Source organism: Meriones unguiculatus, chromosome 11, assembly GCF_030254825.1.
Source record: "Meriones unguiculatus strain TT.TT164.6M chromosome 11, Bangor_MerUng_6.1, whole genome shotgun sequence".
Lineage (NCBI taxonomy): Eukaryota > Metazoa > Chordata > Mammalia > Rodentia > Muridae > Meriones > Meriones unguiculatus.
Window position 1 is genome coordinate 75658047 of NC_083359.1, and position 1153433 is coordinate 76811479.

The 1153433-nt window shown below is 43.7% G+C and overlaps 6 protein-coding genes, 1 long non-coding RNA gene, 1 other non-coding gene and 2 pseudogenes across 13 annotated transcripts; 2 read left to right on the forward strand and 8 right to left on the reverse strand.

The window, feature by feature from the left end:
• Positions 1 to 57820: 57820 nt before the first annotated feature.
• On the reverse strand, positions 57821 to 58868 carry LOC110562893 (Golgi SNAP receptor complex member 1-like; annotated as a pseudogene).
• A 75562-nt stretch (positions 58869 to 134430) lies between these two features.
• Positions 134431 to 610015, reverse strand: Cacna1e (calcium voltage-gated channel subunit alpha1 E). The gene is made up of 49 exons (XM_060364472.1): positions 609543 to 610015; positions 517422 to 517872; positions 453437 to 453706; positions 425665 to 425770; positions 424770 to 424909; positions 362396 to 362499; positions 361405 to 361557; positions 360126 to 360307; positions 290546 to 290649; positions 236407 to 236522; positions 232272 to 232325; positions 231535 to 231624; positions 229964 to 230173; positions 229186 to 229298; positions 226996 to 227108; positions 226569 to 226700; positions 226056 to 226128; positions 225062 to 225179; positions 222588 to 222655; positions 221174 to 221271; positions 217047 to 217103; positions 215221 to 215874; positions 214495 to 214808; positions 212068 to 212227; positions 210765 to 210894; positions 210010 to 210069; positions 208775 to 208881; positions 189657 to 189753; positions 186628 to 186788; positions 185985 to 186122; positions 185010 to 185211; positions 183310 to 183474; positions 182640 to 182750; positions 178651 to 178734; positions 177843 to 177968; positions 174714 to 174779; positions 169025 to 169116; positions 168296 to 168461; positions 162978 to 163105; positions 159969 to 160065; positions 155956 to 156061; positions 155066 to 155173; positions 154500 to 154600; positions 154133 to 154239; positions 149689 to 149800; positions 147168 to 147296; positions 145919 to 146099; positions 144245 to 144435; positions 134431 to 142762 (listed from the first exon to the last, which is right to left on the reverse strand). The coding sequence occupies exons 2-49, from the start codon at positions 517856 to 517858 to the stop codon at positions 142220 to 142222; spliced, it is 7374 nt and encodes a 2457-aa protein (XP_060220455.1). The 5' UTR covers positions 517859 to 517872; positions 609543 to 610015; the 3' UTR covers positions 134431 to 142219.
• A 113757-nt stretch (positions 610016 to 723772) lies between these two features.
• On the reverse strand, positions 723773 to 725520 carry LOC132646492 (uncharacterized). Its single transcript, XR_009584788.1, has 3 exons — positions 725204 to 725520; positions 724198 to 724364; positions 723773 to 724022 (listed from the first exon to the last, which is right to left on the reverse strand). It is a non-coding gene; the product is annotated as an uncharacterized LOC132646492 (long non-coding RNA).
• Positions 725521 to 731100: 5580 nt separating this feature from the next.
• On the forward strand, positions 731101 to 734066 carry LOC110563229 (protein regulator of cytokinesis 1-like; annotated as a pseudogene).
• Positions 734067 to 792091: 58025 nt separating this feature from the next.
• Positions 792092 to 792198, reverse strand: LOC132646661 (U6 spliceosomal RNA). The gene has a single exon (XR_009584909.1). It is a non-coding gene; the product is annotated as a U6 spliceosomal RNA (small nuclear RNA).
• Positions 792199 to 798952: 6754 nt separating this feature from the next.
• On the reverse strand, positions 798953 to 801063 carry Ier5 (immediate early response 5). The gene has a single exon (XM_021660174.2). It carries the CDS (start codon positions 800837 to 800839, stop codon positions 799931 to 799933), a length of 909 nt encoding a protein of 302 aa, XP_021515849.1. The 5' UTR covers positions 800840 to 801063; the 3' UTR covers positions 798953 to 799930.
• Positions 801064 to 828841: 27778 nt separating this feature from the next.
• Positions 828842 to 844040, reverse strand: LOC110563249 (major histocompatibility complex class I-related gene protein). 5 transcript variants are annotated; one of them, XM_021660263.2, is made up of 5 exons: positions 843876 to 844040; positions 835687 to 835947; positions 834759 to 835034; positions 830775 to 831050; positions 828842 to 829378 (listed from the first exon to the last, which is right to left on the reverse strand). In XM_021660263.2, the coding sequence occupies exons 1-5, from the start codon at positions 843925 to 843927 to the stop codon at positions 829215 to 829217; spliced, it is 1029 nt and encodes a 342-aa protein (XP_021515938.1). In that variant the 5' UTR covers positions 843928 to 844040; the 3' UTR covers positions 828842 to 829214. The 5 variants fall into 5 exon arrangements, with proteins under 5 accessions (XP_021515938.1, XP_060220460.1, XP_060220457.1 ...); XM_060364474.1 differs by lacking the exon at positions 828842 to 829378 and adding an exon at positions 829404 to 830574; XM_060364477.1 differs by lacking the exon at positions 843876 to 844040 and having other exon boundaries at positions 835767 to 835869.
• Positions 844041 to 857195: 13155 nt separating this feature from the next.
• Positions 857196 to 898420, forward strand: Stx6 (syntaxin 6). Its single transcript, XM_021660562.2, has 8 exons — positions 857196 to 857442; positions 870932 to 871101; positions 872920 to 873014; positions 881585 to 881647; positions 884987 to 885112; positions 886746 to 886852; positions 890540 to 890634; positions 896862 to 898420. The coding sequence occupies exons 1-8, from the start codon at positions 857408 to 857410 to the stop codon at positions 896936 to 896938; spliced, it is 768 nt and encodes a 255-aa protein (XP_021516237.1). The 5' UTR covers positions 857196 to 857407; the 3' UTR covers positions 896939 to 898420.
• A 4681-nt stretch (positions 898421 to 903101) lies between these two features.
• Kiaa1614 (KIAA1614 ortholog) lies at positions 903102 to 940815 on the reverse strand. Of its 2 annotated transcripts, none has more exons than XM_021660544.2 (10): positions 940669 to 940815; positions 937919 to 938832; positions 937192 to 937255; positions 928956 to 929099; positions 920723 to 922230; positions 918922 to 919078; positions 916482 to 916734; positions 913995 to 914122; positions 913110 to 913279; positions 903102 to 909583 (listed from the first exon to the last, which is right to left on the reverse strand). In XM_021660544.2, exons 1-10 carry the CDS (start codon positions 940710 to 940712, stop codon positions 909390 to 909392), a joined length of 3576 nt encoding a protein of 1191 aa, XP_021516219.1. In that variant the 5' UTR covers positions 940713 to 940815; the 3' UTR covers positions 903102 to 909389. The 2 variants fall into 2 exon arrangements, with proteins under 2 accessions (XP_021516219.1, XP_021516225.1); XM_021660550.2 differs by having other exon boundaries at positions 909385 to 909583; positions 913995 to 914061.
• Positions 940816 to 958929: 18114 nt separating this feature from the next.
• Xpr1 (xenotropic and polytropic retrovirus receptor 1) lies at positions 958930 to 1116223 on the reverse strand. Its single transcript, XM_021660536.2, has 15 exons — positions 1115961 to 1116223; positions 1092475 to 1092526; positions 1047848 to 1047949; positions 1027992 to 1028215; positions 1023647 to 1023796; positions 1023334 to 1023417; positions 1017339 to 1017420; positions 1000551 to 1000741; positions 1000197 to 1000376; positions 994877 to 995048; positions 993532 to 993726; positions 975600 to 975766; positions 972639 to 972778; positions 967465 to 967686; positions 958930 to 964326 (listed from the first exon to the last, which is right to left on the reverse strand). The coding sequence occupies exons 1-15, from the start codon at positions 1116027 to 1116029 to the stop codon at positions 964266 to 964268; spliced, it is 2091 nt and encodes a 696-aa protein (XP_021516211.1). The 5' UTR covers positions 1116030 to 1116223; the 3' UTR covers positions 958930 to 964265.
• Between the last annotated feature and the right edge of the window lie 37210 nt (positions 1116224 to 1153433).

Genomic DNA, 1153433 nt, shown 5'->3' on the forward strand with positions numbered 1-1153433 from the left:
AAGAATCTACCCAGCAGGGTATCGGAACAGATGCTGGGACTCATAGCCAAAATGCCATCTTTCTTATAAGCCTCTTCTGATTTCTACATCCTCCTCTGGCGGCGACCCCAACCTGACCTCCTAACTCCTACCTACTCATAAACAAACCTCTGTTCTGGCCTGCAGTCCTACTTAATCTTTTTATTTCCCACTGCCTATTGCCATGCTCCCAACCATGACAGTCATCAATTCTAACCCTCTTTTCTGATGGATCAAAGAAAGCTGCTGTTCAGGTCTTCTCTTTCCAGTTTGTTTCTTGTTTTGAGGGCAAGATTTACAACATCCAACATTCCTTACAAGATAGACCAGCAACTGTGGGTTTCTTGTCTTGAAGATGTTTGTGGACAGAGTGTTTAGATGACAAGCATTCAATAAATGTTTTTCTGAGACAAAGTCTAACCAAGCAAGATGGGAAGCATTAGGGGCTCTTTCTTAAAGATGTTACAAGTCTCACTCCCAGTCACCAGGAAGAGACACTAGCACAGTGACTACAGAGAGTGTAGCCACTGAAGCTATCATCTTTGCTTCTTACCTGGACTTCTGGAAATACAAGAAGAGGCAAACAAGTAAGATGGTTAAAGGTTTATGCTACACAAGTAGGGTCCAACATTGTATACCGTGTGTTAGCTTTAGGATTGTATACTTGACGCTAAATACCCTAGTCTTTTTGTTTTGTTTTGTTTGTTTTTGAGACAGAATATCACTGCATAGCCCAGGCTGGCCTCAGACTCTCAACAGTCTGTTTGGCTCAGAAAATATTTATTGAGTGCTTGTTATCTAGACACTGTCCGCAAAGAGCTTTAAAGACAAGGATCCACAGTGACCAGTCTATGTGTATGTTAGATGTTGAGATCTTGCCCCCCAAACAAGAAACAAACTGGGTGAAGAACCCAGTTAGCGTTATAGGCAAGAACCATGATGCCTGGCTCTAATCTTTTGGGTGATGCCACTTTTCAAAGCTTAATAATTATCTGTCACTGAGCTGCAGTGGTACAGACTTGGCAACACTTTATAGAGATAAAGATAAATGATAGGGAAGGAAGATGTATGAAACACACACACACACACACACACACACACACACACACACAGATTTCACATACACACTAGGAACAAAAGGAGAGAATCACGCCACCTACCTCCAAGAGAGGACCCTGCCTAGGGAGCACTCAGACACTCGCAGGGCCCTAAGCTTTAGCTTGCTCTGTAAGTATGACAATAACCAGCCGCAGACATTCACAACAATTAATCCCTCTACCAGATGAGTGGCTGATACCCAGGAACAACTGTATCACTCCTGACCCCATAACCCATCTTGCTATTGCTTTAAGATGTTGTGGACAAGTTTAACATCTGCCACCTACATTGAGAACAGTGTTTCCCCATGGCCCCATGGAGCTCCTAACAGACTTACACTCACTTTCTAAGCCCTTTTTTTTTTCCTAAAGGCAGGGTTTCTCTGTGCAGCCCTGTCTGTCCAGGGACTCACTCTGGCTGGCCTCAAACACAGAGATCTGCCTGCCTCTGCCTCCCAAGTGCTGGGATTAAAGTCATGCACCACCACTGCCCATTTTTTTTTAAAATTTCTTCTTCATCTAAAGCTCATTTCCTCTACTCTTAGCTGTCAATTTCTCTCTGCAGATTCCCCGATTTTTCCTATGTATTCCTTCTTGATTTGCCTTTTTCTCTGAAGAAGTTGGGCAAATGAGCTTTGTAGAATTGGACTTATTATTTAGCATCTCTAAAATTCTATTTCTGTTCTGAAAATGGAGAACAACAGTACCTTCTCCAGAGCTACCTACCGTTTCTTTGCAGGATTAAAGGAAATGATGTAGCTAAGAAGTAAGACTCCATATCCAAGGCACCAAAGCATGGAAATTGTGGCAGTTGTCGGCTGTGTTTAGCCATCATCATCATCGTCACTTTCAAGGTTTTTATAATCCATATTCCCATTTCTCGCTGTTGTCTTTCCTTTTTTCTACATGAAGACATCAGTCTTGGTTTTCCTCTTAGCTTGTGGCATTCTCCATGAAGCTTAGAAGTGTACTCATACCAAATGTTTTCAGTCTGTAACTGGATGTTTGTATGATGCTATGAGCACAATGACGTTGGCTTTGGCTAAGGGGACCTGGGATCCTCTCCAACTTTTAGTACGATTTACACACAATAGACACACGATTACCTGAGACCTGGCAGCAACAGCTCTCCATGGAGAGCTCTCTCCATGGAGACTTGACTCCAGCTCTGCCACTGTGTTTAGTTGAGGAAACAACCTCAGAGACGGCCTGGGGGCGTCATTTTCCTACCTCCTTCCACTTCCCAGCCTCTAGGGGTATCATCCGGTTCCTGAGGCTGGGTGCAGAAAGAAGGTGATGAAAACCTTCCTTCCAGGCAAAGTTCTCTTCTGGTCCCCAAGGATGCCTTCTGAAATATGCATAACCCTAGTAATTTAGAAACATATCTCATTAAATGAGATATTTTTTAAAAGAACGGGAAATAATTTATAAAGATAAAAATATTTCACCCTTTTTCACAAAAGTACAAAAATAAAATCTGTACCTTCGCTGCCTGCTTCTGAGAGGGAGGGCAGGAAGGGAGGAGAGACAGAATTTATTGTGGTTGCAGCTAGGTGAGACCAGAAACTTGACTGACTGGAGGTCGGGTATGAGCCTAGGGGATCTTGGATGAGACAGTGGATTAAAACAAAATACCTTTCCAGTTCTGAGCTCATCAAGTCACCCTGAGAATGGCACATTGTTCCTAGACAGTGGTCCACCTCACGGGTACAAACTCCATTCAGTCTTGGTTCCTCCTCCTCCTCGACATCCTTTAATTGGATAGCTCTGAAAACAGAAACCACAGGGCCCATTTTTAAAAAGCATTTTTAATTATGTGGCTATGTGACCTCACCTTAAGTCCTTGCCTCCAACTCCAGCCCTGTTACTCCTTAAAAACAGCAGCCATACCTGAGCTTTGACGGGTCTCGCTGCCCCACAGGAGGCTATTCAGACACACGTACTGCCTCTGTTACTTCACACCTCTGCTGAAATGCCACCTTCTCAGAGAACCTACGAGCTAGTGTTCAGATCCCACCCAGCCCTTCCCACCTGTAAATCCCGGGAATCTCTCCCCTTGGTACGCATCACCTCTAAATGCACTGTATAACTCGTTTTATTCAGTTCTAATGATGACAAGAGCTACCGTGTTTCATTCACAAGTGAGTTCCCAGTTCCTACCCTTCATGCTGCTCATCCCATGATCTGATGCATAAAGTTTATCAGATTCTCAGTCCCATCCCATAATGGTGTAGAACGGTGATCATCCAAAAGGATTTGACAAATGACAAGGGTCTCATTCTTCTGTCTACAGTTTAGCACGTCATTTCAGTGAGGGATGAGCTAGATGACAGAGGGCAGCCTCAGGTGTGAAGCCACCAAGAGCTGCCTAGGCAAGCTTTGATAGTATCTGTAATCACTCCAAAGAGTTGTTCAGTTCAATGTCCGTATCTGTACTTTTAAGAATTAAAAAAAAAAAAAAAAATTACAAAAAGCTCTTACAACAGCCTGTCCTCTGCCTGGAGCACAGCTGCATGCTAGGACATAGAAAGTGGGCACACCTTTTCAATGTTGTTTGTAATCTCTGTGTTCCTAGCTCGTAACAAGTTAGGAACTGTGAGATAGGTCAATCCACAGTTCTAATCGGTGCATGCTTGTAAATACATCTTTAATGTGTAGCCTGTCGCTGTGAGGTATCCAGTCTAATGTCCACTGCAGGATATACTTGCTCTGATTCCTTCCCCTACGTCAGCTGAAGACTTGAGAAGCCCCAGAACCGTCCAGGGAAAGTAGAAAGCATGTGCTGGCAGCAGAGAACAAGACAAAGAACTCAAGGGCATAACAAGTCAAGACAGGTCGTGCTCTGTCCTTGCTCTAGACCCTAGGTCAGAACATGTGCTCAAGCCCTGACTCCTCCACATCAGTGCCAAGGGCTCGGGCAAGCGCTGAATCAAGGTGCAGCTTCATTTCCATCCTCCGGGAGGACTTTAGTTGCTCTGGCTACTTCTTGGAATTTAAAGCTGGCAATGGAAATGACCGACATTGAGTGTTTCCTATGTACCAGATGCTGTTAAAAGAGTATGAATGTGTGTATGTACACATATTTACACACACATGTTAAGTTCATATATATGTATTCACATATGTCTGTATATATATATTATAATGAAGTGTACAGGACAAGTGTAAAGCTCAGTGAAATTGTACATATGAAGCCACTACCCATGTAAAAATGTTTATAGGTGTCAGTTTTGTTTTTTCCATAGCAATGACCATTGATTCAATGGTACTTATTTAAAAAGACTTATGATAGTATTCTTCAAGGTTTCTTGGGTTCATTCTTATGCTGTTATCATTTGTTGTTATACTTTATTATTGTTTTCACCAATACCCAATAGTATTTATATTGGTATAGCTTTTAACTGGCTCTCTGAACTTGATCTTCAATATCTTCTTTATTCCATGTTCTTTGTATTTTCATGCAAATTATAAAATTAAAGTACAAACATATTAAAAACCTTGATAATTTGATTGGCTTGATCAACTGGGGAGCATATATCAATTAACAATATTGACTAATCCATGAACATGATATGTCATTCTTTCTATTTGCTAACTGTTACTTTCTCTCAGCAATGCCTTATACTTTTCACTGAAAACAGTTCAAATGTTAGACTTAGCTAACATCCTAAACAACCCTAAGGGATAGACACTATTATTCCCATTCTTGGGCTGAAGGCTCATAGAAGATAAATGGTTGAGTTGGGGTCATGACACCAAAAAGCAAGAGTCACTGCAAATAGAGCAGAGCTGTGGAGAGATGAGAACTTTGTGGGTTATAAACTGTCATGCAGATGTCACCTAAGATAATCACTGCATTTTCCCAGGCAGATGGGCTACTGTGCTTCATACAGAGCCTTGAATCTCTGGAGGATTTTAACTTATCATCTTGGGCTTGGTTGATGGGTTTCCAGATGTTTACTTAATTCTTCCTTCTGAATAAAATTTTATCTATCAATTTAAAAACATTTTTCAGGGTTGGGGAGATGGCTCAGTTGATAAAGCACTCAATTGATAAAACGCAAGCTTGAGGACTTGTGTTTGAATTTCCCTTCTAAAGCCAGGCAAGGAAGCCTGTGTCTGTAATTCCAGTGAGATAGGAGGTAGTGATAGAGGAATCTCTTGAAGCCGAGGGCCAGATCAACTGAAGTATGTAGTGGCAAACAAAAGAGGCCCTCCTCAAACATGAAAGCGAAAGATCAATGGTTGAGGTGGTGCTCTGACGTCCACATTAGCCCTGTGGGACACTCATACCTGCACTCAGAGACACAAATGAATATACATACATGTTTGTTTGTTTTTTTTAACTGCTTCTGGTGTAAGGATTATGCTTTATTCATTTCTTTAGTGCCCCTGCCCTTTTTTTGATGTCTTATCTATGCAACAAGCTGTGGGCATTTGTTGAAATACTACCACAGTCATGATCATAAATTTGGTGTCCTTCATTCTTTCCTAAAATGGTTTATTTGGTGCATGTCTTTAATCCCATCACACAGAAGGCAAAGACAGGTGGATATATGTGAGTTAAAGACCAGCCTGTTCTATATAGTGTGTTTCAGGCTGACTGGGAGGCCCTGTCTCAGCAAACAGAACAAAAGTTTCTTTGTGAACCAGGCTCAGTGGTAATTTGGAGACCAATCATTTATGCTCCCCCTCCCCCCGACACAAACTAAGTTGTCTACCCATGTTTAGAGAGGACTAAGGTCAAAGAATACGACCAAAGGAAGATGCCCGCTTCCATGATGGTGCCTGCTGTCTGGCATGGTTTTGAGTTACGGCTTCTCTCTATGCTGTCATTCATCTCTAATGAGTGAGTCTGCAATGCAGACAACATCAGATAATATAGTGCAGAGAAAATAGCTTCAGGTCTTTGAACTAAAGACTGTTTTTTATGTTAAAATGTCCAAAACATACAATTATGGAAGACAGTTTGGTTCAGAAAAAGAAAAAAAAGCTCATATCCAGTGCTAGTGGCTCATGGGAAGTGTTCTTTCTGTATTGTTTCAAGAGGGTAGGGAGGTCAGGTTTTAAAAATTAAAATGAAAATTTCCATTACTGTAGAAGTGAAAGTGCAAAGTGCAAGTCAAAGGATCTCCTCCTGTCTGGTCAAATTTATATCATCTACCAGGGAAAATGTGCAATAGCGGAGCTGTCCAATTGTTATGCTTTTTGTTGCTCTTCCTTCATTATAAAGCTTAAGGAAGGAACAGTCTAAAAATATAAGGGAACAGCTCATCTATTCAATGTGTGTGTATGTGACTTCCCACACACTCACACACACACACACACACACACACACACGTGTGATCAGTCCTCATATGAATAGATGAGCAGGGGTATCTGGGTAGGGGGCTCTCCTATTCTGAAAAATAGGGGAGAGGGGATGTGGGAGAGAGGGTGGGGCTGGGAGGAGAGGAAGGAGGGACCTATGATGAAAATTGAATTAATTAATAGAAAAAATATAATTAATAGAATCCTCAGGAACATGAACTGTAATTATTACGTGTTTCCTCAGTAGTAATCTTGCGAATTGATGTTTACCAAATCAGACAAAATAACACCTAATGATAAGGGTAGCAAAGAAATCAAAGGAGAGTAGAAAACTTCATATAATTAAAAAAGACAGCAAGGTCAAATATAGACATAAGAACACAGCAAGTTCTGTTTAATTTAGTAATATTTTTTCGTGTACAAACTGTTGTATCAAATATCAGCTTTGACTCGTTTAAGCTGGGGTGATGCATCAATCCTAATAGAGTTCTCGCTAGATACTTTTTTCTCTCATAGGCACTTTGAAGTTAATAGACTATTGACCTAGAGAAGCACAGAAGAAAACAATTACTGTGAAAAGAACAATATTGATAATCCACCTTGAATTTATACGGGAACTTTTTTTTAATATTAAGTGTATGCTTGCTCTTGTTTTACATTAATGCCCTCATAAAATGTAGGCAATTTGGAAGCTGAAACAATTAAGTGTTTTTACAGATGGCGTTAGAGTCACATGAATCATCTGACTTAAAATTGAATGTCGCCTGTGGATGAAATAAGAGAGATAATCCCTAAATCTCTCCTCACACCTCTTTCAAACAAGGTTGTACCTACCTCCCTGGTACGCTCAGTCGTTTTCTCTGCTAACATATCTTCCTTATCTTTTATTTTTCTCTTAAATAGCAAAAACAATTAGGCAAATGTCCTCCCAGTATTTCTTTTTGGTGACTAAGTAGACAGTAATAGAAACTAAAGCGTGCTCTTCAATTTAAGTTAGTTTTTTTTTTTTTTAACTGTCCCAGTTTTTAAAAGCTGTTTTAAATATTCCTTTGTTTTTGTACAGGGCTGCAGAGGCCTTTCTCATGTAAGAATATCATGTTCTTTGAGGGCATACCCCCAGGCCCTGCCGGACCCCTTCTGAGCTCTCTCCCATCCCTCTAAGTCTTCTGCATTCCCCAGAGAGTTTCACATCCACGATCCTGTCATCAATACATCTGTGGTCTAGGACTGACAAACGAGAGAAATTATACAATGCAATATGTGTCTTCGGGGGACTGACAATTCCCTTAATATGATCATCTCCAGTTGGAACCATTTTCCTGCAAACAGCATAACTTAATTGTTCTTCAGGGCTGGGAACAATCATTATGTATATAAAACACATTTTCCTTTGTGGTGCCGTTGTTGACAGATACCTAAGGATCTAAGTTGGTGCCATAGCTTAGCTACCATGAGCGGTGATGTGCAAGCTCATAAGGAATGTTGACGCCTAGTCTTCTGGATACAGACTGAGTAGTGTAACTGGGTCATAGAGTAGATATCTTTTTATTATTATTATTATTATTATTATTATTATTATTATTATTGATCATTTTAGCTTTAGGGGATCCTCTACACTGATTTCCACAGTGGTTGGACTAGTTTATACTTCCACCAGCAGCTTATAAGGATTCTTTTGTTAACCAGCATTTGTTAATTGTTGATGAAGGCCTTTCTGAATGGGGTGAGATGGAATCTCATTGTAGGGGTGTGTGTGTGTGTGTGTGTGTGTGCGCGTGTGTGTTTCTCTTTGATGGCTAGTGATGCTGAACATTTTTCCAGATATTTATTGTACTTGATTCCTTGAGAACTTCCCTAGCCCACTTATTGACTACGTTATTTGGTGAGGAGTTTTGTTTGTTTGTTTGGTTGGATGGTTTGGTTTGTGTGAGTATGTGAATGCGCGTGTGTGCAGTTTATTATTTCTGTTTTTCTTAGTTCCTTTTATCCTCTATTAGATGTATAGCTATCCAAGATTGCCTCCATCCTGAAGGCTATTTCTTGGCTCAATTAATTGTTTTTAGACTATACAGAAGTCTTTTAATTTCAAGAGGTCCTATTTTTCAATTTTTTAAAAATCTGTATTTAATTTATATATACATATATATGTATGTATGTATACACACACATGTATTTTACATTCTGATCGTAGTCTCCTTCCTCCTCCTCTCTAGGTCTCTCCCTCCTACCCTTCCACTCCTCCTTTTGTCCTCAGAAAAGGGGAGCCCCCCCTCCCTCCACCAACCCATCCCAGTACGTTGAGTTGCATCAGGACTGAGCTCCTCCTCATCCACTAAGGCCAGGCAAAGCAGCCTAGCCAGAGAAAAATGACTGAAAGCAGGCAACAGAGTCCATGTCATAGACAGCACTCATTCAACTTACTAGGAGACCCTCATGAAGATCAAACTGCCCATTGGTTACATATGTGTAGAGGACCTAGGTCCAGTCCATGTATGCTCTTTGGTTGGTGCTTCTGTCTCTGTAAGCCCCTATGGGCCTAGGTTAGTTGACTCTGTTGGTCTTCTTGTGGTGTTCGTATCATTTCTTCTATTATTCCCTCCCACTTTTCCGCTGCTGTGGTGGGGCTGGGGGTGAGGTCTGTCAGAGAACGGTTAAGTTAGGCTCCTGTCTGTAAACATAGCACAGTATCATTAATGGTGTCAAGGGTTGACTCTCTTTATGGGGTGGGTGTCAGGTTGGGCCAGGAATTGGTTATTCATTCCCTTGGTCTCTACTCTATCTTTATCTCTGCACATCTCATAGGTAGGGTAAATCTTGGTTTGAAGGTGTTGTGGGTAGATTGGTATGTCCTTCCCACCACTATAGGTCCTGCCTGGCTAGAAGGTGGCCTCCTTAAGTCTCACGTTCCCTGATGTTAGGAGGCTCACCTGGAGACATCGCCATATGCTCCCTGTAGTCTACCCTCACAGGTCTCCAGCTTGACTCACGTTGACCCTGACTTTGTTTTACCTTTTCTCTCCAGGTCCTCAGACCTCCCTCCCTACTCTCCCCACATCTGATACCTCTCCCTCATTTCCCTCCCCACACCCTCTCCTATCCACTTCCCTCTCTACTTCCTCTTCCACTGTTTATTCTATTTGAATCCCATCTGAGTGGGATTCAAGAGGGCCTCCTTTGGGCCCTCCTTGTTACTTAGCTTCTTTGGATCCATGATTAATAGTATAGAGTTATCCTAAAATATATGGCTAATACCCGTTTATAAGTAAGTATACACCATGTGTGTCTTTCTGGGTCTGCATTACCTCACTCAGGATGATTCTTTCTGGTTCCATCCATTTGCCTGCAAATTTCATGATTCCTTTGTTTTAAATAGCCAAGTAATATTCCATTATATAAATGTACCGTATTTTCTTTATCCATTTTTCAGTTGAGGGACATCTGGGTTATTTACAGTTTCTGGCTATTATGAATAAGCTGTTATGAACAGAGTTGAGCAAATGTCTTTTCAGTATGGTGGAGCATCTTTTGGGTATATGCCCAGAAATGGTATAGCTATGTCTTGAGGGAGAGCTGTTCCCAATTTTCTGAGAAAGCACCAGATTGATTTCCAAAGTGGTTATACAAGTTTGTACTCCCACAAGCAATGGAGGAGGGTTCCCCTTTCTCCACATCCTGGATGGCACGTACTGTCATTTGCGTTTTTGATCTTAGCCATTCTAATAGGTATAAGATGAAATCTCAGAGTTGTTTTGAGTTATATTTCCCTGATGACTATGGATGTTGAATATTTCCTTAAGTGCTTCTCTGCCATTCGATACTTCTCTGTTGAGAATTTTCTGTTTAGCTCTATACCCCATTTTTAAATTAGATTATTTTGGCTTGTTGGTGTTTGATTTCTTTATATATTTTGGATATTAGTCCTCTAAGGGATGTAGGGTTGGTGAAAATCCTTTCCCAGGCTGTAGGCTACCATTTTGTTCTATTGACAGTGTCCTTTGCTTTACAGAAGGTTTTCAGTTTCATGAGGTCCCATTTATTGATTATTGATCTTAGAGCCTGGGCTGTTGCTGTTCTGTTTAGGAAGTTTTCTCCTGTGTCGATAAGTTCAAGGTTCTTCCCCACTTTTTCTTATAGATTTTGTGTGTCTTATTTTATGTTGAGGTCTTTGATCCACATGGACTTCAGTTTATGCAGGGTGACAAATATGGGATCTATTTGCACTTTTCTACATGTAGACATCCAGTTAGACCAGCACCATTTGTTGAAGATGCTATCTTTTTTCCATTGTATGGTTTTGGCTTCTTTGTCAAAAATTAAGTGTCAATACATGTGTGGGTTTATTTCTGGGTCCTTGGGTCAATTCTATTGATCTACCATTCTGTTTCTATGCCAGTACCAAGCAGTTTTTATTACTGTTGCTCTAGAGTACAGCTTGAGATCAGGGATGGAGATACCTCCAGAAGATCTTTTATTATACAGAATTGTTTTAGCTATTCTGGGCTTTTTGTTTTTCCATATTAAGTTGAGAATTATTCTTTCAAGGTCTGTAAAGAATTGTTTTGATATTTGCTGGAAGTTGCATTAAATCTATAGATAGCTTTTGGTAAGATGGCCATTTTTACTATGTTAATCCTACTGATCCATGAGCATGGGAGATCTTTCTATCTTTTGATATCTTCTTTGATTTCTTTCTTCAGAGACTTGAAGTTTTTTATTTTATTTTATTTTATTTTTTCATAGACGTCTTTCACTTGCTTGGTCAGAGTTAAACAAAAATACCATTATGGATTTTGTGGCTATTATGAAGGGTATTGTTTCCCAATTTCTTTCTCAGCCTGTTTGTGTTTTGTATACAGGAAAGGTACAGATTCTTTTGAGTTAATTTTGTATCTAGCCATTTTGCTGTAGGTGTTTATCAGCTGTAGGAGTTCCCTGGTAGAATTTTTGGGGTCATTTTTGTATACTATCATAACATCCACAAATAGTGATACTTTGACTTCTTTCTTTCCAATTTGTATCTCGTTTATCTTTTTTAAGTTGTCTTTTGGTTTAGTAATGAGATGCTCTCCCTGATTTCAGTGGAATTGATTTAAATTTCTCTTTGTTTAGTTTAATGTTGGCTATTGGCTTGCTGGACATTGCCTTTACTATGTTTAGGTATATGCCTTGTATCCCTGATCTCTCTAGGACTTTTAAAATTATTTATTTATTTATTTATTCAAGAAACCTGTTAAAAGCCTTAGTAGTTGAAAGACACAAAGCTCCCACATTAAGAGGAAAAGGTTAAAAAAAAAAGACTAAATTGATATGAAATGTTTAAAAAAGGATGTAAATACACTACAAAAAAATAAGTAAATTGCAACAGAAATATTACACATTAAAATTCAACCCGACTGATAGTAAAAGCAGAATCAAAGCTGCAAAGAATCAGTAGATAAAACTCGCAAGAGCCTCAGAATTCAGATTTTTTTTTAAAAAAAGTTAAAACTGGGAAGATCTGTGTGTGTGGACAGTATTCTGAATGAAAACCCAGAAGAAATGGAGCCAATACACTTGTCCAAGAAATAAGCAAAAAACCAACCAACCAACCAACCAACCAAACAAACAAACAAACCCATAAAAAAACAGCTCCATTATCTGGGTGGAGAGCAGAGAATCCTGGTTTAAAATGGAAGCTTTAGTTGGAATTATAACTTTGAGTTTACCTGGATATAGTTTAATCAGTGTTTTTAAAATCTCAAGTCTTACATGCATCAAAGCACAGTAAAAGCCTGGGATTTCATCTGAGCAAGGATAGATTAAAAGCTTTTCTCAGTGAGGACAAGAAAATCTAGAATGTTCTATCTGAAAACACCGAAAAGCCTCCAAATCCACAAGAATTCCTAGGACTAATGCCTGGGAGAGGAGCACCAAGAGGAGGTTACAGCATTTCCTGTACCTTGCTTCCCAGGAAATTCTTAACCACAGAAGCACTTGTCCTAGAAGAGGAAAAAAAAAAGTGCTTTAGACCTTTGGGCTTTGGTTGGGGACTCAAACACTGGCGCTAAGAGCGTAATCGTGTGGAAGGGGACTAGTCTTACAGGTGGAGCTCTAGAGAATTGGACCTTGAGTTAGCACCGCCTCCCATACAGATTGATCCATCTGGGAATCTGATGGCAGCAAGAGATCTGGGGGTGCCAGTGTTCCGAACCTAGCAGCCCATTGGAAGTAAGCTAGCGGCTTCTGAGGGGAGAGGACATCACACAGGGCCCCAGCTATCTATGCGAATTGTCACTCACAATGTCCAGCACTTAGCCAACTGTAACCGGATACGTGTAAAACAGGAGCAGACAGGAAATAAAAGCAGACAGAAACATGATGAATTCAGATAAAGGAGTTTAGGAAATTCACAATAGACTTTAAAGTAGCTACGATTATTTGGCTGAGGGAATTAAAAGGCAAGGGATATTGGGAAAGAACAAGAAAATATCTGAAAATTAACTGTACCTAATGCTTAAATGGGCTTAGGTACAACTGAACTGAACACGAGCTAAGACAAGTATCTAAGAGAGTCAGGGAAAGAGAAACCAATAAAGCTGCAGGGCAATGAATTGCATAGTCCTGGTGAAAGTCTAATAAGCATGTAACTGTACTCCAAGAAGCAAGTGTGGAGAATGGTTGCTGAAAAGGTATTTGATATTTGGCTTCTCATTTCCTTAGGACTGAAGAAAAGACCTTGAGTCACACATTGAGGAAGTAATATAAACTTCAAGTCACATTAAAAGCTTTAGACAGGAACTTCAAAATAATTTTGCCAAAAGAGAATAATAATGAGAATATTGACAGGAAGTAGTATGGAGAAAAAATCGGAGGAGGAAAGATTGCAGATTGTTGTTGCGTTATGAATAATAACTTTCATGATAAAAGCATGAAATACAAACGAAATATCTAACATAATGGGATTTTTAACATAGGCAGATACATTTTATTCCCATGTAAACAAGTACAACAGATTATCTTCTTGATGGCACATAGGAGACTCACAAAAATGCTCAAACTCGCTAGATTTCAAAATGCAAGTTAAAACTATCTCATTTCATCTATTGGATTCACAATAAAAATGTTAAATAATTTTGGTTAAGACAGGAAAATAGAATCTCTTATTTCTGGTCAAGACTGCAAACTCAGACAAATCTAGATGGCACCTTGGCAATGTGCATCAAAGTCTAAGTATTTCTTAACTTTTATTGATAATCGTTTCATATCGTTAGTTGAGGGAAATATAAGATGAGGCTAAAATATAAGATAGTTTAGTTAAGATAAATATGAAAAGATAAACATAAAACCTGAAATGATACATCAGAAAAAATGATAGCCAAAAATTTTAAACAGTATCAATATCTAACTTGCGTGCATTTTTAAAAATTTTAAGACATTTTCATATTTCCACATTAAATATATGTTGCAATTGATATGAAGTATCCCTGTTGTTGTCGGGGAGAATAGTAACAATGTCATTGTTACTGTTTTTTGTGTGTATAAAGATTACTGTGGATTATAATTTTGTACTCTTACATTTTAGTTGAAGTATTTATATCAACACACTAACATTGGATTTTAACTTAATATGAAATACCCATCTTTGTCACATAAAATGTTCCCTAAAGATGTCCATATGATGGCAATCAAAGTCAAATTTTTTTGTAATCGAGAGATCACATAACATATATATGTGGTGCAAAGCAATTAGAACTGGTATGTATTGTGGGGCTCTTTGCTAAACTGAGTATTAAAAACTAAAATGGCCCATATGGCCAACTGAAATGTCTAGAACTGCAGTCTCTCAGGCCCTGTCAAATAATGTGATTTAAACACCAGGAACTTTTCCATCTGGGAGATACAGACAAATCCCTGCATTCTATGATGTGTTTTAAAATTATGCTATCAATCTTAAACACACCAAATATCAACATTATAAACATGGCTCGTGAAAGAAAAAAATGATTATGTATGATGTATGACAGTTACAATGTTGCATAGTGATTAAACATTTTTAATGGAAATATGACTTATTACAGTTCTTTTAATGGAAAATTAAACTTGTAATATGAGAAGTGTGTTTTATTGTCTGTCACTAAAACTAAACAAAATGCAAATACTAACAAATACTAAACAAATACAAATGCAAAATATTTGTTAGTATTTTTCCCCAAAAGCTGCAATTAAGTCAGTGTGGTATACACAATTAACATAAACAGAAAAGATCTTATGAGAATGATTGATATGTAATTATTATAGGAATAACCTGAAATTGTGCCAAGGAAATACAATTTAGAAAATTTTACAACATAAGTTTGCACATCCAGTTGCATCAGGACTATGTACTTCTTCCTGGCAAGGCATCCCTGCCAGGGGGAAGTGATAGAGAAACATGCAATAGAGACCTTGTCAGACTCAACCCCCATCCCCTTCCTAGGGGACCCACATAGAGGCTAAGCTGCCCATTGGGTATATATGTGGAGAGAGCCTAGGTCTAGTCTGTGCATGGTCCTTGGATGGTGCTTCAGTCTCCACAAGCCGCTGATTAGTTGGGACTGTTGGTCCTCTTGTGGAGCTCCTCTCCCCTCCCTCTTTCTATCCTTCCCCCAACTCTTCGGTAAGGTTCCCCAAACTCACACATTGTTTGGCTATGAGTCTCAGTTTCTGTTTTGATCCATTGATCCATCGCTGGGTGGGAGTGAGGGTTGGGGGGGAGCCCCTCAGAGGACAGCTATGCTGGACTCCTGTCTGCAAACACAGCAGAGCGTCATCAATAGTATTGGGGTTGGCTCTCAGGGAGTGGGTCTCAGGGTTGGTAGCACATTCCTTCAATCTTTACTCTGTCTTTGTCCCTGAACACCCTGTAGGCAAGGTAAATTCTGGGTGGACGTTTTCGTGGGTGGGTTGGTGTTCCCCTTCCCTCCACCAGGAGTGCTGTTTGGTTAGAGGATGTCCTCTTCAGTCTCCATGATCCCTGCTGCCAGTGATCTCCTCTAGAGTCACCGCCGCATCTTCCCAGGGTTCATCCTGTTGCAGGAATCCAGCCTGTCTAAGAGATGACCCCCGCTACGGTTTCTCCTCTCTATGCAAGCCTTCTGTCCTCCTGCCCCACCCTCCCCATAAATGATCCTCACCCTCATTTCCCTCATTGTTGGCTCTCTTCAACCACTTCCGCTGACTATTCTATTTCTCCTTCTGAGTGAGATTCGAAAGATTTCTTTTTTAAAAAATAATAATTTAAATAATAATTATTATTTAATTATATTATTTCATTATTATTATTATTATTATTTACAATTTAGTCACTTTTTATCCTGGCTATAGCTACCTCCTTCATCTCCTCCAGGTCCCACCTTCCCTCTTCCCCCCACCATGGCCCTCCCCTAGCCCACTGATAGGGGAGGCCCTCCTCCCCTACTATCTGACTCTAGTCTATCAGGTCTCATCAGGACTGTCTGGATCCTCTTTCTCTGTGGCCTAGTAAGGCCACCCCTTCAGGGTGAGGTGTACCAAGAGCAGGCAACTGAGTTCATGCCCTATACTGCCCCTGCTCCCCTTACTAAGAAACCCCCGATGGAGACTGGGCTTCCCTTGGGCTATATCTGAGCAGGGAGCCTAGCCAAACTTTGGGCAGAGTGCAGGGAATCTTCTGGAAGAAGGGTGAGATAGAAAGACTTGCAAGGGACAGGAGCTCCACAAGGAGACCAACAGAACCAAAAAATCTGGGCTCAGGGGGGCCCTGCAGAGGCTGAGGAATCAACCAAGGACCACACATGGAGAAGGATTCCTTTTCAAAAAAAGAGAGTCTGCTGTTGCCTGCCACCAGATCTCTTCCCCCTAGCTGGACTGCCTTGTTAGGCCCCAGTGGGAGAGGATGCCTTAGGCCAGCTGTGACTTGAGGTACCCGGGTGAGTTGATAGCCCTTGCGAGCCTCCCCTTCTTTAAGAAAAAAAAAAGAGGGGGGAATTAGGGAGAAGGGCATTAGGGTAGAACTGGGAAGGCAGGAGGGAGGGGCATGGGATCAGGCTATAGAGTAAATCAATAAATAAGTGAAAAATATGTGTACATACACACACATACACATATACATGTGAGTCAGTGATGCCTTTGAAAAGTCACTAGAAACCAACGGCCTATGCACAAGTTAAACTATAAGTCAGATGCAGAGCCATTATAAGGAGTAGAAAACAAATGACAAAATATAGAATGTCACAAACCCTGACAATATAAAATATAACCAAGTCAACTTATTAGATACATTTCTCATTAAAAGTCTAAGACTCAGATTTTATTATCTTAATTCCCCAAGATATATATTATCTAATAAAGTGAAAGAAAAGTGAAAATAACATTATAAGCAAACATTTGACAAAATAGTTTGTACATGTTCAACTGTAAAGCAAGTGAATAAATACAGCACCAGTCAAACATAATTTTATCCAAAGACTTTGCACAAAGAACGCCTCTTTAATTAGCAAGGGTATGATTCACGATGCCACTTGGGACTTCCATAAACCTTCATGTGCCAAATAACATTTCAGTTCATAGACGAGAACCAGGAAATTACAACATTAATAAAAGATTTGGACAGTATTTGGAATTTCAATGAATAGTCAAATTGTAAGAAAATAATTGAATAATACAGTTTTAAATTTGTAAAAAAATAATACAAATTTAAAATATGTACCCTAGGTATTAGTTGAGGCTCTTTCCTGATCACCCTTTATAAAATAACAAAGATTTTCTGTTTCCCAATTAAAGTATGTAGTGAGAATTTTGGAATTTAGCTTTCTTTTAAAAGCACAGAAATATAATAATATAAGAATATGTTTTTGTTTTAATCCCAGGTGTGGAGAAATCATTTGCCTCATACTCTAGCAGAGGCATGGGCTTTGCCAGCTGCAGATTGTGAGATATTTGGAATTGTGAGATTTTTGCAATTGTGAGGAATTCTGGGGACTTTTCAGGAAGTATATAAATGCTAGAGCCCTGATGTGGGGTGGTTGGCGGCTTGTTGGCTTGGTTGTTGCTGGTCACTGTTTGTTAAGTAGTCACCGGCGAGGAAGAAATGACAACGAGAAGAAATGAGATATCATAACAGCGAAGATCAAGATTGCCCCAAAGGAGCTTGGTGCCCCTAATAATCAGGAAGTAATCTAACAATAAAGTCGCTCCCTTTCCTTCCTATCCATTTTTTTCTCCTATCTAGTGTTAGGGGGTTGGAAGTGTGGAAGAAAGAAGAGCCCACAGTGTAGCAAAATGCCAGTTATAAGAGAATATTTAATTGATCATGTAGTAAGCCTTGGAGAGAAGCAAAAACTGAAAATTTTCCATAATCACTGACTTTCAAGATTCAATATTCTTAGCACTATTGGTAATTAGGAAGTTTTTTTCTACAACAGAAAGTCTTTTACAGCCTGGAACAATGGCACCTGTAATCTCAGCACTCAGGAGGCAGAGGTAGGCAGATCTCTGTGAGTTCAAGGCTAGCCTGGTCTACAAAGTGAGTCCAAGACAGCCAAAGCTACACAAAGAAACCCTGTTTTTAAACAAACAAACAAACAAACAAACAGAATGATCAGAAAGTCTTCTAAAATGAACCAAGGCAATAATAATAATAAAAATAATAATAATGTGGAAATTGTTGGTTAAATGTAAAATGATGCAGCCCCTGGGAACACAGTTTGGAAGTTTCTCATAATATTAAGCATAGAATTACTATATAGTAGCAATTTTAGTGATATTCGGTATATTAAGGAGAAAGAAAAGTGCATAACGACACAAAAACATATCAATAAACTATTTAGCAAGGTTCATGGCATTATACCTAACAACATTTACCCATCAGCTCATGAATAGGTAAATATGGCCAGCCTGTATAATGCTGTATTATTCTGACTGTCAAAGAAAGAATTGACCTTTGCTACAAAGAGGATAAGCCTATAGGAAACTTTGCTAAATGAATGAAGCTAGATAGTAAAAAAATAAAAATAAAAATAAAATCCACAAAACACATTTTATAATTTATTTCTTCATAGGAGGATTTGAAGTATGATTACACAGATAAATAAAATATGATGGCATTTATATGATGTCCCAAATAGGAGAGTCTGTAGAGACAGGAAGTAGATGTTACCCTGGAGGGTCTGGCCTGAGGGCATTGGGAAAAGAGGGAACCCCATAAAGGATTTCTTTTAGAGCTGAGGGAAAAGTTCTAAAATTAAATAATAATGACTTTTATGCAAGAGAAATAAATTTTAAAAGATCAAATTGTATACTTTAAAGTAGTGACTGTTGTGGCCTGTAAGCTGTCAGTGAAATTGTAATAGAAATATAAATTAATAATGAAATGTTTTTGAACAGCTACAAGAAAAATTTTAAAGTTATTTCTCAAACATTTTTTGAATGCTAGGGAAAAATCTGCAACTATGGGTTTAAAGTTTTCATAAAATTAGAAATACATATATATGTATATATTTAAGGAATATAACCCAAGCTGTACTTAAATCAAAATTTCACAGCATTAAATGATTCATTATTAGGTTAAAAAACATAGATTCAAGGGACCAAAAATGAAGGAACAAAAAGACATAAAGATTCATGGCCCTGATGCATCTGTTTGATTGGAAAGGCAGATTTTAAAGTCATTTCTGATTTTTAATTTTAGGTACGTCTCCTCTTCAAGATATAGAGTATAATGGTCTTCTACTAGCTCATGATTGAAGTCACTGTATGACCTTTTAAGGACAGGCAGAGTGAAAGTCACCCCTTACATGGCTGTTTCCTTGATGGAAAACAATGAAAGTTAAAATTTGATTTCTTATAGTTAGGACAGAGGAGAAAGACTAAAGAAATATTAGCTTTATTTGCTCCTTATCTATCTATCTATCTATCTATCTATCTATCTATCTATCTATCTATTCATCTGTTGAGAATGGCTCTCTCTAGATAGCCTATGCTGGTCTCAAGTTCAAGATCTTTCTGCTTGCACCTCCTGAGTGCCTCCATGTGACTTCCTATTCCACTCAGACTAATGCGGTGACCAGTATTGGTCACACCCAGGGAGGGATGGAAATGAGACAGCTCTGAGTCTGTTAGGCCAGTTTTGTGTTTTCAGCCTTGGTCGGGATGGACAGTGTTCATGGGAGAACGTGATGAAAACCTGACCCACATCCCTCTGCATCCCATCCATGTGGTTGAGGGCCTCCCCCGTGTACTGTCCACTACAGAAATGATGCTAGCAGCACACTGACATTTCACTGGGCCCCACAAGGCAGTGAGGCTTAAATTGCTTAGTCTCAAGACCTGTTACACCCTCCGCTCTTAAATTCTGTAGAAGCCCTGGAAGAGCTTTCTCTCTCAGTCCTTGCATAGCCAACAATAAAAATATTTATATTTAAAAATATATAAATTTTAAAAGATTTCCAAGTCGCTTTAAATAAGTACCCAGTACCTGTTAACAGAAATAACAGTCTCCCTAAAATAATTATCTCTCAAAATAAAAGAACTTAATGGATGACATTTAAAAACTTTTGTCAGTCGCTGGTATTTTGGCTAACAGAAGGCAGCTTGATTTGTATATCTGCGTCTGCTTCAGAGTTGCTTTATCATAGTTCACAGAATCTGCGGGAAAACTCCAATGTAAACTCACCAAGGAGTAAAAAAATGACAAGTTGGAAATTCCCGTGAAACCAATTCTAGGGAGCCCTCTAGGAAGGCTGTGGGCCACATTTTGAACACTATCAAAACCACAGAAGCTTTCAGACACGTAACAGAAGATGTGAATAGGAGACTGGCTAGAAAGAAAAGGAGGGACCTCAGGCAGGCAGCAGGCTTCAAGAGAACAGGTTTGGGCAGAGCGGTAGGAAAAATACCCGCGCAGGACCAAGTGGAGCTGCTCCCATTACACGACACGGCCATTGGATGGCACTGCGGTTCCATACAGTTGCAATCTGCGCCCCTGCATCAGCGCTGGTCCCTGTCTGGTGGAGGCCCCACAGTGCAAAGTTGAAGAACCAACATAGCAATTTTTCTTTGTTTTCTTTTCATATTTTTAAGTAAAGCCACGATTACAGGGTGTCACAGAGGACAGCATAAGCTCACTTTTTCTCATGTCGAGGTGGCATTTTCCTTTTCACTGCTATCGTGGTGTGGTATGTGTGTGAAGGGGTGCTTTCGGATTATGAAGAGAGAGGATCTGAGAACATCCCCTAGTTTCAGGACTGAGTGGTTCCGAATGTGGAGATATAGACTCCCTGACCTCGAAGACTTTCTCGGCCACCATTCCCAGGTCTGGTGGATGCTGAGTAGGTGTGACAAGAGTTTATAGACCCTAAGTGGGTCTATTCATTCAGGAGAGAGAGGAGAGACACACAGAGAGGTCACACACACAGATATTCCAAGCTGTCCAAGGGGCCATGCAGTTCCAAGAAGTAAGAGGTCTCTCCAGGCAGGTGTCGGTAGCTCTGCAAGAAGTCATTCAAATAAAGGAAGTGCGTGGTGGCAGTGACATAACCTGGCCCATAAGGAAGTGTCCACACGAACAGCCTGACCTGAGGCCTCTTCAGTTCTTCTGTTCCTCCTAGCCCTGAGAGTAGCTCTGCCTAGAGCTACGACCATCAGAGGGAACAAAATGACTTGCCGCAGAGGTCTAGAGGAGGCCTGTGGCCACTCAAAGCTCACTTTGCTGGGAATGGAGCTTGGACTCTGAGGAGTGTTGAGAGGGGTGTTGTTTGGTGAGATAGAGAGTCAAGTCACAAGGAACTACCCACTACCCACAAGTGGGTAGACTGAGGAATTAGGGCTTTTTCTAGATGGAGTAGAGAAACTGGGGGTGCTATAAGCAGGTGTCCTTATACTTGCTATGTGGTAAAAAAAATAATTTTAATACAATGCAGAGATGAAATGACATTTGTCATTGACAACGTGACAGTTATCTAAAAGTAATTTATGGTTGTCATATTCTGGTTATTAGCGAGGAGTCACTTAATCCTGGTATCCTTTTTGTGAGCTAGGAAAGATTTCCACCCTTTTCTATGGATGACACTGAGGTGCAGAACAAGTGAAAACTTAGCCTCCATCACACAGCCTGTGAGAGCCAGAATATGAATTCAGGCTCCACCAGCTCTTTAGCTACTTTGCTATGTTTCCTGGTTAACACAAGAAAGTGAAATGACCCTAAAATGCTGTATACTACCTTAATACGCATTAACTGGCTCCAGTGGAAACAAAGAGGAGAATGGTGGTATTGGGAGCTAGGGTGGTGATAGTGAGAGGTTGAAACTGAGTCTGTGTTGTGTAAACACACAGGGGTGAGGGAGAAGAGGGTTGAGGGAGTTTCACACAGCTAAGTTTGTCGCTGAAGTCCAGAAGAAACCAATCCAGAATCTAAGGGTCTTGTAGACACAGGGAAAGCTGGATGGATGGCCAATGACAATGGGCCAGATAGAGTATTATACTCTAGTTTCTACTGAGCTTAGAGTGTTAGATTCAACCCAATATTTCCTCTATGGCAAGATCACGTAGGACGCTACCCTCCCAACCGCAAATATTAGCCAAATTTCTCAGGTTCTGACTTGTGGGAGCTTGATTAAAATGTCACCATCCTACTCACAGTTTAAAATATGGCTTTGGGACAGAAATCAACTAAGACTGGACCCTTGAGTTAAACGCATCTATCACTCATGTGGCCAATCAATCAGCTTAATAGTTACCCCATCCTGTCAACAAGGCCACAGCTCCTTCTTTATCTTGTTCACAAGCAGAGCAGAAAGAAAACACCTAGCTAAACTAAGAGACCCCTGTGCACAGCTTTCTCTTGCTCTTTCAGAATTACACTGTAGAAAAAAGAGAGCTGTTTTGGTGTGACTACCTCATGAACTATGGAACCCTTGTTGACTTCTTGTGGTTAATATTTTCTCCACTAAGAACATTCTAGAAAGCACATTCTAGAATTTAGCTTAATCAATGAGTCAGTACTGTTTGGCATTAGTCTCTTTTCTGACAACCAGCCCAACATTTGTCCATCAAGGACACCAGCCAATCTTCCATTTTCCATGGCTCACACAGAGGTGTTTCCCTGCATCCAAGAAGTGATCACCTGGTTCATGGTGAACAGAACCCTCACATACGGGTGCTACCATCTCTTCATGTCTTGCCACACTCGAGGGCTCCAGGGATGCCCCCTCCCCCCCGTGTTAACCACTCAGCATCAAGCACTGGGTAACTGTATGCAATCTTTCCTCTGCCCTGGAGGCGGCTGCTGCTGTTCTCCGTCCGCAGAACTGTGGCTTTACATTTTAGTTTGTTATTCATGTTCTAAAACGCCAAATAGTTCCAAAGCTTGTTATACAAAATAAAATATCCCTAACCTGCCTGCTTCTTCCTCTGTCGTTCTTCTTTCCCACGGGCGACCCCTTTTCTGTTGTTCTTTGTGAATTCATGTTCACACTGCAAAATAACTTCTCTGACAACCTCTTCATTCCCCACTCTGAGAAATTATCTATTAAATTCTCACTATGAAAGAAGATTTCTCTCTCCTTAGCACCTCCTTCCCGCCTCCACAATTTTCCTCTCCCCAACCTCCCAGCCGACTTATATCATCGTCTTTAGTTAGATCTGGGTTCAGTGTTTACATAATCATGCCTATACTCACAGCATGCCCTTGTAGTAAAAGCACCGTTACATTTCCTGTCTTGTACAGCTTTTAATTTTCACTGGCATTAATAATTGTCTCTATTCGTCAATTTTGAACTTTCCTTGCTCACTTAACATCAGTTTTTACCTGTACATACTCCCACATGTGTAAATCCCTTCTCAACACACTGTGTGCCTCTCATGACTCCCATCACTTTAACCTTGGAGCACTCTAGATGCCCCTCTCTCCCTTCTCCAGTCCACGATGTTTGCACCACAGACCTGCCAAACACCTACCTGTCTGCCTCAGTTCTCTTCATCATACCGGAATCCTTTTTTCCCCTTACTTGCGCTGGATCCTTACTTCTTGGATCCCATATTGTCTCATCTATCATTACTCCCTCTCTTTGCCAGACCACACTCTGGAGAAGCATGGAAGGGACATCAAATGTTGACATTTGCAGAGCCTGGAAATGCACTTATTCTACCTTGGCATTTGATCGACAGTTTGCCCATATATAGATTCCTGAATTGGAAATTATGTTCTCTCATAATGTTAAAACCAGTGCCTCACGTCTTCTAATTCCTGGTGTCATTGCCAGCGGACCATCCGTCGGTGAAAACCGACAGCAAAGCAAGCCCAGTGCGTTATTTTGTGATTTTGTTAAAAGCACAAAGGGGTGTCTTTCTCTAGGGTTATGAAATTTTTTACAGCATCCTTGGATGTGAGTTTCTGCTCTTCCGTGGTCTTGCCCACTTCATGTGCTTTGACAACCCTCATGATCATTTCCTGGAGACCTGGCAAAGCTGGAGTTATTCTGATTTTGCTATTCTTTCTTTGAGAACTTCTTAATATTTGAAGCTGTTTTTCTAATTTCATATTGCTCATTTCCTGTATTATTTGTATTTTTGCTGTTATTGTTCTGTGAGAGATTTCCACCAACTATATATTCAGGCTTCCAAAGTGTTCATTTCAAAGAGAGCTTTAATATTTGATTTTCTGAATGTTCCCTCACTTTAAAAGAGAACACTACTTTTGTTTCAACAATAAAACTCTTGTAAAAATATTGATTCTTTCTTGCCATCTGTCTACACACAGCGAGAGAGAGAGACAGAGAGACAGAGAAACAGACAGACACAGAAAGACAGAGAGACAGAGATAGAAAGTCAGAGAGAGAGAATACAAATGTCTTTGTCTTGAAAAATCTTCAAAATACCCTTTTACCTGTATAGTTTTTTTTTCCTTAAAAATGTGTGGGCTAGTGAGGTTTTGATATGAGAGCCTTTTCTCAAACATCTGGAAGCTCTGGTCTGTCCTTTCCAGATGAAAACCAGGCAACGAGAAGCTCTGTGCTGACAAATGGGAGCTGTCAACCATAAATAGCTTCATTGTTAGGAGACCTGGCTAGGCTGCTCCACTGTGGAGCGTGTTGTACTGTGATAGCAGGGATGGACCAGGTAGTAATGCTTTGGCTGCAGATGGAGAAGGCTCTTGAAATCCTGCCTGCAGACTCACAGAAGTCCCTATTGTTAGGACAGCATCTCTGGCCTTCCTGTCCCCTGTCCCCATCCCAACCACCTCCACCCCACCCTGCGTAGTCCTCTGCTATGGTGCAGGAGTAAAGCCTTGCACGTGTGTAGTGTAGAGAGTAAGAAGAGGATACCAGGGGGTGTTTCCTGCTTCTTAAACCAATTGTCGGTCATTTCTTCCACATCCAGCTTCATTTCCACCCTCACTGTTGGATGCCCCTTGTGCCTTCCTAGCCTCGGTGGTACAGTTACTTCTCCTGCCAGCTCAGAGCTCAGCCTTCAGAGCTCTGCTGAGTCTGTTAGCAAGTGCCCATCTGCTTTTCTTCTTTGTTTGGTATTGCTTCCTGTGCCTTTCTTTGTGTGCCTCCAAAGATGTATTCCTTTTGAAAAAGATGCCTGTGTTGCTTCTGGTAAGGTTTCCGAGAGACAGAGGAGGTGGCTTGTTCAGTCCACCCGTTTTCAGGAAGCCTACAACTATTTTTAGATTGTCATGCGGCACGCTCTCCTGTTAGAACCTTTACTAAAGACCCCACACCTAGAGGAGCAGCAGCTTCCTTCTTTACAGCGCTTCTTTGTCTGAACCTTCTACACAGCACTCTCCTTGCATATATAACACTGTTACATAAGAAGTTTGGATCTTCTCACTGGATTATAAACCGCTTGAGGAAAGAAGTCCTGTTAGCTGTTTTTACAGCCTTAAGTTCTAGCACACAACCAGGTGCCTGCATGCCCAAGGAAGGCACGCTGAAGTGAGCAGAAACTGTATGCTGTTTTCTATGAGTGAACTCAACTATATAAAGAGAAGCCTAGTTTTTTTGGCAAGCGGGAACCCCTCCCCACTAATTAGAGGTTTTTTTTTCCAGATCCTTTGTCCTCATTCATGGGATGATGAGTAGTCAGAATTCATACTACACTACACCTTAAAAAACCTGCCCTTTAAATCTGGAACTTGCAGAGGAATGTGTTCCTCAACCCAACTTTAGTGGTCTTGGACTAAAGAGATAATTGGCTGACTTTTGTCAGAGGGTTATTCAGGTATTCTGGTAGTAGAGAGATAGGTGTTCATGATTACTGTCTCCTGTGTATGATGTCATTGTGTGATCAGGGAAGAGCTGATCTCAAGTTCCTTTGTGGCCCTAAAGCATACCCAGCCTAGCATGCCCTAGTGAAGGCCATATCTCCCTAGGCAAAGCTGCCCATAGCCAGGTAGAGTTGAAGAGCTTCAGAAGTTTGTGAATCCAGTAATGACACAAAGAGGATCTTGGGCTCAATCCTTCCTGCTGGGAATCTAACTAAAAGTAACAGTTTGGGATACCAACTGAATTGACCATTAACACCATCTCTTCCCCTAAAGCCAAATAATCAAGGAATACACCATTTTCTGATGACCAAGAATCCATCTGGCAGCTACCTCAACAACTGGACCTTGATTTTTTAGTTGAGGAAAATCTAGACCGTGGGAAATTGTCCTGGGAAAGCAGACCGTGAGCATCCAGAAGGGTCCACTGAGTTCTGAAAGTCTTTGGAAGTCAGGGGAGAGGAGCCAGGTCCTGGCAGGATGAGCAGGCACTGGAAGAGTAAGAAGCAGCACCAGGGAGACGAGAAGCCAAATCATACCGGCAGCCTCACCATGGCTGTTGACTCTGATGACTGGGATGAAGATGCAATGACACGCAGCTTAAAAGAGTAAGTCCAACCTAAACCCCCAAGTCTTAGCACTGTCTTTCTCTGCCTCAGGAGTATTATTTAAGCTCCTATGTTCCCTTTTGCAGCCAGTGCTGTACCCTGCAGCGTGACACTTCACCTTAGATGGCAGCTCACCACTCACTGCGGTGACAGTGTTTAGGCAGAACCTGTCCAGAACAGGGGGAAAAGCGTTAGAGAGAGCAAGTGAAGGAGATGAAAGATACTGTTTCCTTTGGCATGTTTCCTTTGGAGGGTTTAGATCTGTCTGGGGGAAATAAACCTGTCAGCAATCTGTTGGCCTAGTCGGGTCACTGACATGACATTGCATACAGTCCTAAAGTGCAGGTGGCTTTGTGAGCCAGGTTGACTGACCAGTTTGACATCCTCTGATGTATCCATGCTGGAAGAAACTAGATTTCCACAGCCAGAACAGCCACACCAGGGAGGACAACTGCAGTTCTGGAATGGACAGGCACGATTCAGCCTCTCCGGTCTTCCTCTGTTTATTTTTCTCCTCCTTATAATTGGTTTAAACAATAAATGAAATTTAGCCATTGGTCTGAATGTCACTGAATTGCAAATACAGTGCTGCCCTCAGAAAACCTGGAGAATCTTGGAGAAAAGGTCAAACGAGGATGGAAATTTTCCAAGTGGCTGATCAAGCTTGTGTGCCCCATTGGGTGATTCTTCTCTGTTGAGAGCATGGGTAAGAACAGGGGCATGCATATAAGTAGTAAGGTCCCTTGTTAGCTGTGATCCTGGGCAGGTGAATTAACTTCTCAAAGCCCTGGTTCCACACTTGATGAAGCAGGAAAAAAAAATACCAGTATTTCATAGGCTCCCTCGGAATGTTATCCAGGACCCAGGCACAGCACACTTCACACAGAGCTTGGCACCTGGTTGTCCAGAGAATGCTGTGACAATGATGAGTTCTTCGATTCCCTGTCGTGGCTTTTTATTTTGTGATCAGGAAGTGTGGGACATCCCTTGGCTACTCTGAAGAGATTTTTTTTTTTTCTGGATGTGGTGAAAGAAGTTTCTTAAAGAAAGGGAGGGAATATAAAGCCACTCAGCTCTTCCAAGGAAGGAGAGCCAAGTAAGTGGAATATGAACATTAAGACCAGTGCCCCTGGGAGCAGTACCGTGAACACTCAATGCGTACTGCAGACATGGAGGTACAAGTCCTTTTTTGCTTCCAATCCGCTTCACTTTGGATGAGATGCTGGGAAGTCTCCATCTGCTGAAATTGTACCATCAACTCTTTCCTTGCAAGTTATTAGAATTAAAGAAGGCCAGCACCTGCACATGGAAGGCATCCGTGATGAATGTCAACTTCTTCCCCTCCCATGGCTCTTCTTTTATGGCCCACTCATGAATTTCTAATGCATAATTCAGAATCCAGATGCCAGTTCAGACAAAAAACATCGAGAGATGGCAGAATCACGATTAAATAACATCTTAATAGCCCAGAAAACCGAGGCTAGAGAAATATGAGATAAAGTTCAATAAGGCTAGAAGTGAGACTGGCATCCTGTTTCCATATCCACTTAGTGCTCAAGTGGGTGATGGATTTGTGAGTGTGGGGGCATCTGAGCATAGCTCACAGCTCCAGCTTCAATGACAGAAGCATCAAATCTCATTTCCTAGAGTTCATGGGTCTGCTGTGGTCAGCACAGGGCAGACGGTCCCTGGAGCATTGTGTCACATCTGGGAGCCATGGGCTTTGAAAAAGAAACCCTGATGTGCTGCAGCCTCTCCAGGGATGTGGCCAGTTTAGTGACCGTTGTGAGGAAAGAACGTTGTTGACATAGGAAATAGAAGACAACAGCAAAACATACCATCTATTCTTTTTTTCGTAAATGTTTTTATTTTATTAATTACAATTTATTCACTTTGTATCCCAGCTGTGGCCCCCTCCCTCATTCCTCTCTAATCTCACCCTCACTCTTCTTCTCCTATGCCCCTCCCCCAGTCCAATGATAGAGGAGGTCTTCCTCCCCTTCCGTCTGACCATAGTCTATCAGGTCTCATCAGGACTGGCTTCTTTGTCTTCCTCTGTGGACTGGTAAAGCTGCTCCCTTCTCAGGTGGATCCAAGAGCCAGACCATGAGTTCATGTCAGAGATGGTCCCTGGTCGTATTATTGGGGAGCCCTCTTGGATACTGTGCTGCCTTGGGCTACTTCTGTGCAGGGGTTCTAAGTTATCTCCATGCATGGTCCTTGTTTGGAGTATCAGTCTCAGAAAAGACCCCTGTGCTCTGATTTTTTTGGTTCTGTTGTTCCCCTTGTGGAGCTCCTTTTCCTCCAGGTCTTTCGATCTCCCCCTTCTTTTATAAGATTCCCTGCACTCTGCCCAAAGTTTGGCAATGCATCTCAGCATATGTTTTGATACCCTGCTGGGTGGAGTCTTTCAGAGGCCCTCTGTGATTGGCTCCTGTCCTGTTCCCTGTTTTCTCCCTCTTCTGATGTCTGTCTCATTTGCGTTTCTGAATGAAGACTGAACATCTTAACCGGGGTCCTCTTTCTTGATTAGCTTCCTTAGGTGTACAGATTTTAATATGATTATCCTATATCATATGTCTAATATCCTCTTATAAGTGAGTATATACCATGTGTGTCTTTCTGCTTCTGGAATACCTCACTCAGGATGACCTTTTCTAGATCCCACCATTTGCCTACAAATTTCATGATTTCTTTGTTTTTAATTGCTGAGTAGTATTCCATTGTGTAGATGTACCACAATTTCTGTATCCTTTCCTCAACTGTGGGACATCTGGGTTGTTTCCAGCTTCTGGCTATTACAAATCAAGTTGCTATGAACATGGTTGGGCAAATGTCCTTGATATATACTTGAGCATCTTTGGATATATGCCTAGGAGTGGTATAGCTGGGTCTTGAGGTAACACTATTCCTATTTGTCTGAGAAAGCACCAGATTGATTTCCAAAGGGGTGTACAAGTTTACATTCCCACCAGTAGTGGAGGAGGGTTCCCCTTTCTCTACATCCTTTCCAGCATGTGTTGTCAGTTGAGTTTTGATCTTAGCCATTCTGATGGGTGTAAAGTGAAATCTCAGAGTCGTTTTGATTTGCACTTCCCTGATGACTCAGGATGTGGGGCATTTGTATCTCCATCGCTGATCTCAAGCTGTACTATAGAGCAACAGTTATAAAAACTGCATGGATGGCATAGAAACAGAATGATGGATCAGTAGAATCGAATAGAAGACCCAGAAACAAACCCACACACTTATGGACACCTGATCTTTGACAAAGATGCCAAAACCATACAATGAAAAAAGATACCATCTTCAACAAATGGTGCTGAACTAACTGGATGTTTACATGTAGAAAAACGCAAATATATCCACACTTATCACCCTGCACAAGACTAAAATCCAAATGGATCAAAGATCTCAATATAAAAATGGACACACTAAACCGTTTGAAAGAAAAAATGGGAAAGAGCCTTGAACTTATTGGCACAGGAGACAACTTCCTGAACAGAACACCAACAGCACAGGCTTTAAGAACAACAATCAGTATATGGGCCTTCATGAAACTGAAAATCTTCTGTAAAGCAAAGGATACTGTTGTCAGAACAAAATGACAGCCTACAGATTGGGAAAGGATCTTCACCAACCCTATATCTGACAGAGGGCTAATATCCAGAATATATAAAGAACTTAAGAAGTTAAACAGCAACAAATTAAATAACCCAACTAAAAAAATAAGGTACAGAGCTAAGCAAAGAATTCTCAATAGAGGAACACTGAATGGCAGAGAAACACATACCATCTATTCTATTCCTTTATTTAAAGGATTATTTTCTGAAAGAGGGATCAGATGCGCAGCATGCCCTGTGGGAAAGCCAATGTGAAGTTGTAGTCTTCAAGCAGGAAAAATTTAACTCCAAAAACTTTTCTTCATTCCTCCACTTATACAGATGCTCACACACATTGTTTAAATCAAGATGTATTTAAAAATTGACATGGTGGTCAGTAGACTGTGCTATGCCACCAAGTATTTAACAATTATCTCTTTGGAGGAAAGAAGAAAGTTTTGATTTACAATATTTGCCACTCTCTGGGATAAATCCTTCCGCTGTGGATGTTTGCAAGTTCTCAGTATCAACTCTGACTTGAGGAGAGACATGGCCAGTTGGCACCCTTCTGCCTCTAGGCTAGCCTTGGCAGTCAAGAACTCAAAGTCACAAGCGTTAAGGCGAGAGACCTACAATTTAGTAGGACAAACTATTTTAATCAAGGAGTGACCTAGGTTATTGAACCTGAAAGAGGAGAAAATTCTGACTGCGGGCTGTTAATAAATAATGGCTAAGACTAAGATATGGTAGGACAGAAAGGGAAGCAACTGCAAGACTGAGCGGAGATGCTAAGTCTGAGGTGATGCAAGTTGTTGCATAGGGTGGAGCCTGGAGAATAAAGCTCATTAGGAAATGCCAACACTGGAGATCTATTAGCCAAACCATGCTACTAATAAATTTGACTCTTATTTCAAAGGCAGTAAAGGATTAGATTAGAGGTTTTCAATGAGGATGACATAATAAATTTGATTTTAGGAAGTTCAATCTGACGATAAGATGGGAAAATGGACTGTTAGGTCAAGACTGGAAGCAGAGATACTGATTAGGAACCAGCCGGGTAATAGAGTGACACTGGAAAATCAAAAGGAAGATACACATTTAAACTCCATCAAAAACATTAGAGCAAATGATACAGGCAATGAGGATACAGGTGCATAATGGTATATAAGCAAGGAAGGATGCTGAGTGAGGAGGGCTGTTCAGGTTAAAGCAAGTAACATTCATCTTGTTAGAAAAGAGGTTTTATAAGGAACGGCTTGGCGATCTCTAAAACACCAGCTCCTGGGCTTCATCTCTAGGGACTGATTTTAATTTGGTGGAGCTGGGCCTCTGAATCTGCATTTTAAAAGTGTCCTTGTAGAGTATCTTGCATAATCTTGAGATGGTGTTTTCGTTTGTACCCTCGGCAAATATTTAGTATACTCACACACTGTTGTAGATGATGGAAATGCATGATGAACGAGATACAGTCCCTGCCAGAATACAGCCTTTAAGTGGGAGGGCATTAAGTGAGCTAAATATATGCAATGATGTTTAGATTGAGATACATACTATGAGACACAGGGAAAGGGGATGGAGATTAACGAAAGATGGGGATAGGGCTCCTGCCTTAGGTATGATAGTTGGAGAACCCCTGAAGAACAATACTTAATGTTTCTTGAAAACATCTCAGGCAGTCCTGATGAGACTTGATAAGCTCTGGGCAGATGGCAGAGGAGAACTCCCCTTTTCGGCAGAATAGGGGAAAGGGATGGAGGGGGGGAGAGGGAGGAAAGGGGGGACCAGGAGGAGTTGAGGAAGGGGCTTCAATCAGGATTTATAATGAGTAAATTGTGGAAAAAAAATAAAATAATTAATTAAAAAAAAGAAAAACCAAGAAACATTGAGGAACAGGTTACAGAAGGGCTGGTGAGGTAGGTGAGGTAGGTGAGGTAGGCTGGTGAGGTAGCCCAATAGATAAAAGAACTTGCAAGCCCAGTGCCTGAGTTCAATCCTCAGAACTCACAAAAAGCCACGTGGTAGCCTGCCTCTAGAATCCCAGCACTTTTATGGCAGAATGGGAGGCAGAGACAGAAGAGGCTCTGGAGGCTGGTGCATGAAGATGACAAAGAAGAAGAAGAAGAAGAAGAAGAAGAAGAAGAAGAAGAAGAAGAAGAAGAAGAAGAAGAAGAAGAAGAGGAAGAAGAAGAGCAAAAAACAGTAAGCAAGATCATTGTCTCAAGGTAGAGGGAGATAATCAACTCCCCCCAGATTTCCTCTGACCTCCACATCCATACTGCACATACTAGGTATGTATGCACTAGTGTATGTGCATATATACTCTCATACACACGTGCACACACATGTAAGTAATGTTAAATAAGAGAAATAATAAATGGAAGTTATTAGAGAATGCCATATAGAAATAGCAGATATTGAAGGTATCACATTTGGATTTTGGCATGGTTAAGATCCGACAGGAGGTAAGATATCTGAGTAGAGCTAAGTAATAAGCCAATAAAGAGAGCGTGGTACAGGAGTCTAGAGAGATGGTTCAGTGGTTTAGAGCATCTACTGCTCTTGCAGCAGACTTAAGTTCAATTCCTAGCACTCATATTAGGTGGCTCAATTGTACTTGTAACTCCAGAGAATCTGATGCCTCTGGCCTCCCCTGTCACAGACATTCATGTGCACAAATCTAAATACATACACATAATTAAAAATAATTTTAAATATAATAAACATATGCAAAATAACATAAAACAGATCTGGACATAGGATAGATATTTGGAGCTATCAAGAAATGGACTATGGATAGAGTGAAGATGGAGACTAAAAACGGAGACTGAAATTGAGCAAGGTAAAGAAAGAGGCCCTGGTAGGGAATGAGAAACATTAGTCAGGGCAGGAAGAGGACCAGCAGATAATGTCACCAGCCCAGAAGACAAGTCAAGAAAGACAATGCAAGCAAGGTCAAGAACTACTCTGGAGCCAAATGAGGGGGGGGGAGATAAATGTACTGACTGTGATTGGCAATTGAAGGCCATGTTTCACCTCTGTGAATGAGATGGTGTAGCGGGAACAGAAAGTAGATGTAGCTGGAATAAAACTGCTTACTCAAAAAGTTGATGGGAAAAAAAGTCTAGAGCGGTGAAAGAAGGGATCTAGATTGAGGGAGAACACTTAAGATACAAAGGCCCCAGTGTGTGTTTCTGATGAGGAAAATGAGCAATAATGCAAAACTGATGGAGAAGTAAGAGATGGGTAAGCCATTGATGAAGGAGGACACCAGGGCTGGGAAAGAAGTATGGATGCTCCTGCAGATACTGTCCTAGGGAGCCTGAAAGCACAACCCAACTCACAGGGGAGGTTGAGTTTACTATGAAGTGGAGTTTGGAGCTATTTGCAAAGAGAAGGGTGGGCAGATTGCCTAGCAGAGTTGGAGAAAGTATAAAAAGTATGAAAACTCGCTCTTGGACCACAGGATGTTGTCAGGGCACTGTCCTGTCCTGGAGGCTACTCATCTTCTCAAGCATGTGTGTGATCCAACGTGGTGTTCCAGATTCTTTCTCAAAAGGTGGGGAGTCAGGTAGGTTGACTCAAGGTACCTAAATACAGGTAGGTAGTTGGGTCTCTGCTCCCAGGAGTTTCACAAAAGGCTGTTAGCATCAGCACTATCATGGGTGGCCAACAATGCCTTGGAAGAAAGCCTCTTTGTCATGTGATAGCCATTTGGGCCCATTTTCTTTTGAGCAGTGTCTCAGCTGGTTTGAAGATAACTTTAATAGGAACCATCCTCATCCTTATGACATCACTGCAACTGAGTCTCCGATGGGCAGAGTCCTAGGACTTGCATTGTCATGAACTTACAAAAGAGTCTGATGTCTACAAAAGTTTAAAAGCTGCTTCCCCATCAAGCTAAAATCTGCTTGGTCACCACCCTGATAATTCCCCAGCCCCATCAGAATCCTCCAAAATGGAACCCTGTTGGCCACAGTAATGCCTCTGAGGATAAGTCCCAAGGCCTCCTCAAACCCACAAAGATTGCCGGTTTTCTATCTGATTTTTTCCTAACAGGGTCTAGCTCATTTCCAAGAGTGCTTCATTGTCAGCATATGATCTAGATGAGAGGGTAGTTTCCTTTCCTGTCACCCTATGCTGGCTCCTCTTTGCCTGGAAGAAAAACAGCACAGTTGAAAGGCCCCTCCCACAGGTCTTTCTAACAGCCACGGGTGGGCCCACGGCAGCTACTTTCCTGTGAGACCCTTCCTGCTCTTCTCCACGGGCTCTGCTACTCATTCAGCTGCGGCTCCAGTGGGTCTCACTGTCCAACAGCTCCAGCCTATCCCCTCCTGGACTGGAGAAAAGCGAATTTAACAGCCAGAATTAATTAGGCAAATGTCATGCGGGCATGAGTCACGGCAGCCCTGAGTATTTTAGTCCATTACAAATGGAAGTGCTCACAGCAAGCAAGAGCCTGCAGCACCATCATCCACCCCCTCAGGCACTAGTTCCCCGAGCAGCACTGGAGGACTCTTTCCATCAACCCGCTGTCTGTGGTCAGGACTCCACGGGAGAGGGTAGGTGGTGTGGGACTCCAGCACACTGTAATCCTTGCTAGTCTGTTCACACGACTAGATGCTGAAATAAGCAACTAAACCAAACTAGAAATTCGTGTAGGCCATAACATCGGGAAGCATTCACGTTTACTGAAAGAAAGGTGAGATGACTAGAAGTCTCAGAGGCTTCAAGGGAACCATCAACCTGTCCATCAGAGGTGGGGGAGGGGCGTGGCATGACTGCGGGGGGTTTTCTCAGATGACTCTGGTTTAGAAAGGCTGAATCCTTTCCTGCAGGCATTTGCACCTCCCCCGACCCACAAGCTTATCCCATGCCTGACTGCCAAAGACAGAAAAGTAGGAGAAAGCTTCATCATTGATTTTTTTTAATCTAGTAATAAGTTCACCTTGATTATTCATTTGGCAAAATTATTGAGTATGTAGTAGCATTGGACCCACCCTATGCTGTTGGCAGCTGAGTCTGCCGTGAGCCATGCCCTTGAAGATTTGCTTTTGTTTTGTATTTTTGAGACAGGGTTTCTCTATGTAGCCCTGGCTGTCCTTGAAGTCACTCTGTAGACCAGGATGGCCTTGAACTCATAGATCTGCCTGCCTCCTGAGTTCTGGGATTAAAGGCCAGGCACCACTGAAGATTTTAAACCATGAAGGGAATTAGAATTTACTCACCCTCGACTACGTACAAGGTAGACAGTGATGAAAGCAGAATATACAGGGTGAACCAATAAGGTTATGACTGAACAGGTAATTGGTCAGAAAGAAGCACTGTATTTGATTAGATTGCTTAAGGATGAATATGTTTTTTTCTCCCTATGTGTATAAGTAAACCTGTGCATGGGGCCAGAGGTGGAAATAGGGTATCTTCCTTAATCGTGCTCCATCTTGTCTTTCTTTCTTTTTCTTTCTTTCTTTCTTTCTTTCTTTCTTTCTTTCTTTCTTTCTTCCTTCCTTCCTTCCTTCCTTTCTTTCTCCTTCCTTCCTTCCTTCCTTCCTTCCTTCCTTCCTTCCTTCCTTTCTTTCTTCTTCCTTCCTTCCTTCCTTCCTTCCTTCCTTCCTTCCCCTCTCTCTCTCTCTCTTTCTTTCTTTCTAAGACAGTTTTCCATTGAACCTATAGCTTACTAATTCTGCTAGATTGGGCTGGTTCACAAATCCCAGTAATCTCCTCCTGTTTCTGCTTCTCAGGCTTTGGAATTATAAGCATAGGCTTCTATGCCTGCCTTATTACATGGGTGCTGCAAATCTGTAAACCACACAAGAAACATCATCTCATTAACTGAGCCAGCCTCCAGCTGCGGGTGAGAAAGTTTTGAAGACTCGATGTACTGAATAGTGACCATAGTTAAAAACAGTAGGTCTCAACTGTTCTCATCACACATAAGTTAGTTAGCCGTGAGCCGATGGATGTATTTATTAGCTTGACTATGATAATAATATCATAGCATTTCTCAAAATGTCACAACGCATCGTGTATGGTAGATGTGAGCAAATTTTATTTTCCAGTAGTATCCCAATAAAACCAGAGACAAGCATCAGAAGAGCCCATGAGAAAGTTTTTAGGGAGAAGCAGCACTTGGGCTTGAAAGTTCAGTTACACATCCAAAGGCTGGAGCTCTGTTCCAACCTCAGAGTCAGTGAACAGTAAAGTAGGAAGAAGGAGAAAGCTCCGTGGTCCTGACTCTAACTCAGTACATTGAAGCATTAGGTGAGGGTTCTCCTTCAAGGGGCAACTAGATCTAAGAAAATTCATCATTTCTGACACAGTATCACACATCTCCCTGCAGAGAACTAACAATAGCAAAGTTATTCCCAGAACAGACAAACCTTCTACATGTTTTCTGTTTGGGTAATGGTACTACTTGATCCCGGTCACATGAACAAGGCTCGTGTTTCCCCTTCACACCCTGTACCTAATTGATAGTCTATGCCCATGTATCATAGATTTGGTCTTTTCCTGGTGTCCCAAAGTTCCTTCACATTCTGTTTATGAATATTTTTTAATGTGTTATTTTCTTTGATTTAATGGTCCAATCCCTCTGCTTTGTCTTTAAGCCCTGATATACTGTCTTCTGTGTGATCTATTTTGTTGGCTAGGCTTCCTACCAAAGGGTTCCAACTGCCCCTATTATTCTATTTACTCTACAGGAGTCTCAGTCCCAGTAAAATGTTTTGTTTTGTTTGTTTGTTTGTTTTGTTTTTTCACAGTAATTAATATGAGTTGCTGGTTTATGTGACACTTTTTTTTTTTTTTTTGAGAAAATCTGAATCTGGCTTCTCAGTGGCATTGATGAAGCCCAGTTTATTCATTCCCATACTTGACAATAAAATTATCATTTTAGACCGGTAAAGAGAGAAGGGGGAAAAAGGCCATGGTAGACTAGAAAGTTTTTCCTAACTGTTCTTCATGGATCCAGCCAAAGTACATATGCATATGAATTAAGCCACATGATTTCTGAATCAGAAAATTCTAGAAAAGGTAGTCAAGTCACCCACCACTCACATGTAGCGTTTCACTGGAGACTCTCCTCCCCTTTCCCAGGGCTTCTTGGAAATTTCCAGGATTCCTGAGACATGTAGGTGTCTTCGCTTGGAACCCATGGAACAATTTGCCTTGAGTGAGTGATTTGCTGATGCTCATCTCAGTAATCAGACTGCCAGGCATCCTGAAAACGTCCCCAAGTCCTGGCATCCTAGACCCACATCAGATACCACAGTTCCTCCTGGTCTAGTGTTGAGACCCCATCAAAAGCTCAGGCATGTGTCATGACTGGAAGGCCAGTCCCAAATTCCCCACAAGAATGGCATCTGGAAGTGAAGAACATGGCTTTTGAGATCTGTCAGTGTCACTACCAATTTTATTTTCACCAAGTAATGGGAGTAGAGAATAATCTATAGGTCCACCTGATTAGTTAGTCACACAGCAAAAGGGGAAGGAAGACACTGTTGGATCTGCTGGAAGCAACAGACACCAAATGCTTCAAACTAAGCTCTTCTAGGACAAGAACACTGTGTCCTAAAACCAGGCTGATTCCAGATTCACCTGACGTTTTAATTTTGGTTTTTAACCAACTACTCTAATGGCCCACTACAATCCAGTTAGTATAATGATCCTCAATCCTGGATGAACATTAGAATCACATGGAATTTTTAATGTTTTTTAAATGTTAAAACCTAATATTTAATGTTAGGTTTTTTTTAATGTTAAAACCTAAGCCGCATCTTCAACAATTGATGCAACTTGATCCACTATAAGGCCTGGATGTCAGTGTACTTTAAAAACTTCTCAGACTGTTTTAATATACACCTGGGGTTAAGACCTACCCTGGACAGAGAGAATACATGGCCTTAGCCCAATTGCTTAATTATTGGATGGCTGGTGGGATCAGCCTGAACATGAACTTGATTGATTGATTTCCTAGTAGAGGACACACAACTGGTGGATCCAACCGGCTATTCATATGTGACCTAGGGATTTATAACCCCGTTTCCAAAAATTTAGAGAGGCACAAAGATTCTTCTTCGAAAGCGGAAGTTTTGTTTGATCCAGGGAAGTCAGCCTCACATGCAAAGATGTGTGAATTACAAATGCACTGCTGAATTTGGATATTTTAATTTTCAGATGCAAATTGGAGAAAAATGGAGTGTTTCTAGGATGAGTCAGAGTACTTTAGTCTCTTTAAAAGATGCTTAAGGCAGGACCTTGGAGAGAGGCATGCATTTAGGCAGCTCTCTTCTGTACCAACCACAGTTTTTTCTAGATTTTCTATCTTGTGCTTTGACATCTTGCTGATTCTAGCCAATTCCCAGAGATAGGAGAGGACATGCCTACAAGCATGCATTGCATATACGAGCCAACTCATCCAAATTCCAGTATTGTTCCAACTACTTCCTCTCATACCTAGACCCCACCCCATTTCCATTATCCCAAGGTCTGATATCAGACACTAACATCCATAGAGCCCAATAAAATTACTCAAGGTAACATAGGCTAAGTCAGCCTGCTCTGCCTTCCTGCCACAAACAGTCTTTTGCCCACTTCCCCCTCCTCTCTGCCTCTGGCTGACCTTGGTACTTCCGGTGTGGCTGCCCTGTCACTGCCTGTCCTCCTTATTGGAATCTGCCACTGTAGCAGCTTTTCTCTAGTCTATTGTCCACACCACACCTGAGTAATAACAAAACTTACCTTAAAATTTTTTCCTGAGTCTGGAGAAAGAAGAAAACTGGGAGTAAAGCCAAAGGCAACCAGGAAGAAGCTGAAACCCTTGTCTCTATCTGAGGCGGGGGAAGGTGTTGAGAAATTGCCTTGGAGATTCATAAGTGTTAAACCCTGGAAATGATGCCAGTAGTCAGGATCTGATCTTTTGGTGCTTAGTTAACAGACTGCTGCCCACCTTGAGGAAGCCTTGCTTGCTTTCTTCTGGGTGGAAGGCTAGTTACCGATGCAGCTCAGATGTCAAGCAATAGGTGGATTTACACCATATGAAAGGGCAGGACGACAATGCACACAAAACCCATCACCCACCATAAAGCCCTCCATGGGCCATTGGTGACACCTGAAGCAAGCAGGTCTTGGGAGATCTGGTTGTCCTATCCAGGGGAAAGGTTGAAAGTGCCTCAAAGTACTATTACCCAACTGCCAGGTTATTCATATGAAGGAAGAGTCCTATGACCTTGCCATTGCAAGGTTCTCTTCAGGATCTGAGGCAGGTGGTGGGTTTGAACTTATGCTGGTAAGATAAATTACCTCATTCTCTGTGTCCTGCGAAGACACTTCCTATCCTCTTTTTGCTCACTGTCTGTCTGAGTTGCTATCACTAGTGACTGGACTAATGGGAGTGTCACACAGAGACACACCATAGCATGAAGGTCTTTTATTTTGGATCAGGTCTCTGACTTCAGACAATTTGTGCATGTATTTACCCCTGTGGAAAGGTACTTCTGCAGCTTATCCTAACTTAGCACATCTGGTGCTGAGCACAAACGTGACCACAGGACCCACATTCATACCCCATAAATATGACTTCTCAGAGCCTTGTTCCCTGGATCCATTAGATGGGATAATATATTTTAATCATCTACATATGTTAAATATTGAATGAGTTTATACAATAACAGCATTTTAGTTCCTGGTTAAAAAAATTCAGTAAATATTATCTCTCATTAGCAACTAAGAAACCACAACGTGCTAAGGGGTCCCTCGCTGAATTTTGTGAAGGGAGAAATTGGTTTTCGAGCCTAATAAAAGAATGGAGTGAGCAGGAATCTTCATCTTTGCTTTGGGGATGTTCAGGATACAACTACAGCTCTCAGATTCTGTGGGTTACCTCAACATCTATCATTTTGGTTACAAGCCACAGTCTAGGCATTTCAGTTTCTTCTCCATATGTCCAATGAGGACCTGGTACCTGCCAAGGACCAGTAGGGAGCCTGGAAATCTTCAGGGTTGAAACTGCAAATGCTGACAGAGGAAACCAGCACCTCCTTGTCAGATAGGGCTGGGCTCTGGCTTCATTGTGATGGATAGAATCTCACACCTCTTCTGAGGAGCTCCTCTTGCTATCTTTTTTTTTTTTTTTTTTTTTGCCTGGCAAACTCCTTTGCAAGAGCTGGTTCAAGGTCATGCCCTAAAAATGTCGTCTATAACTGGTCCAGGCCAAATTTACTTTCTTTTCTCTCCCTTGTTACAGCAGCGGTTTGTCTCTCAGAGTGAATGACATCGCTGAAATAAAACACTGTATCACAGAGCGCTATCCAGTTATCTGTTGGTTGACGTATGTGTCTCTATAAATTAGGCTGATTTGACGACATCTTCAAAGTCAGGGACTTTGGCTCCTTTATCTTTGCATCCCCAGTGGCTGTCAGTGCTGAAACATAAAAGCGACTCCGTAAATGTTAGGATAGGTGAAAGACTTGAGAAAACTCCTCTGAGCATCAGTTTAACAATGGAAGAAAGGATGGCTGCTTCTCAGTGTGTTTTTGGATGCTGAAATACTGTGTACAGTTGTGTGCTCTGAAGAGAGTAATAATTAAAGCTCAGGTGCAAGGCAGGGATTGCTCCATTGCTGTTTACCAGGGCACCTTGGGAGGTCTGCTCTTCTGTGGCCAGAGTCTGACTCTGTATGTTTTCCGTAGTCTCTCCAGATGAGAAAGATTTGCCATCTTCAACTTCAGGCTCTGAAGCCATAATTTCCTGAAATTGTTATCTGGGATTTCCTTGTACCTTGTGGATTTGTGACGGGGGTTTTAATTTTCTTTAACATTAAAAAGTTCATTTGCATATGTGTGAGGGGGATGTGCATGTAAGCGTAGGTGTCCGCAGAGGCCAGACACTTCAGAGTTTCTGGAGCTGGAGTCTCAGGAGGTTGTGGACTGTCTGACCTGGGATCTGGGAATGTCCTCTGCGAGAGCCAGCTGTCCTCTAACCACAGAGCCATCCCTCCAGCCCAGGGGCAGCAATTGTCTTAGGGTTAAGGATGTAATCTTTCAGAAGAGCTGAGTGCCCCCTCCTCATCAGATTCAGCCAAATATTTTGGCAGGAGCTTCAGAGATTAGGGGAAGCTTGCCAGCTAGAACACAACCTGCACAGCACAGTTTTAGGTTCCAAGGCTATTTATGGGTAGAAAAAACAAGCTCCTCGCTTCCACAATAGAGCACTCTGATACACCGCAGCTATTTTAATCTGTCGGGAATATGGATTTTACTTCTTTCCTTCACAATCCTTCCAAATAATTTCCGCAATATAGCCAACCTGGTCACTTGTAATCTGGTAAGACAGAGGTGGCTGCAGGTCCCGGCTTTGGGCTTGAGTTCTCAGTCAGACTTCCACTGTGATAGAGAACAAGAAGCCATGGTTACTCTAGAATACAATGACTGTAAATGCACCTGCAGGTATTTGCAGACAGTCCTGAACATTTCTTTTCACTCTGGGACAGGAAACACACCCTTTGTGTGGCCGGCCACACCACAGCCCTTGGTGAAATCTCAGTATTTAGCCAACAGAGATAAGCATCTACAGAGCACTGACTTTTGTGCATTCCTCATACACTGCACCATGCCAGTGTGCCACAGATGGCGTTGCTGACTTGCAGCCACACCACAGGCAGGAAGCCGCAATGTGCCCCAAGGTGCTACAAGATGCTGAGTGTGCACTGAGCTCTCAAGCTTGCCTCAGAGCCCCAGAGGAGGCCAGGAGTGATTGATTGTGACACAGTGAGGCAGCTGGTGTACCAGCCAGGCATCCTGAGTCGTCCAGGTTTCTCCCTGATGATGTTGTAGTCACAAGTCTGACAAAAACATAGCCCAATGAATGTGTGTTGAGGTATGGGACGCTACTCTTGAGCCCTGGTTGTACCATCAAGTGTGTATGAAGAGACATACATGCTGAGACTATAACTTCATGTATGAGGCAAGGTCACCTGGCAGCAGAGCATCTGTTCCGCCACTGCTAAACACTAATAACACAACCCATTCTGGCACTGCCCAGCTTCTGCACTGGGCTTCTCAGCTCACTTGCTGACATCATTCCAGTTCATTCTTGTCCAAATGCTTACTGGAATGTCAAAAAAGCCATATTTGGAGCATACATATTCTGATCCCGAACTAGCCTTCTGGATGTTTCTGTCAAGAGGAAAGGAAAGGAGCCAACTTTTAAAAAGTAATAGCAATGAAGGCAATTGAATAGGACAACACTGGCAAGAAGTGATGTTTGAGAATGTTTTCAACTGTCTGGAAAGGTCTTGAGCCCTGTGTGTGTGCTCACGTACACACCACAGCAGAAAGGTGCCATCGCAATCTTGAGCACAAGGTTTGTTAGCTGCAGCCAAATCTCTAGCTAACTGGAGGAAATCTTTCTCCCTCCTTATCTCTCGCTCCTCTCTGTTATCCCTAGTCTCCCTTCAGGCCACAGATTTTCCTCTTTTAAGAACGATCAGCACTTGGTCTCCTTGTGAAGCTGTTATTCTCCCCCCCCCACATACTCTTCTACCCCCGCCCCCTGTCTTTCATAAGACTTTCTGTGCTCTGCCCAAAATTTGGCTGTATCAGCATCTGCCTCGATCCCCAGTTGGGTGGAGCCTTTCAGAAGATTTCTATGGTAGGCTCCTGTACTGTTCCCTCTCTCCCACTGCTTCTGGCTCCACAAGGAGACCAACAAAACTAAAAAAAAAAAAAAAAAATCTGAGCCCAGAGGTCTCTGCAGAGACTGATGCACCAACCGAGGACCATGCATGGAGAGGACTGTGACTCCCTGCTCAGATGTAGCCCATCTGCAGCTCAGTCTCCATATGGGTTCCCAAGGAAGGGCAGCACAGGCTGCCTCTGCAGGTGCATGTCTGCTGCCTTACACACATGGAGGTCAGAGGACAACATACAGGAGTCAGCTTTCTCCTTTTATCATGTGGATCCCGGGGATTGGATTCAGGATCTCAGGCTTGGCAGCAAGCACCTTTACACGCTGAGAAATCTCACAGGCCCCATTTATATATATTTTGAAGAATCTTCAAAATGCTTTTTGTAATGACTATACTAATTTAAAATCCCACCTAACAGCATATAAGAATTGAATTCTCTCTACATTTTCAGCAGTATTTGTTACTTATTTTTTTTTAATAATAGTCTCACCAAAGTGAGATGACATTGCATTGTGTTTTGATATGTATTTCCCTGATGGGTAATGATACTGAGCATCTTTCATCTTGGATGTTTGTATTTCTTTTTCAGGAAATATGTTCAGATTGTTTTTGTCTTTTTAATTGGATTGTTAAGTTATGTAATTCCTTCTGCATCCTGCATATTAACCCTTTGTCAGAGGAACAGTGACAGGTGTTTTTATTCTGTAGCTCGGGTCTTTACTTTGCTGATCATCTTCCTTCCTGCAGAGGCTTTCAGTAGTCAATTCTTGCTTTTGTTTACTGTGATGCGAGGCTCATGTTCAGAAAACCAGCACCTAAGCCAAGGCCTTAGAATGGTTCTCCTGAATTTTCTTCTAGTAGCATCACATACTTTCATGCCTTCGCTCTATTTTGAGTTGAGTTTTGTACAGGAGAGCTAGAAGTCAAATTTAATCTGCATATAGAGACCCAACTTCCACAATGCCATTTTTTGAAGACCATCCTTTCTCTAATATGCTTTAAAGGCTTTTTCTAGATTCAGTTGGCTGTTGATGTATGTAATATATATTTTAATACATACAAGATTCATTTAAGTGAGAGTCAACAATATGAATTGTTAGTGTGGGCAAAAGCTATGGTATTTCATTTCTGAATGTTTGATTGGATTTACTGGCATTTTGTCAATGATTGTTTGCATCTATGTTTGTCAAAAATAGTATTCTTCATTTTCCTTTTTTGGTTGTGTCCTTATCTAGCATTGGTAACATGATATTCTTGGTACCTTAGAATAAGTATTAATGGTTCCCTTGAGAAGAATTGATTTTAGATATGGTTTAAAACTCTGATAAAACTCAGCAGGGAAACCTTCCAGTCCCATGTTTATTTTTGTTTTTGTTTTTTTGTTGGAGACTGTGTGTGTGTGTTTGTGTGTGTTTGTGTGTGTGTGTGTGTGTGTGTGTGTGTGTATACACTCACCTTTGCACCTTTGCCACAGTGACACTCATATGGAGGTCAGAGGACAACTTGTGGGAGCCTAAGTTTTCTTTCTACCATGTCTCCAATTGGCAAACTCAGGTAATCAGACTTAGGGGCAAGTGCCTTTACCTGCTGAGCCCTCTCAGGCCTGCCACTGTCACTTGGGGCCTGGGGCTCACTGGAGCTAGGTGATCTGGTCATCAAGCCTTAAGGAACTCTTGTTCCTGCCAACCCAGTGCCAGGGTTGCAAAACATGCCCCAAACCCAGCTGATGAAAGATCAAGGGGTAAGTGTGGGGAAAGGAACACTGACAGAGCTTTAGGTCCTGCTTCCTGGCTGACACACCCCAGAACATCTGTGATCCGTTTGCTAAATTCTTATTCGGCCTACACGTATTACTTTTAAAATAACCTTTTTTGTTTTAAGTTTCAGTTAAGATTACGTAATTCGTGACAAAAATTTGTACTCAATAACGACTGAATAAAGAAGGGGAGTTTTGAAGCTGATTAAATTTAGTTATTTGTTTTCAGAGACCCAATATAAGTTGAAAATATCGTGAGCTCAAAATGCATTTATTATACACAGCACAGGTTGCTTAGCCTGGTTCACCTTAAGCTTGCTTAGAACATGTTACTTTAGTACATAGGCTTGGTCAAACTTGTCTAATGACATGCAAAATGTTGAATTTCATATGTGTCCACACACAGAATTTATTTTTTATCATGATGGGATAAGGAAACAAAAAATACAACATCTACGCAATGATAGGACCCTAGTACACTATGGGATATTCACTGTTTTTTTGTTGTGTCGACATGGATGATTGCCACTGTGGCTCATGGTTGCTACCCAGCATCATGACAGAGAATCATCCCGCACATGCGATAAAGATCATGATTCAAGATTCATCAGGTAGCATTTACTGAACACATATCAGTTTTTAACCATCAAAAATCAAGCATCATGGCCTGAACCATCTTGAATCAGAGACTCTGTGTAGACAATGGATTATTTTAAAATGTTGCTTGTCATTTTTTAATTTTATTTTACAGGTAGCAGAGCTAATAACAAAGATACTCAAAACTCACATCAAGACCATTAACTCTAAATTTGTCCACATCTATTTTACTATATGTATTACCTCTCATGATCAGGTGTCCAGAACCAAATTTTCATTGCCTTGGCATTCTTAGCAACATGCAAACTTCTTGTCACTTCATGGCTACCTTATATGTTGAATGAATGGAGTTACACTTGATTGAAAACTGCCCTGAACTCAAAGCACTGAAATAGGATCCAGCAAGACTTATCAGACTCTACAAATAAGGCATCTTACATAATTGATGTATTACTTTAAATGACTCTGAAATTAAATTTCCCTGAACTAGTAATTCTTTAAATACAGAGAGAAACTTTCTCCCTGAAGAAACCTATGATAAATTCTTCAAACAATAATCAGAACCCATTTTTGCTTTTGAATAAATCTAGATTTTTTTTCCCCCACAGTGCATTTATTTAAAGCAGAAATTGCATACTAGTAGCCTTGGGCTAATTTTGGACTTAAATATTGAGATAGTTGTCAACATTTACAAGTAGAAATTTTTACAGAAAACGTTGAAGTTTCTATTTGGTTTTTACTGATAATAATGCGGTAAGATTTGTGGCCTGGGTTCCCATGTGACAACCTGTGGCGACAGTCAGCTGGGTAAAGGACTGAATGCAATTATGCAGCCACGGTTCCCACCTGCTTCTCTGTGTGCATGCACAGGAACACGCTAGGGGAAGGGCATGGTACATCTGTGTTATCTAGAGACTGAGGAGAGCGCATGCATGTAGTGGGAGGGGCTCTCTCTGCTTTCCAAAAGATCTTCCACGAGGAGTCTGGCAGAAGGGTTTCTTAAAAAGGTACCATTTGCCAAGTGCCAGCCAGCTATGGTTCACACTGATTTCTTGGGTAAATAGTAAACTTAATACTCTCACTGGTGTGTCTACAACCGGGGAACTCATTCCTTGAATTACTGTCCGGGGATCTTCTCTAATGACCTTGTAATGCAAATTACAGTGAATATAAAGCAGGAGTTTGGAACCCCAGTGATTAGCAAACCCATTTGTTGTCTTGGTAAAATAAAATTTTTAAAAATCCAATGTAGAAGAGAAAATTGGAACCCTGGTTAGCATTTGTTGACTTGGTACAAGAAAGTAAAGCTGATGTAGAAGAGAAAATTAGTTTGTTTTTCATGATTTTGAATAGTTCTTGCAATGTCTTATTTTGGTTTGAGCTTCTTGTGATGTAATGCTACTGGGTTAGCAAAGAGGATAAGAATTAACATCTGCCTAAGTCACCTTCTCTCCTTCATGAATTTTCTTTTCTTTAGAACACGTTCAATGCCTACACATTAGAAACGGCAAAGCATAGACGTAGGATGAGAGCCAGAAGAATCAAGCTATCATTTGTTACCACACATTTTTTTTCTTGTTTTGTTTCCATGGCATTATTTACCTCTTGTGTCACAGTCTTCTTATGAGAAAACACTGATATCAAGCTGATATCACTTACTGTTTCTATGTTTTTGGGTCAGTAATGAACTCCTTTGAGCCCATCTTCTCAAGCTTTGTGCAAGAAGAATGACTGTAGTAACTAGCCCAGCACCTCACTGTATTATTAAAATATGAATTTAAGAAATTTTAAGTGTATTAAACATATGGAATGCAGAATATCAAAGATTTTGCCTCTTTAATCATGGCATCCGGAAGATGCTAAAACTGGTAAAAAAGAAGGCAATAAGAGACCTGGAAAACAGAACAAGATGTAGAGTAAAACTGTAACATTTGATATGAAAGTGATTAATGACCTTCAAATGTATGAACCACCATCTTTGGGCTTAGCTTTTCCATAAGACAAAAATAATTTTAAAGCAACTTCTGCAGCATGTCAACTTTCTAACTTAAAATAAAACAAATACAAAACAAAAACAAAACAAAGCAAAAACCTAATTTTACAAAGCCTGGAGCCTGACCAATAAGTGGGTTTATCTCACCCAGAGAATCACATGATACACAAGTAAAGGTTTATTGTTATTATTCCATAAGTCTTTGAATGAGTGTGTGATTTATTCATTTTGGTGCACTTCCAAGTTTTAGATAATTTTACTTCAGGGGTTAGATGCAATGATTCCCTTTAGCCCTTAGAATAATGCTGTTGTTCAGTGAATGTTACATGTTTTCATTGCTGCTCGTAAGTGGGAAAAGCTAAGGCTTAAAACAAACAAACAAACAAACAAAAAACAATCCCACATGTCTGTTATAGTAACTTACAGAACTTATATAAGCTCTTAGCGCCATTCCTGGTACACAATAAACACACACTAAATGTCATTTTTAGTTGTTAATTATTGGGATTTAGAAACTATGTAATCATGCTGTATAAAGGCATAAGGAATCCTTACTGGAGACTTCACATGTGATTACAAAATTTGATTTTTGTCATTACCAGCATCTCGACTTACACCAGAAACATTTAAGTGCTGGTGGAGAGTTCTTTTCGGAATGATCAGTATGTCAATCAATTGGAAGTCTAGTGAGCTGTATCAGCCTGGCTTCTGTGGTTTATTTAATGTCTTTCTTATTCAGAGTAACAAACACATTATCCTCTTTATGTCCGTGTTGAGGGGGGGGTGCTCACTTCCAAGTTTACCGTGCATTAGACATGATGGATGGATGACTGACTTCAAAATAGCTCATGAATAGCATTCAGGAGCTTTGCTACCACCATCCCTGTATCTATTCCTTTCTATTCTCTTCTGCTCTGCCCCAGGGATATACCGAAGACATATAAAATGCTCTGGGGAGAATTGAAGTACCCACAATTAAAGAGTGAAACAGCTAACATATTTAGAGAGAGCACCTAATAATGGCATTTAGAGGCAAGCTCGTTCTTTTTCATTCATTCCTTAACATAATTGAGTTGCCAACCTACTCCATGTTACTCCATCTAGTATCCCAATTTACAGCGAGAGCAGAGTACACACTCTGGGAAAACTGTTTCCCATTCAGCACAGCCATCTTTGGGCTTACTCACTGTGCATTCAAATCCATTCTAGAAGCACTTGGGAAGCCTGAGAGAGGGAAAGAAGAAATAGGCCACAGGAGCTGCTTTGAGCAGCTTTACATAAGCTAGTTATACCTGGTAAGGACCATAAAGCTTAGAATCAAACATGTGTTTAGGGAGCTTAGAAGATATTTAAGCACCTTTGTACCTAATGAGCTTTCCAAGAGAAAAGAAACAAAACAAAACAAAAAACCGAATTGCTCAACTTGGAAACCCACTCAGTGTTCCTCCACAGGATTCCAAGGACTTGAAAGAAATTAAGAAATCAACCTTTAAATATATACAAATTACATGGAATTAACAGGAATAATTTTTTTTTTCCTGAAAACCATCTTAGTTACTATGATCCCAGACCAGTGAATCAGTATATTTGGGCTCCATTGCTTTCCATCACTCTTGTAGATACTATGTATCTGAGATTAAGAGACAGAAGAATCTTAACTACAGAAACTCAAGAAAAGAAAGAATTGTCTTCATTTGGAGGCAGTGTTGTTGTTGTTGTTTTTAATTGATTTTTTAATTGAAGAAAATTGATTCTTCCCTCATACACTGTATCCGGACCACAGTGTTCCCTTCTTCCACTCCTTTCAGCTCCTCACCCTCGTCCAGATCCACTCCCATTCTGTCTCCCTTCAGAAAAGAGCAGGCCTCCAAGAGACAATACCAAACACAACACAACAAAACATAGTAAAACAAAGCAAAAGCCCTCTCACCAAGGCAAGACAAAGCAACCCGACAAGAAGAAGAATCCCAAGAGCAGGCAAAACAGTCAAAGACATGCCGCTTCCGAGCTTGGTTGGGAGCTCGCTTCAGTCTCTGTGAGCCCAAATGTGACCTGCTTAGTTGATTCAGTGGGCTGTGTTCTCCTGGTGCCCTCCATCCCTTCGGGCTCCTACAATCTTTCTGTCCCCCGTTCTGCGGGATTCCCTGAACTCCAAGGAGAGGGACCCAAAGGAGACCTCTGAATAAGAGTCTCTGTATAATGTCTGGCTATGAATCTCTGCAGCCACTCCCATCTACTGAAGGCAGTGTTCTTTCTTATGACAATCCTTAATTATCCTCACTTCACATGTCTGGAGGAGGAAAGAGATGATACCCCCCAACACACACATACACACACACACACACACACACACACAACCAGGTTTGGCTCCTGAAGGCAGTAAATGAAACTGACAAAGAACAGATTATTAAGAGAAAAATAGCATTTTAAAAATAATAATAGAAGCTGTGAGACTCAGAAACACATATCCATTTTAACAAAGAGTAATAAATGTGAAACCATGACAAGACATAGCGGGAGAAGGCTTGGGCTAGCGACAACAAACTGCTCAAAAGTGGCTAGAAAATATATGGGGCAAACTACGGGAAGATAAGGGTTATTTTTAGATAGGTTTATTTGCACAGATTCATCTCAAGAGATCGACTTCCTGTCTCCAGCGATAAGAATGCTTTCCTCTTCCTGGCACAGGGAGGGCACCTTTCTCACAGGAAATTTATATTCTGCCTTCAGAAGAAATGGGAAAGGCCAAGAGCCCTTTCTGTATGTGCTGTTTTTCAAAGGCCTTCGACTCAAAATAACCAATATGGTAGAGTAACGTATTTTGGGTTGAGATACTCTCTTTTTGTTCAGATGGTTTCAAATGCCAGTATCATTTTTGTCACTCTCTTCTGACTGTCTGCAACATCACTACAACAAAAGCCTGGAACAGAACAGACCACAAGGCCCCAGGGTGCTATAACCAGCACAGGGTGTTGAAAATCCATCATGCCCTTCCTTCTGATACCATTATCCCAGCTCAGAGCACTGACTCATCCTCATCCTCGCACACAATTCCCTAAGTCTCTGTCCTGTTGCTAAATGCTGTATCCGTGCTTTATTATTGCAAATGCTTTTTTTTTTTTTTTTTGGAAGGGAGCAGGGATGCAAAGATCCAATGTTAATGCTTTAATTGGTGTTCTTAGGTATCCATTCAAACAAGCTGTATAAACTTCCACTATCAGCAAACATTCTGAAAAACACAATCCAAGGATACATTAGTTTGACACTTACATGTCGAGGAATGATGTTAGAAACATATTAAATTATTTTTTTTGTAAGTAAAGTATTAAAATTTTATAAGTTTATAAGACTGGGCATGTACTGTAAACAAAACAGAGCCACTTTAATTTAACGTACAATCGTGTTGAGTCTGAGTGCAGGTACACCAGACAGGGTTCATGGGCATTGCAGTGGCGTGACGGTGCGAGCAGCCAGTTGTGTGTTCAGAACCGAGGCTCCCGTCAAGGCGGACATTGCAACATGGATGAGCACTGCCAGAAACGTCTCAAACTCGTTACCCACTTGATTTTTTGAAATTAATTCTTGGTTGTGCATTCAGAATCCTTTGCTCTTGTCAAATTTTTCATAATCCCCACATTCAGTTTTGGGACCCACAACCCAAAAGGCTGGGCTCTGGCCGGTAAGTGACAGATAGACACTGCGAGGAGTGCCTAGCTCTGACTCAGCTGCCTGGGTGGATACCTGTCACAGTCATTGGGAGCACAGAGGCAGAGGAGCAGAAAGCAGCTTCTCTTGGTTTTGCTGTTTGATTACTTGGCAAAAAAAAAGTGGGTAGTAGTTCCTATTTTAAACAAAATGGGCTCATAATAGAGACGTCAGAGATCCGATTAAATATGTGCGCGTCAAGCTCGTGGGCAATAAAAAGCTAAGATTAGAAATTGAAAAATTATTAATATGTCAATACGAATTTAGGAATAGGAGAAGAGGCCAAGAAGCAAGAAGAACATGTGAGAAATCCTTCTGTTTAATCCCAGAAGAGATGAGGGCTCCAAAATGACACAGAAAAAAAATTGTAAGTTTCTAGTGGACAATCCTTAGGAAAATCTGAAGGAAGAAAATCTCAGTTGTATCAAATGCTGCCTGGAAATTGTCCAATGTGTTTCATTCATTACAATTCTTCCATCAAAACATGAGCAAAATTACCATCACATTCATTCATTTATTCAAGCAAATATTTTTAAGCCCTCTCTATATGCCTGGCATTCTTCTAGATCCTGGAGCTAGCTCAAATACCAAAACAAAGGCTGTGTAAAAGACAGGTTAAAAATGTTCATCAAGACTCTGAAGAATCCTGTGTTGTGATTTATTAGTTAGAACTCAGTATACTTGGGTCTCAGCAAACGTCAACCATTCTAACATTTGGCTTATAGCTCGTGTTCCTTCCCAGGAGGACATCAGGAGAGAACCTGTCAGCGGCTGGTCTGAAAAGCAAGCCCAGCATGCCTCATCCTCCTCATGCATTCTGATCGGCTGGGATAGCAGTAGCTGGGATTGATTTTCCCATTTCCCAAGATCAGGCACTGTCAGGGATGGGAGTCTTCAGATGCTTGAATTCTGGCCAAGGCTGTCACCCTTCTGTGGAAGCTCAGTCTTTCTCGGGTATTGCTGCATTGGCTTGAGCTACCGTGACATACAAACTAATAAAAGTTACTGTAGAGGACTAATAGGTCGTCCTGAAAGGCATGGGTTAAGTCAAATGCCTGTCCATACACTTGCTTATAAGTTATTTCATCTCCCTCTGCCCCAATTTCATCACCAGCCAGGGCTCAGTTTTATCAAGTACAAAATGAGGGAAACAGTCAAACTATCGCATAGTTCTTTGAAGGTAAGCTTTTTGGTTTGGTTTGGTTTGGTCTTTTTGAAACAGGGTAGGTTTTTCGTTTGTTTGTTTTTTCTCTGTGTAGACTTGGCTGTCCTGGAATTCACTCTGTAACCAGGCTGTCCTCGAACTCATAGAGATCTGCCTGTCCCCGCCTCCCAAGTGTTGGGTGTGAACCACCACTACCTGTCCTAAAGATAAGTTTTACAAAAGGTAAAATCACACAGGTCTAGGACTTTGCTTACGTCATAAATGAGGGGACATGTGAGATATTACAAACAGCCAAAGAATACAAAATATAAAATCTTCTCATAATCAAAGAGGCTGAAATAACATGTAAATAAATGCAAAACTAGCCAACATTATCAGAACAAAGTATAAATTTATTAGATTTGGTAAATAGCATCCAAGAAAGGTAAGAATTACCTAAATGATGGTCAGGGAGTGGGTATGGCAAGGAGTCTGAAAGTGAGGAGAACTTGGGTCGTCAAATGTCACTTGGCCTGCTGCTCTGTAGATTATAAAGTGAAGGGTGAGAATGAAGAGAGAAACCCTAAGATCTGAAAGAGCCATATGTAGCATCTGGATTTTAAGAACAAGAAAAGGCTATTGAAAAATCTGACACAGAGTAAGAACTAATTTGTATTTTAATGAGATTTCATGGCAAACAACTGTGTAGAAAGAAAATAGATTGAATGCACAAAGACAAATCTGGGCCTCCCTCTTTCATATGTAGCAATCCAGACTAGAAATGGTGATAACCTCAACTAAGGATTCCAAGTAGTTATAGATTAAAAATTGATTCAAGATAATAGATAAAGTCAGCTGGACTTCCTGAGCAATGGACTGTGGTGGGCAAAGGATGGATAAAATCAAACTATCATCTATGTTTCTAACCTGGGCATCTGGAAAAGCGGAAAAGCCATTGGCTGAGCAATTAATATCAAGTCGTTTTGGAGGGTTTGATGGTTAATTTAGGTCGGTAGTTCTCAACCTGTGGGCGTGACCCCTTTGGCAAACTCCTATCTTCAAAAACATTTTCAATATGATTCATGACAGTAGCAAAACTGCAGTTGTGAAGTAGAAACAAAAATAAGTTTATGGTTGGGGTCACCACGACGCGAGGAGCTGTATTAAAGGGTCACAGCATTGGGAAGGTAGAGAAGCACTGGTCTAGGTTGTTAACTTGATTGGCTCTGGCATAGCTAAGGACACGTGGCCGCCGCTCTGTGAGGGCTTTTCTAGAAAGGGTTAACTGAAGGGGTGCCTCTGCCTCAAAGTGAGCTGAGCCTTCTGGCAGCAGCCTCGCTATGAAGAGGTCCAAGGTGAAAGCAGTGCTGCCTATGAATACGCCCTTGCTTCTTGCTGGTGAGTGTGTCCATCCTGCTGCTGCTGCTTCCATCTTTCATTGCTATCACAGCTCAGCTCCTCCCACCTCCCAAGCTGGACCAAAGACCATTGTCTACCCAGGAATCCTCTAGGCCCTCAGCGCCATATTTGGACTGCTAAGGCACCCTGCTTGTCGGAATGAGGAACTACCAGGTTTTCAGCCTGCATAAGTGTGCAAAGAAAAAGCACCTCCCAAACAGGTAAAGGGTTATCAGGGAGGGAGATAGGGAACTAGTGGAGTGTCAAGTGGCAGAAAGGAGACATCAGAGATGGTGGAAGGTCTGATCAAGCAGAACATGGCCGTCAGCACTGCTGCTCTAAGAAGCTTTCGGGTATCCACCCAGGTTCTATGACTACTGAGCTCGTGCTTGCCACGACTCTGCTATGTTATGACATCATACTTACCATAAAGCAGTACGATGTGGAAAAGTAGATTCCATGAGAGGAGTAGATGGGATACAGTTGTGGGCTTATTGCTGTTGTTTTTAAGTTTAATTGTAAAGGGGAGAGTGGATAATACCTGGATGTGAAAAAGGGGAAAAGAGAAAATGTTTTGGACACGTTGCTTTTATGTTAAGATGGATGGTTGGAAAGGACACTGTGAACCTGGGACCCTGCTAGGGCCATGTGGGAGGGCAGCTGCAAGGAACTGAGGTCCCATCCTAGGTGATGACTCAGATCGCAGAAAACCCAGACCACACCCTCCGCAGCACAGATGCCGCTGCTGGCAAGTTCTCAGGGTTTACGCTATCCAAAGCCCCCAACGATCCTGATCTTCACCTTCTTGCCAAAGAGCTTCCCAGATGCCTAGGGTACACCCCTGGGCTGTTTCTGTCCTTGCAGTCAGCCATTCAGTCACATGAACGGGATAGGTGGGTCTCATGAGCGTTCTCCTCATCCCTGACAAACCCTGCAAAGGTAGCTACAAAGAATGTCTGCTACAACATTCTTTGTTGGGGGGGGCAAATATTATTATATGTTGTTTGAGAGATCTGCTATGAGCTAATAACCTCTGGTTTCTTCTGAAGAAACAAATCATTTTTTTTTCTTGTAGAAATTGTGAGGTTTGGGGAAAAAAGTGCACGCCTGTGTTGTGTTTCTATGCAATAGCCACATGAAAACCCATTTGATGTTTCACTCTTCTATTCGTATTTCAAACTGTTACAGTAAGGTATGTTTATAGGACAAACGACATGTGGATACATATGTAAGTAAATGTTCTTTGGTAGACTAAACTTGACAGGATATAAGTAGGACCACAAGAAGCATGGAAGTAGGATGCTGAAGATAACCTTACAAAGTTCAGAAGTATTGTCAGCACCTCTTGGCCAGGATGCAATTGAATACCAGAGCTGAACTACAGATAGAGCCTTGAAGTCTATGAAGGCTGTTGAGGAAATGAGTATGCATTAAACCCTCTGGAAGAGAGCCACTGCTTCTTCTCTCTAGCACTCCATTTTAAGTCAGTGCTCTCTCTTCAACATTTATATAATGTTTAAAAGACACACACACCCAAACCCCTATCTCAAAGATTTTCTCTTTCATTGAAAGAATGTTATCAATGTTCACAGACACAGAGTGAGCTGAAGTTATCTGAAACACAGTTTTGTGTATTTTGATTTACAGATATGAGTCCATTACTGTAATCAAAGCAATGAACACATCTGTTACCTACGAGTTTCCTCTTGCTTCTTCTAACTCTACCCTCCCACTGCTCTAGCCCCATTCCCTGACGGCCATTGACATGCTTTCTATCACAATACAATAGTCTGCTTCCGAAAATTTTATGTAAGTTAAGTCAATAGATACTTAACATTTTTCTATCAGTTACAATAATTTTGACTCAAACAGCTGGTTGAATCAGTAATGTATTCAATTTTGACTAGCATTTCATCATATAGATATATGATAGGTTTGCCACTCAGCTACTGATGGATATTTGGATCATTTCAAATTTGGGACAATTATCAATCAATCTTCCATGAACATTCATGGAAAAGTTACAGTATGGGCCCATTCCTGAATTCCTTTGAAAGAAATATTTAAGGTAGAATAACTGGGTCATTCCTTGGGCACATAGCATTTGAGGAGACGGTCAGATATTTTTTAATAGATCTTATGCCATTTTATTCTTTTTTTCCCTTTTTAAAAATTTATTTATTTTTATTAATTACAGTTTATTCACTTTGTATTCCCCCATAAGGCCCTTCCTCCTCCCCTCCTGGTCCCATCCTCCCTCCCCCTTCTTCACGCATACCCCTCCCCAAGTCCACTGATAGGGGAGGTCCTCCTCTCCTTCCTTCTGATCTTAGTCTATCAGATCACATCAGGAATGGCTGCATTGTCATCTTCTGTGGCCTGGTAAGGCTGCTCTCCCATCAGGGGGAGGGGATCAAAGAGCAGACCAATCAGATTATGTCAGAGGCAGTCCCTCTTCCCATTACTATGGAACCCACTTGGACACTAAGCTGCCATGGACTACATCTGTGTAGGGGTTCTAGGTTATCTCCATACCTGGTACTTGGTTGGCGTTTATTCTTTTATCAGCAACATATAAGAATTACATTCCTCCGCATCCTTATCAAACTTTATGTGGTCAGTCTTTTTAATAATAAATACACCCAAAGGCTTGTGATGGTATCTCACTGCAAGTTAAGTTTACATTTCCCAGTGGCTGAAGATGCACCTGCTTTTCACATAGATGAGCATATCCTGTGGGCAGGAGTTTTACTCTCCCTTTCCCACGTGAGTAGCTTTCATTTGTTTTTCTTACCTTTTTGCACTGGTTTGAACCTTCAGTACAGTGTTGAATACAAATGATGGCAGGCATCATTTATTATTTATAAGGGAGGGTTTTCCTTGTTTTGTTTTGTAAGTACCTTGACTTTTTTAAAAATGTAATTACCTTTAATTAATTAATTAAATTAAAAATGGGAAAAATGAAAAAATCATTTTTTTATTCTCCTCCTCCTCTCTCAAACCCCCTACCATGACCCCCCCGCCATGTTCTTTCTTAAATTCATGACCTCTGAACTCTTTTTCTTTAATTGTTGTTTTATATATGTATACGTATATATGTATATATTTACATAATAATATATGTATCCCAACATATATAAATACATTCTGCTCAGTCTATATATTATTACTTGCATGTACATGATTTCAGTAGGTGGTATTGGGTTATTAGTTGGCAAACCCTTTCCTGGGAAAAGCTATTTTCTGCCACTCTCAGCATTCTTTGCTTGCCTGCAGTTCTTTGTCTAGGGTTGCAGCCCAGTGAGAGAATTTAACAAACGAACACACTTCTTCAATTCTTTAAGGTTCGCAGTAGACAATTCTAACTTCCTTTTAAGGGACTCCTCAGCCAACAGATTAGGAGGAGACATTGTAATCAATAGCGCTGGAGTACAAAGAACCATTAGGGATTATTGAAGAGCCACATCCTAACAAGAAGCATTTGACAGATATTGAGAAACAGCTATAAGTGAAAAGCATTTCGGTGGGTAGCTTACAGTTCTGCATTGTCCAGGCCTGGCCTAGAAGACAGGCGCTGGTAGAGAGAATCAGCCATAACCTTCAGCATTAAGACCATTAAGACTGGAGGAACCCCACAGATCTGAAATAAACACAGGGTACCTGCTCCATCAGGCAGCAGTGCTTATGCTCTATCCACACTGCAGAGCACTTTCAGCTGGGATTACCTGGAGAGTGGCCCCCAGCGTCTTTTCATATGTCGTTTAGTGAGTAGCTCCCTTCCCTAAGACATCAGTGTTGATCTTAACACAGTGAAGAACAGTTGGGGACAATGACAGACTCTGGCTGTTTCTTTTGTTACAGTGGAAAGAGATTTTACCTTGTAGCAAATATTAGCCCAATGAAAGGAAAAAAAAAATAAGATCTTCTTAATGTAAAGCCTGCCACTCCTGATGTATTTCCAGTGACAGAGTTAGCCCCGATATGCTCACAATTACAAAAGAAAAAGACACATCCTTTTAAAAGCGTTCTTCAATTCAGAAACCTCAAACATGATGAAGCTGGTTTTTTTTTCTTTTTCTTTTTCTTTTTTTTTTTTTTTTTGTCATGCTAAAAGAACCAGTGACAAAATAAAATTTCTCTCAGCTGCCAAATGAGGGACACAGAATAGACATCTTTAGTAGATTATCAGGAAGGGACATCTAATTTCCCACTGAATGTTAAATGAAATGACAAGAATTTCTTTTATTCACACCTAGTCTTGTGGGCTGAAAGCAAAGCAGTCTCTGGATGCGGAGAGCTTGACCCTGGGAGAGAGGAGTCCAGCTCTGCCGCCCAGTGGCCACCAGACTTCCGCATTCCCTGAAGCACAGGTGTTTGCTCTCAATTGCTCACAAACCTCCTCAGGAGATGAAAACAGATAAAAACCTTATTGTTGTAGCTTGTTTTCTAAATTAAGAACAATATGTGTTTGAAAAGTAGCACAGAAAATCTGGCTTCAGCTCAACCCAGGTAGGTCACAGCTCTTGGATTTGAATTCATCTGGCTGGTAGGCTAATGCTTGGGCACTCTGTTTCTTCTTCCTAAGTTTCTTATTCCAGATCAGGGCATGAAGATGGCAACGTTAGAGAGTCCATGAGCTGACCTATCAGTTAGGAAGCACACAGCAGCAATAAGATGGTACAGATGCCAGCCATGCCACTGAGGAAGAATGAGTTTTGATGCTTCTTAAGGTTGATCCACTGAATCAGGCCATTCATAGGAGGAAATGGTTAACCCACATGTTCATTTTGCTATGAACTGACTTGACTCTCTGTGAAGCCATATTGTCTTTTGTTGCCATAGCGGTGCTATTGTTTCTTCTATCAGGCTGTCTGAGTTTTGAAGGTGGTCATGTTCTTTCAAGAGTCGTTCAGTTGCCCTGTTGTTTATTCCAGGTCCACTTTTGTATGACTCCATATCCCTCAGACCGAATCCAGGGGATTCTTCCTTTTTGCTACTGCCACAGATTTCGCTTTGGCTTTGTGGCTATGTGTGTGTACAATCCTGTAACATATGTCTACATGGCTGCAAAGGATGCATTGGTGCTGCCTTCAAGGAAGGGGTACCTGCACTGTTGGTGTATCCTGGCATTATATCACTAACCCCTGTCAATTTTGATGGCACTGTCTCAAACATTCAGTCTTAGCTTGATCCATTTCCTAGGGGTATTGTGTCAGAAGGATAACTGTCTTATCTTCCATCGCAGGAGCTGTTGTGGCATGACTCATAGGCGGTTTGCTGATGGAGACTAGTTTCAGATCAAATTCATTTTTTAGCTTTTGAGCTTTTCTGCATAGGGCTTTCTAGCAATCACTGCTTACTGGTACCATCTTTGTTGCTCAGTGTCATTTGGGACCAGTTAGTAATCTTTTTAATGCAACTTAAACAAGAGAAACCATCACAAATTTGCTACATAGTTGCCATTTCCATTTCTCCTTAATAGATGCAGACTTCCATCTGAAGGACTTCCTTTAACATTTATTATGCTAAAGATTTGCTGTCAAAATGCCTTTTCAGTATTTGAGTGTGAGAAGTTATTCTGCCTGCATGTTTTGAAAGGCATTTTCAATGGTTATGCAACTCTGGGTTAAGGCAATATGGCTTGTTTTAAGTACTTTACAGTGCAACTCCACCATCTTCGCTTGTGTTCTCTTTCATGTTTCACTTGTGTTCTTCTACCCCTCTGTATGCTTTCTTCCTTATCTTGCTTCTCCTCGGAATGATTCAGTCTTCCTATTCTCTTTATCATTGCTTTTGAACAGTTTTGTATTATTACGTGTCCTTATATTTATTGTGCTGAAAGTTGTTTGAATTCTTTGGGTATTTCCTTTTACTATCTTCAGAAATCTGGGAACCTTTCAGATCTAGTTTTTCGTATATTCCTCCTCCACTTTCTCCCTCACCACCATCACCACCCACCCCCCAGCACACCTTGGGTACAGTAGTTAAATGGATAGGTTATTAGCCCACAGCGTAATGCTGTTCTGTACATGTCTTTTTAAGTCCTCTCTCTGTTTTACTTTGAATAGTTTGTACTGTTACACCTTCATATTCCTGAGCACTTCTGAAATGCAGTTGAGTTCCTTGGAAGCAGTCTAATTCTCCTTGTATGCTTGGTAGAGATTTGATAGCCAGGACTGGGACAGTTACCAGCCCAGGACTAAGTATTTCCCTCCACTGTTTGACCCTTGAATGTTGAGAATAGGCACTATTGTCCCCGTGTGAGTCTTGGATACTTGGGATACTTGTTCTAAGATGTCTCTCTTCCCCTATCTTAGATAGCTGAGTGTGTGTGTGTGTGTGTGTGTGTGTGTGTGTGTGTGTGGTGTGTGTGCGTGCATGTACTCACACCCATTCTTAGCCAACAACTTGAAGGTTAACACTGTAGTCAGCCAAAGTTTGCTCATGATCTTTTTCTGGTACTTATGTATGCCTCTCCCTCCCTCTCTTGCTTGCTCACTCTTCATTTCTCTTTGATCCTCTGTCATGAGAATCCTACCAATTAAACATCACCAGGCTCCCAGCTTTTTTGTTTAGCTTAAATAGTCCATTCCAATTTGTACCAGAGGCTGGAAACTTTGTCAGGCTATAAGAGCGGATGACTATAATGCTTATCTCCCCATGTCCTAACCCATGCCCCTGAGAGCTCTGCTGTAGTTCTTTTATTTCCACCGTCCTTTAAAACGTGGTTTCATATATTTTGTCCATTTGTGACTACCTATTTTAGTTTTTAAAGATTAAAAAGAAGTAATATGTATGAGTGCATGCTTGGATGGATGGACGTGAAGGCCAAGAAAATGGCATCAGAACCTCCCCATACTTCCCATCCCCACTGCCTCAGATCTGAATCTGTAATTGGAGTTACAGATGGTTGTGAGCTGCCATGGCGTTCTAGAAACCATACTTAGGCCCTCTGCGAGAGTGACAAGGGTTCTTAACTACTGAGAATTTTAGAAATTTGCAGAACTTTAACTGTTGAAAACTTGCTAATTCAATAGTTAAACATGGTCCCTGTTACTCAGCTTAGCCATAAATAGAGTCTCCAGTCATCCAAACAGATGACATTGTGGAGTAACTAAACTTGACAACTGCTGTTCTAGACTAAGAGACAACCTGAAGAAAACAACATCTGCACTCTGCATCGTCAAAAAAAGTGATACATTGAAAAGAAGTTCATTGCATTCTTCAGTAATCCAAGTCTAGAAAGTATTTTCTTTTTGCTGCTATGGCCTTCTGTCTAGCCAGAAGTACTGCTATCTTTTTCTATTATATCTTAACATTCTTCTGTTATATCTTAATATTCCAGGAAGTGCTTCTTGTCGGTCTCCACTGGCCCCTCCTTCTATCACATGTAATTACTGAGCAAAGCCCACCAATTTTTGAGAAAAACAGTGTTGATTATACAAATACTGCACCATTTTGCAGACTGAGTAACTGAGGCCACAGGATGAATAAAATGGCACCAGGGCCTCAATTCCCACCAAAGGCGGAGACAGTAAGGACATCGCTAGGTTCCCTGGAGAGTCCATATATTTTAACAGAATCTAGCCATCAGCAGAGGACCTGATGCAGGTAAGCTGTAGCCTGAGTCCTGGAAACCAGCATCCCTTGTAATTAGGCCCGGATACACACTGTTGCAAAGGCTGTTCTTAGCCTCGGGACTCTGATTTGAGATGAAAGCCCAGCAGTTTGTCTAGTGTCTAGCCAGCTGTCAATTCTATTTGGAATTCTGGTTAGGTAATTTTTCCTTTTTCCTTTTATCTTCACTGAAGTTGTAAGTAAAAGGAGTACCCTCCACACAGCATTAAAATGTTCACTTTGTCTTAGAGTCTGGGGAACGCCCCAGTGAAGAAGCACCTCCCTCAGGTGAGCATAAGGAGCATATTAGCACATTAGACCAATTTCTAAATAAGTGAAGTCAAGACCTTGGTGAATTATACAGCTAAAAGCTTGTTTTGAAGATAGTTTTGTTTAACAGAGTGAAGGAGTGCTTAGGGTCTTAAATATGCAAAGCTTTTTGTACACCCTCCCCCGCACCGTGACTTCACACTAAACTACCACAAAGGTAAAATAAAAGCATCCTTAACTGGACATTTCAGGAACTACCCCGTAAAACTTCTCCAGTGGTCATCAAACTCTGCCTCTTATATGGAAGACACACTGCTGCCCATCTTGGCAGCTGGGACAGATAAGCCTAGCCAATCAGAAATTAGCAGAACCTAGAGAAACCACCAGTCAGAGGAGTTGTTGTGTTGTTATTTTCAGGCCATTCAAACTTTGGTAACTGAAGTGAACTAGTTATCTTATAAGCATTAAGAAACACACATACATAGACACAACACACCCTCAAATATATATACATATATTTAAGAAAATCAAATATTTTCAGGCCATTCAAACTTTGGTAATTGAAGTGAACTAGTCATCTTATAAGCACATACATAGACACAACACACCCTCAAATATATACATACATTTGAGAAAATCAAAACAGGGTAAGATTAAAAAGCAAGCCTATGCTCATCACAATATGTCAATATAAGAGAAGACTTGTAAGGGGAAATTCTGAATCAATGTCTATGGAAACACAAAGGATAGAGAGTCTTTAGAATAATGATTTTCTCTCCTGTTATGTCTTTTGTGGGAGGTTGGTTACCTCAAGTGACCAATTGTTAGAGCTTTGGGTGATAAACCCAGTGACTTCCTGAATACACATTGAATGACTTAGCGATAGATGAGAGGACTGAGATTCTTTGTCCTGGTCCTCACTCATGCCCCTGGCTTCCTCACCCAATTTCCTCTCTGTTTACCACCCTGCCATCTCCCTGATCTTGTTCTATCGGAAAGTTGCTCTTTGCATTCTTGCCTTAAGGCCTCAGCACAACTGTTTTCCTCTGCGAACCAGTTCTTCCCCGAGGCTTAACATGGTGACCACTTCCATCTCCTCATCACTCCACCCTCCTTATTTTCATTTAGTATCTAAGTGCAAGCTCTTCGTAATGATATTTGCATAGGCCTGGCACCCCTGCACGTGCCAAGGACTTTACATATAGTTTATTTTAGCCTCCTCACCATGTAATGAGCTTAGTGTACTATTGATGTTTTCACTCTAAAAATGATGATGCCTAGGCAATCTCTACCGAAATCTGGGAGGAGAACACAGTAACTCTTCCCTGAGTCTGGCTGGTCTTATTGCCTCCACCATGCTTAGGTACTGGCTGGGCCAGCCTGTGGAAAGGGAATCCTTGGAGGCAATGCTATTTTCTGACTGAGACATCTCTCCTGCCTTGGGGCCAGGAGGTGGGGGGTATTTTTACAGTGGTTGTTATGTTAACAACCTTTTCTCTCTGTGACAAAATAATCTGATATATCCATTTCCTCTGAGACTGAAACATTCCATCCCACTGGGAAGCGCCTTAAACCAGGTCAACAACTCAAAATAGTTTCAGGAAGTCTCTGAAACTGGATTCCCCTATCCCAAGAGTAAACAAACCAAGCTGCCCAGACTCACTCTCACAAAGCCAAGCTGCAAAGAAAACTTTGAGACCAGACTGGATGCCTGGAAGAAGCAGAAAATGCCTGGAAGAATTTTAGAGCAGCTGCATCACTGAGATGGGACTTTCCAGCCTGTTGAGCTGCCTGCAGGCTGTGCAGTGTGCTCCAGGTTTCCAGCTTCTGTGTACTGTCACCCGTGCTGGACGAGCTTTGGTGATGCAGCTGTCTTTGAGTCATTCCTCCTCCTGTAACTAACCCCTTATTTTTGTTTCTGTGAATACCCCCAATAAAACTCCTTGGTTACCAAGGTGGGAGTTGGTGCTATCAGCACGCAGATAGGCTTCCTATCTGTGGCAAGTAGACATGTGTGTGGCTTCTCTTTGTAACACAACTGTTGGGGAAAAGCAAAAAAAAAAAAAAAAAAAACAAACTTGTTCTAAGTACAGCCATTTTGTTTTCAGACATTATTTAATCATAGGGGGAAACTACATTCAGGGCCCTAGGCCCTAGGGAACCTGGGGACTTTCCAATAGCTGAACAGCTTCTGTTGTGAGGAGACAGTTGTCACCATTTCAGGGACAATTTGTAAGGAGACAGTTGCCTAAGAACAGCCATCTTAAAGACAACTTCTCCATCTTTTTGTCAGGTTCAAACAAGTTCATGTTTCCAGGCCCAGGAACCAACGCCTAATAACTTGGCACTGCTATTTGTCGTGTGCAAGCTTAAATACTCCGTGATATTCTGGCTCCGGGTTGCAGTTCAGCTGCTGAGTCTGTTCTGAGGCTCTGATTGATCAGTAGCAGCTTGATTACAATAAATTTTTGTCATCTTCATTGACCTGGTGTTTGAGTTATGTTGGATCTAAACAGACCCCACAACAACATCTGACAAGAGGCAGCTTAAGGGAGGAAGCATTTTTTCTCCTCACAGGTCAAAGGGACCAGTCAATCCATCATGGCAGAGAGGAATGATAGTGGGTACCCAGGATGGTCTATTGCAGCTACAGTCAGGAAGCAAGAGTGAACAGGAAGTGAGGGCTGGCTATTACATCTCAAGGCCCATCTTGTGACATTTTTCCCATAGCAAAGCTCCAGTTCCTAAAAGTTCTACAATGTTCCCACTTGCAGACCAAGAGGTCAAATACATGAGCTTGGGGGGTAAGGTGGGGGAGGATATTTCACATTAAAACCACAAGAGTGCCTGTCGGAGTATTGTTTGGTTCATGACAACATCTTCAACATGTAGACAAGCGACTAATATGCGGTAAATGCATGTTTATCCATTAAACAAAGTATCCTTTGGAACATACAAGGCATGTGATACTTGTTAAGTATGAGCAAACAGGTGATTAAATAAACACAAAGCAAGTCTCCTAACTCCTTGGCCATTCTCCCATCACCGCCCCTGCTCTGGTGAAAGTCAATAGTGGAGATGTGGATAGGATCACAGAATTCGCAGTCTGCCTGCTTTACTCTCTCCTCGTGGTAATTCTCCAGTTAGGCAGTGATTTACAAGGACAGATATATTTCCCCAGGGAAAAGAATGAGACTTGGCTGTTGTCTGGGCAGGTGCATTTACAGACACTTCAGACCTGTACATTTCAAGCACTTAATCCACATGAAATAATGATAGTTCACACTCCTGAATCCATTCCAAGCTAGCAAGATATATAGCTTGTAGTAATATATATCCCAGAATCTTACAGCAGGGGCTCCAAGGCTCATGAGTTCCCCTTTCTTTATTTATTTGGCTTAAAACAGTAAAAACTTACTCCATCTCAGTTCCAGAAGTCTGAAATCAAGGTGTCAGCAAGGCCAGGCTCTTCCTGAAGACTGCAGAGGAGATCCCTGGCTCAGCTCTGGTTGCTGGCACTCTTTGGCACTGCATATTTTCAGCTAGCCTGCTCTGGTCATCGCTTGTTATCACGTGGGCATCTTCTGTCTCTACATTCAAAGTTCCCCGTACATTAAGTTTCTTTTTTTGTTTTAATTGTGGTACAATCCACATATCATGAAATTTTCCATTTCAGCTTTTTAAAGTGTACATGCTGTGGAGTTAAACACTGTTTCACGCTGTTGCACAACCATTCCTCAGCCAACTTTTTCCTTTCGCAAAACTGGAATTCTGTACACATTAAGAAATGCTTTCCCCTCTTCCCCTATCCTGCCAGCCTGCCCCCAGGAAGCTGCGTCACCATTCTCTTCTCTGCAGACTTGACTGGGTTACTTTAGCCATTTCCTATGAGTGGAATAATGGCAATTCAGTTTCAAATGTCTTCTTCTATTGCTCTCTGCTATGTTTGTATATATGAATGTATGTATGTGTGTATGTCTGTATGTATGTATTAAGGCAGAGTCTCTTATTAAACTTTGAATTCACTGATTGACCAGAGATTTGCTTACTTCTGCCTTTCTAGTACTGAGATTTCAGAGAAGTATGTACCACTGCACCTGGCTTTTCTCTTGGGCTCTATATATTACAAAATGGCAGAGTTCCATGGGACTTTCTCAAACATTAGTTATCTATCACCCTTTCCCTCTTCCTCTTCCTTCTCCTCCTCCTCACATAAATCTAAATCCTCATGTCAAGAACCTACCCTTCCAATGCTTCAGAATGTGACTATTTTAGAGAGAGTTTTGAGAAGTACTTAGGCTGGGCGTGGTGGCACCTTCCTTTAATCCTAGCAGAGGCAGGTAGATCTCTATGAGTTTGAGGTCTACCTGGTCTACGTAGTGAGTTCCAGGACAGCCAGTGCCACATAGAGAGACCTTCTATTACATTAACAAACAACAACAAAAAAAGCGTTTAAACAAGAGGCAGGGAAATTTAATGTTTAATCACTTCTTCTGAAGACCTTCTCCAAGTAGTCACATTCAGAAACACTAGAGGATTAATTAAGTCTTTAAGGTAAGAATTTTAGAAGTGTGTAATGAACCATTTAGCACAGTGCAGTTACTGCACGCAGGAACTTAGCAATGCTAGGACTCTCTTAAGCACTGGGCAGATCCTGTTCACATTTGCTAATTGTTCTCTGTCATTTCCTGACCCATGATCAACACACAGATACGTCTCAGGTTTAGCGCCCTTGGCTCTTTACTCCCCTTTAATGTGGAAGGATTCCTTCATCTTCCTTTGTTCCTCATGATCTTATTTTGAAGTGCGCTTTGTTACTTTAGACAAGATCTCTGGGTTTGCATGATGGTTCCTCATGATTAAATTTAGGCTCTGCATTGCTTCAAGAATACCACAGAAGTTATCTTGTGTCCTGCTTGAGATATTACATCCGGAGGCTGTTGTGCGGGCGGGGGCATTTAGGAAAAACTTCAGACCTGCACACTTCAACCACTTAATACATGAAATAACCATAGTTCACTTTCCTGAATTCATGCCAAGCTGGCAGGCTTCAGTGTTCATTCTCCCCATTGCTGGCAATGTTATCTTTAACCATTTGGTATAGATGATGTCTGCCAAGCTTCTCATACATAATTGAGAAATATATATATATATATATATATATATATATTTCTTTTATAACAAATAAGAATCACATGGGAATATACTTTGAAGCCATGAAAACTCTCTCTTTTTAAAATGTTTCTTTTTCTTATTTTTGGAGTGGGGTATGTACACATGAGTGCAGGTCCTCACAGAGGCCAGAGGTGCCTAGTACCCCTGGAGCTAGTTATAAGCAGTTGTGAGCTGCCTAATGTAGGTGTTGGGAATCAAATTTAGGTCCTTCTGTAAGAGCAGTTCGTGCACTTAACCGCTGAACCATCTCTCCATCCCCTGAAAAAAAATCTCTTTCTGTACTTACTACACTTCTGTGTATTCATTTTTGGTTCCACCGATGGATTTTGCTTGAGCACCAGTTAGTGCAATGTTTGCTGGATGACGAGACACTGTTCCTAGCCTCCCCTCTACACCCACCGGAGCTGAATACAAAGTGAAGCTTCTTTTCTCCTCCATCTTTCATCTTAGAGAACTTACAGGCTTTACTTTGTTCTGTTGGTGACAATCCAACACTGTTCATTGTGCTCAGAGTTGTCATGACTGGACCACTGGGAATCCGTTCAACTGGCCTTGGCATAATTTTGATATAGGTCTATTGTATTTTAAACATTTTCTAATCTCTGACACAGATATTTTGTTTCCCTATTCCAGCCTATAACGTATCATTTTAATAGTTTTGGTACATTTTACTGACAAGTGGTATTTTAGTAAAACAGTTCAAATAGTTGGTTTGCTGTTATGGCAGTATAGTTTCTTCCTGATCATCTCCAAAGGTAAGGAGATGAAATACATATATGAATGTACACACAGACACATCCTTTAGAGCTCCTTCCTAGATCCAGTTATATGTACTCTTAGGCCTTGAGTTATAGCAATGTCTCTAACTCCAACTTAGCCTCTACAAAGGTGTTCTAGTCTTCCTGGTTTCTTATCAATGACCCATCTCACTGACAAACAATAACTTATTATCCCTTTAATCACAATATATCTTCTGGTTCACAGAACATACATGGAAGTTTTAAGAAAGTTAAACTGACTTTCTTGATACAAACCTATTAACTAGTACTCACATGCAATTTCACTTTTTCTTTAGACTTAGAACATGCAGTCAAGCTGCTGTTTTCAAAAGTTGGTGTCATTAGTAACCATCACCACACCCTTCAGTATGGTTCATTACCTGTCTTAGAGTTTGATTTGTCCTTTTTAAAAGGACATAAGCCATTTGGATCTTCTTCCTCACCCTCTAAGCTTTAATTATTTATTCTCTCCATATGAAGAATGTTAACACAGTCCTAAAAATCACAGCCATACAAGTTTTGTTTTACTTAAGAACTGTCACTCCCCCGATCCCTTCTCCCACACTCCCATTCCCTCTCCCATCCTGCTTCTGTTCACCATCTGTAGACAAACACTCTTAAAGCTTTGACTTTATTCTTTCTCATTTATTTCACAACAGTCAACAAATTCATGTGTATCTTTTCATCTCTTTCTTCTAACACAAAAAGTTAACTCTTACATGGGGTTTCTGCTTGCCTAGCATGTCCTGAAAAGCACTCTGCATTAGTTCATAGATTGATTAGCCTGCATTCTTTTTTTTTTCTAGCTGCTTGGTCCTTCATTGGATATATCTTTTTGTTCAACCACTTTGCTATATTTTCTTGTTTTCATATTGCTAAATGTCCAGATTTAATGAATAATTGTACATATGTGTTTTCACTTTGGTGAAAGTATGTTCTTTGAGTAACTTCTAGAATAACTTCTAGAAGTTGTTTTAATGCTTATGCTGGGTCAGCAAGTAACCACAACGGTATTTTATTATTATCATTATGTATTGTCAATTATCCTTCAAAAGAACTTCACTAGTGTATACCCACACAAGAGCATCTGTTTCCATATATAGCACCACTGGGAAAATGTTCTCACAACTTTTTTTATTAATCAGTTTGTTTATTTATATACAGATCTGAGCTTCCCCTCCTTCCTCTTCTCCCAGTCTCTTCATCTTATTACTTTCCCCCTCATCCCCTCTTTCTCCTCAGAGAAGGGGACACCTCTATGGATATCAACCTGCTTTGGCATATCAAGTTGCAGTGGGACTAGGTGGATCTTCTTCTATTGTGGCTAGACAAGGTTGCCCAGTTAGGGGAAAGGTATCCAAAGGCAGGCAACAGACTCAGAGACAGCCCCTGCTCCTGCTGTTAGGGCTCTAACATGAAGACCAAGTTGGACATCTGTTAGATATGTGTAGGGGGCCTAGGTCCATCCCATGCATCCTCTCTAGTTGGTGGTTCAGTCTCTGTGAGCCCCTATGAGCACAAGTTAGTTGATTCTGTAGGTTTTCTTATGGTATCCTTGACCTCACTTCAATCCTTCCTTCCCCACTTCTGCAAGATTCCCTGAGATCCGCCTAATATTTGTCTGTGGGTCTCTGCATGTATTTCCATCAGTTGCTGGGTGAAGCCTCTCACATGACAGTTATGCTAGCCTCCTGTCTACAGGTATAGAAGAATATCATTAATAGTCTCAGGGGTGGGATCATGAAATTCAAGTTGGGCCAGTTATTAGTTGGCCAGTCCCTTGATTTCTGCTCCTTCTTTATCCTTGCACATCTTATAGGCAGGAGAAATTGTAGGTCGAAGGTTTTGTGTCTGGGTAGTCATTTCCATACCTCCATTTGAAGTCTTACCTGGTTACAGGAGGTAGCCACTTGAGGCTCCATATCTCTGCTGCTAGGACTGTTAGCCAAGTCCTGGATTCCTGAGAGTTTCCATTGTCTTAGGTATCTAGCTTGTCCCAGAGATGGCCCCCAGCACCAATTCCAGTTTTCTTTCCAGTTCAATTTCCTGCTATCCTCCGTATACTCAATCCCTCCTGTTCTCCTCCCCATCCCTGCTCGCATTCAGTTCTTCACCTTACTCTATCCTCGCTGTCTGTTTTATTTCCCCTTTTCAGTGAGATTTCAGCATCCTCCCTTGGGCCCTCCTTGCTACTTAGCTTCTCTGTGTCGTGTACTGTAGCATGGTTATCCTGTACTTTATGATTAATATCCACTTATAAGAGCGTACATTCCATGTTTGTCTTTCTGGGTCTGGGCTACCTCACTCAGGATGATCTTTTCTAGTTCCAGGCATTTGTCTTCAAATTGCATGATATTACTATTTTTAATAGCTGAGTGATATTCCATCAGGTAAATATATCATATTATTTTATCTATTATTTGATTGAGGGATATCCAGGTTGTTTCCAGTTTCTGTGTATTATGAATAAGGCTGCTATGAACATAGTTGAGTAAGTGTCCTTGTGGTATGGTGGAGCATTTTATAAGTATATGCCCAAGAGTGGTAATACCTGAGTCTTGAAGTAGAACTCTTCTCAATATTCTAAGAAACTGCCAAATTGATTTCCAAAGTGGTTATACAAGTTTGCACTCCCACCAGCAATGGAGGAGTGTTCCCCTTTCTCCACATCCTTACCAGCAAGAGATGCCACTTGAGTTTTTGTTCTCAGCCATTATGGTAGTTGTAACATGGAATCTCAGAGTCATTTTGATTTGCATTTCCCTGATGATTAAGGATGCTAGACATTTCGTTAAGTGTTTCTCATTCACTAGAAATTTCTCTGCCTCTGTACCCCATTTTTAAATTGGATTATTTGGATTGTTGGTGTTTAATTCCTTGAGTTCTTTATATATTTTGGATATTAGCCCTTCGCCAAATTTAGGGTTGGTGAATATCTTTTCCCACTTTATTGGCTGCCATTTTGTTCTGTTGACAGTGTCCTTTGCCTTACAGATGCTTTTTAGTTTCATGAGAATTCTCAACAGAGGGATCTAGAATGGTCAAGAAGCACTTAAAGAAGGATATCATGAAACTTGCAGGCAAATGGATGGAACTAGAAATGATCACCCAGAGTGAGGTAACCCTGACCAAGAGAGAGACACATGGTATGTACTCACTTATAAGCAAATATTAGCCATATAGTTCAGGATAACCATCGTAAATCCACAGATCAAAGAAGCTAAGTAACAAGGACGGCCCAAGGGAGGATGTTTGAATCTCACTCAGAAGGGAAAATAGAATAGACAGTAGAAGTGATTGAAGAGAGGGAACAGGATAGGAGAGGGAGTGCTGAGGGAAATGAGAGTGGGATCAAATGTCGAGAAAAGGGCAGAGGGCCTGCAGAGAGAAGCAAAGCCTCGGGGCAGGGGCATCTCTGAGACAAGCTCCTGGGAGGATATGGGGGTTACTCTAGCTGAGACCCCTAGTAGCAGAGCTCATGGAGACTGAAGAGGCCTCCCTATATCCAGACAGGACTCCTAGTGGAGAGAGGGGAACACCAACCCACCCACAAAAAAAAACTTCTACCAAAATTTATCCTGCCTACAAGATGTGCAGGGATAAAGATAGAGCAGAGATTGAGGGGCTGTCCAACCATTGCCTGGCCCAACCTGAGACCTACCCCATGGGACAGAGCCAACCCCTGACACTATTGACAATACTCTGCTATGCTTGCAGATGGGAGCCCAGCATAGCTGTCCTCTGAGAGGCTTGTTGTGGATATTTTGGTTTATGATTTGTAAACATGTTTTTGTTATAATCCCAAGTGGGGGATTTCAGTTTGTCTACATCTGTTAATTGTCTAGTGCAGAGCATGGTCTCTGCCAGCCAAAATTAGTTTTGAATTCTGTGGACTTTGAGGGGTATAAATATGATAGTCCAGAGGGAAAAAGCTTGGTGGCTCAGAGAAGGTGGAGGAGCACTGCTTGCTGGCTTGTTGGTTTGCTGGCTACCTGGACTTTTGGATTTCCTGACAACAGATATTGGTGTTACCCCCCCCCCAAAAGAATCCTACAACCCTCCCTAGCAGGAAGAAGTAAAGAAGGCTATATTCCTTTTACCTTAGAACCTTCTTTTTTCTCTACCTAGGGTTGGGGACTTGAGGGGGGGAGTATAAGCTTTAAGGAACCTCCAAAATAAAGTAACATTTGAAAAACAGTCACCTACAGAGGCTCCACCCAGCCCTGGAACCAAACAGATGCTGAGATCACAGCCAAACATTGGGCAGAGTGCAGGGAGCCTTGTAGAAGAGTTGGGGGGGCGGGGAGAATGGAAGGACTGGAGGGTACCAAAACTCCACAAGAAGACCAAGGGTGCCAACTAACCAGGGCCTATAGGGGCTTGCAGAGTCTGACACACCAATCAAGGTCCACACATGGGCTAGACCTAGGTCTCCTACACATACGTACCAATGAGCAGCTTGGCCTTCATGTAGGTTCCCTCATAAAAGGAGCAGGGGCTGTCTCTGACAAGTACTGTGTTGCATGCTTTTCAATCACTTGCCCTTGGTGGGGCTGCTTTGCCAGGCCACCAAGGAGGAGAATGCCTGCAGTCCTGATATGACTTGATGTGCTGGGGTGGGTTGGTGGGGGCCTCCTCTTTTCTCAGTGGTAGGAGAGGGGTATAGAGAGAAGAGGGAGGTGGGGGACTGGGAGGAAAGGAGGGAAAAGGCTAAGATTGGAATGTAAAGAGAATAAATTAATTAATTAAAAAAGAAAGAAATTTTTTGGTCAAGAATTGTTTGTTTAGCTCTGTACTCAATTTTTAGTTGGTTTGTTGATGTATAGTAAAAAGTAGGAAACTGAGTCTGTGTCAGAGACAGCACCTGCTCCCCTTACTAAGAAATCCTCATGAAGCCTGAGCTCCCCACCTGTTACATTTGTATAGAGGGCCTTGGTCCTGTCTGTGCATGGTCCTTAGTCAGTGCTTTGGCCTCTACAAGTCCATTTGGGCCCTGGTTACTTGTGGAGCTCCTGTCACCTCCAGGTCCCCTTTTTCATCCCCCTACTGTTGCTGATTATTAAAGTTTTGATTTATTGATTTATCTTTTAAAGATATATTGATTTATCTTTTAGTTAAACAGTGGATATTCCTAAATCAGCTGTATACTCAAATCACTACTCAGAAACTAGGATTTATTAAATTAACCTAGAGCACAATGCTGAGCAATAGTTACTCCATACCTCCAAGCCTGCATAGTTTTTTCCCATTCAGATTTCCCACATTATACTTGCATTTAGTCATAACTTAAGTCCGGTTCATCTCTCTTCATCATTCCAAGTCCTCTCCTGCTGATCGCTTGTCTCTGACTCCTCCCCCTTGCTTCCTTCTCCTCTCCTCCAGACCAGGATGTCCTACCCTATTCTCCCCATTGCTCAGCATTGGCTGGTTGTTTTATTGACAATACAGAGAACAAATGGTGGCATGTTTACACAAATTTGAGACAGGTGATGCTTAGAATAAACCTCACAATGCAAAGGCTGGATTGAAACCAGAAATCAGCATTTGCATGAACAAGGGTAAATTTTATACATTCCACAAAAACATTATATTAACACCCCACTTTTCCACAAGACTTCCAACGCTTCGCCCAATGTACGACTGTAAATCTCCATATCTGTTTGTATCCACTGTTGGGTGTAGACTCTCAAAGGACAGCTATGATAGGCTCCTGTCTGTGAGCATGGCAGAGTATTGTTAATACTCTGGGGTTAGCTCTCTCCCATGGGATGGGTCTTAGGTTGGACCAGGCATTAGTTGGACATTCCCTCAATCACAGTTCTATTTTCATCCCTGCACATCTTGTAGGCAGGATAAATTTTGGGCTGAAGTTTTTGTGGGTGTGTTTGTGTTCCCGCAGCCTGCTGCTGATCATCAAGAGGCATTCATCAAGAGGCATTAGCCAGAGAAAGCAGTTCTTGCCACAGTTAAACAAAAGAGTTTGGACAGCTCAATTGGTAAGAGTTCAGACTTTTAGTCTGAAAGTTCAGGGTTCAAGTTTTCCCCACTTTTCTTTTTGATTGCCCCTGCTCTATATCCATCTGCTTCATTTTCCTCAGACCCTGTCAAAGGTGGACTTTGATGTTCTTTCTTCAGAGACTTTAAATTCTTGTCATGCAGGTCTTATATTAAGCACTTGCTTATATTATTTTTGGCTATTGTGAAATATGCTGTTTTCCTAAATTTTTTTTCATGGCCCATTTATCATTGTATAAAGAAGGGCTATTGATTTTTTTAAGTTAATTCTGTATCTAGCCAATTTGCTAAAGATGTTCATCAGCTGTAGGAGTTCTCTGGTAGGATTTTTGAAGTCAGTTATGTATACTATCATATCATCTGCCAATAGCAATATTTTTACTTCTTCCTTTCCAATTCGTATACATTTGATCTCCTTTAACTGTCTTATTGTTCTAGCTAAAATTTCAAGTACTATATTAAATATATACAGAAAGAATGGGCAGTCCTGTCTTGTCCCTGCTTTTGGTATCTATTTTTGATGAATATGTCCTTCCCCATCTTTTTTTGATTAATTTTGTTCAAAAGTCTGTTTTATTCTATGTCTACTCCAACTTTCTTCTTGAGTCCATTTGTTTGGAATTTTTTCCAGCCCTTTACTCTGAGGTAATATCTATCTTTGATGCAAAGATGTGTTTCTTGCATCATGCAACAGAATGATGGATACTGTTCTTGCATCCATTCTGTTAGTTTGTGTCTTTTTATTGGGGAATTGGGTTAATTGATGTTGAGAGATATTAGTGACCAATGACTGTTAATTCCTGTTATTTTGATGGTGGTGTTTTGTAGTCTCTCTGTGTCTCTGTCTCTGTCTCTGTCTCTCTCTCTCTCTCTCTCCCCCTCTCCCTCTCTCTCTATGCTTACCTTCTTTTTGTTTGGCTGGTGTGGAATTATTTATTTCCTGTGTTTTCTTGTGTGTGGTTAACCTCCTTGGGTTTGAGTTTTTCTTCCAGTATCTTCTGTAGGGCTAGCTATGTACATAGATATTGTTTAAATTTGCTTTTGTCTAAGAGTATTTTTTTTTCTCCATCCATCGTTATTGAAAGTTTTGCTGGAATTAGTATTCTGGTCTGGCATCTGTGGTCTCTTGGAGAGTACAAGATATCTGCCCATGCCATTCTAACTTTTAAAGTCTCTGTTGAGAAGTTGGGTGTAATAGGTCTGCCTTTATATATTAAAAGCCTTTTTGTCTTGTGGCTTTTACATTTGTTCTGTACATTTAGTGTTTTGATTATTATGTGGTAGGAGGATTTTCTTTGTCGGTCCAATCTATTTGGTGTTCTGTAAGCTTCTTGTACATTTGTAGGCATATCTTTCTTTAGGTTAAGAAAATTTTCTTCTATGATTTTGTTGAAAATATTTCCTGGGTTTTTGAGTTGGGAATCTCTTTCTATTCCTATTATTTTTAGGTTTGAAATTTTCATGGTGTCCCAAACTTCCTGGATGTTTTGTGTTAAAAACTTTTTAGATTTAACATTTTCTCTGACTGATGTATTAATTTCTTCTATCGTATCTTCTACACCTGAGATTTTTGTCTTCTATCTCTTGTATTCTGTTGGTATGCTTGCATCACTAGTTTCTGTTCTCTTATCTAAGTTTTCCATCTTTAGGATTCCCTCAGTTCATGTTCTTTGTTGTTCTATTTTCATTTTCTGGTTTTGAATAATTTTATTTATTTCCTTCACCGGTTTGATTGCATTTTTCTGTATTTCTTTAAGGGATTTATTCATTTCCTCTTTAAAGGCCTCTATCATCTTCATCAGATTGGATTTCAGGTCATTTTCTTGTGTTTCAACTATGTTAGGATACCCAGGGTTTGTTGTAGTAGGATATCTGGGCTCTGGTGCTGCCATATTGCCCTGGCTCTTGTTAATTGTGTTTTTACTTTGGCCTTTAGCCATCTGTTTTTTTCTGGTGCCGGCAGGCCTCCAGGAATGCAGGCAGGGTCGTGGGTTAAAAATGAGTGCAGGGTTGTCCATAAGTCTCAGCATCTGCATTGATAGTCTGCAGGGCAAAGCCTTTCAGAGGTCCTCTGTGTCAGGCTCCTGATTTGTTCCCTCTTTTCTTCTTCTTCTGATGTCCATCCTCTTTGCCTTTCTGGATAGGAATTGAGCATTTTAGCAAGAGTCCTCCCTCTTGATTAGTTTCTTTAGGTGTACATATTTTAGTAGGTTTATCCTATATTATACATCTATATGAGTGAGTATATACCGTGTGCATCTTTCTGCTTCTGGGATAGCTCACTTAGGATGATCTTTTCCAGATCCCACCATTTACCTGTGTTAGGCCCAGCAAGAGCCTAAATATAAGAAGGTATGAAGAGAACTCAGGAAACTAATCATCCATCGATGCAAAAACGCAAGAGACTCTTTTTAACCATTGTACAATGGGATCACCCCTGCTGGTCAGCTAGGAGTGGCACCGGGAGACAAAGAGCTTAAGTTTTTAAAAAACACAAGGCGGGAATCTCCTGGGGTTGACTTCTTGGCAAGTTAGGATTGGATGAAGTGTCTAACTTTTAAAATAATTGGTTGGTTCTGGGCACCCTTAGGTCTGGTCAGCCCTGTCGTAAATATCTGATCTTCAAGTCAGTTTGGAATTTTCTGCCATCCACAGTTAAATGTGGGGGGTGATTAACTCATCCCATGTCTGTTCTGAGGAGTGGGGGTTGCAGGCTTTGGATCAAAGGTCAGGAGAAGGATTGGGGCCATTTGGCCCAGTTTCCAAACAAAGCCCATCTCACCGGTGCCAGCCGGTGATTTTTTTCTCCATTTAGTAGAGATCTCTGCTTGTTCTCTTCCTTATCTCTGCCCTCACAGATGGCTAATGTCAGGAACTTTTACATTCCTCGGTTCTCTGGAGAAGCACTAAGAGGCTTTAATTAACATGGGCCTAAAACTTGCAAATATAAGTTATAAGGCAATTAAAAGAAACATAGGTTACAAAGTTAGTCTGATTCTTTCAACCTGCAAATTTCATGATTTCCTTGTTTTTTTATTTCGGAGTAATATTCCATTGTGTAGATATACCACAATTTGTGCATCCATTCCTCCACTGAGGAGCATCTAGTCTGTTTCCAGCTTCTGGCTATTACAAATAAGGCTGCTGTAAACATAGTTGAGCAAATGTCCTTATTGTATACCTGAGAATCTTTTGGGTATATACCTAGTGGTATAGCTGGATCTTGAGGAAGTGCTAGTCCTAGTTGTCTGAGAAATTGCTTTCCAGAGTGGTTGTACAAGTTTACATTCCCACCAGCAGTGGAGGAGGGTTCCCCTTTCTCCACAACCTTTCCAGCATGTGTTGTCTCTTGAGTTTTTGATCTTAGCCATTCTGATGGGTGTAAGGTGAAATCTTTTGGGCAGAGTGCAGGGAATCTTATGAAAGAAATGGGAAACAGTAAGATCTGGAGAGGACAGGAACTCCATAAGAAGAGCAACAGAACCAAAAAATCTGAGCACAGGGGTCTTTCCTGAGACTGATACTCCAACCAAGATGCATGGAGATAACCTAAGACCCCTGCATAGATGTAGCCCATGGCAGTTCAGTATCCAAATGGGTTCCATTGTGATAGGAACAGGGACTGTCTCTGACATGAACTGATTGGCCTGCTCTTTAATTACCTCCCCCTGAGGGGGAAGCAGCATTACCAGGCCACAGAAGAAGACAATGCAGCCACTCCTGATGAGATATAACTGACTAGGATCAGAAGAAAGAAAAAGAAGACCTCCCCTATGAGTGGACTTGGGGAGGGGCACGCATGCAGAGCGTGGGGGAAGGGAGAGATTGGGACGGGAGAAGGGAGGGAACCACAGGGGGGATACAAAGCGAATAAAGTGTAGTTAATAAAGAAAAAATAATTGAAAAAAAATAACCAGCATTAAAAGAGAAAAAAAATGAGTGCAGGGAAGTAGGTGCAGTTTACTGCTGTGGGGTAGCTTTAGGGGGACTTGGCATGTGGGGGTTTTGGGGGGAGAATATCACCTGGCCAACATTCCTCCAGGAGTGCAGGCAGAGCTGTGGACTGGGAAATGGTGTTCTCACAATTTTTTCTCTCTAATTTTTCTGATGGACAATAAAAGTATACTCCAGTGTCATTAAGCTTAGACCAGAATAATTAGCATAAAATGTACTTATGAGGGGGATTTACCATCTTTTTGTGTATTTGAGATTGATTGGTATGTACTATACAATCATCTGCTTATGTCTTGACATTTTTTTGTCAGGTCTCTTTCTTCATTTTTACATACTATAGCTGTCATCTCAGGTATATATTTCAAATAGTTTCCCCAAGTTTTTTCCAAGTCTCTTCTGGTTTTCTTTGCAGAGGTTTTGCTGTGCAGTGTCTCCATTGTCTTCTCAAATTGGTCATGAGCGTGAATAGATTCAAAACTCTGTCCTGTGAAGGTGACTGAGAAAATTTCAAGAGGAATTTGAAACGGATCAAGCCATAGGTTTTTCCCATCTAGTTCTGGTGGAAAACCTACTACGCTTGCAATGGCCTATAATGCTGAGGGGGAACCATATTGCAAGGAGGTGGCCCACTCCCAGCAATTGGGGTTTCCATTTGACAACCCATGGCTTCTAGGGCAGCTTCTCCCCCCATGGTTTTTCTCCTTTATTCTATGCCCTCACTGGTCTGACCTTCCTTTATGCTGACTGTTCCCATGGTGCTTTGCCTCTACATCTTTGCCTAGCTGTTCCCCTCCCGGGTTGCTTTGTCTTCATCTCTTCTTGAATAACTCTCATCTAAGTTTCTGATCCCAGCGACCTCCCCAGACGGAGCAGCCCCTGCTCATGCATTCTCACCGTACTCTCACCAATTTCCTTGGAAATGCTCATCACGTATACTAGGGCGTGTTTAATGCCTATGTGCAACAATAAATTAGAAACCTATTTTTGTCTTATTCATCTATGTATTTATAGAACCCAGTTAATTTTTTTTTGCATAATGGTTATGCAATAAGTCTTTTGTAGATTGATTGCAAGCTATGATTCAGATTTGGTTTTGCTGGTTCCTACAGAATACTTTCTGAACATGCTTTTTCTGGGATGCAAGCAGATGTTGAAAAGATCAACTGTTTTCTCTGAAGATCATAGTTACTAGTTGTGCTTAGAGATTACCTAACCAAGAAAGATATGTGGTAGATTACACTCGAGTCCAAGATACATAGATGTGGTCTCACTTGAGATAATCAGGTTTATATGTTATTTTTATTATATTATGTTATGCTATGTTTATTATGTTTTTATTATTTTAAACAGTTTTTAAATGTAACTATATTCTTTTTCTCCCTCAAGTCCCTCCGGATCCTAACCTCTTCACTACCCATCCAACTTTAAGTTCTTTCTCTGGAAACAAACAAAAACCCAATAGAACACCACCACCACCACCCACAAAAACAAAACAAAACAAAACAACAACCTCCCTTACCATCCTCCCCCTCCCCCCCAAAAAAACAAGAAAAAAAGCTTGCCTCCTGCAAACAACCAAACTGTAACCAAATGAAAACACACACACACAAATTGTGAAGATCATTATGTGCTGGCCAACCACTCCTGAACATGAGGCCTATCCTGGGTGGGGATGTACTCAGTGCCTCTCCATTGGCGAAGACTGAGTTGCAGGTCAAGAACACATACTTGGTTTGTCTAAACCCTGGATCTAGTAAATGTTTTCCAGGATTGTCTAGACCGAAGAGTCAGCCCACCAAACTGGCGCTCAGTGGTGACATTGCGCAAACTGGCGCTCAGTGGTGACATTGCGCAAACTGGCGCTCAGTGGTGACATTGCGCAAACTGGCGCTCAGTGGTGACATTGCGCAAACTGGCGCTCAGTGGCGACATTGCGCCTTCACACCCATGGGTTCTTGTACATATAAGAACACTTGGTGAAGTTCAAACAGTTTAAGTTGTTCTGAAATAGTAAATCAAAAGTCAAATGTGTCTGCTCAGCAAATGGATGAATGGACAATGAGATTCTAAGTAGTATGTTTCTTAATATATTTTCTATTAGGTTTTCACTTACATATATTTTAAATAATGTAAATAATCTTAGATATCATTTCCTTTACACACACATTTCAGAGTATAGTGAAACAAGGTCCTGAAAGTGCACATGACTTGTTTGTGGGGACACAGATGTTACAACCATGTTGTTTGCTTTTTCTTTCAACGTACTACTGGTGTAACATTAGTATGCTTAGAAAGGTGTGTGGAACTGAATACACAAGATAACCTTAAAAAGAGAACAAGTGTCAAATTATGTACACAGAAAACAATTAATACAAAGCACATCCAAGGTTCCCAAGCAACGTGGTCACTTGACCTTGTAAGCACCAGAGAGAAAGCTAACATCACCCGTGATGCTACTTATTATGAGATTGTTCTGCAAAAAATGTTTTGGAAGCCAAACCACAAAAGGTAACAACAGTAGGTATTCCAGTAGGAAACTATGATGGACTTTTTTTTTCCGGGGGGACTGGGGAGTAATTACTACCTCATTTTCTTCAGAATATTTTATAATATACTGTCATTAACTTGATTCTGTTGGGTTGAAACGGGAGACAAATTTTATAACTCTCATGAGGAATCTTTCAACCTGATCAACAAGCTAAGTTGTTGATCCTAATCACAGTTTAAATAATTCTAAGGGCACTTTTGCTGGCACCCTGGAAGTTTATTGATTAGGCACTTGTTTCACCAGGCCCTGGCACTGCCCTTTGATTTATACCCTCTTTCTTCTTAGCCTAATTTGAGAATGAAGTGTGATTTCCAAGAGAATAATCTGTCTAGAAGTCAACATGGTCTGCTAGCTATTTTCATGTCACTTTGCATGGACCATAAGCAATAAACGATACAAACAGTTTTCTGCGTGGAGAAAGACAACAATATAGGTCCTGAAATGCATGTTTTATTCCCCTTCTAACTCACTACTATGGGGCATGAATAGTTTTATTTCAGGCCCTAGTTACTTAACTTGTTTAACTAAAAACACCTATAATTTCTAAATAGAATTTCAATCTATAAAGTCAAATATTACAACCACCATATTGTCCACAATCTGGGCCTTCATCTCGTTTGGGGAGTGACTGCCAAGGTCACTACAAAGGAAACACAATAACACTGATGAGTAGAATCTTTTATGATGAAGAAAATATTTTCTATTTCACCATCCAATACGTTACACTAGCACTTGAAATGTAGCTAGTATGACCCAGAAACTGTATGTTTTGAGTTTTACTTGAATTAGTCACCTGAAGCCAGTAGATGAGCTAATTATATCCCTACAGTCTTAGAAAAATAAACAAGAGCCAAACCAATAGAAGGAAATATACAAAGTAAATCATAAATAATACAAGTCTAAATTAAAAAACTATTAAGACTAATTCTAAAAGAACACTGTAAACCCAATCAATAATCTAGACACTAGCAAACAGTCCAGTCAATAACCAAAGAGACACACTTAAGTGAAGTATGAATAGTTAATATGTGCAGCTTTTTTGTTGGTTTGTTTTTGGTATTGGTTTTGGTTTTTGGCTGTCCTCAACAATGCTGATCTCGAACTCACAGAGATCCTCCTGCCTCTACCTTCCCATTATTGGAAGCCTGGGATTACAGGCATGTGCCACTGCACCCAGCTCAACATGTAGCATCTTTAGCCATTAGAAATGTTGAATTCAAAACTGCACCAAGAGTTCATCTCACCTCAATCAGAATAGCTACCACCAAGAAAACAAAAATATCAAATGTTGGTAAAGATGTATGGAAAGAGGACCATTTATATCCTATTGGTGGGAATGCAAATTAATCCATCCTCTGTAGGAGTCAGTAAGGAGTGTCCTTCAAAACCTAGAACTGGTTGGGCAATGGAGGTACATGCCATTAATCCAGTACTCAGGACACAGAGGCAGGAGAATCTCTTACTTCAAGGCCAGCCTGGTTCAGGATAGGCAGGGCTACACAGGGCAACCCTTTCTCAAACAAAACAAACCCCTAGAGCTGCTATGAGACTTAGTTACATATCACACCACTCCTTAGTTTATGCCCACAGGAACAGAAAACCAGTACATGATAAGACCCACACACCCAAACAGTAATACAGCACCATTCATAATGGTCAAGATAGCATCAACAGATGACTGGATTAAGAAAATATGTCATATATACAAAATGGATTATTTGACTGCAAAGAAGAGCAGAGTCCTGACATTTGCACCAAGGTAGATGGAAGTTTATATCACATTTAAGTGAAATTAGCCAAACTCAGATACACATGTATCAAATGCTTTCTGTTGAATATGGAAGACAGAAAAAGAAAGGATGGAACTAGAAGGAGAACTATCAGAATAGGAAAACAGTCAGGGGAAATGGGGTAAAAGAGACAAGGAAGGGTGTCAAAATGTCATATGTGCATGCATGAAGTCATGAGGAATCCGATCTGTAGAGCTAAATCATGCTAGTAAGATGTCGGAGTCACTTCAAACTGTCCTCATCTGAAAACAGTCATGCAGATGAGGATGGCGGGATACAAATGGTTATAGTAACCACAGCGTCAAGAAGATTCCATAGTAGCAAATCCTGAACCAAATACGTGGCATGTGGATTTCCCATTTTACCTACTCCACACACTGCCTCCAGGGGCAGGTACACACATCCTGCCACTGCTATGGCTAAGGAAAAAAGCACAGGCTTTTCATTTCATTTGCGTCAGATCCGGGACAGAAAGGCATGAACACAGACTTGGGTCCAGGTAGCATAATGAAAGGATCAGACTAACTTTGTAACCTATGTAGTTTTGAGTTTTAGGTCCAAGTTAAACTAAAGCCTCTTAGTACCTTTCCAGAATAGAGGAATGTGACCCTATTTGTGAGGACAGATATAAAAAAAGTGAGCAAGCAATGACCTTCACTCAGCAAAAAGAATGACCAGACCCTTGTCTTCAAGATAGTGTTTCTTTGCAACCAACCCAGATGGCCTCAATCCTTCTTCTGAGTAGACCCTGACCGCCAGCCAAAAGCCTGCAGCCCCAATCTTCAAGGATGAGCTACTCGTCCCCCCCCCCCCCACTGAGAGACCAAAAGATAAAGTAGCAGCGATCCTTAAGACTATGTAGAGTAGGTGCGGTATAGAAGTTAGTAAATACCCTGAGGGGAGAGCTACCTCCCTGTGTTCTTTCTCCACCCACTAGAGATACAGTTGCTAGGAAACTGGACCCTCCCCCTAGGGAGGGACACCTGGTCATGATCAATAGTCTGGGAACCTTCCTATAGCCAATCGATTCAAAATGTAACATCTTGACCAATAGATGCTTGCCAGGCAGGAATTGCCCCTGCCTTGGGCATGCTGGGATGGACCAGAATCTATATATCACCCAACTAACCTGGGGGCGGCACGCTCAGCTCCCACCGCTTTGGCGGTGGCGCTGTGTAGGCCCAAGCTGCAGCTTGTAATTTACAATAAAAAGACCCTCATGTGTTTTGCAACAGAGTCGATTCCTGGAGATCTTTTGGGGGCTTGAGAACTGGGTATAACACTACCTTTAATTGCAGCTCCATCCACACTTGGCAGGACTGGCCAAGCTTGAGCACCTAAGACTAACCAATTATCTTACATTATAGCTTCCTCATCCAATCCTGAATTGCCAAGACTGCAACTTCAAAATTCCTGTGCCTTGTCTTTTAAAAACCCAAGGCCTTTGTCTCCCAGTACCACTCTTTGTTGACCAGCAGGGGTGACCCCATTGTGCAATGGTTAAAATAAACCTCTTGCGATTTTGCATTGATGAGATCTGGTCTCCTGAGTTCTCTTCATCCTTTCTGAAAATTAGGCTCATGCTGGGCCTAACATTATGGTGCATTGCCCAGGAAACTGAGGTACTGAGGAGAACTCTGGACACCGGCTATCGGAGGACTCATCTGAGCTCAGAAGTAGGTACCACGGTTGTCCTTGTCCTATGTCTCTTGTCTGTTACATGTTTGTTCTGAATTCTAGTTATACCAACAGTGGCAGTGTTGGGTTTCTTTCTTTCCTGAAGCTTTGCTTATGGTCTGGCTCATGAGCATTTGTAAGAGGGGTTCGAGTCCCCAAGCATCTGTAAGAGGGGTTCGAGTCCCCTGAGTGGTTCGAGTCCACTTGCCTGGAATGGCCCATTAAGGTAGACATTAAGGCGTTAACGCTGGGGTCGAGGGGCAACCTGGAGGACACTCAGGCTGTCCCTTTCTCTGAATAAGGAGGCCCAAGGAATTCCACTCTTCCAACCTGTATTGGGAGGGAACAGAGAGATTCTGCTCCCCAACAAATTGAGTCTGTGCCTGTGTGCCACCTTGGCCAAATAAGGCGGAGACCTTTAGTCTCGAGGTCACAAACGAGACAGCCTATATTCTGGTTTCCTTACTCTTACTGTTTTGTCTTACTGTTGGACTTGGACTGACAAAAATTCAGAGAGGGGACAGTTAAAATTAGAACTAGTTCTCGGCTCAGGAGCACACAAGGCTGCAGGGCAGGTGAAGCCAAGCAGTGTGCTCTACCTCCCGAGGGAGATGAGGAGGGAGTGCTTTCGGGTGGCTGGGGAGATGCATGGAGCCCGCTGCCCCCTGCCCTGGGGCTGGAGCTTGTGTGCTGCTTGGACACTTAAGCCTCTCCACGTCAGGGGGGGGCAGGGCCAGGAAGCAGGAGCTGCTTGAGGCTGCTGAGAGTGAGGAAAAACTCCTCCCCCATGCCTCCAAGCCAGCCCAACAAGGAGGTGAGCTGCAGGAGCTCACCACACCCCCTCGCTCCTGTTTTCCCTCCTCCCACCTAGGGAGTTTAAGTCAATTGCAACTTGCAGACCATGCAGCAATGTAGGAAGAAAACTGCACTTGCTGTAATGTTTAGAATTACAGCTAAATCCAATAAAAAGTTTTCTCTGTCTGTTTAAATACATGGCCATTATATAACTATTTTCAACTGATCTTACATGGTTAATATGATCAAAAATAATTGGGTATGTTTTAAGGTTAAATTCAAATTCTTGTTTAAAACATGTATATGTGCCTATATGTTTATAAGGTCTATAAATGCATATGTTTAAATAACAACAATGTAAATTGCCACATCAGGTGTGGCTCAGGAAAAGAACAAAGGCTGCAAAATCTCTGAGTCAAAATGATTTTGTTTCCTTTTAGGATAAAAAGGAAGTCTTATTCTAAGTTGATATTAGTTCTAAAGATTAAATTGTTTGCACTGATAAATTTTGGTCTTAAAATCTAGTTTTGACTTTTAAAATTATGGTTATGCTTTGTGAATCCACTCCTGAAGAATACACTTTGTTTTGATATTGCAAAAACAAGTTTTAAAAATGTTTAGATGTTTAAGATGATAAAACGTTTACAGTTTATCAGGTTTTTTCAGCAATAACTCTTAGGCAGTCGAACAAAGAACTTGGAACAGTTTCCCAACCCTTTGGAAAATTAAAAAATATTTTTTTGATGGGAGTTTTTCTGTTGTCTGAAAAGCAAGAGAGAATGAGCAAGAGATATTAAAGAAAAGAATAGCTTGTCTAAAGCAAGCATGTCTAGTTAAGCCAGAAGAACAAAGCTATGAACCTGAAGGTATATAGAATGTTTTAAAAGATCTGTATATGTATGTAAAAGCCAGGGGGGCATATGATGATGTTTGCTTTGGTTCTTTATACCTGCAAATATGATTTGAGAAAGAACTGTAAAATATGTTGTACTTAATTTAAAAGACTGGTGATTCACCATTGCAAAATGTTTTCTTATGTTCTTTTAAAGAAAAAAAAAATCTGGCTGACAGTTTTGATGTGGACAGAATAATTAATACAGTTTAAAATTGTTCTATACTGTTCTGTTTGTTCTGTACTGTTGTTTGTTGTGTACTGTTCTGTTAGGCAATTGGTTCTAAAACTTATTTAATCCCAGTGTGTAAAGCTTTTTGCTGTTAAGTTTTAAAGAAGATAATGAAATTCATAAGATTTGCTATCCCCTTTATAAATTAAAGGTCATTGCCCAATTAAAGGTCATTGCTTGCTCGCTTTTTTTATATCTGTCCTCACAGATAGGGTCACGTTCCTCTGTTCTCTGGAAAGGTACTAAGAGGCTTTAGCTTAACTTGGACCTAAAACTCAAAACTACATAGGTTACAAAGTTAGTCTGATCCTTTCAGTAACTCGATTCGCAGGGTGGCACCAGGGTGTCAGCGAGATTAATGCCTTCTGGTTAGTGAGGGAATGAACTGTTGTTTCACTCTCTCATGGTTTTTCCAGGGCTACTCCCCTGTGTCTCTCTGTCATCTTTATCAGCATAGATCACATCCACATTTGCCTCTCTTATTAGGAAAGTAGTCATCCTGGATCAGATCCACAAACATATCTCTATAAAGACCTTATTTTCCTTAAATTTAATTATTGTAGATTTATTGATTTTATTCTCCGTGTGGGAGTGTTTCACATACATGTATGTGTACAACATCTGTGACTGGTACCCATGGATGTCAGAAGAGGTTGTTGGATCCCCTAAAACTGGACTTGTGGGTGGTTGTGGGCTCCATTTGTTTACTGAACTGGGGCCCTATACAAAAGCAGCAAGTGCTCTTAACTTCTGAATCATCTCTTCAGCCCCAGTGACACCATTTTCTGTAAAATCATATCTATTTTATACACTAATGGAGTTCAACGAAATGTTTCCAGACAAACATTTAACATGGACTGATTCCATCCAACAAACATTTTCGATCTTTCCAAACAAACCCCTTACATCCTTCACAGAACACTGGTCATCACTATTTTATTTTCAGAGAAGCATTTGTCTGTTTGCTCCCATACATGAGAACACATGGTACTCATTTTCCTATGTCTGGATTATTTTATTTAACTTCATATCATCTCTTTCCATCGATTTTCCCACAAGTGACAGGATTTCATTCTTCTTTAGGACTGACTAATACTCCATCATGAACGCAGTCCACATTTCCTTTATCTATTCATCTGTTGATGAATACCAAGGCCAATTTGTATATTTTAGCTGTTGTAAACACTGACACAATAAACACTGCATTGCAGGTCATCTAATTGGTATGCCTAGTCTCTCCTTTGGATATCTGCCCAGAAGTGGGGTAGTGAGATCGTAACATAGTTCTATTTTGAGTTTGCTGAGGAACCTCCCCATTGTTTTCCACATGGCTGTGCTATTTGACATTCCATAAACAGGACATGTGTTTCCCTTTCTCCACAACCAGTATTTGTTCTTTGTCTTGTTTTGATAGTAGTCATTCTGAATGGAGTGAGATGGCATGTTTCTTTTCTCACTGCTTTGGCCGGAAGCATATGGACAAGAAGCAACTTTAAAGAACAAAGACTAATATTGTCTCATTGCTTAAAGTGGGTGTGCTCACTAGTTTGATGTCATCTTGACACGAGTAAAGTCATCTGAGAGGAGGGATCCTCAACTGAAAAAAAAAAAGCCTCCACAAGATCTGGTTTTAGGCAAGCCTGTAGGGCATTTTCTTAATTATTGATTGATGAGGGGGGGCAGGGCATTGTGGGTGGAGCACCCTTGGGCTGGGTCCCTTACATAAGAAAGCCTACTGAGCAAGCTAACAAGCATCAACTCCTGCCTCCGGACTTCCCTCAGTGATGGGCTGTTCCTAGGACGTTTAAGTAAAATAACCCCTCCCCCCACTTTTCTCCCCACGATGCTTTTGGTTGTGGTATTTCATTACAGCAATAAAAACACTAAGACACTAAGGCAAAAATTGGTACCAAGTCTGCTAGGTATTGCCATTACAGACTTGACCAGGTTTATTTGTGGGGAGGATAGTGGAAGGACTTCGGAACTTGGGGCTGGAAAAGCCAGAGCTCAGAGCTCAGTTGGTCGTTTTGTTGGAACCCAGAAGATAATGCTGAGCAGTATGGATGATGGAGAACAGCTTAATGGAGTTTCAGAGGGAAGAAAAGTCTCTAGTGGGACAGCTTGATTTCTGGAATTAAGAATCTGTGGTCCTGGTGGTGATTAGCAAAATATCAGCACCACCACGTAAATAAAACCTTTGTTTTACTGAGACACTTGATACTGCTTACTTGGAGCTCAGAAATTGCAGTGATTCATTAAGAGTCATAAATCTGGGGGGGGTGCTTCTTCAGGGTCAGAACATGGAGACTGAGTCAAACGTGTGGCTGGGACTGTGCCTTCTGCTGCTAGATGAACTCAGTAGTCCAAGAATCTCCCAGGTGGTACTCATTTTGAAGGCATTAAGGGATCATGGAGAGCAGCTGAGGTTCGGCCTTGTGGGAGGCCAGAGGAGGCCATCGGTAAAAGTGCAGCCTCAGTAGCTGTTAAAGCTCCAGGATTGAAGGTAAGAGAGAGAAGCTGAAGCTTGTTTCCATGAGAGGCTTTTAGTAGAAAGGCAACCCACTTACAGGAGACACCCAGCATTTTGGAGATGCTAGCACACAGTGTGAAGACCACTAACAATAGCACTGAGTGTGGAGACAAGTTGTGTATGCTGCGGAGGACAGAACAAGAAAAGGGACCTGACCTCTTCAGAGGGGAGCAGAGGATGGTAAGTGAATCCCAAACACTGGACACTGACTTATTATTATTATTTTTTTTTACACTGTTGAAGTTAGTTTTGCTTTGTTCAGATTGTAACTGTGCCCTGGTTTCTTCCATCAAGAGAAAACATTTAACTGATTTTACAGTTGAGAGACTTTAAACTTTAAAGAGATATTGACATGCTAAAGTGACTCTCAACCACAGACTGGATTTTTAAAGTGTTTGAGTTTGTGAAGACTGTAGGACGTTTAAAGCTATTGCTGTTTTATATTGTGACGTTAAAACATGCCATTTTGGGGACAAGTGAGAAAGCAAAGGTTCTGGTTGACCGTGTGTCAGTCTTGTGTTGGCTCATGTGTACGTCAGCTTGACACAGAATAGAGTCACCTCAGCTGAGAAAGTGTCCCTGTGAGATCTGGTTCTAGGCAAGCCTGTAGGACATTTTCTTAGTGATTGATGTGGTGTTTGGGGCAGCCCTTTGTAGTTAATGCCATCGCTGAGGTTCTTACCACAGCTGTGGTGAGAATGCTGAGTAAGCAAGCCAGTGAACAGCATGCTTCCATGGTGTCTGCTTGAGCTCCTGACTTCCCTAGTGATGACGGGTAAGTGAAGTAACCCTTTCCTCCCCAGGCTGCTTTTGATGGAACAGCATCACGGCAACAGAAACCTAACTGAGGCAGGGAGGTACAGTCCATCATGGCGGAGGAAGGCATGGCAGCAGAAGCACGGGGCAGCTGGTCACATTACATCTACAGTCAAGAAGTAGAAAGCATACAGGAAGTGAGGCCAGGTTTGCCTCTAGTCATCAGCTTCTTCCCCCTCCTAAAGAGTCGACAGCATTCCAAAGTGACACCATCAGCTGCAGACCAAGGGTTAAAATTCAATCAGTAAATACTCTACAGGGCACATTTCACACGCAAACAGCAGATAGTAATTCTGATTTGCATTTGCTTGATGACTAAGAATATTGAGTGTTTCCCATATAATTGCTATACCTATACAGTTCTTTGGGAATATGGTTTCATACAGACCATTTACTGACCCTTAGTAGGATTACTTAAATGTAATTAGTTCCTTGTGTATTTTGTGTATTAGCCTTCTATCAGACGAGTAGCTGGGAACTACATTCTGCCATTCTATGCATTGTCTGTTTGCTTTTCTCTCTCTTTTTAAGTTCTTCTTCTAGTTAGAATCATTTACTTCATTGTAACTTGGTCAATTTTTGTTTGTTTTCTGTGCTTTGAGGGTCCTATCCAGAGAGAATTGCCTGACCAATGTCTTGATGTGTTCTCTCTTGTTTTCTTCTCATGTTTTCAGAGTTCAAGATCTTACATTTGGGACTTTGACTCACACTGAGTCAACTTGTTACTTTATTTTAGTACAGGCTAAGAAAGGGGTCACATTTCACTCTTCTTCATGTGGATATTTCACTTTCCTAGAACCAGTTGTTAAAGAGGCTGCCCCTTCTCCAACACAGGTGTCTGGAGGCTTTGTTACCTATTGCTTGGTTGCAGGAGGTTGTGTTTACTCCTAGGTATGTTCTGTTATATTCAGCCGTGTGTCTGCCTGTGCTCGCATATGATAGTTCCATAGTGAGTGTTTCTATCAGATATTGTGATTTTTCCAGCTTTGTTCTTTGTGCTTGAGCTTGCTTTGGAGTTTAAGGGTACCCTGTTTTACCCTGTTTTTCCATATGAACTTATGGATGTTTTTTCCAGCCATTGAGGAATGCATTTTGATAGGAACTACATGGAACCTATAGATGGAATTGTGTAGCATGCATATTTTCACAATATTAATTATTCCACCCTGGACCTTGGGAAGTCTTTCTTTTTTCTGTCTTTTTTCAATTTCTTTCATCAGTATTTGTAATTTTTATTATAGAGGTTTTTTTTTTGCTATTGCTGCTTGATAACTGCTGGGGAAGAGAGATTTTTTTTTTTTCCAAGAGTGTGGCTCCTGCCAGGTTGGTTGTCCATGCTCATAGGCTCATACCCAAGGGTACATGTGCAGCACTAGACTCTGTAGGTAAGATAGGTATCACTACAACTGTTACTACTACTACTGCTAATAATAATAATAATAATAATAATAATACATAGGATATGAATGGGGCGGAGAAAAATGGGGAGGAGGAAGAGTACATGACAGATATGACCAAAACACACTATAATACATGTTTGAAATTATCAAAGTATAAATATTTTTTTAAAGTTTGGCAAGAATAGAGCATAAAAAGAACTTGGAATTTTCTTTGTTGGGAGATATTTTTTAGTTTTTTTTTCCTTTCCTTTCCTTTCCTTTCCTTTTCTTTTCTTTTCTTTTCTTTTCTTTTCTTTTCTTCTCTTCTCTTCTCTTCTCTTCTATTTTCTTTTCTTTTCTTCTCTTCTCTTTTCTTTTCTTTTCTTTAAAGGTCTTAATTTGCAACCCAGGTTAGGCTAGAACTTATAGAGTCCTCCTATCTTGCTCTCTTTGTTGGGACAATTCTACTACTGATTGGACTGGCTAGATTTAGGTCATTTTGACACAAGCTACAGCTAGAGTCCTCAGAGAAGAGGGAGCCTGCATTGAGAAAGGCCTCTGTAAGGTTGGGCTGTAGGCAAGCCTATAGGACATTTTCATAATTAGTGATTGATGGGGAAGGGTCCTGCCCATTGTGGGTGCTGCCCTTGGGCTGTTGGTCCTGGGTGCTATATAAAGGCAACTGAGGAAGCCACAGAAAGCAAGCCAGTAAGCAACAATCCTCCCTGACCTCTCTATCAGTTTCCAGGTTCCCGCCTGGACTTCCTTCAAAGATGGGTTGTTACCTGGAAGTGTAAGTGAAATATTTTTTCCCTCCCTGCTAGCTGCATTTGCTCATGATGTTTGATCACAGTAATAGCAACCCTATCAATGATGCTGATTCTGTCTCAGTGTTTGTTACTGGTCTCTTCAGTTTGTCCACATCCCCACAATCCAATCGGGTGTTCAGAGATTTGGCCTTTCTTTCAAGTTTTAAAATTTATTATCCTAGAGTTTTAAAAAGTAATCCCCGATGAGACTTTGCTCTTCTTGGAATAAATTTTAATGTCTCCTTTCCATGCCTTATTGATGGGGAAGGAGAATGTTTCACTTTTCTTGGTTGGCCTAGCTCAGTGGTTCTCAACCTTTCTAATGCTGTGACCCTTGAATACAGTTCCGCATATTGTGGCGACCACCAACCTTAAAGTTATCTCATTGTTGCTTCATAACTGTAATGAATAGTAATATAAATATATACGTTTTCCAATGGTCTTAGATGATCCCTCTGAAAGGGGTTGCAACCCACAGGTTGAGAGTTGCTGTTCTAGCTAACGGTGTTTTTAATTTTGTTTACTTTAGAAAACAACTGTGTTTTCTTGGCTTTTGTGCTGTTTTTAGTCGCTTTCATTCATTGGTGCTTTGATCTTTATTACACCTGTTTTTCAAAATTGACGTTTAGTTTGTTCTTGTTTTTCTAAATATTTGAAATATATCATGAGCTGGACACAGTGGCACCTGCTTGTAGTTCCACCACTCAGGGAGGCAGGGGCAGGGGCAGGGGCAGGGGCAGGCAGATCTCTCTGAGTTCCAGGCCAGCCTAATCTACAAAGTGAGTCTAGGAAAGCCAAGGCTACACAGAAAAACCCTGCCTTGGAATACCAAAAAAGAAAAAAGAAAGAAATACACTACGTATTATTTATTTGAAATCTATTTTTCATACAGATATTAATTTCTAAATTTTTCAATTATAACTAATGTTTGTTGCATCTCATAGATTTTGGTAGGCCCTATTGTCGCATTTATTTCAGTGTTTGATTTTCTCTTATTGAAACTAGATTTTATTCTCAATAGCTTATTATGGTTTCCCCTCCCTTCTTTCAATTCCTCCTATCCAGATCCATCCCCTTTCTGTCTCTCATTAAAAAACATCAGGCTCCTAAGGGATAATAATAAAATAAAGGTTAAGAAAATGAAACAAAACCCATCACATCAGAGTTGGACAAAAACAAACAGAAAGAAAAGAGCCCAACAGAAAGCACAAGAAACAGACCCACTTGTTTGCACACTCAAGAATCCCACAAAAACTAAACTAAAAGCCACAATAAATATGTAGAGAAGACCCGTGCAGACCAGCGCACGCCCTGGGTGTGACACTTCAGCCTCTGAGAGTTCATATTCACTTCAATCACGTCGATTTAGAGGCCCTTGTTTTCTTGGTGTCTTCCATCCCCTCTGCCTCTGACACTTTTTCTGCCTCCACTTCCTCGGAGTTCCCTGAGCTTTAAGGGGAGGAATTTGATAGAGACATCCTGTTTAGGGCTGAGTGTTTCAAGGTTTCTCACTCCCTGCATAATGTCTGGCTGTGGGACTCAGGATTTGTTCCTATCTGCTACATTGATCTATGAAAAGAGCAGAATATCACTAGGAGTGATTTTATTGCTTCCTTGTAGTATTGTTTTTGGAACAGTAGTATTTTTTATTATATTTTCTTTTTATTTATTTATTTTTTATTAATTACAGTTTATTCACATTGTATCCCCCTATAGCTCCCTTCCTCCTCCCCTCTCAATCCCACCCTCTTTCCCCCTTCTCTGCCCATGTCCCTCCCCAAGTCCACTGATAGGAGAGGTCCTCCTCTCCTTCCTTCTGACCCTAGTCTTTCAGGTCTCATCAGGAGTGGCTGCATTGTCTTCCTCCATGGCCTGGTAAGGCTGCTCCCCACTCAGGGGGAGGTAATCAAAGAGCAGGCCAATCAGTTCATGTCAGAGACAGTCCCTGTTCTCATTACTATGGAACCCACTTGGACACTGAACTGCCATGGGGTACATCTGTGCAGGGGTTCTAGCTTATCTCCATGAATGGTCCTTGGTTGGAGCATCAGTCTCAGAAAAGGCCCCTGTGCCCAGATTTTTTGGTTCTGTTTCTCCCCTTGTGGAGCTCCTGTCCCCTCCAGGTCTTAATATCTCTCTCTTCTTTCATAAGGTTTCCTGCACTCCGCCCAAAGTTTGACTCTAAGTCTCAGCATCTGCTCTCTTACCATGCAGGGAAGAGCCTTTCAGAGGCCCTGTGTGGTAGGCTCCTGTTTGTTGCCTGTTTTCTCCCTCTTCTGATGGCCATCATCTTTGCCTTTCTGAATGGGGATTGAGCATTTTAGCCAGAGTCCTCCTTCTTCAACAGAACATCAACAGCACACGCTCTAAGAGCAACAATCAATAAATGGGACCTCATGAAACTGAAAAGCTTCTATAAAGCAAAGGACACTGTCATCAGAACAAAATGACAGCCTACAGATTGGGAAAGGATCTTCACCAACCCTATATCTGACAGAGGGTTAATATCCAGAATATATAAAGAACTCAAAAAGTTAAACAGCAACAAATCAGTTAATCCAATTAAAAAATGGGGTGTAGAGCTAAACAGAGAATTCTCAACTGAGGAATATCGAATGTCAGAGAAACACTTAAAGATATGCTCAACATCCTTAGCTATCAAGGAAATGCAAATCAAAACAACCCTGAGATTTCACCTTATACCCATCGGAATGGCTAAGATCAAAAACTCAAGTGACAACACATGCTGGAGATGATGTGGAGAAAGGGGAACCCTACTTTACTGCTGGTGGGAATGTAAACTTTTACAACCACTTTGGAAATCAATCTGGTGCTTTCTCAGACAATTAGGAATAGTGCTACCTCAAGGTCCAGCTATACTATTCCTAGGCATATATCCAAAAGATGCTTAAGTGTTTAACAAGGACATTTACTCAACCATGTTTGTAGCAGCTTTATTTGTAATAGCCAGAAGCTGAAAACAACCCAGATGCCCTTCAGTTGAAGAATGGATACAGAAATTGTGGTACATCTACACAATGGAATATTACTCAGCAATTAAAAACAAGAAAATCATGAAATTTGCAGGGAACTGGAAAAGATCATCCTAAGTGAGGTATCCCAGAAGCAGAAAGACACACAGGGTATACACTCATTCATAAGTAGAGATTAGATATATAATAGAGGATAAACATAGTAAAACCTGTACATCTAAACAACAGTAGTATTTGATCTTAGCCTAGGTCCCCGGGCTATCCAGTCTCAAGTTAGTTTCAAACAGTTTCAGGTGTGGGTTCCATCTGGTGGAGCAGGCCTTATGTCAGCTCAGAAATTGGCTAGTTACTCCCACAAGTTTTTGTGCCACTTTTGCTGTAGCATACCTTGCAGGCAGGACAATATTGTAGATCAATATTGTGGTTTGTGGTTGGCTTGGTGTATATGCTATTCTTTTTAGTACTGTATAGAGCACTCTCCTGTACCAAAGACATGAGAACACAGGGGTGAAAGCTCTAGGTAGGCACCAGCTGCGCCTCTCCATGTTCAATGAGTTATGTAGAACTTTACCCTCAGTTTGTGGAGAACAATTTATAGTCTTGGCAACAGCCTAGGTTATTTGGGAATTCCCACTGGGATCCATTTGGTCAACAACTCAATCAAATGTAACCCAGTATCAGTACTGGAAACTTAATTTGGTGACAAGAGATGTCTAGTTGGGGCTCTATTTCCCCATTATTTGGCAATCTTAACTTGATCACTCATATATTATTTTAGGAAGTTTTTACTCTATCAGGCTTTCATACTACCTCTCAAATGGCCCTGAATTTTAGCTATTTCTCCCTGTATACCCTTCTCCCCACATCCATCTATAACTATCATCTGTTGAGTGGCACCTATGTTGTTTCCTATTCTGGTTAATTTGAATAGAGCTGCAATGAAGGTAGTTGAGAAAGTGACTCTTAGGTGGCATGATGTGGTTTTGGGGGATATGCCCAAGGGTGATATAGTTAGATCTAGAGGTAGATCTATTTCCAGCTTCCTGAGGAGCCAGCACACAGACCTCTATAGTGGCTGTACAAGTTTTCACTCCCATTAGTGATAGATGAGTGGTCCCCTTACTCCACAGCCTCACTAGCATAAGCTGTCACTTGCTTTATTGATCTCAGCCATTCTGATTAGTAGAAGATGAAATCTCAAAGTAGTCTTGATTTTCATCTCCCTGATGGCTAAGGATGTTGACTATTTCTTTGTTTTTCAGGCATTTGACTTTCCTCTTTTGAGAATTCTGTTTAGCTATGTACCCCATGTTTTGACTGGGTTGTGTGTTTTCTTGATATTTAGTTTCTTGAATTCCTTATATAGTTTGGATATTAGACCTCTATCACATGTATAGTTGGTAAAAATCTTTTCCTATTCTGAAGGCTGCCACTTTGTCTGAATTATGGTGTCCTTTGCCTTACAAAAGTTTTTCAGTTTCATATGGTCCCATTTATTAATTATTGATCTTAGTGTTAATGGTGCTCTGTTCAGAAAGTTTTTTCCTGTGCCAGTGAGTTCAAGGCTATTTACTACTTTCTCTTCTATTAGGTCCAGTGCCTCTGGTTTTATGTTGAGGTCTTTGATCCACTTGGACTTGAGTTTTGTGTAGGGTGATTAGTATGGATCTGTTTGGATTCTTCTGCATGCAGCCATCTGGCTTGACTGGCACCATTTGTTGAAGATCCTATATTATTTTTTCAAGTGTGTATTTATGGCTTTTTTTTTTTTATAAAAAATCAGGTGTCTATAAGTGTCTGTATTTCTGTCTGGATCTTCGATTTAATTCCATTGCTCAATGTGTCCATTTTTTTTTTTTTACTTGAGGAGCCAGCACACAGACTTCTATAGTGGCTGTACAAGTTTTCACTCCCATTAGTGATAGATGAATGTTCCCCTTACTCCACAGCCTCGCATAAGCATAAGCTTTCTATAGCTATACTATATATATAGTGCTATAGCTCTGTAGTACAACTTGAAATTTGGGATAGTGATGTTTCCCACTGTTTTTTAACTATTCAGGATTGTTTGAGCATTTTTGGTGTGTGTGTGTGTCCATATGAAGCTGAAAATTGTCCCTTTACAATCTGTGAAGAATTGGGTTGTAATTTTGATAGGGATTGCATTGAATCTGCAGATTGCTTTGGTAGGACGACTGATTTTTACTGTATTACTTAATCCTAACGATTCCTAAGCATGGGAGATCTTTATCATGTAAGACTTTCTCTTTCTTGGTTAGAGGTACCACCAAGATGTTTTATAATTATTTGGGATATTGTGGAAAGGTGGTGTTTCCTGATTTCTTCCTCCGTCAGCTTCTCGTTTGTGCATATGAGGACTACTAATTCTTTTTAGGTAATTTTATATCCAGCTACATTATTTTTTACATTATGAAAGTGTTCATCGGCTGTAGAAGCTTTCTGATGGAAATTTTAGGGTTGCTTATGTATACTATCATGTCATTATCACTTATATATATTATCATGTCATCTGCAAATAAAGATACTTTGACTTTTTTCCTTTCCAATTGTATCCTCTTAATCTACTTCCATTTTTTTATTGCACTAGCTAAAATCTCAAGTACTATATTGAATAGGTATGGAGAGAGTGGACCACCTTGTCTTGTTCCTGATTTTTAGTGGAATTAGTTTGAGTTTCCATTTAAATTGTTGTGGCTATTGGCTTGCTGTAAACTACCTTGATAATGATGATATATCCTAATTTCTCCAGGACTTTTACCATGAAGGGGTGCTAGATTTTGTCAAGGCCCTTTTCTGTACCTAAGAAGATGATCACGTGGCTTTTGTCTTTCAGTTTGTTTAAATAGTGGATTGCATTTATTGATTTACATTATGCTGAACCGTTCTTGCCTCTCTGGGATGAAGACAACTTGATCATGGTGGATGATCATTTTGATGTGGTTTTTGATTCAGTTTGTAAGTATTTTATTAAGTATTTTTGCATCTTTGTTCATAAGGGAAATTGGTCCTTAATTATCTTCCTGTTGGATCTTTATGTGGTTTAGGTATCAGAGTAACTGTGGCCTTGTAAAAATTGGGCAGTATTCCTTCTGTTTCTATTTTGTGGGATGATTTCATGAGTATTGAGATTAATTCTTCTTTGAAAGTCTGGCAGAATACTACACTAAAATTATCTGGCTCTGATATCTTTATCTATCTATCTATCTATCTGTCTGTCTGTCTGTCTGTCTGTCTGTCTGTCTTGATCAGTAGACATTTAATCACCTCTTCTGTTTCATTAGAGGTTAGTGTCTGTTTAAATTCCTTATCTGATCTTTTTTTAAAGTATAGATTTTTGAAGAGTTTTTATGTATGTCTGTATGTATGTATTTATTATTTATGCAGCATTCTGCCTGCATGTATACCTGAACACCAAAATTTTACTATAGATGGTTATGAGCCACCATGTGGTTGCTGGGAATTGAAATCAGGACCTTTGGCAGAACAGACAGTGTTCTTAACCTCTGAGCCATCTCTCCAACTCCTTATCTGATCTTAATTTAACTTTGATAAGTAGTATGTACTCAGAAAAATTATCTACTTCTTTTAGATTTTCCAATTTGATGTACAGGTTTTTATCTGTTTTATTTTTTGAGACAGGGCTTCTCTGTATAGCCTTGGCTGTCCTAGAACTCATAGAGATCCGCCTGCCTCTGCCTTCCCAGTGCTGGGATTAAAGGCAGGAGTCACCATTACTTGGTGGATTATAGGTTTTTAAAGTATGTCTTTATGATTCTCTGAATTTCCATAGTGCATGTTGTTTTGGTCCCCTTTTCATTTCAAAATTTTTTTAATGTTGGGTATATTCTCTCTGTCTTTTAATTTGGATAAGGGTTCGCCAGTCTTAATTGATCTTTTCAAAGAACCAACTCTGTTTCATTGATTTATTATTATTATTTGTTGTTCTTATTGTTTCTATTTTATTGATTTTAGCCCAAAGTTTGATTGTGTCTTGCTCTCTACTGCTTTTGGGTGTGATTTTTCTTTTTGTTCTAGAGCTTACAGGTGTGTTGCAAAGTTACAAAAATGAGATCTTTCCAAATTTTTATGTAGGCATTTAGTGTTATGAACTTGAGTTTTAGAACTGTTTTCATTATGTCCCATAAGTTTGGGAATGCTGTGTATTCATTTTAATTCAATTAATTTAGTCTTTTTTTTTTCTTAATTTCTGCCTTGACCTTTTTCTTTTGTTTGTAAGTGAGTTGTTCAGTTTCCATGAGTTTTTGAGCTTTCTGTTGTGCTGATGTTCAGCTTTAATCATGGTGGTCAGATAGGAGTACAGGGTGTTAACTTTTCTTGTTTTTGTTGAGACTTGCTTTGTGTCTGAGTATGTGGTCAGTTTTGAAGAAAGTTTCACGGGGTGCTGAGAAGAAGATATATTCTTTGGTTTGGGTGAAATGTTGGTTTATAACGTTAGTTGGCGCCAGCATTTCTCTCTTTAGTTTTAGTCTGTTGGCCTGTCTATTGGCAACAGGAGGTTTTACAATCTCCCACTATCGGTGTGTAAGAGTCAATAAGTGATTTAAGCTAGCGTAGTGTTTCTTTGACAAACTTGGATGGCCTTGTTTTTGGTACATTGATGTTAGGAATTGCATTATCCTCTTGATGAATTTTTCTTTTGAGTATCTAGTGACCTTTTCTGTCTCATTTATTTTGCTATGAAGTTTCTTTTGTCAGATATTAAAATGCCACACAAGCTTGCTTTTATTTAGGTCCATTTGCTTGTAATACCTTTTTCTGTCCTTTTATCAGAAGGTGATGTCTATTCTTGATGTTAAGGTGTATTTCTTAGATGCAGCAGAAGGATGGATCTGTTTTCACATCCAGTATGTTAGTCTGTCTGGTTTTTGGTGTTTTGTTTTTGTTTTTTTAATTAGGGAATTGAGAACACTGATGTTGAGAGATAATAATGACCAGGGAATATTGATTCCTGTTATTTTGTTCTTGTTCATGGTGGTGGTGTGTATGTGTGTGTGTGTGCTTCCCCTCTTTTAATTTGCTGGTCTGGGATTTTCTTGTGTTTTCTTGGGTGTAGTTAACCTCTTTAGGTTGACATTTTCTCTCTAGTGGCTTCTGTAGGGCTAGATTTATAGGTAGATATTGCTTAAATTTGGTCTTATGATGGAATATCTTATTTTCTCTATCTCCTGTAATTGAAAGTTTTACTGGGTATAATAGTTTAGGCTGTCATCTGTGGTCCCTTTGAGTTGTTAGCACATCTGTCCAGAACCATCTCTCTTTTAGAATCTCACTTGAGAAGTCAGCTATAATTCTAATAGGTTTGCTTGTATGTGTTACTTGTTCTTTATCTCTTTCAGCTTTTAATACACTTTCTTTTCTGTACATTTAATGTTTTATTATGTGTCAAGGGGACTTTCTGTGATGGCCTCCCTTCTTTCCTTGCCTGAGTTGTTTGTTTTTTCCTTAACTTCCATTCTGATTTATTCATAAGATCCTACTGCTTTCGGGTATATTGCCCAGACTTCCTCTGTTTATTTATTTATTTTTTAGGTTTTCCTTTCTAGTTTGCCCTATCCTGAGATTCAACCTCACTCTAGTCGGAAAGGCTATTCTCAAGAAATGTGATAACAAATGTTGGGGAGGATGTGTGGAGGAGGAACTTTTATCCACTGCTATGAGGAGCACAAACTAATACAGCCAACGTGGGGATCAGTTTGGAGGTTCTTTAAAAAAATTAGCACTACCCTATCTCTCTCTCTCTCTCTCTCTCTCTCTCTCACACACACACACACACACTCATTTTTCTAGAGACTCTAGAGTTAGTGTATTGCTGTGCTGTATGGCATGGTATATGTCCTCTGGGATGCATTCACTTCCTTCTATCCATTTTCTTTGTCTCCCCTGACCAGCAGTTTCCATCTTCCTATCTTTAGGTAGCTCTTGCTTTCTTCTGCCTATCTTCACCTGTCTGGAAATCCCTCCAGCAGATGTCTCATTTCAGGGATGATAATTTTCAACATTGGAGTTGATTTATTTGTTGGGGTTTATTTATTTGTTTTTGGTGTGTCTATATATCATTTCCTAATTTTCTCCACACATTACTTTCTGGAGTCTTTCAAATAGTTGTTTGACAGGTTTTTTTTTTCTTTCTTTCTTTCTTTCTTTCTTTCTTTCTTTCTTTCTTTCTTTTTTCTAGTAAAGTCATTATCTTTTCTTTCTCAGGGAAAGCTTCTATTGGCTTATTGATGTCTCCTTTGAATGAACTCTGTTTTCTCATTTCCTGCTTAAAAAATGAAATTGATGGATATTCACTACAATTTTCATCTGTTCTGGCTAGTTTTTATGTTAACTTGCCAAAGTCTAGAGTCATTTAGGAAGAGGAAATATTAATAGAAAAATGTTCACACCAGACTAGCCTGTGAGGCGTTTTCTTGGTTAATACTTGATGTGGGTGAGTCCCTTTCACTGGTGAGTGGGGCCAACAATATAAGGGTGTTCTAAATGGTACAAGAAAGCATACAGCACCACAAGCATTCCTTGGCAGCCTCTCTTTTCATTCCTGCCTTGAGTTCCTGTCCTGGCTTCCTCAGTGACAGACTGACCATGCCTTAAAGTGTAAGATGAAATAAACACCTTCCATTATGGTTTGGGTATTTCATTAAAGCAATAGAAACCCAAATAAGATAGCAATCTTACCAGGCCACAGAGGAAGACAATGCAGCCAGTCCTGATGAGGCCTGATAGACTAGGGTCAGAGAGAAGGGGAGGAGAACCTCCGCTATCAGTGGGCCAGGGGAGGGGCATGGGAGGAAATGAAGGAGGGAGGCTGGGATTGGGAGGAGATGAGGGGGGCTACAACGGGGATACAAAGTGAATAAACTGTAATTTATTTTAAAAAATTAAAAACAAGAAGTTAAGCAAGAAGAAAAAAAAAAGATACCATGCAAACCTTTCTCTGGAAGTTACATGCCTTCAATAAACTCTAACATTTCCAAATAATTACACTACACAGACTCTGACAGTTGTCTGGGAAGACAGATTTCTGATGATTCTGAATTTGCAATCTTCTCTTATACTCCTACACTGATTGATTTGGGTATGGCAAACCTTACATTCCTAAAGTATTCCATCTGGCCATAATATAATATCATTTTTAAAAATATAGTTGAATTTGGCTTGCAAAAATTTATCTCAAAAGTTTGTACCTATGTTTATGAGGTCTATTTTTGGTAGTTCATTTTCAGTAATTTTTGTATGGGTTTAGCATGAGCTGAATGGTAATCTCATTGAATGACTTGGAAAGTAATCTCTCCTTTTCAATTTTGTGGAAGAACGTGTATAGAATTGCTGTTAATTTTTCAAAAATATTTAGTTTCATTAACTGGGGAAGCCATCTGGACCTGGAGTTTCTTTTGTAGAAGGATTTTTAATGACATATTTCATCTAAGTTGTCAAATTTATTGGCATAAATTTATTCATAATATTTCCTTATTAGCCTTTTAATATCTCTTGAATCTGTAGTGATGCTTTATCTAGTTCCTAATACCAAAGCCTTCTGTCATTTCTTTCTTTTCCTGATCAGCCAGGCTATCCTTGATTTTAAAGAGCTAGCTTATGTTTTTCAGATCTTCTCCATTTTATGTTTTCTATTTCATTTATTCCTTCAGTGGTATATACTACTGTCTTCTGATTCATTTGGGTGCCGTTTCTTTCTGTCACTGCTGGAGGAAGTGACTGTCATTGTTTTCTTTCTTTTTTGGATTTTCTAGTATTGGCATTAACCCCATAAAGTTGAAATATACAACACATTAAGATGTGACAGTTTTCATTTTCATTTAAGTTCCAGATACATCTACACTTGATTCTAGACAAAAGACCAAGAAGCTATAGAGTTTAGAATATTTTTAAGTTTACCTTTTGATTTCTCCGGGACGTGCATTACTCAAAAAGTGTCGTAGTAACCCATTAAAATTTCATGATTTTGCCATAGTCTTCTAGTTCCTGATTTTTCAGTTAATACTAGAGAGATAAGAGCATTCTTGGCTTGATATGTTTATCAGCCCTCTAGGCACTGTGGCATAAGACTATCTTGTAAGGGGAGGAAAGGTTTTTTTTTTTTTTTTTTTTTTTTTTTTTTTTTTTTTTTCCTTAACTCACAGTTTCAGAGGTTTTGTTCAGCCTGTGTGATAGGGAGAGCATGAAGAAGCTCACACCTGGTGAAGAGGAAAAAGAACAGATGGTAGATGGGAGCAGGGAAGATACTGCTCCACTGACATGCCTCTCCCTACCTACTTCTCCATCTGGGCCCCACTTTCAATATTTTCTGCCCCTCCAAATAAACTCTTAAAACTCTAGATCCAAAAATGAATTAAGCCATTCAAAGAAGCACTCATGGTCTTAGCATCATCTCTGGAAATTCCTCCCACACATACTCAGGTGTGCTTTACTGACGTCCTAACATCTCTAAGCCCAAGGAATTTGACCATTAAGATTTACTGTCACGTTTGAATATTTTTAAATTTCTTGAGCCTTTTTTTTTTTACACCCCACAATATGGTAGATCATTATAAATACTGCTTACAAAGATCACTTGAAAAATAGCACATCCTTTAATGTATAGATTTCAATGGTTTTTAACTGGGTCAAATTAAACAACAGTTATTAAAGTCTACTCTACCACTGTTATCCTATCTGTACCTATTTTGTATCAATTATTGTAATGGGAGTGTTGAAATCTCTACCAACAGCTATGAATATGTTTATTATAATTTGTCAAGTTTTATTTGCATTTTTCTATGGCACACAAGACACTCTGGTTACTGATCCTACTGAGTGAAATGACAACTTATTACTGTGAAATAAATTTCTTTCACACTAGTGATAAATTTTATTCTGAAGCCTATTGTTTCATTTGAAAGTAGTTGATTATCATGCATCTTTATTCTTTAAGTTTCAGTTCATTTACATCCTTTTGTGTTTGAAGGGAGTTCCTTGTTAAGTATAGAACTGCATATTCTTTTTATTCAATCTGATAACCTCTGCCTTTTAATTGATGGATTAAGAACATTTACTTTAATTATTGAGGGATTTAGTTTTGCATTTTCAGTTCCTTTTTCTGCTGTCTTTTGGATTAATTGAATATATTTACAACTCTGTTTAATTTTGTGACTTATTTACTACAACCATTTTATTATGTTAGTTGTTGCTTAGTTTGGGGTTTATACTATGTATCCTTAATTTATTTGTCTGTTTTAAGTGATAAATTACAAGAGGCTCACAACAGTGTACCTCATTTCTCCTCTTGTGACCTTTGATCTACTGTCATAAATTTTATTGTATAAGTGTTAAAAAATCGTAGAGTGCATTATTACTAATGTTTATACCCTGACAGTCTATAAATATTTAAATAATATAAAAGGTTTGGCCTGCAGAAACCGATACTCCAACCAAGGATCTTGCATGGAGAGGACCTAGACCCCCTGTTCAGTGGAAGCCCATAGGCTGCTCAGTTTCCAATTGAGTTGCCTAGTAAGGGGGGAGAGGCTGTCTCTGACATGAACTCAGTGGCTGGCTCTTTGATCACCTCCCCCTGGAGGGTGCAGCCTTGCCAGGCCAAAGAGGAAGATGATGTTGCCAGCCCTGATGAGACCTGATAGGCTAGGATCAGATAGAAGGGGAGGAGGTCTTCCCCTATCAATGGACTTGGGGAGGGGCATAAGGGGAGAAGAGGGAAAGGGCTACAGTTGGGATACAAAATGAATAAATTGTAACAAACAAATTAATTAAAAAATATAAAAGGTTTATATTTCCTCATGCAGTTACTATTTCCCAAACAGCACAGCATTCTATTGTGTGTGTGTATGTGTGCGTATGTATGTCAACAGGCTAACAATCAAAATATGAAGAGGGCCACATTTCTTTCTGAAGACTGGGAGGGCACACTTCTTTGAACTTTTCAGCTCCTGGAAATGATCTGATTCTGAGCCTGAGCTGACCATGTTGCTGTCATTCCTCTTTTTTTTCTTCTGTTGTCCTTCCCTCTCATGTCCTTATGATTATAGTGAGCCAACTCAGATAATCAAATATTCCATATCTCAAGGTTAACTGATTTGCAAACTTAAATTCTATCTTCTCCCTTGATTGCTGTCCCTCTTATCACCTATTTTCAAAGATTAGAACATGGGCACTTGAGGAAGAGGTTCTGCCTAGATAACATTTCCTTCCCCCCCCCCAATGCCGTTGAGATGTTTTTGTAGCAATATTTTTATTGCTTTTTTGAGGATATCTAGAATATCGTTTGAACATCTTTATCACCCTTCTTTCCTTTACATTACCACCTTTCTACACTCCCGCCCTCGTGGGAGATTGCTTTTTTTCTCTTCTTTTACTATGGAGTCCAGTTTGTGCTGCCTACTGAGTCTTGAGAGTGGTGCCTGCCCTGGAATGCATTCATTCTCCCATGGGTCGCATTATTAAAGAAAGTTGTATGCTGTCATAATTGCTGTGAGTTCATATGTACATCTGTCCTGCTGTGCCTGGAAAACACCATTCCTTGATGTTAGCCACCACCTCTGTTTTTCACAGTCTTTCTGTCTCTTCTGTTAAGATTCTGAGTCTTCTGGGAGGGGTGTAATTGAAAGTCCTACTTAAGTGCGAACAAGCCACAGCCTTTTGTACACTGAGCAATTGGGGGAGGGGGGTGTCTCTGTGTTAATTGGCATCTACTGCGAAGAGAAGCTTCTCTGATGAGGGTCGAGGGATGCTCTAATCTATTGGTATTTTCCTAATTATTGATTTTCAGAAATTGGTAATGCTATGCCTCGGAGTATTTTCATTTCTCATTTTTCTTGTGGTTGATTTTTCCCCAAACTAAGTTTACATCTTTTGGCAATTTTGGAAAAAATTTCAACCATATCTAATTCAAATCGTTCTTCATTTTGAGAAATTCATCTTATTTCTTTTCTAGTTAACTAATTCCTTGGTTGTTATCAAAGCATTCATTATGCATATTTGTGGGACTCAGTGTGATAGATCCGCACAAATGTATACTATGCATTGACCACATCTAGCTACACTTCTTCCATCCAGGGCCAATCCTAATTACTGCTAGTCAACTTTTTAGCCTCCGTACAAGTGAGAACACGTGCTACTTATCTTTTTAATGCCAGGCTTCCATCGGTTTTGCTGCAAGTGAAAAAAAAAGCCTAATTTATAGCTGAATAATGCTCCATTCTGGGTCTGTATAGCTTATTTTTATAAACTCACATGTCAGTAGGCGCTGAGGCTAATCTTGGCTACTGTGAGAATTACCACAATAAAAAGGGGCACATAAAATTACTTCTGCATAATTTGTATTTGGAGCATTTCATACCTATATGCAATATATTTTAATCCTCTCCATCCACCACTACCTATCTCCAACTTTTACCAGACCTCTCAGCACATCTCCTTCCCAAATTCATGTGCTCCTCCCCTCCCTTCGTAAATAATCGACTGTGTCCAATCAGTGTTGCTCTGTGTGCATAGATGGGTGAATGGCCATCCACCGGAGAGAGGGCAATCTACCGGGGCCAGGCTACTAAAGAAAATGACTCCTCTGCCAACTGCTAAGCTAGGGGCAGGACCTTGTGAGTCCCTCTCCCATACACGCCAAAATGTTAAACTTGCTTGATCTTGTGCAGATCTCCTGCAGGAACCATAGCAGCTGTGAATGCATGAGTACGATGGCCCTGTCGTCTATGTGATATAGATGTCCTGTTTGGGTTCTGAGTACTCCATAGTCACTTTTTCTCTGCCCTTTAAACAGTTGTGAATCTTTGTACAAACTGATAATTTATTGTAAAAATGAGTTGAGAGCTACACTAATGTATGGGTGTAAACATAAACATTTAGGAGACAGTTTGTTACTCTATCCATTTAACATGGAAATAGTAGTGGGTTTTCCCCAGGGCCCATGACATTCCCAATCATAGGTTCTTAAACACGTATGTAGCACCAGGCAGGAGTTTCATACCGTAGAATAGCCTTATACCCAGTTAGAAAGTGGTTGGCTATCCCTGTTATCATTCATGCCTCTGTTGTACCCACAGGCATGTCTTGGCATGCTGCTCCTTATTGTAGCTCACATGGTTCACATCTGCTCAGGGGTGTAAATTATTTTTTTCCTCCATCAGCATGCATAGCACCTTCCATCACTGTTAAAGCCTGCCAAGGGGGAGGAAGCTTCCTAGTCAGTACCAGCTTCATCCCTCTAGTCCTTATGATCAAAGTATGTTCTGTCTTCGGGAATAAGGTCTCAAGGCGAAGTCTTCGTGAGCAACCATTAACAATAGCAGTGGCCTGTATGAGGTCTCTGAGCATGCTAGAAATAGTTTTGTATGCTAATTTTAATATCCTTTAGATATAGTCCCAGATGAGGGCTAGCAGGATAATGTGGAAATTTTGGTTTTGCTTTTTAAATCTACCTTACCCCTGTTCTCCATAGTGGCTATTCTAGTTTACATCCCCAAGAATAGAATATTAGTTTCTTTTTTTGTGTGTCCTCACCAGCATTTTTAAATTTGCTTTCATAAAAGCAAATCTTACTAGAGTGAGAAGCTATCTCATGAGAGTTTGATTTGTATTCACCTAATGGCTTATGCTATTGAGCCCTTTTCTATAGAGTTATTAGATATTTGTAATTTTTCTTTGGAGAAGGGTCTTTTGCCAACTTTTAATTATATTGCTTGTTTTTATCAATACATTTTTGAATTCTTCATCTGTTTTCAATCTTGACTTTTCATCAGATGAATATTTGCTAAGTATTTTCTCCTGTGCTGTAAAGTGTCTCTGCTCTCTGTTGATTGTTTCTTTTGCTGTGAGAAGCATTTTTCTAGGATGTAATCCCATTTGTTTCTTTGGCTTTTGTCTCCTGTGCTTTTATGGTATTATCCAGAGAATTATTTCCTTTACCAGTGTCTTCTAGGGTTTCCTCTGACTTTTTTTTTTTCTGGTAGTTTCAGTGCTTTGTGTCTTACATTTAGTCTTTGAACTTTTTTGAGTTGATTTTTGTGCAGAATGAGATACAGGGGTCGAGTTTCAATCTTCCTAGAATGTCTGGTTTTCTCAGCAGCAATTATTAAAGAGCCTCTCCTTCCTCCAGTGTGTGTTTTTGAAAACACTGTTAAGAACCAGTTGCACATTAATAAATATTTCTCTGCTGTTTGTGTTTTATCTTTTGAGAGCTGTTTAAAACCATGCCCCATTTTAAGATGGGGTTGTTTTGTTGATGTTTAATGTTTTTAAATTTTATTTGCATATTCTAGACACTAACCCTCCATCAGTTATGTGTTTGATAAAGACTTTCCCCATGCTGTAGGCTACCTCTTCACTCAAATGATGGTGTCCCGTTCCATACAGAAACTCTTTAGTTTCCTGTGGTCCCATTTGTCGGTTTTTCATCTTAAAGCCTGTGCTGTCAGGATCCTGTTCAGAAAGTCCTTTCCTATGTCTATAAGTTCAAATATATACCTTACTTTCTCCTCTATCAGATTTGGGGATATAAGATCTTATGCCAAGGTCCGTGATCCATTTGGTCTTGAGTTTGGAACAGGTAGAAAGATAAGGGTGGAGTTTCATTCTTCTACACGTAGCTATCTAGTTGGACCAACATCATTTGCTGGCATGCTGTCTTTTCTCTCATGTGCATTTTTGCTTCTTGCAAAAAAATCAGGTTGCTTTAGAAGTGTGAGCTTATTTCTAGGCTTTCAATTCTGTTCTATCAATAAATGTGTCTATTCGTATGGCAGTAATAGGAATTTGTTTTTTTACTATAACTTGAAATCAGGGATAGTGATAGGCCGTATCATGTCTTATGCTGTTCAAGATTGTTTTGGCTAGTGTGTGTGCATGTGTGTGTTCAAATAAAATTTAAGATTTTTTTTTTCAAATTAACATTATGGGAGTAACCAAGAACTTTCTGATTGGATCCGAGACAAAACCCATACCTAGCACTGCAAAAAGTGTCAATAAATATATAAACCTGTGACTAGATTGGTAATAAGCCCTAAGGGGGACCACAGTACCATTCGTCTGCTAAATAGTCATGGTATTAAAAACAGCTTAGCATTATACACATAGAGAACCCTCATCAGAGAAGCTTCTAGTTGCAGTAGATGGTGATCAACACAGAAATACACAACTTGCCAAGTTTCAGAGAGTAGGAGAGCGTAGAATGCTCATTCCTAAATGGGACATCATATCACATCCCTTCCTCCCAAGCTCAGGCACCTTCACAGAAGATGGGGCATTGCTGCGTGACAAGTCTTTTCCTGGAGAGACACAACATACATTTACTCCTCAGAGATAGGGAGCCCATGACAGACCAACGTATGGATGCCATCAAAGTCCATCTAGGTAAACAAATGAGATTTATTGGGGTTACTTATAAGACTATGGGTGAAGGGTTACTTACGGCTGTAGAAATGACTGAAAGATAGCTGTATTACCAAAGCCTACCCCAGCATGGGTGACAACTCACAAAAATTTGAGTACCTGAAGCATACTGGACATCCTGCAGGCAGCAAAATAGGTTGGAGAGTGTCCCTTTCTAGGTGACTCAGTTGGTCTAAACCTCTTCCAGATAGCTCAGTTAGTTTCTGCTTCTTTCAAACATCTGGTCTGGGGTCAGAGTCGTCTTTGCAGCTTGGCTTCTCTGAGAGTGACTCTCAGCAGTGTTTATTGTTTACTCATGGGAGGGAGGGGCCTAATGAATCTGCTAAGCTTCAGGGACTTCCTGAAGCTATTTTGAATTATTTACTTTCTGGTTTAAGGAGCTTCCCTGTAAGGTGGAATGTTTCCATCATGGGGGAAACTGCTACAATCCCCATTCCTATGACTCTTTCATTTTTTTTTCACCTTCTTCCTTAATGATCCCTGATCCTTGGATGAGATGACTATAGATGTTGACCTATGGCTAAGAATCGGGCCATTGTACCATCAGATCAGTCACTTGTTCTTCAGAGTTTCATCGGTGGTTATATGTTGAGGCTGACAAAAGCAGTGATATATGGGTGTTTACACATTTGAAAGAAGCTTGAAACACCTACCACATCTATCTACTAAACCAAGAGAAGTTGTTTCCTTCATAGATCCCAATAGGACCCATGACCTCCCAAATCTCTTTTTTGTCCTGGCTTACTGTACCAGATGTGAACTCCCTTTTGTGGACCGGACATTAAATTCAATCAGAAGGCTTGCCCTTTTCCATGATAGCTGAGCCACTATTGCACAAGTAGACATCCTGCCTGGCATGTCAACATTGTAGCACCCAGGGTCCATAGCTGAGGAGGAATGTTGGTGACAGTTCTCCAGCAGTAGTCTTCATGGCCCTCTCTGTCACTATGAGAGTCAACCAGCCATTCAATACCAGCTTAATTTCACCATGTCCTACAGTGAACACATGGTCTTCAGGCATAGGATCTTACTATCTTTTTCAGTCAACGAGCAGTACCATTAGCAATAGACATGGCTTGTAGAGCCTCAAGGGCTTCTCTGGGCCACAACTCACAAGGAGGTAGCCTATCTCTGGCATGAGGGTTTTAATTCAATAATGCTATGGCTTATGGGACTGTTTCATGTAGTGAACATTTTGTATTTTCTTCTTTTCAATTAACCCATTCCCAGTAAGGTTGTAAGGTAGGTAAAAGTACTGTTGTACTTGGTTTTGTTTCTCTAAATGGCTTTCCAAATCTGCAAAGCATCCAGAGGTTAGCATTATGTTTATATAATGAAACCTTTTCCACAGCATGGGCTGAATAAGGCAATGTCCTGAACCATCATCCCATAACAAATAGTAGGATTACAGAGATAACCTTAGTGAAGCACTGTAGAGAACTGTTGTCAGTCTGCTCTGAGCAAGTGTCAGGTGATTCCAGAGGCTCTCAACTAAGATGATGCTAAAGACGAACATAAACAGGGATTAATATAGCATTGAAAACTTCCATCCATTTATATCAATTGCTTCCTGTTCAGATCAAGGTTGGGGAAAAAGTATGGGTAGAAGGTGTTAATTTAATTAACTCTCCATAATCTGTATTCATTCTCTCTGAGCCATTTTATTTCCATACCCTGGAATGCTTCTGTGAGTCTTCCTACATTTCTCCACACCTGATAAACTCAGTGGGCTTGACCTATTCTGTTCAGACTTGCTCTGGGCCAAAGGTGAATGTGGCCCTGCTGTCCCCTTCTGCACCTAGAGTAGCTTTGGGTTGACTTAGAGTGATCCTGGGTTTAGCAATAATCATTGCTTCTCCATCTACCAAACTTAGCTGTTGGGGAGTTCCTGGCTAGTCAATCTATCTCTACCCCTAGTCCTTTTGCTGGAATGAGATGCACCCTCCTTAGTCTGAAAGTCTAATTACCCTGTTCCAGGCTTGATCATCTTCACTTCTTTTGTTCTACTATGGATGTATTCTGAGAACTGCTTCCTTTGACTTTAAAGCCTCCAGAAGAAAGCTCCTTAGCACACGCTCTGACTTTCTATCAACGTTTTCCTTAGGAACTCCAGGTCAACACAAGCCTTGTCACAGTTGTCTTCGAAAAACCCAGACCTCTTCTTTTGTTTTGCCTTTTTTTCTTTATCTCCTGTAGGCTGCTCTCTCACTTTACAGATCTAATTTGCATGCTGGTTTAAGTCATTCATATCTGCCAAAGCCTTGCCGGCTTTATTAAGACCTTGTTTCACCAAAGGGCTCAGCAAAGCTGCCAAGGAAGGCTAATTCCATCCACTCATTACATCCTGCAGGTCCCTGCTAGATCAACCTATTGTGAAATTCCTCTGTGAACATAGTTCTGTTTGTCCCAGTGAATGGGAGTTCAAACACAGCTTCTCTTATTCCTATTTCCCTCCATAGTGCTGTATTTATGGGGAATTTAGGCAGAGACAACCAAATGTTCCTAATGACTCTGATAAGCCTATCCAGCAGAGACTGATTTTCCCTATGTTGTCTCAGGTTATACAGCCTGAAGGAACTCTGGCTATCTCGAGCCTAGCAAACGTGGTTCTGGCAGGCCTTACACTTCTCCCCATTCCCTCTGCCTTGCTAAAAGCATTAGGTTACATTCCTAAAGCTGGCACATAGGTCTAGTCTCTTATTTTGGCCCCTTTCTCCTCCTAAGGCTGACCACCAAGGTCCAGCTATCAAATATTGAAGCCAATCAATCAAAAGCGCCCTTTGGCTCACTTAATATGCCCAATTAAAATTAAACACTTGATCATAACATGGGATTTTCCCTTGTACCTTTGTAAACCACCATTTTCCTACATGCCATGTCTGTCTCCACTCTATCCAGAGGCAATCCTTTGTCCCTCATTGGAACAAATCCCCCTTCCTCCCCTTCCTTGTTCTCTTCCCCTTTTCCCTCTTCCTCTGTCTCCTGTCTTTGTTCTTTATCCTTGCCCTCTGTCCCTTTGGGGCAAATAAATCATCTTTGTGCTGAGAACTTGGTCTTGGTGGTCCTGAGACAATACTTTCACTTTCTTTGTAACTATCTTCAAATGGTATCAGGCTATAAATGTTTAGTATTAGCCCTATCATTATTACAGTGCCATTATTTAACCCACCATCACAACTAAATAAAGACACAGCCACCTGTTAGATTTTGCCTTATATCACCTTGAGCCGGGCAGATAATTCCACCTACGACATCTCCTATCTCCAAGCTCCCATTCCATATACTTTAATCATTCCTAATTGGACTGTCTCCCATCCATAATTCCATAAAACATTGCTTATTTTTCATCTTGACCATTCCTTTCCATGTCATTCTTGGAGTCCTTCCTCCAGGCCCACGTGGTTCCTTTTCTAGGCTAACCAATTGTGGTTTCCTCCTTCCTTCTTCTCTTCCTGTACGTTCTCCAAAGCTCTCAAACCTTAGCTCCACCCATCTCTCCTCTGCTCTCCCAGACACGTCAGATTTTTATTTGGTTAGACAGGAGTAATTTCTTAGGCAAGGTTTAGACAAGGACAGGAGTACGTGAGAATGCACTCATCCAGGCAAGTTCCAGATCTTGGGAGCCAATAATTAGCATTAAAATACACAGCACCAGAACAACCCCCAACACACCAGTTTTCTTTTCTTTTCTTTTCTTTTTTAATTGTAGAGCTCTTTCAATTGCTTGCTTAAATTAATTTCATACCTAGATGCTGCTATGTTCGTGGATTTTGTTAACAAGGTGGTTTTCACAATTTATTTCTCAGAATATTCACTACCAGTCTTTAGAGAAGTTATTGACTTTTGCCTGTCAATTTGTGTCATGCTGTGTCACTGAAGTGATTTATTAGTTCTATATACCCTTGATAGAATTGCTAGTCATTTTTATTATAGAATCATATCATCTGCTAGCAGGGATACTTTTACTTCCTTCCCATATATGTACTTGTTTCTTTCTCTTCTCATTTTTTTTTTCTGGCTAAAAGTTGTTAATTTGTAGAATTAGATCATTAAAAGTGGGCAATCATTTTTTCCCAATCTTAAAGAAAATATTTTTAATGTTCTCCATTTGGTATAACATGGCCATGGGTTTGTCATACGTGGCATTTACTATTTTGAGGTGTAATCTGTATATGCCCTAATTTGTTCAGGACTTCATCATAAAGGATGTTGAGTTTTATCAAATGCTTTTCCTGCATCTATGGTAAGAGTGTATGCTTTTATGCTTTGTTCCGTTCATTGCTTGTTTATATTGAACCATTTTAGCATCTCCAAGGTGAAACAACTTGATTTTGGTATATCGATCTTTTTGATGTAGTGCTGAATTTAATTTGCTTCTGTGCTATTGATGATCTTTGTATCTTTGCTGATCCAGGTTATTGCTCTGTAGATGTAGGAATGTATATATTAGAGTATGTATGAATGTATGCACATATGGGGCTTTTCTGTTGTTATTAACAGAGTAATCCTAGTCTCACAGAATGAGTTGTGTTTTCTCTGTTTGAATTCCATGGATTAGTATGAGAAGAAGTGATAATTGGTTTTTGGTTTACAAGTCATGATAAAAATGTATTGCATGAAAAAATTTAAATGAAAACTGTTTGGTGAGATTAATCAACAAAACCATCCAATAGTGGGGATTTTACTTTAGGGGAGGCTTTTAATTACTGTTTGAATCTCATTATTTGTTAGTAGTCTATTCAATTTTCTAACATCTCTAGTTCAATTTTGTTAAATATTATGTGTCTGTAAATAAATTCCCCCAAGCTTTCCTACTTTATTGGCTTATTGCCTTTTTTTTTTTTTTTTTTTTTTTTTTTTTTTTTTGTAACCAGTAATGATCTTTTACGTCTGTAGTGTCAGTTCTAATGTTTTTTATCCTCTGATTCTATTTGGGCATTCTCTTCTTTTGTCTTAGTTAGTGTAAGCAGATTTTATGCTTTTATTGAATAGCGAAAGAATAAATATTTTTTGGTTCATTGACTATATCTGGTGTTAGTCTTTGTTTTTGCTCTGATATTTGTTATCTCTTTTCTTCCACTGAATTTGGGTTTGGTTTGTTCTTATGATTCAGCCTTAGATTGCTCATTTGATGTGTTTCTGTTTAAATAGAAGAATGTTCTTGGACAGTAACTTCCATATCAGCACAGGTCTGCTGTAACCTGCAGGTCTAGGTATGTTGTTGATCCATTTCATTCATTTTAGTACATGGTTAATTTTCCTTCTGACTCCCCCAAATACTCTTTTTTGAAAAATGTATTCAGACTGCCTATATTTGTGTGCTTTTCAGTCTCCTATTGTTGACTTCTAGTTTTCTGTTATGAGCAGAAAAATAGATTATTTCAAATTTTAAAACTCTATTAAGATTTATTTTGTAGCTTGGGCTTTTCTAGAGCAATGTCCATGTGCTGATAAATAGAATGTGTATTCTGTAACTGTTGGATGGAATGTTTTGTAAATGTCTTAAATAAATTTGACTGTAGTATAGCACTCATGGCTCTCTTGATTTCTTGTCTTAATGATCTATCCATTGATGAAAAAGAGGCATTTTTTTTAGTATCTTTATTTTATTTTATTTTTATTTGTATTTTATTTTATTTTTATTTAGTATCTGTATTCATACCTAATGTCTGTTATACAAAACTGGCAGCTCTTACATGAGGTTGAGAGAAGCTTACAATCATATACTCCTTTTTATTATTCTTTGAGATGTTGGAGAATGTGTTGACCACTTCTTCATCTCCTCCTTTCCTAGCTACCCAAATTTAGGTCCTATTCCCCCCACCCATCAAGTCCAATTTGTGCTGCCCATACATGCTTGGATGGTGTGGTCTTCCACTAGATCATGGTTGACTTACCAGGGGCAACACCTAAATGAAATGACCTTTTCCTCTCCCAGAAGCTATCAGTTGCAAATAGCTCTTTGGCCAGAGGTAGGTCTTTGAATCTGTCTCCCCTCTCTATGTTAGGATTTGGTTTGATTTGAACTTTCATGGGGCCTTTAAATGTGGTCACAATCACTGTGAATTCCCATGTGCAGCTGCTCTGCTGTGTCCCACGGTTTCCTTTATTTATCCATCACATCTGGTCTTTAACAATATGTCCACCTCTCTGGGATAGGATATAGATTGACCAGTTAGAATTGAACCTCCTGATGTCTTTTATTCTCTGCTTCTTGGTTTCTGTTAATCGTTGTCTACTGTAAATGCAAGCCTCTCTGGAGAAGGTTGAAGTAAACATTAATCTACAAGTTTATAAAAAAGTCCTTAGAAGTTGGCTCGGTACTATGTCTGTTTACCAGAATAAGGTAGTAGGTTCTCCCCCATATGTTTTTAAAAGTATTTTTATATGGATGTGCATGGGGATATTTGGGTTCATGTGCCTGTCATAATTTCCTTATTTTTAAAATAAAATAAAAATGAGTTTTTTATTTTTATGAGTATGAATGTTTTGCTTGAATGTATGTAAGTGCACCACATATATGCAGTGCCTGTGGAGGCCAGAAAAGGGTGCTTGATTGACTGGAACTGGAGTTAGCGGCCATGTAGGTCCTGGAAACTGAACTCTAGGTCTCTTGCAAGAGCATCAAGTGTGCCTAACCACTGAGCCATCTCCAGATCCTCCTCCTAATCACATTTTTGAAGAGAGGGCCTCCCTCTCACCGAATCTGGAGTTTACTGACTGGCTAGTCTGGCTGACCAGTGAGCCCCCCGGGATCTTATCTCTACTTCCCAAGTGCAGGGGTTATAGGAATGTACCGCCACCTGCAGCATTTCCAGGGGTGCTGGGCATCTCAGCTCAGGTCTTCGAAGTCTTTTTAACCCACAAAGACATTTCCAAAGCCCCATTATACTACCAGGATTAATTGGTCCCTAGCTTGTTGTATAGTGCTTTGTTAACCTTTTCTTTTAGTTTTTGTCTTGAATCTATGTTGTCCTCTTGAAGGGGATTCTTTGTCCTCTAGGCATGGAGGTAGGGGAGTAGATGCTGCTGCATTTCCTTACTAATCTGTTGGCCTAGGTTTTAGATTTGTCTGGTCTCTCTTCCTCTTATAATTCCCTGCGTTCTTCCACAGTTACAAATCTGAAAATGCAGCCATATACCCTCATCTTTATACATTCTTAATGGGAGAGTTCATAGTTCTGGTTCCTCTTGTAATCCTTCTTGAAGTTTCTACATTACATTTTGTTTGCCTTTTGAAAAAATATTGTTTACACAGCAAGTATGTGTTGTAGGTTGAGCCTGTGTTTTTTCCCTTGTGCCTCCCTCCCCTCACCTCTCATCCTTGCATCTCCCTCTCTTCCCCTTTCTTCCCTGGCCCCCTGGCTCCCTGCCCTCCCCCTTTCTTCCCTGGACTCCCTGCTCTTCCCTTTCTTCCCAGAACTTTCCTTCCTTTCCTTTTCGAATAGTTCCTTTTGCCCTTTTAGACTGTTTTACTTTCATGTCATAAATGTGAGCACGCACACAGACACACCTACCTTTATGTACCTATATAAAATCTAAGAATCACAAATAAGAGAAAACATGACATTTTGTCTTTCAGAGCCTACTGGCTTATTTTACTTAGCAAACCTGTCTCCATTGGCACCTTTTTTTTTCTGTGAATGATATAACATTGTTCTTTATGGCTCAAAATCTTTCATGCTGAATATGTGACATATTTTCTTTATCTACTCCTCTATTGTTGGACACCTTGGTTGGTCCCATAAGCCATCTATTGTGAACAGTGCTGCAGTAAATACTGATGTGCAAGTGTCTCTGTGCTATGTTTGTTGGGAGTCTCTGAGTAAATAGCCAGGAGTGGTACAACTGGGTAATAAGGAGGACCAAACATTTTAGATTTTTAAAGAATTCCCCATGCTTAATTCCATTGTGACTGGACTAGTTTGCAATTCCATAGCAGTGTATAAGGGCTTCCTTTTATTCACATCCTTGCCAACATTATTTTCCTAATGATTGGCATTCTGACTGGGGTATGATGGAATATCAATATACTTTTAGTTTGCATTTCTCCGATAGATAGTGAAATTTAACATTTTATATGTTTATTAGAGAGCTGTATTTCATATTTTTAAAAACATATTTAGTTTTATTAAATTGACCTGTATTCTTTGCCCTTTCCAACTCTTCCCAGAGCCTCCTTACTGCCCTGCCCACACAATCTTGTGTTTTCTCTGTCTCTCTCAAAAAGAAAGAAAACAAAAGTCTCGCAAACTAACTAAACACATACACACACACACACACACACACACACACACGCACGCAAGCAAAATGGAGAGTCTATTTTGTGTTGGTCAACTAGGTTTGTGCCTGGGGCCTGCCTGCAGAGTAGGTAATAGCAGTGTGACACTCCATTAGAGAAATCTGATCTTCCCTTTCTTTGCAAACATCAACTGCTTCTTGGTTAGGGGTGGGGGACTATGTGTCCACTTGCCCTTCTCAGCACTGAGATTTTTGTCTGGTTTGAACTGTGCAAGCCTTGTGTAAGCTGCCACAGTCTTCATGAGTTCCTGCACTTCATGAGTGCATCCTCTCGGCTGTATGTAGAAGACGTTGTTTCCTGAGAATCACTCACCACCATTGGCCCTTACAGGCTTTCTACCTCCTTTTCTGCATTGACCTCTGAGCCCTTGAGGGAAGGGCTTGGATAAAGACATCCTATTTCGGACTGAATGTTCCAAGGTCTTCACTCTGCATATTGTCCTGTTGTGGGTCTCTGCGTTGATTGCCATCTACTGCAAGAAGAAGCTTCTCTGATGAAGGCTGAGTGATGCTATGATGTATCAAAAACTAATTTTATTAGCTAAGTTGGTCATTGGACAATTTGATTTCTTGTTGGTTGGGTATTTAGATATTGTGTGTATGTGGTGAGCTGCATGTGACCTAGCCCTATGGAGATCAGAGGACAGCTTGCAGGGGGTTGGTTCTCTCCACCACATTAGTCCGAGAGATTAGGTTTAGTCAGGCTTGGTGCCAAGCACCCTTATGCTAGCTCCTCCAAATTTCATTTTCACTATGCACCTTGAAGTCCTCCTGCAGATAATGCAGTTTCTACTTTTAAATTATATCTCTGTTTCTCTTTGTATATTTTCTATTTACTCAACTTTGAAAAATCGGTAACCTTTTCTTCTGCAAAGTCTAATCTAGCAATCCAAGCTTATTTTTCATGTCATGCTTTATAATCTTATTTCTGTAGCTCAGTTTGGTTGAAGTTTATGTCTTCTCTTTCCTCTTAGTGCCTGAACACTTTGGAACACAGCAACAATTCTTTGATATCTTAACTTTCTAATGTGTGTTTTGGTTATGAGCCAGTTGCATTTAACTTATGCCATCGTCATGAATTGTATTTTCCTGCTGCTTTGTAAAATTTTCTGCATAAGTTTTGATGAGCTACAGGGAACTTAAACTATATTTGTTATATAATCTATAATTTTACATTATCACAAATGTATTGATCTCCAGTCTAGTTCAGAAGTTATTGTTACCTAGAGTTTTATCCTTTGAAGTGTTCTGTTGAAATTTTATGACACAGAACTAGAGTTATTGTTAGCCTAGTGACAATCACTTCCCACATGCTAAGCTAATCCCCAGTAGTCTATATGATGCCTGGTTTTTCAGCCTGTTTCCCAAACTCTGTCTTAGCACCAGAAAATGTCACCTTAATCATTTCAGGTTTTTCCTCATGCTTGGGTAGTTTTCTCATATGGATATTCTGATCAGTATTTAATATTTAATGGGCAATCTTTGCAAATCTTCAGAGTTCTCTCTGTTTACCTCTTTTGACTTCTTTTGACATTCTATTCAACCAGCTTGAGCTGCCATTATCATTATCTCCCACAAATTAGGCACACCTTGTTCTCAACTCAGGGAGTTTATGAAGCTCTACATGAGACCCCTTCTCCAAGGTCTTCCAGGCCCTCAAAAGGTATTCAGACTCTAAGCTGGGATGACCAAAATGCTTTCCTACTTACCTTTGTTTCCTGTTTCAAAGAGACTGCTTGCTTTCACTGTTCAATGTGAAGTATCTCAGAGACCATTGTTTCATGTAAGTAATCACTTTGTTGTTGTTTTCAGATGGGAGTTTTAAAATATCCTCTGTTTTCTTCTTCTTCTGATGTCCATCCTCTTTGCCTTTCAGGATGGGATTGAGCATTTTAGCCAGAGTCCTCCCTCTTGATTAGTTTCTTTAGGTGTACAGATTTTAATAGGTTTATCCTATATTATATGTCTATATGAGTGAGTATATAGGACCCTGCCACAGAGGGCCTCTGAAACGCTCTGCCCTGCAGACTATCAAAGCAGATGCTGAGACTTATGGCCAACTGTTGGGCAGAGTGCATGAAATCCTATGAAAGAAGTGGGAAATAGTAAGATCTGGAGAGGACAGGAGCTCCACAAGGAGAGCAACAGAACCAGAAAATTTGAACACAGGGGTCTTTCCAGAGACTCATACTCCAACCAAGTACCATACATGGAGATAACCTAGAACCTCTGCACAGATGTACCCCATGGCAGTTCAGTGTCCAAGTGGGTTCCATAGTAATGGAAACAGGGACTGCCTTTGACATGAACTGATTGGCCTGCTCTTTGATCACCTCCCCCTGAGGGGGGAAGCAGCCTTACCAGGCCACAGAAGATGACAATGCAGCAACTCCTGATGAGATCTGATAGACTAGGATCAGAAGGAAGAAGAGGAAGATCTCCCCTATCAGTGGACTTGAGGAGAGGCATGTGTGCGGGGGGGGGGGGGGGAAGGAATGTGGAATTAGGAAAGGAGGAGGGAGGGGCTTATGGGGGGATACAAAGTGAATAAAGTGTAATTAATAAAAATTAAAATAAAACATAAAAATATCCCCTCTGATTGCATATTGGATGGGACTTACAACCTCAATTTTGGGAGTGGCATTATTTTGTATTTGGGGGTGGGGAATTAGCAGAAGTTGATTTTAAATATATAATACTTTTTTTGTTTTGTTTTTTGACATTTATTTATGTGTGTGCCTGTTGTAAAGGAGCTACATGAGACATTTATTTTGGTTTCTCCTTTACTACCTTACTCTCCAGTGTCTGCGTTGTATTCTTTCTATAATGTCTTAATTTTCTGGGGGTGTAGATTATAGACACAGAGCAAACAGTGACCTAATATTAATCATTAATAATCTAGCAACAGAGATATTTATTATGAAAAAACATCCAAGAAAGAATTGGAAGAAATCTAGAAATATCTTTCTGATATAACTACCCAATGAAGGGCAAGATCATTTTGTGAGTGTTCTTATATACGCCAGTAATTGTTTATACAATGCAATTATTTTAATGAATATGACCAGAGAAATTTATTTACCACCGAATTCACGGAATCATTTTGAATACCATTGTATGTCCTAGGCATTAGCTAACACTCTCATTCTCTCAGGTTGTATTTATGTCTCTCACTTAAACACTTTGGTTGTTTTTTTTTGTTTTCCTGGATCATATATGAAATTACATATACGGATATCATTCTTGTTTAATTTTTGAATGTGTCTTACTCAACATCTTTTCATTATTTCATACACTCTCTCTCTCTCAGCAGCACTTAGCCCATTTCCTCTGACCTAAAAACAGCCAACTTAATAAATGTTTGCCATTAGTAAAAACACTTTTAAATATGTACGTGCCTTTATATGTAGCTACATGCTTTGTTTGTACAATCTTTACTCTCAGCTCCACGGTTGCTTTTAGAGAGAAAACAAATTGCAGGCCGCTACCATTCCTCATTATAATTGTCATTCCTTCTACCAGTAACTACTGTTGCTCTGCTTTGGAGGTCTAATCAAAGCAAGGAAAAAAATCCCCAAGAGTCCCCAGTCGTTGAAGTTAGGAAGAAGGCGGCTTTCTTTGTCTAACTATGACTATTTTAAGGAAGAATGGGACTGTGAGCGATGTTGCTAGTCATTTCTGATGATGAGACTTACATGTTCCATTCCATATTTAGGCTTAAAGGCAGCAGTGGGTTGTCTAGACACATACAAACAAGACCTAGTAACTTTTGGCTCAGAAAAAAATGACAAATGAGGTCTTTTTTATTTTAAAAATATATTTATTTATTACAGTTTATTCACTTTGTATCCTGGCTGTAGACCCCTCCATCTCCCCCTAGTCCCACCCACCCTCTTCTCCTCCTATACCCCTTCCTTAGTCCACTGTAGGGGAGGTCATCCTCCCTTTCCCTCTGACACTAGCCTATCAAATCTCATCAGGACTGGCTGTATCATCTTCCTCTGTGGCCTGGCAAGACTGCATCCCCCAGAGAGAGGTGATCAAAGAGCCAGCCACTGAGTTCATGTCAGAGACAGTCTCTGTTCTCCTTACTAGGGAATCACTTGGAAACTGAGCAGCCTATGGGCTTCCTCTGAGCAGAAGGTCTAGGTCCTCTCCATGGATTGTCCTTGGTTGGAGTATTGGTCTCTGCAGGCTCCCCTGGGCCTAGGTTTTTTGGCTCTGTTGGTCTCCTTATGCAGTTCCTGTCCCCTCTGTCTTTCCATCTCTTTCTTTTTCCATTAAGGTTTCTGGCACTCTGCCCAAAGTCTGGCTATGAGTTTCAGTATCTCCTTCCATACCCTGATGGGTAGAGTCTTTCAGAGGCCCCCTGTGGAAGGCTTCCGTCCTGTACCTTGTCTTTTTCTACTTCCGATGTCTATCCTGTTTGGCCTTCTGAGTGAGGTTTCAGCCTCTTCCCTAGGGACCTCCTTGTTGTTTAGCTTTTTTAGGAGTATAGATTTTAGTATGTTTATCCTATATTATATGGCTAATATCCACTTATAAGTTGAGTATATACCATATGTGTCTGTCTGCTTCTGGGTTACCTCACTGAGGATGATCTTTTCTAATTCCCACCATTTGCCTGCAAATTTCATGATTTCCTTGTTTTTAATTGCTGATTAGTATGCCATTGTATAAATGTACCACAATTTCTGCATCCATTCTTGAGTTGAAGGATATCTAGGTTGTTTCCAGATTCTGGGTGTTATGAATAAATGCTGCTATGAACATAGTTGAGCAAATGTCCTTGTTGTATGGTTTAGCATCTTTTAGATATATGCCCAGGAGTGGTATAGCTGGATCTTGAGGTAGCACTATTCCTAATTTTCTAAGAAAATACTAGATTGATTTCTAAAGCGTTTGTACAAGGTTACATTCCTACCAGCAATAGAGGAGGGTTTCCCTTTTCCACAACCTCTCCATCATGCGTCATCCCTTGAGTTTTTTATCTTAACCATTCTGATGGATGTGAGGTGGAATCTCAGGGTCATTTTGATTTGTATTTCCCAAACAACTAAGGATGTTGAACATTTCTTTAAGTGTTTCTCTGCCATTCGATATTCCTCAGTTGAGAATTTTCTCATTAGCTAGCTCTGTATCCCATCTTTTAATTGGATTACTTGCTTTGTTGGTGTTTAACTTCAAAAGAAGCCAAAACCAAACAATAAAAAAAAAGATAGCATCTTTAACAAATGGTGCTGGTCTAACTGGATGTCTACATGTAGAAAAACACAAATAGACCCATATTTATCATCCTGCACAAAAGTAAGGTCCAAGTGGATCAAAGACCTCAGCATAAAACCAGACACACTAAATCTGTTAGAAGAAAAAGTGGGGAATAGCCTTCACCTCATTGGCATAGGAGACAACTTCCTGAATAGAACATCAACAGCACAGGTCTAAGATCAACAATCAATAAATGGGACCTCATGAAACTTAAAAGCTTCTGTAAAGCAAAGGACACGGTCATCAAACAAAAATGGCAGCCTACAGACTGGGAAAAGATCTTTACCAACCCTTCATCTGACAGAGGGCTAATATCCAGAATATATAAAGAACTCAAATGAGGTCTTTTAAAGGAAAGTTTTCTGCACAGGTTTCTCTTAGCTTTATTGGTGATTTTATCAATCTTCTGAGGGTGGGAATTATCAGGCTTTTGGTCCCTGTGTTTATATTTTCCATAAAATTTCTTGCACACATCCAGGATGGAATTGATGGATCTTTGTTTGTATAATTTCTCGAACTTCTTAGGAGGTTTATTGGTCTCTAGAATCAAAGGGGAATAGGGGGAATCACTTAGCACTATTTCTAGATCTGTAGAGTTACACATGCTTATCAAACCTCCTTCAAGAAATGAAGCCCTTTTGCTTACTAGATCAGTTACATTAATTTTGGTCTCTACAATATTTATCTAAAGGGTACTTTTTTTGCTAAAATATTTAAGCATTTCTTTCTGATGTTTTCTAAACAATAGTGAAATGGAGACAGTTTACTACTTGTTAAAAAGGTAGGGACTGTATTATATGCGAGTTTTAATAGAGTTACACTACACAGGGGTAATGTTTAACCCAGAAACCATAGATTGCTAAATAAAAATCTAAGTGCCAGAAGTGGGATATCTTTTCTCTAGTACTGTTTAAGGGAAGATCCCAAAGACCCCTAAAACAAAACAAGCTATGGCTATTGCTTTTGGTTGGCCCGTAACTTGATGATATGACCCTAATAGCTGCAAACACGGGTCACGGGACATGGAGAATCTAGTTAGGATTAGCCAGGAAGCTTCTCTCTTGCTGGCTAGCTTTTATACACTAGAAGGAGCTATGCAGACTAATGATGGAGAAAAAGCAATCAACAATCCTACTGTGTTGTGAGCCCTGACTTGGCATGGGTGTAATAGTGGCATAAATGTTAAGGGATAACCAACTGCTTTCTTAATGGATTTAAGATTTGCTTCACAAGAAGCAATCCATACTCGGTACTGTTAAGTCAGCTAAGAACCTATGGTAGGGGAACGATATGTGTGTGTGTGTGTCTTTCTGTGTGTGTGTATATATGTATATATACATATATATAAAACTATATAGTAGTTATATATAATATATATTATATATTATATATGAGTTATGGGATCCAGAAGGAGTTGAAAGGAAAATGTAGGAGGTGTGTATGATCAAACACATTGTATACATGTAAGAAATACACACAAATATGTGTATTATATATACATATGATATATGTGAAATATTATCTAATATACATATTCTATAATAAAAGTATATGCATATATTATATCACATGTACATGTTAATGTTTTATATTATATATACATATTTTATATTATGTATGTGATATATTACATAATGTATGTTATACACACATATATATTAGAATCTACTACTATATTACTTTGTTAAATAGACATATTGTCAAACTGCCTTTTAGATATATCTCTGTACCCAAAGATTAGTTCAGCTTTCAGCCTTCATCAGAGCAGCTCTCTTTTGCAGTATATGAACACAGAGACTTACAACCAGTCAATGTGTAGAGAATAAGCATCTGTTGGGGGCCAAGCATGAATAAAACATCTATATCACCCACTATATATCACCCGTCTATATCTCCAAGGCTCAGAAAACACTGAGGAAGGCAGGGTTAGAAAGATTTTAAGAGAAGAAGCTGGTGAGTACTTAGAAACAGTGTTGTCTGAACGCAACAGGATTATAGTCATAAACTCAGAGCAGCTGTGGTGGCCTTCACAAGATCTGTACAAGATCGAGCCAGTTATTGATTCATCATGAATCAGGGAGGGGCTGATGGGCACCCTCCTCTAGTTGTGGAACTACTGATGGCAGCAGAGGGAGGAAGAGTGGGTTTTCTTTAGGATTGTGGTTCCTGGTAGGTTGACTGTGCTCCAGTGGATGACACCACACCCATGTACATATGGGCCAACACTTACTGGATTTGGTGAGTCATTGGAGGTTCAACTGGGAGAGGGACATGGTTAGGAGATCCAGAAGCAGTTGAAGGGGAAAAATAGGAGGTGTGTATGATCAAACACATTATATACATGTAATAAATTCAAAGAATAAGTAAATATATTTTTAAAATATAGGGGATGAAGTTTTTATTTTTAGACTTTTACCCTCCTGTGTGCATTTTCCTGTCCTCTCCTGTCTATTTAAATAACACAGGACTTTCTATTTAATCAAATGAATATTTTAGTGTATGAATAGGGCTGGTTAAATAAATTATCATAGGCTGGACCTCTGCTTAAAGCTATAATGAAATAACAGGAACTAAAATGGACTGTCCACTGTAAAATGATTAAAAATGACTGGTTATTACAAGAGAAGTAACTGTTTCCAGACATAACAACCAATGCAGGATTGTGGTCCTGACATATCTAAATGGAAACGAGTAGCTAAAGGCAACCTCTTGGACTCTCAGCATGAAGTTAGGGCTCCACTCAGGCAAGGTCTAGTGACTCCAACAAGTTCAAGAGACACAAGTCAGGAAGATAGGACCTGGGATGGTGACTTACCTGATGAAGTTCTTGTAGCAGACGCATGAGGAACTGAGTTCACCACTAGTGTGAAGACACCAGGTGTGGTCACACACATCTGTAACCTTATCACAGGAGACATGGAGACAGACAGATACCTGGAGCTTACTCACTTGGCGAGCCAGTTGGTGAATACTTGTTTCAGTGAGAGATTTTCAAAATAAAATATAAAACAATTGAGGAAGACATTTAACACGGATCTCTGGCTTCCACATACATGTGTACATATGTACATGTAAACTACACACTCACGAACACGCATACCAAACACACAACTAGGAAAGTAAAGTTCAAGGCAGCCCAGGTGAGTTGATGCTAAAATTAGGATGGGTTCAGGAAAATGTAATCTAAGCAGAAAAAGAAAGACTCTAGAAATTCAAAATAGGACCATTCACAATCATTAATGAATACTATACAAATGCATTAAAGAAAAGTTTACAGGTTCCTACATGGAACACCAGGAGAATTAAAATAAAAATAATATCTGAGCTCACCCATGTTGATAATGTATTCAAACGCCAAGGAAGCAATGAAACTAACTATAATAGCCTTATTGGAAAGCAAAGGGCATAGGGACAAGCTGGTTTGATGAATCCTGACACCTTGTCACAACATTGGCAGGTTTGCATGGGATTCTAATGTTGAACTCTCAATAAAGCTACAGAACAAGGAGAAAAAAAAAATCAGGATGGGGATGTATATCTAATGTAGAGGAATCCCTGGATTTAGTCCTCTGCACTTTGTAAAACCAGGACTGTTAACACATGGCTGTAGTCACAGCACTCAGGAGGTAGAGACAGGAGAATCAGAAAGTCAAGGTTAATTTTGGTTACAAGGTGAGTTCAAGGCTTTCCAGAGCTAGAGAGACCCTGTTTCAAAAAAAACCAACCAACTAAAAAACAAAGCAAATGTAACTGCAATATTTTGTGTGGTTTCTAAATCATAGAAGTAAAATATATGGTAGAAAAGCATAAAATTGGGGAAGAAAATAGACTTAGGTATTACGTGTCTTATAGTGAACTACAATTTGAGAATGGATGCAGACTGGTTCTAGATGCAGTCTATAAAACACAGAGGAACTTCTAAAAATTAAAACAAATACATGCAATGAATCAACAAAGGAAAGAATGAAGTCCACTTAACTGAAAAAAAAAGGCAGAAAGAGAAGTTGAAGGAGACAAAGTACTGATGGGCATAAGGTGGTGAATTTATAAAAAAGACCAGTAACTATATTGAATATAAAGTCCACATACTCTAATTGAAATACAGATACTTTCAATTTAACAACAACAACAACAAAAAATCTCACACAAAACAAGAACAAAAGCATTTTTTTTCCCATTTTTATGGTGTTTTTCTGCATGCATGTCTCTGCAGCACATGCACGCGTGCTAGTCAGATACACTGGAGTTAGAGGATTGTGAACCCCCATGTGGTGCTGGGGGTTGGGCCCAGGTCCTCTAGAAGAGCAGCTGGTGATCTTACTGATGAGCCGTTTCTCCAGCCCCACCCCATATTTAAAATAGGAGATACTGATGTGTTAAAGCAATCCTATGCCTCTCATACAAGCTCTTTCAGACAATAGAGAACCTTTCCCAGTCAGCTTTATACAGATTAAATTCCTCACATCACAAAACATATTAAAAGAACCATTCTATAGTATTTTTCATGTACATAAAAGTAAAAACTCCTGATAAAATATTAATAAACTGAAACCTGTAATTCATACAACCAATTCAGCAAGCAATATGCAATACGTGTAAACATAGTCTCAGGTATAAGCATAGCAGGCCTACCATGGTAGGCTGAGGAGATCATTTTAAATTTTGTATAGGAATTCAAAAGAAAGTAGAAAAAAAACTGGTAGGATTAACATTACTTTATTTTAAGATTTATTATTGTAGGGCTATCAAGACAGTGAATATAAACCTTGAAACCACTGAACATTTTAAAGATTTCGGAATAAACTCAATATATGTAATTGATGGACTTTTAATGAAGATCCAACGTCATTTAATGAAGAAAGGCTACTCTTCTGTTTTGTTTTAATGGTATTAGGACAAATGCATATTCAATTTAGCATAAAGTGTTTAACCCTGTAAGAAAACGCAGAGGAAACTGCCAAGTGGCCTGCAGCATCTCATGCCATCCCCGTACGGTAGGCAGAATAACTGCTCATGTGCTAGTCGCTTGAATCTGTGAACATGTGAGATTACATGGCAAAGAGCAATTAAGAGACAAGATAGCATTGTTTGCTACTCAGCTAACAGTGTAACAGGAGAGTTACCCAAGTTATTTGCGTGGTCGAGCGTAATCACAAATGTTTTTGACTGTGAACACGAGAAGCCACAGAAACAACCCTAATGTCAACCCTAACAGCCCTAATGTTATTAGGGCTCAGCCTGCTGCTGCTGACTTTGAAGAAGGAGGAGGTATCCTTGAGCCATAGGATGTGGGGCCTTTCCTAGAGGCTGAGGGGGCAGGGAAGTGCATTCTCCCTCAGAGCTCCCAAAGGAAATCCACCCGCTGACATATGATCTGCATCCCGTGAGTTCTACTCAAGGCTTCAGATCTACTGAGACGTGAGCCACTGCAGCTTCTCTCTGCGCCTTGTGATATCGCAAAAGCAACATGACTAAGGACCTCAAACGACTGCCTCCAGGCTTCCCTAGAGTGATGGGCCGTGTCCTCCTTAAACCATGAGCCAAAATAAACCCTTTTCTTCCAAAAGTTGCTTTTGTCCAGTGTTTGGTCATAGCTACTAGACAGGCAAGCAATACAAAAACTACATCAAAAGCCCACCCTCTACCCTGAGGTTTAAAGACTGGCTCCACGTGGGATGGTGTAGAATTGAATGTCCTGGGTCAAATTCTTCAAAGTGTAAAGTTGAGAACTTCTCTTGAGGTTTTTGTTGTGTTTTGTTTTCCTAGAAGACAATTTTATCTAAAATTCCCGCTGCCTTTAAAATTAATCCCCCAGCAGAGTCAGTATGGGGCCTCTGTAACTTGACACAAAAACACAACGGTTGGAAGCAGCCGATGCTTCTAAGAACTGCTCAAGAGCAAAAACGATGCTTTAGCTTTCTGTTCTCCTGAGGCAGTGTCAGACACACACACATGCCAAGCCTTATAAATACAGCCACCCGAAAAAGGCTGGCTTCTCCTTTTTGTAAAGTATTTTCTCAAATGGATGGTGTTTTCCAGAAGGGAAACATGAAAAGACTTCTGCAAGGAGAAGGAAGCACACACTCTACTCTTCATATGCTGTGACTAGGAACGCACTGGACCAGGAAGGACAGACTACGGTCCGCACATCGTGTAGCCTCGGACAACTCAAAAAATGTTTTTAAATGAACTGTTATTCTCCATCTTTTGAATATGCAACACCCCCGACACCTGGAATGCCTCTTCAACTGCAAACTTTGGGGCCTCACCAGACACCTGCTGACTCAAGGTTTTGGAAGCACCATCTAGGAGTCTACACTCTCCAAAAAACCCCTACTGTAGTTGACTATGGAATGTCCCCTACATGCTCTTGCTGAAGTCTTTGCTTGTACCTGGTGGCACTATTTTGGGAAGTAGTAAAAACTTGACAGGTTAAGACCTAGCTAGGGGAAGTAGGGCCCTGAGTGCAAGCCCTCCAAGGCTGTGCCTCTTTCTTTGTGGTGACTCTTTCTGTCTCCTGGCTGCCGTGACAGCCCTGCTCTGCCGTTTGCTCCCACCATGATGTTCTGTATCCCCACAGCCCAGGAGTGACAGAAGTAAGTGACTATGTGCTGAAAATCTTTAGGGTAAAATAATTCTTTCCTCCTTGAAGTTGTCTTTCTTGGGCATTTGTCATGGCCACCAAACCCTGGCTAACGCAGAAGCACAGCTGGAGTTTGAGAACTAAGTAGAAAATCATGCCATTAGCAATATTCTTTTCTTCTCAAACAGCTCTTAGTTGGCAGCTTCTCCTGGTTCACTTTCCAGGAAGAGACATGACCTTTTATTTTATGAAAGATTCAAGATGACCATTGGTTGGTTAGCACCGGGCCAGGGGAATTCCCAGAATGTGAGCACTCTATTTTTAAAATTCAGGTAGCATAGGTAACTAAAAGAAGTTGGCCATTCCGGAAGGACTTAGCTGCTGTGGTCTGTTCTACCACAGAGATCCACAGAGATATCAGAGGTATCTGTGAACTTCTCTGTGCCTGATACCCCTTCGCAGCTGAGCATTCACGGTCCCTGGGGTGCCCTGTCCAGCTGTCAGGCAGCTTTTGTAATAAGGATGTGATGAGGAACCTCCCGTCCCACTCTGCAGTCTGCTTGTACCTGTCAGTGCCTTCTGGGATCTTCAGGCTCAGGGTAGTTGTCAGGAAGGCTCACAGCCACTGCCAGCCATCTGTGTAGCACCGAGAACCAGCGCAAGTGACTCATCTCTAATGCCTCAGCGCAAACCACCCAGGGTGAGTTCAACCTCCTACTTCTAGGGAGGCATTTACCAAAGACTGACCCAAATTAAGTAAAAATAGGTCTTGATTAGTATATGACCAGCCCACTTGGTTTTCTAATTAAAAAAGCCTTTCTTTTGTGCTTAGCAACAATTTGTGATGCTCGGTGATGGCAAACTTGCCCTTTGTTCCTCCTCTTTTCTTCCTTCATCTCCCTTTGTTTCTCCTTTCTCAAGAAAATCTGTACTGATGACCAATTGCCTGAAAAAAAGTCTCTATTAGTTCTCCCAAGCTGCAGACCAGCTGCCATTTAAGGTCTAGTCATTGCCCAAGGCTAAGGTTCCCACTTCTCAGCTCATATCTGAGAAGCAGCTACTGTGCCCACAGAGCCATGCTCAGCATGCAAAGGCTACACGATGAGGTGTGTTGGTAAGGAGGAAAATGGCCACCCTGTGCCTAGGGCACCCTGCTAACTCACCTTCTTCCCCCCGAGTTCTTGCTGAGGAAGCCTAATCAGACCATCATTAAGCACACAGGTCTAGGCTAGAGTCATTGCTTTGAATTCATGATAAGCAGCAAAAAATTTATTTAAACTTCTGCAAGATGGTATACTACAGTCTACAGAGTTTTCTGTCTAGAGTTACTACGTGGCCCATAGAGTACAAAACATAAGTGATTAAAAAAGGGAAGCCAGCTCCTACATGTAAGATCAAAAGGTGATCCTATAGGCTGAGAGCAGAAACATGTGGGTCATAAATATTCCCAAGCCAAATGTACTTTCTACCACAAACAGGGCACAGGGCTTAGGGTACTGTTTGTGAAGCCATGTTATTTCAGCAACCAGTTTTCTTGTTCATAGGCAATATTTGAGGTATGTTTACCTCCATATTAAGATATGCTCCTTGAAATTATTTAGAAAACCAATTTATTCTGAACACAGTCCTGTTTTTGAAAGGTATAAGAACATCACTGTTGTGCTATGATGAATCGCAGTGATACAAAGCCACGCTTGTATAGTTTTGCTGGCTACTGCTTCGGTCTGTCTGAGAGTATTTTGAAAATGAGGCTCTGGTATGATTTCTTTTGGTGGTCGACTCGTTTGGAAATATTGCAAAAAGCTGAGCATGAAAGTAATAAAGATGTACATGCCAGTGAAGGAATTGTGAGGTTGCCATATGGAGTGTTCTTTGGGTCTCTGAGTGTCCGAGAAAAGGTAGGAAGGACTAGAAGGATGGTCGGGTCAAGCTCCCTGCCTTTCCTGGGTAGCTACAGATACAGACAGCTGGTGTTCAAAAAGCTGGTAGAGATCATCCCTGGCCCCCAAGATATTAAACCCAATATCTAGAACCCATGTGTGTCGTTTTACCTGGGAAAAAAGGTTACATACGTAGTGAAGTATTTGAATATGGAGAGGGGATATCAGCTGATGGGAATAGACTACAGATGCAAGGAAAGGCAGACACAGCAGACACTTTTTGTAATCCCAGCATTTGGGAGGCAGCAGCAAGAGGACTGGAATTTCAAGGCTGTGCCGGGCCACACAGCAAGCTCGACTTTGGTCTGACTTGCATGGCCCCGTCCGAAACACTATGGGACAGGAGGATGAAGCTCATTGTTCTAGTACTTGCTGAAAATATGCAAGGCCCTGAGTTTGATCTCTAGCACCACCAACCCGAAAAAAAAAAAAACCCAAACCGGACCATCAACCCTGTACCATTAAACAAAGCAAGCTACTTTCTGCTGTGTCTTTTCTACCTTCATTCCCCAATCACACTCTCAGCAAATCTCTGTCATTTTTTATGTATCCTTTCAAATGCTAGTTTTCCCCCAAAGCCATTTCTTAAAACAAAACTAAACTAACCTTTGTTATTATTTTGTGAGTAAGAATGCAGGCATGCATACAGAAGTCAGAGGGTAACTCTCCTTCCATCTTTACATGGACACCAGGGACTGGGGTTAGGTAATCTGGCTTGTGAAACAAGTGCTTTAACCCACCGAGCCATCCCCTCATTGTCCCCACAACCATTTCTGATCCCAGAGTCACGCCTAGGGGCTTCTGCCATATCCTAGCATTCTGACCTCGCTTCCTATGGGCAGATGACAATGAGAGGATTCCATCTCACCAGCACTAGGAACTAGTCAGTGGTTAAGAAATAAATGCTACTTGATGAATTAGTAGATGGCCTCCTTCGAGCAGCAGCTATTTTTTAATGGATGCTTTTAATACATTTGGCACTATAATTGTTAGACAATCGGGGTGTATGATCTCCAGTCCTACAGAAAACCCGTGCAGGGTTGGTCTTTTTATCCACAGTGCATTTGTGAAGAATCAGAGGCTGCGTCATATAGCTGGCTCACTATAAAATGTAGAGCGGAGGCTTACCTACTGCCGTATCTCAGCATCTTTGTAGCCACATGTATATGAAGTGCCCTTCTTCCCTGCCCCATATCAGTTATCCACATCATTTTCTCATTAGCATCAAGGCATCTGATCTGGGAGCAGAGCAAGAAAACTAGTGTTTCCACTATGTCAAGAAACCAACCTGGGTTTTGTTTTTGTTTTTTGTTTTTTTTTTCTTTCTGTTTGATCACAACTCTTCCACTGAATTCTTCTGGTTCAGGGCTTGTAAGTAAGCATTGGGGTGAGACTGAAAGATGGAAACAACTTGAGATGTTGAGTTCCCTTCTTCAAGGGAGATTGATCCACAGCTTTGATAAAACTACAAAAGGCATCCTTTGGACATAATGACAGAAGGCCCTTCTCAGGAGTTTTTCTTTTGAATGGTTATACTAGGTAGGGTCTCTAAGGCTACCTCAAGAGGAGATGTCATTGATTGCTAGAAAATGTAACAATTGTTTTAATCTCGTATCTTTCAGGTAAAGGGAAGTGCTCCAGGCCACAGTTGATATCTAGCCTCTTTCTTGCTCAAGTATTCTGGGTTTAATGGTTTCTATGTTCTATAATGAAGACTATAGTTATGTTATTGTTATTATTATTATTTCACACAGAGATGCTTTTAAATGTGCACAGAGGAGGACAGAGGGTGGGAAGCAATGTGCTGAGGCAGTAGTGTCCTCTGCCTGAATGGAATCACATTGTTTTACCCGTGGCATCCCAAATACTCCTTTGGCAATCACCTATGAATGAGTGAACGATAGATTTAGTTTCAAAATTGCTGGCTTATAAGCATTTGTTGTGGTTCACATAGGGATGATTTTTTAAAAGGATTCCTTTACTTCCTATTCTTTTAGGGGGTTGGGAGTGGGGATGGGAAGAGGGGGGGGAATGGAAGCCTAAGGTGGGATCATGCTATGTATCCTGTAACGGTCTCAAACTAGATACCCCAGGATGGCCTCAAACTTGGAGTATTCCTGCCTCAGCTTTCCTCATGCTTGGTCTATAGGTATTTTACCATGTATTCCTCTCTTGTCCTTTTTTTTTAATGGAGTTAAAAAAAGTCAGGCTATTAACCTTGAATTTATAGTTTATTCATACATGCTGTTAAGTTGTGCACTGCTTGACATTTTAAATTGCTTTGAATATTGCTGTTTATGTCTGCAGTGTTTTAAATGTTACTGTTAACTCTATTGCTACTTTTACAATTACTATCTTCCACTAATGTTTCTCCCATTTTGTTATTAAATGAATATGGAAATTAGAAGTAGAGAATAAGCAAATTAGGGCATCTTTCTAATAAAAGAATGGAGGGAGTGTTTAAAAATAGTTATATAATTACGATTTGCTTGCTTTTTAAAGCGCTTTTATTCGCCCTTCTGTAGAGGATCAGATTGTCCTTTTTGTTTCATTAATTGAAAGGATGTACTCATCCAGCCAGCATCCTCTTCTGGCTGGAAGGCAGTCCTGAGAGGTCCAGCTCACAGGGTGGTGGGTTTGAGGAATGCACGTCTATGTGCTGATGAGGAAGGGAAGGACCATTCTGAGAATGGAGGTACCTGGCTGACCTCTTGATATGTGATAACTTACTCCAAAGAGCAGTCTTTGAGGATGCAGACTTGTTCAAGGACACACAGTAAAAGAATGGTGGTGCCCAGGTTTACACTCTGGGTGCACTCTAGCACCTGTACTCGTTGTCTATTCTATTCTTTCTCCCTCCTGTTGCTCCCCATGTTTAAGATGTTCTAAAGCCATATATATCCATATATATGTAGAACCATATATATGTATATATACACTTCTGTGTGTGTGTGTGTGTGTGCGCGCGTGTGTGACTAGTCCCAATATCTTGTGATTATGCTTTGCTTTAGTTGGTTTGTTTTTAAAATCAGGATCTCACTGTGTAGCCCAGGCCGGCCACAAATTCTGGGTCTTCTAGCCTCAATCTCCTGATTATTGGGACTACAGGCACGTTACACCACATTTAGATGCTTAAATATTTAAGGGACTTTGGTTTGGGAATTGTCATAGGTCTTTAGCAAAAGCACATGCTATGTAAGTCACGTCAGGCGGTGATATTCTAGAAGCAGTGAATAGAGTTAGCACACACAGGGTGCAAATGTAACCACTAGAGACTCAAGATTATAGTGTAGAATCTGAACACAAATTTAGAATAGCATCTATTATTCTTTGTTTGTATTTCACAGTATCGTTAGTCCATGGAAGGAGATAGACTTGAATCCTAGATTAGAAAGAATCTGAAAAAAAAAAAAAAAATGACACCATATAACTTCCTTACAAACCTGCTTTTGATGAAGAAAACACTGTCATGCCATACCACTAAGATGTAACAGGTTGACAAATTTGTTTTCAAGTCATGATTGAATCAATGGAAGAATATGATTGGGAAAAAAACCCCAAGGAGTTGTTTATGAATGTACAGACTTCCCATGCAGCCCCCAGAACTTGGCTGGCTGGCTGGCTGCACACCACATTTTTGAAAGGTCTGACCATCAGAAAAAGTTTTACCTAATAAAATCTTGTATCTTAAGACTTAGAAAACCTCTGATCAAAATACAGAAATATATACGGAAATGCTGCTTTCTGTCTAACCAAAAATAGAATTATCGCAACTTAAATACTATATTTAGGATTGGAAAGAGGTGTTATCCCGGGGAATGAGGCAGACGCTTCTGCCTGGAATGGAGAATCAGATGGACCCACGATGCGAGGCATGCTCTTTGCCCTGTTCATGCAGAAAACGAATGCACTTGAGTGGAAAGTATTGTAGGCAGCAGGGAAGAGCAGGCAGCATCTCCTTAGAGCCCTGAGGAGGAGCCAGCTTCCTCCAGAGGCTGGCAGCAAGGCAGTTCTTCTTCCTTCCAAATGGAGGCTCCTTAGAGCTTCCTACTTGCAAAGCCCATGGTTCCACACAGTGGCTTTCTGCTCTGTTAATCACTTTCCCTGACAGAGTATTTCCCTGGCTAAGAAACTCAGTTCTTTTTTTTTTTTTTTTTCCAATTGTTTTCAACTTTTTGAGGAATCAGTGTGGGGGGCAAGTCATTGCTTTTCTTCCAAGGCAAAGGTCATTTTTAATAGAAAGAAAACCCGCCAGGACCATCATATCCTGGGAACTTTGAGAATATCCGGAAGTACTCACAACTGCTCTAAACAGATCCTGAGTTGCTATGACTACTGAGCCTGCTGCCCCACCTACCCAAATCCTGGCCAGGCTTTGGTTCCACAATTACTTCATCAGCAAGAGCAAAGACAAGAGACGTGAGGGGAATCAGGCCAGTTAATTCTTTACAACAAGGTTTTATTTACTTTTCCTTGACCCAACCCCCCCAACAATAAAGTTGTTCATCTTTCTTTTATTTTAATGGTTTTCCTTTTGGATCCAAACGAGCATTTATATTACAGGATATCCACCTGCTCAACATGCAGTGCTGAACTCTGGTGTTAGGCGAGATGCACCGATACTCTGGGCGGACCAGCATTGGCTGCCATTCAATCACCACTGCTACAGGCGTGTCAAGCTGATACACCCCAGCAGATGCTGCCCTTAAGGGGGCGTCTCATGGGTCTGACTCACGTATGCTTGATCATGTGGGTGGCAGCATTTTTTTTTTTTTTTTACAACCTGAGGCAGAGCACCCAGTTTCCTTCTTGATCCCTTCCTACATGATCATCTTCTAAGATCAGATCAAGGCCCTATCCTTGGGTCCCAAAGGACTGAGGGGATGACCTAGGCACTATGCCACCCCCTTGTCGCGATGTTGGCCTTTGAGCACAACTTGCCATTTGAAATCTATTCCTGACAAAACACCTCCTGTCCAGTCACAGGCTCTTTTTCCCTTGTATGGCACAGATGCCACCAGGAAGGGTAATGTTGCCTCTCCAATGTTGGCTTACTATATGAATTACTGAAGTCATAGATTGTCTTTGGGCTGTTCTTTTTCCCTTCATCTGTCGGGGCTGGAAAGGATATTCTTGAACCTACTAATACTCTGAGGATTCAAGTCAGTTTACCAAAAGCAACCTCTCTGAATCCAATGCCATGCTAAAGAGTTTATCCCAAATCTAAGTGAGAAGCAGGATCCAAAAGCCAAACATCTTAAAGCCTGTCCTCTTCTGGGACTTTCCATATCTCCCACGTCAACTTTGTCTTCGTTGGACGGCATCTCTGTTTCTCTCCGTACCCACTCATCCCAGGTATGTGATGTCAGATATACTGGGTGCAGCACGTGTATCTCCTCTGCTGATTTTTTTTTCTGGGTGAATTCCAAATCTTGGACTCAGTATGAGTGGACTTGGATTGCTTTCTAATGCCACCAAGAGGGAAGTTCCTCTGCATTTGCAGCACTTAGGGTGGCTTTGTAGAAATTTTGGATTGCTCACAAAACACCAGGCTAGAAAAACACTGACTAAAGTCCAACCTGCAGTCTAAGTGTTTGCCCCTAGTGTAGCCATTAAAATGCAATGCCTAGGTTTTCACTAAACCCGCTGGGATCTGCTTAATGGTCTATTACTTCATATCAAAGGTAACTAAGACCAGAGCTACTGTGTACTTTAATTGGCAGTTAGGTTACACTATTTAGCCCTCATTTCATATTACCGTTATTTTAAAAAGTGATTAATGGCACTTTGACACTTTATAGTGTTTTTCTTGCTCATCTCATAAATATCCTTGATAGACTTGCTTTAAGCATTGGTTCTTGGGCAATATAGGCCATTGCCTATAAGAAATAAGAATACTGAAAGGGAAACAACTGAGTCATAAAATCAGGTCCAAGTCAGACATGGCAGATAAGGCTGATGTCTCTTTTTTAGTTTGGGGACATCATCTGAGGGAACCAAAGAGGGAGTGGTGGAACTGTCTGGGCCAAGTTCAAATATCTCCTTCACATAATATAGAGAACAACCTATTCTTCTCTCTGAAAAGCTTGCATGAAAATATATGTGATTCACTTAAATTTCCAAGCCAGGCTGGGGAAGACACCTAGGCAAAGGTCCTTTGTGTTAGTTTGTGATTAGTTGCTGATGTAAGTGTCCACTAAGAGAAGATGATGGTAGAGAAGTCTTGCTGAAGGAAAACTCACCTTCTCTGATTAATGAAAACAGCTTGGATTTTGAAAACAAAAACAACAACAAGAAGGCCAAAAACTCAAGTGATAACATTAAAAGAAATATGAAAAACAGAAGGCAAGAAGAGCAAATCTTAGCCTCAGTCCCCACTATGATGGAGGCTTCCTTAAAAAAGATTAAATGCTTATAGGAAGTGCCAAGAGTTCCCCAATTCCTTGGTGGGATATAAATGAAGGTTTTTCCAAATTGACTTGTGTGGACTTAAGTGCTTCCTGATTATTAACTTACAAGCAGTCAACACACACATGAACTAGCCAAGCATCGGCATTTCAGTTTTCCTAACAAAGGAGAGAGTACAGATTCAACATTCTTGCTGAAGGCACAAATGAGTTGTGAAGCCTGCATAGAACTCAATAATCCCGTTTCTTCTGATGATCATTTATCAGATTGCTCTATTGTTTAAACACATCTTCTTACTGAGGAATAAATTTTGTATGTATTGGTTAAAGATGTTCTGGAAAAATTCTGTATTATATAATTTCCTGACTTTGACCTATTTGGTGGGGAAGGCAGTTTTTGTTGTTGTTTTCCATAAACCTAGGTTGTATTTTTCAGACCTTTGAAAGAGGAGAGTCAGAATATGCAAAGACAAGAATCCAAGGCCACTTAACAAGAAAGAAGGGTGGGGGTGGGAATAGAGATGGGAGGAGACAGTAACTTCAGGGTTTTGACTCAATTATCATAGCACTAATTTGACAGAAATTAATCGTAGAAAAGAAAGCAGATTCAGAACACTGTAAAACACAGATTTATCCTTCTTTGCTGTCCGAGAGCAGGCCTATTACAAAATACTTGGGTAATCAATCAAACACAAACTACCAAACAGATAAAAGTAAACATTAATCTCAATACTTCTTTCTACTTCATCTATCCAGCTCTTTCAAAACTCCATAAACAAGAACTTGAAACCCAAAAATGTATTTACATAGTAGTAGCATGGCTTATTATAAAGTCTCTTTTTGCATGTAGAAGGTCAAGATACTAACCCTCCAATACATAGCATGATAGGAGTGTGTGGGTGGAAAGGAACCAGAAGGGGAGGGCCTCCCAGTCCTTACTAGAAATTCTACTAGTCTTTTCTGGGAGTTCCCACTAAATGAGTTAACTTGAACTATGTTCAGAGATGCTTTCTAGGCCCTTGGGATAGATTAGAACAATTTGTGAATTTGTTATTCTCGGTGTCATGTGATGTCTCTGGGATGTACATGACACAGACACAATCAATTATGGGGATCGAGGAATCCAAGACACCAAAAAAATTCAAGGAAGATGGCTGTCAGAAAGCAAATAGAATTCTATTTTTTTTTTCAGACCTTTTCCTCCATGCAGTACATCTATGTACTATGGGTATAGTCATGACAGCTAACAAAACACCCTAGCAGCCTTTGGACAGTGGAGAAGGTATCAGCTGCCTCTCTGTTTGGGGTAGACCTGGCTAGGACATTCTGTGTGGTTCAGAGAGGAAAAACTGCAAAAGGCTACTGGCACAGATAGCACTTAATCACATGGGGGGGCTGCCTTTGTTCCTGTTCGTGGAAAAGTAGGGTCATAACCCCGAAGTTAATTTTATTTGGCTTTTGTTAAAAGAAGAGTCTCAATGTGGAGATATTTAAAGATAGGCCTGAACCCGATTCCTTGGGGGTTCTTGTCTGGTGTTAATCCATGCTGTGACTGGCCACTTGTAAGGGGCCATCTGACCCTCTTTTGCCTGCCTGCCTCATCAAGCATTTTCCTGCTCCTCCTGAAGCATGCTAAGCTCTGGGGACCTGGATGGAAGGACACATAGGCTGGGCGGGGCTGAGACGTCTCCCCAAGGAATGGGCTGCTTTGCCTCTCTAGCCTTAGGCCTTGGGGAATTTGTTTCAAAACACAACAGACAAGACATTATTATAATGAAGACTGCTGACTCAGATTTTCAAGACTCAGAAAATCTCTGCACAGCAGGAGACAATTTGATTTCTCTGCCACTGTCCACCTTTTCTTTATATATGACACCAACGTTTCCAATGTTATAGCCAAGCTGAGAAATGAAGTTCCCAACATGTCCCTGCTTTACCCACCTAGATACCCCGTTCAAAAGTGAAAGAAAAACTATAGGTTTTGGAAAGAGATGTAATGAAAAACTGAGACTACATGAAAATTTTGTTCCACTCTGCCAAGGAGAACTAGTTTCTCTGTAGTGAGCCTTCATTAAGCACACGCACAGTGTGCATGCTTTACACGCCATTTGGAGTGGCCTGGTGAGGATCACCTGGTGAGCTGCAGACAAGGCTTCATCAGAAGGAAGCATTCCCTATCTGAATGGCAGAGGCAGTTACTTCATCAAGTGAGCTTGGATTTAACCATCTCGGGATGTGCTCGCATGTGGAAAACAAAAGACTGGGATGGAAGATAACGGACACTCCAGTTTACACACAGAATCTGTGCTGGTGGGGTGTGGATGTCAGTGGAAAATGGAGGCGCCGACTGAAGGCCTGGACTACAGGGTATGCTTTGTGTGGCCTCGGAGTGAAGGGAGGAAAAAGTTCAGAACATCTGGACTTCTTTAGGAAACTCCATCTGAGCCCTTGCTAAGGGAACAAGCAGGAAGTAGCAGTGACAGTAGAAACAGATTCCCCAGGTAGAAGTGTGGTATAACTCCCTCCCCTTGGAAACTGTCATCCTGGCTCATGTGTAGTCTGGCGGATACTGGAGGGACCATCCCTTCCTTCATGGGCAGGTGGTTTTCTTGACACAGTGGGCACACTGGCTTGACCCTCCTACCATTTGAAGCCTGCCATACCCTCCTGCAGATGGGAAGGTAAGGATGTGACAAACTCTCTGAAACCTTAAGTGGAAAAGCATGCCAAAAGGCAAACATAGTCCCCCCACTTCCCTGCCTGGCTTGCTTCCTTTTTTAAATGTTCTCTGTCTTCCCTCTCTTGTTTTGAGGTAATGAGGACCAATATTCTTGCAAGGGTGATGAGACATCTGACTAAAGAATTCTTTAAGAAGACTTTCTGCCCCCAAATAGTCATGCTATATTCTGAAAGATGCAAAGAGAAGCATGGGCTTTGAGAAAGCAGCTTCCTTTTAAAGAACAAGACACAGGCTCTGATACCTAGGAAGGGAAGCCCTGTTCAACTCCAAGGGAGAAGGCTAGCATTTTGGTTTATCAGGAGACAGTAGGCAACCAGAGATTATGATAATGGTGTGTTTGTAACATAACAAAAATTATTTTATGTTCTGGTCTTAATGAAGGGTAAGGGTTGCCCAAGGGAAAACTAGAGGAAGTTGAATAAAGAATTATGTTTATAATTTCACCAGTGTTAGAAAACAAAACAAAACAAAACAAAAAAAAAAAACAACCAGGTGGTCAACTAAGTGACCACTCGACAGCACTTCATAATTTTACAATGCTTCACTGTGTGTGTGTGCCTGAGCGCTTTTTCAAGGAGTTCCATGAGTGTAGGAAGATTTCAGGCATAGTAAATTCAGTGATGCTATTCTGTTAGGCAAATTCCATGTCTGGCCATTATGCTGCCAGCCCACAATTCTCTTACTACTGGGAGACAATGGCAAAGACATATCTCTGCAATTGACTTTCTCAAAAAAAATCACCCAACAGGCTTGCTGGCTCAGAATGGTCATCCTGTGGCAGGCTTTCCCCCAAGGAAAGCTGCATGTCCAAGGTATAAGGAAGCAGTTTTGCACACAAAGAGGTCCATAGCAGCACTTTGGCATGAAATGAGGCTGAGCAGAGAAAGCCTTAAAAAAATAACACAAGGCCCAGCATCAGTCTTATGTAACCATCACATTTGTTAGACTCATGCGCATATTGTCAGCTGCCCCTGAGCGCACACGTGCTGAGTGGGAGAGGTCAATGAAGATGGAGGAGGGTCTGAGAGTTGGCAGGCCTTATGCCAGACTCATTGGTCACCTGTCCTGGGGCAACTTTGGTTTGGGGCTGACCGTGGTTCATACAGCTCCATTGATACTCAAATGAGAAGGCAGGATTGTGGCAAATGGCCACAGCCACATGGATGAACCTGACTCTTCAGAGCTGCTGCTGTGCCATAGTTCTGGGACAGCCCAGGGTTTGAAAGAATGAGACAGAAGAATAGAAAGGAAACATCGCAAGAAGAGAAGTTCCTTCTGAGAAAAGGGACTGCCCCTATACAAGAGCCCCACAGGTCTCTGCCTAGCCCAGAACAGGATAAAGAATCACTCCACTGAGCTTTCAGTGTAATGTCCTTAAGGCTAGACAGGGAAGTCCCCATCTGAAGGCATCTGTTCACCCACTCTGATGATACTAGAGAGAAGTTGGTGCTCTCTGCAGAATGGAGCTCTTTACTGCATTACTAATGATGGAGGTGGCTGAGGAAGGGTCCTATTTTCCCTCGATGCTTCTGTTTGGGGGGATTAGGAATGACTTTTAGTGGCCTGAGGCTGCCTTCTACCCATCTTTTACCCTGAGCATGGATGAAGCCCAGGCCTGGCCCAGGGATCACTCAGAGGAAGTGGGGGGACCCCATCAGCGCCTATTTTACTAAAAGCAGCAGCCCAGGTCAAAACTGAGGTATAGTTACTAATTACCTTAAAGCATCCTTATCAACTGACTCCTCAAGCCCCAAACCAGCTGCACAAGCTTCCAGCGCAAGGGCTTCCCCTTGCAAGGGATCCTCAGACTGACACCCTCAGGGAAGGAACATTTCTCTTGTTTTGGCCTACCAGTGTTCCTCATCTTTAGAGAAGTCACTACATGGTGACCCCCTTGGGATTTGTGTTCCCTGTCCATTTGGGGAAGTGGCAGAGAACACTTAGCTGCTAAGACTTGACCATTCTGGGATTGGCTTAGCACTAGCCTTGCTGTTAGACAGAGGCCTGCTGCCTCCAGCCCACTGTGGTCACGGTCCTGTCACCAACACTGAGTTCTTCTTATGCTTGTTGGAAAACGGAGTCGGCCTAGAATCCTTTAGGTATCCCCCTCCCCCTTGCTCCTACTGTTTGGGGTTCCCTCTGACTAGTATCTAAAGGGCCAAGGTTGAGAACTGCACAGGGTTCTCATACTGTGGCTGAACCGTACTGGGGTTGGTGCCTTGGCTATTGGAGTTACTATTACCCTTACCAGAGCTACAGGCACCTTTGTGGGCCCTGGGGAACCTCACTGTCTGGCCTACCTACCACAGCACCTACTGTGTGGGCGACAGACCTCAGAACCTAGGACTGAACCCACCAGCACCTCCGGTTCTGTTTCTCTGGCCCTCACCTTCATGGTATGGGCTGCTGGGCTATGGCTTTTCTCACCCAGACCAGCCCTTGCTGCTGTTGCTACAGCACCTTGGGCCCTTCTACTCCGGCCCTTCTCTCCCTCTTTTCCTCCCTCCCTCCCTCTCTCCCTTCTCCCATCAGCATCCAGTGCTTCTGACTCAGTGTGTGTCTCTTTGGAGGGGAAGCAAGCCCCGAGATAATGCATGAGATACTGCTGTGGTTGCCCTGGGGGCAGCCAAAACCAAGAGCTGGTGAGGAAATTCTCCTACTGTTTCCCCTCTTCCCTCATTTAAGATGCTGGGAAGTCTTCCCAGCTGCTCAGGGCAATGAGCTTAGACACAGGTCGGCCAGATCCTGCTGCAGCTTATAGAAAAGTGGGAAGGGGCAAGGGAAACCAAGCCACCTTCATGTCCCTTCTCCCATGGGAATAACCCCCCACATTCCTGTATTTTCTTTCCCCAGCAAAGAGGCAGGACTATGGCAGTGCCCATCTTGCAAAGGGAAATGACACAAATTGGTGGGTTTGACTGGTTTTCCATCTGTCTTTTACTTCCTCTTCTTCGAGGATGCATGGCGTCCTTTCTTCATCTTCCTTCTCCCTCTTCCTCCCCCCCGGGCCGCACTGGCTTTCCCAATTTGGTCTTGGTTTTCTCCCTGTGAGAGAAGAGCATGCATCGGAGGGGATGGCAACCTCTAGCACTTATCGTCTTCTTCCGTGTCACTCAGGAGGTCACTGACAGCTCCACACATCATGCCAGGCCCAGGCCCCCCACGCCTCCGCCGCCGATAGTGCCCATTAGGCATCTGCCAGCTGTGCCGCAGGGGTGGGGCAGAGCCAATGGTGTTGGACCGGCCCAAGCTTGTAGCCACGGCTGCCTCAAAGGTGAGTGTCTCCTCCTCGCCACAGTCTGAGGCGTGGGAGTCTTCATGGAGGGCCAGATAGGGCTCGGAGATGTAGTGCTGTGGGGAAGGGTGCTGGCCCTGCTGGGGGTGCAAGGAGTTGGAAGACTCGGTCAGACAAGCGCTGTTGCTCTCCAGAACTTGAGAGGCCAGTGGGGATCCACCCTCACTTCCGTCAGGAGGTGGAGAGATGCCTCCAGTGTGTCTCATCAGGGAGCTGTAGGAGAGGAGGGGCCGAGGCTTTGGTGGCACAGGTGGAAGCTGGCGACGACTTCGTCTTGGGGTGCTGGTGTCGGATATGGAGGGGATGGAGCTCTCACTCAGGGAACCGGTACCCTGTGTCACAGGAGAAATGTGACGGGTTAGATTAGGCATGGTGGCACCTCCACCTCGGGGCCCCCTTAAGGTCCCAACCCCTCATGCGGAAAGCTCTTTTGAGTCTAGAGTAGCCTGAGAAGGAGTGCCCTGTACTACTCATACCCTTCAAGGGCTCAGGGATCAAGTCCCTGAGAATTAGATGCCATCCTGACAGAGCATCTCGGCCTCTGCGGTGCAGACAAATCTTTGGAAATCAAGTTCGACTAATGATGCAGGTTTAGCAGCGAAGTGCTGGGGGTAGACCTGGGCATTCGATCGAACTTACAGCTGGGACCATAGAACACCCAGGCGGCTAGCCAGGAAATGGAAACTGTACATAACAAGGGCATACAGGAATACCTTCACGTTCTAGGCAAAACAGCTCCCTGAAAGGTGAACAAATGCTCTAAGTTACCGCCTAGGAGACTGTTTTGGGAAGCAAAAAACCAAATTTGTTGTAAGAAAAACCAAATTCCTTTTCCCTCCCTTTGCTCTTGCCTCTCTGTCAGCAGTAGCTTGCTGCCCTTGGATTCTGCACCCAACCTGCCCATCTATTGTCTTGGGCCTTATCCACCTTCCTTGCCCATTTCCAATAGTAACGAAGCCCGGGTGTTGGCATAGGGATCCCAGCACTAGTGTCTTAGGGTGTGGGAAACCGATGAGGTAGCTGTGAGAATTTTCTGGGTATAGAATTCTGGGTTTGACTTTTAAGCAAGTCTCATTAGATTCCTCAGAAAGTCCCAGGAATTTGCTGTGCTAGCAAACTCCAGGGCTGGTTCTTTTCTGCAGTACGGTTTGTAAATCACTGTTCCCTGGGCCAATATCTCTACTGCTGTGTCTCAGAATTGCTTCAGCAGCTCTCCTGTTCCTGGCCAACCATTTCCAACCAAAGGAGTCTCCCCTCTGGATTCCAGGAACTTTGGTAAGAGCTAGGAGAGAGAGCTGGGAGAGAGGGGCAAGGCCGAGAATACTGTAACAGCTGATATTTCTTAGGCATAGACTGGGAACTTAGCAAAAGACAAGGAGGCAAGACATGCTCCTTCTCCTGAGAAGGCTGCACAATTGGGAAGCAAAGTTGAGCTAGCTGCCTGGCTTGCAGTTCCTGGCTTGAGAGATGAATCGTTGCCATTAATAGGAAGAATCACACCAGAGATGAACCTTTTTGGCTGAAGGGCCACCTTTACTTCCTAAGTCTAGCTGAGTTTGCATATCAGGATTCTGAGGACAGGCATGGACTGACTTCCAGATACTGTCTTTCTTGGGGGGAGAAATCTCACTTCTTGTGAGTTCCTATCACCCCCGAATCTGCAGGCACAGAATAGCCAGCCTCTGTGTACAGCGGTAATTTCTTGAGACCATTGCCTCTGAGTTCCCAGAGGCTGATGGGAGGCCATGAAAAGCCCACCTAGTACAGCCCGCTCCCTTCCCTGACCTGCTAGAGGCCCAATTCTCTGTGTTCACCTGTCTGTTGGGGGTCTGTGACCTTCCCTCGCTGGGTGACCTGGACTGGCGACGCTCTGGGGACTCCCAGTCAGCCTGGTTCCCTCGCTCCTCCGAATTGCAGCGGGAGACATCGGGAGAGAGAAGATGCTTTCGTTCTTTGGATCGGCCTCTCTCCCTGCCTCCTGAGCGGTGAGTGTCAGACTTGTGGCCTGTGAGAAGTGACGAAACCAACTAGTTATTAATACTCAGCTCATTCTGGCTTGATGACACTGAACTCCGAGCTGCAAATTCTATCCCAACCAGGGGTTCAGCCTCTATGAACTGATTGTATCCATTCAGAAATTCAGTATTGAATCCTAACCTCCAAATGGAATGGCGACTGGATGAACAGCCTTTGATGGGTAACCAGTTTAGGAAACCGGGACTCTTATTATGCAGTAAGTACCGCAGAGACAGTTGGCTTGCTGTCCCTGCTATGTCCCTGCAACATGTCCCTGTGACGACATGATGAGAAGAGAGCCACCTGACAATGCTGTCACCTTGACCTTATGTTTCATGGCCTCCTGAACTGCCTATAAGTGTCTTGGCTTCTCCAGACAGACCAACAGACTACTTAAAAAGAAAACAGGAGAGAAAAGGTAAAAACTTTCCTTTCTTTGTGAGAGAATAAGTCTGCAAGGTACCACTGAAAAGACATGCATCAATGAGTGGAATCTGTTTCCTTTGCTTCCTTTTATGCCAAATACAGTAAGCAATGTCTCTGCCAGTGATAGCAACACTCCCCAGGAATGACCTGTGCCTTGCACATGGACTATGAGAAGGTGGCACCAAGAAGTGAATTAAAAAGGTTCTATAAATGAAAAGCTGGCACATCTAATGTGTTAGGGTGAGAACCCTGGACTCCATTGATCTCCATTCTAGTCTTAATGCTGCCATTGGCTGGCTCTCAATGTGAGAAAGATCACTGGTTTTCCAGTTTGATTTCTGCACCCAGGAAAGTAGGCAGAATTAACGATGTTTAACATTTTAAAGATCAGTAATGCACACAAGAGAGTCTTCAAATGAACCCCAGTTCGCAAAACAATTCCAGGTACCACTGTGGGTCCAACTGGTGGTAGAGCTCAGGTCCTTCCATGGGGCTTGGGGTAGCTGCCACTACATTCCTATGGAATCACAGTAGTTTTGTAAAAGGTTGATTGAAAACCTTTATTAACGGTGTTGGCGTTAGTGAGGAACAGATGGGGCTTGGGTCAGTTTCAGGATGATAACTCGGAGAAAGCAATGCACCCTGACGCAGAGCATTCATCCTTCAGGTTGTGTAGGTGTGGGAGGGGCACAGGTGCATCACATTGTGCCCGTGGAGGCCAGAAGACTTGGTCTTAGCATTGCATCGCCATATTTGAAACAGTGTCTCTTTAGTGATAACAGCTGCAATTACCATAATAGCAGGATCCAGCTTGTCACTGGGATTACAGATAGGTACTCCCGTGCCCCTGTTTTATGTAAGTTCTAGGGACGTAGGCATTTCTCCTCACAGTTACACAGCAAGCTCTTTATGCAAGAGCCATGCATCCAGCCCTCCCTTCACTTTCTTATCAAAATCATGTTCCAGTCATTTCTGGTGCTTGCACAAAACTAGGTCCACCCATTGCCAAAACAAAAAGAGAGAGATGCTAAAGACAACCCTCTCACCAGAGTCAGAATTCAGGCGGTGGGCTGACAGCCTCAGGGAGGAGTGGTAACTTCTGCGCCGTGACTTGTAGGTGTTTTCACTGCTACGCTCCATGGAGAACTCCTCCAGCCAGGAGGAGTTTGAACGCTTGTCCCGAATTGTAGAAAATGAGCGTCGCATAGAACTAGGGTCTGTTACCACCTAGAAAGAAAAATAAAACCCCCAGAGGAACACAAAGTCTAGGTTAATTCTTGAAAGGATGTGAAAATCCAGATGTGGGGCTGAAACTCTTGGGAACTGTGAGCTATAACCCTTGGATGTTGTCACCTACCGGGGAGACCCCTTGCAAGAACCGTGGCTACAGAGGCTAATTGGGAAAAGGTATCCTATGCAAGCTAATCGTCCCTGAGTGTGGCCTGGGTTGTTTCCTTATTTTCGTGAATAAAACCAGATGAGTTTACTTTCTTTGCAGAATGTGGGCGGGCACTGTCCAAATGTCTCATAGAACTACCTACCACAAGGTCGCAGTCAGGACCTGCTGCAAACCGTGAGTCACTTTGAAATAGGTGACAGCAATTTTCCAAAAGGCTATGTTCTGAGAGAAGCATACTTTTCTTTTTCATTCTTTTTTTTTTTTTTTTTTTTTTTTTTTTTTTGCTCATCAGATAAAGCTCTGATGTAGAGCCTCCAGCTTAGGGAAGTTTGCAACTTAACCACTGAGAAAGTACCACCCTCCTGCCATCACCCCCACATTAGCCCCCTGTTCCCCCAAACTCTTCCGGTTTGGATTGCCACAGGTGTCAGAACAGATCCACAAAAACTTCTTGTCTCTGTCAAAACCTGATGCAAGACAGACAAAGCCAAGAAAACAGACAAAGAAATGAGGCGTGGCCTGCACTGGATAAGACAGGCCTGACACAGAGCGGTGGGTACAAGGAACTCATGTGCTGAAAGGGCTGGGAAAAGAAAAAAAAAGGACGGGAAAATACATAGAGAAAAATGCTGGTTGCTTGGCTGGTTGGGCCCTGAGAGTGCTCAGCCCAGTGCAGGGGAAGATTTACTATCTTGTTGACGAGACGTTTGAAGGCAGAGATTTATTAAAAACACAGTCTAGAGAAAACTTTGTCAGAGATCGTCCTTGAGCCAGGTTTCGTGTGTAGGTAAGGGGTAGGGGAAAGTTCAGAGCTTACCTGAAAATATCAGGTATTTCCTAACCCACAAGAAAGCCTGGAATGCCACTGCATAAGGTACGTGGTGTTTGAGTTTTACCTGGGGCTCCATAGTCAGACGTGGCATAGAGGACGCCCTCCCTGATCCCGCATGCTCCTGGGTGTCCGGAGGAAGGTAGATGCCATGGTTAGAGGACTGCACACTTTTTAATTCACTAACCTCTGGCTCCTAGAAATAAACACACAGCCAAGCTTGTGGGACCTGGTTTTCCATCTGGTTGCCTCTCTCCTCCAGTGGATGGTTCCGTGCCCGTTGTAAGAATGGCTTTTAGAAGGGAGATGGATATTTACGAGGCCCTAGGTGTAGGTGTATGTATGTATGTATGTATGTATGTATGTATGAGCATGTTTAATTTTATATATGTGATACCAGATAGCTCAAACAGAAGCCTCTAACGAGGATGAAGCCATCACTGAAACAAATTTTCAGGTTTTATAGCTTCATCAAACAAACATTTATGCTTGCTGGATACTTTACGTAAGTGGAGCACATTTTCTGATAGGTGTTATTACTGTGTTTATTCTTTGAGGAATCATTTTATCACTTACATAGAAACAAGGATGTGAAAGAACGTTTCTAATTATCAATTATGTTATGAATTTATTAGGTAAGAGTGTTATAAATTAAAGCCATCCAGAAGAATAGTGGATAACCATCTGTCAGATATCTAACTAGATCAGTCCAATAGAAATATAATGCAAACCACCTTTATGATTAGATATATGATTAATAAAGAATTTGACTTTTACTTAATATATCTAAATATTATCACATCAACATGTAAAATACCTCATTTTAATAATTATTACAATTTATTTGGACTCATAACATTCTGGTTGTTCACAATCATATGTGTCTGATGCTACTGTCTTAAAATTCGCTCCTCCAAAGTGTTACAAGGATGCATAGGAAAAATGTGAATTTTCTGTCTAACTCCTTTGTCATTTTCCTAAGTCAAAGAATGTGAGTTTACCATGAAGGTAACTTATGTCACTATATGTAATTTGGAAGTGCTTACATGAGCCACACAGAGATCAAAGACCATCTTTGATATCTGGAAATTATTCTAGGAAAAAAAATGTCATTTTGTACTTGGGTGTTTATACCCTAAAACATGGGTGCATGAGTAGGTCGGTGCTCAGAGAAAGGGGAATCTGGGATGACTTTGTGGCTGCTGGTGTGCCTGGGAGGAGGGCCTTCCCAGGGTGTGTGGTTGCACTTGAGGAAGCCACAGCATTTGCTGTGCGTGCAATAATGTAGCACACAGTTCCAACTTCAAACAGATGCAGTAATGACATTGAAGTCTACAGGTGTCGGAGGTGGTGCGAGACACACTCCATACGCACACACACAGAGGATGGCCACGCCTCAGGACATGGAGCAGGGACCCAGAGGGATGGGCAGAAGTGCACAGTGGGGAGTGCGCTGCATGGCTGACACCCGAGTTAAACTACAGACACCGGCACTGACAAGATGAACACAAATCCAAAAAAGTTCTCGGACCACAGCTCAGCCTGGGGGAAGCCCACAGAAATGATGAGGTAGTACAGTGTCCCTGGGGGGAAAAAGACATATTATTGAGATTTTTTTCTCCCCACCACACCTATCAACTAGGTTGGCAAGGCATAAAGGGCTGAGACACACACACACACACACAATCAATCCATTTGGCATGACTCTGCAGTACATAGTAGTCGAAAGAAGGGTTAATGAGACAAAGAAGAAGAAGAAAAAAGCCGCCAATGAACATACTCAGCTCACTTAATGCTGGCTGGTTGTACAGACATTTTTATCTTTCTCTATTTAATCCATTTAAGCCTGGGAGGGAACTTGGAACCCATGGCTCCCAAACTAGGAATAATGGCAAAATTGATTAGTTTGGCAATTGATTTTTGCTTTTGTACTAAGAAAGCCAAAAATTTTAACTGGAGATCTCTTCTCTAAGGTTGAACTTGACTCAGGGTTTTCAGAGATTTTACAATCCAGACTAATTTTACAATCTGTCTTGGGCTCTGAAAAATGATTTACAGTTTTTTTTTATTTTTTTTTATTTTTTTTTTTGTGTGTGTGTGTAATGTATGTGGGCTTGTAAAATTATAACCAAAGGGAAGAATTTTGCCTTGAACCCGCATGTAACAAAAGTAATGAAGTCTTCCATGTGTCTTGGCAGACAGCAAGTCATTGTCGCAGATGCAGCCACTAAATAGTAGAGGGTATGGATTTCATTTAAAGATGCCAGCGGCATTCCTGTATTCCCAGAAGCACCACTTGATAGTATACCATACAATATGGCTGCATAGATACCGCTCATTCCAAGAGACTGACTTAAAGCTTGCTTTCAGTGGCAAGATTTTATAGATTTGCTCAAAATTTTGATAAATTGAAAGGACTTTGCCTGAAGATAGATAAGGTCCTGCGGGAGGAAAGAGCCCTCTGGGACTGTAAAACCTTAAAGGGGAGTATTCTCAGTGAACATGAAGTTAAGAAGGGGCTAAAGTAAGAGCGAGAGGGATCAGGAAACCAAGGAAATACTTCTGAGGTCATATACTCATTCATTCACCAGAGATTGCTGCTCTTGGAACTGCCCGTCATCAGCTGGGTCCATACAAGCCAACTGGAATATTTCTTGAGGGGAGAGTGGGCTCATTGAAGGGTATCCACTTCGACCACTCCTGAAAAGCAATATCAAATTCAGAGGTAATAAGAGACAGAAAAAGTCATACCATAACTTCCACTAACAAGGCCCCTCCCATAGAAGAACTCCTTACCAGGGTAGCACCCTGCATTCTTGGCTGATCTATGAATCTATTGACTTGCAGGTGGCTGGTCTTAGAACAGAAGATGTTTAAGAACGTGTAAGAAAACATAGAAACTGGTGTTTTCAACCTGCATTTGGAATCATTCATCATTCTGCTGGCGACCAGCATATCTGTGACAAATGACATCATTTGTCACACTCAGCCATATGGGAGACCAGTGCTAGATTGTAAGCCTGTTTCTGTTGGGTTTCCCCATTGGGCAGGAAAATGCCAGAGTTTAAACAGTGAACAGCTTGTTTAAATATTAAGCAGTCATGGTCTTAAAAACACATACACACACACAAATCTCCACGCTCAGTAAAAAAATGGTTTTACAGTGCCAGCATCCATGGCTAAACTCAACTCGATCCAATTCCATTCCATGAGCATTTACTAAAGGGTTTCTCTGTGCTGCTCACTGTCTCTGTTGGTGAATGAACTGGAAGATGACTTCAGAGGTGGTAGTTGAGAAGCAAAGATCCCTGGGTTGGTTGTTGTGTGGGAGAAGATTTAAAGGGTGATGAGGTAGGGACAAACACAACACTGCCCAAGTGGAAGGCATGATAGATTACTGTCAAGCAAATCTGGTTCAACTATTCCTGTACAGTCATATCCATGGTGTTGCTCAGAAGAAACAGACAGCCATTCATTACTACAAGTAAGGTAACAGATTCCATTGTCCTAACCGAGACTATGGGGAAAGAGGCCAGGCCAGGGCTGTGCAGCTCTACTCTATGGAAAGGTGTGGGCCTTTGAGATGAAACACCGTCTTTCTAAGTGTCAGTGTCCTTTCCAGGGAGGCTCTTCTCCTAACACTCTGCTGATGAGGACTTCGCATCCCCTAGAAAATTAGAGGAGTGGACAAAGATTGCTAGCTACTTTAAAATAATCTGTAGGTACAATCTTACTAAACTAGCATTAAAAGAGAAGGTTTGGAAGAAGAGAATCAGCCGATGGTTCTCTGCCAGTTTGAAAAACTCAGCTAACAAACTCAATAGGATCATTTCAAATTGAAATTACCTGTCCAAATGTCTGTCATTAAATAATTCATGTGCTTTCTCCTGAAAATCAAAGGAACAAAATGGACAATGCAAGTATAGTGCATGGCCCCCATTAGCTCTACAGAGAACAGTTAACTCTTCAATATGTGGAGAAGACATTCTGTGGTTTCAATGGGTCCCCAAAAGTTTATGTGTTGGAAATTCCATTACTAAAGTTATATGTTATTGTTATTTGGGAGATAATTAGGACTCAGTGAGGTCATGAAGGAAGAACCCTCACGGCACATTACAGTCCTTATCACAAAAAGCTCCAAATATCTGAGTTAGCAAGCCTATTTTGTCTCACCCCACTCAATGTGACACAACAAAAAAGGTCCTCACCAGATACAGGCATCATGCTTCTGGGCTTCCCAAGACTCAGTGTTATCATCCAAATACAAATCCTATTCTTTATAATTTACTAGTCTGAGGTCTTTTGTTTGAAAGACAGAAAAAAAAATATTGACAGGACTCTTAGAATCACCAAACAACACCACAGTGTTAAATAATTTAAACCCAGAGTCATAACCCACTTTTAAAACCTTGTGAGGTTCCTGTTTTTTAAGATAATGTTCAAAATACAGGGCATGGCCTCTCCCCTGCTCTTGTTCCTACCTCATCAGCCTCTGGTGGCATTTCTTTTCTTTGTTCCCAGAAGTCAATGTATTGGCTGTTTTAAGTTTGCTCTATGTAGTAATAGCCAGGCTACTTTCCACATACTTTGTACTTTTCATGCCAAAAGTTATTTCTTTAAGAAAATATTCTCAATCTCCATCAAAACTCTTACAGGCCCTCATATCATGCCATGGTTTTTCTTTCTGGAATTTGTCACAGTTGTACTTGAAACGGAACTTCTTTCCTATCCAGTTTTCCCATTTAAAGCCTGGTTTTCCTGTGCATAAGCTCACTTGGTGTGTGTGGTGAGGGACCTGTCTGTCATGGTCACCATGGTAACCCCAGAGTAATCTCCGTAATTAATGCTCTCAAAACACAGATGGTTCTGAAGATCCAGCCTGACTACCCAAAGGCTTAAACTAGAAGCATGTGGGTCTTCTTTTTATTTACTTATTTTTAATTTCAATGTGGGTTAGTGTTTTATCTGCACATTTGTCTGTGTGAGGTTGTCAGATCCCCCTGAAACTAGAGTTACAGACATTTGTGAGCTGCCATTTGGGTGCTGGGAATTGAACCCACGTCCTCTGGAAGAGCAGACAATGCTCTTAACCACTGTCCAAGCTACTGCCATTGATAATTTACGTAACTGCAGCAAGCTACTTAATGATGTCATCTCTAGAATTTTCCCCTCTGATCCATTAAGTCTACGCTGAATTCATAAATGAATTTTGCAAAGCACAAATCTAATCATGTCACTCTGAAATATAGAGCTCCATTATTTTAAGACAATAATTTGCCTTTATCATGGCTTAGAATGTCCTCTAAGTCTGGTCACTGTGTACCTCTCTAAACCTAGCAACAGTTACTTTTCTTGAGTGTTCTATTCCAACTAATCTTACAGCTCATAGGTGCCTTAACTTACCACATCATCACCTCTTGAAGAGCTTGCCTTTGGGTCTCTGTGTTACTTCCTTGAGGACACTCCCTACCACCTCACACCAAGCTCTCAAATGAGGTAAGTAGCTACCTTCCCAGAACATCACAATTTCCTATCCTTCTACATTTAGCCTATCACAGCTACAATTTCCCTTTTCCAGATTTGTATTCCTGGGGACTATGACCTGTTCAACAATATCTCCAACAGCTGAGCCAATGGTTAGGCCAAATTTGTTCTCAACAAATATTGGTAAAATCAGTGAGTAACTGAATCCATAAACATAGGAGAGAAAAGCCAGAATGATGATCCAGTGATGTAGGCTGAGTTATGTAAAACATTCTAGGCAAAACAGAGATCTAAAGTCAAGGGCAAAGAAGTATCTTTCACTAATAGTACAGGAACTCATGAAAAAATAGTGTGAAGCCTTGCAGTAAGAAAACCCCGTCTCTCTAGTCATACTTTTTTCTTCTTCTCTCTCTCCTCCACAGAGCAAAAAAAAAAAAAAAAAAATGTATATCTACTTGTTTTCTGGGGGCCAGAACATCAAAATAACTGCCTTCTAATCCTACAAATTGTTAGTAAAAATAACTCTGGGCATGGTCTTCTCTTCTAAATTTCTTAGATTATGATGTAAAAAAAAAATGCTTTGCAAGAACAGATCTCTCATACCACAGTCTGAAAGAAATTTCTTTCACAGTCTGAAAGAAATTAGCCATTCCCAATAGTGTTCCAACCGAGGTTTCATTTCCAAATTCTGGATATCGCCTTCCTGATCATTAGTGAGATTGTCCTCTTGGTGATTACTGGTTCTATAAGCAGGACTTGCTTAAACCCAACCACAAAAATTTATTTCCGGTGAGTAAAGGAGCATGTGTTCTCTGACTCCCCACTCAGTGATGAGAGGAAAACAATGGCATAATGAGTACAAGAGATCACTCGTGACTAACTGCCAACCCGCAGTTAAGCCTCAGAAGTGTTAGACATTCTTCCATTAAGGTTTTGATTTTTTTTTTTTCTGTTTGCAAGGTCCTTTTTGGTCACTGGAGAGTATAAGATGCAGTCGAAAGTCTCTGCAATCAGAACTAACTGATTAAAAAAAATCTAGGTTCTGTTTCCTCCCTGTCAGAGTCCCTGTCTGTTCATCTGTAAAAGCGGTGATATCACTATATACATGCCCAGGGTACTGCAGAATCAAGTGAAATAAGCAAATACGTGTCGCTGGACCTATCATCCTCCCTCCCCCCCAGGGTAGAATCCAGTGACTGTTGCATCTCTTTCCCCGGGATGCTCAGCAGTTGCAGTACCCGTGACACTATGAGAGAAGACAGCCAAAATTTAAGAGATAACATAACTCCATAACATAACTAAGCTAAGGTGCTAGTGTATTATAATGTGAGCCAGCATCACCTGCTACTGCCCTTTCACTGCACCTACTGTCTTAGACGCTGGTTGCCGCGCTACACACACAAGCTTGATTCACTTGTCTCTTACTCCCGCCGACGAGCCATGTGGAGATAGTTGAGGAAGTAACTGGCTCTGAGTAGGATTTCTGGGTCTGCACAATGGTGGCGGAATGCAAACAGGAGTCCTGTGGACCCTGTGGCTTTTACTTACAGGCCTGAAACAGGGTCCTGCTGGAGATAAGGCAGGGCTTTGGCATTAGCAATGATCTCCTGAGGCAGTGAGGAGGGCTCCATGCGCTGGAACATGGGTGCATTTTTCTGTATTGAAACAAAGAATTCCCATGACTTTGCGGGGACTGTGAGAAGAAAAACACAACTTCACTGAGCAGCAAAGAGATATGACTGATTCCTTGTTTGACTGGTTTAACCTTCCAGTTCACTGGGCTTCTAATCCCACAGCACTGGAAATTTCTTGGACTCCAAAACCCCTTACCACCTTTACAGGGATACACGCAGCCTGTGCCCTAGAAAGCCATGTTCACTCATGATCCTTCCAATGTGCTATCAGTGATCCTCACCTGCTCTTCCAGCTGCTGTCGCTGCTTCTTCACCTTACTCTGTTTATAGTAGTCCATAATCATCATTGCTGCATAGATTTTGCCCACAGTCAGGTCCGAGGCTGAAAACACACATGGGCATAGGAATGAGCAAGGAGGATACAGATGGGCATAGTCTTTCATGCCCACTCTCCAAAGCGGGTTTGTGCTTTCAGTCACTCACCCATCTAATGCTTCTCAAAGCTCTGACAACAGAAAGTGGATAGATCCCCGCAATGACGTCAGTGCCCTCGGCAGCGAACGGTGGGAAATACATTAGTGCCACCCCCTCCCACTCCAGAAACTCATGTCTAGGTAGCAACACATCTTCCCAAATGCACAAGGGCTTGTTGAACAGCCACCGTGACCCATCTTAAGAAGTCAGTTTCCAGTTAATTCTGAATCAAAGTATTTTAGAAGTGGGGACTTAGTTTTCGAATGGTAAAAGAGTAATTAATCTTCCCTTATCTCCTTGATCACTCAGGTTTCTCTACAAGACATGGCCTTGGCATGCTGGCAAGCACACTTAGAAGGAGGAGCCACCACACCTTTGGGCATGGGCACAAGCAGATCCAGCATTTTCTGGGACAGGTGGGGCCAAATGGCCAGGGTCTCTTTTTGTAGCTCCGAGTCTAGCTGCTGTCTGTCTGCACCACCTAGAATGAGATAAACTGTCAAGAGCCCAATCAGGACAGACACAGAATAATGAAGACTGAGGAGCAGGTAGGGGCAGGAGCTGAGCCAGCGTGGCACCTCCCCCAGGAGAGGAAATCTCAGCCCTGAGTGACAGTGGAGCTGGCGATACCAGCATTTCTGCTGAGGAGGCAGAATACAACCTGGCTGCTATTTTCAGTGATTCGGGCTTATTCTTCCCCAGCAATCTGAGGCTGAGACCCAAATCAACTTCCTCACTGATTCTAACAGCCTCCCAGGTGCTCAGTGCATCAGAGAGGGAAAAGAGCAGTAAGGAAGAGTCCTGCCTCATCAATATACATGATTCTTTCCATTGACCCTAACTATACAGTCTAAGTGACCTGATTCTTAAAAAGGCAGAAGGCCAGCTAAAGATCTGTATAGATGTTTCCCAGACCCCTGAATTAGCAATCGTGATGGGCAAAGTATTAGTGTCTGTTCTGTTGGCACGTGCTATAGAAGCTTCGAGACTGTAGAGAAAAGATGCCATATGAGAAAAATTACAGAATTAAAATGTCTATGCTCAACAAATAATATTTCTAGAATGGTGGGACATGTCAGGCATGGGATTTCAAGTCATTTATTTCACCAGAAAAAGGGCAAGTCTTAAAGTTACTGGGTTAGAAGGAAAACCAGGCACTGCATTATTGGATGCATGGATGGCTAGACAGTAGTTCAGATGGCTCCATCCTATAGCAGCCTGCACAGGTTCTAACACCATCCTCCTTTTTCCTATGAATCTGACCTTTGGCAATTTTAATGTCCAGAGCTGTCCGGATCAGAGCCATAAGTGTGGAGGTGAAGTGGACTGTCATGTCCTCAGCCACTGGCATATTCATCAGGACCAACCTCTGTGTGAAAGAGGAAAGAGAAAGAGCGGGCAAAAAAACCAAATATATTGAAAGACACCTTGATTTAAAAGTAAAAAGGAATGGAAAGCGTGGAGGTCAAGTGCACAGACAAAAAAGAAGGGCAAGGATTTCCCATCCCCATCCCGGTCTGGTTCTCCCTACTGCTCACTCAAAGCTCATTCGCTGCTATTTTGTCTTATCTAGGGAACGATGCCAAATTCCAAGGAGAGGGGGTTGGTAGTAATTCTATAGAACCCCCTTTCCCATGGGGAATGCTAGAAGTCTCTCCCATCAAGTGCGAAGGGACTGGAAATGTGGCTCAGGGAATGGAGTCAGCTCTGAGAGAAGGCTCCATTCCCTGTCGGAAGGGTGCTAATTCTACTTGTCCCAGCGAACACTCCCAAGCTCAATGGAGAGATGGGGAGAAAACTGGTTTTATCTCCCTTGAAAGATTTATCCTGGTGCCCCCTTTTTGAGTCTTTAAAAGATGGAATTTGCCAGCACATGATTGAACATGCAGAAAGTCCAACTTATCCAAGGGATGAAGAGGAGCAGGATGGGCAGGGGGTGGGAGAGTGCAAACAGGCTCTAGGGGAAGGAGGATGAGGAAAGCGGGGAAGACACAGTCAGAGAAGGGGGTACAGGCAGGAGCAGAGTGGGCAGGCCCTGTTCCCCTCACCCAGAGGAAGGGATATCCAACTGAAATGGCCAAATCCACTTTTCAGAGAGTATCTTGCTTTTAGAATTCTGTGAAACTGCCTTCCTACTCCCCCACACACATACACTTCATTCTATGAAGCCTTATCCCAAAAAGTCTAATTCTTCTCCCACTGTGTGATTCTTGTGGATATCAAAAAAAAAAAAAAAAAAAAAAAAGTTAACAACACATCTGCTGTGTACAAGGAGCCAGGCACTGGGGTGGATGAGGCTTCCTAAAGACTACATTCCAGTGAGATGCTATCTGGAGCAGTACAGTTTGGAGGCAGCGGTAGAACAGTCTCTGGCAGAACCACCATGGTGGTGGTGGAGGCTGGTAGTGGTTGCATCATGTTCTTCACAAGCCACGCTCTCTAATATTCATTTGGCTCATCTCACCTAAAGCAGCTCTACGGACATGATGCGTTAGAGTGTAAGGGTTGTTTCTATGTTTCTGAGTCTCGTCTTTCCTACTTCTGTGGAAGTGGTGACATTACTATGACATGTGCTTAGGTGAATGGAAAAAAGCTTCAGAGTTCTGGGCCAGTCTATACATTACAAGGGAGTTAAGAGTAACACTATTCCTGATGGTTGAAAAAAAAAACTCCTGGCCCCAAAGCTGTGAGCATCCTAAAGACCCTTAGCGGACAAGGTTGCTCTACCCACCACTTGGTCATGCTCAGAAAGCAAAGCGAACACTAAACACGTCTTGTCGCCCTCTTCAAGGGCACTGGGTAGCTGGCCAATGGTGAAGGAAAGCTGCATTCCTGCCATTCACGAAACTGAAGATATTTCATGTTTTTAGAAGGAAGCTATGCCATTGTTCCTCCCTACATCATGGGGGGAGAAATTCATTATGAGTGTTTCTTCTGAAAATTTCTTCTCGAACAGCTCTTACGTATTGTTCCATTATTTCCCTAAATATATGAGTAAAGCCATTTCCTTCTCAGTTCTTTTGTTGCAGGCTTCCTTCTTGCCCATCCACCTGTTTCCCCTGGCCACCACTCTGCCTCCTTTAAGAGGAAACACACCACTTAGCATCTTTCCAGTAGCCCACTCACGAGAAGCCACACACGTGTAGAAACACAGTAACACAGTGAAAGGTCCACGGAGAACAGCACTAGAACCAATCTCGTTTCCTTTATGACTCCATCTCCACGAACCTTCCTGACTCCATAAGCCTTGCTCCCCATCTCCATGCCCCCAACCCAGCTTCCTCCCATATTCTGTCCTCCCCACAACTGGATCCCATTTCCTGATGGTCTCTAGCCCAGAACAAAGGAAGGGGTTGTCTACCTTATAGGCCACTTTGGAGGGACATCTCTTGCCGAGGCCTAGCGGTGGTGACATGAGAGTCAGCATTTCATACATCTCAGTGTAATGGATGCGGCCACTGCTCATGGGGGTGGTACGTGGGGAGAGGAGATGGGCAGGGCAGGAGGGGTGGCAGGGAAAGGAAAAGGTGGTGGAGGGAGGGATGCAGACAGGTAGGAAAGAGGAACAGCATTCCCAGAGAGCCAAAACAAATTAATACAGGAAACAGAAGAGAAACAAAACAAAATGGACAAACAGGAAAAGAATAGGAAACCTGTTAATCAAGGCAAATCATACAAGTGACTCCGTCCTGGTGCAGATTTATATCACGCCCCACACAGACCCGGGAACGCTAGTCACAACCCCCGGTCCCTCTGACACTGTCAGAAGGTGCTGATGGGTGTGGGGGGGTCCTCACTTTCTTCTTCTTGGTTAGTGCTGTCCTGGCTTTGTAATTCACTCCATCTACCCCCAAAGTAACAGAAGCATGTCCTCAATTCCCAGGGCTGTGCATGAGCGGTATAAACCGGATAGACGGTGCTCCAGCCATGGGTGGGAATTTCTGGCCCCTACCGGGGCTGGGATGCTGGCCTGGAAGTCAGGCCTGTCCCCTGCCCTGAACCCACAGGCAGAACGTCGTGTATCCCCCTCTGTGGTGTGTGTGCAGCAGGAGGCGGCGGCTTGCGTTGAAAGTGGTGGGCTGAGGTTGCTGGTCAGAAAGTCGGCCCCGTTGCTTCCACCTGGCTCCGTGAACAAGAGTGCTCTGTATTCCCCAGCATGCACCATGGCGGATGGCATGCTGGGGACAGAAGAAACAAAACCAGGAGGAAGAAGAGCATCTTGCATGCCATGCTCCCCTCCCCAGCTTCCCACATGCGGCTGCAGGTTTCACTAGGGTGGAGTTTAAAGAGTCTCAGCAGGAGGCAGCTGTTTCGGCCTCCTGAGTTCAGGGTCACCATCCCAAGTCAGCTCCATCCATCACCTAGGCAGACACCTTCCCCTGAGCCTGTGTCTTCTTCCAGTGCCTGAGCAGGGTCTTGCTTTCCTCCCATAGCACCTGCAGCAGGCTCCTTATCTAGCGGTCCTGGGATTGGTGGAGTGGCTAGGGTACTGAATATCCAGGGTATGGCAGAGTTTGAACTTACATCTCTGAACCTGTCGGTCTAACCAAGAAGTAGTGAACTTGAAAATTATGGCAGACCCTTCCCAAGTGTGTCTGGCAGGAACCTAAGGCATTAAATGATCTGCTCAAGGTCCTTCAGGGTTTGCTGAGGTCATCTTAGCCTTTGTGCTGTGAGATTCTCTAATAGCGCCCAAGCCCATGCTTTTTAAACTGATTCTACTCGTTGCCCTTGTCCTCTCTGTCCTACAGGTTCTATTGCTGATCGTGGAAAAAAGCACCAGGATCGGTGAGGCATGGCAGGGAGGGGGGGACCTGGACTCACACTTTGACTCGTGTGGTTTAATGAAGACAAAGGTCTGAGAAGGGAAATCAGAACTCTTTGCTTGATTAAAGGATTTCTGCATTCTGGAGAATGTAGAATGTACACGCTATGCTGTACATACTAAGCAGTGTGTGTGTGTGTGTGTGTGTGTGTGTATGTATGTATTGTATGTGCACGCGTGCGTGTGCACGCACATCCATATCTGTATGGAAAAACTGAAATTACAGTAGCCTTTGGACTAAATCTTTTATCTCTCTTCTGCCTTCACCATACAATGTGCCCTTCTTCCTACCTAGCAGCTGCTGGTTCTGGGAGGGTTGGGGGCCTCTTTAAACTCAAAGGAAAGCAACATGAAGGTTCCCTCATGTGGCACAGTGGTGGTGGAGCGGAAGGCAGAGAGGGTTAGATGCTGCATCCCACTGCGGGTCATGGCTGAGGACTGGGAGGCAAACCTTGCAAGCCACCCTGTAGGGGCAGTTCTCTCCCAGGCCCAGAGGAGGCGAGATCACCCGCACTAATCTGTACATATCCTTATATGGGATCCTGCCGCTGTAAAGAAAGCACAGGTGGGTTAATACGACACTCAGAGAAGGCCGGGGGAGACGTGACCATTTCTCCCTGCAGACCACAACAATGGGCACCAGGCAACTACTGCCTTGCTGAACTACTGTCCCAGTTTTCTCAGGAAAGCAGAGGCCATGTAATATCAAAAGGGACTACCTACTGCCCGAGTTACCCTCAGAAATACCTATGTAGCTCACATCTGGCCTAAGAGCAAAAAGACGCCCAGCGTGTCGCTGAACGCGGTCCAGAGCAGATGTCGGGTTGCCAGCCTGTGGACTACAGAACTCTTGGCTTTCACATCCCATCCGTACTGATTACAGGCAGTTACTCAGGACCACCTGTCAGGGGCAGTGGGGAGTCAGCATCTTTCTGTAGACTGTGACAGACAAATTTCCCACTAGGCTAATTAGCAAGAAATGGAGTTTGCATGAGAGAATTTGAAAAGGCTTTGGATCTCTTTGTGACAGATTATCCTGAGTTCAGCTTGGGTAAACTCTGCTCCATTCCACAGAAACCTGCTGAGATCCACCTCCAAAAGGCAGTCTGGGAAGGCACCCCAGAAATATTCCCCTACAGCTCTATTCCTGCAACTCTGGATCCAAGTTTGATCCTGTGAATTCTGAGAACACTGTGACCTTTTTTGATAACCTTTTCTTCTAGACCCTTCTAGAGACTTCTGGCTTCTCATAAGAAGGGGAAAATTGACACCGGATTAATTCTCAGTGTTTAAAACATCTTCCCTGTCAGAAACCAGAACAAGAAAGCCACAGTGGGAGCTGAAATTCTGGATGTACCCTGGACCATGCCAGTGGTTCCCATAGAAACGATGAACACAGAGTCTCCATCTGAGCATCCTTTCGGGAAGCCATATCAAAGCTCATGGTTTCTCCAGCTTCACTCTTTCTAGCCTTTACCTGGTGCTGAGTTATCTTGTCTTCTTCCAGACAGCTCCTCAGTCCGCCCCTGTCTCTCACCCTTTGAAATGATGGAAGGTAACCATGTGTGGATTTATTTTTGCTTCTTCAGTGTAATAAGTAGAGGTTTTACAAGTGACCATAGGCTAATGTCCTCTACAACCTATTACCAGGGTCTTATGAAGACCCTAACTCATTGTACTTTTGTTGGTTTCTTCTCAACAACCTTATTCCATTGAGGAGGCCAATTAAATTGCAACCAGAAAAAGCAGCACTTCTCTAGACATTCAAAATAACAGTCAGGGTTTCTCTTTGTCTTTTTGCTCAGTTCATATGACTGGGTCCTATGGTTGTTCTGTTGGAGCTTCTTTCCAGCAACTGTAATGAAGGAGGGGCATCTTCAGTGCCCTTGGCATTTGGATCCACAGACAAAATGAAACCAAATGAAGCTCTGGTTCCAAGAGCCAGGTTTGGCTGAGTGAGGTTTGGTGTGCAATTTCATCCTTTGGTAGCTAGTAGATAGTTTTTCTTCAGTCAGGTGACTGACTAGGCATCCAACATCAAGGCCAGAATACTTTCCCAATAGCAATTTTCCTTATTTCTGAGTTGCATTCACATACCATGTTTGTAAATTACTCTAATAGTAGTATGCCTGATATAATAACATGCTCAGAAACACACTCCAGGCTAGGTAGGTATCATTACCACCACTTGATAGATGGTTTCATGACTTGTTCAAAGCAAGAGAACTGATACGATTCAGGCCTAGCATCAGCATCCATGCCTTGTCCCCCAAGGCACTGCTAGCTGTGTACTAAAACCTTTTGTTGGAAACTGAGTCCAGCAAGGAAGATCTCTCACTTAGCCGCTGGAAGAGATTTACACAACTCTGTGCCCTAGCTCATTATTACAGAGGAAAAAGGGATTCTAATTCACCCATCTACCCTGAAAACAGATAACCCAGATTTAGCAGATTCACAGCCTGGTAGATTTGGGGAAGAATTGGACATTATGAAAGGAGTGTCAGGTGGAAGCAACGTGGTCCACTCCTGTGAAGGATGGCATCTCCTGGAGTATCTTCAGAGGGGGAGCAAAATGGGTAGAGTGGTAGAGAGTGAAGACGCAGAAGCTAAGATGGCCTGGGCCAGCAAAGCTTTTCATTCAAAATGCCTTCCTGACCTCAACAGCAGAGCCTAAAACACTGTCTTTGTTTCTGAAGCAGGGGTCAGAAGACTTTTTTTTTTTAACAGTGACATTTTTGACAATACTTTTATAGTAAATATTTGAGCCGTTTTCATCACAGTCATACCATTTTTCTCTGTTGTGCAAGAACAGCCATAGATAATAGATAAAATGAATGGCTGTAACTGTACCTCTATAAAACCTTATTCATAAAAGCAGTGAGCCAAACTTAACTGACAGGTGGTAATTTGCTGACCCTTGCTCTAAGGTCTAGATGTCATATCACATCAGAACTACTGGACAGTGAAAGACAGCAAAGAGGTCAGCACTGTCAGCTCCTGCCATTTAACTCAGGTCCATGTGGTTAAAAACCCCACAAGTCTAGGGGGCATCTGTTGGAAGGACCACTTACTTGATTGTCTGAAATACAATATTGGAGTTTTGTTCAGCTGTATCTGCTGAAAAGAATGAGGAGGAAAAACACTAATGCTGCTAACCACGGTGGCCAGATATATCCCCTATCTCAGCCCCTAGTGACTCATAGCAAGAAAAGGAGGACGTTGGAAGATCCCCTGGTTATGTTGTCAACCTAGGGTCTGATGAGATTGGAAAACAGGGGTACAGCCCTCCACAGAAGGGGAGGGAGGTATGGGAAGCCCAGGAAGAGAAGACGCTGGTGAATTGCTTGATACCAGTGCCTCTTCTGTGATCTAAAACCTTCTCTTTTTATAACAGGCAAGTATTTGAGTGACTCCAGTCTTAGAAGTCCCTGATCTCTGGGTGACCAAGAGGTTTACGCACCATGCTGCTCTGTCATATTCTGCCCAGACACGGACAAACTCATCCAAGTGGTGAGGTCCCAGGATGGAGGAATCTCGAGTCAGGTACTCAAAGTTGTCCATGATGACAGCCACGAACAGATTGAGCATCTGAAGGGCAAGGAGAAGAGTTAGCAGAAACTTAAGGCAGAGTTCATGAAACAGACTGACAGGCTTCAAGGTTAAGTTAGATGAAGCTCAAAGATCTTGCTGAATGCCACTCATTTTCATTATTCACATTGCACATTTCATTGTGTGGGCATTGTGAGTTCATTATTCTATGCCACTTCTCATTTGCACAATACTTTATCCACTGTCATTACCTGTTTGATTTATTTAATTATTCTTGTGGCAGCAGAGGGAATAGTGGTTTGTTTCAACACTCCTAGAGGCTAGAGAAAGTCAAGGCCAGGAAACTATATTCCCTCTCCAGCTTCCATCCTTCACCCCACTTCACAAAAAGATCCCCAAAGAGTACTGTGAGAGCCTCAGAGCCAAAGAACAAGCTTACTGTATGAAGCTGCCCACAGGCTTGTTCTTCCCAATGCTTGTTTAGCTGGTTTGGTACCCAGGATATATCACACTCACTGACTGAGGTGCTGGGATATGAGATAAAGTGCTAGTCCAGAGAGAGACCCTCATGCATAGCACAGTGGTGAAAGCAAAGTGGACCTTCACTAGACCTTGGTATATGACTATTCTTGAAGATCTCTCTAGTCTTGAGAGAAAGACAGTGATATACTGGAAAGAGAAAACAGGTTGCAAATCATCGCAGCCATGAAAGCAGCACATGACAGAGGAGACAGAAAAGTGTATGAAGGCAATTTCTGGCAGCTGAAAAACATGGAGAAGTAGTTTGATTCTTGAACCAAAGCACAGTGGAGCAGATCATATTTACCAGATCACACAAGCACAGAAGGCAGTGCCTTAGGCATTGGAGGCAGCATGCATGTGTACAGAGATATGTAGGAGCAGGGACATTCTAGGAGTCTGTAAGGAGAGTAGAATAGCCAGGGCCAAGTCCCATTTCACAGAAGCATCATGTCACCATGCAACAGTCTAAGCCAAGACCAGCGAACTGGCCAGATATTCTTGTATGCTTTGTGGGCTCCTCTCTCTTTGTTTGAGCTAGTCATCTCTGGTATTTCACCACCAAAAACAGCCACAGACATCAGAAATATCAATGAGCATGGCTGAGTTCCAAGGAAGCTTTGTTTATGATTGCTGAAATTTAAATTTCATATAATTTCCATGAAAAATATTATTTTTGCTTTCTCTCCCTTGTTTAAGAATATAAAATTCATAGTTTGTAGACCAGACAAAACCAGGTGGCAAATCAGATTAGCCCATGGAGTCTGTGGATCTGTAATCTAAACTATTTTTTTTTATTTTTTTAATTTTACAATGTGGTTTTTTGAGGGTTTATTTTATTTTATTAATTACACTTTATTCACTTTGTATCCCCCCATAAGCTCCTCCCTCCAGGTTTTACCCTCCCTCCCCTTTCTTCATGCATGCGCCTCCCCAAGTCCACTGATAGGGCAGGTCCTCCTCTCCTTCCTTCTGATCTTAGTCTATCAGATCTCATCAGGAGTAGCTGCATTGTCATCTTCTGTGGTCTGGTAAGGCTGCTCCCCACTCAGGGGGAGGTGATCAAAGAGCAGGCCAATCAGATTATGTCAGAGGCAGTCTCTCTTCCCATTACTATGGAACCCACTTGGACACTAAACTGCCATGGGCTACATCTGTACAGGGGTTCTAGGTTATCTCCATGCCTGGTACTTGGTTGGAATATGAGTCTCTGGGAAGACCCCTGTGTTCAAATTTTCTGGTTCTGTTGCTCTCCTTGTGGGGTTCCTGTCCTCTCCAGATCTTACTATTTCCCACTTCTTACATAAGATTTCATGCACTCTGCCCAACTCTATAGGCAGCAGGCACCACTAATGGCAATTAAACAGAAGAGAAGATGAGCTATTTGTCTTCGGAAGTAACCTCGGTAATAGTGGAGAAAGTTAGTGCTGTGCTCCTGGGCAGCCCATTCACAAGTACAAGAATTGACCAGTAAACAGTTCTGTTGGGTTTTTGGGGTGCCATTGATTGTATTGTAGTTGCCCTTGCCTGTCCCTGCACCTGTGGCCCAATGGAGGCACCATCCTGTGACCTAAGCTTCACCCACTCATTGAGTGGGGCTTCAACAAAAGCCAATGAAAGGGCATTGGGCAAAAGACACAGTCATCTTGGTTATCCTTGGACATGAGAAGCTGTAATGTCTGGAGTTGATATACAGCCACTGACAGGCACCAGATGTGGGTATCTGAGGAAGCAGCTCACATGGAGGGAAAATATTTATGAATAGAGAAAGTTGAAAAGGAAAGTCAACATTTGTTCTGGTGATGTCATCTGAGCACCACATCAAGGCTTTCTTAAGCCCGCCTTTCCCCAGGACATGCCAGTGATAGGCACTCATAAAACCTCATTTTGTTTAGGTTGCATCTAGCTGGGCTCTTCCACTTAGAATTCAAGATTCCTGCCTAATAGAATAATTGGTTGTGGAAATGAGAAAATAGAAATCGCTGTTGTGGATTCCTAGGTTAACTGGCTGGGCTTGCCAGATATGAAGGCAGAGTATACAGGATACAGAGAAAGCCTACAGGATGGGCACAATTGCAGTAGTCTGTGTGACACGGAGAGGGCTGGGTATGTCTATATGCTAGTAGCCAGGATTTCTTCTTTACCACAGCATATGATGCAAATGGATGACTGCAGGACAGCTTGTCTTCTCTTAACATTAGAGTGAAAGACATTCCTTAGATGATACAGGGTCAGTCCATCATAACAAGCATGACAGTTTTCTTCAGGCTTTAGGGCCATGGCAGAGAAAGCAGCAATCCTCCTGGTTAAGCTGCTGCTATTTGAGAATTGCTATTTCATATGGCTAAACCCAGCATAGGCCTGTCTGTCCCTGAGATTTGAGCCACAGTTAGTTTATTTCAACCACTGTCTGGTTTATGAGTGTTTTCTGTAAGTCTATGCAAACCTTTGGGGGGGGAGCACTCATTATTTAATGTTAATGAAAACTATTAACATTGCTGTTGCTTGTAACTGTGCAGCCTTTCACAGTGTGCTGTGAGCGTTGACACCTGTTGTTTGCTTTCATGCTCTCTCTAACCCTTTGTGAGGAAGTTTTAATTACTGTCGGCTCTTTGAGAAAATAAATGCTTCTGATTCACAACTGCATTTGTAGCTCCCAGCACATGGCCTGGCACATCAAAGGGCATCAGAAATCTCTGCTGAGTGGCAGGTTTGGGATGAGGAGTGTGTGACTTGCCCAAGGTCATGAAGTCAGTTTTCTGTAGGGCTGAGACTTGAAGGCAGATCATCTCAGACTGAATATAGCCTCATTAAAAATGACATTAATGTGAATTATGTAGCACCCTCCATCTCAAAATTCTAAAAGTACCATTACAGCCTCCAATTAATTTTCCAGTTTTACCTCTGGTTTCTTTTAAATATTTATCATTAAATATTTAAACTATATCTGATAAAATAGAGAGTCTATGTGCCCCTCGTTCTGTTCCAGTTCTTATTGATAAGCGTTAATTCCCTCTATATTGGTCTCTTATTTACTGGAGGCCACAAAGAGACTGTATCATTACTGACAGCTGTACTCCAGTGCCTAGCCAGTGCCAGGCTTTAGTAGCCACCTGAAATGAAAAAATGGGCTGAAGAGGTGAATGCATAAACTTACAGTCCTTTCACTTATTTTCATTACACACTGTGCTTTCAGATTTGTAAACAGTTCTGTGTTATTTCATTGAAAAATGCTTCACACGCACAGAATGTCACAATGCATGTATTAGTTCACTGCACATATACTACTGCTGCCGGGTGTGAGGTGTGTATGCGTGTGTACGTACTCACGTGTGCATGCGTAAGCTGTAAATGCACATGTGTTTGTGTGAGTGCATGGATGGTATACGCATGGAGGCCAGAGCAGGATACAGAGCGCCTTGCTCTGTCACTCTTTGTCTTATTCCTTTGAGACACCATTTCTTACAGAACCTGCAGCTAGGCTGGTGGCCAGCAAGCCCTAATGATCCTTTGGCTCCTCCTGGCACTGGGAGGGTGCGGCCATGCCCAGCTTTTTACCTGGGTACTGGGAATCCAAATTCAGACTTTCATGCTTGCACAGCAAATGCCATCACCCACCCCCTGCCCTTTCAAGACATGCTTACACCATTTGAGAAGGTGTCTTAGCCAAGGTTATGTGGCAGCACAGCAATAACCAAAGGGGGGGTCCCCCCAAGTCTCCTCCACTCCTTACATTAACTTATATACCCAGCATAACATTCTATCTGCAGAGTCCTTGCTGTCACTGGAAAGCTGAATTGTCAGATGTTTCTGTCCCCTTAAAGAGAGAAATGCCTGGGCAGGAGACAGTTAAGTTGCTTTTCCAGATATGGCCTGTGGAACTGGCTACTGTTTAGCGGCATTATTTTGGTTTCAGATTGTTCTGTACAGCTAGTGACATTTGCAGTGAAGTTGAGCTGAGGGACCTTAGGGAGGCCAGAAAGACCACAGTGACCTTCCTATTGATCTGGTGGCACCTTATGCATTTAGTCCATATATCACTGCTGATCTGATGTGTAGGGAGGGCATTTCTGGATGCTTTCTCCAAAAGAAGGAACTAGGAGGGCATTTCCGGCCTCTCACCACCTCCCTAAGTGGGAATGTTCTACATTTACTACTTAATATTCACTAACACCCAAAGCAATCGTGTTTTCAAACCATGAAGCTTGCCAGCTGCCATCCAATTCAACGGCACGACAGTCAGGAGACAGTCGCATCAATTACTCTGCATGGGATCATTATTTGCTTCTTATTAACACCATATACACCTCTATTTTCAAGGTACATTTTTCACAAATAACTAAGAACAAAATCGTGCAAAGAAGTTCAAGTCCTATCCAGTAAATAAACTACACTAGGTATAAGGAAGACAGGGGTTACCCTGGTAGCTCCAGAATCAACATGAAGCTCTGGGCTCACATGGATTCTCTCCTTGAAGCAGCAAAGACGTCAGCCAATAGGAGTCACCCCCTCCAAGGATTCTGAGGAGCACCTTGGCCCCCAATGGCAATGACCTAGTTCTCCTATAGCTCAGGGTGTGAGTGTATATGTGAGGGAGCAGGGACAAGAGAGGGAAGAGAGGCAGAGAACATGCACAGACACAACAGGAACCCTCTCTCTGTTTACCGGGAGTGTCAGGCACACCTCACAAGAGGATAATCTGTTGCTCACCAGGAAGGAGCAGAAGAAGATGAAGGAGACAAAATAGACGTAGGCCAAGTCTGTGCCGCAGCGCTCACTCTCATTCTGCCCTGAGGGTGCGGTGGTGTCAGGCTCACAGCCCTTCTCGCCCAGACACGACAGCATAATCTCCTGCCAGGCCTCCCCCGTGGCACTCCTGGGCACAAAAATCCATCTTGATTAGAAGAAGTAACTTCACGTCCCATCCTACCCTTGGGACTCTTTCCCATTCACACGTAGAACCTATGGGCTTCCTTCTTAACCCAGGGGGACCCTTTTGGTGTTTTCAGGTGGAGAAGAAGAATGCCAGTGAGGAGGCCCCTTTCTTGTTCTTCCTCCCTCCCTACCACTTCTCCATTTGTTGAGGGTCTAATCTGAGAGTAATGTGATAGTGGTAGGACCCCAAGACCACACATAAACATGAACACTCAAGGTTTCTGGTCTTACATTGTTCTCATCATAAACTATGTGCATCTCCCCTCCCAAAATCCTGGAGGACAAGCTAAAATTTACAGATTAATACTGGGTCAAAGATATTGATGAAACTCTCTAAATCACAGAGAAGTCAGTTAAGGCATGGTCTCATTCCATTGCATGTCCTGAATAAGAGCAGCAAAGCAGAATTAAGAGACCCGGAGGCCAGGCAATGTTGTCCCCCCAGGTGTTTCTCTCCATGAAGACCTCGAGGTCTTCAGACTGAGCAGGTGTTCATCCAGGTACCTGAAAAGCAGCATGAGGGACCCAAAGAAACTCCGGAAGTTGTTGTGCCGGTTGATGTGACTCTCCTCATCTAACTTTATGTTTCCAAATACCTTGGGGGAGATAACAGAAATCAATGAGCAGAATTGAGCAGTGTTACACACCAGCACGTGGCCATGAGCTACACAGGCAGGGCAGGTACAAGTGTGGTTTCTTGAGGCTAGTCTCTGAAACGGATAACTCAGAGTGAGAGGGCTGACAAATACCTTGTTCTGGGCCTAATGTGGAGACTAATGACCTTCCCCACTGCTCCAGTGCAGCAGAAGGGCTAACACCAGCAATGGTCCAGCAGTACCTAGAATGCAAGTCTTCCCAACGCCATTCCGCACCTACACAGCCTCTCTTGTGCCTAAATTGGAGATGCCTTTTAGTCCCATGGTACCCATGCAATCTACATGTCTGTATTTGCCAAATATGCCATTTATGGTTTGGGCAGGATCTAGCCTACAATATGTAAGCAGATCAGGTCTGAGAGATGAAACTGTATGTTCCTTAGGTATGTTTTAATTTAGAGATTCAAGTCCCAGAAGTTTGTCGTGTTAATCTACAGATAACGGAAATGAATACCCAGACATCTGTATACATATCTACATCCTCCGAGTGACACAAATCTCACCAAAACAGGCCACGTAGGCATAAGCTAAAAGCAAAGTCTAGGTAGAATACGTGGACACATGAAAAAGAAGGGCCGGAGATGTAGCCCTAACTTATCCACATGAAGTCCTAGTTCTAGTCTGTTGGACCAGAAAGAAAGAAAGGAGTGAGTGAAAACAGAATGAAAGGAAAAGAAAACAGGTGGTCCTGGCTGAAGAGACGGAGCTTTGCCAGTGTGCTGCTGGACTTTGGTTACTGACATGAAAAGGTGCAGTGCTCAGCAATACTTAACGGCACACAGCGATACACTCTAGGCCTAACCCCAAGTGCTTCATTGAGAAGAGTGCACTCTCCTCTTCCACCTCCGCTTCAAAGATCAGGGCTGATCCTTCCAAGTCAGTGCTGGCACAACCGACTACTCCCAGGGTCACTTTTCTGGCCACCTGAGACTATTCCCAGCCTATATTTAGCATGCTTCAGTTTATTCGATGTATGCTAAATGGAACACATCTTCCCCTAACAGTTTTGAGAAGGTGCAATTGAGGAACAATCTCTGCCCCCAGCTATTTAGCTCCAGTAACTCCCACTGACAACTGCTTTGGGAATTTGTTCTCGGTGCTGTTTTCTCAAAACCCAAATACTACTTGTCTTCGGGCAGAATGGAGGTGGCAAGCCAGGCAGCAGAGGAAAGAATAGAAGGAGCAGATAAGAAAGAGGAGGGCTCTTCAAGAGACACATGACTTAGCAACCCCACAGAAGCAACCGACTCTCCTTCATCCTGGATACTTCATTAGGAGACTAGTGGAGACTGTTGTGTATCCTCAGCCAGTTTAAATTTCCTTCTCTTTTCATTCCCTTCGCTAGGAATCTATAATTTGTACTCAGTCTATCACGTCTGCAGAGTTCACAGGGCCTTCTCAATTTGTGAGTCTTATGGAAGCATCATTAATTGTCCTGGCTGTGGCTTTCCTCGAACACTCCATGAAGCAGGTGAAGAGTGCACTGTGATTTTTGTGCATATTATGGTAGTGTCATTGTTACAGCTACCTTAAATATTTTTTAAGATGGTGTTCTAACCTCAAATGGATATTAGGTATGGAACTGGTGGGTCTTAAAATTTCTTTGCCCTTCTTTTTTTTTTAATATCCTCTTGGCCTATTACCACCTAAATCTCTACAGCAAAGGCTATGAAAAAGAAAGAAGGGTCACTTCTGAAAGTTGCAGGAAAGCACAGGCTTATATCCATTTTTACTTGGGATCGCAGTACTAGAAGGCTCTGCTTGTGTTGACTCACTCCTCTACTGCGAGTTAAAACATTAAGGCCCAGAGGAATTGGGTAACTTGACCAACTCGGCAAAGCTGTATAGCTGTAGAGCTGAGGCCTACAGCACCACTTCTAACAAGCGTCCCATAAGCATAAACTCCTTCCCATAAGTGACAATTTACTTCTGTCCTCTTTCTGAGAAGACTTTGAAAGTACAGATTAATGGTTTGTCTTCTAGATACATCTGGCTGCCATTTATATCTATCCAAAAGCTTGCTCCTGGGGGAACACCCCTCCATTGCTGGTGGGAGTGCATACTTGTACAACCATGTTGGAAATCAGTTTGGTGGCTTCTCAGAAAATTGGGAATAGTTCTACCTCAAGACCCAGCTATATAACTCCTGAGTATATACCCAAAAGATGCTCCACCATACCACGTGGACATTTGCTCAACTATGTTCAGAGCACATTTATTTATTCATAATACCCAGAAAGTGGAAACAACCCAGATGTCCTTCAACCTAAAAATGAATAAAGAAAATGTGGTACATTTACACCATGGAATATTACTCAACTATTAAAAACAATGACATCATGAAATTTTTAGGCAAATGGCTGGAACTAGAAAAGATCATCCTGAGTGAGGTTACCCAGGTCCAGAAAGATACAGGGTATGTACTCATTTGGAAACAGATATTAGTATAGGATAACCATGCAACAATCTACAGGTCCAAAGGAGCTAAGTAAAAAGCAGGACCCAAGAGGAGACTTTTGAATCTCACTGAGAAGGGGAAATAGAATGGACATATGGTGGGGAGGAGAACAGAGGGATCAAGTGTAGGGAAAACAGTAGGAGAACAAACTGGAATGAAGGAACAGCTCTGGGACAAGCTAGAAACCTAGGACAGAGGAAACTCTCAGGAATCTATGAGAGTGACTCTAGCTTAGACTCTTGGCCATTTCATTCCATATCTCCCATTGCTATCTCCTGTAACGAAAAATGACTTCCAATGGAGAAATTGGGGTACCAACCCAATCATGAAACCTTTGACCCATAATTTGTCCTGCATACAAAATGTGCAGGGGTAAAGATGGAGCAGGAGTTGAGGGAATGGCCAACCAGTGACTGGCCCAACTTAAGACCCATGCCATGAAAGGGAGCCCATCCCTGACACTATTAATGATATTCTGCTATACTTGCAGACAGGTGCCTAGCATAGCTGTCTTCTGAGAGACTTCATCCAGCAGCTAATGGAAACAGATGCAGAGACCCACAGCCAAAAATTAGGCAGAGCTTGGAGAATCTTGTGGAAGAGGGGGAGGAAGGATTGAAGGAGCCAGAGAGGTCAAGGATACCACAAGAAAACCTACAGAATCAACTAACTAACTAGATAGATAACTTTAAAAAAGCTTGCTTCTACCTCTTTGCTCTTCTGCCCATTGTGGAGGGTACTTACGTCGTTTTTGATGGTTACCTTCACCACCTAAGCTTGGTCTTCGGTGGGACTCTTGTAGCAGGAGCAGGGGCTATCTCTGATTCTGTTCCCTGCCTTTGGATCCCTTTCTTCTAACTGGTCTGCCTTGTCTAGACTCAGTAGGAGAAGATGCACCTAGTCCTACTGCAACTTGATATGGCAACATGGGTTTATATCCATGGGAGGAATCCCCTTTTCTGAGGACAAAAGGAGGAAAGGGTGGTAGGGAGGGGAGAGAAGGAGAGAACTGGGAGGAAGAAGAGGAAAGAGAAGCTGTGATCATGATGTAAAGTGATAGATAGATAACTTTAAAAAAAGTTTGCTTCTACCTCTTTGCTCTTCTGTCCATTGTGGAGGGTACTTACGTCGTTTTTGATGGTTACCTTCACCACCTAAGCTTGGCTGTCTTGGAACTTGCTTTGTAGACTAGGCTGGCCTCAAACTTACACATCTGCTTGCTTCTGTCTCCACGGTTGGGATTAAAGGTGTGTGCCACCACACCTGGACCTAAGCTCTTCTTTAATTCCTTTTCACCTTTATTTGATTCCTTTTCATAGAGTTGGAAGCTTACTGGGTGGGGTCTTGTCCTGAGATCACACTCTCTTTATTCAATTTAATATCTGGCTTTTCTTTGTTTATCTCCTTGAACACAGGACTAAGCACCGTTCTTCTTCCTTGTGTCCCCTTTCTCCTCAAATTGTAAATTTTATATCTTTCCTTATTCAGCTTGCTCCTTTTCATTATAGATGTTCATAAGAGTGAACACTAATAACCAGAGTCAATACTATGCTGTTCTGAGATTTCTTCTGGCAATGGAATTAATCCAAAAGCTCTTCAGTTTGGCATCAAGCAAACTTTTTATACCAAACATCTCAGGAACAATCTCTGTGTATCTGTATGTGTATATTTGCATATAGGCATACACTAAGCACCATCTCTGGCACACCAAACAATTGAAGCAAATGGTAAACAGCATTATCAGTGTTGGTATGAGTCTTAGCAGTAGAACTGGACATAGTATTATTCTTTCTGATTTTGCTTGAAGATAAAGAGAGGGGTAAGAGTTATTGCATCAGACAGAAATTTAGGCATACAGAATGTAACTTAACCAACTCTCCACTTTCAGTTTGAGAATCTGTAAATTCCAAGGTAATGTTTGGAGGGAGTTTGTTTAGGATCTTGAAGTTATCAAGAGAATATTAAACTTCCGTGGCAATTCTGTTTCTAATGCTACTGACATAATTTTATATCTCTACTGAAAGATCCTCGGAGAAGAAAAAACACAGCCATTCAAACTTTATGATGCCCGACATTCTACCTTGGTTTTAGAGAACAATACTCCCTGGTCATAGAGTTAGAGGAAGAGTGAAAACAAAAAGGCAGCAGAGAGGAGCAAAAAGAAGAGGCCTTTCCAAAAGGATCTAGGCAAGGCTGCTGATCAAACTTGGAAGCTGAGGCAATGGCTACAGATGACAGAAACCGCTTAGGGGGCATCCAGGCTGCCAGGCAGGAGACTGTCAGCTGAAGTTTTTGGAGGGGTTAGTCGTGCAGTCTTTAAGTGAGAAAGGAAGCCTTTCTTAGACAAGCAGAAAGCCTGTGGACCCCATCAGATATGTTAGGGGTACATGTTCATTGTTAATAGAAGCAGGATATCTACCGCAAGAGGTTCTTATCTTTAAAAAGAACATTTGGCTTCTTGGGGCTCAGTGAACCTCTAGCTATCTGCACAAATATCCAGGATAGAAACCTGATCTGCAATCAAGTTTTGAAAATGGGGAGGATGTGAGTAGTCTAGGGAATTATCCAGCAAGTTGCATGTCCCTGTACAATAGGAATTAGTTTGTTGGTTGGAATGTAGCTCTTGGAGATCCCTAGCATAGGCAGTGGCAGGTCTTAATGCATAGATCTCAGGAAGTTAAAACTTAACATAGATGCATTTGATGTTATCTCTTCCAGGAGGAACAGCCATCTAGCCTTCTTTTAGGTCAAGTCCAAATAACAGAGATCCTGAGAAACAATTAAGCCTTATTTTAGTGGCAATGAGGATCCCTTTCTCTCTCTCTAAAACAGTGGTGCCATTTTACTTTAGCTCTATTGTAGCCACTGAAGCCCGAGCCACTCCTCCATCACCAGCATGATCAGAAAACCTCAGAACAGGTCACCCTGAATACCTAGGGAACCACTGCTCTTGGGAAATTCCCAAGGTTACAGTGCAAAAAGACCTCTGAGAGACCCCTTTGTCGAGAGGAGCTGTACAAACCATCCTCAACCTTGCCAGAGTTAATGTAGGCAGCGGCTGCCCTACCAGGCCACTCACCTGCATCCCAATGATGGCATAGATGAAGAAAAGCATGGCAATCAGAAGGCAGACATAGGGGAGAGCCTGCAAGGGAAGCAAGACATAATAATTAATCAAGGACACCACCGCTCCTGCAGTCAGTGGCAGGGCAGGAACTCTTGTCCTGAGGCTATTTCAAGCAGGACTGCCACCCTGCTCCTCAGGGATGTTCTGTTTGGAATAGTCTTTTTGTTTTTTAAATGTACCCAAGTCTTCTGATAGATGTGTGACCCCTGTTTCCAAAGAGAGCTAGCAAAACTTTCTGGGCTTGAGAAACATTTCACTTGGCATGTAGAAGTTTAATAATCCTAGCAACTGTGACCCAAATTTAAGAGGAAGTACTTAGTTTGTTTGGGCTTCAGGGTCTCCAGTTCTTCTTCCAACTTCCACACCTAATGTATAACTCAAAGTGGGGGATCTGGAGGCCAGGTTAATTGACTGGGGTCTCCTTATTATTCATTCCTAGAAGTATCTTTTATCTTCTGATGAAACACCGTTTCAAGTGCTTAATCCCTTCAATATTTTATTGTATTTCACATAATTTCCCTCAAAGTCTACACAGTGTTAGCCGTTATGAAACTACAATGAAGCCACAAGACCAAAAAAAAAATTAAAAATCCATATTGTGTATGCCTATTGCCACTTTGGGACGATAGCATTTCTATGTGAGGGTGGAAGGCAGGGGGACCTGTGACCTGCCCTTGATATTCTGGGGCAGGAGCAGACACAGGACAGGTAAGATTTGGAGCCAGATGAGCCAATAAACTTGTGTGCTGATCCCAGGATTGGCATGAAAGTCCCTCTTCTTTACCATTCAGTAAGCTCCAGACAGCCAGGGCCGCTGTGAGTCTCTGTCTTGTCATGAATATACAACACCATGAGTCCTAGGAGACCAGCTGAAGGCTTTCAGATGGCTGGAGCAGGGCAGAGTTTATCAACAGAGCTAACAAAATGAAGAACCCTGTGAGGGACTATTCAAAACTTGAATAGAGGACAAATTTAAACACAACTGAAAGCTGATGGGGAGGGCCCTCTGCCATAAAGTGCTGGGTCCTAAGGAGTAGCTTCATTTCCCTGGGGATTGGCATAAGGAGGCAGGGTTCTCTGCTGCCTGGACTGGTGCCCTCTTCTACCCATTTGGTTTGGCCTTGTTAAACCTTCACACTCAAAGCCTCCCAGTCCTAGATCATCTTCCTACTCCAAGCTTTAAGGAGAAAACCAAAGATGCCATCTATTCTCCCTTCTTTAAAAAAAAAGTATTTATGTGTATGGGTGTCTGTGTGTCTGTATAAGTTTATATGCAGCATATGTGCACAGGTCTGCAAAGGCTGGAGGATGTTGGAGCCCCTGGACCTGGAGTTCAGGTAGTTGTGAGCCACCTTATATAGTTCCTAGAAATGCAACCTACGTCCTTTGCAAGAGAAGTATGTACTTTACATACCTGGGCCATCTCCTAGGCCCTGTTCTCTTTTCTTGTCACAAAATAAATTCTAACACAAAATAAGAGAAAGAAAGGATGAGATTCTGTACAGGGGTCAGAGACAGAACTGGGTGAATCTAGGGGTTGGATTAGAGTAGGTAAAGGCAATGGTGTAGGGTTTAGGTAGGACATCTCTGTGAGGCTTTGTACTTGCGTACGTGGCCTTTCAAAATGTTGCTGTTAGGCAGTCTACTCCTGTACTGTATCCCAGAACTGGCCTGAAAAGAAAACGCCTACCCATAATACAGCACCAGTGGGATTCAGATTCACCTGCCTTGCCTGTTCTCTGTAGGACTCACTGAATATGCCACCCATTTGGCTGTCAGTTTTTGACACCATTTTCTTTAGCTTCAATAGGACATAGTGTCACAGAGACTCAGTGATGTGATAACATGGCAGGATGACACACATTTCTTAGATTCCCTAACAATTGAAGCTTGATGGGCAGTCCTCTTAAAAAAAAAAAAAAAAACAGCTTTAAAAGCAACTTGTCTTTCTAATTTTAAATCCAAACTTATCCAAGACTTGGGCAAACTCTTAAGGTTTTGAATTTCTCCTCTGTTGCCTAACTCTGGAAAACTAGAGTTCACTGAGGTGAGGCCTCTGTGGAAATAATCCTGACAAACAACTGGCTCTTGATAGGGTAGAAAAGCCAAGGTTAGACCTTGGAGCCTGAACATCCTTAGCACGGTTTCTCATCTCAAATTCTGATGACATACTAAGATTTTACTGCCCTGTCTTTTTTAATTTAATTAAAAATATAGGTAAAAGAAGGAAGACAGTTTTGTGCATTTATGGTTTGTCATCTTTGAGTCACTTAATTTTATCTAATTTATTTTTAATACGTTAATTGAAAAACTTTATTTGCAAGAAAAGAAATGCGCTTAGGCCTTAGACATCTAATTATGCTATTTGTTAGATGTCTAAAAGACATTTAATTTATCCTATTTGTTAGAGCTCAAAGAAATGTAGGTATTCTTGGAAACTTTTCTTTACTATTACTGCTATTGAAGTGGGTTTTAGGCACTGACTTTTTAAATAACCTTTATTCCTAGATGTATGCATAGTCCCATGAGCACATTTAAAAGAAACGTATTTTAACTTGGCCAAACATCCCTAGCTTTTATAAGATGTGTGTGTGTGTGTGTGTGTGTGTGTGTGTGTGTGTGACATTACTGTACTATACATTCAGTAGTTCAAGATGCCCAGGTGAAAACATGGCAGACTGAACATGAATCATCTCCTTATGAAACACAAGTTTAAAAAGTCCTCTGAAAAACCTTACCACAAAATAAAATTATTGACAAGTCCCTGAAAACACTGAAGACATCTGACAATGGGAGGCTGATTCTATGGATGGGCAGAATGGCTCAACGCAGTTTAGAATACTCAAGGCCCAGGGTACAAAGGGAAAATGACACATTATTTTTTAGAGTAAGATTCTATAACGTCGCTATGAATTGATCACTATCCAGCGAGCCTGGGCTATAATTAAGAACTATTATATTTATGCCTCTAATCGACTTCAAGTTTACAAACTTCTCCTTCCTAGAGGTGAAGGATCCAGGGTGCCGACGCTGCTGCAGCATGGTCCGGCACTCGTGTGCCCCCCTCCGGGAGCCTCTTACCTTAAAGGACTGCACAAAGGTCCACAGTAAGATGCGAATGGTGTAGCCCTGGCGCAGTAGCTTTATGAGGCGCGCGGCTCGAAAGAGCTTCAGAAAGCTCATATTGAAGCCGCTGGTGTTCACCAGCTGGTGGACCAAAAGGAAACATGTAATTAGTGACAATATGCTCATTTAGAAAGATCTAAGCACTGGTATTTTCACATTTATTCCTTATTCAGATCACAAAATAGACGACGACGGTCTCCGTCTTTTGTGGGTAACCAGTTGGAGGCACCCTGGGAGTCTCTCTCTAAGCCTCCCGGCCCTTCCCGTCCATTCCTGCGTAGATGGGTACAGAGACTACGCCAGCACACAGGGAGGAAAACCCGCATTCCCGGTTGCTACCAATACTCTGCAACGAGAGGCCACAAGAGCAGGGTTGCTACTCAATAATTGCAATAAAGCTCTTGGTGAGTTCTTTAGGATGAACCGATTCACAGAAACACTTCAGGCCTAACAACTTTGAGGTTAAAGACACTATGTTTCTCTTTGGAGTATTTGGCCAAACACCAAATACTAACTTTCTTCTGACACCTCTATTTCAATTAGATGTCTGCTACTTGAGTCACGCTGTAAGTGACACTTCCATGAGACCCACCATCACCCCAAAGTTTGCATTCTCTGATTAATTCTCGGGAAAGAGGAAGTAGACTCCCAACACAAAGGGGGCATGTTTGATTGGGTGGGTTATAAATGGTGGAGAGGATTTCCCCAAATACTGCTCCAGGGTCCAGATTAAATGCAACAATCTTGTGACCCATTCATTCACCTTGCTGTCTGTCAGGATAATTTCGGTGATGCTGCCAATCACGGTGATAAAGTCAAAGATGTTCCAAGTATCTCGGAAATAGTTCTGCCAAGTGAATTCGGTCACATGAGCATTAGAAAGAAGAGAAAGGAAAGAAAGACATCTTTTTATTACATAACTTTGTCACTTGGAATTAAAACTTGTCAATTCATGCATAAGTTCATTCTAACTTTGGGCTCAGTTTTCTGTTTCTAACCCGAAATTCTGTTTCTCTTTTACTAATTTGGGAAATCCTCATTTTTAAAACAGTTCTACCACTATTTGAAGACCATGTTTTTGACACCGTCACTAAAAATCCAATAAGAAAGATTAGTAACCATTTATTTTTCAACCACACTACTGAGTTTGATCAACAAATAAAGAAGCCTTACCTTTACAATGCATGTACCTCAGAGAACTGAGATAAGTACACAGCCATTAAACCTTAGGCATGATAACAATGTTAACTTCTAAAACGTTTGTATTGCTTCAAGAGGCTGTATGGGACTAAAGGTTGCAGGCATGCTCGAATCTCCATAGTCTTTTCGGAACAACCAATTGACAGTAGGGTGAATAGATTCCACTTCCACATTTTTATGCTTTGTTACACCTTGTGAGGAGGCGGAATTAAGTTATATGCATGTGTGTGTGTATGAAATGATGAGGTTGATTGAATATAATATGGGGGAAATATAAGAGACCCAGAAAGTCCACCAGCCAGATAGCTCCACTTGCTTCAGAATGCATGATGTCCGTCCATTCTCAGATAGCACAGACCTTGGGCTACATTCTTTGAAACAGGGAACCCACATCTCCAAAGTGACCACTTGGCTTGCTTGTGGGCATCAGGTACCACAACAGCTTTGGATACTACCAAAGCATCCTCTGTCCTATGCTCACAACTACCATCACTTGATCTTTATCATCTATTCCTTGATGTTCTTTCAGCTCTTCTGTTCCTTTTGTGGATCTGAAGGTTAGGTAGTACCAAATGCCCCACGGTTATATGGTATTGAATAGAGGTCTTGTTTATAACAGTGAAGCTATAGCACAGAGAAAGGATTGTGCAGAGAGGTTATGTTTAATGAGCATCACGTATTTAAGACTATAAGACAGCTATTGTTATCTTTGTTTTTTTTTTTATATGAGAAAAATAAGGTTTAGGGAACTCTGATTCCAGGGCCACATACACCCTAGAGTATAAGGAAAAGCAGATGTGCTCAACTTTTATAAACAAATTCCCCTTCCAGTGTGTCGCTTAACTCATCAATGTGGGAGCCAAGTGGGGTCCCAAAAGCCCCCTAGTTTTCCAGGCTCCACTATACCACATCCCGAGGTAAATTTCCTAAATCTTAGTTCATAGATCTAGGTTTTAGAGGAGTGGAAGATATGAAGTCAAATTGAGGATACCTTACAATACAGAGCGGCACAACCAACATTGTGCGGGACAGTACTCTTCCATTTTATCCAGAGTATCACTTTCTAAGATTTTAGTTACTTGAAAGTCAGTATATCAAGTGAAAAATTACTGAATGCTAAAGAGAAGCTATGAAGTGCTTTAAGTGGAAATTCTCAACTTAATAGGACAAAAACAATTCAGTCAAGGGCCTCATAATACTGTTTCTGCTACCGACGTATCACATATACAGTGGTGGTCTCATAGTATTATTCTGCCTGGTGATCGAGCTATAACAGTTCATAAGTACATACTATGACACTCACAAAAGGACAGGATCACCTAACAGTGTCGTGATTAACAACGTTAGTGTTAGCATGACAGAATCAGCAGATCAACAATGTTAGTGGTAACTTCCTAGAACCCAGAGTCACCTGGGAGATGGGCTTCTGAGCATGCTCATGAAGGATTATCTGGATTGTGTCGTTGAGTGGGATGATCCACTCTGGCTGGGATCATGTTACTGCATAAAGAAAGGAAGTGACCTGAGCAGTGACATGTATCCGTCTCTCTCTTCCTGAGTGTGGATATAATGTGACCAACTGCTTCAAGCTCCTGCCACTCTGAACTGCCTGAACACGGTTGAGTGTACCCTTGAACTGCAAGCCAGAATAAACTATTTCTCTCTTATGTTGCTTTTGTCAGAGTATAATTTACCATATCAATAAGAAGAGAAACTAAGGTAAATGTGTTTCTCAGAATTCATCCGATCAGATATCAGATTTCCTTCAGTTTGAGGTATCCCCTGGGGATTTTAGAATATGTCTTGGCTACTGAATGAACTAGTAATTATTGTGAACTCTGAGGTCAGATAGACCAGAATCCAGAACTCCTGGATCTGTCTTTCACTAACTCTGAGAAAAGCATTTATATTGCCTAAGCCTGTCTAATACGGTTGTTTCATAGAGAAAATCAATGTCTAGAACACTGGATGGATATTTACTGGGTGGCACAATATGTTGCTTATTTCCCTTCTTCTTTCCATTTTATCCTCACCATCTTTCCAATCCCACATTTCACTGTGTAACCTTTACATGTTTTGTGAGCTTCGACGTTCTCATTTAAAATGAGCGTTGCAGCAATGACAACAGCAGCATCTACTGCGCCTGCTGCCCAGCTGAAGAGAAGACCTGGCCAGACAGTGCCCAGTGGGCTAGCCTGAAAGCTTAGTGCCAAATCAATGTAACACGGCCTTTTCTGGTGTGAATGCCTTCTGGCCTTGAATGAAACACAGGAACGAGGGTAGGAAGGAGGCAGGGCTCAAGGCCGAATCCTCTGGTTAAGCCTGTAAGTATGTATTCAGAGTTCACCCATAATTAGACACATAATTGGGGTTTAAGTCACAGACGATGTCAACACCAGGACTCCGGGAGAAGCTTTCCCTGTGGAGGTGCTGGCTCCCCCTCCTCTCTTTCACTTCACCCTACTTGGGCTGGGCTGTTTTATATAGGCATCTTTGTTTGGTTAGAAGTTTCTTTTTACCTTTTTATTTCCTTGGGTTTCAAAACACTCAAAAGGGAGTCGAGAATTCCACAATGCAGCCACCGCAATGGGTCCCTTTCAACTCTCCACCCCAAATAATCGAATTAATGGTGGCATAAAAGAACCAGGAGACTGAAAACAACCTCCACAACCAACACTGACAATTATCAAGCCCAGCCCAGAGCCCCTGTTACTGCCGTTACCAGAAGCACTCATTCTGATCTACAGCAAAGTCGTCCCTTCTTGCTAGGAAAGGGGTACATACTTACACTTGAAAGGAGAGTTCACACCTAAGCAAGTATGAAACAGCTGTCCAGTGGGCCTATCTGCACCTCACTGAACCCACAGCACCCTCTGAAGCAAGCAGGAGGAGAGGGAGGGGCAGATTTTGTTTATAGGACATTGATGCAAGGGTCAGGTTTGGTTAAGTCTTGAGAACAGATGAAAGAATTTGCCAAATGATCGTGATTACTAGTTGAGGAGAAGTAAAAAAAGAGAGCTCATGCCAGAATAATTAATTGCAATCTCTCTCAAATCCAAATCTAGAATATACCCTCACCCCCTAAAAATGATTGGACATTGTAAGCATAAGTAATAAACATTTATTTTTAATTGGTAGATGTTACTCTTCATGCTACTTAATGGGCGGAAGATTAATAGGATAAAGTCTGTTATTTGCTGTGTGAGGTTTAAAGATAGTTTCCATTCAAATCATAAAATTCATATATAAATTACCAGTAAATAATCATTCAACTTATAATCTACTTTTTTGTCTTCTTTATGTGTCAATCATAGTTTTAGTAAAATCTAATGATAGGTGCTCTACTGCTGACAGAATTCAATAGGACCAGGGCAGACAGGTAGATGAGCAGGTAGCTTCCTTTGCCTTTTTTATTATTCTTCTCACATAGCAGCCTATTTATTGAGTAAGCGAGCTCACTGTTGGGTGGGCAAGTGTGCAAACCCATTCTTGAAAAGCAGTAACCTCTGTGTACCTCAAAGGAAGAGAAGCCAGTTGCTAGAACAGACATACCAGGAAGCCAAAAGCGATGACCTTTAGGACACATTCCAGGGAAAACACCATGGTGAAGGCAATGTTCAGGTATTTTAGGGCGAGTTCATAGGTGCAAGGAGCAGAATAGTACTGCCAGGAAAGAGAAGAAAAAAAAAAGTAGAGTAGAGTCAAAGCCTTAAGGTATATGGATGTGTACATGGTTGGATATGCATGCCAGGTCTGGCCATCTCTCAACCTGCCCTGGTGGAACAGTTCCATGCATGCATATTATGTAGTAAAACACATACCAGTGTCCCACTCATGACAGCTTAATAGCAAAACCACCTCCACGTCCAGACTAAAGGCAGCCATGACAGAAGCCCTTTGTGTTAAATACGATCAAGCTCCCATTAACATTGATGTCTAAAGGACATTGTCTACCCCTGATAAAGGGGTGTCAGTAGGACATTTTTGTTCCTGAAAGCTCTAAAATGTTTCTCTGTGTTACTCTGCATTTTATCCAATGGTCCCACAAATACCCTGACACCCAGGGACTGGGCAGTTGAATTAGATAAGATCAAAGAGACTCCATGATGGAAGAGCAGAGCAGGTCAATGTGACAGGCTAGTAAGGTTAACTGATCTCCCAGTCACTGCGCACACACACACACACACACACACACACACACACACACACAATTACTTCTCACCTTCATCATCAGCACGACAGTGTTCAAGGCAATCATGGCCATGATGGTATATTCAAAGGATGGAGAGACCACAAAGTGCCACACGCGGTACTGAAAGGTGTGCCTGTTCTGTGGCATGTAGCGGGTGAGAGGTTTGGCACTAATGGCGAAGTCAATGCATGCCCGCTGCAGAAAGTCAAGGTTATTAGAATCAGTCCAATTCCTCCCCCCCAAAGCTTCCATGGGCTCTATTAAGCTGGCTGGGAAAGGACAGCATGGGGATAAAATCGTGAGATACGTAGTCCTAAGGCAGGGACAGTGATCATCTGAGCCAAACGATGGGTGAGACATCTCCTTACAAGTACATATAGACCTGGAGGCATCCTGTCACATGGGGTGAAAGTGTTGGTTATTAAGACAGTCCTCTTACACCATATATGGCTAAGAATTTAGGTGGGAAGCATCCCCTGGTGCCCATAGTTACAGCTATAAATCTACTGCGTAAGAATCCTTACCAAAAATATGTGGGGCCAGAGTGATTTGTGATATCAGCTTTGAGTCTGACTTTTTTATATTTACATAAATGTAATGAGATATTTTGAAGACAGGATGCTCGGCTAAGCACAAAATCCATTAATATTTCATGTGTGCCTCATCCACATAGCCTAAGGGTAATTTATATAATATTTTATTAATTTTGTGCCTGAAACAGAGTTTCATGGTATAGGATTTTCTACTTGCCATATTGTATCATGCAAAAAGTTTGGGATTTATGAACATTTGAGTTTTTATATTTGAGCATCTATCTATGCATTCCTTTTATAATCTATGACCATTTCTAGTTCAGCTCCTTCTGTTAAACAACAGCAAAGCCGACCATGAAACCCTACAATGTTCCAAGCCTACACATGTCCTGGAGATACACGTAAGGAAACACATTCACTCTCACTAGAAACACGGATGCCATGAGAGTTAGGGAGGTAAGCAAGTATCTTAAGGTTGTAACCATGGTACTTATCTTTTTCTTCTAGACTGCCACATAAAAGAGTAGAGAATGCTTATCTTTTCTTTGTGTATATTTTTGTATCTTGTCTGTATACGATACATGTGTAGGAGTGTGCAGGTATACATGCCTGTGTACACAGATGTGGTGGTCAAAGAAAGACATGGGGCATCTTCTATGGCGTTATGGCCTTGAACCAGGATGATCACCATTAAGGTTAATATGATTGGCCAGCAAGCGCTTAGGCTTTTCCTGTATATGTTTCCATGTTAGAATTACAGGAACATGCAGCCATGCCCAGCTTTCTTTTCTTTTTTTTTTTTTTCTTTAAGTGTGTGTGTTTGTGTGTGTGCGCGTACACATATGCACGCATGCCAACGCCATGATAAGGTACGTGTAAGATCATCAGACAACGTGTGGGAGTTGGTATTCTCCTATCAAGTGGACCCTGGACACTAAACTCAGATCAATCAGGCTTGGCAAAGGTACTTCTAGTTACATTACCAACCCTACACCCAGCTCTTTATGTGAATGCTGGGGATTCAAACCTAGGTCCCAGATCCAAGACTGCATACCTCTGTGCCTCCCACCAGGCCTTTCTTCTCACTCTAATGATACAGCAAAGTTAAGAAAATGCAATCTTTTCCTCTAAGCGCTGGTCCCAATACTTTTCTAAAGTTCCCACTGCTCTCCCTTACTACAGTCTACCCATTGTCACCTCATTCTTTTCCAGGCTGCACTCCTCCATCATTTTGTCCCCTTGCTCCTGGAAGGTGATGATGATGAGAGCCACAAAGATATTGACAAAGAAGAAAGGGAAGACCACAAAGTAGACCACATAAAAGATGGACATCTCCATGCGGTTGCTGCGGCTTGGGCCTCTGTCCTCCTCTGTCACATCTACAGAATGCTGCAGGACCCTGTGAGGACCAAAAGAGAAGGTACAGATGGTGGAGGACACTCTTGGCTTTGTTAAGAGACGTGCCACCCTTTGTAGTTCTTACTATGACTTCTCTTTTTCCATTCCTCCTCTTGGCTCCTGGATGAGGATTACCAAGTTGATGAATTAAAAAGCATCACTTTCCATCTGCATTCAACTCCTAGACAACAGGATGATATTCTCTTACAGTTATAGTTAGGCTGTTATGTTCAATACCTCGAGACTTCTAATGCCATTGATTTTATACTGCCAACTATTAGTGTATTACTTATTGTTCAGTCTTATAAACAAATTAGCCTTCTTCTGGGGACAGCATAAGAGCCTTCATTCTTCAAAAGAGATCTGGCCTTAGGCAGTATCTCTAGGGTCTTCCAGATCCCTCCATCTTTAGGCTTTCAGGTGTAGGGCCAACTTTAAGGATAAATCTGTTTAAAACAGCTCCCATGGATTCCTATTGAGGGGTAGAAAGTTTTGAAAACTCCTTTGTTCTGTAAGTAAGAGGGCTCCACCCAACTCAAAGATTGAGAAAAAGAGAGTTTCAAATATTTTTATGACTTTGTCTACCCCCTCTCCATCTTTGTCTGAAGGATTTTTTTTCTCCTTTCTGCCTTTCTCACCCACTCATAACCACTTACTTTGCCTGTTACAGTAACAAAGGGTTAGCCTTGTTCATCTTGAATCAGCTTTCAAGGCACCCACACAGTCCCATGTCAGCCTGCAAGACACATACACCAAGCCCACCCCATCACTCACTGAGGCCATCCTTCCCCTGTGGAGACGGTGAAGAGGGTCAGCAGGGCCCAGATGATGTTGTCGTAGTGGAATTCATGACGCTTCCATTCCCGGCCCTTTACCTCCATCTTGTTTTTTTCATGGTCTACGTAGTTACCTCTGAAACCAGAATAGAAATGAAATAGGGTTTCTTAAATATAGTGCATGGAACAGTCAAACATTTTTACAAACTTTAAAGATGTCAGGGTAACAATGACTATCACAGAAAAGGAAGGGCAAGTTTTGTTAAAGGCAGGTACTAACATGGAATAAAAATGGTACTTGGTGCCAACAGATGTAGATGAATCCTGATACCACTAATTGTCTGTGTAACCTTGGACAACCTAATTTTTGAGTTTCATCTTCTTTATGTAAACAAAACTCCTCTCAGTCGGTCATCAGAAAGACTTAACACTTGAGGGTTCAGCAAAGTGTCACTTACAATATCTGATACAATAAAGGAGTTTAACAAACGTCTGTTAGTTTTATAATTCTTCCTATTTTATGATTCTATGGAAAGGGGAATGGAGTTAAGAGGGAAAGGAGATCCAGTCAACCCATGGAAAGTAGGGAGGGATTTGCCAGGACACCCTCAGCCAACAGTGAGAATGGTAGTGGCTCTCACATGCACTCCTTCTCTGTGTCCTTGGAACTGTCGGTGCAATAAAAGAACTTTCCCTTGAATAGCTGAACAGCGATGACGGCAAAGATGAACATGAAGAGCTTGTAGACAATCAGTATATTGAAGACATTCTTCAAGGAGGTCACCACGCAGTCAAACACAGCCTGTGGACAGTAGGGAGGGGCCTTGTATCATTCCTGTGACAGAATACTCCTATGGCCTGAGCTGAGGTAGGGGCCATACCACCACCCACCAGACTAGGAAGCTGTCTAGGAGCTCCTACTACACCAACAGTGATACCCATGGGGGTTAGGAGCTGGCTTCGAGGCTGGGCAAGGTTGCAAAGACTTGCTTTGGAAACAGACATTTTCTCTAAATCTTAAAGTGAATATAAAGCCTAAAGCTTAAACAAGATGACATAAAGCAATGGAAAGGTTTCTTTGTGGGGTTTCAGTAGAGGTACTTAGTGAAACCCAGAAACTTAATGCTCTATGGAGTTCTGAAGATCATTTAGACCATGTTACCTGTTAAACAGCCTGTTCCTGACCTTGAATCTGTTGGTGACATTCACAGATTTACTTACACACTGATGATGTAGCAGCCTCTCTGCCATTTCTAAAAGGATCAAAGTGTCAAGCACATGCTATTGTCTTTGTTCATTTCCATATTGCATCATAGGTTCATATATTTGCTTTGACTCTATCTGACTCTATCACTTCGTGCTGCTGTCCTCTAGTTGAACACTGGCTGCATCCGGGAGGAAGGTCAGTAGATACTGTAGGACAGACTGATGAGGTCTATCTGTACTGGGGATGAGGCTGGGTGGGTAGAAACAGGGATTTTTGCCTCAATACAAAAACAAAAGGGTCTCCAGAGACCTCCTTCTAAGCCCTAAGGCATGAGGATTTCCATGAGAGTTTGACACATTTTGGGCCAGTTTTGGATTATTTCCTAGGCTTTCAGGTTTAGCTTAGTGGAGAGTCTGACCTCACTGGGTGCTGCATTTGTGCAGTTGCTTCTTCACAGAGTTGGGTATAGTATGGCTGGATTGATTAGTTTTAACAATGCAGGGAATGTGAGTGATGCTCAGCCTTGTGGAATGGCCAGAGACACCTATGTCTTTCTCAGGTTATTATACTGCCAAGAGAAGAACCAGTTCTTCCCAATTTCGCAGAATTAATTGAAGGCCAAGGCCACATTCTTTGGGTATGGATACTCTCATTAAGCTGTTACACATTCTGAAGCTCCCAAGGAAGTGTGTGCTGCAGTTCACATTTGGAGCCCCAAACATCCTGGGTATGGGACACACAGGGGTGGCAGGGGTGGTGATTGACAGGCCTAAGCCAGTGGCTGGGTGGAGGGAGTGTGGCCAGATGTGACACAGTAGAAGGTCCTGATCCAAGAGGAGGTGAAGGAAAGCAAAAGAAGAAAGCAACAAGGAATGCACTTCCTTTGAAGACTAAGGTGCTCCTGGGAATCCCTGCAAAGTGTGAGGAGCCCAAGAAGAAACTATGTCAAAGCTAGTCTGGGACCTTTTAGAAGTAACCTATTTTCTTCCCCACTCCCTTTCCTTACCTATTCTGTTCTGCTTCCTTTCTGCAAATTAAGGGTAGAAAGGGAAGTGGTTGGTGATGTGAAACCAGGAGGGGTATGGGTTGTGGTTAGAACAGCTGACATATGTTATCAATTAGGAGAACTCAGGAAATAATGGAAATTTGGAAAAACAAGAAAAATAAGCTCATAGCTTTATCTTCTATGGCAGGCATAAGGAGAGCAGTGCCCCTCAGAGGAACTGTTGTATTTTTTGGCTAGTGACCACCCACATCAGCTCTTTTATCTATACCACAAATCTAAGTTACACAGATCTCCATTTCCTAGGTGAAAGAAATTCTAAGAATAAGTACCCTGCTCTGGGTCACATAGCTCCAAACTTCTTGAGCTAGACCTGACATTCATGCAGGTTCTTTTTCATGGTGACCAGGTCCTACATTACTGTCTTAGAGTCACCTGCTGGCCAGGTTTGGAAGCCGCAGTTCAGGCTCGTGTCCCAGGCAGTCTGGTTCTGCTGTGCTGATGTGGAGGGAAGTGTGCATTTTAGGAAATGTTTCAATGATTCAGGCATGCACGGCTATGGCCACTCTTTGAGATGTCCTATGCTAGGCTCTGAGATGCTGCAAATGGGTAATGAAATCTGATTCTCGGGAAGCATCCTGGTGTAACCCAGGAGGATGGGGTTGAGCACTCCTGAGGCTTGCTCTACTGGCTGTGTAGCCTAGACAGCAAGAACTGAATGGTGAACCTTTGCATTAGAAGCTGAAAGTCCACAGGAATTCAGGGAGGGGAGGAGCTTTTCTCCCATGGAGCTTCAGATTCTATTAACCACAATATATGAGAGGGAAGGATAGAAGAGCAAGCTCAACGGGGTATCAAGTTTGAATGGAAAGCAAGCCCTGTGAGGCAGGAAGGTACTGGCCAAGATGGTGAGGGGCTCATATGGATAAGATACTTATTTTTGTCCAGGCCGTGGCAGTAAGAAGAGCTTTTCCAGGTAACTCACTTCCCCGTTTCTTTTCTGCTTCTGCCAAAAATAGACTTATGTGCCCTTCAGCTACCTATTTGTACCTCAAAAATATGAAATACTTGTGTGAGGTGATACTTTTCTCATGACTGAGAAAAATATCCCAGATTATCCAGCACACGGACCACACATATAGAGGGCTTCAACACCTTGTACTTCAATAACACAGGATGCTCTAAGACAAAGCCACACAGCTTCTTCCTGTATGACAGACCACTCCAGGGAGTATAACAAGAACTGGGTCTGGACTGAAGAAGGAAAATCTCACCTGCAGGTTTCTTGGAACACTCATTATTTTCCTTTGAAACAAAGACCTTGACTTTAATAGATGAAAAAAAAAAAGTCCCAGTCCCCAAGAGAGAAAAAGGGACAGTCTAAGAATGGATTCTGCATAGGCTAGCCAACTGTAGCTGAAGGGACAAGGTGGAAGACTGTTATCGGGTTGGATTGTTACCTTCAGCTTCGGCAAGCGCTTGATGGTTTTCAGGGGTCGCAGAACTCGAAGTACCCTCAGAGACTTGATAGTCTTGATGTCCCGCCCCTTGTTGGTTCTGTGGAGAAAGGGCCCCAGGGAACCATTTGGAAAGGGGAGAAACAGAAGTGGCAGCCACACTATTACATTGATAACAACAGAGTAAAAGCAGAGAAGAGTAGACGAGAGGCCAGAAACTAGGTCAGTGCAGAATCCTTCAAGGACAATCCACAGACATGCTTCAGGAGTAGTGTCAGGTCACTCCCTAGTGGTGTGTGTGAACACACTGATATGCACATGTCCATATATGCACATCCACGTGCTCACAATTCAATTCATGGTTTCATAGCTTCAGATGGTGCAAAAGTGAGTTGCACTCAATAGAATCTATATCAAATTTGAATATTACCCCACAGCCTTCTTACAAGGCTGGGCAGTTAGTGGTCCTAGTCACCCACCATGAGGGTAAAAGGTTGATACTCTGCAGTATTAACAATACAGTTTTAAGTTGATTAGTTGCCCATAAATGTAATAAATGTATTTTTCTATTTAAGGCATTATCAATTTCCATTGAATTTACCTGGAAGTGACCATATGAATAAAAGGGAATGTCTGTATGCACACAGAGAAACATCCAGGCACACGCAGGATTCCATGCACATATACTAACAATTGCTCAGGTCTCTGATAGTCAGATTAATGCTATATAACACCACACTGGTAAATAAAAAATGAAAAACCTTAACTAGATGGCATGACCAGAAGGCTACTGCGGGTCTCCACTGTGCCTAGTTCAGCCCTTCCCTATAGGGGGTTTTCGAGATATTTGTTAACTTGAAAGAGAGCAGTTGAAGTCATTGGGGAACTTGACCCAGAAGTCTAGGGTTGTTACTTCTCACATTTCACCAGTGTGGGGAGAACACCATGAGGACTGTTGGGGACCTCAACACTCTCGCTGTGCTAGGCTGCCGCTTCAGAGAAAGCGTGCGTGGAGGCGTCTTGCCAGGACCTTGGCCCACACTCTGATTGTGTGCGACTGGCCTTTTCTGCAGTCATTTCCTTTCAGAAACTCTGCATCAGGCTTGAGAGGACTACTTGGTTGGAGCAGGCCCAAGTTGTAGGCCACACCCACCTTTTTCTCCTGCTAATAACTCTCTCTCTCCAGCCTCTTAGAAATGTTTGCTCTTAATGAAGATCATGCATTTCTCTTTTTATCTCTAGGAATTAAATGTATAAATCAACTTGCATTTCTCTGTCTTTCCTGCTCATCCTCTGAGATCTTTGTATTCAGCTCAAACAGCTACAGTTTGTAAAGCATGCACATGGTGGGAAATAAAATTCTAAATAGTGAGACCAGGCTTGACGCTTCCCTCATGGTGGCCCAGATTGTCATTATTATATTAACAGTCACTGGAGAAGGGACCCAAAGCATCAGATGAAGAGTACCTGATTCTGCATGCAATTTGCCCTATTAGGCCTAGCCTTGTATAAGGAAGCCATACTCTATCTTTTTTTTTTTTTTAAGGCATAAAGTCAGTGAATCTTCTCCTTCATGCCAACTTTACACCAGTATTAATTTTATTCTTTTTTGGTTGTCACAGTTGATGACCTACATTGTCATTTTTAAAGGCAATCCAAACATGCTATATTAATATGGGCTTTCACATCTAAGAGCTCTGGGATATTTAATAATTTTTTTTTGCTCTTAAAGCACATCTAACCTAGAATATCTAAGAGAAACATCACATAGGCCAAATATTTCCCAAAGCAACAGGAATCGTCACTTCCCAAGAAGGCTTGAAAACTCTGTTTTAACCTTTTGGCTTTCAATGGAAACATACCATTCAAAGAAACTCACCACCCCTTGCTCATTGAGTTAGCATCTTCTCTTCCAATTACAGTCTCTCTCCCTTCCCACCTCATCCCCCAACCTTCTACTTAAGAAAAAAAAACAAAAAACAAACAAACAAACAAAAAAACAAAGCCGTAGTTACCCCAAAGCGTTCCTATGGTTGATCCAGCCAGGAAGCAGGAAGGGGAAGGATGGAGAGAAACGATAGTCAGAAAACCTCAGTGAGGACAAAGGCCCTTACAGTGATGCATGCTGAGAAGCAGAGGACCATGGTATCTCACCCAAACCCTCGGCAATTGTCAAATCCAAAGGGTTTGTGAAAGGAAGGGCAGCACAGCGTATGTTCCGCAACCCCCTCTCCACCCATAGGGCAAAAGTCCCTTGAAAACAGTAGCAGCTTTGCCTCTTAACTCAAGGGTACTTGAGCCTATACTGTCTTCCAGGGGGCCACGCTTAATTACACTTTTCTAAGTGTAAGCTTTTGTTTTTCACTTCCTTGGGATAAACTTTATTTCCAGTTACTTTATAAGAACCAAGCAGCCAGGCATGGTGGTGCACACCTGTAATCCCAGCTGTCAGATCTCTGTGAGTTTAAGGTCAGCCTGGTCTGCAAAGCAAGTCCAAGACAGCCAAGGCTACAAAGAGAAACCCTGTCTCAAAACAAAACAAAACAAACAACTAAAAAACAAAAAACAAAACAAACAAACAAACAACAACAACAACAAAAACAAGCAAGAGGAACACCATCTGCCCTGGGTCAGAAACGTTCAGAAAAAGTATTCCAAGTAACAGTCCACTGAGTAGCTTCACCTGGAGAGGAATGATGTTACTACATTTAAGTAGGGTCACTCTGGTGACTTTCCAAAGCTCAGAGACCAACATCACTAAACTGCACCCACATGATGAAGAGGACTTTTCCTTGTCAAGGTTTTATAGAAAAGCTGTTTTTTCTATACTGCAATTAGCTTAGTAGCTTCCACTGTGTACTGTTCACCGTATAACTCAGAAGAAAAATCATTCCTGTTCTAGGAGTATGACAACTGTCCTGACCACCCTCACAAAGTCAAGTGATCTGGGAATTGAATGGGGGGGGGTGGCTCGTAACCTGAGCTCTTTAATGTACAGAAATGTTCACACCTAAGTCAAGTATCCTGTCATTCCTCCATACATATAACGAGCATCTGTGAAGTCCTCAATCCTTGACGGGCCCTATTTCATGTACTGGAACAAATGATCTGGCTAATCTCTTGGAAGATTAGCTAATTTGGTAGGGAAGACAAACCTCAGTCCAGCAAGCACACAAATGAAAATAATAATGGTAACTTGCTATGGAGGGATGGAATCACGTGATCTGATAATTCACCTAGACAGCAACACAGATCTCTTTTCTTTGGGTTACATTTTCCTGAGGAAGTCCTAAGACATGAGCAGAGGGTAGCAGATAGACATATGGGTGGTCTGGGAGCATAGAATGCTGGTGTTTACCTTCTGTTTAACATAGGCTCCTGTCTCAGAGGAGACAGATATGAAGACATCCAATAGTACCTGAACAGGATCTGAGAGACCACAAAAGCCCCCTCATGCAAGGAGAACCAACATTTTTTACTCCGTCCACATAGATAAAACACAATATTCTCTCCAGAATACTAGCCAATATGGTATGAAACAAAGGAAAATCTAATCACTATTTATCTATGCTAATGTGTCAAAAAATAGGAAACACTGGTACATTCTAAAAAGAAGGGCTATATCTGTCAAATACGGGGCTGTTTGACCCATTCTGACTCCCAAGACCTGAGCAAAGACACAGTCAGACATGGGCTTCAGGTCAAAGATTGGCTATTAACCATTTTGCACTGTTTTATGATCCACCATGTGGTTTCTGGGAATTAAACTCAGAACCTCTGGAAGAACAGTTAGTGCTCTTAACCTCTGAGCCATCTCTTTTTTGCACTCTTCTAAACATGTCTCTTACTGCAGAGGAACCACTGAAAAAAAGCAATAACCTTATAGCATTTGTAAGGGCCCAAGTTCAATCCCTATCACAAAAATAAATAAATAAATGAATAAAAATAAGCAAAGCAAAATCCATGGTCTTTGAATTGATGCTGAAAAGAACACGCTTGTATTCTCTGTGTTGCTAGCAGGGTAAACACCAATTTGAAAATGCCAATTTGAAACAAGAGGATTGAAAAAATAGAGCAACAGACTCAGTAAAACCATTAGCAGCTTTACCATCACTAACTAAAATATATCCTAATTTACTCCCAAACAAGGCCAAAGCATTTTTCCCCTCAAATCCACTGTGAAAGCCAGGATTGCAGAGAAGAAACTTTGCCAGTCCAAGACGGCATGCTCTCCGGCGCTTTGAGACATATTGTTTTGCAAACAATTCATGTGCTTTTTACAAACCATCCAAAAATTACTTGATAATACCATTAATCTTTGTTACTAAATGTATAATGAGTTTTAAAAAAAATACTGCCTAACTAATTAGTGAAATTTAATGGGCTTAAAGTGGACTCCAAGATAATTTCATATACTAGGATGTACTGGCCTCATGTTAATTGGGATTCAACAGGGCCACTCATTTTTTACCATTTATTTTCTACTTATTTGCTTTCCAGAAGAATAACAAAACCTGTTTCCCCATGCCTCATTGTCTTAAGAGGAGAATTTCTCCAGTTGAGTTGCCAAGTTGCCCTCCAGATCTATCAGTCACTAGCCTTTACTGTCCTCTTGTTCTCCGGGTCCCCTTTCCTCCAAGGACATGCCCTCCAGCTGATTTCTGCTAAGAATTGGAAGAACAAGGACAACAGGCTCTGAAGAGCTGTTCCTTCTCTAAGTATGATGGCTTCTGTCCTTCTCTGTGACGATGAGGCAACAGCAAAGGGCTGTGGAGGAATTTCTTGTGGGAAGAACTAGGCTTCAAGACAGAAGGGGGATCTCAAGCCAGAAGGAGCTTGGCTCTTCTCTGAAAGTGCTTGGACCATTAGTTGGTGGGCAACAAGAACTAACATTTATTATTCAATTTAAGTACTTGGTACTGTATTGAATGCGAAATATATTTTACCTTATTTAATTCTCACAGGACCAAATGTGGTTGTTTGTCATTTCCACTTAAAGGTAAAGAAACAGAAGTTCATGGAGTAAAAGATAGCTAAAACTGAAGATACAGGCACAATTCTGCCTGACTATGATGTCACCATATTTTTTATATAGGAACCTATTTAAGGAAGTTAGTATTTTCTCAGCTCAACTATTAACCTAGCTGTCTTACTTCCCTTAACTGGAGTATTGACTGTTGGTAGGAAGGACAAGTCACAGGTGCAACATCAAGACAGATGGCTTAGGTATGGCCTTCTCCATCTCCCCTGCCCTGGATAGAGACTGAAGGATCTGCAGAGGAGGTTAATAGCTCGTAGCTAGCCACAAAAGCATGGTAGGAGAAAGCTTAACATATTAGAAAAAGCAATAAACTTGAATTCTATACACAGAGGTTGCTCAAGACCTGGCTTTGATATTTACCTGAGTCAAACCAGCCAGAGCTCTAACCATTGAGTTCTCAACTACTGAAGGTGATCGATGAAATAAAGTGTGCATGCCAAAAGGGAAGAAGCATTTCTCTTTGTATGGCAATGCTTGTCCCTCTATACGTTTTAGGGAACTCAGGTTCCGTTGGCTTCATGAAGAAAAATAAACAGCCACTTTGACCTTTTACTCTTAGCTGCTGCCATTTGAGGATTTTCTTTTTCTTCTGACCCCAGCATCTCTTCTGCTCATCATTAAACCCACAGCTACTCTGTCATCTTTGTCCTGTGGCCACAAAACTCATTCTGTGCTAAGTTATTTGGTGCACAAGCCTTTACTCCTTGCACATTGACCTCAATGAACGTCTAATGCATACTATGTCAGCCCTTTGAAAATGTGCTCCTTTTCAATACACATCACTATACTCCAACTGGAAGGTATTTTTGTCCAAGTACCAAGAATCAAGAGGAGGCAGAAAAGCATCTGTCTGCTAGCCGTTTTGTTATTTAAACGGGAGAAGAGTGACCTCATTTGTATTTCTTTTTCATCCTTATGTTTCAAACATAACCAATGACCCCTTCATCTGTGATCTTTGTAGGGAGGTCTTGCTGACCGAAGTCTAGTCAGTGCATGTCTTCAGCTGCATACCAATTTGTGCCGTAAGGCTGTGTCCTATGAGCACAGATTAAGCAGATGGCTAGCAGGTCACACAGTCTTGGCAGATACTTCCTGGGACCCGTTATACAATCTTCTATCCTGAGAGCTCTGCAACCTACTTTTAAGCAGGAAGGGTACTATGATGAGCTTCCACAAATTTCACAGAACCAGGCTTTTCCTGTGGTGATGAAGCCTCACTTCCTATACAGAGTGCTTTTTGCATATGGATCTGGTTGATCCAGCAACTGGACAGAGCTGTGTTCCCTGATTTGACTCTTTCATATAGCCTATTTCCATGTCCACAGGATGAATTCCCACTAATAACCAACTCTCTTCCAAATTTGTGCTGCAGAAAAACGGAAATACTTGGGTCTTCACGCCCATAGGATGTCTGTAATCGAACATCCTCTGGACTGCTCCTCAGCAGTGCCAATGTCACAAGTGCTACATGGTACATGCTGGGCCTTAATAACAAGTGCGGATAGAATGCCTCCTCCACTCTGTCTCTCCAACTCCCCCAAGCATCTACAGGCACCGAGTAACTTCAGTTTTCTGACCTAGACACAAAGTTAGATGAAGTGCCTTCAAAGACTCAGTTCTTGAGGGTCCACATCCTATCTGTCCTCCCTTGCAGCAAGAGTCCTAAATTCGCAGTTAATGGGCTACCTGGTGGCTAAATGCAATTTTCAAGCTTTATTTTCTTCCAAAGTAAGAGAAGTGGATGTTGTATCGGTTTCAGTAGCAAACAGGCCCATTTTTTTTTTTTTTTTTTTTTGCCCCTTTAAGGCAAAGTATAGTAATAGCTTCCTTTGGGAAACTCTCCTTTTTAGTTCTAATATAGTAGTCAAGAGATCCCACAAGTTGTATGTGTGAGGGAGCACTAGACCCAGGCATTAGTGAAAAGCAGAGGGTGGATATCTGGGTTTTGGTGGCTGGTTTGTTTTGGGTTTCTACACCCTTCTGGGTAAATGATCATATCCATTTCAGGACCAGACAGTCACCTTTTTCTGATGATGTGCGCATTCTTTCCTTCAGAAGCACAAGCCCCCAGTGATGAACCATCCCAGGGGAACAGATGCTGTGGCTCCATAAGGCACTTCCAAGTCTCAGATGGCCTGCGTCTATGGGTTTCACTGAATGAACTCAGAACCAGCGCAGCTGCTGTGGCTTGTTCTCGATGCATTCGAGAGACTGTGTGCATCTTAGCCACCAGGGCAGAGTGTCAAGTGTCAGGAAAGTGACACTCTTCAATGAAAGGAAGGTAATAAAAGCTAATGTGGGCAGTCTGCTTGCTTCTGGCATCCAGAGGCTGACTGACTCATGTTTTTGCTTCTGGCCAAGGACTAAATAATGAAAGGCCAAGTGCGGCCAGATCCCCTTGTGTGCCATGAGGGAGTCCTGACCTCACCTCATGGCCCTGCTACAACAGCAAACATCTGTGGAGATCCCTGGCGTCAGTCACTAGGGAGCCCACCTGACTCTGACTGACAACGTAGGAGGTAGTGAAGGGGGAAACTGAGCTCTTGGTGCTTCTTCTATTAAATGTTTAAAACAACAAGCAGCATTAGCTGCAAATTTCCTATTGGGAAGGCACACCAGAGCTCATCTGCTCACGTACATTTCATCTAATCAAGTAACACGTTGTTTACTTGGATGCAGACAGAGTAAGAACCACCATTCACAGTGTAGGCTTAAGACTCAAGACAAAACCTAGTTTGGGGTCCTTTGACTTCCCTGAAGACACATCTGAATCTGGGATTAGCCCTAACGTGTGTGTGTGTGTGTGTGTGTGTGTGTGTGTAGTGGTGGTGGTGGTGGTGAGGGGTGGCTAATGTTCAGACACCCAGAAACAATGAATCTATAATCTATAATGATAAATCTATGAATCTATAACCATCTCTGCCTTCCCACACCTGAGATCAATGAGTAGCTAGGAGAGCGACATACTGTGGAGACCGAGGACAATGGGCATTTCCGGCATTTCAGGAGAGAATGATGATCATGTGGGAGAAGACAAATGTGCCCTTTCTAGATAGAAACATAAAGGGCAAAAGGTCTCACAGGCCTCATCACTCACCAGACTTTTCTTGAAACATCAAAGAGGAAAAGGTACAATTTGGGACATTTATAGTTAACAAAAACCAAACCCTTTCTTCACGTGGGCCAAAAACTGGGGTGATGCGATGAGGGCTTCAGGGAGAGCTATTCTCAATCTCTGCCAAAGTATCCCCCAACCCCCTGCTACTTCCCTAGGAGATATCAGCCTGAGAAGGAGGCCTGGGTGTTCTCACAAACACCTTATAATGTAAAAATGGACTGGGAAGAACAGAAAAGTTGCAGTGAGATATTTTTAAACCCAGATATGCCCACACTAATAACACACCCCACACCTCTTCTTCAAAAGTCAGCCAAGTTTCCAGATAGAATGGCAGGTTTACATTATAAAGACTCTTTTAGTCTAATGTATGGAGAACAGAGGTTTCCTCAGCCACCACATCCAAAGCACAAATGTTTCTAGAGAATGTTGATGGTGAGAGATTGCAGCGCTCTGTGGCAGAGGGACTCTAGACCTTGCAGCGCTCTCTGAGAATTCAGTGGGTGGCCACCCCTTGGTCAGTAGCACTGCTCTGGGGGAACTGGGTTGGGTCCTTTTGACTGGCAGTAGTGGAAGGGAAAGCAAGTCACTTCTGGCTTCTTAAGAACCAGATAATGGTGCTACCATGGCAACTGCCCAAACTGACAAAGCAATAGCCTTTGCAGAAGCTTCACTGGGGAGGGGCTCAGTTTCAAGGGGAAGGGAAAGAAGCTGGGATGGGGAAAAGGCTATGTGAGTAGTGGACAATAACTGAGGCATACCCATGGGAGTCCACGGTGAAAATTATAACAAAGAGACAGATACCAGAAAAGCCTCAAGACAAACCCAAATTTGGCTTCCTGTTGGCCTGATGCCCTGACCACAGAGACCATGGAGACCATGGGCTTGGTGACTTCATTCCACTCTTTGCTGGCAGCTGGGATTCTTGGGGATCCTGTCAAATGTGGTAGAAGAGCCAAATTCTCTGGTGTCCTCAACAAAGAAAGGGAAAGGGCAGAGTTACGAACCATAGGCAGATGAGCATCAGAAAGTGTTACCAGGACCTTAGCAAATGTTGTAAAGGCCAGAGGAGGGGAGAGAGGGCGCTTACTCTACAGGCCGATAAACCGGGGAAGGAACAGGCATGGCAAACTAGAAAGGGTTGCAACAAAAGAGAATCATGGAGAAGGATGAGCAAGGCCCATCTCCATCTCAGAGAGCAATGAAGTGCAGGTTCAAGATAAGATATCACTAAAAGTAAAGACTGGATCATAGCTCTCAATCTATCCTACAACGGTGGACCCTGGAACTGGGGCTTTCTGGAGTCCCCTGCAGAGTACCTGGCAACAGGGAGTCTTCCGCTCTGCTGCTGCCGAGGCTTCCTTTGCCACCAGCACCAAAGCCATCTACTGCCACTTTTCAAAGAGCACAAAAGACTATGAGATAGAGGACAACCCTATAGCACACTGGTGTCAAACGACTCGGACATAGACAGGATTCTGGGGCTTCCTCTAAAGGGCACCTCCTGTCCTCCAACCCCAGTACACCTGTTGGTTGCTACAAACACCAGCTCAAGGCCTGTGGGAAAGAGGTAGTTGGTTGGGAAGCAGTTGAGTCTTGGCCCAGCCTTCATCTATCTTGAACTATATGCATAAATTTTACACCAGCATAGTTTATTCCTACTACATTTGAAACCATGAGGAACTTGAAGGATAAAGCAGCAAATTAACATTTATTGATCACTCACACTGACAGTCCCAGTATTAAGTACTGTGCAATGCCTTATTTTGTCTCTATTTTAGAGGTAAGAAATGGAGGTTAGGATAATTAATATTTTGCGACAAAAAGGCGAGGACTTGAAGCTGGGAAGGAGAAGGGCTGGGATTCAAATAGGCTCAGCCTAACCTCACAAATGTCCCATTCATACTTCTGCCCTGTGACATTTGAACTCTGCTTTTCTTATAGGTCTAATGAGTTCTGTCCGCTATTGTTTTCTCCCTATCCATTACTCAAAGATAGATAGAATGTGCTACTGATACTAAAGCAAGAAACAATAATAAATAATGTATACAAATGAGCTGATAGAATGAAAAGAAAACTAGACCCTTTAAAACTCAGTGGTTGGATTCAGCAAGATGGCGGTGCCGGGACGACTCTTCATTTGACCAGCAGCACAGCAAGATCAGCACAGTGACCAGCAGTCAAAACTCGAGGCCCTAAAACACAAGTGATTGTGTTTCCCAGGTGAGAGGATACCCCACGGTGGGGGATTCAATCAGCTTTAACTCACCCTGCTAAACCACGGAAGAGATCCTGGTTCTACCAGGCGCTTGGTCGCCAGCCCAGAGCCACATGCCAGCATGCTCTGGTCACTGTCCCAGACTGAACTGTGGGCACCACAACATCAGAGACTGCAATTTCCAGTCGAGAGATAACCCCATGATGCAGGAAATGATTGGGACCCACCTTAGGTCACCCAGACATCCCCTGGAAAAGACTCAAGGTTCCAAGGGCACCCAGGAGCCAGCCCAGAGCCAGAGCCAGAACCCAGGCACTGGCACAGAGTCCTGACTGTGCCTGACTCACTTCCCCAGATAGAACTGTGGGCACCAGAGACTGAGTTTCTCTGTCAGGTGCAAACCCACAGGGAGGGGAAGGGCTGGTCTGATCTCAGAGCACTCGGCCGATACCACCATCCCGAAAAGGTCTCAGGAAAAATTACCCAGTTCCTGCAGATGCCCAGGCACCCAATCCCCAGAAATGCAGGAAGGCGGAGCCACATAAGTCTGTGCCTGCAGGTTCTACTCACCATCACAGATAGAACAGCTGTCCCCAAAGCAAAGACTGGGTGTCCCTGTCAGGAGGAAAGCCCACGGCGGGGGATCATCAGGTCCAATGCTCAGGACACCCAGCTCCAAAAGACTTTCTGGATTCACGCAGCCTCTAGGCTCTAGCCTTCTACTGCAGGCAGGAGCACTGTGCTCAGCCGCCATTATTGAGTACCACTAGGGCATTGGGGCACACAGCTGCATCCTCAGACCTACAAAAGCCAGGGAGCCATTACAGCAGCCCTCAGATACTGCTCCAAGGATCAACCAGTTATCCCTAGCTAAACTGACAAAACTGTGTGAATCCCTGGTTTTTCAAGAGGGCTACACCCAACAATTACACCTTAAGAGCAACAGTTGCTGCTCACTAAATTCAGAGCAAGAAACCCAGCAGCAGGGCAGCCATCACCAGGACCTCTCCTGATGAGAAGAGAATCTTCCTGAACACCACAGTTACCACACAGGTCCATACACCTGAAGTGAACTGTGACAATTCCTGAGAAGCACCACCATTCAGTTGACCATACCCAAAAAGCAGAGGAGAACTTCAGAACCCCGCCAAGGGGATTCTCCCCACCCCAGGACCCAGCAGGCACCAGAAATTAACAGACAACACCTGAGACAGAGAGATGGGTAGAGGCCATTGAAAAATCACAACCGACAAAAGGCAAAGCAATATGGCATCCCCAGAATCCAGTTATCCAGGGACAAGTAGCCCTGGACACCCTAACATAAGTGAAATTCAAGAAGATGACCTTACAGCTATGCTTATGAAGAGGTTAATGGAGGAAGCAAATAAAATGCATAAAGATTTAGGGGAAGATATAATAAAACAGATTATGGTCATCTGTAAAGAAATACAGGAAGATGCAGCCAAACAGCTTGTGGTGTTCAGAAAGGAAATGATTAAATCACTGAGAGAAATAAAAGAAACGGGAATGTTCAAAGAAACAGCTGAAGGAATTGAAGGAAAAACAGGAAAATACAGTTAGACAGGGGAAGGAAATTAACAAAATGGTTCAAGATCTGAAGATAGAATTGGAAGAATTAAAGAAAATCATGGAGAGGGAGAACCTAGGGAAGAAATCAGGAACTACAGAGGTAAGCATAACCAGCAGACTATAAGAGGTGGAAGAAAGAATCTCAGGTGTGGAAGATACAATGGAAGAAATCGATGTATCCATCAAAGAAAATAATAAATCTAAAAAATTCCTGACACAACCATCCAAGAAATCCAAGACAACATAAAAAGACAAAACCTAAAAATAATAGGAATAGAGGAAAAAGAAGATTCCCTCCTCCAAGGCCCAGAAAATATTTTCAACAAAATCACTGAAGAAAATTTCCCCAACTTAAAGGGGAGGCCTATAAGAATACAAGAGGCCTACAGAACACCTAATAAATTAGACCAGAAAAGAAAATCCTCCCGTCACATAATAATCAAAACATTAAGTATACAGAACAAAGAAAAAATACTAAAAGCTGCAAGGGAAAAAGGCCAAGTAACATATAATAGCAAACCCATCAGAATCACACCTGACTTCTCAAGAGAAACTAAGAAAGCCAGAAGATCCTGGACGGATATCATGCAGACCCTAAGAGAACACAGATGTCAGCATAGGCTACTATACCCAGCAAAACTCTCAGTCCTCATAGACGGAGAAAACAAGATATTCAATGACAAAAACAAATTTCAACAATACCTACACACAAATCCAGTGTTACAGAAGATACTAGAAGGAAAAATACAACCCAAGAAAACTAACTACTTTCAAGAAATCATAAGAAATAAATAACCTCACTACAGCAAAACAAAGGTAGCCAAACACACAAACACACTACCATGGCCAACATCAATATCAAAGGATCTAACAGCCACTGATCATTATTCTCCCTCAACATCAATGGACTCAATTCTCCAATAAAAAGACACAGACTAACAGAATGGATGCGTAAACAAGACCCAACAATCTGTTGCATACAAGAAACACACTTAAATCACAAAGATAGACATTACCTGAGAGTAAAGGGCTGGAAGACGGTTTTCCAAGCAAATGGACCCAAGAAGCAAGCAGGAGTAGCCATCCTAACATCTAATAAAGTAGATTTTCAACCAAAATCAATCAAAAGAGATAGAGAAGGACACTTCATATTCATCAAGGGAAAAATCCACCAGGAAGATACCACAGTCCTGAACATCTATGCCCCAAATGCAAGGGCACCTACATTTGTAAAAGAAACTTTAATAAAACTTAAATCACACATAGACCCCCACACATTAATAGTGGGAGACTTCAACACCCCATTCTCAACAAAGGACAGGTCAACAAAACAGAAATTAAACAAAGAAACAATAACTCTGACAGAGGTCATGAATCAAATGGACCTCACAGACATCTATAGAACCTTTCACCCAAACTCAAAAGAATTTACCTTCTTCTTAGCACCTCACAGAACCTTCTCCAAAATAGACCATATAGTTGGTCACAAAGCGAGCCTCAACAGATACAAAAAGATTGAAATAATCCCTTGTATCCTATCTGATCACCATGGACTAAAACTGGACCTCAATGACAAAAAAGCAAAAGGCCTACACACACATGGAAACTGAACAACTTGCTTCTAAATGATAGCTGGGTCAGAGAAGAAATAAAGAAAGAAATTAAAGACTTCTTAGAATTCAATGAAAATGAAGGCACAACATACCCAAACTTATGGGACACAATGAAAGCAGTGCTAAGAGGAAAGTTCATAGCACTTCAAGAAGAAATTCAAAACATCTCGTGCAAGCAGCTTAATGGCTCACTTAAAAGCCCTAGAAAAAAGAGAAGCAGACACACCAAAGAGAAATAGACGGCTGGAAATAATCAAACTCAGGGCTGAAATCAATAAATTAGAAACAAATAAAATAATTCAAAGAATCAATGAAACCAAGAGCTGGTTCTTTGAGAAAATCAACAAGATAGACACACCCTTAGCCAAACTAACTAAAAGGCAGAGAGAAACTATCCAAATCAACAAAATCCGAGAAAATCAACAAGATAGACACACCCTTAGCCAAACTAACTAAAAGGCAGAGAGAAACTATCCAAATCAACAAAATCCGAAATGAAAAGGGGGACGTAACCACAGACACTGAAGAAATCCAAACAATAATTAGGTCTTACTTCCAAAGTCTATATGCTACAAAATTTGAAAATCTAAATGAAATGGACAATTTTCTTGACCGATTCTATATGCCAAAGTTGAATCAAGACCAGGTAAATCAATTAAATAGTCCTATATCCCCTAAGGAAATAGAAGCTGTCATCAAAAGTCTACCATGCAAAAAAAGCCCAGGGCCAGATGGTTTCAGCGCAGAATTCTACCAGACCTTCAAAGAAGAGCTAATTCCAGTTCTCTTCAAACTATTCCACAAAATAGAAACAGAAGCAACACTATCAAACTCATTCTATAAAGCCACAGTCACCTTGGTACCTAAACCAAACCTCACAAAGACGCAACAAAGAAAGAGAATTTCAGGCCAATCTCCCTCATGAACATTGATGCGATGCAAAAATACTCAACAAAATAGTTGCAAACCGAATCCAAGAACACATCAAAGATATCATCCACCATGGCCAAGTAGGCTTCATCCCAGGCATGAAGGGATGGTTCAATATACAGAAATCCATCAATGTGATCCACCACATAAACAAACTGAAGGAGAAAAACCACATGATCATCTCCTTAGATGCTGAAAAGGCATTTGACAAAATCCAACATCCATTCATGTTTAAAGTCTTGGAGAAATCAGGGATACAAGGCACATACCTGAACATAGTAAAGGCAATATACAGCAAGCCTATAGCTAATATCAAACTCAATGGAGAGAAACTTAAAGCAATCCCACTGAAATCAGGGACAAGGCAAGGCTGCCCACTCTCTCCATATCTCTTCAACATTGTTCTTGAAGTCTTTGCTAGAGCAATAAGACAACTGAAGGAGATCAAGGGGATACAAATTGGAAAGGAAGAATTCAACGTATCACTATTTGCAGATGATATGAAAGTATATCTGAGTGACCCCAAAAACTCTACCAGGGAACTCCTACAGCTGATTAACACCTTCAGCAAAGTGGCTGGATACAAAGTTAACTAAAAAAAATCAGTAGCCTTCCTGTATACAAAAGACAAAAGGGCCGAGAAAGAAATTAGGGAAACAACACCCTTCACAATAGCCACAAATGACATAAAGTACCTTGGTGTGAACCTAACCAACCAAGTCAAAGACTTGTATGAAAAAAATTTCCAGCCTCTGAAGAAAGAATTAGAAGAAGATATCAGAAGATGGAAAGATCTCCCATGCTCATAGCTTGGCAGGATTAATATAGTAAAAATGGCCATCTTACCAAAAGCAATCTATAGATTCAATGCAATTCCCATCAAATTACCAACACAATTCTTTACAGACCTTGAAAGAAAAATTCTCAACTTCATATGGAACAACAAGAAACCCAGAATTGCTAAAACAATTCTCTACAGTGAAAGAACTTCAGGAGGTATGTCCATCCCTGATCTCAAGCTGTACTATAGAGCAACAATACTAAAAACTGCATGGTACTGGCATAGATACTGAATGGTGGATCAATGGAATTGAATAGAAGACCCTGACATAAATCCACACATTTATGGTCACCTGATTTTTGACAAAGATGTCAAAACCATTCAATGGAAAAAAAAAGACAGCATCTTCAACAAATGGTGCTGGTCTAACTGGATATCTACAGGTAGAAAAATGCAAATAGATCCATACTTATCACCCTGCACAAAACTAAAGCCCAAGTGGATCAAAGACCTCAACATAAAACCAGACACACTAAACTGCTGAGAAGAAAAAATGGGGAAGAGCCTTGAACTCATTGGCATAGGAGACAACTTCTTGAACAGAAGACCAACAGCACAGGCTCTAAGAGCAACAATCAATAAATGGGACCTCATGAAACTGAAAAGATTCTGTAAAGCAAAGGACACTGTCGTCAGAACAAAACGACAGCCTACAGACTGGGAAAGGATCTTCACCAACCCTATATCTGACAGAGTACTAATATCCAGTATATATAAAGAACTAAATAAGTTAAACAGCAAATACACAAGTAATCCAATTAAAAAATGGAGTACAGAGCTAAACAGAGAATTCTCAATAGAGGAATATAGAATGGCAGAGAAACACTTAAAGAAATGCTCAATCTCATTGGCCATCAGGGAAATGCAAATTAAAACAACCCAAAGATTTCACCTTACACCCATCAGAATGGCTAAGATCAAAAACTCAAGAGACAACACATGCTGGAGAGGTTGTGGAGAAAGGGGAACCCTCCTCCACTGTGGTAGGAATGTAAACTCATACAACCACTCTGGAAAGCAATCTGGCGCTTTCTCAGACAACTAGGAATAGCGCTGCCTCAAGATCCAGCTATACCTCTCCTAGGCATATACCCAAAAGAGTGTCAAGTACACAACAAGAACATTTGCTCAATCATGTTTGTAGCAGCCTTATTTGTAATAGCCAGAAGCTGGAAACAGCCCAGATGCCCCTCAGTTGAGGAATGGATGCACATATTGTGGTACATCCACACAATGGAATATTACTCAGCAATAGAAAACAAGGAAATCACGAAATTTGCAGGTAAATGGTGAGATCTGGAAAAGATCATCCTGAGTGAGCTATCCCAGAAGCAGAACGATGCACACGGTATATACTCACTCATATAGAGGTATAAATAGGATAAACCTACTAAAATCTGTACACCTAAAGAAACTAATCAAGTGGGAGGACTCTTGCTAAAATGCTCAATTCCTATCCAGAAAGGCAAAGAGGATGGATATCAGAAGGAGAAAAGAGAAAACAAATCAGGAGCCTGACACAGAGGACCTCTGAAAGGTTCTGCCCTGCAGACTATCAATGCAGATGCTGAGACTTATGGGCAACCTTTGGACAGAGTGCAGGGAATCTTATGAAAGAAGTGGGAAACAGTAAGATCTAGAGAGGACAGGAACTCCACAAGGAGAGCAACAGAACCAAAAAATCTGAGCACAGGGGTCTTTCCTGAGACTTGTACTCCAACCAAGGACTATGCATGGAGATAACCTAAGACCCCTGCACAGATGTAGCCCAGGGCAGTTCAGTATCCAAGTGGGTTCCATTGTAATAGGAACAGGGACTGTCTCTGACATGAACTGATTGGCCTGCTCTTTAATTACCTCCCCCTGAGGGGGAAGCAGCATTACCAGGCCACAGAAGAAGACAATGCAGCCACTCCTGATGAGACCTAATTGACTAGGATCAGAGGAAGGAAAAGAAGATCTCCCCTATGAGTGGACTTGGGGAGGAGCATGCATGAAGAGGGTGGAGGAAGGGAAGGATTGGGACAGGAGGAGGGAGAGAACCACAGGGGGGATACAAAGTGAATGATGTATAATTAATAAAGAATTAAAAAATAAAATAAACCTCAGTGGTCATATTTTACTTGTCTTTAAGAAAGAATCAACAAATAAGATGGGCTTTCTTAAGGGAAAGGTGGACTGGAATGAACCGTGCCAAGGAGGAGCTGGGAGTCCCCTTGGTAGGGACAAAGTTGCCTTTCTTTGTAGGTTGCTGTGAGAACCCACACATGATCTGGATATGTGGGGAGACACCATGCTTTTGTGAAATCTCTATGGGAACAGTTCGGCCTGTTGTAGCTCCTGCAACAGTGGCCCAATGTACTTTCAGGTCTGGGAGATCTTAGACTTAACCCAGGTGGGAACTCTCACCTCTGTTCCCAGTACCCTCTCCCCTGACCCCTTGGTTCTTACCCTGCTTATTTAACTGCCACTGCGGATACAAGGTACAAGCTGTCGGTGTTTGGGATAAGGTGGGTAGAGGATGGTCCTTTTCTAACACCTTAGATATGGGGAGGGCAAAGTTATAGCGACATCATGCCTCTTCCCCACATGGCTGTCATCCATGAAAACAGCACCTAAATGACTTCCCCTACCCCACCACAAGGAAAGTGTTTCCTGCCTTGCTTAGAAGGAAAGGCTCAAAAGGCTGGAAGGATGGCTTTGAGGGATCCTACATGCCAAGCAGATGAAAGGGAACACATTTGGTTTAGAAGAAGGTACAGACTGAGCCCAGAAGACTGACATCCATCCTGCTGGGTCATTTCCCCTGCCTGGTTAGGATTTTCTTTTTTTTTTATTTTTATTTTTATTAATTACAGTTTATTCACTTTATATCCCTGCCCTGTATCTTCGTCCCCCCTCCCCTCCCAATCCCACCTTCTCTCCCACTTCCCCACCTCTGCCCCTTTCCCAGTCTACTGATAGGGGAGGTCCTTCTCCCCTTCTCTCTGATCCTAGTCTATCAGGTCTCATCAGAAGTGGCTGCATTGTCTTCCTCGGTGGCCTGGTAAGGCTGCTCCCTCCTGAGGGGGAGGTGATCAAAGAGCAGGCCAATCAGTTCATGTCAGAGGCAGTCCCTGTCCCCATTACTATGGAACCCACTTGGACACTGAACTGTCATGGCTACATCTGTGCAGGGGTTCCAGGCCTAGGATTTTCTTAATGTCCCTAGCAGCCTCTGGCTTTCTTAGACCTGTTCCAGGGGGTTTTCAGAGTTCCTTCCCCTGGCTACATTCCATAGGGAATGCCACAATGTGGCTGAAAACCTACTAAAGCTAGATCAGTGTGTGATATAAATAAATTTAACCAATTACCGATGATATGGGTTGGTTTCCTCCATAGTTTAAGAATGTTTTCTTAAGTACGTTTTAAGGAAGAATTGGAAAATCATTCCTTTTTGAGATCACATGTACCCATATGGTTCTTATCATGGTCAGAGGACCTCCCTATGGCCAGGATTCTGCTCTGCCTCTGCATCATTCTTCCACAATGTCCTGGCTTCTCCCTTCTTCCTACTGATGCTCCTCAATCTTGCTTTCTCATTTAGGACACACAGAGCTGTAAGACCTTAAGGATGCTGTGCACAATGACTGGCAAGCAGACTCCCAGAGTGTCACTCTTTGGCACCACTTGGAGCATTCACTTTTTAGGTGGGCCCTGGAGACAGGCTCAAGTCAAGCAGGGCTCCAGGAAGAGTAAAGGCAAGGGAATAGAAGAGAAAACCATCTACTTACGCCAGGGCAAAGGCTACCAACGCACCAACCACTACCACAAAGTCCAGGATGTTCCAGAGGTCTCGGAAATAGGATCCATCCTGCAGGATCAAGCCTTGGTCTATCATCTGCAGGACAAGGGTTTGAACAGCCACACATGAGGCTCCTGGTGTAACACTGACACCTGACTTCGCTTCCTAATGGCAAGGGGTCAGCTGCCACTGTCCTCATGGCTGTGGTGGTTTAAGTGAAAATGGCCCCATAGGCTCATAGGAAGTGGCACTATTAGGAGGTGTGACCTTTTAGGAGTAGGTGTGGCCTTTTTAAAATAAGTGTGTCACTGGGAGTGGGATAGGATGTTTCATATGCTTAAGCCAGGCCCAGTGTCTTGCTGTCTTCCTGCTGCCTTTGTAACTGGATGTAGAACTTTCAGTTACCTCTCTATCACTATGTCTGCCTGCATGTCACCATTCTCCCCACCATGATGACAATGGGCTAAACCTCTGGGCTGGTAAACCAGCCCCCCAATTAAATGTTTTTCTTTGTAAGAGTTGCTGTGGTCATCCTCATAGCAATAAAAATCCTAACTAAGAGAATGGCCAACCCCCACCCCCTGGGCCTGAGGAGCAAGGAGGGTATCCAAGAAGATCTACAGATAATGATGAGGACTGAAGCCTCTTCTTACAGTCACACAAATTCTCTAGTTTACAGTGAGAGCCTTCTCTAAGTCACATAGGGTTTAACTAAACTTCTCTGCCATTACAGAATCCTGTCATATTCTTCTTCTCCTCTCTGTCCCAGAACTCTAAACACTGCCTACATGGATGGATAGAAATCCCAGAGAAGCAAAATCTGGAATGAGGTAGTCTTTTTGGGGTGTTAGGAGTCTAGAGGGGAGGGAGTATGGTTGGAGTTAGATGGAGTCTGGAAAGACTTATGTCTCCCTAACCCATTGACTGGACCATGTGCTCAAAATAAGACCAGAGGTGCATGGTGCTAAAGTACATCCCTCTCAAGTTGTGTGCCCACCTACTCCCTGCCTCCAGTACAGGCCATGAGAAGAGATGTACTTATTTAATCACATCCATACAGCCATGCCTAAAGGAGGTCACTGAAGCTAGAAAGGGTTTGGCAGGAGCTCCCTTGGTGCTGCCATGGGCTAAGAGATGGCATTATTGGGGAAAGACCCTAAACTAAAGGAGCAGACAGTGAGACAACTGAAGTCCAGAGCCCAGGTTTTCTTTAGAAGCTTTTACCTTTATAACCATCTCAAAGGTAAACACTCCTGTGAAGACATAGTCGAAATATCTCAGGACCTGTAGGACACATATGAACGAGATGGAAAAGACAAGGTAAGGCCACCAAGTTCTCTGCACACCTGCCCACTGACCTATGCCATCTTGCATGATCACCCCATCTCCCATAAATTCTCACTCCAGAACACAATGAAGAATTTTTCAAACAACCTACAACAGGGCTGAGAAGTGAACACAGGAAGGAAGGGACCAGGGAACCTGCCTGAGCCAATGGTCCAGAGGCTCTTCCTTCCCTTTGGCCATAACTTAACTTCTAGGATCCAAATTGTCCCACACAACTCTTCCCCCCCTTCTCTCTCTTTCTCTCTCTCTCGACCAATGGGGTACCCAGGAGATGACGCATTGACCTGTGGTGGAGCTGCAGTCCCCTTAGGCCCACATATATCACCTGTGGCTCTATGTTAGATCCAGGCCCTCCAGTAGCATCAGAGCCCTCTCAGAAGCCTGGCTAGCTCTGAGTGTCAAGCCTGATGCCACAGCTTAAAAATGGCGGTGGGGATGTGGGTGCCAGGGCTTCTCTGGAAGTGGCTGGCACTTATCTCTGAGGAACAGGCACACTTTCTCCATCTTCCTTATCCCCAGAAACCTTCCTGTTACCCTATCTTGATCCACCTCTGACACTGGAGGGGGAGAGCTTGGGATAGAGGAGACCCCATAGCATCAAGAAAGTTGGCAAGCTGCCCTTGTGTACCCACTTTGTTGCGTTCTGAGTTGGTTAGCACAGGGTCCTCGGCTGCCAGGGCGATGCTGCTGGCTGCGATCACCAGAAGGATACACATCTCAAAGTAGCGCAGGTTCACAATGTAGTGGCAGGCTCTGCGGATCCTGCGGGTGAGAGAACCCTGCTGAGCTCACCCTGCTGAGCTCGCCCTGTGCTGTCCCCACGCCTGGCCCTGGGCTTCCCATAAGCTGGCATTGGCCTCTTTCAGATAGCCAGTCCCTTGCCAAAGGAAGTCAGGAGGGAGAACAATTTAATTTCTCAAGCCCTACCCATTTGGTTTCAGGCCCTGATGGTGGGGGAAAGTAATCAGATCGGTTAGAGGCTATGTCATGCAAGCCTAGAGATTTGTTCTCTGCACACATGAGTGAGCCATGAGGAACAGCGGTGTGACACTACACAACCTCCAGAGGCATGCGGTGCCCTCTGCTGTATCTCAGTGTCTTCTGCCTTAAGCAACGAAACCAGGACCTGCCTAGGGGATTATAAAGAACCAAGAGACACAAAAACTGATCTTGATTCTAAATCCCCCGATGAGGAACAACGGTTTCCATGGCTCCCTGACTGTTCTGATGGAAGTGTCTGTATCCTATGCTACAACTTTGGATGAGCTGGCACATTAACCCGGCTTCCTCTCATCACACAGGCCTGCCTGAATGATGCCCACGTGGCCACTGACAGACTCCTTGTCTTCCTTTCTCGAAAGCTGACCTATATGCCAGTTCCAGGACATATGTCACATGCTCTTTCTTAATCCCATGTTTCTTGAATCTCACATTCTAGACTCTCCTCTAATGCTCCTTCTTCATGTCGCTACCTCTGCTCTGGGAAGGGAAGCTCTTTTCAAAATGCCATGCCCAGAACAGTGCCCTCTGCTGCATCTCAGTGCATCTAGGGTACCAAAACCCTAGACTCCAGTAGATGCCTGACCATCTTAGGGTCCATAGACTTTCCTCTTCCAGGATGTCTGAAGACATCCTCACAGAGATTTTCTTCATTCCCCTTATCCTAACTACCAAGCAAAGAGCAGGGAAAGGGGTGACAGTTCTCCTGTATTCTGTTTTGAGTTACCCTGGAAACTATGGGCACAGAGATGGGAGGCTGTTCAGCTTAATGCCCTATCTCACCTCTGGCCTCCAAATGCTTCCCTATCTAGCTACCCTCTGCCAGGAGGACTCAGGAAGTTGACGGGCTCCTCCAATTCCTCTGTGTCATCCCAGGCTGACTCAAATACTGGATGTCTGTCCTAGTGCCCAAATGGGGGTGCAACAAGAGCTCACGGGTTCGTGGTGCTGAAGATGAACATAGAGCTATGAGGCACCATGGCTTTGCCAGTCTCCCGCTTCTCCTTCTTCTGCTTCTTCTTCTCCACCTCTTCTTCCTCCTCTTTGGTCTCCGCCTCCTTCAAGGGACTGGCTTCTCCATCGGCCTTGTTGCTAACTGAAAGCAGAAAGGTTTGAATCTTCAGAAACCTGCTGACAGGCATGGTTTCTCTTGTCAGTTGGGAACGGCACAAGAGAGTAGGAGGATAGGCACAAGGATAGGAGGGGATGCCAAGGATGCTCCTGGGAAGGTTCTCTGACAGCATCCCAGGTTTCCCCCGAACTATGTGAAGTCCGTCTTCTCCTCACCCCTATTCTTGCCCATGTTATATACTATAGCCTTTTGTGCCACAGAAATAATAAGCATATTTTCTCCTTTACAGTTAAACTTTTACAATGTAGGAAACAGCTACAATGCTTGCACAATTTGGAAATCACATCTAAACTCCACATTCTTTTTGAGATCACCCACTGAGCTTTCATATCAACAACCCCTAAGTGGCATATGCTATTATTCCCATTATACAGATAGAAAAACTGAAGTTCAGAGAATCTATGTTCCTTTCCTAAGGTCAGACAGCTAATTTGAAATCCTATACGCCTTCAGAAAAATCTCTGCAGTGGAAGATTTCAATAAACCATTACTCTCTGCACACTGCCTTTCTGGCTGTACCTTCTTCAGCATGATGAATATAGAAATGAGAATGCAATATTCATGTGAATATAGGCCCATGACTGTGTTCCAGGACTGGGAGGATGAAACAGCCAGAGGTCACGTAGCACTGTCAGGTGGTTACTATCTGCTTTTATGCCCAAGTCAAGGGAGAAGGCTGTCTGTGTGAAGAGAAGGCCTGGGAAAACACCCTATCCCCACCATTCCATGATCAAGGACTGGCACTACCCTGAGACTCAGGATAAGTAGCAAGACCGTGTGGTCCTGGACCATGGTAGTACCTAAGTGATAGGGTGTACCTAAAAGCCTTTTTATCACTCTACCGGTGACAAAGGGCATAACTAGTCCTAGCATGGGAACAAGGTTATGCTACTGTTTCTCATAAAAGAGGCTCCAAAGCACTTCTTACTTAATAAAAGCACAAAATCAGACAGACATTACAAGTGGCTGCAAAGAGTCTTGAAACATGCCCAAGTCAACCCCAGCAAGGACTAGACATGGGGGATTTACTCTTTAAAGCAGATCTGGTGTTTCTGAGGGTGGAGAATGTGAAGTAAGAGCAGAAGGGAAACAGCAGTAGAGAGGCAGACAGGGAGACAAGGACACTGTCCCATGACAGAAGAAAGAGTATGGAAAGAGAGAAAACATGCACTGATGGAACCCCATGGCCACAGTCTATAACCATTGGGCAGTGGGATTAATGCAGGGATGGGATGCAGAGATGGGGGTGGGGGTGTGGAGGGTAGAATGGGGATTAGTGCAAGGATAGAGTAGGGAGCAGATTATATGTATACACACACACATATGGTGTGGGGTTAATGTAGGGATGACATGCAGGGATAGGAAGAAAGTACATGGTTAATACAGGGTTAACACGGGGTGCAGGGTTCAGGTCAGGGTAAGGAATGGGATTAAAACAGGAAAGGGAGTTAGGGCAGAGATGAGGCACAAGGCAGGGATCAGGGTAGGACAATGCAGGAGGACATGGGATTAATGTAGACATGAAATATGTGGTCAGGGTGGGGACAGGAATAACAGGCCTGCAAGAGTGAGGTGTCATTCAGGGAAAGGCGTGTACAGGGCCAAGGAGCATAGTAGGTTAAATGCTTTTCCCCTGTGTTTCCTGCCAGTGTTTCACAGACTGGCATCTGCTTGAAGGAACTTTGATGGGGAAGTGTGATTGAAGGCTCCTCAGAGAGAGAAAATTGATAATAATAAGCTTGCAATGTTAACACAGGGACGACCTTCAGGGATCACCCATCTCTGTGCTCTCGTGTTCTGTGAGACATTGAGGCCTCCGAAGATGCAGGGCTCTCTCTCTGAGCCTGCTGACTGCGCAGAGCAGGAACCAGAGGCAAGAGCCATTCTGCTAATCCAAGCTGGGGGTCCTCCCAGGGCGTGTAGGAGGGCAGAAGGATGCCATCAGATTACAGAAGGATCTAACTGTTCACAGAGTCACATGTAACTGCTCTGAAGACTCACAGGACCAAACTCTACCGGACAAAATTAAAGTTAAGGAAACTACCTCTGCAGGAGAACACTGCGTTTAGACTGTGAAAAGTTAGTCCTGCTGGGATGGCCTTCTAGTGAACTTTATTAGAGGGATCCCAGAGCCAGCTGTCCCCAGCTCCAGCTGTGTGTGTGTGTGTGTGTGTGTGTGTGTGCATGTGTGTGTGTGTGTGTGTGTGTGACAAAACAGGAACCATACTCACTGTGCACTACTGATGAATCCACCAAGGGATCCACATCAGGGATGGCGACCGTGACGCTGGTGCTCTCAGTGGTAGCCTTGTCCATGTTGGTTGTCATGCAGGAGAGGTCAGGCTCACTCTGGCTAATGCCTCGGCCCACATCCAGCTGTACATCCCCAAGCAGGGCTTGCTCGCTGCTGCCTTCAGCCTCCTGCTCTGTCAGAACTGCATCCTTCCCCACTTCCAACTCAGGCTGGGGCTGGACCAGAGGTGTTTCTGCCTCATCAAGAGCTCCTACCAGTCCAGAGCCCCTGGATACCATCAGACTATTAGTCCTGAGAATAAAGAGCAGAAGATGGCCATGTTTCAGAAGCTATTCTAGAATGGCTGATGCTTCTGGCTACAAGGAAAAGGGGAGAGGAGGCTGAACGGGACTGCTGGAGAGCATACAGCATGTGCTATCTTCCACCTGCATCCAGACACAGTGAGGCAGATACCTGTGGGCCTTGCCCATTGACTGATTCCCATCCATCCAGGCCCCACTCTCAGCGAAGATGCTCCAGAATAGAGCATCATTTCCATAGGGATAGGGTGCCTGTTAAGTTAAGCCATGCCTTTTAGATGGTGTTTTGACAGCATCTCCATCTTATAAAGGGGGAGACTGGAGCCCATTAAAATTTCTATCACAGAGTTCCTCACTCAATCCTGAGCTGTATCCCTCCACTGCCCCCCCCGGGACTCATTTACCTCCGTAAGTCCTGGGTTCTCTCCTCTTCATGGATGGTCGGCTCCTTGCTTCTGTGGCTGCTTTGAGGCTCGTGTTCCTTCTCCCCATCAATGGACACCCCTTCATCCAGACTCCGCTCCTGGCTAGCAGACCTGCTCCGGGAGGCAGAGGCAGACTCCTTGCCCTCAGTCCTGACTCGGCGATGCCGGCTGCGCCTCTGGCTCTGCCTGTGCCTGGCCCGGTCCTCAAAAGTTACCACAGTCTCTCCTCCCCCAGCCTCCTGCTGGGTTGGGTCACAGTTTCCATGACAGGATCTGGCCAGCCAGGGTGGCTCCCGTTTGCCCAAGGACAAGGGGCTCCTCTGGTTGTCCAGGGCACTGGTCAGGCCCCCTATATCTCCCTTGAGGGAACCCCCACGGCTAATGCGCTCCTCTTCACACTTCTCAAGACCCAGGCCCAGGGCTAGGCCCTCAATGGGCCTGGGCCTCCGATAGAGGCTGGGGTGAGCATTGAGTGGGTTGAGAGGGCTCAGTGGATTGAGTGGATTGAGAGGGTTCATGGGTGGGGCCTCTTCTTTGTTGAGGGCTTCTTGGCTAGACATTTGCATGTGTCTCCTCAGCTGGCTGGTCCGCTGTTCCCACACAGACATGTGGTGCCGGCGCCTCCGCTCCCTCCTGACAAAGGAGAAAGGGCGAGGGCTACAGTCAGAACCTGGTAGTACATGTGAGGCTCAGAGATGGCAGCTTACGGGGGCCAAGAGCAGGGGTCACAGGGCGAAGGAGCTAAATGGGAGGCCAAGATCCCAGACAAGAAGCACAGAGATGCAAGGAGCAGAGTGGCCACACATGAGGAAGATGTCAGACCAGTATCTCCAAGTCCTGTACAGGGTATTTTTCACTTCAGTCCCTGCTTCTACAGAGCAGCAGCCGAGTGGTGAAGGATGAGTCAAACCAGGACTGAGCTCAGTGTCCCCAAGACCAGTGAGAATGGCAGTACAGAGGCTCACCCGGCCTTCCCTTGATTGAGGGTATCAGTTGGGGTCTCTCTATGTACCCACAATGGCCTTTCATTTAAGGCCAGAGATGCCCCTCCTCTCTCCACCCCTCTCAGATTTGAGCCTGGAATAGCATGGGCTGAGACACGCCATGTTCAGATACCAATAAAGATAATGGCAGTGGCAATCAGCCCCATGTGGTAACAACGGCAGCATCCCTGGAAAGTAAGGGGACCGTGGGCTTCTAAAGCAACAGCTAACGAAGCCCACGAAAGACTATCTTCAGAGAGACCACCAGCAGTTCACACCCAAACTACTGTTGAACCTTTCAGCTCAGAGGCCTAGTGAGCGCTCACGTGGCAGCAAGGTACACAAAAAAACACGACACACAGAACACAGGCGTGGGCTCCTCAGCTGGAAGGGCAGACACCTACTCCTTCCCTCACATGCCTGTGGGCACACACCCACCAACTGTTAAAGAGATATGCACATGGACCCACACGCACCTTCACTGAAGCCCACACATCTATGTACGCAACCGTCTACGTGGAAAGCACCCCCCCACCGGCACTGATTACCAATGACAACACGTGCCCACTCTCAGGCCAGACACAAGAGCCGACAAGCATACTGTCACATACTGTAGACACACTGATAGAAGAACACGCTGAGAGGTGCAGGGGGCCGCGTCCACGGATGTGCAGGGGGAACGCGCGCATACACACCCACACACCCAGGCGCGCGCTGACATTTTACACTCGGTTGTCACTTTGTCCACGGTAAGGACAAGAACACATGGTCCCCATGCCCACACGGAACCACTCCCAAACACGCAGACCCGTACACACATACAGGTGGCTGCTGCGCGGCTCCCACATCGACATGTGGTGTCTTCTCCTTCTGTCTCTTCTGGGGAAGAAAAACGAACAGGTTCAGTCCACCCCGACCTCTAGAACCCACCAGCCCCACAGCCACCAGCAGATGTCCAGAGGGAAGCCGGAGTCTGCTGCATGGCCACGGGGGCTTCCATGCATCTGTCTGCCCCCTGTGGCCTCCCCGCCTACAGGGCTTCCACCGTGACTTCCGAGTCCTTGCTATGTGCACATACACAGATCTTGATTCTGAAGCACACATGCAGAGCCCCAGGGGACAGGCTATTTCATGTAGAATGGACCTTCTAATAGACCATGCCCCCACTGACCTCACACTGCCACCCTCCAGGGTCCTATTATTTCCATGAGCGCTTGCCTCCCCCTCCCCAGTCATTTCAAGGTTAACAAAGTGCATTCACCCAGGGGGGACTCCCAAGCTCATCACTCCCGTAGCAGATCCTGGATCAATTTTATGGCACACAGAAGAAACAAATGCTCTGCCATGCACACCAGTGGGGTTACAGAGTAGCCCAAGGCCAAGGACAGGGCCAAACTTCAAAGGTCACAAGGACAAACTTCAGAGGCCACAGGGCCACACTTCAGAGACCACAGGATTGTGAGTGCTGCCCTAAATGAGAGGTCCTCAAGGTTTGCCCTATTCTGCTGGCTGAAACACGGAATTGATCTTCTTAGACTGGTTTAAAGAAATATTACTTCTACATACACAATATGTCCTTCCAAATGCAAGTTTAAGGGATGACCAGAGTAATGGCATAGATGTAAGCTGCCAAAGTAGAAAGGAGTGTGTCAGCACAGGGCCAAAGCTGGGGTGGAGAGCAATGCATCTGAGATATTCCCAGAACGAGCCTGTTCTAGCCCCTGAGCTGGAGGACCCTGTTCCAGCCCCAGGGAGCCCTGCTGGGTGTGGCAAACAGGTAAATGATGTTCCTTGTCTGAGAAGACCCTCATCGTGCAAAACATGCCAGGCAAATAAACTCTGCTCTACTGCCACACCTCATGCATTGGGAAAGGTGCCTCATACAAGGGCAGGGCAGAGGAAGCAGGGGCAGCCAGTCTAAGCCTCTTTGGGAGTACCCAGAAGAAGCACAAATGCACATGGGTGCACGCAAACACTCATTGATATAGCCATCATTGTGGCGATGTTGTGAGTTCCTCAACAAAGTGCATATCCCTCCTCATCAGCATCCTGGCCTACGGCAGGGCACAGGGTGGAGTGGGGGCAGGGGTAGCGTACTGAAATAGAAGCATACACTCTAGGCAGGCAGCGTGCACACCTACTGGGAGAAGCATATCGTATCCTCTACTTGCACATTCAAATACCAGCCCTCCAGGAGCAAGTGTAAGTATATGGAAGGTGGAAGGAGTCTCTCTCTCTCAGACACACACATTCTGTCTTTCTAACACTTTCTCACATACTTTTTTTTTCTTACACATACACTTTCTATTTCTATCATGCACACATTGGCTTTCTCACACAATGCATTCTCTCTCTCTCTCTCTCTCTCTCTCTCTCTCTCTCTCTCTCTCTCACACACACACAGGCCAAGCAAGAGATGATGATCTTTCTCATACGGGCAGACATATACTTGATGCTTGACTTCACCTCTGCTCATTTAGGTAACATTCTAAATTTGCAGTCATACCCCAAAACTACACAGAGAAGTAGTCGCTAACTCCAACTCAGGGGCATGTGATCTTGTGTATACCCCATAATAACCCTGTAAAGCAAAAAGAGTGAGGGTCCTTCTCATTCCAAACATGTGGAAACCGAGGCTCTGAGGTGCTAAGTGGGTTCTCTTTAAGGCCACAGAGCATGTGATTGACAGAATTAGGGCTAACACTGGGACACTTGAGTTTTGTAATGATGCTCTTTCCATGGCAGCCACCTTTGCACTTACCAGAAATCCACTGTCTGAGCTAGACACCCCAGCAAGGCACCCATCCCCTGAGATCACCCCTAGAAGCAGTATATACCACATGGCATGTGGACGGTAACCAAAACTCTGGTGTCATCTTACTGTGGATGCTTGCTGCACCTGCTTCACCTTCATTCTCTACTGATGTGCACGACTCGGTTCCCACAGCCCCGTGCCTACCCACATTTCATTCATTCTTCCATTCCATGAATAGTTTCTACTCTTGGCCAAGTATCATCTCCAATCACATCTCTCTAAGCCCTCTTCTCCCCCCACCCCCCCAGGCTTCCTCATCTCAGTAAATAGAACCACCCACTCCCGGCAACAGACAGTCCGCTCCATCTGCATTTTTGGATACCTGTGTGTATGTGATTTTCGCCAAAGTTTTTGAGTTCAGAGGAACAAGTTGGAAATTACTCAAGACCAGAGGATATTCTGAAAAGGAGGTTGTTTGGTATTCCCCAATCAATCTTTAATTATTATTATTTTTCTCATATTCACAGAGAATGGACTTAGATGGGAGGCCTTCTCAGCTTTGAAGAGCAAATGCAAACCAATAATACAATAGATAAGGGGGTGACCACATAAAATGGGGAGCACCCCAATGATGAGGAGGCTGCTCAGAAGTTCCTCCCTTCCAAAAACTGGCCCACCAAGGACTTCACTCTCTCCAGCTTTAAGTAATGGTTGACAGGAGCCAGTAGCCCAGGATAAATTTCTATTTCTCAATGGGTTACTACTGTCTCCACAGACATGACAGGATCTTGCACAAAGGCCTCATGAATGCCTTAATTATCATCAGGAAATTCTATGGTTCTCTTCCACCAACTGCCCCCATTTACTGTGCAGAGGCCTGGCCTGTGCTGGGCCTATGTTGACTCCCTAAGTTCTCCCATGGAGCACAGATCCAGGCTGGTGCCTGGTAGAGTGATCTTATCTCTCTTCCATATCAAGCTCTCATTCACTCTCAAATCTGTTCCATCTGGACACTATTCCCACCAGGCTACTAGCGAGGCCACCAAAACAGCTTGTGTTTCGCCAAATCCAGTGGTTCCTTCTCTGTCCCCATTGGAAGCAGTAGTCCTTCAATAGCACATATTGCCACTACCACCTCTGATACAGGCTTCCAGGACATCATGCTCTTCTGTTCCTTCCTTATCCCCTGGCTACAAGCCCCTGCCTCTTTCCCCTGCTTCTCCTCTGCCAGATTAGCGCATGCTCAGCCTCTGTCCTCAGCTCCACTCTTTCCCTGTCCCCACTCTTCCTGGGTCATCTCACCCACACTGATGGCTTAAATACCATCTAAATGCAAATGACTTCCCCCAAATCTTTATTTTAATCCCAACTTCTCCTCTACAATCCAAACTCGTGTAACCAATAGCCTATTCACACACTTGGATGCCTTAGAAGCATTTCACATTCAATGTGGCCAAAATGAACTCTGGGGTTCCACTGTCTCTAAAGTATCAACAAATGTTCTCACCCTCCAGGCAGCTGTTTAGGCCCCAAAACTATAAAACTGCTGAGAAATTTTTATTACCCCTACTGCATTTAATACACAAATGTCTCCCATTGGCTCCCATTCCAAAACATAAACAGAACTGTCATTTCTTCTGTTTGCTACCTTCCTTGTCTAACTCGTCATCACCTACTTTACTCTAACAGCCAACTGTGTCTCACTGCTGCTGTACTGGGCCCCCACAAACCATTTCCCACAGAGCAGAGTGATACTTTAAAGTGAAAACCATGCCCTCCATCCTTCCGTGTTAAGTATTCCCATGATTTCCATGTAAATAAATGCTAAATTCTTCCCACGGGGTTAGGACCTCTACACTGGCTGATGCCAATACACTGGCCTCACTATCTTCCATCCCCTCAGTTTCTATAAGCTATAATGGAGCTTGCTGAGGGAAAGTTCCTTCAGAACATCACACAACTGCCTCTTGTATGTCTTCGTTTCTATTTGCACAGAGGGTCCCTCTTAGATTTACCTGAGCGGTGTCCCACCACACATACATACACTATTCTTATTACGTGCCCTGTAAACACTGTCCTAGGTATAGTGAAAAGTTCATGGAACAGAGGTACCTTCCTACAACTGATTATTGTAGGCATGGATGAATTAGATTTAGCCCCCAAAGCCCAGGGTCAGTTTAGATGGCCTACTCACTCAATGGAAGGCATGTTGGGAGCAGACATCGGGCTGACCTCCTTGGCCTTCTGCAGTGCATGTTTCTGATTGAAGGCTTCCTCTTCCTCCTGCTCATCCTAGATACAAAGCAGAAATGGCTTTACTTGGGCTTGCCATAAGGAGGGTAGGCCCCTTTGATCTTCCCCAGGAGTTCCGAAGACCAAGCAAGGTGAGGTAAGCAAAAGGAAATATATAAGCCTGTCACGGAGTCTCCCGTGCATGGTTTATGGGCTCCTAGGCAGAGGTCTTACTTATTCACCCATATTTTTAGGCGCTTTAAGAGAGAGAGAGAGAAAGAGAGGTGTAAGTTCCCATGGAAACCAGAAGAGGGCATTGGATTTTCTTGGAACTGGAGTTATAAGCAGTTGTGGGCTATTCCATATGGCTCTTAGAACCAAAGTTGGGCTCTCTGGAAGAGCACTGAACACTTTTAACTGCTGAGCCATCTCTCCAGCCCTACCTCAGCTATATTCTTGTTTGAAGTGATGACACCAAGGAAAGCTGCCCAGGTTGTGACTAAGAAGTTTTATAATATACATCCCCTCCTAGTAGGCTATGGTTTCCACACACAGTATTTCATTTGGCTTTTGCTGTAATGCTGTGAGAAAACACAGGCAGATATGTCTTTCCTTTCTTACAGCTGAGAAAACTGGTATCAATGGCGACCAATGCTTTCCCCAAGGCTAACACAGCCAATGACTGACAGATGTAAGACTCAAAGCCAGTTTTTCACATACTGCAACTGGTAGTTTCCTTCTTATATTATAGGGATGAGGGTTCTAAGAGATGTGGGGAAAAGCAGGCAACGCATCACAAGTCCAGCAGAAAAGGTTCAGAAAACCTTGAGATGTTGTGGGCCTTCCTAAAACCAGATTCATGTGGCAAGATTTTTTTTTTCTTCCCATTTTGCAAACCACCCCATTGCAATTAATATAGTCTCCTCCCCAGGAATGAAGAATCCCATGAAAGAGATATCTCTTTGAGAAAGGTAGTATGTAGTTTAATAAAACCATTTCTTGATCATGGCCAATGGATGACTCCTGGCAGCCATAGTGCAGGAGTCCCAGTATCCTTGACTATTCTCACACCTGAGCTGTTGAGGAGTTAGTCACATAGCTGAGGTCATAACGCCACCACAGGTGACAGTAGCAAAGGCAGAGCTTAAAATTCAGAGTGCTAATATTTTCCTTGGCTCTGCATTCCATAATTCTGGGAAGGATCTTTGGGAAGACTCACAGAGATAAATTGATATTGCCTATGTCCTCTGAGAGAACAGAGCTGAAAGAAAGCTCATAAACCCAGTGAAAGCAAACTAGGCTTCCTGCATGGGGTTGTGGCTCTCCAACCATCTAAAAGCTTCCCAAAAAAGACCCTCTTGGAAGCTAGTGCTTACCTTGGTCAATTCCTGGGCATTTGCCAGGTTGTCCACAGCGATGGCCAAGAACACGTTCAGCAGTGTGTCTGTGGGTATGGGTTAAGGATGGGCAGGCAAGAAAAGAAAAAGTCTTCAGCAAGTCTGAGAGGTTACCTCCAGGGCCTGCCTGTCTGAACACTGGAAGGAGCTGCCAAAGGTCACAAGAGAGGAAAGAGGGTATTATGTCTTCCCTCCTTCTACATTTTCCCTCCTTACATAGAAGAAAAATAAACAAACCAACTCAGGAGGGCAAATACAGTGAAAATACCTTCAGACAGCTATGGCCTCAATGAATAGCAACTGGCAACAAGAGGATCATTGAACAAGATGTGCAGGGAACTGAGTATTAGTATTCATCTCTCCTTCCTGGAAGGCTGGAATCCCACTTATACCAATGGGCACCCTGCTACTCTTTTCTCAAAAACAGAGGGAAACGAGCCTAGTAGCTCTTTATAATGAGGCACTAACTTTTCTCATTCTTTGTGCTAGGGTCCCAGAGAGCTTCTAGGATTCATTTGGCAAATGTCATAGTATGGACACGACTCACTGTGAAATCCACTTCTATTAGATGCTCTAACTCCTGACATCCCAGTCTTCTTTGTTTAAGGCCCATATGTTGTAGAACATGAAACTGGTTCTAGCATCAAAGGATGGCTCTGCCTACTTACAGAGTAGTAGAACAAGCAAGGGGCTGCCATCGTGACAAACCAGCCCTCCTTTTCTGTGACATATCAGATAGCTTCTCCCCATGCCTTCCTTACATCTAGTTTATAGTCTGTTCCCACCACTAGAAGTGAATATGCAGGGGATTTGACAAAAAGAACATCTTTTCTCTGTGAGGCTATATAAAAAATTCAGCCACCTCAGAGTGCCCCTCTGTGCTCTACAGTCCAACTCAAGGTGAGCTTCATTCCTCCAGATCCCTAATGATTATACAAATATTAATTGTTCTAAGATGCATTTAAGCCAAGCAGAGTGGTACATGCCTTTAATCCCAGCACTTGGGCGGCAGAGGCAGGCAGATCTCTGTGAGTTTGAGGCCAGCCTGGTTTCTATCGTGAATTCCAGAACAGAGAAAGCCATATAGTGAGACCCTGCTTCGAAAAGAAAAAGATGCATTTAATAATTATTCCATTCAATGTTTGCAATTAGTAAAAGAGATACCGTCATCCTCCTACGGGCTGTGAAAACAAAATCTCAGAAAGAGCAAGTGATTTTTTTTTTTTTTTTGAAGACCACACATCTAAGCTGATGAAGAGTGTTCCAAGAATCCAAGCCTCAGTCTTCCTGGCCTAGATGTTTTTTGACCAGTGTCTTAGTCTTGTTCCCGTTGCTATGATCAACTACACTGGCAAAAGTGGGGCTTACTTTAGCTTCCAATGCCAGGTTCCAGGCCACCGTAGCAGAGAAGCTTGAAATAGCTTTCATCCCTCTCTGCTCTTGACCATGTGATGTGATGAGCTAACTCAAGTTTCTGCTGCATTGCCCTCCTCATCATGATGGACCACAGCCTGGAGCTGTGAGCTGAGGTGGCCCCTGTCCTCCTTTAGCTTGCTTTCATCAGGGTATTTTCCCCTCAACAACAGAACAGAAAGTAGAATGTGAGGTACAAGACTCGGAGTTAGAGAATTCCACTGTTACTCTTCCTTTACAGTTTTGTATTGATTTGCTGTGCTCTGGTTTTTTCTTTTGTCTTACTAGGTAAGGAACAGGCAAAACAGTCTATACAGCAAAAAAGCTTTCACACATAACATCAATACAGTAACTACTAATACTTAATGGTATTAGTATTATGGTCCTTATATTTATTTTATAATTTTATGGCACGCTAAGCTCTGATATATCTGAATATGTAATTAAGTCACTAGTACTACCATCTGTCTACTATTAGAGTATACAGTGATCTCAGGCCTACTTTGTATACAGATTCTGTATATTGTGTACAGATTTTACAGACTTTGTAGTATCTCCAGCCATTTAACATAGTTTATTAGTTATATATTCTGAAGATTTAGGCAATTATATCTTTTTAATGCTTTTATTCTTTTAGCACAATTAGCATAAAGATTGCTCAAAATGAAAATAGTATAAGTAAGCATTGCCTATCACCTCCCACCTTGCCTACCCAAGCTCTATCACCATCATCCCTACCATCCCCACCACCACCATTTCCACCATCCTCACTACCACCATCACCACCATAATCACTACCATCATCTTTACCACCACTACCACCATTACCACCACCACCATCCTCACCACCACCATCCCCACCACAATTACCATTACCATCATCATCACCAACACCACTATTACCACCTCCACCACCATTATCACCACCATCATTACCACCACTACCACCACCATCCCCATCCCCATCACCACTACCACGGCCACCATCTTCTCAAATTCTGGTAGTGTCCAGAATACAGAAGAAGAACATAAGAGGATACAGTTTCCAAACAAGGTGAGCACAATGAAGTAGATGGCAGACCACATGCCTGAGCTGACCCCACCCTGGGAGCGGATGCCATTGTACATGACCTCGTTCCAGTCTTCCCCTGTCAGGATCTATGTAGCGAAAACAACATGCAGTTCAAGGCAATGGGCTAGCAGAAAAGATGGGTTCAATGTGAAGGATGAAATATCAGGGCTGGATCCTTTCTATCTATCCACTTGCTTGACTTCCAGCTAAGGTAGGGGAGAAACCCATTCTATAAATAAGCCTATTTTTATATAGAAAAGAATTATGGACATTCAACATGGAAAGAGAACAAGAAGAACTACTCTCAGTCCTCATATTTCAGAGTTCCCCCACCCCCAACTTCCAGGTTGTCCAGGCCTTGTGAGAATCCCACAGGTCTGCTGGTCTAATCACTACCTGATTGCTTCCAGGGATGATAACAGTTCATTCCCAAGACAGCAGCATTACTGATGGAAGCCACAGTGGTTCTGGTTTGGGCACTAGGTTCTGATTCAGCCTCATATTCTGCCTAAGCAGCATTTCTTTCCATCTGAAAGATTCTAAAATACTATTGATGTTGAGTTTTCCTTCTTATTTAAATTTTTTTTTTTTATTTTTCCTACCATTTTGAGATGGCGGTGGAATGATATCCCATTACCTCATTAAACTGAATATAGGTCAGGAAATACTTTAGATTTTAGACAAACTGCAAATGAAACTTGTGACAGAATGTCCCAGACTTGCAAACTCACAGGTGTGGGGATAAGACCAACTAGATGATTGTGTTAAAGCCCTTTTTCTGGTAGTAGCAGAGGCACGGAGGTTTGAGGAGGTGTGTAATAATTCCTCAAAAGGCGGGAGACTGCTCTTTCTCTGAGATGGAATCTTTGAAGGAAAACAGAAGCCCTAGCACTCAAGACACTGCCTTCTTGCAGTGTCTTGAGCCCCACATAGTACTTCTGAGCTACCAGTTGGCTTCATACCTGGAACACTGTCATGATAGCTGCAGGGAAGGTATCAAAATTAGCCGAAGGAGTCCCATCATTAAAATTAAACCTGAAGAGGAAATTCAGGGAGAACAGAAATCTCATTTACCAGGTTTCTTAGACTCAAGATTGTAGTTTTCATCATTTTTTTTCCTCCCCATCACCCCTCCCCCTACTGATCTCTATTCTATATGCTTTATGAAGATGGTAGCACTCATTTCTGGAAAAAGAAATGTGAGCTTTGAAATCCACAGGTCAAAAGACAAAGTCTGGGCTGATCAGCAGTTACAGAGTTCTGTATTGATCATTTCACAGAGAGCTTCAAAGAAACAGGTCCCCAACAAGAACAATTTTCAGCATCTATATTAATAGCAGAGACATTTGTCTCTCAAGTTCATCAGCAGACCATTTAGGCCAAGAGCAAACAAAACAGTAACAAGTCCAATCAATCACCTTGATACTTCCAGGCCTGAGGCTAATCCTTTTGATGGAAAGCACCCTGGTCCTCACCTGCCTCCGAAGAGCTGCATTCCTAGGAGAGCGAAGACAACAATGAAGAGGAAGAGGAGGAAGAGCAAGCTGATGATAGACTTCATGGAGCTCATCAAGGAGACAACCAGATTCCGGAGGGATGCCCAATACCTGGGAAACCAAAACAAGGTTACAGGTGTGGTACAGTACCCCTCATCCCCAGGGTCAGCTTGTCATCTGCCTGTAAGTCTGAGATCAACTGCCTTTGTGCATCTGGGAAGATGGGGTGGTAACAGTGTGATCCTCCCTTGGGAAATGTGGCACTCAGCATGTTGTCACTGACAGTTTTCTACTTTTGTCTTTAGGGAAGTGAGAAATGGAGCAGAGAGCGAGAAAGCCAGGAAGAGAAGGGAATACAAGTTCAGTCCTTAAAGGGGGTGGGAAAAGTCCAGATGTCATCACTTACTTGGTTACTTTAAATATCCTTAGGAGCCGGAGAGCTCGTAGGACACTGATTCCAAAAGAGGTACCAGGTCTGAAGATTGCCCAGACAACCTCAAAGATACTGCCCACTGTGACCTATAAGACAAACCCAGCCACAGTGAGAAGAGGGAGTGAGAACACAGAAGCATCTTGGTACTTAGTACAGAATCACCAGCTCTCATTAGGCTCTGGTAAAATTGAGGTTCTTCCTACCCAGCCAGCCCTAACTCCAATCAAGCTATCAAACTTGAGAAGCTACCAAAGAAAAATGGCTACAAAACAAAACAACAAACAGACAGCCCCCCCCCCCCCCCGCCCCCGAGCTCCTGCTCTTCTCTTAACTTTAAATCAGCTCAGTGAGCATTGCCTTCCTGACTTGGCCTTAGCAAAATTACAATACCCAGCCACTACTTTTGCACAAATTGGATAGCAATGGATTTTGCATCATATCTCCTTGGATACACAGACAAAGGAGTGGTTCCTCAATCACAGAGACCAGTTTGGGTTAGTCCAGGTTGTGTTCCAATGGAAATCTCAGGAAGGGTCCAAATTCTCTCATCGCTCTATTCTATAGCTCTGCTCAGAACATTTTGGTGCTGTTATGTTAACTATCTTTCAGGAACTGAGGCCCCGCAATCCTCGATGCAATAGTGTCTTTGTTTACATAGAGTCTGATTGCTATTGGAAGTCATAATTGCAATTAACATTTCAAGACTGTTGTTGTTTGTGGGAATTAGAACAGAATCCAGGGCCTTCTCCACACATGCAAGGCAAGCGATCTGTCGACTGCACACCTTCAAAGTCTGCAGTTTCTGCAGTTATTTTTATTACTTTCAGTTATGGGTATGCGCAGGTGTACATGAGAATGCAGGCGATTCAGAGGGCAGAAACATGGGGTCCCTCTAGAGCTAGAATCATAGGTCGTTGTGAGCTACCTGACATGTGTGCTAGATGCCCAAGCATAGCTCTTTGATAGGACAGTAAGTACCCCCAACCACTAAGTCATCTCTCCAGCCTCCCAACTTTTGCTTCCTGAAACAGAGGTTTACTATCCAGTTCAGGTCAGCCTGTAATTTGCTACACAGCCAAGGCTGGCCTCAAGCTTGGGATCCTTTGGCTTCACTCTCCGGAGACTTAGGAGTCCAGAAACCATGCCACTTTGGCTGGCTCTGCATTACGTTGTAATTATACACTTATGGAATGTTGACTGTGCCGTAGGCATTGGGCTGGGAGAAATAATGAAAATGGGTCCTCAAAGCAATGCCGGGAAATATGTATATGAGAAAAGCAAGGTTAAAATGGTCTCTTACTAGCTATTAGGCCTGAAAATTGCCTGTACTCAGAACCGTCTGTTCTTGGTGAAAATGTAGATTGGCAAGTGCTCTGTGTCCTTATCACCTGACTAGAGCTTTGGCAGAAAAAGAAATGGGTTTGGCAGAAAGAGAGGAGGCTCAGAAACCTTGGGCCCTGCCACGCAGTTCCACTGCAAAACCAGGTATGTGCGCTGAGCAGTGCAGTCTCTATAGCTTTATGTGGAGAGACAGGCTGACTCCTAACACCTTGTGTCTTGTACAGGACTCCTGTAAGCAGCACAGGAAATGAATGTGTCTGAATGCACCTTGAACCCTACTAAACAAGACACGCACATAACTATTATACAGAAGGTAAACAGCTGGATGAAATGTTCTGCATGGAGTCGTGCTAACACAAGACTGTGTGAGTTCATATGAGGGCATATCTGGACAATTATGCTCATTTTAAACTGAAGTAGGGAATAAACAAATGTATAACCTCTTTCTTCCACAGCCACCTCTAGAATTAAGTCCTTTGTCCTTCTCTCCCAGACTTCACCCAAGATAATAAGTGGTTCAAAATTCTGGCTATGAGTAGCTTTGTAAAATCTCATTGAGCTATATAGTTAAATATACACTCTTTAGTATATGTGTTATACATCAATAAAAACACTAAAACTCAAAGGGGTTTTAAAAAACCAAACAAATCCTTGCCTGGCAAGGATTCATTCACTTTTGGATTCCCTTTATCTCATCATACCCCTGCTCCCTTTATAATTTCTGACTTCAATGGCTCATGCTGAGTGACAGGCCAAGCTGCTTATCTAAAACCGTGGCTTAGCAACATGAAACAGAAGGACAGAGGGGTTCCGATGACTTACCCCAAAATCAAAGCAGTTGAATGACGAGTGGAAATAAAGGCGTGGCCCCATGCCATACATCTTCAGGGACATCTCCAACAGGAAGAGTCCCAGAAACAAAAATTCTGCATAGTCTGTAAGGGGTAAAAGTAGAATCATTTTACTTTTGGATGGTAAAATGATTACCATTTTGGTAATCCAGGGATGGTATGAGCTCCTCCATTCTCCAACTAATATGCACCCCTTATAGAGGAGCCTTATAACCCAGCATGTAAGAAGTAAGCATTGGGAAAAGCCTAATTTCTGAGCACTTTGAGCTATGATGAGCCCCTGGCCCAACCAACAGTTGCGCTTTAGTGATAGGAGGGTTATCAATGGCCTTCAAGTAGAGGGTGGCCTTCAGAGAAGAAAAGTCTCTACTCTGGCTTTGTTGATGGAAGTGAGTATTCCTCTCTATACAACGAGACATAGCAGTCTCCTGGCCATCACTCAGACTCAGAGGCAGATAGAGCTAATGTGTTTGTTCCTTTATACCACTGAACCCTTATAAGAAACTTCTAGGACCCAAGGTACAACTCCAACCTATTGTTACCGTTGTTGCGGTGCCGTTAAACACCAGCAGTGATCATTTACGCCACCTGATGACGAAGGCTATGAGCGGTTGTTTGAGAAAGCATCCTCCCTTGCCGCAGGTTGGCCTCCTTCAGTGTGAACTGTTAGCATGCCTTTCGCCCTTTCAGTCATCCACACACAAAACCAAGCCACCCACTTGAGGGGCTAGCACTTGCTGTTCACTTACAGAGGAGGTGAGTGAGCCACTGGGGCTGGTTATGATGGACAATGGCCACACAGGCAGTGTTGAGCGCCACAACACTCAGGACGAGCCAGTAAAACACTTGGGATTTGACCATGTGGCGGATGGAGATCCGCAGAAGTCGTTCCTTGTGCCGGAAATAGGAGGCACCGTCTACCTTCGTGCTCTTGATACTGGCTCTGGCAAGGGGTGTGCCTAAGGAAGGGAAAAGAAGACGAATGAGACTACAAAAGCAGCCCAGGCTTACCCTCCATGATCAGGTGCATCCAAAGGGCAAGTTGGACAGCTTGAGTAGCCGGGCAAGGTGACGGCCACATTGTAGACCGGGGCAACCCCTATGTTTTGGGCTAATTCATCTCCACAGGAAGAAACCCTGCTTCTCCTCTCCAGGTACTCTCAAGTCCTAGGAAACTGAAAGATTCCCAAGCAGGACACCAGGCAGACACCCAGCATCTGGAATCCTAACAGGATCGTGTTTATATCTGTAACAGATTGGGCTTCTCTCTGCCCTTCCCTTTTAAATATGCTGCAGACACCGGAATCCTCCTGCTGCATTTGTGATATTTCTGCCTCTGGTAATGTAAAGCAGCAATGGGCTCTGTAAATCTCTTCTGCTTTTTAGGATGGAGTGAGATCTTGCCCTTTTTTCTGGGGAGGAAAATTCCTGTCATCAGTCAGAATCTGTAAGAGAACCTAGGATTGAACTGTAGTCATATCAGCAGGTTGTTAAAAAGGAATCCATTTAAATTTCACGTGATGGAAGTAGGTTGGTGCTACTATGGTTAAGAAAATGGCTGCAACTTCTCCCATGTGGGTCACTAGAAGAAATAGGTCCTGAGGATCCTTGAAAAATATGGATTGAGTATCCCTTATCCAAAATATATGGACCAGAAGCAGTTCAGATTTTAGGGCATTATTTTAGCTATCACAGTATGGGTTGTACATGATAAAGTATCTTGGAGGTGGGGATCCATGTCTACGAATAAAAATTCACTATGTTTCAGACACATCTTATATGCATAGGCTGAAGGTAACTTTATATAATATTTTAAATAACTTTGTGGGAGAAACCAAAGTTTCATGGTGTGGAATTTTCCACTTGCGTTGGCACAGCATTGTTTTAAAAAAAAAATAAATAAATGTCTAATTCTGGAGCAGTTCAGATTTTGGATTTTTAGATTAGGGATACTCAATCTGTATCCCAACGTGGGTTCTCACTGTCACACCCAGGAGAGAGAGAGAGAGAGAGAGAGAGAGAGAGAGAGAGAGAGAGAGAGGAGAGAGAGAGAGGATACATCTGCAAATGAGATCCATCTGTCACACTTGAAGAACCCTAATCCCCGAGTTTCATGTACATACACAGCATCCCCTGGTCCTTTTGTCTTTTCTGTAAATCATTGTCATCTAGGTTAGAATCCCATGCCTTCCCTTAATTATGTCCCTAAATTCTGGATCCTTTGGTTCTTTTTCCTCCTTGTGGGTCTTCTCAAAAGACAGGATCTTCATTTTCATGGGAGATCCAGAGAAGGAAAAGAAGATCTGACTGGATCACTCACCCACAGAAGAGATATCAACGCAGTGCTCATCGCTGGAGTCTCGGGTCATGGCCTCCGTCCGGCTCCTTTTGATGGTTGCCCTTCGAAGCACTACGCCAGGGAAGGGGAAGGCCAGTGAGAGGCCATAAGTACACCCAGATCATCCTGGACAAAACTTTGAGGGCTGTGGGCAAGAGGCCTTGCGCGAGGGCCCTGTGACACAGGTGTCGGCTTTAAATACTGGAGCCAGGGTACTAGGAATGTGAAGAGTCTACAGAATGGCAGTGCTGTGCTTGCCAGCACCTGCGGATGCTCATAGGTTTTTGAATCCCAGCTGGAGTTTATCTAAATCTATATGCAGTAGGTAAACAGACCCTCCCTATCTATTTGTTCTGGCTCTTTATAAACAGTGGCACTTCCCGGGAATGAAAGTGGTCCCAAGATGATCCCCATACATTTTAAAAGACGATCCCTTCATAGACCATCGGTTGTATGATGGTCTTTTCATTGAGCTCTATCAATCACATGCCCTGGAACAATGCAACTCTTGGGTTTCATTTCCATCACTTTAAAAGGCATTTAAATCCGTGACTCAATTCTCATCATTTTAAAGCATGAGGGGTTTTATTACAGAGAAACTGGTGTTTCAAATCCCAGTGTGGCCCCCCTCTTCTTTCTTTCTCCTCTTTGTTCAAGAAAGACTGCCACCGCCTAAGAGGGCAGATACTAATGAAGCCCAGCTCGCCGCGCTGTCTTACCTTCCAAGGCTGACGTTCCAGAGTTTTTATTTTCTTCAGCAAGCATGACTTCCTCTGTATGGAAACAAATGGTTTGGTAAATTATCTGTAAATGCCAAATTATTTTGCAAAATGAAAACCCCTCGGGAACAGCTCTGGCTAAAGGCGACATAGAGAGAGTAAAAACAGTTCAGAGCCCATCGTGGGCACCAGCATGGATTGAAGCCGTGCCTCATCAGGAATATATGTGTGTGGCTTTTGTCGCTGGTCCCTGGCACAGAACAGTCTTTTGTATGCTAATGAGATGAGTCATGGCAGGAAAGGGCCCTGGATAACTTAAGGATAAAAGCTGGCAGCCAGAAGAACTCAACCACATGATCAGAGAGGTAGAACTTATATATGATATCCCTATCTTTGGGGAAGAGAGGAGAGCCTGGAGTCACACAGTTCTATTACAAATGACCATCAGTTTAATCTAACATGCTACGTAAGGAAATCTCCACGAACTTCCCAAACACTGGACTGAGAGGTTCTGGGTCAGCGAACACTTCTGTGGAGGCTGGTAAGCCTCATCCTTTATCCTGTGTATCCATGACCTATGCTCTTTCTGACTTGTATCTTTTATCTTAAGCAGTGAGTGTCCTTTTCTTGGGGTCTAGAAGTTTTTTGTTTTGTTTTGGTTTTTGTTTAAATATCATTGAACTGATGAAAGGGACTATAAGACTATATATATTTCCAAATGTATATCTGGCCAGGCAGAATTGAGGCCCATCTTGAATCCAACTGTCTGGCTACTGGAGTGGGGCTAGCGCTCTGGGGCTAAGGCTTTAACATGGAGGGTATGTGCTACCTTCAGGTGTCAGAATCAATTCTTGAATGCACAGCGGGTGCCAGAAAATTGAAGGACCCATTGGTACTACAACTTATAATATTTTGTTGGCATGTGAAAAGGTATCACATAATTCCTAGAGTCTCTTTTTCCAGGATCCCTCTCTTCAGGAGCAGCGCCATCATTGAAGAGCTGTGCATTATTATTATTTTTTTTTCACCAAGACTTCTATGAATAAACTTCACTAACGTCCCCTTCAAAGGGACTAACAAAACAGCCTTTCTGTCCTATGTCTGTTGGAAGCACAATTTGACATTGCGGTGTTTTTTCCCCCAAGGTGCCCTTCTAAGAGTGATGGGGTTGAGTTTTGATCTCTAACCCCACTTTAGCCCATAGGCGCTTTGACAATCATTTCCAAAGATCAAGCTGTTAGGGAAAAGTTTGCGGCACACCTTGTCAAACAAGGGCTTAACTGAAGCACTTTTATAACAAGTAACAGACAAGTAGAAAAGGGTAAACCCATTAGTATAATCCTACCTGCAGATAAATTTGAGAGCTTATAGAATGAATTTCCCAGGGAACATTTTAAGATTTGGACACTACTTTGCAGGATAGCCATTAGAGAATGTCATGAATGTTTAGCTTAGGTCTTCAAGTACAGCCTCCAGTGAAATTCCATGTTAACAGGTGAAGTGTTACAGGTGGGGTGCTCCTTCATGCAGATATCCGGGGTTTTTAAGGCACTTTATAGCACATTTGGAGGGTATCACCGTAAAACTAAGTCTCTGCTAAGCTATACCATAGCACCCTTAATTATCTTAGCCAGGGGTCACTTCTGCTATGCACAGTGTCTGACTTTGAAATGGGCAGATCTGGAGCTCCCCAGGCAGATAGAAGATGTGCAGGGCTGCCGAGGATTTCTGAGAAGCATTTCAAGGGCTCTAGATGCACTAAAAACCACCCTTCCCCCACCAATACCTTTTGCCAAGTTCGCTTTCGAACTTGAGTGTCTTTCCAGGGAAATGTAACCCATATGTCTCTGATTCACTCATGCTCTGCTTGTAAAGGGAAGGGCCAGGAAGCACAATTTGATGTTGCAGTGCTAATCTTTCTTTCTTTCTTTCTTTCTTTCTTTCTTTCTTTCTTTCTTTCCTTCCTTCCTTCCTTCCTTCCTTCCTTCCTTCCTTCCTTCCTTTCTTTCTTTCTTAGAAGTGGGAGAGGGCTGCCTTTGCTAACTGGAAAAAAGGGAACTTTTGGAATTTTGGAATTTTGCAAGGATTGGGAAATCATGCTATAAAAAGAGCTGCATCCACGGCACCTGACCCTGGATAGGGTCATGGCCAGGCCTGGGAGAAGCCTTTCCTGGGTACACTGCCAGCTCACTCAGCAGTTTGTCAGATGGCTCCACTAGTGAGGACGCCAAGGACAGTTGGTAGCGTCAAGCTGCCTGCCTGGCCTGGAGGCAAATCAGCTTGCCTTCCCCTGGTAAGGTGGACTTACCATTCTGGGAAGAGGGAGGCAAGATTGATAACCCTCTCACCCCTATTCAACAGGCTTAAGAAAAAGGGGTGAACCAGGCCACAGAAGAAGACAATGCAGCCACTCCTGATAAGACCTAATTGACTAGGATCAGAAGGAAGGAAAAGAAGTCCTCCCCTATCAGTGGACTTGGGGAGGGGCATGCATGCAGAGGGTGGATGGAGGAAGGGAGGGATTGGGATGGAAGGAGGGAGAGAACCACAGGGGGGATACAAAGTAAATAAAGTATAATTAATAAAGAAAAAAAAGGGGGTGAAATGGACACACAATCAAAAGGCATATCTCCTGCCTCCAAGGATGACAAGGAAATGTGGATGCCCAAAACAGGAAATATGTGTCTGGCTTTTAGTTATACACATACTTTCTCAGCCCTTACCGATAACCAAAAGTTTACTACTGAGCTTAAAGAGGGCTTTGCAGTGTTGGTGGTCACACTAAGTGTAACTGCATCATTTCAAGTTTCCCTGGAAGAATAAGGCTCACAGAATCAAATCAAGGTCCCTATTAGTCTCACTGTGACTTCACATTTGTGGCTGGCTTTCTACTACTAGGGATAGAGAAAGATGCTGACTGTCACATGAATTTTTTTTTTTTATTAAAAAAAATCACTCTTTGCTCTGGAGGAAAATGAAGATATATAACACTAATACAATCCAGTCTTTCAAATAATAACGAAAGCAAATGCTTCCGTTTTATTGTCAGAGAGGGTGACTGATGCCTCTCATAAGCACCTGAGCCACCTTGAACCTGGTGGCTCTGCATTAATGCCACTGTGGCAAGTCTGGATCCATCCCTCTACCTGGGCTCAAGTTCTTCCCATGAGTGAGCACTGAAGACAGCTCAGATATCAGGTGAACACCTGTCCTCACTGCTGGGGACAGCTGCAGTGGCCCCACGCTCATCCCACTCCTGCCTCTGGCCTTGTTCTCTATGGTCTAATTCCAGTGCTGCAAACATATGTTCCTTTACAATCTCAAGCCGGGGGACCTCTGCTCACTAGAAAGCCCAGTGACCCATCAGGTCGCACACATAACCGCTGTGACTCATCTATGACTGCTTTCATACTGCCGCCTGCCACTCTTAATCCTGTTCTTGTCCCCTTTACTCCTGCAGCAGCAGTGGCCATTCTCTTAAATCTGACTTGACATTGTCAGCTCTTTCCACGGCCAATTCCTCACCTCCTCCAAGTTGCCATACAAAAGGGCCCCTGCTGCACCATTTTGGGGGGAAGCTACAGCAGAGCCTCACCCCACAAGCCTGCTTGACCTGTTTTCCCATTGCACCCACCACCTTCTTGTGAGGTATTAAGTATTTTGTTTCTTGCTTCCTTCCCAACTCAAGAAGACTGAGGTCCGGAAGACATGAGGTCTGGAGGCATAACGGTCTGTTTGGCTCAACCCTGCACTCTGAGTTCCTGGCACAAAGTAGGGTTAGTCAGTCTATAGTTGCTGAATACATGGATGATCAGTTGCAGAGTTGCAGGGCGAGGCAAAGTAAAAATATCACCAGACTGGCCTCACTGCTGTTCAGGGTTGGCTTTTCTTCTGTTTTACTGAGCTTTGTCAGATAACACCCCTACTTTGTGAAAGGGGTTTAGTTAAGAACAGGGGGGGAGTTAGACTCTAGAAGCCCTCAAAACAGAAGGGGAGCCTAAACACTCACAGGACACGCAGAGTTCCTCACTGCTCTCCATCTAGCATTGGATGGAAGTCTTAGAGATACGGGGCAGGGTACCTCTAGGCATGGGCCGCTACCCACCAGCCCCCTAACCCTAACCCTTAGCCTTACCTGCTTTGTCTATCCAGGCACGGTACCCATTCAACTCGCGTTCAATCTGTTGCTGGCGCCGCAGCTTCATGAATGCCCTCCGGTTCTCCACTCTCTCTCTTTCTTTGGCAAATTCCCTGCGGATAACAAGGACAATCCCCTGAACTTGCAGAACACCATGGTGCGATGCAAGAGTGATGCAAGAATGAGTATCTGAACGCTTCCATTCACCCTAACGCTATGTTCCCTTTACCCGAGCTGCAAGAGACCTCTGCATCCTCTTCACTTTGCACTGAAAAGAGCTGTTTTTAGTCACAGGACAAACAGCTTCAGGATGCCATGGTCCGTGTCTTCAGCCACAATGGAATCCTTAAACCTCTCAAAAGCACTGCCCTCCTATGATTTCAATAAGTGACTAAGGTCTATTCGCCAAAAAGTGTATGCCAGTCCTATATGAAGGTTTTCAGGTTCACAAGCTCATCTAATCCTCCCAAGGATCTAACAAGATACTGTGGACATTCCCATTTGACAACAGAGGCAATTCCTGGGCTTAGAGAATTAAAGCAACTTGCAAGGATGCAAACTCAAACCATGAAGCTGTGCTGCCATGGTGACCAGTATACCATGGTACTCAATAGAGAGTGTCACTGGAAGTCAGTAACACTCGTAACATGGAGGATTCAAGGGCTGCTGATGGCTGGTGTTGGTTAAATAAGAAAGGAAAAAAACATGGGATAAGACCTGGCTCCAGAAGAAAAACAGTGGGAAGGAGAGTGAGACAGAGGGCGGGAAGACTGAGGGAAAGCTGAAGTGGGCGTCAAGAGTAAGGAAGCTCCCAGTGACAGGTACAGGAACAAGGAAAAGATGAATCTTAGAGCTGTGGCATAAGGAAAAGATGAATCTTAGAGCTCGGGAGATAGTTCCATTGGCAAAGCGTTTGCTGCACAAGCATGAGGCCCCTAGCTTTGACCCATTTGTAAACCCAGCACTAGAGGGAGTTGAGAAAGGGAGAAGTAGATTTCCAGGGCTTACTGGCCCTCTAGCCTAGCTCAAGGTCAATGTCAGGTCATGCCTCAAGCAATAAAGTATATACTTCCTGAGTACTTATGGCCAAAGTTTATCTCTGACTTCCAAATGCACCTACACACATAGACACACAAAGTCTTACACTCCTGAGGAGAAGGAAAAGGGAGAAAAGAAAGAGATCCAGGAAAAGGAAGGAACAAGAAGCAGAAGTGTGGTATTCAGAGTTCTTTGGTAGAAAAACAACAACAATGATAAGTGTATCCAATGCGTTATGGGAAAGAACCAATCACCTGCTATTGTCTCCACCAATGCTTTCCTAATCACCCTTTCGGGCCAGCTACTCCTCACTACTGTAGTGTTATAGGACTACACTTGGAAGCTGCACTCAAGGTGATCCTCACCCATAAAGAACTATATATAGATAGAAAGGGTATATGACCTCAAGTGTGAGTCCTGCCAGCAATTCTCACATCCACAGGAGAAACGAGGCAGGGACTGATAGGCGTGTTTCAGCAGAGGTGAAAAGACACTGGTCTAACCTGATATGGAGACATGCTTGCTTATGCTCTGCTTGGAATTCCTGTCAACACTGAGCTGGTTTCCTTGGATGTAGGACCCATTCACAATGGTTATGGTCAAGTTGAGGATTTGGAGAAAAGGCATGTGCTTGACTAAAGATGTAATGAGTTTCTAAAGATACTATGAAAGAAGAAAAGGAAGACGTACAAATGGAGAGTGACAAGAGATGGTGAGGATCTGGGTGGTGGAACTCAAGGCTGGGGATGCTTCCTGTTACCCTCTTTTCCAGATTTCAATGATTAGGAGGTAACGGCAGCCTGTGTGATCCACATATCACCACCCACCAATGTTCTTACCTTTGGTTCTCTGATTCTTAAACTTCAAAAGTTACATATTCTAAGTAAGACAAGTTGCTGACAGAAGAACCCAGGCCTGGCTTGCTGAAAGAGCCCTTACTTCGTTAATGGAGTACCACTTAGTTGCATGTAACCAGTTAGCATCTCTTTCCCATTTTATGTTTTCACATGTGCTTATGTCTGAAATTTCCAGCTACCTCTGGGAGCTGGGCTGGGAAAAAATTCATCTCGAGGTAGTATTTTGGGTAAGATCACTGCAAAGGAGAATCTTGACAGACTCTGACCAGAGAAACAGAAAAATTCCTGAGCACTTAGGGCAAGCAGTAACAGTGTTTCCATTATCTGACCCTCAAGAGTAAGTCAAGTAGCTCTTTGAAATGTCCAAGACCAGAGAAGCACAGAGAGGAAACATAACTCATATGTTCTAAATCTCACCTTCTTTCTAGCCTATACTGAACTCACGATAGCCCAGGCTGGCTTCAAACTCACTAACATATCCACAGGCCTTGAGTGCCTGGCCCACCTTTCTCTGCCTCCCAAGTGTGGGCAGCACAACAGGCCTGCGCCTCCATGCCCAGTCAGAAGAGCATTTTGTAAAAATGTTCTGTATTGTACTCAACTTCCTATCCTCCTGCATGAAAACAAGCCTGGCACATAGTATATGTTCGACAGATTCAAAGCATCCAAGGCACTCATCAGTGAGCAAACTGACACCTCTGCCCTGGGTCACAAAGTTTTCAGTAAAGAGAACTCCATCACTTGTACAAGCCCAAGGTGTGTCTCTGGAACCCTAGAACACAGATACCATCTTCAGAACCACAGTATCTATAGAGTTAATGTACGTAACACATACTGCATCACCACTTTTTGGCCTCTAGTATCATGGTGCAGTTTGACTAGAGGCAGGCCCAGTCCACAAGTCCCTGTCTGGCCTCCCCGTGTTTTGAAAGTCTCTTGACCCCTTGTTTCTCTGTGTAGTTTCACTTTTCTCTGTATTTTAGGTCTGGTTCTGGTTCCGTTCTCGCTGGTTTCCTGGCTAAAGCTCTTAGGCCCAGAGCCACACAAATTGGGCAGAGCCTTTATTTAAGAAAAAAAAAAATAATGGAAGCAAAGAACACACACCCCTCGTCACCTTCAGCTGCAAGGTTGAGGAAGGGGAAAGACAGTGAAGATTATCAAGTGTTTCCTTCTCTGTTTTGTTTGATCATTGGCACCTGAGTATTCCTTTACCCTTTCCACTCTCTCCCTTACAGTCATACCCTCTGTGTGACAGACAGTGAAGTTGTCTTCTGACTTCTTCATGAGAAACACACGCAGCAGCACTCATATGCATGGATGTATACAAAAACAGTTCATGCAAGTTCATGTACACACAGGTAATTTTTTTATTCATAATCATTGAAGCAATGCCGTGCTTCTAAATAGCTGCATAAAATACTTTTTAGAAAAGAGAACAAATCTTTGTGCCAAAAAAATAAAATAAAATTTATAACCAATTACACTTCTGTGAGTCTATAGATTCCATGTGGCCAAACTAAACCTCAATGGTATGATATGCCAACAGGATTTGAGAATTTTAACACAGTGTCCACTCTTAGTTTCCACAAGGTATAAAAATAAAACATTGTAGTAATGTTCCTATAACACGCTTATATTTCTGGTTTAAAAATCGTTTTTGTGTGTTATATTTGCAAAAACCCTGCAAGGTGAAGAAAGATTATTTGCCCAAGATCACTAAGAGAGTATGGGAATTCAAAGTAGCACTTTCTGGCTCTGGGTTAATCACAGTTTCTACAGTGCCTCAGCTGCCTTCCTCTCCTCTTTGCTGTGAGAAGTCAGTGTTTAAAATCTACAAAAGGGATTTGTGTTTCAGCTCAAGTTTGAAGAATACAAAAATATAAAAACAGCTGATTGTTTCTTTTGTGTTGTTTTTAAGGAGCTCTTCGTTTGAGACAACAGAATAGAAGTCAATTCCTGTGTTGGATTAATAAAGACTTAGAACACAATTCATAGAACTAGTCAAACTACTGTTATAATCATCACCATGTATCTAGCTCATGGTGACTGGGTATTCATATTGAAGTTAAGAGGGAAAGAGGTGGACAGTATTATTTCCACTATTTGCCCAAAACAGTCATTTTATCCTTAAATCTTGGTGCCCATCAGGCCCTGAGTATTTATTTAGGTGGCCATGCCCAAAAAAAAGGTCAGCACATTCCTTCTATTGATCCTTTCACATGGGGACTGAGTATTGCTACCCTTTGTAGGAGAAGCCAAGGGATTTTATGTAAATGACACTGTTACAAAGTCAGAAACTAAATTTCCTGCGGAATTTGGTAATCTCAAAGAGTGGCCCTTTGAATATCACAGTATGTCCAGCTTTTTAGATAAAACCTCTGAACTTCAAAGGGAGAATTCTGGCTCACAGTAGAAGGGCGGCAAGATTCCTTGAGGTCTCCTGACACATGCCTGGGTGCAAGATCTGAGCACATATAATCAGCTCCAAATAGTATTTCTCTATCCACAGTGTAACCGAGAGTGGATGTGTTGTGTCTAGTCTTCAGAATTCCAAACCAGAACAAAAATAAATCAGCATGTGAGGCAGCAGAAGCACTACCAGGTCTATTCTCAGAGCAAAGTAACCAGGCAGCATCAGCTGCTAATGAACAGGGAGGGGACTTCGCTCAGTTTCCTCATCAGTAGGAGCTAACATTAGAGGGAACAGCAAAAGCTTGGGGAGATAGTGTTTATTCACAAGCATGAGGACCTGAATCTGAACTACAGAACCCACAAAAACAGCTGAGTGTAACGGCTCATACTTGCCATCCCAGGGAAAAGTAGGGTCCTTGGGGCTTCTGGCCAGCCAGTCTAGCCAAATTGGTGAGACTGCCATTGAGAGACTGTCTTAAAAAACAAGATGAATGCTCCTGAAGAATGATCCCACTCAGGTTGTCCTCTGGTCTCCACACACATACACACACACACGTGTGTGTACACAGACACATTTATCTATACACACTAACATGAACACACACAGAGGCACACTAAAACTCTTGTGTTCCCAAGCAGAAGCTGAAACAACTCTGCTCTAGGAACAGTGACCTTTAAAGAGATAGGACAGTCACAAAAATCTGAACGGTGCTTCAGTGTAGAAACTGGTCTTTTCCTGCTCTTGCCTTTCATCATGGTGGGCTGCCCCCTTCCCACTCTGCTTTCCCGGGAGGATCACTTGAAGGCCCCCTCGAGACTCAGACAACCTGAAAGAGGGTGAGCTGGAGTTGGGGTTGACTACCCCTCCGTTCTGGTCTCTGCATGTGTATGCTAAGTTCAGGTTTCTAAATTGTAGTTATAGGACTTCAGAAGCCTGATTTTGCTTCATGTTGTTAAGGGACTTCTTTAGTCTTTGTTACTGGATTTATATTTGTGACTGCTTTTGTTTTCCAGTACTCCTGTACACAGCCAATTCTATACTTTCACAATAAGATAACTAGAAGTACTACGCAACTAACCGCAGACAAGGAAGGATATCCCAAGCATCATATATGCCTGGGGGAGTGAAGGAGAGAAGGTAGAGTTCACTTTTGAATCATTGCTTATATTAATATGAAAATTTATTTCAACTTTGTGAGTTTATCAAACTATAAAGGAGCTATTGTCACAGATAACCCACAACATGGCTGCTCTCTATGTTAATAAAGTGGCTGGTGTTGGCCCATAAAGAGGTGATGGGAGGGGCTTTGGTCAACCACAAATCTAGGGTTTATCATGATGCTTGTTGAGTCTTAGAGACGTGATGTGAGGGTCACTAAAGCCTAGAAGACATGGAAGGTGGCCACTCTACTCATCTAGCGACAAAATGTTCAAGAAGAACTGCTGTCAAACCTTCTGGAGGAATACTACTGGCTCTTGGCTTATCCCCTGGCTCCTGAGCACTGCTCCTGATTCAGCGCATACAGGGAGCTTTGTTTACTGATGCAGAGGCTCTTGCTGCTGTCATGGCAACCAGAAAGGAAGACAAAGCCTGCCAGGATGGACTGGCCTGCATGACTCAAAGATCTGTTTACCCACACTTCTGTATACACTTGCATGCTTCATCACACACACACACACACACACACACACACACACACATTGGCATAGATACACATGATCACACCAGCGCTCTGAAGCATATGCAGACAGACTTTGCAAAGCACACAAATGCCAAGTGATCACATTCCTATTACTCTGAAGCATCCCTAATTTCAAAGGGCTTTGCCACCCACAAGGGAAACTTGCCAATATTCTATGATCCTTGCTTCTGGAAGGAGGGATTAGGCATCAAGGAAAAACATTGTCAACCTTAAATATTCTGAAACAAGCACAGAAAAAGTGCTTTAACTGCAACTCTGTCAGAAAGTACCTGGGGGGGGGGGGGTGGTGATCAAGGGCAAGACTATTCACCAATATGTTTTCAATGTTCGGTGTTAGGTACTCGGGAAACCTTTCCTCCCACTTTCCAGAGACGCAAACACAGCCCCAGAGAAGGCAAACACTTTACTGAAGGTCACACAGTTCAGTAACATTACAGTTATTTATGTCTTAGCCCTTGACTTGTTCCAGGAAGGATTTAAGGAGACTTAGGTTGTCAATAAAAAATGGCTAAAACTGAACCTGGCCTTCAAAATCCCATCCAGTGTTGACTCTCAAAAGCAGGCTGCATGTTCAGGTGCAAATGCTCAGACACACTGTGGCATCCATACTCCAAACTAGGCACTTTAGTGCCTCCTAAGAGCAGGGATTCTTCTCTAAATTGGTTAGGTCAAACAAGTGACATTACATGAAGTGACGTGCCCAGCCTCTGCCCCTGCTTTCTACATCCACAGCAATGAAAGAAAGATACAGGACTCTCAGATCAGGATGTGGAGCAGCCAGGACCTGAGGAAACACCTTTCCTAGCCCAAATTTCACTTCAGAGAACTAAAGCAGAGACTGTGCCAACTGGCTTGCCAGTCCAAGGTCTGCAACAAGCAGAAGCTGACCTATACTTTTGCTTAGCTTGGCAAGCTCCAAGCCCCTGCTATTCCACACTGTTGTAGCATTCTAATTATGGAGATCCAAAGAGGCAGATTCCATAGGAACTCAAAGGAAGAACATGTTTGCTTTATCTTCTAATACTGAAGTCTTTTATTTTGTTGGTACAGGGAAAGAAGACCCGACAATTCACACAAAGAGGGGATACTGAATGAATGGGAACCCATTTCCTGTTTTGCTTTTTAATCTAAAAGCTGATGTCATCTGTGGTGTTGATGTATAATGATGAAAGACTGCTGTTGGACAGATGTGTTTTTGTATCCCAGCTCTACCACGGATAATCTATAGAATGCTCTTAAATCTGGTTCTCAGTTTGCAAATTCAGAACAAATAGCAGCCATCTTACCTGGTCATTGTGGGGACCAAATAACAAGTGAAAAGCCGAAAGTGTGATATCTAGCACACAGAATGTACTCTATCTCTTGTATGTAGTAATGCCATTTCTGAGAATATAGCATGATGGAGATAACTTCTTACCAAGGCCTTCATCTGTATATAGCATCCCATCTCCCAAACATAATTTGCAAGTGTCTGCCACGTACTAGACACTGTTTCAGAATATGACTGTGATGGGTTAATCTTCCCTGTCAACTTGACCAGATTCAGAATAGCCTAGGAGATGGCAGGACATACCTCCACGTATGTCTGTGAGAGTGCTTCTATAAAGAATTAACTAAGAAGAAAAAAAAAAAAGATCCACCTTGAATATGGGTGGCATTGTTCCCTGGGCTTGGGGTACAGAAGGATTAAAAAAGAGAAGGAGAAACCTAGCAAAATCCCATTGTCCCTATTTTTCTGATCTCTGGCCTGAAAGGATATGGCTTGAGAAGCTTTCCTATATTTTCCCCACCACGATGGACCAGACCCTCTGAAAACACAAACCAAAGTAAATCCTCCTCCTTTTAATTGGTTTCTGTCAAGTATTTTTGTCAAATACTTGAAGCAAAAGTAACTTACATGTGATGGCAATCAACATCGAGTATAGTATAAATGTAAAATATTCCCCCCCCATGTTTACATTTCCACTCAAGGCACAGACAGAGAAGGAGGTGAGGAAAGCATACAGCGTGGGGTACACTGACACATTCTCAAGGGGAAATAAAACAGAAAGATGTAGCATCAGCATGGCGGGGAGGACAGAGTCTTTGGTTGAGTGAGCAGTGAAGGCCTCAATGAGAATACAGAGAAAGTGGTACGAGGTATACAAAGGAGGGAGTAGGTCGTGCAGATATATCTGGGGAAGAGCATTCCAGAGAGAGGTGACAGCTAGGACAAAGCACTGATACACAGGAACATTCTGCACAGAGGCACTGAATGAAAGAAACACACCAATATGGACAGAGGAGGCTGAAACAGTGGAAGATGAATGAGCCGAGGTAGGAAAGCGTGTGAGGGTAGATGGACAGGAAGGGGAGACTGGAGGCCCTCTGAAGATTTGACTTTTCATAGTACAACTGGAAATGCATCACTGAGATGCAGCAGTGTAATTACAAGACTTGACGAAGTTTGCAAAAGACTGTCTTGGGCTGTCCTGTTGAGAAGAGACTAGGGGTGGGGGAGCGAGAGACTTGGGGAGAGAAATGAGCAATGCCTTGTAGAACATATCCAGACGACTTAGGCCTGGGATAGAGTAGGACTATTGAGAAATAGTGACGTTCTGGATCTAATCTGAAGGTGGAGCTAAGAGGACACATGGACCTTCCTGATACAGAGGGTAATAAAGGGGTGAATCAAAAAAAATCCGGAGGGTTTTAGTGGCCAAGAAGAAGTGAAACGAAGCAAAGTGGAAAGGACACTGGGCAAAGCAGGATCTGAAGAAAAGGATGATTGGAAGCTCGTCTCTGCCAGGAACTCAGCTGGATTTCATAACACATTTACATCAAGGATCGGTAGGGCCAAGAGCACCCATGCTCTGTTATCTACCCAAGATGTGTCCAGTGCTGCAAAGATCATCCCTGTGGACTGCACAGAGCCAGGCTGACTTCTGTACCACCCTTCCTCCTCCCCTGCTGGCTTATGCTAGAAAGATGCTAACAATTTTCAGCCGAACAAAATCAGGCAATTGTTGCTACTGCTGCAAATAAAAAAATTAAAATAAAAATAAAAACAAACGTGACAAATATTCTTGAATGCTGCACCATTTGTTCCACGAATTTCTCTGTTCCCTTTCGTTAGCTGGATGATCGTGGAATAGCACGTACTATGTGCAGTGACAAATGACAGTTACCACATGGTTGTCCTTAAAACCCTCTAAGGCAGGGCACAGTGCAGCTCAGTGCATAGTGTTTGCCATCTAGCCTGTATGAAGTCCTGGGTTCAATTCCAAGCCTTGGAAAAACACTACACCACCACCACCACAACAACAAACCTTTTAAGAAGTGACTATAAAGGCCCTGGGGCATTGGAAGAGCTAGGAAACAGTGAAAGACAGAGCTACAGAGCCGAATTCAGCTCTCTCACTCTGCTTAATTACCCACCAGTCTGTGCCACCTCAGTTTGGCACACAGATACTATCAAGGCATGAACTCAAAGGTGCACATGTCACTTCCCCTCTCTCTCTCTCCCTCTGTACGCATATAATAGTGTATGTTTCAGTCACAATATTTCACTGGGTTCAAAACCCTGTGGCGCAGGAAGAATGAGCCATGGGAAAGTAGGAGCATTTCGTATTCTTCTTTCTCCCCCACTCACACCCCCCACAGCACTCTAATTACAGTATGAAAGAGGCATCCTGACAGAGAACAAATGGCTGTGTTCTTTTAAGAGACACATTTTGCACTCCCCTGAGGCAGCATAGCAAGTGGCTCCCTCCCCAAAAACTGTGGAGGTGCAGAGGAGGCTGTGCTGCTGTGTTGAAAGGAATGAGTGAAAACTATTCCCAGGTTGGCCTTTACACACTCGCCAGTCTGTGAGTATATGAATTTTTCTTTATAACGAACACCGGATTTCCCAGAATCTGCTGTCCTAAATCCCCCAATAATTTAAAGTGCCCTTCCAAAAAAAAAAAAAAAAAAAAAAAAAAAAAAAAAAAAAAAACATCAGATGCCATAGTGCACCATCAAAACCAGCTTGTGCTTTTGACTGGATGAGTAGAATACAAGAGAAAGTTCAAAGGTAATGGGAAAGGAGATGGTGAAGATAGAGGGAGGGCTGAGAGAGGAAGAAGAGTTTAAGGACCTGGTATAGGTATACTACTTGCTTCTGTTTTGAATTTAAACAACAGGGTGGAGAGCAGGAAGTGGCCTGTACAACAGCCTTCATACCCACATCCATTATTTCCTGTGCTCAAGGCATGTTAGAAATCCTCTCAAACTTGGCCCCAGTTTTCAGACAGAAAATTAGGCCTTAGCACCTCAACTTCTTCAAATCCCACAGCCTGCGTGAGAAGCTGTGGGGCTTCAACCACCTCCATTCTTTGTGCTAACCCACTTACTCCCCGATGACCCATTATGCTGAAAATAAGGGTTGTATATTTCCTCTTTCTCCTTCCTTGTCCCAGGTCACTGCCTACCTGACATTAGGTATCTGAATACCAAGCAGGAACTTAAAATCTAAGCTGGCCAATATGAAACTTTTAATTTCTTTCAAATTAAATTATCTTCTGATTTCTTCTACCTCAAGCTAGGGTCGCTATCTATTCCTGCCTCTTTCTTATGTTAAGCCCAATTCAATCCATTAGTGATTTCTACACATTCTTGCAATTTCTTTGCAATATCACGACTATTAGCCTAGTCAATGACAAAGCACTTGTCATTCTTTACCTGGATGCTTCCCACCTACAGTGGCATCCAATAAGCTCCTTCGCTGACTTCCTGATCAATACCCTAATCCCAATCTCCTATTCAAATCCCAGAAGACAGAGAAGGGGGCAAATTTTTAATACAAAACAAATGCAAACCCTGCTGTTTAAGGTTCTTCCCCTTTGCTTCCCACTGTTAAAATCCCAAGTCCTTACTATGGTTTACAAAGCCTTTCATAGATCACATCTTCGTCATTCTCTCTTTGACTGAAGGGGTCCTTTCCTGATTACAAAATCAAATTTTCCTCTAGGAGGTATTGGTTCATAAGAGTTGCGAAGCCAAAAAAAAATTAAAAAGTTAAAAAAATCACATATCTGGGAAAGCTGAAACTGGCAAGATTCTCCAAGGGCTCTCCCTGGTGATCCAGAAGGAAAAGACAGTGATGCTGGAGAAGAGACTCAGACCAGCTGATCTGTGAGAACAGATTCTCCCATCAGTCAAGCTACCTGCAAGCTGTGCAGAGAGCTATAGGGTTCAGATTTCATGAATAGCAATCCTGAGTTGATGATGATGATGATGATGATGATGATGATGATGATGATGATGATTTTCATTCCTGCTTTTTAAGTAACCCCTCATCCATACTCCTCTGAATAATACCAATAAAAACTCATTGATTGGATAAAAAAAAAAAAAGTCAAAATCGTCTCATTACCTGTAATACTCTAGTCTGTCAAACTGTTTTATTTCGCTAAGGATTCAAGTTGCCCAAAAGCAGGTGAGCAAAAAATATCCTCCTTCTGTACAGCTGGCTTGACATAAATGTTTAGGAAATATCTAATTGAATGTTTATTCATTGCAATCCTCACTGGAAAGTAAAGGCCATAATAAACATGGGTGACAAAATATTATGAGTGATAATTAAGCCCACAGCATAGCAAAAAGTAATAGTGTTTATATTTAGCACATCTGTCTTTGAATCAAAGCATACGTGGATTATATAATTCTCTGAAATTCAATTTCTGAACAAATGGCATTGACAACACTGCCAATCTCATCAAGCTGCCATGTCAACAGGCATGTAGCCAAGGCACCAAACATAGCTCCCGTCATGATAGACTGTCAATAGATATGGGTTGAATTTGAGGCTCCAAATGTTCTTTTGAAAGTACTATGAATGGATAACTCTGGGTTACCCATCACTCTGAGATACTAATGCAGACACTTGGACTTGAGGCAACATAACATAAGAGGATGCCAATTGCCAATGAGCTTCAGAGATGAGGGAAAAATCTTATTTATGAAAAAGTCTTCGTTTCTGAATTCCTATTAGTTGTTCTCCATTCTAATTATTCACCACATTTAGAAGAAACTTTCCCCACAGGACTTTAGGGGCGTGGGGAGCAGATTTACTGCAAAGCATTCTCTCCAGTTTGGAAGCAGCCAGGAGCTGCTCCACCCCAGAAGAGACTGAAAATCTTTCCAAGCTCTTCACTATGCCTACTCAGACACTCCTGCCCAGGAGAGATGTGCTCCTCACAGTCTGGTGTGTTCCGATTCTATGGATCAAAACACCATTGTCACGCTCTTCATTGTCCATCCATGGTGAGGTACATTCAGAAACGGAAAGCACTCAGCGCTCAGTATCAGGGCAATTGGGCAGAAATGTCATGTCTGTCAAATACAAGAATCATAATTAAAGGTTTTGGGAGATCTCTTTGTATTTTTATTTCATTTTTAAAAAATGGTAATCCTTTTTGGAACAAGAGCTTCTTACAAAAATATCACATGCAATTGATTGGAGATTTCAAAGTAATTCTTTGCCACAAATAGTTTGACAAGCTTCCTGCAGCAAATCCGTTTCTTTGTGGCAAGAAAGTGTGGCCCTGAGGTCATCATACTAATTGCCTTCATTGTTGGTTTGTACCACATGTTGATAAATGCTTTGTAAGGACTACCCCATCTAACTTTCAGAAGACACAAAATACATGCTGTTACCTCATTGGTAGAAAGGACCAGGGTGATAGCTCAGTCAGAGAGCATTTTTCAAGCATATTGAAGCCCTGAGTCCAACAACCCACCCTCTACCACACATACACACAAGGCCAAATCACAGTTAAAAGCCTTGTCAAGGTCATATATATAAGCAGCGGCAGAGTCACGTTCTCTGGATCAGGATGTTCAAAGGACAAGGAGGAGGAGAGGGGCCTGCACCATCTGACACGCTAAGGAACATGAACAGCATTTCCAATGCCTTATTCTCTTCTCCTCTTGCTCTCTGTGTCTTTCCCTCCTCTATGATATCCCTTGTTCTTCTCCATTCTTTTCCTCTGTTTTGCCTTTTGTCCTCCAAGACACACTCAGTTAACAGGCTAGGATGTGAAGTCATCACAGCTCCTGAAATGTATACAGGATGTATCATTCTTGTCCTGCTCAGAGATGTGGAAGGGTGGATCAATGAGGAGCCATCAAACATTCTTGGCTAGCACAGGGAGAATGAAACTTCCATTGCCCTTAGAGCATTCAATAGAAGTTACTACAGTTGATTCCTATGAAAAGCACTGGTTTTGTAACCAAACTAAACAGCTGTATTCTTTTGCAAGTAAATGTTTTACTAATGATCGCTGATCTCCTGGATAGATCTCATACAGTGTTTTCTAAGTTTAAGTTGAATTCTTAGATGGATTCTATGTTTAAGTTAAAAAGTATTATGTCATTCTTAACAAAAGGAAATGTTTTCCTGCATACATGTGGCTACCCCTGAAGTTAGGGTTACTGTATACACATGGGTATGTGCATAGCCAAAACCTGTCTTTAACAAAAACTGACATCAAAAGATAAATGTCACGTCGGCATTTGTTCCCAGAGCTTTACCTATTCCTTAATTTCGGAGTTAGCTTACTTCTTTGCAGTAGGTTTTTTTTTTTTTGCTCTGTAGAAATGCCTCCTAGCCAGGCCCCTAGCAAGTACATACAGGCTTTGTGTCCCAAAGGAAGGGATCAGACTTAGCTACAGCTTCTTGTTTAATCGTGAAGTATGGTAGTCCCTTCAATACTTTGGCTGTGTTTTCACCTAATGCTACTCAGAAAATGGTTACATTTTGCAAGGGATCTGAAAAGTCAATTTCTTCCGACAGAATGATTCACTCATATTCTGAAAAAACAAAACAAACAACAACAACAACAAAAAAACCTTTCACACAAAATACCCAGGCAATGATAAATTATAATGAGCACATTAATGTATGCCTAGGCTTACAAGAAAGTGGCACAATGTCCAAAATCAAAACTCAAAAAGTAGGTGTATCTTACAGAGCTGTTCCCCTTAGGCTCTCTTTTATTTGTATTTATTTTCTCAAGGGTCCGTTTTGATGAGCAGAACTTTTATTTTCAATTTTAACAGAGTTCATACAATGGAAGCTACTAGATCAAACTCCCACGTCTCATCACTGTTTTTTGCACTCTCCGTGTCATTTTTTTCTTCTGCAACTTTTCAAGGATTTTCGCAAATTAAGTTTGATCTGGAGAATGACAAGGTCTAAATTTCCTTTGTCCCCAGCATCAAGTGTACGAGGCACATTTAATTAAAATGATGTTTGTACCTCATTTAAAAACTAGACACCCACACAACACAACAGAAGAGGTTTCCCGTTCCATCCTTATGGATTCATTTACCAACCTTACAGCAGAGGGATTTTGTTTTGTCTGTTAGCATTTTGGTAACTTTTAAAATCAAATGATGCAAGTTCTGCAACTTTATTCTTTTTCAAAATAATTCTGGCTATGAAAAAGCTCCTGTATTTCATAAGTATTTTTGAATCATCTTGTCTATTTCTTGAAAAAATATATATATAATATGAAATAAATATGGATACCCTTTACTATTTTACTATTACTATGTGGAATCTATCTATACATCAGTCTAGGGATGGCTTAACATTGGTATAATTTTCAAAATATAAGTGTGTTCTGCCCATCTTTAGGATTTCTTTCATTTACTATGGCATGTTCTATAGTTTGGATAAAGAGCTCATTTAATTTAATCACAGATATTTGACTATTATAGTTAAAAATATTAAAATTCACATATTGAAAATGAACTTGATAATTATGAGAATATAAAGTATATATAGCCCAAATATTTTTTGTATATTTATCTTATATTCTGTGATTTTGTAAAGCTCGCTTACTTGCTCTAGTGGTTTATGGAGATAATAGAGTTTAACAATATAAAATTGTGTCAGCTGTGAAAAGCTTTGTACTTTTACTTTTTCCCTTTTAATTTTATGTGCCCTTTATTTTTCTTCCTTGCCTTATTAAAATGATTCAAATTTACTTAACAATGTTAAAAAAGAAGTGTAAAAGAGAAAGACTGTCCATTTCCACATTACAGAGAAGAGGGATCAATATTTCATAATAGTTCAGCATTAAGTATGATGCCAACAGTAGGTTTTTTTATAGATGTCCTTTTGTCAGGCTGAGAATGTTCTCTTCTATTATTCATTTACTGTGAACTTTTATTAAGCAGGAATATTAAATTTTGTTAAATCCCTTTTGTTAAGTGTATTGAGATGTTCTAAGCCCTTTTCTTTATACGCATTGATTGGTTTGCAAATGATAAACAAAGCTTGCATTTACTGTTTAGTAATAATGGATCCCATCAATTCTACCAGATTTGATGGGTAATATTTTGTTATTTAAATTTGTACCCCAGTTCATAATGGATATCATTTAGCTTTCATTTCTTATGACATAGTTGAGAGGCTTAAGTACTGAGGTGATGGCAGCTATTGAGTGAGTTCAGATGTCCTCCGGTCCCCTCTACATTTGAAAGAAGACTGTGAAGGGTCATTATTACTTTTTCCTCAGTGTTTGGTAGAACAAAGTATCTTGAAATTTTCTTTGTGGGAAAGTTTTCGACTGGAAGTTTAGTTTCTTTAATCGACATGAGATTTTTACTTGGCTGTGTCACTTTTACCAATTTATGTTTTCAAAGTGACTGAAATGTCATCTAAATCATTACATTTGTTGGACAAAATTATTCACTATATATCCTTATAATATTGTCTGCTGGAGCTGCAATGATTTCTTCTCATCCCTGGTTTTTATAATTTCATTAATATTTATATTTCAAAGGTAAGTTACACGGCAGAACATACCTCCACACAGATGTCAGTGTATAGGGGGAATAAGTATGTAAATATATATAAATATATATAATACATATACCTAATACATATATACTATTATGTTATGCATATATAAATAGTATATATGCTTAATATAATGTATTTATACATATATATATAGAGAGAGAGATCTTTTTAAAGTCAGAAATTTAGATACAATTTAATTAATTAGTTGAAAGAACTACCATTTTTCTTTTTAAAATTTTTATTAATTATTTATTATAATTTATTCACTTTGTATCCAGCTATGGTCCCCTCCCTCATCTCCTCCCAACACCTCCCTCCCTCTTCTCCTCCTATGCCCCAGGCCACAGAGGAAAACAATGCAGCCAATCCTGATGAGATAGGCTAGGGTCAGATAGAGGGAGAGCTTCATCTTATACAACATGGTACGATGGAAATTAGAGAGAATGAAAATCCTGAATAAATCAACTTGTAATTCCAAAAGAGTAATAAATGTGAACAAAATATTGCAAATGTCAGAATTTTTCAGAACTGATGAAATATTCAGACATGCAGCTTCATTAAGCACAATTCAACACAAAAGCAAGATAAATAAAAGTAAAACTATAATTAGAACCATTAAAATAAAATTACTTTACACCAGAGACAATGTCTTTAAAGAAGTCCCAAGAGGCTAGATATATATCTCACATGTATAGAAAAAAAAAACTTAAATGCCAAAACTCCTAGAATTAATAACTAAATAGAGAGATTGTAAGTACAAAGTTAATGATTGCCTACATATTATCAGTGAACACATTAAATGTGAAATTTAAAATGTATCATTCACAATAGCATCTCAAAAATAAAATATAGTTTAAAATAAAAATATAATATAAAAACTACAAAACTCTGAGGAGTAAAACCAAAAACTTGGTGAATAAATTCAAATAAGAAAATAGATGGAAGGTATAGGAAGAGTCATAATTGGACAATTCTTCCCATCCCAATGCAAGAATCACAAGAAAACTTCCTGCAAGTAGTTCTGTGACTATTGGCATGCCAAATTATCTAAAGTTTATATGTTAAGGCAAAGTAACATGAAGCACCATGTTAAAGAGCAAAGTTAAATGGATGACTTCAGGACTTAGTATAAATCTACAGTAATCAAATCCATATAGTGTTGTTAAAGAAGGAACAGATGGATTCGTGAGACATACTTTGGAGCCCAGAAATAGATGCATACAAAAACAGGTAACAAGGGGCCAACGGCAACACAATGAAGCAAGGACGGTATTTTCAACAAATGGTCTTATAAATAACCACACACTTAAAAATAGTTATGGAGTTTTACACTTCCATAAAAAATTTAACTCAAATGTTGCCCCACATGGCCCAGAAGTCCAGATTTGAATTTCTCTTAGCCTCAGGCTTCTTGTTGCAATGGAGAGTAGCCAATGCAGGGACTCCTAACTGCTCAAGGTGCTATGAATTACATGACTGCTCAGCTGTTGATGGGACTTCGATACCGGCCCCACTCCACACCCCTACCAAGGCTCAGAGCATCTCACAGAAGAAAGGAAAGGCAGGATGTAAGAGCTGGGGGATTGAGAAGGGTGCCGGACATGGCCTGGTCGTTATGCACATGAACTTGCAGGAACTGTGGCTCCTTGTACAAGCTCAAGCATATCAACAGTACTAGCAGAATAGGGGCTCCTAAGGCCCCACTCTTAGCTGAAAAGAAGAAGGCCACTTACGTCAAGGGTGTCCAGTGGCATGTTCCCTGAACACCAAGAGATAACGCCCTACCCACGTGCATGTAGCTGGCACTGATGAGGCTCAGTGGGTTATCATTTTTTTAGGATGATGTGAAGCAGGAAGGGAGATATGTTGGTGAAAGGGAAGTGTGGAGGGAGGGAGTGTGAGTTGGACATGATCAAAATACATTGTATAAACCGATGAGCATTTCAAACGACAGCACCAATGCTGGGCTAGTGACACACACCATTGTCCCAGCACTCGGGAGGCAGAGGCAGGCGGATCTCTATAAGTGCAAAGCCAGCCTGTCTTACACAGTGAGTTCCCAGAAAGCCAGAGGTAAACAGTAGGGCTCTTTTGAAGAACAGACAACCTAGATGCCGTAGCTTGAATTCTGCTACTCTCTTAAGAACCCAGACCATTAGGAAGTTATTAGCCGTGAGGACTTCGCCTTCACAAAGAAGGCTGGCACTGCATAGAAGGACTGCAGGGAACCACCTTAGCCTCTTCTATGTCTCTTGTGGCATAAGGCACAAAATGTCAACCCCTCCATAGGGCTTTCCCCTTCTGCCTCATGTAGCTACAGCCAGATGGCAGCATCTTATGAGAAGAGGTACTTTACCATACAACCAAATCCACTTGTTTCTTGATTTTAGGTGCCCATCCTCTAGAACTAAACAATTTACAGTACTTACAAATTACTATTTACAAATTTATCCAATATGTGGTGTTTTGATGCAGTGATGCAATTGGGATAAGCAAATGAACTTCAGTATAAAATGAAAAACACTGTGAAACTTCCAGAAGACAACCTAAGAATATACCCAGATGGAGTTGGTTATAAGAATGACTTTTTAGAAAAGACATCAAAAGCATGATTTCAAAATAAAAAAAGATCACACAGAGGGAAGGAGGGAGGGAGGGAGGGAGGGAGAGAGGAAAGGGGAGCGCTTCATTAAAATTACAGACTTCAGCTCTGAGAAAGACATCAAGAGAATGAAAAGACAAACCATAAACTGAGAAAATATTTGTGAAAGATACAATCTAAAACATAGCAATAACTCTTAAACCCAATAACAAGGAAAGAAACACCCAGCTTAAGAGCAATCTTAATTAGACAACTCACCACAGAAGAGGAACAGATGGTAGCCATGCACATGAAAAACCGTTCCACATCACATGTTGTGAGGGGCACATAGTAAAACAACAGTAACATATCTTTATATACCAATGAGAGTGGCCAAAGTGTGGAACACTGACATCAGCTGCTGGGGAGGCTCTGAAGTAGAGGGAACTATCATTCATAGCCGGTAGGAATGGAAAACCACACGCACCACCTCTTTGCAAGGCAATTTGGCACTTGCTTAGGAATTAAACATTCTTACCATATGATCTAGCAATTATACTCGTTGGTATTTACCCAAAGGAGTTTGAAAACTTCTGTCTCCATGAAAACCTTTAGATGGATGCTTATAGCAGCTTTCTTCATAATTGCTACAAGGAGGGAGTAACCAAGATGCCCTTTAGTAGCTAAATAGCCTTAGAAAAATTGGTATACCCAGACCTCAGTACTAAAAAGAAATAGGTATTAGCACTAAAAATAAATGATCTGTCACACCATGAAAAGACCAAGCATAAATGCATGCATGTTACTAAGGGCAAAAATCCAATCTGAAAAGGCTGCTAGATTAGGATGTGTCCCTGGTAAACTCATGCTGACACCTAACTAAGATTGTAGTGGTAGGAGGAGCCCTTCGGGGACGAACAAATATTCAAAATATTTTTTGTAGGACTGAGTTAATTATTCTGGTGATGAGTTTTTCTCTCAAGACTGAGTTAGCAGCAGCAACTAAACTCAGTCTTCATGTCCTTCTTTGCCATCCTGCTTTCTGCTAAGTTATGGTATAGCACGAGGCCTTTAAGAATACAGGCACCTACTCAACGATGTATCATTTCCAGAACCGTGGGACAAATAAACTCCTTTCTTTTATAAATAACACGGCCCCCTGTATTCTGTTATAGCTAGCAAAAATGAGCCAAGCTACTCATTGGAATCTTTCAACTGTATGACATATTGACAAAGGCAATACCACAGAAACAATAAAAATATCCTTGGTTTCCTGGGGATGGAGGGGAAAAAGGGATGAATAGGAAGGGCAGAGAGAGTTTTTAGGGTGGTAAAAATACCATCTATAATACTAGCATGCTGATTTCAACAGGATATTAAAAGGATTCTTCACTATGACTAAGTGAGACTTACCCTTGGCATGAAAAGATGGTTCTACATACACAAATTAATAAACTTGATATAGCACGTCAAAGAATGAAGGAAATTGTATTAACATATTATATTGAATAGTCTTTCATGATAAAAAAGCTCTTAACAGATTAGGTATAGAACAGGTATTCTCAACCTGTAGGTTGTGACCCTCTTTTACAGGGATTCGTCACTAAAGACCATAAGAAAGCATACTTGTTTATATTATGACTAGTTACAACAGCAACAAAAAAGATTTTATGGATGGGGATCACAATATAAGGCTTAGATTGTAGGTATTAAAGGGTCCCCACATTAGGAAGGTTTAGAACCACTCATATAGGAGGAACACATCTCAGTAAAATAACGGCCACATGCAATCTCAAGGCTTACATTTTACTCAGTGGCCAAAGGCTAAAAGCTTTTTCTTGAAAACCAGGAAAAGACAAACATATCTGCTCTTACTTCTTGCAATCAACATATTTATTACTGGAGGAAGTTCTAGCCAGAACAATCAGATGAGAACAACAAAGACAAGTGAAATACAATCATTTGCACTTGCAGATTCCACAGTCTTACATACATTCTAAACTGTAACAACAAAAGTTTAAGAAAGGATAAAATTTAGTAAAGTTGAAAAATATAAAATCAACATACAGAAATCTGAAAAGTAACAATAAATTTTCTAAAAAGCACAAAGTAAGAAAGTACTCCCACTAACAATAGTGTGAAAAGGAAGGAACAAATTTAGCTGAGGAAATGAAAGATCTACACACTGGGTGCTATAAAACAATGAGGAATCAAGCAAAAGAAGAGGCCGGTATCTTATATTTCTGGGTTACAAAAGCTGGTACTCTTCATGTGCCTCGGCCTCCCAAAGCAATCTAAAGATTCAATGTAGTTCCTATCAAAAATTCTAATAGCATTTCCCATGGAAATCTAAAGAAACAATCCCAGCTATAAAATATTGCATAGTCGAAGAACAAAGTACCACATTACCCAATCTAAAAATTACAAAGTTTTAGTTTTCAAAAACCACATAGTATAGATAAGTGGCATGTGACTGCAATCCCAGCTGCTTGGGATGCGGAGGCAGAGGGATCATTGCTGCCTGTGAGTTTAAAACCAGCTGTGTAACATAGGAAGATCTTTTCTCACACAAGTATAAAAAAACAAAACGAGACTCAAGCATAGGCATGATATAAAAACTCAGACCAAAGAAAGAGAATATAGAGCCCAGAAATAAATCCATATGATTATTGATCTTCAGCAAAGGCACCACAAATATACGGTGGAAGAATAGAGAGTCTTCATTAAACAGTGCTGGAGAGCCTAGGTATGTTAATGCAGGAAAAATGAGCTCTCACACTACATACAAAAATCAACTCAAGATGGATTAGAGATATAGATGAGAGATTATACAGCTCATGGCAGTTCAGTGTCCAAGTGGGTTCCCTAGTAAAGGGAACTGGGACTGTCTCTGACATGAATGGATTGGCTTGCTCTTTGATCACCTCCCCCAGAGGGGGGAGCAGCCTTACCAGGCCCAGAGGAAGACAATGCAGCCACTCCTGATGAGACCTAATAGACTAGGATCAGAAGAAAGGAGAGGAGGACCTCCCCTATCAGTGGACTTGGGGAGGGGCATGCATGAAGAAGGGGCAGGGAGGGTGAGGTTGGCAGGGGAGGAGGGGGGGGCTACGGGGGCTACAAAATGAATAAAGTGTAATTAATAAAAATTAAAATAAAAAAATATTTTTTAAAAAAGAAAAACTTACTAGAAGGAAACAAGAGAGTGTCTCTTCACAGTGGTCTCAGCATCTAAGTTTTAGCCTCCAAATGCAAACCACCAGTAACAAAAGCAAAAAAATAAAATAAAAAATAATAAAATATGCAAATGAAACCCCACCAAATTAAAAGCCTTTTGTGCACCAAAGGAACTTTGCAGGAGGCAATGTACTCTTCATAGAAGAGTAGGAAGGAAATATTAGCCAACTGTATATATGGGGAGGGGGTCAGTATCTAAAATGTACAAGGACTCAAAAGAAAGCCACAGCAGAAAAACAAATAGTCCAACAAAGTACTGGACAGAGAACCCAAGCAGATACTGCTCAAAGGCAGAAACGTAAGTGCGGAACAAGTATTTGAAAACTAGTTCAGTGTCCTTAGTTGCTATGGAAAGAGCTATTACACTATACATGTTAGATGACAAAGGCTAGTATTGGGAATGTAGAGAAAGGTTCCTTTCTACACTGCTGGTAAGATGGTAAGCAGTGTAGTCATTACAGAAATAGTGTCCAGGTTCCTCAAAAAATTAAAGAGAGGACTAGCAGACACTCCAGCAATCCCATTACCAGGTACATATCTAAGGGAAATGAAATTAGTATATCAAAGGGATAGCTGTATGCCCATGCTTAGTGAAGTATTACAATAGCCAAGATATGGAATCACTCATTAGCTAAACAGGTAAGGAAAATGTGTGATATACAAAAACAATACTATTCAGCCTTTTAAAAATTTCATCATTGGTGAAATCATAGGTGAATTTGGAAGGCATTATGCTGTGTTTTATACATAGCTGAAACGGGGGCGTGGGGGTTGTATAAAAAGTATTATCCTTACAGGCTTGTGTGTTAAATTCTGAGTCCCTGGTTTGTGGATTTAATCACTAGGAGGTGACTGAATCATTAGGATACTAACTACTTTGCTGAGTTAATCCCGTAATGAGTTCGTACTAAATGGTTGATTATGGTGTGGGGCTCTTTGGAAGAAGTGGATTACTCTAAAATGTCTTTGATGGGCATCTCTTGGCCAGGATCCTAGCCACCCCTCTCTCTTCTTCCTGGCTGCATGAAGTAAGCAACTTTCCTCTGTGGTGACCTTTCACCTCAGGCCCCCAACCAGAGAGCGAGCTGACCATTGGATCTCAACCCTGAAACTGAGCCAAGAAGTCTTTCTTAGAATAGTGTCTGCTGGGTATTTGGATCACAGTAACACAAAACTGAAAAAAAAAAAATACTATACATAGAGTCTAAGCCCAGAAAAATAAATACTATATAATCCCAATTTCATCTGACAAATTGAACTTGTAGAAACAGAAAGTAGAATAGTGGTTACCATAAGCTAGTGTAGGAAGGAAAACAAGACGTTGGCCAAAGATAGAAAGTTTTGTTGAAATAACGCAAATGCATTTCTAAATATCTATTGTACAGCACAGTGAAAGCAGATATTGAATGCTCTGTGACCACCAATAACTGAGAAGATAGGAAGTGTAGGAAGTGATGGATATGTTGATAGGACTGAGTTTGTTTGGTGTTTATTCAGTGAACCACAGTCATGGAAAAACAGTATTTTATGCTTGAAGAAAGAGTTGAACATTAAGAGAGAAAAAAAAAGCAACAGACAAGAAGAAAGGATTGCTTCAAACACCTACTTGGGCATATTTGAGTTATGTGATTCCACACAAGTCATCAATAAAGCCTTACTTTACAAAATGGAGGCAATGATTTCTCTTGAAGTTTTAAGAGAGATAAAAGAATGAAACATAATCAAGGCGCTCTGGAAGCTGCAGTAAACCATATACTACCACAGATGACTGCAAAGCTCTTAGAAGCATATGCAGGATATAATTTTTCTTCCAGCCCCGAAAATTACATATGCCATCTACATCCATAACTGTAGCCATATGCACCTAGTTACCCCAGTGTCCTTTCAGAAAGCACTGGAAGCAGTCAGAACCATGTTTCCCATTTCCTTACCACATGCAGATGTATGTGGGTGTCTGCGACTCGCAGCTTCAGCTGCCTTGTACTCACCTGAATAGGACTTAAACCATGCTTTTCCCCTGACTATGGGTGCATTGCTTCTCCAAAGACCATGCTCCAGCTAACTGGGGGGGGGGGGGGAGTCTTGACAACCTCTACCCGCTAAATCAATAAACGCAAATCCCTGTTTCCAGTGGGGATTTGAACCTAGATCTGGGTGACTCATAAGAACATGAAACCGTGGCTATCCAACTTCACTAAGGGAAAATTAAAGGAAAGGACTGAAAACGGGGACATTCTAACAGAAGACCAAGATGACTGCTATGAACATAACATTGCTTCCAGTTCTTATCCAGGCTCCCTTGCCCCACTAATTCATGGTCTCACTCTCTACCTAGCACTGAAAGGCTGTAGAGTATACCCATCCTTTTCATAGCCACCACAACCACCACCCACCTCTCCAGCCTGTAAGTAAAGGGGCATATTAATTAATTTTTCCCTCTTTCTCATGTAACCAGTCAAGACAATCACCAAGAACTATGCAGGTAGTACCAGATGGCATGACAATGAAAATCAACATCACAAGTCATCCAACATCTTCATCCATCTTTGAGAGAGAATTCAAAAAGTCTGAAACAGAACTCTGTGAGTACTCCCATTGTGCTATCCATAAGCCTGGTTCTTAAATACTCCCAGAAAGGGAACTCTCCCCATGATCATATTAGTAGCCCACCTTGGCTTGGCCTTGCATATCTGCTTCACTGTATTGGGAAGGCCTCATGATTACTACCATCAGCAACCCACAATGAACTATCTGGATCTCACTGGTACTTTCATCTTCCTATGAGCCATTGTATATCAGCCAGAAGAACCAACACTTAGACACATAAAGCAGTGACCTAGAAACTAGAAACTTAGGTTAGCTTTAAAGGAGTAGAGATCTGATAAGACATAGAGACCACAGGCCTGTCACCAAGTAAAGAGAAAAAGATAAATGATGGCCAATAAATATCAGAAAATTCATTAGGCTAGAATAGGCACACAGAGAAGCCAGAGAGGCCTAGACTCCAGTCCTGGTCAGGCACTTACCATCCATGAGTCCCTACCAAAAGCATCATAGGAAAGTGATGGCATTACTGCAACTGTGAAACTTTCCCAATTTACCTCTGTCCGGATTTGTTTGTTTGGTGCATGTGTGTGTCTGTGTGTGTGTGTGTGTGTGTGTGCGCATGAGTTCAGGTGCCCGTAGAGGGAAGAGATGGCAGATCCCGTTAGAATTGAAGTCACAGGCAATTGTGAGCCATTTCGTGTGGGTGCGAGGAACCAAACTAGAGTCCCCTGTAAAATTAGTACATGCTTTTAACCACTGATTCACTTCTCAGGCACCCAGAAGGGCCTTTCTAGTCTAAGCATTCTGCTAGCCTAACTTAAACTTAGCCCAGTGTTAGGTCACTTGGCTTCTCAAAGGAATTAAAATATAGAGAACTGGGATCTGCTTGGAGACCATGAAGGAGAATGTCATGTGATGTAAGATACCAAGTATAGTGTGAATAAGCTGTGAGGAAGCAGCAGAACAGAACTATGGGGCATAGGTAGCCTATTACAAAATCAATTTATGTTTTGTCCATCAAACTTAGATACTAGCGGGATATGACACAGTAAGTGCAGTCAAAGCAGAGACTGTCTCTTAGACAAACGGTTTTGATGTGAACAAATTTACAACTGGAAGCAGCTACTCACAATATGGCAATGTGAGTAGTATAAGACTTGAGAAGAAAAAAAACTCTGTATTCCCAGAGGGCCTGGGTCGGTGAGCATAAGCGGACTGCATTGAAATGAGGAGCTTGGCATAACACAATGAGCCTTTGGCTCATTTATGACAGGCCACAGTATGTCCACACTTTTCCTGCAGACCCAGAAGAGGCATTTGTCACACCTTTGGAGAGAACACAGCGTTTCCAATAAATTGCTTCCTGTCAGGAAGACATGAGGGAATAGATGAAAAAACTCCAATGACGTATGTAAAGCAGACTGGGCAACCCAGCAAAGCAAAGGAAATCTCTTTCTAAGCATGTTCCTGAGAGAAAAACGGAGTCTTCGTTCCTTCACCGAATTCTCATTCAGCCCATACTATGTGCAAGTACTGATGTTCCAAATCATACTTACAGGCCACTTTACAATTTACAAACCTTTCATACAAAGCATCTTGAGAGTAACTCAGTCTTTGCAATACATTAAGCCCCCAAAGCCATTTAGACTCCTTTAATTCAAAAGCTGTCAAACTGCAAGCTAGAATTAGCCTATTTGTTTTCTGTAGCATGACACTAAAAAGGTTAAAATAATTAGATTTTGTAAAAAGGCTTTTGTTTAGGGGGAGAATCCATCTTGAATGGAAATGTGGTTTTAGTACCAAACAGACACAAAGCAAGTCAGCAAAGCTAATAAAGACCAAAGAGGGAAATCTGATCAGAAATGGTCTCTTAAGCCCCAAACAGAGGTATTGAATACACTCCTCTAAGACACGGGAGAATTACAAGCAGTAGAAAATGACTAAGAAAAAAAAATATTAAATCTTTGCTGCACATCTTGATCTGCACATAGAACCCTAGCTACTTAGAAGATGAAGCCAAGATTGCAAAACTTAGTGACAATCTGACTCAACTTTTAAAAAGTCAGAAGATTGGAGTTTTGGTATGAACTCTACCCTGCATGTTTGTGTAATTACAAAAAAATTTCTCTTTTTTTCAAAAACCCCATCATTCAGGTCCAGAATCTTAATTCAGCATTACAAGTTTAAAATGTCACTTACTAGATTGGGTAATATAAGATACTTAAGATACCATTGTGATACTCAAGTAAATTTAATGTTCCAAGGAGACAGATAGGTAAGCCAATAAAACTCACATATTATAAGTGGACTTGATGAAATGGGAGAAGAGAACATTCAGTTCTGTGGGATAAACCGGGGAAGGTGTCCAGGACATTGTATCTTGAAGGCTATGTAGAAAAGGACTGGGAAAACTAGCCCCTAAGAAAATAAAGTTGGATATTGGGAGTACCTGGAAGGGAAAAATGACAGCCCAGGACAGCCATGGTGAAGCTGTGAGTTAGTAGGATTGCAAGATGGATATGTTTTATCCTTTTTGGTCCTTCAATTTTCTTTCATATAACCAGCAGAAGCAGCTCAAATGTAGTCTGCTTCCTTTGTAGTTAGATCACCGTGGAATGCTAGCTCTTGTCTTGAAGATGCATGTTCTAGCCTCTTTTGAAGTAGGCTAAAGAAAACCTGATAAGAGTTTTGAGTTCCTGAACTACTGTCATGGAACTCAGATATCAGAGCTTGATCCAGCAAGAGGTAGTCCAAAGGGATCAGCTATCAGTGTTGCTCACAGAAATAATCTTGGCTTTGTCTTCCTGGCTCTGACATTGAACGAGATTACATGACCAGCTCTGGCAAGTATGTTTCATTGCCAAAGCAAAATTCTCCTGAGTTCTCTTTCCCCCATGACACTAGGAAGATGTGTGGCTGAAGCAGATTGGACAGGGGAATAAGAGGTGATATAGTCAGAAAATGGCTGGCCCAACAGACTAGGATTTTAATCAGGTGTTAGATGACTTTTCCAGAGCCCCTCACCAATCAGGTAGCAAGCATGCGGCATGAAAGAAATATGATGCAATCCTGTGAAGAAGGACTTATCTTCGTCGCATGGACTGGAAAGTGACATTACATAACTCACAGCTACTGGGTAGCAAGCTAGGATTCAAATCCATGTCTAGTTCCTTTCAACAGTTTTATCTCCCTGTGACTCCAGGTGATTTACTTTATTCTGTGAGTTGCAGGGAAACCACAATGGTTTTACATAGGGGAGTAGCATGATTAGATCTATTTTTAGAAAACTAGCTGTGTTTGGGCCAATAACTATAGATGAAGGAGATGATGTCATTTGATAAGCTGTGGCAGGAACCTGGGTGTGACACAACTGAGGATACTGAAGATAGACAGGAGGATGAGAAGGTCAATAGATTTCTCACAGAATGAAAAGGCATTTGCAGACCATAAAAGGAAGAACCCGGAATTACAAAGAACCCTCTCCCCAAGATGGCTGAATGGGGGTGTCAGTAGAGAGAAGAGGTGGAGGGGCTAGAACAGAAGCACCTCAGGCAGATCTCAAAGTTGATAAAAGGGCCACGTGGCACAGGAACAGCAATGTTTGAGGATGTGATCTGAGGACCCTAAACACAGAGACAAATGGTAGCTGAGGTGGCAGATGAGAGCTCACACAAGGCACAGGCAGCTAACACTCCCTCTGGGGAGCCTATAATTTCTTCCAAACTCAAAGAAGATCATCGACTTCCTTCCAGCTGTTCTCTCCCCTTGCTGTGAGACAGCCAGGTGACTAGCTCCAACTCATGAAAAACGTGGGCAGGATTGCTGTGCGGCACATCTGCTCTGAGTCATCGCCTACCTGTGCTCCCTCCCAGTCCTTCTCCAATGTGACTGCTGAGTTCAGCAATGAAGGTCGGCATCTGTGGTGAGGGTTTTCTGACCCTTTAGCTTCAGACACTGCTGAGGAGGTCTGTGACCTTCCAAAGGTCAATGTTGAAAGCGTAACTCCAATAGAGATGGTACTGGAGGGTGGATCTTGGGAGATGAACAGGTCATGAAGATGGATGGATCCTTCTGAATGGACTCTTTTTTAATGCCCCACCCCCACCCATTCATCTGCTTTGTGCTATGTAGACAGCAAAAAGCTGGTCATCCACTAGGTCTGCCACTGCCTTGATCTTGTACTTCTAGCCTCCCGTGTATGAAAAGTAGATTTCCTTAGTTTATAAAGCACCAAGTCTGTGGTGTTGTGTTATAGCACCCGCAGGCACTAGGACATAAATATGGCCCTATCTGCTCTGAGGAATGATGAGAGGATGTGGTCAGAAATTCGGGAACTGGAAAAGAAGAAGTCCAAGGGAAGAGAAAGATATTACTGAAGTCAAAATGTTCAAATGCCTCACCAGAAGAGACTCCTGACTGGGCAACATGGGCTCCCTACAGAAGGTGAAGGACATGTGCAGGGTATGGTCAAGTTGGCTGTTGGGTGGTTCTATGCGTGGGAATATTCAAAAATTGTTCTTGGTTTTCTTCAGAAAGCAGAAGAATGGAAAGCAGGGTCACCTGGGCTACTGTGCATGCAAGGCAGGGAACGTGAGCTAGCGGATCACTGAGCTCTTGTCTCTCATGGTTCTGTTGCTCTGCAGCGCACGTATTCCCCAGCCTGGTAACCTTCACTCACTTGGATCCATGTGGTTGCCACTTTTGTGGCTTGTAGACTCGCTCCAAGTCAAACTCTACCTATCCTGTGTCATCTGGAGAACCCTGCATTGTAGCACACCAACCTCAGTCCTTAGAAATGATTCAAGACATTCACTGCCTACAAAACACCTGTTAGACCACCTCATAAATGCCCTGAATGCCTCCTTTTCATATTCTGATTCCCCTTGTCTACCTCTTGCCTTCTAGTCTCTAGATGGCTCCTGAAACCAGAGACTCAACTTCAGGTGGCCAGCTTCATGCCAGGGTCGGCTCCCTCCTGCTCAACCAATGTGCCAATGTGTCCTTGCCTCAGTCATTGACAGATCAGGATTTGAACAGCGCTTTCCAGGACCCTTGTCCCTAGAGTACTGTCCTGAAAAACAGTGTGCCTTGTGAGTGAGCAGGGGCTCAGTTTCTTTGCCCGACCCCCCCCCCCCCGATCAAATCAGCCCTAAGGACATGGAAGTAATCACCCAGCAGAGGATAGCCCCACCCCGTCCCCTGTTCTCTGCCTAACAGGTTACCTCTTTCTGTGTTCACAGCGAGCTTCCAGAATTACTCTCTTATCCCCTTCCCAACTGTCCAGCCTCCTTAATCCCCTGAGTCTCCCTGCCCCTGAAAAACACTGGTGCTTTGTGCATTTTCAGGAAGGCAGCAGGGGGTCAAACAAAGCACATATGCTTTGGATTAAGGAGAACCTAAAGTAAAATCCCAGGCCTCTATTTGCTAGCTGGATAGCCTTGGACAAGCACCTGAGCCCCTGTTTTCTCCCATCTGTGATTTTAGAGGAGCACGTCCTAGCTTGCCAAGTTTTTGTGAAGGTTCAATAGAGAACACAAAACATTTTCCTGCTACAGTGGTTACTCAAACCATTTTGTTAAAATTCCTCTCCCCCCTCCACATACCATATTCCTTTGTCTTTGATAAATCTACTCTCTAGTTATACAGATCATTCTGAACTGAATGGGTGCCTCTCCTGGGGCTCTGCATTCAAGTGGCTTATGCATGGGTGTGAAAAGAACATGAGGGAGAAAGTATGTAACTTACACTATTTATCATTTTTATAGTTATTTAGAAGCTCTTACAAACCTTTAACTTCACAATAAAGAGGGTAGTACAAAATTCATACATGAGAGGAGGCCAGGTTAAGAGGCCCTTAAAGATCAAAGTCATTTTATACTAGATAGCAGACATGTGATGGGCATTCTCTTAAAAGTCCTTTATATTTATTCTCTAAGTTAATCAGTGACAACCTCTGAAGTCTTAGGATGTCCATTTTATAGACCAAGAAACGGAGGCTCCTAAAGAACGAACAGCATTCCTCACAGTCATGTACATGGTTAAATAATGGGTTAGTATTCCAAGGATGAGCCTTCGAACCCCAAACCACCATACTAGAATGTCTCTTCTTCTTCTAGTAAGGGGCCCAACCAAAGCCTTCAAAACCTTCAAACCAAACCTGTCTCTTTATTTCTATCTTTTCCCCTAAAAGTAAAAGTACTTTTAAGGACACATTTCTGCCACTACCCTAACAACACCGAGTGTATCCACCTTAGATATCTGTATGTTAGTGGTTCACCCAAGTCCTGCCAAATACATAGCTCATTGCTATGGCTCCTGGACAGTGAGATCTATTTATAGGTGAATAGTGGTTTCCCTTTGCTGGATTTTCATGAATTGTCAACAATAAAACTTTCTTTAGAAATAATACAGATTCTTCTATGTGATCTCAAAAGTCATGGTCTGGGTATTATATGTGCTCTCTCTTGGTCCTCTGTTGGGAGTCAAACTTAACTTTTATGACAGGCATTTCTATCCCCAGTGCAGAGTAACTAGCAGGGAGGCAGCTCATGACTTGCTCAGGCAAGTCAGACCTCCTGAAGATTAAATCTGAGGAGGATATGGCAGATGTGCTCAGGCTGTGGTACTTGCCCACCAAACACACATGTAAATTAATCTGTCTAGAATGCTGTGTCCAGCGTGGTCCCCCTACTTCCTTATTTCAGCATGCACAAAACTACCACGTGCAAGATCATGGCTAATCCCCTCTGCTGTGAGGCCCTCCATGATCCAGCCAGAGCCGACTCTTTGTCTTTCCCACACTCAGATACCCCATCTCCTTTTGCCCATGAATAAGTAAGGAACTGTCTCAAAGCTAGAGTTTGTCCTGTTTGGCATAGGTGCATTTTCTTTTTTCAGATATTTTCCATCCATAATTAGGAGAATCCTATGGGGTTCTAAACCCACAGCAACAAATGGCCAATGGTGTCCAATTCTTCTAAGCTCACCTGCTATGGGGGAGGAGGAATGACTGTAGGGTAGTGACAGAAACATGTCCCTAAAGTACTTCTCCCTGACCTCACTCTATGCATCCCCTGACTGAGTAACATCCTAACCCTCTTTGCAAGACAGGTTCATATCCTACCACTTCCATTCATTTTAGGTGTGACGTAGCCATAGTGATATCCTCCATCAAAGGACACCTGTTTGCAGAGACAGCCGATGTGAAAGAAGGTTTAACTTGCTGCCGAAGATATAATCCCATAAGTGAAGAATTACATTCATACTTCTGAATGCTCTGATATTCAGTGACCAGAAGGTTATACACTAGTCATTTGTGCTACAAAGGTAATTTTTGTTTCTATTCTTTCCTATCTGACTTGCATCACAGATATCTAAAGTATGTGCATTGCAATTTCTGGATCCTTGGGTACAAAACCACCAATCGTACCTAATATTAATTTTAACATTTAAAATTACAGGTTTAAATAAAAGACTGTCTAATAGAATATGATTGTGGAGCTCCAACTGTGACTGTCCAAATGATTATGGAATGAGATGAGAGACAGTCTCTACAGGAGCCAAAAGAGTGAAGAAGAAAGTATCAATTTAATATCTGATGAGGACAACTGGGAATGTGGCATTAGATGTATCCTTCAGATCTTTCACTAACGTTTACTTAAGAATGCTACACCACTCATTATAAGCACAACCACATGAGCCCATACTTGCCCTATCAGAGTTGTCCCCAAAGCCAAGATTGAAAAAGAGGTAGAGGACACCTGAACCCGGAATGTGGTCCAAACAGGAGAAAGACTCAGCGAATACACAATCCCTCAATGGCTATGGATCTGAGCACATGCCCACACCCACTGAAGCTCAAGTCCCTTGGACTTCTATAAAGTGGCAGGTTCAGTGTTTACACCTGACCTACACACATCCTCTTGGACTCTCAACTTCTTCTCTGGTCACTTACAAGGTACAAAGTGAATTCTATGTGATTCTTTGTTGGTTCTGTGTTCTTTAGGGGATTGTGTCAAGACAAGCAATCCGGAGATGTGCAGTACAAGTGGAATTACTGCATCCAATCATTTTCCATGCTGACTCCTAGATTTAGAGCCTAAAGACACTAAGGGCCAGGAGTAGCCAGTCTTCCAAGTTCACGTTACGTGTGAGAAGGAATGAATTCAGGGTGGGGACTAGAATCATTTTCCAGAGGAAGTTTCCCTCACTCCCCAATTGTTCTAAAGTATAGGACTCATTGTATAAACATTAACTACTTACCTGGTTAATATATGAGAGGGGTTATAAAATTAATAGCTATCCTATAAATAACCAATTAAATGATTTGCTTGTTCCAGAGAGCTGTCACTCTCACTGAGGTGTGTTAGTTCATCTATATGTCATCTGTCAAGCTTGATGTGTTTAAGTCAAGCTAGAGCACTGTAAAATGAGGATCTGGTTCTTAACTAGGATAAAGCACTCATTCATTCATTCATTCATTCATTCTTCAAGCATTCTAATTAGCATCTCCCAGCTACTGTGCTTAGAGGAGAAGCTGCCCGAGAATACAGGTTAAACATTGGTAGGTTTCCAATATCGAGTGGGCACAAGGCGGCAGCAGGGCCCTCAAATGCAACCATCCTAAGAACTAGCTAATTGATAGATTGGCTCAAAATGCTTCCCGGCAAACAGTGGTTACACGATGGGAGGGTACGTATTACAAAATCCCTCACCATTCTAATGAGAACGAAATTAACACTATTGAACGAGAACAATGGAATAGCAAGGAGTATCTTCAGTAAAACACATCTTTAAAAACAAAAACAAAACAGGTAAACATTTCTAACCTGTTTTGGGTTCATTTTCAATCTGCGTGTGGTAGACAAACAAACAGACTACAAATCTTCCTCAGCCGGCACAGCCTAAGCTTCCGGTGCTGCCTTCTTTCACGTGAGCCTGTGTTGCTCTGGGGCACTTCGCAGAAAAGAGCCATCTGTGGTAGTAAGTGCCTGTGCCGTGGGGACATTTTGTCCTCTCTAGTGGGAAGAGTGATGCGGCATTCTAGTGGCAAGGCGGTCGTGAAACTCACTGAATAGAACAGACTTCGGCTATGGCAAAGAAAGGGCAGTGGAAGGGAGGAGCCGGGAAGGAACAGAGCAGGGAGACAGCCTTGTCTCCAGACCAGCAGTTCTCAACCTGGGGGTCATGAACCTTTTGGGAGTCAAACCACCCTTTCACAGGGATCACCTGAGACCATCAGAAAACAGAGATATTTACATTATGATTTTTTCAACAGAAGCAAACTTACGGTGAAGTAGTAGCAAGGGAAAGAATTTTACGGGTGGGAGTCATCACAACATGAAGAACTGTATGAAAGGGTCGCAGTGTGAGGAAGGTTGAGAACCCCTGTGTTGGACGGTTCTGGAGCATAGTATGTCTCACACATAACTCACAGGAGCTTCTTTGTCAGAAGCCCTTAGCTTCTCATTGTTCAGCGCCTGAGACTATTGAAAGTATTCAGCTGGGACAGGGATTCTGCCTTCTCAGCCATGGACAAACGGCTGACACGCCAGGCCTCCACAGACAGCTGGGAAGTGCCACCGGCCTCTTCAGCCATGCCCTTTACTTCCTGACTACAGTTTTCTTGTTTTTATTATTTTAATTCTTTCCCTTCTGGGCTACCCTATCTTCCCATGCAAAAACTGGTTCAGAGATGCCACTTTTGGAGCTCATTATGTTGTCATGGCAACCAGAAATTTCAAAGTTTATTTCTCCTCCTCTTCTCCCTTTCATGAACGCTCCTTCTCTACCTCTTACCACATATGTGTTTTGCACAAGAAGCAAAAAGCAGAAGACAGTAAGATCATTATCTTTGTCAGGTAATTTTTTTTTTTTTTTGTTTCCTCTCACACGGTCTACATTTCAGCGCAGCATGTCCCTAATTGGGTACATGAAATTATCCCCATCCTCACTGCCTCGTGTTAATATTCCTAGACTCCCAGTGGCCTGTGGTGTTTGGGAACAAGGCTTGGGAAGCAGCCATCAGCTTTGCCTCCCTCTCCTGCAGGGAGCAGATATATTTCTTCCTGCTTACACAAACCACAAACATGCCACATCTTGTTTTTCATGTCTGACCCACAGAAAACATTTAAGATGACTACAACTGTAGGTGACAGGAAGTAACAGTCCCTCAGGTGTGCCTCACAGGGGAATTCCTTTGAGGTCAGAGGGCCCACAGTTGCCAAAACGAATGGAGAAGGCATCCCCAGAGGGAGAAAATTTGCTATGCTGATTGTCTAGTTCTAACATTAACCTTTACTACCTAAAATTGGGCAAGTGGGAGAGGGAAGAAAGAATTTGAATGGGTGACAGAAGCCATCTGAGGAAGGCAAACGGCACACTTCCTACCTCGCTCATGCATTTACCTGAAGGAGGCTCTCATGCTTTAGTCTACAACACAGGACCAAGGAGGTGAGACAGTTGTATGGTCCACACCACTGCTGAAAGAGAGTTGATACCCTGAAGACCTCCATAATCACTCACTATCTGAGGTCCTGGTGGCCCCAGGGAGACAATTAGAGCGAGCACACACATGGTGGCCTATGGCAGAGGCCCTCCTTACTCCTGACGGCCTATGCTCTGCTATACGTGCCCAGCAGGTCAAGGGAGCCTAACAGGCCAGTCAACACGTGGATTCTTGGTTGAATGAATATGAAACTGACAGATGCAGGCCCTCTGGGTAATGAGAACCAGTGTAGTATTCCCCCACCATCATGGGCGATTGGTACCCTACATACCTAACACATCCACATGCCATGTCTACACGTGCTAGGTATTCGTGGCCCCTCAACAAGCTGGGATTCTATAACTTAGGGAATGGTGGCAAGACAAACACCTTTACATGCTCACTACGGGTGAAGTTTCGGTCTATGTGAGTGCATGTAGGTGCATGTTCATACGTATGTGGGTGTATGTACATGTAGATGCATGTATGTGAAGAAGAGCTTGCTGTGCAGTGTACGCACGAGCATGGAAAACAGAGGACATCCTTACTGTCAGCTATCATTCTCCAAGTATAGTCCACCCACGTCTGAGACAGACTCTCTGGCCTGCACCTCACCAAGGAGGGGAGGCTGGCGGTCTAGCAAGCCCTCCAGAATCTGACTGAGGTGACACTACAAACAAGCACTGTCACACCCACGTGTTTTTTGTTTGTTTGTTTGTTTGTTTGTTTGTTTTTTGTAGTGTGCGTTTTGGGGATCAGACTCATGTCCTAGTGCTTACATGGTGAGCACTTTCCTGGCTGAGCTATCTCCCCAGCTCTGGGTGTAATTTTTCCCAAATATGTTCAAGCAGTAGTTAGTTCAGCTTGTAGTGGGGAGCTCATGGGTAGAGAGGACCAACGGCATTTTAAATGTATAGGCCTACCGAGCCGGAGAGTAGACCCTGTGCCGTTAAACTCCGTTGAGTATTTCGATGTACTCTGGTTAACTTATCACACTGCAGGTTGCTGATAGCAAAGAGGGTCCTCCAAGGGCTGATAGCATACAAAGGTCTGCATGCCAATATGCCTTAAAAGGGTCACCCAAAACTTAGCTGTGTAACTAGGGAGCCAACTAGTAATGATGAGAATGCTCTGCTCTGCGGTGAGGAGGAGGTTAGAAAGGATCAGGACAGCTGATCAGAACACATGCAGACTGGAATAAAATGGAGTGGGGTATGCCAAGAAAAAAAAAAAGGCGGAAGAGAAATGGACAAGGACTTCAAGCTGGTAAGGCAGGCATGAAGGTATAGATTGCTGAGCAGATTGGGTGAATGAGATTATTTTTGTTGTTGTTGTTATTCCTATTGGAGGAGTAGGGTGGTACAATGTCAACCAACTTTTAAGGCCTCTTGCTGGCCTATGCATATGTGACTAGAGTGTCCTGCTCATGACTGCTCCAGACCACCCCAATTATTAGAGCGCGGCACCTATCTCCTGACTTTGAAAGGTGCTTATCCTGAGCCATTGACCACCTGCCTACTGCCTCAGCCATATCTATTCACAGTTCTGCTCTTTTGTTTCACTATTTATGAAGGAAAAATTGTTTCTAGTATGGCAAGTGTTTAACAAATGAGAATGAAGGAACTAGTCTTTGAATGGAGACAAAGCAGTGGGTGTTGTGAACACATACACACACACACACACACACTTGCACACACACTCCATATCCCTATAGGCTACCTCTGAGTGTGGAGCCCTGGAGGACAGAATCTTGTGCACTTTGACAGGTAAGAAGATCCTCATTTAAGTGCCCACAGCTTAATGCATCTCTGCTTGAGGATTTTCTTTAGAACCTAGGAGTTCATTCAACCCACAAGCAGGGCAGGCCAAATATGCTGACATGAGAAGGGTCAGGAACTGATAAAGGTGAAATATAACTATAAGTTATATTTCCTATACACAGAGAGACACATAGACACACACACAAACACACCTCAGCTATCTCAGTTTTCCTGTCTGTTGGTGGAGTAATTCTGGCACACATTCTACCCAGTTCCTAAGAAAATTCCCAGGAGAATGAGCCTCAGCTTCTCACCTCGCGCTCTCAGCTCATTCCCCTTCTCTGCCTCAACTGGTTCTCCTTTGCACTCATTCTCCTTGGCAGATAAAGATTCAAATAAACCGGCCAATCTCTTTTTAAGTGGGCTTTTGTTTGTTTGTTTTTGTTTTAAGGGAACCTACCCCAAAACACCAAATGTAAAAGAAGTAGTTTATCAGATAATTGATCACCCAAGAGCAAAGACAGAAGAAGAAAGGGGGCTGCTAAGCCAGGGCAGAACAGGTACATGACCTAAAATATAAACTTAAAGTCTACTTTTAAATTTTGCTAGGAGAAAAATATAGAGCAAGATGGAAAGACGAGAAATTCCTAGAAAGAGTGTATAGGCTTGACTGACTTATATCTGAAGCTGACCTTCACAGCCCAACCCAGACAGTGGTGCTACTGCCTCTGAGAATTTCACTGGATAAGAGGGCCAGAAATGAGTGCCTGACTGCATGAGTAATCTTCCTCTCTGGGGCTGCATAACTTGACATTGAAGTACCCTGTAACTATTTTAGGCATTATGATTTTTTAAATTTTAGTTTTCCTATTCATAGATGTATGTAGACGGTATATAAAGAGGTGCATACAGAACTAGAGGGGGTAGAGATGACAGCAATAAAACCAGGAGATCTATGCCTTCAGGAGGGTACCTAGCAATGATCCTACTAGGCTCCAATGGATCATTTCAACCCAACAGTCACACAAACGGGCCTGATTAAATTAAATGGGTCACAGAATGAAACCAAAAGTCATGAACTTGAGAAAGGGACTGACAGCCATGAGATGGTATTGATAGGGGGTGAGGCAGGGCTGGAGGGAATGGGAGGGAGATTAAAGAAGGAAGAGGGGTGGAGAGTAATCAGAATGCATTATATACACATACGTAAATGTCAAATAACAAAAATCAATAAAAGGCAAATTTAAAGTTGTCAGATAATTATCTCTGGAAAGTATACTGAGCTACTTTAATCTACTCAGACAGCTGTAAACTAGCAATAGAGAGACAGTTTTAAAAATCAAGTAAAGAACAGGGCTGCCCCCAAGTAGATCAGTTAATACAATTAGATTCTTAGGTCAGTTGGTTGGGTAGTCACAGTCTCAGACTGTCATTGTCCGCTGGAAAACACCAGGCATGAGAATTGCAAAGGAATGGGCATGTGAGCTGAGTGAGACATATAAAGCCTTAGAACTCGCAGAGGTCAGACCAGTACTGAGCATGCCGGCAGCTTTCTTCTCAAAGAGTCTTTCTGAGTTTTTTTTTTTCCCTAAGAACCAAGGTTGTTATCTGATACATGTCTATCCTCCTTGTAACATCAACCATTGTTTATGTTGTTTGCTAGCTTTCAGAATAGGAAACTCATGGCGAGAGGCCTCATCTTATTCACTGTCCAAGCCAGAGTCCCTGGAATGGGAGAGTGCTTCATGCATGTTTGCTGGACAAACATTTTAACACATGCTTCTCCTCTTACTTCACTCTATGCAAAACCAAGGGCTGCTACCCTTTCCTTCCAGTTCTTGTTCACAAAGATGCTTCAGGCTATTAATAAGAACACCCCACTCTATGATATTGGACTATGGGGTACCTTGATCTAACTAGAGAGTATGATAGGAAATCCCATAGAGGAGACACTAAGGAATAGAAAAATCACATCTTGTTTTAATGCCACTCCAATCAACTCTGATGAGAGTTGGGGTGACTATTTTGGGCCAGTCAACTTCAGACTGTGTGCTACCAGTGACTAAACGTTAGTTGCCCAACTGAACCTGATACAGGTAAGAGCCATGTGCCCTTTTAATGGGCTTTGTCATCCCTACTGTTCCCTGCAAATGCTCTCAAGTACTTTCATTCCCCCAGGTTCTCTATGGAGCATGTGTCTCAGTGTTCTGCATATAGGAGCTTGCTTCTTCAACAGGAACGAGTAAGTTCAATATTTTTGCTAAATGAGGAATATTTTGGGACGCAATGATAATTAAGTGTTGAGAATTTAGTGATGCACTTGACACCAGGGGGAAAATAAAGAACTTCTAATTCCACTGCAGCTCTAACAGATTCTGAACTTAACAGTTAGAAATGCCAAGTTCGAAGCATATAAGCAAGTTGTGAAGACTGTGATTATCAACCGGAGAAATGAAAGGTTTTACTTCAGCCACCTCAGCTGCAAGTGTTCAGAAAACATGCCTAACTACAGGGGCATGACTATGGGCTATAAGCTCAAAACAAAGAAGGTTTCTAACACTCTTGGTGAAGCCAATTACCAAGATGTTCTCTAGACCAAAAATAGAGATATAAGTTCAAGTAAAAAAGATATGTATCTTTCATTTTTTAATAGCCTAAGATTTCTGGCTTGAATGCTACAGTGAAGTGAGAGTATGAGATAAATTACAACAGAACAAAAAAAAAAAAAGCCAATTAAAAGGTCTCTATAACAGAAACAACACAATTTCGCTGAAGTCATATCCATTGTCCCTTTTTTCCTGTAATGGAAAAGATGCATGGTACTATTTACAAAGGTGTCCCTTGACAGTGACAAAATAATGGTGTTCTATGCAGTTCCCTGTGCCCAACATGTCAGCTAACATTAAACTAGGCTTTCAGGGGAATTACATCCACTGAAAACAATTCCTGAAAATCTTGAGAAAATTACTGACAGATCCAGACACCTTCAAACAACAAGTCGGCCTCTGATTCATTCACCAGAGGGAATTTCCTACCCATGTGCTTATTAATTGTGCTAGCCAAGTGCTGGGGGAAGAAAAATGAGCTCACAATGGTATCTGCCTTCATAATGCTGCTGTAAAAAGCAAAGACTTCCACAGAAACAATAAAAGAAGGTAACTAAATTCTCGTTGAGGAGTATATATATAAGGACAAGAACTTAAACGGGGAAACTTGGCCTTGAAGGGTAAGTCAGAGTTCCCCAGACAAGACGAAGTGTAGATGTGGTAACTGTGGCTTGGTTATTTCTCGACAAAGAAACGATTACCTGGGGGATCTAGGCCTAGCAACTGGGTAACAGGGCTAAGGGAGAGGAAACTTTGAATTGAGGTTGGATATGTAAGAGAAGGAACATTAATTTGGACTCTTTCACTTAAAGATCAATGGTAAGAGAATCTAGAGTGATTGAGATATTTGTTTCAAATTTTTTAATTGCCCAAATTAGAAGTTTTTAACTATGTCTTCAGATTTTCTACCCACTCAATACCTTTGCTTGTTATTTTTCTTAGAAGTTACTGGTCCATAATAAGAAAAATGCTACTAAATAATCATTGGTCTACATTTCTGATGCTGTCTTAAACTTTCCAAATGTTTGTGACCATTATTAATATTCAGTGTTCATTACTGAAATTTTAAGCCATCAAGAAATGTGTGGGGAAACCACAAGTCTCATTTAATATAGGCAAAATGAAAACTGGTAAATTCCCTCTGATTGGAAAATAGGAAGTTTCTTATATATGTACTTTCCATATGGTCTTGCACTTTTGGGTATTTATTCCAGAGAAAGAAAATCTATATTCACTCAAAATCCCATGCAAAAAAAAATGTAGGTAATATTACTTATAAGTGAGCCAAGACAAACAAAAATTCAGATCTCCTCCAAGGAGTAAATGGTTAAGCAAAATGTGGTAGATCCACATAATGGAGTACTAATCAAAAATGAAAAGGAATGACCTCATAGAAGGTTCAACATGTCTATGCCCAATGTTATGTAGCAAATATATATACTCCAATGTTACATTTCATAGGGTTATACCGAGAACATCTCAAAAAGCTGAAGGGATTACAGCAATGACATTTCCTGGTTTGAGTATTATATTAGAGTTGTCCAAGATATTACGTTGGGGAGCTAAAAGAAAGGGCATATGACCTTGGAATCTTTTTCTTTAACTTCTCGTGCCTTTACAATTTTCTCAAAGTGAAAAGTAAAAAAATAAAATAAAATAAAAAGCCAGATAGATCCCCAACTTGCCAATTTTGACAGATTCTTTTGCTTAATATTGCTTTGGTTTTCTGTGAGTAATTTATCCTTGGGGGATTCCTGTCTTTTGAAGCCCTGTATGTCTATATCCTCTACAAAGTGATACTTTCTTTTGGTTCAGTGATGTCCTTTGACAAGTCTTGTGATCCTAACTTTTAAACAGTGTCTCCATCTCTCTATTCCTGGAGCTAATTTTACTTTCTTCCATGTCTTCTATGAATTATGTTGTCTGCACTGCTACAGTTTCCTCTGTTGTGTTCTGATAGAGTGTCGCATCTCCTCTTCCTCTGTTCCAAGCGTACGGATATTGGCTGATCCTATCTTTTTGTTCTTCCTGAACCTCAAACCCTCTAAGATTGAAAGTGTCTTCCTTCCAGAATAAGGATTTATTTTCTTGCCGATATTATTTATCTCAGCAAATAGACCCAAAGTTCTCTAAGATTTTCACAGATTGCCATCCTAAACTACAGGATCTTTCCTTGAATATACAGGGAACTGACTACCATGTCCTGTCCTCCACCTAAATTTGCCTAGCTACTTTCTCCTTTACCCTTTAGCCATTAGAGATCATGGTCCTCTATCTGCAATCAGAGACTACTTATGCTCTTCCTGCTCAATCTTTCCTTATGTTACTTTCTTCCCTAATTCTCTACCTAATTATATAAAATTTAAAACAAATTCAAGTTTGGTTTTTTTTTTTTTTTTTTTTTGCTCCTGCTAATGAATTATAGCATCTATTTTTATTTTTATGCATTCAAATACATCAATTCTTTCCTTTATGGGATTTGTTTTATGTCATGTTTTGAAAAAGCTTCCCCCACTTGGAAATGTCTTTGTCCATCATTTTGAATATTTTATGATTTAAATTTTCAAATGTGAGAACTAGCTCTACCTGAAGTTTACTTGTGCAGAAGTTGTAAGACAGATATCTGACTCTATTTTTTTCTTTCCAAGTAATTAGCCAGTCATCACCATCATTCATTAAATGACTCATTTTCACTAATTTCAAATAATGTATATATTATAAATTCATATACAAATCTATAATATATATTTGAGTCTCTTTGAATCCCTCTATACTTAGAATATACTTTCGATTTTATTCTTTTTACTTTGGAACATATTTTATCACCTATAAAAAGGCCTCTGTTTCCCATTGTTCTTTGTCTGAAATGTCTTGCCTCAAAATATTTAGATATATTTTCAGGTAAATTCCAACATAATTTAACAAGAAAATTGCATTTGCTAATGCTACATTAAAGACTAAGATAGGGGAAAGTTATCATTGTGCTTTGAGGTATTCTTTTTTAAAAATAGGAGTCATCTTTTCACTTACATAAATTGTAACGTGTTTTTTAGACTCTCCTGAGGTGGGAAAGCAAGCTTGGGAAGGACAAGAATCTTCCATTCACTTTTTGTTATGTTCCCAACACTTAGAACATTTACGTGGAAGTGTTCTAAATGTGATCTTCCACGTAAGTGAAAGATCAATACCGATTTCCTAAAGATCTAATTAAAGGGGCACACATGTACTATTTAGGCAAGGAGAAGCCATAATAAGCAATGAAGGTGAACAATACTGCAACTAACTGTTTTGGTCCTGGGCCTCCGGCTGGCTAAGAGTGAGGAGAATACTCAGAGTCCAGAATGGTCCGAGATTCAGTTCACAAAACATTCCCAAGTGGGATTCGTATTTGTGGACATGCAAATAGGTTCAGAAAATAAGTAGGCAAAAGTATCAAAACTAGATTTTGAGGAGTTTTCATCTTGGATTAAAAAAAGTATGGCAAAGCGTAACAGACTGAGAATATAAGCGTGGTGTGCATGTCTAATGGCAGAATAGGAAAATGAGATACCAAACCCAGTTTGGAACGTCCCCAGTCAGACACCTAAGAAACAGCTAGGTAAAGGTGTAGACTTCGGGACTTCGCATTCAAAGCGTAAGTTAAACTCACGGTCCCCTCAGAGCAAGCACATCTTTTAAGCATTACTTTGACTTATATTATTCTACAAGTAAAAATCGGTTCCTCCTCTAAAGAAGGCAGGTAAAATTAATTCTAAGATGGAAACGTTCTTGAAATAGGCTGAAATGTAGTCACCAACTAAAGCAAATGATATGATGCTATAGGCATTTCCTAGGGTTCTTGAATGTTTCGCAGAGGGACAAAGACTAGAGGATATATATCAGAGTCAGCGCATGAATGTCTGACTGTGCGCATCTGTATCACAGACGCGAATGTGTACACACACAAGGATATCAGAGGCTTGAATCTCTATTAAATTATAGTATTCCCAAGGAGATACTAAGACTGTCACAACTACTTAAGAATGTAGCAGGCTAGAAATTCTATGTATGAAAAATACTCCAATAGAAAATTGAGACTTTTTTTATATATATGTGTCTGTCTGTTGTCTTCATGATCAACAGGTACTCAATGATGTCATGACTTAATTGGTCTAGGCTATCTTCAGAAAGTATACATCTTTATAAAGTAGGACCTTGTTTTCATCATCTACTGTGATGGTCCTGCTTGCTGATACCTCTTTCTTTTCCTTCCACACTTTGGCCTAGCTTATCTGAACTCTGGGGACAACTATGGGTCTTTCCCAGATACAACTTCGCTTTTACCTGCCACCACATCTCTTCATTTAACAATTCTCCACCTTTGCAGCACCCTCTGAATGTACCTGGCTCTACCCCCGCTCTCCTCAGTAAAAAAGCACAGGCATGATTTTTGGCAGGGGCACAGAATTTTAAATATAAGAGAGCTAAGGATCCTGCCCCAGTGAGGGTTTACTACAATGGGGAGCAGAACATACATTATAGAAAATGTGTGCAACCTAAGAACACAAGCTCTCTAGCGCAGGACATTTTAAAATCCTCAGCTTCTATGAGAATGGTTTATTCCCCCAGTGGTGCAACCATAAATATTCACTAAGTTAACAAACTCAAAAAGACATTTTTTTTCTGGTATGTTACAGCACACATGTGAGTTGCAGCTCCATTTTGTGCAGAAGCCAGCAGCAAAGATCCCTTGGAAATGACCTCCTAGACAAGCAAGTTCTGCTTTGGATTCCAAGGGCTCCTAGACTGAGTGAGCATCAGGACCCACACAGCTGAGTTTTTTGAGGGCTTGCACTACTTACTATGCTCTTTGTTCTGATTTATAGGAAAATGATAGGACTTTTCTAAAGATCATCGTGAGAATTAAAACGAACAGGCATAAAAGGCTTCCTAAGTGACGTACTCTAAAGTAATGGCAACTGGTTCAACTCCTGTGGCTGTGGTTGCCCATGATGCCCAATATGTTGACACCTTGTCATGGCTGGCATAAAAGAGTTAATATTCTTTCTTTATAGGTGTATACTTTAAGTTCACGTGGAAAACATAAGCACACCACTAAGAAAATATGCGAACGGCCTAAGCAATTACCTGAAAGAAAACAATTACTTGCAGCCATGTTAAAAAAAAAAAAAAAAAAAAAAAAAGAGCAGCCTTGTCTGGGGATATAGCTTAGTGGTAGAGTGATTGCTTAGCAAGATCCTAGATTCCTAGGTTTAACCTTCAATACCAAACAACTTAGAAATTCAGAAATGGTCCAGGAGATTCTCCTCTTCTTTGACCCCTATACTACTCAGTACCCAAACAAACAAAAGCCATTCAACTTGCATGACTTATCTTCATTTCTGAAGGATCTCCGTTACCAGAGACTTGTTTCTAACTAGATATATCAGAGCTATCAGTTCTCTGCTGTACCATTGTCTGGGGGAATAAAAGGAGCAGATCATTCCCCAAGGAGGTCCTGGCATAGCTTAGTTTCTTCAACTCAGAAAAAAACTAAAAGGTATTAGGATATGAGGACAGATCCAACTGCACTGAAAGACTGAACTAGTATGAAAAGCGAAATTCAACAGGCAACAGTGACATTTGTAATTTCAGCACAAGGAACACAGCACATCCAGACAGGTAGGCCTAGTCAGTACCCTGACCTCCCATCCTCCATTTCTTCATGTGTAAACTGGGGTGACAATAGTACCGCACTCACAGGGCTGCTATAAAGATTAATTGAAATTTTTACACAAAGGATTTAGCACAGTGGCAGGCAGATGGCAAGTTTTCAATAACTATTAGCTCTCGACTTTAGTGTTAATATTAAATTCTATAAAGTAATTCTGTTACTATTAGTAATCAATCTATAATAGACAACTACACAGTGCTACAGGAATATATTGGGAAAGGGCTTTCGTCTCAACTGTGGAATGGAAATAGGGGTATAGACCTGGACATCATGTGAAAAGTCAACATTAAAGCAGACTGTGAATGATGAAGACTTACAAAGAAAGCCAAGGCTTACTCCAGATCACAAAGGGTAGAAAAGCGAGGACATTTCTAGGAAACGCAAATGATGGAATATCTAAGTTGATGTCCCTATGCTGGGCACAAGGTCTCAGTCCATTTCTCTTGTTATCTGTAGGCCACTATGGATATGCAGCCTTGGAGTGGCATTTGAAATCGCTGAGATCCTGTTACTTCACCCAGCTGATGCAGATGGTAAGTAAAACAGAATGCTCTCTCTCAGCTGTTAACACTGATTAAGTATTTATTATCCCAATATACTAAATATTGAATGATAATGATAATTGAATGTACCCTTATTTCTTTAATAATCCTATATATGGTAAATAGTAGTATCTTGAGCCACAATTGGGTGATTAAAAATATAATAAAGAGACTTGATCAACATCCCACAGCCGGAAAATGAAGAAAACAGAAAGAAAACCCAATGCAAGGTTTACAAAGTAAACCTCGTTTACAATTACCTATAGCTATGGCACAAAGTTGGGAAGACACCCGGGTTAGGAAGCAAAGAGACCTAGGTTTTAGCTGTGACCTAACACCAAGTAGCTGGATAAATTATTCACATCCTATGGAAGTTTCCTCGTTTGTAGCATAGAGGCCAGGAGCAAACCACAAAGGGACAACAAAGAGTTCCTTTCTTGAATAATTTTCATCATACTCTAAGGTACAGTTTTGCCAACTGTCTTTGAGAATTGCATGTATTTTCATTTAGCTTCATACAAGCAAGCTTCTAGTCCAAGCTGGCACTGAAATCTCTATTGTAATTGCTATGACCAGGTTTGCTATGACTGGGTTTAAGATGAAATCTTTGTCTACAGGATCATCCAAGTTCCTACTGATGGTCCCTTTTATATCCACCAAATTGCATTGTACTGAATCCTAGACAATAACATATCTTTCTGTACAAAACATGGAGGATGTGTCTAAGGGTATAGGAGTTCAGACATAGCAGACCTTATTTCAAATTTGGAACCTGCTGTTCAACAGCAAGGTACCAGCTCTCCCCACCATCATTTCCCTATTTATAAAAGAAGAAAGCAATACCTCATAGGATCTTTCCGAGGATTAAATGAGACAATGTATGTCGTGGAATTGGCACAACATTTGGTGCACAGCACAGACTCAATACATCACAGCTTTAAAAATAACAACTTGAAACAAGCCCTACTCCACTTCTGTGAGCTAGCCAAAAGGCAGTAAGATGTGTCACGTTCTCTCAACTCGATAGATCCAAAACCTATCCCACTTCCCTCTAAACCTAACTCTTGCTTCTCTGTTCTCTCCCAGGCACCTGGTAGCTCAATTCAGAAATTTAGAAGTAGTGAAGAGATTGTCCTCTTAATATTTTTTTATTCCAGTGACACTCAGACACTACACCAATGGTCCTCAACCTTTCTAATGCTGTAAACCTTTAATAGAGCTCCTGGCGTTGTGGTGACACACACCCCCAACCATAAAATTTTTTTTGCTACTTCATAATGGTAATTTTGTTACTGTTATGAATCATAATATAAATATCTCATCTAATGTAAATAAATGGTCTTGGGCAGCTCCTGTGAAAGGGTTGTTCAACCCTCAAACGGGTTGTAACCCACAGAAGAGAACTGCTGCGCTACATAGTCACAAGCCCTATAGGTCCAACCCCACCAACACCTTTTCTATCCTCACTGAACTCATAGAATCCTTGCTTCTCTCCAGAGATGATACTCCCAGCTTCCTTCCCTAGTTTGCCATGCTTCTCTGTAATTTTTAACCCATGGAAAGGGTTGGGTTTTTTTTGTTGTTTGTTTGTTTGTTTGTTTGTTTGTTTTTCTGTTCTAGCTAACCATTAACCACTCTCAAAAACGTGCAGAAGTGTTGCACTCTTAGCTACTCTTATTTGTTTTTGTTTGTTTGTTTGGTTGGTTTTTTGTTTGGTTGTTTGTTTGATTTTTAGTCACTTACTTGTTTATTAATAGGGAAGGTATGTGTGTCTGCTACGACATCCATTTGGAAGTCAGAGGACAATCTAGGAGTGTTCTTTCCTTCCACCAAGTAGGTTCTGGGGATCAAGTTCTGGTTGCTGGCCTTGGCAGTAGGCACTTTACTTACTGAGCCAGATCGCTACCTCTTTTATTTTAATGCTTGCCCTCTTGCTGTCTCTCTACCTGGGAGCTACCTAAGGATGAGGGAGCTATCCCTAAGGGTAGCCCTTCTTTAAACTTGTCTGATCTGATGTCCACAGGCCCTGCAGTGGTAACATTATGGCATGTGCTCAGTATCTGCTGTCGGAAAAAATGACTGATATCTCTTGGCTGACTTTAGTGTTACTATCCCAGTGACCCTGCTGTGTAGTTAAATCACACAGTTATTTTAGCCATGTCTACTTGTCTGAAGGAGATCAGACACATGTCAATTAATATCCACTAGCACTACTCAGGATCTCATCTGGACTGCTGAGTTTGGCATGGATGATTTATTTTACAAGACCAGCAACTATTTCTGTCTCAAGTCAGACAGAGGATGCTCAGTTCCTATCTCCCGATGAACAAGGACAGATGAGTCAGGAGATCCAAGGTTACTTGGAAGACACACTGGTTAGTCTGTTCCTATGACCAAGACCAAGATATAGGTCTTACTCACCTCTGTGTCAACAATCCTTTGCAAAATGACTTGTACCTAAACTACAAAACCTGCGTATATAGATCTTAAATAATAACTTTCACAAAACTTTAAATCCCAAGCTACTTGAACTTGAACCCCATTACATGCCTTTTATTTTTACTTTGTTTTGTTATCAGAGAAGGTTTAATGAAAAATGAGTCCTGACAGTGGAGGAATTGGTGTGGGGGAGTAATACCTGAAGAGTGACAGCAGAAATGGACAAGTAACTGAAATTGGAGAAAATGCAATTATATGTGGCCAAGGCACACTTTGAGGAACAAATCATGGGAACATCAATCAATTACATGTCAAATTATTTCCTTCATTAATCTATAATCACCTGGTCTTATTCATCTTTGCAACCCAAGAACACAGTGTCTTTTGTGTAGCGAACACTAAGCAAATGTTTGCTGAATTGTCCTAAATTGTCAAACCCAGCCAGCAAATGAGCTCCTAACAGGAGAGGCGTCCATCATTTTGCTCATGGAAGAGATGCAATCAGTCCATGAGTCCTTAGAGCAAAAAGGTCCTGTCAGTATATCTTGGCATCCTCTCTCTCATATGTACAAGGCTACATTCTATACAAGAAGACCAGCATTTTAAGAATAGGCATGTGGCCAGCACATGCACAGGTTAAATTTTGAATCCAAACTTTGTACCGTGGCCAGGACAACGTAAGGTAACTACCTAACTAGAGTTTGAGTGATTACAACCTCTAGCCCCGCTTCTGCCAGGAACTTGGAGGTCAAGATCCTTCGGCAATTTTTTTTTCTCTACCTTTCAAGCTGTTGTGTGCCTACACCAAGTTGCGGCAAGAAATGAATAACCTCACAGAAACAAGGTGCTCTGAAAACGATGATACTTTACATACATGAGGGTTCTCATTGCTCCCGGGTATATCTGTAAGTAGTGCACGGCCTAACTTCCATGTCCCCATTTGGAGATGGCACAACTGTCCCCGACATTTATCTCCCTCTCTCACAAGCCCTGGAAGCAATAGGTGAAGATGCCAGAATAGCTCAGGGTCATTTTCTGTTTGTGTGAGCCTTCTGCCCTGTAGCCCCTGACAGCACTTCAGGATGTGCTTATGCAGCCCTAGTTTGTTGCCATGGAGACAGGAAGCTCTGCTTCTCTTCAAGCCTAAGCTAATGGTTTTCATCAAATCCTATTTCCTCTGAGACACGTAAAAAATGCTACAATGCTTCTATCCATCTTTCCTCCTTAAATATGGAGCCAACAAACACACCTCATAGTTTTTCATCAGCGTCTCAACCTCTGGGGATGGGGCTTTCAGTCATTGCCATACTTGATGCCCAGGGGACTTTTGCTTGGTGTAGGAAGGCATGTGTATCCTCCTTTTATTGCTGTATTTCTCCACTCCTGGAATCAGATCAGCACATAACATTCATAGTGTTCACAGGTCACAGAAGCCTGTTCCCTGGAGACAAAAAATGTTCAAAGCTCTATCCCCGATGGTTCATGTGTGAAGACCAATGAAAGGCCCACGCCAAAGAGAGGTTTCATCCTTTCTAGAGGCACAGGCTCACTGATCCAGCAGGAGAGAAAGCTCATGACCCCCCCACACACACACACACACCGGACCCAGTGGTGCCGTGCCTTCTGTAGACACCAGCGAAAATCCTATAAATACTGAGCAGCGCGCTCTGCACCAGAATCTAGATGTGAAACCAGGACAGAAGTATTTCAGCCCCAGCTCACAAGGTCCTTATTGTTAACACTCTTTTAAATGTCAGAATTTACTCACACCAGCTGTTCCCAGCTGCCAACACCACTTTCTAGGTTTCAGGTAGTAAAGAGGTATCTGCCAGGCCATTAGTAGTGTGGCATCTTCTGACCCAAAAATGTAGTCTCTCCTAGCAGGAGGGGAGTTGATGGTCAGAGAACTGTCTCAGACCAAATGTCCATAGACTGTTAAGGACTCCTTCCCAGAGTCCCCCATTTCTTCTTCTAGACCATTTTACAGGGTTCTATCACATTTCTTAGTGTTACACTTTTGGACTGGCTCAACTGCTTCCTTGTCGATCCTCCCGTATCTGCTCCTTCCCATGTCAGTCTTTCCATGCTGGTGCTTGGTGGGTCCTTAGCCCCTCTGTCCATCCTACACTTTACTTCAAAACTGTTTTTTTTTTCTTTTTTGCAAAGCAGTGCATATAGAACTTTAAAAGTCAAACAGTTTTGAAAGATTATAATGAAAAAATAGCAGCCCTCTTTCTCACCTTTGCCAACCCCAGAATCTCACTCTCCGGAGGCAGCCACTTTCAACTCTTCTGTTTCTTCTGGTATTCATTTCAAATTTTCTAAATATTATACTTAAAACGCTGCAATTTCTTTATCTTTCAATTTTAGAAACTGCTTAATGATTTGCTTACCGTGGAACCTAAGATTTTGGTCTTTGATACCCTCTTCCCTTCCCCATACTCAGCCTCCCCCAATCTAATAAAGGCAATTGCGACACTGTGAGAGGCTAGCTCAGATTCAGCATCAACAATGGAAACCAGGTTGGTAGCTGAGCTACACCGAGGACTTGCTGTGTTTTTATTTCTTTCAAAGTAATATTTCTGTATATTGTGGAATTAAATGCTTAAGTTGGGATAATGGGGGGGAAGGAGACAGAGAGATTCATAGAGAAGGAATGAATACGAGATTATGTGTGTGTGGTTTGGAAAAAAAAAGTCACAGAACCCTTTAGAATACAACATATCAAGAAATATATTCGTTTCACGTGTTTCCTAAAGATAGCATTTTAGGACTCCCTGTTACCCTATTTTAACCTGATCCTGATGCCCTCTAGGTCAATGAGAGTTGTTACCCTAATTCCATTTATTATTTTATGTGTTAATGTTTGTCTGTGTGTATGTCTGTGCACTGTTGCATGCACTGTTGTGTGACTGTGTGTGTGTGTATGTGTGCGTGTGTATGTATACAGAGCCTGCAGATGTCAGATCCCCTGGGATTTGAGTTCACAGATAATCGTGACCAGTCACGTGGTCCTCTCTTAACCTCTGAGCCATCTCCGCAGCTCCATCTCTTGCTTCCTTCCTTCCTTCCTTATTCTGAGTGACTCATGTTCTTTATCAGCTTGTCCCCTAACGGTACCTAACAATGTAGCTATGCTGTCCACGCAAGTAACTGGCACTCTGGCTGGCAAAGCATTTGATCTTGAAAGTCATTTTCTTGTTAGGAAGTTTTAGGTTATTCTGTGTCGCTTTCTAATTTTCAATGTTGCCACTGAGAAACTCACTAGCATTCTGATTCTTTAGAACCAAATATTAACCCTGTGTCCAATTGCTAGAGGCTTTCAGAACGTCCTTTTCTCTGATGGTCTGAAGTTCATGGTGATTCACCATGTTGTGATTTCCTTCTACAAGGTGTGCTGAGTGCTCAGTAGACATTTCATGGTTAATTTACACATTCGCATTCTACCACCTGACTTCACAAGCTATTACAATCTTGCTAGTGCATAACTTTTCATTTGAATATATTTTCACACACTGTGTGTTTTATACATACACAAAAGTGAAAGTATATCACATTGTCTCCCTGTTTTTACTGAAACATTTCTAAAATACCCTATAGTCCACGTACACTTGGGATCTGCTGCTTTATTGCTACAGCATATGCCAGGGTATGCATCCAACAGTTTACCTATCTAATTTCCCAGCTTGGGATACCCCGGATCCTTCCCAAGCCCACTGCCAAGAAATGCACTGGAAATAACATCTTTGCACATGTCCCAACAGTACTTTTAATCTGGCAATGGTGAGTCTTTTAGTTCTGGGAACCTTTCTCATATTTTGCTATGTTAATTCTTTCTTCTCATTTCATTGTTCTCTTTGTTAAACTATCTTACCAAAATGTTGGGAAGATGTTTTGGAACAAGGTCTTATTATGAAATCCAGGATGACCTTGAAAATGTGATTTTTTTTCCTGCTTCTGCCTCTCAAATGGGATTATGAGTATGTTTCCACCACCCCTTGCTCTTTGAGTCAGTCAGTGTCTCTCTGTCTCTCTCTGTGTGTCTCTGTTTTTTCCCTAACCTCACTTTCTAAGTGGTGTTCTCAATTTTATACTCCAACTTTACTATCTTTTTGGTTTGATTAGATTTTTACATTAACTCAACTTTGTGCTACTTTTCCATTAATTACTTTTACACATATTTCCAACAGCTCTTCTTAATCTCAACGTCTTTTTGTAATAAGCTGTTATTTATATGTGAAATTATTTTTCTGTCTTTGCTGGTATCAAACGTGATCTTTTACATTATCTTTTACTACCCGCACTGCTCAGATTCACTCTCTTTTTTCTATTTATTATGCTACTTAGGGACCTTCACGTTGGGCATTCTCTTCAAAGGCTAAGTATCCCTGGCTGTGTGAGTAATGGGAATGGAAACCCTACCTCGTAGGCTATGGCTTGTGGGGTGTTGAGTGCAGTGGGCTGAGTGGCAGCCCCCTTAAAAAGACCATTCATATTCTAATTCCTGGAATGCCTGAATGTTACCTTATTTGGAAAAAGAGTCTGCAGATACGGTAGAGTTAAGTGTATTCAGAAGAAGAGATCAAACTAAATTACCCAAAGATTCTAAATCAAAGCACAAGTACCCTTATAAGAGCAAGACTGGGGGAGATGACAGATAGGGGAGAGGGAGAGCCAAGTAAGCACAGAGGCAGAGACTGGGGCTACAACATGGTGACAATCCGAGAAATGCCTAGGACCCCCAAAGCTGGAAGAAGGACGAAATAATTCACTCAGGCAGTTGGAGGGAGCACAAGCCTGCCAGATCTGGAGCTTGTAACTCAAAACTATCAGGGAATAAAATTCCTGGCCATTTCATGCTACCTGGATTGTAGTTTTTATTAGGATAGCCATAGTGAGCTTTACTGGGGGTGATGGAATAGGAACCTGTTTCTCTAATCTCATCAGACTGTCAAATAGATAAATCTTTTCTCTTAAGACAGAAGCCCCACAAAAGAATCCTCTAAACTATTGCCAGATTGCTGCTTTTCTGAGAAAACAGAAGTGGGCTGGGGAACTGACTGTCAGCTCATGGACTGTCACTCACGCTCTCGTTTCCATGACAATGTGAAGCCCACCTTAAAATGCAGCAGGTGTCACTTGGTTGTCACCAACCCTTGCTGATTTGAACTTCCACAGAGAGTAGGTCTCCTAATTTTTTTCCAGGTTGGGGCTAAATGGGGCAGATCCTTGCCAGCATTATCTAGAGACTGAGCAGATAAGTAAGGACTTTTCATCCAATCTCTTGTTTTTAACATCAGGCATATATGCCATCTATAATTCCTGAGTCTTTCTTGGGCTCAGAAGAGGAATAGGTCTATCTACTTATTATCATTCTTCCACTGGAGGCACTTGAACTTCAGCTACCATGGTGTCAACCATTTGTTGTGTAAAACAAGCCTTGTTCACATTCTCATCATCCGTTGCTCATCTCATTTTCCTTATTCTTGTACCTTCTTAGTTTGTATTTTCTGCATTCATAAGCTCCAAAAAAAATAATCACCAATTCGTTTCAGTGTGCCACACATAAACATAAAGATCACTATATCTACTATCACTTAAAGAGCTTACACCCACCCACCAAATCATCATCACCACCACCATCATCTCAACTGTGCTCAGGAAAATGTAGTGTCTCCTAAAATATCCACCTGGCTGAGCCACATTCTGCTTCTTCATACGCCATGCCTTTCCCCACTTCTCCATCTTTGTTAGAGTGCGCATCTCTGTGCACTGCTATCCTGCGCTATTCTAACACGCATCTTATACATCATGCAATTCCCAGCCCTGTTTGAAACCAACCCTGATGACTTCAGACTGCACGGATTTGTTCCTCCTCCCAAACAAACTGTTACATTTTACATTGGTCAGTAAAAACAAAATTTGCACTCCCTGGTTCAAATGACAAAAATGTCTTCTTTGCAAAACGTGTTAGACGCTGGGCAATATGAGTCACACATGTGAAGTGTGATGTCTAGTACACTGCAAAGCAAGCAATTTTTGTGGATAAAAATCTATATCTTCCTTGACTTTATGTCCCTAACAACCAGCACAGTGTTTGACATGGAGTTATAGAATGGACCTATGGGTGGATAAATGAACTCACAAGATACTGTTTTCAGAACTATACACGACAGACAGATTTTTTTAATGCCTAAAAATTCATCAAGATGATTAGAGCAATCATCTGTTGTTGTACTGAAGCAGCTAGAATAACGTTAGCACAAAGAGGCTGCCCAGGATCTTCTGAGCGAGGGTAAATGGGTGAACCTGTCATTAACCAAGAGGCATTAGCCCCCAGCTAGCAGCTCACAAAAGAAAGAGAGAAACACCCAGCTTACCCTGAAAGCACTCCCAGGACAAGGTTGAGAACAAAGAAGGATCCAATAATGATGAGGGGGATGAAATACAGCCAGTTCCAGGTGGCTCCTAAGGCATCATTGGTCTGAAAGAAAGAAAAATAGTTTCTTAATATTTACAGCCATCTCCAAGAAGCAAGGCCTACATTCCAGCAGGTTCACACAATGCGTGCCGTAACAATCACAATGCGATACAATTAAGCATTATCTCACTCCCATCCCCCCAACATCTTATTATAAGACAACTCACATTTTGCCATGTGCCTAGTGAAGGTCACATCAGCATCTCTATAATGTCCTGAGTGAAAAAATCCTAAAACTCTTACTTAGAAGATATGAAAACTGAATGGAAAAAAAAAGTTTTTTTTCCGAGGTTATAAAAAGGGAAATTGGCTTTATAATTCCTACTAACATTTAGTCTCAGCCTTTGCACTTTTAAGCTAGATAGATTATCAAAACACAAGGGCAGGCTGTGTCCATCACCCGATCCCATAGATGTTGGCAAAGCCCTTAGTAGGGCTGCTTACAAGGAATTAGGTTCACACTTATCTTGCCCAGCTCCTGGGCTGACTTTCCTTCATCCATTATGATCTAGTCCTATAGAGCTGGTCCAGGTCTGGCCCCAGCAAAGCCCAGAGCAGAAAAAAAGGACTATACCTAGATTTCAAGAGTGATCATATGAGATCTTCTGATCTCTCCCAATCTCTTTCTCCACTCTTCCTTCTCCCCTAACTCTTGCTGACACAGAATAGTGGTGGGGGGGGGGGCACAGTCATCTGTCTTATGGTTTCTTGTGCTCCAAGCTCCATGAAAAGCTGTTGAGGTGCCCAGTACCGAGGAAGGGCGACTTGTATCTTGTGAGACCCTTGAAACTATACTGAGGTACTCTTTCTAACACCCTTGTCTCTCAACAAAGGGCTCTTCTTCTTCATTGAGTTCTCCCTGCCCAAGTTATTTCAAAGGGATTTTCTGGATTTGCATTTCACATATGCAGACCTCTCAATACCCCCTTCCCACCTCCACCCCTGTGCCGCCACCTAGACCAAGCCGTCATGCATCACTTTCAATATCCATTTGAAACTCACAACAGATATTTTATCCCTAGTTCATTAGGGGAATCAGGACCATCCAGATCAAATGCCAGACCTGAAGCTAATGTGCTGACTTAATAAAATTTAAAGCCAGAGCTCAGAACGTCTGTAGCAAAGTGTTGGCCTGTCCCTTCTATGTACATCTTTCTCTTTCACACTACTAAACCCTAAAAATATGTTTTAAAGTGTTTTGTCTTCATTTTGGTTGTGGACTTTTTTAAGCCAATCTTTTTTTTTTCTTCCCAATTATCTCATTTTTTTTTTCCCATTCACCATCAAGCCACATAACGTATCTGCTGATTGATCATGGCTGCTGTCACTGGACAGTCAAACCTCCCATTAAAAATAATCTCTAAGCCAAGTCCTTTTGGCAAACTTGTGCCTTTTGTTTTGGCCCTGCATTGCTCACAGATCAGATCAGTGCAACTGAAGTTGACTCAAGATTCAACACAAATAAACCTTAAGAAGTTTGTTTTGTTGTTTTATATTGTTTTCTTTTGTCTTTTCTGTATGGAACAAAGTCCTGCTAACTTCAGTGTCTGAGAATTAGGTCTTTGGCTTATCCAAATTTTGGTTAAATACAAGTAGAGAGGACATGAGGCAATTCTCAGAGAAAGTCCTATGTACAAAAATTTTAATCCAGCAACATGGCTGCTCTGTCAACAGATTATATCCAAGGACCTTCTAGGTCTATGTGATCCAGCTGGAATGCAGGCACATTCTGGATTACAGTATGATCTGGCTGGATACATCCTTTGTAGATATCTTTAATACAAACAATGAAGCTTTGTAAGGTTAGTTTATAGAAGGAAGCAGACATGTTTAAAAGTGATGTTTATTTGAGGGGCAGACAAAGTGATGAATTAAACAAAGATTTGACACAATGAGTCGGAGATAGAATAAGCCCAACTCTTATAAGAACAGGCAAGGAAGGATGCTACTTAAGGGCAACACAGGGAAAGAGAAGAGTTTTTTACTGGGGCAGTTTTACAGAGACAGGTTGCATAGAGAACAAGCTGGATAGACACAGGTAAAGACAGAATGAGCCAGAGAATGAGAAGAAGCCAGAAAGATTAAAACATATTGCCAGAATTAGTTTGAGGCTAGGAAGAGTGATTGAGTCAGAAACCGAGAGAAGCCAGTCTGAATCCGTCAGCTTGGAGAGGAGTTGAATCAGCCAGCAAGAGTTCAGAAAGAGCTAAAAAGGCTTGGGCACGACTCATTTCATCCCCTCATCTGAGGAAATAAAACATTTACAGTTGTGTCTCACCATCAAAAGGAGGACACAACAGAACCAGATACTAAGAGCCACAAACAACGTGAAGGACAGGGCAGGGCAGGGCAGGTCTGTCTGACTGAGGCACGGGCCTTGCAGTGAGCTAAGGAAGAAACTGATGATCACTGTGAAGCTAGCTTTGTCTGCCTTCCTGCTCACGAGTCAAATATTCTCTAAAGCCTTGTTAACTTAAGTGTTTCACCAGTGGTCCAGATTAGCACAATCCACTTGCTTTATGGTTTTCCCAGTCCCCTTCAGTGTTCTTTGGCAGCAGGGACTTAGTTTACAGCAAGCACTCAGATCAGAGCTAGCTGCCCATACAGGTGCCAGTATCAGCAGAGGCAAGGATGGAGTTGTGGCTTTTGAGGTGTCTCTGCTCTCCAACTGAGCAATGGTTGAATAGCCTCTACAGTGGACACAGAGCAAAGCCTGTGCAAAACATTGTGCTTTCTGTCTACTCCACATTGCTGTGATTTGTAAAAGGTAATGATGGCATTTTGTGGAAAATGGGTTTGGTAACCAGAGAAAGTTAGGGAATACAGATAATTATGTATGTCTTACAGCCAGTGAAAAAAATTGCGAAAATAAAAGGCACTTTGCTTACTTTAGTATGCCATTTTATAAATTTTCTTGGTTGGGAAACCTCTTTTTCAAAGAAAAAAATCTATTAATACATCAGGGAAAATCACCTATGTAAAATAGGGATAAAAGAATCTCCCTTATTTGCTAAGAGTCTGGAATTATCCTTCCTAATTCCTCTACAAAAGATGCAGGATAAACAGTATTGGTCCAGTTAGAGTTATGTGAGAATGTTTTGGGGTTACTTTTAACTATCTGAATATTTTAATATCTGGAACATGACAGAGCCTTTGGCCCACAGAGAAGTAATTAATAAATAGCCGCACTTTGAATATGATGACTCTTCTGTTTAAAAATAGATCAATACAAATTCATTCTGATAATACTCTCTACATCTGTGGAATTTTCTCTGAATTGCTCCATGTGTCATCTAGCTCAGCAATGGAGCATCCTGGAAGAAGAAAAAGGAAGAAGGGGAAGAGAAGGGAGAAACAGGTATCAGTCAAGTCATCAGCCCCAGCAACATGATGTCCTAGGGGTTAAGGAAAAACCAGCTTAAAAGTTTCTTTAGGAGGGAGTAGCTTTGACAGCACTGCCATTACTCACAACCTTTCAACGCTGTTGCTACACTCCTGTTGAGCAGTTTCCTGCTTGCCCTTCTTCCTATTTTTTTTTTCCAGCCTGGTGGCTTCCCACCTCTTCACATTTATTATGGACATTCCTCATCAGAAAGTGGGCAAGCAAAGGACTTCACTCACGCTTCCCTCCTTCAAAATGGCAAGGTTCTTTCAGATGCTAAATGGGGCTTTCATCTCCTTCTGATTCATCATTATTAAAAACTTAAAACTGTCCAGTGTAGGAGAGATGTCTATATTTTATGTGTATATTTTGAGATTTAAAAGAGAAGCAATCAACAACTCTGAAGGCAGCGAGCATCCTGATACTGTTCAAAGTGGGAGTCAGGATACCGTTGCCAGTGTGGCCACAGAGTTTGGTCATTTTCTCTTGTGCTGTCCAGGTGACTCACTCAAGAGGGAGTGTTGCGGGGGGGTGGGGGAGCAGAGCCTGAAGAAAAGGAGAAGCCCTCCTTTCATTCTTCGTTATGTCTGTGACTGTCACAGTGCTCAAGCCACAGGGGTGCCCGTAGGGAGGACACCTCATCGGGATTACGGGGGCCTCCCACTTGCTAGTGCTTAGATGGGGGATGAAAAGGTGGAGTAGCAGGCCTCACGTACTCATACGACATGCTCAAACCTCATTTTGACCTTTTGCCCTGTAGAGCCAGAGGATATTCTTCTCCTGGCCTTGGGGAAGAGAACTCCAGCCGAACCTGACACTGGGACTTGTGCCACTGTCCTCCCAAAGATGTGTGGCTTTTATTTGGCCTTGGTCTAGGGACTGTACCATTATCTTTTATTGCTCCAAAGCTCCTGATTTGGATAGACCTGTACCGCTGTTTTCACAAGCTTGCAAACAGCCTTTTGTGAACTTCCCAGCCTCCGATCAGGTGCATTAATTCTCCTACCAAGCCCTTTCTCCCATGCCCCATTGTTTTTCTCTGGAGCACCCTAACATGCCTACTATGCAACAGCTATGAGAGAGAGCATTTCAAGGAATCTCTGTCCTCTCCTTTAAGGGCTGATGCTCCTACAATACACAGTAATTTCTCTGTCTGGCCCTTCTCCTAATGCCAGTCTAGCTGTTCCTCCTCCTTCTCACCTGTCGCTTTGCCAAATGACACACACATGTACATGTGCACATGACAAAGGTGATGACAGACAGAGAGCGACGTCTGGGGGTGGCAGCCCACCTGCACAGGAGTGCTCAGCGGGTGCCACTCCTGACATTGTGGGAATGTGTTTCTCTGGGAACCTGCCTGATCGGGGGTGGTAAGCTCACCCACTCCCTGTGTAAACAGGCACACATGGCAATTATCACATTAATCTTTGGGGGTGGGCGGGGGGAGATGCAGGAAGATGGGGCAGGAGCAGCCAGACTGGAGAGAAAGGCAGGAATGGAAAGAGCAAGACAAAGGGGTCCCCATGGTTCTTCCTGCCTGAGGACGTATGTGCAGAACTCTTACCCATCTCTGGAGAGCACAGTGAAGCACCTGTCAGTCATGCTCCTGCTTCTCAGAGCAGCTCTGAGCCGAGAGGCTCAGCTACCCATGACACACGAATGTCTGAAAGAAGAACATCTGGAAAGAAGGAGCAGGCTAGAGAACTCTTTGGAAACAGTCTTTGAGGAACCCCTCCTTCCCAGGCTGCGGGCAGTACTAGCTGGAAGACCGCAGCCAGACGGCAGAGGGTCTTCTTAGCTGGAGCCCAGCTTGCACTTGAGGCTGGGGGGATTCTCTATCCGAATTTTGCCCACCTCTGTCAAGTATTAGCACATCCCTGGTCTCCACTTATCCGGTGCTGGTGGGAATCCTGAGTTGGGACAAAGGAAAATGTCTCCAGAATTTCTAAATGGTTTGCGTGGAAGGAAAAGAAGCAGCTTCAGAGTAAAAACCTTGTGGATCCATCTTAAGTAGAGATCTTCAAGTTCACTAATTACTAATAGCTCAGGTTGGAAGGTGGTTGGAGTAGCCGCCAGTCTGTCCAAAAGAGCCAGACTTGTTGTCTCAGCCAATGTACCTCTTCAGGGACTCTACTAACCACTCCCTAGAAAAGGAACATGGCAGTGGAATGTGAATACGGATCAACAAATAACTTCTGTCACGTTCCTGTACCAGGCTGGCTAGGCCTTCTCATCCTCCACTTCCTCCTAGCACCAAGCATGAGGGCCTCCTTCCCACCCCAAGTGACTTTGAGTCTCTCTTTCAGAACTCAAATAATTACATCCTACACATTCATGAACCACCTGCTAAGGAGCAAATTCTTTCCTTTAAAGATAAGTGACCAGGAAAAACAGCCCCAGTCTTGGCCACCATGGAACTTGTAGTAAAATAAGGAATACCCATGTGAACTAGATAAACACACAAGTGCAGTTCTAAATGAGGTCAGCGTTGTGAAGGGACCAGGGAGTGCTCAGGCATGTGATGGGTTCACTCTGGTCGACAAGAAGGGATTGATTTATTTTAGAGAAAGAATCTTATGAATGAAAGCAAGGTGTGGTGTTCAAGAAGGAAAAGGGTACTTTCTTTGAATGAATACTACTGTAGTAAGTATCTCCTTTTGCCCAATCCCATGTAGATATTTTGAAACATGAAATATCACAGGCTACCTCTTGGCTGAATCTTTTCAAAATGTACAGTCAGTATCTAACAGCCCTTGGGCCTCTTCTAGCTACCATTTTCCTTCCTTAAATGTAACCAAGTCCTGACTCCTTTAGCTACCCATTAGACAAGACTCATTTGGTTACTGCCATGTAACCTTCCCTACTTTAAACCATCCATAGGAGTCAGTGGCCTGGGCATGATAGAGTTTGTGCTGCTCCTGGCTAGGTTTTCTACCTATGACCTACAAGGATATCCATCTCCCAGCTGCTGTGGCTGTTAGCTGCGAGCAGCTCTCACACTGGCCTTGTTCTTGCCTCCACCTCAGAAAGCTGTCCCCAGCTGAGAGACCAGCCTCACCATGAACTTCATGGTATGCCCTCATGGTGCTGGTGGGAGGACCTGAAACGAAGCAGCACTGATTGTCTATCTTCCATCAGCTGGGATGCATTCACACCCTGGAACTGCCTATGGAACAAGGCCAATGCCAACACTCCTGAGACCACATCTCTGCCTCCCTTTCCCCAACCTAGCTGCTTTTCTCATAATCTCTCAGGAACTTCCTAGTTGCAATTCCTCTCTAACCACTTCAGTAAGCACCCCATTCCCAGAGTCCACTTCTAGGGAATCTGAGTTGAGGCATTGTATGCATTACTTACGAGGGCTTTGCCCAACCTTAGCAGCACCTGAGTCACAGCTGCTTTGTGACATTTCTATCAACAGAGCCGTCATGTGCCTCATGTTTTAGGAAAATGACACAATGTGCAGTCTATCTTACAAGCTGTTGGATATTCTGAATCCCATCCATGGATCATCAAAGCTGGTTTCCTGCAAACCTGGAAGAAAATTATGAGCTAACATGGCCTAATCAATCACTCTCTAGAAGAAAAAACTGACATCAACAGAAGCAGAATGGTTCCTGTGAGGACACAGGCAAATTACTGAAGGACCTGGGGCCACAGTCTGGAGCCGTAATGGCTCAGTTTATTGAAAATCTGACTCCTTTTTTTTTTTTAAACCCAGTAGCACCAGAACACTTGAAATCAGTCCCACCCATACTATCATCACCTTCCAAGGCAGTGACTCTCAACTTACAGGATGTCACAGATCAGACATCCTGCATATCAAATATTTACCTTCCATTTATAACAGTGGCAAATTACAGTAATGAAGTAGCATTGAAATGATTTTATGGGGGGGGTCATCACAACATGAGGAACTGTATGAAAGGGTTACAGCATTAGGAAAGTTGAGAACCGCTGCTCTAAGGGAAAGCAAACACAAACAGGAAAGTTCACACTGGGAGCCTACAATTGGAAAGCAGCAGCTATCTTCCCAGCCTTCAGCAAGGAAGGAAAATTCGAGAGCAGGTGGAAGGAGAGAGGACAGAGAGCTGCTAATGAGTTGGCTCCAGGAGGCAAGTCATCTCCTTATGTCTCAGGTCCTGGAGTGTATCTCATAAACGTGCCCAGTCCATACAAAGAAGCGCCAAGGCAGCACCTGGCTGAGCCAGGAGCTGCTATGAGTAGTTTAGGCTGTCTACAGAGTATGGTCACCCCAAGGTCCTTGAGCTTGATAGTGCTAACATCCCCCATCGGCCCGGAGTGTCAGTAACTGTCATGAAGGAAGCAGCTATGTCTTTTTTCCAGTTACACAGGTAAAGCTAGAGCTAGGATTCTGCCTTCCAAAGCAGTCTTCAAAGCCCTTGTGGTCTACACACCCTTCTTAGTACAGAGTCTTACAAGGGGCCACATTTCCCATCATTGTTTTCTATGGAATTATCCTTGTCATAAGATTCCATTTGGAAACTCTATGAAGTTTGAGGGCGCGATGAAGACAGCTCTGCTCAAGGACAAGGCTACTGCAGTCAGATCTTGTGAATACTGTGATTTAAGCAAAGAGAAAAGTTAGAGGTGTCAAGCAAGGCTTTGGGGGACTTTTCTGTCATCTGGATTTGGAAAAAGAACATTTCTATTGGCTAATTAAAAGAAAGACATTCCAAGGAAAGGGAGATAGATGGTAATGAGAAGTCTACCATAAGCACATGACTTCAGGATTGCCCTCGTCAATTAGGCACACCTCATAGTAGCACATACATTCATTCAATGCGTCTGAGCAGGTGCTGTGAATAAAATCAACGAGAAAGAAAACTAGGACTCAAGGGATTTAGTATCCATCAGAAAGCTAAGTCAGGAATTTTTTTAAAAAAAAGCAATTTAAAATTCAGCCTTAAGTACTACTCTTAGGCATTTTTTCATACTTACAGATCTATTGTGTCCTGTCTCTTTTACATATTGTCCCGCCCTTCCCATTAGGGCTAAATAGTTTTTAGAGAAAGAACATCTCGTATTTCTCTACCAATGCCAAAGTTATCATTCTACAAGCAGGAGATGCTCAATAAGGTTGTTGACTAATAGAAGATTGGAAATCTGCTGGCATTCTTCTGCTTCACAGGCCTATATGACTTTCCTTCTCTTGTAATAAATAGATCACTTTCACAATGGCATCTCTGTTGAAACACAGCAGGTACGCTTAGCTAGCTCAAATATTCAGCATAGTATGTAAGAGCAGACACCCAAGAAAAGAAGCTTCAGACAATCATTTTCCTTGGCTTTCACTCTTCCTTCTTGCCAGATTCTGAACAGAAGGTAAATTAATTTATCACGGAAGTTATCTGTGTTAATTAACGATTGTACATCAAACCTTAGGCGATGCCGGTGAGCCTCCCTGGCTTCCTGAAGAAGCTCCAGGGTGATCACTTTTAGTTTTTTGTGGCTCCAGGAAGGAGTCCTACTTTTCAGTAAGAACAACTTGAAAGCAAGGGCACATGGTTCATGAGTTTTTGTTTCTCCAGGACTCAAGCCAGCATCTCTGGAAAGCATGCTCGGTAGATTTCATTGGTGCTGATGCTGTGATAATGGAATGCAAGAAACCTCCATGTCTGCTTACTGCCTGAGACATGAGAAGATGTAGGTGAAGTTCTCTAAGATGTGATGACAGATCAGTTTCCCATGGGATACTGGGCTACAGGAATGTACAAGATACCACTTCTCCCCCTTGTTGGCCACTGTAGAATTTAGGGGTAGTCACAGTCTAAATGTCAGTCCTCTTTACTTTTGTGAGAAGCCTCATTAAAAAAATCAGGGTCCTATAACTATCACTAACTCCTGCGCCAATGGCTATCTGAAGGGGAATTCATCCTTTCAGTACGTGTCCCTGTGAGACAATAGATGAAGATCTAGTCCCATCCCAGCTCAATAGGTTCTGTACCCAGCCCCTGCCCCCAGGTTCTATTCTCCTACTTCTCAACTCTTGAGTTCCACACTCTGGTTCACTCTGAGGCTGCCCTCACAGAAATTCATGTTGATTCTTCCCTTTCCTCTGAGATATATATAAAGCTCAATTCAACTCACCATTTCTATTTGTTTGGGGTACCCATCTGAAACAGAACACAGGTAATAAAATGATAATGGTTGTTTTTCTACAACCTGAGAATGGTGGAAAGAATTCCTTTGTATGTTTACTATTTGTGGCACAACTTTCTAGTTCATCCAGGTAGGATGTGATAGGGTCAAAGACAGTGATAATCACAAGAATATACATAAATTGTCCAAAGGCAGATACTCTATCTGAGACACTAGGAAAATGATTAAAACATCTTAAGGTATTGTCCTGTGACTCGTACCCTGTGATTCCACATAACTGAAGAGATAAAAATAGTCGTTACTTCTTCTTGTTTAAGCAACTACTCCAGGCTGGACACTCAGCCAAGGACATAGCATATACTGGCTCTAATCTATACCCTATATGCTAAATACAAACAAGGCATCCCTGATATTAGAAACATAGCCATCCACCCAGGGCTAATGAAGTCATAGATCTTGGAGAAGAACCTACAACTGTCATTTTACTAAAACTGTCATTTTGCATAATCCCTACTGATAACTACAATTATCACCCCTCATCAAGGAAACTTCTCTTGGCAACAGAGATGAATACAGAAAACCATAACTGATCAAAATGCAGAGTTGTGGACCCAAGACCCAACTGATCAATCTATAGCACAACTCCTGCACCTAAGGCAGAGATTATTTCACTTAAGGCAGAAAGGTTGCAAGAGCCAGAATTTTGCTATGACATTGTGTCTCCCAGAAATATTGGAGAAGATACACTTATCAAGTCTCCGCAATATGGCTGCCAAAATTTGACCTGAACAAGGACACCTAAAAGTATGTTGATGTGAAAGTGAGAAAACACAGGAGGCATCAACCCTAGACAAAAAACTACAGGCAACTAGAGACTGAGAGCTGGAGAAATAGTCTTCCCAAGGGAAGAGAACATTGATTGATTATCCAATAACCAATGGTCATCCCCCAAAGCATTTACATATAAGTAACATTGTACAGATAGAGCAGGTTGTATTCAATAACACACAATTCAAACACATACAAATGTACGCATGTTCACATGTGTGTGTGTTTGTGTAAAAACAATTAAAGAAAAAGAGTCTGTGATTTTAAAGAGAGCCAAGAAGTGGGGTACATGGGAGATGGAAGGAAGAAAGGGAAGTGGAAATAATGTAATTATATTATAATCTCAAATTTTAAAAAAATGTAATTCAAAAAGATAAATAAAAATTCAATAAGGGACACAATGCATGCATGGCAAGGCTCAAGATCTCCAGGTTAACATCCTAAGAAGCAAAACCCACACCTAGATTTGTTCTTTTCTTCTGTCAGTGCACTGTGTTACCTGGGCTTGTGGGCGGGGAAGAGAAAGAATTAACAGTGTTGTTTCCACTTAGAATATATTTGAAAACAGAACTACAGGTGCAGGTATTCACAGCAGCAGTGTCGGCAGGCGAAATGGTTTCTGACTATCAGAATCCTTCCCAGATGGGATGTCTCCACTCTGCACCCTGACCTCATGGTTTCTTCTCTGCCATGGAAGCCTGATAGATTTGGAAAACTGCCACAGCCAGTCCTGTGGCTGGCTGTACAACTGCTATTCTGCTACCAGGGAGATCTTGCTAGTCCTCAGAGCAGGGGGACAATGTCATTTCTAACCCATGAATTGTCCCTTCTTAATATACCTCAGTAGCTGTCCTGGCCAAAGCCTCTAGTGTGTCTGAGCTCACCTAACCTGTGTAACTTGTTTCTGCCAGGATCTGCCAAATACAAAACCACAGCTGTTGGGGTAATCTCTTGTACACTGTGTGAAGGCTGTCTCTGTATATTCAAATGCAGACTGCTGTGCTGACAGAGAGCTGAGTATCAGCAGGATTTTGGTTATTGTCGTTCTACGGTGTAAACACTCTTTCTCCCTCACCTGTGGCTTGGGGTAATAAAGATCTGAGGGCCCATAACTAGGCAAGAAATGGAGGGTGGGGCTTTCGGGCTGAGAGAGGGTCTCAGTGAAAAGATTTGTCAGTGGGATGGGGAGGACAAGTGCCAAGCTGAGAAAGGGGGTGGGCGGGAACAGAACAGGCCCATGTGGCAGGACATAGACGAGGATTAGTCAGGCTGAGAGTCTACCTAGCTATGGTGTCCAAGCTTTTACGATAATAGTAAGTCTCTATGTCTTATTTTAAGAGCTCGGGGGGGGGGGGGTCCAGAAAGTCCTGCTATACACAGCTTCTTGAGTTCCATATTCTTTCCCATCTCTGTGTTCTTTGTTCATGTTGCTGCTACACTATGGGGTGCCTGCCTCCCCTTTTCTACCTGAAAAGTTTAGACTCAAAACCTGATTGAACATGAAGCCTTCCAGGAAGCCTTCCCAGAGGCTACCACACTTGTGCTTCCCTGTACTGAGTCCCAATACCCCACATAGCTCTCCCCAGTCATCACCGAAGGTAGCCTATAGTTCTCTACCATTAGGCCAAACAACTCACCCACAAGGAACAGGTGGATCTATCCAAGTTCTCACCCCAACTTAGCTCTCAGTAGGAGCACAGAACATGTTTGTTGAAAGAATAAATATTAATCAACTTAATTGGTGGCGCTGGTTATATCTGAGGTAAGATATGGAAAGATACTCAGTTAGCAATACTCTGGCTGGACAATGCCCCTGTCATTCCAGCACTGGGAAAGCCGAGTCAGGTAGATCGCGCTGGGGCTTTCTGGACAGCCAGTTGAACCTAATGAGCTAGTTCCTGGGACCAGTGAGAGACCCTGTCTCACTCTAACAAGGTGATTGGCACCTAGCTGATCTCTGGCCTCTCCATGTAACCATGTGTAAGAATGTAAGCACCCAAAAGCACATGTATTCACACGCAAACATATGTATAAACAGAAAACAAATAAACCTGAGGCTACCATAAGTGAGCGAAGAGGAAAGGAGGGGGAATTGGGGGTGGGGAGGGTGGGAAAGAAGGAAATGGATGAGAGAAAAGTTTCTCAAAGAGTTAATTGAATGTGTAGGGATTTTTCTGTGACTAAGAGGGCATAGGCAGTAGATGATTAGAGGGAATTTTATCGGGATTATCATTTAATAAGCTCTTCCTGGGTCTATCTTTACCATAAAGAATAACTTCTAATCCTCCCCGGAAGAGAGAGGCTCTAGCACGCTTATCTCTGATGAGCTGGGAAAAGGATTAAAACAAGACTGCTAGACTCTGCCCTCTCATACAGTGACACTCACAGCTGTACATGAAGCTGAGCAGGGAGATAGAAAAGACAGCTCAGCTGGGCATGAACAAGAACTATGACTCTTGGAGGGCTCCAAAGACCCGGGAACTCTCCCTGATTTCAGAAAAACACATGTAGCAATCCTTGTAAGTATGGGGATCAAGGAAGGAAGAGAAAGCCCTTTGTAAGGACATCAGAAAGCAATGCTTCACTGCCTTATAAGAAAGGCTCAGCCAGTGCTACAGCCTTACTCTACTGGGCCCTGGATGTGATGGCACAGAAAACATCCTCCAGACCAACCCTGGGTCTCTGTGTGGTCAGGCCAGCCAAGGCTAAGCTTGCTGCTTTCACATCCCAGCCTGCGGGCTGGCTAGAGGTGCTCCTTTTTGGAAAATGATTTAACTGTCAACCTCACAATCGAATCCCCAAAGTTCATAGGATTCACTTTCAAAGTCCTAGCCATCCTTTAAAGCCTCATATCGCATCTCAGTGACCTAAATGTCTGCAAAGTCCAGAGCGGCCTGCTTCCTCTGGGTGACATCACAGAAGCTTTCCAGGTATGCTTTGGCATCCTTTAACCCCCACATTTAAAACAAACCTGTCCTTCATCCTCTTGGCCAAATGCTGGCAATTTAGTCTGAATGATATGACTGAAAGGAGTTTCTCTAGGGCAATTCTGTAGATTGTATTCTAGAGCAATAACTCAATGTTGGGAATGAGAGTCATTGTTTCATTAGGTTATGTACATTTCATCCACATTGGCGTGAAATCTCAGTCTCCTCAACAATCCTTTGAGGTAGACAGAAGTACTGCCATTTCTTTCCTCTGATGAGCAAGTGAAAGGCCCAATGGTGGAATTACTTGCCAAAGACTGTGCAGAATGACAGGGCAGGAAAACCAATTATTCAGGGCTTGCTACAGTATTTGAAATAGTGTAAATGTTCTACAAATTTTAGATTTCACAATTGACTTAAATAGGCAAAGCCTAATTCCCTCCAGATAGTCTTAGGCCCGGGAGAATGAATCACTATTAATTATCCTCTCACCTAAACTCACCTTGCCAAGAGCAAAGAAACAGTTGCCCATTTCCAAACCTCTTCTATTTTACTACTCATAGAATAATAAATTGTTCATTGTAGCATATAATATTTCCTGTCTCCTATACATATCCATGAACTCTTGGAGAAGAGGGTTTTTCACATTTCTCTACATATCAAGTGTCTGCCAGTGAAAAGGCATTCAACAAGTATGTGCTGTATGAGAGAATAGGCCCAGTCATTTAGAATCAAAGTGGAAAGGACTATTCTAGTCACTACTAATTTCAATTGAGCAATCTCAGCCTGGAGCAGAGGTTCTCAGAGCATGGCCCCTAGGCTTGGAGCATCAGCATCAGTACCATCTGGGACCTTGATGAAAATGCATAGCCCTGCTCCCAGCACCACCCCCAGATAAGACCCCTGCAAAACCTCAGCAATGCACACTTTAACATGGCCTGCTGTGGGCTTAGAAACTCAATTCCAAGGGTTTTGGAATTGACAGTTGGAGGTAGGGCCTTCAATGAGGGTTTAATTCACTCTCTGCTCTCCCCAAGAGAATACTGCTGTAAAGAAAAGGCTTCAAGGAGAAAGACGCAGTGATCAGAGACAGCTCCTGACAAAGGCAAGACCCTCCTCAAATGCCAATAGACTTTCAAACTCCAAAACTATGAGCCAAAAAAGAAATCTATTCCTTATAAATCACTTAGTCTCGGGTATTCTGTTAGAGCAGCTAAGGGTATCCAAGCTTTAGACACTGTAAAACAACACTGTCGTCTACAAATATGTTGGGTCTTAGTTGCACTTTTTCTGGGATGTATGTGGCTTGCTGTCCACAGGCTGGACATGCCTGCCCTAAAAAAAAAAAAAAAAAAAAAAAGAAATTCCAGGGATGCCAGGTTAAAGGAAAGGTGCTGGTCCAAAAGAAATATCAAAAAGTGTCAGAGTGTCCTGCATCAACTGCTATGCAGATGCAGGAGAGAGAGAGTGCACACACTGAGCAAAGAGAATGACTGAGGTTGAGTAGGGAAGAGGAAAAATGACAGAAGGCTGTGAGGAGACACGAAGAAGCTGCAGAGAAGGAGTGGGTGAGGAGATTGATTCATCTTGCAACTCCCTGCACATGAAATAGGTTCATGATCTCAGCTGGGTGCTGCCATAGCAACAGGCACAACCCCTCCTACCACCCCTTCCAGGATGACCAAGCATTAGGCACCCTCCCCAGGGCCCGAGCCCTGCATAGCAGAGGCTTGACATTTTAGTTGAAAAATCTGTGAAGAAGAATTGAAGGGAGGCTCTTCCTAGCTGAGTGCTGCGCCCTACCTGCCTCCCTAGAGAGGCTGGTCCGAACAGGAGAGCAACTCGGAGCTCAGCCTACCAGAAGCACACCTATCAGAAAACAAAGTAGAGGCACCAAGGTGTGTCTTTAGCACCCCAGGCCACACTATAGCACAGGCTTCCTAGGACTGAATTAGGACATGAAGTGAGAAAGAGTGACTGGCTTGAGAAGGGAGGAAACTCATCTGAGCTGCAGGTTTAGCACAGATGGTATGAGGCAGGAGACGGGCATCAGAGATCTAGGAAGAGCTACCCTGAAGATGATGGGTGAGGACACCCCCGTGGGAAGAAATTACAAAGAACTCGTGGTAGAGTTCAAGGTCAAAGATTCCAGTGGGAGAACACCCATGTGGGTAATGTGGAACGGAAGGCTCACTAGATTGCCTTCACCCTTTGCTGTAGATGGCTAGAGCCCCTACAGGGCACATGCCCAGAGAGCAAACATCTAATCGGGATTTCTAATAATGAGAAGATTGGCTGCAGAAGGGGAGACTGAGATAATCAAAATACACAATATTCCACACCCTTGATGGGGGAAAAAAACTTAGTAAAAGCAATTTTGCAGCCAATTAGACATTAAAACTAAGATATAATTGCTGTTGCTATGTTTGTTTCTAAGAACCGTGTTATGATTAGACTAACAAGCTAGTGTTAGAACTGAGAAAACTGCATGGAGGACTTTGTTGCTCTGTCTTTCCTTCCGAGGAAAGGAAGCAAAGGAGAAAGGATAGGATTAGTTTGGTTTTTTTGTTTGTTTGTTTGTTTTGTTTTGAAGTTCAAATTTTTAAATTTTTTTTACTAATTACAGTTTATTCACTTTGTATCCCCACTGTAGCCCCCTCCCTCATCCACTCCCAATCCTACCCTCCCTCATCTCCTCCCATGCCCCTCCCCAAGTCCACTGATAGGGGAGTTCATCCTCTCCTTCCTCTGACCCTAGCCTATCAGGTCTCATTAGGACTGGCTGCATTATCTTCCTCTGTGGGCTGGTAAGGCTGTACCCCGCTCAGGGGGAGGTGATCAAAGAGCCAGCTACTGAGTTCATGTCAGAGACATCCCCTGTTCCCCCTACTAGGGAACCCACTTGGACACTGAGCTACCATGGGATACATCTGTGCAGAGGTTCTAAGTTATCTCTATGAATGGTCCTTGGTTGGAGTATCAGTCTCAGAGAAGACCCCTGGGCCTAGATTTTTGGGTTCTGTTGCTCCCCTTATGGAGCTCCAGGAAAAGGATTAGTTAACCAGCGCTTTGTTCAGGGTATCTGCTCTCAGAAGGCTGTCTTTGGTCAGCATTGAGTACTTGAGCTTGGGGTAAGGACATGGGTCATATTGGAAGAGTTTCTTTTAAGCCTTACAGGGAAGTCATCATTATCCCCATTTCACAGATAGAGAAACTGAGATCAGAAAAAAGTCATGCAAACTGTCTGACTTTGTGACATGCTCATTTACGTATGGTGAAGGATACAATTCTGTACATAACAATGAAGGGCAAACCAGTAGGTCAATCTCTTCTCCAGCCAGACTAGTATCTGCCTTGCTGGACACATTGTTTCTGCGAGACACTATAGTTGAAGAGAAAAACCCTGGCTTCACCTGTCATTAGTTCTGAGACACTGGACAAATCACTCACTCCCTCAATACTTCCATTTCTCAATTCATCTCACAGAAATGATCATCGCTGTCGTGAAACGGTTATATGAAGATTAAGTGAGCAATACAGTCTGATAGTCACCGGCTCCCGCACATGCTGGGCTGCCCTGTAACGGTTGTGCAATCTTAGGTAAGTTACTTGACTTTTCTGTCTTAATTGCCTCGTCTATAAAATGTACAGATTAGGCACAATGGCTCCCAAGGGCTTGGTGGCTTCAAGAAGGGGGAGCAGAAGGCCCTCAGAAGCGTGCACTGTAGGGATGAGGACGCATCGGAAGGCCTGTGGTGCCCACCACAGTGGTGGCACCTGGCGGCCGCACTCACTGAAATTGAGCTGGCCTCTAGGGGACGCGCCCCTGAAAGCACATCCTGTGGCCAGTGGTCTCCCACCTCTCTTCCATTCAGTGGTGGCTCTCCTCATGTCCCTGGCAGCATCTCCTCGAAGCATCCCCTTGAACAGCCTTCATGCATTCTCCAGCACCAAGCCAACTTCCAGGGAGGCCCATCTAAGGCAATTCCTGCATCTTAAAGGGTGTTCAATAAAGGGTAATTGAAAGGAGTAATAACAATAGTCCACAACCTCAAAAGACTGATATTGTGTGTGCCACTCCCGGAAGCCTTGCAAGATTGTTGGGCTGGACTATAGATTCTTAGAGGAAAGGAGGCATGCCTTGAATGTCTTCCTGTTTTTCCCCCGAGCTCCCCCACGGACAGCAGATGCTCTAGAAATACATTTGACGTGCACAGGCTATATTTCTATTCATTTTAGAATCAAATCAATCTGCATGGGTCCAGGGGGCACGCATTTTATTTCTGCAGTGTTGACACACACGGCTTATAACTGGAACATGGTGGCTCAACAATAAGGAAGCTTATAAATGAAATCCCTGACAGCACACAGTTGAAAAATGGGCCACGCGAAGCGTACCAGGCTGTATGTGGGCTATTGTCACTAATCATTTTACAATGAAATATTAGACAAAGCTCCATCTCTAAGTGCAGGTGTTGCCTACCCAATCCTGCAGCATCACTGTGAAGAATCTCCTTTTACACTTCTCTCTCCTCCACCAAATCTACATGGGAAGCCAATGAGGGTACTTGGAACAGACACTAGCTCCCCTAGTACCAAACAGTATTTTCCTGGGCTACACTATTTTCTAAACTGGCTGCTCCAGAAATATAGGCATGCAGGACATAAGAAATGCACAAACATGGATGTAGATGTAAAGAAACATGTTGATTCCCCAGTTTGCCTTCTCTCTGTGATGTTACTATAGGCTGCAGAGTACATGGACATTTGATAAGACAGACTGGAGAGGTTCCATTATGGTATCAGCTTACTCTGTTAAAGCTGAATCTAACTGTCTTTAAAGTCTTCAGGGCTGCATAGGAATAAACCCTTACCTCTGTAACCCAAAAGAGTCATTGCTGTTTACAGTGGCTTTCTGAACTCCATGTGTGGACTTTGAAACTTCGTGAAAATCTGGAGGATCGTGAGGTCCTTTTGAAACCTGAATTCCCTGAGTGGTAAAGCCTTGAAGGACCCATGGAAAAGTGTGTAAAGATCAAATGTCTTCCCCAGGGCTAGAGTTCAGAAAAAAGCTGTCAAGATGAAGGATGCTCTCGGTTCTCTATTTCTGTCTTGTTATGAGAGGCTGTAAAATGGGTATTTTTTCAGTCTGGTCTTGAGAGACAGAGCACCCAGCTCTTCCTTATTTCCTCAGCTGGCCCCAACCTATGAGAGCTGAGAACATCATCTACGTGAGAAGAAGCAGGAAGCCCAGCCCACTGCTCACCTCTACCGTGCACACTTGTCCTTCCACCTGAGAATACAACCCGAGGTATTTCCTGGGGTCCTGAAAAATTCCAAGCACTTGTTAGTTTACTAAGCATCCTGGGACCAGGGCACAGAGCCAGGACATCACATGGTCAGAAGCAAGTCCTGACCTCAGACTACTCAAGATCCAGTTACAGAGCCTGGAACCTGCCAGGATCCGTGCCATGACAGGTGATAGAAGAAGCAGAGCCACTTGGGAACAAGCTAGAGCCTGGGTGTGTGGTCGTCCCATTAGATTTTCCTGCAGTAGAGCGCTGGAAAAGAAATTCCTTCCTGGATGGATGGAGGGCCTCCCAGCAGCCCAGATTCAGCAACAGACAGCCCAGGCCGTGGGACACCTGTAATCACCTAATTAACCAGCACTCACACACCTGGCTGGCAGCGCCGCCACCCTGGGCACGGAGCCAAGAGAAAGCCTCTATTACACAGCATCGGGGCAGGTCAGTGTGTTCAGAGAGAATAATTCTCTGAGTTGACAAAGCAGAGCCAGGGCTGCTTAGCCCTCCCAACTACTTCAAGACAACCCAGAGCTAGAAGAAAACAAGAGGTGTGGGAAGTAAGGAGGGTAAAGAGCCAGTGTCCAGGCAAAGACCAGCACCTGGTAGGCAGGAGGCACACACGTTTTTATATATTTAATAACGGCGAAGCAAAGAAGTAAATAAAAATGAGCAAACACTGGGTCTTGAGAGGGAGGGTGCTTAGAGAGACGACAGATAGTGCTAACAACACTATTTGCCATATGCTGGGAAATCCCTGAAAGGAGGCGGGGCTCACTCATCTGACAAAATATAAGGACTTTTTATTTTTTAAATCTGCTTTGAACAACATTATGGCTAGAGGGTAGCAGAAGGAAAAGTATTTTAATAATTTCTTAATTTTGAAATACTTATTTGCAGAGTGATATCCGTTCGGAATGTGAAACAGGCAATACAAAAACGTGGTTCTTCTGCCTTCCTTCCCTTTCTATCCTGCTGTGACAGGTGCTCATGGCCAGATGTGTACGCATCTGTCTTCTTACCTATCTCCGGGGACATTCAAACTTCCACGGAACCAAAGCCAGCATCAGGCTATTTGTGTACTCTTTAAAGTAGAATCATACTGTTTACATTGCTCTGTAACTTGCTTTATTTAATATACATCTATTAAATATATGTATATTATATTACAAATATAATGTATGTGTATAGGATATATATGACAAATATCTGCATGGGATAAACACACAGATTTAAGTCATTGAAACAGACGTAGAGCCACAGCGACAAGGCACTCCAGTGACCAGGATACTGACGGCCAGTATGATGCATGAAAACTATATCCTCTCGGTTGCTTGTTCTTCTGTCCATTTTATTTTGTGGCTGGTGGTCTTATGTGTGTATGTGCACACATGAATGCAGAGGCCAGAAGTCAGTGTTGTATCTCTTCCTCACTCATTCTCCATCTTATTCTATTTCTTTATTATTATATTATTATTTTCTGTGTACATATCATGTGTGTGCACACATACGCGCCCCCCACAGCATGTACGTGGAGGTCAGAAGGCAACTTTGGGGAGCTGGTTACCTCCTTCCACCTTGTTGAGGCACCTTGTTGTCACCCTGTAAACTCCAAGCTATGTGGCTCTCAGGTTTGTCTCTCTCTTGTCCCTGCTTCTTGTTTCCCTAAAGGAATGCTGGAATTACACATGTAATTAATTCACTGCAACTGGCTTCAGTGGAGCTCCTGGTGCCAAACCCAAGTTGGGTTTATTGTTTTGTTTTGTTGTTTTGTTTCTCTCACACTGAACCTGGAAAGCTCCAGAATCTAGTAGCGCCAGCTCCAGAGATCCTCCTATCTCCTTTTCAGGACCGGGATTCAGTTGGGTGCTGCTACTGGGCCCAGCTTTTTATGGGTTCTGGGGATCAAGCTCAGGTCCTCATACTTGTACAAGCACTTTATCTGCCCTGTCAGAGGAGTCATCTCCCCCGGGGCTGCTCATCTTTCCTAACACATTTGAAGAAACTCTTTGCACAAGATTATATTAGAACTTTGTAGTACATGCCATCTTCCCTCGATCTATCAATTATCTCTTGACACCGTGTCTTTACTATAAGAAAAGTTTAATTTCTGTATAAATATTTCTTTTTAAAAGCCGAGTCAAAAATTGGAGCTCCCATTGGAGATGAAAATATTTATGTCCTTTTCAGTTTTCATCTTACTTGGATGTGTCCTCTTGAAGAAAGTTCATACTACAAAATGATTACGAGAAAACAAACAAACAAACAAAAAGTGCCCTTAGCCCCGTGGTTAAGAAAGGCTAACCTGTTCACCCCTCCTCACAGAGAAGGCTAAGCATAGATCATCAGCTGCTCGGCCTTCTGTATCGGCACCAAAGCTACCAGCCATCAGTGTGCTAGCAAACCAGCCAGCGCCAACCACATCTTGATGCTGGTCTTTAGGTAGGCATCACCCGAGAAGATTCTTCCTCATACCCCACGGTCTTTAGTCATATTACCAACACCTATTATTATGCCTGGCACATAGCACCTATTCCTTAAGCATCTGTTGAAAAAGAGCAAAGAATAGAAGCAAGAAAAGCAAGGGAGAAGTCCTCATATCCAGAGTTGCATGTTAACAGCTAACCACCAACTCAAGAGCAATCAGGGATGAACATTAAACACTGCTGAAATTACAGGGCAAGTTAACGAAGGAAGAAGAAAAGATTCCATTTACAAAAAAGCTGACTGACACATGGGATCTCAAGAATATGCCTGGTTCAGAAAGAAAGGCTCGTCCACATGTCAGGGCTGCGGACTGCTATTCTCCAGCTACCATATTTTATACTGAGACGAATGGTTTCTGGTCCAATACAAAACTCCAAATATTCTTTTTTTTTTTCAAGTTCTAGATGAGCTGTGGAATGATCACTGTCATTTAGCCCTAAGTGCAGCCAATTTTCTCCAAGTTAGTCTTGACAGTAACAACCCACCTAAAAGACTTTCCTGTGATTAAAAGAAAAAATAATGATCCCTGTGATAGCATTCACACTTCAAGCACAGATCTTCCAGATGTGACATATTTTTGAATTCGTAATAAGGCTACAAACAATGAGCTCCTGGGAAGGAGGATTTAATCTTTTTAAGTAGAGGAATGGCATTCTGAGGCCGGGCTCAGTGGCACATGCTAATAACTCCAGCACTGAGGAGGCTGAGACAGAGGGATTGTTGTGAATACGTTGGTAGTACCAGGCCATCCATGGCCATGTCACAAGAGCATACATAGACAGACAGACAGATAGATAGATCAGACAATGGTTCTTGTTTTGAAAATGGAGCCACCATTTCATTTCTATTCTGTACCCTCCTACTTGGCTTCATAGGCTCCCTGATGTTTTCCCTACTCTGCGGTTTGCTCCATCTGACAGCTCTTCAATAGAAAGCTTCTACAAGGCCCCAGAAATTACTGCTGGCTCAGGAGGTGAGCATAGTACATACTGAGGCAGCTGAGGTTTTCATAAATATGTTTAGCGCTCAATGGTTACTGATATCAATCAGTTGCTATAGCCCATCTATTCTTGTTCTACCTCCAACAGTTTCCTGCTTTCTCTTCTAAAAGTCTGAGTTAGTTGACACCATTGTTAAAAGTCTACTTTATTACATTATGAAATATATACAAGCATGAACTTCATAATACTTAATTCTTTTTACTATTAAAATGAATATGAATTTAAGACTAATAGCATGGAATGGGAGAAGGTAAGACAGAGAAAATAGAGATAGATGAAGCCATGACATTAAAGTTATAAACACAGCTCCAAGTTCCTCAACCCTTAGCCTTCCCCACCAAGAGAATATGTTAATGTCACAGCTCAAACTCTGATCTCCTTAAGTGTTAATAATCAAGAACACTAGAGAGAAGCAGAGAAGTACGGTATCCCGATCTAGAAAAGCCTTTTTCTGTAAGACCCGGGATGTCCAGACATCCTACAGCCTGAACTATTGTGCCAGCCTTACCAGCCACCTAGAACCCACTACAGCTCATCAATCTGCCAGAGCAGCTTTCCTCTGCTCAGAACCCTGCACTGGTTCCGTTTTGGCAGTTAGGGGCCATGAGCACACCAATCTGAACCCAATCTATTGCTGAATTTCCTCAACCGGGTCTATCTCATACACTTCACAGTCTCTTTCCAGCACAATGCATCTTCTGGGTACAGGTGTTTCCTCTGCCTGAGATGCCCTCCCTCCCTAGTGTGAAAACTGTTAACCTTCCCTATGAGGCCTAGTTCAATAGCTCTGTCTTCTATGAAGCATCCTTTCCTGTGAACGGCATTCCATCTTGACTCATAGTCCCTGGTAACCCTTAAGCACTTGTGATAGTTGAGTGATAAATGTTTGTTGAATGACATGGACAAATGTTTACTAAGGTGAACTAAAGTAGTTTTTTTTTTTTAAAGTTTTCAGGTTTAATTTTTTTTACCCTGATTGGGTATTCATCATTCTTTTTCTTTTCTTCTAATTATAAAACTAGCATATAAGCATTTGAAAAGTACAGGAAAACATAGGAAAGTAAAAAAGAGTTAGCCACTACCATCATGTGGAGACAGCCACTCTCATTACCCTCTAAATTGCACATTTAACATCAATGCAATTAAACAAATTTATGTGTGGAAGTCCTACGCCCAGGGCACATTTTCCTGAATTTAGATCAAGCCACATACTATGTACTCACCGAGCATTTGGATGACCAGAAATCTCTGCTAATGAGCACTCCTACTTAAAATGTACGCAAATGTTCTTGCTGATGACTATGGGGCCCCACAAGTTTCTCAAGGGGTTCTTATGAATCATAAATTCAGAGAGTTTCATTGCTGAGAGTGTCCTTAGAGAAGATGTCTACATATGCCACCTGTCCTCCCTCCTGTAGTTTTGTTGACATGATTAATCATCCCTGCTATTCCTCATGGAAGGGTTGGCTATAGCTTCAGGACCTTTCTCCAGACAACCATCTCTACTCTCTGAAAACTGCAGCCAAAGTGAAAATCACTTGGCATCTATGAGTTTATCCTCTTATTCTAAAAATGGTGAAAGTTTATGAAGAGGCTGAGTGACTGCTAAGGTGAAGACATCCAGAAGGGCAAGGCAGCAACCCCTGAGGTGAAGACACCAGGAAGGCAAAGGGGAAGCAAAAGCCTAATGTGGCTCTAATGCTTAGTTTATATCACACATCTGAAACATGAAATCATTTTGCTACCTTTCAAAATTTTTTAAGGGCTGGAATCCATAAAATCTACACAATGACCTATTAAGTACCTCATTGACTGAATGGAACTTCTAAATGTGTGAGTCTAGTGGATACTCCTGCTTTGGAGAAACCCGTTAATTACTCAGTAATTTAGCAGACATGAGAAAACTACTTGGTGCCTCTCCTTGTGACTTCAAGCAGGCAAAACTTAGATCAGGAATGGATAGGCCTTGTCTCTGAAGGCTTTAGCTTATTGGATGGATGGATGGATGGATGGATGGATGGATGGATGAAAGTAGAATCCAAAGTACCATATAATACATATCAGCTAGGCTCTATATATGTTAGATGCTACAGAAGTTTTGGAAAAGGGAGAGTCCATTGTAGCCCAAGTTAGCTAAGAAAAATACCTGGGGACAGTGATAAGTTTAGCTAGGGGAATGAGCAGAAAAATGGGAATGGAATGGGTAGTGTTTGTTGAATGACCTATGAACTTTCATTATGCAGATTAGGATCAGAAATCATTATGCCCTTGTAGAATCTTATTTGATTTTTTAATTAAATTTTTATTTTTTATATTAATTAAAGTTTATTTACTTTGTATCCCAGATGTAGCCCCCTCCGTGGGATTTTCTCCCAATCCCATCCTCCCTCCCTTATCTCCTCCCTGCCCTCTCTGACAGAGGAGGTCCTCCTCCCCTTCCATCTGACTCTAGCTTATCAGATCTCACCAGGACTGGCTGCTATGTCCTCCTCTGTAGCCTAGCTAGGCTGTTCCTCCCTTGGAGGATGGGAAGGTCAAAGAGCTAGCCACAGAGTTCACGCCAGAGACAGTCCCTGTTCCCCTTACTAGGGAACCAACTTGGATACTGAGCTGCCATGGGCTATGTTCGAGCAGGGATTCTAGGTGATAATCATGTAGTTATTTGATTTTTTTTTAAAGCTGTTGTTTTGGGAAAATTTTATTTTCTTTTCCTAATTAGTTTAATACATGAAACTGGAAAGTCTCCTGTACCGCAGGAGGTCCCAGCTGTGTGGAGGTTGAATGCTGCTGGAAGGTACCCAAGAGCCAACGCTCCTGATCATGAGTGGGCTGTCAAGGTCGTTCTAAGCAACCATTCCAGACACCATCGCTTTGTTCTCTGGATCCAGTGTGTGGTAAAGGAAAAAAGGAAGGGGGTGGATGGAGTGAAGACAAGAGAAGAAGCAAGAATTGAGGTGAGGACTTTCCCCACTACTAGGGGCTGAATTCTTTCTCTCAGTTAAATTCATGTCAGAGCCTTAATCCAAGTAATTCAGCTGTGGCTGTATGTGGAAAGTGACCTTTACGTAGGTGATTAGAGTGAAATAACATCATTAGAGTGAGCCCTAGTTTAATCTGACTAGTGTCCTTATAGAGAAAACCTAGATACACAGGTGTACCAGGGATGCATGTGCGCAGAGCATAGGCGATGAGAGGACTTAGTGAGAAAGCTGTCATTGGCCAGCTAAGAAAAGCACAGTCAGAAGATTAGGGTGCGAACCCAATACAGAAATTGTAGTTTTCAGAACTGGGTAAAAATGAATCTCTGTTGTTTAAGCTAATCGGTCTACGTGTTCTGTTAAGGCAATCCTAGCACAAGACTAGACTGCCACTTCCTTTAGCTTTGCTTCACCTTTGTATTCAGGAAAGGCTCCATCTCTGATTCTAAGAAAATAATTCCCTACCTAAGCAAGAGATGGCCTTCCCAGACTTCCAAGTGACTGTAGGAATCTCCATGTCAGCAAATGGAGAACCTAGCATTATATATGCCAGTGTCCCCTGCGGTGGTGGCAAGAAGCATGAGGTAGCACTGATGGGCTAGTGCCAAAGTTGGTGCAGTTTGAGGAAGCCCTAACTAAGCAATGAACAATGAGAAAGTGGGGCTGTTCTTCCTGCTATCAAGTGACACTGAAGTTACGGGTCAAGCTCTTTCTCAGCACTAAGGGAAGGAAGGCTCCTGTTGGACATTTTAGCCTGTTAATATTATCCACCCTGAAGAGATGATGTGTCCATAGCTAAGCTGAGCATGACCCTCTTCACAGATAACAGAGCTGACCCTGTCAATAGAAGCCCCCCTTTTGTGCCTGCATTAAGCTTGGGCCTGACACTGCCAAGACTTCTGGCAAAGGTCAAGGCTTACCACCCTCCCATATAAAATAGAGTGAACAATAGAAAAAGCCTCCCTCTCCTCCAACCCAGTACTCCCACCTACATGCTCTGCAGGATATCTCGTGGTCACAGAGGAAGTTCATAAAATGAAATGTAGCCCAAAGCAACATTAGAGATGATAAGCTGGAATCTCAGTCCCACAGACAAGAGCTGAAGGTTGCCTTGCCATTTCTGATTCCCACGACATGCCCTTCAACCTCCCTGGGTCTTGGCTTCCTCAACGGAAAGAGGAGATGATAATACCGATTTCATAGGATGGTAGAAAAATCAAGTTCAACAATATTTGGTCAGGTTTTAAGCCATTAAGGGCGTTAGATAGATGCCTTGGCCATTCCTGAGCTGACTCACTGTATCTTGTTCTGCTTATCTGAGGTCTGACCCCATTATTGGCAGGCCCACTTGAAATCTGGACATACACTTTGCATTTTCAGACAGGCAACAGTGAGAATAAGACAAGGAAACAAAAAAAAGATAGATACAAAGACAGCAGGGGGGTTCATTTTTTTTTTTTTCTGCCTCCCCTTGTATTCAAGAACTGTGGAGGCCAGAAACACCTGTTGAGCACCTAGGTTGCTGATATACGAGTCTCTCTGTGGACCTTTGCTTAGAAACAATTCTGTGTCTTCCTTATGTTGAGTTGCTGTCCATATTCCCACCTCTTTTCCTGCCCATTTGTCTTCCTTCACTTTTCTATCATAAGTTATTCCACAGCCCAAGCCACCTCAAACACTGCTATCAAGACATCTTACAAGTCATTACTTCAGAGAATTCAAACACTTACTTAAAACACTACAGCTACTGATTTCTCACAGGACAAAATTCTAAGGTCATTCCTTGACCTCAAAGGCTGTACATGTGATGTGAAGCCATACGCATTTGTCGCCACTTCCCTGCATAAATGTCCCGCTGTGTTCAGTGTGGTCTGCTCAATTAGTGCATACATCATTTGCTGAATGGTTGTGGGATATCTGACTAGAATTGAACAAGTATTTAATACATAGTTCCACCTCATAATCTTCACCATAGTTTTTTCCTCCTAGGTCATCTCTCCAGTAAGAGGAGGCTGAAGATGTACCTAGAATATGATTTTCTTTTTAAAAAGTGTGCTTTCAAGTTGTGTATGCATGACCTGCACAACTCCACATCCAACTTACTTAAGTTTCTCCATTTCTCAAAGGCAAGCTCAAGCTCCATCTGTTTTAATATGCTTTCTCTGACTCCATAGCACCAAGGAGTCTCTTACCTGATTACCCAATAACACATGTTAACGTGATGTTAATATCATGCCTCTGCCCTTTGAGACAGGCGTCATGTGGTCCAGTCTTGCCTTAAACTTTCTTTGTAGCTGAGGATGACCTGAAGCTTCTGATCCTCCTGCCTCCACCTCCCAGATGCTGGGATTACAAGCTTATGACACTGTAACCCTTTTATGAGGTGCTGAAAATCCATGGACCTCAGGGCCTCATGCATGCTCAGCAAGCGCTCTGCCAAATGAACTGTAATTCCCACTTACATTTCTGTTTTCTAATAGTTTTCATCTTGTATTATTATTTTAGCTGTTAGATAAGTCCCTTACAGTAACCCACCAAACATTCTACCTCTCTGCACTCCTGACACTACAAAGGTAGTCTTTTTAGGAGCCCTTGGAAGAGAACATTTACGACATGTAAGAGGCTGTGGTCAGGGTTTCATGGCTCATGGGGTGTTGACCATTCCTAAGCATGTTCTGATTTATCTCTAGTCCATCTGTCACTTCCACCTCTAAATCTCACCTTGAGATGAATGAGCCATCAGAAAAACAAGAAATGAATTCATCTGTAGACCTCGTCCCATTTTTCAGTATGTGGAGGAAGGTGTCAGCATGTGAAATGGCATTTTCTTGGTGAGTTACTCTGCATATTTGTAATAGCAGATTTACAATGTCAAAATGTCCTCCCCTTCACAGAAAGGATGATGGGAGAGCTGACTCAGCACATAAAGCTGCACCCAGGTAACAAGACTCATACTGATGCATGCTCCTTCTCTTGACAGGTTCATCTGAGGAGTTAACTCACACTTTGTAGCGTATGGCTGCTGACAGTAGTGCTCCTGAAACTATGTAATAACCTTTAGGGAGGGGAAAAACCTATGGAACATATACCAAGAGAATTCATGAGGCCAGCTTTGATTGCCTCCAGATTTCATAGCCTTCAAAACTACTGATAAGCTGTATAATCTTTAAATGCATATATACGTGCATATACATTTACATAGACATATATGTAAATATACACATTTATACACAGATAAAAAGACAGTTACAGACATACACATGAGCACACACGCTCACTTACATCCTATCACAATCTCTACCCTGAACTCCAGAATCATATATGTAGTTCCCTACTTAACATCTTTCATAGACACCCACTAGCCACATCAAAGTCAGTGTGTCTAGAACTGAGTTCCTTATTGCCCTTCACAAACCATCCCCTCTAAGCCTCCTCCCCAGTTTAGTAACAGTGACACCTAAATAATTTCTCATGGTAAAAACCTTCAGAACACTTTTGGTTCTCCAATGCCTTAGTCTTTTTCATCCTACTTCAATAAATCTATAAACATTTTCTTCAAAACTCTGACCAGAATTTCACTCCCCCTTACCACCCACACCACTGTCACCCTAATCACCATTCATCTCTCACTTGTATTTCTGTAGTTATCTCAAAGTTATCCCAAAGTTCTGCCTGCTTCCAGGTCTGTCCTTTTTCAGTCTCTTCTCACCAGAGCAGCCAGAGTGACTCTAAGAAAGTGTAGGGTGAATCACTGTGGGCTCTGAACTTCTCCAAAGGCTTTCTAAAAGTCACTCTCATCGTAACCTGCAGGATTTCGCCCGACCTGGCTCTGATTGACCATAAATTGCATCCACACTGCTCTCTAGCTCTTCCCTGTCTTCTCCTAGTGACACTTCCTTCTGCAGGACTTCCACACTTGGTGTTCCCATTTAGACCACTTGTTCCCAGACATGCATATGCTTAGTTTCTTTCTTCAAGGGTTCTTTCAAAAGGAAACTTCTTGGGCCTACAAGATAGCTCAGCAGGTAGGGGCGCTTCCCACTTGACAACCTGAGTTCAATCTCCAGGACCTGCATGTTATTCTTTGATCTCCACATACATAATATGGCAAGTACATACCTATATACATATAAACAATAAATGAATGAATAAACAAATAAGCAAACAGTGATTGTCCAATAAAAAAATATACCGTCATGGGCCACAGAGATGGCTCAGCAGGCTCACCTGCTTCTAAGACTGAAGACCTGAGGTCAACCCCACAGGACCCACAGGGTGGAAGGAGAGAACCAACTCCCACTATCTTCCCTTTGGCCCCACAAGAGCACCAGGACATGTGTATGCATGTGCGTGTACATGTACACACACACACACACACACACACACTAAAAAGATAAAAACAAAATCACACCATTAGGCACTGTCACTGAGACTCATCATGCTCTCTCCGGTTGTCCTATGATCTAGGACTATATCACTTACTTATTTTGATGTCGACATAATTTGTAACATAAGTCTAGTGAAAGCAGGAATTTTAAACGATTTGCTCGCTGCTACATTTCCAGTAACCAAGCTAATGTGTGATGCATAACAGATACCTAGTGAAAAGCCTCTGGACTCTCACTTAATAAACTTGAAGCCACTTAATGTATATATCTTCATCTATCTGTCAATCAAATTATTGATAATCTTTGTAAGAAGTACTTTAGTAACAGATTAGCCAGATGCCCTGAAGAAAGTAACGTCAAAGGAATGTTTAGTAGCAGCGGGGATGTATGTTCACTTAGCAAATATTTACTGAGCACAGACTACAAGCTAGGTAGAGTATTAAGTACTTGAAATACAACAGTGATCAAGGTGAATAAAATTATTGGGCTTTGAAGTTCAGAGGCTGTCAGAATTAGACTTTAACTTCTTCCTCAGATAAATACTTCAAAATATCTGTATTTGTCTATAATATTTCATCTACACAAGGACAAAGGGTGTAAGCAAATGATTTTCAAAGTCTCTCCTACCATTCTGAATGGCATCTTTTCTTTGGTATCTTCTTTGGTATTTTCTAAAGAGCATCTCTCTCTACTTCACCTCACCCCCATCTCATGTATCCACATAAGTTTATACACACACACACACACACACACACACACACACACACAGCCAGTTCAAAGCCAGTTTACAGTTGGTTTGTCAGTAAAATTAAAACACATTAAATTTTGCATAGGGAATCACTCTCATAGCCTTGTGCCTTTTAAGATAGGGAGAAACTATGTGAAGTTTGGAACTTAAACACAGAGAGAGGGAGGGCAGGCCATGCAGACCCAAAAAGCCTTTCTTCCCACACTGAAAACAAACTCCCTCAGCTCTGGGACTCACCTAGCTAAATGTGGACAAAGCAGCAGTCACCCAAATGACATGAAAAGCCCTAATGGCACATCCAACGGAGTCATTGTGCTAATACTATATCATCCTGTCACTGTCACAACGTTGTACCCCTTAAAATACCCAGAGTCATTTGGGCTCTTTTGTAATGGAGAGAGATGTGGGAGGCAAACTTCCATTGGGAGAACATTGACAAGGAAGGGTCCTTTAGATGCTGGCAGAGAACATGCAATTCTTGCCGCTGCTGTAATTATGATGATGGGAGCGGGGAAGGAAATCCAAGATCCTTATAGGGAGGTTGGCATGAAAAAGACAAGCATGAAACGGCCTGCTTCACATTCCAAGAAGAAAGCACAAAGCCTCCCGGGGTGTTGCAGCAGCCAGCTCGTTGCTGAACAAAATGATCATCTGAGCTTTGTCCTGGCCGTCCAGTCACACCTTCATTCATTGTTACCAAACCCCATTTCAGCTACACCAATCCATAACAGACACTGAAGAATCCAGATTAAAAAAAAAACAAAAACAAAAAACAAAAAACTGCTTAGAATAAATACACACATGCAGATGTCGTAAGGCTGAAACAGAATAGCAAATTAAAACCCCAAATTTGACAGAAATATAAAGAACCTGAATAGAAATGAAAATAAATTACAATCAAGACAATAAAGAGATTCAAATTGGTTCTTTGCAAGGATTAATAAACCTAATCAAATTCAAGCAAGACTAATAAAAAAAAAAGACAGAAAACAAAGGTCAGCAGCTGCAACTTAAAAATCTAAGAGACCTGAAACAAGGGTGAATATTATACATAGTTATATGCAACAAAGTTTAAAAGTCATGATGCAATAGCTAGGCTGAAGAGATGGCTCAGAGGAGAAAGAACTTGCTACACAATGGTAGGGACCAGTGTTCAGATCCCCAGAACACACGTAAAAAGCTAGGTAGGGAAGCCAGTCTCTAATCTCAGGGCTCAGAAGGCAGAGACAGGGGGTCATCTTCCCCTCCCCAACTCCTGCCTTAGGGCACGCTGGCTAGTCAGACTAGTCAACTAGATGATCCCTGTATTCAGCAGTAGGCCTGTGTCAATATACAAGGTAGAATGAGCTGAAGGACATCACCTGATATCAACCTCTGGCCCCCACACACCCTTGCAAACATGGACATACATACAGAAAATTATTTATTTTCTTTTACAAATCCCACAATACCAGATGGCTCTGTAAATGAATTCTAAGGCAAAAATATTTGAATTTTACAAAATCTTCAAAAGTGGCTAAAAAAGAGACTATTTCTAATTTACCTTTAATATCAAACCTTGACCAAGACCATTTTATGGAAGGACAATCACAGGCCGTTTTCTGTTGAGCACAGAGTTAAGGTTATCCTCAACAATCAAGAACACTTACACAGGAAAAGTACATTACAGCAAAGCTGGCATTAGCCCAAAATTTCCACTGTAACATTAGAAAATCAGTACAATTCACTGTTTCAAAAATATTGGATAAAACTGTGTTATCAATGTAATAGATACAAAAAGAAAAGTTAGTATAGTTCATCAAGAAGATTTTGATGGCATGGTATTGTTACTCCAGTACTTTGGAGGCTGAGACAGGAAGACCACAGCTGCAGGACATCCCCAGCAAGGTAGTGACTTCAGATAGCTATATGATGAGACCCTACCTCAATAAATGGTAGGTTAAAGAAGATCGCACAGTGGTAGAACACTTGCCTAGCATATGCTAAGCCCTGAGTTCAAACTCCAGCAATGAACAATAAAATTAGCTTTTTAAGAATAGTCTCAGAAAGGTATCTATGAAAAAGATACAGCAAACTTCGTGTATAATGAGAATGTTGTCCAAGTTTTCCCGCTGAGATTTTGGGTATGACATTATTACTCTTTCTTTTCAATCTATATTTGAAGTCTTAGCTAGTATAATAATAAGACAAGGGAGATATATGAGAATGTAAAGATTAATAAGACAAGGGAGAGGCATACAAGTGTAAGTAATAAGACAAGGGAGAGGTACTGAAATGTAATCTTTGGGAAGGAAAAAAAATTAAATTACCATGACTCAAAAATGACAAATTAAAATTCAAAAAATTCTTCAGATTGCCTATTAAAATTGATTAGATAATCAAGATAACTGAGTACAACTTTAATATACAAAATTAACTTGTATATTTATATGCTAACAAAACATTAGAAGATGTAACTTTAGAGTAATGCCAAGTACGATAGCATCAAAATGACTTTTAATAATAAATTCATCAAACCCATAAAAATATAAAAATGGTAACATATTAAAAGAATGTCAGTTCTCTCTGGTAATCTACTGATTCAATGGAGTCCCAATTAAAATTCCATCTGGAGTTTACTGAAGAGATGACCAATTAATTCTAAAATATATGTGTGTGAATGCTGAGAACAAAAGTTATATAATCAAGGCAAATATGGTAACTTTGAAGGAACTGTATCAGCACATAGCAAATTTATTATAAAGTTATTAAGAAAATGGGAGGAGGGTGGAAAGTTGGCTCGGTGATTAAAAGCACTTATTACTCTTGTAGAGGACCAGTGGTCAATTCCCAGCATCCACATGATGGCTGATAACCATCATTAATTCCAGTTCCAGGGGATCTTATGCCTTCTTTTGACCTCTGAAGGTACCAATTAGGCCCATGGTATACATGCATACATGCAGGAAAAATGAAATAATAAATCTAATAAAATGTTTGTTTCTTTGTTTTAAAGAAACTATGACAAATGGTGCACGAAAAGACACAATCAAAGACACGATGGAGGATAATAGAATCTGTAACTAAAGACTTGATTTAGGATTAGGTAAGTAAAAGTATTGGAGAAAAGTACTTTTACTGTCAATAAAAGTACACCATTAATAATGCCAGGTTAACTGGATATCTTTGGGGGGAAATAAATTTTAACTCAATTTTTAACATACATGAAAAAATCAACTCCTGGTAGACTGGAAACTAAATATGAAAAATAAAGAGAGCTGGGGAGATGGCTTAGTAGGTAAGGCAACTGCCATGCAACCATGAGAAGCAGAGTTCAGATCTCCAGAGCCCACATAAATGCCAACTGGGATGGCGGCGACCTGTGATTCCAGCACTAGAAGGCTGAGCAAGCTTTCTCAGTTGACTGGGTCTATTGGTGAGTTGTGAGTTCCAACGGGAGACTCTGCCTCCATGATTAAGGTGGAGAGCGATTGAGAAAGACACCTGATGTCAACCTTAGAGCTCCACACATAGCCACAACTACACGCATATGACTGAACATGTACACATACACACATGCATCACACTATATACATATTAAAAAATCAATAAAACACATAGACAACAAAATAGGAGAATGCCATCATGATTTGGGGCTAAGGCAGTGAGCAAAATTTGCAGCCCATCTGAGAATATGTATAGCAAATATAAGGCTGCTGTTTGCTATTGGTCACTTCCCAGAGGGTGAAAGTAATGTGTCTTCTGAAGACACCACTCTTCAGACATATGACTTAGAGAAATTGAGATGGAACTGACCCGGAAGAATCCTCCATAAGGACTAGCGCTCAAAGTATCTAAAGGTGCTATGCAAGTTCCAAGAGAAAGAAGTATCAATATGTTCCTAAACAGTTATGATACCTATGAACCACAACAACTATCAGCTTAGCAAGATATCCCCAAAGGCACAGTATTGTAAAAGCCTGAAGGCCAGGCCATCTGCTATAAATAGTGTTTTCTATTTATGATAAGGAAGCTAGGACCATGAAATCTCAACTGTATGGTTGACTAAACAAGATACAAACAAAGACAGCACTAGTTGACATGCCAACAATGATTGGGAACTTTACTCCTAAATGAAGAGCTACAAGCAATTAATGACTGCTGAGAAAGAGAAAACCAGGCTTCCTCAGGAATGGACCCCCTAATTGGTAATCCAATATTAAGTGGTCAACTCTAAAAACATATACATATAGATAACACTAAACGGATTCAGCAACAGATTGCATTTACATATTAATACGCATGTACTAATACTAAATAAAAAGAGAAAAAGTAGGGGGTGGGGAGGTAGGAATTTGGTCAGAGAGAAGGTAGGAGGAGTAGTGAGGTAGGGAGTTGATATGATGAAAAAACACATAGTTATTAAAAACTTTTTAAAATTATAAAAATATTACATTTAGGAAAAAGAAAAAAAACAACCCTGAATATGGAGAAAGACTGCTAGGCACTGTACACTGTAGTATCTCTGTGGGCAACATGTGTAATAAATCCTTGCTGGGTGGTCTCTACTATCTGCTACTAAAGAAGACCCAGAGGGCTGGATGCCATGTCAGATGAGAAGTAGTACCACAGGCCTGGGGGTGGGGCAGACAAGATTTCCCCAGAAGGATCCTAATGAAAGACTCCCGGAGTAAACTCTGTACAGTCCCAGGTTGGGCTGGCCCATGGTTCACTCACAAATCTGATTCATCCGTCCACCATGACAGTTGGTTTGTTTTTCAAGTCACACACACCAAACTGAGCCTGCCAATGACAACACCACGCTGACACCAAAGCCCACACAAGCTCAGGTTAACCCATAGTCCTAAAAGCAGGACACCGTGGATGTCAGCTGGTAATTAGAACACTGCTCAGAGCAAGGAGGGGTCATCCCACGATTAAAATGAGCCCTGACACTAAGCTGAAATGAAGAATCAGCTGTCTCTCTTCCAGAGGTACCCAAAGGCCCAGGACTTGGGCAGAACAGCCCTTCCTGAGAGGGGCTGGAGTGGTTGCCACTGCTTTCCTCTGGAGCTCTTCTTCCTCTTGCTTCTCTGGGTAGCCAACGCTTCCCTGAGAGTGTTTTTCTTTGTCCTGGGTCTGACTCTGCAGAAGGCTTGGCTATCCTTGGGTGCCCTGGCCTTCGGAAGATGTCAGTCCTGAATTAGAGGACACCAGTTCGCCTCCATAGGCAGTAGTGTGTTCTTAGCCACTACTGCAGGAGAGGAAAACAGCCAATTATACTTTAGAATGAGCAGGGACAAGAGTCCTCACCTTAAAAACCACAAAGTGAGCCAGGCATCCAGAGGCTTATGTACAGCTGCTAACAGGATCTTTCCATATCATGCTTGGCAAACTAGGATAGCTATGGTACTATCACAACCCTGGTGACTCTCCCAGGCACAGTGTAGGGATGGGACTAAAGGCTGAACACTGGTTTCCATATAATGAATTACCTTGCTGTCTTTGAATTTACAGGTCACCAAGTGGGACAGGGCTTCTGGGGGTGGATTCAAGTCATGCTTGAACTCACCCGCTCTGGCCCTCCTCCTCTGGTCCTTAGTATCCTTAAGGAAGGAGACAGGTGTCCTGCTTAACAGTAAAAGTACACCTGACCCAAACGCCTCACCGTCCGCCTGCTGATGCCTTGCAATTTTTGTCAATTGGCAAAGCTGTCTATTATCGGCCTCAGGGCTGAGCCCTTAGAATGAATGACTTCCAAGAGAAAACAATGATGACCTTACACGACATAGAAGTAACTGAAATTAGAGCCTTTGCTTAGGCAGTACAATATGCCTAGTACACAGCCAATATGCAGTATCAGTCGATGAAATGAATGAATGAACTAATTAATTAAAATGATCTACACAGGAAGGCACTAGGAGGCAGAGGCATGCTGATGGTGGTTATGGGGAAACTTACAAAATATGGTAAGGGAGGAAGAATGTGCTCGGCTTCCGTTGTTCTTTCACATGGCTCTGAGGCTCGGGAATCACGGAGGTGTGAAGGAATCTGAACATCCTGGAGTAGCAGGGGCCTATCTTTTGGAGCAGGGAAGAGGTTAGGAGCAGGTACGTGACCTTGGTGAGCTACTGACCTGCAAGTCTCAGCTTCCTCATCTAAAAAGCAACGGTAGAGATACTAACACTGCAACACAGAGAGAGGCGGGAACAAGCAATGACAGTGAAGCCCTCAACGTAGTGCCTAGCATGCGAAAAGGGCTAGAAATAGTTACTGCGGTGTTTAAATTTAAATCACGGCAAATCCGCCCGCTGCCGCACAGTGGTTTAAGGTGGCTGTGAGAGGGCCTCACTAGAAGGTGTTAAGATGCCTGCCAAGGCTAACGAGAAGACTGCAGCATGAAAGTTTCCTTTTTAATTTTTTAAATTATATACAGTCTTTGTATATGGTTCTATGATACATAAGGACATATAAGGACACTCTACCATACAAGTCTGTACTGTATGTTTAGCATATTCCCCCACAACCTCCTACACTCCCCTCTCACCCTTCCCAATAGGCCCTTTTGTTCCCCTTTGCTTTTGCTTTCATGTCGCACATGCTGTGTGTGTGTGTGTGTGTGTGTGTGAGAGAGAGAGAGATGTATCTACATGACCAAAACCATATTTGTCTTTTGGAGACTGGCTAACCCTCATACCACCGCTGTTACAAATATCTGAGTATGTTTTTTACAAATAAGACCTCAAATGATCAAGGTCACAAGGCCTGATTTCAATGTTCCCAGTGAATCTAAGCATAACAGACCACACTGGAACTGACTGTTCTGCTGCAAAGAATGATGAAGACTATTCAGCGTGTCAGACTTCAAAACCAAAGGTACAGAATTCTGTGTTCCAAGGCTCTGTCTTATAAGCCAGGTAAGGAAGAAAATACTAAATAAAATACAGCACTTGATTGTCTCCTGACAGTTCCTTGCAGACACTCTGTAGGCCTCTCAAAGACCTAAGGACATATGTGGGAGGAGACCCTTCACCATTAGTATATTTAGGTTATGAGAGGGTGAGAGGGCATCTGGGAAAATTAATTAGCATTAATATGTAGAAGCCATGAGGGTTAGCCTTTAAGGAAGAGTCCTCAGACTCTATAGTACTGCTGTCTAACGGTCTCTGTCTATTAGAAAAAAGAGGGGGAAAAAAAGAAGAGGCCAAACAGCCAGAAACCAAGCAAGCAAGGCCCCACCATTAATTCTCTCCCCACATCTCCTGGGGTTTTGTTTATTTTCCTGTTTGTCTTCCTTCAGGACTACTCATCTTAACAGTAAAAGAATGTACCACAGCTCAGGAATATGTTGTCTGAGCTTTCCCAGGACGTTTATGACCAATCAGCTAGTGAATTCTTAAGCTGTGCCCCTGGACACTGCTGGGGCAGATGCTAGTATACTCTGAAGTTCTCAGGAAAAAAAAAAAAAAAAAAAGCCGACCTCACTTAGACTAAAGGTTCTACAAGATTGGTTAAATGGTCAGAACCACCCGGTAGTGTCTGGAACCAAGAGCTGAGAGTTGTATGCTTTGCTATAACCTGCTTTGTTTCTACCAAATATATTTGTAAAATAATGCCTTGGTGTGTTGGGAGGGGGGCAGAAATGCCTTGATTTATGGCTTTATTTAGTTCCGTGACTAAGAATCTACACGAAACAATTTCCACATTGGAGCACGTTATTCGGGGCAATCTAAATCTGTATTCTCAGGGTATTCTCATTCACATTTGGTTCGCGAATAATCTTTGAGGTGAGAGTTGTGCTCTGTGACTGGAAGATCATGCAGGAGGCTGTGAGAGCTGTGCTCTCGGCTGACATTTTTCTCTCAGCTCCGTCAAGCAGGAATTCATTTGTATTTGTTTTATTTTATTTTACACGTATGTGTGTTTTGCCTGCGCACATATCTGCAGACCATTGTGTGCCTGGTGTCCACAGAGGCCAGAGGAAGGTGTCAGAATACTGAGAGCTGCCAGCTGGGTGCTAGGAACAGAACCCAGATCCTTTGGGAAAGCAATTGGTGCTCACAATGACTGAGCCATCTCTCTAGCCCAGTCAGGATTTATGTCTACCTATGACCTATGGAGCTTGGCTATCCTGGTTTCTCCCATTTGAGATGGGTACAGCTATGTGATCATGGGCAAGTTATGAACACATGGCCTGACCTTGTTAGCTCCACACTGTCAAGGAAGACTGTTACATTCTATCTCAGTACCTATCGATATAATGAATACATTATTAGGGCTTGCACTGGGTCATTGGCCATTCCTGGCACACGCGTACAAACGCCCCCGTAAAGGCTTCACCAACTCCCTGGCCTGCTTTTACACTCCTTTAACCACACTGAGGCCAATGTGCTTTGCCCAGACGTCTACCCTGCTGCCCTCTTTCTTTTTCTACTTTAACATATCGCCACCCCAGCAAACTCAGAAGGCCCCTTCCAGGACTCCTAATCTGGAAGTAGTGGTACTTGATCAGTGCCAGGAAGTTGTTCCATCATCCCAAGCCTTCCCAGCATCCCTGGCTCTTTTCTGTTTAACATCCTCACCCAAAGTACATTCTTTCATAGCATCTTCCCTTCACACTCACACACCTGGAAACAAAACCGATGTAACCCTCTCTCAAAGGAAGAGGCTTTCCAGGAAGAAAGAGAGGGGGAAAAAAAAGAAGAGGCCAAACAGCCAGAAACCAAGCAAGCAAGGCCCCACCATTAATTCTCTCCCCACATCTCCTGGGGTTTTGTTTATTTTCCTGTTTGTCTTCCTTCAGGACTAAGCCCAGGGGGCACTGGCAGCATTTCACTTTGTTTCCACAGAGCCCTGCTGCACCTTTTGTGCTTGGCAGATGTTAAGTAAGAATTGGCATTACAATAAAGAAATGGCAGGAGGTGACCCTGATGTGGAAAACATTCTTTCAGGTGCTAAAGGGAAAAATACCAGGTGCTGAGGGGAAAGCAGGAAGAAAAGAGTTCACCCCCTCCTTCTCCCCAACCTTAACTCCTTTGTGGACATTCCTGGGGTCGCGTCCATCTCCTCTGATCTCCAAGCTCCCAACCTTGTCCTAGGTACTGCAAAGGGGCTTTGACCCAGGAGACACCACAGCCCCAGCAAGAGCAAAAGCCGCCATCTGTGATTCCTAAATCTGCAGTTAACAATATGTGACCTGAATCAAAAAGATACGAGTCTCTAGAAATGAGGAAGGTGGCAGAGAAACCCTGGGTGCACAGACCCTGGCCTGAGACTAAACCAAGAGGAGAAAGAGACAAAGGCATCTCACCCACCATGAAGTGGCAGCCTCGGGGTCACTCTGGATCCCGTGTTCCCTGTGCACACAGTTGATGAGTGGCAAACTCCACATTGAGGCTCACCCATTCCCACCACCACCCTCCCGTTTGCCCTGCGTTGTCTGTTCTCACTCTGGTCATTCTCACACAGGCTGTTGGACACTCACACCAAGTCCCATTACCTCCACATCTCAGTTGCTTCCTTTTCCCCACCTACTTCTGCCAGAAATACATCTGTAGACAGGATTCGGGATAACTTTCCTTACTGAGATGTGTGCTGGAGCTCCTCCCACCTTCAGGACAAGCTGGGTTGTCTGAGCCGCAATAATAACCTTCGTGGCTTGACTGTCACTACACACTTTATAAATCCTCCTCCCTACTGTCTTCAAATGCTCTCTAAATATTTTGTAGCCTTTCTGATATTTCTCATACTGTTTCTTCCCCTGGATACCCTGTGACTTACAGCTTGTTTCTGCCTTTCCTGGTTCGCTCTGTACCTCTACCGCCCTAGAAAGAAGGCCCTATAAGGGACCTTACCTGCCTCTCCAGTCCTTCCATTCCTGTGAGGAGGCACTCACAGTGGGAGGACAATTGAGTTATGTCTCTGCCCCACCCCCATCTGGCTTCTTTCAGATGTAATTCCAGTAGGACTAGGTCCCTCTGATCAGTCTGCTAACCACTTCCTTGCTGTCACTGGACTCTGATCATGCCATTTCTTCACCTTTGTTCTTTGGACTCAGCAAACATCATCTGCTAGAGCCAAGCCTTGAGGCCTAAACAGTTCTTGTTGGTCCCACATGCTGGTCCACACCGGTCAAGCGCTACTGTTGGAGACAGCTTCAAAACCTCAGCTGAAGTTTTTCTGTATCTTGGCAACACCCTGCCTGAAGCATCATCCTCCACCCTCATCCCAATCCCTCCACCTTCCCAGGAAAGCTTTGCTCTCCACTGTCATAAGGTGTGACTTGCTCAGCTTTCCTCACTCCCCGGCATCTTTTCTTCATTGCCACAAGCTTAGCAAATTTCATGGCTTTCAATGTGTTTGACATAACTGAACTCATCTCCATCACAACAACCCTGAAAGACAGACAAGGTATTATTACCACTAATCATCTCATTCGCACTTTGCAGAGAGCTGAAGCTTCTTGAGAACAGGAACCAGGACCAAGAACATGCAGTTATTAGATTATCATAACCCAGGCAGTTTGGGCCCTGGGGAATGCTGGGATATCAAGGTTACAGGCCTGGTAGTAAAGAGGAAGGTATACCTGGTAAGACAGGAACTGAGAGGTGTCTACATAGACGTAGGAATCAAGAAAACAGAACATAGTAAATGTAAGAACGAAATTTAAGCCACAGTCTTCAAGATGCACGTGAACTCCACTTGGAAAAACTATGTATTTACACAGCTGGTAGTAATACCTCGAAATAAAGAGCAAGACCGTGTGGAAGCCAGGGGAGCATTTAAAAGCAAAACTTCTGTATTATACCCTTTCTGAAACCCTGTCCTATTTTTCCCTACCCCTGTGCTATAATCAAAGCCACAGGCACAATGGTTTTCAAGACAAAATTGGTCATGTGTTCAGCACGTGGACCAGGCATGGAGCCATACCCTGGAGACATCACAGTCAACAAGACAGATGTGGCCTGGCTGCCACAGCTTACACTTAGTAGGAGGAACAGCATTAAAGAAAGGGTTGCTCAAATACCTGAGTAGTACCATGGTGATGAGCATACCAGAGAAAACGTGGGGAGGTACCTCTCAGGGAAGCTGGCTTTGTTTATGGCTCACGTTCAAAGCGGACAATTCCTGAGGAAACATTCCTTTAACTCAGATGGGAATGAGTGAGAGACAACTAAAAGCAGAGAGGGCTGCCTCCAAGCAGTCATACTCATGTGAGCAGAGGTTCTGGGGCTCATGGGTCTTTTTCTGTAGGGTATGGAAGTGGCCATTGATAGCAACAGAAGCCAGGATGGCTAGAGGAAAAAAAGCAGGAGCCAGTGAGCAAGATGACTTGGGGGATGGGAGGAACAATGACGCGTGCCTTGTGGATCACATTAAGAATTTTTGTCTATCGTGAAAATGCAACAGGATCCCAGTAAAGGGCTTTATAGAGAGAAAGGCTTAACAATCACTCTGGCTGCAGAGTAGTGAATCAAGAGGAATAAGAGAAACACCTGACACATTAGTGAAGCTGGTGCTGTAGAATCCCTGGAAACGGCAGCCAGAACAGGTGAAAAACAAATATGTATGTGTATGTGTGTGTGTTTATACACATAGATAGATGAATGATAGGCAGACACATGCCAGAAACAGAGAACTGAGAGACATCTTAAAGGTGATGTCTATGGACTTGAAGTTGCTAGGAAACAAATACCAAAGGAAGGAAAAAGGAAGACACAAGGTAGTGGAACAACCAGGGAGTTGGGAACCTGGGAAACAGTGAGAACTGGGGGGGGGGGGTGTTTCAAACCAGTTCTTACTAGTTTCTTAGAAGGTGCTGGTTTAAGTGTTTTCTGTATATCACTGAAAACCATAAACTGTGTGTGTGTGTGTGTGTGTGTGTGTCTGTGTCTGTGTCTGTGTCTGTGTGGATAAAGAATACAGATGTATTTAGCAGCCTCTGACTAGTATCTATAAAGGGTGTTGGTGTTGGGTCATGGCACAACAGAGAATAAAATATGGGAAGACAAGGCAGGTGAGCCATAGAATGTTGCTTTTGTATTAAAGCCACTCCTGAGATAACTCACTAACCCAAAATCCACTCGTGAGGGCAGTGCCCTCACAACGGAGTCACTTCCCAATCATTCTTTCTCCAAGTATCATTAACCTATGACGTTAGGGATCTAATGCCCAACACTAGAATACAAGGGCCAAAACACGAAAATCACAGCAGATGCCAACAGTAGCTAATTAGATAAAGTAGGAGCTCAGAAGTGTTCTGGGCTAGAACCATAAATCTGAGTCATCTGTGTAGACTGTAGAGTCAAGACACTTTCAACAGGAATCCCTCAGGAGAAAAGCCTGTGAGAAGAAATGAGGGCCCCAGAGGAGAGGAAGCATTAAGACAGAAGGTGCCCTGTCATGGTGCCACACATTGAGCTTCAGAGAGGTGTGTGTGTGTGTGTGTGTGTGTGTGTGTGTGTGTGTGTGTGTGTGTTGTGCGTGGGGTTAGTGCTATAGAGCACATTGGTGGTACTGAAATAGAACCTGGGAGCCTCATCAATGTTGCACAAGTACTCTGTCCCTAAGCTATGTCCCCAGCCAATAGCTGAGTTTTATATCTTTACATTAGCTCAAGTTATATTCAAACACACCCATGTCTCTGAAAATCTCCATCTGATAAACCCGAGTAAAGCCAAGATCATATCTCTTCCCATCCTGGCATGGCTCCACAGCACCTCCTCCCACCAAGGAAGCCCAAGGTGATGGAATCAAACACCATCTCCCAGACCTGGGCAGTAGCCTTGCTGCTTGGAGGGTGCTTGGAGGGGACAGAAATAGATACATAGATAAGATCTGTGCAGCTCCTGAACTCTCAGGAACACTGGGTATTGATTAAAGTTTCATGCCTCCACCACCAGCAGCAGCCTTTTCTCTTTTCTTCACTGTGTTTCTTTTCTGGTTGTTGTTATTCCAGGCTCGGGCACATAAAGACCACACAAGGCATGCTGTAGCGTATTTTGGCTGGAGATTCCACACTTTCCACTTACGCCTGGCTGGGGCTCACAGTGGAAGCCCCTGGAAGATGGAGCCTGGAGTGGGCTTCCCTGGCTCCACTTCTCTTCCCGCCTCTAGGTGGTTTCTTCACCTCTGCCAGCGGCATGGACCCCCCTTCTGTCCTCCTCCTCTCCAGCCCTCACCCTACCTTAGCACTCTCCCTGCTGATCCTCATTTACTTCTCTCTGCTTCCTCCAGAGCTAAACACATGGATGTTTGGGAAGGGCATGCACACTGGAAATTATTTTGTTTTCTCTTCCCCCCCCTTCTCTCACTCCATCTCTGGACGGATCTCCTTACCGCCATTCTCAGAGGGGAGCTATCAACTACAGTGCCTGCTTTTCTTCTAGAAGACGAAGAAGTTCCCATTTTTCCTCTACCCTCAGAGTGACTCTTGTCTTCCCACACCAGAAAAATTTCAGGTCCCTGCCCTCCCCTTGTTCTACAAATTAGTCTTTGACAGGAGTAAGGCTCACTCTGACTTCCTCTCAAAAACTCCACGCCAAGCTGTGAACAGTATCGTTGAACCAGATTATGCCTTGAAGGACCAGAGAGGCTCTAAACGGCCTCCTCTCCTCCCTCAAAGGGAAGTGTGGGACCGGATCCAGGCCCAGGTTAAAGTAGGGCAAGGTATGGAGTAAGCACAGTTCTCCCGCAGTCCCACAGGAATCATGACAGGCGACCCAATTTCATCCGAAGTAGCTTGGCAGCTGCTCACCCTTGTCAATAGAAAGCCTAATTATGTAAGAGTAAGGCCTGGCACTCTGCAGAGAACCAAGAGATGATATAGATACTCCCCCCAAGGACTGGACCAACTGCATCCCCTCCCTCCCACTTCTCGGTGCCCAATCTGAGACCAAGGAAAAGTGCAGCTACCTCTGGCCCTAGTACTACATGATTCTGAACAGGGTCCTTTCTATGGAGAACACTGTCTCTGGATTGCCCAGAAGGGTAGAAAGTCCTAAGCTATGTGTTGAATGCAGGTATGTAGAGTAGGGTCTGAGCGTCCTGAATGCTCTACACAAAAAAAGGCTACTGCAGGTGTGTGTGTGTGTGTGTGTGTGTGTGTGTCTGTGTCTGTGTGTGTGGTATGGCGGGAGGGTGTATGTGATGTATGTGTGTGTGGTGTGTTTGTGTGTGGTGGGGTGTGTATATGTGTGTGTAGGGGTTCCCTCAAAAGCAAAACAACATTGTGGTAAATGGGACAGCCAGGTGGAATTACTGACTATGCACAAAGCCCCAGAACACAGAGAACTTGAAGAGCAGACATTAGGTCCCTATTCATGGAAGTCATAAGGACCTTCCTTTTAAGTCATGATAAGTCCAGCCAGCCCAAGCTTGGCACCGCTCTTCAAGCCTGTGTTTCTATGAGAGAACAACTGGACAGCCAGCCCTTTTATCCTCAGAGGAGGGCAGAGTATTACTGGCAGCCAGTCAAAGGGCCATCACCCAGCTTTATCTCAGCATTGCTTGTCTTCTTCTACTCCAGAGAGGGTTGCAGCAAAAGCTGACTTCACCTCAACCTGGCACCTGCTGGTGAACCAGATACATTGCAGGATGTTGGATGTAGGACACAGGACATAGGACACAGGAAACACACAAAGGCAAGAGAGAGCAGGAAGCTGGCTCCTCTATAACCTATAGCTCATTCCTGGGCAATCAGGAATTCCTTAGTACAGAGGATCAAAGGTGAGAAATGTTTAATAGCATCTGACCAGTTACCATGTGTCCCGAACCCCCAGGAATCCCATCAAAAAGACAGCCCTACTCTAGCATTCTCTCTTATGGGGAAAGCATTATGAAGGAAGCCAACAGGGAGGCACAGCGGTAGGGGACTCCTGGAAATGGTAATTACAGTGCTTACACTTACACATGCACACACACACACACACACACACACACACACACCTCAGTTTTCATGTACCGCTACTCTCCACAAATAAAAATGTAATACATAAGCATATTAAATAACTTTTCTATTTCCCCTAAATCCCTTTTAATGACACTCTTTTGAGTTAATTGTAGCACAACAAAGAAGAGCACAGACACTGAAAGCCAACTGCCTCGCTTTTCTCAGCAGTAAAGTGGGAGAGCAATCATCTAATTCCCAAAGTTGTTGGGAAAGCTGGATGCACCTGCACCACATCAGAACAGTGTCTAGACTATCAAGTGGATGCAGCAAGCATTTGCTGGTACTCCTCACCCTGGTTTTTTCAGAACACTAAACACCCCCAAGAATAGAAGGAAGACCTCGGCCTTCTTAAGGATCATAAGTGTTCCTTTCTGGTTTTAAGTTCACGTTCACGTAGATTCAAGCCATATCTACAGCTGTTTGAGGCCTGCAACAACACCAGTGCTAAGCCCAAATGAAGCCTTAGGAGGGTTCTCTTGGGAATCCTGATCCTGATACCTAGATAAGGACACCAAAGTTAATTTCATGCTTAAACACACCTCTTGTGGCTCTTCAGTAAATGGCAGATACTTTTGTTAATGTGGCCTCAAAGGGATCCTTTGTAGGATCAGGTAGCCCCAAATTCAAGGTGGTCAGTTTGCCTAATGATACTAAGGACATCCTAGTGGACAGGCCCAACCCAGCTGGCTTCCTGGAATTGCAATGTTGCTCAGCAAGGTAGACCCAATACCTAATGGCATCTCAATATCTCATAAACGTACCTCACTGATCACTAGGCAGTCTGGTGCAAATATCAGGGATAGCAACTGACAGATCCCATGGATGCCTTTTTGGATATTTGTCTATGCAGCAAATATTTACCAAATTTTACCTTGCTATTTCTCTAATAAAAACTACTTGCCCAGTACATGAGACAGAAGCCCTGTCCTCAAGAGACTCACAGTGATTGGGATGGGCTAGCCCATAAAGAACTTAAAAAGAGAACACACACACACACACACACACACACACACACACACACTATCAGAGGATGGAATTAAGAGGTTCAACTTTAAATAGAGTGTTTTTAGGAAAGAGTTCGGGTTTAAGACTCAAGGGGAGAAAGCAAGCCAGCCCTGGCAGAGAGGAACATCTCGGCAATATCCAAATGTTGGATATCACGAGTAGCAACCCTCGTGAGTCTTCTGCAGTAACAAAGCCCCTGTGCCTAGAACAAATGACTGAAATGAGAGAAGGTGGACTGGAAGGTTTTGGATGAGCCTGAAGACACTTGGAAGAGCCTTGTCTTTCATGCTGTTGAGAGGAGCCTCCATCAAAGGGTTCAGTGCACAGGTATGGCATGCTCTGATTGACATGCACAGGATCTTCAGGACACTCTGAAGGGAGGTGGGGTGCAACCAGGGAGATGTTGCATTAACTAAGGCAAGAGGCTAGGTGCCCTAGACCACTGGAGATAAGAACTGGTGTAAGTGTTCCAGGTAAATATGGATTTAGAGCCAACAGGAATTCCTAATGTGTGGGGTGCAAGATAAAAACAGATGACCATAGTCATTTCAAGACTAAATAGCTACAGTGTCAAATGAGTTACAGATATGAACAGTGGAGAGCAGATACATGATGTAAATACATTGCGAATTGGGTAATAAGGGTTGATGACTCTGAGAACAGGAAAGGAATTAGGAGAAGTCCTGGCTCTGAAAAAGCAGCATTCCAAACCACAGGACCATTGCCGAACAGAGACTAGGACCCCAATAGAGTTTGGCAAATGAACAGAACAGTTAGAGAAGTAAAAATCAGCTTGATCCCAGTCTACCTCATGTCTTAACTCAGCTTCAGACCCACACATCCCTTTGCACCCTAATCATGACGCCTCTAACTCAGATAACTGTAAAGTGTTATTGGGCATTTCCAACTTACTCACCAAACAAACTCGTGACCCTGACTAGCATGCAGCCCCTTTTCTTAGTTTCTCTACTTCAGTAAAAGACACTATTGTTGTGCTGTGTTTATATAGCTGAAGACCCCTCCCTTCTCTATCTCTCCTTCCACCCAATGGAAAGATGCCAGGTTCACCTTTTACACAGACCCTACTTACAGAAATGCTCAGCTCTCCCACCTACACATAACCATTCAGTTTCCATTAGTACTATTGCTACCCTCTTCTTTTCATGCCTCAGTGAAGCCAGTTCTCCATGTAGCAGGTAGAGTGTTGCTTCAGCATATAAAAGATTTTATAACTGCTCTCCCCACAGCACTCAAGACAAAATGCTTAACTCCTAACAATGGTCTACAAGGCTGAACACAAACTAGCTCTCTCTTCCCTAACCTGCTTCCTCCCTTCATCCTTCTGTCTCTTGGAGAGTTCCAGCCTCCTTGCCTTTCTTGCTGTTTCATAAACCCATCAAGCACTTTGGGTCCCTGCACTTGCTGGTCCTCAATATGAAAAGTCCCCCCTCAAGGCTTCCCAGAGCCAGCTCATCCCCTGTGTGCACACTTCCACTCAGCATTCAGCATCACCTCCTTACTAGATCACCCCATTCAAGCCTTAATATATTTGTTCCCTCCACATTCTGTTCCTTTTGAGTTGTTAGCTTCCAAGTGATTTATTACTGTCTGGCATTACTTATTTATAAATTGTTTAATATATGTCCTCAGAGAAAACAGGAGTGCCAGAGGAGCAGGGATCTTGCTTGGTCATCACCATCTCTCCTCAGCCCATAGCACAGTGCCTAGCTATAAGTGCCTAGTAATAAGTTATTACTCTCTCCATCCAGTAAGTGACTGCATATTCACTGAGTATCTATTATGTACTGGACATTACAAGGGATTCTGGGGATAATCACAAAGCAATAGATATCTGACTCCCATGAAGTTTAGAGAATAGTTTAAAGAGGAGGAGCTGAAATAATCAACACAAGAAATGGTAATACTTGAAGAGAAGACCAGGATGCGATAAGGGAATGTATTGAAAGCAGTAGGGATGAAGCTTAAAGGGTTAGTAGAGTTTGTTAGGCTAAAGAACAAAAAGGAACTGGAGAGATTGCATGAGGACCTGAATTTGTAACCCTGGAAACCACCTAAGTTGGATACGCTGGTACATACTTATAATTCCAGTATTCCCATGGTGAGCTAGATGGCAGACATAAAAGATCACCCAGCTTACCAGCCTGGTATACTATACATAGCTATGAACAATAAAAAAACAAAACACCCTGTTTGAAAACCAAGGGAAGACAAAGACCAAGCTCCACACTAGCATCATGGAGTGCACATGCCCATATTCACATTTATGAACATACATACAGCACACACATAGAGAAAGAGAATTGTTTAAAACATTGATAATAACATAGGAAGTAAAGATAACTAGAAGGTTAGGGTTCATAGCAAAAACAGGAGCAAGGGAAGAGATGGGTCAGACAGAAAGTGAGACACAAGACAGGGTATTAAATACTCTGTGGGCCCAACTAAAGATGAGCAGAAGCATAAAAAGGACAAACTCAGGCCCACTGGACCAATCCCTACACTTTAGCTCCAAGGCACTTCAGGAGCCTATACAAGGTCACAGTCAGATAAAAGAACCACTGATAAGCCAATGATGATTTCTAGTAATGAGACTCTTCCCTGATGGAAGAAACTCGGAGACACTAAGGAATATTTGACGTCCTCTACTATTTACTTCCAATCTTCTCTCTAGTCTCAGTCTCAACGGTTTTCAACCCATCCCATTTACTGTGGCTGCTTCCAAAACAGGATGACAAACTTTCCACCTCTGACCTTGCTTCTGTTGAGCCTTCCCCCTTTCCCTGCTTTCTCCAGGGATACAGCGATACAACCTGCTAAGTCTGCTCAGTACTGCCTCTTCACGATTTCAGAGCTAATCATTTGGTACTGGATAACCAATTAAGGGGAGCCTCCATGTGGGGAGACTATTTTTCCACTGTCAGCCTTCCTTAATTACTGTAGTTCTTTATCTAGGAGTGAAGTCCCATGATTTTTCTCCTCCAACATTAGCATGTCAACCTTTATTTTTTTGGCTTCCCAGAGGCTGAGGGTAAGTTTCTACTACTCAGGACACCATGCACTTCTGGCACAGGACTCAGAGGATCCAAACTGAACTGAAAATCTCTTCCCTTAGGATTTCATAGACCCAGAGGTACTATGCAAGCTATCAAGGGAGGGAAGTGACTAAGAATTCTACCCAGGTGTAGAGACTATGAACCACAACAATGACCAACATGACAAGATATCCCTAAAAGTACAACAGTGGCATTCATATCTTAGTGATGGCCAACAGCAAGTAAGAAAATGTGTCTGAAACTAGAAGCCTAGCCAACTACCCAGGGCCAATGAGGTCATGAATCTTAGAGGAGAACTTATTACCACTGTAGTGACGTGTAATTCCAAATTGCATTTTAGATACTTAACCCTTATATCAATAAATAAGTATAGTTCCCAACTCTTACCAAAGAAGCCTTGCTTTGCAATAAGCAGAGACCATTACAGAAAACCAAAACTGGTCAAAATGCAGAAAATAACTGACAGTGGGCTGACCATCCACAATGTATATCTATAATATAACTCCTACACCTGAGGTTCAGTGAACATTGTAGAAGAAAGGGCAGGAAGACTATAAGAGCCAGTGAACCAAGAAATCTACTATGGACTTGCATCTCTCAGAAATAACAGAGACACTTCACCCATGATGCTTCAACAATATTGCTGCCTGAACAAGATCTTTCTACACCTTTGAGGTTTCTCCATGAAGCCTCCTCTGACTACTCCAGAAAGACATTTCACAGCTGTCTTTAGGCCCGGCAGTGCTTGGTCCTTATGTTCAAAGGTCCACAACACAGTACCTTAGACAGACATGGAGCACAAATCATGCTTCTCTCCCCATGACCAGGAGCAAGATCTCTTCCTCCTTCCCATAGCTAGCAGGCCCAAGAGTTACAAAGTAAGCCCTCTTGGTATGTGGTCCATAAATTAATCTACACTTCTCAAACCACCCATTTTCTCTCCGATTCTGCTCTAACTCATGGAAGCAGGGAGAAATGGAAAGAGCCAAAGCTTTCTAGTTCAACAAGGCAAGGCTCTCCACTTGAGTAGGAGCCTTAAACAGACCTGGATTACCTCATTTGTAAAACGAAGAATGATCAAACAGCACGTATAAGTGTTAGACAGCATGCTCATCTCTATCATCTGTCTTTTAGTTCTTATCTTTGTATAGTCTGTTGTTCAAAGAAATCTCAGCCAAGTGTTTTCTCCTGAGAGAAGAGAAGGAAGAGAATGAGCAATACCTATGGATATATAGATGGGGAGAAGGCATTCACACACTGACAGTAGAGGAACAAGTCACAACTAAAGCCATGAAAAACAAGATGCCATTGGCAAAAACAACATTCTCCCTTGTCTCCTCTAAACCCAACCTTCTTTTCACTACTGTATAGATCCCTGACTGTAAAGCCACAGAGGGTCCAACTCTCAAAGAGGTTATAAATACTAGGTGGGTCTTATAAAAGACATTAGTTGCCATAGCTGTAGAGATTATGGAAACTTCCCAGTTACAATGGGAATCAAGGAACAGAAGGAGACATAAAGAGATGATTGAAGACTCCAGGATGCTCCTTCATTGCAGGAGTAGAAACAGCCACAGGAGTTGTTGTCCTTAGCCCTCTATCCTTACATCCTTACTTGCCACTCTTCCTGTGGCTTCCTCTTTCTGTGGTCTTGGACACTCAGGTCCCTATCTCAAGTACAGCTTGACCTTGAGACACATGTGTTGCCGATTCATTCTCCCAACTTACAACAATGCTGGGAACTTCTGCTTCCTCGGTTGTTATTCTCTCTCATTCTATTTCATCTTGCTCTGGGTTATGAATTATGGACAGTACTTCTCGTACTCCAGAAAGACCCTTTATGAAGCCCAAACAAAAGGGAATTGATGCATGGTTTCGATCAATTAAGAGTCTTTCAAAATGACAAAGGGCTACCCAGCCATGCAGAGAATTTGAGCATAAACAGGCCCACGTGTTCACATGCACACATGCACAGACACACATAGAACTGTGTACAGGAGATGGAGATAACTCCTTCAAGAGGAGGCTCTTGAAACTTTAACTGGACAGGTGATGGAGATATGACCTAATGACATCACTCTTCCTCTTCTGCCCTTATCAGGCACATGGGGTCAGGGAAGGTAATAGCATGTGACTAGTGATAGGCAGGAAGTTAATTAAGTTAGGTGCCTCCTTTCCAGAAAGAAAGTTCAGGTTCTGTGCAATCTCCAGGGCTAGGGCAAGCCATGCATGCATGTGTGTGTGCAGGACACTTCTTCCTAACTGCCTGAGACAAAGTCATCACCCCTGGGCAAAGAGGTTCATGTCTGCAAGCTACAGCACACCTATGACCTGTCCTACTATAGGACAAAGCACCACACTATGAATCTTCTCAGCTCAGTCTCCCATCTTTCCTTTCCCTTGCCACCCACTTCTTCAGTTGCTAACAGCACCCACCCAAGATCTAGCTTAAATAAACTACTTTGCAGCTTCGTTGGCTCTAAATGGAAGTCAAATGTAATAAATAACTTGAGTACAAAAGACAGGCCTGCAACCCTCTCTCCCTCTGTCACACACAGGCAAATGTAGACTAAACACCAGCAATTATGCTCTGTGGCAACCTTTCCTGGGCATGACATGATGGGTTGGGGGTGGGGTGCTCACAGTAAACAGCTCTGCAGAGTAGCAAGGGTGGTAGGTCATGTCACGAGACTACGGAAATATAGGCAATGGGTCTTTTGATGCTGGGAACCTAAACACTCTCCTCAAAGAGCATTATCACAGTGACCTAATCGCTGGTGTCTTGCTGTTGTTTCTTCAGCAAGAACAACTTGGTCCTGGATCACACTCCTTGAGTGTTGTCATACCACCCAGTGCCATCTGCTAAGGATGACCAGCTTGTCACCTAGAGAAGAAAGGAGGTGGCAAAATCCTGAATGGAAACACAGAGAAAGGAAAAAAGAAGCTATTGACAGACACAGCAACCTAGCTGACTCATTTCCAATATGGCTCATGTCTGGAGGACAAGTACTGTCAAAACTTGAGCATGTACACACAGGAGCTGTGTCCCTGGGTGTATACATGCCTGACGCCCTTTGGACTCTGCTTTTGCATCTTTATTATTAAGGGGGCTGACAGCTCTGATTCAATAAGGTGGCTGAGATACCCTCAAAGGCAGGTGGGGTACACACATGACCATTCAGAAATGGATGGAGCCTGATGGCATTCAAGCTCCCACACTCCCTTTGTCTCTCATCCTTTAGAAATATTTTTTTTTATAAACTATTTTTGTCAGGGGCCTTTGTTTTACATTATCAAGGAAATGATCAGAAAAGGTCATGACATTACAAGGTTTTGTACACAAAGAAAGGAGAACGAGGCTAGTTACATTTTGGATGTACGTTTCGCCATTATTTTTCCAAGGGACCCCATCGACCAGATCTGTCAAAACGTGTTAGAAGATGATTTGTGGAACACCCTCTTTGTAAGTCTCAATAATAGAGATTAGCACGTATGCTCGTGACCTTGCATTATTTTCCTGATGGTTTACATTTGTAAAGCATTATCCTCGCTCACGGAGTACCCTTCCACATTCTTACCTAGTTCTTACAGCCACAGTGGGAACTGAGCACTGAATTTGTGTTCAAACTCACAGTGGAGGAAAATGAATCTCACCGGCCAAATGACGTCATCAAAGGGGGCAGAAAGAGTAAAGAAACAAATCCTAGGATCAAGCAATGGTGTTCTTGGTGTAACTCAGTGCCTAACACTACCATATTCTTAATGAGTTCACCAGTCAGTTCAGCCTCATCAGTTCCTAAGATACTCATTTGGAAACAAGTCATAGAAGTGACCATTCACACCTCAACACATGCACACACACAAACCCTTGGTGCCATTACAACAGAAAAGAAAATGGGTATCAAGCAGCTAATAGCTATGTTCATTTACAAGTGAATTATTTATATCAATGTAATTATATTAATAGATTATATTGATCTACCGAAGGAATAAAATGGTGTCAGCAAAATACTATTTTAAGTTTTCAAAGATCACAAAATTGTCATCAAATGAAGACAGAAGAAACTGGGCTGGCCACGGGTTAAGTTTTTGTTTGTTTGTTTGTTGTTTTATCATGTCAAGACAGAATTTCAATGTCAAAAGAGTTTCTTTGGTTCAATTTTACGTTGGACAAATTTTGTAATAAGTTATGTGGCCATCCTTTTCTTAGTATGCCAGGCTTGTAAAGATCTCGCCGCTGCCTCAGCACAGCTCCCTGGGAACACTTCTACAGAAGAACCAAAGTCAGCCTCAGCATCTGCAGACAGGGAAGAGCCCTGATGCAAGGGAGCTGTAAGTAGCTGCAGGGTCAGCATTTCCCCAGTTACTCAGAGTGGACGCAAGTTGGCAAGAACTAGATAGGACTCTATGATGCATTCTGGAGCCATTTTTACACCAGGGGTGTTTTTTTTTTTTTTTTTCCATATGTGGATAATAGGGTGGATGAACTTTATTTCTAAGCAGGAACACAGGGCATGAGTGCACTTCAGGCATGCACGAGAGACTTAGCAAACACACTGAGGAACAGAACATAGGATGAGAGTTTGTTGTGCTTGCTTGCCCCAGATGTAACCAAACTCCTTCCTGAATAAGGAAAAGACAAAAGGATCTGTCCACTCAGCAAAATGGAGCTTGTAAGTGCCCAGAGTGAAAAGTCATATCAAGAGCATTCCCACAGGGAGAGATGAATGCATTTTCACAAGTACATTCATATGGTGTACCTCACATGATGGCAACATAGTTGCTTTAGGATAGGAACAGCAGGCATATTACCCCCATATTATGATGAAGAGACAGATGTGCATTTGTTGATTCATCTATTTGATATTTAGAAGAAGAGGCTGGCTATTTAAAGGCTGGTCATCATGGGCTCATAAAAGGAGGGCAGGCAGCAGCCATCCTGTCCACAGCATTCTTTTTTATTTTAATTTTAATTTTTTATATTAATTACAGTTTATTCACTTTGTATCACAGCTGTCGCCCCCTCCCTTAGCCCCTCCCAATCCTCACTTTCCCTCCCTCATCTCCTCCCATGGCCCTCTCCAAGTCCACTGATAGGGGAGGTCCTCCTCCCCTTCCATCTGACCCTAGCCTATCAGGTCTCATCCGGACTGGCTGCATTGTCTTCCTCTGTGGCCTGGTAAAGCTGCCCCACCCTCAGGGCAGGGGGAGGTGATCAAAGAGCCAACCACTGAGTTCATTCTAAGCCAATGTGAACATATGTGAAAATGGAACTTGTAAACTGTCCGAGTCAAGAAGATGGAGAAGGATGAAGAGGAAGGAAAAAAGGGGATGGGAAGGAGAAGAGGGGGGAAGGAGGAGGGAGGGTAAGGAGAGGAGGGGAGCTAGAGTAGACAAGTAGAGGAGAGGGATGGGGGAAGGGGAGGGGAGAGAAATCTTTATCCGAGGGGTTGCTTTTGATCACATGTCATCACCAAGCCTAGGGCATCCTCTTCCTTCCTTCCTAGGTATGGGTTCCTTTAAGAGTATTTAAAAGCCAGGTTCCAAGCCAAGGAGGCCAACTGTGTCAGAGAAATGAACTGCTAATTATACACAAACCCTCTGTAAACACTGAAACAAATTACCTTTCCCCTACTTTTCTCTGGATATTTTTCTCCTTCTAACAGCCACAGGAGGGAGCTGAGCTGGTGTGAAGGCGAGACATCAGTGGTGTTGATGACTTCCCATTGTCAAAACTTAGCATCTCCATCTGATGGGGCTGACCGGTCTGAAGATGAAGCCATGCTGCATGTCCCAGCAGCTGGTATATCTCTGGTAAGTCTACAGAGCTCATCTGAAGAGACCTGTCAGTGGATGCTTAAGCCTACGGTAAGGTGCTGATGCTGAAAGGTACAATGTTTAGACAGAGAGGGGGACTCAGACACCTAAAAGATGACTAGCAATAGGACAGTCTTGGAAAATGCCAGATGCAGGCCACTGGCATTTAGATCTAAGAGAAGAAAGAGCTTAGAGGAACGATCTCTCTCTGACCTTCCTAGCTACAGCCAGTAAACACCCTGTGGAGGAACTACCCAAGAGTTTTAAAAAAAAAAACAAAAAACAAAAAAACAAAAAAAAACTGAACCTCAATAATGCCAACAACAGGGATTCAAGGCTGCCAGTGAAGCAAATGCAAGGTACAAAGTGGCAAGACTCAGAGACAAAAACAGCCTGTGAGGGCCAGGAAATGTGTAAAGGAGGCTGGGGAAGAAGATGTTTTGCTTGTCTACTCTATATGGTGTTTAAAAAAATATTTAATAATATCAGACACTATGGTGCTATTATGAGTCAGGATGTGCAAAAAGCAATATTCATATAATCTTACTTAATCATCACACAACTCTGTGAAAGGCATACCACAGCAATTCTCACTTTTTAGATAAGGGGAAAAACACACAACATTCAAAAATTTCTCCAGTCACAAAGAGAGTGAGGGTGTAACCAGGGCCCTTAACTCCTCTTTTATTCCACCTTTTAGATCAGAAATCATTTTTTAACAAGAACATCATCAGTACCTAAAATTCATGAAGGAAAACATCCTTGGGATAAATGCATTATATGCCTTTTATAAAAATGGATCCATAGTGTAAATATTTCTTTAATATCACTTAAAACCCGAAGTTGTTTCTGGGAAGATAAAAAACCAGAAGCAGAGGTGAAAGGCGACTCCTGCAGTCTTGAATCAACCTTGGCACCCAGTTGATTTCTGCATTTTATTTTACTTCGGAGTACTGAAAAAATCTTGAATCACCTAGAAAATTAATGGTGGGTTTGCTCATACTATTTTAGATAGGCACACAAGTTTAGGTTTGATTTCTTTCTTTTCCTTCATTTTCTTTCTTTCTTTCTTTCTTTCTTTCTTTCTTTCTTTCTTTCTTTCTTTCGATGATGAACTTAAACAAAATGAAAGCTTCCTAAGTCAATAGCACATTTACACAAAATTCAAGTGAGTTGAGAGGTGATAGCAGAGGCAGCTTTGCGCCATAGTCTGAACTAAAGGCACGTTAAGGCAGCTCACCGCAGGCAGCCTCCAAGTGTCAGAGGTGGTCTCAGACACACTGATCACGTGCAGCTTCTTAAATTGCTTTGTTTTCTTCTTAATTTTATATTTCCTCAACTCTACGGTGTTGTTTTCCATAGTCAAAGATTCTCGAGTTCAGAATACATGATATAATACCTACAATGGAATGCCCATATTACAGAATTTTTGATGGATTTTATAACCAGTGGGCCTTGATTCAAGGCTATATGGTAGTTAAAAGACAACAGAGGGCCTCCCAACTGGTCAAAGTGCTGAGACTAAAAGACTGAATGCATAACCCTAAACAAGACTCTTACATGAAGCCTATGAGTTCCCCTGCCCCTTACCAGGGCTCAGGGAACATCTTGGAAAGGGAGACAGAACAAATGTAAGACCCAAAGAATGGAGAGAACACTGTGAAATGATGTCTTCTGGATTTGACAAGGCTGACACACTCATGAACTCACAGCAGGTGTGGTCTCCTGCACAAGACCTTTACAAGAACAAGCTGGACAAAATTCTGGCACAGGTTGGGTAGATGACCTGCAGGCCCCACTCCTTACGTAGGAGCTATTGACAAGTGGTGCTTTCTAGGAGAGAGAACAGCATTCTTTTCTGAGTAGGTGGCCACTGATAGGATTCTCACACCCTGAAAGGTACATGATTAGCGGTTGAAGAGGTGAGATAGGGGTACACATGATGATATTTAGTTGTTTACTTGTATGAAATTCTCAGGATGAAAAAGTTCAAAACAAAGACAAAATCTAAGTAGATTATGTATGTGTAAGAAATGCCATAATGAAAACCACTGTTTTGTACAATTAAGATTACCCATGGATCTTAGTGGGCAAGTCCCTGCTCGAGAGCAAGGACCAGTATCTTAGTGATGAATGGGGGAGTGGGGAACAAGCAAGGGAGAAAAGTGTTACGGGGATAGAAACATATACCATCATTTCTCCAACCCCAGAGGCTGCTGAGGTGAGTGTCCTCTGTTACTGATGAGGAAGATCACTCAATGTGAGCATCGGAGGTACCTGCCTCCGTTCTCCATTTCACAGTAGACAGAACCCAGGTGATGCTGAGGGGGAGAAAAGTCAGAAGGCCTCCTAGGTCCCCTGGGCCAGGTTTATAATGACGGCTTCTTTACTTTCTCTTGACTACTGTGAGTTCCCAGAGCAGCAGACATGTTCCTATACAGATGATCAACTGAACTGTTCTCATGGGTCTTTTTCATAAAATCCTTTCCTTGTAGTTAATTTCAGTTCTCTGCTTCTAGACGAGCACAGAACATCCTGTTTTCTTACGTGGACAGACAATGGTAAGAAGTTCTCAGGGACCCTTCAGAAAGCCTCTCCAGATTAAGTGGGATCCCTAGCACCCAAGAAGAAAGACGTGCTAGTCCAACCCCACCTCATCTTTGGAAGAGGCTGAGATGAAATCAGCCTCACAAGGAGAGGAGACGACAAGAGATACTGGCTGGAACTGAGAACGGAGCTGATGTCCATTGTAACATGTAAGGAGGCTTAAACACGGAACCTCTGCATACTGTTTTCAATACTCCCTTGGTCCTCCCCGAGAGCCCTGGGTATCTCTCTGCCAGCCATTTATGACATTCCTTTTGCCTTATGAGGATATGTGTATCCCCCTCACATGACCTCCCACCCTTTGGGGCTCATGTCCGTAAATTACAATTAGAGGCCATTCTCTGTCTGTCACTCCATGACAGACAAACAGCGGACAATACCTAAAGGCATGGAAACCCACCTGGTGGACAGTGCAGGGTCGAGGCAGAGTGTGCCTGTCCCACCCTCCAGGCTGTCTCCTTTCTCGGTGTTTCACAACTACAGTCATGTAGACTAGTGGTTCTTCAGCTTTAGGGTATGACCTCGGAATCCTGTGGGAGCTTGCTAAAATGGACTCTATTCTACCTCTGGGGATGATGTAATATTAGGTCAGAGCAGGACCCAGTGATCTGAAATTACAGAGGCTGTTCCCAGGCAATGTTAAGATGGGCGATAGCTGGAGGGGGCCCCTGAAACACATTGCTTTATTTTTTCCCCAGTGAATGATCAATTGAGGAAAAATTAGAGACCTCTTGCCTTTCCTGGTGGCCCAAGAACTGTAGCTATGCCATCCCTGCCTGGTTGGGATTCTGGAAGCATTTGGCTCCAGAGTGATTCAGTGAAAAGCACCTGAAATGGCTGCTGAGTCACCACTCAGCACCTCTAGTTAATTTCTGTCTCTGCAGCCCAGGGTCAGATCACCTAAAGGCTCAGTATTGTCTCCAAACAGAGAGATCATAGCCTACGGCTGTGTGACACCTCAGGCACCCAAGGCATGGATTAGAAATTAAACTGAGTATTAGAGTGGGCTAAAAGCAGGCAAAGGAGCCCCGAGCCAGCCTAATGGCCCTCTGCAGACAAAAGACTGGGAGATCAGCCTGGTGCATGGTGTGAAATGCAGGCATCAGATCAGGAGGCAAGCGGTACATTTGGAATGCATCCCGAACATGATGGCATCCCTAGTTTGACAAATTATTAAGAAATCAAGATGGATCTGCAGAGAGTAGGAATGATTTCAAGGCGGAGACAGCTATGAATGGGGATGTGACAAGTATGAGGAAGAAAACCTGTTTCTCCCATACAAGGAACCAGGGAATGAAATGCTACAGGCCAATGATTCCAGCAGGGTGCATTGCAGGACTTCCAGAGAGGACACGTGACTAACCTAGAGAGCAGGCTGCCAAGGCACTTCATGCTTTTGAAATACAGTTAAAATCATCTGAGCACCCGTCCACCGCCAGCAGGCTTCCCTCAATTTCCAAAACACACATATGTTTATTCGTATCCTAACCTTCTCTTCCTCCCTTAAAGGCTCATTGTTTTTCCTCCCATAGGCCCCCTTTTACCTTCTTCGCTCCTCTCCTTACTCACATGTAAATATACATATATAAGAATTAGAAGCTAGGATCCATATACGAGAAACAACATATAGTATCTGTCTTTCTAAGTGTGAGTTATCTCAGCTAATATAGCATTTCCCAGTTTTGCCTATTTCCTATATGTTACGTGATTTCATTTCATTTCTGATGGATAAAATTCCATTGTGTGCACGTACCACATTTTCATTGTGCATTCATTTGTTGGTGGACATCTAGGCTGACTCCATTTCCTTACTTTTGTGAACAGAGCAGGAGTAAATATGAATGTGTAAACATCTCTGAATCTTTTGGAGCACATGCCCAGGAATAGTTTGTCTGGGTCATGTGGTAGGGAAAAGGTTGGAACAGAATAGAAGGAAAGGAGAGGAGAAAAGAGCACAGGAGGGAAAAGGAGGGGAGGGAGAAAGGGAGGGGAGGGAAGAGGAGAGGAGTTGAAGAGAGGAGAGGGTATTAACCAAGCTAAATACACGTGGAAATGCCATAAGGAAACCTGTTACTTTGTGTGGTAATTAAAAAGCTAAACTTGGGGCCTGGTAAGATGGCTCAGTCTGTGAAATGTTTGCTGTGTGAGCATGAGAGCCTAAGTTTAATGCCCACATAAAGGCAGAGTATGGCAGCATGTGCCAATAATGCCAGCACTCGGGGGTAGAGACAGGAGGGATTCCTGTCTTGCTAGCCAGCCCGTCTAACCAAATGGGCGAGCTCCATATACAGCTAGAGTCTTTGTCTCAAAATTAAGTTAGAGAACGATTGAGGAAGACACCTGACATCAACATCCGGGCCCCATACACATACACACGCACAAGCACCACCCCCATGAACTCAAAAATTTAAATAAAAAAATTAGTTGGGGGAGAAAATTAGATTCAGACATACAATGCTCGTGAGGCAGGTAGCTGGGCCTGAGAGCTATTAGGCCCTAAATGTTCTCAAGAAAACATTTGAAATTTAGTGGAAGCAGGCCCAGGCTCTCTGGGATTGAGTCACCAAGGGCTTAGCAGTGATTCTCAACGTCCCCAGTGCTACAGCCCTTTAATACAGTTCGTCATGTTGTGATTCCCCAAGCATAAAAATATTTTCATTGCTACTTCAAAACTGTAATTTTGCTAATGGCATAAACAGGGATGTAAATGTCTGTGTTTCCTGATGGTCTTCAGAGACCACAGGGGTTGAGACCCACATGCTGAGAACCACTGGCTTCGAGGGGGTTCAGACCGACTGCAGTCCCGGCCTTTCGGTACATATGCCTCATCATGCCATGAGCGTGTTTACTGGATGGAGGGCAGGGAAGACAGCCGCTTATAGATCAGAACTCTCAGTTTCAAAACCTGCTCACTGCTTCCAAGAAATGAAACGGGTTTCCCAGTTGACTCCACAGGCTGAATTTGCCCAGCGCAGTTGAGCTGGACTGCACAAAGGGCCACTTTTATCCTGCTCTCCTGTGACAACTTCTTCCCTACCTCTTTCGCCTCTACCCAGCCCCAATTCCACTGCACAAGCACCCTCCCAGCCCTCTCTCACTGAATGAACTCCTGGGGCAGAGTCGCTTTGGCAAAAGCCAGATTCCCCATCTACCACCATTTACAACTAAGTGGCTAAGACCCGGAAAAAGCGCCTGTTTTCCATGCTGCTCACTGATCTCCCATGAACTTCACCACCACAGACGCCAAGGGGTTCTTCAATGCTGCACGGAAATCACGCCATTTTCCTACCCCAGTTACTACTCACACTTTATAGACAGCTAGCTTTTATCTTCTCCGCAAACCTCCAACATCCCCTTCCTCCCTCAGCTGATGATCTCACTTCATACTTCGCTGAGGAAAATTAAAAAAAAAAAAAAAAAGAATTGGAAGAGATTTGTACACTCTCCCAACACTGCATCTACGGGTGAACCAGCCCCTCTCCCTTACTTCTCCACACTCCCACAACTGTTCCTGCCTTAGGATGGTTCATTTCCCACCTGCATCTTATTTGACCCACCGGAAGCATTTGACTCAAATGGGCAAAACATTTTTGAAGGCAGAAATGTGAATGCAAGTTAAAGAGAACTACAGATGTAACACGTAACTCTCCAAGCAATTATTGGCAGAACGGGGTCTGCTATATGTGACCTTGATACAACAGGAAGGGTATGTTTCGAAGAACTGATTTTCTCATCCTCTCCGTCTTTCTGGAAGCATTCTCTTCCACTGGGCTCAGGACAGCACACTTTCTTACTCCTCCTCCTCAGTCTTTTTTGGCTGGTGACTCTCAACACCTTACCTTTGGAACCCAGTCCTAGAATCTCCCCTGTTCTCAACTCCACACTCACCTCCTCTGTGGTCTCATAACTTCAGCTACCATCCATACACTGAAAGCTCCCAAATGACAGTTCCTGAACAGGCTTCCACACTGAACACATTTATTCAACTTCATAGTCTGCCTACCACATAAAATAAATATGGCAAATTTCACATGCCCAAACTGGATTCTTAATTTTTATTCAAACTACTAACTACTCAACTAACAACTCCAGTCCTTGGCTTTCTCTCACTCTTATAACCAGCCAACCAGAGAATGCCGTGACGATGTTAACTGCACACCCAGAACCATTCAGCATTTATCTATTACAGTGTTCCCTCCCTGATAGGAGCTCCCATCATGCTGCCTTAGACCATTTTCACTGACCTCCTAACATGTCTTCTTATTTCCAGCCTTGCTCCTTTACAGTCTGTTGTTAGCAGAGTCTGGATCTTTAGAATTCAACCTAAGCCATGATATTTGTGTCCTCCAACCCTTACCCCATTGCTTTGCATCTTGCTGATATTTAAAAAACAAACAGTTTTTAGAACAGTCACCAGGTGCACATGATCCACATCCTTCTTCCACACCTGGCCTTACCTATCACTCTCTGTATTCCAATATGCTAGCCTCTGTGCTGCTTTGCAAATGTAACTGGGGCATGTCATTCAGGGAGTCTTTGCAGTGCTGTCCCACATAGAAAACCAAGAAAGAAAACCACTTAGTTCATTCCTTTACTAGCTTCAATTGAAGATGCTCAGATGCCATCTTCTAGAATGGTTCTGCTGACAGCTTCATTTAAAAGTGAAGACACCTTTACCATTTCTCCAGCTAAGTTTTCTCCACAGAATCTATCACTATCTGATTTATTCCATATTTTTGCTATTTATTCTGAACTTATTTCCTGACGATGGAAAACCCTCAAATGTAGGGACTCTGCTATATTAGCAGCATCTCCAATAGTCCTTGAATATAATAAATTAATGGATAAATTAATAGATAACTTCATAATAAATTAATGTGTGAGCCTGTAGATGCCTATGAAAATAAACAGAGGAGATAAAGACCTTTACTATGAGTTCTAGAAACAATATTCTTAATCTTCTTCTTCCCTCCTTGAAGAACTTAGAAATGGGATGTGCTGCCAGGTACTTGGGAGCAATAAGGGGGAAGTTATAGCTCCTCGCTAGGCACACATTACCTTGTAGCCTTCATAGGAAAGGGGGCAGACATGCATCCAGGATCTACTTATCAATCTTTCCATTAATTAGATGAGTCACAGGTGAACACACACAGGCATCAGAATGCAAGTTTTACCTATATGACAGGGTCATACACCGGAACAGAGAGGTATGGATGGCAGATGGGGGATGTGAAGAAAAGCTGTCAATTTCAGAGCATGGGTGACACTAGCTAGAAGTGGTCCCAGATGTTAGCAGCCTAATCCCAGGTAAGCCCTCAGATCAACTGGTGTACCTCATTATTCTAGTTCCATGAGAACATCACTGCTCCTGCCACTCATCTGTCAAGCAAGCTTTGACAGATATCCTCCTATCATTAAAGCACGTGGAGAAAGGGATAGAGGATGATTGACTGAAGCAAAGATTAGATATGTTCCCTAGTCTCTCATCCCTCAACCTGCGGTGTCTCCTGTAGATACCACAACAGCAGAATTACTTCAAAGAAGAAAATGATGTTTTTCCCATTAGCCCTGGGATATGGTGGGATTTTTTTTCAACATGCTTGTATATCACACACCTGAGCAAAATCTCAATGAGGCAAAGAGTGAACAGATGTTAACAAATTTAACAAATACTAACTGTGCAGTAGGATAAAAGAAAGCCACTGGCATAAATTAAAGGATTTCTCGGGGATGAAGAAGGCTCTCAGTAAACACTCACATGATAAGTTGTCTCTTTTGCCAAAAACCCTGTAAAGCCTTCAAAGACATCTTCTATCACAGTGGCTCATAGCATCCTATGCAAAGGCAGGCAAACGACAAAGCTGGAAAAGCAGCACAACTCCAGGAATTTCCACATCCACATCTATATCAACAGCAAGTGAGAAGAGAAATAACTCCAGCTACAGACATGCAAAACAGAAAACCTGGACATTAATAGCAGAGACCTGAATAAGCACAGATAGGGACTGAGAACCCTGGCAATCGGAATATTAACCCTAAAAACAAGAAAACAGCTGACAAAATCAGGAGATAGCATAAAAGAAGAATGACAAAGAGGAAGAAAACTCATGTCAGAATCAGGAAGGAGTTGATTCTTTTGGCCACACTGTAAGAAGGAACCAAACGGAGGCCATTTTGAATAAAACTTCCATTTTGAATAGGGGCCAAATAAAGTTTAAGTTCCCAACTGCTCCCTGGATAACAGACATCCTCCTTGGCAGAAAGAGATATGGACATGGGTAACTGACATCCTGGTTGGCAAGTTGAAACATGAATGCTAGCAGCCCCCAACTCCAACAGTTGAATAACCCAACCAAAGGGAACAGGGTAAATGTATCAAAAGGATGTGTTCCTGAGGAAGTCCTCTAGCCCTAAATCCTGATTGTTGGGATAACCTGGCATAGATGTTTGTAGTTTCAGGCTTAGAAACTCTGTAGCATACTGGCTGGGGCTGGCAGTTCAGCTCCCAAGTCTGTTCTGTGGCCCTAATAAATATCAGTAATGGTGGCCTGAGTACAATAAATTTTTGTCATCTGCTTAAATACTCACTAAGATCAACATTCAAAGATGCAGTCAGCTCCCAAGTCTGTGCTGTTGTCCCTGACTGGTCAGGCTTTGCTGTCTAATTCAATAAAGATCTTGCTTTGCTGGACTCTTGTGCCTGCTTGAGTTGTTTTGGATTTTCAGACACCAACAACATCTAGCCCCAGTGAAGAGGAATAAAAGCTTAATACTCAAGCCAAAGAAACATTTGCTGAGAGAACTTCACTGATAAGGGAAAGAACATGCTGTGATAAAAAAGAACACCTATCAGGTTTGGGAATAAATAAAATCAATTAAATTAGTAAGTGTCAGGGAGAGTTTCTGAGTTGAGAAGACCTTTGGGAGCTACAGTCCAAACAGGTAGAAGTAGCCAACAGAACTGAACTCTTCTGTATTCTTGCTACCACAGGAAGAAGGGAAGCCAAGAATACAGTTGGAGTTTGACCAAGCAGAGTTGGACTTTTGATAGAGACTAAACCAAACCTGAGGATACTACCTGTAGCCCTGACAATGGGACCCTGACTTATCTTTTTACAATATAGCATGACATGAGAGAAGCCCCACACAAATGAAGCTAATAGTAGTCAAACACAGAGTGACATAAGGTCACTAGAGGCACTTATGAAGAGTCTGTATAGCAGAAAGGAAACAAAAACCTTTGCATTTGTCCTAGTTGGCTTTAATTGTCAACAGGGTCATCTGAGATAGGAATCTCAATCGAAGGACTGCCTATATCAGGTTGGCCTGTAGGCGTGTCTGTGAGGGGTTGTCTTGATTATCGGTCGCTCTATAAGGGCCAAGTCCACAATAGGCAGCACCATTCCCTGGCTAGTTGATCCTCTGCTATAAAAGAAAGCTAGGTAAGCATGGGTCTGTGGGTAAGCCAGCAAGTGGCTTCTATTTCAAGTTCCTGCTTGAATTACTACTCCAGCCTCTCTCAGTGATGGACTATGTCCTAAAAGTATAAGCTGAATAAATCCTTTCCCTCAGTGACATGTTTTTTCTTACCATGTTTATCACAGCAGTAGAGAGGAAACTAGGACACTTTAGATAGAATGGCTAAGATGAGCCACCATGCTTTAGAGTCCCCTTTTTGTACTATAGAACATCCGTAAGTCTCTCTTACTAGTCTGAGTGTAACTAGGGCCAATTAGCCTTGCATACTTGTTGCAACCATTGAAAAGAAGTGAAAATGGAATGGTACGTAGTATTTCCTGTCTCTTAATGCCTACCTGATAAAGCACATCAGTTAGGTGAGTTGGAACATCTTAGAATGAGAAGTGTGATGGCTATTTTTGGTTGTCAACTTGGCAACATATGGAATGAACTAAAACCCAAGCACCTGATCACACCTGTGAGGAATTTATCTTGATTAAATCTTTTGATGCATAAATACCCACCTTTAATCCAGATATTTTGAGGTGGGAAGAGCCACCTCTAATCTGACCCACACCTTCTGGTAGCAAAAAAATATAGAGAACATGGAAGAAGAAAGATTTTGGTCTTTGCCTGCTTATCCTTGCTCTGGCTTGCAAGTCCATTCCTTCACCGACATTAAAGCCTACTTCTTTGGGGATACAGTGCATACTGAAGAGCAGCTGAGACATCCAGCCTCACAGACTGAACAACTACTGGATTTTTGGACTTCGCATTAGTAGACAGTCATTGTTGGATTAGCTGGACCACAGCCTGTAAGCCACCATAATAAAACCTCTTCGTACATATTCATCCTGTCAGTTCTGTTCCTCTAGATAACCTTAACTAATACAGAAGGGAAATAAATATCTTAATATCACATTTTACTGGAGGTAGTGATTCCTGTGTAAAGTATCATGACATGCATACTTTATTTATGATATTAAGTTGATCAGTCATTCATAGTTAATTTGGTATTGTGTAAATATCATGGAATCTGATGTGTGCACATACATTTTGTCATGACAAAATCTAAGTTTAAATCACATGAAAAAGTTTTTGAGGGAGGAACGGGATCAAAACACTCACAAAATAAGCAAAGCTTAAAAGATCCACAAGTTCCCTCTCTGAACCTAAAAACTCATTAACAACTACTAGGGGGAGTGCACTATCTAGCCCACTATGTTGTCTGGAAGTCAGATTTGGAGCTTCGGGTATATAGTGTCCATGAATTGTCACTCACACTGCGGTAGGATTTTCAGTGGCATAGCAGCATGGAGAAACCCAAGCTCTTAAGTAATGCCCCACACACCTGCTGGAATAAACCCAAAAAATCTCACTGGATTTCCAAGATTAGAGATAGAATGCCTGTATGATGTGATTTTACCATACTCTTCCCAATTTCCAGTGGTCTGAAGAGCCAGTCTTATGGAGCCTGCCTCAGCACGGTGAGCATGTGCTCACCTTCTCAATACAACCCTGGTTGGGTTTTACTTTATATCCCAGGTCCTCGCCCAACTAAAGTAGTTTTTGGTGGCTCTCTAGAAGAATCAGACTGTGTTTGTTCAACTCACTGAAAACTGAGTGCCATTTTTCTTTGACTTCTCCTGAATTAAGAGCCAGTTATCCACCTCAGTATGACTATCACCTCTGCCAGTAGTGCCTGGCTCCATGACCTGCTCCTAATTCCAGTGCTTGGGAAAGTGATGATTTTTTTTCAGAGTACACAAGAGTTATTTCTGCCTATTTGTAGCCAGATATTTTGGAGGAACCAACTTCATTGCTCATCCAGCTCCCCTGTGCCTGGAACCAACCATCAAGGCTAGCAGGAAGCTTCAGTTCAATGGCTAACAAGTTGAACTTCAGAGAGAGGTGTGAGTCTGTGGCCCTAGGAACTCTTGCAATGAAAGATTTCAGAGGATCTGTAATTGACCTCTTTTACTCCCCGCTTACTTCATGGAGCAAAGCTACAGGGGAGAGCTAGGTTACTAGGCGTTGCATATGGTCTGTTGCTACAGCTGACAGATACCTGGAGAGACGGAAATTTAAAGAGAGAACCATGACAGCAGGGATAAGGCCCCTTCTCCTGACCCAACTGCCATCCTCCTAATATTTCAGCACAGAGCTAGATACAGAATATCTATGCAGTCAATAGTTGTAGAAATAAATAATGAATGATCAAATGAAGTGATGCAAGAGTGATGAGTGGCTCGTGAGTTCCACTCCTGCGTGTCTCAGCACCATCTGATCCTTGGTTAGAGGGACAGCAGATCACACCTGTATCCTCAAATGCAGCACCTCTCCTTTTAGGCTTTCCATGCATTTATCACATCGTGTAGGTGAGGCCACACATCTAATTGAAGTTCAGCACTTTTAAAGCCCCACCAGTGACACCAGCCACTGCAGGGCCAGCGCTATAACTTCGTGAGGTTCCTGGCTAATCTCAGTGACACGGCCTCAAGACAACCTCCACCTCTCAAATGGGAAGTGACTTCCTCACCATGCTTGTCTCTTCCTCCCTGCTGCCTCCCATGGTTAATAAGACTCCCAGAGCATCATCAGGAGTTCACACATCACAGTACTCTAGGGCTTGCTGAGCATGGCCTGGTTCTGGAAACTGCCATCCTACCCTCTGGAACATTAGCACAACAGCCTGTGACTCTTTCCTGCTAAATTTCTCAGTTCTACCTTACTCATCCTGTATGGGAATAGATCCAAACCAGTTTAGTCATTTCCTGGAGTCTGTAAAACATAGGTGTCCAGACCTCCCATGGATACCAAAATCTGAGGTTTCTCAAGTCCCGTAAATGGCACAGTATTTGCATATAACTGTATCCAACTTTCCATTGCTTTAAATCACTTATCTGTTACTTAAAATGCCCAATATAATGCAAATGCTGTGGGAATAGTTGTACTGTAAAGTTCAGGAGATAGTGGCAAAGATAGAATTATCTATAGAAGTTCGGTATAGGTAATAACACCCTAGGCCTAATTACTTAAGCAATAAATTTTGCATCCATAACTGGTCGCATCCATAGATCGTAACCTAAGGATCAAGGAGGCTGACTGCAATGGTCAGACAGTTCCTAAGTTCCTACATGGATAAGCCACATACAATCTTTGTTCTCTGGGCTTCAGGTTTGGTTGAGTCTCTTCCTAAAATACAGCTTTTCCTCTCCCCTGTCCTCCCAAAGACTGCTTTCTGGCAAGTCACACTGTGCCCACCTAATGAGTTTTGCACATGTGGGATCAGATTAACAAGATTAAAAGAACAGAGGAAAGCAGTGAGCACCTCGAGTTAAAAAGAGGTGAAGGGAGTGTGTGTAAGTCAAATGATGACTCCGAAGGCATCTTCTCCGGCCAACAATGGCTGAAGGCAAAGACAGAGAGGATACAGCCCTTCACAAGCCCTTTTCCAGGTTGCTCTCCCCTCTCTGGCCCCTTACATTCCATGCCCATCAAAAGACAAACCTCCCCTCAATGCTCATCATTCAATTTGCACTCTGCACCACGCCGTGGGTGAACTTACTAAAACCAGACTCTGGAAGGCAGAAGAGACATCACCGTCCCTTTGTCTAATTTCTGTCTCCTTGCTGGAATGCCGGGCATCCCTGTCAGGCAGCTGGACAGCTTTGTCTTAGACACCGACTCAGAGCTTCCCCAACAAGCCTGACCATGTGAATCACCAAGGGTTCTGGTGATTCACAGCTCACCAATTAGACATAGCCACCCAAAGTCGGAGCCTCTGGGGCAGGAGCCTAGGAACTTGAATTTTCGGAGAGCATTCTAATGAGTCTCGCAATTAACCATGCTTTCTCTAGGCACGTAATGCAGTAGTTTATGACAGTGGCTTAATATTAAAATCAGCTAGGAAGCTTTAAAAAATGTCAATGACAGGCCTTTACCCCTAGACATTCCTACTTAATTGGCCTGGAGAGAAGCCCAGGCAGTATAATTTTTAAAGCTCCCAGCTGACTCTAATGGGCCACTGGGGTCGGAAACCACTCTAACAGCTTTCCAATCTGACGGTGAGCCCTTTGGGGACAGTAACTGAGAAGCTTACACCTATTAGAACACCTCACTATGCCCCACTACCATGTGGATCCAAAACTTTCCACAACAAGACAATCTGATTTAACTTGTTCATTCACCCACCGACAGAATGACAGACTATAATCTACCAGCTTCAGTAAGATACTTACATACTTCCACTCAGCAAAAAAGCCAAAGATTGGGGTGGGGGGCGACCCGCTAGACTCTTCTAAGTTCCAAAGTTGAATATAGACAACCCCAACTCTTCTCCAGCCTTTCCTGTTCCAGAGGAACCAAAAGAGCACCAGAATTCCACCCTATCCTCCCCACCCCCACCCCACCAGCTCACTCACATTGTACAGCACAGTGGTCCACCCTTCCATAGTGATGCACTGGAAGACAGTCAGCACAGCAAAAAGGATGTTGTCAAACTGGGTGATCCCGTCATTGGGGCCGATCCAGTCCTTACATTCATAACCAGCCGGGCAGCCCTGCACACCGCACGGGTGGGGAGGATCAAATCCCTCTAGAATACCTGCAGATATATTTGGAGAGTGGAAGACAAACCACATGGTGCTTAGCATGAACTGGAAACTAATCCAGGAAGCCTCAAGCAATTCTCTGCCATAGTCAGGAGCTTCCCCATCTTGCCTCAGGCCCTCTCCCACACTAGGATCCCTACACCCCTCAGTTCACACCCATGTGCAACTCAAATGCCTCTAAAAACTCTCTATCTTCTTCAGACCCTTCAGAACTTTCAGACCCGAAGCTCTACTTTGGCCTGTACTGCCATGGAAATTCACAGGGCTGGTCCCATAGAAAGCACTGATGTAATGGCAAAATCTTACTGATTTTCCAAACCCCGGGAATCAGGATGAATCTTGGTTCTCCCTGGGTTTCTCAGGTGCAGTTGTAAACCAATGGGTGCTTTATTTTCTTTACTCTTTGCTTTTTGGGGCATATATTTATTGGTTTTAAACTAAAGTAAAAATCATTTGGAGATTCTTTCCATAAAAACCTGGTGCTTATTTAGGATTCTTTAACTTGTCCTTCATTCCCTCTGACCTCTTCCCTGACATTCTTCCTAGAGTATACTACTTAGCATGTGAAGAACAAATACGACACAAATATATGAGAATTGGGGTTTTGTGTATCCCAGAATTTTCAAGGCACAGTTGGTAAGCCAACCTCACAGTTCCCTCAGTTCTTCACAGAGAGGGTGGACAAGTGTAAGATGGAGCATAGAATGGAACTCTCTTTGCAGATCCACCAGGACCCCCATCTGATTCTGGTCTTCAGTGTGCCACTGGTTTATGGATCAAAGATATTCTGTGAAGTATTTATTCAGATCAATGGCTTTTGGTGTGTGTTCTAAATCCCTCAATAGATAGGGGATCTGAGACCACCTATTTGAACCCTTCCAACTCCAAACAAGGCAGTGTTTTACAATGTAACTGTCAAGCAGCTCTTTAAGCTGGTTGTACCTCAAAAGGCTACAGACCAGGAAGTTTTTAATTCTAGAGTTGGGGTGAGAGTATACTTTTTCAGCAAGGCTCTAAATGCCCTCTATGATGCTCATGACCAAAGGAGAGAAAAAGATGGAAAACTGAAGACAGCAAGTAATGACCTTACCTGAATTGTTCATGAAGCACGCTCGATGTAACTTGCCACTGTAGAACTCCAAGCCAATGATGGCGAACATGAGGATGGCAAAGAAGAGCAGAAGGCCAATCTGCAGAAGAGGCACCATGGCCTTCATGATGGACTTCAGCACAATCTGCAGGCCTAGAGAGAGAGAAGAGAGTAAATCAGAGGCCTCATGTGTTGCCTCCTGACAAGATGGCCTTGTTTACCCTCTCCTAGTCTTCCATGCAAAAAGAACCATTAATCCTGAGATGATAGCTGCTATTCATGACGAGATTACCGAGACAAGTCAAACTGAAGACTGTCAACACCGATGTCCCTTTTTCTCCTTTCCTTCCTCCTCACCATTCCCTGAGCAGCTGCCTACATATTACCCTCTCCTGCTTCCTCCATGATAATGTATAGATTTCTTTCACAGAATAGATTCATTAGACTGTGTTTGCTGCTCAAAGAAAATTAAGCCAATCCCTGATAGTGTACAAATCCTACAAAATAGGGGCAAAATTAAGCCTTTCTAGTACTAGTTCTCAGATACAGCTCTCCACCCACTAAGATGGGGGGGCACAGCACTCACTAACAAACCAGTAGCCGTTCACAACACACAGAGTTTTTAACATCAAGAAACTGAAACACTTATTTCAGCAGATAAAACACACACATACAATGATTACAATTATATTAAAATGCATAGGGAAAATGAATAAAAACGCATCAAATTAACATTTATTTCCGAGTTATACAATAAGGAATGTTCTTCATTCACTTTCCTGTTGTTTTCCTTTCCTGTTTTTTTTAAAGCATCCATTGTTATTTAAATATGAGAAGATGTTAAATTTAGAAGTACTATGCTATGCCCAGTTGTTGCATGTCCATGGGCTTCCTCCCAGAAAGAACTCTTTCTTGTCTACCCTACATTGTCTCGCACCCTGGATCCAACTGAGGATACTAGCCAATCAGAAAGAAGAAAGTGGGTGCTCACTAGGTATTCCTGACACGAGCTTTAAGGGCCTCAGGACACGCACAGCCCGGAGGGTCCGCAGATCCACATGGGTGTTGAAGTGGGTTCCCGCAGTGGCCAGGATGCTGTGGATGGAGACACAAGAGAATCAAGGTTACCAAGGCCTGTCTGTTCCCTCCTGCTTCATGGGGAGTCGGGGCTATAGCAGGCTCTGCCTGGAAAGTACACAAAGCTGGTGCCAGCTGTATGTGGGCGCACCTGAGCCCGGGTGAATCACCAGTGGCATTGAGTGGAATTAAATATAGCCAGAAGGGTTTCACTTTGCAAAGAAAAGTTACCACCACCCTGGAGCCTTAGTCCCAAATTCTGAGCAGAACACATGGACTCCAACATAAGACCTGAACCAAACCTGGTCTCTCACTTTCCTCTCTATCCCTTGCAAAATTCTTTCCCTTCCTTTCATGCAACCAGGCCCTTATGTTTTGGGTTTTTTGTTTGTTTGTTTGTTTTGTTTTTTATTTCCAAGTTGCATATTCCTGTTCTCTTTAGGGAATTTTTCTGGATTAACTTCAGTAAAGAAGTCACTTACTAGCCTCCTCCTGACACTTGGAATTCTTACCAAATGAATAAATTACACTGACATTCATTACTAGGAGCTATGTCTGTGGTCATTATACATTATTAATAGGTCTTAAAATTGCCTCCAAACATTCTTTGACCTGAACTGGGTTCCCTTGCTTTCATTTTTCTACCTTGTACAGTCACACCCAGAAACACACATGTACTCACATCCACACACATCCACAAGAATACTATTAGATTGTGCAGAGCAAGTATTAATGAGACAATGTGTTGCCTATCACCGAATAACCAAGAAGGTACTTTGTGGGACCAAGGGCACACATGTATTTGTGAGTGGTATAGCAGATGACTAAGTGTTAGAAGAATTAGGTTTAAGTCTTGTACAAAGAACTATGTACTTGATACAAATGACTCAACCTCTAGGTGCCTTTTTTTTTTCTTTTTCATCTATAAAATAGAGGAGTACAATGACCTAGTTTTAGATATAAAGACCTCTCTGGTCCAGGCATGGCAGTGTGTGCCTATAATGACCACACTTGCAAAGCAGAGCCAAGAGGACTGCACGTTCAAGCCCAGAAAAAGCTACTCAGTGAAATACTATCTCAAAAAAAAAAAAGTATACTGGAAACTATAAAGTGCATAATTGACATTGTTTCTGACACAAAGATCAATAATATTGATTTAAAATTTGCTAGCTTATTCTTTGTTTTGTGAGATAATACCTTTTATCCCTTATAACTTCTCTAAGATTAGCCCCTCTATTCAGAAGCACTGGGAAATGAGTCATTTGGAAAACTGCATAGTTAGCAAGAAGGGCTGATTTAACTATTCTTAAACCTCTCTGAAAGATTTCAGATGTAGGCAAAGAGAACCATACGAAAGGCCTGATGGCTTTAGGAAGCAGATGCAAGATCAACAGGTACTGAGAATTCCAATGTAGGACGACATAGTCCCAGAGAGATGTCTGTGCACACGAAGCTCAAGCACCCAACCAGCTGCCCCAGAGTAGCAGAGTAATCCCAACATCAGCAGTGTTCAAGCAGTTAACGCTGCAACAGCTCACGTTAGGACACAGAGGGGATGCTAATGCTGGATTACGATATTGGCATGAGTGGTGAAGACTGCTTTCGTCTTTAGGATTTTACACTTTGGACTAGGGGAGATGGCTCAGTATGTAAACTATTCACATTGCCAATACAAGAACCTGAGCTCCAAACCCCAGAACTCACATTAAAAAGCACATCTGTGAGACCAGCCATTGTGAGATGGGAGGCAGAATGTACATGGGTTCCTGAAAGCCCGGGGTCAGCCAGCCTGTCTCAAACAGAGAGCAGAACATGTCTTAGGACCAATACATGAAAGCTGTCCTCTGACTTCCACACAAACACCATGAAAGCTTGTACCCACACACATGAACAACACACACACATACAAATAAGCATACAGTTAATAAACAAAGCACTCCAACTCTCATAAAGAACTTGTGAGAAGCAAGCTTTTTAAGTGTTCCCCATCTTTTTGGACCCCAGCTCCCACAACATCACCTGAAAAGAAGAGGACACAGAGAGTGGAACCTCAGATACGAAGTGTGAGTCTAGCTTATAGTCAGAAGGGCACATTGGGAAGGGGATGGTATAATTTCTAGAGAGGAAAAAAACAAAAAACAAAGAGAAGTGTAGAAAATAGAAACTAAAAAATATGACAGAATAGACAAAAGGGACAAGAAAAAGAGAGAGAAATAAACTTCAAGGATATGTGAGGGAAAACAGGGCCATTGTTCTGCTTCCCCCTTGAACAAAGGCTGGACCCAATGTGAGTCTTCTGTGTTGTCGAGGTGTGAGACTCCCCTTCCCTGCCTCTCACAAACACAGTGTGTGGAATCTGCTCAGCTCAGAAACTAGACTTCTGTTTCCTAGGATACCCAGGTACTCAGATGTTCTTTCACATCACACAAAGAGCTGCTGGAAGTGAAAATTTCCTCCACAGGCCTGAGTATGACAGGTATGCTTTGGAACAGGGAGGCAGAGGCAGAAGACAACGTTAAAAGAGGGCACAAACACACAATGACGGATGCGGTAGGAAGACAGGAGAATTGAGACTCCAAGGGAAGCAGCTAAGAATGCAGAGATGCTGGCAAGGAGGAAAATAAGAAATAAAAGCTAATGGAGAAACACGTGTCAGGGGCTCGTGAAGGCAGGCTCACACAGGAAAGGGTATATAAGCAAAGCTAACATGAAAGGCGGAGGAAACAATGTGTTATCACAAGGGGCTCACATGCCAGCCATAAAACACATTCACACTTTGACCATCAAAATGTGCTCTTGACTGAATCCATCTCACACTACTAACAACCAATCGGGCCATCACACAGCCCATCTCTTCAAGCTCTCTTGTTCTTTAGAAATTTCTTTGTTTCTTCCAGTGCAGGAAGATGATCAATAGAACCTTTAAAATATACATAGCCACTGGCTGCTTCTTAATTTCTATTGTTCACAAAGTCCTTGAGGGCAGGAGCTACAACTTGGCTCCCCTGACCACCTGTCAAAATCAGAAGCAATGGATCCACAGAGGGCCAAGTTAATTGAGGAAAGGGGCCCTGCTCTGGGTTTCCATTAAACCCTGTACCTATCTCCACATCACCACATCACCACATCGCAGAGGAGTTTGACATTCTCATCCATTCCTCTCCAGGCGTGAGCCACCTAACAGAGTCATCTGTGCCCCCAAAAGAACCAACTGTATCCTCAAACTTACCCTCATAGCTACTAAACAGATGCTTGATGGTTTGATCCTAATCTTCGCTGACAAAAAAAAATTAATGAATTTGCACAGATCAGTAACTGATAGAGGCCAAAGGTATTCTCAGACTTCCTGATGAGAAGATCAGAAAAGCAAATCTGGGATGCTACTCATACACAGGTATATTTGAGCATCGAAAAACCCATTCTCCAACATCTAAATTTTGATAAGGACCTCGTAATATACTCCTAAGACTATGCACCCAAGCAGGACCCCAAATGACAGGATGTCCTACATAGGGATGATAGAGGGAGGGAAGGAAAAGGAGATAAAGATAAAAGGTTAGAAGCTTCCTCCGCACCAAAACCTAAGTGATGATGTACATAGAGCTCAACATAGCTCTATCAAATCTAATGCAGGAAGGCAGGGGGAAAGAGTAGTAGGAAATAGTTCTTGATGCTCAATCCAGTGAAAGCCGTCAAATAGAAGAAATAATTACAGCACGCCATGAGGAGTCAACAGAGATGCTTAGGAAACACGGGGGTGACAAATACTGAATATTTACTCTCTGCTAGCATTTTCAAATGTTATGTCATTAAATCATTAAAAATCATCCAACAAGACTGTTGTCTTCATTTCATTTCTGAGGAAACCAGACTCAGAGAAAAGTTAAATGGTTTAAAGAAAGCCGATTCCCTCATGACATTTAAGTCAGTCCCACCCCATTGTGCCATGATGCTGTGTGACGTTTGCCTTGAACTGCTCAGCAACACTATTCCAGAGTGTTGCCCGGTGTCCCGGTGTTCTGTCTCTGAACACACAAATGGATTTGATGCCTTTAATCCCAAGTCCACAAGACCCCAACTGAATTGTCACTGGTCCTTTTCAGGACCATCAGAATCCTCTATGTACCACAACTCTAAGGTTGCCTTAATGGCAGGTAGTGTCTGCTGCAATATTTATACATAAACTTGGAGACACACACACATCACAAATTCTGAGGAAGGCCACCAAGGACAAGTTCAATTCCGAGTTAATCAAAGCCTAAGCTCTCTGCTGTCCTAAGAGCCCTACATATGTATGCACAGGCTTTGTTTTCTATTTCTTTTTCTCTCATAGGCATTGAGCTTTCTGTATGTGATGGAAAATTCTGTATAGATGTGTACTTAATTCCTACTATCTCCCACAGCAGAAGGCAGATGACCAGAAATGCACACAGAGTCCAGTTTAGTAATTGCTTCAGGCTGGCTGTCACAGCTCAGCCCCTCCTCTAATTTTTTGTTTTGTTTTGTTTTCGGTTGTCAGCAGTTAAGAAGGCTGTGAGCGAAGGTTGATCTGATCCTAGTGATGGGACAAAGTCTTTCTAGTCATGGCAACTATTGTGGGACAGAAGAAAAGAAGGTGGAAGTGAAGCCCTAGACTATTAGGACTTAACCATCTTTCCCAAATCAGTCAGTGCTTGATTCCTTTTGACCTCAGGGAATTTTCTTAGCTTCCTTGCCAATCCAGGTCAATCGTCTCTTTTTACAGACCTCTTCTACTGTTCACTTCCATGTCTGAAAATACCCTGCAGCAGTGAGCTTATGTTTAGAATTGCCAGATAAAATATAGGTTGCACAGTGAAGTCTGAGTTTCATATAAAGAACAGAAATAGTTTTTAGTAGAACTAAATAAGTTAAGTGCAGTTTTTTTTTAATAATGTGTGGGATATTCATTCTTTATCTAAAATCTGGCATTTAAACCAAACAGTGGTGTGAATGTGAAATGCCCTCTCTCCCCTCTCCCCATACACTTGTGTGTTTGAACAGCTGGTTCTTAGCTAGTGTCACTGTTTGAAGAGGGTGTAGGGACTTTTGGAGGTGGAGCATCATTGGAGGAAATGGGTTGCTGGAGGCAGAGCTTGGGGTTTGATAGCCTGACCCTACTTTCTGGCTACTGCCTGTTTGCTGATGACAGATGTAGTATGATCATCCATCTAGCATTTCCACCACCATGCCTTTCCCACCGTGACGACCTGTGTTCCTTCTTAAACTATAAGGTGAAATAAACCTTCTCTCTTAAGTAACTTCTTGTTAGGTACTGGGTCACAGTAATGAGGAAAGTAACTAATAGAGCCCTGAGCAGCTTACATTTCTATTTGCTAAGTCTAGATATTATACTTAGGTTGTGTTTAAGTTTGGATCTGAAATTCCTTCAAGGCCTGTGTGTTAAAAGGCTTGGACCCTATCTCTTAGAAATACTAGGCAGAGCCACTGGAAGATCCAAGAACTTCAAAGCAGGTTGTAGAACCTGGGTCTCTTTCCTTTTTAACTTACAATTCACCATGAAATGAACATCTTGTTCCACCATGCATATATGTAGGTGTACACACACACACACACTGTAGTCTCATTCAATGCCCAAAAGTAATGAGTCCAGCTGATCATAGCTCAGTTGGGAGCCAGAAATTACTGTGTAAAGATCTCTCTTGTTAGTTGTTGTCCGACCTTCAGCAAATTTGCAAATTCTCTTTGGAGAATAGTCAGAAGCTAGGGGTCTTTAACATTAGGCCTAGGCTTCCCACCCAACCTCTAATACTCACCTGTGTGCTTCTGCCCATAAAAACAACAAGAAGAGCATTTGCTTTTGAAAGCCGTACTGTTCAGAAGAGGCTGACTACTTTTGGTAAAAGGTGTCAAGTGTTTAAGCAGCCCATATGATGAGGAGATCAGAACTCGGGAAGGAACCTAACTCAAGTTGGATGTCCAGCACAGTTGAGCCAGGTTACTATCAGTGTGGACAGCCCACATAGCTCACAGTTTGGGTCCATTTAGAAGTACTCTATGATCCAAGACAGAATCATTGGTTCCTTCATTTCTCATAGTGCTGTACCTCTAAAAGGCACCAACTTTTACCATGCCTTTCAATTAAAGTTTATGTCTTGCATTCACCTCTTGCTCTCTAGCCTCCCTCCTGCTTGGACCACCTCTTTTTTGTCTTATCTTCCCTATAGAAACAAGATATTTGTGGCCTCATATCTTAGTCAACATTGCAGACTTCAGCCTTGGGAAAGGAGTGAAGCACACACTCTCCAACCAAACAAGCTACTTTCAATTCTAATTCCACCACAAGCCTGCAAACTTATGTAACTGCCACTTGAAGATACAATGTTCTTACATGGAAAATGGTGTTGTTAGGAAGGTTACGGACTGTAAAAGCTAATGCGTGTAAATTTTATTTACATAGTACTGATTTGCCGCATTGATTCTTGGTCATAAGCAATGGGAAAAAAATGTACCTGTCTTAAAGGTAAAACATTTTTAGACTATCCTATCCCTACCAAACACATATTTTGAGAACATATAAGGAGAACAAAGAATTGAAAGAATATAAAAAAAACTTGTCTAAGAAAGCCAGAAAGCAGGGATCTCAGTGTGCTAGGGGCACCAGGTCCTATTCTAAGGAACCTAATGAATGTCATCCAATATGATTAAAATAGCTCTACTTGAGGTTAAAGATCTTGATATGGAGAAATTGTTCTGGAATATACAATGGTCTATAAATGCAAAGGTACCTCTAAGAATATGGCAGAGGAAGACTTGTCCAGGGACAAGATAACAATTGAAGAACAGAAGCAAGATGCTATCCATGCTGTTAGTTTCGAAGATGGAGAAAGGTCTTAAAGAACAGGAGGAATGCAGCTCCAGAAGCTGGAGAAGATGAAGAAATGGATTCTCTCCTTAAGCAGGATGGCCCAGTGAACACGATCAAGCTGCACTCAGATAACCTTTTACCATTTCCGAGGTGAACGAGAGTCCTTTAAGAATGCAGGCAATTCTCTTTGATTACCTCTCCCTGAGGGGGGAGCAGCCTTACGAGGCCACAGAAGATGACAATGCAGCCATTCCTGATGAGATCTGATAGACTAGGATCAGAAGAAAGGAGAGGAAGACCTCCCCTGTCAGCGGACTTGGGGAGGGGCATGCGTGAAGAAGGGCAAGGGAAGGTGGAATTAGGAGGGGAGGAGGAAGGGGCTTATGGGGGGGATACAAAGTAAATAAAGTGTAATTAATAAAAACTAAAATAAAAAACTCAAAACAAAAAAACAATGCAGGCAAAGTAGACTCCCCACAGGGAGAGAAGAGCCATATAAATAAGAAAATAAATTTTAAAAACCGGTGTCTACTACAGCCTGACTCATGCAGGACATCTGACAAACTGATATTGCAGATAAGAAAGAGAAAGACCCTTATCAGTTTCCTTGTCTATAAAATGACCATGAAGAAAGGCTTCTCAGGCCCCTTCTGGATCTGAGACTTGAGTCCTAACCTGTCCTAGTGGCACTGCCCTCCACAGCTCCCAACCAAGCTCAGTATCCTGAGAACCATTCAACACTGAGCACTCAGCTTCTCAGTCCCCAAATCCTAAGTACAAGTCTGACTGTAACACTGAACACCCAGGCACGCACAGTTCACATGTTTTTGAAAAGAAGCCTAATGAATGATAAATAGTTGGGTCCTTGTAACTCAATCGAGAGCCAGCTCCTCTATGGCAGGAGCTATTTTTCTGTTTCCAACCACTACATGCCCTTTCTCTAGCAATAGGAACAGTGGGGCCTAAGACCCTCTCGACTTAAGGGTCATGAACATTAATACAGTCTCTCTGGAGCAGAAAGGCTAGACTCATGCATTGGATATGTGTCTATGTGCCCATGGCACTTATTTAATAATCAGAGATCCAAACCAAGGGCACTTTAACCACACATGTAAATCATTATAATCCATCAGAAATACATTGAATTACATGTAAAGCTATGCTCTTCATTTTCTTTAAATGCATTATGGGAAGTATGATTTGATTTGGGAATCAATTTCTAGAGAACTTATTTCATTTTCTTGTTTTAGAAAAGAAGAAAGAAAGAAGGCCTCATTTATTAAAATTTTCACATAGGGACTATTCAAAAGAAAAAAAATCAACTTGAACAAAATTTATTAGAGGGAAGTCAAGGAGGCTGAGAATGAGAACACTATCTCACTACACAATTCACTGTCCCAGGAAGCAGCCTCCTCCTCCTTCCCACTGGCTATGCTGTAGTCCTTTGATGCCACTTGGGTTAGCTCCATCACAAAGCCCAAGACCCACACTGTAGTCACATGAGGCCAACAGAACACACACACTGGCACATTCTCAGAAGGGCCAAGATGGAGGAGGTCACTGTCCTCATGACACGTAATATGAGATAGTTATAGTAAGTAGGAAGGTCAAAGGTGACCTATGAGTAGGGAAGAGGAAACGAGGATGGAAGAAGTCTTCCAACATAATAAGAGGCATACAGAGAAGGAGCAGCAAGCAGGACAGGGGATCAGCATGTCAAAGACATTACAACATGGTAAGTCAAGGGGCATGGAGAATGATGAATGACTCTGCAGAACTCGAAAACCTCACTGATAAGGGAAACCTCACAGGATGTCTTGGTTTGGATGGAGCCTGACAGTGTTCCAACAGCTTTGGCAGACAGTCTTAAATGTAGTAGTAGGACATCAGCTAGTCACAAAACCACTCTGTGTTCAAAAGAGTCTTCCTCCTTGAAGGTATGTCACTTTCTCTTTAACCCCACTTTCTCTTTATAGCCAGGCATTGACCTTGGACCTGAATTACTGCTCTTGTAGGAGGATCCTCCTTGTGATCATGCATTGCACTGGGTTCCAGACTTGCTAGACCTAGATCAAGTTTAACAAGCTGTCCACTGTCATAGGCAGCAATTGGTTTAGGAATGGCCAACTGACAGAACTCATGCCACTGATCTATAAAGGAAAAAAAAAGTCTTCAGGACTTCACTTGACTTACATTGTAGAACAAAGTAAAAGCGTAGGATATACATTGTTAATGTTTTCAGACCTTTTTAATCACAGCTAAGTAAAAAGTGTATTTTTAGGAGCAGTGTATTTTAGAAGTATTATATAGAAACAAGATGACATACAATAATATTTACTCTGTATGTGGCAGACGTGCATTTTTCTCTTCAAGACTTCCCTTTGTATACTTAATGCAAACAAGTTCAGTTCATGACTCTCTAGTGAAAGTGACCCACAGTAGCCCTAACCAGCTACCCCCGCCACCTACACACACTATTCTCTTTAAGGATACCTCTCTGAAAAGGTCAGCTGGACCAATGTGAGTGGCTGATTTAACAGACCCATGAAACCTTCTTGATGTTTCTCCCAATCAAAATTAGCTTGCATTGAAAGGCTTTACTGCAGTGGTCCAAGAACTAGAGACACAGCATTACAGAAAGAAATTTATTCTCCCCCTTCAGGTCCCTAAAGTGAAATGGATAGTCTGAATGACAAAACACAGAAAAGTACACACACACACACACACCACGAGTGAACTATCATCATAGAATGGTATCTGTTTCTGGTTTGGTTTTGTGATTGTTGTTTTTTTCTATTTCTTTATCTGTTCCACAGATAATAAATGACAGCCAGGAGGGAAGATGAAAAAGGCAGGTAGGTAGGTCAGTTTGCTTTTTCCATTAAGAAAAGTCCATGCCACTTACAGGAGGGAACAAGTGCCTCTGACTTTAACAACAATGGGAAACCACTTATGGAGTAGAAAATGTGGTTCCCAAGTTAAATTTCAAAGGAAACTTAGTGGGTAACAGTAAAATATACCTTTGATGAAAAAGAAAAGCCATGGCATAAATCCCCTCCTTTCCTCACCCATCAAAAGAAAGCTCAACAGTCAAAACCACGTCATACAGAAAAGGTTGTGCTGACATCTGGAGACAGACCACTCTTGGTTGTGAACAGCTGACCTTTGCACTGGAGGACACTTAGTACCATCCCTGTGAAATGGTAGCCACTAGCTAATGGCAGCAGCCCTCCTTCCACCAGCCACAACAAAATGGTCAGAGATATTGACAAATGTCTACCGGGAAGCAAAGTCACCCAGGGAGGAGAACAACTGAGCAGAGAGAACTCTGATAATCCTTATGAGTATGAGAAAATCCTAATAGCTAACCAAAGGTATCTGTTTCCCACAAAGCCCACAGGGAGGAAATACATACTCTGACTAACCAGAAATGAGAGGTTACTTGTAAAGTTCCAGCCAAAACTTTAACTCAGAAGGACCATCAACTTTGATGAAAAAATAAAATAAAATGCCCCACTGTCTTTAAATGCCTTAAAATGCCCTAAATACCTCTTGTGGGGTGGTGCAACAAGCTGGACCTACTAAGAAAGAGGCATTCTTCAATGCTAGAAAAGTACAAAGAATGTTTATGTTTACCTAACTTATCGTAACACAAATAGGAATCAAGGTCCTACCAATGGTCCTGGCTTCTGTATTCTGGAGGATAAAGTATTCACTCAGACCCAGAAAATGAAAATGCAAAAGAGGAATGACCCTAATCGGCATGCAAGTCCCAGAAAGGATGACAAAGACAAAAGGAAAGTTGTCTCATTGCTTCATGTTCTCACCAACATCACCCAAATTAGTGCCACTATCTCCTTTTCTAAGTTTGAGATTTAATGCAGAGAGAGAGAGGAGAGAGAGAGAGAGAGAGAGAGAGAGAGAGAGAGAGAGAGAGAGAGAGACTGCCTAGACCAAGGTCACTGCAATAGCAAATGATTAAATTGAGACTCAATCCACGCGTTTGGAATCTAACTTTGGTGCTTTCGGTAGCTACAAAAGATAATGGTAACAGCTAGAAACATATCCCAAAGGTACACATGCATGATAAATGTTCTCTAGGATGGCTTTGGAGTTGCCTCTCTGCAGAGCCTGTGGTGCCCTGTAATTTTAACATCATATGGAGGTGACCAGAATGGTTCTTCAGAGAGCCGACAATGCAGGAGAATGGCTGTGGAGTGAAATCCCACAATATAAAAGCTTGCTAACATAAATGCATGTTCTTTGGGTTGTCTTTCTAGTGTTGGTAAGAGAGTTCTACTGATCCCCCATCTACATACTTTCTGTCACAAGGGTCCCCTCCAGTCCTGGTACAAGCACTTGTGATATGGCTAACCAGGCACAGGGTACAATCCAGGCAAAAATGAAAGCTTGGCTAATAATAATTCATGTGGAAGCCATGTCCTCAACACTGGCTTTGTTAGATGTACCAGTAAATGCCAAAGTCAGACTCTCGGGGCTAGCTCTACAGCCCAACACAGGCCTTGAGTGCTGCTACCTTCTGCTGCATGGCCAGAAACTTTTCTACCAAAATCCCTCTTCAGGTCTTCCTCAGACTGTGACATTCTCATGCAATATTGTTGGCCACAGTAGGTTGAGAAGCAAGCCGTTCCTTCGCTGGGATATTTGGGAAGTAGAGCTCAGCTATCACTTCTGAAGCAGCTAAAGCCATAAAGCAAATAGCTCAGAGCTGTAGTCAGCCACAATCTCACTAACAAAGCCAAGCTGGCTGCAGTGAGAGAGAGCACAGCTGATCCTGAAGAAGAAAGAAGAAATGAACACAAAACCCCAAAAGATTTCTGTGGGAATTGAGCTTGTGCTTGCAGTTCATAGGGTCCCAGCTACTTCCTGGTCTTTCTGTGACATGGTAGTTCTGTGAGGCACGCCCTTCCTGCTCAAAACAGTCCAAGGCAGATTCCCATCACTGTGACATCACAATAACTGCTCATATTTTCTGTCCAGATAACACCATCCGAGGAAGAAATCAAAGTCAAAGTTGGTATAACTGGTTGAGCCAGATCTACAAGAACTAGCAGGCCCATAAGGCAACAAAGAGAAACGCAGAACCATGTCCTGTCATGGAGCTAATACGCTGGTTACAGAATGTGCAAGCTTTTGTCTTGATGTTATCTTACCAAGTGGTTGGGTTCTTAATGCTCCCTCTTCATCAGCCAAGAGACTCAAGACTTACATTCATCCATGACTATAAGGAGTGTCAGAAAGCCCTCCTCTCAAACCATCACCCCACCCCTGAGGAAGGTCAACTCTGCTGCTGCCATGCAGGTACAGGTGATGATGGAGACCAAGTGAAGACTATCACACAGTTTCATGGTTCCCATGACCTTCAACCAGACAGGTACCACCATCTCCATTTCATATGCTGACCCAAGGAATTCTTCAAGGCAGAGAGAAGACACGCTACAAAAAAAAAGTCTACCTTTTCACAGTACAGTGAGGTATACTGTTCTTTTTTCTTCCCCATATGGGAAATTCTTGGCTTAAAGAATTTGAATTTATAAAAGCTTCTCAAACCAATGACTCTTTCCAACAAATCATAGATCCATAAATTTTAGAAAAATATGTTTGTCCATTGTTCTTCATTCCTGGTTCTGCTTACAATGTCTGAGAGATTAATCTGAGTACCTGGTATATGCCGCTTTTCTTCCAGTATTAAAAGTATTTGGGGGGTGGGGAACTAGGTAAAATTTCTCAGAGTTGCATAGAAGCCAAACCCATAATTACAGGTTTGATGAAGAGGCGGCCATAAACCTACTGTAAAATACCAACTTGTCTGCAAAACCCCAAATGAACCAGAGCCATTTGTCAGAGAAAACAAAATGCTTTTTACTTTTTAGAGTCATTAAGCCAAAATTCATTCAAGCAGTTCTGAGTCATATCACATCCCATACCACCTATTTGGAATATAATAAAAATAGCAGCAATTTTAATAATTAAAAAGAATTGTTGTCTCTATACAGGAACTGCTTGTTATCCAAATCTATTTGATAGTGACATGTAAGCACAAACAATGTAAGTGGCTTTAATTGTATTATCATAGTGAATAAATAAAGTGCTGAGCTGTTAGAGAAATCCACAGGTTATGTAGGTGCACATCTCAGTGACATGGCCATTTTCCTTTTTTTCACTTTTTAAAAACTTATTTATATTTTTATAAATTACAGTTTATTCACTTTGTATCCCCACTATAGCCCCCTCCCTCATCTGCTCCCAATCCTAGCCTCTCTCATCTCCTCCCATGCCCCTTCCCAAGTCCACTGATAGGGGAGTTCATCCTCCCCTTTCCTCTGACCCTAGCCTATCAGGTCCCATCAGGACTGGCTGCATTGTCTTCATCTGTGGCCTGGTAAGGCTGCTCTCCCATCAAAGTGAGGTAATCAAAGAGCCAGCCACTGAGTTCATGTTAGTGACAGTTCCTGTTCCCATTACTAAGGAACCCACTTGGACACTGAGCTGTCATGGGCTACATCTGTGAGGGGCTCTAGAGGTTCTAGGTTATCTCCATACATGGTGCTTGGTTGGAGTATCAGTCTCAGAAAAGACCCCTATGCCCAGAATTTTTTGATCTATTACCCTCCTTGTGGAGCTCCTGTCCCCTCCAGGTCTTCGTATCTCCCCCTTCTTTCATAAGATTCCCTGCACTCTGAAATACTACTCAGCAATTAGAAAGAATAAAATCATGAAATTTGTAGGCAAATGGTGGAAACTAGAAAAGATCATCCTGAGTTAGGTATCCCAGAAGCAGAAAGATACACATGGTATATACTCACTTATGTGGACATTAGACATATAATATAGGAAAAACACCTAAAGAAGCTAAGCAAAGAAGAGGATCCTGAGTAAGATGATCAATCCTCATGCAGAAAGACAAAGGGGAGAGACATCAGGAAGAGGAAGAAAAAAGGGAAACAGGACAGGAGCCTACCACAGGGGGCCTCTGGATGACTCTACCCAGCAGGGTATCGAAGCAGATGCTGAGACTCATAGACATGGCCATTTTCTAAGAGAGAACTCTAAAGATACAGTGCACTCATTAATTATGGAGTCGTTAGACCAAAACAACTGCTGCCCCTCACAGCAGCCATGGCACTAGTGCCCAAGTTTAAACTAATGACAAAGGCTTCTCTCTTCTGCTCCAAAGTTATTTTTACCTCGCTAGCTATGCAAAGTAGACATAGCCTCTGAGCATGAAAGAAACCAGGCTGAGCCCAATTAATATTTTATGAAAAAAAAAAAAAAAAGATGACTGGCAATCCTAATACTAAGCTTCTCATACTCTGCAGTGAGACTGTAGATAGCCATGGCAAGTTTCCTGTATCATTATAATTTTTTAAAGGTTTATTTATTTTTACTTTATGTGCATGAGTGTTTCGTTGGCACCATGTATGTAAGCACACCACATGCATGGGTGATGTCCACAGTGGTCAGAAGAGGGCATCAGATGCCCAGGGAACTAGAATTACAGATGCTTGTGAACTGCCATCTGAGTGTTGGGAAATGAGCCCAATCCTCTCAGCAAGAGCAGCAAATACTCTTGACCACTGAGCCATCTCTCTCACTTTTTTGTATCAGTCTAACATCTCAAAGGGCAAGATGTAGAAAATTCACAAAAATAAGTTATAGACTGCTTAGTGATTGCATTTTAAATTTTCTGTAGCCAAAAAAATTCAAATTAAAAACAGCACAGTAACCGGCGTGCCTATCACACTGCTACCACTGGAAGGTTAATAAATTGGTACTATCACTTCACAAACTTTAGAACAATGCACGCTTTAGGAAGGATGTTGAAGGTGTCTCTTTGACCCAATTGTTTTAGATTATTTGAAGTAAACACTGCAAAAAGAAGGCAAGTTTTAGGTAAAATGGTTCTTATATAATGTTGTTTATATATGTTTTACATATGTATAAGTATCTATAGCTAAATATAGATATATTAAGTATAGATATTTAAGCAGTATCTATAATTAGAAATTATCTATAAGTGACCCACAACTAAAGAAAAAAAAACCTAATTAAAATGGACTAAAGTAGTGAAAAGTCGATTCAATACAGAAAGGCATATATAGCGAAGAAGCACATGAAAGATACATTTCAAATCATTAGCGAAATCTAAGCCGCAACCAAAACAGTGGTGGCTGTACGCTATGTGTGGGCTGAACCAAAAGCCCAACAAACAATCCAAAGCCTGACAGTGCTGAGCACTGTGAAGAATGGGAGAACCAGAAACAACTGGAAATCAGACATTCTGAAAACAATGCAAAAGGGCAGAGCCATTTGGCAAACAGTCGAACTATTCTTTACGGAGTTATACACATGCTGATCAATGCACTCTGCAACCGACAGTTATCTGTCACGTGCCTACCTATAACTGCCCAGACCGCACACAATCCAAACAGCACTCAATTGGTAAACCAATCAATTGTGACACAACTTGCTCGTCCACAGAACTGAGCATTGGGCAGCAATAAGAAGGGTGTGCAGGCCAGGCAGGGGATGAGTCTCAAAAGCATTGCGTCACAGTCTGGAGGCTGTGCTCTGACTTCATTGAAATGGAAAATCTGCATCTAGAAAGAAGAACAGTCCAGTAGCTTCTCAGGCACCAGGGGTTGGAAAAATGGACTAGAAAGAGGCTCTGGGTGATTGAGGGGTACAGAAATAGTCTACTGCCAAAATATATGCAGTTGTGTTTCCAAAAAAAAAAAAAAAAGGATAGATTTTGCTGTTTGCAAGTAACCCTATCTTAAAAGAGAATCAGTCCTTAGGTGTGTTTCTAACTGAGGTAAAATATACAGAGCACAAAATTTACAATTTTGAACACATTCAGGTAGTTCTATAGCATTAAAGACATGTGTACATTATATATGTGTGTGTGTGTGTATAATACTATATATATATATACACACACATACATTATAACTACAACCCCCACTCATTCACAGGACTTTTTCATCTTCCACAAATGAGACCCTATGCCCACTAAACCAGTCACTCTCCTGTCCTGCCAGCTTCTGGCAGCCATCTTCTACTTTCTGTCTCCGATTTTAACTACTCTAAGTACATGATGTGAGTTAAATCACACGCATTTATCCTTCTGTCTCCTTCATGTCACTCAGCATGACATCTTCAAGGTCCATCCTTGTGTGTTATAGTGTGTGCTAGGACTGCCTCCCTTTCTATATATTTAATATATGTGTCTGTTGTTTTCTCACCAGTCCCTCGGTCACATTTGATTTGCTTTTACCTTTTTGATACTGTGCAGAGTGCTACTGTGAGTGTGCAAAATCTGTGCTGATCCTTGCTTTTAATCCCATTGGACATAGGATCACAAAATGGAAATGCTTAATCAAATGGTAAATTCTACACTGAATTTTTAAAGGAACCATATATCAGTTTCCTATTAAGCAGAATACTATGTAGCTTTAAAAATGTTATTGCTAGGAACTAGAGAGATGGCTCAGTAGTTAAGAGCACTTTCTTTTTTTTAACTTTTATTAATTAATTACTCTTTATTCACTTTGTATCTCCCATAAACCCCTCCCTCCTCCCTCCTAATCCCACCTTCCCTCCTCTTTCTTCATGCATGCCCCTCCCCAAGGCCACTGATAGGGGAGGTTCCCCTCTTCTTCCTTCTGATCTTAGTCTATCAGATCTCATCAGGAGTGGCTGCATTGTCATCTTCTGTGGCCTGGTAAGGCTGCTCCCCCTTCAGGCCTGGTTAAAGAGCAGGGCAATCAGTTTATGTCAGAGGCAGTCCGTGTTCCAATTACTATGGAACACACTTGGACACTGAACTGCCATGGGTTACATCTGTGCAGGGGTTCTAGGTTATTTCCGTGCATGGTACTTGGTTGGAGTATGAGTCTCTGGAAAGACCCCCGTGTTCAAATTTTCTGGTTCTGTTGCTCTCCTTGTGGAGTTCCTGTCCTCTCTAGATCTTACTATTTCCCACTTCTTTCATAAGATTCCATGCACTCTGCTCACAGTTGGTCATAAGTCTCAGCACCTGCTTTGATAGTCTGCAGGGCAGAGCCTTTCAGAGGCCCTCTGTGGCAGGTTCTTAACTTGTTTCCTGTTTTCTTCTTCTTCTGATGTCCATCCTCTTTTCCTTTCAGGATGGGGATTGAGCATTTTAGTCAGGGTCCTCCCTCTTGATTAGAGCACAAGGACACCATCACCAAAACAAAACGACTGCCTACAGATTAGGAAAGAATCTTCACCAACCCTTTATCTGACAGAGGGCTAATATCCAGTATATATAAAGAACTAAAGACGCTGAAAAGCAACAAACCAAGTAATCCAATTTAAAAAATGGGGAACAGAGCTAAACAAAGAATTCTCAATAGAGGAATATCGAATGGCAGAGAAACACTTAAAGAAATGTTCAACCTCATTAGCCATCAGGGAAATGCAAATCAAAATGACCCTGAGATTTCACCTTACACCCATCAGAATGGTCAAGATCAAAAACTCAAGTGACAACACATGCTGGAGAGGTTGTGGAGAAAGGGGAACCCTCCTCTACTGCTGGTGGGAATGTAAACTTATACAACCAAGAGCACTTTCTGTTCTCTCAGAAGACCTAGGCTTGGGTCTCAGTACCTATGTGGTGGTTCACAACCATTCATAACTCCAGTTCCGGAGTACAGGGCTCTCTTCAGGCCTCTAAGGGTACACATGGCAAGCAAAACATGCATACACATAAAATAAAAATTTGAATCACCTTAATTTAAAAATGTCATGCCTATAGAACATTTAATAACATGGAAAATGGTACATAAAGCCTTATAAAAGATAATCAGTATAATTTCAAAGGGTAAATATTTCACTTGCAATATAAATTCTACAATGTGAAGTGTATACAAAAGGAAAAGACTTGAAGGAAATTCTCTAGTGGAAACACTTACTATCTTTAGGCAGTGAGGTGGTGATCACCTGGTCAGCATCCCCCTTTTTCTAGATGCTTTTCTTGGTTTCAGTTACTTACATTTTGGAAATATTAAATGAAAAATTACAGAAATAAAACTACAAATTTTAAAGAGATATACCATTCTAAGTAGAAAATAAAGTCTCAAACTACTTCCCTCTGTCCCCATCAGAGTATGGCACATCCCTTTCTGGCATAGTCACCGTGAGTGTGCCACCTGCCCACTAGTTCCTTGGTGGCTGTCTCCATCATCATGTTGAACGACTGGCTGCTTCAGTGTGCTTGACAATGGCCCCAAAATACAAAGGTAGTGATTCGAAAATCTGGTACATAAGAGAGAAACATTACTCTGCTCCTCTAAGCGAAGAGATGAAACATAGCAAGACACTTTGAGAGAGAGGGAGGTTACATTCCCATGAGTTTTGCTCTGTGTTGCTGTTAATTATCATTGCCCATCACTTGTAAAGTTTTATCATCCATATGCACACATATGGAGAAGCAGGCTCAGGAACCCACTAAAGACCTTGAACATATTCCCAGTGGACAAGGAGTACTGTTATTTCTTTATGCCCATTTGTATTTTCCAGGTTTTGTTATAAGAATGTATTTCTTCAATGATCAGAATAATTATAATCTCACAAACGACAGTGTAGTTCATGTAAAAGACACTCGCACCTGTAATCCCCACGCTCAGGAAGCTGAAGTAGGAATAGTGCTGGCTGCTATGAGTTCAAGGCCAGCCTGGGCTTCACAGTGAAACTTGGTCTCAAATAATTGTAAATAAATAAAAAGTAAGGTCAGTGTTGCCCGTAGTAGCGTCTTAAACGTCTGCAAGTCACAGATATAAGGAAGCCACTCTACGCGATATTTGCAGCAGCCACGCTGCACATGCCAGGCCTCTGTTTTTTTAACTCTGGTGCCCTGGGTTGGCATAGCTCTTCCTTGTGTCCCCAGGCATACTTTTGTACCATTCTCTCTGCTCTGGCCAGCTCCTGGCTGTGCTTCACATCCTCAGCCTACTGTCACCTGGCTGCCCTTCCAACTCTATGGAAAACAAAACAAAACAAAAAAATAACTTACTGAAAGTACTCAGTGGCCTCCGGGTCCTGAGAGCCAAGGTGTGTTTTTTGGTATTCATATTGTAATGCAGGCTGAGCATACCTAGTCCAAACACCTGAAATCCAAACTGTGCTGAAAGCTAGCGTTAGTGAAGGTGGACATGGCAGATGCCACGCCTCACCTCGTGTGACAGGTGTCAGTCAGAATGCAGGCACAGTAAACAAACGGCATAAAATCTCCTTCAGACTATATGCACAGGGTGGATACAGATGACAACCTGGTTGTGCCTTAAGACTTGGGCTCCATCCCCAAAAGATCTTGACACATACATACATGCATACATACATGCATGCATACATGCAGATGTTCCAAAATTTTGGAAAATTTCTAAAGTCCAAAATACTTTTGGTCCCAAGCATGTCCTATAAGGGTTATACTCACCCTGCTTCACAGTGTTGGATTTGAAGCCCTCATCTTCCATTCTGAATGCCCCTTCCTGGCTAGCAATTCCCCTCCACCCCATAAAAGTAATATCCCCTAAGATTTCATAATTGACCCTCCCCGCTCTCATTTTCAACTCACATTCTCCCCCTTAGGGACCTCGATCCTCCCACTCTCCTTGAGTGCAAAACCTCCTGTTTCTTCTGGCATACATAGGGAGCTTATCCACTCTCCAGTAGCCTCCAACAGTACCTTGCAGGGCCTCTAGCAAATGGGCATCTTTAGTAGACCTTCTCTTTCTTCTCGTCTTAAGCTCTCAGTACATACCCCAGGCTAGCCCCGAGCTATAACCATATACTCCAAGATAACCTCTTCATTTCTCTATACCACTGCCCTCCCTGATTTTCACAGGAATGCCTCCTGTTTCTCTCTACCCTTCTGCTCCTTCATCCTGGGCTGTGGACCATTCCCTTAGCCATCTCCCCAACCTTCAAGTCTGACCTGGAGCTTCCCAATTGAAATCTTTCCTGCTCTCCCAATTACCAGGAATGTCCTGATAATCTGGCCCCACCTAGTCTCCCAGGCTTTATCATGCTTGCCCCGCATCACCCTCTAGCCAAGGAACCAAGCTCCTCATAGTTCATTGCTCTTGTGTGCATTTTGCATCATCATCTCTGTGAGGAAGCTCCTCCAAAACCACCTCCTTCAGGAAGCTCCCATAGACGACACTTCTCCAAATCTTCTCTCTTATAGTCAGATTTCTTATCTGTTTTCTATTAGATGGTTCTTTCAGGGGAAAGTTTGTGCCTGGTTTCCAGTTTAATCTGGAGTAAGGTACCTTCCATGCAGTAAATATGCAATAAACAACAAGAAAGAAGGAACAAATAAACTCTAAGTTGGACATAATTTTGAGAGACATCGAGCTCAACCTATAGGACTCTGTCAAATGTCCCAGGCTAAGCTCCTTCCAGCCTCTGGTCATACCCTTGCAGGAACTGGCACCTACCCCGAGAACCTGGAGTTCCCGTTCTTCATATGCCTTCAAGTTGGTCCTGCAGGCACCCCAGACTGTCTTTTGCTCTTAGAACTGTTGTATCCTCCAAATCTGCTTTCATCCCACTCTGAATTTCTCTGTAAATCATTCTTTGGACAAACCCCAGCTATTCTTGGATGACTGTCTAGACCCACTCCCTTTTGCTGTTTCAAAGATGTGACAGTTTCTCAACCACTGCACAGGCAACGTGACCAGGACTGAATTTAGAAGTAGCCAGTCTGAATCTTCATCTGGGACACTGGTCGCCGGTCGCAGCATGTCAGAGAGTGTGTCCCTCTGAGTCTATCTCACTCATTAATTTTCCCTAAGTCCTGCTCCCCCAAGCCCTGGGAACAGCAGAGACTCCCCAGTACATCTCCCAACAGAGGAACCATGTAAGAAAAGCTGTGCCTTAGAAGGCTGCTGAAGTGGCTGAGAAAGTGGATGGTTAGGAAGAGATGGCTCACCAGGACAACAGGCAAGATGATCTGTGACAGCCCTGCTCCAAGGAAGCAAGGCTCTGAACTTGAGTCTTGAGTTTTCTAACTGCAGAGTATAAAAGAAGTATATTGTCAAGCTGGGCGCAGCGGGACACGCCTGCAATCCCAGCACTCAGGGAGGCAGGGGCAGGTGGATCTCTATGAGTTCGAGGCCAGCCTGGTCCAGGATAGCCAAGGCTACACAGAGAAAGCCCTGTCTTGGGAAAACAAAAGATGGCCACAGTAAGTGGCTGGTGTCTTTCCACAGGGAAGCAAACTTAAGAAAAACCAAGAGGCGCTACAGAGTCAACAGGCCTCTTCTGCAGCCCTTTCCTAGTGACCTAGAACATCAGGGGCCTCCCCTACCCTGAACCTTTTGAGCAGGCTCATGACTGGGCACTCCCTGCCCGCACCATCAGAGACACCCTGCTGGCAGTCAGGAGGCTAAGCCTTCGAGAAGCCAACACTGGAGTGGCCAGGAGGAAGGCAGTGAGGTCTCTGACTCCAAATACTCTCCAAAATGTCGGGCAGATACTCCCCTGAGCCTTGCTTAAAACCCCTTCTCCTGGCTTGATGATGGGGGGAGGGCACACCTCAGCTTCCTGCTCTGACACCACATGATGCTCGCACCTGCTGATCTCACCTTCGATGACATATTTAAATGAAATGGGAGGGGTGCCCCGAAGTCTGTGTGAACTCTAAGAAAGGCTGTGAACTAGCTAATTACCCCTGGTTCTCCTAAACCTGTGTTTTACACCTCTTTGTAACAGCAGCTGCAGCTGCACCAAGGAAAAGAAACTCATCTGAATCTGAAGATTTTAGCATCTCATTGCCTCCATGTGACCATGCTGCCCACTTCCCCCCTCCCCCCTCCCCCGGCTCCTAGCCCCAACAACTGGTCCATGTACTCTAGGAAGATTCTGTTTAAGGGGAGCTGTCCTTGGGCAAAAAGACCCTGGTGGGTATTATGGAAAGGGAACAATCTCAGAGCAGCCCCCAGAGGCTCTCTGATGGTGAGAAGTCTGGGCAAGATGGACCAGTGATTTCTGCCCTTGCCCCTCTGCCTTCTGCTCACTGGGGCCTTCTCTGAGTCCCCTGCATCTCTTTCAAAGCACTGCAGTTACAGGAAGACTACCTAGGCTCTCCCAGAGCTGTGTACCACAACTACACAGCTCTGCCGCCCCAGTCGTCCTTTCTCTTTGGCCACATCCTCAGAATGAAGGAAGACGTATGGCCACAGCCCTGGCCCACCACCACCAGGGAAAGTAGCTGGAGAGCTGAGCCACCTCCATTACTCCAAAGCCCGTAGCTCACGCAGGCCCGTGTTTCCACTCTTCTTAAGAGAAGCATTTCTTTACACTGAGTTGAGAGGGTGAGGCCTGGAGGAGCTTTTCTGAGCTTCTGAACAAAGCTGAAGGGAGGGTCTGTGTTGCCCAGACCGGCAGGAGACGCGGTGAAGGCGAAAGATTTCTCTGCCTTGCTCATCAGTCATCCTTCTCTGCAGGCACAGGTCACTGTATTAACACAAGTGTGTTCCATTTCCTGTCTCCTTAGACCTTCCGATATAGTAGGCCGCATGCTCTAAGAGCCAAGACCCAGGACGGGAGTAAGTGGCTCCTGACTTTTGAGTCCATGTGAGTCCTGGCCCATGCCTTCAAGGCCTCGTGTCTTCCCAGGGAAAACAAGGAACTGCCAAAGTCACAGCAGAGACAGCTGGGGCTTTTTTGTTTTGTTTTTCTGATTTTATTTTTCCTGTGCAGCTTCCTTCCCATGTAAATCTAGAGGAAACTGCAGGTGGCACCAGAGTAGCCTGTTTCAGGCCAAGGAAGGGTGGAGAAAAAATAAAATATAAGAAGCAAATGAAACTCAGTCCCTGCCCTCCAGGCTGGTCATGGCTAGCTTAAGATTTCCTATTGATGGCGGCCTATCAATACCTCAGGATGGGAGAAATGGGACAAGGCAAAGGGGTCCTCCTGGAGCCTGGAAGTCCCTGCCTTCCTCATTGATCTCATCCAGTGGGTGATGGCAGGAATCCCTTCCCAGCTTTGGTGACCACATTCAGTCACTGTTCTGACTGTCTCATAAATATTAAAAATAATTTAAAGGGATAAGTCCATTTTGGCTAAAAGTGAAATCCCAATAAGAAAGAATAAAGCAAAGTACCTGAGAGCTTTACATAGTAACAGTGGCTCAAGGATTTCTAAACTGTGAAGCTGGAGAAGCAGTTTTCCATGTCCACTGTGCATGTGGCAATTCCCCCACCTCCCTGCTCACCATCTGGAGATGTTGTGCATGGGGAGGAGACTAAAGTTCAGGTATCTTCATGGTTTAACATTGGCTGCGTAGATAACTTCTACAGCAAGATTGGGCTTGAACCTACTCTCCTCCCAAATTCAGTGTTCCTGTAGACAGACTTTTCGGACAGGCAGCCTGGGAAACCTGAGAAATTGTTTTGATTTCAGAAAAAAAAAAAAAAAAGAAGATTCTAGAATGATTACCTGTGAGCTCACTGTCACCCCAGAAGAACTCAGCACAGTTTGAGAGCAACAAGAAAGTAACATGTTCAAATAATGCACGGACAGGTGTGTTAGTTCAGCTTCTGGCGCCGGTGCAGGCTCAGAAACGTGAGGGCTGTGGCAGACACAACAGTCGCTGCTTACCCTTAGCAGGAACTGGCGCAAGGCTGCTTAGGATAAACTGATCCAAGCCAACCTCACTGGCTGTCTCAACAGGATTGGCTGGGCAAAACAATCAGGACAGTGCTCAGGATGTGGGATAGCTAGACTTCAGCAAACCACTCCCAACTTACACTGTCACACACTTTGAATTTCTGTCATTTAAAAACAGCTTTTCAAAATTTTATTGATCGGTTGATAAAACATTGACTTATAATACCTAACTTTGCTACTAGGGCCGATGTGATCAAAAGCAATGGACACAATTTCTCTGTGGTTCCACTTCCTCATTAGTGAAATAATGACAGCAACCACCTCAGAAGACCAGTGGTTGATTGCCAGATTGGATGCCAGAACAGAAAAGCGAATACATACAAGGAGATTATGTACACATATATATGTATATATATAATGCGTGTGGTGTGTGTGTTTACTACCTATTAGCTGTCAGTGATATTGTGTTATACATTCGAACTGCATGGAGGCCTTTAGGGTTCTACCATTATGTTGTCTATTTTCCGTCAACACTTTATCAACAGCTTAAAAGGAAAAAAAGAAAAGGAGGGAACAAGGTCAGGTGCTCATATGCAGATCTGAAAAGGATGATGCCCACAGGTTTCATGTCTGACAATGGAGTTATCACCTGGGGACCACAAAGCAGTCTCAGAATTTTCGCAAACTCGGTGTCACATGTCCTGGGCTACTCCACAGGGGAGCAGAGCGGTTATAGTTGTACATACTGTGCAGAGTGTCCCATTTTTAAGACCAATCTAGAGACAAAAGGTCAACGGCATTTGTGTAATTATTATCAAAGTGTGTGATAGAAATGTATGAAAATCTCCTAATGCAGTTCATGACTATAATCAACATACACTGACATATGAGAAGGAACTATGCTGACATGCAGAAGGGTAGAACATTGCAAGGCATCTTCCGATGGCATCAGAGGAGAAGTCACCGATGCTTCGAGGTTGGGCTAGCAAGATGAGTCAGTAGATAAAGTACTTGCCTTGTGCACACGAGGCTATGAGTTCAGACCCTCAGAACCCATGTAAAGCTGGATGTGATCACACGTGTCTGTGATCCCAGCATTCCTACAGTGAGATGGGTAGCAGAGACAGTACAATCTCTAGAAGCTCATGGGCCAGCTGCACACAACAGCAACCAATGAGAGACAACCAACAAGACTGACAGAACCAAGGACTGAGGTTGTCCCCTGGCCCCACATGTGCACACCATGGCAGATGCATTCCTGCGTTTACAAACATGAATATACATACACACATACAGATACTTTTAAAAAAAATGAATGAACGTTTTGTTTGGTGACTATCAACTGGCATAAGTGTTCTGCTTACTCTGTGGCTTTTGAGGTGTCATATCAAGACAGAAAGGGAGAGATTTTGCCAGAGAGAATGAGAGAAAGCTAATCCGACAATGCAATGGTGTGTTCAGGTCTCTGATGAACTTTACATCACAAGCAGGTCAACTCTGGGACTTGGTGCAGAGTCCTCAGGGATCCTGATGAATCAGAAGCTCTTAAATATATTCCTTAGAGCTCAGGTCCATGCTGTTATCCCCTCTTCCTTACACAGAGTTCTTTTCTGCATATGCTTTGCCCTGCCAAGGAGACCTAATCCCACAAGCACCTTCCAGAATTGCGTCTGTGCTACATATATTGAACAATGAAGGATTGATTCAGCTGTCTGAGATAGCTGTCAGGTCTAAAGATTTCAACACTGGAGCAAGTGACCCTCTGGAACCCTGAAAACTGCCAAGAGTATCAGGAGCCTGAGCTCCAAGCAGCCTACACTGGGGACCTCAGTTGCACAGGCCAAAAGCTGCATCACTGCCTCCCCCAACCACCCACTGTCACCATGGCAACCATCAGGGCTGCCTGCCTAGGCAAGGCTCTTGGATTCAAGCAGGGGGAGGCCCAGATTTTCCTGTAATTTCTCAAAGTAGTAGGCCCTAAGGGGAAGCAGGTAGGAGGGCCCAAGAGGGAGAGTTTATTCTATCTTTCCCTAACAAGATGCCTCAGGGCCACCTCAATGCAGGGCCAGGCCAATGTGTGACCTTAACATCTTCTTGGTCCAACTGAAACCACAGGAGAAGGAGCCACTGGGGAATCTCATTATTTTTAGAAGCATGTCACTTAGCAACCTAAATGTCCCATTCTTTCCCACCCTTCCAAAAGCCCAGTGAAATAAATACAGTATTGAGGACTCCAGTATTTGGCTCCAATGCAGCATGAAGATGTAGTAATAATAATACTTTCTATTTTTGTAGAAATAAAACTTGCCTTGCAAGGATCTCCAAGAGTCTTGCTAAAATTAAGACACCAATTTCTTAACACCCAGCCCCCTCTCCCTCTGGGTGAACTGCCCAGGGTTGACTAGTTCCCTGCCACGTGACTAAAGCCCAGAGCTAGAAAGGACTTTTACGTGTGGACTCTAAGACACAGGGCAGGAAGAATTCTGCTTTTTGTACATTACTGACTGCCCCAAAGAAACAGCACTCACTTCCAGCATAGGGACAGGAAAGGTCTGGGCTTCCCAGCCTCTCTACATTAGCTTTGACCCCTGAGCATCTTTTTCCTCTTCCAGAAACTCTGTCTCCCTTCATTTCCCATTAATGATCTCCAACAACCATCCTACTAGAGATCTGGGCCTGCTCATGCACTGTTGACTCTAACTCAGGGCACCAGTATTTTCTAAAGACTTTAATGCAGTAGTCCTCTTAAGCCTGTATTCTCTCTCTCTCTCTCTCTCTCTCTCTCTCTCTTTCTCTCTCTCTCTCTCCCCCTCCTTCCCTTTTCCTCATCCTCCCTCTCTCTCTCTCTCTTTGTCTCTCCAAGAATCTAGACCCTATCTGCTGTTTCAACATACATGCATCATACATGTATCACCATACAGTGCTAGAACCCAGAAGTCCACATCCCCTGCCTTAAATTCCAGTGCTCCTGCAAGAGCGCTACTCATTAGTTCAAAAGGCACACTGAATTCACACAGCCAAAACCCTCCTCAAGGCTCCATGCTTCAGACTGCTCCTTATTCAGAGTGTTAACACTCCTGAGCCTCAGGTGCACCCTCCCCAGCCTGAGGCTCAGCTTTGATCCCCTCCCCCTGCATCCTCCAGGCTTAAATATCCTCCAGGTCCATAAATCTCTTTCATACCAGTTCCCTTCTTCTTTGGCTCCATTGACTCAACCCAGGTCCTAACACTCATGTTTCTCAGATAGTAAAATGGATAACGTACTGTAACTGGTTCCTCTCGCTCTTCCTCTTCATCTCTAACTACCTCCCAAACTGTGTGTGTGTACACACACATATGCACACCCATGCATGCATTCACATACACAGACATACAAGGACCTTTAAACCACATTCACATCCTTCCATTGCCTTCATAATAAAGTCCAAATGTGTCATCATGACAACAGGTCCCTCATGTTCCTCTGTCTTGTACCATTTCTCCTTATGTTCCAGCCCCAGCACAGTACATAGCTGCCATTCTGGAAATATGGCACATGGGCCTCTGCTTGTATTCTCTATGCCTTCTCCCCCGACTTCCCCACCAACGTCACCATGAAGACAGCTTCAGAGCCCTTTCTGAAGGTGTGTGCCGATATCCCTTGTTTTTATAAACATGGTAGGAAGGAAAATGACTCCTCCTCATCTATCCTTTAGTTTTGAATGACTCAACTCCTCAGAAGCTTCTAGAAAGTTTTGAAAGCAAAACCTTCAGACAACATTATTAAAAGGAAAAGAGATTAAGGGGTCAGAAAGCAGCCCAGTGTTAAGCTGCCTGATGTACACTTACCCAGCCCTGCTGATTTAGGGCATGAGTTTGACCTTCTTTCTTTCTCCTACTTAACCTTCATTCCAGAAAGAGGAAAGAGAATGTATACAAATCATAAGCAAATAGCACTGCCTATCTCTCTAGTCCTTCTTCCATCCATTTTCTAGTCCCTGGGTGCTTCCCTCCACTTCTCCTCTGATCCATCATTTATCTTTCTTCTTGGTATCCTCAAGCACTGCTGACAATCCCAACAGGACTGTGTTTCCCATAAGAATGTATCTGTGGGAAGTCATATTAGAAGCTCTGTGCTTCCTGAACCAGCTCTTTCACCCCTGTGACATTGGGTTTCTTTCCCTTAGTGAGGGGCTCAATTTCTTTATTCTGTAAGATGAGTGAGACTTGTATGATCCCTGGAGCTTGAAATCACTGCAGATCGATTCTTCTTTCTGGCTGGATTTTTGTTTCTGTTCATCTCAGACATGCTTGTTTTTCCTAGGCCACTTCTGTCTGAGTGTTCAGAGAAGGCTACCGTGTCTTGTTACCTAGATGTGGCTTTGTTTTCTGTGCCACAGCATAAACAATACAAATGCCATCTCTTCATTATCTGGGCTGATAGAAGAAGCAGCCTAGCCAACTAAATATGATGGATAAGACCAAGGTAATTGATTGTATACTTGGCTTTGAGATGTGGTTAGAGGCATGCCCAGATACACAACTACCTCTGCCCATCTGGAAATCATCCCAAACCCTCCCAGCCTGGCCTTAGTCCCAGTCTGGGGTTTGGCTACAGTGTAGAAGGAGGCTGTGAGATGGGCAGATAGACCACATATGAATAAGATGCTAACTATGTCATTACTTAGAACATCCAATTCAGCTACCAAACACTGAGCAAAATAATATGCAACACACTTCATGGCCAAGACTCCCATGAGCCAGACAAAGAAAGTTGATTTATTGCTTACATAACCTCAGAATCTAGGAGGAAGCAGGAGTCTGTTCATAATGATGAACCCATACAATCTGAGCAAAAACAAAGATGCTAATAAAGTATTGTGAAAACAGAAGGAGAGGTATCCTTGATTCTCACTAAGTGACTCTGGGAAGCCTCATATCAACAATTAAAAAAAGCTATAACTGGGCACAGTGGTACATACCTGTGACCCCAGCACTCAGGGAGGCAGAGGCAGGCAGATCTCTATGAGTTCAAGACCAGCCTGGTCTACAAAGTGAGTCCAGGACAGCCAAGGCTACACAGAGAAACCCTGTCTCAAAAAAAAAAAAAAAAAAAACCAATAAAGGAAGGAAGGAAAAAGAAAAAGAAAAGCAGTGCTGTGAACGGACAGATCTTTATCATATCTAGTAACTCAAACATGGGGCATCCTAGACTTGCCCTTGGTACTTGGAATCAAGTACAATTAAATATACAGTGGGTTCTATCCTCTGCCTGGGGCTACGAGATATGCCAGTGCTACAAAAGATCACTGAGACAGTTTTACTTCAGTGCATGAAATAGCAAACAAATCGGTGCCATAGCATGATACAATAAGGGACTCAATCTGTGGGTGTGACAGTAAGAATGAGAAGGGACTATCATAAAGTGCTAATTGCATGACACAGGCAATGAATGAGAAACCCCCTACAAAAGCGGTCTTTCATTTCTACTGCGTATCTGCTTCTATTGATGATAACATCCCAGTTAGGTGTTAGTGAAATCACTGTCTGTGATGGAAGCAGCAATGCACTACAAACAGGAAGACTCTAATGAGACAGACCTGCTGTGCTGACCACAAGTTACTTCATCTCCCCAAGCTTCCAGAGAGAAGACAGACTGAAGGGTCTCCAAAGTCCCTCTAGTTCAAATGAACTGTGGTTCTTGATGCCAAAGGACCAGCTGATGTCCCTGAGCTTACAAAGGCTTAGAAGGAAGAAAGGCTGGAAAGATAGACCAAAAAAATGTGTAATGAGGATGGGCAGATCACCAGTGATGTGACAGAGTCATGAGGGTGTCCATGAGCACGCAGAGGCAGGCAGGTGTCTAGAATATTGGGAGTAGGAGTAGACATCTGGAGTAAGGGCAGCACACAGCTGAGGAAGCCATCACAGGCCACAAAGAGAGGGCAGAATTCAGGGACTAGGAAATGGTAAGGAACTCTGGGTCATATCTTAGGATGTGTCTCTCTATAGATGGGGCTTCAGGAAGTTTCTTGTGACTGTTAGCAAACAAGACACTGGGGCAGATGTTATGGCAGGAAGCCTACCGAAAAGCCATGAGAACAGCCAAGTTATGAGATGCTGGTAGCCAAAAGAAAGAATGTGTGGCTGTTTCAAGTCAGGTGGGAGGGGCTTGGAGGATGGCTCAGTGGTTAATAGTGCATCCTATGGGGCTGGAGAGAGGCTAGGGGCTTACAGCCCCTGAGGTTATTCTTGCAAATAACCTAAACTGGATTACCAACACCTACATGGTGGCTCACACCACCTCAAACTCCAATTCCGGGATATCTAAAACCTTCTTTTAGCTTCCTAGGGTACCAGAACATGCATCCGGTGCACATACAAACATTCAGGGAAACACTCAACCACATAAAATTTAAAAAATTATAATAAGATGGGCAGGATTTGGGAAACTCTCAGGTATAAAGAATGCAGAAAAATGATGAGTCTAATTCAACTTAAACACTGCCGGCCTCACATTGGTACCCAACCCCAAATACCAGAGTAGGAAATGGTCTAGTGCTCATGCTCAATGCATGTGACCCGAGAGCCTGGTGCTTGTTGCAAAGAGTCAGGGGCAACATGGGTAGAGGGGGAATATTACAGTGGATTGTGTACAGCAGCAATTATCAGTGATTTTTTTTTCTTTAACAACACAAATGGTTGGTAGCTGTCTATTGAGAATTCCTCCTTCTCCTCTGTCCATAGAGGCATCCAAGTAGTCCCCACATAACTTTAGAGCTTCAACCACATCAAGCATATAAAAGAGCAGACCCAGAAGAGTACAGCAGATGACATGACATAGAAAGGAGGCACAACCCCAGTGGCCATGATGAAGTTGGTCACAATGAAAGCCTAAGGGCAGCAGGAATGCAGGAGGTGAAGAGGAGGCCAGCAGGGCTAAGGCCTGCATGGGCCCAATTGTTCCCATTGCATGGGGCAAGTGGAGGGCACTAGTTGCTCTCAGACAGGCGGACAGAGGATCAGTGAAGGGAGATGTTGGCGGAAGTCCAGAGCATCTATCCTCAGGCTAGAGCAAGATCTCTCTCTCAAGGATGACACACACTGGCCTGCTCCCCAGCTGGCCCAAGACTGTGAATACTCAGCACATATTTCCCTCCACACCAAGCCTTTGCATGTTTGATGAGTATTCTCCGTTTACAACTGTCAGGGACACCAGATGCTTCTCTGCCGTGTTCCCTTTCTGCATCCAGCCAGTTTTTCTCCAGTTGAGGCAGGTCATCACATTGTTCTGCAGCCCCCCAGTAATCTCTAACACCTCCAGATGGCTGTGCAATGCTCAATCTTCATTTCGTCGCCAGCCCCTGGGGTTTGATCTCCTTATCAGTCACTGGAGAACAGGGAGCCAAGTAAAGGACATAGCTGAAGGAACAGCAAGGAAAGCAATTGTACTGAAGACCTGTGAGGTATCAATGAGCTAAGAAATAACCCTCCCCCTTCTCTCCTCAAAGCAGAGGGACAGGTGGGATTGCTTAGAAACAAGGAGGGCATTGGGATGCAAGGGACAACTACCAAGGCCCAGATATGGAATCCACCCAAACTTACTGAGCAAAAGTCTCCTGCAGTTTTTTGTTCCTTTTCTTTCCTTTTCCCACAGGGGGAAAGTCTATCTGATGACCTCTACACTTCCTGAGTTCTGCCCTGATAAGCAGCCTGAGTGGAGCCAGGGGGCTATCACTGCTAGACGTAAAGGCCCGTGAGAGGACTAGAGTGGGACCACAGCCATGACCAGAGAAGTCTTCTTAGAATGATCACTGCTATTACCCCCAGCCCGACAGGAAAACACAGCACCCCAAATGGTGCATCTGCCTCAATGCCTCAGCTGGTCTTTGCCAGATCCCTTACATATAAAATCCCAAAGATTTCTAAATGTTCATTACTATACAATACCATCAATATTTTTAAAATCTATACAAAAGACAAAAAATACATAGTGGTGTATTTAACTGGGGTCCATGTGTTCTGATCTTTGTTTCAAACACATGTTAAAAGTTGGAGGAGGCTGAGGTAGGTGGCTCACAATTACAAATCCTACATGGGCTAGAATGAGTTTGAGGCCAGCCTGGAAACAAGTAAGATCTTGTCTCAGAAGGAAAAGTTAAAAGAAGACTGAGCCCAGAATAGGTGAGACCTGCAGCCAGTCTTGGTAGCAAACAATGGAAGTGACTAACACTGCAGAGACAGGTCAGGCTGTCCAGCCCCAGTTTTTTCCCTCCCCTTCCTGGAGAACTTTGTTCTAAAGTTGGTTGGGTTGGCCTCACATATGCTTTTACACTTTCTTAACACAGAAGGATAATTTTCTCCCTCTAAGGTCCCAAGTGTGGTCCGTAAAACATCTGTTTCAGAATTACCTGAGTCCCTGACTGACAGAGTCCCAACTGTCTGTGGGAAGGCCAACATTTCTCATATTAACAAGAACCCCAGATAATTTTGATGCACAAAAAGACTCAAGAGGCGCACATGGCCACTGAGTCTGTTAATGGCTTTAAGCCTTCTTAAAATACAAAAGAAAAAGCAATTACAAAGGACCAAATGACCAACCAAACCCTGGGAAGAGTGGCCCTTTAAATTGCTGTCATTTGCTGCCCTGTGTGGATGACAGATCTGAAGAGGGTTTTTTACTCTCCAATTACCAACCCATGCAGGGCCAGCCATTGGCTTACCCATCTCCTCTACAACTTACTCAGAGCCACAATAAGACAGCGACAAACATTTGTTATCTTCACAGGCAGGAAAGAGGGAGAGAAGAGGGCTAATGAGCTCAGCCCACCACCCCAGCCCGACAGGAAAACACAGCACCCCAAATGGTGCATCTGCCTCAATGCCTCAGCTGGTCTTTGCCAGATCCCTTACATATAAAATCCCAAAGATTTCTAAATGTTCATTACTATGACCCCATATTACAAAAAGACTCAAGAGGCGCACATGGCCACTGAGTCTGTTAATGGCTTTAAGCCTTCTTAAAATACAAAAGAAAAAGCAATTACAAAGGACCAAATGACCAACCAAACCCTGGAAGTTTAGATTGTAATATGACCCTGGAAGTTTAGATTGAAGTAGACTTACAATATTACTGTAATTGGATATTTGCATCTGCTGCCGTCCTAATTTAGAAGCTATCTGCATTCTTTATTCACAGCAGCTTTACCAGGTTATATATGCAACCAACAAAATTCATGCTCCCAATGTGCATGATTCAGTTGTTTTCTCTATATTCACAGAGCTGTGCAACCATCATCCCTATCTAACTTCAGAATATTTTCGTCATCCCAAAAGGAAGTTCCCAGAGTCAGACCCAGAAAGACAAATGGCATGTACGTTATTAGAGTTATGGGTTCTGCATTTTCTACAGGTGCATAAAATCAAACATGGAGATAGGACATGACAGTGGAATTGCAATTCTCTGGGAAATGAATGGGAATAATAGGAGACAGAAGGGACCCAGAGAGGGAAGTGTATGAATATGACAGGAATAATGGAATAAAGAAAAAACAGAGAAAAGAGGTATGAACACAATGGGAATAATAAGAGGGAAGGAAAACAGAGAGAAGGAGCTTGGCTACAACCAAAAATACATAATACACTTGTGCATAATGCATTATCAGTGCATACTGATAATGTTCATACAAGTGTATTATGTCTGCCAAAAAAAAAAAAAAAGGTATATTCACACTTCTGATGTGCTTTCTTGTTCACAAGGAGTCAAAGATTATTCTGCTAGGATATAACTGAGCTGGGATTTGAACTTAAACTCTCCCACCCCCACACTCGCTGCATTGATGACAAGGCTCTCTGAAATTCCCTTAGGCAAGCGTAACAGAAAAAGACCAGCCATCGTGGGTCAGAACCTAGCATGTGTTCCTCAGCTCTGTGTTAGCGCGTCCACACACTCTGCAGCTGCTGCTGAGAATTGTGGCTCGCCCTAAAGCAGAGCTTTTCCGGACTGAAATTGGTCATTAGCTAATTAGGCTGTTCTTAACTAATCTGGGAGCCGAGCATCAATTTCCTTCTGTTTGTCTTCTAGGCAAGGCTGCCACCACTACATCACAAGCCATGCCCTTCCCTTTGATTCTGTCCTGTCCACCTGCCTAATAAGGGACACTCACAACTCCTCATTCTTCTAATTCTCCAAACCTACTCCTTGAAATGGTCTGCCTTGTTTTCAGGCATGTTTTCCTCCATGACTATGGCAATAAAACAGTGGATATTCCAGAGTGGGGGAAAAAAAAAACAAAACACTTTTTTTTTCTTAAAATCCTACTGAACCTTAGGATCCTTAGACCCTCAATTACAACCTTTGAAGTCTTTTTGCCTATGTGTGAACCCACCATCTAGTTCTACACTGGAGTTCTACAAGAGAGGACAAGTGATCAAGTAGAAAGCACAAAACTTTGACAATAAGTTGTCCTTAAAAAAAAAAAAATGAAGCCCCAAGAGAAGAATCCAGTTGAGTGTCTGTATTCTAAGTTTGAGAATGAGAAGCATAATGTCACAGGGAAACATGACGGAACTGAAAGGTAAGGAGCTAAGTGCAACAAGCCAGGAGAGGCTTTTCAAGGTCTGTTCATTCAGATTTCTCAAGAAGCCACTATCTCTGGGGATATGAATTCTCCTTTCCCCAAAGGGGAGAGAGAACAGAGCATCTAACAAGAGGGCTACACGAACTGCTCCAAACAAAGTTCACAAAGTCCTTTCCCCCACATATTGCTCCTCAGATTCCTTCAACTTAAACTACTCAGAATGTTGAAGCCATCTTTGGAAATAGCATGTTTTGAACCCTATACCTCCCTAATGTCCTCCCCCCCTTAATATCTGCCATTTAATTTCTTCATTCACTAGCATGTTAGGATTACAGAGTGACTATTCTCAGGCACATGAGGAATAAAAACTGCCATGTGTATTCAACTACATACATTCCATGTCACCATAGATCACAGTCTATAATGGTAACATAGGGAAATAAACCTTATACTATGACGTTTGAGATAGTGATATAGTAAATTCTATTGGTGAGGAAGCAAGAAATGTCTGCTATTTACTCTGGGCACATAAGAGACCATTCCCCCTTCCACATAACAGAGATATTAGGGTACCATTGGGGTGATTTTTGCACTGATCCTCCATCCCCCTGTGATAAATATTCTGAAGCCTCTACCTGTTCTTTATGCCACCAGGACACAAGGCATAGTACCCCAAAAGGAGATGTTAGGCACCTGCCAGAGTGATGAAGAAGACAGAGACAGAACGTGGACTAAACAGGAACTCTCTTGTACGTTAGAAGACTGAGGACCCAAAATCAGTCTTTGCTTTTATCTTATTTTGACTCAAGACATAGAATATAATGTCACTGCATATATCACTTTTATATGTGAGGATTGAAAGTCTTTCAATCTGTCTTCTAATGGAGAAAAAAAAAGTAACATCAAAGAAAAATCTTATCCATGAAATAATGTAATGGTTTTATATCTGATACTCAAAAGTTTACTGTTCTGAGAAAGGATTTTTATTAAGTGAGGGAAAAAAGTCTTACCAATTTTTTTCCAAGATGCTTTTACAATTAAGAAAAGTTCTAGTGGAGCTCAGAGACTGCGGGGCAGCTGGGGTCAAGGAGCTCCCATCTAGCATCAAAACATTGTAGAAGGGGAAAGATCGGTAGTAAATGAAACCTCTTTCCATGACAGCGGTACTGGACAAGATTGGGTCAGCCAGGCACTTTCTCACTTAGCCTTAAAAGCATCACTGGAACAGTTTGCCTGCCTTCTGAAATCTGTACCCCCCTTTTAGATCTGCCACCCTTTAATCTGCTCATTAGCTTGTTCGGCTATTCATGTGTTCATTGACTAGATTTTGCTGACTCAATACTAAGCACCAGGCACACAAGGATATCACTGCTGCCTTCAAACTATTGGGAGAACAGGGGAGGACACTATCGCCAACCATGGGGGCAGAGTTCAGAGGCGGCCTAGGCAAGGAGGAAGCAGTCATGGTTGGCTGAGGAGACGACAGCCAGAGAGCTGGTCAGGATGGTGTAACGATAGGCAAAGAGCCATGTTCAAAAAGTGACATGAAATAGCGCAAAATTCAAGAGCTATCATCCAGGTAGCTGAAGCTAGCTGGAGGGTGGGCTGCTTGCGGGAGAGTCAAGAATGATCTTGCGCTCTGCTGTAGAGAACACTGAGCCGCTGAAAATCTTTGAGCAAAGCATTGTGCATTGAGTCAAATGGCTTTTGTGAAGCTGTGCTTATCATCTTCTACAAGTTTCTTTCTTTTTTTTTTTTTCCATAATTCAACAGAAGACTTTTCAGAGCACTACTGTGTCGCTAAGTAGATTTTCACATTGTTAAGTCTGGGGACTCTGCTATTCAGTTTGCTTTTTATTAGGTGATATTGTCCAGTTTTTACAATTAAACAGTCTTTCCGCATACTCCTTGGCTACCCCCTATTATCTTCAATACCTGGATTGAAAAACATCACCTTGCCTGTGGCTTTACTTCTCTTCACAGCTTCCTCCTCATAACTAAGATACACTCACAGAGCATTCCTGTGGTATATTCCAACCACTTAACAGCGTCCCCCTTCCATTAGACTATAGATCTCAGGAAGGCAGAAAATACACTCTAATTTACACACATTTCCATATAACACAGGGAAAACACTCCAGTCAGTAGATCTTTAGTGAACACCTGCTCTGTACCAGACACGATGTTGGACGCTGCTGCTCGAGACAGTACCCGCCAATGCAGAACACCACGCTCACGCCCCCCATGCAAATGCGCACGTAACCCCTCAGTAGCCACGGTGCTTGGTTCTAAAACCAGACACAAGGTTTATTGGAGCCATGGATGTGTAACCCCAGGAAAACAGAGGGCTGCCTGTGTGTAGAAATTGAAACTTAAGTTCCCTTGGGGTGAATTTAACAGCCTTTTCAGCATCCTGGGCATGAGGGATCAAAAACAACTGCTTTGTTTTTAAACCCACAAACTAGTTTATTTACAGTCATATCAAATGACAAATCAGAACAAGTTAAGATGGTTTCAAGCGCCATGAGTTCAATGCCTAAAACTCTAGTACATTCATCTGGCGGGGTATGAATCAAGCAGTGCCTTTCCCAAATCCCACTATTTTATCATGCATAATAATCCAGGAGAACTGTCTCCTGGCAGCTGCATCCAGAGGTCTTCTGTAGAGTCAGTGGAACAGAACTTTGTGCTCAATCTCCATTCATGCTTGAGTTATTTATTACTATCTCTTATCAGTCATCTGTGTTGCTGGCTGCCAATTTTGTGGTCTTACTGCCATTCAAGCACCATGGCAAGTGCTTGGGCATCTGTCAGCTCAACAGTCTTCAAACTAACCCTATGCATTAGGCACTTATCTGAGCAAATTGCTGGGTCTCTCTGTGCCTCAGTTTCCTGATCCATAAAGTGCCCACCATAACATCCTGGATGTTGAGGAGTCACGTGAACTCACAGAAGTGAAGTTCACGGACAATGCTTAACAGGAGGTACTGTACTTTCAAACACGGCTGCATGCCACCATGACCATCCTCATTATCAACACTTCACTTGTCAACCATAAGAGAAGTGAGGGTGGGGCTTGGGAGAAGACACGGTAAGCAAGGCTTGCTGCACAAGTGTGAGGACCCCTTTGATCCCCCAGCACCAATATAAGAGCTGAACACGGCCATACACTTCTAACATGGCAACCCCAGCACTGGGGTCAGGTTATAAAATTGATGGATCCTCCTGCTCACTGGCTAGGCAGCCTAGCTGAAAAAAATGGTGAGCTACAAGTTCAATAAGAAGATAAAGTGGATAGTGATAAAGCAGAACAACACACACACATACACGCATGCACACACACACACACACGCAAGCACGCACACATGAAAATAGTGAAACTCAGTGAGAAAAGAAATGTCATCAACTTCTTTCTCAGATAAACACATGGAGCACATACTATGACTTCCTCCCCTAACAAATTCTTTGAACACTTTTTATTTGCACATTAAAACACTGCACTGGAGAAAGAGAAGACAAAAGAATCTGCAGGCTCTGATAAACTTCTCAGGACAGAAAGTGAACTCAATCGGGGTTTGAAAAAAGAAACTACAGTTTCAGTACTCTAAGACTCAGACTTCAGGGGGCAAAGGCAGAAAGATTGTTGCAGGCAGCCTGGTTTACACCGCATATTCCAGGCCAGCCAGGGCCGAATAGCAAGATCCTATCCCAAAACACAACAACAAACCCAAAAATAAAAATAAAAAGTGACAGCTCTAAACATGGGCATATTACCAGGAGTGTTCTTGTCTACAGACACTGGGCAGTCAAGTGTGACCCACAGGACAGTTGGGGTTGGGCAGCAGAAACATTAAGCGGTTGAAATCACTGCTCCCGGCTCTCCTTTCAATGTTCCTCACACTGGACCAGGAAACAACAAGGGAAAAATCTGCCTACCAGACAGGAGCAACAGGCATGGCCAGGCGTGTGAGAAACAGTATTCATTGTATGTACCTGTACCCGGGAGGAAGGGCAAGGAGCAGCAAGCACCATCCCAGAGGACTAGACATGGGGGTGAGCCAAGAGCTAGCAGGCTCACTACAGTGATGGATTTAGAGTCTGTCTCCCTCCAAGCAGTTTGCACACGTGTGGCAGGTGGGTAGAAGCTGACATTACAGCCAAGGCTTACCAAATACCCAAATAAGTTCACTACCACAGAGAATCTGAGCTCCGTAGTAAATGCATGTGATTAATACCCTAAAGGAAAAGCATGGGGGTATCATAAGCATTTTGAAAAAGCACCCAGGGATAATGGAAATAAAACTTTCGATGACTGAAAATGTTAAAAGCCATCAAACAGACTGAGTGGCCAAACAGACAGCTAAATTAAACACCTGGACATGGAACTGAGCAACGTTCCCAGAATCCACACAAAGCCATAAAAAAAAAAAGTACAAAAAAAAAGGTTTTTAAAGGATTTATGGAGTTACAGGATCAGCCAAATGAATGCTGGAAATACAGAACAAAGAAAACGAAGAGATGGCGGTATTTAAAAAAGAAAAAAAAAAATAAAGGGGGAAAAACTTGAAGGAAAAGAGATGCATTCCCAAGTACTTCTGTCACTGATTACACCTATTAACCTTTAGATAGAAAGAGCTGCCCTCCCCCTAAAGTGCCTGGAGAACAAAAGTAAAAGTCACCACCTAGGGCACAGATGAATGAAACGTGAGAACAACAGAAACAAAGGAGAGCACACACTACAGCTTTCAGAGGGAGGGGAGGGCGAGTCCTCTGAAATGCAATAATCTCAGTCACAAAAGAAAAAAATCTAGAGAAATCAACACTTTCTTAAATGAATCACATCTTGTTATATGTGAATTCACATATAACAACTTCATCTGAAATTCCAGTATCTATATACAGAGGAGTCACCACTGGAAGTTGTGCGGAAAAGCTGGCTAAGGACTATCAGAAACTTCCATTCACCTGTTGCTCATTATCAGTCCAGTTGTCTAACTGTTGGGACCATGGAGCTTCTATTTACCCTGTCTAAAATGTGAATAATTTGTATAAATTCTAATAATTTGTATAAATTGTGATCGGATTTTTATTCAAATCCGATCGGAAAGCTCCTCTATCTAGCCGATATTATTCCGAGCGTGCATGAGTTTTAAATCATCTCAGATGATGAACCAGTCACCATGTATCCCTAATGCTATCACCTTCCTGTTCTTAGCTGTTACAATAACTAGTCACTTCCTCTTGTTGACATTTTTATAGCCTAGCTTCTCCCACCCACTCTGGTTTTGATTTCCTAGTGTCATTTTATGCAGCTGGGTGTTTCAATTTATAGGCTCTATTTTTATTTGTTCTGGCTGCTATTGGCCAGAACTCATTTCTACTCTACTATTTACCTTACTCTCTAATTGCTTCCTTTCTCTCCCTTCTTGACTTTTAATGGCAGTGCTGGACTTTGTTATTTTCTTTCTTTACCATTCCCATTTGCCTGTGGCTTCCATTTCAACTTGTGCAATATCACGCTTTCTTGGCTGTGATGGTCAATTATATTCTTATCATGACTCATTCTACAGATTTTTGCTTCATAAAATTTTCAAGTAAAACCTTTGTTTATACAGTCAGAGCACATTCCACCAAAATCCTTTGCATATGATCACTTAAAAACAAATTAATTTTTTTTTTGTTAAACTTTTTAACTGAATTTGTTTCCACTGGCATTTGTAAGTTCAATGTTTAATCATTTACAGAATAAAATCAATTCCCTTTTAGTTTGTTAATTAAATTAAAACATTGAGTTATTATGAAAATTCATTGACTGTTATTCCTATGACCTTTATAAAAGTTATTCATCTTCATTTTCCAAGAAACACCTATTAGTGAAAAGCTTTAAAGAAGAAACTATGAAATGGACTTGCTCACTGCCATTATTCAACATCTTCCTAGCAGCTTTGACTAGTGTAGTAAGAAAAAATATATAAATATGCAAATGAGAAAGCAATAATGTTTGTTGTTGATATAATTTGTTACACAGGAAATTTAAGAGAATTTATAGAATTGTTTTAACTAATACCTGAATATGGTATCAATAAATAAAAAATAATATTTATCTGTACACTAGCAACATTTGAGTGGAAACACAAAAATGCATTCCTCACAGCAGCAGAAATTAGATTCAACATAGCAAATTTGAAAACAAAATCTTCTGAATTGAAGGACTCTCCAAAACCGTCACAGGATCTGAAATGTCTCCAATAAGGAAGAAATATGGCTAACACTTGACACTGTTAAAATGTCAATATCTCCCACTTGAATCAACAAACCCACTTCTTTTCCAACAAAGTATTAGGACTTTGACACATCAACTGAGTTCAGATATAACCATAAAGCCCAAGATCATCCAGTTTTAAAGAAAAATGCGAGATTAGCGCTACTAAAAAAAAAAAAAAAGCATGACAAAAATACAGTCTTTACAAATAGCTGATGGAGTTAGAAGACAAAACCTAAAAACAGAGTGGGAATTTGGTATACAAACAAAAGTAGAACTAATATCAGTGTATAAGAGGTGATTGGTTGTTAACTGGAACTGAGATGCTATGGATAAAATAGAGGTAGAGTCAAATCTCACGCCGTACATACATGTAAATTCTATAGAAATGGGCGACATGATTAGTATCACCTTAGAGTGTGCTAGGAAATACAGGGAAACGCTTTCATGACTCTCCTGAAAAAGAAATTGCCAAAATCCTTATCATATCTTAATCAGAGTTTTAGATTTTACTCATACCTCTTTCTGTGTCACCACTATATAATGAAATGTAGAGTGTCTGCCTAAGAGACAACGAACTAAGTTCATGATTTAATGTAGCAGGTTTATTTCTCTTTCATTGGCTTCTAGGGTTCGGCATATTCAGGAGTCTCTACTCAAAATGAATGAGGCAGAGAAAGAAGTCACATGTGTACAGACCAGGCATAAGCCCGATATTGTCAGGCATGTAAATATGTTAGAGCATTCTTCAAAGACAAAGGAAAGCCAACAAACTGAACTGTAACCAGTGTTCTCCCTGCTGGTAGAGCTATGGCAGGAAACAGAATTAGTAGAGAATCAAGGAGTGACTAGGCTGTGATCTGAAACAAAAAAGAAGGAAAAAAATTCCCCTTGTGTTGTACATATAAACATGTTTTTGTTTTGGCCCCAGGTGTGGGATGTGGGACTGATTCAGATGGTCCACAGCAGCAGGACTATTTGCTTCGTGTGGGCTCTGAGAGGAGCTCTTTGCCAGCTGCGGATAGTTTAAATCTGAGGACTCTGGAGAGAGAATAAATGCCAGAGCCCAGAGATTGTGGAAAATCCAAGAAAAACAAGGCTGCTCCTGCCCTCCCCGCTTTGCTGCTCCTCGTTGCTGTTGTGAGACAAGAAGTTGGAGATCTCCTGAAATGAGGATTGGACTGGTTCCAAGGAACCCTGCAACCCTAACCAGAAGGAAGCAGCTAAGTGAATTGTGCCCCCTCTCACACTAACCCTTTCTCTCTCCTACCTAGTATTGGGTTGTTGGAAGGATTGGAGTGGAGTAGGGAGAAAAAGATATAAGAAGCGTAAATAAAAGAGTTTGTTGTTGTTGTTGTTGTTTTAAGTATGACTACACCCTTGCCTAGGAAGCTTTATAATATCTTAATGCAAGAAAAGGAATGTATTTCTTTCTCGTTAATGCTTTGAAGCATCAATCTGCCACACATCTTGAAGACAGCTGATAGCTAATTTGAAAAAGATAAACTCCAATTCAGTAAGTAATCTGGCCCAAACCCAGAAACATCAGTCTAGAATTAAAATACATCAATCCATGGAGAACCTTTTCTTTTTCTGGGAGGATCTCTGAAAGAAAGACCACGCTCAACCTGCTTCATCACAAGGGTGGTACCCAAAGCTGAGGGCCATTGAACTAGGGAGAAGCCTCTGACCTTCAGTGTCACGAACCACATCCTGTTGCCCCAGCATCTGTGCCATGAATCATTCACAAAGCTTTCGAATTAATTATTCATCCAAACTAAACACCAAACACTTTGCTAATTGTCCAGGAAGAGGTGGGGGCTGGCAAGTGGGGAGAGAGACTAATTGAAGAAGAAAGAATCTGCCCTGCAAACAGCTGATAGTACCAAGACTTCATTTATTTTAAACAACACAGTGACAACAACACACAGAAGGAAAATAGCCTCCTCTTAGTTGGGTAAGGAACACAGACTGACTCAGAAACACAAGGGAAAAAATCACGCTCTTCTCTCCCAAGTCCTGATCATTAGGCAGCAGCTCGTTCTATGTTATTCTATTCTGCAACTTCAACCCCATAACTCTTACCAAGAACTCAGCAGGCACACATTCAATATCAAGGGTCCTAGAGTTGGACGAGGCCTAGATCCTCCTTTGTGGATGCCATAGTGGGATATACACCCTGAGTAGAGCATGGGAGGACAGGGAATAAGATACAGCCCCTCCCCTCAGACTGAATGGCAGAATGTCACAGTTCTGGCTTATAATCCCATACTGAATTTGAATTTGTTTCACATCCATTACGGGTCTCAGACTACAAATCACCCTGAAGAGCAGGTAAATGAGACCATAACCCCACTGCCAGCCTCAGCAAAGAAACAAGAGGCCCATAAAAATATAACAAAAGGCAATGCTAGCTAGTCTACGGAGGAAAAGTCATATAAATGTTGGGTGTACAGGAAAAGGCTATTTTCTAAGGAGCCTTTTCTCAACAGACAGTACATCATAGAATATACCTGCTAAAGGCAAAAAGAAAATAACAAAGAGCAGAGTAATAGCAGTATAGGGAAACAGAGGAAGACAGTTTGAGGTAGGAAAGAAAGAATCCAACCTTGCTTGGGTGAAGGAGCCGTGGCTGCAGTGATAAGACAGGTGGGCAATGAACATCAAGAGGAGAACAGTTAGTTGTTGGAAGACTCGGCTGCCTCAAGATAAAGAATTTTTCTTGCCACTTGAAAAGGGAAAGAAAACCTTGTCAAATGGAAAGAAGCTATTTAAGTAAGCATATGTTGATGGGCCAGAGAAAGGATGGGTCTGACATCAAGAGTCAAGTTACTGTGCTATTTCAGGAACTGGGTCCTTTGATGATGATCACCTTGTAACTAACAGAGGACTCTTGGGAGTCCCAAGATGGGACTTAGGTCCGACCACTCACCCCAAAAATTAAATGGAAAAGTAACTGTAGGAGGACTGCTATATATCATCCCTAGTCTTCCATTTGTTTTCTGTGGCCACTGTTTCAATGTTCTTACTATAACGTTAAAATCCAAACAGGCAAAAAGAAAAATAAAATCTTCTTAATCCACTGTAGCTGAGTATTGACAAAGTCATCAACCATAAAAGTCTGGATGACAGGAGGGTAGATAGATAAATTCTCGAGCTCACAGGGCTTGGGAGGTGACTTAATAGAATGGTCTACAGTGTGGTCTGAGGCTCATTTGGTGAAAAGCTATGGTATCTTTCCCTAGAGGGAAATGTTCTCACATGTAAATGTTCAGTGCTGTGCTGTTCTGGGCAGTTCACGACTCCCTGAAGGCTCCCTTCCTAGTCCTTCCACATTATAGTGAGTAAACTGAATTTTCAGGGACCCCAAGTGGACACTGGCAGGGCCTGGGATAATCCAGGACCCACTTTAAGGTCTTCCTGATAATGACATAGACTATCAATGCCACTGATATAAACGATGTTATTATAAAATACATTATTTTATAAAAGAAAGAAAGATCCTGCTCAATACAAAAATAACAAAGATGTAGAAAAAAATAAAGATAAATATGTCTGCCTGTGAGAGAGAGAGAGAGAAAAAGAGGGAGAGAGGAGAGAGAAAGTGTATATACATGTATATGCATGTATAGTCTTAGAATTCTCTATGAAGAGACAAGCAAAATATACCCTATTTATAATCCTGTGATGTCTCATTTTGCTTTTACCCTATAATAAATGTGGAGGTAGTGTTATCTTTCAAAATTTATTAACTAGGCTTTCCTTCCTCCCTCCCCTTATGTAAATACAGATACAAATTTTAGTTTTTCCTATAGAGAAATGGCAGACTCATTAGTAAAATTAGCAGAATTATTAGTAAAACAATAATACCACCCTAAGGTAAATTCAGTTTCAAACATCCAAGACCCAGCTTTGTCCGTCTTGCCAAAGAACTGAGAGATCACAGGGATGGACCTCCCAATAAAGAAAAGACCATTTTGGTCGAGGTCAAGGATGAGGGATGTTAATGAGCTTGGATGAAAGGGGGGTCCCTAGAGCATCTTAGGGAAAGGCAGTGGAATCTAGGCCTGGGGCAGTTTGTAGAAGCAAGTAATGCTTTCTTAAAAGGAAGGAATAAGCCTGCAAATCCTTCCAACAAAATCATTGACAGAGAACAAAAGCTTCTGGGCAACATCACCGCCATGCTGTTTGCACTCAAGATTGTTCTCAGGACACTATATGATATGAAGAACATGGGTACAGAGCTAGTCTGATTGGCACATACCTGGACCCTGCCCATCTTCAAGAGCTACAGACATTCTTAACACTCTTATTTTTTATTCTCCTCCATCCCATTCCCTCCGAGCCAGCTGTTCTCAGGAGCACCATCAAGGTTTAATGGGCTCCCTTCTCTGCAGCACTGGGGTCAGAATGCAGATCAAGCATTCTAATGACTTGTAGTGAATGGTGGAAAGGAGAAGAGAAATATGGCTGGGAGGCATGGTACCAGCAGCAGAGAAGGAGCCAGATGATTTCAAATATGCCCTTCCACCAATTCTTAACCTTTAATAGGTTAGTATTTCCCCTAAATTTAAGATTCTATTAGCCCAATAGTTATACCACCAATGAAGATCACTGCCAATATTTTATTCCTATTTGTCAGGGTGGGTTTTCAATAGCAACACAGTGTTCTAGTTCTAATTTAAATTGATTATATCTGACTGTCTTGCTATTCGCTCTGCATAAATACTTTACATGTATAAATCCAATAACACACGTAGTGCTCTCTGGATATCCATGCCTGTTGGCTATAGAGGTATCTCCATTACAGACCTTAATAAACTGATTGATATGCATGAGAAATTAATTTACAACAGTGTGATCAATTCAGAAAAATAAAAACGAAGAAAGATGGTTTAATAAATAGCAAACATAAAACAAAGTGCATGTAAATCATTCATTACAAAAAATATTAATGTGGCAAGTTCTTCCAAACAAGGAACACTCTTCACAGAAGGAATTTAAAGGCAGCTCAGGGCCAATGAGAGGGCTTGGCAGGTAGCGGTAGCTGCCACCAAGTCTGATTACTTGAGTTTGATCTTCAGGACCCACATGGCAGAGGACAGCACCGATTCCTACAAGTTGTCCCCTACCTACCACACACATGCTATGGCATGCATCCATGGGGCTGGAGAGACAGATTAACAGTGGCTGCTCTTTCAGAAGATTCAGGTTCAATCTGCAATACCCACCTGGCAGCTCACAGACTCCAGTTCTAGGGAACCCAATGTCTTCTTCTGATTTCCACAGGTATTGGGCACATAGACATACATGCAAGTAAAATACCCATATACATAAAATCATAATTTTCCCCTGAGACAGGGTTTCTCTGTGTAGCAGCCCTTGGCTGTCCTGGGGAACTTGCTTTAGATCAAGCTGGCCTCAAACTCACAGAGCTCTCTCTGCCTCTGCATCTCTGCCTCTCTCTGCCTCTTTCTGCCTCTATCTCTGCCTCTTGAGCTCTGGGATTAAAGCTGTACACCACCATGCCCAAAGTAAAATAATATTTTTAAAATTAAACAGAAAAGAGGCATGCATTTGTGATCGCATGTGACTCTGCATGCACATTAATTAACTAGTTAATTCATTTAAACTTTTAAAAAGAGCAGCTCAGGATCCACTTTTAAGACCCTATATAGAAGACTGCCCACAAACTGCACTCAAGAGCAACATACTTAAAGCTGACTCCCCAAAAGACTATTTCAGTAGTACTGCCACAATAATAATTCTTTCTCCAAAGACCCATCGTACTCATTTATTTGCTTCTGTCTCTAATCTATTCATCATAGCTACACTCACCCTATAACTAAACCTCAATTCTTCAACCATCTTGTACAAACTAAGAGTAGAAAAGACATGAGTAAATGGACCAGCTGCTTTCCCTCTGAAACTGGTTCCTAGAGCCCTATGCTTTTGCGACACAGAGTTCAGAATCCAACAGGTATTAACTAGCAGGGTTATCTAGGCCAATAGAGAAATTCCTCAACAGCCTCAGCTGGATAGCTACTGCTAGTCTCTGTGATCCTGAAGAGGAGGGGGAGAAACATAAGAACAAAAGAAAACAAAAACAAAGCAAATCAGTTCTCATTCTTATCATTCAAAGTCTCACTAAGAGGTAGTAAAATGATTTAAGGGCTTCTTACATTTCTTACACTTGTATCTATCAAATATCAATAGTTGACGCCTTTGAGAGGAAGCCAAATTTCCCATAACATCACAATTGAACTCTGTCATTCTTTCTGCTTACTACTGGGCCATGCATACAATAAGCATTCAACAAAACGTTTGTAGAGAGAAAGAATGGAACACGTTTATTTCCATGGTCTTTTCTTAAGAGTTCATGGTGATGACCTCAAATTAAAATTATATGTTTAATTATTTATATATACACACACACACAACATCCATCTGAAAGCTCCTTGAAAGCAATTATCTCATTATCATTTTAGCCCTAGTTCTTAACAAAGGTTTTGTGCACATACAGTATTTATTTAATAATGTTACTAATAATCGAAGGAAAAATTGTTATATATCTCACATATGTCTGACAATATCTGCATTTTACTCAATCCTCATGACAATGAAAAGATCATCACTGGTCTTCTGGAAAGGATCCAAAACTGATATTCTCCTTTTTTTCCTTTCAACAATGCAAAATTGTTGCCTAGAAGTAGCTACCCAATGGGGATCTGATCGGGTTTTGTTGCAAGTGGGTTGAGCTACCTATAATTCTTTGTCAACAGGATGCTAGCAGAAATTATGTACATCACTTACATAAAAAAAATTAAGAGTATTCCTCCTTCATATTCTCTTTCTGGCCCTATGTAAATGATAAAATCATGGGATCTGACAGATGGTAGAATCATAGGTTAGGGCCTTGGTCTCCAAATCAGTAAGTAGAAAAAAAAAAACTACTTGTTTACACACTTGCCTGTTTAAGGAGCAAGAGATAAGCCTATTGTGCTAACTCATGACATTTGAAAGGTTATTTTTTTAGAACATTTAATCCTGCTCAATCTAGACCATCAACTCTACAAGAAAAATACTCACGTGTTTTAAAATATTAGATCCAAGCAAGTTAAGCAACTTGGCCAAAGTAACACTTTGGCAACAAAGCTTCAAGTTCAAGTTATATCTGTCAAAACCAACGTCTTTAGTCTTTTGAGTGGGCTACACCATTAAGGTAATTTAGTGTTGGTGAGAGATCTATGAGATGACTATTCTCATACACTACCAAGTGCAGACTAGGCAACACCATGTCTTCTAGGACCTGCATGAATAGTAGGTTCCATGTAGGCAGGGTCCGTAACAATCTTGTTCATTGCTGGTATATTCAGCATCTATAGTAATGGCTTGTACTCAGTAGGTACCTAATACATAATAAGTTTTTAGATGAGTGGAAAGAGAGAAGAGGGATGGGAAGGACAAAAAAAAGGCAGTGTTACTTAGAAAGTGGGTTCATGGATACAGTCCTTGAGAGGTTTCCCATGCCCACGTAGATGGTCCCACATCCACGAACATTATGGGAGCACTAAGTAGACTCTGTGAGGGTAAAGAAGAGCACATGAAGTTGGGAGGGAAAGTGACAGGGAGATAGGGAAGGAATTCAAGGGGACCAAATGGGGGATAAATTTGATCAAAACACATTATATGCATCCATGAGATTATCATACAATTGAAGAAAAATAAAGAAATATGGTAAAAGAACATCAAACTCCTATCCCACTCTCCCCCCCCCCACCCCTGCAATAAGAGCCAAGGACAGTGAGAGCTTCACAGACTGAATTATACCTTCCTGTGTGGTTCAGATTTCCCTGTGAAGTCTCTCAGCTTGTGATAAGTCTATAAATTTTCATTGGTGAGTTTTAAGAAATAGAAATGCATCTTTAAGAACCCATTAACATTGCTCTCTTCTTTCAAATAGCAATCAACATTTATGTTCAAACTGAAAGCTTCAGAAAAAGATATGTTCATCTGTGACATCAAAACAATATATGAAAAGAGGAGGAAAGTGGCCAATGAAACAAAACTATTCAAGGACCCATTTCTAACCAATGGGGAAAGACTGATGTACAGGCTGATTAGAAAAGATGTGAGCTTAGGCTCTTATGTGCCTGTTAGCTGTCCAAGCGACATCCTTTCCTTCTACTCACTCTTTTTGTTTTTAATGCCTCCATTTTTTTAATTTTTCATTTATTACAATTTATTCACTTTATATCCTAGCTGTAGCCCTCCCAGTCCCCTTCCTTTCCTCCCTCCCTCTTAAAGATTAGGCCACCCTACACAAAACTGTGCTCAGGCCTGGCCTCGGTATTCCAGTCTCCTGTGTCTACTCCATCCACACCCTCTCCTCCAGTCAAGCTGTCCTGTTCATGAGTGAAAGAGCTACATCCAGCTTCTACTTCTCCCACCACACCTACACAGGACTGAACACTCACGTCCGCCTTCAGCCGTGGGCGAGTGACCTTCCAACTAGACACAAGAGGATTAGACATCCTTTGGAGTTCCAGGTCGCTGCTCTTCCGCTGCAACTATGGGTTGGCATCTTCCTCACTTTTCTGCCTCTTGGACAAAATTGCCACTAACAAAAGCAACTCAAGAAAGGGCTTCCTCTGGCTTACAGTTTGAGGGGTGCTATTGTCTATCATGGGGGCAGGAGCTGGAAGCAGCTGGTCACATTGCATCCACATTCAGGAACGATATGGAAGATCAATGTCAATGCTTATCTCATGCTCACTTTGTAATGCAATCTAGGACCCAAAGCCGGGAAATTGGGCTGACCACATTTATGCTGGGTCTTTCTACTTCAATTAATGTGATCAAAATTATCCCTCACAGAAGGGGAAGATGACCTCCCCTATCAGTGGACTTGGAGAGGGCCAGAGGAGATGAGGGAGGGAGAGTGGGATTGGGAGGGCACTAGGGAGGGAACTACAGATCAGCTACAAAGTGAATAAACTGCAATTAGTAAATTTAAAAACACACAAAAGATTATCTCTCACAGGCAAGCCTATGTCTCCATGATGACTACAGATCTTACTGACAGTCAATGAGCAGCACAATGGTTCGTTCAAGACCCACTCCAGTCTCGATATCAGTGACTAAAACCCCCTATTTACCCAACTCTGTCTACTATTAATAAGGACACTTGAGCAGACAGAAATCAGATTGGTTGCCCACAGTCAAACAGGTAGTAAACAGCACAGCAGAGGAGCATGGATCTCCTTACCTTCTACTGCCCAGCTTTCCTCTACTACTTTCACTATGCTTTGCTGACTCACCAGAGAAAAGAAAGAGCCACCATTCAACAACAGTAGTTTAAATGCATCTGCATCTGTATTTCACAATGCCACGCACACACTTTGGAAAAACTATCCTGTGATATTTACATGTGGAAAACATTACGTGTAAACAGTCAGTACTGGATGAAGCTCAGATTTGCTCACCCATTAGAGTAATTCTAGGAGTTTTGAGAGTCCCGTGCTCCCCAGGTTGAACACCACTGGAAGGACTAACAGACCCTGAGCTCCAATCCTGCTTTAAGTTTACATGACCATGGTTATAAAATTTGCATCCCCAAGAAATGTGTTACTCTTTGGCTTCAGTGTGGTTTCAGACCAGTAATTGCTTGGGGAAGCTGAAGCCACAGAAGCTCCTCTCCTTTTATTTGTAGAACTACCTGGGTAAACCTTGATCTGATCAGAGTCTCTGTGAAAGGAAGAACCTCACCCAAACTTCTGTTTGCTGGAGAAGAAGGACTAGACGCCCAAGTTATTTTAATAGACAAAACTCTAAAAGAGAGCTAATGGAAAAAGATGACATTGAATACAAGTGGCCAGCAGAAAAGACTGGGGTGAGAATTTAATATTCTGCATGTCTATCACCACATTCAGATATGAAGAACACATCTGAGATGCCTGCTCTACAATAACATCACAGTTAGAAAGAGAACGGGTGGGCTCCATTTAGAGTGGGGAGGTGGTAAATTACAGAGCACTCTGAGTTCCTCACAAAGAGCCCCTATATCACAACATGTTATATTTATCGTGGTTATTAACCAGAGTTCAATTAGGATCCAGATTCAGCATCATGATGTGTCATGAGCTTAAGGAGCAGAGAGAAGAGAAACATCCCATAAACAAGCATGTGGGTTGGCTTGATCTTTTGACTATTGTTCTATTTGGAAAATAAAAATCACAATAATCATATAGCAATGTTCTCAGCAAAGCATTTTTAAAATAATTTCTCTGTTGAACATTGAAAATAAAAGCCCACACATTCATCAATTCTTACCCATTATTTGAATCAGTAGGAGATGCTCAAAGCATGATCTTAGAGGGCAGGAACTACGTCTCCACTTTGGGCAGGTTAACAAGTCTTTAGAATGGAGTAGGCTAGATTATATGGTCTGGAGGATGGGTTTTGGTACAACTTCAATAAGTAAAACAAAATTATAGTTGAGGGCTAAAGTTGGGAAGTGGGGACAAGGGGGAAGAGAGGGGTTCTTTGGGGACTTAGTTCTGAGTTCCTAATTCTGATCAGTCATGGAGCCATTCTGTGATGTTATTTTCTTCTCAGCAAAGAATGCCCCTGCCTGAAGATCACCATCCTGTTTGGAGCCCCTCAGTGACCTCCCATAAAAGACTCCTTTCTTCCTTCAGGTCACTGTTACCACAAGTCCCTATCAGGCTTATTCTTCCCAGCTGTGCTTGCTGTGTCCTCTCCTGCACACCTGCCCTCCCCTCTCTCCAAAGCCTCCTTACATTCCCCCCCACACACTTCCTCTTCCACAGCCTCAGTCTCAAGACCATCATCGGCTTCCTGGCCTGCCTCCCTTCTGATTTGGTCCAGGATCCCAAAGCTCTTAACACCTCTCTCTGCTTACTCAGTTGAGATCTGTATCTCTCTCTTACACTTCAGTTGAAATTTGTATTTCTCCCCTCTGCTGGACAGCAAACTCAAAGACTGTCTCTATCCACTCCTGAATATCTAGCAGTCAGCTTTGTGTTTGAACATAAAGCTCCATACTATTGCTCCATCTTCCTTTTCCTTCCCTCCCAACTCTTCAAAAGCCGTCTTTCCCTTTGTAATTCTGTATGTGGGTGTCTGGTAGGCTTAAGCCTCAGTGGGTGAGGTCACAGAGGTGCATCATTCTGGTTGTCTGCTCTCACCAAACAGTAAAGTTACCTCAAGCCATGACAGTTTCAGCTGCAGCTCCCCATGTCCAGGTCAAGTGGTCATGAGGTGAGGAATGGCTACGAAAGGTCTCCCTGGGCTCTGGAGGGTCATGGCGCAAAATGTGCCTTCCACAGTGATGTAAATCACTGCAAAAGCATGGCTGATGGGAACTGAAGTGTGAAGCAGTCACACCTGTCACTCTGCCTCCGTGTCACTGTCCCAGAGCTAGAGGCCAGGGAGAAAAGCCATGGCCTTGAGGCCCTTCCCTAGCTAGCTTGTCACCAAGGCTCAGGCAGCTGACAGGAGCGTGGCAGCCGAGAAGGAAGAGATTGAAAGACAAGGCTGAGAAGTGGAAACTAAGCTCTTTTCTGTGCAAGGGCTGACTAGACCTTCCTGCTGGGCAAAGGACATGTGTCTTCTCCTTCCTCTATGAGGACCCTCTGACCTGTAAGAGTTTTATAAGAAGTGGGGAAAATGGCCAGAAGACAAAGAGTAGGAAGACTGGAAAAAAATGGAGCTCTAGAGGAGAAGAATTCTCATTGCTAATAAAATTAAAAACGAAAGCCTCTATTTCAACTTTTACTCTTGGAATTCCTTTGTTGTTCTTGCTAATAATAGCTATGGAGGAATTTCCAAGCATTGATAAAATTAGATATTCTACCAAAAAGAAACAAGAGCTATCCTATTGTTCAATTTTGTCTTGGCACAAAATGGTAATAAAAGAAACTTTAAAAAAACAGCCATGGATTCAGAACTAGCAAAAATTTCAGTAAAACTGTTCTCCTCAGGTACAAGTATGAGCAAGAGGGGTGGTCATTCTGAATCACAGCATTTTGAATATTCTCAATTATAATTTTTTCCTTATAATGCTCAGGGCTCCTTAAGTGCATTCAACAAACCTCTGTCTAAGCCCTGGCTCATACATCCTACTTAGACAAGCCTGACACAGCACTTAGTGAGTTGCACATCAGTTTTCTCTCCTGTGAGAAACTTGGACACATCTGCCATTCTCCCACATATAAAATGCAGTGACTGGTTGAATAACCTGGACTTAACTTGCTTCTCTTGACTCTCCATTCCACCAGCCCACCCACTTTTGTCTTCTTAAACCCATGCTGTTCCGCCTCGTCCTCCCCTTTGAAAACCATGCTATACTCAACCCGGCTGCTACTTTCTGACTTCACTGACATTAAGCAGTGTCTCATGTCTTCACTTTTCACACCAATGTGCTTATACTTAACTGTGGACTCTCTTCACAGCGCAGACACAAGCTGCAGTGTCTACCCAAAGGAAGAGACGTACTTTATCCACAAAGTTGGGACACAAACACCCCCTTTAATTTCTATTCTGCCTTCGGTGTATATAGAATGAAATCATATGTATCCCATCTACTTTGTGAGCACATTGCTATGCGTTTCCATTGTCCCACATTCATGCTCAAGGACCGAATGGCACAGGGCTGGGAGGGGTCGGCAGAGAATGCACTTGGCCACAATTTCTCTCCCTGAATCACCTTGAATAAACATAAATCCAAGAAGAAAAGCCCCAAACCAATTTCCTCAGTATACCCATCCCTTCTTCACTCCCTCTGCCTTATCCTTTTCTCAGCTGACGCCATAACTAAATTATTATTATGTTTTTTAGCTTTTTAATGTATTTTTATTTTTTTATGGCAAGCTGCCCTTACAGCAACTACTTACCCTTACGCATTGATATCTCCCAAGTGTGATGCTGCCCACCACATCGCCACTTCCAACTGGGCCTCACATCTCAAAGACCAGTCACTTGTCAGCGTCCACACACCTAAACACGGTCTTCCACGCATGGGTTTCTGGGCCTCACTCAAGTCAGAGCCAAACTCAAATCACATTTTCCTCAGTAACGCTTAAGGCAAACTAACAGCTGTTCTGAATAGTGTTCCTACAGGTCCCTTTAAATTTCTAATACATAGTTCAAGTCCTGTCCCACAGATAAATTCTATTATCTCTGGACTAAACTTACAACAGTGGGGGAAAACAAGAAGTCTTTCAGGGAAAGAAATCTTAACATCAAAGCTTTGCACCTGAGAAATAGTCAATGCTCAACAAATATCTGTTCAGTAAACTAGTGACTTATCTCAGCAGATAAAAAAAAGAGAGAGAGAGAGCTATACATGAAAAAAAAATTGCCCATTGAGCCAATGAATGATCCATCAGCTATTCCGGCATTCTCATGTGGAGCCTCAGAAGAGACGGTTACCTCTCACATACGGCCCTTTGCCTACCTCTTCCCCTGAATCAACCTCTTCATTCTAAAAATAAAGAATGAAATAACAGGCAAGATTCTGCATCTCAACTGTATCTCTCCCATCATACAACTGCAACAGAAATAGTATTCCGGCAAAAGAGGCTGCCGCATGGAGCAGCTACTGTAGTGCTCCCCCAGTGTGGAGCCAGAAATGAACAAAATGCCAGAGAGGAGGTGGAGGCCTGCCAGAGAAGCAGCTCCCAGCTCTGCTTAAGAGGAAGAATTTCAAAAGCAGTGGAAGCAAAGGACTCAAGACCTCCTCACCAGCAGTGTCAAGGACACTAAGTTCCTAAGCTCCTGCTTCACTGAAGCTGGGAAGCTCAAAGCCCCTCATGTCTCCTCACTCGGTGCCAGTTTCTCATTTCCAAATTTATAAGCCCCCTGTCTCCTCCCTCCACCCAGCCTTTTCCCACCAGCTCTGGCTTTGGCCTGCCCACAGCTAAAAGGGTGAGTAAAAGACAAGTCTATAAAATCCCATGAGGTTCCCTGCCATGATTTGCTATATAAATACACAGGGCTATCACACTATTACTGCAGGGATTTGAATCGGGCTGGGGGCCCCTGGGGCTGCATAAGCAACACCTCCCCCACATTCTCAGCACCAGAGAGACAGGGCTCCCAGAGGAAAATTGTGCTTTCCTCGATCTTTAGCTGCTAGGGAAACTCATATGTTAGGGCAGCCTTCTTACAGAAACCCTCTAAAAATACTTATCGATGTATATTTAGCTCCAGATATCATCCTCCTACAAACAGGCTTTGGGCTAAACCACTCTGCGCGTGCCATTGGCTGGAAGCTGGGGCTGCAGGATGTCTGGTCCCACTCTTCTGCAGCATTCCCCTGCCCACGTTCTCCTTTGTCTTCCCTCTCTCCTCTAGGTTATACTCATGCCCCGCCAGCTGGAGCTGAAGATGCAGAGACAGCCCCCTTCTCTGAGCCCTGTCTTTCCTCAGAGGCGATCCCGGGGTAAAAAGAACTTATTTTTTTCAAGATGGGGTTTCTCTGGGTAGCCCTGGCTGTCCTGGACTCACTTTGTAAACCAGGCTGGCCTCAAACTCACAGAGATCTGCCTTGCCTCTGCCTTCCAGAGTGCATAGATGTGCCCTGCCACTGCACCCAGCTAGTAAAAAGAATTTTTGAGAGACTTGTGCGGCGTCCAGAACAGAGTTATAAGTAGGATTCCCCCCCCCCCAGTTTAAAGTCCTCAGGGTACCTTGCTGCTCTCAGATTCAAGCATAAGTACTCCTGTATAGACTAGGCTGGCTCCTGCTGACCTCTCCGGAAGTGGCTCTCACTACTCCACTCACCAAGTTCCTAGAGATGCCCCTCTGCCTGTCCCCTCATATTTCCCCACCCCCAAACATTTGCACACAATATTCCTTTTCCCAGCAAAGTTCTCCTTCCTTTTCCGGCCTTATATTCCCATCCCTTTGTGCACCTCAGAGCATTTAAGTGTTATTTCCTTAAAGCAGCTTTCCCTGGTACCCAAGAGCCAAGTGTGATGCTCTTCTGAGTGCTCATGACATGTAGGCTCATGTCCTGGTGAGGAACACTTGGCCTATCCTACTCAACACCTAGCATAGTGCTCAACAGCTCTTGAGTGGCTGCCTGAGCCTGGTGGCAAACACCTTAGCAGAGGCAAAAGGTTTAGACACACCCATGAATACTACAGTGTTTGTACTGCTGATCTGCTCAAATAGGCCATTGCCCCACTGCACAGTTAATCATGATGATACCAGAGCGAGTGCTGAGCTAAGTGGCATTTTTAATAGGACAGTAGACTATCTAACCATCCAAGAGCAGCTGTGAGCTCAAGAGCAGCCCTGGGATACAATCAGGACTATAACACATCTGAACATAAAGAGGCCCTCAGTGGAAGAGGAGCAGCACACAGCTCACCTCTGGGCCTGAACCAGAAGATGTACAGAGGAAATGGAAATGCTTGAGCCTTATTCAGCTGCAGAAGAACAGCTGGCAGCTTCTCTGAGATCAGGAGGCTCAGAGAAGGAACCCACTCCAGGCAGACAGGCTGGGTTCAAACTCTGTTTATCATGTGGAACTGCCTCCTTCATCTGCAGGAGGGCTGGTCCAGGACCTCCAGGAAACATGAAGAACCACAGCTAGTACACAACTCCACACATCATGACTTTCCCCCTACTGCCATAGCTGCTTGCCAGCAATAACATTTACTCTACAGTTTAGACACAGGAAGAGATGAACAGAATTAGCTAATAATTATAATACAAGTTACAGCAACACAGGGTAGAAAAATTGCCAGCATTACTACATTCACAATTGGGGCCATTATGAAGCAAAGTAAGGAACAATGGAATGCAAGTTTTGCAATACCTTGAAAGGAGGGTCTAGTAATAGAGGGCCTTTGTCTTTATGGGCAGGTGTGTACATGCAGCATAGACACCCTGAGTAGAGATGGTTCCTGTCTCAGGCAGGATAGCAAGGGATGGCCAGAGATCTCACCATGTTACTCAGAAGAGGATGCTACTCAACACTTAAGAAGTGTCCACTTAACATTTTCAGGCTGTGGCTGACCACAGAAAACTGAAACAGTAGGAAGCTAAAAATGTGGATAAAGGCGAGTGTTCTAGCAGGCATTTGAATACAAGCATATTATTAAAGTTTTCTGTGCCTTTAACTTATTCATCCCTGAAATGGACCTGGGGAATAATTAAACTTAATAACCTTTACCTGTGGCACTGCTTTTACAAGTTAGAAATATTATCTGTGAGGCTAGACTTTGGCCCGTGCTTTGCTAAATGCCAAGTGTTACAGGACGAAAGATGTTACACTGAGTGCTGCTTTCTCCCTGCACGCCCACTCAGGCTACCTCTAAAAGCCTTGATTCCACTTGTACCACTCAAAAAACACTTCCCAAGGGGGGATCACCGAGAGCCCAATGTTTCTCATTACCCTGGAGTACACACTCTTAGCTTCCATTTCCCTAACAGGGTAAGCTGGACAGACGGAGCTGCACACACAGGTCCCAGAGAGATGAGGGAAGGTGTGGGGATAGCCTCCCGCTACCCCAGGCCCGGGCTTCAATCCTATAGAGGCCATGAGACTTTGGGAGTGGAGCAAGTGATATACCAGAATTTATTAAGCCGTGACTATATACACCAGACATACAGAGAAGAACAAAGGTCAAAATGCACAGATGTCTATCCAATTACTTGCTCTTACCAAGGGTGTAGGGATGACTGAGTTTTCATCATTCACTATCGTTCTCCGTATATTTAAGTTCAATAATGACAGGAGTCTAAGCATGGAGCCTCCTGAATCATCACCAAGTCAAGAGAGGTCCCAAGTCCCAGCAGATACAAGTTTGTTTCAACAGAGGTGAGAGCACATTGGTCTGGGTGTTTCTTGGTCAACAATGTTTGGCTTGCTGAATAAATGAATGAGTGAGTGAATGGGTGAGTGACTAAACAAGCCAATTCCTGAAGTAGCTGGACCTTTCCATCTACTTCTCGTACATGGAGCGATGTCGCGCTAAGAGCTGACATTCTTTCTTTGCCCTAGAGCAGAGCACGGTAGCGCAGGCCCACGGACTGGAGTCTCAGAAGGACACAGGAGTGTTCGCCTTCCTCAAATCATACTTGCAGGTCCCGCTTTGAACTAGAAACACGTGTATGGTGATGCTGTGCATCCCCGCTGTGCTCCATCCACTGTTTCTAGTGGACCAAAGGAGTATGAATCACGAAGATGTATGACCACAGAGCCTTGGGGTAACGAAAGTGACTGGTGATGGTATGAGAACAAAAAATATTGGAGAAGGCTTGGAGGCAGAAGATGTGGGCTTAAGGTCCAGAGCAGTGGTTCTCAACCTTCCTAATGCTGTGACCCTTTAATACAGTTCATGTTGTGGTGACCCATACAATTCTGTCATTGCTACATCATAACCGTAGTTCTGTTACTGTTACGAATTGTAGTGTTAATATCTGATAGGATATCTGATATGCCGCCCCTGAGAAAGACTCACCCACATGTTGAGAACCACTGTCCTAGACTGTGTCTACTGTTTAGACACACTCCCTCTCTGAGACTCGATGTCACTGTATGGAAAATGAGGACAAGTTCCCTACTGTAGTCTAAAGGACCCCCGCATATGCCCCTGTGGAAATTTAAGCAGTGCTGCGACACAGCAAGCATGGTGCCTTTCTGAGGTGATTTGGTCATGTGGACACCTCCCTAAAGCATAGGCTGGGACTGCCATAACCAGAATGGGCTATGTATGACAGGGACAGACTCCTGCTAAAAGGATGAGTCTGGATAGTTTTCCTCTCTCTTCTTCAGCATATGATGTCATTGGCTCTGTGAGGACACAGAAGGACTTCATCAGATGCCAGGGTCAGATCTTACACTTTTCAGACACCACAATTATAAGATGCACCCCGTGTCTGCTATATTGTAGTTGTAGAAAATGGACCCAGACAACCCTTTTTATGGGTGAATAAGGATTGTATGAAATAACTGACATGAACAGACTCTAAACCATGCACATCATTAACTTACACGGCTAAGAATATGAAAGGTTAGGGTGGCAGATAGAATGTGGTGACTCCAGTCCCCCCAAATCCTTGTCTCTTAGCAGCAGGCTAATGATGACAGATCTGATGCTGAACCAGCTGTCTGATAGCATGGCATCCATCTTCCTACCCCCACCCACCATCAGAACTGCGAGCAGAGATGTCGTGCAGCCCCAGACCTGACACACTGTGTCATGCTCCGACACTGTCATTCCCTGGTGCAGAGGACTAGAATGTGAGGTGACACCTGAAGATAAGGTGGGAAGGGTGCCGTCAGCAAAGATAACTCCGGATGCAGGTGTCAAGAAGCGGGGCGGGGGAGGGGATTGTGTGGCAGGTGAGGGGAATCATGGAATGGGCTTAAAAATATATCAGTCCTGCATCAGGGGGCATGATCTGACCCCCAGGATCTGCCACCAGAAAGCTGGTGATAGTGAGCAACTGACATAACTTCGCTGGGTACCAGATAATTCATCTCTGAAAGTCTAGTCTGCCCATCTCACTAGTTGGTACTGCAGCATATTTATCTGAAGTTAAGACCCTATCACTGCAAAATGTCTGGTCCTTTAATGTACCACTAAGGGAGAGAGAGAAAAGAAAACACCATCAAGTTCCACCATGCCGTTATGCTAATACATGAACTGACTTCACAGATGATAACCCTCCTAGCAGCAAAGCAAGGCAGTAGATGAATGTACAAATATAGACAGTTCAATGACCCATTCCATTGCAGATGGACAGAACCCTATCCCTCAGCAGTCAAGAGCACAGTGAACCTGTTGTCTGGAAAAGATCTGCATGGAACTGAGAAGAGCTCCTGCATGGTGGGCTAGAGGAGGGATGGGATCAGGAGCAAGGTCTTGTTGGTTCTTCTAGAAAGTATCGGCTTCTCAGAATCATCCATAGAACCATCAGAGTCTGAGGAGCCACCAGGAAAGCTGGGCAGACAGCTCAGGCAGAACAATTGACTTGGCCAAGCTCTAACACTGTCTGGACATGCATGTGAGAAATGCAGGACTTCTTGGCTACAGCAGCAGAAGTGCCTTGCTGATCCCTGCTCTTTCAACCATGTCAACAGCCCTTACTAAAGCTTGTGCTAATCTCTCCCCCGTCTGGTCAGATGGTAAGGGTCCTCCACACCCATCATAGTCCCCACTTCCCACACCAGAACCACCAGATTCCCCTGTAAAGTACAGTTGTGTTATGGTACCTAGAGGAGCCTGGTTCTGAGGCTCCTCTAGGTACCATAATTTTACCAAAATTCATATGTGCTCACATATATTCTATGAGCTGTCTGCTATTAGCATACAGTGTGTGCACATCCTCCCTCCTGGATGCTTTAAATCGTCTCTACATTACCTACAAGACCATGCTACGTAAATATTAGTTATTCTGTACTGCTTAGGGAATAGTGATAAGAATAAAAAGTCTTTGCAGGCTCACTATGGATGCATTTTTCCCAAATATTTCCTATCCATGCTTGACTGGATCTGCTCAGAAGCCAAAGATACGGAGAACTGACAGCACTTCAACCTGTCAGAATTGTCTAGTAAAGTGTGACATCCAAAAGACGTATGTTAGAGCATCTTTAATGACTATTTATCACAGCAAAAACCAGGAAGCAATCTAAGTGTCGAATAACAAGCAGAAACAAGAAATAAGCTGTGTACATCCTTTTAACAAAGTGCTGATCATTCACCGCAAAATTCCAGCAGAGCATGGGATGATGTGGAATGCGCTCATCATATACTGAGAGAGGCAGCAAAATTACAGACACTCGAAAGAACGCTTTCTTAGCTTTAAAGGGCTGGGAGACGATGCCGTACAAACCAGAAATTGCTCTTCAAATCAGAAATTGCCTTTAATCAGTGAACACGGGTTTTTCTCTTCTAATTTTTGATTTTTCTGTATTTTTAAAACGATCAATCTATGACAGCTTAAAATAAAAATGAACGGCTTAGACCAGAAACTTTAAATTTTTTTTCCGTGCATAAAACACGGAGCAGGACCAATTACACAGACGTACACCAGAACAAATAAACCTGCTGTCACTGAAAACTATGCGCAAGTCTATGATTTGTGCTGTGCTGTGTATAAAGGACCAGGGAGTTACTTTTGCAGTGACATCAATGACTGCAGACTCACAGTTGAGAAAGAGGGACACAGAAGGCTTCTGGGACAACCCCCAGCCCCACAAAGGTAACAGCCCAGACGAAAGGCCATTAAAGAGAACGTTTTTAAAAATTGTGATTAAAGTAGCTCTTCACAATTGATGGCTTCTCACAGGGGTGTGGGTGGAGAAAGACTCAGTTTTCTTTAAGGTGCTGGCCACTGGAAGTCTGACCATGTTCCAGTGAGTATACGAGCAGCACAAATTAGACCTGTTTTGGTGTAGGTGGGAGGCCACGAGGGTAGGACCTGGAACTGGGAGGACTGAGGAAGGGGTGTGATTAGGGTGCAAGATGTGAAACTCACAAATGATTAATAAAAATATTATGGAAAAACAAAACAAATACTACCACCACCACCACCAACAACAACACTTTCATTCAAAATGGAATCATAACATGACTCAAGTCTTAACTTAGGACTTTTCTAATGCAGTATATATTATTGATTTTAAAGACACTCAAAATATCACTCGGTTGCTACATTTTCTATGAAAATATTCTTCTGTGATACCATATATACTAAGTCATATTTAAAACACAGCATTAGAATTGTGTTTTTGAAAAATGCCCTACAGAAAATCCTGCTGTAAGGCAGCAGGTGCTTTTTAAACATGAACATTCAACCCTATTTATCTATGGCCTATACTGAGGCTGGCTGCGTGTAAGCTATATTCTAATCCATTATATCTTCAACCTCTTCTCTTTCACTCAATCACAACTGGCCTAAATGCTTAAAAATGAGCCCTGGCTCTACATCACAAGACAATGAGGAGATACATGGCTCCCAAGCTCACCCTTTCAGTCTTTACCCTTACCCAACTACTCCCTACAAATTTCCTCTTTCCTCATGTTTGCTCATCATCGTAGTGGCTACATAGCCCTTCTCTTCAGTGTCCTGTATCTTTGCTTGTCCTCACCAGTGAGCCAGGCAGCTAAGTTAGGAAATTTCCATGTCAAGCACATCTACCTATACAAGTTTACTCCTCTCTTCCGCAAGTACCAACAGCCAGTGGACTCAAAGACTCGTAAGCCACAGAAACCCTGTATGGTATTTTCATCGTTCCCAGTGCCAAAACCCATCACATCTGCTGCCAACAGTGTTGGATACACCCATCATCCTCATACTATGTTCATACTTGAACGATGCTGCAAATATCCACCTATAGGTATCACTACCTTATATGTGCCTATGACCCTGGGTCAGACCCAATATAAACTATATTAAGTTCTAAGGAATGACTTATCAGGTATTTTCATGGGATTCAATTTTATGCCATTAATAAATCCACAGATCATTTAATTCTGTTATCAGTGTGTTAATCTTAAGTTTTAGTATAGAAAAAAAAATAATTGTAATCTTCTCCAATTCCCGCCAAAGAAACTATACCTGCTGCATCTTTAAGTTGATCTCTTGGGATGACCCCTCCCCTAGACCAGCACAAGCTGCCTGCCTCAGTTAAAAGGCTCTTCCTTGGAAAACTGCATGTTCAGCAATCCAGCAAGTATACAATGGGAACCCAGTCATGCCTGAGAGTCCCGTGCATCTGCCTAATGCTACATGCACCCAACTCTTCCAAGGATGGGCTCTTTATGCTCCAGCTACATGGAGACTCTTTGCCTTGATCTTTTCTTTGGCTTCTACTCTTCATTCTGATCTCTGCTCACCCTGTGTTCCTTGTACCAGCTACCGCATGTCAACACACACACACAAAATGAGAGCAATAAAAAAAAAGGAGACTCACCCACTGAGGACCACAATGAAGTCCATGACATTCCAGCCATTGCGGAGGTATGAACCCTTATGGAAGATGAACCCTAGAGCCACGATTTTGATCCCAGCTTCAAAGCAGAAGATCCCAATGAAATATGGTTCTGTCTTCTCCTGTGAGGATGAAGAGCAGGGGGACAGTAACAGGATTAGTCTCTATCAGACATAGGGAAAGGCACACCTTGGCCATCTCCTGTCACCATGACAGCCAGCTTGTATATGGACACAGCTTAGGTTACTGAAGGACCCAGAGGACCTGAAGCTACATGAAATACACAGATCAGGGAGCAGGGGACTGTAGAAATGAACAGATCTGTCCCTTCTAGGGGCTAGACATTTTTCTCCTGAAAGTCCCTGAAACACAGCATTGCCCAGAAAGGAGCTCATTCCTCCATTCTTGGGTTTCTACACCAGCTAGAAACTTCAGAGTTCTCATGCCTGGGTCATTAGTCTGGCCACTCACCCATTTGCTTTGGACTTAAAATAATTTGTGTGCCCTCTTCGGGAGGAATACATTAGACATGTGAATCATTCCTTTAGGAGAATAAAGACGTCGGCATTTAGCAAGTTCATAACCACCAACACACTCAGCTTTCAGCATCCTCCCTCTTTTTCTTCTCACTTCAATGGTCCCTTAGGAAAGAGGAGGGAAGCAAATGGCCCTCGTGCCTGCCCTTTCTTCTTGCCTGACTGTCATGGGATATACACACAAGCATTTGCAATGTCCTTTTCCTCGTGTGTCCCAGCAGGGTTTACTTGTCCCTCAGCAAAGAATAGTCTTCACAGGACTGTATGAGAAAGGACGTTGGGGAAGAGGGGTTGAGTCAAGGGAACCAGTAGGAGAAAGGGAGAAGAAAGCAGGCACATACCAGTCTTCTGGACATCGGGGTCTTGTCATCCTCAGGAAGATGCTGCTCCAGGGCCAAGACGATGCAGTTGGCAATGATGGTGGCCAGGATCATGTACTCAAATGGCGTGAAAAAGAGGAGTTAAGGATCAAGTCCGTGTAAGAGAGGATACGGCCTCCAAGATGGCCTTGTACATAAACACACAAACTTCTTCTTGATGGTCCTTGCAGTGTGAATCATTTACACTAATGTATTCCTCCAGGCAGGCAGGCAGGACAGTGTATGGTCCTTAGCACAGGAGGCATTACCATTTAGAACTGGTCTGTGAAAATGAAGCATCTTCTCCAAGAAAAGGAAGGGGGTGGGAAATGATAGAGTTGGGCATATGTCAGATACCCAATGATATGTCAGTGAATGAAATAAAACATAAACCCAGGCACTAAACAGGGCTTCAAGTTGTTGGGGAAGAAAGAAGTAAGATGAACCCTGTAGCTGGATCCTGCTCTTCCCATGCATCAGGTTCCTGGACAGAAAAACCAGCTTTGGCCTCAATAAGGATCCAGCCGTGGCTGTCTACTGCCCTTTCAGAATCCCATCTAGAGTCATCCTTCCCTCTGGAACCTCACGACCAACTGGGGGGAAAGAAGAATCCCTGGGAAGGAAACCATTTGGCCAGCCCTTGCTATCACCTTATTTTCTCCTAAGCTTCCACATTTATAGGCACCAGAAAGGCATAGCACGAGCTGGAATCTACCATGGTAGAGTCCAGCCTCCAGGAGCCAAACCGTGAATCCAATATACATAAATATACAAGCTTATAAATATACAAGCTTTTCCCTGCTGGTTTTCTAAAGACAGGTAAGGTGCTCTCTAAGCCCTTTTGAAAAAAAAATGTGACTCAAAGGAGGCATCCTGACTCCTGCAGAAAGGCTTTGCTGTAAGCTCAGGGGAGGTGGGACCATGGCTAGAAAAGGGAAACACTGGCTTCCTCCCTGGGCCCAGTCATTCTGCACATTGGGATTTTGTTCTGTAATTACTGTTATGACAAACACGAGCCAGATGTGTCACTAGCCTTACAGTTCAACCTATTCTCTGGCAAATTCCACAACTCACAGTAGGGGAGGGGGATAGTATGTCTGACAAAGAGGAGACAACAGAGACCATTCACCTGTCACCCAACAGAGAGCAGGGCTCCCAGTGTAGATCATAGGACCTAGACACCTCTTTCCCAGTACAGAAGACCAGGTCATGAAGAAGCCCCCATGCCTCTCTTCCCATCCCCACTGTAATATTGTGTCAGTAGCATCAAATGAGCATCCAGGGATCTCTGGGGAAGGGCAGGGACCAGAGCCTTCTGCAAGGAAAGGCCAACTATGCACAGAAACATTAGTGGCCTGTCAGTTGCTCTGGTCCTGAAGCTAGCATAGGAGGCTGGAGAGAAGGTGACTTTTCTAGTCCACCAAATTTGGTAGTACCCAAATCTTCCCCCCCCCAACACACACACACACACACACACACACACACACACACACACCGCCACCATCTCCATGTATCCCTGAATCACAGGCATTCTCCCACAGCTAGCAGTCCTTCCTTCCCACACATCTCCAGTTCTCACACCCAGAAATCCTCTGCTTCCTCATGCTCAGCCACCTGATCTAGAAAACAGATGAGCCTCATTGGACCTCCAGACAGACTCCTGTCCCAGATTCTACTATGTTTCCCAAGACCTCATGGATGGAGGGGAGCCACTGCATGGAACACATGTACTACTAGGCATCCTTTCCTCTTCAAACTCGGGTAGCTAAGGACAACCTGTGAGAGCTGAACGTGCTGCAGGCGCACTAGCATGCACACCCACTGTCTAAGGACAAGTCCCCACCCAACATACACCCTGGTAAGGCCACCAGAGCACAGGATCAGAAGGAATACACCTCCAGCACATAGCTGCCTCTAATCAAGAGCTCTGTGTGTGGAGTGACAAAAAGGCTAACCCAGGGACCGCTGATTCCACAAGACTGGAGCAGAGCAAGCTATCCTGGGCCTGGTGCTGATGTCTGAAATTCCAAGACAAATTGGATGACAGAAAGAATAGGGCAGAAGTAGTGGTTGAGGAATTTCTGACCTTGCCTAGGAAAATTGGTCCAGAAAGGAAAACTGACAGCGTGCCAACACAACATTGATGAATGGCTGCAGACGCTGAGGGCATCTGGGGTGCTGTTTCTACAATGTAGGTCACAAAATACTAGTGCTACAGAAACTTGCAATCAAATAAATGAGGAAGCCTGGGTTAAGTAAAGTTAAGTAGGTTCCTTCCCAGCAGGACGGCTTGGAGCCTTTAATGCTACCGTACACCGTGTGTGACTGCACGCACAATGGGGTGGGAAGCAGGACACAGCACACTCCAGCCTTGCTTCACCGTGCAGTGCTTTGTTGAGAGCATCTCTCTCGGGATTGGCACTCACAGGAACATTGTTAGGAGTCCTAATTTCAAAACAAACAAACAAACAAATGAAGAAAAAAACAGGTCTTACTACCCATCCTAAGTAAAGGAGAGGCTGGTATCTCTGAGTTAAGTGACGTATTCATTGCCTTTTCCCATAACACACACACACATACACACATGTCAATTCTATTAGTAAAGTTATTCACAAAAGCACTGGGCTCACCTGGTTATTGCCTGTATTTAAACGTACCCTGTGAAAGCTCAGAAACCCACTCACCACTTTCATGGACCCAGGACCTCCCCGGGAATAGCTGGGAAAGATTACTTGCTCGTTCAAGCTACATAAACCTTTTCCACTTGTGAACCCAGTGGGTCTGTTTTTCTCTGAGAGGACTGAGTAGTCTTCCAAAGAAAGACTGGGAAAGAGAACCATGGACTGAAAGTATAGGACCTCTCAAACAATGCTGACACACAGCTTGGCCGATACACTTCTCTGAGGCGTTTCCCACCAATACCCACTTAGAACTCCTTCCACTATTCACTCTCACATCCACGCTAGTGTTTCCTCAGCCAGGAAGTCTCTAGCTACAGTCCCCTGATAGTATCAGGAAGCTTCACTGTCCAGATCAGATATGCAAGGCTTGTTAGGGACACAAGACTAGCCTGGAAAAGGTGTGGACATCTCACTATAGGACAGAGGAATGGCTCTTGATCTCAGAGACTGGTAAGTAAAATTGTGTGTGACTGGTTAAGTCTTTGAATGGCTGAAAAGTCATGCAGTCTCAAAGACTGGTGTTATCCAAGGCCCCAAATACTAGAATCAAAAGGTAATGTATTAGTTAAGGTTTCTATTGCTGTGACTAAACACCAAGAGCAAAAGCAAGTTGTGGGGAAAAGCATTTACTTGGCTTACACTTCCACATTGTAGTGTATCATCAAAGGAAGTCAGGACAGGAACTCAAACAGGGCAGAAACCTGGAGGCAGGAGCTGATGCAGAGGCCATGGAGGAATGCTGCTTACTGGCTTGCTCATCATGGCTTGCTCAGCCTTGCTTTCATACAGAACCTAGGACCACCAGCTCAGGGGTGGTACCATCCACAATGGGCTGCCCCAGCCCCATCAATCACTAGTTAAGGAAATGCTCTACAGGCTTGCCTACAGCCTGCTATTATGGAGACATTTTCTTAATTGAGGCTTCCTCCATGCAGAGGTCTTTAGCTCGTGTCAAGCTGACATAAAACTATCTAGTACAGGTGGGAATCTGGCAGAAATCTGGCAATTCATAGGTTCTAAGGGAAGAGAAGAAACCTTAAAAAACAATTGTAAACCCACTTCCTCCCCTAGCCAAATCCTTTGCCTGGTGTCCAAGGACCCATTCAGAGTAGCTGGCTACATCTGGTTTGGTTTAAATTTTTGGAAACTGATCAAATATATACAGCCTGGAGAAAGATGGATGCCTCCCTAGGTCTTCCAGACTCACACCTCAGGGGGAACTTGGCTGGAGGACTGAAGAACATGATGGGAGACTGTGGTGTTGGGGAAGCGGTTGCAGGAGTCTGGAGGTTCTACGGATTAAGTGAGAGAGAGCCTAGGTATCAGAAAATGTGAGGAAGGCAAGCAGGAAGACATCGAGGGGTGGAGACAGTGTCCCAGCCACTGTCCCAGCTTTTTTCTAGCTTCTGTTCTAGTTCCCTTTTTGAAGAAAATATTAAGAAAAGACACTCTTTTTTCATATGAAATTGAGACTTGTTCTTTCAAGTTCTGTAAAGAAATTGTGTTGGTATTTTTCTGGAAATTGCATTGAATCTGTAGATTGCTTTTGGCAGAATGGCCATTTTCACTATGTTAATCCTACCAGTCCATGAGCATGGGAGATCTTTCCATCGTCTGATATCTTCTTCAATTTCTTTCTTCAGAGACTTGAATTTTTTTTTTCAAATGGGTCTTTCACTTGCTTGGTTAGAGTCATACCAAGGTACTTTGTTATTAGTGGCTATTGTGAAGGGTATCAAAGCAGATGCTTTGAGACTCATAGCCAAACTTTGGGCAGAGTGCAGGGAATGTTACGAAAGAAGGGAGAGATAGAAAAACTTAGAGGGGACAGGAGTATCACAAGAACAACAGAACCAAAAAATCTTGGCAAGGGGATCTTTTCTGAGACTGATACTCCAAACAAGGACCATGCATGGAGATAACCTAGAACCCCTGCTCAGATGTAGTCCATGGCAGCTCAGTCTCCTAGTAATGAGAGCAGGGACTGTCTCTGACATGAACTCAGTAGCTGGCTCTTTGATCACCTCCCTCGGGGCGGGGGGAGGGGAGCAGCCTTACTAGGCCACAGAGGAAGATAATGAGCCTGTCCTGATGAACCCTGATAGGTTAGGGTCAGAGGGAAGGGGAGGAAGACCTCCCCTATCAGTGGACCTGGGGAGGAGCACAGGAGGAGAAGAGGGAGAAGACGGTGGGATTGGGAGGTGATAAGGGAAGGGGCTACAGTGAGGATACAAAGTGAATAAACTGTAATTAATAAAATAAATAAATAAATTTTGTTTAAAAAAGAAAAGACTGGCATGTGTTGATGTTGGCCACTACTAGCAGTGGCCTTTTCCCTCTTTTCTGGTAATAAGCTAAAACTTCCTCTGGTGACATTTTCCATATGCCTCATTTCTCTTTGCATTGCACTTTGTTTTTCGTATCTTCTATTTACCTCCTCCAGGAAACCATACCTTGAGAGCAGGTGCTTCGTTTAATTCTCCACAGGCAGTGCTTAGCAGGGATTCTGTTAGACGGAGAAGGGAGTGCTAGCAGGCTCTCCACCTCTCCTGTTTAGTACAGGATCTTATACACTCCCATCTCTGTGACGTGACTCCTTTCCACTTGGCAGTAGATATCAAGCCCAACAACAAAGGGTCTGTTCTATCCAGGGAAGACCCTGGTCTGCAGTTAAGAGCCCACAGTTTCAACTAAAGTGCCTCAACAGACAATGCAAAGGATGTGACGTCAAACAGAGCCAGACATCACCACAGCTGCAAAGAGCAGCACCCTTCATGGCAGTCACAGTCAGTGACAGGATCAAAGTCTATCTGTGCAGAGTTCTCATTCTGCCAAGGAATTCAGTGACCCCCATTCTGTTCTGGATACAGCATGAAGCATAAACCGGAGAATGTCCAGAATGGACAGTCTAAGAACCGGAACAAATGGAGCCAAGGAAGCAGAAAGACCTGGGAAACTGAGGGCAGAGGCTTTGCCTGTCCCTGGTAACCAACACTGTGCTTAGATATAGTGGGTATCTAATGACTGATAAATTAATAAATGACTAATCAATACATTGATACCAGACGCCAGAACCCATGGTATCATTATAAAAAGACATCCCACATTCTCTCTATGCAGTATTCCCATCTGAACCTCTGTACTGTATACTGTGGGTATACATTATCTATCAAAAAAAGAAAAAGAGAAGCCAGCATGCACAGACATTCTCTTTAATGTTAAAGGGGGGGGGGGGAGAAGGTGGAGGAAGGGAGGGTCCTGCTTTGTTGAAAGGATAATGAATCTTCTCTGAGTAATAGGGTTATTTTCAATTTTTTCTTTACTCCTTTATCCATTGTCTGACTGTTATAATGAGCATGTAGTAACTTATAATCATAAAATCAATTAAAGCTGTATGTATTCCGGGAGAGAAAAATATCAAGCCAATACCAAAATCCACATCAACGTGAATCTAAAGATGATGATGGTCATGGAAGGCTGTGCAAGATCCCGGAAGATCAAATGCAGGCGAACAAAGGCCCAGAGTGAGCCAAAGAAGGAAATGACCATAAAAGAGCTTCCATCTCACTGCCTGCTTGCTAGGGGCCTCACTTCATAAACTTTTCTGGCAACCTTCCCAAATACCCCTTCACTCCTCACTCCCAAGCCGTTAATGAGGACTGTGTCTCCACAGCTCTCCCTTCTCCTTCCCTGTCTAGCAGCTCCAAGACGATCATTAGTGAAATGATAAAAATAGGTTCGCTTATTGATTTATCCCTTTTACCCAATGCTCCTTCGTTCAACCAGTTGACTTGTTTCCTTAGCAACACAGCTAATTTGAGCAGCATGGCCCGGCCTGCACACCTGCCATTTGTTTAGTTCCTTCTTTAGCAGAGAAAGCTGGGGCAAGACAGAGGGTGGGCCTAGGGCTGCTGTGGTGTTGGCTCTGCTTGCCAACAGAGCCCTAGGAAGCCGGGCTGAGGCTGAGCCTTTCACTGCTCTGTAAGCAAGGCTTCCCAGATCCAAGCCAGCCTCTCAGTTTCACAGCGCAGGCCCGGGGAAGACATAGGCCACAGGCAGCAAGTGTAGGGGTTCTTAAGGAAATATGTACTCCTATCTTCCATGTGTTCTGAGACCCCTCTGCTTGAGGTGTCCCCTCCCAGAGCCTTAGTCACCATGCAGAAGGTGAATGAATATGATCTAAGAGCCACCAGAGACAGGCAGGTTGACAGAACACTTATGTTCTTTTCAAGTTCCAGGCCTAATGGAGAAAATACTCCTGTGGGGACAAAAATGTGGCCACTCCAGGACTTTCTAGAACTCTAGAGACTCTCTACAATCTGCTCCCTGCCTCTCAGGAGATAGAACTCGACCTCCATTAACCCTCCCATCACTAGCCTCAGACCCAGGACAATCGCCTGCAAGAAGGTCTACATTCTATTTTCCCTTCAGCCTCCTTGTTTAGGGATGTATGGTTTGAAGAGATGTAAAAGTTTCACACAACGTTTTAGACATCTTTGCATATGTCCACCACTCCTCAGCAGGACATAAATATAAACTGTGATTTTTGTCTCAAAGGTAAAGAGCCTATCTCTTCTGTGATTCTGTCAGAAGCTCGGTTCCAAAGAGACACTGTAAACACAAGTAATAGTTTGTAAAAGACATCTCTTCAAGGTTTCTATAGGACTGAAAAAAAAAATCAGGATCTTGCCTGGGACCGAGAGGGCAATGGAGGAAATAAAACTTGGCAATGAGAGCCAGGCGTGGTAGGACACACCTTTAATCCCAACACTCAGGGTGGCAGAGGCACGTAGATCTTTGTGAGTTTGAGGCCATCCTGGTCTACAAAGCAAGTCCAGGATAACCAAAGCTACACAGATAAACCCTGTCTGGAAAAACAAACAAAAACAAACTTGACAGTGAGAAACAAAAGACAGGGCAAAAGTTGCCCCTGCAAAAGTTGCCCTAACACAATGCTCAAAGTAGGGAAAGAAACCACCTCCACTTCCACGGAAGAAACTAGAAAGACAAAAGGACTAGCACCTAAAATGACACACAAACACAAAGCCCCTAAACAAATCACAGTCACTTTTATTACCCTACTGAATCAATTCTTAAGTGTCTGCTGTGGCTCAAGGCTTTGGGGAAAGCATCTGTTTGTGGTCACAGCCTCCAAGAGGGGGCTGGCTGGCTTGCAGCTATGATCTGACACTGAAGACATCTACCCCAGTAAAGAATTTAAAAGAAAATTATGGTAATGGGCCTCTGGGAAGAAAGCAAAGACATTTGGCCCAGGACCTCCCGGGAATATGGAGAGCTCTTCCAAACAGCAGTCCCCAGAGGAGGATTTATGAAGCTGATGGCTCTGATGCAATCTCTTCCAGTGATTAGAAGGGACATTAATCACACCCAAGGCCAGAGCTAAGAACAGGAGGGGTTGAACCACCACAGATGTCCGGCTCCAGCTCCTACAGACCCTGATGGAGACACAGTGAGATCATGCAAGTGAGATCACATCCATTTTGCCTGAGGCCGTGGAGAAAGACACATCTATCCTACAGGGATGAGTAATAGTGAAGGGGTAGGATTTGTGCCTAAACCACAGACACAGCCATCACTGTGGCCATCACGTCAACAGATTGTGTTTTTACCTGTTGTGATTGCCCTGACCGTTTCCCAGACAAATCTCCTTATAGGATTCACTACCACCTAATGGGTTTACATGTGCAAGGGCAACTGCCTTCAAGGGGGGGACATTTCAGCCCTTTCTCTCCTCATCACAGTGGAAGTGGGGAGCAGGAAAAGTGGGAGACAAAAAGATGGGGACTTCAATAAGGCTGTTTAATGCCTTTTTTTTTAAGGCAGCTGTTCCTGCCTCTGACATGAGAGGGTCTGGGATAAGAGGTCAACCCAGGAGTGAAAGGTCAAGTCCAGAAGCTCCATCTGGACTTCTGAGAACTCGTTCCTCTCTCCAGCCTGGCAAGATAGAATGGCCCGAAGGAAGTGTGAACAAAGTTTTCTGGAAAGAAACTATGCCTTACTCTGAGCCTTTTGCAAGGATGATCAACTATTTAGAATGCCACTCAATTGTGGAGAGATGAGAATGCTGCAAGTCTACAGCCCTAAGTATAATTTACCCTGGATTGTTTTCAGTCCTTGCAAAAATAACATAATAATAATAATAATAATAATATTAACAGGAAACCTTTTAGAATGAATTGACTAAGTTGGGTGCTAACTTCCACCAGCCCAAAAGCTGCAAATGTCATCAGATAGTATAATGCATCAACATATGGACCACCCTCACATATAGAATAAGTCATGTGTGAGGCACTCAGCTCCATTTCTGTGTTCTTCCTCAAGCCTTGCTCCTGGGTCCTGTGTTTGTCCTGAGCAGACTCACTCAGGGTGGGACCTATGGTCCCTCACAGGACTGGAGCACTATCAAGTGTTCCTCTCTGTGAGTTACCAGTGCATGGCTCTAACAGCAAACGTGAAACTCCACCCCACATTGCCCTTCCACTTCCACCATGGCAGGAAAACTGTAGTAGAAACACAAGAAGGAAGTCCCCGAGTACTCCATGGTGTCCTATTGCATGATCTCATTGCTTTCCTCAGTGCAACTTTTCTCACCTCCCAATCTCGTTCTTAAAAAAAAAAATCAGATGGACAAAAATTAAATTCCATTTCTTTAAAAACAAACAAACAAAACAAAACAAAAATGCATTATGTGACTTCCAGCCTTAACACCAGTTTTTAAAGTTTGGTTTCCATGGTGGTGGGATGCAACCTTCTGTCACCATGACAACTGCTTCTTTTCCAGTCCACCATCTGACAGGCAACCCTGAACACTCATGTACCTCTCTTTCCACCCACCCTTCCCCTGTCAAGAGATGGAAATGCCATTACACCTGTTTTTAAAGACCTCAAACCTAATGAATGATTGACAAGGAAAGCAACACTGAGAACACAATACAGGGGCAGAGGAACCCCCGAAGGGCTTCCTGCCTGTGGGAACAGTCCAGTTGCACTGCTACAGAGGTCAATGGACTCAAGCTATTAAAGACAAATGATCCTCAGCATGATTTTTTTGTTGTTAACCATGAAGCCATGTCTCATCTCTCACGGCTTCAGAATCAAAGAACTCTGTCTGACTCCCAAGACCCTGTCCCTTACATAAATCCACTAACAAGAAGGTCACATCATTGCAGAGACAAAGAGAGAGATGAACGGAAGTCATTTCTAGACCCATTTGCACCACAAGGTTTCCAGGGAGTAGGAAGGTGTACTTCTGAAAAAGAAGACAGCTCTGCCCTCCCCCTTCTGCCACTCAGTGCTCATTTCAGTGACGGTCACCTGGAGGAGTCTTAACAAATTCACTTGTTATGTGTCTGACTGGATCTTGTACTTAAAACAGTTGTCATTCCACACACAGTTTTGGTGATCAAGAGACAAATGACTGAATGAAAAGGTGCGTACTAAAAGCTTATGATAGAAAACAAAACAGCACTGGGGAAATCACTCATTTCAAAGACGAGAATTAGTGTTTTGATGACACTCTGAAAAATCTGGGTCCATCAAGAATTCTGGCAGCAACTTTTACTTTAGGGGGAAAAAAAAAACATGAGCTACAATGAGCAGCCACACCCCACACTGTACCCTACTTCACAGCATCATTCATCACAAGGCAGGCATCAAATGCTGCCGAGAATCTATCAAGAAAATGAAGAACTTTTTGTTTAAAAGATCATAGGCAGTTGCTTGAACTTCTGTTTTCCTTTCAGAGCTCTGCATACGTAACCATGTTCAAAGACTCTGCTTGGCCTGGAAACCAGATGGGAAAGTGTTGAAGGAACTAATGCTCCACTTGCAAAGGGAAGACTTGAGAAGTGACATCGTCGGTTTCAAACATCCAAAGGCCACCTTGAAATAGAGGGCCGAGATTATTTTTAAGTTACTGTAGAGAGTAAGACGCCCTCTCTCTCAAGGCAGATCTGAGCGAATATAGAGATCTGCTACTGTCCACAAGAAAATGGACTCTTTTGTTGAGGCAAATGAAATGGCATGCTAATAAATGCCGCCGGGGAGAAAGTCCGCATGTATAGCACATGCAAATGCTAGATTGTCAATATTCTCCCCGTTAACCAATTATGAGCCACCATACATAAGAGATTGAGGAACACACACACACACACACACACACACACACACACATGACACGCAAATACATGGAGAGGCCAATCCCAGCATATGACTTCCCGTTTCTGGGAGATTGCCAAGAATGTTCAGGAACTACTCTATTTGATGAGCATTATGCTAAGTCAACCTTCATATGCTTAGAAGTTCTTAACGTGGAAGAATCAAGGTTAGAAAGTCTTCAGTCAGGGACCCAAGGGCCTGCTGGATGAACATGGCTCTGTCCCTCAGCCTCAGATTTCTAGAACCTGTCTTCAGGAAATCTGGAGCACTTGGAGGTCTTCCTGAAGAAGCCACAGGTGAATGCCTTTGCCAACACAATGGCCCTTAGAATTAATTACTTTATTATCTTGGGCTAAATTCCGGGGTGCCTAGGGGCTCCAGTTCTGTCACCATAGCCTGTAAGGGAAGTGAGAAGAATCCGCCTGTGATGGAAATACAGGCAAAGGAAACAGAAACGGCTGGCTCTAGTACTACACACTGAAACCCAACATTCCCAGGAGCATCCTGAGTTCCAGCTCATCCTGGACTACAGAGCAAAAGTGTATGTCACAAAATAGGTTGGAAGAGGAAAGGAGGGTGAGAGAAATGAAGAGGGGAGGGAAGAAGATGGCTAAATGGATTAGGTGAGAGAGATCCATCTCTCACTCTAGAAAATAAGTGAATCTCTGCCTCAACTGAACTATAAAAACCACTAGTAAAGCTTCTAAAGGTTAAAAATACAGTATGCCACCTCTAGAAATTCTAATATGTCTTGGCAGCTGTTGAGGTATCCACATATCTACATGCTTCCACACTGATTATAATGTGTAGTCAAAGGGAAACCCCATAGTTTCAATAATAGAGGCCACGACAGCCACTGCTGTCCTCAAACCAGACTCACTGACAATTACAGAAACTTCAGTCCCAAAGGCAAAAGAGGGACAGCTACAAGGAAGCACAGAGGTCAGACTATTCTAGCACTTTCCTCTACAGGCACAGATGCAAAGACTGGAATAACCAGACTTTTCTAGAACCCCTCTGCACTGTCAGCTTCACGCCCTCAGAGGCTTGGGAGGCCATCATCAGAACAATCAAATACAAATACCCTAGCTTTCCTCAGAATGTTTTCTGGCTCTTCAGTGGCCCAGAGAATGGTAAATTCCCTAGACCCTGCTTTAGGAGACGATACTTTTTAAGGGTAGTCCTGTGAAAGACATAAGCAAAAATTATAATCCTTCCTTCCTTCCTTCCTTCCTCCCTCCCTCCCTCCCTTCCTCCCTCCTTCCTTTCTTCCTTCCCTCCTTCCTTCCTTCCTTCCCTTTCTGGATATCCAGAAAACATTCTGAGATGACTACCTGCCTGAGCACCCACCACTCTCCCACCTGCTGCAGCCTATTGTTGGTTTTTATGTTTGGTAAAAGCCCTGCCTGCTGAGACCTGTCCTACGGTGTTTCATCTCATAGATGGTCCCCTCCAGCAACATTTTTTGGGGAAGACAATATTAGCCATTGTCTTGAATCCCTTTGCCCATCAGCACAGTCTTTGCACTAAGTAACTTCATCTATACGAATTAGCCTCCTCTAGTCCATTCCTACTTTTTGTGACTTAAGTCCTTTTTTGTCAATCTTGATCCATATCTCTACTCTTCTATTTTGCCCAAAAAGTACCAAACCCACACACTTACTAATAGGATAAGGAAGCATTTGGCTTTCCATTTTCCTACATATAACTAAAGATCAAATCAGAGTTTCTCCTAGGATCTTATAATTCTAATGTTTTACTATTTTGTGATGCCAATGGGGCAACTTGCTGGGGCAGGGAGTGGGAGGAAAAAAAAGACCACCCATCATTACAATGGAAAAAAAAAGGTTGCTTTAGGTGAAGCTACAAGTGAGAGAATGAATCAATAGCATTCATACTGGAAATCCTGGCACAGCGGGACACATTTAAAGGGTCAGATGTCTGTAGAAATGATACATATTTTGAAGAAGGGGAAAGTCATGACCAGCAGGGTTGACCAAAAACTTCCTAGTGATGGTGAGAAGTTTGAATTCTTAGTGATGGCGTGCATCTGAACATAAGATGCTCTCCTTAAACATACTTTGAGCTTCTCCTTCAGTCTTTCAGGATGAGTCTCCTTTGCAGCCTCCCAACCACCCTCAGCTCCCAGTACCTTAAAAAAAAAAAAAAAAACTCCAAAAGCAGAAGCATTCAATAAGTAAAAGTTCAAAGACAAGTCATAAAATCTGCCACCACACAATGCCATCACACTTGGGTACCCTGGAGCAGAGAGGACAGAGGGAGGCATTTGGAGGGCTGAAAAAGAAGACCCCAGAGACTGTCCTATGCCAATGGTAAAGGGAACATTGTTGTTTTCAAACGAAAGCTTCTCTGCAGAGCAGTGGAGGCCTTGTGGTAGAAGGGATCTGGAGAAGATGAGAACAATAAAAGATCCCAGTTCCCGACCCAAACGTTCATCCCAGTGACACAGGCCAAGATATCCCAGGTCTTGACCTGTGCCTAAGAGAGTTTTGCCCAAGACAATGTGGTACAGGGGAAGGAGAACAAATAGCAAGCAGAGCTGGTAAGACCACAGCTTACCAGCCGTCTGTAAAGAACAGTCAATTATAAGTGAGCATACACCATGTATATCTTTCTGCTTCTGGGATACCTGCACTCAGGATGACCTTTTCTAGTTCTATCATTTATCTGCAAATTTCATGATTTCCTTGTTTTTAATTGCTGAGTAGTATTCCATTGTGTAAATTTACAACTTCTCTATCCATTCCCTGGTTGAGGGACATCTGCATTGTTTCCAGATTCCGGTTACTACAAATAAAGCTGTTATGAACATAGCTGAGCAGTTGCCCTTGTTGAATCATTGAGCATATTTCATATATATGCCCAGAAGTGGTATAGCTGGATCTTGAGGTAGCACTCACTATTCCTAATTGTCTGAGAAAGCGCCAGATTGATTTCCAAAGTAGCAGTACAAGTTTACATTCCCACCAGCAATGGAGGAGGGTTCCCCTTTCTCCACAACCTCTCCAGCATGTGCTGTCACTTGAGTTTTTGATCTTTAATATACTCACTTATAAGTGGATATTAGCCATATAATATAGGATAGACATACTAAAATCTATAGTTCTAAAAAAGCTAAACATCAAGGAGGACCCTAAAGAAGATACTTAATCATCATTCAGAAGGGTAATCAGTATAGATATCAGAAGCAGGAAAAACTGGGAACAGGACAGGAGCCTACCATAGAGGGCCTCTAAAAGATTCTACCCATCAGGGTATCGAAGCAGATATTAAGACTCATAGTCAAACTTTGGGCAGAGCTCAGGGAATCTTATGGGAGAAGGGGAGATAGAAAGACCTGAAGGAGACAGGAGCTCCACAAGCAGATGAACAGAGCCAAAAATTCTGAGTCCAGGGGGGCCTGCAGAGACTGATGTAGCAACCAAGGACCATACACGGAGAGGCCCTAGATCTCCTTGCTCCCCATAGGCAGCTCAGTCTTTAAGTTCCCTAGTAAGAGAAGCAGTGGCTGGCTCTTTGATCAACTCTCCTTGTCATGGGGTGGGGGGGTAGCCTTGCCAGGCCACAGAGGAAGAGGATGCAGCCAGTCCTGAGGAGACCTGATAGGCTAGGAGAGTTGCACCTCCCCCATTAGTGGAATAGGGGGCAGGGTATAGGGGGAGAAGAGGGAGGGACAGTGGGACTGGCAAGAGATGAGGGAGGGGGCTACATCTGGGATACAAAGCAAATAAATTGTAATAAATAATAAAACAATAAAAATTTTAAAATAAAATAAAAAGAATAATCAATAAAATCAGAGCAGGTTTCAAAAACATACTGCAGAGTGACCATCAGACAATACATATTCATTAAAGCTTAGTTTTATCTCTGTCCCTGAGAACTTATAGGCCTGGAAGATAGTCTCCATAGAATGCTGATAAAATTATATGATAGAAGTAAAGATAAAAGAAAAAGAGAAATGGCCTACCTTATTGAGAACATTATTCTCAACCAAGCTCCTTCCAGAGAGAAGTATGCCAAGCTTCTAGAACATTCTAATAGCCTAGAATCCTTTCCTTTGCTGGGCTACCTTGAGCTTGTCCACTGATGAAAATGAACCCACAGCCTGTACATTCCATGGTGTCCCTTTCTATTCTTTGTCACCAGACACATTTAGACGCAACAACCTTATTCACAGAACTTGAAGAGGGTCAGTGATCTCAAAGGTAAATACTTGCTCGCATAACTCTCTATAAGGGAGTGTCATCTTGCCAAAAGGTCCAGATCCTCTGCATTTACATAGGCTCATCTTCCCCCAAACGGCCCCCTCCCTGTGTTGCCACATCCACCCATTCACTCCACCTCCAGATAAGCCCACGCCCTTCAACTGCTCCTCCGTCAACAGACCAGAAGAACACATGCATCTCGGCGCATCCATATGGCTCACTTGTTTCACAAACACTAATTTCCATGCAAATACAATCCAAAGTTAGCAGAATGGAGAGTTTTCTTTAACTTTTTTCTGCCCACTCCATAAATGCTTCAAAGACTTCAGTGTGACTTCCAGGAGCTAAGTGGTCTATCCTGATCCTACCTGTTCACACACATCAGTTTCTGGCTCCCACTGGTAGAATGTCCTCCAGGGTTACAGGGCAGATGTCTACACGGAGTTTACTGGGCACACTCCCAAAGGCTCATAGTTTCCCACCCCACACACAGCGCCCCAACCTTTTCAGAAGCTTCATCCGCAGTCGACAGAAGCTCATCCCAACTCTCTTTGCTGATAGAACACAGAGACCTTGCAAATCCAAGAAACGTAACTGATAAGAAAGTTTTCTGGAAGGCTGGTAAGCCCTGAGAATGTGCCAGGTGGCCTAGTACTGTCTCTACCAGGAATCTTTCCTTTTGCCTCCAATCCAGCCCTGAAGTACCTGGCTGTCAATTTTATATGCATGAAAACAAAATCCAACGCATTTGGTTAAGGCTGTTAATGGCTTTAAACATCTCATCTGCTTTAGTCAGCAGCTTGCTGGAAAATTTCTGCTCCATTGTTGCTCCTCAATTTTTTTTTTGATGCATCATAAATCTGAATGGGTACTGGGAGAAAACATTGGTGTAAAATCAGCATTTGAAAAACGTACAAAAGAAAACCAGTTTTAATGTAACTACTTCAACTTTTATTTTTAAAACATGTAAAGTCAATAATTGTAAGAAAACAAGAAGAAAAGTTTCTTGTAAAACTAGCTGCAGCAGTTAAAGACACTATCTCTAGCCAGGCCTCTAGCTCTCACTCAGTGTGTCATATTCAAGAAAAGAGTTAAGGTCTCCATGCCTTATTCCCTTGCTGTGGGACACAGAAAACAAAACTGTGCATCTCTATGATGGGGTCACAAGGAATGCTTTCAACAGGTGCTTTCCATGGCAAGCACTCAGCACAGCGCCCTGGCATAAGTGTTGAATAAATGTTAGATTTTTATGAACTGTACCATCATTAACATGCGTGCTAATATCTGCCATGTTTGCAGAGGACTTTCATCTACAGTAGCTGGAGCTTGCCCTAAGACAGTCCTACCAGGTTAGCCTGGCAGGAGAAATGAATTCCACCTCATAGTCGAGGTGCAAAACCCTGAGGCTCAGTAACCGAAGAAGCCTGTACCCAGGTCACATGAACCACAGCTGGCAAAACTCCAGTTAGGGATCTGCCAAAAGTCAAGAGGAAGCAAGACAGTACTGTTAGAATGGGAAAACTTGGCTGCGGATGTTTAATGCTGACTCGTCCATAATTAACAAGATACTGATAACTAAGAGTCATTCGCAGATTACTTTGTGTCCATCTCTATGCTATGTCTTTTATACATACTCCCTCACCCAAACACCACAAAAAGCCAACATAATGTGCCTTTTAGGTTAAATCACTATTTCCACTTTACACTTGGGGGCTTTGAGACAAAGTTAAGCAGGTTGGCACAACAGACGACTAGGGAGCAGCAGAGGTAGAATTGAGATTTGAACGCCGGAGCTACGCTCTTAACAGTGATGCGCTCTCATGCTTTGAACAAGGGATTGGCGGATCCTAAACTCTAAGGCTACATTTTCATCAGCTGGGCTTTAGACTAGCTGACGGCAAATGCCCCCTCAACTTTTGAGGTTTTTTATTTTAACATCAATTAAAAAAAATATCATCTCAGACTCTGAAAACAATACCTAAAGCCAGTTTAGGAAAAAACAAGATGCTGCACCCTAGCTTAAAACAGACATGAAATAGTCATGAAAGTATGTGTTGAGTCCAGCGAAGCATGTGACGGCAATATCTCCCACAGTATTTTTACTAACAAAACAGAGATGCGTCAGTTGGCTCAAGAACACTTCAAAAGGTCTGAGAAAAGCTGACCCATCGATGAGGACTTACAAATACCCTGAAGACAAGCAGAAGGGAGTCCTCAATTCTAATTGTATTTTTATTAACTATTTGATTCAACTCTCAGAGTACTTGCTTACCAAGTCTACAGATGACACAGAGCAGGTCCAGAGACAACAAATGTGTGACTGAAAGCACTAGCAGTGAAACACTGGAGTCCCATCACCTGGATGCAAGTACACCAGGGCCAGACTTGGGAAAGTAACTGAAACTCTGGCCTCAGCTTCCTCATGTTTAAAATGTACGAAATACCACTGTAGAAAGGCTAGAATTTGGTAGCCAAAGATGGATTTTGGCTTCCTCCTCCATTTGAAAAGATCCCTACAGGATGGTTAGAATATTAGAAACAAACAAGGAGATGAAAGTGCCTAAAACAAACCTGGAGTCCCAAATCTCAACCTAAAAATTAAACTGAGGATAGAGTAGGGGGAACAATTCAATCATCCCCTCATATGGAAAGACATAAGCTTTTAGTTGACTAGAACCTCAAATAAGAAACCTAATACCATTTCTCAAAAAAAAAAGTTTAAAAGTATACTAACTCAAACAAATATGTTTATATTGTTCTATATGCTGGCAATTAAAAAAAAATAATAGAAAATGGCCTCTCCCCATGCAGGTATTTTCAGCCAATATAAAAGTTACGTGGGAAGTGTGAAGGCAATGTAACAAACAGGGCCCTGGAGGAAGGGTTTGGTCTTATTCTTCCAAAAAGCAGTCAAGAAAGGTGTCAAAGAGAAAACGACCTCCAAGGAAAATCCTAGAGCCAGACAGAGGGAGGAGCAAGTGACAGGACCTGAAGGCCTAGCAAAAGATAGAGGCCTTTGTTGAGAGTGGGCTGACTAGAATGGAACCAGGATGGAAACTGCAGCAGTTCCTGGGGGAGGGGGGATGGGATGTCGTGAGACACCCTGTACACCAAGCCAAGGAAGCTCATTTACAAGGTTAATAAACATTAGGCCCCAGAGGAAACAGCTTTCCGGCTTATCTGCCCCTGCCTCTAGCCATGTGTAGATAGTTAAATCTAAATTAACTAAAATCAGATAAAATTTAAGAGCACATAGAGTGCCCTTGTCGGATAATACAAATCAAACCATAACCGCCATCACCAGAGTACAGCGGCACACAGCACCCCAGGGACGTTGAGTAAACAAGTGGACTGGACCAGCATTTCCTCCTGCAACAGAAGCCAAAGGGACTCACGAAACACACGGAAGCTCTTAGAGGAATAGTTTGGTTTCTCATTCTTAAGGGTTTTCAGTAACAGAGCATTTTGTCATTAACTGTCCTGGGTGAATGCACGTTCTCTGAGTAGACTGTGCGATCTCATGGCAGTCTGGCTCGGCAGTCTTGGGGAATTCTATAACATAGTGATTGTTTTTAAATTGACTCGTGGAACCCTGATATAGAGTGCAAACTTGTATGTGTATTCTTTCAAGAGAATGGGAGACATATGAAAACAGTGTACTAGGGAGATCTAATAATCCCAATCGTCCAGTCACCTAGCGGCAGTATGGGCATCCTCTGGAGTCATTTTTAACTCCACAGTTCTACAAAATTCAGAGCTAACCCATACAAAAATAAAAATACTATCACCCTGCATCCCTTGACCTCGGTGGAGAAGTTGGCAAGTAAGCATGTGCAAGAACACAGAAAGGGACTCAGGCACAAATGGCAGATCCTCAGAGTCCAGTTGCAGAACAAATCACCTGATGACCCCTGCTGAGATGCTTAACGAAAGCTCTACCAGAAATCACAGGCAGCTATTTCCAGTGTTATTTCATGGAAATAAGCACACAATGAGGTTTCACACCAGCTTACCAACCGGGGAGCTTTCCCAGCAAATCCAAAGTCCGCTGAGCTACCCAGCCTTTGCAAAATACTTAGAAACACCTCGTGGTAACATCCTAATGTGCAACAGTGACACCAGGATGCGGCTCCATCTGTGTGTTTCTAAAGCCGAAAGGTCTGACTTCTAGAGCAATACAACAAATTCTCGTCACCCGGTTTAGGTGGAGAAGAAAACCTGGGATGATTTTACAAATTGATAAATAAGCAATTAATAAACTGTGGGGATGGAAAGACAGCTCAGTGGTTAAGAGCACTGTTGATCTCCCAGAAGACCTAGACTCAATTCCTAGCACCCATGTGTCAGTTCACAACTGTATAGAATTCCAGTTCCAGGGGATCTGACACCTTCATACAAACATACATGCAGACAAAACATCGATGTACATCAAACAAAAATAAATAAGTTATTTTTTTTAAAGTTAATGAATTGTGGCATAACTGTTTTATGTGTGATATGAATTATAATTTGTGCAAGCTCAGAACATGGTGCGTAGTCCATTCAGACTGTTTGAACATGACGCAATAAACACTTGATTGACAATATTCAGAAAGCACTTCAGCATTCTGTGTGCCTAGAGGCCATCATTAGAAAGCTCAGTTGTCATTACACTACAGATCTCTGGGCGCCAATTAATAGAGTTTTTATAGAAAACTTTCAAGTAATAAACACTACATTTTCTTGAACAGTGGGGCAACTCTGAAGAAAACTGTGAAGTAATCTTGTCTTTTATAACTTCCCAATTCCCATGTAACGACCCTGGACTTTCTCCAAGTAGTCAGTACGCTTCTACAACTACCAGAGTGCCTGGTCCTGCAGACTCCAGTCACAACAGTACTAGAGACAGCAAAATCACTTTGTTGATGCTTGTTCAATCAATTAACAACATATTTAATTACAAATCACTCAATAAAAGAATATGCACCACTTGCCACATACCGGCATTTTACTTGGTGCTGGAATGAAAACGGATGTGCCCATTCTCATAAGAGCCTGTTCTCAGTCATAAGGCCAAAAAGAATCACTAACTCAAAGAATGTCATACAACTGAGAGTCTACATTCCCATTCCCAAGGTTTCATCGTTACTTTGATAGAATAATCTGGAAGCCTCACTGTCTGAATCCAAAGAACAAGTTTCTGGTAACAGCAGAGCTTTAGGTTAGTGTATCAGAGACAGATTTAGCGAGGTAATTTCCCTAGCAATTCTGGTTCCCCCCCCCCCCCGCCCCACCTCAAGACAGGGCTTCTCTGTGTGGTACTGGCTAGCCTGAAACTTGCTCTATAAACCAAGCTGGTCTAGAATTCAAGGAGATAAGCCTGCCTCTGCTGCCCAAGGGCTAGGATAAAGTTATGTTCCCGGCCAATTAGCAATTCTTGGTGAAAATGTCTTTAAAGGTATTATGACAAGGCACAGAGCAAAACTGTATGTACGGAGCAGCTCAGCACAGCTTCCAAGACCAGCAGTGGCAAGAGCACTTGGGAACTTGTGATAAGATTTCTCAGATCCCATTTCAGACTTACTGAGTCAGGAACTCCAAGAGCCAGACCTACCGAGCTACATGCTAACAAAACCATCCAGGTGATTCTGAGGCGAGCTAAAGTTTGGACGCTGAGGCCCCAATGAAAGCGGCAGAGTGTACACATCTGACTTCAACACAAAGGACCCAAAATGAGGAATTAGCCCTGATGCTGATGGAAATCACCTACTGCAAGAAATGGCAGCTGACAGAGTAGTAACAAAATAGTTCTCAACGGCACACAGCTGGAAGCTGCCACGACATTAGTAACTGTTGGAAATTCATTTCATGCTTTTTTGACTCTGACCAGCCCCATGAGACAACGGTGTGAGAATTGGGGAAAGTGACACAGTTTCAAAACCTTTCAAGTCACAGATGAGTGAATGAATCCTCCCCACACTTTCCAGAGCTTCCTGTCTGGCCCAGGAAGCCACACACAACGCCATTTATCTTGACACTGATACAACTGTTTTGCCCTCAGCAAAGCTCCACTCATATCACTACCCGGAGCACTTCTCTTTTCACTCACCACCTACCTACTGTGTAGCTACATCTCCCTGAAGGGCAGAAGGGCTGAAGGGCTGAAGGACAAACCTGAAACACAAGGTCCAGATTCTTCAGAGATACTGTGCAGATTCAACAACAACAAAGCAGTGGGACCCAGGGTGGTCGAAAAGCAAGGCCTCGAGAGATCACACAGCTGTGACAGCAGTTGGGACGAACTCTCATGAGCCAAAAGACCACAGCTGGGGCAAGTATGACACACGGCTCTCTCTGGAGCCTTGCACAAGAGGAATGGAGCCCACGAACACGAGACTGGCACCTAACCGAGCGCTCTGATCCCGAGCCTGAGGTTCAATCTAGGAGGGGGTTGGGGGTAGAATGACTCCCAAGACGTAGTCGCTGGTCTCTTAGGGAGATGTCTCAGATAAGCCTAATATTGCTGTTTTCTTCAGTGTGGCTTGTCTTTCCCTCTTAAGGGCATATGCTCTAGCTATTCTTTGCTCTCCAGAGATAGGGAAATGAGATTCGCCCGAGTTTGTGTGCAAGACCAGAGGTGGCGATTAAAGAAACATACTTAGACTACTCCTCGAGTAAAGGCACATCTCAGACATTTCCTTGAAATGCGCTGCACATGCAAAAGAACACTAGATCAGAGGAGCCTGAAAACTTGGCGCCATGCTTTCTGTCCTTCATTAAGACTGGTGCAAGAGACACCACTAGGAAGCCCACGTGTGTCCTCTCGGTGTGGGCTTAGAATGTGGTAAGGGAAATGATGTACAGCTCTCATCTCTCTGAATCTTTTTTCTTAAAGGGACTGCTTTAAAAGCCAGATAATGTGACGATGACAGTGGCAGTGACAGCAGCAAGAGCGGGGCCCTCTATGACCCCCCACCCCAATTCCTATCAGAATCTCTCTGGAATGTAAGATGTCTATAGAAGCCTCCTTCTTAGATCATGGGCTCAACATTTATCAGTATGAAAATGCCAAGGTAACACGAGGAGTCTGAGTGACAAATACTTAGTGACAAATATCTTTTCTTAACCGTGGTGTTGGCTACCTATCAGGGCTGGATAGGAGGCAGTCATTATTAAAGTAGCAAGAAATGGCGTGTGAAAAGATTTTCCTCCCAGCTGCCTTTGTTTGTATCAAAATCTCACTATAGAGAACAGAGGAATTACAGGGAAAAGCTGGTTTATAAGGCTGGCCCTTTGCAAAAGACCATTCTCATATCTAAGCAGAGGCAAATAACCTTCTGTTTCTGAAAATTCTAGGAAAAAACCCACACATACAATGAATTATTCACAAAGGCTGAACCTAAAAATGAGAGAGGAAGAAATATAGAACGATGAAATGATGGGTAGAAGGCTGGGGCAAAAGGGAAAGTGAAGACCTGCCCCCCTGGCTCCCTGAATAAAAAAGTATTAACATAATTAACACTTTGGTGCAGTCTTTCGAATCTTTGTGGTCAGTGATAAACATCATCTGTACGTTCTCTATGAGACTGGACTGCATGGTGGGTGGTGAGTGCCCTGAGCAGGAGTCTATAAAGTTCAACAATCCAACCATCTGACAGGTAGAGCCAAAGGGTCTGCAAGAGTTCTGATAGCTTAGCAAATCTTGATTAATTTTTGTTTCAAGTAAGAGTACAAAGTCTGAAGAAAACAAACAAACAGATGTTCCTATAAAGAGGGAAGAAAGAAGCCGGTAAGAGGCACCCATATCTCATACAGTAATGGCTAGACAGAGCTAAGCAGTGTTGGATGAAGCCACTAATTCCAGCCTGGATCTTTTAGGAGGAAAAAAGGGCCTGTGCTTAGTATTTTCCTCCTCCTCCTTTAATTCATACTGTGTGCTACACCTATTGAAAGGAAGGCAACTTCAGGGAGGTAGGGAAGAGAATGCTAGCACCTAAATCAACAGAGTAAACGGTCATATCCAAGACATTTTCTTCTTCATCCTTAAGTCATTTCATTCTTGTCAAATTCTTTTACTCTAACTCACTTCCCAGGATGTATCCCACTTGCAAATGGTCCTTACTATCATGGTCAGGCTTCCAGAAGACACCTAACCCCCACCTCATATAAAAAACCAAACAAAACAAATAGGCTCTCCTAGGAACACCAGAAAACAAAGATCTGTATCCTGCAACCCTTGTGCCAACTATAGCCATGACATCTATGGTCAATGGAAAAACATGAGGTCCCTACATCCTCTGATCACAAGATAGAATTACAGATTTCATCCTTGTTCATTCCCACTCTCTCCCCAGTCAAGACTCAGTATCCACTGGAGTTACATCAAACTTGAATTTCTTATCAGGCCTGCAGTTTACTATCTTGCAAGACATGTCTATTTAGAGGCAACCAGAGAAGAGTATATGCCAAAACAGGAGATTTGAGAACTAACACTTTCCGTAATCGTCAGCAAAATCCTCCAAATAAATTTACAATTCACCGAACAATTTACAGGGAGAAATCTGTGATATACATACATTGTCTCATACCCATATCCAGAGTGTTCTGAGGAGACACCGAAATTCTCCACAAGAAACCACACATGTACAACCACGGGTTCACCATAACGAGCTTCGTCAGCTCAAAGGCAGCAAACTCATTTGATCTTCCTACTCTGGCCTGTTCATTTCCACATAAAACACGCTTCTCTGCCGAGACGACCAAATAGGTGAAGGCGGGGGAGGTGGGGGGGGACACTCTCCTACTGCCCATCTATGATAAAGAGTCTCTAAGTCAGATGTGCCATCTCCTCCCTCCACTCCTGACCTGGAAAAGTGCAAACCAATGGTGGGCTATCTCACAAACTATGTGAGATATCCCAAGTGCCTACCCACAGAACCGTCCCTGAGCAAAGAACATTCAGAATGGTTGTGTGCAGCAGAGGGACCAGCAAGTAGCTTTCAGAATAGCCAATGCCAGGGGGGGGGAGGGGGCTAAAAAAAGAACACTTGTAAGATCTATTAGATGAGCAAGCAAGAAAGAAAAGAATGCCATAGAATGTGATATCACATTTAAAATCAGATTAGCATTTTCAAAAAGGCTATGGTATCGTCTGCAGAAGAGAGTGTCATGAGAAAATAAAATTATCTCCCTATGCAGATGTAGCTTCTAAGAAAAAAGGAAATGCATTCAAAGTGGGCTGTTGCCTTTCCACCATCTTTCATGCCAAATGTGGGCTATTGTAGAGATGTTTTCCTTCGGATTAGAACTAGACAACCCCTATGAAGAGCACGATCAGGCTCTCCTAAGTCAGTGGGTCCTGTAAGCACAAATTAAATCGCACCTTTCACTTAGCTCATCCTTTCAGATCAATACAATTAAAAAGCCTGACACATGAGAAAAGCACCTTATCCTTCTAGCTCCTCCCTGATCTTCTGTCACAAAAAAAAGAGAAAAAATAAAGTATAGAGTTCAAAGTGTACAAAATCAAAGTGCAGTGCAGAGCAATCAGAATCTACACGCGTGACTGTACGTCAGAGCCAAAGCAGGTCTCAACAACGTTTCCTGACGATTTTTCTGGTGTGAAAATATGGACCCTACAAAGAACAAAACCATTTCTAACCTGGTCACTGCCACCACCAGGAATACAGTCAGTTACTGACATGAGAACCATGTGGGGCTCTGATTTAGCAGCTATGAAGGAGGACTCGGGTGTCGGGATTTTGAACAAGCTCTCAAGTGATACAGAAGAGGCTCCTGGTTCTCAATAAGATACAAGAATCTAAAGGACTTCACCTTGAACTAAGAGTCCCATCTTGCAGGTGTGCAGAAACCCCCAAAGGAGTCCATTAACAATAATGGATGCTTATTGGGTAATTAGATAATGTTCCAGGTACTTGACACATCAATTCGTTCCATTCTCTCAGTAACTCTTTATTATTACCCCGATTTTACAGGTAAGGAAATTTGAGTCACAGAGTAACAACTAACTTTTCAAGGTCATGGGGCTTCAGGAGGAGCTGGGATTTGAACCCAGGCAGCCCAATTAGAGAGCTTTAAGGACAACTGCTGCTCACACTGACAGTCAACAAGATGAAGCAGATACTTGGGGAAACTGGATGTTGAGAACTGCAGGCAAGGTGAGACTAGCTTAGATGCAGCTTGGGAGAAGAGGCAGAGCCCACGGAGGCGCAATGCTTCCACGTGGTCAGTCACCACCGGGGGGAATACGTTAGTCAGTTACACTGTACAACCCGAAGTGGGGGTGGGAGGAAACCCATCCAGCTTCCCCTCAACATCTTAGCCGATGTTCTCTAACAGGTTACAACAGCCTAAAGGCTGTAGAACCGCTGTAAAATGTCTAAGTAGGAAGAGAGCAAAGGGACTGGGACGGGACTTGTGGCCAAGGCACTGAGCATGCCGGTGGAATCCATTCCCTTCCGAGGCTTTCCTTTGACTCCCCTTAGTCCCGTTTTGGCCAAAGGGGAGACATAAAACCCAGCAGCACCTTGGTCTCACAATGCCCGGAGGAAACCCTGTGTCTTTGCAGCAGAAGAGAAAACGTGAAAAAAAAAGAGGCAAGGGTAACGTGCTCCACGTCCCAAGCCCGGGAGCTTGAGCCCAGCCGGAAGTACCCGATGTACTGCACCAGGTGACGAGGGAGCCCTAAAGCAGCAAGGGAGTTTTGGTGGCGCTGTCCGAGGTGCCAAGGATGGCTACTGCCACACTTTGCCATCCGCGGGACAGAAAGGCTGCTTTGTCTGCTGCAAGCAACGGGAAGGAGGGGGTCGCGGAGCGGGGTGGGGGGGATGTCCTAAGAGGGTCACAGCAAAGCGGCACCTGGTGGGTGGGAAACCTAAAAGAACTGTAGAAGGCGGGTGAGGGAGGGACCTTCACTGGGAGAGCAGTAGAGTACTGCTCAGGGGAGTTATTTGCAATGCAATCTGTCCGCTTTGTGCAGCTCACTGACAGGCATGACTGCAGGGGCCAGACCCCTCCCCCGCCCCAAATCCCCCATCTAGATAGTTCAACCCAAGCACATTATGGCCTGGATCATTTTGTGGGGGTGGGAGAGGGGGAGGTGAGAACTGGAGAACTAAGAGCAGAGAGGGAGAGACCCAGCCAGGGGGTGGCCGTGGGAGGATGTGAACAGCAGCAGGAAGCGACGCTGCTGAGAGATGCTCCTTCATTTCTAATGAGGTGCTGCCTAGGAGCACCATGCGCCAGCCAATCCAGAAGCGGCTGAGGCAGGGAACTGGGGAAGAACAAAAAAAAAAAAAAAAAAAGAAAGACCAAAAACTGTGGGGGGGGGGCATTGCAGGGAGATGCCCAGGCCCTGGGAGAAGCCAGGTGCCTTGCAGACTAATACTTGAGACACCACCCCCCCCCCAGACTCAGGCTGTCTCTCTGCTGCACACCTGAATGGAGGGTTGGGGAGGAGGGAGCATGGGAAAAAGAGGAGGAGCTTCTTTTGCAGGTGTATTCTTCCCAAGAATTAGATCTCCAGGAGCATCGAAGTCCCTGTCCCCAAGCCAGCCCCCCACATCTAGCCCTGAATCACTGGCTTGCCTCCTATAATCCCCTGAAACATCCTGCCGCCCTCAACTCCTAATGGCCTTGTCACAGATGAAAATTCTTAGTGCGGAGCAGGCATTAAGCTGCCTAATCAGCAGGCTGCATTTGGTGCACTTGGTAAACCCTGCAAAGAAGCTCTCTCCATGGCCTCTCCCCCTGAACCCACCACCTCCAGCGAAGACCTACCCGCCCTTTGTGAAGAGCAATACCCTTGGCTTTAAAGCTGGACCATTTGCACACCGCTAACCCTCAACTGGTGACTCCAGGCCCAGGGACTCTATTTGGTTCAGGATACGGAGAGAGCAACCATGCATGCCAAACCTTAAGAAGCAAGAGCAGCAACCCAGGGCCAAGGAAGGGTAAACACACCTCCTTGCCTGAAAAGAGAACTCCAACTTTGAGCCATTTGGGCTGGTGGTGACCTGATCACCTCCCCTGAGAGCCACTGACTTTCAGTAGAACTTGAACTTGGTCACCAGAGTTAGCTGAGTTCCTGGCCCAAAGTCTGTTTTAGAAGTATTCATTTGTCTACTTGTATACATGGGTTTGGCTCCTGCTCCTTGGAGCCCCTGGACTGATAAATCCCCTCGCAGAGCCTCACTTGTCAGCTGGCAGACGGTGCAAGTGTCTTCCCAGCTAGTGGGAATGGGGGCAGAGGGACTGGCTTAAGTGCAGGAACTGATTACGAAAGAAAGCTCTGAGGTTAGAGGTAAGCCAGTCCACCTGGAAAGCAGTTTCTGAAAGGCTTAGAACGTTGGTGGGTGGCCGAGAGACAGACAAAGCCCAACCTAGAAAGAGGCAGGTACCTCTGCACCAGGCACCTAGGTACAGTAGACATTTCCACGGGGAAAATAAACCCCAAACCAAAAGTCTTACCTTGAAAAACACTAGTGCCCAGATAGGTCTCCAGGGCACCAGGCTTGCCCCCTTGGATGCAACGAGGTAGGGTGCACTTGAGCAAAGGGGCAGGTTTTGGCACCGGGAAAGGGTGGGGGATATATTCCATTATAGGTGTCCCCCTCACCCGATGCAATGCCAAAGGGGGAGAGGGAAGTCATGGTGGGCAAGAAAGGATATGGCCAGTCGATGAGCTTCTTGGCGTATTTCCTGACAATGTTATCTTCTCCGAAGATGAACAGGGATCTGTTGACGGTGAAACAGTTCTGCCGGACAGGAATGGGATTGTACAAAGCCATAGTCCGCGCCCTCTGTGCTTTCGACTGCTTGTAGGCGGCCGCCGGCCCCGAGGCCGGGATGGGGGTTCCTTGCCGGTTCCTGCTCTGGTCCGAGTCTCCATCGCCCGAGCCTGGCCTGCCAACGACCACCGCCTCCCCGAAGCGAGCCATCCTGAAGTTTAAACAGACAGAAGACACACAAAGGTGATCGCCGAACACCCGCACACAACAAGGGGCAGAAAAGACACAGCCAGACTCGGAGCCTTATCCACACAGGCGCAGGGGACCTCCGCCTTGGGGGACCCCTGCAGGCTCTTCAGCCCTGCTCTGAACTGTTGAATCTAAAGGCAACCTCTGCGAAGCTCCATTTCTCAAGGGGAAAAAAAAAAAGAAGAAGAAGAAGAAGAAGAAGGGGGTAGGGCTTGGGGGTGCTCAGCTTCTAGAGCCAATATTTCCCCCAAAATGCCAGTGTGGGGTGGTGTTCAGGGACCGGAGAGGGGTGGAGCAGGCTGCTCCACAAGATAGCTCCTCTTCTGGCACACGCACCACCTGCTTCAGAGAAAGGCAGGCAGCGGCCAGCTAGGTAACAGTTTGCTGATTTATTGGCTGGGGTGAGGGGTAGAGAGGAAGGAGGAAATGGAAACAAAAGAACTTTGAAAGAAAAAGGAAAAGAAAAAGAAGACGGCGGCGGCGAGGGCCAGCTACGGTGACATGCTTCAGAACGCCAGCCCCTGCGAGTCCATCTAAGAAATTCCACAGCCAAGACTTGGCTCTTTAAATCTGCCAGCAGAGACGCATCCAAAGGTTGGAGAGAGGGGGATGGAGAGTGGGGGAGCGGTACTGAGGTTCCTGCGTAAACCGCAACGCCCGAAAGATGAAGATAAGAAGTCGATCCAGCCGGAGAGGGGCAGATGACTTCACAGCTCCTGCGTTTGGGGTAGAAGTTGAGCAGCAATCAGGGAGCAGCGAAGCCCAAGTGCCAGCATCCGCCCAGAGCGCTCGCCGCCGCCGCCGCCTCCCAGGATCAGCATGCAACAGCGATCCGCGGCTGCGCCGGCGAGAGGGTGGGAGAGCGAGCTAGCGAGCGAGCCGCGGGCGGGCGGCGAGCACTCGCAGCGAGGAACAGGTTGCAGCCAGCCTAGCTAGCGCCGGCAGGGCATAAGGCTTATCCATGAACTGAACTTCCTCACTAAAGACCAGCTCTCCCTCCTCCCGGCCAGCTTGGCTCCTGGGATGCTTCAGGGCAGGGTGAGGAGCACAGCGCAGCAGCAGCAGCAGAGGCAGCAGCGCAGCAAGGATCCGAGAGGGACGCGGGGGCGGGGCTCTGAGAGTCCAGCGTGGTGAGGCTGGTTTGGCTTACGGATTCATTTGGCCAATATCTATCATGGGTCCAAGGAAGGGCCGCTTCCCCTTTCCTAACCCCAAGTGATGCAAAAGAGAGGCAGGCTGCGGCTGGTGGTGCCGGGCGGAAACTGCAACAGATCAAGGACCTGTCCAGGAAGGCTCTCCTTACCCTAGCACAGAAGGGTACCCAATAAAGTGGCTCTTTCAACGTCCTGCGTAGTGTCCTGCTTGCTGCTGCTCTAGTGGAGGGTAGGGACCTTGTATACCCCTCCAGGACCTGGGCTTCACTACCACCTACCACCTGAGCGGATCCCGGGGGCGAAGGTAGCACCCCCTTCCTAAACCAACACTTAACAGCCTGTAGGCCTCATAGAGAAGTGCCCTCTGCTTCTCTGGGATGTTCTGACCTTCCTATCCTAAGGGTCCTTACAAGGCAGCCTTCTAACTTGGAGTCTAGCATAAGTCTGTGCCTTACCTCCTGGCAGATGGCCCAGAGAGTCCAGTCCCTAGTTGGTGAGCCTGAGCAAACTGCCCTCAAAACCCTAATAAAGGGGTTCTCCCACCCACCACCACCTTTTACTTTCATATAAGGTCCATTGCCTTTCTCGAACCTACTTCATTCAGAGAAAGCAAGGCAAAGCAAAGAATGAGTGTCTGAGCTGTAGAGGTAGGGAGGTCAGGCTTCAAACCCCAGGGAAAGAAGCTCTGTGATTAGCAACCCAGTCCTTGCCTACAGGAGACTCCATGGACCATTTATCCCTGTCCCTTCCCGTCACTACACTAGTGACGCTGGCTGGAGCGTTCCTTCCTTGATTTCTCCTCGCCTTTAGTTTCAACACATAGTTGTGGCCGTATCCTCCCTAAAGTGGGTAATGAAAGGTATGAGGGCAAGGAGCAAAGGATAACAGAAATCCCCGATGCTGGAAGTTGTGGGTGGGTGTGGTGTCATGGGCATGACATGTGCCATTAACTGATGAGAAGGGAAGTGATGTCTGGGTGTGAGGCATGCGGATTCCTGCTTATGTGTGTCTGTGTGGGCAAGGCCATGTGAGCACTGGCACATGTCTATTGTCTGAGAATGTTGAGTGTGTCCATGCTTGTGATGGAAAAGGCAGGAAATCCCCCCCCAAAAAAAATGGCCTCAGCACAGGCACTGATTGCAGGTACCGATACCCTTAGGGACAGCATGTTGCCCTTGGGGTTCAGCGGAGCCCATTTGAGACCAAATCGCTGTAGGAGGTATGTCAGCTCTACCTGCTTTTGTGATCTCACTTCTCTGATGAGCTTCATGGGAGACAGAAGTGAAGGCGGTTGGCCATGACGGCCCACTAGACAGTCAGCTAGACCAAGTGGCTCTCTCAGGCCTCTCTAAACTTCGAGGGACGAAAACATCTGATTTCCAGAAGATCCATAATTCGTAGCACAGAAAGCCATACACATCATTCATTTAACAAATATTTTCGCATATATTCCCCACAACAGACACTATTTTAGACATTGGGGATTCAATAATGAGCCATATGGATGATGACATAAATGCTGTATCTTTCATAACCTAAATGAGACTGTGGAACTTCGCTGGCTCTGCTCTAAATCTCACTTTCATGCTGAGACATCACACCTTTCCTTCCTTCCTGGCCATGCAATCATGTTTATTTGTTAAACAGGACATACTAGCCAGAAGTGTTTCAGAGAAAGATGAAGGACCCCTGACTTGGTGCTTTACCCACCGAGCAGAGACCTAGAACTGAGTGTTTCCTCTTTCTACCACATCCTGAGTTTTGTGTGATTGCTGCAATCCTTTAGAGGCCTAGAATATGCAAGACTATCTACACGGCAGTGCTGGGACCTGGTGAAACTAAACCCAACCTTCCCACATTCCCAAAAAGCAGGCTTTACAAACATCTAGGCAGAGTTCACTAGGAAGCAAGAATGGCTTCGTAGGGGAATTCTCAGAGAAGCAGTCCAAGAGGACTAGGAAAAACATTATGGTATCAATATATTGGAAGGAGGCTTCGCTTAAGGGCCTCAAAGCTGGAGGAAGGCACATTCTTCTCTCTTTATACTCAACCTGGATGTCACAGCTTTTGAGAGCTTTAAGACCTCTGGGTTTCTATACTGGCTTCATATTCTCTACTCCCCCACTTTGCAACCCGCCAGGTGGATACAGTTTTAAAGATTAACTTACACAAGTGATTGATATAGTCATCAATTGACATACACTCTACTGTGGGCTGTCACTGCAGACCTCCCAGATCAGCCTAGAAGAGCACGAATGAAGGTGCAGATTTAGCCCACAGGACAGCAGAGCTGCAGAAACATGAAAGTCTTGGTTCAGATCCGATCAGAGGCAGAGCGCAATGTCTAATGGGTCAGATTTTTCAGTTTCTAGTAACCATGCTGCCTAATAACAAACTGTACGCCATCAAGAGAAGAAATAGGGATGCTAAGCTATGGAAAAGTTCTGCCCCCTAGCCTCAACATGAATCTGACCCATGTCTAAATATTCCGGGCACCATGCTGAAGGGAACTATTGAGAATGATCCAATCATTGCCATCATGAGCCTTGTAAGGAATTCTGGTAAGCATGTTCTCCCCCCTCCCCCCCGATTCTACGGTTCCCTTAAAGACCCATAAATGAAAGTGTGGAGAGTCAGCAACTGATCAGAACTCTGAAAACCTATTGAAAACCTTCGGAAAACCCGTTTTCTCAGCTTCAGAGACAGAAGCCTTACTTCCCTGTTGTTAGAGCACCATCTACTGGCCACTTGTGAGACATCGTTCTGAGCACAAGTGCTTAGGCAGTCCAGCACCCCAGGACAGGGCTTGAGAGCCCAGACATCCTTAACAACTGACCTCTAGTCACCAGCCCCATGTCACTCCCCTGCGGGACGTTGTTGAGATTCAAGCCCTTATTTCACAATGCAAGCAGTTAAGTTAACAGTTCCCAAGAAGCTCAGACCCATGCATCAGGCAAAAGGTTAACAAGGTTAACACACACACACACACACACACACACACACACACACACATGCACGTGCGCACGCATGAGCGGGAGTGGCTGTTAGGATTCAGCAGTCAAATGTTCCGAATGTTTCCCTGCAAGCTGTGATCCCCAAACTCAGAACTCAGCCGGAACAGAGGAAACAAGTGAAAAACTTCCCCAGATCACTCATCATACGAAGATTATCTGATTCCAAAACCTTTATCCTGTAGCCCTGATGCTCCTGTGAACAATTCAAGGATCGGACAAGACTGAGGATGAGCAATAGGGAGTATTTTCAGCCTGGTGTGTAAAAGGAAGGGAGCAAGGCCATTGCAGTGTCCCCAGGCCAAGCGGGCCACACGAGCATGTGCTAAGGCATACATGAATGGCAGGAGTGGAGAATCTATTCCACTCATTCATAAATATCTTTCCTGACTTTGTAGGCTTTGGGCCATCTTCATATAAGACTTTAGGCCATCACCAAAGAATCTGAAAATCTGAGCCTTGGCTAAAGGCATGTACCCCTCACACCAGCCCCGATAGTTACTGTGTCTTGCCTTGCCAATTTCGCTCAGATAGCTTATGCTTAAACTATCAGAGCCCCCTTTGTTCTATTTTTCTCTTATTGAGCTTTTCCAAGAAATAGACTCTTATGCAAAACAGTGCTCTAAGGAACATAATGCAGAGAGGATTTGGGAGTGGGTTCTTAAGAAAATGTTGGCAGGAGACCATGTGCAAATGCATAGCAGAGCAGAAGAGCAGGATGGCAATGCAGACATCTTAGGAGGCTGCTGGCATTCACAGCACCACACAGCCTTGACTTGGGTGAAAAATGTAACTTCACATTCTTATATAATAATGTCCAGCCCTGGAATAAGCATCTCTCAAACCCAGGGCTTGAGAAACCCTAGAACACAGATACCTATCAATCGACCTAACCGCTGAAAATCTGCCCAAAGGAATTTTTGAACCCATTCTTTGATGACAACTCAACATCTCTTCATAACAACAGTGTAAGGGCATCTTTCACTTCTTTGCTGCCGGGATGTGAGACACATTCTATTTGTTATCTGAGGCCCAGAGTGTAAGGAACTTTTCCAGTGGCACAGACCTAGGGAACAGTAGTCAGAGCTCCTGATAATAAGCCTCAGCTTCCTTATGGCAGTGGTTGCTACTAAAGTAATGTATGTCAAACAATGTCTTCCTTGCTTAAGAGTTAGAGCACAGACATGATCTTAGTCTTGCAGGGGTAGGGCATGACCTTAAGGCTGAGAGTCTCCCAGAGGATTAAATCAGAGCACATACACAACTCCACCACTGGACTGTTATGAAAGATTCTTGGAACAGCACCTATCACACAGCGTCGTGTAAGCTCCTTTCCCACATCTTATCTATGGCGCTCTGGCTGGGCCAACACACAGCAAGCACCTCGTAACTGGCTCCTTTCTGTTTCAGAAAGGACGAAATACAGTCATTGGAAGGCTTTGGCTTCGGGTTTGGGGATAGATGGAGAAGCAGAGACATGTTAAGTCCCTAAGATATGATCAAAAAAGGAATGAAGCTAAGTGTGGTGGCACATACCTGTAATTCCAGCACTCAGGAAAGCTGAGGCAGACAGTCCCATTTTGAGGTCAGTCTGGGATACACAGTGAGACTTATCTCAAAACCCAAAGCTGGGGGTTCAGCTTGGTGGTAGTGTGCCTGCCTCCCATATACATGGCTCTTGGTTCAATACCCAGTAGAAAGAGAAAAGGACATTGGGGGCTAGTATCAGGAATCCAAAGGCCCAAGGTATTTGAGAGAGCTGGGTGTTTTATTTAGTAATTCATGAACTTATAAACCCACTTGACAAGTATTCATGAAGCCCTTTTCATGTGCCAGGCATCTTTCTTGGACTTCTGGGCACGAAAGACAAATGACACATGGTCGGAACCTCTGAGAGCATAGTTTAAAGGAGTGACATGGAAGACTGGTTCCTGAAAGGCTCTCTCCTAGAAGCAGAATATGGAGTACGCAGGAAGAGACTGGGGAGACTGCTCTTCCTGCTGGAGGCAGCCAGAAAAAGAAAAAAAAAAAAAAAAAAACTCATGATCTCGGCGTTGTTGGCCAGGACAGACAACCTGTAGCATGAGGGATCACATACAAAATGTGTGAGCTTGACTAAGTATTCTGCATTTCTATTTGCTCCATGTCTGGAATCACAGAGATGCAGCCTTACTTCATCAATCCATTCTTTGCTGTCAAATAAGATCACAAAAAAAAAAGCAAATATGTTGAACCTACCAGACATTAACGACCATTGGGGAAGTCAGTGGGGGACGTTTAGAGCCTTGGAAAAGATAGGAACTCATCACCATCACTGCCCACCTCATCTCCCTACCTAGGGGTCCACTTGTGCTGCTCTGCCAAGGCTAAGTTAAGCAGCAGGTTCAGCAGAGTTCCTGCCCCCTAATGAGGGTGCTCAGAGGAAAAGTTAATGGAAGCTGCCAGTCCACCTCCCCCCACCATGACCTCTTGGCTCAGGAAACTTGATAACAGAGCCCACACTCTGCAAAGCTCGCTCAGCCTACTTGGGCTTAGATTGATTCATCTATTCAGCAAATGTGCAATGCACGCTGTCTGTGTGTCAAGCCTTGGCTTCGGTGCTAGAACAAGTAAGGGGGTACCTACGAAGGCTCAGGGGGTTCAGAGTGGACACTGTGCTTGCCATTCTTGTCTACCTGCTCTCCCTGGAGGATTCTCTTGGCTATTGTGCTCCCAATGCAGGGAAAGCGGCTCACAGTTGAAGCAGAGTCTTGGGAGAATGCTGAAAGAAAATAACCAGTTGCTACTACTCACCAAGCATGCCTCTCTCAGCGCCCTCTGGATGGGACTCAACAGCAGATTAAGCTACCACCTGTCCATCACCACACCCTCTCTCTCCCACGCTCTCCCACACTAAGCAGCTGGTGGCATCCACACGGTATAAAATAATCAGAGTGAATAAGGCATCCCCATATGATACAGACTCAAGGCCAGTTTTGAAATGTATGCCTGGGAAGGACATTTGCTGGCTTTGCCTCTTTCACTCACCACAAAGTGCACTATGGTTCTCTGATGGCCTAGGATGGTTGGTGTTTAAGCCTCCTGTGCCCTCACCAATCTGCATCATTCGGTACAATCAGCTTCCTTTCACACCCTGAGATCCATCCCTCATCGTTAACATCTCCCAGCTTCTCACTCTTCCCACCTCTGCCTCTTTATGGCCCCCACTTTACTGCGCAGAACACTCCACGAGGATTCAGCCTATTTTGTCTTCTCTCAAGGGTGGCATTCCATCTGAGCTCCTATCCTTGCTTTGTCCTCTCAGCTCTACCTCACGTTCTCACCTTTCACCTCACTTCCAACGAAGTAAGGCAAAGCTTCCAATCATCCCAAACTCGGCGTGAAGCCAAGTTCTCCTTCCTAAGATTACAACTTTCATCTCTGCAGTGTCACTGTCCCAGTCAATCGTTTAACTTTGTGGACTCTCTGCTGCCCGTTGACACCACCAGGCTCCTCAGCCTACCAATCCAAGAACATCGATCTTCCAGATCTTTCCACACACAAGCACGGAGTGTGTCATGCTCCACTGAGATGGCAGTTATAACAAACGTGGCTCCCACTATTGCCTCAGATCATTTGGCACCTGCTTGAGACTGACCTAGAACGACCCTCCTCTTGTCTCCCTTTCCAGCCCCAGCCATCTGTCAGTTCAGTTTCACCTCCGTTGTCTTTCATAGTTCCTCCAACTCTGTGCCCCCTTTCTCCTGCACATTCACAGAACTTTTTCTCCTTATTACTTAGGGCACCTGCTTCCTATCATCTTCATAACAAGCCTTTACAAAGTACCTAGCCACATGAATTTGTGGACTTTTTACAGCTGCTTTTGATTTTAAAAAAAAATTAAGATGTATGCCTGGTTGTTTTTGTTTTGTTTGTTTGTTTTAGCAATTAGATAGCCGGCCCTGTCTGAAAGAACTTCCCTCCTTAAAGATTCTGGATCTGCTTTTGAGTCTGCTCTATGGCCAGGTGTTTCCAGTTATTTCTTCTAGTGGAGTGGCCACCTCCTCCTTTATGTTAAGAAGGCGTGCTTGCCTCTCCTGAAGGAGGTCAAGCGATTCTGACTCACAGAATCCCAGCACTATGACAGTATCATCCTTTAAAATAAAAAAAAAAAAAATCAATCAATAAGTTAGAGAATTCACATTCCAAAGAGCATCTCCAGCCTTCAAAAGCAGGGCTGAATAATATTTGCAGAATGGGTTTTAAAAGGAAAACATTGAGATCCCCACATAAAGAATATTTTCAGGAAATGAAACACAGACTAAAAGCCTCAAAAAAAAGGGGGGGGGGGCAAATGTCATCATCATGTCTCTTTCCTGAATAAAGAATTACATGAGAAAAATATATCCCTGCCCCTAGATACAAAAATCAAACGAAACAATCCCACCTGTAATATATATATATATATATATATATATACACACACACACACACACACACACATACACATATGTGTGTGTGTGTGTGTCTGTGTATGCGTGCATGTGTGTGTTACCCTGGCTTCAGCTCTGATTTGATCTGCCACTCAGGTGTACAGACATGCAAGTGATTCTTTTAAGCTGTTGAAAGCTTTCAGACAGGCTTAATTCAGCACTTGTAAATGTGAAGAATGACAAGCTGTCCTAAGATATTCAAAAGAATAAGTAAAAAGGAAAAAAAAAAGTGTGGTTGAGTGGGAGAGCACTTGACTGTCATGTGGGAGACCCTTTACTCAATCCCAGTAGTGCATAAAAAAAAATTAGTTGGTTAATTAAATAGGAAACTGTGGGGGAAAAAAATTCCACTCATAACAGGAACTTCTGAAATATTCCATTCTAAGACCCTTAGTGATCTAATTCCTTGGTCATGTACATACACATACTCACAGTGCCACACTCTCCCGAAGAGACTTGATTTGTTTGTTTTTGTCCTCAGTGACATTATTCTAAATGACCTGCCATATATAGTCAATAATTAAAACAATAACCCCAAACTGCCAGACACGCTATTTTCCTATATTCCCCCACTAAATCACAACTTCATATGGCAAATTTCATAGCTATTAAAAAAAAAAAAAAGGGAAAATTGACATGCACCAAAGAAGCAAAATTTAACCTTATATGCATGTGTGAACTGTCATAGTGAAAGCTGGGTGTTTTGGCACAAACCTGTAATCTCAGCACTGGGAAGTCTGGAGAGGAAATGTTGTAAGTTCGAGGCCAACCATCGCTGCATAGTGAGACTGTGTCTACGAAACAGCCAGGGGCAGATGAGATGGTTCAGCAGGTGGAGTCATCACTAAGCCTGACGACCTGAGATTGATCCCTGAGACCACCCACATGGTAAAAATAGAGAACTGACTCCTGCAAGTTGTACTTTGACCTCCAAATATGTGCTGTGGAACACACACACACAATTTAAAAAAAAAAAAAAAACAGAAAGGAAATGTCATAATGAAACATATCAGTCACAAAGCTAACATACTCTAATATAGGTGTAATTTTTAAACTAATAAATAATTAAAACATAAAGGTTTGTGTTAAGTGAAATAAATATTAAAAGCTATGAAATCAAAGGCGCTGCTACTTATTTTCCTTATTTCTCAGAATAATCTCATGGCATAGGTACTGTTATAATCCCAATTTTATAGATAAGAGAAGTTAGACTAAAAATATCAAATGATTTTCTGTAAAGTCAGCTAGGTGGTTAGCGGCATAGAAAGTCAGCCCTGGGATTATGTAACTCTCATACCCATTATCTTAACCCCTGCAAGGCCTCTCACTGACGTCAACAGAGACTGGAGCAAGTTGCTTTATGTCACCATGATCCTACAGTTGCAAAGGTAGGAGACACATCCAGACTCTCTCGGTGGAGCCCCAGCACATTTTCAGTTTCACTTACAGCTTCGAACTGCAGTGTCTCAGAGCAACATCTGTTATGCCAACCTGAGCCCTGGTTTAAAACCTGTTTCAACCCCTCAAAACTCTTCAAACCCCAAAAGGCGTGCTGTTGCCCACACCGACCCCCGACAAGGACAATTTTGCACATATTGATCTGTTTGTCAGTGAATTGTCTAATCTACCTGAAATGCGCCAGCCCCTGAACTTTCTGTGGGTCAATCCCGCAATCCTTCCAGAAAAGCTACTGTCCAAACTCCAGCGGGGTTCTGTGAAGGAGTGAAGTCAGGGAGGGAAAAGGGCCAGTGCTCAGTAGCTAAAAGCAAGGATCTGCTGCCCAGTGGACCCCAATATGACCCAGAACTGTGTATTCAGAAAATCTAGAGACTAGCCCCACCTCCGAGGAATATCGATCCTGAACATTAAGAGCGGCTCCAACTTTTTCATGAACACTTCTACTGCCAACGCATGCCATGGAAGGATTCAGCAAATTTAAATCCTCCTGCCTCTCAACTTGTTTTCCTGCCTGCACTCCAGCAGGTGAAACACCCACAGACTCACAGTGCTCTGGGCTGTAGAATTCACAGGAGTCTATAATGTTCGGGTTATTTTTAAACCTCCAGGCCACTCTCCCTCCCCACGAACAGCAGGCCTGCCATTTAGAACGGTGTTTAACCCACACCCCACCTGCTTGGAAACTTCAGCTTTTTTGTGTTAAAAGAAAAGAAGCAATCCTTCAAGCACACACACACTCACACAAACACACACATTCGCACACCCAAGGTAAAGACGGTGCCAGCTCTGGTGGGGGTAAAGATCCTGCTCACAGGAGGATGTCAACATTGTTACAGTAGTTACAAAGACACTTAGTAAGCTCAGGGGTCATAGCTCTGCAGGTGAAACCATTCTTATAGTCCCAAGGACACATTACAGACAAAGTTAAAAGACAACTCCAGGCTCCCAGTGGGGAATTATACTCACAGTAAAGCTTTCTGAATTCTGCATTAGTCCAGGGAACGCGGCAGGTGATACAAATGGTTCAGCTACAATTTTTTTTTTTTTTTCACATTAGCTGTCTTCTTTGTGTTTTCGTTTTGGAGACAGGTTCTCACTCTGGGGTCCGTGCTAGCCTGAAACTCATAGTAAAACCCCCTGCCTCAGCCCCTCTAGTGCTGGAACTGCAGACATGAGCTACCATAACTGGCCCTGTGTGCTCTTTTCTTAAAGAAAAAATATTCAGGGAAAGGGAAGGCAATTCCTTTCAATAAGAAGAGAATTAGATGATTTCTTTTTTACCATCTTAAGTCAGCAACTGCTAATAACTAACATTTGTGGAAGACGGGAGCTCTGTGTATGCCTCACCTTGCTTGATCTACACAAGGAGCCCATGAGGTAGGTGTGGTTAGTATAAGCCCTATCATGTAGGAGACAAACCAGGATCAATGAAATCAAGTCTGTATAGTCACGTAGCACAGAGTGAGAATTGGTGCCCATAACTGCCGCGTGCCAGAGGCCTCACACCACTATACCTGAAAGTGTGTGTCCCTCCAAATGTTAGGCTGTGGTTTAATCCTCTCTTCGACCGTATCAAGAAAGGGAGCCTGGGCTAGTGAGACAGCTCAGTGGGCAGAGGCACTTGCTGCCAACTCTGAAGATCCGAGATAGCCTTCTTACAAGAGACAGCTGAAGGTACCAGTGTGGCCTGAAACCTATAGCCAGAAGAGAATGGTTTCAAGGGCTTGAAGAAGAAGAGCTTGCAGCTACTTGGGGGTCAATGAGGGCCAAGCAGTGGACACTGAGTCTTCCCCAATCCGTAGACAAAAGGAGAAAGAGGAGAAGTCTCTCTGCCTGGAAACCAGCTTTGCAGGAACTATACATCTTCATATAGCTAGCTATTCAACCAGCCAGGCTATGGAAAACAGGATGGCGCAGACAAAATCAGCTACAGACCATCCCTGGTGTCTCCCCCAGGTGGTGTAACTTTACTTACACCCTCCACAGTGCTGTCATGTCCACAGTGCCCCAGGAAGCTGTTACAAAATACATCTGGCCACCTTTTTACTGAGGCAAACCTTAGCACAGAGGAAGGATGAGCTAAGAGGTAGAAAGCCCCTTTGCCTTCTCACCCTCCCTGCTAAGGCACTAAGGGGTGATAAACAGATTGGCCAAGAGCACTCAACACTGACGCTAAATACATCTGAAGGACTTTTTGAAAACACCAAAGTATGCCTCCCTGAGGGCTATTAAGGCAATGCATACATCCTATACATTCAGGCCTGGGCAGGACTACCTCCCCTTACCTCCCTGCCCCCTTTGGGGGAGCATTTCCAAACTCAGGATCACCTCCCACCTCTCTAATTGTCCTTCCATCCCACCTCTTCTGCTTCTTCCTCCTAACTGTGCAGTTCCCGTAGGTCCCATTGCCTTCCCTGTGTCACGAAATGTACATATCCTGGGTGAGTTCATTCATCCTAATGGCTTCCACTAAAACTACGATCTGGAAAGTGCCCAACGTTTTCTCTCCAGCCCTGTTCTTTTTGAAGTCGGGTACCATTTTGCAAGTGCTCAGATGGGCTCCTCCACCTGGAAGGCCTGACAGCATCATGAATCAACTGGTTTAACAGCAACTCATAATCTTCCCCTCAAAACATGCTTCGTCACAGGTCTGTGATTCTGTTTGCAGTGAGCTTCAGCATCTCCCCCTCACTGGGGCATAACGCTTTGCATATTTCATTCTGCTTTGCACCAGTCCTTACCCAATGCTCCCTTTTTCTCCAGGCCACACTCGCAGTCTACCTTCCTTTTCCATTTGCACAGTCACCCCTGTGCTCAGATGTCAGGTCTCCGCTCAGCAAATGGGAACAGGCTCCTGCTCCATCTACCTTCCTCTTCTGGGTTCTATGAAAATTCAGTGCCTAGCTCAGCTCTGACCCTAGCCCTACCCTCAGAGCAATAAAATATAGAAAGTTCTCCAGTGTTCTACCCCAGCATCTAGAATAGTATTTAGAAAAAAGAATTACTAAGCAGTTTGGTTTTTGAATTAATAAATGAAGGATGGAAGTTCTCTAATACCCATCATATTTAGCAACACAATCACTATAAATTCAAGATCACTTAAAAATGAGTATGACTGAGTCCAAGCTTTTATTACCATTATATTCACAGCAATATCTCCTATTAGTGCTTCCATGAGGCACAACTGCCAGTATTCTCCAAACACTGAATTTTTCCATTGCACGCCATTTCTCATTTTTCTTTTCCCTTTTTTCCCCACCTACTTTCATAGCCGCCATCTGAAGGGCTATTTATGCCTAACATCTCAGTTCAGATTATACTTCTTCTACGACCCATTCTGTGATAATATGACAAAAGTAACTTCCCACTCCTCAAGTACCCCTGGCACTTTATGTCACCCTGAACCCAGTACTGTGATGTGCCAATATCTTGTCCTTTGTTACACAGAAGGATCTTCGCACTCTCTACAGCATCTAATGCACTGCCTCATGTATTGTGTTTCCTTGCACATTTACATAAATACATAAACAAAAGAGTGGCAACTTCGAAGAAAGCCAAGTGCGCACAAGCAAAACGTGGCTTTAACGGGCTCCGTGCTATATGGAGGGTGCTTTGAAAGAAGTTGGAAGTGATGAACCTGAGCTGGAGATAATCTGTTCAGCCCAAAGAAGATTGCCTCCAAGGCTCACTTCACAAGCACAGGTGCAAAATTTGTAAAGACGATATGGCAAATGATCCATTGCAGGGAGGCCGATACCATGGTCATCACGGACAGGATATGTTAAAATCTGGCTTCTTGAGTGAAGATAGGGATGACCTCAACTCATTCCATTATAGTAATATATATTATATATGGGAATATATATTCAAATATATAAGAATATAGAGGGAGAAGAATGATAGGATAGAAGTAGTTTATAGGGTAATGTGGATATAAAATTTGCCTAACATTGCCATACACATCAGTCTGCTCTTATAATTGCTCCACTTCACCGATGAGCAAGATACATACAGCAGGCTTTCTCCAACTCATCATTCTCTTCATTTTGGTCGAACAGATGTCCTGTGTTGTATTATGCTGAACTGTACTCCTGACCTCTAATCACAAGATACTAGATGACATTCTCCTCAACTGTGACATTTAAAAATATACCCTGAGGGAAGTAACCTTTGGTTGAGACCACTTGTGTAATTAAATGAAATTTCTCCTGATTCCAGGACTGGCATCCTAACCAGTTCATCATAACCAAGAGATGCCATGAGTCCCAGTGGACTTTACTTCCGGTGTTTCCTCCCTCACATATGGGAAGTCACAGCCTTTGGGGACTGGAGTGAACTCAGAGTTGTGCCTCTAATTCTTAGATAGACTCATAGCCTCGTTGAGAATTCCACACCTCAAGATGAAATAAGGAAATGCCCCCCATTGTATATCCAAAAGAGATGAAGATTCATGGCTGGTTACAAAGCATGAAAGACAACGGGAAATGACTCAAAAATATATCTGATGGCAACTGCAAAGAGAGACTAGATGGGTAAAGAACTTGAAGAATACAGGATAAATTTCCCAACAGTAATGATAGATATTATTAGAGTCAATAATTTCAGGATGAGTAGAAGTAAATCCAGCCTATACAGAATCAAGTAAACTATGAAAAATCCAGAAGTATGAGGGAAACGCCAGCTATCTTTCTGTTTTGTTTTGTTTTGTTTTGTTTTGTTTTGTTTGTTAAATCTTATGTTTTCCTTGTACTGTTGTCCACTCTGGTCGTCCTTGGTGTTAGATCATCTGGGGAATATCTTTTCCTCTAGGAAACTGTTGTCATGTTTGTAGTTTTTGCTTTTTAAAGACAGGGTTTCTCTGTGTAGACCTGGCTGTCCTGGAGCATGCTTTACAGACCAGGCTGGCCTCAAACACAGAGTTCTGCCTGCCCCTGCCTCCTGAGTGATGGGATAGACACCACCATGCCTGGCTGTTTGTGGTTTTGTTTCTCTCAGTTTTAAATCTTTTGGATCATTCTTGATCAGCTGATGAGAAAAAAAACATTTTATCAGTTCAACCTTAATGCTAGCCTGGGCCAAGAAGTATCCGTTAGGACTGTGGTCATCCTGAGAGAGGACAGAATGAATACCATAAGAAACAGCAACTCAATGAGCAACTGTAACAATAAATGCCAGAAAGTAACAGAATAATATACTCAACTATTAAAAACACTCAGCTAAACTTTTATTAAAAATTTATGTTGCAGTAAGTATTTTTGCTGAAAAAAAATAATGAGATTATCATCTCAGGTCAGATCAAGTAGGTACTATCAAATATTCTTCAAGAAGAAAATATGAACGGAAGAAAACAATGGCATCCAAGAAAAATGTCATGATGAGGTAAGATATTGGTGAATTTGAAACTAATTCTAAATATATCTCTACCAATATATAATTTAGACTCTGTGTATACACACACAAATATGAAGCTTAACTACTGGGCAACAGTGACACAACAGTCAGAGGTGAAGTATTACTCAGAAGAAGTATGGACTTGACATCAAAGCATACCTTTCAAGTTCAGTATCACATGAGTGGGATATCTACTAGAGCTCTACATTTTATTGGAATTGAAATACTAGCTTGTGTAATAAAGAAAAATACATAAAGGCACACAGATTACAAAGGGGATCTTTTCTGGGGAGAGAGCTCAATGGTTAAAATCACTTGCTGTACAAGTATTAGGAAATGGACTCAAATCTCCAGAACCAACATTAAAAAACCAGACATGGTTGGTTACACATGTCTATAACTCCAGCATTGTGGGAGGTGGAGACAGAAGGATTCCTACAGGTTACTGGCTGCCAGTCTAACTCAAGGATCAGTGAGAGACTGTTTCTCAGGGGGATAAGGCAAAGAATAATAGATCTGGAAACTTGATATCCTCTTCTGGCCCTTACATAATACACAGGCACACATACACTCTCACGCTCACACACACACACACACACACACACACACACACACACACACACAAAGTTTACACACATTTTTAAAAAGCCATTTCAAGTAATAAGAAAGCTCTACAAGGATGTTGATGACCAATATACAAAAATACAAAAAAGAATCAGAAAATACACTTCCTAAAAGATGTCATGCAGATTCTTGCTTGTTGTGCTGGCACACACCTTTAATCCCAGCACTCAGGAGACAGAGGCAGGTGGATCTCTGTGAATTCAAGGACAACCTGGTCTACATAGTAAATTAAGGACAGCCAGAGCTACATAGTAAAACCCTGTCACAAACAAACAAACAATGTCATGCAAAAGCTACAAAGCCATATGGCACCTAAAAAGCAAATCTAATAAAATTTGTGAGAAAGGTATTAATGATTAAAGGACATTATGGAAGATCTAAGCAAAAGAAGACCTGTGTAATACTCAGAGACAAAGAGCCTAAATGCTGAGACAGGACAGCCCCCCCCCCATATTAACTAACAACTTAACTAACCAATAATTCCACTCAATTCCAATCAAAACAAAAAGTGGCAAGATGATTCTAAATGCCGAGTGATGACTAAAACTCCAGTCACCAAGACTATATGGCAGGGATGTAGAGACAATTTTCCCTAAACATATCAAATCTATAGTTTTATTTAAAATATTAAATTAGTAAGACATGGGCGAAATGGAATATATAAACCTGTAGAGGTTAAATAAGATGCCCAGAAACAGTGAGAAAGAATTACTTCATCACTAAATAATGTTGGTCAAAGGACTAAGCATGGGGTGGGCTTAGGAGAATCAAAGTACAGCCCACTCACACTGTCCACAAAAAATAATTCCAGATAGAAGAAGCAAATGTGAGAAACAAAACTGTAAAAACTCTTAGTTTAAAATGCAAATAACTTTTTTATATCAGTGTGTAGAAGGAGTTTTTTAAATGAGACATGATGAACAAAACTCATAACGGCAAAAGCAGATAAATTTTACTTCACTAAAGTTAACAACTGTATAAAAAAGAGCACCATTAACAGAGTGGAAGAGACAAGCCATGGGGGAAAAAGTTACAACCTGTAAGTCATATCTAGAATACACATAATTCTCACAAATCATGTAAAACATGAATCATCTTCTATAAATATATGATAAAAGCAAAAAATATAAATACACAACTCACATGAGAGGATATTCACATGGCCAATTAACTTCTATTAATTGCTCAATTTTATCAGGAATCAGAGATAGTTCAATTAATATAATAATTGGATTCCACTTTACACCCATCAGATTGGCACATTTGAATAATTATGATCATCTCAGTTGTTGACGATACACAGAAATGGGAGCCCTGCTCGTGGTAGGATTAAAACAGCAGCCACTCGCTCTAAACAGCAATGACAACAGAGCTGAAAATGTGCATTCCCAAACTCAGCAATTCTGCCTTAGTATCTCCTGTAGAGAAAAATCTCACACTGTGCCCAAGGAAACACAGACACAGGCAATCATTTACCACTACCTGTAATAGCAGAATGGGGGGGGAGGTACTACTACCAGCATTGGAGGAAATGAATTAAGTTAGAACCAGCAATAATTCGTCCTGTGGAGCGCCATGCAGAAAGTAAGATAATGAACTAAGTGTGCATGTGATGATGCCAGTAAATCTTTAAAATAAACAGTCACTTTGCAGCAAAAAGACACAGCCCATGGATCATTCATTTAAAACTCAGAAAGAAACTCACATAGAGCGTAATGCATGCCTGTTAGCAAACTTACTAAAATGCACATAGTTTTAAAAAAATCAATTTCAGAGAACTGATGACTTCTGAAATAAGGAATAAGGATGTAAATGCATTCATAAAGGTCTATTCATCTAAAACTGGAAAAGAGATAAAGCAAGCATGAAAAATATCATCCATTTAACCTTGACAGTAAATACGTAGGGGTCCCATCTTTCCATATTAAATAGTTGAAACATAATTGTGATAAGTATCTAGAAAAAAATTCACAGGCAAATAATTGAAGGTCCCAGAGCTGCAAAGACAACTTCGTCCACTGCTGGTGGAGGTATACCCGACATAATTAGGGAGATTGGTTAGTGTCTCTCAGGGGCCAAAAACATGTACACAGCCTGAGCTTCACATTTTCCAGTTTTGTGAATTTGTCCTCATGATGCCCTAGATTGTTCACAAATAACGTTGGCCATTGAATTGATATTTGTAAAAATAAATACATAAATAAGATTTATTCTTACTGTTGTACTAAGTGAATGACAATGAAGGATTGGTTAACAAATTATAACAGACACAAAATAGAGCGCTTGCAATTTTGAAAAATTACATGGCCAAATGATACTTAATGACAGAAGACACTCACTATTCGCAATATATTATCAATCAGTGAAGCAAGATATATAACAAGAGGTGCACATTGCAGTCCCCCACTTGGGATAATAAACTATTCATTGGCTGTTGTGAGTGTGAGGTAATTTTAAATTTTTTTCATCTTCTGCAACAAATGAAATAAAATTGTACTTTCAAAACAAAATTAAATATAAGGTGGTTCTAAAGGTCATGAGTGGCTCACATCAGCCACCCCCCAGAGGCTGATGCTTTGTTCTACAAGAGCTGGTGTTACCTCCAGTTGAGCAGAAGAAGACCACGCCAAAGGAAACTACCCTACAGCATGACTGTAAGGTGGGAAGACATGGTTGCCTGAAGGATTAAAATCTTCAATCTATAGCAGGGTCTGGACAAAACCGTCTCAGCCTGTGCCACAGAGAGATACCACGGGGGTAATGTCCAGGTGGCTGTTGCCCTGAGTTCTCAAAAGGTCCCACCCAGCTCCAGACTACCCAATGACTCCACAGGAATGTTTTGTGTGGTTATTTAGTGATGCAAACCCCAGAATCCACATGCTTAAGCCTAGAAGGAAATCAGCCAAACAAGGACCAACACTAAGAATACTTCAGTCAGTTGCCCTGGATCGTCACATTTCTACAGACTGATTTAGGATGGGCTCAGTAAAAGAGCTGAAGAGTGTGTGTGAGCCACTTTCTGCACTGAAGTAATTGAATTCTCAGGAAATCTCCTGTAAGATGGTGCTATTAGTCGCTTACCGCAAATGAGAAACTTATACCAAAGCTAGATGCCTAGGAACCGATCAAGTTGGAATTGAAACTCCATACTTTTGAAACCCATGATCCAGTCTGTTCTTGCTAAGATAAACACCTTTTTACCAGTGGCAGCAGTATTGCCTTTCATGTATGAAATACTACTCTAAGAACAAATGAATTCAGTGGCTAAAAGCAAGAAGAGACCACTGTGCGCTAAGCAAGAACGGGGTCCTATGTATCTTCCTCTACAGGAGCACTAGTCTGAGTAAAGTCTGGGGTCACTACAAAGTTCTCCAGCTGTCCCCAGCACAGTGTACCCAAAGGCAGAGCCTTGCTATAATCAACAGACAAGAAGGGACTGTGCCAAGTTCTTAGTGGACCCTGCTGAGCTGTACAGTGAGGGACGGTCCTGTCCCATGATGGGAATGTAGCAAGGATTTCAGAATATGAACTGTTCTTCCCTTTATCATTCACAGATCGTATTGCACTCAGACATTTCTCCCGTTCCTGGTCCTAGTCATTTGCTCACTTTTCTTCTCTATCAGCTTCTGAGGAGTGGGCTGGTGAGCACTCAGGCAGAATGCTTTGCAAAGCTTAGCCCTCTACGCAGACCCTCAGCAGGAAGGGAGTAACTATGGCCCAGTCCTGAATACTGTACCAAAGCAACATGAAACATCTGAGACCTCACTTAGCTAAGGTGCCTGTGATGGCTAGCACCAAGTGAAGCCGGCTACACCAATACCTCAGACCCTCCCACCCAAACCCTCCAGGTCCCAACACTAGAATCACCCGGTTTGTGAGGGAAAGCCTGGCTTCCATGACAGCTTCTTTCCTTCTTGTACTGTCCACTGGTTGCTCTTATCTCTAAGCTACCTTCTCACCAACTTCATTTTCTTCCATATTGTAGTGTCTATGTACCTACAAACCCATATGTTAAAGTATTCAGCTTCCAAGTGGTCAGCATCAAGAGATAGTGTTTATTTGCATAGCTGTTTCCTCCATATTGCATGGGAGACCCACGAAGCTCATAAAATAGGCGTGAAATTTACAAGGCTCAGCAGGTTGACCTTAGCCCTAATTCCAGGCTTATACAAGCAGTGAACAGTGATGGTGGGGAAGAAATTCTTCAGTAGTGTAGCTGTGTGTAAGTCGCATAGGGGACTCTATTGACACATTCTTCTGAGTCATCACCCTAGCTGGAGATGGTTTGTCTTCAGCTTTCTAGCTGCTGGACTATAAGAAATACATACCTGTTCCTCACAAGCCACCCAGTTGGTGGCTTATCACCATTACAGTGCAAACAGACAAAGCCGTGTTCTTCCCCTAGAGAAGCTATCCCAAGAATCCTTGCCTCTTCCCAGCAACTCGGAAAGTCTCAACCAGGCAGCTGTGAAGATTACAATTGCAGCTTTCCCATTTTTAGCCCTCTAGGGAAAGACCGGCGGAGGAGGAAGGGAGAAGAAAGTCTCCTCCAGCTGTCACCTCCCACAGCCCCACAGTCAGTACTGCAGGTAAATATTAGCTCCCAGTGGAGTTGGAGAATGCCAAGGGCAGAGGGAGGGAGACGGGGAGAGGGGGACCTCGAACTTGTGCCTCTTGGCACTTCCCCGGCAGTGGCAGCCTGGGAAGCTGACTGAATAAGCAAATCCTGAGCTCTCGACCCCAGCCACATAAATAAGCTCAGATCTGTTCTCTGCTCACAGGAGCCAGCAAGAAAGCCTAAAGAAGTTTGATATCCTTGGTCCATTCCTGCTTCATGTCTTACCACCACTCAGCCCTGGAGACAAAGACTTCATTCCTCTGAAGAGGAGACATCCCAGAAAGATGTGAAGCCACCAAGCAAAGGTCAGCGCTTAAGTGCTGGAGGGAATACCTGAGATCACACAGAGACTGACAAAATATGTGTTCCTCTCCTTCACTCTTGTGCTGTTCACCCATAGTGAGACATGACTCTTAATCCAGAAAGCAAGGGTGTCCTGTCCACACGCAAATATGTGACCTCTTACTTTAATCCCCAAAACCCTTGGCCTTCTGCTCACTTGCCTGTCCCCTTTACATTAATTTCCAGCCTTCATGTGCTAGTGAGCTCTTCAGTCTCCATCTCACCTATGTATAACTTCAGCACTAACAAGGTCTCTCAGAAGTCCTTGATCCAAAGTTCTTGGGGACCCTATGTAAGTCTGATACTTTCTCCCTTGGCTTCCCTTTCTCCCCACTCCTGGTCTCAGCTTCCCTGAGAGCATTCCTCTTCCTCTGGATTAGTGACTCTTCTCTTTGCTATGCCAAAACACCTGACAAAAGCAAGCTAAGGAATAAAGGGTTTGAGGGTTGTTTCAGAATTGGAGATGCATCACTGCACATCACATGTGGAGATTAAACCAAGAGGAAAGTAACATGTGACAAGGAAGGGTGGATCCAGAGGACAAGGTTGGCTAGGTCATTCATTGCAGAAATGGGAAGACATGACTCAGTTAACTCAAGGGAGTCAGAGATCCATTGTATCTCCTTGGTGTATGGATTCCTTACAGTCCCTCAAGGTTTTTTCTGCCATTTTAACAGACCCTCCAATCGTATTCTCAAAGCTCTTCTCACATTGTCCTTAAGAGAAAGTTCCCCAAATCCCCGGTTTGTCAGATCCTTCCAGGTACTTGTCAATGCTCATCCTTGTTTTTGGAGATTTCCCTGAAGACTTCACATTGTAATAGTTACTCTTCCCTTCATCCCTCACACTGTGTCCATGAGTGTTTTTTTTTTAATTCTGTGTTTTAAGGATAATCAAATTCAAAAGCGAGCAAGCAACATAATATAGCCAACTTTTTAGTGGCTTTGGAAGAAAAATCTCCACTCTTTGTACTCTGATGTTTCATAAAAGAAAGTGAGTTTAGCACTAAAATGTTGGAAGGACCCTGCTGTCTGAGATTGCAGTCCTCCTAGTCCGGATGGCCATTCTGAGCTTGAAGGTAAGGTCTTTCTCTCCCTAGAAGGGCCTCCTGCTCGCCTCCTGACTTCATCTGGAGAGTGTCTCTAGACAGATGGCCTTAACCACATTTGATATATGACCTTTGACACAGCTCCCTGCTAGTTCTCCCCTCCCTCTGCCTATAGCGTAATTAGGTACTGTGTTCCCATTCATATGATAGGATCGTGCTGTGTTATGCAAATCAAGCATCCTTGAAGTGCCTACTTCCAGCCAATCATGTACACCTGTCCTTGGAGCCCCCATCCACACCCCAAGAGGTATAAAGCCTTTGTTCTCTGGCATTAAAGTTGAGCTAGCTCCCTGAAGTGGTCCCTGGAATGTGTGATCTCACACAGTACTCCCTCCCCAGCCTTTCCAGCCTTGAGCATCTCCCCAGGCCCCTCCTGACTTTGTGGGCTGGTAGGGGACAGCCCCCCACGCAGGAGGAGAGCCACAGAAATCCTAAAATGCACACACACATACAAACACACAAATAAATTTAGTCTTAGAAAATAATCTTTTTTTTTTTTTCCATTTCACAGCACGTCAAAAAAATGCTGACATCAAGAGTCACAAATCCGTACGTTAGCATTTGGAGATCACAGCTAGAGAATCCTCGTTTGACTTTAATCCTCGTTTGCTTCACATCCGTGTGTTGTTCTCTCTTACCTTGTTTACTCAGCTCACCACCATCACCCATACCAGCCTCTGGGCCTTGACTGAACAGTGACAGCAATGCTTACAGTCAACTTCCTGCTCTCTGTCCCCAACTCTTGCACTTCCATGTAAGAGGTGGAAGGGTCACCTGTTCCTAGCACCACTGCTCTCAGCCAGAACCTTGAAATAGACTAATCACTTCCTTCTGCCCTTACCACTTTCTCCATCCACCTCTCCCTACCTCTTGTATTGCTTACACACATATTAGGAGCTAAAACTAATCCCTTGAAGGGGAGGGACTGTCTCTTAAAATCTTTGCATTCTTCACAGAATCTAGAATTGAGCTTTGTACTAAGGCTCTAGGTACTCAGAAAATATTTGAGAAAGAGAAAAGGGCTCAGGCCTGTGCTGCACTTACTAAGAGTCGAAAGTTGTCACAAACTTCCAGGCAGTTCTAAGAAATGGAAACCGCAAAAGTAGTACCCTGAATTCCACTACATAATTAGGAATTAAAATAATTTCTCTTGCCTCAGGGTCCTTTCTCATTACGCTCCAACTTATATTTTCTTTGACATCAAAGCAAACTATAACCTTTTAGAAATAATTTGATGGGGAAGAGGGATTGTTTGAATGGAGGTACAATTTGTGAGGATAAGGGCATTGTTATCCAAATGTTTGAAATACATTTGTTTCAGGAAAATCGTGCCACAACCTGTCTAAAACAAGTCCATCAACATTTGAAGACATTAAACTGTCCTCTTAATGGTCACAGGAATAACAACAATGGTGTCTGGGAAAGAGTCCAAGCTGGTAAATTTTTATAACCACTCTTGTAATATCGGGAATGCCAGGAATGCAGCAAGGGGGGCTGGGGACAAAGATCAAGGAGGCCTCACAGGAAGAAGGGCCATGGGGCACAGGACCAGCAGCAGGATGGGAAAAGAAGGGATGTCTTGATAGATCTAGACACGGCTCAGGAGACGAATGTGAGCCATCCTCAGGAGAGAGCAGCTCCAAGGAAGGACGCAAGAAAATTCCACTTCCTGAGAACTGAGGCACTGCCACCTGGAGGTCACCTGGAGGTTATGTGGAGGTCACGTGGATGCCCCCATTCCTGTCCATCACCCACAAATCCAAGGTTTCCCTGAAGGGCTCGGGGAACACAGTTTGCAAAACATTGATGAAGTGTGGAAGAGCCATATTTAAGGGCTGGCTCCATAATTCAATATCTAATTTTTAACATATCTTAATCATTGGTTCCTTATCTCTTCAATAGGCTCTAATATGCATGCTTAAGAGATGACATGAGGTCATATGTATTACGGGGTTTGTGAACTGCAAACTACCATATAGAAAACTCCAAACTACCATACACAAACACCTCTGTTAAAAACCTGCCTACTTATCCCAAAGCCTAGGCTTTGAAAGGAAAATTCAAAAGTCACCTAATCATAGTCTCATCTATGGAGCAATATCCTCTGTGGAGAATCCTGATGAAGGCAAATAGATTTACTAAGCCCTCAGTTGGCTATAACCACCAGGCTGAACTGTGGAAGACAAAACCCTTTTACTTACTATCTTTGCTAATCCTTACTCAATCTTCTTGGTAATCTCTCGCCTTTCTAGGAGACAGGATCTACCTGCCTGCCTCAGTTATGCTGCAAGTTCCTAGAAAGCACTAACATGTCAGGGTTCTCCAGTGCTATCCTGAGTTGACCTGGTTGCGTTAGGCCCTCCTGAAAACGGTTCATCTTCTCACTTGCTACAAAATCAAGTCCAAAGTCCTTGGCACTGGACTGTTTCTTCTTATCCTGTACTTTCATCCCAACAACTCTGTCCCACTCCAATGCTTCACCTTTAGGGTCATGGCTCCTTAATAGAGTTCTCCTAACCATTGCTTCTCTTTCTCCAGAGCTCTTGACTTTTTAGCACCAGATGACCACTGGACACTTAACTGTCCTTACCAGGAGATGCTTACATTTTGAATTGTCGTGGCAAGAATATTAACCAAACAAAATTGGAGACTGCACATTAATTGCTTAGTTTCTGGATCTTAGGAGGTCCTAGAAGCTAGATAGCGCAGGTAAGCCAGTGGATCGGAACATGAATGAGTGCTGCTCCCATCAGACATTATTTATGATCATGACCCAAGTTCTATGTGGGATACCGACCTTATGTAGCTCAGTCTTCGGTATTCCAGACAGCTTTCAAATTCAGCATGACCATACTGCACCCAACCCTGCCACATCTGTATTAGATTACCCCCCCCCCAGCAATGAATGGTTTTACTACAACCTGCCCAGCTACCCAAATTAGGAATTTGGGCATGGTTGTTGTCATCACCTTTCCCTCGAGTCCACCACTCCCCAAGTCCTGTCCTGGGCAGTCCCTACCTGTCTCATTTTCTTCTCCCCAGTCTGTAAGTCAGTCTACTGCCATTATCACTTACTGTCAGTGCTGCATTTGCACCCCTGGCTCTGGTGCTGACTCCCCCAAAACATTCTCTGTAACTCAGATAACACAGGCTTCTCTAAAGACAAATTAAACCATATAGCTATTCTACAGGCATCTGGTAGGTCTGCAATTCTCAGAAGTGAAAGCACCAGTTGCTTTACTTGACCTATGTATCACTGTCAGGTTTTTTCCAGCAAATCTAATCTTGCTCCCTCACCATTTCAGAATATTACTTCTCTCCAATTCTTACCCAGACTCTGCTTCAAATTCTCTAATTTGTTGAAATGTCTGACCTGTGGGTATTTGCCCATGTTTTCTAGTCTTCTAGTCTGTCTAGAGCTACAGTACCTCTTCATTTCTTGAAGCCCCTGTAGACAGACAGACAGACAGACACACACACACACACACCCCTGAGAGTGAGACAGAGAGTGAGAGAGGTAGGAGAGACATGGAGACACACACACACACCCACAGAGAGAGAGAGAGAGAGAGAGAGAGAGAGAGAGAGAGAGAGATCTCCAATATGTGTGCATGTAATTTCATAAGAAAGATTTTCCTGGCCATTCATCACAAAGGCTACTCTGAGTTCTCTCTCCTGCCCCCCATAACACCCTATTCCGTCTTGCCACTCAGAACCATATTATCACTATGCTGCATTAGTCTTTTGTAGAGACTCATCCTCTTTTGTCTTGGAATCCCCAAAGTAGATTTTTAAACAATGTTTCCTGAAATGAAATGAAGGCACCTGAAGGTTAGTACCTCCCCAGAGGTGAGGTACGATTTGTCTGGAAAAAAAAAAAAAATGGTTACGCAATAGGAAGAGGTCCTGCATCCCTCGTAGACCTTGTCCTTCTAAATATAAGCAAATGAAGTCAACAACACCCCAAACGGCATTTCTGACTTTTAACACAGAACCAAGGGTGACAAGGCATTAGATCGGCACTGTAATGCCCCAGCAGCCAAGGCCCAAATGCAAGTTATCTGCTCGTAATCCTGGTGCAACAGGGTTAGTTTAATCAAGGTGCAAAGACAAATTTATGATACACTGTCAGGCTGTTGGAGTAATACCAACATTGGAATTAAAGAAAAAAATCAAGAACACCGAAGCAGGACAGAAGCCAATCACATTATTTGAAAGTGCGTGTGTGATCCCACATATATGTATATATAAAACTGAAATAACAGGCTTCTCCAAGAGTTGTTACTCTGACAGGCTTCTCGGGGAGGGAACTGAATGTCTCTCGACATTTTTTCTAATTGAGGCACAAAGCAAATATCTCTGGCATGGAAATGTCAGCTGCCAAATAAAGTGCCACAGCATGGGTAGCCTACTCAGAGCCACCAGCCACATCATCAAGAAATCAGCAAAAATACTACGGGAGTGGCTTCAAGATGTAGTCCTGCTGGTAGCCTGTACCCTGCCCCACCTTCTCTCCTGCTACCCCCACAGTTCCCAGAAGCTTTTCTTCTGGAGATCTCTCCCAGCTCTCACCCAGCTGTCTCAGATGCTCTAGGACTCCCAGTTCTAGTCAACCATGACAGTAGGAACTGCTACCCAAAAACAGTCTCCCCCTCAGAGTCCCAAGCAGCTGAGCTGAGAACAGGGGAGGGGCATGAACCAGCTCATCTATTGGTGGACTTCCACCTGGGATTTCCAGTAGGGATAATGCTTTGTTTGGAGATGTCAGATGTCCTAGACCTGTGACAAATCAAGCACATCATAGCAGAAACATGGGACAGAGAAAACCCTTCTCACTTTGCAGCACAGAGGCAAAAGAGAAAGAGACCCCTGGTCTCTTCAAGGTCTTATTCCCAATGCCCCAACTTCTTCTGACTGGGCCTCAACTCTTCAAGTTTCCATCACCTCCAAGAACACTAAGTTGGGGTTCAGACCTTTGATACACAAAATCATAAGCCCAAATGGACCTTTCTGTGAAAGTTTCTGTCCTTGGGAAATTAGCTATAAGAGAAAACTTACTGACACACAGCACACAGCTGGTCCTTCTTCAGCCACCCTTAGACAACTGAGAGCTCAGCAGAGCCAGGAGCTCTGACACAGCTTCGGTATTTGCTCAGTTGTCTTTCTTGGATCTGCTGGTCCCGCCACTGATCACACTGGAGAAAGGGGAGAGGGACTTTGCCATCCACCTCAAGCTCAGACTTCTAGCAGAAACAGTGAACCTAGAGGACATGCATATCTTCAAATAAGCCTTTGATGCCAAATCTCTTGAATGAGTAGATACAGGGAAAAGTACAGTGCAATGGAAAGAGGGATGGCGGTCTTCCCTTCTGGCCTCAAACCCTTGTTCAACCATTACCTGGCTTTTTTAATGTGGAGCAAGTTACTTTGTTTCCTTTCTCTAAATTTCAGGTAACTCATCAGGAAATGAGTAGTTTATTGGGATGTTAGGAGGGGATAATGGGTATTCCAGGGTAGCATAAGACTTGCTATACTGTGTTTAACAAATGTGAGAGTCCTTCTTGCCCCCTCAAAACCTCCAATCTTAAATGTATTATGGGTTTTTGAAAAAAAAAAAAAAAAAGTCTGTGTGTGACAGATTTAGCCAAACACATGCCATATCTAAATGTCCAAATTAAGAGAGTTTAAGGCTGTGGATGGAATAAGAGCCAATGATTGGATGACATAAAATAGAGAGGCTGTTCAGAGTCACTATAGTTCTGATTACCTTATTTTATAATCTAGATTCATTAGCTTTGAAGAGTGGCATAAGGTACATTAGCTCAGAAGATTGGCATAAGAAAGGCTCAAGCCACTGTAGCTGGCTTTGAAGATGCCTCCCAAGTACAAGGTTGCAACTAGAAATAGGACATGGCCCTAAACCAAGCAAGGAAAGAGAAACCATATCCCCCAACCACAGAGGAGGAAATTCTGAGAACATCCAGAACAAACAAGAAAGAGACTCAGCTTCCAGCCAGGGGCAATCTGCTACAGTTTTGAGTTGTAAAGCTTACATCAGACTTCGTATAGAAGTCTGCAGGACCTTTGTGAGGTTTGAAACCACTAAGCACCTAATTTAGTATTGCAATGGCAGCAATACTAAAACATATATACTGTTCTGTTTAAATACAGGTTTAAGTTTTAAATACAGTCCTATTTTTATAGAGCAAAATATTCCAAAATAAAATGATGAACAGGCTTTCAGTTTTGGTTTTCACTCAATTAACCACTCCTAGGAGAAAACTAGATGTTCCTGCTATTTGAACCCTGAGTCCAGTGCAGGCATCTTCTCTTCCTAGGAGTAGGTGAATAAATGAAGTGTCATGATTGGGAGAATAACTTCATCACATCTCCACATTGTTTAAACAGTTACGGAGAGGTTGTTCTGGGATCCATAAAAGGTGGAACAGTAAAGTTCCAAAGAAAAAATCCATCTAATAATGGTATAATTTAGAGATGGGGGAAGGGGAGAGTGGGGATGGTGGAGGGAACAGCCACTGATATCAACGTGGGTATCTGATGATATAGCAATGATCTAACAGGTGCCATCCCACAGCCACCAGAAGAGCTTCTCAAGGGACACTTGGGATGTATTCTACAGCATCTCCCATCATAGTACAATCTTCTCTGAAACCATCTGCATGACGATGACCAAGATGCAGCTAAGAGAATTTGGACCAAGAGAAATCTTTAGCTTTCAGTCCTGAGTATTTCTAGACTTAGAGAGCCCAAGCCAGGAAGCTGTACACATTAATTCAGCAATGACGAGTGATCATCTTAAATGCCTCTGAATCTTTATATAGTGCATTAGCCATCCCAACACCAGGAACTAGAAGGAACTGATGGCAGTAACTCTAAGTGACATACGCTGATGGGAGCCCACAGTTCCCATAATGAAACAGCGATCTGCTGTATTAATTAGATCGTCTATAATAGCATTATCCATTAGGCCACTAGATTCTGATGTGCTTAGAATGCTACGCTTGGCACCAAGCAAACCCAGGCCTCTTGGCTGAGAGTCACTTCAAGCTCTCTTACAGACAGAGGGAAAATCTAGGCAGCACTGTCTGGACTGGAGGGTGCCTCTATGGTGACTTCACAGGCCAATGGCCATGGCCCTGCCACAAAGTCGTCTGTCCTGGAAGTCCCCACAAAGAACACCACAGCTGAGCACAGAAAATAAGATTGCCTCAGACATCTGAGGTCAGCCTCGGTATGGAGCAGATTATGTGCCAGCTAAGAAAAATAGTGCTGTTTTACCTTAAGAATGAGCTCTTCACCGAGCTCCATGATGAATTAATGACAGTCACCTACAGAAAGAAGAGTGTGATTTATCTTGATGGTCCCCTTATGCCACGAAAGCCAGAGTGCTCAGTGTGGTGGGCTATAGGAACAATCACCTCCCAAAAGATGGATTGCCTAGGACTGTTTTTGGACCAGCAGACATCCTGGAGCCATATGCAAAGATGCTTTTCCTGCAGATTGACCTCCCTTTGGAGACTCACATCGTACTTAGTGCATGACCATCCATTTAACAAGTGATGGTTGGCCAGGACCAGATTTGTCAAAAGCTAATTTTTTTTTCAATGCTACATTTTTAACTTGAAATCGAAATGCTCTCTAACTCCTACCATTGTGTTTCACTGATCCCTTTGGTTCCTGGAGACAGGGCCCCTGAGAGCTGCCTCTCCAGTACTTAGTGTTCCTAGTGAGATATCAGATGCATGACAGGGGTGTAGCAAGGTGGACTGCCACTCAGACGGGACAATCAGCCCATCCTTAGCCTTATCACTCATCCTTCCTTCTCGCCAACTCTGAAGCCACACGCCCGGGAAATGGCTCGAACATTTAGGTTTTCTGGAGTGTTCGGAGATTTCTCATCTTTGATTGGCTGCTTGATGACACAGAAGAGTCACTCAGGAACAGAATTGATTGAAAATACAGGAAAGAAAAAAAAAAGAGTTAGGAAACTAGGTATTGGGGTTTTTTTTTTCTTTTTTTTTTTCATTTATGAAAGAAAATGGCATACAGTTTTTAAAATACTGTTAAGTTACTTGAAGCATAGAAGGTTAGTTAGTGCCTAGAAACAAAGGATGAATAAGCTAGTTTTCCTGTTCTTAAGGGATTCAAAGCACAAAGGGGAAGATAGGAAAATAAGTAGGATCAGGGAATCAGGGGATCAGGGGATCAGGAGATCAGGGGATCAGGGGATCAGGGGATCAGGGGATCAGGAGAGCAGTCTCTCACCTGACTGGGTGCTTTTCCCTCCATCTGATTTCATTTGGTTTAAGAATTCATCTAGACCTAGTACTAGAAAACAAGAATGCTACCATTCAATGAAAGATGTGAGAAACTGCTAAGAAACTGAAATCTTGTGGGTATGGCTGTAAGAGAGAAGACAAAGGAAATGCAGCTGGAATAAGAAAAGTGGGGTCCCCCATGGCGGAACCAGCTTCTGAAGACTAGAGGTAGAATCGGAGTTGTAGAAAACACTTGTCACAATGGCAGAGTGGGCCGTTTGTCAGGAATCCTGGAGCTGGTGACAGCTCCTCTGTTCCTCCCCAAAGCTGGCAAAACTGGAGCAGAGCAGAACAGACAGCTGCTTGAGCCAGGTAAGGAAGGCAGATAGCTATCCAAACAGAGAGCAAAGAAGCTCTGTTTTCAAATAATAAATTATATGCCCTAAACTCACCTTTTTTTATCTACTTTCATCTCAAATATGTTCCTCTTCAAGAATTTTCCATCTCGTTCTAGAGCTGAACACCTAGGAGCCATCACTTCTAGACAGTAATGAAGTTCTACAATTCTATGTTTTTAGCGTCTCCTCTTTTCTCCCTGCTGGCTACCCCTACAGCCATAGCCCTTACCCCTAATTCTCTTCTTCTCTGCTGCCTCTCACATGACTTTTAACATAGTCCTCCTGAATTCTCTGTTGAGTGAACCCTGATGGCCACCGGGGACATGTCAGAATATATGCAGGTGCTCACTGGATTGACATCAAATGACGTCAGCTCAAATAACTGTGGACTTTTGTTTGGCTTGTGTGCATCCTAGCTTAGATTGAGAAATGAGTCGTTTGGAACTGTGAAGGAGGAGCCAAGAGGCCACAAGAAAAGAGAGAGAAAAAAAATTGATGACCCAATCCTGGAAGTGAAATAGAGAATTGAGCATCAAAGGAACAAAAGAAATACTCTGATGTTTAAAAAGAATTCTAGGAGGGTGTTCCGGGTGATATATAATGTAACATGCCTTTTTAAATCTAGCCCTGGAAAATCTGCAGCAAGAATTCCATTTTTCATCAGTGTGCTATAAACTTAGATTATTTTGAAGACTTAACAAATTCCTGATCCAAGGTGGGTGTAGAATGACACGTATGACATCAAAATTGAATACAGAACCAAATTATGATGTGATGAGAAGGAAATACGTTCTAGGGTTTGGAGATAAAGGAAAGGGCAACATAAAGAAGGACTGGGCATTGATGGCCGTCACATTATCTGAACACTCAGATCAAGGACATGATTACCATCTACCTGGGGTCTCATAGAACCGGAGAACTATCATGTCAGAAGAGGCCTCATTGGCCCCGATGCTGATTGACAGGCTACATTAGCTCCCAGCAATGGAAATCTGGAAGACTATTCTGTAGCGGTTGGAAAGAGGAAGCTCAAGAACAAATGGACAGCAGAGATGAAAGCTCTGCTCCTGAACCATTTTTACCCATTCTCAACTCTCACCCCTTCACACCCTGATAGCATGGGCATACAGCTGCTACTCCTTGTAATCAGTGGCATTGCATGTCAGAGCCCAAAAGCCATGCGGGCTCCTCAGTGCTCTGGTTGCATAAACACAAGCTGGGATGAGTAGACATGGAAACTTCCGTCACTGGGAGATAGAGGAGATGAATTAGGCTTCTACCAACTCTCTGGTCCTGCCTCACTTCTGTCACCTTCTTCCAGACTGCTTCATATTTAAAAATGAGAGCAGAAACTTTCTGATGCCAGAAAGTTCCTCTGGCCCCTGTCCTACTGTGCAGTGTAGACTCAGACGAAGAACAAAAAGGAGTTTGCCCTTTTGAATTTGCCTTTTCAAACTTCACCACTGCCCACCAGCTCCAGCTTTGTGCCAGCCCAGGCAGGAAGAGAAAGCAGAGGCAAGACTTGATTGGCTCTATCTATGATCATTTCTCTACTTCCAGGATGATGTCTCTTCAGTTGAGGACCAGAATCCACCGTGTTTCTGTGTCTGTATTAACCAGATAGCACCAAGAGCAAAGCTGGCATTTCCAATTCAAAAAGGGAGGAAGAGACTAGCCAGTAACACTCTGAAAACTAGCAGCCACCCAACTGCACTTCCTTGAAACCAAGAAACAAATGTTAAGTGCAATGACTAATCAATTTAGCCCATTAAAAAAAAGTCATAGCAATAAACAGAGGCCCTCCCTGCCCATTAGCGGAACATACATAACGTATTCTCTATGGAACAGCGAGCTTGCTTTTCTAGATGCTAAGAACTGAGTGTGTCATAAGAGCAGCCACCAAAGAGCATCTTCTGTCACCCCAGTCATCCAACAAGTTACTTCATCTATCAGCCACCACCACCACCCCCTTTTGCTTCTGAATGCCCCCCGGGTGTGAATTCAGACCAATTACTCCTACAAATCTGGGGGAGTTTCAGCTCCCTTTTGTTCAGTGGATGATTGGCAGCTTCTTTGACATACATACAACTTCTGGTCCACCTCCCCTGGCACACCCCTGCCCAGAAGCATTGTGCTATGCAGCATATCTGTGTGTTGGAAATTTTGATGTGAATTACAATTAATTTCCTTTGAAGAATGTCAGACGCCCCTGGGGCAATCAATGAGAAGGGCTGGGATGTGAGGTTTTACTTCAGTGGATGTGAAACTTTTCAGTCCTGGCTTCTACTTCTCCTTCTATAGAAGTAGGGGACAATTGCCTCTTTCTCCCGCACTCTCACACGCAACCTAAAAAAAATTAAGTAGCCCAATGCCGGAGTCCATTTTCCAAATAAAACATCTACCTGCGCACAGGTGCTGCATGGGACTGTGGTTGCTGAACCATGCTGAGATGATTAGAGAGAAGGCCGTTTTGAAAGGTATAAAGCATTCTATAAATGTAAGGCCTTATTATCCCCTATTATTTCTATTGTTCCATAATGGGTTGTGCTTGGCGCACCACTCTATTTACAGCTCAGTCTAAAGTATTCTGGCCATCTCGCTGGGACGCCTCCCTAGGCTCCTGTCCTCCAGCACTTAGTAGGCACTCAGTATGTATTTTTAAGAACATATTCGCCTAGACAGAGCTCACAAAGGTACTTGCAGAACAGAAAAGATGCAGCTCTCTGTGGGGATGTATTCAGTCATCATTGTTTATGTGTTTATACCATGATCATGTGGCATGTTATTCTCTTGGTGGGGAGTACCGTTTCCATCACTTTGGATAAGATGATATTTATAAGGGGGAATACCTTAGGTAAACCGCAGAGCTAGATAAAGCATATATTCTAAGAAGGCTGCCAAGAAGGTGATACAGTTACAGACAATGAGCACTGAGAGCCATCATATTCTGGAGACACTGGGGGGAAGAGAAGTAGACTGTATCCCAGGGAGCTCACCATCTGGTTGGTTCTATACAGTAATTTTATGTCATCCACAGCTGGAATCAGTTAAGAGAGTTCACTGTTAAGTGGCAAAGACAAAGACATAGCCTCCTTGTGCTACCAAAAAAATGAGGGGTTTAAAAGTAATTCTAGAAAGCAAACAGAAAATCTACAGCCTAGATTTCCAGCGTACAAATTTGATCTTCTGAAACTTATGGAGAAATAGTTCAACTCATAAACTTGTCCTTGACACTTTATGTGCCATTATTCAATGTCTCTGAAATGACATGAAAGGTTAGGGTAGACTTTCTCTCTTTCTATCCCTACCTTTTACTTTCAATCCCCTACCCCTAGCATGGACATCTTCTCTGACACCTTTCACATGGAGCCTTCAATATTCATGAATCCATTAGAATTGTGCAGTGTTTGGTGGTTTTGTTTTTAACTTAATAGAGTCATAATATATTTCACATCTTGGTTCTTTTCTTCACCCAACACTTTTGAAAAGTCTACCCATGCGTCTGTAAGTATGTATAGGCTTATCCTCATATACTCCATAGCTGTTTCCAACATATTACATTTCTTTCCTTTATAACTTGGTAACCAGTTGCCTCTAACTTCTTGTTCTGACAAGCAATACTATAATGAAATCTTTGTACATGTCTTTTCAGACTTATGTAAATAAATCTCCAAAATCCATACACCAGAGAGTGATATTATTGGATCATAAGCCACACAGAGATTTCACTTCATTGATTCTCTCAGACTTACTGCCATGATGGACTCGCTAAGGTTTATGAAAGTTTCTATCTCCCACCTCAGTGCTAATAAATGGTGATACCGTTCTCATTTCTAAACACTATCATTCTTGTGTGTACAAAGAACTTGCTGGCTTCCATTTCCATTTGCATTTCTCTAAGAATTATTTATGGCTTAAACCATCCCACTAGCAGCCTTTAATTTGGACTCTGTCACACCCCCATCAAAATACTCATGATAAAAAAGACAAAAAAAGCAAAGGTGAACAGCGTTTGTTCTTTTTTTTAAATGAGAATAAGATGGCACTAGTCAAACAAACCTACTAGTCTAAGAGAATTTTCACAAAGGCACCTTCTTTTGTCCAAAATTTCAGTTCCATAACACAAGGGCCGGTGGGTTACACCAGTCAGAAAACCAGGAAGCCAGCTTTTTCCTGAGTGGCACAACTTGGGAAATAGACAGGATGAAAACAGTACTCTCCAATGCCTCTCGTGGTCTTCTGTGCCTCTGATTCTAGAGCTATTATTAATCCAAAACTCCTCAGAAGAAATCAGAAGTAGAGTGATGCAGAGAACTGGCCATTTAGAGTGTGTCCACAGACATATACAATCAGCCTCCATATGTTCTTGCTCCATAGCTGCAAATCCAACCAGCTTCCAACGGAAAATAATATGGAAATGGGTTTGCATCTGTACTGAATATGAAAGGGCTCTTTTTCTTGCCATTGCTTTCTAAATAACACAGCATATAATTACTTACATACTTACATTTAAGTAGATATAAACAGACTAGAGATTATCTGCAGTACACAAGAAGATAAACTTGGTTTGCATACAAACATTATCAGATCATATAAAAGAAACTTGAGGACTGAAGAGATGGCTCAGTAGACAAAGCACCTTCCAGGAATGCATGAGGACTGGAGTTCGGATCCCCAACACCCGTGTAAATTGTGGGTGAGAATGGCAGCCTACATGTAATTCAGCACTCAGAAGGCAGACACAGGAGGCCTCCAAAACAAGCTGCCTCTCTAGATGGGCCATATTGGGAGAGCTCTCAGTGCAATTGAGAGACTCTGCCTCAAAGAATAAGATGAGAGAAAGGGAAAAAGACTCCTGATATCAGCCTCTGGCCTCTGCAAACATGTGCGCCTAGGTATGCACGTGCTCACACACATTTGAAGATGCATACATGTCCATACACCACATACACATGGCACGGATTTCAGTATTTATAGGAGATTTTGGAATAAGTGCCCCACTGATACCGAGGGATAGATAAACATACTATTAAATGTGAAGTGTAGAATTAAAGATAGAACAGGTCCTGACAACCTTGGAAGTGTGGCGATTGCTACCACTGCATGCCTTTCTTGATTCCTCACTGTAAACCGATATTGGAACCATGAAGATGGTGGTGCCATTTGCAAAGAAGGGACGACCTGGGGGGGGGGGGGGGGCGGGGAAGAGACTGGAGACTGTCTAAGTCAAAAGTTCTGCTTTGGACATGCTGAAGATGTTCATTAGACACCTGCTTTGAGATGCCAAGGAAACCATCAGAGCTAAGCCCAGGAGCTCACAGCAGGAATGAAGGCCAGATCTGTTTGGGGAATCATATGGATGTGGATCTGTGCAAACCCACAAAAAAATGAATAAGGACTAGGGAGAAACAGAAAGAGAAGCAAGGGCAGCCTGTACCTTAGCCCTGGAGTATGTGAATATTAGAAGTAACGTGTGGAAGCGAGAACCAGTAACTAGACTAAAGGTGAAGAAAAACGGAAAGAAAAAAACAGATCCATGAATGTTCACAGAAGCCAAGATAATAAGAGAGTTTTGATAATAAAGAGAGTTTTTTAATGTGTCAAGGACTCTGAGAAGCCAAGACAAAGATGCAGAAGAGGCCTGGAGACTAGGAACACTGTTATCCTAATATCTTAGCAAGTTCTGTGAAACAGAAGCCTTCATAGTAAGTGATGAGATGGCCATGGGGAGGGCACAGCAACACCTCTTCCAGTTTGCCCATAAGCGAGAGCAAAGAACAAGAACAGAGGCAAGGAGGAGCACGAGGTCAAGGCAAGGAAGACATTTTGGCTTATTTTCTTATGTGAGATTCTATCATATCAGTGGAAACAGAAAGAAATTTAGCATGAAGGAGAAGGAAGAAGATGAAGAGAAGTAGTGGGAGATTTTCTTCTTATTTAACAACTGTGAACTGACGGTAGTTGCCCCACACACATCAGCTGGTAGCGAGAACAGATCCCTGCAGGGATATGAGATCACCAGTGTGTGGGGGCAACAGGATGACTGGCCAGGTGCTGTGGAGAGCACTCAGAGAGGTCGTTGCATAACAAGGGAAATGCAATTAGCGATAGCTCTGGAGGGTCATGTTTTAATGAGCAACAGATGTGAAGGATTTTTTACCACCATCTTTTACTTTGGTTAACAAATAATAATTATCTGTGTCTATGGACTACAAAGTGATATTTTTGATACATGTTTACACTGCAGAATAATTAAATCAAACTAATTAACACTTTCACCACTCTTCAGACATCGTTCTGTGGTGACAATGCTCATAATCTATGCTTCACAACTTTCAAATAGGCAATGTGGGCCAACTACTCATATTGAAATTGTACAGTTCCGTACACCAGCTCCATAGAATGAATTCTGTCCAGCTGAACCTGTCTACCCTTGGGACAAAATCTCTCACTTTCCCTTCTTCCCTCCCAATTTGCTGTAACCACTGTTCTGCTCTCAATTTCTGTAACTCTGATGGTTTTAGATTCCACATACAAATGAGACTGTGCCTTGTTTATTTCACTTAGCAGAATGTCTTGAAGGGTTTTCCGTGGCATCACAAATAACAGAATTACCTTCTTTTGAAGGCTAAATGGTCTTCTATTTAATGCGTGTATAATGTTTTGTTTAGCCATTCAACCTTGGATAGACACTTAGCTTGGCTTTATATCTTGGCTATTGTCAACAGGGCTGTGATGAACAAGGCACTGTAGATGTGTCTTCAATGCACAGATTTAATTTCCTTTGGATATACACCAGAAGTGAAATGTTGGATCATATGATAACTCTATTTTGGGCTATGAGGGGTTGCCATATGGTTTTCCACAATGGCTGTATTAATTTGCATCCCTCCAGCAGCACAGTCTATAGGAGCTCTCTTTTCTCTGTGTCCTCAACAACTCTTGCCTTTTGTGCTTCAGATAATGGCTATTCTACCACATGTGCGGTGACAACTCATTGTGGTTGAAACTTTGAATTTTTTTTCTATTAATTAGCAATGTTGAGCACTTTTTCTCATGTATCTGCTGGCCATCTGTATGTCTGCTTCTGAGAAATGTCTACTCAGGCTATTTTCCCTTTTACAGGGTTATTTTCTTGCTATTTACACTCCAAAAATATTTTAATATCAACCCCTTATCCAATGTAGGGTTTGCAAACATTTTCTTCCAACCCATGGGTTATAACTTCAGATAACAAATACTTTGAAGCTGTATTTTACAGCAGAACATTTTTGTTATAATAATATGCTCTTGTTCATACTTTTTGTCAAACACCAACTCCTTTGGGACTTAAGATGCCTTAATTCCAGAATATCATTAGGCAAAAATTGGCCAACCCTGCACATCCCAATAAAAAGAACTTTGACCATTTCATGGTTGGTGTGAGACTTAAGAAAGCTAACCAGATGTACCATACAACATAATGAGAAGATAAATGTGACAGAAACTGCCCAAAGCATAAATAAATGATCATAGTTTGGGAATAAAAGAAAGAATAATTCTGATTTGGCAGAGCTGTCAGCAAAATCCTCTAGGAGGAGGTGAAAGCCCACACCTGAAGGACAAGAAGGACTCCGCTTCAGAGAGAGCAGAGCTTGTAGTTCTAGACAGAAGGAGCAGGGCTGTGGAAAGTGCCAGAGAGGAAGGTTAGGTGTTGGAAAAATAGAGGATGCCAGAGGACCCAGGGGACAGAGAGGACTGGTGAAATTTGGGGGGATGAAGCTGGAGAGGGTGGCATTACCAGCTAGGGCTGAGACATACAGGTTCTAGGTGTTTAGAACTCAAGGACACAAATGTACCTCCCCCTTCAAAAAAAAAAAACAAAAACAAAAAACTAGCCTTGTATTTACATCAGCAATAGCCTGTTAACTAAAGTACCATGCTCATAATACCAATCAAAACAGTGTTTGTGGGGAATAAAACCCTTAACACATGCATGTAGTCAAATCAAATGCTATTTTGCCCTAACGAAGCTCTTTTTTCTTTTGGGAATGAAAGGCTAATGATGGACGTTACTAGGAGTACAGAGAGCGCTGAGGAATCAGATAAGTGGGTAAAGTACTTCACTTGTAAGTAGGAAGATCTGTGTTTGGTCTCCAGAACTCACATACCATAGATAGAAAATCAAGTCAACCTGGATGTTCACCAACTGATGGATGTAATAATGAAAATGTGATACACATACACAATATATGTGTATAAAAAATAAAAAGTGTAAAACAATAAAAATTATAAAATGTGCAGGTGAATGGCTGAAACAGGAAAAATTATAGAGTGAGATAACCCAAGCCCAGAAGGACAAACATCATATGTTCTCTCTCATGTGAAGATTCTAGCCTAAACTATTTTAGCTATCATCATCATTATAATTTCCGGAGAATTTCATACATATATGCAAAATCTATGATCAATCTGTCCCTCATTTCCTCCTCCAGCTTCCTCAATTTCTCCCTCTCAACACATCTGCCTGCCTCTGAATTTCATGTCATTTTATAAAGTTCATTAACTTTGCTCATATTTACATGGATGTGGAGCTATTCACTGGAGCATAGGAAATCTACTAATGGCCACACCGACAAAAAAAAAAAAAAGATGTTTTCCCAACAGCTGTTAATTGGCAATAGCTTCTCAGTAAGGAATAGAACCTGGAGAGCTTTGGGTCTGTTGTTGAACATGGAATATCTGTGAAGCCAGAAGACCAGGAATATCAAGCATGGGGGTTGCCTTAAGGGAGTAAGAATAGTAGAACACAGGTAAAAAAGGACATAAAGAGGGAGAAATGTTGGGGCAGAAAAGCTTATGCAATGAGAGAAGTGGGTGACTTAAGAGATAAGTGTATGAATCAGTAGAGGATTAAACAAAATGAAGGGCATATGAAAAAACATATAGAAACATACTATATAGAGGTTGCCATATAAAAGCCTACTACCTGGTATACTCTTCTTGAGTTGTCAGAAGTGCCCTAGAGACACACCCCCAAACAAAACAATAAAAGCTGTTAACATTGTTCTTGGTCACCTACCAGAACTTGACGATAAGGCCCTATGAAGACACCACACACACTTTTCACAGGATATAGAGAAACTGAGTTTGGTACTGACCCAGAAGCTTCTTCCTTGTTGCCTAGCTTTCACAGTACTAGAATGTGCTATGTAAGCAGCCAGGAGGGAAAAATCAGCAGCATCCTTAATTAGCTGTTAACTACAGGAACAACCATCATGGAAAAATATGCTCATAGGGGCAACATTGACATACATATTATGTGAGTAACCAACCATTTTTTTTTAACCAGCCATTTTCTGATGGATTTAAAGTTTACTCCACAGGAGGAAACACATATCTGATACTATGTTGCTTTCTGGCAAGAATCCATTGTTGGGACCTCATAGGCTCCAGAGGTGAACCTACTACTATTATTCTGCTAAACTGACATTATATCAAAGTTCCCTCTAAATTTATATCACTGTACCCAGAGATTAGCACAGCTCTCAGACCTCATCAAAGAATTTTTGTAGTACAGTGGATGACAGTTAACATAAAAATGCACAACTGGTCCAAGTGCAGAGAATCACTGTCAGAGGAGTGCTCAGCTGAAGAAGAAGAAGAAGAAGAAGAAGAAGAAGAAGAAGAAGAAGAAGAAGAAGAAGAAGAAGAAGAAGAAGAAGAAGAAGAAGAAGAAGAAGAAGAAGAAGAAGAAGAAGAGGAACAAGAAGAAGAACAAGAACAAGATCAAGAAGCAGGAGAAGGAGGAGGAGGAGAAGAAGAAACATCTGTAGTGTATGCCTTCCAAAGGTTCGGGGACCATAAAAAAGGCAAAAGAACTATAAGAGCTTAGGTCAGGGAGAACTATAGTGAAACAGTATCTTCTGGACATGACAAAACCGACACACTCATGAACTCATAGGAGCCTATGAGACCTACATAAGACCTACGCCAGATTAAGCCAGGCAACATTCTAGAATGAAAGAGAACAGAGGTGCTATGGTCAGCTGATGGCTTCTGGGGCAAGAGTCCATTTCCTTAAGGGTGTGGTCCCTCATAAGTCAAACTTCAGTGGATGGTCCTACACCCAGAATTATATGCATGGAACAAATTGGATTTGATGAGTTATTTTAAGAAAATAAAAGAACTGGAAGATGAGGAAAGTAAGGGTGGATATGGGAGGAGTTAGGGAAGGGAAAATATGATCAAAATATATTGTATGAAACTCATAAAAAAGAATTAAAATACTTTTTAAAATTTTTTATTTTATGTTTTTTTTTTAGTTTATTCATTTTGTATCCTAGCTGTAGCCCCCTCCCTTGTCCCCTTTACTCCACCCTCCATCCCTTTTCTCCTCCCATGCCCCTCCCCCAGTCCACTGATAGGAGAGGTCCTCCACCCCTTCCCTCTGACCCTATTCTATCAGGTCTCATCAGGACTGGCTGCATTGTCTTCCTCTGTGGCCTGGTAAGGCTCTCTTAGGGGGAGGTGATCAAAGAGCCAGCCACTGAGTTCTTGTCAGAGACAGTCTCTGTTCCCATTACTAGGAACCCACTTGGCCACTAAGCTGCCATGGGCTACATCTGTGCAGGGGTTCTAGATTATCTCCATGAATGGTCCTTGGTTGGAGCATCAGTCTTAGAAAAGACCCCTGTGTCCAGATTTTTTGGTTCTCTTGTTCTTACTGTTTTTAATTGATAAAAACCCTAATGTCTTATAACCAAACTTTTAAAAAAAATACAAAAGGAAGGTTGAAAAAAGTCACCTACATAGCTAGATGACACTGCTCCTAGAAGCAAAGAGGGTCTCAACAAAATTTCCCATCTGAGGTGTAGGGAGCAGCCACTGTGATCGGTCAGAGAAGCCTCGAGACCTCCAAATAACACTGACCCTTGTCAGCTCTCTTGATTTCCTGGAAGAACTAGAGGATGAGACCCTATTGCTGAAGATATCACACATCTCAGTTGCAAGCTACGTGAAAAAGCAAGCTGGCACTGAGCTGGGAACTTCCTGCTGGCTGGCTTTCAGAGTGTTAGAGGGTGCTCTGCAGACTGCTGTGGTGAACAGGGCATCAACCATCTTACTCAGCTGTAAACCTTTTCAACAACAACGACCAAAAAAAAAAAATAAACAAAACAAAAAACAACCTGGCAAGGGAGGCTTGCCCACCTATACAATAGTGGCATGGCTGTCATGGGGAGTGGGTTTGAGACTTGCACGACAGGAAGAAAACTATGTCTGGTATCATAAGCCTGGCTAACAGCCTAAGACTAGAGGAGATGAAGGCCCAAGTGAAAACTTACTACTGCTGTTTAACTAAAGTGACATAGCGTCAATCTGCCCGCTAAATCTCTCTGTTTATACCCATAGAAAAAGCTTCTCTCAGCCATGAAGCCTCTCTCCACGATGAGTGGTAGTAAACTCGGAGACACAGATGCCCAAGATGCTGAGAATAAGCGATGATTAAAGGCTCGTGCCCAAATAAGACAGGTATACCACTTTCTGTAAGGCTCAGGAAAAACTGAAGAAAAAGAAACTAAAAGATTGGGTGAAGGGCTTCTAGATTCCATGTAACTATTGCAATCATGAGCTCAAAACTGGCTGCTTGCGCCGGACCTACACGAGACCGGCCCTGCCAACAGTCAGTCATGGAAGGCAGAGGAACTCACGGGATGCTGTCCATCACTGCTGAAATGTAGGCCACTTGTAGATTCTGAGAGAAGGATAAATATTGTCTACGGCCATGTGCCCACTGCTGAATCCATCAGGCACCACTGGATATCTCCAAACCCGTGGTCACAAAGACAGACCCAGTTAAAAAAAAGAAAAAATAGCCACGAACAGATTTTCAGGGAAGATGTAAGCTAGACAGAGGTAGAAGAAAGAAAATAGGATTCAAAGTCAATAGCATTTGCTCAACCATGTTTGTAGCAGCCTTATTTGTAATAGCCAGAAGCTGGAAACAGCCCAGATGCCCCTCAGTGGAGGAATGGATACAGAAATTGTGGTACATCTACACAATAAACTATTACTCAGCAATAAAAAAAAAAACAACAAGGAAATCATGAAATTTGCAGGTAAATGATGGGATCTGGAAAAGATCATCCTGAGTGAGCTATCCCAGAGCAGAAAGATACACACGGTATATACTCATTCATATCGACATATAATATAGGATAAACCTACTAAAATCTGTACAGCTAAAGAAACTGATCAAGAGGGAGGACTCCTGCTAAAATGCTCAATCCCTATCCAGAAAGGCAAAGAGGATGGACATCAGAAGAAGGAGAAAAGAGGGAATGAGTCAGGAGCCTGACACAGAGGACCTCTGAAAGGCTCTGCCCTGCAGACTATCAATGCAGATGCTGAGACTTATGGGCAACCTTTGGGCAGAGTGCAGGGAATCTTATGAAAGAAGTGGGAAACAGTAAGATCTGGAGAGGACAGGAACTCCACAAGGAGAGCAACAGAACCAAAAAATCTGAGCACAGGGGTCTTTCCTGAGACTGATATTCCAACCAAGGACTATGCATGGAGATAACCTAAGACCCCCACACAGATGTAGCCCATGACAGTTCAGTATCCAAGTGGGTTCCATTGTAATAGGAACAGGGACTGTCTTTGACATGAACTGATTGGCCTGCTCTTTAATTACCTCCCCCTGAGGGGGAAGCAGCATTACCAGGCCACAGAAGAAGACAATACAGCCACTCCTGATGAGACCTGATTGACTAGGATCAGAAGGAAGGAAAAGAAGACCTCCCCTATCAAGGACTTGGGGAGGGACATGCATGCAGAGGGTGGAGGAAGGGAGGGATTGGGACTGGAGTAGGGAGGGAACCACAGGGGGGATACAAAGTGAATAAAGTGTAATTAATAAAGAATTTTTTAAAAAGATTTTAAAAAGCAAAAAAAACCCACAAAAACAAACAAACAAACAAAAACAAAGTGGTCAATAGACATGATATACATATAACCCCAGTGCTGGAAAGACAGACAAGGGGGGATCCTTGGCCAGCCAGCCTAGCCTATTTGGTGAGTTCTGGGCCAGTGAAAGACCCTGTCTCAAAACAAAAAGGAGAAGAGTACCTTAGGAATCACACTCAAAATCATGGAATGCATGCACATGCACGTGACAACACACACACACCTACAGAGAGAGGTTTCGGGAGAGAACTCAGAAAAATGATACATTGCTGTTAGAAGTAAAACACTGAATTTTTTTCAGTAGGGGGAGCAATTTGATAATTTTATTCCATGATTTCACGTCTAGTAGTTTATCCTAAGTAAATTTTCAAAAGTACAATCAGAACTGCATTTTGTCTCTCCAAAATTCATTATCGGCATTAAAAAGGTGTTTTTAAAAAACCTAGATCAGTTCAGTCTGGTGGTATGCTGCTAAGTGCCCACAACTGGCTCTCTGAGAGAAAAAAGCTCTAACTCGTGCTATCTGGTATAAATTTCTGGGGTATAAATACTCTTGGCACAGCTGGTTTTAACTTACCAATGTGATGTGACTGACTACAGCTTTGGAAAGAGGTGTGCATGGCACATTCTCAGAAGCCCCTGTGAACTAGCCTCCCACACACAGCAGAGGCCATGTCTGTCCTTGCACAGAACCTGCACCTGGCAATAATGTCTTCACTCCATCACCCAAAGGTCCCCATCACCAGGTGGTTGAGTCCCCCTTCCTGTGCTTCCCCCTCCCCCCTCCCTTCACTGACTGCATCTGAACTCTCAGGTTCAGTTCCACCAAAACAGGGTCTTAGAACTTACCCTTTCTAAGCTCTTCCCCTTGTCACTCAGTCATGTGCTCAAATGCCACCTATGCAGAAAGGTCCTCCTTTACTATTCTCCCTAGAGGTGCCTTTTGCTCAGTCCTTGACTCGCTGAGATTGAAGAATCCCCTTGCTGCCATCTGGAACTCACCTTGCTTAATTAGAGTGTCTCCCCATGAAAATTCTAATTTCATTAGCTCTGATGTGTGTTTAGTCCTGGTTCCTCCTGTGATCCCCAGCTTTTAGAAAGTTACTTAGCACATCCTCAGCAAACATCTGTCAATATCGATAGATTATAATGAAGAAGTATTTTTATTGAAAATATATATTTCTCAAACAATATATTCTAATTTTGTCCCTCCTCCTTCGGCTCCTCAAATCTACACCCTTTCTTTCTCTATCTCATTAGAATACAAACAGGCAGCTAAAAATTAAGAATTAGATAAGAACTACACAAATAAAGCAGAACAGCACAAAACAAACATTAATATTCAATTATAGGGAACGAGGAAACCAACACTTAGGAGTGTTTCCTATCTGCCAGCAAACTGTTCTAAGGACCTTGTATGTTTATCTCATTTCTTCCTATTATTATTATCCCCATTTTATAGATGAGAAAACATACAGAGAAGTTAAATAATTTGTTAAAGCCACACAAAGCCAAGTAGGCAGGTCAAGTCTTAGTGTGGTCCAGGCTCCACTTAGCTGACAGTTCAGGACAGGTACAAGGTCAAGCCAGGCAAAACCCAGCATAGACAAGGAATAGATCATAAAGTCCCGCCCCTGTTGGCAATTGATGGCTGCTGGGAGAGGAGGGAGAGTCAGTTTTCTTCAGGGATGCACCTCCAAAGAGGTTACCATGCCACAGAAGGTGGTCCTACACCCGTGCTCGTACTTGTAGCACTAAGAGGACTCAATGAGCTTTAGAGAAAGAACAGAAAGTTGGGAAGAAAAGGTGAAGGAGACAGGAAAGAATTGGAGAGGAGGGAATAGGGAGTGGATTTGATCTAGACACATCATATGCATGTATAAATTCTCAAAATTAAAAAATCTAAGCATTCTAAAAAAAAAAAGAAGTGTAAATCAATAAGCAGAGGGATGAGACAGTGTCTTCAGTGCTCGCTCAGCTAATACTAGTGAAGTATTTCCTTAGCTCATGTTTGACTGCTGCTCTTTGTAGTTGTGCTGTCCCTGCCCCAAGGCAGAATTCAAAAGCTTCACAGCAACATGACATCATCAGAATCACCCCTCCCCCAAACATCAACCGTGAGCCACTATAAATCTGGTTTCCGAGCAATAGCTTAATGACATTGTTAGAAGGCTCGCAATCTAATTAAAAGTAAGAGACAGTTTTTAAAGTGTTAGTTGTTGTATACTTGGCACAAGACAGAGCCTCGGCTGAGGGTTTTCATCTCTTAAGTTGGGCTATAGACTTGTCTGCGAAGCATTCTCTTGATTGCTGATTGACAGATTCGGGCCTGGCCCACTGTGGGCGGCGTCATTTCTGGGCAGGCAGACCTGGGTTGTATGGCAAAAGTCGCTGAATAAGAGCCTGCAAGCGCAGTAAGTTGGTTTCCTCCATGATCTTTGCTTCAGCTTTTGTTCTAGGTTCCTCCCTTGAATTCCCACCTTGGCTTCCCTAAATGATAGACTGTAACCTACGAGCCAAATAAACCCTTTCCTCCCCAAGCTATTTTCTCCTTGGCCATGGTATGGATCACAGAAATAGAAAGAAAACTAGGATGTGTAGGTTCAGTAAGAGCTCAAGAAAAATACATTTAAAGGCACATTTTTGTTTCTAGATAATGCTTGGAAAGAAACCAAGATAAGCGCACCGAAATGGTATCAGTGCTTGAACGGGGGTGGATGATAAGTGAGTGATCATTATCATCTCCATACTCATCTGTTTTCCAATTGTCCCCCAAATAGCATGACTTTTGTACTGAAAAATAAAATCCATATTATTGCATTTTTAAAATGGTTGAAAACTTTAATGGTGATGGAATGCAAGACTGAGAGAATGTTAAATGGCCCAGAGGAGGTCTGGGAGGCGCCGATGGAATTTCTGCAGCAGTCGGCAGGCAAGAGGCATGCTAGTGACTCCTAATCCTGTGAAGAGCAGAACAGTCCGAGTTACAAACGAGACAGGTCCGGAACAGAGAAGGAAAGGTAGAGAGAGGGTACCCATGTTGACACTCTTGTGGGTCAGAACTGGAAGAGACCTTGGCCTTTGTTGGAATGGCAGAGCGTGCAACAGTAGCCATCTCCGTGCACTCACCAGTGGGACATGCTGTGAGATCAAATATGATCTGATTTCAGAGGCCTGGTATGCAAATGTAGGATGACAATGTTTACTGGCTCTATAATAAAGTTGTAATATTTTTGACATATTGTGTTAAACAAAGTGCATTACTAACTTTACCTATTTTTTAATGTGACTACTAAACACAATTATTCAAGTGGCCTACATTTGTGGCTCAAATAATATTTCTCCCAGATGCCCAATGGTGTCAAGACTAACCCTTTTATTTTACAGATATACATGTATACACACACACACACACACACACACACACACACACACACGGATAAGTGGCTAGAGCTAGTTAGTGGACGCCACACAGCAAAACCAGGGGGTGCTTAAGTGACATTTAGTTTCCTTCTGGGTAATCAAGGTCACTGTTAGCTGGTACTCTATAAACTCGAAACAGTGAAAGTTTTGTCCCTTTGGCCTGTTACTTTGAAAGCTGTCTCTGTGGGTTTTCTTTTGTTTTGTTTCATTGAGACAGGGTCTCCTTATGTAGCTCCAGCTGACCTAGAACTACCTATAAAGACCAGGCTGACTAAAACTCATTGAGATCTACCTATCTCTCCAGTATTGGTAATAAAGGAGTGTGGCACCACACTTGGACCTTAAGAACACGTTTAAATATGTTTATATATGTATCTTTTCGGCCCTGCAAGTTTGCGAGGTGAGAATGCAGTGTTTTCCTATGTAGACCCCAGATGAATCTATCATCGTGGAATGGCTTCTCAAAGAGTTTTCCATTGAGAATAAGCAAACTAGGTCCTGGTGTTTCTCCTAAAGACATATTCTTTGTTTACACCAAATCTGAGGCTGGAAACTGAAGGACAACAGGGATTTCCTGCTTAGTTTTGCTTTCACTGCCAGACACAAAGAAATATCAAAAAAGCAAAGCTGCAGTTTCTCAAATTTGACAGGTTTCTTGTCTTCTCTTGGCATTTTAATGAAGCCTTGAGTCTGAGAGAACGCAAAAGCTTTCCCACCAGAACTACATTTCCCAGATCCCTTTTGCTCAAGAGAAGCCCTATGGCATAGCTCAGACCAAAAAAAAAAAAAAAGTAAGGAGAAGTGATCAGGCGTGACTGACAGGAAAGTTCTTAGAAGAGCCTGACACCATCACGTGGCCTCTTTCTAGACACACTGCTCTCAGTGTTGAATAAAAATCTATCACTTGGGACTATGAGACAAGATACCTTACAAACGGCTGGGTGGGTGGAAAAGCCCTGATGATAGCCTAGAGCAGCGGTTCTCAACCTTCCTAATGCTGAGACCCTTTAATACAGTTCCTCTTGGAACCCCCCAACCATGAAATTATTTTTTGTCGCTACTTCATAACTGTGACTTTGCTACTTTTATGAACTGTAATTGTATGAATTGTAATTGTGTATCGAATGTAAATATTTGATATCAGAATATCTGTCATGCAACCCCTGTAAAAGGGCTGTTTAACCCCCAAAGGGGTCACAGCCCACAGGTTGAGAACCACTGGTCTGGAGCAACCTCACCAGCCCCAGTCTCCCTCCTCCAGATTTTGTGTAATGAGAACAATAAAACCACAGTTTGCTCCTCAGGTCAGCACACCCCAAAGCCAAATGCTATTTCTAATACACGATGCGTCTTATATCTGCCCATCTCGTGATCTGAGATGATTTTATGAGAAAACTGTTCTTGAATGCAGGGAGTTTCACAAACGCCTGCTTTAACCTAGAGTGAAAACTTGGTCCCAAAAGATTCCCACGTTGTCTGGCAACACAAGCCCAGTGCAGCTGCAGAGAGCTGGAAAGAGCTAAGTGATTTTGTGGTTTGGGACACAGAGGGGGTGAGGTGGAGAGGACCCTTCAGTCAAGTAAAATCAGCCACCCAGGCTCGCTGGCATGTCTGTCATCCTGGGGCAGGTCAGGAAGGTCTGAGTAGCTACTCCATTCATCATCAGTTATGAAGCGTTGGGAACCCCAGACCTAGATGGCCAGTCAATCTTATGTCTTTCATTGACTTAAAACACACCAATGCCATCTCAAAGGAATTCTTATGGAAGAAATCTCATTTGGAAATTCCAGGAGGCATGAGTATCTTCAAAGTATGTTCCTCACCTCTGAGTTTCAGGAAACTGCCATCAAAAGCAGGTGAAAGGCAGCTGTGCGGTGAAGGCAACGCACACTGCGGGGTCGAGCCCCCGCCACGGCCTCAGCCTTCTGCTGAAACCCAACCTGGCAGGAGAGCTTAAATTTACCTCTTGTTTTACTTGCATGAGCTGGACTTTCACTTTTACAAACATAAAACTGAAAACTTAAGCAAGGGTCCTTCTTTGGAGCTTTTCTGTTTTTATATGTGTGAATGTAATCAATAAATGGTGGGGGGGGGAGATTCCTGGTATAGGGAATGTTTGTGGCAATGGGTAGGGATGTCAACAGATTACCCGATGCTCTGAGAGGAGGCCACCGGAGTGAGCTAACCAGCCTAGCTATTGCTGAGGTATGCAGCATTGTTGAAGAGCACCTGCTGTCCTACAGACAATGGAAGTGTGAATCAGGAAGATTCAGTATTTCACCCCCAGATACCTAGTGTTGAGCTCAAAGTAGACTCAAAACCAGACAAGGCTCCACCATCCGTTATTAACCCAGCAGTCCACCTCAATCTAAGGTACAGAAATTGTGACCCCAGCCTTATATCCTCATTTCACTTGTACCACGATCCAGAAGAGTAGCCAATCTCCAGAGAAGATGTAAAGGTCTACGGCAGACAGTCTCAGGTGACCTGCTGTGTCCCAGGGGAGCTAGCACAGCTGGGCAAGCCAGGGAATACCAGCTGCTAGCCCACCCTGTGACCACAGAGCTAGGTAGGCCAGGTGCTACAGAAGCAATCACCTGAAGAGAGTTATAGCTGTGCCCAAACTCAACCTAAAATGAACACATCTGAATCTTTTAGGGCTGGATTTTAGGCACCCATTGGGTTATTTTTTTCTGAACCAGAATGGAGGGAGCTAAGGTCACCATTATTGTTGTTCTTCTTTCTTTCCAGTCACAGTGAGGAATGCAGGACCAAGAGCAAGAAGAAACATCAGTCATTGTGATGCTAAGCACCCCTCATCCTGAGACAGACTTCCCCAAGTTGAGAAAGATTAAAACACGTGTGTCCAAGGCTGAGGAGCAACAGAATGTATTCTCATTCCACAGATTTCTGTACCTTCACTGACTCAGCTTTAGCTGGGGTGGCTGAGATGAGCAGGTGGTCCCTGCTGGCTAAAGTGGGGAACCCTTTATTGAGAGGTCCCAGTCATTTCCTCAGAGTGTGATGTGAGGTTGAGACAGAGAAGCACAGATCCAGAAGACGTCATGGGGGGGGGGGCATTTCCTTGCTGGAGTCTCCAAATGGTTCTAGTGTCCCAGCTGAGTAGGCCGCAGCAGCAGAACCTCCCTCTGAAGCAGCTCAGGCTCCATCCACACAACTGCGAGGTGCAGGACTTACTATGGGACCAAGTGCATGCTAGGATGTACCGCTACCTCCCCTCTAGGCTGAGGGATTCTCGGCCACCCCCTCCAACTTCTGGGGATGTTGGAACACAGCCTGCAAGTATCTGCCCTCTTTAGGAAGGGATTGGCTGCTTGGCCAAAGTCATGACATCTTCTGGAAGAGCCTGTATCAGAGGATCAAAAGTCTAGCTCCTTCGTTCTCAGGACAACGCCGGAAGACCACTGAAGAGCCAGAACCTTCCTCTTTCCCAAGAAGTCGCAGGGGCCACGGCCCAACTTCCCGTATTGTTCAAACCCCCTTCCCCTCTCCCTTACGTTATCCCATATATGAGCCCAAAAGTGCCCCCAGTAAACCGCACGTTGGTCCTGCTTCGGTCCATTTTCCGGAAGCCAGGCCGCGGCAAGCAGCCTCGCCTCCCTGGAGCAGCACGGACCGAGCAAGGAGCAAAGTGGGAGGAAGTGGAGGCCAAGTGCCCTTGGCGCAGAACAAGAGAGGAGGGTCTAAGCCAGGGCCAGCAGAGAGGCCGGGTGCTCCGGATGTGAACTGAAGAGAAGGGTTCTTTGGTCATATGATCCCGAAGTGGATGCATACGAGACAGCTTAGGAACAGAAAGGTTTAGAGACAACAGCTGGGTTGGTGTGCTTGCCTAATACGCACAAAGCTCTGGGTCTGCGCTCCGGCCCGTAGACACGGTGTGGTGGTACAGCGCCTGTAATCCCAGCTCTCAGGAAGGTGAAAGCCGAAGGATCGGTAGTTCAAGGGTATCCTCGGCTACATAGCAGATTTGAGACCAGCCTGGGCTACAAGAGACTTGGGCTCTAAAAGAAAAGTGAAGGTGAGAAAGCTTTGGGAATCCCAACCAGTGTCGTAAAGGACTTCATCGGGGGACTGCCTGTCACTTGACGAAGGTGAGTGCGCTGGAGTGCCCCTCGGGACTAAATGATTCCTCATTCTGGGCAACAAACAAGGAAACCCAGCGTTCCAGCTTGTGAGGGGACACGGGCAGGACTGAAGAACAGACAGCGGGCTCTTAACCAGTAACCCTTGCTGCGGGGGAACGAGGGGTGGCTCTAATTCACACATCAGAGCCCAGAGGGCTAAAAAGGCCCAAACCCACACAGCTTCTGAAAGCAACGATTCACGAGCCCCTTTCCATAAGCCTGGCACCGACTGCCATCGTGCCAGAGTCAATATTCCACTCCTGAAAGTCTATGCATAATGCAGAGGCTAATCTCCTATTGGGAGGACTCACGGCTAGAAGGCAGTATGTTGCTTTCAGGCAACCATGCCCAACACAGCTTGGCAAGAGTACCTCACCTGCGGCAGGGATCATAACCACAAGCCAGCTACCAGGGCCCAAGAACAGTACACACACACACACACACCACCCAGCTCCACCCAGATACTGGCCTTCCCACCCTGCCCCCACCCCAGTTCAACCTCCCACCCCAAGGAGGCACCCAGGATTCCCTACGGACATTTCTGAATTCAGCAAACCCGCACCCCACCCTTCCAGGAGGCACAGGGCCACCTCTCTGTGCCGGATGCCACAAGCTGAGCCCCAAGCATGCCCAAAGCACGGCCCTGGCTCGGGATAAAACTGAATCTGTCAGAGAGCTAATTAGCAGCCCTGAGAGGTTAGGAACACTGACTGACAATTAACGGCTCCATCTCTCTGTTTCCTGCTGGCCTATTATTAATTCATCCCGCCTCTCCTGCGGGACCTGAGAGATAACAGGGACAGCAAAAGTTCACATTTCAATGTGCGGCTGAGATGCAGAAGCGGGGGAGGGGTGTTGGGAAGAAGCAGCAGTCCAGGGGGTGGGAGAGTGAGAACAGTGTGGGAAGGGCCTTTCCGAAGAAGACAGCTCCGCAGAAGCGGAAGTGCAGGTCACAGCAGCACAAGCCACCCGTTTTCCTTCGCAACTCCCTGAGACAGGAGTGCCGGAGATCACAGCAGTTCATCGTGTTTGGTTGGGAACTCTACATACGTTGCCTTAAGGAGACACCAAGGACCATCTTTCTAGAAACTGCCAAGAAAATGTGCCCAACTTCTACTACTATTTTTTTTTTTAAGTAAAAGAACAAGAGCAAATTGTAGACTTTGATTTGGTTTGATTTCACTTCTCTGTCAGAGGGGGTAAAATGGTGAGGGAAAGGAGGGAGGAGGAAAAGCTTTAGGCAGCTTAGGTGTTAGAGATGGAGAGGAACAAGTGATGCGGACAGTACCCTGGGAAGGATGAAACTCGGGGCACTGGCACAAAAGCTGGGCTTGACCCAGCACACTCAGTTATATCAGCCACACACTCCCCTGTCCCATGAATGCTGCCTCTGCCTTGGCCATTTCTGACCTCCTCTGAGCACAGAACCTCCCCCAGCTCTCTCTAAGTCTGGGGAGGATAGGGGCCTCTGCCACTAACATTGGCAGGCAGTGAGGCTGTGTCCTAAAACAGCCAGCAAACAGGACGAAGCTGGGCAGTTGGACGTGAGCATTGCTGCAAAGGGTCTGCAAGCAAGGGGCCCAGGGCGAGAGCTGGGGGAAGAAAGGAGCCAAACCCCACAGTCATTCACCCCTTCTCAATGCCAGGAGAAAAGCAGTGAAAGGGGGCAAAAACAGATGAGAGGTAAGGAAGATAAAAGAGAGCCAGGCCTAGGAACAGCCAGCAGATGGGATGTCCGGAGCTGAGAGGAGAGGAAAGAGGTCCATGTGAGGGGGCCAACAGGGGTCTGCACCTCAGCTTCTCGGGTCACCCTGGGAGGCAGTGGTATCAATGGTCTCATCCATCTCAGTGCTGGAACTGTGTGGCTATCAACCCTGTCACATAGTGTCTGCTTTCAACATGTTTTCATGCCCACCTCAAACTCCCTCAGTTATGTTTACCTCGTCAGCACTATTTCTTCTCTGTCTCCATGTGTCCTGTCACATCCAAGATACTATGTCCTCATCTTTGTCTTGACTTACATGTGGTCAAGGTGCCCACCTGGGCTCTTTCAGAAGCAGACTAGAATGGAGGGGAAGTCCTGGCCTGAGAGGGAAGCCTCTGCCAACCTTCTGCATCCTGGCCTGTTGCTCCAACCTGCCTCTACGTTGCGCCAACCCTCTGCAACAGTATGCAGCTTCCCAGACTATGACTGCAATGAACAGAAACAACCACTGGAGGGCACCATTGAAGTACAAAAAAATATCTCTTCAGGGTAACTAGGATCGGTTGTACTGCCAGCATGAGAGGATGTCGCCTTCAACACCTTTTGCTCCTATAAAGGTGACTGGGGATAGATTCTTGGCATATTCCGATGGGTGAATGATCTCCCGAATATACTCAGTTAGCTCTACACCGGCACAGGGGATAGGAGAAAGGAGTGGATGGGAGGAGGGAGGCAGACAGGATTCTGAGCACAGGCTATGGCTGCAGACTCTGTCCCCCATCTCTCCTTCAGTGTCTGGGCAACAAATCTAATGCTGGCTCCTGGCACACTGCAAATCAGGAAAAAAAGGTAAAGACACCTGCTTCCCCCAACCCCACACCGCAGAGCAGCTAGTGGCTTCAGAGGAAGCCGGGAGGCTAGTTCATGTGCTGCTGCTTTGGTGGGTAGTCCCCCCTCCCGAGATAGGTTAGGCCAGACTGGTTTCAAACCCCTTCTGCCTCGGCTTCCTGGATGCCGAGAGCCACGGTTCCTGGTTACTCATGATTCTAGCAAGGCAGGAGGCCTCCTTAGCCAGAAGCGTGGACTCCGAGGACAGATTGACTGCTGTGAGTCAAAGGTGCACTGCTCCAGGCAACAGCCAGTTCTTTTCCCTCAGTCTGCCCCAGAGAGGAGTCTCTACAGTCATGGAAGATATGAAGGCAGAAAAACTAGGAAAAGAGAAAAGGTCATTGGAGATTAGTTGCAGAGATAGGCACTTATTCTGGATCCTTCCAGAACAAGTAAAGAAATGTAAGGGTGTATGCTGAACCTGCCCAGCAGGTGTGTGTGTGTGTGTGTGTGTGTGTGTGTGTGTGTGTGTGTGTGTGTGCATGTATGAGTTCATACATGCAAGGATGCATATTCATATGTCCCAGAGGTCCTCAGGTATCTCCCTTAGTTGCTCTCTAACTAGTTGTTTTTGTTGTTGTTGTTGAGATAAGGTCTCTCACGAAACCTAAAGCTTATCAATTCAGCTAAATAGGCTAAGCGGGCTGAACAGTGAGCCTTGGAGCTCTTCCTGCCTCTGGCTCCCCAGCACTGAGATCCTGGGCTCGTGCATGCTCAGCATTTATGTGAGGGCTGGGGATGTGAACCAGCTCCTCCTGTCCATTTTAAAGTAAATCCCTAGGAGTCACTCAGGTCGTGGCTGCTCCTGGTGGCGCCTGGTGCTTTGGATTCTCTGCGGCTTCTTGTTCTGCTCAGAATCCCGAGAAAGCGAAACATATGTTGCAGGTCTCTTGTTGGCTGCCGGCTCTCAAATGTGTTGCTGTCTGGGGATAACGGCGTGCCTGGTGAAGGCTCACGGTTTCTGGATTTCCTTGGCACCCGTCCTGCTTCCCGACACTCTAAGAGTCCAGAATACCAAATCTTTGAGCTAGTTGTTTGGACCTTGCTGGTCTGCAAACTTAGGAGGGAGCCTTCAGGGGCCAACCTGTCACTCAAATGACTGAACTTAGCAGAGGATAAGCAGTAGGAGGGATTAGTGGGGGCTGGAGTAACCTTCAGACAGCCTAGACTCCAGAAGGACATAACTTGAAACGGAACTAAAATGCCAGCTCATTCAATGAAGGCATTTTTGTATTCAACTAAATACATGTTTCTCCTGCAATGATTTCCATGGGTATACTATTATTCAAAGAACTAAGCCAAGTTGTGCCTGACTTTGCCGGCAGGTGGCAGCACGTGCCTCTAGATCCGTGTGGGGTCTGAGGTTTTTCAAGAGGTCCAGGGGGAAAATGGTTTCTTAGCCTTTAAATTTCAGCCAGAACGCCTGAAGTAAGAGGTAACCGTCTCCGACCGAATTTGTAGTGCTGTTGAGTGTAGTGCGAATGCTCTCGGGGATGCTATTTGGATGTCTGTTTGTCTTTCCTCCCAATGTGGCTGCCCCATCCTCACTGCCCCTGCACCCCTCCCAAGCCCCAGGCAGTACAGCAGGGAAGACCAGACAGTGATGCGTTGCTCACCACAGCCATGACTCTGCACTCGGAAGAATGGTTCATGAGGAGCACCAGCAGTCATCCAGCCCTGGAAAATGCCCGCTCTCCATCTTCCTCATCTGTGGGGAAACTGGTCTGGATGGTGTTGGTGTCAAATGCTGATATGTGTTCGCTGCCTTCCTGCGCCAGGAACTGTGTCTTTCCACACCTACCCACCTGCGTGCTGCTGAGAGCTACAGCTGTCTCCAGCAGATCCCAAGCCTAACTGAGCCAGCCTCTGCTCCAGTGCCCCTCAGATGTTCGTGGCAGGCGATAATGGTAAGCAAAGGGACCTAGAGAGTGAGGAGCCAGGGGCTGAAGAACAGGGCCAACCAGTGGACCAAGTGTGTTCCATACTGTTTCCCTCCGTGGCTGTTCAAACACACCTCTGTGCTCATCAGCAATCTAGGAAAAGAGGAAAATGAGGCTTGGAAGGGCAGAGCGAATGAAGGCAAGCAAGACACAGTCTGCCGAGATCACACAAAGGCAGGGAGGAGAAACGGGCCTGGACAACTTGTACTGCACCAGCCTTGCTTTACAGCCCATGAGCTCCCCAGGGCTAGCCTGCTCCACAGCTAGAATCCTTAGTGTCCTGTGCATCCTGGACTACTCCCGCAATGTGGCTGACTAAAGCCTGGAAAGGTCATGATCTTCACCGCACCCACGCTTCACGGAGAACTCTTTCCTTCACAAACACCAAACACAGGTGTTGGTTTTAACCCTGGTGGTGCAGAGAGGACCAGGCAGTAACAGCCTCTCCCCATGGCCCTGACTGTCATCAGAGGGGGCAGGCAGCTGCACGGGGTGACAGGACACAATGACCAGGAGCCGACTGTAGACTGTCTGGTGAGGGCAAACCATTTTCAGGAGATCGAATAGTCTAAACAATAAGAGTTATGGACACTGTTGAGCTAAAGAAAGAACGTTCTAGACAAGGGGAAAGAACAAACTTAGATTTCGTGTGGCCATGACTACAGGTCAGTGGCTAGGGGGAGAGCAGGCCACTCACCCTCTAGGGAGAGGGAGAAAGAGTGACAATGGCACAGACTGGGGGTGGAGGATACAGCCTGCTCTTAGATGTAATGGGAAGATGCATCATCCCTAAACGGTCCTGTCTGCTGTGACAGACACATCCCCTGGTTCCAGGGAAACAGAGATCCAAGAAGAGAGGCCAATTAGGGCCTGCTGTGATAGTGTAAGTGACAGTGGTTTGGAAGCGGTTAGCAGCCATGAGGGTGGAAAAATCTTTGCCCTTGAGGTATGTCTGAGAGACGCTGTCAACAGGGCTTGCTAACTGGCCAGAAGGGAGGAGAAGAAAAAGAAAGAAGGGATAATGAGAATGTTTGGTTTGGGTAACCAGGTGGATGGCACTGTATCTTAAGATGAGGGCAAACGAGGGGGTGAAACCGTCAGAAGGGGCTGAGGAGTTGTGTTCCCGTCGTATCTTAAACACTGGACAAGAGTATAGAGACACCAACCAAATATTTTGCTATAAGAATCAAAGGTTTGGGCACTGAGGAAGTCGCTCAGCAAGTAAGAGCACTGGCTAGGCACCCAGGAGTACCTAAGTTCAAATTCCCAGCACTTACATAAAAAGCTGGGCGTGGCTACATACACCGTCTGTAACCCAGCACTGTGTGGGGGCAGGGAGGGGGCAAACAGGAAGGTCTTGAGGGCTTTCTGGCCACCAGCCTAGTTCCACGCTCAGTGAGAAACCCTGTTCTCAAGGGACTAAGTTGGAGAGGCATGGATCAGTACACACATACACAGGCACACACGCCTGCATGCATATGTCATATTACATACACATCTGTGATATATGGTGTATATATATGGCATATTTATATGGCATATTTATACCATATATCACAGCCACACCTGCATCCCAGATTTATAACAGGACTGCCGGGTAAGTATTAAACCCCGCCAGGAGTCTCAGACTGACCAAGCAGCTGCTACAGATAACCTTGCAATAAGTCAAGTCTGAACGGGATTCCTACCAGCCACCCGTTGCTACGCTGGTCACTGCAGGGGACACCGAGGCAGAGAGAAAACTCTAGTGGAGTTAGCAACAACTGTGCAAGTCAGGGAACATGGCACGAGTCCCTAGCTCCGTCGCACAGAACAAGGCCCTTAGCGTCTTCCCGCCTCAGTTTCCCAGTCTTTATTTTTCCCTCTGCAGTCATCTATCCAGCATCTATCATGTGGCAGGTGCTGTGCCGAGCGGTGGAGACGCAGCGGAGAGCAGACAGGCTCCCCTGCACACAGACTGGAGGGGGAGAGAGACATGTAAACAGGCAATTACAATACTGTGGGATAAGTACTGTGATTATGGAAATGCCGCTTCCCTCTTCATAGAGAAAGGTATGCCAGCCTACGCAGACTTTAGAGCTACACACAATTTCCTTTCTTCCAAGCCTATATGTAATAATAGTCCCGTATGAAATGTTTCTGCTCTTTGTACTAGTCCCTGTTATTTCTATTAGTGTAAATAATACAAGCAAGGCACCTAGCACATAGCCAGTGCTCAATCAATGTCGGCAGTCATTAGTAAGGTGGGCCTCTGGGCTTCTGACCTGGCACTGTCTCTTGCTTTGGGGCTCATTTCTCTCTCCAGTAGAGTAGGAATCATAACAGCTAGACTATAGGTTCGTTGTGAGGAGCAGATGAATAGCATATGTGAAAACATTGTGTAAACCTGGGTGGGGGTGGGGAATTATAGTCAAGAATTTCTTTAGTAAAAATCTGCTCTTGTGCTATATGGTAAAACTCCAAAGCTTACGCTGCAAGAAGTCTTAACCAAAGCTCCTTGTAACCCACACACGAAGCTTGAGGAAACCTCTTAACAGGTTCTTTGGGAAATAACATTTTGTACACAGTAACCTGTTTCGTGGGAAAGCAGACGAAGCTGTTGTCTCTAGAACATGCCTGGAGAGCTTTCTGTAGGAAACAGGCTGGCACTCAGAAGATCCTCCTCCTCACTCAGCACTTCTCTTACCAGCATTTGGCTCTCCCCACTGTCGGCAACACCACAGGGAAACTCCCAGGTTGGTTTCTAGTCTGTTTCCGGCATCACCAGAGTCCCGACTTGGTACCAAGGAGGAGGAATGTGTAATGCTGTGTGTGTGTGTGTGTATGTGTGTGTGTGTGTGTGTGTGTGTGGTGTATGTGTGGGTAGGTGGGTGGGTGGGTGTGGGTATGTGTGCGTGTGTGTGTGTGTGTGTGTGTGTGTGTGTGTGTGTGTGATAAGTCTGTCTGTCTCTCTGTGTGTCTGTCTGTGTGTCTTTCTCTCTATCTGTTGTATCTCTGTCTGCATGTATGTGTGTCTACGCGTCTGTGTGTGTACAAGCATGTTGTGTGGTGTGGGCTGTCCGATGTGTGGGCAACGGACGAGGCCCCAGGAGGAGCAGAGCTGAGGGAGGGGCAGGAAACTGGCAGCGGTACTGATTTTCTGCAGCAAATCCCTGCCTGAGAAAGAGGCTGCAGGATGCTGTGTTCAGAACAGAAGGCAGGAGACGTGGGGTTCTCGGAGCCCTGGAGAGGGCAGGGAAGAAGACTCCTCACTTCCTCAGAGGATTGTTCAGATAGAGTCAACAACCTACACAATCACACAGCATGGCTGGCCCAGGGAACTCGGCCATCGTGAGCCAACCACATGGCAGATGCTTTCTCAAACCTGGAGATAAGACAGAGTCTCTGCTTACACTCCAGCGCAAAATGTATAAGTGTGTGTGCTGAGGAAGCAGGAGCCGAAATGACAAATCAGGCAGCACAGACGTCACTGATGATGGAGGGGATACTGTTTTATATAGAAAGAGCCGGCATCCCTCTGAGCACTGAGGGAAGAGATGGAGGAAGAAAACACTGTCAGTAAAATGGCCACCAGGGCATAGGGGGCAGTGATCTGGGGATCTTCGAGAAATAGCAAGGGCCAGAAGAAGCTAGGGCAGGAAGCAGGACAGAAACTGGGAGAGGAGGTGAGAGCTACATCACCTCTGTGGAGGACAGAGAGCAGGGGGCACAGGTAGGAAAGATATTATGAAGGTCCCACAAGACCTGGGAAGGGCCTTTGAGTGTCAAATGGGAAGCCACCATGGGGTTCTGAGCTGAGGGCTGCTTTGACACATGGTTGAAGACTCAGAGAAATTCCATGCCTGCCTTTCCAACTCCCTTTTAAATCTTAAGAGATGGGTTTGGAGATGCTTAGCTTCCCAGGAGGAAAAAAGACCCTAGCAAATAGGAATGGAAATAGGGAGGCTGTTGAAGAGGTGACCAGACTAATCCCCATGGATTAGTACTAATCCCCTCAGTACTCAAGCGCCTTGTGCCCCAACTTCAACAGTTCCATACAGATCACAGGTACCATGCACTGCAAAAAGGAAGACCGCGGAAAAGGTTGAGCTGAGAGAAAAAAACTGCTTTGGTGTTAGATCTGTTAAATTTAAGATGCCTAAGGACATACAATTAAGGGTGCTAAGAAGTAAGTAGAGTGTGTCTAAAATTCAGGGGGAAAAATGTCTTGGAGATACAAAGGTGTGAATTACCAACACTTGATGCCAGTTTGAGGTCTGGATTGGGTGAGCTCGCTAGGGAATAAGCATCGGTGGGAAGAGAACAGGCTCCAGAGAGCTGCTGTTCAGGGAGGGAGAAAACGAAACTGGGAAGAGAGGTTGTGGGCAACAGCAAGGAAGGAGGAGAATCACAAAACAAAACAAAACAAAAACAGTAAGAGGCAGTGTAAAATATTACTATCACTGCTACTGCCACACATCTCCCCAAAATGGACACAGAAGACCATCCACTGGGTTGCAAAAGTAACCCAGAGATTAGGTGAAGATAGCGCTGAAATGAGTTCAAAAGGGAATTGTGAGAACAAGCATGGGAAACAGAGAGACTCCTCTACCCAGGCATGAGATTCCCCCAAGGATCCTGAGGAACAGTCAGGCCACGGTAGCAGGAGGAAAAAGCTGGTCCAGGGGCAGACGCAGAGGCTGGCCATGTGGGAGCGAGGTGCTGCATACCCCTCTGGTTGCTCACTTTCCCAGGAAAGTAGGAAGGCAGCGCCAGCCATGAGCTCAGATGGGCTTGAAGGAGATGTTGGGGCTTGAGAATGAATACCCTCCACGAGGGTCTGGGAATGACTGTGGAGGTACAAGGCAGTCAGACTTCTGAGCAAATCGCAGGGCTGATTTGAGGTGGCGGTTGTGTTTGTGATCACAGCCAGTATGGCTGGCAGGGCTTTTTCTAGAACGTTCAGATGTATGCGTGCGCAGAGGCGTGGCAAGTAGGCTAAAGGCAGAGTTGGAGATCTGTAAGACCAGCCTGGCAAACCAACACCGGGATGAGAGAGTGGAAGCCGAATGCTTCCATGATGGTAAACCACAAGAGACTAGATGCCAGCCCGGGAGGCATCGAGCATTCTTCACCTTGGCTAATGACTGCTTCCCTTTTAGAAGCTGATAGATGGAAGAATGGAGAGGCTAGGATAAGACCTCAAGTAAAAGAACATCGTTTTCCTCTGGGAAATGTTCTGTGTCTACAATAGGATGTAATTTGATAGGAAAAGGGGGGGTGGGAGGCACAACGTTAATAATTACTGTAGCAAAAGAGCAATGGGATCATTGTTTTGCTGCAGGTGCGGTGAGATTAAAGAATCTGAGGAACTGAGAACTAACGGGAGACTATGGGACAGGAAGGGGGCAGTGATCTGATGCAAGGAAGCTTGGCACTAAGGCAGAGGAGCTGTGAAGTTACGACAGAGGTGTGACACCGTGAAAGCAGACGCAATGAGGTCAAGTCATTGGGGAAAAGAAACAAAGACTAAGAACCCATGGTGCAGAACTGCTAGCATGTGAAGAAGGTATCGGAAAAGGAGATAGTGAAGAAGCTAAAATAGTCCTGGAACAAAAGGACTGACAGGGACCCAGTAGATGAGCACATTCAGCGTGGAAGGGGCAGGTATGATTTTGTAATGACACATGTGTGGAGCATGCCTGTAATCCCCACACTCAGGAGGCAGAGGCAGGAGGATGGAAAACTCCGGGCCAGCCTGGGCTACATAACAAGGTCCTGTGGGGGGAGGGGAACTAGAGGGAAGAAATGATATGATGTGGGGGGAAAGAAGGCAGGAAGAAGAGAAAGGAAAGAAGTTTAGAGGATTTTTGTGATGTTGGAATATAAGTTCTAGAGCAGTGATTCCTAACCTGTGGGTCATGACCTCTTTGGGGGTCACCTAAGACCATGAAACCATCAGAAAACACAGATATTTACATTATTATTCATAACAGTATAAAAATTACAGTTGTGGAGTAGCAATAAAAATAATTTTATTTTTCACCTCTCCCAATGCACCTGCTCAGCCGAAAGCCATTTGCTCACCCTCCCTATTATCATGCCAGTTAGGTGTCTGGAACTAGATCCTTATATCCCTCCATTAGCAAAAGTTAAGTACATTTCTTGGTGAAATACATCACAGTATTTCTACACACTGCTAGTCACAGTCGAGTGACTTTTACTACTTTGAGTGTAGTAGAGATTCTCATATTAGGCATGTGGGTGACACGAACAATGTTTTTGCTCCACGAACTACTTCCTCTGAGGTTTTCGGCATCACGTTAAAAAGGTAAGAGAGAGATGGAGAACAAAATACTTCTCCTTGATTCCTTGATTGAGAAAGTAGCCCTGACTGCCCTAACACTTATAGTATAGCCAGGCTCACCTCAAACTTGAAACATCTCTTGCTTCAGCTTCCATGACTATTGGGTCCACACCATGACTTTTGTGGATATGAAAAAATACCAGCTGTCATAGCTGTCTACTTCTTCCTCCTTGGTTTCCAAACTGAGTTTCCAAGGCTTACTTAGGTAACCTTGAGTTCCTCAGTCTCTCAGGCCTCACGCTAGTTGGCTGGTCCATTGAGTTAAGAAAGAAATACTATGGGAATTAAAGGCACTGTGCTCTCGGGATAAAAACCAGAGTCAGCATGGCAGGGTGCAAATCCTTCATCAATACTGAATTGCAATAACAACGCAGCTGTTATCAAGTGGTCCTAAGAAATTCATTTCCCTGTGCCTATTAGCTAAATACAGATAACAATTGTTTGTACCTCACACTCACAGTGAGGAGTCAAGGCATGCCATGTGTTTCCTGCACTTGAAGAGTTGTAGGTTTGAAAGGCTGACAGCACCGAGAGATGAATAATGCCGTTCACTGAATGACCACACTTGGCTCCTGCCTCTCAGAGGCTCACCACACACCAGGACTAAGGAATGAATGAACAAGTTAATAAACATTAATATCCACATGAAACACACAGCAGCCAATCTCCACACACGCACACACCACACCTGTCTTACCCATGGAAATCAAGCAGGTGAACTCAAACGCTACCATCCACTTGACATCTGCACTTCTACCGTATCAAGCAGGAAGGAAAACGTAAAGACCATAGGACATACAAGCATGCAGAATAAACTGGTTTAAAAACAAAACTAAGTCCTTATATTGGGTACAGAACTTGGTCAATTGAAAGTTGTATGGAATACTACCGTCCTTTAAGCCATGAGTCTTGGAAATAGTATTATAAAAAAGATAAAAAATTAAAACCTTAATCAGCATGTCTCCAAACCAGCCTAAGTCGGAACATAAACCCTTCTGTCCTGCACAGAAAGAGAAGAATTGAAGCCACGGGTGGCCACACAGCTTGGCAATTCTCTTCCCTTCCCTCTGAGGAGAGACTGGCAGGGCGGCCTCAATTCCTGAAGGGAACATGACACAGATGGCTCAAGTCGCCGTGCATCCTCCATGACTTGCAGAGTCAAACCCAGCTCCCCCAGTTCCTTCTCCCTAAGAGCTTGGTTAAACGTGTTAGTAGGGCAATGGAATCCCAAGCTTGATTGACAGGCCTCAATGAGGTTCGGATTGGCCTGCAAGATGAGCAGTACCAGAACTGCCTGGCTGACTGTATCGATCTCATCGTGAGGGTCCTCCTCCTGGGTTAGGGATGCAGAGACAAACGCCTCCCCGGCTCCTCCCCGGCCTCCGGAACCACCCTGTCCCCAGGGCCCACCCGCTTGCCATACTCACTCCCACTCCTTGCGCCGGGCCTGAGGGGTGCTCTGCATCTTGTGTGCCTCGTGGGCCTTGATGATGTCCCGCTGTTCGATGAGGCCCCCTCGCCTCCGCTTCATGACCTCTGGGCTCACGGGGAGGAAGGGGCTGGAGCCTGCATCCAGGGTGGTGCTGCCCTCCCAGCCCGGGCCCTCGCCCTCCTGCACCGGAAAGAAGTTGTCGAAGCCGCCCACCGCGGAGCGCGGGGAGGCGGGCAGCATGCCCACCTCGTCGGAGGCATCGGCCTCGAGCAGGGCACACTGCTGCGGCCGCCATGCCTCCTCCTCGGGCAGGGCCAGGACGTGGCGGCGCCTGCCAGCAGCCCCGGGCTCAGGGCTCCCTCCCGTAGCCGGGCACAGGGCGGGCTCGGGCAGCCTTCGGCCTGGGCTCAGTCCTCGCATCGCGGGCACCATCACAGAACATTGCTCTGCCAGGGAAAGGGTGGGCAGAGACAAAGGGTGGGGAGTAGGAGGGGGGAAGGATCACGGGCACAGGGAAATAAAGAAGAGAAAGAGATTAATGACACCGCCCTCCAAGGCTCAAGGCTGCTTCCCAGGCCTGGCCAAGAAGCTGGCACACAGGCAGAGCTTGGTAAAAAGATCCTAAATTCAGTCGTGTCCACTATAGACTAGTCTGGGTACCAGGCTCGCTGGGTAGCAGCGTTTTACCACGAGACTCATGTCAAGTGCAGAAGACAGAGGTCACATGTTGGCAGACGCTCTTCCACTCTCGGCGACCGCACGACCTCTGAATAAACCCATTTTAAGGTGAAGAATCTTCGAAGCCAAAGAGCATTTAATGCCTTAGTTACTGAACATCACAGCCAACACAGTATACTGTACAGGGCACCAGGTTTCCCACTTGATGATGGGGTTGGGAGCTGTGGCTCACCACCACTGCCCAGAACCGTAGGAAGAACATACCAAGAGCCCTGGTATTTAGATCAAAATTCTAAAACAGAACTACATTTTCTGCAGAATGTGTTTGGCTTCCACACCATCATCCAAAGGGGCCATCAATATGTACGCAGGTAAACCAACACTTCTATAAGAAGACACCATCACAGGTGGACAGCAATATGGTTGCGTGAAAAGACTCTTCCTCCCCCCTGATCCAGTTTCCCAGCTCCTCTGCCCTCTTAGCAACCTGTTGCTGACCCTTTCCCTGGGCCAGTCACAAAGTGGGCACGTTCTGTGCCTAGGCTCCTTCCTTTCTTCTGATACACACATCCACCTCAAGACCCAGAAAGCATTACGGACCCAAATGCTCCAAAGACTCCCTAAAGCTGGAATCTTCTTTTCCACACCAAGGACCATACAGCCAGATTCACTCTGGAAAGAGTGCTTGCCGTGTGCCAAGCTTAGTGCCAAGTACGAGGCATCCCAAACTCATGAGCTAGACGTGGTCCATACCATATGCATAAGGACACAGGAAGGAACACTGACTCTTGTCACATAGCATGATATGCTATGACTGATGTAGACCTGATGTCTGCAGGTACTCAGAGGAGGGCCGCCTTAGCATCTGGGGTGACCAGGAGAGCAGGGTGGAGGGCAGGACCCTGAAGCTAAGTATGGATAGGTCTCTCTGGGTAATGGCCAGGAGATGGGGGCCAGGAGATGAAGATAGGGCAGTTCATAGGTAAAAGGATGAGTATGTATGCACCCAGGAAGATTCAAGGAACCCAGAGGATGTGGAAAACATTTCAGAAGCCTGAGGTCCTAACAGTCCTTTGGGCTTCAGAGGACCCCAGCTTTTCACCTCCAGATACTGTCTACCTTTTAGCCAGAAGCCCCGCATCACCCACAGGCATACACCCAGCCATACCCCTGGTAACACATATATCCCTTCGGTGCTAAGAACTGCCACGTGTTCTATATGCTCAGGGGAACCTTGGCATCCAGATCATTTAACCAGTGTGGAATGAGGCTCCATCACATACTGGGACTGTGCTGAGAAACCAGGGGAAGCATCCTTTTAGAATGCTACCCTACACACTCCTGACCCCTAGCTATCTTCTTCCTTCCCTAACATGAACCACAAATCAAATTGAAAACCAGAAAAACTAAGAACATGAAATGGTTTTAAATTTTAATGTTCAACCACATTATTTTATAGAAGACAAGGATATGGTCCAAGAGGTAGAGAGACCCACCCAGGGTCATACCCACCCAGGATCACACTGCTGATATGTCAGAGCTAGGATGGTCTCAGATTTCAAGCCTGAGCTCCCTTTTTGTTTGTTTCACCATATTGAACACATCGATTGCACTTCCTATAGCAGAATCCCTAAATGCCACACCCACCACGCCCATTACTAATTAACATACCTATCATAAGGGACAGCCCAGCTGACAGGATGACCTTAATGCATAGAAGAGAAAACCTAATGCAAGCAATGAATAGAGCCACACTTCCCAAAAGAGCATTTGCCTCCCTTCCTTCTCCATCGTGATAGGCAAGCCTTCTGGGAGCTGCGCTGCGCACTGATCATTTCTACAAATGTGGCCGCCAAGATTGAGTCAAGCCAATGGGGCAGGGGGAGGGGAAACATCCAGGCTAAGCTTAATGAGGAGGAGAAATGAAGGAGAAAATATTTTTCAAATCCTGACAACTGTTGGGAGGGTCCCTAGAAGGAGTGACTCATGCTCCTCACGTTGTCATTCTGTCTCAACTCCATTTGATGGGTTTTAAATTTATCCTTTATTCCTACAATGTTTAAATGTCTCTCCCCCACCATGCACACGCATGCACCCCTCCCCTGACAGCTCTCACTCCCTCTCCAGACTTTAGCACCTTCAGCAATTCCAAGTATTCTTGGACTCTGGTCTACAGTCTCCTCCCCCACTCTGAGCCCATTGTAGCCAAGGCTCCCCGGCCACTAGCTCTCACAAGGCAACCAGAAACCAGGATCTATTTCCTAACCCACCCCCACCCCCATCCTTCCTGGATTTCCCCTTCCCCGACACTTTGCCAATTTAAATCACATCTTTGCCAGAATTACAACAGCAATAATATGCACGACAGAGCTCTGGCTTCAACAGGATCAATTTACAAATATCAAAACATGAAATTATCTCATCTTTCTATTAAGAATTCTTGTGAAGCAACCCTTTTATTATTGATATAAATGTTCATCATCGGGGGAATCTGTCACATCCACTGCTGCCAAGATGGCCAGTGCCCTGGCCTTGCCATTATCACACTCAGAGAGCATCTTTCCCATCCAACAACTCATAAGAGACAGACTGCATCTTTTAGGGAAGGGCGCTTGACTCCACCCTATTCTTAGCCCTCCCCACCTCCATTCCCAAACACTGTCCTCCCTTGAGTTTCTTGCTTTCTATTTTTGTTTGTATGTTTGTTTTTCTTTTTTTTTTTTTTTGTTTTTTTGAGACAGGGTTTCTCTGTGTCTCCCCGGCTGTCCTAGACTTGCTTTGTAGACCAGGCTGACCTCCAGCTCACAGAGATCCACCTGTTTCTGCCTCTTGGAATGCTGGAATTACAGGGATGTGCCACCACGCCCAGCTCCTTGAGTTTCTCGAGATGAAGAATTCTATCTTGTTTATCTGTCTCTATCAGTACCTAGCACTGAGATCAATGTACGATAGATGCTTAGATGCCCATTAGGGCTGTTTCCCCAACATTCTAGTTAGCCCTGACCCACAAGAACAGAGTAGGAAACACTTCTTGGCTTCTAGTGGCTGAGTGGGGCCATTTAATGGTTCTGGCCAGTGAATTGTGAATAAAAGTAATCATAGTTTGAATGAGAAACGGCCCTCACAGTCTCAGGCATTTGAATACTTGGTCCCAAATAGATGGCTCTGTTCAGGAGGCTTAGGAGGTATGGCCTGTTTGGAGGAAGCATTATGTCACAGGAGGCAGGCTTTGAGAGTTTAAACACATGCATCATTTCAAAGGTGCCCTCTCTGCTTTGTGCTTGTGGTTCAAGATGCAAACTCTATGCTTTGTTTTTTTCATTTTTTATATATTCTGATTATCCCTCCAAGTTCCTTCCCACATCATGTCCCATACAGAGCCACACACAGGCATCTAAGGAATAACAATACAATAAAATACAATAAGATAAAACAAAAACAAACAAATTGGAATAGGACCAAACAACCAAACAAGAATTAGAGCCAAAGAAACAGCACAAGAAATATGTGTAGACACAGAGACACATGTTTGCACACATGAATCTCATAAAATGTAAAACTGGAAGCATAATATATACGAAGGACCTGCAAAATTAAAGGGGGAGGGAGCCCTGGCTTAACATTGTAAGACAAAGAATGTCTTAAAATGCTGTTGAATTCATTTTCTTTTGGCCATCTACTCCTTGACATGGAACCTACCCTTAAGAGTGGTTTGTCTTCCCAGTGAGACTCCTCTTGACTTCCAACTCCAGCTTCTATCTACTCTATCATCATGGCCTCTTATCCCTTAGAATCATAACCACAAAAATACTCTTTATTTTATACTCTGCCTTGCTGTCACAGTGTTCTGTCCTGGAAACAGAAACCTAACTAATACGAAAGTGATGTATATCAGTGCACACTTTTTAGAGCAGGGACTGGCCAAGCATTCAAGGCTTTGCCGGTCATACAGTCTCTGCTGCAACTACTCAAACTCTACCATCATGGCACAAAAGCAACCCAGCAATGTGTAGGTAAATAAATGGGCATGGCTGTGTTCTAACAGAACCTTATTCGTGGGTTGGAGGGTTCAGTCTGGAGAGGGCTTGCTGAATAAGCAATAGAACCTGGCTTTGGATCTCTAGCACCTTGGTAAAGAGCCAGACACAGTGTGCATACTTACAATTGTAATGCCAGGAACGCAGAGGAGGAAGGATCCCTGGGGCTGGCCAGCCAGTCTAGTCAGACTGGTGAGGCCTGAGTTCAGTGAGAGACCCAGTCTCAAAAGATACAGGGGAGGGGACGGAGGGAGGGCTCAGCAGTAAAGAATGTTTGCCTCTCTTACAGAGAACCAGAGTTCAATTCAAAGAACTCTAGTCCAGAAGTCAACAACTACCCTTAGTTCTAGTCCCAGGAGACAGGATGCCTTTGGCCTGTGTCTCTAAGGAAACACATACATGTGGCAAATACATAACTAGAAATAAAAATAATAATAATTTTAAAAATAAAGGGTGAAAAGCAAGTAAGAGAAATATCCAACACCAATTTATGTTCTACACACACACACACACACACACACACACACACACATACACACACAATATTCATAAAGTTTTGTATGCATTGGCAGTTCCACTGTATCTTTTGGGTTTCATCATTGTCAGTCATCTGAGCCCATAAACAGAATAAATGGAGACTCAGGGAACAGAATCCACTGTGAGCAGAGCGGGGAGAGAAGCTAATTTGCTCTATGTGGCCCTCATTCCAACTCCCCAAAGAAAGAAGATAGACTGTTGCTCTGAGATACCAGCCTGAGCAGGAGCTTATCACAGCTCTGCGGCCCAATTTGCTCATGTAAGCCTTGCTTTTCATCGTCCTTTCTTCGTATTGTTTCCTGCACAGTTTGGCCAGCTGGCAAAGATTTTAACTTTGAGGCATCTTGAGGAGGAAGAGTGGTTAGTGAAACCCAGAAGCTACAGAAGGGCCCTTCCTACTATTGAGGACACTCTTTGGCAGTAGGATCGGGGATATTCTCCTCCTTGTCCCCTACCCCCTACCCCATCCAAGAATCCTGCACCACAAAGGCATTAAGCCAATGATTATAGTCCTGCTTGGCCTGACATCATCTCCCCACTCACGCTTCCAGAATAAAAGTCAAAGTCTTCATCTACAAACGAATAGTATATCTTTCATAGCATTCTCCCTTCATATCCCTCTCAAGGGATTTAATTAGTACTAACGTAACTGTGATAGCCTTAGAAACAATAGCCCATGCATTCCCTTGGCTTAACCCCATGTTGAAGACATTGGTTCCTCTCTCCTTAGGCTCTTGGCTATCCCAGGCCCACCCACCACCACTCACCTTCTCATTTCTGTATGTCCTTCAACTACTTTATGAGAAAAGGAAACAAAGAAACGAGGAAGGAGAAAATAAAGCAGAGAATGGCCCTAGCTCAGTTTTCACTCACCTGACCCGAGAAGAATCCTTCCTAATGCAGCCAGCTTGCCACCTAACCACAAAAGGAAGAGTAAAATATGGGCATTATTCTTACTTGCCATGCCTAAGGCCCTGTTCTGAGCCATCTAGATCACTGGGTTTAAAGCACAGGTGCCTTGAACCTTTCTCCAGATATGCTTATACAGTGTCTCTTGAGTAGATCCAGGGATCTGTACTTTCCTTTTTGTTTTTAAAGTGTGTGTGTGTGTGTGTATGTGTGTGTGTGTGTGTGTGTGTGTGACTGTCTGTCTGTCTGTCTGTCTGTCTGTCTGTGTGTTAGTGTGGGTATATGCCATAGCACACAGGTGAACCCCAGAGGACAAGCTTGTTTGTCTCTGTCATCCATCTTGTTTGAGACGGGTCTCTTTGTTGTTTGCTGCTCCATCTGCCAGACTAGCTGGCCCACAGCTTGTGGATATTCTCCTGTCTCCACCTCCCATTTCATGACGGGAGTGATTGGACTGCAGGCCCTAATGCCCAGATTTATGCACATTCTGGGGATCCAAACTCAATCCCTCATGTTTGTGCAGTAAAATTTTACCCTCTGAGTCATCTCCCCAGCCCTGTGTTTTCAATAGCCATTCCTGCCTCCTAGGAGTCACGTCTTAACACAGAATCCTAAAAGCATCATGCCACCTGGGAGGCTGGGTTAGGGTAGTAAGAGGTGTTCTCCCGAGTAAATTGGGACACTAGAAGCCTAAAAGGGAAGCTCTGCCACTAAGCCACCCCCAGCTTGTCCTGCGAAAGGAAGCTACCAAAGCACAGCCCCCTACAAGCTCCATCCTCCCCTGGACTCGCATCAGCTTTTTCCCAATACACAATCCTCTCCATATGTCCGTGTTGTTATGGTGACTGTTCAAGGATGGGCTAATGTCCAACAGCAACTTGACAGGCTGGTGCATTCTGAATATAAACCAGAATCCAAGGAAAACACTCTGCTCCAAGTCAGGAGTGCTCACTGTCTCCCCGAGTCTCTAGGGGCAAGGGAAGGAGTCCACAGTCTGCTGTCCAAAGCTCTGGTCTAGGCTGCAGTTCCGCCACATGCCAGGCAGGCAGCCTTTGGCGATCCACTTCCCTAAGTCCATTTTCTCAGCAGATAATGATATAGCCTGCAGGGCAATGAGGAAGCCCCATCTCAAATGGTGAAAAGCTTCCTGAAGAATGACACTGGAGGCTCCACACACATAGGCAAAGAACATACCTCCACACAGGAATATACAGACATACAACAAAAATGTCCCGTAAATATTAGGCGTCTTTCTATTATGCTAAGTGACTTACTCAAAAAGACAACAACAACAAAAAAGATTGGCCTTTCTATATTATCTAACTGTACGAGCCAGTTGGCCTTGGAAGGTGGGGAGAGCCGAGTCTCTGGCCCTCACAGTCATTCGGGGACCCCCTGTTCCTGTCATTCAGTGCCTTTGCCATCATCTAGGCCAAGACTGAGCACGTTTCTCCAAGGCTGGACAGTAAATATTATAGGTCATGAGACCCTGATTGCAACCACTCACTGAATCTTGGGATGCAAGATGCTTCCACAGGCAATACACAGGCCAATGAGCAAAGCTGTATTTCTATAAACCTTTATTGACAAAATAAGCAGCCACCCCTGCAAACACCTGAGCCTAAGGTTTCAGAGAACTCCATTGAAGGTGTTTTGGTTTTGTTTTTATTCTCTCCCCTGACTCCACTCCCTGGATGACAGAAAGAAACAAAAAGCACTTGAAAAATGATACAATGAGTTATACCCATGCTGTGTTAAACCACCACCACCCCCAAAAAAATCCTAGGCTGAGTATGCTTGGAGCAGGAGCGTCTCAGGGGTTTTCATAGTTGGGTATGTAGTATATACATGCACACAGTGAGGCATCTTGGAGATAAGATCCAAAATTTTGTGTAGGCACAGTTTTCATTTGTTTCATGAATATCTGAATTCATAAGCTTATGGCAAATTTCTATGATCTTTTAAATAAATGTGTGCATGAAACAAAGTTTCATTCGCGCAGAATTTCCCACATCATGTCAGTGCCTAAAGTTTTTGGATTTTCCTAGTATTTTGACTTTCAGATTTGTAGATTACAGATTCCTAACCTGAAATTAATTGCTGAAAATAGACGCTTCATAACGTATGTATATTGATAAGTATCCTTTCGGAAGCATGAAGAAATGTCATCAGTGGTAATCAATCACCACCCCAGAAGATCCCGTGATTTGGAACATGAGACCTCAGAAATTTATAACAACAGTAGGCCCTGACCAATTACACAGAGGGTCGCCCACATCACTGACATCTCACTGTAGGGCCTCTGAGCCCCACACTAGCCCTGAAGAAAGTAGAGACTATGTCTGCTTTATTTGTCACCGTTCTATCATCAGCATCCAGGACATGGAGGCCTGTGGTAAGTGCAAAAGGAAGGCACGAGGAGAGAAAAGGGGATGAGGATGAAACTACCTGAGGCCAAGGGTTCAGCAGGCCACATACAAATCCACACACTCAGACGAGGAACTCCATCAGCTGCAGACCCTTCTTCTCTATCAAAACATTTCTCCAGTTCGAGTTCTGGTCCCAGGAGCACTAGGATCTCTATCATTGTCTTGATAATGTCCCTCCCACCCAGACAGACCAAGGTCACGTGAGATAGATTCTTACAGGAGCTTTTCCTTTTTGAAAGAAGTGGGCCACTTGACAGCTCCAGTCTCCCTAAAAGGATCAGATCCCAGACAGGGACTTCCAAAGGCATTAGCACAGGTGTTATCTCTCTTGCTGAGGTTCTAAAATGTCCCCCAAAGGCTTGGTTGTGAGCCCATTCCAGGTGTCAGAATCCTTAAGGGCTGGAGCCTAGTTGGAGAAAGGGAATTTTAGGAACTCTTTCCGCTTCCCTTTTGGGAAATGAGTAGCTTCTTCCACAAAAGTGCTCCCGCCACAAATGTGCTGCCTCTCCACCGGCCTAGAAGCAGCAAGGCCAATTGTCCATGGACTGAAGCCTTCAAAACTGTGAGCCAAGGCAAACCTTCTCCCTTTTCAAATTTATCAGGTTGGGTGTTTTGTTGTAAAAATGCAGTGCTGACTAACGTCATCAGCAGAACATGGGCTGAGAGAGATGGCACCACTTAGAAAAACATGTCCAAGCCACCTGGCATTCAAGATCTACAGCCCTGCAGGGCCTTGCCTGTTAGCCAGCTAGGAACCCTAGCTAGGATCCCTGAGATGGTGGCCATCTCTTCCAGATGTGGAGCTCCATTCCACCTGTCAGCTCAGTACCAGTTGACTGGCCTGTCTTAGAACCCAGCTGTAGGCCAACCACTTTCTCCGCTGACATCAGCACCTAGAAGTTACAGCTAATGCCATACTGTACATTCAGGATCTGAAAGAAATGGAGGAAGCACACCCATCCCCCACACGTACCTGACCTCAGGAAGCTTCTAGAGTCTTTTGTTCATCACACCCTCATCTCTACTCATTTTCATACTGGTTCTTCCGGTATATGGCTCTACTGGTCATTTGTTGTATATTTTGTCACATAATCACTAATAAAAATATTATAATTAGCCTGACTCTCAAGCCAAAGAATGCATTGAGAAGAAAAATTTACATTTCAAGGCATAATATGACCATTGCTTTGTTTTTTGCTTTTTGGGTTTTATGGGGTTGTTTTTGTTTTTGTTTGGTTAGGTAAATGCACAGTGTATTATGTTACTGGCTCCGTTGTACAATTCAGTCCGGTGTCTCCTGAAGCTATGCACCATCACGTAAGGAACCATAAAGTCAGGCCACATCAACAGTTACCAACAAATGATACATGGCTGGATTCTCCCAGTAAGCTAAGAGACTGCAGTAGACATATATCTTGTTATGCTCCAAGATCCTTCCATTCCCGTGACTGGGAATGTCCAATTTGACTCCAATATCCTTCCATTCCTCTGTCCAATTTGAGGCAGGACTCCATCTCTGTGGTGGGACCTAACCAGACTAAGCTAGGTAAGGTAATCCTGTTGCTTTGCTAGAGACTAATTAGAAAAGGACAAGTGACCTACTTAAAGGCCAATGAAATACACTATAGCATTTACTAGGAACTGTGAGAATATTCTCTTGGTTTTTAAGAGAAGGCTGAAAAAAGAAAGAATCCTGTTCTGCCCATGAACAATAACCTGCACCACCACCCCACCACCTGAGGATGAAGTGGAGAAGAGGACTAAGAAATTGGCAGGGGATGGCCAGACAGCTGCCACAAAGACCACCAGAAATAGAAGCCAATACAGCTTGCAGCCCAAAGCTGATTTAAGATAGGTTTTCCATTACTCTCACCCCCAAAGCATATTAACTGAAGACGATCCCATATCCTGCCTCCAAAATCTAAGCTTTTACATGCTCCACAGCCTACAAAACCATTTCATACTTTTGGTCACAGCAGGAAGCGGATCCTCTCACACTAATCTATGCTTCTCAACTGTGGTTAATCACTACACATAAACACTGGGGCTTCCTTCTTACTTAAGTTGTTGAAGGCAGAATTCTAGCTCTAACGGTCCTTGGCTTAATAGGCAGCTAACTCTTCTGAAATTGGATCAAGTTCAACTGGGCAAACAAGAAGGAAAGTGAGTACTACAACTGAGCTTTATAGAAAAGGATTTTAATCAAGCAGAGTCACCCCATCACATAATCACCATCATTAAAAAGTAGTTTATATCTATTGAGTTTTTGCCTTATGCTACCCACTGAATTTTCAGGAGTCTTACACAGTAGATTCTTTAAATTTTCATTTAATTATTTTTAAAAATAAATCTTGTGAGACAGCTATCATTATTAACTTGGCTTTACAAATGAACAAACTGAGACTTCAAATAAGAGAAGCAATTTCTCTAAATCCAAGCTCTCACAGCCGTCAATCCAGATCTAGCTGATGCCGAATGCCCTTCTGTCAGGCACTGCACCATGCTGGCTTCTCAAACTGGTGGCAAGAACTTTCTTCTCATTCTAGAACACTTATGCGGGACTATCAACCACCTGAGGAAGTAAGTGCTTTTACCATGCACACTTAATAAACAGAATAAGAGGGCATCGTAACTTAGCCACTGTCACTGTGCTCATAACAGTGCATACAGAATTCAAGCTCTAATTCCTCACTTGGTGCTCCTTGGAAAAGCTGAACTTTGAAAGAGGATGGGATTCAAATGGTCCTATGCCTTGGCTAGAAGGCCAGTGTGTGTAGAGGTATGTGGCAGATAACTTCACACATGCTGTTGCTTGGTTCTACCTAACCCTCTGCAGTCCTGGATTCACATGCCCATGCAGGCACACACAGATGAAGTGTGATGGCTAGGGACACTTCCTATCAGAGCACAGTACAACAGGAGATGGAGAAACCTGTTGTCTTGGCATGAGCGTCCCCGGAGTCCCCAGGCAACATTGTATAGGACAATCACAAAAGCATCTTCGAGAATGCCCACAAAGGTGTGAGACAGGGGAAACAGGTCATCCCTTGACACCCTGTCAACAGCAGGTAAGATCCAGGGGACAGTTCTGCCCTGGGGTAAAACCAGGGACAGATGGACAGAATGAATCTTGGAATCCCTCCCATCTCCTTCCCTGGCCCCTGGACTCTATCTTACCACCATCCACCTTTGGCTCTAGCTGCTGGGGTCCTTACACCATCCTTTAACTATTCCTAAGTTCTCACTGGCTTCATCACATTCGTCTACAAAAGTGTCTTATAATTATGGTATACCTTTATATCAACCCTCGAATTAAGACAACTGACCTGCAGGAAGAAACTGGTTTGTTTGGTTGTTTGGTTTTTTATTATTATTATTATTCACAGATTTAAATATAAGAAATGTCCTGTTTAATTATAAAAATTAATATAAATTGAATTATATTAAAAAAAGTTTTCCTTGGCTGGAAATATAGAATCAAGCCCAGTATGGTAGAGATTTCCTACAAGCATAGCATTTAAGAGGGAGAGGAAAATAGAGCAGGAATTCAAGGCTACTCTTGGCTACATGTTGAGACTGAAACATGGGCTATGTGAGAATAAGTCTCAAAAATAAACAAATAAACAAAACAAAGTCAAAAAACAGGGGACATAGGAACAGGGGTCAGAGGAAATTATATACTCAAATTATATAACTATATAGTCAAATGAAGTCCATATTCCCTTCTACCTTTGTTCAACCTTTGTTCAGTCCCCAAGGCAGGGCTCCTCCTTAAAAAATTACTTAAGTAAATTGGCACCCTCTGAGGTGCCAGTGTCCAGGACTTCTTGACAGCCAGGCAGTGTAACTCTGAGAGGTGAGACATGAAGAAAGATCTGCTATAGAGCAGGAGAACTGCTCCTCCTACTGCGTGTCTTTTGAGCATTTTAGCTTGCTTTTCCTACACAGAAATCACGAGGGTGTCTATAATCTATAGAGTTATAGATAACATTGACGTTCTATGGCAAGAAGCCCTCCGTTATCATATAAATTATAAACTACCTCCTTTGGAGTCAAGCACCATGCAGGCTTTAGAAGCCTTGGTTGTTAATCTTCTCCATAGTCCACCAGCTTTTCCTAAGTGAATGGAACCATTCACTCATTCATCCAGTCATTTCGTTATTTGGTACATTTATAATGAGTATTGTGCTAGCACCGCGCCTGGACTAAGAACAAAACAAGTCATGGAGTCTGACATGACAGTATGATTAGTGCTTAAATGAGGAAAAAATAATAAGGTGCCTACAGGGAGGGCCTTAGGGAGTTGAGACAACTGCCTGGAGCTAGGACAATATGGATGAGAACTCCGTGTTACATACGAATCAGCAAGGCACAGAGCGTAGGAGTTGGAGTGGGTTGTAGTTTAAATACTGTATCGAGGGTAGGCTTCATTGAGAAGATGATATTGATGCATATTTGGAGAAGGTGAAGAAGTGATTTAGATACCCAGGAAAAGAGAAAGGCTATGCAAGGCCTCACTGGAGTGAGAGGACAGGTCTAGAGCCATCCTGAACAGACATGAGGTGAGCGTGGCTGGAGCAGAAGTAGAAGATGACATCAGAGCTGTTGTGTGCAGGGAGGTCATGGAAGGTCTATGGCTGCTACTTTGAGGAAGGCTGCCAGAGAGTTCTGTCAGTTGTGACACTGTTCTGCCTGGCTGCTGCTGAAGACAGAGTGAAAGAGAAGTGAGGAAGAGGCAGAAAGGTTATCTTCATTTTCTTTCTCTGCAGCAGTGATAAAATACCCTAACAAAAGCAACATAAGAGAGAAAGGATTTTCTAGGTTCACAGCTCCAGGTTATATTCCACGATAGCAGAGAAGTCACAGAAACAGGGGTTTGAAGGAGCTGGTCAAAGACCTTTCTCCCAGGTGATTCTAGATAGTGTCAAGCTGTCATAAAAAAAAAAAAAAAAAAAAAAAAAAAAAAAAAAAAAAAAAAACAAAAACCCACTAACACTAATCATCACAGAGAACAGTTGACAACTTTTGGCTATGTAGCAAAATGTGCCTGCTTTCTCTCTGTAGCCATAGGCAGGGACAGCCTTTCAAAGGGGCCTGATCCATGAGAGCTTAGTACGGTCCAGGGGAAAATGGAGGTCCATCAGAACAAGGGATGACAGAGAGCACACTGAAGCAGCCAATCTTCACTCTTGTGTTCCAGAAGATGTTCTGTATTCAGCACATGCCTCCTCCCCAAGGAGAAGTCTGGCTATCTTTCCAGCTGTGCTAAAGGGCCTTTGAGACCCAGGAATATGGGTTGGAATATGGATTGGTGCACCAGAAAACTGGTACATGAAATGGCAGGTAGATGCCCCAATGCTCACAGATAAAGAGGGTCACCTGCACAGAAGCCACAATCTCCAGGCATCCCAGAGACTTAGTAGGCCAGATGTCCTAGCCTAACACCTGGCTACAAGAAATCCAGGAAACAAAACAAACCAAAAAGAATAGGAGATGATATGTACCTAGTCAAGGGAATTCTAAATTAGGGTTTAACTAGATCTTTGGATTCAACTAAGAAAAAAAAAAAAAACATGAATTTGAAATGATAAGCTGTTCTCTATTAAAGTGGCTTGGGACTCAGAAATTGAATAAAGTTCTAGAAATAATGAAAGTTAGACTTTTATAAACCTCCTTTGTGACTGTGCGAATTCAAATCTTCATAAGAATATATCACTGAAAGGAACACCGAGATGTAGCCTGGAACTAAAGCAAATTAAATTCCGAGTTCTTTATGAATCATTTGCACCATACACACTCTGGAACAGTGAAGGCTGAAAGTCACAAATGAAAGCTTTTAAATGCCCCCATATCAAGGGCAAACTTGTATAACCACTTTGGAAATCAATCTGGTGATTTCTCAGATAATTGAGAATAGCACTACTTCAAGATCCAGCTATACCACTTTTGGGCATATGCCCAAAAGATGCCCCACCATTCAATAAGGACATTTGCTCAATTATGTTCATAGCAGCTTTATTTGTAATAGCCATAATCTGGAAACAACCTAGATGTCCCTCAACAGAGGAATGGATATAGAAATTGTGGTACATCTACACAATAGAATACTACTCAGTATTAAAAACAAGGAGATCATGACATTTGCAGACAAATGGATAGAACTAGAACAGGTCATCCTGAGTGAGATAACCCAGAAATGGAAAGACAGGCATGGTATATACTCACTTATAAGCAGATATTAGCTGTATATTTAACTTAGGATAGTCACATACAGACCTAAAGAAGTTAAACAACAAGGACCCTAAGAAGGATGCTTAAATCTCATTCAGAATGGCAAACAGGATAGATACCAGAAGTGGTGGAAGAGGGGAAACTGGATGGGAGCCTACGATAGAGGGTCCTCTGAAATTATTCACCCAACAGGGGATTGAAGCAGATGATGAGACTCAAGGCCAATCCTTGGAATGCAGGGAGTCTTATGAGGAAGAAAGGGGTGGGGATAGAGGGACATGGAGGGCACAGGAGCCTCACAAGGAGACCAACAACACAAAAGATCTGAGCCCAGGGGGTCCTGCAGAGACTGATGCACCAACGAAGGACCATGCATGGAGAGGACCTAGACCCCCTGCTCAGATGTGGCCAATTGGCAGCTCAGTCTCCACGTGGATCTCTGAGTGACTGAGTGAAGGGAGCAGGGGGCTGCCTCTATCATGAACTTAGTTGACTGCTCTCTGATCACTTGCTCCTGATGATGCAGCCTTGCCAGCCACCAAGGAAGAGGATCCAGGCAGTCCTGATGAAACTTAACAAGCTATGAGCAGATGGCAATAGTGGAGAACTCCCCCTTGTAGTGGACAAGGGTTTGGGGGGAAGAGGGAGGGAGTTGAGGGAGGGGGCTTCAATCTGGATATATAATGAATAAATTGTGAAGAAAAAATTTTAATTTAAATTTTTAAAAATTTAGAAAAATATTGCCCCCAAATAACATTTCATAGGCCCTCTCCTCCAGTTTCTGCACTGTTAAATGTGAGTTGAATCACCATGGCATGGATAACTTTGGCTTTATGCTAAGCAAATGGTACCTATGAAATCATGATTCAACGTAATTATGATTTTTGTAGCAGAGTCCTCACCAGTGAAAACCATCCATAGCATACTACCATATGGGGAATACCCAACAGGACACAACTTGGGAAAGATTAGCATAACATCTGTTAATCACTGAGGTGTTGCTATGGTTACAGTGTCCCTCCCCTAGTTTCATGAGTTAGAACCTTAATTTCCCAAATTATCCCACAGGATAAGGAGGTGGAGTTTCACAGGAAGTGCTTGGGTCAGAGGTGGATCCTCGTGATCGGACTGGTACCCTTCTTGTGGGAGTCAGTGAACCATCTTAGAGCTTACCTCCCTTGTGGTAAGAGAGGGCTTGTTGCTAAGCGAGGCAGCTCCTTGTGCTTTGATTCTTCCTGATGCACCTGTTCGCCCTTCTGCTTTCCACCACGGGTTGACACAGTATGAATTCTCCACCAGAAGCCAAGTAGATGCTGGTGTCATAGCTTTAGACTTCCCAAACCTCCCATACTGTTAGCCTATGTGAACTATGGGGAGATTAACCTTTCTCGGTGGTAGACAATGAAGATCTCACCAACTATCAGTCTTTGAGCGAGTAAGTTCTGCAGTGTTCCCTGTACAGTTACTCAGGCTGTGTTTGAACACCTCTGTTGACAGGAACCCCACTGCCCTTAAGGCAGCTAGTCCAAGTTTAGATTGCCCTAGTACAATACTGGACGTTAGTTCTTATTCTCAGCTGAAATGGATGTGCATCAACACAGAAATCAATGGACTGTGAGGAAAGGAAATCCATTTACCTCTAGCCACCACTGAGAAACCAGAAAGAGAGGATGTAATCAGTAGTAAAAACAATGAAGAGAAACCAAAAATCCATACGTCTTCTGTCAGAATAGCTCTCCCCTGAAATAACTCTGTTTCCCAATTGACTCATGGGAACTTGGGGGTTTATAGGTTCTCCTTCTACCTTTCTTTTTTTCCTTTAAAAAAAAAATAACTCTGTGCTTCCTTCACGGTGAAAAGCTAATTGTAACTTTCCTGCAAGCCATCACTGGCTGACTCGGGTTATTTTGGGAAGAATAGCTCCCACATCTTTAAGGAAGAGCGGAAAGGTCACAGCACTGAGAGGAATCCTCAGAAGCTTGTAGGATAGACAGGAGGGAGTTCTGTCTGCAGCTGGTTCGGGGAACCTCAGGCCGTTTGCTAGGGCTGAAAGGATGTTTAAAGGTGGGCTAGCAATGCTAGAGAGCTGCTCAGCTTGCCTGAAGTGAAAGCCCCAGAAGCTCCTGCTGCCTTATAATCAGCTGCGCACACAGACATCTTTCCTGAATGTGAGGAAACAGAGAGTTGCCACAGTGAATGGTGACCCAGGCCAGGGAATAGGAGTAGTGTTGGATTCCTATGGAAGCCCAGGTCTCCAGCAGCAAGAACAAAAGCCAGACGGCATTCCTCACAAAGCCTCAGCAGCTGCCAGGAGACCTCCCCTGCAGAGTTTATCCTAGGTGTCAACCACCCTCTGGTCCTTCTTTCTGCTTCCTCTCTGTCCTGGCTCTGCAAACACCAGCCTGATCTCCCTAACTAATTTAACCAGACCATGTGTCTTCTCATGTACAATATGAGACAACCATCCTTTTTCCTCAACAGTTTAGGTCCTTTTCATGTATTTATAAAAGTGTTTTGCTTCCAATAATTTATTATGAAGATTAACCTGCTTAGATGAAGTATGAGAGGTCACTTCCTAAGTTACAAGGATCACAGGGGAAATAGCTATCAATATCATTCAATTTAATTCTTTATACCTCTTCTGAATTTCTAGGGAATGGTGTGGAAACAAAAAGCTTGTCCCTTGAACTCATTGACTCTGTATGGAAAAAGAAAGAAAGCTGTTGCCTCTATCCCAACTCCCAAAGCATGGGGGAAGTTTCATTGTACAACAGGGCTACTAGGAGTCTACCTGCTGTGAGATTCTAATAACCTATAGAGCACCCTAGCCCAGAAGCCTTCACTTGAAGCAACAATGAAGATCTAAGTCCCAGAGTGAAGGCAGGAGAAAAAGGCAGCTTTCCTGAGGTAGATACCAGCTTGAAAAGGTGGCATTAGCATGTTAGTGCCAAGCTGGTTAACTGATTTGCTCCTCTTTCAAGAGCATCTGTCTGTAGGGAAGAGGGAAAAAGCAGCCGCAAACTTCAGTTCAGTTGCTGGGAGAGCCTCCATGGTCTCCAGAGCTACTCTCTGTTCCCAACCAACAGGGAAAGAGATTATGTAGGACAGTGGAAAAAGTAAGGACCTCCATATTGTGTCAGGGTGCACCCTGACACAATATGGAGGTCTCAGGACAGGGGATCCCAGCAGAAAGCAAAAGGATGCGTGGATGAGTAGGATACTGAGCCAGCTCTTGGAGCTCAGTTCAAAGCATAACTGATGAAGCCAACCTAAAGGTGCCTGGGATGTAGCTCAATCGGAATACTGCTTGTCTAGCATGCACAAAGCCCTGGAGTACTTTTACACTGCATAAAGCCAGGGGTGGAGATGATGTGCCTGCAATTCCAGCACTCAGAGACAGGGAAAGGATGTTTGAGAGTTCTGTTTAAGGTGCCAATGCCTTCTACATTGTCAAAACCAATGCTCAGTTCTTCTTGTCATGCATGGGAAAGTTCCAAGATGACCCTCAGCTCCAAATGGTCATATCTTGGGCATTCTCCCCACTTCATACATGTGCATACGATACCAGGCTTGGTCTGTGTAACTAAGAGCATTCTGAGATGATAATACATTCAAATCCATCCTCTCAAATACTGTTGCCTCCATCTTGAGGGTCTCCTCATTCTCATTCATTTTCTTTCCGTCTTTCTCCCCCACTGCCCTTGCTCAGAGAGAAGTCAAGTGCCACATCACAAAGCCATTCCGAAAAGCTACGTTGCAAAGAACTGAAGCCTGCTTGAGAATTGCGAGAGTCAGCTTTTACTAGGATTGTCCAGTCCTACCTGAGTCTCAAGACACCCAAAGCCTAGCTCACAGCTTAACTGCAGTCTTACAAGAGAACTGGAGTCATCAGTGTGCACTTACTAGATACTCCAAAATTCTTACCTCTCAGAAGCTTAGGGTTAGGCACACATTCCTTTGAGCCACCATGCTTTAGAGTAACTTGCTGTGCAATACTATGGTTTGCTATGCAAAACTGATACACCTGGTATATCATATTCTTTGACCCATCTGGTCATTTCTCCGCCCTTTTTCATTGGCTTCCATAATACCATGCTCAATGTTCTCCCTTTGCGGTCTCTCCTACTACTACCGAACTCCTTACATTAGAGACCCCGAGACTTGGCTTTTGGCCCTTTCTCTGGTCTGTCTATATTCATTCCCAATGATGTCAGCTTATCTTGTGACTCTAATTACCATCTATATGTTGTCAACTCCGAAATTCTTTATCTTGGTCCAGAGCTCTCTCCCAAACCTCTGAGTCATATAACCAACTGTTCGCATGATTTTCCCACTTGGATATCAAACACAAAACTCAAATTCAATATGTTCAAGCAAGAACTCCTAACTTATCTCACCCAGATTTGTGTCATAGTCTCCTTCTGAATCGATGCTGAACTGATGACAAGCTCCATTCTCTGAACTATGCAAGATAAGATTCTTTTTCTCTTTCTCGTAGACTTCGCATCCGATCAGCCCTGAGCCCTATTCAATCTAGAATGTAAAAGAGCTAGCCTCATTCTCAGAACTTTAAAGATGACATAGAGGGCAACCAAAGATACTAATGACATTATATTAACTGTTACAACATGGAGATTCTTTAATCCTTTGCATAGACTCTATCTTATCTAATCCTCAAGACAGCACTGTAAGAAAAGTACTATTAACAACCTCATTGTTTATGTCATAAACTGAGGCAAAGAAAGGTTTAGTAATCTTCCTATGGCACCGTGACAGGTAATATTAGTAGAAGAGGGATTTGAACCCAGGCAGCCCTCCCCCACAGCCTGTTGTTAAGCGACAAGCCACTTCAGAATGAGAACCCTGAAGCATGTAAATAACACTGGCAGCGATGTAAGCTTCAGCACTTCACAAAGAAAAGACATTCATGCTCTCTGGCACCATGGGAATGGGTAAACAGACCAACATTATAACCCGCAACACAGAGACTCCCGTTTAAGTTATCACTTCATAGACTTCATTTTACCACCCTGAAAGAAAAACAGCTCCACACCTTCCACTACATTAGCTACATTATTCACCACTAAATGTAACATTCAAAGTTACCAGTTTTGCATAAGGTCCCCTTGAGGAGCCTTCTTAACCTGTCCTTGCTCAGCCTCTATCACTCTGAATATACTTGTTTCTACCCACCTGCTACTTCCTCTTTTCTTCTTAATTTCAAATACTGACAGCTTGATTGCTAGGATTGCATAAAATTCCATTTCATAAATATCTCAAATGAAGTAAATGTTGCTGTGTTCTTGAGCATAGCAATGACAATAAGGACGTCCTTGTCGAGAAGGGACTAAAAGTTTTGGAGAGATGACCTGTCCTCCTTGAGCAACGTGATGATCTAGCCAAGTATTCAAGTCGACTTTAATTAAAGCTTTAGCAATTCTGAGTTGATGATAAAGATCCTAGTAGGCTGAGTGAAACAGAACGTTTCATGGAGAAGATAAAGTCTGGGCTGTTCTGGAAGAATGGAGGGGTCTTAGGCAGAGTTACATACTGTATGGAAGCTACAGGGTTAGTCAAGAAAAAGCACTCCAGTTGAAGAAACGTAGAAGAAAAGGTTGGATGAGGTTGATGATGATGAGCCTGGGTTGAGTGTATCCCCCAAGGATTCAAATACAGAAGTTTGGTCTTCAGCTATATTGAGAGAAGATGGGACCTTAAACGGGTGGGCCTGGGTGTAAGGTAACTATGTCACTGTGATGAGCATAATTCTTGCAGGACCCTGCTTAGTTCTTTATAGACGACTATTATAAAATAGCAGTTCTTGTTCTGTTGCTCTCCTTGTGGAGCTCCTGTCCCCTCCAGGTCTCACTCTGCAAAAGTTTGGCTGTGAGTCTCAGCATCTACTTTGATAACTTGCTGGGTAAAGTCTTTCAGAGTCCCTCTGTGGTAGGCTCCTGTCCTGTTCCCTGTTTCTTCCTCTTCCGATGTCTATCCTGTTTGCCTTTCTGAATGAGGATTGAGCATCTTACCCAGGGTCCTCCTTCTTAGGTGTTCAGATTTTAGTATGATTATCCTATATGATATGTCTAATATCCACTTATAAGTGAGTATATACCATGTGTGTCTTTCTGCATCCTCACTCAGGATGATCTTTTCTAGATCCCACCATTTGCCTGCAAATTTCATAATTTCCTTGTGTTTAATAGCTGAGTGGTATTCCATTTTGTAAATGTACCACAATTTCTGTATCTATTCCTCAGTTGAGGGACATCTGGGTCTTTTCTGAGACTGATGCTCCAACCAAAAACCATGAATGGAGGTAACCTAGAACCCCTGCACAGATGTGGCAGCTCAGTGTCCAAGTGGGTCCCCTAGTAAGGGGAACAGGGACTGTCTCAGACATGAACTCGGTGGCTGGCTCTTTGATCACCTTCCCCTGAGGGGAGAGCAGCCTTACCAGGCCACAGAGGAAGACAATACAGACAGTCCTGATGAAACCTAATAGGCTAAGGTCAGGTGGAAGGGGAGAAGGACCTTCCCTATCAGTGGACTGGGGGAGGGTCATAAGAAGAGAAGATGGAGGGTGGGAGGGCTGGAGGGGGGACAGTTGGGATACAAAGTGAATAAATTGTGATAGATAGATAGATAGATAGATAGATAGATAGATAGATAGATAGAATTTTAAAAAAATAAAATAAAAAAGCAGTTCTGGTGTTCCCCCACTTTCTGGTACTTCCTGGATTTTCATGTGGTCTCTTCTTTTTTCCCCATGCTCTTACTCTTATACAATCTGCCATAGTGTGACATGCTGAATTGATGTGAATATGCCTAATCTTGATCAATTGGCCTCCAAGTTGTGAGTTAAATGTACCTCTTTTTTTATTCATAAATCCAGCCTCTGACATTTTATTATAGCAACAGAAAACAAAGTTAGTATAGATCCTGAAGGCTTTTGATTTCAGAACAGAGAGACACTGAGATTATATTCTAGATACATCAAATTGCTTGTGCTTCAAACTTTTTATGACAAACTGCCATGGAACATACTTAAGATAAACAGTCTATGCTTATCTTACTGGATTCAGTGGGAGCCCAGAGAAGCTTTCCCTCATTCACTCAGTCCTTTTTCCAACAGAAGTCTGTCTCTCCAGTGAGGGTGTGGGTATGGAGAAAAAAAAAGTGGGAGAGAGGAAAGAAGAGACACAGAGGGGTGGAAGGAGGCTTAATTAGGAATGCTGGCCATATTCTTGGGCTGTGACAACTTTTGATAGACAAATTCAATAGCCTTCTGTTATTTCCAGGAACCAAACCTGGTCTGCATGAAGAGGCCATCTAGTACCTGAGGCTGTTCCATAAGCCAATAGTTTGCTGCACTCCAACCCTCTGTAAGATCTAGCTTTAAACTTTAGCATCTCCCAGATGCCCCTGACATTTGGCTCTCAGAAAGGGCTAGTCACTGGAGACCATGAAACCGGAAGATAGACTGAAATAAGAAGCCAGAGTACTCTTCACTATGGCAGGTATTTTATGGCAACAGTTTTGTTTGTCATTACAGCTTCCTACCCACAGCCCCTCTCTGAAGTCCTAGGCACTGCCACCAGCCAAGTAGCTTCTCCTTGTCAATTAATTTCTAGGTTCTGGACAGAGGCTTCCCCCAGTACAGAGACAGTGTTGTTGGCTGCTTACACTGGAAAGCCTCCTATTTCTTCTATAGGGTAGTCTTCTGTATCTTCTATTGATGCTAGGCAACCAGATCGTTACATTAACAGTCCTTGTTTGAAATACCCGAAAGCCTCATTGACTGGATCCTGACTAATACAGAATAGGCTTGGAGAAGGAGGATGGCAAAAGCTTTGTGCTTTAAAAGATGACAAAAGGCTGGGGAGATGGTTCAGCAGTTTAGATGGCTTAGCGCATGTTGCTCTTGCATAGAACCCAGGGTCTGTTCCCAGAATTCACATAGCCACTCGCAACCATCTGTCACTCCAGTTCTGGAGGACATGATGCCCTTTTCTGGCCTCCACGGCTACTGCACCCATGTGGTTTACAGACATGCATGCAAACAAAACACCTACCCATACATGTAAAATAAAATAAATACTTTAAAAATTATAAATATGACTACAAAATTACTGGTAGGAGAAGAAATAAATACAGGTTAAACCACCTAGGAGGCTCTTTCAGCAAGCCCCAGTTACGTGGTGCCGTGAATACAGAGTCAAAAAGACAGAACTAAGTTCTGCATTAGAGACAGAAGTTAAGCAGCTTGGTGCTACATTAGATGGAGGTGAAGAAGAGAATCAGTGATGACACCTCTATATCTTTGATGTGAGTAGCTGGGGAGAGAGTGTGGAGTTGGAAAAATAAGGGCAAGGGCAGTTTGGGGTCAATAGCATGTCAATCATCTCCTTCATGAAGTGTGCATGTAGTACGCAGGCATACATGCAGGCAAAACATTCGTGCACATAAAAAAAAAAACCAAATAAATCTAAAAACAATTTTAACAAGTTTCCAGGGGCCCTTCCAGGGGATGATCAATGGACACTGAGAATATCCTGTGATTGTTCTTGTGTGTCCATTTGACTTGTTTCCCTTGCTGGAGTGTTCTGCTCTGCAGCTCCCTGCACTGTGCTTATCCCTGTGACCTGCACAGCACCTGGAGCTCTCAGATACTGAACTGCAGGACTAATGCTCGGAGTCAGCCACAGAGTGGAGAAGGACCATCTCTAGGCAACAGACAGCAAGTTCCAGTCACTGACGATTCAAAACCACATGGCTTTCATCAACCACATTGAGCCTTTGTTAAAAGTCCTTGATGTCTGCCCCTGACTCACAGATCCAACACTCCCCTGCCTGTGGGCAGCTGTCCCTGACCTCCACCCCCTGAGTGTTTCTCTGCTCAGCCCATGACTCCACCCACCGTAGGAAGGACACAGAAAGCATCAGCCATCTGCATGATGAAACCTATGCCCATCTCCAAACAGCATGGCTTGGCACATCCTTTGTAAGTCATCGCCTCCCCACTAAGCCCTTATTAGCACTCTTCCTCTCCTCTGGGGTCCACTAACCTCCACTGAAGGTGCTCTGCGATGCTCAGTCAACAACACCATTGTTGACCATGTTCCACTGAGAAGCATGAAGCTGAAGACACCCTTCTGCGCATCTGACAGTCAACAAGACTTCTCTGGCTGGTTCCAGAGAACACTAATGAAAGCAATGGTTCCTAAGGGGAGGTCTTGTGAAGTCAAGAAGGAAGGTCCCAGGAGCAGAACAAAGACCTCACCCCCCCCAAGCTGCAGGTGGCCTCGCCTATAGTCACACCAAGCAGCTGCAGCCGCTTATTCACCCTCGTTTCCTTCCACGGCCTCCTCATTCTGCGTTTCGTTCATTGACAGCTCTGCCTTTGCTTTTAAGTAACACTCCCCCCCCCCCCCCGATCTCTAGCACTTCCTTTGTTTCATTTTGTTCTCTCCCTCTGCTCCTTCTGCTCCAAACCAACACTGGCATCAGCCCCAGCAACAAATGTTTCCTGGGTGCCCACTGTGGGTGAAACACGCACGGAAATGAGAGTCTGGTCTTCCTGGAGCTGAGCCTGTAAATGAAGACACAGGACAGAAAGGAAGACATACGTGTCACTCAGACACAGGCCACCATGTAGCGCCTTCCCAGGGTGTTACCCATGCTTAGAATTTCATTGTTTCTGCACATGGCGATCCAGGTCTCAGAAAGCCAGCCTTCTTTCTCTGCCTTTCTTTATACTCATAGCACAGTTCATCCCCAAGTCCTGTAGATCCCATGTTTGTGAATTCACCCACTCACTGCAATGTCTGTAACACCCAAATCGATAATCATGGCTCATCTGCATACACTCAAGGTAGAAAATAAAATTGAGTCACTTACTGCCTACACTTGTCGCTAGCTGAGGTGAAACAAGGTAACAATTGTGTCTGCTGCTTCAGATATTACGTCCTTAAGGAAGTTCTTCTCATGGTCTACTCCATGTTTCAGTTTCATGCTGCTGTTGCTGATTTTGCTGCATGGCCCTGAGCATAGTGTTGAAGTGCTTGCTGTCTGGTACTCTAAGCACAAGAAGACTGAGGCGTGCCTCATAGAGGATATTCATAGGTAAGCTTCGCCGGCATGAACTGCAGTGCTGTTGGCTGCAGCTCGATGCTGATGAATCAGCATTATATGTTAACCATGATGTGTAAGAGAAATACATATACAACAAGGTTTTATTCTGATCTCATGTTGGAAATGCTGTGAAAGAGTCTCACAGGGACCTAACCCTGCGTTTCGGCTTTCTTGGGAGCAATAGCACAGCACGGGCTAAATCGGCACTTGCAGGTGGCAGGGACCCTACAGTACACAACAATGTGGATGATGAACAACCAGACAATGAGCACCAGTGTGCATCTAGAGGGTAGGCAGGGCTAGCTTTCTCCCCGTTCTACCTAGCCCACTGCAGGGTTGTGGCTTTTAGTTCTGAGTGCTCTTTAGTGTCTCTACTTTCTGGAGACCGAAGGTCTAGGGCCCTTGTCTTCTGAAAGAATATCACAGGGTCTCTGGGAGCCCATCTTGGGAAGGAAAGACTCAGCAATCAGCCAACCTGGGGATGCCTATATGGAGAAGAGATGTTCAGGCTGGTTTATAAGGCCCCAAAGGGAAAGTTAGGACCCAAGAGGAAAAAAAAATGAAGGAAAGATTTTACTTCACTCTAGGGAAATGAGTTCCAATGGTGAGGGAGGTCGTCATATATGAAAATGAGGTCCTTGTCATTCCAGGTGACAATGACCAGCAGGCTGTACTGAGGAAATGCAAGCACTGAGTAAATATTTGAGGGTCTGGTGTTCTGTGGAAATAACTCCACCCCTGACGGGAATCAAGACTCTTCAGGGAAAGAGCTCTGTTGTGCTGCAAAAAATTGCCAAGCCTCCGTCTCCGTGCACTCGGAGAATCAAGCGATACCATCTGCTCTGGGTATTGTGTCATAAGGTTCTTGCTGCTGCGTAAGGAACTGAGCTGGAGGTGGCTGTCCTCTCCCTCAGGGAGGAGCAGGAGTTCTGAGACCCAGGCTTTGATGGTTGAGGGGAGGCAGGGGAGAGGCACATCACCCTCTACACCCCCCCCCCCCCGCTTCAACGCAGAGAAGTTTCCATGAGAACATGTCTTTCTATGCCTCAAGCTGAGCCGAAAACATTAGTAGGGCAATCAGTCCTTTTCCCAGTCATTTTAAAACTGTAAACCTCTGTGGGAAAGTGATTTGACTGTCAAGAGGAAATACAGGGAGAGAAAGCAAAATTTCTGTCACTGTGAAGTACCCTGGGGAGCAGCTCAAGTGCTCTTTGTGGTGATGACAGGAGCCAAAAGGTGACACCCTCCCACAAAGCATCCCTCCACCTCACCTACTTCTTACCTAGCACCCATGTGTCTAGAGCTAGACGGGCAAGAAATTCCAGAGGGGTTCCGTGCTTCCCAACAGCTGCTGTCCCCTGCCCCATCACAGAGGTCCCCTGTTGTCCTTGTTGAGGGCCGGAGCACACAGATCTCATGGGTGGCCCATTGTAAAAGCTGCCATTTGCTGCCTTGAATTTTGCATTATAAGCCCCAAAAGAAAGACAGGAGCTAACCAATTAAACAAAAAATATTCATTCGACTGAGGCTCTGCGGCGGTATATTCAGAGACAAAACCAAAAGCCCAAGGGTAGGCCCCAGTCTGAGGGTTAGCATTCATGGAGGAGAAAGGGAACACACACAAAAACCATCAGCAGCCAGCCACTTCATCGAGAGACCCAGAAGATGTCACGTGCCAGAGCAGTGCACAAAACTGACAGGCTGCAGAAGTTCTCATCTGGGGATGCCGGGAGGGAAAATCTGATTGGAGTCTGCCGTTCTGTGCTGCCCACTAAAGCAGCCACTAACCACATATAAACAAAATAAAATTTACAGCTGAGGTTCTCTGGCACATGGTCACATTTCAGCTGGGTCGTAAACAGTTCCTGTGGCCAGTGGCTACCACATTAGTCAGAGAGTTTCCATCACTGCAAGAAGGTTTACTGCATTCCCCAAGCCCCTTCCGGTTACCCACTTCACTATCCTTCAAATGCTCTACGGGGAACTTCACGCTCACTCCCGAGCTTTAGGTTAAGGATCAGCGCTTGCCTGGATCTCAGGACTCATTTTGGCATTCTCACTTCGCTGGGGATATGTAGAAGATCCACAGAGCATGCTTTTTCCAAGTCCTTGTCACAAGCTGTTCAGCAGCTAGATAAACCTCTCCCTGCCTTTGCCAGCCTAACTTCTCACCCGTAGGATTCGGACAAAATGTCACTTCCTTAGGGTGGGGGTGGGGATCCTCCTTACACCCGTAGATAAAATCGGTACCCTGATTTCACAGAGAAGTCCATGGCTCGGCCATCAGAGAGCTACTATTGGTTGTGTACTGGTGGAAGCTACAGTAACTGCCCACAAGACTGCCCTGCTTGTGGTAGCCTCTTCCTAATGATTTATTGGATTGAGGTGGATGGATGAACTGATGGCTGCCTGTATGCGTAGCTGCCTGAACAGGTTGTAATGTGTCGTTGCAATCCTTTGCCTTGTTAGTTTGTAAATTATGGGAAAGAAGGATCCTCGCTTCCCTAATTCATTGTGTTACCTGTCGCCATCCTGTTGGGTGTTGTAGACGATAAACATTGTTCGGGAACTATGGTAATAAAAAGGGAAGAACATCCAGAGAAAGAAAGATCAGAGAAAGAAGAGGTAAGTGAGGAAGGTGGGAGGGAGAGGGGTGGAGGGAGGGGAACGTCAGGGAAAATCAAAGTGAAGGAGAGGTAGGTGAGGAAATGGAAGACGTCAAGTCTCTGCCAGGAGACAGGGGAAACAGCAGTGTTGAGGTGTAAAAGACTAGCTGGCGCGTTAATGGCGCCGGGCTGTCAAACTTCGACTGTGCAGTGCAAGGGACTAGCATCTCCCATCACCAGCCTGAGGAGAAGCCTGCAAAGCTCCCCTGAGTGGCCTTATCTCTGTCACACTCTTCCCCAACTCAGTGAAACGAGAAAAATCGCAGAAGTGCAAATGAAGCTTTCTATTACAATTAGCAGCCTCACACAAGCCTCACCTGCCTTGCTGGAATGTGCTATTTCGTCTGAAGCATTACTAACCATAACCCAATGGGGGAGGCCGTGAATCAGTCCACTGCCTGCCTTTCAGTAGCTTTATACGGAGTGATAAATTTTTTTTTAATTCTTTACTCTCGCTAGTTGTCCCCCAAGGAACCCAAGGCAATTGACAAACTTTTAATTCTCATGACACTCTGAAAACAGGGGAGGTAAGAGCTACAGGACAGGCTTCAGCACCTTTCTTTGCTAGACAAGAGACTCACCCTGTCCCCAGAGCCTACTCTTTGAAGCTTTAGGAGGGAGGGGTGTCATTACCAATGATACCGCTGAAAGAATGAAGGTGAATGAGATGTGAGGCAGTAGTGAAGGCAGGAATAAGCAAGTGTTCCTTTGTGAGGAGGTAAGAGGTAGGAGGGGGTGCGGAAGAGTGCTGAGGCTGAACACATTGCAGAGCTTAGACGGGGGATGGGAGGAGGACATGGGTCCTGGAGGATCTTAAACCAGGAGCACTGGGAGTAAGGCCATCTCTTCCAACACAGAAGGAGAATCATAAAGAGTACCAGAGGAAAGCAGGTACTAGAAAAGAGCCTTTTGAGCCGGTCATGATGGTGTTTTACATCTGCAGTGGCCAAGCTAGAGATTAACATGTAGAAAGACTGTGCATCAAAAAGACAAAACTATGAGGGTTGGAAGGAGGGAAGTAAGGAAGAAGAGGAGGAGAGAAAGAAGACAGTATTTTATGATAAAAAAAAGAAAATCCAGAAATCATTTTCTTATACATTTTTACTTTGAGACATGGTCTTGCTATGTAGCTCTGGCTAGCCTAGTATTTTCTCAGGTTTACCTTGAACTCAATCCTTTTGTCTCCTCAGATTACTGGAAATTATAATTTCATAGGTGATGACTGCAGTCACTGGGGGCAATATGACCTGTTACCGTGCGAGCCTCCTTCCCATCCTCATTCCGCTTTGTAACAAAGGACACCCTCACTGCAAGCCTTAGACATGAGACTATTACCAGCCTGGCTGGAGCAGAGCATCTCCACAATGGACTCTGAAGTAACGTGGATTATGAATGTTCCCTAGAAGCTCTGAGGGACAGCACAAATTTAAAAGCTGCTCCTTTGCTATCTGCTAGGGTACTTGTATAAAACAAAGTAAAGAATAAGGCAGATTATCAAGCCCTGTGGGATAACCCCCAACACTTCCAACTCTAGAATTTCAAGACCCAGTAATTCTACCACTTCCAAGACTGGGTTTTCATCGAGTGCCGTGTTTTCTACTTTGAACTCTTCACTCCCTGTATCCATTTACTGTTCCAGCCCAAGTCATCATCATGCCCCACCCTAACCATTCAAAGACCCTCTTCACTGCTTACCCTGCCTCTCCCATGAGGGCCTAGCTTCCTGAAGCCAGAAGGATTTTTTTTTAACTATACATGACTTCTTATAGCCTTTATGAGAAATCTACACTTAGTGCCTACCGCCCACCCATGCCTTGTGCTGACACTACCTTCCCTCTCCCTACAGACTCTAGCCACCCTGGCTTCCTATGTTGTTTTTAACACATCAACACCATCTGCAATCACGGTCCCTGGGCTTCAAAACACTCACACTTCCTCTTCCTCTCCACCACCCCCCCCCCCCGCCCCTCACTCCCATTGGCTCAGCATGATGTCTGTGTCCTGGATGACCTCTAATTATCCTGTCCCAACCAGCCCCCTCCTCAGTGACTACCATAGGATGTCCTAGGGGTGACCACAAAGTTCTGCCTTTCCCTTTCTCCACACCATCTTTCCAGAGACGGTCTCTCCAACCCGGCTTCATCTTTGCGTGCTCACTCACCTCTGTAGTCCCATAGTCCATCTAGCTCCTGGGGGTTCCCACCTGTGCCTTCACTTCGGAAAGCAGTCCTCCGCCTCTTGTAAGCCCATCCCCATTCCTTTCTCTCTGCTTTCTGATAACTCTAGAAGCATTTTTCTAGTTCCTGAGCTTGCAGTCCCCCGGTAATGTTTCAGTAATTCGTCACACAGGGTTCATCTCACTTCTCTGTTGTGCACACAATGTGCAGAAAGGGCTCTCGGATGTCACTTTCCTAATCATTAAGCTGATGGTTATGTAAATAGCTTTGTTAAGGGAGAATCCATGTGCTTTCATGGAGTTTTCTTCAGATTTCTTGAGTTTTGTATTTGTGAGCATCTCAAATTGTAGATTCATATTTTTTTTATCAAGTTTGGAAATGTCCAGCTGTTATTTTTTCAAATAATTGGTTTTTTTTGTTTGGTTGGTTTTGTTTTTTGTTTTTTTGGTCCCTTCTCTTTCTTCTCATCTTTGTGGACTCCAATTGCACATATATTGTGCTACTTGAAGTTTCAAAGCTTACAAATGCTTTGTTCACTTTAAAAATCCTCTCTTTTTCCTGCTTTGTTTTGGATATTCTCTATCATTGTAACTAACCTCACTGCATCTTTCTTCTGCCAGCCTAACTCACTTCTCCCCACACTGGTGCATCTTTTATCTCCCACATTAGAGTCTTCAAAGTTATGAGTTAGATTTGGCCTTTCTATATCCTTCAAGTCTCTTAGTATTTTGAATGTATACAAAACAATTATGCTGGCATTTTTATGTCTGGGTCTGCTAACCCTGACACCTTGTCAGTTCTGACTCATGGATGGGTTTTATGTTACTGCTGATTGCATGTCTGGTCTTTCTTTTTGGATGGTAGACATTTTAAATTTTACTTCTCTTGCTGTTGAAAACTATTCCCAGTAAATATCTGTGAGGGGTTTGTTGCAGTTTTGCTGCTGAGGTACCATGATTTATCATCTCATAATTTATGATATCATGAGATCAATCCTTTTACATCTTACATTTGAATTTTGTTAGGGAGAAGCAGAAGAGTGCCCTTTCAAGAGGCAATTGTTCCCATGTTTCTGTGGACCCTTCTGCTAAATGCCTTTATTTCTCAAAGCTGCTGATCTGGCTATGGTTTACGGCCCCGTGTGAGTGCTGGGCACTGTTCCTCCTCTCCTTTCAGGTAGTCACCTCACAAGCCTTCATCCACACTGTCCTCTGCCGAGTAATCAAAAGGAGCTCCAAATAAACATCTTCGTTACCTTCCTATTACTGTGAAGAAACACCATGACCAAGGCGACTTATAGAAGAAAGTTGATTAGGGGTGTGCTTACATGTCAGAGCGTGAGTCCATGACCGTCATAGCAAAGAACAAGGCATCAGGCAGAGAGTTGGAGCAGTAGCTGAGAGCTTTCGTTTGAACTGCAACCATCAGATAGACAGACAGACAGAGAGCTACTACCTGGGAAGGGCATGAGCTTCTGGCTTTTGAAGCCTCAAAGTCCACCTCCAGTGACATACTTCCTCTACCAAGGCCACATCTCCTAATCCTTGCCAAAACTGCTCTCCCAACAAGGAACCAAGCATTCAAATATATGAGCCTATAGGTGCCATTCTCATTCAAAGCAGCACAACAAAGTTCTAAAGTCTCTCTCAGTAACACTTCTCTCTGTTGCTCTGTCTTGCAAACTCTGACTACTTTGGCTTCTCCAGGCTCTTCAGTTTAAGGAATCTATTTGAACCTGCTAGGGGGTCCATTCCCAGTGATGTACCCTACAACTTTTTTCAAGTTGTGCAATCAAGAGCCCATCTCATGTTCTTATCTTTCAAAGATCAGCATACATTTTTTGCCAATAACCAAGATCTTGCAAATGGTTGTTTCATGTACTGTATATGATTTATTTTCTTGTTTCAAGTACAAAGTTCATGATGCTACTTACCAGAAGCCAAATACCCATTGTTACTATTATTATATGCATATTTTAATGACTACATCCACAAGAGGGTCAGCCCAAGATTCTAAATGTCAAGTGGCTTTAAAACTCATAACAAATCCAGCACTAATTTCTATGAACGATTCCCCTTTCCTCTGTGTCTATTGCCATCACTATAGTTCAAACCTTGTCAGCTCATCTATCAAAATAACTGCCTCTTAATAAGTGATAAAAGCATAAACATGTACTCTAGTATATATTGCTAGAAGTTCCATGCACACTATTGGTTTTCAACGTGCTGTGTAGTTACAACATTTGCGGTGCTGGAATCAGAGTGCCTGCCTGTGTACAAATCCGAGCTCTACAGTTGACTGGCTACATGACCTTAAATAAATCCCTTCATTTCTTGTGCTCTTTATTTTCTTGGTTCTAGCACAAAAATAGTAATACTGCTGATCTCAGAAGATTATTAGGAAGGTTGAATGAGTTAACATACATGAAAAGTATACAACGGTGCATAAGTCATATTAAGCATTGCGTGTTAGATAACATAATGGACTTAAATTGATCTAGTCTCTTAGCTTTCAATTTCTCTTTAAATTATCCTCTGGGTATAGCTCTTTTAGAAAATACATTCTAAAGTCAAAATCTCATCCTTTTACTTATCTACTATAAAACCTTTGATAGCTCTGAAGTGTTCCTTCCCACTCTAAACCTAAACGCTCCTCTCTAAATTTCCTCTCTCCTTTCCTCCAACATCACGAATTGTTTGCTCTGGTAATACTGGCTCATTTATCAAATCCTAAGTATGACCCTTTCTTCCCTTTATTCACACGCCATCCCAACTTCAAATTTGTTCCTTAGTCTCTCTCTCCACTCATGCCTACCCCATTAAAACCCTCTCCATTCACCCTTAAAAGTCCAACTGAAACATCACCCCCTTCTTAAAGACTACCCCAAACACACTAAGAGTATCAATCTCTGCGTCCTCTCTGTATTGTCCCTTGATATCAACTGTCCCTAATTGTTTCCTTTTGCAGTACTTGCTATCCCAAACCTACGTACCTTGAAGGTGCTCGGTAAACATCTCTGCAATGAACAAACTAACAAATTTGACTCATAGGACTAATGGTGACATCTAAGGAAAGGAGCATATCATAAGCTCCTTTCTCTGATGTAGTTCTTCTTCCTAGAAACTATGTTCTTGATCACACAAACCATAGGAAAAACTGAGCCTCGGATAGCTAATTATCCCTCTCAAACTCGAGGCTGCAGAAGAACCAAAGACTAACAAAGCCGGTTGTCAGTTGTCAGGCTCTTGAACCTGGCTAATTAACTCAAGCTTGCTGAGTCAACTGTGCCAAAAAGACACAGAACATCCCACCAAATATAGACTCAGCCACTATCCACCCCTGGAAATAGAAACAAGGAGACAGTGAAGGCTTAGGATATAAAGTGACAGGATATCAACCGGTTAAAACCAGTTCCCAGCCTTGCCAACCGTACAGCAAACTAGAGAGAAGCCAGACCCTAAGAACTACTCATATTTCTTCTGCCCTGAGGTAGGATAAGGCCAAAGGAAGGTGTGACCTCGTCTCCTCTCTGCATTAGTGCTTCTGTGCATCTGCTTCCCAGAGGCTGAGAGGAAGAGAGAATTGGGACATGAAACCTTGTCCTTGTAGCTTCTGCACTGCTGTACTGACTCGGGAAACATCTATTAATGCAAAGTGTCTCCACTAACCCCTCTCCCCTCTTCTCAGCCCCTTAAAGACAAATAGTTTACCCCCTGGGTGAAGAATCCGTCCAGGTTTATTTTTGTAAGCAAACAACAACAAAAGATAATATCCAAGTAGATGGGGACAGAGTGTATTTCAAAATGTCCCCACAAACACCCCACCCTCTATCCCACCCAGCCACTGCGGGTCTCTACCATGAAGTCTTCCTCAGGTCAGCTCAGGTCCTTTCCTGGCTCCATTCACCCCACAAATATTTCCCGAGTGACTTACAGCACCAAACTTTTACATCAGAAACTCAGGAGTAGACACACACACGGTTGGTGCCCGAGTGCAGATCACGATCTATAGGGAGATGTAGATGTTAAATAATTTATATTTACATGTAAGAAATAATGATGACTGCAATGATTAATTATACATTAGGCTATAAATAATTGAATGAATTAAATGATCTATACAGCTTAACGGGTAATTATATAAAACAGTTAATGCTAAGTAGGACAGGTCACTGTTAAAGGGTGAAGCAGAATTACTTGGCTCTATCTGGGGTCGGGAAAGAGATCTCAGAGGAGACTAGGAGAAGTGGAATTGCCCTATGGAGGGATGAAGAGAGGTGCGATTGCTCTGTGTCACCAGGTGGGTGAAGCTAAGAGTGTACTGCTTTGCTTCCTGTGCCTTAGTTTCCCCATACGTGAGACTCATGCTAATACCCACCCCACAGAGATGTGTGTGTGGACTCAGATGAATTAACTCTCTACGGACTATATGGGGAAAGTGTTTAGATTAGTTCCTGGAAGACTAAGTCATTGTTTTTGCAGTTGTCTCCAGAAACTAGCTCAACTTTCTCCGTTAGGTAAATGCCATCAGTCACCCCAAGAGCACTTTATTTACATCTCTGCAAAAGTATCTGACATATGACTCTGGTTTTTACTTTATTGATTTGCATGTGTATGTTTTTTTGTGGGGGTTTGTTTGTTTGTTTGTTTGTTTGTTTTGTTTGCTATCCTATAAAGGTCTACAAAGCCTTGACTATGTCTGATATTTGTCTTTGTCTTCATTATCACCTATAGTCATAGACACAAAGTAAGAGCTGAAAAGTCATTTGGGGAACTGGTGAACAAGTACCTTCCTACTGCGTCCGAGGCTATGAAATTCAAGTAACAAAATATTACTGAACTCCAAACATGCTCCACATAGGCACGATCCTTAATAAAAACATATTTATACAAACCGATTTCACAACTTGTATACTGGCTTAGTAAGTGTTCTAGTGCTGTGAAGAGACCCCATGAGCAAAGCAACTCTTATAAAAAGCAGAAAACACTGAGTTGGGGGCTTGCTTTAAGTTTCAGGGGGTTAGTCCATTATCATTATGTCAGGTAGCATGGTGGCAGGCAGACTGGAAAAGAAGTAAAGAGCTATATCCTGATCAACAGGCAGAGAGAGAGAGAGAGAGAGAGAGAGAGAGAGAGAGAGAGAGAAAGAGGAACTGGGCCCGACATGGGCCACATCTCCTAATCCTTCTAATCTTTTTAAACAGTTCAACTCCCTGGTGACCAGGCATTCAAATACTGAGCTTCTGGGCACCATTCTTATTTGAACCACCACATATATCCAGTTTGTACTGCCAAACCTACAAGAACCAACTATGTGCCACTCAACAACACTGTGGGCTCTAGAAGGACAGGCATGAGCCCTAGTTATCATCTTAACCTGTCATAATCCATTTGGGTTGCCATAGCAAAATACTATAGGCTGGCAGCTTAGGAAGAGCAGTTCATTTCTCACAGTTCTGGAGTCTGGGAAGACGATGCATGCAGAAGGGAGCCCGCTTCTAATGTATATCCACTGCTTCTTACCCTGCCCTCATGTGGTGAAAGGAGCAGGCAGATATTCAGGGCTTCTTTATAAGACAGCACCCCCATTTGTGTGCTCTGCCGTCCTAACCTAATTACTTCTCAAAGATGCCACCCCCTTACACCACCAGACTGGAGTTTAAATATTAACACATACGAATCTGGGAAAGACATAAACATTCCTTCCAATGTGCATCCCAAGATCCTGGCATGGTAAGCGTGATGCACACATTTTGCTGCATGAATTAACGAATCCCCATCTTGCTGTTTCCCTGGGACGCTATTGTCTTCTCTGTCGCTCAGCACCTTGTGGGCTTTCCATCTGTACTGTCTGCAAACCTTCTCCAGAGCAAGCGTTTTTTTCTTTCACCTTATGAAAATGCGACACCTGTGACTAATTGTGCTTCCCTTTTTATGCTGGCTGCTAGAAGCCAATTCTAAGTCCACTGTATAACTGTGAATCCAAGTATGGCATGCAATGTACCAGCTTTGTTTAATCTTAACTCTGTTGTATTATTTTTCCCTTTATTCTAGCCATCCTCTTGGGTCTTTTAAAAAATATTTATTTGATCTATGTAGACATAAAAAACTATATACACAGCTCTGATATATAAAATATTTAATATACCCTTTTGTAAAGCCAAATTCAGATTTATGATTGAGCCTTATATCTCTGAGTAGTGGGAAGGAGATAAATTTGCTATTTGGAGTTATTTAAGACTCTCCAGACCATTTCTTTAAAGTTATCTGTCTTCTAGAGGCAAAATATTGAATTAGCTCAAGGCTATTTCTTCTCTCTTCTTCTACTAACCAAATGATATTTGTATATGGGGGGGGGGCTTTAGTGCCTTAATGGCATTACAAAACTCTTCTCGGGTTTCCATGTGTCTTCCGTGTAGTGTGGCTGGCCTATCCTGGGCCTGGGAAGTTCCAACTCCTAGTTTCATGCTTCAGATTGGCACCAGTTGCTAAGAAAATATACAGATGTCCCCAGATGTGAGGTCCCAGGTATGAGGTCCCCACAAATTTCACTCAACAACTTCATGGGAAGATCTATGACGTATTCCTTTGAGTGTCACAAGCAGAGAGCCTTAGTTCCTAACTAGAGACTTGCCCTCCCTCCCAAGGGAACTCTGATTTACAGCCAGAGCAAGGCTTTTGACACCACAAGCATCCATTTACTCTGGCCCAGTCAGTCTAGAAACAGAGACTGAATAATGCAGTTAAAAAGACTTGGTAACAAGCCAGGTAATATCTCCAGCTTGCGAACCCCACACTGTACTTTGTGCAAGGCTTGAATTCATGGAAATTTCCAAGCTAGAAATACCTTGGAGTCAACAGCTTTGAAATGTTGATATGCAACTATTCACTGCTGTACTTGCAGTCCCGCATAGCTAAGTGAGGAATGCCCCGACCTGAACTAGCCAAGTTCATCCACAAGCCACTCTCATCCACAGCAACCGCTCTGCATGGTTCCTAGATTAGAAGCAAGTCGGCATTTCAACCAATCACGGTTAACATGAATCCCAGGGGCAATGTAAAGAACCTACTGTGTGCCTGGCACTTTACACAGGCCATCTTTACTCCTGTAAGAAGCCACAAGGAAGGTGTTCTATGATGTATTCTAAAAGCCATGCATCTGTGTTGTTGGCTCTGCTTTATATGCATACATGTGGGGGGGGGTGTATATGTGTGTGTATGTGTGTGTGTATTGTGTGCACGTGTGTTGTGTGTACCTGCACACACATGCACATTTGTGTCACATGTGTATGTGAACACTGGTTGATTTCATGTGTCAGCCTCCTTAAGTTTTGAGACAGGGTCTCTTGGTGCGCCCGGGACCCACTGATTCAGCTAGGCTATCTGGCCAGGAGCTCCCGAAATCCCACTGCCTCTTCCTGCAGCTCTGGGACCACAGCTCCATGCCACCACACCCACTTTTTACTGGGGATCCTAGCTTGGATCCTCACGCTTGTGCGTTTCTCCAGCAGAGCCGTCCCCTCGTCTCTCAAAGCCCGGATCTTTTCACATAGCCACCCCCAAGATAGTTCATTTCTCCCTTTTTAATAAACTCAGCAAAAATAAAGACCAAAAAATAAATCTTTGGGTAGGGGGCAATGAATAAAACAATTCAGGGGTGGCTCTTTCTACAGTTTTGTCAAAACTAGTTTCATAGTCTCTTATCTTGATGCTGTGAGCAAAATATGGCCATGCCTTCTCACTGGTCCTGTCCTCTCCTCGCCTCTGCTTAAATCCCTGTGTCCTCGTAAAACAGAAAGAAATGTCAGATTTAAATCCTGAAAAGTGGCTCTTACTGAAGATGCCTGATTTCTTCTCCCAGCTCCACAATGCTCTCTTGGTGAAGCTAACATCTCATCTCAGCTAATTTTGATTTCCAGTAGCTTTTTATCATTTCTAATTCAGACATCTTTAATAAGTTTTCAGAACTCCTTGCAACAGTAAGAACTGTATGGCAGGTTCTCTGTGGAAATGTTTTTCATTTGTCACCTAGTTATAAATACTTTCCTTCCGGTTATTCTGCTACATCTGTAATGCATCTTCCTTTGGCCAAGTGCTCCATAAGACAATCTATCAAAAGCACTGGCGAGGCTGGTCTGAAGGCCTGATGAGAAATAAAATACTATTCTTAAGAAAGCAAAGCCAGTTACAAGTGCCCTGACACACTTCTCACAGTTTAGAACAGGATCATCCATACCCACTATGTCTGAACATAACTGAGAGAAAAGCTGATGGACTATCTTTCACCAAACCCTTATGAAATAATCTCTGAAATAGTCAGCTGCCATTCTCTGCTATTTTAATGTCTAATTTCACTGTAAAAATCAAACCAAGTTCATCTAGCTTCAAGCTTGGCTTTCCCCCCTATGACAGCAGATCCATATCCCTTTGAGGTGCCAAACTGAGTTTCTCAGAATGTTTTCAAACTTTTCAAGGTTGCAGTACACAACAAGATAAATGCCAAAGATAAATTTCTAAAGTGAGGAGGAAGAAGCAAGAGTTAAAGCTCATGGAGTCCAAAAGAAGGCTTCCCCCCTCCATGAAAGGGAGATGACTTGGTGCCAATTCCAAAAAGAGTTTCTTAAATGGTAATTTGAATCAGGTACAGGACCAGAAATCTTTGATAAACATCTACATTTCACTTAGAACCTGCCAAGATCCAGTTGAGGGATGGGTTTCCTGAGTAGCACCTCTCCAGGGATGAGAGACCTATCTAGCCCATGAGGTTGGGAAGTGTGTGCCCACTGTATTATAGTCCTCAGTGTGACTGGTAATATAGGGCAGTGAGCAACTCATTCAACAGACAAAGAATGGCATGAAGAGGCATGGGTTTTAAGGGATAAAAACCCCCAAGCCACACCCCCTCACATATAAAACCTCCAAGTCCCTCAAGTGGCTGTTGTGTCATACATCTAAGTGCTGGACATAAATAGACCCTCCAGCCATGGCAGTTACTGTGATTCATCTGTCACATCTTGGGTTACCCATCATAAAGATGCTCTTTTGCCTCCATTTCTGTGAATTAGAGGAGTGAAGCAAATTGTTTAGGGTCCCATGGCAAAGAGCTTGGAGGAAGTTCTAGGGCTCCCAGTACTGATCCTTGCATTTGCATTTGCATTTGCATTTGCATTTGCATTTGCATTTGCATTCTGCAGCTTAGCAGCCAATGAGCTAGGGTGTTCCTACCTCCTGGGGCAGCTCTTGTGAAACCTCTCATCAAATTCCATCCCTAACAGCTTGGACTTATCTTGGCAAATGGCTGGCTCATCCCCTACAGTTGCAACAAAAGTGGAAAAGTAACTATAAAAGCCAAAAGGAAAGTCTAAGTTGTCCTAGGAGCCCTCTAAGTGCCACAGGTCATACCGGTCAAGAAGATGTATGGATTGACATGTAACTAAGTAGAGACAGTCAGCTCTGACATCCACAAAGCAAGTGGATACAGTCAGCTTCCAAAACAGGGAAGCAGAGCCTGGAAACAGGGTTTCCACAGGACACTGAAGCTCTTGCAATAAAGACAGACAGACAAACAGATAGAGAGATAAATAGATAGATAGAGGTGATATGTGGATAGATAGATGATGGATGGATAGATGATAGATGGTTAGATAGATGCTATAGACGATACAGATAGAGATTAGACAGAGGTGGTGGAAGGAAGAGTGCAACAGCGTTAATATGTGATGGATGCTTTGGTATTTGTTTCTAACATGAAAATGGAGAGTGGCACATGGGAGTACGTTGAGGGTGAATAGCCAAATGAGAACCTGGTCCCCAAGGTTGATGATCCTATTTTCTGAGGGGCTCAGTCCCAGGTTCCTGTTGACTACCCAACTTCTGCTCATGATACAAGCCTGTGGCTGTGACACCAGAGAAACAAAGATGCGTTCAAGATCCCAGGAAGGTGGGCCTTTTGTCTCCTACAAGGTGTCTCAGTTACAGCAGAAGGGCTGCAGGAGCCAGTTCTGTGTGCCCTATGCAGTTCCCATGGGAAATCATTCTCGTCTCCATCCTTCGTTAGAGCCCCATCATCTCCATCCTGTTCTGAGGATGCTTACAGCCACCAGCATCTCTAAAGACTATCAGCCGGATCCAGGGATCGAGTCCCATGAACTGTTAGAAGACCAGAGCAGACCATGGTCCCAGCCACAGGAAGAAAGCCCATCAGAGTAAATAGAACTCCTTAAGCCTGCATTGGGGGATCCCCCACCCAAATGTCTGAACCCCATGCCCCTAGCTTCAGGGCAGGAAGAAAAACGTTTAAGGCAGTCGCTGAGTTACCCCAGCCCAGCCTGCTCTCCATATGCTTTTTTTTTTCAATTGGACAAGACATGCCAATAGACTGCGGTGGCCCCATCCCTGTTCATCAGACTCACCAACTGCTCCTGGCTGTCCAGCAGCTATCCTAAGCTGCCAGTGCTCTTCCCAGAAGGGGCTGACCTCGACCCCCTCCACGCTCAGACACACTGCGTGTACACATTAACCAGCCCCACCTCCCCAAAGAGCATGCTCAGTGCTGCTCCTCAGCCATGCCTAAAGTAAGTGAGACCTCCCAGGCCCTGGGTAGGAGTGGGGAGGCTTGGCTAATGAGCATTTTCAAAGGCTTCTGCCAAGCAAGGCCAGGGAACCACTCGTTATCCCAGCAGCCCTGACGGCGGGCACGGGAGCTCAGACTGGAGAGCAGAAAAAGCCTCCTGCCCGCTCCTTGTGACACCTGAACTTCCCCACAGTGGCACTGGATCCAGACTCAGACAAAAGTGTGCCCTACAGCAGCTACTGTCCCTTCACACACATCACGACTTCTCCAAAGAATGCCTTCTCCTGGAGCATTCCCGTATTGTGTATTGCTTCAACATACTCTAGATTCCTGTCCCCAGTGCTACCACATAGACTCCAAGACACCGCCACCCACCAATGGCACAGTGTCAGTCCATATGCTCTTGTCCAACCTTCAGTCTTTTCTTGTGCCTTCCTTCCACTCAACTGTGGTATCAACTAGATCCATCCATCTCTTCTCTAAGCTCCGTGGCTGCTGTTGCTGTTGTTATTGTTGTTGTTATTATTGTTGTTGTTGTTGCTGCTGCTCTAAGTTAGGGTACGTGTATCTCAGGCTGCCTTGATATGTAGCTGAGGATAGCCCTGAACTCCTGATCCTCCTGCCTCTGCCTTTGCCTCCTACTAGGACTACAAGAATTCATCATCACACCAGTTTATCTCATGCTGAAGATGAGGGCCTCTTGCATGCCAGGCCAGCACCCTGTCCACTGATCTACAGCTCCAGGCCACAAGCTCCTTTTGTTAACCTTAACCTTCTTCTGGCTTACAACTATTCTCAAAGTGAGGTTTCCAGCATGCCTGCCTGTGCCAGGCTATCCTCACACCCTCATGATGACAGGCAAGCAAAATGTACCCTTGCCATGTGCTTAGTGCCCCGGCACTCCCTGGAGTACCCAGATAAAGCTGTATGCCAGGGGAAACTGCATTCTTGTCTGGTATTTTTCTCACTCTGCCCTGCTCCCGCCCGTAGGCTTGTGCCTCTTTCTCCTGCAAGCACATCCTCAATAAGCCACTTGTACACCAACCTTTATTTCAGGGTCCACTTTTATAGACGTCTCCTAAGGTACCATTTCCAAACGTGGATTCCCCACTTCCTTCCTTACCATGCTTGCTGGTACTGTCCCTCCTCTCTGGGCTTATAGCAACAGACACCTCACAGAAGCATCTTGTGCAGCCGCTTTGCCTCTATATCTGCCTCTTGTCTTCATTAACACAACCATGGTGATTTAAGTTCCCTGTAACCTCTGGCACAAGATGAAATACAAAACTTGACCTTGAGACTTACTGAAGTCTTGAAGTTACAGAGACCTATTTGTCACTTCTGCATGATGCAGCAACAAGGAAGAAAGGGCTTCTGAAAGGCCAAGTTAAGGTGGCCCTCTGAGGCACATAGCTTGATTTAGAAGGTAGATGTGATTGGATCCCTCAAGTAAAATGGAGACACAGAGCCTTCAAACTCCAAGTCTCTGGTTTCTCCCATCTCCTTTCCATATTCTCCCCATTTCCCAGTTTCCTTCCTTGATGTTTATTTTTAAATCTTGTTCACAGCCTGCCATCTTTACTAATGTAAGGTCTCAGCAGAAACGTTTGTGCTTCTAGAAGTTGACAGAATTTCTGGGAGTCAGGAAACCCAGAATAATATTCCTTCACAATGATGCAGCATTTTTTGAAGAGACTGTGCATATTTCATCGAGCTTCATCCATCTCTTGTGAAATGGATGAAACAGATAATGCCTGTCTTCTACAGATGAGGTATCTGGAGTCTAAAAAAGCTGAGAACCTCACCCATGCCCACACCTAGTAACCCAGGCTGGATAAGGGCTGAATCCAAGGCAACTAAGGACAATCATTAAAGCAAAGATCCATTCCTGTGTTAAGAAGGTCTCACCATCACCACAGAAGAATAGACCTCAGGTGAGTCAGCTCTCTCATTTCAGCACCTGCTGGGGAAACAGACAAGGTTTCGGCCTTGGGGAAAAGGAGTCAGCAATGGAACAGACCCGGAGCTGTGAGGTTGAGATGGGGACAAGGTACCTGGCCTTGTGGTCATAGATGAGGAAGGACCAGGAGCTACAGGAGAAAACCTAAACAAAGGCAGATTAAGGTAGACTCATTTAGTACCTTTCCATTCCAGACGCTTCCATGCAATCCTATAAAGGAGGTACTATTAACCCTGAAGAATAAACAAACTCTAAGGATCTGGAATGAGTTCAAGATCACAATCTAGAAGTCAATAAATATATATTACGGAGCTCCTGTTATACGCCAGACTCTACACTGAGTGGTGTATACATCACCTGATTTTAGCAGCATCCATTTGCAGATTAGGGAGTGGTATAGTCTCAGTAACCTTGTCACCATCAGTAGATATGGAAACTGAGTCTTGCTAGTAATTTTCTACAGCCACTCATCTTATAGATAACAAGAGTCAGCAAAGGGAATTAAAGATCAAGTCTAACCCACTTCAGAGATGGGGAAGAAATCTGAGTTACAGACAGACACTGGCACTAGCTGGGCACTGGTAGGGGGGCATGGGTGGTTGATGGAAAAGTACTTGCAGATGACAGGAAAAGAACTAAAGAGCTCCCTCATGGGTGATTTCAAGGGAGTGAAAATGCCCTCTTTCCACTTTGGCTCAGCTCTGAGGCAGCTCCAGCAATAGCTGTATCTTCAGGGTGATAATGAGCATCCAGGAGTGTTATAGGAAAAGGAGCCAAACAGCCAAATCTCCTGGCATGAGAGACCCTTGAGGCCTTCTCTGATGATTTCAGGAACAGGGACAATGCACAGAACAGACAGCTGTGGGGGAGACAACATCTTTAAATGTAATGGAAGTTTTCAAGGCTTTCTCAATATTTCTTCCCCAGTGTAGTACATTGCCTCAGGAAAGAAAAGCACAGTAGACTTTGAGGAAAAAGAGTTCTTAGCATTTGAGTTTTCAAAATCCAGGGAGAGGTTATGTCAAGTTTGTGTGCAGACCACAGGCTGGGGAGGCAATGGGAATGTAGCCCATTTCTTTTCTGACTAAGAAAAGAAGAGGCCAGGGTGAGCCAGGAGATATAGTGGGTTCTGAGACAGGAGTGCTTTGTGCCTAACTCACCCACTTGGAGTTGTGCAAAGCCCTCCAATAGGGATAGGAGATCAGAGCATACTGGTATCTATCTACTGCAAGGTAGGGCTCTATGACAAGATTTCAGAGAAGTAATGCCACAGTGTATCCAGAGAGATACAAAGTTTTTAGTTTCCAGCCTTCAGAATTGAGATGTGATTCACAAAACATAAAATTCGTCATTTTAAAGCTGCAGTTTGGTGGTCTTTGCTGTATGTAGGGTATGCAACTGTCATCACTATCTAATTCCACTTCTTCCCCCAGCAAGAAACCCTGCCCTAGTGCCTAGGTAGGCACTCAGTGTGATCCTTCTCTAGACAGATGGAGGTCATAAATTTGTCTCTAGGGATGTACATTCTCTTAATGTCCCATAAACATGGAACCATTCAATACATCCCTCTATGGCTGGCTTCTTTCATTTACCAAATGGCTTCAAAATCCATACTCATGATTCATTACCTCATTCCTTTTCACAGCTGAGTAATATTCCCTCGTATGACTATACAACAGCTCACTTATTTAGTCATCAGCTAATAGACATTGCATTGTTTGATTTGGGGGCTATCAAAAATTATAGTACTCTAAGTACATACAGATAACTTTTGAGAGGGTACATATTGTCATTCTCTTTGTATATACCTAGGAGAGGAATTGCCAGGTAGCTCTATGACAAGACTCTTTTCCATGAAAGTTTAGACCAGAGTTAGGATTTGGACAGACCCAGTGATCAGGGAACCATGATAAACACTGGGATCCATGTGTTCCAGATGACAGCTGAGTCAGAAGACAGAGGGAAAGTCAAAAGTACTCAGTAGCAAGCTATACAGCCAAGTAGCAGTGTAGCCAGCTAGCAGCTTCCATGGTACGACAGGTCGTCCCTGCACTCACCTTTCATTAAGGAAAGGTTTCAGACCCAACAGCATTAAGTTTCTCTTTCTAGCAGAACAGAAATCTAGGCTAGAAATTGAATTGGATTATAGAAAATAAATAAGATTACATTTCATGCACACCTAAATTTTTGAGTAGAGCCTGGGACCCCCTACAAACTTTATAGTGAGAAAATCATACATGAGAAACCAGAGAACCAAAGGGGAAATTTTTTAAATTACCCACCAGCCCTGTCTCTTGGGTATACATCCAAAATGGAAGCGTACATACAGACAGATTGGCAAAGATTAGAGCTGGAAAGACGTCTACTGAAAGCTGAAATCCACACCCCTTCGAATGGCTGCTTAGGCCCACCATAGCTGGTTTCTGGATTCTTCCCATCATTCCCCATTCCGTTCCATGGGACTGCTTGCTACACCCTGTACCCATAAGGCGTGTTCAAATCTCCATGCCTTTGCCTCCACTGTTCTTTCTGCTTTCTTCCCTCAGACACACAAAACATTCTACCTGGAGCCCAGGTGCAGATGCTGCTTCCTTCACTGTGCTGTTTCCTAACCTCGGCAGGAGGAGTTCACCCATAACTGCTGCTTTGGTCCCTTGGGCTTGAACACTTATCATTGTCCTTATTTGTTGATATATCTCCATCCTTTGCCACACAACCCCAGCTCTGCAGCCACATCCAATTTGACTGTCTCTCATACATTTAGCTCAACAAATATCTGCTGAGTGAACTAACCGGGTCAAGTGTCTATTATACAAATGTGGGGCTGAGATCAGGAGAAGCAGAGACTTAGTCAGGATCCCAGTAGCTAAACCAGCAGGCAGATCTAACACATCCTAGGACCCTTTCAAGGAGCGGTCAGAAACTGCAGCTGAATAAGCAAGCTAGTGTCACTCAAAATTCCTGTGGGTAAAAACACAACTTCCTGAGTTTCTGAGAAGAGGAAGGAAAAGTCACAAGTGAGGAACATCTCTGCCATATGCATTAGACTGGAATTTGAAGGAAAGACATATGGGAGAAATGTGGCGAGGACATTATGTAGTGCACTGGGTGTATTTCTGAGGGAGGACAGTTTATAGATGCATGCTTTACGTTGACGTGAAATGATAATTCAATTTTGAATAAACCAAATTGAATACCCAGCTCTGTCTGTGATGACTGAGTCCCCCCTCCCCCTCACCAACATTCCTCCTGTGAAATAAAACATTCACATTGAACACATTCCAGAACAGCAAGATTTTCTAAGAAATCTCCGTGGAAGGATAAGCCCTCATGTTCCTTGGTTCATTCGATCACCAGCCCATAAGAAATCCCTCTAATATCGACAGTAAATCCCTCCTGTAACCTTGTAAAGTCTTGTGAGCCCCAGAACAGATGAAAGTTCACAATGTACATCTTAAAATGTCCCTTTCTCTGGTGTAATGGAAACCATTACTATACTTGGTGTTGTAATTTCCAGCAAAACAAAGCACAATGTGTAGACTCTGACAGTGTGTGCTTCCAAGGACCTGGCTAAACCTCCAGAAACAGTGCCTGTCCAAGGAATAAGAGTAGGCCACGGCCAGCCTGGTCCTCTCAAAAGCATGGAGAGCTGTGGCATTCTCTGCTCTGAATTAGTGGCCAGAGCTAGCTGTTCTAAAGATCTTCCCAAGTCCTCTCTACTCTCCTGCTTCCCTCCCATCCTGAAGATGACCAGACTGCTGCCTTTATGATGGAGAGAACCTTTCACCAGCAAATCTCTCCCCTCCACTTCACTGCAGCCGTGAAAGTCTCCGTAGCCACCCCCTTTTCTGTTCGCCATGACTAGGCAGCAATAAAACATCCCTCAGAGGAACTGAACTGACCTCCCAGTCACACATTCCCATGACACCAAGAGGCAACAATTCCAGAGATGGCATCTATCAGGGTGGGCACTCAAGTCTCCCCCAGGGAGCTGGGCGACCACTGCATCTGGGTGTCAAATGTCATTCGGTCCTTCGGGGCTGACCTGCATGACTTTGTAATAAAAGCCAAGGCCCTTTCTTTAGCCTTTGGTTGAACTGTGATTTCCTAAAGAGGAAAGAGGAGGTGTTCTTCTGGTAATACACAGGCAATCCTGTCCATGAATTACCACCATCAGCTGTGTAACTAGCATCACAGGGATGCCTAGCAACACCCTTCATCTCAAAACAAGAAACAAAAAAAAAAAAAAAAATGGTGAAACAGAGACAGCACAGGCAAGGAGCCCAAACAGGGGAGCCAACTCAGTTCATCAGGTAGGCTGCAAAAAAATCAGATTGAGTTATCTGCCTCTATTTATTTATACAGAGATGGGAATAAACTACAACCTGGATGTCAAAAGATGCCCCAAGTCTGGATGTGGTGCTACAGTCACAGGATCTGGGGGGTAGAAACAGAAGGATGAGTTCAAGATGAGGCTTTTCTCCTAGGCAAGATCAGCCTGGACGACATCTGTCTCTGACAAAAAGAGAAGAAAGCAGGAGGGAGGAAGAAAGGAAAGGAGGGAGGGAAAAAGTGGGACCCTCCCCCGAAGTGTCTGTCCGAGAACTCCTGTGCTTAGCAACTCATTCCTGGGGGTCTGCACCCATAAAAGAAGTGCCAGCTTCCTCTGCAGGAAGGAAGCTGTCGGCCAGGCTTTCCAGACTCGCTTGCCCCAGAGCAGTCTGCACAGCTGAGCTGCTGGGGTTAATCCAAGAACAAGAGTAAAGACTCCCTCCCAGCAGTGGGTGGGTGAGGACGCAGCAGGTGGAAGGGAGGAGGGGAACAGCTTCAATGGAAGCAATCACATGTGCTGCTAAATAAAATAAAATAAAATAAAAAAATAAAAATACAAGACCAGGAAACCTGAGAGAGGGCAGCTCCAATTATTGGTAAAATAATCAGAAATAAACAGTCGCTTGCCCGAGTCCAACTTCTCCATACCCTCTGGCTGAGCCTCTTTGCTGCCCTGATTATATTTAGAACCAATTTGAACAACCAGGTTATTTTGTCCATTGGAGCCAAACAATGCTTTGAGCGCTCCTACCAGCGCTTAGGAGGGGAGAGGAGGGAGGGGCTCTGTGTGGAGAAGCTAACCTCTGTCACTGCAATCCTAGGTTGAGGAAATACCAGGATATAGCAGGAGTCACCATGGCAGGAACACACACAGACACACACACACACACATACAACAGGAGAGCCTAGAACCACCCTCCACTCCCACCCTGAGCTGGCTACTGCTCAGAAGAGTTTCGACAAAGCTGAGGCACTGGGCCCAAATGCCTTTCAGTGAAAGACCTTCCCAGCAAGGTCTGGTGTCAAGCTGGGCAGAGCTAAGAGCATGCATGTATTCTAGGGACCGCAAGGTTCTAGGCTGAAACCAAGCTGATAAGGGACTAAATGACACCAAGATTCTCCCATGCAACTTGCTGTCCCGGATGAATGGTGTAAGACCACACATTAAACTACAAGGGCTGGCGTGATCAGACATACAGCCAGATGGAGGACATGGGAGCTACTTTGTTGATCTCACCATCAACCAACACAACTGAAGACAGCAGTGAGGGAATAAACTATCTGGAGGAGGTCGCTATTCTTCTCTTCCTGGGCCCTCATGCTTCCTAAACGTTCAGAGAAAATTACATGTTCCTATTCTCTCCAAGTCACCCAGGACCTTCCCGACACATCTTGAACATGTCAGCAATTGATCCAAGACCACTCAAGGATTTTTTTCAGGCAGCCTGATACCACTAAGCACCGAGCACCCTGGTAGCCCTGGAAACACAAATGCAGTCAAGACTTACCTTGACCTATTTTTGTGCAGCTCACAGGCCAGAAGATTGTCTGGGGGAAGCAATGGCCTTGGCCTCAGCAGCAGCCGGCTCAGACTTCTGAGGAGACGTGCCCATAAAGTCCCGCTACTGAATGGGTTATATAATAAGAGCCCACTGCAGGTGGCCAAGGACTGCCTACCCGTACAGGTGCCTCGCTTTGTTCAATAACTGTGTTCTGAGAAGTGTGGTGTAGGAGGTATTATTAAATAAAAAAAGTGAGATGCAAAAACAAACCTATAGGGTGATGTCACTCTTTCAAAAGCTTCGTTTTTGGAGATAGAAACTTGCTATATTGCCCAGGATGGTCTAAAATTGTGGGCTCAAGCCTTCCTCGGTTTCCCTTGAGGCTGGAGATGTGTGCCACTGTACCTGTTTGGGTGACTTCAGCTTTACAAAACACTGACGAAAATAATTCTGTACATCTCAACCTTTTTGAGTGTTATTATAACAGAAAGAGGCAAAAAACATACATCAGGTTGTAAACCAACGGTTCCTCTGTTGCATCAATGAGAATGTAAAAGAAATGCATCGTCAAAAAGAAAGGGGAAAATGAAACACTTAAGACAACTTGGCTTATGTTATATGAAAGCCTGGATGATATTCTGAAAATTAATTGTTATGCAAAATGGGTTTAATCCCCAGCTGCTCCACCTCCCTGGCTTGGTGGCACCTGACCTCTGGCTCTGATGGGTCCACCTTCGGCAGTGCCTTCTGTCTGCTTGGCTCTGGCATCTTCAACCACACATTTACTGGTTTGTGAGCAAGCAGTGGGGGCTGGAGAAGTAGCCGGTAGTGGAGGTGGGGGGTGGTTTAAGAGTGCAGACTGCTCTTGCAGAGGACCCAAGTTTGGTTCCCAGCACCTGTATTAAGAGGTTCACCATGGCCTATAATTCCAGTTCTATGGGATTCAACACCTTCTTCTGGCCTCCAAGGGCAAACACACACATGTGCTCAAAATCCACAGCCAGGTACATACAGATGCCCATAATTTAAAATATAGATCTTTAAAAAAAAAAAAGAAAAGAAAAAGAAAAGAAATACTGGATCCATAGAAGGCCCTGACTTAAGCACTTGCACGTCACCTCAAGGAACCCTGACCAACACGTTATGGAGTGGGCCCCATTATTTAGTCATGATTTTCTAGTGAGGTAACTGAAGCTTGCAAAGAAAAAGAAATCATCTAGGATCACCTACACTTAGTACCAGGCAAGGCCAGGATTTAAACCAAGCAACCAGCTCAAAGCCTCATCCAGCTGAATCACTCTGTTGGACTCTCCCTTAGGGACCATTCTAAATGATTTTGTGGTGTCTGTCACTTCCTCTGAGTATTTCCCACTGCAACTCATCTCTGCTGCTCCTAGAACAGCCACCAGCAGTTATGGTTGTGCTCTGGCCTTCCTCGGACTCATCATCTAATTGGACAGAGCCAAAGCCCCAGCAGCTGTGGCTAGAATCCTGAACCTTGTCTTTCAGGGCCTGTTCTGACCACTTTTCCCAATGCTGTGACAAAGATACCTGCAAAGGGCAACTTAATGAGAGGTTTTTGTTTGTTTGTTTGTTTTGTTTTTTAATCAAGAGTTTATTTTGCCTCACAGTTTGAGGGTGAAGTCCATTCTAATGATGAAGGGGCGGGGACAAGAGGAACCTTGAGCTGTGACGGCAGGAACACAAGGCAGCTGGACACACCATGTCCATAGCCAGGAAGGAGAAAGAGGCTGGTGACAGCATATCATATCTATATTCATTCTATATTAGCTTTCTCTCTATATCCAGTCTATATCCAGGACCCCAGTGGATGGAATGGTGCTGCCTGTAGTAAGGGTAGGTTTTCCCTCCTCAGTTAACCCCGTCTGGAAACATTCATAGGCACACCCAGACCTAGTTTCCATGGTGATTCTGAATCCAGTTGCGTCAACAGTAAAGATTAACCATGCCAGAGCCATTCACCCAGCTTTTGTTTGAGCAATCTCATTTTCTGTCTGAGTTTCTTCATAGGCAAAATTCTGTTTTTCTGCCTTTTACCTTTCCCACTGTAGAACGTGGACTCTCAAATGGCACACTCAAACCTTCATTCCCCACCAGAACTTTCTTGGCTCCTAGGCTCTCCTGTTTGCTTCCCCCTTTTCCTCTGGGGATGAAATGTGGCAAATCAACACACTAAGTGTGCCTAAAAGGAGAGAGTTTTTTGTGGTGGGGTCAGCTATAGGCAAGAAACCCTATGTATGAAGAACTGACATCATTCTTCCCCCCAAGAAAACATCACAAAGACACTCATTTTAATGAGGTGGACTCCCCAGTGATGTCCTTTGAAAGAACCATGTTTCTGATTGATTCTTCACTCACTTCAACACAATCCCTCTCAGTACTAAATAACCTAGAACCCCTGTACAGACATAGCCCATGGCACTTAGAACCCATGTCTCTAAGTGAGTTCCCTAGTAAGGGGAACAGGATCTGTCTCTGACATAAACTCAGTGGCCTGCTTTTTGATCACCTCCCCCTGAAGGGGATCAGCTTTTCCAGGCCACAGAGGAAGACAATGCAGCCAGTCCTGATGAGACCTGATAGGCTAGGATCAGAGGGAAGGGAAGGAGGAGCTCCCCTATCAGGGGACTGGGGGAGGGGGATGGGAGAAGAAGAAGGGAGGATAGGATTGGGAGGGGATGAAGGAGGGGCCTACAACTGGGAGACAAAGTGAATAAATTAAATAAATTAAAAAAGAATCAGCTCCCCCTGCCCCTGATTCTCTCCCTATGTCAACATCTAATGATTGTTTAGCCCGTTTCTTATTTGTTTATGTCGTCTCTCTATGACTAGATTATGCATCACACTTGGTACATATATAATACCCATTCGTTTCATTCTCCCAACAAATGTCAACAAGCAGAATGACAATAAACGTCTGGCTTTACAAATAAGGAAGGATGTAGATATCCTCTTCACCTCCTCAGCTTCTAGATTGAGAACTACATACTGAAACAAAACATATATTAAAAGAGTGGTCCCTTCACCTTTCATTTGGATACTCTCACATCATCTTTCAGACTTCAGAGCAGAAATGACTTCATCAGGAAACTCGGGACTAGGTGTCCTGCTCTCAGATCTCCCCGCACTACACTGTAGCAGTGTGTATCCTCCACTCTCCTGTGTCTGCCCATTCACTGTCTGTTTATCCCCGTAGACAAGACTACCTGAGAACCAGCCCTGGGAGCCACAGTTAAATGCTTGTGAGATATACCAATAAATGAAGACCCCTCACACCCCCTCCAGGGAGATGACATCCTACAGGCCCTTCAGGTTGGTGGAAGAAGCCAGTAGCTCCTCTGACGCCAAGTAATTAATCAACCTATGAATCCCTATGTGTGTAGCTGGCCATTATCTTACAACAACAAACAATGGCACAGAAAATAACCAGCGTTGTCTAAAAGCCAGTACAGCCTTCCTGAAGCCCCAGAGACAGGCACTGAGGCTGAATCCAACTCCTTTTCCTGCCCTTCTCAGGTCTGAGTGGACCTCATTAGTCTTGCCAGGTTCTTCTCCATTTCTTCTTCTCCTTCAGTCTGCACTGAGCCTCACTCCCATCCCAATAAAAAAAAAAAAAATGAGGCTTTATTTGGTAGGATTTATCAGAGTCCTGCTTTGAGACAGATCAAAGAGTACTCCCCCAGGAGCTTACAATCAGTCAAGGGTCCTTCAATCATAACCACCACCTCCACCCACAAGCCAAGAGAGCAATTCAGCTGACATCTACAAGCCGTATTGCACTTCTCTGATATCGCTTTCCTCTTAGCACTCTAAGACAATATAGATGCTAACAAGTGGCAGAGGAGGCGGTGAAGGGAGAGCTCAGTGCATTAATTTTCAAATTTATTCTTGTTTAACTTTGGAAATAATAATGAGGAATTCAATATTTCTAGAAAGACTGCCTAGGTAGGAGACCTTAAAATTTCTTTGACGGAGCTAGGAAATACAGTCTTCATCTCTTTTTGATCCGGTCTCCTGTAATTATTTAACCTCATACTTTTTTAATCTACTAATAAATGTACTTGGACTCAGAAAAGGAAGTTGTTTAAGGCCAATGGGAGTGTCTGCCCTTCCTAATCCATGTTCACCCCTATTTGCTCAGGCATCAGAATCTTGCACTGTTCTGTGCCCTCAACCCCTTGTAAGAAGGCTATTTGTTAAAAACACAGTTTGTTAACCAAAAGGCCCGAAGCCTCTGCCATGCCAAACTCCTTATCCATCTTTCTTGCTGGTTAAATCCTCTGAGAATGACAAGACTAAGATGTGAGCAAAGAAAATAGCACAGCTGCCGATACAGCGGAAGCATGGGAATGTTACCTGGCACAGTTCTCTGCTATTATTTTACCAGTGTTCACTGGAGCTCCAGTCATCCATGAGGCACTCACTGCCTGCTCTAGGTGAGGATTCCCAGACTCTCTCCTAGCCTAGGCACACCACCCCTTTTCCTCTCACGACCATACCTAGGGAAGGCCAGATCATCTATGTCTCCTTCATTCCTGCATATTCCACAATAGCACAGGCCTAGTAAATGGCGGACAATGTTGAGAATACTTCTTCAGTTGATCAATATATCTTGTATTTGAATAGATCATGGATGAGAAAAGGAAGGGAAATGGGTGGCAATTTCTGAACACTTCAAGATCCTACTCACTCACGGGTCCTGGCTCTACAGAACAGCAGTCTGCATGGAGATGCCTCTGCTGAGAAGCTGTTCTGGAGTCACCCTGACATGCTGGGTGCGGTGGTTCAGCTGTGAACTGTTTCCTGCGGGCTCGTGTACTTGAACACTTGGTCCCAGCTGGTGCTGCTGTGGAGGTTGTAGGAGTGTTTATGAAGGAAGACTTTTTGGAGGAAGTCAGTCACAATGATGAAGGCCTTGAAGTTTGCAGGCAGGCCAGGTTTCCATCCTCTTTATGTAGAGATAAGGTAGTTGTACCTACACCTGCTTCCAAGGACCTCCCCAGCACCGTGCCTTCCCCACCACCACACCTTTCCTGCCATGTTAGACCCTATCCCCTCAAACCATGGCCATAGTCAGCCTCTCTTCTATTAAGTTTCTCCTGGCTAGATATTTGATAATACCAATGAAAACAGTATCTCCAGCACAGGGTTAGGGAAATGAAAACACATGAGCAAGTCAGACCACCAAGGAACCACTGCTTTCAAAGCATCCCATTCCTGACACACTAACACCCATGAGTCCTTGTGAGGTTCGAGTGGAGACAAGGAGCCAACAGCCATGACCAGACCACTTCACTCCATGTTGCAAAAGTATGGAAGAAGGAAGAGAAAGCAAAAAAGGGAGAAAAGAAGAGTAATCATAAGCCCTGAGGAGCAGGGACCCCCTGAATTGCTCTTTTTTTGTCTCAGGATACCCTGTTCTTAAGGATCAGCCATAAGGACCCCCTCCCTGGGTGAGGTAGGCTCCCCATATCAGCATTTACATGCCTCAGGGGGCTTCCAGAGGAGTGTTTTCAGACTGACTGATAGCTGGTCAAAGGAAGAAGAAAATTGCATGCATGAGTTTCCCAAAATTGAAATGAAGAATGAGGCCTCAGGGGAAGCTGCCAGGATAATTACAGCATTCACTCAGGCTCTGGTTTGCCTGAGAGCAATGGGAACCTGAAAGCGCCATTAAATTTTTGCTCCAATAAAAATTTGTGGCTCCAAGATGGATTCCCAGCCAGGATACCGCTCATAAAGGAGAGCACTCTTCTCAATCTCTTGGAACCACACTCGAAGGCAGGCTCAGTGGCTAAGTATCCTCTAAGAAAATGTTTCTCTTGAAAATCTGGAATCTGGGGAGACATCTTGATGTCAGGAAGATGAGGTTCAGAGAGGCTCACCACTAAAGTGCCTGTACGATTAGGAAGACCCGGGTTCTGGTCCCCAACACCTACGCTAAAACTCCAAGCATGGTAGCACATACTTGTAACCCTTGGCTGGGGGAAGGGGAGACAAGCAGATCCCCAGCATTTGCTGGCCAGCCAGTCCAATCAATTGGTGAGCTCTGGGTTCAGTAAGGTACATAGCCTCAATAGAGAAGGTGGAAAGCAATCATGGAAGGCATCCAACACCAACCTCTGACCACCACAAACACATGTGCACATATACAGTGAGCACATGTGTGTGCGTGTGTGGGTACACATACACACAATTATAAAATTAAATTTGAAGGGAAGAACAGAAAAGAGAAAAGAACAATGTATTGTTCCAGATCACATGGACATTGATAATAAGACTAGTAAACAAAACTCATCATTTCTAATTTTATTTCATTACATGTTTTTCATTTGTTGGCTTTTCTTTTAGACAGAGCCTTATTATTTGGCCCTGACAAGCCTGAACATCCCTTTGCAAGCCAAACAGGCCTTAAACTTGCACCAATCTTCCTGCCTCTTCCGCTTGAGTGCTGGCATTCCTAGCCTCAACCACCATATCAGACCCCATCATTTTTTAACATTTGTCACCCTGTGCTGGATAGTTTTTGGTCAACCTGACACAAGCTAAAGACATTTGAGAAGAGGGAACCTCAGTTAAGAAAATGCCTCCATAAGATTGTACGGAAGCCTATAGGACATTTTCTTTATTAGTGATTGATGAAGGGGGGCTCAGATCATTATGGGTGGTGCTATTCCTGACTGTGCTCCTGGGTTCTATGTGAGAGCAGGCTGAGTAAGCCATGGGAACAATCAACAAGCAACACTCCTCCGTGGCCTCTACATCAGTTCCTGCTTCCAGGTTCCCTGTTTGGGTTCCTGTCCTGACTTCCTCCAATGATGAACAACAATGTCCAAGTGTAAGCCAAATAAGCCCTTTCCTCTCCAACTTGTTTTTGGTCATGATGTTTCATAACAGCAATACTAACCCTAACTAAGATATGTCCCTTATATGTACACTGATACACATGCCTGAGCATGCAGATACACAGCCCTGCCTTCCCACACAATACTATGTTCTTATTGTTTCCTGTTTGTCCACCTCACCCCTGCCCCCGCCACACACACACTCTCTTCACATCTACAGGAGATGAGCGAGCAGCCTTCCTACCTCACTATCTCCAGCCACAATCTTCCTTGGTCCTTACTTCAAGGTCTCTCTCAATTCCTGAACTCCTCCAGCACTGTGGAGTTTTCATGGACCAGCGCGGACCTAAACTGTCTCCCTATGGGTAGGCTCGCCTTGCCTTATCTTCCCAACAAGACTTTGGTTGGCTCTGAGTTGACCGACCAAGCCTAGCACACTGCCCTCTGCCAGTCAAGGATGGGAGCCTGAGTTTAGTTGACTTTCATTGTCATGAACAAACTCCACAGCAGAGACCTGTGTGTCTCTGTTCCCATCCAAACACTGGCTAAAAGTCACTAAGAACCATTTCTGTTTAGTTGTGATGCCTCACTGAGTCTCTTCATTCTAGAACAGCAGCCTGGTGAACTCCACCCTCCACCATGTATCTGACAAGGCAACTTGCAAAAGGTGCTTTTGAGAACCCGTACTTTGCCATCTCTGGCCAAGAAGAGCAGCAAATGTGATGGCAGAGAGACTGTACTGTGACCGTACTCACCATCTTAAAGTGCTTCTTTTTAGGGAACGAGGTTTTACTGAGGATCAAAGTCAAGCTCTTGCATACATTAGCAAAGCACAGTGTAGCACGGGGCTCGATCCAGAGCCCTTAAAGTACTTCTAACTGGAAACAGAGTGAGCATCATACCCAGAGAAGCTCTTGAGGGTGATGAGGCAGTCCTCCACCCTACCCAGTATACCAAGGCCTGTCCACTGTCACCAGCCCCAACTCTAGCCTGCCTGGAGATGCCTGGCTCCTAGGCCTATCACATCCCAGTATCCCTTTACTGTCAGTTCTTCATGTGTTAAATGAGAACACTGTGTTTCACTGCCGTTCCCTAAAGTACATTATGATACTTTTTAAAGTTTGAAGTAGGCATTGATGTCTCCATACACAGATGCCAAGCCGAATGGCTGAGAGCAGAATGTGGCCTCGGAGTCTGGGACACTGACAGGATAAAGGAGGCTTAGATCTTTCCCTGGAAATCTCACTTGGATCTCCCAGAAGACAATGTAAGAAAGCACTAGTAGGCAACAACACGTCCACCTAACACACAGAGACACACACAGACACACACACAATCACTACCTCCAAGAGCATAACAATGGTTCATTAAATCTGAGACTTGTATCAAGATTCACCATTTAGATAAGAAGTAGAACTGGCCCTAAGCAAACCACATCTCCTCTGATTACAGTTGTCTCCTCTCACTATGAATATGAGCAATAAATCAGATGTAGAGAGGTGGCATGAAAAGTCAGACCAGCCTGACACTGACCTCAGGTTTGGAACCTCTAAGTTTAGATGTGACCATGTCTGGAGTCAAAGAACCACCACCTACATTAACAGATCTGGTCTACACTGATGGCTACTAACGTCACAGAGGGCTTGGTGCTGAGGATGCAACTGACCCTCACATACCTCACTAGGGAAAAAGACTGTAAGGAACAAGACTGACATTGTTATTATGACCATAAACCTCAGGTACTGACTTTAGACACCACACAGCCTTGGGGGTGATGGTCTCTGTGAGCCACCCCTCCCCCCAAACTGAAGCATGAATGGCAAAGTGATGGTAATCCAGGGGAGAGGCCCAGCATGCAGTAGGCCCATGTCCACAACAGACCTTGTCACCTAAGCACTTGAGGGAACAGATCCCTCCTCCAGCCCTTCATGGCCCAGCTGGTCCTAGACAGCCCTCTGAATGTCCCTTCTGTGCTCCTGTGTGTAAGGTGAGCAGCTGCCTCTGGCCAGGCACCTTATAGTGAGCTCTTTGTGCCTTCAGCCAAGTGGCTGTCATTTATTACTAGGAAAGGAAATACTTACTGAAGTCAACATGACAGACAGCACAATACCCAGAAAAGTTGCCCTACCCAGAATGCTGAGTCCTGCTTGGTGTCACCAGCTCAGGTCACCCCAGAGACCTGAAAGAATCATTAAGTTTAGATACCAGAAGCTCCATGGATGATAAGAACTGGCAATGCATATCAAGGTCCAAGTCATTAGAGGAGAAGGGAGGAGAAGGAGGAAGAAGAGAAGGAAGAGGAAGAGGAGGAGACAGTAAGGATAATCTTATGGAACTGTCTGTCCTTGAACCTGTAGGTCATTAAGTTAAGATTAAAGGTGAGCAGGGAGGTTCTGTCACCCTCTGAGTGGGATCTTCTTGAATAGGAATTCTGTCTACTCTATTATGCAGATATGAGCTGCACATTGCTTCTTAGGCAAAAGTGTCAGGCCATATCTGGGGATGAAAGGAAACAACAGTGGTGACAGTCAGTCATCTCTTCATTCTTCCGTTTCTCGGTTTGAACCTCGCCTGGTTGGGAAAGACACTAGGGACTTTCCAGATCCGTGAATAGTCATGCGTTACAGAAAATGAGAACTGTGCTAAGAGAATTCATGGCTAAAATAAATCATCTGTGGGACAAGGCTAGAGGCTGCTTCATTCTATAGTTCTGATGAATGGCAAGAAGTTAAGCACCATTCTTCAAAATGGGGGCAGAAATATCCGAATACGAGGACTTGGAAGCATGAAGACGGAATGATATGATGGGCTAAAATTTTGAAAAAGATGACCAAGGAAGCTGTTCCTGAGAAAATACCTCTTAAATAAAGACGTAAAGGGATCAGAAGACTGAATTGTGGAGCCGGCTGAGGAAGCGAACTACAAAGAAAAGCTAAAGCAGGTATGTGAGAGATTGACAGCAAGGTTCTGTGACACATGACCCTAGCACTCCTGCCTCCCTTGCACCTTCCTATATGCAGAGACACCCAGCACACACCCTGCAAGCATGTCTTAAGCAAGGCTTCAGCATGGCCCTTTTGGGTTCAACTGCCTCTCTACAACGTCCAGTGGCCTCTTCCTCGGGAATGCCCACCTGGTCATGTGTAAAAGAGGTAAAGGAGATCAGCAAGTAGTGAGAGGCAAAGCTTGCTTGTCTTCTAGGCCTGAAGCCTCACTAATATGCTGTGTTCCAATAATTGTACCTATCAGAGGGCCTTGGGCTTCAAGATTAATCTAGGCCCAGCCCTAAAACAGAGCACCCAGAGCAAGTCACCCCACCTTTCTGAGCATACATTTGTCCATCTATGAAGCGAGAGTGTTGGGCAGCCTATCCCTATGAAGTCTTCCAGCACTCAGTGAGCCCCATTCTCTGCCCATCAACCATCCTTTCTGACACATTTGTGTCTCCACCCGACTAATAGGGCGACATTTGTGACCCTTCTAGTCACAACATCCACATGCCAAAGGAAGGTTCCCTATCAGCAAATCCCGGTGAGTTATTTTAGGCCTCTTCTCTCTCAGTGGCTCAATCTCCCCATGAACACATCTCCCAGCCCACCAACTCTGTGTATAGCCATGTGACCAAGAAGGAGAAAGAAGCCATTCCCTGTGTTAGCCCCAGGATTATCCAGGATCTCCTACCTAAAAGATTGACGCTTTGATCGTAGATGCCAACCCCACCCAGTATTTCAGGGCCCTTAGAATAGACTTCAAAATAGTAGCTCTCAGCCTTCTTAAAGCTGCCACCCATTAACAAAGTTCCTCACATTGCAGTGAACCCCAACCATAAAAGTCTTTTCATTGCTCCTTTATAATTGTAATTGTGTTACTGTTATGAGTCATAATATAAATATCTGATTTGCAGGACATCTGATAGGTGGCCCCTGTGAAAGTTTAATTCATCCTCCACAAAGGGGTCGTGGCCCACAGGTTGGGGACCACTGCTTAAGAAGGAAATAAGTCACCAGCACTCCAGGACAATGGTCATCAGTCAGGATAACAAGAGACAGCTCACCCTGCCTTCCAGTACCTTTCTGGTTCCACTTCCTTAGGAGCCAAACCAGGACTGATGGCTCAGATGGTTAAAGGACACTGGCCCAGGAGAGGGGTTGAAATCTCCCTTTTTCTGGCCCTCAGCTGAAGTGAGCAACAGGGAGAGGGCTGAGACTCTGGGAGTTGTGCCAACCCTACACACTGTCTTTAACTCCAGCCTCTGGTTTGGTTCATCTTTTTTCTGAGAGGCACAGAATCCAGATTATTGTATGTTGGCCACTTATGGTGAGTAGAATAGAGAAAGGAACATGGCATATTGACAGAATGGAATGAAATCTGGTTAAGACCCTCAGCTGACCTGACCCAACCACAGAGGTCACTAAGAAATTAAGTCCGTTAAGAGTCCATTAAGAAATTACTTCCAGACAGGTGTGATAGCGCATGCCTATAATCCCAGCACTCCAGGAGGCAGGGACAGGTGGATCTCTGTGAGTTCAAGGCCAGTCTAGTCTACAAAGTGAGTCTAGGACAGCTAAGGCTACACAGAGAAAAAAAAATCACTTCCAGTTCTGCTCATACCGGATTTAGCCAACTAAAGTATTCCATTCTACTTTGAGGGATCCCTCCCAACTCAGTGACTGCTGGTATTCATGCCAACTATAGGCAGAGTGGCAGGCAGGGAACCCAGACATAGCACGGTTGCCAAATGCAGCCCTGGGACGAACAGCATTTTCTACCACCTTGACCCCTCATCCACCCGAGGCCAGAACTGGCCCATTTTGTCTAGAAAGGTATCGGAACACTCAGCTCTATTCTTTGCTCTGTCTCCTGACACTGCTCTGAAAACATCTCTGCTTCCTTGATGACCGTAAGACCTCAGAGAATAGCAACAAACTCCCCATGTTCTTCCCACTAACAGGTCCTCCCTGTGGTCCTCAGTTCACTGCCCTAACACTTCCTGGTGAAAGTGTGTGCCTTGAATCTACCTCGGGACCTTTGTGCTCCATCTTCCCCCTACCTTGACTTCTCTTTCTCGGCAGTCAGTTTCTTCTTGTCACGTCGACTCTTAGATCAAGTACCACATCACCAGACAACTCTCTTGGCCACTTGGTTTGGAAGGAGCAACCCCCAATCTCCCTCTTCACATGTCCTTGTTTTTCTTTTCTCCATAGCAACCAACCTTCTCTATGAGAAGCTGTCTTATTTGCTGGTATGGTTACTTACTGCTTATCTCTCCTACCTCCATAAGGATGAAGACTTTGATTTATTTTATTATTCTTAATTACATATTTGCATCTGGGTCTGAGTATGTGAGTGCTGATCCCTGATGAGGTCAAAAAGGGGATCCAGATCTGTGGAGCTGGAATTACAGGCAATTATGAGCCACCCGATGTGGACACTGGAAATAAAAGTTGGGTCCTCTGATAGAGTAGGAGACTCTTACTGCTGAATAGTCTCTCCAGCCTAGCGTGGGGACTTTGAGATCCCGTTTCCCTTTCTAAACTCAGCACCTGGAGCCATATCCAACACAAAATGCTTAACAAAATCTTATTGAGTGGATGAATGAAAGGAACTATGTCTGAAAATGATGGCCAGCCATGTGTCCTCATTAGGATTTCCGTTTCTGTGATGAAATTGCATGATCAAAAGCAGCTGGGTGTGGGAAGTGTTTCACTTATATTTCCAAATCATAGCTCATCATCTAAGGCAGTCATGGCAAGAATAGGACAGAAACCTGGAGACAGGAGCTGATGCAGAGTACTGCTTATTCATCATGGCTTACTCAAGCTGCTTCTTTGTAGCCCTCAGGACCACCACTCCAGAGGTTGTATCACCCACACTGGGCTGCACCCCCTCCCACATCCATTACTAATTAAGAAATGTTCTACCAGCCTTCCTACAGCTGGATCTTATGAATACATTTTCTCAATTGAAGTTCTCTCTCTCAGATGACTCTAGCTTGTGTCAAGTTGACATAAAAACTAGTCAGGACACCAGGTAACTACTCTAGAGGCGGCTGAGGAAGCAGACAGTAGTGAATACTTTTAGTAATAATAAAGAAAGAAATAAGAAAGCTATCTACTGTGCCGGCCAGCACCGAATTCCTCTGTGTTTCAGACCTATATTAGAAAAACTAGGTATGGTGGCACACATCTATAAAACCAGCACTCAGGAGGCAGAAGCAGATGGCTCACAAATCATTGCGAGTTCGAGGCTAGCCTAGTCTACAAGGCAAGTCTAGCACAGCCAGGACTACATAGAAAAACCCTGTTTTCCTGTTACAAATGGAACCTGTATTAGTTACTTTTCTTCCACTACAGTCAAATACATGACAGGAAGCCACTTAAAGGAAGAAGGATTTATTCTATACTTAGTCTACCATAATGGGGAAAGCATGATGGTGAGTGGTGTGAGCAAGCAGCTGGCCAAGAAGCAGAGGCATGACAGGAAGTGGGGCCAGATTTTAAACCTCCATGCCTGGCCCCACCCCCGCAGTGGCCTACTTCCTCTCAGCTAAACCCTACTCCGAAAGGTCTTATAGTTTCCCAAAACAGTCTCATTAGCTAGCAACTAGGTATTCAAACTCAAGAGCCAGTGGGGAACATTTCACATCCAAAGCATAATAGTCAGTATCCAATATCCGATGTTCTTCTAATTTACTCTCCCCACCACCATTCCGAACCTGCAGTAATTACTATTCTACATTCAGAACAGCTTGGCTTTCTTTTAATTTCCACATATGAGAGAGCATGTGACATTTACCTTTCTCTGCCTGGCTTATTTCAGTTAGCTCAGTACCCTCTGCTTTGTAATAATCACTGTTATACATTCAGATCAACTTTCTTTTAATTTCCACACATGAGAGAGTATGTGACATTTATCTTTCTCTATCTGGATTATTTCTGTTAACTCAAAGTCCTCTGGTTCCACCAATTTTGCTGCAACTGACAGCAGTTTTTTCCTTCTAATGGATGAATAACATCCCATTTGGTGTATACACACCACATTTTCTTCAGTCAGTGGCCTGTAAATTGAGTCCACATCTTGGCTACAGTGAATACTGCCACAAGAACATGGATGTGGAGATATTTCTTTGACATACTGACTTCATTTTCTTTCACTATATCCCAGAAACAGGATAGCTAGATGAGCCTGAGGAGAAGGCTCCAACATAAAGAAATGATGAAGAAAAGCAAACTCTAATTCACTTAATTTAATGAGTACATGGTGTGTTCATGTGTTGAAATTCTACATTCTGCCACTGAATAATATACAATTATCATGTTAATAAAAATAATGAACAAGTAAATAGATGGGAGAAAGAGAGGGAGGGAAGGAAAAAATGGGGAGGGAGGGAGAGAGGGAAGAAGGGAGGGAGAAAAGGGAGAAAGTGGCTGCAGAAGGTGAGGCCTGGACTCAGAGCTGACGTTTTTCTTCTGACTCATTTCAGACTCTGCTCTGATATGTTGGGGTGATGTGTGCCCCTCAGAGCTGATTTAAACTGGAGCCCTAGGAAGGATCCATGTTCACAGAGCATGGAAGGACTCTGAAGCACAAGACAGCTCCTGCTGAAGTAGAAGAGTGAGGCTGCTTTCAATCCTTGTCTAGACAAGAGGAGAAGAAGTGGGGGAGTTTCATTATTTTCTCTGAGAAATAAGGCAACAGTATGAAACAATTTGAGTTGTCAACTTGTCACCACCAACCTCTGGGAATGACAAGTTTTCCCAAGGGCTGCCTCAGTAAACATCCAGAGAGAGCAGCAGAAGGCAGCACAGACCTTCATGCCTCTTAGTCTGGCTGTGGGATGTGCTGCAAAGCTTAAAGCCCAGCTCTGCACAGACCCAGAGCAGCAAGTCTGAGGCTGAAGGGTAGGAATATTACAATATGGTAAAACACCAAAGTGAGACAGAAGTGTGGTAGGCATTCCTCTAATCCTGGGACTTGAAAGGCTGAAGCAATTGTATTGAAGTTGTTTTGAGGAGAGCCTAAGCCAAGTAGTAAAACCTTGGCTCAAAGGAGACAAGAAAGGAAGAAAGGGGGTGGAGATGGTGAGAGGGGAAAGGGAACAGAAAAAGAGAAGGGAGGGAAGCAAGGAGAAGGGACGGAAGAGAGGGGGGAAGAAGAGAGAGAAAGAGAAGGGAGACAGGAAAAGGTCTCTAGGAGGTGTGATGGGAAAGCAGGCACCATAGCTGAAGAAGAACCTGGCTGGAAGATGAGGAGCCCCACTCTGTCTGTGAAAGCCCTGGCAGGCACCTTAATCTTTGCGTGTATCAACTATCCCCTGGGCATAAACAGACACTGGCAACATCTCATAGTTACTGTAAAGACCAAATGAAGCCACATGTATTAAAGATTTCTCTAGACGAATGGAAGGTGATCAAAAAGGACTTTAAACAGACCATCGGTCAGAAAGGAAGGTCAGGCAGCACACTACTGGACAAGTTAGGAATAAGTGGCAGTGTTTGGGGCTTCTTTAGGGACACTTGGCAGTACAGGCCAAGAGGGTGGGAAGCCCAGAATAACGACATTTCCAGGAGCCTATAAGATCTCCAGGAACATGATGCTCAATACAGAAAATAAATAAATAAAGTAATTAATTAATTAATTTGAAAAATATATAAAGAAATGCTGAATCTAAAGAATTATTTGAAGACACAAGATAATTTGGACATATAGAAAATCATATTGTGTTCACAAGTAAAACCCTTAAAATCATAAATATGTAAATTCTCTGTAAAGCTCATCACAAACAGAATATAGTCTCAATACGTTTGGAGGAAAGCTAAGTATATTTAAAGTTTACAAAACAATAAATAAACAATAATATGCAGGAATGTCTGAAATAGAAATGCACAAACTGTGCTGTCTTCGTCAGGGTCTCCGTTGCTACGATAAAACATCATAACCAAATGCAACTTAGGGAAGAAATGATTTATCTTCTCCTACAGCTTCTAGTGCATCATCCAGGGAAGCCATGGCAGGAACTCAGTGCAGAATCTAGAAGGAGGAACTAAAGCAGAGGCTATGGAGGAGCGCTGCCTACTGGGGAGCTTGTTCCCCAGAGCTTGCTCAGTCTGCATTCTTATAAAACCCGGAGCTCCCAGCCCAGGGGCAGTCCCACCCACAACGGGCTGGACCCTCCCACATCAATCATCAGTCAAGAAACTGTACCACACACTTGCCCATTGGTGAATCTGAGGGGGACATTATCCCAATTGAGGTTTGTTCTTTCAAAGTGAGTCTAGTGTGTGTCAAGCTGACAAAATACTAGACAGCACATGTGCCCAAGCTCTACCACAACTGAACTACTTAAAAATGGCAACCTGTCAATGGACAATGAGCAAATAGAATGGAATATAAATTACTGAAATAGACTTATATTCCTCTAAGAAATACCGAATTATAGACCAACGAAATTGCTCAATAAATGGTATCTGGACAACTGAGGAGACATGTAGAAAAAGGTTGAATAGGATCATCAAGTCTTACACCAAAATAAATTATCAATAAGTATAAGACCAAAGAAATAAAGTTATGAAAATAATGGAAGTAAAAAGAAAGAAGGCACAATTGCCGTTACAAAGGCCTCTGCAAGCACAACCTAAAACCAAAGTGGTAATAAAAAAGACTGACACGTTCAACTGCGTAAAATATTAAAATTGTCACAAAAACATAAACAACTTCAATAGGGAAATTACAGACCAGAACAACATTTCTGCACTCGTGCTAGAAAGGACTAATTTCCTTAACACAAAGAGTGCATTCAAATTTATAAGAAAACGTGCAAAGGATATGAGCAATCCACACACAGAAAAAGAAATACAAGAGACTCTTTACTATTTCAATGACTGCTCAGTCCAACAATAACATAAACTAGGAAACACCATTTCTCATAGCTTAGATAGACAAGGACCAATGGAGTTGTGTATTGGCAAGGACTTAAGGAATCTCTTGCTATGCTGGTAGATGACAGGTTGTGTAACTTCCGTGAAAGATAATTTGGAGGAACACTGCATACGTTTTAAATCATCTTTTGGTCCTATAATTCTTCTTTCATGCATATTTTTTCAAATATTTTTGTGTCTGTAAATAACACATGTTTATTTATTGAAGTAATCATAAGGTACAAGGTCCTTAAAGTGTATGTCCATCAAGAGAGATCAACTAAGTAAATTATGGGGTGCATACAGTATTTCAAAGGTTCAAGGTCTTCATTCTGAAAGCCTCTCTAAGATGAATTCTTAAGTGAAAAATTCTGAGTAGAGGAGAGTTAGTTACATGTGTTACAAAGTGCTTTTGTAAATCTATGCATATGTATAATGTATATAGATATATACACACACACATTATTGGTTCATTTATATATTGGGGATGGAACCTACACAGTAGGATGCAACTGCTGTGCCATCGGTGATAATGTCGTGAAAACTAGATAGACAGGGCAAGTTTTTAAAACAAAAACAACTTTCAACGAGAAAAAAAATCTATACAATATTGGTGAAGAAATTAAAATTAAAACCATATTAATACTTTAAAAATTAAAATAAAGTCATCTTTGTTCACAGATTGAATGAGAATATTCTCAGATTCTACTTAAGGGGGTCTACAAATTCAATATAATCCCTATCAAAATTCCAATGACATTTCTATACAAGTAAAAAACTAATACTAAAATTTATAAGGAAACCTAAAAGACCCAGACTAAATAAAATAATCTTGAAGAGGAAAAAAATTGAAGTATCACATCTTCATAAAGACAACCATAAATAAATGAAATTAACTAAAGAGACCAGAAATAAACCTTTGACATTATGTTCAAATTATTTTCAACAATATGAACAAGGGAAAACAATCTTTTAGCAAATTAAAATAATTTAAACGGGTAAAGAATTTTAATACACATTTCTCCCAAAGATATTGTATAAGTGGTCAATGTGTTCATGGCATTTATTTCAATATTCCAGTGATTATAAACTGACAAAAGCATAAAGACCATGCCATACCCATTAAGATGGCTGTCATTTTAAAAAGAAAATATAACAAATCTGGATGAGGATGTGGAGAAATCAGAACCCTTGTAACATTGCTAGTGACACTGCAAAAGGGTACAAAAGGAACGGCCGTATGGTCCAGCAATTCCACTTCTGGATACAAATATCTAAAACACTGAAAGTAAAGACTCAAACAGATGAATCCATGTTCATGGTGGCACAGTCACAACAGCCAAGATCATGTAGCTCATGTACCCACCAACAGATAAATGGGTATACAAGACATGAATTGCTACTTATCCTTAAATGGGAAGGCAATCCTGACACATGGTAAAACATGGATGAAACTTAGACATATTTTTGCTAAAGGAATGACAGGGAAGAGGTTTGATGGAGATGGTAAGGAGATTAAGAGTGAATAGGACATGGGGAGTAGTCAGAATACATTATAAACATGCATGAAATCGTCAAATAACAAAGTTAGTTAATAAAATGGATAGAAAAGCAATTGAGGAAGATGCACATCACCCTCTGACCTCCATGCACACATGCACCCACATGTATCTACACACACCCACATGAACATGTATACATGCACACATACATACAACATACAGATACATTTACAAAAATAAGGATAACTAAATACATTCAAAATAATATTCAAAGAAGAGTGAACTCTGGACTCAACCATATTGAGTTTAAATCTTTAACACTGTTTGAAAGCTATGTCACTTTAGGTGAAGCGTTTAACATTGCTAAGTCCCAGTTTCCTTATCCATAAAGCAGTAATAATGTGATGCACTGGGTTATTTTAAGAAACACAGAGGGTTGAGACTGGTGTCCTCCCATCTTGGGGGCTTGGTTAGTGGTATTTTCATATTACTATTGTCTTCAATAAGCAGCTGTGGATCCCTATTACACCCTGTGCCAAGTACTGAGAACACAGGGGTTATGGTAATGGATGCCTGCCTTTATCAACTCACTACTGAGAAGTGGGCCTTGTTGCTACAAGAGTGTTATAACAGTCCTGATGGGGAAAGCCTCAGAAAGAAAACCAGGAGACACAGTTAGGTGGAGGGTGTGAAGTATTTGCAATGATTAGACTATCTCAAAACAGAAAGGATTCTGAAGCCAGTGTGATCTGGGTAACGCCCACCAGAAGCAGCAGGGGACATTAAAAAGGTTGGACCTGTGATCATGAATAATGTCACATTGCTCAGAGTCTGTGCTGGTGTCGGGGGCCAAAGGCTGAACATGAGCAGCTTGGCCAGGCAAGGACTGCAGGCTGGCAGCCTCACAGATGTCTCCGCTTCATGACATCATCTACATTCCCCCAGCAGGAACCCTAGGTATCCATATGTCACATGTGGGTTCTAATTCAAAATGACAGACGCGATTTCATATAGATGAGTGAAGAGGAACCAAGTCACCAGCATCCCTGGATGACACAGAGATAGATACAAAATGCCAAAGAAGAAGCTGCCACTGTCTTTCTCTGGATCAGAACAAATTCTAGGCTCAAGATGTTGGAATGAAACATTAAAACAGGACACATAGAGGAAGATCGGGTAGAAAACACCACTCCACCAGCAGTGAGTGCAGAGAGGCCTTCCTACCTCCGTATCTAGCTGAACCAGGAAGCCAGAGAAGTCTTTTAAAGGAAAGGAACTCTAAGAAATCTCTTACCTTCATGAAATGGGAAGTCATTGGATGAGGATAAAACAGGGGAGATAAACTGATCACAGTTGTAAGGGCTATTTGGGCTCTAAGTTGAGAGCACACTCCATGTAGGACAATGAGGTGGTTTGAATGGGAATGGCCCCCATGGCTCCTATGTTTGGTTCCTAGTTGGTAGAACTGTTTAGGAAGGATTGGGGATGTGGCCTTATTGGAGGAAGTGTGCTGTCTGGGGTGGGCTTCCAGGTTTTAAAAGCCTACACCAGGCTCAGTCTTGCTCTTCCTGACCCCTGCCTGCAGATTGGAATGTAACCTCTCATCTATTCCTCCAGAACCATGCCTCCCTGCCTGCCTGCCTGCCACTATGATCCTCACCATAAGGTCATAGATTAACCCTTTGAAACTGAAAGCAAGCTCCCAATCAAATGCTTTCTTGTATAGACGGACTTCTTCATGGTGTCTCTTCACAGCACTGAAACAGTAATTAGACAGGCATCATGTTTCCCTCAGTAGTAAGATGTTGGTACAATCCAGGAAAGGGGTGATGGTAGCTTGAACCCTGTTGGTATCAGTGAAGATGGTGAGAAGTGGGTATGTTCTGACGGCAGAGCCAACAGCATTTGCTGACAGATTGGATGTGGGGAGTGAAAGAAAGAGAAGTGTCAAGGATGACACTAACATTTTTTTTACTTGAGCTATTAAAGGGATAAGGTTGTCATTAACTGAGAAATGGAATATTGAAGCAGGAGCAGATTTTATGAGGAAGAGCAAGAATTCAGTTTGAACATGAAAAATTTGACAAGACATTCATATGAAAATAGCACATAGACAAATGAATGGACACATAGAATTCAATGAGCTATAGTTGAAAAGCCTCCTGCCTATGGTGTTAGTTTAAATCAAGGGCCCTTGATGGGCAATTATATAAAGAAGAAAAGAGGACTGATTCCTGTGGTATCTAAGCTCATAGCCTGGTTGGGAGAGAGATCCTATAAGTTATCAATGAGGTAGGAAAAACACCGGGAGTGGACAGAATGTCATCGAAGTCAGGAGCAGAAAGCATTTCAGGAAAAGGATAACTATGTGTCAACTACTTACGTCAAGGGTCTCACAATGAGGACTTGGGTTTGACCACGATTTTGCAGTACGTGGTGATTAACAAAGACTCCCAACTGGTCAACACATAGAGCATAGGAGGCGGTGGAATACTCAGCCCAAGGCTTGGGGATTACTGCGGAAGGGAGAACAGAAAGATTTGGAGATCCAGAGAGAGAGGAGACATACTTTCCAGGCGCAGTGGGAGAATTGCACGTAAGACCTCATAGAGTTTGTGATAGCGTGGATAAGACCTGTGCAAACTCAAGCCAGACAAAATCCCAGGCTGAGAAGGGGAGGTGAGCATGAAGTCCCACCCTGGCTGAGGAGCTATGGACAACTGATGGTTGATAAGAGAGGGAGAGCCAGATTTCTTTAAGCGGGTGCTCCCTGGTAGCTGCAGTGGAAAGTCAGACATCTAAGAGTATATCGGTAGTACAAACCATACTTGATGAAATTTTAAAAAGGGGGGAGGGGACACAAAGTTTTGTGGATAGGGAAGTAGCATGAACCTGAAAAGAATTGGGAGACCGGGGAATAAATTCTAAATGAATTAATTGAAAAAATTAGGGGAGAAAAGGAAAGGTTGACCACTAGACTGTGCAACAGGAAGGCCGCTGACAGTCTTCAGAAGACTCATTTTGATAGAGTAAGGGATAAATAGGAGCATCATTTTAAAAAGCACAAAGGATGGAAGTAGTCACAGTCTAAGGAAATGTTCTCTTTATAAATGTATTTAACCACTAAATAAAGAAGGGGTGACAGGGTTGCCCCTTGGTCAGTGACTTGTAAAGATTGAACATTTTAGGAAGGAGTCAGTAACTTGCCATGCTTGAGCTGCTTTTGGCTTTTTGCCTTTATAAATAATTTTTGGGGGGACTCATCCATGCCTGTCCTTTACATATTGGCTTTAGCTGCCTCCTGAGTTGTTGGACAAGAGACCACATGAACTACAGACTAAAATATTTATTGTCTTGGCCCTTCAAATAAGAATTTTCCCAATTCTGACATAGATAACAATCCACAGTAGCTGACAATGTCCCAAGAAGAGAAACAGCCAGACACTTTGCACCCATGAGGAAGGTGCTACCACCCCCTAGAAAGTCATCCTACAAGATAAAAAATAAAATAAAACTGGAACATATGGACCTAAGCATTGATTTACAGGAACAGAAGCGTTCAATAACATAATGGGGATGTAACCACCAAAACCAAGAATGTGGAAAAATCTACAGGAAAAAACAAAATCACATTTCTTAAACAAACAGTAAGGCTCAAAAGAAAGTGGAGAAGGAAATCTCCATCTTAAGACTTTAAGGAAAACATTTCAACTAAAAACCCTAGTATGGAGCTTATTAGAAGTCCAATTCAAAGAAACCAGCTGCAGAGGAAAGTTGGAGAAATGTCAGCAATACTGAAAGTGTTGAAGATATTAAGAAATTACAGTCAATCCCAGAGCGCACGGTATTACTATACTCTTTTCTTTAGTCAGCTACCTTTTGAAGACTAGTACTGAAATATTTATGGGTGGAATCGTACAGTGGCTAAGGTTTGCTTCAAAATAACCCAATGGAGAGGTAGAGTAAGAGGCTTAAGTGAAAAAGAAATTGGCCATAAGTTGACAATTATTGTGGGTAGGAAATGATTCTTGGGGGGTTATTAATCCTCATTACTTTATGCATATTTGAAATTTTCTACAATAAAACATTAATTTTTTTAAAAGGTGGGTAGAAGAGCCTGCAGTGTGGGAACGTGGTACACAGAGGATGTGACGGTCATAAATGACACTGATTCTGAGCAGCAGTTGGCAGGTGTGGGCTTGGAGAGATATCAGATATTTCCTGGAGGCAGCTGGCCGTGAAGGGCGGGAGGAGAAGAGGGAGCAGAGCACCTCTGAGGGGAGACAATGTGAGTGAAGGCCTGGCCTCTAGAAGGGCAGTCTCTCCACAGACTTCCAGAATGCCTGTTTTGGAAGGGTGTGGGAAGTGATGCTATCTACGCCTATTCTACCTTCTGCTGTCTAACATCAGGGCTTACAGCTGAGCAAAACAGCCCCTGCTGAGGAGATGGTTCTGTGGATGAACCATTAGTACTGCACAAATGTGAGGTCTAGAGTCTGGATCCCTAACACCCACCTGAGAAGAACAGCAGGCAACCATCTTGGATGCTAGCACTCTAAAGGCAGAGAGAGGAATCCCTGGGGAAATTTTTGAGCTTCAGACAGACAACCTTCCTTAATAAATAAGGTAAAAAGAGAATGAGAAAAACACCTGATAATAATTTCAGGCCTCCACATGCACACATGCATACACACACACACACGCAAGAAAGGGATAGAGACAGTGAGAGCCCCTGTCCCAGGAGGTACAGAAGGCATTCTCCAAGAGGACCAGTTTGCATGTTGAAGATGGAAATGTCCCTGCTTGCACAGTTTCTGCACTACCAGGTTGTTTTCTGCGCAGCAATCTCAGGCTGGCTCCCCACCAGCATCTGTCCTCTGACCACCCATCCCTCTCATGGAAGATTCATAATGTATATTCTCCTTCTGGGATGATCCACTCAGCATCCAACAGGGTGGCTTACAGAGGACTTCCCCTGATATCTGTGAAAATTCCAGCTGTGCATTTTTCCAGTTGGAGCCCATAGCTTCCATTGGCTTCTCAGAATGTTCTTTTTTTAAATATGAATTTAGGAATAGGTTTATATATAATTTACTTATATCTGCCAGAGAGCCTTCAAATATCAATTTACGCTCCCTGTGTTGGCTAGACTTACGCCAACTTGACACAAGCTAGAGTAATTTTGGACAAGGTAACCTCAATTAAGAAAATGTTTCACCAGAATGAACTGAGGGCAAGCCTGTGATGCATTTTTCTTGATTGGTGGTTCATGTAAAACGTCCTGGCTCGCTGCAGGTGGTACCAGCCCCTGGGCTAGTGTCTGGGTGCTCTAAGAAAGCATGCTGAGCAATCCATGGGGAGCAAGAAAATAAGCATCACTCCATGGATTCTGCTGTTTCCTGCCTCCAGGTTCCTTCTCCAGCTTCCCTCAATGATGGACTTACAAGCTATCAGGTAAAAATAAACCCTTTCCTCCCCAAGTTGCTTTGGGTCGTGGTGTTTATTTCAGCAATAGAAACCTTAAACAAGACACTGTAGTCCGTACATTTCTGAATCGATAAATACAGAAATTAAACTTCTTCAGTGCCAGGCTGATAGCAGTACAAATCTCAAACCTCCTCTTCTTTCAAAATCTGAATAAAACAGAAAATCTATTAGGACTTGGCACCTATGCGACACTCTGCGACATTAGCCATATTTATGAGCCCTCTAGTTAACAAAGCAAGTTATTTTATTGGCACTTCACATTTTGAATTTGAGAATTGTGACATGAAGACTCAGAAAGAAAAAAAGAAGAAAGGTATATGGGAAATTTAATTTTGTGCTAAATCCATTTAGAGGTTTGAAAGGCCTCTTTACCAAGCCCTCAAACTTCAGAACCTCAGCATGGCCTCACCTAAAAGAAGGCGAGAGCCAAGGTAATCTGCATTGCCTGCTTTCCACAAATATTTTATATACTTGTTTCATCAAAATTTTCTGGGCTTGGGGCTCTCAAATACGATAGGATAGAATAATGGAGGCTCTGGGGGGCTCTGTAGTTCCCTGGATTCTACCTGCCACTCTTCTCTACCATCTCAGCACGAACGACCATCTCCAGCTAATGTGCACCGCCTCCTTTTACCACTGCAGTCTTTACCCAACACCTAAAAGGCAAGTACTAGCATTATACATGTCAAGGAAACTGAGACTCATGGGAAACAAGTCACATGGAAAAGCTGATCATCACTATCTTTTTAGGGGTCTGGTGTACTCGGTATGGAGGCACCCTTATCTAGCAACTGGGGGCCCTTGGGAATGTGTAGGAAGTAATTGTGCTGAGTTCTGTCTGGCACAATTTTCATTCACAGAGATTCATATTCTCAGGATACGAGTAACTCTAATTCTCCATAAATCAAAGACTCAGTTCTCTCTGCTTCCTTGGACCTGCACTTATCTACCAGTGACTGCAATACCACCCTGTGTGAGGCATAGTGCTGAATTTGGAACACCACAATAAATAATACAAAACACAAACACTATCTCAATCTACAGGGAACTTTCTGTCTAGAACACACAGGTATTAAACTAACAAGTAAATAAACTGGAGCTGAGAGCTGTGGCTGTGTGGGATACAATAAGATAGGGAAGAAGAAAGACCTAGATTAGATAGCATAACAGTAGCTGCCTATGTCAGACATCTCACTGAAGAAGTGGCTCTCAAGTTGAGAACTCAATAATATGCAAAGATCATTGAGTAGAGGATCATTAAAGCCATGGAGAGGAAGGGAGCAGGTGAAAAGGTCCTACATTTAAAAAGACACTGGCATACTCTAAGACTCCAGAGTTGCTGGCAGATGAGGTTTATGAAGAGAGATGTAGGTTAAAGCTGGAGAGTGAACAGCCAGAACATACAGGCATATAAGCTAAGAGATAAAAATGTCAGATTTCAAGCTGAGAAGTGGCATGGTCATGATTACACTTCAAAATTATGCAGGCTACCAAGTGTATTTCATTGTGCCAAGTACTATGAAGGGACCAGAAAGGAAGTGGGGGACATCAGCTGGAATGCTCCTGTGGGCATCTAATTAAGAGAATATGCTTGCAGGGATATATTAAAAAGGACATGTTATAATGTAAAATTCAAATATGGATTTCCTAAGGTGCTGTCTAAGAGTATATCAAAGTATAAATATCAGTGGTGACTCCTGGACTTTCAGGAATATGAAAGCAATATTCATCAAAATAAAAAATACAAGAAATAGATCTGGTGGTATTATCGAGAATTTAATTTGGTAAAACTAAGTAATTGTCAACCCAGATTTCTATATCGCAATGTTATATTTTTCAAAAGATCAACAGAGAAAGACATTCCAAGACAAGCACAAAATAAAGTAATTCATGATCATCAAACCAGAACTGCAGACCATAATTAACAGACTCCTACACAGGGAGGAAGAAAGATGGTGTTAATCATAATACAAAAGAGAATAGATTCCATGAGAGGAATAAACAAAGGAGAGCAAGGAAAGAATCAACCCTTCCAAGCTCAGTAAACTAACAAACCTCTAGTATCAATAGGGAAGAAACAAAATAACAAATACTTAAGCACCAAAAGAGAACCACAAAAAAAACAAACAAAAAAACCTGCAGGTATCAGTAAAGTGTTCTTGTGTTCTCAATAACTCTAAATATAAACGTTCTCAATTCTATAATTAAAAGATGCAGACTAGCTTACTAAATTGAAAAACATGACCCAACTATTAATTGTCTACCAGAAACACAATGAACAGAAGCCAAAATCAATCAGAAGTAATTATACACATGTCAGTAAAGGGAGAGATCTATCAAAACATATAACAATTGTAATTACATACTCACCAAACATTATTGCATCCAATATCATAAAACAAAAACTACTGGACATAAAGGAAGAGATAAGTCTAGAAACAACACTTTGTGAGTGGAATCAATAATAAAATTTATCAATTGGTAGATCATACAAACAAAAACACAACAAAGAATGTTCAGTTTTAAAATGCACCATAAATAAAATAAACTTAACAGTTACCTGAGAATGTTCCATCCAACAGATGTAGACTATACATTCTTAGCAGCCCCATCCTGTCTGCATGTGTGCTTGCATGCCAAAAGAGGGCACCAGATCTCACTATAGATGGTTGTGAGCCACCATGTGGTTGCTGGGAATTGAACTCAGGACCTTTGGAAAAGCAGCCTGTGCTCTTAACCTCTGAACCATCTCTCCAGCCCTCAAGGCAAGTTTTTACAAATACTAAAAAGTTAAAAGTATATATTATGTATTATCGGATAATAGTAGAACAAAACTAGAAATCAATATAAAAAGAAACTAGAAAAGTGGTATGAAAATACACAGAGAAAATTCATTGAGGAAATCAAGGAGGAAAAGTTTTTAATTTCTTTTTTTAATTATTTTTAATTTCTTAAAATCAAAATAAAGACAGCTTATTAGAACCTTTGAGATACAGCAAAAGCAGATTGAAAAGGAAAGTTTGTGGTGATAAATGATTACAGTAACATGTGTGATTACCAGAGACACCTCAGACCAGTAGTGACAGCACACCTCATAGTCTTAGAGAATGAGAACAAGCCAAGTCTTCAAGATGAAAAGAAACAGTAAATATGGAGTCAGAGACTAATAAAAGGGAGACAAAAAGAATAACAGGAATGATCAACTCTTTTAAAGACCTGGCCCTTTGAGAAGATAAGATCCATAAACTACAAGCCAAACCAAAACAGAGATAGATGAGCCATAATTGAGTAGCCTATAAACCCAGCTAGCTCAAAATCTGACCTAAGAGGCTCACATATTCAAGGTGCCTAGATGAGAGAGAGAGAGAGAGAGAGAGAGAGAGAGAGAGAGAGAGAGAGAGAGAGAGTTCAAGGCTGGTATGGGCAACTTTACTAAAATCCTATTTCAAATAATTTTTTAATCTTTTAAAATGACTAGGAGTGCTGAGCGTGGTGGGCACACCTTTAATCCCAGCACCTAGGAGGCAGAGGCAGACAGATCTCTGCAGGTTCCAGGCCAGCCTCTTCTACAGACTAAAAGCTAGGGCTATGTACAGAGACCCTGTCTAGACATATAGATAGATAGACAGACAGACTAGGGATAACTTTAGTGGTAGAGCATTTATCTAACAAGAACAAGACCTTCTTGGGTATGATCCCCAAATCCATAGAATATACAAAAGGAAGACCCAAATTAATAAAATTAGATATGGAAAGGAGGACACACAGATACTAATGAAATCCTGAGGATCATTAAAGAATACTTTGAAAACCTATATTTCGAAAAGTTAGAAAAGACACATATCACCTACCCACATTAAATCCAGAGGATATGAACAACTTACATGGCTCTATAATAAGCAATGAGACGAAGGTATTAATAAAGTCTTCCAACAAAGAAAAGGCAAGGATCCGACAGACTCACAACCAAAGTCTACCAGACCTTTAAAGAAGAACCATCATCGAATCTATGCAAACTATTCCATAAAGTAGAAAGGGGAGAAAGAGCACCACGTTCCTTTTATAAAGCCAGTGTTCTGATACAAAAAAAAAAAAGGAAGCTTATATTTTCTCCTCTTCTTCAATATAATGCTTAACATTTTAGCTAGAAGAGTAAGGCAAGTGAAAGAAATTAAAAGGATACAAATAAAAAAGAAGAAGACAATTTGTCTCTATTTTTAGATGATGTTGATCCTATGCTTTAAAATTCCTAACATCTCTACAGAAGACTCTTAGATCTGTCAATCCCTTTCAGCAAAGAAGCAGGTCACAAAATCAACACCCAGAAGTCAGCAGCTTTCCTATACAGCGACAGCAAACTTTCTGAGAAAGAAACCAAGTATGGCATCCCATTAATAATAGCCTCAAAAAATAATACAAATCCGGTAATAAACCTAACCAAGAAGAGGAAAGATCTCTACGGTGACAACCTTAAAACACTGACAAACGAAAGTGAACACTGAGAGATGACAAGACTTCTCTAGACATTCTCCACACAGCTAGATGAGAGCAATCCTAAAATTCATATGGAGGTACACAATACCCCAAACTGCTGAATCACAGGGAGCAATGCTGGAGGCATCACAGTCCTGATCTCAAACTATATGCAGAACCCTTGTAACAAAAACACACAGTACTGACACAAAAACAGACAACACACCAGTCCAATCAAATAGAGAGCCCAGATATAAACACTTACAGCCACAGCCATGGCCACAGCCACAACCATGGCCACAGCCACCTGATTTTTGACAAAGGTTGCCAAATCATACATTAGAAAAAAGACAACCTCCTCAACAAATGGTCCTGGAGATACTAGAAAACCCCATGCACAAGAATGAATGGACTCGTTTCTCTTTCACCCCATATGGGGGGGGGGGACATTCTAAATGTATCAAAGACTTTCAATGTAAGACCTGAAACTTTGAGACCAGTGGAAGAAAACACAGGTACAAACACTTGAAGATACAGGGAAAATTAAGAACATTCTTAAAAGAAATTCAACAATCAAGAAAATAATGGCAAGTGTTGTAGTTAGAGTTTCTATTGCTGCAGTGAACCACCAAGACCAAAAGCAAGTTGGAGAGAAAAGCATTTATTCGGCTTACGCAATCATGTCACAGTTCATCATCGAGGAAGTTGGGTCAAAAACTCACACAGGACAGGAATCTGGAGGCAGGAGCTGATGCAGAGGCCATGGAGGGGTGCTGCTTACTGACTTGCTCATCATGGCTTGTTCAGCTTGCTTTTTCATAGAACCCAGGACCATCAGCCCAGAGGTTGCTGGGTCTTCCACTATCAATCACTAATTAAGAAAATGAATGCCCTACAACCAGATCTTATGAAAGTATTTTCTCAACCTTGGTTTCTTCCTTTCAGATAACTCTAGCTGTGACAAGTTGACCTAAAAACTATCCATAACATCAAGGATTAACAAATGGGATTTTATGAAATTAAAATGCTTCTACACAGCAAAGGAAACAATCAGATTAAAGAGACGGCCCACAGACAGTGGGGGGAAAACCTTTGCCAATTAAAATTCTGACTGGGGATTCATATATACAATATATGAAAAACTCAAAAAATAAATAAAACACAAAGAGCCATCCAGTCAATAAATAGAAAAATGAATGGAAATGTTCTCAAAAGAAGAAACACAAACAGTCAATAAATGCATGAAAAAAATTCAACATTCTTAGCCACAGGGAAATAACAAAATGACATCGAGATTCTATCTCATGCCAATCAGGATCGTTGTCTTCAAGAAAACAAAACAAAACAAAAATAACAAACGGGAATGTAAAGGAAGTGAATCTTTATTCACTGTTGGTGGAAATCTACGCTAGGGCAGCGACTGTGGGAATCGGTCTGGAGGGTCTTCAGAAAGCTAAAAATTACACTGCCATGTGACCCACCCCCACCACTTCTGAGTGCATATACAAATGAATCCGAAAGAAGCATCTCACAGAAACACTTGCACATCCGTCACACTCATGTGCACTGGCACACTGTCTACTATAGCCAAGACATAAACCTTCCTGGATGCACACCCGTCCACAGATGAATGAAGAAAATGTGATGCGCACAGTGGAGTTTTATGGAGCTTTCAGGGGTGAAACTGTGTTATTTACTGGAAAATTAGATGGACGTGGAGAACATGTCCATACTGAGCGAAGTGAGCCAGGCTCAAAAAGACAAATATCACCTTTTCTATCCTATGCAGATTGAGGGAGGGAGGGAAGGAGAAAGAGGGAGAAAGAATGTAGGAGAGAGGGAGGGAATGAGGGAGGGAAGAAGGTAGATAAAGAGGGAGGAAGAAAGAAAGCATATTAGGGACTATAATAGAAAAATAAAGCATTTAAAGGGATGGGTAAACAAGAGAGATAATAGGGGAAAAGATAATTATTGAATATTTCTCTAATATTCAGAATCTGCATTTGAATTATATGCATACATATGATATAAAAACTGAAGAGATACGATGTAGAGAACAAACAAGACCAAAAGGGAGAGCAAGGACAAGACAGGATAATGGGTAAAAAGAAGAAATAAAGGCAGAGCATAATAATGAATACATGTGTGTAAAACATTTAAACAGAATCCATTGGTCTTAACCCTAACTAACATACTAATTATAAGTAAAGAATTTAACTTGGATATGTTAAGTTTGAGATGCCCCTGGCAATGCCAAATGGAAACATTAAGAAAACTTTTGAATACAGAGGTCTGAAGTTCAGGAGAGAGACCTGAGCTAGAAACAGATTTTGGAATTGTGACAAACTGAGTGATGACCTTATAGTAGCCATGAGAATGTGCCTAGCATATCTCCAGCGATAGCCAAGAGCCCCAGCTGCTGGGCTCTGAAACCCATTACTATATTTAAACAAAGAGAACGGGTTAAGAACAGCAAGGCAGGCTCACTCTTGCAAGGCAGAAAACCTTTCTACCTCAGGAAGCTCAAGGTTTCTCTGAGAGCTTTGCTGAGCATCCTTCAGTTACATGGCAGCCAGGGACCACCCAACCTGCTCTCCTTCTTTCTCTCACTCAGAGTTTGACTGGCATGGTAAACTCTTAACAGCTTTTCCCGGCTCCTTACCCATTACCTCTCACAGTTATTTTCTCTAATAAAATCCCTCCACATTTTATTCCATCCTGGTGTCTACTTCTCAGCGCACCCAAACCAACCAAGCCCCGATTTGTTCACATCTCCTTACACCCATCCACACCTTGAACAATTGCTTGCCACACTGCTCTGAGCTTGACTTGCATTAGACAATAAAACAATAGCAAAAGTGTCACGTGTCAAGGATTGAAAAGGTTTGCAGATTGGAACTTGCTCTCAGTGCTATGGTGTGGATGCTTTGTCACTGCAAAATTTACATGCTAAAACCTACTCACTAGTGTGAGGGCCCCAGAATGGGATTTGCACCCTTTAAAAAATAATAATAAGAAGAAATCAGAGAGCTTTTCTGTACCTTCTATCATATGGTTCCATATCACTTAACAGTTAGGTATATGAGACACCATAAAGAACGAGTTCCCAGTTGTAGCCTATAAGTGATAACCGGTTTCAGCCAAGCCAACTCGGGATAAACCAACCCACAGGCTTGTGAAAAATACTAAATGTTTGGTATTTTAGACTTCTGAGTTTGGGAATAGTTTCTTAGACAGAAAAAAGAACTAACATACGGGAGTTTCAGATCATGAAGATGGAAACACGTAACAATGAGATAGTCTTATCACTGATTTGAAAGTCCTGCCCTTATTCTCTCTATAGAACTAGAGCCCAGGTCATTAGCCACAATCCCATCTGAAGTTTTATTTAACAGTTACTGTGTTACAGTCAATACTGAGGGCCCATGACTATATAATGATAACTGATACATATAAAATTTTTCACTCGCTCCCCCTTACTCCAAGCTACAATATTGAATGGCTTGATCTTGTGCAGCTGCTGTAAGTTCACGAGTGCAGTAGTCATATCACGTTCCAGAGGCATGGTTTTGTCTCAATCCTCCCTGACCTCTGGCTCTTACAATTTTTATGCCCCCTCTTCCTTGATGGTCCCTAGGACTATTGGAGAGGATATAAAAGGTGTCCCATTTCAAAAAAAAAAAAATCTTCTCTGATGAGATATGAGAGCTGTACTAATCTATGGGTATAGGGATATGAATTTAAAGGTCAGTTTGATATTATGTGGATCTAGCAAAATGATAATAGTAGGTTTACCCTTGGGACCTATGAGCTCCCCAACCATGGGTTCTCAGCCAAATTTACAGGACCAAACATGCTTTTCCTCCTTGGATTGGGCCTTAAATCCAACCAGAAAGCCATAGGTTACTCCCCTAATATTCATGGACTATAGTACCTGCAGGCATATGTTGTCATACCTGTCACTGTTGAAGCTTACAAGGTTCATAGAGGGGTAGGACTTGTGATGACTACTCCCCAGCACCACCACCAAACAGCCTGCATAGTGCCTTCCAGTACTACGAAAGCAGCCCAGCAGAGAGAGGTTTCCTGGTCCCTAAAAACTCCAGTGATGGCAATACGTGGTGTTTTCAGCAACAGGGTCTCACCACAAAGTTCTGGCAGACAACTCAGAACAATGACAACAGCTTATATTGTGTTGGGTGTCTCCAGAACATTTCTGGCAAACAACTTGAAGGGAGGTATTCCACACCTGGCCCTGGGCTTTTATTTAGCAGCCCATGACTTCTGGGAACAGTATTATTTCTTATGTGGAATAATTACAATTAAAATCTTTCAAATGAATATCTACATATTGCGTGTGTGTGTGTGTGTGTGTGTGTGTGTGTGTGTATGGTTCCATATGGCTTTTAAAACATCTTCAGTGCTAGGTCTGCCTCCCCACCCCTCCCTTGCCCCTCCCCCACCCTGCTTATTGACAGCTGATGGCTTCTGGGAATAAGGATGTGGTCCCTAGTAGGTTGACTGTGCTCCAGTGGGTGATGCCACACCCATACACATATGGTAAGCACAAATGGACTGGGTGGTCCATACATCGTTAAAAAGAAGACATGAAGTTTAGAAGGGGAGATGGTGGGATGGATCTGGGAGGAGTTAAGAGGAAACAGTGGGAGTGAATATGATACAAATTCATGGCATGCATATATGAAGCAATCGACGAATTAACAAAAATAATAAATTAAAATGTTGTCGGGCATAAAGTTGGCAAGAATATAGAATTCTTCCGGTTCAGCTTCACAGCAGTACTCTCTACGTACAGACACAGACATGCAGAGAGAGAGAAGACACAGACACACACTCAGATGAACACACACACACAGACAGATGCGCACACATGTGCACACACACGTGCATGTACCATCATATCACAACCTCGGTCAGCTCACCACTGTCTCTCAGGAACTGGGTCCTTGATAAGGACCTTGTCAAAGACATGCGGTGAGTACGATGCCCTTCGTCTGCAGAAAAGATGAACCGCCAGGACAGAGGGAAGCAAAATCGGGGTTTGCCCCTGCTTCTACAGTGGCCTCTCTATCTGACTAAATTATTGGCTTATCAGCTGCCCACTAAGGGCAAACCATTAAGAGAGAGAAAGAGAAAGAGAGAGAGAATCCTCACAACCTCACAGTCTGTGAGGAGGCTGGCAATTACAACACTACCTAAAGTGTGGTGGTGGTGGAGGGCGGGAGGTGTTAAGCCCAAGATGCTAAGAGAATACAAAAGAAAAGAAGCCATGGGTGCATGATGGGAAGGCAAGGCTCTTCCTAGCAGAAGTGACGGTGACTAGGGAGGTTCTCCTGGAGAGGCCAAGTCAGATGCAAGGTAAATTACAGTGGGAGGGTGAATGGGGGGAGACATAGCAGAGCAACCCCAAGTGACCCCTGGATCTCTGGCTTGTTAATAACATGAATGATGGCATCATTTGCTGAAAGGGGCTGGGGGTGGGGGCGGAAGTGGTAAAATATTATGGATTTGTCTTTCAACAAGGTGAATCTGAGATACCATGAGGTATTAAAGTGAAAGTATCCACTCTCCAGCTGGGATGAAATTCTGAATAATAGAGAATGCTGGGTTGGAAAATAGATTTGGAAGTCAATAGCACGTGGGTGATTGTTGAAACAAGGGGGAAGGGGGAAAGCTCCCTGGGAGAATATACGCCATTGGTGAAAATGGCAGGGTTGTGGCCAGGGAGCACCTGCATTTAAGACTCAGCCCTTTAGTTCCCATCTGGAGGAGGCCCATCAATTGCCACACAGGTGAACGTTCCCATGGGATACCAGCAAGGTATTTTGGTCTCTAGTCTCAGATACTCAAGCTCTCTACTCACTACTCCACTGTAATTGGCTAGAACGTTATTAGCATTAAAATGTGAGAGATTTGTAACAGATGTATCTGGGCATATATGCATTTTAATTAGGACTTCAAACTTCATAATACTTCTAGCTTGGAAGCCAAGACTTGAATGAAACTCAGGCTCCACCGCCTATCATTAGCCCCCAATTTGTAGGCCTTTTTTCTCTCACTCTCATCAGTAAAATGTGAGTAAGGATTCCTTAGCTCAAAGAGAAGGAAGAAAAGTACCACACTACCAGCCTAGGCCGAGTACCCAGTACTAATCTCCATCCTTCCTTCTAACCAAATTTCTCAAATGTTCACACACCTCAGATTCACATGCTGGCCACCTGCTCCGGAGTGGCTCTGGCTCAGAACTCTGGTGGTGGAGCAAAGACCATCTCAGTGGTGCTGATGCTGCTGTCCAGGAACCACACTCTAGGACAGGACTGCTTCCTGAAGTCGCCAGGAAATTGAACAAGTGACCCTCATAAAGTCTATGGATTCAAGTCTAAGCCTTAAGTGCAGGAAGGATGATAAAGCATGGCACACCAGGAGACAGCAGCAAGGTAATGCATAGCCCTACTGGCTCAGCTACCACCCAAGCCTCGCCAGGCCGAGGAGTTAATGATTCACACTTCCATGTTAGAAAGGCTCTGAGTCACAATACTGTGGGTAGTAGGTGAACTATATTGACTCAGCCTTCAACAAAGGAGGTGAGTGGATCTGTAGAGTCACATGCAGTGGGCAATAGAATGGACTGGGGTCTCCTCCACAGCTGGGAGAATAGTAAGGAGTAGCGGGCCTGAAAAGGGTTAAACACAAGGGAGACAGATCTGGCAGTGGGGGAAGACCAGTCTGTCTTAAAGCTATGTGAGCGGAAAGGAAGCCTGTGGGCTCTCTCCCCAGCTTCAGATAAGCCAACCTCTGCTCTGAGTGAAAATGACCCTGAGAGGCAAGAACACCAACCTTGAACAGCCTGGAGGATTCTACCCCTCCATAATACCATTCACACACATATACACACACATACACAATCGCTCTAGGTCTTGGTGATGCCCAGGAAACAGGTGGATAAAAATCGCTAGACAAGCCCATTAGCAACAGGAATGGAAGGAAAGTGTCTTCTTTTGACAGACGCCTGTCACAGGCATCATCTTCTTTTATGTCTTAGAAATCTCCTCTGAACTCCCCATTTCCATTTGTAATTTAATCCAGCCCACATTCGCTACTACGCCAGGTAGTGAAATTGATAATATTAATGAATCACAAAGGCTCAGCTCAGAGAGTTCTGTCTGGGGTATAAAATGTTGAGTTTATTTTCTAGTCTATGAAACAATTTCGCGTGCCATTGAATTTATTCTTTGCATGCTGGAGAAAATTGGGGCTATGAATCCTCTTTCATTTTTTGCCATTGTGATCCTCAGCTTAAATGTTACCTCTTCAGGAGCCTTGAGAGACATGTCAATCTAAAGTCACTCTGTCCCTACCACATTGCCTTAGATTAATCCTCTGAATAACATTCATCACGGGCTGATTTTGTTTCACTCTCTCTGGAGCAGAATATGAATTTTATGAAAATAGGCTATTTGGCTGTCTTGTTCATTGCTGTAGGATCCAAATCACATACTCAACCCAGAATATGTACCTGACCTATGCTTATTTGGAGGTGGTGGGGAGAGTGGGGGTGAAAGGACAGGAGATAGGGACAAGGAAGGAGAAAAACATGGAAAAGGAAAGAAGGGGGAGGGACAGAAGTGGAAAAGGATGAAATAAAAGAGGAGAATTAGAATGGAAAATAAAAAAAAATAAGATGTGGGCAGGAGAAGGAAGAAGGCATGGAGGGAGGGAGGGAGGGAGGGATGAAGGAAGAAAGGGAGAAATGGTGGGTGAAGCAGTGTCCCACCCCGTGATGGAGCTAGGGTGTGCTCTGGGCTTTTCAGCCCCAAACCCCAGCCTAAACTGGTCCTCTCCCTGTATTGCAGGGCCGCTCTAAGCCAGCAGTTTGGTTCTGTGGTTGCAAGCTGACTGCCCTCACCTGAGGTCAGAGGTAGATTCAATTAGGACTCTAAGATGTAAGCCCTGACCAGGTCACCCAGAGCTGTGATGAAGGGAAAGAGGAGCCAAGATGTTAGACATGTAACATCTGTCACTGTGAACCCCTTCTCTGCGGAAGGGTAGAGCTTCTGCTGTATTTAGGATTGTTACATTCAAGAAGACATCAATCAAGAACTAAATAAGTCAAAAGTAACTAAACTTATGTTACTTTTAAGAAGCAAAAAAAAATGTAAAAATGTTCCCCATCACTTTTTAAATTAAGCACAAAGAACTAAATTTCTATTCAGTAAATAGAGCAAACAAAAAAGCTCTATTGTCTGACTAGTCAAGGCTAAGAAGGGGAGACAAAGGAGAAAGAAAAAAGAAGAAAGGAAGAATCACAGAAGAGTCATTCGTCTTAAAATAGGAAAAGACCTCTGGTGACCACCAATGCCCCGAACAATGGGATGCCATGCTTGTGTGCCCATAGTCAAGAAGTGTGAGTGACTCTCCTGTTCACACAGCCAACAGGGACTAAAGCAAGACCAGATCCACTATCCTGCACTCAGAGACCACACAGATTGATAAAACAAATACTTTCTTAAAGGACTGTCCTCAGTTGGAGAAATCAATCACTTAAGACCAAGAACCATGTGCGGGGCCTGGAAAAAGAACCCAGTTCCTAAAGTGCTTGCCTCACAAGCATGAGGACCTGGGTTCAATTCCCAGAACCCATGCTTTAAAAAAAGAAGAAGAAAAAAAAAAAAGCAGAGCATAGCACACACTTATAACAGCTGGTGCTGAAAAGACAGACACAGGCAAAGCTATGGGGTTCACTAAAGAGAAAACCTAGCCTACTTGGTAAATCCCAGGCCAGTGAGTGAAAGAGCCTTTCCCAAACCAACATACAAGAAAAGGATGGACTACCTCTGAAGAACAGCAAGTGGGGTTGTCCTCTGGCTCTACACATACACACACACACACACACACACACACACACACACATCTTACATCATTACTTTCCCATCTCTCCTAGTAAAAGGCCAGGTGTGCAAAATTTAGCTGATACTGAGAGACAGGAAGATGCAGTCTTGTAACTGCAGCAGCCTCTCTGTCAGAAAGAGGTGAGTCTATCCATCAGCCCTACATAGGCCAGAAAGTGAACAAAAGCCCTATGAGGACAGACTCACTCTCCTGTCCCAGGCTGTGTGCCAAAGACAGAATTGCACCTTCCTCCAGTCCCCTCCAGCTGCTATGCTCTCCCCTACCTCATTGATCTGCTGATTTGGGCCCTATAGGAGAACCTGTGGCACTCTGGCACTCCTCTCTTCACCTTAGTCCTAGACTCACGTTTACAATAGAATTTTTTTTTCAAAATGTAGCCAATGAAGGCCCAGGAATCTCAAAGAATGACTTTCCTTGTTTTTAACTGCTGAGTAGTATTCCATTGTGTAAATGGATACACAATTTCTATAACTGTTCCTCAGCTGAGAGATATCTGGGTTGTTTCCAGATTCTGGCTATTACAGATAAAGCTGCTAGAAACACGGTTGAGCAAATGTCCTTTTTGTGTACTTGAGCATCTTTTGGACATATACCTAGGAGTGGTATAGCTGGGTCTTGAGGTAGCATTGTTACTAATTGTCTGACAAAGTGCTAGACTGATTTCCAAAGTGGTTGTACAAGTCTACATTCCCACCAGCAATGAAGGAGGGTTCCCCTTTCTCCACATCCTCTTCAGCATGTGTTGTCACTTGAGTTTTTGATCTTAGCCATTCTGATGATCTTTGCCATTCTCATTGATCTGCTGAATTCTGCTAGGAAAAGCAGAAAATGTAACAGTAGGTTAAAAATCATGTACACTGTGCTCTGACCCATAAGAGAGCTGAACAGTAGGAGGAAATGGGGAAGAGGGTGGGAAGCAGGACAATGGGAGCTAGTAGTCTCTAAAAAGGTAGGGTCATTTTGATTTGCATTTCTCTGATGACTAAGGATGTTGAGCATTTCTTTAAATGTTTCTCTGCCATTCGATATTTCTCTATTGAGAATTCTCTGTTCATCTCTGTACCCTATTTTTTAATTGGATTACTTGATTTGTTGCTTTCTTTAATATAATTTATTACAACTTATTCATTTTGTATCCCAGCTGTAGCCCCTCCCTCAGTCCCTCCCAATCCTGCCCTCCCTCATCTCCTCCCATGCCCTTCCCCAGTCCACCGATAGTGAAGGACCTCCTCCCCTTCCATAAAGACAGTCCTGATGAGACCTGATTTGTTGCTTTTTAACTTCATGAGTTCTTTATATATTCTGGATATTAACCCACTGTCAGATACAGGGTTGGTGAAGATCCTTTCCCAGTCTGTAGGCTATCGTTTTGTTCTGATAACCAGTGTCCTTTATGCAGCAATTAAAAACAAGAAAATTATGAAATTTGCAGACAAATGGTGGGAACTAGGAAAGATCATTCTGAGTGAGGTATCCCAGAAGCAGAAAGATACACATGGTATATACTCACTTATAAGGTGGACATATCATATAGGATAATCATGCTAAAATCTGTACACCTAATTAAGCTAATCAAGAAGGAGGACCCTGGGTAAGATGCTCAATCCTCACTCAGAAAGGCAAACAGGATGAACATTGGATGAGGGAGAAAACAGGGAACAAGATAGGAGCCTACCACAGAAGGCCTTTGAAAGACTCTACCCATCAGGGTATCAAAGCAGATGCTGAGACTCATAGCCAGAGTGCAGGGAATCTTATGAAAGGAGGGAGATATATAAAGACCTAGAGGGGACAGGAGCTCCACAAGGAAAGCAACAGAACCAAAATCTCTGGGCCCGGCCCGGGGGTCTTTTCTGAGACTGATACTCTAACCAAGAACCATGCATGGAGATAACCTAGAACCCCTGCACAGATGTAGTCCATGGTAGCTCAGTGTCCAAGGGGGTTCCCTAGTAATGGGAACAGGGACTGTCTCTGACATGAACTCAGTGCCTGGCTCTTTGAGCACCTCCCCCTGAGGGGGAGCAGCCTTATCAGGCCACAGAGGAAGATAATGCAGCCAGTCCTGATGAGACCTGACAGGATAGGGTCAGATGGAGGTGAGGAGAACCACCCTGTCCCTGGGCTGGGGGAGGAGCATGAGAGGAGAAGAGGTGAGATTTAGAAGGGATGAGGGAGGGGGTTACATAGCTGGTATACAAAGTGAATAAATTGTAATAAATGAAAAATAATTTTAAAATACAATGAATGACTTTCCAAGCGATGCCACAAGAACATGAATGAGAAATGGAATCTTTAGTGAGGCTGTGTTCTGCTTTAGACTCTCACTCACTCCAACTCCAAGTCTGACTGTTTCACAGACAAAACAACTCCATGGAATCCCCAAGTTCATGACAAAGCTGACAGACTTAGCACCAGTCTTCCAATTTACGACTTTGCTTCTACCGAAAAAGCACCTGCTTCATGTAACCTCAACTATACTATAACAACTGGTTTTATACTGAACTTTTTTGTTGCAAGTCGCTTAAGAGTTTGTAAATTTATACTTGATCCAGTGACCCAGACCCATATATTCATCATGAGGACAAAGCCTCTGCCTTTTTAGAGACTACCAGATCCCATTGTCCTGCCTCCCCTTACTGTTCAGCTCATGGGTCAGAGCATAGGGTATATGGTTTTTAACCAACTGTTACATTTTTCTGCTTTTCCTAGCTCTCCCTTGATTATTGGGAATGTGAGGTGACATATGCCAGAAAGAAGAGATGCACTGTTCTGACCAGAAGAACCACCCTGTTTCTAGTCCATAACTGACTTACCCACTGGAGACCAAGAGCAGTTGCTGCTCTTCTCACATCTACCACCGCCAAGAGAAAAGACAAGAGAAGAAATGGCTTTGATTTGCAATGACTAATTTTGATTGTCAACTTGACATACATTGGAAGCAGGAACCACAACTGAGAAATTGCCTTCATCAGACTGGCCTGTAGACAAGTCTGTAGGGCATGTTCTTGATTGCTAATTGATGGAAGAATGTCCCGACCTCTGTGGGTGGTACCATCCCTAGGCAGATAGGCTTAGGCCACATAAGAAAGCATGTTGACCAGGAGCCTAGAAGCAATCCTGGAAGCAGGCTCCAAGATTTCTAGGTCAGGTCCTGCCTCTAGGTTCCAACCTTGAGCTCCTGCTCTGGCTTCCCTCAATGATAGGCCACAACCTGTAATCTGAAATAAACCCTTTCCTCCACAAGTTGGTTTTGGTCATAGTCTTTATCACAGTAATAAAAAGGCAAACTAGATCACCTAAGAACTACAGGGTATAAAAGGCAAAAACACCCAGAACTATAGGATCTTAGACCTCTGTCGATAGGATAAGTACCAATGGCTTGTCTGGCCCAACTTTCACTTTGAGACAAAAGAAATCAGGACAGGTAGGTTAGTGACTTGCCCAAAGCTATTTACTGAGGCCAAAGTATGGCAGAAATGAAGTCTTCTAAACAAATGCTTTTTTCATCTGTTTTACCCCAACCCAGTCTCCCAGCCTGCCTGCTTTCCCTCTGCTCTTCTTGGTCTGATTAACTACAGTGCTATACGGTAAAATGGAAGGGTAAAAGTTAGAAACAAATCCAGAATTATCTACTGCAGTCTCAAGTTTTGCCTTCGTGCTGGAATGAGGATCTGAGTGCACCCATGGCCCAATGAGCTGGGGACAGGCATGCTCCCTCATTGAGCTGCAGAATTCCCTCAGGGAAAGCCAGAGATGGGAAGGCTCCTTCTGAGTTAGTCACTAACATCCTGAGCGAGGAATGCCTCCCTAACCAAAATGTACAGACACTGAGAAGTAGGCAGTGGCAGACGCTCTACCTTTCCCATCGGACAATCTTGTCACCTCATTTCCCATGCACACTAGACTGGAATCCAGGAGAAAGACTACTCTTAATGGCCAGGAAGGGAAAGGGGGACAGTGTTCAGTAGGATACTGCTCACAAAAGAAAAACTAGTCAGAGGCCGGATGAAGACAGACAAGTAAATGAACCTCTCTGCCTATAGGGAACCAATGCTCTAAATGTTGACCGACCCTATCCACTCCAGCACAGAAGCAGCACTTGGGGAAGGGGGACAGTCAGCTAGCCCTGAATTTAATCCCAGTTCTGCCTCCTACTTCTCAGTGACTTTGAGCAGGCTCTTTAACTTTGCTTAGTGTCAGTTTCTTCGTTTATAAGGCACACACTTGATAGAACTGGTCAAGGAAGCCTTACGGTAAGATCTAGAAACTGCTTGATATAGCATCTGGAAACTAATAGGCCCTCAACAAACAGTAGCTAATTTTTTGTTTTTCAAACCTGAGATGATTTAGCTGCCTGAAAGCCCCACAGGCTCCAGGGAAGTTGTGACTGGCATGTCCCTAAGAAGCTGAGCCTTTCCCTCACACTACAAGGAAATAAACGCCAGACATCTTCCTGCAAAATGATGCTTCTGGAATGTGGATTTCTCAGCTGAAGCCCAGACGACATGCAAAATTTTTTCTCTCTCTCTCTCTCTCCCTTCTTTTTTCTCAAGCCCAGCACTCAAACACAGCCTCAGGTGCAAGAGTTGTGACAACATGGATCCGACAGCTCGGCCCTGTGCCTGTGTACAGGGAATGCTGCCGCCCACCCTACACTCAACTCCTGACAGGATGGTCTCCTGGAAACCCCAGAATCATAAACCCCACGAGGAAACAAATGAGGAGACAGAAAGGGCTCCCTGGAAACCACCCTCAAAGTCGCTGTCCCTGCAGACCCAAACATGGACTTCCACTCTGGGAGTACACAGCTCAGACAGTCTGGTTTTCACTGTTTGGCCTTTTTTTGTTTGTGTTTTTGGGGTTTTCTGTTGTGTTTTGGTTGTTGTTATTGTTTTGTTTTGTGTTTTGGAGCTGGGGCTCAAACCCAGGGCCTTGAGCACGCTAAACAGACACACTGCTGTTGATTTACATCCCATTTTACAGTGCCCAAAAGTTCATGGTTTCAAGTTGAACTTTTCATACAGAATTGCAAAAAAAAAAAAAAAAAAAAAAAAAAAAGTTCTAAAATCTGTGCCAGTCAAGCAAACAACCTTTCCTCTCTACCTAGAGGGAATATAAGTTCTAAATACTGGCAGATCCCATCCACTTCAGCATAGAGGCAACATGAGGTAGGGGGAGGATGCAAGACAGAACGTGAATACACTGTGTTGCCTCCTGAATTGTCCCTACCTCTGACCACGCATTCCTCTCTACCTGTATAGACAGTCTGTTCAGTCAGCTCATATGTATCTTCAAAAGTGCCCAGACTTGGACAGTAAGTGGTATAACTACCCCATACTCCAAAATGGCAAAGGTATCTCCCTGGCATGAGCCCTAGCATGCAAGAGAGCTGCAGAAAGCAATCAAGCAACATAAGGCCATTTCTTCTGGGCCCTGGAGACTGGAAACAGTCTTACAAGAAGCACACTTCTGCAAAAGAGAAATCTCTGTTTTCCAGTAGCAATTCTACTGGGAACAGACCACAAACTTTCCTCCAACATCTTATATCCCACTTTCCCACCCCAGGGCGGGAAGCCTTTCTTCCTCCAGTTCCTCTCATAAAAACATATCTCTGGGTTCAGGTTTCCCAGCTTCCCCCACAGGACTAAGATTTCTGCCTTCCCCCGAAGATGATGTCTCTATGACACAATGTGCATCTCATGCCCCAAGAATAGCAGTGACTGTTCCAACACACTGGCCAGGGAGGGCTTGGTTGTTCCCAGGTGGGTTAGCCACTGACCTACTCAGCCTGACACATTGGTTGGGAGGCGTCACAGTCACAGGCATAGGCAGCTCAAAGATCCCCACCTCAGATTCCCACCTCTACCCCCAAACCTACACCTTGGGCAAGAGGCCAAACTAACACCTCGGTCCCCACCTGAAGGAGGAAGGCCAGATGGGGCTATGGGAGAAAGTATCCGCCATCATCATTCTCGCTAGATCATCACCATGAAATGCCCAAAGGCACAGAATACTGACCGTTCTGGACCTGGAGAGCATGATGTTTAGGGAGACATCCAAACCAGGTCAAAAAAGAATAAAAACAAGTCACTCCAGCCCGGTTTCCTCTTGGTATTCTCCACCCAAGCCCCACTCTCAGGAAAAGACCACACGCCTGCCCTAACTAGCAGCCCCAGGGACAGCTGAGCCACCCCTATATATGTCCAAAGTCACCTCCAAAAGCAAACACAAGGTCCTTCATAGAAACTTCATGGAAACCCCCCTTGTTTAACACTTTCTCCTTCAACGGTCCCCCACAAAACTTCCCGGCACTGGGGACAGGTGAGCTGCTTTTGTCTGGAGTCCTGGAAGGGCTTTGAGAGGCTCTGGGGCTAATAAAAATCCCCAGGCCCTCATCTGCTAGGAGTGGGGCTCCATTTCTGTAGCAACAGGAGAGAATCCTAGCGGTGGGGTGAGAAAGGCAAGACACAAGCCAAATGCCACCCTTGGGACCGCACCAAGGGACAGGCAATTCCCTCCTGGAATATCCTAACAGAATATTCCCAGCTGGGTCAATTGCTGGAGAAACTGGAAAGGGAAAGGGCAGCACACAGAGGAATGGGTGGCTAAGGAGCCTTCAAAGGTTTGGCCCAGGTCCGAGCGAGCCTCCAAGGTCCACGGCACCCCAACAGGTAGCAGCTGCCTTCAGTAGCGCAGCGCAGCCTGGCTTGTGCCCCCACACACACACACACAAGGAACCCCGTCCTCAGCCACAAGAACCCAACCCCACTCACCTTGAATTAAGGCAGAGTCCCGCTCAGCTGAAGGAGGGTGTGCTAGTAATCCCGAGGCATCCTTGAATTGTTTTAAAAGAGGAAAAGGGTGGGGGGAAGGGGACCGGAGGGAAGGAGAGGGAGGGAAGAGAGGTGGTGAAATTGAAGGGGAAAGAAGGTAAAGTCTACGGAAAGAAGGCGCAGAGGAGGGAAAGAAACGGAAAACAAATTGATAAATGAGAAAAAGAGACAGTTCGAGGGACGGGGGTGGGGGGTGGAATCTGTCTCCTGCCCACACAGTGCAAAAGAATTTTCTGGCAATCAGAAAGACTTTCACGCTTGCCCCTTCAGAGGGGGGCAGCTGGGGAAATAAATAACAAAGAGAAGATGGGAAGGTATCCAAACGGAGGAGAAATCTCTCTGTCCAGGCAGCGCAGCCCCACAGAGCTGTGTGGAGCAGGCAGGAGGCGGGCGAGACGAACACGGGAGCGCGCAGTGGCTGCGGGGAGGGGCGGGGGGGGCAGCGCAGGGCTGGGTTTATTCGCAGATCTGTGTAGTAACCAGGCTGGGGTCAGGGTTCCTGCGAAAGAAAGAAAAAAAAAAAAAGTTCACCGACCTCAAACTTCCGCGAGTGATTTCCACCGAAGCACTGGATCTCCCGGCAGTGCCTCTCCCTACCCCGCTCCCTGCGCCCTCTCTCCTGAGCTAGACCTCACCAGAATCCTAGCCATTGGCTCACTGGGATAGGAAAAAAATGATCAGAAGAGCACTCACTACATCTAAAGAGAAATAAAAGCCACTTGAGGCTTTTGAAGTCCAGAGCGATGGGGTAGTGGGGAATAACACGATCCCTGAGCCCAACACCGAGAAAGGGACCCCCCTCCCAACCAGCAAAGGAGCCTCTCTAGCCTCTTGCATCTTCTGAGGATCCCCAGGTCCCAGCTGAGAACTCCGGGGGAAGCCAACCTGTTCCCTGAGGACAGCCTTAAAAATTAGTAAGTCAAGCTGGGTTTTCCAAGGCCTGCTAGACTTGAATCTCTGGGGTTTCCTCTCTCCCATTTCTCTGGCTCTCAGCCTGTCTTTCCCCAAACAGTGAAAATAGCTCCAGAGTCATATGGGCAAGCCTTTCTTCTATTGCCATCCATAGGCTGATTCCAACAGAGAACAGAGTGAGGCAGTGTGATGGAAGAAACAAGAAGAGAACTGGAAGGGGGTGGAGAATAGCACCCTTCCCTCGACACTCTTACTCGCCAGCTTAGCCCTGGCCATTCCTCTGAAGGTCTCCTTGAGGGTTTCAAATTGAAAGGAGCAGGGTTGGCCTGCTCCCCTCTGGAGGTCCCATGACTGGTACCCTCTCTCCTCAGCTTTGCCAACTCCACACCCTACAGCCTGATATCCAAAGGAGCTGGGAAACATCTCGTGGAAGAAAATAAAATAGCCAGGAGGCCCACAGCAGCAACTCTTTGCTCTTAGCCAGGTGGGAGACGGAAGTGAAAGTCAAGAGCTATGCAACCTGATTGCTCCCTTTACTACCCCTGACTCCCAAGCAGAAAAGCCTGATTGGGAGGTTCACCTTGTCAGAACCATGGCTCTGGATCAGATGATTGGTAAACTTCTCACGAAGCCTAGTCTAGTCTCTGTAAGTGGGATTTTCAGTAAACTGAGTCATAAGTCACAGCATTAGGCAAACAAAGCTCCATTGGGCATTAGGGGAGAAAAACAGAGCGACATAACAGTTTCTTGGAAGCTGGAGGCAATTCTGTAAATCAGCTTTCCCTGTTCACAGGGCATGTATGTATGTTTAAACATAAAAATACCTCCGCAAGGCTGGCAAGATGGCTCAGGGGGCAAAGATGCTTGCCAGAAAATCTGACAATCTGAGGTCAGTCCCCAACCCACATGTTAGAGAAAACTAACTCCAGAAAGTTATCTTCTGGCATGAGCATCCTTTCACACAACATGTACAAAAATAAGTAAATAAAGAGATGTCATTTTTAATTTAAAATACTACCCTCTTATGAAAGAGACAGAGAGAGAGAGAAAGAGAGAAAGAGAATAGAGTCTTGGGCTATAGGCTTCAGCAGTGCTCCTCCCTAGGAAGGACAACATGAAGCCAAGAAGGGGAGGGCCTCCCACTTCTGAGAATCAACATCAGAACCTACTGGTCTCTGGGGGGAGAGGGAATGATACGCAATGCCCCACCCTAGCCCACAACATAGATGCGCACTGACATAATTCCAGCCACGGTGCCCTTCCCCCATAAACAGGGGCCTTCACACCACACTGTGTGAGCTTTGTTTTCCTTTCCTTGTTAAAGGAAAGTTTCTAGAACTAGACTAACAGAAGGCGGAGGGCTTCACTGGCTTGGAATATCCTCCAGAGATGAGCATCCGTGCTTACTCCCTCCACCATCAAAACAAACAATTAGCATGCCCACAAATAAGACTGTCCTCAACAGCCACTCCCAACACTTGGGAGAGCGCCACTGATTCAATGGCCGTGATGGATACTCTGTACCAGTCCCCAGTGCCAGTAGAGTCCTGATGGCCAAAGCCATCCCTCTGAACACACCTACTGTTTTCTTTCTTGCCTCTTTGAATACAAGTAATTGAACAATTTGAACAATATGCTGTCCTTTCAGACACAAAGAAAACATCATTTTGAATCTTATCCCATTTTGAACAAGCTGTGGCTGTAGCTCTAAGGCAGAGGCAGTGGGGAATCAGGGAGTAAGAAAGTAGACTGGGAGGCAGGTATCCACCTCAGCAGGCAGACACACACACACCCCTCCAAGCCTCTAGGGTCCCCATCATGGGAAAGGGCTAGGTGACTGACACTCCTCCAAGTCTTTACTGAGGTAGAAGCACCTTGCAGCCCTGGCCTAGACTACTATGTCGGACACTCACTGCCTAATGGGACTTTACTCCATACTGGGGCCATGGCTTCAAAGAAAAGACCCTGCTTTAATAATTCAGCCCGCTTGAATGCCATTTAGTATCCATAGCAACCAGTTCCCTGACATCTAGTTGTAGGCAGGATATGGCTGGAAGGGGAAAAAGAGGAAGAGAAAGGGGAAAAGGCAGAAAAGATAGGAAAAAGAAGAGAATCAGCTCAGATTTTTGTATCAACTTTCCCCCTTTCTCTCCTTGCCCTGACCCTGACAGCGCAGAGCCTGTGGATCTCCTTCCATGCCTTCTCCTTGCTCTGACTTGGCTCCTTCCCACCTTACCTCTGCCCCTCCCCTCTCCATTATTAGGAACTGGGAAGTCCAGATTCCTGACTCAGCATTCCAACTCAGCGCTGGGGGGAGTGGGGGAGCTATCTGTTCCTTTGCTCTTGTTTGTCTTTCTTTCCTTCAAATAACGGGCCTGTGGGTGTTTGCTCTGTCCTGCCAGATCTTACCATACATTCTATCTCCATCCCTCCACCTTGCAGCCTTTCCTCTCTGTCCACATGTCTCCGAGCTCTTCATCACTCAGACTCTGTTCCTATGCTCTTGTTGTATATCTATCATCTATCTCTCTCTATCTGTCATCTACCTACCTATATATCTATCACCTATCTGTCATCTATCTACCTACCTATTTGCCTATCTATCATCTATCATATGCCTACCTATCTATCATCTATCATCTATCTAAACAACCTGTATCTATCATCTATTTATCATCTATATACCTATCTATCATCTATCTATATGCCTATTTATCATCTATCATCTACCCTCTATCAATTATCTGTCTATCTGTTTCATCTATAAAGTAATTTTAAACTAACATTTTTAATTAAAATTATTTTCCTCTTGTGAAAAGTATGCTGTTACTCCAGGATGGTCCTCCTTTATCCTGCAGGTTACATATCCGACATCAGCTTTAATCAGAAGCCTCCAAGTTCCCTGAGAGCAGGATCAGCACTCCTCGGGGAAGCTCTCATAGCCCCGGCTAACCCCTGATATGCCTTATCTCTGTACTGTAATTGCCTGCTCATCTGTTGTCCCTCCAGGTGGCAGGTGAGCACATGAAGAGCAGAAGAGTGCCTTGCTCAATGCTCTGTCCCCAGTGCCTGCTTCTTGGAGGCACTCAGAAGGAGATGCTGTGTGAAAGGATAAATAAACTACCAGAAGCTTCCGAATCACTGTTTGTTAAAGACACAGCCACAAAGGATACAGGGAAGGAAGGGGGTAGGAGGAGCCAACTTCAATGGTTACAGAGAAGAGAAGACCTTCTCTTCCTCTTCCTCTGAGAGGGTGGAGAACAAAGCGGAGGGAGCTTGGTGTAAACTCAGCAAGAATGGTGAGACAGTGGCAAAGGGGTGGCTCCCCATGGCCCATGCCAGGACTACTCTTGCACCATTTGGGCAAACTCCAATGGTTACTGCAGACTCCGTGATAAGGCTCCTCCCACTTAGCAGTACTTCAAACTGCCCAACACCAACCATCTCAGCATTCTCCCCCAGCCCCATTCTCTCTGGGAACAAGGCTACAAGGGAAGCAGACGGAGACTATGATGTGGCTGCCAGAGGGACCTGGGCCAGGTGGCCAGTCCTTCGGAACTGATGAAAGATGTTAACGTGAATTTCTGTCTTCGAGGAAATAGCTGCCTGAAAAGTAAGGAAAATATTCTGTGAGTAGGTCTATACGCTGATGGACAAAGAAGATCTAGACATTTAAGAATGTTTGGCTATAAATGTGAATGAAAGGCAAAGAATTCAGGACAGGAAGATTTCTTCCCAGTGTTCAGTAATGTAATTCTTCATCTATCACAAGAATGGTAACACACACACACACAAAATTTTGTGTACAGAGCCCCTATTAAATGGAGACAGACCCCAGCAAGAATCAGGATTTACATGGCGTGCAGCCCCCACCCATAACCCAGAAACCCAGGCTCTCCTGGCTTGGAGCCCCAGCCCTCACACAGCTTTTTTTTTCCCCAAATAATCCTTTAATCCAGACAGAACTGCCTCCCCTCAAAGATCTGCCAAGTGACACACAATCTTCTTGCTGTCGTGAACAGACTGAGTGACACATTTCATCAGCAGACCCTCATGAGTTGTCCCCACCAGCCCACCCTCACGTGCAGCCTTCACATCCCCCTCATCTGATGCACAATCATAAAAAGCAGTGAGATTTAAGACAGAAAGTAAAAAAAAAAAAAAAAAAAAAAAAACAGCACATACCTTCAGAAGGTGACACAGCCCTATAAAAGTGATAATCTCACACCTGACTCTATATCTACACTCAATTGTTTGAGAAGTTCAAGATGGCTTTCCTATACCAGGGAAATAATACCTCCCAGCTGGTGAAAAATCCAGTTCCTGTTTGCTTTTGTGCAATTGAAACCTGATCTGAGGGGGAAAGATAAGTTTAAAACCTGCCTGCATGCTCAAATCAGCCATCACACTCCCTTCCACTCACGCCCTCAGCCCTCAGCCACATAGTCTAACCTTCTCTTCACGAAACACCCAAACATTAGGACAGACCTACTCTCTTCCACCACCCCTGAGAACAGAACCGGAAAGCCTGTGGCAGCAGACACCCATACTAATTCCATTATGCACACACATAAAGTGCCAAGACATCGCACAGACATACCCATACAGGCATAACTAAACCGTGGGCACAGGCATACACAGTCACGCAGCATTCTGCCCTTCCACTCTGTGTGTGTGTGTGCGCGCGTGTGTGTGTGTGTGTGTGTGTGTGTGTGTGTGTGTGTGTGTGTTTGTGTGTTGAGCTTAGATTGGTGATGCTTTGGATTATGAGGTTTCCATGGTTACCTTCTGTGGAGGAAACTGGGGTAATTGAACTCTTGGGGTTCACCATTCAACAGATGCTGCTTGCTCACTCCTGCAGGCTCGCTCACTCGCTCACTTGTTCGCTCTGCCTACCTTTCATCACTAGCCGTTTTAAGTGATGGTTTCAAGACAAGAACATCATGATAGAGTGAGGCTTTCCTGGTGCTCTGGCTACACCTTAGAAAGACATCAAAATCTGAAACTGAACCCTGATTCCAGCAGATGCCTGCCCTGCAAGAATCTTGGCCTAACTTGTAGCTAAGCGCATCAGAGCAAGGCAGGCTTCATGCCTCACCATGACAGAATGGAAAAGAAAGCAGACTGGCTATTTTACAAAAAGTTCGAAGAGGTGGACTAGAGAGATGAATTACTGGCTAAGAGCACTGACTGAAGGAGCTTTTGTCAATTACTTCCCAAGAGGTTCTCATTGTGTCAGTCTTATTAGACTCTGGAAACAAGAAGATGTAAGTGAACTGTGTTCAAGCATTTTGTTTGACAAGCCAACTTGGGCAGCTGAACCCAGAGAACTGGGGTTCAATTCCCAGCACCCACATGACAGCTCACAACCCTCTGTAACTCCTGTTTCAGGGGATCTGACCTGTTCACATAAACATATATGCAAGCAAATACCAATGTACATAAAATAAAACTAAATAATTTTTTAAAAAATTTTAAAACTGAAGGAGCCAAATCATTATAAATCCATAGAAATAGGGAGCAGCCCCTGACACACACTTACCCTCCTCTCCACAGACCTTTTCCAGCCTCCTGGGTAATTCTTGCCACATTTATTCGGGCCTCTGGGACAAAGTATCCTGGAATTACATAAAGGCTTATAAACAGCAGGCATCTGTTTCTTACAACTGTGGTGTTGATAAATCCGAGAGCGAGGTATTGGTGTGGTATGGTATACTCAGCCCAGATGTAATCTCTAATATAATACCACCTCATCATATTCCCACAAGGCAGACAATAGAGAAATACAAACTCATCCTACCCTTACACAGACACAAATTCCATACTGTGGGCTTGGCATTCATGATCTAGTCACCTGTCAGAGGTATGAACCCCTAGGCCATCCTGCAGGGCTTGGATCTTGACACAAATTTGGGGGAAAAAGAGAACAACATGAAGCCTGTAAGAGTTACATCAATTGTAAATGGAAGAAATTTCTTGTGATGCTGTGTGCCTTAGATATGACCTCATCTATACACATGGAAAACCGCCCAAGTTGGCTTGTCAAAGTGCTTGAACATAGTTCACTTATGTCTTCTTGCCTCCAGAGTCACACAAGACAGACACTCTGGAAACCTCTTGGGAAATAATTGACAAACGCTTCTTCAGACTTTGATGACTTGCTGAACAAAGAAATGAAAGCATTTCACGTGTAGTGATGACACAATAAGCTAGTACTGACTTGTGGGTAGGAAGAGGGAAACTCATTGTACTTAGCAGCAAACAAGAACCTTAGTTCAGTCTTTCACAAGCCCTGGAGCCACAGCCAAGGTCCTTAGCCCCGCCGCACCTCGGAAGTTGACACCTCTATGGTTCTCGGCTTCATTTCTCAGATGCCTTTCTACATGTAGGAGAAACCCTTTTGCCTGGTAACTCAAAATACTACGTAGGACAAAAGAATTTAGCTTAAATATAAAGGGAATGCCTAACAACTGTTGAAACGGGAGGAGCGGGCATCCCGATGGCTCAATGGGTAATAGTGCCTGCTACCAACACGGTAGAAGGAGAAAACTGACTCCTACAAGTTCTCCTCTGATTTCCACCCACATGCCAGGGCATGCACACATTCGTATTCATACACACACACACACACTCAGAAATATATAACAATAAAAAATGAAAGATATAAATCATGATTTTTCTTCAATACACATTCTTTTCTATTCTTGCCCAAATTTTTACATCTAACCCAGAATGGACACTATGGATTGGTCAAGAGTAACGAAGAGAAAAGTTGCAGTTAGATGAACAAAACTTTTCAGTTTGGTTCCAGCTACTCACACAAGGCCTGAACTTAGAGACCCTTAGGTAATCTATGGAAGACGGACCAGCATAAATCAACCAGCTGGAAACAAAGACGGGGGAGGCAAACAGGAGTATGAATCATCATCATCATCATCATCACAATTATCATCGTCATCATCATCATCATTGTCGTCCTCATCATCATTGTCGTCCTCATCATCATGAGAGAACAAGAGGAAGTTAATCATGACGAATGTCATTGTGACTCCCTCTTTTCCTACTCCTTCTGTTATAGACTGAACCCTGTTATAGACTAAACCTCAGTCTTCCCCCATAAAACTGACCCCTTGGTGCTTTGAGATCCATGATTTGAAGACAGGGTCTTAAAGAGGCAATGGATGCATGAGAGTGTTGGGGTGAGCCCTAAGCACAGACACACAGGCAAGATTTCAGGTAGACACCCTTATGGTGTCATCACATGAAAAGATGAAAGCAGTCAGTGGTCAAACGTTTGCCTAGGGGGCACAAGGCCCTTGGTTCTGTGGGGGACTAGAAAAGAGAAGAAGGGGGGGGCGAAACAGGCACGGAAACACAGTGTAAAGAAAGATTTCCTCTACTGTCAGTGCCAAAGCCACTTGCCTCCTCAATTTTCTCACCACACTTAGTGGTGATGTGGTTGTGTTTCCACAGAGCACGTTTCTGAAGAAGAGGGAACACAAATGTTTCAACAGGTAAACCCATTTTTCTTTTTTTATTATTTTTATTTTTTTATATTAATTACAGTTTATTCACTTTGTATCACAGCTTTAGCCCCCTCCTCTATCCCCTCCCAATTCTGCCCTCCCTCCCTCTTCTTCTCCTATGCTCCTCCCCCAGCCCAATGATAGGGGAGGTCCTCCTCCCCTTCCATCTGACCCTAGTCTATCAGGTCTCATCAGGACTGGCTGCATTGTCTTCCTCTGTGGACTGGTAAGGATGCTCCCCCTTTAGGGGGAGGTGATCAAAGAGCCTGCCCATGAGTTCATGTCAGAGACAGTCCCTGTTCTTATCATTGGGGAACCCCCTTGGATACTGAGCTGCCATGGGCTACATCTGTTCAGGGGTTCTAGGTTATCTCCATGCATGGTCCTTGGTTGGAGTCTCAGTTTCAGAAAACACCCCTGGGCCCAGATTTCTTGGTTCTGTTGCTCTCCTTGTGGACTTCCTGCTCCCTCCAGGTCTTTCTCTCTCCCCCTTCTTTCATAAAATTCCCTGTACTCTGCCCAAAGGTTGGCCATAAGTCTCAGCATCTGCTTCAATACCCTGCTGGGTAGAGTCTTTCAGAGACCCTCTGTGATAGGCTCCTGACCTGTTCCCTGCTTTCTCCCTCTTCCAATGTCTGTTTCATTTGCCTTTCTGAAAGAAGATTGGCACTTACCCAGGGTCCTCCTTTTTGATTAGCTTCCTTAGGTAGATTTTAGTATGATTATCCTATATTATATGTCTAATATATACTTATAAGTAAAGATATATGATGTGTGTCTTTCTGCTTCTGGGATACCTCACCTAGAATGATCTTTTCTAGTTCCCACTATTTGCCTGCAAATTTCATGATTTCCTTGTGTTTAATAGCTGAGTCGTATTCCATTTTGTAAACGTACCACAATTTCTGTATCTATTCCTCAGTTGAGGAACATCTGGTTTGTTTCTAGATTCTGGCCATTACAAATAAAGCTGCTACAAACTTGGTTGAGCAAATGTCCTTGTTGTATACTTGAGCATCTTTTGGATATATGCCTAGGAGTGGATAAACCCATTTTTCATCCACTCAAGACTGGCAGCTCCAGGGGTACCTGCCAGCTTTCTCTTCCCAGAAAAATAGAGAGAGATAGACAGGTAGATATAGCGATAGAGATAGGGATAAGGATAGGTATAGAGACAGAGACATAGACATAGACATAGACAGACATAGACATAGACACAGACACAGACACAGACACAGACACAGACACAGACACAGACACAGACACAGACACAGACACAGACACAGACACAGACACAGACACAGACACAGACATAGATTAGCATGCCAGTCATCAAATCAGGAAGGTTGGAGCTTCAGTCTTATCAGTTCCTAGATGCCCCCAGCACAAGTGCCTCAAGTCCTGTATCAAGCATTGACTTTGACTTCACTGCCACATGGCACCCCTATCCTGCCCGGTAGCTCTCCTGCAGCCAATAAAAGGTGAAAAAAGAAGCTTCTCTCAGTCTTAAAACTACCCTAATGTTGTCTGGCTGGGTCCCAGGGTTTCACTCCTCCCAGTAGCCACAGCTGTTGCTGTGTTACTCAGTGGCTCTTCCCGAGGGCAAAAAGAGAAGTTCTCTGAAAGTTGGGTGATTTACCTTGGCCAATGGGATGTCAGCAGACACAACACAGGCAGAGGCTTGACATGCATCTGAGGGCTGTCTCTCTCATCATTTTGCCGCCACCATAAAAAGAATGTTCCCTGCCTGATTATCATCCAAGGAAGAACAGGAAGGACAGGTGATCTAGACCCGAGCTATCCCTGTCACTGAAACCTGAAGCAAAGCTACCTACCAGCCAGCCTACTGGAACATAAAACCTTTGCATTAAGTCTCCTTGGGTGGGACTGTGATGTTAATTCGATGTACTAGGAAGGATCCACCCATTGTTTACTAAATGTATTTAAGAATAAGATTTCTGGACACTGAAAACTAAGTGTAGAAAGCTCACTGGCTTCAGTTTTGTTTTGTTTTGTTTTGTTTTTCTTTTGATAATTGCAATCCACCCTAACCTGAATTAAAAAGCAAGCTTTTAATTCAGCTGCTTGGCTCTCTTAGCCTACTCTAAGTCTAGTATTAGAACCAGTTTTTAGTAGCATGAAACTCAGCCTGGAAAAGTACCTTAACTAGGAGCAGAGCTGGTGGTACATATTTATGCTCCCAGCACTTGGGTAACTGAGGCAGGAGGATCAGGAGTTTAAAGCCAGGCTAGAGCCTACATAACAAGTTTGAGTCCAGTTTAGTCTCAGAGAGAGACAGAGAGAGGAAGAGGAAGAGGGAGAGAAAGAAAGAATGATCTTGTGTTGGCATCAAGTGGGCTGTGCCAAACAGAATTTCAATGGTGAGGCTCTTTCGATGGCTGTGCTTAGGGGGGAAGCAGACAGCATGGCCCAGGAGAGCTTTTGCCAATGAGGATCTGGCCCCAGCTGCTCAGTCTTAGAAAGACCCTTCTGCCATTTCTCTCCAAAGCAACTGCCCTCTGGGGATAACACATACACCACCACCCCCCTGAAGTAACTAAAATGCCAGCTTATTAATTTTCTTTTTTAGAAGAAAGGGTTTACTTCAGCGTGTACTTGCAGATCACAGTCCATCACAGGGGACGCTGGGGAAGGAATGAAAGTGGAGGACCACTGAGAAGCTACAGAGGGACACTGCCGACTGGCTTGCTCTCTGACTTGCTCCACCGGCTTAGTGACATTCATGGAGGGCTTAGCCTTTCTGTGGTAATCATCTGCTCAAACTCCCTAGCCAGCCTACCTCTTTGCTATGGGTGTCTGCAGAACCAAATTAGTCCTCGAGAGGTTACGCAGTAAGCAGGGAATCATAACAAAGAAAGGAGGAGTGTGGGGCATATTTTATCCAGGCTATGGAAAATCCTAATAAATATTCCTATCTAAAATTAGAGCTCACGATTTAGCCATTCTGCAATGTATACATGTATCAGGACATCATGTTGTATTCTATAAATATGCACTCATTTTTAAATAGTGCTCAGTGCTAGAAAAATAAATATTGATACGGCGTCTACCCAGCTTGGAAGCTAGCTCACTAACCTCTACCAAGCCAATGCTATCTCTGTGTGTTGTGTATCAGTGCTAACTATGTCTGGTGGGGTGCATACGTGGACATGCTCATATGCATGCATGTGTGCCATAGAATAATCCCAAGCATTGTTCCTTAGGCACCTTTTATTTTTCTTTCTCAGGGACAGGGTTGCTCCTTGGTCTGGAACTCGCCACATAGGCGAGGCTGCTTGGCCAGGGAGCCCCATGGATTCTCGAGCGCTTTACCGATTGAGCTATTTCCCCAACCCCGTCCGTACTGTCATTATTTTCACAAATTAATTGGAAGGCTGGGAGGATGGCTCAGTGGGTAAAGGGCTTGCTGTGTGAGGGCCTTAAGTTGCCAGGGTTCGTGTAAAAGTGGGGCACAGCAGCATGCATCTGGGAGATCCCCAAAAACTCCCAGCCCAGCTAACCTGAACTAGGCAGCAATGAGCAAAAGACCCTGACTTAAGGGTAAGGACTGACATCAAGGTTGTCCTCTGAGCTGGGTGTGGTGGCACATGCTTTTAACCCCAACTCGAAAGGCAGAGGCAGAGACAGAGGATCTCTGAGTTTGAGGCCAGCCTGGTCTACAGAGGGAGTTCCAGGACAGCCAAGGCTACACAGGGAGACCCTGTCTCAAAAAGAAGAAGGAAGAGGAGGAGGAGGAGGAGGAGGAGGAGGAGGAGGAGGAGGAGGAGGAGGAGGAGGAGGAGGAGGAGAAGGAGAAGGAAGGAGAAGAAGAAGAAGAAGAAGAAGAAGAAGAAGAAGAAGAAGAAGAAGAAGAAGATTGTCCTCTGACTTCCACATGCATGCCATGCCACTGTGAGTATGCGCACACACTCACTCACACACACACACACACACACACACACAGAGTATTAATATATTCTGGGAGATGAAGTGTGAAATACACGGAAGCAGCACATTGTTTCATTTTATCTTTGCTGTTGTTGCTATTATCATACGTGTATTATGGCGTGGGCAGTGTTATGTAGGAGCAGCAGGCTGCACTCTAGTGAAGACTTGGTTACTAAGAAGTTTTGCTATAAAATCACTGCACAACCTTGAGAAACTCTGGCATTCCGGCCTTGGTTTTCTCATCTGTGACAAGCTTGAGCCGGACAACGTGGGCAGCAGAGACAACGCGTCTCGGCACGATGAGTCCCAGGGCAATATGGACAGTAAGGACTGAGGTTTCAGAGGTAAGAAGAGAAATGAGGAATTTGCCCACACGAATGAAGAGGAAGAAAGGTTGTGCAGAATTTTTTAAAAGCCAACAGCACTCCCAGCAAAACAATTTAAAGAGTAAATGGCCTTGGGTCAAGAAACAAATTGACAGACATGGGGTGCACAAAGCTACCTGTGTGTGGAGTAAATAAGGCACTGGAGATGCTGGATTGGAGACTCCCTGCTGAGGAACTCCTCGGGTCCACAGAACCTTCTGGGGAGAGAACTCAGGCTGACTTTTCCTGAACACACAGGCTGAGAGTAAAGGACTGCTCTTACTCAGTGCCATGTCCGTACCCGAGTGATGTTAAATTTTAATTTCAATTAAAGTGTCAGGACGGTGCCCTGGGATTTAACTCAGTTAAATCTCTAAGCTCTTGAAACAGCCATGTTTACTTTCTTGATAATTCTCATCTTGCCTTAAGCCCCTCCAAATCTTCAGACGCGCAGGGCCCATTATTTCCTTGTTTCTTTTATAGCTTCGCTCCTATTATCCTGCACGGCAGACTCTGAGCCCTGAACTGAGGAAAGTGCTCTGTGTCTCTGGTGTGCGCTCAGCAGGCAGTGAAGGCCACCAGCCAACAAGGATTGTTTTCTGCTGCAAACCCCAAGCTCCAAAGCTGTCAATCTGGGTTCCTGATTTCAAGTTTCTTTAGCCCAACTCTGCATGGAGAATATGTCTTATGCTAGGTTCTGTTGGGTAGACAAATTGCTCAAAAAAACAAAACAAAACAAAACAAAAAAAATGGAATTGAACACTTTAAACTATTTTTCACTGGCAGAGAAGACAGGATGTACATGTGTAAAATTATCCAAGGAGAAAACAGGGGGGGTACCATAGTCCACAACAACTTAGTTCTTGCAGATATTTTTTTTAAAATAAAAAGAAAAGTAGTGATCAAAAAAGTCTTTGTGAAGGAAGTGGCATTTGGAAGAAGTCAAAATTGAGTGTGAAAGTTACACAAAATGCAGACAATATGTTCTGAATCCAGGGGTGAAATTTTCCAGGAGTTAGAAAAATTCCAAACTTCCCTCAGCTGAGGAATGGATACAGAAATTGTGGTACATTTACACAATGGAATACTACTTAGCAATTAAAAACGAGGACATCATGAAATTCACAGACAAATGGATGGAACTAGAAAAGATCATCCTGAGTGAGGTAACCCAGAAACAGAAAGGCACACATGGTATATACTCACTTATAAGTGGATATTAGACATATAATATAGGATAAACATAGTAAAAATCTATACTCCTACAGCAGCTAAACAAGAAGGACCCTAGGGAAGATGCTCAATCCTCATTCAGAAGGGCAAAAGGGATAGATATCACAAGAGGGAGAAAACAGAAAACGGCAGGAGCCTACCACAGAGGGCCTCTGAAAGACTCTACCCAGTACTGTATCAAAGCAGATACTGAGACTCATAGCCAAACTTTGGGCAGAGTGCAGGGAATCTTATGAACAAAGGGGAAGATAGAAAGACCTGGAGGGGACAGGAACTCTACAAGGAGACCCACAGAGAAAAAAAAAAAAAAAAAAAAAAAAAAACTGGGCCCAGAGGGCCCTGCAGAGACTGATACTCCATCCAAGGGCCATGCATGGAAAGGACCTAAAACCCCTGCTCAGATGTAGCCCATAGACTCAGTCTCCAAGTGGGTTCCCTAGTAAGGAGAGAAGGGGGGAAGACATTGCAGCCAGTCCTGATGAGACCTGATAGACTAGGCTCAGATAGAAGGGGAAGAGGACCTCCCCTATCAGTGGACTAGGGGAAGGACATGGGAGGAGAAGAGGGAGGAAGGGTGGGATTGGAAGGAGACAAGGGAGGGAGCCACAGCTGGGATACAAAGTAAATAAATTGTAATAAATAATAAAAAAAAGAAAAATTCTAAACTCAACCTCCAGCCTCCCTTCCCTATCTCTGTAGCCAAAGTATTCCCTGATGAAGATGAGGTGGTGCCCTGACCAGATGACGAAAGGGCACCCTCAGACATGAAGATAGAAAGATGTTTTCCTTATCTGGGCTCTCTACCTGCTTTGCACGCTGGGACACTTGCTAAGCACAGGCAGCCAGCTTAAGGGTAGGAGGTAGGTGCGACACTTGACCCTAGCCTAGTGTCATCCTGCTAGGAACGGCTGTGAGGCTCAAAGCCTAAAAAGCTGGCCGCGCTCCTCTAGAGATGTGCAACTGTAGATGCATGCCTCCTCGTTCCTGGCCTCAGCGCAGGAAAGGTGGGCTTTGCTATAGGTAGAGCCAAGAAATGAGTGGATCAAGAACCATCCCACTGAGGCCTACCGCAGAGACCAGGATCCCTCCAGAAGCTCATACTTTCAAAGCTCCTTAAAGCACTGTGCTGGCTTGTGTCAACTTGACACAAGCTAGAGTCATCAGAGAGGAAGGAGCCTCAGTTGAGGAGCTGTCTCCACGAAATCCATCCGTAAAAGCATTTTTCTCAATTATCAAGGGGTAAGGGCCCAGCCCATTGTGGGCTGGTGGTCCCAGGTTCTATAAGAGAACAGGCTGAGCAAGCCAGTGAGCAGCAGCCCTCCATGGCCTCTGCATCAGCTGCTCCTGCCTCCAGGTTCCTGTCCTGCTTGAGTTCCTGTCCTGACTTCCTTGGATGATGAACGGTGATGTAGATGTGTAAGCCTAATAACCCCTTTCCTGACCCACTTATTTTTTGGTAATGGTGTTTTGTTGCAGCAACAGAAATCCTAACTAAGACAAATACTAAGGAAGCTTTGCCATTAGCATGGAGGAGTAAACTCTTAACAAAGCAAATAACAGCTATGAACTCTTGAGAAGTGACTACAATAAGCAAAGACTAAGAACTCTGAAGACTGAGCAAAATCAAGCACATCTTGGATGATAAATCTTGAATTAGGTGGCCAATGCAAGTTCCCAGTTTATTGTTGCTTTGCCCTGAGGAAGGCCACAGTTGCATTGGTACTGGTATAGAGTGCCTTAAATGCTAATAGAAAAATTCACCATCCTTCCAAACAGAGGAAACATGGGACACTCATGACTGCCAGGACAACCAGAGATAAGGGGGAATCCCAGTAAAACAGCAAGAAAATAACAACCTCAAATTGTATGCATAAACCTATCCCAAATCCCTGACTGACCTATGAACCATACATGTCTAGAACAAATGGAAAGAAAATTACAGCTATGCCACAAATAACTGATCGAGGATCCCAGCCACGACCCAACGCGGGCACAGCAGTTGGCATTCTGAGTCTAAATCAAATTAATTGCCTGCTACAACAAAATGTCAACAGTCCTTGGAGAAACATAACAGAATACAGAGTCTTTACAACATAACATTCACAATGTTCAGGACACAATCCAAAATTACTCAACAGAAGAAGACTACAGAGGATGAAAGCCATCCTCAAGGGGAAAAATAATCAACATATGCCAACCGTGAGATGACCCAGATGTGAGGTTTCTCCGGGAAGGACAGTAAAGTGACTACATAACTCTGACTGGTGAGGTAAAGGGAACCATGGTCATAATAAATTAAAAAGGAAGGGAATATCTGTAATGAAATAGACACGGTTGTTCATGTAGAATACCCTCAGGAAACTGGAACCTGCTACAACTAATAAATAAATTGAGCGAGGTTGTAGGATAGGAAGTCGATGTGCAAAAATTAATTGTACCTCTATATACAACTGGTAGGCAGTTAGAAAATGACAGCACAATAAATTGTGCCAGATCTGGTGGCACATACCTGTAACCTCGGCCTCAGAGGGAGCTGAAACAGTGCAGTGGAATCTCAAGCTCAGCACCTGCCAGGGTGATAGAGTATGAGGCCAAAGCTACTGACTCGCCACCTCCTAACAGAAGAGGAAACTGTGGTGGTGGGCTGCTTGCCTAGCACGTGGAAGGCCCAGAGCTCAACTGTGAGCATTACAACAGAGAGGCAGACAGGCAGACAGACAGATCTATGATAAAAATTATAGTTCTGAGTGAGAACATGGAGGTATACATAAAGCTGTTTGTTAAAGCTATGTGTACGGAGACTGGCAAGACAGTTCAGTGGGCACTTGACACACATGCCTCATGACCCAAATTTCAATCCTGGTGGAAGGAAAGAACTGATTCCTGAAAGTTGCCCTCTGCTTCCACAATCAAACAGGGGCGCCGGCACCCCACACACAGACCCCCCACACACACGTACATTAATATACACATGATGATAAATAAAAAATTGTAATTAAAAAAGCTATATGTCTGTAACTCCAGCTCCAGGGCAACTCAACATGCTCTCTGGCCTCCACAGCATCAGGCATGCAAGTGGTGGCAAACATACATGCAAGTAAAACACTCACACATGTAAGTTTAAACTAAATTAACATTTTTTAAAAGAAAGCAGACCAGCTGGACATGGTGGTGCATGCTTTGAATCTCAGCACTCTGAGACAGAGGTAGGCAGATCTCTGTGAGTTCAAGGCCATCCTGGTCTACAAAGAGAGTTCCAGCTAGGCCTGTTACACAGGGAAACCCTGTCTTGAAAGGAAAGGAAGGAAGGAATGAAGGAACGAAGGAAGGAAGCCTAACTCTGCTGACTAGGGATATATAGACTAGGGATATATATATATATATATATTAGGGATATATAATATATATTTATATGTAGATATATTTATATATAGATATGTTATATATGTATATTACTTCAAAATCAATCAGGCAAAAGAAACAAGATATTTTAATTAATTTCAAGGTTGAGCCAAAGATCTAAAACATGAACCCACGAACAAAAGTCTCAAATCCAGAATCTTACAAAATGGGGAAACATCAAAATCTTCTCTGTAAAATTCTGAAATAAGATAAATAAGCACCCTCTCCCCTCCATTTAATATTGTGTTAGCCTTAATGTCATTGAATTTTACAGTAAAAAATAAGAATAAGAATTGGAATAAAGAGAGAAATCTATTTGTATATAATATGATCTCAAAAATGGGGGGAAAGGATAAAAAATTTTTCATAAGAATTTCCCCAGCTTCAAATAATACAGTGTAATAAAATAGAAGGTACTGAAGCTATCATATGCAAAGAAACCCAATGAATCTAACATGAGGAAAACCATCATTTACTGCATCAAAAATTAATGCCTGGGCTAAGCCTAGACTATAAAATAATTTCAAATACAAAATAGATTTGAATAAGTGAAACAAAATGCTGTTTGACTCCATGTTATAGAGATGTTTCATTCTGTCCTTGTTTGGGGGAGAGATATTGGAATAAATTTAATTTATCCATCTGTAAACAAAGTGTTTAATAGTCTAATTCATTTTTTAACGTGTACTAGGCTGGGGAGATGGTTTAGTGGGTAAAGTGCTTGCCCCCAAAACAAGAGGGCATGAGTTTGGATCCCTAGTACTCAGGTACAAAGTTGGGCTTGGTAGCACATGCCTAATACTGAAGCTAGAAAGGCAGACAGAGGAAGAGCCTGGGTGCTGGCTAGAAAGCTACTCTAGCCAAAAAAATATCAAATTATTGGTTCAGAGAGACACCCTGTCTCAAGAGAAATAAAGTGGAGAGGGATCAACATCAGCTGTAACCTTAACCTGCACAGGTATTCATACACAGAGAGAGAGAGAGTTTAGATGCATATTAAATCAAACAAATTATATAGTGTCCCAAATGTAAGTGCAAGGAAAGAAATGGACAAATCAACAACAAGATCTTATTTTAGGTCTATACACTATTAACTAGGTGCTTTAACAATATTATGGTACCAAATGCAGGTAGAAAACATTAGTGCAAGACAGCCAAGTGCACAGACGTGCACCTTCCCAGAAGGCCTAGGCAGCCAATAAGAGCGGGTGCTATGAAGAACAAAGACACAATCCTGATGGTTATGTTGGGAAGCTCTTATTTACAATGTCACTAAAGAGCAGACAGATGCAGAAAGAGGGTAGGGATGGGGATACAGGAAGAAACAATTCGCTATCACACTGATGTGTGTGTCCCTGGGATTCGATCAGTCTGTTCATTCTAAGACATTGAAAGGAGGGCTTGCTGCTCCTGTTTGAAGCTGAGCTCTCCATCTCATCTGTAAATGCTACAAAAAAAAAAGTCTTATGTGCAAACACAATCTTAAAATCCAGCCACTGTAACCATCAGTGTCTCCTCAACAAAACGGATACAAATGGGTTAAATAAACCAGGCACTGCAGAAAAGGAGAATAAAAGTAGCATGTTGACACACACATCTACTTCCAGCACTCACAGGCAGGTGAATCTGAGTTTGAGGCCAAACTGGTCTACAGGGGGAGTTCCAGGACAGCCAGGGCTACACAGAGAAACCTTGTCTCAAGAGAACAAAATAATAATGATGATGACAATGATAAATAAACCAAAGGAAGGGATGAGAAACCCATATGACAATTACAGTGTCTTTTTTTTTTCTTTTAAAACCTGCACTACAGTAAAAAGACCAACAACCCACATATGCATGAAAAATGTTGAAAAAACGTTAATCCAATTAGAGATTGTATAGCCAGGTCCTTCCTTAATATTAATTTATTAGAGCAATCCATTTCTCATTAATTGCTAAGATCAAGTGATATCCAACTTGCATGTCCCATCCCCAATCTCAAGGTACAGTGCAAATCACACTGTGTGGGAATTATGCTGCCATACAAGCTTGGATTACATACAAACAAGTGTTGGATTCGCGGCAAAGTGGCATCAGAAAGTTATGCACTTTCTGTGTGTGTGTGTGTGTGTGTGTGTGTGTGATGTCAGGGGAAGGAGTCATGTATACCATGCTACAGCATACATGTGAAGATCAGAGGTCAATTCTGTGAAGTCAGTTCTGTTCTTTCACTTTTGCGTGGGTTCCAGGAATGGAACTCAGTGGCCAGGTTTGCACTGCAAGAAGTTTACTCACTGAGCCATCTCACTGACCCTGGATCAGACATGTTAGTAGCTTGAATATTTAACGAAAGCGTGGAGGAAATTTTCTATTACTTGAACTATGGGAAATCTTCCTAACTACGACTAAAGACTCTAAAGCCACTCTTTCCATTAATAAATATTATTGCATAAACCTTCTGTGTGGCAAAAGAAGAAAGAGACAAATAACACAGTAGGACAAACTATTCACAATTTATGGTGTTTATACTTAATATAGAAAAGCCACCTAAAAATAGAAAGCAAAGAGGCCAGTAACATTTTCTTTAAAGGCTGTGTTACGAAGATGTGAACTGGGCTGCGCAGGAAAGACATAGCCGACTCCTTGTCAAGTGAGAGGCTGTATGTCCTCACAGGGGCAGTTAAGTTTTGTTTTTTTTCTAAGCACCAGCTTAACATATTTTATTGCTGAAGATTGCTGGAAGGCAAGTACAGCCTTATGGAAAGAAATTTGATACTTTTTATCTAGAAAGTTCTTAGTAGTCAATACTTCTACAGCCATGTTGAATGGACTCACAAGCCAACTTCAAATAACCTCCTATTGATAGCCAAAGAGGAGGATGCATTGTCTGTGAATGTATCCCAGTCAGAAAACATTTTACAGATGCCTCTTGAAAACCAACACATTCTTTCTAAGAAAAAAGAATAAAGTCAATGTAGGGGAAACTTCAAGTATTTAGATGACTTTTCTCACACAAACTGATGAAGGAAACCTGATGAAAGTAAGTTTTTCATTCAGTGGGACATCAGTTTGCAAGGACAGAGGTAACAGCAGTAGGATATCTTCGCTTTGCATCTTCCAGTATCTTAGCTATAGGGAATGATCGTGAAGGGTGAACAGCATCCCCAAAAGACAACACGACATTCCTACCCTCTGACAGGAGGGCACAGTTCCACCTGTGAAGCACAGTGGCCTGGCCTTACTATAACCAGGCCCCTGATAAAACCCCCGGATGTATTATCAAATTCAAAGAGGAGATAAGGTACTGTATTGAACAGTGTCACAAAAAAGAGAGCCACCAAATGCCATTTTTGAAAACTCTTTGAGACAAACTTGTAAGCTTCCTGAAAAACAAATAAAAAATGCCAAGGAAAGAGAAAGAAAGAAAGAAAGAAAGAAAGAAAGAAAGAAAGAAAGAAAGAAAGAAAGAAAGAAAGAAAGAAAGAAACTATCTGCTTGTAATGTATAGATTTAATTTGGATTTTAAATAAACAAAACAAGATAAATGAATGATAAAAATAAGTGAAAACAAGACCATTTAAACATAAAAGTAAAGTGTAGACACTGGATGACATTAGATGATATTAAAGATTATTGTTTATATTTTATGTGGTTATGTTTAAAAGGGAGAGCTGGCTTTTACAAACATATACTGAAACATTTACAGATTAAGTGATCTAATGTTTGAAATTTGCTTTATAAATATGAACTTGGGGAAGGAAAGAAGAGCAGGACAGAGAAGGGGGTGCCATGTGTCAATCACCATTGTAGCTACCTGACAAACACAGGGATTTGTAAGACTTTCTTTCATAAATATTCAAAACTCTATCTAGCGGCCCACACAAAACAGCACTGTGCAAAGGTACACATGGATTGGGAGGTCAGGAACGAAGCGCTTCAACAGAGCACAATGTTGGAGAGTAGGGATGGGAAGAGGACCTGGACAACGGAGGAAAATACAGATACAAGAGATTAACTGACAGATATTATAGTCCGTTAACAGAGATGGATGATTGATGCTGCTCTTTAAACTGAGAGACTCCTCCCCAAACAGAGGCAACGGAGCATGGATAAAACAGAAGATCACAACTGCTCCTCTGAAAGCGACCTGGACAATTGCCCACAATGTGCTTCTTAGTGCTATAACTGTGATTCGTTGGTCTGCAAGCCTTGTGAGCACTGTCGCCATCTTCCAGAGAGCAAAGTAGGTCTAATTGCTCATCAGAACCTCTTCATACCACAGACGGGTCCCAAAAGAAGAACAAATAGCCAATAAACAAATGTTTAAAAGCTTTAGTCATCAGGGAAATGCAAATCAAAACTACACTCTTTCCAGTCAGAAGGGCTGTCATTAAAAAAACTAATAAGAAATGCTGGTAAGGAGGCAAGATCGGGATTCCGCATAACACCGCTGGTGAAAATGGATATTATACCAACTACTGTGGAAATTCATATAAAACTTTCTCAAAACATGAAAATAGAACTACCATGTGATCTTTTTTTCCTTCCTTTTTTTTTGTTTTGTTTTGTTTTTTTGTTTTGTTTTTTTTGAGACAAAACAAGGCTACACAAGGGTGTAGCCTTGGCTGTCCTGGACTCACTTTGTAGACCAGGCTGGCCTCAAACTCACAGAGCTTCGCCTGCCTCTGCCTCCCTGAGTGCTGGGATTTAAAGGCGTGCACCACCATGCTGACTGCCATGTGCTGTTTCCATATATACTTTGGGGTATAAAGTCAAAGACATCAAAGTCAGCATGTGCTAGAGATACCAGTACGCCCATGATCACTGCAGCATTGTTCATAATAGCCAAGGCACAGAAGCAGCTGAGGTTCCCAGCAACAGCTACATGAAGAAAGAAACTATGATCTACATAAACAATGGAATTAACCAACCAGATAATTCAAAATTTGTTTTGTTAGTGTCTTAATTATACAAGCAAATGAGTATTGAACAAAATAAAACAGACTTAGACAAATATGGCTTATTTTCTCTCTTATGCAAAACCTAGACTTCTAAGATATGAAGGTAAAACAGGTCCTTTTTCAGAAATGAAAGGGGCGGTCAACCAGGAAAGGGAAATAACAGTAAAATGGGAGAGTGAGCATTTGTCACAGTATTTTATATACGTATATAAACATGTCATAATGAAAACCATTAATTTATACCATTAATATATGCTATTTTAAAACATCATCTTCATCACCTGTTCTCTTAAAGTCTTGAAAACTTAGCTTCTTCAGAAGTACTAAATCTCTCCTCTACCACAAACTAGCTCATATGCTTCTAATAGCCCTGCTCCATATTCCTGATTGTGGTGGTTTCAATAAAAATGGCCACCAGATGTTTACATATTCAAATACTTAGTCACTTTGATGGGATTAGAAGGATTAGGGGGTGTGGCCCTGTTAGAGAAAGTATACCACTGAGAATGGGCTTTGAGATTTCAAAAGCCCAGGCTCAAGCTCACTTGCTCCCTCCCCCCACCTTCCCCAGAGACCAGGATGTAGCTCTCAGCTCCTTCTCCAGGATCATGCCTGCCTGCCACCATGGTCCCCAGCATGATGATAGTCATGTAACCCTCTGAAACTGTTTGCAAGCCCTCATTTAAATCTCTTCTCTTACAGGAATTGTCTTGGTCATGGTGTCTCCTGACAGCAACAGGACAGTGATACTGATGATGTTTTTATCTACAGATCAAAAAGAGTCTGGGAACTGAGGCTGTCTTCTGAACTTTACAAAGATCCAAGGATGGAGAAGGGCAACCCCAATTCCTCCTAAGAAAAAAGAGTATTTTTCCTGAAATATAAAATTGTGAAAGCGAGATCCAAAATCGAAGGTCAAGCTCTGGGGAGAGAAAGGCAAAGACACTGAGGAGGAAAGAAGTGACTTCAGTGAAGCACAATTCAGGGGGAAGGAGAACCTCAAGAGGGAAGAGGCTCTTCACCCCGAGTTTCAGACTGTAGTGCCACACTTCCCATTATCCACCAAAAGAAAAAAAAATCTTTCTTGAACTCTAGAACCAAACTACTGGTGATTGCTCAGTGGTTAGAGTGGCAGCTGGCTTGGTGGTGTTTTGAATACATGATTTGGCTCTTCCCTGACACTCTGAGAAGAAATGAATTGCTTTAATCAGAACACATTCGTCGTACCTTTGTTTGGTGCCCCGTGGTCATCAATAGACTTTTCACAGGAGTAGAGAGTGAAGCTTGATTGATGTCTCAGTCTAACATCTCATTACAGGCAGTGAAGAAGTTGATTCTTGAAGTATCACTCGAATGGCATCATGCCCATCTCTGAAGTATAGATGATTCTCACAGCAACAGGCTTCTCATGCTTGGAGCCAGGATGTTCCAGAGAAGATGAAACTTCCACCAGGTTTATAGGGATCCCCTGTGAAAAGCTTTTGTAGGACCCAAGAAGCAGCAGTAAGTGAGAAAAACGTGCTGGAAAACTTGTGCTGCCTGGGGTCCAACTGCAGCCCTTTCTGCACTATGCATTTTCCATTCCCCGCCCCCTCTTGGAAATTAGACAAGTCCCCATCACAATTAGCTCCTATGTGTCTGGAACTTCTCTTCTAGAAGTCTCTACCTCATTATCTTCATCAGCTACTCCAGCTTCATTTTGATATCTTCTCTCCATCTGGGCCAGTGGTTCTCAACCTTCCTAACACTGCAAACCTTTAATATAGTTCCTCATGTTGTGGTGACTCCCAACCATAAAATTATTTTTGGTGCTACTTCATAACTATAATTTTGCCACCATTATGAATGGTAATGTAACCATCTGTGTTTTCTGATGATCTTAAATCACCCCTGTGAAAGGACTGTTCAATTCCCCCAAAGGGATCACAACCCACTGACTGAGGCACTCCTGTGTGACAAGCAAAACTATGCAACTATTGACTTCAAAAATGTACTATATTGTCCTTACAGTGAATGGTGTTAGAGGTTTATAGCTGGTCAAAATGATGAAAATATGCAACTGTTGAATGTTTGGTCCTAAACAGGACATCTATACTACCCAATCCAAAGCTCAGGGAACAGAGCAGAATAAGAGATATTAAAGAACCTAAAAACAAGCTGAAGGGCAGAATGGAAAGCAGTAGGATGCTGTCCTCAGGGCATGACATGGGCCATTGCACTCTTGAACTTTCAGATGCTGTGATTACCTGCACAAGACTGGGACTGTCAGCATTCTGTCACAGAGGAAAAGGGGTCTCACAAGCCCTATGGGAAGTTAATGGTTGCTTACAAAGGAAGACATTTTCTTGGGCTCTGTAGCCACTGGTAAGTTACTGCTGTTCCTATAAATAATCCTAATTAAAATTATCGATTGGTTCATCAAGGAAAAAAAAAAGATTAGTTTTGTCATGGAGTATTTTGTTTTCACCATCTATGTTGATTGAAAGCTTTGCTGGGTATAGTAGTCTTGGTTGTCATCTGTGGTCTCTTAGAGTCTGCCTGACATCTGCCCTGGCCCTTCAACAGAAACTATGAAAGTGTGGTGTGATTCTGATAGGTCTACCTTTATATGTTACTTGGCCTTTCTCCCTTGCTGCTTTTAATATTTTTTCTTTGTTCTGTAGATTTAGTGTTTTGATTATTATGTGATGTGAGGAGTTTCTTTTCTGGTCTAGTCTATTTGGTGTTCTGTAGGCCTCTTGTATGTTAATAGACATCTCTTTCTTTAAGTTGGGAAAATTTTCTTCTATGATTTTCTTGAAAATATTACTTTGGAGCCTGGAATCTTTTTTTTTTCATCTATTCCTATTATTCTTAGATTTCATCTTTTCTGGCATCTTGATTTCTTGGATGTTTTGTGTTTGGAACTTTTCTGATTTTACTTTTTCTTTGAGAGATGTATCAATTTCTGCAATTGTATCTTCAGCGCCTGAGATTCTCTCTTCCATCTCTTATATTCTGTAGGTGATGTTTACCTTTGTGGTTCCTGATCTTTTCTCTAAGTTATCCAGATCCAGGGTTTTCTCTGTTTGTGTTTTCTTTATTGATTCTAATTCTGTTTTCATGTCTTGTACCATTTCGTTCATCTCTTTGAATGTAGATTCCTGTCTTTCCATGATGGCCTCTACTTTTTTGTTTGTTTCTTCTTTATATGCTACAACTTGTGCCTCTATTTGTTTGGCTGTATTTGCCTGTATTTCTTTGTTCGTTTCCTCTTTATGTACCTCTAATAACTGGATAAGCATAGATTTGAGATCATTTTCCTGTGTTTCCGATGAATTAGCATATCCATTGATTTTGGGGGTTGCTGGTGAAGTCATGATATCATGATTTTTGTTGGATGTGTTCTAACACTGACCTCTAGCCATCTCCTTATCTATAACCTTCTCTGTTTGTTCCTGGAGTCTGTACTTCAGATGGGGTCCATCTGTCTCTGGTGTCTGGAGTATTCTTCAGGAAAATGAGAGAGGTCCACCAGCTTTATTCATAATAGCCAGAATCTAGAAACTACCCAGATGTCCCTCAACTGAGGAATGGATACAGAAATTGTGGTACATTTATACAATGGATTACTACTCAGCTATTAAAAACAAGGAAATCATAAAAATTACAGACAAATGGTAGGAACTAGAAAGAGTTGAGGTATCCCAGAAGCAGAAAGGCACACATGGTATATACTCACTTATAAGTGGATATTAGTCATATAATAAGGAATAAACATACTAAAATCTATACACCTAAAGAAGCTAAGCAAGAAGAACAACCCTGGGTAAGATGCTCAATCCTCACTCAGAAAGGCAAATGGGATGGACATTGGAAGAGGAAGAAAACAGGGAACAAGACAGGAGCCTACCACAGAGGGCCTTTGAAAGACCCTCTGTGGTATCAAAGCAGAGTCATAGCCAAACTTTTGGGAGAATGTAGGGAATCTTCTGAAAGAAGGGGAAGATAGAAAGACCTGGAGGGGACAGGAGCTCCACAAGGAAAGCAACAAAACCAAAAAATCTGGAGACTGAGACTCCAACCAAGGACCATGCATGGAGATAACCTGGAACCCCTGCACAGATGTAGCCCATGGCAGTTCAGGGTCCAAGTGGGTTCCATAGTAATGGGAACAGGGATTGTCTCTGACATGAACTCAGTGGCTGGCTCTTTGGTCACCTTCCCCTAAAGTGGGAGCAGCATTACCAGGCCACAGAGGAAGACAATACAGCCAATCCTAATGAGACCTGATAGGTTAGGGTCATATGGAAGGGAAGGAGGACCTCCCCTATCAGTGGACTGGGGGAGGGACATGGAAGGAGAAGAAGGAAGGAGGGTGGGATTGGGAGGGGACTGTAGCTGGGATACAAAGCGAATAAACTGTAATTAATAAAAATAAATGAATATTTTAAAAAGAGATGAAAGCACAAAGAGGACTAACTAGCTGGAAGGAAGAAAGGGATCAGGAAGTAAGAAGCAGGGCAGAGAGGCTGCCTATCAAAATACATCATTTACATGTATGAAAATGTCATCATGAAGCCATTATTATATATTAAGTAACATATTCAAATTAAAACTTAATTTAAGTGACTTTATTGAATACAACAGAATTTAGCTGTTATCCAGTCACTTTATTTCTAGCAGAAGCCATAGTCTTTCCAGTTCACAGTTTCTTGGTCTTTTTCGGACTTAATATAGTTACTGTGAGATGGGCGTTGTTCCACGTATCATCTCCTTTCCAAGAGTGCTGTTTCTGTGCTGGGGAGAGGCAACTGTTGTCCTGGCTTCCAGACGTATGCTTGATCTCACAGTTATCCTCTACCTAACTGACTCCACTGAGAGGCACCTCTTCCTGTCCGGTCCTCACCGTCCATCACCGTGCTTCGGCTGCTCACAGGAAGTGCGCACACGCTGCCCCCTCCCCGTACATTGGACCCCTCATTCCCAGCCACCTCTGCAGGCCTCACGGGAACCACGGGAAGTCTCTCCGTGGCCCTTCCCTCTGTCTAGGGAGCGTATGATTTGTGAGGCCCCGTGAATCTGTTCCCAGAACTGCCAGCTACGCTTTCCCAGACACTGCGCTTCTTCCTCCCAGGGGCCCTACCGAAGACGGACCTACTCGGCCTTTCAGCACAGTCCTGGAAGAGGGGTACGAACGGACGGGGTTCTCGACAACCCACCTACATCATCAACTGCCCAGCCTCATCCCCTCGACCATAATTCAGCCCAAGACAATGAAGATGCTGAAGACCTCTTCAAAGAAACACAGCAGGCACCCAAGTCCCAACATTAGCGTTCCTCCTCCTTCCCCCAGCTGGTCACATTTTTATCTCCCTTTCCGTGGAAAATAAATTATGTCATCCTGCCTTCTAAAATTTCAGCTCTCTACACTCTGGCTCTTGATATTTAAAGCCAAGCTTTTTAATGTGGGGTGTTTTTTTTTTTTTCTTTTTAATTTGTCTAAAGGATCAGCTTTAAGATGACTGTTTATGCTCAGCAAAGAGGATTCAGTATCCAAGACAAGACAGTTACCCTCCCCCCACCTCTGGCTGTCTCTGACAGCCCAGCTCCCCCAGGGTGTCTTCCTAGACACTATTATCCTGGCCATCCTGCTCACAGGAGCATCCCTCACCCAGGTAACCCACCCACAGCTCTCAGGATTCGTCCTGGGAGCAAACGGAGCAGGGCCTCTCTGAAAGCTGGGCCAGGGCCTCCTGGCTGGCTAAGGCTGAAAGGAGACTCATTTGAGTGAGCTGAGAGAACAGAAAACAAGACTTTGAGATGGACAAGCTCTCCAGACATCAGTTGTTTTTTTTGTTTTCAGTTTAGTTTTGTTTTGTTTTTTAAAGAAAGAAAGAAAAAAAGGAGCGAGCCAGGCCCTTTAAATCTGCGGTGGAGGCAAGGAGCCTGCAAAGAAAAAGTGTCTGTTGTTCACTCACTTTCCATCTTCAGCCTTCCCTGGACTCATCATTTGTCTGTTTTTATTTTCTACCTTGACATGAAAAATGTTATTTTTTTAAATATATATATATAAATCAAATAAAATCATGTTTATGTGACCCAGTTTTATAGGTCTTTTCAGATACTTTTGACAGTTCCATTCTTAACAATTATAAGTCAGTGTTCTTTCAGGAATGAGTATCCCCAGAAGTCAGGGAGCAAGTAGTGTGTGTGTCCCTTCACCCCTTCCTCCCACCCCTGAGGACTCCACAGAGGGATGGCTCAACGTTTCCAATTCGTTAAATGTCACAAGAGATATTTGGGTTTAGCAAGTAAAGAACATCCAAAGATGGTGTGAGGAACTGAGGCAAAATATGGAATTATTCCTTAGGGTCTTTAAAAATGAGGTGTCTTATCCTCACAGAAGAGGGACCAGCCTCCTCCCCTGGTCTACGTGGGAGCTCGTGGGTTTCTCTCAGGGCTACGAGCAGAGCCCCACTGCTCAGTACTCGCTTGCCATTTCCAGTGGTCCTATAACAGCAACACTATGATGAGCTAGCTGCTCCCTGGCACTTCACAAGTCAGACCCCGGATTAGCCACACAAAGCTCGGTAACCAGCTGTGGTTAGAAAAAGTCCACTGTAGGTATGTGCAGAATGGGTACATAGCCCTGTAGCCAGTCGGAGTAAATATTTCCGGCAAGGTGCTCAAAAAAAAAAATAATAGTCAGACTGACCACGACAAAAGATTTGGCGATGGTGTCTTACTTCCTCATGTATTTGAGGAAGGGTGTGTGTGTGTGTGTGTGTGTGTGTGTGTGTGTGTGTGTGCATGTGTGTGTGTATGTATGCCCATGAGCGCATATTTGTAGTTGGGTCGAGGTGTATGGAGTGTATGTGTGTGAGAGTGTATGTGTGTGAGAGATAAGGGGGGTCAGGGAGGAGAGGGAGATAGAGAGGTATGTATGCAAAGACTGTAAATGTTTGTGGTGGGTATGAGTGTAATGTATGGGGCCTGGGGGCGTGAATGTTTAGGTATAGTCTTTGGAAATTTATGGAAAAATTCTGTAGCATCTAGGCACCTTAAGAGTCTAGACTCTTGAGAGCATTTGTGTTTTCTTGTGACAACCCCCTAGAGGAACAACCAACCCAAGATCGTTTAATTACACCTTTAACCACAAGATTATTTAAACTAGACTTTTGAGTTATGATTTCGAGATTTAGAAAGAGTGTGTGAGTGTTAGTCCTGCCTCGCTGGTGGGTGGGCATGGGATTAGAAATTTCCATTTTTTGGTTCTACTTAGAACCAAGTCTTAGAGATGTCCTTATTCCTGACTCTGCTTCTCTCTCTAGGGTAGGTTCGATCTTAGGACACTGAGCAACTAGTCTTTGATGGGATGAAGGGAGTGACTCAGTAAAGTGCAGAAGAATGAGTGCCTGAGCTCAGATTCCCAGCTCCCTTGTGACAAGCCATGTAGGGGCAGTGAACGCCCATAAACCCAGCAATGTGGAGACAGGCAGCTCTAGGAAAGCCACTAGCCACCCAGCCTAGGAGAACTGCTCACCTCCAAGGGCGACGAGAGACCCAGTTTCAAAAAGAAGGTGGACAGCAACTGGAGAATACAGCTGATGTCAAGCTCTGGCCTATACTCATACATACGCATGTAACTGCATGCATACTTCCACGTGTACACACACAGACACACAAACACACACGTAACTAGCCTTTGAAGATCCTGGTCACTTTATGTGGGGGTCTTCAATCCCACCATACTTTGATCTATTACCAGCAATAGGAAGTTAGCACTCTCAACTCATGTTTTTTATTTATCATTTTTGGACTCCCAGAATTTCTGCAATCTGCCTGTCAGGTCTTTCATGCATTTAGAAGACGGACTTTTTTTTTATTTATTTCATTGGCATTTTAAGATACCTTCTATGAAGAATCATTTAGCCTATCATATGACTAGATACAAATATTATCTTTAGTACTTGTCAATTGAAATACTCTATTACAAGTGTGAATAATGTATGTAAGGCACAGTCAGGTTAATAGTTCTACAGATCACAAAGGAGAAAGCATTACCATCTCTGCTAGTCAATTCAGCAAAGCACACACACAGGAAGTGCACACGCGCACATGCACACGCACATGAGTATCTTCCAAAGACGAACAGTAAGTTCTCCCATTCTGTGTACTTCTTCACAATGTGTTCGGGCCTCTTCTCGACAGCAGTCTCTGTGTTTCCTCAGTTTCTTCACATCTGGAGAGCAGATGTGAAGCTTCATGACTCACAAGGTCAAGTCATGAAAACTCCGTACACCTCTGCTTTGCTCCCTTGCTCCTAACACCCAGTTGCCAGTTTCTAAGGAAGCCCAATATACCCCTTATGAAGGGCTGAGTTCTTAATTGAGAGCTATCATCGGCCATCCAGCAAATGGGAACAGGTCTCTCTAAACAGTTCTAAATCCCAATCATCATCTTCGCTTCCTCTAAGGATCCACACACCATGGAGCAGAGACCATCTCAGCTGTGCACAGTTTGAACAGAATAAAAGCTTCTCTATGTCACTCAATGCTCAGTGGTTAATTACACTGAAATAATGAGTGGGTGTGGGAGGGGTGCTAAAGCATATAAAACTTAATGAAAACAGTATATGGAATTTAACTTCACCACTTAATGGCTTCATGACTAAATAACCATTTATGTATAACTCTGTTTTCACATCTAACTGCAAACAATGTCATTGATTGTAGCAATGACAACAACAACATTGGCACTATCTCCTTCACAGTGCTATTAAATTAGGCAGGAAAAGTACTTTTGAAATTGTAAAACATTAGCAAAAAAAAAACCGTTATTTCAATTCTGGCATGCTATTGAAATATCTTCACTGAAACAGAACCTGAATCTTGCCATAACTTCCACCTATAACCTTCTCTGAAAAACAAAGAAACAAGCCTAATTCTTCTTCCACCTCACAATCACTTAAGAAATGAAATATAGCCCCACCATCTTCAGATACCCAAGCTGTCCTCAGCCTCCAGATGTTCAGAAGTCTTTGTCCTTCCACCCATGTATCATGTAGATCTGGGTATTTAGTTGTTCCTTGCTGGGCTTCTATGGAGGTTCTCTTGGCCTCTACAGGTCTCTGGATTACTACATTGGAGGTAAAGAGTACTGTATCCCTTTCAGAAAACTGTGCATCAAGAAGGGAAGTCGGGTGAGGTGGCACACGCCTATGATCCCAGCACACAGGAAGGCAGAGGCAGGTGAATCTATGTGAGTTCGAGGCCACCCTGGTCTACAAAGTGAGTCCAGGACAGCAAGACTCTACAATATATGGAGCCTATACCTAGTGCCAGACTATTGTCCCTCTCACAGTCCTGTCCACACTCGCATCCCTAACCACTTCAGTTCCTCTCCTGTTCTTCCTTTTATAGACCGTTAAATACGTCTGTTTAATGCAAAAGACAAAATGGCATGTAAATTTGTACATCCAAACTTGAATACTAGTGAATTGGTGAGACCTCCTTTTGGACTATGGATTAGACTGAAAAAAGAATCATTTATGCCCTTGGCTTATACAGCTTCTTTCCTTAAAAATGCTAAGCGTTGGCCTAGGAATGTTTTTTTTTTTCTTTTTATTGTTTGAGAATTCCACACATGAATACAATATGTTTTGATCAAATCCACACATCCTCATCTCTTCCTTCCCTACGCCCGAACACTATTCCTTTCTAATTTCACGTGCTTCTTTTTTAAACACTTGGTACTGCCTATGTGTCCATCAGTATAGGCCGTATGTTGGCACATGGGTAGCCTAGCACGAGCCACTAGAAAACTGACTCTCCTTCCAGCGGCCATCCAGTGTTAGAAGCTCCTCAGCTAGAGGCAGAACTCCATGGCCTCCTCAGCAATCTGTGCTGAGATTTTGTCTGGCCTGGTTAGGTGGCAGTCTTAGACATAGCTACTATGAGTGCGTGTGTGCAATTGCCCTATTATGTCCAGATAACACCATTTCACTGTAGTTAGCCATGATCTCTGGCTCCTAGAACCCTTCCATTTCCTCTTCTGTGGTTATCCCTGAGCCTTGGGAGTTAGGGGGCAGGGACCGTGACACAGATATCTCATTTAAGGCTGAGAACTCCCGTTGCTTATTCTCTGCACACTGACAAGTTGTGGGTGTGGGTGTGTATTAATCACCATCTACCATACGTTTCTCTGATGAGGGTCAAGAAATTCACTAATCTACGGGTTTAAGGAGAAGCACTTAGGAGGATGCTTGTTGCTTTGTCCATTTAGCAGAATAATGGTTAGAGGTCCTTCCTAGAGCCTCTGGCCTTCCCAGCCATGGGCTGTTGGCCCTGTTAAAGGTTCCAAGTATGAATTCCATCTCGTGGAAAGCCTAAAAGTCCAACAAGAAAGTGCTTGGTTGCTTCCATAACATTAGTGCTGCTGTCTGCATACCTTGTGGACATACCTTGCCAAGGCTTAGGAGAGTGTAATCAGTCAATACAGAGCTCAGCTTCTCGGGGCCTGGTCAATCTCCCTTCACTCAGCTCAACTCTCCTCCTGTGATGCATGTGCTAACTTCTTGCTTGTTGCACCCCTCTACCGGCCTCTTCTATGGCATATGAGTGGGCAGTGCTGTTACAGCACGGTATGAGGAGGTGCAGCTGAAGAAAACGTCAGAGACGGCTTAGTCCTTCCTTCATCTGAAACACACTCCCTGTGACCTTGAGAAATAACCACTTCAATGCCATAGCTAATAAAAGGTGGACTGGCACTTTTTTTTTTTTAACTTCCTTTCATTTGGGAAGAAAAAGAAAACTGAAGCAACACCATCGCACACTCCTGAACTTACAACGAGGCGTTTCTGCCAAAATCTCGTGTAGATTTTCGCCATCAAAACCAGCACATTTCTTGGGGAAGCAGAATCTCAGTCACTAATGTGAAGGTAGACCAAAGGCAGGGCCAAACAGCCCAGCTTGCCTAGCTCTGTCAGGCATGATATGAAAATGTAGAACAATGGCTTCATGTTTTACAGTTGTCAGGTACCGAACAAGAAAAAGAATCTGAACAGCACGAGGGAAGACAACCTGGGAATAAGTGAGGACAAGAGAAGAAAAAACTATGATTGAATATTATGAGAACCCAGCACATTCTCCACTCCCCCATAGGCAGCTCTGGACACTTAGTGTGGATAATTATCTTTGTTGGGACAGTCACACAAGCCTGCTCTGTTTCCCTGGCTTTATCATCAGCGTTTGTGATTATTTATTACAGCACACACACTCCCACAGCCATGAAAATCCCACTCTGAAAGCCTGCTTTATCCTTTTTAATTAACACCAAAGGCAATTAAGTCCTGGTATACTCCCCATTACCTGCCAAGTCTAGTTATTTATAAAATATAAGAACAGGGTTTCAGATTGTATTATTTTGTTCATACGCAGCCTCTGAAAAACAATTTCTTTGGTTTCCCAACATAAAAACTTGCAGCCAGGATGGGGTTGGGGCTGCTTTGGCATGGCTTTTTATTGATATTTGGATCTTTTTATTTGTCCAGTGTTTGTTTGTTTGTTTGTTTGTTTGGCTAGGACTCTTCTTAAGGAGTAGGAAGCTATCTGCCCTTTACCTGAGGTCTTCTCAGAGGAAGAAGAGAAGGGTCTAAGAGTTGCACACACAAGGTCACTATCACATTGCAGAGCACACAAGAGCTTGCCTGCCCCACTAGGCAACCATTCCTTTTGGACATTGAGGATCCTAATGGGAATATGTGGCTTCTTGGGAACTATTCCTTTCATTTTTCTGGGAGACGCAGCAATTCAAACCACAGAGTAAGAGAAAGGAATGCACTGTTGATTGTGGTCAAGCTCGTGTTGTCACTAGCAGAACCCTCAAAGCTGCTATAACAAATGAGACAAACAAAACTTGGTGATCGCCAAATGCCAGGCCAGGAGAGACCTCAAGGTATCCAATAACAAGCAGGATGGTAGTGGTGCACACCTTTAGTCCTGGCACTCAGGAGGCAGAGGCAGGCCTGGTCTCCAGAACGAGTTCCAGGACAGCCAGGGATACACAGAGAAACTCTGTCTCAATAAGTAAGTAAATAAATAAATATATCCAATACCTACTCCAGCTTTAACGATTATCAAGTGATATCTAAAGTGTGTGTGCATGCATGCACCTGAATGTGGGGGGATGGGGCAGGTGTTTGTAAGTGGGTGTGGGTGTGTTTGCACACGTGCATGGTATCTGTCATGAATGCTTGAGTAAGCACCTCCATCACACAAGATCACTGGGATAAGTGCTCTGAGGGGCACACACTAGTATAAACCAATCGTTACCTTGGGAGCTTTACATTTTATTGGAGAGATGAGACAATTGCATGTGAAAGAAAACGCCGAGAGCAACCAACAAACTCTAGAATCCTTGCATGTTGTGGAGACAAGGCCCATCCATCCTAGTAATTAAGAATATAACTATAAGCCCAAGGGCTTGAGAGAGAGGGAGACCTTATGTGACTGCCAGGAAAGACAAATGCACCCTCTGAGTTGACAGAAACTGTTCCTGTTACAGAAAGCAGACATCCGCTCACTTCATCAACACCCTGGGATCAAAATGCCCCCAACAGGGGGAGCAGAGTTGCCTAAGACAAGCCTCCTGCCTTGGGAAGAACAGAGAGATTTAAAGGAACCTTTGTAGGCCTCATCGAACTGGTAGTGGTTTGTTTCAAATGTTTACGGAGAACGTTTGGAAGCTTAGGAATCGACCCCACTCCATCCTGCCTCTACAAGGGGCTCAAATGACTCAGAATTGAGATGGGCCTCTGACTGTCACCTTTTGAACCCCTTTATCCAGCGTCTCCTACTAACTCAACTTCTCATTGTCAGAGGCCATTGAAGTGGGGTGTAATTGGTTGTGAAGTACAGAAAACTAGACTCAAACAGGCCAGTATCATCTCCTCTCTCTCTCTCTCTCTCTCTCTCTCTCTCCCTTTCTCTCTGCGTATGCGTTTCTTTCCCTCTCTTCCTCTCTGCTCCTCCTCCTGCACGGTAGTCAAGAGCTGCTCCAAATAAATTTGCGTTTATATACTTTAAAAAAAAAAATGTCTTACAGATGCTAGAACCCTTCAGTGACATTTTCCCAGCTGTTCATTACATCGATGCTATAATGTAGCATAGATGATCTCACTATCTCAACAACAAACTATTTCACAGTGAATCGGTGCCAATCACTGAGAAGTTCTCCTTTATTTGGATTTTCGTTGCTCCTAATTTCAATTGTTTTTTTTTTCTTTTGGAGAATTCAATTATATCAAAAAGCAGTAAAATCCACACATTACCAAAGCAAGAGAAGCATAATGGATTAAGAATGGAAACTGGACTGTTGCACTGTTTTTTAAACACAGTTACCTTTGGCTGAAAGGTGGTATTATTTTCTTTGTTTTTACTTATTTATATTAAAAACAGATTTTTTTTCATACAATATATTATGACTATGGTTTCCCCTCCCTAGTCCCTCCCAGTTCTTCCCTTCTTCCTCCCATCCAGATTCAGGTCCCTCTGTCTCTTCTTAGTAGACAAATAATAGGGAATAATAATAAAATAAAATCAGACACACATAGGGATACCATAAAAACACAAAACCAGAAGCTATAATATATACACAATAAACCTATAAGGTTAAAAAAACAAAAGAAAGAAAAACTAAAAAAAAAAAAAAAAAAAAAAGCCCTGACACAACATTATGAAAGAAAGAACCGCCAAAGGTGCTGCTGAGTTCATTTTCTGTCGGCCATCTACTCCTGGGCATGGCGCCTTCCCTCATGTTTTGTTTCCCCAGTAAAACTCTCTTGGAGAAAACTAATTAACTTATTCTAAGGGTCATCTGAGGGGTAGTATGGAAATCTAATACAGTAGAAGCTTCCTAAAATGTTTGCCTATATGGAATCACTGTAAATAAGATCACCAGATAACAGGAGACAGTGCCCCAAATGGACTTCTCTCATCACCAAATGAAGCTTCCAATACTGGAATTAATCTAATCAAGTTTTTGGCCAAAGGGGTCCCATGGGAGCCCCTAAACCCACATTATTGCTGAGGCTATTGGCTGCCTTCTACAAACTGACGGTAAGGCCCTGTTGCAGAAGGCAATACCTAGAGAAGTCATTGAACATGGAGAAGTTGAGTCGGTGCCTACCAGCAGGAGTAAGCAGCTAATGTCTGATTTGACTTAAGACTCAATGTGACAAAATGGAATTCATACCGGACACTGCTTGAGAATCCAAGAACCCAAGACTAGATAGACCAGGGACCCAGGTAAAACCGAATACTACTGGTCCACTAAAAGTACTTAGCAATAAAATGACTCCTAATGACATTGCCACTTGCTCAGCCATCGTCAGAGAACTGCAGCAGACAGGAACAAATACAGAGGCCCACAGCCAGACATTAGGCAGAGAGTGAGAGACCTGGGGACGCTCCGCCTTAATAAGCTGTCTCCATCAAATCCCTCCCCTCAGAGCTCAGGGAATGACTTCCAACTGTTAAGTCCATCTAGATCCAGCCAGGTTCTTAAATAGAGCGTTTAGCCCTGAGTCCTCTACTGCAAGGACAGCACGCATCACCGATTTCAAATGTCACACACTTTCAAATCGTTCCCGTTCTCCTTGTTTCAAGGTGCCAGTTTGTTTACATCCCCCTATACTGCTCACTTTTTCTCCCTGCTATTACCAAATATATGACAAAAAGACAAACTAAGGAGAAGAGTTTATTTGCAACATTGCCTGCCGGGACAGGCAGACAATGTTCATCACGGCAGGGCAGGTGTGGTTGCAAGGGAATGAAGGAGCTGGCCCCATTGCAACCACAGTCAGGGAACAGAAAGAGATGGAAGCTGACGCTCAGCAGGCTCCTTCCTTTCCCCCCTTTTTATTCAGTCTGGTACTCCGATTCGTGAGATGGCCCTGCCCACACTCAGATCTTTCCTGTTCAGTGAAAGCTCTCTGGAGATGCCCTCACAGACGTGTGTCTTCTAAGTGATTCAAAAGCCTATCAAGCTGACAGTGAAGATTAACTGGTAGGTTACCCAAAAACCTTATCTTTAAAAATAAATAGAACATGCTAGACCTCAACAGGTCAGCGTAAGAAACAGAAGCTTCGTGCTAAATTCTCTTTTATTAATAAGGCTGCATTCAGCTCCATGTTGGGTCCACGCGGCACAGCATGTGGTTTACTGTACTTGAAAGAATTTACTGAAAGTGCCTCTTACCTGCTGATGGGATAATTGATTTTTATTTTTTATGCCACCCTCACATAGCTGGGATTTATCCAGAAACTATGTAAGAAAGCGACATCCTTCAATGTTCTCTCCATCTTTTCTCCTTGAGCCCCAATTATAGATTTAAATGACTGTTTCGAAAAATCTAGAAAAAGAAATGCCGTTTTTTGGTTTTTTTTTTTCCTCCATGAAATCTCCCTGGAAAGATATTTAGGATACCAGTATGGAGCTCTGTGATATGAGAACACAGGCCGCAACAGCCCATAATGGTCCCTGATTTCCATTCCACATCCTTCTTTCCTGTGACCCTAACTGAATCCCCAGGTGCTAGTAAACTTCCCTGGTAAATAAAAGAGAAGAGAGACCTGCATTCAACCAGACATTTATCTCAGTCTGTAAAACACTGGAGCCTCTGGCCATGCCCTGCTCATCATGAAATAGTGAGTGAATGAGCAAACGGATGACCATGAAGCCCTGTAACCCTCCTAGCATCTGGGGTTATGTCTGTTCTGTTTCTAACTGAACACATTGACTCAGTGAATATAGCCCTAAAATTTAATTGCACGCATTCGTGGTAAGAACCAATTTTACAATGTGTTTTTAAAAAAATAAAATAAAATGCGAACATAAAGCTTATTTTTAAATCTTATTATTGTCAAAAGTAAATTTTAAAATGAGCTCACATGGCAGAAGAGAAGGAAAGGAACAGAAGACATGGGTCAAAAACTTTCATCTCTTTACTGTGGAAAAAGCCACTCTTTTTTTTTTTATTTGTTGCATTAGGTCCACATAATTACACCAGGCTTATCATGGGTCCTCCTTTCATCCAGTCACAATCCCAAAGTTCAATTCCACAATGGTTTGCTCAGCCTTAGACTGGTGATGTCACCTAAGAACTTGCCATAGCCCAAAGGATCATCACTTCTTCTGCAGCTCACCCAGCTCCGTAGTCTTCCAGAAAACTCTCCATCAAATATCCTCCGAAAAGTCTTCCCCCATTAACACCAATCCACACCCATCATTTGCCTCTCCCTAAAGCCTGTGGACGATCTATAAAAAAAGAGTATGTTGGCTGCCTTTTATTTTTCTACCAAAAAAAAGTTGGGAAAAATTCACTTTCACACTGTAAGATATTACCAAAATAACAAATTGTTATGCTTATTTTTAAACTCGCCTTTGTCTTGTTTTTCCCCAAGACGTCACAAGCTCCATGAGAACAAGATCTGTAGGTAGTCGTCACTTGTTTTCTTTAAAATGCCAAGTGTGACAGTGAAATAAAGAGGCGAATAAACAAGGGAACAATGGGTTTCGGCGCACAGCCCTTCGGCGGTGAGGCTGTCCGAGGTTCTCGCTTCACGTGGCACAACAAACCAAGCGACTGACTTAAACCCTGCTGACCCCCAACCCCGAAGAGGGCCCACTCGGTGGCTGCCATAACGATTATTAAAAAACACGCACACCCGTACTTAGTCCTCCCTAGCTCAAGCACCTAAATCATAACTTCGTAAGATGGATGGGGGTGTCGAAAGAAGCCTGGCAGCAGGCAACGGTTTCCGAATACACAATAATCAAACACGGATCCTAAACCCGAGCGCTCCCGGCAGGGCCCGCCGGTGCCGCGTCAGGCCACTTCACCACCACCGTGGTTCTGACCACACAGCACACACTCGCACAGGCAGTCCTGCGCCGCAGTGCCAAGGGCTGCCTGAGGGGATAATTCCGTTGTTAACAGCCGTGTTTTCACTGTGCACACGCAGCTTTTCGCTCTTTGTAGGGACATAACTGTTTAATTGCAGGGGAAAGAGACCTTTAATATTTTCCTACCACCACTCACCAGGTAAAGTTCTCTGAAATTCGATTATTGGTAGACGGTTTGGTTTTGAAAGCTTCTGTTTGAATGGTTGACTACAGTTCTATAAATAATTGCCAAAAGAATTTTGATTTGGGACTAGGGGAGGAATTTCCTCCAAAATTTTCTGGAATGGCCCCAAACATACTTCTGGCATTTTCGATACAGACTTATGCAAAGCAGCATTCTACGTATTAATGGTTATGAAATTAAGTATCAGTCTACTCTGAAAAATATCGATGAGACTTGATGTTCTGCAATATCAAATATTCAACCACAGTTTAATTCTTTATGTAAGATAAACACATCCATATCATTACTATGCAAATGTATCTTTAATAAGCAGTCAAATTATATGTATAGCAAAAAATTGAACGTCGTTGGGTTTTGGAGTTTCGGGGGGGGGTGTTTTGTTTTGCTTTGCTTTGTTGTCTGTCATGGGGCATACCACGGGATTTGCAGGGTGGCCAGAGGACAAGCTTTGGGACTTAGTTCTCTCTCCACCATACTGGTCCCAGGGATCAAACTGAAGTTGGCAGGCCCCTTTGTAAACACCTTCAATAGCTGAGCAATCCTGCCAACCCAAAGAATTATTTTAAAATAAATCCCTTAAGGCTAAAGAAATGTCTCAGCGGTTAGGAGTGTTTGCTGCTTTTGTAGAGGACCCGAGTTTGGTTCCCAGCACCCACGTGTTGGCTCACAACAATCTATAACTCCAGTTCCACAGGATCTGATGCCCTCTTCAGGCTCCTGCAGTCACTAGGCACAGACATAGTACACAAACATACATGTAACCAAAATACCTCTAATGCGAGGAGAGTGATTATTTTATCAGATATGCTGAGAGTTGTCTGTCTGTAAAGAAAAAAAATCAGTCTCAATCATTTCTCCCGTCAACCCCCGTGTGTGTGTGTGTGTGTGTGTGTGTGTGTGTGTGTGTGTGTAAATGTCTAACTTCATTAGAGTTTCTATTGCTGTGATGAAGCACCATTACCAAAAAAATAAAATAAAATAAAGAAAAAAAGAAAGAAAAAACAAGTTGGGAAGGTAACAGGTTATTTGGCTTACACTTACATATCACTCTTCATCGTGAAAGGAAGTTAGGGCAGGAGCTCAAACAGGACAAAATCCTGGAGGCAAAAGCTAATGCAGAGGCCATGGAGGAGTGTTGCTTACTCGTTTGTTCCTCCTGGCTTGCTCAGTCTCATTTCTTTGTTATTTTTTTTTAATATTAGTTACAGTTTATTAACTTTGTATCCCAGCTGTATCCCGTTCTCTCATTCCCTCCCAATCCCACCCTTCCTCCCTCATCTCCTCCCTGCCCCTTTCCAAGTCCACTGATAGGGGAGGTCCTCCTCCCCTTTCATCTGACCCTGGTTTATCAGGTGTCTTCAGGACTGGCTGCAATGTCCTCCTCTGTGGCCTAGCAAGGCTGCTCCTCCCTCGGGAAGGGGGGAGGGAGGTCAAAGAGCCCACTATTGAGTTCATGTCAGAAATAGTTCCTGTTCCCCTTACTAATGGAACCCAGGACCCCCAGCCCAGGGGTGGAATCACCCACAATGGGCTGGGCCCTCCCCCATCAATCACTAATAAAGAAAATGCCTTCAGGGCTTGCCTACAGCCAGATCTTATAAAGGCATTTTTTTTTAATTGAGGTTCCCTCCTCTCGTATGACTTTAGCTATGTCAAGTTGACATACAACTATCCAGCACAGTAAATATTTGATATGACACAAAAATTGAAAACCTTAAAAGAAAAACATTTTAAACTCACCCTCATCAAGAATAAAAAACTTCTCTTCTTCAAAAGACACCATTACAAAGCCAGGTAACAACTAATTTCCGTTGTTTCAATGATTGGTGGCACTGTGTTTCCATTTTTGCTGCTGCAACAAATGGCCAAGTGAAATAATTTAAAGGAGGAAGTATGTATTTTGGCTCATAGTCCTGGAAGTTTCTATGCACATTGCCTGGTTTCCCTGTTTCTAGACCTGCAGTAAGCCAGTACCTCTTTCCAGAAGGCTGTGGTACAGCAGAACCTGCCTCGTGGTAGTCTGGAATTGGAGGGAAGGAACAGGAAGGAACAGATAGCAAGACAGCCTTTATGTGTCTGCGGGAAACCACTTCCTCCAACAAAGCATCATGTTCAACAGTTTCATTTCCCACTCTATTCAAAATGCAAACCCATCAATGGACTGACAAAGTCATCTATGGAGGTACCTGCACAGACACAGCCAGAGATGCCCTCTTTCTCATCTAGGTGTCCTTCAATCCCTGAAGCCGAAAGATTAACTATCATAGATACTAAATACCTTTTATTTGAGACGTTTGAAACTAGTAGCTCTTATTTTTTTTTTTTTGTTTTGTTTTTTTGTTAAGTAACTGGTCAAATGTCCTGCAACCATTTCTTAAAGTTAGCTGTCCTTACTATCTCACTGGGACAGAATATTCTAGATATCAGTACTATAAATGTTTTTCTGTGTGTCTTGCCTTTCATTCAAGTGTATGTGTGTGTGTGTGTGAGAGAGAGAGAGAGAGAGAGAGAGAGAGAGAGAGAGAGAGATTCATTGTGCTGCGCAGGCTGCCCTAAAACTCATGGTTCTCCTGCCTCAGCTTCCTTAACATCTGGTGCTATAGACATGAACCACCACATCTGTCTTTGTAATGATGTCTCAAAGAACTAACCAATTTTTAATGTAAATTTTTGCCGCGATGAAAATCCAGTACATATTCACTAGAATAGCTACTTTTTTTAAGTAATCATATCAGGTATAAGAGTATGGAACATCTAGAATTTTCTCACATGGTTGGGGCCATACAAAATATTTCAGGGCCTGCGAGATGGCTCAGATGGTAAAGTGCAGGCATGGGGACCTTAGCTGGAAAGCACAGCAATCCGCCAAATCAAGCATCTCTAAGGCCAGGGCTGGTGCCTGGCTTTTACCTGAGTGCTGGGCCTGTAAACTCAAGTCCTTGTGCACCCGGCAGCCAGCACTCACTTTACCGACTGCTTTTGGTTTCTATCTGGGACCATAGTCATAGGGCTATGGACTGCCATGGAAAAGAGTATTCAAGGGATCAGAAAATAATTTTTTTTTCTGTCTTGATTTTTGTGGTATTTACTAGGGTGTATCCACTTTCAAACTATTAATTTAAGCAAACTATTTAAGCAAACTATTCTAAATATGCTGCATTTTTTAATTTTTGTTGATTTTTTACTTTTTATATTAGTTACAGTTTATTCACTTTGTATCCCAGCTGTAGCCACCTCCCTCATCCCCTCCCAACCCCACCCTCCCTCTCTCTCATATCCTCCCATGCCCCTCCCCAAGTCCACTGATAGGGGAGGTCCTCTTCCTCTTCCATCTGACCCTAGCCTATCAGGTCTCATCAGGACTGGCTTCATTGTCTTCCTCTGTGGCCTGGTAAGGCTGCTCCCCACTCAGGAGGAGGTGATCAAAGAGCAGGCCACTGAGTTCATGACAGTATCTTCAACAAATGGTGCTGGTCTAACTAGATGTCTACATGTAGAAAAATGCAAATAGATCCATATTTATCACCCTGCACAAAACTAAAGTCCAAGTGGATCAAAGACTTCAACATAAAACCAGACACACTAAACCTGTTAGAAGAAAAAGTGTGGAAGAGCCTTAAACTCATTGGCACAGGAGATAACATTGAACAGAACACCAACAGCACAGGCCCTAAGAGCAACAATCAATAAATGGGACCTCATGAAACTGAAAAGCTTCTGTAAAGCAAAGGACACTATCATCAGAACAAAACGATAGCCTACAGACTGGGAAAGGATCTTCACCAACCCCATATCTGACAGAGGGCTAATATCCAGAATATATAAAGAACTCAAGAAGTTAAAAAGCAACAAATCAAGTAATCCCATTTAAAAATAAGGTACAGAGCTAAACAGAATTCTCTATAGAGAAATATTGAATGGCAGAGAGGCACTTTAAAAAATGTTCAATGTATTTAGTCATCAGGAAAATGTAAATCAAAATGACCCTGAGGTTTCACCTTACACCCATCAGAACAGCTGAGATCAAAAACTCAAGTGACAACACATGCTGGAGAGGATGTGGAGAAAGGGGAACCCTCCTCTATTGCTGGTGGGAATGGAACCTTGTACAACCACTTTGGAAATCAATCTGGTGTTTTCTCAGACAATTAGGAATAGTGCTAACTCAAGATCCAGCTACACCACTCCTAGGCATATACACAAGAGAGTCTCAAGTACACAACAAGGAGATTTGCTCAACTGTGTTCATAGCAGCTTTATTTGTAATAGCCAGAACCTGGAAACAGCCCAGATGTCCCTCAACTGAGGAATGGATACAAAAATTGTGGTACATTTATACAATGGAATACTACTCAGCAATTAAAAACAAGGAAATCATGAAATTCACAGACAAATGGATGGAACTAGAAAAGATCATCCTGAGTGAGGTATCCCAGAAGCAGAAAGGCACACATGGTATATACTCACTTATAAGGGGATATTAGACATATAATATAGGATAACATACTAAAATCTGTACACCTAAAGAAGCTAATCAAGAAGGAGGACCCTGGGTAAGATGATCAATCCTCACTCAGAAATGCTGCATTTTTGTAACAAAGTTTTTTTAACATATAAAGAATAAACAGAGGCCCTTTAAGATTCCCTTCATTACTTAACCCCACATTTTCCCACTCTTATTTCTTATCTGCTCCAGATTCACAATTATCTGTAGTTGCAGACCAATTAACTTAACAGCCTGTCCTTCCCAAATTAGATCATTCATCCACTCCTGCTCTTTGCCTCCTAGGCTGACAGCAAGCCTCTTCACACTATAGACTCCAGATTTATGACTGTGGAAGGCTTTCTACAAAGCCTTCCTCGTGGCTCACTCATTCTTTGCTACTTGTATGTTTTTAGTACTTAGTGTGTTCTTTATTTCCTTAATTATGTTCTTCTCATCCCCTGAGATAAGCTGCTACTCTTTAACACATAGTCAACATCTGTCATTCCCAGTAACCATGTTCTATGAAGTTACTATAAACAATGAATTAGCAAAGAGTGAACAATTGATCCAAGGAAAACGAGAGAGTTGAACTCCTCTGGGTCTCTGGCTCCAAACATTTTCATCAGCCAACCAATGTGCAATTTAACTTCCTATATTCTTCTCTTTAAAGGGATAGTACTTAATGTGTACTGTTGACTCCTCGATCTAAGGGCCAACAGCTTATGTTGAGCTAATGTGTGTTTTCTCCACAAGCACACCACAATTTTCTTAAGCTTGGAAACCCTAGACAGCACTTCAGCACTGGGACTGAGGAGACATAATAGCAGCATAAAACAATACACAGGCCAACATTACAAAAACAACATTAACAACACCATAAAAATGCCACTTTTAGAATATGATAAACAAGGCACAGAATTGCCTCATGCCCCTTACCTGAAAAGAACAGAGATTCTGAGAACTCAACTGTTGTTCTAGAAACATCCACAAATACAAAAGTGTCCTGAGTGTTAATGTAGAGAATGTAAATATTAGCAAGTAGGAGAACTTAAGACAGAATCTGTGAATAATTGCTTGTACTGGAGAACACTGAATACACTGCAAGACACTCAGTAGCATTCAAAAAATATTTCTCTGGATAACAGAAGGACAAATAGAAGAAAGAACTAACTTATAGCTTCACTTCAGTCTCAATCAAGATCCTTGCTTAAGAATCAAGGCCTGTAATCCTAGCACCTGGGGAGAAAGAGGCAGGCAGATCTCTGAGTCTGAGGCCAGCCTGGTCTAGAAAGTGAGTCCAACGGCAGCCAAGGCTACAAAGAGAAACCCTGTCTTGAAAAACCAAAAAGTAAAATAAATTCAAGGCATGTTCAGGACGGGAGACAAGCTTTCTGGAAGTAAACAGGAGACCACCATGAGGTGAAAGCTCAGGAGACAATTTCACACAAGCACTTGCTGATTGCAGAATCTGCTAGAAGGAAAAGGTCTCTCGCCACTTACTGCAAACCCTGAAAGCTAAGTTCTGACTAGGAAGAAGGATAAAAGAAAAAAAGAATGATTGTCATGTTTCTAAAGCAAAGAGATGCTTCAATTTTACCTCTTGAAGAAAAACTAGACACGAGACAATACACATGATTTAATTCACCCAATTAGAAATTTCTAAGAATAGGCCAGAAAGAGAACAATCAAGAAAAAGTAAGAATACCAAGACGTATTTTCAGCAATAAAGCCTGGAGTTGGTGGACAGGTGGGAAATGAGCGTTCTGCATGCACATTGACACAAATGTTCTAGGCAGGATTAGAAAGAATTATGAAAGGCCCCAAAATTAGCCACAGCCTCTAATCTAGTAGCCTCTAATTCTACTCCTGAGAGTTTTTCCTAGTAAAATAATTCAAGGTACAGACCACGAGCTATGAGCTGGAATGGTCACTGACCCCATTGTTATTAAAAGCGAAGGGTGAAGGTCATACTCTTCCATTACGTGGTGGAGGAAAAATGCTTGACCCCTAATGTGCTCATCTGGCCATTTGTAGCTTCACCACAGAAGTGACCACCATTCACTTCAAACGGATTCTCCATCTTCCCTTTTACAGCCATCTCAAGGGATACCACGGAGGGTGCTTTGGAGGCTGGTCACTCTTCTGCTCAGCTGACCTTTGGGGTTATTTGTCTCTCATTATGCCTGAGGGATAGTGAAATAGTGACCCTCACAAGGCTGTGAGGGTAGCAGACCTAACCAGAAGCTTGAATTATTTTTAGGTATAAATAGGCATGGATAACCTTGTGTTACACATGACGCTATACAACTTTTCTCTGTCGTGGAACGGACAGCCTAGAAATCAAGGCATCCACGGAGGTAAACCTCTGCTCTGCTCTGCCCACACCTGCCGCCACTGAGTTACAGGCAAGTTCTGAAAAGCCCTCTTCCAATCAATGAGAGTTGGCTGCCCCTTCCCTAACGGCATATGCCCCTCCAGTTTGAGCTCCCTGTTCTTTTAGTAAGGTCCTGGATTGATTTTTTAAGAGGGGTGAGGGGCAGGAGGGGACACTTTAGCAGAACGGCCAGGAATGGCTTGAGCAATGCCAACATGAGGGGATAGATAGAGAAAGGAGCTTGGCAATTTAAGATTTCCAGAGCAGATCTCTTGCCTTTGTGATTCCCCATCTAGCATGAGCCACCAAATGTGCCTCTTTGTTCTCTGAACTTTCTGGCAAGAAGCCATTGAGCTAACTGCATAACCTTCCAAGAATAAACAGCCATTCTCCGAAATAATGGTGTAAGTCAATGGCTCTCAACTCGACTGCACATGAGAATTATCTGAGGTGCTTTTCAAAATGTTCAGGGCTCAGACTCTACCTCCAGAGACTCAGATTTAATTGGCCTGGTACAAATACTCAAGTCAAGCTCTGAAAACCATGCTACAATTATTGAAAATATTAGTTGAGTAGCCCTCTCGGGGCTGGTTTTCCTGAAAAACTTCACTCTGGATTATAGAAAAGAGAGGAGAGGGAAACTAGACAGATGAGAAGAGATACAGAGATGGAGACAATTGAAGATAAAAAATAATTTTGGTTTTGTTCAGGGTTTTATATGCATGTGTAGGTACACATATGCACACGTATGTTAGGAAGGCAACCTTAAGTATTGTTTTTTGGGCACCACTCACTTTTCTAGAGACAAGGCCTCTCACTGGCCTGGAACTCATCAAATGGACTAGGCTGGCTGGCCAGTGAGGAGCATGCATCCCTCTGTGTCCTCAACACAGCCATCACACACAGCTTCTTTTTTTTTTTTTTTTCACTTGGGTTCCAGAGATCAAATCCATGTCCTAAACTAAACGCTGTACCAAATGAGCTATTCTCTCCCTCCCCTGCAACTTTTTTCAGTTTCTTTGCGATAGAATTTTGCTATATCATTCTGGCTGATCTAGTGTATCCAAGGCTGGCCCAAGCTCATGACAATTCTCCTGCCTTGCTATTCCAAGTGCTGGAGTGACTGGTGTGTGCCATCACACCTGATTTACGCAATGCCTCTTAGTGACAGCACACGGAACATTAGTTCAGCCCGATTTCCAGCAGGCCTTACAATCCAGAGAGAAAGCTTGATGGCTGTATTATTCAGCTCTAGATAATCATAACACAGTCTAAAAGAGGTTGAAAAGACATGTGGAGGCTCAATCACAATTCCAGCAAAGCACACCAGGTGAAGGCAGGGGTGGGGGGACATGAAGAGAGCACAGAGCTCTACAACTGTGTGTGGAGGATGCGATCCATGCTTCTGCTGCCCCTAACTGACACCTACTCAAAGGATAAAGCTAGTGCTTGGGGAGGAAATGGGACCAGCATTGAAAGTCCTTGGTTTCTGACTCGGTGACAAGACAAATAGCATCCCCATTAGAACCTGTGACCAGACAAGACCAGTGCCTTGTGCACGCCAACCTGCTCTTATCTGACCACTGGCTTCCCTGATTTGTATAAGCATCTAGGTTCCTCCATCCCTCTGCAAGCTGCCATTGCTCTTCCTCTAAGAAAGGGACCAAAGGCTTGATTGTTAAGTGATAAATGAAGAGCTAGGTTGAGGGAGGAGGGAAGAGAGATTTGGAGAATGAATGGTCTTGAGAACTATAGGTGCTGCTTCTTGATCATGGAGTTTGTGCCTGAATTTCATGTGTTCTAAAATATTTACAACTGGATTAATATTCCTTCTTGTTACAGTCCCACTCCCTGCAAGACAGCACTTTATTCTCATAGAAATGATCCAACAGGAGCAAAAGGGACTCACCCATACCAGCTTGCCCAAGATTAAGACTTAATTAATTCCTGGAAAGTTCTAGATACTGGGAAGAGTTGGTCATTCTAGTGATGACATCTCCAGTGGGCACAATCCCCCAGTCCACTTGCTATAGGTTAGTGCAACTCTCAAGAGGAGGGCAGATGATAATTCCAGAATAAGCTAGAATAGCGAGGTCTTCTCTGCCTCCCCTCCTAGAGCTCTGTAAGCTGTGACCAGGAACCGGGGAGATTGCTCAGACAGTAAACTGAGGAGTTGAGTCCCAGCCCCATAACTTTCATTAAAAGTGCTGCCTGTGGTGATGTACATTTATAATCCCAGCACCGGGGAGGCAGCAGCAGGTGGAATCCTGGAGCTCATTGGCCAGCTAGTCTAACCTACTTAGAGAGCTCCAGGCCAATAAGAGACAATGTCTCAAAAAACAATGGTGCACAGCTCCTGAAGAATGCCATCTGATTGCTCTCTCCCTTCCCCCTCCATCCCCTCCCCCTCCCATTGCCTTTTCCTTCTCCTTCTTCTCCCTCTCCCATGCACACACACACCCTACAAATACTTTTTTCTCCAGAACTTCTAAGAACCTGACAGAAGCCCATTACTTTTCCTCTCTTCTCCAAAATAGAGGAACAGAGGGAAAATGCCTACAGGAATAGGTAAAAACATCGTTATCACCATACCCTCCATCACCATCATGGTCCTTATTGATACCCTCTATCAGCATCACGGTCTTCATTGTCATGGCAGGTACATCTGCCACTTACTCCCAGTGCACCATGCACCATGCTAGGGCCTCTGGTGCCTTCTGCCATTTAGTCACCACAACAGTTACAATGCCTGTTCAGAAGGTTTTGATAGCCAGCCTAAGGACACACAGATAACAATGCCTGAAGCAGGACCAGAGTCTAATACCAGAGTCAATACTGATTGAAGTTAGGGACAATGACCTTGGTTTCAGAGGCTCCCTTCTTATCCTCACGCTCTTCCCTCATAAAAGGTTTTGTTTCTAGAAAAGGCTGGCAGAAAGAAGAGGTTCTTTCTAACCAAAACACTGGTGATAAGGAAATCCACTTCATGACATGTGTGTTGAACTTTAAACACTTGACAGTGGCTCTACCAGAAAACAATTGTAGCACTAACAGTCAACATTTACTGAGTAATTCCTGCTGCCAGGCACAGGTTAAATGTTTTACGTGTCTCTCATGAGAATTATAGGACAGGAGGCTCTCGAGCCCTTACCCTTAAGCTGGTACTTTATTAGCACATACTATTCCTGTGCATGTCACCCTGTGCCTAGTTTACTCGCTGCAAAGCGAGATGATATAAATCCCTACTATTCGAAATCCTTGCAAGGACTTAGTAAATTTATGAGTGATAAACACAATAATGGCTGCCAAGATGGCTCGGTGGGTAAAGACACTTGCCAGTAAGCCTGCAACCCGGGTCCTTAGCGCCCACCTGGTAGAAGGAGGAAACAACTCCCACAATCGTCCCATGACCTTCTGTTGAGAATTTTCACCCTTTGGGGTGATAGGGAGTGTGGAGGGGACTAGGTAATGTCTATCCTCCCCCACATAAGCTACCAGTAACAAACTAAAGTTTGAGTCCTGGAGAATCAATGAGTTTTGCTGGGTTTACTTACGGGGCGGGGGGGGGGGGGGGGTGGGCATGGGCAGGAGTGTGGGACCCCCTAAGGCAGGAGGTCTGTACCCAGCATGGATGATGACTTCCTCTCTGCTGTTCAGATGGAGCCCCCTCCACTAGTCCTTCCCAGTTTTTATACTGTGGCACCTCCCTGAAGCTACGTGAAATCTGGGCAGAACTGCACACAAACTGATCGGGAGGAGTGGCTGGGTACCCAGGTGATACCCACGACCCTCCCTGCCCCTCACTCTATAAGGGAACATCAAAAGTCAGCGAGCCCAGCTCTGATGACCTATTGCATTTGCATCTTTTGCAACTGAACTCATGAAAACAAGTGGCAGTTTGGCTTAGATAATAGTCCCATACAACACCACGTGTTCTCTGAGACACGTGCCCATAATACAGGCGTGCACAACACATACACAAATGCAATAATTTCTACCAAGCAGTGGATTCATGTAAGTATTTGCTCTTGCTACTCGTGCTCCAAGGAAAACTCAAATCGTGCCCCAGGAGTTCAGAAACTGGGGCTCAGAAGGGGGCATGAGAGGAGCGTTTCTGTGTTTCAACAGTGATAATACCTTAGGTCTCAGTCAGTATTTACATCCTAGTTCCCAGCAAGCTATTGGTTACTGAATTGGAGCCCAGAGTTTCCTTCCCCTTTCTCTTCCCCTTCCCTACCAAATGCTAGTCAATACCTGCATATGTGGAAACCAAGCCTTCTAAAGGGAAGCAGCTGCGTGGGATGTCCATTGGTTGAAGCCAGCTTTTTATTTCACCCATCTTACCCTTCTTCCGGTTAGCATACCCCCTCCCCAGACTGGCACCGTGACCACCTTCACCAAACTGTGCACGCCCTGGTGCTTTTCAGCTCCCAGCAGAGGGTAGAGGTCACACCTAGGAAATAGACTCCTGCTGGTGAGCATAGTTCAAGTCCCCATCCAACACTAGAGATGGCGTCATGTGTCCTCAAGACAGACGGGGTCGCCAAGACACACTGGATACGGTTTTTCCGCTTCACAGAGGAGGAATCTGTGGCTCAGGGGACCGAATGGCTCCGTGTTACTCGGTGGGAAGAAGTAACAGATCTGGCTGCCTTCTGGAACTAGCTCTACTGTGCCTTCATTCCCCTCTTCAGCACCTCTCCTACTTCAGTTCCCTTTGTGCTTCTTATGTGGCAATTGAACACCTTCATCTCAGAAACTGGCCCTTCCTGAATAGATCGTAAACTGCAGCCATCACCACTAACCTGTACCTATGTCCATCTACCCTCTCAGACACAAACATCCTCTTTTAAAATTTTTGAAACGCACACACACACACATACACACATGCTGCAAATTATTATTGGGATTTAGAAGGCTTTTTTTTAAATTCTACCAAGTGGACTGGGGGTGGGTAAATCAAATAGTTACTATATTTATGCAGTGAATGGATTTAGGTGATAATAAAGCAGATGTTGCTATGGAAACTAACATTCTAGGATCCCGTACACATCTTTTTGCCTGTGTGCAAAGTGCACTGAATTGTAGCTAACATCTTCCAGTCACTGGGTGAAGATCAGGGCACACTGACCATTGTGATCAGGTCAAAGGTCACACACTAATGTGGGACCACCTAAGCATGGCCCTAGCTCCCTGCTTTTAGGGCACCTGAATACCAACTCAGCCTCGGGGAGAGGCAGCCAGACGCCACACTGTCTCCCTCCTGGGTAAGCTCTCACTATTGCCCACATTTCCCTATTTGTCATGATGGTTCTAAATTTAGTCTAACTGGTTAATGACAACCTAGGTTATCTTCTGAGTACCACCTGGCATCACAAGGGTAGAGTATTCACTCTGACAATAACCTGTCTGGATGAGAGAATGTCCCAACCCATGTGCTGTACCGCTGGCCGAAATGGCCCTTCTCCTGGTACCCATTTGTACCTCAGGAGGAATTCCTGGCCAAGGCTCTCTCATGGCTCACTCTTGGCCCCGGGGGGCCCAAAACCATGTCTGTTCCTTTTCCCAACCAATAAACTATTTTTCCATGAATCGCTGACATCGCTAGCTTCTGAAGAGAATGCATGCTAGCTCCAGCCCTGGCCACCTAGGAACCGTCACATCTTAGCAGTGTTCCGGTCCCCTCCTCCCTGAGAAGGGGACCTCAAGAGACTGGAGCCGTGATGGTCAGGTTTGCATGACAGCCTAAGCAAGCTCTGGTGTACCCAGTTACGCAGACAAACAGAAAACATGTGCCTAATGGCAACAGTTGGCCTCACCCTAAAGGAGAGTGTTTCCTGCAAGCTGGGTGGGCCTGACAAAATTAGTGAAAGGAGGAATCTAAATGGGGCTAATACTTCCCCAAGAAGTAGGACAGAGCAGGATAGAAGAAATTCTATCCGTGGGTGTTAGCTTCAACTCCTGAGTGTCCAGCCCTTCCTGGCAGCTTGTCCTGTGGATTTGACTGCCGTTTCAGTCACACAAGAGTCCATGACAGTTTCCTGTGGTAAACCCTCTTGTAACTTTCTCTGAGAGAACCCTGACTGATACACTAACTTCCAATGTCCCACTTCACCACTGGTCTTAGAAAACACTGATCTTCAGGTGAGAACTCTTCCAGGGGGAGGGAACATGGTTAAGGCTTTTTCTGATGTTCTCACTTTGCCAGTTTCCAGCATAACCCAGAAGTACATGTGTAGTGACGATGGAGCCTGGAATATTGCCGCAGATACTTCTACGTCCTGTTCACGGTGGCATGGCTGGACCAAGAATCCTATCTCCCAGAGCTCCTCAGCAGACCAAGTCTGAAGCATCCGTAATTTATAGTGATGAGAAGAAAAGGCTGCCGTAGGTTATTGAACTTGGCCAATTAACAAGTAAACAAACACGCAATTGCAAGCCAAAGTATTGGCTAACCTAATGTACTCTGCTCATTTAATTTGACATGAGTCATTTAGTTTTAATTAGGACAATGCTTCACGGCATATTAGTAGGAGCCCTGTAGTATATGTTGTGGAAATAATGAAAGCTTAGCAACGAGACCTGTTTCGGTGCTCTGCCATTAAACCTTCACTGAGAAGGGAGGTGAGGCTGCCAGACGCTTTGTGTAGATGATTGGGTTTGGAAATTAGCACTGTTAGAAAGAGCTAGGTGAAGCAGAGTCTGGCAGAAGCCCCAGACTTGAGCAAACCCAGGAGCACTCAGTTCATAGGCCTGGGGGCTAAGCTGGCTGCTGAACCTCATGCCTTTGCAGTTCTCAACAAGGCCTTGGACCCACTCCCTACCAGTGGTCATCCAGAGGGCAGGCAGATGCTACTGAAACTCAGATCCTCCATGGTCACACTCACACTCACTGTCTACCCCTTCGCTGAGGATTGATTTGTCCCCTAATAGAGGTATAATAGAGAATCACGACACACATCCTCACTGATTAGATGAGAATGGAGCCACCGTCCCTTTTTCCACTTTCTCATGGATGCTCAGTCAAGTCTTCCAGGAATGCTTAAAGGTTAGACAGCTAGCTGAGCTTCCCTGGTCTCACCCGCCCAACTTCCTGCCCCTCTAATCTCTTGTTCTGGTGGTGTAGTTCTGCTGTCCTGCTCTGCCCTGCCCCTCCACTAAGAAATTGCCAGCATTTGTCCCTTCACAGAGAAGCTGTTCCTTCTCTATCACCTACAGGCGTTTTTTTTACTTTATTCAATTTTTAATGTGCATGTATGTGCATTCGTGTGAGTGTGCCTGTGTGCAGGTGTGTGCTTGCTTCCTTATCTGTATGTGCACCATGTGCAGTGTCCAGGAGGGCAGAAGAGGCTGTCAGATGATCTGCCTGGACTTACAGGCAATTGTGAGCCTTCTGCTGTTGATGCTAGGAATCCAAGTCCTCTACAAGACCAGCAAGCGATCTTCACCATGAAACCATCTCTCCATCCCTATCCTCTAGTTTTAGCTTTTCTTTACTCATTTGTGATTGTCTTTTAAAGAAATTCCAGGTGTTGCTACGTAAATAGAAGGTGTCATATGTGGAAGTATACAGCTACTCCTATAGGCATAGTTTCTGGGCTCCTTCATTGGGCTCTTATATCTCTAAGTTCCTTCTCCACCTCAATATCCTCCAATCCCCCCCACAACACTAAGTTTACAAGATAGAAGGTTAGAGGGGAAAGGGGGTATAGACAGCTTTAGACTACTTTCTGCTGGTCAGAGGTGTTGAGTTCCTTGGGGCAAGGACAATCTTTGTTGTCGGAATACCTCCATCTAACAACCAGCAATCCAGCAATAGAAAAAGCAGCAGCAGGAACCACCAGCAGTAGGGGCAGCAGCCCCAGCCTCTCTTGGGTCTCTATAGAGTTTATACCCTCTCATGAGTCCCCAGAACGCCAAATATAAATTATCTGCAGCTGGCAAAAAATCACAACCCTCCCAGAGCACGAGACAATCATAGTTAGCAGCTGTGGACAATCTTAAGCAGCTCCATATCTCACACCCGGGATTAAAAGAAAAACACGTTCACATACCATAACTTGGTTTTTTAAGAAACCAAAATTCTCACTACAATATTCCTTTTCCTAAAGAAAGAACACTGGGCTGGAGAGATACAGTGAATAATGTCAAGGCTGGCTCTAACACACAGAGAACTAAAATCTTCAGTAAGTGATTCACTTCTTTCAGCCTTGGTCTCTCGTTTGTAAAATGAGGAGTTATGCCAAATCATTCCTTTACCCCGAATTTCTGAGATTCCAGAGTTTAAAAAGCTCCCTTTCCTATTCCCTCTGATCTGGGCCCCTCCTTCCTTCCCTACCCCATCCCCATCTCTGTCTCTCAGACTTGAATCAGTTGCAACCAAGACATATATAAATGTTTATCTCCATGATTCTGAAACCCCATCTTAGGATTCCTGGGTTGTTCAGCCCGGGGAAATAATCCTCAAGAAAGAAGTCCTCAACATGGTAGGTATTAGTTATTTTATTCTCCATGTTGCTGTAGTCAAATATCTGACAAAAAGACAAGTGAGGGAGGGAAAGGTTTTCGTCCATTATGGAGGGAAGAGTATAGCAGCAAGCAGCCATGGTAGCAGGGATGTGCATTTAGAGCTTCTCAACTCCTCACATCTTGGCAGAAAAGGAAACAGCATTCAGGAAGTGTAGCCAGCCTATAAAACTTTAAGCCCTGCCTCCAATGACCCACATCCTCTGGCAAGGTTCTATCTGTTAAAGGTCCTGCATCCTTTCAAAACAGCACTACCTGCTGGGGACCAAGTGTCCAAATACATAAACCTATGTAAGACATTTCATGTTCAAACCACAGCCACTAAATCAAAGCCCCAAAATCTTCAGACCCTCATATGGTAAATAAACTAGGGAAACTTAACTCTTAGGGGGAAAATTTGGATTCTTGGGCAATTCTGGTACAGCCCCTTGACTGTTTCCTGTGGTCTCTAAGTTAAATTAACTCCATGCTACTAGGTATGAATGCAGCATAAGCTCAGGAAAGTGCAAGACATCATCCTCAAGGAACTTGGCACATGAGGAAAGAGAGAGGGACTTGACAATTACACTAGAGATGGATGGTGGTTGGCGGTAGCACAGGAAGAACTAATGGGTTTGCATTGTGTGGTCAGAACAGACAGGGAAGAGGGTTTCCTAAGCTAAGACCTGACAGAACCCATGTGCCCTCCATCTCTAAACAGCACTTGATTGCCCTCTCCTCCTTGAAGTACTTTCTTCCCTTAATTTTCCTCCCCTTCAGCCATTCCTTTCTAATCTCCTTTGCCGGCACTTTCTTATCTACCAAATCTTTGGATGTTTGCTCAGGCCAAACCCCCTGAAATCACTTTTTTTTTCTCCTACCCGCATCCAATCAGTCATCAAAACAAAGGAAAGCTTGTATTCTTCCTACCCTAAAAGTTTAACTGCAGTTTAATGTCTTACCCTCTCCACTGCTTGCTCCTTGTCCACACCACCATCTCCCTCTGAGGCTTGTGGGACCCTCCTGACTAGTCTTTGACTCAACCTTCACCCTACAATTAGAATTACCCTGGAAAATTGTTAGCCACAGCATGCTAAATGATGATGGCTAACCACAAAATCTCACAGTGGTTTCTGGTGTCATTCAAAATGAAGTCCAAAAAGATCCCTCCCATATGACCTAGAAGGTCGTACGATGTAGCCTGGGCTTCCATATTCCTGGCCTTGACCTTTTTAACTTCCACATCAGCTCCCTCAGCAATGCCAGCCATTCTGCAGTTCTTTCACTGTGTCACACACCACTCTCCTGCCCCTAAGTCATCTCTCTGCCTGTGCCACCTTCCTCTCACTTCAAATATCCAGGATAAGCTGGGCGCTTTGTTCAAATCCAGCTGTGGAACTGAGAGTAGAGAAGAGCCCCGGTGTTGCAGTCTCCAGAGTTTCAGCTCAGAACACAGAGGATGGCAAGAGCAAGCTCAGCACACCAGCCTCTGTTCCCCTCCTTCCAACAGGACTCATCGTGTCCATAACCTCCACTCACTATAATGAGTCATGCCAATGTAGAGAAAGAAGGCGGACTTTCAGTTATGGTGGGTCCCAGAGTGAGAAAGGCAGAGAAGAGGCTCTCTTGCTATCTAGACTAGATATGTAGAGTGAGTAAAAAAACAATGATCACCTGAGATTAGGGAGCTATTTGCTACTGCTGTCTCACCCAGCTTATCCTGACTGATCTGCTTCCTCTGTGAAAACAGCAGCCCCTTCATACTCTATCAAGCGACCATGCCTTGGTTTTTCCAAACGAATCCTCATATGTTATAAACATCAGTGTTTGTTGTCTTGTAGAGGCAGGATATCTTTGCTCATCAATTCTCAGCACCTAGTACACACCCTGAGGCACAGCAAGTGACAATGTCCTTGGTTGGGCAAATGAATGAAAGAATGTCTTCATTGTGAAGAGCAGTAGTAGGGTGCAGTCAGCACATCCTCCTCACGCTACGGAAGCGGAAGCGGAGTTCAGCAGTCTCCCAACACCACGCTTAGAGGGAAGAGGGAGTCGTGAAGGCATTTATCTCCAGAGCCCCTGCTGTTTGTCCACTCTGCCACACTCTTTCCCACTGTGACGCCATTCTACCATGCCACTGCTGGCTCTGGAACAGCCCTTTAGGGGAACTTCAGGAAAGATTATCCCAGGAACCGGCCAGAGCCAGCACTCCTTACACAGTAAAAAGTGCTAGTTCTGGAGTAGAGAGTGAGGACCAGCAAACCGACGGGAATAATAACGAAATTTAATTTTTTTGTCTATGTGAAAATAATGCTAATTATAGTAATTTGTGTGAACTGCTTACCGCTCCCTCCTAATTATCAGTCAGCACAACAATTTAACCAATGTCAACCTAACTTTGTTATGAGTTTTATTTGATTGCAACCATAGAAGCTAAAAACAAGAGCTAAGTCTAACAATGAGCTGGCTGCTCACAGGGACTGGGCCCCTGCCCAGAATTTAAAATTAGCACTCACCTGCCCAGTCCTTAGAACTCTCTGCCTGTATAATTAGGAATCTTCCAGGTATAAGGGTTTTCACCTGTTCCAGAAACACCTCTGAATACAGGAACTGCCTAGCTTTCTTTGCTGGTGTCATTTCTAGGTAAACATACCAGCCCTTTTCATCCACTGCTGCTCACTTGAAGGATGGTCCTAGCCACGTGCCTTTGAATATACCCATGTTGCTTGGAGACTGAGGATGCTAGAAACCCATTAGTATCTTAAAAGCACTGGCTACAGGAGTAACATCTGCACCAACTATTGTAAGTGCGGGTAATGCCAAGAACCTTCCTGGAGCCTTACAGCAGTAGCCTTTCAGAAGACGTAAGATGGGGGCGAGGGGGTGGGTGCCTGACTGCTTAACGCCTGAGCAGAGTCTTTGGAATTCTCTTCCCAGTAGTTTGGAGTTACAAACATTTTAGCTGGGCACATGACAGTCCAGGAAAATATCCCTTCTTGGCCCTCTTCAAAACTAGGTGTGTGGCCAACAAGCTACTTGAAGTGATGTCTGGGAACCCAAGACTATGCATTTGCAAGGATTAATTCTCCCTCACCTCTTCCTCCAGCTGAGACACAGGCAAGAGTCCTAGCTTAGACAATCCTCCTTGGACCCTAGGTGAAATGATGTGCCAAAACACCAAGAGCAAAGGAGCCCAAACAGACCTAATGAACTGCAGCTCAGAGCCCTGGTACATGCCCACAACTCCAGCACTTGGGAGGCTGAAGGAAGAGAATCCCAAGTTCAAAACCAGCTTGGGCCACATGGCAAGACCTTGTCACTAAACAAAAGAACTGTGGAATTGTAGTGTCAACCTATTTCAGAGCATTGCCATCAAGTGAGTATGGAAGGCAGCTAAAGGGAGAGCCAAAGGGAGAGCCAAAGGGAGGGAGGGAGGGAGGGAGAAAGTAATCTACATAAACACTGTAGAAGGCTGGTCTAAGACACAAGAAAGTTCAGGAAGGATACCCATCAAACAATGATTATCTTTTCCTGGGGAGACAGAACAGTTATGTATATCACATGACCTAATACAGCAAGTATTACTCCTATTTTTGCATTAAAAAAAAAGAACACTTAAAACCGTGACCTGAGATCTTATACAGCTAAAATTGCTAAAATAAAGTTATATCATCATGGATGAAAATGGATGAAACTCAAGACAATAATTTTGAGGAGAAAGAGGGAAGTTAAGGAGTTAATACGTTATACAACAACTCCATAAAGTTCAAGACAAAAACATTAGACCTTGTTTATGGGTCCATATAACATATTTAGCATAGCAACAGTACATAAGAACTCACATACGTACACTCAAATTAGCAATTACCTATAGAGAGGTGAGACTGTGACACAGATCAAAGGGACTTTCATGATCCTTTTCTTCAGGAGACCTACAGTGTGTGTGGCATGTACACACATGAACATTCATATGTGCGTGTTCACTTGAAATGTGCACTAGTCGTTCAGACTAGGTAGGGGCAGAGACGCAGACGCTCATTATAAAGTTCTCGATACTTGCGTTTGAAGTGTCCTATAATAAAAGTGACCTCAATCTCAACAAGCAGCAGTTTGCCTATGTGAAAATGAACTTGCTAAAATTAATTCAGTCATCAAAAAAAGTAATCATACGCATTACTCACACCTTCACTGATGCAAGGATTGTGCCAGCCGTAGTACAGAGCTGCATGCTCTTTCCATTGCTAGCCTGTGGAACCTTGAGAGCGGGGACTACGGTCTCGATACTTAACTCTCCAGTACCTTGCCTAATGCCTGATTCAGCATTCCTTGAGCCCCTGTTTTATACCAGATGCTCTAGTAAACTCCAAAGCTACAAAGGTCGTTATGATCCAGCTCTTGTTTTCAAAAACTTTATACCTACCATCAGAGACAGACCAGAGACATAAGTTTCTGGGTTTTCTTTCTGATTGACACATGGCCCTGGCCACGCCTCATTTGGATGGTGTTGGAATGGCCTTCTGGGGATTCTGGAAGGTCCTGAGACCTTGTGGAAAGCACAGAATTTTTGTATTATTCTTTATCTAAAACTTTGCAAAACTGTGTATCTTCAATGAGATAATCTAGTCAAAATCACTTTGTCCTTAACAGGGAGAGTCAGTAGTGAGGAAAGGCCAAAACACACAGAGAAACAGACCAAGAAAGCAGAATGTTGGTCCAAAGTCAAAGCTATCATGAATCTTAAGTCCAGACTCCCATACTAAGTCCTAAGGCCAGAAGAAATGGCTTACCCATTAAGAGCAGAGTACCCAAGTTCAGTTCCCAGCATCTACATTGGACAGCTCACAGCTGCCTGTAACTCCAGCTCCAGGGGATCTATTGCCCTCTTCTGGCCTCCTTGGGCACCGCACTCATTTACACATACACAGACACAAATATTTTTTAAATAACAAATCTTTGTTCAAAAAAAAAAAATCCTGAACTGTTTAGATTCTCAGTAAGTGTTGAATTGAGATCTTAGCTTTAAATTTTAAACCAATTATTTAGTCATAGGATCCTACTTTTTTAATCTAAAAGAAATTTTAAAGAAAAATATCACTTTAAGTTTCTTACCAGTCCTTAAAATACTTACGAAAGCCAAGTCAAGAGAACAGCCTTCGCTAAGCTCTCAGAGCATGGAAAATCCAGGTCTCTGACCCCTTTACTCCTTGTTTCCCAGGTTCAACAGGCTCTTTTGTCCTCCCCTGCCTTCCTCCTTCAGCCCCCAATAGGAGTAATCACTCCTTCATTTGTGAGTGTCTTTTCTTGGCTCCTGGTTTTCTTCCTAGTTCATTGTCAGCTCCTTTAAGCCTCCTGCACAGGCAGTTCCTTCTTGACCCGTGTGGTGTTTTTGTGTTCCTTTGTGGACCTTTGAGACTTCTCTTGCCTCTGAAAAGCTAAACCAGGCCGGGGTGGGGGCCTGGAATAAAATATCATGAAATGAGAAGATCCTGGGTCTGATGAACAGAATCAGACACTTGCTGTGTCCTCTTCCCCCCACCCACCCCGAATCTTCTGAATAATCCCTGAGATCAACTTAACTCTGATTCCTGCTCCACAGATAAGTAAACTGCAGCTAAGAAACTTGCCAGGAGTCGCATTAACTGTAAGTGGCAGAGACACTTATGTAACCCTAAGCCAAGACTTAACCAGTGTGCAATGCTGTCTTCTTGGAGGAAAATTTATGGCCTATCAGGTGCTATTCACTTAGTAATGATAACGGACACTGGAGATAATGGACTTCAGTTGAACACGCTCTCACAGGATAGGCAGAGTGGATCTGGATGTATACTGACCTCCTTGAATTAACATTCAGGTAGAAATTATTTGGGGCCCACACTCCGGGCAAGTTGATCTGGAATCTACAATGGCTATCTCGACCCTTCCTTCTTGTTTTCACCTGAAAATTAACCAGCTGCCTCTACATTGTTCCATTAGCTCTTGATTGCATCAAGCTGTGTGTTTTTTTCTGAGCGCCCTCCTCTTCAGTCTCAAATGGACCCTGAGAGTTCTAAAGATGGGTTAGCCAGCATCCAAGCCAAAGCCCCACATTTCCAGGGCTTTCCCTCCATTCTTACATGCAATCCATCCTTCTGCTATGTTATATCCACTCACCATAGGCTGATAAAATCCCCCCTCCCCCAGCCAGCATTTTGTCTCTTGAGACCTCTTCTCTTTTCCAAAGCTATAACCTTCACCAGAAAGAAGAAAAAAAAGAAAAACTCACAATTTCACAAGTCCTACTTCTCCCTCAAAATGTCAGATTCTAATGAAAGTCAAGTTTTTTTTTTTTTATCCATGATTGGATTATCGTTTCTGTGTGACTCAGCAGAAGTGGGCAGTCAGGGAGGACTTAAGGAAACAAGCTAAGCCCTTTCACATTTCCAGTTAAAAGGGATGGTGGAGCTGAGGATGTGCAGAAAGTGGGAGGGCAGGAGTTGGGTGGTAGATGGTGGTAGTTACTCAAGATGGGCTATCCAGAGAAACAGAAGCATACATCACTGGACAGATATGATCAGGTACATCTAATTCCATAACCCCAGGAAGAGTTCATCAACCCCTACAACCAACCCTGTCTCCTGGCAGCCCGCCAGGATACCTCCTAACCTTCTAGAAAGTAGGGGCAGATGCTATTTTATTGAGAGCACCTGGAACCAGGAAGAATAAACAGTCCATGGATGCCCTGATTAGCCACTTTGAGAAGGTCCTTGGGGATCTTTCCATTTCACCAAAGACCCGTCCCCAACCCTCTCCCTGATTCAGTGACCCAGAGTTTCCCATAAAAGAGCTTCTTATCCATGTTGCTGCTTGATGGGTTTGCCAGATTTTTTTTTAATATAGTTAAATGTCCTAAACAATTTACACAACTTACTTGATCTAGCTGTTACAGTACCAATAACATGCATCATCTTTTGGAAAGCAGAGGCTAAAAAAGGTGACTCTGCTGATCATCTCTATTTAGTCCCCCATCCCTTGTCCCATTCACTCTGCCCTGCCCTGCCTCTGAAGGTCAGCTTACAAAGGCTCCTGTCCCTGGGTTTTCTTGATCTCCAGTTTGAGGTCAACACATGACACCAGTAGGAGGACAGAGGATAACAAGAGTGAGAAGCTAAGTATTCCTTTTGTTCCATCCATAGCTCTGCACAATCCAGGTAGTGGACGGTTTTCTCCATAGCCACAGCCTCTAAGTGGGGCCTTTCTCCAGGCTCCTGTTCTCCAGAATCAGCTCTCCAGGAGCTTCGGTAACTAACATCCCCTCCCCTTGGCTCCAAAGTCCTTCGGGGACTAATAGCTTCCAGCTCTTAGTTTTTCCTCCTGCATCACCGTTACATGTGAGCATCCTTAATTCTACACAGAAATGGCATGTTTTCTCACACATTCTCCAGTTCTTCTGTCTCCCACAAGAAACTGAGCTTTTTTATTTTTTTTAAGACCATGGAGAAGGTGAATGTGACCCAAGTTTTATTGGCCACCAGCTGAGATGGAAGCTAGACGCCACAGAGCAAGCTTGTCTGGCACACGCTTTGATACATCCCCTGGGAATGTCCTCTCTTTTCGAAGTTACTCAGGGAGATGCAGGCATCTAAAAGAAAGAAATGACACAGTAAAAAGTGCTTGCTTGCCTGCCCCGCAAATGTTATCACAGCGGGGCTGAAATGCCACCACACACATAGGCAAGCAAACACTGCTTCCCTTCCCCCCAAACAAATGAGACCACCCACCAGCCAGCACTGGTCTCCTCAGACCTAAGCCCCAGGGCTAGGGGCAGTGATTATTCAAGATCTTTACCACCAGAATGTGTCCCTATTTGCTCTTAGACCTTGTTCCCATGCTTGCCTGGCTCTATCCAGTGCCATGGAAGACGTGGGTCAACTGTTCCTTTGCCTGCTGGTGGGTTCGGCTGATAGCATTATCAGAGAAAGTTCGGGCAGGAAGAGGAAAACCAGGGTACTCTTCTTTCTCTATTGCTAAGTCATGCCGCAGTCATGGCTCTGTCTTCCCCATAATTTGAGGTCCTTCCCTACATCCCTACCTTCTTCAGTCCCAACTCACAGAGCAGACTGAGGAGCCCTGCCTTCTGCCTCCTCTCGAGGTCCCTCCAGCCTCAGCAACTTCCCCCTGGGAGGGTCTTTGTATCCACTGGCCCTTGGTTGGCTGTCAGCTATCCCGTCTTTAATAGCCCATCTTGAAAACCCTGGGGTCTGTTTCTGTTTTCATGATGGGTATTGACTGATGAGATTTATGGTGCTCAGTACGGCTGTAGACAGATACTGACTAATAGAATAATCTGTCTAAGATCACAGAGAAGGATCACGGTACTAGAGACTCAAACCAATCCCAACCCCAAACTCTCCAGCCAAGCTAGCTCAGCACGTTAGCAGCCTCAGCAGACTCCCGTCTCGGTAGCTCACAGATCTTTCTGATTCCAGCTGGAATCATGCACTGAAAGCATCGGGCTTTTCATGTATCTGATTCAAAGACCCGTCATGCCGGTTAACTGATTTGCCTGAGCTTCATCCATGTTTGTTTCTGTTTGCTTATTTGTTTGTATGTAAAATAAATTCCAATTCAGTTTCTGAACTTCCCTGCTCCTGTACGAACACACCTCTGAAATCAGAAGAGAATTTACCCAAGGGAGGAGGCAAAGATGCTTTCTTAGCCCGTGCCCCTCTGGAACACCAAAGTTCACTGAGGTCCCACTTTATTGTCTCTCTCAGGACTGTTACATAACAGCCCCAAGGGCCCCAGCATAATTGAGTTGGGAATCTCTCTCCCTCCTTGATTCTCTTGCTGGGTGCAAATGATGAGAAACAGTACATTCTCTCAGGTAACTCAACATGGTTGGAGACCTGACAAGCACAACACAATGCAATAATGAGTTTTCTCTCTAACAAACGGTGGTTGCATAACCAGAAACCAGACATTAACAGTAGCAAAGCCATCAAAGAAGGTCAGAAACCAGAGGGTTCCACCCTAGGCTCTCTGTTCAGGCAGGCAATTACCATCAGAACCAACTAACAGTGGGATTCCAAGTTATCCAACTGGACCTGTCCTCCAGCAGCACCAACGTCGAAGGACCCTGGGGAAGGAGGTCTCTGCTCTATTTCTCCAGAGCCTGCTCTTCCCTTGCGCACCAGCCTTCTCTTTTCCCCCAGCTACCAGCTGGCTCTAAAATACTTCCACTCAACTCAAGAAGGGCTAAATGCATTTAGTTTTCTCGATTCTATGACAAAACCATGTTAAGGAAGAACTGGTTTATTTTGGCTTACGGTCCAAGGGGATATAGACCCACATGGCTGGGAAGTCAAAGTGGCAAGAGCACGAGGCAGCCGGTCATGCTGCGCCACAGTTGGGAAGCATCGGTGATGCATCCTACTACTCAATTCACTTTCTCCATCTCATCCAGTCTGGGGTCCCAGTCCATGGGATGGCGCTGAGCACATGGAGAATGGGTCACCCTATCTCGATGAACTTCATCTAGAAACGCCCTCGCAGACATGCCCAGAGGTCTGTTCCCAGGATGATTCAAAATCCCATCAAGCTGCCAGCCAAGATCCATCATCATAGGGGTATAGGACATGGCGTGTGGCATTGCAATTGCTATATCTGTTGCAAAGAGGGAGAATCAATGGGGACAAGAAACCTCTCAACCACTTGACAGTGACACAGAAACAAATACTGAGCCTTATTCACCAGTCTCATCATCGGCTGAGCTTTGATCCGAAAGGCTCACATCTAATCCAGTCACTATAGTACCTCTGCCAGCACGAGGGATGTGCCCACACATACACACCACCATCTACAGAAAACAAAAAACAAAACCTGGGTAGAACTGGCAAGCCCATGCTGCCAGTGTGCCACACAGCTTATAGAGCAAACCCCTGAAGACCTAATGAAAGGCCATGCTGGATCCTGTCCCTAGGATCAGATCCTGTAGTCTGGAGCACAGCTTGAGGTCATGGGCAGGCTGGCTACACTATCTTACTTAGTGAACTCAGGGTAATCACCAATGAACTTCCCTGGCAAGGCTTCCCAGGAAGCTCTCTGTCACTCATGTGAAATTCATTACCCACAGCTCTTGGGCCCTAATTTCCAATTCCAACTCCCAACTAAGCAAGAAAGTATTTCCTGGCATGAAGAGAAGTTGGACTGCAGGAACCAAACAGAGTTGGAATCTGCTGTTTTCTCCAGTTTGGAGGCTGCTGCCTCATGCCTCACTGCAGTCCCTTTAGCTGGCCAGCCCATGTCCTCCCTTCTGTTCTTCATCTCACCAGTGGGGAGCACTCATTTTCCTGCCGCTCAACTGCTCCTTCAGGACAAAGCAAAAGAATATCAGAGCACTTGAGTTTGGTGACTCTAAAGTCACACTCACTTGTCCCTGGCTCGGGGATGCTACCTGGATGAAATCCACAAGCCCTACTGGTCTTCCAAGGTTTCAGTAGTATCTTTGTCACCTTCTCATCCCTGTCAGAAAATAGCAGAAAAGAACAATTTGAGGAAAGGAGGTTTTACTTCGGCTCTTGGCTTTGAAGGGTTCAGTCCACAGTTTCTCGGCCCCATGCTCTTGAGCAAAACATCATGGCAGTGGGAGTATGTGATGATGGAGGACCTCCTTCACCTCCTTGTGGACAGGAAGCAGAGAGAGAAGAAGCAACTGGAAACCCATTACAACCGTCAAAGATCTGCCCCAGTTGCGTACTCCCTCCGGCTAAACCCGACCTCCCCCCAAAGCCACACAGCCTTCCAAAAATAACACCACTAGCCAGGGATTAAGCACTCTGAACAGGAGCCTGTAGAAGACATTTCACTTTAAGGCCGTAACACGTGACGTTGTGGCAGCACTTTTAGTAAAACCCACACTCGGTTCCCTTCCATCCCAGATCCAGTCACAGCTCCTGCTGGTCCCCTGTTCCCACCTCTGCTCCCCACGCCGTCTACTCACAGCGCCGCCTGGGCAATCCTGCTCAGACTTAAGGCAGACCAGCCCTCAACCTAAAGGCCGCTGGGACGTTAGAGGTTTTTACACCTGCTGGAGTAGCCTGCTTTGTTCAGAGGATCCCTTTTGAAAGTGTTAGAGGCAGAGGGGGTCAGAAACACTCTAAGCAACAGACGCCATCTCAATCACATGCACTGTGGAGCAGTCTTGTGGAAGGGAAGCAAGCAGCTCCCGGGAGGTGACAACTGGCCCTGACACGCTCCCTCACAGGACAAAGGAACACTGTTGAACCATGGATTGCTGAAAAGTCAAGGAGGGTCCCTAAGAGCCCTCAACTTTTAAGGCCTTCGTCGCATTTCTGACCTACAGAACTATAAGATTATAGATTTGAATTGTGCCATGCACTATGTTTGTGGCTACTTGTTACAGCAGCAGTAGAAGATAAATGTCTTATCCAACTCCATGCGTTAACCGTAGTATTTCACCCATTTCTTTCAAGCACCTGCTGCACAACCGCCACATTCATTCTCCTCCCGTGGAAGTTCTAACCACTGGCTTCATGCCAGTGGTTACCTAGGCCTCACCTGGCACCAATGATTGGGTCCTCACTGCCAACTGACAGAATGATCCAGCTCCAAGCCCTCGCCTTGTGGCCTACTTCCATTGAATGTTGCCCTTGAGACAGCCACAAGATGAATGAACCTAGAAGCAGACTAGGAGACAGAGTTTACTACCCAGAAGGCTTCTTAGGGTACGATCTTAGGATTGACGTTTATAGAGAGAAAAGAAACTGGGTCGAGAGAGAAATGGATGTGGGGGGAGGGGCCTCTGCGACCACCTCCACCAGCAGAGTAACAATCCTCAGGAGGCAGGACGGTAGTTTGGTTCAGCAGCATTAGGGAGCCAGTGTTGGTTTAAACGTTAGGAGTCTGACCCCGGTAGTTTATTTCAGGTGCACTGAAGCACAGCACCGTTTGGTGAAAACTTTCCTGTTGATGATTAGCTCAGGCCCATCTGCACAATAAGGCATCCAAAAATTTCCTGGAGTAACAAAGTAAGCTAAATAAAGATCAGACATGGCTATATCCAAACTCCTTGTAAAGCACGTATGACACTTCTATAAAGATAGGTTCTACAGACTGAGTGAGGAAAACAAGCTTACAATAAGAGTCTGGGGGAGGGTCTGAGAAGGCCTCCTGCCACACAAATATCACCCGGACCCCAGGCTACTAACCAGGCCTGCTCCCAGCTTCCTGGGTGAATAACAGGTTATTCATCCCTTCCTTTCAAGGAACAACACCATGTGTTTTACATTCCAGGTCCCCTGGGGCTTGTCTGTGAGCAAAAGAGGGTCCAGGCCTCCTACAGGTAGAGCACAATGTGAGGCTGACAGTTGAGCCGCGAGAAGCTCTAGGACTAGAATGACCAAACAGAATTGTCCCACTCAGCAGGTTAAGGCCCTTGCAGCTGTACCTGGTGATTGAGTCCAACCCCTGGTCCTCGTGTGGTAAAAGGAGAGAACTGACTTCTGTGAGCTGTCCTCTGACCTCCACATGCTCTCTGTGGTATGTACAAACACACACACACGTAAGTAAATGTAGTCTTTAAAAATTGTCCTAAAGAATTGAATCACATTGACTTTTCTCGTTGTTGTTACAAAGTCCCTGACAAGAGCAGCTGAAGGCCGGAGGTCCTCACCTGGGCTCTGAGTTCAAGGGGAATTAGTGTGTCATGGGGGAGGCTGAAGTGCCCGGCAGATAATCACATTGCTTCAGGATTAGGAAGCAGACAGAGCTACATGCCATGCTTAGCTCGCCCATAAACCGCAAGGCCATATGTAGTGCTTGTTTTTAAGCTCCGTCTTTTCTGGACTTCCTTAAACTTTCTCTCTTCCAACCCCCCAACCCTAAGTGGGAGAGAGAAGGTTAATGGGGAGAGGGGACGCAAACCCCCTTATTTCTCCTGGCTGTTTAGAGTCGATGGGTTCTTTTAGGGCTATACCAATCTCTGTCACAGCAAACACAGCCAGCAGTCTCCTCCAAGCCCTGAAGCGTTTCTGTCTGTCTGTCGGCTCCAAACTGCCACACCGTCTCTGATCTCTCCAAATTGCCACTTGCCACATGCCACAGGTTCTCTTTCTGGACTCCCATATTTATGTCCTCGGAGCCCTAGACCACGCCCCTCTTCTGTGTGCATGAGGCAGACCCTTGCCAGCTGTCAAAGCCATGCCCCGCATGAGACAATTATCAGCTGTGGACAAACCAAAGCCCCACTAAAACCCCACACTTGAGATTAAAACAAAAACATATTTATGTAACATAACCGAGTTTACAAAGAAAACAAACTTCTGTAATAGCCGTGTTTAGAGTGGGTCTGGCCTCTCTAGTTAAACCTCCCTGGAAACAACCCCACAGACACATTCTATGGTAGGTCTCCTTAATGGTTCCAAATTCCATCAAGTTGACAAAAACATCCACCACAACCGTAAAGGTGAGTGAAAGAAATAAACTTACATCTCCCCGAGAAGAGTCACACAACAGGTTTAAGATATGGAGTAAATAGCTACATGGGGTTTTTTTGCGTTTGTTGGGGTTTTTTTTTTTTGTTTGCTTGCTTTTTGGTTTTGTGTGTGTGTGTGTGTGTGTGTGTGTGTGTGTGTGTGTGTGTGTTAAACATTTAAGGTCTGAAAGAGTTAGAAATGCTGAGTAGTGAGCCAAATAATGTTTAAAGTCAATTTGGGTACAATCAAAGCTTTCAACTTCCTCTCTCAATGATCCCTGAGCTCAGAATTTCTCAAAGTGTGAAGTGTGATCAGTGAATCATGTGCATGAGAATGACTCAGGGAGTGTCTGCTTCATGCTGAAGTCAAGCACCACCCTGCCAGCAACTCTGAGCACTGTCTTTGACATATGGGCTCTTGGTCCAAACGCCATTCCAACATGCTTGCCTGTATGGTTTTTTTTTTCTGCAAAACCTATGGGCACGTTCCTTCCTTCCCTCCTTTTAGCTCTTTCCTCTTCTCTACAGAAGTCATCTGTCTGTCCTGTTCCCCTGCCTCCCACATGCACACCTACATAAGTGCTTCCAACTCAAGTTCCTCTGGAGCCTCCTGTGACTGATAAGGATACATTCATGAAGGAGTCCAGCCCCAGCCTGCTGAGTCCACAGACCTGACTAAACTCTTGTCAACCAGCCTCCTCCGTAGCAACAATTAAAGCTAGTTTCCTGGGTTATGCTAGTTGAGCAGCTAGTTAGTTGAGTTACAGATTGGAAACAAATACCCTATAATGGATAACCTTTACTGGACAGTTCAAAGGTCCCTCTGAAAGGGAGGTGCATTAGTCTCCTATGACCACAAACATGAGACCTAAACATATTGCAATTATTAGCCTACAATTAGCCTACAGATAAGTTTCAAAGGAACAAAGTCAAACTGTCAAAAGGGTCACACTTCCTCTGCAGCCTCTAGGGGATACACAACACTTGACTGTTCAGCATTTACTGATTTCTAGCATCCAAGGACCATGTCCGCCACTTCAAGCCAGCTTCCTCCAATATCTCCTTGCTCCATCTCCACACCACCTTTCCCTCTGTGGTGGTTTGAATTAAAATAGCCCCCATATACCCCTCCGGAGGGGCACTACTGGGGGTGTGGCCTTGTTGCAGTGGGTGTGGTCTTGTTGGAGTGGGTGTGGCCTTGTTGCAGTGGGTGTGGTCTTGTTGAAGTAGGTGTGGCCTTGGTGGAGAAGTGTGCCACTGAGGGTGGGCTTTGGGGTCTCAGAAGCTCAAGCAATGCCCAGTGTCACCCATTCTTCCTGCTGCCTGCCAACCTGGATGTAGGCCTCTGAGCTAATTCTCCAGCATCATGTCTGTCTCTGTGCCACCATGCTTCCCAACATGAAGATAATGGACTAACCTCCGAACTATAAGCCAGCCCCAATTAAATGCCTTCCTTTAAAAGAGTTGCCTTGGTCATGGTGTCTCTTTACAGCAATAAAGCCCTAAGACACCCTGTATGTATGTGAAATCTCCCTCTATTTTCCTTTATTAAAAAAAAAACAAAAACAAAAACTTGTGATGGCATTTAAGGCCCACTTGGATAAGTGAGGATAGTATCCCCATTTGAAATACTCAATTTCATCATATCTTTAAGGAAAAAAAAATTTCCAAAAGCATAATGACACACTTGTAAAGGATGTCCTGACAAAACATTAATAAAAGAAATCTTTCTCTAAGTAGCATAGCATACATAGGTTTCATGTAGAAGCCAGTATGTCGGGGGGAGGCATTATTCAGCTGGTCTAGGCAGCATCTTCATTCAAAGAACTGGTCCCCGGCATGGCGCCAGATATCACCTGCTCAAAGCCCTCACAGGGCTTCATCTGTCTGGAAACTGTGGTTCTAACACACACAGCCTGCATAGCCAGGTCACTTGTGGAATGTGGTAAAAAAAAAAAAAAAAAAAAAGCCTTACTCCTGCCCAACGTCCACTGGTCCTAACTGTCTGAGGGAGACTCTGGCCATGTGCGGGTGTAAAACTTCCCAGGTGAATCTACATGCTCAGCCAGCATCGATCATGGCACAGAATACTGTGAGGAGCAGGGAAGCAGCCCCAAGTGTCTCCTCAGCAGCTTGAAGCTCAACCTCTGTCCTAACCCCACAGCCTCTGACACCTGGAAGCAGAATGAAACATCCAGGCTAGCAGGTCAGGGTGGGCTGAAGAGCTCAGGAAGGGCTTGTCCCCTTCCTGTCAGTCCAACAGCTTCCAGTTCCTCAGCTTAGACAAACCCGAGTGATCCCTGAGGACAAATGGCTAAAAGGGATTTTGAGCTAGCCAGGGGAGAGCGATGTCTGAGGGGAAGGGTGAAGCACAGACCACGTGGAGGAGCTTATCTTATGTTCACACATCTTCTGAACTATGTGTGCCATGAGCTACCAGGGGTAGGGATTTTAGCATTGCGGTTAGAGTGCCCGGAACACCCAGCATAGCTGCTGGAGAGGGATGTTGCTGCTGTTTGCCGTCCTGCACATGCTCCTTATTCCCCCTTCATGCAGAAGGGAGCTGGGGTCAGCACTTTCCCCCTTAGCATCCTGTTAGGCCTGCTTGTCTACCACAGAGTCTAGTGAAACGGAAATTACAAGATTACAATAAATAGATGTCAGGCACGGTGACCTTTCTCTGCTCCATCCCTTCATAATGGAGCTGAAGTCTTTTGAGTCTCCGAGCACAGATCTAATTACTGCACTTTCCAGTGAGAGGAGGGGAAAAGGAAACAAGACGGGCAGGACACCTGGGGCAGGAGAGTTATTGAAGAGCACAACATTAATTTTTTTAAACCCATTGTGTTCTTTCTAGGAAATGAGTCTGGCTCAGATCCCTTATCAAGCAAACTCCCGAATAGCCCCACCCATCCTGTCCCCTGTGCACACGCTCATGTGCATGCACTGTCACACACAGGTGACCACATGTGCACATCCGGCCCCCAGTGCAGACTCGCACCTGGTGCTCGATCTGGGACCACAACTCTGCACATCTGGAGGAGAATGGATGTGGCAGGAGTGCAAGCAATTCAACTGGCCTGCCTTCAGGGGCCTTTAGGGTCCTGAGGGCCACATCCCATGTGGTGACCTGCATCCTATGTCAGCTGGGCCAGGTGCTCCAGAGATAACCCATCGTCACTCCCACCCTCTCTCTCTCTCTCTCTCTCTCTCTCTCTCTCTCTCTCTCTCTGCTCTCTCTGCTCTCTCTTTCTCTCTCTGCTTTGGTTTCTTTTCCCTTCCCTCCTCTCTGACTTTTCTTTCTTGGGAACCCTCCACCATGCTCCTCTTTCTCCTCTCCTCTAACTCCTCTTCCCCTTTTCTTCCCGCTAATAAATCCTTTATATCAAATCGGTTGTGTGTGGCACTTTTTAATATATCCTAACATCAGGGACAAAGCTGGCAGCTAAGGAAGGTACAGCCAGTTGGTCCATGCCCTGCTCTGTCTCCAAAGGCATGTACTTCTTGACTCAATAGCAAGATGATAAGTACCTAGAATATAAGCCAACTGCCCAAATAGGCCTGTATCCATATCACAGTTTTCTGGGAGCAGGACCAGTTTGGCACTGAAAAACTCAAAAGTGGCTTCTGGAGCCGGGTAGCAACTGGCTGCCATTTGGAGCCAAAGGTCACTATGGGGCCTGCTTCCTACATTACAGCTATTTCCCCACCTCACATTTGAAGAAAGGTCAGGAGACCATGTAGCAGCGATGTTGGCTATGAAGAGCCACACACTTGACCTGCAAACACGTCCTTGTCCCTCACCACCCAGCATGCCATTATCAGTGCCCAGAAGCAAGACAGGTGCACAAGCAGAGGCCTGAAAGAGCCCAGGGCTGGGAAAACTGAGTTTTTCTCAAAGCAGCTTTATGTGACCTGAACAAGTGAGGTCACCTCCCTGGGACTCAGATCTTCATCTGCAATGCAAAAGGTGAAGTTGTATCCTAAATCCCTTCATAAGCTAAGGCTTGGCCAACTACCTTTCTTCCTTTTTCATCTTTCTCTACAATGCACTTAGTTGGTTTTGCTTTTGATTCTTAAAGCACCTCTGCCCTTGCTGCTATCAGCAGTGGGCTGCTGTTTGCAGTCATCAAAACTAAGTAATCGTGGTTCCCATGCCTATGGTCCATGCCAGGTGAACTCACTCAGGCAGCTGGAAACTGGAGACTCTGGCCCTCTCTGCACTGGTTTTTTTACTCTTCAGCCTGGCAGCTCTGTTCCTGTCTCTCATGCCCGTCCTCCTATTCTCATCATCCAGCAAATAGTTCAAACGTGTTGTCCCCAGGGAGACAGCAAGAATAAGCAAAACCAAACAAGCTCTTCCTTAAGGTCCAGGCTGGACACCACACTTCCACCTCTGACTTATTTGGCTATCCAGAAGCATGACCAGAGTCCAAAAATGAGGAAATAAAACATGCAAAGTCACAAGATAAGGTTAGTGGTCATGAGAGAGGGCATAGATGACATTATTCTATTGCAGCCAATGGTCCTGATCTGGACAGAGCAGTTCGAGTAGCCAATGGTCTATTCTCCTAGGTCTATCTTCCTAGACCTGCAAATGGTTTCAGTGGTACATATAAGCTCTAACCTCCCTTGGGAAAGAGCTGTGGACTCCAGAGCCTGCCATATTGTACCTTCTCTAACACCACAGCCTTGGGACTTTTTGGGGACCAAACCAGGTCCCTCTTGAGACAACAGAACAAGCAGAAGAAACTGTAAGTAGCAGGCCCTTTGACAGTACTGGAGAGGAGGAGAGGGAGGAGGAAGTATAGCAAAAAGAAGAAGAGGAGGCCCTGAAAATGGGAAGAGGATTGGAGAGCTAAGAGTTAGCAGCCAGTCTCCAGAGAGTCGCAAAGCTAGCCCAAACCTCTGGTTTGTTGACCAGAAGAACCAAGGTTGACCAAGGTATCGGGAACCTCTAGCCATGCCACAATATACCCAGGAATTCCAGTAACTCACTCATCTCTCCCAAGTTTGTTTCATTGTTTGAGAAATGGGAAGAGTACTCTGTTGGGGAAGAGGGCTGGGATCAAGCCATTCACATGGACTTTACCAATACCACTAGACATTCATTGAAGATGAGTGACATTTACCACCCTGCAGCCTCAGATATCTTTGTCTATGCCAGAAGCAGAGACCAGGAGGAACATTTCCTACCTCCCATCTCCTTTCCCAGCATTGCCACCTCCACAGAAGCCCTGTGTGCCCCGTGGCCCTGTTTCAAGCCTGGATTGCTGTTGTCAAGTCCACAAGAGGCTGCCCTACCCTCTGTCAGGTTAGACTTGTCATCAGTGACTCTTGGCTTGACTCTTCTGGTCTGTCCCAGCAGGCTGGCTCCTCTCAGCCACACTAAAGGTCAGCTCTTGGACTGGCATTATGGCTGAGCAGCTGGAAGGCCTCAGATGCTAATTCCCCTTTCTCTAGCTACTACATCATTCTTTTATCCACCAGCTCCCAAGTGAGAAGCCAGGCCCTATACCAGGCTGCTCCCTGTCGACTCAGACAATAGCATCTTTTAACATTTCATCAGGACGCCTCTCCCTGAGAAGACCAACCACCAAATCCATTCCCTCTGTCTGGCAAATGCTGAGAGGTCCCTGGGAAAGATAATTGTGAGGGGCTCCCGAATTGTATTTCCTCAGCCATTGTCACCAGCCCTCTGATGGCCCTCTAGGGTGGAGACTGAGAGGAAGTCTTGTGACTCAGTGAGCACCTGGTGGGTAGGGAGCAAGGTGAGAGAGGAAGCCATGTCAGCTGTCCACAGGTGACCTCTAGCCAAGGCCTCACACACCTTCTTCGGTCTTCTAGCTGACACATAGCTATAATGAACCTCTGCCGTGTGGCAAGCCAGGATGAGGTTGGGAGAGTAAATGGACAGGTTCCTGCCGCACAGAACCTGCACCAATAGAGAATACAGATCGAACAGTGAAAGTAACTAACAAGATTATTTCAGACTTTGTAACCTTCTGTCCAGAGTGTAAGTACATTGTTGTGGTAGAGTCCAGCACAAGGGATTCCTTGTGACGGGTGATTTAAAATTAGATGGGCCAAAAGTTAATCAGATACTAACAGGATAAAGAACTGGAGAAACAGTGGGCAACGAGGCAGCATGTGCAAAGGCCCTGAGGTCGGAAGCACTTAGCTTGTCCTAGCAGCTAGAGGAAAGCAGGGACAGCCTACCCACCATGATGAATGAAGATGTATTTCTGTCTACTCCCTGGGAATTTTAAGCAGGTGGCTGATACTGTTAATGTTGAATTAATTGCCATTAGTGTGGACAAAATAAAAATAACACTAAAAGAGAATTAAAGGGTTTTAAAGGAACTAGAAGCAAAGACTCCCTGACACACAGGACCAGCAGGAACCATACTGCCAAAAAAAAAAAAAAAGTCTGCTTTCTCTAAACAACTGTAGACTCAAATGAATGTCTACATAAAATGGTCTGTAATTGCCTTACCTTGGAATGGTGTCTAATTCTGTTTCCCAGATGCATTGTTTCCAGATTTTCCAATTATGCATAGCAGAGAAGATAGCCACTCACTCTGCCTCTTTTTAATTAAATAGGTAGTAAATGCTCAAAACTTTGAAAATACTGTAGGCATTATTAATCAAATAAGCCAGCGAACTTCTGTTGACTCACTTCTGTGATTCGGGGTCACGCTCTATGGGACAGCATTGTAACTGGGAATGTAGCCAGTGGTGAGGCTTCAGCACCCCAGAACAGGAAAGTTCACACAAAACCAGCCTCTGCTCTCAGGGAGCCTGCACTGTGGTTTGGGGGAGTGAGACAGAAGGTGGAGAAAGGTAAGTCCTGTTTCCAGGACTGAAGTATCACAAGTTACATGTAAGGTGCTGCTAACGAGTTGTAAAGAAAATGCCAAGTACAGTGGCGAGTGCCTGTAATTCCAGCATCTGAGAGGCTGAGGGGTTGAGATGGAAAGTTGAAGGCCAGTCTGGGCTCTACAGGGAGACTCTATAAGAGAGAGTGTGTGTGTGAAGAAAGAAAAGGAGGAAGATAGAAGGGATCCCTGGACAGAAAAACTTCAGGCATGACTGGCTGTGTCCCACATTTTGGGACAGACACACACAAGGACTACCAAGGACAGCCTCCTGTGAAAATGACCCAGGCAAAAGGACCAATTGTGTAAAGGAGAGGGTATGTGTGGGGATCATGGATATGACCCTACCCAGCCTGTGATGGCTGGAAATACTGACTCACCTGTGTGTTAACATTAGCAGAGGCGGCTCTGGGTTCTGTTACCTTTGGAATGTAGACACTTTTTGTGTCTGTACTTAAAAAACAAAAAACACAGCTACCAATAAAGAAACAGGTATGGACAACAACACTTTTTTGAATAAGAAGTTATAATATTGGGGTCTGGAGGGATGGTTCAGAGATTAAGAGAACTGGCTGCTCTTCCAGAGGTCCTGAGTTCAATTCCCAGCAACAGCATGGTGGCTCACAACCATCTATGATGAGCTCTGGTGCCCTCTTCTGGTGCACAGGCGTATATGCAGGCAGAATACTGCATACATAATAAATAAGTAAATCTTTTTTAAAAAAAGAAGTTATAAATTATTATTGGCACCTTGAACATTCAGGACTTTTTTCAACTTAAGATTTCTTTAGGCAGTTGGCCAAAAATGCTTATATAGTCATTCTCCTTAACACTCTATAATGCTGGGTACCTCCCTAGGCTTGAACCCTTAGCCTCAGAAACTCCAGGTAAATGTGCCCAGAGTTCATCCAAAAAGAGTGCTTGGTTTGGATTTAAGCTCCAGAGAACAAAGAGGTAGGAAAGCCACAGGGAAGCCTGGGAAAGCCCCTGAGACACCACTGACCATGAGACATGAGGACAGCTGTTAGAATCAGCACATAAGAATCCCCCACTCATTTACACATTGCAAAACCAACCCTGTGACTACATCCCTCACGTAAGCCTTGTTCAGATGCGGGGGAGCAATGGCTGCCCTGATTCAACAAGGACTGTGCCTTCCCACAACCACTTAGCTGCACAGCAGGTCTCGGGTAAGAGGTCACTATACTGTATCCGGGAATCAGCAGATGGACTCTGGTTCCGGGATGGTAGAATCCGGGTTCTCCAGCCACGCATCTAACTCTGCCACTCTAGCAAGATGCAAGAGGGTTTCTCCCTGCACGAGATACACTAAGTCACACTAAGTCGTCATTAAAACTACAGTGCCATCAGATATCTTTGAGGCCTCCCAGCAGAGTGATCTGCCAGCATTTAGTCACCTGTCCCCCAAAAGAACTGTGTTCTAGAAAACCAGCAAGCAGAGCAGAGGATTCATTCCATACCACCACTCACTTTACTTTTCTGAAGTCTATTAAACCTAGCCCCAAGTCTCTAACTCACCAATCATTAGCAAATGCCCTAGAGCAAGCTGGTCGGAATCCCAAATGGGAAGGTTTGGCTACTTTCTTAAGATGATAAGAAATTAAATAAATAGAGATAGATAGATAGATAGATAGATAGATAGATAGATAGATAGACAGACGGATGACAATGAAAAACCCTCCTCATTCTATGGAGTATCTCAAGCCAATCAGAGGGTGTGAATTAATGTGTGAGCTTAAACCTTCATGGATTGTCTCACCACATGAAAGTAATAAGTGAAAGCAGGCTTTTCTGGCAAAGAATGCCAGTGTCTTAGGTGGCAATCCCTGGTGATCAGCGGCTTGGAACCTGTTGAGAGCTCCTCTCTCATACCCAAGCCTGTGTTGTGGGTGGCAAACGTGCAGTTGCTTGCCCAAGGCCCATCAGAAGCTTGAAGCTGCCTCCAGCACTAACAGAATTTGGCTCTGAACACCAGCTCCCACACCCACCAGGAGAATCCCCTTCCCAGCACCCACACCCACGCCATGCAGGCTCCCGAAACCTCTCCAGGGGTTCTCAGGATAAGAAAAGGCAACAGGACTTCCTTGGCAGTTGTCACAGAAAGGTACCATCTTCACCCTGAATCTTGAGAGGGAGGCATCATCGCTGGCTCGGGGCCTGAACCTGTCAGTTTTGGACCTGATGATGGATAACTGGAGATGAGGGAGGCCTCCGAGGGATGTGCTCAAGGAGACACTGAGCTCACCTGGAGGTGTCGACTGACGCGCGTGCAAGACCTGCCAAGCATAACTCATCCTGAGCTGCTGTCAGAAGTGCTACTGGGGGCCGGGAGATGCTCATTCAGTAGGAAACGCTGCTCCTGGCAAAGGAGAAGGAACGTGTGTGAGGCGCTCCGCACCACCAAGTGTTGTCAGGAGCGGCGGTGTCTGAGAACTCCCTGGTGGGTTGCCAGGGATGCTTAACTCAAATTTAAGAGGTATAAAGCCACCTGCTAAGCAGGTATGAGCTTACAAGGAAAGAAACGTTTTGCTTTTTTAGAAAACTGAATCATGAGAAACATTTAGGAATATTAGTCAGGACAGTCTGTGAGATGTTACAGTAAGAGGTAAACCCAGCATAGCCAGACAGGTCAGGTGAAGGCATTTGCCACTACACCTGATGCTCTGAGTTTGATCCCCTGGGACAAGGTAGAAGAAAAGAACTGACTTCCACAGCTGTCTCCTTATACATGTATGCTGTGGCATGTCTACCCCCCCACACACACACACATACACACACCTAAAACAGTTAATGTATTGAAACTATCTTTTTAAACAGATCCTAAGGTCTTAAGATTAATCTTAAACCCAAAGCCTTAACAATACAATGAAGAGTCCTTTCTTGTTCACAAAAAAAACCAAACAAACAAATAACAGGGTGATGTCTATCGGGAAGGAAGGAAGGAAAGAAAGAAAGAAGGAAGGAAGGAAGGAAGGAAGGAAGGAAGGAAGGAAGGAGAAAAGAAGAAGGAAGGAAGGAAGGAAGGAAGGAAGGAAGGAAGGAAGGAAGGAAGGAACTGTTTGTAAATAGTTGCTATTCTAATAGTCACAAACCTCATGCCTTTTCTTCTACTATTCCATGTGGTAATATTTCCGAACATGAGTTTTTATTCACAGACCTAGAAGATGATAAATAAGGAAGGAAGAAAGGAAGGAAGGAAGGAAGGAAGGAAGGAAGGAAGGAAGGAAGGAAGGAAGGGAGATAGAAAAGATGAAAAGTGATCATGGCACTAACTACCTCTGTGTTACAATAGCTACCTACCATCACTTCCACTCATGATCTACTGATAGGCAGGCAGATGGAGCCTATGCTTGCAAAAGGGTTACATCTCCATAAACCTATCATAAGCCTAACATGTCATAAGCAAATAATGCACTGAAGAAGCTTAAGGTGCTGAGCACTATAGCTTAGAGACACAAGATGCCATAGTGTGTCTAGTTTCCTCTAATGATATAAGACTAAATAAGAACAAAGGTTCAAGACCCCCCTCCCCCAGTATCATGAACCAGCATCGTCCTGGATAGGATATCACACGCCCAGGGAAAGATGATGATTCAAACTTCATAGTAATGTTTCTACTCCATGCATATGGCTTTCACACTATAGTAAAAATGGAAAATAGAAACTCAACCACTACAAGTCAGGGCCCATTTGCAATTCTTAAGGGAAGCCAGCACACGCAGAGAGCTCCAGGATGTTTGATTAACTCTATCCCAGCCACGTTAGATTTAAGCCTCCAGCTCATTGCCTAAATACCAACTCTGGTTACTGAGAGTCGTTCTTGTAAGGATTCTAGTCCCTTCCCTTTTGCCCAGAGCTGCTGCCAGACGACCAGGTTCAAAGGTGCTTCTCTCAGCACGTCCCGGAAGCACTGGCGAGGAGTCTACCAGGGGAGAATATGGCACTGCCTACACACATTCCCAACAGGCGTGAGGAAACAGTGAGTCCTTTCAGTCTGTTCACCAACCAGGCCGCACGGGAGCGCTATCTGCCAGGCATTGCATCTGGTGACGATACACCGCTGACTCGATCGGGGTAACTCTGCTCTCGGTCTACCACTGAGTCAGCCATCAATGAAACGATCTCACAAAAGCCAAAAATTTAAAAAACGAACAACAACAACAAACTATGATTTGTGGTGAGTGCCATAAAGGAAGAGAAGAGGGGCGATAGGTAGAACAGAGAAATGGCCCAACAGTGCCAGCGTGGAACCGTTTCTCTAAAGAAGTGCTGTTGAGCCAAGCTAGGAAGGAAGACTAAGGAGAACACAGACAAACAAGTGTTGTGTGGCGATTCAAAAGGCCAAGCGACAAATCTGCTGTGAAAGAGATTTATTGTGGGAAAGAGGGACGTGGCAGAGAGGAGGGCTCCCGTAAAAGAAACAGAGAGACAGAGCAAGAAAAAGAGTAAGAGAAGGAAAAATAAGAGAGAAAGGGATGGCCCTTTGGGGCACCTGGTTGTGGCAGATGATGGCATCAGAGGTTGCTAGGCAACCTAGAAGCAGGCTGTTGGAATAACAAAGAGGCCAAGGAATAAGTGTGCTAAGAGAAAGATACAGTGTCTGCCAAGGCCCTGAGGTCAGCAGGAACACCGGGTGCTGGGGGATTGCAGGGTGGACAGTGTGGCTGGAGCTGAGAGAGCAAGAATGCCGCCGGGTGCCTCAACCCAGGGAGATAGGATTCCTGTGGAAAACCATGAACTTTATTTTCAGATGAGGTCCTTGTTTCAAGATGGCCTAACCCAGAACGGCAACAGTTTGGCATGAACTTTATCCATGGTGTTCCAATATGAACAATGGAAATGTTCATAGTCCCATAGGTTAGCATCCCACTTAGATAAGTGACTTGAACTCTGTGCAGTACCGGGTTTGGGACCGGATGTAATCTCCCAGCAAACAACAGAGTGCTGTAACCAGGAACCATAGTAAGATATGAACTACTTTCTGAGTTTGAGCTACCATAGAGGTCACAAATCTCTGCCTGGTCCCATCCCCGGGAAGAAAAGAATGAAGAGTCTGGAGAATTGCCCAGAAGTTCAGGGGGCAGCTAGCGTGGACTATACCTAGAGAGACCCTGCCTCAAAACAAGGTAGAGGAGGAGAACTGACTCCCAAAAAAGTTGTCCTTGGACATTCACAGGCTCATGCATGCACACACACACACACACACACACACACACACACACACATACACACACACACACAAATAAATAAAGGTAAAAACAAAACAGTAACAATTGTTGGAGGTCGACGGCAAAGAGAGTTTGGATGTGATTAGTCGTTGTATATAAATGTGTGGAAACACCACGATCAACTTCATTAATACACATCATTAATAGATTATTTTTAAAACATCTTTAATTAGCATGCGAAGCAACAAATTTTCCTATGACATTTTCAACATGCTTAGATTTGGTTGCTCCTCCCCTTTAAAAAACGAAATAAACCTTTCAAGAATTATTGCCAAAAACAGTTAAGAGTGTAATTATTTGATTATTGCCTAACCCACTATAAAAAGAACTGGAGGCAGTTTGCTCACCACAACTAATGCCAATGCTGTATTTTACAAACCCAAAAACAAAACATGAAATATGTATGTATATTCATTCAGTGCAAGGGGAGATAACGCCTCACAGAGAACTCACTTCCCTTATACAGTTACCAAAATTAGTGACTCAGAGCAGCAAAGCAGATGTGGGAGATTTCTATCTTGCTTAAGGGTTTGGCACAATGTCTCAAGAAACTGAATTTGTAATATTCCTGCATAAGGGCAGTGCCACGTGCAGTGACAATCTGTCTGCAGGACTGGAGACGGGGGCAGCGCCTATAGCCCAACCCATAAAGTGATGGTCATTGGCATGAGTCTGTTTATCATCCTTCTCTTCTGAAAGGGGCATGAGCTGGCTCTTCGAGGGACTGGCAGCTTCCATGACAACAGTTTATATTTCTATACAAAAGCTAACTCCTGTGAGCTCTTGCAGCCATGCCATCGTTCCTGCTCTCCACCATCTAAAGTGAGGCTCTTTCAAATGACCTCTCACATTCATGGAGCATGTAAGGAACTGAGGCACCAGCTCCAAAGTCCGTTGTTATGAAAACACCAGATATCCCTCTACAGAGAGGCTGGTACTAAGAAGGCTGTTTAACTCTTTGGGAACGCAAGGTGTGCTCATCTTGACTGTCAACTTGGTGATGGAGCATCAACAAAGAGGCACCCTCTAGGTGGGTTGATGAGGACATTTTCAGGAAGGACTAACTGAGGGGAAAAGATCCACCTTCCGAGTAGGTGGTACATTCTGGCAGGTGCCTTAGATAAAACGAGATCCAAGGAAAACTCGGTGCTATTTGCTTGCTTGATTTCCCTTCTTGGTAAGTTTATCTATGCCACTGCTGATGTTGCTGATGGTGGTGGTGATGGTGATGGTGGTGGTAGTGGTGGTGATGATGGTGGTGGTGGTGGTGGTGATGTTGCTGATGGTGGTGGTGGTGGTGGTGGTGATGGTGGTGATGATGACGGTGGTGGTGGTGGTGGTGGTGCCACCTTCCACTTGCATTAGAATCTAGCCTTTTGGGCTCTCTAATACAAACTGAAGACAAGCGACTTTCCAAGGCCTTCAGAGCCAGGCTGAGTGACTGAGATATTCAGCATGGAAAACTGAGCTGGGTGTTCAGTCTCTCTGAAATGTAGACGATCACTGTTGCACCCTAGCTCCTATCATGTAAGCCAGTCCAGTAAGTTCCCTTAATAAGGCATATTCATTCGACCAGTCTGTTCCTCTCGAGAACCCTCTTAATGTACAAGAACACAGTACTTTTTAACTTGGATATGTGTGTGCATGTGTGTGTGTGTGTGTGTGTGTGTGTGTGTATTTGCACATGCACACACAGGAATGCAAATGCTATGCCGTATGTGTGGGAGTCAGAGGACGACGTCCGGGCCTTGTTTCTTACCTTCCATGTTGAGGCGGCCCCCCCCCCAGATGTTTCTGCTGCTGAGCTTGGTACTCCAGGGTAGCTGTGTGAAGAGCATAGGGATGGCCCTTCCATGTCTTCCTCCCACCTCTCCTAGGATTGCTGTGGTTAGAGATGTGCACCACTGCAGCTGGCCTTTTATGTGGTGAGGTGACTGAAGTGTGAATGTTGTTGCCATGGGCACAGCTTTGTCAGGGCCCCAATGCCCACAGGACTGGCGAAGCCTTCCTCTGGTCCCTGTGTGGATGTTGAGAGGGTGCCTACCCTAGCTTTCTCCCCAACCCCCATGTTCATGGACTAAAAACTACTCCCTATGGAGACTGCTCCAACCAAGATTCACTAAGCTGAATGCGATAACTCTGGCTCGCCGTTTAACTGTGCACAATAAAAACACTGTGATCCTGAGGCGCTGTGGCTTCTCCATCAGAGGCCTCAGTCCACCTGATCCCAGCTTTTTCACACATTTGTCAGTCTTTTCTCCATTCCCTTGCCATCCCAGTTAAGCCAGTCCCTACAGCTAAGACCATGAGGACTTAGCTCTACCCAAGCAACCTCACCCAGAAGGAAGCACAGGCAGGCCTGGGAGCGCATAAGAGGTTGGTGCTAGCTCCCATCAAACCATCTTTCCAGGGAGTGGGAACCCAAGGCTGCAGACCTGTGGGACAGCCTATGGGAGAATGAGCATGACACACTCAGTACAGAACCACACACTCAGAGACCTGGAATAGCGCTATCTGCGATGGGCAGTCTTCATTGGGTTAAAGCTGATTTGGAATCCTAATAGACACACCACTGGGTGTGTTTGTGAGAATACTTCCTGAAAGGTTTTAACTAAGAGAGGAAGACCCGCCCACATTCAGGATGGAGTCTTGGACAATAAAAAGAGGGAAAAGAAGAAGCAACTGAGGGCATTCATGGCCCTCTGCTTTCCAGCCATGGGTGCAATAACATGCTGTCTCAATCTCTGCCACCATGACATCCCTGCTTTGATGGTCTAGGCACCCAACTATGAACCAAAGTAAATATGCTTACTTCTTTTTTATTTAAAATGTACGTTTATTACCTGGCACAGTGGCACGCACCTATAATCTCAGCACTCAGGGAGGCAGAGGCAGGCTAATCTCTGTGAGTTCCAGGACAGCCTGGCCTACAAAGTAAGTCCAGGACAGCCAAGGCTACACAGAGATATGCTGTCTCAAAAAAAATTATGCTTTTATTTTTTTATGTGTGTGTGTCGATATGTACATACTAGCGCTAGTACAGTTTCCCTCAGAGGCCAGAGAGGATGTCAAATCCCCTAGAGCAGGAGTTACAAGCAGCTGCTCTTATGCCCAAGTCTCACAGACCCCAAAGACCGCTGGAGCCAATTCCAATGCAAACACAGTAGGGTCTTTATTACAAGCTTGAGCTCAGGCCCACACCATCACCGACACAGCAATTCTCAAGTGTAGAGTCCCACGCTCAGGGGGAGGAGGCTTTTTATTGGTGTTGGAGCAAGGACTGGCAATTTCCAGCTTAGCAATTACATGGCTGGGTGACATTCAGCAAGGGCAAGCTTGTTACAAAGTGATTGGCTAACTAACATAACTAACATTGAACAAGCTATCCATAACCTCAGGAATGTTAGGTGTTTCTCTATGCCATGAATGTTCTACTACAAGATTGGTGAGCTGTCCAGCACAGATACCCCACCTAGGGATAAGATACCTTCCTATTCTTGTGGTTATCCTCAGGCTGTCTCTTTTGTGGAGGGATTTTATGGTCTTGTTCCTGGAATTGGTGACCTATGGTTAGTTCCTAGGACTGGTGCTTCTGGGGTGGGGGTTTAGGCCTGGTCATCTCACTGTGAGCTTTCTGACTCTGACAGGGATGCTGGGAACTGAACTTGGGACCTCTGGAAGAGCAATGTGTGCTCTTAACTGCTAAACCATCCTTAAATTGCTTTTGTATTGTCCCAGTAAGAGTAGAAACAAAGTAACTGGTATGCCATGGAAGCATCATCTATGGCTCTGGCTGTGATGAGGAAGATCCTTGGAAAAACAGGAGAGAAGCGAAGACAGGACCTAGGGAGTTTTGTTTTGCTGGTGGTGAGGGTCTTTGTTTCTTTGCTTTTGTCCTTTGAAAAAAACCTTTTTTGTCCTTTGAAAAGGTGCTTTCGAAAGCACCTTTGCTGAAGTTTCTTCACAGAGGCCAGAAATAAAACTCACATCTGACTTGGGTCTAACACAACACTCATTTCTGAGGTCAACAGCCACTGCTTCCCATCCACACTGGGCTTCCCAGAGATTGGTAGGACCAGCCAGCACAAGACAGAGATGGACAGAGCTAACAAAGCACCAGGGGACATCTAGGATGACTCCTGCCTGCTCCTCTAGCTGCCAGAGGCACCTCATGCCAGGCTCTCTTGATGAGAGCCCCAACACACACAGCCACAGACGCCCTACCCACACGGCAGCTACTGAGGACGAAAACCAGAGCAAGCCCCAGAGGCCAGCAGCTCTGCCTGAAAGCACAGGCAAGATGCAGAGGCAAGCCACTCTGTAAGCCCCAATGCCCCTGGCATCTGTGCCCTGCTATTTGCATAAGTAAATGGCAGCTCATTAAGAACACATTAGCAGTGTTATAACCATGTAAGGAAAGCCACATCATGAACTCTAAGCCACAGGAGAGTTCTCTGATTCAGTTGTACACCCTTACAGGCATGAGGCAGACACTGTCATCTGCCGGCTGGCTGTCCAGTTCCACGGGAAAGAATAGATCTTTCTGGAGAGACTTAATAAATATTTGTTAAATGGTGAATGACAGACCACATTCGAAAGCAGCAGATCCTACTCAAAATAGGGAAAGGTTTGCCACAAACTGGATTGAGGAGGCCTTTCCTCTGGGGACAGCAGTTCCAAGACCAAGTCACACACTGAGCCACATGTCATCTTTTTGCACGGACATGTGGCTCTGATTCAAGAGGTCCATGGCAGGACTCAGAGATCCGGAGTTTAAAATACTTGTGGGGATTCTTACTGTCTGCTCTGTTTATATAACCGTTTCTCCTGAGTCTTCTTACTCATGGTGGCTATTCCACGGAATTCCAATCCAGGTATCTCCTGGGAGAGTGTTCAAAATGCAAAATCTCAGATTTTGCCCAGACCAAGAATATCCAGGCTAGGGATGTAGCTCAGCAGTAGAGCACTTGCCTAATCTATGTAAGGTGCCAAGCTCAATCTCTAAGGTGAGGGAGACTGGAGGGACTTGTGAGCACCAGTGGCTCTTTGAAGACCCTGTTAGGGCTGGCTGAGAGCCAGGAGAGCCTTCTGGCAAGCGAGCAGATTCTCGTGTGAGCCCTGCAACCGGGTGACCCTTCCCTGGATGTGTGGTCCTTTCGTCTCCATCCACATCTACAGGGTACAGAGGTCGTGATCAGTGGCCTCCAGCGTCCTGGTCAGGTTTCCAAGTTTTACAGTCCCAGGACACTTGAAGCCCAGAGCATCCTGGAGCAAGTCAGTACCCTGTGGCTCCAGCTCCCCTAGCCTTTCTTAACACTTAAACCCTGAACTGGGACTTCCCTCAGGGAATGACCCCCAGTGCTGGCCTGAGCGCCTTTCTCTGCCTCAGTGTATGCCCTGCAATGCAGGCAAAAAGGAGAAAGGAAGCTCAAGGTATTTAAAGATGAACCTGACCAGGAGGCTGAGACCATCACACACCCATCTCCAATGCCCAGGGGCTGCCAACGGCCTCATGATTCTAAACAGGCAGCCTGGGAGTCACCACTAAAGCCTCTGATGAAGCGAAATGAGGCATGTTTGCCAGGGAAGCACACGAGCCCTAACTCAGGCCTCCATACCCATCCATTAAGGTAATCACCAGTTTCCTGGAGTGCTAGCTTCTCCTTACCCTACCCCACCCACACCCAGGCAGTGCCAAGCTCTGCTCTAAAGGATCAGGACTCGGCCAGGGAGCAGTTTCTAAATGTGCAGAGACAGGAGGCAGAGAGGCTCCTGAAACTGTGCAAGTGCCAATTGTGGGGTATTTTTAGCCCTGATTCCTATGGAAAGACAGCTCATAAAATCCGACTGTCAGCATCCCTTCCTCCCCTGTCCCGGGAGGAATGGGGTTGCCTTGGTAACATGACAACAGGGATCCACTGCTTAGGGGGACACCTGTAACCCGCCCACAGTTTTCACCAAGAGGTACCCAGGGATGTTCTCATCTGTAGGCACTAGCCTCCTTTGCCTGGACAGAGCTCCCAGAGACGCACCCCCACCCCAAGACTCCGAAGTCCAGGAAGCCCATGCTGATGTCACAGTAGGACCCTAAGGGAGACCTTGAGACTTTGGGCTTTCAAAGATGTCTAAGCCACCATGAAAACAGCACACAGTGCCTGCTCCAGCTCGGGTCTTTAAATTTTCATAAACTCCCTGCTCCCTGAAGATCAGCTCCTTGGCTTGGGGAAACGTTAATTATTCATGTGGTGTGATTCTTTAGGGAATCGGTGTTCAGGTGGCGATAGACCACGGCATCCGCATCCTCTTCCTCCTCCTCCTCCTTCTCATCCTCTTCCTCCTCCTCTTCCTCATTTCTGAAGACCTTCCTGCCCTTTCCTTGAAAGGGCTGGGAGAGGATGTCAAAGCATCACCCTGAGTCCCAGGATTTCCAGCTAGTGCCTTATCTTGTATCTTTTCTCCACTTCTTGCAGGTGCCTAGCAAGGTTCAGCCCCAAAATCACCTCCCAGCGGTAATGAACTAGGGGTGATACAGAGGGGCTGCTGTAAACTTGGCACACGGTAGGGAAATGTTCCACGGCTGCGTGCTTCCCTGGACTGCAGCAAACAACATGGAGGCTGCTGAAGCCAAACCACTTTCAAGTGTGAAGGCAGCCCTTGGGCCGACTGGAGGCGGCATCACCACCACCCTCATTAGCTCCATCTTGGTTCTGAAGACTTTACATTGGTCGCAGCAAGACCTGAGAAGATTAATGTATGAAAAGAACAAAACCGCCAGGTGCAGTGGCACACGCCTTTAATCCCAGCACTCAGGGAGGCAGAAGCAGGCGTATCTCTGTGAGTTTGAGGCCATCCTGGTCTACAAAGTGAGTCTGGGACAGCCAAGGCTACACTGAGAAACCCTGTCTTGAAAAGCTAAAAACAAACAAAAGAACAAAACACCGCCTCCTCTTTTAATGAATTACCTTACTCTCCCGTAATGAAGATACCTCCATTGTACTTTTTACCCGCTTGTTATTTAAAAAAGAAAGAAAAAGAAAAAAGAATTTAGATAAACAGAAGCTTGTTTGTTTGTTCGTTTTTAATGTGTTAGGAATAGAGGCAGGATTACCTAAAACCCGCTCCGAGAACATCCACTGCGTCGTTTCGATGACAGGTCTTCACACACCCCTCCCTGTGGGTCTCTGTGAGAGCGATGTTACTCGGAATTGCTTCACGCGTGCTGAGAAGGTTGTGGCTCTTCCCTCCTTTCTTCCCACTGCAGTGGGTGTTATCTTACGGGCTTCCCACCAACCTCCCTCCGCAAGTCCTGGATGTCCAAAATCTGCACGTTCCCTTCCGCAAGTTTCTCCGGCTCGCATCCAGCTCCAAGGAGTGCGCTCTTCCTCCTAGGCGCCTCTCCAAGAGCCCCTGACCACACCTCTGCAGCTACAGGCCAAAAGTGATTACAGATTCCAACTAACGTGGGCCCGTAACACTCTCTGGTGAAGGCTTGGAAGCGGCCCACGGGGTCCTGTGTGATCTAGCCCTGTTTGTCATCTTCCAGCACATTCCTTCTGCACCTCTGCTCTGGCCTGACGTCCCCACCACCACCAAAGGCCCTCTGCGTCTGCCATTCCCTGTTCTGCCCTCTTCCTAAATCCCAGCAAGGGTCATTTTCTCCTTCGGATCGCCTCTTCGTTGCCACCTTCACAGTAAGGCCTGATTGGCCACCTCAGCCTTTACCCCAGCCCCCAGCACACCTTTCTCTTCTCCGGCTCCCCTTCCGTGAGGAATCAACCTGTGTTACCAACTTGGCTGGACTGAGAATCGCGTAGGAAGCCCACGCTAAATGTGAGTGCCCCCCCCCCACTGGCTGCACGCCACCACTTGACCGCCATGCCGTCTTGAAATTTGGGGGCCGGGGGTTGCCCAGGAAGTGCAAGCTGAATCTCGACTCTGTTGGTTGAACAGGGGTTCAAGACAGCCAGCAAGTGTCTGTTGGTTAACTAAGTTCCCTCTACACCTTCCAGAAGGAAAAGTACAGGACCCTGCACCCACGGGGCAGCCACCTAACAGTAGCACATGCCCTCTGCTCCCTGGACTCCAGGAACAATGGGCCAGTTCTCTTCAGCTGAGTTTATAATCCATCCCACCTTGAAAGGGTCTTGAATAGGCTCCTACGTCTAATTCGCCCAGCGAGGATGCCTCTCCCACGTCGTTACACAGGCACAAGCCAGCCAAAGTTTGTGGGCTGCTGGCTGGTAATCTCATACGACAGGCATCCTCCAGAACAGTACCACAGGTCACTGCGCACCGCAGATGGTATTTTCCCTATGGGGCTTTGGTTGCGCTGTGGTCCACTCTCTTCTTGCCGTATCCCAATTCTCTCCTTTAGAGTATATCATTGTATATTCAAAGCCCCAGAGGGCTAGGGAAACTACCTTTTTCCTAGGGAAATGAGAGGAAGAGGCCATAGCACTTGTTTCATTTTTTTAACATTTATTTGAGAGAGAGAGAGAGAGAGAGTTTGCACCTGTGCCATACCATCCATGCACGTGGTGGTCAGAGGACAACTTTCTTTCAGCCACATGAGTTCTAGAGAGGAAATTCAGTCAGCAGTCTCTGCGGCAAATACCTTCGCTTTGTGCGCCCTCCTGCCAGTCCAAGGTTATCTTTTGAAAGCTTATAATGACATATAGATATGGATAGAGACAGAGATAGAAGTATGAAAATCCAGCTTCCTTTGGACTTGACCCTAGTTATTTTTTTTTTAAGATTTGTTTAGCATGTATAGTGTTCTACCTACATGTAGACCTACAAGTCAGAAGAGGGCACCAGATCTCACTATAGAGGGTTGTGAGCCACCATGTGGTTGCTGGGAATTGAACTCAGGACCTTTGGAAGAACAGCCAGTGAACGCTCTTAACCTCTGAGCCATCTCTACAGCCCTTGATCATTTTAACCTGAAGAAAGAGGCACTCTAGGAATGAAGCCAGGTAGAGACGAACTTCCTTGTCCTAGCCTTGAAACCTTCTGACATCTGCCCAAAAAGTCTGTCTAGGAACAAGCACAGATAGACATGGACACACACAAACACAGAGACACACACAGGTACATCCACAGACACACACACAGACATAAAGACACAGATACATAGAGACATACGTGTATGCACACATGCACAGTAGAAATGAGAGAGAGAGAGAGCATTCACAACCCAGATGGCAGGAGTCTGGTTGCCAAGCTCTCTCTGGCAAAAGGCTGTCTGCCTCCTCCCCTCAGCATGTCGAGGATCACAAATACAGAGAGCAAGAAATTTTTCAACATTGCCCTTGACCTTGCTATTAGAACTCCACAGAAGCTCAGGCATAATCCAGCTGCTCTCACGGCCAGTGAAACAGTGAAACTGTCTTCTCTACAGCTCTCCCTCTGCATGGCCTCCCGGGGGGGGGGGGAATGGGGCCCAGCACACTCCCAAGCTTTTTGCCATTGTCTTCCAGAGAGAAGCAGCCCAGACTTGGTCAGCAGCAAGGGCGGGAAGGGAAGGAGACTGAGCCACCCCACTGTGCTGAATCCCTGCCATCCAACAGGCAGATGGTACCCTTAGTCCCGGGAAGAGGTAGGTGGCCAAGGTGGACACTGACTCCACAAGCAATTCAATACTTTCTTCTCCTGGGGGCTGAAAGACAAAATATCACTGATCTGGGGGAGAGAAAAAAAAGTGAAGGTAGGAACACCGCTGAAATTCCACTAGTTACAGGATTTTAAAACTGTGATTGTATCTTTTTGAGCCTCACAAAAGAATGCAGACTTGAAGCTAGACAGTACACACAAAACAGCTCACTTGCTACTCAGGCAGTCTGCAAGGTAAATATTAGGATACCATTTTATAGCAGCAATTAGCTGACACTCGGAGAGGTTAGAAACTACAGCTGCTGAAGTGGCTTCTCTGTGAACCCTCTCCATTCCGCTGATCTTGTATGGGTGGATGAACAGATGGGCAGATGGAGAGGGAGACAGATGAAGAGAAGTGACAGCAACTTACCTTCGGAGCCGTCCCACCAGCCAAACCAATGATATAGTGGCTATTTAGAGGAATAAATCAGACTGGTTGGTACTTAGCACTTCAGGAGTCAAGAAAAGAGACACGAGAAGGAAGGACTGATATTATCAGACCGTGTACTCTGGAGCCAGGCTGCCTCGGTTGGAACCTCAGATCCACCACAGACCAGCTGAGGAGCCTTGGTCTAGCTGTTTACCCTCTCTGTGCTCCCGTTTCCTCATTAAAATGAGAATGTTATCACTGACAGATACTGGGAAAATCAAGTAAATTTTATAAAAACAATATGCCATCGCCTACTATGATGGTCAATGTTGCCGACGTCACAGGATCTGACATTACCTAGGAGACACCTGAAGATATGCCTGGGTGGGATTATTTGGTCTCTGGGCATGCCTGTGGGGGATTACAGGCTACCACGGCAAGATTCTGTCTCTGGGCATGCCTGTGGGGAGGGGGGAGCTGGAGAGATTGCCCAGCAGAGAGGGTACTTGCTGCATTCCCAAAGGACCCGATTCACATAACCGTCTATAACTCCAGTCCTAAGAGCTCTGGTGGCCAGGCACACACATGACACGTAGACATACATGCAGGCACACAGCTTTTAAGCTGCCCTTCCAGGAGGGCCCATGAAAGGCATCTGTTCTCTCCCTCCTCAAAGGGCTGCTTAGGAGCTCTGTGATACTCCAGACCCATTCCCAGAGAAGGAGAATGACGTCACATCCTCAAGGAGCAGCCGTCTGGGGAGGAGCTAGGGTAGGGGGAGGAGGTGGGATTAGTAAATGCTTAGTCACTACAGCCCCTGCAGTCAGTCACCAGACAGCCTGAGGCGGCTGTTCCTCTACTCCACAGAAGTCCAGCCCTTGCCTCGCGGGCCTGCACCCTCTGCAGCTGGAAGAAGGAAGCCAGGATATGAGGGAGCTTCTGGTGGGCAGCAGCATGCAGGGCCAAACCCTGGGGCTGCTGGCTGCAGCTGAGGTATCAGAGAACACGGGAGTTTAGGGGAGGGCCAGTCTCCTTCCGGTGGAAGCAAACAGGGAAGCTCTCCAGCAGCCTGAGAGTCAGGGCTGGCAGGCCCATGATGGATTCGACCTGTCGTGGGGAGAAAGCTAGAGTGACTCCTTTTCCCATGTATAGGCATGATCTTTTAGGTGTGGTGTGGCCACATCAGTACCCTGGCATTTCTTCTATCCTGTCCCAAAGACTTTGAAAGAGTTGGAGAGGAGCCAAGAGAGCCTCCTGAAAGGAGATCTCCGTATCTGTGTCCGGGCTCCCACCCCACCAGCCTCCAGTGATGCAGACTGGGGTCCACAAGCCTGGGCAGCAGCCGCATCAGCCCACAGGACACAACCTCACCATTCCTTCTGAAAGCCAGGGCAGTACATGACAGTCCACACCGCTCTGAAAAGCTGAAATAAGCCGCCGCATAGTGCTGGCTTCTCTGGAAGAAGCCGTGGAAAGTTAACCCTGGTGGTCAGAAAAAGCCCAGGATAAGGAACGGGTGAGTCGCCCAGAGTCGCAAAAGGAGCCCCAGAGCCCAAAGACGAACCCGAGAGAAGGGTCTCCGCATAGCTGCCGTCGTTCATAAACAATCCCACCCACATGATCTGCTCACATAGCTCCGAGTTTGAAACTTAAGTGTTTATTGATCACGTACAGCCCAGTGCACTCCAGAGAAGAGCCGAGAGGGGTGACCCTACCAGAGCTCTAAGCCCCATTCTCTGTCCCCAGACCATCCCATCTTACCACACCTCACTTTCAATATTTCCTCATCCACCTGCCTGCATTTCTCTTAAAGGACCGTGACCCCTACCCCAGCTCTGGGCTGTGAGCCCCAGCTGCCGCGGACCAAGCTTCCAGAACGCACAGGTTTGCGGAGGACTCGGTTAGACGCTTGCTCTGAGACAGCATTGCACACGCGGGGGACAGCACCACCCAGTGGCAACATGAGGGAGCGGCCGCAGAGGCCGGAGGCGCCGGGCGCACCCTGGCGGACTGCAGGAAAAGGAAACGCCAGTGACTGAGCTACCCTTGCCTAGATTCCTTGCCTGGGTCTGTGGCTCCATCTCCTCAGATCTATCCCCGGGACCCTACACCAAGCATATACACCCGTGGGGAACAGCATTCAAGGCCCGTTGTGCAGGGCCTAGTCAGTCTTGTGTTTCCTCTCTGCAGTCTAAGGGGGGAGGGGGAAATGACAAAAATAAAAACCTACTCAGCTTCGTTCCCAGCAGGGTTATAAGCCTCAAAGGACTGAAGGGGAAAACTATCATTATTCCAACTTTCTGCTTCTTCATAACCTTAGCAACCGGGTGGTTACAATTTTATGAATCTTAAATGCCCTTCAAAGCCATGTGTTGACAGCCGCATTGCCAGTGAGGGACGCTGCCAGCAGGTGGTAGAATCTTTAGGAGGTGGGACCCAGCGGAAGGGAGTTAAGTCGTTGACGTTACGCCCCTTCAAGACATGATGGCACTCGTATTCATTCATCTTCCCTATCTATCTACTGTCTATCTATCTACTTTGTCTCCTCTCTCTCTCTCTCTCTCTCTCTCTCTCTCTTTCTTTCTCCCTCCCTCTTTCCAGCTGCCATAAAATAGTTTTGCTTAACCATATTTCCCCACTCACTATAGCTCTAAAATGATGGGGTCAAGAGACTAGAGACTTAAACCTCAGAGACCATGAACCAAAATAAATCCTTCCTTCTTATAAGTAGCTTCTGTCACGCTTGTCACAGCAGCAGAAAGCCAGATAGCACACCTGTGGAGTGTAAGGGAGTACCAGCACACTTAGAGTGTATTGTCCCCAGGCCCTGGCGATTACATACAGACATATCGCCCTGGCGATACTCCTCAAACAAGAGCATTCAGTTGTGCCCCTGCCCCTCCTCGAGCATAGAGCTGAGATCCAAATACTCTAGTTTCCAAATAGAAATTTCAATAGTATCGCTATCCTATAGTATATGACTAATATCTGCTTAAAAGGGAGTATATACCATGTGTGTCTTTCTGCTTCTGGGTTAACTCACTCAGGATGATCTTTCTAGTTCCCACCATTTGCCTGCAAATTTCATGATTTCCTTGTTTTTAATTGCTGAGTAATATTCCATTGTGTAGATGTACCACACTTTCTGTATCCATTCCTCAACTGAGGGGCATCTAGGTTGTTTCCTGATTCTGGCTATTATGAATAAAGCCACTATGCACGTAGTTGAGCCATACTAAAACCTACAGACCTAAAAAAGCTAAACACTAAGGAGGGCCCCAGGGAGGATGCTTAAATCTCATTCAGAATGGCAAACAGGATAGACACCAGAAGAGGTGGAAGCAAGGAAACCTGATGGAAGCCTATGTTAGAGAGTCCTCTGAAATGATTCACACAACAGTAGCTCAAAGCAGATGCTGAGACTCAAAGCCAAACTTTGGGCAGAGCACAGGGAGTCTCATGAAAGAAGAGAGGGGTGGGAATAGAGAGACATGCAGTGGATAGGAACCCCACAAGGAGACAAAGTTAAAAGATCTGAGCCCAGGGGGTCCTGCAGAGACTGATGCACCAAACAAGGACCATGCATGGAGAGGACCTAGACCCCCTGCTCAGATGTAGCCTATTGGCATCTCAGTCTCCATGTGGGTTCCAGAGTGAGGGGAGCAGGGGCTGCCTCTGTCATGAACTCGATTGCCTTCTCTTTGATCACTCGCCCCTGGTGATGCAGCCTTGTCAGGACACAGAGAAAGAGGATCCAGGTAGTCCTGATGAGACTTAATAAGCTAGGGGCAGGTGGCAAAGGAGGCGAACTCCCCCTTTCAGTGAACTAGGGGAAGGGGATAAGGGAAAGAGGGAGGGAGGGAAGAACTGGGAGGAGTTGAGAGAGAGGGCTTCAGTCAGGATACACAATGAATAAATTGTGAAAAACATAAAAATTAAAAAATATATAAGAATCTTTTTGTTTGTTTGTTTGTGTTTTAAGACAAATTTCTCTTTATGTAATGCTGGCTGTCCTGGAACTCACTCAGTAGACCAGGCTGGCCTTGAACTCAGAGCTTCGCCTGTGTCTGCCTCCTGAGTGCTGGGAATTAAAAGCATTCACCACCATGCCTGGTGAGGCCAATTCTTTAGAACAGACATTACAATTTCCAATGCACTGAGAAGAAGCCTAAAGACCTGACCCACTCCAGAAGAATCACAGAAGCACTGTGATAACCCTGACAGCCCAGCATCTGTTCAGTTTGTGAACTCCTCCATCCATGCAGAGTAGGGTTCCTTGTGCAGTCTACCAGTGTGTTCCATTCTGCTCTTCAGAGGAAGGACTCAGGCACTTGATACTAGCCACGGATCATGAGGGCAAAACTGGTCCTTCTTCCAAGTCCAGGACCTGGAACCTCAAACAAAATGAAGATTACCATCATGGTGGAGGTGGAAGTAAGAAGCAGCTCTAACCCTAAACCTTATCCTAAAACGGAGAAGTACTTGTCTGCCACCTGTACACTAGGGGCCACAGCAGCCACAGAAGTGAGGACTGAGGCAAGATGGCTGTTTGGGATTTCAGTTTCCTCCATTAGCATATCTTCTAAAAGTCCCCTCTGATATTCTGCCCTGTGCAGGTCCAAGGGGCTCTTCCTACCTCTGTCATCTTCTCCCCGGGAGTGCACACTCACTGACTCAGTCTGCCTATCTCTTATACACAATGGTTTTGTCTGATATGTTCTCCCTTCAAACACCAGGCTACTATGCGAAATCAATCTCTTCTGATTTGTTTTCTGAGGAGGGCCAGAGCCTGGATAGACACCTGAGCACCCCAAGCCCAGGCTTAGACAGCAGAGATGGACCACTAGGCATGTGGATTCCTGGTAGACAAATTACATTACTTGGAGGTGTATCCTCCTCCTGTTAGGGTTTCCAGGCTTGGACCTCTTCGGTCAGACTGGAAGGACCCATTTCAAATTAACATCTCTGTGGTGCTCCTATTCTGTCTTAGGTCAAATGCTAGACTTGGAAATGTCCAAGGTAAGATGGGAAGCTCCCAAAACTCCAGCTTCCTCCCTAAGCAACCTCCACCCCCCGCAGTTCCAAAGAGGGAGAGAAGTTTGGTCATCTTTTAGAACACATACTAGCCTATATTTGCAGGTGGCTAGAGCTGCTTTGTGTAAAGAGGGGCCAGGGCAGGGATGGCCAGGCCCTCTACCCCATTCATGCTATAGATTCCACTCAATGGGTTGGCTCAGGCACCCACTACTGTCCTCTCACATGGCTGACCAGGATACACAAAAGAACAATAAAGGTTTGGGGAGAATGAAACCTCCAAGCTGAGCCCAGGTGAATCCGATTCTCCACATGGGACTTGTGAAAAATCCTAGCTTCTACTAACCTTACCTCTCCTTTCTCCCCCTGTTCTCTCTTAGGGTCTAAGAGTGGTGGTTGCTGAGGGAGTCAGCAAACGCTTCAGAAAAAAAAGCCAAGTGTGAGCCTGGCCTTGAAGCACAGGCGAGACTCCATAGAGATCTGGAGAAGTGGATGTGTATTAAAGCAGAACTCGGGGAGAGGAGTGGAGCCTAGCTTTGCTGACTCTGAATAAGGACCCTGAAGAAACAATCCAGACAGATAGAAAGCACAGCATGAGATCACAGGGTGCTGAGAAAAGATGATACCCGGGGGTGGTAGAAAACTACTGGACAAGGGAGGGCACCATCCAGGAGCAGAGTTTGGGCTCCAGAAAGAAGAATCTGGCAGATTTGCACCGGATGGATTGGAGACAAACAAAACCAGGACACTAATTGGGGTGGGGGTGGGGTCCTGGGAGAGGACAGAGAACAGGTAGGCAGAGAGCACAGGACGGAAGACCAGAATTGTAAGGGGGAGAGACACTGCATGGGGAGGGAGGGGTGCTCAAGAGAGCTCTGCAGGAAGGTGTCCCGGAGAATGGACACCTTCTGCAGGACTGACTGGAGAAGTTAGGGAAGGCAGGGCTGAGCTGCTGACATGGCCTCTCCACTTCACCCCCTACCACGGCTCCCAGAACATTCTGTCCTTCGGCCAGCACCCTATGTGGCTTTTGTCAGTACTGAGAGCATCCTTCTTCCAATGACCCTGCTGTTTCCCCGCCAGGCTGACTCCCAGCTCTTCTTTGGTTCTCAGCTCCAGCATCTCCTTCTGGAACTGATCCTGAGCCCTTCCCCTAGGCTCAGTGGACAGCGCCTTCTTCCCCCCACAGCTGACTTCACCTTGATGATTGGCTGGGCAGTGACTGCTGCACAGCTGTTCCCCGTGAAGAATGGGGTTCCATTTCTCCACCAGGGATACAACAAGGTTTGTTGAGCACTTAGTATGTTCCAACTCCCAGGTACAGAGACTGCTCTATGGCACAAATGCAGTCCCTGTTCCCAAGGGGTGACTAAGGAGGAAAGGAAGTAGCCAGGAAGGCCTTCTCTTCCCCTTATCGCTCTGGATTCTCTCTTTCTCTCTCTCTCTGCCAGCAAGCAGAGTAGGCTCTCCACATCTCCACAATGCTAACGCACCTAAGGGAGGACACAATGGTTTTGAAGTAGGAAGTGTAGAAGGCAGCTAGGAGGTGAGGGATGGGCCTCAGATGAGATGAATACAAAGAGGAATGTTCTGAAACTCCGCCACAGAATGTACAGAGGGGTCCTGAAGCTCACAGGGAACAAGAAGAGCAAGACACCCCCCTCAGCACGGCCCCTACACTAACCCCAGGACATCCACGGGAGACACACCCCCAGCCCAGGGAGCTGCTCCGGCTCAGAGCGTGCCCTGCTCAAGGAATGAGGATACCAGCCTGCCTGCTCCCTCCGGCCCTCTGTAGCGCAGTGATGCTGACGCTGTGGAAGGTTCCTGTTCCAGGCAGCATCAGAGACCACAGGGAGGAGACAGGCTGTCGCTATGCACCATGGCAGACAGCAAATCATACCTTTAAGCTCCAGACTTGCTGGTGGTTTATTTTCCTAATTCAGTGCAAGATTGCAGGCGTCTGCAGGCCGGGGAATATAGGTCGGTGGTAGAACAATTCCCTGTTATGCATGAGACCCTAAACCTAACACTGCAAAAAATAATAATAATAAAATAATAAACATTTTTTAAAGTGCCCATGTGCATTCTATGGGGTTGGAGAAGGCAGTTCAGAAACAAGCTGTAGGGTCTGGAGAGATGATTCAGTCAGTAAGAGCATGTACAACCATGAGGACCTGAGTTCAAATCCTGGCACCCACATAACCAGATGAAGTCTTATGAGCATCTAACCGTAGTGTTGTGTGGATAAAGACAAGAGGATTGCTGGGGCTTGCCAGCAACCAACCCAACTAACAAAAAAAAAAAAAAAAAAAAAAAGCTACAGCAGGTTCTCAATCTGTGGATCACGACCCCTTGGCAAAGTTCTATTTCCAAAAACATTTACATTACGGTTCTGAAGTAGCAATGTTTGGGGTCACCACATGAGGAACCATATTAAAGGGTCGCAGTGTTCGGAAGCCTGAGAACCACTGCGGTACAGGTTCAGGAGTGACCCCATACCTCCAAGAAAAAAGGAAGAAGGGGACAAGGACACTCGATGTCCTTCTCTGGCTCTTATGTGCACACAGGTGTGAGCACCCACAAGCACACATGCACACATGCGCACCTGTTGGGGACAGCTCATCTCTTTGGCCCCAGCTGTCTCACCTATGAAATGGGAATTATGTTAACAGGAAAGAAATGGGAAGGAAAAAGAGGAGAGGGAGGGAGGGACAAAGGGATGGAGAAAGGAAAGGAGGAACAGCTCAGACTCCTCCAGAGATGTTTGCTCTAATTTATGCACAGACACACACACACACAGACACACACACACTTTCCTTAATTTAAGACAGCATACTCCACTTCACTCCTTTTGTCACAAGGAGGCTTCTCTCTAACCTGTCTTGGGAACACCCCTGACAAATCCAACCATCTCACCCTTTTCCCACAAAAACTGTCAGATCCGTATCCTTGTGTGCTCTGTGCTACGAGAGCAGTGTGACCATCCCAGTCAGCCCCTAAGCTCAGTGGCTCCACCACAAAGACTGAGTTTCCACACGTGCTCCCCTGTGAGTTAAGGCTGGGGTGTCCCACGCCACAGGGACTCAAGGCTTCCTTTTGCTTACTGTAATCTTGCGGTCGTGGTGCCCTCACCCAGGATCCTCCACACCCAGCCAGGAGAGAAAGACTGGGAAGTGGGGAAAGGAGGAGGAGAAGGAGAGGGGAGGATGGAGAGAGAGAGTGGAAGAGAGGGAGAGAGAGAAAGAGACAGACAGACAACCAGAAAGCTGGTCTGTCCGTTTGGCCCATCATTTTGTGACCCTATCTTATTATGGCAGACTCTCAGAAATTATAGTCTCTCTGGAGACTCCAAAAGGAGAATGGAGTCCATTTGATGAACATTCTGTTAGAGTCCTGCCACCTACTCTGGAGGCAGGCGCCCCTCTGGGAGATAAACTCGAATGTTTTCTTCCAGGAATGCGCTCAGAAGATAGCAACACTCTTGTGTATTTCGCTTTCAGTCCTGTCACCGATAGCATCCTGTCCCGTGGGGCCGCAGATGAAAGAGAAAGGTGCTCTTCCATGGAACAGCTGGGTTCGACCCTCAGCTTCCCCAAGTCCTATAAAATTCAGCCTCTCAGTGAACCTCCCCCATTTGTAAGCACATGGGGGGTGAGAAATTAGAGACAAGGCAGAAGGACTAGGGTTTTCCTCTCCCTGCTCCCTGCACCGGAGCCACCCCACGCTGTCACCCCTCCAGGGTCCCAGGCACATGGTTAAAATGATAAGCGCTGGGGTTGGTTTTGCGGCAGCCCACCTGGCTGTGATTTAGCCCCGGGATCAGGGGATGGAAGAGCAAGGCCGGCACAGTCTCTTAATGTCATGGAGAAAACAAACAAAACTCTGCACACCAAGCTTCCACTCCACCCCAACCGTCGCCAACCCGCTGCCTCTCATTCTTGGACCCCTCTCCCAGTGCACACTTCGTCCTCGCCTCATCCAGATGGCCTGTGGGTACTGGGAACTAAGCCCTGTGGGAAACGAGTTGTTTCATAACCTCCTCCAGACTCTCCCTAACTGCAACCGGACTGTGTCCGCTGGGGCATCGTCTCCCACAAGAGCTGTTCCTAATCAAACGGAAACGAGGGCTTCGGCTTTCTCCCTCTCGCATCCCCTTGCTCACCTTTGCTGAGAGACCGTCGCTGGGGAAACAGAAAGCGACGCCCACCTGCACACCCCTGGAAACGCCACCAGTCACCTACAGGCTGCTCGGAGAGCAGGGGAGTCACTGTTCTCCTAGCAACCGACCTACCCCAGCTATCCGTCTCTGGTGCTCGGACTGCCAGCCAGCAGCCAGGGGCAAGCGGTGTTGCTAGGAGAACCTGAACTTGGGTTTAAATTTGCAACCCTTTCTTGTTGCCACAGCTTCCTTCAGCTGCAAAGGACACACGCTCAGCAGCCGGATCCACAGAGATGAGCCCAGCCAAAAAGGCCCCAGCTTCAGATCCAGCGGCCACAGGCCTACTGGGCATCCCCCTCCCACTCCTCCTCCACCTTTCTTTCTTTCCTCTTCAGTTGAGCCTACCCCCACACATAGCAATTATGAAGAGATCTACACTGGACTGAACACCTAGCTCATGCAGGGCACTGTCCTAGAACGCCCCACCCTCAGGAGCTCCTATCTAGAGGAGGGAGGGTAATAAGACAACCAGCAGGTCCTCCATCAATCCGCCTCCTCCAGACTAGAGCCAGTGGGAAGAAGTTAGATTATATAGAGTAGTAGATGGTACAGAGATAAAGATATAGATGTACAGGGCCAGGGATGGCTCTGCTGGTAACGTGCTTGCTGTAGGGCTGTTAGGGTCCGGAATACCCTGAGAGAACGACTCCAGATTCAGCAGCGTGCAAGCAACCAAGGTTTATTCTGCAGAAGTCCAGCAGGCTGGGGCCATCATCTTCACAATATGGCGGAAGCCATGAGCGGAGCTCGAAGGCCCCTTTTAAAGGCAGGAAAAGGAATTCCTGATGTAGCTATGTAACCTCGATTGGGATTGGCTGGTGCCCATGGAGGCTATGTGACTCTGACTGGGATTGGCTGGTGCCTATGGAGGCTTTTGTGACTCTGGTCCCGGCTCCGGTGCTTTTTTTTTTTTTTTTTTTTTTCTCCCTCTATGCTTTTCAGTTTAGGAACCTTGTCTTCCCCAGGCCAGACGTCTTGGGTGTTTCTGATTGGTTGCACTTTTTCTGTCTTTTTTTTTTTTTTCCTGTAACTCTTAGGCCTGCTCTATCTAGCAAGAAAATGAAGCCCGTTATGGAGTTAGTCAGCCTTATTCAGCCAGGCCCTCTCAGGACATGAGAACCTGAGTCCCAGTCTCCAGCACCGCTGGAAACAGACAGGCGTGGAGGTGAACAGGGTGTTGGTAACGCTTAGGACAGTGGTTCTCAACCTGTAGGTCATGTCCCCTTTGGGGCTCCAATGACCTATTTGAGGGGTCACCTAAGACCATCCTGCATATCATAAATTTATGTTATGATTCATAACAACAGCAAAATTACAGTTATGAGGTACCAACAAAAATAATTTTATGGTTGGGGGTCACCACTGTAAGACCTGGGGTCTCACAGCTCAGGAGTTCAATCGCGCCCTTCCCAGAAACTCCCCCAGACCAAGACTCGTTGCAAAAGCAAGAGGTTTATTAACCATTGTACAACAGGGTCACCCTTGCTGGTCAGCAAAGAGTGGCACCGGGAGACAAAGGCCTTTAGGTTTTTAAAAGAAAAATTGCGGGAGATTTGAAGTTTTAGTTTTGGCAATTTAGGATTGGATGAGGAAGCTATAAAGTAAGATAATTGGTTAGGCTTAGGTGCTCAAGCTTGGCCAGTCCTGCCAAGTGTGGATGCAGCTGCAATTTAAGGTGGGGGTGGTTAGCTCATCCTTGAAGATTAGGGCTTCGGGCTCTTGGCTGGAGGTCAAAAGCTACTCAGAAGAAGTCTAGGTTTGTTGCTAAGAAATGCTATCTCAAGGACAAGGGTCTGGTCGTTCTTTTGCTGAGTGAAGGTCATTGCTTGCTTGCCCTTTTTTTTATATCTGTCCTCACAGATAGGGTCACGTTCCTTCACTCTCTGGAAAGGTACTAAGAGGCTTTAGCTTAACCTGGACCTAAAACTCAAAACTATAGGCTTTAGAGGACATATAGGTTACAAAGTTAGCCTAACCCTTTCACCACAACATGAGGAACTGCTTTAAAGGATTGGAGCATTAAGAAAGTTGAGAGCCACTGCTCTAGGGGATCTCCAAGCTCATCAGAACTACCAGGAAAGCTAGATCAAGCCACAGAGAAAGAGAAAAGTAGCAGCTTTATCCCTTGGGGATGGGAGAGGCTTGGAGTCCACTCAACAGACCCTGTTTTACGTATTTTACAGGGCCTGTGGGTCCTCCCCTTTTCCCTATTGGTCCTGTCCATTTCTCCTCAATGTGCCTTCTGGGAATAAGAAGCTGCCTTCTTCGGGAGCCTGATTTCAGTCTCTGTGTCTACCCATGGCCTCTAACTCTCTTCCGGCGGTACACGTGTAATCCCAGCACTAGGGAGGTGGAGAGGAGAGGATCCCTGGGGCTCACTAGCTAGTCAATCCAGTCTCATCTTTGAGCTCCGGTTCCCAGCAAAAGACCCTGTCTCAAAACACAAAGTAACTGGCTCCTGAGATTGACCTCTGTCCTACACTCACACACATACATACTTGCATACATGAAGGAACATACATACATACATACACACACACACCCCAAAAAGGGGATATGCAGCTATATGTACATTCTTATATATAAGGAATGTTTATTTCAGGGAGTTGCTCACACATTTTGGGGGCCTCACAACTCTGGAATCCAGGGAACAGGCTGGTAAATTGTAAACTCGGATAGAAGATGAAGCTGCAGTCATGGGGCAGACGTTTTTTTTCTTCCACAGAAAAATTCCAGTTTTCCTCATGGGGCCTATCATGGGAGCCCACCTGTCACCCAGCTAGTTCAGTGGGTAGAACATGAGACTCTCAGGTGAGTTCTGTGAAAGCCACTTAGGGCTTTCTCTTTTACTTAAAGTCAAATGAGAATAGATGTTTGCCACATGGATAAAACCAAGTCTACAGTATATGGCTGCAAACCCGCCCCTCGAAAGATGCATACAGGAGGGTCAGGAGTTCAAGGTCATCATCCAGTACATAGTTCCAGGCCAGTCTTTCTACATGAGATCCTAGTGGGAGGTGGGCACCCTGGTGAAAGTATTTGCCACTTTGCCAAACACGCGTCTGAGTTTAGCATGACGTGTCTACCTATGAGCCCAGCACTCAGAGTGAATGCTTAGAAGGATCCTAAACTCAAGGCCGGCCTAAGCTGCTACCTAGACTCTGTCTTGAAAAACAAAAACACATTGCATCACAAAAACCAAAAACTGTTGTCTAGACTAGATAAGGAACCCTGAAAAGTCAACAATATGAAAACAGACTATCAGATTTTTCAAATGTGCCTGAAACAGTTTGAAATGTCAACTTGCTGCAATCCAGACCCACCTGGGGAGAGTGTCTCAGGTGAGAGCACGCCTAGATTAGCTTGGCTGCTAAGCCTGTCTGTAGGGGATTAGTCTTGATTGAGGCGGGATGAAAGACGAACAGTGAACGTGAGCATCGCCATATCATGAGGCTGGAGAAGCTGGCGGAGGGCAAGCAGCCTGCAGCACAGCTGTATTTGTTCCCCTCTGCTCTGAACCGTGGATGTGATTGTGACCATATATTTGACTTTCTGCCTTGACTTTCCCAAAATTATGGATAGGAACTTGAAATTATAAGCCAAACAAACTCCTTTCTCCCTTTTTTTTAAAAAAAAAAAAGCTTTTCATGTATGTACATATGTTCTTTCATGTGTGCAAGTATGTGTGTGTATGTGTATATGGGGAAATTAAGGTTTCATGGAGTCCCACAGCCTGGAGTTCAGATCCCTAGAAGCGACACAATAGTGAAAGCAGCAGTAATCCCAGTAGGCCCCTCCCAGAAGAGGGGAAATAAGAGACAAGAAAACTTCCAAAAGCTTGTAGCCCACTCACTAGCCTGGCATATGCAGCAGGGAACAAGATTGACCCTGTCTTAGTTAGGGTTCTATTGCTGTGAAGAGACGCCATGACCGCGGCAACTCTTATAAAGGAAAACATTTAATTGGGGCTTACAGTTTCATAGGTTGAGTCCATTAGCATCACGGTGAGAAGGTGTGATGACGTGCAGGCAGGCATGGTGCTGGAGAAAGAGCTGAGCAGCTGAAACACTCCTTCCCCCACAAGGCCACACCCACTCCAACAAGGCCACACCTACTCCAACAAGGCCACACCTACTGCCACACCTCCCAAGAGTGCCACTCCCTATAGATCTATGATGGCCGTTTTCATTCAAACCACCACAGACCCTACCTCAAAACAAGGTGGAAGCCGGAGACTACCCCTCGAGGTCGTCCTTTGACCTTTGACCCTACAAGCATGCCGTACCTGCGCTCTCTCACACACATGTGAACACACACGCACATCATACACACACAAAATACTAGATTTTAAACCTCCACAGCAGCACCATGTCAGTGTTTGACTGAATAACTGCGTTTTATAGCCTAGTCGGGTTGAAATTTACCACAGCAAATATGTATACACCCTGGGCGAAGGGCAATCAACAGGTAGAGAAAAGGCAGAGTCGTGGGGCCGTGCTTCAGCATGACGGTCTCCGCTAGGATTCCTGTTAGGACTTCATCCCCGCTGTGAGCAACATCGGGGTGGAAACTTGATCTGACGAGGGTGTCCGGAAGCAAATCTAGGTACGAAAGGTTTCTTTTGGCTCAGGGTTTGAGGGTACAGTGCTTGACCGCACCGTTGCGGAAGTCCGAGGTGAGCCGTCACATTGCATCTTCAGTCAGGAAGCAGAGATGAAGAGAGAGATGAATGCTGGTGATGAGCCCACTGTCTCTTTTGTTGTTGTTGTTGTTGTTGTTCAGTCCAGGATCCCCGTTCGTTGGATGGGGGGCCTGCACTCAGGGATCTTCCCTACCCAGGGAAACCTCCCTGGAAACGCAGACACGCCAAGACGTTTGTCTCATAGATGATTCTAAATCTAGTCATGCTGACAATCTAGATTTGCCGTCACAGGAGGTAATTAAGATTAAGTGAGGTAGCCGGGTAGTGGTGGTGCATGCCTTTAATCCCAGCACTCGGGAGGCGGAGACGGGCAGATCTCTGTGAGTTCGAGGCCAGCCTGGTCTACAGAGCGAGTTCTAGGACAGCTAGGGCTATAGAGTGATGCTCTGTCTCAGAAAAGGAAAAAAATAATACTACAGACTGAGAAAGAATCTTCCCCAACCCTGTATCTGACAGAGGGCTAATATCCAGAAGATATAAAGAACTCCAGAAGTTAAACAGCAACAAATCAAGTAATCCAATCAAAAAATGGGGTATGGAGCTAAACCAGTGTTTCTTAATACTGTCCAAGCAGCTGTGCACTCTCTGCTCCCTTCTTCAGAAGTGGGTTCCTGCCCCTCCCCCCATCCAGCCTGGCTGGGTCCTGGAAACCCGGCTGGGTTGGTGAGCGAGAACGATGAAAGAACAGCCGCACAAGACACACTTACCGAAAAGCGGGGACCAGGTGGTTTGTGTTCATTCTGATGGAGCACGTGGACCAGGCACTCCAGCTGGTGTGGCTCAGCAGGGAGAAGTTAGCTCGTCTCCTCCGCAGGAGGCTTGCGTAGGGGAGCAGTGTCAGGCTGCCATCACTAAGGAGGAAGAAGCTGCAGCTGCCAGCTTTTGTACATACTGCTCAATCCTCCCTAAATACTGTGTACTTGGACTAGAAGCCTTTGCCGTGCCCATGGGTCTGAGGCATTGGGTCCTTGATACGGCTGTGCCCATACCCAGCTATACGCATTCACTGGGGGCTTCCTCAGCCCCCCACAGCTCCTTCACTCCACCCCTTTCTCTACCCTTTGCTTCCACTCTCAGAGGTCCCTGGTCCCTTAACCCGCTGCATCTCGTGCCCTGTCCTCACTGTCCACACTGCCCCCTCAGCCAGCTTCAATCCCACCATTCCCAGAGCTGAATACAGGAAAGGACTCTGGTTTCCTGATTATTCATTTATTTATTTACTTTTGTAGTAAAATAATATAACATGCACCATCTTACATTTTCTTCAGTGGTGTAGACACTGGTAAGTTGTCCATGCTCCGGGAAATAATCCCTCACCCAGGCCCACGAAAGCCACCCTGATGAAACTCAGTGGGTCACAATAAAAAGGCACAAAAGAAGGACGTGCTAGGAAGGAAGAGGGCAGCCGGCAGGGACAAGAGAAGACAGTGCGGACAAGCGAAGAACACAGTTGTTATCAGTTACTTTTCTTGTTGCTGTGACCAAATCTCTGACAAGAAGCCACTGAAGGAAGGAAGGAAAGAAAGGTCTGCTTTGGCTTACCTAAGAGGATATGGTCCCATCGTGGTGTGGAAGCCATGGCAAGAGCAGGGAGCAGCCAGCCACAGGCACGAGCCATTGGGAAGCCCAGCTGAATACTGGTACTCAGCTTGCTTTCTCATCTTCTCTGCCTGAGGGACCCAGCCTGTGGAACACTGCTGCCCACAGTAAACATTTTGGGTCTTCCCGCCTCAGAGAACCTCACAGAGTACACCCACAGTCCTGTCTCCAGGTGCTTCTAGATCCGGGCAAGCTGACAACCAATAGCAACCACCACAACGAATAGAATGTATTACACACACGTGTTCAACATTGTCCAAAAATAACTTTTATTTCCTATCTTAAAATGCACAACTCAGTGGCATTTACACATGCGGTGTTAGTATAACCATCGCCATTAGTGAGTTGGGAACATTTTCAACAATCCAGAAACAAACCTCATACCTATTGCTGGATGTGGTGGTACATGCCGTTAATCCCAGGACTCTGGAGGCAGAGGCAGGCAGATCTCTGTGATGTTCAGAGGCCAGCCTGGTCTACAGAACGAGTTCTGGGACAGCCAGGGCTACACAGAAAAACCCTATCTCAAAAACAGATAGATATGAGAGATAGGAAGAAAGAAAGAAAGAAAGAAAGAAAGAAAGAAAGAAAGAAAGAAAGAAAGAAAGAAAATAAGAAAGAAGATATATGACCCTCTTTTCTTTCTTTTGTTTTGTTCTTTGTTTTTGTTTTTGTGTTTGTTTTTTGCTCGTCCTGAGTGACTAGGAACACTGACTGCTGAGGGATGTTGCGTTGTACAGACAACATGATACTCAGCTGTCCGTCCATTGGTGGACACTTAGATTGTCCCACCTCTGCTGCTGGGAATGATGGTAGCCGCAAGCAGTCCTTGACCCTCGCTGGCTCACAGCTTCACAGCTTCGCAGCTCCTTTCTCTGCGTCCCACCAGCCCAGGGTGCCCCCCTTTGTATCTTCACATCACTTTTTCATAAGCCACCTGGAGGAGATAATACAAAGGTAAAACAGAGGACAGAGGAAGAGGTCTGTCTGGATTACTCCGCTTCAAACGCGGGAAGAGCTGTGTTGAGCTGAAATTCCTAAGAAACGAGAGTGTTACAGAGTCAAACTGTGGGCTAAGGACTTCTAGAGGCTTTGACAGCGGAGGAGGAGTTCACCAAGGACCTCTGTGATAGAACGATGAGGCGGATGATCAAGCCTGTCTCCGAGGTGGATAATTATCCCCCCAGAGTAAATGGGTCCATTTCTCTCCACCGCAAGGTTCATGCTAGCAGGAATGGAGATGGTTTGCCCATTCAGGGGCTCCCCCAACAGCCAGGTATAGTGGGTAGAGAGACACGAACTACAGCTACAGGTACGTTGATGACCTAGTGCCACTGTGACCCAGGGAGCGAGCAAGTACAGGAGGAGCAAGCAAGGCCTCATCTTGCCTTGGCCCTGAGTATGCTGAGCAAAATAAGCTAGGCCTATTGCATTCATCAAGGGTAGAAAAATGTAGGGAAGAGCTCCAGAATATATAAACATTATGTCTCAGAGAGAATGACTGAGGATTACAGAGAACTAATTAAGACAGTGCCTCCTATCCAGGCTTTGTACCCAACCTTAATCTGTGGAGGAAGCAATGGAGATAAATGAATGGAACCTTTCCACGCTGTAGTAGACTTTTATGTTTGACTTTAGCGTCTTCTTAGTTGTGAGCCTGTGGGATCACCTGACACTGGGAACAGATGATGACACACTTGCAGAGTGCTTCACCAAGATCATCTTTGTTGTGCGATGGTGTTTGGGATGTTGCCTCGTCCCGCCCATCCTCTGGAAAAGGTTGCTGTACAGATGACATAATGCTGTACAGATGACATAATTGCAGATTTAGGAAGCCAACAGAGACAAGCAGGTACTTCCACCTACCTTACCACCTTACTGGGCCTGGGTTAACCAAAAGAAAAAAAATGGGTTTTAAAAAAATAGCTACAGAGTTTAAATTCAAAAAATATCATACATGAGCAGAAAAGGACATTATCAGGGTTACTGAATAAAAATCCCAAAGCCAGGGGTGGGATTCCTCCTGTGAGTGGCTGGCCAGGGGAGCCCCCGAGGCCCCACAAACCATAGAAGCTATCGCCACTGTTGTTGGTTGTATGCCAGAAGTAGATGGTAAGACTACTGATAAAGACACCATCTGTACATATTTGGACTGTAGAACATGGTAAAATTAAAGTGTGGCTGATCTGGAAACTCCCATCCCTGCTGGCTAGCTTTCACAGTGCTGGAAGGGGCCATGCAGACTGCTGGAAGAGAAGCAATGGACTATAATGTGAAAGTGTAAGACAAAATAAACCCTTTCCACCCTAGCTTGCGCTCTCTCTCTCTCTCTCTCTCTCTCTCTCTCTCTCTCTCTCTCTCTCTCTCTCTCTCTCTCTCTCTCTCTCTCTCTGTCCCTCTCTCTCTCTCTCTCCTCCCTCCCTCCATTGCTACAAAGGAATCTCATTCTGTACAATGTTTAACATTAAGAGACAAATGAATTCCCAAACCACCTCACCTCAGTCCTGGTGCTGTACTAACAGTTTTCTCCCAGATTGAAACATTGTATCCTGCAAAAAAACATCCTTAAGCCCAAAGGTAAACAACTCAAAAGAACTTCAGGAAGTTCCTGAAGCTGATCAGACCCCTCCCTGTCAGAGTAAACAAACAAACAAACAAACAAAAAAAGCTTAGAGTCCCTCTGAAACTAAACAGAGCCAAGCTGCAAAGAAGATTATCAGGCCAGATCAGCTGCCTGGAAGAAGTTTAGAACAAATTAAGCATCTGGAAAGGACACTCTCCAATCTGTAAGCTACTGGGTTCTAAGTTCCCAGCTTTATGAGTTATCATACATGCTGGTATGGGCTTTGGTGATACAGCGGTCTTTGAGTCATTTCTGCTCCTACAAGTAAACCCTCACCTATACATTCCTATACATAAATAAATTTACCTAGTAAAATTCATTGGCTCACCAAATTGGACTTTGGTGGTGTCCACACTTTGTCTGTGCTTCCTGTCTGGAGTGAGTAGACATCGTATGTAGTGTGTAAGGTAAAAGATATGAGCCCACTTCCAGAACTCACCAATCCCTGAGCATCAAACCCCACCAGTCCCCACCCTAGAAACTTCGCCCCCCCCAAAAAAAAAAAACCTTTATAAAGCCTGACACCTGCCAAGTTCCCTGCTACATCACAGAGGCAGCCACCCACTTAAATCTTTCCCAATAAAGCTCTTGTGTGAGGTTTGCTGTGTGCTGTGACTTTGTGGTCTTCCTTGGCTTCCAACTGCCAGGATACCTTTACCCTTCAGAGCTGCAACACATGGAAGGGGGAACCTTCCTCCTCAGAGCAGTAACCCTTCCTCTGGGAAAACCTTCCTCCTCAGAGCTGTAACACTTATGTAGTGTCTTCTCAGGAAAAGTTTTGCAAACAACATCTGGGTACCCCAGAGAGCAGCAGGGTCAGAAAATCCAGCTCAGGTGCCACCATCATCTCATTCCATCCCCACTGGGACTCTTTAATAGTTTTCTCAACTATAGAATAACCTATAGAACTTGCTATCTTTAACTGAGTGTGGTGGTTCTAGCCCATAATCCCAGCATTTGAAAGACTGAAGCATGAACATAAACACAGATTCAAGACAACCTAAGCTATATAGAATTCCAGGACAGCCTAAGATATAGAATAAGACCTCAAAAACATAGTTAGATGATAGATAGACAGATAGATAGATAGATAGACAGACAGATAGACAGATGGATAAATGTTACATCTCCCTGTGGTCCCTCAAATCCTGGCCTACACCATGGGTATTTGACAAAATACCCAGGATGTAGAACAATCTCCATAACTGATCAAGAAGGAAACAGAGTTCTTGGCTGCAAAGTTCTTACCAGCCTCCAGGACTGTCATGCCCCGGAATATCCTCCAGACCTCTCCCATTGTCTTCCCTAAGACTCTGGCCACACCCTGTGGAATCACAGGAAAGGTCACTAGAACCCTTTGTTAGTTTACCACACACAGAAACTGCTTGCCCTCCCTAGACATTCCTCTCCAGCATGTTGTTCCAATCAGAGCCTCACTAGGTGACAACAAGGCTATAGGGCTGGTATCTAGAGCTCTGTTCTCCAGTGGTTAGGGGATGGAGGATTGGAACCTGAGGGCCAGAGAGCCGAGACTGCAGTGGAATAAAGCAGGTATTATGTCATTAGAGGCCCTGGGTTCAGGCTCTCCACCTGGCCATCTTCCTTAAGCTTGTCCCTACAGGAAGCCACAAAAGCAGTATAGGAAGGACTCCTACCCTGAATCAACAACTATTTGATGAGCTATATTAAACACACATTAATCAATAAATCTCAGGCAATCAGTTCACCCAGACTAAAGAACCACAAACAGACACAAGACTGGGGTACTAAGGGCAGGTGCTAATCGTGCTCTGTCACAGAATCCCAGCCCTTGTTGGTCTGTCATCTTCACACGTCATTGAAAATCCATTAAAACAACCGCTGGGCTATTAGCCCTAACTTTGAGCCAGAGCCTCCCTCGGGCACTGTTATGTGGCTGCAGCCCCTTTATTAATACTTAGTGTAATTGCTTTCGAGGCGGATAATTGTGACAACGAAGCTTAAATCCAGAAGGGGAGCTGGAGGATGGAATGATTGCATCTTATGTTTAATATGCATGGGACTCATCTTCCTTGGGTAAGACAGCATTTCAAACACTTTCTAAACAGGGTAGGTTACTCAGTGCAAAAAGAATTCACCATTATATTTCTTAAGCTGTGATGTTGGAGAGAGGTAAAAACTATTTGATTTACAACATTTCCATCCACCAACATCTTTTCCATGTTATGACTTGAGCATAAATGTCACATAGTACTTGAAAACCAAAATGCAGTTCTAATCAGCGCCCTAGTGACTACAGCCCACGGAGCTGAAGATCTGTATTCATAAACAGTGCCCGTAAGTCATGTCTTAAGACTTTGAAGTTGCGGCCCCAAAGCCTATGATAGGACTGTGACCAGCCAGGACATACAGAGCAAGCGGATGAACCAAGAGAGACGCTCATTAGAGGTCAGAGGACCCTGAAATTAGACTGCAGTGCGGACCGCTGCAAGCCCATGCTCCTCACAAGGTATAATACAAAGGGAAGACTCCGGCTTCCAAAATAAAGACTCTTCTCCCCGAGTATGGATCCTAGCCCCACACTGTGAAACACGCTAGCCCAACCCAGAGCTTGGCGGAGAGGCTGGGGTTCCTAAAGGCTTTGCCCTATAGCAGTGGCTTCTGTTGCTCTGAACTTAAAAGGAAAGTGAAACCACCTTCTGAAGTCAGGAGGGGACACAGTCGGGATACTTAGTCAAGTGGTAATTTGTTTTTTATTGCTACAAGCTGGATTTTTCCAATGGCTCAATCTTGGGGTTGTTTTGAGAGCAAATTAAAGGTCACCCCACCTTGGACTCACATCACTCGCTTTCACTGCTTTTTTAAGCGGAGAGGAGCACACGGGTGACATGCTGAGAACCGCTCGGTAGCTGACACACAGGCGTCTGTCCCATTTGCGAGCATCAGTTGTCTAAGCAGAAAGAAAGAGCCACCTACCACGGCAGCTGCCAGGAGCCAGTGGGTATCAAAGGCAGGGAGACACGACCCGGAAAAGGATCACATCTGTGCTGCTTCCGGAACAAAAACCCTCAATAATAAGCTACCATCTGCTGGGACCATCACCTCCGAGAAGAACGGAAACAGTGACTGTAACTAAGTCAGAAGGACCATCTCATCACTTCCTCGAAAAGACAGCCAATAATCTTACGCTGAAGTTACACATTAAAACCTTGTTCATATTTCTCTTATGTTAATTGCTCTTGTGTTAAATTTGCACGGTAAAAGCACTGTTTATACTTCTCTTAGCTTGCTATAGACTGGTGAAACTGTCCCACGTGGATGTACATTTATCAACGCAATAGCAAGAACTAAGTCTCTAAATGCCGCCTGTGTTTGCCTGCACCACCCAGTGCGACAGCCCCAAGATGGGCTCTGCTAGTGGGTACATGCAGTGTGGCCAGACCCAACGGAGATGTCCTGTGAATGTTGAATTCACCATGCCAGAGTTCAGAACCTCAGGATCAGTCAGGGCTGGGAGTGTAGCCCCGATGTTAGAGAGCTTGTCTAACGCACACAAAACCCTGGTTCAGTTCCAACACCGTAAAGCAGACATGGTGGTGTGAACCTGCAATCAGGAGGTGGAGGCAGGGGATCAGTAGTATAAGGCCATCCTTGAATACGTGCCAAGTTCCAGGCCAACTCGTGATACACAAAACAAACAAAAAAGGCTGGGTGGTGGTGGTGCGCACCTTTAATCCTTTGAGAGGCAGAAACAGGCAGATCTCTACAAGTTCGAGGCCAGCCTGGTCTACACAGTGACTTCCAGGACAGCCAAGGCTACACAGAGAAACCCTGTCTCCAAAAACCAGAAGAGAGAAAGAAATGAAGGAAAACAGGAAGGAAACCGTACCAGAAGAAAATGCATGTTTCATTATTTTTATATTAATTACTGGTTAATGTTGAAATGATAATATTTTAGGCGATTTGCGTCCAGGAAAATATGGCACTTAACATTTATTTGTGTGGCCTGAGAATCTTGTTACTCAGTGGTGGTACTCCACAGAGAGTCAGCATCGGAGCTTCCGGTTCTGTAAGTATACATGTTATGTTATACATTTGTCACTGGAATACCAAATAGATGGGGTACAATATATGTTTTTACACAGGGACAATGAGAACCTTAACGTTTGCTGAGAGTGGCCTTCAGAGTCACTGTTCCATCCCGTGGGTAGACCTGACATTCCTTGTGACCACTAGAGGGCAGTGATGTATATAAAATGTGACTTCATCCATTGTGGAGCCCTGGCCCCATGCAGAGCTGTCACCAACTAATTATTAAAGTCCAGTCTTCTGCTCTCCCACTTACGTGCCACATGGCTGGGGAGAGAAAGATCACAGGGACGGAGTGGAGCCAGGGCTGTCCCTTAAACTGTGAGGCTCAGAGGAAGGAGGTGCTGTGAAAGAAAGCGAATGTTCAAAGGCAGATGCACAGAGAGCCCCGGGCTGTAGAATCAGGTTTGCCTTCCCCTGAGTGGCCACTAACAAGATGCACGGCCCGAAGCAAATCCCTCGGCCTCTGTTTCCTGCGCCCCGATCCCCCAGAGTGAGGAGGAGGAACAAGGTGAACCTCCACAGAGCCCGACACCACTGTCCAAGAGTAAAGCCCTAAGGCCCTGTTATAATAGGTTTGATGGTCGTCTAAATGAGTTCTAATTACAGGACTTCCAGGCACAGTAGTATTTACTGTAAGTTGATGATTCAAGGGCCCCTCCAAACACTTAGCAGTAATAGACAAAAATAGAAAAAGTTTAAAGTTTGAAAGCCAAAGCTGGGGAGACGGTTCAGGTAGTAAAGTCTGAGTTCAGTTAGTAAGCATGCTGTGAGGACCTGGGTTTGGATCCCTGCCGCTCACCTAAGAAAGATGGGCACAGTTGTTGGAGTCTAATCCCAGCTCGGGTGGGGAGCAGAGAGGCAGCTCCCTAAAGCTCCTTGTCAGTCGGCCTAGCTGAACCAGTGAGGTTCAGTGAGAGATCCGGTCTCAAAAAGAGGTAGAAAGTGTTGTAGCAAGACACCTGACATCAATATCTGTCCTGCACACACACACACTCTTACATACATATACACTCACACACACACTCATACCCACTCTCACACATACATGCACACACTCACATATGCATACACACACCCTACAATCACATATCTACACATTCACATACACTCAGACTCACACACACTCTATATACACACACCACACATACACTCACACACAGGAGTTGTGGAGGATCGTGTGCCAATTAGTAATGAGTGTTATGAAAAAAAGGCAGGCTCTTTAAAGATACAAAGGAATAGCTAACAATCATTGATAAAAGCATGGGTCATGAAACAATACATAGCCCAAGTAAAAGAAAAAAAAAACAGTGAAAGGAAAATGTGTGCATTAAAATACATCAGTTGAGTAGTCATACATAAACCCCAGAGAATCATGGTGGAACAAAGAACACTAATGAGATGGCATAATGGTACCAAAGAAATCACCCAGGGATTTTTTTAAAGATTTATTTATTATGTAGACAATGCCCTGCCTGCATGTACACCTGAACTCCAGAAGAGGGCACCAAATCTCACCATAGACGGTTGTGAGCCACTATGTGGTTGCTGGGAATTGAACTCAGGACCTCTGGAAGAGCAGCCAGTGCTCTCAACCTCTGAGCCATCTCTGCAGTCCCAGGAAAGGCATTTTTAATATGAAAACACAGTACTCTCCACTGAAGGTCCTGGGCAAGGCAGGAGGAGCTGCTCACAGAGGCGAAGGCAGAGGGGACGAAGATGCACCTGTGTGACCCGAGATGGCCCACAGTGTGGTGGGCGTGCACAACTGCAAGATCCCAGGTCGCTGGAGGTCAACCAGGAAGAGCAGCCACCCACTCCTCCCGCTTCCTCCCCCTCAAATGACTCATGAAGATGCATGCCCACCCCAAAAGAACAGTATAGAGGAAGTGTACAGTACCCTCTCCAGGATTCCACGGACTGCGGGCAGGGATGGGGGTATCACCTCTGGAAGATTGTCAGCTCTGGGTGAAGGCGTGAGTCTGGAGTTCCCGTGATGGGGTTAACCTTCTGAGGAGAGACCAGAGTTCCCTCTGTCATTTGAAGTCGCGGGCAGAAAGCAGCTATCTGCAAGGCAGGAAGTGGGCCCTTAACCAGAGCCCACCCATACAGGTACCCGGAACTCAACCTCCAGCCTCCAGAAACTCTGAGGACAGCAGTCCAAGCTAAACAAGCGTATGATAGCCTGTGTCTGCACTAGAGACACTGAGGCAGAAACAGGTGCACGTGGAATTTTCCTGACCCCAGAGAACAGGAAAAAGGGTCCAGTCCAGGTGCCAACAGCTGTCAGAGAGGAAATAGACAGCGTTGTAGCTCAGAAGCAGTTCCCATGGGCAATGACCCTCCCCCTGCTCACTCCCTCACCGAAGAGTAGACTGGCCTGGCCTCTGTTTCTGTACATCTGGAACACCTGCTCAGCTCTTAATAGCAGCATTTACAGGAACCACGTTCTTGGACTGCCAAGCCCCGCTCTGCCCTGCAATCTTCCAGGGTGCTTTCAAATATGCTCTCCCCCTCGGACTCCAGTTCAGTTGGCCTTAGTTGTTGCCTGGGCGAGGGCGTTGTTTAGAACTCCCTTTTAATCACGGCTGGGAACTACTGGCCTAGAACTTGGTAAGACAAAGAAAACCTTCCTCACTACCCAAAGGGCTGGATCTTGGCTGAGGACTGGCGGGGCCCCTACACAGCCCGGGAAGTACCTTGGTAAACCTCAGAGGCCTCAGTTAGAATGGCTGTGGGCACCACTTTCCCTTTCCTCAAAGGAAAAGCTCCTCTCTAAAATCGTAAAAGAGGAAGCTCGGGGTGCTTGTCAGCAAAAAAGCAAACCCCTTGCTTGGAGGCAAGCTTGCTCTTCCTCTGACACTGACAACAGGAAAGGCCAGCAGACAGCGAGATCCCTCACTTACCTGTGTGTGGGAATGACCTGCGTGTAGGTCCGCCCTCAGATCCTGTTCCCCGGGGCCTAGAAAGCCCTCTTCCCCACCGATTGTCCCCTTTGCCCCTGCTTCTCAGCCCCTGTTTCCTAACTCTTCCTGTCCTTCCTTGGCCTCATCATGACTGATGATCCCAGGCTTCTCCCCATAACCCATCCCTGCCCCTCAGCCTCCCCAGTCCCTGCTGGGTTCTGTGTCCTAGCGACGCATTTCCCTCAGGCTGCTATGCATGCAAACACCTGAGTCCTCGCCCCCTCTCCCCAGACCTCCTCATGGAAGATCGAATTGTCTCCCCGAGCCACCATGTGTTGGCTGAATCATCTTCCTGTGTTCGTGACTCCCAGTCGCTTGTTACATAAAGCCCAGCCTCCTCGGCAGAAGCTTCAGAACTCCCTGTAGCCTTACCTCACCCCTTCTCTCCCCACCGCAGTGGCCCCAGAGCTGGGCTCTCTACCCCACACAAGCTATGAACCCGCACACTTGCTCCCCTGTGGCGGCTAGCTTCAAACTTAAAATTTGACCCCAGCCTACTTCTTACCATCCCGTCTATGCCCCACCCCCCGCCATGTCCTCCCTGCAGCAGCACCACCCACCCTCGCCATCTAAGTCCTCAGAGCTCCTAGAGAGTGTGGGAAATTTTCAGTCTGTCTTCTTTGCTCTTCCCTGCTCATCCAGCCTGGGGTCCTAGTAAAAAGCAGAAACTTGAGGTGACCCTATTTCTTGTCACTGTGCCCAGTATGTAGCAGGTGCCAACCCTGCTCCTGGGTGCAACCCAGAGGCCTAAGGCTTTGGGTAGTGGAGTGGGCAGACAGCTGTGACCACACAGAGGTGGATGACAGCTGCCCTGGAGGCAGAGACACCCAGAAGAAAGGTGACTTATGCTGGACACCATAGCTCAGCCTCACTTTTTAGCTTCCAGCTTCCAGCACACTCACTCTCATGCTATGGGTCAGGAAGCCACGTCTTTGATTGAGCTGAACCGGCAGGCAGCCTGGATCTACACAGCCACATGGCCTTCCCTTCTGTTTGGCTGCAGGGAGAGAACAGCCTGGCAAGAACAACTGGGGAGAGTGTATTTGAGCTCACAGTTCCAGGTACATCACGGCAGGGACATGAAGGAGGCCGGAGCTCGAAGGGCCGGTCACATTGCATCACGTTCTCCTTTTCATACAGTCCGGGATCCCAGTCTGGGATCCCAGACGAAAACCTGACGTGACTCACGGAGGGCAGAAACACCCACCTCAACTAACAACCTGACAGAAAGATGCCCCACGGCATATGCCCAGGGCCAGTCTCCTTGCTGATTCTTATCTCAAAAGCTGAGCTTTGAAATGAACCATCCTTCACAGGGACTGTGCTAATTCAGCAGCCAGACCTGAGGCCACACTCTTGCATAAGGAGCCCCAGCCAGGGAGCCACTGGGATCCGGCCAAGTCTCTTCACCCTCACCGCAGAGCACAGCACGAGCATCTTGATTGAACATCCACAGGAAAGGGCTACAGCCAAAGTCACATGAAGTCCTCCCTGGATCGCTGTTAGCACACAGGCAATTCTGCTGGCCACACTCGGGGACACAGTGATGTCTTATGTCATCCAGGTGCACCAGGAGGTGACTGCAGTCCATAAAAAAGATGGCCTCCACCCCTAGCTCTCTCTCTCTCTCTCTCTCTCTCTCTTTCTCTCTCTCTCTCTCCCTCTGTTACTGCTGTTTCCCTTTCTGTGTGTGTGTTCCAGCTTCTGTTATTGCTGTTTCCCTCTTTCTCTATCTCCCTGGCCCCCCTCCCTCTGCCCTCGTAGTTCACTTACTATTCCTACCCCTTCCCCAGGCCCACTCCTCCCTTCCCACAATAAACCTCCTTTAAACCAGGTCTGTTGCATGGCATAATTTCTCAAGGGGGTACAGCTTGGCATGGGCCCGCCATGGAGCCACCCTGCCACCGCGTCGTCTTTGTATATCATAACAATCCCACCTTCCGTTTTGGAGGACTGTCCAGTGCTCCCAATCAATGCCAGCCCCCACCCATTCTTGCTCAAAAGCCCTCAGGATCCGCCCCCAGCAAGCCTCATCTCACTCCGCTCATCTGGAGCACAAGGACTGGAGGAGCCCTGCTCAGGGCCCTAAGTGACAATAGAACGGACATCTGGAAGATGGCTGCCTGCCATGCTGTGGTTGCAGAGGGGACTGTGACGTGGCTGGGAGGCTGTGTAGTTGCTTCTGGTGCTCATGGGATTGTACGTGGTGGTTGAGGCAGTTACAGAATCAGCTCGGTTGTGATTGTCTGGTGTGTGTGTGTGTGTGTGTGTGTGTGTGTGTGTGTGTGTGTGTGTGTGAAGGGGTGTGTGGTCCTTGGAACTGGCATGGTTACAGAGTGAGGGCGGAGGTGGCGGCCACTCTGACTCCTTCTTTTATCACAGCTCTGACACCTGACACCAACTCATCACAAAGTGGCGCCAGGCTGTGCCCAGGCAAGCAAGGGAAGGGAAGGGCAGAGAGGAGAGCTTGTTTCTGGTGAGTCTGTGGGGGAGGGAAGCACGCAGGCTCCCAGGCCCTGCCTCCTCTTTGCTGCCGGTGAGGACTCCAGCACAGCAGGTGGGCCTCTTGGCTGGAACCTGAACCAAAAGTGAGTGTTTCAAAAACCCTGGAGGTCTCCACGCAGCAGCACGGCCCCTGCTGCCAGGAAACACTTTCCTAGGCAGAAACCCTTTACCTGAACCGCTGAAAACAGACGCTGGCCCAGCCACAGCCCTGAGCGGGACAGAGCAAGCCCTCAGTGTGGCACATAGCCCTCTGTGTCTGGGGCCAGTGGGAGACACGTAATGCTTCTTGAGTCTGAAGAAAAGTCTAACACAACGTTCAGAAGCTATGGGAAGTGAATGGGAGAGGATGTTTCATTTCATTGTGGTTTTGTTTGCTTGTTTGGGCTGTGTGTGTGTGTATATATATATATATATGTATATGTGTGTGTGTGTGTGTGTGTGTGTGTGTGTGTTTTGACTGTTAGACCGTGTTTTAATACCCTTATTGTCGTGTCTCCGGAGGCTGAGATGGGAGGGTTGAAAGTTGAAATTCAGTCTGGGCTACCAAGTAATAATTCAAAGCCAGTCTGGACTGTGTAACAAGATCCTGTCTCAATCTACCTGAAAATGAACAAAAATCTAGTCTGAGTTCCAGGGCTGAGGGGCTGAGGAAGTGATGCCATCTTCCCCAGCCACACGACCCATGCATGGTCTCCTGGGATGGTAGGAGGAGCTGCAGAAGATGCCCAGCACACGCTGCCTCATGGTGCCTCGGCCTCCAGCATGCTGGATTACAGACTTACACCACCGCTCCTGGCTCCCAGGCTGGACCCTCACAGCTGCCTCAGGGACCTGCCTCCTCTTCCACACACCCCTGTCCTCTGGATTCTGCCAATCATGTATGTGTCACCTTAAATTATAAAAAGTGTGATCCAATAGGGAAATGCAACTCCATCCCTACCCCCGTTCTTTTCCCTGAAGCTCCCAGAGAAAGTTCGCGTGAGCCCTGCTTTCCCTCGCTGTCACAAAGACCTGGGCGGAACAAAGGGATCTATTTTCAGCTCACCGTCTCAGAGGTTTCAGACCTATTGTGACAGAAGAGCATGGGGATCAAAGCTTCTCATCTCTTAGTAGCAGGAAACAGAGGTGGGGGAGAGAGAGGGAGAGGGAGACTGTACTCTCAGGCTCTCTCCTTTCCCCCTTTTATTCCACCAGGGCCTCCAGCCCGTGAAGGATGCTGCTCACACCCTTCTTAGTAATCCTTCCTGGAAACACCCTCACAGACGCATTCACTTTTCAGGACAAACAAGTTGACAACGAGGAGCAATCATCATAAATACGCAGGCAGATAAGCACCCACTTGTTAATGTTCTACTGTCCCTCGAGCAGACTGACTGAGTTCAAGATCCAGCCCTGCAACTCACCAGGAAGAATGTGACAGATGACCTGCCCATGCTTGTCCCCTCACCGGGAGGCCAGGACAGGATCTCGGGACCTATGTGACAAATGGATGACGTGTAATAATACACATTAACTCTCGCTGCGATGCATGCTCTTTTCTTTCCAGTCTGCAAGAACAGTGCCTCTTACTCACAGTTCTGAGTCTTGTCTTCTTACCTGAAAGAATTTCTGGAAGCTGATTCCCATGTCAGCACAGAAAACACTCCAGTTTCTTTCAGGGCTTCCATTGCCTCAGCATACTGCACTGGCTTAGCCAGGCATATCCTGATTCCTACTATTATTGATAGCAGTACTAATGTGCATGAGGGTGGCTATGTGCATGCCCCAGCAACGTTAACGGGTCATTTCTGTCCTTCTGTCCATGGGTCTCTCTTGTTTCTTCCATACCATGGACTCCAGGTAAGGTGGCCTGCGAGTTTCTGGGTGATTCTCCAGCCTCTGCCTCCCACTTCCCTGTGGAGGTGCCTGTCCCTCAACCCAGCTTCCACACATGGGTTCTGGGGATCAAACTGAGACTGCCAAGGCTTTACAGCAAGGGCTTCTACCCTCTGAGCCAACACCCCAGCCTCAGCAGGCCTGTTTTAAAGGCCATTTAGGTGGTTCCCTGTTTTACTCTTTTAAGTAATGCCACAATGAATAACTTTGCTCAGATTGTATTTTCTCCAAAGTGATTAGAATAAGGTCCTAACAACAGAGTGTCAAGCATCAGGCACCTGCATCTATTATTACATGTGTGTCCATATAAGACAACCAGAGAGCCCGGCATGGTGAACCCAGCACTCAGGAAGCAGAGGCAGACAGATCTCTGTGAGTTCGAGGCCAGCCTGGTCTACAAAGTGAGTTCCAGAACAGCCAGAGCTACACAGAGAAACTTTGTCTGAAAAAAACAAAAAGGGAAAAAAAATCTTATTTAATGCCCCAGCACCATTTATGATTAACACAAGATCTTCAATTCACTACACCTTCAACAGAACCCAGGCATTAGGTTTTTGTTGTTATTTTGTTGGTTGGTTTTTGTTTGGTTGGTTTTTTGTCAGTTTGGTAATTAAAAACTGGTAAGTGCTATCTATCTAGTTTTATTTTACAGGTTTTATTATCAGTAATATGAGAAGCTTTTTATGTTTCTACACTTTGCTTACAACCTCTATTTGTTTATTTTGCCCATATATATATATATATATATATATATATATTTTTTTTTTTTTTTTTTTTTTTAATCATAGAGTAAGTCTTTCTTCTTACCAGTTAGTGGAAGGTCTTTATTGTCATATTTTCTCCTGGCTTGACATTACTTTTTTAAATCTGTTTTTGTTAGTTTTTCCACATATAATGTGCGATGTGACCAAAGTTGTTAATTTTTTTTCTTTATGGCTTGTTAGTGTCATGCTTTGAAGTTTCTTCCCCATTCCTGTGCTTATCCGTGCTTATTCACAAACCTTCCACAGTTCCTTCCAGCATTTTTAAAAATTTAAATCACTGGATCCTCCTGGTGGAGACCCTGATACAAGAAGCAAAGTATGGATCCAACTTAATGTTTTCCAGATGGCCACCCCCCCCATCTCAACACTATTTATTGAATAATGCATATTTTCTCTCAATGGTTTGAAATGCCATTATTATCATAAGCCAGATTCCCAATAAGTTTTTATCTATTTCTGGACTTCCTGATTTGTTTCAAGTCCAAGACGCCCCACATTATTTTAATTATTGTAGTCTTGTGTTGGGGAGACACCCGCTGGGCCATAGGACGAGCGGTAGAAGAGGCGAAGAAGGAAACTTGAGACAGTGCCATCTTTTCGGCACTTCGTCAAGACCTCCAGCGACCGACCTTGTGGTTTACTTTTCTTTCACATTTAGAAATAATAGAAGGGGAGGCTGACTGAGAGCGAAGGCTTCCACAGCTGATGACCATCCTCTGTCCTGCCTGAGGGAGGTGGACAGTCTCCATTCTTGACTGCCTGAAGTGTCTGCCATGAGGAGAAGTGAGGTGCTAGCAGAGGAGGCCATCCTACGCCTCCAGAAAGTGCTATCTCACCTTCAGGAAATACAGGAATTAATTGGGATTGCAGAGGAACAGCAATTACAAAGAACCGAGATTGCAAAGAAGCTTATCAAGGATCTTCTGGATAGGGTGATTGCTGAAGAGGAGAGCCTGAGGGAAAGGCTTGTCAAAAGCATATCCATCTGTCAGAAAGAGCAGAGGACCCCATGCAGTGAGTTACAAGTGAAGCCATCAGAAACAACTGTCTTGCAACCAGAAAAAAAGATTTGCACACTCACGTAAATTTGATGAGAAAGCAGAAAAAGGAGAGGAAGCAGGAACAATTTGTCAACCTAAGAAACGAATCATATTGTGTATGGAAGAATTAGAACACACTCCAGATACAAGCTTTGAAAGAGATGCAGTGTGTGAAGATGAAAGCGCCTTTTGTTTATCACGGGAGAATATTGCAACACTACAGAAGTTGCTACAGCAGCTGGAAGTGAAAAAAAAAATCACAAAAGGAAGCAGAGTGTGAGGCACTCCTGGCTCAAACCAGACTTCTGGGATAGGTTACAGATACCTGAAGAAGAAAGAGAACCCGTGGCTGCAGTTATGACTGGGTCAAAAGCCAAAATCAGGAATGTGCTGCAATTAGAAGTGGATCACTTAGAAGAATTAGGAGAACTTAAAGTGCAAAATGAAAAGCATGTGATTGAGACGATTAGAGGGAGCTGGCTCAGTTCTGGGACCAGGGATTTTATAGCCAGGGACAGAGGCAGGCTTTTGCCCCTTACTGCTGTGAGGACGACACAGAAAACCTGCTCCATCTTCATGACACCGAGATTATACGGTTAAGAAGCTTCTACGAAGCTCACAGGGAACTGTTTGAAGATGTCCAGAAACGGGGAGAGAACTGAGAACTTTTCCTAGAGTTTGAGAGAAAAGCTTTGGATCCAAGTTGGTTTACAGAAAGGGAAATCTTTTTTTTTTTCTTTCTTTTTAATTTTTTTTCCTTTTATTTACTTTCTTTTTCTTTTTTTTTATTTTTCTTTATTAATTACACTTTACTCACTTTGTATCCCCCCAGTGGTTCCCTCCCTCCTCCCATCCCAATCCCTCCTTTCCTCTACCCTCTGCCTGCATGCCCCTCCCCAAGTCCACTGATAGGGGAGGACTTCTTTTCCTTCCTTCTGATCCTAGTCAATTAGGTCTCATCAGGAGTGGCTGCATTGTCTTCTTCTGTGGCCTGGTAAGGCTGCTTCCCCCTCAGGGGGAGGAAATTAAAGAGCAGGCCAATCAGTTCATGTCATAGACAGTCCCTGTTCCTATTACAATGACTTGGATACTGAACTGCCATGGGCTACATCTGTGCAGGGGTCTTAGGTTATCTCCATGCATAGTCCTTGGTTGGAATAGCAGTCTTAGGAAAGACCCCTGCGCTCAGATTTTTTTGGTTCTGTTGCTCTTCTTACGGAGTTTCTGTCCTCTCCAGATCTTACTATTTCCCACTTCTTTCCTAAGATTTCCTGCACTTTGCCCAAAGGTTGCCCATAAGTCTCAGTATCTACATTGATAGTCTGCAGGGCAGAGATTTTCAGAGGTCCTCTGTGTCAGGTTCCTGACTTGTTCCCTCTTTTCTCCTTCTTCTGATGTCCAGCCTCTTTGCCTTTGTCCAGCCTCTTGAGCATTTTATCAAGAGTCCTCCCTCTTGATTAGTTTCTTTAGGTGTACACATTTTAGTAGGTTCCGCTTTCTCAGACAACTAGGAATAGCGCTTCCTCAAGATCCAGCTATACCACTCCTAGGCATATATCCAAAAGATTTTCAAGTTCACAATAAGGACATTTGCTCAACCATGTTTGTAGCAGCCTTATTTATAATAGCCAGAAGCTGGAAACAGCCCAGATGCCCCTCAGTGGAGGAATGGATGCACAAATTGTGGTATTATCTACACAATGGAATATTACTCAGCAATAAAAAAAAAAAGGAAATCATGAAATTTGCAGGTAAATGTTGGGATCTGAAAAAGATCATTATGAGTGAGCTATCCCAGAAGCAGAAAGATGCACACGGTATATACTCACTCATATAGACATATGATATAGGATAATCCTTTTATTTACTTTTTATTTATCACAGTTTATTCACTTTGTGTCCCAGCTGCAGCCCCTTACCTCGCGCCCTCCCCATCCCACCCTCCCTCCCTCTTCTCCTCCCATGCCCCTCCCCAGTCCATTGCTAGGGGAGATCCTCCACCTAGATGGGTAAATCTTCTAAAAGAAAAGAATGAAGCAAAGCTCCAGAAAATACTCCCTAAGCTGGAAGAGGAGTTGCACAGACTGAAAAGTGGGAACAAGAGAAATCCACAGCATTTGCAGTGACTGGAATGGAGTATGTTACAGAACAATGGCAATCGGTTGGAGAAGAAAAGAGCCAAGCAGGAAAGGCAACTGAAGAACAAGAGACAGACAGAGGCAGAGATGCCATATGGCAAGTGCTCCCTGGACACCTGGTGAGAGACGAGGATTGACTCCCAACGAGCCTGGCAAAGTACGCAAGATGAACCTACCACCGACGACCAGTGCTCCACCCCACAGCAGCATTTGGCCTGTCTGTGGTGGAACAGGGTGCTGTTCACCTGTGTCTCAACTACCTCCTTCTGGTGGCCAGTCAGCAGTCACATCTGTGTGTTCCTGGAAGAAAACACCTAGAGCTGCCTGGCTTAGGGCCAGCAAGGAGAGCATGGCGCTCAGTGACGGCATCCTGAGCGTGAGAACTTTCAAAGACTTCCAGATCGGGTGTTACTTCTCGAACCCTCAATTCACCCAACATCCAGCTAGCCAGCTGTGGCTTCCTGTGCCTACACTGGACTGACTTATACAAGGGGTGACTTTATAGTTTTTCATCAGTTTAGATATGTCTGAAACAACCTTGGGCAGGTTCTGTTACCTTGGGCTTAACTTCGACACGAGTGTCCCAGATGAAAAGCCTTCATCAGTAGTGAGTCCACAGAGACTTTTCAGTCAAGAGATACCTTAAAATCTAGTTATGACAGTTAAGTACAAATTTTAACACCTGGCACCTATATTTTTTTTTCTCTACCCCATCATGGTACTTAAAGATCTATCAGGGGTTTGTCTTATTTCACTACTATATCGAAAAATGAGAAAATGATTATGCCCAGCTTTGGGGTATAAGACATAAAGTAATTGTGGCTTGTAGACTTGAGATTAGCAATTAACATCTTTAATATATATGTATATACATATATGTGTATATATATGTGTGTATGTATATATGTATATACATATATGTGTAAGTATGTATATATATGTATACATATATACATATTTGTGTAGGGACATTTAATTAATGCTGTAGCTATGGTAACTTTAATCTTACCCAGGGGCCTGTCCTCTGTGCTACCCCAATGAGGATTTCCTGTGTTTCAGCATCTGAGATGGCTTGACCTGCTGCCAAAGAGTAGCAGTGACAGCTGTTTATGGAGTGCAGTCTCTTTGAGGTATGAGCGCATGAACACACATGCTTGTCTGACCAGTTTTTCTCCAGTCTCCCATCCCTGTGCTCACTATGCCTAGTTCTAATCCCTGTAGTTAAGAACTAGATGAGGAGGCTATCTGGGCGAGTTGGGCCCTTTCTGTCATGGACTGAGCAACTTTGCACATCTATAAAGAAGTTATTCCTGTAATCATGTCCATGATGAGGCTTTCTTTACCTACCTAGTCCATCACTACCCTTCCCAAAGCCACTTCTGTCAACACATTAAATTATTAAAAAAGAAAGAAAGAAAGAAAGAAAGAAAGAAAGAAAGAAAGAAAGAAAGAAAGAAAAGAAAGAAAGAGGGAAATAATAGAACTTGTGACTTCTGACCTATAAGAATGAATTCTACAGGCTACAAACAGAGCTCAGGGCTGGGGCCTAGAGAAGGACCTAAGCATAGGGTTGATTCTGTTGGTAGAGGATGAAAATTACAAGGGCCTCGTTCATAGGGATGTTCTATTCACTGCATGACTGGTGCCTAACTGGTGTTCAGGATATTGGGTGAAGTCCAGTGGAAGCTATCTCCTAACAGAATAGCAAAGAATCACCAGGTTACTTGACCACTTTTCACTCTGGCCTTCCAGGTGACTAGGTGTCATCCATTTCCTTGAAGAAAATACAGCCATTTGATTGACAATACTGGTTTTTCCAGTCTTAGTCTACAGACTTTTTGATTTGTTTTGTTTTGTTTTGTTTTGTTTTGTTTTGTTTTGTTTTGTTTTGTTTTGTTTTGAAACAGGGTTTCTCTTTATAGCCCTGGCTGTCCTGGTACTCACTCTGTAAACCAGGCTGGCTTTGAACTCACAGAGAGCCACCTGCCTCTGCCTCCACCACCACCATGCTGTGTCTTCTACAGTTTTATAATATGCATTTGAATTATAGCCCCCCTCTCTCCTTTCTTTCTCTCCTCCTCTCCTTTCCCCTCCCCTCTATATGTCAAGTGCACAAAGTCTCTCTCTTCCTTCTCTCCTTCCTCTACCTCCTTTTCCTTCCATACAAACTTCTCATTTTCTGGAGATTTCTCCTAATATACAGGTTAACAAAGTAAAAAAACTGCTCTTAAATAGGAGCATGACTATGATATGAGTCAATGTGAGTGAACAGCATTTTCCAGACAGTACCCAGTATACAAGGTTTTGTAGAGTGAAGATCCCAAGACTATCCTCTGGCTCAGTCAATTACAGGACTCACAGAATCTGCTGGGAGCTGCAATCGTTATGGTTTATTATAATAAAGGAATACAGAATACAGCCAACAAAGAGGAGAAGCACACAGGGCCAAATCCAGTGAGATCACCTTGTCCTCTTCCAAAGAAGCCATGACTCTTCCCACAGCAATACCTGACCAAGAGTATTGCCAGCCACGGAGACTCACCTGGGTCTTGGTATTGAGAGTTTTTATGAGTTTGAAGCACTGTGACATGAATGGCTGCTCACATTATTAACCTCTAGTTACACACACACACACACACACACACACACACACACACACACAAACACACCAATGAAGTAGGGTTAAACCTGAAATTTGTGGGGAAAAGACCAGTTTCAAACTCATCTAATTAAAGCAAGTTTTATTAAATACTGGCCAGGAAGTATTTAATACTTTAATAAGTATTTAATACCGTACCAGGAATTCTCAGAGAATGGCACTGAATTAGGTCAGTCAGGTTCGTATAAAGGCCAAACATGCAAGACTATGCACTTTCCACCTTCGTCCAATCAGAGGCAAGCATACATCCCAACGTACTTCCTGCCTACATATCTCTTGCCTATGTGTGATTAAACACATCTCGTGCAATTGTGCAACCAACGTTGGTTATTGAAGTGAAAACATGTGACTTGTTCTCTCACTACAACAGCCCCACAGCAATCCAGGAAGTTATCTGTCCTTGGGCAAGTGGGGCTGCCAGGTCAGCTTTAGTCCTTACTGGAGAGCAGACGCAGTGTGGCCCAGGGTGTCGTAAGTCAGCTGTTAGGCTGCCCAGCATGTAAGCTCCCTAAGGCTCCCATTAGAGAGCTGAGGCGCTCTTATCAGGTTAGACATTCCAGTGACCACGAGACGACCTCACAGGCTTTGCTATGCTTGAAACTGACCTATATGAAATTGCGCAAAACAGTCTGCAAATACTCTTTTCATTCCTTCTACCTGTGGTTGCTTTCTCAACATTTCTTTGGGTGTGTGTGTGTGTGTGTGTGCTTTCTCCCTCCCTTTTTCTGGATTGAGGTTACCTAACAATTTCTAAATATTACTGGGTGTCTTTTTTTTTTAATTAGTTATAAAACAATTGTTGAGACAATTCTTTTCTATGTTTAACTTACTGATCTCTTATTTGATACTTCTTTAAAGATTTGTTGTAGTACAAATTTCTGAGTGTTTTACTGGAGTGTACTTGTTTGCATCCTGTGTGTGCCTGGTGCTTGCAGCAGTCAGAAGAGGGTGTGGAGGATCCCCCAGGGCTGAAGTTACAAATGGTTGTGAAGTACCATGTGAGTGCTGGGAACTGAATCCTGGTCTTCCGCAGAAGAAAAGAAGCGTTCTTAACCTCAGGGTCCTCTAGTGCCACTCCTAATGCTTTTTACTTCCCTCCTCCTGCTTCCTGAGAGCTGTTACCTTTTTTCTAAGAACCTCCACTAGATGCTGATTTCATTTTCAATGTCCACTTGATCCTTTATTGATTTGTTATAAGATTGTCTGTTTCACAAATGTTCTCTAGAACAACAACAAAATGTTCGTGGACTTAATCTAACAAGTTGGCTCATGATGGCGGCTAAACTATCCTAGGATCTGTTTTCAATGAGTAAGAAAATTGATGCTATGGTTCCAGAACTGATGAAGCTGAGAGCCAGGACAGCCCAGGAACAGTCTGAATTGGAGCCAAAGGCAGAAGAGGACCTGTCATCCAGCTCAGAGAGAAAGAGCCCTTCCTTCTCTCACCTCTGATTATATTCAGCAGATGGGGAGAGGCCTGTTCACACGGGGGCAGGGTCAATTTGCTTGATGCAGTCTACCAGTTCCGGTGTTGAGCTCATCTAGAAACAGATTCGCCCAGAATAAGTTAGCTGAATATCTGGGCCCTTCAAGACACAAAATTAACCTCCAGGCTATGTGTTTTCCTGTAGGCACCACATGTCATACATTCTGATCAGGAATGTCTCCATTTTTGTTGTTTTAGAGTCATTCTATCCTTGTGAGTTATAAAAGGATTTATTTTGTTTTTATGACAAAGTCTCAAGTAGGCCAGGATGACTTCCTACTTGCTGTATAGCCAAGGATAACCTTGAACTTCTGATCCTCCTGTCTCCTACCTCCAGAGTTCTGGGATTACAGCCATGGGCCACCATACCCAATAAATATATGCATATATTAGGTATATATATATATATTGTGGTGATGGTTCTAAAGATTAAACTTGGGGCCACCTTCATACTGGACAAACACTCTGCCACCGAGCTGTATCCCCAGCCCACTAAGAAAATGTCACTACTAAATTCTGGCCAAGTAATATATGCAAAGACTTGATTTTTTAGATGAGGTTGATCTGCTTCTCAAAAAGCCAGCACAAAGCCAGACCAGGCCCATCTCAAAACCTAGAGGTTTCTTTGAAAGGATTCTCTAAGCACTAGAAAACATCATTAAAGCATCAATGGAAGCCATCACTGGTGGCACATGCCTTTAATCCCAGCACTTGGGAGGCACAGGCAGGAGGATCTCTGTGAGTTCAAGGCCAGCCTGGTCTACAGAATGAGTTCCAGGACAGCCAGGACTACAGAGTGAAACCTTATCTCAGAAAACTAAAAAACAAACAAACAAACAAACAATAAATAAATAAATAAGTGGAAGTAGGTACCTGTTGGCTTAGAATTTTGTGGATTGCTTTGGTTTTTATAACTATGATTTTTTTTTTAATCTACTGAATCTTCACTCTAAGAGAAGTCTCTGCCTCTCTCCCAACCAAATGGCTACAAGACCACTATGTTAATAATTTGGTGACTGTGTGGAACCATTCAGTACACACTTCCAGCCCTTTATATGTATCCTCTTAATTTTTGCATCAGTCCTAAGATAGGAACATCACACTCTATATTTTAAAGATGAGCGAGCTTCAAAGGGCTTACATAACTTGCTTAAGATCACACTTCCTCTTCGATAGAGAAGCTAGGGCTTCACACAGGCACTCGGTTGACTTCAAAACCTGCAGCTATTCTCTGGATGCCCCCCTGCCTCCCCCACCTTCCCCACCTCCCCTGCCTCCCCTCTGCCATAATTTACACCAGTGAGATGATTCTGCCTCCCCTGCCATAAAAGTTCCAGGCAAAGTAAATATAACTGTTCTGGTTCCCCACTCTCAGTGAATAGGAAAGTCCAGCCCAGGATTCTGGAACCAAGATGCAGTAGGCTACCAGCCATGGAAGTAAGGCCTTTGCCTGTAGAAATCATATGGGTACTGAGGACCCAGAGCCAAGCACTAATGAAGAGAAAAGCCAGAGAACTGGAGGTGGGGGTTGAAAGAACAGGGAGTTGGGACAGCTGCTTCTGAGGGAGGACATCATCGATTGTGACAGTTGATCAGTACTGACAATGGAGCCTCCATGAGCCACACACACTTGTCACCCATGCCAAGCCCAGTAGGTTCATCTCTGCTGCCTGGCATCCGTGCTCTAAGGAAATGATCAAAGGACTTCCTATGTTTGAGGTTTCGGTGAGTGAATTCGGGCCAAATTTCAGTAGGAACCAGGGAAGACAGCTACGGGGGTGGAGGGCCTGATAGCAGCAGCCAGAGATATCAGAGCCTCTGCCAGTGGGGCAGACTATCAGAATCCTGCTGCAGAGAGATAAGGACCATTCTGACACAGCCCTGAGCAGAGCCGGCTTTATATAGCAGCAGGAGTAGGCTGCAAGGGAATGTCCTGGCTGAAGGCCTCTCTCTAGCCAAGCAGAGAGGGGAGCGGGTGGGAGGAAGGAGAGAGCTTTATAAATAACCCTGTGTGAGCTGATCTGCTCAGTGGCCTTGTCTCTGCAAACCCTGAGACCTGAAGGAGGACAGGGACATTTATCGATCCTTTCTCTCTCTCTCTCTCTCTCTCTCTCTCTCTCTCTCTCTCTCTCTATCTCTCTCGCTCTGTGTGTGTGTGTGTGTGTGTGTGTGTGTGTGTGTGTGTGTGTGTACTTCTGTAAATCTTTGGAATTTTCTAGAATGAGCTTGAAATGCTTAGCAGATGTGAATAGAATGGTTAAATAAATTTTTAAAAAAAGAAGAAGAAGCACAAAGGGAATTCCTTTGTTTGGGGGTTTCAGTGACCATTTTCACCCAGCTCATAAATCCCCACACATGTGCCTGGGGTCCCTGGGCACCTGTCTAGGTTCTGATCCATCGTCTCAGATCACCCCTGGGGCTCCTGTGTCCTCTACCAATTCAAATGTCACTGTTCTTGGCTGTATGGTCTTTAGGTAAAACATCTGTGCCCTTCATCCCTGTGGGGTACAAAAGTCAGATACTTTCATCCTGCCTGCTTCATTTTTAAGACCGGGTCTCATTATGTAGCCCTGCTGGGCAGGACTCAACACTCTGCAGGCCAGGGTTGGCCTTCAGCTCGCAGAGATCCACCCGTCTCTGCCTCCCACGTTGAGATTAAAGCCCTGCAGGCTTCAGAGGCAACATTAAGACCATGAATGCCAAATGCCTAGCATGCTAGAGATGTCCAACTGACATCTCAACATCCTTGTCCACACTCAGCCCCCATCCAGGTGACCTCACCCACCAAACCGGGCCAAGATGACTTTCCCTGCTGCCAAAATGACAAGAGGCATGACATTCTGCCAGTCCAGCTCTTGTGCTGGTGTAAATCAGAGTTCCAGAGATGCTTTGAGAGGTGACAGGTGCCTCAGAGTGAGCGGCCTCTGCAGTGTTCCTTATAAGGCAGTAATTCTCATGCCAGGGCGTGAGTCACTGAGAAAAACGCACGAGAGGATAAACATGCCAGTACTACGAAGTACCAGCAACCTCAGCAACCATGAGTGTGGCAACCTCATGTGGGCTAAGTTCAGCCCGTGACTACAAGGCAACCTTCAGGAAGCAAAAGTAGACAAAATAGCAATCTATCCCTGTGTGTGTGTACATCGTTTTTTGTTTGTTTGTTTGTTTGTTTGTTTAGTAAGTGCCATTTGCCAAACGACACTGTGCTAAGATTTCAAAATGGAAAAGCGTGGAGCAGGGGCAGGGGGCAGAGATGAAAGTCTCTGCTCTGAAAGAGATTACCGTCTACTTAAGGAAGTCAAAAGCTGCGAGCAGAATAGAAAGCTCAGCCCACAAAACAAGCTATGTGATCCATGCAGAGACACGGCACAGAGTGTGGGGGTCCCTGCAGGGCTCTGGAGCCCAGAGCAGCCTGGGGGTGAAGCATCATGATGCAGCCAGGACATGGTTTGAGAGAAATCCTCAGAGGTGTCATGTTTGACTGGCCCAGTGGCTTTCAAGCCTGTGGCAAAGCAAAAACATCATGGTAAAAGGGCTGGGGTTTTAAAAGATGCTTACCTTGTGTGGAGAGGAAGAAGAGAAAGACAGAAAGGAGCCAGGGACAAGACATGCCCTCCAATGATGCCTCCGCCCTGCCCCGTAACAGCGCTTCTTCCAAACGAGCCCCACCTCCTATTAGCCCAACAGATTAGTCCATTGATGGCACAATCGATTCTCAGTTGCGTTGCCAGCTGGGAACCAGTCTTTTGGTAGGACACTTCCTGTCCCAACTGTAGCACCAATTTGATTTCAAGTGCATATAAACTCCCTTCAAGTCCCTGTCCCTCCAGGAAAGAATTGTGTGTCGTTAGTTTTCAAATGAACAGCGACATTCAGAGCTTACCTAGCACAGACACTTGCTCAAGCAATCTTGGAATCATCCCACTGCTGAGAATGTCCGGTTGCTGAAGATGGGTGAGCTCATTTGTGACCATTTGAGAAGTTGGCAGCCCACAGTTTTTGAGCCCAGGCTGCTCTCTTGCAGCCACCCAGAGCCAGCTAACTGCCTCTTTTGCTGGAAGATGAGCCCATTAGCACATTCCTCAGCATTCACTGAGCGCTTACTACGTGCCAAGCATTTGCCTAGGGTGATTGCATCGGAAACAGAGAGGTCTTTCTTGGTAAATTGCACCCCATTTGTCAACCAATTGCCCAGACCCAATACCTGCCCAACCTTGACTCCTCTCCACCTCTCAACCCCCTTATTCAGTAATGAACCACCCTACCCTGATACTGTATCTGAAATCCTTGGTTTCCTCCCAACCCCATCCCCTCTACCTTAGTTCTCTCTCAGCCACCACCACCACCTAATAATTTCTCCTGCTTTCAGGCTTGTTCTCACCCATCTTAATCGTCAAACCATGACTTGTAGCAGGGAATCCAGGCTCACTTAAAAAGATGTCTGACTTTGTGGGGACTCCGGGAAGAAAGATCTAAACTCCAGAACAGAAGTTAGTTTTCCCATGGCTTTGGCAAAATATCTGGTGAGGGAAATTTATGGAAGGAAGGCTTACAGTCCGAGGGGACAGTCCATCATGTCAAAGAAATGATGGGAGTAGGAACGGGACCATTAGGTGACCTGGGCACACTGCATCCATAGTCGGGATGCAGAGATAGATGAATGCTGGCACTCCGCATCTTTCTTCCTGCCCTTCAGCTAAGGAGCCTGATCATGGAACAGTGACACCTGCTAGGATGTGTCCTAGTTACTGTTCTATGATCTCGATAATGATTAAGGCGACTTATAGAAGAAAGGTTTTACGGAGCTTACGGTTCCAGCCGGTTAGGGTCCATATCTCAGGAACAGGACATGGAAGGTGGGAGGCTGAGAGCTCACATCTCAGACTGTCAGCAGGAGCACAGAGACTCATCTGGGGCTGGTGGGAAGCTTTGACACCTCAAAACCCACCTCCACTGATTCCCTTCAGCCAGGCCACACCTCCTAATCCTCCACAAACAACATAATCAACTACAGAACACGTATTCCAATGTCCAAGAATGTGGGAGATATCCCATTCAGACCATCATAGGGTAGGGCTTCCTGCCTCGATTGTCCTAATGTAGAAAATCCCTCACAGGCATGCCCAGAGATTTGTTTCTGTGATGATTCTAAATCCCATCAATTTGCAGGGCATGGTGGCACATGCCTTTAATCCCAGCACTTGGGAGGCAGAGGCAGGCAGATCTCTTGTGAGTTTGAGGCCAGCCTGGTCTACAGAGTGAGTTCCAGGACAACCAGGGCTACACAGAGGAACCCTGTCTTGAAAACAAAACAAAAACAAACAAAAACATTGCTAAATCCCATCAACTTGGCTCTCAAGATTAGCCACACTGGCAATTCCCCAGGTGATGGAGGTGTTCTCGGTTTTCATTGTGAGCCCCCCAGTTACTTCATGATGAGTAGGGATGGAGGTTGGACAAGCAGGCTAAGTGATTCGAAGGTTGGAGCTTTGGGGCAAATGATATAGCTTGGCCCCTGGAAGGAGACGCTCCTAAATATTGGGTTCAACCATATGGACAAAAAATCCAATCAACAACACCTAGATAAGGAAGCCTCAGTAAAAATTGTGGGCCCTGACACTAAAGATAATTTTCCTAGAAAATATTCTCACACAGCACTGTCGAGCCTGGGGATACCAACGCTTTGAGTTTGAAACCCTCTCATATTCTGCTCTATAATATGTATAGATGTATAATATATATTATATGCTATATAATTATGTATAGTATACATTACATAGAATATATTATATAATATATACAGCATATGTATAGATATGTATTATATATTTTTCCTCTATTTCCAGTTCGTATTTTTTACTATAATAAAACTGATTATAAGCCACATTCCTGGATTCTGTGACTTGTTCTTGTGAATTATCAAGCCTAGAGGTGGCCTTGGGAATCACCAAATCTACAGTGAGATTTCCCAAACAGATAGTGGCCATCCCCACCCTCCAAGATGGAGCTGGTGTCCCTCATGAGTGCATTTTTTTTGGAACTGTGCCCCTAACTTCAAGTTTTACTAACTTGCTATGCATAGCCAGGGAGGATTTCTAAGATGGAGTTTTACACAGCCTCCTAACACACTTCCACCCTCTCTTGGGTGAGGTCCGAATGCCTAACCCAACAGGGATTCGAAGGCCAGTGAAGAACAAGGCTCTGCCTTGTGTTCCAGTCTGGTGTCCCCACAACCCCCTAAGACTTGACGTTTCAGCCATATTGGGCCACCCATCACTCTCCGAGTCCTCCAAGGTCTCTCCTTTTTCCAAGTTTTGCAACACGTGGCCACTTGCCCTATCGTGTCCTCTCTACCCCTTCTTGGCTCACTCCCACCATCCCTTCAGGTCTCAGCTTAAACGTCACCTCTTCTAGCGGGTACATTTTGCATACGCCCTCGACCACGCCAGAGTTATACGCTCACCCCTCTCAACACGCTTAAAACCAATGAACTGAGCCTAGCATCTGCTCCGTCCCAGCCCCACCCAACCCCATCCACCAGGATGAGGAATGTGTTTTCTTCCTTGTTTTGTCTTCTGGTGCATAGCAGACTGACAGGCAACCCAGAGAAAGAAATTAGAACAGTAGAACAAGTAAACAGAGGCATCCACATGAGTAGTGTCGAAAGAATGAATGGCTGCAGAGAAGGCTTTGGATTGCATCCAAGCTATATCTAGCAGCTGGTTACAAGTCATCGCCTGTGATGGTTTTACCTACAGGTGATTAATATCATTAACTTGAGGCTGGTTTTTGTTGGTTTCCACGTAGATTTTTGTCCCTAGTATACTAAGACAAGTTTTGTCATAAGACCTGATTTGAACTTTGAATTGTCTTTTGATCATCTTTGAAGCTATCACTCCCAGCCCAAGCATTTTTTCTGAGGTGTTATGTGACCAATGGCACCTGCAATATTTTATTTTATTTTGAGTCAGGGTTTTAATATGTAGCCCTGGCTGGCCCAGAACTCACTCTGTAGACCAGGCTGCCCTCAAACTCAGAGATCCACCTGCCTCTGCTGCCTAAGTGCTGGGATTAAATCATGTGTGACTAAACATGGAAGTTTTCAATATTTTAAATAAGCAGTCAGCTTATTATTCAGTATCTGTGGTGGACTGAATAAAAATGGCCTCCACAGGCCCATAGGGAATGACACTATTAGGATGTGTGGCCTTGTTGGAGTAGCTGTGGCTTTTCTGAAGGAAGTGTGTCATGGCGGGGAGTGGGGGGAGGGGAGTGAGGTTTCACAAGCTCAAGCCAGGCCCAGTGTCTCTCTCTTTCTACTGTGTGCTGATCCAGAAATAGAACTCAGCTCCTTCTCCAGCACCATGTCCGCCTGTGTGCCACCATGCTTTCTGCCATGACAATAATAGACTAATCCTCTGAACCTGTAAGCCAGCCCCAAATAAATGTTTTCCTTTATAAGAGTTCCCTTGGTCATGGTGTCTCTCCACAGCAAAATAACATTGACTAATTTGTTGCCAATTAATACAGACAAGCATGCCCATCTATTTACACTTTCTTATTAATTATTACTTGACCAAATGTTTGCTGATATGAACAGAATGGAAACTCCTTCTGCATTTTAGCTTCTGGTTAAAAAGAAGTCTTCTTTCCTTTTCCCTTCTGTTCCCTTCCCTCCTAGCATAGAAGAGCCATCTCGGAACTGATAGGGCACTGACAGGGACAAATGATGTCACGTAGAAGTACACTGATGGTGTGCTACTGGTGTCCAAGGAAGCAACGCACAGGGTAGAGGGCAAGGGTTGAAGAGAAAAGGGGCAGACGATATGATTAGGTTGTTACTTGACAAATATTTTTAAAGTACATGTATAAAGAAAAAAAAAAAAAAATGAGGGGAGCCGCCTTTAATTCCAGCACTCAGGAAGCAAAGCAGGTAGACCTCCCGAGTTCAAGGCCAGTCTGGTCTTCAGAGCCAGTTCCAGGAAGCCAGGGTAGTGCAGAGAAACTTTGTCTCAGAAAAACAAACAAACAAAAACAACAACAACAAAAAAAAATAGTGTTTTGTGAGATGGCTCAGCAGGTAAAGGCACTTGCCACCAAGCCTGAATGCCTGAGTTTAATTCTGAAACTCACATAGGAGAAGGAGAGAGTCAACAATGCCCAAAAGTTGTCTTCTGACCCCCACATTCATTCGCGCGCGGCGCGCACACACGCGCACACACACACACACACACACACACACACACACACACACGAAAAAAGCAAACAAGGAATTTTGCTGTTATGAAAAAGAAAATTATGAAACATGAAAAAAATTACAAAAAAAAGATTTGATTGGACTGAAATCAACACTAAAATAGAATCCACTTGGTTTTTTTTAAATATATATAAGTATAGCTAGATTTAGAAATGACTATAGTTACAGAAGTGTGTATGTTTATGCCTGTTTGTGCATATGTGTGTGTGTTTCCTAGATCTACACACTGGGAGAGGGCCTGGAAGCAATGACACCTCACTCACAATGTGTGGAACCCTGCTATGACTCTGGATCAGGCCAGGCCCTCATTGCTGCCCAACTTGAGCTACGGAGCCCTGAGCCCTGAGCCCCTCGCTGCCATCTAGCCTGGTGCTGGCAGCCTAACCTGAAAGAGCAGAACACTTATTTGTGGAGAAATCTTTTCTTTCTCCCTACACTCCCTAGCTTGACCAGAGATCTTTTGTCACAAAATCTCGGCTCTGGGTTTTATCTGTTCCTGCCGAGAAACCGACTATGATTGGACCTTCTGGTCCAGCGACGCGCAGTGACATCCGGGCCTTTCGGCTAGTGAAACACAGAACAACAACAATGAACACATTAAGGAGCCAGTTCCTGGTTTTTAAATACCATCTTCTACTGAAAGGAAAGGAGGCAAGTTGGAGAAAGAGAGGAGTTAGAGAAAGGTAAGCCTGGCTATATTAATTACCATGCTGAAAAAAAATTGCTGAGAATAATGGGGAAATGTCAGAAGCATTAAGAATTCACCTGAGGAACCCCTGCACAGATGTAGCCTATGGCAGTTCAATGTCCAAGTAGGTTCCTTAGTAATGGGGACAGGGACTGTCTCTGACATGATCGGCTTGCTCTTTGATTGCCTCTCCCTGAGGGGAGTGCAGCCTTACCAGGCCACAGAAGAAGACAATGCAGCCACTCCTGATGAGACCTGATAGACTAGGATCAGTGGGAAGGGGAGGAGGACCTCCCTTATCAGTGGACTGGAAGAGGGATATGAGGGAGGGGAGAGGGAGAGTGGAATTGGGAGGGGAGGAGGGAGGGAGGTACAGGGGGGATACAAAGTGAATAAACTGTAATTAATAAAAATAAAAATAATTAACTAAAAAATTATTTAAAAAAAAGAATTCATCTGAATGGGCTTGACCCACCATGTCTGAAACAATCTGAACATAAAAAGAATCACAATAGAATGCCACCTGCAGAACAAAACAGGGTTCCTTGCTGAAATGAATATACAAACAAACACAAAAATAAAAAAATCCATTTAGTTCAGAGGGTTGCCAACTAATAAGAGGAGATGCATGATGGAAATAGAAAAATCATTTGGAAACTGTCACACTCATGTTTAATTCCAGCAGGAGGTTTCACCAGAAACCAAGATTGGTAGGTGGATGTTTAATCAAAACAGGAATATTCCCCGCACAAAACAACAACCCATTTTAAAGGGAGAACTGGAAACTTCACCTAGGAGAAATCCGATACCGAGATGAACAGCTCCAGTATCTGATGGATATGCCCCATCGTACCCTGTGTGATTTCCTGAGAAGAGCATTTTGCCATTTCTGTGGCATTCTTGTGCATCACAGACCATGTCTAGTCATGAAAAGACACCGGACAGATCCAGGAGCATCCAACACAATACAAGGCCTGCAAAAAAGTTGAAGAAGTGAAATGTCTGTAATACCATTCCTTGGGAAGACGAGGCAAAAGCACCAGTTCAAGGTCAGCCTGGACTACATAGCAACGATTCCAGATTAAAGAAAACTAAAGAGGCCCAAGAATTGTGCAGCATGTGTTTCTCTGTATGATATTGGTCCAGAAAGGAAAAAGGGACACAGCCTGAAATTTCCTCAAGGAGTCAGTGGGTTAGACAGTGGTCACCTGTGAAGTTCATTCCCTGACCTAGAGGTTTGCATGGTGGAGATGAAGATTATATACGTCTAGCTGTATAAAAAGTAAACAACACCTTGACAAGGAGCCAAGCTCATCACTTCACATAGCAAAATGTATAATTATATGTGGATGGTCCTTCATTTTCAGTGTGGTTCCAGTCTAGTAAACTCATCCTAAGCTGAAACCTTGTGAGCTGGAAGTGTGCTCCATCCAAACAGCCTCCCCAATGCCACACTTAGCAGCCCAGCACATGAGAGCGTGTGTTGTTCTCCTTGAGATCAAGTGACTGTGTGGGAGTGAGAGCTCATTGCTGTGTCCCAGCATCATGAGACAGTACTCTACCGTGTAGAGCTAGCTCGGGAAAAGAAGAAAATCCAACAGTCGAACTGAATTTGTATGACTTTGGAAAAGCCATACAAATGTTTAAGTCAAATCACAAGTTGGGGAGGGTATCTATACAAAACACTCACTTTAAACTCCATGCCAGGGATCTAGCCAGCAACCTCCATTTCCCCTTACCTTTAGGCCTACCTTTAAGAATTTATGTTCAAGCAGAAAGACATACAGGGTATATACTCACTCATATAGACATATAATATAGGGTAAACCTACTAAAATCTGTACATATAAAGAAACTAATCAAGAGGGAGAACCCTGACTAAAATGCTCAATCCCTACCCCAAAAGGCAAAGAGGATGGACATCAGAAGAAGAAGAAAACAGGAAACAAGTTAGGAACCTGCCACAGAGGGCCTCTGAAAGGCTCTGCCCTGCAGACTATCAAAGCAGATCCTGAGACTTATGGCCAACTGTTGGGCAGCGTACAGAGAATCTTATGAAAGAAGTGGGAAATAGTAAGATCAGGAACTCCACAAGGAGAGCAACAGAACCAGAAAATTTGAACACAGGGGTCTTTCCAGAGACTCATACTCCAACCAAATACCATGCATGGAGATAACCTAGAACCCCTGCACAGATGTAGCCCATGGCAGTTCAGTGTCCAAGTGGGTTCCATAGTAATGGGAAGAGAGACTGCCTCTGACATGAACTGATTGGCCTGCTCTTTGTTCACCTCCCCCTGAGGGGGGAGCAGCCTTACCGGGCCACAGAAGAAGACAATGCAGCCACTCCTGATGAGATCTGATAGACTAAGATCAGAAGGAAGGAGAGGGGGACCTCCCCTATCAGTGGACTTGGGGAGGGGCCTGTGTGAAGAAGGGGGAGGAAAGGTGGGATTAGGAGGGGAGGCAGGAGGGGTTTATGGGGGGATACAAAGTGAATAAAGTATAATTAATAAAAGTATAATTTAAAAAAAAAACCTAAAAGAAAAAAAAGAATTTATGTTCTTCCTGGCCCACTACATCCTCTTTCAAACTTCAAGGGCTTTTGGTTTGCTGGAGATTAAGGTTCTGTTCTGTCTTGAAGCACTCTTCCATTAGGTATGGGTTGGGATTTTTTTTTGTTTTGTCTTGTTTATAGGAAAGATGTATGTGAGCCCATTTTCTGTAAGATCTGTCAGAGCCTAGGTGGTACCCTGCTGCCTGAGCAGGCGTTCGTCTCCATGGCAGTGTTCTGAGACTAGTCTGCTTGTGTAAGTTCAACATGTGTTTCTTAGCGGAGCTGGCATAGCCCACCTGTGCGCATAGCATGCATTTGGTGCATAGCAACACTTGAAAGTACAGCTACTGTTTGGTTTGTATGTGTGCAGAGAGCACCACAGCCTTGACACTGAAGAAGCCACTCACCTGCTGACTTTGTTTACCCAGTCATTCATGCATAGAGCCTCCAGACTTAGGAGGAGACACCAAGATATAACATTTGCCTCTGTCTTGGAGGCTTCAGGTAGGAATAAATGAGGCCTTGTTGAGAAGAGTCAGTTGTCCACTAAAGAGGTAGTGGGGTGGACTGGAGAGATAGCTCAGCGGTTAAGAGCACTGTCTGCTTTTCCAGGGGACTGGGGTTCAATTCCTAGCACCCACATGGCATCACACAACCATCTGCATCTTCAATTCCAGAGAATTTGACACCCTCACACCAATACACATGAAAAATAAAATTAAAAAAAGAGGTAGTGGGGGTTTTCCTTGGAGGCTAAGGAAGCATGGAGATGTGAAAAAACATACTAGGTAACAAAGCAAATAAGCCCTGTAGAAGTCCTGTTGGAAAGTTGGATGGAGGAGGATGATGGAGGAAGATAGAAGGAAGAGACTAGAAGGAGTTGGGGCCGGGCAGAGGATGGAAATAAAATGAGACAAATTCTAAAGAATCTTTACTTTTCCTTAAAGCAAGGTCCAGAGGATTTCAGAAAATATTATCTGCTTTGCAGGTATATTGTTGTCTTTGGCCAGGTGCAGTGGTGCACGCCTGTAATCCCAGCACTCAGGAGCAGAGGCAGGGGGATCTCTGTGAATTCAAGGCAGCCTGGGCTACGAAGTGAGTCCAGGACAGCCAAGGCTACACAGAGAAACCCTGTCCCGGAAAAAGAAAAAAGAAAAAAAAGAAAAAAAAAAAAAAGGTCTCTTTGTTGCTGACCTGAAGTTGGATTATACAGTGAAGACCCAGAACCAGGAACAAGCTGAAGAGGACCCAATGTGACGAGAGGGCAGATGTACAAAGGAAAGTCAGGCTCCACATCAGAGGTAGACTGGGCAGGTCCTCGAGGACAATTAAATGCCGAAACGAAGGTAGAGGTAGACAGAGGTAGAACCAAAATGTAAAAACTGAACATCAGTCTCTCCACTTAGGAACTGTATCTCCATTCACAAGAAAACCACTTGCCACTTGGTTGACCATACTCAAAGAATGTCTATCCTATAGTGAAACTCCAGGTCAACACGATGAGAAAGTTGGTAAAATCTTCCCAGCATCCCTCAAACCACATTACAGAAGCCATCACTAAAAGCTCTTAGTACAGAGCGTCTCCTGTTGAAAGTTCACCTTCATTCCCAAGCACCTAGTCCACACCAGGCATAAAAGGACTGCAAGAAATCTTGACCTCTGTGGTGGTCAGTTTTAATTGTTGCCTAAACACAGTCTAGTATTGGGAAGAGCGCCTTGGTGAAGGACTTTTTTCAGGAATGTCTCTGCGGGCTTATCTCGATTATTGTAACTGATGTGGAAGACACAGTCCATCGTGGGTGGCACCATTCCCTGTGTTTGGCTCGTGGACTGTGCACAAGTGGAGAAGATGAACTGAGTTGTAAGTATGCGTGACTGTGGGTGGGATGTGACTTGCTTTCTCATTAAGTTCCTGCTGCCTTGACTTTCCTGCTATGATGGATTGATTGTAAGCTGGAATTGTGAGCTTCGAACAAACCCTTTCACCCCTAACCCTTTCACCACAGAGCGCTTTGTCCCAGCAACGGAAATAAAACTATGACAATCTCTTAGCAAGGAGCTATGAGAATGACACATGTCACGGGTGTGATGAGAGAGCTCTGGAGTCACAGAGTTCACATCCATGTCCCTCATCTGCTAGCTCTATATCCTTGAGCAACTGTTTGACCTCTCTAAGACCCTCATCCATCATGCACTGAACAGGAGTTCGTACCAACCCCCTCCCGGGTAGCTATGAGCCTTGATTTAAACGAGATAGTCATTCTGAATGTTGGTGCTCCTTCTGGCATCCCTGCTCCCTCAAATTATTTGAAGCTTCAACATCCATCGATCATTCTCATTGCCTCTACTATTTGTCTCAGTGTCCCAGTTCACTCAGAAAAGCTTAATTTTCTTCCTGTCCATGCTCTATTAGCTGCTCTGACAACTTCAGATTATGAAGAGCCACCATTTGGCCAAGGGAAGACACCGGGGCCCTGTCGACAATACACCTGCAGGGGGCAGCATCAGGCAGTGGAAGGCAATGCCAGGGCTCCCTGAACCCTCAAGGTTGGTCGGGAGGACCAGAAGCCAGCTGACAAATGCACCCGTTTTATTCCAAGTGGGTCTAACACAAGGTCTCCAGGTAGTCTCAGGTCTTTGATACACAAAGAGAACAAAGGGTGGTATTGGTTTGGTTTGGTTTGGTTTGGTTTGGTTTGGTTTGGTTTGGTTTGGTTTGGTTTGGTTTTTAAGCAATCTCTGCCTAGGCAGCCCAGCTGGATTTCCCTAAAGCCTCAGAATAGACAGCTGTTCGCTTTCTTTACAGTGGTCTCCCACAAACCCACCCTTTTTGCAGTTACTTTCCCAACCACCAGGTAGTGGGAGAGCCCTTGACCAATGAGCAATGAGGGGGGCTTAGCATTTCCCCACTCGGCCCAGTGGGACACAGCCCCTGATGTTAAGAAGTAAGTGCTTAATATTGGGGGTGAAAAAGAAAGATGTGAAACTGGAAAACTAGAGAAATGGGACATACATTTTCATGTGCTGTTATATATATATATATATATATATATATATATATATATAATTTTTTTCATTTTGTGTACGTTGGCGTGAGGGTGTCAGATCCACTGAACTGGAGTTACAGACAACTATGAGCTGCCATGGGGGTACTGGGAGTTGAACCCGGGTCCTCTGGAAGAACAGACAGTGTTCTTAACCACTGAGCCATCTCTCCTGCCCCTCAGGTACTGTTTTTAAAAGGACATGATAGTTCTGTGTCCCGGAAATCCACCAGTCGTAAGATAATATTCTACAATGTGTGCATCTATTCTTATGGGAGAAGGAGGACACAAAATGGTTAAAATCATTAGGATGGGCTGCAGATGTAGATCTGTCAGTAAAGTGCTTGCCTTGCTTGTTCCCACCCAAGGGTTCTCTCCCCAGCCCTCCCATAGAGACAAGAGGATTACAAGTTCAAAGTCATCCCTAGTCACACAGCAAGTCCATACCAACCTGAAAGACATGAGACCCTCAAAAGAGAAAGCATCATCAAGACTTTCCCAGAATTCCAGCACACAGGATCATGATAGCAACAAGGATGAGAGAGCAGGAATCTGAGGAAGGAAACAGCTACCAGAGGTGGCATTAAGTGGCCTACGCGGAGGGCCAACACAGACTTCCCTGACAGAGCTTCAGGCCTCTGTGCCAGTGAGGGACTTTTGTCACTCACTCTCCTTTTGACTTTGCCTGGGGAGGGGAACCGCTCTATCACCATGACATCATCACCTTCCAAGAACCACTGAGTCAGCTGCTGAGGCCCCAGGCTGGACTCACTTCCTCCAGCCAGCAGGTGGGGGAGGGGGCAGGAGCAGGGCTGTGGGCCTTTTCTCATCAGTCCCCACCCCTGCCCCTGCCCCCACCCCATGCAGTGTGGATCAGCTTCACACCCACGGGCCACTGGCTCAGCGGTGTGGGGCTGCCTGCATTCTCCCTCACTCACCCTCTCCCCAGTGAAGTGCCAAGTGTCCTGAGGAGAGGTAGAAACCTTTCTTACCTCCTTGTGAACAAGGAGCTGGTTCAAAAGCAGGGAAAGGTTAGGATGGAAGAATTGGGAAAGGATTAAACCAGATGAAGCCGAGGCCAGGAGAGTACATGCAGGAGGCTAAGGCTGAGACAAATTGAAACCTTCAATTGTGACCACTTCACAGCCACAAGCTGGTCCAGATCTGATGTCACCTACAGTCACAAGGGGTAGGCAGGTCAGTCTAGGACCACTCCCTTCTCTAAAGAGGGTGAACATCTCCACAGCTCAACTCAACCAATGACTAGACACTCAAGGACTGAAGAAGAGGGGACCGTCTGTGGCCCTAGGTGATAACTTCCTCCTGCCTCTCTTCTCCCACTAAGTCTTGAGTGCCCTCCCCCACTCGGACCTTCCTCTTCTCTTAAGACAACTCAAGGAAGAGCCCATCTGCCCCACATCAGCACCTGTCTCTCCTTGGTGTTGAACTCAATGTTCTCTCACGCTATCAGCTGGTCTGATGAAAAAGAAAACAAGCCAGTGGGTAGTAACGTGGTTTTATAGCATGGTGACAGTCCTCTCCTCCTCACCCGATCTGCCACGTCTTACCCTTTTTTTATATTGATGCTCTCGATGCTAATCTAACCCTGCACAAACATCTCCATCCTACAAGGGAGAACACCGTGATCTGAGAGGTGAAGGAAGTTGTCCAGGGCACACAGCTGGTGAGTGGTAGAGCCAGCCTGAAAGCCAGCTCCAAGAAGGGAGGTCTTTTCACATGGGCGCTCTGACTCAAAGCCAGAACCTCCTCTGCCTCTGAGTCAGCAACGGGTAAAATTAGAATTTCACTCGGCAATCACCAAGTCTTAAGGTGAGGGTAAGTGGGTTGGTGACTTGAAGGTTGTCCAGGTTTGTGACCAAAACAGATGTCCAATTCTCCTACACAGCATCCTGGCTTCTGCTTGGAGGTACAAAATCCAGGAAGTCTCCTGGTTCGGCATGTGCCAGCTTCGAATCAGTAGACAGCTTGCCAGGACTAGAGATTAAATGTCTGTATATCATCCATGCATTGTATCTGCTCTTGGGTTACATAAAGAACCTGTGTCGCCCTGAATGCCTTTTCCCTGGACTGTATTCTCAGGTCTCTCTATTTACTCCTTTGTGAATTTTTCTCACCACTCTGATCTGTGTGAGCTCTCTTTCATTTGTTCCATCTTAAAGTGAGACTTCAGTGAGGTTCAATAAGCTGATACAATAGGGCCACCCTTCAGAAGTGAGCCAACCAGCTCAGAGGGGCACGGACCAGACCATACTCTATATGCTGCGGGATTGTTTGACCTTATCATGAATGAAAACCCTTAAATGCCTGTCTCGTGTGCTGTCCCTGAGCCACATCCTCTCCTGTGGCTTGTCCAGCTGGGTTTGGGACACACATGACTTGTTCTCAGCATGCAGACAATGCCTAACAAATGCTGCTGGCTAGCTCACTGCTCCCTGTCACCAGACTCCTAGAGCTCAGCCCCGTCCTCCCTCTGGGCCCAGCTCTGGATTTCCACTCTGAAATGCTGCCAAGGGCTCCCCCTGGCCCAGTAAGCTCACAACACACTCCACACTTCAGGAAACACTTGGAAAGTTTACTCTCATGTAAGCTGTGTGGGTGCAAGGGCCACTGTCACAAACCCTTTTCCTGCTAAAACGGGATTTGCTTGTGTTTTTACAGCGCTAGGCTGCCATGGAAAGACATCAGCAAGGGAGTCACAGAGACCCATATGTGAAGTGGAGCAAAGCCCCTCATACTCCCTACTTCCACTGAGGGGCTGTTTCTGTTCCCTTGACTCCCTTGACATTCCACCCTGAGGCACAGCAGAACGTGGGGCATGTGGCACCTTGCTCTGTCTCCTCATGCCTTCTGTGCCTCCTGCGAGGCAGTACACAGACAGCATCCGGCAGTCTCCTCTTCCATCCTCAGGGCCGGAGCTCCTTTCTTCCTGAATCTTTCATTCCTAGCACTGCAGCTGAACACAGCGCTCTATGCTCGCATGCCCAGGCTGCACTTCTAGATAGAGACAAAGGATCTCCTTGAAATATAGGAAGCCTTCTCTCTCTCAGCAACCAGACTCTGAGAACACTGAGCATTCACCAGCGATGGGGCGGGCAGGGTGGGAGGGGAGCTTGCAATGCAGAGCTGAGCAAGACCTCTTTGTTCTAGACTGTCTGGGGCTGTCCTGAAACCACAGGCCCATTGAATCAGCGAACTAGGAGCAACTCGACTCCTGAGAGTGAAAACGTATTGTTTTCATATCTCAGAAGTAATTTCACTTCTTTCAAATCATTTCCCAAGACAGAATCTACAAGGGCTCTCTCTGATGCTTCTGCCTCTCGCCCATTCATTCCTCATCGTCACCACTAGACCCTCCACACAGCTGAATTCTTTCTCTTCTAGAGCTCTACTTGTCTGTTCAGGAATGCACTCCCAAGCTAGCTGTTGGGATTCCATTTTATTCATTTGTCATCCCATCTTGTGGCACCAAGGTCACACCACTCAAGTGTGCTGGCATCTGCTCGTGTCCCTATGCTTTCCACCCAGGCATTAATTAGCATATGTGAATGCCAACGAATTTACAGTTTTTTTCATGCTAGCTACTTCACTAGTGTTCCATCCTCCTAATATGGGTACAAAAGTGGGACGTTGGTTTGGAACAGAGTCTAGTCCAGGGTAGCCACTTTAGAAAGAAATATCAAGGAGGACTCTTCTACAGCGGGGCCTAAGGGTCACACTGACGCCTGCCAAATAAAAAGAGATAGAGCAGGGAAAGCATTCCAGATGCAGAAAGAGGCCAGAGCAGCAACCTAGAGCCAGGGTCTTAGCGGGATATCCTCATCAGCCAGGGCCATGTGGGTGAGAAAAGAGAAGGCAGGAGGGACAAGGGAGGCCAGCATTAGAACAGGAGCTGGCTCCCACTCTCCAGGTGGCGGCGACAGGAACTGGGGAGTATTTCAAAGCTCAGTTTGGCTACCACTGGAAGATGGAACTGGGTAAGAGCAGGGAGTAAAGAGACCTGCTAGATGGTGGTGTCACACCCGGTTAATCCCAGCACCCCAGAGGCAGAGGGAGGAGGATCTCTGAGTTCCAGGCCAGCCTCATCTACAGAGTGACCTTCAGAACAGTCAGGGCTACACAGAGAAACCCTGTCTTGAGGTGGAAAACAAAACGAAATAACAGCAACACCAGAAATCCAAACAAAAACGATAGGAGAAAAAGAAGCTCCTCAGGTGACTGACTGCTCTCGCCTGAGTGAACGTGACGGTAGGTGTTGAGAAAGAAGACAGAAGGCACTGGGAGGGCGTCTGTACACTCTGCAGGGAGGTGGCCTGTGTGTGGAAGCATTATCAGAGCATTGTCATGAGAGTTTATAGGAAGATCCGTGAGGGAGCGTTTCACACTGGGGTCACAAACTAATCCTGGGGAGGAGGGGGTCCAGAAGTCCACAGAAGCCCAGGAAACACTTTGCTAGTGTGTCTTTGCTGTACATCTGTATGACTGTGTGTGTGCATATGCTAGCCACACACATGCCTATGGGGTGTGTGTGTGTGTCTGTGTCTGTGTGTGTGCATGTGTGTGTGTCTGTGTGTGTGTGCGCGCGCGCATGCATAGGATTTGGAGGAAAGCCTGAAAGCTTCCAGAAAAATCCAGCAGGGGTGGGGATGGAAAGAGGCAGAGGCCTTGCCAAGTACTAACAACCTGAAAATTAAAGAAAGCTGTGCCTCTGGCCATGACTTCATCACTCCCCTACCTACAGTATCTAGCAGTGCACTCCCCGGTCATAACAAAGGAACAGTGAAAATCAGCTGCACATCGAAGCAGAATGGCTGCTCCTGTCGTTTGATCGTAAACCTGAGGTTCTGAGCCATGGAGGAGCATTGCTGGGTTAACCTCAGACTGTTGCTTCTTCTATTTGTGACAGGAATTGGGTGAAGGGGGTTCCAGTTCCTACCTAGTGACCTATAAATAAACACTTGGATAACAATGCACACGTCACTCGGCCCTGTGCGGTGGTGGGGGGAGGGGACCAGTTCCCTTTTTGCCTATCACCCTGTCACAGATCAGACTTTTCTTACAAATCAGTGGCTCTGATGTTAACCAGGTTCAGCTGTGGCCAGCTATGACACTTTGATGTGTGTTTTATCTTATAGTTCAGTTTCTGTGCCAACTGGAGAAGAATGGACCAGAAAAGCCAGGACAGGAAGTATTCTAAGGGAGTATGCTGGAGAAAGCCATACCTATTCATGAGAAAGGACTGAAGAAATAATATACTAGAGTTGAGGGTGAAAACAAGTTGTTTTTAAAGCCTTACTACTGTAACCTGAGGCTTCCCAGACCCTGCCAGTCTAAGAGCAAGAACAATAGAAGCCCGTATTCAGCTCGTTCTGAATCAGCCCCTGCCAAACCCCACCCAGTATTTCTGGAAGTCCCCAGAGAAGGCAGTAGTCATAGCTCAGACATATGGGGACTCCAAAGACAGCTAATGGTATGTGCCAGCAACTAGAGAGACAGCTCAGCAGTTAAGAGCACTGGCTGTTCTTTCAGAGGACCCGGGTTTGATTCCTAGCACCCACATGGCGGCTCATAACAATCTGTATGTGATTGTACTTCTTAGGGGATCCAGCACCCTCTTCTAGAGGGGAGGGCCCGCCCCTACTCTGAACTTCTCCAGCCACGGACCAGGGATGCCCATCCCCTAGTTGCTCTTCCCTATGTGATCCTGCCATTTTGGCTACACTAGTCCTTTTTACCCTTTTTCTCTTTTGGCCTCTTGGTCCCCTGGACTCCTGGCTTTCCCGTTTCCTGTCCCCCTCTCCTCACAATGGCCTGACTATGCTCTCCCTCGTATCTATAATAAACTCTTCATTTCTTTTCCTAATTTACCCACCACCCCTGCCACCACCCTCAGGAGGTCAATATTCACCTGTGCTCACAGGAGATCTTTCCCTCCATGACACTGACCAAACCCACTACATCTTGCTGTAAAAGCCAAGCACTCCTCTCAAGGATCAACTTGGTCTTCAAGCCTATGGGCTCCTGGCCAGCCTTCCCACCAGACATGCCCAGGCATGTCTTTCTCATTCATAACTGACACTGAACTGTTGCCAAACACTGGACATAAGCAGAGACACATAGACAGAAAAACACAATACTCTTGACATTTTCTGCCCCCCTCTATCCCCTCCTGAAAGGGGTGACCATCACCAGACACCCCTCACTACCACCACCAACAGCTTAGAAGATCAAAGTGCGGAAGAAATTGGTTCCCAGAAGGGATGGCAACTTAATGCATCAGACTGCCAGGGACTCTGAGATTGTCAAAGATCCTCTGGAAATGTCACCACTAAAAGCCAAAGAGATGCAGGATCTGGGCTAAAGCCAGGTAAACTTGGGGGAAAGATGGTGGGGGAAGACGGGCATGGCAGCGGCTCACGTCTGTAACTGAAGCGTTCGAGAGGCAGTAGCAGTTTTGGATCACTGCCAGTTCCAGGCCAGCCTGGTCTGCATAGTAAGACTTTTCTCTCTTGAGAGAAAAAATGGTGGGGGACACAAGGCTTGGGGTAGCTGACAAAGGAAAGATAGGTACGACACAGTAGCCTCTGCCACTTCGTACACACAAAGCACCCATGGAAGGTCTCACGATGTCACTACAGAGCCAGAAGAAAACTTGAGGCACCGTTGGCCAACCTGTGGTTCAGAGGGCAGCCTGCCATGTGGTGAGTGTCCTTTCACAGGCCTCCAGTCTTCTGGGGAATCACACTTTGCTCACTTACTGAGTGCTGGGGCCTTTGGACTCGGGGTTTTGCAGATCTGCTCATCACTCCTTTTCGTATGTGTTGGCACACAGGCCAGGGGGTACAGGGAATGCTAGGAGCCAAGTGGCCTTATTTAATGCAGTGAACATCCTGGGAGTGACCCCTGAGCCTTGCAGAGGATCACTGGGGCATTCTGATAGTATTCATTGGCAACACCAAGGACACATACCTCTGGATATGTCTGTGAGAGTGTTTCCAGACACTGAGGAGGGAAAATCCTACCCAGAATGGGGGAGGCACCATCCTGTGGCGAGGGCCTGTAACTGAACAAAAGTGGGGAAAGGAAGAAGCCAGCAAGGGCCCACACTCACCCCTCTCTGCATCCTGATTGTGTACCCAGTGTGACGGGCTGTTTCACACTTTCGCTACCACACCTTCCCGACCACAGCGGAGGGTATCCTCTCACACAATGAGGTTAAAAAATAAAAAAATGTCCACCTTACATTACTTTGTTTTAAGATTTACTTTTTATTATTTATACAGTATTCTGCCTACAGGCCAGAAGAGGACACCAGATCTTGTTATAGATGGTTTATGAGCCACCATGTGATTGCTGGGAATTGAACTCAGGACCTTCGGAAGAACAGCCAGTGCTCTTAGCCTCTGAGCCATATCTCTGGTCCTGGCTGTCCTGGACCATATAGACCAGGCTGGCCTCAAACTCACAGAGATCTGCTTGCCCCCGCCTCCCCGAGTGCTGGGATTAAAGGCGAGTGCCACCTCTGGCTCTTAAATTACTTTGATTAGGATTTTTGACACAGCAACAAGCAGAGGAACTTAATATAAGTGAGGAAGACATTCCAGGAGGAAACGTAAGTTGGGAGGACATTGTGAGTGTGGGGTCTCCATGATGCAGAAACTCATGAAAGGAGATGTGAATGGCGTGGGAAAGTAGGGCCTAAAGTAAAGCCGCTCCTACCCGAGGCTGCAGCAGAGTCTGGAGTGCTCCTTTATCCTACAGGAGAAGCCTGCTGTCTCACCCGCAGGATGGGGATAAGGATGACACTGATATCAGGGAAAGACACAGAGGATCATTCAAGGCGGCGGCCAAGAATGGAGAGGTGGGGAAGGAGCAGAAGCAGAATGCAGTGCTTCCAGAGAGGAAGCGGGGCACTCAGACGCAGGCAAACTAACCCTAGAGAATGCTGCTCTTTCCCACCTGCCGCTCTGCACTGAACTCCAGTCCTTGCTCCACGGAAGACCAACCAGCCAGTAAGGAGGCAACAGTCTGAAGACACAGCAGAGGGGACCCGTGATGTCCAGCCTGCACCTGTCCTACTTTGCTTTCTATTGCTATGACGAGCATAACGGTGAGATGAAGCTTGGAGGAGGAAAGGGTTTACATGGCTTACACTTCCACATCCCAGCACGTGGTTGAGGGAAGTCAGAGCAGGAACCTGGAGGCAGAAACTGAAGCGGAGGCTACTGAGAAATACTACTTACCTGCCTGCTCTCCCAGCTTCCTTTCAGCTGCCTCTCTTGTAACTTCCCAGGACCATCTGCCCAGGGTTGGCTGTAGTGCCCCGTGGTGGGCTGAGTCCTCGCACATTACTAACTAAAGAAAATGAGACTCACCTGCAGCCCAATCTGATGTCCCCTCTTCCCAGATGGCCCTAGTTTGTGTCAAATTCACACACACACACACACACACACACACACACACACACACTCACTCACACATCTTAGCCAACACAGCGCACTCAGCATCATAGGAAGGTCTTTATAGTCTGCTAATACTCAAACTTTTTCTTCAGACCCAGCAAATCAGAACTTCAGAGGGTGGGTGGAGCCTGATGGCTGCATTGTTTTATGGTATGGTATGGTTCTAAGACACCCCCCAATTACATCCCAAGGAGGCAGGCATTTTTGAACACCTAGTCCCCTTAAAAAAAATGTCCTTCTGGCACCATGGTGGATGAACCCTCTCCTTTAGGTCTTTTCTCCTGGTGTTCCTGTGGCCCACAACAGTCCCTTTTCCCTTCTTGGACAGTTTTTGGCTTTCCTTTTTCCTTAGTTGAGACATTACTTCCTCTGGAATGCTGCCTCAAGCTCCTAAAGCCTGAGGTATACTTCCTCCTGTAGTCTGTTTAACACCACTACTGTCAGCATTGTCCTAACCCTTGCTGTTAGGGCTATGGTCACGTCGGCCTAACTGTCACACTCACTGGTTGAAAAGACTGAATAAGTGAATCTTATTCCCATTATAATTTGTTTCTTCATAGAACTGTTTCTCTCACCTAAAAATCTGAATTAACTCAGTTCTAAAATTTAGACTCACATAATGTTTGACCCTGTGGAATGATTAAAAGGTCCAGAATTGGTGATTGGGGGTCCAGAAGTCATCAGTATCCCTTCTCAGGAGAAGGATGAATGTAATGGGTCTCTGCTTTCTCCCAGGCAGAGCTTTGCCAGGCCTCGTGAGCCAAAATGTCTCCCCTGGTCCCACGGCTGGGCTCTAACTCTGCCACTGGTGTCAGGGTAGTGCTGTGAAGGATAAAGGAGTCATCCTTGGGGAAGATGGAGTAGGCCTTACCAGGTCTATGTGAAGACTCACTCTGGCAGCCTCTAAGAAAATGCTGTAGCTATGTCTTCCATGAAGGTCTGAAGGACCAACATGGCGGGGGGGGGGGGGCTGGATGGCAAGGTGGCATAGTCTTTGTTGCCTCTAAGTACCAGCTGATGACAACCCCACAGCTTCCAAAACACTCAGGCTTCTGAGGTTGTCAGGAGAAAGCCAAGCATTGTTGAGGGTAGGTATATTCTAATGCTAATTACTGGCCCCCAAGATCTGGCTGCTTCCCAGATGAGTGCATTCTCAAGTACACCAAACGATGTTGTGCACGTGACTTTGTGTGACTTTGCTCACCAATATTCTCTGACTGCTTAAATAAAGTCGCTGACAGCCTGTAACTGGACAGAAGAGCAGTAGGTGGAGCTTAGGGTCACATGGGAACTATGAGGAGAGGGAGAGAGAGGAAAAGATGTAGCAGGAGGAGAGGAAGCTAGAGAGAAGGAAGTTGCTATGTGGTAGTATAGGCCATGAGCACGGGGCCATGAGGGCTGGCCTGATGGAACAGGATCAGCCCAGGCAGGAACAATTTTGGCAGGTGTGTAGCTGGGAAATAGCAAAATAGCTTAAGGGTTGATACCTGCCCAGTTATGGTGCCTTAAAGCTTTTGTAACTCTAAAAAGGTCTCTGCCTTGATTATTTGGGAACTAGCTAGGGTAGAGAAGCCCTCTAGAGTCTAATAACCTTTCCGCAACAAAGCATCCTAAACAGTGACCCAGCCCCTCAGGGACAGTGAGGCCACCAAACACCCTCCTCATGAAGACTTGAGGGACCCCTGATGCTAGATGTCCAGCCACCAATTTGTGCTCTCAAATTGAATCTGCTCCCCTTCTTCCCCTTCCTGTCCCCTCCTCTGCCCAAAACACCTCCTGCCAGTCACTTCCCCATTTCTATAAATAGTCCCCCATCCTCCTAGCCAACTTCAGTCACTTTTCATTCCTCCCACTCACCCCAGTCTACCAATGTTCTCTGTGGCTGTGTCCTCGCACACCCTCCGAAGCGCCCTTCTCCTCGGCCCTGATGCCCTCTTTCATGGTCCTGCTCCCCGGCCACCGACAGGGCAGCTTCAAACGTGTGCCTCCCTTCATCCATGCTTTCGTTGGCTCTCACCCTTACAGAAGAAAACAGAACCACAAAAGAGCTCCCAGACGGCTTGGACTTGCAAGCCTCTCTCCAGGTTCTGTGCTCTGCCCACATTCTGAAACAGGCCCCATGCTGTGTGTGTGTGTGTGTGTGTGTGTGTCTGTCTGTCTGTGTATGGGTCGTGTGTGTATGTCTATGTCTGTGAATGTCTATGTGTGTGTGTGTTTGTGTCTGTCTGTGTGTGTGTCTATGTCTGTGAATGTCTGTGTGTGTGTGTCTGTGTTTGTGTGTCTGTTTCTATGTTTGTGTGTGTCTATGTGTGTCTGTGTATGTCTCTGTCTGTGTGTGGGTGTCTGTGTCTATGTGTCTGTGTGTGTGTATGTGTGCGCGCACATGCCCAAACAAGGAAATCAGAAGAGGACCTCAGGTGTCCTGCTCTACCACTCTGTGTTACTCCTGTAAGAAAGGCCTTTGCTGTACATAAAGCTAGAGCTAGGCTGGCAATAGCAGGCTCCAGCAGTTCTCCTGCCCTGTCCCCTCCCCCAGCTCTGGGGTTTTTCCAGGCTCAGGTGCAGCCATTCCCAGCTTTTGATGTGGGCTCGGATCCAAAATCAGGTCCTCACTCTTGCCCAGTGAGCCATCTCTCCAGCCCAGCCCTGTGCTTCTATGCCTGCTATTTTCTTCCTTTAAAAGAAATGCTTGTCAGCTTTCTAAACATCAGTGTCCTGCTCAGGCTAGAGAGACGTTTTCTCTCCCCCAACCCCTTTTGAGACAGGGACCCATGTATCTCAGTTTGATCTTGAATTCCCTATGTAGCTGAGGATGACCTAAAACTTCTGATTTTCCTGTCTCCACCTCTCAAGTGCTGGATTTACAGATATATGCTACCACGCCCAATTTATACAGTCCTGGGGGGGGGCTACAAAGACAGGGTTTCAGATTTCATTTTTAGCTCTGGGATTTATCTTGCAGCCATTTCTGACCCTCTCCAGAAGCATCCCAGCACTCATACCCCTCCTTCTATTGCCTTCCCATGAGGCCAGACGAAAGTACAGCTCTCTGGAAAGCACCCAGCTTTTGTCCTCCTTTGGTGACAGTTTAAAAAGTGACTGCCATTTACTAGCTTTGTGAGAGGGGAAAGTGCCTTGGCCTCTCTAGACCGTGCTTTCTCGCTCATGCCTTTCAAGGTGGTTGGCAGGACTAATTGTGACCATCTGTAGTTCAATGCCCAAGTCAGAAGCACTCGATAAATAAGCAGTTGATTAAGCTCACCTCTGTACCTACCTCAGGTAGCTCAGACAAGCCAGCTGTAAGCCTGTCCGTAGTCACGTCTGAATGGGCATCACCTACCTATTTAGCTCGGCCCATTTCCAGCTTCCTCTGGTGACCTTAAAGATTTTCCGAGCCACAGCCTGACCTTCCTCAAGGTGAACATGATTCTGGCAGCAGACACTCCTCCCCACTCACACTGCAGTCCACTTCGAAGCTAGGCAGGCCTGGAACCACAACACACTGACACCCCCACTCCACCATCAGAGTTACAAAATGTTCCCCCAGAGCTTCCGACCCATGCTCTTCAAGTGACTGTAATGGTGGGAGGAAGAAAAAAACAAAACAAAGAAACAACAACAACAAAAACCTGTGGACTCGGTCAGTGCTAAGCCGGGGAGGGAAGCTTAATTCTGAGTGGGCTCTGAGGATAATATCTTCATGAAGGGATGCTGCCAACCCACAGCCGGTCTGTGCAGCTCCCAAGTGTTTACTGAACATGGAACAGAAGCTCAACCCCAACAGCTCTAGAGAAACACAAAGCCGCCATCTTGTCATCAATGTTTCTTTATGCCGCGCCACTGGGAAATCCCAAAGCTTTGGGTCCTTAAGACCCACCCCAGCCCTCAATGCTGTGGGAACCACACCAAAGAGGATGAATGTTTGTCAGGGTGACTTTCTCTCCAGCCCCGGAGACTCCCAGGCTGCTCCAATGAGTACTTCCTACAGGCCTCTGCCACCTCCTTTTACCCTATGCCTAAACAGGGGAGGACCCCAACCGCCCTCTCTCACTTCCCGTTTCCTCAAGTAGAAAGAGGGCAGCCACATTTCCCTCAGAGACTTGCTAACACCTTTGCCTGTTCCTCCACTTCACTGTTCTCCTGGGGGGATGGGTGTGACTGTATATGTGTTCCTGGATATAGAGACCAGAGGCCAATGCTGGGTGCCTTCCTCAATCACTCTCCACCTCACATATTTTTTTGAGAAGGGCTCATTCACTGAAGCTGGAGCTCACCAGTGCAGCTAGCCAGTCTAGCCAGGAAGTCCCAAGAATCCTCCTGTTTCTACCTTCCCAGTGCTAGGATCGCAGGCGCATTTAAGATGCTCAGCTTTTCAGGTGGGTGCTAGGGAGCAAAAGTCATTTCTCCTGCTTATGTGGCAAGCCCTTAACCAACTAAGCCATGTCCCCAGCCCCCTTCATAGATAGCTTTCTGATGACTTTCATTCCTGCTCTGTGCTATGCTTTCTTCTCCACTCAACACTTTCCTTCCAGTTTTGTTCCTGCACCCTGCTCTGTCTTCCTTTCCTTCTATCTATCCAGACTCTATAGAACACACACACACACACACACACACACACACACACACACACACGGTGCGGGGGGAGGCACAGACAGAAAGACAGAGAAACAGTGAGCTCCTTGCACCATCTCTACCCTGCCCAGTCCCTCCTGAGTCTGCAGTGGCTGCCTCCTTCCCAGGATTGGCTTTCCCCAAACTTCTCCTCCTTCCACTGGGAAAAAAGCTGGCCATGGCATCCCCTGTCCCCTCCTCTCGTGCCTCCCTGCCTCTGCCACCTCACCCCAGGCACACAAAAGGGGACAGAGGCACCAGATGGCCCAGTGCTAACAGAGGGCTCAGGAAGGCTGCCTCTCACAGAGGCCCTGCTGGGCCTTCAAGCCTGTCCAAGCTGCTGCTGGCCCAGCCGCCCAGCTGGCAGAGGAGCAGGGCACAGGGCCAGTCCTCATCACCAGGCCAGCCCAGGAAAGGGGCCATGCCTGGCAGCTGAAAAGCAAAGGATGCTACCGAATGTCTGAGCTCCAAACATCACGGGCATGGGCCCGGTGACCTGTCAGAACACAGTTCTCTCAAGAGGGTCAAGAGGAGTGGCCAAAGTCCTGTGACTTCTGTGTGACAGAGGGGTGTCAGGAGAGGTAGGCAGCCCCACGCACACACACAGTAGAAGATGATTTGACGATGCAGTGTATCATTTCCTCACCTAATGAATTTATTCACCTCATCCTACAACAGGCCAGGCAGTAAGGATTGCGAACCCCGTTTTACAAAGAAACTGAGGCTCAGAGGTGTGAAATGACTGCCCCCCGCATTATAGCAGTATTGCCCACTGACACAACTTACAGCTTCTTTGCCGGTTAGGATTTCACTAGTCCTGAAGTGGTAATCTCTAGAGGTTGGCAAACTCCCTGTCAAGAACCTTCGGGAAAGCCTCAGACTACAGAGGGAAGGCTCCTGCCATGCGTGGCGCACGTCAGTGAGGTCTCTCCATACCATGCGTCCGGGTGGGCCTGCCACTGGCATTCTCCAGATCATTTGAACAGATTCAATCAGCAATACCAGAGGGAAAGACGACTGTATCCCTCAAAGCCTAAGTTTCCTAGGATAGGAAAGAAAAAAATGGAGAGGCAAGTGGGATTACACATCCGTAATCCTAGCACTTTGGAGGCTGATGCAGGAGGACCATGAGTTCTAGACCAGCCTGTGCTTCATAGGGGATCCTTTCTCAAAAAATAAATAAAGGAAGAAAAGAGGCGATGATGTTTGATTCCAGCGATGTGCTATATACAAATAGTTGGCATGCCGCCAGCACACTGTAGGTGCCCTGTTGACGTCAGCTCCTTCACTTCCCTCTGGACCTGAGATTCCAGGGTCCACACTCATAGATCACCCTCCCTCTCCTGTTCCACTGACCTTTGATTCACGTCCTAATAAATCTCTGGGCACCCTGTCCCTCAGCCAGCTATCTCCCATAGGACTCAGGACAAACCAGACCACAAGCCAACGTAGGCTGGGGATTTCCAGGACCGAGACCTCTGCTCTTAGAGTTTTCACAGAAAGGGCTGAGAATTGACCTACTCCACCCACAGAAGGTCAATATCCAGGCAGGCTGGGTTTCTGGAAGCCTGTCCTTTCTTCCTACCGTCCCTCCTCTTCCTTCCCTGACCCACCAACGGCCTGATGTTGCGAGCACAGAAACCAGATGCCCATAGGACAATGACAGGCTCAACCCTGGGCTGGGGCTTTCCTGCTCTGGGCAAGGCACCATCACCTCTCAGGCCACCCTCTCCCACAAACACGAGGCACCTGCCAGTTCCTACCTACCACCCGCCCAGCTTAGGAAAGCAAGGCAAGTCCTCCAGCTGCAGGCTTCATTGTGACAGAGCCAATTTGAAGTTACCTCCAGGATTAGAATCTTTCCAATTCTAATAAAGAAGAGGGTCCATGAAATGCCTGTTGGGCTGAGCTTCCTTGCCAGGGTACATTCAAACCTGCTTGCTTTCTCCCAAGTAGCGGGCACCATGGGCGCTATGCTCAAGCAAGCACTGCCTTCCCCACCTCCTTGTCCTGAGAAACAGAGAACAGGGGCCATTGTCTTCATTTTATCAACAAGGACTCTGTCAGTGAATGATGGACCCAGAACTCAGTCCCAGGATCCCACTCTAGAGCATTTTCTACCCTGCAATGGCTGCTTCTAATCCTATCTCTGGTCTAGTTGCCCCCCTCTTTGTTGCCCTCGTTCAAAGAGGTGCTATCCAAGCCACCACTCTCCTGGGCACTCTAATAGCCTCCTCGTTGTTCTGCTTGCTCCCAATCAAGGTCTTTGCCACCCATCTTCACACCAGCCAGTGAAGCCTTTTCTCCACACACTGCTGCAGCACAGAGAAGAAAAGTAAACTCCATTGAGCATAGGCCAATGAGACTATGTGATCCGGTTCCAGCTTTCACTCCTTCCTCTCCTGTACCTCCCCTCCTCTCCCACCCTCTTCCCTCCACACACTCTGACCACACCCGCCTCTTCTTCTTCCCTCCAGCTTTCTCTTACCCTGGGATCTTTGTCACTTGATGTTTCCTTTCTTATCTTGTCAGTCGGCATACTATCTATTTTATTTTCTTCATCGCATGTATATTTATTTTTTTATTCAGATATTGGCTGTTTTTTGTTGTCGTCATTTATTTCATCTGTCTTCCCTGATCACTGTTAACTGCCACAGGATAATTTGGCCCATTCCTCATGGCACCCTTCTTCCTGGAACAAGCTGGCCAATAGCAGGTGCTCAGTAATGAGCCAGTGGGTGAATAAAAGAACAATGCTGAGGAGACTCAAGTGAAAAGCTGAACGCATCAGGGAAGAGTGAAGTTGGGCAGTCTGACCTGCTGTTAGAGAGGGCACTGCTGAGCAGCTGTGGGAGAGGGCACCTAAGGTCTGGGGCACAAAGGAGACAGCCAAGGGTTGTCTAAGGACAGAAATCTGTTTGAAAATTACAAGGGTAAAGAGAAAGTTGTTGGGGCCTGAGGATGTAGCCCAGTTGATAGGAGTATCTACCTAGCATGTACAAAACCCTGGTCCTTCCTGGCACCACATAACCCATTGGGCGATACCTGTCATCTCGCCCAAATGGAGGATCAAAAGTTCATGGTTGATGGCACCTACCTACTGAGGTTGAAGCCAGTTTAGGCTACATGCAAACCCATCTTTAGAAAAGTTGGTTCTGGGTGGTGGTTAGCTTTTAATACCACTCAAAGGGGTTCTGCCATGGCTCAACCTGAGTAAACCTTCAAACATCTAGAAAACAGGATGTGGAAAGACAAAGGTAAGACAAAACTAAATGCTGTGGGTTCACAGGAAGGCTGTTCCCCTGCATTTCATTTTAGGTACATGGGTTCACAGGACCCTCAAGAAGGCTGCTTTCAAAAGAAAAACCAAAGAAGAGGAAGAGGAGGAAGAGAAGGGAACAGTATCAGCAACCAGGAGCTGGAGAACCCAGTAACCATGGAGAGGGAACAGCCATTGGTAGAAGACCTTCACAATGAAAATAATCTAGGAAAATCTCCACCAGCCTTAACAGCATGCTGACTTCAGATGAAGGGAGGGAATGGTGAGGGGAGGGTGGTTCTCTAGCCTTTCCTCCAACCCCAAAGCCTGTGCCTGTCAGGGCTTTTCCCTCTGCAGTTCCTGTCCCTAAGGACACTACTCAGTACCTCCAGCCAAATGGCACCCTGCCTGTCTCCCTTCAGCATCAGCCTAACTTGGTTATGTGGTAAGAGGCGATGCTTTTATGAAACAAACAGGGCTTTTATTTTTGCAATATGTGCAGAATGCACATGGATTTTTAAGATGAAATGTGAGTCTTCCATGAACTTTACACTGGAGTCATTGCTACGAACATCCCGACAGGTATTTACTCTTCCTCCTGTTCAGCGCTGTCACTGACAAGGACCATACAGTGGCTATGTGTGTGGGTTAGGAAGCTGCAGCACTAGCCACACTGCACCTTGCTTCCCTCATGTGTAAAATTGGCCCGATAGAACCAACTGAGCGTGTATAATTAAGGGGCTTAGAACAATGTCTGGCCCCAGATACCAGCTTTGTTGTTATTTGTTTGTTTGTTTGTTTGTTTGTGTTTGTTTGTTTTGCTCTGGTGGGTAAGTTGAAAAGTAACTATAATGGATATCAAAACCTATGAGTCTTAACTTCACCACCTTTAACTACCTTGTCTCCCAGGAACAGCTTTGGTGACATTGAAGAGAAAGGATAGGTATCTGGCTGGCGGGTGTGGTTCAGACACTAGCAACCACCCCACATACCTTGACTCCCCAGAGATGGAGATGAAAGAACCATGGAACCCTAACTCTGCCTTCTGCCATAGACAGCTTGCCTTGCCTCTTCCTGGTTATTCTCCATCTTCTATCACTATCTTCTCTTTTGTTACCAACCTCTATCTAGCCGGAGAACCAGGGCTGTGAACAAGCTGAAGCTTGAACTTTAGGGAGGCATTTGATTCCAGTGGTGCTGGCAAGCATTCAGCATTGAGTTTAGCTCTTACTTCCTCTAAGAGACTTCCTGCACCTCATCCACACACGTTTCATTGGATGCCCCCCACCTCTCACCAAATGCCACTGTAATTGCCTGTTGCCCATTGGTTATCCCACAGCTCATGAGCTCCTGAACATAGGATACATGTCCTCTCCCTCTTGGTACCCACAGAGCCTATGCTTAGCATAGAGACAATACCTGATAATGTTTAATGGGTAAAAATGTAATGAATTATTCTTGAGGTAAACTCAAGAGCTTGGGGGTGAGGGGAATGCTATCCCAGTGGGAAAATGAGACTAGAAAAGACAAGGAAGGAAGAGGAGGAGGGCAGAGTCAAGGGAGCACTTGGAATATCTTATGACTGAAAGACCTTCGGGTTGATACCTAAGAAGGAAAAACTTCCTGTCCTCCCTGAATGGATCATATTCTGGACATCACTCAAGCATTCCTTCACCTATGGTAGCAATCTTGTCCTGAGTACCAGCTGGTACCAGATGCTCTGCTAGTGTAAAGAGAATGATGAATGCACATGTTCCTACTCCAGGCAGCCCTGTTTCGGCTTCTCTTCATGTTGATGATGGACATTTGGGTACAGGCTCAATGTACCTCATCCTGGTACACTGTAGAGTCACTGAGTTCTCAGCCATAAGACAACTTCAGGAACGGAGCTTAAGGACAGTTGCAGTAAAGTATGACCAGCAGGTCAAGCTATGGGTCTTTGGGTCACCTAGATCACACATCCTTTTGCTTCTGAATTTCTAGTCTTTGTTTCCACCACCCTACCCCGCCCCCACCCCATCCCCACTGCAGCAGTCCTCATAGATTCCCTAAATGGCCAAAAGATTATCTCTACACCAAATAAACTACTTCAACTAGGAGAGACAATTGCAGGCAAGGAACAGAGCAGAGCGGTTGCCTAGAATTGCAGCACTCACTGCTGAATATTGTTGAACTGCCCAGTCTCACGCCACTGTTGACCAAAAGGCCTGACATACGCAAAGGCTCTGCACAGCCCACAGCTGGCCTCCACAAATACTCAACAAACACACAGCTTTGTAAAGTTTCCTCTGTGATTGTGATGCTACAGCATCTCCCGTCTTAAAATGCCATTTTTGGAGGCTACCCATTTGTCAAATAACAACCCTACCTGCTAGTTATTCATCAAGCATCAGAAAACTCCGTGTTTGGTTACCATGCTCTGTAGGGGAGACAAGGAGCTTTGGGAAGGGCATCCTCGGGGATCTGAAAATGCTAACTAAAAGGGAGGTCCTGGGTTAGGCTTGGGAGGCCTAAAGAGGATCTTGGGAGGTGATGACCAAAGCAACCCAGAAAGAACGAAGAGGCTGAGTAAGTGTGGGTGAGTGAGCGTCGCACTGCTGGAGAATAAAAGCGGGTGTTAAGATTTGACCTGAGGTGGCACTACAGATAAATTTGGGCTGGCTTCAAGGGGTCTTTTCATTTTGCTTTTATTTTGAAGGTCCCAGAGAGGCGCTCTTTGACAGTAGATTGGGAGAAGATGGAGAAGGCTCTACACCAGAGCAGTTTTGAGATTGCTGTGATGACGGGACAAAGTGCTGCCTGGATGGAGCCAGTGACTCAGGTGTGGGAAAGAGCAAGTAGGATCAACAGGTGTTTCGGTCATGAAAAGCAGAAACAGCAAGTAGGAATGAGGGAAAGAGATACACTCGGGAAAAAGGTACCTGAAGGCTGGTAGCTGAAACAGCACAGACCAGGAACTGTGGAGCTGATCGTAGAGGATCGCTTTGAACCGTGTGAAGGATATCTGGGCCATGTTTGTTGAGTAGGGATGGAGGTGACCGTGATCTCTGACATGTCTTTAAGTACAGTGACCATAAGTGGTTGAGTAATTTTTTTATCGCTGTCTCCTCAGGGCAATAGGTGGAGGACTGGTCAGGACCGACTGGCACCCAGCCACCCTTTTAGGAGCTCTTCACATCCACCTCCTCAGCTCCCAGCCCTGGGAATGCCCCACCTCTGTCCGGTTCCCAACAGCCACTTGCCCCGTCGGGATTCCAGACACTAGGAGGTGTTCCCCAGCCTGACTCAGGCTATCGGAGCACGCTCATTCTGGCAAGCTGAGGCCCCGAGCAAGTCTTTTCTCTGGAAAGACAAACCGGTTCTTATTGCCTCCGCCTTAAAGCCCCAACCCTGGGCTGCTGTGAGCAGCTCATTCCCAGGAAGAAAGATGACCTTCATTTGCAGAAGAGCATGTGACACCACCCTGGTTATAGCGTGAACTCCCTGAGAGCAAAAACTGGGTCACACTGGTCTTCCTTTCCCTCCCGGCCTAGTACAGGCCTCTCACAGGGAAGGTTAGGCAGACTCTAAGGCTTTTGTCTTTGGTCTCTCCTCACAGCTAGGCACTTCTACCGTGTACACAGCATAGTCTTTAAAATCTACTAGGAACGGATGGAGATATGCCTCCATAGGTAAAGTGCTTGCTGCACAAGCATGAGAGCATGAGTTCAAATCCCCAGCGCCCGTATAAAAAAAAAAAAAAAAAAAAAAAAAAAAAAGCCAGGCACAGCAGGTTTCCAATGGAGACAGGAGAATCCTTAGAGCTCACTTCGAAGCTAGTTTGGCCAAATTGGTAAATTCCATGATCAGTGTGAGACCTGCCTCAAAAAACGAAGGTAGAGAGCAACTGAAAAGACACACTCAGCCTTGACTTCTGGTCTCCAATCCACACATGTGTGCACACACACGCATACACACAAGTCCAATAGGAGCTAAGGCAAGAGTATTGCTGTGAGGTTAAGGCTAGCCTGGGTTACACAGCATGAACCTGTCTCAAAAAAGAAAAACACAAAATGAAACAAGCTGGGTAAGCTCAACAGAAACCAAGACCAATGCTTCTTGCTTCCTCTTTTCTTCAACAGTTCCGTACCAGCATGGGACGCAGAAGCTCAGAAGCTCAGGAATAGATTCCCAAACCATGCCTAACAGTCCTGTGGTGGGTGGTTGGAGTGTGAGGAGCACAGCCAAATTACATCGCACTCGGCAAGGGATAAGGCAACTCCAAAAGCCTTCCCTTTCCCTGTGGTCTCACACACACTGTCCCAGGGAGCCTGGGAATGGAACAAAAGATACCAGGGTCTGTCCCTTAACGAACTGGTGCTTGCCACCAAAACAAGCCAGTTAACACCAACCCTATTTCCTTCCTTCTAATCTTCCCTTCTGTTGGACCCCTCTGGCCACAAGGTGGATAGATACGAGCCACTTTTGTCTCAACCATCGGGAAGCAGCAGGAACTGTCACTCTGGGTCCTAGTAACCTTGACCCAGCATGACATTTTCAAACCCGTGCCCTTAATAAGTTATGGGATACCATCTGCCAAAGTGGTCTCTCTTCCTCCGCTGCCCACCATAAGGTACATCCCTCACTTGGTACCTGCCCAGCCTGCCTTTCATTTAGAACAGCCTTTGACCTTCCCAGGGGAGCAGTCAGTCATGCAAGATCCCCACTTGGAGAACAATCAATTTAGACCTTAGTAATTTGGGAGACCTGGGGAGATTTTCCTAAATGAGATCCCTGCTCCCCGCACATACTCTCAGTTGCCTAGCAACTGGAGGAAGCGATCTGGAAGTCTGGAACAGCCCCTGTGCGGTGATGAGCTCGGTGTGGTCCACCTAGGGGAAAAAGGCACTGTAGCTGATAATTATCAGGGGTGACAACCATAATCCCAGACCTGCTATTATTGTGTTTACAGAGGTGCAATTGCTACAGAAGCTCACGCCACTGGCCGTTCCCAGGCCCTCACCCTTCCCGCCCAGTGCTGACTAAGGGAGTAAAATAGCCTCCAGCCGTTCCCATGAGAGGAGGCTAGAGCCTCATAGAGCCCTGGGGTGCTCTCATACCGGTTTGACCACTTAATCTGCTTCCCAGAGTTGTGCGTGGCCCCCAACAAGGAAGAATAGAAAGAATGTATGTGAGGCTCAGGGGGAACACCCTGGAATTGGGTGAGTGCAGGGGTGGCTGGGGGCCAGGACAAGAGGTAAGGGGGGGAGGGGAACGCAGGAGAGTTGGGGCTGTTAAAGGGAAACTGGGTTCTCTTCTTTTCTCTTCCTGAGGGCAGTCGGCCATCCTCCACCTTCCTCTGTGAACAGCCCGCCTAAGGTCAAGGTAAGGAAGAGGGAGAGATGATGTAAAATTTAAGTAACCTCCTCTCTGGTATCGAGCTGTCACGTGTGATAGGATAAAGGAAAAGGAAAAGAAAAAGAGAGAGAGAGAGAAAGGAAGGAAGGAAGGAAGGAAGGAAGGAAGGAAGGAAGGAAGGAAGGAAGAAAGGAAGGAAAAAAGACTCAAATATCTCATGTCATGAAGCCAGCAAGGGGGCGGGACCACAGTCTGCAAAGCCAGCCACTTGATTTTCTTTCTTGGGAACTCCTTTGTTTATGAGCTGTCAACCTAAGCTTCATCGTTAGGTTTTTGGGTTTTGTTGTTGTTTTTAACCACTCAGACTCTTAGCAAATTGTATCAGAGAATACAATCACCCTTCTCAGCAACCTTCCCGCTCTGCCTTCTGTCTCCATCCTTCGTGCCTTGGATCTGAATCTTGGATTTAGCAACAATATCCTCGTTGTGTCCCTAGCTCCTCTTTGGTTTACCTCAATGAGGCAAAGAGAAGATTATCATGAAGCTCACCTGAAAGTCAAGACCTCTTGAGGACCAACTATGCAAATTCCTGGACTCACGGGCTGCTAAATCTTAGCATGCCATTAAACATGCTCTAATTGAGTGTTCCCATTGTACGATGAGGAAACTGAGGCCTAAAGGGGGAAGGCAGCTGACTCATGATAACAGTGCTTGTTAGAGGCAAAAAAGAAATCAGAATAGACTTCCTGATTTCTATTCAATTGTTCTTTCTAATGTACCTAGACCACCACCACCCCTTGATTCTGCTTGCACTTTAAATTCAAAACACACACACACCTAGCATTGTTAGGTACCCAACAGCTTAACCTTCCAAGGATTTTTCTACAAGGGTCTCATCCTCAAAGCATTACTTTCAAGATAAATGAAGTTGATAAAACTACTGCAGTTGAGTCGTTTGGGAAACAGGCCACAAAGACTTGCCTCAAGCCACAACAAACGTGTCCAAACTGTTCATCTTCCATGACTTGTTTCTTCTTCTCCTCCTCCTCCTTCTTTTTCGTCTCCTCCCTCCTCTCCTCCACTCTCTTCCTCCCCCTTCCCCTTCACTTCTTCTGCCTTTTTGAGATAGGATCACACGTTAGCTTAGGTTGATGCTCTGACACCTAGGATCCTTCTGCCACAGCCTCTTAAATATTGGGCCGATAGGCCTACAGCACCATGCCCACTTCTCCTGGTTGCGCCCAGCCCTCCTTCTAGCAAACTCCGTGCTTCCATCCTTTGGCTCTGTTGCTCAGAAGCACCCAGAACACCAAATGACACTATTCCTGGTGCCCTTTCCAGAAAATAGGCCTGCCTACCAACCACTGTCTTTACTCCTGAGCTAACCTTATTCCTCAAGCAAGTCGATACTTAAGGAGAAGCCATTTCCCCTTTGGTTCGTTCTTTCTCTTTTTACCTTCCCACTTGTCAACATTCTGAAAAGAAGGGTAGTTCTACCTCTGTGCTTTCCCTCTCCCTGTCAGGGACAGTGTGAGCAGAAACAGCCCGCTCAGCATTCCTGCATGCCGCTGTCGGCTGCCGCTGGCAGGAGCCTCCAGTAACTTTTGCAAGCTGCTGGGGACAGGAGCGGGAGTGGGTGGGAGAGGGCTATTGTTCACCAGGAACCTAGCTCTTTAGAGCATTTTCCTGAACTTCCCTTGCCTCTCTACTATGGACAGGGTTTCCTTTCCTCAGACACTCACAGACCTTGTGACGAAGCCGTGCCTGAGAGCCTTCGAACCCCCTTTGACGGCCTGATAAGCTGCGATGGCTGTGCTGTGTCCTGACAGTGTCAGATTCCCTAGGTCTGAGTTGAGCCTGTGGATTTGCATTTCAAATCCTCAACTAATGCTGAAGCTACTGGCCCAGGAGCCACGCTCTGAGAACCACCGTGGGGTAAAGGACACAATTCTTTCTCACTGATGACCGTAGGATGGAATATGGAGAGTGTGGGGGGAAGGGTAGGGGGAGGAGGAATGGGAAGGAGTTTGGCTAAGTTAGTCCCACACCTGTGATGACTTGCAGGCAGTACAGGCATGTGTGACTGTGCCAGGATCGGAACTGCAGCCTAGAGGTGACATCCCCTGGCAACTTAACTTTCAGCTCTCTCACTGCACATCTCCTCCCCAGGAGATGTTCATCCTCCTTCTCCCCTCCCCTTTCAGAGACTCCCCTGGAGAGAAAGTCCCTATCTCTCTCTCTATTCTTTGGCTCACTCCACTAAGTGCCTCCACAGCCAGCAGCTGTCTAGGGACTGAGGAAGTTAGGCCCCTGGGGCCATCGGTATGAGTTATGAGTAGAACAAAGGGTCTCCAAGGCACCTGACCACAAGGCCCCCCGAAGGCAGGAGTGTAACTGGTGACTCACTAGCCATGTGGGAGAAGACCTCAGGCCTCCTGCCTCCAGCTGCCACCAGAAAAAGAAGACACGAGACCGAGACCGGCCCAGGGAGGTCGAACAGCAGACGCAGGAGAGCTCAGCCTCGCTGTCAATCTGCAACCACCTACCTTTTCCCTTTGCTGAGGGCCCAGCCCAGATACCTGTTCCCACGAGGACAGGAGTTGATTCCTTTGAGGTGGAGGAAGGTGTCTCTGGAGGAGGGGCCCATCTGTGGGAAGGAAGGGACAGGAGGGCCGTGAACCTTGGCTCCAATCTCCCCTCTCTGTGACTGTGTTGGGGGATACCGGCTGCTGAGGAGAGAACCCCCAGGGACCCCAGCTCAGTGTTGAGCCATGGTGGGTAGTACACGGAGGCCTTAGTAATGACTAAAAGCCAGGAAGGCTCGCCCACCCCACCTGAGTGTTTCCCACGGGACTTCCTGAGGACCTATTGGCAAAAAGCACCTGGAACCTGCTTTGGAGTGTGAGGTGTTTGAGGACAGAACATGAAGAATTCTGGGACTGCTCTTTGCAGCGAAAGAATTCCGTGAGGTTGGTGGGAAAGAAGAGGGGACAGAAAGCGTCCGTGACCGTGAGAACTTGTCACCACCATGGCTGGCCTGTGAAGGCCCCTCCTGCCAGTGTGGTGAAGAAGCACCTCAGACGATCACCCCTGGCCTCTGTGAGCAACGGGTTTGGCCTCCTCCCTGCCTCCACATCCTCCACACCCTCGCGTCTTCCCGCCTCCCACCTGCCAGGCCTGTCGCAAGACTCTATTGACCAATGTTTACAGAATGCTCCAAAGAATGATCCAGTTGCCAAATGCCTGAGTCATCTGGCCTACTCACCCTTTGCTCCTGCGCTGGCTTTCCCAGCGCAGCGGAGCTCGTGCTGTCCGTCAACATTGCTCACTAGGCCTCACCAGCCAGGAGGCCAAACCAGTTTACAAAAGCAGCGAGGAAGAAAGGAAAGACACCTTTAGTGAGTGCCTGCTGCTAATACAGCAGGGACTGGGCCTGGCCCCGGCTATCACAGAACACAGTGGGGGAAGCACTCACTTTCCAGCTGAGGAAAGAGAAGCCGAGGGGTCAAATGGTTTGACCCAAAGTCAGAACTAGTGATAGAGCCAAGAGTGGAAACTGATTATTTTCAGCCAAGTTTCTCCCAAAGCAGAGCCTGGAACAAAAAGCTCCTGGACGAGGAATACCTTTGAGGGTGTGATGGCAGTCCGTAGAAACAGCCAGGGCAGGGGTTCACTGCTCAGGGTCAGGGTCATTCGGTTCCGACCCTGCGGAACCATCTGAGAAAAACACACTTTTTAAGTTTGTGTTATCAGGGAGCGTGTGTGTGTGTGTGTGTGTGTGTGTGTGTGTGTGCGCGCGCGCGTGTGTGCGGGCGTGCATGTGTGTGGGGGCGGGGAGAGACAGACAAAGAGACCAGATGTGTACAACCGCAGAGGCCAAGTGTGTCAAACTCTTAGAACTGAAGTTATAGGCATTTGTGGGATACCCAGCTTGTCATGTGGGCCCTGGGATTTGAACTTTGGTCCTCATGATTGCACGGTGAGAGCTGTTAACTGTTGAGCCATCTCTCTAGACCCATTTGAGGAAAAAGTTGAATTGTATCCCAAAATGATGATCTACCAGCGGAAAGAGGGCATAGAATTTGTCCATGTGCTCTGGCCCCAGAGCTCACGAGGCCTAATTCCTTTGTACTTCATGGTTCATGCAGAGCTGGGACTCCTCCACAGAACAGGGCATAGCAACACAGGCTGAAAAAAAATCAAAAGTGTCGCATACTGGACACATGTCCCACTGAACCATCTGGCATGCTGAGCACCTCACGTGAGGTCACTAGGACACTCCGGGGGGAATAAAAAGTGAATCATAGCACATGACTTCAATGTATTCATTCAACAGATATTTATTGCAGGCTGTACTAAATACCAGGTTTAAGAGAGAATGAGGAAAACAAGTTCTTGGTCACAGGGAAGTTACACTCCACTGGAGACAAGAGGACGGGGACAATTAGCAACTAAACAAATCAGCAAGCACCAGTTTCATATTGGGCTCTCAGCTAAACACTGAGAAAGCCCAGGAGAAAGTGTTTCCCTGCTGGAGAGACTAAGCACTGAGCTCAATCGAGAACGCAATCAAAGGAAGAAGCAGCTGTGACACACGGAAGGGACACTTTCCTACAGACCGGGGAGCAGAGGGCATCAAGAAGGACCTCTGAGAAACAGGAGACACAAGCTCTTTGAAAAGCTTCATTGCACTTGGGAGGCAGAGGCCGGTGGATGTCTGAGCTCGAGGCCAGCCTGGTCTACAGAGTGAGCTCTGGAACAGCCAAGGCTGCACAGAGAAACCCCCGTCTCAAACAAAGAGAAAGGCATCATGGGATGAGCCAGGCTCTCTGAAATGGAAGCACAGATGAGGATGTTCCAGGGAGAGAGAACAACAGAGATTAGGGACACGGGTGAGAGCCCAACTTCAGTATTTCTGATCTACTACAGGTACTACCTACAAATCCTAGATGGTTAAAAAAAAAAAAATGAAGAGGAAGTTAAGCATGGTGGCACTCACCTGTAATCTCAGCCCTTGCAAAGCAGGAGGATTTGTGAGGTCAGCAGCAGCTACACAGAGAATTGGAGGCCAGTCACATGAGACACTGTTTCAAAAAACCAAATACAAAGAAAGAAAGAAAAGCAGGTGGGACCAGACACAAAGGCTCAATGCCTGCTACTAGAGAGCTTGGATGCGGTTTTGAATTTCAAGCTGAGCCTCATTCAAGTCGGACTCCAACTAGCTCTTAAATACCTCAGCCAAGGACCGGTGAGCAGTCAACCTGCCCAAGACAAAGGCTGGCAAGTGGGGAGAGAAGTGCAGCCTCACAAAGCAGATTCAGAGACCTGGGAATATCCAAGAATGGCTGGGCCAGAGCTGCGAGGGTCATGTGTCAGCTAGTCAGCCCTCAAAGCTTGAGGCCTCTCTCTTGGTCCCTCCACCACCTCATGCTCCAAGCACTGGTTTCTCCAACTATCCCATCTCTCCAGGTTTCAACTCAGCCCTCCCCTCCTCAGCCTTGGCTGTGCTGGTGGTACTCTGTGGCTGCCTCCTAAGCGTCAGGGCCCTGAAGGCCCTTGGGTTCAGGTGAGGTGCCTCTGGCCCTCCTTTGGCTTGTGCATAATGCCCGCCAGGGCTTTCCAGATGAACCCCATCAGCAAGAGCTAATACCAGGCAAGCAACTGGCAGCTGGCTGCCTCTCTCACAGAAGCCTGTCACATCCATCATCCAGGCAGGAGAGGAGCTTCCTGCAGCTCACAACTGCATCCTGCAATTCCCCTGCAGAGCCCTTGTCAAACTGAGCCCCTGGCTTCGGCTCATCACAGACCCCCGAGAGGATCTGCACGCAGACAAGAACAACCCCCACCCCCGACAGCCTAGTCTCAAACTCAAAGCAAAATAAAATCCCGCTCCAACTCCCCTGTACCTAAGACGACCCAGCCCAGGTCCACAGAGGTAGCTGGGCTCCTCACCCTAGAGCAGGACCCCCAGCAGCAGGGCTCACTGGAGCTCTGATGTTTGAATCTCTCCTTTGAACTCTCCCACCTCATCAAAATTCCCTGGTCCTAGATCTCAGGGGATTTGGGGGTGTGCCCCTTCCTGTGACTGTTCTTCTGCTCCTGACAGCAGACTATAATCCAGGGTTCCCCCAAAAAATCATGCCTCAAAACTAGACCAGGGACTCTAAGGAAACCGTAGGCTAAAAGCACACACATGATTTTCTCTAAGTCCTTCAAACCATACTCATGTCCTTCTACAACTTAAAGAAGAAGAAGAAGAAAAAAAAAAAAAAAAAAGATGCTATTAAGAACATTCTGGGTCAAGAGTGTCCCAAGCTGTGAGGGAGGAACACAGACATAAATCAATAAAGCAAAATGTCCTCAGGATGCTCTGGAGAAAGTGTCTCCTGAGCAGGTAAGCCAATCAGAATCCTGAAGAGGGACCCCAGACATTCACCTCCCTTCAATGTCACCTCCACCCTCAAAACTCAGCACTGTCACTGGCCCTCAAGTCCTGATAATCCCTACAGATACCTAAGGGGAGGGAGGTGCTGGGCACAGACCTGGGGGAAAAATTCTTGGGGTTCATCAGAATTCCTTTCTACAGTCAAAAAGCAAAGGGTCCAGAGCTGATTGCAAACTGCCCAAATACTGTGACCCCACCGTCTTCCACAGCTGCCAGGACAAACACCCACTAACTCCATCCCCAGGCTCCTGCAAGGAGCCAACAAAGCACATCTGTCTTCATAAGTCCAGGCCCTTCAAGAAGCTTATCTCATTTTAAAAGAGAACAAAAAACAGGTTAACCCATCCCATTTCTTCTTGGAGCTCAGTGACAGATTGTCTGATTCACTTCATTACCTCCTCCTACAGGGGCCCATTCATTTCCACCTCATTTTCCTCTTGGTTCTTTTATTTATTTATTTAAAACCAGGTGGTGCATAGCCCAGATTGGCCTCCAAAATTGCCACAGAGTTGAGGATGACTTTGAACTTCTTGCCTACCTACCTTCACCTTTCAAGTGCTGCAGCTCCAGGTATGATCTGCCACACCCAGCATTCTTCTTCCTTTTCTTCTATCCCAACATATGCTGGCAGGGTAAACTCAATCTTTACTCAGCCTTTATCCTGAAAGACATAATCTCTCTCACTCTGCCATCCTATCTCAATTAATGGTTTTTGTTTTCTGCCCTTCTCCTAAAGATCAAAGCAGCCAGACGGTTGCAAGTGCTCTCTGACTGCTGTGTCAAAAGAAAGAATCCATAGAAGCAGTAGAATAAAGAGGTCAATTTTCTGGGCTTCGGTTGAGTAGTAGACGGAATGGTAGACAGAAATCCTTATTGGCTATGAATCCTTTCTGCCTTACTTTATCCCATGCTCTAATGGCCTTTACAAAGATCTTAATGCCCATTATTCAAATCTTTGGATATCCCGTGATACCTCACATAGCAACAATACAAAGTATACATTCAGTAAATATTGGGTGAAAAGGATCTCTGGTGAAGCCAGAACTGTTTATTGCGTTCTGGATCGTGAGTATAGTTCAAAATTGCAGAATCTTGAAGGAAGAATGGCCATTTGTTCATGCCCCACTCATCACTGGACTATTAGATTCCCAATAGAGTACTGTCCTTCATAGAAGTAAGACAGTAGGAATGGAATCCAAGTTCACACATGTCCTAATTCCAGCCAGATCACTGTCCACACCTCCATTTCGTCCTCTGACAATGAGAAAGTAATCTAAAATTAAAAAAAAAAAAAACAAACAGGAAAAAAGGCTCCGAAAGAGTCTGGGGATATAGCTCAGAGGTAAAACACGTGCCTAGCATGCAACATTCAGGGTTCAATCCCCAGCACCGCAGACATGCAGACACACAGACATACATGCATACACACACACACACACACACACACACACACAAATCCCTAGAGTTTTAGATCCCCTGAAACTTTACTCCCTCTCCACCCCACATAAATGTTGCTGAAACTTCTCTTCTGGGAAGAGGGCAAAAACAAGCTTTTGTCAGCAGCCTCTAAGTTGCTCAAGTCAGAATTAAGAAGGCAGAAACAGCAGGAGGTTAACCTTGGGCTGGGTTTCAGACAAGGTCTTCTAAAACATAGGTCAATTTTTATCACTTCGGAGATTTTCAAGAAATCAGATGCTGCTAAGGGACCCAGAAAACTGGCTAGGAGATTCTTACTCATTAGCATGTTGTGTAAATGGAGAAGCAACGAAACACTTCAAGAAGGAATCATCACGAGCAAATCTCTTTCACTCTGAAACTGAACACTTTTGGGACTGGACCACTGAGCTAGAATCATCCTAGACAGCCCTTCTATCCCTATATTACCGGATCCTGAAAATATCAAGGAACACTTATCTCCAACAAGTCTTCATTTTCTTAGTTGCTGAGTGAGAGTTGAGGGTGAAACTGAGTCATTGCTCAGGCCAAGCATGCCCAAGACCTTAGACCAAAAATTAAAATGTGAAAATGAAATGAGTGAGAGAATCCAAAATAGGCGTGGTTGGCGTGGAGTAGCGTGAGAGCCCTTTATACACTGTAGTGGGGCCCATGAGATGGCTCAGTGGGGTATCAGTGCCTGCCACCAACCCGGAAACCTGAATTCAATCCCCAGGACCCACACGGTAGAAGGAGACAACCTACTTCTGTGAGTTCTCCTCTGACCTCACACGTGTGCCATAGGCAGGAACGCCCGCACACCTCGACAAAGACAATATTGTTTTTATGCATGTATGTTTTTGTGCATGGATGTTTTGCCTCCATGTATGTATGTATACCACATGCAGGCCTGGCGACCAAGTAAGTCAAAAGAGGGAGTAGGATCCCTTGGAGCTGGAATTAGAGTTGTGAAATGGAAATTGAACCTGGGTCCTCTGTAAGAACAACGCGCTTAACTGCCGAGCCAACTTTCCAGCCCCTGTAATACCGTTTTTAACTTACACACTTTCAACAAATTGCCAAGACATACTGAACTTTGCTCACCTAAACCTCTACCCCCTCCAAGCTCAAGCTGCTACAGGGGCCAAATCTTTGCCATCTCATCTTCCCCTTGATTCTTTTGTGTGTCTTTCCTGTTTCTTTCTTTTTCTTTCCTCTTTTTGGAGACAGGGTCTTTCTACATAGACCCGCCTGTCCTGGAACTCATTATATAGACCAGGCTGGCCTCAAACTCACAGAAATCTGCCTGCTTCCGCCTCCGGAGGCATGCGCCACCACACCTAACATTTGTTTGCTTTCTTAAGACCGGGTGGCATACACCCATCAGACTGGCCCACAAATTGCAATGGGCCTGAGAATGACTTTGAATCTCTGGCCTACCCACCTTCGGCTCTCAAGCGCTTTATGTCCGTCTTGTGTTGATTTATGTCTGTGTATGTTCTGGAATTACTTCTCTCCATACCCCAGCCTGGGGCACTTTTAGGCCCGCAATGCTCTTGGTGGCGTGGTTCTACTGGCTGCAGAAGGACCTGAGTATGACTCAAAGGGCTTAGAGAACACATTACATTCTCTTAATCTTGTCTGCTCTTAGTCTACTGTTTCCTTTAGGCCCCTGGTCCACTTTTGAGGCATAATTTTGGGATCCCTCCCTGGGGCCCTGGCAGATAGCAGCAGAACCCTGGTTCCGGGGTGGCCTTGGGCTTGCCTTTCCATAACGAAAAAGGAAAGAAGTTAGAACAATAAAAAGCCCTCCCAACAGATTCCACCTTCTTTGGTGGCCACTTCCTTCCTTCCCTCCTTTTTCCTTCCCTTCCTGCGGGAGCTACCCTGCCCCACCTTCCTTCCTGGAGAGGGGGACCTGCCCTTTCCTCTTGCAGAGTTGGTGCCAAAGGATGAACAATGTGACCAGTGTATGTGCACGAGTGTGTGTCCGCGTGTGTGTGTGTGTGTGTGTGTGTGTGTGTGTGTGTGTTCCAGAAGAGACAGATGGAGTGTGAAACAAAGCAAAGAGTGAGAATCAGGGATGGAGTAAGAAATGTTTAACCCTCGGAGTGTGTTTCAAGAGTCTCTGGCAGGTTCCCAGTTAAATTTCCAAGCAAAGAGACTGGTGACCACAAGAGCCACAGAATCCCATAGCACCACTCACATTGCTCCAATAATGTGATTTCAGACTTACAGGGGGGAAACGTGGGAGATGCAAGAGAGATTCAACTTATGTGGTCATTTGCAACCTTTCTGTCCCACCGGCCATGAGGGGGGGGGAAAGGAAGAAAAAGCGGGAAGGGGCTGAGGGAAGGAGATGTCAAGAGTTTCTGCAAGGGTCTTGTACGCCCTGGGGGCAGGACCACAGAAAAGGTAACGCAGAGTTGAGAAACAGAAAGAGAAGGAGGCAGTCGCCCTCACAACAAATGTGCAAAGCTACCAAAGAGCCAGACTGGGGGGAGGGGCCAGATGGAGTCCCGGTTAAGACAGCTTTGGAGAGGAGGCCAAACTTGAGGTGGCAAGCACAAAAGACCGCACTCCAGGAGGCAGCTGAGAGGGGTGGGAAGAAGGGAGCGAGGAAGACCGCAGGAGGTACAGGAATCAAAGGGTCTGCTGGGGAAGGGGGGTCCGCAGAAAGGCGCCCAGGAAGGGCCCCTTTGTCTGGCGAGGGCGGCGGCGGGGGCAGCACGTGCAGCTGGGAGCGCCCGCGAGAGGCTCGCCGCGCGGGGGGCGGCCCCGCCGATCAGCGGGAACCTCTTGCCCGCGGGGCCCGCGCTCCAGAAGGGGCGCATTGTTACGCCCTCGGCCGCAGCAGATTGCCGCTGTCCTGCAATACCCTCGCACCCTGGCAGCGCGCCACTGGCACGGCCCGGGGGTTGGAAATAACTGCGCCGTTCCCATGGCGACCAGGCAACGACTCCCGCCCCCGCCCCTCCCGCCGCGCACCGCCGGCCCCTCGCCGCGGCCGCCTCCCCCCTCCGCCGGAGCGCTCCGGTAACCCTGGCAACGGCGGCTACGGCTCAAACTCCGATCGTGGCCGGCCCCGCCCTCCCGCCCGCCCGCGGCGCCTGGCCAGCCTGGGCCTGCGCTTCGGCGGGGCCGCACCGGGGCCAGCCGCGGGCGCCGGCGCAGGAAGCCTCCCCTCCCCCTCTGCCCGGCCAGGAAAGCCAGAGCAGGAGGAAGTCCCACGCAGGGCAGGTCCCTGTGCAGCCTCCTGACCTCCAGGCGCCTTCCGAGCCTCCCTGGGGTCCCCCACCCTTCCTCCTGGGATGGGAGTGAGACCTTGGCCCGGATCCTGGTCCTGCGCGTCCAGATGAAAGGGACTAGGGGGAAATGCTGCACAGGGCTGGAGCGCAAGGCCAAAGCAAGACTCGCCCTGGGGATTTGGGAACCATACCCTGTCCGTGCAATGGGTGGGTGGTCCCAAGTCCCTGATACGATGTTGCCAGTCTTAAGGTTTTGACCATTTATGACACTCCTGCATTTTGTGTATGGGAGTTTTGTTGACCCCAGTGTCTCCTCCCAGGATACGGGTCAGGATTAAGGTCAGTGTTAGGGACAGATCCTAACTCCCAAGGAGCAGAGTCAACTGACTTTTGGAATGTGAGCTCCTGTAGATCAGAGGCCCTGTAACACGTGGGCGCTTTTAAACTAAGTTAAGGTTTAGCTTAGCGAATGGGTATAACTAAATCGACGGTGCCTCGTTCGCTGTCGTTATACAGAGCATCCCGAAGAAACGCCCTAAGGAAATGTGCAGTGTGCTTTGGCATTGGCCTCAAATCATAATAAAATGTTAATACTTTGCATTTGTAATGTTCTTTCTCCAAAGAAAATTTTTGACATTCCGTGTATAGTTTTTTGTTGTTATTGTTTTTGCTTTTTAATTCGGACCATAAAATACCAGGGCAAGAGGAGAGGACCCAGGAAGAAACAAATACAAGGGAAACATTTCAGCTGTGGTCATAGTGGAAGGGCTTGGTCCTCTGCGGGTCTTTAAGCCCTGTGTTCCTTTAAAGTAGATACGGCAGAGATCTTGGCCCGGTGGAAAGACTTGGAAAGTACAGTTAGAATGCCTAGGCATGAGACCTGCACCTCATTTGCTCATCTGAAATTGTAAAGACAGGATGAAACAATGGATGGAATATTCTTCACAAGCCGTAGGGCATGCAGTGCAAATACTTCAGTTACTGAGACATCTGTGAATTGCTTACAAGTCATGATTCATGTACTGAAGTTGTGAAATGGACTGGGGGGGGGGGCACCTCCAAATCTGTGAGCAGGTCTGAAGGGTTCTTCTACCTGCTGATGAGTCTTCTTTAATACTGCTATGGACTGGCTTGCCCGTGTGACTGTATCTGGAGTCTGTAGGTTAAATGAGGTCTGTAGGTTAAGAGATTAAATGAGGTCCTGAGGGCGTGGCCCTAATCTAACAGGACTGTGGACTTTGAAGAGAGCTCTGCCAAGGGAGAACAGAAGAAACCATCCCTCTGCGAGGCAGGAAGTGCTCACCAGCGTGTATCCAGCCAGCATCCTGAGGTCAGACTTCCAAGCATCCAGAACTGTGAGAAATCACTTTCTGTGTGTACCACTCCACACTGGCAGCCAGGGCAGACGAAAGACAAATAAGTCTTCCCTGGGAGCTAAGTGCCCCTCCCTACCACTTCCACCACCTGGCGTTTTTGTTCAGCACTTTTCCGCCCTCATCTCATTTTTAATTCATAACCGTGAGAGCTGGGATTGGCAAGATTTATTTTTAAACGGAGAAGTTAAGACTAAGAAAGATTAGACGACTGAAAGTCAGACTTAATGAGCAAACCAGGACCTGAGTGTCCCCCAAACAACAGCCAGTCAGTGCCAGATTCTGAAGGTAGAAAGATGAATGTGGTCCACGCTGTGGTGGCGCATGCCTGCAATCCCAGCAATCTCTGCCTCAGGGAGGCAGAGGCGGGTAGATCTCTAAGAGTTAGAGGCCAGCCTGGTCTACAAAATGACTCTAGGACAGCCAAGGCTACACAGAGAAACCCTGTCTCAAATAAGAATGATAATAACAGCAGAAGTGTCTTCTGGGCTCGTTGATTTCAGAAGTTGTGAGGGGAGGTCAGTCCAGGTGGAGGAAGCAGGGAAATATGTTTTCGAATGGTGCTGTGAGCACTGCTGAAATTAGGGTGCAGGGGGGAGAAGAAAGGACGGATATAGCCCAGATGCCATTGGAGATAGGCTCTTCATTTCCCTGCCAGACACGCTGGTGGCATCCTCTGGGCTCTGGGCAATGGGGAGAATCAAACGTAGAGAGCTAGGCAGAGTCCTAAAGGAGCTTGTGTCCCTAAGGAAACAATAGGAAACTCTTCAATTAGGTTCACGTTCACACTTCTATAGTAAATTGCCTTTGTTTGTTAGACCTCGGGGTCTCATAAGGATACGTTTATTACAGCCCTAACCACTTGTAAGTAAATGAAATGTACCTAAATTAAAAGGTAAAAATCGCACACCTTTGGCTAGCAAGGTCCTACCCGTTGGTCAGTGTTTTTACAGAACCTCTGGTCTCCAGAGGCCCAGACTTTCTGGACTGAGAATGTGATCATCCTTCACAATAGGAATGCAGATAATGACCTTCATTAATGAAGGAACAAACACCTGTCCGTTTTCGTGAGCAACAGTACAAGCTCTTACAGTTATAGTCGGGCAGGAAGATTCAACTATCTTCGGTTTTCTTTGTGGGTGCAATTTGCATGCATGCGTTTATCACATCTTTAATCCACTCTGGTTTTCAAGGATCTATCACATTGAAAGGCTCAAATACCCTCTGTAGGGGAGGGACTATAGGTTATGAGAGAAATGGGCCCAGCAGGGGTGTTTGTACTTTAGAGCCCCTCTCCCAGAAACTGAGTTCCCCAGGCCTGCCCACCTCCCCAGGGGATTCATTCTGAGCACCCGGCCAACAGCCAATTTAAGGTCTGGCTCGGGGATTTGAGCTTCTCCCTGACTGGCACTGAATGAGCACCACCACCTCCACCTCACTGGAGACCTCATTAGGACTTGAACTCTGGTCTTTGTTCCTTCCCAGCGGGTTCTTTTCAGAGGGAAAGGTGGAAAGAGGAGGGGGTCAGGTAAGCCCACTGCTCCCAGAGCAGCAGGAGTCCAACAGCCTCTGAGATCCGGAAAGTGAGTAAACAAGCAATTACTGGAGAGAGAGCCTGAAGCAGCAACCAGAGAAGCAGCTTAACTAATTCCATTCTACTCCCTGCAGGAGAGGACAGCGCCTTCCTCAAGCCCTCCTTCTTCCCAGCTTCTTGGGGCTAATTCCACCAGCCTCTGTCTGTCTGCCTTTCAAGTGAATTCCACCCCTAGCACAAGCAGGGTCCCAGGAGTAAGAGGAGACCGTTATCAAGACTGAATTCTTGGCTTAGCCACCGTCCCTACTGCTCTTTGTTGTAAGGAGAAAGAATACAGCGTGCTGGAAGGCTCCCTCTTCTCAAACCCAGTGTCCTTTGGATCTCTTTGCCAGCGAGGAGCTAAGAAAGAAGGGGGTGACTCAGAACCAGCTTCTCAGAACCTGAAGTGGGAACCCAGCTGGTCTGCAGGAAGTGTGGGGTCGAAGTGAAAGAACCCCCACATTCCTCCCTTTTTGCTGCCAGCAGCCTCCTGCCTACAAGCTAGTAAGCTCGTCCCCAGTTAGTTCACTTCCGCTGCTGCTGCTGACATCAGTGTAGATCTTGTCACAGAAAGGCCTTCACATAGATAAGGCAGAGTTCCTGCCATTACTACCTTCAAAGACTTGATAATTTAGTGGCGTTTTCAAAGGAGAGGTAAGACATTTCCGGACATTGAAAAATGTCCATGAGCAACAATACAAGGCGACATACAGTAGATTCCACTGCTGGTTTGGGTTCCAGTAATTTCTCACCTGGGCTTTTTCCTCTTAAAAAAAACAAAAATCTCAGAATGGCTCCAAGCCTGAGGATCTGCATTTGTTCCCTCAAACACACATGGTGGAAGGGAAGAACGGACTTCCTCTGACCTTCCCACCCATTGCTGCGGCATACCCACATCCACACACAAAATGTAACAAAATTTTTTAAATAAATAAAGTGGTCACTCTAGCCCAGGCTGGTGCCAAAGTCCTGATCCTCCTGCCTCTGCCTCCTGTGCTAGAATTACAAAGCACCACACCCAGCTTCCCATCTGGATTACTGCCCATCTCCCTAGCTGCCCCTTTCTAACATAAACTTTCCTTTTCATCCCTGTTCAGACTTCATTTCAGATAGTGTTAGACCCAGACTTGTATCCAGCTGGGTTCCACTCTTTCTCATCAGGCTTCTTGGGTACCCAGGGCCACTTCTGTGTTTGGGCAAGCATTCTGCTGTCTTTTAGGATGAAACCATACTCCCCATCTGGTGCACCCACCCTTTTGTAATCTGATCGTTCTGAACCTGTGAGTCTATGCCCAGCTCCTCATTCAGATGCTGATCAGAATGAAGCATTTTAGGTACACACCTAACTAACACTCTCCTGGCCTCAGGACCTTTGTATATGAAGCTCCTCCCAGTCTGAAATAATTTTCCGTATATTCTCAACATAGCTGATTCCATCTGAAGGTCACTATAAAAATAAACGTCCCCTCTCTAGGTTAGGCATCCCTCATCAATATTTCTGTATCGTTATTAAATGTTACCCAATGTAAGTGTACAGCTCTGGGAGCGAGGGGTGGGGGAGTGGTAGGGGTGTATTCTGGCAGTCAGGAGGCAGGGAAAACCACAAAGTCACACCACACAATAGGCCTCACACAAGAGATTTATTGGGAAAGATACAAGAGGGCAGCTGTCCCTGCTCTGAAGAGAAGCAGCAGGGAGCTGAGCAGGAGACAGGCTTATAGGGTTTCTTGGGGGAAGAGTTTTCCAGGGTGTGGATTGGTGGGATTGCAACCCCTGAGTGTAGAGCAAGCCCAAAGAGCAATGGGTTTTGGTGAATTTTCAAACCTGGAAGTGAGCTCAGACCTTTTACCCTACCATTAAGTATTCAACCTGAACTGTAATGATCAACGTTATCATCCTTCTTCTGTCTAGTCATCAAGTTCTTTATCATCTTTGTACCCAGTTCCTACATAGACTAGGCAATAAGTGATGGCTGAATAAAAAGGCTGACCAAGAGGCAGAAGGGCTCATGGAGGATATGGGATGTCAGAGATTGATATCGTCACCAAATTATATTGTAAGATGAGTAACCTTTTAGTTATCAGTTAGAGTTTGGGGAGCACAGTGTTTAGGCAGAAGGGAAAACAGACTGACTTGAGTGTTTAAAGTCGGGTGGTGACAGCAGAAACCGGAAAGCAGGCATGGGAATGAGCTTCAGCATAGATGCAACACTGTAAGTTTAACAAGCGCTCATATGTGTTCACCACCAGGATGGGAGGGGAGAGGAGAACTTTGTAATCCTGGTACTTCGAAGGGATGTGAGTGAGAGAACCAGACAAAATCCAGGAGAAGGCCCTGGATGCAGACAGCAGAACCTGGGAGGAGAGATGATCTGTTTGTTTTCAGAAATAGCCTCAGCTAATTACAACAGAAAGCAAACAGACTGGAGGAATTTTGAGCTCTGGGTGGCCTAAGCATATACAGGCCAATGAGTTAGGACCTCGCCGAAGCTATTTAAAACTCAGGGGCAGAAGTCGAGTAATGATGCTGGTTTGTAAGTCACTGTCATAATTTTAGCAGGAAATGATCCCACTACCATGGGAACCTTTTTCTTCATTTACATTTTTGCCCTGTGCTCTGGAGGACTTTGCTATTCCTCTGTCTCAGCGGGGCCTCTCTCTCACACTCCGCAATTCAGTCTGCTACCTTTTCGCACTTCTCACATTCTCCCTGTTTTCTGACTCTGAGCCTATTTTAGTCTTCTGTTTCTCTTGAAACCATCACAGACATCTGTCTCTCTTGCCTTCCCCATCCGTCCACCCAACTCTCTCCCACTCCTCTTTTCCTCTCCTTCCAGTTGCCTTAACCGACCTAAAACTGCCTGGCTCGCTTTCCTTTCCTCTCAGAATCCTGAGCCTCTTTGTTAGACATGTCTCAACCTGTTTTCAGCCTCCAACTAACCCTCCATAACACTGAAAAAAAGGCAGATGAGGTCAGACTTGGTGGGGAGGGAAGAGAGAAAATTTCATTCATAACTGGATTTCCAGATGAGAACAACTAAAGGTGTGTTCTTGCTCACAGCTGTGCATACAAAGTATGCATATGTGTGCTTTCCACAGGTTAGAAAACCAAACCCTGCCTTCGTCATGGAATGTGCTTCTGTCCCAAGGTCTTAAATATCTGACGTAAAACAGGGGATGACACATGAGAAATCTCTATCTTTGGGCATGGAACCTGGTGGCACTGTGGCTCCGGGAAGCCAACCTTTTGTTATCTAGACGCCTACGGCAGTTTGTTACCTTGCCAGCTGATGTGCTGGAGTGTAAGCTGCAAGGGTCTTTGTCGATTGGGAGTGAAGAAGAAACTGTAGACTGAAACTAACAAGGTCCCTGGAGTCATTTATTAGTGTCGCTGGTATTTTACAGAAGAAAGAACCGGTGCTGTGCATTCTTCCCGCTAAAAGATACATGTAGAGGGATATATATTCAAAACCCATTCACCCTCAGCATAGCTGGTGCTGCGTCCATTGGTTCGGCTTAAGGCATATGCAGGCCTTTTTTCCTTTCTTTCTTTCTTTCTTTCTTTTTGTTTTGCTTTTGAAACAAGGTCTGTGTAGCCCTGGCTGTCCTAGAACTTGCTCTGTAGACCAGGCTGGCCTCTAACTCACAGAGATCCACCTGCCTCTGTCTCGCAACTGCTGAGATTAAAGGCATGCACCACAACCACCCAGCATATGCAGGCTTTTTCCGTTGACCTCAACTCCTTTCTGCCATCTTGGTTCTTGTTTGCTTTTATGCCAGTTCAGGGGAAGGAGGAGGTTATAGTCAGAGCCTCCTCAGCTATCCCTCCATATACTCTCTCTTTTCTCTCTCATCTTCTACAGAACCTGCTAAATTTCACCCAGGACAGCTTTTGGCTCAGTAAAATTTTATTTGTCCCTGTTTTCCACAACCTTTCTGTTGCTTCCCTCCCTTCACAGTAGCCTGGCCTCTCCTCACCTGCTCCCTTTGACTGTGGCCTCTTCCTGCAGCAGCCTCTTTGCTTTAGGCTCTTCCTTCTCCCTGGAGTTTTTCTTTTGAAATATGTGGCACTTCACAGTTTTATGTGTCATCCTTGTGCCGGGGCCATGCTAATCTTCTCTTTATTATTTCAATTTTCATCTCTGTGTTGCCAAAGTGAGCAATATTCTTTACTGTCATAGCTCTGAGGACTAGTTCTAAACTTGACCACATCCTCCTGGGGAAGACATATAGAAAGATCCAGAAGCCTGCAGGAATGTTTCTCAAACTGTAAACCATTCCATATGGTCAGAGGCAGCATGTGAAAGAAGGAATGGAGCTAGGCCTCCAGTAACCTAAAGCAGAAGGATTCACATCTGATTGTGAGATCAGTAGACATGATCTGCTTCTTTTTGTCTTATTCTTTTTTTTTTTTTTTAATTTTCTGTGTTTTGCCTAATATCTACTTCAATTTGTCTTATTTTGTTTTGTTTGCTTGGTTGGTTTTTTATTTTTTATTTTTTTTAAGACAGGGTTTCTCTGTGTAGCCCTGACTGCCCTGGAACTCTCTCTGTAGACCAGCTGTCCTTGAACTCTCAGAGATCTGCCTGCCTCTGCTTCCAAGTGCTGGGATTGAAGGCATGTGCCTTCATAAGTGTATTTTTAACTTTTCCACACAGTTTATCCTTTAATTGCAATTATAAAGCAAACACACACTATAAATAGAAACCAAGAGAAATGAGTGACTTCCTGAGTTGAGTCACATTTTTCAGTTTCGGGTTCCTAGTTTCTTCCTCAGAAGGGCCTCATGTTACCAGGTGGGGGTGAGTTTGAATATTTCTTTTATTTGAGTCCTTACCAGCCTACTCAAGATGTACTGCTTTCTCGTGACCTCATTTATTCTGTCCTCTCTCCTCTCTTCTCATGTAGGCATTCGGGAATCCCAAGAGCAGCAAGCTCTACACTGCGAGGCCAGATGTGCCTGATGCTGTGGTGACTGGAAGGTTGCGAAGCAGGCAGCTGGGCCAGCCCACACCAGAATCGCCCACATGCCACATCTGTACAGCTGTTCTCCCAGCGCCACTAAGAGAGCACCCCTTAAAAGACTCTAGAGATAGAGCTAGGGGGACACCCACAGAAATGGTTAGACAACCTCCCCCAAGACAATGTCCCAAGTCCCTCAACTTCAGCTTCTTTGCTTTTAGTGATTTCTCCCATGGATATAAAAAATAAAAGTCACTCTAGTCTCTAAAGTAGGTCACATTGTGGGGGAAGGGAGCTGCTGAATGCAGATGTCAAGGAATTTTCACCCTTTTCCAAACCAAAAATAAAACTTGGAAACTGTCTGAAGAAAAATGAGAGGTACAGCTTAAGAAAAGCCAGGGAGAAAAAGGTGGGCGGGGTGTGCTTGTCCTAAATTCACTTGGCCCACGGCAGACCTCGGGCAGGGAACTTGACTCAGTGGCCACTCCTCACCCTAACTGCCCACTCCGCACAACCCTGGATTCACAAGCCCCCAGCTCACTTCCTGTTGATAGGACTCTGGTGCAGGATGCAAATAACTGCTCCCCTCTCCCACTTCTAGCCACTCTCCCTGTAAAAAGCCTCTATTGATCAACCGAAGAGCAGAAGGGAAGACAAGGCAAAGAGGCCTTTTGGGTTTCTCCATCCAAGTGGCTCTGAGATTCATTATCTGTTCCATAGAGCAGCACATACAGTTCCAGCAAAGGCTGGGGGAGAAGCCGGGGACCCACGTGTGGGCTCCCCTGGCTTTGCTTCTCCTTTTCTGCATCTGGCCACCTGCCAAGCTGGCTTTCAGCTGCTGCTCCTGTTTCCAGCAAGTAGACTCCCCTGCCCACCCCTGCTATTGTGCAGGGATTGGGGATCTGGTGAGGCACAGAGAGAGGATGACAACTTCTAGCCAACACAGCTGTGGCTTGATCCCCAGCGTCCAGAGTTTGGGGAGACGCTCTGCATGTTTCATGGTCAGGAAATATAGATCTTTCCTCTTTTTAGCGGGCGGTCACATTCCTAATCGTGGCTCTTCTTCCCTGAGCCGTCAGACTCTTCCTCAAACAGAGAGTGAGCACCCTCACAGGAGAGTGAGGTGGCTTAGAAGGACCAGATAGACAAACAGGAGCAGAGCCACCTGTGGCATGGTTTTGACATTCAGGATGATATTGGCAGCTAGTTGTAACTTGGAGAAGCCCTGACGGACGGCTCCTCAGAGTGCAGGAAAGGCTTTAAAATGAAGAACGGCCTGAAGCATCCTTTACCTTAGTGTGGAGCCCATGGAACACAGGTCTGCAGAGTACAAGAGAATGGTTTGGTTTTGCTTTTGTTTTCTCTCTGTTACCTCAGAGCAAGCAAGCTCCCAGCAGCTGCCCTGCTAAAGCAAGGTAGGGGGTGGATGGCAGAATAAGCAGGTGTGAACAGGACTTTCAGCGTACTCCTGACTACTCAAAAAACAGAAGGGACCCTTGCCTTAGGGGCTGGCAGAGGTCCAGTTGGAAGGAAGAAAGCAGAGAGCTGGAGCCAGGTTTAAACTTGGTTAAAGGAGTCAGAAAGGGAAAGCTGATTCTCACCTTCCTCCTGTAAGTTAGGAATGTGGCTTCTGACACAGGCCTGGTGACTAGGTCTCAAAACACATAGAAAATGCTTAGTGTCTAGATTTACCAACAAGCATCACAGCCTGCTAGAGATGCTCAGTGGTGATGCTATTAAGGCCAGTTGTTCTTTCTACAGGTTCCATGAACTGACAGCCAGTACTGGTCACCTCTGTCCCTAAGTGGGCAGCATCCAGTGGTGGAGATGGCTGTAGATCTAGAGAAGGGAGACGCGCCCTTTCAGGAATGCAGTCCCCAGAGGCTTCCCCTTCTCTGCCTGTAGGATTCCAAAGGCCTGAGGCAAACCCCAGGATGCAGTCCAGCAAAGATGATTTGGGCTCTATCCATGGGAAAGGGGGGGAGGGGGAGCACAGAGAAATTGCTAAAGAGGTTTTTTTATTTTTAAAATCTTCATTCCCACTGGGAGAGGGGGGTAGCACACATGGGCAAAAAACTGGATCAGTAAGGAGGCATTCAACAAGATATGTATATTTTACGCTCTGCTTTCATGTGCTTTCTCTGTTGTACCCTTAATAAATACTGCTGAAAGAGTCCAGTGGCATGAGTTAAGAGCGAAGTGATTCCTCACATCGACTCAGCTTCTGCTCCTCTTTCTCCCAAGGCTTTCTACTGGGTAGAACTTTTAATCTGAACAATGGTTCAAAGGCTGAGAGACAAACTGCTCATTACTGGACAGAGTGCCAGGAATCCTGGGAAGCCAACCTCACTCCCCACTGGAGCACTGCACCTCACAGTGAAGGCTCCTTTCATAGTCGCAGAAGGTTGGATCAGCATTTCTTTTCATCTCATCTTCTTTTAGGAACTGCTGGGATAAAAGGGAGTCTAGGAGAATGAAATTTTCACAAACAGGACAAGAATAAAATATTTAGGGCAAAAGACTAGAAGTCCTTTGGATATTCAGTGAACTGAACTAACTCTACTAAAAAAAATAATAACTATAAAGAAATAGATTTCTGTCAAACTCCATGCCACAGTACGAGGCTTTAGACCACAGCACACTGGCTCCAAGCTACATCATCACAGCAGGTAAGTTGAAGAGACTCAGCTTAACCCGGGGATAACATAGGGGCAGTTCTGTCATTAACTTCATTCCCAATACTAACGTCTTTTATGCTGAGTATTCCACCAAAGAAGTTAAAAGGTCCAGTCCCCCACAGCTCCCCATGAAAGCCTAATCTGTCATCAGTGGAAGGAGGGTAAACTGTGAGAAGCCATGGAGAGAAACAAGGAAGGCACTTGGAGCAGCAATTCAAGCTTTCCATCATCAGTGGTTTCCCGCAAATACAAAAGACGGTTTCTCAAAGTGACATGCTTAGGAGCACTGAATTTATTCTATCACCTTCACTCTCTATTAATGCGATCTTCTTGGAATCCCATTTTTTGTTTTGTTTTGTTTTTTAAATGAGACCCTGCTCTAGGTAGCTCTGGCTGTCCTAGAACTTGCTGGGTACATCAGGCTGGCCTCAGACTCACAGAGATCTGCCTGCCTCTGCCTCCTGAAGGTTGGAATTAAAGCCATGTGACACCAAGCCAAGCCAAAACTCCCTTTAAACATCTGGCTTTTGCATGGCTGTTTTCAGCTTGAGAGTCTAGCTCAGTGGTTGAATGACCCCAACATGTTTGGGGTCCTGGTTTCAGTTTCTGATGCTAGAATGCTTAATTTAATGAAGAGAATAGAGACCCTCTCAAAGTGTCCAAGAAGGTTAGATATTCAAAACTGTTTCTAGTCACACTATATCTCATTCAATTACCATAATCCTACCTGTGCTTCAAGATGTCCAAGCCTATCAACAAGAGCGCTTAGGAAACTCTCTGTGCCAAAACACACACCTTTAATCCTAGCACTTGGGGAGGCAGAGGCAGGAGGATCTCAGTGAGTTCAAGGCTAGCCTGGTCCACTAAGTCCAGGACAGCCAGGGCTACATAGGGAAATCCTATCTAAAAAAAAAAAAAAAAAAACAAACCCAACAAACAAAAAGAGAAACATTTTATGCCAAGCAATTAGAGCTAAACATAGCTCTATATTTTTTTTTAACTCCATTACTCATCACTGAAAGCATTTGTATGTCAATAAGAACTTTGCCCTTTGAGAGTTTTCACTCCTGTGTACTCCTTTCTGAAAATAGAACTGATAAAATCCAAGAAAGTCGCAGGGTTGGTGTGAGACAGACACAGCAACCAACTCAGCTGGTAGAGCAAGGCTTCATGTCTGCCAAGGGCCCAGAGAAAGAGGGAATGAAGACTCATATTTGCTAATAGGACCAGTTAAAAATAGAAACCTCCTTCTCCTTTCCTACAAATGTACACAAATTCTTTTACCACAGCTCCTGGTTTACACACACAATTCACTTCTGGAGCAACAACAGCAACAGTTGAGTGCTTCCCAAGTATGGGGTACTTGTTTTGTTCGGGATCCGAGACAGGCTCTATGCAAGCAGTGGCTAGCTTCAAACTGGAGAACCCCCTGCCTCAGCCTCCTGAGTCTAGGATCATCTGCATGTGGGCACCTTGCCCTGCAGTCACTAAGTGCTTTCTAAGACCATTAACTCAGTGATTTTCACAACTTTATGAGGCAAGTACAATTATCCTTATTTTACAGTTGGAAAAAAGAAAAAAAAAAAGCTAGATTTGAAGCAACACAAACCCTCAGAGAAAAGTGGGGCAGGAAAATCCAGGCATCCTGACCCCAAGAGCCCATACTGTTACACTGGTTAGTTTCTGCAACAAAAAGATGATGTAAAACCTTTTTCCAGTTTATAGTCTCTAAGCAAACCCATGGTCACATGGTTCATCTTTGTGCAAAAGGGAGGCTGAGGAGGGAACCTGGTTTCCTCTACAGTAAACATACAGCTCTTCACAGCAAATGTTACCCCCTTCCAATACGGAAACACACCCAGACGGATGACTGCACTCTAGTAACAGGAAATGTTTGCAGAATTAAGGCCCTGGACACCGGCAGTTTAAGATTCTTAATGGAGCCTTAGCAGTTATAATAGAGCTTAAGTCCCTAATCTCTAAGAGAAAAGCAAGGTAATTTAATAACACCCTGATTAGAGCATGTTTTATTCTATGTATACATTATGGTGATAGGTAGAGAGCTAATCACTTCTCTTGCTTAAAGAACTAGTCACAGTCTTACAGGAAGAGCAAAGCGACAGCCTACTCAACTATGGCATTAGTCCAAGTCATTAGAACTTCAGCTAAGGCCAAGGCATTATGTTATATGCTCCTTTGGTCTAAAGGCTAAATAAATAACCTTTGCCTCTTTCCTCAGTTTCTCCTGTCTCTTAAGTAGTCTACTTAGTTAGAAACTGGCACCATTTTTAAAGCACTAGCAATTATATTTTAAAAGTGTCTAATTGGTTTCCTCCTAAGAGATCACTACCTCTTAAGTACCAAACATTTTGCATTAGACAGAACGGTCTCTTTAAATTGTTGTGGCTGTCCTCTGTTTATCATGACCAAAACACTTATGTCATCACGTAGGTGACAAGAGCAAATCAGGAAGTTCTGCTAAATGAGAATTAAATTTACCCAACCCTCCTTGGCCTCCTTCCTTCTCAGGTTTGATACACAGAATTTCACTTTCAGCATTTACTTTCCATAACTGAAGTCCTGATTTAGACAAGTCAGTCTCATTGGTTTCTTCACGTTTGGTCCTAATAGACCTCTGAAGTTGCTATCTAACTCCCCCCGACCCCCTTCAACCCTATAATTTGATCCATGGTCAATTAAACAGACTAGTTACTGAAACAAAGTTTTGGTCAAAACTTTTGAGGATAGGAAAGGTTTCAAAACTTGGAATTTAATATTATAAAAATTCCATCAGATCAGACTATAGAAAGCCTGGCCTTTTGGTAACTATGGAAAAGGCATTTCTACTGACAGGTCTCAAGCCTCCAGTCACGGATACCAACACCAGTACCTACTAGTCCAATGAGACTGGGACATGTGCGAAAAAAACAAAGCTTTAAATGTGTCTCTCTTAATTCTTACTCAAATCAACCAACAATTCCCTAGTCTGTGAATGACTGATATTAAGAACCACGCCTTTGCCGGGTGTGGTGGCACAGCCCTTAATGCCAGAACTCAAGAGGCAGAGGCAGGAGGACCTCAGAGTTCCGGGTCAGCCTGGTCTACAAAGCCGAGTCCAGGATATATATCCAAGGCTCTGTTACAGAGAAACCCTATCTTGAAAACAAAAACAAAACAAAAAACCCACAAACCACACCTTCCATTTCCCAGCCTGGCTGCCCCTCCCCCACCTTGTTGGAAACCCAGACAGGTGATTACATACAAGCAGGCAGTGGAGTTGCTTCAAAATATTTAATACGTGTTAGACACGTAATGTTACATTTTTATACAAAAATCAATACAGAGGAGGAGAAAATACTGTACAAAAACCTTATCAGCTCCCCCAACCTTTATACAACAAAGACTGGAGTCACCGTATCTACAAAACCATAAGGTCCTTCCACTTAGAGCTCGTCTGTAAACTTTGTTTCATTAAACACTTTTTAAAAGCACTGTGTAGTAAGTTCTGAGCTAGAGCTTTTAAAAATATATCTTTTCTCTATAAACTCCGTATTTCCAAGCTTGAACTCTTCTGTTCAGTTCAGCAAGCTTTTTCCCCTGTGGGGAATTGAAGGTCCCTTAATGTTCAGCTTTCCCAGAGTAATCACAGGGTAGAAGCGCTTCTTCTGTGCCAGAGCAAGGTGGGGAGGGAGAAAAATAATACAAGTCTCTGCTCCAGACGAACTCCCTCTAGTCTGAGGAAACCCTGTGAGGAAACGCCACGCTGCGCCCCGTGCGGTTCTAGCTTTCATGAGAGAGAGGTGTGTGTAAAGTCCCTCTCTCCCCCAAGTACGAACGGGGAACTCCCCTGCCTCGAGCCTTTCAGCAGCTTCCTTTTCTGAGCTGCTGGCAGAGGAAAGTCCCTGTCTGCACCCCCAAAGTCTCAAGCCCCGGGGAAGGGGCGGTGCATTCCAGAACCTCACAACAGTCTCGACACAAGACAAACCTACACACGGACACACACAGATATCAAAGTTAACGATCGATCGTCCCCTTCCGTTAAGCCTCCAACTCTAGGTCTCTGGATGAGACTCGAGAGCCACGGCCCAGCCGGGCTGCCCCTTCCGGGGCGAAGTGCTGCCCGGCAGCAACCAGTCTGCCCTACGCGCCCAGCGCCTACGGTCCCGGCTCGTCCTCGCGGCCGGGGAAAGGGCCCGGCCGCACTTCGGGGACTCCGGCTGCTCAAGCTCCAGCCGCTCGGGGCCCCGGGGGCCGCTCAGAAGGCCACGATGGCTGTGCTCCAGGGGTTCATGTCTCTCAGCACCGGCTTGTCGCAGCAGATCTGCCCGGGCTCGGAGGCTTCCGGGCCGCCCTCCTCCGCCTCCTCCTCCTCCCGGCTGCCCGCAGGGCTCTTCCGCAAGAGTCCCGAGAAGCTAGACCCGAAGATGCTGATGAGGTTCGCCACGTTCCCGGTCTCCATCTCCTCGTCGGCGCCCTCCTCCCCGGCGGCCGGCTGCTCCTCCGAGTTCCGGCGCGGTTTCTTGAGCGGGGTCGAGCCCGGGGCCGAACAGCTCCCGCGGCCGCCACCCACTCCCGCCGCGCCACGCTTCCTGGGACACGGGGCGGGTGGCGCGGGGGAGCCGTCCCCGGAGGACGGCCGCTCCTCCCGGCCCGGGGCGCAGCCGCACGGGCGGCGCACCGCCCGGGGACCTTCGGGGCACGCGCCCGGGCCGCCTCCGGAAGCCGGCGCGCGCGGACGCCCCCCGCGGCCCCAGGCGGCCGCCGCCGAGTCCTCGTCTCCGCCCCGGGGAGCGTCCCCAGCCCCGGCCGCCGCGGCGATCGGCTCCGAGCTCCCCGCTGCCGGCGTGTGGCAGGCGGAGGGGCGCTGAGGCTGCGCCTCGGGCTCCGGCCAGGCGGCGCGGGCCACCGGCGGGGGCGGCTCTCCCCAGCCCGAGGGTGGCCCGGCTACCGGCTCTCCCGGCTGCTGGGGCGGCGGGGTCCCCGCAGGGCCGGCAAGGTAGAGACCAGGGCACGGGTCGCTCAGGTAGACTTGGCGGGCGCTGCGCAGCACCAACGACACCAGGAGGTTCTTGTGCAGCTTGATGCCGCCGCGCTGGACCCGCGAGTTGTAGATCTTGCCCAGGGAGATGCTGACGATGCGGTGAGCCTCCAGCTTGAACTCCATCCTGCCTCGGCTTCTCGAGGTCTGGCGCCCGGACGCTGGGGCGAACGCCCGCTCCCCTTCCGAAGCGGCTGGAGGAGCGGGAAGCGGGGACAGGTCCTCCTCTGGGGTGCACCGTCGGCGGCTCAAAGCTCGGTGGAGAACTCGGTGGGGAAAAGACCCGGCGACGCGTAGCTTCCCCCCTTCCTCAGCCTCTTCGCCTCAGACAACGCACCCGCCGTGCTGGTCGCTACACTGAGGGCTGTGGGGGCACGCCGCGCCTTATATACGATCCCCGAACGCCAATCACAGAGCGCCGCCAACCGTTCTGGGCGGGCCCACGCGCCTCGTGCGCCGCCCCCGGCCAATCGGAGGCAGAGGAGGGGCGCCAGGGCCGGTTCAAACGTTAGTCCCGCGGAGCGAGCTCTTAAAGGGGGCGGTCGCGGGCCGCCGGGTGACCGCGCGAGGAGGGGATTTGGGTTCGGAGGCGGTGATGTGGACCAGCGAGGCCCACAGAACTGTCCGGGGTTAGGGATTCCGCTCGCTTCGTGAGGCACCTTGGCAAACTCACTCGATCCGAACTATTGGAGCTCTGATTCGTTTGAGTGTGCAGGAATCTATTACATGATAAGGTTCAGCTCCTCTCACGCGCAGTTTCCAGCTGCTCACACCTGTAACTCCTGGTCCTTCTTGGCAGAAATAGAAGCGGTGGCAGTACGACGGAGGGACAACCCAGAATGACACCCAGTGCCAGGTGTCGGAGATATGAGTTTGCATTCAGCCTCTTTTCCCATTAGAGCCACATTCAGCGTTTGGCTACAAACAAAAGGGCAGAGTCTAGAAATCCCCAAGCTTCTGACTTACCAAAGGAGAGTATTCAGATAAAGAGTTCTCACCCAAAGCTCGCGTTTTTCCCTCCGTTCCCCGGATCCTCAGTTGTTACCTACTTCTCCACAGTGGTTTGTTTGTTTTCTTAAAAACGTTGTAACTAATCTCTTCTTGGGGGAAATGCAGTAAGTCTAAAAATACAAATAGAGAAGTTCTGGTTTCCCACAATGTTGTAAATTTGTTTTGTGTCAAGCTGATAGTATGGGGAAAGGATTCTAGGGTTTTCCTGGTCAGTCAGTGTAGCCCATCCACTGAGTCTTAAAATACATGACAAAAAAGGCCACAAAACTGCACTGCTACCTTGATGACTTTGCAAATTACCTCATAGCCTTTCAGTTTCAATTCTAAAAAGGAGAAGTCGCCTAAACCCTTTATTTTCCAGATGATAGATGACAACTCTCAGAGACAATCTAAATAATAGAATTAAGCACAGCTTCCATGGAGTCTATGTGAAAAGTCGCCCTGATCCTACAATAGGGTTTAGCCAACCAGCGTGTTTATGTAGAAGTACTAGTGAGAGGTGGCTTGATTTAGAGCCAGCTCACAATCGGGGTGCCCTCTGATGTGATGGCTGGGTGTCACTGCCATAACTGAAACCCAGAGTTCCTCCCTTCTAGGAAGTCTCAACCCATATAGAGAAGGACAGAAAATAATTATAACATGTAGCAACATATATTTGGGAAAAACACGAGCTGCTTCTTCCCTATTTTCTCCCCGTGAAAATATTTTTAACAATATTTATTGAATATTGAAATCCAGGTCAGCACCTAGATCCTGACCACTCACCCTTAAAGCAACAGAGACTTCCAAAGAGAACACTCAGTGAGGTTCTAATGGAGCCCACTGCATTACAAATGACTTATTTATGGGGGCACAGAGAGTGTATCAGGTAATGGCGCATCATCACAGATATCAAGGCCACACAGTAAGTGGTACTTAGACAAGTGTACAGAAATATCCCATGTTCCTGTCTAATACAGCTTGTTTAATTTACAGGCCAACTGATGATTCATCCCAAGTGGTCTTGGTGAGCTAGCTAATGACCATGGGAGGTTCAGGACCTGGTCCTCTCAAAGCTTATTTCTTTTATTTATTTTATCTGCACTTCTTTTTTCAATATCATTTATTTATTTTCTTTGTTTTTTGAGACAAGGTTTACCTGTGTAGCTCTGGCTGTGTGGAACTAGCTTTGTAGACCAAGCTAGCCTTGAACTCAGAGATCTGCCTGGTTCTGCCTCCCACTAAAGGTATATGCCACTACACCCACCAAGCATTCTGATTTTATTTAAAAAAAAAAAAAAATAGACCTCGGTTCCATTCCTACTCAAATTTCCTGATGAACCTGGAAATAGTAGGGTTTTACAGGGATCTAGATATTCCCAATAAGGGTTTGAAGCATCTTGGAAGGAAGGCCAAGACCTTAGACCTCACCAGACTCTCACAATCAAATGGGGAAAAGTGTGAGAACTTTTAAGTAAAACAATGCTTGCCAAGGACAAGCTACAGGGCCAGAATCCCAGCTCGACCTTCTTACTTGCTTTTAGAGGAATTTTAATTCAGGACATGGCAGCTCTGGCAGATCACATCTAAAGACCTTCTAGGTCTGTGTAATCCAGCTAGAATACAGACACATCTTTAATATCAGGAGACAGAGGCAAGCAGATCTCTGAACTCAAGACCAGCCTGGTATAGAGCAAGTTTCAGGTAAAGAGATGCTTACATCTAGGCATGATGGAACACACCTTTAATCCCAGCACTCAGGAGACAGAGGCAAGCAGATCTCTGAGTTCTAGTCAGTTCTATTCAGGCAGTTTGAGTGGGTGACTTGAGGGTCAGTGCAGTGGAGATGAGTTCGTGACAGTTCAGTTTGTGGAATTCAGAGGCAGTTTTACTGGGAGAGTTTTACAGAGACAGGTTGAAGAGAGAACAAGCCCAACACAGATGAAGACAGACTAGGCAAGAGCGAGAAAGGAGCCAGAAGATTAGAACAGGTTGCTGGAGTTAGTTTGAGGCCAAGCAGAGCAATTCAGTAAGAAACTGAGAGAAGCCAGATTGAATCAACCATGTTAGAGAAAAGTTTGATCCAGAACAGCTGAGCTGAAACAGCCAGCCACAGTTCAGAAAGAACTAGAAAAGGTGAGCTTATTCAGCAGTAAGTCTCAGAGGCTGAAAGCATTCTAGGCCTAGATTAGATTGTATGGAGGCTAGAAGTTTTCAGGCCTAGGCCTATGTTAGCAGACAAAGGCAGTAAGCCTCAGAGATAACAATTAAAAGCAAATAAAAGTCGCTGTAACACTTCCTCAAGCGCACTTTGGAAAGTCATTTCGCCTCGCTTTGACTCAGTCTTTCTCAGTTGGTTACAGAGATAACAGCCGTGCCTACCTCTAGCACTTTGGGAGAACAAGACACTGCGCATTTAAAACTCTGAGTCCAGCAGTGGGCATATGTATACTATCAGTACACGTTCCTTATTAGAATAGGCTCCCCTATGCTTGAATTTGGAGCAAGAGAAGGGACTGGAGAAGGAAAGAACACAGATGAAGGTTGAAGTAAGGAAAGTGTCTTTGAAGAGGTGCCAAAAGCCCCAGTAAAATCCACAGACTCTACGCAGCAAAACAAGGATGGAGCACAGGGATCATCTCATTTGTCAGGTTGCCAAGGTGATGACAATAAGTCACGGAGGCCTCAATGAGGAGTTGGGGCCATGGGGACCTACTAAAGGTTTTCCTGTAATAAGAGGACCACAGAATGGATTTTAGGACAATTGGTACACGGGCGACCATTCGACCGGAAAGCGTCTGTGAATGTTTAGGCAAAGGATTATGGGGAAGACCTGAACTAGACAGAACTAGAAAGAGTGGGGAAGAAGAGATGGAGGGAGCCATGGAGATGAGTCAGGGAGTAAAATGCCTGCTGCATGAGCATTGGATCCCCAGCATCTCCATAGAAAGCTGAGCCTTGTGGTGCTGGGGAGCAGAAACAGGTCGCTTGAAAAATAAGGCATCAGAAAATAAGGTGGCATTGCAGCACGAGTAGGGGAGAAGCTCATGAGCCCCACCCCCCACCCCAAGCTGAGAAACTTTTGGCAAGTGATGGCTGCTAAACAGGGAGGGTCTTTAACAGTACGTCCCATAGTAGATGGCCCATGCTCAGTGGATGGCCCGGCAGCACTAACTGGACTCACTGGATTGAAGAAGAGGAGGCAACGTAATGACAAAGTTAGGTGAACACACACGCACGCACCTAAGACACAAAGAGAACTCCAGGGATGAAGTGCTGAGCTACGATGCTGCCTAATATAAACAGGTTGCTGATGGCGCCTGAGAAGGCTTTCTGACGCACGTGAGCTGAACTATCCTGTCAATAACCACTGTCTGCTTTACACCCCTTATGGCTGCCCTTATCGCTTTCTCCTTTTGTGCCATTACCCCTCATAGCTTGTGCCCTCATCCAAGACAAGAGACTGTCTCTGTGTGTAGCCAGGGGATCATGAAAATACGGAATGAGCGATGGGACACGGGCACTAACCATCAGAGTAGGTGCCGAAGCTCTTTCTCTGTCTGGTTCTGGAAAGCTCCTGTGGGATAGGCAGAAGAATGGTAGGAGGGGCACTTAAAGAGCTGGGCAGGATGTCCCAGGGGACATTACAATACATATGCAGAATCTAATAATCATAAGGCCGAGCAAGCACCATATGATGGTCAGTTTACAGGCATTAATGACGAGTAAGCTGAGACTGTGAGAAGCGAAGTCAATTGTCCAAGACCATGGAGTCACATTTTGGGATGTAGGATTCAAACTTGAGTGTGTGAGGCTCTGGGTTGTAACGCCTGGGTCTACCTCTAATTTGCTGTGTGAGCTTTGGAAAGTCATTCATGGGAGTAATGAAGGAAGATCCTTGAACTGCCTAGTACAGGCGGCAGCACCTATAAGCACTTACTAAATCTTACCTGTTGCTATGGTTTTCGTTTTTTATTTCATCGGGGCCCTAGCACATCACAGAGGCTTAGTCAATGTCGGCTAACTTGTAATTGTGCTTTTGCAATTATTGTCAGGATTTCCTATAATCCGGAGCCAACATAATGGACTCTTCTGTACCCATCTCCCAAGGGACCGAGCACTTGTGATCAGGAAGCTTCTACTACCGAAAAGATGGGGGATACAGTGACTGCTGAGCACAGATGTGGCCAGTACAACCGGAGATACTAAAAAGTTAATTTTATTGACTTTAATCAATTTAAAGATCAAAACAGGATGTTTTCCCCTCCCCTGAGAATCCTTTTACTGTATCATATCGAAGCTTGACGTGATATGTGTGATAAATATAAAACACACAGCAGGTTCCAGGAGCTTAGTATCACAAAGAAAATGTAAAATACCTTGAGAACATTGGGATGGCAAGGCAGCGGTGAATACCTATAATCCTAGCATAGTGCTCAAGGAGGTTGAAGCAGGAGAATCAGTGAAAGAGTTAGGCTACCCGAGACTACATAGAGAGACCCTGGCTCAAACAAACATAACTCTCCCCAAAATCACAATGGAAATTATAATATCATAATATTTTTGTAATAGTTACATAAGGAAAAATAATGTAACATGTAATAATATTTTAATGGTAGTTATATATGGAAATGACAAAATTTTTGCTATATTAGGTTAAATGAAATATTAATTTGAGCCAATTTAAAATAGATACAGCTCTATTTCTATTTTTTTATATTTATTGTGTTTGGTGTGTTTTTCTCTGTGTAGCCTTGGCTGTCCTGGAATTTGCTCTGTAGACCAGCCATTAACACTTCTTGGTCTCTAGTTCCATTTGTACTGGAGAAAACGGACCTAGGGACGATCGGAGGTAGGGAAGCAGAGACGTGAAAATATGTCTGAGCATATTGTGGGCTGTTAGCCAATGTCTTTAATGGAGAAGAGAGAAAGAACAAGGAAGATAATATAGAAAGAAACTGAAACATAACTGGCGGCACACACCTGTAATCCCGGCACTCAGGGAGGCAGAGGCAGGCAGACCTCTATGAGTTTGAGGCCAGCCTAGTCCACAAAGTGAGTGCTGGACAGCCAGGGCCACACAGAGAAACCCTGCCTCGAAATATAAAACAGTAGTAAAGATAAAACTAAAGGCGAATAGAAATATGCGGCATATTTACAGCAATAAACAACAGCTCATTGGAGTGGGCAGTGCACTGTTTTAATCCCAGAACTTAGGAGGCAGAGGCAGGCCTGGTCTGTATAATGAGTTCCAGGACAGCCAGGGCCACACAGAAAGATCTAGAAAGATCTGTTCTGAACACCCACCTACTCACCCACCCCAAAATAAAAGCCCGGCTCATTGGGCAGAAGAAGGTGAGAAGGAAGCCACGCCAGAAGAGCACGAGTGTACTTACCTGGACAGAGCAAACATAATCAACCCCAAAAGAATTTTAATTCAAAATACAAACATGCCAGGAGGGTGTGGTCACACATACCCTCAACCCCAGCACTCTGAAGGTAGAGGCAGGAGGATTAAGACTTTAAGGTCTGGTTCTGGAGACATGGCTCAGCAGTTAAGATCACTGACTGCTCTTCCAGAAGACCTGGTTCAATTCCCAGCACCCACATGGCAGCTCACAACTGTCTATAACTCCAGACCCAGAGAATCTGACAGAAACACATGCAAGCAAAACACCAACAAACATAAGAGAAAAATAATAAAATCATTTTTAAAAAATGATCTCAAGGTCATCCCTGGTTTTGTAGAGAATGCAATGTGAAGCCAGACTGAGCCATAGGAGAATTTACTTTAAAAATAAATAATCAAACAACAAACCAAACCAAAATGCAAACACGTAAGTGAAAGTCAGAGCACGTGCTCACTTGGATAGCATCCCTCTCCTAAGTTCTTAAAGCAGAATTTTTCTTTTTAGTCTTGATGTCCACCTGGGGGTGCAGACCCGTTTACTTTTCCTGTACTGTAATTCTTTGGGGGTGAGGGAAGGGACATGGGGAGGACCCACCTGAAATTGCTTGCCATGATTATTGTGACCAGATTCCAGCTTTCTGGCCTGTTTTCTAGAATCCTAGGCAAGACAGCATCAAAAACAGCCGGGACTGTGGGTCGAGCTGGAGCCTGCTGACCTAGCCTGCCAACTCTCACAGACTAAGTCTAGGCACGGGGAAGGGGAGGGTGTTTTAATTCCTGTGAAAGTGGCTAGGAACCTTCAGACCCTACCTGTACACTAGTACCCCCTTACTCTCCAGACACCCAGATTCTACTGGATCTCTTAAATCCGAGTGTCTGGGGTGAGGCTCAGGGGTCACGATTTTTAAAAGACCCCCTAAGTTGTTACACAGTCTAGGCAATGAGAACAAGGAGCCAAGCTGATTGGTTTTGGATCAGATCTAGTAGTTTAGGATTCTTCAAATCAAATACTCTGAGAACAAAGATACTCCATCTGTGTCCCAGCTAAATGCCCCTACTCAAAAGCAGAAGTCTTAGCCAAAGAAGAAAGACTGAGAGGAGGTCAAGGCCAACTTGGACTATAGCGTGAGACCCTGTCTTTAAAAAGTATATGGGATGAGGAAACGGCTCAGTGGGTAAAGTGATTGCTGCACACTCTTGAGGGCCTGAGTTTGGATCCTCAGCACCCACGTAAAATTTGTACATGACAGCATGCTTTTGTGACCCCAGAGCTGGGGGACAGAGGCTAGTGGATCCAGCTTCCTGGCTGGACAGTCTAGCTGAAACAGTCAGCTCCACTTCCGGTACCTGAGACAGAATGTCGCTCCACGTTCTGTCTCAGAACAAAACAAAACAACAACAACAACAACCCGGGTGGACAGCAATAGAGGAAGACACAGAAGGGACGCTCTGGCTTGCACCCACGCCCCTCCCCCACGCATACCTCTGACCACACAAGTCTGTCTCTTAGGGCTGGGAATGAAGCTCAGTGGCAGAGTGCATACCCAGCATGCTTAAATCCCTGCTGTGATCCCTGAGCCAATAATAAAGTAAAAGTGTGCATCTCATTTCCCGTTCCCTCGACAAAACAACCTCTCACCGTCTACCCTATACGCACCATTCCATCCTCCCCATACTTCTGCGCATCCCTTTTTTCCAGGAAGCCTCCAGATTCTGTTGTGCACTTGTCTACAGCCCACCTCCCTGCTTACGATGTGTGATTTTATCAAGACATCAGTAACAGAGTACCTGCTGGTGGTCCCACTCAACACTGATTGCGGGTCAGTGTCAGGCAGAAAACTCAGCTGAGCCTCAGCACCTTATTGCTCAGCCGGAAAGAAAGTCTGCCCCACCCCTCCTACTCTAACGGCTGTAACCAATAAGGACCTGGTCTAATTCACCCATCAGATCCCCTTTTCCATCAACACATTCAATTTGAACATGAATGCTCATTCAAAAAACCCCAAGTCTTCAACCATCTCCTTCTCGTTTTGACTAAGCAAATTCTGAGTAAGTATCTGTATAGACATTCCCCTAGTATGAAAGGAAGTTTCAGACCTGCCGTCTAAAAGGGAGCAGGATCTGCATTAGCAGGCATATATTTATAAGGTACATTTGAGGGCAAATGATTGTCACATAGAAAAAGCTCTCTTCTCCTTCCATTTGCCACTATCAAGTTGATAAACATCCTTGAACCAACTTCTTAGTTCGTGAGAAAGAGTTCGTTTGGTATTCCCTTAAAATAACAAAAGGTCTTTTTTAAGTTTCCAAGTAGGAGCCAAGGATCATGGCATACCAGGGTAAGGAGAAACTGAAGGCAAACCTGTATTTCACAGAGAGACCCTGTTGAGAGAACGAGAGAAGAGAATTAGCAAACATACATCCTTCCATTCTTTCACATGAGAACCGGTCAAGGGAGAGAACTAATCAATAATTACGAATCAGTAACTCGTGCTTCTCTTTTAAGAAAAATAAGAACCTGTTCTAGTCCCTGCCACCCCCCACCCCCACGCTGACCTAACACTTAGAAAATTTCAGAATCCCAAAGGGCTTCCTCTGAGGTCAGAGTCCTGAGTAGCTTTTACTCAGTCTGTGTCACTTTCTGTTTGTTTTTGAGTCTGTCCCTGCCCTGATGGAGTAAATGTGTGTGGTATGAAAGTTCAGATGAGTGGGGCTGGGTGGGATCACTGTCAAATGTGTCAGTGGAGGGGCGGAGCCTGGGTGTGCTTAGTCAGTCCAGCCACAGTGCGCACAAATGTGATTTTCAGAAAACCCCTGGCATCTATCTTTTCATTACCGTGAGTATTCGTTTGGCTGGTTTTGCTTTGCTCTGTTTTTTGTTTTGTTTTGTTTTTTTGAGTCTTGTAGGTGATTTTAAAGATTTGTTGTTGTTAAGTTTATATATATATTTATTTATTTATTTATTTATGGGGGAGGGGGGGCTGTAACATTCAGTGCTGGTGCCTGAGGAGTCCAGAAGACGCTGTCGGATCTGCTGGAGCCGGAGTTAGAAGCAGTTATGAGCCACCTGCCATTGGCACTGGGAACCAAACTCAGGTCTTCTGCAAGAGCCATACTAGCTCTTAGCTGCTGAGCCATCATCTTTCCAGCACCATGCATGGTTTTAAAACTATTTGGACTAGTTCCTAGATGAACATTATGTTTGTTGATGTCTCTATTAATGAATGAAATTTTAAAAAAAGAGTATGTGTGTGTTTGTGGAGTCAAAAGAGCCCCTTTCCCTCTCGTGGATGGGAGAAGAAGACAATGAAGGAAAAGGTATGCTTCACTCTTTTTTTCATGAGATCTAACTAGAGTGGAAGGATTTGACAAACAATTAACAACCCTCCCTGTTCAGCTGCTGTTTCCCAAAATAGCATCTCCTCTGCTGCCAGGGTAGATGGGTGCCTTCAGGGGAGGAAGACACAAAGGTGCCCTCTTTATGAGGCCTGAATGTCTTCAAGATCTTGAAGGCAGAGGGGAAACCCAGGGGATTAAATTAGCAGGCAGCCTGGGCTCCACCTGGACGGGAACTAGATAATAGACTTTAAAGACAGGAAACAGCTTGTGCTTCAAAATAATAATTTTCAAAAGCAGCACATGCTGGGTGCTGGGTTTTCTATGCTTCCACCTCCCACCCCCGCCACACCCTGAGCTCATCACATCCAAGAGAAATTGGCCTCTGAGACTCGGCTGCACGGATGAGCCAGGTCCTCTGGTATTCCTGTAGTTCTGCTCCACCTCGCCCCCATATTTGGAAAGATCATCGCAGCCAGCCCTTTTAGAAACCTGATTCCTACTTCCAGAAATTGCTCAGCACCTGGGTTTGAAGAGCAGGGATTAAGGCCGGAGTTGCTTTCTCCCACAGCCTCTGCCTGGCTCCTTTCCCTCTGCATTTTCTTTTTTCTTTTCCTGCTCTCCACACCCGCCATTTGTCCCCCTTGTTCTTCGTTTTCCCTGAAAGGCTGCTCCTCACACTCCCACACATCCGAGTGTTCTGCCAGCCTGGGCTCTCTGGGGTCTTGAAACGTCGCCTGTCGGTGAGCAGGGATGCGGATGGGAAGGGAAAACACACGCTGAGCTAAACAAAGGGAACAAGCAGCCGCTCACCTTTGAGAAGGTCAGGAGCCTGAAGATAAAGGAGAAAGGTAGAAAAGGGCAAGGCCCAAACTACTACCTCAGCAGATTCAAAGATTAAACATATCACATTGGATTCTGGGCTGTTTTAAAATTTCCTTCCAAGTATACCCGAGAGAAATTAAAGCAGTGAAGCATGCTCTGTGAATTAACCCGCCACCAGCTTCAGCTCCTGAAGATAGGATTTATGCCCTATGTTTTACACACATGTTTATGCTACAGTGACTTATTATGTCAAGGTCTGCTCACAGGGCTGTGTCCCTCTAGAGCAGGACTTCCCTGAGGCCAGGAGGCAGGTCTGGTCCCGGCTGTGCATCTTCAGTGCTTAGCCCCTTGGTCCATAAGAGGCACTCAAGGGCTGAAGTTGGGTGCGTGGGTGGATGGATGGATGGATGGATGGACAGACAGATGGCAGAGGAAAGCGTTGGGATATTTATAAATCTTCTCGTTTTTCCTCCCAATTGTCTAGTAGAGGGAATATATTATAAAATTGGAAATTTTTCCCCTGACAGACAGGCGAAATAGAGAAATGTTACCATTAACCTTGACACTCTAGGAAGACTTGTTCCTCCCATGTCTCCAGCACCCAGTGTTTCAGCTGGTTTGCACAGAATTACAATCAGGGTTGAATTAATGATTCGGGGGGAGGGGGGCTGTTCTCCCTTGAAGGAGGATCTCTAGGAGAGAGAGTGGAGGAGCAGTAGACAGAAGTGCACATATAAAGCATTTAATAATGTCCTCCCTTGTTTTGTATGTTTTGGTTTTGTCAGTTTTGAGACAGGATCTCAGCATGCAGCCCTTACTCTCAGTATGCAGAGCAAGCTGGTCTTGAACTAACAAAGATTCTCCACGTCTCAGCCTCACCAGTGCATGAAAGGCAATGCACAACTGCTCTGGTGGGTTTTTTGTTTGTTTGTTTTGTTTTTTGAGGCATCTTAACAGACAGAAAGCCTGAGGAAGAGGAGAGATATTTCAGAGACCTTGGAAGGGCTCTCAGTGTAAGGAGAGAGGACAGAAACGTTTGCATGGTGTGAAATCCCCAAAGGCCTTCCTTCGCAGATGCCTGGGACTGACTCAGTGAGATGTTCAGAACCACACAGTCTTACATTCTTTTCACTTTGGCAAGGACTCACTTTGCTTGACTGACAGCTGTTAATTAGGAAAAAAGATCAGCTCCAGAACAGTAGGCAAAATAGAACACTTACAACCCAGAGAACAGAGCTTCTGCTCCGACCCCAGTGGGTATGAACGCGCGAAGGGCAGAGGTGACACTCAACCCACACGTGGTTGCTTGGGTAGTCTAACCATGGGCTAGCTCACCCTGGGATTTGTCTCACAGCTGTCTTTAAGGTCATTCTTTTATTCCACTCCCCTCTGCTCATCAGCCCTTTCGAAAAGAACAAGGAAAAAGCACCAGAGAGCGGAGATTTACGTAGGCCAGCAGCAACACCGAGTTCAGAAAACAGAAAATGCCTGGGAGGTATTAGGAAGGGCAGTTAATTGGTTGGCTCCTGAGTGTGTTAATCCTGAGCAAAGCTGTGTTAGTACCTCATTAGCACATTAATTCTAGGGACTATTATTTTCTTGCAGTCCTTTATCGGTTAAAATCCTGAGCAGTTCTGGATGTTGTTTTATGGAAATCGGGTTGTATTGACAAGAATTGCAAACGCAGATCCTTGTCTCAAAAGCCTGTGTTTAGGAAAATTGAGATTAAGAAAAGATAAGCTGGTGAACACGTGTGAGTACTGAGTTTGGTCCTTCTCTGCTAAACAAACAAACAAACAAAATGCTTCCAACCTGAACGTCATCAGGGACCCTTGCCTCCCAGGTCAGAGAGTCTGCAGAGATGACCAGCCAGCATTCCAATCCAGCTTCCAGCTGTGCTGGAAAAGCCCCGAGGAACCAGTGAAGGATGCAATGCCCCTGTGGCCATACTCCTGACCCTACACTCTGGGAGGAGAGGGAGGGAAGCCCACTGTTTAGATACTGCCTTTGGGCTGGCTGTGTAAGCTTGAGCATCTGAGTTTGGATCTCCAGAGGACAAAAAAATCAGGCTTGGTTGACAGGCGCTTGTATGCATAGGCTAGGCACCAGCAAGCACGCCCTCACACACATGCATACACCAATATGCCGACACTGCACCAGCTTCGCTCCCACGTTATCTGCCATTCTTCCACACTGGGGCTCATGACCTCACAGCTTTCCCAAGACCTTGTTTTTCTTGTTGTTTTTAAATGTATTTTTCTATGTACTTACCCCCTCACTGTGTTACTGTTATATTTTGAATGTGAATAACCCCCACAAGATCAGAGACTAGGGGTTTGATTGCCAATTGATAGGCCGAAGTAATTGAACCCTGATGACTCTGACGTAATCAATATGAAGCTACTGGTGTTATGACTTAATCAGTACGAAGCCAATGGCGTTATTTAGGGGGCGGCTAAAGAAACAGGAGTTGGAGCTACATGGGGGGGCGGGGCACATCTCTGGGACATGCTCTAGAATGATGTATCTTGTCGCCTCTTTGTTCTCCCTGCTTCCCACCTGCCATGACATGAGCAGACATGTTTCTTCTGCCATGACAATCTCTCTCACCCCAGGCCCAAAGCAATAGATACAGCCAAACAAGGTGCGACGTGTCTGAAACAAAGAGCCTTTCCTCTTTTTAAATTATACCAAGTGTTTTGTTACAAGCACACATAAATAACCTAGGGTGTGATCAAAAAGGGTAAAGTAACCCAAGTCAGTTACTTTTTCTCATTGCTATAACCAAACACCTGAAAGAAGTGACTTCAGGGAGGAAAAGTTTGTTTTGCTTTGAGGCTCTGGTCGGCCTCATCACGGTGGAGGCTGGAGGCTAAGGCTGCCTGCTCACATCTGGGCAGATCAGCAAGGAGACAAAACAGAAGGCCTGTGCTCTGCTGACTTAATTCTTGCTTTACTTAACTCCAGGACAGCAGCCAGTGGATGATGCGGCCCATGTTGAGGGTTGGTTTTCCCCTTTCAGTTAATCCTCTCAGGAAACAGGCTCCAAGTCACACCCAACAGCATGATTCCCTAATGCCCTAGGTGTTTGCTAATTCAAACAGGTTGGCAATGAGGATTGGCCCTCACAGCTCATTTTCCTAGGATACGGACAAGCCATGCAACAAGGAGAGAGCTGGCACCGAGGTTTATGGTGTGAGAGAGAGAAGCTTTAGATATTTTTCCTCTAGTTGTAGCCAAGGAAACTGCACAGAAAAATGGGAGATTTGGGAAGGTGCCTAGCCACGACCCAACCTTTACTGACATTTAGGGCCTCTGGCCCTAAAACATGATTAGTTAGAATGGCACATTCCTTTGTGTTGTTCAAGGGATCTTAAGCACCAACACCCATGTAAATGCTCAAAATAGGAGTGGGTATGGTGGCACACATCAGAAGGCAGAGGCAGGTGGATATCTGTGAATTCAGGTCAGCCTGGACTATACAAAGAGCTCCAGTCCCTCCAGTGCTAGTGTGAGGCCCTGACTCAAAAAATAAAGAACAACAAAACACACACACACACACACACACTTAACAAATGAAAAAAAAGCTTTTTAAAAATTAGAACATACAGCTTCTATTTTCCTCAGCCATAAACACACTTTGACTATTTCGGAATGCTACAAAATGAAATAAAAAGCCAAGGAAGGGCATTCCACCAAAGGAGGACTATTGACCGATGCCCGTTTCTGGCAGCTCCGGCAGGAAAAATGAGTAAACTCAAACTGAGGGCAGATTAGGCAGTTGGAAGTGTTCTGTTAGCCACTGAGAACAAGCCCTTCAGCAGAGCACTTAGGTGGTGACAGAGCTCTGTGTGCACAGCCATGCAGAGTGAGGTGGAGGGAGGGGACATCTAGCAGCTTGCTTTTGAAATTGTGACAGTGAAGATGAGGAAAGGCCTGAATAGAGAGAGAATTCTAGGAACGTCTTTGGGTTTCTGAAAGCTGAAGGGGATTTACCAGAGGATGAGTCTCCATGTGGTAGGAAAGCTCAAAGACAAAGGAAGATCAGCCCCCGTCAACTCCCTATTGTATTTAATCCTTTCAATAACAAGTAAAGGACCCACGGTTCGAGGGAAATGTCAGTGCTTATAGACATATTATTACATAACAGGACTAACCTTGAGGATATAAGGCTAAACGAGATAAGCCAGGCTTAAAAAGAGATTGTGCTTACATGGAAGAACACTGAGAATAGTCAAACTCACAGAGGTGCGATGCACAGAGGTGCCTGCCAGGGGGCAGAGAGGGGATGGGAATTGGTATTCAGTGAACCATGTTCTATTTTTTTTTTAAGATTTATTTATTATTTATACAACATTCTGCCTGCACACCAGATCTTACTATAGATGGTTATGAGCCGCCATGTGGTTGCTGGGAATTGAACTCAGGGCCTTTGGAAGAACAGAGTGTTCTTAACCTCTGAGCCATCTCTCCAGCCCCATGTTCTATTTTCTGAGGCTAAAAAAAGCCCTGGATATTGGATCCACAACAGTGTGAGGGTAATTAAAATTACAGAACTATGCACCTTAAAATGGTTAAGACAGTGACTTTTGTTAAGTATTCCACAATTACAAAAACAAAAACAGGGCAACAACCAACAATACCAATCTTAATACCTGTCATGCAAGCACAAGGACCTGAGTCTGGGCTCCCAACAACCATGCAAAAGCCAAGCACAGAACTTTTCACTCCAGGCTGAGGAGGAGAAGCAGGTCAGATCCTTGGAGATCATTTAACAGCCAACCTGGCTAAACTGGGGGGGGGGAGGGGCTTCCGGTGCAGTGGGAAGTACTGTCTCAAAATGAACGCTGGAGACTTGTTGAGAAAGACACCTGACATTGTTGACTTCTGACCTCCAGATGGATCCACATTAACATGCATGGCATACCCAGCCCTCAGGGGAAATTATGGGGATAGCAGATAGAGGAGTGAGCCAAACCCTTGGCTTCCTGTCTGAAGAATCCCTGCCTTTTCCTGGCACAGCCATCTCTGTGAAGCTGAAGTAGTTAACAGAGAGAAGGGGTAAAAGGCAGAGAGAAATCTTAGGGGAATGGGACCTGGGGCCTTAGGAAAAGGATCCCAAATGCTGTGGTGACTGAAGAGATAGATAGATAAATAGATAGATAGATAGATAGATAGATAGATAGATAGATAGATAGATAGATAGACAGACAGACAGATAGGATGTAGGACCATCCATGATGAGGAGTGTAAAGGTACTTTTGAGAGCTTCCATTGTCTTTATGAATTTGAAAGCAAGTGGGGCTGGGTGGGAAGAACCATTTCAGGGAGAGAAAAGCATTTGGATAGATGGACTAAGATTAGGTTTATAAATACATGCCCAGCATAGCTCAAATTCTAGCTATAATGCCTAACTATATATGTGAATGAAGAACTTCCCCTAAGGGAGTCTGCAGTTAACTAAAATCTGTTCCTTGAGTTGACTGGCATGATCCCATTAAGAAAAAAGTGTTAAAGCTGTCTGTGGTGGCAAATTTAATCCCAACACAGAGACAGGCAGATCTGCCTGAGTGTGAGGCCAGCCTGGTCTACAGAGCAAGGACAGCCAGGGCTATACAGAGAAACCCTGTCTCAAAAAACAAAAGGAAGAAGAGGAGGAGGAGGAGGAGAAAAAGAAAAAGAAAGAAAAAAGAAGAAAGAAACAAAGAAAGGAAGAAACAAAGAAAGAAGCCTCAGGTTAGGTGGGACACAGACAGCATCTGCCTGAGAAAACAAGCTTACAGCTCAGATCCTCTCCATCTGAGAGGATCTGATTGCTTGTGCCTAGCAATGAGAGTTTTTGGACCCGTGTTTGGACACCTTGGGTGCAGACATCTTCGAATCACAAAAGGCAAGAGCCATTCTGGGTTTTTCATCTGTAAAATTTCCACAGCTCCAAACATTCCCCAAATATGTGACTTTTTCCTCCTGCACCATCTTTGGAAAACAAGGGCTCATGTGGCCCACGCTGGTCTTGAACTCACTATATAGCCAAGGCTGCACAGAGTGGCTATACCTTTCTACATTTCCAGGATGAGGTACGAGAGAGCAGTTTCCTCCACATTCTTTCCAGCATTTGTTCCCCTCCAACGACAGCTCCTGTTTCCCTAATGACTGGTGATGTTGGAAATATTTATATCGGGCTATGACATTTCTCATTGGTTTCAGCGCTTCTTTCGGCAAATGATTTTCTTCTCTTCAAGCCTTAGCTTTCTCTCTGCTGAATGAGAGGACTCAACTAGGGGATGCCTGGCAGGCTCTGTAGCTCTCCATTCCAACGTGTTCCCAGATCCATCCAGGTGAGCCTCTCTGCAAGGTGACAAGCTTTCCACTCTCCCTTTAGGCATCATTAGCCCTATCTGCCAAGAATTGACAAGCAATGAATCTTACCCGTGAGCTTCGCTGACATTTCCAGGAAGAGTGCAGGAACTTCATTTGACCCCTTAAGCCTTATTCAGCACTTAAGTCCCATCATCACAGGCCAAACAAAAAAAAATTCTGACAAACTTGCAAGAAATTTTTATTAAATTTTTGATGCACTGGAAAGATGTTTGAATTCCTTTGTTTCCAAGATCGCTGTAGGTCATAGTTTTGAGCAGGTGGGAAACTCATTATTTTGGTGAAGGATCTTTTGAGTGCCTACTGGGTTATGTTCTGAAAAAAGGCACAGTTAGTGTCTGTGGAAAATAATTTGAGTTTGGTTTATGTTCTGCCACTTACTGTGTGTATTAGTCCATTTGTCATTGCTATCATACAGTACCTAATGCAAGCTACACACACGCACACACACACACACACACACACACACACACACACACACATATGGTCTCACTATTATACAGTGAAACAAGCTACTTATATGTGTATATACAGGATCTTGCTATCATATGGTACCTAAAGTAAATTTTCTCTCTCTCTCTCTCTATATATATATGTGTGTGTGTGTATATATATATATATATATATATATATATATATATGGTCTCACTCTCATATAATGCCCAAAGCTATATATCTGTCTGTGTATGTATATATACACACACACACAGTACCTAAAGTAAGTTGCAGTTGCTTACACATGTATGTGCAGGATCTTGCTATCATACAGTACCTAAAGCAAGCTGTATATATATGTGTGTGTGTGTGTGTGTGTGTATGTGTGTGTGTATGGTACATATATGGTCTTACTATCATATAATACCTAAAGATTCACACATACAATTTACATGCACACACACAAACACACACACACACACACACACACACACACTCTCACTATGTAGCCTTATATGGTCCAGAACTCATTATCTTCCTATGTAGACCAGTCTGACCTCAAACTCACAGAAATCTTCCTGCCTTTGCCTCCCGAGGGCTGGGATCCAAAGTGCGTTCCAGCACAGGGGCTGGCAAGCTACTTTTGAAGAAAAAAAAAAAAGTTCTAGAGGTTCAAGGCCATGCTGCTGATGTGACCTGGCTCTGTGAGGCTCCTGCGGTGTCATTATGGGGACACGTGTCACACAGAGAATATAGCCAGGACCACAGCAGCAATGCTCATCTATGTCCTTCTGAGGCCACAGCTCCGTTTGCCCTAAGCCTCTCGAACCTGCCTTCCGAAGGACTGCATTCCTAACGCATGAGCCTTTTCTGCGACAAGCGTCATCCTCCAGACCATAGAAACGTGTGATCTTGTCAAGACATTTAACTTCAGTAGAATGTGACACCGATATCTCCTGACAGAGCTGTCAGGAAGAAGTGACCATATATGTAGGAAATGCCTTGTTCAGAACAAGCACTGGAGAGCAGGAGGCTATGACCATGTGAGACAACCTGAGCGGTCTCTGCAGAGCACACGAAGGACATTACATAGCAAGCGCCATGCCTGTGCATGCTTGCACACATACGGGCCCTTTGAGTTCCCCATCAATGCCTAGGGACACACAGGTCTACTACCCGACCACCGTGGTTTACAGAACCAAGATGCAGAGAAGCTATATCACTTAAAATCACCCTGACTCTCAGAGAAAGGGATGGAATTCAACCAGCACGCTTAAGAGCTTCCTGCTCCGGTCATCTTCATCAGCTGTGTGGAAACATAAATACCACAGAGTAACTCAGAGTTACACAGCAGAGCCACAAAGCCTTCAGCTCAGCAGGGGAGTTACCGCTGAGGATCAGGTAAGTATGGGAGACAAAGGGAATCTAAAGAATCAAAACCCACCGTCTCCAGAGCATCTCACCACCATAGCTGCCTGTGGACCTGGAAGCGCAGTCTGCTGCAGGGAGGGAGAGACACTCCTCTCTCAGCTCCCAATCCTTTCCTGCACAGCATATTTGAGTACGGGCCTTTCCATTTCACATTCACTGAAGTCCTACCAGCCTGTGTTTTGTTGCCATTATCACAAAAGCTCACAGAGAGAGTTGTATTTTTTCTATTAACCAAAATCCAGGACTTCCTTTCAAAAACAGAAATACAGTCTCAGGCGCCTTTTCTGAAATTGTTTTCTATTATGTGAGCTCAGTCTAACTTAGCATCGTGTCACTATTAGACTTACTAGCTTTCAAAACACCTTTGGGTTCTATTTTCTATTATGAGCTGAAGTACCGACAAATAAAGGACAAACCTATGTTAATAATCCCACAGGGATGAGTGACTGATGAGAACTTCAGGATTATGGAGAGTTGGAATATTGCAGGTCTCGAGCCAAAATTATCTTGGGCTATTTTTAGTCTTCATATGAATTATTTTTGTTACTGTGATGAAATAAAGACCATTTCAAGAAGAAAGTGTTTATTTGGCTGATGGTTCCATCGGGAGAAACCATGATGGCAGGGAAGGCTTGGTAACAGGAGGCAAGAAGAAGAAGAAGAAGAAGAAGAAGAAGAAGAAGAAGAAGAAGAAGAAGAAGAAGAAGAAGAAGAAGAAGAAGCAGCAGCAGCAGCTGGCTTGATCGCATTTAAGCCACACATAGGAAGCAGAGGGAGAACAGGAACTGGGGGCAAGGTTATAAAGCCTCAAAGATCACTCCCAATGACTCCTCCCCAAAAGCTGTACCTCCCCAAAGTTCCATAACCTCTCCATAATGCCACCAACTTAGCACACCCTACTTGACCTAAGTCCCTTGATACCACCAGCTTGGAGACTATGCTCCAAATACACGAGCCTTTTGGGGAGACACCCAACATTCAAACCATAGAAATGTGTGGCCTCACCTAGAAATGCAACCTCAGCAAAATGGAACAATGGCACCTGACAGACGTATCTGACAGATACACGGGCCTCGGGGTCATGTCAGATAACACCTTTAGATTATAGTCTTTTTTTAAAGTTGCATTTATTAATCCTTTAGTTATTTGTGTGTGCCTGTGTGTGGGCATGCAGGCCACTAAGCATGTGTGGGAGGTGAGAAGACAACTCCCAGGAGCCAGTTTTTTTTGCTCCATGATATGGGTCCTTGGGGTCAGGCATGGTGGGAAGTACATTTACCCTCGGGGCCATCTTGCTGGCCCTGGAATGTGTTCTTAGCAGACCAATAGTTTCCACCAACCCACAGACGAAGAATGTCATCAGACAGCACAAACATACAGCTTTTGGGCTCCCACCAAAGTGTTTGGTAAATGTTGTTTTGTTGTATGACTATAAGAAATTCATACAACCACCTCAAGAGTGAAACTGTGTATCCAACTGAATCCATGGTTCTGGGTCAGAGTCACTCATGTTTGGCTTTGAATAAACTCTTTTCATCCACATTAAAGAGGCAGCTGTGTTTCTGGTCCATACTATGTTGTCCAACTCCTAGTGGGCTTTAAAGCAACTCACTGTCAATATACAGTACCTTTCATGTCCCAGACACTGGAGTCCTAGGCTTCATGGAACCCACATTTCATGAATGAATGGGAACTAATGAAGGCCATTAGAACTTAACTTGTATATCAATAATTCTGGCATGTTAAGAAATTGGAGTATGCAAACTTTGCAGCTTTAATTAAATATATTCAATGAACATCCCTGTTTCCATCTTAGGCTTGAAAGCCATCTTACAATAAAGACAAACTAGGTTCATTCCTGTTTATGATTAAATCTCTGTTTCTCAAGGATTGGGCTGTGCCCCACCTGTACCCTTAACTACAAACAGTTCTGTACTGCCTGCTCTGGGAAATGGCAATCGGGTCTTTAGTTCAAAAAGTTGCAGTGACCATCTTCCGAATCTACTTTTGTTCCAAAAGGTTGTTATGAGTACCTTCTTACAATTACCTCTCTTTGACCGTCTTGCTGCTTTTGCTTCAGTAACTCTACCTATTTTGCCCACGAAACCCCCCATTCGGAAACCCTTTACCCCTGAGCTATAAAAACCTTGTCTTCCAAGTATCCAAAGCCGATCTCTTGAACTCTGCTTTTATGCAGAGAGCTCATGTACACAAATTTTTAAAAAAGCTTGTTTTAATTAGCTTGACTTGGATGATTTGGGTTGGGTTTAACAATATTACAGTAAACACAGTGCCAGAGAGAAACTAATAAGTCCCTGTGGTAGGAGCCCATCTTCTTGGAACTTGATACATGAAATAGACTGGCCTTGGAACTCACAGAGATCCACCTGCCTCTGCTTCCCAAGTGATGGAATCAAAAGCGCACACCACCACTCCCAGCTAAACAGCTAGTTCACAAATCTTTGATGTTTGATTTCAGTTTCACTTGGAAAGGCCAACACTGGATTAAAGCAGCTTGCTCTTCCTCTTTGGGGACTCACAGGGACCAATGACTAATTCCGTTAAGTAGGGCGGTAGGCAACCTGTGTGCTCAGCCTCCAGGGCCCTGTCTGGTTGGGCAACTTCCTGTTGTGGGTAATACACAGATTATCCATCGCCGTCTTGTGAGTAATGAGCAGAGCGTGTGCTTAGGTATTTTATAGTGCAGGAGAGGGCTGTGTTTCAGCAGCGGATGCGACTTCAAATGATTGCGTTTTATTATTACAACCCCTCAAAATTTCCCAGAATCGTCACCTCTTACAGCATGTTTCTTCTTAGTGTTCCCGGAATTCTCTGTTTACACTACTGTGGTGTTGCGCAGGGAAAAAGAAGAGCAACAAGAAACAACCATGAGCTTTTACTCAGTTCCGGTTACCATAGCGTCTGCCCTGATACCCAAGAAGAAGAAAGGACGAAGATGGCATCGTCTTGGCTCTGCATGCCTATTTCCCTTTGGGTAACACTTCCTTTCTCGTTTCGTGGCTTCTGGTCTCACCCAGTAGGTCCCGCTCCTTGACTGTGTTCTCTGTAGGCGAGCTTGGTCTCAGGAACTCTGTCTCCCCGCCCTCGCTCCCTCTCTCACCTCGCTCGCTTGCGTCTCGGAGGTCTGGCTGCTGCCACCACACTTGCCTCAGACCCAGACTCCTTGCCAGGGGCTCCAGGCCAGAGCAACCTTCCAGCTGCCACTCTGTCACTCAGTCCCTCAGCGCCAAGACTCAGAACCTTCTGGCCCCAAACATTTTTCTCACACCCAACCCCCACAAGGGACAAAAAAAACGCAGAGGCCCCTGCTGGGTTCAGTTAACTCTGAGTGGGAGGAAGGAGAAGAGAAAAAAAAAAACAACAAGGACCAAGTCTTTTTTTTTAAGCAAATGTTTATTTTTATTTTTATTTTTTTATTTTTAATTACACTTTATTCATTTTGTATCCCCCCATAAATCTCTCCCTCCTCCCCTCCCAATCCCACCTTTCCTCCCCCTTCTCCACTCATGCCCCTCCCCAAGTCCACTGATAGGGGAGGTCTTCCTCTCCTTCCTTCTGATCCTAGTCTATCAGATCTCATCAGGAGTGGCTGCGTTGTCTTCCTCAGTGGCCTGGTGAGGCTGCTCCCCTCTCAGGGGGAGGTGATCAAAGAGCAGGCCAATCAGATTATGTCAGAGGCAGTCCCTCTTCCCATTACTATGGAACCCACTTGGACACTGAACTGCCATGGGAAGGACCAGGTCTTAAGGAACAGTTTCCCAATACTTCTTCCCAGATGGGCATTGATGAGAAGTGAAATGTTTCCTTGGGCATATAGCTCATATACCTTGCCTGAAGTGCTTAAGGCCCTAAATCTAAACCCCAGTAACACGTGGGGGCGGGGGGAAGCAGAATATTGATGATGAAATATTCTGCCTGGGCATATAGCTCAATGAGAAAGCCCATGCTTAACATATTTGAGGCTGTAAGTTCCATCTTGAATAACTGTACCCACACACACAACCATACCCACTCCCGCACCCAAAAACTCACAACTCTAGAATCTACCTAAAAGAGAAATCTGCAACCGTTTGTCGTTCATCCTCCCCATCACCCTCTGTTGTTGCTGCTCCTCCCTCCTCCCTCTAGATCTCTCCCTCATGTCCTTTATATTTGTGTCTCTATCTAGATTTTTGCATATGAGAGAAAATATGGAACCGTTGTCCTTCTGAGACTGGTCAAGTGTCTCTTATAGCTTTCAAGAACAGTGTCTTCAGAAGAGGAGGGGTTCAGCTCTGTTACACATTGAGTTTTAGGCTAGCCTGGGCTTCATGAGACTCTCCATCAGAGAAAAAGGGAGTGCAAACGTTATTCCTTATTGGATGTGGTAGCATGTACCTGAGGATATTGCAAAGTCTGTGGCAGCCTGGACTAAGCCTGCCTCTGAAAGAGAGAGAGAGAGGGAGAGAGAGAGAGAGAGAGAGAGAGAGAGAAACAGAGTGAGCCTCATGTAAGAAGCCCTGCCTGAATTATGTCCTGTCCTTGTCTTTATTATGTTTACAGTGGAGGAGGGTGGAAGGTGATAGAGTCTTTGGGATCTAATCTCAAAGACAGGGCAAAGTCTAGATAAGATCGTAGCTCTGATATTGATGCCAGCCAGACCAGACCAGAAGCTGAGACAAGAGGAGCAAGCCTGGGACATCTTATGGTCTGAAGGGGAGAGGGGAGGCTAATATTAAAGTTTATTAAACTAAGAATGTTGAGCTTGCAAGACGATTGGCCAGGCGAAGGCCCTTGTCTCCAAGCCTAACAACCTGAGTTTGTTCTAGACGGTGGGTCAAACCAACTGCCGTAAGTTGGCTTTAGCTCTCCACACGTGTACCACGGCATGCGTGTGCCACACCCCCCACTTGGATTAAAAACTAACAAACATAATTTTCAAAAACATTGATGCTGCTGAAAGTCATTAAGAATCCAGGCGAAGCTCTGGACTCTTCACCCTAGGCACCTGGAGTGGCATTTCTCCCCTATGACTTCAGCAGTAAGATGACACTGTTCTTTTGCCCCAGTACATGAAGACTAGCTAATTAAAATAATGTACTGAGTCATCCAAGAAGTATTTACTGAGTTTTTACTACATACAAGGCATCATGGAAGCTGACCGTGAAATGTTATATAAAGATTTTAAAAATAGACCGTTACAAACAAACACTGTGATTATGTAAAATGATGGGGATAATTTTAACTGGCTGAACTAAGCAGGGCATCCACCTCTCTCCTACTGGGGAGACTGACCTTTTTATTCCATCACTCCTCCCTTCCAAATAAATCCAATTACTTCCGTGTTGAGTCTGTTTGTTTTCTAGTGGTATGGTGAGTTGCTGGGTAAAGTGCAGCCTGAACAAGGGATCCCCCACCAAAAGGGCATATGGGGTCAAAGTTCACTCCATGTTCTACTAGCTAAGACATGTGGCCTGGTCTGGCTAATTTTATGTCAATTGGACCCAGGCTAGAATCATCTAAAGGGAGAGAACCTCAACTGAGGAAATGCCTCCATGAGATTCTGCTGTAGGACATTTTCTTAATTAGTGATTGATGCGGGAGGGCCCAGTGTATTGTGGCAGGGGCCATGCCTGGGCTGGTGGTCCTAGAGTCTCTAAAGAAAGCAAGCTGAGCAAGCCATGAGGAGCAAGTCAGGAAGCAGCATCCCTCGGTGGCCTCTGCATCAGTTCCTCCTTCCAGGTTCCTGCCCTGCTTGAGCTCCTGTCCTGACTTTCTTCTGTGATGGACTACGATGTGAAAGTGTCAGCCAAATAAACCCAAGTTTATTTCCTTCCCAAGTTGTTTTCAATCACAGTGTTTCATCATAGCAATAGAAACCACCCTAACTAAGACATTCGGACAGTGCCTTGGCCGCAATTGTCCGTTATAGGTCAGCTGTGGCTCTGCTGATTCACAAGACAGAAACTAAAAACAGGTCAAAGTTTCATGCTTTAATCAGATAAGATCTACAACCAACTTTTGGTGGCATGTACAGACAGCTTCTCCCTCTACATGAGAAGCTGCTCATGCATGGATGTGGCTGCATTTTTCCCTCAGCCCTGCCAGCTGTGGGAAGATGTTTCCTTGGTACAGGGTACTTTTGCTCTTCCCACAAACCTTATACCCACAGTACCTAAGAACCCAGTTCTTTTAACCCATTAAAAGGCATCACCTTCACCCCTCCATTAGATGCTGAAAGGCAAAGATAGACAGGCTGTTTGTTTGTTTGTTTGTTTGTTTGTTTTTCAAGACAGGTTTTCTCTGTGCAGCTTTGGCTGTCCTGGACTCACTTTGTAGACCAGGCTGGCCTTGAATTCACAGAGATCTACCTGCCTCTGCCTCCCTGAGCACTGGGTTTACAGGCGTGGGCCACTGCACCTGGCTAGCCTAAGGCTTCCTATAGCTAACTCTGTTAGGTAAACAGGTGCTCCTATCTATATACGCTCTTCACAGTTGTGTTACTTTGACAACCTTTCTCCCGAGTGTCAGGGTCTATGTTGCTTCTCCTTGAAACTGAGCAGGCTTTAGTGACTTTCTTGGGCGGTCTGAGGAGAGGTGCTTTGGGTCAATGGTGGTCATCATCTAAGAATAGCAATACGGTCGAGGGAGTGAAAAAGACCCAAGTTGAAGACAGACAACCCATGTTCCTTTCTGGCTTTGCTGTCCACTGTTTAAGGCTTGAAACAAACCCCTTATGTGAATTAATATATTGTTATGAAAAAGTAGGAGGCAAAAGAATATGTTTCTGTGCCCCCAAGTCTGGTGTCGGCAAACCCCTTCCTGTGATTGGCTTGTTCTCATGTGAACCCTCCCACCAGAAGATGTGCTGCCCAGTTGAAACTAGTCCCTGACCCATTTGGCAGCTGTGCTCCTGACAGTAAGCGAATGCATTGGCATTTGGCATTCCTCTTTATGCATCCACCTGATTCCCTCACGGGGACACTTGACCTGCACATATTGAGGACAAAGCCTCAGACCGGGGTGACCAAAATACCAGGTGCCAGCCTGCCAGAAAAGAACCAACTAATGGACCTCATGACACAAAGCAAAAAGCTCTCTCCATCCAAAAATAGAGAGAACAGGAAAAAGAAAATCAGCAATTCCTCAGAGATAATTGAACACGGGAAATTGTTGAAACAAGACGAGAAGCATCAAGGAACCTGTCACCGAACTGCTTTTATTTTATTGTTTTTTGTTTTTGCTGTTGTTGTTTTGTTTTGTCATGCACAGTTTTATGTTGCCCTAGAAACCGAACCTAGGGCTTCCAGATGCTAACCAGGTCTAGCAGCGTGCCCAGCCCACACAGTGCTCCCTCCTTACCCGCGCCATTTGCCATTTTATCGACAAAACCTTGGTCTGTACGTGCTAAAAAGAAAACAAATAACAAACGTAGTAGAGTTTAAAATAAAACCAGTCAGACAGGTTCTTCACGTAGCGTTCTTGAGCTAAACTATTAGTAAGAAAACCTCAAAGCCGAAGCTCAATCGAAGCGGTCGTGCAGTTCTCTGCAGTGTTCATAGGCCCTGGTTACCGAACATCTGTGACCAGTAAATGTGGATTAATTAAATGACAGATCTAAGAGTATTAAAAGGCAATGTGATTTTAAACCACTCGTGGAAAAAAGATCCAAAGTTTTAGTTTTTGTTTGTTCAGTTGTTGGTGGTGTTATTGGTGGTGGTGGTGTTTGTGTGTGTATATGTGTGCCTGTGTGTGTTTGTAGGGCTGAAGACTGAGCCCAGGGCCTCACACATGCTAAGCAAGCTCTCTTACCACTGAGCTACACCCTAAGCCCCCAAAGGTTCAATTCTAACTCCTGTCTTTTCTGGAAACTCATTCAGTTTCCAGCATCAAAGCGGGAGGCCTCCTTCTGAGGCATAAGCTAGGGTCATGTTTTATAAGATTCTTTTACATTTATTTATTTATTGTGCTTTGTGCCATGGCACTCGTGCAGAGGACAGAGGACAGCTCTCGGGAGTCCGTTCTCTCACTGTGTGAGTCCTGACGACTGCTCAGGTGGTCACACTTGGCAGCAGGCATCTTCATGCACTGGGCCATCCCCGGCTAAGTGCTATTCTTTTCGCGTTCAAATAGTGCAAGTGAGTCGGGGTCTCCGCAGTCCACTGGAGGTGATAGTAGGGCTGGTAATTACTGTTCTGGTTCTGTTAAGAGTTTTGTTGTTGTTTTGGTTTGTCTTAAGTAGGGTTCCATTGTGTAGCTCAAGCTAGCCCCAAACCTACCATCCACCTGCCTCAGCTTCCTGAGTACTGGTTTTATAGGAGACCCATCACACTCAGATTGATAAATTATTGTTCTAATTTCTCACAGAAACAGTAAGAGTGAAGGAAGCCATTGCCATAGATCTAGCCAGACATACTTCTAATATATTCCCAAGCTATCTGGCAGAGCCACTGTGAACAGGGAACTTCTGTTTCCTCTTTGTGAGATGTGTGGGGTGACCAGTCCATTCAAAGGCTGTGGTAGAAACTTGCTGGCTGTTTTCATGGGTTGGTCCAACCCTACTTATAGATTCTCAGTCATGATAGCCATGATACTCAAAGTTCTTAGTCAATGGGGGAACCCTCGCGTGATGTCGAGGGGGAGTATGGTGGAGATGGATGGGTGTCTGAGAGCAGGATGGTGGCTCCTTAGAGGGGAAAGCTGCACTCATTGACTTGTGTGGGTTGGTAGATTTTTTTTTTATTTTTGTCCCGAAAGGAAAAGAAGTGTTTAGTTAGTTCTGTGTGTTTCCTCACGGCTCAAAAATTATTCAGTAGTCAGCAAAATCTAGAAGCCGCCAGTGACGGTTTTAGCCTGCTTTTTCAGGACTCTCTTAGAACTTGACAAGTTTTAACTCCAAATTTACAAACTCCAAGAGATTAAAAAGCAGGTACTTTCTTTTTGTGATGCATGTATCAAATGGTTTAGGATTCATATTATGCTCCGTTTATAATGGAAATCAACCCTCTAGCTGAGCTGATTTTCTAGCAAATGGACTGGTGTGACTAGTACCTAATACTGCATTTGTACAGTATCCCTTGGATTGTGTTTAAGTCAACAACGCTCAAGGAAAAGCAAGCTCCAGCCCACCTGGCTTATGAGCCCTGATCCAGGTTTCATTGATATTTGTTGTCATCGGCTTGAGTAACCAGTAAACCAGAGACAGAAAATGTCCTTTCAAGACTGTGCCATCAGTTTTATGACATGGGGTCTTCCCTGTCTTTTTCATTGCTATTTCCCATGAGCCAGTATGGTGCTTAAAGATCAACAGACATTTCATACAATCTATTTAATAAATAGATTATTTATTAAATATTTACAACAGACATTTGTTGTAATATCATTTACAACAGACATTTAGTACATGTTTAGTTATCTATGCCATCAAAAGTGGACTTCTTGTTTCTCCTTCCTGTTTTCCTTATCTTGAGTCCTATTTTTGAAAGGTTATCTGCTTTTGAACAGTTCATGTTTTGAGAAACGAAATTTCGCAAGAAGAGGACTTTCATATGGGATAGAAGAATGTGAAAATGGGAAAATTAACGGGTGTTTTCTCTATAGAGGGGGAAAGTTGTCCCAGGCCCTCCTGTGATTCCAACCGGAGGGTCAGCCTGCTTCTAACTGGAACTCAAGTGGCAGACGCAGGGAACAGAAGTCTCAGGACTGCAGCAAGGAGACAGCAGCAGCAGTCCCCTGGAGACCTTCACGCCTCTCACCCCCTGCCCACCTTCTCCAGGTCAGAACACCAACTCCAGCCAGGACAGTGGTGAGGATTATGGTCCCAGAGGCTGTGATCACCACTAGAAGGATGTTTGCTGATTCTGTAAGTAAAGAGAAAACCCTCCAAGTTGCTTCTCTCGTCTGCATTGATGGTGTTGCTGTGGCCACTAGGAAACTCGGTCATCATCACTTCTCACTCACTGTCTGATGGCAAGTAGAGCATAGGCTTATGATTTCTCCTATTTGTTTGCTTGTTTGTTTTTTTTTCTGATACATGGTTTCACTGTGTAGCCCCAGCTGCCCTGAAACTCACTTTGTAGATCTGGCTGGCCTCAAACTCAGAAATCAACCTGCCTCTTTTGAGTATTCTCCTTCCCCCTCCCGCCCCCAATGCTGGGATTAAAGACTGTCTCTCTATCCATCTATCTATCTATCTATCTATCTATCTATCTATCCATCCATCCATCATCCATCTATCTATCTATCTATCTATCTATCTATCTTGTTTTTTTGAGACAGGGTTTCTCTGTGTAGCTCATTCTGTAGACCAGGCTGGCTCAAACTTAGAGAGTCACCTGTCTCTGCCTTTAAGTGCTGGGATTAAAGGCATGTGCCACCATTGCCTGGCTATTTTTAAAAATGTAATACAGCAACAGGTAATTCATAAGAGTATAGAAGAGTATGGGAACCAAACTCTGTGAGAAACACTGATTAAAAAGAACCATTTTTGGAGCTAGAGAGAGAGCTCAGCCGTTAAGAGGATTTGCTGTTCTTACAGAGACCTGAGTTCAGTTTCCGGTACCTACTTGGGGATAGTTCACAATCATCTGTAACTCCAGCTCCAAGGGATCTGATACCCTCTTCTAAGCTCCTTTGCCACCTGCATTCATAGGCACATACTCCCACACAGACACACATATATACACACATGAATAAAAGTAATAAAATAAATCTTGGGACTGGAAAGATGGCTCAGTGGTTAAGAGCACAGGCTGCTCTTCCAGGGGTCCTAGATTTGATTCCCAGCACACACAGTAGCTAACAATCATCTATTACTCTAGGTCCAGGGGACTCGGTGCTCCTCTTCTGGTTATTGTGGACACTGTCCACATATAGTTCACAGCCACACATGCAAGCAAAAAAAACATACACATAAAATAAATAAAACTTTTAAAAATTAAAAATAAAAATTGAAGCCAGGCATAGTGGTGCATGTCTTTAATCCCATTACTCTGGGTGGGGTGGAGGGGTATGGGCAGAGGCAGGCAGACTTCTGTGAGATCGAGGCCAGCGTGGTCTACAAAACAAGTTCCAGGATTGCCAGGGCTACACAGAGAAACCCTACCCCACAAACAAACAAAGCTGCTGCCATTGTATCGCACACCTAGTGAAGCCTCTACTAACCCAGCCTTTCTCCCTCCCTCCATTGTAGGCCTCACAGCTTCCTACCTCTTTCCTCAGTTTCACTCTCCAGACAGCCGTCACCCCCAAACTTACCCTGAGGGGCTTCAAGAACCATTTGGAGGCCACAGTGCTCCACATGACAAGAATAGACATCTTTGCTCTGAGGATCCAGATCGACCGACACCCACATTTGATAGGTTCCATCTCCACTGGGAAGCACGCCTCCAGAATCCACTTCTTGAGCAATGTCTTCTCCATTTTTCATCCATGTCATGGAAATTTCTGGTGGGTAGAAGCCATGAGCTCTGCAGAAGAGAGTTGTGACCCCCGGAAACGTTTCCTTTCGACTTGTTCTTACCACTGGGGGCTCTAGAGAGAAGCAGCTATAGTTAAGTGGGAGAGACTTGAGTACTGAGCATACAGTGTTCAAACACATAGCCAGGCTTCCCAGTTATATTCCCAGCAAGAACTATCTAAAACCGAGAATGAACCAGAACCCAGATTTATCGACAACAAACTTGGATTTTGTGGCCTTCCTGTTATGGACTAGGCAAGGGAACACTTGGAGCTGAGCCATGTTTGGTCCTCTAAGGGGAGGAAAGGCATACAGCAGCAAGGATTTGGAAAGTGTTTTGAAGTTGTTTGCCGTTCACCTTTGAAATACCCCTTATGTGTCAAGCAAAAGTAAGTCACAGCATGGGTAAGTGATTGTTCTTGATAAGTAATTCACCGAGAGACTGGAGATTAGAATGCAATAGATCTCAGTTCTGCATTTAGTGGCAACCAAAACCACACAGCCATCTCAGGTCAACGGGGTCTCTGGAGTGCCTCATGCTATCAGATTGGTATTCTGATGGTTGTAACCAGATACAAACAGATGTCATACTTCATGTGCCCTCGTAGAAGTTACAGAAATTAACAGTATAGAAGGGCCCTAAGAATGATGAGGGAAGGAGAGAGGGAGGAGACATCATCTCTATGCCCCAGGGTAGTCTTGAACTTGCAGTCCTCCTACCTCTGAATGCCTGTATTACAGGTCCGTACCACTGTGCCCCAGCCTAGGGTTCAGCCATTGGTGATCTTGCTTCCTCCTGACTTAATATGTTTCTTTTCCATGTGAAACTGGTCATAAAGCCAAATTGAAACCAAGCATCCTATCCAGAGGACCTTCCTCCTCATCCGTGACACTTGCCTCCTCGTCTCCACCTTTATTTGTTTGACAGTGTGGGTGCAGGGAAGAGCCTTCACCTCAGACATACCTTCCTTGTCTTTTACTTGAGGCATGGAATTTAGTTGTAGGAAAAGACTTTCCAACACTCAAAATAAAACATTGCCAAGAGGTTTGTTTGTTCGTTTGTTTTACTATGCCTGCAAGAAATGAATCCACCTCCCAAGACTTGGGTTTTGACCAAGAGATTGACACCACTATGACCTTCAAGATAAGGAATGAGAACTATGTACACTTAAGTCAAACTTTCCACACAACCCAGGTTCTTCCTAGTTCATCCCAAGAGCTTCCATACCAGGCAGAATCAACAGAATTAGCTAGTAAGCTAGCTAGTAAGCTAGTAAGCTCTAAATCTCAATTCTTAGCAGCCCTGCTTGAGTTTTCCTATCTACCTTTGCCCAATACTGTAATTCAGGGTGAACAGCAGGCCAGGTGACTTGGGTCCAATGCTTTGAATCTAAACTGTCCCTCCCAGGCTCATGTGTTAAACCCGTGCTCTCTAGACGTTGGTGTTATTTTAGGAGGTTCTGGAAACTCTAGGAGGGGGGGGTCCAGCTAAAGGAAGTATGTTGCTGTGGGGAATCCCGGGGGGCTGTATCTTGTCCCTGGCCCCTCCCTCCCTCTGCTTCCTGTCCACTGTGATGTAAACTGTTTCAGCACACCCTTTCCACCAGGATGGACCCAAACCTCTGAAATTGTCAACAGTCTTTCCTCCTTTTTGGTCAGTTGTTTCAGGCATTTTGTCATAGTGATGAAAAAAAAAAATCAACAACACAACCATATGGCAAGTGTACCCAAATCAGAAAGTAATCTCCTATTTTTCCTTTTTTTCCCATCTGCTGAGACTCAGCCTAAAACATCTTAGTGATTAAGGGTGGCCAAGATGGGCCATTGAATTTAGCTAGATCCGAGGCTACCATACACACTTCAGTCAGGCGACGATAAGATTCAAGATGTAAATAGAGTCCTAAGGCTTAGCAAGCATTTTTGCCTATATCATCTTCACTATTTTCTGTGAAGTAGGCATGGCTACATTCTTTTACTCGATACCATGGCTTGTTGGCCTACGTTCCAGAAGCTTCTTGACCTGAGAGGCTCCTTCCCCTGCCAAACATTACTCCAGCTCCTTACGAAGTGCTCATCTTAATCCGCCTCTTCAAGCACCACTCAGTGTGTAACAGTATCTTTTTCTTAGCCCTCGCATCCTGTCTCTGACCCTCTGTAATCTGTCTAGGCCTTTACACCGTAGCTCTAGAACTTCTCTGCCCCTGGTTTCCAGCTGGACAGCCTCAGCCAGAGAGCCGTGAGCTGACGAAGTACCAGTCTTAACACAGCTGCAGTTCCGGAGGTGGCCACATTCCTCCATAGTCACACCTCTCACTGTGAAGATCCCCTTTCAGCACACCAACTCTCGCAGGGCTCTGCCTGCCGTGTCTCCTCTTCCTGCCCTTCAGACCATGCTTGGGCAATGATGTGTCCATACTGTACTTCTTCAGACACTTCTCCACCTCTTACTGGGATCCTCACTAGCCCCCTTGTAAAGGGGCCTGGGTTGAATCTCCTAGATTAGACCTTTGTGGCTGTGTGTGCCATTCGTTCTTGCCAGAACTCTGCCACCCGCTGTTAATCTCTGAAGCTTTTTCTGATGGTCTCAGTGATTAGCTAAAGAGGCCACATATGATACAGGCCAGTCACGGTTCTCTTGTGATTTAGGCAACAAGTACTCAGAGACGGTAGCCTGTCTTGTGGGATGGAGAAGCCATGAGGGTGCGAGGTTCATGCTCCTAGCTTCAGGTACCCCACCACCACCACCGTGCAGAACAGCATTCAAATATTGGTTTTAATTTCTTAGGTCCCTGTGCTGCTCTGACTCTTGCTTTCGAATAGGATCTGTTTGAGCCTGTTTGAAATAGGTTTGTTAGCTGCAACCACTGAGCCTACAACAGTTATTCTGCTAGTACAGACAGGACAGCCAACATCAGCCTCTAATCGTCTGCCTCCAAAGCCTGTATTTTTGGACAGATGGCACATGCTTACTTTGTTTGTTTGTTTGTTTTGTTTTGTTTTTGAGACAGGGTCTCTCTGTTAGCCCTGGATGTCCTGAAACGCACTCTGTAGACCAGATTGACCTCAAACTCATAGAGATTCACTAGCTTCTACCTCCCAAGTGCTGGGAATTAAGGCCTGTGCCGATACCACCCAGCAGAGAAACACATGTTTATAAACATAGTCCTCTTCATCCTGGGATTGCCACAGCTCTGGAAAGTCCCCCAGACTGGACATTGCTCTCATGGGAAAAGATCTATAGTGTTCAGGGATTTCCTGAAACATTTTGACTCATCGTCGATCAAACATGAAACTTCTGCATTTTGCTGAAGTTGACCGGTGGGATCATGCATTTATGGCAGAAGATAAACTCTGAACCCAGATGAATTGCAGTGTTAACCCCCAGTAAGGAAAAACCCATCTTCCCAAGGCTCTTCTTCATAAAGCCAGCTTTTCATTCACACTGGGACTGTGTGAACCCTTTCGTCTTAAATAATCTGCAACAACTGCTCCACTTCTGAAAGCTTTCTCCAGCCTCTCACTGACAGGAGACGAGAGAACTTTTCTTGATAAAGGTGCCCTTGGAGGCACTACATTCTGTCAAGACAAGTGGGATGCTAAGGCTTGTCAAGGTGCTGCTAAAAATATAACTAATGAGAGTTCTCTTGGGGGGTTACAGGTCAGAGCAGTCCAAGCAAGAGACGGATTTCAGCACAGGGTGACTATCACCTGCAGAAGAGGAAGTGAGACAGAAGCCAGTTTTTCTAGGGATATAGGAACAAGGTGCTCCCCCTTCTCTTTACCTGTTCTTTCTAGGGTGTCTCTTCCATACTCCAAAAACCGCTTCAGCCAGGCGATGCATTCTTCCTCCAGCCAGTTCTTTTGGTACTGCAACTCATGCAGATTGGCCTCCCATGCCCGCTTGGTGATATGAGCTACGTTATCGACAGCCACCCAGGACAGGGTGTCTTTATTGAAGCTGAGGAAATCTCGTCCGTCGTACGCGTATTGGAGAAACCCTGTGGTGCTGCCGTCTTCCAGCAGCTCGCAGCCAATCATTCTCTGGTAAGTGTGAAGCCCTGGAACACACACGATCTATGGGTGAACACAGAGACAGATGCATTCTCGAGAGATGCAACTGCAGCATGGCCGGAAGCACTCTTAGAAGGCACCGCCACATAAGCCTGTATATTTGGGTTCCAGAAGGTTCCTGTTTTATAGACCCACCTGCTAACAGACATCGGTGGGGGTACCTACTGCATGCCAAAGAATCACGATGATACCTGCCTGGAAGAAATTATCCTATCTTTGGAGTGATTCATTGATAAATTTCATAGCTATTCTGAGTGCAGCGTAGGAGCAAGAGATATGCAGAAATATCTCTGGGACAATTAATATAGTAAGCTTCTACGCAGAAATAAGCAAATCAGAAAGCCTAGCCATCAGAAAATGAGCCCCAAGATGGGCAAATTTAGAAGGAGAAAAGAGAAGACTGTTAGACGCCAACACAATAAGAATATGGGGATGAGGGATCAAGGGTTTTCACAGAAGAGTCTGGAAGAGACATAGAGGAGACGGTGGGAATAGAGCTCCATCATCATGATTTTCTAAGCACTGCCAAAGGCTACAGAGGATCTAAGCAACTGGTGACACTGGCCATAGGCAGCCCCAGGGCCTTTCCTCTGAGGACGAGCCCGTGAGGTCACGCGCTCACGTCTGCTGCAGTCTCACCTGAGTGGTTGTAGTGTCTCTGCAGGTGCCTCAGCTCCACTGTGAAGGTCTGCTGCCAGCCCCTCAGCAGCTGCGTGTACCTCTCCCAGTGATCAGGCACCAGGTTCTCCGCCATCCACGGAGCCCTCGGCTCCTTCTGTCGGGTGACGCTGTCGTAGGTAGTGATCGGGTGTGAGTCCACATAGCCAACAGAGATAAACTCGGGGACTCCAGGGCCAGGGTCCGAAACAGCCAAACGAAAATATCTCAGCGAGTGAGTCCCTGAGGAGGAGGCGAGGAAGGAAGGTGTGGAGAGTCCCACACAGATGACGGAACATATTAACTGCAATCCATGGCATCCCCACACCAACGTCCTTGCCCCATTCTCAGAGGCATTCATCTACTGTTTGTTCCAGGACAGTTATGGAATCCTGGGAATTACGACCTGGGAAAGACTTCAGCCCTATGGCTGAGAATAAAAGTTAATAGGTAACTTCACCTTGTAAGCAATGTACAGTGTGATTCTCTGGTCTTGGGAGAAGGGTCAAGGACTATTCACTGGCCCTGGGGTCTGGGGACTATGCCTGAAGAAGCTCTCAGAACCTCTGAGGGAGAGAACAACCCTAACAACCCAACCCCCTTGTTTTTCCAATAAAGCCTCTAGGTTGATAAGTAAGGACCCTCGTGTTACCCTATTCTCTCTGCACACATGGGCGTGCGCGCCCCTCCTCCCAGATTAGAGAGAGTCAGAACAGCTGTTAAGACTCATCCTTCCTGGGGACAACATTTTCAGAAGCACAGTGATTTTCCTTGCTGTACCAAACTACTTTTCTGAGGTACTTATCATTTTTCTATTTTTTTCTTCCCTCTAAGTATCAGTACGAGGATTTTGATCATCACTAAGGGCTAAAAGTGAAATGAAAGGAAACAATTCCTCTCCTCCCCCATGAACTCTTGGGTTGTCCAAGAAGTTCAGGGCTTGGTGGAGATAAGAAAGATGGTTTCTAAGTAGCATGATAGGAGCTATCATGTCAAGTTGGGCTCTTGAGGAAGACTTTGCAGAGAAAATGACATCTTGGAGATCTCAGGGTCAAGAGGTGAGCAGGCCAAGGGGAGAGGGGGACAGAGTATACATTCTGGCCAGGGACACCACAGCCTTCATTCTCCCTGGGAGGCGTCGGTTGCCCCTACAAGTACAAGTTACACCTGGCACTTAGCTGAGCTTCTAAAATGACAGTTCACTATATATGGATAGCCGTTGACAGATGTGGAATCAGTAATTCAGAATAGGGAACATGAAGAAAAGTCCATGCTGCACTCTCCTTCAGAGCATGTCAGACCTCGGGAGAATTTGTGTCTTAGCAGAATGGGGTATGGAGATGTTCAAAGATTTAATATAGCTGTTAAGGGGTCAAATTATTTGGGAAGACTAAAATTGTTCCACACAAATGGCAATTCCGTACCATTTGCCCTGATCCTTTTCTTGCTCCAATAATTATGAAATCAGTTCGGGTTCTCCCCTTTCTATGAGTCAACAGCATTACTCACTTGTTTAGCTGAAATCTATGATCTAGAATTTGGCCCTTGGTCTAGCTGGGCCAGTCAAACTGCTTCTCAAGGGGCCTCTGGTGCTCATTTGCTTCTGCTAGGCATTGCTGGAGGGCCCATCCAACCCAACAAGCAGGTCTGACACCAACGTGCCGGCTGTGGCACTCTGCTGAGTTTTGTCCCTTTAACTTGGAACAGTAGCAGTTGGGCCATTTTTGACAAGCATCTAAGTAAGGCTACTGGAATATGGAACAATGAAATACGTATTTTCAAGCATTCACCCATGGAGAAGATCTGTATTTACTGAATAGCTACCGCGGACAAGATATGCGGCAACATCAGTAAGAAGAAAATGAATCAGGTACCAATTCTTCCCTCCAGGAATTTACAATATAACTGGAGATTTCCATATAACATAACAAATACAAGTATCACAAGAGAGGCACTGATGGCGTGCAGGCAGGACAGGAACCCTGCACTCAGAGAACTGATCCACTGAGAACTCCTCCAGGGAAATCAAGGCACAGCAGTTGTACCTTCAGTGAGTCATGAAGGCCAGCAGGTACCTTCATCATAACTATTAGAACCGCTTTTACTTATTGAGCAAGTACCATGTGCTCGGGACCATACTAAACCCTTGAGGAACACTGGTTTCATTCATTCCTCACAATGATTAAACAAAACAAACATGGCCTCATGCATTCCAGGTTGGCCTCAAACTCCGTGTTCAAGAATGATCTTGAACTTCTGATTCTCCTGCCTCATGTGTCACCAAATCTGGTTCCAGTGGCACCGGGGATTGAGCCTAGGACTTTGTACAAGCTAGATGAGTACTCTATCTATTGGGCTACCTCCCTAGCTCCCACAATAGCCCTTCAGGGTAGGTCCTATAATTCCCATTCTGCAGATGAAAAGTGCTCACAATTAACTAAATTAAATTAAGTGCAACCTTAGATGGCACGATGAAGGAACTGGGGAATCGAAATCTGAACTCTCACAGGGAAGCTTTTCTACCTCTGACTATCCAACACGGCTTGAGAGAGGCACTGCTCCAATACAGGACGTTACAGCCTCCCAGAGCCTGGATTAAAGTGCTCTCTCCTGCCCCCTTGTGCCAAGCACGTTTCAGTCTGACTTTCCAGGCCCTAAGGCCCATGCTTCGGATCCTGTTCAGGAGGTAGTAGGTTCTGATTGGATAACCATGTCAACAATGACCGCTTTATTGTTGCCCTATTCAAGTAACTCAGTGCCTTAGAAAGGTAAAAGTGATTGTGACTTCTGATAACTGCTCTTTGGGATGCCTGGTATTGTGGGAATTCGAGGAGAGAAGTAAACAGTTGTATTTTTTGTTAAAGGAACCTTTGCATACTTCTCAAAAGTGTGCAGTGGTGTTGATGGTTCTGTAGGCAGCAGGAACCATTAGACATCCTCCTCACAACTGTCAAGTGACAGGATCTTACGGTGAGTCTAGAGGAGACACATGCGACACTCGGACTTCTCAGCCACTGTATTATTTTTCTTGTCCCTATGGAAAAATACGTGATGGAAACATAAGGGAGGAAGGATTTATTTTAGCACATGGTATGAAGGGGTACAGTCCATAATGGAAGAAAAGGTGGCTGGAGTCAGTCTAATCTGGGCCTGCCAGAGCTTGTGGCATCATTTGCTCACAGCTCTACAGGTCAGAAAGCAGAGGGCTCAGGCAAGAAGTGTGCTGAACCGGAATTACCTTTGAGCCTTATGCTTAAGGCCCTACGACTGTCATCTAGGCTCCACGTCCATAAACTGCACAACTTCTAAAGAGATGCCACCAAGTGAGCACCGAGAGCTTAAGTATACAAGCCTGGGGGTGCATTTCACATTCAGAGCACAGCATCCCACCCTGGCCCTGGCGGCCCAGGGCCATCTCATCATGCAAGATGCATTTTATATCCGTAAAAGTCCCTAAGCCCCTAAGAGTTCCAAAATTGATCAGAAGTCCAAAATCTTGAACCTGCAGAGATGTGAGATTTTTCTTTAATTTGTACTAATATCATTATACAGTATAATTCTACAGTATATTATTACTAATATCATTATCACAGTTTTTGCCACAGTTGCTTTGACCACAACTGTACTCACATTCCTGTCCTTGCCAAACTACACCCTTCTCAAGTATTTCTTCTCTGCTTTCTGTTTTTTATCATTGTAATATGGCTTAAAAAGCAGGAACAGTAACCTCTATAGTCTGAAGTCTGTGCTGACTAGAAATTTTCTTCACCAAATCAATTTAATTCAGCCTCATTTTGGCTTTCAGGACACAGGAAGAATGCAGAATGTTTTTTGGTTTTTTGTTTTGTTTTGTTTTGTTTTTTTGTTTTTTCCAGAATGTAACACAAATGGCTTCTGGTCCAATTCCTGCTAAGTCCTTGCTGCCTTCTGAAATTTATATCGGCATCTGGTTGTCCACACGCCTGCCAGGATATCCCACGAAGCTCTAGTTATAGCATTCTAAGGTTTTGCTAGCCCACAGCACCAAAACTCTTCATATTGCTCTTACACTTCTGAGTCCTACAAACTGCACAGTCAAGTTTATCATTGCAATGACCCCACCCTTGGTACCAATTTTCTGTATGAGTTAATTTTCTCACTGCTGTGACACAATGCTTGATTGACAGAAACAGCTTAAGGCAGGAAGGATTTCTTTTCCTAATGGTTTGAAGGAGGATGATCCATTACGGTGGCGTAGGCATGGGAGCTGGGACTAGCTTAGTGGGGGTCAGAGGAATACCTTGTAGCTCTCTAGCCTCATGTTACAGTCAGGAAGTATCGAGCCTGGAATAGAAGTAGGGTCAACCTATACCTCTCAACCTTCGCCCCTAGAGCCTTAAGTCTGCAAGCTAAGTGCTATGCCCAAAAGCTCTACAACATCACAACAGCGCCACCATCTGAAACCAAGTGTTCAAACACATAAATCTGTGAGGAACATTTACTGTTGAAACCAAAGGGTTCCAATATCTCATATCATGTAAGTATTATTCTTTTCTGCATTTCCAGTGAACACGGTTCTAGGTGCTAGGGACACAATAACAAACAAATCAAATCAAAAGCCCAGACCTCTGAGATAATTTCTAGAAGGGATATTACCAATTGACAAATGTATAATACAAGCTTATGTGGCAATCTATTGTATAAAGAAAACTAAAGCAGAGAAAGGAGATGATGTGGAGAGGGCTAACCTGATAAAGGGACCGGAAAAGCCTTCTCTGACCAGATACCATTGGATAGGGTTGTGTCTAGAGTGAAGAAGGGGGCCAGGGGTGGAGACCCTTCCAAATAATTAAACTCAAATTATCCCCCAATTCTTGGGGGTAAATGCTTTGCATACTGGAGCATCAAGGAGACCACTGTGGTGCTCTGGAGAGTGAGTGAAAGAGGGATCTGCGGTGCTTTTCCCCACTGCTTACACCCTGAGTACAATAATGACCACATGCCACCTATTTCCCCAGAGAATCTCCATTTTATGAATCTTATTATTTTGTTGTTGTTGTTTTGTTGAGGCAGGGTTTCTCTGTGTAGCTCTAGCTGTCTTGGAACTCACTCTGTAGACAGGGCTGCTCTTGAACTCACAGAGGTCTTCCTGTCCCTGTCTACCAAATGCTGGGATTAAAAGTGTGCGTCCAATGAATCTTATTCTTCTTAAATGCTTCATTTAAATTGTAATAAAATGTGATTTGACACATACATTCTTTGTTTGTTTGTTTGGTTGGTTTTTCAAGACAGGGTTTCTCTGTGTAGCCTTGGCTGTCCTGGACTACTTTGTAGATCAGGCTGGCCTTGAACTCACCGAGATCTGTCTGCCTCTGCTTCTCCGAGTGCTGAGATTACAGGGGTGAGCAGCAACACATAGATTCTTAAAAGATTTTTCTCTAATATAAACTTAGATGTCAGAAATAATGTCCCTAGTCATCTGTCTCAATTTGAGCTCTATAAAATAAAAGCATTTAGAGTTATATGTTTGACCTTTAATCTAGACTTCCTCCGTCCAATTTTTAGCAGTCTTCTATGGTAAGAGGATTATGGTCAAGCAAGAATAGACAGCTGTTCTGCCAACTTAAAAGAAGAATCTGTTTATCAGATTTATATACATTTAGCGTCAACCATGAAGAACAGGGAGTGAAATATTGTCTTGGAGAATTTTTTCCTGCTTGAGCCTGGGCAAGAGCTCCATGGAAACAGATTGAAATCTAGTAAGGTTTTTAGCAAATGCCCGTATTTTTTCATGTTAACTTTTTGAACTCAAGGTTATTTCTAAGCAGATAATCTCCAAGTTTGTCTTTTAACATCAGCACAACCTGCTTACCACATTCAGTCCTTGTCTCGGAAGCATCATTCATAAAGTAGATTGATGTAGTGGGATAACAGCTTTGCTAAATCATGAATAACATCAAGAGACTAACTGATTGTATCAACATGAAACACACAAACTGCATGTAGCTATACGAGGGAAATCTCATGCACAACGTCCCCAGTTTGATTACAGCTGCACGTATCACTAGTTCAGCTGCATACCAGCAGAAAAGAAGAACAAGGAGAAGGGTAAAAAAAAGGCACAAAAACACTATTTTTACATCAATTCTGCAAGCACAGTACACCATAGTTTTAAATGTGAATTCGTTATCATTGTCCAAACTTGCTATAACTCATAGCCAGCTGATTTCCATGCCTCAGGAACATTACTTTGAAACATTTCAGGAAGCGTTTAAGTCCCTTTTGGGAACTAGGTAGGGTCATAGAAACAAGAGAAAAATAGAGCTGTCTCTCCTCACCTGTAAAAAGAGCAGCTCAGGGAAGATTTGGGGAAAAGAGAATTAGAGAACCATGAACAGGAAGAGCTATGAGGACACACAGGAGGGAGCAGGAGCGATCACCTGTGGGCTATGCAGCTGAAGAGAGCAACACGCTGGAAGTAACATGTGAGTTATCTTAACATTTCCTGGAGTTATGTCCCAAACACTCTGCTTCTCTTCCCCACGTCCTCTATCTGTCTATGGTGTAAAAGTGTCTATTTATGGGTAACATTGGGCACAAATACCAAGCAGACCTTACGTTATTTTCCATAATCTGAAATTCCTTCTCTGTCATTGTCTTCAAAGTTTACTTAAGCGAGAGTCACGGGAGGAAACAGCCTTTACCAGACAGTTCCCATGAAGAGACTATAATAAAGCAACTATTTAAAAAATCACTTTCACCCCTAAGATTGGGAGGAAACGAACAGCAAATGAGAGTTAACAAAGCCCAGTGGAAGCTAAAACTATAAAGAAGAGACATTTTCAGAAAAAGAAAGAAAACAATCTTCCCCTATCAGTGGACTTGGGGAGGGGCATTCATGAAGAAGGGAGTGGGAGGGTGGGATGGGGGGAGGAGGGAGGGGCTTATGAGAAGATACAAAGTGAATAAAGTGTAATTAATAAAACTAAACTAAACTAAACTAAACTAAAATAAAATAAAATAAAATAAAATAAAATAAAAAAGAAAACAACCTATATTGCAGAGAACTTTTTTGGGGGGTGGGGGAGTAGGGTTGGGTCTCATTATGCCACTCAAACTGGCCTCAAACTTACCATTCCTCCCTCCCCCAAAGCTCTAGAGTAGCTTGGATTGTCAGTATGCCTCACCTCATTCAGCTGTTAGATTCTTCCAATCATCTGACACATAGCAAGTTATCAATCAATACTTACTTGTACAATGAAATACACAGATGATTTGAAAGCGCACCTTCCTGGCATGCATCAACCAGCAGCTTAGGTAATCTGGTCTGAGGTCTGGATTTCTCCTATGAACCTTTAGAAATGCCAGCACCAGCTAGAAAGCAGTTGGTTAGGGCAGAGAAGACTAGCACCTTCTGCTACACGCAGACTCTCTTGTGTTGGTGGCAACACAGGGCTCCTGATTTCCTAGAGACACAAGCTCCCTAAACTACAATGAACGACTGAGGGTTTTTGTAGGTTTGTTTTTTTCAATTTTTATTCATTTTTATGCACATTGGTATTTTGCCTGCACGTGTGTCTATGTGAAGATGTCAGATCCCCTAAAACTGGAGTTACAGACAGTTGTGAGGCGCCATGTGGGTGCTAGGAATTGAACCTGTGTCCTCTGGAAGAACAGCCAGTGCTCTTAGCCGTCTCTCCAGCCCCAGAACTTTGTTTTGAAGCAACGAATATTTTCTACGCCTGGTAAACAAGCTCAGCGCCATGGCTTTTCTTTCTTGGATCTTTTGTTGCAGGTAGTCCTTGTGGAGAGAAGGGAAAATATCTATTGACCTGAACAATGGACCCCCCTGGACTGTTCAACATCCCTAAAACTCTCTCTGCAGTCCTATAAGATTCGCTGTTAGGGAAGAGAAGAAACAGAAGGAAGAAAGGGAAGTACAAAAGCAGCCCTCAGAGGGGAAGTGAGTGCATTACCGAGGAAGTCCTTCTAGAAAGGCTGACATCTGCACACACACACACACACACATCTGGGCAGCAGGTCATCGGATCCATCATCCCTTCAAGCCTTGGGTGGAATGGGCTTGTAGATTTGTCCCTTACTTTTTCACAGTTAGCACCACAAGTTTAGGAAGCAAAGGTGTTGTGCTTCAGCTTTGGATTTAGGAGTGTAAGAGTGCTTGGGATACTTACGGGCCTGGCTGTGATTCACCAAGAATACCACGAGGAGAGGTAACAAGAGCATCGCATCGTCATTGACGTCCTCTTCCTTCCAGGTTCCTTCTACCTCAGACAGTGATAGGCCCCTGATGAATCTTTTGAGAACCTGTACTCTACCGGCTCCCCCGGGAAATTTGTTAGCCGAGCAATACTGAAAGCATTCTCCAATAAGAATGGGGAAGATATCCAGCATCATCAGTTACTAGGTAGGACAGAGACTCACAAAATGAAAGCAATAAAGATTAACCCCTTGTTTTCGACACTGCTTGCTTCTATCTGTTAACTTCTCTTCACTCAGTCCCCAACTTTAACACAATTACATGAAAAGTATAGGGAAACAAAGATTAATAACTCAGATTATTTATTGCCATTGGTTCTTTCTTGGAGTTTAGATTGTTAACCAAGGGACAAAGAAACTCACACCTGAGGTCTAGGATTTGGAACTCCCTGATCAGTCTGATTTTCCCATCTGTCTCAGATAGCATGCATAGTTTAAGACTGTCCTGTAATTTTATTTACGTCTGTCTTTTCTGTACTTTTCTGCCTAGAACAACAGGCCCCAAACATGCCTGTTGAACTGGGAAAAGAAAGGGCCTTGACAGAGATTCTCAAGGGCTGCCACTCATCTTTCAAGGAAAGGAATCTCCAAGACCAAGCTATGGTCATATTGTCATTAGAGGCTCATGACAAGTTAGGAAACAGCAGCTAAAGCTCGTTCAGGGAGCCAGGGAACACATCTTGACAGGAAAATGGAAGTGCAGTGGAAGGGAGAGGAGAAAGGAGGCCAGGCAACCAGGCAGGCAGGCTTTGGCTCGGCTTCAGAAACCTGGGTTTGATCTCAGCTCTTTGACATGGGACAGAATCTCAAAGTGCACCACGGCTTGGCATCTTCCACTGTCAGAGAAATCTGGCGTGTATTCCACAGGACTGTTGAAAGACTTGATTGAAAGACTTGGTGAGGGGGTAGAAGAATCAAATATCCCGGTTTCCTTCAACGGTGAGTCGGGTGATGACCCACCTTAAAGCTCAGAACCTGTGAATACAACACCACTTTGTATGGTCAAAGGGGTGTTGCTGGGGAAGAGATGATCCTGGACTATCTGGGAGACACGGTATAATCAAGAGAGCACTTCTTACCGGGAGGCGGAAGGTCAGAATCTGAGAATGAGCAAAGGAGTGCAGGTGGCCCTGAACCTGGAAGGTATGGATCCTACCCCAGAACATCTAGAAAGAATGCATGTATCAACACTTGTGGGGCTCCCCCCCCCCCATAAGACCTGTCTTCAGAACTTTGGCCTCCTGAATTATAAGAGAGAAAATTTATACTGTTTTCAGCCACCCAATTCTTGCTTTCTAAGAAAAGGGGAAACTTTTAGGCGTGGTTTCCTTTCCCCACAAAAGGCCAAATGAAATTATTTGATGATCAACCCTCAGATGCTGTATCTCTTTCTTCCCTTTCTTCCTCTTTTTTTTCCCTTTGACTATTCATCTAGCAAATATAGGTACCCATGCACTCCTCCCAGAGACCTCCACTTATTGCTCAGTGATGCTCAAGTTTCATGCCAGTGTATTTGTTCCTTTGACTTTGACTTTTTTTTTCTGTTAATAACTTGTCCCCAAAATGCATAGTGTACTTTTTGAAAGGAAGTATGAAAAGAGTGTGTAGCTTAAAATCATTTCATTCTACTTGCAAATTAGTGAAGGGTAGGAAGGATCACTCAGCAGGGACCATTCCTGGTATATTTTTAGTATATGTTTCTTTGGTGGGTTTTTTTGTGGATATGTATGTAGGTATATGTATGTGAGGTTTTTCCTTTTAAGATGGGGTTCCATGTTTGAATACTATTCTGTAAATTATTTTTCAAATTTATATTTCTGAAGACTGATATATATATTATTTAATGACATGACTTTACAAGTCCTTATATTTTTTCTTTTTTCTTTTTATTACTTATTAATTTTTTTTTATTTTATTTTATTTTATTTTATTTTATTTTATTTGTTTTTGAGTCAAGGTTTCTCTGTGTAGTCTTGGCTGTTCTGGAGCTCACTCCATAGACCAGACTGGCTTTGAACTCACTTGCCCTGCCTCCCACGTGCTGGGATTAAAGGTATGTACCACCACAGCCTGGCCCTTTTTTTATTTTTGAGATTATAACTGGTTACATAATTTTCCTCTTTCCTTTCTTCCCTTAAACTCTCCCACATATACCCCTCCCTGCTCTTTCAAATTCATTGCTTTTTAAAAAATTAATTATTATCACATGCATGTATGTATACGTGTATACATATCTATTCATAAATATAATCTGTTCAGTCTATATGATGTTACCTGTAGGTAAGTTTTCAGGGCTGACTGTTTGGCAGTGGACGGCCAATTTGTATGGTCTTCCTTGGGGAAGGCCACCTCTCCCCTTCCCAGATGCCTATAGTTCTTTGTGTAAGGTTGAGACTTCATGGCCTTTTCTCCATCCAGTTTGGCACATACACTGGTGTTGAGTTCACATTTGGGTAGTGCAGCGGTTTGAACGATAATGGCTCCATCCATCAGCACATATGCTTGCATGCTTAGTCTCCAGTTAGTGAACTGTTTGAGAAGGATTAGAAGGATTAGAAGGTGTAGCCTTGTTGGAGGAAGTATGTCACTGGGGGTGGGTCTTGAGCTTTTAAAAGCCCATGCCAGGCTCAGTGTCACTCTCTTTTCCTGCTGCCTGTAGATCAGGATGTAAAGCTCTCAGCGACTTATCCAGTGCCATGCCTGTCTTTTTCTTGCCATGATGGTAATGGACTAATTTTCTGAAACTGTAAGCAAGCCCCTAATTAAGTGTTTCCTTTTATAAGAGTTGCCTTGGTCATAGTGTCTCTTCATAGCAACAGAAAGTAAGCAAGACAGAAAATGGACCAGAAGTGGAGTGTTGCTGTGACAGGCCCCACTATGGTGTTATTTGGAAGAATACAGAAGACTTTGGGACTTTAGATTAGAAGAGTGGTTGGATGCTTTAAGAGTTGCTTAAAGTTGCTTAAAGAGTTGGAACATCCTAGCAGGAACATGGAAGACAGTCATGCTCAGAGACATATGGATTGTGAGAGACCAGCTCAAGAGGTTTCAGAGGGTAAGACTATTATTGGCTGGTCTAGAGACCATAAAGACTATGGCTGCTTTTTGCTCTTGTCCTAAAAATCTGCCCAGGCAAAATTGAAGAGTTTGGGATTAACAACTTTGTCAGAGATTTCAAGACAGCCTAGTGTTCACTATGTCATGTGGTTATTAGTGATCACTCTTGTACAGATCTACAATGAAAAAGAGCAATTGGGGCAAAAAGAAATACAAAATGTACAGTTTGGGGAAAAAGAGAACACAAGGAATAGTGAGACACTGTCTCAAAAAGACAAAAACGAAACTAAACAGTCCAGGCATGGTGGCTCAGGAGGCAAGAGGCAGGCAGATCTCTGTGAGTTTGAGGGTCTACATAGTGAGTTCCAGGACAGCCAAGGTTGTATAGTGAGACCGTATCCTAAAAACAAACAAACAAACAACAACAAACCCTAAAAGTGTGGTAGCCAAGTCATGTGCTTGAGCAGATAAAAAGTTTAAAGTCTAATGCTAAATGGGATAAAGGAAGTGCTGACCTCAGGACAAGACCTCACCCAGCTAAGCTTCCAATTTATGAAAAGGAATTAAAGGAAAGCTTAAGCAGCAAAAGAAATCAACAACCACAGAAAGCTTATGTAAATGAACCAGGGAGAGGCCCAGGTTCCAGCCCCAGCAAGCAGAAGAACTTGGCGGCTTCAACCACATGATTCTGGTTTTACCAAGAAGGATATAGGAAAGGGATTATAGAATCCTTCCCCATGGTTAAGGAAAGCAGCACAAGTCAGTCTCCCCACGAAGGCCTGGAGAGGCCAGTGAGTGAAGCTGTGAAGGTGAAGCTTAGATTGAGTTGGAGACCCCAAGATGGAGATGCCAGAGCTGTGTTTATTGTGGGGTGGGGTGGGGAGGATGACAGCTGCAGAATGGTTGTTGAACTAGCCAGAGAAAGAGAGAGAGACAGAGAGAGAGAGAGATTGCAGTAAACAAAAATGTTGGAAAGAGTTGGAGTCTTGAAGAGCACTTTGACATCAGACATGGAAATGCAGAATCTGGAGTGTGCCCTGCTGGATTTTGGTCTTGCTTTGGCCTAGTATTTCCTCACTATGTTCCATTTCTTCTCTTTTGGAATGGTAAGGTATATTTTGTGCCATTGTATGTTGGAAGTATGTGGTCTGCTTTTTAATTTTGATTTTACAAGGGGTTGCAATTAAGAGATCACAGAAGAGACTTTGGGCTTTTACACAGTGTTGAGACTGTAAAAGAGTATGGTGACTTTTGAAATTGGACTAAGTATATTTTCCATTATGATATGGCTACGAGCTTATGGGGGCCAGTGAGTGAAATGTGGTGGTTTGGATGATAATGGCTCCATAGGCTTATATATTTGCTTGCTTAATCCCCCAGATGGTAAACTGAGAAGGATTAGAAGGATTAAGAGGAGCGGCCTTGTTGGAGGAAGTGTGTCACTGGAGGTGGGCTTTGAGGTTGCAGATGCTCAAGCTGTTGGGTTTCAGACCCCGGACAAGCACCTGAGGTGCATATTTAACACACTAAAGTGGACCTGGCCTTCAGGTTCTCCCAGCATCCCTCAGTCCCTACCTGTTACAGGGCATGGCTGGCAAACCACACCCCCTCTACCCTGAACTTTCCAGCCCAGGGGTGGGGCCTCCCTATACAATCCAGATATTTTGGTTTCATCCCTCTCTCTGTACTTCCTCTCTCTCTCTCCCTTCACAAATGTTCTTTCTCTCCTTCTCTTCTGCTTCCTCTCTCTCTCCCTCCCCATGGTGGCTTCCCTGGCCACGGTCCTTGGGACCAATAATGAACCCGGCCAAGAGCGGGTTAAACGGTATAACTTTACTGTCCTTAAGATTCAATCAGGATCTAGATTTGTTTTCTTTACACAACTTGAAAGATTGCATTTATTATTATTGTGTTTGTGAGCACGTGATTGCGGGTGTCCATGCCATGTACACTTGCAGAGGTCAGAGACAACCTTGTGGGTCGGTTCTCTTTCCATCTTAACATGGGTTCTATGAACCAAACCGGTTCCTGACTTGCTGTATTGTAAAAAGTATTTAAAACTTCTATTTTCAGTTTTTGTACAATGTGACCTCATTGTACAAAAGATATTTCTAAACATTTTAATGACCATCAACTGACATTCCACAAATTACTTTTTAATGTTTAATATATAGACTGATTAACATTGGCCCTTTTGTATTTTAAGCTCTCTTTTAGAAGGCAAGAGCAGACATGTTGATGACCACCAAAGAGTGGAAGGAAAACACAACCAGTGTGTGCATATGTGTGCACATTCCTGTTGTTGGGCGGAAATGTGAAAAATGGCATCGAGATCAATGGTATTTAATGTGGGTGAATATTTCCTGCAATGACCCAGAGAATGCACATGGGCTTTACAGTTATTAGGCTGGAATAGGGGCTGGAGGGACAGGCTGGAGAGATGGATCAGAGGTTAAGAATGCTTTCTGCTCTTCCGGAGGACTCGTATTCAGTTCCCAGCCCCCACAAGGCAACTTACAATCTTCTGTAGCTCCAGTTCTAGGGGATCTGACTCCCTTGTCTGACCTCCAAGGGCCCTTGCATGCACGTGGTGCATATTAACTCATGCAGGAAAATACACACAGAGAGAGAGAGAAAACAAACAAGCAAACAGAAACCAAATACATATTTTTTTAAGTTTGAAGTAATGATAAAAAGTATATCTTCTACTCATAGTATCCTTTTCTTCTTTAACTTCTTTCACAAAAGACTTAGCATGAACTCAACAAACCAAACAACCCAGTTAAAAACAGATTGAGAGCTTGAACAGGCCAAAGGAAGGGCTGTTCAAAACAGGCCAAACACATGAAAATATTCTCAAAGCCCTTAATCATGAGGGAAACGAAAATCCACAGAACTCTAAGCTCTTCTCCAGCACCAGGTCTGCCTGCATGCCGCCATGCTTCTCGCCATGATGATGATAACAGCCTAAACCTTTGAACTGTAAGCTAGCCCCCAACTATAAGCTACCACGTCACGCCCATTAGGCTGGCAACTATTTAAACAGACTTAGCAAATGACCAGAATTGGCATGGAGCCCTTGTGAACTACTAACGGGAGTGTGAAATGGTATAGCTACTATGAAAAAATAATCCCTCTGAAAGTTAAAAAAAAAAAAAATGGAATTACCATAAAATCTAGCAATTAAACTTTCAGTTACTGTATTTATTCAGAAGAGCTAAATTCAGGATCCTAGAGAAATATTTATACATTTGTGCTCAAAACATCATTACTCACAAACACCAAAAGGTGAAAGCAATCCAAGTGTCTCATGGTGGGTGCATGAACAAACAAAAGGTGGCGAATAGCAGCAGAGCACTATTCAGCTCTGAAAGTGAAATTCTGCAATGCCCTACGACACGAGTGAACCTTGAAGACGCCACGCCTAGAGAAACAGAATCACAGGAAGACAGATCCTGTCAGAGCCCCGTCATCTGAGGTATTTAGAGCGGCCAAATTTAGAGACACAGGGAAGAGGATGGTTGATGTCAGAGACGGGGAAGAAGGTGGGGGGTGGGCAATGGGGAATTGTTTCATGGGTCCGACATGAAAATATTTCTGGAAATGGGTTGTACCATTCTCCCCTTAAGAAGGCCTGAGAGCCGCTATGGAGTTGCCTTAGTTGGTCAAGCATGAGGACCATCAGGTTTGAACCCTAGAATACGTGAAAATAATGGATGTGATGGCAGATCCCAGAGCTGAGGAGGCAGAAGTGGGCAGATATCCCTGGAGCTTGAAGGCCAGATAGCCTAATCTAACTGGCAAGGTCCAGACTGATGAGAGATCCTGTTTCAGAACACAAGGTGGACGATACCTGAGGATGACGCCAGGCTGTCTATTGGCCTTTATATACACTTGCACACACATACCCACATGGATCATCAAACACACAAAACCATGCACACACGCGTTCAAGATGATAGGTTTTACAAGTATTTTGCCAATGTTAAAAATGAGGCTGGATGGTCTTGCAGTATTTCATACTCTGTAAGAGGTGTTCACGTAAATAAGCCCACTAGGTCCTTTACGAAGGAGCAGACTCTATGTTACGACTTTCCTTTTAGAGTAGAAGAGATTCCTTGTAGGGGTAGGGGTTTTTTCCTAACTGACTCAACAGGAACGGGGATATTTTAAAGACACATCTGTGCCCCTCCCTATGGCTTTCAGACTAAGGAAACAATGGTTCCCAAGAAATAGGAATTTCCCCTGGAATCTCATGCTGGGAGAAGGAGGCTGAAGCCTGGTGCCAGCCAGAGGAGAAACTGTTTTGTTTTGGTTTTGGTTTTTTTCATGACAGGGTTTCTCTGTGTTGCCCTGGATGTCTTAGAACAACTCTCTGTAGACCAGGCTGGCCTCAAACTCAGAGATCCGCCTGCCTCTGCCTCCTGAGTGCTGGGATTAAAGGTATGCACAACTCCTACCTCCACCCCGCTGGGATTTTTTTTCCCCCAGAGGAGAAATTTTGTTTCCAGAAAAGAGATTTCACACAGTCTGTCAATTTATCAGACCATCTTGTAGGAAAGGCTGGAGCTGAGACAATGAGAGGTCAGTGACGGGCTCGCCTACACTTTGAAGAAGATGGCTTAGCTACACACACCTCAGGGCCTGTGTTTACACCTGGATGCAGCCATCTTGGTTGTAAGCTACACAGTATGATCTCCTTTGGTCCTCATCCCCACCAGCTCTCAGGCGCTGACACCTGTGCCCTGCTTTTTGCATTGCCATATCTTTATTTCTACACACCCTGTCTTGCAGGACCCACCATTCATTCTCCTCATTTTGGAGATCCGCACAGGCACTAGAGTTCCCCCAGGAAGCTTTCTCAATAACTTCATAGAAAATGGCGTTGGCATGTTAGCCAACTCTGCAACCTGAACAGAATTTTTAGTGCCATGGCTGGATGAATTCCAACAAGTACATGCACCCCTGTACCCCACTCCCTATCAAAATGCAGAGTATGTCCAGCAATCCAGAAAGCTTGTTACCCTACCCCACAGCAACTACCCTGTAGATTATTTTACTCTATAAGAAATCTCCATTCTTCTGGAGAGGGTGGGGGCAGGAGTGGGGATGTGGGAGGAGGTGACTATTGGCTGAGCTTGGTTCCCAAGCTATTGTTTCTCACCTAAGACCTGGGGCCTGCTCTATGGGGGTGAGGGTGGGGGGCACAAACCCACAGAAAACAAAGAAATCACTTCCTCTGTTTCTCACATTTAGCGAAAACTTCCTTTTCCTTGGGTAGTGGAGGCCAAGTTCTAATTTGAGAGAGGGTGAAGGAGGGTGACATATTAAAGAAAAGGGCACCCTATACCCACATACTCTCTGACTCCTCCACTATTTCCATTATTGGATTTTTTTCCCCAGATCCTAATTATTAAGCTTCCTTAAGCGCATGTCCTCTGTTCTTACTTGTTAAACTCTTAGGTCTCTGTGGCTCAATTAATAAATCCATGAGCTGGAAAATAAGGGTCTGTGCTAGCCGTAGAGATGGTGATGACGTTTACATAGCACCCAGACACTCCAGGAGTTTACAGATTAGTGGAAAAGACCAAAATACAGATAATTTATACATACCTTAAATTGAGTCATCTTCTGGAGTCTCTTTAAAAAAATAATAATAAGTTTTTATTACAGTGAGAAGGCCTCATAAAATAAGCCAGACAGATGCCATGATGAGCTTCATTTTCTTACTAAGACAAAACAGGCCTGAGTTTTCTGTTTCTCAGAAAAAAGAAACCAATCACAATCAGCCGACCTTGGCTTGGGGAGAGAAGGTTGCTTAACTACCTGAGAAGCCCCTGAGCCCTGATCAGTGTCTCAGAGCCTCCACAGGCACCGGCCAATCCCAATCGAGGTCATGTAGCCCCCACAGCCACCTACGAGTTTGGGTCTGTTTGAACCAGTTTAGAGAGCTCCCTAGCCCCTCCCTAGCCAATCCCCGAAGCACTTGAACCCTGGCTTCTGACCTGTGCCAATCAACATAAAGATGACCTAATGGTTCCTGAAATTCCCTTAGTTGGCTTTCAATAGAGGCAGTGTGCTCATCTGGGGGCAGCCATTCAGCCTGGATGGTGGCCCCAGCATGCTGGTCTTCTGCAGAATAAACGTCCTTTGTGGCTTGCACGCTCCTCGAGTCTGGGGCCGTTCTTTCACCTTCCGGACCCCAACAACAATATATGAGGCCCAATTTGTTTCACTGTGGCATTTGCACACATGCGCATAATAAACTCTGATCATAGTCTTCTCCTTCCTGTGAGCCTCCTGTGTTCTCTACTTCCACTATCTGTCTCATTTCCCCAAATAGTGGGAGTTTCTCAAGGATGCAACTACCTACCATGCACTGACAGCTCCAAGTGCAGAAAGCTTTCTACCTGACCTCTTTACCAACTCTTTTTGCCAACTGTTCCTCATTAGGAATGGACCATGGGTGCCTCTGTGGTATCCATAGCTCTTCTCAGATGCATCCCTCCTCTATGCCTTCCTTTCCACAAGACTGGCTCTTGATATTCTCCTCCATGCTCTGGACAGTGACCTTTGAGCCACTGCAACATCTGTCTCAAGGCCAGTGTCTTACTTACTCTTCTATTGCTGTGAAGAGACACTATGACCAAGGCAATTTATGAAAGAAAGTATTTAATTGGGGGCGCACAGTTCCAGAGGCTCGTAGAGTCTATAATCATGGTGGGGAGCACCGCAGTGGGCATGTAAGAAAGGTGCTGGAGCAGTAGCTGAGGGCTTTCGTGTAGAGACAACAACCATGACGGAGAGAGAGACAGAGAGCCAGGAATGGCTCAGGCTTTTGAAACCCCCCTCCTCCAACAGGCCACGCCTCTGAATCCTTCCCAAACAGTCTTATCAACTGGAGAACTGGCACTCAGACATATGAGCGTTAAGGTGGCCATTCTTATTCAAGCCACCGCAGCCAGTCTGGCCTAGCTATTTCTCTCAGTTCCTAGGCTTATAGGACAGAACACACAGCACTCAACATTCGCAGTTACCTACCCCTGCCAACCTTCAGCCTTAGCTCCTGCTGAGGCAGGATAGAAATTCAGGGAAAATGAAATGGCCATTCAAAGAAAACTGTCCTTGCTCTGGGCTCTAGTTTGCCTTTCCTACGGACAGAATCAATGAACTGCAATACAAACCAAAAAGACAAATTGCCTATGGAGATAATGTGTGTTTTCTTGAAAACATCTTAAGACTAACGTTAAAAACAGCAAATCAAGTAGTCTGTTAATTTTAATTTTGTTAATTTAAATTATGCATTTATCTGTGTGTGGTGTATGGTGTGTGTGTGTATACAAACTTGTGTATATACACAACACAATGTATATATGGTGGTCAAAGGGCATTTTGCAGAAATCAGTTCTCTCCTTCCATCATGTGGATTCTGGGGATTGAACTCAAGACCTCAGGCTTGGTGGCATGCACCTTTATTCACTAATTAATCTCACTGACTTGAGTGAACTATTCTTACAGGAGACCAGAATGTTTGTTTGTTTATTATTTTATTTTATTTAGTTTTTCAAAACAGGGTTTCTCTGTTTAGTCTTGGCTGTCCTGGACTAGCTTTGTAGACCAGACTGGCCTCCAAATCACAGAAATCCTCCTGCTCTGACTTTCCAAGTGCTGGGATTAAGGCATGCCCGGCTGTACCAGAATGTTTGTAATTCTGAGTTTTTACCATACTGGCACCTCTCATCCCTAAATGTAAGATCTGATTCTCGAGTGCACAAGTGTGCGTGTGCCTGTGTGTTGCAGGAAGGTACTGGAGGCCAGAAGAGGGACTTAGATCCTTTGGACCTGGAGATAAGGGGCAGTTGTGAGCTGTCCAAGGGCTCTTAATCACCAAGCTGTCTCTCAGACCCTTCACCCCTAATCTAAATAATGCACCCCATAAAAACACTTTACAACTTCATTTACTGCAAAAAAAAAGTCCTTTAAAAAAGCTAACAAGTTCATACACCTACTTAACTTTTAAACTTTAATTTAGACTTTGCTTAATCTTTAAACCCTGTATTTTACATCCTTAGGGAAGTTGAAGCTTCTCAAAGCCACAAAATCATCCATATAGACATCCAAGTGTGACTATCTGTGGAGGAGCCCACATCCACGTCTCAAGGCTGCCTTTTCCTACTCAACTCGCTTTCTAAGTAGTTACTACATTTACTAACTTTATTTCACTATAGTTCATCCCGAAATCTTTCTGTGGTAGAGTCAAGATTGTGGCTGAGCGGAGGTCCTTAACTCCAAAGGGAACGACTCAGGCTGCTGGTAGCCGCCATGTTAGGGCTTGTCTTCCATCCCAGCAATGTTCTTTGCTCTGGCTGGAGAGGCTGCCCTGCTCATCCGCATCATGGATCCCTCCTACCTTCAGTCACTGTTCAGGAGCCTCCCAGCCCAGCCCCCACACACCCATAAAATGCACTGGTATCTCAGCTCTGTTATCTGGGCTTTGTGCTTCTCTGGTTACCCGTGCCCTCTCTCATTATCTGGGTCTGAATGCTCTTTCCCACAGGCCTGAGAGTTCCTTGAAGACTAGGGTATTCATCTCCGAGTCCTCAATCCCTTCAACAGAGGAAAAAGCTCAGGTGTGCTAGGCTTTGTCCTAAGCCTTGTACACTGTAGGAGAAAGATGTTGCTATGGTATCCAGCCACAGTAAGGGCAGGGGACAATTGGGACAATTGCTTGAACACGGCTGCCGGAAGTAGCAGAGCCGAGGTTTGAAACGCAAGCATCGGGCTCCAGGTGTCTCTTGTAATTCCTGGGCTCATCTGCCCTTGCACTTACACATCCCTGTCAAACGAACATTTTTATCTCCCCGTCTCAGAATGCAGGTAACCAAAGCCTGCAGCTCTCCCAGCAGTGCCCCTTCTCCACATCTGCTAACCACCGCTCCCTCAAGAGTTCAGAGAAGCTTGGCGTCTTCGACTCCCACTTCTCTTTTCTCTCTTCACCCCCTCCTCCATCACACCCAGGTACTATGTGTTTGTTTTCCTTGGGAAACATCAGGTTCATTTCTTCCGCTTCATTCTCTCTTGCTTTCCTCGGGGCAACAGCTTCCTTCAGGGGTCCCTGATTTTCGGGGCCTCAGAGTTTATATCTCCCTCCGCTCCCAAGACAGGGTTTCTCTTCGTAGCCTTGGCTGTCCTAGAACTAGCTCTATAGACCAGACTGGTCTCAAACTCACAGAGATCCACCTGCCTTTGTCCCCTGAGTGCTGGGATTAAAGGTGTGTGCCACCACCACCTGGCTCATTTACATTCCAAAGAGGGACTGCAGGTTCAAAAGGAATTAGTTTGATGCAAGCTCCAAGGAGACTAGAGACTTTGGGCAAGTCACTAAACCTCCCAGAGTCGCAGCTCATTCATAAAACGAAGATAATAAATAACAGTAATTACCTCTCTGTGAGATAGCTCAGTGGCTATCAGCAGTGAAAGGTCACAGCCCTCATTCATGAAAGCTACATAGTGTGTCTAATATTCCATTTCACTAAGCGTGCCAGATAAAATGCTCTCTGGACATTTTGGAATCATAGTTGAAAGGAAGTTACTTTGCCTGGCTCCTTCTTTGCCCTTCAACTCTCTGCTGGGAAGTTCATTTTCAGAATGAACTTCAAAAGATAATACATTTTGGGGAAAGTGGCCAGGATGTGTTGTTCTGTGATGTCTGGGTTGTGTGACCTTGTGCAGGAGAGAATGAAGCCTCTAACAAAATAGAAACAGTAAGATCATCCTCCAGAAGAATATTGATAAAGATGTTTATACAGTCTTTACACACTACATGACGTAAGACCTTACCACAATCAGATTATTTGAGAATCCTTTAGTGCAAGTCGTGGATGAGATGGTTATGTAGATCACATGGCGTTAAAAGCAAGTATTAAAAGTAGAGGAAAGGTAAAAGGCCTATGCAAATCTGTCCGTGTCTCAGCAACTACTTTCTTAAAATCCTCATTGCCTTCTCCCACCAGATGCAGAAGACCTCCCCCATCACCCAGAGCTCCGCCTCTCGGGTCTAGTGAAGCTCGCGTAGGACCCGCCCCTCTACGGCGCAAGGGCCTGGGAGATCGGAGTCACGTGAGCGTGAGTGCGGAAGTGAAGCTGCGGTACGCGGTCATGATTGGTCGTGACGAGGTCCTGGGGGCGGGGCCAGGAGCCGGAGGTGCCGGGGGAGGAGGCTGTCGTGGGGGCCGGCTTGGAGTGGGATTCGGCCCACGGCGCTGACCGAGTGCTGGGTCGACGGCCGTCGGGCACCCGGGTCTGCGCGCACCGCTACTCCGGGTCGCCCCGGCCGAGGCGCTGGCCGTGGGAGACCTCAGGAAGGGCTCGGGCTGCCAGGCCGGGCGCCATGTCCATGGAGGACCCCTTCTTTGTGGTGAAAGGGTGAGTGTGCGCCGAGGACTCCCGCCGCTGGGGGAAGGGAGGGAAATCGAGGCAGGGCGGCACAGCCGCTGCGCCCGGACGCCGTGCGTCGTCCGTGGCTGGGCCCCCGCGATCCCGCTTTCGGCCCGCACCCCCACTTCCTCGGGGTCGCGCGCCGCAGGTGGGGAGCGACGTGCTGGAGCGGGCGGACAGCATCTGGGCAGGAAATGGGAAATGGCCCTCCTGGAGTGGGCGTGCGCGGGGGCGAGCTCCATTGTGGAGTCGGGGAGCTAGCCCGGGACGGCCACCCTCGGCCCGCCCGGTGGCGTCCAGCCGGTGCGGGAGCCGGGTGCGGGAGGACGCGCGCTTTCCCCGGGGAAGAGAGGTCCTCCGGGCCCGGTGCTGATGTTGGAAGGAAAACAATGTGCAGTCAGCCAAACCAAACTTTCCAAGGCTTTCTGTGAGCCACCGGGATTTTCCCACCGTATCGAAGGAAATGAGTGTTTCTTTTGAACTCCTTGGTTTCGTCCCGGTTATTTGACAGGTTTCCCTCACTTCGCGTTCTGCCTTTCAGAAGCCAACCGCCCTCTTTTTGAGACGGAGCTGTTCTGACTCCATCTTTGATTGTCTGTTGGGAGATGGAAACATCAATTGCACTTTGTTGTATCAACTTTGTAGCCATTACACAAATGCAAGAAAGAGCAATTACGATGTCGCAACCTACTTCTAATAACATGTCAGCTTTGTGCTTCGAATATCAGAGAAATGTCAAAAATCTGAGTTCTGTAAAGTCAAGACAGGATGAGCTCTGCTCTCCTGACTATGAAGTGTTCCTTGCTGTTTACTAGCTGCCACTTGCGTCTTATTGGTGTAGTAGTAAAAGCTGACCAGTTGTGTGGGTGTTTGTTTCTGTATTTAAGGGTCCTGAGAAAATGTAAATGTTATTTTAGATGAGATGCTTTGTTAACCAAGGTGTGTACAGTCAAATATATTATGACTGCTTTTTTTTGGGGGGGAGGCGCGGAGGACTTTCCGAGACAAAGTTTCTCTGTGTAGCCTTGGCTGCCCGGGAACTCACTCTGTAGACCAGGCTGGCCTCGAGATCTGCCTGCCTCTGCTTGGGATTAAAGGCCCCACCACAAGCACCCGACTAAGACCGGGAGTACGTTTCCTTAAGAGGGTTTTTCTTTCGTTTTGCCTTAATTTAGATGGGAGAATAGGAAGGTATAGATTTAACAGTAAAATTTACGTGCTTGGAAAACGTGTTATTCATTACGGAATTGATTTTAGGTTTTTAGTTGTTGGTTGTTTTTGTTTGGTTTGTTTTGTTTTGCTTTGTTTTTGCTTTTTTAATTTAGAGTTGTATACTTTCCCGTGAATGGAAGGTTTTTGTTTTTGTTTTTGTTTTAATTTATTTTGTGTGGGGGCGGATGTGAGTGCCATGGCACACATATGGAAGTCAGAGGACAACATTCAGGATAGTCCCTTTTTAGGGATCTAACACTAGAATTTTAGGCGTGGCAGTAGGCACCTTTGTTTGCTGAGCCATCCCACCAGCCCCAGAATTGAAGTTTTTAGCACCCAAGTTTCAAAAGTTGTCTCTGGCGGTGAATAGATGTCAGAGATAACCAGAAAAATTTTGTTGGCCTTTGAGTGAATTTTTTTGAAAATTCTTCCTCGCTCGGGCATATTGATATTCCACCCCTGGAGTCTACCAGCACCTGCTTATTAGAACACTGTCATAGGTCACTTGTTGCAATAGAAAAAACAAGGCAGCCACATCGGTGTTTCCAGATGTGGGATAGCATGTTTATGCATATCTGTTTAACAGTATTGAAGGCCACTGAGATATCTTGGGAGATAGGAGCACATGTAGCCAGGCCTGATGACCTGAGTTTGATCCACAGAATCCACATAGCAGAAGCAGTCCTGCTTGTTGTCCTCTGACCTCCTCATGTGGGAACTTACACACACACACACACACACACACACACACACACACACACGAGATGGAGAAGTTTAAAAAACTAGATAAAAATTCATCACAATGTAGAAAAGGTAAAGATGTCTCAACTGTGACCCTTAAGGTGCTGCTAGTGTAATCAGTGCAATAAATCATGTCAGAATTAAGTAGAAATGACAGTGGTCCATAAGTGGAGACGTGCTTTCCACAGATGATGAGCACCTCAGACGGTGCCTTAGGAATTGTTATGGCAGGAAAAGCTACAGAAACAGGGGTGTTTTGAGGGTAGCAGAATTCAGACACTTTAGGCTTCTCTCTCTTCTGTGTAGAGGCTTAGGAAAGAGAATTGAGTGCTCCTACTCCCATTTTCTTTCTTCTGCCTTTTGATGTATTTGCTTAAAACTGTCTAGCAGAAGCAGGAGGTGGTGACAAATGTCTTTAATCCCATCACTCAGGAGGCAGAGGCAGGTGGATCTCTGAATTCCAGGGTGGTTTACAGAGTGAGTTGCAGGACAGCCAGGGTTACACAGAGAAACACTGTCTTTTAAAAACAAACAAACAAATAAACAAACAAAAAACTGTTCAGCAGAAATATAATGTAAGCTCTTTCCTTTCCTTTTCTTTCTCCCTCTCTCCCTCCCTTCTTTCGTCTCTTCCTTCCTCCTTTCCTTTTGTGGCCAAGTCTCATGTATCCCAATCGGGCCTTGAACGTCTGAGCCTGTCTCTACCCTCTGATTGCTGGAATTATGAACATGCATTATCATTTTAATTTTTTAGTAGTTGCATTAAAAAGAAGTGAAGGTGATTTAATGTCTTTTTAGTAGATTCAAAATATTACTGCTAGCTGTGAGTTTTTAGTTAGTTAGTTTGTTTGTTTGTTTGTTTTTGAGATAGGGTCATGTTATGTAGAACTTGCTGGCCTGCACTTGCGGTGTAGCCCAGGCTAGCCTTAAACTCAGAAGTCATTCCTCGGCCTCATGAGTGCTGACATTAGGGGCATGCACTTGGCTTCAACGTGCAATTAAAGAGACTTGTATTGTCTTCAAAATTTATTATTTTAAACTTCTATCTTATTTTAATTTGAATGTTAAACTTTTGAATATATTGTTCTATATTTAGAGTTCATTGAACTTAGAGTTCAAAAGAAATATTCAAAGTCTGGGGTGATAGGGAATACCTGTAGTTATAGCGTCTGGAAGTGAGAGGCAGAAGGAACAGGTGTTCAGCAGCTAGCCTCATAATGAGTTTGAGGTTAGCCTGGGCTACATGGAATGCTATCTCAAAGAAGAAGGGAGAGAGAGAAATCCACATGCCCTAATAGCTCCAAATATACCAGTTTTTGACAACCAAATTGCATATCAGTGTTTAAAATAATTAAATTTAAGTTCCTCAGTGACACTACGTTTAAGGGCCTTGGTTATTCCTGAATAGTCACATGTGAATTTCACATTGGAGACCAAAATAGAGTCTTCAAGGCCCAAGCAGATGTAAGAAGGTGTGACCTACTTAATACTGCCTAATGGCTGCCTGTTGCCTAAGGAATAAAATGAAAGATCAGAACATTGCTTCCATTACCTTACTGCCAACCTAAGTTCAGCCAAATTCAGAAGAAAGTCTCTGCTTAATTATCTACAGTCATCTCCATTTTGACCCCTACTCACTGCCATGCATCCCTGACTTTGGCATGACTGTGACCAAGTCCTAGAGGGAACGAGGGAGGAAGGACTGGTTTCCGACTTAGGCTTTCAGAAGGTTCAGTCCATGGTCTCTTGGCCTCACATGCTGGGGCAGAACATGATGTCAGTGGGAGAGTGTGGCAGGGGGGAGCTGTTCATTCATGACAGGCAGTAGCCGAGAAAGTGAGGCAGGAACAAGATGCCCCCGGGGACACACACACAGAGTCCAGCTAGGTCCTCCCTCCTAAAGTTTTGAGAACCCCCAAACAACACCACAGCTGAGGCCCAGCCTGTGAACACACGTGCCTCTGGAGGTGTCACTTCATTCCCAAGCACAGCAGGCTGCTCCCACAATGCCCTGCCGTAGTTCTCATACCACTGACACCCAGGTAGGGTCAGGAGGGGGTCTGACTGGTCCTTACTCTCACTATTCTTGGCTCTGGACCCATCACACTTGTGTTCTTGGAACGGCTTGTGTTTCTTGCCCTTGTGCTTCTCTAGTGTACAGTTTTCTTTCTCCCACCTGATCCCCGTATCTATTCCTCAGTGGTCCTTTACAGCTTTTGGGTGCTCACCTGCGTTCACGGGTTTCCAGCTGTATTTCAACCCTAACCACTTACCCAGGGTTAACCCTTTCCTTGTTAGCCACCTACAGAACATTCCAGTTGCTAAAACCAAGCATCATCACATCTCCTACAAGAAAAACAGGTATTCAAACAAGCAAGCAAAGGCAGACTGAAAAGAAAGCCCGCTTCCTTCTCCAACTCCTACGGCAGCCAGCAGGGCCACCACTTCCCAAGTTTGGAAACTTGTCTAGGTGTGAGTCACTGCCCCCTCCTTCACTTCTCATCCTGCACAGCCTCCACCAAGTCAGCTCTGAGGTTTTAGACCTGCAAGGAAGGTTCAAGATTTCCTGGCCTTCCCCCATGTAACAGTTGAAGAGATGGGGGTGGGGAGGTTGGGGATATGGTTCAGTCAGTTTGGCTTGCCTCAGATTCATTTGAGCTTGAGTATGAAAAGCGTTCCACCACCAAGACCTATTTAATCTCAGTTCTGAAAGCCTGACATCTGCTTTTCTTATAGAACTCCAAGATCTGTGTTTGCGCCCTTGAAAAGGTGATTTTAAGTTAGTGAATAGTAACTTCTCATAACAGAACAAAACAAAAACCTTACCTACAGGTGGCTGGAGAGATGACTTAAGGGTTAAGAGTATTTGTTCTTGAAGAGGAACTGGGTTTGAGTCCCATTACCCACTTGGCAGCTCACAACTGTTCATAACTCTAGTTCCAAGGGATTTGATACTCTTTTCTGACCTCCATGGGAACCAGGCATTCATGGGAGCACAGCACTCATATACATAAAATAAAATAAATTAATCTTAGCGCCCCCCCCCAGGCTTCCTTGACTTCAGTGAGGGACGATAGCAAAAACAAATGACAAAACCCACTTCCTAACCAAGATGTGATTGGTGTGTGCCTGTAGTGCCAGCACTTGGGAGGCAGAGGCCAGAGGACCACCATGGTTTTTAGGTTAGCCTGAGCTGCATATTGGATTTCAGGCCATCTTGGGCAATATGGTGAAACTTTGTCTCCAAACAAACAAACAGACCAAAAGCAGGGCCTGTGAGACAGCTCAGTAGGTGAAGTCCCTGCCTCCCCCAGGAAGCAGAGAGTGACTTCCAGACATCCAGTGTGGCATGTCCCGCACATGCACACAAAATAAATACAAGTGAAACTTAGAAAGTTAGCCCATTCACCAAGCAACACATGACTGTACGGCCGCATTGCAACATGCTCAGTTTTGTGATTTTCTTGGTGTCTTGTTTCAGTAGAAGTGGTAAATTCAAAAAAGCTAATTCTGAAAGCTTGGTAACGGGGGTGGGGGGGACTAAAGAAGCAAAAACTTGACGGAATTAATTCATCAAACCCTGACTACGTTACTATACTGGACTTTTGCACCAAGGAAATTAGTACTGAATCTGTGAACTAGCAAAGGGCTAATAAAATAGGCCTCTTAAAACACTCTGGCAATACTCATGAAAAGCTTTGTTGTGATGTGGGCTGAATGAGCTATTATGCTGAGGAATACAATCCTGAAAACAGCCTAAAACAGCAACAGACCTGTGATAAGGAGCCGGCCACCATGTTTAAGATTCAAAATGTACAAGTGTAAGTTACTTACAAACTGCTTTGGCTGAAGAACAAAACAGAAACCAAAGCACTGACTGCTCTTCTGGGTGTACAAGGACAGCAAGGCAGATGTCGCAGGACAGATGTTGAAGGACAGACTACCCACAAGATGAGGACAATTATCTGTGATGAAGAGACTACACCTTGGAACAGATCACCTAGTAGGAACCAGATTAGTCCCCTCCTGCCCTGAGAAGGAGAACTGTCGCCAGACATGCTGGGCATGTCAGACCACCTTTACAGGACCTCCTGTGGATCATTGCACACTTAAATCAGGGCTTTCCAAGGCCTCCTTTTTAATTTCTCCCACACTGATGTAACCAACACTATTACCAAACCAGTATTCCTAAATCCCTAATTTCACTTCCTTCCCAGTTCCCAAAATCTTTAATAGCATCAAGATGAGGTCTTGCATCAACATAATTTGACCCTGTTCTACCTGTCCTCAGTGAAATTAGATGGATTAAATGTGAGCCTGCAGCTCACTATTAGCTGTGAGACCCCTGTGTAATTCCTCAGCGTTTTCTCTTTGGACTGCGACAGAATTCACCATTATCTGACTGTCTTTACCATGTGACAACTCATAGAAGTAACTCCTGGCTGTTCTGTCTACTCCACTTGGTGGCGGGCGGGGTGGGGTGGAGCCCCTCTGAAGGCGTTGCCTTCTGTGAAGCACCCTACCTCCCAACATTACCAGCAGAGAGTGCGTACCAGCATTTACGCTGTGCGCGTAAGGCACCAGGCTGGAAATACAGAAAAAGACAGTCTAACCCTCTGCCCGCAGAATAATAAGACAGCGAGGGGAAGCAGCTCGGAATGAATGACAAGGAAGCCCTTCCTGGAGATGCTCACAGTGACTCATGGGAGCTCAGTGGGGAAATAGGCACAAGCGAGAGCACTTGGTGTAGCAGTCACAGCCTGGATTGGCATGCTGGAGCACTGAGGCAAAAGGGAGCAGAGTGAGTGTAGGCTCACCCAAGGTGCTCCCCAGGTGGTGGTCTCTAGTGGCTAACAAGGAAAGGGGTTAACCCTGGGTAAGTGGTTAGGGTTGAAATACAGCTGGAAACCCGTGAATGCCAGTGAGCACCCAAAAGCTGTATGGGACCACTGAGGAATAGATACGGGGATCAGGTGGGAGAAAGAAAACTGTACACTAGAGAAGCACAAGGGCAAGAAACACAAGCCGTTCCAAGAACACAAGTGTGATGGGTCCAGAGCCAAGAATAGTGAGAGTAAGGACCAGTCAGACCCCCTCCTGGCCCTACCTAGGTGTCAGTGGTGTAAGAACTACCGCAGGGCATTGTGGGAGCAGCCTGCTGTGCTTGGGAATGAAGTGACACCTCCAGAGGCACGTGTGTTCACAGGCTGGGCCTCAGCTGTGGTGTTGTTTGGGGGTTCTCAAAACTTTAGGAGGGAGGACCTAGCTGGACTCTGTGTGTGTGTCCCCGGGGGCATCTTGTTCCTGCCTCACTTTCTCGGCTACTGCCTGTCATGAATGAACAGCTCCCCCCTGCCACACTCTCCCACTGACATCATGTTCTGCCCCAGCATGTGAGGCCAAGAGACCATGGACTGAACCTTCTGAAAGCCTAAGTCGGAAACCAGTCCTTCCTTCCTCGTTCCCTCTAGGACTTGGTCACAGTCATGCCAAAGTCAGGGATGCATGGCAGTGAGTAGGGGTCAAAATGGAGATGACTGTGGATAATTAGAGACTTTTTTTTTCCTGAGTTTGACTGGATTTGGTTGGAAATAAGGCTAGGTAAAGAGTGTTTTGATTTTTCCTTCAGTGCAAAAGATGTGTGTGTGGAAGTGAAGCAGTGGAAAGAGCTTTGCTCGTCCGAGGTTGGCAGTGGAATGAAGCGTGTGGGGAGCAGGGCAGGAGCCAGCTTGGGGAGCGTGGGAGGTGGGTGAGTGAGGTGGATGCTGGGGCTTGCACAGCTCGAAGCCTGAGTCTTTGAGGTTGCACCTCTGGATCAGAAACTGTGCCTTTAGTAGCCTTTCCAATGTTGTGGAACCGGAAACTTCTCTGTAAGGAGACTTGTAGGGTGGGTGCTGTCCCTGACACAGGCCGAACCAGTGTCTGCATTGTCTGTCAGCTTCTTACGGTGGGAGGCGGGTGTTCACTTACGTCAGTCAACTGTATTCCCTTGTGTTACATCCGGGCAGACCTTTGTCACCACCTTGACGGACGGAATGAAGTGGTGACCCTGATCCCAGAGGTCCCTCATAGATCATCTACCTCCTGCGCCATCTTCGCTTAGGAAACACACTCAGGGTGCCTCAGCTGACAGGAAGTCATCTATACTGAAGCCACTCCACCCGAGGGATGGGGAGAGACCCCAGAGAGCTGAGAAGTGACTGGTGGTCCCCTGCTCTTAACATTCTTCACCTCAGACCCGGGACAGTGTGGACCCTGGCCAGGTCATCCCTGTTGTGTCTGCTCACTCACACGCAGAGTCTGTGAGCACAACAAACACCGTTTTACAGCAAGTTGGGGAGTAATTGTTGGCGAAAGCACAGGAAAGGAACAGATGCCAACTCAGGGTCTGTCTCCATAGTCAAAGAAGAAAGGCAGAACACTGGCAAAGAGCAGCTACTAAGAAACAACCCCTTTTCTGTTGTTCTAAGGCAATAACCAATGCTGGATACCCATGAAGGGAAGATATCTACTCAGCTCATGGGGAGTCTGAGACTAGGTCCTGTAGAGAGAGGCTCTGGGCTGTCTCGCACCACGATGCAGACATATATGAGAGGAACAGACGCTATGAAGCAGTAAGCCAGAAATCAAGGAGGAAGGGTCAAACTCTGTCTTTTTTTTTTTTTTTTTTTTAGGAACTACCTGGAGGCCCATAAGAACTGTCTTAGTGCCATGTCCCTTGAGACCTAAATCATCTGCTAGGACCTTCCTCTTAAAGCTTTCAACACTTCTACACTGCCATACTGAGGGCCAAGCCACCAACATGCATGAGCCCTTAGGGACACACTCAAACCACATCCAAAGTGTGACAGTTGCTGTTAGCTGAGATACTCCTTGTTTCCTTTTCTTTTTTTTTTCTTTTTTTTTTTTTTTCCTTTTTGAGGCAGGCTCTTGCTAGACGAAGTTGGCCTCAGACTCAGATCTGCCTGCCTCTACCCTCTAAGTGCTGGGATTAAAGGTGTGTGCCACCACATCCAGCCTGTACTTGGCAAACTTAAATATTAAGAAAATTTTGCAGGCCAAGCATACACGTCTGTAATCCCAGCACTCGGGGAGGCAGAGGCTGGCGGATCTCTGTGAGTTCCAGGCCACCCTGGTCTACAAAATGAGTCCAGGAACAGCCAAGGCTACATAGAGAAACCCTGTTTCGAAAAACAAAAAAAAACAAAAACAAAAAAAAAAACAAAACCAAAGACAAACAAAAAAAAAAAAAAAAAAAAAAAACAGAGAAAAGAAAAGAAAACTTTGTGATCTTTTTTGGAGGAGGTGACACTTGGCAATATTCTTTGTAGCCCTGGCAAGCTAGTTGCTTGGGATGGTGAACCCTTTACTATGGTGTGACAGATTGGAATGTTGTATGGAAGAGGCTGTACAGTCAATAGCAATGGGTCAGTGTTGAGTTAGCTTCAAAAGGTTAGTCCTGTTGCTATCAGCTTTGTTTAAAAAGGGTAAAAGATTCCTGTTTGGAAAGTTTGGTTGGCTTTTCCCAGTTTTTGTTTGTTTGTTTGTTTTCGAAAAGGTCCATTCATTCATTCACCAGGAAGGAAGTGCTGCGTTACCAGTGGTCCTGTGGTCATGTTGTGGGTTGATTGTGCATTAGGAGAGCTTGTCCAGTCTGGGGCATCTGACAGGCTGTCAGACAGCAAGGGGGTGACATTTGTGTTTTCAGGCTTACTAACACAGTGCCTTGTTCCCTTGACATGGTGCCCAAGACTGACTTTTGGAAGCATGTGAGTAGAAAGCTTGCCTGACCCACATAGAGGTAGTCACTGCATCAGTGCTTGATCGAGGCTTCTCTGTTGGAGGAGCTAGAGCTATCTCAGGAAGATAGCTGCTGAGCTTTAGTTGAAATGCCAGACATGCTTCCAAAGCTGTTGGTGAGCCAACTGTTACCAAGAAGTCAAAGTGTATCGTGCTCTTGTATATGCTCTATAATTCCCATTGCATAGTTAGGGGAAAAAAAAATCTAGAAATAGCTAAGCTGGAGTGTCAAGTAAAGGAGGATTTTGGACACAGCTGCTAATTCAAGAAAGTGCTTGTGTTGGAGAGATGGTTACTGGTTAAGAACACTTAAGAATACAGCTGCTCTTCGAGAGGTCCTGAGTCCAATTCCCAGCAGCCACATAGTAGCTCGCAACATCTGTAATGTGATCTCATTCCCTCTTCTAGTATCCATAAAGACAGGGTATACATAAAATAAATAAAATATACATATGCATAAATAAATAAATTTTAAAAAGATGTGGACAGTGGGGTACTCCACCCTTAATCCCAGTGCTTGGGAGGCAGAGGCAGGCGGGTCTCTTTGAGTCTAGTCTGTACTACAGAGTGAGTTCCTGGGCATCCAGGGCTATGCAGAGAAACCCTGTCTTGGAAAAGTCTCTGGCTGGCTGTGTAGAGGAGGTAGTTTCCTGGACAGCCCCTATCAGCTGATTTGACTGAAATCTCTCCCCGCCTTTCTTTTCCTAGGAAGTGAGAGAGGGAAGAAGGGCACTTACTTCTCCTTTCGCTCCCCAATGGCAGGTGGATGGGCGGCAGGGTTGTGTGCTGAGTTTTAGGAACTGACTTAGTTGAAATGCTAAGAACTCCTCAGTGTTTAGTGGGGGTGCTTGTGCACAGCTCTGAGTGGAGAGGCGTCCTGCTCGGTTATGGGCATTATTAGAGGTGGCTTGTGGCTCTTGACTATGTGGAAATCTCAAGTTTTTGGAAAATTCTTACTAGTGTTTTCCAAAGACCTCTGCAAGGCATAGTTGCATGTGCCTACAATAACTCAGCATTCAGGAAGCTGAGGCACAAGGGTTGACCCAGTTAAGGTCAACCTAGGCGACATGGTGAGACTCTCAAAACCCACCACCAGCTGGGCATGGTGACACACGCCTTTAATCCCAGCACTTGGGAGGCAGAGGCTGGTGAATCTCTGAGTTTGAGGCCAGCCTGGTCTACAGAGAGAATTTCAGGATAGCCAGAGCTACACAGAGAGACCCTGTCTTGACAACAACAACTACAAAACACACCACCACCCCAAAACTGAAAAAATCCACAACCATCAGAGAACTTGGTTGTGACCCACATTATTCCCTGTTACTTATTCATGCCTGGAAAATGGCACTAGCAGGTCGCTGTTTGATTCACTAGCAGGCCTCTTCAGGACTGTTAGGTTGGGGTTCCCAGATACACTATGAGCTCTGGTTTTTCTTGCAAGGCCGACCCATTGCTGATGGTACCTCCCTTTTGGGTCTCTTAGAAAAGAATCTGCCTTAGAAATGTGAAATAATGGTCATTTTACCTTTCTTATGTTTATACTCTAAAATGAAGACTAAAAATGAATCCTGATTTAAAACCAAGATTTTGTTGTTGTTGTTCTTGTTGTTTTGGTTTTTTTCACACGGGGTTTCTCTGTGTGTAGCTCTGGCTGTCCTGAAACTTGCTCTCTAGACCGGGCTGGCCTCAAACTCAGAGACCCACCTGCCTCTCTCTCCCAGCGGAGTGAGCCATCACCTCAGGGCTCTCTAAAACCAACGTCTTTAGTGTTGAGTAAACTTAGTCCCTGGTCAGGTCCGGGAGTGTTGGGCATTATTCTGAGATTGCCCTGTAGCTTTTTCAGATTCCTGCTTCTTTGGGACTTGCTTCAGTTGTGGCACGCTTGGGGACTTACTCCACTCTATATGCGATCACCCAAGTTTCCTGAAGGCCGTGCAGTGTCCCTCTCTTCCCTCTTTCCCTTCCTTCCTTCCTTCCTTCCTTCCTTTCATTTTGATCATGTGTATGTGTGTCTGCTGTGTATGTTCAGATACTCAAGGAGGTCAGAAGAGCACAGATTCCTGGAGCCTGTTGTGGGTGTCAGGAACTGAACTCAGGTCCTCTGGAAGAGCAGCAAGCTCTCTCAACCACAGAGCCATCTTTCTAGCCCTGAGATCATGCAGTCCTGAAAGTGTGGTCTCCGACCATAGAGGCTCCAGTGATGAGCCTCGGGAGGGTCTGTTACTCATTCTTTTCATAACAGTGCCTCTCACTATGTTGACGCTTGCACTGGTGACGAGTGGTGTAGTGGGTGATCCTATAAATCACTGCACCTTGCTGTACTCACAGTGGTTTACCAACCGAAACTCAGAAAAACAAGCAAACAAAATAAAATCTTGTCCCTCAAATAGACTTTTCTTTGTTGATTTTTTGTTGATTTTTTTTACTTTGAGACAGGGTCTCTATGTAGCACTGGCTGTCCTCGAACTTACTACGTAGACCAGGCTGACCCAGAACTCGCAGAGATCTGCCTGCCTCTGCCTCCAAGTGCTGGATTAAAGGCCTGGACCACCATGCCTGGCTTTTCTTTTCTTTCTTTTTTTTTTTTTTAAGGTTATACTTTACCTCTAATAAAATTTGCCCTTTTATTGTCTGCTTCTGCATAATTGCGTGAATTCACAGGTAGGCGGTTACTATAGTTAGGATAATGGACGGAGCTATGGAGACTTTTTTTTTTTTTGTAAAGTGCTTGCTGTGTTATGGACGGAGCTATGGAGACTTTTTTTTTTTTTTTTTGTAAAGTGCTTGCTGTGTAAGCACCAGGACCTCTGGTAGCAACTCCTTTTTTTGTTTTGTTTTGTTTTGTTTTTCAGCCTGTTATCCTAGATTGGTTAGGTAGAGACAGGGAGATGCCTGAGGCTTGTTCTCTATCCCGCCTAGCTTCATTAATGAGCACCAGGCCAATGCGAGAAACAGTCTCAAAAAACGAAAGTAGACAGCTGCTAAGCAGCAACCCCAAGGTTGTTGTCTGGCCTTGGCATGTATGTGCAAATTCTTCCAGCCTGCATACTGAGTGTTTGGTGCGGTAGTTAAATGGGATTTAAGCCCAGTGATAGCGAGGAACATTGGAAGAACCTTTAAACCATATCCTCTGTGAAAGCATGCCGCATGGTCGTGTTTTTGGGCCTAGACCCACACTGAACAAGAAAAATATCAGTCTCTTAAACAGTGCTGCTGAATTTAGGGAAGCAGATATTTAGCAAAGCTGAAATGTTTACAAATATTCCAGTGAGGTTTTAGGTTTAAAATGCCTCGGATCAAAACACTTTAAATCTTGAAAACACGAGCCATGGAAGAATAATCCTCCACTCCTCCCACCCCAAGAAAAGAAAAATTGACTCTCACACCAAAGGAAAGCCACATGAAGGTGAAGGACCCTCTAGTTAATTTATAGGATTGCTTCTTTGTGTTCTTTAGTATTGTCTGTTTAGGAAAAAACAAAACAAAACAACTGTCTTCCTCAAACAAACTTGATGTTAAAGTTGCTTAAATAATGGCCAATTTGTTCTGCCTCTGCTGGGAACACAACAGCCAGGCTGTTTGGGCCTTGTCCAGTGGGCCAGGGTTGTGAGGGTGGTGATGTCAGGGTGCTGTGAGGATGGTGTGTGGTGGCGTTGCCCTGAGTCCTGCTCTCCTTCGTGGGCTAGTTGTGGGTGACTCTCCTCTTCCTTTACCTTGACTGCAGAGAGGTACAGAAAGCAGTCAACACTGCCCAAGGATTGTTTCAGAGATGGACGGAGCTCCTTCAGGGCCCCTCTGCTGCGACAAGGGAGGAAATCGACTGGACCACCAACGAGCTGAGGAACAACCTACGCAGCATAGAGTGGGATCTGGAGGACCTCGACGAGACCATCAATATCCTTCTCTGTTGTCTGGGGCCGAGGCCCTCGGGAGCATGGGCAAGAGAACAAAGCGTTATTCAGATGTCTTGAGCCCTAGTTGAGCGGCTGGCTTCTGTAGTGACTGGTCTGGCTCTCATTGGTACCACGGCACATTTGAAGTCATTGCACAGTGATCTCAGGGAGGACAGCCTTGTTCTTCTGTGTATGGCGAGTCCTGTGTTATCCAGGCAGTGAAGGAGGGTAATCATGACTTTGGACCCTGGAGTCAGTGTGCTGGTGTTCGGTTTCTCATTCCACCATTGTAAAAGTAAAACTAAACTTTTCCCCTCACACAGTAAAATACGAATACTTCAGATATCAGTGTGGAGATTTTCCTCACACACCAAACAGTTCTGCAGCAGACACCAGCTGAGTGTCCCAACTGTTTTGACATGATCTACCTGGAGATAGCATGGGCTCCTGTAGCATTCATAACCCCCACATCAGATGCCAGGTGCAAACCCCAGGTTATGGCCTGTGCTTCAAGCCCACTTCCTGCTTGTTAAACCTTTCAAGAGTAAGCTTGTAGAGCTTAGGGAAATGCATTGCTCAGGGACTTGTGTGGAAGAGATGCCCAGAGGAAGGTAGGCAGAAGAGCATTTTGTGGTCTCCAGGAATGCCCCCCTTCTGTGGTGCTCCACAGGAACCCTGTCCACCTCAGGATTATGAAAGCTTCATTGCAGAAACATTATTGATCATTGGTCATTGACCATTGGTGATTAGCTCAACCTTTAGTCCCTTTCTCTTCCAAGCTGTGGCTGGAAGTTCATATCACTAACCATAGAGCTGGTTTGTTTTGTGATCAGAGAAACCGTGGAGTCACCAGTCATCTATATCATAGAGAATCTGAAGACTCCAAAGGCCTTAGGAGCTCTGGGCCAGAGCCGGAATTGAAATTCCTTCTCTGATACAGTGTCACAGCAGTAACTCTGGCTTTGGCCATATTAGTCAACTTCTGTGTTCTTTAGTTTCCTCTTCAAAAGAATGCTAGGTTAAGGAGAGTGTCCAGCTTAGGAGTGTCTAGGCTAGCCTTGATTGGTCTCCCTGTCTCAAAGAAGCTGAGAAGCAGGACAAAAGTTTTGGTACTGATCATTCATTCAGTAATCATTTCTTGAGTGTTGTGTAGCAAACATTTTCTTGTTTTTTTAAGCTTAGGTCAAAAGAAACCGTAGCTACCAGGCCTTATGGAGTTAGGGTTGGGAATAGATACTAAATGATGATGCAGATAACGTACAGGCTATAAGAGAGAAGAGAGAACACGAGGATTTTCTAGTTATTTGACCTAAGGCAACTGAGCCAGGCCAGGGGATAGAGAGCTTAAAGGCAGCTTCCCTGAAAAAGACTTGATCTCTTTAGGTTGAGGAGGAGGGTTCCCATGTTGGCATAAGGAAGACTTTTGATTGACAGTTTAAAAGATTTGTAAAAGCCGTAGCTTTTTCCTACATCTCTCACCCTCTCCCATCCTTTCACCCCAGCGACCTTCCCACCTCATTTTTTTGAGCTACAGTTAACCTGGAACTCAAGCCCCTCCCTCTTCCCAAGTGCTGGGATTCCAGGTGTGCTCCATTGTGCCCAGCTAGCAGAGGCTTTTTTTAACTTGCCAGGTCATCCCTTTGTTGCTGCCAAGGGATCTTCTCGTAGCTGTGGTCGGAGAGAGTTTAGGGGTGTTCGGGAAAGTTGTTAACACAGGGTTTGGGTGTTCTGTTCCTTGAGTTTCAGTGCCCTGTGGTTTAACAGTATGCCATCAGGTTTTTTGGTGATGCAGTTGCTGTTCCTTAACTTGTTGGCCCACGCATAGTCGAAGCAAATCCTAGAAAATTCAACCTGGATGCAACTGAATTGAGCATAAGAAAAGCCTTCATCACAAGTACTCGGCAAATTGTCCGGGTAAGGAGCACTCTTCTCGGGGTTGTCTGTGTAAGAGACAGACACACTTCTTAGACCCCTCTCTCAGTCACAACCTAGCAGGTTGACTCTGAAACAACCTTTCAGCCTGAACTCATTGCCAGTGCCCCATATAAAACTTCTCTGATGATGGGGGTGGGGGCGGGGTGGGGGGGCTTTTACTTTTGTGGGGGTTGCTAGAAGGAAAACAAGACAATAAATTGCTGGCTGGAAGGTTACTTTAATAGCCTGATCCTACTTGCCCATGTCTCAAATCTCTATGAAACAGTGGTAAAAAATATCTCTTAATGTGCTCTGTGTCTGGACAAAAGAAAAGGCTCTTGTAGAAGCCATTTGGTTCTTTGATTGACTGGAAGTCGTGTGCATTGTTGAAGAGTGGCTCTTCCTCAGTTTGGCTGGTGGCCGTTCCGCCATCTGAGTTGCTTCTGGAGCTCCTACACCCACGCTCTTACTATCACCGCATACAAGTGCCTAACAGCCTCCGAATTACCCAGAGCAGGCAGGCCAGGGATGGCACGTGGAAACAAGCCGTCGGGTGGACACATCTTCAGTACTGAATTATTAAGACTACTACCCACTAGTAAAGGAAAAAAGAGAAAATATAGTTTAGGTGAAATCTTGAGTCATTCAGCTGTATTTTGTATTTTGAAAGTATATGGCTAAGTCGTCTGATTAGCATAACTAGATGTAAGAGAAGCAGCTGCCATTAACATATGTACTTCCTTGAAGAAAGAGACTTGGGATCAAACCAGTGCTGACATATGGCAGGAACCTTGCCTTGTGTTTGCCAAAGACTTTCATCATGTGATTTCCTCTTGAAATGATCTCAAATGGTAGATTATCATTGAATTTATACATCCTTGTTTCTTGTTTCACTCAGTAGTGGCCTTTCTCTGTACTTATGACTAAATTGCTTATATATAAGCTCACATGTAATAGAGTAGAAACCTTTTTGGCTTCAGGTGCCCTCTGGAGATAGTGAGCGCTTAGATTCAACATTCTGATTTTCCAGGCAGTTGTAAATGCCACTCTGCTAAGCCCATTGTTAGGTGACATCTTTTGTGTTTAATTCCCTCAATCATTTTTATTTTCTCATTTAGACATGATCTCCTTCTATAGGCTACACTAGCCTCAGACTTATCCAAGTCCACTTTCCTCACCCTCTCAAATACACCACCACATCTGTCTGTCTGAGCCCACGAGCATCTGTGCTGTGTGGAACAGCCACAAGTACTCTTAACGCTGAGCTGTCTCCAGCCCTCAGTTATTTCTTAAATACAGTTCATTTTCTTTCTCTTCCTTCACCCCTGCTTCTACCGTCTCACTCTCCTGCCCTTGTTTCTCTGCTCTCTTCTTCTCTCCCTTCCTTTTTTCAAAATGGTTTTTCTGAAGGATGCCACTGTTGACCCTAATATTTCACAGTGCCCTGCTGTAAAATAAATATTCTTTAATCATTGCACTTATTCTTTCTGTAATGTGATACTTATGAGTTTTGAAAATTGGAATTGAAAGATCTCTGTATTTTGAAAATTAAACTATGACTGGAAGTAGATACTAAAGTTCATTTCTTTTTTTCTTTTCTTTTTATTGTATTGTATTGTATTGTATTGTATTGTATTATATTGTATTGTATTTTTCTAGATAGGATTTTTCTGTGTGGCTCTGGCTATCCTAGAACACTCTCTGTAGAGCAGAGTTCCACCTGCCTCTGCCTCCCGAGTGCTAGGATTAAAGGTGTGTGCCACCACTGCCTGGCCTAATATTTGAAAAATCTGTTAAACGTACATCTTAGAATTATTTTAAATCATAGTAGTTCATCAGAATTTTACTTTACAGAGATTGAGACCTCAACCACACCAGCTATGCTTTCTACTGACTGCTCGGTGTGAACTTTTAGCTATGCTGTTAGGTTTGGTGTTTTTGGTTTGTTCGATTGGTTTTTTTGAGACAGGGTTTCTTTGTAGCCTTGGCTGTTCTAGACTCGCTTTGTGGACCAGGCTGGCCTTGAACTCACAGAGATCCACCTGCGTCTGCCTTTCTGAGTGCTGGGAAACAGGCGTGTACTACCATGCCTGGCTAGCTGTGTTGTTTTAATTTATCTCCCTTTTCCCCCATCAGTATTTGCCAGAGATGGAGTCATTATACCAGACTCCATCTGACTTGGCTTTAATAACTTTAATTGAAAGTCTTACAGAAAAGAAGGAAGTAACAACAGAGTCACCTTGATTGAAAAAAAAAAATTGTACGTGTTGACTTAAGGATCTGTATTCAGCTGAAGAGATACCTGGCTCTTGGTAGAAACTGGAGAAGGGACGGAGAGTTCACAGACTGGGGAAATAGGATGAGGCAGATTTGATACAAGTACTTTTAAGTCACAGGCTTAGGTAGCATTGGTCTTACTGACCTTTCATATGGAAGTGCCCCACTGTTTCTTTTTTTTTATTATTTTATGTGTAAGTGCTGTATCTACATCATTTCTACCCATCCCTCTTCCTACTTCAACTCCTCCTTTGTCCCCCTTACTCTCAAATTTGTCACCTCTTCTTTATTCATTATTATTGTTTACACATATACACACACAAATATTTTTATAAATATATACACATACACACAAATGAATATATAAATGCAACCTGTGGTTTCCATTCAGTGTTGTTTGTGTGTAGATTTGTTTAGGCCTGACCACCTGGGATTGGATAGCCTGTCACCGGGCTTGTGCCCTCAAAAGACTGGATCTCCCTCCCAGCAGCCAGGCATAACCTGTAGATCTCCCTCTATGAGTGGAGCCTGTGACATGTCCCCATCCACATTAGGATGTCAGCTGGTGTCGTCATTGTGCAGGTTGTGTTTAGGTGACCGTATTATTTTAATTTCATGGGTGTGTTTCCTTGTCATTTACAGAAGACGTTATCTCATAGACATCTTGGTCTTACAGTCTTTCCACCCCCTCTTTGGTGGGGTTGTGTTAGAGATTTTATCCACTGGGACTGGGCACCCCCTGGTCAGTTGTTGTCTGCATTCTGACCAGTTGCAGCTTCCTGTAATGGCTACTCCCTGCTGCAAAAGAAGCTTCTTCGATGAGAGTGAGAGTTATGCTTATCTGTGGAAATAAGGATGAGCAGTTGGAATGCTTTTTGGAGCTGTGCTGGTTTAGGAAAGTTACTATCCTGTATTTTGTTTGTTTTTGCTTTTTTGAGGCAGGGTCTCATTATATAGTCCTGGCTGCCCTAGAACTCACTGTATAGACTTGGCTGGCCTTGAACTCAGAGATCCACCAGCTTCTGCCTTCCAAGTGTTGGGATTAAAGGTGTATGCTACCACATCTAACCTTCTACTTTATTTTTAAAAGAGCATATGCTAATTTAATTGTGTCACTTCATCAGTCAGAGGAGCCAGTGATAAATAATAACTCTCTTCTTTTACATGAAGAAGCAACTTTCTCGTGTATGATTTTGCGTGAGGTAGTTGTGAATGCTGGACAAGCGCACTGAGCTACAGCAATAACCCTTCTCCGATGTGACTTCCTGATTACAATTAATTGGCCATGCCCTTTCTACCCTTCCCGTGTTTAAGGAGTTTCTAAGCATCAGCTGAGTTTGTCCAGTTTTTATTAAGTTTTCATGGTAATTTTTAGTTGAAAAAAATATTTTTATTTTTTTCTACATTTTTCATAATTTTTAAATAAATTTTTATAAATTTTCAGTTTTTATGTAAAATAGTCCCTCTTCCCCTGGTTTCTTTTCCTTTGGCGTAGTGCTGGAGAATCAAACTCAGGTCTCCATGCATGCAGGGTAACTGCCCTAGCACTGAGCTGCATCCTGGCTCATCTATATCCAACTAATTATGTCTATATTATGGAGTCACCTCGTCAACAGAGGCCTCACAGGGGAAGGTTTTGGCGATATCCCTCAAGTGACTTTGAGTTATGCTGGCATCATAGTGCATTTAGTTTTGCTGCATATTCTGGGAGGTCATTGAACAAGACGCAAAGAAACCTGAGCTGCAGGCAAAGCTCTGACCTTAATAGATTTCACCATGTCAGTAAGCCTCCTTGGGCCTCTGTCTTGTCAATGAAATGGCCCTTCCTAACCTTCTCTGATGTTACCTTTGGAAGGAAAATCAGAACTGTACCTGCACCCAACAATCCACAGTTTATTTCAGCCCAAGAACTGTTTGCCATCCGTTAGAGCAGACATGACTTTGGTTAGTCTAAACAGCTAAGATAAGCATGGCTATACAGATAACGTTAGGACAGGGGGCCTGGGATCCGGGAAGCGCTAGAATCGACAGTGTCTCATTCATTCAGCTTGGAAACAGTCGACGTGAAAACAGGAGCATAAATAACCAGGACATTTGTTGTTCTTTTGGCAGATGGATCATGTTTTATTGGGACTAACTGCTGATCCTAAGCTTCATGCGTTAGAAAGAGGATGAGTAATTATGTTTTTGGCATGATAGATTGCTACAAGATGTTTAAAACTGTTTAGTAACACAGCTTAAAATTACCCCAGTGTGAAGGTGATCTGCTGTGTGGTGTCTGGTGACCAGCCTACAGAGATAAACTGCCATCCACACACGAAAGCTGTGCTCCTCTGCAGCACCGAGCACGTATAAGATGCACACCACACAGCTGCTAAGAAGGCATGGCCATCGCACGCACGCACGCACACCTGCCCACATACAGATATAGACACGTTCCCTCCCTCTTATCAAATGAAAGCTTTAAAAATCTGAGATTAAAAAGCATATTTTATTCGTCTATTACATTTTGATTAAAGAAAATTAGAGTAGCTTTTTTTACAAGAGGAGAAAAACAACCTATAACTCAAAAGTATTCCCTGATCCAACACTGTGTTACAGTTTCCTTTTGATTCATAGCTGGAAACCTTTTGTCAATCAGGTACAGGTTAAACCATTAAGAATACTCTCTGCTTGCTGTGCTTTAAATATAAATAATTCTGCTTGAAAGTTGAAACTGCTCTCCATTCTGTAATTTACTCTCTAGCAATAATCGTTTTCTGGGGCTGGCAGAATGGTTCGGTGGTTTAGGGCACTGGCTGCTCTTCCAGAGGACAGGAGCTCAGATTCCCAGCACCTACCTGGTGACTCCCAGCTCTCTGTTACTCCAGTCCCGGGAGATCTGATACCCCTTCTGGTTTCCACAGGCACCAGCCACATGTGTGGTGCTCAGATAAACATCCATACACATTAAATATATAAGTAAGTAAATATATATTTTTAAAAGAATTTCCTGACTGCTTTCTAGGTGTTGGAATGCAAACTCTTAAAAATGATATGATATCCTGTAATTTTTTTCCATGAAGAGCTTTGCTGCAGAGTGTTACCTAGCATGCATACCGTCCTGGGTTAAATCCCCAGACATATCAGGGAGAGAGGAGAGTAGGAAAAGAGGGAGGAGGGTGCATTGTGACTTGGACCTGGTATCTTAGCACTTGGGATACAGAGGCAGGAGGATCATGAGTTCAAGATCAACCTGGGCTACATAGTGAAAACTGCCTCAAAACAAATAATATACATGTGTGTAAAACAGCCCTGTCCATTGAAATAGTGTGAACCATTTATACCTAGTAGTCACATTAAAAAAAGTAAGTTTGGGGCTGGAGAGATGGCTCAGCAGTTAAGAGCACTGGCTGCTCTTCCAGAGGTCTTGAGTTCAATTCCCAGCAACCAAATGATGGCTCACAACCATCTATAGTGAGATCTGGTACCTTCTTCTGGCATGCAGGTATACATGCCTGCATTGTATACACACATTGTATACATAATAAATAAATCTAAAATATTATCATTTGAATATTTAACCACTGTAAGAAATATTAGAGGTTAAAGTTTTTTAGCTTGTTATACTAAAAATTTTTAATTTTAAGTTTAGGGGTGATGTTTTATTGAAAATAACTTGGACATCATTTAAACTTTATAAAGCTTGCAATTGAAAAGTAGATTTAGAAACCCAGTTTTGTCTGAGTATGCTTACAAGAGTTTAGCAGTAACTGAATTTACATTTTAGTTAATTAAAATACGGTACTGACCTTGATTGAAGTGATCAGGAACTATGGCTAGCGTGGCCACTGTGTTGGACAGAAGCAAATTCTGATAATCTTTTCCAGTGGCTGCTTATATGATGGTAGTGTCCATTTCAGGGGCCACTGTTCATCACCACAATGGCCCTGGGAGACACTATTGCAAATGTAGAGGAGAAACAGAAATTTAGCGAGCTGCCCGACTTAGCCCAGTTATCTTCAAAGAATCGCTGAGGCTTGAACTCAGTTTGCTTTTCCTGGTCTGATTGGGAAAGTGCCTCTAGCTTTGATTTGATCACCAGTGGTCAAGTGCGTCTTTCCATGCATGATCATTCATGTGCATGCTCAGGTGTATACCGGCTGCTCTCAGAAAGAAGCCTGGTAAACACGGTGTCTGGCCTTAGTGCTGTAGTGTGAGGGTTTCCCGTAAGCTCTCTCCCCCTTACGCAGACACAGTCCTTATTTCTACTTTTATAGTATAGATGACACCACAGAATTTTTTTTACACATCTGTTTTAGTTAATTTATTTAAATATTGCTATTAATGGGGCCAAGGCGGTGAATATTCTCGAACTGTTCCATATAAAATATTCATTTAAAATTCATTTAAGTAAATATTCTTAAACTGTTCCATACAAAAATTATCTCCAAAGAGTTTGTCCTGTTACTGTTCATCTGTTATATAGGAGCAGTAGTGGTTTCTAAAACACTTAGTTGACATACAGCGATATAGAAAGAGTCACCCATCTTAAGCATTCAGTTTGATGAGCTTGTCAATGGAAGACTTGTTTGAGCAGCACCTAGAAGCATGAAGCCAGAGCAGGCTCCCTCAGCACTTCAGAAGCCTGTTGAAAGTCTGTTCAAGTCATTGCCTACCCTCACCATCCAACTTTAGACAGCAAACAAATTCTATACACTCAGAGCACCTTAAGGCTAAGGTGCCACTTTTTCTATATACACGTTGATGGTTCCATTACGGAAGTATCATGCTCATTGTTTTTCTAGAAAGACTTAGAAACTTTTCAAAACTGTTAGAAAGATGGTAAGGTGGGGAGATAGTGCTCCCTCTCATTAGCAATATATTTTAAATAAATTTAATTTCTGGATTGAATAAATGGTATCTTAAGCTAATTGATAAATAGGGATTTTTACAGTCCAGGACACACTATCATAACCATCTTGTTTTGAGGTTTCTAGAATTTTGTATGTAGCAGAGGTTCTCAGATTGCCCAGAGAGGCTTGTTAAAGTGTGCCAGAAAGAGCCTTTGGCATGGGCCGGGATGGGGCCTAGAGAAGGGCACTGTTTGTAACCGCCTGGGTATCTGAGTCAGGTAAGTCACCACGTGAACTCTGGGGAGCAGGGGACTAGGCCATGTCACCTGCTGCACGCTTGGTACTTAGGAGACGTCAGAACGCATTTGCTGAGTGAGTGATCAGGTCCTTTGAAAGCTGAAGCAAGGTGGTGGTTCAGATTTAACCGCAGTTGGAATTTTAAAGTTGTGGCATACTTGATCTAGCACCCGCTTGTCATGGGTCTTGATCCTGGCTGGGTATGGTGCTGCACCCAGTCCAGTACAGGGAAGCAGAGGCAGACACATCTATGAGTTTAGGATTAGCCAGTGCCGCATAGTAAATTCTATGCCAGTGAGGGCTGTGGAGTTAAGACCCCCCCTTTAAAATAGCAGAAGTTGAACGCCTTAAGAATTTCATCTATAAAAGTTAGTCTACTTGCCAACAAAAAATTTCAAAGTATCTTGACTTTCTTTTTTTTTTAAAGAAAATTGTATTGCAATTACAATTTTAGATCTTTTTTTCAGTGTTTGTCATTATAGTTAAATATAAGAATTAAAGTGGCTCATATTTAATGATGTTTTGCTTAAATAAATATATTATTTAACATATATCCACTGATTTTTTTTCTATACATTATTTTTGATAAGACTTTAGGAATTTGCTTCAGTGTTAGAAATAGTCTATACTGTGAATGAATTTGCAGTTCATAAATGAACATGCAGTAACTGAACATGCAAGAATTTTTTGGTATTAATGGTAACTATACTTTAAGAACAAACTTCACATGGGTTTAGAGGATGCTAGTCCTTGAGCACAGACCTTTGGTTTTTACCCTCACTTTGTCAGCTATTGGCTGTGTGACTTTGAGAAGTTATTAGCCATTCTGGACACAGGTCCCCTCAACCTGGGAACAGCTCTCATCAGCTCATGCAAGGCTCAGGGAAGCCCAGAAGAGTCTCGCTTCTGACTGGTAGCTGAGTTGCCTTTCTCCTCCTATTTAAATTTAGTGGCTACTTTACCTGTTTTCAACAGGTGGCCATTCCTATTCCTTTTATGTTTAAAATTGAAAATAAAAGCCAAAGAATGCTATCCTTTTTCTTAAAGATAGACAGTCAACTGTGTAATTTGCTAATAAGGGAAATACTCTCCACGATTTCCTTTAAGGGAATTTTTCTTTTTCTTTTTTCTTTTTTTTTTTTTTTTTTTTTCTTTTTCTAGGACATGAAGGATCAGATGTCGGCTTCCTCTGTGCAGGCATTGGCCGAAAGGAAAAACAGACAGGTAAGGAAACACCAGAATGTAAGTGTCCATTAAAGAAATACCTGGTTACAGAGTTGAGATTGGGAATTGCTGAGCACCCTGGCTGTGTGGTCAAGAACAAACCCTGAGTACACTGGCCAGGGGTGACTTGGTAGGTACTGTGGAAGTCTCCTGTCAGTTCCTTGGCTAATTACTTGCTACTGGAACAAACCCTGAGCTAACCAGCCTAGAGAAGAGAAGTTCATTCTGACTGAGTTGGGCAGGCTTCAGTTCGTGATCGGTCAGTCCCAGTGCTCTTGGGCGTGTGGCGAGGCATCCTGAGCAGGACGCAAAACTTTGGGTTGTTTCTCTTGTTTGTTTTTTTGTCTCGAAAACCAAAGGGGGGAAAGGTTCTATTTACATAATATATGTAGTTTGCATTGTTTCTCCTCTCCCAACTTTTGTCAGATTCTCTCTTCCTTATCCATTCCATTTCATATTCTTTCTCTTTCATTTATTTCCTCCAAGTACAAAGCCTGTTTTAGAAAATTTTTACTGATCCTTTGTGAATTTCACATCATTCACACCAGTCCTACTCATCCCTTCATATTCTCCTTCTGCTCTTACAGCCTTCCCCCAAAGAGAAAACAAAACAAAACAAAAAACATCCCCCCCCACCTCCCAAGAAAAACATCCCATTGTGGAAGCTGCAGTGTCGCAGTGTGTCACACACGTACCCTTTTGTCTACATGTTTTTACTGGCAAATGTTCCTTGCAGTGAGTCACTGGTCTGGTTCGAGGCCTACGGCTTCCGCTGCACCATCAACACTGGAGCCTCACTCGACTCCTATAGTATTCTGTTGTTGCTCTGTGTCCGGCAGCCTTGGATCTGCAGGACTGGCCCCTTCACACGCTCCAGCAGAAGATGTTGGAGTGAGCCCTGGATCTGGGCCTGAGTGGTAGCCGAGTTGGTCAGCCGGGCAGCTCTCCCACACCACCAGGGTGAGCTCACTCAGTGCCGCAGCTGGCAAGGGGAGGGTCAGCTCTCCCAATCTCAGACGTGTTCCTCAGGGGCAGCACAGCCTGGGAGATCACTGTGGTCTCGAGTGGAAGCGCAGGCTACTCAGCTCAGGCTCTTTCTCTCCGCCCCCTCACCTCCAGTTCCACCTCTCTTCATAGAGCCCAAATCATTCTGCTTGTCTTTCTCTCCCGTCTCTCCACCACATGCCATCCTAGTGGCTTCTACTGTGGGCCTTGCATCAGGCAGGCCTCTGGGGGCTTCCTTCTTCCTCTCTTAAACAAAAAGCAAAACCACACAAAACCAATATGTAGTCCATTTTTATGTTGGTGAACTACTCCTGAGCATGGGGCCTGCCCTAGAGTGTGGTCAGTGATGGCCAATGTCACACTTTTGAATTGATTTTCATTCAAGCAGCATCATTCAGTGGCAAAAAGCTTTTTGTTTGGGAATGGGACTTTGTGCCCAGATCTTTTTACCACGTTGGGATTTTGTCTGGTTTGACCTGTGTGGACCTTATCCATGCTGTCATAGTCCTGTGAGTTCACATATGCATCACCCCTGCTGTGTCTAGAAAATGCTATTTCCTTGGAGCCATCCACTCCCTCTGGCTCTTATGGCGTTTCCACGTCCTTTCCACACAGGTCACTGTGTCTTGGGGGTGGGGGTGTGATTCAGGCATCCCAGTTAGGACTGAGTGCTCCGCAGTCTCTGACTCTGCACGCTGTCCAGTTGGGGGTCTCTGTGTAGATCACCGCCTACTGCAAGAAGAAGCTTCTCTGATGAGGGCTCATCAGTGCATGCACTGTTCTGTGGGTATCAGCTACACTTCTGAAAGATGCCTTTACCTCTCAGGAGTGACCACAGGCTAGGAGTGACCCCATGGCTTTAGCAGACGTTTAGACAAACCTTAGCTTCTAGCCAGCTTTCCTCAACACTGCTACCCACCTTCAGTTCCCATGCTCAGCACCTTCTGCTCTATTTCAGCCCCTCTGTGTGCCAGGCATCTGCTAAAGACTCCAGGCTCCTTGATAATGACATGGTTATGTTCACATTTTTATGTAGGATGGCTACAAGTTCAAGGTCAATCTGATCCACATAGTGCAAGCTCAGAACCAGTCTAGGATATATAGTGAAATTCTGTCTCAAAAATAAATAAATAAATTAATTAATTAATTAAATTGACGTAGGCATTAACGTGTTTCAATTTTGTTTTTGTTTTTGTATTTTTGAGAGAAAGTCTCTCTACAAAGCCCTGGGTTTCCTAAAATTCCCAAGAGTAAGCCTTGAACTCACAGAAATCCACCTGCCTCTGCTTCCTAAGTGGGATTAAAGGCAGGCGCCATCATGTCTGGCAGCAAGGTTTTGGGGAGGGGATTGTTTTGTTTGCTTTGAGACAGGGTTTTGCTATGCATGTAGCCCAGGTTGTCCTGAAACTAATAATAATAATAATAATAATAATAATAATAATAATAAAACAAAAAACCCTTCCCACTCTAGCTTTGTGAGTGCTGGGATTACAGGCATAAGTCACCATGCCTGGTTGTAGAAGATATTTTAAGAAATGGCATGATTTTTATGACAGAAACTCCTTTGGGGGCTGGAAATGGGTCTACAGTTACAAGCCCTGGCTGTTTTTCCAGAGGATGGAGACCTGAATTCACCTTTCAGCATCCATATTCAGCCTCACAGCTGCCTGTAACCCTGGCTTTGGGGAATCCAGTACCTTCATTCACATGCACAGACCCGCATGCAGACCCACACTGACACATAATCAAAAATAATGAGAACAAAAAGAATATAATTTTTAAAGGATGGGCAGCCATCAGCTAGACCTTAGTTCTGATTTGTTTGAGTTTCTTTTGGTGAGGTAAAGTATTCCTTCACATCTGCTTTTCTTGTTTGCCTGGGTTTGGTTTTGTTTGTTTGTTTTTGTTTTTACTTGTTTTCATTGTTCTTATCTACTTCCTCCTCTTTTCTGTTTTGGAGCTATAGCTAGGAGAGCTCATCCCATCTACCTTGAACCCTTCAAAGAAGCTATCCAGTGGCCAAGGTGGCCTTTACCTCATGGACCCTTGGCACACACTTATCCAAATCTTAACCAGCCTGCCTTAACATTGCTCACCACTCCTCCCTTTCAGCTTCCCCCAGCCCCTCTCCTCCTTAAGAGCTGTGTCCATCTATAAGGCTCATCCGGAGGTTTTGGAGACAGAGAGAGAGCCCTTTCTGGTGTTCCTCAAGCCATCCACCAGGCACTAACCTGCACCTCCACATCAGAGCCTGGTCCAGGTTTGAGGACCATTTGACTTGATCAGCATTAGCTCCTGGTTGTTGCTCCTGACTGCTTGTCCCTGTTCACACAGGCACTGCTAGGAGACAGCAGCAGCCAGAACTGGAACGCTGGTGTGACGGATCGCTACGGGCGCCTTGATCGAGAGCTGCAGCTAGCCAACTCTCATTTCATCGAGGAGCAGCAGGCACAGCAGCAGGTACCTGAGAACAGCGGATCGAGGACAGGAGGCAGCACGGAGGGTGCCTCCTCTGACTCTTCTGCTAGTCACAGGCTTATACCTGATGACGAGCAGCTTAGACCCAAGTGTGTCCTGTGTTTGGGTGTCGGGTGTGTAATGATTGAATACACTGTTTAAAATCTTGAGAGCACGGTGTCCAAAAGAACCAGACTTGATAGATCTAGGAAGAGCAGAGCTTACATCTAAACCGCCAACACCAAGGATTTGTGCAGGTCTTGTTTTTTTTTTTTTTTTTTTTTTTTTTTGCTGTTGTTTTGGTATGGGTTCTCACTGTGTAGCTGTAGTTGGCTGGCTGGCCTCCAACTCAGGGAGATTTGCCTGCGTTTGTCTTCTAGGTGCAGTGTTTACTCCCAGCCAAGGCCAAGGATTTCTTCCTTTCTTTCTTTTTAAGATTTATTTATTATTTATATAGTATTCTGCCTGCAGGCCAGAAGAGGGCATCATATCTCATTTTACATGGCTATGAGCCATCATGTGGCTGCTGGGAATTGAACTCAGAGCCTTTGGAAGAACAGTCAATGCTCTTAACCTCTGAGCCATCTCTCCAGCCCCAAGACCAAGGATTTTAAAAAAGAAAACAGTCCCTCTTCTACAACCTCTTATTTATACATTCAGGTTTTTGTTTAACAAAGATACTTTCAGAAACAACTTATAGTCCTTTTAAAGTTGTTAATTTGTTCCATTATGTAAATATAAACGGTTTCTTTGATAGAGAATGAAGTGTAGAATTGTCTTCATGTTGTGTTTATTTATGTATTTATTGTTATTATTTTATTGAAGTAGTCCAGGCTGGCCTCAAACTCTTAATCATCTGCCTCACCTTCGTGTGTGTTGAGATTGTAGGCCAGTTTGTATTGTTGTTTTTATGGATAGCTATGCTAGTAAAAGGAAGCTGACAATTATATTATGTATCAGGATATGAGAATCATCTGTCTATTGAAACTTTGTTTCATAAATACTGTGTTTATGTATATATGTAGGCTTTGTGCTGTTTTGTTCTATTTACATTATCATGTTGGCCTAACTAGTTGCTTGTGCTCAACATGTTACAATGAAACAAAGTTTTTAAAAGAGTGAGGCACCCACAGAACAGTTGAAGGTATGTCTTTGAGGTAGCTTACTGTCCTTGAAGAAGAAAAGGACTGTATGCAGTCTTCCCAGATCCTAGATTGCTAGGCTGTCTTTCACTGGTGCTGTGGCAGTATGTTGTGGATGGAGACCTTGATCTTGGCAGTGGGCTGCCTCTTCCGAACCAACCCCTGATGTGGTGGTCACGTGCTTGCGTGCTTTTGGCTATTGTCTGTTCCCTTATTGGACCTCAGCCAAGCAGTAAGTAGTAAATCTCTCTTGGTGGTTTCAAGCCCTGCTGACTGTTCACAAGTTGGATCAGCAGGGGAGAGCAGTAGTTTGACAGTCCCGTCTTTGGAGCAGTGTGTTCTCAGAGGCAATGGTCTGGTCCTCTGATTTCTGGGCTTTGCTTTTGAATGTGAATTGTCCCAAGCTGGCAAAGAAACTAGCAGCTGCTGGAGTGCTGGGCTTGGAACCAGGTAAGATGGATTTTAATTGCTTATTTCCGTTTCTCTGGCACCAGTTGATTGTGGAACAGCAGGATGAGCAGTTGGAGCTGGTCTCTGGCAGCATCGGGGTGCTGAAGAACATGTCCCAGCGCATCGGAGGGGAGCTGGAGGAACAGGCAGTGTGAGTAGTGAGATGCCCTTATCTGCAGTATCGTGGGGGGCATCCCTCCCATGGCACCCTGAAAGCCTAGCAGTGAATTACATGGTTGCTAAGGAGAAAAGCTACTTAATTTATGGTTGCAGTTTTTACTTTGTTGTACAGAGTGGCTCCTCCCAAGAAGCAAATCTCCCAGATAGAATTCCAACTGTGGTGTAGGCAAAGCTGTTACTTTAAAAACCCTTTAAAAGATACACAAATTTCTCTGATCATAGTTAGGGATGGGAAGAAGATAGGGCTGTGACCGTAGGAGATGGTGCTCTGAAGAGGATGACAGCCTGATGATGTGTGAAGGTGGTGTTAGCACTGTCAGCTGTCATCCCAGGACCCTACTACATTGAACATAAATCATAACATTATAAAAGAACATTTAGATTTTATTTTAATTAGCAAAAACAATATTCTCTTTCAAAACAAAGAAAAAACAAAAACAAAAACATAACTCTTCAAAATTGTTTTTGCTGAAGAACTTGTCTTTTACAGTCTAGAGTATGATAAGCAAAGACGGCTTTCTTGAATGCTGCCATATGATACCATTCTACTTATCTTTTCCTGGGTGGATGGGGATCTTTACCAAGGTGCTCCAGAAACTCTACCCCAGCGTTAATGTTCACTGTTACACATGCTCATCATCAGCTCTCCCTGGGCACTTGTTCTGCACCAGGCTCTATGGGAGGCCCTGGGGATAGCAGTTAGCAGGATAGACACCGCCTGCCATTCAGATTGCTTGCCACTTTCCAGGCACAGCACATACTACATAAACGAAGGGATGCAGTCCCATGGTGGCAGTGGGGAGAGAGCCACTGGCCCTGCGATAGGCCAGTTCGGCTGACTGGAGAGCCCTATTTTTTCCAAGAAAGAGGCTCAGCTGAAACCCGGATGTTTAGAAGATAGGTGGCCGAGAGAGAGCCAGTGACTGCAGATGTTAGTGGTGGGGGTAGGAGGGAAGGAGCTCCTGGGGAGAGTCAGAGGGCAGCAGGGAGAGCCTTGTCAGTGTGACAAGGAGATAGAACTTTCCCTTTTGAGTGTGGAGAGGGTAGGGAAGCAATTTTTGGAGTGATGATGTGAGCAGGTGCTGGTTTTTAGATGGTGTATCAGAGTGGAGCCAGGTGGCTGTGCCAGGTGGAAATCTAGAGTAACAGGAACCCAAACACACAGGGAAGTTTCTATTTAAAATGGAAGGGGGCTTTAGCCACTTTGTTGGTGAGGCAGCTTGAGAAGAGAGACAACCTAAGATATGCCTATTTAAAGATGGTCTGTATCTCCATTCCCTTCAAGTTACCACAGCAATAACAGAAACGGTTTTGCAAAGTTATAAAGAAGATAGAACCGGAACCAGCAGTCACACATGAGCTTAGACGATGGAAGCGGGCAGGTGGCTAGCTGTGCATTCCGTAGGCCAAAGAAAGCTGACCGCCAGGGAGTGAGCGTGGAGCCGTGTGATCCCACCACAGACCTCTCCGCTGGGACCGGCCTGCATCAGATGTATTAATGTTAATGTTGAATACTGACCTAATCAAATGTGACACACCTGTATCTGAGAAGTGGGAAGGGTTGCAGGGCTGCGAACTCCATGGTCTAGGGCCGAATCCCAGTCTGATAGTGCTGCACTGTCAAGTGAAGTCGGAGGACAAAAGTCAGCATGGGAAGATACAAACTTGCAACTTCAGAAGTGGAGACAGTCCCAGAAGGAGCTGAGGTGATGGGAAGGCATATGGAGCAGGCGAGAACTGCAGTTTAGCCTAAAATCACTGTCGGACTGTTTTGCTCTCTAAGCTGTGTGTTTATGTATCTGATAAAAATAAAGGGAAGAAATATGGGCCTTGGCCTGATGCATGTGCTGTATAGGAGAATAGCCACCATCCTCATGTGGCTACTGAGCATGTGGGATATAGCCAGACTGAATGAAGATGTGCTGTGAGCCAAAAATGAATGCTTGAGTTTGAAGCAGAGGGGCAGAGGAGTTTATTAACAATCGTTATATTACACGCTGAGGTGATATTTTGGATATAGTAGACTGGATAAAAGATAGTTAGAAATTAATTTCAGAGGCCATCTGGTATAGCACTTACCCAGTGCGCAGTCCTCAGCCCTGCATTAGCCAGGTCTGGTGGGTCACACATTTGGAGGATAGAGGCAGGAGGGTCGGAAGTCAAGGATCAGTCTTGTAAGTTCAAGGCCAGCCTGGACTACCTGAGAAAGCCTGGCTCAATTTGAAAAACCTTTGAGAAAGCACAGCCGCCAGAAAATGCAGAGTGGCATTGTGACCCGCATGGTATTTCTGTTGGGCAGAAGCTTGGTCGTGGATGTGCTTAGCTGAGGATTGAGGGAGGTGCCTGTTTTAGCTTTAGTAAAACAGTTACACCCAGCACACACAGTGGCCCTTGTTTTCAGTTGCTTGGCCTACCATAGGACCAAAGTGCTGCCAGGATCCAGGAAAACTCAGGTATAGAACAAAGGCTTATCTACCTAGTTGTCAGTGTGCAGTGTGATAGTTGACTTAAAGAGGATTTGGTGGCTCCAGATCCTGAGGGACTGTCATGTGTCCTTTGTGGGCTTGTACCCAGAGCAGTGGTTTATAGCTGCCAGTGATACTGTCAAAGTAAATAAGGTCTTTGTAGGAAGGCTGTGGTACTAATTGGTACTAATTTTGGCCTCAGACTAGTCATGTACTAGTCAGAAGTTGAAGTCTGGAATGTGCAGTAATTTATGAAATAAGGGTTGCTAGAATACAAGCACAGTATTCAGTGCTGTGTTTTCTAGGAGTCTCCTCCACACACGTAAACACACACACACACCATCCCTACCCTACTCCATACACCATCAGGGATGTTAGGTCTCTGGCTTTTAACTTTTTGTTTTTTTAAGATTTATTTATTATTTATACAGTACTCTGCATGCCTGCATGCACCAATAGAGGACACCAGATCTCATTATAGATGGTTATGGGCCACCATGTGGTTGCTGGGAATTGAACTCAGGGCCTTTGGAAGAGCAGACAGTGCTCTTAACCCCTGAGCCTTCTCTCCAGCCCCCAGCTTTTAACTTCTAAGAAGGCAGAGTGCTTCAAAGGAAAACCTGTCAGATTTAAAGTACACTTCTTAACTCACATTGACAAAAGCACTTTTGTGTATCATGTGCTTCTTGCAGGTCCGCCTTGACAGGAATTGGTTGGTAGAGTCACTCTGTTTAAAAGGTCTCAAAGAGTTGTTCAAGGTAGCAAAGCCTGCCTGTCTGCTGGCACTGTGCCTGAGCTGGCAGTGTTGTACAGTGAGAGCCATACTGCCTTGTCTGCAGTTCTGAATCTACAAATCCAAGGGTTTCATTTGCAGCAGATTCACGCAATGGAAAAACCTCAGCTAAGCTGACTGTTGCTGTGATTCTCATGGGTTCTTCTACAGAAGGACAAGCATGCTTGATGTTAACTAATCTACAGCGTATGAAACTTACCTTTTTTTTTTGAGCATAGATTTTCCAAATTTATTATTATTACTTTTTAAATGTAAGCTGTTCCAAGTATTTGAGGCATTAGAGCAGAACCCTGCCCAGAAGTCCCTTCTTACCTGGCTGGAGATGGAGGCCCAGGCCTAACTTCATCACACAGCACATCCAAGGCTCTGCTTACCACCACACTCTCCTCTCTCTCTCCAGGATGCTGGATGATTTCTCTCACGAGCTGGAGAGCACTCAGTCTCGACTGGACAATGTGATGAAGAAACTTGCAAAAGTGTCTCACATGACCAGTGGTATGTATGTGTAACTCTTGGGAATCCTGCTGAGCTCTGTCTGTAACCCTCTCTTGCCTGAGCCATGTTGTCTGCTGCTCTAGGGTGAGAAAATGGAATCCCAGTGTAGAGGCTGGTGTTGTGGGCCAAACTCTGGAGAAGGGTCTTGTGCCCAACATCTGTTGCTGAGTGTTCTCCCAGTGGAGAAGCTTCCTTGCAATCACAAGATCCTGGTTTTACTCTTTTCTATTCCTCTTGCCACATTCGAGGACTTAACATTTTTCTTCTAATATTTTTATTTTAGCACGTGTGTGTGTGTGTGTGTGTGTGTGTGTTGTGTGTGCGCAGACTTTCTACGGCACATGTGTGCATCAGGCATGGCAGCATGCTCTTTTGCTCACCAGCCCTAGGGAACTTACTTAAAGTTGCCATTGATAAACCAGTTGCTGCTTTCTCTGAACTATCTTCCTTTCATCATTAGAAAAAGTACCTACTACTTCAGACTATGGAGGCCTTATAAAGTGCTGTCCTGGCAAATGTTTGCCGGGCTGGGGATGAAGAAGTAAGTTTCTGGTCAGTTACTGTGTGATGTTTTCTAATGACTACATTAGCCTACATTTTTTTATTATTATTGTTACTACAAATCACCTCCCCTGTAGACAGGAAATGATATATTTTAAGTCAAAACCCAGTATTCCCCCTGTACCTGGAGGGGGTTGCTTGGAGAAAGAACTGAGGCATTTCTTGTGGTTATTTGAGTGCCTTTGGACCATAGGATGCCCTGTCATTAATAGACATCTCCTCCCCAACCCCATTTCCTGACGCTTCATTCCCTTGTTGGTGTCCTTGTCAGGTATAGGTGACGTGGAAGACTGAAATACAAATGCCTGTGTACTCTTCCGCAGTTCTCCTCCCAGCTAAGTTACAGAGTAGTGTCTGGCTTTCATTTCTTAACCAAAAAATTGAGGGTTGTGGGGATAGCTCCACAGAAGAGTACTTAAACCAGGCCTGGGTGAGGCCCCCATGTTCTGTGCCGAGAACCACTGAACGGTGAGCATTGGATGAATAATAATGCAAAAGTGTTTAACAGTGAATTCATGCTCTGTAAATATTTAAAAGTATTGCAAGGTAGAAAAGACCCTAAAGGACAAGGACCCATCAGATCCAAACCAAAAAGAAGCTCATGTCCAGAGTTACTCCTTTTTCTCTAGTCCAAGTGCCGTTCTGCTTCAAGCAGGTTCTTTGCCTGAAGCTGTGCATATGTAGGAAGCAGGCAGCAGCCCCGTGTACCTTCCCCTCCATGAGAGATGGGTTGGAAATTTGTTACCTAGTTCCTCTGTTCTCTCCTCTTCTACCTATAGTCCTCTGGTTCATTTATGTATTTGTTTTATGTATGAGTGCGCTGTACATGTGTGTGCATGTGTGGAGACCAGAGTTCATTTTTATTTTACTGTTTATCTGTCTGTCTGTGGTGTGCTTGTGTGCGCATGTATGTGTAGGTCAGAAGACATCTTGAAGGAACTGGTTCCTTTTCCCGTGTGGGTTCTGGAGATCAAATCAGGTTATCAGGCTCGGCAGCAAGTTCTTCCCCACTCCGCCATCTCGCCGGCCTCTCAGCATTATTATTGTTGTTCTTATTAATTTTTATTTTGTGCGTATTTGTGTTTTACCTGCATATGTCTGTGTGGGATTGTTGGGTCCCCTGGAACTGGAATTATAGACAGTTGTGAGCTACCATGTGGTTGCTGGGAATTGAAACTGGGTCCTCTGGAAGAGCGGCCAGTGCTCTTAACCACTGAACCACCTTTTCAGCCCTGAGCTTTATCTATCATCCACCTATCTATCTATCTATCTATCTATCTGTCTATCTATCCATCCATCCATCCATCCATCCATCCATCTATCTATCTTGAGGCTAAGCCGCTCATTAACCTGAACCTCACCATTTTGGCAATCTATCTATCTTGAGGCTAAGCTGCTCATTAACCTGAACCTCACCATTTTGGCCAGCCTGGTTGACCAGTGTGAAGACCTACCTCTGTTTCCTTTCCTTTCCCCAACCCAGCACTTTGGGTCTAGGCCCATGCCAGCACGCTTGGTGCGGGGGATCCGAACTCAGCTTCTCATGCTTAACCAGTACTCTTCACCCCTGGAGTCTTTCTCCTCAGAATCCGTGTATTTTGAAAAAGAATGTTGCTTTAAGGCAGTATCGCATAACCGGTTTAAGCACCAGGCCTGTCACCGTGTGTGTGGTAGTTGTGCAGTCACGTAACTCCTTCAGCATCCGCTCTGTCAGGGACGAGCGAGTGAACAAATGGGATCTGTCCGGGCGTGAAGGAGTAGGGGAAAGTCCTGCGGAGTGTCTGCAGCACCGAAGCTCTCCTATGCTTTATTCCCCTTTCTCCAGGGAGGAAAGTTTGGGAAACAGCATGCGACATATTTGTATACAGGAGAGAGTCACGACTGCTCCGCTGTCTACTGGGCGAACAGAGCAGTTAGCGTGAAACACCCTCCGTGTTAACTTTTGCTACCAAAGAAATACTGCTTCATGTCGGCCTTAGTTTATTGACCAGGCAGTTTGTAATTGTCTCTTTTCTCTTCCATAACTTTTGGTTGAGTTCATTGCTTTGCTATCAAACCTGTACATACAGACAGTCTCAAAACATCAGGGTTTGATGGAGCAGCTCTGGGAACACGCCAGTGGCTCTTGAGAGCCAGGCCCACCCATCCCTTCTTGGCTGGCTGCTTCATTGGAGAAGTGGGCCAAGACCCCACACTTTTTTGTAAATGACCCTAGAGAGCCAGTAATTTGCCTTTCTCTTACCCAGAGAAAAAATACTCTTTTGAATAATGCCAGGGTTTCCCCACCCCCCAACAGTCTGATCGTTTTTTTTCTTTTGAAGACAGGAAAATATTTGGGGAAGAAACTACCATTGGAGTTCCTTTTGTTCTGAGCTTGCTTCTAGCAGGACATACAGCTCAGTGGTGGAGCACAAGCTTCAGCTGAGTGCCATGCCTGCTACTGGAAAACTGTAGTTAGGACCCCTTCCTTGTGTGCTTGAAGCCATACAACAAGTGTTGAGATGTGTGCTGGGGCCATAGTGCCCTAGGGTTGCCTCATTCATGCCTCACAGAAGCAGCTTAGCCACTTCAAAGAAAATGGCTTTCACAGTGCAGGCCCGGGCTGTGTTAGTTCCTGCAGTGGTCTTCGCGATAGAGCCCGTTAGTGCAGTTGCTCCAGAGACCCTGGCTGGAGGAATGCAGAATTTGGACTCTCAAAGCTGGGGCGGGTATAGGAAATCTGGCACTTAGCATGGTGGGATGCTGGAGGGGGGAGGGGCAGGAAGTATGTGTGAGGCTGTGGGAGAGGATGGAGGAAGCAACTCCCTTCTGTGGCTTTGTCTGATAAATAGCAGTTGTTTTTAATAAAAGTGATTGGTAATTGCATTTTTTATATTAATAAGCTTTCTTCTTTTTTGTCTTTGTTTTTGAGACAGGGTCTCTGTATAGCCCTGTCTATACTAGAACTCACGGAGACCTGCCTGCCTGCCTCCCAGGTGCTGGCATTGAAGGTGTAAACATCACACCTTCCCTTCCTTCCTTCCTTCCTTCCTTCCTTCCTTCCTTCCTTCCTTCCTTCCTTCCTTTCTTCCTTCCTCTCTCTCTCTCTCTCTTTCTTTTTTTTAAAGTTGGGTGTCACTGTGAAACCCTGGATGGCTTGGAAGTTGATATGTAGTCCAGGCTGCTTCCCAGTACTGGGATCAAAGGTGTGCACCACCACCCCAGGCCCATTGTATGGGTGTTGACAAAAATACAACAGGTATCCAACCTCATGCTATCATACAAGAGTTTTAGTTCCCTAAAGCTTCTTGGTTAATTTAATTTTTTGAGTTCACGCATAGTATTTGTACATATTGATGAGCTACAGAGGGCTGTTTTGATCAGTGCGTACATCGGGTAGTGATCAAGTGAGGGACATGGAATATCCAGTGCACCTTAACATGTTTCTGTTTCTCCCACGGTCACTGACAGGCTGGCTGAGCCTCTGGAAGTAAAACTCACCAGTGCTGGGCTGCCCTTTAACGCAGTGGTTCTCAAGCTGTGGGTTGTGACCCCTTTGGGGGGGCGGGCTGTCAAATGACCCTTTTACAATCAGATATGTACATTCCGATTTATAACAGTAGCACAGCCGTGAAGTAGCAGTGAAAACTTGATGGTTGGCTGTCACTCTAACACGAGCAACTGCACTAAAGTCGCAGCATTAGGAACAGTGAGAACCAGTGCTCTGACAGGTTCTGTTTTGGAGTTGTCCACACGGACACTGCAGCAGCTGGCCAGTCACAGCTCATGGTTCCCAGCTACACAAGGTTGCAGTGGCGGCCACTGCTGGGACTAAGGTAGAGGAAGGAATCACAAACTCACAGACGCGATTCCCACGATTTGTCTGTAGGTTTTCTGTTGTTCAGGGAAGCAGCCCCCTCCATGAGGGACTGGAAACTACAGTCCAGTATCTCTACAGATGGTGAGTGCTAGAGAGCGTGCTTTGAGGCGCTGGCATTTGCCCCGATATAGGCCTCCTCACACCCTTCAGAGCAGCCTTGCTTCAGACAGAAGGAGTGGGCAGACCTGCACCCTGGTTACTGGGCGAGCTTCTGGTGTGGGGGTAGGCAAGGCGTTGGCCCAGTAAGAATGTGTTTGCGGCGCTTCTTGGCATTCACAGCTAAGACGCTGATCCCGTGGCATGCGTGAAGTACGTGAGTTGCTCTGTGGAGAGTGCGCCATTTCCCCAAATTCAGACCATCCTACAGTGTGCTTATGGAAGCTGCGCCAGGCTGAAGTCTGGAGCGCTCCAGGAGACCTTAACACCCTCCATACCTTTTCGTTCCATACCTTTATGCTTCCGTGGTGTCTCACTCCTACCAGCTGGCTGCCTTTCCAGATGATGACGCGTACGAGCGTGTGGGGGCTGGAGGTCAAGCCTGAGGGTCTTCCTCGGTCACCTTCTGCCTTCTTATTTTTACTTGTCATTTTTGCTAGAATGGCTGGCCAACAGGATCTCAAGGCTCTGCCTCTCTCTGCTGCCCACCAGCACTGGGTTCCAGCTGCGTGCTACCATGTCTTCTTTTTCCCTGGGTTCAGGGAGGTGGATTTCATTCCTGTGCAGCAGAGAGTTCTGTACTCCATTGTCCCTCATCATCGCTCTTTGCTTTTTGTCCTGTAACAATTTGTATAGCTCTGGCTGATTTGGTATTTGTTGTGTAGCCTGGGCTGTCTCTCTGTGGGAATCCTCCTGTTTCAGCCTTCTTAGTGCTGACTTAACAGGCATACCCAGCATGCCTTGCTTCTCAGTAACATTCTTTTGTCTCATCCTGGTCCTTTGTGGAGGACACTAGAACTTGCTAGTGGAAATGCCACTTGCATGGTCCACACTTCTCCAAGTTATATAAGCATCCTAATGGTGGTGTCTCCGTGAGTGCCTCAGGCTTGGCCCGGCACAGTGTGTGATGCAGTGGTTATTTAACCTTTACAGGGGTTTTGTGGGCAGCTGCTGGACACTCAGGATGTGGGCTTCAGCAGCATCCCTGGGCCTGTCTGCCCTTCTGTCTTACACCCATAGAGAGGAACTCTGTCCTCTCTGTATCCTGTGCCACTTGCTCCCAACTCTTGGGCTGAAGGTTTCAGAAAGCGTTGGATGTCATTTACAGATATACGGTGTAAGTTGTCTGAGTGCCGTCCCTGGCTCAGGAGTCCAGGTGTGATAGGAAATCAATCATTCTCTGCTGTGGGAGCTTGCTTCTCAGCTGTTCATTTCCTGAAACGACCTGCAGTGGATTTCATCTTCTATCCACCCTCTCATAGGGCTCACGAAGAGAAGAGCATGCGCATTGCGTTCTTTGGTGGGAGATTAAAGCAGGAGGGCTTTGATCTGTCACACTGGTGCCAGCAGCCTTTTCCCTGGTGCAGCAACCACCAGCAGAAAGCTAAGATCCATAGACTTTAGCTAAAGGCTCAGGACTCAAAGCCTACACTTCCTGACAGAGTTGTAGATTGTTGTAGTTGTAGGGGTCTGAAGTGTAGACCCCCAGAACGGTAAGGGAGCCTGGTGCCTGGGCAGGGTCAGGGTCCGCTCTGCCCCTTCATGTGCATGCTTTGCCCCTCCTCTGCTTCTGCGGTGCTGTCCTTAACTCTGAGTCCCCGCGTCCCAGGGAGGGGAGTGCCTGAGGTCATCTCTGTGTCCTGCCTTCCAGATCGGCGCCAGTGGTGTGCCATAGCCATCCTCTTTGCAGTCCTGTTGGTCGTGCTGATCCTCTTCCTAGTGCTGTGATGATGGCCCTCCTCAGGCCCTTGTGCACGCGGACCGAGGGGAGAGGGGAAGCTCGCACTCCGCCACGGACATTCCTCTCCCAGAAACACGCCTCTGCCCTGCTTCCTCTGTGTGACTCCACCACCGAGACGGCCCTCTCTCCCAGCGCTGGAAGGGCAAGCTTGGAAGAGGAAGAGGTGACTGCACTCCTGGCTACATAGCAGAAGCCCCGGCTGCCCTTTCTTCCTGAGGACAGCTAGCCACTGCTTTGCCTTACTGGACCTGGCTCCTTGAGGAAGGAAGGACTCAGAGTCATCAGAAGAAACTATGGACTCACTCACTCACTCTGTCACTCATTCTGTTGGTCTCTGGCAGCCTTTCCTTCTTCTCAGACCCTTTCCCTGCTTCAATGGGTGCCACTGTCCCTTCAAAAGAAATCTGGCAAGAATGAGGGCATCTAGGGATATACATTTCCCATTGCTGTTGCATTTCTTAGACCCAAGAGCTGGCTGAGGACAGAAGCCTCAGAAACGCCTCGTGACAGAAATGCAGAGCTTCATTTTGCTGGGCGAGACCTGAGATTAAATTGCTCTTCGGGGTGTCTTTGTGGCAGGGTTACGCAACCGGAAGTAGTGAAATCCCTGGGGGCTTGGGAGTGCTGATGACAAATGGCTTCAATGGACAGGAGCAGTTGAGAGCAGCAGTACCTGCGTTGGTCCAGCTTATCGAGGGGCTGGTGGCGTCTCCAGAGGCCAGGCCAGACCTGCCGACTTGCTCTGTCCCAGGGCCTTCTCCCAGAGGTGCGGCCTGCGTATTTAGCGTGCCCCTCCACACAGTGTGGGACAGCATAGCAGCACTCTGCTGGGTGGGACATGCCTCCTCCTTGATGCTGTTGTGATGGCACATTCATTATGTTCGTGCAGAAACTATCCTGACACAAAGGCTGGTTCTGGACCAGAGGTCCCTCACTCTGTGAGTAACAGCATGGATGGGTAAGAGAACCTGAGACTCTGGTCTCTGAGATGACAGCTTGACTTCATCCTCCGTTTGAATAACTGAGCCAGTCCAAATTCACTGACAGATGGTTTATTGGGTTGAAGTAGCTGAAACCGCTGACACTAAACTTCAGGCACTGGTGACTTCTTAGATGCCTCAGATGTGCGCACACATGAGGGATTTTTTTATAACATCCCTGACGTATAATCTGGTATTAAAGTAGCTGTCAGGGCCAGAGCCAGCCTTTCACAAGGGAGGCTACGCTCAGTCTTCTGTGCTGGGAAGAGCAGCATCTGGACAGCTTGACCTTTGACCTCCCTTGCTTTGCCTTTCTGTGCATTCCTTAGCACGCTGACTTTTAAAAAAATCCTGGGTTGTTCATATTCCTTGGGATTTTGATTTTTGGGTCCCTATTTTGTTTTGTTTTGTTATTCCCAATGATGTGCTTGCCCGGCTAACTTTTAAATTGCACTTTTAAATAAATATTTGTAACAATTTTTAAAAGAAGGATATTTTATCTCCTTTAGGATCATGATAGGTAATCTACCTGTTGGTAAAAGCTAAGAGAAGATTTGCAGAACCAAAAGGGTGGTCAGCACCGTGTTTACATTCAGCTCTGGTGTTTGAAACAGAGATGATATTTCTTTTCAGATTAGGAGAAAATGTGAATATTACAAAGGGCTTCAATGTAGGGTTCTGTGTTATTTATGTTTTACGAAATTTTAAGGTTTTGAATAGTCTTCTGTGAACTTAGACCATGCACAGCCCTTAGATTTGCATTAAAATATAGAAGCCTTTTGTTAGAAATCAGTGTGGGCCTTGTCTGAATACTGTAACCCACACCACACATTACAAAGCCCTGAGCAGTCCAAGAATTAAAATCACCCGACTCAAAGCATGTTGTCTGCCGGGAGAAGGGTGTCAGAAGTGCCCACAGCTGTGGTAAGATTCCCCCACCAGCTCAGAGACAGAGGTTTGCCACTCTGGACTTAGTTTCATTGGATCTGTTTTGAGTTGGTGCGTGGGCCTCACTGACTCACTGTATTTGCTGAACAGTGTTGTTAGACCTGAAACAGGCTGGAGCTGAGCGGCGAGCGTGTAGAGAGATAGTCAACCTCACATGCATGTGTGCTCGCCATGGGCCACACACTCCTGCAGCAGCTGGCTTAGTCCAGGCCCGTCCTGTTGTGCGGTCACCAGGCACAGGGCTCCTTTGAAACTGTGGCCAAGAGGACAGGGACGTACCTTTCTTCCCCAGTGACCCAGAGAGCTGAAGGCATTCTTCCACATGTCCTAGAATAAGGAAGGGACAGCAGGGGTGCCCACGCCGCTTAGGAGTGTCTCTTACAGATGTGCTCTCCTCCGGCCACCCACCTGGCCTTCCACACTTGATCTCACACCATAATGTGCCGGTCAACAGAAAGAGCTGAGTGTGTTTACCGGACAAACGCTTAACTGACTGGGGGTGAGATGGAGGACAGTCCATTGAGAGCACTTGTCAGAGTGCAGATCCAACTGGAAAACCCAAAGCCCTCGAGCGCTCAGCCCTCTCCTCTGATCTCGTCTTTGTTTGGGCTGGGAAACCACAGTGCTCTGTTTGCTCTGGACTGTGAGGCACACGGGGTTGTCGCATATGCCTGAGCATGCATGTTGTATTTTCCTCGGTTTCAGAATTCACGCTCGAGCTGACGCCGGGAGACTTGGTACCGTGCCCATTATTCTCTGCTTTTAGCCAGAGTTAAACAGACTGATGGGTCTGGTAGCCAACAGCTTGGCAACTTCGTGCCTTCTCACCTCATGCGAGTAAGGGCTGTGACGAGGAATCCAGCCCGACTCCAGCAGAAATCTGTCTCTGTTAAGTGTTTACCTTCTGCAAGTACAGGTGCTGAGCCAAAGGCTTTCTTCTGGTGATTTCTCTGCCCACCCCGTGAGACCAGAGGGGCAGGTCCAGAGCTCGAGGGAGGAAGGAGTTGAGGTCGCCTCTGTGGACTCGGGGCCGTTCGGCTTCACCTTGTGCCACAAAGTGAGTTTATAAACGAACCAGAAATGGATGGTCTGGGAAGCAGGTTGTAAAATGGGGAGTGCAGCCATTTCCCTCTGCCTCGCTCTGACTGGAGAGCCTCCCTTCCAAGTTTGTAGGAATGATGGGCTTTTGTTTATTTTTTGAAAGTGTGCATCGTCCATCAAGAGTAGAGAGAGCGTAAAATCAGAGTTCCCACGGGTCAGTCCCTCACTGTGCACCCCAGCCAATCCCCGAAGAGGAGACTCCCCGACAGGAGGCCTGACCCGGCCACAGGATCCTCCTGGACCCTCACTCCTGGGAGGGCTGGTGAGATAGGAGGTGGTCCGCCTTCAGTGTCCAGCTGCCCTTACTCAACTCCCAACTGTCAAAAACCATCTTTCCCCGAAAATGGCCTTCCTCTTAAGAATGGTGAGATGGGAAAGGCCCACTGCCAAGCCGGATGACCTGGCTTTGACCCCGAGAGCCCACCCGGGGGAGAGAGAGCCAGCTCCTTCAAAGTGGTCCTCTAACCTCTACATCCATGCTGTATTGTGGGCGCATGCACGTGACACGCACAAATAAATAAGTGGCCGTTTTTTTTAAAAAAAAACAAAACAAAAAACAGAAGGATGACGGTCTGTTGTATATAAACGTGGAAGCCACTGTCACCCATTTCTTACTAAAGCTCACGGGGCAACTTTCTTTCTGGTTCTGAATCCAGAAAGTTGTGAGTTTGGAGTGAAACAGCCCCAGTGACGTGAGCAGCAGGGTTGTGACCCGGGGCAGGAGTGAAGCTCTGAAAGAGCCACCTCTGCCCTTGCCGTGGGTCAGTGAGCCAAGGGCCAAGTGCTGTCCCTGAGGAAAATGAGCAGCCCCTGGAAGACCCAGCCTCTGGGAGGCCGAATGCTTTTAAGACAAGTCAGGGCACTTGGAGCTGGCCTTGGTAACGACTCAGAGGGACGCCGACTTGTGCTCAGCTCCTCACCGAGGTGCATTCTGCCTGCGCTGAACACCGAGGCTCTGAGGGCTGCACGGCGCCTGCTCAGGTGGCTGCTGATGGCCTGCGCTGGAGGTCCTCCATGAGGTACAGCCTCCGCCAAGTCAGCTGTCAGGGTGGGGTGAGAAAGGAAGGAGAGCGTGCGTGCGTGCATGTATGCATTTGTGTGCTCATGTGCTGGCGTACGTGTGTGTGTGTGTGTGTGTGTGTGTGTGTGTGTGTGTGTGGCCCTGCCATCACCTAACTCGTTGGTGCTATTTTTCTTCTGATACGACCTTAATCCAGAAAAGCTTCCTCTAGTTGTGCATAGCGCCCGCCCAGGCAGTGCCTGCCCTCCCCCCCCCCCCGCCCCCGCTGGGGTCTCACACGAACATTCCACAGACCTGGCTTGCCGGCTGGCTGCGGCCAGAGCTTTATGAGGAAGTGTAGTTCCCAGTTTGTTTTCATGGTTATGCATTTCTACTGAGAGGCCACGTGGTCCTCAGTGGCTTTTGGGAAGAGGCTGTTTGCTGACCAGAGGTCCTGCCCGCTGCTCCATCTGAGCCTTCCTGGGGTAGGACCAAGGTCAGGCCTTCCCTCCAGCTCAGCGGAATGTAGGTTCAGCTGGAATCTGCTTGTTAACAGCAAGTGTGACCCTGAAGCCGAGGTCTGACCCCGGACAAGGTGTCCTTATTCCCGGGGAAGGCACGGTGCCTGTGCCCTGGCTGTCTGGGAGGGAGGAGGCGCCAGCCACCCACTGGCTTCAGGATTGCTTTTCCGTTTTGTTCTGCTGCTTTTCTGTTTTGGAACCCAGGACCTCGCACATGCGGCACATTGAGTACCACAGAGTCACACCCCAGCTTTGGCAAGTACGTTCAGCTCCCTCTGACCTTTTCCTAACTGGCCCTGGCCAGGTTTAGCCCTCAGCATGCTAGCAGATGAGGGCCATCTAGAAGGCCACAGGAACCAAACTGCAGATGGTGGTAAATGCGAGTTGTATAAATGGAAAAAGCTTCCCTGGCTCATTTGAATCAGAAATTGGTCTAACTCAGAAATAGAATATATATGGCAAAATAGTGGGGAATAAATTCTTATATATTTTTCCAAGTAGCTTTATAGGTTTTACTTTTAAATAATAGGATGTGCACACTGGGATGGGGTCAGTACTTTATCTGGGCAGCTTCCAGGTGGCACTTCCCCACAGCTCGGTAAAAGTGAGCCCTGGGATTAGAGTTCTGGCACCTCTGCCCCGGGTAGATTTATATGGCGGCTCTCCCAGGCTAAGAAGCTTGTTAGAGATGCATTTTCAGTGGAATCATTAAGTCCAAAGATAAGGCCAGCATACCCCCCATCCCCGGTTCTAATTGCTGCTGCATTGTGGACCTCTACCTACAAGGAAACATCCCTCAAAGAGTCCTTGTGCTTTGATGGTAATCCTAAACTCCGACGACATCACACACTTGAAAACTTGCATGAAATAAAGTCAGCCATCGATCCAGAAAAGTGACGTTTCGTTCCCTGCAGTCCACTTCTTACTTCTGCTCTTGAAGATGTGTTGCGGCCGTGTGTAAGAATTCTGTTCAGTATTAAAGCAAGATGAAGAGACCAGAGCCTTGTCCTGGGTGTTTTTCTCCTTCTTTTAATGGAGGACGGAGCTCAAGCTAGCACCATGTCGTGACAGCACTCTACCACACGCCCACTCTTGTTCTTGTTTTCAGCCTTTCCACACTTAAACACAGGGTCTTCCCCCTCCCCATAGGACATACAGAGGCTGAGGCGATGGCTCAGTGGACAAGAGCTCTCACTGTGTGTGTGCGACAACCTGAGCTCAGATTCTGCGGTGCTCACAAAGAAGCTGGGGGTGTGGTTGGTCACATCTGTAGCTCACGTCCGTAGGGGTGGGTGGAGGTGAGGGGAATGCTGGGGCTTGCTGGCCAACCTAGCCAGAAGACCAGCAAGCTCCAGACTCGGGGAGAGACCCTGTGTAGAAGAGGCAAAGGAAGGCAACTGACGATGCTCTTGGCTCTGCATACACACACACAAGTGTATTCACACACCACAGCACACATACACTTAAAAATTACTGACACATGCAGGAAGCTATTCGCAATTGATACCTACTGGGTATCAGGGAAAAGTCAGTTTTCTTCAGGGCAGGCGCCAATCCCAGGAGTAGTTTGCCAACACAAAATGGATTACATATATATATATATATTTTTTTTTTTTTCTTGCTGAGTTTTTTTCTTCCTCTTTTTAGTTTGTTTAGATTTTTCTTTTTTGGGTGTCAGAAAGAATATGATCAACATACATGAAAAATGAAAACCATCTTAAACTACTGACATAGACAGCTGCCTGGGGCAGAGAAAGCTGCTAGCTACTAGATGGGAATTCTGAGTGTGAGAGCTGAAGACACAGCTCTGTTGGTAGGGTGCTCCCCTAGCAAGCCCGAGACTCGACCCCTAGTACCACAGACCAGAGGTGCCTGCCTGGAGTCTGGCAACATAGGAAGGTGGAACAGGAGGACCAGAGTTTCAGTCCCCCTGCCTCAGCTCCCCTAAGTAGCTGGGACTGCAAAAGCCACCAAGAAATGCACCAGCGTGGGGCTGAAGAGAAGGCTCGGCAGGGAGCACCTGCTCTCACAGAGTTCTGGGTTCTCTTCCCAGCAACCACTTGGGGCTCACAACTGCCTCTAACTCCAGCTTCAGGGGACCTGACCTCCCTTGCTGACCTCTTGGGCCCCAGGCATGCACAGGTGTTCACGCATATATACATGCAAGCAGTCACATATACACACAAATCTTAAAAAAGATATAGCGAAGGCCGATAATTCCCAGCTCTTCCAGAGGCTGAGGCAGGAGGATTTAAGGGTCAAGACCAGCCCAAGCAACTCCAATGAGACCTTATCTCCAAAAAAATAAAGCAAGTATGAAGTGGTCCGGGGTAAAGGCCTTTGCCATCAAGCCTGATGACCTGTCCAGTCCTGGGAGCCCACATGGTAGAAGGAGAGCAACATTTTCAAGTTGCCCAGACTAAGTATATATATATATATGGAAAAAAAAAAAAAAAGGCTAAGGACCTAACAGTTCAGAGATAGAGTGCCTGCTTCATGTGAGACCAAGTTCAGTCTCTAGTACTGGAAAAAAAAAAAAAAATCAGAGACACAGCTGGAACCAAGTTTGATTAGACCACAGGTTTTTGTTGTAGGGAAAAGATGGCAAACAGGTGTTTCACTAAAGCTGTCTCCAACCTGGCATGTTTCTCAGGAGCCATCCATCGGGGCCGGGTCAGGCAGTAAACTCCAGGGACCCTCCCATCTCAGCTTCCCAGCCCCATCACAAGCATCCATCACTATAGCTGACTTTCTAAAAAATGTGGATGCTGAGGATCAAACTCCAGTCCTTACACTTTAAATGGCAAACACTACTGACTGAGCCACCTCCAGCTCCTGAAACAGCAAACTTCAGCACCTAAAGTGTGATGTCAGGTGCCTTCATCTTGACCATGTCTCAGACTTTTTTTTTTTAAGATTTATTTATTTATTATGTATACAATGTTCTGTCTGCATGTACACCTCACCAGAGGAGGGCCCCAGATCTCATTATAGATGGTTGTGAGCCACCGTGTGGTTGCTGGGAGTTTAATTCAGGCCCTCTGGAAGAGCAGCCATCCCTCCAGCCCCTCAGAACCTTTAATAGTGTTCTGTCAAGTCAGGAAATCTACTCTAGGCCTGGGCATGGTTGCATAGGCCTGTAATCCCAGCCACTCAGGAGGCTGAGGATGCGGTGAGGTCTAGGTCAGGCTGGGCCACCCAAAATAATGATTCTGGTCCAGGAGCTCAAGAAGTCAGCCTCATTGGTGTTTGGATTTTGCTTATAGGAAGAGTGAATCAGTCTGCATACGGTAACCCAAGAAAACCCAGAGACCCTGACGTGCCCACAGGATGGCAGCAATTGTAGCATGGGGGCACCTACCATGTCCCTATCTCTTCCTCCCAACTTTGCTCTGGAGCTGGATGAAGGCTGGTGAACTTGGGAGTCATGGGGCTGAGGCTGGCCCTCTGCAGAAGCTTTTGTGGTCCCCAGGTGGGTTAAGCCCACTGCCTTGGGGTCTCTTGCAGCCCGTGGCATGCTAATTTGCCTTATCTCACAGCTATAGCTGGCTCCATTGAGGAGGTGTGGGGGCATCCCAAAGGGCAGAGCAGCTCTCTCAGTGACTGGCCCCTGGCCAGAGCCCCAAGGGCAGCCCCATACTGTGATAGAGGCTCAAGTCCAGACTGTAGAAGGACAAGACAAAGGCAGGCCTGGCAGGTGGCTGGGCATCCACAGAACAGCTCCGGATACCCTCCAGGACTGGCAGGGCAGCTGTTAAGCTCTGGCTCCGTGGGCAGAGTATCTGAGCCAGTCCCAGCCAGACCCAGCACAGCGACCTGGCCAAACCCGCAGCCTTTGAGAGCTGGGCAGAGTTTGCCAAGGAAGGCTGTTGCCATTTCTGAGCAGGTGTTCTGGCTGCATAGGAAAGAGCCCTCACAGAGCAGGGTGGGGAGGGATTCGGGGATGGTAGGGGCTTTTGAATAGCTCCAGAATGAGCCTGAGGGTAGACGAAATGGCTTGGGCAGGTGCACCAGGGCAGACCAGAGGTTGCCAGGTAAGTCTGAAGGATAATTTCACAGAAGAAAAGTCACAGTCTGAAGTCCCTGATTGTGTGATTGCGTGAGAGTTAAAGGGAGGGAGGACCGCTGCCAGTCCGCAGGATCATGGTTTGCTCCCCAGGACAGACACGTCTCTAATCCCTGTACAGGTTGCCAGGCAGCGGGCAGGTGGGAGAGCAGTCCAGCAAAGGCCACAGATAAACAGAATAAGAGGCTAAGGGAGAATTTGTGGAGCTGGAACCCAGTGGAAGGGCAACCAGCAGCCAAAGCTGTTGTGGGGATACCCACAGTGGTTAGCCCCTTCCCTGAGCCATGGTGAAGGGCCTGAGAGTCCAGTTATGGCCGTCTATCTGCCCCTCGGTCTCTGGCTTCTTGGTGACTTGGATCTAGAACTTAGAATATCCTTTAAAGACCACGCCTGGGGCCCCTCAGTTCCACCAACTCGACCCAAGGTGGTAGAGAACTTGTCATTGCCCATGGGATGTACTCTCTGCTTCCCAGCCCCCACACACAGCTCATCCCGCTTTCAATATTTATTGGGTCAGAAACACTGCCAGGGAAAAGCATCTCTCGTGCAGGTGGCGCGGTGGAAGGTTGGACCTCATTTTCCTAGAGGACCTCAAAGCCAGAAGTAAAGTTCAGCCCCCTATCCTGTAAAGGTCAACAGGCCGGGTGGCACCACTGCCTGCTGCTCCACCCCCTGAGGCCTGGGACACTGCGTGCACCCAGTGCTCACGCCTGCATGTACATGGGGTCCAGTGTGCGGCCCAGCATTTGCCTTGGGTCAACTTGAGCCTGCAACCGCCCCTCCCCCCAGGCTGGCCCTGTCCCTTGCACGGTTAGTTCCTCAAGGGGCTCTGCTCACCTGTCCCTCCCCACCCTTCACTGCATTCATCCACACAGCAGATTGAGATCTTCATCCAGGGCACTGCACCCAAGGCAATGTGTCCCAGCATCCTCTTCTTGGAAGTGGAAGTGTAGTTTGATTGGTGCCTTCAGATAGTACCTTCTGAAATGCCCTACAAGCTCCACCCAGCTCTGCCCTGCAACCCCTCAGGAGAGTGGCATGTCTGAGGCCAAAGTTGGTACCTCCTGTTCTGCAGTCCCTAACATCAGGTCTATGGGCTTAAGGGGCACAGGGTATTGGGGGGAAATGCACATCTTTGCACAAGCTGTGTTGTTTTGCTTTGTTTATGCCTGAGTATCCTTGCTCCCACTCACTTCACAAAGCCCTGCTTTGGTACGCCCTCCCCCTCTCCTCACCAGTCCTCCAGCCTGCACCGGAATCCGCCTTATGGCAATTAACTACATTCTAGAAGGTTCTGATGCAGCAGTACTTGGAGGAGGGCTGAGCCAGGCCTGCTATGTCAGCATCTCTCTAGATAAAGAAAATGATAGAGACCAGACCAGATGCTGGAGAGAGCCAAGTGCCTTCCCCCACCACAGACACAGGCCAGGGGCCTCAGCATCGCTTTACTCCAGCGGGGACAGAGCAGAGGCCACAGTGGTTGCCTCCGATCAGAGACCAGAGGGCCTCTTACCCTGCATATTCTCTCCCACCCTCATCCTATCCTTTTCCAGCACCGGGGGAGGAAAAACAGAAGGAGGAAGGAGGAAGGTTAGAGAGTGACAAGCAGATCCCACACCAAGCAGACAGGGCTGGAGAGCCTCACAGCAGTGCTGGCACTTGAACTGGGTTCCCACCTCCGAAAGGACAGGAAGCAGGATGTTCCCCGTAGGACCCTCATAAAGACTAAGAAAGATACGCCAGGACTTCAGGAACTCCCACTACTTCAGCTGTTTTCTGGCCTCTTCCAGCCCCAGTCCTTCACTGCGTATCTCCAGAAGACAAATGTCCTTGCTATACGGAAAACAGAGGTGGCCTCTGCTACTGACACTTTTTCCCAGGGTGAAATTGCTCCAGCTGCAGCTCCAGGCTAAGAAATAGCCTATGGGACAATGGTTTCAGCCTTCCTAATGCTGCTACCCCTTTAATACAGTTCCTCATACTGTGGTGACCCCCAAACATAAAATTGTTTCCTTGCCATTTCACTGTAATTTTGCTACTGTTGTGAATCGTAAGTATTTTTGGAGACAGGTTTGCCAAAGGGGTTGTAACCCACAGGTTGGGGACTACTGCTCTGGGCTGCTGGGGTTTCCCCTTGGCTATAGTTTCCTGCTAGGGAGTGCTTGTTTCTGTAGGGGATTTGTCTCTGGGGCGCTCCAGTGCCCTCTTCATGCCCTGGAGTTTCATGCGCTTCTGACACTGGCTGCTCTGCCCACTTGCTAGAACCCCCTCTTTGTGCTCTTTCTCCAGCCTGGGGTAGTCCTAGCCACCCAGTCCTACACTCTTGGGGCTCTGAAACACTCCCTCCCCCCCCCGCCCACTTCTCTTCCTCTCCCCAGCCTCTGGGTTTTAACCTCTCCTCCCCCAACAAGCTGGCTTCCTCTGTCACCTCTCCACAGGCAATGTCTCCCCAGTGTCTTTCTTGTCCAGTGAAAGCTGCCTGTGACATCACAATCTAGATGAAGGCTGTTTTGTTTTTTTAACCATAGCTGGCACTGTGGCAAGATACAGATCAGCAGTGAGCTGCCCACTCCGCCCCTCCATGCACCTACCCAAGGCTCTTAGCTCTTTCTCTTTTCTCCCCAGCCTTGCCAGCCCTCCTTTCTTGACTCAAGGGTGGCAGAGTCTTCTGCATCTACGCTGGTTGTGACCCTATCCCTGCAGGCCTCCCACTTCCCCTCCAAATGCCCCATGGCCATACCTGTACCCGTCTGCCCTTGCCCTACTCCAGGCCTCTCAGAGCTGGGAGAGGTCAAGACAGAATCCAGCAACTCCAGCGGAAGCAGCTTTGGCTCTGTGTTTTAATAATTTAAGGCTGACACCTGTCCGGGCATCTCCAGAGCCCTGGATCCCTGGGCAGGCCCTCGGCTCAGCAGGCTGTGTCTAGGTGGGAAGGCCACCCCGGCTAACGGCCTCCTTGCCTGCTGCCCACCCACAGCTGCCACCAGGGAGGTCTGCATAGAAACCCTGCAGCTGGGAGACAGCCAGACACCAGCTGCAGCCCTGTCTCCAAGCTGGACAAGAGAACAAAGACCAAGGCCCGCCCAGGCCGGGCTGCGACAACCGAGGTCTAGGCAGGGGCGGAGGCAAGGGGCTGGCTGGCCTGGCCTCCCACATCTTTAGTACCATGGCCACACTTGCTGCAAATGGCAACAGTTTCATTCTTCAACTCGGCTGGGGGCAGACATTTTTAGAAAGTAATTCTTAACATTCTGGCTCCCAGAAACTCTCAGAAGTTTGCATACCCAGAAGGGGCACAGAGCTCCTGACAGGCCATACTTCCCAGTGCTTGGTTAGGAATGTGTGCTCCTGGCTGTCAGGCTGTGCCGAGACTTCTAGATCAGGAGCCAAGTGTCACATGGAAACCAGGCAAGCCACGGCTCAAACAGACGGGGCACAAGGCCAATGTGGCCACGTTCTCTCTGGTATGCTGGGGCCTGGGGAGCCTTCCCAGTGAGTGTGGCCAGGAGGTGAAGCCAGCTCTCAGGGACCAGCCCAAGGACATAGTCAGTTGCTCTCCTCTCCTTCCAGCAAAGGGACATGGTCACGTCTGTGACGGAAGAAAGTGATATTCTCTTTCCCCAGCTCGGCATCCATTAGCCAGCCTAACTGAATGCACACGCAGGCTCTTTGCCTCTTCCTGCAGGTGGCTGGTCAGAACGGCTTCTGCCACAGCTCAGACAACAACCACATTATCTGAGTGGCCATTTCCAGCCCCTCCCGCTGTGTGGTGGGGGTCAGGGCTACTGAGGGAGCGTCGGTGAGAGCAGCAGTACTTCTGGGTCACTGGGGGACAGGCCTCTTTCTCAAGACACGAATTGACAAGCTCTCCACATGAGCCAGGAGCTCCTTGATGTGAGCCAAGCCCAGCCCAGCAACCTTGGCCCCATTCACCTCTAGGATCTCATCCCCTACCCCAAGCAGCCCCGAGTACAGCTTGGCAGTATCCAGGTCAGCCATGGCCTGCACGTAGAGCCCTGCAAAGAAAGAGAAGCAGGGAATAAGAAGTCATGCAGGACACAGTGGGACACCCTTCTCACAGCTGGCTTCATAGGAACATGCCATGTGCCCCTCGCCCCCGCCTCCCCATGCATAACCTCGTTTCTCTGTCGCTTCTTTCAAAACAGCAAAACCCATGGAAATGATGTTTGAAGACACTATTCATCCTCAGTTTTGTAAGAGTGAACTAATCCTACCCTTTTCTGATATCAGCTTCTAGGATAAAGAGGGAGTCGTTTTTAAAAATGAAGATAAATACCTACTTCGTGGCTTGCACTACGCTCCTTAGGATTCACAAATAGATGTAGTTGATAGCTCAAGTGACCCAGGCAGAGCCCAAAAGCCAAAGCAGGGGACAGTGTCACTAGAGTAATAGAAGTAGCTGAGACCAAATCTGGTTCACAATACAGTCCAGGGTTGGCTCTGGCCTCAGCCTCACTCACACACTTCCTCCTTGGGATTTGGTGGCATGTGGGCCAAAGTCCAGCAAACATGGCTTACTTGCCTCTTTTTCTTGTAGTCTTCCCTCTACTGATTCAAGAGGCTCAGCATAGCCAGCATGATCATCCCTTGGGTTGTAAATGTAACAGTCAAGCCCATCAGGGACTTGTGGCTGGCTTTCAGGAGAGGCATGTGGTGGTGGGCAGGAGGTAATGGGGACTCAGACTGATGAGGCAGGCCTCCGGCCACTGCTGCCACAGTGCAGGAGTGTCCAGCTGAAAGCTAAGCATCTCTCAGCTTCTGTCAGCTACCCCAAGCTGACAGCATTTGTGGGTAGGTTTCTCTGGAGAAAGCTGGAGCCATGCTCTGCTGTATGAGGATAGCCAGCCTGCTGGAGGAAGCGGGGGATGGCCTTGCAGGTGACTTCCTGCTGACAGCACAATGACACTTGGGACAGCTGAACAGTCCCGACCCCTTCACCAGCTGGCCGAGAAACGTACAGCAACTCCCCACACCATGCCTTCTCCAAGGCCTTTCCCTGGTTGGATGCTTAGCATGGGCTGGGCAGGATGTCTGTTCTGGTGCCTCCATCTCTGGCTTGAAACATCATGGACTGTGGGGAGCAGTACCTTGGCCTATGGACCTGGAGGATCCCCCTTCACTGTAGCCTCTGGGTCCCAGGGAAGCCAGGCTCTGAATGAGGAGTCTACAACTCCTTCACCAAGGCACCTAAAGGTTTGTGGCCATTTGGCCAACCTGAACTGCATATACACTTCCTCTCCTGTCTGAAGTGTGGAAATCCCTTTCGGTGCTTCTTGGCTAATGTGATCCTGTCCAGTGAGGCCTGGTCTGTACTGACTGAGTATTTACCATCCTTTGGCAGAGGGCTTGTCTACTGGGCTCCTGCCCTATCTTTGATCTCCTTTCTCTGATGCTTGAAGAGCTTACCTGCTGGGTCTACTGCATTCTGGTGGCATGGAGAGAGGGAGCCACCCCTTACTTCCCCACGTGAAGCCACAGAAGTGTTCAGCATGCAGCAGGAGAGGCAGGTGGAGAGGAGTGACAAAACCCAAAAGAATGTAGCCAAGCCAGACCAGACACTGACGTCACTCCAGGCTTTCTGGGGAGACTTGGGTAGGCCTCTCGGCTGAGATCGTGACTGTGAGGCAACTCTGGCATTTATAGTCTGCTGGAGACAGCCTTTGTTAAGGATGCTACATGCCTGTGGTAGCCAGTTAGAAGCAGAAGGCAGGGCCCACAGCTTTCGTGGGTGTGGTGTCAGATGGGATACGTGCTGGCATCCTGACAGACGCTTAGTAAGCAGGCCCCGACCACGGCCCCTCGGAAGCTCAGGGCTATTGGCCCTAAGCAGCTAGAGGAGGGACTGTGGTGGGAGCACCAGCAGCCAGCACACTGCCTGGTGTGAGATCCCAGTGTGACATCTGGTGGCCAAATACAGCAGCAAGAGTGGGACACTACCTGGCTGGGACCATCCAAGTGAGGGATGCGGAGAGAGCCTGGACGACACTCAGCCTGGGTTCCCAAGTGTCAGCCCCTGTGTGCACTGACATCCGACCCTCCCTCCATCCAGACTTGGGGAGGCCCACCCCGTTCCCCATCATACATGTTTTCTCCTCTCCCCGTCCTCCCTCCTCCATTTCCTCTTCCCCATCTCTCTCCCCATACCCACCAGGAAGATCATCTCACAGTAACTACAAATCACCCAGACTATAGCCCCTGCTCATACCATTTGTCTCCTGGACTATGGAAATCAACTTAGTGCCCTTCCCTGTCCTTCCCTGTGGTGTGTTCTCATCACAGCCAGGTGCCCCCCCCCCCCGTTCTAAAATCTCTTCCAGAGATGGTTCCTGCCCTACTCTGAGAAAACCTGACCTGTTCTACTGAGAAAACCCCAGGTCCCTTAGGACAGGACAGCCTGCAGCCTCCCTGAGCTCAGCTCCCAGCCTGACCTTGTTTCCTGAATCTCATCTCCCGCCCCCACAGGCTGCTTCCTTCTTCTGTCCCATCCCCACTCGACTGTCAAGCCCGTCTACACAGCACCTGCCATTCCTGCTTTATTTATATTTGGCTCCTGGTGCTTTTCACTATGTCACGTTCATAATACAAAATATATGAAGAAAACCTGTAGAGCTGGCCTAGCACCCTTGCTGGAGGGCGTGTGCCCCGTCAGGTCAGAGGCCTGTGTGCTCCATGCGGTGCTGTAACACAGTACCCACCATACCCATAGTAGGCACCTGACATATATATTTACTGAAAGACGAACAGCAGGACAGGTGCAAGCAACACGCTGCACAGCAAACAAGGCAGCAGGAGGGCTTTCAGCTAAACAGCCTTGACCCAGGGGACACAAGAGAAGGACTGCCCTCCTCTGTGGGGCCCAGCAGCACGAGTTCCTGGGTTTGCCTTTCTGAGTCATGCCTCCCTCCTCTGCCCACTCTCCCTCAGCATACCTCCCAACCTCCCCCACTTAGCATAGCCTGGGGATAGTTTTCAAGGTCTCTGGTACTCAGATGCATTATGGAGGCCTGGGCAAGTCAGGTTGCCCTGAAGGACTCATGGACATAGAGGGACCAAGACCCCGTCAGAGTCAGTGACAGTGGTATTGAATTAGGCTACAGCCAGGAGCAAGGAGCCATCTGAACAAAGCCCTGAGGAGCTGGTGAGGGAGGGCCGTGCACAGGACTGCAGACAGGCAAGCCCGCTGCACAAGCCCAGACACAGCGGCAGCTGGAGGATGGGACCGTTGAAATACATCAGCCACATCAAAGGAATAGCTGAGCACTGGCGAGCACAGACGGGTTTCCTCAGCCCCTCTGGAAAAGCCTGGAGGACTCTGATCTCAATCTGTCACAGGGGCACAGCGGAGTCAAACCTGCTACTTCCACCCCCTCAGCAGCAGGGCCTCCAGGAACCTGGCACCCAGGAAGAGCTTCTAGAGAGACGGGGCGGGGGGGGGGGGCGCCTTTCTCCATTGTGCAGCGTAAGCCCCAGAAGGAAACTAACAGCACCTCCGGTGCTTTGCTGAGGATCCCGATGGCATACCTGAATCTCGACGGCCATTGCCGTAGTCCAGACGAAAACCGAAGCCGCCCTCTGGGGGTCGCTGCAGCTGCAGCTGACTTGTGCCATCTGGGAACACCGCCACCACACGGCCCACACTGCGAGCGAGGCTGGGGCCGCCCACATCTTCCACACTGAGAGCACTGTGTCTCCTACGAGGAGACCAGAGACCGTAACAGTAGTCAAGCCAGCTCTTTAGTGCTCCGAAGGTGACCTGCATCTCTGCCATAGGAACCCGGGGTTTCTCTGACCTCAGCCAGCAAAATGACCTCCCCAGGGTAGACACGGGCAGCTTCCACAATCTGCTGGCAGCTCCTCGGGATGGTGGTTTATAACATTTTTAGGGAGAGACCTCAGAACCTGAGCAAAGCTATAATTTTATGCAGTGTTTTCCATGCTCCCTCTCCTCCCCCGGCCCCAAACCCTTCTGTAGAGCTCTGGATAAAAGCAGACAGGCAAGAGGTCCTGGGCAGAGAGGTCAGGAATCAAGGGCTTCTTTGGGGGCCCTTGTCTCTGGGCGGTTAGTAGAAGCTTTAGCTGTGTTAAAGAAACCCTGAACACTGACTTCAGGCTGTCGTGGGACAGCCAAGGGAGAGGGGTGCCAAGCCTGCCAGCACCACCAGCAAGCCTACACCTCTCAGCGCTCACCCGCACACGGCAAGGGCACAGAGGTGTCGTTCTGACACTTCAGTGTCACTCTGTCTCTCCACATTGGAGCTTTGTTGAGGGCAAGACTCAGCTACTCTGCCTCACTTCCTCTTAAAGGGAGAGGCGGGCTCAGGGCTGCGGCGCTGAGGGAAAAGACTAAATGTGTAGCTCCAGTGGCACTCTTGAGTTTATCCTTCAGGTCATTTGTGCCACGCTTACCTGCTGGGTGCACGGGGGTCCCCTGACCCCTCCACCAGGTAGAGGCTGGACCGGTCTCCCTTGCCACCTAGCAGAGAATGGAGGTTCTGAAAGGAAGTTGCTTTCCGATGCTGGTGGGAGGGCGACACCTAGTGGGGAAGGCCCAATATTGCAGGTGAGAAAAAAGCCTGGGAAGGGGTCCCCACAGAGGACTGGCTGGGGGTCAATCTAAGAAACCTGAAGTCAATCTAAGAAAGCAGTGGTGCAAGCTTTGGTGAGCAAGTCTGGATGGCTTGCAGGAGTCAGCAGAACATGCTCCAGGAGATGGGGCTTCTCAGACATCCAAAGCGTAACGACAACTCAGCACTCTGCACTTATCTCACTGACTAGGAACATCTACCCAGCACTCAGCAGCTGTGGCAGGAGGATCATGAACTTCAGGCCAGCCTGAGGCACATAGGAGAGCCTGTACAAAGGGGAGGGGCTGGGGCGTGGGTCAGCGGTAGCACACTTGACAGGACACACCTTAGAGCAGAAGGCTTCCAGCTGGGAGTAGGAATGAGGCCAGTTAACCTGGCAGGTCGGGGAACGGGTAAAAAGTTCCTGGAGCAGAGAGGCTTTGGCCCAGAAGGTATGAGGATGGAGGAGGAGCTGGCCCTCGAGCGGGACTGGAAGAAAAAGCTCTCCAGCTGAAAAGAGAGGCACAGGTGCCCAGGCAAAAGAAAAAACGGCATGGGGGAAGGAGAGGGGAGAGAAGATGTGGGGCCATGGGAGAAGGAGTTGGGAGAGAATAGAAGGGTTGGGGCCATGGGAGAAGGGGTTGGGAGAGAATAAAAGACGTGGGGACGTGGGAGAAGGGTTGGGGAGGTGAGAGAAGGCATGGGGACATGGGAGAAGGAGTGGTGTGTGCTGGTGTATGTTTGGTGAGGGGTAGATACTCAGGCATTTACATTTCTGGGAGAGACTTTTTTCTTTTAGCTTCTTGAAATTTTTTTTACAGTTCTTGGTGGGTTTCTGTCCTGTATGTCCTATTCTTTCTTAGCCAGGCTGCTCTCTACCTCTGGTCACTAAGCTTAAATTGCAACAAGACCTCTGGGACACAAGAGACACTGTTATTTCCCTTGAGAGGCTACAGAGAAACTCCAGAAGTCCAGGGCGCAAGGAAACCATGCTGTCTTCGTTCCCAGCTCACCCTCTGCTTCCCCCTTTCCCCTCTTTCCTCTACTCATCAGCCAGCAGATACTTCCTGCACATGGGCCTCCACTCCTAGACCCTGTCCTGAGTGAAAGCAGTCCCAGACTGTCATCCATCCCATGTTCCCTACCCTCCTCAGCCTTGGAAATGAAAGGCTCCCAGGCCTCAGACCGTGGCTCTCTTCCTGACTCTGCACAGAGGAGGACAGAAGAGCTCCTAGCACAGAGCAGGATGCCCGGAGGCCTGACAGCCTGTGCTGAGGTGATTTGGAGAGGGGATGTTTAGCTAGTGCCTGTGTTCTCTCTGTGTGAATGAAGCGTACCAGCTGCTGAGACGGGTCCTGGGAGTATAGACATCATATCACAGCGAGGGGAGAGAGACATGGAGGAGGGAGCAGGGGGGTGAGGACGGTGATGACTTCTGAAGGAGGCCTGCGGAGAGTGCTGAGGGAAGAACAGACTCAGCAGGTAGAGACAGTAGAGACATTCAGATGGAAATTCGGTCGGGCCATGTGACCTGACTGTTGAAGGGCAAAACAGGGGCCAAGAGTGATGAGACATAAAAGCAGACACACCACAGATCCCCTCACAACATTAAGTGGTCTCAACTTTATCCTGCACGTGATGAACGTCCAGAGAAGGACGCATTCACGGCAGGGGGCAGTTGTGTGGACAGGTGTGCGTGTCCTCAGAAACACCACCGTGGAAGACACACGGAGAACGAGCAGAACAAAGGCCGGTCGAGGCTTGCTGTGACTACACAGACTGGAACTGTGCTTGGGGGAAGGGGCGCTTCCTCTGCACTGAAGAACACTGGCTGCTCTTCCGGAAGTTCAATCTCCAGTACCCACATGGTAGCTCATGACTGTTTACAACCCCAGTCCTGGGGGATTCGATGCCTTCTGAGTAATGCACACGGTGCACAGATGTCCATGAAGGCAAAATGCACACACAGAAAGAAAATGTTTTCTTTTTTAAAAAGAAGAATGAAACTGTGTTTGGATTAAGAGAGTCACTGTGGCCAAGGTGAAAGTTAAAGAATGAGCAGGGCATAGCCTCTCCAGGAAGCAGGGGCAAGAAACTTAAGGGAAAGGGAGGAAGAGGATGGACAGTGGTGGGTGGGAGGACAGAATTTAGGGGTGCTGCACGCAGTGAGCAGGAGCCTTGTGAGTGAGCTGTGAGGCCTGCAGCAGCTCCCCGCTTCTGCAACCTGGACTCCGGGGAGGGACCTCCTATACCCTCCTCCCTCCGCCCTGCATTCCAGTAGAGCACACTACCGGACCTCATCCTTCTGTGCAGGGCCGCAGGGGCTCACCGTATGCAGGATCTGTAACGATGGGGCTCTCTTCACCTTGGGGGTACTGGTGTGTGGAGCCAGTGTTGAGGGCTGCAGCTGTTCCACACTGAAGCTTCGGGACGTGCCAAGTCTGGGCCGGGGGGCATGGCCCAGGGCTGAGAAGAGCTTTTTGAGCCCCAGGGTGGAAACGATACTACTCCTCCTTTTCTTGTTCCCATCAGAACGGGAAGCTGAGGGTGGCTTGTGCCCTGCACTGGCCTCAGGTGATGCCCTGAAACACAAGGGGCGGAGGTGGGCATGAGGTGGCTGCGAGGAAGGCAAGGGCTGGCTGCATTCTGCCTCCTAAGGACCCACAAGCCCCACATGGGCCAGCACCAATGCCCAGGGGGGAATCAGGCTGTAGCAGGGGAGCCAGGGACAGACTCTGCCAGGTGCTCTGCGAGAGCAGCCTCGGGGAGAACAGTCCAGGATAGCCCCTGCCATCACACAGCCGAGGGCTCATCACCCGTTCATTCCACTCCTTCAGGATGTCTCCCAGCCTATCTGTCTGCCTCTAACTGTCTAAGGGAGTACAGAAGCGTATCAACCACAAACCACAAGGAGAAAAGCCATTCTCAGCAGTGTGTGGGGTGAGGCAGGGTGTGACCCAGCCCTTGTTGTAAATAGTTTCCAGGGAAGACCTCTTCGGGGGGAAAAAAACTATCTTTATACCATGGGCCAATGACAGGCAGGAGTCAGGCCATTAAGCCTGGAGGTGAGAGCGGCAGGTGCACGGAACAGCTGGGAGCTCGGTCTGAGCAGAAAGGCGTTTGATATGTTCAGCAACTGCAGCCAGACAGTGAGGAAGACAGGGAGAGGTGTGATAGGAGGCCAGGCAATCAAGTCCCACTATGCTACCAAACACCATCCAACTAAGAGAAGCGAGGGTAAGGAGAAATTACTGTGGGGCTTTTAGTTGGGCCATGATACCATTTCATTGGTTTTTTTGTTTCTGTTTTTTTTTTTTTTTTTTTTTTTTTTTTTTTTTTTTTTTAAATTCCCTTATGCAGCTAAGTAGTGAGGCAGTGGAGATAGAAAGACCTGGAGGGGATAGTAGCTCCACAAGGAGAACAGAACCAAAAATCTGGGCACAGGAGTCTTTTTGAGACTGATACTCCAACCAGGGACCATTCAAGGAAATAATCTAGAACCGCCTCCACAGATGTAGCCCATGGCAGCTCAGTGTCCAAGTGGGTTCCCTAGTAAGGGGAACAGGGACTGCCTCTGATAAGAAATCAGTGGCTGGCTCTTTGATTACCTCCCCCCTGAGGGGGAACAGCCTTATCAGGCCACAGAGGAAGACAGCCAGTCCTGATGAGACCTGATAGGCTAGGGTCAGATAGAAAGGGAGGAGGACCTCCCCTATCAGTGGACTAGGGGAAGGGCATGGGAGAATAGGGAGGGAGGGCAGGATTGGGAGGGGATGAGGGAGGAGGCTACAGCTGAGATACAAATTGAATAAATTGTAATTAAAAAAAAAAGTAAGGCAGCTTAGATCAGATGGCAGAAAGAGGGGCTGGGGGCTGGAGAGGTTGCCAGCTGGTGGAAGTGGGTAAAAGCAGGAGGAGGCAGACACAGGGTTTAAGCACTATGTGGATGACAGCAGGGCTGCGGGAAGGGGGCATGGGACAAGCAACTGTGCCATTTGGTTTAGGGGACAGCTAAACACCTGGGAGAGATATCCAGGAGAAACTGCCAGATAGGCCTAGCATCCTGGCAAACATGAGGCCTGGCTGGGCCACAGGGAGGCTATGTGCTCCCATGTGGTCACAGGGTACAATATGGAGCTGGGAAGTACCAGCTTTGCCAAGGCTGAGGTTTCAAGGCAGGGCGGAAGATGTCTAACCCCAGCTGAAGCCAAGAAGGGCAACAGTTTGCGTCCTGGGAGCACCCTGAGGTCGGTGGCTCTCGGCTGTAGCATTAATAGCTGGGGCTAAGAGTGGATAGATAACTCAGCGGCTCAACGAGGTTCGTCAGGTAAAATCAACTGGGGAAGGTGGGGGTTGGGGGGTAGGTGAAGTGTTCGGCACACAAGCATGAGGCCCTCAGTTCAGATCCCCGGCACCCATTTAAAAGCCAGGCGCATGGCAGAGCATGTCCACAATAAGCCCAGTGCTGAGGAGGCAGAGACAAGTGGATCCTTGGGGTTCAAAAACAAGGGGGGGGGATACTAGAGTTAACATGTGGCCTGTACACACACTCACACCCATGCATCCCTAGACACATCTGTGCACGTGCCACCACGCACGCACACACACATACACATAGAAAGGATTGGGAAGGGTGATTTAGGGGTGCAAGGAAGTGGTCTAGGGACCCTGCAGGGGTTGGGAGAAGAAGGTTAGAGATACTACTGCTCCAGGCGGTATTTCCCCATCCAGCACAGCCACTGGAGTCAGGGCTTGCTCCTGCCACTCACCTAGGGGGCATGTGGCCTCCAGAGCAGGATTCCGTCCCCTGTGGACCTCCTCCCAGCTCCTGGCTGCTCTCGGGCTCCTCTGAGCTAAGGGAGAGGGTGATGGCTGTAGAATTGACCGTGGCGACATCTGCAGACTGGAGTGAGTCCTGGAGTGTTCCTGCAAACAGCCACAGCACCAGCCCGGCTACAGCACCGGTCACAGTGGGGAAAAGCCCATCTCCCAGTCTTACAGCAGCAGACACCGGGGAGAGGCGGGAGCCACAGGAGCAGAGGCAGTGGGAGCCTCGGCAGGCAGGCAGGGAAGGCGGCCAGGGCCCACCCTTGAGCATCCTCTAAATCGGAGACTCTGAGGACAAGGGTGGGCTTATAGACTAGTGTCACCCCATCACCCAGCACAGCACCTGGTACACAGTGGGTGACTAGTAAGCATTTGTTACGTGGCAAGTTACTTGTGATATGTCACACCCCTTTTGTGTCAAGGGACACGGTCAAGAACAAGGGAAATCATCTGCAACTGCCACAGCTTTCACAGCATCCATCTCGGGAGCACTGTGTGCATGACGTTTAACCCTTCATGAACTTGTCCTTGTGGTTCCTATGAGACAGGCTGTATTTTAACCCCCACTTTCTTTTTCTTCCCTCCCCCCCTCCTCCAAAACAGGGTTTCTCTGTGTAGCCTTGGCCTAAACTCTCTTTGTAGACCAGGCTGGCCTCAAACTCACAGCAATCTGCCTGCCCCCGCCTCCCTGAGTACTGGGATTAAAGGCCTGCACCACTACCCCTGGCTTAAACCTCATTTTCTAGATAAGAAAACTGCAAGCATGGAGAGAGGAAGTGGTCATCCATGGCCCTGTCACTCACAGGAAAAGCTTTACCAGGCTCTCCAGAAGGGTCAGTGGGTCGCAGAAACCACTGCAGGAAGTGGCTAGGTGCAAACCAGCCACCAGCCTGGAGCCACACAAGAGAGGGAGCTGAGCATGGCATGGAGGGCGGGAGAAGGATGGAGGCAGCACACGTCCGGGATCTCGAGAGGCTTTGCCTCGGCAACTTCACTGCCGCTGCCTGGGCACACAGATCAGCAAACATAGAATCTGCCTGCCACATGACGACTCCTCCCAGGAGCAAGTAGCTCGGGCAGCCTTGCCCATCAAAATCTACCCGCACGCTAGGCAGGCATGGCCAAGGAATGCTCAGAGCAGCATCTCCCCGTCTCCCCCTGCTGGTCACTGCACCCCAGAGATATGTGTGGCCACCGTAAGCCTTAGGGGCAGGCAGGGATCCTGCAGGAGTCATTTTCTTATGCATTCCCCACATGGCCCAGGACAGGCCCACGCTCGCATCAGGTGCCTGCTCAACAGTGAATGTAACCATGAAAGCATAAAAGACAGATGGTGGAAGAGGCCTGGTGGTGTTGGAGTAGTTACTGTTCTAAACAACAGTAGATTCTTCAGTTTCCAGGAGTTGAATTCCCATGGAGCCTGGCCTCCAGCAGCTGTGGACTGCAGCTTCCCTACATACCTCAGAGTTCCCAACAGAAAGAGGGTACCATCCCCACCTTCCCCATGGTCCCAGCTCCCGCTCCCCATTCCCCAACACGGAAAATTGGCTAACTTGCTCCATGTTCCAGGTAAGTCCTATAAACCCATGCTCCCTTACCTCCCTGAACCTGGGCTGCTGCTCTGAGGAATTCACAGGGCTGCTGGGAATGGTATGTGGCCTTATCATGCCGTGACCTGGATGGACAGCCAATGAGAGTCACAGACCTGGCCCGAGATAAACATGAAGTGACAGCGGCCCTTACCATCTCCATCACTCTCCTGACAACACCGCTCAGCTCTGCTCTTGCGGACAGCAGCTCCCCAGGGCTCCTGCAGCCCCAGAGGGCCACTGCTGCTGTTGCAGTTGTTGGGCAGGTCCGGCAATAGATGCTTGACCGGTGGGCTGCAGGGCTGGGTCTGGGGTGGGGTGGGAACTGCAGTTCTTGGAGGGGACGGCGGCAGGGGGATATCCGAATGCTCCAGCTGGTGTCGCAGCCTGTGGTGTCCACTCGAGGCTGCCTTCCCCGGGGGTAGAGGGCAGAGGGAGTTCCTTGAAGAAGGGGGGGTTGGCACTTCAAGCGAGAGGGGCAGAGCTGGCTGCAGGGCTGAGAGGAGTGCAGTGGGCTCGTCAGGGTTCTGCTGGGGAGAAGAGCTGTGGACAGTTCCCAGGGATTCAGGGCTTTTGGTAACTTGGTCTGGTCGGCCTGGTCCTGGGGACCGGAGCTTCTTGGAAAATGGCACAGCAGAGGCTGTCCTGCATGGATCCCCGCAGTCCTCGGGGCGGGCCCAGTGACTTCCTAACTGTGATCCAAGCTGCCCCTGGGACCAAGGCCTCTTAGGTTCCAAGGCAGGTTTAGGCACAGCACCTTCCTTTAGAAACAAAGTCCCCTGGGTTATGTGTCCTCTGGCTCCTTTTGCCTCTCCTCCTACGACCACATCGTCAGCCTCAGGCAGGTGAGGCCAGGCCTGAAGGCCACGGGGCAGCTCAGTCTCAGCCTTTCTGGACCGCCTGCGATCTCCCTGAGGCCTAGAGCCATGCTGCCACTGCTGGGGGCTGCTGACCTGGGTCTGCTCACCTGCCCTGCTGGACCGAGAGGTCCTGCCATCCTTACTGTCTGTCCAGCTGTCTGAACTGCTGGTGCTGTCCAGGGAAGAGTTCCCCTCCTCAGGGTGTGTGGCGACAGTGTCTGTGATGTGTGTTTCCCGGATCCATTCTGTGTGGAGCCCTGGGAAGGGGGAACTCAAGCCATCGGAATGACAGGACCCCAGCAGGACTGCCCCTGCCTCACAGGCAGCCTGGAGACCCCGGAGGACCCTCAGGTGAGGGGCTGCCCTCCCCTCAGCAGGGCATCGCTCCTCGAGACAGCTGCCACAGGCTGGACACGTCCTCTCACTGTCCCACGTAGGCAGTGCTGCAGAGAAGTTACCGTGGTCTGGCGAGCCCACAGGCCCGTGGAACGAGCTGTCCCCCACGCTGTGGTTAATGTAGCTGGTGAGGTCCGGCTTGGAGCGCAGCGGCCCTTGGTCCACAGCATGTAGCACTGCACTTAGCGCCCGACGCTGGCGCTGCTGAAGGCGCTCCAGGTACCGGGACTCGGCCTCGTGGGCAGACTCATCTTCAAATCGGACGTGAGACAGGGGCGTTCCCTGCTTGGGCCACTGCCCAGCCCTAGACGCTAAAGCTGAGGGGTCATCTATGTTCCCGTTCTGGAGGCTCTCTCCGTAGGCAGAAGGGGTCCTCACATCCAGGGCCGGGCTTCTCCAGCCGTTCCTAGGGGAGAGCCAGGAGAAAGGTCACAGGCAGGAAGGTGGAGCGGAAGGTGAGCGTTGCCCTGGTGGGCTGAGGTAACTCCCACCCACGAGGTTGCCCCCAGTCAAGCTCCCGAGAAGTCATGTGATCGCTCCAAGCCCTGCAGGCTATACACATCCTAGTACACCTGCTCAACCAGACTGATACAGCTCCCTTTACTTTTAACTTGTTCTCTCTTGCTGGGCTCGGCGTGAGTTAACAAGAAGAGCTACTCAGCTAGGGACCGTGCGGAAGAAAGGCGGCGGATCTTCTATGTGCACCGTGTGTGTGTGCACGTGTGTGTATTCAGAATGAAGGAGTGGTCTGAGTGGGCAGGGACAAACTGCAGGAGCATGTGCAGTCATTCCTGTGTGGGTGGGCTCTACATCTGGGGACTCAACCAATTACATAAGAAAAATACTTGAAACTAAAACTCCGTTTCTGGGTATCTGTACTGAACATGGAGAGACTTCATTCTCTTTGTCATCCCTTAAAAGCGGCGTTTCTCAACCTTCCTAATGCTGTGACCCTTGAATATAGTTCATGTTGTGGTGACCCCCCCAACCATAAAATTATGTTCTTGCTACTTTATAACTGTAATTTTGCTACTGTTGCGAATTGTAATGAAAATATCTGATATGCAGGATATCTGACCTGTCTGTGAAAGGGTCATTCAACCCCAAAGGGGTTGTGACTCACAGGATGAGAACCACTGCCCTAAACACTACAAAACAGCTACCACCGCAAAGCACTTCCATCACATTAATGGGTGTGGGTAATCAAGGAGTGTTCAATGTGCATGGGAGGGTGTGGCTAATCTAGATGTAAAAGAGACAGGGTTTCTCTGTGTAGCCTCGACTGTCCTGGACTCACTTTGTAGACCAGGCTGGCCTCAAACTCACAGCAAATGCACCTGCCTCTGCCTCCCTGAGTGCTGGAATTACAGGTGTGTCAACAGCTTGACCATTTGTGGGCCCTGGTATCCAGCAGGGCTCCTAGAAGAGCATCCTGACCTGAGGTTCCCACTCAGAAGCTCTCAGGCCTTGCTGGGATGGGCTGCAGATGAGCAGCCTCTCCTTAAACAGCTGCAGAGCTCCTGCCCCGTCCCACCAAACACACCCACATCTGCCTTCAGATGTGCACCGCTGTGCTGGGGAATCTTCCTATCTTTTATCAGCGTTGGCTCTGGAAAATGCTGGCTGGCGGCCACATCCTGATCAGCTGCACGCAAACATCATCCCAGGACCCCAGCGGTCAGGTACAGAGTTACGCAAGTGGACCCAGACCCACACTTCTCCTTTTTCCTCTGGAGACTTCCCAACTGATCTACAGGCCAAGTCTTTGGGGGTGACTTAGTGTCCCCCACTTGTCACTCTCTCTCACAGTACACTGACCCCTACTCCTGTTTCCTAACTTGGCTCCTCAGGGTGCACAGCTAGCATCATAGCACCCACCAAAAGGGCATAGCAATCGCCTTTGGGGTCAACATGCAAGGTCTCCCACCTCTTCCCCATTTCCTCTCCAGCTATGGCTCCCATCCTCTGTAACCTCAAAGGCCACAAAATCACAGGCAGAGCTACTGATGGGGTGTTTAACCATGTACCTTTCTCAGTGCCACGCTCACATGTGTCTCTCTGAGCTGTGCCATCCTTTGTTTAAGAAGCTCCAACTCTGCTTCACAAAGACTTACCCTAAAATTCCTTTCTATAGACTAAGTCAAGAGCTTGGCTGAACCTGTAGAGTCTTCAGATTGCACAGAATACAGGTAGCACATTCCATGGTTGACAACACAGTGGTTAATGTAATGGTGACTTTATAGACTCTGGTACCCAGAAACTTGGTCAAAACATTATTATGGATGTTATAGCACAGGGATTTTTTTAAATAGACAAAATTAACATTCAAACTGACAGATTTTGAATAAAGCAGATTACCTTCCATCATGTGGTGGGCCTCATCCTATCAGTTAAAAGCTGACCTCTGACCTCCCTGGAACAAGAAAGGATTCTGCCTGCAGGCTGACTTTGGAAGTGAACTGCTGGCCTGTCCTACAGGGTCAGGAGTTACCAGGCTTCTACAGCTCTGGCAGTCAACTCCTTGAAGTGAATCTCTCGATATACAGACACATCGTGTCAGCTGTATTTCTCTGGAGAACTCGGAATAAATACCCTTTGATGATGTGTCCTTCTCGGAACACCTGTACTACCCCCTTACTGTCAGAGGCTTAGACGTCCGTTTTGGACGGAGCTACTGAGCAACACCAAAATGATGCTACCTCATCAGGCAGAAGTCCTAGGCTCAGCATAGAGACGGGACAAGTGGCCCAGCTCACTGGAGATTCTGCACCAGCTCAGAACCGCCCCTTCCTCTCCTGGGCTGCAGGGCCAATATCCTGCTTGGCTGGAGGGAAGTGGCCTGTAAGTTCTGGGAAGGAAAAATAAATCTGTTCTCAGGGCAGTGTGGTCATAGCAGTGGCCTTAAGCTTACACACTGATGCAGAACTGAGCCATCTTAGAATTCACTCCAAAGAGAAATTTGCTTTTTATTAAAAAACAAAACAACCACAATCTTAGCACTCAAGAGGCTGCAACAGGAGAATTTTGAGTTCAAGAAAGTCTAGGCTACAGAGTGAGATCCCACTTCAAAAACAAGACGTTGTCAGACACGCACTGTAAATGTTGGTGTGCAGGCAATTCCACTGGCCTGCCCTCGGGGGGCCTTTAGGGTCCTGACAGTGTCCAGTGTCATTACCTGCACCAGGTGAGGGGGATGTGAGAACCCTCCCACCACCCATACTCACTCTTGTTTCTCTCCCTCTGTCTGTCTGTCTCTGTTTCTCTCTTTCTCTCTTTGTCATGGGTGTCCTCTCTCTCTCCTCCCCCTTTCCCACAATAAATCTCCTTTATACCATATATGTTGCGGTGGCATCTTTATCACTGTAACAACAGTACACCTTTGACTCCAGCACTTGAAAGGGATGTGTGTGAATTCAAGACCATCCCAGTCTACAAAGAGAGTTCCAGGCCAGCTAGGACCACACAGTGAGATCCTGTCTCAAGAACAATATAAAACAAAATCCCACAAAAGCGAATTCATTGTCGTAATAAGTAGAATAAAATAAAGAGCTAATCATGTAAAAGTCTTTATTCAGACTCCAAGGCCCCAGGCAGCTACACAGACAATGTCTCAGAAGAGCAGTGGGAAGCCTCAGGAGAAGAGCACTTGAGGCAGTCAAGCCAAAAGCAAAGCCCAGAGTTTTGCCTCTTAAGGTGAGGCCCCTGGAGGCCGGGATTCCAGCCAGGCTCAGAGCCTCCAATGTAGCGCTAAGGCTGCATGGCCTTCGGGAGGAAAGTTCCTGCGGCCCCACGACAGTGCTGTCCTAGACTCATGCTCCGTGTGTTGTCTGCGAGCTCTGCAGCCTCACACAGCCCCTGGTCACACGGGACAAACCTTCCCAGGGTGCTGTCAGGATTAAAAATACCAACCTGAGTCCGCCAATTCTCCAAGTGTGATTAGCTTACATTCCCAGGAGCTGTTCAATTTCCAGGGTGAACTGGCTTCTGGACAGCACATCTGTCTCCCCCTCTTCCCTCGTGGGAAAGAGCTGGATCTAGGCTCACCTGGCTGCCTCTAGGGGCACCTCGGCTAAAAAGGGTCTTCTACACATTGAGCTGCCTGTCCCTCCTCCTCCCTCATCTTTTGCCAAGCTGTTCTTTGGAAGGAGTGATAAGGCGGGGCTGGGGCAGGACCTCCTGCTTCTAGCTGAGGCCTGGGGCCTGCATGGCATCACCATGTTTAACTCTGCCTGCCCTCCAGGGCCGTCTGATGGAGCGTAACCTTTCGAAGCAGCTGCAGTGAGCCATCTGGTGCGGGTTTTTCAGCTCTACCCTCCGAGGACTCGCCAGAGCTGCCAAGTTGGAGTAATTCTTTTCTGGCCGCAGTGCCTGCTGAAGTAGGTCACCTTGCATCTTTATAGCATTTTTACGGCCAAGAAAGAGGGAGCCTGCTTTACAATAGCTCCTGGGGTGCTGAGACTAGCTAGAGTAAACTGGAGAAGGAAGAGCCCAAGAGGACAGAGCACCCTCGAGTCTGTTTTGCGGAGTCTTGCCTATGAGAGCCTCACCACTCCAATCCTATTCCTACAGGAAACCAGGCAGGAGTGCCTTGGCTGTCTCGGGCATCTCTCTGCATCTGTGGAGAACAGCTAGGAGGCCTCGAAGAAGCCATGCCATTCCAGTGACTCCTCTATAGTCAGAGGGAGGTGGGGCACAGACGTGGAAACGAAAGAGTAACCTGATTGGCACCTTTCCTAGGATTTGGTGTGTCTTGTGCCCTCTCTGTTGTTGTGTGTGTGTGTGTGGGTTTTGTTTTGTTTTCCTTTTTTGAGACAGGGTTTCTCTATGTAGCACTGGCTGTCCCGGACTCTTTTTGTAGATCAGGCTGGCCTCAGACTCACAGAGCTTTGCCTGCCCCTGCCTCCCAAGTGCTGGGATTAAAGGCGTGTGCCACCACTGCTGTTGTGCCCCTCTCTTAAGGGCTACAGTAAATGCAATAAACAGGTCTCTGTATGCAATGGAGTCATGGCACTGGCTCTGTGAATATCCTAACCTGCAGTGAGCAGGCTCAGCAGCCCCCGTCAGAGAGCTCATGGCTCAGCTTTACTAAGAGTCCTCACTGCCGCTAGTTCCACGTGGTGATGAATAAGACAAGCAGATCCAATGTGTCCACCATACCAGTGACGCCAGGCCCAGCCACTTACAGAGGTGTGCCTGCTTGGGCCTGGAAAGATCGGCATGGCCTGACAGTTGAGAGCATGACTAAGGCTCTGCATTGGTGTCGGGGAGAGTTCCCTGTGGAAGTAGCCCTTTAAGGTGTACCATAAGAAGGACAAGCACGGTGCTGGGGACAGACGCGTGGCTTGGGCAGTCACACAATGACGTGCTGGCCCAGGCACTCTCAAGCCTCTTTTCAGTCTCTTCACTCTGGATGCATCCACCCTTGCAGCTCCAGCAGGATGAATTCACCATAGTGCCCATAATCTCCAGGTCCAGCCTCACCTCTCATGATCCTGTATCCAGTTGTTCAATGGACATCTCCAGTGGCTGCTCTGGGACTCCTCCCCTCTAAATCCTGACCCTGAGCCTAGGCATCACCCTTTGGTTAGGGGCACATGTGCACTCTAATACAAGTCAGAACTCTGGGCTCTGTTCTGAGCACCTCTCCTTCTCCTGCCCCCAAAGCTGACCATGTGCCCACAGCACTCAGCACGCTAAATGTGCCTTCTGTACATCGGCTCATATAAAGCTGGAAAATGATCACTGATAATTCGGAGACCTCCCCAAGGCACACACGAACCACTGGAAGGGCCAAGATTTCAACCTGGGCAGTGCTTCTCTGCTTCCTGGTAAACCAGCTTGGTTCTGGTTCTGGTTCATGGGGGTCTCTGTTGTGGAATCTTTGGTTTATGATGTGTAAACATGTTTTTGTTAAAAATTCCAAGTTGCGGATTTTAGTTTGTCCACACCTGTTAAGTGTCTCCTGAGGAGCGTGGTCTTTGCCAGGTGGAATTAGTTGAATTCTGAGGACTTTGAGGGATATAAATATAACAGCCCAGAGGAAGAAGGCACAGCTGCTTGCAGGAGGACTGTTTGTTCCTGGTTCATCCTGCTGCTGCATTTGCTGTTTGCTGATTTTCTGGTTACCTGAACTTCTGGATTTCTGGACGACTGATACTGATATTGCCCCCAAAAGAATCCTACGACCCTACCCAGCTGGAAGTAGCAGAAAGAACTCTGCCCCTTTCCCCATTAACCTTCTTTCCCTCCTACCCTGTGTTGGGCATTTGATAACCCTAAATAAAGTAGGTTTGTTAACAAATCAGAGTCAACAAGTCACCATGCCTGCTTCCCAGACCCGTCCACCAGGACCACAGTGACGGCCTTTCTCATCTGTCAGATTACGTTGCTCCCAGCCAGAAGGCCATTGCAGAAAGGCAGTTACTACCACGCTGTCTTGCTATCTATCTGTTTATCCATCTCTGTGGGCCCAAACCAGTACAGGAGCTTATGAGCTGCTGCTCGGTAGGCCTGGAGTTCCTCCATGGCTGGCCTCTATGATGCTTCCCTTCAGGATTTCTCTCTTCCAGGTTGACTGAGTTCTGGAGTACAGTGCTTCCTCTCATGGCTTCCATCCCTCAGAATACCACTCCTCCCTCACTACGTCTGCCCAGTGAACACTCACAGCTCCTGTGAGCCCCATCTGGGAAGCCACCTCCTCCTGAGAGCCTCACCTGTCCCTTCCAGGTGGAGCAACACGCTGCCAGCTCTGCACACGTGTTTTCCTCTCCCCCACTATCACCCACAGAACTGACTGGGTATTTGGCTGTCTCTCTCCCTGGAGACCGTGAACCCCCAGAAAGCTCAGATCACATATTTCACTTATCTTTATATCTGTGTATGACACCCCAGTGGGTAATGGTGTGTTGACTGACTAAATGATAATAACAGCAAGTGCTTGACACAGAAAACATAGGCATATGCTCATGTACGCACGCGCACACACACACACAGACACACACACACACACACACACACACACACACACAGAGCAAAGAACAGAGGCATTCTAGCCATATTTCAACTATTTGAGCTAGTGACCCTTCCCTGCCATGAGCCTTCCCAGGCCAGCCTGGCTTAGGCCCCACTCACCGGCTGCCCTTAGCAATGGTGGGCACAATATCGTGGCTGGCTCGGAGCGGTTTGGTCCTGGCCTTCATGCGAACACGCTGCAGCAGATGCTTGGCTTCCTCATGCCCGGCACTCAGCACAGGCTCCAGCTTGGGAACAGAGGTCCTGCAGGGCACCCAGGCCAGGATGGACAGCGGAGAGATTAAAAGAAAATAACACGGCTTAGGAGGCTTTACTGGTATGAAGCCCAAGCTCTGCCAGGAAAAGCCTTCTATATACAGCCTTCCCCTTCTAACTCATGCACAAGCCTCCTCCTCACTCTCCACCAACCCCACTCCCTCACTAGCCCCTCAGGCCCAGGAAACACCCTGAGCTCAGGCAGGAGCTGGGGAGAAAACCTGACCTTGGACAGCTGCTCAGGGAGTCTGGCTATTCTATTGCTCCTCCCGGGGCCAGAAGCAGGAGCCTTGGGGAAGAGGTATGGGGAAGGTCCCAGGGTTATGGATCTGGGCCTGTACCCAGACAGATGGTCTTTCCATGCATGGCCTCCCTGTGTCTCAGCACCTATACACGCACCCACTGGAGCCCGCACAGCACTGTCCCCAGCTCCCATCACAGACACTGGGACAAACACTGCCTGTTACAGTCTCGGTCCTTTGGGGAATAGTGTTTTATAAATCCTGGTGTTTTCTTGTCCAATTCTCAACCTGGACCTGTCAGGAGTCAACTCAGGGCTCACAGAGAGAAATTAAGCTGGACCCAAACCAAGTCAGCACATGGCTCGATTTTCCTAATAATAAAGGTCCTCTGGTGGTGAACCACCAACCAGACGCGCTGCATCCCTGCTCAGTTCAGAGCCACAGGAGTGACAGGCACCTCTTTCCAAAGCTGTCTCCCAGACAGTGACATACCACCTGTGCTGGGTTACGGGAGTAAGAAGAGCCCACACATCCGGCTGACAAGACGGCTTTCTCTGCAGAGTTCCCTCTTCCCAGCTAGGCTGGAAAAGGGCAGGTGTTCCCTGCGTTTGACAAATGAGGGTGTCTGGACTGGAGGGAAATGTGGACACACTGCTCAAGGTCGAACATCAGTTGAGAGCTGGGCAGAGTGATGCAGACGACAGCCAGCCCCATTGCCTCTAGCCTCATTTCACATCCTGTCCTCTCCCTCCGTGGGTGCCAGGGTGGGCAAGGATGTCTGAGGATGAGGTCAGACAGGCTTTGATGTAATGCCAGCATCCACACTGTCACATATGCTTGGCTCTGCTCGTAGGGAGGGTCCCCAGGAACAGAGCTCAGCCAAAGGCTCAGCAGGGCTTAGATCTCACACCTGAGGTACCCCTAACTCCCTCCATATGCTACATGGGTAAAAGGGCCTCACCCTCACCTCTGGAAGGTATGGGGATTCTCATGACAGGGGTGGACAAAGACCTCCAGGGCAAGCACTCCTCTTGAATTAGCTCTTAGTAGATGATGAGGTTTTTTTGTTGTATTTTTTTTCCTTCTTGTCATGTGTTTTGAACACTGCTTTGGGCCAGAGGGAGAAAGGCTGCTAGCATAAAGACACCATCTGTGCCATGAGCTCTGGCAGCGCCAGACCGGGTTTGGAAGGAGGGTTTCACCGGAGTGATGCTAAAGTACTTTTCCAGGCCTGCTGCCCCGTGAGGCCTCCATTGGCAGGGGAGGCTCCCCTGACATGGCTTCCAGAGCAAGCAGCTCCCCAAACCGCAGCTGAGAGCAGCTGTGCTCCCCAGGGCTCCAGTTCCAACAGCAGAGATAATGAGGTTGCCACTCACAGAGGTGCCCCTGCTGCCTCGGGCCTCTGGCTGCCAGCCGACATGCTCACAGCCTTCCGGTGACAGCTGTGCTTCTGCGACTGTCGGAGGGCATTTGTCACAAGGCCTGGTGGGCAGGCAGGAGAGCCTCTCGGCAGCTGGCCAGATGCTGCCGCGATCAGCCTTGCCCCCAGGTTTCTAAGCCATTTCCAGCTTGGCTGTTTCCTCTTTGGAACAGCTGTCCACCTCCCTCCCCCCTTCATCAACTGCCCTGCTTCAGTCTGGCAGACAAAGCTAGTTTCTCCACTGATTAGAAAGGCAGGCTTTCTGGCTGCCTGGAGGCATCTACGCAGCACTACACCAACTGGGAGGAGAGTGGCAGCCACCTTCACAGACTGCAGCCAAGGTCAGCAAGGACGCCATCACTGTGCACCCTGCAGATGGTGGCTGGGCCAGCTCGGGAAGAGAGGGCACTCTCTCTCTCTCTCTCTCTCTCTCTCAGCCTACTACCCACATCCTAGTACCACACCAGAGGTCGCCCACCATTCTAGAAAGATGGCTTCAAACTCTTCCAACTGAGGAAGACTCTAATTTGACCCTGGACTAGAGAGAGACACACAGCTCTAGAGCCAGCCCTTCCTATCATGACTGAAAATCCACCGTCCAGCTCTTCCATTTCCTCTGGGAATTTCCTGGCAAAGCCAGGCAGTGTGCAGCCAGACACAGGCAATGTCTTCCACAAACAAAGAGCATTTATCACCTTCTTTAAGCCTGAGTGTCTGAGGCCCTGGGACAGGGGTAGGGATAAAGACTCTTCCTCCAAGTTTCCTATCTGTAAGCACAGGCCTTCAAGTGAGAGAGGGATCACACTGATACCCTGTGAGTCTGGGTCTTTGACCGGGCAGGCTATGGTGGGGCAGGGATCCTGAGGCCCACCTAGCAGCCATTTGGACCACAGGACTGGCTTTTATGGAGTGGTCACACAAACAACTAATGTGGGGAAGCTAGAGGTCCACAGTGTGTTCGGGCTTCTGCCCCTAACCCTCACACCACCTGCATCCTGAGGACAAAGGGAGCCTGTGACGCCTGCCCCCTGCTCTAGGCCAGGTTCTCGGAGTGGGGACAAATTTAGCAGTCACTTTAGCACCCCTCCAGCTAGACAGGTTAGGAGAGCTCTATCACTTTCACAGTCAAGGGGAGAGGGAGACTTTTCTCTGCAGCCATCATAATCCCCAGATTACAATGATTAACTCCAGCAAGTCTGGAGTTAACCCCTTCATCTCAGAAACATGGATCAAGAAAGAAGGAATGGAGACAGAGCTGACAACTTCCAGGCTGCGGCCGGAGAAGGAAAATTACACAGCAAGCAGAAGCTACCTAAAGCCTTTGCTTAGCATGGTTCCATCTGTGTACATTAAAGCTGTGACAGCCAAGGACAGAGATCTGTTGCTATTACTATGAATGTCTGAGGGAGGGAGGAGGAAGCGTGGGTGGGGATTGGCTGTGGAGTGTGGGTTGGTGAAGGCACACCCTTCTTCAGTCTGAAGGACATCCACAGAGCAAAAGCTAAAGAAGAGCTTTACAGTGTGCTTCAGGGGTGTCTGCCCAAATCCTCATCCCTGGACCATCTCTTCCGAGCTGTGTCACCCTGATGAGTGCCTTCAGGGCTAAGTCTGGTCCTCACATGCTAATAAGGGCTCAGCTGTTAAGGGAACATTCTTAGCTGTTAAAATTCCACAAATGTTAGCACTTATTATTGTTGTTTCTATTATTAGCCCCAGTGTTACTTCCATCCCTTCGCTCTGGGGCAGGAGTGGGGGATCCTTGAACACAAGCTAAGGTCACCTGCCATGAGGCTACCTTGCTGCTGGCAAGAAGTCATGTTTAGAAGTGACAGTCTGCGTGCAGCTTGAGAGAGGGCTTACTGGGTTTGCTCTAGACTTTGCTTTGCCTTTGACGGCTTTGAGGAATAGGTGACTTCCACAGCACAGGGACAGGAGGAGGCTGGTGGGTAGCAGAGGAAGGCCTATGTCCTTCTCTCCACAGAGAAGGACGAAAGGGGTCCTAAGAAAAGGCCGGTGGCAGGTCAGAACCTAACACCTGTAATGTGTCCTTCCAGAAGAGGCAGACACTCCCAAAGAACGATGACAAAGTCCACACTGAAGCCCAGAACACGACCAAGTCAGCACCGCCCATGCTCAGTATGGGGCACACAAGGCAGCTAGCCTGGCAGATATCTGAGACACTCTCTCCCTGAAGGGACTTTCCTTGAAGTCAGCTTAGCTCCCTCACACCTTGAAGATGTGAACATCTCTCTATGTGCTCCTCTCTGGTCCTCCTCTCAGGAGGATTTCGTGTGTGGAGCGGATGTGAGTGTGGTGACAACTGTGACGAGGGACAGTGCATCTGGAGGCTCCAAAGCACTGGCTTTGTATGGGATCAACCCAGGGGATGGAACGCTGGACACTTGGAGCGGGCCAGGCATTAAAGGCTTGGTGTGTTGCCCCGCTGTTTTTTCCCTTTGAGTACCCTGGGACTGCAAGTGCAGTTTCCTTTTGTCTGTACAGCTACAGGGCTGGCGCAGGGCTGGTGGTGGGTGTGCCCCGCAAGCCATGTAGATGCACAGATAAGCCGCAGCCGTGGGGGGCTCAACCACTTTCAGTGACATCTTGGCCTGGGCGCCCCTCAGTGACCTCTGTGGCCCCAAGAATGGCCAGCATCTCACCCCAAGCCTTGCTGCAGAGCATCTCATCACTAACTCCCTGACACACTGGGCCCAGAAGGTACAAAACATAGCCAGTGACTCAAGATGGCCTCCAAAGCCTCTTCCCAGCTCCTCCATGCTGCTTAGCACCCTGCACCCACACAACCCCTGTTTCCAGGACGTAAGATCATCCTTCTGTGTAGGAGGAGGAGGCAGCTGGAGCAGTACGGAGACCGTTGAGTGCCCCCGCATTCAAATGAGATCTCAGTTCCAGGCTTTCCTCGGGCAGCTACCCTCTACGGATCATCACACATTCTACCTCAGATGCTCCCAAGTGTTTGTTTCTGCAGCCTCACCCATCTGGAATGCTCCTGCTGCTTCCGTCCAGACCCCTGCAAGCCCACACAGGCTCCAGCTGTCGGAGAGCCCTCAATCAGCTCACTCCTGCCTGCCTTTGCCAGACATTTTATGAGCACCTGTTCCAGAATGGCAAAGTTCCTGCCTCCAGGAACTCAAGGAGAAAGACACCAGCAATAGCACTGGTGGCAGTCGGGGCAGGCAGGGCCAGTAGGCAGTGAGTGATGGGAGCAAAGTGGGGCAGCTCCATCTGAAAGCACACTGTCAAGCTCAAGCTGGCTCATTCATCTTCTCTTCCCACTGTGGAAAACAAATCAGGCTGGAGGGAAGTAGAAGGCCCCAGATCCCCAGCCCAAGGGGTTGCTTTATCCAAGGGATGACCTGTGGAGGCACGGAAAGGACAGCTTAAGGCAGTGCCCCGTAGCAGTCAGAGCATAAGCCTTGGGGCCCAACTGCAAGTCCTGACTCCAAGCCCTGAGCAAGTCAGTTGGCCTCCCCTAGGGAGCTCTCTGTCAGTGATGCAGGAGCAATGGCTAAGATCTGTCCACAGACAGATCTGTCCACAGAGTGAGATGCAGACGCCACACTTACCCAGCAGCACCTGGTATATGGCCAGAGGATGAAAATGGCAATAGCCAGCCTGCTCTTTGAACTGGCCACCAGTGTGTTTTAGCCCTATCGGACTGAGCAAAAACCTACCCATCAACAGAGAACAACCCTGGGGTGAGGGACAGAGGTCTCCTGCAGGATTTGAGGTCCCAAAGTCTTTGGGTGGCTCACCTCCACGGCTGATTCCTTAAGGCCACCTCGTAACAAGCTGGCCCAGAGACCCCAGACCCATGCCCTGGGCTTTGCAATCAGAGTCATTCCATGAACTTGTCACCTTGCAGAACAGTAACAATTAGGAGCATGATTAAGTACACGTTGGGTTAACCTGGCTGTCATGGCTCTTTGACTGTAACATGAATTATTCAGATTCTAAACTTGCCTGAACAGGAGCAGAACCTTTTGCTCTTCAAGCCCTGAGAAGGTCTACAGTGCTTAAAGAATGAAGGCCACGGCATCTACTAATGGGTGGTCACCGAGATGGTCAGCAGCAACCTCAGAGCACTCTTCTGCCCGGGGTCCTACACCCCTTAGCTCAGACTCTAGGCCCAGGACCCAAATGTGGCACTCCTTGGGGTACAGAGGCAGGGGAAGCCAAGCCTCTGGGCAATGCAGGCTTGGTAGTTGTAGGGTCCATAAGTCCATCTCACACAGAGGAGAGCCCTGAGTTGTCTTGGGGCATCACAGCAGGGCTGGCACTCCCTCTTCCCTGAGCCCGGCTACGCTCCCTGGCCCTTCAGTCCAGGTGTCTGCCTAGCAGGGACTTGACCTTCATCAAGTAGCCTCTATATGCCAGGCACTCTAAGGGGACATTCTATTAGTCTTTGAACGGGGTCCCAAAACAAGTCTGCCGGTCCTTCTTTCTCTCTCTGTGTGTATCTCCCCTCAGACACACACACACAGACACACATGTTGTGAGTCATACAATATATGTGCACACCTGTCATCCCTGCCATCTATCTGTCTGTCTCTTTCTTTTCAAGACAAGGTTTCACTGTGTAGCCCAGACAGCCATGGAACTTGTGCCCCCATTGCCTCAGCCTCCCGGGTGATGGGATTTCAGGTATGTATGTTCCATCACACCCTCATACTTGACCTCTGATGTAAAACCCATGGCCACAGATGTCCTGTCAGGTTAAACTACTCTAGAAGTCTAGTCCTGAGAGTTCTAAATATCCTCACAGGCAAGGATGGACGTCCTTCCCTATCCCTGGTGGAGCGGCTCCTTTAAGACAACCAGATTTTGTAACTTATTATCTCAGTGCAAGCCAGAGACTTGTCTTCTTTCTACAAGAACTCTGAGCAAAATTGCAGCAGCTGCATATCCTTGTGAGCAACTGGAGTGGGCTGGGGGAAGGGGAGGTGAGACTGGGAGAGGGCAGTGGCTGTAGGAAAAGGGGCTGTGTCTCCACAGCACACGGGTGCCTTTTCCCAGGCTCTGTCAGAGTGCTCCACAAGGATACAAGCAGAGAGAGGACAGAGGGAGTGGAGAACCACTGGGCACCACAGTGGCAAGCAGGGCCAGATAGGGATGTGATGAGAGGCTGAGAAGAACAGCCAGGAAGGCAGGAGAAGAGACCAGACACAAATACGGAGGGATGAATGAGCCAGAAATCCCTCTCCCCACCCCACCCCCAGCTGAGAGCAACCATGGTTACCTGACTCTGGCACCCTCAATTTGCTAAAGGGGGAGCAGAGGTAGGGCCATGTTTCCCGGAATGTGTATGCTGAAATGTGGTGTGATGGAATTAGTGAGGGCGGATCACCGCCCTTATAAAAGGGACACCAGAAAGCCCTCTTGTCCCTTTCTACACTGTGAGGATATAGGAAGAACATGCCATCTATGAGGAAGCAGGTCCTCACCAAACACTGAATTTTCTGACTTCTTGGCCGTTGGACTCCAGCCTCCTGAGCTGCAAGAATGGCATTTCTGCGGTTTATAAGTCATCTGCTGCATTTTGTTACCGCGGCCAGCATGGACTAATGTAAAGGTCTTGCCCATGTTTTGGGGGGGAGGAGAAGTCAATCTTAGTAGGGTACAAAGGGACAGTCTGGCCAGTGAGAAGAGACAAGGCTGACTACTGTGGGCAGATACCATGAGACCCTTCTGAGACTGACGTCATTTGCAGTTTTGAAAGCTGGAGACACTCCCAGTCCCAAGTCCTCTCTCAGCCTCATGTGCCAACATCCTAGCAAAAGCTGAGGCTGAGGCCAGCTTCTGAGTGGGCACCAGCAGGGCTGAGGCCCCGAACCACACCTCAGGTGATCCTCTCTTCCTACTCTCCCAGGCTCAGGACACTGCCTCCCTTCTCCCATCACACTCTCTGAACACCAACTTCCCTAAGACATTGGCAAAAGGGCTAGAAAACCATTTGTGGGCCCCAGTGGGAGGTTGGAGGGGAAATCCTTGACCCTGAGCCCAGCATACTCCTCTGATTAGGAAAAAAGAGTAGGGGGAGTTAAAGTGTTGTGTTCCTGGACTTTCCCCATGGAGTTTTACATTCACGCTTTTTAGCTTCACAAGAACCCCGTGAACTAATAATCAGTTAGCTCAATTTCAATGACTGCTCAGTTTCTCCTGCTTCGAAGGGACATGGCCTCCAGGACACAGGTCTCTGGGAGGCTTGTTGCAGACCTCTGCATCCAGTGGCTTTGCTCAAATGACAGGCAGGCAGCAGCCTGGTACTGTCTATGGGGCCTCGAGGAGGATGGGTGGCTGTGGCTCCTGTGCACTGGCGGAGGTTTGTCTCTCTCTCCTCTGGCCTTTGCTCTGGTGCATAGTCAATGGAGGAATGGCGGTAAGGAAGAGCCCTTACCTGCTCTGACCTGAGTCCTGCAGGGGGCTGCCCGAGTCCCAGTCCACGGCTCCCGCTGGTCGCTCTAGGGCCCAGAGCAGAAGCAGAGATCAGGGCAGAGCCACCAACTGGTGGACACAGAGAGGAGCTGCTCTACTCCCTATGTGGGCTGAACGCCTAGGTTCTCCAGACTTACACACTGAAATCTAATCTCTAGCACGACAGGATTAGAAACTGGGGCCTGGGACCCACATTCTGGTCTGAGAGGAGGAAGCACAGGCTGTCGGGCAGTCTGTGAGTGAACTCAAGAGTAGGCTAAGAGGATCCCATACATGCCCTCAGGTAAGGTAATGAAGCAAGGATGTCTTCTGGAGTCTGAGCACACACCTCCAACAGTGCTCCTCTGCCTCTGCAGGGAATTGCTGCTGTGTGCTAGCCCACCAGAGGATACTTTAGCACACTGGGATGGTACGGAGCAGCATTATTACAGGGAGTACAAGAGGACACTCTGCAAAGAGCCACAAGGCACAGGAAAGTCACATAGCCTCTGTCCCCAAGCACAGAGGATGGCCTCCCACTGCTCTGGACAGCCACGAGACTTGTGGCAGTTAGGACTCCCTGTGAGTTATAGAGGACCTCATGTCCCAGCTGGACAGTGATTATTTGGGTGATGCTACTGTGCTCACCCATCTTTCCACACCCTACCATTTCCCATTGCTCCGACCCAGGCCTGCAAAGCGAGGCTCACCTGATGTAGTCCTGCCCCAGAATGAAGTCCAGTCTGGGTTTCCTGCCCTGGAAGGACTCTGTCTGGAAATCTTCAGCATCTCCTGTAGCAGGAGGCGGTTCCTCTCCACGCGGTCAGACAAGGACAAAGCATTTGCCACAGTGCCCAGAGCCTCTAGGCCATCAGCTCTCCAGGGTGTTTCTGGCAGGTCTGTTCTGGGGACTAAGACCTCCTTGGAGGTTAGGGCTGTGCTGTCCAGATCTCCCTCTGTGATCAGACCATCTCCAAGTGGGGGCGGCCTTCTCTTCCTCGGGCTGCTCAAGTGGGTGCTGTCACAGGGATCAGGCCCCAGTGGCTGGCCTGCACAGACCTGGTAGTTGAAGTTCTCTTGTAAAGAGCAAGACCCTGGGTCCTCCTTCTGATCATCCAGCATCCGCCCTGCTTCTGGAGACCATAGGCTTTGCTTATTCCATCGCTCAGGGGTAGATGGTGCGGGTCCACCATTCCTGGAAGGTTTCTCGTTAACATGGCTGGCCAGCTGCCCATCAACAGGGTTCTGAGCATGGTGGACCGGGGCATCTGGTAGAGGATAGCCCTCTGGCAGGCTCTGGACTGCTCCAGGCTTGACTTGGTGGCGTGAGGATTTCGTAGGGGGCGGACACTCATAGGAAATGGTACGGGGACCTCCTCCTTGTTTACCTGCTGTCATTTTCTCCTTCAAGGCCTTCACCTTGGACTCTAGCACAGAAGGGCCTCGGAGCTGCAGCCCCCATGTCCTGGGAGGCTTGGGGGCCATCAGGCTAGGCGTTCGGTCTTCCTGGGGGCAGAGTGTTGGTCTCAGGAGTGGCCCGATGTCTGGCTGCTCAGGACCATGTCTAGCCATAGCTGCAGTCACCTGCATGAGCCTCGTGGCTCTGCTCCCTGTACTGGATGCTCTGCAGGAAAACAGGAGAAGAGGAGACCCTGTACTGGATGGCCCCAGCAACCTGATTCGTCCCCAGTGTACCCTGATACGGACCCCTGCTCGGATGAGTACTGTAAGCAGAGGGGCTATCCTCTGCATAATGTGGACACATACCAGAAAGGACAAGTCACAGGACAGTACCAACAGGTTACTACCGAGCTTATATTCTCCTGGCATGAGTAAATGCTCTTTCGGGAGTGAGGAAGGGACTAGGGGGGTGTTAATTGGAGCATGGGCAATAAACACCATTGTTTATAACACCACTCCCCCACAACCCCAGCACCCCTCTCAGGTGCTGTGTTCCTAGCCGTATCTAAGGTGAGTGAAACAAGGTCTCAAACAGTCCAACGACAAGTGTGAACCGCTGTGAAAAGCGGTGTGATTCCCCAGCTCTGGGCTAACAGGTGGCCTCAGAGGAGAATGGCAGTGTTGGCTAATGGTCAGTACTCTTCCTTGTGGATGATGGACCTGCCCCTCTAGTAAAAGGTGCTGCCTGCCAGCCTCGTGCCAACCCCTGCGCAAAAGCCTTAAACTCGAGTCAAGCCCTACTCAAAAGAACATGGTGACAGCCCAAACTATCAGCTCTCTGCTCTATGTCAGTCAAGCAGAGACTTTTCAAACATGTCCGTGCTAGAATGTTATTAGTACATTCTCTTCTTTTTTTTTCTTAACAGATGAGGAAACTGAGGCGTGGAGAAATTATGTCACATAGATGCCACAGGGGAGCCAAGTTTGTAACCAAAAGCTTTTCGATCCAAGCCCCAGGCTCCTCCAGGGCAGTGAGCGTTTAACTGCACCCCCTCAGACCCCAGTCCACAGAGTTGGTCCAAGGATTCACCGGTATTACCCAGCCCCTTGGTGGCAGGGCTGATTCCAAGGACGTCACAGGGAAGGAAGTAACAACTGTTTTCCTCACCATAGAAGCTACTGCGTCTTAATGATCACTGTCAGAACACTTAGAAATCACCCTAGTCCAGATGTGTCCCATCTGAAGTAAACCCAGGGTCTGAGAACCCACGCATAAGCTACAGATGAGGGGTTGACTATTAATCCCATCACACAGTAAGGGGCCACCACAGGATGTGCTTAAGGGCGAAGTCCCCCTACAGCCACTCACTACAACTCAATTTGTATGCTTTTCAGGGGTATAAAGCAAGATACATACAGAACACAAAACTTCCCAGCAGTAAATCTGTGAGGTTTAAGGAGTAATTTTAGAATACAAGTCTATTTCCTCTACTGTTCTCAACCTGTTGGACATGGCCCCCCTTTTTTTTGGGGGGGGAGTCCAAAGACCTTTTTACGGGGTCGCATATCATATATTTATATTACGATTCAAAACAGTGGCAAAATTACAGCTATGAAGTGGCAACGAAGATAACTTTCTGGTCCACTGATTTACAGGGTTGCAGCGTCAGGACGGTTGAGAACCACTGAGCTAGAGCACACTAGGCTTCTTGGCAGCCCAGCTGCCTCTTCCCCTCTGAGATCCAATCCAGAAGCCAGGGTTGGGTTAGTAACATGAGCTCTTTGGGTAAAACTGACGGGTAAACTCGGGAACAGCGCTCCAGGCATCCCCGTCCGCAGACCTTGAAGACTGAGACCCTCCCTCCGAAGGCCTCCCGCCGAGCTTCCTGGAAGACGTCGTAACTCCCAGCACCGCCGATGCTCTAACTCACAAAAACTGGAACAAAAATGGACGTGAAGGGCGGGCCTCCCCGATCCTTCCGGCGGCGGGAGGTCGGGTCTCGGCGGCCCAGGTTCTCGCTGCGCCCCGCCACCCCGCCCGGCTCCTCTCCGTACTCACTGAGAGCGGCGCGCAGGCTTGGCCGCCGCCTCCATCCCCTCCATCCCTCGGAGAGCCAGGCCCTGGCCCACTCTCCCCCGGGCCCGGGCCGCCGCACACTCCCGGGAAGGGCTGGCCCTGAACCCGTGCGGGCGGGCGTGTGGCTCGCAGGCCTCGCCCCCGGGAGCGCGTCCCCGCCCCGGGGCCGGCGAGGCGAGGCCGGGCTGGAGGGAGTGCGCGGCGCCCCAGGCCCCTCCGGGCGCGGGGAGCCGCCTCGACCGCTAGTTGCCTGAAGGTGAAAGGCCCAGCGGGCGACCTCGCGGGCCCGGCCGGGGAGAGAGTGCGAGGAAGGCGAGAGGGGGGCGCGGCGGAAGACGCTGCAGGAGCCGCGACCTCGGCCTGTCTCCACCCCCAGTCTCCCTCGCCCTCCCGGGGTCCCGGCCGCTCCGCGGGGCGCACGCTCGCCCGGAGCCGAGAGCAGCCGAGGCCCCGCTCCCGGCCCGCGCAGACGGCCCGAGGCGCCCTGAGCTTGGGACGCACCGGCTGCCCTAGGGCCGTGTCCCGGGCGCCGACCAAATCCTTCCCCGGGGACGCGGGGCGCGAAGGCGGAGGGGCGCCCGGGTGACCGGGGGGCGCACCCGGGGCGCTAAAAGGCGCCACGCTTCAGCCGATCCCACCCGGCCCCGCTGGAGCGGGAAGCTGAGGAATGCCCTTTGTGTAGAGAACGCTTCGGGAGGAGTCGGTGGACTTGGGCTCCCTCCTAGGTCAAGGGCCTCGGCCGCCCTGCTCTTTGAGGCGTCGGGATAAGCCGGAGTGCACTGCTCATCCCGTCCACCAAAAGTGGGGCCTGCATTGCCAGTCTCAGCGGGAAGGGGCTGATTCTCAGGGCGGTGAGGATTCCCCCCCCAACAGACCTGGGTCCAGGCCTCCGCTGAAGGAGCAACAAAGGGCTGGCAACTGTGCCCCAAATCCATGGAGGCTAGTCAGAAAGAGGTGACCAAGTCTCTCTAATGTCCAATCCCATTTTTTTACACCCCCCCCCCAAAAAAAAAGGAAGAGAAAGAGGAACCAGGACCTTTCAGCCATCTCTGGAAAGAGAAAGTGTTCACTCTTCTTTGGCCAACAGGTTTCACCTCAAGCACTTACTCTTGGGCTGCTGGCTGAGGGCTGGTCTGAGCAGGGCACACAGTAAGGGAAACAGCAGTTCTGCTCCTTCTGCTGGTATAGGCCTGTAATCCCAGTTGTTCCAGAAATTGAGGCAGGAGGATCTTGCTGCAAGTTCAAGGCCAACCTAGGCAATTTAGTGAGACCCTTTCTTAAAATGAAAAGCGAAGAAATGGCCTGAGGATGTAGTGCTAGGGTGGGGAATTTACCTAGTGTGCAAGAGGCCCTCCCTTCGTTCAAACTGAGTACTGTGGAAACAGAAAGGATGTTTACCTCCCCTTGAGTGACCAGGATTCGGAAGGGAGCGCCCAGGTCTGAGCGCACTGTTGGAAACTGACAGTAGATTGGCCCAGGACCAATTTAGGAACCTGAGAAGTTATCCAGGGCAAAGCCTGTGTGAGTGAGCAGGACCTAGTCACACAGCTCTGGTGAGCAGGGTCTGAGGAACCTTCCCACCATGTTCTCAGAATGAGCGGTTCCTCAGTGAGGCACTTTCTCCTGTTTAGCGCTGATCACAGCCGATGCAGTGACAGCTCTGTCCACAGAGCCTGTCTCCCTGCACAGGCACCACCCTAAGCACTGTGGGTTCTCCTTGCTGCAGCCTCAGGAGTCCAGCACTATTGTCCCTTTGCACAAATAAGGTGGCCAGGACAAAGCTATTGAGTGGCAGACACCCTCTTCACTGTGGTTGTCAGCAAATGCCCTGTAACATGAAACATTTAGTTTTTAAAAACTCAAATGAGGGGTTAGAAGGATGCCGTGGCTTTTGAGAGCACTTGTAGCTGCTCTCATAGAGCACTGGAGTTGGATTCTCAGCAAGCATGTGTGTGCACAAGGGCCGGAGTCAGTTGGCTGGGCTTGTTATTCCAGCTTCAGGGGATCTGATGCCCCCTTCCAACCTCCAAGGGCACCTCCACATACATGGCATACACACACACACACAAATAAAGATAATTTTGTTTTCTATTTTTGAGACAGGGTTTCTCTGTGTAGCCTTAGCTGTCCTGGAGCTCACTTTGTAGACCAGGCTGGCCTCGAACTCACAGATACCCACCTGCCTCTGCATCCCAAATGCTGGGGCTGCAGGCTGCACCACCATCACCCAGCTTTTAAAAACAAATCTTAAAAACAAACCTCAAATCAGGCGGCGACAGCAGCACACGCCTTTAATCCCAGCACTTAGGAGGAAGAGACAGAAGGATTTCTGTGAGTCCAAGGCTATGCTGGTCTATAGATTAAGTTCCAGGACAGGACAGCCAAGGCTACACAGGAAAACCCTGGGGGTGGGGGGAGGAAAGAAGATTACAAATTCAAGGTCATCCTCAGTTACATAGGAAAATTCGTGTTCAAGCTTGCAAACGTGAGACTGTGTCTCTTAAAAGCAAACCACAAAACCTCTAGTCGGGGCAGGAAAGATGGCTCAAGGTTAAATGCACTTACTGCTCTTCTGGAGGACCTGGGTTCAATTCCCAGTACCCATTATGTTAGCTCATAACTGTCTGTAACTCCAGTTCCAGAGTATTCGACACCCTCTTCTGGGCTCTGAGGGCACCAGGCATGAAGTAACACACAGACATACATGCAGACGTCACATAAAACCGAATAATAATAATAAACCTCAAATCATTTCCGAGGGATGGAGGATGAATTTTTTTTTTTCAGTACCCAAAATGTGTGATCAGGGTGCAGGTGGTCCTTCCTCTCTGGATCTGCCTGTCTTACCTTATTCCTGACGTCCAAGGTAAACCCTGAAAACAGTCAGCCCCCTTCCTGTCTCCCGGCTCCTCTAAATCTTTACAAAGGGAACAGTCAGTGTGCCTCCGCCTTGGTAATGTGGAAATTTGGGGTACAGAGACATTGACTTGCTCTGGGCCATACAGCTGGTGCAGCTAGATTGTGAACCCAGTCCTATATACCTGGCTCACTGGTGGTCTGCTTTGCTTCTTCTCTGAACTCAGACACTCACAAATACCCCTGGGCTCCTGGTCCCTTCCTCCTGCAAAAGTTAATGATCTATAAGGCAGGTTTCTGGAACGTGGCAGTGAAGGTTTAATGTTTAAAGGAACCCTGCGATCCCCCTAGGCCTCTAAGATGCCAGCTATCACCTCCAGTTTACTCATTAAATTTGTTGGGGGAAGAGGAGCCTCCAATCCTAAACATAACAAAGAGCAAATTCTTAAAATGCTATGTTAGTCTTCTTGTCTTGTGGGTGTGGTGGTGCATGCCTATAATCCCGGCATTCAGAAACCAGAAGCAAGTTGGAGACTAGCCTGGGTGATAGGTAGTAAGTACCGGGCCTGCTAGGGCTACACAGAAAGGCCTGTCTCAAAAACAAACAAACAAACAAACAAACAACCAGCACGGCTTCACCGTGCTATTCCCATTTCAGAGGGCACCTTTCTCCTCACCTGGATTCTGCTTGTTTCCAAAGACATTTGTCGCACACACACATTTGGTGCGTCAGGGACTATGGAACAAAATTAAGTGCCATAGACGATGACCTTGAGGAATTTCCAGCAAAGCTGAATAGGGAGGGGACAGTCTATACACTCTCTGTGCTGGAGTTTCCGGTCAGTCTAGCACAGAGCGCTGTAGATTTGCTTGCAGGAACAGCCGAGCGAGGGGAAGGTGTGGAGTGGGAAGGGGTGTGAGAAAAGCATCGACACCGTTGTGAAAGTGCCTCATCACACAAACATAGGCCCTCATCCATTTGAGGAGCTAGAGGAGCCACTCCCCCGTGTCACATTTACACAACGGAATACTACTCAACTATGAAAAGCAAGAATCATGGAATTTGTAGGCAAATGGTTAGAACTAGAAAAGATCATTCTGAGTGAGGTAACCCAGAACCAGAAAGACACGCATGGTATGTATTTACTTAGAAGCGGTATTAGCCAGGTAATATAGGATAACCATGTTACGATACGCAGACCTTAAAAAGCTAAACAACAAGGAGGACCCTAGGGAGGATGCTCAGAATGGCAAACAGGATAGACACCAGAAGCGCTGGAAGAGATGGAACACAACAGGAGCCAACAATAGAGGTCCTCTGAAAGCCTACACCCAACAAGGGATCAAAGCAGATGCTGAGACTCATAGCCAAACTTTGGGCAGAGTACAGGGTGTCTTATGGAAGAAGTGGGGGATAGAAAGACCAGGAGGGGACAGGAACCCCGCAAGGAGACCAACAAAGCCACAAATTCTGGGCCCAGGGAGGAGTGCAGAGACTGATGCATCAACCAAGGATCATGCATGGAGAGGACTTAGACCCCCTGCTCAGATGTAGCCAATTGGCAGCTCAGTCTCCATATGGGGCCCCAAGCAAGAGAAGCAGGGGCTGCCTCTGTCATGAACTCCTCAGGCTGCTCTTTGATCACTTGCCCCTGGAGGTGCCGCCTTGCCAGGCCACAGAGGAAGAGGATCCAGGCAGTCCTGATGAGACTTGATAAGCTAGGGGCAGATGGGAGTGGAGGAGGACTCCCCTTTTCAGAGAAGGGTATAGGGAGGAAGAAGGAAGCTGGATGGGACTGGGAGGAGATGGGGAGGTGGGCTACAATCAGGATGTAAAATGAATAATGAGTCTCTGATTCACCCTGGTTGAAGCACAGCCTCCCACACCTCCCTTGGCCTCCTCTCCGCTGTGCTCTGAACCCTGCAGGGCTGTGGAGCAGGTGGAGTGGGAATCAGGTTTCACTTAAGAAATGATTGTCCCTCTAGCTCACAAGGCTAGAGTGCAGTCAAGGAGAAGCAAGGTGGGAGGGACAGCTCTGTCAAAAGTGACCTGCTGTACAGACAAAGGGAGCTAGCCCAACTGGAAACCTGACTTTCTCAGCTCCCCTGTCTGGTCCTTGAGCGGGCATGTGGTGAAGGAAGGCAGCTGACCCCAGCAGCAGGGCTCTTAAGCAGGGCATCTGAACATCTCTTCAGCAGGAGCCGGAGACAGTGAGAGTGGACAGCTGTGTGCCCTTCCAGTACCTGGGGATCTGGGGCTGAGACTGACCAGGGCATGTGTGGACTCTCTGGTCACTGGCAAAAACAAAAAACAAAACAAAACAAAACCCTGATTCCATGGTCTCCTCCATGGACAGTGGTTCTTTGGGATGGAAAGGACCCAGGAATCCATGTCCTGATAAGCTTGTGGAGCAGTTTGAGGCTTACAGACAGGTCCTTCGAGCCTCAGCTCTCGCAAGCCATGGCAGCTGCCCTCATCCTATATGTGTTGAGCTGCTTTCTCACAGCCCCTGCTGCAGAGAGGGAGAGGAGGCACTGAGGTGGCAGGTACTCACTTAGTCGCAGGTGTGCCCGGCTGCCTTCATCCATAGCATCCTACCCTTGTTCTAACTGCCCAGTGCTATGGCAGCACTGCCCAGGCAGGTTTTCCCGCTTGAAAACTCCCGATGGTAGCACGATGTCTGATCCTTACTGTGTCTCTTGCTAAGAAGAAAGAGACAGAGAGACAAACAGAGACAGACAGCCAGTCAGAGAGATAGAGAGATAGATCCCTACCCCACGAGGATGCTGAAGGACAGCTGCTTGCCCAGTAGACCTGCGTTACTTTCAAGGGCTTTGAGCATCCGCTCAGTCCTGTCCTTGACTCTGAGAAAGGGGTTTAGGGACAAGGCCAGGATGGGCATTCAGGGTTCTGACTGACACGCCTGTGACCATATGCATGCTTAGGACTTCTCACACTGTCCCTCTTCCCCAAAAGGCCACTGGTCACAGACAGTGGCGGTTTCCTTACACTCCGGTGCTGAGATAGATAGCACGGTGATTTGGAGGCAAAACAACTATCAGGTAAGAAAGCAGAGAGGGAGAAGAGGCAATGAAAGAAAGACATGCAAAGACAAGCTGGAAGAAAACAGAGGAGGGCAGTCAGCAATGTGGCCACTGGATACCTCTGGAGAGCAGCCATTATATTTTCTGCTATGCTTCCCTGAACACTGCATGTATGCACGCATGCACACGCACACACACCAAGTCTCTCATGCCATAGTGGCTGCAGTTGAAACCTGAGGAGAGCAGACCTAGGGTCCGTACCTGCCCAGGCCCAGCCTCTACTGCTCCCCGAGACTGGCGGCCAGCCAGGGGCCCACTGGACAGCCACCCTCACTGGCTTGGCTGCTTCCCACCCTGTCTGAGCTGATGCTGTCTCTGCCAGGCAGCTGCTTTGGAGCTGGAGTCCAACTGCAGCTTCTTCTTTCCTGATCCTAATCACAGGTAAATGGCTGGGATGAGGAAAGCTTTTTAAGGCTCTGCCTCACCTAATCAGCATGAGGCTGTCATTAGCATAGAAAAGGACCTTTGACCCTTAGCCTGTCAGTCAATGGTCACTGTCATCTTGGTCTAGTCTCTTGGATGAGCAAAAGACTCAAGGAGAAGAAAAACCTTGGAGGGTGACTGAAGTTAGAAGTTGTTATTGTGATACTTTTGACCTTGAGAAAAGACAGAAAATGCTCTGTGCTGTATTGCTCATGGCTTACTACACAGCAGAGACGATGGAAAAAAATGATACTGGCATCATTCTCACACCAGCAGCTCAGTATTTCAGGGAAATACTATTTCAGGGAAAGCTAAAAAAGGTATTTGACAGGATTCAACACTGTGCTGAGTAGTCTGCTTAAAACAGGATAAAAATATCTTTCTCAAATCCTCCATGCAACAGCCAACATGTCACTAAATGGTGCATTCCGCAGTGCCCCATCAAAGGCAGAGACTGGGTGAGGACACTTAGAAACGCCGTAGGCATTTATTATGCTCTATAGGAATGTGTGCTCATTCTGCTTACTGGTTGGTAGTGGATATGATTGCATTTTTTTTACTTTCTAAAGTTGATGTGAAGTTTTGGGTTTCATATATGTGTCATTTTACTTTGCTCTTATTTAGTCTCCCTACCCCCATGTCCCTTTCCTCCTCCTCCCAAATAGCCCTCCTTCTTTAAATGATTGTTTCCCATGGAAAACTGAAGCAAATTGGACACAAGCTAAATGTTAAAATGTAAATACCAACACTCATCAAAAAATACAAAACCGAAAGAGAAATATCTTAGGCAAAAGAGCAGTAATCCATCTCAAAAAAACAAATGAACTAAAATAATAATTATCCATCTCGAAATAATCTTTACACCAGAAGCCACTTCTAAGAATGCTGTTAGTGCTGGTGCCTATAATAATACAAGATGCCTGAAAACAACTGAAATGTCCATTGGCGACAGAAAGGATAATTTCGGTGTAAATAAAATGTTGGACAAATAATGGTCTCAATCAGAGATGATGAAATCTCACTAACGTTTTGTTGAACCAAGTAAGCTGAAAACATGAAAAGTTAAATAAAGCATACAAGACTAGAGAGATGGCTGGGTGGGTAAAAAGCACTTCCCATGTAAGCAAGAGGATCTAGGTTTGGATCCACTCCCAACTCCCCCAGCCCCTCACCCCTGTGCCCTAACCATAGAGGAAGTTGGAAGTGGCAGCCCATAATCTAGTGTTGGCGGTGGAGACGAGAGGATATGCAGCTGGATGGACGGCCAATGCAGCCAACAGATGAGCTCTGGTTCAGCCATAGCCTCAAGCTCAAAAACAAACAAACGAAACAGCGCATTGAGATGGAAGGTGACTGAGGAGGGCACTCAAGACAATCCCCCGTTTTTGCGCTTGCACTCATGACACGTGACTACTCTCACACTAGCTTAAGCGATACATTCCTTAAAGACTCGTGCATGTGGGGCACAACTATTGTGGAAAATGAGAGAATTATTAATATGGATCAAAGTGTCATTCTTGGCGTGAGAAGGGGGGCTGACAGCTGGGCGGAAGGACCAGAGAGTTCTAAAGGCAAAGGTAGTGCTGAGGATCTAGCTCAGAAGCGGGCCCCGGGGTTCCATCTTTGATCCTTGGCAACACAATTTATAAACTTGCGCGGAAACCATGTGAAGGAAGGCCTCTGCCTTGCCTGAGGAGACCTCCTTCCACCTCCTCAGCCTGGCTTGGACGTCCCTCAGGCTCTGACCCAGCACCACATTGCAGAGTTCCAAGGTGAGCACCATCTAAACCCGGGTTGTTCCTGCCGTTCCAACCCTGTTGATTGGCGCTGGCTTCAACACGATGTCACCAAATGCTCTTCAGAACTGTGAGGCCAGGCATGCCTGTTCTGTGGAAGTGGTCTTCTCCGGAGAAGCTCATTTTCTCCATCTCTTCACAGTCACTACTCGGGTCCATGTTGACTCTTGACCTATGCTCACCTCCATTTTAAGCAGCTTTGGGGATGGTATAGGGAGATCTCTCTGGTTCTTAGGAGACCAGGGGTGAAAATCCTGATTGGTTGTTGTTATTGTTTTTTAATCTTTATTATTTATTTACTTCTGTTATTGTTTTTGAGACTCTGTCACTCTCCCAGCCCAGGCTAGCAGAAGCTAGCCTTGAACTCCCAATCCTCCTGTGTCTACCTCTGGAGTTCTGGGGTTCAGGCTTCTAAGACACCACATCCTGGGGTTGTTAATTCTCTACTGACCACCTCCCCTCTGGTTTTCTTTTTCAGTGTACATTGATTATATGTCTTATCATATCTGCTGCACCACTGGTTTGTCAGGGTAAGCTGGGGGCTCCTGGTACATGGGAGTAGAAGTATTTACTATGGCTCCAGTTGGTCTGTTTGGACTCTCTCTCATTTGAAGCTATCAGCAGGCCACCATATCATGTGACATCATTGCCCAGCGTGGCATCGGCCCCTTCTGCACCTGTATGCAGTCAGGCCAGACTGCCGGTGCTCTCACGTGATGGGAGTATGTTCACCATGGTCCCTGCTTTGATGCAGCAACAGGGAGTGCTGAGGCAACAGGAATGAGACCACCAACTACCTCCCAGAGAGAAAAGAGGAGAAGCCACCAGGCCGGGTGCTTCACCCGATCTGAACAGGGCTGCGACCCAGCAGTGTGAGCAGGGGGAGGCCTGTTTGGGAGGCCAGCTTCTGCTTCAGTATTCTCTTGTCAATTTTTCTATTGCTAATATGGATGTTTAAGGGTAGTGATCATCTGTGACGATTTCAAAGAAACAAGGATCTGCCCCTTCGATGCACCTCTCTGCCAGCTTTGGTTAGCTGCCGAGAGATGAGAAGGATTTCTCTCAAGGTTATCCAGAACAATGCACTTAAAATGTTTTTCAAGACAGGGTCTCCTCTATCCCAGGATGGGCTCTTAAGTCACTGTTTAGCTAGCCCATTCTTAGCTAAGGACAATGCTGAACTTTTGAATCTCCTGCTTTGACCTGAGCGCTTAAGATACAGGCGTGAATCCCCATGCCTGGTTTCCTGCAATGTCTGGGATGGAGCCCAGGGCTTTGTGCATGGTAGGCAGGCTTTCTGCCAGCTGAGCAGCAGAGCTACCTCCCCACAATCAAATGCATGATTTTGGGTGGAGGGGTCAACCAGCAACGGAAATCTAGGGGAAAATAATGAAAGACTTGGGAACGAACTGAAAAGACTTTTGAGCGCTCTGTCTTACTCCTCTTTTTCAGTGCTATTTTACAGACGCCCTTTGTTGGCTTACGTTAGCTGGGTAGCAAGCTGTGGACCTGTCAGGCAAACGCTGCCACCGAGCTACATCCTCAGCTCTTTTTCTGGGAAAGGGTTTTGCTAAGTTGCTCAGAATAGACGAACTCACCATCCTCCTGCCTCAGCTTTCTGAGCAGCTGGGATTGCGGGAGCATACCCACACATCTGGCTGCTATCTTATGATTCTATAAGCTTCAGAAACCTAAGTCAAGAACGATTTCGCCATAATGGTGTGAATTGTGTTTGGCAAGGCCACCCCATGACTACTGACCTGCCTTGACAGCTTTCCACTTGCTTATAAGATCTCAGTGTTTCTGACGTTGAACACTTGAATTAGTTTTTGAACAGATTCTAATACTTGATGGATCTCTCATTAGTGACTTAGACAAAAATTCCTTACAGGCTCTTTTCATAACTGTTGCTAAAATTCCTTCCCTGGAGGAGACATGAACAACGCTTACCCCTCCTCCTAAGGCCAAAGGTACACTCAACCGAAATGCACTCTGGGGAACCTATGAGTTTATTAGGTGTAATTACACACAGAGCAATGGGCTAGGGGTTCCAGGCAAGAGTATGAGTGTCCCTAAAGCATCCACACAAAAGGTCTGCACCCAGCATGGATAACAACTCCCCCAGATCTGGAGAGATGGAGCCTCCCTCCCTAGGTCTTCCCACCTGTATATACCTCGCTGTCCCCTGAGGCCAAGTGCAATCAGGGAAGAGCTACGATAGGTTTGGAGTAGCTGGATAGTCAGGTGAGAGTCCCAAGACCCTCCACACCCCTTTTTCTATGACGGAACGTTAACAGTCAGCAAGATCATCTGTGATGTTCCTTTTTAAGGAGGCACAGCTGAACTCGTGGGAACAGTAACAGTTCGGCTCAGTGGATAGCCCTATCCCACAAGCAATTCCCTGTCTCTTCTGAAAGGTTGCCTGAGCCCTGAAGGGGCTGGGGGAGTGACATAGGTGTCTGACTGTTCTCTGACGACAGTGAGGTACAGAACTCTGGTGCCCTCTCATTAATCCCTCTGTCCCCAGGACACAGCTGTTGGCAAGTCTCAGGGGTATTCCTTCTACTACAAATCATGCCAGGAAAAGGATGAAAACTGGGCAGTAGAAAAATACCAAAATGGACACGGACTGTAGTATGAGCCCATGACTGAAAACACAAATGAGGGGAAGCACCTTAGCAGGTGCTTAGCAAAGCAATCTCGGATGCACCTCCACTGGACTGTGGCCTCCCCGGTCACCGTTTTGTCTAAGTTCCCAATACTGAATGCGAATTTCTCCCCGCAGAGTGGGCCTTCCGTCCAATCGGAAAGCTGGCTCAATACACAGTCACGTGTGCCGATATTACACTAACTGACACATCCCACCTAGCGCTTCCACCATCGAGCACACAGGATCGACAGCGGAGGAGGACTTCGCCTTCATGCTCCACAGCATCCAGGGTAGCGCGTGCCACACGATAGGAGCTAGCAAGTATACCAAGGTACAGCAGGTGGTACAAGGCGGGTATCACGCAAGCCTCACACAACCATCTTCACTCTCCCAGAAATGCCACAGCGACACCTGGCTTTTGCCCCCGTGCTGAACTAACCGGCCGCGCTTGCCTGCTCCTTCAGGTGCCCTCACTCACCTCTCTAACGGATTTCCAAATCCGCAGAACACGCACAGGTTAGCATTATGCCATCCGTATGACATGTTATTTATTTATTTATTTTTTAAATTTCTACAGTTGGGCAGAACACTGATACACAGCCCTGAACCATTCATCCCTTAGTGAATAGTGGTGTTGCGTAAATTGAAAGCCCGTTGTCAGTTGCTCTAGGTATCAGCTGGACACGAGGTTTACAACCAAAGAGATATTAAGCCAAATGTAAAAAAGAGCCTCACACACCATGGAAGGACTCCACCCATTTGTGTCGATTGCCTTAACAGATCAACATTGGGGACAGCAGCCTGGACAGAAGAACTAAGCGCCCCAGTCATTCTCTCATGAAAGTGGAGCCATTCCACTTTCATGCCCTTGAGCTCTTCCACAGTGGACAATCCCGTGAGACCAGCCAACTGGGCATCACACATCACTTTCCTCACTCTCTCCGTAGCACCCGTCCTTCTCCCTCTTCCTCCAGCTCTTGGTATCATTGGGGCCTTCATTCGTGATGAGATAGTCTAGTGGCCCAGGAAGCCAATCCCTCAGGAACTGAGGCTTCCAGTTATGCAGCCTGTGTCTTGAGGGCAGATGTGCGCTTGTGTGTCCACAGCACACCCATCCTGTCTGCCCATATCCCCCACAAGCCAGGCTGCAAGACATGCTTTCATTACTTGTTTGAAGCTTTTCCTTAATTTCAGCAATGCCGGTGCCAAATCTTCTGATTGCCACAGTCTCTCACACTGAAGAGCTATTATGAACATGGCACGCCGCACCCCCCCACCAGCTCACCCTCCCCTTACCGCTTGCTGGATTGTAGATTTTCCCTGTCTCTGTATCAAAGGTCGCACATGAGGGACACTTTCATTATTTGACTCCTCTCATAGATCTCGGATTTGGGGATTCCAGCAAGGGCTCATTAATACAAATCTGATTTGGGTTAGTCAGTCTCCTAGCTGTGAGAAGTGGGAAGCCAACATCTCCATCTCTCTCTCTCTCTCTTTCTTTTATCTTTTATCTTGCCAGTTCAGAGGCTTATGTGGAAGATGCCAGCCACATGCAGTTTCTTCTTTAAACACACGGTCTCCATCTAGGCAGCCATCTCAGCCTCAGAAGCACTCAGTACCCCTAGGGGTGGCCAGGCCACCTCTGCAGCCACCTGCTGATAACTCTCGGATGGGAAAATCTGCTCTGGACCTTCGGCTGTTCTCAAGGCGTCTCTGTACTCACACGGTGGACCCCACTCATAGGCATCTACACCACTTCGTACGACAAGGGAGACTCCCACAAACAGATCCCCCGCTGAGCCTCCCCTCTCGCACTTTGTAACATCAGCCCACCTCCTCCTAATGCCCAGGGCCAGTTGCCCTGCCAACCTGCCAACCACCCCCTGCTTCTGGCCATCAGGAACCTAGGGCTTCCTAGCTCTAGGACCCTGTGAGCTCAGAGTTAGAGGGACAGAATGAAGAAAGTACAGCCATGGGCATGAAGGTAAGCAGGGCTCTGAGCCCACTTCTTGATCGTCTGGTTCCATGATTCTTTCTTTTCTTGAGGGTACAGTACCATATCTGGGCCTTAGATTCAAAGCATATTTTATATCCTGGGAGATGTCCCTCATGCTGGCGGCACATACATCTGGGCACTGCAGGTATGTCCTCAGTGCTCATTGAACCTGGAACCTTCTGCGGTGCCTCTGTGCTAACATCAGTGAATGGCATCCCACGGGCCTGCTGCTATTCCTTCTGGGATGCAAAGCTGGTTTTCTGGCCTACGGTGATATTCCATGGATATTAGAAGACACAACAGAAATCTCCGGGACTGAGCTCAAGCAAGTCCTTGCCAGTAGATCAAACAAACACCCTCAAAGCTGAACCAGGCTGGGTGGGCCTTGGTGATAGGTCTGTACGTCTCTTTCTGTAGAGCGCATGCTGCTGACCTGAACAGCCTGTCTCCTCTCTACTTTGATAGACACTTCAGTCATGTTGCTATTGAACCAACATGGGCAGCCAGTGACAGAGGCTTCCTGAGGCCTGTGGGCTAAGTCACCGTATACTTGTCTGTTTTGTTGTCAATGACGGACGCTGCTTTACGGGAGCTAATGTGATTGGAAGACTTCCCACTTCATGCCCACTTCTATACGTCTACCTACAGACTTCTCCCCAAACCCCTTAAGACTTCTGGTTTTCTCAGACCATTCCTCCCTAACCTTGCAACTGTTGGTCTTTCCTCACCGAGTAGCAAAAGCCTGGTCCCTACTGCTTTTCAAGGCCTCCCATGTGTGAGTCCACTGTGCAGCTACAGCTGAACCTGCCAATGAGAGTCTGGAGGAGAATGTCCAATCACAGGGTCAAAAAGGACTCTGTGGCTACAACTGCCCACTACACGCTGGGTCCTAACAGACAGGCTTAGCAACATCCCAGCAGAAGACACAACAGATATCTCCGGGACTAAGCACAAGCAAGCTTCATGGGCAGGCCAGACCTCTCTGCTCCTTGCTCCTCCCTAGGGTTGTAGCTCTGAGTGTGTGGGGATTCTGTGAGGGCAGCTGAAACAAAAGGAAAAAAGCTTAAGATGGCTCAGCTCCACTTTTGGCCGATGCAAGCTGCACCAAGATGGCAGCTACACCGCAACCTCAAACTACGATCTGTTGTTTTGGACCCACTTAAGAACTGGTGAGCTGGTCAGTGGTGGTGCACCCCTTTAATCCCAGCACCAAGGAGGCAGAGGCAGGCAGATCTCTGTGAGTTCAGCCTGGTCTACAAAGAAGAGTTCCAGCACAGTCAGAGCTACACAGAGAAACCCTGTCTCAAAAAATAAAATAAAATAAAATAAATTGGTATTTGTTCCTCTTTAGATGTTTGGTAGAGGGCTGGAGAGATTGGCTCAGCAGTTAAGAGCACTGCCTGTTCTTTCAGAGGTTCTGAGTTCAATTCCCAGCAACCAAATGGTAGCTTACACTATATATAGTAGAATTTTATGTCTTCTTTTCACATGCAGATAAAGCACTCATACATAAAATAAATAAAATTTTAAAAAAGTTTGGTAGAATTCATCAATGAAGCTTCCTGACCTGAGCTTTCTTTGATGGGAGACTTTTAATTATTAATTAAATACAATTTTATTATTGGTTTGCTCAGGTTTTCTACTTCACTATTACTGAGTCTTAAGGAGGCATATATGTCTAGGAATTTTTCCATTTTTTTTTCATTCATTGGCATAAGCTGTTCATGAACAAGCTAATCTTTTATCTTTCTGTAGCATCATTTGAATATCTGTTTTCACTTTAAAAATTATATATTTTTTTCAAGACAGAGTTTCTTTGTGTAGCCTTGGCTGTCTTGGACTCACTTTATAGATCAGGTTGGCTTTGAATTCACAGAGATCCGGCTGCCTCTGCCTCCCTGAGTGCTGGGATTATAGGTGTGTACCACCACTACCTGGCTCAAGCTAATATTTCTTACGGTGCAAATCTTGCTGAGCACTCAGCCTTTGTTAGTCTGAGAACGTGTTTGTGTCTCCTGTATTTCTCAATGAACTCTTTCCTGGATACAGTAATCTCGGTTGGGCATTTTCCCCCTCCCTTCTGTACTTATGAGACTCTCATGCCATTCTCTTCTAGCCTGTCAAATTACTGCTGCCTGGTGAGCTGAGGCACCCTTACGTGTTGTTTTCTCTCTTGCAGTCTTGAGAACTTTTTCTCTATTCTCTCCCTTTAAGAGCTTAATTATTTTATACCTTGGGCTAGATTCAGGTGAGGTTAAACTGACTAGTGACCTTGACTTTCCTTTACCCAGACATGTGCCCTTTTCTAGGTTCAGGGGACTTTTCTGTTATTTCTTTGGATAACCTTTCTATGCCTTTGTCATTCTCTTAACCCAACAACCAAAATATTTTCTCTTAATGCTATCACAAAGTTCCTGTAAACGTCTACCATCCCTCCTTCCTTCCCCTCAGCTGTGTATTTTTACAGAACCCATCTTCAGGCTTAGAGTCTCTCTTCTATTTGATCTGCCCTGCTATGACTTCCATCTACTGTTTTGAATTTTTCCAACATATTCTATTTTTAAAAGTTGCTTCCATCTGTGGCTAGGTTTTTTGAAAGGTTTGTGCTGTAGACAGGCAAGGTGGCACACCCCAGCACTTGGGGAGGCAGAGGCAGGCGGATCTCTGTGAGTTCAAGGCCAGCCTGATCTACTGAGTGAGTCCAGGACAGCCAAGGCTACACAGAGTAACCCTGTCTTGAAAAACAAAACAAAACACAAAAGTGCTTTCTTCAACTCACTGAGTAGCCTCACACAGCTGCTTAAAATGCTCAGGCCTCCTCTTTACAGGCTGTCCTCTCAAGTCAGTTTCTGGATTTTATGAGGTGAGGTCATGCTTTCCTCAAGCACATCCTGTGGTCTTCTTCGAATGGAAGGAGTTAGGCATTTAGCCCGCTGTTCTTCATCTGGCTTCGTTTGTGCATGTCGTTCCTGAATTTCTAAGCTTGGCTACACTCACCTTTTCCACACTGGCTGGTTGATGCCTAGTTCCTGGGTGTCTGTCGTTAGGGTATGAATTATTTCAATATGAGACTGCAGTCTACGCTGATGTGTCCCACATATATGCAGCTGACATATCCTGTGTCTACCAAACTGTGTTATAGCCTGAGCATACAGCCAGGCAAGACCAACACAACACTGGGGTAGGACCAAGAGCCGTACCGCTATAGACTGCCTATCGCTGGGGACTTGTGGCTCAGTATTCCTGCAACCGGCCACAGGTGGTGCTAGCTGCAACCTCTCGGTACTGAGGCTCTTCCTAAGGCTCTGTGCACACCTAGGAATGGGGTTTCCCTTGCCAGTGGAGTTCCAGACTGAAGTCTTGTGCGTATCCTGCCCCCAGTAAACAGGTACCTGAAGCACACTCCACTCTCCTTGGCCTCCTTGGTTACAGCCTGGTTATATGACCACGCAGACCTATAGTTTGGGGAGTGGCAACAGAACCTGCAGCACAGCTCGAAGTGCTGCAGGCCAGTACAGAGCCATCCCACTCAGGCGCAGCTCTCTGGTTTTAGAACATGTGGGTTCCTGCTCTGCTACCCGAGGCTGGAGGAAGGTAGCAGGGGCATTTCCTTATTCACACGTGGTTAGGCTATCCCTGGATTGTACCATGGATTGTACTGGGCTACCGATAAGGCCGATAGACCTCCTGAGAATTACCTAAGGAGGGCTCCCTTCAGGAAGTGGGACCGCCTCTGCTCGGCTGCTGGAAGGAGAAGAGGGGTGTGGCGGCAAGGACATCTCTGTCTTCACTGTCATGCTGACACCAAGCACTACTGTATCTCATTGGGTTTCCTTAGCTCTCACGACTACATTGTTTTTTTTGGTATGTGAATAGCTGTTCAATTTGCTATGTCCGCAGGGAGATGGTACCATCTTGGCTGCCATCTTATTCTGTTCCACTCTTTGTTTTTTAAGGGATGAAAAGTAATCAGAATAGGTTTTACTAACTGCCCAGGAAAGGGTGAAGAGCCCCTGTAATCTGGTAGAGAAAATCCATCTTATTTTGGGTGCTGACACTGGGAAGTCTTATTTTGCCAATGGTTTCATAAAGTAACTTACAAACAACTTTATTACCACCTCTGGCTCATAAAATCAATGAAACCAACTTTAGTGAAAACTAAGTAATAATGTTGATCAAACACATGACAGGAACTTGATAAATATACAGTAAATTAACCTTTAAAAACGTTAAGAACCCAACCAGATGGTAGTGGCATATGCCTTTAATCCCAGCACTTGGCAGGCAGAGGCAGGTAGAGCTATGTGTTCAAGGCCAACCTGGTCTACAGAGTGGGTTCCAGAACAGCCAGGCAGGGCTATACAGAGAAACCATCTTGAACGACCAAATCCCTCCCCCTTCCAACAACATATATATATTTTATATAAATGTAAAATATGTACTTGAATATATGAACTCTACAATGCCCTCATGGGAAAACTTGGGAAACTGGAAACTGAGTCAGAAAGGATAAATTGACTATTATTCTCATAACTGTTGAAAAGGGTTTAATAATAATAATAAAAAAAAATCCAGAAAAAGATACAGGTGACTAAAAGTCCAGGGATTTTGGATGTGTCTGGAGTGGGTTTCTGAAACTACCTACAATTACAGATTAATTTGTTTTAGGTATTAACTAAAATTGCCCACTGGTTCACATGTAGCTGAGATGCTGTGCATTTGGCAAGCAGGAGGCCACAGACACACAAATGCTGGGCTACAGGAAAAGCGTGAGTCTTCAGTGGCTCATGCCCATTTACAGCCTAGCCCGTGGCTTGGAAACTTCCATTCCCATAAACTTGGCCTGCACCGAAACAGGAAAAACGGAGGGGTAACAATAAAATGAAAGGCAAACGCTTTACTGTTCAGTCAGTGAGTCATTTCCCTCTTTTTTTTGTTCCAGACTCGCTCCTCTGAGGGTCAGTTAATTTTGTAACTGCCTAGTGAGCCGTCAGTAGTTACTAAGCAGCCCAGGAACCCAGCAGGAAGAGCTGTGTTTCTACCTTGGACATGGGCTCGGAGGCAACAAGGGTGCTGCTCTGCAGCATTCAATTACACACTGTGTCTCATTTAATGTTAGAGATTCTTTGTGTTAAAAAGAAGCCATTTAAGATGGTCTCTTTAGCTCAGAACTATGTGGGCTATGAACTATGGCCCGGAACTATGTAGCCAGGGCCTGTCTCAAACTCACAGCAATTCTCCTGCCTCAGCCTCCCGAGTGTGGGGATCATAGCTATAGCCCACTAAATCATTGTAAGCTGTTTGTGTTAGGCCCATATACATGTTAGTACTAAGGGGAATGATGATCAGGAATCTAAGACACAAAGAGAAAGAAAGGCACACAGTGACACAAACCACTCACTAGTGACGAGTCAGCAAACTGTTGGAAAACAGAGCTTGTAATAATGAAAAAGGCCAGAGTTTTGTAACCAATCACTTATTTTCTTTTAAAAACACATAAGCACATTAACTTTTTGCTTTTTACACCATCTAGAAACTATAGAACAGTACCACATTGTGCATTTAACCTACTTATCCAGAAGGGAACTCCACATGTCTTAAGAATTCTACCCACAGAAGGAGGAAAAAGGAGACAGCTAATAGCAGTCACAGATACGTGAGTCCAAGCAAGCATTGATTCTTTGATGTCACCTTTTCCATTCACCAGAGTAGAGAGTAGGAAAGAAAGCAAGGGTTGGGCAAATGGGGCAAGAGTCACCCACAGAGGACTAATCACAATCCATAGTTACTCTTGACAACAATAGCTCAGGGAGTCACAGGACAGAATCACTTGAGCAACACGGTGGTGTGCGTGTCTGAGTGAGGGAGACACAATAGAGGGAGAGGGTTTGAAAACAAAACAAGTATTCCCATTTCCCTCCTACGTACTCTTCATTGATACAAGCTTCTGTGCTAACCCAGAAACCCCACAAAAATGCATCTTTTCACAATATAGGTAATATAGCTTGAGGGTTTTGCTCTTTTTGCAATTGAAATAGGAGTGGTTTACAATTTTACCTTAACAGTTCAACATAGTAACAAGGTCACAAACAGTCCTTTTCCCTGTCCTCAGCACACTGGTGCTAAGGACAGCAGGAGAAGTGCAGGCAAGGACTTTAGAGATAGCACTGGACAGACAGTGAGGCGGGGACCCTGTCCTTTCTCACAAGCCCATATCTATCCTGCAGTGCTGCCGGCTGCCCTCTGCCTCATGCTGGTTCAGATGGGACAGGAGTCAGGTGGACATTAAATTCAAAGGTATACAAGATGAGACCGAATCCAAGGCAAACAAGAGATCATCTGATTGTACTCTGAAGGTGGATGGCACCATACAAAAAAACCGAAGCTAGCCTTGGTTTAATAAAATAACCGGAAGGCTTGCTACAAGGAATCATATTCAGTCGTAATTGGTATGATTTTCCCCACTTCAGGGAAAACTCATCTTGTCCCCCTCATTTCCTCATCCAGAAAATATATTCTGAAGATTGTTTCTAGGGGGCAACTCAGTATCAATTCTGAAAGTTCATGTAAGAAAGGCATCAGGGACCACACCCATCAGCTCCTCTTCTCCATCAGGTAAATTCGCACTGTCTAACTTCAGCTCTTTCATGTCTAATGAAATGCTTTTGTTCTTTTTTTTTTTTAATATTTATTGAGTAGAGTGGTTGATGCTGGCTAGAGGGCTGATTTGTAACACTCAGTACCACAAACTGATGCTACAATACAATCAACTCTATCTGACATTGTATAAACTTGAAATCAGCAGGTTGGGAGCTATAAGATCCAGTATCATGACTGATAAGTGAAATGCAGCAACTCGTGTTTAAGTGAATGACCAGGAAAAAAAAAACAATTAGACCAAGTAGAAAACAAGAGTGATGTTTTCAAAATTTAACCTGAATTTCTATTTTCACCTGGCCAGTTATGTCATTGGCTTATTAGAATGGAGAAAGGTATGGATTATGTAGTTGAGGGAGATCAAGATTGGACACGATCAACTTTTAGTCCAAGAAGTTATCTTAATTTTAGACACCCACCCAAGAATATTGTTTACTGTAAAAAGTTCCTATTGAGAGGGAGGCAATTTTTTATTAAACTAGTAAAAGAATGACAACCTAAAATTATACTTATGAAACAGTGTAATCACTTCAGAGAATCCCAGGGTTTTAATAAAAGCGGTGTCACAAATAAGTCTTATTTCTAAATTCTTTTCCTCAGAATAAGAAATCTCTGTAGTTACTGCATGGAAAATTGAATTGGGGAAGAACTATTTTAAATGATGCAAAGTGACAGGAAATGGAGGGACAGAGGAACAGAAAGACACAGCCCCGAGTCATGTGATTTACCTAGTACCCCGTTCCTGCTGCCAAGGCCCAAGCTCTGCCATCTGTAAGATTCTTCTATTACTCTCCAACTCACTGCTAACGTGCTTCCAAGTGCCTCAGTTCTGCTCTTACTTGGCTTTACTTTTACCCGGTCAGAAACTTGTAGCAAGACTCCGCTAAAACAGCAGGACCTCACTTAGAATGTTGGTGAGTCATGGCTCCTAGGAGGTGGGGTCAATCTAAAAATAAGCAGTTTGTCTGAGGAGTCTAGTAATGGAGGCCAGGAGACAAACACCAAACTCTGGGATGACCTCAATCTCTCTCTGACCACGCCATTGCCTCTGTCCGAGAGGACGCCCTCAATGACTCACTGGCACGGTATGACAGCCTCAGGCACAGGTATTCCCTGGCTAACAACAAACCGCTAAAATCTCTTTGCGCTACATTGCTTTCTACATTAGTATAAAATGAAACATGGATTTTTATCTTTTTCATTCCTTTTGAGAGTATTTTAAATGTTATTAAAAATGGAGTCCTTTTAAAATAAAACTAAAATGAAGGCTATGATCAGATGAAGTGCTACTTCTGGCTAGTCTGCAACGTGACAGTGGTATGTTCCACTGAGAGTTGCAGGGTCCAGGAGTATCCAAGAGAACATGAGCAGGACGTTGTTCACAGGGCCTAGGGCGGATGAAACCAAGGAGAGAAAAATGCACATTGCCTTTGTCAAAGGGAAATAGTAATGCATGTGTTGTTTCCCAAATTCTTTTGATGAAGTAATCTCTTTAGAGCTAGGAGACGGAGCTGGAACATTTAAATACATAGTGGGGCATCTGCCATGGTAAGCTAGATAGCATGTAAGCCTTCTTGTGAGCAGTCAACAGGACAAACATCAGAAAAGGAATACATTCTATCACTGCATTCTTTATGAAAGAAACAATACTGATTAGGGTGTGGAATCCTACCGAGCAAACTGGCCATATGTTAATTGATGTAAAAACATCAAGGGTAGGAACAGCAGGAGTCACTGTGTTTATGTCACCACAGACTCACTACCAGAGAAAGAAGCTGACAATGTGCATGGCTCTGGATACACAGTACCACTGATTTTATTTGTACAAGAAAGGACTGGTCACTGAAGTTTTCTATATATTCGTAATCATTGCTGCTGTTACCTCAGATACCAGTGACAATTACCCCCAGCTTTAAAAGTATAAAACCCCAGAATGGTCAGGAAAAAGATTTCTAAATAGAAATAATGCAACTTTTAATCTATCAAGGGTCTCTAAATCATTATCACTGATTATTACAAAGTATACGATTTATTTAAAGTTTTGTTTTTATTTTAAATAAATGTTTGCTCTTTAGTTTTGGAGCAAGGGACATGCTTGGCAAAACACAGAAAGCAACAGAATGTATGACACTGTGAGCTTTCGGAGGCGTGGCGGCTGTTAAAAAAAATCTCAATTCGGAAAAGAAAGAAAAAATTGGAAACTTGTCAGAAAAAAAATGGAAGAAAGTTTCTAAAAGGAAGTTGATGAGTTAATCAATAGGAATTTAGCAATGCAGTAACTTTAATGAGTAAAGGTTACGATACACAGGAGGGACTCATGTCAGAAGGAACACGAGGGTTAAGGGCAGCAGCCAAGTTGGTGTTTTTTTTTGTTTTGTTTTGTTTTGAAACAGAGCAAGTGTTAATTATTGTCTTCCTATTCACTTCTTTCTTTGTCTAAAGTTAATTTGAAAAGGGCACAAGTGAATGGCCCCTCACTAATCTCCTATATGGGACTTCATCTAGCTCTGAGGAGTGGGGGCATTAATGCAGACTTCACTTTTTCCTGGTATTTACTTTCATTTTATTAAATAATGACTTTTCCTCCTCCCCCACTGGTGCTGAAAAGAAAACACAGGGTCTCAAGAATGCTGGGCAATCCCTACTACCAATGAACTATACTGCCAGTCCTGAAGAATACTAAATTTGATACCAACCATTTTCAAGAAAGTCAAATGCTGTATGTTTTTAGGCTTCTCTAGAGACTTTAGGAAGAAAGGGGATGAAAAAAGGAAGTAAAAATAGATATTTATACCCTGAATCTTCTAAGAAATATAGTTTTAAAAGTATGGCCACGTTTAGAGGCCTCAAATTTAAAAATGGGTTTCTATCACGGAGGTCATAAAATCTAACATTCACCTTATAATACTGCTGGGCTTAAAAATGGCTGCCAAGCTCTTTTGTGTCAATGCAGTATGAAGGAGGATTTGTTATATATGCTCAAAAATGCAGTCTGCACAAAAGACTTTTAATTTGATCAAATTCTGGCTAAAGTAGATGGGAGCAGAAGGTGAACTATCTAATAAAGGTGTGAGGAGTCTGAATAGGCCTGTCTTTCCATTCAGTCAGTAAAGATTCCAGTCCTACAGAGAGAGCCCGCAGCAGAACTTCATTGTTGTGACTGGTATGTGGGTGAATGTATCCTGCACCTGCTCTTGCTCCTAAAGATACACCTGTCGGAACCTTGTCTCTCAATGTCCACCGGTGGGAGGGAAGTGGGATGCCTGGTCATGACAGTGAGCTCAGGACTCTAGAGCAGCAACTTAGAATTTAGCAATATAACTTTGGCTTAAAGTTAAAATAAGAGGAAAAATCAAACTGGTACAAGTTGTTTCCTGAAAGAGGTATGTGGGCTTGACCCTCAGCAATGCCAGCTAGCCTCAGTTCCTCCTGCCTCCCTTCACAGGAGCAGTAGCATACATTTATGGGTAAGTTTCATAAATAATGAGAAAACTGTACGTAACGATACATCATACTCCCCACCCACCCGAAATCCTTCCCAAGTGAGAAAAGTCACACCAAATTACAAAGTAGCTTCTGGAGGAGGGTGCTGCTCCAAGCTGCACTTTTCCTGCAAGTGCTGCCAGTGCCTCTGTGCTGGCTCGGAAGGAAGGGAAAGCTCTCCATAGAAACTGACAGAAAATTTAAAAACCAGCATCCGGTTTTAGACAGTCAAAACCGGGCCAGGCAGAAGCCGAGTTATCTCCATGCCGCTAATCAGAGGCTCCTTCCAATGCCTGTTCTTCATCCTGATGGGCTTCTATGTCTTTGTGATTGTAAACAATCCATGAGATATTTATTAGGTTTTTGTTCCTTAAAACATCCTCTGATTGGCAAAATGAAGTATTGTTTTAAAAATAGAAAATGAAGATTAAACCAGAAGAAAAGAAAGAAACACAGTGAGCTTGCTCGGAGTCCATGGGACCCGATCTGAAGAGCCCGGGGCGTGTTCTGTTTTCTCCTGTTCTCAGCTGGAAAAAGGTGCTGGAGGTTGCGTTGGTCGAGGAAAGGATTGTAGAGTAGGAGACCAAGGGTGTTAATGTAGATTTCAGAGAATTCAAGTGTTAGCTTCATCATCTGTGTCTTCTATCAATACCTTAGTGTCGCGAGTCTTGGATCTAGGGGATGAGAGGAAAGAAATACGTAATGGATCAGTGACATGCAGATGTGGGTGTGTGTCCACTCCTATCACCATCAAGCATGCATACTGAGCAGGAGCTATCTACTGCAGAAGATGAACTCCTGGAACAGTAGGTTATGCTTAGACAGACAGAATAGTACTCAAAAACAAAGACCTGAGTCTGAGGACTGATTCCACAGTGGTAATGCCAGGAACCTCAGTTAAACTGTTCAGACTGCTTATTGTCACTTAGTACAAAACAACCAGCTACTTAGAAGGCTATGTCAGATTCTTGTACTGCTTAAAAATGGGATTAGGTTATCCGAAAATGTCTTGCAACTCGCTGACCCCAAGAGTGAAGGCAGTTCCTGTGAGAGGAGAGCTGTTAACTCCCACTTAACAGATGAGATGCTGAAATTTGGGGGCTAAGGCTACATGAAAATTCACGTCAGAGATGAGGCTCAGCTCTTAGTCTAGTTCTCCACACTCTGTAGCATAAACTTGTTCCTCTAAAGGTTTTCCTCTAGTTTCCCAGTGTTTCCCCTTAAACACCTGAAATGAACAGAATCTAGTACCAAAAAACCCTCCATTCTGGAAAGGAAACTGTGTTTAGGCTGCCCTCTGCTGGTAGCTATGAGACCCTGCTGGCCTGCCAGCATCGCCGGCAGCCTGATTCCATGCGCTTCTCATTGACTTCCCTGTGACCTCTGCTGCAGACTCAGTTCCCTGCTGTCTTATCTCTTCTACTCTTTCCTTCCAGAAAATCCTCAATCTCTAACTAAAGCTTTGGCAGACTTATTCCACTTCCCTGTGCTCAGTAGGCTTTGGCGCTTTCTGCTCGCTCCCTTCCTTTGTGTTCCTTTTAGTCCAATTTTAAGATCCCAATTCAGGTCTTTCTTTACTGGCCATACTTAGGTCTTTACTGGCCATACTTTGCAATAGCCCTCAAAGCAGTCTTCTGGCCTTTAGGTTTCTCTTTCCTCCTGAATTGTGCAGTGTCTAATATCTCCTGTCCTGTCACTTCCTGTTGGAGGTTGGTCTGATACAAATATTCTGATGCTAATTGCTGTCCCTCAAGATCTGGTTACTACTCAGATACACCTATCCTTGCTGCATGAACCTGCCTAAGACATTGTATCTGATTTTTGGTTGATTAAAAGGCCTAAAACTTGGGCAGGGAAGAATGGAGTAGGCATGGCTAAGGTTCCTGGGATTTGGGAAGAGGAGAATGATGGGAAAAATACAGAGGGACAGGAAGAGAGGAAGAAGGAGGATGCCATGATGGGTTAGCGTGGAGAAGAAACTACATGGGCCAGGAGGAAGGACTTCAATGTCGTGGAAAGGCCCAGATGAAGAATCCAAGCAAGTATTTATAAGATTATGGATGGAAGGTAAGCCCAGATAAGGATGGTTAAGGTGGATGGTATTGGACAGGAACTGGGAGGTATATGGTGAGGTTATTGAGACAGCATAGGTAAAATATGTGCCCGGCCCATGATGATTACAAAATTTAACAGGTGTTTGTGCCTTACTGATTGTGATATCAGGTTAAATAATAACATTGATATAATTATAGGGCAAAGAACAAATATCATTTAGCACAACACCCATTTTATTTACAACAACACTTCTCTTTGAAAAAACATGTTTTTTTTTTTCCTGCCTATAAAATGAAGCTTGCAGAGTTCCGTCTTTGGCTATTTGTTTGTTCTTGTTTTTGAGACAGACCCTAGTGTGGACCAGGGAGTCTCAGCTTGCTATGTAGCTCTGATCCTTCTGCTTCCACTGTCTAAATGCTGGGATTACAGCAAGGGTCGCCATGTCTTGTCATTCTCTGACAGTTCAGATGAGTAAACCCAATTATATCTTCTCACCTACTGTTCTTGACACATGCTTTCCTTCCTACTCTTCATTTCTTGTATAGACTTTATCTTACCCAAACACTCCCTTACCTTCAGAAAAATGTTCAACTTAAGTCTCTTTCATTGCAATCATCTCTGCTATCTATTCTCTCTAAATTTTAGTGTAGTCACCGTATATTCTATGTTTATGATTACCTTTAGGAACACAAAATAAATGGCTGACAAGAACCCTAGTTATGTATTTAATAAGACAGCTTCTGCTTGCTGAGTTCTTTCTGTGATGATACTGCATAGGTTCCAAAAATAATGATTTTACTCTTCTTAATCTCCCTTTGAGCTACATATATCCCAATGGGCAGAAGAGTAACAGAGAAATTAAAGAATTTGGTCAGGGTCACACAAATGATAGTATTTCTAAATTAACTTGAAGTTTACTTGCACATAAAACATATCATACTCGCTGAGACTCATAACCAAACTTTGGGCAGAGTGCAAGAAATCTTATGAAAGAAGGGGGAGATGAAAGACCTGGAGGGGACAGGAGCTCCACAAGGAGAGCAACAGAACCAAAAAAAAAAAAAAAAAAAAAAAAAAAAAATCCCTGGGCACAAGGGTCTTTTCCCCACTTGGAGACTGATACTCCAACCAAGGACAATGCATGGAGATAACCTAGAACCCCTGCACAGATGTGGCTCATGGTAGCTCAGTGTCCAAGTGGGTTCCCTAGTAATGGGAACAGGGACTGTCTCTGACATGAACTCAGTGGCCAGCTCTTTGATCACTTCCCCTTGAGGGGGGAACAGCCTTACCAGGCCACAGAGGAAGACAATACAGCCAGTCCTGATGAGACCTGATAGGGTAGGGTCAGATGAAAGGAGAGGTCCTCCTCCCCTATCAGTGGACTTGGGGAGGGGTATGGGAGGAGAAGAGGGAGGGAGGGCAGGGTAGGGAAGGGACAAGGGCGGGGGCTACAGCTGGGATACAAAGTAAATAAACTGTAATTAATAAAAAATAAATTGAAAAAAATAAACCCATATCATACACAAGAATCAGGTAATTCTTTTCCAACAGATTTTTGTCCTATGGTCTTTCACACCCCACTTAGTAGGTAACACACTGGCGTTTCTGATGTACTCATGATGGCCACTGTCTGGAGAGGAGCACGGCTGACTGTCAGCAGCTTCACGTGGCCCAGTATAGTAGCTTCTCAGCTTGTGTTACCTAGGGGTAAAGAGCACAGTAGCACTTTACTCAGAAGCAGGGGCTCTACATACTGGGAAGCAAGGCGAGGCCGGCGCAGGGATATGCTCTGGTTGTACTTCCATGACCGGTTCTTCTGGCGATTTCGCACTCCATCATCCTGGTCCATCATTTGCTCAAGGAGTGTCTGGTCATCCGCGTTCAGGGGGGCCACAGAGATGTCCCGTACAGCACGGAATTCACCACAGTTATTTAGATGCTCATTCTCCAGGCGGAAGAAGTTCCACACAAATCGCCTAAACAAAATAGGGTAAACACATTCATGTTAAGACTGGAATATATTAATACCTCTAAACCTCCAGGAAGCTCAAGTTCCTGCTCCCTGAGGGAAAAAAAAAAACAAAAAACAAAACAAAACAAAAAAACAAAAAAAAAAAAACCCAAAAGAATTACAGGTTAGAATATTGAAATCAAAGAGAGGGCTAGGGAGATGATGACGCAGCTAGGAAAGCACTTGCTTTGTAAGCATGAGGTCATGAGTCTGGATACCCAGCACTCATGTAAGTAGATAGCCAGGCACAGTGGTGTACATTTGCAATCCCAGAAATGGCAAGATGGGAAGCACAGAGAGGCGGATCTCTAGAGCCAGCCCAGCCTACCTGGTGAAGTTCCAGGCCAATGAGGAACCCTGTCTCAAATAAGAGGAAGGTGCCTGAGGAATAACACTCAAGTTTGCCCCTGACCCACATCCACACAACAACTAAAATGAAAGAGAAAGATGGTGTGATGATTGAGGGGAAAGGAAAGAAGAACTGTTTTCTGGACTGTAATCTTTTTTTATTCAATAAGTAATCATTATTCTTCCAGCAGTGAAGACAGGTGAGTACATAATCAGCTGTCAGGTACTCTGCAGACTACTGAGCAGAAAAAAAACAGAATACCCCGGCTTAAGGCTGGTTAGGGAAACTGACTTTGACAGATGACAGCCAACAACAGAGTGGCTACCATGGAGGGTTTTGGTCTTAGACCTACACTTGGGGAAATGGAGAAGAGAGAAAAGCGGAAAGTCTAGAGAAAACAGTGGCATCAACAAATGAACACGAGAGCCGATTTCTGACCTCTGACCTCCGCATGTGCACGGCACACGTGTGCCCACACTCACCCATACACATACACAAGAAAACCCTAACTGCGAAATGAAAAACAAGCACACCACACACACCTTAAAGTCTGTGTGTCAGCGGAGAGCTTGATTAGGATGTAAAATCCACTGTGTAACTGCTCTTCTGGAACATGAACTACATGACCACACTGAACGCCGCCTCTAGGGCTCTCTACCAACTCCTAGACAATGTATTTGTTGCAGTCATTTAGCTCTGCAATTTATCTGTAATTTAGTCTGTATACTGAATGTGATAGGAGTCAGGATTTATCTCCCACAGGCAGCCAGTCAGCTGCCTCATGTTTGACGCTCTCTTCACTGTCATGCAGCTACTTTCGTCAACAGGTGGTACCACAGTATATATGGGTCTGTCTCTGAATGCCCCCTTCAGTTCCAGTGCACCACTTGTCTAACCTCTTAAAAACACAGTGCACTGCCTTGTTCTCCATGAGCAGTCTGCAGCTCAGACTATTACTCTGACTTTGTTCCTTTCAGAACAGTCTTGGCTATCCTTTATGCTTCTATATAAGTTACAGAACTGTCAGGCATGGTTGGCATGTACCTGTAATCCCAGCACTTGGGAGGCAGAAGGATCAAGGTCAACCTCGGCTGCATAGGGAATTGGAATCCAGCCTGGATAATTTAGTGAGACTCCATATAAAACACACACACACACACACACACACACACACACACACTTACACTCTACTATAGAACTGGTTTGTCAATTTCCACACATACACCAAGCTCTCATTAGGTTTAGTTCTGGGTGTCTTAATGTATTTGGTGTTATTACAATGACAGGGTTTAAAGTTCTTTATAACTTTCCTCATTGAATTACTTACACTTGTAGCGCAATGGTAAACATAAATTGTGATAGCAGCCCTGGACTCATTCCTAACCAAAATGGAGAGCTGATGGTGCTTTATTATCTTGTATCTTTTTCCTAGTTTTCTTCAGAAATAAGTATTGATTTCTAAGTTGTTGAAACTTTTATTTGATTTTGGATTTTCAGCCAGACCTCCAACAGTCCTCCTGCCACAGCCTTCAAAACAGGTGCAACTATAGATGCATAACCCTTTGCTCAGCCAGGTACTGACTGTTAACAATGGCCTTTCCTGCATGAGACAGTCCTCCCCCTTCTTCTACTATCGCGTTAAATTACACCAATTGATTTTTGAATACTGTGGTAGTTTGAATGAAAATGGCCCCCATAGGTTGATATATTTGAGTGCTTGGTCCTCACTGGTGGAACTGTTTAGGAAGCATTAGGGAGAATGGTCTTGTTAGAGAAGGTGTCACTAAGGATGGGCTTTAGGTTTCAAAAGCCCATGACCAGAACCAGTCTTGCTTTCTCTGCCTGCCAATCGAGATGTAGCTCTTAGTTCCTGCTCTTACACCATGTCTGCAGGCTGCCATACTTTTGGCATGCTCATAAACTGACTCTTGGAAACTGTAAACAACGCTCCTATTAGATGCTTCCTTTTGTAAGCTGCATCGGCCATGGTGTCTCTTCATAGTAAGAGAACAGTAACTGAGACAAACATTAAACCTTAATTCACAAAATGATGCTGAATTTGGATTTTCAGATACTATTGGACTCAGTGGCTAATGTGTTCAGGATTTCTGCAACTATGCAGCAAGACAACATAGTGACAGCACAGGGTCTTTCTGGGAGTATCCTTTGAGGTTCATGCTGGTCACTTAAACTGTGGCGCATTCCTTTATGTTTTCAAAAGGTAAAATTTCTCAGATTTTCAATTTATTTCTTCTTTCCTTCCTTCTTTTTTGAGACAGGGTTTCTCTGCGTAGCCTTAGCTGTCCTGGACTTGCTTTGTACATTGCACTGGCCTCGAACTCACAGTGATCCACCTGCCTTTGCCTCCCTGAGTCTATTTTCTTATTGATTATGGTAAACTATGTCTTTTTTTTTTAATTTGACTATTTCATTTAACAGTACTTACAGTCTCTTTAAAAACCCTCCAGAAGCTGTCCCTGATAGCAAAGGCTCAGGTAAGCCAGCCCTGAGGTTTTGAGAGTGGGGGAGCTGGCCCAGCCCCTCCCTGGCTACAGCACTTGAGGGAAAAGGCCCAGCACTTCTACTGAGCAGCACAGTGGAGCTGGCACTGGAGGCATAGGTGTGGGTGAACTGGTCCTGAGAGCATGAGAGCTGACTCTGCGCCCTGCCAATATAGCACTGGATGGCTGAGCCAGAGCAATGCTGGTAAGCTCACCCTGGTGGTGTGGATAGGGGAGAGCTGGGAGGCTGACTAGCTCAGCTGTCACTCAGGCCTAGATCCAGGGCTTTATGTCAGCCCACCCCAAAATCAATGTACATTATCTGTGAACTGTTGGAGCATATGACAGGACCAGTCCTATTGATCAAAAGCTGTAGGATCTCCATGACACAGGCCAACAACAGGATAATTGGGAGGAGTTCCGATGAGGAGCCAATATTGATGGTGTCTCAGAAGCCAGAGACCTCAAACCAAACTAAGGACTCACTGCAATGAACACTTGCAAGTGAAGATCTGTAGACAGAGGGGTATACTGTGGGACATACTGTGATAGACTACAGCTTCCATGACGAGATGTTTTCCATGCTTTGTTTTGTTTTGTTTTGTGTGTGTGTTTTCTTTTTTTGGGGGGTTGCAATTGTGGATATGAGGGGACAGGATGATGAGTGGGACTTGGGTATGATGTGAAACTCACAAAGAATAAATAAAAAGTTTAAGAATCAACCACCAACCAAAAACAAACAAGTCCAGAACTTTCCCCCTGAGCTAGGGAGGGGATGCAGGGCTTTACGCATGTCATACTCTGCTTCTGAGCCATAGTCTCAGGCTTTCGTATTTTCTGACAGATGTGCCAACTGATTCCCCACTCTCCCTTCTATAAGTCTTATGCAAACACTTTATCAATTGTTACTTTAAAAGAATCTGTTTTTGTTAATATTCCCCATTGCACATTTATTTTCTATTCTGGTAATTTCTTATCTATACATTTCCTTCTTTTTGGTTTGATTTGCTGTTTTAATTCTTTTCCCTAATTTCTCAAAAGCTTCCTACTTTTTCTCATCCATACATTTAAGATTATGCTTCCAGTGCATTTTTAGTTGTAGTTTACATTTTCTTTTTGCTATCACTTTCAATTTCAGTCTATTAAATTTATTTATTTATTTATCATGTATAAAAAGTTCTGTCTGCATGCACACCTGCATGCCTATTGATAGTTGTGAGCCACCAAGTTGTTGCTGGGAATTTGAACTCAGGACCTCTGAAAGAACAGCCAATGCTCATAGCCGCTGAGCCATTTTTCCAGTCCTATTAAAAATATTTCAACAATTTTGTTATACTTTAACTTTAACTCCAGGACAGTACAACGGCTTGAATCTGAAATGTCCCAAAGGCTCATGTGTCGAGTCTTTCCAGTATCACTTGGAAGGCTGTGGAACACGTTGAAGTGGGGCCTAGCCAGAGAAGGGCATTTGAAACCTTTGAAATTTATACTTGCCCCTAGTTCTGGCCTCCATCTTCTGGTTCCTGGTCCACTGTGATGAAGGAGCCTCCGTCACATGCTGTGTCACCATGCCCTGCCTTCCCTGCCATGGACTCAAGACTCTCAGAGACCTTCCTTTCTACCCTGTGCCTGTTGGTTCTCTTTCACAGTAGAAAAAGCAAAAGATACAAACATGTTTTGGTTAATTTCTAAATGTCTGCTATTTCAAAATCTATCTTTTTGTGGTGGTGGTGATGATGATGATGATTAGAGACAGAGTCTCATTATGTATCTCTGGCTGGTCTTTATGTAAATGAAGATGGCATTGAACTCACAGAGATATACTTGCCTCTGCTTTCCTGAGTACTTGAATTATGCCCAGATAAATTTCTTATTACATTTGTCTTGTGTGTGTATGTGTGGGCATGTACGCCATAGTTCATGTGTGGAGGTCAAGGACAACTTTCTTCTACCATCTAGATCCTAGAGTCATCAGACTTGGTAGTCAGTGCCTTACCTACTGAATCAGCTTCCTAGCCCAGTATCTTTTAAAAGAACCCTTAATCGATTGTTTAATGATTTGCTTACCGGAAAACCTCAAGGGGGGCAAAGACAGTAGCAATGATGTCCCCAACATGAGGCTGCAGAGCTGTGACAGTAATAGAGATTTGGATAGTCCAAGCAAAGCGCAGTATCACATCTTCTATGATGGCACAGTAGTAGTAGGCCTAAGAAATACAAGCAAATACAGTCTGTTTCTCACCATTTCCCCACAAAGTACTCAACAGTGTATCAGCTGTTGAGACTTACAGCTGTTCCACCAACAGACTCATGGAGAAAATGTTACATAGGTTTTAGATTCCCTCAATAGTGCAGTATTCAAAATGAAACAGTGCTGAGTTTCAGAAATCATTTAACAAATATAGTTCATTCTCACACTGTACCCGTGACTATCCTCTAAGCTAAGTAAGAACCCAGATCAACTGAGATTACATTCTAGGAGAAACACGGTAAAGCCAATGTCTAAGTCACTAACAATAATATTAGCAGATTTAACAATTATATCATTCATACTTAAATTTTCAAATTTCCTTATCCCACATGTAATACAAGTTTTGTCTTGTTTTTTTTTTCATGTTGATAAATAAAACGAGGCTTGGATTTCAGAAACATGACTAAACATAGTATTCAGCGAATCCAGTTTAATTACCCAAAGTCTTAAAATATACAACTGCCAATAGATCCCAAAACTCATGAATTTATTTAGTACTAAGCAAAACAGCACTTTAAAATATATTTAAATGCTCTGGCATTTTGGTAACTAGAACTGCTGTGTACTAAGCTATAGTAGTTATTTAACTTACTTTTAAACAGTATTGTTCTTTCGTGTGTGTGAGCGTTTGCTAGCATGGATATATGTGTACTATGTGTGTGTGTCTGGTGCCTTTGGAAGCCGGAAGAAGACAATGAAGCCCCTGGCACTGGAAATACAGATGGTTGTGAGCTGCCATGAGGGCTGGGAACTGAACACAGGTGCTCTTCAAGATCAGTAAGTGTTCTTAACAACTGAGCCATCTCTCCAGCCCTACTTTATTTCATTTTGACAAAGTATATGTCACCATTAGAAAAGTAACAAGAACTACAATCAATCACTTTCTATTTCCCTCTTTTCCATTCCCCGGAGACAAACATTTATAATTATCTATTCCATTTGTGCTCCATAATTTTAAATAATATGTTTAATTGTTTTGACTAGTCAGTTTTAGACATTCTCAATGGACTGCTGATTAGTTTTTAAGTTAAAAATTTAAGTCAGTATACAATAAGCAATAGGCTTGGGTAGGATATTTTCATTGTCTCCATTCTTATTCACCCCCTGCCCTATCCCCTTGCTCCTACCCTTTTCTCTTCCCCCACAATAGCTCCACTTTTATTTTCATGTCACATGTGTGTCATCTCTCCATCCCCTCCTCCTTTATGATCTCTTTTTAACACTTTTATGGCCCCCTTCCTAGTTTCATAACGCACACACACACCCTAACCTGGGTTCCCCATAGAGAAAGCAGGCAGAACTTTTATGAGGACTGTAACAGGAATTTATAACAAAGGTTCATTAGATTTCACAAATGGTTTCTTTACTTTTTTCTTATAAATTTGCAATTATAATTTAAGAAAGTATATACTGTATTTTCTAGGGCATTAATATATAATAATAAAGAAACTAACTGAAAGATTCTATTCATTAATCTCATTACAAAGAAACTACTAAATGAGAACTCTATTTTTTAAAAAAATATGTATCTTATTTATTTATTATTTATACTGCATGTATGCATGCATGCCAGAAGAGGGCACCAGATCTCTTTATAGATGGTTATGAGCCACCATGTGGTTGCTGGGAGTTGAACTCAGGACCTTTGGATGTACAGCCAGTGCTCTTAACCTCTCAGCCATCGCTCCAGCCCATGAGAACTCTTTTATAACAGAAAACAGACTAACATTTATGTAAAGATACACTGAGCTTAAGCAATCAGCATAACAAACAAATATGTTGCAGGGTTTTCCACACACCACAAGCAGTAACAGAAAGCACACATGCGGTGAACATGAAAGTAGCTTTACCTGACCGTCTTTTCTTTTTTAAAACACAAGAGATTGAAATTCATGTCTCGGCCCTGCCCGCGCTTTACCAGTAAGCATGCTATTGCCTGGCCCAGCCCCTTTCGTTTTCCTTTTAGCTGAGAATTATGAAAATGTTTAATGCCTCACAATTTTCCCATCAGGATCATTGCTCTCACTCACTTGCTCAGCTGACATTATCTCACGTAGTATCACATTCTGCATACTCACTCTTTTCTAGTTCTTGCAAACAGCCTTTTCTGTTCAATACTACACAACCAGATTCTTTTCAAAACACAAAATGGTCACATTTTGGTATGGGATAAAACATTATTGACTCAATCTATATGTTAACCATAGCAGGACTTTAGTCCTGAGAACATATCAAGAGCTAGCGTAGTCTGACACCCTTGGCCTTTTAGATTCCCCCGAAGTCTGGCTGACTGACTGGCTTAGTTAGTGGTAAGATGGGGATTGGAACGCCCACACCCAGATTCTCAGGTCACTGTTCAATTGTTTTCAAAGTCTAATCATGGTATTCACCTTTACTCAATCATCTGTGTAAAGATACTTTGTTTCTTTAAAATTCAGCTTCTTATACCCCTGTACTCTAACATGCCAGTAAAATCCTAAAGCAATTTCTATAGAAACACACACACACACACACACACACACACACACACACAAAACAGTGTCCCCCCCCCCACATTGGGTTGGCACTAGCTTCTAACAAATTTCCCACTACGTCTACCATATAGCAAACATGATAATTTTTTGCATGTGTGTGAACTAGATTGGTATCTTAGACAATTATTTTTTAATTATATTAATATAATTAGATCTTAGATCACTATTGCTGTAGGGTCTAACTACTGATATATCTAAATTAAAAAAATTTTTTTTCCTTAAGTGTGAACATTCCAGACATACTTTTTGAGGGTATACAATTTCTTCCCGGAGGAAAGTGTTTTCTCCTGCATTCTTATCAAAGAGACCCCAGTCCATCTTGAGATCCCAGATCAGGGTATAGCAGGAACTGATGATACAAAAGACGATCCATAGGTAAAAGAACACCTTATAGTCAGAGTGACCTCGTTCTGGAGAAAGAAAAAAGCAAAATAGAAAGTGAAAATTACTAGATTGAACTGAAGTTCTAAGGAAGACCAATTAAATATAGATTCTTTATAGTTTCCCATAAAAGAAATCAAACTTTTAAAATAAACATTTTTAGTAGAATAATTGTCTAACAAAGTTAATAATAAATATGTGACTTCTTTTAGGTACAAAAAAATCATTGAACCAATAAAATATAAAATTATACAAATGTATTCTAGGAGTTGGGCTGATGTATAATGAATCTAACATTTCAATGCACTCTTTGGCTGTTATAAATATGTAATTCAAACTTTTGCCATTAGGTGGCAGCTTAAGGTAAAAGATAAGAAAAAAAAAAACCATCACAAAGGGCTACTTTTTCTCTAAGAACTCTTGGGTTTTTCCCCGCCCCTGCACTTTAGAGCATTTCCTTCACACATTTGATTTTGTCAATACTTACTGTGAAGGCACTCAGATTACTCTAGAGAAAATGCCTGAAAACACAACAGACCAATGATGCATTCATCCTTGATGCTTATGAAAGCGAGTCTCCCTCATGTCACAGAGCTTGATTATTTTTGCTTTTGTCACAGAGACATCACTAATACAAAGGCCTAATTTGCTTTCACGCTGGAAACAGTACTCCTGGCTTTACTCTGAGAATACCATAAAGCACATTAAATGAGAATAAAAATTATTTGTAAACACAGTTACGCAATTTAATCTTTTTGTTCTTAAGTGCCTTGTTTGCTCTCTGAGATCCTCCTTTGGTAACTCCCAGAGTGGCCACAATGTTCTTCAGTTTCAAGATATGGCTAGGTAACCGATAATCTGGTCCTGAATTATCAGGAAAAATAATGACACACATGATCTAACTTCAAAAGCTTTTAAATTTTAGTCAGTTTCTCAGACTGCTATCATGCAGTTGCCACAATCTGTCCTATTAAAATAAATTTATTGTGTTGAACATAGTATGCCCCAAGGTAATTAATAATCTACTGAATGACAGACATTTGCTACAAGGGTAAATATGAGTTCATACAAGGATCTGAAAAACATCAAGGAGAATGGGAGTTTCCCACAGAAGGAAATGAGCATCAGCAGCATTTGTGATATTTCTAGAAAAAGAAATAAACAGTATTGTAAAAGCCAGGCGGATGAAGTGAGGTCATTCAAGGTTGAAGATACTTTTGAAAAGGCTTGGGGTAAGAAAGTATGCTATGCTTAAAAAGTTAAAAGTCATCTACATCCAGGGCAGGGAATATAGCACACAAGACAGTTGGTAATGACTTGAAATGACATTGGTAAAGGACATGTGAGAACTGACTTCAGAATGTCTTCTTGGGCATTTCAGAAAAAGAAATGCTCAGACATTTATTAACACCAGAAATGCACAGTTAGAAAAGAACCGATAACTTACAGGTCTAGAACAACTGGAGTCAGTATGTATCAGCTCATGAGATATATACTGTTTGCCCAAAGAATCATTATTAACCAGTAAATCATATAAACTTATAGTTAGGTATAGTAAAATAGTAGACACTCATAACTCGTCACTTCTTCCTGGTATTAAACTTTGTTCTTCTTTACCCTTTCAAGGTTGTATCATTCCTTCTGCATGATGGAAACACTGTACAATGCTAGTCTACTGTACAACTTTTCTTAACTCCTCATTCAACAGTCAGTAACCTAAAATTGGGTCTGATGAAAATATTTTTATCATGGAAATCAACAAACATTAAAAATCAGTGTCTCAACTGGGATATATAATGAATAAATTATGAAAAATAAAATAAAACAAATAAAAAAATTAAAAAAGACCCCCCCAAAGTGTCTCCAATCTCTACTACCACCCAAGAGCTGGTTTATTAAATAAACAAATGCCAGCACATCACTTCTTCAGCTTTTTTTAGACAGTCAGTAGAAGGGAAAAGCAAGTGATTCTAACTGGATCTATTTAAAAAAAAAAAAAGGCAGAAAGGCTCTGCTTAGATGGAAATTAATTTTCAGGTTTAAATTATAGTCAGAAAAGTCATTTTTAAGGCCAGGCGTGGTAGCACACACCTTTAGTCCTAGCACTCAGGGGGCAGAGGCAGGTGGATTTCTGTGAATTCAAGGCCAGCCTGGTCTGGTCTACAAAGTGAGTTCTAGGACAGCCAAGGCTGTTTGCAGAGAAACCCTGTCTCAAAAAACCAAAAAAGTTTTTCTTCAGAAGCATATTAGTACACTGAATACTAAGTGTATAACATTATTAGTTATCTAGATCTGTCTGGATCTGCTCAGAGGTCTGCTAAGTAGCATCAATTATTAATTGTGCTTCATGGATGCACTAAAGCATGTTCACAACTTATCTACCAAGGCTTGTAAAAAGCAAATGCAGGAATGGAATGAAACCCACTCTTCCCATTTCAAAAATAAGATGAACATAGAGATTAAAAGATAAGTAATCTGACAACAAATTATGTTAGCAACTTTTTAAATGAAATGTTTACGATAAGCCATGTACTTCAACTTTTCTAATAATAATCTATTAATTAGTTTTCTAGTAAATGAGGATTTGCACAGAGTAACAGGTATATATTCAGCAGGTCACAAATTGGTGTTAAGTGAGTATAGGTAGTACAGAGCCTAATGACTAAAAAGCTGATGCTTTTTATTAATTACTGAAGAAATAATTAAATACAAATTATTGTCAGAGGAAAAGAAATTAATATTGAAACAAACTACAGTGTGCATTTTTCTCCATGCCTAGATTTTTTTCTTGTCTTGATAGTACAATTATTTTTTTTTTTTTAGTACAATTCTTAAAATGGTAAAATGGTTCATGTAGTTCCCTCTTTCTAAGACCATTTACTCCTTGAAATCTCTAGGAAACACACACATAAACCTAGTGACTTTTAGAATAAACAAATATTCTTATAGAATATTTCAGAGTCAGTGATATTTTACCACACAGACTTCAATGATGCACACGTGCTACATTTTGGTCTCATTTTTTCATCTTCCTCATTTCCCAAATACAGAATGTTTCCCTCTTAAATCTTCCTTCATTGGTATTCAGGGAACATACTGGACGATTTTTTTCCAGTTATCACTTTAGGCAAGCAATTACACCTTATTCTCTCTTGGCTTACCCTGTTAGTCTACTTTAGTAATGGTGAGAATCACAGAAAATCAAGCCATTGCTATTCTACAAGAAGAGTCCCTCTCTTACACATCTGCCACATTAGAAGCAGAATATATGGAATAAATTTGTAGAAGTGACATCTATTGAATTTAAAATAAAAATAAATTTCATAAGAGTTGCATACACACAGCTATGAGAGCAATGAAAACTGAAATTAAAAAGTCAGAGGCAGGAAACCAGTACATTACACAAAGGCCAATCTCTTTATGGAAGGGTAGTTTAAAGTGACAGCACGCGAAGGCAGTGAACAGTCTTTTCACTCGAAGATGGCCCTACTTTGATAATTACCACTTTTTAACCTAAAATCAAATAAAAAGCAAAATAGAGCAGACATTGTTTTCAAAGCCTAAACCTTGGAGTAAACTGCGTTATACTTGAGCTTAGCATCTAAAGAATTCTACATTCCTTCCTATATTGTGCAAATCAAACCACTGAATTCTGAAATTACGACTGTTCTTTGAGAAAGAAATATACAGATAATCTGCAACACATAATAACACAAATGCTATATGCCCTCGGAAGAAATTATAGTTTGCATTTTGACTAGTTACATGCTTCAGGACACTCTCACAGTGACAGGCAGCAGCAGTGGGCACAGCTCCAGCAGTCATGAGCTCATGACTTCAAGCAGCTGGTCCTCCACAGTACACAAGCCATGATGCGTGGTTGGTTAAGTGTACAGAGCCCATTTCAAGTTACAATATTCTCAGTATGCAGAGGTTTACAGGACATACCCTATCATGTGTCCAGGAGTATGGTCATCAGTGTGTTTTACTTAGCACACACGATTCTACTTCATACTCCCACCGAAGCAGGGAAGAACAGCTATGCTCAATTCCATTTACACTTCAGAGAGATGAAAAGTGGAAAAATCACTGGTCAGAGTCAGACTCTTACGTGACTGAGACAAAAATCTGACTAAGTAGGCCTAAGACTAAAAAAGGGAAAGAGAACTAGCAACCTATTCAGGAAACTTTTGTACTTCAGAGTCTATTACTCTGAGCCCTTCTCACATTTAAAGTGAAAGGGAAGTTCTAGGAACTATAGAAAACCATTAAAAATAATTTTAAGAGGATGTAGGAGGACAACTTAAAACCATATACAGAGGCCAAGAGTAGCTCTGTGGTAGAGTGATGCTTAGCATGAGTGAGACCTGGACTCAACCTTCACATCAAAGCAAAACCCACCTCTAATCCCAGCACCCAGGAGGCAGAGGCAGGCAAGACAGGGCTATACAGTGAGACTCTGTCTCAAAAAAGCCCCAAACCACTATCCCAAACAAACCCCAAACCAAAACAAGTATACACATATTACTTCAAATTATTTGTGTATGTAAAATGATTACAGCAAATGATAAAGATGATAATTCCAGACGAGGGAATTCATTTTAGCTTTATTTCTTTATTATGTGACAATTATAGTAATATATAAATGTATCTATCCATGTTTTTACTTATAAAATTTCTAAAAGATTTATTTATTTTTATTTTTGGTGTATGGTGTTTGCTGCCTTATGCACGTGCACCACATGCCTGCAATACCCACGGAGGCCAGAAGCTTGCAAATTTCTTTAAAAGGAGAAGGGAAGAAAGTGGGTAAAGGAAATAACTGTTAGCATGGTGATATTTATAAATGATGTGTTGTTTTTATAATATCGAATTACACAGGAATTCTTTTATTCAATAAAGGGTTATAACTTACTAACATATATTATTTGTTATGTTATAACATTGAAGATTAACTTCAAAAGAAAAATGTGTTCCTTAGTACATTCTGCATAGTAAATGCGGCCTGGGTAACCAGGAGAATCAGGGATGTGCTCAAGAACAAGGAAATGCTACATCTTAAAGAGAAGAGACGGTGTAGACAAACACAATCGTACCAGACCAGTGCATGGAGAAAGAATGCAGCTTTTTAAAAGAAGCAACAGCCAGGAAAGGCTTTGTGATAGAGCTGCTACTTGAACTGACTCTTGAATGGACTTCAGTTGAATGGGTTTATGGGTGCAGAGAGAACCATTTCCAGTGAGTGGAAACCATTGATTCAACATATGACCATCTGCTGAATGTGAAGCAGATATTATTCTAGATGCTAGGTACACAGCAGTGAATCTTTTTCCTGAAGGGCATACAAATTTCCTGCCTCATTGACTCCTGCTATTTAGTGGGGGTAGATAATTATCATATGCACAGATGAACAAGATGATTGTGGACAGTGAAGAGAACCTGATGAAAATAGGAGAGGGTGATACGGCAGATGGGCCGAACGCAAGTCAGTATTTTAGCACGGTGTCCAGGCACAGGAGGCCTGTGAGAGCGAGGAGGTCTGAGAGAGAAGGAGTCAGTTACATGAAAATCTCAAAAAAATGAGACAATGCTACATTTTCTAGTCACCATGTTAAAAAAAAAACAAAAATAAACAGGCAAAGTTAATTTAAATAACATTTAATCCTTCATACACAAAATATTTTAGTCAACATAAAATTGCTGAGGTATTTTATACTCTTTTTCATACTAAGCCTTTAACATCTAGTGTGTATTTTACACTTATGGAATATTTTCATTTAGAGTAGGCACACTTTGGGGCTTGGGCTATAAAGCTAAGGGCGCAGCATATGAAATCCTAGATTTGAACTTAGCACCAAAGATGGAAGGAAGAAAGGAAGGGAGGGAAGAAGGGCATGAGAAGGAAAAAGAACAGAACAGAAAGAGGAGAGACAGAAAGATGAACAGATGGCGAGAAGGAAAGACAGGAAGAGAAAAGAAACGATAGCTGAGGTAACTTAGTGCTTAACACAAGCACGTGCTGAGGGGCAGTCAGTCTGTTAAGTGCACTGCACCCTCTCTTTTACAGGGCTGGGGCTGACCAAGAGTGACAGCTCCAGTCTCCAAGTCTGCTTTAACAGTCACTCAACATTACTGACTAAAGGAATGGGGATGGTGCACAGAGACAGACCGCTAGTTTGAGGGAAAAAAAAAAAAAGAATAATGTTAGATGGATTAGTTAGGTATAAGAAATTGCTCTAGGGCAGAAGTCTACTGAGCACCTTGATAGGCTCAAGAAGGAGCCAGTAAAGATGGAGTTCAGGTGAGGGACAAGGAATGACTCCAAAAGCCAAGGCAGGAAGAGGGAGAACGCAGCATAGGACAAAGACACCTAAAAGATTGCAAGGAGCTTTAGTTTTAGAGAAATACACACAGAACGGAGTTGACAGAAAATTATTCCTGTCAGTTCTCAACATGGAAGACAATGGCAAAACAAGAGTCAAGAGGGGAACTCTGGACTTAACTTAAGCAAATAACACTTGTAAATTGACAAACTCCTAACGACTCAGGCACCTGTATATACCCACAATCCTATGAACCCAGCACTTGGGAGACCTAAGCCACAGAGAGGGCTCCCCATCCCCTCAAGAAAAAGGCTTCCAAGATGGTTTTACTGGGGAAGAAAAACTGCCAAATATTTAAAGAACATACATCTGTACAGTTCCCTCCAGAAAGCAGAGAACACTTTCCTATTAATTTTATGAAGACAGCTTTACTCTAAGAACAAAATCAAGAGTAGTGTATAAAAAGAAAAATACAGATCATTGTTTCTCATGCATATGGAGAAATCTTTAAGAAAATAAGAGCAAATCGAACTCAACATTATATGAAAAATTCTATAACATGATAGAGGATGATTTATTCCATAGACATAAAGCTGATTCTGTATCTAAAACTTTTTAAAAAAATAATTTATTTAATTTTATTTTATGTGCATTAGTGTGAAGATGTCAGATTCCTTGGAATCAGCATTACAGACAGTTGTGAGCTGCCATGTGGGTGCTGGGAATTGAACCCGGGGCCTTTGGAAGCACATAACAGTGCTCTTAACCACTGAGCCATCTCTCCAGCCCCTGAATTTAAAACTTAATCAAGGTAATATACGAATAAATCATTGCTGAATTCCATTTATTTACAGTGAAGGACTCTCAGAAAAGATTAGCGGAAAGGGACTTCCTACACGACCCTCCTGCTAGCAAGACTGTGAGTTCAAGAGCAGAGCGAGCATGTCTGTTCTCACCACCGTGCCCAACTCAGTGCTACCTTCCTAAGCCACTTCAGTCAGTCAACTGAGCACACAAAAGTACAATTGTCAAAAGGACTAGAGATGCAACAGCATTATCTAACAGAAAACAACAACAACAACAAAAAACCTAACACAACCAGAAGTGGTGGCACATGCCTGTGATTCCAGCACTTGGAAGGCAGAGGCAGGCGGATCTCTGTGAGCTTGAGGCCAGCCTGGTCTATAAAGAGAGTCTAGGACGGCCAGGACTATGTAGAGATCCTGGTTGTTTTTTGTTTGTTTTGTTTTTTAAAAGCAAAAATACCAGATGTTGTTATCTATTTCTATGGTGAACACACTGCTACAAAATATAGGGTATACTTGTGCAAATGAAAATCTTTTCTATCTTGACTGTACTAACATCCTGATTACAATGCTAAAGAAAACTATATAAAGGGCACAATATAAACAAAACGGTACAAATATACTTTAAAACATATAATAAATATATACTACGATTTAAAAAGTTATTCACGTGTATGTGTGTTGATCACTTGTGCGTGAGGCTCCCTGAAGCTGGAGTTACAAGCAGACCAAACTTTGGCCCTTGGACAGAGCAGCAAGTGTTCTCAGCTGCCAAGGTGTCTGTCTAGCCCAGCAAATCTACATTGAAAGCTTGAATGTAGAGCTACAGTCATCTTGTGAAAAGTTTAAATATTGTAAAACCTTTAATAAAGGAAAAATCCCAAACCATGGTATTATTTACAAACTCTCAAAAAAATCCACATATAAAATACATATGTACAATCATAAAGCAAAAATCACAAGATTTTGATGGCAGAAATAAAAGAATATCTAAATAAACATAGTCTAGTATGTTAATAGACAAGATATTCTTAAACTGATAAGCAGGTTCAACATAATTCTAAAATTAATAACAAAAGGAAAGGAGTTAAAATAGGAAAAAAATGTAGAAAAAGAATAGCAAGGTTGAAGGAAACAGTCTACCAAATTTTGAGATTTAATATGACGTTCCAGGAATCAAGACTGGGTGGTACTGGCAAACACCAAATACAAAGAACAGCCAGAAATGGAACCAAACAAAATGCCCAACTGATTTTGACAGAGGAGTGAAAGCTGACATTGAATAAAACAGAGACAGCCCTTTTCAGCAACACTAGTGCTATTTAAACCTGAAATCCAGAGGCCAAATATAAACTCTGACCATTTCATAACTTAGACACAGAAATTAAGTCAAAATCGACCATGGACTTACCTTTAAAACATGAAAGTAGGACACTGACAAAACGTAACACTGAGATAGAAAAAGAAAACTCCAGACCTAGGTCTAGGTGAGCCTAGAGTTGTTAGTCTCAAGACTAAAAAACATGAAAAAGATATATATATATATATATATATATATGTATGTATATACCCATTTATATATGTATATATGCTGTAAAGTTCTTGATGAAGTAAACAGAATAGGGCATGTGTAAGTGACAAGAACAAGGAGGACCATGCAACAGATTTAGACTTTTTATTCAATTTTCTTTGGTTTCTTTTTTCTGTACCAGCTATGAAATATGTTGAATAGGCTTTAATATCCTATTTTATTTGGTAAGTGTTGATTTCCCTTGTGTGAACAGGTGTCAATTCTGCCTTTAAAGAGAATGTGCTCTAGGGTCTCACTGAAAACCATTAAGAAATAGTAGAAAGCCCCAAGAATCCTACACGACTCAAATGCAAATGCTATGTGTCAATGGGATATTTAGGTGACAAGTTTTTGTTTCCTTTCACATTAAATAGAAGTATTATCTTACTGTATTAAACAAAATTCTTCTAAAATTTTGATGAAAATCACTTTTTTGTACCTTATTCGAGGTATCCCTGAAGAAACCAAGGTCAGTCTAAGTATGTGTTAGCATGCTCAAGACTTTGGGTTCAATCCCCAGTGTGTGTGCTGCATGTTTACATTTTTTTTTTTTACTATATTCTAAGAGGCACATAGGTGACACGTCTTTGTTTAGCAACTTTCCCCTATTTTTTTCTGATATTCCCTTTAAAACGTATTTTGAGGCTGGAGAGATGGCTCAGTTAAGAGCATTGGCTGCTCTTCCAGAGAACCTGGTTCAATTCCCAGCACTCATGTGGCAGTTCCTAACTGTGTACAACTCCAGTTCCAGGGGAATCTGGTAACTCTGCACCAATGTGCATACATAATCACACGCACACACACAATCTTTCTTTTTATGTGTTTGGGTGTTTTGCCTGCACATATGTCTGTGTACCACCTGTGTGCCTGGTGCCCTGGAGACTAAGACATAGGATCCCCTGGGACTACAGTCACACACTGTTGAGTAACCCTATAGATGCTGGGAAGGAAACATGGGTCTACTGGAAAAGCAACCATTGCTTTTAACAGCTGAGCCATCTCTCCAGCCCCCTGGTCTTTCTTAACAAGTGAATTTAAGACCAACAGAGTTCTGGGCAGTAAGATGACTCGGTAGAAAAGCACTCGCTGTAAAAGCCTTGACCACCTGAGTTTGATTCCCAAAATCCACAGAACAGACTCCACAAAGTTGTCTTACAACATGCACACAATGACACACAATGCTCCCCCATTACATAAACAGATAATAACAATTTAAAAAGAACACAATGCTAAGTAAATTAAGCATGCCGAATCATTTTTCCACTACTTGAAATAGCATTAATGTTTCTGTCTCCTCTAACTCATAGATAACTTTTCTTTTCTGGAAGAGAGGGAACTTACTTTTATATCTGAGCTGACTTCACACTGTTTTAAAAGAATGCTATGGTTGTCAATGTGACAGGCAAGTTCCTGGCTCGGTGTTCAGTGGATGTAGCGATTAAGACGAAGAATCAGGAAATGGGTGTATCTTCTTATAAATACAGCCTGCATTATTCTTGCCTTTGTCACACGGATGACAGCCCACTACCCTTTCTGACTGGCTCTGTTTTGTTTACCCTGAGTTTAACACTGTGTCACTGGGTAGCACTCAGGGTATTCTACAAACTTCGAAGAAGAATGGTACAGCACACATAACCACAAGGCTTGAAGTGAGTCTGGCAAGTCACCCACTTGCTCATTGACTTTGGAGTACAGTCTTTACGCATAGTCATATCCTAGGTTCTTCTGCTCCCTAGGTGGAGGGCTCTGGCAAATATCTTAACCACTGTTTTAATCTCCTTCCCTGTAAGATGAAGATTAAGTGTTTGTCTCTATCAGACTCTCTCCTTGTTCTGCTTAGTTAAAACTCTTTAATCTCTCTAGGCCTCAGGCTTAGCATCTGTGCTTTCTAGCTATATCACCTAGCTGTAGCAAGCATCTTGCTAAGTAAGTACAGAGTCAGCAAACCCAACAGCTATCAGGGCCACCTATGTCTGTCTTCAGGAAGAATCCTGCCATGTCAGCTTAGCCAGTGCCTAATCTGGATGTTTCCATTTAGTAATTACCTTTCCTCACCCTACTTCTGGGCTATTTATCCTCATGTGTTTGTTCATGCTGTAAGGGGAGTTTACAAACACAACAAAAAGAATAATGACCACTTTTGCTCAACTTCAATATTTCTCAATAAGATGCCCTCTTAAGAACTGCCTAGCTCTGCCTTTTCAGCACTGCTCTGAACTAAGCTAATTAGTACATGTTAAATGCTGAAGATAGTGTCTGGCCCATAGACCTATTCTTTATATATAACATTTGATTATCAGTATTTTTTAGTGTTTCTGTTGTGTACATGGAGGCCAAAGGACAACCTTAGGTGTCCTTCCTCAGAGGCCATCCATATTTAACACCCCTCCTCCCCCCTTAGACAGGGTCTCTCCTAGCCTGGAACTTGCTAAGTAGGGCTAATTGGCTGACCAACAAGTTCATTGATCCACCTGTTTCTACCTGCTCAACACTGGGATTAGAAGCGTGTGCCATCACATCTGGCTTTACTCACTATTCTTCATCTACTCTCAGCAGGTGATGGCATTATCCTTTGGCAGGCTACTGTGTAATGTTTTATGTACTGCAGCTACTAAGTCTATTGTAAACTTGTTACATTATTTAATTTTTTTACTATGTCATGCCATATATACATACATCTTAATTTTCCCAAGTTCTCTACTTATTCTAGTTATGGAAAGGGATTTACTAGAACAAAAGATAGATATTTTTTGTTTGTTTTGTTTTTGTTTTTTGAGAGAGGGTTTCATTGTGTAGCCTTGGCTGTCCTGGAACTCAGTCTGTAGACCAGGCTGGTCTTGATCTCAGAGGTCCACTTGCCTCTGTCTCTTGAGTACTGGCATTAAAGACATGGAACACCACACCTGGCTACAAGGTATGTTTTAAGACTCTTAAGCAAAATAACCAATAGTCTGAGAGAGAATGTTCACTGCACTATACCTTTGCTCCCAATGGGCATTGCCACTCATCAAGTATTACTTTAATGTGCATTATTCTGCTGTCAGTGAAGTGAAACACTGTTCATGAATTGATTCTGCAAAATTATGTTTATGTTCTTTGCCAATTAAAGGATCAATTTAACTGTTTTCCATATAACGGTAGATTAGGTTGCAGCTGAAAAATATTCCTTCCCTTCAGCTCATCCCTATTTTCACGGCAAGAATATTGTTTGCCTCAGTGATGTTGGGTTTGGTGACTGGCTTTAACCTTAGACGGCACAGGCTTCCTTTGGCTGAGAAGAAGTCGGCAGAGAGCAAGAGAAGAGGCTTTCAATGCACTTGTGCACTGGGACTTGCTTCCCTCAGTGCCATGTGAGGCACAGCTCTTGCCCTGGGTAAGAGCTGCTCTATCAGGTGGGGCTCCAGAATGAACGCACAGGGAACAGACCCGCTCCCAACTGACAGTGAGAGCCAAGCACAGAAAAACAGAAGCAGGTCTACTCCAGTCAGTTTCCAAATGACACAAAGAGGCTCCAGCAAGAATAACTTACAGTTACTTAAGTTACCAAACTTGGGGTTGATTTCCTATGTAGCAGCAACAGCTGATGCACACTCTTACTGCAGCGCACTATAAAAACAATCGGAAGAGATTTCATATGACTCTCTGTAGAGTACCACAGATAGTCTATTTGCCCACTCACTGTTTCTGCCTTCTTTTTTGCTAAAAAAGGGTCAATACAATAAGCTCATTGTTCTTCACTGATAGTATCAAAGAAAAGTTATATGTATAGATAAAATAAAAATTTTAAATTCTGTCTAGTCTCAAAATTCTCTCCAATTCAAATATTTTTCACCTTTGGTTCCCTTAAGCATCAAAATCTTATAACTTCTGAACAATAAATATTACTGATACTTTAAAAACTTTAAACTATTATGCATGGGTATTACTAAAGCAACATAACTTAAAGAAATGCTAACTATTGTTATAAGTTGTAATGACAATTATGAAAACCAATGTGAAGAGAAGAGAACCAAAGTGGTATTAAAGTGTCAACATGTGTGTTACTTTTTAAAAGTCTTTTAAGTGACAAAGAAGGTAAAGGTTTATTTTAATCAGAAGAAAACAATATTTTATTTTTGGTTTTCTGGTATCATCAAGTCTTTAGCCAATCTTGTTTAGGTAAGACTATACAACAGTTTTTCCCCTGTGAGTAAATTACAAAAAAAAAAAAAAAATTAACGTCCAAAATGGTTAAGTTTCAGCTACTTTCAATAGTAAGGAAAAAAAGAAACAAAACAAAACATTTATCCAAATGAGTTTTTTTTTTTTTAATAAAATGTATGTCTTTTAAAGTTAATGGAAAGAAAATTTCCTGAGAGAATTAAAAAACACAATTACTGTTTCTAATATTATATGAGAAGATTAAAATGTGGACTAGAAGCCTATTATTCAGGGCAGCAAGAGGGTAGCAACTGGCTGTACCCCAGAGAAGCAGCACATCAGGACTGTGTGTGCCCACTCACAATAATGAAGCAAGTTCTGCTCTGAAGGCACTGACTGCTGCCGAGGAAACCTCCCCGGGAGGCTCAGCACCCTTCAGAGTGTACAAAGAAATCCAGACGAGATCTGGGCACCAATAACATGGATGCAAATGAACTCTAGAGACAAACACTTTCAAAAAATTTTATTAGCAAATCTCATGCCCAACCCTGAAAAGTCTCAGAAATGTGAAATCTAAGTCCCTTTCCATTTATATATACACGAGAAGCAAGGTTCTACCACCACTAAGAATTTATGAGTATTATAAATGTTAGAAGCCACAAATGCAATACAACCTAATGAAGTACTCTCCCTTTACAACTTGTCAGACGCAGTAACATCATGCTTTTCTGCTACTGTACTCCCCCAAATCTTTCCTTACAAAGCCAACCTCACGGAAACCAAAACCCATTTAAGATACTTCCCCACCTCTCCCAAACCCAATTCCAAGAAAACACTTGTAGGAGTTGTTTGAAATGTGGTCATGTGATGAAATATGAATTTTTAAACACAGAGGTTGTCTGTTAGCTGAATTCCTTTGTCTCTAAAAATCAATGATAGAAAAGAAAATATACTGACTTATTTCAAATGTGCTTCTTTTTTAATTCGAGAGGCCTAACTGAAATATCATAATAAACCTTCCTAAATAGGCTGCCTAAACACTCACCTTCTAAAAAATGGCTCTAGGTGCAGATTAATGCATATGCCTCCATTTTTACAAATCATAGAGCATAACGTCAGAAACAATCTCGGTAATGATTCTGAAAGTGTACTTAATATAATGCTGTTGCTATGGAAACTCTGGCAGGCTAGTTCTTTGAAAAGACTCAGATCTGAACAAGGTTATGTCATGATCTTTTTACTCTTCTCTCCTCATAAATGTATCTTTTGTAACAGCACACACACTCAATGGAGAAGTATCTACATAATTAGTTGTTTTGAATGGATTCTTTTGACTCAGTAATTATTTTTAAAGTCTTTGTTTCCTTATAATACTGTCTAAAAAAATAAGATAACTTAGGGCTCCGACTACAGCGCAGTTTGTCTAGTGTGCATGAAGCCCTGAATTTGATGTTCTACCACCACATAAAACTGGGTGTTGTTGCAAATTCTTGTAATCTCAGCACTGAAGAGGGAGACAGAGACAAGACCAGAAGTTCAAAGTCGTCCTTGCTACATAATGAATTTGAAGTCAGCCTGGCTATGTGAGTCCCTGTCTTTAAATAAAAAAAAAAAATTTTTCATGTGAGACCTTGTCTTTTGTTTTCCTTATTGTTTTTGTTTGTTTTGTTTTTTGAGACAGGGTTTCTTGTGTAGCCTGGCTGTCCTGGCACTCACTCTGTAGAGTAGGCTGGCCTTGAACTCAGAGATCTGGCTGCCTATGCTGGGATTAAAGGGATGTGCCACCACCACCCACCATGAGACCCTATCTTAAAGGAAGGAAGGAAGGAAGGAAGGAAGGAAGGAAGGAAGGAAGGAAGGAAGGAAGGAAAGAAGGCATGAAGGAAGGATTGCCTTGATCACAATTCTAATGTCAAAATTTTGTAATTCCAAATGCTAGGCTTTTTAGAATAAAAATTTAGTGAAATATTCAATATGCAACAATTATAAAATATTTTTAAAAACTTTAGGGAAATGACCAATATAAATAATAAATGGTCTCTCTAAAAAGTGGGCACATGACTTGTGTTCAGTGAGTAACTTGCTACACTGCGTGAACTAAAGATCAAGACCCTTCTTGGCTGACACCAGCTCTTTCAACCCTCAGCCTAAGGTCCTAAGAGTTTCTCTTCGTAAAGGAACTATATATTTTTTGAGAAAAAGATATAATTTAATATCAGTTTATATATAAATGTAGCATATAGATCATCAAAATATAAAAATATGAGTTCAATAGGAAATACATATATTTTCTATTACAGAACTGCTTCATTAAAGGTCAATTATGCTGGGTCAAACTGCTGTTTACCTTCCCTAAACCCCTGTGGTATTGGGGAAAGAACACACATTTCCACACATTTCACTGTGCAAATGTAGAGGTCAGAGAAGAACTTGAGGGAGGCAGTTCTCTCCTACCATGTGCTTGCTGCTCAGAGACTCTCAGGCTGTCAGGCTTGGTGACAGGTGCCTTTACTAGGGAAGCCAACTTAATGGCCCATTCCTGCCTTCTTTGTACTTTTTCTTATTAATTAATTAATGTATTTAGTCTCATGCATGCTTAGTTTATGCCATGCTGAGAACTGAGGACTGTGCTGAGGACTGAGCACAGGGATTCATGCATGGTAGGTGAGCTATGTCCATTACACTTCTTATTTTGAGACAGGGTTTCACTATGTTGCTAGGCTGGCCTTGAACTTGTCATTCTTTTGTGCTGTTATAGGTCTTTACATAAGCTGAAGTTCTCAGGAAAGAGAAGAAAAACCGTACCGGTGTTAAAAGAGTCTACAGGCTGAATGGCTGAACTTCATGACTGTAGACAGTGTTGAAGACCAGAGCCAGATTATCTTAGACTGTCTTTAGTCCCTTTAAAAGCCACTCACTGTGCCAGGTGCCGTGGCACACACCTGTAATTCCAGCACTGGGGAGGAAGAGGCAGGTGGATCTCTGTGAGTTCGAGGCCAGCCAGGTTTACACAGCGAGTCCAGGAGAGCCAAGGCTACCCAGAGGAACCCTGTCTTGAAAAACCAAAGCCACTCAAATATGCACTCATGAATCTGAACATCCCTGTGACTACCAAATCTTTAAAATGTATTCTTTGTATGTGTACAGAGTTTGGCATCAGTGTCTTCCTCAATCACTCTCTACCTTATTTTTTTGAGACAGAGTCTCTGATTGAACCTGGAGCTCAATGATACGGTCAATCTGACTGGCAAGCAAGCCACAGTGAATGCCTCCGCAGTAGGTGCTTGCTGTCATGTCCAACCTTTACACAGGTGCTGGAGATCAAACTCGGGTCCTCAAGTTTGTGCAGCAAGCACTTTACTGAATGAGTTATCACTACAGCCCTAAAGTATATTCTTAGAACACTAGCCACCACCAATCTATAAGCTAAAAATGTTATCAGACAACACTCCAGAAGACCTATGCAAAGTTTCCCTTGGTCGGCTGTAGCCTGCTTACCTGCCATCCCCACCAATGTACTCAGCGAATACGTTGATTTCTGATTTTCTCTGTTCTGTAACTAACAAAATCTCATGTAACCACTTCCAGCGGAACATCTTTCAGAACAACCTAAAGCTGTGCTCCCAGGCTACTGCCACTTATGTTTGACTCAAGAATAAGTGACCTCTTATTTCCTGAGGTAAGTGCTGATTTTGTGTCAACAGCAACAACAATCCCAGCAGCTTTCAGCATCTTAATGAGTGTATTCATAGTATAAAGTATCCACCCGCTAAATAATAGTACTCGTTTGTACCTAAAATGGGAGGCAGGTGTTCCTGATAATTTAGGATACAAGATAAAGCATCTTGTATCGAATCAATTATCAAATTTATAAACTCTAATAATAACTTTATAAATCATGGTGCATCCTGGTACTAACTAGTGGCATTCCTCAGCAAGAAATAAAATTGTGGAAGCTTTGCGGATGTGTTCCTTCACTGAGGCACTCAATTAAATTCTAACATTTAACAAAATGGCTATGTGGTGGCAATATTATTGGCTACATTTATCAATACTATCCTAAGCACAGAATCTATGTCATAGTGTGTATGTTTGGTGACAGCAATCTCACGGCATTAACAGTGCCTTCACCTGTCAGGACATCAGATACATGCTAGAGTAACAGCAGTTTTGGACCCCTAAGTACGTTTCCCAGATATAGCCTTACAAAAAAAGGTTACTGAACACAATTTACCTGAGTATTTTAAACGCACTCTACTAATTTCCATTAGTCACATTTCTTTGCCACCTACGGATGAGAAAGCGTAGTGTCTAAGGTGTGGGCTGATACTGTGTATTCAGCAGACAAAGAAGGAATGCATTTTAGTAAGAGGGAGTGAAAGCACTGATTGACAGTTCTTGGGAAAAGGTTAAAAATTCAAAAGGAGTGTCTGCGTGTGGCTCAGAACTTAAAAGCTTTTTCTCTCTTTCCAACGAAGAGCAGTAGCAAGTAATAGCAGGTTGCCATGGAGACTAGAAACTAGAGGGATCAGAACTCAATTTGCAGTTAAATGGGCTGGAAACAATCCTTACTAGTTGGTGAAAGAAAACGATTAAAAATATACTTGATTGCCAGAGGGAATCTTGTTCACCTAGCCATTTCTTAACCTCATTAATGAACAAGAAAAATCTCAAAAACCCTCAAAACCAGTAAATGAAAACCTAAGGCATCCATAGGTTAAACGCACTGAGCATAATTCAGGATTTCAAACATTACCACATTCTTCCTATTTGACTGAATGCAATTCTTGTTAATGGTATTTGCTAATATACACTGAAATGAGACTAAACTGCCTTCAAGGTTAAACCGCGATAACCAGAGGCTGGAGCTTCAGTGGAAACCAGCAGCACAGATGGTAAAGTCCAGGGCAACAGATTCAAATAGTAACAACTCAGATTATAAAATCTCAGCATACCTTTGTGAGTGCTGTAAAGAGCTGCAAATGTCACGGTGAAGAAAGTTGTGGAGTATTTGCCAGCGTTTACTAAGTGAGGAAAGGCTCTCTTTGTGTCACGGTACCTGCGCAGGCACTGGATAAAGCGAAGCCAAGCAGGAATGCACTGAACAATGGCTCGCACACCGTATGTGTATTTGTGGCAAAATTCTGGTTCTGTGAAGATTTCAAACAAGAAAAAAAAAATCATAATCCAAAAGAACGAATTGTTCACGCCACTTAGCGACCCACTAAATTTCCCATCAGCATTCCATAAAATCTAAACCCACGGGCTCACAGCCACTTTCTCCTATGCAGCTGCTACCTGGTCAAGCTCTTTAGCAGCTGATAAGCCAAGGAGAGAAGGTAAGAACCAGGGGAGACTACTTGGAAGATCTGTCCTCTTAGACTTCTGAATATCCTATCATTTTTTTTCAAGTGTAATAGAAGTATAGAAAAAAAGAGTCTATGAATCAAAGCAAGAAGAAACCTGCTTTGTTCTATGACTTTAAACATACAAAACCTACAAAAATCACAGGTACCCAGACAGTTTTATGCAAGCTTCTATCAAACATATACCCAGAGTACATGTTCTATGGCCTCCCTAGTCAAGAACAGGCCTAGGGATCACAATGACTGTAACTGCTACTTTGCTGTGGTTTCTGTTCTTGAGACAGGATTTCAACTGTGCAGCCTGGACTGAATTGGGACTTAACTGTCCTATGGCTTCAGCCTCCTCAGTGCTGGAACTACAAGTGCACGGTAGGCTGCCACACCCAATGTACCATTATTTTTTGGGAGTATATGCTGATCTGTCTACATTAGATCTTTGTTATGAACACAAACTTCCCAACTACATAAACTTGGATTAGCTAAGAGTGGGTAAAGAGCCAACAGAAAATCAAGGTTTTAAGTAAGGCTTCTAAATTGAGCAGGACTTTTTCAAGGCACTTGACCTAATTCTAAGCAAGCAGTACTTTAATCACTGGCACTGACAATGGCATCCTGAACATTTCTATGAGGACAAATTGCTGGCACTCTAGCATTTGTGATACAGCTACCAATATATGGGAATGTTGAGAAATAACTGCAGAATTCTTTAAGTTGTAAATTTCTTGGCAAATGGATGGCTTAAATCATAACACAATTTAAAAGCCAAATTATTTCAGATAAAGAGATTGCTAACAGAGTGCCAAGCACATTTAATTAAATTTGTAATGTTATTGGATGAGTTTTCATCATGACCTTAACTGTCGTAGTTATCATTCCCAGTATTTCTTGGTTTATGCTGGCAATTCAGTAGTGTGAATACAAAATCATACCCTACCTTGTGAATTATTTGGCAAGAGGCCCTTACTCTCATCCCATTTGAGCTCAAAACTGTAGAAGCAGATCATATATTCCAGGTCCATGAGTATCACTGACAGGCTGTTCAGCTGATCGGCCAGCCAGAAATCAGCAAAGCCTACCTTATGAAAGGGAGCTGTAAATACTCGAAACTGAGGAAAAGAAAGAAGAAAAAATGAGAAAACACAGAAACAGAAAAACCTATATTAATTTCTCCAGTTCATGTCTGGCCATTCAGAGTGACTGCTGATGAAAAGGAAACCAATAAATCACAGACATACACAAAGCTCAGACAACAGGCTAGGTTAAGTAGTAAAGGGAATGTTGAATGCAAAGCTGAAGGGAAAACTCTGTGTGTGTGTGTGTGTGTGTGTGTGTGTGTGCGCGCGCGCGCGCGCGCGCGCATGTGGGCAGGGGTGTTGATAGGAATAACTACAGGAAAAAACAGAAAGCAAGAGGAGGGAGAATAAGCTGGCATAGTGGTTCATTCCTATAGGCCCAGCATCGAGAAGGCTCATGTTCAAGTCCAGCTTGAGCTACAGAGTTAAAACCTGTCCAAAAAGGGAGTGTTGAAAGTACAGAGAAAAAAAAAAAATCTAATGTTAGGTTACAAAATTTGTTGGACAGGAGGAACACTTAGCTAACTAAATACAAAGCTCTTCTTTGCCTATAAAAGGTAGGAAGGGCCAGGTGGTGGTGGCTTAATACCTTTAATCCCAACACTCGGGAGGCAGAGGCAGGAAATCTCTGAGTTCAAGGCCAGCCTGACCCACAAAGCTAGTTCCAGCCAGGTCTACACAGAGACACCCTGTCTTGAGAGTGGGTAGGGGGGAAGGCAGGTAGGAAAGGGGGATTACATCATCTGAGGCACATCACATTTTCTAACCTAAATGACATTCTTACCGCATTGGGTTTCAAACCCAGAATCTTATGCCTATAAGGCAAGCATTCTACCACTGAACTGCATCCCCAGCCTATGTAATATTTATTTCACTAATGTAACGGTAATGACTCCGTTCACCTTGAAATTTCTACAAAATCACCTCTCTTCCCACTGTTCTGAAAATAATGATAAACCTACTAAGCAAACATACTGAACATGCAACTCATGCAATATATTCTTTGAGGGTTTATGGAATAGCATAGCTCAATCTTTATAATAATTCTTTTCTTAAGGGGAGTAGGTTGAGACTATGTAGCCCAGGTTGACTTCTAACTTGAAATTCTCCTGCCTTTACCCATTAACTGCTAGGATCTCATAGGTGTTACCACCATGCCCAACTTTCTCATAGCAATTCCAAAGGTAGGTCTTGTTGTTATTCCCATGAACACAAAGTCATCTTGACTTGCTCTGTATAAACCTGCTATAACTGCAAAGGAAATCCTGGCATTGCAGAAAAGAGAAGTATCAGACACCAGGGCAACCACCAGGAATAAACTCAAGGTGTTTGTTTAGAGTACCCGACAATCCTGTACGACAGAGTATGGATGAAGAGAGCTTTTATCTTTATCCTGTCAGATTCCATTGATTTTACTATACAGAAGAAACTGTATAAGATGATGATGATGATGATGGTGGTGATGGTGGTGATGGTGTATCCCTCTGTCAAAGTAGCGATTTTGAGAGAGTTTAGATTTCTGGCTGTTGGCTATGCGGCTGTACTCATTTAGCAGACAGATTCAGCATAGGGATGCGTGGCACACACATATTCTCTCAGGTGTGCCTGACCCTTTCTATTCATTTCGTAAGCATTTCTCTTCAGAGCAATATCACTACATAGTACGGATCTAGCATGTGTCATCGATAACAAATACCGTATTGAAACTACAACAGGAAACAGTAATAACAGGCTTTTAAGATTCTGGTTTCTGGAGCTGATATCTTTTGGTTCCATGCCTCATAGCTCTCCTTTATATTTTTTCCAAGTCCAAAAAGCTATGTTACAAGCTATATATTGCACCAAAGATCCACATGAAGGACATTTCTTTACATGGTAGGAACAGAACATAGAGACAGAAAGACGTCTTAGTGAGCTGGGCGCCGTGGTGCCCACCTGTAATCCCAACACCTTGTGAGGCGGAGGCAGGTGGATCTCTGAGTTCGAGACCAGCCTGGTCTACAAAGTGAGTCCAAGACAGCTAAGGACTACACAGAAAAACCCTGTCTCAACAAACAAACAAACAATCAAACAAACAAAGATCTTAGCAAGTGATATATAAAGAGATTCTGGTGTGAGCCTTTATAATATTTTGATACTCTAAGATGTAGAGTAGACTTAAATATTTCAAAGAAACAAAAGCAAGAGAATAATTTCCAATATAATACCAAAAAAAAAAAACCAGAAAGTTTAAATCTCTAATAGTTAACTTTTGCAAAATTGGCAGCCTAGGGGAAATTTATTCCTTCTGATATGAGACAAACTTCCATTACTTCTATGTAATTGTCAACCCCATCCTCAAAACCTGGCCAATATAAAACATTTCTATAAGTACAGCAAATGAATGAAATGCAACAAGAAAGGGAATGGAGGCATGAGACTACAAGAGGAAGAGGTTGATGTGAAATTAAAAACAAAACTGGAATGAAAGGAAGATTTTCAGAAAAGACAAAGAAGATGAATTGTAAATGTCGGTCATTTTTGCACTTAATAAAGACTCACATATTTACTCTACATTAAGCACTGTGGAAGTGTAGATTAATAAAACAGTCTCTACTTTCAGTGACCTCAAAGGCATACAAGACCCACTGTCTAGTTGGGCAAACAAATGCACAGAGATACAACAGCACCCATGACTATCATAGAGTCATACCCAGTGCTATCATAGAGACAGATTAAAAAGGCCACCCAAGAAAACAGTTGGGAACAAGCAGTTCTGTCACAGGCAAAGCAAGAGGGAGGACAGGTCATACTTAACTCTGACAGTTAGACATAATCAACTTCATTCCAGATTTATCTGACTCCTCCTTCTAAATGAGTATCATGTAACCCACTCTTATTCCAGCCAAAGTCTTCCAAACTCTCTACCTCTACTCCGATTTTGATGAAAATGATAGCTTCCTGGAGTAATAATAGCACTATGAAATCTAGAATCAATTCTGAATGTTTAGCCACATGCACAAAAATACCTAAGTTACTGGCCTGGGGCCCAGCATTTCAGAGTCTGGAATATTTGTAAATCCTCTATGAGCTATCTTGCAGATTGGGACCTAAGTCTGTGGACTCTATGAGAGCTAAGGGTTGACATCATATACTATACTTACTGTGACTGCTCTCTCTGACCTCACAGAGGAGCAAACGGCTCAATACTGATGGAATGTTAATGCCCAGAAGATTTTGGATTTTGAAGCATTTCGGATATCAGATCAGCTTGTGTAAAAAATAAGCAAATATAGACAAAGAGCTAAGAATGTAAAGTTTAAATTCTATTTAAAAATGATTTTATCCATATGGATGTTTTGCCTGCATGCGTATCTGTGCACTTTATGTATATTTGGTGTTCTCAGAAGGAAGAAGGTAATGGATCCTCTGCAACTGGAATCACGGGCAGTTGCGAGCTGCTATATGAGTGCTGGGAATCAAATCTGGGTCCTCTTAACCATTGAGCCCTCTCTCCAGACCCCTAAGGTTTATGTGCATGCACATACATCTTTACTATAGAACTAAAGAAAATACTGGTTAAAAACTGATCTCTAAATGATTATAACTAAGGACTCTATTTTAAAACTTTAGCTTATAAGAAGAATAAGGTAGTGTTGGAAAATCTGGGGCTTTGTTTATGCTTTCTAATTGGATTTCTAGTTGGGGCAAATACAGATTTAGGAAAGAGGACAAAAGACCTAATGGATATGAATAGACCACATTAGATTACATATGTTAACACTGCAGATAGTTAGTACCTTAAAGTTCTTAAGCTTTTTTTTTTTTTTTGAAGGGAAGGTAGTATATGCCAGTTTCAAAGATTCCCCTATACCTATGAATATGAACGGTAAGTAGTTAAGTAGTCTTTACTATTATGACCAAGTGTTTTTCACACTGAAAAATGGAGGTGAAAAACAAAAGAAATAAGAATTTTATCTTAGGACAAGTTTTTAAAAAACATTTTCAAAAAAACATAACTACAGTGAAAACATTCTATTAATTCTCTGACATACCTTATAGGGACTAATTTTATCAATAAAGTTTGAAAAAAATAAATTAATAGGTCAACTGATTATAAATGACTTATACCCAATAACACTTTTGTTTCAGGAACAACATTACAAAAGCAGCAACAAATCATGTTTCTTTGCACATTTCACTGCTTCTAAGAATGCTTTTACAAGTCCGCTAATCCTTCTTACACATCACAACCAGCCTATTCAATCAAGCAGTCTGCATTTATTAACACACTCTGCAGACCCAGACATAAACATCTACTCAGCAGGGATCATTCTACTCATCAGAGTAAGTAGTCACGCATGAAACCATGCCTTTCTACTTAAACAAAGGATGCCCTGGGGAACTGCACACAATGCATACACCTACATCATCCTGTTACTGCAATCTTTTCACAGAAAGCTTTCTGAGTTTTCCAAAAAAGCTCATTTAGAAATGATTTTACAGACAAACTAGAGAGGTAGCTCAGTAGTTAGCAGTACTTGCTACTCTGTGGAGGATGTAAGTTCGCTTCCCAGCGCTGACACAATGGCTCACAACTGTCTGTAACTCAAGCTCCAGGGACCCAACGCCTTCTTCTGGCTTCCATGAGTACCACTACACATGTAGTCCACACACACATATGTAGGTACCCACATATATGGATGAGATAAAAATAAATCTTTAAAAAAATAAACACTTTATTGGGATTTTGTTTTATAGGTAATCTTAGATGATACTTTTAGTATAGTCGGAAAGTAAATACAGTAAAGTATTATAAATACAGTAAAGTAAATATAGTTGAGAGGTATAAAGTGACGTGGGAATTCTGATCCTTCTGCCTTTATCTCTTCTAAGTACAGGGATTACACGATGCCACCATGCCCAACTTTCCTTTCTTTAAAAAGAAACGAAAAGTTCTACATATTATCACACTGGTTAATAACAATTTGCAAAATCAATTCACTATCCGGTCACTTTATACTTCACTTTAGGAGGGAAAAATTGCCAAGCACTTTCCCAGGGCTGCCATGTTGTAAACTTCCTAGGTTATCTGGGATCCATCAAAAGCTTCTGAGGCTGTATGATTCAGCAGCTTTGAAAAAGCCACTGACTAACATAACACACTTCTCTAAAACTGTTGCACATGCCTTCTAGACTTACCAGAAGTTTAAGCAGCCAAAATCTGGATTTATAGTAAAAAGTTTTGGTGGGGTTGATAAGAAAGAAGACCATAAATCCATAAAGGACAAGTGGATACACATATACAGGGATGATAGTAACTGGAGCGAAGAAGCATGCCAGAAGGCTCAGGCACCATAATATCCCCAGGAATCCAGCAATCTGTAAAGCAGAGGGAACAGAGAAAGAGAGAAAGTTACTTTGTATCATTACACAGAAAAACCTTTAACAAACAAAGATAAGAAAAATGATTAACAATCAACAATCCTCAGATGGGAGATGAAGTCAGTCATTCAGTTAGAGCAGACACATTCACAAGACTGTGTGTTTTATTACCTCAAAGAGATGCTGATGAGACAAATTGTTTCTTGGATTAAGTTCAAAGATGAGGACATGATTTACTCCAGCCTGTCTCCAACCATATGTGTTGATGCCCAGTAGAAAAAGGAATTCAATCAGAAGAAAGCCACCCCGATAGATTCTTATCAAGGGCCACACAGTTTTATTTGTTTCAAGTTTAAATACAGCTGAAAGAAAATGTATTAGTTAGTTATAAAATCTAAAGTGTTCTTTTTAATTATCTTTTCTCTTCATTCTCTGAGACACAGCCCTGACACATAATCTATATTTAGATTATCTTAAGAATCTGACAAACTTGCCTCTAGATTCCTTCCTCTTTTCTCTCTTTACTCTGCAGAATGCCATTAGAATAATCTCCCCCAAATTTAGTTTTTATTTTGTTATTCTATTGTTCTATAAGTTTAAAAAAATTTTTTTAATTACAGCACAACAGAGTTAAATAGCTTTGAACAGTAAGACCAGTTTTGTTTTTTTTCAAAGACATGTAGTCCAGACTATTCTGGAGCACGCTATGTGGATCAGGCTGGCCTTGAAATCACAGAGATCCTCTTGCATCTGTCTCCTGTGTGCTGGCATTAAAGATATGAACCACCATGTCCAGGATAAGACAGTTTTATCAACTGGAGCTTCTTGAAGGATACAAGCTCTTCAACATTATCTACCATTAAACTAGAGACAGTAACTTCTACCTCACAGAGTTGTTCTAAAAGGAAATAATGCAAAACAAAAGAAGATAATATGAGATTGTAAATATCATATAAATAGACAATTGTTGACATGTATAGAATGCTTAATATAGCCTTTTTCTTGGTGGTTTTACATGTAATAATTACTTTAAATCATAATTGTTCTGTGAGTTAAAATTACTGTGTCCATGTTGACTAAGAAAATTGGAGCACACATAGGTTAAGTAATGTGCTTAGGGTTATTGAGCTAGTGTACGGCAGAACTAAAATGTAGCCTGTGGCTGGCCTGGCTTGGAACTCAAAGGAATCCACCTGCTTCTGCTGGGATTAATGGTATACACCACCACACCCAGCTGTAACCTTCATATTTTTGTGCAAAGCTCATGTTCTCAAGTACAGTATTGCTTTTATATGCCTATACAAACATTTAATACAATCATTATTCTACAGCTTTCCTAGAATTATAATGCTCAAACACCTTACTCTGTAAACTTGAGCTCTTAAAAAAAAAATCTAATCACTTGCTTACTTTTTTCCCAATCCACCCTACAATACTCCCCAATGACCAGCCCCAAGGAATCTCATCCTTTAAAAAAGTCAGCTTTCCCCCAGCACCTACAGTGCTCTCTTCTATTTCATCTCTACCAACTTAAACACTTACTTAAATAACCATTTATTATTTATCTCTGTATTCTCTACAGTATAAAAATAATAACTTCAAAATAACAGAGTAGAGAAAGTGTTTGCTTTGGAATCAAATATACATAAACCAGATATCAAATCCTACTAGGATAAATTAACAGAGTTTCTAGTTCTCAGCTTCCTCTTGGTCAATGGAAATAATGTCTATTCTCACACTGTACTTGATACCAGTACTGCATAAAGCTGGGATTGTTCATGCTGGTTACTCTAGCACTTGGGGAATGGAGGCAGGAGGATCAGAAATTCATAGTCATTCTCAGCTACACAGTAGTTTGAGTTTAGCCTGAACTACATGAAGAATGAACCCCTGGAATCTCTAGAGGACTACAGGTAGAGAGGAAGTACAAAGAGCTGAGTGATGAAAGGCCAAGTTTACTGACTGGAATGAACTAGAGATAAAGTTCCCAGTGTCATATCAGATGTAGTACTTTGTTCTCTTAACACTTTTATTCTGATGTACAAACTGGTAAAAGGTTTTCAACATACGTGTCAAGATCCATGTAATCACTTTAAAGGATTGTGCTAGCTGTTATGTGACAAATGGACCATAACAGAACCAGCATAATAGTCAGGATTAGCTAGAAAATGAGATGAGCAGAAAAACTGTATTTGTAGCTTTACATCATGAATCCTAAGCAAAGACCCCAGACATATTACAATGTCAGAAAACAAAATCAAGATTCCACAGAACCCAAAATAAAACTACAAGGTTCAGCAAAGTTGCAGAATACAAGGTCGGTCAGCATACGAAGTTCAACTGTGTTTATACATATCAGCAATAAGCAATTCTAAAGCAAAATTAAGAAAACAATTTTAACAGTATCTAAGAGTATTAAATATTTAGTAGTAATTTTAACCAAGGCAGTAAAAGGCTCATATGTCAAGAGTAAGAAAGCATTTAGAAATTAGACTTAAGTATACAGAAAGAATGTCATGCTCATAGATTAGAAGATTTGATATTGTTAAGATGACAGTGAATCGAATCAATCTATACATTTAATAAAATTCCTATCAAAATTCCAATGGCCACTTTATTTTCAGAAAAAATAGAAGAGTCAAGCCTCAGATATTTGGAAGTTAAAAGGTCTCCAATATCCAAAATTGTAACAAAAAATTAATAAATTTAGAAAATTCACACTCAAGTTTTAGAATATACTACAACAGTACAATAATCAAAACAATGTTCAATGGCAAAAAAAGATTTGTATACAAAAAAAGATTGAAATCCCCAAAATAAGCTCTATGTCTATGACCAATTGAAATTTAAGAAATACCAACATTCCATCAGAAAAACATTCTTCAGCTAGTGTCAGGTCCCTATTCACACCAATACAGACAAAAAAAATTACTTCAAAATTGACAATAAGTTAAGCATGATAGCACATGACTTTAATCTCAGCACTTGGAAGGCAGAGCTAGGAGGCCAGCCTGGTCTATGTAGTGAGCTCAAGGCTAGCCAGGGTGAGACCTTGTTTTTCTTTTTAAAACCTTAATACTTGAACTAAGACTATTAAACATTTTTCTGAAAAAAACAAACAACCAAAAAAAAAGACAAACCTCACAATGTAATATTTAACTCTATATGTAAACATATGTAAATAAGTAAAAAAAAGGAAAAAAGAGCAGATAAATTGAACTAAAAATTTTGAAGAATGGGAAAAAGGCTGTAAACCATCTATGTTGTAAATAACTATTTAGAATATATAAAGAATTCTAACTTCAGAGAAAAGCAAATTAAAATGTGGGCAAAAGATTTAGATAGTTATCTAAAGAATACATAAATGACTAACAAGCCTAGGAGAAAATGCTTGAAATGATTAGTTATTAGGAAAATGCAAATTAAAACACCTCACATCCACTTGAATGGATTTAACAGAACCCTCATACATTATTGTTAGAAATGGAAAATGGCATAATCTCTATAGAAAACAATCTGGTGTCATTATTATTATTATTATTATTGAGTTAAAAATGCCTAAGCCTGCAGACCTGAATGCCATTCCTTGTCCCAGTAGGAAGGCAAGAACTCACTCACTCACCTAAGTCGCCCATTCAATTGCCCTCTGACCTCCATATATGAGCAGGCATATGTTCGGCCACCAACAGAGTAATATAAGCAAATAAATAAAGCTCTAAGTTTAGAAAGAACTAAAATATCTATTCATGGATGAATGGATAAACAAACAGTGGTATGTGAAATGAAGTACTGAATAATGCCACAGCATGAATTAATGCTGAGAACATGCTAAGTGAAGAAGCCACATACAAACACATTTGTATTTGTTTGAAATGATGATTTCAGTCACATGAACTACCCAGAATAGGAATATCCATAAAGATAGAAATTAGACAGTAGTTGCCAACAGCTGGATCAACAGAAATCTGGGACTGGACTTCCTTTTAAGATGGTAAAAGTTTTAAGTAGGTTGTACAACAGTACTGATTGATCACTGTAAAATAGTTAATTTTGAGGCCAGGGAAATGGCTTAGAGTAAGCAAGCATAAGGAAATGACTTTCAATTCCCAGCACCTATATAAAAACCAGGCATAGCCTTGAACTCATTGGTATAGGAGATAACTTTCTAACCAGAACATCAGCAGCTCAGGCACTAAGATCAACAATTAATAAACGGGTCCTCATAAAACTGAAAAGCTTCTGCAAGGCAAAGGTCACTGTCAATAGCACAAAATGTCAGCCTACAGAATGGGGAAAGATCTTTACCAACCCTATATCTAACAGAGGACTAATATCCAAAATATATAAAGAAATCAGACACCAACAAACCAAATAACCTACTTCAAAAATGGAGTACAAAGCTAAACAGAGAATTTTCGGCTAAACAGAGAATTTTCAAGAGAGGAATCTCTAATGACTGAGAAGCACTTAAATGTTTTAAGTCATCAGGGAAATGCAAATCAAAATCTGAGATCCCATCTTACACCTGTCAGAATAGCTAAGAGCAAAAACTCAAGTTGATGGCTCATGTTAGTGAGGATGTGGAGAAAGCAGGAATCTTCCTCCGTTGCTGGTGGGAGTGCAAACTTGTACAACTACTATGAAAATCAATCTGGAGGTGTCTCAGGACTTTGGGAATAGATCTAGCTTAAGACCCAGCTATATTAATCCTGGGCATATACCCAAAAGATACTCCACCGTACCACAAGGATACTAGCTCAACTATGTTCATAGCAGCTTTATTCATTATATCCAGAAACTGTAAACAACCTAGACGTCCCTCTACCAAAGAATGGATAAGGAAAATGTGGTACATTTACACAATGGAATACTACTATGCTATTAAAAACAAAGACATCATACAATTTGCAGGCAAATGGATGGAACTAGAAAAGATCTTATTGAGTGAGGTAACCCAGACCCAGAAAGACATACACAGTATGTACTCATTTATAAGTGGATATTACCCAGAAATTACAGGATAATCACGCTACAATCCACAGACCCAAAGAAGCTAAGGAGGGCCCAAGGGAGGATACTTGAATCTTACTCAGAAGAGGAAATAAAACAAACATCTGAAGTAAATGGAGGGAGGGAACTGGGTAGGAGAGTGGGTGAGAAGAGTAACAGGAGTGGAGATCAGGTGTCAGGGGGAACGTGGTTTGGGGGATATTGGGAGGACTGGGAGAGAGAACAGAAATTGGTGGGGAGGGCATCTCTAGGACAGGGGAGGTCCCTGGATGTCTATGGGGGTGACCCTAGCTGAGACTCCTAGCAGCGGGGTTAAGGAGCCTGAAATCAACACCTCCAGATAGGATTCCAGTGCCACCTATAAAACCTTTGACCCAAAATTTGTCTAGCTTACAAGTGGAGCAGAGATTGAAGGAATGGTAAACCAATGGCTGGCCCACTTGGGACCCAGCCATGGGAGAAAGCAACCCCCTGGCACTATTAATGACTCTCTGCTGTGCTTGAAGACAGGAGCCGAGCATAGCCATGTTCTGAGAGGCTTCATCCAGCAGCTGATGGAAACAGATGCAGAGACCCACAATCAAACAATAGGCTGATGTCGAGTAGTCTTGTGGAAGAGTGGGAGGAAGGTTAAAGGAAGTTGGAGGGGTCAAGGACACCATAAGAAGACCTCCAGAGTAAACTAACTTGGGCCTATGGGGGCTCACAGAGACTGAGCCACCAACTAAAGAGCATGCACAGGCTGGATCTAGACTCCCTACACATATGTAGCAGATGTGCAGCCTGGGTCTTGACAACGGGAGTAGGGGCTGTCTTACTCTGATGCCTGCCACTGGATCCCTTTCCCCTAGCTGGGCTGCCTTGTCAGGCCTCAGTGGGAGAGGATGCGCTTAGTCCTGTGGAGACTTGAGGTGTCAGGGTGGGTTGGTACCCCTTTAGTGGGGGGGAGGGGACTTCTCTGAGAGGGTTGAGGGGAAGTGGAAGGGGAGACATGAGAGTGGGACTGAGAGGAGGGAGGGCTTGAGATCAAGCTGTAAAGTGATTAAATAAATAAACAAAGGGGGAAAAGGTAAAACAAAACAAAAGACAAAAGCTAGGCATGGTCATGTATGTTTATAACATTAGCTGCAGCGTGGAGCCAGATGGGTCTGGAAAATGCACCAAGCAGCAGCCTCAAGTTCAGTGATCAACCTGGCCCAAGGGAATAAAGGAGAGCAACGAAGCAACCTGTCATCCTCTTCTGGCCCTTCTACAGGCACACATGCTGACTATACCTGTACACATTCACATAACACACACACACTCAAAGAGTGTTACTCTTACGTGTACTTCATTTCATTAAAAAGAAGAACTTCAGAGGGAGAAAGTAATAAAATATTGAAATTGATGTTGCTATTCCTTTCTTAAGTTGAATTGTTTAAATTTATGACCCTGGCAGGAATAGTTCTACATATGAAGATTATCACGAACAGGAAAATACAAAGCATAGTCATATATATGAATATATATATTCAGACCATGTTCTACTTAATTACATCATAGAAAATGCTTCTAATTATTACAGCTCTGCAGGTTAGTTTTTATTGTCAAGTTGACGTAACCTAGAGTCACCTGGGAAGTGGTACTCCCAAGTGAGGAATTAATCAGATTGTACTTGCTTGTGACCATGTCTGTGGGAGACTGTCTTGACTAATGGATGACTAAAGGGAGTGGGTCCAGGCCACTGTGGGCAGACCATTCCTAGGCAGCTGAGTCTGGGCTGTAAATGAAAGCCCATCCAGCGAAAGAGCCAGTGAACAGTGTTCATCTATGGTTTCTGCTCCAGGTTCCTGATTTTTGGTTCCTACCTTGAGCTACAGCCCTGACTACCCTCAATGACAAACTGTACCTTGAAAGTGTAAGCGAATGTCCTTATTGAATGGTGGGGCATCTTTTGGGTATATGCCTAGGGGTGGTATAGCTGGATCTTGAGGAAGCACTATTCCTAATTGTCTGAGAAAGTGCCAGATTGATTTCCAAAGTGGTTGTACAAGGTTACATTCCCACCAGCAGTGGAGGAGGGTTCCCCTTTCTCCATATCCTCTCCAGCATACATCCCTTGAGTTTTTGATCTTAGCCATTCTGATGGGTGGGTTGCTTTTACTTGCATTTCCCAAATGCAAATGACTAAGGACATTAAGCATTTCTTCAAGTGTTTCTCTGCCATTCGATATTCCTCTGTTGAGAATTCTCTGTTTAGCTCTGTACTCCATTTTTTAATCTGATTATTTGATTTGTCGGTGTTTAACTTCTTGAGTTCTTTATATATTAAAGATATTAGCTCTCTATTAGATACAGGGTTGGTGAAGATCTTTTCCCAGTCTGTAGGCTGTCGTTTTGTTCTAATGAGTGCCCTTTGCTTTAGAGAAGTTTTTTAGTTTTATGAGGTCCCATTTATTAATTGTTCAACTATGTTCATGATAGCTTTATTTGTAATAGCCAGAACCTGGAAAGAACCTAGCTATCCCTCAATGGAGGAATGGACACAGAAAGTGTGGTACATTTACACAACGGAATACTACTCGGCAAGGAAATCATGAAACAAGGAAATCATGAAATTTGTAGGCAAATGGTGGGGACTAGAAAAGATCATCCTCAGTGAGGTAACCCAGAAGCAGAAAGAAATACATGGAATATACTCACTTATAAATGGATAGTAGACATATAGTATAGGATAAACATATTAAAATTTATAGTCCTATAGAAGTTAAACAACAAGGAGGACCCTAGGAAAGAGGCTGAAACCTCATTTAGAAGGGCAAAAAGGATAGACATTGGAAGTAGGAAAAGATAAGGAACAGAACAGAGCCTTCCACAGAGGACCTTTGAAAGACTCTACCCAGCAAAGGAGATACTGAGACTCATAGCCAAACTCTGGGCAGAGTGCCAGAATCCTTACGGAAGAAGAGGGAGATAGAAAGACCTGGAGCGGTCAGGAACTTCACAAGGAGAACAACAGAGCCAAAAATACCTGGGCCCTGGAAACCCTGCAGAGACCAGTACTCCAATAAGGACCATGCATGGAGAAGACCTAAACCCCCTGTTTAAAGGAAGCCCATTGTCTCCTCAGTCTCCAAGTGGGTTCCATAGTAAGGGGTGCAGGGGCTGTCTCTGACATGAACTCAGTGGCCAGCTCTTTGATCACCACACCTTGCCAGGCCACAGAGGAAGATGATGCAGCCAGTCCTGATGAGACCTGATAAGCTAGGGTCAGATAGAAGAGGAGGAGGTCCTCTCCGATCAGGGGACTAGGAAAAGAGCATGGAGGGAAGAGGCAGGGTGGGTGGGACTGGGAGACTGGGAGGAAATGAGGGAGGGGGCTGCACCAGGGATACAAAATGAATAAATTGTAATAATAAATATATAAATAAAATAAAATTTAAAAAATATAGAAAAAAGAAAGTATAAGCCAAATAAACCCTTTTATTCCCAGCTTGCTTTCGGTTTGGTCAGAGTGTTTTATCACAGCAACAGAGATGCAAATTAGAACAATGATATTGAATAAAAAAAAAATCCTTGAACTCCACACTTTATTAGAAATGTTTTAAAAAATCATCATCATCAGAAGGAGCAGCTACAACAGCAACAACAAACACTGAGGACATTCTGTAAGTTTAAGTGAAAAAATAGCATTCTGAATGAAAACACAAGACTACATTTTAAAAAAGATTTATTTATTTATTTTACATATATGAGTGCTCTATCTGCATGTACACCCGCATGTCAGAAGAGGGCATCAGATCCCATTTTAGATGGTTGTGAGCCACCATGTGGTTGCTGGAAATTGAACTCAGGATCTCTGGAAGAACAGACAGTGCTCTTAGCTGCTGAGCCATCTCTCTAGCCCCAAGACTACATTTGTTAATGAACTGATTTAGTTTCAAAATGTTTCAAAGACACACAGCAGTCTTAACGGTTAATAGTCAAGCTATTCATTAAGGAATACAAACTTTGAATTAAACAACCTCTAAAAGATAAGTGCACCTGCTTACAATATGCCAACTTTTTTTCTGGCACAATCTCTTTAGTACATTTTGTTGGTAGGTAGAGGATTAAAATACAGCATTTTTTTTTTCTTAGACAAGGTCACCATAAAAAATGTCAAGGGATTAAGAAATAAGATGAATTAGTGTAATTTCTATTTAAAAAATAAGCATGTAACCCTGTGAATACTAGGTCCGTAGAACAAAAGCTACACACTGTTCCACTCTAAACTCTCACACAGATTTATAAACTCTTTGTGAATGGACAGCTAACTCTCAGCAGGCAGCTGTCTTGGGCTAGGCGATGTTTGTATGATGGCTCATGTGCATACTTTCATTAATTTCCCAGTAAAAAACAAAACCATACATTGGGTTTCTACTGGAGACACATGAAGAAACAGAGTTAAATCAAGTCCCCTGTCTAAGGACAAAGGGGTTTAATCTCAGTAATCCAGCTCCTGACCCTGCAGCACCTAACAGTGCAAGGTAAATTACATACAAACTACGATGTGTCTGTTAAAACAAAACAAAAACCAATAACCCAAACAGAAGCCTAGTCTAAACTTTATAAAATTACAGTCCTCACAGTATTTAATCAAGGTGCCAAATATGTTTTCTTTAGTTGTCCTTAGTCCTGACTCACTGTTGAAATTTATCATACAAAACAGTGCCTCTGTGACACCCCAGACTCCTGGCTTTACATCCTCTGTCCAGCTGTAGTAAGCACTCTTTTTTTAAAAAAAACTAATTTTGATCTTTTTAAATTAAATCACATAATGTGCACTTTTGCTGTTTAACTTCTTTTGTTTGTTTTAAAATGGCTAATTTCATGTGGTCTAAACCTCACTTTCATTTGCTTTTGAGATTCATCTGTGTTCCTGCACGTGGCTACATTTCATTCTTTTCACTACCTCACACTATTCCATCGGGCAAAAACAGCTGTTACATTGTTGGACATTTGGGCTCCAATTTTGGGACATTAAAATAGTACTAATTACTAATAGTTCTCCAAAGGGCTATGCCTATCTTTCATTTTCAGCACCACCCCATGATGTGCAACACATTAGTAGCTATGTGAGCAGTTTCTAAGAAGTTGCCATTATTAGCAACATGGCAATAAATAATTTCTTTGTATTGTAGGCTCCTAGGTTGTAAGGTAAATTTATAAAAAATAAGTTAATCAAAATAATTATAAAAATTTTATATATATTACCACATTATTCTCAAAAGAGATTTCAACAACTAATGGTCTTACCGTTAATTTAAAAGTGCTTATTTTATGCCCTTATATCTTCTGTACATGGTAAACTAGTAAGCAACATGGCATACTGTGATTATTTCAAATTGAGCAAAGGTTACTAGAAGAAAAATTGAAAAAAAAAAACATACAGGAAAAATTTCATTTTTATTGAAACTAAAACTCTGGGATATTAGATTTTTCTAGCAAATTACTGAACAGTGGGCCATGTCCCCTTGAGAAACTCTAGCAATTATGCACGTAATTTTTATGTGAATGCTCAAAGAAAAGAATCGTGCTTGTACATGCATTACTACTGCTGTGTTTCCCTCTGACTCTCAACACTGCTATTTCTCAGTACCCAAGGGGAGATAAATAAGGAGAGACAGCTGGCTTTATCTGTTTACCCTCCCCCTCACCAATACATGCGGAAACCAAACAAAGAAGGACTCTGAGGTTGGAACTTAATACACAATACTAAATGCATAAAGTGCATACATAAAAAAGAAAAACTATCACAATAAGAAACTCTACATTTACCTCAGCTTGACCTAGATCAAAAAATGAAACACACAGATAAAACTTTTCCATTTAATTCACATGGAAGAGATTTGCTTCTTTCTCCCTTGTCTTACTTAAGCGAGTGAGGAAACACCACCACATACATCTTGGCAATTAGACAAGTAAATCTGCTCATAAATGAGGGACAATGGCTTCCTAACGGAAGAGCCACATGCGCAGTGAATACTTGATGGGCTTCATCAGATGAGCGGTGCTCTCAGAGCTGGCCTATCACCGTTCTATCAACTGTCCCCTCATCAGCTCAAATGTTTTCCTCTCTAGAAACTCACTCCTTCCTCCTACACCTGACCCTCATCCTAGACCAACTAAACCAATCTCTTGTCCCTTCTTTGGGAATGTTGTTAATTTTATCAACCTAAATGTAACTTCTTTGAGGGCGTCTTCCCCAGTAGCTTAATTAAAAAATATTCAGTTGTTTCACTGAACTGCTTAGAACATTTAACTCCTTCTTTGATACAGAGTTCCATGTAGCCCAAGGTAGCCTTGAACTATTAGTTAAGATAACACTGACCTACTGATTCTCCCATTTCTATCTCCAAATACTGATTACAAGCATGACACACACCTCTCTTAATTTCTGCCGGTTTTGCAGTACTGGGAACTGAACCTACAAGTCCATTTATGATAGGCAAGCATTCTTCTACTGAGCTACAGAACTCAATCTCCTCACCCCCCTGCCCCAAACACACTTTTTTCTGTCTTCAGACTCAAGGGAATCAAGGGAAACCATGAGATACAAAAAAGTGATTTGTGGATAGACTGGGGAGATGGCTCAGTGAATAAAATGCTTGTGGTACAATTGTGAGGATCTGCATTTGAGTTCTAGGAACCCATATAAAAAGCAAGATTTTCTAACATTAATCTGTAATCCCTAAGCAGCAGGATGGCAGGTGGAGACAGGAGAATCTTGGAAGCTTGTAGGCCTAGCTGAGGTAAACAATAAAGAAACCCTGCTCAACATAATATGAAATGATGCCGCATGTTGTCCTCTGATCTTCACATGTACAGTGGTATGTGATTGTTGTGCCCGCATTCCCATCCATGAAACACAAACACACATATACCAGATTTTATTTGTGAATGAGCAAATAAAAATAAAGCCTCAAGTAATCCTATAAATTTAATGCACTGAATTCACTTAATAGATGAGGAAACTGTTTTAGAAAAACTACTGGTTGTTCACAAGACCACAACAACTAACAACCAATGGTGGAGCTGAAACTCAGGCAGTTTCTGTTCTTTCCATGACAACTAGCTTGATAGTGTAGGTTGAGGTTTGTACTGTAGAATTTCCATACATTTTATACAAGTAGACAATAATTATAGGTTACAAAATGAATATGTCTCATCAATATTAAATCATAAGCTATGGGTACGTAGTACTTTTTAGCAACTAGTGGGAAAGAGAATTCTCAATGTGTTGGTTGTGACCCTGGCCTTTAATGGCTGAGCCATCTCCCTAGCCCGAGAACTCTAATACATTGAAAACATCTGTCAATAGGAAAGTTCATGTAAAAGCCCTTGCAACTTGGGTTATAACTTTATAATGTAAACCACTGAGGAGAATGCTTGCAAGGAATAATAAAGTTCTATACATCACTTAATTTCAACAGTTTTTTTTTTCTTCTATCCATTCAGACTTGCCCAATATTTTAAAAACTCCTATTATGTTCCATGTAGTGTTCTAGAACTAGAGACAAAAGCCCAGGTATCAAGTTGTTTGGTATCGAGTGGAAAGGCAGAGACATAAGTATGTGATGCACTGTCATGTCTCAAGCATTCTGAAGAAAACTAATATAGGCTGTAGGGACAAAAAAATACAGAATAGACTACTTTAGTATAAGGTGATCACAGAAGGCCTCACTGACAAGACAGCATTTGAGTACAGATCTAACTGAAGGGAAAGAATAAGACAAACAGACAGCTGGGAAAGAGCCCCTTAGGCAATAGATGTGTCCAAAGAATAGTAAATGAAACTGAGTACAGGGGAGAAAGGCAGGATAGGAAGTAAGAAACGAAGGGTGCGATAGCCTCAAAGGTCTTGATACTATGGTAAGGATTTTGAACTGTAAAAGAAATCATAAATAGATTTTAAATAGGGACAAAGGAACTGATGGAAGGGGGACTAAGGAGAGGAGAAAGGGAGAAAGAAATCACCCTCCTGCAAACTTGTGGTTAGAAGAGGGCAACAGTGGATGTACACAAAGACAAGTTCAGAAGGCTGTTGTATATTAAATAAGAAATTGGCTACATGGCACAAGCCAGGAGCAAGCTCAAGATAAGACGACTCCTGTCTGTGGCCACAAGCAAGCCCCACCCAGAAGACCAGTCTCACCTGGAGCTTGCCCTTGTCCACAGACAGGAGTAGACAATGAGCTAGCCTGAGACAACCACCAGTCTGGCCCTGTGCAGGCCCTGAGCAGTAGCCTGAGACAATCAGAAGTATGGGGCCACAGCAGGACAAGGAGCTAGCCTGGGACTGCCATGCCCAAGATGGCCTGCCTGGCGTTGCACCGTGCGAATGGGCCACAGCAGCCTGAGGCCACTGCTGAGGGCCCAGACACCCAGAGACCCTGGGCGCCACTACCAAGAGGGGCAAGTAAGTGATGGACAGATGAAAGAGAGAGAGGCAGAAGAATGCATGACAATGAAGAGAGGAGTAACTGCAGACTGAAGGATAGTGAGGGTGGTCTGGGGAGCTGGTCATACTACTTAAAACCATGGTAAGATCCTGGCCTGTGTTACCACCAAGGGCAATGTCTAGGTCCATAGCCCTGCAGCAGCAGGGCTCTGTTACCACCAGGGGCCACGAACTAGCCCCGCCACTCCTCTCCTGTGTGGTGGCATGGATGAGGGACAGATGTCCTTCCTATCCCCTTGCCCCTCACCACTTGTGGTAAGCAGGAGACCTGGTGTTGGGGGTTGGTCTGGTGCTGCTGTGTATTCAAATGCTAAATACTGGCTCCCAAGATCTGGTTGCAGTCCAGACAAGTACATTCTCATGTACACCAAACAATGTTTCATAAACTTTGCTCGCAATTATCTCTGATTGGTTAATAAAGTTGCTGACAGCCTATACTGGGCAAGATATAGGTAGGCAGAGCTTTAGTTCCCAGACTGGGGATCTCAGGAATACTGAGGCCAGAAGAAGCAAGAAAGAAAAGGAAGAAATAAGATGGAGAGAGGATGTAGAATGATGGAGCAGACCAGCCCAGACAGAAACCATATTGGCAAGTAACTTGGGGAATATAGCTGGAAGAGAGCCAGACTAGCTTAGACAATTAGTTTAATTTAGACCAGACCAGTTATTGTCTAAAGCTGTTTAAATAAACCAATAGGTCTCTATCTCGATTACTGGGGTGCTGGCCAGGTCATAGAAAAGCCCTCTAAAGTTTAATAAATATTCTACAACAACCTGGCCCTCGGGTCATGAGAGCAGGTGAGCTGTCCCTTATTGGCAGCACAGTAGAGTTGACCCTGGTGGCAGGTCATGGGTGAGTCGGCCCTGGGTGTGAGAGAGGGAGAGCTGGCTCTGCCAATTGCTGGCTGTGGCATTAAATGAGCTAGCAGGGGCACAGCTGGAGCACTCGCCGCAGTGGTGTGGTTGTGGGAGAGCTGGCAGGCAGACTAGCTCAGATACCTCTTAGGCCCAGACCCAGGGCTTTGGGTTGGCCGACCCAACATCTAACCCATCGATGAACCGCTGGAGTGCTGCAGCACACGCAGGTGCCAGTCCTACAGATCCGGAGGACCTCCATGACACAGTGCGACAGCAAGATATCTGCAGAGTCCCAGTGAGGGTCCGACAGTAATAGTGTAGCAGAAACCAGAGGCACCGAACCAGAACAATGACTCACTGCAATGAACATTTGCAAGTGAAGCTGTGTGGACAGAAGGGCGCACTGTGGGACACGCCGCGACACACTGCAGCTTCCACAGTGAGATTTTATTTTCCCTTTGTGGTGGAGGTTGCAAGGGTGGAGGGCAGAAGCAAAGGGATGGAGAGCCGAGTGGGATTGGGGGGTGTGATGTGAAATTTACAAAGAACTGGTAAAAATATTTTTAAAAGGTTATAAGGTTAACATATAGAGCAAATAAAACACAAAGGAGATACCATGCTAAATTTGTATTTCATATAAACATTAAATACATATTTTAAGGTATATCCACCCCCCAAAAGAAATGACACTTGAAAAAAAGACGGTACTAATGGATGTAGTGAAATGTGATCAAATTCAAACATAGTATGAAGACAGAGCATTAGGATTTCTTGTATGTATTAGTGATAAAATATGAGGGATGTTGTTTGGAATCTAAGTGTTGGCCAAAGCTCATATATTTTGGTCATGTGTCATGGGGTGTTGGTCCCCAGTTTCCAGTGTTACTGGGAGGGAAAAACTTTTAAGAGGTCAGGCCTAGTGAGCAACTTTGCTCTCCAACACATTCACCGCCATGATTTCCTGCCTTGCCACAGGCCTGAAGTGACAGGATCAAGTGATCAAGGACTAAAATCCTTACAACCATGAGTCAAAATAAATCTTTCATCTTTTTAAATTGATGATTTCAGCTAACATAGGGATTGGGCTCTATTTAGGGAACTTAACAAAAAAACAAAAACAAAAACAAAAAACCAAGGGTCTATTTAAATGTGAAATGTCTATTAAATACCAAACAAGAAATAAGATATTTTTTAGAGGACAGAGGATATATACTTGTGAGTCATTAGCATATAGATAATATTTATAGCCATAGGCTTGAATAATTTGCCTAGATAGACAATGAACATAAAAAGTAGAGATAAGAGGATTGAATATATTGGGACTATCCAACATTTCAATGCTGCAAAGAACAGCATGACTTGGGAAAGAAACTATAAAAGAAATACTGAAGAAATAAGCAAAATAGGTGTGGCATTTGAAGGTTTCCATGGAGATAACATGAGATGCTACTGAAGGGCTCCTCAAATTCTTAGGCAGGCTTGGTAAGGCTATCTGTCCCTTAACACTGTATTATTTCTTAATGTTGGGACTACAGTTGATCCTATAGAAATCCTTCCTTACTTTAAACTTCTTTGGGTGTGGGTTTGTTTTGTTTCTTTGAGATAGGATTTCATTTATCCCTGGCTGGCCTCACACACACACACACACACACACACTATGAAGCTGAGGAAAATCTTGAACTCCCGACCTTTGTGCCTCCCCTTCCCAAATGCTGCGATTATAGGTGTGTGCTACTACATCTGATCTTATGCAGTGCTGGAGACTGAACACAGGACTTCATGTATACTAAGCAAGAACTCAAGAACTACCTGCTCAGCTACATCTCCAGCCCTACTTTTAGCTTTCTGAATTGGAAACTACATAGCCAAGCCTCTAAAAAGACTGCATGCAGAGCAGCTATAAGCATATTCTGGGGAAATGTGAGGAGGTCTTTATAATACAAAGAGTAAATAAGGTTTAGTGCAGGAACTGTCTAACATTTATCTTCATCTATGATCAAGGAAACAAATTCTTAAATTACACTTTTTACGTAGTGTGTGCTGTGTGTATGTGTGCATGTGCACGTGTGCCATGACGTGTAGGATGTCAGGGGACAATTTGTGGGAGTCAGTTTTTTCTTCCACCATGTGGATCTTAGGTCACAACTCATGCAGTCAGATTTGGCAGCAAGCAGCAAGCAACCCACTAAGCCATCTTGCTGGCCCACGATTAACTTCTTGATAACCGAACTCTAAAAATCCTGAAGTTAAAGACTAGAAAATGATAGTAAATAAAAGTCAGTGTTCTAAAAAATTATATCCCAATATAATAAACAAATGTCTAAAACCTACAAAACTTCTTTTAGAGCAGAGCACGATGGCACACGTCTGTAATCTTAGCACTTGGGAAGCAGAGGCAGGCAGATCTCTTGAGTTCAAGGCCAGCCTGGTCTACAAAGCAGGTCCAGGACAGCCAAGTCTACACAGAGAAACCCCATCTCGAAAAAACAAACAAAATAATCCAAAGTTTTTTTTTTTAGTAGTTTTGGTAGATTGCTTGATTCTTTACAGGGAGCCAGAATATGACATAAACACAACAAGAACAAATGAGTTAAAAAGTTAAGAGTTACCTGCAAGCACAAGAGTTATATTCAGCACAAGGAATATTCCACAGAATAGGCCAACTCTAAAAGTAGTCCATGCTGGTGCAGGCTGTAGAAAGAAAACAGAACCCTGAGTAAAAGATAAGATATCAAACACATGCAGTGCAGGCTACGGTATAGTGACTTAGTAGTGTGAACCTCAATGTTGTACAGGGAAAATATATTTTACTCTCCTAACTTTTATAACTCTGAAGCAGAGCCTCATTTACACTCCATCATCCTATTACAAGAACAGGAACGTTATTGAGCCCTTTTACAGAAATCTGAATCATGGAGTTGGAGAGATGCTCATCCGTAAAGTGCTTGCTGTGTTGGGATGAGGACCTGAGTTGGATACCCAGCACCCACATAAGGAGCAAGGCAGACCCCACACAAAGGCTGGGCATGGTCATGTTTGCAATCCTAGTTCAGGTGGGCAGAGGCAGACACATTCCTGGAGCTTACTGGACAGTGAGCCTAGACAAACAGCTGAGCTCCTGGTTCAGAGAGAGACTCTGTCTCGAAAAAGGAGGTGGAAAGCAACAAAGGAACACATCTGATGTCCCCTCTGGTCACCAGATACACATTCACATCAACACAGAGGTGAGGGATGGAGCAGGAGAGTCAGGAGATAAGATGGTATTTTAGGCCTCAGACTGATATGAGTGATCCTTTGAGTGATTCAGGATGCAACTAAATCTATCTCTACATTTTGTCAGTCAGAGTTACTCAATGTTTACTATTTGGTACTATGAATAATGAAAGTAAATGGTAAAGACAAAGACCCTTTCTGACACTACTTATGCTTTTATACTGAGAAAACTTAAATAAAAATATTTAAAGGTTTATTTATTCTTTTATTTACATGTACATGTGTCTGTGTGAGTTTATGTGCACCATGTGTGTGCAAGCAGCCACAGAGGCCATACAGCCTCAGATCCATCTAAAATTGGAGTTAAGGTGGTTTTGTTCCTTCTGTAGGCTGGGAGCCAAACTAGGTCCTCTGAAAGCACAGTAAGTACCTCTAACCACTGAGTCATCTCTCCAACCCCTTAAATGAAAACATAAGGACTCCTAGCATCCTTAAGAGACGGGCAATAAAATCTCCAGCACAATGGGCTAAATTATATTCCTCTTCAGTATAATTTGATTTTATATCTATAACTGACCTTAAATTTTCTTTTTTCTAAAGCAAATAGAAAATTCCTTAGATTTTAAATATAAAGGAATGAAGTGTTGTTAAGAATGAGAGATTAGACTTAATTAGACCTTCAATCCCCTCTTCCTGAAAGAATCAAAACTCTTATTACTTGTCATAAGTGCTATCTGTATTGTCAGTTTCAGAATAAAAGTATCTATAAGGAAGATGGCAATTTACCTTTTCCTTCCTTCCTTCCTTCCTTCCTTCCTTCCTTCCTTCCTTCCTTCCTTCCTTCCTTCCTTCCTTTCTTCCTTTCCCCTCTCTCTCTCTTTCTGTTTTTCAAGACAGGGTTTCTCTGTGTAACCCTGGTTATTCTGGAACTCAGTCTGCAGGCCAGGCTGGCCTTGAACTCAAGAGATCCGCCTGCCTCTGCCTTCCAAGTGCTGAGATTAAAGGTTACACTACCATGCCTGGCCTAAATTATCTTTTTTTTTAATTTTTATTTTTTTATGTTAAGTACAGGTTATTTACTTTGTATCTCAGCTGTAGCCACCTCCCTCATTCCCTCCCAATCTCACCCTCCCTCCTTCATCTCCTTCCCACCCCTCTCTAAGTCCACTGATATGGGAGGTCTTCCTCCCCTTCCATATGACCCTAGTTTATCAGGTCTCATTAGGACTGGCTGCAAAGTCCTCCTCTGTGAACATTGCAAGGCTACATTGCAAGGCCTAGCAAGGTTACTCCTCCCTCGAGGGGGGTGTCAAAGATCCCGCCACTGAGTTCATGTCAGAGACAGTCCCTGTTCCCATTCCCTAGTACCCACTTGGATGCTGAGTTGCCATGGGCTACATCTGAGCAGGGGTCTAAGTTATATCCATGCATGGTCCTCGGTTGGAGAATCAGCCTCAGAAAAGTCCCCTGTGCCCAGATATATTTTGTCCTTGTGGTACTCCCGTCCTCTCCAGGTCTTACTAATCTACCTTCTTTCATATGATTCCATGCACTCTGCCCAAGGTTTGGTTATGAGTCTCAGCATCTGCTTTGATACACTGCTAGGTAGAGTCTTTCAGAGACCCTCTATGGTAGGCTCCTGTCCTGTTTCTTGTTTTCTCCTACTTCCAATGTCCATCCTATTTGTCTAAGTGAAGACTGAAAAAAAAGCCCATCCAGCGAAAGAGCCAGTGAATAGTGTTCATCTATGGTTTCTTTTGGTTCCTACCTTGAGCTACAGCCCTGACTACCCTCAATGACAAACTGTACCTTGAAAGTGTAAGCGAATGTCCTTATTGAATGGTGGGGCATCTTTTGGGTATATGCCTAGGGGTGGTATAGCTGGATCTTGAGGAAGCACTATTCCTAATTGTCTGAGAAAGTGCCAGATTGATTTCCAAAGTGGTTGTACAAGGTTTCATTCCCACCAGCAATGAAAGAGGGTCCCCCTTTCTCCACATCCTCTCCAGCATACATCATCTCTTGAGTTTTTGGTCTTAGCCATTCTGATGGGTGTGAGGTGAAATCTCAGGGTCTTGATTTGCATTTCCCAAATGCAAATGACTAAGGACATTGAGCATTTCTTTAAGTGTTTCTCTGCCATTCGATATTCCTTTGTTGAGAATTCTCTGTTTAGCTCTGTACCCCATTTTTAAATTGGATTATTTGGTTTGTTGGTGTTTAACTTCTTGAGTTCTTTATATATTCTGGATATTAGCCCTCTGTCAGATGTAGGGTTGGTAAAGATCTTTTCCCAGTCTGTAGGCTATTGTTCTGTTCTGATGACAGTGTCCTTTGCTTTACAGATGCTTTTCAGCTTCATGAGGTCCCATTTATTAATTGTTGATTTTAGAGCCTGTGTTGTTGGTGTTTTGTTCAGGAAGTTGTCTCCTGTGCCAATGAGTTCAAGGCTCTTCCCCACTTTTTCTTCTAACAGGTTTAGTGTGTCTGGTTTTATGTTGAGGTCTTTGATCTGCTTGGACTTTAGTTTTGTGCAGGGTGATAAGTATGGATCTATTTGCATTTTTCTACATGTAGACATCTAGTTAGACCAGCACCATTTGTTGAAGATGTCTTTTTTCCGGTGTATGGTTTTGGCTTCTTTGTCAAATATTAAGTTTCCATGTGTGTGTGGATTTATTTCTGGGTCTTCTATTTTATTCCATTGATCCACCAGTGTGTTTCTATGCCAGTACCATGCTGGTTTTATTACTGTTGCTCTATAGAAGAGCCTGAGATCTGGGAAGGAGATACCACCAGAAGATATTTTATTGTAGATGATTGTTTTAGCTATTCTGAGTTTTTTGGTTTTTTCCATATGGAACTTAGAGTTGTTCTCTCAAGGTCTGTAAAAAATTGTGTTGGTATTTTGATGGGAATTACATTGAATCTGTAGATTGCTTTTGGTAGGATAGACATTTTCACTATGTTAATCTTACCAATCCATAAGCTAGCATATCTTTCCGTCTTCTGATATCTTCTTCGATGTATTTCTTCAGAGACCTGAAGTTTTTTTCATATAGGTCTTTCACTTGCTTGGTTAGAGTTATACCCAAATATGATGAAGTACTTTTGATGTCATTTTAAAGAAGTCTTTACGTCACCCAAAGTTGCTATGACTATCCCCTAAAGTTTCTTCTAAAACTTTGTAATGTTAGGTCTACTTTAGGTCCACGTTATGTCTAGAAACGTGGTATAAAATAAAGGCTCATGTTTTCTTTTCACATAGAGAATCCAACTGCCATTTGATGAAAACATTATTCTTTCTCTGCTGGCATGCTTTATGTCTGTATTGAAAATTAGTTGTCCACATATATTTGGGTATTTTTTAGATCCTATTCTGTTCCATTGAAGTGTCTGTCTTGACTCTACCTTGATTACTGTAGCTTTAATAGGTTTTTATAGCATGTAGTAGCAATGTTTCTTTTTTCCATTTTTTAATATAATTTTTTATTTATTACAATTTATTCACTTTGTATCCCAGTTGCAGCCCCACCCTCATTCCCTCCCAATCCTGCCTTGCCTCCCTCCCTCATCTCCTCCTATGCCCTTCCATAGTCCACTGATATTGGAGGACCTTCTCCCCTTCCATCTGACCCCAGCCTATCAGGTCTCATCAGAACTGTCTTTCATAGTCTTCCTCTGTGGCCTGGTCAGGCTGCTCCCCCTCAGGGGGAGGTGATCAAAGAGCCAGCCTCTGAGTTCATGTCAGAGACAACCCCTGCTCCCCTTATTAGGGAGCCCATTTGGAGACTGAGCTGCCATAGTCTGTATCTGTGCAGGGGGTCCAGGTTATCTCCATAAATGGTCCTTGGTTGGAGTATCAGTCTCAGAAAAGACCCCTAGGCCCAGATTTTTTGGTTCTTTTGTTTTCCTTGTGGAGCTCCAGACCCTTCCAGGTCTTTCTATCTCCCCTTGTTTCATAAGATTCCCTGCACTTTGCCCAAAGTTTGGCTATAGGTGGATGCTGAGATTCATAGTGCTAATGTTTCCACCTTTTATTTGTTCCAAAGATGTACTGGCTGATCTAGGTCTTCTGCACTTCCATTCACTTTAAAACTACCTTACTGATTTACACACACACACACACCCTTATTGAGATTCTTTTAGATGGATTTTGCTGTATATCTAAAATTAAATGGCTTCCTAAAAACACTGAGCTTACCTAATATGCTCATAATTCAATACACCTTTTATTTAAGTGATCGTAGTTTATTCGGCCATGTTCTGTAACTTCCAATGTAAAGATCTTTCACATCTTTTGCCAGAACAACCACTATACATTTCCTATTTCTGCAATGCTATTACCAGCATTACTGGGAAGGGTTTTGGCTTTTAACTGTACTCGATGTGGAGACATACACTTGATTCCTTTTAAACTGGTGCTGTACTCTATAACTGCTATCCCCAATTAGCTGTAGTGGCTAATTATATGGACCACTGGGTTTTCTACAGAGATCATCAAGTCACTGATAACAAACAACGAAATCTCCAGTAATTTTACTTCTTGCTTTCTAACCTGAATGCCTTCTATGTCTTTTTCTGACCTTATCATATTGGCTGTAATCACCAGGACAATCTTCAGAGACAGTTCTAAGACTGGATATACAATTTATTTCTGTTCTTTTAAAAAGTCTCAGTGTTTTTCTGTTAAATATGACATTAACTTTAATTTTTCATATATATCAGTTATTATACAGCTTCATTATTAATTTCAATACACCATGACCACAAAAATACTCTATGATAAAAATTCCTTTAATTTATTAAGACACGTTTTATGAGACAAAAAAATACCACTTAAATGCAATATAACTATATTTAATAAATTCTCCCATCCCCCTTTTGCAGGGGTATAACTGCTATTTTGGAAAAAGCCATACTGTAACCCAGTACATCTGAACCCCCCCATACCATGAACAAAAACAAACAAACAAACAAACAAACAAAAAACTCACCTTAGTTGATAATACCAAAAAGCAAATATATGTAAAAACAAATGGGGAGGAAGCTGAGGGGGAGCATTATGAGAGAGGAGCAAGACACTGTAATTCATTCCTATATGAAGGCTCATATCTAAGGTTTCCTTCTCTCCTTTCTTTCCCTTCTCCCCCGCCCCTTTCTTGTCCCCTTCCTTTTAAGTAACCCATCCTGGCCTTGACCTAGTGCTACTTCCATGTCCTAAAAATTATATTAAAACATGTGCCACTATGCCTGAATCCTGGTATCTTTTTTTTTTTTAATGAGTAACTACTTATACAATCTTCTAAGGTAATGACAGCAGACAACAACAATATTGTGTTAATTATTAAACATGAAAAAGGAAAGAAACCAATGAAAGCAAATGCTAACCTGAGCAGCTCCCAGAGGAGGCACACGTAATCGCTTCATAGCCTTTTGTCTGTCACCATCTTCAAGTTCATTGGTTACTACAGCCTAGAAGAATAAGTTATCAAGTTCTGTATATGTTATTTTAAATGACAGTGATACATACACATGAATATAATATTCTGATAGTCTCTTGATAAGTATACTGATAAAGAAATAAGAGCACAGGTATTCAAAAAAGCTATTTACAAAAGGAAGACAAATATGGTGAATTATTTCTTTAAAATCCATACAAGTGATATGGAGCACATATGGCAAACAAGCAGAGATGCTGTACCTCAGTCTCAGAAATGAGCTGGTTGATTTTCTTGCATGTATAAAATGGGGCCACCTCTACATGAGCCACTCGCCAATCTGCTCCACGAGATGTTTCCAGGATCTTGTCATGCTTTTTAAGAATTTTTCGAAACCCTGTAAAGTTCAGGTTCTACAGAAAGAAAAGAGAAATACAATTATCATTCCTACCATCATAAAAGATTAGAACAATGAAGCAGTAGACACCAACAGAGCTGACTGAGCAAATACTGAGAGCCCAGGAGCAGCAGTGCCTTTCTAGATGCATTCATTCACTGCCAACAGAGTAAGGATCTCTGGTTCTGGGATAATAACCCATTAGAAACACAATTCCTTTATTCTTCTTCCAAGCAAATTAATGGAAATCCTAAGCTCAGAACATTTTTATTTCCAACTTTCCACATATAAACATTTCAAAACATGTTGTTTTGCTGCTTTGGCCAAAAGAGTCTTCACAAAATGTTATGCATCATCCTGCACTGAATCCATTTCTTTCAATTCTTTGCTTTTTGGGGAATAGTAAAGAAGAGCATTTCACTCCTACAGGCATACACACCTGTGATAAAAATGGGAACATATTTAGTTCTCTTAACTTTTGTTTTCTTTTCACTCATCTCAGTTTAGGGATAGAAGTGAAAAGGAGAGAAAAAGAAGGAAGGAAGGAAGGAAGGAAGGAAGGAAGGAGGGAGGGAGGGAGGGAGGGAGGGAGGGAGGGAGGGAGGGAGGGAGGGAGGGAAGGAAGGAAGGAAGAGAAAGAAAAAGAGAGAAAAAGAAAAAGGAGGGAGGGAAAAAGAGAGAGGGAAGGAAGGAATAACAGAGGAAAGAAAAAGAAAGAGACAAGGAAGGAAGGAAGGAAGGAAGGAAGGAAGGAAGGAAGGAAGGAAGGAAGGAAGGAAGGAAGGAAGGGATCAACCACCGTACAGGCCACTTTCCTTCAATTTCTATGAAACCAAAAGACTGGTACTTCCTACACTCTGATTCACCTGTTGCTTGTCCATCATCTGAAATGGCAGGAAAACACACATTTTCAAGTCTAGATTAGATCTACAACCTGAGGTGATCTGTATTTACTAATGTAATGTATTTACATTTGTTAGAATTTATTCCTCATACCATAAGGCACGATCTTTAACTATTATTGGATACAGCATACAGTGTAATGTAGAAACAGTTATGTGTGTGTTTGCATGCAGTGTAGTATGTGTTCATGCATGTATGTGGATACAGAGTGGCTGTCGGAACCTGAACTTCAGTATCATATTCTATAGCTCTCCACTTTTTCTTTTCTCTTCTTTTCTTTTCAGACAGGATCTTTCACTGAACTGGAGCTCACCAATTTGGCCAGACTGGCTAGCCACTAAGCTCCAGGGACCCTCTTGTCTTCATCCCCAGACCTGGGATTATAAGCCAGTGTAGCCATTCTGGCCTTTTTACTTTAGTGTTAGGAATCTTAAATCAGCTCTTCATGCTTTCATGAAAAGCACTCTCTCCAACCCTCGACATGGCTTCTTAATTTTCCTTTCTTCCTTATTTCAAAACAAATATATTCTCGAGGTTGAAGAGATTGCTCAGCAGTTAAATATATGTGGTGTTCTTGTAGAGGACTGGATTCAGTTCCCAGCACCTACATCAGATACTCACAACTGCCTGTATCTCCAGTTCTGGGGATCTGATGCCCTCTTGGGTCTCCACGGGCACTGCATGCATGTAGCATGTATACAGATAACCAGGTACACAAACATATACAAAAATAAACTAGAAAAATTAAAACAAATATATTCTTACAGAATCAATAAACTGACTTAAAAAAGATGCATTTGTTTGTATTTATTCAGTCTGCCTGCACATATGTAAATGCTCAGTGCACTTCTCTGGTGCCCTCAAAGGCAATTAGGTCTCTCTCGAAGAGCAACCCGTGCTCCTATGCATTGGGCCACCTTTCCAGCTCCAGATCAGAACTTTTATAATTATTGTTGGGGCTGGAGAAATGGTTCAGCAGTTAAGAGCTCTTGTTCTTGCAGAAGACCTGAGCTGGATCCCTAACACCTACATGGTGGCTTACAAATGTCTGTAACTCCAGTTCCAGGGGATTCAAAGTAGTGTTTTGTTCTTGGCTTGCTTGTTTGTTTCTCTGAATAATTGTCCAGCACAAAGGTTGATGGAAATACAGATATTTCCTATTACTTTTTTAAAATTTATTTTTATGATTTTGTTTATGTGTCTGTGTAACTATATGTCACACATGTACAGGTGCCTGTGGAGGCCAGAAGAGGACAATAAATCCCAGGAACTATAGCTGTAAACCTCCTGATGTGGCTACCAGGAAATGAACTCTAGAACTAGAGTTCCCTAGAAGAGCAGCAAGTACTCTTATCAAGTGAGCTATCTCTCCAACTCATAAGGTTACTATTAAATTTAAAGTGGGTGGAAAAGCATTACATTTCTTTTAAAAATTTATTGATATGAATTTTTAAAAACTAAAATATAAAGCTATGGGAAAAAAGTCACAATAGGGGCCTAGATGTGTGATTAATTAACCTGGCACTCAGGAGATCAAGGTATGAGGACTTCAAGTTTCAGATCAGCCTGCGGTATATAACAAAAACAAAGGAATTTATCATTCATTTCTCTCAGATTATTTCTTTTCTGCTGAATTATTTCTCAATTGATTTCTTTTTAAATGATAAAACATTAAATCATCAAAAACTTAGGAAGCTGATGGGAAAAGTAAACATATTAACAACTTATATAATTGTAAATATGGATTTCAAGTACTTTGTATTTAAAAATCCCAACACTTGCCTGGCAGCTGTAGGCACATGCCTTTAATCCCAGCATTTAGGGGGCAGAGGCAGACAGATTTTTGTTTGAAACCAGCCTGGTCTACAGAGTTAGTTCCAGGACAGCCTAGACTATACAGAGAAACCCTGTCTTGAAAAAAAAGAAAAAGAAAAAATGAAAAACTATAGAGAAAACCTTTTTATTTCTTATTTTGAGGCAGTCTTAAATCCTGCACAAGCTGCTTTCAGCTCTCGTGTGGCTGAGGATGACCTTGAACATTAGTCTTGCTTGCCTTCACCTATGTGGTGCTAGGATTATAGGTATGTGCCACCACTCTCGGCTTAATGTAGACTGAACCAGTCACAGCAGGTAAAACTTTTGCTGCAGAACTTTTACGTTTTAGATGTTCTGCTAGCCTACAATGTGCTAACCATTCACTGTAAGTTATAATCAAAGGATAAAATGCAAAGTAGTATATCAGACCCAGATGTAAATGTTTATTATTGAACAAAACCTATTTTGCAATTATATCAAATTACAAATGCACAAATTAGGGTTTATTTTAGCATATATGGATCTTCAAATTTTTCATACAGGGTTTAAAAATATTGATTGAAACATTATTATATGTGAAGCCTAGATTTTCAGCCTTCACATATCTAGCATGATCTAATTTTTTTAATATGGTTACTTTGTAGCCCATGAATAATAAAATTGGAATTCTTTTAGTGGCAAGCTAGAAGTTAAGCTTTTTTGTTTTATTATGGTGAGCTACAAAAAATTTTACCTGTCTAGTTGCTTTTCTTTTGTTTTATTAATGCCCGCTATAGAAATATCCAATGCTTTTCTAAAATTTAGCTTTTGGTTAGGAATATAAAGATTCACATAACGGCCATTTTGTCAGATATTTACTCTTATTCACCACTGTAAGAGTTTAAATAAAAACAAACTGCTAGCATCTTGAGTCAAAAGATACCCCTAAATACTGCATGAATTGTATTTTAAGTGGGGGTATATGTATGCGGAGGCTGGAAATGGATTTCAGTGTCCTCACTTGCTAGCTGCTTTATATGACTGAGGCAGTCAGTCTTGCTGAGCCTAGAGCTCTTTGCTTCTACCAGTCTAGCTGGCCATATTCTCTGAGGAATCCCTGTCTGCCTTCTGTCTGCAGGAAATACAGGTGGCTGCCATGCCTGCCTGGCTTGTATGTGGTCTCTGGGAACCTGAACTTTGGTGTGCAGATTTGAATGACAAGTGCTGTATCTACTAAGCTACCTCCTCAGCCCTATAAAAGATGTGCTGCATACACACATACAGACACACACAGACACACATACACACACAAAACACACTCCTTAAAAAACAAAAGATGTTAATAGTTTTAATCCTTCTACTACATGGCTTTTTGAACAAAAGACATCTAAATTCCAACAAGAACCCTAAGAATAAAGATGATTTCACCCTTTAGGGGATACAGGCTATACCAAGGTAAGTCTAGTTACTGGAATTTATTTTAATATGACATTCTCTAGGGTAAGACTAAGTACCTGATAGTTCTGCAGCAGGATGAGACTGAGGTAGAACTCGCTGAAGGCCAGCTTAAGGTCTTTAATATTCCTATGTTGGACCCGCTCCTCATGGGACAGATGGAACACTGGCTTTCTGCGTTGTCGCAATGTAGTGACCCCGGTACTTTCTTTCTGCGCATCCAGTGATGACTGAAGCTCATTCTGAAGTGTAGCAAACCTGCGCTGAGCCTCCGCCAACTTCTCTATAAGGAAAGAGCATTGTTCAATCTGGTTAGAGATATACATGTAAGCAAAACACCCATACATAATCTAAAAATAAAATAAAATGTACTCATCTACTAATCTTGTATTAAAAAGGTGATAAACACTCGATTTTGAATCATTTTTATTTTACTGAATTCTAATTTTTCTTAATTATGCTAATTTTCTTTCCTGGAATTTCTAGGGAAAGTATTCCATATGATATGTAGAATTAGATAAAACATTTGGCACAGAGTTCATGCATTCTACCTCATACTTTCCTCCCTGCAAAACTGTTACTGCACTCTTTTTTTACATAATAAGAAAATGCAGAGTCTCTAAGAGCAGAAATGTAAAACAGTACAACTATTATGAAAACTATTTTGGAAAACAGTTTGGAGTTCTCAAAAAGTTAAATATGGAATTTCCCATATGATTGACAACAGCCATCCCAGGTATATACCTAAGAGAAAACTGAACATAAGACACACACACAAAACCTTGAATACCTACATGAACCCGTCCTCTTATCAGCCAAATGTCCATCAAGTGATGAATGGATAAGAAAGTGGTGTGCTGTATACACAAACATATATACAAAATGGAGGATCAGCCATGCAGACTCCATGTGAACTGCCCAGATTAGGGAAACCCACAGAGATGAAAGTAGATTAGCAGCAGAGAAAAGGCTGTAGAGTGACACTAGCGGGAATAAGGGGTAGTATGTCTTTAAAGGATGGAAAGAATGTTTTAGAATTAGACAGGAACGATTGTGCACTATTGTGACTATATTTAATATTACACATTCTAAAAGAGTAAATGTTGGGGCTAGCGACATAGCCAATTAGTAAAGTGCCTACCTGCATGCATGACACCCTGGGATTTATCCCCAGAACACACACACATACATTTTTGTGTTATGAATTTTATTTTTTAAAAGCTATGTAAGATGTTTCTGAAGGTCCAGAAAAAGAGCTGCAAGCCTGTTATCTGAGTTCAATCCCTAAGATCCACATGGTGGAACAAAAAAATCAACTCCCCCAAGTTATCCTCTCACCTCAAAACACACAGAGGCACTCACAGACACATTAAATAAATGCAGTTTTGTTTTTTAATTGTGCCTGGTTCCACAACTTCATACCAAACAAGGATTAGAATTAGAGCTTTAGGCTATGACTGCCATGTTTCCCACTGTACCTCATCACTTCTCTAAGCAAGTGTTCCACAAACAGATTAAAACTAATACATTATGTGTCAAAAACTAGCCTATTTCTGGAGAGATGCAGTTTTTTTAGACATATACAGCTGTACCTCAGTTCTACAAGGACTGGTCTATGACCCCAAATCTGCATGTGTTTCTTTAAGATGGAGAAACACTTGCATGTGACATACACAAATCCCCATATACTTTAAGGTACCTTTAAGTTACTTATATTTATACAGCCTTTAAGCTGTGGGTCACAATCAGATGGTATTGCATAGTTGAATACGGGGTCTTCAAAAGATCTGGCCACAGTAAAAGCTTTCTGAACACTTAATGACCAAAGTTTAAATCAAAACCAAGCAAGACACGAACCAGGAGCTAGTTTTTGATAGTGCCCATTCAGGGTGCACTGCACACTTCATTTGACTACCCTATGTTATGAAACACAGTGCTTTTTCTGTGTATACAAGTTTCCTGCTCTTTAGAATCACAATGGTTCAACTGCAGAAAAGACTTTCAGCATTTCCCTACTGCCATTCCTCTAAGGATCGTGTAAGTATCAAATGAGGATATCTCTAGGTTGCAGTGTTAGCATGCTTTATCTTAAAAGTTGCTGTTACCTCCTTCTTTCATAGAAACACGTGTGTAGCCACAGAAAGTAAAGACAGAAGTCCTTTACTATTTCTTCGCTATCATTGATGATCATCAAGTTTTAAAAATGTTTTTATTATTTGAAATTAAAATACAATTACATCATTTCCCCTTCCTTTTCTTCCCTCCAACTCTTCCCATACATATCCTATTCTATCTAAAATTCATAACCTCTATTTCTTTGTTGATACCTGTCTACCTATCTTCCTAAACATAAATACAACCTGCTCATCACAAATATTATTTCCTAAAGCTAGGGTTCAATGTGTATGTGAACATCACTTTAAAATTTTTATAATACTGTGAGTGTGTATGATTTGTGTATGAGCATGTGTGGGGATGGGTATGTGCCATAGTACGTGTGTAGAGGTCAGAAAAAACTCTGTGGTGTTGGTTCTCTCTTCCAAATCTATGTTGGTTGTAATAATCAAACTCAGGTCATTAGGCTTGCATTGTCAAGTGAAAAGTGCTGAGGCACCTCGGCAGCCTCATAAACATCAGCATTAAAAAATTAAACATGAAATTATGTTATACATTAAAGCTAGTATTTATTTGAGAAATATATACGTATTTTTGCAGGGGGTGAGGGGAGGTTCAAGACAGGTTTTCTCTGCATAGCATTGGCTGTCCTGGACTCGCTTTGTAGACCAGGCTGGCCTTGAACACACAGTGATCCACCTGCCTCTGCCTCCTAGTATTTTGGTGTTGGGATTACAGGCATGAGCGACTGTACCCCATTTAGTAACTCAGTTTTATACCTTTGCTTGAAACTTTTTCTAAACAGTTAATAAATAGAAGAATTTTTGAAATTGCCCCTAAAAACTACCGTTTTTATTACAAATTTAAAGTGAAGCAAGGATTCTCATTGTTGACAATTATAAAATCACTACAAATTGTTATTAAAGACAATTATAAACTATTGACAAGCTCTGGGAAAATTTAAAGCTGCTCTATTTCCTACACTATCAAAAAATGAGCCAAGATTCAATTATTTATATGAAGGTAAATAAGCACATCTGTCTTGCTGGTATGCAAATTTGGGTTCATCCTTAAGAAATGGTAAGATAAATCAACATTTTGTTTTAAAATGTATTTATTATATATTATCAGTAAATGTGTGTTCTATCATTCTATTTTACATACTCTAGGTCAAGTAAAACTTTGGAAGGTAAAAAGTCATCACAAGTAGAAAAGCTTAAGTCCTGACTTAGAGAATAGTTAGATGAAAAACCGTATGTACATATTCAGCATAAATCAAATTTTCTGATGAACAAAATCAGGATTGGGTCTATGCTAAGACTAGATCTCCACACACACACACACACACATACACACACACACAAAATTTGCCACAGTAGGGATGGAATCTAGTCTCTTACATGCTATTCAAGTACTCTACCACTGCGCTATGCCCTTTGCTTTCTTGACTTTTTCTAAAAATATTGAATTCATAGATACAGATACAATTGGTATAGAAGGTCAATTTAAAATAACTGTAACTTATAACCCACATCAAAATTTAGTATATGGAATTAGGCAGGTTTGTGTTAAAAATCTTTGCTATTAACTCTTACAATTTTAGTTGTAGTGGAAGTTTTGGTTGTGTTGTATGGATAAGTTTTTGTTGTAGTTCCAAGTGTGGGATGCAGGAATGCTTTGCCCATAGCAGATAGCAGCCTCCAGATAGGGCATGTAATCCTTGTCAACAGCAAACTGTCTTGTGAGGGGGCATTATTTTGGCCAGCTGAAAAACATCCTTGTGTGGACATTAAAAAGGATAAATAGAAGCCCACAGAGAAAGAGAGACTGATTTTTGCTTCGCAACATCTCTTCAATACACTGCTTCTCTCTATTCTGCTTCGCTTCTAAAGAGAAAAGCTCAGGAGAACTCTGTGCTTGCTTCTGCTGAATCATGCCATTTCTGCTGAATCCTGCTCTGTTGCTGGACCTTGTTGCTGCTTTTGCTGTTGCTGGATTGCTGGCCTGCTGTTTGACTGGACTGCTGGTACCCTGATAATGAAGAGTGGACTCAAACCAAGGAACTACTTCTAAAAAGGTGCACATCCCCTGTTCCTATTAACCTTTTTTCTCTCCTACCTGATGTTGGGGTGTTGGATGGGACTGGGGTGGAGAAAGGAGATTGAGACATAGGAACCCCAAATAAAGAAGGTTTAAAAAAGTCAAAGCCTACATTTAGTTGAGTTTATTTCAACTCTTGTAAGCCTTTCATAGGTGAAATAAAGATAAACAACTCTCCTAAAAAGTACTTTGTGTGGAGCAAGAAAATGGCTGCTTGATTCTAGCCTGCTTGGAATGAAGCACAGTGTGCTTAGCATGACATGGTGATTTTTCACCCCTGGACCACAGGTGTTCTTTGTTCTTTAGATGTGTGCTCAACCGTTTAGATTTGGCAGGTATGGCATGAGAACTTGCTTCCCGCTTACCTGAGTACTTTCCTCCCGCTTTGAGAATATCCTGCTTTGTGACTTTCACTGAAATTAGTTCCTGAAGCTAATCCCCCCCCCCGAATTGTCCATTCTTACACCTTATAAGCTGTGACCTAAAGATCATTAAATGAGACTTAATCAGAATACTGTCTTGTCTACATTCTTCACATCTTTTGTTCCACCCCATTCTCACCCCCTCTCTTAGGGTCTCGTTCAGCTGACTTGCGGGATGGGTCAATACTTGTAAGGATCAAGGGAAGCATAAAAATGCCATGGGGCATAGTTAACACTTAGTAAATAATGATGGTAATTAGACAGTAATAATAAAAGAATTATCTACCAACTATACTCCTGAGTTCTATCCTTTGCTGCCGAGGCTGCTACACATGCTGCAGTGTAGTATTTAGTGTTTTTATATTCTTTGGCACTGCTGCTTCCTTTATAATTTACATGACTCTCTTTCTCATGTAAATCTCTTTTTTAGTTATTTCTACTAAGTGCTTCCAAGATTCATCTCTATCTTTAATTGCCTGACTTTCATTTTCTCATGTCTGATAATTTATTTTCATGTATGTCTTATGATTTTAAGCTACATTCAAAACTAAAAAAAGTTTCACTACTCTTATCAAATTAACTTAATCCATCCTTATAGTTTCCTTTATCTGGGATCTGCTTACAGATCTCAGAGGTCACTCTCTCCATCTCTAAAGCCAACTACATTCTCTCCCAGGCGATCCTCCTCCCCCCAAAAAAATCCTTTCACTAAAGCAGCTAGGAAGTAAGTCACTGAAGAAAGCTGTATCCTTGAAGAGCTAAGTCTGCTCTCCATCGTAGAATAGGCCTAGTCATAAGAGATGTAGCCATCACGGTTCTCTGATTTCAGTGGCAACAAAAAGACCCTGGAACAGAAGGGCCAGATGGTAACATTTTATGATAAGCATGCCCAAAACAAAGTGGGCATGCTTATCATAAAAGGCAACCAAGTGAATCACTAACTACAATAGTAGAGCCCACAAGCTTTTTAGCTGTGGTTCATTGTCAAAGATTTTCTTAGGAATGACACAAATGGGCAAACTATTAGGATACTGCTTCATCAGTGCACAATCTAGTGGCAGACAGCTGAGTTTAGTCAACTGAGCATATTTTCAGACCTAGAATTAATTCACAAATAAGACCCCTTACTGAAATACAGCAGGTTGCCCACTATGGCCCCACCCACTGGATTATACTGTAAATCTTTTCCCAATCTTTCCTCACAGGGCCTAGTGGCCATATTCTAGGGTGACTGTGCCTTGTGGAAAGAAAACTTCTAGACATTTCTAGAATTGCCAGGAACTGGCTTTTGTACAGGTTTTGCATAAAATCACTACCATAAAGCTTGGTGTAGCTGGGTTCTTTGCCAGTGTAGCTCAGGACTTATAGTTTGGGTTCTTCTTTCCCATTCACTGGGACGTAGCTGAATTTAATCCTTTGCAGTTGAAAGACTGAGATCTCCATTTCTCTGCTGAACGTCACCGGGGAGTCACATCACTCACTCTTACCTCTCTACATCTTCAAAGTCACCAATGGACTCTCACATCAAACCCCTTCTCCAATTTGTTTTTTCTAGGGTTAGCTTAGTCCCTTTTAAGGATTCACTGAACCTGGCTGGACTATAACCTGGGGTAACTGCCATTACTGAAAAACAATTGATTTAGAACCTTAATTATTCCGGGGGGGGGGGGGGGGAGGGACTCTTAAAGCAGAAATTCTGTGTTTGAAGGCTATCCTAGAAATATGCCTACGATAACAACAAGCTGACACAAATTTCCAGAATCTCCAAACACTACTGTGGTTTAACAGTCAAACTAATTGTAGATGTTCAAACTATCAAGTCCTTATCCAGGATCGGATCCCAGTAGACAGTTGGTCTATTGACTCAGCCTATGGTAATTTTCTCAGTTCCAAAATGGGTAACTGGAATAGACAGGATTTCCATACTGATTGTGATACAGAAATAAGAACAATGTGGTATAAAGTAAGTGTAAGTTCCTGTAACTTCCCAGTATCACAATAAAACTTTACAGGTGTCCCCACCAGCTGAAAGACAAAGGAATGATGATGCCTATGCACACTGTCACTTAATGTAATGCTTTACCTTACAGAGAACTGTGTAACTCTTGGGAAAAAGACGTTACTTTTCATTTAACCAAGTCTTCTTTACCATAGCAGTGGCTCTTCCAGATACAGTATCTTCGTTGGAGCAAATCATACAGCACCTGTTATGCACCTGAACACTTAATAATTCAAGTATTCAACTACAATCTTGGCAATGCAGCTACTCACCAGGTAGAGACCACTCTTGACCCTTAGATATGGCCCCACTATCAAATGGAACTGCACAGACACTTAGGAGTAGGTTGATTGCATTCCTAAGTTTCCAGTAACATTGAAGATCAATTAAACCACCTCTGTATCAGCAACCAGCTAATAGGAATTAATAGACATTTACTCCAATGAGCTTAACTAGGCTTTACTAGAACAGCAAAGCAATTACATTGTTATACAATTAAAAAATAATTCTTAGTCAGGAGAGCTGTCCCTGGGGTCATGAGAGTAGGTGAGCTGGCCCTGTCTCTTGTAAGCTGGACCACTTGGGAGAATAGGTCCTTCACTTCTCCTGGAAAACACAGCAGTGCTGGCCCTGTTTGAGGGAGTATGGGTGAGCCAGCCCTGAAGATGAGAGCTAGGCAGACCTGGCTTCATTCCTCACTACTCATCTGCCATTCCTCTGAGTATGCCCTAGGTGGCATGGGTGTGATGCTGTCCCCCTCTCTCCCTCACTACCTCTGGTAGCTGAGAAAGCTAGCCCTAAGAATATGAGAGTGGGATAGCCCTTCCCCGTTACGGGCCGTAGCACTTGGGAGAGCTGGCCCTGTACCTCACCTGGGTAACACTGTGGAGCTGGCCCTGACCGCAAAGGCATGGGTAAACCAGTACCTTGGGTGGGAGAGGAGAGCTGGCCCAGCCCCACACAGGCTGCAGCACTTGGGAGAGGAAAGTGGGCCACACTCTTCCACTGGGCAGCACAGTGGAGCTGGCTCTGAAGGTGTGGGTATATGTGAGCTGGACTAAGGGCATAAGAGCAGGAGAGCTGACCTTACCTCCTGCTGACGGTGTCATTGGGTGGCCTAGCCAAAGCAGTGCTAGAGAGCTCACCCTGGTGGTGCACGTAAGGTAGAGCTGGTGGGCTGACCAGCTCAGCTACTACCCAGGCCCAGATCCAGAGCTCTGAGATGGCCCACCCTAAAATCTACATCACCTGCAAAGAGTTGGGATGTGTGAAAGGGCTAGTTCTGCTGTTCCAAATCTACAGGATCTCCATGACACAGGGCAAAACAGGGTAACTGGGAGGAGTCCGATGAGGATCCAATATTGATGGTGTCACAGAAACCAGAGATCTTGAACCAGAGCAATGACTCATTACAATGAACATTTGCAAGTGAAGATGTGTGGACAGAAGGATATACTGTGGGTCACACTGGGACATACTGAGATATTTTCTGTGCTTTGTTTTTATTGTTTGATTGTGTTTTTTTTGTTTTTGTTTTTGGTTTTTTCTGGGTGGAGGTTGCTAGGTCAAAGGGAAGATATGAAGGGACAGGGAGATGAGGTCTGGGGTACATGATGTGAAACTCACAACGATCAAGAAAATGTTAAATTTTTTTAAAAAAATTCTTTACAAAATAACGCTAGTATCCTAGACTATTTTTATTGCTTACCAGTTCTATGTTTAAAAGCTCACCCTAAGAAAGGTTCTGGATTACACTGGAATCCCAAAATCCCAGTTTAGTCACCAGCCAACTAATAAAGACTTTCTATTGGCTTACCCCATGTCTGAGCGATCTTCTCTGGTCCTATCCCACGGCATTTTATCTGCTGATAGACACCTATTTTGATTGCACTTAGTGTGTAGTAACCCAATAAACATGGTATCTTTGAGTAAGCTAACTTGATTCTTTTAGGTATATATCCAGAAATACTGGACCACATGGCAGTACTAGTTTTATTTTTTTTTTCCTGATAGGTCTCAATACTAATTTCCATAATGGAGAAGCATCCTCAACAACATTTGTTATTTTCTTGATGGTATTCTGAATGAAGTAAAATGCACTCTAGATGTAGTCTTAACTTACATTTCACCAATGGCTGAAGCTGCTGAATATTTTCCTAGCAATGTTTGTACTCTCTCATTTGCTGATTTCGAGCTCAGTTGTCTTGCCCTGTTACAGACTGGGTTATTTGTTTTCCGGGTATTTCACTTTCTGAGTTTTTATATATTCTGCTGGATGCACAACTATGAAACATTCTCTCCTATCCTAAAGGTTGTCTTTTCACCCTGGTAATTGTTTCCTTTCTTGTATAAGCCTTTTTCCATTTGTTGTAAAATTCTATTATTAATTCTTATTATCCTCAAACTCTGAAAACCTATTCAAAAAGCCTTGTCTATGCTTCTATCCTGAAGTATTTCCACTATATTTCTTTCTGCTAGAAATTTCAGTTTCAGGTCTTACATTGAGATCTTTGACCCATTTTGAACAGATTTATATATACATACACATAAATATATTTATATATGAAAGTATAAATAGGGATCCAGTTTAAAATCTACTATATATAGATTGCAGTTTTCTACACATCACTTGCTGAAGAGTCTTTTTCCCAAAGTCTGTTTTGGCAGTTTTATAGAGATTCACATGCTTTGTACCTGCCTGAGATTAATTCTAGTTAGACTAAAATGCTCAATCCCCATCCCGAAAGGCAAAGAAGAAGGACATCAGAAAAAGAAAACAGGAAACAAGCTAGAAACCCACCACGGAGGGCCTCTGAAAAGCTATGCCCTGCAGACTATCAAAGCAGATGCTGAGACTTATGGCCAACTGTTGGGCAGTGTGCATGGAATCTTATGTAAGAAGTGGGAAGTAGTAAGATCTGGAGAGGACAGGAACCCCACAAGGAGAGCAACAGAACCAGAAATTTGAACACAGGGGTCTTCCCAGAGACTCATACTCCAACCAAGCACCATGCATGGAGATAACCTAGAACCCCCGCACAGATATAGCCCATGGCAGTTTAGTGTCCAAGTGGGTTCCATAGTAATGGGAAGAGGGACTGCCTCTGACATAATCTGATTGGCCTGCTCTTTGATCACCTCCCCCTGAGGGGGGAGCAGCCTTACCAGGCCACAGAAGATGACAATGAAGCCACTCCTGATGAGATCTGATAGACTAAGATCAGAAGGAAGGAGAGGAGGACCTCCTCTATCAGTGGACTTGGGGAGGGGCATGCATGAAGAAGGGGGAGGGAAGGAGGAACCGGAAGGGGAGGAGGGACAGGCTTATGGGGGATAAATAATAAATAAATAAATAAATAAAGATGAATAAAAAAGTGAATAAAGTGTAATTAATAAAAATAAATAAAGCCTAAAATAAAAAAAAGATCATTTGTTTAAATGCCTGTTTTGTGTTACTACCATGCTGTTTTTGTTATACTGTGGCTAAATGGTATAGTTTGAGCAAGTATTATGATACCTCTAATACTGCTCTTTTTGTTTGGATGGCTTTGTCTACTGGGGTCTTTTGTGTTTCACATGAATGTTATGATTGTTGTTTTGTTTTTTTTTTCTGTTTCTTTGGAGAATGACAATAGAGTGTGGATGGCATTATATTGGAGCTAAAGATTACTTTGGGGAGTATGATCTGCTTATAACAGTAATAATTCTGCTAATTCATGAACATAAAGATTCCTATCTTTTAATGTTCTTTCTTCAGTGTGTCAAAGTTTTCACTGACATCCTTAGCTTCACTGGTTAGGTTTATGCCAGTGATGTTCTTATATTCATATCCATTCTTCTCCCATGGTTTCTAAGTTGAGGTAATTGTGAATGGGACAATATTCCCAAGTTCCTTTTTAAGCAATTTCACTACTGGCAGCTACTAATTCTTTAATATTTTATTTTGTATCTTGCTATTTTGTTGTATTTATCAAATCAAGAATTCTGGTAAAGTGTTTAAAGTCTTTCCAGTATAGAATTATATCATCTACAAACAAGGACAACTTGACTTTTCCCTTTGCATTCTTTTTCCTTTCTCTTGCCTTAAAGGTCTGGCTAAGATTCCAAGCACCACACTGACAATGTGTCACTAAGAGTGACAATGGGAGATGCCCACTTCTCATTTTATAGGAAATGCTTCAGTTTGTCCCTATTTATTATACTGGTTATGTATAGGTCTGTCATATTCCACCTTCATTATGTTTAAGTGTGATCCTTCTATTGCTAGTTTGTTTATTGAGGGCTTTTTTAAGAAAGGGGTATTGAATTTTATCACAGAATTTTTTTTCTACATTTATTGAAATGATCACGTGACTTGGGGCCCTTGATTCTATTTATGTGCTTTATTACAGTCATTGATTTGCATGTGTTGAAACATCTTTGCATTCCTGGAATGAAACTAAGTTGATCCTGTATCGACTTTTTAGTATACTGTTGAATTTGGCTTGCAAGTATTTTATTGAGGATGCTTGCATTTACATTCATCTTAGAAACTGGGACCCTTCATTTTTGATACTCCCTTTTTTCCTCACGGTTTTTCAATTATGCAAACCTTTTTCTATAAATAAAAATAAGTGTCCTTTTAAAACTAAACAAAAACATATAGTAAAAAACAAAAATGTAATTTACATCAAGTTTTCAATTGAACATGTCTTCTTACTCTTAACAAAAAAATCCTAAGAGGCCTGGAAGTTTATTGGATTATTTTATAAGCAAGTGTATATTGGCTTGGGAAGATTAAATAGTTTTTAGACTATTACAGACCTTGAAAAAAAAATTCTCAACTTCATATGGAATAACAAGAAACCCAGAATAGCTAAAACAATCCTCTACAATAAAAGATCTTCTGGAGGTATCTCCATCCCTGATCTCAGGCTGTACTATAGAGCAACATGGTACTGACCACACTGGTGGATGAATGGAATCGAATAGAAGACCCAGAAATAAACCCACACACTTATGGACACCTGATTTTTGAGAAAGAAGCCAAAACTATACACTGGAAAAAAGATAGCATCTTCAACAAATGGTGCTGGTCTAACTAGATGTCTACATGTAGAAAAATGCAAATAGATCCATACTTATCACCCTGCACAAAACTAAAGTCCAAGTGGATCAAAGTGGATAAAACCAGACACACTAAACCTGTTAAAAGGAAAAGTGGGGAAGAGCCTTAAACTCATTGGCACAAGAGACAACTTCCTGAACAGAACACCAACAACACAGGCTCTAAGATCAACAATTAATAAATGGGATCTCATAAAGCTGAAGTTTCTATAAAGCAAAGGACATGTCATCAGAACAAAATGACAGCCTACAGCCTGGGAAAGAATCTTCAAATCTTCACCAACCCTATATCAGAAAGAAGGATAATACCCAGAATACATAAAGAACTCAAGAAGTTAAACAGCAACAAATCAGGTAATCCAATTAAAAAAAAAATGGGGTACAGAGCTAAACAGAGAATTTTCAATAGAGGAATATCGAATGGCAAAGAAACACTTAAAAGAAACGCTCAATGTCCTTAGTCATCAGGAAAATTTGCTAATCAAAACGACCCTGAGATTTTACCTTATACCTATCAGAATGGCTAAGATCAAGAACTCAAGTGACAACACATGTTGGAGAAGATGTGGAGAAAGGGGAACCCTCCTCCATTGCTGGTGGGAATGTAAACTTGTATAACCACTTTGGGAATCAATCTGGAGCTTTCTTAGACAATTAGGAATAGTGCTACCTCAAGATCCAGCTATAACACTCCTAGGCATATATCCAAAAGATGCTCAAATGTACAACAAAGACATTTGCTCAACCGTGTTTGTAGCAGCTTTATTTGTAATAGCTGGAAACAACCCAGATGTCCCTCAGTTGAGGAATGGATGCAGAAATTGTGATAAATTTACACAATGGAATACTGCTCAGCAATTAAAAACAAGGAATCATGAAATTTGCAGGCAAATGGTGGTAACTAGAAAAGATCATCCTGAATGAGGTGTCTCAGAAGCAGAAAGAAAGTGGTATATACTCACTTATAAGTAGATATTAGACATATAATATAGGATAAACCTACTAAAATCTGTACACCTAAAGAGGCTAATCAAGAAGGAGGACCCTGGGTAAGATGTTCAATCCCCTCAGAAAGGCAAACAGGATAGACCTCGGAAGATGGAGAAAACAGGGAACAGGACAGGAGCCTACCTACAGAGGGCCTCTGGAAGACTCTTCCCAGAAGGGTATCGAAGCAAATGCTGAGACTTATAGCCAAACTTTGGGCAGAGTGCAGGGAATCTTATGAAAGAAGAGGGGAAGACCTGGAGGGGACAGGAGCTCCACAAGGAGAGCAACAGAACCAAAAAATCTGGGCACAGGAGTCTTTTCTGAGACTGAGACTCCAGCCAAGGACCATGCATAGAAATAACAGAACCCCTTCAACAGATGTAGCCCATGGCAGCTCAGTATCCAAGTGGGTACCCTAGTAAGGGGAAAAGTGGCTGGCTCTTTGATCACCTCCTCCTGAGGGGTGGGAGCAGCCTTACCAGGTCACAGAGGAAGACAATGTAGCCAGTCCAGATGAGACCTGATAGGCTAGGGTGAGATTGAAGGGGAAGAGAACCTCCCCTATCAGTGGCCTGGTGGAGGGGCATGGGAGAAGAGGGATGGAAGGCAGGATTGGGAGGGGATGAGAAAGGGGGCTAAATAAATTGTATAATTGAATAAATCATAATAAAACATTTAAAATCTAAACAAAAACAAAAATTAAGGTTAAAAAATTTCAAAATGTAATCAGCTGATGGAATTAGCACTTTATCTATCTATCTATCTATCTATCTATCTATCTATCTATCTATCTTTGGCTTTTTGATATGATTAAAAAAGACACAAAATTGTGAGGTATTAAAATGTTTGGATCTGAAATATATGTCAGCTAAAGACTGACCATTTGGGGGCTGGAGAAATGACTCAGGGGTTAAGAGCACTGGCTGCTCTTCCAGAGGACTTGGGTTCCCAGCACCTACATGACAGCTCACAACTGTCTGTAACTCCAGTTCCAGGGGATCCAACAGCCTCACACAGGCATACATGCAGACAAAACAAAAACACTGATTATAATAAGTAATCTGTGAGATCTAAGTAGATGAAGGTGAGCTGATAAGCTCAAATAGGTGGCGTACACTACTATAACCAGCACTGAAAAGCCCTAGCAAGGAGGAAAGACAAAGTGTCTGAGGCTAGCCTAGGCTAAACATTGAGATCTTCTCTCACTACTTACTCCAAAACTTAACTCATGTGTTACTTATGGTTTGTCTTAAGCATGAGTGTCTGAGGACTGCAGTCTATGAGACAATCTGCTGGGCAGGAAGCAGCTAAATAGGGAGGAAAGTGATACTGTCTACAATAAGTGCCAAATTCTATTTCTGCCAATCATGTCTTCATATTACTCACCACTTCCTGACCTGGCAAAAATTCAGTCAGTGGCTATCAATTTGTACTCCAATGGCCTTGCCAATATACAAGGTAAGTCATTAACTCATAGCATCCAAAAAATTTAATAATAGCCAACCCAAAATAATTTTTGAAATTTGACCTACTCACTTTTCAAATGGAATCCTGCAACCCAATATGGGTTAAAACCAATGTTCAAAACCAATTTAAGTTGGGTATAGTGGTACAGGCCTTTAATCATAGCACTGAGAACGCAGAGACAGTCAAATCTTGTGCAAGGCAAGCCTGGTCTACATAGCAAGTTCTAGGCCAGTCACATCTGCATATATAACTTGTCTTAAGAACAAAACAAAACAAAAAATACAGTTTAGTAAACTACAATTAGTAAAAATCAATCAGAAAAAGAAAAGTATAAAAACAGAATAGACTAAAAGCAGACAAAACAGATGGATTAAAAACATTTAAATTATTTAAACATTTGTATATTCACACTCATAGGTGCATTTAAGTATACAAAAAATATGAAGGTCTAGCCAAATGTGATGGCTCATGTCTTTAATCCAGCAGACAGGGATATCTCTGAGTCTACAGAGTGAGTTCCAGGACAGCCAGAGCTCCATAAAGAAATCCTTTCTCAAAAAACAATAACAAAAAAGTATGTGTATTTGCATGCTTAGTCATAAAGTAGAATTTTTTTTACTATAACTCAAAATATGTGTCGCTAAAAGTAGATATTTATTTTTCTTTGTAAACTAAGAAGCACTATCTATTCTCTGTAACACAAATTATTAATTTTGATTTGAGATCAAGGATCCCTTCTAAAAACATCACTGCAAAAGAAAAATGCTAGAAAATCTGATCTTACGTACTTTTCATTTAGAGCCTTAGCTCTTACCTAATGTCATTTTCTTAATGTAGACATACTCTTTCCAATATTCTTACTTCTGTATCATGGTAACCAAAATAGGTACCTGACAGACACAGCAGGAAAGATTTGTTCTGGCTCAAGGACTGAGATTTGAGCCCAACAGTGGGAAGGAACGGCAGAACAGTGTGAGGTGAGGCTGTTCATATCACCCAGAAATAGGCAGTGGGCTACAAGCAGGGGCCAGGATGACCATCAAATGTACACCGGCACTGGTCTGTCTCTGATGTCCATCTTCTACCTCCTGAAGGTTCCACAGCCTTTCAAAACGCACCAGCAGCCCAGGAACAAACGGTTAATCCGAGTTTGTGAGGGGCAGTTCAGATTCAAATCACAGCATCCTCCCAAAACAGTTGCCTTTTTCTCTGTCTACACTATTGGTTCTTCCGTGACCTTCTACCTTCTAACTGGAAATCACATGAGTCCTTGGGACACTGCAATTTTTTCTGCATAATTCTCTTGAAGATCTAATCATTTTTATGCTTTCAAGTAATATTTCAATTATGTCTGTGCCTTAGAAGGCACTTATAATCTCTTAATAAAGACATGCATAGATGCTATGTCCTTTTATAAACTCTTCTATCTGCTGTGGAAGAAGACCGACAAAAGAAAGGGGAGGAGGCAACATTTAAAGAACCTGCTCATTTCCTTTTGGTTTGAAAGGAGTGACTTGCTAAGAAGACTAAACTGGTTTAAAAGAAAGTTAAATCCATTTATCGAATTACTCTCAGGGGAAATCATTACTGAAACAAGCCTCAGAGAATGGAATTCAAGCAATGTTACAGAGAAAAATCAAGAATATCTATAGATATTTTTGGAAGGGTAGCATAGATGTGCATATTACAGATTAATGGGAATTGATGGCTGTTGTTTTTTAAAATTAATGATTTATTGTGTGGGTGGGGGGAGGCTATCCCTGAGTGCCCGTTCCACATGAGTGCATGCAGGACGTAGAGGCTGACATGAGAACACATTCAACTGCATTCCATCCTCCTACCCCATATGTGTGTGTTTATATACAGAGTATGTGTGCACACACGTATCTTTGTGAGTGTGAATGAGGCCACAGAGATGCCACTGTGTGAGTGTGAATGAGGACCTCAGGTGTCAGTCCTTGTCTTCTCCCTTGTTTGAGACAGGGTCTCGTATCTTCTCTTACCCTTCCACACACACTACATAAGCAGGCTAGTTAGCCCATGACCTTCCAGGGATTCTCCTGTTCCTTCCAACTCCCTGCAGGGGCACTTGATGACTGTTACGTGACTTAATTAGTTTCTTTTTCAAAAAATGATTTTACCTTCCAGCTTGTGTATAATTTTTGGAAGCATCTTACTCTGATGTTCTCAGCAGCCCTCAGACGGGGCTGGATATTCTTTTTTATGGCCCAGTGAGAAATTGGGAGAGGTTAAGAAGCAGCTGCCAAAATAGTTCCAATGTTCTTTTAGGTACTGTTGTTTTTCAAAGCTATTTACGTATCCTGAAAAATGGATCTTTGACCATTTAGTATCTTATGGAGTCCGCCACTCCTGTGTATTTGCTACTGTTGATCTCTTGGTTGTTCCCAGAGAATGGAGATGCCCAGCTCCCAGTTTAAAGCTTTATTTCAACTTTCTGCATAACCCTGGTGACTTAATTTCCCTTGTGGACAGTCCATTTTGGGTTCCACTCTACTTTAGCACATTCTGTCTTGGCCACAGCCATACTTGCCCACAGCCATACTTCCTCCACATTAGTAAATCACAACTAATCATCTATGACCATATGTTCCAGGCTTTAAGCTTTTTACACCCCTTCCCTAACATCTGGTTGGATACATGCACATACAGACATACATACATTCATAATGTTGTTATCTTGTATGGATGGATGTTTTGTCTGCATGTATGTCTGTGTGCCGTGTCGATGCCTGTGGAAACTGGAAAAGAGATGTGCTAGGACTTGAGTTACAGATGGACATGAGCCATCATGTGGATGCTGGGGATTGAATCTTGCTTCTCTGAAAGAGCAGACAGGGCTCCTCGCCAGCCTCACTATGCTAGCTAGCCCTCTGTTTTTCATTTGGTTGTTTTCTGAATCTTATAGAGCTCAAATTCTTTCATGCCTCCATTTTCTTCCAGTCACTTATGTTAACCCAGTACTGATTTCTTTTCACCAGTCATTTTAATAATTTTGTCCATGTACTTTTAACCCCTTTATCCTTATTGCTTTATATTGTGCTCACTTAGCAAAACTCAATTTATCATGTACTATAGTGCTAACCTTTGGACTGCTTCAGATAATAGTAGAACAACTTGAACAGATACAGATTCACTATTGTACCCTTAAGTAGATACTCAAAACTATAGTTGGATATTTTGTTTTATTACTTTTTTTTTTCTGAGATCAAACTCATGGCCTTGAGTATTCTAAGGAAGCTCCTGATCACTGAGCTATATGCTCGTCATCACTACTGAATTCTTATCACCCTACGCCTTTCTTAAAGCGCTATGCTCATTATATAACCTCTTTCTTTACAAATAAAAATAAGGAAGATGACTCAGACCTGAGTCCAGAACCCAGCACCCATATAAAAGCTGAGCATGATGATGCCATCTGTAGCCCCAGCACTGGAAGTAGAGACAAGAAGTCATGGGGATGTGCTAGCTAAAATCCAAACTCAGATTCATAGGGAAACCCTGTCTCAAAAAAATGTTTTTATTTATATGCAAGGGTTTTTTTAATATAAAGTTTATTTTCAAAAATAAAGTGGAGAACGGACCTGATTGCTTCCCACACCGTGGGGTGGGTTTTTTTCTCACCTGAGAAATACAACTGCTGGTGTTTTAGGGCCCAGAGTTTGGTCTGTTGGTTGCTGTGCAGTCACTGCTGTCCTGCTCGTCAGACACAGTGTCCTCCCGGTCCCACCATCAATCTGGTACTTTTTCAGACAATTAGGAATAGTGCTACCTCAAGATCCAGCTATAACACTCCTAGGCATATATCCAAAAGATGCTCAAGTATACAACAAAGACATTTGCTCAACCATGTTTGTAGCAGCTTTATTTGTAATAGCCAGAAGCTAGAAACAAGCCAGATGTCCTTCAGTTGAGGAATGGATACAGAAATTGTGGTACATTTACACAATGGAATACTGCTCAGCAATTAAAAATAAGGAAATCATGAAATTTTGCAGGCAAATAGTAGAAACTAGAAAAGATCATCTTGAATGGGGCATCCCAGAAGCAGAAAGATGCACATGGTATATACTCACTTATAAGTAGATATTAGACATATAATATAGGATAAACATACTAAAATCTGTACACCTAAAGAAGCTAAGCAATAAGGAGGGCTCTGGGTAAGAGGTTCAATCCTTATTCAGAAAGGCAAATGGGATGGGCATCAGAAGAGAGAGAAAAGAGGGAATAGGACAGGAACCTACCACAGAGGAAGTTTGAAAGACTCTACCCAGCAGGGTATCAAAGCAGAGGCTTTGACTCAGCTACACTTTGGGCAAAGTATAGAGAATCTTATGAAAGAAGGGGTAGATAGAAAGACTTGGAGGGGACTGGAGCTCCACAAGAGAACAACAGAACCAAAAAATCTGGGCACAGGGGTCATTTCTGAGACTGAGACTCCAGCCAAGGACCATGCATGGAGATAACCTAGAACCCCTGCACAGATATAGCCCATGGCAGTTTAGTGTCCCAGTGGGTTCCATAGTAATGGGAAGAGGGACTGCCTCTGACATAATCTGATTGGCCTGCTTTTTTATCACCTCCCCCTAAGGGGGGAGCAGCCTTACCAGGCCACAGAAGATGACAATGCAGCCACTCCTGATGAGATCTGATAGACTAAGATCAGAAGGAAGGAGAGGAGGACCTCCCCTATCAGTGGACTTGGGGAGGGGCATGCATGAAGAAGGGGGAGGGAAGGAGGGACCGGAAGGGGAGGATGGACAGGCTTATGGGGGGGATACAAAGTGACTAAAGTGTAATTAATAAAAAAATTAAAAAAAAATAATTTTTAAAAAGTGAAGGACTAAGGAGATGGCTCACCAGGTAAAGTACAGGCCATCTAAGCCTGAGAATCTGAGTTCAAATCCCTAGAACCCATGTAAAACTGCATGCAGGAGTGCATGTGTCTCTCTTCAAACTAATACATACTAGTGGTTTGTTCGGTTTTTTGTTTGTTTGTTTTTGTTGATTATGTCAGTATTAAGGCTATGTTATTTTCAAAGCCTTTACCAAGAGAAGAAATTCATTATTGATCATTACTTCCAGCAGGGGATTGCAAACGTGAGGGGGTAAATTCAGCAACATATGAGGAAATACAGGATGGAATCTCTTTGTATCCAACTCACTGATTTGATTCTGTACTCATAAAATCATCTAATCATCAACTAGGCTCCACAGGATTTGTGATGCCTAAAGGCAATGCTCTAGGCACTCTATTACAAGGACATTACTTTACTAATCTCCATTAAGTACATTTAAACACATACTTTAAACAACCTAGACATACATAAACAGAAGTTAATATTTTCCTCTGAAACTCCAACAGCACCTTGCAGATGACACTCTAGGGACCAGTGCTTTAGAGAGATGCAAATGAGTGTTTCTAGCCAAGAAAAGGGCATAAAATCAACCTGAGTGATAATCTGGAGGTAGGCATGAAAACTTATAAAAAGATAAAATGGAATTTATAACTCCTAAGTAACTGGAAGGGAACATAGGCGATGCTCACATAAAGTGTAAACACTAAGATGCCAGACATGTCCTTAATCCACACAGACAAACCCATCATCAGCATAAGCAAGGAAGGCTAGCCTCAAGGGACACTGGACAAGCCTGACGAACATCACAGAATGTTTCTTTTTTTATGACTACTCACCTGAATAAAATGTGTTGATTTTGGCAAGTTCTTTCTCACAGGTTTGGAAAAACTTTTCTTCAAACTTGGCAAAATATCTCTTAACTGTATCCTCATCTGTAACTGAAAAGCAAGAAAAAAAACATTCAAATTTAAGGCAGAAGGCCAACTGTAGAGAGTAGGGTAAAAATAGGACTGGTTTCTTGGTCTCCAAAACAGCAAGCAAGCACGGCTATGTAAGTACCTGGCAGTGAGAAGAGGCTAATTCAAACACACTGCTACTATAATAGAAGTTACCATGTTGAGAAGGGAAATGCTCCAAGACTTCAGAAGACGGAGAAACTGTAGACAGTTAACCAAAGAAGATTCAAGGTGCTGACAGATGAGTAGAAATCAGTTAATAAAAAGAGAAATTAGGTATTTTAGAGAAAAAAAATACAACAACAAAGGCATAAAGACGTGAAAGTGCAGCATGTTTCTGAAAAATAGGTTAGATTTTGTTTTGTTAGATTTTCTGTCAGTATTTACTCATTTTTAATCTTAGCTGTACACAGAGAAAAGGTAGTGTAGGCTGATCAGTCCACTGTGTCAGAAGCATACTAGGTAACATAACAACTCTAACAAGTCACCTGTACAGTGGATAAACGGCAACTGACACCTTCAGATCAGAGTAGGATGGTGTCTGGAGACACCCATTTAGTCACTTTTGTATGTTAATAAGGCCTGGCAGATATCTGTTTCCTGGGAGGTATCATAAATCTAGGTATTTTAAAAACACCATGTGGGCCAATGATATGTATCTTTTTGTAGGCTAGATCTACTTTATGAGTTTTGTCCTCAGACCTACAAACTATTAAATCTACTAGAAAAATGCAAAATAAAAGTATCTTCAGAGACCCCCAAGACCATTTTTTTTCCCATGTGAAATTTGACAAGGCTTCCCAGATGCTAACCAAAATATAGAAACTTTCCATTTCTGTATCAGGGTACATTAACTTGAGACGTGTAGAAAAAGAATAGACTCCTTTCCATTCCCCAGATCCCTAGAATTTTAGTGAAATCCCAGAAACCCTTAAACAGTCCACCTGTGTAAGCAGACGTGACATGGTATTTCCCTAAAAAATAAAATCACATACACAAGCATCACTTTTAAAAAGTTGTCAGATCTAATCAGTGAGGTGACTCAGCTGGCAGAGGTGCTGGCTATCAAGCCTTATAACTTCTGAGGTACAAACAGTAGAAAGAGAGAGCAGACAGACTCTTTGAATTGTCTACATGGAAATGTGGCCCCCATAAATCAGTAAGTAAACAAAAGAACTTTTTAAAAAGGTTATCAAATCTATTCATTTGAGTAACATAACTATAAAACAAATTAATATTGTATACTTTTTTATTTGTAAAAATGTATTTCTATATATCTACCTCTATTTCAAAAGCATACAATGTGGAATGTTGTATTGATTTTTCAGAAATACAGGAAAAACTACTCTATGTTCTTCACTTAAAAGTAGCAATTAGGGTATAACAAAGGCTATAGCTGCTCAAGGCCACTGAGAATTATTTCTTTCAAAGCATGAAGCAGGTTCCAGCTTTTTAGAAAGCTGACCCTGAATTAAGGAAACACCATAGTAACAGATGTTGTACTCAGAATAGCATCTAACTCCAGCTATTTGAAAATAAAAGCAATAATTATTTTCCTACATTTTACATTTTCATTTTATTCCCTACTGTTAAAAAAGAAATTCCAAAAGCAAGAAGGACCTTGGTTATATTTACTTCGCTTCCCAACTAACATTAAGATAAAGCAGCAAAGTCCAACAAAATAGCTTCTAAAAGTAATATTAACAGACATTAAAGTTTATATAGAAGTTACATATTCAGAAACATCAACTGTGTAAAATATTGCCAAGGAAACAAAGACATACACTTATGCATTAACTGTGAACGTTCTACTTTCTTACTTCAAAGGCTATTTCATCTAAAATGTCAGCAGTCTATTATCACTATTCGCATACTACTTAACTGCTACAAATCTTAGCAGAATACAGCAACATACAGCAGCATAGGGAAGTAATAGTTGAGAGTAAAGAGGAGAAACCATAAATAAAAACAGCAAGGGCAGTTGTGCAGAAGAAATGAATGAATGATGCTGCTTTTGTCCTCTCAGATTTCAAAGACCTGATACACACAGGAACTAGAAGCACACTACTGGTAGAGGATTAGAAAACAATTGAAAGAACAAGACCCAAAATAGACCTGCACATAAAAGAATGGATTATACAGAAGTCTCTCTTAAACACTACACAAAATACAGTAACCATAAATAAATGATTAACATGTCTACAAAATGAAGTATCTCACTTTAAAAGATGCCATTAGTGCAGTCAAAAGAGAAGGAGGCGACAGGGAAATTTATATGTGCAATATTTAATGAAAGATTCATATTCAAAATTTATATTCAGGCTGAGGAAAAGTAAGAACATTTGAGTTCAGATTCCCAAAACCCATATAAAATTTATTTTAGAAAATGTAAGTCAATACCAAACCGATTTTTTTAATTTCTTAATAAAATGGGCCAATTAAGAAATTCATAAAAAAATAAGTGCCCAAAGAAATTGAAAGGAGGTTCAACATCAAGATTTCAAATAAATTCAAGATCTAAAATAGAAGATGAAATTTCAACATCAGACTGGAATCAACTTTAAAATAGTGCTATCGCTTTGGCAATGGTATGGCTAAATCAACATTCTCACTCCCTGTCAATAGCTCTGTGAATCTGCAGTCTTTATAGGAAGACAGTTTGGCAGTAGTTATCAAAACGTTCAGTATGCTCAATCCCACATATAAGAAACACACTCTAAAGGAATCTGTACAAAATGATGTATTTGTGTGGATTTCATATACCCTTATTTTTAATAAGGAAAAAGAAAACAAATGAGTCCAGTAGTTACACTATACCAGTATTTTTTTTAAAGTATACATGCTCTTTTCTGTGGTACCGCCTAGGTGTTAACTGTCAGAGAAAGCTGGAATATCTCTTCCCAGGCACCAGCCATCAAAAACTCATTGAAGGGAACATGAACGCAAGCTCTGTACAATGAAAACTGAACGGCCGTAGAAGTAGCTGCTGCTGCTCTATGTGAAAAGTGGGCAGGTTGTGTGGTCTCATGACAAACAGTCTTCCACAAATCAGGGTGTCCTACCCACGGCAGCATGTGCCTGCAGCCGAGTCAGGGGCATTCTTGTAACAGACCAAGAACTGGAGGGAGGAAGCACAAGTCTGTCTGCAGATGCATTGTGGATGCCCCTCTACATGTTCTCAACTTGATTACTGTTGGGAGAAGGAAGGGAGGAAGATCTCTTGGACTGACAGATAACTACTGAGCCCAAAAAGAGACAGCAGAATCTGATTTTTCTTTCAGTCTCTCTAAAATGTCCTCCAATACGCTGTCTAAAAGCCCTTAAACAAAGGAAGGTAAGATGCCCAGGACCAAAGCCCCAAGTTTCAGCATTTTGTCACTCTACGTGTCCTGCAACACAAGCACTCTGAAGAAACACACGCTAAGAAAAACAAGGATGCTGCAGAATGTGCTAAACTTTCGGCCAAGAGAATGAAAAACGTCAAAAACTGCCAGGAACAGACTGCCAAGAGACTTGGGCTGTGTCTTTGCTAAGAACTTCTACTTCTAAGTCTGAGTCCAGTTAAAAATAAGTTTTTAAAAATAAATGATCAGACCTTGAAAAAAATACACTTACACACATGCACACACATACACACACACTGATATGTATGAAAAAAAACCTCTAAGACACACAAATAATTACCTCATTTATAAATTCATATAGATTGAGAGAGAGAGAGTCTAGCTGTTGGAAGCAGATGTCTGGATGAATACTTGCAGGCTAGATCTTGCCCTGACTCTCTCCCATCCCTGCTTTGGTTCTGCCACAGGTAAAGCTGCTTTGTTCCAAAGCGTGCTCTGCCATGACAGGCAGCCTTATATTAGGTAGGCCCATCAAGGAGGGGTCAGCCAGTCTTGGGCAGAAATATGTCAAACCATGACCTAAAACAAAGAATTATTTCCTTCTTTTAAATTGTTTCTTACGGGTATTTACCATAGCAACAGACACATGACTAATAACACCTCAAACCAACTAATTTTTCATGTTTGCCCCCACCCCCCACGCACCCCACAAGGATCCTAAACTCATGATCTTCCTGCCTTGTCCTTCTAAGGCATACACAACCATGTCAAGATTAGTGTTATTTTTCTCTTAAGAGTGCAGGTACCTGAAAAAGCCGGAATAGAGTGTCCTGGAGCAGGAGGTACAGGTGCTGATGGGCCACCTGATGGAAGTGCTGAGACCCTCAGACCCTCTCCAAGAGAAGTGGACACTCAACCTCTGAGCTATCTCTCCAGCCCTAGGACTGATATTCTTATAAGAAAAAGACACCAGGGAACTCCCTCCTCCCCACATTATACAGTGGAAAGACTGTGTTTTGGACCATTTCTTGAAGTCAAGAAACTTCACCAGAATCCAATCCTTGTAGTATTTTCATCCTGATCTCTGAGCCTTTAGAATGTGATGAGATAGCAAATGTCTTTTGCTTATACCATCCAGCCTGTGACCTTCTGTAATAGCAGCTGAAGCACACTAATAACATGGGTCAAATATGTCCTAAACTCAATAAGTAGTCACAAAAAAAAAAAAAAACCCTAAGTTTAATTCAAAGACAGCTAGCATGAAAAAGTAAAGTACAAACCTTGGCAAGACACATCAACATTTTATGCTGATTAGCATTGACAGGAAAGAAGTGAAGTGTGCAAAAATTGAGAACTGATGAAGAATGATTCAGGGAATGCTGCCTTAGAGATCCCTTTGCTCTGGGCTAAGCATTCACTTATGCTAACATAGAGAGTCTGATTTGTCATTTCTACAACTGTCTTAAACCTACTTCACATGTGGATGATAGACAATTTCTCATCCAGCCCGTCATGCTCTTTAAGAGTACCAATCAAGGCAAACAACTACTACTGTGCAGAAATCACCATCAAGTGCTTTTCAACTACTCTCAGAAAAATTTTAATTTTATACCAAACAGGTCATTTAATCTTCTAATGTAGTGGGTTAGACACATCAACACCAAACCTCGCAAGCCCAGTTTACGGCTTCTATGAATCCATTTCATTTCCGGTATTTCATTAAGATTTTTAAAAATTTTTTAATGATATTCTTATATAAAGAACAGTCCTAATTTCCAGATTTGTAGGCTAGGGATGATAGCTCTTTAATTTTTTTAAGTCCTATGTTTGACACAGGGTATATCTAAGGTATGTCTACAGAACTTTTTGGTTGTTGTAGCTGACTTAACAAGGTGCTGCAATCTAATGGGTGGAGGCCAAGGATACTGCCAAAATATCCTTTAATGTCCAGGACAGCAACCATTCCCTTCCCTTGTCCCTCCCAAACAATATCCAAATGATGACAGTCTGAAAAACTGTGCTTTAAAGTGAAGAAGCTTTACTAAACCAATGAAGGGGACCCAGGGAATTGTTTTCCAACAATAACAATACAACCCTGAGGAACTCTCCCTGGTCAGGAACATGCCTTCTGGAGACATTAGCCTTAATGTCACTGTGACTACCTGTGTATGCATTTCCATTGTCGTCAACATGCAATGACTTCTTAGTTTCTCTTTATGAGAAAGCTTAAAAAATAAAATTTAAGTATGTGACTAGATCAAAAATAGGAAGAATAGTTAGTATTACTGGTTTCATGATTTTAAGAACTAGTTGGAGCATTTAAGAGTGTGAAACTTAATTTTTTTCCCAGATACTACACTACATCCACAGATGAGAAGATAAATTATAAAAAGCATACTGCAAATAAGATTTCAAAGATAAAAATATTACTCTGAAATCATTGGTTTAGCACAAATGGGAATAGTCTGGGACTCATCCTTCAACAATTCTAAATCCCTCCTACACACGCGGCAGGTATAGATACAGAGTGATGAGCGAAATACATTAATTTTGCACTTGGAGACTACAACCTACTTAGGAAAAAATGCCAAATAATGACACAGAAGTATAATGTTAATATGTATTTTGAAGAAAAAGCAAAACAAACAAACAAGCAAGCAAACAAAGACCCAGTGGTGAGAGTATATCAAGTCTAAAAGTACTGGGAGAAGAAATATGAGGGTCTCTAAAGAGGTATCCTTAAGAGATGAAATATGAAGGATTTATAAAGCAGCAGTAATGGTCCAAGCAGCAAGAACAGCATCTAATAAGATGCTAAAGGAAGAAAGGATAATAAAGTAAATCTGAGAGACAGGAGCTTGTGAGGGGACCAGGGAACAACAGTGACTGCTGATGCTAGGAAGCGAGCAGGCCTGACCAGACAGGGCCTCACGAAGACTAGCCTTCTTTCTAAGAAAAAGGAGTGATCCCAGAGGGGTGCTTATGAGCAGATATGCTTGCTAAATGAGGGCAAAGGGAGACCAACCAGGCACAGCACAGAAAATATCAAGAGAGAAACCAAAGTAGGCTGAACCAGGGTGAGGCCAAGAAGTAGAGAAATTCCCATGATGGGCCTGGTGGTGTTAGGGCTGGGGCTGGGGTACAGGGTAAAGGGTGTGTTGTCAATGAACCTTTTATATGTTCCTTTTCTCAGTGTAGTCACACTGAATAAATCCTTTCTTTGCTTAACATTAAGAGATGTTTTAGAGGCAAAAACCAATAGACTTTTCATGACGGGTTTTATTGCCTATTGCCTGTATGAGTTTGATGAATCTCTACATTCTCTTGAAAAGAGAAGTAATCTCAAAAAGCCTCTTATCTTCAAATTTCATATTCCATAATTAAAATTGCTAATTTGTGCAAACAATCTGAATTCAGCCTGGCTTCTGTGGTCCTCTGATCTGAGTCTGTCTTTGGGATTTTTATCACATAAAGTTTTAACCAAAAATGGTTTTAAAATATTCTTGGCAGAACAAAGACCAAAAAATCTTTTAAATACCAGTGATATGTAACAGATGAAATTAATCTCATTTGCAATAGTTCTAATGTAATCTAAAGTATTAATTATGCTAATAAATTTGCCTAATATCTACAAGGCTAACATGAAAACACTGCAAATTTAAATAGGGCATCATTCAATATTAAAATGAGCTGAATAGCCTAGTGATTTTCAGAAGTTTTTTGCTCCTGCAACCTCTAAAAGAATTTTAAAAGAACTATTTTACATATTTTTAAGTTAAGACAAAGATTTTTAACACATTTAAGTAGTTAAAGACAATGTAATTTCTGTTGAGTTGTAATTAAAATGACACTTTGAGAAAAGGTATAATGGAATTTAAATGCCACAGTAATTTCATCACTACTGCCAAAATTCACTACTACTCACTTTAAACTACATAAATAAAAGGACTAGGGAGGTCAGCAGTAGAGTGCTTGCCAAGAAAGCCTAAGGCCTTGGGTTCAGTACGCAGCACTGAACAAAAACCAAAAGCACTTGTCAAACACATAAAAACAAAACCTTTCAGAACTGAAATTCATATCACTATGTTTCTTTTTGAACTTGTATTTCCACTATTTAGATTACAAAATTAATGCTAATTTATTTTTATGTTTAATCATTTACTGAACATACTGCCATATTTCCTGGGCATTAAATATTCATATGAATTAAAATTTAAATACTTAAACTTTTCTAACTACTATGCTTTAAATATTAAAATTTCTCCTGCATTGAGATATCATTACAATTATTAGAATGAACTATATCAAAACAACATTAATACAAATATTAAACATAAAATGTCATCATTGAAGACTTGAAGATAAATCGAATATTTTAATGGATGGCACTCCTCCCAACTAGTTCATATATCCTATGATAAATGTTACACAGTCACTATAAAGATAAATATTACATTACTTGTAAGAATTATGGTTATTACATTGCCGGCAATTATGAACAGTGTGGAAGATCATCTATCCCATTTTAGAAACTGTATCCATGTGAGGAGAAACTTTGTACATGCAAATGATTAGTATATACTCACAAATAATTACAAAAGAAAAAGAGAGAAACAAGATCCCCTTAAATGGTGACTACATACCAGGCACTAACCTGTTAATTAGGGACATGGTGATCGAGAAAACAAACTCAGTCCCTGTACTTTGAGAGAAAACAGACAGTAAGTAATTAGAAGAGCCATGTAGTAATGAAAAGGACACATGCCAAGAGGCATTAACCCATTAAGAAGAGTTCAAGCAAGCCATGCAGAGGAACTGATGTTACAGTTGAAGTATGAAGGAGAAACTGAAGAATGTGGGTAGAAAGAAGTAAGAGAAATGAGACCAGGGCAGACTAATAATATGGTCTGAAGCATTTTTAGGAAAGTCATTATGAATGTAAAAGGTAAAGAGACTGAGCCATGCATTTCAAGGTCATAAAGGGACTTGCTACCTTGAGGAATCCTCATAGTAAGAACACCTAAGCATGCTGGTTTCTTGCCTAACAAAAATTAATATTGAATCTCCAACCCCCAACATATTATTTAAAAGCGGGGCTTTTACAATTTATGTGGGTTCAGATAAGATCAAGAGGGTGGAACTGCTAGCAGAAACCAAGTACATGCCATGTGACAACATAACCAGGAACAGAGGCATCACTTGAACCTGGCCACTTCTGGTACCCTGATCTTGGAATTCTAGCCTCTAACACTATGACAAATGCATGTTGTTTAAGCTAGCAAATCTCTGATAATTTGTTTCAGTAGCTTGAGTGAAGCTGCTATCACATTAAATGTGTAACTAAGAAAGAATGAGGAAAGTTTTCAAGAGCCAAAAACATGGAGGGAAAAAAAAAAAAAGGTAAATTTACTAAGTACTGAATCAAAGGGCTATTCACCAAAGGTGACTAGAGACTTGCTTACTGGTGAGATAACAAAACTATCCAAGTTAAAGTGTTTACATATAAACAGTTATCAGCTTCAAGGACCACACCGCTAGGAGCATCAAGTAGAGATTATTTCCTTCCATTCTAGGTGCGACCGTATTTACCCTTCAGTAAATCCTCATTTAACTTAGTCATTCAACTTCTTTAAGAACACATCTTATTGCCACACCTGAATATATAAAATTCTTGCATCCATGGAGAATTGATGTCTACCTCCATGTTAAGTCTCTGTCACCTAGCAAATCAGTTTGTGTGTAGGAAAAGTTCAAACTAAAAGCTTAATGTCGATGTTTAGGCAACTTATGTCAAAGGTACGAAGCTCCCAGATTCTTTCTTGAGGACTGATGTGAACATGTATTTATATCTGATAAGACCTAAGATAGACCATAGTTGTTCCAATCAAGATTACCCTTAATTTAAGGGTAGAAGGTACTTAATCCTACTTTTGCTTTGTCCATCTTAAGTTAATGAAATACAAAACAAAAAGGCATGCTCTATGTATGAAGGGCTGCAACTTCCACCTTTACTGACTCTTTCACAAAATCAACTCTTTTGCTTAATATTTAGAGCATCAGAATAAAAATAGATAATAAGATATAAAGTATTAATACGATTTCTAGAAAGCAAAAGAATAGGAGTTCTTTAGAAAAAGACAAAACCTACACAAATGAGTATCCAAAAACAAAAACAAAGACACAAAATAAGATACCTCCAAAACATATTCTTAACCAGAGATTCCAACAGGGAATGTAAAGAATTTTTTTCGAAACTGCACGTTTTGTCTACTCGGAAAATTGCTTATATATTCTTGAAGTGTTTAAAAATCAATCATTTACCCCAGAAAGTTAAGCTCCACTGCTTTAGAACATTGAAGTCTCTAAGAGAAGGAGAAGCAGCAATGCTTCCCTGGCTGCGAACCCTAGAACAAATTAGCACCAGCAAAACAGAGTGCACTCAGCTTGTGGCTAATGAGAAGCAAAGTGGTGCTTTCCTGAGCTTATGGACATCTCTCATTGCAGAACTTTATGGGAACATGTTTAATCCCAGAACTTGAGAGGCAGAGGCAGTAGACCTCTGAGTTCAAGGCCAACCTGGTCTAAATAGCTGAGTTTTGGGCCACCTAGGGTTTATATAGTGAGACCTTGTCTTAAAAAACGAAAAAAAAAAATTAAACATGTACTTAACAAATGACCAAGCAATACCCTGAATATCTAGGGAAATAAAATTAATTCACATAAAAACATGTACCTAAATGTTTAAAGTAGCCTTATTCACAACCAAAGAAAACTCGAAAACAACCCAAATACCCTTCAGCAGGTAAATGGATCACAACGGGATACTATGACAATAAAAAGAGATGAGTTACTTGTATAAGTTTACACACAAAACTCAAAGGAATTAAGCGGTATTAGATGTTACTCTCAAGAGACAAAACTACAGTGATGAGCAAGTTCATAGTTAATGGGATTGTGTGCAAGTGTGTACATCTGTGCGTGTGTGAAAGAGAGAGCAAGAGGGGGGATAACTCAAAGAACTTTATCTTGATTATGGAAATAATACCATGTTAAAATCTACATATTAAAATCCCCAAACTGTAAGAAACAAAAGCTCAATTTTACTGTATGTTTACTTAAAAAACAAAGTCTTAAAAGTCAAAAGTCAAGAAACTACAGTATCAATGTATCTGGCTATAATTTCAAGATCAAAAGGGGAGGTGAGAGAATGAAGCAACAGGGGAAAGTAGTTCAAGTCAAATACTTTGCTTTACAAAATGCCTTATTAGGTATAGATAGTTCAAATTTTCCTCTGCCCCACCAGGTTACAGGCATCTTAAACAACTCCAATGTTCACTGCTTACACCTTTACATGTACAATGATGCCTCATTATCTCCTCTTTACTCACTAGTCCAGGAGGCCCCAGGTGTCTTGTGGCATTCCTAGGTTTCATTTCTGTTCCCAATGTGTTGATGTCAGGTTCCTCTAAAGTCATTTTAGGAAGGTGCTTCCCTATTACTAGAGGAGCTCCCAACTTCAAACCCTTAAAGACTCCCTTTATTTCTCAACATTAAGACCCATGCCAGGATCCTACAGAAAAGGAAAGATGCTTTCCCACTGTAATTGTTTCAGGTCTTCAGCGTGGCATGGTCCCGACTCCAGATCCTCATAATGTAAAACTTCCCAGTTATCCCTAGCTAAGTCATCCTCCAAATGCCAGCTAAAACATATACACACCTTAAGGCAACATTCTCTGACTCTAATATGAAATTGTCATATTCTCCTATTAACACTGTTTCTAAGCCAGGTGTACTTGAATCGCGGCACTCAGGAGGCAAAGGCAAGTGGATCTCTATGAATTCTAGGCCCAGCCTGGTTGACAGAGAGTTCTACAACAACCAGGGCTACATAAAATAAAAGCTTGTCTCAAAAAATAACAAAAGAACAACAATCCACTCTTTTTCTTCTTCACAGAATGATGCACTGAAAAGCCACTGCTGAGCCCACAGAGATAGCTCAGTGAGAATAGGTGCTTGCCATGTAAACCTGACAATAGATGTTGCATGCCTGAAACCCACATAAATATAGAAGAGGAAAACCAATTCCACAAAGTCATCCTCTTACCACACATGTGTCATGGCACACACTACCTCCCAACATAATGCATACAGACAGTAATGATAGAGTCTGACCTTAAGTCCAAGTGTGATACTCCTTGCCTGGGAAACTAGCACTGAGGAGACAGAAGCAGAGGTTTACAAGTTTGAACCTAGCCTGGTATCCATAGTGAGTTCCAAGTTGACCTAGGATACAGTGAGACCCTACCTCAAAAGGAAAAAAATGTCACCATTAGTTTTAGGCTATATGAAGATAGAACAAGTGTCTGTGTTGCCCACTTCTAGACCCCTGGTGCCTCCTGTAGCAATAGCACTTGTGACTAGGGAAAACAGTGAGTTCTGGAAGGGTGAAAATAAAGTCATGTGACCACATCCATCCTGGAAATAATTAATAGTTTCCTGTAAAGGATGTGAAATGAAACTAGATGACATTTAGAGACCTTTGCAATATTTTTATTAAAATAAGATTCTAACACTTCAAATACTTAGAATTCAATGGGGGTATATAACTATTCTGAACAAAATCTATTGTTTATTCTTACTTAAAAATCTGTTTTTGATGGACATGGTGGTGCATGCCTTTAATCCCAGCACTCAGGAGGCAGAGACAGGTGGTTCTCTGTGAGTTTGAGGCCCACTTGGTCTACAGAGTAAGCTCCAGGACAGCCAGGGCTGTTACACAGAGAAACCTTGTCTCAAAAAAAAAAAAAAAAAAAAAAAATCTGTTTTAAAAACTGTAGTGATTCAGAGTTATTAAAAGCATTAATTATCATATTATAAATGAAGGAAATAAAGAATTCAAGTACAAAGAATGCTATAGTAATAAGATGTCATCCTTAGATCTAGCTATAAAATATAAATGCAGTGATCATACACAAATCAGTCATTTACTACATGTTAAAGTTTTGGTCAGTAATGGACCATGGTAGACCCTTAAGATTGTAATGAAGCTGGGAAACTATCACCCAGTGACAATGAAGACAACATAACATCCAGGCATGTTGTATCATTTGTTTGTGGTAGTGTTGGTGTAAACAAGCCACCTACAATACACATGAAAGCACAGAACATAGTCACGCACAAGATACAGTAACTGGCGATATATAAATGTTACTGGTTTATGTATTTACTGCACTGAACTCTTCACCATTATTTAAGTGTCCTGCTTATAAAAGTTTACTGTAAAACAAGAAGCCATGCTGTGCCGCCAGCAGCCTTACAAGTCTAGTCTTTACCTCATTTTCCCCAGTGTTGTATATCTGTGAGTGCACAAGCGTGCTTGTGTGCACGTTACCATAGCATGACCTCAGATGTTGGTCCTTGCCTTTGTCATCTCCCTTTGTTTTGAGACAGGATGTTCCAGGTATTCTGTTGTCCTTGCCACAGGAACACTGGAACCACAGGCACACACAGACTGTATCAACTTTACAGGAGTTCTGGGGATATACACTCAGGTTCCCACACTTGCATGGCAGTGCTTTACCCACTGAGCCTTCAGGTTTTTTCATTTTATCAAGAGACTGCATCAAGTAACCTACATCATCTTTGCGTAAGGACTCTTATAATACCTCTGCACAATGAGATCACCTAAAGGCACATTTCTCAGAAGTATTTCTGCCATTAATAGACACATACATACATGACTAGACAAGGTGGGGTGGCACATGCCTTTAATTCCAGCACCGGGAGGCAGAGGCAGGTGGGACTCTATGAAGCGGAGTAAGACCTTATCTAAGAGACAGAGAGACATAGAGAGAGACAGAGTTGGGGGGGTGGACTACACTTTTAAGTTCTGGTGTAGTGGTACTATTTATTAAAACATACTTGAAGAGAGCAGGAAAGATGGCCCAGAATTGAACATTTACTCTTGCAGAGGACCTGGGTTCAATTCCCACCACCCACCTGTTGGATCATAATCATCCATCTATCACTCCAGTTCCAGGGAATCTGATGCCCTCTTTCAAATTTCTTATGCAGCAATTATGCATATGGTACATAGATAAATGCAGGTGAAATACTCACACACAAAATAAAAAATAAATTTTAAGATAAGGTTTCACTATGTAGCCTTGGTTAGCCTAGACCTCACGACCTGGACCAGGTCAGCCTCATACAAATCCAAAAGAATAAATAAATTCTTTAAAGAGCATACTTGAAATAAAACTCTGAATAGCACTTAATTAAACACTCAAAAGGCTTTTACCCCCTACTTACACTAAACTGATTTATTTAACTCAAATCTGTTCAACTTAAAAAAATTAAAAAAGTAACAGGATCAAGCTCAATCTTGTCTTCCCAATGGAATTAATAGACATGCCTGGTTTTGTTTGGAATACAAGCTACTCAATGGAATTGTTTAGCTAATATTTTCTTTCTCATGAAATCTGGTGTTAATTGGAAATCAATTTTTCTTAAGTCTAAACAAGTTAAATGTCTACAGAGAACCATAATGCAATACTCAAATCTGTTTAAAATCATTTCAAAAACACTATTTAATCAGTTTTCAAATAGACTTGAACTATTAAATACAGAACAGACACAGTCTGTCCGACAATATGTATTTCTGAACTAAAGTGTGTGTATTTGCACTCTAAAAGGCATTACTGAGAGGAGCCACAACATTCCCATGAGCAGTCACGGTTAACTAGCTCATTCTGCTTGAATTACAGTCACTGCTCACAACATAACATCTCTATTGCTAAGATGATGGACCCTATGCTGAATTTCACAGTTCTGACCACTCATAGGACTTCACCATACTCCTCCGCATATTCATTTCCACAGTACCACAACTCATGGTAGGTGCTTCCTACTGAAGCCTACCAACTAATGTATGACTTCAGAATCCTAATCTACAGCCCAGCACTTACTGGTCCCTACGCTAGTAAATCATACTGATCCCTGGGCACTGTCTATCATCTGCACCTCAAGTTTTAAAAAAACAAGGTGGGGGTAATTTTCTGATTAATAACAGCTAAATGTTGTTGGTAGCATTTGTACCATACTAGATCCTACCCATTCACTATACTTTCCTGAGTTTTCTGAGTGGTTCTACATGCAAGTGCATGTTCTTAATGTCTGTCTTCCATGTTATTCCTATAAGTTTGCTCTTATAATACATTCAACTAACAAAAAGATTAAGTGTGCTTATGACTTTTAACAAGAACCCTGAAATGCCTTAAAAAGCCAGCCTTTGAGAAACAATGGGCTAAAAATGAACATCCAGTCAGGATTTCTAGGTTTCTAGTTTCCAGGCTCTCGTTTGAGATCCTTATCCAGAATCACCCACAGACTTCACGCAGCTCCTTTCACCATCAAGTCAGCCTTCACTGCGTGACAAACATCTGAGAGAAACCACTAAAAGGAGTTCCGGAATTCGCCCATGCTCACTGGTTCCTTTGTTTGTGGCGCTATGGTAAGGCGGTTCATTGTATTTAATGTATGGCTCTGCTTCAAGGCCTTGAGTAAGATAAATAAATAAAATAAGTAAATAAGATAAAATTAAAGCTCTTCTTTGATCTTCTTCCAAAGTTGCCTGAAGACAGCCCTGCAGCCATTCTACCCATGTTATAGTTGGCTCTTTCTTACAATATCTGTCTCAGAAAATCTCTATTGTCACATTTTAGTGCTTTTAGATAAGCTTATCGTTTTTATTTCTCTTTGGTGTAATTGTTGGCGACAAATCTAAAGTTGTTAACTTGACACACTAAGAACAGATCCAGGTAGCCTCACGGAGAGCCCACAGCCCTCTCCAACTTTGTAAAATAAGAGTTATATGATTGGGAAGGAAGGGAGACAAGGAGAGAAGGTGAGAGGGAGAGAGGGGAGGAGAGGGACACACTGAGGAAAGGGAAGGAGGGAAGGGACAGAGTGAGGGAAGGAAAGGAGGGAGGGAGGCAGGCAGGCAGGCAGGCAGGTGGGGCTGGAGAGATGATTAAGAGCACTTACTGAGGACTTAAGTTTGGTTCCCAGCACCCACTCTGAGTAGTTCACAACTACCTATACCTCTAGTTCTAGGAGATCTGACGCCCTCTTTTGGCCTCCTCAGGAACCTGCACTTACATATACATATACCCTTGCAACACTCCAATATCTATAATTTTAAAAATAATATAAATCTTAAAAAAGAGAAGGGATTGATGAGCACTAATAATCACACAGAATATGCACTGAGATTTTCAACCAGGTAATGCAAGATAACAAAAGAGCCAATGTCTCAAGACACAAGCTGTTTCTTCTAGTAAATGCAGTACAAAAGAAAACATGACGGAGAATTTAGAACTTGAGATGGCTCTGACTATCCATGCTTAACTGACATACGACAGGAACAAAGACACAGAAGGTAGAGACAAGGAGGCATATTTTACAGTGTGTCACCGAATCTCTTGACAAGATGGAAACAGACTCTGAGCTTTCGAAAAGAGCAAAGCAAAGGAAGGAAATGAAGTTTCAGAAACAGACTCTTATCAGGGAAGACAGTTACTAACCACAGGCAGACTAGAAGAGTTTTGTTTGATGCTATTTGATGTCTTTTATGGCAAAATAGTCCCAGTGTACTAATAGAGGATCAGTTCTAAAACTGCCTAGTTAATATATCAATAGCTTTAAATATAAAAAAATAGCTCAAAGGTTAATTTTTTTATGTTTTAAAGCTCTAGTTACATATTAACTAGCACAGTATTAGTTTTAGTACAATACAGTTAATTTAGAATTTTGATAACTATAGACTCCTCTGAGAATAAGACACATTGAAGCTTCTGTGACAACTTCTCCACAAATAAAAATATTTTTAAGAAAGAAAAAATGAAGGAAGGGAGGGAGGGAGGGAGGGAGGGAGGGAGGGAGGGAGGAAGGAAGGAAGGAAGGAAGGAAGGAAGGAAGGAAGGAAGGAAGGGGGAAAAAAGGAAGAATCCAGACAGGCATATAGGAAACTATTGAGTCTTTAAAAATTGTGATAAAGGGCTCGGCAGTTAAGAACACCAGTTGCTCTTCCAGAGGAACAGGGTTAAATTCCCAGTAACCACATGGCAACTCAAAACTGTCAGTAGCTCCAGAGGGTCTGACACTCTCACACAGACATACACAGGTAAAACACTAATGGATGTAAAAATAAATTTATTTTTAAAAATTGTGATAAAGAGGCTGAAGTGTAGCTTTTCACCATTGATGGCTTCTGGCAGGTGGGGGGCAGTGGGGAAGGACTCAGTTATCTTTAAGGGACTGGCCACAGGGAGTTTGACCATGCTCCAGTGAACAATACAAATCAGACTTTTTGTATTGGGGGGGTGTACAAGGGTGGGAGGGTAGACCTGGAGGAATGGGAAGCAAGTGTGAATGGAGTACACTGTATGAAATTCTACCCCCAAAATAATAAAAATATGTTGGGTGTAAAAAAAAGTTTTACAAAAAGTTTCAATAATGCCTAATAAATATCTGGTTTCTACAGGTTAATTTCTTTAAAATATTCCTATCATATGAAACCAAAACTATGAAGTGAGGGAGATGTTTAGAACTGATATTTTCTTTGCAACGACACAAAAACAGCCTTTAAAAGCCTTCTGACAAGGCCAGGCATGGTGGTATACACCTCTAACGCCAGCAGATGCTGGCAGACCTGAGATCTAGGCAACACAGTAAGACCCTGTCTCAAAACAAAACAAAATCCAAAACAGAGAAGAAACACCCCAAAAATGATATGCCTGGTCTACCTACAGTTACTCTTATCTTTTAGTTACAAAGTGTGATGATAAAATGAAATGCTCTGACATTAAAAGGTCTCGGGGATATTTGATAATTCCACTGATCTTTGTAAACACAGCACCTGTCCAAAGCACACTAGTCTATAAATAATCACAGCTCTTCCAGTCCCCAATGGAAACACTTCAGGAAGAAATGTATCAAGTTGAAAGACAGTCTGAACCCTATTTTGGGACCAGTATTCTGATGGTCAAGCATCTAGCTTTCTTGTCTAGGAAAACAATGAACTTACAAGCTAAAAACAAATCTGATGAAATTACATCTGTGTTCAACGTACATCCTGTACCAGGTCATTTTAGGCTATTTGAAATGCACAGCTTCATATATCTACTTCTGTAGTTTCATTTCACCCTTTCTTAAAATCAAGACACTAAATAAAATTTTAAAAAAACAAACATTTCTAGTTTAACTCTCCATAAACTCAAACACAATGTTTTTAAAATATACATTTTTCACATATTAGGACAATGATTTCAAATTAAGACCCACAACCTAGGGGCAAAAATGACGAGCCCAAAGCTTGCTCAAGATCAAGACAGGAATAATCTCTTCCCTCATCTCCCTCAGGACTTAGTCTGTCTGACACCATCCCAAATAACATTCCAGCCTGACCAAGATCAACTAACAGAATCTACCTTCTGTCTGTCAAACGCAGCAGCTCCATCAGTCAACAAATAATAACAAAAGGGAAAAAAGGAAATGATAAATTTATCTGAAACACCCAAACCTGACCATCTGTTTTCTCAAGTATGGAAACGGAACAAGGGTTTTTTTTTTTTTTTTTTTTTTGGTCTCAGTTTAAATGTCATCTACTATGCTATCATTGTCCTATTTTTTGTTTGTTTGTTTTGTTTTTATTTGTTTGTTTTTTCCAGGCAGGGTTTCTTTGTGTATCGATGGCTGGCCTAGAACTAGTTCTATATATCAGGCTGGGCTCAAATTGACAAAGATCCTCCTGCCTCCCGAGTGCTGGGGTTAAATTGACGACTGCCAGGCATGGTCAATTCTTTTAAACATTATAGTATTGTTGGTATAAACTAAATGAGACATTCTGTAAATGCCTAACTCTTGAATGGCACAGAATCTGTTCTAGTGGCAATAATATTCTAGGTCTTAGGTTTTCAAACTCAACAGGTGACCCAGATCCATTCCCTGAGTTTCTGATTCAAGTCAATCAAGTGATCAAGACACACTAGTACTTTAATTGGTCCAAAGATGTATGATGAAAATTACTGACCTGGTAAAATGTTGAATGTGAATTTTTATCTCATACATCTGCTTATTCTAGCTCACCAACTTATGTTTCTTTATGCTAATATTTTCCCATTTCTCTTATTGGATAATATAAAATTAACATGCTCTAACTCCTTAAGAACTTTATGATATAGCCCTATGAAAAAGAACAGCTCCAACCAGAAAAGGCAGCACATGCCTGTAATACTAACACTTGATGGCTGATGCAGGAGGATTCCAGTGAGTCCAAGGCCAGCCTGAGCAACAAAGTGAAACTCTATCTAAAACATAAGGCTGGGAGCATTGCAGAGATGGCTGAGAGGTTAAGAGCATGGGCTACTCTTCCAGAGGACCCGGGTCTGATCGCCAGCATCTACATTGTGGCTTGAAAGTATCTGTAACTCCAGTTCCAGAGGACCCAACACCCTCTTCTAGTCTCCTTGGGCATCAGGTACACATGTGGTACATAGACATACATGCAGGCAAAACATCCATACACATAAAATAAATAAATTTTAAAAAAAGAAAAGAAAAAGCTAGGTGGTGGTGGCACAGATCTTTAATTTCAGCATTCGAGAGGCAGAAGGAAGTAGATCTTTGTGATCCAGGCTTGGTCTAAGAATGAGTTCAGTTCCAGGATAGCCTGGACTACACAGATAAACCTTGTCTCAAAAAATAAAAATAAAAATAAAAATAAAAATAAAAATAAAGGAAAGGCTCAATGAAAGGAAAATTTCTCCAAAGCTAAGAGAACAACTACTTCAAGCCACCACAACTTGAAAACATCTCTAAAACTCTATTCTATGCCAGCAAATTGTATTTACCACTTCTCATTAATCAAATGTATTATAGCTATCATTTTTCATTAATCAAATTTATTCTTTAAAACATCCAGTCTAATTCATATTAACTACAATTGTATTTTGTTCCTTTTAGTAATTCTTGAAAGATAATCTAATACTCTTCATTACAGTTTTTAAAGTGCCTCTGTCAGTTCCCACACTGTCTAGCAATGGGTTAAAGTGCTTCTATCCCGATGCCCTAGCACTTTCCCTCTGACCTACCAGAGCCATTTACCTTTTTATAAACCAATGCAAACACCTGGTTCTACTGACTCCTATAAAATAACCGATGGCTAGATGCTAAAATGAACCAATATTTCTTAAATATCAAATGAGATAAGACCAATATATCTCCCCAATCTTATCTTTCCAATTCCAATATATCCCTACTCCAACAGCTGACATCTCTTTCATATTATCCTTCTCAATTACTGTCTACAGTCTTTCAATTAGTATCAATTCTACTGATGTTCAATGTACAATTAGTACCTCTGAACCAAGTACCAATTTACTCTCCTCTTACTATATTCACTGATCTTATATAGTCATCTCAATATTCTTGATCTGTAAGTGTATATTGACTTTGAACTATTATTTTGTGTTGTTGTAAATAAAAATTAGATGAGTGTTGGCCTATATAATGTTTAGTATTAGCCCCAAGATTATCACAGTGGTATTATTTAACTCACTATCATGAATTATAAGACACCTGTTATATTAATAATTACCTTATTTATCTTGGGCTAGGCAGATATTTCACTTACACTGTCTCAGTATTCTCAGCCTCCATCTCCCAGCCCCCATCCAATGCCATCCACCTTAATCCTTTCTATTTGGACCACCTTCCATCCATAATCCCATGGTACTTGCTTTTACTCTTTCTCTGGGCCTTTCCATGCCATTATTAAAGTCTTTTCTCCTCACCCATGTGGTTTCTTCTCCACTTTAGCCCATCGTGGTGTTCTCCTTCCTCCTCTCTTCCCTTTTGGCTGTCTCCCATGATCCTCTCTGTCCACTCCAAGCCCAGAACCTTAGCCATACCTACCCCACTCTGCCCTGCCCAGGTATAGGCTGTTTAATTAGCCAATCAGGTAGGTTTACATAACAAGGATGGATGTGCCCAGATCTTGAGGGCTAGGAACATGCATCAGACCAGTCTCCAAAAATTTTGTTTTTGAAAAATGCTTTTATGTGACTGTATACATTTGTTCCTCCCCCTATTCCCCACAAGAACCTGAAATTCTTTCATTCCTTCATTTAAAGAAAACTTGAATCAGTGAAAGAAGGCATTTAATAACTGCTAGCCGAATATAGTAACTTTTAAACAAATAAGCAAGTTTACTGAATAGTGTGGAAGAAGCATCACTGCTAGCCAGTGTAGTTGTCTCCTGCCCAAGCACACAAATGCACAAGTGAATTACACTTGTTAAAATTATTTATTATTTTGTGTATCTATATGATGTGTGTGTTGGCGAAGCAGGTAAAGTTCCTTGCTTATTCTACATTTTGAATGAATCTTATAGTCACCTATAATTTTATAATATATCATATTTGCCAGTGGAAAATATTTATTTACCAAATTATGTAATTCTTCCAAAAGTTGACATGTTTCACCATAAACGTATTTCCTGCCAGGGCTGAAAATGTGCCCGGGGACTTGTGCATGCTTGAAAAGTGCTCTACCACTTAGCTGCATTCCTAAAAAAAAAAAAGATGTATTTTTCTTTTATGTGTATAAGTGTTTTTCCTGCATGTATACATGAGCTCCACAAGCATGCCTGGCTCCCTCAGTTCCTCTGGGACTGGAGTTAAAGATGGTTGCTATGTGGGTTCTGGGCACTGAACCCAGGTCCTCTGCAAAAGTACTAAGTGTTCTTATCTACTAAGTCACCTCTCCAGCCTCCACCCAGCGTTTACACTGTAGTCTGAGGCACTATCTGGTTAATTGGCCTGGGTTGGTCCTGAACTTGCTACCTAGCCTAGACAAATCCTGAATTTGCAATCCTCCTACCAAAATCTACTGAGTGCTTGGGTTGTAGGCATGCACCATCACACCAGCTTCTGTAATATTTTTAAATGACAGAATATCGTGTTCCCTTCAAGATTCATTACGTTGCAATCGTAACACCCATTATGACAGTATTAGGATCTGAGGCCTCTGGGAATGGTCAGTCATACAGATAAGACCCTAACAATTAAAATAACAAACCAAAGGCTAGAGTTAAGAGGAGTAAGAGTTCAAGCTTATAAGATACATATCCAATTTGAGGTTAGTCGGAGATATGCAAGATTCTGTCTCAAAAACAAGAAAAAGAAACAAGCAAACAAAAAACATTGCATATTACCACATTTCACAAAAAAAAAAAAATAACTGCTTCGTAGAAGACTCTCATGGGAGACAACAGAAAGTGCTCTCTTCCTCTCTATGCTATGTGAAAATAGAGGCTGTCACTTGTGCCCTCACGACCCCACCCAAGCTGTATGCTCCACACTCAAACTACATGCTTTGGAACCACTGCAGACCATGGCACTGGGTAGCAGAACTACTGATCTCGAGGAAAGTATGAGAATGCTACCAAACTCACAGTGGAAGATAAAAATATCCTAAAACTAAAAATTTCACTTAAAACTTCAAAGTTTATTATTGGCAGCAATACTATAGGGTTTTCTTGAAGTGAGAGACTTACTTTACTCCTCTTTCGAGAAAATGTCTGCCAAATATCCAAATGTGGACAATATAGTCTGTCTGTCATCTGTTCTTATGATTGAAAAATAAACACAACTGTGAGGATGAGGACACTCAGCAATTGAGACTAACCAATCAGAGTGTGGGAATGCACTACAATGCAGGGTTTCTCTAGCACCATTCCTAAACTCCCAAGAGCTCCATTCCTAAACTCCAAGAGAGGTGACTTTTCAGAAACCTGAGTTTAACTGAAGGGTCTCCTTGGCAGACACTTGGTCTGCTATCTTCTCCTCCGTGGCCTGAGCAAGCAATCACAGAAAAACACTACTAGACCCAAGGAAAAGAAAACAAAAACCGGCCACTGTGGGAGGTCCTCAGCACTCAGAAATGGGAGTTCTGGGAGGACATGAGTATCAGTGATGAAGCATTAATGGTCCACATCCCCTTCTGCTCAGCAAACAAATAAATCTGTAGATCAAGTCTCCCTAGAAAGTACAGAGAACAGCAATGGTTTCACAGGAAGAAAACTGACAGCTCACCTTTCTTCACTAGCACATATCCACAGGGATGGAACTCCTCTGCTTTCAACCACCATAGAATTCCCATCAACTAACAGTACCCAAACGTTAGAGCTAAATTCAAACAGGTCCCAGGCACAGCCAATAACAAACAGAATAATCAGAATATGTAATGATGAGAACACTGAGTGAGATAAAGTGCTAAGAGAGGGCAAACTGAGTAACATAATTAGACAACTTGAAGAAATGTTTTCAATTTCTAAATATTATTATTTCCTTTATTTAGGATAAAGCAGATATTTACATTCAAATCCAAACTCTACCTGCAAAAAAAAAAGATGCAATAGGCACAGGGCAGAAAACAATATAGAAAGACAACAGATGCAGTGAACAGGTTTAGGAGATCGACATGTAAATGGCAGGTGGCTAAAAGGAGACCCAGCCTTAAACACATTATATAAATACCTAAATTTACAGAGTAACAGGACTCATTTTAAACAAGAGGGAAATTCCATATTTAAACAAATTCTGATAAAATTCCTATCTCTAAATGTTATACAGTCTGAATACTTTTACTCCTTTTCCCAGTTCATAGGCCAAATGCTAATTCCCAAGATGATAACCCTGACACAGAGGCTTTAGAGAGAATTTAGGTGACGGCTCACAAAATGGGACTTGTTTCCTTTATAAGGGAGCTTACCTGGACCTTCTACCATGTGAGAACACAGCTAAAAGTCACCATCAATGAGCTGCAAAATGAGCCCTTATCAGACTCAAAGTATGTTGCTACCTCAGTCTCCACAACTATAGACAACAATGTATATTGTTCATAAGTTACTCAGACTAAATCATTCTGTTAGGATAGCCCAAACAGACTAAGATACCATATCCAGAATTAAAAGACCAAAAGATAAACAAGAAAAAGACGAACGTAAAAGAAGAAAATAAGTAACAAGAGTTCAACAAAGATTCATTTATCTTTACATAATCATGAACAACTTTCATGTGTACATAGAACGCCCTCAAATCCATATCCTATGAATCAGCCCAATTAAATTAGAAGCCAATAATAAAAAATAATTTTAGAAACTACAACTACTTATAAAATAAGTGCTAAAACTCTCAGGTAACCCTTGGATACAAGAAAATATCAAAAGAAAACATGAAGGGGTAGAGAATGTGATGAAGCAATATCTGAAGAGGTAATACCAAAGAAAATTGAGAGGCAGGGAAAGATTTGTTGAGTAAATTTCATTATGAGTAAAAAAGTAACACATACTTCTAATAGTAAAACTGCTAGAAATTGAACAATAACAACAAAAAAATCCACAGGGAAAAAAGGTGCATCATCTTCAAGGCAGCAATGTAAGACTGGGGGATGCCTGACCACCAGAAAGCAGTGGGACAGCATCTGTGGAATGCCCACAAACCAGGTGGCAGCTTGTCCTATATTCATGGTGAAAGAAGTCTTAAAAAGTGATGGGGAGTCAGGTGGTGGTGGCGCATGCCTTTAATCCCTCACACCTTTAGTCCCAGCACCTGGAAGGCAGAGGCAGGCCAATCTCTGAGTTCAAGGCCAGCCTGGTCTACAGAGTGAGTTTCAAGACAGTCAGGGCTACACAGAAAAACCCTGTCTCAGAAAAAAAAAAAAAAAGATGGTGAAATAAAGGGTGTTTTATTGTTTTGCTTTCTTTTAATAGAAAACCTGAAAGAACTTGTTGTCATAAAACGTTCAGTGAAAGAGTGGCAAAGAGCAGTTCTTTAAGAAAAAAAATATCGCAAGTTGAAAACCAGAAATTCAGAAAAGGAGAAAGGATACCAGAAAGTGTAAATGAATATTAAGTATAAAGCCCATAATGTTCTCAAGAATTTAATATATGTAGAACTAAAACCTGTGCCTGATAAAGGTAAAGGTTTTGAATTTGTATAGGAAAGTAATTTTTAAAGTAGTAATTCATATCAAAACTGACAATAATTCAAGAACGCAGTGTGCACTGGTACAAGTCTGTTACAGGGGTAGCCAACTATGTCTACCTTTACATGAGTTCTGGGAATCCAAACTCATACTGCATAGTAACCATTTTACCATTACACCCATTCTAAAACTATGACCCAGCCCATGGACATAGTTTTATTCAGCAATGTTTCCTAATTTTTTGTGGTAACGCTAAGCTCAAAGAAATGCCTATTTCTGCTTACTTAACCAGAATAGTTTTGCTAACAACTTAATAGTTATATCCCATCCGCTATATTCTGCATAACTTCTCAAACGTTGAAATCACTGGATACCACCAGCCACTTATCCTGATGATTTTTACACAGTACCTATATTTTATGCCCAACAATCTCCCCAATTCCATCTTTCAAATACATGACAGCAACAAAAGGAATACAGTAAAATCTAATGCTGATCACACAATGATCAGCATTAGCACATCACACAATGTAAACATTCCATTAATAATCCTTTGCCATCCCAAGGCAAGCCTCAGTTTGGGCACTTGAAGTACTTTTCAGTAATGCCTCTAAGAAAAAACACGTAAAAGGTGTGTGACAGGCAACACAGGCATCAGTAAGAGAAAGAAAAAGAATAGAAAAAAAGGAAAGCAAACAAGGGTGCTGCAGTATGCATGAGTCGAAGGAGATCTTAGAGCAGAACACAGAAGAGAAAATAATAAAGAAAAAAACCCACAAAGACAGAGACAGGTGGCTGAGGAGAAACTGAAAGACAAACAAGGAAAGTGAAAAATACAGAGACAATGGGCAGACTGGGAGAGAGATAAAAAAACCAAAAGATAAGGACAGACAGGAAGAGACTGAACAATAATCAAGGAGGCAGAAACATAGATTTAAAAAAATGAAAACTGTTTAAAATTGAGGAAACAAAGGAGAGGATCAAACAAAAGAGACACAGAAGGAGAAAAGCAAAAAGAGAAAAGGGGAAGAGAAAAACAAACAAGTCAATGGAGACATCAAAACAGAGCAGGAGTAGCTGAAGTAGTCAGGAGACACACCCTGAGAGGGGAAGAAGAAAAAACTCAGGTTGGATAAGGCTACATATACCACAGTGCCAATTTCATTTGATTCTGGAAGACCCGCAGGGTCAGGCTGGTCAGTACTTGAATAGAAGCAAAGAACTCAGAGAACAGGGGCTTCTGCATCCACCCCCTCCACCCTGGGGAACAAGGATTGCACCCATTAATTCATTACTTAAAGGCATGATCCCTATAGTCCACTAGTGCATGAAAAAGAACTATGAATTATCAAAACCATTATCAATGGCACCAATCTCTGTACACTCAAGCTTTCTTCTGGCCGGAGGGTCTCTTTGTGCATATTACTAGCAATTATAATCCAGTTTCTTATTTCACATATTAATACTCTCAGGGAGAAGCTATGTGTGCTTCCAAGGGGTTCTGCTCCAAGCACTCAATATAGTATGCCAATAATTCATTTTTTTCTAGAGAGATTATAACTGCATAAAATTTTATAGGAACCACTTTTAAAAAGAGGACACTACAAACAATAAGACAGTTTATGTCCCAGATACATCAGCCTCTCATCCCTTTGCACTGTGTAACAAGACAGGCACTAGAGCGTCATTTTATTGGTGTGTGTGCATGCGCATGTATGTGCATGCGTGAGTGTGTGCATGTGTGTGTTGTTATTGTTGTCTTTATTTTTCTATCAAAATTTGAAACCAATAAAGAAGAAAGCTGAAGAGAATAAAAGCCCAATTATGACCAATACTGAGGTTAATCAACATTTTGCAAATGTCATTTCATCAAGGTTTATACACAGAAAATAAAACTCTAAAACTAAAGCCTTTTTTTATTGTTTCATAGATTTTAAATGCATTTTTATTTAAACAGGATCCTTAAAATCAATTTTTTGCTATATATTATGAAACCATCATAAAAATACCTATGTAGTTTTTAGACTGAGATTTTTTTATTAGATTTAATAAATCTACATCTAAGCATTTCCTGGGTACTTCTAAATTTCAGGTTTTTGTGTATTTACAAAACACATTATTCAAAGTCCTTTCCTGTTAAACAAAGTAGAGCCACTGTATAGAAAGAATTACATTATGACCTATCTATTCTGACGATTCCCAAGCTTTGCTGCACATTACTAAGACCTGAAAAGCTATATGAAAAGATAGAGATGCCAAGTCCGTAGATTCTGATTTAGTCAGCTTTATAGGGTACATCAAGCTTCTTTTTGGTTGTTTGTTTGGTTCGGTTCGGTTTGGTTTGGTTTTGATTTTAGTTTTTTTGAGACAGGGTCTAACTGTGTACCTCTGATTGACTTGGAACTCATTATGTACACCAGGCTGGCCTTGAACTCAGCAATCTGCCTTGCCTCTGCCTCCCATCTCACCTGCCCCAGGAACACTGAGGTTAAAGGAATGTGCCACCACATTAGACTATATAAAGCTTCTTTGGACATTCTCTGGTAATTTTGATGTACATCTACAGTTAGGAGTCACCCATTTTACCAATCTTCCTACCTAAAGCAAAAATTTTCTCTAAGATCCATTTGTAGCCACTACCCACTATGCAATCTCTAAACTTATTATATATCCATCAATTGAATTTTGGAGCAATCTTAACTTTCTGGAAGTTCTAAAAAGCAAAAAAAAAAAAAAAAAATTGCCACTCCACACTGCTTCAAAATTTCCATTTTATGTGGCCATACAGATAAGACTTCCTGTTCATCCTGAAGGCTCATTACTCATGTATCCACCAAGTACCCTGTGCTAAACTTTTGTTCAACCACTGCTACTCCATGTCTATTCCCATATGCTGACAGATCATTTCTACAAAAGTTCAGTAGCCTTTTGGGCCATGGTGCCCATTATCACACCGAATATTCCAGACACGGGTAGAGAGCACTCTGTACTTTCTGTTATTGTTGTTCTGTAAAACTTAACTATATTCCAACAACTAGAACTCTACCCTTGGCTCACACCAAGGTTATAGCTAAATCCCTAGATATCTTTAAATTATATGCAACCATGCTATCATTCTTCATTCCTACAGGCTTCTATAACTTCACGTCTATTTGGTTTTATTCAATCTAACTAATACTGTGCTAGTAACTGTTCTCCAGAGTGACAGAACTAGTCTATAAACTTTACCAATTTCCATGATAGAAATTTTCCCATCATATCTAATTTCAAGCCTCCAACACTAAATACAAGGTTGAAAAGCGATGCAGACAATGATCACAAGCTTGTATTAGAAGTCTCAGGGACCACTCATAATGAAGCTCAATTCATTATTTTAGCTAGAACTTCCCATCACACTTTTGAAAGTGGCAAAGGAAGGAGGACCTTCCCATCAGTGGACTAAGGGAAGGGCATAAGGGGAGAAGAGGGAGAGCAGGAAGGACTGGGACAAGAGGAAGGAAGGGGCTACAGCCAGGAAACAAAGTGAATAAATTGTAATAAATAATAAATAAAATTTTAAACAGAGAAAGTAAGAGTCTCTAAGAGTCTGTTATAGTAGGAATGGCACAGGGCTTGAGGATTTTAACACTCCTCAGGTATCTCTAAGGCATACATCAGAGAAAAACACTTTTTGCTGCCATGAATCTGCCAATACTCTTTGAACAGAATTTGTTCAGCTAGGTAGGAGTACCTCTAATTATATTTTCACTCGTCTCACATTTTATCCTCCCTCAGCAGACCCTGACAGGCTTGATGGATCTGACCTGAATTGACATGCCTTTAGCATTCGCCCAGTCAATTAGGAAAACCAACTTCAAAAGAAAATTAGGTCAACAGTCACATGATTTGCTTCTGTGAGCCAGTATGAACTGCTAGAAGTTGAGCAAATTGCTGAAAGCCCAAAGTTCATCTGTTTTAGAAGGGTTACTTACAGGTAAGAAGCAGACAGAGGACCAGCCAGCACTCACACAGTTCCAACTAAGGAGTGGAATTTCCTGTAGGCATCCACCTCAAAGTAGCAAGTAACTAAAGAGCAAAACTAGAGGTGAAGAACCTAATTCTAGGGAGGGAAGAATCAAAGAGATGCAAGTTGACCTTCTGCCCACTCGGCCTTGCAACCTTACCAACTTAGCTATCAAGCATGCAGCCTGGACTTTGCACATGCAGAGAGAGCCACATAAGAGCAAGAATTTTTAGCAGATGAAAGCTTGCACTTTAAAAAAAAGAGGAAAAGAAGTGTAAATTAAATCCAAGGAAAGGAAGGAAGGAAGGAAGGAAGGAAGAAGGAAGGAAGGAAGGAAGGAAGGAAGGAAGGAAGGAAGGAAGGAGAAAGAAGGAAAGAGGAAGAAGGAAAGAAGGGAAGAAGGGAAGAAGGGAGGGAGGAAGAAAGAGAGGGAAAGAAGGAAGGAAAGAAAGAAAGAAAGGAAAGAGAAAGAAGGAAGGAAGGAAGGGAAGAAGGGAGGGAAGAAGGAAGGGAGGGAAAGAAAAGAAAGCAAATAATAAAAAGCAAAACTCAAAAAACACCTGATGATATAAAAATGTGATACTATGGCAAGATCCATAAAACTGATAACCTTTTCTTCATACTTACTGGAAAAAAAAAAGGATAATGAACAAATCTGCAATATCAAAAGGAAGCAAAATCTATAACTACACATCTTAGAGGCAAAACCAAAACAAAACAAAAAAAAGCCAGCTGTGACAGCACATGCCTATAAAAGCAGCACTTAGAAAGGAGGATTTAGCTTAGGGTTATTGAATACCTGGAGGGGCACTTAGTGAAAAGAAAATTACAAGGCCAGAAAAGATTCCATTAGGAATTTAACATTTAATGAAAATACTGCTCTGTACAAAGAATTCCACAACACAAAATGGAGAGAAAAATCCCAACTCATTATATGCATCCAACATTTACCCAATTCAAAAATGAGGAATTAAAAGCAGAACATAAAACGATAGACCAATATGTCTTACACACACACACACACACACACACTCATGCAAAAATGTCAGATTCATGTCATTGGCTGACTCCTATGGTCCAACAACCATGGTCTCTGAGATGCACTGGAATTATTCTACCATGTGGGGAGCCAAAGCACAGATACCAAGCATCTCTTCAGTATACAAAACCAGCTGTGCCCTTTCTAGGATGCTCAGGTACTTTCTTAAGATGAGTCAAACCCTTCAGTACCACAGAAGCCAATGCAGGAAGAAGAACCTGAACCTTCTCAATCTGCATACCCTTGGTTCTGGGTTTTGCTGATTAACAAAATTAATTAGTTGACAGTTATTATGGCCTCGACACAAACCAAAGAAGGCATAATGAAGTTTAAATGACATTGCTGCCACACCCAATAAGTTGACTCTGTGACTTCCTAGGGATCCAATTTCCTAGAACAACAAAAAAAGATAGATGACCATCTAATGCACTCCACACACTGACAGCCCCAGACCTGTTAAAAATGCTTGCCCTCAGGCAGACTAAGCCACTACAGCCCAGTGACCAGAAAGTGCTCTGCACCTCCAGGTGTCAGGGCTTCTTCCTGATCTCCTCCATCCCCTATTTCCCCAGAAAGCAGTATTTGTACTACTGCCTCTTTTCTTCTTCTTCTTCTTCTTCTTCTTCTTCTTCTTCTTCTTCTTCTTCTTCTTCTTCTTCTTTTTCTTCTTTCTTTTTCTTCTTCTTCGACTGGGTCTTACTATATCATACAGTCTATCACAAGCACACTTTTTGTTTTGTTCTGTTTGTTTTTTGAGACAGCGTTTCTCTGTATAGCCTTGGCTGTCCTAGAACTCATTCTATAGACCAGGCTGGCCTAGAACTCACAGACAGAGATCCTCCTGCCTCTGCCTCCTGAGTGCTGGGATTAAAGCCATGTGCAACCACCCTGCTCCCAGACAGCCTTTTAATTACTCTGGAGTCCTATCCAAAACCTAAACTGAATGAAAAGAAAGCATTTTGCAGAAAAATAAAGATACATCAATAAATTTAATTAAAATTTTGAAAAGGAAAAAACCTTAAGACTGTCCCACTTAAGTACAAGAAAAATATCTGAGCATGTCCAACATATGGTACTGACGAACTTCCGACAAAGCAGGAACAGAACCTTCTTAACGGGACACAATAAAACTTGTCAATGAACCAGCATCACCCATCCATCATGTGTCCATATTCATTTATAGGAGCTTATGTCACACAAGTGTTACTTTTTCCAAGTGATATTCAGGGGATACAAAACAGATTTGAAAACCAGAGTAATAATAGTAATACCCGTAGCAATAAGTTAAAAGCCCACAATGAAAGCTGAATCATATTCTCGTGAGGCAAGAGCACTATAAGAATTTGATAATAGCAAACCCACTTCCTTAGTTTTGCTCCCTATTGTCTCATATTTCTTACAAAAAAAAAAAAAAAAAAAAGTTGTGATCCTCTAGGACTCAAACTTAGTTTGACTCCCAGAACAAAAGGTTTCAGAGGCCAGGGTAATTATTAGTCTTGGAGCAAAAGATCTTCTAAATTCCACCAGGGATTTTGTTGATTGCTGATTAACAAAATTAATTAGTTGACAGTTACTATGGCCTTGACATAAACCAAAGGAGGCATAATGAAGTTTAAATGACACTGCTGCCACACCCAATAAGTTGACAATCTTTTGGGGGAGACAGTCAAACAACATCCAAGCAAACATGAGCAATGGGTGCCAAAACCACAAGCCAGCCCATTAGGCAGCCCCTGAAAAAAACAAACATTACTTGATATTGCTCAAAGCTGGGTCTCCAGGAGAGCACTGTATATGTGGAATAGATCTCTGAGTGCTTCCTACCACTCGCTCGCTCATCTACCGACTAGTGATGTTTCACCATGTAACAGTATAAATAAAGATTATTTTACTACCTTTCATTATTTTGACTATCTATTTGTATTCCCAAATCTCTATTTTCCTCCCATTATGTTTGCTTTCTCATAACTGGCCACTCACATTTTCCCTTATATATTTAAAGATATACAAGCAATACCAGGTGGTAGTGGCACACGCCTTTGATCCCAAGTACTTGGGAGACAGAGGCAGGCAGATTTCTGAATTCGAGGCCTGGTCTACAGATCAAGTTCTAGGACAGCAAATGCTATACAAAGAAACCCTGCTTGAAAAACAACACACACACACACACACACACACACACACACACACACACACACGGGGAGAGAGAGAGAGAGAGAGAAATATCTTTAAAAACTTTTCTCTGAGGTAGCCTACTCTAAAGGTCTGCAGTTCTCCAGGTTTTGTGTAAGGATCAGGGTGACGTGAATGATATGAGAATGTGTCATCTGTCATAGTGCCCTGTACATTTCGGAGGAAGAAGCTAGGTTAGACAGAGTCTTGGATGTAGCCCCAGGCTAACTTTCTATGTACCGCAGCCCAGGTTGGCTTAAATAATGGCGCTGAGATTACAGGCCTGGACCACTACATGTAACTGTACACTGTAATTTCATTCATTTTCCTAGTCTACCTACATATTACATAACAGAGGCTGCATTAAAAAATATATGGTGATACAGTTCACCATCAACTCCTTAAAGATCTGAAAGGACATGACTTTCAGCTGGAGTAGGAGTTTAAATGAGTAGGAGTTGCTAGTAGCATTTCCAGAGAAAGTGCATTCTACAAAACACAACTAAGCATGCTTGAATGCTAAAAACACAAAAGTAAGGGCTGGAGAGATGGCTCAGAGGTTAAGAGTGCTCCCTTTTCTACCAAACATCCTGAGTTCAATTTCCAACAACCAAATGGTGGCCCACAACTATCTATACTGAGATCTAGTGCCCTCTTCTGGTACACAGAATACTGTATAAACAATAAATAAATAAATTTTAAACACACACACACACACACACACACACACACACACAAGTAATCCATTTGTCCAACAGTCAGAACTGTGGTGTTGACTACATTCACAGTAAATATGAAAGCAGTACAGAAGCAACGATTATGCTAATTATTCCAAAAGTACAATGATTTCTACATAAATACAAATCTGTTTAACATGATACAACAGCATAAAGACAAAGTTAATGTCACACAACAAAATGATCTGACAAGTTCCAAAGTTACTAATTTGTTTAACTACAATAGTTTGCTGTTTTGTTGGTTTTTTTGTAACCTGCCTCTTAATTACAATTGTTTTTGAGATATAGTGCAGCTGACGTTTGACCTTGATCTCACACTCTTACTATCTCAGCCTCCCAAAGTGTGGAAATGGTTTTTGTATAGTTTCTCCGTGCCTACGTGTTTTTACACCTGTTTTATAGCTATGTAAAAACATTACCTAGGCTTCAATATTCACTTAAATTCCCATCTCCTCTACTAAGCATTCTGTTACTACTTCACTTACAAAGAGGAGCTGATTTTGTGGTCATTGGATACAATTTCCATCAAGATTCCTTTCTAATTTATAATATTATTTTGTACTCTTAATTTTTTCTATCATAATGTTATTGACTCATTTTTACCATGTCATAAGTCAAGCATAACATTTTTAAAGTAAAAAGTAACTAGTCTTAAATAATGATAACAAATTTCACTAACACAAAAGAGATCTATATTTTTTATTTCTTATAGAAACACTAAAATATAAAATAATACATTTTACTATATGAATTATCTTTTTCTGAAAAGAAATGCACACAACCAATTATATTTTCTTATTGTAATGACAAACACATTCCTCTCTAAAAAAACCTAAAGTTCCACAATGGTTGTAGAAAAACAGAACTCTAAAATATATCTATCACCTGATGTCACAGCATAGATATTTCAACCTGGAGAGTCATGTGCCTCTCATGTGTATGTAAAATTAATTACATGTGATAACACAGCAATATAAATTCAATTTCCTTTCCAATCCCACTGACTACACCTTTTGTAACAAGCAGGCCACTTTCTCATTCGGAGCCACAATCTGCCACTCAATCTGCTAGGTGACAATGTCTCACCTCTCACCCTATGACTAAGAAAATGAAATCTTAATCAATACAGATTCCCTATCCTCAATACTCCAGTCCTAAAGATCTGTGCTGTGGCTGCTACGCTCGAAATAGTATACAATCTTTTTTAAAAAAAATTCACATTTAATTTAAATCACACTTTTTCAATTCCAAAGTGGACAGACGTACTAAGAATCTAACATTTAACAAATGAAGTATTTTGTTTGTTAATGAGATGTACATGTATTTCTCTTTGCATGTTTTCAGGTATAGATGCCAGTACTTCATTCTAATGAAGAGCTCAGCAGCAGTGGTACATTCAAAAAGATGTCCAGCACACAGTTTCTAAAGGAAGAAAACCTTCCCGGGAGCCACTAAACAAGCCAAGACTACATGATAAAATGGCAAGATCTATCTGTGTCCCAGACTAGAATTAAGTGTGATCAGTTTACCGTATCATACAGAAAGGCTATCAAAGACTACAGGATTCTATCAAAGGACCTTTGGAAATGACATAAAAGAGACTCCCACTGGCAAAGGTTGAGAATCTGATAATTAACAGATTGGTAAAACCACACTGCATCAAAACATACTAAATACGTATACTAAATATGGACCTGTTAAAATACCTTAAAAATGCCAAGTGGTTTAAAAAAAAAAAATGCCAGGTGGTGATGGCGCACACCTTTAGTCCCAGCACTTGGGAGGCAGAGGCCGGCGGATCTGTGAGTTCAAGGCCAGCCTGGTAAACAGAGTGAGTTTCAGGAAGCCAGGGTACACAGAAAAAAACTGTCTCAAAAAACTGAAAAACAAACAATAAATAAAAAAAAACTTTAAAAATAAAACATTTCACTGTTAAGTTGGGGAAATGTTAGATAACTAAAATTACTTCTAAAACTGTAAACACAGACAAAGATACATTTATGCTACATCTCTTAGACAACCTGTATCTACGAGTAATCCACTGACAAAAGTAGGTTTCTCTTTATAATTCTTGCTAGTGAATACAGACAGGATCGTTAGAATAGAATCACTCTGTGATTCTTCATTAATAGACCTAGTGCTAGGCAATCATCATGAATACGTAGTAACATTAATACAAAACCAGGGAAGAGAAGCTTTGATTATCATGTGTGTGTGGCTTCCAGAATTGTTAGGGGATAAAATTCTGTTGTTTTATTTTTTTTTTTTTTCAATGCAGTTTATTCAGGAACCTTGAACAATCCTCGGACCCTGGGGAAAGCCAGCCCACAGCTTAAATAGCCTCTGGGTAGCCAACCCAGGCGTGCCACGTGGGCAATGCAGATAGGTCCACATACATGGAAGCAAGCCAGATCCTCAGCCTTAGCCAAATGTGGAGTTGTTCGTGACAGAGAGCACTCACCATCGGGAAGGTAGAAGGCGGAAACCAGCTCCATCTTTAAGGCATAGCATTCCGCAGCTCTCTACAATTCCCCCTTTTTTAGACGCATCAGGCAAGAGTAGAGGTCTGATCTCTGATATTAGAAATAAATTGGGACTTTGTACCGATGTTCATTTAGGTGTCATCCACCCAAAGAGCATCAGACCCATCTGATACCTTTTTCTCAGAGGCGGGACCTGGGGCATCAACCCGCATGCAATCAGACATGCTCTTCTCTGGGTCGAAAGCGGCTGACCCTGAGTGCAGTGCTTAGCCTCGCATCCTGAGCGCATCATTTTAGCTTTTTATGGTATCCAGCCATGCTTGGGGAGAATGTCCTGCTTCAATGGCTGTAAAGGCCTGAATGATCATGGCTGCATCACACTGTTGTGAGACTCTAATCTTGCATATATACCACAGGCAAACCAAGGAGACCAACACCAGAAGGCCTGCTAACGTTCCCATGCCCGCCCATTCCTTCAAACCATGCAGCTTGTGGTAAATTGTACAGCAGTCACAAGAACTTATTTTTGAAGAATCTAATTTTTAATTTACCTTTTAAAACTAAGTTCTACTAAATGGGTTTTAAAATATGATAACCAACTATTTCGAAGGAATGCCCTGTATTAGCCACTAAAAAAACTACAATTGTAAGAGCTTAGAGTTGCCAGGGCTTAAGGGGAAGGTCTTTGGATGTCTTTGTTTCCTGCAAGTAGTTACCATGCCGAGTTAATGAAGAAGAAACATCAAGAAAGGTAGAACAATCAATAAACGTGATCTTATGAAAAGCTTCTGTAAAGCAAAAGACACTGTCATCAGAACAAAATGACAGCCTACAGACTGAGAAAGGATCTTCACCAACCCTATACCTAACAGAGGGCTAATATCTAGAATATATAAAGAACTGAAGAAGTTAAAAAGCAACAAATCAAGCAATCCAATTAAAAAATGGGGTATGGAGCTAAATAGAGATTTCTCTGTAAAAGAATATAGAATGGCAGAGAAACACTTAAAGAGATGCTCAATGTCCTTAGCCATCAGGGAGATGCAAATCAAAACGACCCTGAGACTTCACCTGACACCATCAGAATGGCTAAGATCAAAAAGTGACTACCCATGCTGGAGAGGTTATGAAAAAAGGGGAACCCCCCTCCATTGCTGGTGAGAATGTAAACTTGCACAACCACTTTGGAAATCAATCTGGTGCTTTCTCAGACAATTAGGAATAGAGCTAGCTCAAGATCCAACTATAGCATTCGTAGGTATATATCCAAAATATGCTCAAGTACAACATCTGTTCAACCATGTTCATAGCAGCTTTATTCGTAATAGCCAGAACCTGGAAACAACCCAGATGTCCCTCAGCAAAGGAATGGATACAGAAATTGTGGTACATTTACACAATGGAATACTACTCAGATATTAAAAATAAGGAAATCATGAAATTTGCAGGCAAATGGTAGGATCTAGAAAAGATCATCCTGAGTGAGGTATCCCAGAAGCAGAAAGACACACACAGTATATACTCACTTATAAGTGGATACTAGACCTCTAAGATAGGATAAACATACTAAAATCTGTACACCTAACGAGGATGACCTTGGGTAAGCTGATCAATCCTCACTCAGAAAGGCAAACAGGATGAACATCAGAAGTGGGAGAAAACAGGAAACAGGACAGGAGCCTACCACAGAGAGCCTGTGAAAGACTCTACCTAGCAGTGTATCAAAGCAGAAGCGGAGACTCATAACCAAACCTTGGGCAGAGTGCAGGAAATCATATGAAAGAAGGGGAGTTAGTAAGACCTGGAGAAGACAGGTGCTCCACAAGGACCAAATATATATGGGCACAGGGGTCTTTTCTGAGACTGACTCTACAACCAGGGTCCATGCATGGATATAACCTAGAACCCCTGATCAGATGTAGCCATGGCAGCTCAGTATCCAAGTGGGTACCCTAGTAAGGGGAACAGGGACTGTCTCTGACATGAACTCAGTGGCCGGCTCTTTGACCTCCCCAACACCCGTGGGAGGAGCAGCCTTGCTAGTCCACAGAGGACACTGCAGCTAGTCCTGATGAGACCTGATATGCTAAGGTCAGATGGAAGGGGAGGAGTACCTCCCCCATCAGTGGACTTAGAGAGGGGCAGGGAGGAGATGAGAGAAGGAGGATGGGATTGGGAGGAAATGAGGGAGGGGGCTACAGCTGGGATACAAAGTAAATAAACTGTAATTAATACAAAAAATAAATAATAAAAAAAGAAAGGTAGAACAAGGTATAAAGTTACGAGCAGGAAGCAGGTCATCAGCACTAGCACAAAATGTTGTACCTAAAGCCATTACCTCCATTTGCCTAGTATGTTTCCATTTTCTCTATGGAACATTTACACCAATAATTGTTTGCTTGCTTTGTTTCATTGTTTAATGTTTATAGTTATTCCTTCTCTGTTTACTGACCTGCCTTCAAACAATTTTTAAATAAAAGAATGGTATGCTCATAGCCACTGTCACTCTCTAAAGCCAGGGCTTCCTGTAGCTCACCAAGCTCTGGCTGAAGGACAGCAGGTAAAGAGGTCTCTATACCATGGCTCCTACACTGCCTGCAAACCCAGCAGAGGTATAAAGCACCCCGGAAGCAACTGGCTATAAAAGCTGCTAGCAAGACTACTCCCTCTAGTGGAGGGGTGAAGAAACCCCCACCTTACAGGCTTGCTACCGTGACACTCCCCAAAATTTACAAATACCACTTCTAGCCTCTGGCATGAAAAATTGATCAAGGCTTCAAAACAGAGCAGCCAACTGGTGCTTTGCCAAAGGCAAGCAGCCTCTCTGAAGATATCAAAGCACAATTCATTGTGAAGATAGCATAATGAATGTATGCTGTTTATGCCAAAACGTAACAGTTATGCCAAGAGATATCCAGTTAGCACAGCCACATCCACAGAGAACATGCTTAAGAATACACTGAGGGAAACTAAAACAACTTTTTCCTAGTCTTCCTGCTACTGATGGTTCTAAATGTTAGATTCCTCCACCTCATGGGGTCAAAGATACCGAGGTATATGAAAGGGGGACAGATATCAGGTATTGGCTGTGGTTTCATTTGTATGTGGATTTTTAATAAGTATGGGATGTAAAGCATTAACTTAAGTCAAAATGTTTCAGTGAACAGGGTTCAAACTTCATAACAATTATAAATAAACTTGCTCTCTTAGTTTCTTTTCCCCTCACTGTGATAAAACACTCTGACTTTATACTTTAAAGGATAAAGGACTTATTTTAGTTCACGGTTCTACCTGCTGGTGGTTCTAGTCTAGCACAGCCTGGAAGTCACAGATAAGAGAGTTTGAGGGAGCTCAAACTCACATGACACACACACAGTTAGGAACAAAGAGGAATGCACACAAATAATCTACAGTGAGATCTATTGTTCAGTTTTACAATTCGGTTGTGTATACAATCAAGATGAGTCTTCTCAGCCCAGTGTGGTGGCACTCATCTTTAATCCTAGCACTCAGGAAGCAGAAACAGATTTCTTTGAGATCAAGGCCAGCCTGGTCCACATAATGAGTTCCAGGATAGCCAGGGCTACATAGTAAGAGCCTGTCTCAAACAAACAAAAAAGATGGAGCTTCTTACGTCATTAATGTAATTAAAACAGCCTTCCATAGACATGTACAGATAGGTGATTCTAAATGCTGGTAAATTGAGAATATTAACGATTATACCCGCTACAGTTTTCTGGATAATACCAGCATTTGGATTTTGAAAAGATTTTAAAATTTTTTTAAATTTAGTGGTGTGTGTTTGTGTATATAAACATGGGCGTGTACACAGGCAATGGTATACATGTGGAGGTCAGAGGACAGCTTTGAGGAGCTAGATCTCTGCTTCAACCTTTAAGTTGGTTATGGAGATCAAACAGATTATCAGGGTTGCATGCCACTGCTGAGCCATCTTGCCAGCTCTGGATTATTTTTTTAAACATGAAACTTGTACTAATGGCCAACAAATGGTGCTCGTAGCACTTTTATCATGTAGTAGATTCCACCCATTCACTATTCTTTTCTAAGTGACTTGTTCTACATGCTAGCACATGTTCTGTTCTGTTTCTGTAAGTGAGAACACAGCACTGTATGGTTAATGGTGACTCTATGTTACACTGAAAGTACTTTACTCTGTAGGATAACCAAGATTAAAAACCAGCATCAGAAACATTTCATTTCCTCCTGCATCCCATCTATAGTCTACTCAGTTGCATTTATTTTTATAATAGAATTTGTTACCTATTTATATGATTAGTTAATGTCTAAGAATGAGCATTAAATTATCTCTAATTCACTTTCTGTGAAAGAACAGATATTTCTTCTGCTGGAACAGTAATGCTATTTGTTCTTCAGAAGCACTCTATTATCCAAACACACTTAGGTTGGTAACATGTTCAATGAACATACAAGCCCAGTTTTCCAGAGATAATTGTTTTCTTCTACAAGCTGTCACTTAAGAATGTAAATAAAAAAAATATGAAATCCTTTTCCAATACAAGAATGAAGTAAGGATAAATAAGACAAACCCTCAACTCTACTTCACGACTCATAGTATTAATCAGGACCTTGTATCTTTTCTAACTGAAGTTAGTAAAAGATTTTTTTTTTTTAATTCTTAAAAGAAATGACAATAGACGGGTTTTGGCTCTTATCTCAATTTTTAACTCTTAGTCATTTATTTCTTCATGGTTCTCAAAGTTGCTAGAAATAATCTGAGCATTCCATTACTACTTCCAGTTTAGTCTTTTCATACACAAATTTATCTCAAGCAAAAGGATGTTTGAAAACATAATGACAAAATAACACCAACCAAAACAGGAAAAGCTACACTTTGCAGCTGTCCAGCTTAAAAGGTAGCAGATTAATACAGCTCTTTCTTTTATAAATGTCAAAGATTTTATTTCATAGGTCATAAAACCTATGAAAAATAATTTTCAGAGATAACGAGAACAAACAAAGGAAATGGAGACAAAGAGACTAGATTATACATCACTAAAAAGTAATGTATCATAAATGTACACTTGACAGTAATCCTACACATGCATAAACTATTTCATGAATTTAGAAATGCAATCCAATCTTCAGAGGGAATAAAAGCTCACATCTGTAAAAACAACAAAGATCTAGGGAAAGAGGTGAGACACAAGAAAATGCCTGAAGTGGACCCTGTTCATTCAAGCAGATAATCAGAATGAATTATTTACAAGCATACTTTTATCTTCAATACCAATAAGAGCTCAATCCTAAGGAGCTTAGGGAAACTGTAGCACATCTGCTAATCAAAAAATAAACAAATCAAAAGTGAAACGTTCCAACAAAGCCCCTGTATAAGACTGGGGAGAAGGTGGTTCAATTGAAGAAAATATGGTAGAAAAACAGAATACTCTGGTCGACATTTACTTACATCAAGTCAGATAGCCATATTAAAATAACGAACTAGCTGTATTTAGCTAAGGTTGGCTAAGTATGTTCCCCACCAAGAGGAGGAATGCATTACAAAACAGTATAAAGGAAGACAACCATTCCTTCTCTTCCTCCTCCTTCATTTTTTATTTTATTTTATTGGTTTATCAAGACAGGGTTTCTTTGTGTAACAGCCTTGGCTATCCTGTACTCCTTGTAGACCAGGCTGTCTCACAGAGACCCATTTTCCCCTGGGATTCAAAGTACTGGGATTAAAAGCATACACCGACCCCATTCTTTCTATCCTTACCTATATTTCCCACATATTTGAAAGGAGACATACCAAACATATAAAAAAACAAGAGAAACTTAGTGTCCTGATAAGAAAATATAGTCTCAATAATCTGCCATGCCTTGTGCATCAAAACAATATAATGCCATAAAAACATACAAAGTTTAAAATTAAGATCTTGTCTCATATGCTTAACTTATTTTAAAGAAAGCTCCTTGTCCCATCAGACCAATATTTTATGACACTACAATGTTAACATTATATAACAACAAACAACAAACAAAATGTCTGATTATCTAACCAGTAGGTAAAATGTTATATTCTAAAGGAGAATAAAAAGAAAAGAAAACAAACAAATCACTACATAAAGAAGCAAACTAGGATTCTTCTCTTCCCCCAAAAATCAATAGCGCGGCTTCATATAAAACTGAAGGTAAGAATGCATGTATTCCCATTCATTCATGATTCAAGTAAATGTGTAAAGATCCTGTATATTTTAGATACTAGATTATAAAACAGTAAAAAAAAAAAAAAAAAAAAAAAAAAATTTGGTCTCAAAAGATTTATATTCCAGGGCTAGGCATTGGGACCCATACCTGTAATCTCAGCTAAGGGAAGATTCTGAGTTCAAAGGCAGACTGAACAGCATATTGAGACCTTGTTTCCACAAAACAAAATAGAACAAAACATCCACAGAATATCAGAGAGTGACAAGTGTTATAGAAAGATAAACAAAATAGAATGATGTAACATAATGTAACTGAATGGTTATTTTAAATTGGATATTCAGAAGGTCATTTGAAGGGCACATCTAAGGTTCAAGAAAGGGACAGAAAGCAAAGCTCTAAATAACAAGTCCAAGCTTTGCTCATTTAGATACAGAAATGCAGGCAACGTGACTGGAGCTAGCAAGCAAGTGGAGGATTCAGGAGGTGAAATCAACATAAAACCAGACAGGGGACTTACAGGTCACAGTCATACATTTTTAGATTGCGACCTTGGATTGCACAAAGCAACCTTGTTCAGCTCAGGGTCTCCTGGTTCCGTGAAGCTGTGTTAGCAACCTACCCACCACACAAACCACACACTCTTCCAAGAGGCCGAAGCAAGCCTTTTCTTTTCTTTCTTGCTCAAAGTTGACCTTTTCTGAGAAACTATACTTTCCTGTGCACATTTAAAATTGAAAATATTTGAATACTGTGTGTAAGTGCTTGGTGTGTGTGTGTGTGTGTGTGTGTGTGTGTGTGTGTGTAAGGACATGCCACAGCACTTGTGTGGAGGTCAGAAAACTCTGTAGAGTTAGTTCCTTCCTTCTACTCTAACCTGGGTCCAAGAATCACACTCAGGTCGTGGCTTGCACGGCAAGCATCTTTACTCCAGAGCCATTTTCATAGCCCCCTCACATGCACTTTGGAATTATGTTCTCCTCTGCCCTATCCTTGGAAATCTAGACAAGCTCAAAGTTGAATCTACATTTAGCTCTGGCAGCTGTGAAAAACCTTATGTTATCTATTTTCTTTAGAAATAAAAATTTCACTTTAGAATAGTTTTAAATTTAGCAAAAAGTGACAAAGATAGCACAGAGCATTTTATATACCTCCACCCATTTCCTGTCTTGAGTATCTTATATAACACTTTCTCACAATTAATAATTAGTAATAATGACACATTATTATTAGTCAAGTTCATAATTTACTCAGATTTCCTCAGCTTTTACTTTTTTAATATTTATAGTAGTTATAGTTATATAACTTCTTATAATACCTATTAAAACTTGCTTTAGTGCTACCTCAAAGATTTCAGATTGCATTTGAAGAATAAGACAAATTCAAATTTTATAAATGTTCTTTAACCTTAACAATAAGCTATAAACATTTAACTTATCTAAATAACATGGTACAGCCATAGCTTATATCAGTAACAAGCATTTAAAAAACAAATGTACTTAAACTAGCTATTATAAAAAAATTCTTTCTATGACCAGACATGGGCGACACACAGTTATAATACAGTATTTGGGGAACAGAGGTAGAAGAACCAATTTAAGGTAGTTCAAGCTATCTGGTGAGTTTGAGCCCAGTTGGGGCTATATGAGACTCTGTCTCAATCAATCAAACAATCAATCAATCAATCTATATAAAATAAAAATAAATAAATAGTCCTTATATGAATAAACTAACCAAATTATCAATGAAATGAAAAAAAAAAAACTAGTAACATATTGGTTAATTAATGTGTACAGGAGGGTTACTGACCTAAAAGTATTTAAGACTTATGGCAGAAGTTCTCAACTGTGGTTATATGGTTATACAAACATACATGAGAATCACTGGGAGATGGTTTAAAATTTTTAGAATCTATACCTATCCCAAGCATAACAATGCCTTGCACCACCCAAGGATCCTATTCAATTGGTCTGAGATAAGAACAGAGGGCTACTTTAGTTTGTGTTAAATAGACTCTCAGGTTTGCTGAATGTGAGACACACTGGATATGACAAGTTTAAGATAAAGATATTCGTCTCTAGCACCAAAGCTCTTTTTTTTTTAAGATTTATTTATTTATTATTTATACAACACTCTGCCTGCATGTGTGCCAGCACACCAGAAGGGGACACCAGGTCTCACCATAGATGACTATGAGCCACCATGCGGTTGCTGGGAAATCAACTCAGGACCTTTGGAAGAACAGCCAGTGTTCTTAACCTCTGAGCCATCTCTCCAGCCCCCAAAGCTTTTAATTCTACTAAAACCTAAAGTCTGTGGGGAAAAGACAAAGAGAATGAAGACAGAAGTACTTTTTAGGTATCATCTAGTTCTACCAAATATTTGCCCTTTACAACTGGTTAGCTGGGCGGTGGTGGTGCACACCTTTAATCCCAGCACTTGGGAGGCAGACAGGTGAATCTCTCTGACTTCGAGGCCACCCTGGTCTACAAACGTGAGTCCAGGAGAGCTAAGGCTCCCCAGAGAGAAAACCTGTCCAGAAAAACCAAAAAAAGAAAAAACAAAACTGTTGAAGCTTAGAGGCTGGTGAACTGCCTCAGCAAGCTGCTAAGTCTGACAACCTTAGTTCAATCCCTGGGACCCATATACTGACCTCTGTGTAAGCATGCAATGTCATGCCCCACCACTGTAATAAATGAATGAATGAACATTGAAGCTAAAATCCTGTCTTAGACTTTGCAAATAAAACTTTATGTACTATATAAACAGAAAAATTGTATTGCCTATTATGGGCTAACACTGGATGGATGGATGGATGGATGGATGGATGGATAGACGGATATAAACACTGAAGGAGGAAGGAGACAGAGAAAAAAAATTGGACTAAACCAGTATGTTTTACAGTCCTAAGGTGATGTGTTCATTGGGTTTTTTCTCAATGTGTCAAATATCCAAGAAAAATAATTTAAAGGAAGACCAGTTTATTTCTGCTCACAGTTTCTGAGGCTTTGACTGACGAGTACTGTTATTTCTGGGCCATGGGTCATAGCAGGTAGCATCTGGTAGAACATAGCAGCTCAGTTCATGCAGAACACTAGCTGACAAACTAGAAGGGGCTGAGAACAAGATCTGTCATTCCAGGACACATTCCCAGTGACTTGCTTGCTAACAGGTCCCAGCCCACCTCCAAAAGTTGCCAAACTTTCTACAATAGTATCATCAGCTAGGATAAAGCCTTTACATATGAGCCTATGGGAGGCATTTCATATCCAAAAAAATAGCAGATAATTCAAGAATATAATAGAAGATCCATCATAAGCTTGAGTGTGAAGCAGATAAACAAAAGCTAAAATATAAAACAAAACAATAACAGAACCCACACCAAAACAAAAAAGACATACATAATAGAGAAAGTTACAGTGATCATTTCATAGTCTAATGTTTAAAATATTTTTCCTTAAAAAGAGGTCATTCTGTGACTCAGTTAACTCATCTTACCTTCGACAGAAGGCGCCTGGTCCTGAGCTGAATACAGCATATCCTTGAATGCCTATCAGAAAGAAGGAAAAAAAAAAATCACACATGAAATCCCAAGTTAACATTACGCTGAAAGCATGTGAGCTGAACAATTCTTTTTCTTTATCCAGTAACTACATTTCATGTCCTAAATTAAGAATTTAGTGAACTATTTCAGGTAACTTTATTGTGCAATCTTTGGAATGAGTGTTCATTTATACACTTTAAAATGAAAAGGCACTGGAAAATGAAGACACACCTGAAAGATCAAAAACGCTCTGGACTAAGAGCAATGCTCTATAGATGATGGCTCAGTGGATAGATATATGCTCCTAAGCCCAATGACCTGAGTTCAATCCCGTAAACCCAAATACTAGAGAGAGCCAACTCCCAAAAGTTCTTGTCTGATCTCCCCATGCCTGCATATGAACATGCACATTAAATAAATAAAATGTGATAATAAAAAGGTACTAAAGATAGACACAAGACCTACATAGTAAAATGTGAAAAAGTAGAAAAGCTCCATAGCCTGAGCTGGCCTAGCAGTCAGGGCAATCCCAGCTCAGCCTCCTGAGTGCAAGGCCTGCATGCTTGAGCCACCACACCTAATCCCCACAAATCTTTCTATTTTAGATGTAAATCTTCATCAATGAAACTCTGAAAAGCTTAGGACTGTAAAAAAAATAAATAAAGATTTCACAGGTCCTCCCTCCCCCCAATTTACATAGTAGATTAGCTAACAACCACATTTCGGCAATTTGGGTAGTTACAGTGCAGTAGTTTCTCAATAAGTAGGTGGGAAAGTGGAATAAGAAGAACTTCCCAAGCCAAAGAGATGGCTCAACAGGTAAAGGCTACTGCTGCCAAACCATATGATCTGAGTTCAAACCCCAGGATCCACATAGGGAAAGAGAGAACCAACTCCCCAAGTTGTCCCCTGACTTTCACAGGTGAACAGTGGCACATGCTTCCCTTCCTGAAAAAAAAAAAAAAAAAAATATATATATATATATATATATATATATATATACACACACAAGATTTTTAAAAGAAAGAGCACTAATTTAAAGAGAGCTTCATTTCTCCATATAAATCAAAATATTTAACCCATCAAGTGGATAAGGTTCCAGGGCTGAAGAAACAGCCATAAGCTTAGTGACTTCAACTGAACAGTTCAAGTTTCAAATACCAGCTAACTACTGCCAATTCCCAAACTGGTATATGACAGTTCTTCGACCTTAATAAAATTGACATTTGGGGCTAAATAATTTAAGAGGAGGAGTTTGCAGCATCTCTAGTGGCATCTAGAGACACCAGCATCAATCCTCACCTCCCAGCTGTGATGCTGCTAAATGTCTTCTGGCAAGCAAAATCACGCTTCCCCAGAATACCCACCCACACTCTCAAGCATATAAATACTGAAAAGAAAGAAACAAGCCTCCAGAGCGGCCTGCTCTCTGTGAAGAGAGCACATCTAGCACACTATAGCCTTCTCAAGTCAATTTACTACTTGCTTTGCTTTAATAATCAGTCTGTTATTCCTTATCTATCCAAGCCTACTAACTAGAATAAAAAGATCTCTGACAAAAAAAGAAAAATTAAAATTCTTAAATTAATTCATCTTTGTTCACTTTAACTCATATTTTGTAAAAGTGTAAGAAAATTACCTATACAAAAACTTTGTCACCTGTTTAAAATGCAAAAATATTCAGCAAGAGTCACTGTATAGAACTTGAGGCAACATTGGGAGAAATGGCTCAGAGGTTAAGAGCACTGGCTGTTCTTCCAAAGGACCCAGGTTCAATTTGCAGCACCACATAGCAGCTCAAAACTGTGACTTCAGTTCCAGGCAATCTGACACCTTCACACAGATGTACAGGCAAAACACCAATGCACATAAAATAAAAAGGTTTAAAAATTTAAAGAATTTGAGGCAATATAATAACACAAATGATGGATAATTTTAAAAATGCAGATTTAGTCTTTTTGTATTTCTTGGCCAGCACTCCTGAAACCTTTAGCATTTACTATCTTTTACACACTGAGATCGCTCAAGGCACAGGGGTTAGAGGAGAATTTCAGACTGTCTCAGGATGGAGGCTAGTCAATGGAAATTAGTGAATAGAAGGTTAAAACTTTCAGCCTTTATTTAGCACCAAACCTCTGGGGAGGGCAGGTGTTGTTTTAATCACCAACCATGCCTGTGTAATGATCCCCGCCTCCAAATGTGTAGAAAAGAGAGGAGTTTGGGAGGAGGGGAAGAGTTATTGGAGTTTCTTTTCTAGGTCCTTGAAAACTGGAAATTGCTTACATGTGGAAGTCATACACATGGAAGGCTGAGAGAATCAGTTCAACTTATACTGTCTTCCTATTGCTTTACGTTGATGCTGAATTTCTAATGGACAAGCACCTGGTGTCCTCCAGAGCTGTCTGCACAGCAGCTATTGACCTTCTTGGTGTCTCCAGGGTCCAATGTAGATAACATGTTATTTATGTGGCAAACTCAGACACAAGAGATATTAAGAGATGGTATACAAGCCAGATGATGTGGCACACACCTGTAACCCCAGCACTCTGGGAGGCAGAATCAGGTAGATCCCTATGAGTTTGAACTCACAGTGTTGGTTCAAGACAGACAAAGCTACACAGAATCCCTGTCTCAAAAAAAAAAAAAAAGAAAAAAGAGGGTACACAAAGTATCTTCTTTAATCATAATGAAATTAGAAATCAGTAAAGAAATTAATAAAACTGAAAAATTCATAAATATGGAAATGGAACAACATTCCCGTAAATAACTCATGGATCAAACAAATCACAAAGTAAATTAGAAAAGGAAAACTGTAAGAAAGACCCAATTCAATGCTCTTTCCTAAGTTGGCTTGGTCATGGTGTTTCTCTGCAGCAACAGAGAAGAAACTGAGACTACTCTCTTGAAAGCCCCTCTAGTTCCCTGACATCTGCAGGTATTTCAAATAAAACACACTTACCTGGATATTCAAAGACTCAAATACATACATGCAAGCAAAACACTCATAGAAACAGTATTTGTGTCCTTAGAGACTAGAGCCTTGGATGGTGCTGTCTTGCCCTCCAGTCACCTTTCCTCTTGTCCCAGCGCAAAGTACAGGTTCTCCTTGATTGTGTTCATCTCTTCAACAGCTGCAGGTAGTTTCTGTGTACCCTCATGCTCCTCTCACCAAACTTTCTCAGATCTTTCAGTTCCACTTACTGCTTACTCTAACTATAAACCAGGATAAGAGCAGTAAGCAGTAACCACACCACAGCTGAATGCTGGCCTGCCTTGAAATGTCCTCTGCCAAACAAACCAGACTATTACTTTTGCCTTAAATCTCAGAACTCTGGCAAACTGAAAACAAATTCTTTGCCAGAATATAACATGAGTGGCCTCTACACAACTACCCAGTAGAATCTAGTTCCCCTCAGAAACCTGTCAGGCCTCCACTGTCATCTTTCTCTTGGAATTCTGATTTCCTCAACTGGCACCAAAATGAACCAGTAAGCTCCACTTACAGAATATAGCTCCACATACAGGGTTGTCTCTAGCTCATAGCTCCAAACACGTGTACCTCTCTCCCACAAATCAACTCTTATCAACCAACAACTCACACTGTCAGCTAATGGCAGCAACTACACTCTATGTACTAATTTTCTGTATGTTATTGTTGTTGTTCTGACAAAAACAACTGGAGGGGAAAGAGGCTAAGGTGACAGAGTTCATGGTAGCGGGAAGGCACAGCAACAAGAATGTGAGGTATTGGTCTCATGACATCCACAGTCTGAAAGCATAGGGATATATGCTATTACTCAGGTGGCTTCCTCTTTTATTCAGTCTAGAACCGTAGCCCATGAAATAATGCCACCAACTGTCATGGTGGGTCTACCCTCTTCAGTTAAACTTTCCAGAAATGCCCTAACCAACACTCCTAAGAGGTATGTCTTTTGGATAAAAGTAAATTCAGTCCAGCTGACAATGAAGATTACCATCAAAATTATAAAAATAAAAAGTTATATTTACGGAATGCCTAAGAACAGATATTATAAACATTATAATTTACTATTTTAAGAGAAACTTACAAGTCTCTTTTAAGTATGACTCCCATTTAACCTATTAAAGATCTGAGACTCAGAAAGGTTATTAAAGTGCTTTGCCCAAATATTGCTAAGTGTTATTTACTTTACAATCAACATTTCTTTGAAAAAGATAATAAATAGCTCATGATTGAGAATAAGATCTTATTTCCTAAAACAAGGAAATAAATAATTCGAGGCTTTTTTGGCCTCAAATTTTTCTGATTGTTCCCATATATTTTTTTGGGGAACAATCTAGTTGTTGTTGTTTGTTTTGTAACAGGTGTCTCTGGTGATCCTTGCTTCCTGGCAGTAGTGTTCATACCTAGCCTCCTCCGGTACTACAGACAGCAGGGTTGTGTAAGCAGCTGAATGCTGCAAAGAGAATAGGCCTTCCGAAGACTGGTCAGAAGATACGGTGTTTTTCTTCTTGTTCTGTCTAGTATCACCCACTCTAGAGAAAGCCAGCCAAGAAAACCTCAAGTAGCCCTATCAAGAACTCCATGTGGCAGAGCTGAGGCCTCATAAAGAGTGTAGCAAAAACCTACATACTCCCTGACTGAGCCATCCTACACACTGCTTTCTCAGCTCCAGATAAGCACTGACAATTTCACAGAACCACCTGGTTAAGCTGCTCCCAAACTCTTGCCACACACAAACTGTGTGACATGTTTATTAATTTAAGCCACTAAGTTTTGTAACAACTCGCCTAATGCAATCGTTAATACAATAAGCTAGATTTAAAAAAAAAGTTATATAACCAAATGTACCTGTTGATACATCATAAGTAACATCTTTGATTTGTTCTGATTAAAGTAGCTTAAGTTTTTATTCCTAGAAAATTAAAATGAGTATAGAAAAGTAAGGCTGGAAAGTAGTTCAGTGGCTTAAAGCTCTTGCTGCTCCTGCAGAGGACCTGGGCTCACTTCCCAACACCCAGATCACACAATTCACAACTGCCTGTAGCAGCAGCTCCAGGAAATCCAACACTGTCTATGGCCTTCATGGGTACCTGCACACATATGGTACACAGACATATATGCAGGCATCACATATACACATGAAATAAATTAATAAATCTACAATTTTAAATTAAAAGAGAAACCATTGTGGCTGGGCAGATAAAATGGTTCAGCGTTAAGAGCACTAGCTGCTTCTCCAGAGAACCTGGTTTTAGTCCTAGCACCACTTAGTGCTGGACTATATATCCAATGCTAGTGGACTTGATGCCCTCTTCTAGCTGTGGGCATCCGGGACACATATGATGCATAGATATATGAAGGTAAAGCACAGATGCATATTAAGTAAAATTAATTTTTTAATTGAAAATACAAAAAAAATAAGAAGGAAAACTATGGCAACTTCAAGTTATCTAGTAATAATGAAAAAATACATTCCTATATCGAGGCTACCACTACTCTAATTTAACTTATACCAATTCAAGTGCCCTTGAAAAGTCTAGAAGAGGTCTGCAGAAGACTAAAACAACACTGTCTTTGTCTAAGGATCTTATTCTGATGAAAAAATAAAACTGGTAAGATGCATTCTTTTACCATCTAAATGGCTCATTCATATATTCCTATGGCACAGAGCAATCTCACTTCAACCTTTAGGAGCTATAGCATCTAACACAGTAGTTCACAATACATTTATAAACTATACTGACTCATCACTGAATTTTAAGTGTCCAGCTGACCATTACTTTTATTAAACTATTTTACAGTGTTTCCAATTTCATGAGACACCAAATTGCAAAGTGTTTCTCAGTAATCTCAAATTTCATTATCTTTTCTTTTTATACAAAATTTTAATATCTTTTATTCACTAGTCGTAGAAAAAATTTTCAGGACCTCTTTAGACTTCCTAAAGAGATACTAAGACTATTCAATTTAATAAAACATGTTGGATTTTGGTCAAATATAATAGTTATCACAACATAACACTGTTAACCACTCTTCTTGGTAAAAGTTTGTCATTTTATGGGGGCAAAAAGCCAAAAAGTAAAAATAAACTCAAAAAGGAACTCAATTTTACAATGCTACTGCCTACATGCCTATAAATTCTCTTTTTAATCCAGGGGTCTCAGACTACTCCATGGCTCAAGCTTCAATGTTGAAACCCAAAAGATTAGGTATTACCTGTAAGATACTGTTTCCTACAAACTTGCCACTACATTTCAAGATACAGTGTAATATTTGTATTAACAAAATATTACTTCATCAAACCTGAGATACTGTCAGGACACAGGGCTACTTTATGTATTATTCAGAAAGGAAAACATCAACTAAACTGTGGCAGGTATAAGATGTCTCAAGGTTGAAGACATTCAAATGTGGCAGTGACATTGTTGCTGTTGGTTTAGGAAAAGAATAGGGACAGGAACTTCCATGTTTAAGAGTTTATTAAATTCACAGTTCTGGAAATGCAATAGCCAGGTGCCCGCATCTGCTCAGCTGGGGTAAAGACAATCTGGCTGCATCAAAGCATGGCAGATGGTACTGTGTCAGAGCACATGATGGCATAGGAAGCCAGAGAGCAAGGCAGGCCCTGGCATGGTCTTTTTATAAGTGTTCTCACAACAGCTAACCTGAATCACATGAGAACTACATTAATCTCTCCCCAGGATGGCATCCTCAATGACCTAAACACCTTTGAGAGGCCACACCTCTCAAAGGTTCTAAAACTTCATCCCATCACTAGAAACTGAGCCTCCAGTACATGAAGCTTTACCAAATCCCAAGCACAGTAAAGGTAAGTCTAAATGGCCAGCTGACAGCCCAGATGGTTTCTAAGAAACTTTTGACATTGAAAAAGGACACTGTTATATAAAAATATTTGAGTATCAACATGCTCAAAAAATTGTACCATAACCTTCTATAGGTCAGGTCTATTATAGTATATAAACATATACTATAACCTTCCATTGGTCACGTCTTTCAGCACTTTCAAGTACGGTTACATTTAATTCTCACAATCCAGCAAGGCAAATATACTCATTATGTACCCAGACGCTGGCCTTCAACCTCTCTTCCTCTTCTAAATCGGTCTTCCTCATCATGTAGAGCTCACTGACACTTAGTCATTTCAAAAGAAATTTAAAGCTTCCCGATGAAATCAGATTAACAACTTCCTCTTCCTCTTTTTCTTCTCTACACCTCTTCTCCTTCCTTCCTCCCTTATCCCCTCCCCCTCTCTTTTCACTTCTGATTTCGGAGCTAGAGATTTGAACCCAGGCCCCAGCCTATGTTAGGCAAACACTCTCACATCTCCAGCTGTCAATCCCATGGTCAATTCTTTGTTCACTTTCCCCTTATAAAGTTTATCAAACAAACCAACTGTGCGTGGAAGTCACAATACTAATTTGGAGCAAATTACTAACTAGTTTACATTTGACTATCATAAATCCTGAAAGATTGCACCACTCTCAGTTCGGGAGTTGGGGCACTGGGGACTGAACCTAGCGGTCTACTGTTAGACACATGCTCCACCAGCTATGGTTCCCAGCCCCAAAAGTACTTTTTAAGTGGTTCTCTCAGCCATTCCAAGTAATAGTACTAAGGTAAGTACTTGTTAACTCTAAGTTCACAAGTGGTGAGGGAATGTGTATTCCAGTAATATGACATGTTGACTACATATATTTACCTTCTTTTCCTCTCAAAGCTTAATGACAATGTAGGAATTAGTTTAAGTATAAAGCTGTAAGAAAAAAAATTAGGAAGAAGATAGTAGGCAGCAGGTTTAATACATCTGCCAAAACCAGAGAGCAGGTAGAGGAGTAAACTACTGACTTACCACATAACATGGAAAATTTGAGATACCTTTAGAGTAGGATTCTAGCAGGAAGCAAGCCAATACAACTCTATAAACCCAAAACAGGCCAGGAACTGGAAGTACCATGTGGTTGAGGAGGCAGAGTTAAAGAAATGGCTAAATATAGGATTGGTTGAATAAAGTAGTTAACAGGTTTACTCCTGGCTTACCACAACACACCCCACCACACTAACATCATTTAGACCGAGAAACTGAATTAAAGGAGAGAGGAAGGATTAGGATATTGACTCCAGACCCAGCAGAGGACAGATGTGACAAGCATAGACTGAAAATGAAGTATATATGCTCCTTGTAGGATCCCATGCCGGTTCCTCCCACCTAACTCATAACGAAGAGCATGCCGACTAAGAAGATATAAGTACAAGGGTTAGGAACAAGGTCAGTGGGTAAAGTGCTTGCTGGGCAACCATGAAGACCTGAGGTCTGCATGAAGACTTCTCACAACTCCAGCTGTCAGTCCCATGAAGACCCAGCACCTATGTGAAAAATGAGACATAGCTACAAGCACCTGTAATCTCAGAACTGTAGGGGGGGAAAACAAGAGGATCCCTGGGGTTTATATGCTGCCAGCACAGCTGCAGGATCAGAGACAGACCCTGTGTCACAGGAAAATAAAGTAGAAAGTGATAGAACAGGACACTGATGGCCTCCTCTGACCTCTGAACATGCACAGATACAAGCACCCACAGGCACACGTGCACAGACACTCACACACAAAACCAAGCACACTCACTAGAAAGAGAGAATATAACTGGAAGAAAACTAAGATAATGCCTCTTTATCTCTGTGTTCCAATATCCATTATTTAAACACTGACACAAGAATATGACGGTAATTAGATAACAGCCTCAACAGAGCTCCTTTGCATATGTCACTCAAGAGTGATCTCTAAAGTCAAGCACTTACGATGTTATTTTAGATGAAGAATCCTCCTGTGAATGTGCTTTAAGGTAGCTATCCATCTTTAGTCTTTAGTCAAAATAGAGGCCGCTGACTCTGTACTAGAAAACGCTACTCTAGGTTTGTTTCATAGACAAGGGAGATTCACTCTTCCTATCTGCCTCTAAGAATTGTGTGAAGCACAACCCAGGACACGAGCAACATTAAAAACTAAGTCTCCTCAATAAAGATACGAACTGTAAAACTACTCACACACACACTGAAGTAACTTATAAATCTTGTTGCTGTAAATTTTGATAAGTGAAAAAGATAGGTCTGATTAGCTTAATAATCAGAATCATCTCAAGAGGTTTACAAAAAGTTTGTTTTGTTTACTCAGAATATGTGGTCTGAATTCCAGAAATTCTACTTTCCACAGATTTAATAGGGTCCAGATACTTGCACTTCTGAGGTTTTAAAATTGTACTCTTTATTAGTATTTTTTGAAGCTCAAGAACAACTTCATTAGAGTTTAAAAGAAAAACACCCTAGAGCAGACAAGCTGTACATCTAAGCAGCTATTCAGAGGAGTAAAATGGAGGAAGGGCGGCTAAAAGCCACGCCACTCGCCATGGAGACACACAGCCACATGGAGGTGAGGACGCCTAAGAAAGTGTGAAGAAGGCCATGCTTAAGTTCTGGCCAGCAGCTAAAACAAAGAGACACCTTTCCAAGTCAGAATTTAGAACTCATGCTGGCTTGATTCGGTTTATAGGGACTGTCATTTTTAGTCAGTGTGTCCAGGGTGAGGGGTACACAAGTACCACAGTGTGCCAGCGGAGGTTAAGAACAATTTCCAAGAGTCAGCGCTCTCCTTTCACTGCTACCTGGGTCCCAGGTAGCAAACTCTGGTAATCAGGCTTGGCAGCAGGTACCTTTACAGGCTGAGCCATCTGTCTAGACTGCATCGCTGTCTAGACAAGCAGCCTGAGTGACTCTAAGGCACAGTCATTGGACCAATCTTTGAGAAACAATCTCTAACAATTCAAAAGTGAGACCTCGATTCAACAAGTCTACAACGCTGGCCTCTGCCACCATGGATGCTGGGAAACCCAAATTTGGAACAAAAAAAAAAAAAAGTGCATTAGTAGTGAAAGGAATCTAAATTGGGATACTCTGTCCTTGCCATGCCATGAATAAAAGTTTTAGAGCTCTGCAGTAGCCACTAGTCATATGTTACTATTAAAATTTTAATTAGCTAAAATTAAATATTCCATTTTGCAGTCTCATGAGCCACATTTCAAGGACTCATCAGTCATGTGTGACTTGTGACCACATACTGTACTACAGAGATACAGAACACTTCCTCCATCACTGCATGGTGCTATGCTGTAGCTTACTCCTCAAGATAATTGCCAATGCTGCTTTCCTTAGAACCAAATAATGCCTTCTAGAGATAAAACCTGTAGAAGCCAAGTGTCTGCCCTGGTTCGATAAAAAAATACATAAATAAATTGTCACAGACCAGGTGTTTGACAAACAGTATCACAATTACTGAAAAATCCATTTATACTGCTCTGCAGGTAGAATCTAAGATTCAGAAAAGGTTATAATTATTAAATAATAAAGCCTTCAAATTAATCTTTTAAAATCCAACTAGGATGGAGCTCGGGATACAATTCAGTGGTAGAATGTCTGCATAGTATGCACAAGACCCTGAGTTCAAGTCCTAGTACTGGAAAAGACAAAGTTGTGAACAAAACATTAATATACCAGTGTAGATATTAACTTTGTCTTTTTAAAATATTCTTCAAAATTTGTGTGTGTGAACACCTGTGTGGAGGTCAGAAGGCAACCCATAGGAATTGGTTCTCTCCTCCAACCATATGGTTCAGATCATCTCCAGGCTGGTAGTAGGTGCCTTTACCTTCTGAGCCAGCTCTCCAGCCCAGCATTAGCACTATCTTAAAAAGAAAAAGAAAATAGAATAGGGGGGTCAGCAACAAAAGTAAAAGTGAAAGGACATCTGAAAATAGTTACAACGGTAGCATATCCGAGTATGTTCCAGTAAAAAATATACCACACAAAGAGTTAGACTCATCCAAACAGTGCAAGACCTGGGCCTTATAGAATGAAATGGGTGCATCCTTCACTCTAGCTTTCCAATCACATGCTCAGCCAGTTTCATAATTTATCTCCTCAATTGGTTGGTGGAGAGAACAGAGAAACAAGATGATGACAAGGAACACCTGTTTTTGCCTAGAATGTGAGTGCTGAGTGTGTTTTCCATTGTAATGAGTAATTTGGCACACGAGTATTTAAACATCACTCCTTTGTGAGCTTACAATATTCAGTCAACCACTTAATTGTATACCATTGGCCAAGCCCCATCAATATAGGGTCACTGAAAAGATCAAATTCAGATAGCAACTTGGGCACAGTGAATTCACCAAAGTAAAGAAATTCTGTGAAGCTTCTTGGCAACCAGTGAAATGGTGTTCCCAAGCAAGGCACTGACCTCAAATGACACCTTTTATTCAAATTCCAGCAGCATTTATTAGTCCCTGTAGCAAATGCCCTGAGAGTTTTAACTACCAAACTTCTCACAAATCCATTCTTCCTCTTCAACCATTTTTCCTCTTCAACCATTTTCCCATTCAGCAGAACCACTGCGCAGGAAACCTACCACAATAATAGCAGAATGAGACCAAGGGAATAGGGCACATGAAAGGGGATGCAGGGAGAAAAGAGAAGGGGGAAAATGACAATTATATTATAATCTCAAAAAGTAAATTAAAAAGGAATAGAAATAATATGGGCTAAACAAACCTGAGTTCATCCTAAACCACCTGTGTGACCCTGGACAATTAATAAAGTATGAGATTATCTTTCTTCAAAAATACGATAAACACCTGTATGTCAATAGGCCTATTGTAAAGAACACATGAGACACTTCATTCAATGCACTTAGGAGTAGTTAAATATGACAGATGCTAGATGGACAGTACCTACTGCTTGGGACAGTAAGCAAGCAACTGGTAAATGTTACATTACAACATCAAATCTAAAAAGCCATTAATGACAGCACACATCATTGTTTTATTGACTTCAAAGGCTGAAACACTATACACCAACTGAAAATGATATAGCATTAATTTTAACACACCCCAACTTCATTTAAAATGTGGACGACATATAAAAACTATTAAATAAAGCATTAATTCAAGCCTTCATAATTTTTTACTATTGTATTTAGTTTCCCTATCTTTGATGATAATTTATCTAAGCCATCATCTAAGATACAAATTAAACACACACAATCACTTTGTGTCATCTCCTTAAAATATTTTACGGACCAAGAATGACCTATGATCATAGCACTTAGAAGGCTGAGGCAGGAGGATGGCAACTCTGAGGCAAGTCCGAGCTACATACCGCGATCCTGTCAATACATAAATAAATATTTACAATTCACAACCGGGAAAATAGTTTAGTGTTTTCAAAAGTGAAACTCTATGAACTGTCCGATGTATCTACCAAAACCAAATTACATTTTGTTTATCTGGACATTCCCACCAATGTCACTGTTCAAATTCACTCTGCCTACACACTGCCTTTAGCGTCCTTTCCCCTCTTAATTGTATAAAAAATTATACTCAATCTCTGTATCCTACTGAAATCATACCACCGTAGACCCTTCTAACGGAAATGCCTTTGCTCTCTATAAGAAAATCAACTGCCCATCCTTCTCTAATAAACAATTTGTACATATAATGTTTATATATAACACTTATACATTTATGTGTTTATTTAATACTTATGTACTTCATATATGATTAGATATAATACTTACATATCATGTTTTATATATGCATGCATACATACATACATACGAAATTATAAGATCATATAAGTTAAAATTCCTCAGAGGTAAAAACTAGCGCTCAGCAACTTTACTGCCAGCCTCCCACATGATCCCAGATGTGTATCCCATGTCAGGAACCTAGTGTCTAAAATAAAACACCTGCTTTTGCTTTCTAGCGCGAAGCACTTTGTAGCTAGTCTGCCTTGGCCAACCTACTCAGCCGAAAGTTTAGTGTTTTCTCCTAGCAGAAATAATACAACCTACTTCGGATAGTAACGGTTAAATGAAAAATGCCTGGCACACCAGAGCACTCAATAAACATTAGCTGTGGTTATTATCATCCTCATTGCATTGTTGTTTTAAAAGAAAGCGGGGCGCTCATGAGTAATGAGTATGTTTAATGAACACTCTAACACCCTCTAGTGTTTCTCAACGGTCCTGCTGCTGTGGCACTTTAATATGGTCCATCATGTTGTAGTGACCCCAACCATAAAATTATTTTTGTTGCTACTTCATAACTGTAATTTTGCTACCAGTATGAATCATAGAGTAAATATTTTTGGAGACAGAGGTTTGCCAAAGGGGCCATGACTCACAGGTTGAGAACTGATGCTCTAGAACATTTGCCGTGATTTTAGCTTGGCAACTTGGGCTATGGGAGACAGGAGATGTAGTGCCCAGGTAGAACATTGTAACCTATACTTCAAAATAATGGAGGTATGTTATGGAGGGATGAGCAATTTGTTTTTAACCTTGAGTTTTCCTTTTATTTCTACCTGACCCCTCAAGCCTTACCATAATTCTTCACTCCTATCTCCTAATTCAAAAGGCTTTTTACTTGTGATCATACCTTATAAATGGGGCAATGGTTAATTTTATGTAGGTAAGTAAATAGTGTTATTAATATCTGAGTCTCATCATTTATAGAGTCAAAACTAGCATAAGGAAACATTTTAGGTTGTTAATATGATTTAATAGATTAGATTCAGATAAATCTATCAGCACAGAGTATCTGTTAATGCATACAAAGAAAATTTATACTTGAAATTTTAAGGCAAAACAACAACAAAAAGGCACTATTTATATGGCTGTGCTAGACTTCCATGAGAGCCCTACATAAGGGCCCTCTATAAGCAGGTCATACTCCTATAGTAGGCTCTACCAGCAGCTTTCTCCAAGACGGATCCCATCCCTGAATGGGATCAGTATGCCCTCGGTCTATCCATTCGAAAAGCCAAGGTGGTAAAGTCTTTTTTAATTCTAAAACTAATTTTAAGACAAAATATTGTTTTTCTATAAAACTGTAAAGAACTAAAGTTAGGCAGCCACTAGAAGCTCACTGATGTCACCTGGACACATTTAAGAACGTACATGTGCTCCTGGCTCTTTGATCACCTCTCCCTAAAGGGGTGCAGCCTTACCAGGCCACAGAGAAAAACAAAGCAGACAGTCCTGATGAGACCTGATAGACTAGGGTCAGATGGAAGAGGAGGAGGACCTCCCCTATCAGTGGACTGAGGAAAGGGCATAGGAAGAGAAGAGGGAGGGAGGGTGAGATTGGGAGAGGATAAGAGAGGGGCCTACAGCTGGGATACAAAGTGAATAAATTGTAATAAAAAAAAAATTAAAGTAATACAGAAAAAAAATGTACATGTGGTTTCCACCTCAATTAAAAAATTAAAGTACCTTGACACAGGCTAGCCCAAATAAATGCACGTTACAAATGACCATCACACCTAATTTATTTCACAACCACATCATAGTTTATGCCTGGTTTCCTTAGCATACACACACACACACACACACACACACACAAAAGCTAGGAACAATTCATTAGAACAAATATTACAGACGACTGAAGTATTAGCTCAAATGAACAGGCCATTTCCTAGAAAAACCCACATCTGACATCTGACAGATAAAGCTCGAGGCTCCATTCCCCTAATACAAACACAGCTAACCAAGCACGACATAACCCTGAGCTCTTTCAAAAAGTAATGTAATTCATCCTTCTTTCTTTGTGCCAGGCACTGTTCTAAGAACTCTTCATGTTTAGCTCATTTAATCCTCAGCAGCTAGGCGCACTGCATGAATCTGCAATCCTAGCATTTTCTCAGGAGGCTGAGACTGAGAGTTCAAAGCCAGCTACAACTGTAGTTTAGTTGCAGAGCTCTTACCTAGCTTGTCAAAGCCAGCCTGCATTATATGAGACTGTCTCAGTGACTTTGGAAATGTCAATTTTCATAATAGTTCTACAAGAACTGTACTATCATTATTGCTAATTTGCACAAAAGAAAACCAAAGCACAAAAATGTCAAGTGGTTTGGGATAGGGTGATGGTTCAGCAGCACTTGCCATGCAAGCATGATGATGTAAGTTTGATTCTCAGGACAGGAGGTAGAAAGAGGCAACCAATTCCTACAAGTTGTCCTCTGAGCTCCACGAGTGTGCACTCACAACACACACACACACACACATTTATTAATTGAGAAAAAAAAATGTCAAGTGACTAGTCTGAAACCACTAAGCTACACAGTCTGGCTTTAGGGAATGTTCCCAGCATTAACACACAAAGCCTGTATTATAAACTCATAAAATATATCATGGTAACAGTTAGGTCAGCTACTGACCAAGCCAAATGACCTTCATCTCTTAATCTCTATGATTCCATTCTCACCTGAACAAAAATGAAAACTGAACTAAAAAACCATGAAAGTTCGTTACAGGTCTAACATCCTAGGACACAAGCCTCGACACCAACTGCCACAACTGAGGAGAATCAATATCCACTCACCCTTCTCTTTTACCATAACTCATTCCCTTTTCCTTACGTTCATCTTCATAAGGTACTTTCTTAGCTGTTTATTCATAATGTATGGTCTCTTTGATGAAACATACTTAACAGGTGAATTCTGTCCTACTGAGGACTCTACCACCTTCCAAACCAAGCTGACATTACTTCACTATGCTACAGAACAGAGACTACAGAAACAGGTCAGTGGTACTAAAGAACAGGTCAGAGGAGGCCTGAACGTATGTATTATGATGCATGCATGCATGTGTGTATGTCTGTATTATAAACGTTTATTTTCATGAAGCAATACCATGTGGGAGTTAAGAGCATGGGCTCTTATTATCTCGTCTGTGTTCCCTGTAACCAGGAGCAGCAGCTTACTGACAGGCTCAGCCCCCCTTTCCTGAACCTGCCAGCCTGCTCTTAGGAGACTACCACAATGCCCCCAATAGACAGATTAGAGATAGATAGACAGACAGACAGACAGACAGATAGCAGGTGCTGTTATTATAACCACTTACTACCACCTCTGTTACTATTTACTCTCCCTCACAAAAGCCAAGAGCTCCACAGTATGACAGACTTGATTTCAAATTCTAGCTCTACGACTTACTAGGTGACTAGCCCTCTGTAAATTGACTCATTTCTCAAAGCCTGGGTTACCTCATCAAGTAAAATGGATAACATCTACCTTGCAAAACAGTGTGAAGACTAACATAACATACAACAGCCAATACCTAGTTCCTAAGTACTCAGTGCTGGGTAATTTTGTTCTTAAGACGGGCTGACCGTATTTCTGCTAATTCAAAGGAGAGGGGAACTAAAGATGATGAAATCCAGAGAAGCCAAATTTCTCTTCTCTATCACCCTTCACTGTGTGGCAGACACCAAGAAATCCTCAACCTACAGTCTTTTACCCTTTCATGTGCTTTGTAAGAATAGAGAACAGAGCACCTTTTTTGGGGTCATCTCCTAACTTTCTGAAAGTCCTATGCTCAAAGGAGGTACTTCTGAGCCTGCCATGATAGCACATGACTTTAATCCCAACACACAAAGAAACTTCATAATCCTATCACTCATTTGGTTTTTATTCCTTCTCCCACAGGTATAAAGTAGTTGCAGATGCAGCAGGAAATGGTTATATGCCCAGTAGCTAGTAAAAGATGTGCTTGTATATTGTATGTTAAATATTCCCCAGTTTTTATTTTTAATATAGTATATTAATAGACACCGGCATACTCTATATTTTAGAAGTTTCAAACGGTCTTGGGATAAAAATGGTTGAGAACCATTGTTCTAAGGCATAAAAAAAAAAAAAAAACACCATAAAGCGAAATTTCTGGGGCTACAGATATAGCACAATTGGTAAGTGTGCTTGTCTAGAACAAAGGAAAAAAAAAACCCTGGGTTCAATCTCTAGTAAGGCATTAACTGGGAGTGGCAGCTCATGCCTATAATCCCATCACTTGAGAGATAGAGGCAGGAGGATCAAAAGTTCAAGGTCATCCTTGACAACACTGGGAGCCAAGGTCAGCCTGAAACACATGAAATTCTTTCTAGAAAGGGGGAAGAGACCAGGAAGGAAGGAGAGACAGAGGGAGGAGGGAGAGAAGGAATGACAGAGACCAAGACTTGCCCACTTTCCTGGGACTGCATCCCAGCTTTCTATCTTCAAAAGACCACTTATTGGGGCTAAGGACCAGGGCCATGGCTCAGTGGATAGGGAGCTCCCTGCACAATCATAAAGAGCTGAGTTTGGATACCCAACACCCATGAAAAGCCTGCACTGACAACATGCATCTGTAACTCCAGAACATGGGGCAATGAAAGCAGGTGGATCCTTGGGGCTTTCTGGCCAGCCAGTCTAGCCAAATCCACAAGGTCCAGGTTTAGTGAGAGACCTGTCTTCAAAAAAAAAGGTAGAGCTGGGTGTGGTGGTGTAAGCCTTTAATACCAGCACTTAGGAGGCCAGCCTGATCTACATATCCAGTACAGCCAGGCAAAGTAGACTGTATACACAAACAAACAAGGTGAAGCCATGCCTTTAATTCCAGTACTTCTGAAACAGAAGTAGGTTGTCTCTGTGAGTTCTAGACCAGCCAGAGCCACATTTTCAGATCATCTCAAAAATAAATAAATGGAAAGCAATAGAAGAAGATAACTGATATCAACCTCTGGCTTCTAAACACAAATACACATACCTGTACATACACATGAACACATCAAACACACACACACACACACACACACACGACCATTTATTCACTATTTATGAATACTGAATGACAGAGCTATACCTTAGGACTTCCAGCTCCTCATTTCTGATCTAAGTTCTTTACAACAGTTTAGGCCTCCTTCAATAAAAAAGATTTTTAAAAAATCTTTTCTGTACGAATATTTTTGATCTTGTAATTTATCACAGTATTTCAAAGGGATAGTTCAAAAGGATAGTGTTCAATGCTCAGGACTGTTTACATTTTGAACTTGATGATGGATGTAAACTGAAAACAGAAATTAACAAGGCATACTTGAGTTATAAAGGTAACTGTGGATGCCAGAGAATGCAAACCCTGACTTCAAAGGGTTACCTTAATATAATAATTGTGAAATACAGCCAAGCACAGTGGCACATCTGAAATCCCAGCAGTTGGAGAGACAAAGGCAGGCAAATCTCTGTGAGTTCAATGCCAGCCTTGGTCTACAAAACGAGTCTAGGAAAGCCAACGCTACACAGAGAAGCCCTAACTCTGGGAAAAAAAAAAAAAAGGAAAATAATTTGGTGACCTTTTTTAGTCAGACTACTTTACCTATAGTCTGGCTAACGGCTCTGTGTCAGCTGTCATTGCCATGCTGTTCCCTATGCTTACATTACTGGTATTACTGCCACAGCATCTCTATATGGGTCTTTTTAAGTCTTGTCTACTTTATTGAAGGGATCATCAAGTTAAAACTTACACAGCATTCATTTACCTAGGCATCACAACTGCACTAACTGCTACCCGCCGGCAGTGAGCGTCGAAGAAGTGAGCAAATCACTGACTCCCTCAGACACATGTGAGTAGCCCCCTTAGCAGAGTATTATACCAAGACACATGTGAGTAGCCCCCTTAGCAGAGTATTATACCAAGACACATGTGAGTAGCCCCCTTAGCAGAGTATTATACCAATCCATCTACTATACATTCGGAAAACATTTTTCCTTCCTTCTCATATGTATAAAATTAACTACGCTAACAGTTTTAACACTATGAAGTTTGGATATATTGGTTTGGGGCCTAAAATTCACATGTACCTGAAACCCCCACCCAGTATATAACTCAGTCTCTCAAATGTTTTTCCAAATGAGGAGTGAAGCCAGGACTAGTTTTCCATGGTCACCCCAGGTCAAATCAGATTCTTAGGTTCTTATGATCTGGGCCTTCACCCAAAAGCTGATCCAAAGCCAACCTCAGGGATGGATGGACAAGTATAATCTTACCAGGATACTCACCCTAACTCACTTTACAGAGACAATAAAGAACAGTTATAGCCTCCTGCCTCTACTTTTATTCACTCATTTAAATCATGAGTGTAAATGCCAGGCATCTCACTAACAATCATTTATAAGCATTATTTAAAATATACTACACTATAATTTTATTTGCAGAAGCTCCATTAAAAAAAAGTGTGGTCTGTGCTCCATCGGGTGGCCAAACTGGAAATTTCAAACAAGTTCCAGCAAGGCAAGTGAACCCTAACTAATCAACATAATACCTCTGAGACACTGAAGCCTGCAACACAAGTTTTCCCATGGGAGGGTTCTATATATGAAAATCCTAACAACACTATGGCAGTGCTTCCTTATGCTGCACACAAGGGAAGGCCAGGTTATGCAGTGTGTTTTCAGTATCACACAACATTAAAACTAGTTCATGACCATGACTTTTTGTTTAGTCAAGTTAAGTCAAAGGCTTACGCTAGGGATGCAGCTTGGTGGAACAGTGGCTTGCTTAGCATCCCCAAAGCCCTGGTTTCAATGGAAACAAACGGTTCCACTGGGTTTTCCAGTCACAGAACAGAATCTCAATTTTAACATTTTGATTTGTTTGTTTGTTTGTTTTTGGTTTTGATTTGGCTTTTGAGACAGGTTCTCACTGTGCAGCTCTGGCCTCTGGCTGTCCTGGAACTCACCATGTAGACCAGGCTGACCTCAACTCACAGAGATCCTCCTGCCTCTGCCTCCCTAGTGCTGGGACTAAACACTATGTCTGACTTTTCATTAATTTTTTGAAAAGATGAATTTTTAACATTAATTCTTATATTAGGATTTTAAAATAGTTCCTTAAACTTTCTCTTCATAAACATAATTAATCATAAGAAAGCACAGAAATTTAGAGTTGAATGGAAGACCACATGAGGCTTACTTAGAAACCATCAAAGTTCAGTTCTCCAACACTACACACAGATCAACAACCTGAAACCCCAGGAGGATGTATGTGACTTCATCGGGGTCACACAGCTAATGTGACCTGGTTCCCCATGTTAAAACATACAGTGCTCAAGAAACTAGCCGTGTGTGTGTGTGTGTGTGTGTGTGTGTGTGTGTGTGTGTGTCAAGTGGCTTAACCTTTCTACAGCTTAGTTTCTTTACCTGAAAAAGCAAGGAGATAGATAATGTTTAAAATTTCCGTTCAATTCCTGAACACTGGAGAGCTCATTATTTTAGCATCTTACGCTTACTACAGTATACATTGAAAAAAGTCATTCTTAGTTCCTGAGAAGTGCAGGAACAGGACCCTCGGGAGAAAAATCACGTCAGCAATCAAAGGCATCGAGTGTATTTGCCTCTTTTGCTAATATTCCGTAAAATATTAACTCACCATACTGGTATATTTGGATGAAACTGACCTGGATTAAGTTTGATTAACCTATTATAGACCTCTAAACTATGCAACCATTGATTCCAAATTTTTTGAAAGTATTGTTAGAAATACTTACTATTGTTCTATTTTCCAATCTGAGATTTGTACTTGGGCTATTAGAAACAAAGATAGTCTCTGCTCATGTGTGTTTTTTCCTAGCAAAACTACTCATAAAGCAATAACTAGATGTCCTGTTTATGGTCTTTCCAGGTCTCTCCATTCTTTTGTGCTGACTGTGCCTATGAATGCCACAATTTTTTTTCAGTTGAAGACTAATGATTTTCAGGATATTGATGTGCTACTATTGTTAATAATTTTAGCAATTCAAGAAATAAAAATAAAAGTTAAGCCAAACACTTAGGAAATAGAATGGGCCTTACTTAAAAGGCTTTGGTCCCATATGTTTTTTGTTTTTGTTTTTGTTTTTAATGAAAAGAAGCAAGCAGGAAGAGCAAAAACATTCTCTCGAGGGCCTCAAAGCTAACATACATAGGAAGCAGCACTTACAATGAAGCCATGTATCCAGAATATTACATATAATTAAATATTGTACAGAATTATAGATGTAAGCACAATGTTCTGTTTCTATCTGAAGCTCCACCTGATTCACTAATAAACTGACATAAACAAAGAAGCTGAACAGTTAATGTTGGTTCAGGGCACTAGAAGGCAGCCTAGGCTTGAATTAAGGGTAATACATCAAAATTTCCCCACCAACGCTTGAAAATCAAATCCAAGTCTGTTCTGTTAACTGTTTTGGAGAGCATCATTTTCAACTATGTGAATATACATACCACAAAAAAATTAAGCAAATGTCTTTTTCCCTAGCAAAAGCTAACTTTTTAATATAGAGACCTTTTTTCCCTGACTTTTTTTTTTTTTTCAAGACAGGGTCTCTTCCCTGACATTTCTAAGTAGCTAACATTCCCAGACCTTAAAAATTTTTACTCATACCTCTATGCTATTTTTAAAGGGACAGCACCAAATCTTTAAAAATAATACACAAAACAAAGACTGTAATCCCATGCAAATGTCTTTAATGGTTCCAACTTACAAAGAAAAGAAAAAATCCTTATTTTTCATCTTGTCTATGGAACAATGAATTTACAAGAATAGGAGTTACATAGTAGGGTAATCTTTGTAGAATCCGATTTCAATTATCCATATAAATGAATTTTTCAAAAAGTAATTTATAATTGGTCTGAGAAAGATAATTGCAGTCACCCAGAAGCATAGGAATTTGGTCCCTCTGTGACCAATCTATAGTAACCATTTAGAAACAACAGTAACCAAATAGACTATGTAAATTGAGGAATCCCGAGGTCAATGTGGTTACTCCAGCCACAAAGCTGACATTACAAATCAAGGGTTAATTGCATTCTTCAAACTAAATCATGCCTCCCTTCCAGTCCAAGATATCCCGTGTTAATTTGTATAAAATAGTCAAATATTGGAATACTTAAAATGAATCATAAGATACATCCAACTATGGTTAATTTGAAGAAAGAAATGGGGTATTCCATACTATATAATAAAAGTGCTTCAGCATGCTCCAGCCCCAACCTCTGTGAACTGGCAGTGGTGCTGAAAGAGCTAGTAGGAAGATGAAAAACCAGTGCCCTTCTTTCCGTGAAACCCCCACCTGGATTCCAGCCAGGGTTTTAAAACTGACTGTTATTACAACCAATAAATCAACAACTCCACAGCCTGAAATGTTAGAACCTTTTCTTGGAGTGTGACTAAGGAAGACTACAAGGAAACTGACAAGAGAGTACTCATAATAAGCCATTCATTTCTGCATTAAATACGGTATATTACAAGTAAACTTATTTTACCTTCTTCAAGAATTTGTTTAACCTAACTTACACCCTTTCCCCGTCTTCAATTACTACATTAGCCACATGAATAAATGAACTGACTGCTGTTGCCTAAAGATCCTATTGCTAAATTTATATAAAAGTTAAAAAGAGATCCAAAATATTTTTAACTCATAAAATCTTGCTAGTATGTCTTTGCATGTGCCTATTGATTTTATACTCTTTGTTTCTGTTCAAGCCATAGATGTGAATTCCTGGAGGTTACAGATCTGGCTGTCTTTCTCTCTCCAGGAGCTGAACTACTAGCTTCTGAGAATAACCTATTGCAAGATGAAAACCCTTCAGGTATTCTACCATCTAAGTATGAAAGCGATTTTCACTGTCTTTACTTCTCCCAATATTGATGCAGGGTTACTTACACTGTTTATCAAATACCCTCCAAAGGCTGTGCAAGAAGAAGAAACTGAAAGGAAAGGAGGAACATGCCTCATGTAATACCGAAGTAAGGTACAGTATTTACATACAGTGATTTTTCTCCCTAACACTTAGCAGAAAACCTGAAATTGTAAATAATTCTCTTCCCTCCTTCTTCTTCCCTCCATTCCAAATGAGTGAGAGTGAAAATCCAAAGATGTGATTATTCTGCATAGTTCGTACGTACAATCAGTACAAAGACGAGACACTGTCTCCTTATCAAAACAGAACTATTGGTTCAATGCGTTTGGAAACTATAACCACCGCATTAGGTGATACACATTTCACCAAGTTTCAATCCAGTTACAAAGCCTTTGTCAACAGTGGGCAAGTGGGGATAAGCCGACCGGCTCGGTGGAATGAAGGCAATCGCTGGAGGGGCTTATCTTGCAAGAGCACGATTCCTGGGCGAGAGATGAGCAGCGAGAAGCACCTAACCTTGGCAAGGGGGTGATCTCCCCGGGTGGGGACCCGAGGTCGGGGTGAGTGGGGAGGGGGCAGCGCCGAACCGCCGCGACCCCGGGCCGCCGTCGCACCTGCGGCTCGGCCTCCCACTACCATTCCTCAGCCCCAAGCCCGGCTGTGCCCTTCCTCTCGCCGCCGCCTGCATATCCGTTACCCCGGCGGCAGAGGGCTGCGGGGGAGGGGAAGGACGGCCTGGCCGCCGGGGGCCAGCAGCGCCGGGGATGCCGCAGTGGCTCCCCGCGGCGGTGGGTCAAAGTCCGCCCCGGCCCGGGAGCTCCGGGCGGCGGCGGAGGTCGCGGCTGGGCAGATGGCAGCCCCTCCGAGCCCGCCCCAACCCCGGCCGCCGAGGGTACCTCATACTGGATGTACTGCTTCCTCCACTCGGGAGTGATGTGCGCGGAGAGGTGCTCGGCGAACTTCATCCTGCCGCGTCCCCCTCACTCCCACCCGGCTCCGGCAGCTACTGGCGGCGGCGGCGGCAACAGCGACTCCGACTCCTCCCCACATGGGCCCCGGCGCTGCGCGAAGCTGCGCTTCTCTCCTCCTCCGCCGCCGCCGAGGTCTCCTCAGAGCCGCCCTCCCGCCATCTTCCTCCTCCTCTTCATAGCTCCTCCCCGCCCCGCCCTCCAGACGTCATCGCCATGGTAACCGCCTACGCCGCTCCGACGGAGGGGGCGGAGTACGGGGTGGGGCCTCAGAGGGCCTTTCCTTCATGCTCCTCCCCTTTGGGCCGGACGTGGTGAAGGCGCCTCCCCTGACCTTTTCTGCCTGGCTCTTGTCTGCCTATAGCTGCTTTCTATAGCCTAAATAGGGAAGCAATGCTATTGTTATTGCAACTAATATAAGTACTGGAGCAACAAGAATGAATCCACACAAGACGCTTATATTTGCAGAGAACTGTGCAAATACTTTTTTCCATTTTAATATTGATTCTTCAAAAGACCCTTAAAGATGAATCAGCTAATCTAATCTAAATTGAGTAGTTGAAACAATTAAAAGCCAAATATATTTAACGGAACTGTATCTGCACACTCTAGGTGCTCAATAAATGCTTGTTGAATTTAATTTAAAATGTCAGTGCCGAAAAGGTTGTGCTGTTTCTGTATTTGAATGGAAATGTCTAGTTAGTCCTAGAACTACCAGAAAGGCCAGAACACCCGGAACAAAACCGGGACTGAAACTAGTCTGTGATCCAGCTGACTGGGGCTGGGGGCAAGGGCTGAGAGGGAAAACAACTAGAGAATTATTGCGCCGGGAACAATATAGATCTCTTACGTTGGCTTCCCAACACACACAAACACACACACCATATTTTTTTTTTTCTCCTTCCCTTCCAATAAATCTCAGCCAATAGGGTTCTATAAATGTTTCTTAAGGAGAAAGATAGGGCATGAGGCTTGTTAGAACAAAGCATAAATGTTTCTGGTAAATGTTTGCACAAAAGCCTCAGCCTCTGGTCAAAGGGTAATCAGGGGCTAGAGAGATGGCTCAGCAATCAAGGACAGACCTCAATTTGATTGCCAGCATCCGTGTCAATCAGCTCACAACCACCCATAACTCCAGTGCCAGGGGTATTTGTGGCACCAGAGGGCACCGGAACTCACATGCACATACCCACACATATTCATAATTAAAAATAATAAAAGTAGATCTTTTTCTAAAAAGAAAGGAGGGAAAGATAATCAAGGTCAAAGAGAACAAAAGGAGAAGAAGAAAGACTCCTCCTCAGCCTGGTAGTCCTCTGCCTGCTGAAAAATGTCCTCTCTTCTGAAACAGTATAGTGACAGGAGAAAAACACAGGCAAAGGGGAACATTATACACTGGGTACATTGCTCCCACAGCACAGCCCTCCCATGCCTTAATTGTATATAAGATTCAGGGACTGTGGTCCAGTTGAGGGAAAAATTAAATCCTTAGTACTAGCTCTGAAACCAATAATTCCTAGTTTTCCTCCAGCCTGACTCAAAGCCCAGCCACCTAGCCAGACACAAAGTCTTTGTTTATCCACACAAATAGATAAGAAAAAAAATATTGAGACAGGGTTTCATTATGAAGCCCTAGCTGGCCTAGAATTCTCTTGTAGACCAGGCTGGCTCTCTAGCTCGACAGAAATCTTCCCCTATCTCTGCCTCCTGAGCGCTGGAATTAAAGGCACATACCATCATGCCTAGCAGAAATGTCTTTATTCCCAGCATTATTACAAATATTTCATCAGTTATTTGAATGGCACTTCCTGAACACCTACTCTGTAGAGTATAAAGCCAAGTGCTTTAAGAATTATCTGAATGATTTTGCTCTGAACCAGAAGGGCCCTTTGCTTAAGACTTCCCTTGTGAACATAATCTGTTTACTGAAACTCTGCTGAGTGAGCACTGTAATATTCCAGTCATGCCTTTTGGGAATGAAGGACAGTTCAAAATGACATTAAAAACTGTCTTTTCCTTGAAGGAAATCATGGTCTAGTCAAAGTCATGAACAGGCAGATCAATAGTCTACAGTGTGATCTATGCTGCAAGTAAGGTTTGAAAAGGAAACAAGTATTTGGCTGAGGAGAAAGTTAAAAAAAATGGTTTTTTTTTTAACCACAGAGATGATTTTAAAAGTCAGTCTCAGACAATGCTCTGACAAGTGAAAAGGGACACCTCAGAGACCCCAAGGGCAAATAGCAAGAAGCCAGAATTGCTAAAGAATGACACAATGTTATCTGCCCCAAATATTCCCCAAAAAGCTGAAAGCATCTGTTTGGTCCCCTCTCTTCCCTGGGCTGATGGTTCCCCCTTCATTCTATTGCCATTAATAGTTGATCAGACAGTGAGCTCTTTGAGGACAAATTGCTCATTTTTCTTGTCTCCTAAGGTTGAACACAGTGCCTGGCGCTTGGGCATTCAGTAAGCATTGAGAAAGAAAGTAGGGAAGGAAAAAAGGAAGGGAGAAAGAAAGGATGAAGAGAAGGGAGAAGGAAGAGAGGAGGGATGGAAACAGAAAGCAAGATAGGACTGACCATCTGAAGGAAGTCGAGGGAAATGAACTAAGTTGGAACAAGATTGCAAAGAAACTGATCACCAACATGGAATCTTTGAAGGATTTTTATTAAGTGCCTAACTTGGGTCTGGGCAAGTAGTGCATATAAATGGTTCCAACATTGGATCTAGGAATAGCCCTGAAATTAATTGCTAACTCTCCTATTTACCCACCATATGGCCTTGAGCAAAGTACATTACCCTTTAAAGCCCCAGTTTCCAGAATTTTCCAAAGACAACTGGAATAGCTCCCTAATAAATTATCTTGAAGATTAACTGAGAGTTGGCGAAGATAGGCCCTGGTTAAGCATTCCATGACTGGTAACCTCTTAAAAAAAAAAAAAAACTCTTTCAGGAGGGTGAGGGATGGAGGGATGGACTAGAATGAAAGCAAACTCAAGACTGGTGTGTCAGCAAGTGCTTACTCTGTACTGGCACTAGTCTGAGCACTTTGCAAATGCAAATGTAATCCTCCCAAGAACCTGTAGGAGGTAGTTGCCCTCATTATTCTCATTTTGGAGCTGAGAGGAGCTGAGCACCTTACAGGGGATCACCTACCTAGTAACTGGTAGCCCTGCATTGGAGCCTCTGCCACTTAGCTCCCCGAGTGCCTTTGAAAAGCATTGCATTGTGTGTCTGTTGATACAAAAGTTGAAGGCAGGTGTTGCAACAGGAATGTAATGACAGGGGAGATGGTGTTTCCATACATCGAGAGAAGGAATGCAAGTAGAGAGTGGGTTTGGGGGTTATCACTAGACGTGTTAAATATTTGGAAATCTCCAATTGAGTATACAGATCTAAAGCTTCTAACAGGTTGAAACCAAAGACTGGGGAGTGATTCATGTTGAAATGATAAGTAAGTCCAACAAGACTACTCAGGGGTAAAGCTTAGACTGGAAGCAAAAAGAGGCCGAGGGAACATCCCTGTGTAAAGCTGATGAAAAAGGGTCAAGGAAGGAGGCTGAGATGTGGCCAGAGTGGGCAGCAAAACAATTAGGAGTGAGTGATGTCAAGAAAGCTGTAAAAAGATGTGAGTCTCCTAAAGGAGGTGCTGATCAATAAGCCAAATGTCATAGGGAAGTTGAGCTGTACAACTTCTAAGCTCCTGGATTTAGCAAGTCAAAGGTCATTAATAACTTCAAGAAAAAGAGAACATGAAGGCTGGTGGAGGCTGAGTACTAGGGAGCATTTTGTCGCTGCCGGTCCTACATTGTATTTATTCTGTGTACCTGGTGTAGAGTGGCCAGGAGTGACGACTTAATAGTACACCCGGCAATTTATTTAGAAATTCGTAAGTACTGGCTCTGAACACTTTATATTTATCACACATAATTCTAAGTTTGGGAACAATTACACTTACCACAAAGTAACTGTTTTAAACCTTAGAATTATGTGTGATAAATATAAAGTCAAACAGTTGCTCCAAAGGAAAAAAAAAAAAAAAAAGACAAGACTGGCGATCATGCTGAAGGCAGAGAGGCGAGTCTTAAGGTACACCTCACGCTGAGGCTGAGCAAGCTGTGCTATCACAAGAACAAAGATCATGTTCAAAGCACAGCCCAGACTCATACTAATGCAGGGTCCAGTGCAGCTTTAAGTCATGGTCAACTTATAGACTCAGTAGAGGTCCTGTACATGGGGTTTAAATGATCAGGGGCTCCTTTAAAATGACATGAAAGACGGTACCATTTTTCCTGTTATTGGAATATTTCCCTAGAAAGACTGAACGTCTCAAAAGTTTGCTCAATTAAAAAATATTCAGATGGGTAGTGCCCTGGGCATTAACTTCCCTACTTCTTCCTCTATATCGAAAGCACATTGGAACTGGATAGACGCTCAGCCATTTAAGAACACTGACTGCTCTTCCAGAGAACCTAGATTCAATTCCCTGAACCCACAACCAGCTATTACTAGTTCCAGGGGAGCCAATACCCTCTTTGGGCACTGCACGCATGTATTACACAGATATACACGTAGGCCAAACATCCAAACTTATGTGTGAAATAAAAATAAATAAATCTAAAAAAAAAAAAGACAGCACTAAGAATTTCAAATACAGTTTCAAGTCAGTCAATGGTGATTTCTGGAAATACTGTTATTTTAATGCAAATGAAATTAGCTATACCTTTCTGGGGTGGGAGTGTCTGTGTCTGTATGTCTGTGTTGTATGCATGCATATATGTTTGCATGTGTGCTGGTGTGCTTCTTTAGGCTAGACGTTGACAGAATTTGTCTTTCTCTATTGCTCTTCACCTTGTTTTTTGAGTCAGAGTCTCTCACCGAACCTCTTGCCCATTCATTTGGCTGAGATGCCTAACTAATGAACTCCTGGTAACCAGCCCCGGGGCTACGGACACAATGTGCTGCAGGCCTAGCTCTTAAATGGGTGCTGGAGATTCAAATTCATGTCCCAGCTGCCTGAGTATTTTGTTGTTGTAAGGTATTTTACAAGTTATAAAAGAGCATTCACGGAAGGGGCCCAGCTCCATAATAGAGCACCTGCTACAACATCCATCCGGCAAATCCTCACCAAACAAGTACTAGCCACCAGGCTCTCTACAGAGCACTGTGGGTAGGGCAGGACCGTCCCTGGTTCAGGAGATTGCTGATACTGGAGATACACAAACAAAGCAGAGCCGTGTGCCATAGGTTAGCTGGGAAAACGCTATGGAGGAAGAGAAAACAGGGCGGGGAAAGAAAGAATATTGTATAATTTTATAGAGGGTGGTAAGGCAAGGTCTTCCTGATAAGGTGAGTTTGAGTGAGAGATTTGCAGGAAGAGTGAGAACTATGTAAAAAGAGGTTAGAGATGGCAGTGGGAGGTGAGAAGAGTCCCCAGAGCTGAGGATTCTGCAAAGGGCCAGGCCCTGAGACTGAAATGTGCAGTGTTGGGAGGACAGTCAGAACACCAGCATGGTGACGGTTTTCCCAGGGAAAGCAGTGCTGCCAGACAGGGAGGAGGGAGCTGCACTGGCTAGAGCTGGGTGGAGACCTTTGGGGCCTTTTACACGTTTACCTTTTGGGGGAATGAGGAACTTTCCATGTCATAATAACGTCTCTTCCAATGCAGCTATGCCTTTAAAAATAGTACATGACAACACTTACCATTTTATTCGTAAGTATACATTAATGGCATTAAGTATGTCTACAGTGTTGCACAGCCCTCACCGCTGTTTCCAGTACTCTTTCCCAGTCTCAAACGGAACATCTGTCTATTAAAGAACAGCTCTCCATTCTTCCTTCCTCCAGCCCCTATGGGAAGGGGCTGTTGTACTTTCTGACTTTATGGATTTTTCTTTTTTCAGTTTCATCTGTGTTTGTTTGTTTGTTTCACTTGGATGTTCTTTCCATGGTTTATCCATGTTGTAGTATACGTCAACATTTCATTCTCTTTAAAGGCTGAACATACTCTGCTACATACACGGTTGACTTAGTCATCTGCTGGTCCACCTTTGAGCTGTTTCTATGTTTTGACGATGCTGCATACTGCTGCTATGAATGCTGATGTCCACGCACCTGCCTGAGTCCATGCTTTAAACTGCTATGGGCAGATTTCTTGAATCCTGGAGGGCCTCTGTGATGCACTTTCTGGAGAAATATCTTTTTATGCCATGAGTCAGATAAGGCATGTCTGTTTTTGTTGTGTGAAAAACAAGTCTCCAAAAGTGGGGCGGGAGGGAGGAAAAGTGAGGTGAGCGTGTAACAGATATTTACCTCAGAATTCTGAGGACTAGGAGAAAAAAAAAAAATACAAGGTTTCAGTAAGTCTGTGTTCCCTCCGGGACATTGGTGGATAGCTGGGCTGTATCCTCTCTGAGCGTCTGTTATTAGAAGTGTTCAGTGTTTCTTGGCCTGCTACTGTGCCAGCCCCTCTCTGCCTCCTTCCTCACATGGCATTCTGCCTGCCTGGGTTTGGGTTTCACATGCCATTCTCCCTCCTTTCTGCTTTCTCACAAAAATACCAGTCTTACTGCATTAGAATCCATTGGATCCCACTATGGTTTATCCTGACTTGATTATACTAACAAAGGCCCTAAGTCCAAACATGATCACACTCTCAGGGAGGACTTCAACATATCCTTTTGAGGCAAGTCAACCCACGACAAGGAGAGATTAGAAAACACCATTGAAGAGATTATAAACACACCCTCCCCAAGGGAGATCAGGAGGCGAACAGTGAAGGTGATGAAAAGTGGTAAGAAATTGAAATATATTCTGAAGACAGAGCAAATAGGACTTGTTGATGTAGCAGATGTGTGTTGAAGAGAGGTGTCAAAACCTATAGCGGATGGGGCAGAGGGACAAACTGGGTGGAAAGGAGGGAGGGGGAAATGCGGTTAGGATGTAAAATAAACAAATGATTAATTTTTAAAAATTTAAAAAGAGAGGTATCAAGGAAGACTCCATGGTCTTTTGCACTAGAAGGATGGAGCTGGGAAATACTGTGGAAAGAGTAAGTTTGAAGTGGAGGGTGGAGCGTATGGATTCTGCTTCAGACATGCTTTATTGAGCATGTTTGTCAGACAGCCAGGTGGACATGTCCAATAAGCAACTCGGAGTCTGGAGGTCAGCAGAGAAGCAAGCCCTGGATGGAGATATAAAGTCATGAGTCAACAGGATAAAAATGGCAGTTAAAGCTCTGAGTCTCCATGGGCTCACGCAGGGAATGAGTATAGATAGAAAAGAGAAAAACTGTAAAGACCGATCCTTGGGGCACTCCCGGGCTGACTGATTGCAGGGAGGAGGAGGAATCTGCAGAGGAGATTGCATGAGAGAGAGAGAGAGAGGAAGTCGATACAGTGGGAACTTATCATTGCTTTAAAAAACGTCTCCTTAAAAGGGAGCAGAGTAATAAGGTGATAGTCGGGTGATAGTCGAGTTAGAATGTAATAATAGAGAATCTCTCAAGATATGAAAAATAACAGTGTATATATATATATATATATATATATATATATATATATATATGATGGGAATGATTCAGTGTAGAGAGGGAGGAAGTGATTATGCAGCAAAGGGAGGAAACATAAATTTTCTCAACATAAAACCACCCATAAATATCTATGTGTTTGGCTAGACAGACAGGAGCAAGGCTTCCTTTAGGCTAGATATTTCAAGTCATTTTTATTCTTTGCACATTTTTTGTATTGTTTTTAATTAAATCTACAGAAGTAATGAGTTCTGTTTTAATAACTACAGAGCCAGTGATATCCAGCGAGCATGGAAATGTGCCCCTGTGGCGTTTGGTTGAGCAAGCTACAGGGCAGACCCAGTGGATGGGAAGAGGTACAATCCAGAGACCAAAGCTCAAGAAAGGGGTCAAGCCACGGCTCAGAGAATACAAACTAACACAGCCGAAGGAGGGGAGACCTGACTTCAGTTCAGTTGTGGGGGATGGGGATAATGATGATGCTAATCAGGGCAAACTCCCTGATGGTCGGGAGGGAAGCTAAAAGAGCTCACATATGAACTCTCTCTCTGAACAACACAACCAAATCCATTTGCTCAGGGCAATGAAAGTTGAGTTCAGCGGGGGTTGTGGGAGTCCTCTGAAGTGTCCTGAAAGTAGAGGACTATCAAAAAGCATTCCAGAGCAGAGGCTGAGGGGAAGGATAGACCGATATGGGATTAGAAATGGCAAAACTCTCTTCAAGACAAAGAGATAAGAGGGTAATAAGAGATAACAGCTAAGAGTTATTGTATTTTGGACCTGGGTTTTTTTTTTTAATAATTTGTTTAATTTTATGTGCATTAGTGTGAAGGTATCAGATCCCTTAGAATTGGGAAGTATAGACAGTTGTGAGCTGCCATGTGGGTACAATTCCCATGTGGGAATTGAACCCGGGCCCTTTGGAAGAACAGACAGTGCTCTTAACCACTGAGCCATCACTCTAGCCGAGTTATCGTATTTTGCAGTCATTCTTTAATCATAGTGATGGAGGATATTTGGATTAGGATTCTGAACTGCAACAAAGGACGAGGATCTTAAAAGACTGTTATGAAGATGCAACAAAGGACGAGGATCTTAAAAGACTGTTATGAAGATGAGGAAACTGAGGCTTAGAGGACACGGTAGACACTTGCCAGGTTTGGGCTATCTTCACTGCAGCTGTCTACCTAGACAAGGAATTCCCCATCTGCTAAGTCTGATTCAGGCAAGACCACTGCTCTCTCTTTGCTTAAAATAAGCATACCCCAACTCTCTACAAGGAGCGTGGATTTGGCCAAACACATCCTCCCGCTGGGATCATGCCTCATGGGAAAGTGGCCAAAAACATGGCAACAACTAGAGCATATCCTCAGAGGGTGAAGCAGACTTAAGGGTCCAGAAATGACAACTGGAAGTGTCCAAAGACAACAGCTAAAGACAGGGTACCTTTGCTGCATCCTCTGCTCTGTTCTTGGCTGTGAGCGTTTCTTGGCTTCTGCCTTTTTCTTAGATTTGTTTACCTGCTTCCACATTGATACTGTGAGCTCCCCAAAGCCATGCAATAAAATCTATTTCTGCTTAAGGTAACCACAGTCAGATTTTTCTACTTGTAGCCAAGAACCTTAAACGGGTCATGAGCTCGTGGCTGCTGCTCAAGAGTTAATAGCCACATACAGAGTGATTTTCTATGGATGTCAGTCAGCCCCTTTCACCAGTCATTCTATGGTCTGGCCAAGGGGCTCATGAATGAAGTGGCCATTGTGGCAAGGATGGAGGAGTCCCTTTATCAGTGCAAATCTGACAGGCAACAGGGACCGGTGCTGAGTTCTTAACACACTGTTAGGTTGGAGTGGGGTTCAGCCAGTCAGTAACAAGGGAGCAAGTTAACCACATCACTCTCTTCTCATCACTGGAGTCGGGGAGACCAGCAGCTTCTTCTCACTGGAACAAATACTTGTTCTGGATGTGGGCTTTTGATCAGCTTTGTTTCTGCCAGTGATATGCCTGGGAACAACAGTGACCACGATTCATTATTGCTTCTGCCAAAGAGGTGAGGGAAAGAGAAAATGACGTCATTGCTCTTACCAGGCACCTCATCTTCTACAAGACATGTAGGTACAGAGTGGTGGAATGACCTGTCAGGGACTTCATAACAGTTGGAGTCTGTGCCACCAGGGAGGAGATGATGCTTTAACCAACAGTCAAGACGCTGCTTTTTGGGGATAGATGGCTCAGCGGTTAGGAGCACCAGCTGCTTTTCCAGAGACCAGGGTTCAATTCCCAGCACCCACAGGGCAGCTCACGCATGCACACAAAACACCAATAAACATAAAATGAAAATGGAAACCTAAGTGAGATATGGATGATGAAGACTTACAACTTTGTAACTGTTTCTTGTGGCCTTTGGACATTTGCTGGTTTTGAAGGCTTAATTACTGAGAAAAGATACTTCTTTTTGGAGTGAGGTCTGTGTGTGTGTTTGTGTATGTGTGTGCACGCATCCGCATGCACGCGTCCGCTAGATATCAGCCTTAGGCGTCACCCTCAGGAATACCACCTACCTACTTCAACTGAGAGAGACTTTCATTAGCCTGCAGTTCACTGAATAAACTAGATAAACTGGCCATTGACTGTTAGGAATCCTATCTCTGCCTCCTCCAGGCAGACTAGGGAAGCAGGCTACTATGCTCTCCTTTTTACACGGGTCCTGGGGAATAAAACCCAGATCCTTATGTTTACAAGGAAAGCACTTTACCAATTGCACTGTCTCTTTATCCCTTGGGGGGGGATTTTTTTTTTTTTTAACAGGATCTCATACTGTAACCCAGGCTGGCCTCAAACTTTCTGTAGCCCACGCTGGCCTGGACCTCATGACAACTTTCCTGCTTCATACACCACAATGCAGGGATGACAGGCCCAATCTGGCTCTTCATGATGCCAAGTCAACAATTAGAAGAGTGTTCCTGTGCCGTTGAAGTGATGGATTCTGACTCTCAAGGTGAAACGTGGGTGACATGGATGGAATGGGTAGGTTGGAGTGTATCTAAAAACAAAGGGACTCCGCAGAACCCCCCTTACAATGCTCCTTCCAGGGGAGAAAGCTAATTGTGTTCCAGCTCCCAGCTGCAGGATCAGCAAGAACTCAGACTCCTTGGGATGAAGGTTTCAGATATCAGGTAAGGAAGTATGCCGAGCCAAAGTGCTGACTGAGGAGTATAGATAGGAGTAAAAGAAAGTTAGAGATGCCAGGCCTGGGCTCACACAGAAGTGGGTTCTTCTGTTCTACTGCAGTGTTCTTTCTTGTTTTGTTATCTATAACATAATGAATTTCCTTTGTTTGCTCTTCTCATTCTCCTTACCTTTCCTGATGTGTGTATGTGTGTGTCTGAGCTCAGTCTATTTCGACGGACTCCCTTTCTCAGCAGAGTGCCCTCCTTACCTGAACCCTAAAACCTCTAAAAAGGATCATATAGCCCTCAGGGAAGATTACAGGTCTGTCCCTTTCCTGATAAGAAACCTGCTCAGCAAGCACTTGGGGATTCCTGGAAATTACCTGCCCTATGATAAGGAGGGCTTAGCTTTCAGTAACTGACCTTCAATTGTACCTGGAGATTTTCCCCCACCCATAGGATATAAGTACTGTGCTCACCGTCTTGTGATAGGACCATGCTACTGCATGTAAATGAGGTACTGTGCCTCATACTTACTACATGTAAGTCAAGTATCCCTAGCATCTCTAGCCCCAGCTAATCAAACACATTCATCCCCAAAACCCCTCCCACTGCCCAAGGTTTATAAGTATTTGATACACTCTTTCTCTCACTCCACTTCTCCACCATGGCTGCCTGAGATTCATCATCTGAACTTCCCCGGGCTTGGCTGGAGCCTGCTGGGCTGCCGCGCACTCAGGGTTGGTCTCTAATGGAGCACCCACCGCGGCCTGGACCCGCCTTCTGGCCCGATGGACCCCCGCTTCATGGGAACTGCCTTCCAGCCACTGGGCCTGAGCCTCACCAGGCCTGTGTTTTGATTGTTAATGCATCAGCTTAGGCAAAAGGTTGTAACACTTTAGCATCATTTGATACCGACATTTTCAATTAAAAGAGCTGGCTGTTACACCCAGTATAAAACTCATTTCTAACCCCTACCCTCTGTTTAGAGCCTTGCCTAGCACACAAGCCATTCCTAAGAAAAACAGAACCTATTATCTCAGGGTTCCTCTGTTCTTTATCTGGAAGCCTACAACCATGTCCCAGACTACTGCCTGACGTGTGCGTGCGTGTGTGTGTGTGTGTGTGTGTGTGTGTGTGTGTGTGTGTTGCCAGGATGCCAGGATAAAATCTAGAGCCATTCATGTGGTAGGCAAGCATTCTACCACTGAGCTACATCTCTAGCCTTGTAATATTTATTATTTTGCTGAAATTGGTAAACTTTATATCAACCCTGAGGTTAGAGGTGTTGAGACCAATTTGCAGGTCCCCAGGAGTGTCCCTTAACCAGCAAACCACTCTTCCAGCCTTTCCAGAGAAGTTGTAAACATCCAGTGCCCTGAAGGTTGCCCTGCCTGCTTTAAATTGCTAAGGTAGTTTCCTGTTGTCTGCACATAAACCCTGACCAAAAAAGTAAGACAAATAAAACACCCCTGCGTGTATGAAAAGGCACAAGTCAGGTTATTTTGGTTTTGGATCAAAAAGATTGGGAAACAGGGGCTCAGGTTACTTGTTTTGGGTTACTTACGAGAGCCTTTTGCTTTCTATTCGGGCAATAAAAATTGCTGTAGGCCATTATGTAGTTTTCTTTGACACGGCTTTGTCTTTCATTACACTCACAGATGTCTTGATCAAAGGAGAAGAATCTCTATTTTCTGCTAATGCTTTAAAGTTAGAGAAATAACCTTTCCCAAAGTGCAGTTGGCTCCTTAGGGACAGACACCATGCCTATCTAAGTCACTCTTAACAGCACTTAACATCGTAGACGCCACATAGCAATACAAATAGGCTCTTTAATATACGACATTTCATTCTTTATTTTTCCCCCTCCAGGACTGATCAGAATGACAATGTTTGAATCTATGAAGATCCATTCTTTTCACCAAAATATGTCATCAGAATCTGGATTCTCCCCCAGCTCTTAGGACGGATGGAAATGTAGGTTAGCGTGAGATACCTACAAGCATGGGGAGGAAGAGATGTTCTAGAAAGCGAAAAGTCTGAAGCATTCAGAGGGCGCTAGGTCCAAAACCAAATTTACTAAATTCATGAGTTGTCATGTATAGTTGCCAGAACATTCAATAAAAAAACCAAAACCAACACCAAAACCAAACAAAGAACTGTTCCAGTATCAAATTTTAAAAAATATCTCAGGCTGACAAGATACTTTTAACAAGATGGTTAAAGGAACTTTGCCACTGTTCTGCCCAGTTCGTGAACCCCAAAAGACCAGGAATAAATAGACTCCGCTGTAATACATGAGGTTCTTTTTATTGTAAATTACAAACTGCAGCTTGGGCCCACACCCCCCACAGTCGAAGTGGTGGGAGCCTTGCTCAGGTTAGTTGGGTGATTTAAAGATTCTGGTCCATCCATCCCAGTATGCCCAAGGCAGGGGCGATTCCTGCCTGGCAGGCATCTATTGGTCAAAATGCTACATTTTGAATCGATTGGCTATAGGAAGGTCCCCAGACCATTAATGACCTGGTGTCCCTCCCTAGGGGGATGGGCCAGTTTCCTAGCCACTGTATCTCTAGTGGGTGGGGAAAGAATGCAGTAAGGTGGTCCTTCCCCTCAGGGCATTACTGGACTTCTCCACCCACCTAGTTCAGGCCTTATTTAATAATATCTGATTTCTAATCTTTTGGTCTCTCACCACTAAGCCTGATGGCCTGAGTTCTATCCATGGATTACATAAGACAGAAGGAGAAAACTACTACCACAAAATTTCCTCTGCCTCTACATGGAAACAGTGCTCAAGCATGTTTACAAATGCACGCACACTCACTACTAAATAAATGAGTAAATATAAAAAATAAATTTAATGTCTCCCTGGTTTGGCTCTCTAACACACACAAATGAATGAATAAATTAATTTAACTAATTAAAAATCCTGATCGCACAGAATCTTGGCTTTAATCTTTAGGCTGTTTCTTAATGATTCTGTTAATGTTGATATATTTTAGTTGTAGAGAATTTAGAATTCTAGAGAGTGTAAAGCAACACACATACACACACCACACACATACACAAGCATGTATTCGTATACATATGCATAGACATGCAAACACACTACACAATAAGCTCCTATCTCATCACACAGAAGGAAATAATATTAACATTTGGACATATTAGTTTTGTCTTTTTAGATTAACAGGGTTTTGGAGTTAGGAAAAGTATGGTATTTGAAGTAGAAGCCCGATCCTATTTCTTTAAATCTTTAGTGAGCCTGACACCAGGGTACAAGGCCCTAGGGAAGAGCCTCCCTCTACAGACATCCACAAGCTACCCCAAGCCTCTGACTTGAACCTCAGACAAAGTCAGTTGTGTCTGGACTGCAGAGAAAAGAGGACCTTTTAGCACAACAGGGCATTAGGAAACACCTGTCGGCAGGGTCCAGCATGTCTGGCAAACATTTTACTGTGCATCACAACACAGAGGGTTCTTTTTTAGCTGTACCATGAGAGCCAAGATCTGGGTAGAAGTTGGTGAGAAGGCTTGAAAAAAAAAATCATATCTGAGAAGATAGAAGGATGTGCCTATATAACGGGGGGAGGAGGGATGTCCATGTGACTGTCACTGTGAAATGAGCAAAGATGTGGAAGTTTACTGGGCAGGTGCACTTTGAAGACAACTCCTGTGGGTTCTTGCTAGGGAGAGTCAAGGAAGAAGCGTAGAAAACATTATTTCCTTCTGCTGTTGGAATGCCTCTGAAAGGTGAACTCTGATGACGGCCTTTAAAAACAACAAACAGACAAAAGCATTTGTTTACTCACTGAAGTCCCGAAGTAGACTTTTCAGCTCAGGGAAGGCATGTTCTAAGAGGAAAACCAAGTGCCCCATTTGGAGATAAATCAGACATTTGGTCTCACTCAGTGGTATATTCTCGAGAAGCATTAAAGTACAACCTCTGGGGTGATGCCAGTGCTGAGCAAGTAATTAACTTCCAGGTTCTTTGGATTCATGCTTGAATAATTCAGTCATCTCTATTGTTAGTACGTGCTTTTCAAACTTCTCTGGAGAGAAACTTGCTTACATGTTGCCTCTAAAGCATGTCTTGCAGTTGTCCACTAAGGTGGTTTGAATGAGGATGACCCCCATAGGTTCATATGTGCGAGTGCTTGTTCCCCTCTTAGTGGAACTGTTTGGGAAGGATTAAGAGATGTGGCCTTGTGGGAGCAGGTATAGCTCTCTCTGTCTGTCTGTCTCTCTTTGTCTGTCTCCTGTCCCCACAAGCAGGATCTAAAAGCTCTCAGGCATTGCTGCAGTGCCATGCTTGTCTGCGTCACACCACGATGACAATGGACGAACCCTCTAAGCAACCCCCCAATCAATGTGCTCTTTTCTAAGAGTCGCCTTGGTCATGGTGTCTCTTCACAGCAACAGAGCAATAACTTTGGTAGGCACCATCTTTTCTCAGCTCAACTTAGTTTTCTTGTCGATCCTCCTTCGTCCCTGCTCCTCTGTCCGCTTAGCACTTAGAATGACCTTTTAAAACATGAATTTCATTGTATCTTTCTTCTGTTTAAAATTCTTTGGCGCTTCCATGGCACACGTGGTAGACTCCAGAACTCTTGCCGTTAACATTCAGGATCTCTCATAATTTATCTTACTTTTTTTCCCAATTCATGGTGCAGAAGGTTCAGTGGTCTTGTTTTCATCTGCTTCAAGACACCAAGCTTTTTACTTCCTTAGGACTGTACCATGTCTATTCCTCTGCATAATGTTCTTTTCTTAAGGCTGGGAATGTAACTCAGCTGTTAGAGTGCTTGCCTACCATGGGGGACGCCCAGGGTTCAGTCTCCGGCACCATATAAACTGGACTTGGTACACACCTATGTTCCCAGCAAATGGGGTTGGAGATAAGAAAATCAGAAATTAGAAATCACCTTCGACTTATCAAATTAAGGCCAGCCTGAATTACATGAGACTCTGTCTCAGAGAAAGAAAGAAAAGATGAAAAGATGGAAGGAAGAAAGAAGGAGAAAGAAAGAAAGAAAGAAAGAAAGAAAGAAAGAAAGAAGGAAGGAAGGAAGGAAGGAAGGAAGGAAGGAAGGAAGGAAGGAAGAGCTGCCATCCTTCTCCTTTTCTTTCCAGTCATCCTTCTAACTTTAGATTAAATGTTAAAGACGACCCATGCCAAATCTAACTTAGATCATCCCAGTGCACACAGTATTCTATCTGTTTCTTCCATAGTTCTCGCTAGAGTTTGTGAATCTAGCTCTGCTTGCAAGATTGCTGTGGTCTGGGTTCTCCAACAGATGGTGGATTCAGAGAAGATGCAGATTTTTGCTTCTGTTCTGGGCCCTAGTGCATGGCACAGGGCCAACACGTAATAGATGCTCAGTGATTCTCTTTCTTTATAGATAGATAGATAGATAGATAGATAGATAGATAGATAGATAGATAGATAGATAAAGGTTTCTATCTCTATTACTTCTTCTTTATTGGTTTTCCAAGACAGGGTTTCTCTCTATAGTGCTGGCTGTCCTGGAACTCACTATGTAATCCATTCTGGGCTTGAACTCACAGAAATGTGCCTGCCTTTCCCTCCTGAGTCCTGGGACTAAAGGCTTGCACCACCAAACAGCCTCAGTGTTTCCTGAATGGAGGATTTAAGAAATCTAGATCTGAAGAGTTTAACAAAACAGTTTCCCAAAAACTAATTTCCTCGTGTTTTCTGCTAATACAGGGTACGTAAGGAATACTCAATACATCTTTCTACATAGATTGAATAAGTAGCTTTAGACTGATATCCTGTGTGGGAGAAAAGGCATCACATCTTAGAAGCAGATAGGAACAAAGACATGCAGGTATAATTATAATCAAGTCTTTTCTTACTGTGGTGAAAGTAAAAATTGTCATAGTTAAGAACTAGGTACAGACATTTATAATTACTTTAATAACAGGGATACTCATAAAAAGAATAAATCAAAACATACTCTTGTTAAGTATTGCTGGGCATGCTTGTTATGCTAAAGTGAGGGGCTGTGATTGGCTGGAAGGGCTATGGACTGGTATCAAACAACCTCAGTCAGTGGAATTAGCAGACTTGGCGAGAGAAGTGTTAAAACTGAATGTGAGGTGCATGGGAAAAAGCCTTGCTAAAGGGGAGAAATTCTTTTCATCCCTTCAGCAGCAGACCCAATAAATAGCACAACAGTTATCAATGAGAAGCCTTGTGCTACAGTTACATTTTTAGTGAAATTAGTTCAAACATGAATCAGAGGAAGCCAGAGTTGTAGCCTGAGAAGCTAATTGCAACTCACTATAGGATTCCTGGTGGGAATGATTCTTCTGAGAAATGCTGCTCGTAGCTTGCTTTTACTAATTAAACTCCCACCCAACCAATAACTAAGTTAATAACATCCTGTTTAGAATTAACTGACCTTTGGAAAAAAACAAAACAAAACACAATGTGACCAGTCTCACTGTGTTTTGGATTCATAATGTAATAAACACATCTTCATAAGCTCAGTTGAATGTATAGTGCTGCATGCTTCAATCCTATCTCATGAGGTCCCCTCCTTCTCCTTCCTGACTCATCCTCGCCCCTGATTCAGAACAACATATGTATGTATAAGAGGTGGTCATTAGACCTAAGGTTGCTGTCGGAAACAGCAAGATGTTGAAACCATGTCTCCCGTAGAAAATGCTGGAAACAACACGTGCTGGTGGAGTGATGACATCTGCCTGCCTGTCTGTGTTCTCCTCTGAGTTAACGGAACCCAAAAACCAACCTCTTGCATTGTGTAACTCCTATAAATGATTAAGACAGAAATAAAATAAAATAAAGAAGACAGAACTTCTTTGTTCTTTTTCCATAGCACATTTGCAGTGCTAGTCAATAAGGAAAGAGGATGCCCTTTGTTTGAAAGAACTAGCTGGGCGTGGGGGCCCACACCTCTGATTCCAGCACTTGGGAGGCAGAGGTGGATGTCTGTGAGTTCGAGGCCACCCTGGTATGCATAGTGAGCTCCAGGACAGCCAGAGATACATTGTGAGACCCTGTCTCAAACAAGAACAACGAAACAAATGCAACAAAACACAACAAACAGATTAGAACTCTTCAGAAAAGATCAGTCGCACTTGTTTTTAATGACCCCAAGAGTTAGACTCTTACGTAACACTGCCTCAACTCCTGTTTACTTCTGGGCATGTTTGGGAATAGCTGACGTTGGTTTTGGGGTTTTTGTTGTTGATGTTTTGTGCCAACTGATATCATAACTACCACCAGACCAGGGGAAAGGAAAGATGAGACTCACAGGGCTGCTTCAAGGACTCTGGTTCAAGGTCAGTATCAGCAGGAGAGATGAGTGAGCCTTAAACAGCATCAACATTTTGATTGGTCTATAGCCCAGCTGAGCTTAGGGAGCAGCAGAAGTGAGGACAGAAGTTCGACATGAGGTAAAACATTACTTTGCCGTCTATACAGGGAGTGGGGCTGTGTTACAGGGGGTGGCAAGGCAATGGTTTGGGAAACGTGGGAGTTCAGAATGGACAGAGAAGACCACCAGTTGCTAGAGCAGAGATAGCTCAGGACCGCACAAGAGGATGCAGTGACATGCAGGAGACAACAAGCTTCTTTGTAGGTCTATAGTACATTGACCTTGGTACCACAGTGTGGAAGACACCACTGTACCAAAGCAAAGCTGGAGAGAGAACTGCACGGTGCATGACCGGGCAGGAGCCCTCCTGTGTGTGCTTTCAGAGATAATTGGAAGGAATTGCTTTTGCATTACCTTGCATACCCTAGAGAAATGTCCTGGAGACCTAAGCCCTAGAACCTCCTGATGTGACTTTGGAAATAGGGTCAATGTGGATGTAATTAAGTTATGATGAGGCTTTAGGGAGGACTCTGATCTTATGTTACTGGTGGTTTCATAAGTACAAGGGAATGGAAGCCAGCAAGACAGACCTCTCTTACCTCTCTCAGTAAAGTGGTGGTTGTGTAAACATTAAGACCCCAGTTCAATCCCCAGCACCCACAAGGGGGGGGGAGCCTGATAATTCCAACAATGAGAGGACGGGAACAGAAAGATCCCTGGGGCTGCTGTTATCCAGGCCGCCTAGTCTAACCAGCAAGCTCCAGGCTCACTGAGTGGACTCTCACTGACAGGTGTTTGAGCAAGTCACCTGACATTGAACTCTGGCCTACACACACACACACACACACACACACACACACACACACTCAAACACATTCCCATCAGAAAAAGAGAACAAGGAAATGCAATTTGACTTCAGGAACACAGGAAGCATGGCTGTGCCAACAGAAGCAGAATAACTCAGCCGCAAGCCAAGGGACACCCAAGATCACCGGCCACCGCTAGAAGCTAAGAGTCTCCTCTGTCTCTTCGGAGGGATCACTGCTGCTCCGCTCAGCTTTCAACTGTCTAGCCTCCAGAGCCGAGAAACAACAACTTTCTATTGTTTTAAGCCACCTAAGTCATGGTGCATTGTTTGCTAAGCAATAACAATCTCTCCAGGGCTGGAGAGATGACTCATTAGTTAAGAGTGAGTATAAAAGCACTTACTGCTCTCAGAGAAGACCCAAGTTTGATTCCCAGGACCCATATCAGGAAGTAAATTCACAACTTCCTGTAACTCCAGCTCCGGGGTACCCTGATGACTCAAGCACTGTGAGTACAGGCACTTATGCTCACATACCCACACACATAAACATAGTTAATAATAATAATTTTTTTAAAAGCATACACTCCAGAGAAAAATTGGAGTCTGCTACCCTGAAGACGTGGGGCATTGCGGGAATTTCAGAGGGCATTAGTTTCTGGATTGTAGATTTTTGTTTTTTGTTGCTTCTGCTGTTTTTGAGACAGGATCTTACTATGTCACTCTGCTTGACCTGGATCTTGCTCTGAAGACCAGGCTGGCCTCAAACTCAGAAATCTACCTGCCTCTGGGTCTCCAGAATGCTGAGATTAAAGTCATGTGACACCACATCTCACCTGTGTAGGAGATCATTATGAAGCTTTTTGAAAATTTATGAGGTGAGTTGTATATTCATATACAACTTAAATTATGGTGGACCAGATCTCTCATTTAGGCTAAATTTTCCCATAATCCCCTTGGAAAGCCCAAAAGAGGTAGGAAGGTAGGAGTGTGCTTGCATCAGAATCACAATGCAAATATAATAAAGCAAGAGTCTTTTGAGGATGCAGACCCTTTTTAGGACGCATGTGTGCCACGCCAGGCATAATGGTGCATGACTTGGGAGGCAGAGGCAGGCAGATCTCTGTGAGTTCGAGGCCAGTCTGGTCTACAGAGCAAGTTCCAACATAGCCTGGATTACACAGAAAAACCCTGTCTTGAAAAACAAACAAATAAACAAAAACCTCAACAAAATAACAACAACAAGAAAAACTGCATGCATTTAGGACAATTGAGGGAGTGCCCTGGTGTCTCAGTTTCTGATCTAAAAGAAAGAATCTAACTGTAGTTTTTGAAGTTGTTTAACTACAAGGGGACATTCCAGCCATCAGGAGACACAGGCTGCCAAGATGCAGCTGGCGTTTTCTTTGGTTATCTAAATATCTAATGTCTTACACATCTGGTCTCATACAGAAACACATGAAAGACCTGTCTGCATCTATTTAAATCAGATAACATCTACGAGGGTCTTAAAACAGCACTGAGCATGGAGTAAGCCTTTAATAAATGTCACAATACTAAAGTGTCAGTGATATTGTTATCTGATATGGACTCTCAGACGCTTCTGTCTCCTCTATAGCTGCTGAGAGCTGTTGAGCAAACCTCACACCTAGGCAATGTAATCCCGCTAAAAATCAAATACCAGCAGCCTCACGGGTTCCCCGTCTTGCCTCAATTTCCCTAGTAAACCTTCTTGTCCATTATCTATAGCTTGGCTTTCATTGATGGTTTCTCATGCCTTTACCGCAACATTGCTCAGCTTACCCCCGTGGCTGGACTAGGAGCCTGCCTACCACGAGAAACACAAGTCCAAAAAAGAAGAAGAAAAAAAAAAACAAAGAGTTCCCCTGATCTATCAACCCACATGTATCTACAGTTAGACGTAAGAGCTGTGCTGGCTTCCTTTATTCTTCCCTCTTCCTTTACAGTTTCAATCCATAGCCCAATGTAGTTAGTTGTGTTTTAGGTATTTGCAGTCTACCCACAGGTCTATCCCCCTAGCCTTACACACACAAATCATATTGTATCACTGGCACTTAAACCTTGTCAATGACTTCCTGTTGCTTCACAGATCAATAAAATCCCCCTCATGGTTTACGTGACAGCCCTCTAGGGTGGATTCTCATAATCCAAGCTCTAACAGCTTTCCTAAACTCGGTTCTCATTCTGTAGCTCCTGAACACAACACTCTAGGCTACAGATAACTCGACATACTTTCACTGTCTTGTTTAGAGGACTCACAGTTTTACCACCCTTACTATGTCTTGGGCACATAGCAACTCATTTGCCAGAACAACAGCTAGCTTAGTACTGCTGCTTTATAGACAGGGAAATAGCTAGGTGTGGTGGTGTACACCTGCAATCTTAGCACTCCAGGTGGAGACCGGAGCAGCGAGAGTTCAAGGTCATGCTGCCACTTAGCAAGTTTGTCCTCTACAGCAATGCCAGCCTGGGCTATACGAAACTGTCTCAAAGCAAAACAAGAACAAGAAAATAGAGGCACAGGGTTAACTGACTTACCTCGGGTCTGATGAGCCAGGTTTTGCATCAAGAATGCAGTCTGTATGTTCCACATTACTGTCACTCTCTGACTCTGTCCCTAATACCATAGCATCATCATCTCCACCCTCTTCAACTGCCTGCTTCTCATAACTTCACATCTCTAAGAAGGCATCCCTTCTCTGAAGTCAGACCTCCCTTTTCTGCATTTTATGTCTTCCTTTCCTTCCCTTATTATTACTTAACATTTGTCTTCTCTTATCAATTTTGTAAGTCTCACAAACAAAGCCTTGTCTGCTCTATTCACAACCACATCCAGATTTCTTGACATACAGTAGGCAACCATTAAGCCTTTTCTGATTAAATTAAAGGATAGATAACTGTTAAGCACCTCGAAGCACTGTTGTGTATTAGGACATGTAACAACAGTATCTGGAACAGAATATGGGCTTGGTAAGTGTTTATTCGATATTAGGTACAGGAAATGCCAGGGAGTCGAGTTTGAGTAATACCAAGGGTTTGATTCAAAGATACACAGCATGCAAGGAAGGTTGCATAGTAAAAGAGATTATCAGCAGTATATATTCTTATAAAGGCAAATATTAGCATTTCAAAATGCCTCCTTCCCAGCCCAAGATGGTTTTGGATTTTCATTTAACCACAGGGTCCAGCTTTGTTATTTGCAGACTTCAGCAAAGTGTAATTGGTGTACTCAGGGGAGCTGGGCACAATCTGAGCCATTCACTAATGACCCAGGTGAAAACAAAGATCAATTGTGGTGTGTTCTGTTTAACACAAACAGCTATGTCCTACTCAAAAAAACGTGTCTGGCTATCTAAAAATCTAATCTCTATGAGCACAATTGAAGATTTCCTATTCCTACCTGCTTTGGAAAAAGTAAATAATTTATTATCCTCAAAGGGCTTCCTGGGTGTTGGCTTGAGCCTGCTGAAAGGATACATCTGGACACTCTAAATTCATTACAGTTCTAGACTCGAAGGCTACCTGTTACTTTTTTTGTTCTTCTCCAAACTGCGTGGTGCCAGGGAGTCTAGCGGCAGCAGTCGGCATGCCAGGTTCAAATCAGTGTTTCTTTCAGGCTGTGCTTTGGCAGCCACAGCGACAGCAGGCTCAGCCTTCAGGGAGCATAAACTTGTCACCTTTGAGTGACCCTCAGTGAGAACATCGGGAAGAAAAGAGGATGACTTCCAGGGAAAGCAGCTGACCCGCCACCTGTAGAAACAGATCCCTAACTAGTCTGGGGTGGGTGTCCTCCTGTCAACATGCGCAGTCAAGTCACTGCACCCCACCTCTGCCAGAACCACAGAGGACTGCACTATCTGTCAGAAACCACACAGTGTCACATGGCTGCTTTCTTCCACACTGCTTTGCAAAAGCACATCCCTCCCAACTAAAGGGTAGTAGTTGTCCACGGCTCTTGTCATAGGATCAGCGTCTTTGGTCCTATTTTCACACCACAGGAGGCACCTATCCTTTTACAACATTCTGATCTCTGGCTAGCTCTTAATTATATTTGCAGCCAAGAACCAGTTAATGAAGGGATATTTCATGGCCTTTAGCAGAAACCTCAGATGCAGCAGCCAAGAAACTGAAAGCCCTGACCTCAAGGCAATCCCCACACCAGCCTCCTGCCTGATGCATATTTCAAAGGTTTCCAGGTTTTAAAGCATGGATTATCTTTGCAAATGAAAAATTCAACAAGCAAAAGCAGTTAGTGCATGTTAGTACAGCTCTGGCGCTTCCCAAAAAGGTTTCTCAGTTTAACCAGAGGCAGACTTTCAGATAAAAATAGAAACAATTATGCACTGTATTTTTTTCATAATTTTCTGCTAATTCTGCTGCCACTTACAGCACATATTGATTCCCACCTAAGGTTTCTTGACATTATGACAAGCATACATCAACCTACTGAGAAAAATTAAGCACATTGATAAAATATTTAATCGCTCCAGAAGCATTCAATATCCAGCCAGCTCCCCAAATTTGTTGGCTGCCTTTGTCGAACGACGATCTTATGTGGCAATACTTGCTTAAACTTAAGCCCAAGGCAGTCTTATTCCTCCACATATCTCAAACCTTTCATTTACGAGGAAAATGACTTAAGCAGAATGTAAGCAAAATCAGTTCTGTGTTCACCACCGAACACATTGAGTTTATGAATGTTACATTCAATTATCATGACACCCTTAAATTAATTACTTCATTGGTATTAAAATTAACTATAAATTAAGTCAGGCAAAGATACTAAAAAGTGGTATAATGCAAAATTGGACCAATTTGTCTTCTATGGGCCTTAAAAATACATATAATATCCATTTTCACTTCAGTGGGGATAAAGCTCTCATTTGTCACTCCCTCAGAGGAAAGAGTAAAAGATTTATGCATCAAACAAAACTCTCAAGGTCTTCCATGGGATTGATGCTGAGGAAAAGAAAGAAAAGGAAGGGGTGTGTTTGCCCCCAAATCTGGTTTTAGATTTAAAAGGCCTATGCTATAATAAATTCAAGGTCTCATCCAATATTATGATAACTTTTCTGTGTGACCATTGCATCAATGAAACAAGATTATTAATGCATTTCCATATACATGACAAGAATGCACAGCTTTTAATAACGTAACAATAAATATTTGAACACATGAAAATATAGAATATAAAAATCCTATTAATTTGTTTTGCACATTTAAATGACAGGTTCCAATGGGACAGGTTTTTTTTTCACCTTTACAGAACAAAATTCCTTTATTGTAAGGAAATAAAACATATTAAAATGTTTATGGTCTCGTCTAACAATTTACCCAATAATAGAGATGAACCAATAAAAACACGGGTGCATCTATTTCTGACTCCCCAGCATAGTATATTTTCCCATTACTTTTTCTCCTCCCGCTAGCACTTTCATTATATTTTCATAAACATTTATATTTCTTGGCTTTTCCTTTAAAATAAGATTCTGCTTATCAAATCTCAATTGAGAACTTAAATGAAGAAAACCAAAAGCAAACAAATATACAAAACAAAGCAAACCCCAAACCTTTTCTTTCCTCTCGCAAAGCCTGACCTGTGATTTGTGAGAACATCCAGAAATTGCTAAAAATAGAACAGTTTTTCATTTGATCTCAATTGACTTGTACTTCTTTTGGACCTGTCAAAATGCTAAATAATAAATTGTTATCTCTGAATAGACTCTTCCCTGTCCAAGATACAGCTGGAAAATGTGTTCCAGATGAGTCATTTAACTGGAATAATTTTCCTTTGGATTACTGGAGTCATTAAAGACCAAAAAAAAAAAAAAAAAGAAAAGAAAAAAAAAAAGAAAGAAAGAACCATGTGAGTAATTTTCCATGTATCTAGGATTCCATATCCTAGACACTTCACTTGCCTTTTGTATCACAAGGCACAGCCCCCTCGCTGCCTCTCCATGTCCCTTCCTCTTTAACAACTAAAGGCAGGCTCATCAGAGACAGCCAGAGTGTCGGCCAGTGCAGTGGCCCTTGTGCTTCTGTGTCATCATTCTGAACTAGGAACCACACGTCTAAAAGAGCCATACAGAGCCTTCCTCCTGCTCTCCTTGTCATTCTAGCACTCTAACAATGACAACAATAACAGAAGCGTTAACTGCAATCAGAAGCCCCTTACCAACCATGCAGAGGCACAACCTCTGTAGCTCCGTGGAGCTGCAGACAGATAGCCTCCCACGCATTTACTGCTGGGGGGAGGGAGGGGAGAGAAGGCTGCTTTAGCTCTGACAGGGGAGGAAGGGAGGAGGCACAGCAGGGCAGGAGGTGGAAGCTTGGGTTTGACAGGAGTACTCCAACTGAGAAAATCATTTCTCACCCGCAGTAAGAGGCAGGCAAAACACAGCAGCAGATTGGAGAGTGTTGGTGACCTCTGCCAGAAATTACAAGGCGATCAGGACATTTATCAGGAGGGGCAAGGCCCTGTGTGGAAGTCTCAAGTTTATCGTTATCTTTTTTTGTATAGGAGACACCTTTTAAAAATGCACAGCTAATATTTCTACCATTCAGTTGTCTTGTTACTTTATATTGCATGGATACCCTGCAAGGAAAATTTGATCAATATATTAGATTCCTGGCAGGAAGATGCTATCAGACAATGCATGTATGCCTTGACACAGCTCAATTTCCATCTGTCCAAGAGGGTATTGATTTTTCGCTCCACGGAAGCACACACACACACACACACATACAAAGAGCGCTTACAGAAGGTGGGGGTTGGGCAGGCACTTGTTCAAGAACAGACAACTCTGCCATTCCCCAAATGCATTCAAAATACCCTCTGGCTTGGTGACTTAATATTTGGGTGATCTATATAAACTTCCTCACATCAGGAATAAATCAATGGCTGACGAGCAAAATCTGTGCACTCTGAATGCTAGCAACTGTATCCGAATTGGGGACATTTCAGAGAATGAGGCCTTCATTGAAATCCTGTTCCAGCTAGTTCATGCAAAATGCTTTCCTGAAGCCACGTCCTCCTGACACAATATTGAGTTAATCCTATATCACTGGATCACGGCCTTTTCACCCAACAGCTGCAGCCATGTAAACACCTCCTTTATGCTTGCTGCTCTGTCGGTTCTTCCCTGTTCGCATCTGCTGCTTTCTAACTCAGATTATTACAACAGCCGCTCCACCTTCTCACAGAAAGGACCTTGTTTCTCCCCTTCTGGATTCAGGCTACAACTCTGCTTCCTAAGCCCTTTATGGGAGGATGTGATTGCGATTCCTGACCAATCAGTTGCAAACAGACTTTATCTATATCATTTCCAAGTTAGTCTTCAACGGCCAGTTGAAAGACCTCCTAGAAATCTCTTCCTTTTCCTTTGCTGAGGTAACTGGCAATTTTCAAGATGGCTCCATCAACCTGAGAACCTGAGTGATTCTGAGTACAGAGTTTCTGCGTCATGTGTGAGACATCCTAGGTGAGGACACAGCAGCAGGGCTTCCCTGAAGACCCTGCATGCAGGTGAGTATGCAGAAACAGGGTGGGGTGAGGGCAGGAGGGGGTTAAGGGAAAATGAACCCCTGATGACCCAACCTCCAAGGTGTCACCCACCAGAAGTCTTACTTGTTTGTATTCCCTGGCCCTTTCTCTAAAAATGAGATATGATGTCCACATCGTCTTAAACTTTCACAGAGATTTTCTTCATATCTGGTTGTTGTTAAACTTGATACAAGTCTAAATTGGAGGTGGTTGCAAAGTATTTTGAAAACTAAAAAAAAAAAAAAAATAGCATGTTAATATGTTAATCAAGTAATTTTCAGTCAAAATGCCACATAACCATATTCTCAAATTTAGGTCTAACTATGGATCTAAACAATAATTCTGATTTTGCAAATTTCATTATTATGATAGTATAATCTTGATAGAATAAGCTAGGCAAAATATGGTCTGAATAGAATATAAATAGATGTCACATGTTGTAAAATCGTATACCTTTGTATGTGTCAAGCTATGATATAATGCTTAAACTGCTCTATCTTCTTAGATATAAGCTATATCAAAAGAGAAAACTCTCATACATGAATAAAATGACAGTATCAGAACTGTTTATAATATCTAGAAAATGATAACCTTTTAAAAATATTGAGTTTTGGGCAGTGGTGACTCATGCCTTTATTCCCAGCACCAGAAGGCAGAGGCAAGTGGATATCTGTGGATCTGAAGGCAGCCTGATCTACATAGTGAGCCCCAGGACAACCAGGATTACACAGAAAAACCCCGTCTCAAAAAACCAAATAATAATAATAAACATACTGTACATGACATTTTTAAATAAGTAATAAGAAATGGATTGGAACGATTGGTTATTTCCATCTTAACACAAAAAATATAACTACATTATAAAAGCTAAATGTAAAAACAGTTATAAAAATATCAGGGAAAATACAATATATTTTTGTACTTTTTTTAAAATTCATTTTACTTGTGTGTGGAGGTCATGTGTGTGTGGGTGTCTGAGGAGGCCAGAAGAGGGCATCAGAGTCCCCCAAAGCTAGAGTTACAGGCAGTGGTGAGCATCTAACGTGGAGGCTGGGAACAGAACTGAGTAGAAAGACTTTTAAAATGTGTAGTGAAACGTTAGTATCTGCTGTCATAACCTTATTGGATGGCAATTATCATCATCTTACAAATATGAATATTTGACCCCAAATTCTATTTCTAGGAACCTAACTTTAGAAGTATTTATATCTAATATTTACACATCTACTATTTCTAATATTACCACCCATAAAGTCCGTTGTAACTGCTTTGTTTACATTAAGCAATCCTGCAAGCCAAGTTCTGTTCATGTCCCATTTTACAGACGAGGACACAGACAGAGGCTAAGCAAGTCACTTCAGTTAACAGAGCCAGGAAGCAACAATGGGATGACTCAAGTACAGAATGCCCTTTTACCCTTGTATCATCTCTCTCAAATAAGTATGCATAGATATTTATTATTTATAATGAGTACAAAAAACGAATAAAATGTAAATGTTCACAGACCTGAGAAATGGGTATACAACACTGAAACACTATGCAGTGATTCAAAAGAATGAAATTCAAAGAATTTAAAGTATTAGTCACACATATTCATAGTAGCATTATTCAAAACTAGGATTTAGTCAAAAGTAGGATCAGCTCAAATGTCCACTAAGGAATGGATCAAAATAGTGTGTACATGTAATGGGTATTAGTCAGCTGTAAAAAAAAAAAGAAAAATGAAGTATTATTACCTACTACAGTATGGATGAGTCTTGAAAACATTAAGCAAAGAGGAAAAGGCCAGACACAAAAGCCCACACATTTTGTTGTCATATTTGTATGAAATGTTCAGGACAGGAAAATACAGAAAGAAAAAAAAACAACAGACTAATTTAGTAGTTGTCGGTTGAGAATAAGAACTAACAGCTAACACATACACGGAATGGTTAATTTTATGTGTCAACTTGACTGGGTGTAGTAGCTCAGCTTTTTCATCCAATCATAGGCTCATCCTATGTCAGTTCTAGAACAGACACTTCCTTGTCCTGGTAGCCATGGCAACAGAAATAAACAGAACAATACAGAGCCAGCCTTGGCTATGGAAGAGAAGAGTCACGGGACCCTCACCTGGAAGGACCCCACCTTTACTCCCTCCATCACTCCGCTCCCCAGTAGTTGCAAATGATTTTGGGAGGCAGCAGATTGTGTAGGAAGCAGCAGGTTCACTGAAGGTAGGATTCCACGATTCAGCTTCCGCGAGGCCCTCATCCGCGGCGGGCTGGAACTTTGTGAAGATGCAGCTGTTCTGGCATCATCCACACGCCTGTAAGTAATCCTTCAACCGTGCTTCGTAAGTAAGCCCACTAAATGCACTGGTTTTAAGATGGACTCTGGTGCAGTCCTCGCTTGGTTTGTCAGGGCTGCCCTCCTCAGGTGAACAAAAGCCTACCCACATCTTCCTAGAAAGGTCATCACAGCACTGGGTAAGAGGTTTCCTCACATTGCAGGACATCTAGATCTCCCGGGTTTTGTAAACTGGTGATACCCAGAATTCCACCTTACCTATATTTACTGACAACCATATCTGTGTTTATCTTACTGGTTTTGCTTCTCTGGAAAAATCTAAGACTACCATGCTGCTGTTTTCCTCTCTCTCCGTGTGTTCAAAATGTTCTGGAATTAGTGTGGTGACTGAACAGCATACTAAAAGTCATTGAATTGTGCATTTAAAAATTATTTTTATGTTGCGTGAATAATATTCCGCTTTTAAAAATAATGAGAGCCAGGCTGATAGCACATTTTTAATTCCAGTACTCAGGAGGCAGAGGCAGAGGCAGAAGGATCTCTGAGTTTTGAGGTCAGCCTGGTCTACAGAGCAATTTCCAGAACAGCCAGGATTACATAGAGAGACCCTGCGGCAAAAAAACAAAAAACAAACAAACAAACAAATCACCAAGGTCAGCCAGACCATGGTGGCACACAACTTTAATTCCAGCATTTGGAAGGTAGAGGTGGGCAGATCTCTGTGTTGGAGGCCAGCCTGGTCTACAGAGTAAGTCCCAGGACAGCCAGGGCTACACAGAGAAACCTTGTCTCGAAAAATCACCTTTCCTCCAACCCCCGGGAAAAAAAGAGGAATGTAACTGCATGCTAATACAAACAAGTACTAAACAAAATGGGCAAGCCCCCAAAACAATATGGAAAATACGCTTCCCCTTGTGAAATGTAGGAGATGCACAGGGGAAATTCAGGAAGAGCACCCACTGACCCTCTAACAGGAGTTTCAACCAGAAAGAAAAATGCATTAGGGAAACTCACATTTTATTGTCTTTGCTTCTGTTTTGAATTTCTTTACAGTCAGAAATGTATCACTTCCATAATTTTGAAAATCAACAAAACGAAAACAAAAGCATTCCACCATAAATAAGCTACTGACTGTACAAACTGAAAATAAACCATAGGCAAGTCTCCAGGGTGTGATAGGGAAGGACTTGAAGCTTAGGAAGCAGGGTCCTGGCCCAACTTTGCCTTAAGGACCTCTGTGTCTTTAGAGAAGCCATCTGGCTTCTCTCATCCACAGTTTCCTTGTCTGTCAAAGGAGGGCATGGGACCAAATGGCCACACAGTGGTGCTTTCAGCCGTAGCCTCTTTGGATTCCGCAAGCCATTCTCCTTCCTTGTTTTGTTGCCAAGGTTACTGGCAGCTCCATTCTTTCAGAACATATTTTAGACAAGACGTCAAACATGGCCATGAATTTACACATATTCTGAGACCATAACCTTGAGGGAAAAGATCATCAACCTCATCGCTCAGCAGCTGCTTAATTGTGACCCTTTCTGTTGTATCCATTAGCCATTACACACAGGGACCGTATGGCTAAATGGAGGAAGAAAATAATTCTTGGACAAAAAGATAATTGGCCAGACAGCTCATTTTTTTGTTTGTTTAATACATTGAAATCTCATTTTAGAAAGCATGTTATCCTGAAATAATTTATTTTCCTTTCATCATGTACATAACCTCTAAGTTGCTTTTCATTAAATTCTGCTGGCCCTGGACAGACAAAGAAGAAGATTTTTTTTTTTTTTTAAAGCAGCAAGGGAAGAGGAATTGCTTTGGGAATTCAGGGATGCAAAGGAGGAGGGGTCGATAAATACCTTACACGAATGGACAAGCATGGATGAGAGAATGAAGGGCACTTCGTCCCTTCTCCATCAGCTGGCCAGCTGCTCTTGCCTAGCGGCCAGCCTGCAAGAGGCACACAGTGGAGATTACATGCACATCTGAAGATCCAAGAAAGGATCCTTCAGAAGCTGAGGTTCCTTCCCCAACAGCTGGGCCAACACCCTCAAGCACACTGCAGATGCTCAGAAACCGTCAGTATCCTGTGCTTTCTCTTTCTCTACAGGAAAGGAGAAAAAAATATGTACAGAGAGAACACAGGGCCGGCAGCCTGTCATTTCTGGACCCATATCCTATCTATGGTTTCTGTGTGATCTTAAAGAGCTTACCAAAACCTCAAACCAGTATTGACATGAAGGTGAAACCGAAAAACACATGCAGAATGCCTGTAGCCCTTGTGCCATTGCAGACAATGAATGAGAAGCTTGCTTTTTGACTCTGAAGGCCTTGGAATTTTGCCAGAACCGAGCCTCAAGGCCAGGGCTTGTTTCTGAGAGTAGCACCCATCTTTCTTCTTAATAATTTAGTACTTTTAATACCATTTCTCCCTCTGCTTTTTGATCAAGGGTTCCTCAAGTTTGCATTTTCCTCTGGGCGTCACAAATCAGTTAGGCATCTCTCAGGAGGTGTCAACCTAGCTGTGTTCCTTTGAAGCCTGTTTCTTGTGCCCAAGGTCAAGAGGTATGACCTGCACCGCCCATTCTCTCATAGTCAGACGACCTGACCACTAAGCCCCTCCTACTCCTGTCCAGGGCAGAGATGGGTGATGGCTGGCCTGGCAGGTTCAGTGGGTGACCTAGCACTTCGTTTTGGAATGTGAGGGTACTTGACATTAGTCTTATTTTTCCCCCTTCTTGAACCTGTGACAAAAGGAATTCCATTTTAAATGTCTTCTCTCTTACCCCTTAACATATAGAAACCCCCGCATGTATGTTAGATGACAAATGACTTGAACTCTGTACTGAATGTAGAAGAGGGCTGTGCTAGGCAAGGCATGCCTGCGATCTCAACACTTGGGAGGCGGAAGAGGGAGAACTGCAAGGCCAGATGGGATACATAGCAAGTTCCAGGCTTATCTGGGCTACATGGCATGCCAAGGGGGGGGGGGGGAGAGAGAGAGAGAGAGAGAGAGAGAGAGAGAGAGAGAGAGAGAGGAGACAGGAGGAGAAAGGAGGGAAAGAGAAAGAGGAAAGCTCTCAGGATGCTTCCTGCGTATGTGTGTATATAGAAATAAAAACATGAAGGTTAGCTGCTTATGTTACAGAAACTATACTATAGTGCATGTGTTTGTGTGTGCACATGTATGTGCACGTGAGTGGCACACACATGTACACACAGTTACGTGTGTGGTTGTGCACGTAGAAGCCAGAGGTCAAAGTCAGATATCTTTCCTGATTGCTATACCAAAGCTTATTTATTTATGTATTTGTTGGTTGGTTATTTATTTTGAGACAGCACAAGGACTATTGGCGTTTTGCATGTGTTTTTCGGTTTCACCTTCATGTCAACACCGGTTGAGGTTTTGGTAAGCTCTTTAAGATCACACAGAAACCATAGATAGACAGAGACAGGATATTTGCTCAAAACCGACAGGCTGCAGGCCCTGTGTTCCCTCTGTGAGACAGCACAGGATACTGACAGTTTCTGAGCATCTGCAGTGTTTTTGAGGGTGTTGGTCCGGCTGTTGGGGAAGGAACCTCAGCTTCTGAAGGATCCTTTCTTGGATCTTCAGATGTGCATGTAATCTCCACCGTGTGCCTCTTGCAGGCTGGCCGCTAGGCAAGAGCAGCTGGCCAGCTGATGGAGAAGGGACAAAGTGCTCTCCGTTCTCACCACGTAACCTGGAGCTTACCAGTTTGCCTAGACTGGCTGGAGAGTGACTGTCAGGGATTCTCCTGTCTTTGCCTCCCCGGCATCGAAGTGCAGACATGAGCCGCCACTCTCGGCGTTTCCTATGGGAATCCCGACCCTGGTCCTCATGATTGTGTGCCAAGCACTTCACTCCCTGAGACATCTCTCCAGCAGAGAGAGGGAAGAGGGTGCCAGACGCCTGGAACTGGAGTTACAGGTGGCTGTGAGCTGCCCGGTGTAGGTGCTGGGAACTGAACCCAGGTCCTCTGCAAGAGCAGTCATCACTCTTAAAACGGCCGAACCACCTCTCTAGAAACCAGTGTCATCTTTTCTTTTCTTTCACTTCTTCGAGACAGAGGTTCTCTCCATAGCTCTGGCTGCCCTGGAATTTGCTCTGTAGACCAGGTTGACCTCACACTCAGAGATCCACCTGTCTCTCCCTCCCGAGCTCTGGGAATAAAGATGTGTGCCACCATGTCTGGTTTAGAATGGGTTAACTTTTACCCCCAAATGGTCAAACAGGTTACACAGGATATCATATGCAAATGAGAGAAAATTACTTATATATCCTATATCCTCAGAGCAGAGTTATGTATGTAACAGCCCGCTTTCCTCCCATCTCCTCTCTCTCTGCTTGTACATGTGCATGAATGTAGGTGCAAGGTGTCTCAGCGGCCTGAGTTCCACCATTAGGCTTGCCTGACTGGTTAGATGCATGGCGTTCCACGCATCTGCCTGTCTGAGACTTCTCAGCACTGGAATCCTAAGCACAAGCCACAGCGCCAAGCTTTTTAACATTGGTGCCAGGAATCGTGCTCTGGTCCTCTTTTTTTTGTGTGTGGAAAGCACCTTATGTATTGAGCTATCTTCCTAGCCTCCAGCCTGCTTTCAAGTGATAAGCCTCCTTGGGCCTTTTCTCACCATTTTCCTCTGTTTGTCATTGACTCAGAAGCCAGGCCAGTCTGGGTAGAAGGGGTCTCGTATGTTTGAGGAATTTATGAGCTGTGTACCTGACTGCTCAGGATACAGGATATGGTACGTACATTCAGCGGAAGCCGTGCCAGGCTCAACAGAATTTAGATGTAACACTGTCAAAAATATGGCCATTACATGTTGATCATCTGTCCTGACCACCAGAGTGGCCATAGAAACGGTCATTCAATCACCTAAGGGAAGAGGAAGTAATAAATTCTGGTAAGCAAATAATTTTGTACCCAGATCAGCATATGAGAAACAGCAAAAGTGATCTGCTGAACCCACCGAGTTTAGACTGTGGGGAGACTTCGGGCCTCTGGCAGCTAGAGGAGTGGCATTCTTAGGAAGATATATGCACAGTCAAAGGAAGTAGGCAGGATCCCCTCAGTTCTGGCTGGCTCGTTCCCCTGCTGAGAAAGCACAGTATTTCTAGGTGATATAGGTGTGGGTTTTCCCCAAATAGGGCACCCTGGTATAGAGTAGTAGCTTGTCTCAGAAAAAGACTGCAGCTATGCCTCTGGTCCCTGAGCCTTCTCAGACCAGCTCATCATAAGGGTTCAGCCAGGCTACTGGGAATCTCAGCAGTTGCTCTTCCAGGCAGGTCATGGGCCAGGATCCAGAGTCTTGCTGCAGAGCAGCTGACATGAGTTTAACCTGCTGGCGCTTGTTAATGGCCTGGCCAGTGCCTGCCAACTGAGTCATACTTCAGCGCTTGAAGCTTGGCCTATACATGAACGCTCCATGCTCTTCTATGTGACAGAGGGACCAGGAAAACCATCTACCTCACCTCCACTAGGAAAGCAGCAGCTGAGACATGAGAACCGTGACAATTTCCAGTTGTAGCAGGGAGCCGGCTGGGTCTAGATTTGGGCCTAATTGGAATGGAACTGGTCAAGTAGCAAGTGAGGCCTCGATCATGTAAAAATAACACTTCCTACATATCATGTACTCTTACCTCAAATTCATGTATGTTGCCTGTAGGGCACCTACTTCCTTCCACACAAGAGTTGCAGGGACATTAAGACTCTTCCATTCAGACTCCTGTAGAGTCCTAAAGATAGTGTGCCTGGCCCTGTGAACTCAGGCTTTAACCATCAGAACTGAGCCAGCGAGGGTCGTAGAAGACAGTCCCCGTGCGAATGTTAAATCTCCAGTTTTCCCCAGCCACAGGGTGCCACCTATAACTTTTACTCTTGCTTAGGTCACTTTATCTTTCACATCAGTGGCTGTCCTAACCTTGACACGCCCTTGAACATACTTACCAACCTCCCAACATCACCAAAATTTCTCAGGAGAACATTCATCTACCTATCCTCATTGTCGTTTCTTTTCCTCTTGTCCACTCACCTGCATCCTTAAGTCTCTGCTAGTCTCCCTGGACACGTACTCATCCCATCAATCTTTGCTCTCCTCTTTCATTCATTTTGTCCGTAGTACCTAATGGCAACTTCATCTAGTGTTCCTTTGCCTTGACTGGTCTCTCAAGTAGACCCCTTCTTCTACTCTTATCTACCATGCGCCCTATATACTCTCTCAGAAACCGAATATGCTTTAAATCTGGGCAGCGTGAAGGCTCAGGGGCAACCCTCCAATCACACGTGCACAGGGTGGGTAATAGTCACACATGGAACGAAAAGGGAACTGAACACAGTGTCCCAGGAAGAATAGGATGTGAACATGACAGTCACATACTGTCCCAATCCAAAAGGTTCTAGGCAGAGAGGAAAAAAAGGCATGGGTTTAAGGACCTGTAAATAAAGACAGAAAAAGATCCCAGATGGACCTGGGTGAGGGCCGAGCAGAAAGACTCCCAAGCTGCTGAAGAATAAAGTCAAGTCTCCATTTCAACATGCATGACACATACCCTATAGATAAAGGAGAGGATGAAGGAGAGGATGAAGGAGAGGATGAAGGAGAGGCAAGCCTGTCTGGCAACCTTAAAAGGTTTGTCAGTGATCACCATTTGATTTCTTTAAATTCTGTCTCTGTCTTTCTACCAATTGATTGTTACCAAAAGTGTTACAGTGTGTGTGTGTGTGTTATAAGATTGTACTCTATAAGTATGCACAATTATTGTTTCACTCAAAACTTAAAAAAAGAACCTAGAACAGATAAAACAATAAAATGGAGGAACTGAGCTTTCAGTTTCTACACTTTTCCTAACTGTGAGACCAAGTACAGACTTGGCTCACAGAATGGTCACCCCGGGCACTATCATTAAGGAAACTCACTCTACAAGTGGGTTTCTCTGTCAACGGGCAAATCATTCAATTCTGTTGGTTTAATTTCCTCAGAAAGACAGGCCATTTTGGTCACATCTAGGCTGCTTTGCTTACGCCACACAACAACCCTGAGTAGTATCGCTTACCATAGTCCACTCATTTCAAAAACTGAAACTCAAGAGGGTTAAGAATTTGTCCAAAAGCAAATTGCGAAAATAGTGAGGGAGAAAGCAGGTCAAGTCTTTAAAACCAAGTAGTACTCCACATGGGAATAAACCATAAACCACAGAAAAGCAGTCTGTTAGATCTGATGTAATTAATTGAACGATGTCTATCAGTTGCCATTAGGTACTACGGACCAGAATCAGGCATATTCTAACTTCACATTTTCCTAAGCAAAAATTGGTTCAGATTATGTAACAAAAATAAGTATTCCAAAAGAATTCCTTTTACTGTTATTATTATTATTATTATTATTATTATATTACTATTAGACGTATATATGATAGAAGATTTGCACATGAGCCATATGTGTGTGGACTTAGGGGACAAATCTGTGGAGTTAGTTCACTCCTCCCCATCACATGAGTTCTGGGAATGAAACTAAGATCATCAGGCTTACATACTGAGCCATCACAAACACGCATGCGCACGCGCACACACACGCACACGCACACACACACACACAAACGCACACGCACACACACACACGCACACACGCACACACGCACGCGCACACACACACACACAAACGCACACACACACGCACACACACACGCACACACGCACGCGCACACACACACACAAACACACACACACACACAAACACACACACAAACACACACACGCACACGTTGGAGCTGTGGAGTTAGAAATGAGTCTGGAATATGACGAAGGTGACTACAGAATCCAAAGTATTTCAGCATGCCAGGAGTTTTGCTTCCGCAGAAGGATGTGTAACCACGCCAAGTCAAGCCAGCAAACACACCCAGCAGGGGTCCTTGCCTCACCCTCTAGGCGGTCAGTGCTCAGCCTCCTACACCATTGGTTAACCTAAAGCAGCACAGTGGATAAGCGGAAAGCAACTCTGAGCACCAAGTGCAACCCTGAGCACATATTCTGTTAATGACCCTGGAGGAATTTGAATTTCTGCAATGCAGCTTCTTTACAAATTTTTAAAATGAAAAATTTGCCTTATTTAACCCTTTGATAGAAAAGCAGAGAGATGGCTCAGTAGTTAAGAGTGCTTGCTCCTCTTCAGACAACCTGAATTCTGTTCCAGGTACCCACTCCAGATGGCTCCCAACTGCCCAAAACTCCAGCCCCAAGGGGTTCTGCCCTCTTTCCTGGCCTCCTTGGGCACTCACACACATATGGCAGAGACATAAACACATCCATGTAAGCAAATTTTTTTTAAAATACAAAAAATATAAAAGTTCCTTAAGCAGACTAAATAACAGACACACTTATTTTCTTAGATTCACTTATTTTATTTTATGTGTATGAATGCTTTGCTTTCCTGTTTCTGTGTGCGCCGGGTGTGTGCCTGGCACCCTCAGAGGTCAGAAGAGGGCACTGGATCCCTAGAACGGGAATTATGGGCAGTTATAAGCCACCGTGTGGATTCTAGGAACCAAACCTAGAACCTCTTGTAAGAACAGGGTGCTGCTAAGCACGGAGCCATCTCTCCAGCTCCAAGTTTATCTTTAAACAAGAATTTATTTTTCATGAAAAACACCTACAGAAAATTCTTCC

What these genes read in the sequence shown, in the direction of transcription:
- Xpr1 (XM_021660536.2), bottom strand. Translation starts at nt 1,116,029, where the DNA reads ATGAAGTTCGCCGAGCACCTCTCCGCGCACATCACTCCCGAGTGGAGG. An exon ending in AATCAACACATTTTATTCAG is followed by an intron (nt 1,028,216 to 1,047,847) that starts GTGAGTAGTCAT and finishes CTTTCCTTATAG; the next exon opens with AGAAGTTGGCGGAGGCTCAG. An exon ending in AAATTGTATACCCTCAAAAA is followed by an intron (nt 972,779 to 975,599) that starts GTATGTCTGGAA and finishes TGTATTTCTTAG; the next exon opens with GCCTACTACTACTGTGCCAT.
- Kiaa1614 (XM_021660544.2), bottom strand. Translation starts at nt 940,712, where the DNA reads ATGGAGGGGATGGAGGCGGCGGCCAAGCCTGCGCGCCGCTCTCA. An exon ending in CAGGACTCAGGTCAGAGCAG is followed by an intron (nt 929,100 to 937,191) that starts GTAAGGGCTCTT and finishes GGTGCCCTGCAG; the next exon opens with GACCTCTGTTCCCAAGCTGG. An exon ending in GACCCCCGTGCACCCAGCAG is followed by an intron (nt 913,280 to 913,994) that starts GTAAGCGTGGCA and finishes GTCTCCTCGTAG; the next exon opens with GAGACACAGTGCTCTCAGTG.
- LOC110563249 (XM_060364474.1), bottom strand. Translation starts at nt 843,927, where the DNA reads ATGCTCTTGTTACCTCTCCTCGTGGTATTCTTGGTGAATCACAGCCAG. An exon ending in GGTGAATCACAGCCAGGCCC is followed by an intron (nt 835,948 to 843,875) that starts GTAAGTATCCCA and finishes CCTCCTCCTCAG; the next exon opens with GGACTCACTCGCTGAGATAT. An exon ending in GGTTCTTGAAGCCCCTCAGG is followed by an intron (nt 830,575 to 830,774) that starts GTAAGTTTGGGG and finishes CTTGTTTTGTAG; the next exon opens with ACCACGCTGGCCTCGATCTC.
- Stx6 (XM_021660562.2), top strand. Translation starts at nt 857,408, where the DNA reads ATGTCCATGGAGGACCCCTTCTTTGTGGTGAAAGG. An exon ending in AGCAGCAGGCACAGCAGCAG is followed by an intron (nt 885,113 to 886,745) that starts GTACCTGAGAAC and finishes CTCTGGCACCAG; the next exon opens with TTGATTGTGGAACAGCAGGA. An exon ending in GAGCTGGAGGAACAGGCAGT is followed by an intron (nt 886,853 to 890,539) that starts GTGAGTAGTGAG and finishes CTCTCTCTCCAG; the next exon opens with GATGCTGGATGATTTCTCTC.
- Cacna1e (XM_060364472.1), bottom strand. Translation starts at nt 517,858, where the DNA reads ATGGTGCCCGCGATGCGAGGACTGAGCCCAGGCCGAAGGCTGCCCGAG. An exon ending in GACACAGAGAAGGAGTGCAT is followed by an intron (nt 186,123 to 186,627) that starts GTGAGAGCCACT and finishes TTCTGGTTTCAG; the next exon opens with AGGTAACTACGTAGACCATG. An exon ending in GCAGCCTGGAAAAGAATGAG is followed by an intron (nt 183,475 to 185,009) that starts GTGACAATGGGT and finishes GACTTTCTGCAG; the next exon opens with CGGGCATGCATTGACTTCGC.
- Ier5 (XM_021660174.2), bottom strand. Translation starts at nt 800,839, where the DNA reads ATGGAGTTCAAGCTGGAGGCTCACCGCATCGTCAGCATCTCCCTGGGC.